This window comes from Topomyia yanbarensis, chromosome 3, assembly GCF_030247195.1.
Source record: "Topomyia yanbarensis strain Yona2022 chromosome 3, ASM3024719v1, whole genome shotgun sequence".
Classification (NCBI taxonomy): Eukaryota; Metazoa; Arthropoda; class Insecta; order Diptera; family Culicidae; genus Topomyia; species Topomyia yanbarensis.
The window spans coordinates 295,879,692-297,033,124 of record NC_080672.1 but is presented as its reverse complement, the minus strand read 5'-3'; the positions used below and the strand labels follow the sequence as shown (position 1 = coordinate 297,033,124).

The 1,153,433-nt window shown below is 38.5% G+C and overlaps 11 protein-coding genes across 35 annotated transcripts; 5 read left to right on the top strand and 6 right to left on the bottom strand.

The window, feature by feature from the left end:
• Positions 1–86,078: 86,078 nt before the first annotated feature.
• LOC131691237 (uncharacterized) lies at positions 86,079–87,268 on the bottom strand. Its single transcript, XM_058977477.1, has 4 exons — positions 86,773–87,268; positions 86,624–86,709; positions 86,390–86,534; positions 86,079–86,283 (listed from the first exon to the last, which is right to left on the bottom strand). The coding sequence occupies exons 1-4, from the start codon at positions 86,951–86,953 to the stop codon at positions 86,180–86,182; spliced, it is 516 nt and encodes a 171-aa protein (XP_058833460.1). The 5' UTR covers positions 86,954–87,268; the 3' UTR covers positions 86,079–86,179.
• Positions 87,269–224,946: 137,678 nt separating this feature from the next.
• Positions 224,947–712,400, top strand: LOC131691235 (uncharacterized). Its single transcript, XM_058977475.1, has 9 exons — positions 224,947–225,677; positions 675,572–675,956; positions 676,027–676,311; positions 676,379–676,854; positions 693,399–693,583; positions 709,954–710,149; positions 710,215–710,427; positions 710,502–710,732; positions 710,800–712,400. Exons 1-9 carry the CDS (start codon positions 225,533–225,535, stop codon positions 710,940–710,942), a joined length of 2,259 nt encoding a protein of 752 aa, XP_058833458.1. The 5' UTR covers positions 224,947–225,532; the 3' UTR covers positions 710,943–712,400.
• A 147-nt stretch (positions 712,401–712,547) lies between these two features.
• LOC131691236 (uncharacterized) lies at positions 712,548–749,963 on the top strand. The gene is made up of 5 exons (XM_058977476.1): positions 712,548–712,665; positions 731,620–731,815; positions 746,819–747,031; positions 747,096–747,326; positions 747,394–749,963. The coding sequence occupies exons 2-5, from the start codon at positions 731,650–731,652 to the stop codon at positions 747,540–747,542; spliced, it is 759 nt and encodes a 252-aa protein (XP_058833459.1). The 5' UTR covers positions 712,548–712,665; positions 731,620–731,649; the 3' UTR covers positions 747,543–749,963.
• Positions 749,964–763,148: 13,185 nt separating this feature from the next.
• Positions 763,149–767,938, bottom strand: LOC131691534 (uncharacterized). Its single transcript, XM_058978037.1, has 7 exons — positions 766,116–767,938; positions 765,151–766,059; positions 765,042–765,083; positions 763,979–764,984; positions 763,619–763,770; positions 763,388–763,558; positions 763,149–763,332 (listed from the first exon to the last, which is right to left on the bottom strand). Exons 1-7 carry the CDS (start codon positions 767,831–767,833, stop codon positions 763,173–763,175), a joined length of 4,158 nt encoding a protein of 1,385 aa, XP_058834020.1. The 5' UTR covers positions 767,834–767,938; the 3' UTR covers positions 763,149–763,172.
• Positions 767,939–783,714: 15,776 nt separating this feature from the next.
• On the bottom strand, positions 783,715–788,616 carry LOC131688011 (uncharacterized). The gene has a single exon (XM_058972135.1). It carries the CDS (start codon positions 788,614–788,616, stop codon positions 783,715–783,717), a length of 4,902 nt encoding a protein of 1,633 aa, XP_058828118.1.
• A 1,526-nt stretch (positions 788,617–790,142) lies between these two features.
• LOC131692829 (formin-binding protein 1-like) lies at positions 790,143–999,549 on the top strand. 16 transcript variants are annotated; one of them, XM_058980126.1, is made up of 12 exons: positions 790,143–790,988; positions 937,102–937,217; positions 957,817–957,870; positions 966,917–967,352; positions 967,415–967,593; positions 967,655–967,844; positions 981,088–981,117; positions 981,441–981,787; positions 981,840–981,938; positions 995,482–995,639; positions 995,704–995,867; positions 995,935–999,549. In XM_058980126.1, the coding sequence occupies exons 1-11, from the start codon at positions 790,965–790,967 to the stop codon at positions 995,865–995,867; spliced, it is 1,797 nt and encodes a 598-aa protein (XP_058836109.1). In that variant the 5' UTR covers positions 790,143–790,964; the 3' UTR covers positions 995,935–999,549. The 16 variants fall into 16 exon arrangements, with proteins under 16 accessions (XP_058836109.1, XP_058836101.1, XP_058836112.1 ...); XM_058980118.1 differs by having other exon boundaries at positions 790,144–790,988; positions 981,091–981,117; positions 981,840–981,998; positions 995,479–995,639; XM_058980129.1 differs by having other exon boundaries at positions 790,144–790,988; positions 981,858–981,938.
• A 44-nt stretch (positions 999,550–999,593) lies between these two features.
• On the bottom strand, positions 999,594–1,011,560 carry LOC131688010 (uncharacterized). The gene is made up of 2 exons (XM_058972134.1): positions 1,011,216–1,011,560; positions 999,594–1,000,203 (listed from the first exon to the last, which is right to left on the bottom strand). Exons 1-2 carry the CDS (start codon positions 1,011,558–1,011,560, stop codon positions 999,604–999,606), a joined length of 945 nt encoding a protein of 314 aa, XP_058828117.1. The 3' UTR covers positions 999,594–999,603.
• A 13,495-nt stretch (positions 1,011,561–1,025,055) lies between these two features.
• Positions 1,025,056–1,040,065, top strand: LOC131689327 (potential E3 ubiquitin-protein ligase ariadne-2). Its single transcript, XM_058974343.1, has 5 exons — positions 1,025,056–1,025,651; positions 1,037,319–1,038,019; positions 1,038,077–1,038,445; positions 1,038,881–1,039,150; positions 1,039,212–1,040,065. Exons 1-5 carry the CDS (start codon positions 1,025,579–1,025,581, stop codon positions 1,039,356–1,039,358), a joined length of 1,560 nt encoding a protein of 519 aa, XP_058830326.1. The 5' UTR covers positions 1,025,056–1,025,578; the 3' UTR covers positions 1,039,359–1,040,065.
• Positions 1,040,066–1,063,097: 23,032 nt separating this feature from the next.
• Positions 1,063,098–1,108,513, bottom strand: LOC131693730 (zinc finger protein 271-like). Of its 10 annotated transcripts, XM_058981823.1 has the most exons (17): positions 1,108,190–1,108,513; positions 1,099,704–1,099,952; positions 1,099,341–1,099,640; positions 1,098,829–1,098,967; positions 1,098,673–1,098,750; positions 1,089,152–1,089,235; positions 1,088,877–1,088,960; positions 1,088,630–1,088,713; positions 1,086,223–1,086,306; positions 1,085,939–1,086,022; positions 1,085,540–1,085,623; positions 1,084,737–1,084,820; positions 1,084,315–1,084,398; positions 1,077,322–1,077,405; positions 1,077,144–1,077,227; positions 1,076,653–1,076,860; positions 1,063,098–1,076,467 (listed from the first exon to the last, which is right to left on the bottom strand). In XM_058981823.1, the coding sequence occupies exons 1-17, from the start codon at positions 1,108,202–1,108,204 to the stop codon at positions 1,075,819–1,075,821; spliced, it is 2,478 nt and encodes an 825-aa protein (XP_058837806.1). In that variant the 5' UTR covers positions 1,108,205–1,108,513; the 3' UTR covers positions 1,063,098–1,075,818. The 10 variants fall into 10 exon arrangements, with proteins under 10 accessions (XP_058837806.1, XP_058837809.1, XP_058837808.1 ...); XM_058981826.1 differs by lacking the exon at positions 1,085,939–1,086,022; XM_058981825.1 differs by lacking the exon at positions 1,088,630–1,088,713.
• Positions 1,108,514–1,112,087: 3,574 nt separating this feature from the next.
• LOC131690074 (protein FAM136A) lies at positions 1,112,088–1,114,748 on the top strand. Its single transcript, XM_058975571.1, has 2 exons — positions 1,112,088–1,112,311; positions 1,114,170–1,114,748. Exons 1-2 carry the CDS (start codon positions 1,112,225–1,112,227, stop codon positions 1,114,506–1,114,508), a joined length of 426 nt encoding a protein of 141 aa, XP_058831554.1. The 5' UTR covers positions 1,112,088–1,112,224; the 3' UTR covers positions 1,114,509–1,114,748.
• An 8,896-nt stretch (positions 1,114,749–1,123,644) lies between these two features.
• LOC131690634 (cysteine dioxygenase type 1) lies at positions 1,123,645–1,149,734 on the bottom strand. Its single transcript, XM_058976556.1, has 4 exons — positions 1,149,362–1,149,734; positions 1,134,863–1,135,232; positions 1,123,941–1,124,409; positions 1,123,645–1,123,879 (listed from the first exon to the last, which is right to left on the bottom strand). The coding sequence occupies exons 2-4, from the start codon at positions 1,135,129–1,135,131 to the stop codon at positions 1,123,871–1,123,873; spliced, it is 747 nt and encodes a 248-aa protein (XP_058832539.1). The 5' UTR covers positions 1,135,132–1,135,232; positions 1,149,362–1,149,734; the 3' UTR covers positions 1,123,645–1,123,870.
• Positions 1,149,735–1,153,433: the final 3,699 nt, after the last annotated feature.

Sequence of the window (1,153,433 nt, the reverse complement as noted above, 5' to 3'; positions counted from 1 at the left end):
CATTACAGAATACCCTGGACAATTTGTCTGCTTGGGCTATTAAGCTGGGTATCGAATTCTCCACGGAGAAAACTGAGCTAGTTGTATTTTCAAGGAAGCGTGAACCAGCACAACTACAGCTTCTATTAATGGGTCAAACTATCGCTCAGGTCTTCACAGTAAAATATCTAGGGGTCTGGTTCGACTCGAAAGGTACTTGGGGATGCCATATTCGGTATCTGAAACAGAAATGCCAACAAAGGATCAACTTTCTTCGTACAATAACCGGAACGTGGTGGGGTGCCCACCCAGGAGACCTAATTAGGTTGTATCAAACAACGATACTGTCGGTAATGGAATACGGATGCTTCTGCTTTCGCTCCGCCGCGAACATACATTTCATCAAACTCGAAAGAATTCAGTATCGTTGTTTGCGTATCGCCTTAGGGTGCATGCAGTCGACCCACACGATGAGTCTCGAAGTGCTGTCGGGCGTTCTCCCGTTGAAAAGTCGATTTTGGGAACTCTCATATCGATTGCTCATTCGATGCGATATCTTGAACCCGGTCGTGATTGAAAATTTCGAAAGGCTTGTTGAGCTCAATTCTCAGACCCGTTTCATGTCCCTGTACTTTGACTACATGGCGCAGAATATTAACCCTTCTTCTTACAATCCCAACCGTGTGCATTTCATAAATACTTCTGAATCTACTGTTTTCTTCGACACATCCATGAAAGACGAGATTAGTGGAATTCCGGACCACATACGCCCACAAGTGGTTCCAAACATTTTTTATAATAAATTCCGAGAAGTCGACTGTTCTAAGATGTTTTATACTGACGGATCAAACCTCGAAGGGTCCACTGGCTTTGGTATTTTCAATCAAAAGTTCACCGCCTCCTACAAACTCAGTGACCCTGCTTCAGTTTACGCCGCAGAACTAGCTGCTATTCAGTATACCCTTGGAGTCATTGAAACATTACCCGCAGACCATTACTTCATCGTTTCGGATAGCCTCAGTTCCATTGACGCTATTCGCTCGATGAAACAAGGCAAGCACTCCTCGTATTTTTTGGGGAAAATACGGGAGCTACTGAGTGCTTTATCTGACAACTCTTTCCAGATTACCTTGGTATGGGTCCCTTCTCATTGCTCCATTCCGGGCAATGAGAAGGCAGACTCCTTAGCTAAGGTGGGTGCCTTAGAAGGAGACGTTTTCGAAAGACCAATTTGCTTCAGCGAATTTTTCAGTATTACTCATCAGAGAACCCTTGAAAGTTGGCAAACTTCGTGGAGCAGTGGAGAGCTGGGAAGGTGGCTACATTCGATAATCCCTAAGGTATCGACGAAACCTTGGTTCAAGGGGATGGATGTGGGTCGTGACTTCATTCGTGTGATGTCCCGACTCATGGCAAACCATTACACGCTGGATGCACATCTCCGGCGTATTGGGCTCGTGGATAGTGGTATCTGCGCTTGTGGCGACGGCTATCACGACATCGAGCACATTGTCTGGGCGTGCACCGAGTACAGTTCCGCTAGGTCTCGGCTAATGGATACCCTGCGGGCCCGAGGAAGACCAACCAACGTCCCGGTTCGAGATGTGCTGGCAAGCCGCGATGTTCTCTATATGTCCCTTATATACACCTTTGTGAAAACCATCAATATACAAGTCTAACTGCCCCTTGTTATCTCCTTATCATTCTCAGAACGCTCTTCCACCTGTATCAAACCATCTGTATCGAATGAGCCAACAAACACGGGACCTACGGCACGAACATAACACGCTTAACTCGAAATGTAGCCGATCCACATCTGAGCTGTACTACGAAATCGTCTGGAAAAACCCCTGCCATCTTGAGGAGGACCACCCGGCGTCCCAGTACATGATTCCCCTGATGAAGGCCACCCGAGTTTGTAATCCATCCGTTGATCTCACGATGCCTGAAACTGAAATAATTTTCTCTCCCTGCCATCTTTGTCTACCCTCCCTCCCCTGACTCTTATACCCAGAAGTAACACCCCTACCCCCCCCCCCCCCCCCCAATATCATCACGAAGCATATAGCTCTTCTTGTCTCTTCTAGTTTTAACTATTATATTATATAATCTCGTTGAAATTGCCCAACTCTACTACCCACAAAAATAACTATAATTACGAATCTTTACAAAATTCAATCATGCCCTCTAGTTATGCCTAGTTTTAAGTTAGTCGTAAAAAATTGTCCCCCTTAATTAAACATTATTTGCTCCAATAATCTCACTGATAAAAATGTTAAACCATATTGCCACAAAAACTAAATGACCCCCCTAATCTTACGAAAACAATATTATCCCCTTGTGTAGATATATAAGATAGCTATAAAATCGCATTAGTTTCATTTTTAAAAAAATCAATATGTAATCCCCTAGTTTTAAGCAATTTAAAATGTAAAACAAAACAAAATTGGCACCTTTAAGCTAACGCAACGTGCCTTATAAAAAAAAAAAAAAATATTTTTAGCTATAAATATGCTTGTTCAAACACATTAAATGATTCAGTTTGTTATACATCGTCGCACAGTAAACTTTTTTCTCTTGTTTGCTTGGTGGAAACATCATCCAGGATCTTCATTTGGCCATTGTTCGGCGTTCTACCGAGTCACTTAAAGGCTGTTCAGTCCATCTACTTCGTAAAGAATTATTAGCGCTGTTCTTTTCAGAGCGGTGCAAAGTAATGACTACAGTGATGATCCTATTTTATGAGTCCCCATGTTTGTCCGCTTCCGATTTTTTCTACAACAGAGTTTGTCAGCCTTTTGACCCAATTTTCTCAGCCACATTTAAGACATAGTCTTCTGATTTAATTCCCCTATGTTCCACGATGGAATTAAAGCAAAAGCCTTTGCGTAAGTGTGTTAAGAATTCATAATGTCGATGTTCTTAAAGTATTTAAAAAGCTTTATTTTTTTTTCAAACTGATGCGATAATAGACTGATTCCGAAGAGTATTTTAGGGTTTTATTTCATACCTTAGATAGTCCCAAACAATCTGAAACCAATGTGTTCAGATTTCGTCAATCCTAAATACATAATGGGGTTCATAAAATCGGTCATTGCATTCATTCTAAAAATTACAGAGAAAATCATAGGCATCTACAGGAAAATGTAGTTTGTAGCCAATCGATTAGGTGCATCAAATTTTATAGCACACCGCATTGAATTGAAATATTTGTTTTTTTTTTTTTATTTCGATTATGGAGGTTTTAACCTTAAGTCGGGTTAGAAAAATCTCTTATGAAAAATTTCTAACCCGGTCGGGACTCGAACCCAGCTGCGCTGCTTACAAGGCAATAGATTTACCAACTACGCTACGAAATATTTGTTGATTTTTATAGGGTAAGGTGGGGCAAATCCGACCTAGTAAATGGTTTTGGCTGTAAAATGCTCATTTTATATCGGATCAAGTCGTTTCATATACCAAATTAAAGGTTAGACTCCTGTGCAATTTTCTGTATAAAGCATTTTATTTGGATTTTGGGAATATCTTGAGATACAAGCGTTTTACAAAAATGTTCATTTTTGCTGTTTTCCAAAATGGTGGGGCAAACCTGACCTCCTATGTTTTTGGTTTATTTAGGGCAGATATTATTCAAATTTTATGGTTTTTAATGATAAATCAATGAATGTTGTGTTATTGAATTGTAACATGAAGAAAATGGAGTTCAATGTCAATCTTGGAATGCTACAATCACGAGCAGTAGCACGTAATGATATTCCCATTTGCATCGGAGCAATTGCTCGACGAATACTATAATCATCACGTTTTTGTGTCTTCCGTTTGTAATTATGAACCATTTTGTATAAAAATACTAAATAATAACAATAAAAATATATTTCAATTTGATGAATAAAAATTTTCTTAGCAAAAAAGTAGTCGGATTTACCCCAATATTTAGAGGTCGGATTTGCCTCACCGCGTCATTTTTCATTACGATGCAATTAAAAAAAATATGAAAAAGGTTGAACTAAATTCATCTATGCACTTTGTAGGACTTAAATCAAAAAATTTAAATCCACTTACATTTATTATGCAATCACTTTAACAATCAGAAATACCCTGTAGTCAATGTTGCACAAAAGTAAAATCAAAAGTTGTAAAAACACACTTTTTGTCGTATGAGCATCTCAATGTAGACTAATAAAATGCTCTCATACCACCATTATGATTATTTTCGATGCTCCACACGACAACATTGATATTAGTTCGCGTAGTGCTTCTGATTTTCGGTAACAGAGAGGGGTCGGGTTTACCCAACGGTCGGATTTGCCTTACCCTATATAAATATTGGGTTAGAAAAAAGTTTTTCTTTGCAAAAATGCGAAATTTTTGTATTTCCACGTATTTTTGTGAATATTTAGTGAGAACATAAAACTCTGGTTTTCCAAAAACTGTAGCTAGTATCGATTGTAATCGATTGGTGTACGGAAATTTGTAAGTCATCGCATCGAATTCAAAATTATATGCTAATTAAGTAAAATTTCTGTATTGCTATGAATATTTCATAATTTTTTACATTACACATTTACATTTTAATTACAATTATAGATGTGTAATGTAGCTTTATAAAAATAATATGCAGACAATTGAAACAATTTCTTTGGACTACGGATAATCGAGTCATTTTCTACGGATAATCGAGTCTACGGATAATCGCATATGGCCTGTACCAATTATAATGCATATTTCGCATTAATATCATACTTTTTCCATATAAATTATACGCGTCACGCTTTAGGGTATCAACAAGGGTCGGCATTTTCCCCCTTTTGTGTACTAAACTATATTGTTAGTTTTAAGATAACTGTAAAATATTTCGTAAAATACTATTACTCCCCCTCTTGTATATCAAACTGAATCCCTTGTTTTAAAATTTTTCATAAACAAATCTTTTGGCCCTCTCTTGTATATTGAATCTTATTTCTAGTCTTAAGATAGCTGTAAACTTTCTTTTCTTTTGTAAAAAAAAAATATTTCAACATTGTAACCTCCTAGTTTTAAGATATCCAAAATGTAAAAACAAAAGAATTTGGCACCGCCAAGCTAACGCATTTGTACCTATCAAATAAACGAAATGAATAAAAAAGGGTCGGTATTCCCGGGATTTACTACCACAACCTTAATTTTTATTGTTTATTTATTGAACATTTTGCAAAATTTCAAGGAGCATATAAAATCATTGTTTACTCTTTAACGTGATTGCAAGAGCAGCTCTATTTAATATGTCAGTCACGAATTAAATTTTTTTTTCTTCCGGAAAAGCAATGAAAAGAGCAAAAAGTTATTTAATTCGATTCGAGATTAACAGCAAAATCAATCACAATTAGCCTTTAAGCAAGTTATATACGTTTTCCTGACTAACGTGGTATGCCGATTTGCCACAGGTCCAACTTTTAGTAAAGTTGCAGTCAGTTGATAATTCTATTAACTCCTTCAATTTTGACCAAAGGCTCTAAACTGAAAGCCTACAAGGGATGTCTTCTGCTATAATATTACGAAGATACCAAGAAACAATTTCATTTAGTTACAAGTTGATATCTGGAGGGGTAATAAGAGTAATCGAAATGCTTGAATGAAGAGGAGGTAACAATCTTCGCTCCAAAAAGACTTATTTATAGTATTCTCTCAATAACGACCACCATACTGCCCATGATCGCATATCAGTCCCATAAAGATAGGAAATCCCATAGAAAACGGGACAACTATGCGATCATGGGTAGCATACCAATTACGAAGAAACCACCCTTCGCAACACCTCACCCTCACACCTGACCCTACAAAACAATATGAACCCAACTTTTCCATTCCAAGCTGATCAAAAAACACTTCTATCGATCCCAGCAAAATCTATTTTCTGAAAAACTTTCTAACGCTTTCATTATCGTTTCCAGCAGAACGATACAGTGCAAAAAGTTTTCGATTTATTTTGACTGACTTGTCGAAAATAGCCCAAAAGTTAAATCTGGAAGGTAACACCACCACCCACACACAGCAATAACTTAGGCGCCAACTAAGTGCAAAATTTCCAACGAGTTCCCGTTTTTGTCACTGTACATACTGTGATTGTTTGTAGTTGGCAATAGCAACTGAAACTTTAATAACGGATAAAAACGAATATTCTTTTGTCGCGTTCAAACCCAATCGAAATCGGGTGCTCAATCTACGACGAACTTTTGCACACTTGCGAATAATTTCAGCACCAGTACACTGTAACGACAACGGTTTGTTCAATGCCCCCCCATAACTTCTACAGTACTTCTCGTAAATTCAACATAAAAATTCAAACACAGATATCTGGTGAAATTTTGATCGAGAAATTATTCAAATTTTTCGGTATTTATTTTTTGGTTTGGAAAGTGATACTAAATAAGTTTCGTGCCAATATTCGTGTTCAGAGGAAAATGTAAGAAAGGTAAAAAGTATGTTTCTGCCGTTTTTGGTTTAATTCTAAGAAGAGGTGTTTCAATTGAACTTATTAAGTACAATTCATTCGCTTACTTCTGAGAGTTAGGTCTGGTTTCGATTGCTAGATGGGAATGTGTGTGTCACATGTTGAGTAGTTTATGTCATATTTTAATTGGATATCTCCTAGTCGATTTGAAAGGATCAGCTCATATCCATTCAAAACGTAGATGAATTATTCCTGCACTAAATTATCGTCACATTAAAATTCCATACTTCACTCTTCCCCTGCATCGCGTGTTCATAATGAGTAACCCGAGATCAGATTAATTTAATCTACTCCATCTGCGAGTACCGCATGTATTCAAATTATAACTTTACCAGATATCAGCGATCTGTCCCACCACCGGCAACGAACCAGGCACCGGCTAGAACTCGCAGGCCGGCCATGTGAAACAATTTTCCAGCACATAAAAGTATTTCATGTTCGTGGGTCTCTTGAGTGGTCCCCTATTTTTTCAATTTATTACTTCCCTTCAATTATGGCAATTTTGTTGAAGTTCACCATCGCCACGGATCCCGTGCAAGCGTCGAGGTTTATATTTATGCTGTTCCAGCTAGTGTATGTAGGTAAGCTAGCGGCTGAAAAAAAAATGAATGAACCTACCGGTTGACGATATTTGTATGCATATAGAAACGCGAGGTCACTTTTGTTCCAGGAACAGCATCGTGTCAAACTAGGAAGCGGTGGGCTTCAAATATGCATGAAACAGTTACGAGCCAGAATGCATTCGTTCTTCGAAGCTACACATACCTTCCAGGTAGAATTCAGTGGTTTTATGAGCTACTAAGTGGTGTTTGAACGAGGATAGCAAAACTAATGTCATTAAATGCGGGTGCAGCCGAGTTTTGCAATTAAAAAGGATATAAAAAGATGATTTTTTCTTTTAGAATATCACGTTCTTTTTACTAATAAATTAACCTGATTTTATTACCTCAAACACACTATTTTAAATTACTTACAGAATTTGCATTTCGACTTCTTCTCGTCAGAATCCGACACTAACTTAGTGACAGGACTAAGCTAGCATCGGATTGACACCAGCTCCAAAAAACCGCTCTCCACTAAGGAGAAATATAGCATAACACACTATTTTAATCACTTAAGTGACATTTTTGGAAAATTATGATTATTAGGTATTACACCATCCGACATAACCCCACAAAATGAGCCGGATGAACTTCGTTAGACAATTCTCGGTGGTTTGTTTTCATAGGATTTACGTGAGTTCGAATGTAACAGATGAGCACCCGTTGCACTCGCACTCACGCAACTGACAAAGTAAACAAACCACCGAGAATTGTCAAACATGAACTTCATTCATCAAGAGTTCATTCGTGTCGTAATCTTGTAGAACTCAATTATGTTACTTACTTTTTCAACCAGTTCGTTTATTTTATTGGCATGATTGCTTTAGCTTGGCGGGTCCAATTTCTTTGTTTTCCATTTTGAAATTCTTAAAACTAGGTGATCGACTGAGGTCCAAGTGCCATATACCATTCAATCTAGTTCGTCGAGTACGGCAAATGTCTGTATGGATGTATATGTGTGTTTTTATAGTAAAGTTTAAAAACCTTCTAGCCTGTAGTGTATTGGCACTGTGCGGGATTAACGACTCACTTTCATGCCTAACCACTAAAAACACTCCTTACTGTTATTTGCCTTTCTTCATCACGCAATCACATCAAGGTATGACTTCGTGGGGACCCGTTGTGCTTTCGTCGAACCTCTTTCTTTTGCTCATGAGTTCCCAGCAGGAAACTCGGAACCTCACTTGATCCATGACTTTTGAACCACTTAGTTCTCGATTCTTCTCTTGCTTTTCGTCTCCATCTTTTACGTCGTATTTAGCTGCCGTCTTAGTGAGCCGTTTAATTACTGGCTTCGTAAGCCAATTAGTTTCTGTTTCCGGGAGGCATTTTGCCCTCAGGCTTATCGCGATCTACTCGGATAGTCAACTCACTCTACTCCGACTGACAGTTACCCACTGCAAGAAATTATCCCGACACCGATACCCGCTTTCTTGAGCCATTTAGCTCCCAGTTTTATCGAATATCCGGCGGTGAAATGACCCTACTCCGACTGAGAGTTCCCTCGGTGGCGGAATTTATCTCGGCACCGATATCTGTTTCGTGAGCCAATTAGCTCCAAGCCAATTAGAATCTACCCTACTGTGAATTCCCCATAAGTAGATTTCTCCCGATACTGAAGTTTCTTGCCATTTTTCTCCTCGTTTCGTCCCCATCTACTCGATCTAGTCCCTGGCGGTGGACCTAGCCTACTCAACCGGCTAGCCAGTAGGTGCTAAGAGTCTGTTTAGCGATTTCGGGTGGAGCTTACGGTTCACTGGCACTCCAACAAACCACTATCAACCATTCAACGCGATCTTCTCACTCTATTCTCCTACGGTGGATCTAGCCTACTCACGAGCTACCCGGTATTGTGTCGAGGTCGATCCGGCAATTCCGGTGACACCTGATGCCTTGTTGATTGGCGCCCTGAGTACCCGAACCCGGTGCTACGTCACGTACCAATTGGTCCCCGGCGGTGGACCTAATCTTCAACAACAGAGAGTTTCCTGGAAGCAGAATTTCTCCCGATTTGTGTTTTTTTTTTGGTTGCTCCCATCTACCACTCTATTGACAGCATACCAGATATGCTCATCATGGTACATCTCTTCGACGACATTGTCAAGTGTCACGCCAGGCATACCCATTCGAACTTCTTCGAACCTAGGGCATTCGAAGACCACGTGTTCCGGTGTCTCTTGTACATTCAGACACTTCACGCAAAGCGGTGACGAAGCATGTCCAAACCGATGCAGGTACTTCCGGAAGCATCCGTGTCTCTCCATGCTTCCTATGCACCCACGCCGACACATTTGGAGTCCACCTTCCTTTCTCCGCGTTGTCCCACTCCTGCTGCCAGTTAGCCAACAAGTCCGCTCTGACCAGTATCTTTGCATTTCGTATACCTTTCCGCTGGCAGCATTCCACGTCCTCAGCCAGAGTGATGCAGATAGGAGCGCATGCGGTCATAGCGCATATCGCCTCCGACTATATCATTATGTACGCCCTCGCGTTACGAGCAGCCATTAGGCATGTCGTGCTTGTCAACTTCGTCCGGTTCCGCTTTGAGTTCAGCGAACCACTCAGCTTTCTCAGTGAACCACTGAGCTACTCCCGCCCGGACCCTAATCAACCTCTTCCCCATGTTCGTCTCGTAGAGCAGTACGCGGTTCTGAAAGTAACTTCTCAGTAGTCTCGGCCTGCATTCTGTGCAGCGCTACGGCGATAGCCACCCAGCTGGTGCTATTGAACGCGTTCTTCACGTCAATTGTAACCTCGGCGCAGTAGCGATTACCCCTTTTTTGATTTCTCCGCGCTCGGGATGACTGTGCGGATGGTGTGCGCCTTCAATATCCCTTTCCGGAACCCAGCAACACCAGCTTCTGGATCTTCCTTCTATCCGGGAAGTAGCCTTCATCCAGGCATTTCTGTAGAACATGTTCGGAAACGCCAGGATCGCGGTCTTCAGTGCCGCATTGGGGGTACCATCCGGGCCGAAAGCTTTCATCGCTTTCATCCCTTTCGCCCCTGTAAGGACTTCATCATTGGAGACTCGATTGTCACCAGCACTTCCGCCGGCTAAATCAACGTACAGTATAGGTGGCCATGTGGTTGGGTCGTGCTTCGAGAAAAACCCTCCACGATAATATTAAGTTTGATCTTGGCCATCACGACACGGTAAGCATTGCACCAGGGGTTGGCGTCAACTTCTCTGTACAACTCCTTGTAGTAGGTAGACTTACTAAGCACTATCTCGCGTCTAACAGTGACCCTAATCACCCGGAATGTCACCCTACACTCTTCTCTGACTGCCTCAGATCTAGCATTTTGAACGCGTCTTCTGAATTTTGAGCAGGTAGCATGGAAGATGCTGAATTTGTCGGCTACATTTTCCTCTGCATTATTATGTCACACGCTCGCACTAATGTTTCCGACAGCTCATCAGTATTTAGAATTGGAGTGAGGCAGTCACTACGAAGAAATTCTACAGAAAGTTCCTTGTCAAAGTCCTTAATTTTCACCTTCGCTGGCAAATCCTCGCTCTCCGCGTTACAATGCAATACCACCGACCAATGGTGTAGTGGATCGCCTGGTGGTCGCTGTATTGCTCAATAACTTATCAATTCACGTTATCCAGCAACGAGGAACTTTAGAATGTTGTGAATGATGATGGATTTTCGACCGTCTTTACGGAATTTGCTACCGGAAACTTCATTGCACAGCCTAACATCCAGCTTCGCTTGGACATCCAACGAACTGTAACCGTTGATCAGCCTTCTACCACACTTTACAGCCCAAACGTGAAACTCTCCTCCTATAGCAATTGGCGTTCGTTCGACTAACGAGTCGGTTAGTTCGTCCATCATCTGATTGTACTGCTATCGTGTAACAGCTAATACGAATACGCCATTGATCTTGGCGATCACGAGGCCTTCGTGTGTTCTATCCAGCACCTCTTGGACAGGGACACCGACCATCAGTTGGATTGCCCACGTCTCTGCTCTATCCACCATCCAGTTACAGTTATCTGGATGAACACGATACGGCTCTGCAATAATTAGAAAGTCGCACTTCGTTTCTGTTGTCGACTGCTACAACAGTTGCTGTGCAACGCGGAATGATTGAGATTAAGCTGGGTTATCTAGATCATCATTGGCCTGTCTTTGCCTTTTTGTACTCGGCATAAGAAGCCTCCCGTCGTGTGGTCTCTTCCGCTCTCATTTGTGCAGACCAAGCGCTTCGGTTGCTTTGTAGTCTCTAGCAATGTGCCCTTTCTCACCCACATTTTCTGCACAGATCAGATCTGTCCGGGACTCTTCAGTTTTTTGCCTAATGGCCGTAACCCAGACACCTGAAACACCTCTCCATTTGTTAAGTGGCTCTAGGGATCGATCGTAACGAGCACACCGACCATCCGATTTTGATCTTACCGGTCGACATAAACTTGTTGGCTACGGTTAACGTATCACTGCTGTCTGTGTGCCACGCCTTTCTCAACTTGATTGATATCTTCTTTTTCTCCAGGTTATAATGGCCTATTAGTGCGCTCCTCACTTCGTCTTTCGTTGTGATCTTGTTCAGATTCCTGCACTCGACCACTGCGCTTTCTGAAGTAAAGATCTCATGTTTGTTTCTTCTCTTGATCAATGAATCCTTCTACAGCTTCAGCTCGGAATCAGATAAAGAGTAGCGCAATGCAGCGTTCCGGGAAGCTAGGGCCGCTTTAGAACGGGAGCTCAAGCTTAGTAAGTCATATTGCCACAAGGACCTGTGCTGATAAGTAGAAGCGAATCCCTGGGGTGACGCGGACCAAGTCGTGATGGCGAAAACGAAAAGCCTGTCGACGCCAGCCGAAATGTGCTCGAGTAAGCCGAAGATAATCGTTGAAGGTCTCTTCCCGCGACACGATCCAACTATCTGACCACCGATATCGTACGACAAAGAAAAAGGAGCATACACGGACAATCGGCAAGTGGCAAAAGACGAGTTCGCAGAAGCATCGATGCGACGGAAATCGAAGAAAGCTTCGGTCAATTTGGTATTCAAAAGGTGGCGCTGAAAACAGCGATCCTAGCATATCCGGACATGCTCAAAACGGTGCTACAGAAGGTTTAGATTAAGGCAACTTCCTCGTAATGTGGAAAGTATAGAAGCTGGTGTTGCTGCCAAAGCCAGAGGCATCCTCAGGGCGATACGGCCTCGTATAGACCTATATGTTTGTTGGATACTCTCGGAAAGAATCATCCTTAACAGGCTGACAATGCACGGAGGGTAAACGCAGACTGTACAATACGCAGTTTCCATTTTGCGAAGAAGTATCGACAGTGGAGACAATTCGAGCAGTGCTCGAGAGTGCCGAGAAGGCATCTAAATTGAAGCGAAGAGGAGATCGATACTGCCCCTTGGTCACGATAGGTGTAAAAATGCGTTTAACAGCGCCAGCTGGGACGCAGCGCTGCACAGAATGAGGGCTCCCGACCATCTATATCAAATCATGAAGAGCTACTTCCAGAGCAGAGTGCTGCTGTGCGAGGCGCACGAGGGGCACAAGTCAATGCGAGTCACAGCGGGCGTACCTCACGGCTCCATTCTCTGTTCAACGCTATGGAACGGGATGTACGATGGGGTCTTAATACTATGGCTGCAGAGGAAAGTGAAAATCGTGAGTTTTGCGGACGACGTGTCACTAACGTTGATGGGTGAGACACCTGAAGAAGTGGAGGTGTCGGTGACGGAGACATTAGACACGATCAAGAACTGGATGAACAGATAGTTCACACCAAGACAGATGTGTTGTTGGCCAGCAACTGCAAAGCGGTTCGGCGGATGTAGATCAATGTCAGAGGGTACATGATTGCATTGAAGCATGCCCTGAAGCGATTGGGAGTGATAATCGTGACCGATTGAGCTTTAACACCCACGTCGACTACGTCTGCGTAAAATCGGCGAAGGCAACAACCGCCTATCATGCCAAACGCCGGCGACTCGAGAAGCAGCATGAGACGTCTCCTATCTAGTGTTTCGTCATCGAAACTACGATATGGGGTTCCCGCCTGGAGTGCGCCCACACTGAAAATCAAGCGGAACCACGAGTATATAGTCTTCGAATGCATGAGGTTCGAAGAGACATGGCGACATGCATGGATGCTTGAAACGGAAGAGGCGGAATGGCAAGCGACATAAACATGTGGAACGTAGTCAACAGAGTGGTGACGTGGTCGGAGTAGGTTGAATTCACCGCCGGGGACTAGTCGTGGAGTTCTTCGCCCTGGAGCACCGGGTATGGGTCGTCGGGGCGCCAGCGAACCAGACGCCATGCTCCACCTGGAATTACCAATCGATTTCATCACCTGGCTGGATGAAACGGTTTCGGGAGAACTTCTCACGCCGAGGAATTCTCCGTCAGAGAAGGCTAGGTCCATCGTTGAGTCCCAATTTTTGCCGAGGCCTGGAAGGCCAAGTCTTGTTTACCAATCGACAAATTGGGCAAATGTCTGCTATCGAGAAGAAACTTTCAACAGACACCGCTACCTGGTTGTTCGTGGAAGTGTCGGATTGGTTTTAGTAGTTAAGCATACCTACTAAACCTAAACCTTACCTAAACCTATCTCGCAACCCTCCTCAATCCGGAGCAACTGTTAGGTACTACTTCAGCAGGGACTGTGCTCTTGCTCTTTTTATTTTATGTTACTTGTTCATGCTTTTTTCATTGCTGCTTACTCTTGCTTACTGTTCAACCTTCGTGGTATATTTGAGCTTCTCAGGTCTGCTGAAAATATCGTTCCCAGTTGAGACACAAACCGATCCACCGATGATTTACATATCATTACATTCACCTTGGCAGGGTTTTTAGCCTTCTTGGCGCTACACGTTCCTACTTATCTGCTAGCTGGCGCCGAGAGTTCTTCGGCGGCGGTATTTCTCCCAACACCGATGTTCATTTGCGGGAGCTATTCAGGTATCAGCAACTCCGACGGAGAGATCATCGGCGGTAAAATTTCTCCCGATTTTCTCCGACTTCATGTTTTTCTTTCTAAGGCCTTATCCATAAATGACGTAGCATTTTTTGAGTGATTTTTAACACCCCCCTCCCCCATCGTAGCATTTCGTCACAAACCTCTAACTACCCCCTGGTAATTACGTAGCTTGACGGTAACTCTGCCCCCCCTTGTCAACGTAAAATTTTTAAAAAATTCTTTTCTATTCCCCTTTAAAAAAGCTACGTAGCATGACATGACCCCCTACCCCCTTTCGTCACACATCATCACAAAATACAAAACTCCCCCCTCCCCCATATAATGTTACGTCATTTATGGATGATCCCTAAGTTCCCGTTGACCGACCTTTGCTGTGTAACTGGTATACTCACAACTGTGGCCAACATTGAAAAACTTGTCGAAACGTGAACCGATCCAGAGATGGGTTTCTTTCTCGGTTTCTTCCTTGGTTTCATCAACGACTTACTTCTAGAACGACCGAACTCTAATAACATTGTATGTTATAAAACGGCGGTATAATTTTTTCCTGAACAGGAAATAAATAAATTTGGTAAAACCATTCAAACCCCTTAAGAGACGGATCTGAACCCCTAAAACCCGCCCTGCTCTTAAATAAAACATACACAGACATTGTCCCAAATCGTGGTCCACTTTTCGTTACTTGTACTAGTCATACATGTTACGGTAATGAATACAAAAAAACTGCCCATATTTCCGGTCAGATGGTGAAAAAATACAATGATTTCGTTCAGTGCAACGAAAGTTATTTGCATTAAAAAACTGGGGATCCCAGCAGAAATATTTGAAACGGGACCCCAGTATTGACACGCAAAAAGTATTCTACTTCAAAATAGGCAGACAGCTGATCAGATCTATTAACACTTAATATTATTCCGCGAATTGTAGAGTGACTTTGATCAAGATGAATCCAATTTTTTGGTGGTTTCCAACGGAGAAAACAAAACGAAATTGTGAGTAAAACGATAGCAGTTATGTGGAAACAGTTCCCCCAGTGGTATAATTCCTAACGTTCTACTCACCACTTCGATCTGTTTTTTTCCCGTTGGATACCACCAAAAAGTCTTAAATGAGTTATTGAAGCTTACGTCAAAAACTATAAAAATGAATTGAATTGTTGAACCCAGATATATTTAAGAGTTCATCTCAAGGAAAACTGACAAAGAGTTCCTTTCCGTGTAGATGCGGATGTATACTCGGTTTCCGTAACCACGATTATTACAGTAAGATTTCGTTCTTTCTTCGATGGACGCGAGAAAGTGGCAGACCGCTTTTGACACCTATTGACGCAAAATGATTAGGGGAGCGATTCCTAAGCTCAATTAGTTGATTCTCTGTAAAATTTCGCTTGATCTGGTTAATCATAAAGTAACAGCTCAGTTACGAACCGTTGATTCATTGTGCTCATGGAATAAAAAGAAATAGGGCAATATTCATCTCATCGAAAAACAATTTGGTTGATAGGCAATGCTATATAGTCCATTTGCGTCGATTCTGACTATGTATCCAGATCACGGACGCCAACGCAAGATTTGTAAAACGTATCTACTTTATTTCAGCCGATCCGAGATTTATATTTAGATGAAAATAGAATCTCTGCAATCAGTTAAATGACTTGAAATAGTTGATTATTTATGCCTGAAATTGCAATACAACATATTTTCAAGTTTAAGCTTAAGTTTGGCCGCTCTACTGGCTCTTTCCTTTTTGCTGAATGCAAAAGATTTTTTTTTGTGGTAATGTATCTCAAAAAATATGTCGAGAATGAGTACAGGCCAGATTCGATTATCCGTAGGGTGTAGAAAAATTTCGCATCGGAAAATCGAATCAAAATATTTTTTTTTAATTTCTACATGAAGTATATTTGTTATGCGTCGAAAAACAAAACATCAATCTTTGACTTAAGGAACTTTTTTTGGTCAATCGTTTTAATAAGTGAAACAAATATCGATTACTTTATATTCTGTAAAGTGAAAGTAAGACATATTAGACAAAGAAGTTATATAGCCAACTTATTTTATTCGACTAACTTTTTTATTATTTAACTTATTTTATTCGATTATTTTGTTCGATCAATTTGGATTAATATATTTATGTTTGGTTTAATAATCAAGATGCATAAACCCAAATTCTCTGCGTGAAACTTCAGTCAACTTAATGCTGATTTCGGTAAATTCAGACTGAAATAACAACTGAATTTAAGATTACGCACCACTGGTTTGTATACAACAACAAAACTTTGGGAATACTCTACGCTAGAATCCACTGAGAAGCCTAAAAATTTGTTTCAAAACCTCCAACACAGGTCCAATAATGGACACCTAATGTTGGTCTAACGAAGGACCAGCATTGGAGAGATGAATTTTGCATACGTTACAAGTAACAAAAACGCACAACTTTTTTATGCGCACGACATCAAGGAGCGTGCGTTGTTTAATCAGCTGCCCCATCATCATCGTCATCATGGGCGCTACCCGAGCAGAAGAAAATAACTGCGGAATACTAAAAATACCAACGACTGTTTGCCACAATATGGTATGAGCTCTACATAAGAGGTAAAATACCAAAAAAAATAACACAGATTATTTGATAATAAATGAGTTATTATTATACCTGAATAATGATAAAACATTTTTCAACCTTCCAGTAACAAAATTCACACTATGCAGGTATTCAATAAGGTATTGATTTGGTATTTGAAAAAATCACTGGAATACATAAATAATACTAAAATAAAGTATTATACCTCATTGAGGTATTAAGCAGGTATTGAAAAAAGTTTCTTCAATACCTGCTTAATACCTCAATGAGGTATAAAATCAATTAATACCAAGTTTTGGTATGAATACCAAAAATAGTATGCCCGGGTTATTGACCAGTTATTTTCTCCTGGTCGGGTAGGGCTTTAGCGAGCCAATCAGAAATTAGCTGAATCTTTGTTGCTAGATAGTTTTTGCTCTAAATATGCTTGTACAAACGCATTGAGTGATACAGGTTGTTATACATCGTCACACAGTAAACTGTTTTCTCTTGTTTGCTTGGTGGAAACGTCATCCGGGATCTTCATTTGTTCATTGTTCGGCGTTCTACGTAGCCGCGCTGCAGTAGTGTTCAGTGCATTTAGTTCCTAAAGAATTATTAGCACAGTTCGTCGCTGTTGTGCTATCTTATGACAAACGCCATTTTAGGGTAAACTGAGTTAGATATGCCACATTACTTGTCGAAAAAATCTCTACAAAGTGGCGTTTTCAGAATTTTGACATTCTGCTTAGTTACTGAGATATAGCGAGAAACGTGCTGAGAAATTTTCAATTTTTTGCTTCAAATGACTGTGTCTGGGGATTGGCTCAAATTATCGTGATGCATAAGATGTTTTTATGTGTAAAACTATCTGAGAAATACAATGGCATAATCATTTTTAAAAGAAAATTACACGAAGCGTGAGAAAAATATAGTTTTTGTTTTAAACTGGAAATTTAGCATATTTGGCAACACTGTAGCAAAAAGTTACTTTTTTTATAGTTTCCCTGACTAATTTCCTTCAAAATGCATCTCACCGATTGTTTATAGACCAAATGAAGCCAAAAATATGAATAAAAGTTTATAATTGATGATTTTTTTCTATGGAAAATTTTCCATGCACGATTGATGATGATGATGATGACGGTCCCACCTCATACCCCCACAAAGGTGTGAGCTGAACGATTTATCTAAAAGATAATAATTATTTTGATCCATAACAAAACCAGTTAACAAAAAGAAACGGACTGGTTCAATTTGCAGACATAGCTTTCCTTCAAAAGAACGTAACCAGATACATTTCGAATATTCCGCCAACAACTAGGGTCCATCAAGAAAATTTCCATTCCGGGAAGATACTTGATAGAACCGGGAATTGAACCCAATAGCTTCCATTTCCGATAATTCTCTGTAAGACTCCTCCCGCCTGACCAAGACATCGGTACTACCACCTGGTAAGGTGAGCAGTGACGAGCCTAGTGGCAGTGCAGAGTCCGGTCGAGTTATATCATCCACATCAGACCCCTTTATTGAAAGTTTCCTACCATTAACCCAAGGCAATCAAGGGATACTCCTATCCGAGAACATCCTTGATTGATCAGGAATTGAACCCGATATCTAGTAGTTATCAGAAGGAGTCATCAAGCCCCATACTCAACGAGCTAACTCCGTTATTACCACTATCGCAGCAATAACCGAACTTAACTCTATTGTCGAGCAAAGTCAACACAACTCCATCATCAAATCAGACCCTGATCATAACAAAAGTCTAAAAGCTTCGATTCAACCCGATGAGCTTTTAGTGCTGGTCACCATGTTCGATTTCAAGTTAGTCTCTATCTGCTTAGCGCGCGCGTGGCTCAGACTTTTGTAGACATCTCATTATTTTTTAATAACTTTAATAAACAAGTAACAAAAATCCATCATCATCATAGCGAATATAATAACTTAGTGTGACTAAATGCAAATAATAGAAGAGAAAAAAAAATACAATCTTCGTGGTATTACATAGTTATTCAAATAACTCAAAAATATAAAAATTCAAAAAATCTGTCTACAAAGCAGATTTTACGTGTGAAATACATAGTGTTTTGAACTCCGCTAATGTTGCTGCACGTTTAATATGCCTAGGCATCGAATTGAAAAAACTTATTCCTTTGTACAACAAGGAGTTCTGTGATCTACTAAATAAAAAGTTTGGTGTTCTTGGATCCGACGCGTTTCTAGTGTTGTACCTATGCACATCACTTCCTCTTTCAATTCGATCACACAAATATCGAGGCAGCATTCCATTAATAATTTTAAAAATGAACACCATTGTTAAGTAATAAATTCTTTGCTTCACAGAGAGCCATTGTAATGCGCTTAGCATGAAACTAGAGGAAGTGTATCTGTTACATTTTAAAATTAAACGCATGATTCTATTTTGCAATCGCTGTAACCTCAATATTTGTGTTTGATTGGCAAGAAACAAAATGGATGGGCAGAAGTCAATATGTGGTGAAACAATAGATTTATATAATAAAATTTTACTATTAATTGTTAAATCATTTTTCAGACGACACAATATACCATATTTTTTAGCAATCTTTTTGATGACATTGTCGATGTGAGACTTAAAGGTTAACTTGTCATCAATGATTATTCCAAGATATTTTAATTCACTAACGCGATCAATAGTCTCACCATTTATTTCAACGTTAACGTCAGGCCTAGTATTAGCCGAAGAGATGATCATATATTTAGTTTTAGCAACATTTAACTTTAATTGTTTAAATTTTAACCAACGAGCAAGGGAATGCAAATCTTCGTTCAAATGCGCCACGGCTTCATCTATATCCTTAGCTGCAATGAACAGAACAGTGTCGTCAGCAAACAAATTTAAGTCACAAAATCGTAAAACTCGCCTCATGTCATTTATATACATAATAAATAAAATAGGACCTAAGACACTACCTTGCGGCACTCCAAGAGGATTGCCGAGAGGACTAGATACAAAATCGTTAAAACTAGTTTTCTGAGTTCTATCACATAAATAGTTTTCAAACCACTTATGCGCTATCCCTCCGATACCAAATCGCTCTAAAGTTTTCAAAAGTAATGGTCTCGAAATTGTCTCAAAAGCGCGTTTCAGATCCAAAAATACAGCAAAAATAGTCTCTTTAACCTCGATTTTCTCTTTCCATTTTGCTAACACTAGATTCAAAGCGGTTTCGCAAGAGTGTCCCTCTCGGTATCCCGATTGCTCCGGAATTAGCAAATTATTATTATTCAAATAACTCATCAGCTGGCCCTTAACAACAAGTTCTAAAATTTTCTCTAATGTGTGCAACATGTTAATGGGGCGGTACTCTTCGGCTTTATCCGTTCCAGTAACTTTGGGAATAGGAATCACAAGTGATTCCTTCCAAACTGTCGGCACGTGCCCAGTTTGTAGCGATTCATTTACAAGGTCCAGCAGATCGTGTCCGATGACATGAAAGCAATCCTGTATCACTTTTGCATTGACATTATCGATACCAGCCGATTTTCCCAAAGAAAAACAAATATCTTTCAATTGTTCAAAAGTGATTGGGTGAAATCCATCAAATCTACAGTTAATATTAATCGGCTGTGTTATTTCCGCAGGTTCACTGACCAGCTCAATACTTTGATTGATCAGTTGCACACTGTTAACGAAATAACTGTTCAATTTTTCAGCTATTATTTGCTCAGATTGTTCTTCTACCCCGTTAAAAGTTATGGACTGCGAGGAACTAGGTTTAGGTTTAATTAAATTCTTTAGGATTTTCCATAACTCTTTGCTGTTGTTTTGATGTTGATCGATCTTCCTTTGAATGTACTCACATTTGGTCTTTTTCAAAGCTCGTGAATAAATATTTCGCGCGTGTGTGTACCGATTCCAAAGACGTTCACTATTAGTTCTGCAAAATTTCTTGTACTTTTTATCCCTTTTACGTTTCAGGCGCAAAAGATCTAAAGAGTACCAGCTGCTCGAGTTATTTAAATTAATATACTTTTGAGAAACTAAACTATTTGTACACTCTTTTAACACATTAGTTAGAACAGCTGCCTTGTTATCCAAATTTCCATTTAATTCCGTAAAATCCAGGCTTCTCGAAACCAGTTGAGACATGGCTTGTTTCGAATATCTTTTCCAGCACTTAATTTTAACTTTATCCTCCTCACGGTTTGGTTCACTCTCCAGCAAAATTGAAATTGTCTCATGATCTGAAATTTTACAATCGGCCTCTACATACGAATGAACCCCATCAAAATTGGAATACACGTGATCTATCAATGTTCTACTGTGTCTGGAAATTCTTGTAAACTCACTAACCGTTTGCTTGAAATTGAAAAACTCAGCCAACTGCTTCAACTGATTCGAATTTTGATCGTTGAGCCAATCAATATTGAAATCGCCCGAAATTACATTAAGTTTGCTTAAATCAACGAAATTCTCCCACCAGTTTTCTAAAATTTCTAAAAATCGTCGATCGCTAGAACTAGGAGAATGGTATACTACTGCAAAGTTTCCCATCTGCATGCCTCTTTCAACTGATATACCCAAGAACCAATTATTATCAACTGCTTCGTTTAACCGAACGTTGAATTTAATCGATTCTTTGGCGTAAATAGCAACTCCACCGGTATGTCTGGAATGAGATAGGCAAAAAGCAACTTTATAACCCGGAATGCTATACTGATCAAATGCATCAGCATTAACAATATGTGTTTCTGATAGAAAAACCAACAATGGACGTTTGTTTTCTACAAGATGTCGCATTGCAACAAAGTTTGTAGACAACCCAGCTATATTTAAACATAATATTTCAGACAGCCTCCCGTTTGTTAGTTGCTATTCACTCAACAAAACGTTGCTTTTTTTCGATTCTAGCAGTCTCCGATATACTGAACACTGCTTACTAAATGCCGCATGGTTTACGTCCAAATTCATTTTGCGTTCACTATTCTTTTTTATACAATTTACACATTTAAAATCAGTTGACGAGCATTCAGATGTTCTATGTGCTCCATTACATCTGGAGCATGTTTCTTTATTAACGCATCCCGTACTCTTATGACCAAATTCTCCACAGTTGAAGCAGCGCAGCACGTTAAAGGCCTCTAAAACAGAACACCTATCCCAACCAATGTTCACCGTACGGGGTCACATCAGGCCGCTATAAGTGTTCTTATCAACTTCAATTATAACATTGTATTTGTTATACTTGAAGCGTGGATTTTCAAAATTGGCAACAACTTTAACATAATCGACCGGAATGCCCTCATTCTGATTCTTTAATAAGTCAACGAAAACTTCCTCAGAGTATCGATCACTCATCCCCATTATTTTCAACTTCGGTTTACCGGGTATCGGTATAACAGCATTATACTTTTCACCCAGATTGCTTACAATGTTTTCTTTCACCGATTCAATATTATCCCGAGTTGCACACTCCACAATAATCGAGCCATCTTTACCGTTTTTAAAGTTGCTAATTTTGTGCACCTTTGGATCTAATTTATTTTTTAATTCATTCCTCGTGTCGTCACTCGATTGCAACGGCTCGACTGGTTTAATCACAATGACCGGGCGAGCCTTACGTTTCGTTTGACTTCTAGTTCTAATTTTATTCGTCCCAGTAGCTCCCGACAAAACATTCGCGTAAGTAATTCTACTATTTTTATCAAAAACCTCGTCATTATTTCCATCATCGTCTATTTCAATTAACATCGGTTCATCTTCTTTATTCGTCAAAATTTTTCGTTTTCTACTGGGATTCCCGTCAGATTCAGAATGAACCTTCCTATTACTAAAATTCCTCTTTCTGTTCATTCCAACTAATTCAATTTCACGCTTAACATTTTCATTTAAACAACTTTTCAAATCTTCCAACTTTTTGGCAACACTGTTTTCCAAGCTAGCCAATTTACTCTCGAGAGAGTTGTTGAAAGACCTGATCAGTTTTTCTATTCCGTTTTCTACTGCGATGTTTATCTGTGCATCGATGTTTTTTCGGGCATCAGTGAGAGACTCAAAAATGGAAGCGAATTGTTCCATCTTCTTATTCAACTCAATGGATATCGAACTAACATCCTGCACACCAGAAGACTGATCTGATAAACACTTCGCACACTTGTAGCAAAGACTTGCATTATCAGCCACCCAATTTACCATGGCCTTTGTTAGCCCGGAACATTTTTGATGATATTTATCACCGCAAAAAAGACATACAACCAGGCCTTCGGCGAGACTCACCGTGCTCGTACACTTTGCACACAGGCCGCTCATTATAGGCAAATTAAACTACAGCTGGAGAAGCGGGACAATACCAAAGAACAATATAACACTGCGTCTTCCACTGCGGGCAAGCTTATAAAGCCAGCCGCAGCGAAATGAAATCTGAAAATCACAGAGCAATAATAGTCTGTATGACTACACACTATACTTATCTGAATGATATTTCGATTAGCAATAGGCGCCCACAAAGTTTTCAACGAAAAGTAGAGTATTTCACACGATTTAACCGATTGATGTTTACGCACTCTTTCACACAAGTTACCATATTCACTTTCACAAAAGCTTTCACGATTATGACACGCCATACAAATTTTGTCATCAATACACAGCTATGACACGTATGAGTGCGACTTTTGTTTACATTTTTAGTAAATACTCGCGACATAGTCAACCGATCTAATATTTGAGTGATTATTACAGAATAGATAGAAGCATCAATTATATTCATTGAATTGATTGTACCACTTTTAAGTTTCACGATATTCAATGTGAAACTTTAAAAATCGTTTTTCTCGAAATGTGCTAAATGGCGCTTGTCATAAGATAGCACAACAGCGACGAGTTCTTTTCAGAGCGGTGCAAAGTACTGACTACAGTGAAGATCCTATTGTATTAGTCCTCGTGTTTGTCCGCCTCCGAATTTTTTTACAACAAATTTTGTCAAATTTTTGATCCTATTTTGCCAGCCACATTTAAGACAAAGTCTTCTGATTTAATTCTCCTGTGTTACATGATGGAATTAAAGCGAAAATATTTTGCTTAAGTGTGTTAAGAATTCAAAATGTCGATGTTCTTAAAGCTTCGAGTTTTTTTTAACTGGCGCGATGATAGACTGATTCCGAAGAGTTGTTTAGGGTTTTATATCATACTTTAGATAGTCCCAATCAATATGAAACAAATAAGTTCAGATTTTGTCAGTCTTCAATACATAATGGTGCTGACAAAATCGATCATTGTGTTCATTCTAAAAATTACAGAGAAAATAACAAATTTTAAAATTTAGTTCATTCAGTAATTAAAGCTGGCTGAAAATCAATGTTTGTAAAGGGCGAACACGAAATTATTACGACACGTTCAACAGTGCATACTTTTTTACCATTGGGTAAAAATCAACCAAATTTTGCACACTTTCTCATTGATGTGCATTGTTTACATGCTGTCAAACTCGAAGTCGTGTTTTTCGATTCAACGAAAATGGAGGTGAACCAACGCGAGTCGAGAGAACAAATTCTTTCCAAACACCTGGAATTTCTTGACCTGTCGCACCGGCAGTTGGGAAAAATGTTGAACATTCACCATTCAACCGTCTCCAGAGTGTTGAAGCGGTTCCAGGAGCGGTTGACGTTGGACCACGACAAAGGAGCTGGAAGAAAACCGGGACAGGAGAACAAAAAGACGGAGGGAAAGGTGAAGCGGATGATTAAAGCAAATCCCAACGTCTCAAGCCGTGATTTGGCTAAAAAGATCGGCATGTCGCAGTGCTACGTCCAGAATGCAAAGAAGAGAGCTGGACTACATACATACATGGTACAGAACTTCCCAAACCGCGATGAGCGGCAACAATCGACGGCTAAAACTCGGGCACGGAAGCTCTACGAGAAGATGCTGACAAAATATGGCTGCTGTGTGATGGACGACGAAACGTATATAAAAGCCGATTTTAAGCAAATTCCGGGATTGGAGTTTTTCACCGGCAAGAGCAAGTTCCATGTGGACGACAAATTTAAGAAGAAGAAAATGTCGCCTCCAAATATCTCATTTGGCAGGCCATCTGCTCTTGCGGACTGAGAAGTGAGCCTTTCGTGACAAAGAGCACAGTAAATGGCGAGATCTACAAATCTGAGTGCCTCGAGAAGCGCCTTTTGCTGTTCTTGCAGCAGCACGACGAAGCTCCGCTATTTTGGCCAGATTTGGCATCATGCCACTATTCTAAAAGTGTCCTGGAGTGGTATGAGGCCAATTCTGTCCATTTTGTTCCAAAGGACATGAATTCGCCAAACTGTCCGGAGCTGCGCCCGGTGGAACAGTACTGGGCAATGATGAAGCGGGAACTTCGGAAGAGCAAGAAGACAGTCAAAGACGAGAAGGACATCTTAAGAAAATGGAAAAAAAACTGAGAAACTGGTACCAGATGACACTGTAAAGACTTTGATGGAGGGCATCAAGCGAAAATGCGTCCAATTTTACACTCAAGGCTCCATCGATTAACTTTTCTTTTGATTTTTGTAGTAAATATATGTATAAAACTACCCTAAAATTTTGGTTTGATTTTAAACATTATAAGTAAATTGGCATGACATTTTCGGTGTCGCAATAATTTCGTGTTCGCCCTTTAGTGTATTGACTAGGTGCATGAAATTTTATAGCACATTGCATTGAATTGAAATATTTGTTGATTAAATAAAATTTCTTTATTTTCCCAAATAATAAAGAGAGTTTAAAACTTTGTGCTTCCAGGAATTACAGCTGATATCAATTTTTATCGATTTTTATATTTAAATATTGGGATAGGAAAAAAAAGTTTTTTTTTGCAAAAAATGCGAATTTTCTGTATTTCTACATAGTTTTGTGCATATTTTTTAAGAACATAAAATTCTGGTCTTCCAAAAACTGTAGCTAGAACCAATTGTAATTGATTGATGTACGAAAATATGTAAGTCATCGCATCGAATTTAAAATTATGTTCTAAATAAGTAAAATTTCCTAGAAAATTTCTGTATTTCTACCAAAAATTTCGACCCGTTTTTATAAACTCCCGGTTTTATGCACCCCCGTTTTTATGCAACCCCGATTTTATGAACTTTTTGTACCCGATTTTATCAACCTGCCGTTAATTAATTCTTTTATGCCAGCAATTCAGGCCCACAGTCTTACATTTATATACAATCAAGGTAGTTGGTCCTGCACTGTTAGGTAGTAGTCAAAATGTAGGGTAGTTTACCCAATTTTGATGCTATTTAAGGTAATTGATGAACTAGAATCGCATTTTCCTCAAATTTTCAAAAAAAGCAAAATTTTCATAATAAACTAACAAATTGTCACATATTATCCATGGAAAACATAACAATTGAAAGTGACGTTGAATGCAATACGAATTGAATACTTAATAATATTGTTTTTTATGTTGTGAGCATGCCAAACTGCAAACAAAATTTATTTTTGCGAACTGTCTATAAACACCGGTCCGGAAGATACAATTTAGCGCATATTAGTCTCTAAGATTGTGATACATATCTGTTCTCTACTTTATCTACCCCTTTGAAACGATCTCTTGCCAGCGCGCTTGAATCTTCACTTAACAATCTTCGAATTGAATCACCTAATAAGATTCCTGTTCTCGTTTGTTATCTTCTATGTCATTGAAGCGTATTAATCTATTCACTTGTAAGTAGGAACACACCAACCTGTCCGAACCAATGAGAACGGGCGAAGCCTGTCGAAAGCCACAGAACCAGGCTCAAACCGCCTATCTCTATAAAAATACGTGTGCCTGATTCAAACTCTTTGAAATCTGATACGGAATATTGTTTCATGACGAAAAACCCTAATAAATAGAGAACCTGTTTATCCCATTGTTGAAATTCTTCGCATAACTTTCCCACTAATAAAATAACCAAAAAAGTAAATAGTAAGTTTGTGGAAAGAGAAAGTTTCATTGACTTAGACATGGATACGATATTAATAACAAGAATAGTGAGATCGATTCTGTAAAACTATTCATCACTGTCGTTGCTTACAAAAACTTAAAACAGGGCAAATACATCCATTTCCGATTTTAGTAAAACTAAAAGTCGCCCGCTCAACAAGAAAGCTATCAGCGTACACGTTCGTAAACAAAATGAATAGACAGCATCGTGGATCGTGTCTAGACCAACAGGTGATTTCTATCAGATTTTACCACTGAAAATTTTTCGTCAAAAATTTAGTAAATTAAATTTTTCCTAATGAGGAACTGGACTAATTACATTAGAAACGTTGGATATGAACGTAATTTTAGAATGTAAAGCTTTAATTGATGTAGCGTTTCTCTCCAGATCGCTAATTTTATTTTCAACATCAATCGCGTTTTTCTTAATTGTCATTTTTGGAACATGGGCGTAGAATAGTTGTGAACTACCAACGCCATGTGTCTAATTAATTAAAGAATAAATTCTGCATTGCACTTTTAAGGAGATTAACTATTAAATTTCGTTGGCAAATTACATTGTCATTCATAATGAGTCTATCTACAAAATTTCAGATCGATCCTATTCTTGGAAGTTGGATTAGACAACTGTCGGACGGTTCGGTTAAATACAATTTCTTGCCCTGATAGGGCATTAGGTTTGATTTTTCTGCCAACTAACAACTTGAGATAGTTCTCTGGTTGCTTCTAATTATGTAGGATAATAAAATGAAGATAAAAAAAATTCCCGATTTTATCAACTTCCCCGTTTTATCAACCAAAATTTTTCGGCTGGTTGATAAAAACGGGTGTATTTTTGTTGAAAATATTTATTCTTTCAGAAACTGTAGTTGGTATCGAATAAAAAATTATAAATGTGTAATGTAGTTTGAGGAAAAAAATGTGCGTATAATCGAAACAATTTCTTCGGATGGTCGGACTACGGATAATCGAGTGATTTTCTACGGATAATCGAATATGGCCTGTATTCCTAACTCACGTATTAGAACACTAGACCTAAGATAGTATTTAACGTGTACTTTCAAAGTGTATAACTCATAAATGACTTCTCCAGATAAAATAAAGGTATGAATCAGTGCAATGTTTTATATAGTCGTGGCGATATAACGAGATACGAGGTAGTAATTGTTTGCGCATAGTGCATAGTTTTGCTACGCGCCGTTGTATCCTGTTTCTGTTCACTATGTGATTGAGGCGAATTAGCTGATATTTCAAGAAGGTGATTTTACTTAAATTAAAAGTGGGATTTAGAGAACAGTTCCAAATAGATATGTGTGCAACAAATATTGCATATAACTTGAGCTTATTGTTGCACACCTGTTTCAGCCATATAGATATTGTTATTATCCCAAATGTTTGGTTCGAAACCACGAGGTAAAAATAGGGTCACAATAGGCTCTACTGTCATAATTGGCGCATTATCCTACCATCGGTTTTATGATTTGGTACGCTAAATCTACATACCCCGTGCTGCTTGGTCACGCATCGTTTAGATTTACCACGCATTATTTCAGAAACCAACAACTGGTTTAATTCTCAAACAAGAGTTCGTTAGTCGCTGCAAACATTGATTTTATTCATCATGTTTTATCGAGAACAACTACTTCAGTCTTTCACTCCTATTAAACTCTTGAAACCCATAGTGACTGCCCATATCAGGAACAACAACCATAAACCTGATGGTAAAATTGTTAATATCCATGTGGTAATAAAAAATATTACTCTCAGTTACCACTGAGACCCTTTCCAGCGCACCAATTTAAAGTTATGCTTTCAACCGCGACTTGGCAATTGTAGCTAAGCGTGGAATGCAGCAAGGTCGAGCCAGTTCCATCGATTGAATTTCACTTGGTGCGCGACGGTACCGTAGCTGGTTATAGCTGGGGTTTTACGCGGTAGATAAATTCTTCCTAATTTGCAAAAAAATCAGTCCGATTAAAACGCACCAAAACGTGGATATTCATAAATAAAAACCGTCGCTTGATGCAAGCCTCTGTCTGCCATGCTAGTTACATTGCGTCAGAAGTTTTTATCAAATAAAAAAAATTCAGGTACATTACAACATTTCATTATATCTAAGTTTGACGTTGTGCCCTGATGCACATATTGGTTCAAACTATTTTTTACCTCTAGGGAGTACATTTTCAAAGCATCCAACCAAACCAAATCTACTTCGAAAGTCGACATCCGCCACAAAAGACAAATTGTTCTCCTGCTGTAGCTAAATACGGCTGCGGGAAACTTCGGCAATTCATTGACAAAGCCATTGTTAGATTAGCGACAGTTCATGGACACAGTGCGCAAACAGTGGCTGAAAAATGATCCACTTCGCAACTGTGCGATGTTTTTTTTGTGGGCTTTCCGCGCGATTATTGTACAGATTAGTGGCAAATTGTCGCTGAAATGCTGAAAATATTCGCTACAGTGGTGCACTGCCATTCGTCACGATTGAAAACGTGAACAGTTGGTGTTTAAGTGACAAAAAATACTTGGGTCGTTGTCATCATATGGAGGTCTCAAAAGCCAGTCTTCGTGAGGAAGATGAAAGAATACTTAGCGGATTTGTTGTATTGCATTGGATTGTTTAGAACGATACTAATTGCATATTAAGTCTGTCGAAATAGAAAGTTATGTTCAATATCGCTATGTAATACATGGGCTTGGTTTCGCTATCAATTATGGGAACATTTCACCACGTTCTTATTTCTCCTTGTCATTTTTGCAACATGTTTGTATGGTATCTCATAAACCAAACATATTAGTTGATGCAAAAATTATCGATTTTAGACATAGTAATCAATTCAATATTAATTCTTCAAAAGGGCTAATGAGATTTTTGTAAACAAACTCGTTTCGCTCATTATTACGTTGCCGAGTTGAATTTCATGAAAAATACACATGAATCAACATCTTTACCCTTGGTAGAATAGATTTCAAATGTTTTCTGTGTTGAAATTGTAACAAATTAAGAGAAATCAGCAAAACAAAGGTTTGTTTACAAATCTTATTAGCCCTATTCAAAAGTTGATATGGAATTAAACATTATGGTGGCAGATCACCTTTCTAATTTAAAATCCAGACTGCGAACGTTAAATTATTTTTTTTATCACCCATAACCATCTAACATAGCTGAAAGCTACGAACTAGGAAGTGAATGCCACTGCTTCTAATTGCACGTATAAAACCGATAGCTGCTCGAAAAAAAATTGCCAACATGCACAAAAAGACCGAGCCCATTCGCCACTAATCACGTTTTCTCCGTGGTCAGGGCCATACCAAAACTAATTTTCATAGGTTCCACTCACTCACCACCTCACCAAGAAATCGGTAGTAGAGCTTATTTAACGTTGTTTTCATACTAGAACCAATAACCGAAAAATGCCGCTTTTTCATTCGAAGCTCAACCGCGAAGGTGTGGTTGAGTACGTTTCGAGTTCCTGCTGTTCTAGCATAGTTATAACTCACAAAAATCAAACGAGAATGTGGCTCAGGGTGTCCAAAAAGTTGACCTAGCGTAGAATTCTGGTTAAAGACTGTTATTCCCGTGCTATATCAATCTCTTTAGAATTGTTACCATTTGGATTTGTACAAAGTGAAGGCACCCTAATGTGTAGCCATGGAATATTTGGTAGCGAATGAACTGTCTGTACGAAAGAGCCCAGTTATTTGCAATTTAAATTGCAGTTGCACATGAACGTTGTAGGTATATGGAACAAATTTCGAAGGTGGTCAACCAGTAGCACTTTTTATTTCCGATGGCGATCAGAACGAAACAAATTTGCTGAGTCAGTGTCGTGAAGTTTTTGCTTCGCTGATTCCATGGTAAAGGGATAATTTTATTTGTTTGTTTTAAGGTTTTCATTTTTAACATTTCCTCTAAACTCTTGTGAGGCATAATATGCTGAAACGGCGATATCAAACTTTCATCGCTGTTAAAGCGACGTATTCAGGAAAAAAAATCAGAACTGGTATAACTCATGCAAAACTTATTAACTTTATACTGAACGTACCAGAATAAAAAGTATTTTTGCGTATGGTAATTATGGTAGTAGATTGTGATCCTATTTCGCACCTGTTTGTGTAGAACCAAGCACATGAGATAATGACATCTATATGGGTAAATATGGGTATATGGGTAAAAAGGGTATGCAAAATAAGTTAAAGTTATATTCTTCTTTAGTTAAGCACAAATTTATTTAGAACTATCGGCTAAATCCAACTTTAAATCAAAATAAGATTACCTTCTTGAAATATGGCTAATTCGCATCATTCACATAGTGTACCGAAACAGGACGCAACAGCGTACAGTGGAACGAAATCAGTATCGTCTGTACGTCCTGGACCAGGGCTAGGGGCTCCGGGATTTCGGGGGCCCGGACTTAGAAAGGATATAAAATCGTTACATATTCTAAACAGTAGTCGCCCGCAACTTTTTGGCGTGTGGATTACAATCGATCGGTAGCAGCTTGGAATCGCATGTTGCAACGTATCAAGATATGATCGAGACAGCATCTGACAACCAAGCGGGAGGAATCGATTCAACCCAATATTTTTAGGTGAGTGTTAATTTATTGTGAGCAAAAAATGCACAGCTATACAGGAAGTGGAAGGTGTTAAAATTCTATTCAAATAAATTAACTTGAATTTCAAAACACAGCTTTGGCTTTCTAAACATGAAATCTCAGTTAACCGATAAATGACAAAAGGCAAAAGCATATTATGCGTCATGGCGACTTGCACTTGATGTGCTATCTATTCCGACTGGCACTGAAATGAATTAAACTGCTCATATCAATAGTTTCGAGTAATCTAGATGCTCGTTACGAAAGCATTTTTGAACAAACTTAACGTAACAATTAAGGTATGGAAAATTTATACTTTCGAATGCTGAAATTACTAATTACGCAATTCTTTTGTCCTCCGCACTGAATACCTATCATCGACACGAGAGAGGCGATGCTATCACCTGACCTAGGCTTGCATAATTACCGGGTTGAATATGTAAACTGTTATTATTACTTAGAATGTCCGTGTTCGCTTTCTACGCCTCTCCGAATTCACAAACGATTGTCGGATATATAACCAAAATCTACCTCTCCAATAATTCGTGCAAAAAGAGACTATATTTCAATGAACTATTAATTCTAAGCAGCAAGAAAATTAAGGAATGTTAAGGTGCCTCGCGCGTTTGGATTTGGATTCTACATAATATCGATTGATTTCAAGGGCTGCAAGATTGGTATGCAAAGTTGAACATTAGTTGAAAGAATGGTATCGTTTTCCAAAATTGTCCAGTTTCAGCATATCAGGAACTTCAAGAAGCTGATAACGACACTGAACGAAACAGAGTAACTAAGTAAGTAGAGTAGAATGGAGTCGAATAGGTATGGGGATTGGGGTACAATAGATAAAGGGCATTATCTTTGCTATATCATGTTGCATGAATTATATACACGGTAGAGAACTTCGTTTGCGACTGTCATTTCGACTCCCAAGCAACATATTTTGTATTGAACAACTAATAATAAAACCAAATCACGTATAATAATCCAGCTGCGGTGAACATATTCTCAACTGTTTCATCACCAAAGAAAGCCCCAAGGCGGAGTCTATTTGTAACATGTCAAGACTCTAAAACAAAAGCGGTAGTTTGCAGATCAATTTTTCCACTTAGTTTCAAATTAAGTTCAATTATGTTTGGAAAATTTTCGGAGTTGGAATAATTCGATGTTATTTTTCGCAAAATAATCAGTAATTTTTGGAAGCAAATATTTTTCTCTTCTATACATAAATTGCACCGGCGCGTCTAGATTTACTGTGATTTTTTCAATTTTACGTTTACATTTTCAATGTACCATCAAATAAAATCAGAAATGAATGAAAATATAACAATTAGATAGAGCACTCCAGGCAAATGATGCATTTTTCGATTGTGACTTCCAATATGCAATTCGAATACGGTGCAAAAATTTATAAAAGCATCATGGCCGCCTTCTCGTTGTTGCAAATTTGTTTTGTTAAAGAGTCGGCAAGTGTTTCACAAGTTTGCAAGTATTTTGTTCTTTATATGAAACTTATTGCAAACAAACACTGACAGCTGCTATCCATTATAATATTGAGTTACTTTCAACTAACAATTATCAAACATAATAGGCTCCACCTACTAAGTATGGTTTAGAATTCTTTTAGTCAACAAATCCTATTTTTACGGTTCGGTTAGCAGCAACAAACTTATTTGTGGTCTATTAGCAACAAATTATGGTCTGAAAAACTGATTTCTACAACTGATCTTCAACTAAATAGGTAGAAAAGTTTTCTTAGACTTGTTACACATGTTGCTTGGGCTGTTACGATACGAAATCGTTTATGTTTTCGTGTGCTGTTCTGCGAAAACGCATTGTCCTTCGTCTACAGTACATAGTACACTGAAACCTCCATTTACGAACCAAATCGGGGGTTCCTAAATTGAATTAGTTCATAGAAAAAATGTTCGTTATTTGGGATTTAGTTCGTAAAAAAGTTTGCTTCACATCCTTATTATATTAGTTAGTAGAGCAATATTTCCGATAATCCTAACAATATGGGTATTTTTGGAAGGGCATGCCAAGTAGATGCTGAAAATGGACAAATGGAACCGTTTTGAAATCCAATATGGCGACTTCCAGTTGAGCAATATTCTCGATTACCCAAACAATATGGGTATTTTTGGAACGGGCTTGCCAAGTAGATGATGAAAATGAACAATTGGAACCTTTTCTAAGTCCAATATGACGATTGCCGGTTGAGCAATATTCGTGATAACTAGTAATACGGGTTCTATCTCCGTTATGCGCTCGTCTACCCCATCCCGAAAATACCCATATTGTTGTGGTTATAGAGAATTAATCTAAACCGGAAGTCGCCATCTTGATTACAAAATGGCTCATGACACCGATTTCCGTCATGCACTCGTCAACCCCATTCCGAAAATACCCAACTTATATTAGTAACAATTAACTAATACCATGTTCACACTACAGAGTTAAAACATGTTATAACAAGTAGCAACAAGAAAAATGTCATCAAGATAGCGTTAAAACGCGTTTTAACTCGTAGTGTGAACGTGGTATAAGAATACATAAGTATATTACTGCATGCTGTACTGTACGAACTCAAACTTTTCAAAAAGAGTTCATTTTTTCGAATTTAGTCCGTAAAAAAGATACGTAAATCGAATATTACGTAAAAAAAAGAATTTGTAAATGGAAGTTTCAGTGTATATTTAATCAATGTAAAAAAATGTAAAGTAATGTTTTTTCTTACGTAAAAATTAATGCTGAACGTTTTGTATTGCTTTTTCGATATTCTTATTTTTTGAAAAAAAAAAATGCCGACATCAACATGAAACCTACGCCTGGGGGCACGATAGGGCAGCCGTTTGACGGCAGTGTACTTAGCCTATGTTAAACAAAAAAAATTCACAATGAAACAAAGATAATTGGAAATAACTACATACAATAAACAATCAAGAGCCAGTGACAAAAACAAAACTTAAATATAATTCCTTACTTGCTAAAAACAAAACACGCATAAATGCCTCTTTATTGTAGCAGACTTTGATTTCTCGAATGTCGGGTTACAACTACTATAATGCAAAATTTGAATTATTTTGACAGCAGCATTGTGCGTAATTTCGTGCGAAAAAACGCCAAAACGAATTGAAGAGGATACAAAGAACGCAATTACATGTGTTCAAGATGGCGCCAGTATTCGATCAGTCTCCAAACAATTCAAAGCTCCGTTCGAAACATTACCTGCTCGTGTGAAATCAATGAAAGCACGAGTGATATTTCGCGTGAGTATAATATAATAATTTAAGGTGTTGTTGAGGCAGACAATCGAAGAAAAACATAATCGAAAAAGAAAAGAAAAGGAATCCAAAAACATTCTCCGAAGTGCAAACGTGATCGTCGCACAGCTAAGCAACCACGTGAGTCCGAATGAACAACTTCAATTTCACACTCTGGCGACGACGAAGACACCGAAGAAGTCACTAGCAAGTACAAATACACTCGCAGCTGCTGAAAAAAAACGCTTTTAATCCACCTAACAGTGTGATGAGACATTTCTTATAACTCTTATCACTCTCTTCGGATATTATATCGTTTGAGAACATTTAGAACTTGATGCTTCGCGATGTTTTTGATAACACATACAACATGGGATAGTGGCAGGACTCAGAGAATCGCTCAAATCTAATCTTGCTAATGCTCTGTTAATAAAATATCTAAATTCCTCAATAAATGCATTGTGGTGGGAAAACTGAATTTTCCTAAAGGGGTTATGTATATTGTACTGAGCCAAAAAAATCGATTTTTTTAATCGATTTGAAGTTTATACTTTACTCAAATTTACAACACGACTGAGAACTAAGAAATCAACGCTTTTTCTTGAAAAAAACGATAGTAGCAGTGATACCATTCAAAGAAAATCAACAGTGAATATTTCCAGACTTGGTTTTATTTTCTATTTAAGAACTATTGTGTTTTTTACATCCTAGATTGCATGATTCAGTGATCGAAACCCAAAACTTCATAAAGTATTTGAAATTATTAAATTAAAATTTGTGTTTGCTATTGAAATTGACAAAATGATAGTATATATAGAATATAGTCCCTTTGGCGTTGGTTAATTTTTCGGTTCCACCTATCAGCATTGAAGTATCGCCCTTACGTTTTTTTACAATACCAATTTTACAATTTGTGGGAGTTTGGTGAAAATCGATCTTACTGTCCAAACGACATAATTCCAAAACCGTAATTTTTGAAGTTTTAAAATTATGTGTCTTTAGCAAATTTGTTGAGACTTTATTGTAGTCATGAATATTAACCTGAGAAAATTCACCATAAATACTTCTTGGACGATATACCGTCAAAATTACTTTATCAAATGATGCGCTGTTTAACGTTTGTAAAACTCATCGAAGATACTAAACCTCCGAAATTGGAGGTTTCAAAATGATGCTATCTTGACCTTAAATTATTGTTTTGGAACATTTGACCTATACATATAATTGGTCATACAACAAAAATCAAATTCTCATCAAAATCGACAAGGACCTGCTAGAGTCGAATGGAAATCGTCATTTTTCATAAATTTCTCTCTACATTCGGAAAGTGTTATCCTCGTTATTAATCATATTACGTTTCCGTCTTAACTCGACGCATTCCAAAAATAAAAACATATTTTGATCCACCTAGTGGTGCAATTGGGCTTTTCTCATTTGTCCAGACTACGATTCCATGGCTGGTTATGTTCAATATGATGGTGGAAATGAATATTACATGTTCAGTACGATTTGCACATACGTACAATGGATCGACAGCCACGATCTTGAGATATTATGTGATACTGAAACATCGCTTGACCGCCGCTGGTTTCAAGCGATGTTTCAGTATCACATAGTAAGATCCGGGAGGTCCGGGTCCTGCCGAAAATTTTCACCTTGTTAAGAAATTTTAAACTAGTTTTAATTTTAAAACAGCAACCCCTCACTGCATACTCCCTCCGGGCCGGAATGATTGACGATTTTTAGAGTGATTGCATAACCTTTCTATATGAGAAAGGCAAAAAAGTCTAAAAAAATCAATTTTTTTCAAACATTATTTTTTCGAGTTTATATCAAATCTCAATGGTTCATGCATTATAAAGTCATTTGGCATCAAAAATACAAATTTGATTTTGAAAATTTTTCATTTCAGTTTATATGGGAATTTGCTGTGTGATTGCACTCTTCAACTCCTAACTCCGGAACCGGAAGTCCAATCAATAAAAAAATCAATTGCAGCCGATGGGAAGGTTGTACCTTTCATTTGAGACAAACTTTGTGCAAATCGATACAGCCATCTCTGATTAACAGAGGTCATATTTTTTCCACATACACACATACACACACATACATACATAGACACACATACATTTTCCTATCTCGACGAACTGAGTCGATTAGCATATGACACTCGGCCCTCCCGGTCGGGATTGGATTGACGAATTTTAGAGTGAATGAGAAAGGCAAAAACATTTTTAGCAAATGTTTCATAGACATTAAATCAATTTTAACTTCGCTTTCTATTAAATAAAGACCCTCATTAAAGTACATCTCTACAAAAGCGAGCTCAATTTGAAAAGAAATCTGAGGATTATGATTGATTACATAACTCTGGAATTTTCTATTGGAATGTTTTCAGGCAGGAATTTGATATTGATGCTATTAGGAAACTGTGAAATCAAGACCAACAGATCAATTACATATCAGGACCCCATTCCGACAATTTATCAAAAGTCCTCATGATGTTTACAACAACAGGTTATCAATGTACGGATCAGATAATTGTTATTGTAATATTGAATTAAATCAGTCTGCATCAATAAATTTTCAACTTCAATCCAATATATTTTTTGGGTGTGGTAGGGAGGGAAGTTGTTAAACCCCAAAACCTTCTCGTGACTACGCCGTTGCTTGGAGTTATTTACTTCACTTTCATTTCCCGATATGTTTCCGATCGATCCGTTGGTTATAAGTTAGAAAAATTGCAGTCAGAAGGTTCGTACAAATGAACATTTTTGCACTGATAAGGTATCAAGTTCCTTCCAGACAACTTGGAAGTGTTCGGTGATTATTTCTAGCGGTTGTAGATAGAAAAATGAAATACAAAATTCTTTTTATCGTAATAATGTTTGGCTTATTTCAATGGATTATTACTATATTGAACAATAAATGGGCGACAAAAGGTAATCCACAAACAACAAGCCATAACTTTTAAAGTTTTCAAAATAGATATTTTATGTCTTCAGTAAAGTTATTCACAAAAGTAAGAGCTACAAATTTGCTGAAGGCATCATTTCGATATAATCACTTCCAAGAAAATTTGTGAAAATATCTCACTCATAGGGAGATTAATCAGTAAAGGCACAATACTAAAAGAAAGGGCGTATTGCCTCCATTGTATTCTCCGAAGATACTATTGACCTAAAATAAGCCGTTTTGGCGTTAATAATAGATTACATGTTTTTGGTCATATTTCTGGCAATGGGAAATGATAAAAATCTTTCGTCCGCATTCAATGTTAAATATCTCTTTTGATAATAGTCCGATTTCAACAATCTATAGCTTGTTTGAAAGGTATTCGCTAAAGCTGTCTAAAAACATATAAAGTGTTAAACTATGTTGTCAATTTCGGAAGATAATTTAAAAAAAACTGCAAAAAACGCCATTTTTACACATTCAAACATTCATATCTTGGAAACTAAACATCAGAATCAAAAACAAATTAATAGCGTTCATACTGTTTTTTAGTTCTTTAATTTAAAATTGGTTTGGATAAGATCGGTTCAGCCATTGCTGAGAAACACGAATGAGAATTTGTCCGTTAGATACACACACACAGACATTGTCCCAAATCGTCGAGCTGAGTCGATTGGTATATAAGACTCGGCCCTCCGGGCCTCGGAAAAAATCTTGAAAGTTTGAGCGAATTCTATACATTTCTTTTATAAGAAATGTAAAACATGTTTTTCAACATTCCCTTCTGCGGTTTTATGATTTTTCACATCATTTGCCCCAATTCATTACCTGAATGACGTCAATAGATTTATTATTTATATTGTTAAGTTTTTAATTATCTGCCGTATTCATACTGTTTACGATTAGTGTGCAGAGATAGGAAACGAAAACTGTTATACACTAGGCAATCAGCATCGAACAGCTAGGTAGGCCAATTTTGCGATATCAAAAACATCTGGTAGATGGACTCTTTGTACACACACTATCTCCCATCCCTTGCATCATCAATTGTGTTGGTATATCATTCTTCTGTTGCCTTCATTGCGATCGGTCACCATAGTAATTTTGTGCTAGCGAAAAGTAAATTTTGCTAAGAATAAGTTAGTTATAGTTATAATAAAGTTAAGATTAAATAGAAAAAAATTGCAGAATAAAAACAGTGTTTGCCGTGAAAATAAGTGTGTATTACTTACCTGCGGACTTACCTGGAGCCGTTGTTTGTCCCCGGATATCAAGTAGGCCGTTTTATAACGAAGCTTCCGCGGGTCAGGATAAAGGACGATTTCGGTGGAACGCTTATTGGTGAGGTCACAACACATACTGTTCAAACAACAGTTGAACCGCTGATTTTCTAGTCGTGTATATTAGAGTTATCCCTATCGGCACACCTCTGAGTCGTTTCCTGGTCTTACTTCCACCAAATTTGAACCAAATTGGACAAATTTAGCTACCGGATCAACGTGCCTGGAGTTTGTATGGGATTTTTCGACAAATTACATGGGGAAAACCCGCTAGCTCGCATTTTCTCCGCTAGGTGGCCCTGTATGCATTGCATTATCCTTGTAAGTGAAAATAAGAAAAATAATTTAATTGTCTACAACTTTGTCGAAGGCTCTAGTCAATCCGACTTTGATAAAAGAAGTTATTAAACTTTTAGCGAAGTGATGCCTGGCATAGCTGGAAAATGTCATGGTTATGACCAGTCATCTGGTGACTGGTCGCATGTTTGCTCGTGACATGTGCAAGTTGCGGATTCTTGCAACATGTGACACAATCGCGTGTACTATGACACGATACATTTTCCCCGTAACATGTCATAAAATTTGTACATGTTTCAAAACAAAACAGGTTTGTCAAGCGGCTGTACATTTACTGAACTGAGACATGTATGTTCGTTTGCGAACGGTCGCGACAATAGAAAAACAGGTTTGCTTGTTATGTGACATGTCGACAATGAACCGGTATTGAAAATGGGTAAAATATTGGATACCGTACTTTGGCGGATAATTGGAAATATAGAAAATGAGATAATTGTATTTCTTTCAACATTTTACAAATAAATATTGTTTGTTATTGCGAGTTAAGAGGTGTTGAAAATCAATAGTTTTAGACATTTTAAACGCACACTGGGAAGTAAATGCGTCAAAATCGAAAAATTTTCAACTTTTCACAGATAAACATTGTTTGTTATTACGAGTTGTTTACTATTTTTACCTGTAACCGTCGGCGCGGCGGCGCTGGGCACACCTCTAATTTTAAACGCATTTTTAAATTTCCGTTTTGTCGAAATTACTTCCCGTTGTGCATTTCAAATGTTCAAAACTTTTGATTTTCAAGTCCTAATAACTCGGAAAAACAAGCAACATACATCTGTAAAAATTGAATTTTGCGATTTTGACGCATTTACTTCCCCATGTGCGTTTAAAATGTTCAAAACTAGTGATTTTCATATCCTAGTACAGTAGTATTCCGTTTTTGGCAACAATTTTATTTTTTGCTGTTGCCAAAACCGGAACCGTGCCAAAAATTGAACCTTATTTTTAAAGTTTGGATTTTCAATTTACGACTTCAAAAATGTTTCAAAGATTTTTAACCATGTGTGAAATGGAATTAGATGAAAGGAAAAAATAAGAAAATTCAATTTTATTCATATGTTTATCAAATTCAGTCTTCGCACAGTGATCACCTTCCATAAAAAAATCGGTCAAAACCTCAAAAGGGATCCGAATTTGATAAAAACTTCACATTGGGGTAATTTTACGTCGCTGAATTCATGTTTGGTGTTAATTTATTATTTCTTTTTACCAGAAAATTTTGGCACCTAGGGAGGTTTGCAAATTCAACATTTACGAATATAAAGTGCACTATATCTGAAAATGCATTTTCAAAAAGACATCGTAAACTATTTGGGAGCTATCAGTTTTGTATTCGGGCTTTCGATATGAATTGCAAATTTAGTGCCAAGTTTTGTAGTGACGTTGTATTATGCGGTGTAGCGCATTCATCTGCATTCGACTATAAAAATTGATTCCGTCTAACACTAGTTACACTGCAATCACTTGTATTATACATAAACAATACATTTCTATACTTATTGTTATCATTAAATACGACACATATAGTGTAAAACATAGTTAACCTTTAAATGCATAACGCTTTTTTAAAACAACATTGCGAAAAATATCACAAAATTATCACAGTAAAGTATTGAAACTGACAAGACAATTTTTTAAAAATTTAAAGAAAAATGATTTGGGCTTTTGAGGATTAATATGACTCCCATGTTTGGAAATAAAGTCAAATGTAATGTCAATTGATACAAAAAATATCTATTGCACATTTTTAAAAGATTTATTATGTACAACAAGAATGTTGACAAAAACGGAACCCAGTTGTTGCCAAAATCGGAGTGTGCCAAAATGGGAGCATGCCAAAAACGGAACGTGCCAAAACGGAATCTTACTGTAACTCGAAAAACAAAAAAAACAAAAATTAGCGAAAAGTTGAAAAATTTTCCATTTTGACGCATTTACTTCCTAATGTGCGTTTAAAATGTTTAAAACTATTGATTTTCAACACCTCTTAACTCGCAATAACAAACCATATTTATCTGTGAAGAGATGAAAATTTTTCAATTTTGACGCATTTACTTCCCAGTGTGCGTTTAAAATGTCTAAAACTATTTATTTTCAACACCTCTTAACTCGCAATAACAAACAATGTTTATCTGTGAAAAGTTGAAATTTTTTCGATTTTGACGCATTTACTTCCCAGTGTGCGTTTAAAATGTCTAAAACTATTGATTTTTAACTCCTCGTAACTCGCTACATTTATTATCAAAAAGTTGAAAAAGTTCAAAATAATTGAATTTATATAGCGTCTACCATTCCGTTTATCTGCCACTGCACGGTACTTAAACGATCAAGAATAAGATACAGGTCAAACTAGCAAACCATAACAAAATGTTCATCTTTGTACAGGTTCGTAAACTTTGTGACTGGTATCGCCTTACGCGCGACAGGTAAATTATCCTCATGACCAGTCTCAAGACCGATGACGCATTTAAATTCCATGACATGTCACGAGACCAACCATCGAGGCTTAGAAGCTAACCTGTTTGAGACATGCGACATTTTCAGCAGAGCGTGAATGTACGGGTGGCTTGACATGTCGCGAAAAATGTACACAGGTTCCAACTATGTGCCTGAGTCAGTTTTGCATGGGGCCTAGCAGCGCATGGTTGTGTAACAGTACTCGATTCGCATAAACTGAACATTTTTGTGAAATAATGGTTAGGTTTAGCTCAATAACACGTTCAGAAGAATTATAGTCAATACGAGTCATGTTTTGGTTAGAACATTTTAGTTCCACCTGCTACTGCATAGAGGGCGCCAACACTAACTCCCATACAAATTTCAGGCACGTTAGTCCGGTTGGTCCGATTAAGCATAAGAGATCGTCCGTAGTTGCTACTCCGTTATTGACCAGAACCAAATTAGGTTGCAAAATGTTCATTGGAACAACATGCTTGGGAATAACATGGTGAGCCACATTGTACAATCTATTCTGATCCCTGCATGCTGATCAATCAGAATGCAGATCTTGTGGGAAAGGAAGGAATGTTAGTCCAATACATGTTGCTACTAAAGACCGAGGAATCCTCTGTATCTCCACATGATTTTGAAAAAAAAATCGAAACAAAGTATCTTCGCCATATTGGATTTAGCTTGAAAAATATTCAGCCAGGCATACAACCATTGTTGCCAAAATGTTGTCAGAAGCAAGGATACAAAATGCCTACCTTTTCTGCGGCTGTAATTTTCTCATTTCTCTTTCGAAGCTGCTGTCGTTCGCTATTGCAGGACACCCAGCGTTGTACGGCAGTCTGTAACCAAAGCAGTAACATGACAAAAAAATACAGCCACCAGACGCGAGCGGTGCAGCTTCTGTTTCCTTATTTTACACTTTTTAATATTTTTAATCTGTTCAATATTTTTAATCACAAACGACGACAATGAACGCGGTTCGTTTACGCCACGACCGGCATCAACGCTTTCGTGTGCGGGCCTCTCCCTTTTACTATGCAGAGAAAAGTGTACAAAGCGAGAGAACAAACTTTACTACGCCACACTCTCACCGAGTAGTCGGAGTACAGCAGCAATACAAAAATGTATTCTACTGCTGTACGGGAAAATGTACTCAGTTTGGCTACCGTCCTGGCAAGAGCTGTAGCGATGCGTTGCTGTAGCGGCCAGTACGGTTTGTACAAATGTAACTATACCGAAAAAAATGTAGTTTACTGGTACCGTTGGCATCCCTGGTCAGAAGTATAACTTTTCCAGCGATACTTGTTTGTAAAATTCAGTGCAAAAATACCAGCACACGAGCTCGTCAAAGAAAACAGACCTACTTGACCCACTCTACTCCATTTCTTAATCGATTAAAGGCTATAGAAATTCTTAAATTAATTGCAGTATTAATACCGCTTAAATATCAAATTTTGACGATTTCGATTTGTTTATAATAATTAACACAACAAAATTCAATTTTATGAACTTCAAGAATTCAAAAACACATAACTTGAAATACATTTGAAATTCAGCCAAAAAAATACGTCTCCATTATTTTTAGTTGCACAAAAAAAGGAATTAAAATTATGGTTGTGAATCTGATGTTCATGTGTACTTCGCTCGAAATTTATTTATTTTAATAAGAAGAAATTGAAAAAAAATAGAAGCATGGACTGCTTTTACCAAAATTGACCATTCTAGTGCTGATAAACATATATGCAACATTTTTTTTGATTTTTATATCTATTTAGATAGATAGATAGTCATTGCTTCAGAAAATTCTCCCGATACCGATTCTTCAGTACTACAACTTCTTGAGCCCTTTGGCTCCGTGACCGGTGCCATTTAGCACCGCAACTCCTTTAAGTCCTTTAGTTCTCTTTTTGGGCTATTTAGCACTACTTCCTTGATGATCCATTCAGCTCCTCGACTTGTTCGCGAACACCTCGGTCTAGTCCCCGACGATGGACCTGACCTACTCCGACGGAGAATTCCCCGGCGAGAGAAGTTCTCCCGAGATCGAGCTAATCAGCTAGGTGCCGAGGTCAGTTCGGCGATTATGGTGAAGCAGGGTGTCCGGTGCACTGGTGCGCCGATGACCCGCGACTAGTGGTGTCTCGTCGCTGTCTGCTCAGTCTAGTCCCCAGCGGTGAATCTAGCTTACGCTAACGGAGAGTTCCCTGGCGAAAAAAGTTCTCCCAATATCGATTCTTCTTTGGTTTTCGCTATTTTTCTATCGGAACAACCGGTGGGGTGCCGTGGTCGGTCTGACGAATACGCATGGAGCGTGACATCCGGTTCGCTGGCGTTTCGACGACTCATACTCGCTGCTCTGTTGCAGTCTACTCCACTAGTCCTCGGTGGTGAATCTAGCTTATTCCTGCGGAAAGTTCCCTGGCGGTGATTGCTCTCCCGAAACCGTTGTTCGATGTCCATTCCGTTGTAAGACGGTCATGATCTACATCAGCGGTTCTCAACCTTTTTCGTACTACGGACTCCTTAGATATCACACTGGGTTGTTGCGGACCCCCATAGATAAACATCAATTTTGTATGCTATCAATATGTTATTTTCAATTTGTTAGGTTCAGGTTGAGAATCACTAATCTACAACATATCTCTGTTTACTGCGTTCCACGTCTCTACGTCGCTTGTCATTCTGTAGGCTACATTATCCGGGTTGCTGTCCGGTACTCCCGTTTTAAGTAGCTCCCTGCACGTCACTTCACACCTCGGACATTCAAAGACTCTCCTCGGACATTCAAAGACGCTCCTGTGTCTCCTCGACGATCTCACACTCCAAGCATAGTGTTGACGTTGCGTACCCACACCGATGAAAATACTCCTTAAGCAGCCGTGGTTCGGTAGGAGCTGTTTCAGGTGGAAGGTCATCTCTCCATGCTTTCTATTGACCCACGCCGACAGGTTTGGATTAGCCGGTAGGTCCACTTTCCTTTCTCCGCAGTGTCACATTCCTGCTGCCACGTCACCATCGAATCGATTCTCATCATCTTCCTCACGTTTCTGGCGTTTCATTGTTTGTAGCACTTGATATCCTCCGTCAGGGTAATGTAGAAGGGGATCATCTCGGCGACAAGGCATACTGTCTCCGGTACACAATCGCAACTCGTACGATCAGCAGTCGAAGCGTCCTGTTCAGCTTTTCGCGGTTTCATTGTCTCCGTCACCGACACCTCCATTTCTTCAAGAGTCTCACCGTTAGTGACACATCGTCCACGAAACCAACGATTTTCACTTTCCTGGGAAGCCGCAGTGTTAAGACCCAATCGTACGTCTCATTCCAAAATGTTGGACAGAGAATGGAGCCCTGAGGAACGCCCGCTGTGACTCGCATTGCCTATTGCCCGTTTGTTCGTCTGGTACAGCAGTGCTCTACTCTGGAAGTAGCTCTTCAGGATCTGGCTCGTTCTTTTATGCCACGCTGCGGCATTGGTCTATTCGAGGTTGCATGGCTCGGTGACTTCCCACACTTTGGCAGCAACATTAGTTTCTGCACCTTCCTCATTTCGGGGATTACCATCATCTAAAGACTTCAGCAGTAGCATCCTGAACATGTCCGGATACGCCAGGATCGCAGCTTTCAGCGCCACGGTTGGTATTCCATCCGGACCGGGGTTTTCTTTGATTTTAGTCACATCGACGCTTCTTTGAGCTCGTCGTTAGTTAGTTAAAGAGGTTTTCGTTAAAGGCTTTCGTCTTCCACTTTAGCTTGCGTCCTTCTTCGTGCTGCAGAATCGCCTGGTGGTCTCTATGGGGATACTTCTCTCACACTCTCCAGTCCATGTTCGCCGTCAGTCAAGGACTACAGAATGTGGCGAAATTTCTCTCGGTACCGATATCCGTTTCGTGAACCAATAAGCTCCCAGCTCCTCGCTTCGCCGCGATCTACTTGTTATAGTCCTCGGCGGTTGAGCTAGCCTCCACAACGTGCCGTCAGGTAGGTGTCGAGTCTACAGCCAATTTTCACTACAAGGAAATATTTTCACAAGATAACTTTGGCAAATGAAACTTTCATTTCATTTAAAATTTTAGGCATATTTTTGTTTAACATATTGATTTTTTTCAAAATTCTCCAAAATTTTTCGGGGGGGGGGGGGGGGGGGTTTCGTCCCCAAACCCCCCCCCCCCCCCCCCCCGCTACTACGCCACTGACTAAGTGCTTTCAAGGCAGCCTGACTGTCTGAGCAAAAATAGGTCCAAAAAATGATGACATAAAACATAGTGTAATTATTTTTTTCCATATTCTCGAGTTCCTTAGGTAGCAGTAAAAACGTGTTTAATCCACCTAACAGTGTGATGAGACATTTCTTATAACTCTTATCACTCTTCGGATATTATATCGTTTGAGAACATTTAGAACTTGATGCTTCGCGATGTTTTTGATAACACATACTACATGGGATAGTGGCAGGACTCAGAGAATCGCTCAAATGATCATAGGACAACATCAGTGTTAGAAATCTCAAACCAAACAATGGGAAAGCGAAAAATGGCCCATAAAATAGACATATCAACGAATTATTGTTAATGCTCTGTTAATAAAATATCTAAATTGTGGTGGGAAAACTGAATTTTCCTAAAGGGGTTATATATTGTACTGAGCCAGAAAAAATTGATTTTTTTTTTTGAATCGATTTGATGTTTATACTTTACTCAAATTTCCAACGCGACTGAGAACTAAGAAATCAACGCTTTTTCTTGAAAAGGGCGATACTAGCAGTGATACCATTCAAAGAAAATCAACAGTGAATATTTCCAGACTTGGTTTTATTTTCTATTTAAGAACTATTGTGTTTTTTTACATTCTAGATTGCATGATTCAGTGATCGAAACCCAAAACTTCATAAAGTATTTGAAATTATTAAATTAAAATTAGTTTTTGCTATTGAAATTGACAAAATGATAGTATCAGCATTGAAGTATCGCCCTTACGTTTTTTTACAATAACTACCGTTCTGCACCACCGATTTCGTCCGTGTTTTTTTCAATAGCGATCATTGTTACTATTTACAGCTGGTATCAGCTTGATAATCCTAAAAAAAATACGAAAATAACAGTTTCGCCTCTAAACGGCTAGCAAAAAAAGTATCGCCCTGTTTGTTTGCATGGAGCGCGGAGGGCGAAACTTTAAATAAACAAACAAAAATACAGTTTCGCCCGTTGTATTTTTTGCTGTAGTTTAAGAAAGCAATATCGTAGAATCAAAATTTTTAGGTTAATTTGTTGCATTTCAAAGCCCTCATTCGCATGTATGAAAAAAGCCCTATGTTTACATTTGTAAGTATCGCCCTTTTCACAAAAAAGCGTTGAAATGAAATCGCAGCTCCTGATATCACGCTATCTCTGAAGTGCATGCGTGCATAGTTCCAAATTTTACTTCGACATCGACTTTTTCTAAAGGTGACTTCCCAGTAGTATCCTTGATTTGAATTATTATTGCTAATCCTAATGCCAAAGAACAAATAAAAACCTCACGAAAACGAACCGTTTGGGAAAATCATCATCATTACTGGAATTTTCATTTTCACGAAACTTTTCGATAACCTTCCGTCACTTGCGTTAATGCACTGGGTGCACAGTGCTCTGAAAATCTAGCGAAATCGTCTTAGGGCACCAGCGGGTCTGTAAAGAATACTAAAAATTTATTTCTATTCCATAATTTTCAGTTCAGCAAGTCGAGAGATCGTGCTCACCGCAAGCCATGAAAAATAGACTACGTTGTGAAGCGATGGTCACTATTTATTAAAAAATCACGGTTAAATAAAAAATAAAACTATTAAAAAATTTCAAATAGTTTATAATTTTCACAAACTTATTAGGTAAAATGGTTTAATAAGCTTTCGTTATATTGTGTAGGAAAAAAGCTGAAAATTTCAGTATTTTCTCTATCTGCAACATATAAACCCTTAAGTATACCAATTAATTGGTATACGAATTGGAATAGGTTCGCCAAATTTTGGAAGAAGTCTATAAAATAACCCCTTGAAAGCTACCTAAAAATTGTTGTAGTTCGATGCAATAAAAAAAACCCCAAAAATGAAATGTACCTATTAATGTGAAACACAGCGAATAATACATACAATAAAGACCCATTTTTATCAGTCTCATGGTGTATTTTAGGCTGACAAAATGGGGACATTGACTAAATTGGGCATTTTTTTTTTTCTCTTTATAATAAACTGAAGCTGTTAAAATATTCTTCTCGTCCCTTGATGTAGTCTGATAACTATTTCTGATTATGATGAACTTTTTATTTTTGCATATTTACATCTTCATGATAAGGAAAACATGCTCAAGAAAGGATTTACTCGAATTCAGTCTTGTTCGTCTGCTAGAGCCCATCAAACATCTGTTCATATTTGGCTGATAAAATCGGGGTTTCAATGTGTTATAATAGATATTCAGCATTCGAAGAAGTTTCTTTTGAACGAGTGTACTTGAAATCAGCGGCGTAGCCAGAAATTCGGTTTGGTGAAAATCGATCATACTATCCAAACGGCATAATTCCGAAACCGTAATTTTTGAAGTTTTAAAATTATGCAGAATTAATTTTTCAGAAAATAGTAACAGAATTCGTGTCTTTAGCGAATTTGTTGAGACTTTCTGGTAGTCATGAATATTAACCTGAGAAAATTGACCATAAATACTTCTTGGACGATATACCGTCAAAATTATTTTTTCAAATGATGCGCTGTTTAACGTTTGTAAAACTCATCGAAGATACTAAACCTCCGAAATTGGAGGTTTCAAAATGATGCTATCTTGACCTTGAATTACTGTTTTTAAACATTTGACCTATACATATAATTGGTCATACAACAAAAATCAAATGCTCATCAAAATCGATCAGAACCTGCTAGAGTCGAATGGAAATCATCATTTTTCACAAATTTCTCTCTACATTCGGAAAGTGTTATCCTCGTTATTAATCATATTACGTTTTCGTCTCAACTCGACGCATTCCCAAAAAAACCTGTCTTAATCCACCTAGTGGTGCAATTGTGCTTGTCTCATTTGTCCAGACTACGATTCCATGGCTGGTTATGTTCAATACAATGGTGGAAATGAATCTTACATGTTCAGTACGATTTGCACATACATACAATGGATCGACAGCCACGATCTTGAGATACTATGTGATACTGAAACATCGCTTGAAACCAGCGGCGGATCATGGAGAAAGATCCGGGAGGTCCGGGTCCTGCGAAAAAAATTTCAACTTGTTAAGAAATTTTGAACTAGTTTTAATTTTAAAGTAGCAACCCCTCACTGCATACTCCCTCCGGGCCGGTATGATTGACGATTTTTAGAGTGATTGCATAACCTTTCTATATGATAAAGACAAAAATGTACCAAAGTCTAAAGAAGTCAATTTTTGTCAAACATCTCAATGTTTCATGCATTTTAAAGTCATTTGGCATCAAAAATACAAATTTGATTTTGAAAATTTTTCATTTCAGTTTATATGGGAATTTGCTGTGTGATTGCACTCTTCAACTCGTAACTCCGGAACCGGAAGTCCAATCACTAAAAAATTCAATAGCAGCCGATGGGAAGGTTGTACCATTCATTTGAAACTAACTTTGTGCAAATCGGTTCAGCCATCTTTGAGAAAGAGAGTTCATATTTTTTCCACATGCACACATACACACATACATACACACACAGACATTTTCCGATCTAGACGAACTCAGTCGATTGGCATATGACACACGGCTCTCCGGGTCGGGATTAGATTGACGAATTTTAGAGTGAATGAGAAAGGCAAAAACATTTTTAGCAAATGTTGAAAGTTATGCATTTTTTGGCGAGCAGTTCTATGTTTCATAGACATTAAATCAATTTTAACTTCGCTTCCTATTAAATAAAGACCCTTATTACAGTACATTTCTACAAAAACGAGCTCAATTTGAAAATAAATCTGACGATTATGATTGATTACATAACTCTGGAATTTTCTGTTGGAATGTTTTCAGGCAGGAATTTGATATTGATGCTATTAGACAACTATGAAATCAAGACCAATAGATCAGTTACATATCAGGACCCCATTCCGACAATTTATCAAAAGTCCTCATGATGTTTACAACAACAGGTTATCAATCTACGGATCAGATAATTGTTATTGTAATATTGAATTAAATCAGTCTGCATCAATAAATTTTCAAATTCAATCCAATATTTTTTTTGTTGTGGTGGGGGTGGGAGGGTTGTATGGTGTTAAACCTCAAAACCTTCTCTTGGCTACGCCATTGCTTGGAGTTATTTATTTCGCTTTTCATTTTCCGATATGTTTCAGATCGATCTGATGGTCATAAGTTAGAGAAATTGCAGTCAGAAGGTTCGCACAAATGAACATTTTTGCACTGATAAGTTATCAAGTTCCTTCCAGACAACTTGGAAGTGTTCGGTGATTATTTCTAGCGGTTGTAGATAGAAAAATGAAATACAAAATTCGATTTATCGAAATAATGTTTGGCATTTTTCAATGGATTATTACTATATTGAACAATAAATAGGCGACAAAGAGTAATCCACAAACAACAAGCCATAACTTTTAAAGTATTCAAAATAGATATTTGAAGTCTTCAGTAAAGTTATTCACAAAAGTAAGAACTACAAATTTGCTGAAGACATCATTTCAATATAATCACTTTCAAGAAAATTTATGAAAATATCTCACTCATAGGGGGATTAATCAGCAAAAGCACAATACCAAAAGAAAGGGCATATTACCTCCATTAAATTCTCCGAAGATATAATTGACCTAAAATAAGCCGTTTTGGCGTTAATAATAGATTACATGTTTTTGGTCATATGTCTGGCAATGGGAAATGATAAAAACCTTTCGTCCGCATTTAATGTTAAATATCTCTTTTGATAATAGTCCGATTTCAACAATCTATAGCTTGTTCGAAAGGTATTCGTTGAAGCTGTCTTAAAACATATAATTTGTTAATCTATATTGTCAATTTCGGCAGATAATTCAAAAAAACTGTAAAAAACGCCATTTTTACGCATTCAAAAATTCATATCTTGGAAACTAAACATCAGAATCAAAAACAAATTAATAGCGTTCATACTGTTTTTTAGTTCTTTCATTTAAAATTGGTTTGGATAAGATCGGTTCAGCCATTGCTGAGAAACACGAATGAGAATTTGTCCGTTACATACACACACACACAGACACACACACACACAGACATTGTCCCAAATCGTCGAGCTGAGTCGATTGGTATATAAGACTCGGCCCTCCGGGCCTCGGAAAAAATCTTGAAAGTTTGAGCGAATTCTATACATTTCTTTTATAAGAAATGTAAAAATATAAAAGGGTTGCATTTAATAAATTTCGATTTTTTTAATGCATTTCTTTTTAAGGATTAACTGTACTGCTTACATTGCATGTTCACACGTCACAAAATCAGTCCTACGACTGGTAACTTTATTTACTAATACTAAAATAAATAGACTTATATTTAAGGTGGGATTTTTTTACGGCATGATTAACATTAACAGTAGATACCAAAGCTTAGTAAATATCAGGAATTTTGTATCTTTCTTCAGCTAATTGCCACTTGGTCAAGTCTCCCCATAAAATCTTGGTCAAGTCTCCCCAACATTAGTTATTGCGTTCAATGTCGTGCAAATTCTAGTAATAACTATTCCAATGCTCCAATTTATGTAAAATCATTTCACTGCTGCATAAGGAATAAGATGATATATTAGTACTTTAATAGTAATTAGTAGTCGAGTAGATATGGTCATTCAAAGTTTGATAAAAAATTACATCATTTAATGCAAATTTATTAATCATGGAATATTTTCTGTAAGGAAATGATTTTTCATTCCAAACTTTTAAAATTACCTTAAGGGTTCGAAACAAGTATAAAAATATTTTTAAAAATTTTTTAATTTTGCGCTTGGTCAAGTCTCCCCATGTTCCCCTATGTAATATATTTTGGGAAAAATCAAAATTAAATAATCGAGTCAATGTCTTCAAATGATTGGATTACGGATAATCAAGTCAAGGGACCATGAAATCCATTAATTGTGACGTGAACCTTCAATAATTATTACAATCGAGACTGTATGTAGATAAATAGTGCTATCCAAACAAGTCATTTCATCTTCCATCCAGATAATCCCGATCACCTCAGTTGAGCTAAAACAAATTCAAATCTATGAAACAAGGGGTTAAAACGTTTGCGCTTATAAACATGGAAACTTCTTTACTCTTTAAACCGCTGCCAGTGCTTTTGCAGTCATACACATATAATTCCGTACACAATAACGGTGTTCTTTCAAAAACATGTCCGTTTCGTTTGCGGCCACCACCCACAAACGCTAAAATATGTTATGGAACTAGCTCGTGATGACCGATGACAGTGGTGAACCCAGACAGTCTATCGCCACTTGACCTGACAGTTTTTGGCTGGGGATAAACCAAAACAGTAAACCCCATTGAAAACCAGCACACCTCACGACGACCCAACGCACCGGCCGATGGTCTGCACGAAGTGGCATAGACATTGAAATCATATGGGCATCTACCATGCCAGTCTCGGATTCCGGTCAAATCGTGATCAACTTTCTACGCTTTTTTGATTTTATCACTTATTTTTTAAAACTGTATCCTGCTCAAGAGAACCACACAGAAAATGTTGCATAATGCGATTAACGGCCAATGAATTCAGGGTGTCTATACTCTCTGTCGGTCCCCACACTCCCTAAGAACGATTGGTTTCAAATTCGTCCAATGAAGGACGTTCGTTGGACCAACGTTGGACGACGTCCAAATAACCGTTCAACAGACGTCCATCGTTGGACCCATGTTAAACGATTTTGAAACAATTTTTGGGCTTCTCTACGCGTCGTAGTTCAAGGACGTTTGTGTTCGAGCGTACATCAAGATTGACAGGATATGCCTTCTTGGAGATGTTGATTGATGCGAATTTGATATAACACAATAAACACTAAATGGAATACGCCAAATCATTCGTTGTTTTCTGTAATATTAATATCGAATTTATTTAGTCGGGTTAACTAATTCACTACTTGGTTGGATCGAAACATGTTGCTGCCGCTGCTGCTAGTGATGCATGTCTAAATGGAATCAAAGAAGCTTTGAAGTTCGATTATTTCGGAACAATGATACACTATTAGTTGTGCCTTACGTTTTACGTCTGTCAAAGTTCAAAGCCCCGAACTCCACTTTTACGTAAGATTTGCCTCAATGGCCAACCTAGATTACGAATTCGTGCCCGGTCAACGGCATATGTCTATAATACACTCACGCCAACTTTTTCCCATCAGCTTCAAATTGACACAGGTCATAGATTGAGAATCAATCGTACCTTGTATACCTACTAAAAGTAAATTTGAACACAACAATATCGTGTTACCGTGTTGTCTGTGAACTCCAGCGCTCTGCACGCGGCTTTAGCCGGTGAACCAAAACCGCTAACTACCAGCAACGTTTAAGTCGTGCCCAGTCACGGAGCGGAGTTACAAGCGAGAAGTAGATACATATGCTGCTTATGTTTCCTTATGTCACTGCTGCTGACAACCGTGCGGGATAGAAAGGAATTATTGTAATGTTGCCGTACAGTCACAACACTATAAAATAATTATTAGACAGTTAGAAAAATTTTCGAGCTGTAAGTACCGGAACATTATAGAATAGATAGGGTAATGTGTCTGAATCGATCCAATAAGAGTCCATTGCTGAACTATTTTGCTGTTTACACCTTACAGTGACTCAATTTTGAATTCATACACCTCTAGTTTGTTTATCCAATATTGTTTTGTAACTATATGCGCCATCGAATACAGTTGTTATTTTGTAAATCTGGTAGTAGAATCACCGTTTGTCATTTCCTCATCATTTCTTGTTTAAAGCGTGCACGTTTTCATTAAATACAAAGAAAATATGATTTCTTGTTGTGAAAATGGGTCAAACTTATGTTCGTAGACCTATGAAAATTCAATGAATTTGTTCAATGAATTTGTTTCGATTAAGAAAACAAATATGACGACAACTGAGAAGTGTTCTTTGGCACAGTTCCTTCTATAGAAATTTAAGAATTTGCAATGGGTAGAAAAGGTAAACTCACTGCTATTTTGGAACGAGAACTAATAACACCAGTTTACAAAATAAAAATAAAAATCTGAACTTCAATATTCGCCAACACCAATTTCTAATGTAAAATTGCGTGCTGAATCCGAAAATGAGGTCCAAAAAATTTACAGTAGAACAGTTTTCGAGTTACAGTAAAAAAAATTAATTTTACCATTAAAATTAAAAGTGCGTTCAGTAAAATCCAAATATCTTCGGTTACGAATCTATTGAACTTTTCCTTAATTTTTCGTCGTTTTTTGAACAAAAATGAGAGTTTGATCAATATTTTCGGCAATATGAAGCAATCCCAAAAAATATATTTTTATGGGAAATTAAAGCCTGCTAATAACCAATGAAAATAAGTATTTGTTAGTTTAAATCCGATGAAAGTTATTCAATTTTTACTGTAAAATGGAAACTTTTGTGCTTCTCTGGATAAACTTATTGAACCGTCTCGATTCCAATTTTTTCTAGGGCTTGTTTAATAATATATGAGGGACTCTCTGTCAGAATTCTGTTAAACAAGTAAATGGAATTTTGAAAGATTTTAATGTGGGGTAATATTCGAACTCGTTTATCCAAATGATTAAAGACTTCTGATAACAATAATTTCAGGCTCAATGAAATTATCGAATGGTTTGTATGCAATATTGCGTGTAATATTTACAAGCGTATTACATCAAATAACTTTCTTATAATACAAAATTCGTTATAAACTAAACCCGCACACGTTATAAAATTCGTATTTTGAAACGCTAGCTGCTCAATTGGGTTTTGTACAATGTTAATACAAACTATACGAATCCATAGAAATATGTCATACTACATACGTCAAGTATTATAAAATTAATAATTTGTAAAACTTGTGTAAAATTTGTGTTCCTTCCTAGAACATCTAGCAGTTCGTGTTTTGAAACTGTGTAGGACATCGAACAAGACTTATTTTAGGTTTTCAATTTCAAAATCTGAATTTAACAATGATTTGAAGAACTTAGAATATTTTGTAATTGCACTTAGATTTTTTACGAAATATATTGTAGTATGTTGAAGTTTTGTGACCCAGTATAGTAAAATCGGAACATTATAGAAGCCAATATGAATCCAATATAATTTCAAATTATAAACTTCTAGGCGTTTTAATAACGTAAAATAAATTGTTAGTAGAACAAAACGTGACGAAATAGGTGGATAAGTCATCAATCGTGAAGCTAGTGCCCGAATTTAGCATTTTGCACAGTCATAAGCTTCCGATGTGTGTATCAAGGCATTGTGGAGCGTGCAGTTTATAATGTGTTTTGTACGTATACGATTCTGTACATGTAAATATTATGCGTATTTTTAATGCCGAATTTTTGATGACATTACTCCACTGAGGCTGAAATTATTGTTATCAGAAGACTTCGAATATTACCCCACAATAATTTCTTTCAAAATTCTTCCATTTATTTGTTTAACAAAATTCTGACAGAGAGTCCCTCATATATTATTAAACAAGCCCTAGAATAAATTGGAACCGAGGCGGTTCAAGAATTTGATCCAGAGAAACTCAAAAATTGCCCTTTTTGCAAAAAATTGAATACCTTTCGTAATTTTCATCGGATTTAAACTAACAAATGCTTATTTTCATTGGTTATAAGCAGGCTTTATTTTCCCATAAAAATATATTTTTTGGGATTGCTTCATCTTGCCGAAAATATTGACCACACTCTCATTTTTGTTCAATAAACGACGAAAAATTAAGAAAAAGTTCAATAGATTCGTAAATAACGTCAGAACTAGTAGTCGTACTAAAACAAAATATTCTAACGATCGAAAGTGCATTAAGTTTCCTTTAATTCAACATAATAATATTTCATATCGATGCACTACAACCGAAGACATTTGGATTTTACTGAACGTACTTTTATTTTCAAGGTCAAAAATTCATTTTTTCACTGTAACTCGAAAAATGTTCTACTTTAAATTTTTTGGACCTCATTTTCGGATTCAGTACACGATTTTACATTGAAAATGACTACTTATTTAGTTCAGAAATGCTGTAAACTAGTGTAATTACTTATCAAAATCAGGAATAACCAGGTTTGCAGATATGTGTGTAAATTAGCAGATTTTTAAATTATACTGCAGTTTTTTCCATACTGCAGATATTAGAATTCTTTGCAGATTTTTGTAGACTTCTTGATATAGATGACGAACTTTGGAAGTAAAATGTGTAAACTGGCACACTAGAACAGGTTTCGAAGACGGAGTACACTTTTGGAGTGAGCTGATAACTACTCATTGTCTGGATGGTAGCTACGCGTTCCCGGACTTCCGGATGTTAGTTCTATCGAGGCTTTCTTGCCCACCCACCCTATATTTAGACTATACTGCGATTTTAGCGCAACTAATCTAGAGCACAATTTCAATAGCTTTCCGTTCGCCAGCATCTATTTAACTCACCTAGTCACCTCATCAACTGCAGTTGAGCGAAAATTTTCTACATACAAGCTTGCTCAGACAAAAACCTGCAACAAATTCATTACAACCACTATGTGCGGTATTCTTTAAGCAAAAGAATAAGTAAAAAGTTACAAGAACGAAAACGGTTTTGTTGACATTATTATAGGCTCAAGAGTTCTAGGACAAAAAAGCCTACTGGAGGCTGCCCCCGTAACATTCTCCCCCGACACGTCGCCAAATTGGAACCAGCCCCTCTCCGGATCAGAATTTACCGACGTCCTCAGCCAGATATGAATAAACACTACCGGGATTGATAACATCGGATACCCACTACTCAGGTAACTGCCACTACCAGGAAAATAGTCAAGCTCCAGTGTTACAACCAAATCTGGGAGCGTGGACCCCTACCCGGATTCGTGGCAAGGCCGTTCTTGGTGGTCCCGATACCCAAAAGGGTTCAGGATACTCGCACTTTCGGCCCATCAGTTTACTTCCCTGCATTGGTAAAACTTCGAGCGAATGGTCAATAGAAGATTAACCACCATACTCGAAAAACGCCAGCTGCTGGATAGCCGGCAACACGCCTTTCGGAAAGAGAAGGACACCGGATTGTAGGACACTGGAAGCCCTTGACCGGGCCAAAATGGATGGCCTACACATCGACATTGCCGCTCTTGATATTGACAGAGCATACAACACCATATGGCAAGAGGGAGCTTGACCGCTGCGGAATCTGAGGACACCTTGGCCTCTACGTACAGCGCTGCCTACAAAACCGCCGAATCTCGAATTCCGAACTTACACTGAGGAAGACGAAGTACCCCAAGGATCTGTCCTGGCGGTTACCCTTTTCCTCATCAGCATGAACTCCATATCTACCACTCTCTTCAAGGGTATATTCATCTTCGTCTACGCCGATGACATAGTAGTGGTTGTGACGGGAAGGATCAAGGGTCAAACCCGCATTAAGCTACAAACCGCAGTCAACGCCATCTTCAAATGGACAACCTCGGTCGGCTTCCGGCCTTCCACCTCTAAAAGCTTATACAACCACCTTTGCTCAACATTCCATTGAGCCACCAACTGCCCGATCCAAATAACTGATTCTCCAATAACGTACAAAAAGGAACCGATCATCCTTAGAGTCACACTGGGCCGGAAAACTTCTGGTACAAACCTTATGTGCTCGGTACCCGAAGTACAATAGAAACAACGCAAACCAAATAAGTAAAGCCATAGCCAGATATATCATGGAATCGAGATCACTGGAAAAACATAGAAGGGATTAACCACTTCCTAGCCCACTCTACCACGGGTCCATCTGGACTGCATCGAGGTTACTGCCAAGTACACTTGCAGAAAGCGTCTGCGTAGAGGCCAGCGTCCTACCATTCCGCTGGAAAGTCGCCCTAGTGATTCTCCGGCGTACGTTGAACGTCCCCGAACGGACATACACAGGTGACGAAACTACAACGATGAAAACAACCCAAAAAGTATACACGTAATTCGCCTGCCCTACCACCACTTGCCTTGCTACGCTGGATATAGCCCCGTCATTGGAACGCCCAACCTCCCCACATTGAGATATCCCTGTCCCAGACCTTCCGGGCGGAGGATCCCCCAAATTTGAACAGTGTAGCTACGCTTCTCGAATCACACCCGCATTTATTCGTATAGATCGAGGAACGACGATGAAATAGGAGTCGGTGGCAACGGTGGAACAGGCTCATCTTTCCGTCTCCCGCCAGAATGCTCGGTATTTTTCACTGAAGCCGCAGCCACCGCTTTGGCCCTGTCTCAAAAGCTAGAAGAAACTGCAGTCACGATATTCAAGGATTCCCTCTCGGTGCTTCGCGCGCTCGAGAGCGACCAATCCCGATACCCCATCATCCAGGTAGTAGAGATCGATGCCGATTCTTTTTCCACACTTTTTTGGATCCCTGGATACTGTGGCATACAGGGGAACGCTGAAGCAGACTTCCAGGTAACGCGAGGTCGGAGAGCCAGAGGAACCCTCACCAAGGAAGTGCTAACCACGGCCATCATCCGGCTCTTCGTAGAGACCCTTAACAACAACTTCATCGGTCACTGGCGAGCGTCGAGAGGAAACCTGCAGAAAATCAAGGGACTCCCCATAAAATGGGACGACCAACAGGCTGGAAAGAACAGAAAGTCCGCTCTAGACTGCGGAAAATATTGAATAAGCTTTTTTTAAGGTAAGATTTTCTCCATATACATTTTTAGAGACATTTGAAAATATTTACAGACTTTTTAAAACTTCGCTGCAGATATGACACAAAAGTACCTGGCATCCCTGATCAAAATGACGCTGAATCATTTAATAAAATCTCAGAAATCGTTGAGAAGTTGCGTCCAACTATCTTATATATCATTATGAGAGAGAGAGAAAGAAAGACAGAGAGAAAACAAATTAACAGTATAAGTTCCAGGGAAACCGCGCTCTTACTTGAATATTGTGGATATTGAAATTACCATTAGGAAAATGACCCAAAGCATAAAGCGTACAAAAAAAAGATTATGGTAACTTTATAGTGATTTAAAGTAATTGATTACCTAATGCAATTAGAGAATTTATGGTAGTAGTATTTCCTCGAGCTGTTATTTTTGGAGGACCTTTGGAGATATCTCCTGACATTCAAATTAAAGCCAAGGAGAGGAAAAGTTACTCCTTTTTCTATTGCTTCTAGGCACAGCACAAGTTTTTCGCTCCTGGGTGTCAACGGAGTCACATACGTCAGTGGACAAGCTAGTATAGATGTTCGTAGTGGTCAGTGGTGTAGCTCTCTTTTTGGCATTTTCGCAAAAGATCGCTTAGAACGTCTCCGAAGGGAAAGCTAAAGTTTCTCCTCGCGCTGTTTGTACGCGAGATCGCGGCCCTAGAACTTCAACTTCTTGTATTCTGACAAATGTCGCAATGGTTCTGTTTTATTACTGAGATTGTTTCACATTGGAAAAACTGCAAGAATGTACGATATGCAGCGTATCGCGGAAATGTCATTAAATATAGAAAATTTTTCGACAATTGTGGAACAGTAGGGTATCGAAAAGGCTCCTCGTCAAAATCACTCACTACAATTGCAGACGAGACAGGAAATGAAATCTACTAAAACACTGCTTAGGGCCTATTGCAGCGAGGCGTGATACTGAAAGATATCTTCAGTGTACGATTCAAATATATGTGGGCGTAGGGACTTCACGGTCGCGTGTATCACCGCAAAGGACTCGAGCGTTTGTACGTTAGTGTATTCGTTCACCTGGGCGTTTGTACTTAATTTTCGATATACGGTTCAGATACTAGAAGAGAATGAGTTCTTCCATATCATTAGAGTTCTCGGTCATGTCACCATGGAACGTGTTGTCTAGTGGATATGAGCATAACTTTTTCATTGGTCGATCCGAGGGCATGGACCTAGATTGCTAGGGTTCAGAGTGTGGATGTAACCGATTCATGAGACCGCGTTTGAAAAATTTATTAGTGCTAGAACGTTCACTTAGTCATCGGAGAGTTATTCTGTTTATGAGATCACGGATGCAATTTCATAAATTCGACTTTTAACTGTGTGACCATTCGAATGTTCGCATGTGTTCTTGAATGATCGCGCGGACCGTGACTCTGATGTTTAATTTTCAGTGTGCGGTTCAGATTCGAGAAGAGTGTCCTCCATAGCCTATTGCTCCAGCTCATGTTAGGACTGAGGGTAGAGACTTCTGGATATGACCGATTTATGATTTCGCGAGGGGTGCGATATTGCTTGAGTCCGCCTTTGTAAATTCATAGGTGTTAACACGTTCGCGTTAGTGACCAGGTTTGTGTTATCGCGAAGGTCACGAGCGTTTGTAGCTTTGGAATGGGAGAGATTGTAAATGTACTGTATAGTGCAATCAAATTACTTGAACTCGTTTAAATACCAGCAAATTATAGTTATTTACCATCAACGACACACAGAGGAGTAACTAGAACAAATTCTTGGTCAAAAGCCAAAAAAAAAATTATTTTTTTTTCGATTTTTAAATTAGTTATATTTTTTTTACATACCTAAATACATACTGCATAATGTGGCAGAATAAAGAGTATGTCAAAAATTGCTAAAGAATTTTTGCATGGATGCAAAATAGTGATATTTTAAGGGGTTTTTAATCATTTTTTGTTATGTATCCAGCAAAATCGCTTTCATATGATAATGACTGTGTTAAATAAGACAATATTATAACAAACGTAGTTGAACATAACTATTTGTATAACCTCAGCTTAAAAATAACTGAAAAACAGTGTTGCTGTATATTGGACCAGCTTTAAAGAAACCTTTTTTTAACATTTTATTCCAAATTTGAATGTGAAAAAAGTTACATGATACGGCACGATCCGGCAATGTTGCTGAAACAACATTACAAAACAATATTCTGGCTATCTAAAAAACATTAAATCTCTATGCTATATTTCACCCTAAGGAGGAAAAATTGGTAAAAACCAAAATTTCTCACTAGGGTGAAAATTTGTTGGTAAAAACCAGTCTTTGTACAGGAGGGCACAAATCCTTATTTCATACTATGTTGCGTTTCGGCTTCGCCTCATCAGAAACCGACACTAACACATTGTCGGAATAGATTAGCGCCGGCTTGACGCAAATCCCTTAAAACTAAAACACACTATGTGCTTCAATCAAACGACTGATCAAACGTGATGTCCCGTTCGAGCAGAAGTTCTGTTTATGCCGATGAGACACAAGTGAAGCCGAAACTTGTCTTGGCTTAGCAGGCCTATGCGAAAGCACTATGCTATATTTCACCCTAAGGAGGAAAAATTGGTAAAAACCAAAATTTCTCACTAGGGTGAAAATTTGTTAGTAAAAACCAGTCTTTGTACAGGAGGGCACAAATCCTTATTTCATACTATGTTGCGTTTCGGCTTCGCCTCATCAGAAACCGACACTAACACATTGTCGGAATAGATTAGCGCCGGCTTGACGCAAATCCCTTAAAACTAAAACACCAGTGCTTTCGCATAGGCCTGCTAAGCCAAGACAAGTTTCGGCTTCACTTGTGTCTCATCGGCATAAACAGAACTTCTGCTCGAACGGGACATCACGTTTGATCAGTCGTTTGATTGAAGCACATAGTGTGTTTTAGTTTTAAGGGATTTGCGTCAAGCCGGCGCTAATCTATTCCGACAATGTGTTAGTGTCGGTTTCTGATGAGGCGAAGCCGAAACGCAACATAGTATTAAATCTCTTCCGATCATGTCCGATCTACAAATTCCAAGCGATTTGAAAATAATGATATTTACACTAATTTTAGGTACGCCGAAATGCTGTAGGGCCAAATACTATGTTTGGCAAAATGTATCTCTATGAATATGTGCACAGGCATCCCTTTTCTTCTTGCTTTTCCACTGACCAACTGCTCATGCAACGGGAAAAACAAATGTATTCACAAGGATCACCTCAAAAATACTAGTATTCGGAAGGATATAGAAAATTGACCCCTGCACTGGTAGGTGAATAGATGCTAAATTCTCCCAAAAACTAGTTATTGTCTATTTTTAGTTCATATTAAGGTAAAATAATAGCAATAGCCGCAATAAATAGTTTTGGCCAGGATTCGACCCCGGTTGCTCCTCTGTGCGACAATTAAATTTTGTTAAAACTTTATCACGCTATGCTGACCGGGAATGGATGATACACGTGCATCGGTAAATTAAACGTGCCCTATCCTATCCAATCCGATCTATCCGGATGAATCGAATGATGCAATGCGCTTTATTTGTTACCGTAAAACGGGGTATCTTTTCACAGTTTAGATAATCACATAAGAATTATTTTTCTAAATTTACTACGATTTTAAATATGTTTAATACTGTCAACCAGGATAACTTTATCATTTAATATATTTATTGGAGAAAAATTAACCCTCAAGAAGGCAAGTGGTCTCAGAGGCTGATAAGTTTGTCTACGACAAACTTATTTACCCAATGCACCTCCATTTTGACAAACCTTTATTGGTTTTCTATTAATCTAACATTCTTCAGTTTTTTAATCGTGCGATGTAGAGAGTAGCAAAATTAAACTCTTACTCGATTTTGCTATTTTTTCGGTGTGTTTTTTCTTTATGAACTTATGATTTTTACATTTCTTACAAAAGAAATGTATATAATTCGCTCAAACTTTGAAAACTGTTTTCCGAGGCCAGGAGGGCCGGGTCTTATATACCAATCGACTCAGCTCGACAAATTGGGACAATGTCTGTATGTGTGTGTGTGTGGGTATGTATATATGTGCACTAATGTCATGTAATTATCTCAGCAACCGCTGAACCGATCTTATCGAAATTACTTTCAAATGAAAGGCCTAACGTTGCCATTTGACACTATTATTTCTGTTTTTCGATATGTTGTTTACTTTCTGAGATATGAGTGATTTTGTCAAAACACAAAGGGTTTAAAGCAAATAACTTTCAAACGATTTATATAAATAGAAAGCTTATGAAAATACCTTTCTAACAAGCTAGAGATTGTCAAAATCTATTTACGAGCGGCGGAGATATTAAACATTATTATTAAACTTATCAATTTCCACTAACTAAAAATGAAACCGTTTCATACAGAGTATTGCTTTACTAGTGTTTTAGGGTCAAAAATAAACCGATTTTGAATATCCGGGTATGAAAACACATCTACGTGATTCAAGGAATTCAATACCGAAAACATTTTGTAAATTTGCTTAACCCATTCATGCCCATGTTGTTGGTGGACAACAACGTTTTTAAACAACTATAACTTTTGATTGAGGCGAGATTTGCTCACAAAAACAAGTAAGGCTCATTAATGTGATTATTGCCTTTAATTTGGGTATTAACAGTTACAAGGATCAGCTCTAGAACTGAAGTTATTGCAATTAGTCTGATTGGATTCCCTGGGAGCAGTGCTGCCAGAGACAGTTTGCGTTGACGACGGAATATGATTTTTGCCTTTCTCATATAGAAAGGTTATGCAATCACTCTGAAAAACGTCAACCTAATCCCGGCCCGGAGGGCCGAGTGTCATATCCCATTCGACTCAGTTCGTCGAGATCGGAAAAAGTCTGTATGTGTGTGTGTATGTGTGTGTGTGTGTATGTATGTGCGTATGTGTCAAATAATGTCACTCATTTTTCTCAGAGATGGCTGGACCGATTTGCCCAAACTTAGTCTCAAATGAAAGGTGCAACCTTCCCATCGGCTGCTATTGAATTTTGGATCGATCGGAATTCTGGTTCCGGAATTACGGGTTTCAGAGTGCGGCCACACAGAAATTTCTCATAAAAACTATAGGAAAAATTAAAAATAGAATTTTTATTTTTGATGCTAAATGTATTCAAGGTGCATAAAACGTCGAGATTTGATGCAAACACGAAAAAAATTTGACGAAGATTCACTTTTGTGGATTTTGCACATTTTTGCCTTTCTCATATAGAAAGGTTATGCAATCACTCTGAAAAACGTCAACCTAATTTCGACTCGCTTAAGGTTTCTGGATTTTAACAGGGGCGTAGTTGATGGTTTACGGAGAGGGGTTACACTCTCCCTCTACTGTTCACTCCCCTCCTTTAAAAATCTCCTTAAATCACCCCTCAGACCACCACCTCATACCCCTCCCCTTCAACCCCATCATCTTTAAACCACCACTATATCACAAAGCGTACCAATTTAACATTGATCTAATGCTGATTAGGCTAATGAAGTACGATATTTTTTTGTTTCAAGTGTTTCACCGTCGACACGTAGCTCATCAAGTTCGTGGCTGGCAAACCATTGTGTATAAGTGCAAAGTGTACTAAGAATGTAATGGACATTTCCACAATTATGTTGAACATAAAAAGCCTCCGTGCCATAGTTTAGAGAAATGAGAAAGGCACAATTGCACCGCTAGGTGGATTAAAACAGGTTTTTTCATATATCTTCGTTATGGTGCAATATTATTGAAAACTGATAAAACTTATCAATTTAGACTGTCGTTGGCTACGTTTTCTACGTAATTGGATTATTGTAATAATTCTAGGAGAATTGTATTGAGCATCAGAAGGTAAAAATTGACCAGCTTCTAGCACTGCCATGGCAGCACCTATCTTTATGAAAATAGACTTTTCGTGTTTCTTGACCCAACCGTTTTCAAGGAAAAATAATTTTGAAACCCTACATGCACTAGAAAAAAGTTGGGCATGAAAGAGTTAATAATTAATTAACTAATTCTCAAAAATTAATGCGCAAATTTATTTCAAATACAAAACAATGTGTAAATTCACTTCAAAGTGAAAATTTGTCCGGAGTTGACGTATTTATCCGTTGGATTAAGTATTGCGTTCAGTCGTGAGATAGACGTTGGATGGTATATGAATGCACAGATCACCAAGTAATCCACCTAGTAGTGAGAAAATAGATTTCTGACAAAATATTCTGGTAGCTTGAACCATTTCGTTGCATGGTATTGGTATAGGACTCATTAAACCATATCTCCAGAACGATAATTCCGAATGAAACAATTCGCAAGTAATAAGGATGGGTGGAAAGAGACTGCATTGTAATCGACTGAATGTACAGCTTTTGTGTCATCGACAATAATATAATTGCCAACATAGCCTGCACACTTGCCACTCTTTTCTAGATATTTCAATGCAAATGAATACTATTTCCAGGTGGAATCAGGAATCAAAATATATTGGCTTAAATCGAACGTTCCCCGTATGCAGTTGGGGATATGTGCCTTTGCGCCGCGTTAAAATACTGGCCCTGCAAATTCTATTCTCTACAAAAATAATTTTTCAGATATCTGTGACCAAAAAGATATCTTTGAATTCCAAAACAAATTCCTGATTTTTAGATTTTCTGATGACTAATTAAGTCCCATCAATAAAGTAGAAACACCCAATAATCCTAAAAACGCCGTCAAGAAAAGAAGAACGAGAACGTGCTCTTTGCAATGCGACTTTCACAAACATTTCAGAATATTCTGAAACAATGGTTTTGGAATCCGTGAAATTCGTTTTATTCATTTACCTCATATAAATTACTTTCTTAAAAAATTATTTTATATACTCATTTTTCTAGTTCATTTATTTCATGGATTATATTCGTTTTGTTTACTTTTTGCATTTAAAATATTTGACTAATTTTAAATATATGATCATTTAATTTTAATGATTTTTTCATTTAGCATTGTTTTAATTCATTTTGTTTATTTGACCTAATTTTATGTATTGTATTCATTTCATTCTTTGTATGCATCCCGATCAGTTTACTATCGCATGCATCTTATTGGAATCATTCATTTAACTTATTTTATTCACTTTTTTCGTGTTATGCAATTTTATAATATTTTTCCGGTTCACACTTTTAATCATTTTAATAATCTGACAAATTTTGTTCAGTCATTCACTTTATTCATTTCATCTAGAACATTAATTTGACACAATATAATTTATTCTGTAAATTCTATTACTTTTTAATATTGCCGATTTTTTCATTTTAATAATTTGACTGCTTAAAAACAAACTAAATGAAAAAAAATGATAAAATGTGTAGACAGAAAACATACAAATTCTTCATTTTGTTTATTTTATCCATTCCATTCATTTTATTTATTTGGTTAACCCTCTGTTTATCCTGTTATTAATGAACAACAACGTTTTCAAATAGCTATAACTTTGAGGTTAGACAAGATTTCTTCACAAAAAAGTAAAACTATTAATTTTGACTATCACCGTTTATTTGAGCGCTAATAGTCACAAGAAATATCTGTATAACTGAAGTCATTGTAATTGCTCTAATTGGATACTAGTGGAGCAGTGCCGCCAAAGACATTTTCAGTTATCGGTGAAAAATTATAATATTTCAAAGGTTTTCTTCCATTTAATTCCACTATGTTTGAATGGAACCTTTTTCTTTTTTTCTCTTTTTTTTTTTTTTTTGGCAGCGCTGCTTTTTGGTGATTGACGCATAGTGTTTTGTGCTTATCATAATCGTTAAATTTTTGAGTGTTTTCCGTACAGTTTATCCGCGATATATATTTTAAAACGTTCATCAGTTTGTTTGTCACCTGGTTGAGTCAGGGGACGGTGCGCTGATGTGTTTTAATCGCTATTTTGTGCATTAAATTATTGGCCTTTTGGTTCAACCATTATTGGCTTCGAAGACGCAGTAGTGTGTACCAGTGCATTGTACCGATCAGCTGTGTAAATTTATCTTGTCTTCACTTGTGTAATAGGTTACAGCGGCACAGCCGGTGTTTTGTGTGGCGCTCGATCGGCCGGTGCAATTTTTTTTTCTTTCGGCTCGAGTATCTGTGTGTGGTTCCCGTCATCTGGTTGAAGAGATCTTGCTGCATGCAACTATCTAACCATAGTTCGTGTGTATATTGAGAGGTTTCTGGATCGGCTTGGGGGAGCTTAACAAGTATTCTGTACGTCAGGAGTGGTTTTGACGTTGGCTAGGACAATTTTCGCTGCGTACCGCTGTTACCAAACGGTTTGTATGTATGTTGGAATAGTCTTCGGTCGACTCAAACTTTTTTGACGTAGCTGTGATAAGTTGCTGCACCCGGTGGTCAGCTGCCGGTGCAATTGGTTGTGTGGTGTGACCCCATAAGTGAAACTCTTTACGCCCATCCATTTAATAAATGCATTTCTGATTGGTACAAGGTAGGTATACGTGTTCCGTGATTGCTTGATTCAATAAAATAACTGATTCGCATCCTGCCTATGACTCATTCAGAAATAGATACTGTTGAGGTTTTAAAATTATTTACGTTTCTTTTTACCCTTTTAATTGTTGTTTTGCTTATTTTTTAATTATTTGACGTTTTTGCGTGTGCTTTTTATTGCCTGCCTACGATGGATAACGACGATGCTATTTGTGTTGAATGCGGGAAAAAGGAAGCTGATTCTAGCAAACTTGTTATGTGTTTATATTGTTTTAAAAGTGCGCATTATAAATGCCGTAATATTGTTGGCAATGCCGTTCGTCGTGTAAAGGAAAATATGTACTTTTGCACACCTAGCTGCTCTGACATATATAAACAAATAGTTGACATGCAAAATAATAAAAGTGACATTGTTTCCGCACTAGGTTCTGAATTGAAGAAAGCTGTTTCAAATGCAGTGGCTTCTGAGATGAAAAATTTACGGGAGGAGTTTAAGTTGATAACTTCGGCTATTGAAACCTCGCAGGATTTTCTTTCTTCAAAGTTTGATGCAATTGTAGCAGACTTTGGAAATCTGAGATCCGAAAACGAGGTCCTAAAACATGAGATCAAATCAATATTAATTCGTCAAAAGGGCGAAAGTGTTTTTTGTAAACAAACTTGTTTCGCTCATTAGTCTGCTGCAGAGTGGAATTTGATGAAAAATATGCGTTAATGCAAATGTTTACCCTTAGTAGAAGTAATTTCAATTGTTTTCTGCTTCGAAATTATAGTAAATTAAGAGAAACCATCAAAATAAAAGTTTGTTTACAAATCTTATTCGCCCTTTTGTAAATTTAATATGGAAATGCTTAAAAAAAACACAGTCTTGCCTTTCCACCAATGTGAACAAACTAGAAATGGATTTGGACAAAGCCATAAAGGGAAAAGTTTCTGAGAATGCGATCATTTTGGGAGTCCCCTTCCTTACCAATGAAGACTCTGTCGGTATAGTAATTAAAATTGCTAATTGCATTGGTTTGCCTTTAGACCGTGATGCCGTCTTGTCTGCTTCAAGGTTGTCGCCAGGAAATAAAGTAACCAATAGCCTGGTTCCTATTAGGGTAATTTTCAAAGACGAAGCAGCCAAAGAAAAGGTGTTCGCAGCAAAGAAAGAGTTTGGAAGGCTGTTATCTACAACAATCGATAAATCTTTAGTGATTAATGGTAAACCTACATATGTTGCGATAAGAGATGAGTTGACGCCGCTTTGCTTAGAACTTTTAAATGAGATGCGCGAGTGTCAGGAAAAACTTAATATTAAATATGTGTGGTCAGGTAGAGGGGGTGTTGTTCTTGTTAAAAAAGATGAGAGGGCTAAACCTGAAGTCATCCGAAATCGGAATGACCTAAATCGCATAACCGGCCATTACTTGAACAATTCGGATTCAGTAGATTGTCACAATAATTCTTCGAAGATTTCTCCTTCCCCAAAAAGGAAGCGAACTAATATTTCGTCGAAAGATTAAACGTCCCCTTTTCATTTTTCGCTATTTATAAACCTACATCTCGTACCAATGGGTGATATAAGAAACTTTATGCATGATGATCTTGATAGCTATAATAACAGCGTTTCGAACAACAACAGAAAATTTCTTAACCTCTTGCAATGGAATATACGAGGCATGAATGATCTTAGCAAGTTTGATCATATCTTAGAAACTTTAGATCACTCCAGTAACATCATTGATGTGGTTGTCATCGGCGAAACGTGGGTTAAATCTGGAAATGAGGATATTTTCAATATTCCCGGATACAATAGCATCTTTTCTTGCAGAGAACAACCTAACGGTGGACTCGCAATCTATATTAGGAAAAATATTTGGCATAGGGAAGTTCTGAGTGTTGTCACAGACGGTTTTCATCATATTCACATCGAGCTGTGCATTCATCGAAATTACTATGATATCCATTGCCTATACCGACCCCCATCTTATGACCTCGGGGATTTTCTAGACAAGGTCGAATATGCTTTGTCAACAACTTCAAATACGCGTCCATGTTTCATTGTAGGTGACGTTAACATACCAGTAAATCGCCCGAATAACAATGCTGTAACTAGATACTTAAATCTTCTTGAATCCTATGGATTTGCGTGTACCAACACCTTTACGACTCGCCCAGCCAGCTCGAATATTTTAGATCACGTTGTTTGCAGACTCGACGATGTTCCGCGTTTGAGAAATGACACGGTTTTTACGACTGTTAGTGACCACCTTCAAATAATTTCTTCTTATAAACTTGTTGTAGAAAAAGAACTAGTACGGCTAACAAAAACAATAGTCAACCACGAAAAACTTAATTCTTATTTCATAAATTTCATAAATAGCTTCCAGGTAACCAATGACGTAGACTCGTGCTTTAATACAATCATTTCCACATACAACTCCCTACTAACTCAGTGCTCGAAGACAGTCTCTAAAACTGTTAAATGCAAAGGTGTATTTTGTCCATGGATGAGCTTTGACTTATGGACACTCATCAAAATTAAGAGCAACTACCTTAGAAGGGTGAAAAATAATCCTAATAATGAACAACTCAAAAGCCTGCTTCGCCATGTAACGAAAAAAGTTGATGTAATGAAAAAACGTTGCAAAAAGACACATTTTGAAAATATCCTTACAAACACACCTCATTCGAAACTCTGGAAACACATTAATTACATTTTTGGTCGTTCCAAGTCAGCAGATCCCATAAGTTTAGTATGCGATGGAATTAGAATAGACGAGACTAGCGCGGTATGCGAAGCGATGAATGACTACTTCGTCAATGTAGGGAAAAAATTGGCCGATAATATACCCACCAGCCCCACAGCAGATCCCTTTTCTAATACTCAACGTATTCGTGGAACCATCTATTTGCGTCCCACAACTGTTAATGAAGTCATTTTACTAATCAACGGTCTCAAGAAAATCCATAGCAGTGGTCCTGATAATATACCTGTTAATATTCTGAAAAACAACTGTGTAGCTTTTGCAAAAATCTTTACCCAAATTTTTAATTTAATGCTCGACACCGGTCAATATCCAAATTGTTTAAAAATTGCCAAAGTAATTCCCATTTTCAAATCTGGAAATCCCTGTGATTCGTGCAACTATCGTCCTATTTCAACAGTATCAGTATTTAATAAAGTGCTTGAAAAATTGTTGATCTCTAGGTTACTCGATTTCTTAAACAAACACAATATAATCTATAATTTTCAGTACGGTTTTAGGCAGGGTTGTAGTACGTTGATTGCAATGACTGAATTAGTTGAGTCTATTGTTGATGAAATTGATCAGAGAAAAGTTGTTGGTGCTCTCTTTCTGGATTTAAAAAAAAGCATTTGATACATTAGATCACTCTATATTGCTAGGAAAATTAGAACGATATGGCATAAGAGGCTTAGCTAATAATCTAATTCGTAGCTACTTGTCGAACAGACTTCAATGCGTGTCTATTGGCAATGTAACTAGTTCATACAGAGACGTTGAAATAGGAGTACCACAGGGAAGCAATATTGGACCATTACTATTTCTTCTTTATATCAACGACCTAGGAAGACTTAAATTGAAAGGCACACCACGTCTTTTCGCAGATGATACAGCTTTGTTTTATCCAAACAATAGCTCTAGAAACATAGTTTGTGATATGGAATATGATTTGAAATTACTCATCGGATATTTCAACGATAACCTCCTCTCCCTAAATTTATCAAAAACCAAATACATGTTGTTCCATTCATCTAGAAAATCCATAGAAGATCATTCGCATCCAATAGCTGAACACTACGAGATTGAGGAAACGAAATGTTTCAAATATTTAGGTCTTTGGTTAGATTCTACACTCTCCTGGAACGACCATCTAAAATCTCTCGAAAAAAAAGTGGCTGCATTATGTTGGGCTATGCGTCGGGTTTGTACTTTTGTACCTCTGCACGTGCTATTAAAGTTTTACTATGCACACATTCATTCATTACTAAACTATCTTGTTTCAGTATGGGGGCGTGCCAGCATATCAAATCTAAAAAAACTACAAACTCTTCAGAATCGATGTCTTAAAATTATTTTTAAGAAACCAGTTATGTATTCAACTATGCTACTCTACAGCAATAATTCACATAACATCTTGCCATTGCTTGGTTTGACAGAATTTCAAACAGCAATGTATGTTTTTAATGCTCTGCATAACCCAATAGCGCATAATAATTTACACTTCACCACAGGCACTCGTGTGTATAGTACCAGGCAAGCCAATAGTTTACAACGCTCCAGGGCCTCCACTAACCTTGGTCAAAAACGTATTTCATTTATCGGGCCAACGGTCTATAATCGGCTTCCTACTGAGTTAATACAAATAACAAATCGCATCCAATTCGAAACAAGGCTGAAATGTTTTTTAAAAAATAAAATTAGAGAATTTGTAATATAGAATTAGTTATTCACCAAAAAGTTTTCTTTATGTGCATTATTCTAATAATAATTATACCTACTAGAATTTAGAAAAAAACACTTTCTGTATCTATCATAAATACTGTAGAGAGCCCCTTAAAAGGAACATCGTTCCACTGGGAGCTCGATGCAGTTATTTTTCTTGCATTTAACTCTAATATCTTTATTGTGCCGGTTACTTTCACGTATTTTTTTGTCTTTTTTGTTCTCAGCGTATTCGCGAATAGTTTTTTCTTCTTGTGTTGCCTTTTTTTTGTCGCTGAGAACTGATGTGTCCACTACCAGGGGGCTCTCTGTGCGAGCCTTTTGGTGTGGGGGTGAGAGGCGGGCCATTAAAAAAAAAAAAAAAAAAAAAAAAAAACCTTTGAAATATTACGTACATTCCACTAAGACCTCCGTCTGCGTATATATTAGGAAAATTATATTTTGATGCATCTTCGTTTTCTTCAAATATTTTTGAAAACTGATAAATCTTATCAATTTGGACTGCTTTCGGCTACCTTTTCTGCCCAATCGAACTGTTGAAAACTTTGCAGGAGATGTGTATTAAGGATTGGTATGTAAAAATTCAGCAGCTTCTAACACTGCTAGACTACCCATGATCGCATAATTGTCTCGTTTTCTATGGAATTTCCTATCTTTATGGGACCGATATGCGATCATAGGCAGTAGAGAAGCATCTATCTTGATCAAAACAGGTTTTCTTTACTCTAACACTTTTAAGAAAAGCAGTTTTGGAACCCTATATGTGCTAGAAAAATATTAGGTATGAAAGTGTTAATATTATTCATATTATTTATCTTATTATTCCAATTTTATGGTTTTATTCATATTATTTATTTTTATCATTTTATTAAATGGTTAGTTTTTCCCAGTTCGCATATTTTATTCAGTTTCTTCATTTTATCAATTCGGTTTAGTCCGTTCTCTTTGTTGTTGTATGACAGTTTGTTATCTTGAAACAATTTAATTTACTCTCTTAATTTCATAACTTTTTTTAATATTGAGTAATTTTCATTTGAGCTAATTTGATTTATGTTAATCATTCTATCCATTTTATGAATATCTTTTTTATTCTTTTGCTTCATATTTATTTTAAATTTTTATTTGATTTTTCTTTATTTTATTCAGTTTATTCGAAGTGTTATTCGTGCAGGACTCGAAACTGTGCTTATCTCACATCTAGTGGCTTGTAGACTTAGCGTGGCAAACTAATGAATAATACAACAGTGATAGTGTAAGAAATGTCTCCTATCACTGATAGGTGGATTAAATCGGTTTTTCTCTTTATTTCTTCTGACACATGATTTCAATGAAAGCAACGGATTTCAAGTCACAATTTTTTAGAAAATAATATGTAAAAAAGGCCCTTTTCAAAAAATAGTCTTGGCAGTTCAAAAGATAGTTTTGACGCTCTCTAGACCGATGAAAAATATATAATCTTCCGTATCAAAATTATGTGTCAAACTTGATCCAAATCAAAAAGGGCGACCAAAGAAACCGTACACCATTCAACAATAGAACGCAATCGATCACTATGATCCGGCACACATAGTATACGAATTTTTTTCATCAGAGCTGTTCACCGTAGGCACGGCTAATTTTGGGTATTTCTGTCAAATTTCTCCTCATAACTTATTTCGACTCGAACTAATGATCTCTAACAAACGCTATTGATAATAACTTGAAATAGCTGAATTACTACTGGAATTCGTTCCCACTGAAAGACCGTTACCAGTGTTAATTACACAAAAGTTGGGGCAATATGGTGAAATTTCACCAACGACACATGCAAATAATTCTTTCAATTTTAACGAACTCTTTCAAAGTGCCTACTACTCATATTTGGTCGGATGCAATTATACGGGTGTGCAAAACAGCGCGTACAAGCAGATACAATATGCGCAATGAATAATGTTACAGCCAAATGCAATGACTGACTTCAATAAATAGTGGAATGAGTGCATCGTCTTCTTCTTTTAGTGGTCTTCAATACAAGTGTTCGTCAATTTCTGGATTGAGCAAGTAGGATTTATGTCAAGCACAAGGTGATAGAATGGCATCCCACGGTGAAATATTAGTTTACGATTTTTTTGAGAGTTAGATTTAGATATTTTTGAATATTTTCGAAATAAACAGTCGAACGATGACACAAATGTATTAAAGTAGTTTGCCAGTATTGCAAGCTATCTAAAAAAAAATTTAATGCTTTTTGGCACATACGGTTGACACGCAAAATTGTAGCAGTTTGGAATTGAAACACAATGCGCTCAATTTCCTCAACGACCCTCCTAAGTCGTACAGCTTAGTGCACCGCACGGTATTCATATGACAGATTATACAACAATATAATTGTGACACATTCGTAATTACAGGACCGCACCGAAGCTGGAACTTTCTGGCCCGTTTCACACCATATGTGCCGTTTAGTCGGAGCTAAGACGCTCGCTTGTCTTCTGCAAACCGATAGCTAGTGCTATAGTGGGACAAAGTTATGTTCAAAGGTGCACGAATTTTGCAGACATGTGACTTATGGTCCCATTATAGATGGTGGACATTTTTGTCAGACACTGTTCGGTACGGAGAACAGAGGATAGAAATGTTTATGTTTGTTCGAAATGAGTTACATGCAGAACTGATTAATTGCAGTAGTGTCAACGGACAGTTGAAATCGGGTTATATTCGTTTTGGTTTGCCTATTACTTTTTTCAATCCTAGAATTAGTACCACACGTAAATAGACCTGCAGGTTATCATTTAATAAAATTGAACGATAATGATGCAACATTAAATAATAGTTTTTAGCCTCTAAAAACAAACTAAAAATGAGTTGAAATGAAGTTTCACAGAACAGAAAAAATCTATCTATATATTCAAAGTTACGGAAAAAATCGTCTGGGTAGGCAATGTTCTTATTTAACTTTCAGCAATTGTTATTCCCAAGCACTAATCATCAAGCGATTTAAGTTAGTAGGAGATCAAGTACGAGAGTCATTAGTTCGCGATATACAAAGTATTCCGCGCTTGCGTAAAATACAACACGACAAATGGTTCCACATCCCCTCTACCAGTGTTGAAGAATTCAGTTTAATTTCTAATCCAAGTCGAGTAATTGATACACTCATATACCAGCTCATGAATCATGGCACGAAATGATTAACATACTTTGAACTCCAACGGCGACCGTAAGTGTCTATCTCACGCATACCGGGCGGAGTGCAAGGCAGCAACTTATTGAACCGTAGAATTGATCACGATTGCCCAGCAGCGACGCGGGGGTGACAGCGTGTCCTTGGGTGCGTTTCTCTCGTGAGAAGCACGGATACGGCGCAAAATTCGCTAGTGACCTTCACATACCACGGCATGACGGCGTGGCGGTTGTGGTGGCCAGTCCGTTATTATTATTACTCTCATTGCCGCAGTCAGCAGACACGCTGTAGACCGCACCATTTTGATGGCGGTCGAATTTTGCCACCGTAACCCAATTATAGACGCATGATTAGAGATGCAGTTCGTTCTGCCGATCGGCCGATTGGTCTGACCCTCTGAGCTCGCTCTGCCGCACTATGCATGCATTGATGGCCATCGTTTGCTGCGTGTCGGCTTTACTGTAATCCTAAACATGTGCGTCTACGGTCATTTTGGCAGCTAGTTGATCAATGCGTAATGCACACATGATTTTCAGGAACTCATAAAATTTTTACAAAACTGCCATGGCTGGGTGGCTTGCTTCCGGCCAGCCTTAGGGTCCATTGAAGTGTGTCTGCGCTCGCACTTAAATTTGCAGTTTGAGGTGGCCGGGCATTCTACGCAGTTTGGCATTTGAACTAGGTCACTAGTTGTTCACAGCCAATACCACAAAGGAAAGTAGTTTCAGCGATCGACAGATGCAGTCATTTTAGAGCTACCGTTAACCTTGTGTTTTGCTCATGGCTGACTAATGTGTCAATAGCGATAATTAATGATCCTTTATTCATTACCCGTTAAAAGAGATTTAGATTGGATTTACGAATGACTCGTTGTGCTCTAATTTGACGATTGTCGGTATAACAAAATTCTAATATAATTATATGTTGTTTATTCACCTAATGAGAATATTTTATATATCACCCAAAACAGCGCGTTCACATTTTCTGTTTTTCCGCTTAAAATCCCATGCACAAAAGCAATCCTTTTTGAACATGGAGCTATTTGTGCATAGTTTGAGGTTCGCGCCACGCTTTTGAAAAAAAAATCGCATACAAAGAGACTTTATTGGTACCGTGCAAGCACATAATTCCGCGCATCTAAGGCATAAGTGACCAAAAATTTGTTATGATAAATCCATCAAAATTGATAGAGTTATGCCACTGGCCCTATTGGCTAGCAATTTTATCATGTTTCTGTGATAAATGATAATAACTGAAGAATATAAAAAAAATTATACAAAAAATGCAAAAATGAAAGATGTGTTGTTGTGCTGATTAAAATTCCGCAGCGCAGTAGCTAGCAGAACTCCAACAAACGTGGGAAATCATCTACATCTATTGCATTTTTTTAGAAAAAGGTATCATTCAAGTATACGAAAAACTACCTAAAATTGAACTTTGACTCAATTTTAGGGTAAGGTTTAAATAAGGTAAATTTATATAATCACGGTGAAGATAATTTCCATTTAACCACGGTAAATAACTTTTTCTGTGGGTTAATTAATTACATTTACATCATTAGTTTTAGATTGGATTGGTATTTATACTGCACTTTCCTTTGTTTTTGTTCTTCGTCAAAAGTTTTTTTTTATTTGGTCATTTTTTTAGTTTAACTCGTTTTTCGTTCAATCTCACTTCTCTTCTTATTTGTAAATTTATTTCAACAATTTTTTCATCATTGTAACCTCATCGAAATATTGCTGATAAACTTTACTAGTCACAATAAACGATAATTGTCCTTTTGTATAGTTTTGGGATTTACGATTGCTGGTTTGTGAAAATTCTTATCAAAAAAGGATTTTGGGATGTTGTTGATTCAGCGGGTTCTGTACTCAAATCATATTAAGTGTGGCTTAGGAAATTTTGATTTTGGAATGAACATTGTATAGTACGTTATGCGTCAAACCTCATTTAATGAAAATCAGTTTTGGTAGTCAAATTTGGTTTGAAATTATTTTAAGTTTGAAAGTAATATAAAATTGAAGCCAGTTCTAAATTTCTCAACAAGTTGAAAATTGTCGGAAAGGGTTCGGACCTTTAGGATCCTCCCCCTGGATCCAACATTGTTCATCTTCTTTTTCTTCCATTTTGTCGCGCTCTCTTCCACACTCTCTTACTTTTCAATACTTTTCTACATCCTCTATCAAAATCTTTAATTATTTCCCTAACTCAATTAAAAAATTTAAATCATCGATTCTTATCCTTCTTTTTAATATGAGCTGCTCTTTCAAATTATATCCTGTTCATTTCGCAATTTCTATCCAGCCAGTCCAATTACGGAAGTTCACCCAGATGACAATTCGAATAGGGGAACATGGGGAGACTTGACCAGGTTTACAGCTAAACCTGCATTAATCTCTAAAAAAGCCTTCAATCGCTCAAAAGTCATTGAGGTATAATGTGCAAAGTTATTGTGCGTGTTCATGATTTTTTGCAGAATTTTTAATTTAATTTTTGAAAAGTTGCAAAAGTTTTTCTGTGATCGTTTTTTTTTTTTGGTCAAGTCTCCCCACTCCGGGCAAAGGCCTGGGGAGACTTGAACAAGAGAGTTTTGAAAAATCATTACAAAAAATAATGACATAAAACATACTGTAATTAATTTTTTCCTTATTTTCAAGATCTTTAAGTAGCAGCAAAAAATATAAAAGGGTTGCATTTAATAAATTTCGATTTTTAATGCACTTCTTTTTAAGGATTAACTGTATTGCTTTCATTGCATGTTCACACGTAAAATATATAGACTTATGTTTATGATTTTTTATGGCGTGATTAAAATTAATAGTAGAAACCAAAGCATAGTAAATATCAGGAATTTTGTATCATTCTTCAGCTAAATGCCACTTGGTCAAGTCTCCCCATAAAATCTTGGTCAAGTCTTCCCAACATTAGTTATTGCATATAATGTCGTGCAAATTGTAGTAATAACTATTTCAGTGTTCCAATTTATGTAAAATCTTTTCACTGCTTCATGAGGAATAAGATGATATATTAGTACTATAATAGTAATTAGTAGTCGAGTAGATATGTCCATACAAAGTTTGATAAAAAATTATATCATTTAATGCAAATTTAATAATCAGGGAATATTTTTTGTAAGGAAAGGATTTTTCATTCCAAACTTTTAAAATTACCTTAAGAGATCAAAACAAGTACAAAAATATTTTTTGAAGAAAATTAAAAACCGAATAGAAGACACCATAGCCAAAAATAGAATTTTACGCTTACAATACAGCAATTTTAAATGTAGCTAGAGCTTGCTATCCGGTTTTTTGCCCGTTTAAAAGTGATTACTTTTAAAACTTTTACTAATTTTTTCAAAAAATATTCCATAACATCTAACTCGCAATGGATAGATCTTCTGGAAAGATATATATCTTGATAAGACAAACAACTTTTTTGAACATGTTGAAACTTTTTCTGCGATATTTAAGGCCATTCACAAACAACGATCACTAACTTCGGGTGTACCATAAATAGAGATTTTTGGTTTTCAGTAAAGATGCTCGCAAAAGCTAGCCCATTAGTATTTACAAAGACTGAATCTTGTTTTTCATGCTTTAAAAAAATGTAGTAAATATCTCAGTTCAAGAGGGTTTAATCGCTATAACTATATCAGCAAAATGAAGGTCTGGTATCATCATAAACCATCCTAGAAGACAGCATTGATGTAAGCTTTATCGCGCGAATAATTTTTGGTGCGTTTTTGGCGAAAAAGCCGCTGTGGTCTGGTGAGAATACTTCCGAACAAATCTTCAAACGTAACTATTTTATGTAAGTCAACCGAAAATTCGATGTTTAATCAGACGACACTGGCCATAGACCCAGTGCACATTCCAATGTGCAAATTCTGCAAAAAGGCACTGCACCACGGAAAACCTTGTGCAAAAATAAAAAAAGTCGGCTTTCTCTGAAAATAAACCGCACACCGTTTTCTTATGGCACACCACAAACGGCTACAAAACCAATATATACATATGGAGCTAACAGGAATAGATATTCTCTCAACAACATTCGCGCCCGGTGTCTCCAAGGCATCAACCGGTACCACAAACAAAGAAACGGATTCGTTTCCGTACCATTTTTACGCATGGTCACACTGGGCCTAGGCCAGGGCCCCGGGATTTTAGGGGCCCCTCGATGGATAGGCACATAAAATCATACTGCCTGTCTGCACTACTGGCGCCATGAACACTTCAAAGGAAGAGAGCGGTCCAATCTTTGTTTTTTTCTAAAAATATTTCGATCACAAGTAGATTAATCTCGAGCTGCTGATTTCAGTTCCGGTTAAACCGGATAAATATCAAATGCAAAAATAAACTGTGAGCCACGGCGACATTTACTCGACCCACCAAAAATCGTTATTCCTTATTATGCAGCAAGAAACGCGAGACTTGAAAAAAGATCCTCCTGATTCAAAATCATCTGAAAGAGATTCACCAACACAGTATTACATCAGGAACGTGGTACTGCTCACGTTCAGTACACCCAAAACTCAGCCGTAATACCTTTACGGTAATAATAAAAAATGCTCTAATAGCAAGACGTTTCATGCTAAAACGGTCCCAACAAAAAATTCCCCAAACGGCAATACCAACACATTCAAATCTCTACTGCATCGCACTCATGTTTCACCAATTCTTATTCAATAAATATTAACGCGTCGAATTGTTTGGAAGTGTGAAGCACTTCGCTTGTCATTGTATTGCGCATCGAGCAAAGCGAACATAATGATGATAGAGACGAGTTTCGATTTTTTCTACGCGACACATTCCGTACACCGGCGTAAAATAACTATTGAAATCCATAAGAATCGCTTATGACTTTTTCGCCACAAGTATCTCATATGAAAATCACAAGTTTGTCTTATGATTTGGGGAAGAAAATGGCCTTCTAGCCACTTACGGATTTCATAAGATATGCTTATGATATTCCTAGGACGTTCTTATGATCTTCATACAAGTATGCTTATATTAATCATCGTGTTCAAATATAAATTATAAAAGAGATTTCTTGTGAAGTTCATGAATGTTATGCGCCTGATATAATAAATAAGAAAACATTCTTTATTCATTTTTTCATGTCTTTTTTTAGTTTTTAAAAATAACTATAATTACCATTATATTCACAAGTCTCCAATTGGAAAAAGATTGCGTATTAGGAAGCTAGATGTTTCCAGGTGGGCTCAGAATTGGCCAATAACCTACGGTAGAAACTTCTGTTATTGCACAACATTGAAGAGATACTGTAAAATATTAACAAAAAAATGAGGCAATAATCATTTAACAAAAAAATACTTACATTTTTTAAAGCAGAGCGCCATATCAAAACTAAATCTAACAATGTTTTCTTGACTTATCGCATTTTCACAATAATATTTTTATAATAATCTTAGGACACATGTATGAATTTTATAAGGCGAACTTATGAAATTCATATACATGCTTATGTAATGCATAAGCATCTAATGGAATCAAAATTGTACATGGCCATAAGTCGAAACTTATGAAATTCTTAAGTTCTTTTTCCTCGGTGTATTTGAAGATCGGCTCACACTCGGCTAGCTTCAAAGCACAGTCAGAAAAAAAACGACTCGGAATAGTGGTGGGGTGCTTCGGCCGGTGTTAAACTGAAATTTCTTTTCTATCACGGACGTTAACAGCAAGGTAGCGACTGCACAAAACATGAATAGTCCTTCCCGTCATGTATGGGAAGCAAGACCTATGGATTGGATCCACGTATCCGAACCGAGGGTCCAGATCCAGACACTTGTCTGGATCTAAGCACCAGGTCTGGGTCCGGTTCAGGTTCGGACTTGGTAAGGGGAAAAGGGGATGGGCTAGATCCGGGTACTGGTCTGGTTCCGGGTACTGGTCCAGATCCGGGCACTGGTTCGGAATTTCGGATCTGGGCACTGGTCTGGATCCGGGAGGTCCGGATTTGGGCACTGGTCCGGATCTGGCAGCTATGCCGGATCCGGAAACCGACTAAACTTTTTATTCCACTATCCAACCTACCCAGTAAAAAATCCGTAATTCTGGCTGGTTTCTGCCAATATTGGGCCAGATTCCAGCCTGAATTTGGTCAGAGATCCACCAGGATTCCGGTTGGTTTAGCTCGGTACTAATACTATCATAGCATACGACCGAATTATCCTACATCCGAACAGAGCCGAGGTTGACACATACTGAAAAAGTGTTTGATTGTGTGAAACGCATACATGTACAGCAACCGAAATTCGTCATTCCACCGTTTACTACCCTTGCGGGAATATGAGTTTAATACCGCAATGCGCAATTGCGTGGTCTGTTACCGAAAAGACAATAGAATCTTACCCAAAAGTAATAGAAACATGCCCGTCGGATTTTGGGTGTATGTTAAAAACAACTCTTTTGTAAGCCCCGATGTTCAAAAATAGACATCTATAAAAATTGATAGATTCGTTTAAAGACATAGGGGAGACCGGGGCTAGTTGGCGGTGTTTTCAGTTTTCATTTTTTACCGCTTTGATGTAGGAAGATTTCGCAAAATAGAACACGTGGCATGGAAGGGCAGACTGTTGGCAACATCTCCGAATTTTATTAAAAAAATTGATGCATTGTCTCGATTTTTAGAGACAAAAATATGTGGCGCGGAAAACCCGCCAACTTACCCCGGCCCTGGGGTAATTTGGCGGTATGTATAGATACGCCAAAAAAAAAGCAATCAAATGGAGAACCAAATACTACATGGGTCTTTTTGGAACGTGCTGAATGTCTTTTCAAGAAAACTGTATATTAACATTCGCTATTATATTTCATTCTCAATACCCCGGAATATTGACTTTGACGCTTAATTCATATTCAAAAGCAAATTTTCGAAATTCTTCAGGCGATTGGCCGAAGTAAATGTTTCCTGCATTGACGAGATACGCAAGAAAGAGATTTCCTAACGTTGGTGTCAATTCCAGAAATAAAATTTTTTGATGACTTTTTTGCACCGTAAATACTACCGCCAACTTGCCCCGCGAGCGGCACCGCCAACTTACCCCAACCGCATATTTTATAAAAAACCATTTAAAAAATAACTTTTGTTTGTGTATAGATGTAATATCTATACGGATACTGAAAGCTCTTTTCACGCGCTATTGAACAATATAATCATTCGAGAAATAGATTGCAAATTACCCTAAAAAACGCAAAGTATTTAAAATTTAGAAAATTTACTTGGTATGCTCGAAAACACAATACCACCCACAATTTCCACCAAACAAATCGTTTTGCAACAAAACCACATTGAATAACGGGTTTCACATAACTTGAGATAAACAAGAAAAGGCAGCGCTATATGTCAAATAGAAACAGAGAAAAAGGGATTCCGCCAACTTACCCCAACCGCCAACTAGCCCCGGGCTCCCCTATGTGTTCATATCTTAACCAGTATATTATTTTACAGTTGAATTTTATTGTCATATTGTTACTCGATTTCCGTAGATTGCTATAGTTTTACATCAGCCCTATTATAATGCATGGTTAAACGACACAGATAAACGAATCCTCGGTACATGCAATTCTGATTTCAATTAGCTCAGTTCGAAATAAAACACGCGTATATCGTATATCGCGTATATTAGATATTTAAAAAATACAACCAAAAATTGTCCACGAAATTCTTGCACTGCGTAGAAACCGTGGTCAAAAATTAATTCGTTATCGAAATTAGGACAAAGATTCAATTTGTGATACGTAATATTTAAAAACAGTGTTGAATGGTTCACATAAACTTTTACACAATAGTATCTGTAACTTCTCTCCCAGCTATCTTCTACTTTCAGTAAAATTTAGTAAATTTAGTAAAATCAGATTTTTAGCTACTGCTTCGTAATGGCCCAGTATCTTTCGATTTACTGATGTTCCAGGCAGTTTGGCGTATTGCAGTCTTTTTTTCGAGAGTTGTCCAATTGGAGCTGTAGAGCTAGGTTTTCGGCGCATCTTTTGGCACGGAATTTATTTTGATGACTCCATACAATTCTATAACAGATTTTGCATAACGGCGCGATGCTTGCCCTGGTTCATAATCCCGGTTGTGACATAAATCTGACCTCGTTCACCGCAACTGCAGATTGCTAGCCAGATAAAACCGATTTTGAATTATTGCTTGTTTGTATTTTTCAACGATATTAAATCTTTCTCTGGCGGTAAACATGTACTCTAGGATCTGAAGATGGTATGAACCAAAAAATCATGATAGATAGATATGAATTGGTCACGTATTTTGCCCGGATTTATTGTTTCAAACAGTCATACTTCAGTCAGCGGTAGACCTCTAAACTAGTAATGTTTGCCCATCTATGAAGAATGGCATCTTAAAACGTGGGTTTTTATACATTGGCCCTACATGAACAATTCCTCCAAGTTTGGTTTAAATTCGTGAAGGTCGATTTCATGGTTGCATTTTTTTATCACTTCGCGTGGAATGATCCATATATAATAGATGTCGTAATATTCACGCAGTTATACCTAGCCGAGCGCATTGTTTGCGAAAATAGCCTTAAACGAATTACGAAGAATTCTGTTCAATTATAGGGCCCCTTCGTTCAGTAGTGCCCAGGGGCCCCGAGTGGTCTTAAAACGGCCCTGATTCGTTTGTCCGTGCGCTCGCATTCCTGTTTGGCGCTACATTTATTTATTCGAAAATACTTCGAATTCGCTTCTAATTTTTTTGTGCATTCCGTCGATTCAAGCAGTAAAAATCAACCAGTAAAAATTACCATTTTTTCCCACTTTCATCAATTTAATAAGAAATGACTGCAAATACATTACTGTTTTTATTGCTCTTCTATGAATACCGGATCTTTTCGCCCATCTTTCGTCCATTCAAGTCTTCTTTCAGGTAGAAATGCGGGCCCCGTAGCAGAACCCGGGCCCCGGGCAATCGCCCCAGCTCACAGTGGCGCAAAACAGTTTTTTGAGGTACTTAATTCATTGGAATCAAAACCGTTCAAATTAGCGATTTAACATTTTTTTTAATCTAATTTACTTAAAACGGCTTAATGCGTTAGCACAACTGAGCCGCGGGTCTTTTAATTTTTTTTACAATAAGGAAAAATAAAAACAATCTCAGAAAGTCGGTCTGCCAGATCTTGTTGACGTTTGCTGCTGCGTGTTGAGATCTAGGCCGCTTGGGTGTCATTCAGTCTGCCTTCTATCGCGGTATCGTTTCCGTCCATGTCGTCATCGGTACTGCTTTCTTGCTGTTCACGATCAGAGATTCTTATTTGTTTCTTGTTCTTTCGGGTCGCTGTTGTATATCCGTCTTCATCGGTATTTGCTTCTTTATTGGCGATGCTAGTTGTTGGTTTGGGAGCGGTTGTCGTGGTCGTTGTACCTGCATTATTGGTTAATTAGATCGTTGTTTTTGGTTTATCTGAAGGTGCTGGTGGCTGCTTGTTGCAGTTGGCTGTAGTAGATGAGTTTTGACTAGTTGCTTCGGCGCATGTTTTTCCGTAGTGGGCTGTATGGTTACAGAATTGGCATGTTGGGGTCTGCCCGGGATAAATGATTAGCGTTGTTTGATTATAGGTCACGCCATCCTTCGATGGTTTGCATTCGATAGTCATGTAAGAAGGTATTGGTTTAGTCACTCGCATCCTCACAATACGAATGCCGTTGGGAATGCAGGTAAAAAAAATTCTCCAGGTGTCATTCGTAATAGATTCTACTTCTCCATATTGCAACATGATTCGTTTGATGAAATCTTCCTTCGTGCACGGGGCCATATCATGGATACGCACGTCCACCATGTCGTTTTCCATATGCACGGGGATCTTGATTCTGGTGTTATTAAATTCGACCTCGTGGTGCATGTTGTTCTTTGCAATGAAGTTTTCGACCTGTGCTAAGCTTCTAAATGTGATCAAAACACAGTTTTTTATGTAATGTAGCTGAATGTACGTAACTTAAGCGAGATTAAGCTCCATTTTCACTTTAACTAATTGTTCCACTTCCTGAACTGTGGGTCTAACACGAGTTTTTTTTTTTTTTTTTTTTAAGTTGATCGAAATCGTGTTATCCCGTAGCACAGCCACTTTTGTTTCATTTGGCAAACTCATTTCACTTCGCAGCCGGGGGCAACGATACAATTTGTAGGTGCACTGATATAGAACAATAGCTAGCTTGATTCACTGGTGCTTATAGCCTGCTATATCGTAGCGATTTTTTTTTGCTTCTGCTTTGTGCGACATCATAAAATAGACTGATTTAACATATTATACAATCTGGATGAATTTGAACGGCTGTCTCAGTTAATAAAAAAGCAAAACGAATGTTTTTTTTTACTGCCCGACGTTTCGGCCTTTGGTGTTGGCCTTTTTCAAGGGAAACTGTTAATTTATTGGGGATATCGTTAGTTAGTAATAACAATAATGCACAGCTAGTGAAGGTACCATAACCATATTCTACAATGTTTGTGTGTGTAAAAAGCGCCATCTTTTTTTTAACATCTTTGTTTAAAAAAAAAATACCCATAGTAGGCTATAGAAAATTTAACTTTTGAACCGAAAGAGATTGCGCTTGGCCGTCTTCGACAAAGATGTAGAGGAGAGTATTTTTATAAATTTTGCAGAAGACTTATTGTCTTTGTCGCTCACAGTAATTGAGTTATAAAATGTTTTCTGTGATGGAGCCCTACAATTCTTATTTTTACTTATAACTTTTTTGTTTCTGATTTTTCGCGATTAACAATGTTCGAAGACATTTTACAAAACACATAACTTTTTTGAAGGGACCAAATAGCTGTGAATGCTGCGTAAAGACTAATGGCTGATTTTAATTTTATTTTAACCTGTCTTCGAACCCGTGTAACTTTCCTATCGGCGAAAATTGTAATTATACCATCAATTATTTTAATAGCACTTGGTTTCACCTACAAAACGCAAAACCGTTTGTCCATAATCACCTGTTCATAAGTTATACCCTGTTGAAAGCTGTATCTGTATGTCTGGACCTCTTGAAATCGCGCGAATGGCTCACTGACCGAGTAGGCGCTGGTGTTCAAAGACGCTTTCGCTTGTTTTTCTGAGTGGCGCGCACTCTGTGTACGAGCGCGTCTTGCGGAAGGTTAACATCGATATTGAATGATTTTCTAGCGGGTAATGTACAATTTCATTTTCGTCCGGATTACCGTATGAATGTTAGCTTTAGGATAAAAAGGATGCATGAAATTGCTGCATTCACCACGGTATGAAATATTTGAAAATATTCAGCCGGTTAATGCAATAATTATATGGAAAGTGTGTGCTTAAATATCCATAAACTAAAATTGATGTACATTTCCGGTTAATCAAGCTATGATCAATTTTTTAAAGCAATAATGTTGCCAAAAGATGGCGCTTTTTACACACACAAACATTGTAGAAAATGTTAAATCGCTAATATAAATAGTTTTGACTCCAATGAATTAAGCACCTCAAAACCCTCGGTGTGGTTCGTAAATGGAGGTTCCAATATACTACCCAGGTCTGGCGGTTCAGACAGTGACCACAGACGTTTTAAATTCGATATCAAATCAGAAAGGAGGATAACAGTAGGATTGTAATTGTAAGTGTTCTGTACACTAATAATCGGCAGCAAATTACAAAATAGAAGATCAAGTTGCTACGAAATAGAGTAACAAGGCTGCTTTCTTATGTTATTAGAAAAACGTTTCAGCTGCGGTGAATTCAATTCGTTGGAAATTTTATAATAAAATATGTAAATGGTAAGTAGTATTTCAACACTCAAACTAGCATGCATACAGAATTCCAGCTAGCTTTATCCGGTAACGAACAATTCAACATATTCGACTTTATCCCGCCGCTCGCAGTTCATCTCTCGGTATAGCAGCAAAGTGATGGCGCTGGCGAAAACCAGCACTCCTGAAACGAAGACAGAAAGCAAATAAACCAGCAATTACTCAGTTGGATGTTCCTTCCGATTCGAACTTGATTGCACGGCAGTCCCATCACCAGATATGTATCTCACCTGTCGTAAAAGCGAATGCTGCAATAACGAAACGCCGCTCGCCCTCATCGACCTCAAACAGCATCCGCTCGACGTGGGCATGACCAATGAATCCCATGGTGGCGACTAACAGGCAGAAAAAAGGCAGGATGTATTTCGACTTTTCCTATCGGTCACGAGGGATGGAAGAAAAGCAAATATCGCACGGATTACAAATTATGACAACATGGTAATTACACCTGGACAGAAGCATACCTTCCAAACGCCCCAGATGAATGTGAATGTCGCAGCGTAATACACGAGCAGGACCACGGCTAGCAGGGGAAGCTCCAAATTGTAAACTGTAATCAAAAGATATCATCAATCAGAGTTTGCATCAGAGTGTAGGGCTCGGATAGCATCACCATAGGAAAACGAAGGACAACTCCCATTGTCAAACATGCCAAACTTGTGCGTCGCGAACAGACCATACAATACCGTTCCGAACAGAGTCGTCAATCCACCCACCAAGTAAGCTAGGATCCGTTTGTCTTCATAGGGAATTTGAACCCATTTGTAAATTGCAAGACACTTTGCCAGCTTCATTCCTTCCCACACAACAACAATAACAAAGAACTCACAAATATGTCAACAAGCACTCAAATTAAAACACATCAATTCCGCCTATCGACATCAAATCGCATCGATCAGTAGAAAGCAACTGATTCGACAAACGATCTTGCCGCCACCGCCCGTTGAGGAGAACAGGAGTTGGATCGGAAGGGCTTTGAAACGTCACAGGTAATGTGTGATCAAACAAATGCCGGATTACCAGTACACACCAAATTGGCACTCATTGACTGTTTTCGTAATCCTTGTTTGTTTATGATTACTCTTTTACTTTTTGGAATTTATCGCGAGAAAGACTATGAAATCATTCGAAAACGGAAATTGGAAGAACGAGTATCGAGACGCTCGTCGATTCCAAATCGAACCAGTTGAGAACTTATTCTGAACTCATGCTGGTTTCTATGAGCATTCTGCCCAAATACTTTCAAATTGCAGTCTGGATCTTGTAGGAAAAAAATCGCGCAGCTCACACAGATAAACAAGGTTCAGAAAGAAATCGTACCACCGCTAGTGTAATTCCACCAGATCCAACAGTGCCGTCTAAGGGCACTTCAAAGTTAACGATCGGTTATCAGTGGCTGAAAGGAAACTGTGCTGACTTATCAGCAGCCCATCCAGACGATGAGCGGCCATAAATTCAGCAGCACAACACTTCTGTATCTTGTATTAAATTCAATTGAATTATTGGCGAGGTGGTCGTAAATCAATTCTTATCAAAATTTTATAGCTGCCTGATGGTGACCAGACTCAAGTTGGCGGATGAAGCGATAAAGGAATGTTTAAGCACGGTGGGACTATAAAACTGCCACCGAATGTGATAGTGTTGATGCTAGGTACATGAGCGGGCTTTTGAGGAATTTCATGTCAAAATGGAACGAAGCCAAAGTCGACCTTTTTCGATGCGTATTCCATCTTGTAATCTCCGTTGATTCCACTGTGTAATAGGCCGCACAAGTAAATATCGAAAATCCCGAAAACTTTTTTTTAATTAAAGATTGAAAACTGTTGCTTATACACACTGAGAACTGACGTACAAGTAAAGTTTTCAACTTGTGTAAGAAATTAAACTGTCGCTTTGAAATGACAACAGCAAGTAGCAACTTGCCACTGGTCGGCACTTCGATCGGCCAGCAATCGCTATTCGAGACTTGTATGCAAAATTGGATACAATAGTGACTCACGCATGCAAACCTGTATGCGATGGTGATTTTCAACGTATTTTCATTTAAATTTTTACACAGGTTTTTCGGGAAAGTTTGTTCTAGCTTATATGTCTGTTCTCTGTGTTATACATACGAATTATGTGAAAACAAGTTTTTTAATCAGTTCGTTTATTTGATAAGCATATTTGCGTGAGCTTGGCGGTGCCAATTCCTTTTTTGCATTTGGAAAGCCTTAAAACTATGAAATTGCAATTGAAATATTTTTTAATGTTAGATCTAAATGGAAAAATTCTACAACTATCTCAAAACTAGGAATACAATTTCATATACAAGAGGGAAAATAAGAGTTTATTTTATTTTATTTTAATATTTTATGCACATTTTGCATATTTTTAACACATTTTTTTAATTTTTTGTTCTTATTCAAAATATTTAAAAGTTTGATTTTTTTCTTTGCATTTTGAAAGGTATAAGTGACTACTATATTGTGTTAACCAAATATTTCGATCCGCGCATCAAAAACGTTTTACAGCCCATTGTTCGAAGCGGCGTCCTGGCCACCATGGGACACTCTCGGCTCGAGACGCGCGCCACAGGGAGAAACCATTTCATGGCTTTATGCACGTTTACAGAATGCTTCTCATTGCGCTGTACATGTGTACATATCTCGAGAACGTATTTCACGGCTTGATCTATAGAGGCGCCACTGTTCCCCCTTATTGAACTGCGTCTGCTTGTAGCGTATCTGAACAGGTAGTCTTCCGGTGCTTTCCAAGTAAGCCTTTCACGTGCCCGTGTTTTGTCTCTCGTAAACATGCCGAATGTAAGCTTTTAAGTAAATGCTTAGCTTGCAAGTCCTGCGGTGGAGACGTGACATTCAATCGTGTATCTGGAGCAGGATTAGCCTACAAACTCATGGTGAGGAGTAAGTGCAACACGCGGTATGTGGGTTCGAGACCCACTGTCGGCAGTTCGTATAAAGTTTCATATACGGGAAGCGCACGGTTTTCCGGATAAGCTAACACGATTAGTCAAAGCGACCGATGGATGAGTGTTGTGCGTTGTTCGAGTATCAGGGACACTCTCGAGTCCCTTTGAATCTCGAAGAGGGTTACGGCAAGGTGATGGTCTATCGTGCCTGCTGTTCAGCGTTGCGTTAGAAGGTGTAATAAGGAGAGCAGGGATAGACACGAGTGGCACGATCTTCAGGAAGTCCGTCCAGCTTCTTGGCTTCGCCGCGACATTGACATAATGGCACGGAACATTGAGGCGATGTCGGAAACGTACATCAGACTGAAAGCTGAAACCAGCAGGATTGAACTTGCTATCAACGTTTCGAAGACAAAATACACGAGAGGAAGAGGTTCTAGAGGTTCTACCCGAGCTCGGATTGACGGTGACGAAATCGAAATGGTAGACGAACTCATGTATTTGGGCTCACTGGTAACCGCCGACAATGATACCAGCAGAGAAATCCAGAGACGGATCTTGGCGGGAAATCTTGCCTACTTTGGGCTCCGGAGGACGCTCCGGTCGAACAAAATTCGCCGCCGCACGAAGTTAATTATCTACAAGACGCTGATTAGACCGGTGGTCCTCTACGGCCACGAGACCTCGACCTGGACTATGCTCGTGGTGGACCAACGCGCGCTTGGAGTTTTGCTTCAGCTGCTGGAAGAACCATCCATCCCGCATACCGCAAAAATAGGACGTTTGCGGTGGGCTGGACACGTCGTAAGAATGTCGGACGACGACCCGGTGAAGATGGTTCTTGAGGGCGACCCTACAGGAACAAGAAGACGGGGCACACAGCGAGCACGGTGGATCAACCAGGACCTGCGGACCCTTCGAAGACTGTGAGGCTGGCGACGAGCAGCAATGGACCGAGTGGAGTGGAGACGGATTCTGCATACAGCAAGAGACAACAAGACTCTAGCCTGAACGAAGAAGACGGGATGCGCATGCTGGGGTTTAGGATACAAAGCTTGAAGCTATTTTGCGGGTTGATGGACATACCATGCACTTTTAGTGACAACATCTACTATGCGAGGACGGCTTATCTGGAAAAGAAAATTCCAGTCATTTCTCTCCACGAGCAATTCGAGGTGGAGGAAGGACTGTTATACGGAAGTGACATCGCAGACTAATCGTGAGTTATCAACAACAACCGAAACGGCGAAAAACAAAAAAATTTGGTCAAAACTGTTAGTCACATTTTAAACCACCACACAGTGGTCCCAAAGAGCGAAAAAGGGGGTTTTTTAGATTGCGTCAAAACGGTTGACTTTAGTAATATGGTGTCTTTGAGAAAGTTTCTTGGAGTAGAACTCCCCTTCTTTCTGTCTTATCGGATTGATGATTAATCCTCTTAAAAGTGAGTTACGAAATTTATTTTCTTCAATAATTCAGATAGACAAATACTTACTTCAGTAAAGTAGTAGAGAAACTCGTTGCAAACATTTTACCCGAAGACTTCAACTCTCTATCTTTTAAGGTTTTTGAGATATGGGACATTATTTGCAAAAGGCCCCTTAAAAACAGTTTTTTCCTCATAAGTTTTCTTCTAGATTTTTTCCATTATATAAATGTTCTAGAACATTGTTTGGACTATTAAACTGCATTACTTTGCCGAAGACGGAAACTTGCTATCGCTAGTATGTGTGGAAATATTCACATTTTTTGATTGAAAATAGCTCTTTTTCCAATGCACAGTGGTCCAGATCGCTAATTTAGGAGGAATTTTTACTTTCTGACAAACCTGTATAATTTAGCCGTATCATGTCTTAGGATGAATTTGTGTACTTTAGAAGATGCTTCTTTTTATTGGAATAGTTATTAGGGTGGTTCTAATTTATCTAAAATACGAAAATAAACTTTTTACTGATGAAAGATAGAGCTCCACAGTCTTCCACAAAGTTGTAAAGTAACTTATTTTGAATAAATTTGTTGAACATATTAAAGCTCTATCTCTTTTAGTTTTTGTTATACAAGAAATTTAAAAAAAAAGATTAGGGTGTTCCTGAAAAAAACGTTTTTTTAGTATAACTTTCGTATCTTTTACTTTTTGTTAACACAACCTTTGAACAGCTTATTGAAAACTTCAAGCCGAGTATTTTTCTCCAAGACACCGAAGGTCTAACTTTTTTCTTTAAAAAGTTATGGACACTTTTCGTTAAAAAAATAGCCTATTTCAAAGCTCAATATCGCTGATGCGGGCACCTAAAATTGAATTCTGTTTCCACCACATGAAAGACCATACTTATTAGTATATTTGAGCAAAAATTGGCGAATACGATATTTTTTTAAAATTTGCAATTTAGATTTAAAGTTTGTAGTTTTGCAGGTTCAACGCATTAAAGCATTTACACACATATCGTTGTATTATGAAAAAAGCCACTTTCAAATATCATTCTCTCATCGCAGCAAGCTTTGCATAAGTGAAACGACTGTCAAAAAAGGTTTCTGATTTTATTCGTTTTAAATAAAACTAGTAAATATGGATATTAGTCGAAGAGAGTTGGCGAATTTGCTTATTGCTGGTAAAAAGACAGATGAACTGCTTAAGTTCATTACAAGTAGTAATCCAAATGTAAAATTGAGACTTGTTAGTGCTCGGAAGAAAATAAAAATCTTCATGTTGGAATTTAGAAGGTTGTGGATTCGGAGTAAGCGCACGCAAATTCGGTTTGAGCTGGAAAATTTTGTGTGGCTTGAAGGAAAGCTAAGATTCGAAGTCGAAGGTAAAGGTAAAGGCCGAAAGAGGAAACCATTTTCCGAAATATGTCGCAGAGCCAAAATAAAAAGATTAGGAAAGTTGCGCGATAAGTATTCCACGGAAGAACTTGGTTTAGCGTCAGCCGTCAACGCTAATTCTACTGGTTTCCGTTTAGTTGGCAGACAAATCGAACGATTGTCGAAAAGTCCCGTCAGATCTACCGTAGAGAATTTAGGATCTATGGCTGTCCCGATTGCAGAAGCGTTTACTGCGGAGGAGGCACTTAGATTTATTTGTGAAAATGATTTTTCTAAGGCGCAGTACCAAAACATACGCAGCTCAGTTATGCAGAAGGGTTTGGACATTTATCCCGCGTATAATAAAATAGTAGATGAAAAGAAACTATGCTATCCGATCGGTATGTACTATTCTCAAAGATTCGTCCCTGAATCAACAATTTTTTTCAGGAATTTCTGTTCAGCCTTCTTGTGCGTATGTTCCCCTTCAAGCTCTTGTTAACCATACCGTGGAACGACTCATCTCGTTTCTGAATATTGGAGTTCTACCACTGCATCCTGAGGATAATACGTTTGTTATCTTTAAGTGGGGCTGCGATGGAAGCAGCAACCATTCCCGGTAGGCAACATTATTTTTCTTCTAAACTTTGACTGACAGTCTCTTTTCCACTTGAACATAGATACAAGCAAATGTGCGTTGACGAAGATGAAAATGGAGAACTATTCGAGTATAACGATTCGCATATATTTGCTCTATCTATAGTACCTTTACGTGTAGTTAGTCGCCGGAAAGATGAGTCAAGAGATTGCATTCTTTGGAATAATGATTTTCCATCTTCAGTATCCCTGTGCCGACCAGTAAAATTAATTTTCAAGAAGGAAAATCCTGAACTAACAAAGGATGAAGTTGCCGCGATGAACAAGCAAATCGATGAATTAGTCCCGACTATAGTAAATGTTAATATGCGCAAGATTCCGATTAGTTCAAGCTTCATATTTTCCATGGTTGATACGAAGGTAGTGAATGACGTAACAGGCACACCGTCTCAAGCGTGTTATATATGCAAACGCTCCGGAAAGCGATTGAATGATCCTTTACTGGAAGCCAGCGATCCACCGGATAGTTTATATGTTTTTTCACCTTTACATGCATTAATACGAGCAATGGAGTTACTATTGAATATTGCTTACCGTTTAGCTCTAGCAAAACCGCGTTGGCGCGTAGGCAAAAATACCAGCGAGCTTAAGGAACGACAAATAAAAATTCGACAAGCGTTACGTGACCGTTTAGGTCTTCGTATTAGCGAACCTTTGCCAGGTGGCGGAAATTCTAACGATGGTAACACAGCTCGAAAATTTTTCAGAAACCGAGATGTCGTTGCAGAAGAAAACGGGTTGGACGAAATGTTGCTAGAACGTATGTATGTGCTATTAACAATCATCAACAGCAAATTGGGAATTAACGCGGATGCTTACCGGAGTTACGCCGAAGATACACGATTGCTTTATGTACGCCTGTATGGTTGGTACGCTCTCTCACCAACCGTGCATAAACTCCTGGTCCATGGAGGAAGCATTATTCAACATAACATGCTGCCAGTAGGTATGTGCAGTGAAGAAGTTCAAGAAACCAGGAATAAAAGTATTCGCAGATTCCGAGAATTCCACGCACGCAAATTCGATCGACTCGTCAATCTTGATGACGTTTTCAAGAGACTTCTTGTTTCATCAGATCCTATAATTTCTCTTAAATGTAAACGTCGAATTCAACGAGCACCGCTGGATATACCTGAAAATGCAATGCATCTACTTTTGAATTAATTGGCATTGAATAAATTCTCCTTATATAAATCATAAATTGTTGTCATAGCCAAATTATTTTTAATGAACACATTCTGTATTGTTGATATGTAAGCAAAACAGAAAAGGAAATACAAAGGCTTTAGGCAATTTCTTTTATGTCGCTATGCGATAAAATTTAAAACTTTGGTTAGTAAATTTAAAATTACATGCTTAAAAAAATAATATTTTCCAATTTTTGCTCAAATATACTTAAAAGTATGTTCTTTTCTATGGTTCAATCCGAACTTACTTTTATTTGCCCCAATCAGAGATAATGACATTTGAAAAAGGGCTATTTATGAGCGAAAAGTTTCCATAACTTTTGAAAGTATAAAGTTAGACTTTCAGAGTTATGAAAAAACGTGGATTGAAGTTTTCTAGAAGCTGTTCAAAGGTTGTTTTAACAAAATATAAAATTTCTTTCGAACATTAACAAGTCTCAATTTTACATTTGGATTACTACTTGTAATGAACTTAAGCAGTTCATCTGTCTTTTTACCAGCAATAAGCAAATTCGCCAACTCTCTTCGACTAATATCCATATTTACTAGTTTTATTTAAAACGAATAAAATCAGAAACCTTTTTTGACAGTCGTTTCACTTATGCAAAGCTTGCTGCGATGAGAGAATGATATTTGAAAGTGGCTTTTTTCATAATACAACGATATGTGTGTAAATGCTTTAATGCGTTGAACCTGCAAAACTACAAACTTTAAATCTAAATTGCAAATTTTAAAAAAATATCGTGTTCGCCAATTTTTGCTCAAATATACTAATAAGTATGGTCTTTCATGTGGTGGAAACAGAATTCAATTTTAGGTGCCCGCATCAGCGATATTGAGCCTTGAAATAGGCTATTTTTTTTAACGAAAAGTGTCCATAACTTTTTAAAGAAAAAAGTTAGACCTTCGGTGTCTTGGAGAAAAATACTCGGCTTGAAGTTTTCAATAAGCTGTTCAAAGGTTGTGTTAACAAAAAGTAAAAGATACGAAAGTTATACTAAAAAAACGTTTTTTTCAGGAACACCCTAATCTTTTTTTTTAAATTTCTTGTATAACAAAAACTAAAAGAGATAGAGCTTTAATATGTTCAACAAATTTATTCAAAATAAGTTACTTTACAACTTTGTGGAAGACTGTGGAGCTCTATCTTTCATCAGTAAAAAGTTTATTTTCGTATTTTAGATAAATTAGAACCACCCTAATAACTATTCCAATAAAAAGAAGCATCTTCTAAAGTACACAAATTCATCCTAAGACATGATACGGCTAAATTATACAGGTTTGTCAGAAAGTAAAAATTCCTCCTAAATTAGCGATCTGGACCACTGTGCAATGCCGATAACTTTTAAACGGGCAAAAACGAGCAAACCACTTTGTAAACAAATTAAAGTGCAAGAAAAGCACAACGAATGCTGGATAAATCAGATCTCCCCAAGGCGGCCCTCTATGGAAATTCTTGAGCTGAAATTTGTCTCATTCCGTCATCAAATGCAATTGATTACTCGCCGTTTGGTTGCACTTGCGCCATTGTTATGAAGTAGGCGCAAGGGAATTGTCATTGAGTTTTTGAACAACTGTAACTTTTGACCCAAGCAAACAGAAGTTCTGATAATACTTAAAAAGCACACTTTAAAATTCACAAAAAGTTCTTAGCTAACTTTCAAGCTGCTCAAGCTTTAATAGAACTGCTTAACCCGCTATTAGAACATAAAACGTATTGCAAAATTACTTAAAACGAGAAGCTTATGTAACTCCTTTATATAAAATTTTGGTTGCTTGGGTATTTACTCAAGACGTTCTTACAAAAGTAAGAAAGGCTAATTATTACGACTTTAACCCTTTATTTCAGAACTAACAGTAGGGGGTAGGTGTAGCGTAGTTGGTAAATCGATTGCCTTGTACGCAGCGCACCTGGGTTCGAGGCCCGACCCCGCACATAGGGTTAGAAATTTTTCATAAGATATTTTTCTAACCCGAAGAGGCGAATGACCTTAAGGTTAAAATCTCTATAATCGAAATAAAAAACTAACATTAATATATGGTGATGTATTTAATGCCGGAACAGCTCTAGTATGGACAAACTTTTAGGCTCTAGTATTTCCATAGAGGGCCGCCTTGGGGAGATCTGATTTTTCCAGCATTCGTTGTGCTTTTCTTGCACTTTAATTTGTTTACAAAGTGGTTTGCTCGTTTTTGCCCGTTTAAAAGTTATCGGCATTGGAAAAAGAGCTATTTTCAATCAAAAAATGTGAATATCTCCACACATACTAGCGATAGCAAGTTTCCGTCTTCGGCAAAGTAATGCAGTTTAATAGTCCAAACAATGTTCTAGAACATTCATATAATGGAAAAAATCTAGAAGAAAACTTATGAGGAAAAAACTGTTTTTAAGGGGCCTTTTACAAATAATGTCCCATATCTCAAAAACCTTAAAAGATAGAGAGTTGAAGTCTTCGGGTAAAATGTTTGCAACGAGTTCTCTACTACTTTGCTGAAGTAAGTATTTGTCTATCTGAATTATTGAAGAAAATAAATTTCGGAACTCACTTTTAGGAGGATTAATCATCAATCCGATAAGACAGAAAGAAGGGGAGCTCTACTCCAAGAAACTTTCTCAAAGACACCATATTGCTAAAGTCAACCATTTTGACGCAATATAAAAAACCCCCTTTTTTGCTCTTTGGGACCATTGTGCACCATATTGGAATCGTCATTGATACAAATGAACTCAAATTCGTGTTTATAAATCATAAAACCTTTTTCTCTCGATTTTGGCTGAAATATCGCTTAGTGATTTTTAATGGGGGGGGGGGGGGTACGCCATATTGGATCGGCCAATTTGAATTTCGAAAAACTGACTTTAGATTCGTAATTAGTGATGTCCAAAATCCATAATTTCATGTAATTGTTACAAAATATTGCCATTGTACCACAAATAACTCAATCGAAAGTGATCTCAAAACTTTGAGCTTGAGCTTGAGCTTGTGCGACCACTCCTGGCTGCTACTCCGTTATCGATCTGGACAAGCTGAAGTTGCACCGGGAATCAGTATATAATTATGCTTGGGAGTAGCGAAACATATTTCAATGTGCATTTCCTGGTAATTTTAAAGTTTGCTTTTGCTAGAGGCCGTATATACTACTGCGCACTCCACAAGTATCACAGGAGGAGGATATTTGTTAGTAAGTATAGGAAAGTCGGATTCTACTTCTTCTTTATCGACGCCAAAGAGGTGACTCTCTACTATCTGGAATAGATATCGATCCATCAACTCATGGACCGGGGACCAACGGTTTTACTTCCCTTTCGAAGGAAGACGTGACCGCAGATTTTTTCACCTCAGGAAAATCTCAACGACCTCGGCTGAAATTGAACCCAGGCCAATTGGAATGAATGGCGGTCACGCTTATCATTCAACCATCGGCGGCGTCGAAAGTGATCTCAAAACTGTAAACGCGTTTATCTCAAAACATGATTTTTCAAAACTGCATATAATCTCATTTGAAAACAGTTCAATTTAAGGTTGCACAGAGAATGCGTAAAATTCGCAAACGAAAAAAGCAGTTTTTTTCCACACCGTATGTCAGATCTTCATAAAAATCAATCAGCTTATGTAGAATGTTGTTACTGTACTGCTGATTGATTTTTATGAAGATCTGACATACGGTGTGGAAAAAAACTGCTTTTTTCGTTTGCGAATTTTACGCATTCTCTGTGCAACCTTAAAGACTTGTTCTTTTGTCCTCTCGAAAGAAAACCTTTTTCATTAGAGGAATTGGACCTATAAAATCTACAAATTCTTTGCATTCACTATTTTTAGTGAAGCCTAAGGGTTAAAAATCGATCTCAAAGCTAGGGATCGCACAATTACGACAAATTTTACGTTATTCACTCGTTCGGAATGACCTCCAATAATTTTAATTTACTTTAGAGCCTTATTTTTAGTTTGGTGTTTCAAATTGATCCTGAGGCAGCAGACTATATGCAGTTTTGGAGTACCACGTACACCTAACCTTAGACAGAACATCATCACGGGTGCCATTTTGGTTTTTTGACTTGAAAATAATTGTAAATCGATATGAACTTTTAGCTTTTTAAGATCCTTAAACTGTTTCCATCCATGAACCTCGCCTTAAAACGAGGTGTAAAGTTCTTTTTAAACTATTTTAAGGGGGTATCAACAAAATATACTACTTTTTAAGACTAGTAACTCAGGTTTTATCAAAGATATATTAGAACACGGAAAACAAACAAACAATTTTGATTTTTCGGGAAGATCAGAGATTGCTAGGATATCCCGAACCGGAGCATTGGGTAGTCTACCTTGGGCCCGCAGGAACTAACTTTAACTACGACCTGGAGTCAGAATACCCGGCGCATACCCAAACAACATGCTCGATGTCATGATATCTCTCATTACGAACACACAGACTACTCTCTGCAAGCCCAATACGTCGCCAATGTGCATCCATAGTATAGTGAATGAATATAAACCGGGACATTGCACGTCTGAAATCTCGACCCACATCCATCACCCTGAACCAAGGCTTCGTCGATACTTTCAAGATAATAGAATGTAGCCATCGTCGAAGTTCTCCATTGCTCCACGAGGTTTGCCAGCTTTTGACTTTCCTCTGACGACAGTTACTGTAAAAATCATTAAAGCATATTGGTCTTTCGTAGATGTCACCTTTTAATGCGCCCACCTTTACCAAAGTGTCGGTCTTTTCATTACCCAGTATGGAGCAATGAGATGGGTCCCAAACAATTGTAATCTGGTAAGATTTTTCAGATAACGTACGCTGGAACTCGCGTGCTTGCTTTTTGGGCTTCATCATACGAAGATCTTCGATAAAGCTGTGATTATCCGAAGCGATGAAGTAGACATTTGTAAGCAAAGTGTCGATGATCCCATGGGTATATTGAATAGCAGAGAGTTCTGCGACGTTAACTAAACCAGAATCAATGAGCTTGAATAAATCGGTGATATTAGCATTGAAGATACCGAAGCCATTGGACCCATCAAGATTTGATCCGCCAGTGTGGAACATTTTGTCCCAGTTGACTTCTTATGTAGGGCGGAAACCTTGCGTAAATAATCCGGTATTCCACTCTTCTTTCATGGATATGTCGAAGAATAAAGTTGTATCATAAATATCAAAGAAAGGGACACGATCGAGATAATATGGAGAAGGATTGATATTTTGTGCCATGTAATCGAGGTACTGGAACGGATTTGAAACTTGAGCTCGACAAGTCTTTCGAAATTTTTAATTACAAATGGGCTCAATGAGAAGACACGGTACGTTTCCTGTACCAGGACAGAGTCCGGACAGATCTTCTTAGAGAAAGCGAATATTCCACGTTCTCGTTGGTATTGTATCGGTTCGTATGAGTCGAGCCGTACCCTAAAGAGTGCTCATCACTGTTTCTCATTTCATTAGACACTACATTCGCCTTTCTAACGGCGTGTACTATCGATAGCTAGCGGGTAACCCGTTGTCCCGGAAGGCCTTGTACTCAGTGGATTTCTTCACGTGCAGTTCTGAGCACTTTTTGTCCCACAACAGAGTGAGAGACCGTCTGTGGGTGTTCGTGCCGGGTACTTGTTTAGTCTGTGCTTGATTCGCGCTGTCGAAAATCAAACCAGCCAAAAATCTGTATTCTACCTCCTGGGGAAGTTATTGAGTGGATTCGATTTTATCGGATATCGCGGTCGCATAACTCTTCTAATCAATGTTCCGTGTGAGATCATACGAAACATTGATTGTGTCTGATGGCCTTGAACCATTAACAATTGAAATCACGATAGGCAAATAGTCGCTACCATGGAGAGCATCTTCCGCATGCAATATAACTGTAACGATGTCGAGCATAACGATAACTGTAATGCCTGGTGTCGAAGGGAGGTTACTTCGATTTAAAGAATAGCGTTTTTTGATCGCCGTAGGGGTTCTCTCGATACTGACGAATTTTAAAATGAATATTAAAACCGCGAAAGTTGATCTACATTGGAAGTTTACCAACTTGCACATAATGTGAATGCACTACATTTTCAACTATTTAGTGAAATTTTGAAGGGATTCGGGAGGATGCTTCTACAATTCCACGGTAGAACAGTGATTGAGTCGGTGGCTTCGTTCGATGACTTAGCCATCGAAGGATACGATCGCTGCACGAGGGGACCCTATAGCAGTCAACTGCTTCAAAAATGTTTGCACTATAGGGAGAAAACATATCAGAAGGCTTTTAGGAGGATCAATAACATTTAAAGCTGTGAAAATTAAGTCCACAATCTCCATTACTGACCTGAGTGTTTGTTTGAAGTGGTGGGTAATCCTTGTTAGCATTAAAATTTCCCGGATTTGGAAATTGGAGAATGCCTAGGGCCTTTATCGTATTAACTCGGTTGATACTGCTTTCTGCCATTCTATAATCGAATGTCATGACGTGCCTGTTTCGACAGAACGATATCACATTGTACTTCTTTACATTTACTTCCATGCCGTTATGCCGTATTCTTCGTACCTTAACGATTAGTTGAATAAAAAATAATGTTTTCCTGTATTCGGGAACGTTTTTCCCGAACGCTTTTAAAATTGTATTAAAAATTTGTCATCCACAAAACAAAAATTTATGCAAAGAATGGAATGTTAAGGTACGAGAAAAATAAATTACCTAAACCTTTTTTAAAAAAACGATATTTCGAAAAAATGGGGTTTAAAATTTTAAGTTACCGCTGCGCTTGGTAGACGAAGCGTGCTTGGAAGCGCTGTATCTTTTGATCTTTTTCTTGAATCTCTATAAAAATTTGGAAAATATTCTCAAGAAGTTGTACTTTCAGATAAAGTAATATAAAAATTGCGATTTTTTTAAAAATAATTAGGTATAAATAAAAAGGTAACCCCTTAAAGCAGCCATCCTCGTACTTCAAGAGGTCGTTGCACTTCAGACCCGGTTCGGCGACGGCCCCATCGATTCCCACTGCCTTAGCAGGCTTATAAGGCTCGCCTACGTGTTATTTGAGCAACAGCCGGGTAGTAAGCAGATCTTTAATATATTGACCGCTTTCGAGTTGGTCTGAAAATAGATCACACAGGGTTCATCTGAACTAGCTGGATATGTTTTAATGCGAGGATAATTGGAAGAATCAGGGGAGGGAGTAATGTTGGGAACATCCATAATTCAGTCTGCTCATTCCGTATAGATCAGAAACCAAAAAGCACACCGCTTGCAAGCAGCATAGAAACAAAAAATTCTATCCGCATCACGCCGCTCTAACGAGTACGTGGAACATATAGCCGCAGCAAAGTTTCGTTGCACGAGTGAAATGAGTGACCAACAAAGAGTCCTCCTTGGCCCCCTCCTCCCCCTCCGCGTACAAACCTGGAAAATTGTTGTACCCGTACCCAAGGATGCAAAATGCCTACCTTTTCTACGGCTGTAATATTTTTGCCTACATTCTTCTTTCTCCTACGACGCTGCTGTCGTTCGCTACTGCAGGACGCCCAGCGCTGTACGGCAGCCAGTGAGAAAAGCAGTAACATGACAAAAATACTGCCCCTAGTACAGCCACCAGACGCGAGCGGTACAGCTTCTTTTTCCTTATTTTACACTTTTTAATATTTTTAAACTATTTAATTTTATTAAACACAATTAACGACAATGAATGCGGTTCATTTACGCCACGACCGGTATCAACGCTTTTGTGTACGGCCTTCTCTCTTTGAATGTGCGGAGAACAGTGTACAAAACGAGACGGCGAACTTTACTGCCCCATACTCTCACTGAGCAGTCGGAGTACAGCAGCAAAACAAAAATGTATTTTACTGCCGTACGGAAGTGTTCTCGGATTGGCTACCATTCTGACTGGATGTACGGCTTCTGCAAATGGAAATGTTCCGGAAAATATGTAGTTTATCGGTACTTTTCGCGTACCTGCCTCTACCCCCCCCTCCATACGTTGTCCACGTGGATTTTCCAAAAAAAATATGGGTTAATTCCATAAAGATGGGTTTTCAGAAAATTTTCCAATGTATTAGACTACTATGATGCAGAAGGACTGAAATTCGTTCAAACTTCAACCGTAGATCTGCCCTTAAAAGCATAAGAGTCTCATATGTATTTTTGTCCAAAATGAGTTATCCATTGGATTGTATTCTGTATCACCATTGAATCACTATGCACGAATAAGATTACCAAGTTTGTTCAGAAAATATCGAAAAAATACCAAAACATGGTTGTCCCACCCAAAAGGCTCAATGAAAATGTAAATCTTGAACCGCGTTTTTCTCAGCTTGCTGTTTTTCATTATGGGACTCTTATGCGTTTATGGGCAGAGATGTCATTCACTTCTTTAGTCTTTTGTGAAATTTTCTTGAAAATATTTCATTTCTGAACGACATTGTGATCTTTTATGTTTACGTTTTAACGCTTCATCATAATAACACAAATTTGAAGTAACCTATTGGCTCGTAATTTCAACCACAACCTTTCAAATCCAAAATTAGTGCAATTTTATATGATTTTGTTCTCTATCATTTCCTCTAATACTTTTTTGGTAATAGTTGCCATCGATGTGTTCAATTTTCACACATGCAACATGACAACGAATATGAAAACGTCAAAACCAAGATCCCCGTGTATATGGATCGTGATCTAACGGAAATACAGCTTCATGATCTGGCACCTCGTACTAGCGCGGATTATATTAAAAAATTCATGTCGAAGTATGGAGAAGTGGAATCCGTCTCTAATGACACATGGAGAAACTTTTCCCCTGGTTTTTGCAACGTTGTTCGGGTTGTGCGAATATGGCTAAACCAACCTATACCGTCTTATTTGACTTTCGAGGCCAGATCATCGGAAGGTGTTAACTACATACAAAGAACCCTTTGCACATAGCCTGCAGACGCCCAAGTGCCAGTTCTGCAACCAAACGGCTCACTACGGAAAGCCATGTACCAAAACAACTATCGTCAATTCATCTACTACAACCATCACCACCAAACAACCTTGGACATCTGCTGATACACCATAGACAGCCGGCCAAAAAATAAATGCCGGACAACCAATATTCCACAGTATCCCAAAGTAATTAATTAACGTACGTGCGGAAGTACACAAAACAAGAAAGAAGGCTTTACCAAAGTCACGAAAAAACCAAAACGCAGCAAACATCTAACAGCGACAACCAGAACCATTCTAGCGATGACGATATAGACGCAAATACGAGCGAGGGGAAAGGCACACAGAATGATCAGCAAGCAGCAGAGAGTACACCTGACAATCACTCTCCACCAAGAAAGAATGCTAAAATGCTACATTAAATGGGACTTTGCGATTAACCACTTTGCTGCCTTCCTATTTTAGGACTTCTCCAGTTAAGCTTCATTTTCGTCATAACGTGATTTTACTTTCTAACACTATTTGGCAATTCACTGAACGCTCGTGGAATCATCTATTAGTAATGCCATTGAGGTGCACAAAAATAATGGCCAACAAAACTGCATTTGTCACTTGTCGCAACGGTACAACTTCAATAAACGATCGCCATAAAAAATATTCTCTGCACTACCGAGCAGTGCGGGAGGGATCACAGCTTCACGTAGCTGCTGCCAAAGTCACCCTAAACATTTAAATATATTAGATAGAGTTCTCAATTGGAACTATAAAATTATGATCTTCGTACCAATTTTGGTATTGTACAGCTTCCTAGAAACAAAGCAAGACTGTTGATGTGACACCCTGGGTAATAGGGTTTAAAGGAGTACCATCACCTTACATACATCGTGTCGGGATAACCAATTTCTCTGTGACTGATTGAACAACAGATAGCAGAAAGTTTTTATGTATCACGTTTACAGTCAATACCGTCACGTGGGATGATTTATTTTACGACCTGTTCCTCATGAAACGGAAGCAAATTAACTATGCGATAGCCAATCTATTTTACGAAAAAAGATCGATCACATCAAATCATATTGAGCAATTCTTATATCCAATTTTTATCGCTTGGTGGGATGTTTTGATAACAAATCATCATAAACAAACTTCTATCTCATTTAGATGGTAACACAATCAAAGAAAACACAAAGAAATGACAAGGTTCAATCTACAGCCGAACTGAATATGCTTCAAGTTATTCCAATGAATTATGACGTGTTACACTTCCTGTAAATATCTTTCAGTTCCTTGTAGTCATAAACCTATACTGTAACCATCGTAGTACAAGTCGTAAATATATGATGATGCACTTGAATTAATAATACCTGCATTGTTTATTCCGACCATTCCAAAGCTTGATTTTGGACCATTAAACGCTGAACACTTTTGCTTCCTGTTACCAGGAACATTGTTTTGGAGCGAACAAAAGAGCTAACCTTAGCGAAACAACAGTAGCTAAATTGGCCCCTCAGGGTCCGCTACGATTGTATAACACTTCTTTCGAGAATTCACATGAAACCTTTTACGGTTCAGCGCCGTACCGACCGGCCCGTAAGCGATATTTAGCAAAAGAGAGACACTTGAAAATTGCACCTAATTATGCCAAAACCACAGCGTGCGCGACATGTTTGTGGGTACCAATCTAGCAGCGAGTTGTCATATAGGTAACATAAAGAAATGCAAAACATTTCACCGCGACAAAGACGTACGACGCGATGGCGCAAATGGCCAGATGGACCGAAGCTGCGACGAGGAGCGACGCCCAACAGCAGCATTTTCACTTCCCAGATGGTGCGCAAACGTAAATAGATATATATGCATATGTACCTACATACCAATCTAGTTAACTATCACCGCTGGTACACTTTTAGCGACCACAATGCATTGTGTTACCGAAAAGGGGCGCTGATATTTGTCATAAAAATCACTTTACGGCAGCACAATCTCATCAGTTGTGTGTATTTGGCGTGAGATTTTTTAACGAGCACCGTCCACGGTAGCGACTTGGTTTCAGGTGTTCTTGAAGCTGATTATAAGATGTTCGGAGTAAAATAGGTCGAAAAATCAGGGCTGTCTCATTCGTAGATACGAGATTGGGAAAACTATACCATTAGCATTGACGTAAGTTTATGATGGCCGTCAAAGTCCAAAAGCCCAGAAACATATCCCTTGGAAAAGGTCGATTTATTCGAGGATGCGATTGTCTTTCATTAACCAACTCAACCGACTAATCGCTGCTTCTTGTTGATAATGGTTGGATGGCCTTGTTTGCTTTTTGAGATTTTAGGTTACGATAGTATAGATATCCATCTTGCTTGTGTTACTGTATGACATCAGTGCAGGCCTGAATATTTTTCTCGCCGACAGGAAAGGTTTTATTAATGAAAAGGGAACAATCTGAAATCAACCCTCTTATCTACTGCCGACAGGGCCGCAGAGAGAAAATACGGGCCCGGGGGGTCTAACGTACGGGCCCCCACCACCAATGTTTGAAATCCATTGGAGTTCACTGATATTATGTATAGTACACTGAAATTTAATATTCATGTACCAATTGTTGCTCTAGTTCTTTGTAGTGCCAATGAAGGAAAAAAACGTAGAGTTTTTTTATACTTTGGGAGTTTTTAATACCTCTTCGACAGTTTTGACTTTGAAAAGCGCCATTTTTGTTCATAGTATTTATAAAAGTAAGGAAATGGCAAGATTAAAAATGTAGTGATTACAAAAATTAAAAATATCCAAAAGGCGATCAACGGCAAACGATAAAAAACAATAGGAAAACTAAATATTCAAAGATTGTACAAAAGAGCTAAAAATAACAAAATCAACCAAATAAACAAATTAATGTCAATTGTCAAAAAATGTTTAATCGAGAAAAACCAAAACAAAACCTATAAAAAATTAATAAAGGAAAACAGGAACTAGAAAAACATATTGCGAAGATTAAAAAAGTCGAACGTTATGGAACATGTTACCATTTGAAAAATCGATAGGGAAGTAGGAAATTTTTTTAGAATCAATGAAAATGAAAAAAATACTAAAAAGAATACATACATTAATATAAAAAATGCATAAAACTAAAAAAACTCGATAAATCAAGCATAATAAAATTTATTTAACATTAAAAACAAGACATATTTAAATCAATAGAAACAATAAATAAAACGTTAAGAATGCATAAAACTAGAGGAGTATATATAAAAGACAAGAATAAAATAACCATAAAGAAATTTAAAAAAACATGGACGAACCAGAAAATTTTGAAAAGCTGGAAAATTTAAATGATGAAAAGAAAATTGGAAGTATTGAACAAAAACGGAGCAAACAGACAAAATGAAAAACAAAAAATAATAGGAAAAAGCCAACATGGTATACTATAGAAACACAAAAATGAAGATATTAACACGAAAAAAATGAATAAAATAGAATAAATAAATAATATAAAAAATGAATAAAATAGAATAATATAATAAAGAATAGAAAGAGCACTAGAAATGAAATTTGAAATAAATTCAAACAACGAACTAAATGTAGAATTAAGAAAAAGTGCGCATAGTGTCAATAAAAGATAAATCAAATGTTTTTTTTAGGAAAATAAAACAAATTCAATGTTAACGTATAGGAAAATGGTCAACTGAAAAAGTACTTTTTTTGTACAGTTTATTTAGGACCTTTTAACTAATGTCTTTCGGTTCCTTTAAGAATATGAAATTTACAAGGTTCAGTACATGTCATGGTTGCCTCCTAACCTTACTTCTATATGCAGTTGAAGAGTTTGATATTTTTTAGGAATTTCAAAACTTTTTGTGCCCTATTGATATCGTCGGTGAGCGATTCGCGTATGCTGTTGGTCAGTCCTGCTTGTCTTCTCTCGGTTTCCAGTCCTTGGCACTCGGTGAGTATGTGTTTCACGCTTAATGGTGCATCGCACATGGTGCAATGCGGGGGTTCCTTTCTCTCCAGCAAGTAACAGTGTGTGATTTGTGTGTGGCCTATCCTTAGCCGAGCTAAGATGACGTCTTCTTTTCGAACACCAGTAAAAGTTTCCGAGTATGGAAGGACAGAATTTTTGACTTCGGCCATTTTGGATCTTGTAGACAACCAAGTAGTTTGATGATCGTTTTGAAGTCATCAAAGCTCAGTGGTTCTTGTGTTAGTTGTTCCTGCAATGATCTCTTCGCTTCGCGATCTGCTCTCTCGTTCCCGTGTATGCCAACATGACCTGGGACCCAGAAGAAAGTAACAGCTGTTCCTTGTGTAGTTATTTGCTTGTAGAGTTTGACAGTCTCATCTTTCCATTTGGATGTAATTTTTCGTCTATCTAGAGCCGTTATTGCACTTAAAGAGTCGGTACAGATCATGTACGCTCCTGTTCGTTGATGCGATACCCATTGTAAGGCTTCTTTGATGGCTTGGCTTTCAGCGTCAAATATACTGCACATACCGTTGATTCTTCTGCGGATGATCATGTCCCTACAGACAACTCCATATCCACACCTACTTGCCTGCTTCGAGCCGTCTGTGTATACTGCACTGTAATGCCTATATTTAGTTGCTCGTCTGGAAAGGAACGTTCGCACTAGTTCAGCAAATGTTGCTCCGTTCCGCACTGCTTGCAAAAGGCTTTTATCAACTGATGGCGCAATTCGCTCCCATGGTGCACTGGTTGGTAATATGAATCGATGTAGTGTGGGGATCTGTATTTGCAAACTACTCAGGATCTCTTTTCCTCTTACGGTAGCATGCGCCGACGTCTCTGCATCATTTGGAATCTCCAAGTCTGGTATGCTTGCCAATCGTCTTGCGGCGAATATAGCTGTCCTCTGATCAAGCAGTGTTCTAAGGCTCGGAATACCAACTTCTGCTTAGATACTTGATATTGGGCTTGTGTGGAAGGTGCCGCATATTGCCCTCAGCCCCGAGTTGTGGATTGTCTCGAGTTTTTGCAATACTGCATTACTAACAGCTGATGTTATTGGTGCGCCATACAACATTTTTTCCAGTACCGTAGCACGGTATAGTTTCGTGAGTGTCCGTCTATCGCCTCCCCAGTTCTTTGACGCAACTTTTCGAATCACTTGAACTCGTTGACGACATGATGCTGCTACTTCTTCAATATATTGTTTGAACTGTAGAAATTGGTCCATTATTATACCCAAACACCTATGGCTTTTTTCTGTGGAACTGCATGGTTGTTCAGTTTGATGGTGCTTTGTGCTGGTTTTCGCGTTCCTGGATTTCTGAAGATAACAGTTGAACTTTTTTCTGCTGAGATCCGAAAGCCAGTTGAACGTTCCCATTTCTCCACGCTGACTAATGATGATTGTAGTAGGGCTTGCACTGATGTTGCGTTTGGTCCTGTGGCGATAAGGACAATATCATCTGCGTACATTAGGATCTGTACATTTGGTGGTAGTTGGGTTGCTATAGTATCAATAGCAATCAGAAATAGCGTGACACTAAGTACAGATCCTTGACATAATCCGGTTTCCATTGGTCTCTCATTAGATAGCTTACCGTTTGCCACGACTCTAAAGGATCTCTGCGATAACAGTTGATGAAGAAACTTCATCATTCGGAGTAGTATCATATGCTTTAGTCACGTCAAGAAACACAGCCTGTGCGTGGTGCTTCTTGGCGAGTGCAGTTCGTATCGTGGATTCTAATTCTGATAGGTGATCGACGGTGGTTTTTCCTTTCCGGAAAGCGTACTGTTGCTGGATTAGGCCTCTCGTTTCCAATACATGCATTAGTCGGTTATTAACCATCCTTTCGAAGACTTTACCTATGCAGCTGTTCAAAAATATTGGACGGTAGCTGTCTGGGTTTGCTCTTTCTCCTTTTCCTTTGTATATTGGAACAACATGCGACTGGGTCCAGCACAACGGATATACTGTTTGTTGCCAAAGTTGATTAAACGTGTCCAACAGTATCAATTTACAATCCCAGGGGAGGTTTACAAGCATAGAGTTGTGTACAAAGTCTGGTCCGGGTGAGGTACCTCGTAGTCCAAATAAAGCCTCTTCTAGCTCATGCATGGTAAAATTTTGGTTGTACGCCGAATCTGCAACTTCCGGAATGTTCAGCGGCTGTTTCTCAATCTTCGTTTTGTGTGCTAGGAAGTCAGGGTGGTACGATCTGTTGCTAGAAACAGTTGCGAAAGAATCTGCCAGGGCCTCCGCGGTGTCTTCATCATTTGTGTTTATGGTGCCGTTGCTTTTGATGGCGTTGATACTGCAAGATCTGTTTTTTCCCTGTATTCGATGGAAGCAGCTCCACATCTCTGTGGTTGGTATTTGTACAGAGAACCCTCCTACGAAACTCTGCCAAGATGCTTTCTGTGCCTGTGCTACAACCTCACGAGCATGGTTACGTGTGTTTCTGAAATCCTCTACTAGGTGTTCCCGATCGTCTCCATTTCGTTGCGCTGATCTCATCTTACGAAGTGATTTCCTCCTTGCTTTAATGGCTGCGGCCACTTCCGGGTTCCACCATGGTACTGACTTTTTTCGCGGTTTTTCCGAAGACTTTGGGATTGAAATTTTCGCTGCTTTTATTATGCTACTGGTGATTTCGTCTATTTGTTGTTCGACTGTTGGCATGCGATTAAATTGTACGGTGGTTTGAAACATAACCCAGTCGGCTTCTTCAATTTTCCAGCGTGGTCTTGTGTTATGTTGTTGTGGTTGTCCTGGGAGAGAAAGAATGATTGTGAGATGGTCACTTCCATGTGAACCGTCGCTAACGGTGAAGTCAATTAGACCTGCTAGTTCTGACGAGCAACATGCCACGTCTATACAGGATCCAGTTCCAGTGGCGAAATTAACGTGGGTGTGGTCTCCGGTATTGAGTACGGTAAGATTCTTTTCGTAGAACAATTCTTCGAGAGCTCTTCCACGGGGGCTGATGGACTCCGAACCCCACAATGGATGGTGAGCATTGACGTCGCCGACGATTAGAAGAGGGGTGGGCATCTGAGAAATGAGGTCTGATAGATCCAAGGGTATGATATCCTTCCCAGGTGGTAGATACATCCCAAGTAACAATTTAGGTTTTATAGCACACTACAAGTGCAATTTAAGTTTTAAGAATGGCTTCAAGAGTGCCAAAAAACCACAATTGTTACTAGGGATGTTTAGTATTGTAATGTTCAAGGGTGAGCCTATCTTAACTGCTGTTGCTTCGATCGGTGATAAAATTTCAATTTCTTTGCTGTCCATTTCGTCCATTGTCGTTTGTGTCCATTGATAATATTTGGGGTTGGGTGTTGATCATACTTCCATTTCGCTGACGTCCGCTGCACTATCCATACTTGTAAATTCTTTCTTATGGGTCTCGTTTTTTCTAGGACTACCCCGTTTCTTCCTTGGGAGGTTACTTGGTAGAGCTGGGATAACGATGTTTGTTTTTATGGTAGCGTTATAGTTCGGATTCTGTGTCTTCTTCGTCTGTTCATCACTGATGTTGATAGTTGTCTTGTGTCTTTTAGGTTTCGGGCTTTGTGATGTTGAAGGTACTGGTAAGTTACTGGTTTCATCATCTAGCTTTGATTCACTTCTCGGGGATGTTTCTATACTTTGCGGAGTTGGTTGGGGCATTTGAATTTTCGCTCTCGCACATTTGCGTACTCCTGCTGCAGCTACTTCAGCATAGTTCCGTTCGCTCGACTATTCAAAGAGTTTTTTTGGCATCGAGTCGAGAAATACCTCTATCGACACTAAGTTGTATAATACTGTTTTCTCGAATAAAGACCTGACACAAGACACTTGTCGATATGAGGGGTTTGTCGCAGTTCACGCACTTTGAGGTTCTCTTACAGCTTTCACCGTGAAAACTTTCGGCACAGTTGACACACGTTTTTTCCTTTGCTGAACAATCCTTCGCTACGTGTCCAAAACGGAAGCAATTGAAGCATCGTAACGGTCTCGGGTAATATGGACGAACGCGTACTCTCGTGAAGGCAACTTTGATTTCCTGGGGCATAATTTTCGATGCAATTGTTAAAATGAATGTGGATGTTTTGACTCTATCGTTGTCTACTTTTTTGAATATCCGCTCCGTAACTTTTTGCTCGCGCAGGTTTTCTAAAATGAAATCGTCTTCTTCGTCTAAGATTTCACGGCAAGACATGACTTCTTTACAATTATTGAGGGTACTATGCTCTTTGACGAGGATATTTATGCCTTCGGTAATTGTTTTCAACTTAGTCAAGAGCGTAGTTTGCTTTTCCGTTTGTGTTTCCACTAATATTTTTCCATCGCGTATTCTCTTCACGCTAGCGACATCCCCACAACAGTTCCGAATCGCTTTGTCGATGAGGAATGGTGAGATTTTTTGCAGCGTTTCACCTTCATCACTGCGCTCAATGACGAGAAAGCGACCTTCAGAGCGCTTCGAGATCAAGCCAAGCGCCGGAAAGTTATTCTCGTCGAACGCTCGACCACCACAACTCGCGCCGCCGTGCGGCGACATTTCTACTGGTTTCACTCACAAAATTATAATTTTTTTCTCTTCTTCTCAAATAGCACTTTTATTTTTTCTTCTGCGTCGAATTCAGTTTTTTGCACACACCAGCACTCGGGTTACGCTGCCGCAGCAGCAAAGTTATTGTTGCACACAATGCACTTTTGGATATTGTCACTGCGTCTCTGATCGCGGCACTTTGCACTGTACTCCACTATGTGGGGTGAAATCCAGCACCAATCAGTACGGCACTACTTTTTTAATTCACTTTCTTGTGCGAATTCTTCTAAAAACACACTTTGTACGGAGGAGTAAACAACACGTGTTGGTAAACTACCGTGTCCCGACAACTCGAATGTTGAAAAAGTGTTTTCAAAATAGGTTAAATGGAAAACATGAAGAAATAACAATAACGAATTAAATCTAAAGAAAAAGGTATAAAAAATAAATAAAATAATATTAAATGAACCATGGGAAAAAATAAAACTACGATAAATGAAAAGATAAAAACTAGAAAATGAGGAAGAAAATAGGAGAAAGGTAAAAAAATAAACAATACGCCCAATAGGAATGAATTTGAATGAGTAAAATTGCTTTTTGAAATGCAAAAAATATGAAAAAACAGGAAATAGAAAAAGGCTGTGACAAGAATAAATGTAGCAAATAGACAAATTCTAAAAATTAGATGGAATGACAAAAAAAACAAATAAAAAAACAAGGTATTAAAATATGAAAAAATAAGAAAAAAATTAAGAAAGCAGAATTTTCTCAAAAAATTGCAAATAAAACTATATAATAGAGAAAAAACTATAAATTAAAGTAAGTGATAGTGTTAGCAATAGAAAAAAGTAAGTAACGTAAAAGGGTGGATATAATAAAAGTATGCAAAAAGATAAAAAGGCAGAATCTTACAATTGTAGAAATACAAATACAATACAAATCCAGGTAGGAATAAAAAAATGGAACAAAAATGAGAAATATGGATCAAATTTCAAATAAGGGTTTTGGTTGGATTTTACGCTATGCTGGTTTCGAAAACCTTTCATAATCCTATAAAACATGAATTGTTCTATTATATGTGTTGGTGTGTTAGCACACCTTAAAATATTTTACAAGAATGTTGTAACTGATTTCTAGAAAATAGTTCAAAAATAAAAATGAAATCGTTACGTTCAGGAAGCGACGTTCAAAATATCACGCTCACTCCTCTAAAACGAAAAGATTTTGTATGCGGATTTAACTTGCTACATTAGTTAGCTAATCTTGCTAACTAGTTGATTTAGTTTGGTAGTACAGTTAAATTTTCTCTTCGAAATCAATCAAACACAATTTAGCAATTTAGTTGAACGTATGCATCTTAGAATCATTGGCAGCTGCAGGATTGTGAACTGAGAGATCGTCTCTTCATGCTATAATTCATAAAATTCAAAACAAAACTATTAAAATGTTAGTAGAATTTTCGCTATTCTAGTAACCTCATACACAAGATATTGAATATTTAATTGTATTCTAAAATAATTTTTTGTCGAAAAAGTATTTGTCAAAATTTTGGTTTCTGTTAAAAATCCGGGCCCCCTTCAACACTCCGGGCCCAGGGGGAAACACACCGCCCCTTCCCCTCTCGGCGGCCCTGACTGCCAACATACATTCGAACGTATAAATTCAGCTTTGATTACTAAAGTACACTTTAAGAAGCACGTTTTAATTCCACTATGTTATAAAAAATTCAATTAATTTTAAATTATTACACTTGTATTGCTTTACACAGACACAATTGTAATTTAAAATAAATGCATTTTAATATCACAGATACGTATTTCGGCTACGACTTGCAGCCTTCATCAGTGTTTTGTATCAGTCTGATATATCGATTATAATTATAATTATCGAGACATAACTCCCCTCAATTTTGCTTATACGCTACTCTTCCGTATTCTGTTTAGCAGACAAGGCTTATTGATAGAATATTTTGTCAGTGATTACCACATCGAGTAGAATGACAAACAACGGGCCATTACACTATGACAATACTATCTGTGGTTGTGTCATCGACGTTTGCTTCTTCATAGGCGTTGCTGGTTGTTGCTTTGGAGGCACTGGATGCAATTTTTGTTTCTGTTCAGTTGGTACTAGCAGTAGGTTTCGAGATACAAAATGTATTGGGTGACCTTTTGATTGTGTATTAGCAGTGCCTGCTGTTTATTGTTGTTGATTGTAGTAGGTTGTTTTTTCTTCTCGGCTTTGCATGGCTTTCCGTAATGTGCCATCTGAATACAGAACTGGTATATTTAATGCTAACCCATTATTGCCCAACTTTTTTGCATGTGCAGCACAAATTGAGTCTTCCGGTCGAAAAAAAAGTTAAGTTGTCATTCAAATGAAAATATTTTTATTTGGCTGCTGATATAATTAGGAACAACTGGTGAACATTTCAAAATGGTCTTTTCCAAAAAATACGTCTTCCTTCGGAAGGAAAGTAAAACCGTTAACCTCGATCCATGTATTGATGGACCGATAGCTAGGGTTCAGACGGTGAAGTCACCTCTCTGCTATTGGTGATGGGCACTCAGTGCGGACAGAGGCCGACGGAAACCAAAATAAGAAAAAAAAAAAAAAGTTAAATTACTGTTCTGGTATCGAAACGCCTACCAAAAATCTGACCGATAATGAAGACTTGACGAAATTGAAATTATTTGAGCTGATAGAACACTCCAATGAAAAAGGCAGCGTACGCCTACAGTCACTAAGAATCACTATGAATCCTCCTTGGTTGGGACTTGAACGTATGATGACTGGCTTATGTAACCAGTAAGTGTACGTGTAACTAGTCAGTGTATGATAACTGACTTATGTTACCTTCCGCAAAACCCTTCACCCCAAAACGGTAAGCAAGCCACAACCTGAAACCAGAACGAAGTCGGAGCAAAGCCCAAAAAATTGAAAATAAGTCTAGGAACTCAGTAAGGTAAACTGTACGCAACAGTCCGACAACAGCTCAATACAAAAACCTGCCAAATAACCACAAATTACGAACCTGTTCAAGAAACCGATAACCACATTAAGGGGGGTAAAGGTTTCAGCGTGAAAAAATCAGTCTTTTCTCGATTTTTTTTTTTTTTTTTGAAATTTGGGTGAGGTGAATTGATCAAAACTTTGCACATTAAAATGTATCATTTCAATAACATTCTGTAATTTTCCATGCAAAAATTTCGACAAACGACTCAGTGACGAAATTCTTTGTAGAAAAACTCTAAAAAACACGATTTGCGGTGTTAACTGCCATTCAAAAAATACTTAACCGATTTATTTCAAACTTTGTATACAGATTCTATGTAAAGAATACCAAACATCTACGTTGAGTTTTCGAAATCTTTTTTTTTTCAATTAAGAGGGTTTTTAACAAATTTTGGTCACTGATTCCATATCTACTATCTATATTTAAATTCCATAAATCTTTTTTGGACTATTTTTAAATAAATCCATTTGAAGGCGTTGGTCTTTGAAGGGTAAGTTAATAAGAGGAACCAAACACAACGGATAGAAGAAATGGTTGACAAAACTAGTAAAAATCATAATTTTTCAGTAATAAGATGTAGTTTGGACAACCACTTTGTGAAAAGATTTCTGAACTAAAGGGCTTCTCCATTCAGGTATTCTCGAAAACATAGATATAAAATCTTCGGCGCAAAAATGCACAAGATGATGCCTATATATCTTGAAACTACACAAAATTTTGAGCCAGATTCACGATTAGTGATCCATGGGAGATCTTCTCAAAAATTGTAAGACGTATAAAGATAAATTACTGATATGACATTCAATTTCACATTTCATTTTTCTTGATGCAGAACACATGTAAAAAAATCTGCACAAAAAGCTCACATATTTAGTTTAGCACATTTATTCCTCTTTCCATAAAGTTTAAATCTACTCCAATCGGATATTGCTATTTGAAGTTCGACGGTACGAACAATTCTTATGAATTGAATTGAACACAAATCCTCGCCATCGCTTGCTTCAACGACATGTTAAAAAATTATTATGCATCCGATTATTGTAAAATTTTGAGATAATTATATTTAAACTGAGAGAAAAATAAAAAAAATATTTACAAAATAATTGAAAGACATTGACTTTTGGGTTTTTTTCACTCGTCGTGCCACTGTGCGCCTCCACCTCCTTTCTTAAATAACCTAGCCCAAGTAATAATCCAAATTCTAATGGGTTTTATTCTTGTTGTATGGCAGTTTTAACAAAACATGACTAGGTATATTTGGATTTACCATTATTTTTACCAAAGAACAGTATTGTTTTAAGATTTACAGTTTATAAGAGTGCGCCAAGAGTATTCAAAAAAAATTTCATAGGCTTTCAACTTTAACACGACTATTTTTTTTCGACAGTTGTGCCACTGGAGCTGTAGAGCTAGGGTCTCGGAAGCGCTCCCAGTTAGAATCATTTGCTACACTTACAGACGGGACGGGAAATATCACCCACTAAAACATTGTTAAGAGGCCAATTACTCCGGGCCGGGATTCTGAATGTGATATTCATTGTACGGTACAGATACGTGCGGGCATATGGACTTCACGATCGTATGCATCGTCACGAGGGGCTCGAACATTTGTGCGTTAACGTGTTCGATCGCGTAGATGTTTATATGTCGCGAGTATGTAACATCGCAAGTATTCGATTTTATAACCGTGTCTCTATTCGTACGATCGCGTGCGGTCAGCGAATCTGATATTAAAATTTCAGTGTACGGCTCAAATGATAAAAGAGAGGGAGTTCTTCCATATGACTAGAGTTCTCGGTCATGTCGCCTGGTCAACATGAGCGCCATTTTCATTTTGTCCAACTGAAGGTATGGACCTAGGCTGCTAGGGTCGATTAGTGCAACTCCGGACGTAGCCGATTCATTATCCCGTGAACACGAGCGTTTGTAGGTTCACTCTTGAGACCGTGTTTGTAACTTAATAAGTGCTACCTAGATCTTTCACCTGAGTGTTAGCGAGATCGCGTGGATGATCGCGAATGGCTCGAGCGTTTGTATGTTAACGTGTTTGTCAGTTGCGTTAGCGTCTACGCAAAGTTTCATGCACAAATTCGATTTTATAACCGAGTTGCAATTCACATATTCGCATGCATTATTGAATAATGCGTGGACCGTGAATCTGAAGCTTAATTTTTAGTGTACGGTACAGATACTAAAAGAGCATCAGTTCCCGTTAATATCGCCATGTGTTGTCTTGTGAATATGCGCGTCATTTTTTTATTAGTCCAACTGAAGGCATAGACCTGGTATGCTATAAAGATGGGCGGGTACGGGTATTTTTACCCGATACCCGACCCGAACCCGTACCCGTAGGAACCGGGGCGGGTTCGGGTTTTGTTATCACCGGGTACGGGTCGGGTCGGGTACATTAAAAAATAATTATTCCGGGTACGGGTCGGGTCGGGTTTTTTCGAAAAATTGTGCACTTACCCGTTCTTGAATGTTTGGATGACCTTTTCCTTCAAATCAAAAAATGATAACTTATCCCCGTAGAAAAATATTAAAACAAACATAATTTTCCAGGAGCGTGTATCATGTGAACGGGACTATCCGGTAGATTTTGAACTGGAAGTTCATGATTTAGAATATTTCGTTTGAAAAATTTTGCTGTTCAATAAAACAGGGAAACATTTATCGCTTTTTGTGAAGTTTCTCGAGCATTTTTGAAGTATTAATGTTGTAAATTTCCTTCATTCCACTATTCAAAAAGAAAAACAAGTACAAGGGAAAGATATGTAGTGTATGACTTCTATCGATCTGTTCAAGGAAAATAGTCTAAATTAACCACCAAACATCAAAAATTGTAGATTTTTTATGATTTTATTGGCAAAAATGTTTAGGTTACTACAAAAGTTTATTTAAGAAGCAATGTTCACATGTATATGCTTACACGAGATTATTCCGATTGATCCAAAATATGCTGATAAATTGTACCTTTCTCAATTGCAAGATAACTCGCTAAATGTTTGGAATAAAATTGATGTTTGTTTAGATTTTTGGGAGAATTAATCTCATCGCACATTTACTAAAAGAGGTCTCATATAAGCTCAAATATACCCCGATTTTACGGAAAGGTAGTATTGTAAAAAATTTCCTCACATCACGGATGTTATGAGACACTAAGTAAATATAGGAACAATGTAATTTTCACCCAATCACACTTTCGGTCGAAAATAAGCTTTTTCACTTGAACGTTTTCGTATGTGTTGTATTGAATATTCCGGAAAGCCATACACAACGTCACAAAAAGCCTGCTTCGGCAACTTTCAAAAACTATGTTGAAAAAACCTTTTTCAAATCGTCTATTGCAGTAATTCTCAACCTGCGGTCCGCGGACCCCTAGGGGTTCGTGAAGTCGTTGCTAGTGGGTCCGCGAAGAAAAATATATTATCCGAGTGCAGATTGAAATTTCAAGTATTTCCTAAAAAACTGAAAACAACATATTGATAGCAAAAACTGAAAACAACATATTGATAGCATACAAAATCGATGTTTATCCGCGGGGGTCCGCAGCGACCCAGGATGATTTATATTTATACGAAAAAGATTGAAAACCGCTGGTCTATTGGCTCGACGCACAAGCTCAACCTTCTGGTATTCACGTGAATAGCTCCCAAAATGAGCAGCCGCTGATGCTCAAACGTGATTTTGCTGGAGATTTTAAGGGTGTTGTACTAGATACAATGATGCGCGTTTAAAAAAAAAACAAAGTTTAACAAAGTCGTGGATGTTTTCAATATATTTGTAAAAAAAGATAATGAAAGAAAAATCATTCTCAACACGTGCTCATCGAATCCTGCGCACGCAATCAACCAGTGCGGACTGCGATTCTTTTCCTTGCTGACGGGGCGTTTTCAGCATCCCTGATAATATCTGAGGTTCGTTTGGCCTAACCCTTCGAATACCTTTGTCGACCAAGACATGTCATCAATACATCATTGAATGTGAAATGATTCCGAGTATTAATGGCTGAAATATTTTATATAAAGGCTACTCTTAGGCTTTAAATTAATGTAAAGAGTTTCTCTGTCACATAAGATTTTAAAAGACTTTTATCTGAATTGTTACTAAAAATGAATAATTTACAATAAATTACTTTTTTTGACTTTGATCGCTCTTAACCCCTTAAGTTGTTGATATTTAATCCCAACATGTTATACATTTTTGTTATTGGCACATCAAAACCTTTCGAATGGTGGGTCGATTATGTTGATTGAAAGTTTTATTCTTAAGACTACAAAAAGTTCCAAAAACACGTTTTTCAAAAAGCTCAAAAACGATTCTACGAAAAAGAAAATGGATATGATTTTCGCGTTCAGCGACCCAAAATTGACATTGAAAATGCCTTTTTTCTTAACTTACTGCAATTACCAGAAAATTGGTAAACTAGTGTAATAGAAGAGCCCGGGCCTGTTTGCGGAAAGCATAAGTTGGCAGAGTTCCTCTGCCTTCGTTTCTATTAGACATCTCTCGTTTTTTACCACAAATTATGTAAAATATGTTTTCATATGTTGCAATTCATTTTATTTTGTAAAAATCATGGGTGACAGTTTTCAAACGTAATAAACGAATTTCCTTAATGTTGTGGAATTTGTGTTATTTCCGGTGAGTTTTATTCTATTATGTGAATGATAATATTTTTCAATAATGCACAATCTACTTAAATAAAAGAGATAAAAAATGAAAATTCCGCCAACTAGCACCGGGCTTCCCTACTCTTTCGAATCAAATAGGTTAAATTTATTTATTGAAAATCGGGTTCGGGTCGGACACGGTTTTTAATTTATTTCAATTTGGATGCGGGTCGGTCCATACCCGCCCATCTCTAGTATGCTATGACTGAAGGAAGAGATTTCCGGACGTGACCAATGAATCATCGCGCGAACATGGGCGTTTGCAGGTTTCCGCTTGAGACCGCGTTTATTAGTTTATTAGTGATAATAGATTCACTTAATCACCGAGGTGTTTTCATGTTTGCGAGACCCGGGCTTTGATGTGCGTGGATAATCGCGTGGATAATCGCGAAGATCTTAGGCGTTTGTATGTTAACGTGCCGAATGCTAGAAGAGAGTGAATTCCCCTTATCACTAAAGTTGTCGGTCATGTCGCCATGGAACGTGCTGTCTTGTGGACATGAGCGTCATATTTTCGATTGGCCCAACTGAAGGCATGGACATATGCTACTAAAGCCGAGGGTCAAGAACTTGTGTTTGTAGGTCCTCGCTTCAGACCGCGTATATTAGTTTTGAAGGCTATTAGTGTTAAAATGTTCACTCAATAACCGAGGAGTTTGCATGTTTGTGAAATCGCGGGCGTAGTTGTGCGTGGATGAAGCTCAAGCGTCGATCATCGCTCATCACTCGGACTTTTATACTATGGCGAACGGCGATAAGCACACCACCACCTGATGTCTTTTGGTTGCTGAGGGCGTTGCGGTAGTCATCAAATGTTGAACCAAACACCTGGTGAGACAGAGTACAGTTGTCGAGCCACGCCTCGGTCAAACCGATAACGTCGTAACAGCAACCCGAGATCACGAGCAAATAGATGTCCGTTGATGAATTTAAGCACCAACATTCTGGTAGTAAACCTCGATGTTGTTGGAGGACGGATCAGGTTCAGCGGAGAGCGAAGTCATGCTGCCGTTTTGAGCGTCTAGGAAGATCCTTTCGGCAATCCCACGAACAATATCGGAACGGCTCACGGTCTGCGTCGCGCCCCAGAATACGGCGATCGTCGTCGGCGGGAAAAATTGTTAGAATCTGATCACCAGATGTCGGAGCAAAAGCCAAATTACTAGAGGAGAAGAATACATTAGCTTAAAGTGTTCTAATCAGATGTATACTTGCCATTTGTGGTAGGTTGGAAGACCCTTTCACCCATCCCACACATACCGGGACGACTGATGATCGCTGGCTGCAATTGCTCGACTGTGACGAGGGATCGATGGCTTCCACAGTACCAATTTCGGTACGTAATGGTATGGGTTGAACCCGATGGCACGATGCGGAGAGCAGAAACAGGATGGTAGTAGCTTACGGCGAGAGTCAGACAATGAGCTGGAATCGGTTGCCGTTTTTGATCAAAAACCGATGCTCTGATTAAACGTCATATTACTATTTCAAAATCGTGCTCATTGTGTTGGTTTTGCGCCGAATGTCATGAACTCATCCCGAAATTTAATCGACATATGAAAGCTCAAATAAATACATGTAATGAACTACTAAAAAAGTATGCTTTCACTGCGATAACTATATCCGATTTGCTAATCAATCTGAAGTATCGCAATACTAATTAACGACTCACCGTTTAGAACTGATTTCACTTTTGAATTTTTAATATATTTCAAATCATTCGTACGGTGACTACCGGACCGTTTAGACACTTTTCACTGTCCGTGCAGTGTAACGGGCTGAAGTGTAGTGCAAAGCTTGGTTATCCGCTTTTAAGGTTATCTTGTGCGTCCTCCGCCTCTTTGGAGTATTGGCATTTTTTTCTTTTATGTGTGCGCGTAAATAACGGTTATTCGGCCAACAGAGAGAGCACAGTAGAGCAGCAGTGTCTCTTTTTATGAGCCGATAGGATACCATTATACAAGTGAAGTACTGCTATTATATTACTCCATTATTTTCTCTACTACCATCCTGCAGTGGGCGATAGGCCCGGGCAAAAATGACTTCCTCTGACAATTATTCGCCTCAAGGTGCCCTTGGTGATCTTTTTCCGAGCCAAAGATTTTTTTAAATCTATGGAATATTTTTCGAGTTCTGATTGAATGATATTCGACCGTGACAGAAATATCGAAAATTCGTCCTGATAAATTTAGAGTGGTGGCGAATAGTTTAAAGGAAGCCCATGAAAATGCTAGCTACAAGCCTTTTACGAAGAAGTACACAGTCTACGTAGCAGCAAACCAGGTCGAAATAGATGGGGTCATCCAAGCTAACGCAAAAGTTCTTTATCAAATAAACGAACTAAATTTAAAATAAAATCAAATCTACATTAAGTTTGATCAATTTTTAGAAAATCGAGGAAATCCATCAACACTCCACCCCAAATATTTGCCAACGTATCTGTGGAACAGATTGGAAAAAAATCAAATACTTTCCGACGATTTTAAACAACTATAACATTTGGTATAGGTATGATTGATTTATAAAAGTAAGTTAGGTTAATAAATGTGCTTATTGCCTTTCATTTGCGCACTAACAGTTCCAAGTATTAGCTCTAGAATGGAAGTTATTGTAATTAGCGTAATTGAATTCCAATGGAGCAATGCTGCCAGAGATACTTCACGTTGACGATGAGAAATGAAATTTTAAGATATCTTCGTTATTTTGCTATATTATTGAAAACTGATAAAACCTGTCAGTTTAGACTGTCTTCGACTACGTTTTCCTTGCAATTGGACTATTGGAATTATTCTAGGAGAATTGTGTCCCCGCATTGAAAGGTACAAATTAAGGAGCTTCCAGCATTGCGAGGGAATGTTGATGAAAAGGTTTTTCGGATTTCTTGAACTCAGACATTTCAAGAAAAGTCGTTTTGGAATCCTATATGCTCTAGAAAAAAGTTGACAATCAAAGGGTTAACCACCTTCAAAAGATAGCTCGAGCTCAGTGTCGCTCCATTACACGGTATCAATACAAAGCGCAACACCACGGCTAACTAGACGAAACATTTCTCCCAAAACGAAACAAAATCATTTCTCAATTTGCGTGTCCATTCGTCGACAACCCCCGTCATGGCAGGTATTGAGCTTCCTCTCAACCGTACGTAACCAACTCTACTCCGGCGATATGGCTTACGTCGGATTTCCTCCCATGTCAGTACAAAACCAACGCATTTTCCATCGTCTACTAACGTTACCCAGTGGTTCCGTTTTGATAGCGCTGAGCTTGTGATTTGCTGGGGTAGTGCAGCGATCAATGCAGATTAATGTAGGCAAAGTGTTTGGGTGGAACTTGTCCAACAGTTGCAACACCTAATCTTTTGAATCTCGCAAGAAACTGGGCACACGTGGGCCCGGTACCCACCCACGCGGTACTGCTCCGCTGTCGTCAGATGTGGATTTTAGCACAGATTCGCGAAGTTGAACGAACTCTGCATATCGGTACCAAGAAGTTTGAGTTCCTGTTAAAATATAGAAATATATTGTTGTTTAGAGTGAGTTAAACCGATTAGTGTCGGAGTATGACTTGAAGCGTTAAGCGCAAGTGAAGCTGTTAAAATAACAGATCGGCAAGATGCAATCTATATTAGTACCAGCAGGTGAAAAAATGTGACCAAGTTCGGCAGGGACAGGCATTAATATACACAGCACCTGATCACTTCACGGTCGTGGGTTCGAAGGACTGCAGTTACAAATGATCGGTTAGGCTAATCGGTCTGTCACGCATCGAGATTGATCGGCGCGTAATTGAATTTAATCATCCATTCAATCTTAATAGAATTTTCAGAAGAAAAAAAAACATTGCGAGCTCCTGCAAGCAAAATGCAAATTAATTTTGATTGGAAGCGATTTATCAAATATCCACCAGATTGTGGCCGATAACGGAAGCGGAGATCTACTGTGTTATTAGCATTGCGCGTGTTGGAGTAGATCATTTGGGAGTGGTCTTCACAGCTTAGGGCAAACGCCGGCATAGAATTAATCGTCTCGCGGAGTAAGATGATCGACTGCAAATATTGGATGATTGGTACCATGTCCGGATTGAAGACATATTAATTGACAATCAGATATCAAAGACCAATTTCAGCTATGTCCCTTAAAAGCAATAAACAGTGGATTAACTTGTGGGGAAAAAAGATCGCTTATACACAAAGAACTTTAGTCGCCGTACGTAGCAACTATTCTACCATGTCATGTATTTTTTCGGTAATTATCATGAATGCTTTGTTGTGCGTAATCGATTCATTTAGCTGTCGCGAAAAACGAAGCGTCAACAATTATGGTAAAAAACACATTCGCTCAATTCAATGATAGGTAGCAGCATAAAACGTCAAAATGCGTACCTACATCCGATGTAAGCACGCATAGCTAGCAACTAAGGAATTGCACAATCGAGCCACATTTTTAGGTCATTATTAAACCCAAGCGCAATCACTAAATTGAAATCAAACACGCTGATGCAGCGCCAAGTTCGCACTCCCTTGGTTGTATAATTATAAGGATAGAAATTATTTCGTTTAGCAATACTAGAAGTAGATTATGTTGTTGTGCGCCGAAGAAGTTTCGCGGTTTCTGATTAATACAAGCTCGGCCCGGTCAATATCCTTACCATACCTACTTAGTTTGTAATGATAATTAAAGCGTGAATTACAAAATGATCACCGCCGAACAAAATTTACCCGATGTTGATGGTTCGCTGTATGGCACGAACCTGACCATTTATGGGTTGTCCCGGGCAAAGCACGACTCATGCCCGCCAGACATGCGAAATGAGTTGAGATGTTTGATTTATTGCAGCACATTTATCAATAATTAGAAAAGTGTTCCACGCTAAATGGCCAGGTGTGCTATCGACCCGGATCAACGATGGCAGCGGATTAGAATGTGTTAGGAGTACTTTAAAGCGACTGAGTCTTTGGTGCGTCTATTGGAATAAACCCTTTTAAGCCCGTCCGTGTGTACTGGGATAGGTAAAGAGTCTCGACATGATGTCTCCTGTGGTTTTCAATTTTCTACAGGTGTGGAAGAGTTACATGCAGCAAGTATCAAGGAATGTTGCTGTTCATTAATATTACGTAAGGCCGTATTACAATACAAATATATCATTGATGTGCGTCAGCATGAGACATGAGCAGTCCCGGATAAGATGATAATCCAATTAACCAGTCAATATATCTAAGAATCCTATGCAGGAAGAGTTTGGTGTGGTTATCCTGTTAATCGACTGCGAATGTATGTCGAAATATAAAACTCCGCAATGGTTATGAGCGTAGAAATAAATAATATGGTCATAAAAAGGTTAATTACAGTAGATCGTTTAGAGTCGGTAATGCGTTTTAAGTTATTGTGACTTTACATTGTAGCAATTTCCCATAATCCAAATACTTGTCCGAGCAGAAGGAAATAACTAGCCAATAACTTACTCATACCATTTTGGGGTATCAATATGTAGTCAATACATCAATAAGTTACGACAATTTATATTAATACCGCTTGCAGCACTACGAAATCAATACTTCACTGCAATATACCACGTTATGTTCTCTAATGTGAATACCTCAGTGAGCTATTGGCATTATAAGTGTCTCACTTGACTACTTGGGGGAACATGTCATTATCGATGACACGGGGTTCGTGAAGCTAGACATAAAAGCATAAAGGACAACACTAAGTTTTTTTTCCACGGGGGATACGTACCGTGTAAAAAAACCAGTTTTAATCCACCTAGCGGTGCAACTGTGCCTTTCTCATAGAGATGGTCGGGTTCGGGTACTATAAATTTAAACTTCTCGGGTTCAGGTCGGGTTGCGGGTTTTCAAATTTGAATTTCTCGGGTTCGGGTCGGGTCCGGATTTTTGAAATTTTAAATTTTCGGATTCGGGTCGGGTTCGGGTTATTCGAATTTGAAATTTTATGAATTCGGGTCGTGTTCGGGTTTTGAACAGATCATATTTCTTGATATTGTTTATGTCTTTACACAACACCCTGTCTCTTTTTCTAATAACTAATCATCATATTTACTGATGCTCAAATATTGTATTTTTTTATAAATGTACAAAATTTCTACTCTTCAGATTCGCAAACTGCGCGACTTATTTTATTTTAAACCGAGCCTTCATGAGAGAGCATTCAACAATAAATGTTTCGCATCCAATATCCATTTGCGATTTATTTTTCATGATAATCGTCAATAAACCAAGTCAAAGGAAATTTGTCAGAAAATATGGGTTCAACTTTCTACTACGGGATATAAATTTCGACATACTTTAAATGCCGTTGCAGCCCGGGGACCAACCATTAACGAGGACGACGTCATGTAAACTGTCGAATACGAATTGCCAATTGGGTCATAAGACTGTTTTTGATTTGTTCCGATGCATTTGATGTTAAAGATACGTAGTCGAATTTTTTTCACACTTGCATACAAAAAATGACAAATCCATTGAATTACCTTGATCTCTATCCTTTTGCTAAAATTACTGTTAAAAGTTTTTACCTGTGTCGCTAAATCCACTGTCAAGGAAGACTAATAGTGTCAAACGAGGACCTGTTTACATTTTTGTAAAAAAATAATTTATTCAGAAGTTTTACGGGTTTAACATATATAATGCTATATTTAGAAAATAATTCCATCGGTTTTTGCAATAAAAGGAGAATTTTATTATTCATTTAATGACCCAATTGCCAAGGCTTATTTAATACATGCAATAAATTATACAAAACTACTCTTGCAGGAACGGTTTTTGAAAACCAATTAGAAATTTTGGTTAGGTACGACTGTCATCATTAAGCTTTTTGTTTTCCCATGAGTTAGCCGCCGTTTTTTCCTATTTTCCGATTAAGATATCGACGATTAATAAATTTCTTAAAACATTTCAATTTCGAAGTTCATTAATAGTTTTGCCATTTGCAGATATTACTATCGTGAAGGTGCTACTTCAAGTTCGAGTGATTCTATAATTCTTAGAGCCTAGCATCCAACTCGGGTGCTTAACATTTGAAATATTCTGGATAATTGGTTGATTCTTCATATTAATAAGATGGGTTCGAATCGGGTTTTTTCGAATTTTGCAACTCTCGGGTTCGGGTCGGGTTCGGGTTTTACAAAATTTTCATTCTCGCGTTTTGATCGGGTTCGGGTTTTTCAATTTCAAAATTTTCGGGCTCGGGTCGGGTTTTTAAAATTTTAGAATTTCGGGCTCGGGTCGGGTTTTTCAATTTTCAAGCTCTCGGGTTCGGGTTGGGTTCGGGTTCTAAAAAATTGAAACCCGACCATCTCTATTTTCTCAGTCATGAACACGAGAATATTTGCATTGTTTATATTCATTAAAAGCTTTCAAATGCATATATTACATTTTATTATTATACATGACATGACATCTATATACAAGAAAAGAAATCATTATTTGAGTTCTAAAATTTTGTACAAGAAAAAACAGCCACGGTTAAACTGAAAAAGGTGCGAAATCGGCAGTCCCAAAAAGTCGATTTTTATGATTTTTTTTTTTTTCGTGATAACATAAAATCTCCACGTTTCATGCATTTTAAAGATGTTTGGCATCGAAAATACGAATTCGATTTCTGAAGTTTCATGGGGTCCCCCCCTTGAATTTTTTTTTTATATATGGGAATTTCGTATGTGACCGGACGGTTCAGTCTATATTTCCGGAACCATATAAGCGATCCGTGTGAAATTTTACAGACATCTGTAGGCATTATATAGCTATCATTTGGGATTAAGTTTGAAAATCGGCCCAACCATTTCCGAGAAACCGATATGAGTTTGCTAGTTTGCCGCTTTTCCCGGGCACTTCCGGAACCGTCTATGGTGGTCAATGTAGTCAACAAAAGTTTGTTTGGCCGTCGGTGACCTAGAACTGCAAATTTAGGTGGATTGGGAGACATTTTAGCGAAATTTTTACCTTTTTTGCTTTCATCGGAGTATCGGTTTGAATCACAATTTGCTATGTGATCGCACGCCACAACCTGTAACTCCGGAACCGGAAGTCGGTTCGGGATAAAATTTAGTAGCCATTTACGGAGACGCAACATTTTTCATTTGAAACTAAGTTTGGTTGATTCGGTCCAGCCATCTCCGAGAAACCGATGTGACTGCTATTATGAATTTGGATACTTCCGCCGGGGCGTCCGGAACCGATGATGGTGGGCAATGTAACCAAAAGACTTTGAATGGTTGTTAGTGACCTAGTACTACAAATCGAAGTAGTTGTGGTCACATGTTGGAAATTTTTTTTACCATTATACATTCATTGCAGAATTTATTAAAATCGACATTTTCTACGTAATCGTACTCGTCACCCTGTAATTCCGGAACCGGAGGTCGGATCCGATAGAAATTCAATAGCAGCCTATGGGAACGTTGCACCTTTCATTTGGGACTAAGTTTGTGAAAATCGGTTCAGAGCATCTGCTCTGTGAATGCAGTGCATTGATACAACGCAGACTAAGAGTCCTCGGTAAAGGAACATTGGAGCCTTTTGATATTTGGACTGCAAATCCCAAGCAGGTAATAAACTTCATACGAAGTGGAGTGCCCAACTGGGAAGAATGTGTATCTAAATAACGACAATCACTCATCAATAGTAATATGTCATAGTAGATAGTACACTTAGATAAAGGAAGGGACATACCACAATAGATCTAAATACTGGTCGCAGTGGTTCGTCTCCAACAAAAAAAAGGTCTGACGACATTTGCGTTTATAAGATATGAAAAAATATGCTCATGAATGGATTTAGTCGTATTTGAGCTAGTTCGTACGCTAGTGCTCATCGAGCGTATTTTCATGCGAGGCTCATAATCGAACAAAAAAACTGACAAAATCAGGGGAATAATAAAATCGGGTCTTCGTTGTTTTATTAAGATGATTGTTCATAGGTCCACTAAACTAGAAGTTACCATCTGAGAATAAAACATGACTTCCGGAATTGACATCCGGTGTTTATTTATCAACGCTATTCCAAAAATTCTCACTCACTGTTTTGGCAATTAAAAATTGTACTAAACCGAACTGGCCATCTTGGTTTTCGAAATGGCCTCAGACATCGATATTTAACATCTACTCAATCAATCCCGTTTCAAAAATACCAATATTGATGGCGCATTAGCGAATTCCACTGAACCGGAAGTCGCCATCTTGGATTTTAAAATGGCTTCTGACATTGATCTCTATCATGCGATCATAAGGCTAGCTCTGAGTTATATAAAATCCGATAGACCGGAAGTCGCCATCTTGGTATGCCAAATGGCTTCAGACATACATATTAGAGATGGTCGGGTTTCAATTTTTTCGAACCCGAACCCGAGAGCTTGAAAATTGAAACCCGAACATGACCGAGCCCGAAATTCTAAAATTTAAAAACCCGAACCTGACCCGAGCCCGAAAATTTTAAAATTAAAAAACCCGAACCCGACCAAAACCCGAGAATGAAAATTTTGTAAAACCCGAACCCGACCCGAACCCGAGAGTTTCAAAATTCGAAAAACCCGAGCCCGACCCGTACTAGAAAATTTATAATTTGAAGAAATCCGATCTTATTAACCCTTTCATGCCCAACTTTTTTCTAGAGCATGTAGGATTTCAAAACTATTTTTCCTTGAAAACGGTGGGATCAAGAAACACGAATAGCTTTTTTTATAAAGATAGATGCTCCCCTTGCAGTGCTAGAAAGACAATCTAAATTTATATGCTTTATCAGTTTTCAAAAATATTGTAAATAACGAAGATATATGGAAAAATCATTTTCCGTCGTCAACATAAACTTTCCCTGGCAGCACTGCTACATCGGAATCCAATAAAACTAATTGCAATAACTTCAGTTCTAGAGCTGATCCTTGCAACTATTAATACTCAAATGAAAGGCAATAGTCACATTTATTAGCCTTACTTATTTTTGTGAAGAAATCTTGCCTCAAACAAAAGTTATAGCTCTTTAAAAACGTTGTTGTCCACAAACAACATGGGCATGAATGGGTTAATACGAAGAATCAACCAATGATCCCGAATATTTCAAATTTTAAGTATCCGAGTTGGATCCTAGGCTCATCTAAGAATTATAGAATCACTCGAACTTGAAGTAGCACCTTTCACGATAGTTATATCTGCCTATGGCAAAACTATTAATGAACTTCGAATTTGTAATATTCTAAGAAATTTATTAATCGTCGATATCTTAATCGGAAAATAGGAAAAAACGGCAGCTAACTCATGGGGAAACAAAAAGCTTAATGATGACAGTCGTACTTAACCAAAATTTCTAATTTGTTATCGAAAACCATTCCTGCAAGAGTAGTTTTGTATAATTTATTGCATGTATTAAATAAGCCTTGGCAATTGGGTCATTGAATGAATAATAAAATTCTCCTTTTATTGCATAAACCGATGTAATTTTTTTTCTAAATATTGCATTATATATGTTAAACCCGTAAAACTTCTGAATAATTTTTTTTTAAATGTAAACACGTCCTCGTTTGACACTATCAGTCTTCCTTGACAGTGGATTTAGCGACACAGGTAAGAACTTTTAACAGTAATTCTAGCAAAAGGATAGGAATTTGTAATTTTTTGTATGCAAGAGTGAAAAAAAATTTGACTACGTATCTTTAAAGTGAAATGCATCGGAACAAATCAAAAACAGTCTTATGACCCAATTGGCAATTCGTACTCGACAGTTTACACGACGTCGTCCTCGTTAATGGGGGGTCCCCGGGCTGGAACGGCATTCAAAGAAGGTCGAAATTTATATCCCGTAGTGGAAAGTTGAATCTATATTTTCTGACAAATTTCCTTTGACTTGGTTAATTGGCGATTATCATGAAAAATAAATCGCAAATGGATATTGAAAGGCTCGCTTAAAAATAAAATAAGTCGCGCAGTTTGCGAATTTGAAGAGAAGAAATGTTGTACATTAATAAAAATAGAATATTTGAGCATCAGTTAATATGACGATTAGTTATTACAAAAAGAGACAGGGTGTTGTGTATAGACATAAACAGTGTCAAGAAATATGATCTGTTCAAAACCCGAACACGACCCGAATTCCAAAATTTCAAATTCGAATAACCCGAACCCGCCCCGAAAATTTAAAATTTCAAAAACCCGGACCCGACCCGAACCCGAGAAATTCATATTTAAAAACCCGGAACCCGACCCGAACCCCAATAAAAATCCATTTTGAAACCCCGGAACCCGACCCGAACCCGAGAACTTTAAATTTATAGTACCCAAACCCGACCCGAAACCCGTCGGGTTCGGGTCGGTTCCGGGCTTTGGGTCCAAAAACCCGAACCCGACCATCTCTAATAGATATTTGGCGTCTATTCGTCAAGCCTATTGCAAAAATATCCATATTTATGGGGTTTTAGAGAATTCCACTGAACCGGAAGCCGCTATCGTGATTTTCTAAATGGCTTAAGACATGGACATGTCTCTTGCCTTCAAGAGGACTTAGAATATTTTTGCTAAAACCGTGTTAATTGCGAAATCCGTGAAAAAAAAGCTTGATGAGAAATCGTCTAAGTCCTTTGCCTTTAAAGTACCTTTAAATATTTTTGCGAAAAACCGTGCCACAGGTAAACTTCGATATAACGTACACCTCGGTTTAAAAATTGTACGTTGTATCAAAGCATGCAAAATGCTCACAAAATTATTGTTTATAGTAATTTATTTTGTAGAATTTTGATAACGCGTTACTAGTTTTGAAATCTAACCTACCCAGCAGTGTGAAACAACTTTTCTCATAAGAAAATTATAGTGGTTCCATCAAAAAGATGCTACCATAATTTTTTTTTGCTTACATGAATTAAATTTATTGAAAATATTATTATTTTGACTCCTTTCCTAATTATCAAGTCATTATTATTCTGTCTGGGTTTGCAAAGTGTTTTTTTTTTAATATTCCCACCATCGGCCCCTCATCAGAACGTACACAGTTGTCCCATTAACTACAAATATGGGACCATTCATAAATTATGTAACGATTTTAGGGAGGTAGGGGGTACAACAAGCTGTGACATGTTGTGACATAGGGGGGGTGGGGTGGTTAGCTAGAACGTTACGTCAAAATGTTTTCACCGAAGAAAAAAAAATTCTAGGAATTTTTTACGTAATAGGGGAGGGGGGATGAAGAAATTCGTGACAATTTGTTACATGGGGGGAGGGGGGAGTCAATTTTGGGCAATTTTTACGTTACGTAATTTATGAATGGTCCCTATGTTCTCTCACTCGTATGTATTTGAAGTGACACATAATAGGATTCAAAAATAATCTTCGATTCTAGTAACCAGATTCAGAAGTCTCAAAAACCAGCAGATCCCTGGATTCCTCGTAGATAGTCAAGGAGACGCCGTTTTATGCGTCACATGATGGCAACATCAATGCAAAATTGACAAAACAATCATTAGTCCAGGGAACTGAATTCAGTAATATCCTAAATCGGAGTTAAATGTGTCCGCATTACTTTCAATATGATTCATAGATCATATGGTTGATGTAAACTTATGATTCAAATGTCGAGAATAATAAAAAGAATCTTTAATCCAAAAAACCAAATTTTGGAGTGTAAGGAAGCGATTGCATCTGATTATCATCAAATACGATTGCATTTGACATGATATTTTTTGTGGCACAGCATGCCATGGAACTAAAATACTGTCACTCGGCCCAGAGAATCAGATTCCGCCGTCCCGAAACCAACCAACAATGGTCACACCGATATTATTATTTAAGTTTTCAATTAGAACTTACTGATCTTGTATCATTTATTGAGATAAAAGATTGGTTTTAATAAATTACGATCATACGCAAATGAAATTAGAAAAAAAACGCTTTCGTAGCTTCAATGAGGTATCCAATTGCTAACATGCTCATTAGAAGCCCAATTAGTACGTTTTAAGATTGTGTATATTAAATTCTTAAAATATGGAATACATGCGCAATTGAAGAAAAAGTTGGACCTGAAAAATAAATTTAAAAATATATACGTTATATCGAAGGTACGTTGTATCGAAGATTACCTGCAAAATTCGCGCAAAAAATACTTGATCAAAAATCGTCTAAGTCTTTTGCCTTCAAAAGGACATTTTGCAAAATCCATGCAAAAAAATTGTTGAAAAAACGACTAAGTCTTTTGCCTTTAAAAGGACTTAGAATTTACCGTGTAAAAAACATAGTGTATAGCGGAACCGAGGGCAAGTCCGACACCTTAAGGGCAATCATTTTTCTAAAATACCACAAAGCTCCAAAAATTGTATATTCTGCGCATAATCCTTGTTTAGATAGTTCTTAACAAGATATAATTTTCTCAGCGTTTCAAAAAATTGGATTCATTAATAATTATTGGTTGCCAAAAAGTGGAGAAAAATAACATTTTAAAAACGGAGCGGGTAAGACCGACACCCCGAAGTGACGAGAGCGACACCCTTGTTAGCTTTTTTTTGTTCAATTTTTTTCATTCAAAATGTGTTGTGTATGTGTGATAAAGTGTAATTGTGTGTACATGAGTATGTGTGATGAAAATGCATGATTTCTGGAATTTCATCGCGTAGCAAGAGGAAAAGCAAACGAATGTGTGGTGTGAATAAATAATGTTCAACATTTGGTTTGTATTATGGTAAAGATTTCCCCCTTAATATTTTCAAGCTTTATTATCGCTTGTGAAGCCATTCTAAGAAGTAAGATCCATTCTGCAAGAAGAATATATCCCCTGTTACTAAGATTCATTCACTTAGAAGTAACATACGCTTTTGTAGTAAGCTATCCGGTTCGTGTTATGATTTTTCGGAACTCTGTTGATCAGCAATCCTGCAGTCGATGGAAATTGTTCTTCAATATTATTTTAGAATCTCATATTAGGTTATCCTGTTTTGTTTTATAATAAAAATCTGAATCGCGCTCAATTTCATTTTTAATGTTTTGGTCGGCTTGAGATAATACTGACAAGGAATAAATGCAAATACCAGAGTTTCCGTGTATTTCAAATATTAACATGATGTTATAATAGTGAAATTTAATATCATAAACAACTCGCAGTCGTTCGCATTCAATCAAAAATGAACTCAACCATCAAAATAGCGTGTCGATCTTACCCCTCCTAAAACTGTCGGTCTTACCCCAACAGTGTACATCTTTGTTAAATGCCCAATAAACAGTGTTGGTATACTCAAACTTATCCTTAACGCAGATAAATAATGATATAGACACTAGATTAGAATGTGCTGCAAAAATACTGGTGATTTTCAAAGCTTTTGTGCTGTCAATACCTTAAAATGTTTCAACTAAAAATAACATCCAAGTGCGCATCAACTTTGCTTTTGCATGTTTTGTTTATTTTATGACGTTGGATGAATCTATATGGCATCTATGTGTCTCGAAATGCTCAAAATAATCGTACTAATGATATTCTGTTATTATTGCATGATTTAAAATTTGATATCAGGGAAAAGTCGTGGGGTGTCGTACATATTTCGCAAAAGTCTAAAAATCGATTGAACTAATTTTATTGCATAGATTGTTAAATTGGGCTCATTTTTAGAGTTAGTAAATACTTCGCAATGTATGTCATCCCCTCGTACGGTATTAACTAAATAACTAAGCAAAATCAACAATAGAAACGGTATCTTTGTCAAACAACTTTATTAAAATAAAAACGGCATCCGCGAAACTTCAGGATACGGTAGAATGAACTTTTACCATTCATTTGCAACCGATCGCAAAATAATCAGTGTCGGGGGTCTAGAACAACTTTTCATTTGAAAGATTTTGATTGCAAGCTTAGGTTTTACAAGGATTCTAGTTCACATTTTTGCCACTAGGTGGTACTACAGAATTCAAATAATACTACAATTGAGAATCTGATAAAATTTGTCGTTATGTACAACTTTGTAGAAAAAAATAAAAATGATATAAAATCATCCAAGAAAGATATTTACATTTTATCAATTTTTCGATTTGCACGTATTGGTTAAACAGATGAATTTAAATGTTTGCAAAGTCCCATTTTAAACAAAAAAATTATATGAACATGGAAGTGTAAGCTGACCAGACTTGTTCGATACTCTTACCTTTTAAAGATGTTGATTAAAATAGTAAACAGATTTGATTTTTTCTATAATGTATTAGTATCTACTTTATAATATATTTTTTTCATTCTAGAGGATTCCTAATGTAATCTAGAATTATCCTCTTTCCTTATCAGATCCTGCCTGGTAAAATACAATTGGCTTAAATTCAAAACTTTCTGTTTAATGAACTTAATCAGACAATTCGAGTCATTGTGACAAATGACGTATTTTATTGCAACTTTTGATAGAAAATCCTGGCAGTCCTTTTCAATATTGAAAGAAAAATGATCGAAAGAAAAAAAATGCTTTGAGTTTTAAGTATATGTTCGATAACTTTTGGGACATATTGCATTCATTGGAATGAATAAATGTAGGGTTTCGCTTGCACTCAAATCGCATTTTATTCCCAAAAGAAACACAAAGTCTTAGGAAAAGGCAACGAAACCAAGTTTCATAACTTACTTTTAAGAAGAAATTCCGGAAGCGTTACTCACTGAACACGGATCACAAGAGTGAAGCATTGTGCTGAACCATACATTGAGTAAATTCTCTTAGTAATTCAAGTATCGTAAACCGGGGTGACATTGATCACATTTCGAAGTAATCATTACATATTTTTAGACGCAACACATTTTTTTCAAGTTTAATATTTTTGAACCATGTACTGATGTATGGAGAATAAGATTGGATGGTTTTACATAAAATTGTCCGTTTACAGCTATTTTTTCAAAAATGATTTCAAGTTGAAGTCCGTTTTCGTGTTCCGGGGTGACTTTGATAACCTGCATGTTCACCCACATTAAGTTATTGATGTCAATGTTTTTCATTCGAATGTTTGTTTTAACTAATTCTGGAAGGATACTCATTGTTAAATAGATGTTAATTAGTATTATACAAAGTATTTCAATATACTGTAAAATTCGAGTAACCATAATTCGTATAATTTGTGTCCAACTGGAATTAAAGATTCTGAAAACCTTTAAAACTACTAAAATTGTTTTGTTTCAGTGTTTTATCAACGTACAAAAAGTTTCATTCATTTTAACACGTTGGAATATTGAACAACAAAAAAAATGTTGCGAATTTTAACTTAAAATAATTTGAAATAACTGCCAACTAGTTTCACAAAAATGTATTAAAAATAAACAAACTCTTAAAACTAAATTTAACATATCCCAATCTAAAGGAAAATAAAAACTCGCTTGTAATTTCTTACTCAAATCTGAGATTTATTTGTTTTATAAAAAATAGACACTTTACGAAGCTTCGTAAAAATCAGGTAAAGTCAAATTTCGGTTTTTTGTAGTTTTTGTACACAAAAACCGAACACTATACTCAAAAAGTATAACAAATCAGTATTTTATAAGTTTAGAGTAAAAATCATTCCAAATTAAATGATTTGGTAGACTATTCTGGTTTAATAAGCGATCTACGAAAAAAGTGTCGAGTGATCAAAGTCACCCCGATGGTCAAAGTCACCCCGGTTTACGGTATGTTTATTGAAGATTTCTCGCATAATATAGAATAAGAGCGAAGACAGCCACACCTCTTTCGGGTTAAAGTGGTAATTTCTATACCTATTTTTATATTAATCCTCCGGAAGTCGCGTAAATGGCTCACCGAACGTACACCCGCTGGTGTCCAAAGACAATTTCGCTAGATTTTCAGAGCAACGTGCACTCAGTGCACTGGCGCGACTACCGGAACGTTAAGCTCCCTATTTTCGTATAATAGATAAAACTTTTATTTCTCATTGACTATTGCGATTTCTATTCAGCGTATGGCGATTCCGGAATTTCTTCTCTAAGAGAGTTATAACAGTAGGCTTTAACACCTTTCTCCTAGGTTATGTGAAATTTCTTCCTTTTGAAATCAAAGTGTGATCAGAGTATAAGAAAAACCTTGTAGCTACATCTTTAGATGAACAGTAGTTCTCCAATTTTTCCAAAAAGTTAACAAACTTGAGTCTAAATCTCATAGAATTATATTTTTATCCATTATTTTTATACTAATTTTGAAACGGTCAATCAGGATTCTCAAATGACTAAATATCTAATCGAGCTTGTTCAAATACAGAAGATTTTGGCAACAATTTAATTTTTTTCAGTTGCCAAAAACGGAAGCATGCCAAAAAAGGAAACTTATTTTTAAAGTTTAGATTATTAATTTAAAATTTCAAAAATATTTCAAGGATTGTTAATCATATGTGAAATGGAATAAGATGAAAAAATAAGCAAATCCCATTTTATTCATGTTTTTATAAAATTCAACCGTACAACTTTGGTTTTGATCTAGATAAGTAAAAACTGATCTAGATCAGTTAAATCTTTTCACAGAGGTGTTATATCAAAAAACCTTCTTCGGCAAAGTTGTTTGTTTGATATTTTTAACGCATGCACTGAAGACGTTTATACTTTATAACTTATGTAGATGGCGCTACAGGACATTTAAAAAAATACTCCAGAAAATGAATTTTAACATTTTTTTTATGGAAAACATATCTAGAAAATATTGTTTTATTCAAAAATCTTCGGAAATATACAATAATAAAAAAGCTTCAAAGAGTGATAAATGTTATCATAACATTTGCTCCTGGGATTGTTATCTTTTCTTTCGTGAATATTAATGAACAATTTTGTTTAATTTTCAATGTATAATCAAACTGTAATGTTTGAAGATAATTAGGTTTGAAGAAAACTATTTTTGTTGTTAAAATCACTTTCAACTGTCCAAACAAAAGGAATTGAAACATCAGTGCTAGGGTGAAAATTTGCTCCAATAAAAGTTCCAAAATCTCTATAACAATGCATTTGCGAGAAATTAACACACCAAAAGATAATATAAGCAACTCTATTCTTCAAGAGCCACCCTATCTCAAATCTTCAACAAAAATCATAACAAATTAACCATTATAGATAGCCTTGTTTATTCAGCAAACTTGCTTCAATTCATGGTGGTAAATTTCACACATCTAAACAGTCGATACTTTGAACACCTCAACCACAAGGACCACCCTAATTCAAGTCATTTGAAAAAAATCGCCAAAAAAACTAACAAATTTGTCAAAGACATCATCAAGCTAAAATAAACTATTTGGGGTCCATCAGTTTTGTAATCCAAAATACGGCTTTGGGACACACAACGGTCAGCTGTCGATATGTACTGAAAATTTAGTGCCAAGTTTTGTATTGATGTCGTAATAGTCCAAAGGAAAATAGGCTCGCAATGTAACTAAGGTTCAATGGAAAATTTACACCAGAACTAGTCTTATTATGCAGTGTAGCGCATTCAGTCAAGTACAAAGCTTGACTCTAAAAGTGCACAGACACCAGTTACACTGTCACCAGTTGTAGTATATGAAAATAATACATTTATATACTTATTGTAATCATTAAATACAACACGTATAGTGTAAAATATAGGTAACCCTTAAATGCATAACGATATTTTAAAACAACATTGCGAAAAACATCTCAATATTATCACAGTAATGTATTGAAACTATGAGACACTTTTCACAAAATTAAAAAAAAAGATTTACGCCTTTGAGGTTAATATGACTTCCATGTTTGGAAATAAAGTCAAATGTGATATCAATTGATACAAAAAAATATCTGTTGCACATTTTTAAAAAACATTTTATGTACAACAAAAATGTTGCCAAAAACGTAACCCATTTATTTCCAAAATTGGAGTGTGCCAAAAAGGGAGCATGTCAAAAACGGAACGTGCCAAAAACGGAATCTTACTGTATAAAGGTTTAAATTTCAGCAAAATGTATCTTACAAGATGTTGATGGAAAAGGAGCTTGATTCAAAATTATATCAGCCACCCCGCAGAACGAGGGAAGAAATGAAAAAGAAGAAACGAAACTATTTTTGACAGAAAAAAAACTATTCCTTTTAACTACATTCCCCACCATCTTTGAAAAGTAAGATTTTTTGAAATTTAGGCTAGAAACCGAATGCACCAATAACCCACCTTCCCGCATTTTTTCTGAAATGAAGCATTTACCACGTGATACGTGAACATTTTTCACACTTAAAATAGTAAATTGAATTAAATGTATTGCTTAATGAAGTTGTTATGTGCCATTTATAGATTAAATATGGAATCGAAACCAAATGTCAAAAAATATAATATATCTGAATTTTACCAATGGCTAATTTGCTTATTTTCTGTTGCTGAGGATTTTTCACGTTCAACAAGGTACTTTTAATAAAATGGCACCCATGGCTCTGTCAAGCTACCGTTCTAGGCGTGAAAAAATCGTAAATTTCATACCTTGTACAAAAAAAGTGCAACACATTCATGGGGATACAAAATGTGAACAATGAACGTGGAAGCAAATACGAAACATATATACACAGAAAAAAATATTCTGTAATTTTAAATTTATTTTCATGCACATATTTGGAGCATGAATATAAATGTAAAAATAAGTTCCACCACAAATACTTGTCGTGCTTTCTTCAACGAATTTTACTATAATTTTACACGTTGATTGAAAATTACAGTTTCATTAAACGGTATACCAAAGCACTTTAATGTATTTTTAATCCAATATGGCTGTAAAATAAATGACATGTAATATCACACGAACAAAAGTGTAAAAGCTTGCTTTTTGATGCTCCCATTGAGTACATCGAATTCAACTAAATTTTCAATCCAATTTTTGATTCAAGCTTTGTATATTTAAATTCGTATTGATTTACATGTCGTTTAAATTTCATTATTTTTTGGTGTTTATGCTACGTCATATGCTCATTAGCAGTCAACCTAGATTATTTTAACCGGAGCTCAATATTTCGAGCAATCAACAAAACACCAGCTACGTCCCTCCCTACTGATATCCTATTGAAATTATAGGTTCAAGGTAATTAAGCACATCTAGTCACTTTAATTGAAATGACCAAATGAGAGCCATAGTGCGGCATAGTGGATACAACCCTATACTGTAGCCTACAGTCTGTAGGGACACCGAGCTGCAAATTTGATTTACCGCTGCCAGACTACCTGGTTACATTGAATTGCTGTGCATTGGACACGTTCACTTCCATTAATTTAGACCGAACTTATTAATTGGATCTCAAACTGCTGCTGCTGCTGTTACTACAGCCGACCAAGTGGTAGGCATGAACTCATTTCCGTCTGTGAGGGCCAGTATCAGTACGGTCATTTCTCGGTTGAAGACACACTGGAATGCCGAACTTTCAAGATGCATAGTTTAGAAACAGTAAATGCATTGGTGTTGAACACAACACATCATTGATGGGCATTTTTAAGCAATCTGTTCATTTGGGAAGGCACGGTACCATTACAGCTTGAACGTGTGAATTTTTGCATTTTGTATTTTAACTTTCTTAAAAGTAAAGGATTACAATAAAGGATTTTTAAAACTACATGTAAAAACTAAGAAGAAATTTTTAGACTATCCTCAAATGAGTGACAATTTTAGACCACCAGTACATGGAGGATCGATTATTAAGACTAAAGGGTTGGAACTTAAATATAAATACTATATATATATATATATATATATATATATATATATATATATATATATATATATATATATATATATATATATATATATATATATATATATATATATATATATATATATATATATATATATATATATATATATATATAGACCGGCCTTTATTTTGAGAAATTTTAATTCAAAGAAAAGGAAATAGATTCAAATTCGCTTGTTGTTTAAAGAAAGGGAAGTACACAAGTTCAGTTTTTTTATGACAAAGGCCTATTTACTTCATAAAGACATTTTCAGGGGGTTGATTTCAGCAATAGCAGATACAGGGGGAGAGGACGACGGTGATAGAGAAGAAAAGAACTTCAAGCTTGCAGTTTGTGGCAAATCTTCAACGGTAATGACAGCCTTGGATCGCCAGGTGAGCACGCAGTGGGACGTTGGGCGGTTCCCGTTGGGCCCGTATTGATTTTAGGAAGAGATAGATGCGGAACATATAAGGGAGATCGCGGCTTGCTATAACATCTCGAACTGGGCCGTATTCCTCGGGCCCGAAGGGTATCCATTAGTTTCGTCGATACCTTCAGGACTATCGAAACCTTGCTGCTTTCCATGTTTCATCGAGCGAATAGCGTGAATGGAACTGAGGCTATCCGTGATGAATTTATAATAAAAAATGATGGGAACACTTGCGGGCGTATGTGGTCCGGTATTCCACGAATCTCATCCTTCATGGGTGTGAAAACAGCTGATTCAGAAGTATCTAAGAAATGAGCACGGTTGGGATTATAAGAAGAAGGTATAAGAAGATGTAGTCAAAGTACAGGGACATGAAACGGGCATGGAAATTTTGTTCGACAGATCTGTAAAAGTTTTCAATCGCCAATGGGTTCAAGATATCGCATTGACTGAGAGTTACTAAACTCGATTTTTAGCGGGAGAACGCCCGACAAGACTTCAAGACTCGCCGTATGGGTCGATTGCATGCTCAAAAGCATTGTTTGATGAAATGCATGTTCACAGCGGAGCGAAAGTAGAAGCATTCGTATTCCATAACCGACAGTATCGTTGTTTGATACAACCTAATGAGGACTCCTGGTGCGGTACCCTATCATGTTCCGGTTATTGTACAACGATAAATTGGATTAATTCAAATAATTTTCATAAATCTGGCTGATTTTCGGAAACGCATGCTGCGGAGTGGAGTTGCAATTCGTGTTATATTATCCAGTGCAGTAAAATTTCATTTCATTCAATGGAAACTGAATGAACGCAGTCAATCAGTCGTTTACGGTAGCATTCAAATTCATTTAGCGCATCAGTTGCTGTTGATCTGAAGCTCGGTTCATGGTTATTCACTCGCCGTCGCTTTCAAATGAGTCACAATTCATATTCAACCTCCTTCGTTTGATCCTCTCAAATGAATAGATCCGCTTTCAATTTACCCAGTGAGCACCAATCAAATGAGATCCGGATAAACCCAATACGAAAAGAGACAACTGGCTTCGTATTTTTGGTTATCTAGCCTTTCTTGTGCCAGATGACAGATGAAGCGAGGTTGGCAGTGCAGCCAATTTCCTTTGTCATACTTAGATATGTTGCTATAATAACATAATAATAATCGTTTTATTAGCATATATTTCGACAACATTTCTAGAGAAAATTTTCAATAGGACGTAAGTAACAATGAGAGATTCTCTTTGGGGTCTTTCTCTTCTGTTCATTACTCGGCCATTTCAACATTTACTACTCTACTCTTTGCATAATATTCTAGTAAAAACCGTCGGCTTTCGATATATACTGGAAAATTAGTGCAAAGTGTTGTAGTGACGTCGTAATAAACGAAAGAGAAAGTAAACAAAGAGAGGCTTTCAATGTTACTTACGTCTTATTGAAAATTTTCTCTAGATTTATGTGGTACTAATCAATCCAACATTTTTATCACATACTACATGTTTCTAGCAAATTTGGCCATCATAACAGCCCATTCATCATCATCATCATCAAATTTGCAACAAAAATATAGTAGAGATGAACGTACTACTAAATAACGTTTTTCATTGCAACCAGTTCCAATAAGCTGTTATTACTAGATTCATTATTTTTCGTCTGAAATCTGCGAATTTAAGAAATTTTGAAAAAAGCAATATGATAGCCGCAGTATGCTATTATAATTCTACGAAGCTGTCAAATTCATTGCTAAAATCAAATATGTATTTCAGCTTTTTTTGCACCTGTACCAATATGTTCCTGTACACAATTCCGATGACATGATAAAGGGGTAAAACACTTCCACACTGGTTCTATAGGAACACATTACGAGCACAGTCTATAGGCACGAGAATAGTCGATGTTGCTCGATATGAATGCTATAAACAGGTCATATCGAAAGTGGGTTTATTGATTTAAGGTAACCAAAAGTCGCCATATTGGATTGATTGCAAAATGTCCTCAATCATCAATTTCCATAATCTACTGACCAGCCTTGCAAAAGCGATAGACACATATATTGATTATGGTTTTCACTTTGGTGATTACCGGAAACTGCCATCTTTGTTTTCAAAATGGCCTAAATTAATAAATTCTGGTATTTTATGACTACTTTAAATGATACCCATATTGATAGTTGTATTCACTGTTTCTTGGTAACTAAAGGCCGTCATCTTGGATTTCAAAATGGCTTCACCTATTTTTAAATGGTATCCATGTTGCCCTCATCTCTGATTTTAAAATGACTTTAACAATCGAGCTTGGATTGACCTTGTGCGACAACCCCGGGTTGCTACTCCGTTATCGATCTGAACTAGCTGAAGTTGCACAGGGAATCAGTAGATAATTATGCTTGGGATTAGGAAAACATCTTTCAATGTGCAGCTCCTGGTAATCCTAAAGTGTTTATTGATCAAAACCGGCGCCGGACAGGCCCGAACGTAGATCGCGGAAGGAACGTTAGTCAGATACTTGCTTTTGCTAGAGGCCGTATATACTGCTGCGCACTCCACAAGTCTCACGGGAGGAGGATATTTGGTAGTAACTAGATATCGACCCATCAAGTCATGGACCGGGAACCAAACGCTTTACTTCACTTCCGAAGGAAGATTTTTCACCTCAGAAAAATCTCAACGACCTCGGCTGGGATTGAACCCAGACCAACTGGGGTGGGTGGCTGTCACATTTACCACTCAACCAACAGCACATTCATTTAAAATGACTTTAACCATCGATTTCCGTTATCTACCATCTTCGACCTTTAACGAGTTCGACCGTTTACTCCTAAGACAAGACAAGGAAACTAGTAATACGATTTCTGTATATTTCTTTATTTTGATAGTACGTCCATCTCTATTTCAATCTTTGTGGCAAATTTGATTCTTATATATAGGCTGTTATACTGGCGAAACTTGCTGTTTCTAGCAAGCAGTATGTGATAAAAAAAGTTGGATTGATTAGTTCCAGATACATTTTAGCTAAATGTGAGTTAATAAAACGGCCATTATTATGTGTATTATAGCAACATATCTAAACATGACAAAGAAATTGGCTGCACTGCCAACCTCACTAGCTGCATACAGTCATCAGTCAACAATTATTCAGCAGGGTCTTGGCAAGAAAACTAAAAATACAGAGACAACTCCTCCAAGATGAAGAGAAAGAAAGGTTCGGAGCATTTGTCATTTTTGAGTGTATTTGTTTTATACTTGTAAAATTAAGCATGGCCGCCAGGTCCCTAGTAGTAAACATAAACATCCGGACGAGCATCCCGATTCTTTGGCGCACGATGAAAAGAGAGAAAAGGCCGTGTTTCACCTCGGATCTTCCGATTCGATTACTTAGGGATACTTTTTGTCTCGAAACTACTAATAAAGAATAATGATTACCAAACCAAAACAAAACTTATATTAACAGAAAAGCCCACTACGTTATTCGTTTATTCTTTACTTTTTCATATTCTCCTGATTTATCAGCTTCATCGAAAAAATGACAACCTCACTCATACAGAGAAAAAATGTTCCTACCGGTATCCGTCTTGAGTTGCCTCGTCTTGTCATAGCCTTTACCCTGTATGTATTTATTATCTTGTTCGGAGTTATTTTCATGTCAATGAGTGTTAATTCATATTCATTTGTGAGTGGTTCATTGAAATAGTTCACTCCCATTAGCGGAGACTGTGCTAATGTGAGGTTGGTTTTCAATAGAAACTAAACAGGTAAAAATGTCAAATGACCAGAACCTGTTATTCAATTGACAGTGAACTCTGAGTGACTCAAACGAAGAAGGCAGCAGAGCTCAATTAATATAGTGGTGGTACGATTACAGTGAAGGACTCGCAGTTTCACTTGAAACGAATATTTTCGTTTGAAATTGATATTTTACCGCACTGATATTATCTGACTAATCCTTTTAGTACGTACATCACTAGAGGAGTATGGGTACACTTAATCCCACTTTTGATTTTTCTCATGACTTTTCAATAAAATAAAATTGCGCCATCTTGTAGTCAATTCGAATTGTAAGAGCTGTAAAAATGTGTAAATCAGAATACTACATACAGGCCCGTAGCCAGAATTTTGTTTCGGGAGGGGCTTAAAAATTATTGCATAAATGTATTAATTCTGATGACTTGAAACAATCACTGGAAACTGAACGTAATTATGAAAAGTTCTTAGTGAAAACAATTCCAAAAATAAGACAATAGACACTAAAAACTCTAATAATATGTTGCCTGTTACAAGAAAGGCTATAGTGCATCGACGAATTAAATTTGATTATTTTTGATTTACAAGTTAGAAATTTCTCTAGTTACAAAAATGAATAGTCAAGAGCTCAAAGTATTAAGGGCTGTTTGAAAATGCTACGCTGCATGCTACGCTGCTTGAAAATGCTACACATTCGATACACCTTTACAATTTGTAGAAGACGCTAAATTGGAATGAGTAGAAAAATATCCAAAAACCCGTCTCATGAAACTTTACACGCATTTGCTAATCAGAAGAACGAAACCAACGTCAAGGTTGTCCCCATGAATAGGAATATATCAGTGTGAAATCAAAGTTTACCGTTGCAAAGAATGTTCGAACAAAGTGAATGTCGAAATTTGCTTCAAATCTTCTGATAAGGCAGGCGATTTGTAGATGCAGAAAATAGGTTCAACTCCTATTTTCATGATCAGGTTTCTTTCTACTATTACTAGCTCTTTGACTTCATCCGAAGTTTGCGTTAACTCGACTTTATGAAATTTTCAATTTAAATGATACTGATCATGTCGTAATCAAAACAATCCTGAAAAAACACATATTTTTTTCATTTGACTCTCATAGGTAATGGGTTAAAGACTATCTTCGACAACATTATCAGGCAACTCAGAATAACTATCTTTTTATCTATTTAAGTTGATTCTTTTTAGGTACTTTTTATATCATTGTACTTATGAATTAAAAATATCGTAGACTGATTTTCCTAGATCCCTAAAACTATAGTAAAAGTCAAAATGTAAAGTGAGTGCAAAAACTACTGATTTCACTACAAAGCAAGAATGCCTTAGCTCTATTGACTTTTGACAATCTTGCAAAACCGTTGTAACTTGAGAAGATTACCTAGATTAAGTAAATATTATATTTGAACATTTTGGTTTTATTTATTTATTTGAAGGTTTTATTTCGGAATTCGTGGGGTTTTGGACAATGTCAAATATATATTTCAATGATTTAATCTACTAATGGAAACTACCCAGAATTTAATCTACTGAGCGAAACTGCTCAGAATCTATTCACAAATCGAAAGAAAATTACTTAGCACTGATTACTCAATGCTTCTAATTTACATAAAATTTGGTAAATATAACATTGATGACACCACCAAAATAACTAGAGACTATAAACATAGATAATAATTTCAGCATCACTTGCTTCCGACACATGGAAGAGAACACATCGCACTTGCACCTAATTTGCCGAGGCTTTCTTTTAGAGTTGTCTGTTTTAAATTACAGCAAATTATCCGTTTCCTGTAAAACTTTTGCAAAACTCTTTGCCAATTCATTAAACAAATATGAACACTAATCTGTTTAGTAATAGGTTTGTTTGTGAATAAAAATAATTAGCTCTTGATTTTTTTCAATCATCATCATGATTGGAAGAGATGTATGATTTCTTGAAGAAAGTTGTAATGTTTGTCTGATTACATGTTTGTTTTATCACTATTTGGGAAAAAGTTTCAATTAAAGTTGTTGCACCTAACGCAACGAAGACGAAATGAGAAGATCAGAGCGCAATTCGGAAAGAACTCGTGTTGAGTGTATAGTAAAGATAGAAGAGTGCTCTTGCGTCGATTTAGATTGGTTGATTTTTTCCTCTCTTTGCTCTCTTATTTAAGATTATCTCTCTCATTTTATTCCATGACGAGCAAAAACGGAACGAAAGACTGTCACATACTTAAGACATGAAATCGAAACTGTTATCCCAACTTATTGACTTATAGATTCAATCAGTCCCAACATTTTAGTCCCTCTTCGTGATTGCCTATTATTTTACCACTTTTTGCCCGGTCCACTTTTAAAAGAATTTTTTTTGCACGTTTGTCGAAGATATCACGGATTTACGGATTAACAGTGTATTAGTACAGAACGAATTACTCGTAACAATGAAATGAAGCGTTAATAAAAATGGTATTGCGTTAAAATGACGCGAAATGAAAATTTTATTCTCGGCTCAATCGTTCTCAGATAAATTGAAATACTTTTTGTGTAGCGCAGAGTAGTGTACAGAGAACAGAGTGTACAGTGTGCACTGACCTAATACAGAAATTCAAAATTGTGTGCAATTCAAAAACTTATCATTTAAAAATAACAAACTGGGTCGTGGGTCTTTTATATATTTCCTTATGTAAACAATAAAAATAATATAACGAGTTTATGTGGTTATCCTACAGATCTCGCGCAAGCGCTTAGCCATTGCACGTGAAAACCTGTTTACGAGGCGAGGAAATATTTTTTTCCTCACCAACTATGTCTTGGGGGGAGTAGTTCATTTCTATCTCGCTATTGTACATTTCCGTGTCATCATCGTAGTTGCTGCCTTTATATTCGCGAATATCTTCCTTGCTTTTCGCCCTCAATAATTGCCCTTCCAAATAGATTCCATTTCTCCCAAATGTGACATTAATCTGCGAGTAAGCGGTATCCGATCTTGTAGCGGAACATTCACTTTCTCATAGTCCATATACAGAAGGATCTTAATTATAGCATTGTCACACACAACCTTGTGCTTTAAGTTGTGCGAAATGAATGGTTTCGTCTGCACTAATTTGTTGAGCGCTAAATGCCTGCCATGGTAGAACTGGATAGAGCCGGTTTCCGAAAGTCTAATCTCTATTTACACCTTCAGGATGCGAATGATCAATAATTTTATAATCACCGCATTTGGCTGGAGCACCAATTCTTGCTTCTGCTAATCACTAATCTCGACAGATTATTACAGCTACAATTAAAGTAACAGTCTCTTGCATTCTTCAGACAAGGCACACAATATAAAAGTTACTTTTTTGTTGTTCGCTTCGCACTGGCTCGAGCAAAAGCATAAAGCACACTGAATTTCGTGACCATTGCCTTCGGTGGTTAGAAATAGCCTTCTTTAACTTTTTCTCAATAATTTGTTCAAACCAAATAAGCAACAAGTTTTGTTAAAAGTCACCGGTTTTTTAAATTTATTTTTGAAAAATTTCGGGGGGGGCTTTAGCCCCCTAGCCCCCCCTCTGGCTACGTGCCTGACTACATACTCAATTCGGCACGGTAATTTCCCAATAGCTGTCTAGTCAGCAAATTTAGAAACTGATATCTCAGTAAAGTGAGATTAGTTTGCTGATTTTCGGTGAAATATTTTCCGAGTTTCAGGCAGCACTCAAACGTCACATTTACTGAGATCTCAGCAAAAATAATGTTTGCTGAATCTCAGCTGTTGAGAATTCTTGAGCGTTTTTTCAAAACGTCATATCTGCAATGAGTTACTCTCTGTTTATACTTTCTTTTTCGATTTTTACGGCGTCACTATAACACTTTTCACTTATTTTACAGTACAGATCGAAAGACGGTGGTTTTAGCTAGCATATTATGCAAAGAGCTGAGGGATAAATGTTAAAGTGACCGAATTATTAACAGAAGAGAAAGTAAACAAAGAGAGTAACTCATTGCAGATATGACGTTTTGAAAAAACGCTCAAGAATTCAGCTTTTTGCTGGTGGCTGCGTTTTAAAATGTGCACTCTACTTTGACAAGTTGTTCGTCCAGTGTCAGTTTTGACGATTCGTCAGTAATGTCAATTTTGACAAGCCACAAGTGTCACATCTCTCACCTACCCTGCTCATTTATGTTCTCAATTCAAACGTTAAACGTCAAATTTAAATTTGTTAGTTTGTTTTCAATCACATTTTCGTTGCTATCAATTTATTCGCATATCTATTTATAAGCTGATCAATAAATTTATAAGCATATTATCAGCTTTTTGAAAGCTATGTGAAAGTCGAGATCTCATCTCATCACATACAATACGACTAGTAATAAATCAATGAAGCTCGGTTAAAAATGACCAGGAAAACCGTGCAATCTTCTAACAATACAGTACCTTAGCAATGTTTGTTAAAGATCTGCGCGAATTTCGATCACAATTTGTAGCAAAAAAACAAAAAAAAAATAATTGTGATAATTAGCTTTCCTCAGTATAGCGATCGCCCGATTAAATTATAAGAACGAATGGTCATCGTATTGTGCGCTGTTAGTGGAACGATTATTGAAGGCCATTTTCGTATACGTGATTTCGAATATTCTATGTTCTGTACTTGTGCCGCTGGGACTACAATCGGCTGAATCCATTGCGACGACTCGAACCGAACTAGGCTTTTTCTTCGAGGGAGAAAATCAAAAATTGTGATTTGACGTTCAATGTTTGAGATGATGTGAAAATTGAGACCGAAGGAACGGCTTGTCAAAATTAACACGACTGATATGTCAAAATTGACACTGGACAGACGACTAGTCAAAGAGAGGTGCGCATTTGGGAACGCAGCCACGAACAAAAAGCGGAATTGAGCAAAAGATGCAAAAAAGCTGAGATTCGGTAGAAAAAATTATGTATGTATGTCCTGTTAGTAGTATGAACAGTTTTCAAAATCGTGCCAAAACGAGGTTTTTGTAAAAACGTGTGGTAACTTGATCCCCTGTCTACTGTGGCTAAAGAAACAAAGCACACTATGACTTATAGATTCAAAAGTTCAGCTAACTAACTATCCTGACAAAATAATTAATAAGCTTACCTTTTTAGATGCACGACTAACTTTAACCACAGTAGATAGTCGAGACAAAAATCTTTGCGGTAAATCAATACTCTTTAACTGGCTATTTCAACCTTCAATAGCTTATACCATCATTTGGTCACGGAAAAAAACAATTTTAGATCAATTAATAGTACCAGCCTGGTACTACCAGGTACGTTATAAAAATGTCGTTTTACCATTTCTATACATTTCGAAGGTGTTTGAGAGAACTAATGATAGGAATCAAGCATACCCAGTGTTACAGGGATCAAAGATACCTGTTGTATGAGGCGAACAAAAATTTTTTTGTATGTGTAGTAAAACTTTTTATTTGAAAAACGTGTTTTTCTAGGCAACTAGTCAAGAAAAGATTGCCGAAAAAATGAATAGTTGATCGGAAATTAGCCCCAATAAGACTTTAATCTGACTAGTATCGATGATCACGGGTTAATACGTATTGAAAATTCGCCGCGTCTGTTTTTATGAACCTAATTTCAAGATCCGTTATTTCTAACAAGCCCGTGCATCAGGTTAACAATCCTTTATATTTCCCTTCAGTGTTCGTTATTATCGCTCGTATACTTGTATTACAAAAACAAACCGATATGGAAAATAAGAAATACTTTCCATGATTTATAACATTTCGCGCTATCTTTGCCTGTATAATGTGTTATCGTAGAGAATAAGTAGCGAATTCTGTTTAAATACGTTTGCAATAAATAGTGATCTGGCCCACTACGCAGATAAGATTAGCTTTCCTAGGCAATACTCCCACGGTCGGCCGTGTGGAGTTCAAATTGCTTTTGTTTAGGTAACATAGGATACTCTCGGTGGCCGACTGCCCAGAGTTTAAAAAAAACCAAAAACTAAACAAGTTCTCTTTTTCGAGTGATCGTGCACTCGAAGACTAACTAAACAACTACGTAATAAAATATGCTTAACAGGTCGCATCGCTTGCTTGGAGCAAATCCTAGACCTGATACCCTTCCAAACTACCAACTCCGCGACACCTATGGAAGAGTCTGATGAATCGTTGTCCTTCCGTTAAGTAGGTGGAGCATCAACACTTCCTGTCTACCTTATCTTTTATCCTTCCCCGTGAACGATGGAGATGGGGGCGGCCGGCAATGATGGCTATCATGCTGTTGAGGTTTTAATATGGGTCGAATTGGTATGAATTCCTACTTACCATTTCCTAAGTAACTCTTATTAGATAATCAGCAGTCAAACATGATGAAGTCAGTGTGAAATCCGCCAAAATCATCGTCGCAACGCAACGCAACGCAACAAAAAACGTGTTTTTCTAGACAAAAAGCCTAAGAAAGTAATCGTACTTTAAAATATTCATAAATAATTAGTTCGAAGATCGCATACAACCATTCAAAAAATTTGTGAAAAGTTCTTCGAGATAGATTTAAACATATATTTTCTAAAATATTATATAACTTTTCCAAACCAAATGTAGCACAACAGATTTGTTTTTTAAACATTATATACGACCAAATACTTCATTTTTTTATATAATTTTATGCGTATAGATTCGGAGATATGGCCAGGAATCAAATATCCCCAAGGATCAAGTGTCCTCACTCTCCCCTACTGTTCCAGTTTTGATGTCCTTTTCTTCTGTTTTGCATTCGAGTTTCATTAACAGCAAAGCTACTGTCATCAACTACTATGTCAACAAGTTTATCATGCATGCGAATGAAGCAGTAAAACCCCTTCCCAGTGACCACGAAGTTAAAATGGCACCACGAATGGACATTTCATGCAAATTCCAAAGCAATATGTAAACCAATGCTCAACAGGTTTACGAGGAAGCCTTTGGGTCGGGCAATGAAAGCACAGTTGTTTTTTTTTTCTCTATCTTTACGATTCACCTCCCCGTGGTTGGTCCCGTGCCCGTGGTGGAAACCGATCTTGCAAGCACCTATTCCAGGATATTATCCATTACGGTCAAACGACGACAGTGAATGAAACCGGATTTTCATTCTGATGGTGCATGCGCACGTCTATCAACGGGTGGCGAATGGAATCGGGATACCATCTGTGCAGTACCGACCTGCCTGATGGACACAGGTTCACACGGACGGAACCGGGTCATGTCATGGAATTCACGTAAGATGTTGTTGTTTTGTCGCATGTGTTATAATTCTACAACTTTACTATAACAGTGAACCGGTTTCCGTTGAAAGTGGCACAAGGTGCTGGTAAGTGATATTGCTCTACCGGCCAGTTGGTGGAATGTAGTTCCGAATGACGTAGCACATAGTTAGATAACTATTTATGCATCTGAAACTGTGAATAAGAAGTTCGGTCACGACGCCATACAATGTGTTTGTTCTCATGTTACTGTCACTGTTCATTTTATTGAGATCCCCTTCCAGTTTTTCTATCGTATGGTTAGTAGATCCTAAAACGAAGTCACTATTACATCCTATTGCATTAATTAACCCTGTGTTTCCAATCGACTTCGCATGTTGCTTTATGTGTACTGTCTTTCCTGGTTAAATTTTGAACATTTGTACGCAGATTTTCAATTGGAAACTTCTTCTTTGTGTTTATACTAAAGTGACCCGACGTACCGGATTAGGCGGGATTGTACCGTACTAGAAGCATGTCGTCGCTGTTGTGCTATCTTATGACAAACATCATTTCGGGGTAAACTAATGCTGTTTTCGGTTTTAGAATCGAGTCGCCCTCGGCTCGCTCTAATGTTTACGATATCCATACAAAACTGACAGCTTCGAGCGAACCTAGAGTAACTCTGACCTAAAAACGAAATCAGCATAAATTAGATATGCCACATTACTTGTCTAAAAAAATCTCTACGAAATGGCGTTTTCCGAATTTTGACATTCTGCCTGGTTACTGAGATATAGCGAGAAACGTGCTGAGAAATTCTGTGATTTTTGCTTAAAATGACTGTGTCTGGACTCGCAATATAGTCAACCGATCTTCGTAATATTTGAGAGATGAATACAGAATAGATAGTCATCACGATTCAAATCATACAAAATAGCTGCTGGAAAAACTATCGGCTTAGCTAAATGGTGCTTTTGAAAAAGTGGCTAAACGCCTAACTTGAATATTTAATATCTATGTCCAATAAAAGTATTAAAAATAGATAAAATTGAAAAGTTTAAGAAAAAAAATGGAAATTTTCATCAACGAGGCAACTAATTCAGGCAGTGCCGTCAATAGCTTTCAATAAAAAAAGTTTTCCTAACAACAACTTTTGACATATTTTAATCATTCACGCTATTTACAGTTAAAAATACTATTTTTTTTTTAAATAAATTTCTAAAATGTGGTAGTTGTCGGGATATTTTAAATTTTATTTTACCAACACAATTATTTTGTTTATTACGACGTTTTCATAAGTCATTCACTTATCTCCATCAACAACAATAAGATTACGTGTGATGTCTAGACTCATGTCCAATCATTATACTTTGAATGCGCATCTCCGCCGTATTGGGATCGCAGAAGATAATCAATGTGCTTACGGAGAGGGTTACGAAGACATTGAACATGTTGTTTGGTCTTGCACTGAATATCGTGAAGCCAGATCCCAATTAATAGACTCCTTACGAGCCAGAAGAAAACCACCCTATGTACCTGTTCGTGATATCCTCGCTTTACGAGATCTTACATACATGAGCCATATTTATCATTTCCTGAAAACAATAAATATTCAAATATAATTATCCCCACAATGTTTCTAGTTTTCTCCCTTGCTACCCACAAACAATTTAGATTTCTTCGCAGTTAGTTAAGTTAGATAAAACGATATAAATAAAGAAAAAAAATAAACAAAGATTACAGAAAAACTATCAATAGGTTTACAACGAAATTCAAGAAAATAGAGTATAAATAAAAACATTCAAAATGATGATTATCCTCAGTGTTAGCATTAGAAAGTGAATTTTTTATAACGTGATAGACTTAAGAACCTTTGTAACATGATATGTAAAAAAACCCCGGCGTAAAAAAGCTTTTGCAAATGCCGTGTCAAATAAACGTTTTATGAAAAAAAAACAAGATTTTCAAAGGCCCATAATATTTCCTGTAACTTTCTCATTAACATCTAGGCGATATTGTAAACCGTTTGAAAGCTATGCGAAAACAATCAAAATACTATTCAACCATAGTGTCTGATGCTTAAACTAAACAGTTCGATTATATTTTGGTTGTTTTAATGTAGCTTACAAATGGTTTACAATATCGCCTTGATGTGAGAAAGAAAGTTATAGGAAATTTTAGAGGCCTTTCGAAAAACCTATTGTTGTTGATGGAGAAACGCGAATAACTTATTTGTTTTATTTGGGAGCAGGGAAAAGCCCGCTGGAGCTGAAATCCTTTCAATCTCGCTCTCCAGCAGGCATAAAACCTCCTCATCTTTTGTACCAACAGATTACAAACATCCAAATGATACATATAAACGATTCACTATAACTAATACTACGAGTACAATATTTACGCTTACAAACTAACACTGAGATTATTATCGATATGACAGGGTATTATGGAACAATCGCTTTACAACATCTCGGGACAAGTGAAAATCAAAGACATTAGAACAACGATTGAATAGACGACACATACTAGCAAATGGCTCATTATACCCGTAATTGGTCCTGGCATAAGGTATTCTTAAAAAGGGATGAAATCGAAGACTACGAGGTTGAATATTGATATCCACATACTGTAGGAGATTAGAGCAATCAATTCGTGATTGTAGCAGATCAGCAATGAAAACAGCTTTAGAGACATCTCGTCGAACGGACAGCAGGTCGAGATTAATAAGTTGACAGCGGTCCTGGTAACTCGGGAGGTTTAGTGGATCTCTCCATGGAAGTCGACGAAGAGCGAAACGAATAAATTTGCGTTGAATAGCTTCTATGCGCTGGATATTGATTTGGTAATATGGTGCCCAAATAACAGCACCATATTCAAGCGTTGAACGAACCAGAGCACAGTAAAGTGCCTTTAAGCAGTATATATCGCCGAAGTTCTTCGAAACACGAAAAATAAACCCCAGTAACTTAGAAGCCTTGGAAATTGTATATTCTATGTGATCCTTAAAATTCATTTTAGAGTCTAGTAGAATCCCCAAGTCTTTTACGGATGACTCTCGCTTGAGAATGGTTTGCGAAATCTTATAGTCATATTTAATTATCGTGCGTTTGCGGGAGAAAGAGATAACGGAACATTTTGAAGGATTCAATACCATCCTATTTACGCTGCACCAATTTGAAAAAATATCCAACTGTGTCTGCAGAAAATCGGTATCTTCAGAATCTTTGATTAGATGAAATAGTTTGAAGTCGTCGGCGAATGACAACTTAAAGCATTCCAATGAAAAGTTTAAATCATTTAGATAGAGTAAAAATATGAAGGGTCCAAGATGACTTCCCTGTGGGACCCCAGAGGTCACTTCGAATGGCATGGTTGAGCAGTCTCCAATTTTCACAGTCATGTCACGACCAGTCAGATATGACTGGATCCAAGCCAGAAAGGAACCATTGAACCCAAGCCTATCGAACTTGGCCATTGCTATCTGGTGATTCATCTTATCGAAAGCAGCAGAGAAATCGGTATATATGCTGTCAACCTGAAGTCGTGCTTGTAAGGACTTGATGATGAAAGATGTATAGCAAACAAGGTTTGTTGAAGTTGACCGTTTGGGCATAAAACCATGCTGGGTATCAGATATGTATCTAGAGCAGTTGTGAGTGATGAATTGGAGCACAATAATTTCAAATAGCTTAGATACTGCACATAAGGCAGCTATCCCGCGATAGTTTGATATAAGGCATTTGTTCCCTTTTTTAAACACGGGAAAAATGTAAGAATGTTTCCATGAATCAGGGAAAATTCCCGAATGCAAAGAGGTATTGAATAGTATTGATAATGGTACGAGGAGACTGCTTATGGATTTCTTTAGCATTATAGATGGAATTCCATCGGGTCCGGCGCTTGACGATGACTTCAATTCAGAACATGCCGTGTTGACAATGGCAGTTGTGATGAGGGGCCCAATGGGAGAATGGAGAGGAATATTTCTGGTTGCAGCTAAAATTTGATGGCTAGTTAAAGTTTCTTTGGTAAACACACTACTGAAATGTTCACGGAATAAGCTGCATATTCCAGACAAGGTTGATGCATATGAATCGTCAAGTGACATCTGAGCGGGTAATTCGGATTCTTTCCTCTGCTCGTTAACGTGGTTCCAAAACAATTTTGGATTTGTTTTAAGACTATTCTGAATGCGACGTTGGTAAGCATAGTGAAGTGTCTTGTTCAGTCGCTTGTAACGATTGTTGAGCTGTATATAATATGATCTCAGATGAAGGGTGGGATGCTTCGACAGTTTTCTGAGTGCTGTCCGTTTGGTGCATTTATATCGTTTTAAAGTTGGGTTGGACCAAGGTGGATGCATGGGTTCACGGCGTGTCTTTTTAGGAATAAACTGATCAATTGCATAAGATACAATATGCGTCCATAGCGTGGCATGAAAAGATCGTAATAAAACAAAATAATTGTGTTGGTAAAATAAAATTTAAAATATCTCGAGAACTACTACATTTCAGAAAAATTTTGTTATGAGCATTATGATTTAAAATGGCGTTTAGAATCATATTCAAAAATAAAATTGTATTTTTGATTACAAATAGTATGAATTAGAAAAATACGTCAAAAGTTGTTGTTAGAAAAACTTTTTTATTGAAAGCTTCTCCATAATCCAAATACGCTGAAACAGTTTCTTTCACGACTTTAAAATGATAAATATTAGATTTTGGACATTTTATGATGGGGTAACACGAATCAGTTTTAAAAAGGGTATAATAACAAGAATTAACTGTTTATGTTGGAACAAAATTCCAAATATCTCGAAAGCTATCGCATTTTGGAATTTTTTTGTTAAATGCATTTTGATTTAGAACGATACTTAGAATTATATTCTGCAATAAAATTATAGTTTTGTATGTCAATCAGTATGGAATTTAAAAACATGTATGAAGTTGTTGTTAGAAAACTTTTTTACTGATAAGTTCTCCATCATACAATCACATTAAAATGTTCCTTTTCTCTTTAGGTTTTTGTTTTCAAAATATAAAAAAATGGGTTTTTTGCAGTTTAAAATTTTAACACAAATTTTTGTTTTTGTGAAAAATGACACATTTTTTCCGTATATATTTTTTGTACAAAAATATTCATTCGCCTTAACTCGATCTCAGAAAGTTTTGCTGCATGAAATACAGAAAACGAACTAAATTTTTTTATATTGTTGCACGTAGAAATGCCTACACCCTTTTAAAATATTGCTCTTGAGTCAAAATAATCTTACTGATTGTGGAAAATATTTAGTCTTCCATGCCGGGGAAATGTGTAAAGTTTCATAGGAATCTAAGGCGGTCGGTAACGATTTTAAAGATTTTCGGACGGATCTTCGTGGAATTCCTCTTTTGTATTCTGTATTCCTAGTTTTAAGGTAGTTTAAGATATTTTTATTCTTCATTAAAACTATTATCCTCAATCTTATAAATAGAATTGCATCCCTAGTTTTAAGATAGCTGTGAAATTTCTCTAAAAAATTTGTTCCCCCTTTTGCATACCAAACTATATTTTTAGTTTTAAGATAACTGTTAAATATTTCGTAAAAAACTGTTTCTGCATCTTTTGTATATCAAACTGGATTCCTTGTTTTAAAATTGTTCATAAAAATAATCTTTTCCCCCACTCTTGTGTATCGAACTGTATTTCTAGTCTTAAGTCTTAAGATAGCTGTAGAATTCTGGTGCTGTGAGCCTGTTTAAAACAATCCCAGCGATGGCATCGCACGCGGTTACACCTGCATACACCTACGAATTTTTCGGGTACCAGCATGGTGTTACAGAATGATGCGCAAAGTTGTTGGGTGGGGGAATTTTGGATTGAGTTCAATAATACAAGGTGCGACGTGTTTGTGCAGCTTGAGAGTTTGCGTTTGAAAAAAATAATTTATTTTTGTGCTTGTATGTGCGTTGTATTGACGATGTTTTCGGCGGTTTGTAGGTACTTGAGGTTATGAGCTTTTGCCACACATGCTTCATATTTTGGCTGTATACGATACGTTTTTATCACTAAGACATCTGACACCATGCTTCTGTTGTTATTTCAAAAGCACGGGCGGACTCAACAGGATTTGCGTCTACAAAAAAGTGGGAATGAGTTGGAGATTTTGCTGGTCGAGAAGACAGCGAAAAAACTTTTACTTTTGATTTGTTTTCAAAAAGTTGCGAGATAATCATTGACGATTTTTGGTAGTCAACCCAAATGTAATGCCAGCTGACCAAGAGAAATCACTGAAAGGTGTTATTCACAGGTTTTTACTTTTATTGTATATCGATCGTATTCCTTAGGGTATGTTCAGTAGCGTAGTATTTTATATGAGAGTTTAAAAATGGAATTGGAACGGAAACAATCACATTCCCAGTAGATTTTGTTTTAATTTTTCGACCAGTTTTGTTTCGAATTGTATAACTTGTAACTCTTTGTTGCTTCATTTGAAATACGATTCTAATATTCTATGAATATACAGAAATATTTACCACAAACACTTAGGTTCGATAGTTTGGGGAAAAAAATTTCGAGTTTAACCAAATTGTTTTAAATTATAAAACAAACCGCTATACTAGAAGTGTTCATTGTTTTTGTTTCAAACTGGAGCCGTTTTAATAACACTGTAATTTCGTGGAAGAACTGAATATTTCCTTTGGCGAGCGTTGGTTTCCTAATCACAGTCCTTAATATGGAACTACTCGTTGTGGAAAATATCCACAGAATTTATAGAACAAATAATAACAAATACTGTTAATATTAGAATAACTAAACCGTTCGGCCAAATCACCCGTTCGGTCAAATGACCTACTGAGCTAGAGCTCAGCTATAGCAAAGTAAAAAACCTATTTTAATCCACCTAGCGGTGCAATTGTGCCTTTCTCAATCATGAATCACGAGAATGTTGTTTATATTCATTAAAAACTTTTAAATGCATATATTACATTTTATTATTATACAACACATGACAACTATATACAAGAAAATAAATCATTATTCGAGTTCTAAAATTTTGAAAAAGAAAAAACAGCCATGGTAATATTAAACTGAAAAACGCTTTTAATCCACCTAACAGTGTGATGAGACATTTCTTATAACTCTTATCACTCTCTTCGGATATTATATCATTTGAGAACATTTAGAAATTGATGCTTCGCGATGTTTTTGATAACACATACTACATGGGATAGTGGCAGGACTTAGAGAATCGCTCAAATCAGCACAGGACAACATCAGTGCTAGAAATCTCAAACCAAATCAATGGGGAAGCGAAAAAATGGCCCATAAAATAGACATACAAACGAATTATTGCTAATGCTCTGTTAATAAAATATCTAAATTCCTCAATCAATGCATTGTGGTGGGAAAACTGAATTTTCCTATATTGTACTGAGCCAAAAAAATCGATTTTTTTTTTAATCGATTTGAAGTTTATACTTTACTCAAATTTTCAACGCGACTGAGAACTAAGAAATCAACGCTTTTTCTTAAAAAAGCGATACTAGCAGTGATACCATTCAAAGAAAATCAACAGTGAATATTTCCAGACTTGATTTTATTTCCTATTTAAGAATTATTGTGTTTTTTACATACTATCGAAACCCAAAACTTCATGAAGTATTTGAAATTATTAAATTAAAATTTGTGTTTGCTATTGAAATTGACAAAATGATAGTATCGCCCCTTTGGCGATTGTTTACTTTTTCGGTCCCACCTATCAGCATTGAAGTATCGCCCTTACGTTTTTTTACAATACCAATTTTACGATTGGTGGGGGTTTGGTGAAAATCGATCTTACTGTCCAAACGGCATAATTCCGAAACCGTAATTTTTGAGGTTTTAAAATTATGCAGAATTATTTTTTCAGAAAATAGTAACAGAGTTCGTGTCTTTAGCGAATTTGTTGAGACTTTATTGTAGTCATGAATATTAACCTGAGAAAATTCACCATAAATACTTCTTGGACGATATACCGTCAAAATTATTTTATCAAATGATGCGCTGTTTAACGTCTGTAAAACTCATCGAAGATACTAAACCTCCGAAATTGGCGGTTTCAAAATGATGTTATCTTGACCTTAAATTACTGTTTTTGAACATTTGACCTATACATATCATTGGTCATACAACAAAAATCAAATGCTCATCAAAATCGATCAGAACCTGCTAGAATAGAATGGAAATCGTCATTTTTCATAAATTTCTCTCTACATTCGGAAAGTGTTATCCTCGTTATTAATCATATGACGTTTTCGTCTCAACTCCTGTCTTAACCCACCTAGTGGTGCAATTGTGCTTTTCTCATTTGTCCAGACTACGATTCCATGGCTGGTTATGTTCAATACAATGGTGGAAATGAATATTACATGTTCAGTACGATATGCACATACATACAATGGATCGACAGCCACGACCTTGAGATACTATGTGATACTGAAACATCGCTTGACCGCCGCTGGTTTCAAGCGATGTTTCAGTATCACATAGTAAGATCCGGGAGGTCCGGGTCCTGCCGAAAATGTTCAACTTGTTAAGAAATTTTAAACCAGTTTTAATTTTAAAGTAGCAACCCCTCACTGCATACTCCCTCCGGGCCGGTATGATTGTCGATTTTTAGTGTGATTGCATAACATTTCTATATGAGAAAGGCAAAAATGTACCAAAGTCCAAAGAAGTCAATTTTTGTCAAACATCTCAATGTTTCATGCATTTTAAAATTATTTGGCATCAAAAATACAAATTTGATTTTGAAATTTTTTCATTTTAGTTTATATGGGAATTTGCTGTGTGATTGCACTCTTCAACTCGTAACTCCGGAACCGGAAGTCCAATCAATAAAAAATTCAATAGCAGCCGATGGGAAGGTTGTACCTTTCATTTGAGACTAACTTTGTGCAAATCGGTCCAGCCATCTCTGAGAAATAGAGGTCACATTTTTTCCACATACACACATACATACACACACAGATATTTTCCGATCTCGACGAACTCAGTCGCTTGGCATATGACACTCGGCCCTCCGGGTCGGGATTAGATTGACGAATTTTAGAGTGAATGAGAAAGGCAAAAACATTTTTAGTAAATGTTGAAAGTTATGCATTTTTTTGGTGAGCCGTTCTATGTTTCATAGACATTAAATCAATTTTAGCTTCGCTTCCTATTAAATAAAGACCCTTATTACAGTATATTTCTACAAAAACGAGCTCAATTTGAAAATAAATCTGAGGATAATGATTGATTACAGAACTCTGGAATTTTCTATTGGAATGTTTTCAGGCAGGAATTTGATATTGATGCAATTAGACAACTGTGAAATCAAGACCAATAGATCAGTTACATATCAGGACCCCATTCCGACAATTTATCAAAAGTCCTCATGACGTTTACAACAACAGGTTATCAATCTACGGATCAGATAATTGTTATTGTAATATTTAATTAAATCAGTCTGCATCAATAAATTTTCAACTTCAATCCAATATTTTTTTTGGGTGTGGTGGGGGGATGGGGGTTGTATGGTGTTAAATCCCAAAACCTTCTCTTGGCTAAGCCGTTGCTTGGAGCTATTTATTTCGCTTTTCATTTTCCGATATGTTTCAGATCGATCCGATGGTTATAAGTTAGAAAAATTGCAGTCAGAAGGTTTGCACAAATGAACATTTTTGTACTGATAAGTTATCAAGTTCCTTCCAGACAACTTGGAAGTGTTCAGTGATTATCTCTAACGGTTGTAGATAGTAAAATGAAATACAAAATTCGTTTTATCGAAATAATGTTTAGCTTATTTCAATGGATTATTACTATATTGAACAATAAATAGGCAACAAAGAGTAATCAACAAACAACAAGCCATAACTTTTAAAGTATTCAAAATAGATATTTAAAGTCTTCAGTATAGTTATTCGCAAAAGTAAGAGCTACAAATTTGCTGAAGACATCATTTCGATATAATCACTTCCAAGAAAATTTGTGAAAATATCTCACTCATAGGGGGATTAATCAGCAAAAGCACAATACCAAAAGAAAGGGCATATTACCTCCATTAAATTCTCCGAAGATACTATTGACCTAAAATAAGCCGTTTTGGCGTTAATAATTGATTACATGTTTTTGGTCATATTTCTGGCAATGGGAAATGATAAAAATCTTTCGTCCGCATTAAATGTTAAATATCTTTTTTGATAATAGTCCGTTTTCAACAATCTATAGCTTGTTCGAAAGGTATTCGTTAAAGCTGTCTAAAAACATATAAATTGTTAAACTATGTTGTCAATTTCGGCAGATAATTCAAAAAAACTGCAAAAAACGCCATTTTTACACATTCAAACATTCATATCTTGGAAACTAAACATCAGAATCAAAAACAAATTAATAGCGTTCATAATGTTTTTTAGTTCTTTCATTTAAAATTAGTTTGGATAAGATCGGTTCAGCCATTGCTGAGAAACACGAATGGGAATTTGTCCGTTACATACACACACACACACACACACACACACACACAGACATTGTCCCAAATCGTCGAGCTGAGTCGATTGGTATACAAGACTCGGCCCTCCGGGCCTCGGAAAAAATCTTGAAAGTTTGAGCGAATTCTATACATTTCTTTTATAAGAAATGTAAAAAGGTGCGAAATCGGCAAAGTCCCAAAAAGTCGATTTTTATAAAAAAAAATTTTCGAGATAACATAAAATCTCGACGTTTCATGCATTTTAAAGATGTTTGGCATCAAAAATACGAATTCGATTTCTGAAATTTAATGGGGTCCCCCCTTTGAAAAAAAAAAATTGAGTTCCGGCTTATATGGGAATTTCATATGTGACCGGACGATTTAGTCTATATTTCCGGACCCATATAAGCGATCCGTACGAAATTTTATAGACATCTGTGGGGATATTATAGCTATCATTTGGGACTAAGTTTGTGAAAATCGGCCCAACCATTTTCGGGAAACTGATGTGAGTTCGTAAATTTTGAAAGATGGCCGCTTTTCCCGGGCACTTCCGGAACCGTCTATGGTGGTCAATGTAGTCAACGAAAGTTTGGTTGGCCGTCGGTGACCTAGAACAGCAAATTTAAGTTGTTTGAGAGACATTTTAGCGAAATTTTTACCTTTTTTGCTTTCATCGGAGTATCGGTTTGAATCACAATTTGCTATGTGATCGCACGCCACAACCTGTAACTCCGGAACCGGAAGTCGGATCGGGATGAAATTTAATAGCCATTTACGGGGACGCAATACCTTTCATTTGAGGCCAAGTTTAGTCGAATCGGTCTAGCCATCTCCGAGAAACCGATGTGACTGTTATTCTGAATTTAGATACTTCCGCCGGGGCTTCCGGAACCGATGATGGTGGCCAATGTGGCCAAATAGACTTTGAATGGATGTTAGTGACCTAATACTACAAATCGAAGCAGTTGTGGTCATATATTGGAAAAATTTTCACCTTTATACATTCATTGCAGAATTTATTAAAATCGACATTTTCTGCGTGTTCGTACTCATGACCCTGTAATTCCGGAACCGGAAGTCGGGTCCATTAGACATTCAATAGCAGCCTATGGGAACGTTGCACCTTTCATTTGAGACTAAGTTTGTCAAAATCGGTTCAGCCATCTCTGAGAAAAATGAGTGACATTTTTGGTCACATACACACACACATACGCACATACACACATACATACATACATACACACACACACATACATACACACACAGACATTTGGCGAACTCGACGAACTGAATCGAATGGTATATGTCACTCGGCCCTCCGGGCCTCCGTTAAAAAGTCGGTTTTCAGAGCAATTGCAATACCTTTCTATTGAGAAAGGCAAAAAGGTGCAAAATCGGCAAAGTCCCAAAAAGTCGACTTCTAAAAAAAAAAAATTCGTGATAACATAAAATCTCGACGTTTCATGCATTTTAAAGATGTTTGGCATCAAAAATACGAATTCGATTTCTGAAATTTCATGAGGTCCACCCTTTGAAAAAAATTTTGAGTTCCGGCTTATATGGGAATTTCATGTGTGACCGGACCGTTAAGTCTATATTTCCGGAACCATACAAGCGGTCCGTGCGAAATTTTACAGACATCTGTGGGGATAATATAGCTATCATTTGGGACTAAGTTTGTGAAAATCGGCCGAACCATTTCCGAGAAACTGATATGAGTTTGCTAGTTATGAAAGATGGCCGCTTTTCCCGGGCACTTCCGGAACCGTCTATGGTGGTCAATGTAGTCAACGAAAGTTTGTTTGGCCGTCGGTAACGCCATTTTTACACATTCAAACATTCATATCTTGGAAACTAAACATCAGAATCAAAAACAAATTAATAGCGTTCATAATGTTTTTTAGTTCTTTCATTTAAAATTAGTTTGGATAAGATCGGTTCAGCCATTGCTGAGAAACACGAATGGGAATTTGTCCGTTACATACACACACACACACACAGACATTGTCCCAAATCGTCGAGCTGAGTCGATTGGTATACAAGACTCGGCCCTCCGGGCCTCGGAAAAAATCTTGAAAGTTTGAGCGAATTCTATACATTTCTTTTATAAGAAATGTAAAAAGGTGCGAAATCGGCAAAGTCCCAAAAAGTCGATTTTTATAAAAAAAATTTTTCGAGATAACATAAAATCTCGACGTTTCATGCATTTTAAAGATGTTTGGCATCAAAAATACGAATTCGATTTCTGAAATTTAATGGGGTCCCCCCTTTGAAAAAAAAAATTGAGTTCCGGCTTATATGGGAATTTCATATGTGACCGGACGATTTAGTCTATATTTCCGGACCCATATAAGCGATCCGTACGAAATTTTATAGACATCTGTGGGGATATTATAGCTATCATTTGGGACTAAGTTTGTGAAAATCGGCCCAACCATTTTCGGGAAACTGATGTGAGTTCGTAAATTTTGAAAGATGGCCGCTTTTCCCGGGCACTTCCGGAACCGTCTATGGTGGTCAATGTAGTCAACGAAAGTTTGGTTGGCCGTCGGTGACCTAGAACAGCAAATTTAAGTTGTTTGAGAGACATTTTAGCGAAATTTTTACCTTTTTTGCTTTCATCGGAGTATCGGTTTGAATCACAATTTGCTATGTGATCGCACGCCACAACCTGTAACTCCGGAACCGGAAGTCGGATCGGGATGAAATTTAATAGCCATTTACGGGGACGCAATACCTTTCATTTGAGGCCAAGTTTAGTCGAATCGGTCTAGCCATCTCCGAGAAACCGATGTGACTGTTATTCTGAATTTAGATACTTCCGCCGGGGCTTCCGGAACCGATGATGGTGGCCAATGTGGCCAAATAGACTTTGAATGGATGTTAGTGACCTAATACTACAAATCGAAGCAGTTGTGGTCATATTTTGGAAAAATTTTCACCTTTATACATTCATTGCAGAATTTATTAAAATCGACATTTTCTGCGTGTTCGTACTCATGACCCTGTAATTCCGGAACCGGAAGTCGGGTCCATTAGACATTCAATAGCAGCCTATGGGAACGTTGCACCTTTCATTTGAGACTAAGTTTGTCAAAATCGGTTCAGCCATCTCTGAGAAAAATGAGTGACATTTTTGGTCACATACACACACACATACGCACATACACACATACATACATACATACACACACACACACATACATACACACACAGACATTTGGCGAACTCGACGAACTGAATCGAATGGTATATGTCACTCGGCCCTCCGGGCCTCCGTTAAAAAGTCGGTTTTCAGAGCAATTGCAATACCTTTCTATTGAGAAAGGCAAAAAGGTGCAAAATCGGCAAAGTCCCAAAAAGTCGACTTCTAAAAAAAAAAATTCGTGATAACATAAAATCTCGACGTTTCATGCATTTTAAAGATGTTTGGCATCAAAAATACGAATTCGATTTCTGAAATTTCATGAGGTCCACCCTTTGAAAAAAATTTTGAGTTCCGGCTTATATGGGAATTTCATGTGTGACCGGACCGTTAAGTCTATATTTCCGGAACCATACAAGCGGTCCGTGCGAAATTTTACAGACATCTGTGGGGATAATATAGCTATCATTTGGGACTAAGTTTGTGAAAATCGGCCGAACCATTTCCGAGAAACTGATATGAGTTTGCTAGTTATGAAAGATGGCCGCTTTTCCCGGGCACTTCCGGAACCGTCTATGGTGGTCAATGTAGTCAACGAAAGTTTGTTTGGCCGTCGGTGACCTAGAACTGCAAAGTTAAGTTATTTGAGAGACATTTTAGCGAAATTTTTACCTTTTTTGCTTCCATCGGGGTATCGGTTTGAATCACAATTTGCTATGTGATCGCACGCCACAACCCGTAACTCCGGAACCGGAAGTCGGTTGGGGATAAAATTTAATAGCCATTTACGGGGACGCAATACCTTTCATTTGAGGTCAAGTTTAGTCGAATCGGTCTAGCCATCTCCGAGAAACCGATGTGACTGTTACTCTGAATTTGGATACTTCCGCCGGGGCTTCCGGAACCGATGATGGTGGCCAATGTGACCAAAGAGACTTTGAATGGCTGTTAATGACCTAGTACTACAAATCGAAGCAGTTGTGGTCACATTTTGGAAAAAATTTCACCATTATACATTCATTGCAGAATTTCTTAAAATCGACATTTTCTGCGTGATCGTACTCATCACACTGTAATTCCGGAACCGGAAGTCGGATCCATTAGAAATTCAATAGCAGCCTATGGGAACGTTGCACCTTTCATTTGGGACTAAGTTTGTAAAAATCGGTTCATCCATCTCTGAGAAAAGTGAGTGAGATTGTGTTCGCGTACACACACACAGACGCACATACACACACACATACATACACACACACATACATACACACACATACATACACACACACAGACATTTGCCGAACTCGACGAACTGAATCGAATGGTATATGTCACTCGGCCCTCCGGGCCTCCGTTAAAAAGTCGGTTTTCAGAGCAATTGCAATACCTTTCTATTGAGAAAGGTAAAAATACAACACTTTAGTATGAGTAACATTGCTCGCATCGTTTTTTTATTCAGCAACTTGTCGTACTTTTACCAATGCGTATTTCTTGCTATGTCATATTCTTTCGTTCCATAGCCTACTGCATACTGCACCGTACTAGCTCATCGGCCAAGCTTACCGCGCTAGTTCATTGAGCTAACTCGTGCGATTAATTAACAATAATTTTAAAGAGATTCAATAACATTGAACATATGTGAATTTCATTTCTTTTCAAGCGTTGTCTACTACTGGAGCTGTAGTGCCTAGGGACTCGGAATGGTTTCCCGTTAGAATCACTCACTACAATTGCAGATGAGAGCGGGAAATGTCACCCACTAAAACACTACTTAAGGCCAATTGCAGCGGTCCGTGATTCTAAATGTGATATTCATTGTACGGTTCTGAAATGTGCGGGCGTAGGGACTTCACGATCGCGTGTATCATCGCGAAGGGCTCGCTCATTTGTACGTTAAAGTGATCGATCGCGTGAGCGTTTGTATGTCGCGTGTGCTAACGTGTATGTAACTTCGCGTGTATAAATTCTATTTTATGAGCGTGTGTCCTTTCGCATATTCGCATGGGCTCTTAGATAATCGTTCGCGGACCGTGAATCTGATACTTAATTTTCGGTGTATGGTCCAGATACTAGAAGAAAGTGAGTTCTTCCATATCACTAGAGTTCCCGGTCATGTCGCCATGGAACGGGTTGTCCAGTGGATATGAGCGTTATTTTTTTAAATGGTTTGACTGAATTTACGGACTTAAGTTTCTAGTACGGAAGCTCTTCGGACGTGACCGATTCATGATCGCGCGAAAACGGGCGTTTGTGGGTTCGCATTCGAGACCGCGTTCGTAGCTTCGTAAGTACTAAAACGTTCACCTTAGTACTAAGTTTGCGCTATCGTGGGCGTAGGTGTGCGTTGCTTGGGCTCGCGTGTATGTGACTTCGCGTGTATAATCTCGTTTTTATAACCGTGTTGCTATTCACATACTCGCGTGCGTTCTTGGATGGTCTCGTAAACCATCATTCTGATATTTAGTTTTCGGTGTACGGCTCAGATTCTGACAGGGAGTGAGTTACTCCATATCACTAACATTCCCGATCATGTCGCAATGTCTATTCGATATGAGAGCTTTTTTATTTGGTGCAATTGAAGGCATGGACAGAGACTTCCGGCAGTAACCGATGCGAGACAGCGCGAGCGCGGGAGTTTGTAGGTTCACGCTTGAGACAGCGAAACCGGGATGTTATCATGTTTGCGAGATCGCGGGTGTTGGTTGCAGGGATGATCGCGAAGAGATCAAGCATTTGTATGCTAAGCTGTTTATCACTATAAATCATTTCGCGTGTATAAATTCGATTTTGTTATCGCCCTGGAACGTGTTGTTTAGTGGATATGAGCGTCGTTTTTTGTTTGGTCCACCTGAAGGCATTGAACATTTCCTACTAGGACTTCCGGATGTAGCCGCTTCATGATCGTGCAAACATGTACATTTGTAGGTTCGCTTTTGGAACCGCGTTTGCAAATTTACAAGTGTTAAACCCTTCACTTAGACACCGGGGTGTTTTCATGTTTGCGAGATTGCGGGTGTAGGTGTGCGTGGATGATCGCGAAAGACTCGAGCGTTTGTATGCTAACGTGTTTGTCGCTTGCGCTAGCGTGCATTTAACTTTTAGATCATAATGGCCATTCGCATATTTGCATGTGTTCTTAAATGATCGCGCGCGGGCCGTGAATCTGATCTTTAATTTTTAGTTTACGATATAGGTGCTAGAAGAGACTCAGTTTTCCCATATCACCAGAGTTTCGAACCCATAAGGGCAATGTGTAGTGTCTTTAATAATGTGTTTGAATGTTTTGACTTCTCTGTATCAAATAATGTTTTCAAAAATAGGCTTAAACGGCTAACTTAGTGCATTAGATGTGATTTGGATAGTGATTTTAATTTGTTAGATGTATTATTAAATTCAACATAATGTAATGTAATGTAATGTAATGTAATGTAATGTAATGCAATGTAATGTAATGTAATGTAATGTAATGTAATGTAATGTAATGTAATGTAATGTAATGTAATGTAATGTAATGTAATGTAATGTAATGTAATGTAATGTAATGTAATGTAATGTAATGTAATGTAATGTAATGTAATGTAATGTAATGTAATGTAATGTAATGTAATGTAATGTAATGTAATGTAATGTAATGTAATGTAATGTAATGTAATGTAATGTAATGTAATGTAATGTAATGTAATGTAATGTAATGTAATGTAATGTAATGTAATGTAATGTAATGTAATGTAATGTAATGTAATGTAATGTAATGTAATGTAATGTAATGTAATGTAATGTAATGTAATGTAATGTAATGTAATGTAATGTAATGTAATGTAATGTAATGTAATGTAATGTAATGTAATGTAATGTAATGTAATGTAATGTAATGTAATGTAATGTAATGTAATGTAATGTAATGTAATGTAATGTAATGTAATGTAATGTAATGTAATGTAATGTAATGTAATGTAATGTAATGTAATTATGCAATATTATTTAATAAGTATATGTGAAAAGATAATGAGGTTTTTACGCGCATTTGGAGGGTGTTCTATGGACTTTCTCTAAATGGGCTTTTCCTCATTCTATATTTCATGTAGACCATGTAGGTCAGATGAAAAATAAATAACAATTGTTCACTAGTAGTAAAAACTACAATTATTGCAAAACGACCACTAATAGGTTTCTAATTATACATTTATTTAATTAATATAATTAACCTGTGCACGATGACGAAGTCGCCCGATAAAAGGACACGCAGTAAACCACACTGTAAGCCTTGTCCACCAACAATACCATTAAATTGTGGAACAATGTCTGCAAACACGACCCATAGCAAAAGTTAATCCACGTCAACCCGCCCGATTAGCACGCCAGCGCGAACAGGTTAATGGTTTAGTGTTAGTTATGGCTGGTGCAGAGTATTAAAAAACACAATACATAAAAAGGCCATTCATATTTTCAATTTCACCTATTTATTCATATCTTTAATTAAACTTATTTCATATCTTTAATTAAACTTATTTTGTTCACTGTTTTAATTTATTCATTTTATTCATGTTATACAAATCGTATATCCTATTCAGTTTCATTATTTTAATAATCTGATTTATTTCATTCATTTAATTCATCTCATCTGACTCAATTTAATGTATTCTATTAATTTTAAGTATCGTTTAATGTTTCATTCTAGTCTTTTAATTCTTTTATTCTGTGTTTTAATATTTTAACTATTCTATTCATTTTGTTTACCAAATTCATTCTATTTAATTTAATGATTTTATTAATGTTATACAAATTACTTATTTTTATTCAATTAATTTATTTCGTTCGTTTCATTTATTTTTTATCTTGTTTATTTCATTTTTTTTTCGTTTTATTCATCCTTTTCATTCATTTCATCCAATTTGTTAGTTAGTTAATTTATTCTATTAATTTTATAACTTTTTCAGAAATTGTCTAATTTTATATTTAATTAGTTGAACTAATTTGATTTATTTGTTTTATTAGGTTGATTTTTATGAAACTTTTTTTTCATATTATGAATCTGATGACCCTTTTCAATTTCGTATTTTGTTTTTGTTATGGATTTGCTATAATTTATTCAGTTTATTCAGGTTTTCTTCATACAGGATTCAATTAAAATTTCTTACAAGTTGAACAATTTCGGTGAGGTCAGAACCCCCATGGACCCTCTTCCTAGATCCACCGCTGTTTCAGCATCGACACATAACATCTCAAGTTCGTGGCTGTCGATCTATTGTATGCATGTGCAAATCGTATTGAATAAGTAATAGACATTTCCACCACTATATTAAACATAACCAGCCATAGAATCGACATTTGAACAAAATTTGAGAAAGGCACAATTGCACCACTAGGTGGATTAAAAGCATTTTTTATTTGAAATTTGAAAACTTGTTAATAGACAAACTGTTTGACACTCTTAGTTGCATTATGACGAAATTCAACAAAAAGTATCAAAAACTGATTCTTCGTGCTTTAAGATACCGCACTTGTTTAAGAAATGTATATAAGGAAGTATAAATTTAAGCTATTCCAACTCAAAATCTTATCTGTTTTAAGCAGTAACCTTCGAAATATTTCTGCTTCCACCATTCATTCTTACCAACGCCCTCTTACTACATCAACTGATTTAGAGTATGATAATCGAGAGAATGGCACCGCATCGTTCCATTCCACTGAAAGAAGGTCAGTCTTTTGTCCTATCTCATCATAATCAAACTCGTGGCAAATACCACACCTTCGACAACACCCTTTCTAAATCCGAATTCTATGCAAAATAAACGCTTATCTCCGATTCAACAGAGCACCAAAAGACAAACAGCGCCGTAGGAAACCGAAACAGTATCTTGATAGTGTCATGCTAATTTTGACCCCCAAATATCCGGCCAGCCAGAGTCTAGTTAAATCTGACTACAACCGCAACAATAAAACCGTCTCTCCAATGCGGAATTCTTCGGTGTCACTGCATTGCGAATTGCGAATTGCGAAAAAAAAAAAACATTTAACTGGACCTCAAATAACCAATCCATTCACCAACCTATAGCTAAGAGTTGACTTCAATGGTCCCTGAGAGAAGAGAATTGTGCTTTTCTGTGCTAATGTAATTTTGTTCAGCACCATATGCTCGTTTTATGCTGCTTTTTTTGGCTTTAGAGTCGCTGAATTGGTTCGGCTGTGATGAATGATTTTCAGTTGGGTCAGCGTGCATTTTTTTAAATAGAAATCGTTAGTTCCATTCTTTTAGTAAAAGTTAAATGATTGGTAGAAGATTTTCTAACAAATTCCGCCTGTTGGCATTCTCATGCCACGTTTGATGATGATTGAGCATGACTAAAATTGGTTCGCATGGTTGAGGTTGAGTCGTGCCTATTATCTTTCCTGGGCGTACTCAAGGTCCACCAGATGGCTGTCTGTAACAAATTCCAACAATCACCGCGAATCTCACGACGCCTTATAATCAGAGGCGGAAAGACAAAACGAACAAACTCCGAACAGTGAGTGGATATCGAAAACATTTCGGTAGCCATGCCAATCTAACAGTGGAACTTGTCCAATCGCACCTCAGTGGACAGGCGACGTCCCATTAGCTGAAGCGAACCAGATTGTACCGTATTTCGCAACATAGGTTCACTTATTTGAACCCGCAACAATTTCAAAGTCAGTCACGATGCGTGAACTATTGATTGCTAGGCACAGATCAATGGCTCACAGCAGGAGCACTGACCTTTTTTTTTCATAAATTGCGGATCTGATTCAGAATTCGATAACTATTCATTGAGAGGGTGTGTCCCGGCCAGTGTGATTTTGCATGTTTGGCGCTAGACGAGTAATCGAGAGATGTCAGTCGCACCGTTTGTGCTACAATAGGTTTGCTATTTTTTCGGAAAACGATAATCACAGTTTACCAGATATTTGAACTTGAACTATGAAGCCAGCGAATTGTGAATAATTTAATAACGAAGCCTTTCAGGTATCTATTGCATAGTATACACACACAAACACACACACACACGGAACTAGCAGCATTGTACTGTAACTAATTTTTGTTTAACACAAGCCCACAGGACAAAACTACCCTCATATCAGTTCAAAATTTGTAAGTACTCTTATTCTACCGTACATGTACAAAATTAAAAACCATAATCACGACCGTTCGATTTCGTGGTCTAAATTACCGACTGGTGGTGGTTTCTAGTTCCATTGGGCAATCACTTTTCGCTGTGGAATCGCTTGCACCATTTGCAGAAAAAACCCAAAATGAACGTTTGGCGTAGGATGAACGGTTAGTACTCCGGACGAGATCTACGATCAAATAGATAGTGATCAGGTGAAAAAATCTGTCCTTATCGACCTAATGGTTTAATTGCGCATATTTCGTATTTCACGCGAAACAACGTATCATCACGACTGATTACATGGATAGATAGCCATTTTTGAGCCAAATTTTTAATATGTTTATTAGGATACTTTTCCATTAAAACATAAACAACTCTTTCTAGCACATCGGGAGGTGTTGAAGGCTATAAACTTAAGAACTTATGATGATGTTTTTGGGGTTCATTTCTGCTCATGTGGCAAACGGAGTGCGCCGTTTGTGACTATCAGGACTGTAAACACGGAGACCTACCTCAAGGAGTGTCTACAGGAGCGTCATCTTCAGGCCGGATCTCTCTTCGTGCCACTATTCAAATGTTGTCCTGGTATAGTACGAATCCAATGGGGCCACTTTCGTACCCAAGGACATGAACTTCCCCAACGCACCGGAACAAAGGCCCATCGAAAAATCCTGAGCAATTATGAAGCAGGCACTACGGAAACGTCCCAAGGAGGTTAAATCTGAAGAAGACATGAAGAAAAAGTAGGTTTCCATACAGAAGAAACTGCAGCCAGATGTTGTACAGAACCTGATGAGTGGAGTTAAGCGTAAGGTGCGAGCTTATGGATATGGTATTAAAGTTGAATTAAATATTCATACCAAAAGCTTACTAATGGGTTATATTCTATTACCTGAAAGTTTGAAAAGGATCGGTCCACTAGATAATTTTCTACAGCGATTTTTCCGTGATGCAATTTGATGTAGGGCACCCTTAACTTCCCAAAATCATGAATAATGTTTCATTATCGACTCTTTTAGTCGGACAGGTAATACAAATATCTCCCAATTATGAACTTTAACCATAAAAACACGAAATATGCCCATGAAAGTGTTATTGAGGTCCAATTTGAATCCTTAATAAATCGTTAACCCGCCTCTTGATGAATAATTAAGTTAGTAATGTGCGGAAGGAAATTTCATTGCTATGATGTCAACCAAACATGCGAGTTTAATGTCAGCTATTCGATGTGACCAAATTTGGCACAAATTAAAACAGAAATAAATACGATGTTTATAATGCATGATATTAGGAGCTGGATTCAAACTCATCATCGAATAAGTTATTTCGAAACTGACTTCAATGTAAGCTATAACACACATACGCTCTCCGGGCCTAGCGTATATAATCAATTTTTGAACTAATCGCAAAGCTTTTCCTTTAATGTAGAATATTTATGTATGTCATGTTTGTCCTTTACAGCACCCGCCCCCACCGTATCGTAGCTGAAGAAAAGTTTCAGCTGCTCGAGATCCCATTTGCATTGCAAATAGGTACGCAATGTGCTTTCATGTCATAATAACATACACACACATGGCCTTCACCGTAAATAGCAGCAGCCGCTATCTCAGCCGTGGAGTGTGAAACTACTGCCCGTTTCCTCGAATTGTCGACTTCCAAAATTTTCTGGAACTGGTGGGTATCATACCATGCTTGTATGTTGGCATATTTTATGCTAATTTTAGTATGAATTATGAAAATATTCCGGTTTCTAAGAAAGTTATTAAGGTACATCGGGGCAATATGAAACAGATTTCTTTAAGTTGCAATTCGAAATTCTTTAATGAAATCATTAAATAAACAATATTAAATCTGATATCGGAATAGGGGAGTTGGAAAAATGAACACGTTAAGCAAAATCACTATTTTCTAACTAATTTGTGATTAAGATAGTAAAACCATCTAATATGCTTTTCATTAGACAAGTTTTGCACATAATTGATAAAAGTACTGCGACATAAACACATTTTTAAACATTATTCATGAAAAATAAGGCATTTTTATACTGTCGTTCTACGCCCAATTGTCCCATGTTCGAAAACTGACAACTGATAAAAACGCGATCGAAGATGAAAATTATATTAGCAGTCTGGAGAGAAACGGTGGTACAAATAAAGCTTAATTGTATAAAATTACCTTCATACACAACATTTCCAATATAATTAGTCCAGTTTTCATTAAAAACGTTCAATTTACGTTAATTTCTACTAAAAATTTTCAGTTGGACTGTTATGTCGAGAAATTTAATAGAAACCGGAAAATTCTACGCACATCTGTCCCACCACGATCCATGAATATGATGTTTATTATAAATTATGTATACGAAGATGTGCGGCGAGAATTTTCTTACTAATCGGAAGATTTATGACTTCAAAGTAATCGGTAATCACCATGTTGTAAGTATTTGGTAGAGATATGACAGATGAAGAATTTTACAAGATTGATCGAACTACTATACTTGTTAATGTAACACCCATCCCTTTTTTTACCAAACTTTCTCTTTCCACCAGTTTTTTTTTTCAGTCCCCAGTATCTAGCGTAATGGATTTCTTATCTAAGTGCTACGTGATTATGTTTTATTATATAGGGTTACTGTTCCCTAATTCATCACAGCACCGTTATTCATCTTACACATTTGAACACATTAGTTAGAGCAGTGTCTGCTATCTCTATTCAACGCATTAGCTCAAATGGTAGGTTGAATAAGAGTGCGTTGTACAAGACTTATCGCTTCGCTCTAACGTGAGTATTTTGTGTTTTCCAGGCCAGATTTTTTTATTGATCTGCTTCTTAAAAACGTAGCAAAGGTGATGATACATATTTAAGCGCAATCCAATCAGTGTAAGCCGAGCCATCAGCGAAATAGTGTGATATCATTTCATCGCTGTTGTGCTATCTTGAGCTTGAGCTTGAGCTTGTGCGACCACCCCTGGCTGCTACTCCGTTATCGATCTGGACTAGCTGAAGTTGCAATGGGAATCAGTAGATAATTATGCTTGGGATTAGCGAAACATCTTTCAATGTGCAACTCCTGGTAATCCTAAAGTGTTTCTGATCAATACCGGCGCCGGCCAGGCCCGAACGTAGATCGCGGAAGGAAAGGGAAGGAATTGGTTAGTCCGATACTTGCTTTTGCTAGAGGCCGTATATACTACTACGCACTCCACAAGTATCACGGGAGGAGGATATTTTTGTTAGTAGAGTATAGAAGTTGGATATACTTCTTCTTTACCGACGCCAGAGAGGTGATTCCACTACCTGTACTAGATATCGATCCACCAATTTCATGGACCGGGGACCAACGGCTTTACTTCCCTTCCGAAGGAAGACGTGACCACAGATTTTTTCACCTCAGACAAATCTCAACGACCCCGGCTGGAATTGAACCCAGGCCAACTGGAATGAGTGGCGGTCACGCTTACCACTCAACCACCGGGGCCATCCATTTCGTCGCTGTTGTACTATCTTATGACAAACGCCATTTTGCACATTACAAGAAAAACGATTTTTAAAGCTTTAGCGTTGCGTTGCGTTGCGTTGCGTTGCGTTGTGACGATGATTTTGGCGGATTGCACACTGACTTCATCATGTTTGACTGCTGATTATCTAATAAGAGTTGCTTAGGAAGTGGTAAGTAGGAATTCATACCAATCCGACCCATATTAAAACCTCAACAGCATGATAGCCATCATTGCCGGCCGCCCCCATCTCCATCGTTCACGGGGAAGGATAAAGGATAAGGTAGACAGGAAGTGTTGATGCTCCACCTACTTAACGGAAGGACGACGATTCATCAGACTCTTCCATAGGTGTCGCGGAGTTGGTGGTTTGGAAGGGTATCAGGTCTAGGATTCGCTCCAAGCAAACGATGCGACCTGTAAAGCATATTTTATTAGGTAGTTGTTTAGTTAGTCTTCGAGTGCACGATCACTCGAAAAAGAGATGATCTTGTTTAGTTTTTGGTTATTTTTAAACTCTGGGCAGCCGGCTACCGAGAGTATACTATGTTCCCTAAACAAAAACAATTTGAACTCCACACAGCCGATCGTGGGAGTATTGCCTGGAAAAGCTAATCTTATCTGCGTAATGGGCCGGATCACTATTTATTGCAACAGTATTTGGACAGAACTCGCTACTTCTTCTCTACGATATATTTATTGGCTTGAAAACTACCAAGTGACAGCATATTATACTGGCAAAAATAGCGCGAGATGTTATAAATCAAGGAAAGTATTTCTTATTTTCCATATCGGATTGTTTGTGGAATACAAGTATACGAGCGATAATACCGAACACTGAAGGGAAATATAAAGGATTGTTAATCTGATGCACGGGCTTGTTAGCAATAACGGAGCTTTAAATTAGGTTCATAAAAACAGACGCGGCGAATTTTCAATACGTATTGAGCCGTGTTCATAGATACTAGTCAGATTAGTCGTATTGGGGCTAATTTCCGATCAACTATTCATTTTTACGGCAATGTTTTCTCGACTAGATCTGTTCGCACCCTCTCATTCTGTTCGCACCCTCTCATTCTGCGGTCTAAGGACCAAATGTCATCAATAGACTTAGAATCGCGTGGAGGCATGAGATAGGAAACTTGTAAGAATTTTGCTATCCCACCGTTTGACTACCAGAATGGATGGGAGAACAGTAATACTAGCAAATACCGACTACCATAAGAGCGGTGCAAATTTGAACGAGTGACGTAGAGTACTGCACTGAAAAAAGGACCAGGAGTGCGATTTTACGAAGTTTTAGTTTCCGATGGCCCTACATTTTCTGACAAAATGAAGTTCTTGAATGTTGAGATTTTTATTACTGTTTAGAAAAGCAAAAGTATCATAAAGCTAGTGTCAGGCCTTCATGAGACCTCAAGAAGTCACTTTTGGAGGTATTCGTAAATGTAGATTTGTCGGTAGACGGTTCCAAATATAATAGGAAAATACCTAATTTAACACAACTACAGATCACTTGCAACATAAAAAGCTTTTTGTGAAATTCGACAGCTCCATCTTAGGCCAATTCAATAAATTTCCTGCATGAAAGTTTCCATTTTTTAAAAACGGTTTTTAAGCCAAAGCTTTGGAAGTTAAACCTTGGCGTGGAAGTGCCGGTATATTAATATATTCTGTTACTTAGTGTAAAATTAGATTTCGTCATTTACGGCTAATATACAACCGCCAGAAGAAACTTAAAACGTTGGTACACAATCAAGAAAGGCGAATCAGAAAAGGTATATGTCAGTGATTCACTAAATACAGACTGGAAAGAGGGTAATATGGAAAACCTTAAGGTCCGCCCAGATTAAGTCTTCGGTACGGAACAAAACCTCGGCCTAGGAACTCCTAGCATGTTGTTAGTCGCCTCTTACGACATGGGAGCAGTTCCCAGAGGTTCTATTCTTGGTTGAAATAGTGCAAAAAGATTTCAGCCCGCCGGACACCACACGGCTTGAAAAACGATTTTTAAAGCTTTAGATTGAATATCTTGAAACTTATAAATGATATAAACAATTCAAAGAAGACAATTGATCCTTCTATCTATTCTGCATTAATCTCTCAAATATTACAAAAATCGGTTAACTACATTGCGAGTTTTCTCCAAAAATGTAAACGAAAGTCGGTCTCACACGTGTCATAGGTGACTATTTATAACAAAATTTGTATGACGTGTCATAATCGTGCATGGAAAATTTTCCATGGAAAAAAAAATCATCAATTATTAACTTTTATTCATATCTTTGGCCTCATTTGGTCTATAAACAATCGGTGAGATGCATTTTGAAGGAAATGCGTCAGGGAATCATGAAAAAATAATTATTTTTTGGTTACAGTGTTGCCAAATATGCTATATTTCCAGTTTAAAACTTGAATTGAATTTTTCTCACAGTTCGTGCATTTCTGTTTAGAAAATGATTATGCCGTTGTGTTTCTCATGTAGTTTTGCATATAAAAACATCTTATACATAAAGATAATTTGAGCCAATCCACAGACACAGTCATTTGAAGCAAAAAATTAAAAATTTCTCAGCACGTTTCTCGCTATATCTCAGTAACCAAGCAGAATGTCAAAATTCTGTAAACGCAACTTTGTAGAGATTTTTTTAGACAAGTAATGTGGCATATATCTAACTCAGTTTACCCCAAAATGGCGTTTATCATAAGATAGCACAACAGCGACGATTTGCCTTTCTCATATAGAAAGGCTATGCTATCACTCTGAACATCGTCTACCTTATCCTAGCCCGGAGGGTCGTGTGCCATATACCATTCAACTCAGTTCGTCGAATTCGGCAAATATATATGTGTGTGCGTATGTGTGTATGTGACCAAAAATGCACATCGGTTACTCGGAGATGGCCGCACCGATTTTCTCAAACTTAGTCTTAAATGAAAGATACAACGCTCCCATAGGCTGCTATAGAATTTCCTTTAATTACGACTTCTGGTTCCAGAGTTACGGGTTGAAGAGTTTTTTTTGCCTTTTTTCATATAGAAAGGTTATGCAATCACTCTGAACGTCGACAACCTAATCCCGGCCAATTTTTATTACTAATATAGGTTTTCTATATTTTAACAGGAGCGTAGCTAGGTATACGATGAGAGGTTAGCATCCCCTACATCACACATCACCCTTCCCTAACCCCCCCCCATCCCCCATCATCTTAGTTGGTTCGAAATTTCGTTTTTGAAATGAACACATTACGTAATACACAATAACCTGATTTAATAAAAACCAGTAAAAAATTTGGTTTGAAATGGTTGTGAGTTTGAACCTACTTCAAAATTGAAACTAATTTAAAATTTATTGACAAGTTGAAAATTTTAGGTGGAGTCCGGACCCCCTGAACCCTCCCCTCCTGGATCCGCCGCTGGTTTCAAGTGTTTCAGCATCGACACATCTCAAGTTTGTGGCTGCGATCCATTGTATGTATGCGCAAATCGTACTGAATATGGTGTTTATCGGGTAGCATCAGAACTGGAACCGACAAACATCTACTCGCTAAAACGCCTACTTTACACCTTAGGCCATAACGACACATAATGAGTAGTCATTCGAATGAGTTGTGTAAACTTCTCATCATTGCAGCAGCGACCACAAATGGGATAGCACGGAGACGATTGTATGTGTTATTCAAGTTATGTCTGCATTGCATGAGCCAACAGCATGTAGCTATGGGGTACGATATTGAACTGCACAAGTATGAGGTTGGTTGAACACTAACGCATCATTTGGGAGCTTTTCGCTCACAGTTCGAGAGCGAAAGAAACAGATGCATTTCCGCTCTCAAATATTTGTTTTGGGTGCGTAAAAGCATAAAGCAATGATTTCATTACATCAAACTTATAGTATTTTGCTAGCACATTTTTCAGTGAAATAAACAAGCATAAGATAATAAAAATATATTGAAAATGGGCGGAGTTATGGCTTTTTCCCGAAAACCCTTTTTATTTAAGAGGTTTGCGGTGATTACGATTGAAGACCAATAGATCAACTAAAATCCCAGAACTCAAAAAAATTCATTAGTGTATGAGTATTCCTCGTACCTTAACGATTAAATCAATAATAGTTTTTTCTTGCATTCAGGAACGATTTTCCTAAAAAATCGTTGCTTTAAAATTTAAAAATTGTGTTTAAAAATCCTAATCTACGAAATAAAAACTTATGCATAAAACAGGAATCGTTAAGGTACGAGAAAAATTCATTACGATCAATTGAAAAAAGTTGAATAAAACCGGTTGAGTGTTTTTTCGGCAATCGTGAACACGGAAAAACCATTTTTGGAAAAACGACATTTCGAGGTAATCGAGTTTAAAATTTCAAGTTACCACTGCTCCTGGTAGTCGAAGCACGCTTGGAAACGCTGTAACTTTCGATCTATTTTTCGGATGTCTATAAAAATTTGGGAAAATATTCTCTAGGAGTTGAACTTTCAGATAAAGTAATAGAAATCGATTTTTTGAAAAAATTAAACCCTTTAGGGCCGATTTCTTCACCCTCGCTCAACTCTAAAACCAGGTTCACCAGTGCATTTAAACCTGGCTTAAGCGTTAAGCGAGGGTGAAAAAGGCCCTTAATGTGTATCACCAAATTGTGTTTTTATTTCTCCTACCCATCTTTAATATTTTGTTTCTAGACTGTGTTCTCTAATTTTAGACAAACACTATTTTTTCTCCATTGATGAGAAAGTTATTAAAATTTAAATTTGCGCGTTAAGGGCGCAAAATCTATAACTAAATTAGTTAAAGTAATTTTAATTTCGACTGCGTCTATCACAATCCAACAATAACTTTGTGACAGGACTACGCTAGAGCCGGATTGACAATAGCTCCAAAAAACGAGAACGCGATTTATGTGTCTGAGCAAACTCCGCACAGGACTAGGGTGAAGCGCCTATTTTTACCCTAACTAATACATTAATTACTCGGCCTACAATCGTTGTTATGCCATTCGTTACGTGACTCTCGGACCGATAGTCGATCTTTACAGTCTGTGCGGTGTCACGTTATAAAGGATAGTGCTAATCCGCTGTCAAGGTTATCTTGCACATTCTACGTCCGTCGAGGTTTCAGCATTTTTTCTTTGTTTTGTGTTTTGTGTGTTTACCATTATTCGGCCAGTAGAGCAATGATGCAGCAGTATTTCTTTCTAGTAAGCCGTCTCGATACCGTTATCTGTACAAGTTAAGTACCGCGATAATATTACATTATCCATGTTCATCTCCAATACCAGCCTGATCTGGGTAAAAGGCCCGTGCAAAAATGACGTCCCCTGATAATGATTTGGCTCAAGGCGAGATGAATGTAGTAATAAAATCGCCTCTCTGACTGAAAATGTACCCATCCTCCGCAACGGGGCCATTTGTGAGCTTCTTCCGGACCAATGACAAGAAAGGTTTGAATCTATTGCCGATTTCTCGTGTTCTGACGTAGCGATATTCAGCTGTGAAAGAAATATCGATAATTCGCCGGGTGGTGGTAAATGGTTGTGAGTTGAGAGTATGTGTACAACAATTTTTCCCAAACATGATTCTCTATCATCCCTCGGGAGATTCTTAACTATGAATTGAACACCCTGTATACATACACTACACAATCGAATTCTCTCACTGACTACGCGATGGAACCACAAAGAGCACATATTCGCATCACACATACTCATATACACATACCAATACTTTTTCTCACAAGCACATATAACATTTTTAATAGCAAAGTGAAGAGAAACTAAATTAAGGGGGATGTCGACCTTACCCCTTTGGGGTATCGGTTTTATTCGCAGTGTTTTTGCAACCAATAATTTCTAATGAAAAGGTCGGGCGTAGTGTAGTTGGTAAATCGATTGCCTTGTACAGAGCTCACCTGGGTTCAATTCCCATCCCCGAACGTAGAGTTGAAGATTTTTCTGAATAGTCTAACCCGAAAAAAAAGTTTTTCATGAAATAAGTTTTTGAAGCATTGACAAAATTTGAATTGTTAAGAACCTTCTAAACAACAAGTAAATTCGGCTGCGTCTGAGCTAAAAATCCTAGAGATCCAAAAAAATTTGCAAGTACATTTAACTAAATAATAGATTTTTTGCAGAATTTTTCGTAGGTCAGTTTTTTCGAAAAAAAAATCAAAATATGCAAAAATGGAGTTTCTTATTGTGTTGGTCTATGAAAGATTCTGAGAGACAGGGATAACTTCTCAACTAGTATAAAATGATGTGGTTTTTGAAGTTGCTGATTACGATTCTGACAACAGAATTTGAAAATCCAAAATGGCGACTACACAACGGTAGCCATTTTTTCTCGAAATTTGCGAGCATAAAACTCGATTTACGAGAGTTTTTGAACTCGCTGATTACGATTCTGATGTCAGGATTCGAAAATTCAAAATGGCGCCTACAAAATGGCAACCATTTTTTACGAAATTGACAAACTTTGTTACAGTCAGTTGTAATATGGGGGAGTCGGGACCGGAACCTTCATTTAACTAGTGAATGATTTTCGCGCCACTCCCTTAGGAAACCATTCACCTTGGTGGCTTGCATAGCTAAAGACCCTATCCAAAGGCGGGTTTTGGTTGGTTGTTACTGAAACGGTTCCAAAACAATCCGACTTTCCCCAAACAACTTCAGAAGGCCACCAATACATTCAAAAAAGTCGCCAGAAACTTCATACCCAGAACTTCAAGACAACATCGGTCGGCAAGAAACGCATTCCGCTAAATTATCATCACGGGCACAATTCTATGTGTATCCTTCGCGCTGTTCGCTTCAGAGGTGGGAGAGGAGGCTGAAACATAAGGGTCAACCCAACCCGCAAAAAAGTAAAGACTATCGACCCGAACAGTGTGAGAAAACCTGCTCCAGAACCACTAAAAAAATACACCTTTGCTAGGATACTCAAATCGACTTCATCTCACTTCAAAAGTTTATTCCAACAAAAAAAATAATTCAAAAACTTTCCACATCCGGATGCGAACCCATACCCTATCAACCTAGTTAATTCTCATCACCGTCATTGCGGTCTCGGCTAATTTCCTGCTCGGTTCGTCGCTTTCATTTAGTACTTTATCCTGTCCAGCTAATCGGTACCTTGTTCATTCATGAGTGGCTTTTGTGTGCGTAGTCTTAGCGTGTGTTGTGTACTGTTCCCTAACATGCGCATGTAATAAAAATATAAAACGGACTTACAACATTGATTTACGTGAGGCGTGGTGGTTGGCGGTTTCCGGGGACCGGAACTGATGCTGGCCGGAACGTTGACGATGCTCAGCAGAATGCTGACGATACTCTGCGAAACGTAAGCGATGCTCACGGTCGGTTGGCGATTTTGAACCGAAGATGGCGATGCTTCAGTTGGCTTTCCTCCCGTCGTTGTATTGCTGACGGCTCGTTGATGGCTTCCCTGCCTAGCAGCCTCGCTGCTCTTCCGGCACGTGGATCGAACTACCGGGTTCTTTGAAGCTGGATGATGGGGTCAGAAGCATCTCTGGCTACGAATGCGGTGTGGCGGGATCTTGATCACAAATTGCCTATATGTGAAAATCAGTGCTGTGCAATCTCACGATGGTCTTTGAATTTTGACGGTAAATATGAAGTGACCGTATCACCACAAAAATGACCGTTATTTCAGTTCCATTTTCCTCGGATAGTGTTTCAGTTAACTATCTCTCACAGAAGCCGTGCGAGAGAGAACGCATTGAAATGATAGACAGATTCAGTACCATTTATTTTGGACTGGTATGGTAAACTAAATATTATCAGTGTACTGTATTCAGGTAGCATGCGGTGCTTTGTTGATTTTTTCTCCACCTTTCAGTTTCTTTTATGCATAGCTATTTATGTGAAACCGCCTGTTTGTTAATTCTAGCTCGTTGTTTGTAATAAGATGACCGTCATAACCGTATTTATATTGTTAATAAAACGACGGTCAATTTCCCTTCCTCTCAATAATGATTCCAATGAGTGAGAGATTCAGAAGAGAACCGTCTGACTGTTGTCAATTCATTGGAATGAGAACCGTAACTCAAAAAGCATCGCTTACTGCTTTAACTGCTAACCGTTTCATTCTCTTTTTTCTAGCTGGTTTGCCATCAGTACCGTGAGGGAGCTCAGCACTGGTGAAAATAATGCCAATATTCGGTTGGTATTAGAATACGCACTTGCACACAAAAAGCCAAAAATACGGGAATTTACCTTAATTCGTCGATCTACTTTTAGCACTCCGAAACCGTGTGAATGAACTTGCGCACTCACTTTTCGACCTAGCTAACACTGCACAGGAAAAGGGAAATTTCTTAGTGAAATTAATTAAAAGAATCTCACGCTTTTTAACAAAGCTACCTTAAGTCCTACCCCGCGGCACAACTATTTGAACAACTCCTTTCTCTTCCACGATCCAGAACAAAGTGAACGCAAAGGACTGTGACATCCTCAGAATAAGCGTTTAATCGAAGCTTCGTTACCGGAAATAGTTAACTATTTCACGAAGTGCTATAGTTTCCCACCACAAATTTTGTGCCGAAGTCATCCTTTCATTCCCAATTCAAAACCTCCTTAAACCATTTCTAGGGCATTGACTTTCAACCTCAGAAGTTCATGTCAAATCGGGTTGTCTTTTTCCCGAAGTCAGCGTCGCCAACGTCGCAACCACCCGCTAAATGAGATTCCAACCGCCGACGAGATTGCCAGGCGCGTCCACGCATGAGCTCTCGAAGCGCAGAGCCCCAGCTCCTAGGTTCACCCCACTCACTCTCTGGAAGAGAACGAGAGAAAAGAGCAGTATTTTATGTTGTACTGCCTGAATGGCCGAGGGGCTATTCTCTAATATTTTTGGTACTTCATGGTAATGCTTATTTTAATTCTTAAATATAATATGTACAACGCTACACAGTATAAAACTCGAAACTCTGTTTTTTTGGGTTCGTTCGAACTCTTGTTACCTTCATTGATCAACGTTTATAAAAAGTATAATTAAAATTATTGCTTCGCTTGTTCACCCTTCTTACATCAGCGCTTTGATCATCAAACTCCCCTTTTTTGTTTTCGAATTGGTGCCCTATCTCGCACAAATTCAATTTGAACTTTAGCGCCACTCGGTACTTCAGTTCCGACGTTTGCCACCAGCAGCGCCCCAGTCGCGTAGTCTATATAAGAGATTGCAGCCAGCACTTTTGTACAGTACTTCTAGTGCCTGCGTTGACCACAGAACTCTCTCCCTGACATCTGTATCACCAGTGCATTCGAAGAAAGTTTTGTAAACATTGAAATCCCAACTGACAGTCTGAAAATAATACCCATTTTGAATTTTACATTTTCAACGTCTGAATCAGAATCAGTGACCCTGAAAACCGATATAAAGCTAAAAATATCAGTATTAACAATGAAAAATTAATTCGCGTCGCAAAGGGTTAATGAGTCGGTTTTAATCATAATTCCCCTATATTAAAACGCTAAAAATTAAAATTAAAATTTTATTCGCCGTAGACTTTTCATGATCTCCACATTTGGTGGACACTAATTGTTTAATGGTTATTTTTTTAGAAATAACGAGAATAATAACATGTTTAGTTCGATTGACATGGTCAGGAAAAAAGAAGTATTCGATTTTGCGAACGATGAAAAGAAAACAATAGTGCGAAACTCGTTGAGTTGTTCCAAAGTTACACTTATTATATTCAGAATGTGCGTACAAGGGATTTTTTTGTTGGCTTCTATTCCAACTTACTCCGGATTTCAGCTTACCTTAAGCCAATAAAATTGAGACAAAAAATCTTTTAACCATCAGTGTAAAAATCATTTATAAACTTATTTTTAACCACTACATATGTACCATTCTAGAAATATTTGCCGGAAAGATTTGCAACAATGAGCTAGTTCACGAACTGTCAGCGAATACATGTGTTGGTAGGGATGGTATAAACCGAGTTGCACCAGGGAATGTCATAGTCTTTATCTGACTGTCCGTGTGTCCTGGGAATTCGAGGAAAACTCTTGATTTGTCCTGGTTTTGGCTCATGGCCCTAGACCAGTGTGCCCATGCATAGTACTGTACGGTACTGTAAAATGGTTTTCGTTTAAAATTTGAATCTGATTCGCTCTTGAATAGATATGCGTTTTACAATTTTTGTATTTATCGTTTCTTTTTGGGCTGATTTATCATCAAATTGCCGAAAACAAACCCAAAATCGACGTTGAACGTATACCTAATATTAATATGCTATTCAAACACCGTATCACATATCCGCTAGTTCTGTGACTAATCCAACAATCAGAATGCAATTTATTCTAACCTGAAAATAATTAGATGATTATCAGTTATAGTCCCCGACAACTTGCCGGTAGGTAAATATAGTGAGACGCGAACGAACTGCAGTTCAATCAGCTAGGTAGAATTGAATTGAAACCGCGTACGCCTTGGGGCACCTAACACCCCGCAAACCATGGCAGAGTCATTATCATGGATTCCGAGCTCCGAGTTGCAGGTAGCCCAATGTTTGAACACTGGCGGCTTTGTCTGATGGATAGAACTCCACCGCTAACACACACACATACACACCCACATCCACTCTCATCATCAGTAATTCAAAACTCAACATTGGTCAAATTACAGTGCGCTCTCAATTAAATTGCTGTGTCGGTTCCATGTCTCTGGAAAGGGCCTGATAAACATATGCACTGCATCACCATTGGATAATAGAAACCCGCAGCGAGACCGAACATAATTGATGTTTATATCCTGGAAATTACAGCGGTTTGATACGTACGCTTACACAACTCTATCAGTGACAGCCATAAATTGGAGGCACACGGGGTGGTTCCAGTCCAAACAATAGCCCCACAATAGGCCTGCGGTGCAGGTCCGTGTACAAGTTCTTCATAAGCACCGACTCTGATCGTGCTGCAGTTTGAAACCGCAATTCCGCGATGCAATTGTTTTTCTCCATCTCAATCAGGAGGCAGGGTTTGATTTCAAATTTAATACAGTTCCAGAGAAAAGTGTGCACCCTTAGAAACATGTCCAAATTAGGCTTCGATGTAAACTTTCAATGATTTTTCTTGTTCGGTTTAAATTTAGTTTCGGTTATACCTACGCCGAGGTTGCAAACATTTTTATGCAAATTTTTCTCACTTTTCTAGAAAATTGCCTTATACAGAATTGATCAGTGGTAGTTAACTTAAATAAACTCATAAAATTAACTACACTGACTTTAATCTTATCTTCTGTCAGACACCGAGTTCCATTGCCACTCACAAACACAAGAAGTTCTCTTTTCGCAGCGTTTTAGGGTTGCATTACCATAGCTATCGTAACCTTGCTCCAAATAACCTATAACCTGCAACAAATCAGTTTCGATAGACGCATTTCGCTAAGCTGCTGATGTTTATGGTTTGGCAGAAATTTTCGACCGGCCACTCTCTAAATGATGGCTTGCGAATGCAATCGAGTAAAGTGGAACAGAATGCTGCTACCATTAAACTTGGACACGTTTGACCGTGCCCTCAGGGGGGAAGCCTATTTGTTACACGAGAAGCAAACATTTGCATTCGTTCTTGGTCGAACGTTTTTTTTTTTTTCTTTCGACCATAGTCGTACATTGGAACGTTAAAATATACGAGAATTAGTTATCCTTCGAAATTGATTATCGCCATTTACTAAAGTGGCCATCAGGTGCGGCCCGGGAACCGTAAGGAGCATTGCATTCAAACAGCATCCCTACCAGAGTCGCTCCGAAAGACAGAAAGCTAACTGTCTTCGATTACTGCCATCGGTTACTAACTCCGGCGAAAATGACGACGCAAAGTGGACTGCCTTCAGTCACTAATGGACCGTTTTGAATCAATCATTAAAAGAGTTGTTGAGCAAAGAGTTCTTTTTTTTTTGCTTGAGTATATTTCTAAAGGTATGTAATCTGGCGTATGAGTTTCAGGAGGTTGATCGTGTTCTCTACCTTTTTAGAAAATGTTGTTTAATTCGTTCGTTTGGGTCACGGGTAGATTGATTCTGGGTCGTGTTGAGTTATAATCCAAAACGCATTGAATAATTTGTTTACAAGGTCAGTTTACGTAAAAATGTAAATTGATAAGGTGAGTTTCAAATGCTCTTATGGAGAGCCAGTCTAATTTTTTACAAATTAGAGTTTTTTGTCATAGCATTGGGGTTCCTGTGAAATCCCGCTGCGCGCAGGATTATTAATAGGAAACCATTAATTAATACAGCTGAGGAAATCACTCGACACGTAGATGCCTCTCTTGTATATGACTTAGCTCTACCAGACTCTACTGCACAATGCCGCTGGCAAAGGACCATCGTGGTAGTATCCAACATCCACTGTGCAGTGGCAGTGGTGCCAGAGCAACTAGGAATTATTGGCGGAGTAGGACACCGCTGAGTAAGAGACTGAAGAGTAAGAAACTGAGTTAAATCTACTTCTCACATTCTTCCTGTTCCCCAAAAAAAACTGCAACGCCCTTCCAACCTGCGTGAACGTGTGGGACCTGCATATCCGACGAATCGGCTAGAAATTCCCATCGGACCGGCAACCAGCTTTCATCATTTATATTATTTGAATTAATATGGACACTGAACTTTGGCAGAAATGCTGGAGTAAAATTCAGAAAACTTTTTACTATCATATTGCCCCGCGCTAGGTTTGCGAAGTCTATTTCCTATATTATTTAGTATATGCGCTCCAACTTCAGTCCTGATTCGCTCGAGAATAAAAAAGAATTTTATCCGCGCTACAATAGTGAAATGTTACCACTTTCTATATTACCCGTACACGAGCTCCACAACGGTAGCCCCCACAATGTTTCGATGGCAATTGGTATGTCAGTTATAACAGTTCGTCGCATGTCTGCTTGCCTCGACTGATAACCGAACTCTATTGGTGTGGAGACAGCTGAATATTGTCAATAAAAATATCGACGAGATTGCTTCAATACGTCGATTCTATTTGATTTTTACAGGATTAATATTATCAATATGTCCACAGTCTATTTGCAACCATCAAACACATCGGTCACGATACTCAGTGTGCTCCTGCTTCTGTCCGAGCCAGTGCAAAGCAAACGAAAAAAAAAAACAGTTACTTGTGCGCATTGTCTGAACAACAAAGGATACCGTTATTTTTATTCTCGCGTGACCTATCATGATGACTGAGTCTCATCAACAAAACGTGATTATTCGGCCTAACACAGTGGCCATTGACTTCAGGTCTTCAGGCATAAGACCAAGTATTCGTGATGTGGAACATCTGCTGAAGGTGAAAATGCAGCTTCGGTTTTCGGAAGTCACCTCCATACAGCTTGAGCACGTCAGGCATGCGGTGCTGATAACCTTCAACAAATTCGCCCAGGTGAAAAGATTCATTTCGCAGAACAATTTAAAACACGTGCTTGTTTGTGACAACGCTGAAATCAAGATCCCTATATACATGGATAATGGAAATATAGAAGTTAAATTACACGATTTATCTCCACTTACTTGCAAAGTGGCAATTAAAAGATTTATGTCGTATTTCGGAGCAGTGGAATCTATTACGGAGGACACATGGAGAAACTACTTCCCAGGTATTTCAAATGGTGTCTTTGTGGTGAGAATGGGGGTAGACCAACCCATACCCTCTTACCTTACCCTGCAGTACAACACAGAAGGGGGTGATACCATTACACAGCGAACTCTTTGTACATATCAAGGACAAACTAAAACGTGCCAATTCTGTGAACAAACGGCGCAATACGGACAACCCTGCCCAGAAACTGCTAAGGAAAGCTCAGTTGCAGAAAAAAATGCCAACACCCAAGCCCCAATATCCTTACCTGAACCACAATCGGTTGCCAAATTTGTGGCTGCAGTTAAGGCAATAATGACAACTGCAAACGCTGCGTTAAATAATTCGAACGTAAAAACTAATACCACCAGTGAAGAAGCTACCACCAAGGATGGAGTGTTCACATTCGTGACCCACAAGGGCAAGAAGCCAGGAAGAACATCTGATCGCGAGTATCAAGGCAGTAATCAAGATGATGATACGAACGTAAACGACAACGAGAGAGACGTGGATAACCCTGAAGTTGACGAAAGAAGGAACATCTTCCCGACGCGAAAAAAGATCTCTGCTCGCAATAGCAAGTTGCGCGCACGGGATCTTACAGGCTCAAAATAAAATGTATTGTAATTTTTATTTTTTACATATTGTAAATATATAAAAGACCCATGGCACCTCTAAGCTAACGCATTGAGCCGTGTCAAATAAACCAATCAAAAAAAAATTATCAATATGTTGATTCAGAATCCTGGTCGTTAAAGACAAATAAAGACATTTTTTATGAAATGGAAATAAAAAAATAAATTGAAAAATATTCCTGGTATCTCTGATTTGAACTGATTTTCCCCGGTTTGGCGCTACAAAAATACTATTTTTTCAATTGCAGCAATCTATTTTTTGCGATAATTTTAGGAAAGGAAAAGGCAAGTTTGTAAATATACAGGGTAAACGGGTCTAAGCAGAAATAGCTATATTTCAACGTTGAGTACGTAAGTAACGGTTTGGCTACTATTCGGGTTCAGATTGTCCGGCGGACCCTTCTTGTCAAGGCGGCTTAGGTGTTTCTACTGGAACTTCGGATTTTCGTAAGTAAACGGACAAAGAGGGAAAAAACACATAATTTTTTTTTTTTGTTTATTGTTCTCCAACTCTCTACTGCCTGTCGTTTGTTCGGCTCGCTGCTGTTGGCGATGACGGAAAGGCGACGGATTTTTCCGACCAGCTGGGACTCCAACGGCCGTGTTCTCCTGCTGGTATCGTTGGCTACCATCGCAGCGGTCCTTGGCGTTTAACTGGGGAGGTGAGCTTGACTCCTTTGTTGGAACCTCCCTAGCGACGTTGGCGAACTATCGCCGGATCGACTTGCTCGCCGCAAGTGATCCTGAAAATCACCGCAGTTATCTTCTAAGGGGGAACCTTTGTCCGCACTGCTTCGTTCTCCTTGGCAATTAACTGTGGAGGAGAGCTTGGCTCGTTCGACTGATCCTCCACAGTGACAACGGTCGGTGTTCGGTTCCTGGTTAATTAGCTGGGGTAGCGAAAGAACTCCTTTGCAATTAGGTAACCCCTTTTAGCGAACCGACACCACAATATACACTGTGCCCGAATCACGGGCCGGCAACCTCGATGGGAAATTTTACCGTCGCACTCGGGCACTTTGCTACACTGGCTATCGTGGCGGGAAACTTTCCGGCGAAAACTAAACACGTAATCTGGCGGACGTCTATATATCGCCGTGGTTCGTCACTTTCTTTCTGATGCACTAGTGTCCGAAGTTCACTGACGGATTCACAAAGTGAAACAACTACTTAAAGCGTCTTTCTTAGAACTGACGAAATTGTTGTCAGTGAAGCAATCCCACCCATTAGTGTCTCAGTAGCATCAGAACCCTGAGACGCTATTATCGTCGGATTGCTGTCGCAATTGTCGAATCTCGTCCCTCATCTCGCACAAGACACGCAACAGGTCGTCTCCTACGAGCCGTTCGGAAAGAGATCCTTGATTATCGGAAGGATTGGATCCCTGTGGAATTGCAGGTACGCTTGTACTCAACAAATCTCCCAAAATCTCTCCATCCTCCCCTTGTCGGTTGTCGGAAGGAAATGCTGCCTGTTCGTCACTAAAATGACTGCCATAAACTGCAAGAACTTCCTCCAACAACCCCGAAATTTCTTGGTTGACCTCTCCTACCGCACAATTTCGGATAACCTGGAGCCTAGACCCCAAATGAAGCAACCGTGTTTTTTTTTTCAAAGGGGGGACCCCATGAAATTTCAGAAAATGAGATCCGGCTTATATGGGAATTTCATATGTGACCGGACGATTTAGTCTATATTTCCGGACCCATATAAGCGATCCGTACGAAATTTTATAGACATCTGTAGGGATATTATAGCTATCATTTGGGACTAAGTTTGTGAAAATCGGCCCAACCATTTCCGGGAAACTGATGCGAGTTCGTAAATTTTGAAACATGGCCGCTTTTCCCGGGCACTTCCGGAACAGTCTATGGTGGTCAATGTAGTCAACGAAAGTTTGGTTGGCCGTCGGTGACCTAGAACAGCAAATTGAAGTTGTTTGAGAGACATTTTAGCGAAATTTTTACCTTTTTTGCTTTCATCGGAGTATCGGTTTGAATCACAATTTGCTATGTGATCGCACACCACAACCTGTAACTCCGGAACCGGAAGTCGGATCGGGATGAAATTAAATAGCCATTTACGGGAACGCAATACCTTTCATTTAAGGCCAAGTTTAGTCGAATCGGTCTAGCCATCTCCGAGAAACCGATGTGACTGTTATTCTGAATTTAAATACTTCCGCCGGGGCTTCCGGAACCGATGATGGTGGCCAATGGGGCCAAATAGACTTTGAATGGATGTTAGTGACCTAATACTATAAATCGAAGCAGTTGTGGTCATATTTTGGAAAATTTTTCACCTTTATACATTCATTGCAGAATTTATTAAAATCGACATTTTCTGCGTGTTCGTACTCATCACCCTGTAATTCCGGAACCGGAAGTCGGATCCATTAGAAATTCAATAACAGCCTATGGGAACGTTGAACCTTTCATTTGAGACTAAGTTTGTCAAAATCGGTTCAGCCATCTCTGAGAAAAATGAGTGACATTTTTGGTCACATACACACGCACATACACACACACATACATACATACATACACACATACATACACACACAGACATTTGCCGAACTCGACGAACTAAATCGAATGGTATATATCACTCGGCCCTCCGGGCCTCCGTTAAAAAGTCGGTTTTCAGAGCAATTGTAATACCTTTCTATTGAGAAAGGCAAAAATGTAAACAAAAATAAATACGACTGCGAAAAAATATTGCGGAAGAAACCTCACCACTGATCTACGAAAATCCGATCTTAGTAGAAGCAACCCACACTCCGGAAGAAAAAAAAATAATTTCCAAAATGGGAAAATATGTTTTCCAGTATGTTTTGCGCTGTGTGCCAAATGTAAGTAGCGGTTTGCTCACTACTCGGGTTCTTGTTTGCCCTGCGGGCCATTCTTTTCAAGGCGGCCTAGATGCTTCTATCGGGATTTCAGATTCTTTGTATGCTATCAAAATAGTAAACAAACAAATAAAGAAATTTACCGACTTTATTTTCTCAAAACTCCCTTGTTACTCTGTGCACTCTTCGGTGAACTGCTGCTGCTGGCGAAAAGGCGACGTTTTCGTCCGACCGGTCGGGACTCCAACGGCCGTGTTCTCCTGCTGGATTTCGTTGGCTGCTATCGCAGCGGTCCTTTTCGATTAGCTAGGGAGGCGAGCAATGCTCTTTTGTTGAAACCTCCAAAGCGACAAGGCGACTAATCGCGGGGTCCACTCACTTCCCGTGAATGCCACAGGTAGATACCGCAGTAAACTACCTCTGGTGGATCCGTTGTCCTACCTGCGTCGTCCTCCTTTGCGATTAACTACGGAGGAGAGCTATGCTCTTTCGGTTGATCCTCCACAGTGAGGGCGGCGTGGTATCATTGGGTTTTTTGTGTTTAGCCGGGGAAGCGAGTGGCTCCTTTACGTTCAGCTTCCCGTTTCGCCGACCGAACACCACACTATATACTGAGCACTCGGACCACGGGCCGGAACTTTCGACGGGAATCTACCATCGCACACGCGCACTGAAAGTTTATAACGGTGGCGGGAAACTGTCCCGAAAAAACACAACATTTTTCTGGACGTCTTTTCGTTGCCGTGTTCCGTCAATATCTATCGCAACTACGATGGCCGCCTTCCACCTCGACTAAAACAAACCACCAACCGCCTCGCCACATAGCTGTCATCGCCGATCCATAATATTATCAGCACACATTTTTCAGCAAAGGGAGAGCGGTGGCCTATCTAATCCCTATGTTTCTTATTCACAAACATAAAATAAAAATTATCTAACCTATCTGCACGAACAAAACCGTTCACATACGCGAAAAAGAACAAAAATTTACAACTAAATCTGAACGGTACGGAACAGCGGTGAGCATAATTTGACGTAAACAAATGGTCGGTGTTAGGTCAGACCGGACTATGTCGCAAAATATTAAAAAGTGAGATAATGACAGCACTGTATATAGAATTTCTTAAGCCATATTCCACTTTTGTTAGAATTGTAATATTTTTCAATTAGCATAAATTGCGACAATATTTTTTTTTTGAATTAGTAGGTATATAAAGTATAGTAGGGTGAAGAGCCTATTTTCACCATACTAAGGAGGGCTCCTCACTGATTCATTAATTACTCGGCCTACAAACAATGGAATGAAATTCTCGTGTTTGAGCGCAACGAAAACACGAATCGAGTACCGCTATTATTGCGCTACCATTTAACTCAATGCGTTAAACAAAGATGGCAGACACTGCTCTAACCAACGGCTTCAAATGGGTAGCGTGATAATAGAAACAAAGCGATAATAGGCTCATCACCCTATATAAAGACTTAAGACTTTAAACATGTTTTTCACGAAATCAATACAATGTCACTTAGTCCGGTCTGACTTAACATCGACCAAATAATCATCAATTATAGTCTTCAATTTGTCGGCACACCTTTCAGATGCAGTCATTACACCCTCGACAGGGGCGGATCAAGAAAAAAATTCGGGAGGGGTCTGAAATTTCGGTTTTAAAATGAACATTATGCAATTCGTAATAAGTAATAGCCTTACTTAATGAATATAAGTTTTGTTAGTCAAAATACGTTTGGGATGATTTTGAGTTTGAAACTGATATAAACTTGAAACTAATTTGAAATGTCTCAACAAGTAAAACAAATCCGGGGGGGTCCAGACCCCCAAGACCCGCCCCCTGGATTCGCCACTGACTATCGATCTTGGTCAACGCGACACGGTAAGCGTTGTTCCAGGGGTTGGCGTCTACTTCTATGCACAGGCAGCAATATCCCATGCGCTGGCAGTTCCTCGTCCCCAATTATCTTGGCATAGTTACATCAAATTCCCTCGCTAGTGTTACAGTTTATAGGCATTCGGAATTGGAGCGCTGCTGTCTGCATGAAGTGCTTGTTCTCTTGTCGAAGTATCCCGTCTTACAGTACAGTTCCACCGATCATTAGTGTAGTGGATCGCCTCGTGGTCGTTATGTTTGTACTAGTGAGCACTTAATGTTATCCATCAACGATGGACTGCAGAATGTTACGTCAATGATGGATCACCGATGGTCTTTACGGAATGTGCTAGCGGAACCTTCGTCGCGCAGCCTTACATCCAGCTTCGTCAGGGCTTTCAAATCGATATAGCTATAGCTGATCAACGCAAGAAACTACAGCTTGTTGAAAGCCCTGACGAAGCTACCCCACTCCATGGCCCAAGCGTTAAAGTATCCTACTTTAACAAATGGCGTTCGTCCGATTAACGAACCGGTGGGTGCGTTCAGCATCTGGCCGTACTGCTCTGTTGTCCACCTTGAGGAGCTTAACAGCTACATATTAATACACCGTTGATCTTGGCGATCGCGAAGCAATATGCTTTCATATCATCTCTTTCTTTTGCTCATGAGTTTGCCGCAATTAACTCGAAGCCTCGCTTGATAGATTTATTTAGCACCCGGCTTCCCTCTTGCTTTCTGTCATTCTCTCCATCTATTACGTCGTTTCAATCGTCTACGTACTTGAGCAGTTTAGCCACTTCACTCAGATATTCTCCAGCGGTAAATTAGCGCAAGCCATTTTGCTTTGTCGCAATCTACTCGGATAGCCCCGTAGGTAAACTTATCGTACTCGTAAGTTGTAACCCAGTGCATGAAATTTCATCCTCAATAACAGTACATTTCTGAACTATATTTTTCATACAACAAAGGTCCTTTCCTGTCTTCGTTGAACGTTAATTGATACCTAATATAGGTGGTTCTGGTGTCCCAGGACAAGTTTTGGTTTTTTACTGACTGTCCTGATGTGCTGGAATGACGGAGAAAACATTTCTAGAGAAAATTTTCAATAGGACGTAAGTAACAATGAGAGATTCTCTTTGGGGTCTTTCTCTTCTGTTCATTACTCGGCCATTTCAACATTTACTACTCTACTCTTTGCATAATATTCTAGTAAAAACCGTCGGCTTTCGATATGTACTGGAAAATAAGTGCAAAGTGTTGTAATGACGTCGTAATAAACGAAAGAGAAAGTAAACAAAGAGAGGCTCTCAATGTTACTTACGTCCTATTGAAAATTTTCTCTAGATTTCATTTGTCAAGGTTTTGACCAGAGCTAAAAATATTCAAATTCATTGAATGAAAATTGATCATATTCAGCTGCATTCGTTTTCAATATTCAGTGACGCAGCTGAAAATGTCAAACGAACAAACCGCCCATTCATCCATGCAGATTTTCATTCGGCTCCGATTATTACACGAAGCGACCTTGCAGAAACGAATCAAACGCATCAAAGTAGGCCCTGGCACAATGTAAGCGATGATGATTGTTGTTTCATATGCTTTATCGACATTTGAAAACATTTTCCTAGATAATTAGTGTAATGAATATATTGTACGATATTCAACTGAATGAATAAGATGGATAGTTGATTGAATATGTTTTCTATTCACCGCGAGTCACAACACGTTCATTTTCAGCCGTCAACAAAGAGCTTCGATTATTTTTAACTCTGGTTTTGACATTAAAAATGTCTTACTCCACTATCTGGGGCTAGGTGTCATTCTAAAATCTAAACTATCTCCCATGTAACGAAACTATGTAAGGTTTGCACGCTTATAACTCCGATATTACTAGATGGATTTTAATCATTCATACACCAACCGATTCAGAAACACCTAACTTAAATATTGGTAATAATTTAATATCTCCCCAATAAAAGTAGACTTTTGGAAATTGATAAAATTAAAAAGTTCACGAAAAACGGGAAAATTACCAGTCGTGAGGCAGATTTCTCAGACACAGCCGTCAAAAGAGGGCAGCTTAGTTGCTCAATGAAACACGAAAAGTCATAAATAGTAGCGACGCATGTCCGTTTAAATCAGTTGTTGCTAATATCCCATACGAGCAACGTCGTCTCCGGGCGATGCAATAAGCGCTATCGATTTTCGGCAACGTTGGCATTTGCATACACTCGCACATAAACTAAACCATATACGGTTAGTTTATAAATAGAGGTGACCCGTACCCGTTTGAATCAGTTTTTGTTCTTATGTCGAACGGGTAAGATCATGGCTGCAGCGTCTGGGCACTACAATAAGCGGTAGACGCTATGCATTTTCGGCAGCGGTGGCCCTGTGCGGATTTTTCGGGTACCAGCACGGTGTCACAGAATGATTTACAAAGTGGGTGGGTGGGGTGGTTTGGATTTAATTCAATACGGCAGAAGGTGTGCGTTGAAAAAAATATTTATTTTTATGCATGCGTGTGCGTTATAACTTGTTAATCCATGTTTACGGCGCTTTGTAGCTGCGTAGGGTAAAGAGCCTATTGGCTTTTATATGTTTCATATTTCGGTTATATGTGATATATATTTCGGTTATATGTGTTTTATCAGCAAGGCATCTGACAACGTGCTTCTGTAGTTATTGCACTGTTTAGCAGCGTAGTATTTTATATAGGAGAGTACACTAGCAGAACTTTTTGTTTCATAATTTCAAACACTTTTGTTTCGTACTGTACAAAACGGAAAATTTTAAAACAGAACTTACCGTCCCAGCAGCAGTTTAAGCGGGTGTTCTTTTTTGATTAAAATTCAAGCCATGTCTTAAGAGTATTTGTCCTGCCCTATGTATTTAAAACACAGTGCTAATCGCGTTTCAAAGTATACAATAAATAGAACGGTTAGGTATACCAATTTTAATTTTAAAATAAATCTGTTTTAAATTATGAAACAAACCGCTGTACTGAAGATATAATTATGTCAGTCCTATTACCACATAAAACACATATATAACATAAAACGCTGCAGAATTGGTTTAATAATACAATGTTTACACTACAGAGTTATAACACGTTTTAATAATTAGCAACAAGAAAAATGTCACCAAGATAGCATAAAAACCCGTTTTAACCGGTAGTGCGAACGTTGTATAACAATGTAATTTATCAAATAATTTCATTTGTTCAACCACTAATCGATCAAGAAATACTTAACCTTAAGATTGTTTACTTAAGTTCATTAGTACATTATTGAAAATTTAAATGGAAAATGAAATTTCATATTTCATGGAGAATCTGTATATTTCCGTTGGCGGGCGTGGGCTTCCTCATCACAGTTCTCAATATGGAACTTTTCTTTTGAATATATTTTCTGGACAGACCAGCCTATTTTTACTAGATGGATCAGCCAAATAATGCCAATCACCTAGTGAGATACTTGATTAATTGTAATAATAGGTTACCGTTAAATGACCTTCAATAAATTATGTTTTAATGGGGACGGTATATAGCAAATTGTAACATATGAAAATAGGCGAGTGAGCAAGAACGTGAGTCGATATGTGTGATAGATAAAATTCATTTGCACGCTCTTGAAAAAAGCTACATTTTTAATGTCACTGTGGTCGTGTCCTGTACACAACCCTTTAATTTTTTTTTTTTCGTCTTGCCATAAAATATTCGTCAAGATTTTAGCAGCTGTCAAAATTTGAAAGTAGCGGATTTTCCCACTACTTGGGTTCTTGTTTGCCCGGCAGATCCTTTTGACAGGGCGGCCTAGATACCTTCACTGGGAATTTCGGAAATTTTGTAGCCCCAAAGAAAACGCTAAGAAAACACACTAATTTTAACTAACTTTATTCCAATCCTTTGCTACTAATGGATAGGCGGGGTGGATTCTTCAACTCCTTCGTTCAGCGGGCACCTACGCAGAAATGAAATATTCTCGTCCGCACACTCGTATGGTTTCGCAGTACATAATTGTCACTCGCGGGCTGGTATCTTCCAGCAAACAAGTTTTCCACCAGAGCTAACGTCGTACCGCGACGTCGCACTTCGAGGTTAGTAATCGATCCCCTCTCTTTTCTTCACCGCGCCACCCAAAACAACGCCTTCCAATACCGCGCCGCCTGCTGAATAACGAATTCAGCACTGTTTTTTGGCAGCAAACGGAGGATTGGGACCTAACTAAACCCTAACAATTATACACAAATTAAAGCAATTTAATTTTCTTTACCCATCTAGACCTACCGAAACGTTCACAAAAGCAAAAACAAAAAATAGAGAGAAATGTGAGGAACAGAATGATGAGCATTATGTTGCACACACAAATAAACTCTACGGAGAGAGTAACCAAAAATAGGTATACTTTCACCCAGTACTAAATTCTTACCCTGACAGGTTACAAATTGTAGAAAAGTCGCTGTCAAAACCCTGCTATAGGGGAACATGAGGAGACTTCACCAGGTTTTCAGCTAAACCTGCATAAATCTCTTAAAACGTTTTCAATCCTTCCAAAGTCATTGTGATATAATGTGCAAAGGTAATGTGCGTGTTCATGATTTTTTACAGAATTTTTAATTTACTTTTTCAAAAGTTATAAAAGTTTTTCTGTGATCGTTTTTGCCTTTCTCATATAGAAAGGTTATGCAATCACTCTGAAAAACGTCAACCTAATCCCGGCCCGGAGGGCCGAGTGTCATATCCCATTCGACTCAGTTCGTCGAGATCGGAAAAAGTCTGTATGTGTGTGTATGTGTGTATGTATGTGTGTATGTGTGTATGTGTGTGTATGTGTGTATGTGTGTGTGTATGTATGTGCGTATGTGTCAAATAATGTCACTCATTTTTCTCAGAGATGGCTGGACCGATTTGCCCAAACTTAGTCTCAAATGAAAGGTGCAACCTTCCCATCGGCTGCTATTGAATTTTGTATCGATCGGAATTCTGGTTCCGGAATTACGGGTTTCAGAGTGCGGCCACACAGAAATTTCTCATATAAACTATAGGAAAAATTAAAAATAGAATTTTTATTTTTGATGCTAAATGTGTTCAAGGTGCATGAAACGTCGAGATTTAATGCAAACTAGAAAAAAAATTTGACGACAATTCACTTTTTTGGATTTTGGCGCATTTTTGCCTTTCTCATATAGAAAGGTTATGCAATCACTCTGAAAAACGTCAACCTAATCCCGGCCAATTTTTTTTTTCGACTCGCATAAGGTTTCTGGATTTTAACAGGGGCGTAATTGATGGTTTACGGAGAGGGGTTACATCCCCCCTCTACTGTTCACTCCCCTCCTTTAAAAATCTCCTTAAATCACCCCTCAGACCACCACCCCATCCAGCCCTCATACCCCTCCCTTTCAACCCCATCATCTTTAAACCACCACTATATCACAAAGCATACCAATTTAAGCTGGGGAGTCGTTCGTTCATGGGACTTTCGTCCTCCTCACATACCCACCCCCGCATGACAAAATGAGTTAGCAAGCAGATAACATTGATCTAATGCTGATTAGGCTAATGAAGTATGATATTTTTTTGTTTCAAGTGTTTCACCGTCGACACGTAGCTCATCAAGTTCGTGGCTGGCATGCCATTGTGTATAAGTGCAAAGTGTACTAAGAATGTAATGGACATTTCCACAATTATGTTGAACATAAAAAGCCTCCGTGCCATAGTTTAGAGAAATGAGAAAGGCACAATTGCACCGCTAGGTGGATTAAAACAGGTTTTTTGGTCAAGTCTCGCCACTGCGGGAGACTTGACCAAGGCCTGGGGAGACTTGACCAAGAGAATTTTAAAAAGTCAGAACAAAAAATAATGACATAAAACATACTGTAATCCATTTTTTCCATATTGTCGAGATCCTCAGGTGGCAGTAAAAAGTATTAAAAGGTTGCATTTCATAAATTTCGACTGTTTTTCATGCCTTTCCTTTTAAGCATTACTTGTACTGCTTGCATTGCATGTTCACACGTCATGATATCAGCCATATTACTACTAACTTTCTTTACTAGTACTAAAAGATATAGACTGACGTTTGATGTGAGATTTTTGTGGCGTGATTAACATTAACAGTAGGTACCACAGCATTGTAAATATCAGACGTTATTGCGTTCAATGTCGTGAAAATTTTAGTAATAACTATTTCAATGTTCCGATTTACGTAAAACCATTTCACTAGTTCATCAAGTATAACATAATAAATGAGTACGTTAAAAGTAATTATTAGTCGAGTAGATATGTCCATACAAAGTTTGATAAAAGATTACATCATTTAACGCAAATTTATTAATTACGGAATATTTCCTGTAAGGAAAAGAATTTTCCATCCCAAAATTTTAAAATTACCTTAAGGGACCGAAACAAGTAAAAAATTATTTTTGAAAAAAAAAATAGGAACCTAATAGAACACGGTATAGCCAATAATAGAATTTTGCACTTGGTCAAGCCCATGTTCCCCTAATTCCGCTAGCTTGCAGACAGATTCACCGCACCGATTAACATTTGCTTCTCCTTCTTTGAGTTCCAAAGGTGGATAGCAGCTAATAATAAAATCATAAGAAGACAGTTGGATTTAGTTATACATCTAGTTTCTAAAATAATGTGTTTATTATAACATTTAAAAACAGATAAAATTGGTCGGTGTTAAGTCAGACCGAACTAAGTGACATTGTATTGATTTCGAGAAAAACGAGTTTAAAGTTTGCATCGCTGAATCCTTTACGTTATATTTTGAAATAAATTTTACACATAATTCTTGCTTAATGTCACATATTTTAAATCTGGTAAAAGTCTATTGTAGTAGAAGAAATTCTGTATCGAGTGCTATCATTATCTCATTTTTCAAAATTTTGCGACTTAGTCCGGTCTGACTTAACACCGACCAATTGTAAAAACAACTTGAAGAGGTTCCACTCTGGGCGTTGTTGATGTCAATGAAACGATGATTACCAACCAGCGCGTCTTCTCGACTTAGCTCGTCTTTAAATTCGGAACCCGAGGGTTTCCATCTGATGCGACTTCGGTGCATCGACATTTTGGAGACTCCTTTCACTGAGTGCTGTCTCGAGTTGGTGATTATGGGACCACTTTATGTTTGTGTCCTAGAAAAAATTGAAGCATTTCTGTGCATAGTCCCAATTAGGGTTCGTCGCAGTTGCGGTAAATACCGCAACCGCGCGGTATTTGCCGCACCCGCACCGCAAAATCTGCGGTGCGGTAAGACACTTTTTCCCGCAGATGCGGTGCGGGAAAGAGCTTTCACCGTGCGATTTTACCGCAACCGCACCGCAAAAAAATAATTGATAAAGTCTCATGTTTGCATTAAAAAATGGATTCAAACTAGGACTTTAACCATTTGAGAAAAACGCAACTACATTTATTTCCTTAGCAAATGCTTAGCAATGGTATTGTTAGGAAAACGCTTCTGTCAGAACGTTCGAGTTTTTTGTACTCTTAAATCCAATTTAAAAGTGCATTGCTTCTCCCGATTCCTGTTGGAAATCGTGGAATTATGAATCGTTTTCGATATCAATTTTCCAACTGTGAATTTTGATTAATTTAAAGGAATTAGAAATGAACTAATTATTAAGTCCCAAAACACAACCCAAAGAATATAATTATCTTCATCAAACCAAACGAATTCGGAGTAATTGGTAGTAAAAGAGACAAATGTATGAAAAGCGACCAAAATAAGGAGGGGTCCAAATTAGGCTGATTATTCTATCATTCGTTCATCAATATCGTATTTCTATCTTCTTTGATTGCTGTGTAAATTCCATGTGAATTTTTCTGCAGTCAATTTTATTGGACTCTTTTTCAAAAAGTAAGCTACATAACTTTTTTTCACGTACCAAATTAAGTCCTAATATTTTAAGTCTATTTTGTAGCTTTTTTTAAGTAAAGTTAGTCGAAGTTAGTGTTTTATAGAGTAGGGTATTGAATTTTTTTTGTAATTCTCAAAGCCCCCTTCATATTGTGACAAGTGTGAAAGTTAGCTCAGATGCCAAAGACCACATAGTTTGACTCCCGTCCACTTCAATTGAAGTTTTTACCGTTGGCTCTTTGGGAAAATATTAGAGGAAAATACATTAAATGCTAGAACTTTCCAACTAGCCTTTAGAAAATTACAGTTCATACATTTTTAAAGGGAGCAATCTTAGCATTAAAATGAGAATACATCCGTTTCTTAAAAAATACGGAAGCTAGAGTTTTGGGATATTTTGTCCATAAAACCCCCTATTTTTAACATTTCTGCTGTATGCTACAAATCATACATTTTTTGCAGTTTTTCTAATGTTCAATAATTCTGTACCGGTTGAGATAGGACTCCTAATTAGATCTAATGTATAGAGCATTTTTTTTTCGTCAAATATGGCGTCGTTCTTATTGATGAAATACAATATATTTTTATTTCACTGTATTGGAATATATGCGAAGTACTGGTATTTCGACTTTAAATTTTTTTTTGGTGAAATTCCTTTAAGAATGAAAGATAGTTTCTACTACGTAAATACGGAATGTCCATTTCATTTTCATATGTCAAAATCATTGAAAATATGAAAATTTGAAGAAAAAAATATGCAACTTCATTTCTTATTACATTTTTATTCAATTTTTTCAATAACTGAAATGTTGCTAAAATAAAAGTTTTCCTATTACTGCAGTAGAACGTTTTGAATGCATAATGTTTGCCTTAAAATGTACGGAATTTTATTAATAGAAAATACGAAAGTTGATTTTTTTCATTAACATCATATTCTGAGGAGCCTCTTAAGGTTAAATTTCGTGTAAATAAGAATAACATTTTATTATATATGGTTATACAAATAAACAATTTTTCAACACAATTTACAAAAATTCAAAAATTTTACCGAATTACCGCGCGGTGCGGTGCGGTAAATAAAGTGCGGTTGCGGTAAGCGGTGCGGTTTTATTATTTTTTTGCGGTTGCGGTGCGGACAATCCATTTACCGCCCACATCCGCACCGCGACGAACCCTAGTCCCAATGATTTTTTCCCATTTTCTGATAAATATTTCAAATTATAAATTACACTGCAACTTTCAAATGAAGAGAAGATAGCACATGCTAACATAAAATACTGGTATTAAATAGCGTATGTAGCTACGAGGGTATTTTAAATAAATACACAATTTCAAAAGTTCATAAAGGCAGATGGAACATATTGGAAAAATATTGTTTACGACTATTTTTTGCTAAATTGGGATGTCAACCCAATGTGGAATGAGCAGTTTGTATTAGATGAATGCAAATAATTACACAAAACATATAAAATGTTTTGTCTCCTATAAGAAAGGTGCTTATGCCAAGAAACTCCCATGTTGAAAATATTAACTATTTATGGATTACCCAACTTTCTTTAAAAAAAATTGTTTACCTAATCGCGTAGACAGAGCATGCAAGATAGATGACTTAACATCATATCCACCAAAAGCTATTCCACGCTATTCGCTGAGCTTGGCACATTCCTAAGCTAAGCTTTCGCAGCAACTGACGACATCACTTTCGCAAAATTGCTCCAATTGATGCCGCCTTAATTCATGTCACGCTGGCAGCGTTCAATCATTGCGCTGCTTTGCTTCATTAATTCGACACATTGTCATCAGGCACCTAATTCCTATTAAATTCCAACCAACAGATCTCCGCTCAATATCACAGCCGGTTTCGCATCATCATTATCGCCATCAGTTCGGACCTGACTCAATCGAATCGAGCAGACAGGCGGTAGTATGCCCAGTCAGTTTCGGTTTCATGATCATGGTGCCGCTTTTATTTTCGATCGTTCGGTGTGTTTGTTTATGCTGAGGGAAATACCACCAAAGCATAATTGTTTGATTTATACTATACGAGAATCAAATTTATTGCCGCTCCGATTAATCAACATCATAATATGCCCAAGAGCGCTCATCGAAACTCGTAATCGCGGCTGATTTACATATTTTGGGGGCTCGATTCCATTGCGACGTGTGCATGCATACATACATAGGGAAACAGATTCGCGATGGTCTGAGTTGAGCCAAAACCGATTGAAGGTCGATCTAGATTTAGTTTCACGAACATGTGTAATTTTGTGAACGAACCTACAGTTTGGAATCAACTTCACTAATTTGGGCATTACAAATTTACGAAAGTTGTTTGTCGGGCCACTGTTTAATATTGCGACAGCAAATTCGCTTATTGCATCTGATCCTTTCACTGCTAAAGGATAATTGTCAATGACGCAGACAAAAAAACCGCAAACCGGTAGTTGGCCGAAATTACACAAGTTTTAATTTTGTTTCTGTTGGGTAAAGCCGTCATCGCTACAATGATTGATAGCTGTTGTTTATCAGCAATTAACCTCAGGGTGTAATTAATTAGCGATTTTGACAGTTTCAAATTAACAAACAGTCTCAAACCGACGTGACTAATTTCATCTAACACGTTCTGGCTATAAAAGGCTTCTGAAGGTAGATAGATAGATAGATAATATCTTATCTATTAATAATCACATTATATGGTCGGTTTTGAGTCACACCGGACTAAGTCACAAAATATCAAAAAGTGAGATAATGATAGCATTGGATAAAAAATTTCTTCGGCTGCATTCAACTTCTGATAGAATTGTAATATGTTACAATAAACATGAATTATGTCAAAAAATTCTTTTCGAATTTTAATGTAACGGATCCTGCGATTTAAACTTTAAACTCGTTTTTCTCTAAATCAATCAAATGTCACTTAGCCCGGTCTGACTTAACACCGACCATATGTAAACTATACTACAGATTATTTTATTGTCTATTGACAGAATACCTTGTGTTGTAAATAAAAATATTGTGTCTCTTTTATTGTAAAAAGATATTTTTGCCTTATATAAGGAATGGGTATGCAATTACTCCAAAACTCGTCTCTCTAACCGAGGGTCGGAAGGCCAAGTCCCGTTTAAGCTACTTATCTGAATGCTGCTAAACTTATTCAAATATTTATCAAAACACTTGGATTTGTAACCAGTAATAGTCAATCAAAGCCTCTTTGATCATTTTGGATACTTTGAAGAAGCTGTGTGCGTAATTCGTAAGCTCCTTAATTAATGTCTCATCAATTTATTGGAGTCGGCATAGATGATTTTCATGAACTGAAATTAGGTTTATAATATCCCCAAAGTTGAAATTTAATCGTTTGAGTCAGCCTTACGATTTTGATAATATTAGCAATTAATAAACACTTTGAAGGATGTCATCGACTTTTGTCTTTTTTCTCACTTCTGCCACTTTCGCAATTCATTCTCGCAGTAGGAGACCTATGCCCAATGGAACGTTAATTGGTCTGCTGCAGCTCTGAAATTCGAGCAAAATCGATTTGGAGCTCCAAGCGGCCACCTAAAGGTAGACAATGGTGCGATTGCCGGAGGGTTACAGAGTCTTTGATTTGGTATCAATTTTAATTTGTTTTGCGTCATTTATACATAAATATCGGCCATTTTTCAACTCATAACTCTCATGGAACATCAATTTAAAAAAATCAAAAACAATATAAGATGGCGCTGGTAAATGAGTTGTAAGCGTGACCAGAAATGATGCTTATAGAGATGCGCGAAGACTGAAGCCAAAAGTCCCAAAACAACCGTTCCATCGAGCAATGTAAACTAATATGGCGGTTTTAGGGAGTAACGCGTGGGAAGTATTGAGATTGAAATAAAAAGAAATGTATGCAATTACGTTTGCATACGAAGAGTGTAAACATTATATACATACATACTAAATAACTTTTATTGTATAAATAAAACACGAGTAAATTAATTAATTAAAAATAATAAAAATTACAAAGCCATTGATCGACTGTTTAGTCCCCCAGTTTATATAGTTGGTAGATGCAAAGCCTGACCATTATAAACTTTTGGACTAGTTTTCTCCTAATATCATGACATTCGCCATAAATATTTATTTTGAATGGCATCAGCAAAGTAGCCAAATGTGTGGCAATATTGCTATTACTCATCAACTGCATTCTCGAAATTTCCTCTTTAGTGCAACGAAAAACATGTACAGGGCATCAGTAACGTAAATCAATGCGTTTCCGAATTGCATAATGCAGTATTTTGCGAAATATTTAAAAAAAATCGCATAACATTCAATAAAACTACAATTCACTTGCTGTCTGCACCAAACTTCTGGTTGCCAGTCGATATTTTTGCATGGAAAAATTACAGAATGTTATTGAAATGATGCAGTATAACGTACAAAAGTTTCAATCAATTCGTTTCACTCAAATTTTAAAAAAAATCGCAAAAGTGTTTTTTTACGCTGAAACCCTTACCCCCCTTAAAACATCGCCTTTGAGCGTGACTACTGCTGAAGACCAGAAACCACCCAACACGCTAAAGTTTCACCCAATCGGGAAATATTACGCCATCGTACAGCTCGTAATGCGTACCACACTCATACCCCAGCACCGACAATATCCTGATAGGTATGTTATTTTGGTGAAAGTTGATCCTTTATTGGCAATTTCTGTTTCAGATGCATAATGTACTTGGTACCTTTGATTCAGACAATAGCCAGAGACAGGCCTCTCGATCTAGTGTACATTGTCTCGAGAACAAAGGAAGCATCGAATTATTCTTGTTACTATGAGTAAAGTTGACGAAAAAGCTCTACTCCGACCCAACGCAGCGGTCGTTGACATGAAATTTTGTTCAACGCGCCCGAGTTTTTGTGAAGTGGGATTCCTTTTGAAGGTAAAAATGCAACTTAGACTTACGGTGTTGTACCTTCAGTATCATCATCTTCGCAGTGCAGTGTTAATATCATTCAACACGTTAGCACAAGCTGAGCGTTTCGTTTTGCAGAACAACTGAAAAAAAAACACGTGATTGAAAGTGACAACGTTGGAATTAAGATTGCCGTTTATATTGAAAATGATTATGTAGATGTAAAGCTATATGATCTATCACCTCGTACCCCTCCTGAGTCAATTGCAAAATGCATGTCGCAATACGGAGAAGTAGAATCCGTTACACCTGATACTTGGAGAAACTTCTTCCTGGGTACTCCTAACGGCGTTTTTGTAGTGAGGATGCGGGTCGAAAGGCCCGTACCCTCCTACTTGACAATAAAACTCAAAACTCACGGAACTACAATTAAACAAACTACGCTTTGCACCCATGAGGGGTAAACTCCTACATGCAAGTATTGTAATCAGACAACACATCATGGACAACCGTGAGCGGAAGATGCAGAGGAATACGCATCTCAACCGATTGCCAACTTATCTACGGCAAACTAACCTAAACAGAGTTTTCAATACCAATGCCTAAACCACAAACGGTGGCCAAATTTGTGGCAGCAGTTGCTCAGACCATGACAACCACAAAAGAAGCATCCAGCACCGCAAAATCAACTGTAAGCAACATCGGCAAGGAAGGTAATAACAATGACGGATTTACACTGGTCAACAATAAGTGCAAGAAACAGGGAAAAACATCTGATCGCGGACATCACTTCGACCTGGACGTGAAAAACAAAAAAAAAATAAATGACACCCCAGATGCAGTATGCCAGCAGACCCCGCGAAAAAAGGTCTCCGCTCGCAATAAAAAGTTGCGCACACGAGATCCAATATTATAATAATATTTGTTTATATTTTTATTTTTACATTTGTAAACATATAAAAGGTCCACGGCTCCGTTAAGCTACCGCTATGAGCCGTGTCAAATAAACGAATCACAAAAAACATTTTAATAGTTTTCTATGGTTTCCAATTAAAGTATCTGAAAGTTTGAAAATGACGTGACCAAAGGCAATCACAAGGAGCGACTAAAATGTTGTGACTGGTTGAATCTATAAGTCAAAAAGTTGGGATAAATGGTTCGATTTCATGTCATTATGTGACAGTCAAGAGCCAATTATTTTTATTCAAAAACAAACCAATTAGGTACTGAGCAAATTAGTGTCAACAGATTTGTTTTACGATTTAGAAATTTTAGATCTCTAGGACTTTTAGTTCAATAGATAATCAGTAGTTAACAAATTTACATAAATTTTTTTACTGATACTGTAGACACCCGAAAGAGTTATTCTCAGTTGTCTGTACTTAACAAAAAAAATTGATTTCTAGGACATTTAGTTCAGATACAGCCAATTTTATTGTAAATAATACGAGATTTTCGAGTTTTAATTGTTTATAGCTAATAAGTAGTTAACAAATTCACATAATTTTATACGCTAGTTGTACTCCTTGTATCCCTAAGAGTTGACTAAAAGAAAGTATTCGTATTTATTAGGGTGGGGCAAAATGATCGTTTTTTCAGCACAGCACTTTTTTGGTTCCTTTTGGGGTCCCAAACAACTGTGTAAAATTTGGAGTCGATTGGTGTTGACCCGGCGTAGCGCATTGCGTTTGAAATTTGTATGGAGATTAGTATGGGAAAATCTACATTTTTGAATTTTTAATTCTACAGACTACAATTCTTCCTTTAGTATGCAAACAAATAGATAGAAGTATAGTCCAGGATATGCCGAACAACTTTGCCGAAGAATGTATGGTGTTAGAATGTCTCTAAGCCAAGTTATAGCTGTTCAAAGTTCGATACATCGAATTAAATGCCAAAAATCATTTTTATTGCCAACACTGCGGGTGTACCAATGATATTTCATATAGCATTCCAAAATAACATTATATATTTTAGTTTTACCACATTGGTATGTTTGAATGAATTATTCAAAAGCCTTAGATCAATTTCATGAGCGTAGGTAGTTGAGCAATAGGGCGTAGTGAGGGGTGAGGGGGATGGGGAGAGACTTTAATATGTAGAAATTCGAACTGAAATGTTGTCGAGTTGGAAGGTTCAGACGAATTATTTCAAAACAATTACACAATGTCCTACGCATAATAGTAACGATGAAATAAAACATTCTGTATCCCTTTGCCTTGACTTTTATCAATAGAAGTTACGTTACAGACTGAATCAACTGATGTCGGGTTTATATGTCAGAGGATTGCATTGATTATATTTCAGTTTAATAGGCATTATGATTTGATGGGATGCTCATTTCGATGCTGTTCGATCAGTTGAAGCAAAAATTGTTGTAGGGATCTGGTGGATTTCATGTTGAAATCCAGAAATTAGCTCCACGCCTCGTGATCGAACAGCATAGAAATGAGCATCCCATCAAATCATAATGCCTATTAAACTGAAATATAATCAATGCAATCCTCTGACATATAAACCCGACATCAGTTGATTCAGTCTGTAACGTAACTTCTATTGATAAAAGTCAAGGCAAAGGGATACAGAATGTTTTATTTCATCGTTACTATTATGCGTAGGCATTGTGTAATTGTTTTGAAATAATTCATCTGAACATTACAACTCGACAACATTTCAGTTCGAATTTCTACATATTAAAGTCTCTCCCCATCCCCCTCACCCCTCACTACGCCCTATTGCTCAACTACCTACGCCCATGAAATTGATCTAAGGCTTTTGAATAATTCATTCAAACATACCAATGTGGTAAAACTAAAATATATAATGTTATTTTGGAATGCTATATGAAATATCATTGGTACACCCGCAGTGTTGGCAATAAAAATGATTTTTGACATTTAATTCGATGTATCGAACTTTGAACAGCTATAACTTGGCTTAGAGACATTCTAACATCATACATTCTTCGGCAAAGTTGTTCGGCATATCCTGGACTATACTTCTATCTATTTGTTGGCACACTACAGGAATAATTGTAGTCTGTAGAATTAAAAATGCAAAAATGTAGGTTTTCCCATACTAATCTCCATACAAATTTCAAACGCAATGCGCTACGCCGAGTCAACACCAATCGACCCCAAATTTTGCACAGTTGTTTGGGACCCCAAAAGGAACCAAAAAAGTGCTGTGCTCGGTTGATGTGGCTATGATCAGGGTTACCAAAAACACAGAATAATCTGTATACAGATTTTTCAGCCATTTTCAGACCAAGAATCTGTATGTGCAGATATACAGATTTTTGCATGTATGTACAGATATACAGATTTTTGAGAAGTGATGTTACCAAACCTATTTTAGAAATATTTTCTTAGTTTCAGTAATACTTCCTCTGTGTCTCTCTCAGCTTAGCCCTCTAAATAGGCTCCGCACGCTGACGAAGTCGACTTAAAAATGACTTTTACTGTCCGCCGTGTTGACAAACATTGCTTCACAGTTTAATGGCAGTGTTGGTAAACCCGGCTCACAGTAAAAGTCATTATTTATGTCGACTTCGTCCGCGTGCACAGCCTAATTAAAAAATCTTCACTTTTGAGAGTGGTCGCTCATTCTGAAAGGTAAAGGTTTGTAATACACTCAGGTTAGCACCCAGCAAACGCCTGGCTGAAGTCTACTTCCGGAAACGTTAATTGTAATGCTCTGTGACTTTGTTAATTGTCAATTTTTTGTCCGAAAATTCGACAGCTACATTGGTCGACTTAATGTATGTAACATTATATATCAACAAAAGTCATTAAATGAAGAAGAAAATTATTTTTCCATTGTGCACATCGGTAAAGTTCAAGTTTCTGAATGCAAAATATCAGAACGATTTGTAGTGTTTTTATGGCGAAAAGGTCCTTGCTTGACTCATTTAAACCACAGGAATTAATATCTCCGATAGATAATCCACCAAAATGTTAAACAAGTCAACTGATTCGTTATAGATACCGACACAGATTTTTCGAAGAGTAAATACAGATGAAAAGATTTTTTAGGATAAAAATACAGATTTAATTTTGGCAACCCTGGCTATGATTACGTTTTTCCATATAACAATGCCCCACCCTAGTATTTATATGTCAACGCTAACTAGAAATCCAACAAAAACTTAGAATAAGTAGGTGGGACGTGTACGTCCCACTGCGTCGCAAAGGGTTAACCAAAAATTCAGTGCAGAAGCGGTTGGGCTCCGTCAACTTTGTGTTATTGCATAACGCCTCCCAACACCAAGGAGACTTCAAGTTTCACAGTACAGCATGTGGTTGTCTTCTCGATGATAATCGATCTAGTTTGCCCCACGATCTTTGTAACAGCTTTATTCAAGTGAAACGAAACTGATGAAATGAGCCTTTAAGTTTGTAAAATTTTTCGTATGGTGATGGCGCCCCCCCCCCCCTATGCTTGACGCCCTTGGCGGGGTCCAACCCGGCTATTATTTTCGTATAAAAGCTTGTATCACAGCTATTGGGCTGCAATTTTCATTTTGGAATGAAAATTGCTCATTTGTTATACGTAATAACCTCAATTAATAAAAATCAGTGAAAAGTTTGGTTTGAAATGGTTTTGAGTTAATTTAAATTAATTTAAATTTCAAACTAATTTAAAACTGCTCAAGAAATTGAACATTTTGAAGAGAGGGGATCACAAGGATTCTCCCCCTGGATTCGCGCCTGTACGGCGCTTCTTTTCTCTTTGCAAAGTATAGAGGCATAGCTTACATATACGAATTTTTCTTAGTCATAGAATTGAACAGTCTTTCTTATAAATACAACAACAAAACATATGTAAGTAAATTTCAGTTAGTTTTTCTATTAAAATTGCTTGAACGTTGGCACAGTTCATCCATTATTGGGTCATCTCCCCTAGCTCATTGTTAACAACTTTGTGAAATATTGTATTAATTTAATCCAAAAACTGATTTAACACTGGCTCAGAAAGGCTACGTTGTGTTCTTGAGCAGCGATGAATCGTCACCCAGCACTGCTGCCCCCGCAGTTGGGCTTCGATTCAAGTAACCCGGAAGTAGTAGCTACCAAAGCTTTCAAGTTGATAGCAGTAACATTTGCAACTCAAAAAATTCGAACGGTTTTGCAAAACAATTAGGACCGGGTGTGGTTCTTCAAGGTGACACCTCGGAGGCATACCAATACACCAACTTGAAACAACTTTCAACTCACAGTAGAATCGCGCGATTTCGGTTACCAACAGGTGCAACACTTTCCATCTGTTTCAAAGGCACCACGCGCCTGATGCAGACTTTTGAAAGCCATACGAACAGATTGCTGCTTTTGTTGGGACAAAAAAGAAATAAAATCTAAATTTAAGTTAATTACAGAGTGTTAAAAACAATCGGCAACCATTAGGACACGTCAAGCTGTGTGGACATTTGGACAATATGTTGGTTATTTGCGCATATACGTTCCAAAAACGCCGTTGGGTTGGTCCACAAAAATTCGATTTCTCATAGCAAATAGTTTGAGTAACGAATGACTAACCATTACTGCACGTTGACTGTGAATTTGGCTAACCTTCAAACCTCCAACCCCTTAGCAATGTTTCAAAATAGACTTTCAAATGTTTTACTGCTTGGCCATTTATGATCTTGTTTTCAACAAAGGAAACGGAAATTAATTCAATTTCCAAAGAAACACCCGGAGAACCATAATACACGGAACTGGTAATTAATGGAATTATCAATTTGATAGTTTCAAGGCTGATGCAGTCAGTGATTCACAAAAAAAGTACACATGAAAACTAAATGGTTTTAATTATATAAAAGCCCTTCTCATACGAGTTTCTGAATTTCAACTGGATAGCGGGTTCAAAATTAGTCATTTGTTTAATTCAATCAATCGCATTCGGTTCGCTCCTCCAATCAACATCTTATCACCCAACAACCTTCTTCCGTCTGTCTAGAATTTCCTATGGAACTTAAACTTGAAAGGCCACCAACAGCGCAGTCACAGCGCACAGAGGAGCAACAGGGGTCGAATCCTGGCCAAAACTATTTATTGCGGCTATTGCTGTTATTTTACCTTAATATGAACTAAAAATAGACAATAACTAGTTTTTGGGAGAATTTGGCATATATTCACCTACCAGTGCAGGGGTCAATTTTCTATGTCCTTCCGAATACTAGTATTTTTGAGGTGATCCTTGTGAATACATTTGTTTTCCCGTTGCATGAGCAATTGGTCAGTGGAAAAGCAAGAAGAAAAGGGATGCCTGTGCACATATTCATAGAGATACATTTTGCCAAACATAGTATTTGGCCCTACAGAATTTCGGCGTACCTCAAATTAGTATAAATATCAATATTTTCAAATCGCTTGGAATTTGTGGATCGGACAAGATCGGAAAAGATTTAATGTTTTTTAGATAGCCAGAATCTTGTTTTGTAATGTTGTTTCAGCAACATTGCCGGATCGTGCCGTATCATGTAACTTTTTTCACATTCAAATTTGGAATAAAATGTTAAAAAAAGGTTTTTTTTTCAAGCTGATCCAATATACAGCAACACTGTTTTGACGTAGGACTTACGTCTTTCTTTACTATACTGGGTGTCATTTCAAAATTTTCAAAACGTTACGTACACTTTGAACCTTAATAACTTTTCTCCTACTAAAGGAATTACTAATATTGTTTCATAAATCGAAAGGAAAACGTTCAACGCTTGCTATTGATAACTTGTTTGCTATGTAAAACTTGTTTAAAAAGTTCAAAAACTACTTTTAATGCGAATCAACATTAATGCTAGAACCTATAAATATGGGTGTCACAGTTTTTCTTAAAGCCAGACGTGTCTAAGCCACAGAGCAGAACACACGTACGTGTGCTGCTCAACGAGAAGCTGCATTTGGACTATCAACCAAATCATAGCTACTGCCTTATTGCTGCCAACCAAGAACTGTCGTCGCCCTGCGTGAAATTCATCGCTCTCAGAAGTGGACAGAGTTACACAAGCTGCTCTTCCAGTGCCTGGTCCGTGAGATTGCACAGCATTTCAAAACCGATCTACTCTTCCGGAGCTCGGCCGTAATGGCCCTCTAAGAAGCCAGCGAGGCCTGCCTGGTTAGTTTGTTAGAAGATACCAATCTGTGCGCTATCCATACCAAGCGAATAATCATCATGCCGAGCGGGAAACGGCGAAATAATATTCACAACAAACGGTTCTTATTAGGACCACAAAATCGTTCTCAGAAGAATTACAATTGAAATTTCCATTTCGTGCTTTGGAAAATAACTTCCCTCTTATCGGGTTAGTTATTTTCTATAATAATATCCGAAAAATGTACGATAAAACTAATAAACTGACCAATTGGACGGAAGCAAGAAAATACCTACAAAAATTTGAGTCAGAAAAGTGACATTGACAGAAAAATGCTTCGATCGTTTCTAAGTGTTTGGCAGCTGAAGTTGCCGATTTGTTTTCCAACGTCAATTATTTGCGCTGTGTTGTACGGAACAAACAGATTTTTGCGCGATTCGTTGGGAAATAATCAAAACAATTGTGTAGTAGATTCCGTAGATTTTACCATAAATTTTGATAGATTTTGTAAAAGCATTAATTAGCCTGCTTTGATTGGTCTTTGATAATCTTTCAAGAACATTAGTAAATGTGGCAACCCTGCTACTAAGCGAAAGCTACACCAAAAAGAATAATGAAAATATTTCCATTTGTCGCACAAAAGGATGGACTTCCATCTGCACTAAGAAGTTTATAAAAGAGATCGCATTGCGATATACAATGCTCATTCGATGTGAGCTGCGAAAGGGGTTCATGTATATACGCAGCAGAAGCGAATTCGGGGGCAAGGTTTGAATCGTTAGAAAGGATTCTCGTCTGGTATCACCAAAAATAGTTATCTGCAAACCGTTCTTATTAGGATGAAAACATAATGGAGAAAGAATTGAATTAGAAAGTTCCATTTAATAACTTGGATTGAGTTTGCGCCTGTCAATTATTCTGTACATGTACCAGTGATTCATATAAGCAAATATTTATCAAATTAATCTACAAACCCGAAGGTTTTTGCAAGTCCTAGAAAATCAGTGAATGTGGCAATCTCATTCGACATGAAATTTCCGTAAACATTCATTCAAAAAGTGCATTGGTTCAAATTATCCATGAATGTCATATGATATGCCCAAGTTTAGTCCTACGTCAACACCGCGGTTATGTCCCGGACATTACCCACTCCTAGTTTTTTTCAGTTATTTTTAAGCTGAGGTTATACAAATAGTTATGTTCAACTACGTTTGTTATAATATTGTCTTATTTAACACAGTCATCATCATATGAAAGCGATTTTGCTGGATACATAACAAAAAATGATTAAAAATCCTTTAAAATATCACTATTTTGCATCCATGCAAAAATTCTTTAACAATTTTTGACATACTCTTTATTTTGCCACATTATGCAGTATGCTTTTAGGTATGTAAAAAAAATATAACTAATTTAAAAATCGAAAAAAAAATATTTTGGTTATTGGCCAAGAATTTGTTCTAGTTACTCCTCTGTGCAGCGCCAACATTTGACATACTATTCACGGTGTGGCCGTCATGGCGTGGCGCCCTTTTCCAGAATCTCCCACGAGGCTTACCGATTTGCCACACCCGCAATTTTTACATAGTCCAGCGTCCACGCTGGGTCGTGCCCCCGAGCCACGACTGACACTGTAGACACCCGAGAGAGCACGAGCACTATGGAATCATTAGAATGAGCCGCCTGCTCTGCTAGCAGCTAGCTCTATATAATTTACCATATCGTACCGCGTATACGGGTCTTTAGCGGAATCTTGGGATCACTCAGCGTCAACCGGCTACTTCAAGTATGATTAATCGGTTTAGGGGGAGATTGGCGTAGGGCCACCGTGCGCTGGTTGCCTTCGTCACGGCGGCGGCCTTGTTACTTCATTGGATAAAGTCAGCTTATGCATACAGCTATAAGTGTTGAGTGTTGTTTTCTGCCTTCTCCGGCAGACGGCGATCGCTCTTTGCTGATATCAACTATTTAGTCGTACCTGCTGTCAACCTAAAACCGTTGCAGCGCAGGAAGGCCGAGGGCGATCGTCAGCTTTTTTCGGTTGATTCGTCCGATGACGTGTGGCAGTTCTCAGGGCGTTTTGGATTCGATTTTACGAGTTATCACGGCATGAAAATATACCTCTCTGAGTGAGTTGAGTAAACAAAATATCCTTTCACTTTGATAAATTTAAATCGATTGTGCAACAAGTCCTTGGTGATGTCATTCGTGGATTTATTTGTTGGCAAGCGAAACATTTTAATTGCGATTCATGGTCATGAGTTACGAAATAGTTTAATAGCATAATTGCAATTCTATTATAATTGGCTTAAGTTATTAATTTGAAGAAGAAGAAACGATTTATTTCTAATTTACACTGCGCAGAGGTTCAAGAAGGAACATTGCCAAGTAACAATTGTTCATGGATCCAAAGAGTGGAGGGTGATGAAAAGGGAAGGTTTAATAGTAAGAGGGGAGGGGGGATAGCTGGAACATCAATCTGCATATTATACCTTCCATTTGAGACTTGATAAAATTGGTTCACTCATCAGCGAAGTACCGATGTGACTTTAATTGTGGCATATGCCCGGAAGCCAGGACTTCCGGAATTGTCGATAGCTATCGACACATCTGGAAGTGTGGACAATATGTTCAAAGAATGCTTGATTGGCAATCAGTGATCTAGACTTCCGAATCGAAGTAATTTGGTGATCATTTTTAGCCTTTGAGATATTACGATTGTAACGTTTTGTATGGAAAATTCCAGTATGACCTTACTAACCAACCTGTAAGTCCGGAATCAAAAGTCATAACGGAATGAAATTCAATAGCAGTCATTGGGACTGCACCTTTCATTTAAAGTTTCTTAAAAGCGATCAAGGATTCACTGGGAAAAGGGTGTGATATTAGCTTAGGCGCTTGCGAATTCCCGGGAGAAATCAAGAACAGGTACATGGCCAATGTGGTCAAAGTTACTTAGATTGGTCATTAGTGATCAACATCCGCAAATCCAAGTGATAATGCAACCATTTTAATGTGTTACTTTGTTCGGCATGCAGTCATCTGGTATAATAAAACAGGAATTTATTTATCCAACGTTTCGCCTCATATATTTTGCCTTCTTCCGGGAATCACTGTTAAACAAGTTGACGATTTTTATGTAGTACATGTGTGTCTGTTGTATTTCAACTTACTAGGTGCCTGTCTTGTCAAAGTGTGTATTATTTCATCATTCGTTTGTCTGTTGTCTGTTCTGGACGTGCACATAACTTTATTAAAGATATTTTTTAGTTTTATAATACATAATTTAGATTACTGATGTTCTGTTTCATACGTGAGGGTGGACTAAGAATAAAATGTGGCGTGTACGCTGCTTCGACATTAATGCGTTACTGATTGAGCATGTGTTGAAAAAACTATAAACTTGAGTTCACAAAACACGCACAAACCGGGGGGGGGGGGCGGAGTCTCTTATACCATTCGACTGAGTTCGTCGAGTCCGGCATTTTTTTTACAATGGAGAAGACGTTTACTTCCTAACCCAGTACACGTGCTATTGGTAGGTGTCCAAGCTACCACACGGGGTGTACTGGGGGCGTGTCGGGCTCGAATGGTGACGCTGCCATTAATACCGACTAAACTCCATTGGGCTCCGCCCCAGGAACTACCTCTCGGTATCACTTCTGGGGGGATGGCTGTACTTGATGTACTCATTCACTCTCACTCACGCGTTCATACGTCCTGTATGAGGCTTACTTGGGTGCTCTCTCTATCGCACCTTGATTCACTCTCAAACACTCCACATGAGGCTGACTTTTGTGCTCACCTTTTTCGTTCCTTGCGAGGCTGACTTGTGTGCTCACCTTACTCATTCCTTGCTAAGCTTACTTTTGTACTCGCCTCATCCATACCATGTGAGGCTGACTTGTGTGCTCACCTTTTTCATTCCTTGCTAGGCTTACTTACTACTTACTACTTAGCCTCTACCATACCATGTGAGGCTGACTTTTGTGCTCACCCTTAACATGCCGTGTGAGACTGACTTGGATGCTCACCCTTTCACTCCTCTGCCACGCCATGAGGCATCGATAGCTAAGTCCCAACATACTACTCTTCTGTCTTGCTTCGGGGTGGCTGGGTTTACCCCTTACGCGGTTGTCAGTCGCTGCGCCAAACCTGCCTCAGCATGAACAGACCATTCAGTCCCTTTTTTGCGCTTGGCCTTTTTCGCTCCAACTAACCAATCACTAGTTAGCCGTGCCCGTCGTATGTGGCTCGGTTCGCCAGATTACCTGTAGCCTACAGGCAATCTGGGTGGTAGCAGCCGAGACTGCGTTCCACTTCTCCACCGATTGACACATCCGCTGAACAAGGGTATCAAGGGTTGTGTCCCAGCCACAGACGTCAAGCATTGCTCTTCTTTCGACGTCGAACCAAGTACATACGAACAGTATGTGTTCGGCAGTTTCGTCTACACCTGGGCAGTCCGGGCAGGCTGGGACCTCCGCGTGCCCGAACCTGTGGAGGTACTGTCGGAAACAGCCATGGCCTGACAGGAATTGTGTCAGGTGGAAGTGAACTTCCCCATGGGGTCTTCCCACCCAGCTCGATATGCTAGGTATCAGCCGGTGGGTCAATCTACCTTTCGAGGAGTTGTCCCACTCACGCTGCCATCTGGCGACCGAGGTCACCCTGGTGCGCTCGCGGGCTCCTAACACTCCTCATCTTCCTGAATGACCAGCCCGACTGGCATCATGCTCGCTATCACGCAGGATGCATCGTGTGATACCGTGTGGTAGGCAGATATCACTCTGAGGCACATCACGCGGTAGGTGCTCTCCAGTTTCTGTAGGTAACTGGTTACCCTCAGTGCTCTTGACCATGACGGGCCACCGTACCTGAGGATAGATACGGAAACGCCTGCCAGTAACCTACGTCTACTGGCGCACACCTTTGAGCTGTTGGACATCATCCTCGATAGAGCCGCAACAGCAGTCGACGCTCTCTTGCATGTATAGTCGACGTGGCTGCCGAAGGTCAGCTTGTCGTCTATAATGACTCCGAGAGACTTCAGACTCCGCTGTGAAGTGATCGCGACTTCTCCCACATGGATAACTGCATGTTGTGTCGACTTGCGGTTGTTGACGATAACTACCTCCGTCTTATGATGAGCGAGCTCCAGGCCTCTCGCGCTCATCCATTCCTCCACCGTGTTGATCGCGTGTTCTACGGTTAGTTCTACCTCAGGGATTGACTACCCGTAGACCTCCAAGGTTACGTCGTCGGCAAAGCCGACGATCTTGACCCCAGGAGGGAACTTCAGTCTCAGAACCCCGTCATACATGAGGTTCCATAGCACCGGGCCTAGGATCGAGCCCTGCGGGACTCTGGCGGTAATGGGAACCCTTTTCTGACCGGCATCGGTCTCGTATAGCAGTACGCGGTTCTGGAAGTAACTTTCCAGGATCCGGTACAGACCCACCGGTAGGCTAAGCCGGTGTAACGAGAGCGCGATGGCATCCCAGCTTGCGCTGTTGAATGCGTTCTTCACGTCAAGTGTCACTAACGCACAGTATCGAATGCCTCGCCTTTTTCGTTGGATCGCTATCTCGGCAGTATTTATCACTGAGTTGAGAGCGTCCACTGTGGACTTACCCTTCCGAAAGCCAAACTGGTTGCTTGATAGGCCGTCCGTACCTTCCGCGTACGGGGTTAGCCTGTTGAGGATAATCCTCTCAAGCAGTTTGCCAGTCGTGTCGATCAGACAGATTGGTCTGTACGCCGATGGGTCGCCTGACGGCTTCTCGGGCTTCGGTAACAGCACCAATTTCTGCCTTTTCCATCTATCGGGGAAACGGCACTCGTCAAGGCATCTCTGCATAGCTAGCCTGAACATGTTCGGGTTCGCTATGATCGCTAACTTGAGAGCGTTGTTTGGAACTCCATCCGGCCCTGGAGCTTTGGTCTTTGCTAGGGATTTAGCCACTGCGAGTAGTTCTTCATTCGTCACTGGCCACCATTTCGGCCGTGCCCGCACTGTCTCGTAGTGCATGTGGCCAGGGGCTTGTGGCTCGAGACGGGAAGAGTACTTCGATAATCGTTGCCAACCGGTCCGGAAACCGTTCTGGGGGTGAAGAGCCCCCATTTGGTCTTGGCCATCACAATCCTGTACACGTCACCCCACGGATTCGCATTGGCACTCTCACACAGGTTGTCTAAACACGCTCTCTTGCTGCTTTTAATGGCCTTGTTAAGGGCCAATTTTGCAGCTCGAAACACTTCACGGCGTTTCTCTCTTGCATCCTCGGTGCGAGCTCTTTGCATCCTACGTCTAGCTCTGAGGCAGGCTGACCGTAGAGCTGCAATCTCGGCACTCCACCAGTATACCGGGCATCTGCCGTTTCTTGGCAGTGTTTTTCTCGGCATAGTGGCGTCGCACGCGCGTGATAGAACAGCTACCAGCGCATCCCCGCTTAGACTGTCGGTGTTGGCCTCCAGTCCCAGAGCCGCGGTGAAAGCTTCGCTGTCGAAGTGATTGGACTTCCACCCGCGTATCTGACAGGGATCTCCCGCCCTCGGATGCTGCACACCATAGTTGATCCTAAAGCGGATTGCTAAGTGATCGCTATGGGTGTAGCCTTCGTCTACCCTCCATTCCATGCCTGGAACCAGACTCGGGTTGGCAAATGTTACGTCAATCCACGCCTCCACCCTGTTTCTACGGAATGTACTAGCGGAGCCATTGTTAGCTAGCACAGTATCGAGTTTCGCAAGCGCCTCCATTAGCGTTTGGCCCCTGCTATTTGTACAGCGGCTGCCCCACTCCACTGCCCAAGCGGTTAAGTCTCCCGCTATAACTACCGGTTTCCGGCCCACTAGGTCCGACGAGAGCCTGTCGATCATCTGGTTGAACTGTTCTATGGGCCACCTTGGTGGAGCGTAGCAGCTGCAATAGAACTCACCATTGATCTTGGCAATCGCAACACCCTCGGCAGAGGAGTGTATTACCTCTTGAACCGGGAACCGTCCCGTTGTACAGATTGCCACCATTCCAGACCCGTCCGACACCCAATTGCCGTTGCCGGCAGGGATGTTGTACGGCGACATCTGTCCTCGACTCCGAGACCGACTGCCAGAGCAGCTGTTGGGCTGCTGTACAATGGTTAAGATTTAGCTGTGTGAAGTTCACGGCTTCTTCTTATTTACCTCACCGAAGGAACACGAAGGTCCGCCCATAGCATGTTTATGGGCTTGCTTCTTAGCGGTGCAGATAAGGCACTTGTGCTCCTTAGTGCAACCCCGCTCCTTATGCCCCTCCTCGCCGCAGCGACGACATAGTTTGCTCCTGTCTGTGCCCTTACATTCGTAAGATTTATGGCCGGACTCAAGGCACCGATAGCACCTATCCACTGAAGGCGGCTGGGGTATGCTAATTGGGCATACCGAACAGCCGATCTTCAGTTTACCTTTCATGATAAACTTTTTGGCATCTGCCTTCAGTAGCCTGAGGTAGGCTACTTGGGTGCCGGAGGGTCCCCCTCTCAAGCGCACATAGGCCAGCTCGATTGTTATGTCGCATTGCTCCTTGACGGCTGCGACTACATCGTCTGCGGTCGTGAACTCGTCCAGATGCTTGCACTGGAGAGTCATTTCCGCCCCTAACGACCTGACCTGGGCGCCTTCACCCAGGACCTCTTGGGCCAAGGCCTTATACACTGCACTAGATTGTGCGCCTCGCTTCAGCATCAGAAGCATTTCGCCTGTGTTGGTGCGTCTCACGCTGCGCACGTCTTGCCCGAGGGCCGAGAGGCTTTCGGCCGCCCTCATCGACTTTAGGACGTCGGCATATTTGTCCTTGTCGGTTTTTAACCACAAGGCCTCGCCACTGTCCTTGGACGAAAAACGACCTACTGATCGATTGGCTTCGATTTCTTTTTGAATATACTGTACATCACTAGAAAACTTTTAAAATGTTGAACGAGCACAACGACATGTCCGAGCGATCCGCAAGTACTGCCACTCCTTCATGCATTTTAGATATATTTGACATCGAAAATACGAATTAGATTTCTGAAATTTCATGGGATCATGCCCATCGAATAAAATTTAGTTCCGGCTTATATGAGAATTTCATATGTGACTTGACGGTTCTAGTCTATATTTCCGGAACCATATATCCGATCCTTACAAAATTTTATAGACGTCTATCGGGATAATATACCTTTCATTTGAGACAAAGGTTGTGAAAATCGGCCTAATCATCCCCAATAAACTGATATAAGTTTGGTTAATTTTGATAGGTAGCCACTTTTCCGGGGCATTTCCGGAACTGTCTATGATGGACAATGTTGTCAACGAGACTTTGTTTGACCTAGAGCTACAAATGCACAACCCGGAACTCCGAAACCGTAAGTCAGATCGGAATGAAACTTAATAGCAACTTACGGGACTAGGTTCATTTGAGACTAATTTTGGTCCAATCGGTAGATCCATCTCCGAGAAACTGATGTAATTGTTATTCAAAATTGGATACTTCCGGCGGGGCTTCCGAAACCGTCGATGGTGGCTAATGTGGCTAAAGAGACTTTGAAGAGGGACCTAGAGCTACAAATTCAAGCAGTTGCAGTCACATTTAAAAAAAAAAATCACATTTATGCACTCATCGCAGTATCCGTTGAGATCGGGATTTACAGCGTGATCGTACTCATTACCCTGTAATTCAGGAACTAGAACTCTGATCCACACAAAATTGAATAGCAGCCGATGGAAACGTTTTACCTTTCATTTAAGACTAAGCTTGTGAAAATTGGTTGAGAAAATTCCGAGAAACCGATGTGAACAGATTATAACAAGATTTTATTTGTAATCGTACTCTTCAACTCGTAATTCCGGAATCCGTTGTCGGATCAAAAAAAATTCAATAGCAGCCAATGTGAATATTACACCTTTCATTTTTCTTAGTTTGTAAAAATCGGTTCAGCCATCTCCGAGAAACCGATGTGGCCATTTTGATAATATATCCGCACATACATACACATGCACAGACATTTTTCCATCTCTAAAAACTGAGTCGAATGGTATATGAGACTCGGCGCTCCGGCCTTGGTTAGAAAGTCGGGTTTTGGAGCAATTGCATAACCTTTCTATACGATAAAGGCAAAACATGTAAGTATAAAGTTATCGTTAAACAAATATTTTCACCTATAAGTTCTCCATCATACAGTCACACTTAAAATGTTTCTTATCCTTTATGTTGTTGTTGACATAATATAAAAATTACAAAAATGGATTTTTTGCAGCTTAAATTTTTAACATAAATTTTTGTTTTTGTGAAAAATAACACATTTTTTCCAATGTATATTTTTTTCGTTGAAAAAAATTCATTCCCTGTATCTCGTTCTCAGATCGTTTTGCTGTTCAAAATAAAGTAATCGAAATAAATATTTTTGAAAGTCATGCACGTATATGCGCCTACGCCCTTTTGAAAAGTTTGCTCTTGAATCAAAACACTGCAATTGCCTGCAAAAATCATTGAGAATCATAAACCGAATACAACTGCAAGGCTTCGATCGAATCGGCGAGGGTTATATTTTACGGATTTCTCAGATAATCCCTCATATCTCAAAGTCTGTAATCTTATGAAAAATTAAACCCATAAAAAACCAGTTTTGCAGGACTAAAAAAGCTACTTTTCGAATTTGATACCACACTTTATAAAATGCTTTTGTCATCGTTTATGGCTAGGAACCCAGTGGTTCAATGATTGACCTTTGTTTTTGCTAGAGCACTGCAGGATATCAATGCCGTATACACACAGCGTTTTCGATCGCTGATCATGCGAAACCCTGAGAAAATTATCAATTTGGCGATCAATCCACTAATAGTAAATATCAGGCTATTATAAAGCTAAAGATGTAATGATATGTATAAACAAGTTTTTGGTTCGTTAAATTAATAAAATATTAGATGAGCCTCATGACCCGGAAAATCGTTTTTTAATGTAATAAACTATTCATTTTAATTGTTAACGCTGAAAAAATTGAAATATCAATGATGTACAACAAATATTATATTATGAACACAACATTTTTTCGACCTTGTACCTTAACTCTTAATTGCGAAATGTTGATATGTATATAATAAACGATTTTCCTAAAATCAAAAAAAAATGCGCATTCAAGAGTTAAATTAATTAAATATTATATCAATATCAGCACATCTCACCGTTCGGGGCGTGCTTGACTGACCCCCACAGCCGGCTGCTATAGCCACCGCAAAATCCACTGCTGCATCAACTCACGCTCAGCATCGCATTAGCTGAGCGGCTGACGTAGTGTACCCGCTCTACGAGTTATACCCACACACATACGCTCCACCTGTGAACGGCAAGGCAACGCAAGGCAGGGCAAGGTAAGGAGCAACAAGCCGATCCGAGGAAAGCATTCAAAAGCAAACAAGCAAGATCAAACTCGTGATCCGGCGACCGACCGCATACTCGATCTGTTACCAGGTTGGTATGTGAGGCGGCACGGGCGAATGAAACAAGAAATATAAAACAGTTCACTTTCGATCTCGTTTGAGAGCAACACAATACGGTACCTATTCGCGCTAACGCAGCAAGTGTTTTGGAAGTTATGGAAGGGGTCACTGTTCGCAACGCGCAACGCGCTCTGTACTGGTGCCCCACTTGGAGAAGCCCCCTTGAGAAACAGAGAGAGAGAGAGAGAGAGAGAGTGTTGACGTTACTCAGCTGATCAAGACTTTAGGGTCCTGAGAAAAAGCTCCCGCACACTCAGCTGTTAGTGAACTTGAGCTTGCTGCACTCAGAGCGCGAGAGTCACTCCGTATGCGACTTACCGCCGGTGAGCAGCCGTAACGGTACATAACGCCTGGGAGACGAGCGTCGTGAATAGTCACGAACCACGCGGACGGTAGCGAATTGTGTGTGCATGGCTGCCCCCTGCTGAGCCCAACGAGCGTAGACGAGAGAGCCCAACTCTTGCCCCAACTTGGCCCGATCTTTAAGACCCGGGGGCTCGGATTGTTCGCAAAGAGAAAGGTTTTATATAGTGGTTGCAGTTTTGGTTGTAATTTCAGTCTGAGCATAGCACGGGTCGCGCGTTGATATTTTCTCACGCCCGATCCCCGGTTGTATTAACTCTGGTAGCCCCAGTAGGAGATTTTCTGTGTCCTGTCTTCGGTAGTCGCGTATAAAGGTTCGGCAGTTCTGGAATTCGGTGATCCTCGACTAAGGACTCACATCAGGGAGTCCCGTTTTGAAGCCGGTGGTGGATAAGTATTTGAGCATTTTGGAACCTCGGAATCAACCTTGGCTAGTTCCGCGTGCATGCGTTTCATTGCATAGTGAACCTTCAAAGTGGAAACAACAGCACCTTTTTTGTTGCCGACACTGTGCTATCTACGGTGGTGTCACGCATGGATTGGTCCAGTTCCGTGAAAGAAGAAAAAAGCATTGCCTATCGCTCAATGTGGCCTAGGTGTACTAGTGGATTCTCGCTTTCGGATTAAAACAGCGGTCTTCGGGGTTTATTGGTTTTACCTCACTTTCAAAGCACGAAGAAAATACAGTCGAGAAATTTAGATAGAAAAAAATAGCAGGGGTGCCTGGCATTGAAAGTTGAAGGCGAATTCTTCTCAAGTGCTATACTATTGCCACTTGTTGGTGTGTCAGTGATGAAAATGGTGGCCATAGACTGGCGAAGAAGTGCAAACATGATAGCATTCGGTGCGATGTTGATCCTGTGTGCCATCGGTGTCGATGCGGTTCGAGTGATGCAACAACAACAACAACAACCGATTGCATCCCGGAGAATTACAGGTGAGCTGAGTTTGGAAACGACGGTGGGGAAATTAATTTTGTTATATTGGTGAAAAATAGTGACTCAACTTGTGCGTGACTCCAAAGGGAATCAAGCGACGAACCTGAATAATTCATAACAATACCGTTGGATAATTTATCCAAGTTGATACGTGATTAGTTATTTCAGACGGGATGGTCAGCTTCTTTTATAGAACATTCAAAAATGTAATAACGGAATGCGCTCCCTATCAGAAACAAGGAGGAAGAATGGAACATCATTAAGCAAGTAATTCGATTCAAACTTGTGTTCGTAGAAGTGTGCAATAAAATATAGTTTCCGGGAATCTACAAAATAGGTGGAAAATTTAATGAAAAACTTATTCACAAATCAGGATAAACTTCAAAGATTCTCGTGCATAGAATATTGTTGAAACTGCTATGTTACTCTTCAAAGAAACATGTGATATGGTTCTGTCGATAGAACAAGAAATATTGTATTTATATGCTAAAACAAAGACGATATTTAACGACTATAAAAAGAAAAAAAATTCATACAATTTGAACGATTGTCATTGAGCTTTTATGTTTTTAAGAGTTTATAACTATATACTGGATGTTCTAGTTTGTTCTAATTTATTAATCACTTTCAATCCTGGCATAGCATTAAAAACAACCTTTGGCTTATTTTAGAAATTATTGAATTTTGTGACAACAAAGACTGCAATTTCGGATTCTACTGCTTGAAAGAGTGTCAAGAAACCACGAAAATTCGCCCCAAGTCCAATAGCTACGATCGTAATAAATGACCGAAGATCGGAAAATGTGCGAACATGTGAACAAGTATGTTAACTCTTGTGAAGACAAGCTGAAATCGTGACGTTAAAAAGTTCTGCTCCTAAGGCCCGGATAAAATTAAACCTTAATCTGTGAATTTATTATAAAATCAAACTTATTTCTAATTACGTCGTTATTATTCATTTGATTTTAACATAACATCATTGATGCCGACATCTAATTTAATTTGTATAAGAGAGGAGCGTTCTATACATAACCCTTTATAAGACCCAGCGTTTGGGGCTATTAATGAATGTTATATTAATAGAAACATAGTTCTCTCACTTAGTTTAGAATATTTATTTCGTAATAAAAACTGTTATGAAAATATACTGCTACTGCCAGTTAGAAAACGTCAGTCTTTGTAATGTTTGATGTATTTCCAACGAGATTGGTGCAAATATAACGACATATCGAGCTGGATCAGAAACTCAAAAAGAAAATAAGGTGGGATACAGGTTTTTACCTGATTACCAGTAAATAATCCCTGGATTCTGAGGATAAGTTGAAAAATGAGACCACGGATTACAGATATTCAATTATTCATTTTATTTTTTTGCAATTTTTACCACTCATGAACCAAATTTTCGGATTAAAAATTAGTTGTTTTTACAAATTTGCATCGCCAACTTATAGGGTGCAAAGTATTTTTTCAAAATCAAGCTAATTTTATTGTCCAAAAGGAAATTGCCGTATTTTTTTTTTCACTTCGCCATACTGACACTTTTTACTGTATCTCAATAAAAAGTAATAAGAAGAGTTGCCAGAGTCCTAGCAAGTAGATTTCATAAGATTGGAATACTTCTCATTTTTCCTGTATTATGAACGAAACGAAAAGGTGACCACTGCCTTATAAAGGTTGACACTGCCTTATAAAGGGTTAAAACCTTCTGAACCCGGAAAATCGTAATATTTTCATCATTCATGCAACAAACATTCAAAACGTGTGAAAGAGTAGATTCCGAAATACAAACTACGTCTAAAATCAAACAATGCAAAATCTGGTATAACTAAAAAAGGTTTTTTGTCTTTCTCATATAAAGAAAGGCTATGCAATCACACAAAAAACCGTCTTTTTACCACGGCCCGATTCAGTTCGTCGAGTTTGGAAAATATCTGTGTATGTGTATGTCTCATTCAAACTCATACAATTTTCTCAGAGTTGGCTGAACCGAGTTACGGGTTGAAGAACGCGATGACGCACAAATTCTCATTCGAACTGGCACCACCATGATGGCTCAATGATGCAATATATATTATGATTTATGCGACATTACTTAAATTTGCGGGTCTAGATCACTCATGACCAATCGAAAGTAGCTTTGATCACATTGGCCGCCCATGACGGAGCTTGATACCCCCGGGGAACTTACCAACTTCCAAAGTTAGCGCCCCTTGTATTTCTCAGCGAATTCTTTACCGATTTTTATAAACTTGATTTAAAATGAAAGATATAATACTCCCATCAACTGCTATTGACTTTCATACGGTTCAGAATTTTGGTTCCAGAGTTACAGGTTGGTTAATAACGTCCCACTGGAATTTTTCATCCAATTACGTTGATTCGCAGATTCCCAATCAAACATTCTTTGAATATATTGTCCAGTATCGAAAATTCCGGGCATATACCACAATTAAAGTCACATCGGTGCTTAGGTGATGACTGAACCGATTTTCTTATACCAAGTCTCAACTGGAAGTAATAATATGCAGTTGGGTGTTGCATCGTCCCCCTCTCTTATCCTTACACCTCTCCCCTTCATCTCTCTCCCCACCCTTGGACTACCGTTACACACGCATTCCCGACGACATTCCCATTTTTTTACGCATCCTCCACTCTCACTCTACTAACCCCCCGCCCCTTCCAAAACCAATTCCAGCATTTCAAGAACTGATCACATGTAGATAACATTGAACTCATGCTGATTAAGCTAATTAAATATTATTCTTTTTTGCTTAAAGTAAATCAGCGTCAAATTTTGTGGCAGTCGCAGGATACGTGCTAAGTAAAATAAGAATGTAATAGACACACCCAAAACGAATCCTGGGGAGCGTGAATGCTTCTGTTTTTTTCGCTCTCGAACTGTTAGCCAACCTCATACTTGTACAATACAATATCGTACCCCATATCTACACGTTGTTGGCTACACAGTGCAGAGAAAACTTGAATAATAAGGATACCAACTAAATGCTGTCCCTCTTGAGATCAACGCTGCGGCTGCTTATCATGAGTCGTTATGGTCTAAGGTGTAAGTAGGCGTTTTAACGAGTGGATGTTTGTCGGTTCCAGTCCTGATGCTAATTAATCATAATTTTGAATATTTTTTCCTAATTAAGCATACCACATAGTTGAAAAGTATTCTCTCTTGAACACTGATAGACCGTTGAGAATTGACTAAGTAAAAATTCATAAAACATTCGCACACATTAACATACAAACGTTCATGTTTTTCACGATAATACAAACCCAGTCGCAAACGCACACACGTACGATTTCGTAAATATAAACACGCCTCGATGATAAAATCAACGTCCAGTTAGAAACGCGATCATGATTTCAAATTTCTCCGAAGCATTTTTCTCACGTACATGAGATGTTCCAAGGCGTCAATTTATTAATACGCAGTAGTTCGTTCTCTTTTATTCTTTAAACTCAAAATTTAGGCAGTGTTTTAGTAAATAACATGTCCTGCCTCGTCTGGTACTTTTGCGTGGTGCGGAGAATAAACCCTTTCAAGCGCCTAGGTCCATGCCGACAGCTAGACCACCATCGAAAAAATTTAAAAAGGAAAATAAAATATGCTGGGAAATCTAGACGATTTGTCTAAAAAAATTAATTTCCAATTAATTATCCTAATTTCAAAGCTTTTCCAAACTTCTTCAGAACCAATAGAACAAAAGTTGTTATTATAATGATATGTTTGTAGACGGATTAACATTACTGGACTAATCTGCCTTTCGTAATTCAAAAAAAAATAGTTAAACGTTGTTATTAAAGTTTCTTTAATTTCTCACTTGTCTCATAATATTGTAAACACAGTGTGGGAGAGAAGTTTTATTTTTCATTAGAAAAAACATGAAATTGAATTAGTACAAATATCTCGTCATGCTAACATCAGATTGCTATTTTAATAAGAATGTTAATTGTTGTATTACTTTATTTTTTATGTTGTAACGACATTAAATTACAAATAGACTGAAAAGTGTGAAATATTTTAATATTAGAAGCCGTAGTACTCAAGAGAGAGAGCAAGGAGGTAGGGGAAGAAAGTTTAGAATAGCAAGCTTAAAGTTTTCAGACGACTCAACCTTTGGTCTTCTACCGCAGGAGGTAGGATATTTTGACATTTCTTAAATACGAATCACTTGAGGCTGCGGCATGTCCGGACTAGTATGAAGTCACTTAGTACTTCATGCTGCCGGAACCGACCGTCGTTACTTTATTGTGTCATTTAATCATCCCTATTTTAAAGTATGTATGGGTCAGATGACAACTAAAATTTTAATTCATTCCAAATTTCATTTTGCATTCTTTAGCTAAAATTGACACGTTTTCACTATGTTACATTCCTCCTTGGTGGAGAAAAATTTTGGGTAAAAACTAATTTTATCCTCTAAGGAGAAATTTTTTTTAAACCACTTTTGCTCGTAAAGGGCACAAAACCTATGACTAAATTAGTTTTTGGAGAGGCGTTTCGAGTTGCTCTCATCAGAATCCGACACTAACTTAGTGACAGGACTAAGCGCCGGATTGACGCTAGCTCCAAAAATAAAACAAGCAAGCCCCTAGTCCTACGGGATGTCCCGGCTTCTTGACTTCTTTTCGTCCGGGACATTTTGACGTCCGTTTTGATATATTTTTAATCTTCGAAATATTACGATTGTACCGGTTTATATGGAATCCTATGTGACCGTAGTAACCAACCTATATCTCCGGAACCAACAGTCAGATCTAAATGAAGTTCAATAGCAGTCAATGGAAGTTAGTATTTATCATTTGAAAGCTAGTTTGTAAAAATCAGGCAAGAGAAATAGGTATGATATTATTTTAGGAACTTGGCGAGTTCCCCGGGGTCTTCAAGAACCGTCATAAATGGCCAATATGATCAAAGCTACTTTGATTGGTCTTTAGTGAATTTGCTGTGAGACCGCACTCTCCAACCGGAACACTTACACACAAACATTACTCCAGGGCCGGAGTAAGTTGGCGGTATGTGCTGGCACGCCAGAAAATAAACAATCAAATTAAAATTCAATTACTTCAGGGGTCCCAATGGAACGTGCTGGATGTTTTTTCAATAAAAATGCATATTATCCGACATATGCAACTATATGGCGGTCGCAATGCTCCGACATTTTGACTTTCCAAGGTGCTCCATATTCAACAGCAAAGTTTCGATATCCTCCTGGCGATTGGCCGATGCAAATACCCCATGCATTGACGAAACACATACAGAGGAATAATATTCGCTTACTTGGGAGTAAATTCCAGGAATAAATTTTTTTGATGAGTCTGATAGTGCCACCAACTTGCCCTGCATGCATCACCACCAACTTACACCAAACATACATTTTATTAAAAAAGTGTTTAAAAACTTTGGTTTTTCGGATAGATGTATGTGTATACTGAAAGCTCTTTTCACGGACTATCGAAAAATATAATCATTTTTTACATTTTAACGACATTCAATTGGCTAGAGATTACTGGGCAGGGAAAGGTATGAAAATTTAGAGCCATAGTACTCAAGGGAGAGCAAGAATGTGAAGTATACAGATCGGAAAACTGGAAGTGGCAGCGTCATTAGAACATGCTTAATATCTTACTGGCTTAATTTTTGTCTTTTGCTGATGGGGGTCGAGCTTAGGCAGCATAACTACGAATCACTCAAGTTCACAGCATGTCTCCTGGCAAAGACAGACTTTTCCCTCTTTACCGTTAGAACCGACAATAAATTTAAGGTCACCTTAAATAACACAAACTGTATAAAATTATGAAAATTTTCTTAGTATGCTTGAAAACACAATATCGCCCACAGTTTATTCCACACAAAATATTATGCGACATAAACACACTAGAAAATGTATTTCACATTACTTGAGGTACACACCGAGAGACAGCACCATATTTCTAATAGAAACGAAAAAGGGGACTCCGCCAACTTACCCCAACCGCCAACTAACCCCGGGCTCCCCTTTATGACATTTGGCCCTCCGAACCTCGGGTGGAAAGTCGATTTTTGGAATGATTGCCTAGGCAGTTTTATAGTTCAGATGTGAGCGTCATAAATAGACAATCTGAAGAACATAAGTTCGCTTCTTAATTTTAATTTTTATTTTTTTTTTTGCTGCCTGTAAAGCGGGAACATTATTATGTAGAATTATTAGTTTCAAATAAAGCAATAGGGAGATCATAACCGTTATTTGGGACGTGTTATTTTATTTTAGCAAAGTTATGTTCTAACGTTATATTCACGATGCTACTCCAATCTTAATCCTTGGATGATTCGTTCAAAAGTTTTGGTTGAAATCAAATCGTGCTTCATGGCCGAAGACACTCTTGCTGGCATTAGGGAGGTTAAGTAGAGAGGTTGATGGAGGATGCAACACCTACATACATTTGAGGCTTGGTTTGTGAAAATTGGTATAACCGAAGAAACGATGTGACTTTAATACTCCACTACGTCCAGAACTCGAGAGGTCCGGAATTGTCGATAATGGGCATTATTTTTTTGATCTTAATTGGCCATCAGCGATCTAGGCTTGCAAAGAGAAGTAATTTGATGACCATTTCAATGGATTTTTAACCTTTAAAGTATTACGATTGTAACGGTTTATATGAGAAACTCCTGTGTGGCCGCAGTAACCAACCTGTAACTCCGGAACCAAATGTTAAATATGAATGAAATACAATGGAAGTCAATTGTATCTGTCAGTTGAAATCGAGTTTGTTAAAATCGGTCAAGAATTCGCTGAGAAAAAGGTGTGACATTAACTCAGGAACTTGGCGAGTTCCACGGGGGCACCAAGATCGTCATAGGTGGCCAATGTGGTCAAAGCTGCTTTGAATGATCATTAGTGACCTAGACCCGCTAATCCGAGTTATGTTGCATCCTTTTTTAATAAGTATTACACCATTTGGACAACACCCAAGTAGCATTTCTAGTTTTATAGCACACTACAAGTGCATTCTAAGTTTTAAGAAAGGCTTCAAGAGTGTCATAAAACGTCAATTGTTACCAGGGCATGGTGTTACCACTTTATATAGGAATTTGCTGGGTGACCGCACTCTTCAACTCGTAACTGCGGAACCGAAAGTCCAATCGACAAAAAATCAATAGCAGCTTATGGGAGCGTTATACCGCTCATTTGAAACTAAGTTTGAGCAATTTAGTTCAGCAATCTCTGAGAAAAATGAGTGAGTTTAGAAAATACTTACACACACATACATACACATATAGACATTTGCTAATCTCGACGAACTAAGTCGAATGGTATTAGAAACTCAGCCTTCCCGGCCTCGGTTAAATACCCGCCTTTTCAGAGTGATTGCATATCCTTTCTATTGAGAAAGGCAAAAAAATAAGAAAATTTCTTTCCAAAATTTTACTTTTCAACAGTTGCTCTATAGTTTTGAGGAAGTGTTTAGCTATTTTTTTATAACTCATGTTTTCTTCACAAATAAAATTTTACACAACTGGTTTCCCTTTTTTTCATCATACTCATTCAAACTTTCTTCGATTCTTAAATTTGGGCAAGGGTTTTTGGTTTCAAGTAATAAATTCAATGCCCGTCATCGTGGGATAGTTAAATATAACATGTACCAAATACATTACACAACAACTGCGGGGAAGGAATTGGGAGCAACAGGGTATCATTCGAACTGATGACTGGACAAAGGAACGTGGATAGCCGGCCTAAGTCACCTGAAGGCAACTTCAGAAGTTTGACGCACCCTTCTCAAAACAAACTATCAGGTGTGTTCAAGCACATATGGTCGGCATTAAGTCAGACCGGACTAAGTCGCAAAACATCAAAAAATGACATAATGATAACTCTGGGTAAAGAATTTCTTCAGCTACATTCTACTTTTGCTAGAGTTGAAATGTGTAACCATAAACAAGAATTATGGCAAAAAATATTTTCCAATTATAACGTAAAGGATGCTGCGATTAAAACTTTAAACCCGTTTTTCTCGAAATCAATATTTTGTCACTTAGTCCGGTATGACTTAACACCGACTATATAGCGAGGTGCTTTACCCTTAAACTGGTTGGATGGAACTTTTCCCCCGTGGAGTGCGCGTGAGTGATTCTGCTTACGGATCCGCTCAACCTATTTTAGCTTCCATTCATCAACAGCAATAACTTGAAGGTTACCTGGTAAAATATGTCGGAGCTACGATAAGTCTATCCGCATTCACCGGAAAAACCTTGAGCTGATGGTGGACCCCTATTGCATTACATCTAGAAAGCGCTGGTAACTTTTTGTCTGATCATAATCTTTCCAAATCAGAAAGTACTTCCTACAGTTTAATAACAGTACTTCCAAGAATTGTAATGTATAAGAGAGAAAATGTTCCATTTCTTTCTATAACGTTCCCCCGTGTGGGTAATCTGCGTCGCCCTCGTTGATAAAAAAGAAAATAGCGATTCGTTGACGGCGATAGCATTGCTTTCTTTAGTATTTCGGTGAAAAATGTATTAGAACGTTCCCTAAGAGAAAGTTTTAGTTTATCCCCACATGGTTTATCCGCGGAACTAGTTAAGATAACTTTAAAGTAAGAACACCTTCCAACGTGCTTATTATCAGAATTCACAGTGAGCCTTATTCCTGTAATACATAGCTGTATGATCCAGTTATAAATGTGCAATTATGTCAGTACATGATCCACGGTACAACCTGGTGAACTCAATGGAGTCAGTGAAGGTCATCCAAAATGAACCGGATTGGCAGAATGAGTTCATTCTGTCACATACGATTAATATTGAATTCAAACGCTTGCAATCTTATATTGTCACCGCAAGAGATTTCTTAACCAGCGAACTCCGTAACGAACTCTCAACGATGACCACGCCATCAATCTCGATTTCGTGAGTAGGAACGTTGTCACGATAGTTCTTCTTGGAGAGCTAGCAGCAAGCAGTATCATTTGAAAGCTTTGAACCTGACTTCAGGGTATTGAATCTATCCAAGCGGACATTTGCTATTTCGATCGCAGCTGAGAAAGGCCTGGCCGAGTATTTGGAGTCGATTCTAAATTGGACGGGGGAAAGAAACTCGATCTACGGGACCGACACAACACAAGCTTCTTCGCACAAAGATAGACATTCACAGTCGAGGAATACACTGCACTTCGCTCAAACACAACAGCAAAAAAATACGATTTGATCCGGTCAAAAATTCGGAAAGTTACAGGATTTAAAGTTTCTATGCGTTTTAATTTGGAATTGCTCATACATAAAATTTTAATCCCATCCCAAGTACAGTTTTATTGATGGACTACATTGTCCTTTGTTCAGCATTATGAAAAATGGCACCCGGAATCGGCAGCGGAATTATAATCTTGAAAATCCAAGATCGGTCGTGCCACCTACAGCATTCCCATATGTTTTCATTTTTGTTTGTTTACGTTTCTTATTGGTACCGTAAACCGGGGTGACTTTGATCATCGGGGTGACTTTGATCACTCGAAACTTTTTTCGTAGATCGCTTATTAAACCAGAATAGTCTACCGAATCATTTTAATTTGAAATTATTTTGATTTTAAACTTATAAAATACTGATTTGTTATTCTTTTTGAGTATATTGTTCGATTGTTGGGCACAAAAACTACAAAAAACCGAAATTTGACTTTACCTTATTTTTACGAAGCTTCGTAAAGTGTCTATTTTATATAAAACAAATAAACCTCAGATTTGAGCAAGAGTAATAAATTACAAGCGAGTTTTTATTTTCCTTTAGAGTGGGATTTGCCAAATTTACTTTTAAGAGTTTGTTAATTTTAAGTGCAATTTTTATGAAACTTGTTGGCAATTATTTTAAGTTATTTTACGCTAAAAATTGCAACATTTTTTTATTGTTCAATATACCAACGTGTTAAAATGGATGAAACATTTTGTAACTCGATAAAGCAATGAAATAAAACAATTTTAGCAGTTTTAAAGGTTTTCAGCATCTTTTATTCTAGTTGGACACCAATTATACAATTTTGGTTACTCGAATTTTACAGTACATTGAAATACTTTGTATAATACCAATTAACATCTATTTAACTATGAGTATCTTTCCAGAATTAGTCTAAACAAACATTTGAATGAAAAACATAAACTTCAATAACTAAATGTGGGTGAACATGCAGGTTATCAAAGTCACCCCGGAATACGAAAACGGACTTCAACTTGAAATCATTTTTGGAAAAATAGCTGTGAGCGGACAATTTTCGGTAAAACCATCCAATCTTGTTCTCCATACATCAGTACATGTTTTAAAAATATTAAACTTGAAAAAAATTAGTTGCGTCTAAAAATATGTAATGATTACTTCGAAAAGTGATCAATGTCACCCCGGTTTACGGTATTCTATCAATATATCTACGATTTATGATAACGGATCAGCTAACGTCTATGTAAACTGACAAAGAAATTCTACCAAACAATTTTGCTACACAAACATTTGGTTTTAATATAAAATTATCTCAACGTTACCGAAAGCTACAATTTCCATCAAAATCGAACAACTTGTCCGACTTTTGTACGGATGATGATCACGGCCCGGTGATAATGGAAATGAGGATAAGTATTAGGCCAACTTAGATATTCTCTATTTCATTATTCTTTGAAGACAACGATAGTGCCTCTCCCTCTATAAGTACAAGTAATCGAGATTAATAATAGGATGAAAGATTAACACAACACATAATCGTGAGAAAGTTTGCCACTATTCCAGTAGTAATCCGCCTACAAACGCTCACCGCCCTTCATAGTTCATTCCAAAAAAAAACTAACTTTCATTGAAGTCAAACATTTGCCGCATGCGACAGAAACGCAACCAGTTCGCGAAACCTGATGTGGCCCAGCGTCGTAGAACACGTCCCCCCCAAGTTAACCCGAAAGCATTAAACGGTTCCAGCGACCCACTCGCCAGGTGCTCGATTGTTATCTATCTAGGTCTACATTTCACCCACTGCACTTGTACATGTGCACATCAACATCGCATGTACCAACCGGCTGCATAATTGCTTCAACGAATTAGAAACGTATGATTATATTATGAGCACCGCGTGCTGTGCTTTTTGGAATACCCACTGCACACTACACATTGCGAGCCCGTAGAAGTCGCGGAGCGGTGGCTTTGGAACTTGTTGGTACTTTCAATAGGCGCGACTTTGGTTTCAGAAAGAAACGAATGAACTAACTGGCTAAACGATACGAGAACACCGCATGCACAAAGGTGGCGGAGGGCCCATCGAGGAAATAAAAAAATGCTACTTAAGAAGTACTAGGTGCCACCCAAACAGTCAAGTTAACAACCTACAAAGCAGGCAATCGACCAACCAAACAACCAACCAACGAACCCACCCGCCGCGTAGTCTGCGTGAAGTGTGCCTTTTTCCAAGCTACGAAAGGTTTACTTTTTTTCTCCTACCATGACCAGTTAGTTGCAAGGGCTGCCCTGCCCGTCGTTTTCTCAGCTCGTTTTCCACGGTTCTACTTATGCACGCGCGATCTCAATGAAGTCAGCATTAGAAGTGCAGTAAGAGCACAAACCGGCAAGCCATTATGCAACACAGTTGACACTTGAGCACGACTCACTTTCTTTCTATTTGGTATTTTGTTGCCTTTGCAGTCGAGCGGTTATAGTCATCATCGGTAACAAAGTCATAGTAGTACCTACATTTCCGGCAGGATGATTCTGGTGCGTGGGATAGAAGGAATACTTGGTATCTAATTAGAAAGAAATACTGTTACTTCCGCAGCACGCACTTTTAATTGAATTACTTTCTGGATGATCTAGGGAGGAATACTTAACCCTCTGGAAGTCGCGCAATTGGCTCACTGAACGAGCTGCTACAGCTGCTCTAAGACGATTTCGCCAGATTTTAATAGCAGCGTGCACTCAGTGCACTAGCGCGACTTCCGGAAGGTTAACAGAGAATGGTTCAATATTTGTCGGTGACAAAGTGTGATGACGCTTACTGTCCATTCCAGTAAGTTTATCCGGAAAATGAAACCGAATGCTAGCCGGTTCTAGATAGTATTTCGGGTTGCTGTGACACAAGCGATTTTAATTACAATCGGTTATGTCACTGGAGCCGGAATACTAACTGGAACAAACCAGAATTCCGGCACATTTTCCAGCTGAACTTTACTGGGATGCTGTTGAACTTGGGTGAAATACTTATCTCGTAGCAGGGACTGTTCGCATTTCATCTCGATGTCCACTTGAGCTTGCTTAGGTATCGTTTTTAACGTATTCACCTGAACTCCACTGAAAATTGAAAGATGAACAGAACATCAATATGTCTTTCAATTTGTAATATCTTTGGTTTTTCTTAGCCTTGAATTTGCCGAAAATATCAAACTAAATCGATTAAATAAATGTAATATTTCTTGATACAAACTTAGGTGTACAGAATTATGGAAATTTCATCGTACCATCGTTTATAATTTCGTGAAAAGCGTTCTGAAAGACTTCTTTTCCATCTTGGTATGAAAAATTGATAAGAAAATAAACGAAAGGGTAACTTTTCGGATCGGAAAACCACGATGCCCGCAATAAATTTTAGAAACCAAACAGGCTCAAAACTTTAAATGGAAATTTTATCGCCAAAAAAAATCTTCGCGAAATCCAACTGGATTCAATTTTGCCATGGCAATTAAACTACCGAGAAATGGATCTTCCATTGAAATTTTAGAAATTTTGACTATTATTCAATTTGCTTTATTTTTTTTATTTTTTATATAATCATTTTTATATCAAATCTCTTTTATCTTTCAATTTTACATTTAGTTTTTTTGCTTTTAATTTGGCCTACTTCAAAATAATTCACGTTACATTTTAAGTGCAATGCATAGATATTCGTTCTTTTTTTTTTAATTTTCAATACTTTTCACATTTTTATTCATTCCATTTCACCCATGTTTATATCTGCTCCATTTTGCTATTTTTATCATTTGAGTATACAACTTTCATGGTCTATTTTTAGGTTTCTGTCCTTTTATTTTTTATTTGTTTCTATTTTCTCTATTTCTCCTATATTTTTTAGCGGTTGATCCATCCACCCTCACATGTTTGATTTTAAAATAATTTATTTAAAATTTAACAATTTTGATCGATTGTTTGTTCATTTCACGAAAATTTAAAAATTTACATCATCATTTTAATAATTTAGATTGTATGTCTTGAAGAGCTACATAATTCGTTCTTTGACATGATACATGATCTTTTATTGTTCACTAATACTAGGTCTAATTGCAAAAGTATGACACTTATTGTACTTTTTGCCTTTCTCATATAGAAAGGTTATGCAATCACTCTAAAAATCGTCAACCTAATCCCGGCGATTTTTTTTTACTTTTTTAGGCGTAGGTAGGAGTATCCAGTGAGGGGTTGCTACTTTAAAATTGGAACTGTTTACAAGTACCAGTGTTTCGCCCTTAGATATGGTGAAACATCCATTTCATCATGGAATATATGAAAATTGATTCTTTTATTCATTTTTGTTAATTAACTGAAAGATAGGTCAAAACAAAAGTTTTCCTATTAATTACTGCGGAAAAACGTCTTAGATTTCTTACAAAAGAAAAGTATAGGACTCGATCAAATTTAAAAAAAAATCCAAGGTCAGATGGGCCCCTGTATACCAATCGATTCAGCTCGACAAATTGGAACATGTATGTATGTGTATGTGAGTATATATGTATGTGCACTAATATCATGTAATTTTATCAGTAATGGCTGAACCGATCTTAATGAATGACAATTTGACACCATTTTGCCTTTCTCAATAGGTATTGCAATTGCTCTGAACAGGCCCGTAGCCAGGATTTTTTTTCGGGAGGGGCTTGAAAATTATTGCATAAATGTATAAATTCTGATGACTTGAGATAGTCACAGTAAACTGAATGTAATTATGAAATGTTCTTAGTGAAAACAATTCCATAACTAAGACAATAGACACTAAAAACCCTAAAAATATGTTGTCTGTTACAAGAAAAGCTATAGTGCATCGACGAATTAAATTTGATTATTATTAGTTTATAAGTTAGAAATTTCTCTCAAGATTCATCAAGAGATCAAAGTATTTAGGGCTGATTGAAAATGCTACGCATTCTAGACTACACGTGTACAAGGTGTAGAAGACGCTAAATTGGAATGAGTACAAAAATATCCAAAAACCCGCCTAACGAAACTTTACACGCATTTGCTAAACAGGAGAACGAAACCAACGTCAAGGTTGTCTCCATGGATAGGAATATATCAGTGTGAAATCCAAGTTTATCGTTGCAAAGAATGTCCGAACAAAGTGAACTTCAACTCCTATTTTCATGATCAGGCTACTATTACTAGTTCTGTGACTTCATCCGAAGTATACGTTAACTCAACTTTATGAAATTTTCTGTTTAAATGATACTGATCATGTCGTAATTATAACAATCCTGAGAAAAACACATGTTTTTTTTCATTTGACTCACGTGGGGAATGGGTTAAACACTATCTTCGACAATATTATCAGGCAACTGAGAATAACTATCTATTTATTTATTTAAGTAGATTCTTTTTAGATACTTTTATATCATCGGACTTTCGAATTAAAAATATCGTAGACTGATTTTCCTAAATCCCTGAAACTATAGTAAAAGTCAAAATGTAAAGTGAGTGCAAAAAACTACTGATTCCACTACAATGCAAGAATAAGATCATTAGCTCATTGACGTTCAGAATTTTGGAAAACCGTTGGAACTTGAGAAGGTTACCTAGATTAAGTAAATATTATATTTGAACATTTGAAGGTATTATTTCGGATTTCATGGGTTTTTGGGCAATGTAAAATATATATTTCAATGATTTAAACTACTAATGAAAACTACCCAGAATTTAATCTACTGAGCGAAACTGCTCAGAACTTGTTCACTAATCGAAAGAAAATTACTTAGCACTGATTAGTGAATGCTTCTAATTTACGTAAAATTAGATAAATATATCATTGACACCACCAAAATAACTAGAAACTATAAACACAGGTGAGCTTAATAATTTCAGCATCACTTGCTTCCGACACATGGAAGAGAACACATCGCACTTACATCTAATTTTCAAAAGAGGCTTTCTTTTGGAGTTGTCTGTTTTCAAATCACAGCAAATTATCCGTTTCCTGTGAAACTTTTGCAAAACTTTATGTCAATTCGTCAATTTTGCCTTTATGTTTGCGAATATCTGATTTCTTCCTTGCTTCTCGCTCTCAATAATTATCCTTCCGAATGGATTCCATTTCTCCCAAATGTGACATTAATCTGCGAGTAAGCGGTATCCGATCTTGTAGCGGAACATTGATGTTCTCATCGTCCATATATAGGAGGATCTTAATTATAGCATTGTCACACTCAACCATGTGTTTTAAGTTGTTCGAAATGAATGGTTTCGTCTGGGCTAATTTGTTGAGCACTAAATGCCTGACATGATAGAACTCGCTTCCGAAAGTCCAACCTCCATTTACACCTTCAGGAAATGTTCCACATTATGAATACTCGGTCCTAAGCGAATCATCAATAATTTTGTAATCACCGTATTTAGCTGGAGCACCACTTCTTGCTTCTCGACAGATTACTACAGCAACAATTATAGTAACAGTTTCTTTTATTCTTTAGGCAAGACACACAATATAAAAGTTACTATTTTTGTCGTTCGCGTCGCACTGGCTCGAGCAAAAGCATAAAGTGACTGAATTTCGTGACCATTAGCTTTGGTGGTTAGAAATAGCCTTCTTCAACATTTTCTCAAAGATTTGTTCAAACCAAATGAGCAACAAATTTTGTTAAAAGTCGCCGGTTTTTTAAATTCATTTTTGAAAAATTTTGGGAGGGGCTTTAGCCCCCTAGCCCCCCCCCCCCCCTCTGGCTACGTGCCTGGGTCTGAAAACCGACTTTCTAACCTAGGCCCGGAGGGACATACACCATTCGATTCAGAAGGCAAAGAATTCTTCACATTTCCTTTTGATCATGTCCATATGAGCCTGCCTAGTCCTAGTTTTCCGTTCTAAGTTTATAACTGATTCGCTCTAGAATACCTATCCGTCTTTCAATTTCATTGCTTTTGTTTCTCTTAGTCTCAAATTTGCCGAAAATAGCCAACAAAATCGATACAGTAGTACCTTGCGGCAATTAAAACATAGTAACATTATAGGGTTCGCAGTACCGACCCTTTTTGGCGAAAACCGGTACTACGATACTGAAGCCCTTAGTACCAGTAGTACCGGTAGTACCGGTAAAGTACCGGTATCCGAATATTCTTTTAAAAAATTCGAAAAAAAGCTTCAAAGTGAAATTGAATGCTCAAACTGATGACCTCATTCTCAGATGATTGATTTGTGCTGATCAAAAAACATGTTTGTTGTTTTTAATTGATTCGGAATGGCATGACTCATTTCAGCAGAAAATATTTTTCGTATGCGGCACCTTCTTTTATTTCGAAATCTAGGCCACTTTGAAATCAATAACTGCTAAGCGGTGCGATTTTTGTCGACTTCAACAGATGGTAAATGTAAGAAACACTATTAACAGTAAATCAAAGCGAGAATGGCAGTAAATCCGAGCAAGTTGCTCCCATTTCCTCTCTTGATTTTCTGTAAATTGGTTTCGACCTGCATACCGAGGCTCCTTGCTTTCCTGTAAGCTATGGAGTTTTGCTGAATTTTCCGATCACCGATAATTACAAATCGTCCAATTTGGAGTAGTTCACCAAGTCTAAAAATATTAGCTACTAAATCGCTGTTCGTTCTTCTATAAATAAAGGTTTAAGAGCAAACCAAAGACATGACCGTAGTCTTATTACGCGCCACCCAGTGAATAATGGAAACCAACCAGAATGTCGATAATAAAAAAAAAATCATAGCAAATTTTTACGTCTCTTACGCTAGATGTGAATATTTTGAAATTTAGTACAAGATCGTTAAAATTTAATTTCGACAAAATAAAGCAGAAATTTAAACATACCGTTCAGTACGCTAACAACGGGAGCTAACTTATAGAAGGTAATTAATATAATTAAAGGTCATCTTGCAGACCGAAATTTTGAAATAGGTCCCCCTAGAAAGTCCACATATTTTTCATTAAAAATTTCATGGTACCGAAAATACCGGTGCTGGCTTTTGTTCAGTACCGGTATTACGGTACCAAAAATGGGTCGGTATTCCCGGGATTTTCAGTACCGCTATTACCGGTACCACAACCCTAGTAACATACAGACTGCTATTACGAAAGAAAATCTAGCTGTGTCCGAAATAATTTGACGCTATTATTTTTCGACATATTTTGGACACTAGTTATATTATACTTCTAAGGGAAACTTCACAAACTAGCATTTTAAACACATAAAATGCAAGATCCAAATAGAGACAAAATTAGTAGATCATTTAAAAACAATAAATTTGTACTCTAAAATCCAATTTAAAAGTGCATCACTTCTCTCGATTCCTGTTGCAAACCGTGGTATTATGAAATGTTTTCGATATCAATTTTTCAACTGTGAATTTTGATTTTTTTTAAGGAATTAGGAAGCAACTAAAAGAATATAATTATCTTCATCAAACTAAACGAATTTGGAAGAATTGGCAGTAAAGAAGACGAATGTATGAAAAGCATCCAAAATAAGGTGGGGTCCACATTAGGCTGATTATTAGGCAATCCATTAGACGTTTGCTTGACAATCCAGCGGTAGGTTCTGTCAACAAGTCTACTCCTGTTGCGTTGCGTTGCGTTGCGAAGCACGGTGCTATTCGTAGATTGCATACTAACGATTATCATGTTGCCTATAGGTAGTTCAACGCATCTTGCTTGTGAGATAAATGATCGGGAATGAACTTTATCTCTTTTGAGTTCAGTAAACCAATAACATGAGAATCATTATTGCCGGCCACGACCATCTTCACCGGGATAGGGTAGGAAATGTTGATGTAATACCTACTTAGAGAAGGCCCCCGACTTAGCGACGCTTCCATAGGTATTACGGAGTTGGATTGAAGGACAGGTATAGGTCAAGGATTCGCCGCAAACAGGCAATGCGACCACGAAATGAATGTTTTTATGCGGCGGGATGGTTAGTCTTCGAGTATACGAATGCTCAAAGCAAAAAGACATTTATTTATGTTTTTCTTGTGTTTAAACTCTGGATAGCCGGCCATCGAGAGTAATTACCTTTTTCCCTAAACTAGAGCAATTTGAACTCCAAACAGCCGGCCGTATGAGTATTGCTAAAACTGTGAGTTAATCTTATATCTATATTCGATATTCGATCGCGCGTGATTGGTGAAAGACTAACGGCCAATTTCTTCACCTGAAAAAAACCGGTTTTCATTGAAAACCGGTTTTCGGCTAATTGGCCACCAGCAAACTGAAAACTGATTTTCAGCGAAAACCGGTTTTCATCCAGTGAAGAAATTGGCCGTAAGTAAAGTGGGAAATGATCGAGAAGCAATATCAAGAATAAACAATTTGTGACATTATAGAGTGAATCGCGTGAGTGAATGAAAACAACGTCTATATTTGTACGATTTTTGCCGGAGACAACACTGATCGACGTTTATTATAATGTTTCCGTACCCGAATATATCGGCAAATTCACATTTCTGAAATTTTATGATGGACGCGCCAAAAAGCAAAATAAATTGCGGTCTTGCAAACTACGCGCGGCGTTCAGTTTCCGAAGTCAAAGGAGAAAAATAAACAAAAACATACTGCGACGACATGGATTAAAATCTTATTCTGGGCACTCGGCATCATTCCATCGCTTGCTTGCAAATTCTATGAATCAAGTTACAATTTGTGAGAATAAAAACTAAATAAATGAATATTTATTAAAAAAAACTGGAATAACTGGCTCAAATTTAAAAAAAACTGGAAGATTTTTCCGATTGTCTGTTTGACTGGATGTTGTAAAAAAAAACTGGAAGAATCCAGTTTAACCTGGAAGGTTGGTATCGCTGGGTGTCACTGGTTCCCAGATTCAAATCTTTTGCCTTTGATGCTATAGAGTACTTGACAATCTGTAACTGCATTAGTGTGCTCAACGGTTTGTTTTCCTCCACCTATCATAGATGGAGGAAAACAAATCGAAAATAACTTTTCGTTCGGATTATTTTCATGATGGAATATGACCAACCGGAATTGTACGTCCCCGAATAAGTTTTACATCGACATAGAGCATTTCAACACCATTATAAATACTTTACGAGAGCTAATTCAAATGTTTAACATGGCTGACAGTTTTATATATGACAGCTGGAGGAAAACAAACCCCCAAGTAGTGTGAGTGAAATCGTTTGCATAGAGCTTTATAGAGTACTTGACAATCTGTAACTGTATTAGTGTGTTCAACGATTTGTTTTCCTCCACCCGTCATAATTATTGATAGTTGGAGGAAAACAAATCGAAAAAATAGCTCTTCGGTCGGATTATTAGCATGGTGGATCGAACCCAACCGGTATTGTAGTCTCCGGAATAAGTTTCACATTGACACAGAGCATTTAAACACCACTGTCAACAAGTCTACTCCTGCGAACAGATAAACTCGTCCAACAAACATCTTTCGTTAGTACGATTCATTTGATGTTGGATCGATTCAACGACATTGTCGGATCTCGCTCCCCTCGGAGTAACGTCAGAAGAAGTAAACAAGAAATAATCAGCTGATCAGAAACGTCTCATGGATTGCCTAATTCTATCATTCGTTCATCAACATCGTATTTCTATCTTCTATGATTGCTGTGTAAATTCAATGTGAAATTTTCTGCAGTCAGTTTTATTGGACTCTTTCTCAAAAAGTATGCTACATAACTTTTTTTTCGCGTACTTCCATTCAAATTTACGATAATTTTCTACCAAATTAAGTCCTAATATTTTTCAGTTAAGGATATTTTGTAGCTTTTTTGTAGTAAAGTTATTCGAAGTTAGTATTTTTATAGTGTAGCTGTAGGGTATTGCATTTTTTTGTAATTCTCAAAGCCCACCTTCATATTGTGACAAGTGTGAAAATTAGCTCAGATACCAAATATCACATAGTTTGACTCTGGTCCATTTCGGTTGAAGTTATTGCCATTGTCTCTTTGGGAAAATATTAGAGGAAAATACATTAAATACTAGAACCCTCGAGCTATCCTTTAGAAAATTACAGTTCATACATTTTTAAAGGGACTAATCTTAGTATTTGAATGAGTACACATCTATTTCTTGAAAAATACGAAAGTTTGACTTTTGGGATATTTTGTCTATAAAACTCCCTATTTTTATTAACATTTCTGCTGTATGCTACGAATCATACATTTTTTGCAGTTTTTCTAATGTGTTTATTTAGCTGTATTGGAATATATTCGCTACTATATAGAAGTACTGGTATTACGATTTTAAATTTTGTTGAAATTCCCTTAAGAATGAAAGATGGTTTTTACTACGTAAATGCGGAAAACATCCATTTCATTTTCATATGCCAAAAACATTGAATATAAGAAAACTTAAAGAAAGAAATATGCAACTTCATTTATTATTACATTTTTATTCTATTTTTTCAATTAACTTGCAGGGTTGCAAAAATAAAAGTTTTTCTATTACTGCAGTAGAACGTTTTTGAATGTATAATGTTTGCCTTAAAATGTACGGAATTTAAATAAAAGAAAATACAAAAATTTATTTTTTTCATAAACATAACATTCTGAGGAGTCTCTTACAGTTAAATTTCGTGTGAATAAGAATAACATTTTATTATATGGTCAAGGCTCCGAAAATGGCAACCACAGGCGAAATTATTTTTTTATCAAATTTTGCGTCAAACTGTTTGTTTCCCGTATGTATATAACCTCTAATATTAAAAAATATGAATGGTGATTCCCGAAAAAAATTTCATGTCTGTCGTTTATGAAAGTTTGTTGATGCTACTTGCATGACCTGAAAACGACTAAAAGACCGTAAGGAGATAAAAAGGTAAACAAAATCCACATTTTCAACTTTTTGCTTGCAACCACATTTTTCTATCGTAGTCTAATTTAAATTTGATAATATTGCTGGAAAATTTTGATGAATATGGATTATTGCTTATTTTCAGTTGTGAAGTAATGGAAACCAAATAACTTGTAACGTGACAGATCAAAAATTCAAAAAAGTTTTGTGGACCACACCAACAGCATGCATACAATATCTAATCTGCATTTTTCTTACTACTTTGAGTCTACTTTTTGAAACTGTATTGTTTAAGTTTTATTAATTTTTAAGAAAACACAGTTTATCTTATGTAACGTGACAGATTTTTTCTGCTGTTAAGCAATTCTATCAAGTTTGATTCAATAACGTGAATATTGGTGACCATCTTTGATTCTGATGAAACCTTTTACGTTTCATGTATATGGGAGACTAAGTATTTTTCAATATTAAACAAACATTTTTATTCAAGAGTAATATTTAAAAAGGGCGTATGAGATCTTGAATGCACTACTTTCAATATATATTGTTCGAAAATCGCCATTTGTGCAGCAAAACTATATGATAGCGAGTTCTAGGGAATTAATTGTTCTGTGTGAATATTTTTTAGTGAAATTTTTCAAAAAAAAAGCAAAAAAATGTTAAAAATACAAATATATTGCTTAAAAAACAAAAAAATTAAAATACGATTACAGAAAAACATTTTTTTTTGTTAACGAATGCCTGTAAACAGATGAAACTATAATTGCACTATTAGGAAGTTATTAGTAAGAAAACATTTTTAACTTCAAGTATTCTTCTAAATTTCTTAGTATTTGCCAGTCATAAATATAATTTTCTTATACAATATTAATACTAAATTTCATTTCGAAGCAAAATGCTCTTAAGAAAATATTGCCGAAATATTTTAATTTTTTTTCAACAGAAATATCTAGTAGTGAAAATGCGCCCTTTTAATAAATTACTCACAAATACCAAACGCAAAAAACATAACACGTTTGAAATTTAATTGCAAATAAAAAAACTTTAAAATATAATTGCGTCGTAGAAAAAATAACAATAAATTTTTTTAACATGTTTCAATAATTCTTTTAATTTTAAATTTTTATTTATTTATTTTTCTTTAAATAATTCAGTTATACAATGTATTTCAAAACGGGTTTTCAATTCGAAATGCTCACGAAACATTATTCTTCAAAATGCAGATGTTTTTGAGTTATTTTGGATTTTCTTTCGACATAATATGTTACTTCGTGAAATTACGACCTTTTCAAAAGTGTTTCACGTTTGTTCATCAAAACCAATATGTTTTTCAAAATAAACATGAAATTTCCCGTTAAAACTCAGTTCCTAGATTAAGGATGATTTGTGTCCGATTGTCTTGATATCCTTGCTTCAATGAAAATGCAGAACTGTAACGTGACAGATTCTGGTTGTAACGTGACAGATCATTGAGAATACTCCATAAAATCGAAAAAAAAGTTTTTCTTCAGGAAAACTATATTTCAAACTCTTCCTTGCTTTCTAAGCTTCAACTTAAAACTATTTTCATGCAAATTTGGGGGCCAACGGAACAGACTTTTTCTATTGAGACGGGCAAGCTAACTGCGAAAATTGTGTAACGTGACAGACGTCTCAAAATGACAATAAAGTGAAAACAGTTCACGATAGAAAAAAAACTTTCTGTAGAAAAAATATGCGGTTTAGTGACCTTAATAATGTGCAGTTGTGATAGAATATGGTTTTTTTGTTTTTGCTGACTTATCTTATGAAATATACGTAAAAATGTAACGTGACAGACAGAAGCCTTGACCATATATGGTTATGTAAATGAACAGTTTTTCAAAACTATTTTTAAAAATACAAAAATATTACCGCATTACCGCACGGTGCGGTAAACAAAGTGCGGTTGAGGTAAGCGGTGAGGTTTTATTTTTTTTTTTTTGCGGTGGCGGTGCGGACAATCCATTTACCGCCCACATCCGCACCTCGACGAACCCTACAGTACTCAGTTAAGCATTGGGCCGTGTTAAAAAAAATGGTTTAAAAAAGATAGTTATATTAATTTATTTCAATATTATCTGTGCTTTGCAAAGGAGACGCTACGATTAATTTTCATCGCAACAAAATTCGAAGCGCTATTCCGCGCGTAATTCATAGTAATGCTTTTTTAGGATGAATGGCACGTTAAAAAATGTAGTGCAAGAAATTGGGAAAAATGTTTACGAAGGCCTGAAAGTTTAGAAGAAGTATTTTTAGTCAGTTTGATTAACAACTACAATTAACGTAGCTAACTAACTAAGCCCCATTAAACTTAGGTAGTACATATTCGACGATTCTTAAGAGTTATAAACGAACGCGCCAATTTAATTCGTCGCATCAAAATGATTGAGAGGCGCGTTTCCAATAAAAAGTACAATAACAAGTTCAATTATCATCGCATGAAACTCGGATGTGGCATATTGTCACAACGGCAAACAGCATTCCCAGTCCTAGCATTTATACCTTTCGTGTACAGTCTAACATTTCATAGAATTTAGTGATGCAATCCCTTGGAACAATATATGCAAAATTATGCAACGACGAATTATGTTGGTAACGGTGTCGACTGTAGCCCAACAAGGATACCAACAAAATTACACAACTCTTTTAACTTATATCGATCATCGTCGTACCGACTAGTTGTCCAGCGAAAGTTGATCCAATTAAACTCTTTGTTTCGAAAGTTGCCCCCCAACGACCACGGCAGCGACAGTGTGCCGAAAAATCAAAAACAACAGTGTTACTAAAAACAGAAAAAGGGAGTTATTACGATTATTACGATTCAGTTCAATGCCGTCGGACAAGCAGCGGAAGACGAAATAAACGGCCTACAGATGAGAGATAAATGTATCTACGGTGAGAATCAATCCTTGAAGCGTAAAATATTATTCAATCGAAGTTTTACCGCACTTTCTCCAGCGTCTGTGTAGCATCGATAGGGAGCCGACAACCGTTAGCGGGTGGATTTCTTTTCACCCAGAAAGATTCACTTTCATGGTTGGTTGAATAACTTCAGCACACAATTAATAGTTTCCGTTCCACGAATTTTCATTCAATCAAAATAAAAATGCTGTAGCTTGAAAAAAATACATATAACGTTAATTTGATTATCATTCGGTACGGCATAGAACTATCGCATAATACGGTTGCACCACCATTAACTAGGCCCCGACATCGTAAAATGTAATAGAATCGTCGGATACGGTGCCAGCAGGGGCAAAATCAACACCGAAAACCCGTATTGACAGCTCGGTAGAACCGCAAACTAAACCACCATAAGCGGGGGAGGGGGGTGTCAGCAGTAGAACAGCCCGCAGAGCGACCCCGCATGTGAAGGTATTTGGCGTCACGATTCCGTATTATTTTATTAGGTCTACAAGTTCTGGGTTTCGTTCTCGTATACCTTATACCAGGCCTGCAACAAAACAACACACCATGTATGCGCAGGTCTACAACATCATGATGGCGGGGCGACGACGGGAGGTCTTGCAGAGTGGCAACCTTTGGCGGCAAAGCAAGCAGTTCTCAAATGTCAAACAAGGTGCCTACTACTGCGGCTAAACATGCGATTTCAATTCTTTCGGCCGAGGTGATCTTATAGAAAATCGGGACCGTAAAGCGTAGAGGGGTACGAGGTGTGCTGGGTTACAGGGCACGCGATTCCTTCGGGGAGTTCCACGTTCGAATGGGTGCCTAGTATTGGCAACTGGTTTGCACTTTTTATTTCAACTATTGCGATTGGCTAAATAATTGTAGCGAAACAATGGCAGGTTTTTGCCAGAGTTGCTTAAATTGAGTTTTCTGAATTTTATAAGGCTGTCGCTGGTTGGTCAACAAACGGCGATAGAACGGAAACTGGTTTGACCCTGTTCCGTGCCTGTAAGGTGCAGCTGAACTTAGATCCATAAGCTTGATGAAGTTTGCAGCAAGAAATAATTACCGGATCTGCTAAGTAAGACCCTTATTTTCTGGACAACACTCTCTCCTACTTCGAATGGTACAAATTGTTTATTTGACACGGCACGTCAAATCGAACGGTGTCGATGTTGGGTTGTTGAGTTCGCGGTATGGCAAATATTAACGAATACAAATAGAAACTACCAAATCCACGATCAACAACACATCATTTCGACACGGGAGAGCAAAATAAAATCGCATTCGAGCAGAACCAACTACGACCGTAAGGCCCGTTCTGGAAGCGCGATGGAATTACTCCAGTCAAGACGAGCTGTGCGATATTAACGGGTTTTTTCTCTCCAGTGGCAACCTTGCCTGTCCATCCAAGTAGATATTCATGGGATAAACTCGCGCTTGGTTGAGCTTAAAAATTGCTCCAACCCGAAGCAAAATAAAACTCACACAACACACCTACAAAGAAATTGGCCATCGGCGTCGCTTGTCGAGCTAAACCAACCCATTCCAGACAGAAGTAGGAAGCAAACACGAAATGAAAAATAACATTGACCGAATGGCGTTCCGTGGAAAGTAGGTTTCTGTATCAGCTGTGTGCAATGATAATGCCGTTTTCGTTGGCTGTTGGGTTATTGCATGATCTGTCTCGGCGCGAACCACGTGCGCTTTGTTGCTTCTTCTCTTGGGCTGCCGGCCCGTGCCGGTTCTGATGCTGCGGATAAATGGCTGCTGACCGGCATTGTCGACATTCCTTTTAATCGTGTCTGTGTTGACATGGGGTTGGTTCACGCTGAACAGAATTAATTTGTGTATAACCAGTTGAACATATCCAATTTTTGTAATTCTCTGATGACTTCTTCCATACGTTTCGATGATTGAAAAGATGAAGGGTTTGACCAAATTTAAGTAGTACAAGCTTGGATCGATTACGGGACGGATTCTGAATTTTTCGCTTCGAATTCATATTGTCATATGGCCAAAGCATTGTGACAGCACTTGAACTGGTAATTCAAAAATAATTCTATGCTACCTAATAACAATCAACCAACCAGGACTCAACTCCTAGGGATTGTCTCAGTAAACCAGTCTTCTTAGTCAGTCTCCAGGCTCGGTCCGTCGTTTTCAAACACCACAAATATTCAGTTCAAGATTTGCGATTGGACTTTACCAAAAACGAGCGACAGTCAAACACGAACGAATTAAGATCGGATTTTTTGGAAATCGGTTTGTTGTGCAACTTCCAAACCATAGGAAATCAACATAACCGTCGGTGAAGGAACAAACAATCAAATAAATTCTTTTGATCGTTGTGTGATAGAAGGTGAATTATAATCCCTTATAAATCGTCTACTCGGTAAAAGTATCTGTGTGTGTTTTTATACTAAGTTTAAAAAGTTTCAGTGCCTGTAGTGTACTGGCACTGTGTGGGACTCACTGTCGTGTCTAACCACTAAAAACACATCTTATTCTTCGCCTTTCTCCTCTACAGAACAACATCAAGGTATTACTTCATGCAAGGCTCGTTGTGCTTTCGTCATACCTGATTTTAAACTCACGAGTTTTCCGGAGCCTCACTTGCTCCATGAAAGCATGAATTGACTGGATCATTGATCCATTCAACTCTCGTCTCTTCTCTTACTTTCCGTCTCCATCTATTACGCCACCATTTAACTCTCGTCTCGCTCCTGATTCCATGAACCATTTAGCTCCTATTTCCGTCAAACATTCAACTTCCAGCTTTGTAACGATCTACTCGGACCGTCCCTGGCGGTGAACTCGGACCGTCCCTGGCGGTGAACTCACCCTACTACGGCTAAGCGTTCCCCGGCGGCGAAATTCCTCTCGGTATCGATGTCTGTGTGGTGAGCCAATTAGCTCCCAAATTTGACATTTTTTTTTATTTAGCTCCCCGATTCGTCCCGATCTACTCGCTCTAGTCCCTGGCGGTGGATCTAGCCTACTCACGAGCAGCCCGATATGGTGTGGACGCTGGTCCAGCGATTCCAGTGGAGCCAGACGTTCGGTTTGCTGGCACCCCGACGACCTAAACCCGGTTCAACGTCGCGTACAACTCAACTGGTATGCGGTGGTTGACCTTGTCTGCTCCGGCGGAGAGTTCTTCGGCGGCGGAATTTCTCCCGAACCCAATTTGTTCTTCATAGCGGTTTTCTAGCCAGCGCCGCTACTTTCTTGGTCCCTTTGCCACTTTTTCTTCAGCTCGGAGAGTCACTACTACGTTGACAGTATGCTAGATATGCTCGTTGTGGCACATCTTTTCGACGATATTGTCGACTTATACCCCTTCGAACTTCTTCGAAGCTAGGACATGCGATGACCACATGTTCCGGTGTATCTTGCACGTTCACAAAGACGAAACATGTCCAAACCAATGCAACTGCTTCCGGAAACATCCTGCCGGGACAAAAACTGCGTCAAATGGAAGTTCCCCCCCCTCCATGCTCCCTATACACCCATTCCGAAACATTATGGATGAGTCAGTGGGTCCACCCTCCTTTCCCGCATTGTCCCACTCTTACTGTAACTTGGCAACGCGTCTGCTCTTACCAGTCTCCTTGCATTTCGGATATTCTTCTTCTGATAGCATTCCACGTCCTCGATCAGAGCGATGCAGATGAGTATCATCTCGACAATACCAAATACCGCCTCCAAAGATATCGTTCTGTGCGCCCACGCGACACGAACAACCGTTAGGCGAAAAGTGCTCATCAGCTTCGTCCGGTTCCGCTTTGAGTTCAACGTCCGGGTAGGTACGCCATACTTTGTCTATTGTTTCACGAACAGGAATTGTCACTCTGTAATATATTTTTGACACTCAACGCGGTTAACGTTTTCCGTCCGGAGTTCTGTGAAATTGTTTTTCGTTAAAATATTGAGAACATGCACAAAATTAAATAGTTCTCGGAAGGGCTCCCCATCAGAATCACATACTAAAATTTGCAGACGAGACAGGCAATGTCGCCCACTAAAACACTGCATTAGGCCAATTGTAACGGGCCGTGATTCTGAATGTGATATTCATTGTACGGTTCAGGTATGTGCGGGCGTAGGCACTCGCGATCGCGTGTATCATCGCGAAGAGCTCGAGCATTTGTACGTTAACGTGTTTGATCGCGTGTGCGTTTTTATGTCGCGTGTGCTAACGTATATATAACTTCACGTGCATGAATTCTATTTTATAACCGTGTGCCTTTCGCATATTCGCGTGTGTTCTTGGATAATCGCTCGCGGACCGTGAATCCAATACTTTATTTTTGGTGTACTGCGATACTAAAAGAGTGTGAGATCTTCCATATCACTAGAGTGCCCGGTGATCTAGCCATGAAACGTGTTGTCTAGTGGATATGTGCGTTATTTTTTGATTGGTCCTACTGAATGTATGGACCTAAGTTATTAAGACAGAGAGTAATGGTTTCCGGACGTGATTGACTCATGAGCACGCGAAAACGGACGTTTGTAGGTTCGTGTTTGAGACAGCGTTTGAAACTTCGTGAGTGCTAAAACGTTCTCCTTATTACCGGGGTGTTATTAAGTTTGCGCGATCGCGAACGTAGGTGTGCGTTGTTAATCGCGAAGGGCTTAAGCGTTCGTACGTTAACGTGTTTGTCACGTGTGCTCGCGTTCATGTGACTTCGCGTGTACAAGACTGAATTTTGTACCCGTGTGGCATTTCCTATATAGGCGTGCGTTCTTGGATGGTCACGCGGACCTTCATTCTGATAGTTAGTTTTTGGTGTACAATTCACATTCTGACAGGGAGTAAGTTACCCCATATCACTAGAGTCCTCGGTCATGTCGCCATGTGATGTGGTGTCCAGTGGATATGAGAGCTTTGTTTTTTTTAATTGATCCAATTGAATGCATAGACCTAGTCTGCTGATATCAAGGATAGAAACATCGGGAAGTGACCGATTCAAGATCGTGTGAGTGCGGGAGTTTTTAGGTTCACGCTTGAGACCGCGTTTGAAAATTTATAGGAGCTGAGACATTCACTTTATCACCGTAATATTCTCATGTTTACGAGATCGCGGGTGTAGGTGCCGTGGGTGGTCACGAAGGGCTCAAGCATTTGTATATTAACGTGTTTGTCACGTGTATGTGACCTCGCGTGTTTAATTTTGATTTTATAATGATGTAGTGTGTATTCTTGTTTGATCGCACGCGGACCGTGAATCTGATGCTTAATTTTTAGTGTATGGTACAGATGGTAGTCCGTTTCCCTATGGGGAAACTTGAGTTCCAGATCATGTCACCATGTGTTGTTTAGTGAATATGAGCGTCACTTTTTTGATTGGTTCAACTGAAGGCATTAGTCCAGACTGGTAAAATTTTCGAACGTGACCGTTTCATAATCGCGCGAGTGGTGGGTTAATGTTTGAGGCCGCGTTTGGAAGTTTAAAGATGCTTAACTTAACGTTTACTTAACTATCGGGGTGTTTTCATGTAGGCGAAATCGCGGGCGTAAGTATATGTGGATTATTGCAATTGCATTGTCGCGTTTGTGGCCAGGTTTGTGTTATCGCGAAGGCCACGAGCGTTTGTACCTATATGAGTATAGATAGCGTATAGTAGAGATATACTAATAAAAGGAACCACAACATGCCGAATACAGAAAAAAAATGCAAAGAGCTTGACTAGAAGTGTAGAAATTGAACAATACTATTTTGGTATACATAAATAAGGGAAAAGCAAACTAATAGATGTACAAAAGAAACAGACCAATGAAGTAGAATAGAAAAACACATGTAACATGCAATCAAACTTGTATAAATGCAGCAAATGTTGTATATTTATCATTAACGACGATTGCATGCTGTTAGACTTCCATCATGCTATGCTGGCCAGGAATGGATGACTCACGTGCGTCAGTAAATTTATTTTACCCTAATTCATCCAACCCGACTTTCCCGAATGTATAGAACCAAATGCTCAGATTGATCACCAGAAGCATTAAGTTTGTCTTCACATCTCGCCCTGAGCAGAAGCAAAAAATCGTTCCGCGAAAGAGAAACAGTCAATTCTACCTAAAAATCAATCGGTGCCCAGCAAAAAGCAACCCAGATACGGCCGAACTGTGTTGCTGTTGATTTTTCGAAATGCCCCGTAAGACCAGCCATTCGGGAAGTGGAACAGTTATTAAAAGTGCAGATGAAACTCAATCTGGCTGAAGTTAAAACCCTACAAATGCATCATATCAAACATTGCGTGCTGATTTCGTTCAACAACATTAACCAAGCTGAGTCATTCGCCTCGCGAAACAACATGCAGCACACCGCCGAATGCGGCAATGTTAAATATAGCATTCTCATATACATCGAGAACACCGCTGTAGAAGTTCGTGTCCATGATTTGGCTACGCGTACCCCTGACGGCGCGATTAAAAAATGCTTATAAAAATACGGAGAAGTAGACTCCGTTACACATGAGACTTGGAGGAATTTTTTTCCGGGCATCCCTAATGGTGTTCGTGTGGTGAGAATGCGTGTGACCAAGCCAATTCCCTCATACATAACCGTCACAGCGTTAGGAAGTGACGATGTTCTCATTCATCAAACATCACTAGTCACGTACCCAGGGCAAATTCCTACGTGCCAGTTCTGCACGAAGAAGCTGCACCTCGGAAAACCTTGCGTAGAAACTGTTAAGGAAAACTTAACCAATCCAACTGAAATCAGCCCAGAACCATCTTACGCTAAACCACTAACAGCTGCAAAACCAACATCTTCGGATCAAGCACCAACAACCAGCAACAACAACAACGAAACGAATGCCGAAAAATACGAACATACAATGACGACCGATAAGAGTAAGACACAAACTGGAACATCTGACCGCGAGCAGCAGGAAAGTAGTACGGATGAGGACATGGACATGAACGACAACGCAAAAGAAGACAAACGGATCGAACCTCAAATGGCAGTGGACAACACTGGCAATATTTCGCCCCCTAGAAAAAGGATCTCAACACGCAGCGGAAAGCTGCGCCTGAACGAGACCAAAAATTTTACATAGCTGTTTTTTTTTTTATTTATTGTAAAAACAAACAATCGGCCTCGTTGAGCTACCGCATTTGGGCCTAAATAAATTTATTAATTATAAAAAAAATATTTAAGCTAAAATTCGCAACTTTTTTTTATTGTTCGATATTCCAACGTGTTAAAATGAATGAAACTTTTTCTATATTGATAAAGCACTGAAATAAAACACTTTTAGCAGTTGTAAAGGTTTCCAGAATCTTTTATTCTAGTTGGACACAAATTGTACGAATTTTGGTTACTCGAATTTTACAGTACATTGAAATACTTTGTATAATACCAATTAACATCTATTTAACAATGAGTATCTTTCCAGAATTAGTTTAAACAAACATTTGAATGAAAAACATTGACGTCAATAACTTAATGTGAGTGAACATACAGGTTATCAAAGTCACCCCGGAATACGAAAACTAACTTCAACTTGAAATCATTTCTGGAAAAATAGCTGTAAGAGGACAATTTTAGATAAAACCATCCAATCTTGTTCTCCATATATAAGTACATGGTTTAAAAATATTAAACTTGAAAAAAATATGTTGTGTCTAAAAATACGTAATGATTACTTCGAAACGTGATCATTATCACCCCGGTTTACGGTACATTACCATAGCTGAGAAATACCTGGGGGTGCGAATTGGCCAGCAGTCCGACATGGGTCACTTCCCATGTCCCATGTTAGAATAGAATAGAATTGAATAGAATAGTGTGACCTTTAACAAGTTGAAAAGGGTACACACATTATGAAATGCTCATCATTGAACCGGATGAATGCATCTGGTTCTAGGTAATTCAGATTTTCCGAAGTAATGTTCAAGTACTGGGATACGATTTAAAAATTTTAATAATATCCTAGCAATATAGGTAGCACAACTAGTGATGTATTTTTTTACTCGATTAACGCAAATGATCCATTAACGCAAAAATCCATAATCGATTAGAAGCTTTCGGTATAATCGAGTAAATCGATTAGCTGATATCAACTAATCGATAACATAATTCATGAATGGTATGTACTAACGCTAAATGTGTAAACCGTAGAACAAAAAATGCAAGCGAATCAAAATATCAAAATAGACCCTGAGACCTTTTTTTTGGTGACAAACTAAGATTTATAGCCCAAGTAGCAATTTTTGTTTCAGTAACTATTTCATAACCAGCTGGTAACAAAAAATAGGTGCAGCTGCAACTGACATCTAACTTCCTGCGTGACCCAAAAAGCGCAATTTTAGGCCGATTTTCAACATAATTATGATTGAGCAAAACTGTAAAAACTAGTTCCCGTTTCGTTGCAATAACGATTCGAGAATAGCTAAATGAAATCATATTGTTACCAATATGTTGAATGTAGATCGCAACAAGATTACTTAATGATATCTGTTTGTCGTTCACCTGGACTGTCAATATTATTTATATTATAATATTTTATATTATTAGGCCATTACAAATCTTTTTTAAAAATTATGTCCAAGCACAATTTTTTTTCCGAAGGGGGGGGCAAACAAAAAATAAATATTTATTTTAATAAACATATTTTTTTTTCTTTTTACATTTTCTTTCGATTGTTCTCGTGGACGTTTCCGCAGGTTGATTTCGTGTAGCGAGGTTGCTATTTGTTTTACTTGAAAAATTCAAGCAAATATTACTGAATCAATCAAAAGTTCATATAAGAAAGGGATGCTAAAGTTTTCGTTTTAAATAATTTTCCGAACAGTGCAATTTCTAAATTCCCAATAAAAGCTTGAAAGTTCTCTAAGAACTTAATGTAAACATTTAAGAGTACTTTAAGGTATTAACTTTTGGTTGCTTGAATAGTTTTCGTTCCGTCGTGGCGGCACATGGACCGACTTTACACACAAGGCATGAAAATCGGTCAAAGATGACCCTGCTTGATAACAATGTACAGAAACAGGATTGCAACATTTCATTTATGGACTTTTGGAAAACATTGTTGAATGAATCCAAAGGTAAAGTGTGCGTCAATGGATTTATTTATCTCAGATATGGTTTTCTCTGACATTTTTTCTATTGCGTATTTCGTATACAGTAGCCTGGCGAACGTACATCCTGTACATACTATAATTTTTCGAACTCTAGTGAAAACATCAGCTTTGGTTTATCGCTTGTGCTTGAAGATTTGTTTGTTTGGTACATAATAGTAATTCGGCTCGGTTCCGTGTACATCTTCAAAATCTTTGCATTTTCTCCATCTTGTTGCGCAGTAGGTAGCCAAATCAGAGAAATTCATTTGACAATCGTACGGATTTATGAAATGTATAGCAATCATCAGTTCATTTTTGCCTTTTTCATATAAGGAAGACTGTGCAATCACTCTGAAACTCGACTTTTTAAGCTACACCAGGAGTGTCGAGTGTCATATACCACTAGATTCAGTTCGTCGATATCTGAAAATGTCTGTATGTTTTATAGTATTGTGAAATTGCTTCAAAAGTACATTGGCCCTAGGTGCGACTCACTTTTGTGCCTAACCACTACTAACAGTCCCTACTTTTCTTCCTTCCTTTTGTTCCACGAGACTGCATCGAAGCGTTATATCGTGGAGAGGCTGATTCAGTCTTAAGACAAAATGATACATTAGAGCGGTTTAGCTCCGAACACATATTCGGTCAATCGCAGCGGTGAACTTCCTTTAGCCATTTGGCTCCCGTTTCTGTGAACCATTTAGTTCCTGTTTTCGCGAGCCATCTCAATTCCTCGGCGGAAGTTCTCCCGATACCGACGCATCCTACTCAAAGGGCCAACCAGTACTTGGCGAGGACGGTTCGGCGATACCGGATGGAGCGTAGCTTCTGGTTCGCTGCTTCTGGTTCGTTGAAAACTCGATGACCCACCGCTGGTGCTTCACTCGACCTACTCGATCTTGTCCCTGACGGTGAAACTAGTCTGCTCACATGCTTCGGTCCGGCGGTTCCAGATGGTTCGTGGTGCCAAGTACACTGGTGCCTCAAGCAAAGCTGTGGTTGCTCTCGCAGCCTTCCCCTTAATATAATCGTCATGACTTTAAAAGTTCAAGTCGATGATATATTCTCCGACCGCGATTTTCGCCTGTTGCTGTCTTTCGGCTGCTAGTCATCACCAACTCTGCTTTATGATGAGCAATCGTCTCCGTGTCGAGTGTCTCCTCTTCTAGCGATTGTCCGATTACTTGGAACACCACATCATCCGTGAAGCCGAAAATCGTTATATCTCTGGGAAGGTTCAGCTTCAATACTCCATCGTACACTGCGTTCCACAGCGTCGAGTCGAGGAACGTCAGTTGTAGTTGTGATTCTCCTTTGTCTGTCTCGTAGGTCAGTGTTCGGTACTGAAAGTAGCTCTATAATATCCTGCAGGGTTTCTCATGCTGTACAGCGAATGGGCGATTGCTTCCAAGCTAGTACTATTGAAGCATTCTTCACGCCTAAGGTAACCACCACGCAATAACGATATCCTTATCTTTGCTGTCTCCACAGCTCCCACAACCGTTTGGATGGAATTCACTGTAGACCTGCCTATAAGGAAGCCGAATTGCATGACATGCCGTTCTCACGGTCCGCGTACTTCGTTAGCTTGTTCAGGATTACTCTCTCTCTCTCTCTCTCTCTCTCTCTCTCTCTCTCTCTCTCTCTAACATTACCAAGGTATATATTGACTACGCTGAAAGCTCTCCATGTTTTCCCGGCATCGAAAGCAACATCAGCTTTTGTCGCTTCCAATTATCGGATCGCTTTGAACATATCCGGGCTCTCATGTATCGCTTCACTTTTATGGCTTTCGACATCTCGATCAGCTGTTTGTTGGTAAATCGATCTTCATCTTTGTGATCATCCTCCTCACTGTACGGCGAAAATAGATTCATGTTGTGGGGAAAACCTTTCGATGGTGACCTCCATCTTCTCCGGGCACCTTTCAGGTGGTGCAGCTGAGCCTTTTCTCTTGGTTATGCCAACTTTGTAGGTGTCTCCTAAGGAAATTCGCGTTGGCTTTGTGGCAATGCTTTCTTGTTCAGCTTGACTGCTTTGTTGATAGCGGTTCTGAGCCGTGGAGCGCACCTTTGGGGTCATTTGGTCCGTCTTCTCTCGCGTTTTCGTTTACGTCCATGTCGTCATCGGTACTGCATTCATCTTGCTCATCGTCGGATGTTCTTATTTGTTGTTTGTGCTTACGGGTCGCTATTGTAAATCCTTCTTCATCGGTATTAGATTCCTTGTTGGTGGTGTTGGTTGTTGGTTTGGAAACATTTGCTGTAATCGTTGTTACTTCGATGTTGGTAATGGCAGTTGGTTTAGTGGTACTGGGTACGATCATTGTTGAGCTGGGGTTTGTGAATGCCCGGTCTGCAGTCGTTGGTTTACCAACTGGTTGTGGTTGTGATTCTATACCGGCTTTGGTCGTATCAGGTGGAATTTCTTTAGAAGTCTCTGCGCAAGGTTTCCCGTGGTGTAGCGGATGATCACAATATTGACAGGTGAGTGACTAGTGTTCGTTGAGAATATTCAACACCATGAGGTGATTTGCATGTGAAAGTCAAGTAAGAGGGAATAGGATTTGTAGGACGCATTCTCTCCACACGAACGCCATTGTGGAGTCTTGGGAAGAAGTTCCTCCAAGTATCCTCCTTAACACTATTCACTTCTCCGTATTTTGACATGATTTGTTTGATAGCTGAGGAATTAGTACGTGGTGCCAGGTCATGTATATTTATTTCAATACTGTCAACATCTATATACGATGGGGTACTGTATAAAATGTCATTACATTCGATGACGTGTTTCATGTTGTTCTGGGAAGCGACTAATGTTTTTAATGCTTGACTAATGTTTTTAACATAATCAGTACCGCATGACGTAAATGGTGGAATTGCACCGCATTTCTAGCTTCTGAACTGAGCGAGAAACCGAAGTGATCTCCGACTTCTTCTCCAAGCTCGGAGGAAACTTAAACGTAGCTCGATAATCGTCGTATTGCACCCGGGGACCGTTTCTCGGTATCCCATCCCTTGGTATGGTCGCAATACATGCCCTTGTTAGTAGTGCCGTGAAATCATTCGCATTTAGGTTGAAGAGGATACCCTCAAATTCAAGTTCCTCGACGGACACCTTCCTGTGAAAGATCGGTGTTTTCCAACTTCACTCGTTTATATATCTCCCACATATTCAAACCGTGTCCTGTTATCAATGCTATACCAGATCGCTTGGAGGTCGCTGTGGATATATCCTCGCACACTTTTCAGTCCATCTTTCCGGTTACTCCAAGGCTACAAAAATTGACATCGATAATAGATTCTCGGCTCTCCCTGCGGTAAGTGCCGATGATACCATTATTTGTAAGATCTATATTTAGCTTTGCTAGAGCATTCTTGATCGCTGATGGCCAGGCAAAGTCCTTTTGATTCCAGCGTCTACCTCGAAAATTTCGCATGTTTCTGGTTCTTGGAATATTTAAGAATTAAAGTCTCTTCGACTTCTTGGAAAACGTCTTATTCGATTTTCACAAGCTTAGTCTTAAATGGAAGGTTTAATAGCAGATTTTGATCTGGTCAACTTCATACGAATCGCACATATGGCTGCGGAAATACGGTATGAACGATCCCATATGAAATCTTTAAATGTCAAAAACCTTTCGGTAAAGCTCATGTATATTGAATATTGAACCACATATAAATCGCCAGGAGTCTGATTTGAATTCAGATTGTTTGCGTATCGAAATTATTTTCGAATGCAACGATCGATTCTGTCTCTATCGACTGTTGCGTTTAAAATGGAATCGATTCAGAAGTCGGCCAGTATTAGCCTTTCCATGAGATATTTGTTTGATAATACACTGGCGGGTCCTTCCTTCCGCGACCAGCAAACGTTTCATTTGATGTTGGACTGGATTGACGGATTCATTTAAACTTCATATTTACCCGAGAATGGTCAAAATAAAAATTATCATGGGATGGTAATTTCTAAAACTACCATAATAGTTTTCAGTGACGAAAAGCAAAACTCTATGGAAGCTGTTGTTGTTCTATAAAACGTTAAAAATTTCTGAATCTTGATTATAAAAAAAATTATTTGCCCCCTGATTTTTTTCAGCGATTTTGAAGGGGGGGGTGACATAATTTTTAAAAAAGATTTGTAATGGCCTTATTATATTATATTTATTATATTATTTATTTTAATAGATTAGCTTGGCCAATTACTCGAATCAATTAATCAAGCTCTCGAAAACTCGATTAACGAATAATCGATTATTTGCACAAATCAGACATCACTAATCACAACTCTTCAAATTGTCTCAGAAGTCTGTTATTTATGGGTACGGGATCATATGGCAATTGGCCCTCGGAATGAACACCCACGGCCCCAGGGGAACCTGCTCCGGAATGTCCGTTTCGGAGTCAAATCACCAAATGGTTCCCAAACTATGAAATACAGCCTGCTGATGTAATTCCAACAATTTTGGTACCCATATTGTCAGTCTTTCCTTGAAATTCACAAATGGCATCCCAGTACTGGAACATGCTTCCGGATTCAAGGGAACCGAATGAATTCACCCGATTCATTTTACCAAGTCTAAAAGTGAATGAACCCAAAACACCAAAAGGTGTCAAAATTGGTTGGAAATTGCCTTTGATATTGGAATTTTAGTTTTGTGGGTATCCCCGGTACCCTTGTGGGCCTGTTACGTAGTAAAAAAATTCAGGAGCCCCTCCTTACTCCATCGCTGACTATATCAAAAATATTATTAACCCAAAAGCTCGACTTAAAGAAGTGCTAAGATGTCAAAAAAGTTTCAATTTCCAGCTATGCTAAAATATTGTAATATCATTAATTGAAACCTGAAAGGTACCAGGTTACCCTGTCGGACACCCAACGGATATATAAACAAACAAGAATCACTTTTATCTAAACTGCGCTCGAGTATTCTTCTCTTTCACTTCTCGTAAAAGTTTCGAAAAGTTAGATGCAAACCCAAATCACCAGTTGTTTAGCCAGAATATTAATATTATGGACCATAATTTATAGTTTTACTGTTCGCCGATTCAATTGTCCGTAACAACAATCAATTAGCAAATCACACGCAGTACGCTGCATCGTCAATCTAATAATCCGCCCGGAACCGCATGTAGCAGCATTATCCTATTTGTTCTCCCTAATAAAATTTAATCCGAGTGCTGCTCTGCTAGAACGATTAACACGTATCCAACGTACCACATTAATGCCCATGGGGGCCAATAATGCAAGCATCAACCCGATTTGACGCCTAAGGCCTTTCCATCCATTGTGTATCGTGAGCTACATGCCAAGGGAAAACACGGTAGTGCCACAATAACCAACTAACAAGCCATTCAATCGGACCAGATATCGACGAAGGACCCGCCGTTCGCGCGCCCTCATTGTTGGATGAAATATTGTATAGGTATACCGAAGTCAGTGGGCGAACAAGGTTTCCTCTCCTTCTTCGGTCATGATCCACGACGACGGTCCGCCGAAGAATATGTGCAAACAATCGTGAGCATGTCCAAAAGCAATATCATGCACACGTGGTTATTTGTTGTGGGTTATTATGCGCATGTATTGAATATCGCTTCGGGTCATTAATGTAGATGAGGTTATATCGGTGTCAACTTCCTCCTCCCAGACACGATTGGAATGTCGGGTTTCTGCCTGAAGCGGCTGCTGTTGCTGCTGTATGTACGACAATCAGCAGTGATACATCTTAAATGGATTATAACGTTGCTGCTGCTGTCGTGTGCAATAGCATTTCATTTGGTATGGCTTGGTCTGTGCCTTCCGTGACCTAGGCGCAATGAGCCTGCCAACCGGATCGAATGTTTATTGGAACATTTAATCGCGCCATAAGCCTCAGTTCCACGGATCGTAATGTTGGCTTTCGCGAAATGAGGTTGCCAAGGTTGGCCAATGTGAGTTGCGAGTTAGAACAACGAAAGGAATTTTCATGTTAAGATACTGGTTAGGATAATGTTTCCGTGCGCGGAATGCCGATGTGATGGTGGAATCGCGGACAATTTCGAATTCCGCATCATGTCCACAGCCGTTGATGAAAGTTGCGGGCGCGCATACCTACGTCACCGGTTGTACTGCGGACCTAACCGTTTTAATTGCATTTGGAAAGTGAGTCTTCGTAGGTTTCGCTGGTCTTCTTATCTATCCAATCGGTCAGTTACTTCACACTGCTACAGACGTAGGCTACCAGGCATGGACGGATTTGGGACGTCGCATAATCGCGTTCATCCGTAAGTTACCGGCTACCATGGTCGTTAATTTCTTCTTGTGCGCAGATCGTTTCGCTTCCGGGTGATGAACTGCCAGACGAAGACGCAAGTTTCACTATTTATCGAATCACGTCACTTGCTCATTACATTAGTCCTAAACGATGCGGATTGGGGCTCGCACTGTGGCTGATCCGAAAGATGTTACATGAGCTCGTACATTGAATTTAACCAAACAACGACACAGGACTGTCGCTCAAAACTATATCGATCTTGGATTTTTTTTAGGTTGTTTCGACTACCCCAGCCTCTGAAACCTGAATTAAATTATATAATTTTAACCTTTTCCAAATGGTAGAATGTGCATAATTATCGAAACCTTGTTGGTGAACGATGACTTTAAAAATGCCGCATTTTTTTACTACATATTATTAAAAATTTAATGTAGTATTCGACGTATCTCACAGTCACAGAATGTTAACAATTTTGAAACTTTTCATTTTAGAATATTCGGCAGCAAATGAAATTGAAATATTGTCCAATATCAATGAGATTGGCCATAATGAAAATAACGCTATCTAGCCTTTGGGCTTCCCTACTCCTTCGAATCAAGTAGGTTAAATTTATTGATTGAAAATCTGGATCGGGTCGAGCACGGCTTGTAATTTTTTTTAATACGGATACGGGTCGGGTTTGGGTCGGGTTCGGGCCGGCCCAGGCCGGGTACGGGTCGGGTTCGGGTTTTGTATTTTTATAAAATCCGGGTGCGGGTCGGGTTCGGGTAAGCTTACAAAAATAATATTCGGGTTTGGGTCGGGTTCGGGTACGAAAAATCCCATACCCGCCCATCTCTAATTCGGATGTCATAGGGTTACCAGTTTATATGGGAATTTGCTGTGCGACCGCACTCTTCAGCCCGTAACTCCGAAACCGAAAGTCCGATCAACTAAAAATTCAATAGCGTCTTATGGTAGCGTTATACTGTTCATTTGAAACTAAGTTTGTGAAAATCGGTTCAGCCAACTCTGAGAAAATTGAGTGACATTATTTGACACACACACACATACATACACATATACATACACACACAGACATTTTGCGATCTCGACGAACTGAATCGAATGGGATATGACCTCGGTTAAAAAATCGATTTTTGGAGTGATTGCATAGCCTTTCTTTATATGAGAAATGCAAAAAGTACCCAAAAACATTTTTGCCTTTCTCATATAGAAAGGTTATGCAATCACTCTGAAAAACGTCAACCTAATCCCGGCCCAATTTTTTTTTGACCCGCATAAGGTTTCTGGATTTTAACAGGGGCGTACTTGATGGTTTACGGAGAGGGGTTACACCCCCCCCCCCCCCTCTACTGTTCACTCTCCTCCTTTAAAAATCTCCTTAAATCACACCTCAGACCACCACCCCATCCACCCCTCATACCCCTCCCTTTCAACCCCATCATCTTTAAACCACCACTATATCACAAAGCATACCAATTTAAGCTGGGGAGTCGTTCGTTCATGGGACTTTCGCCCTCCTCACATACCCCCCCTCGCATGACAAAATGAGTTAGCAAGCAGATAACATTGATCTAATGTTGATTAGGCTAATGAAGTATGATATTTTTTTGTTTCAAGTGTTTCACCGTCGACACGTAGCACATCAAGTTCGTGGCTGGCAAGCCATTGTGTATAAGTGCAAAGTGTACTAAGAATGTAATGGACATTTCCACAATTATGTTGAACATAAAAAGCCTCCGTGCCATAGTTTAGAGAAATAAAGGCACAATTGCACCGCTAGGTGGATTAAAACAGGTTTTTTAAAGAAATGTCGAAAAAATAAACTTTGTTCTCATACAGTGACCCAATATTGACTTAGAAAACACCTTTCTTCTTAGCTTATCATGATTAGATTCACAAAAGATGAAAAAATAATTTTCCTGTAATAAAAAATTAGAGCAAAAACAAAAAAGGGTAAGTTAATAAATCGAATTTCTTTGAAAGAGAAATTGAGTATGATTTTTGAATTCAGGGACCCAAAATTAATCAAGAAAACACTTTTACTCGCAACTTCATTTTTCTTGTAAACTAGTGTAATCTTATTTAAGACCAAAGAAATATGAGACAAAAAAGCCCAATTTTCACTCGGTGCTTAATAACAGTGTCGGATACAGGGGGAGGGTCCTGTGAGTCCGGACCCCTCCCGAAATTTTTTAACTTGTTCAGAAATTTTAAAATAATTTCTATTTTAATTCATTCTAAATTCAAATTCATTCCAAATCAAATTAGACCATCAAAAATGATTTTAATTAAATGAGGTTTTAAGATATTGCGTATTGCACATCTAACATTTCAAAATCGAAATTTCGGACCCCCTCCGAAGCTCTTTTCTGGATCCGCACCTGCTTAATAATATCAACAGTTTTTATCGGATTTTCGCGACCTATAGTGTGAGAAGTCACATAAGATTTTAAAAAGTTTTTTGCCAAATATTTTTTTACTAAAAATCAATTAAAAATGAGCGATTTTACAAAAAAAATACCTTTTTTGACTTTGGTTGACCATAACCCTAAATTTTTTTATATTTAATCCAAACATGTTATCTATTTTTGGAATTTTTGTTCCTGAGATATTGATCAATAACTGCAAAAAGTGCTCCAAAACACATTTTTCAATAAATCTCAAAAACGATTATGAAAAAAGAAAATGGTTATATTATTCGTGTTCAGCGACCCAAAATTGACTTAGGAAACACCTGTTTTCTTAACTTCATGCAATCACCCCAATATTTGTAAACTAGTGCACCATTCATGTATGTAAGAAGTAATCAAAGTTCATGTGCGTTATTCATACCTTAATACAATTGAGACTGATTTTTGTGTGTTGAGTCTTTTTTAGTCATGTGCAATTTAACGGTTGTACGTAGAGAAAGTAAGGCAGGCTGAGTTTAGGGATGTCAAGCATTCCTTCTGCTGCTTTTATTTGATAAAAGTTGTTTTCAAGTATATACAATAGAATGAAATGTTGATCGAGTATGACCAGCTTCCAGAGTAATTCTACAACATCAAAATAGTTCAAACATTTACGCTCTTACCACTCGAGGAAACGGTCGGAAACGCCAAAAACGTGAACTTAATTCACTAGAGGCCAAACCATCGGATATATTCACAGGGTGTCTTTGGAAAAATTGTTTGTATGAATATTCCCCACAATCTGATAATAATTGAAATTAGGCATGGCTTACTATGATCGAACTAAAAACATTAACTTTTTATACTGACGACGTAGAAAGTTTGTGTCTTCGACAGTTTTAGAAATACTCACAGTAAAGAATTTTGTTGAAGAACTTGAGCTTGTAGGACTAAAGGTTACCGAGTTATGAGGCGTTTTCTATGGCAACCCCCTTAAATCTAGTTTTTTTTAATATAACTTTTTTCATTGTGACTTTTCGTGTAAACTATGCTCAAGACAAATGTTGAGGTACCAAAACTACATAATATTGTCGAAGACTATATGTAAAAATATTCATTCGTTTCAAGGTTTTATTTATTTTTTTTTCGCACCTTTAACTACATATAAGAAACAACTTTAACTACATATAATAAAAAAATGTGCAAACCAAAATGCACGAACAGGTACTTTTTCACTGTCTAAACTATGCACAACAAAGTTAAGAAGGTTTTGTGCGTGGCACTCTAGAACTCTATGAATAGGGTAAGCTTACTTTATCATGTTTTTTTTACTTTTTCCATACAAAAATCAGCAACAAAATATTTTTTTTTCTTTTTTTTTCCGTAAAATTTAGTAAAAAATAGTATGACATTCTTTTGTAAGCATTAAATTCATTATGAGATGTTTATTTGAGTATATATTAGTTTGGGATCTCCAATGATATTAAAAACTTCACATTTTTGCTCCACGTTTAAAAAATCTGAAATATTCAGGTGTAAGTTAAAATAATACTTGTAATTGAATATCAAATCAAGAATTTAAAACATTGGGGTAAAAAACTTAAAAACTTTTTTTTGCTGATTTTTGTATGGAAAAAAGTCAAAAAACATGATAAAATAACCTTACCCTATTCATAGGGTTCTAGAATGCCACGCACCAAACCATCTTAGCTTTATTATGCATAGTTTAAACAGTTAAAAAAGTGCCTATTCGTGCATTTTGATTTGCCCCTTTTTTTCTTATATGTAGTTGAAGTTGGGGTAAAAAAAAGTAAAAATCTTCAATAACTTTTAAACGAATGAGTATTTTTACAGACAGTCTTCGACAATATTATGTAGTTTTGATACCAACACATTTGTCTTGCACATAGTTTGCACGAAAAGTTACAATGAAACAAGTTATATTAAAAAAACTAGATTTAAGGGGCTTGCCATAGAAAACGCCTTATAACTCGATAACCTTAAGTCCTACAAACTCAAATTCTTCAACAAAATTCTTCACTATGAGCATTTCTAAAACTTTGTCGAAGACACCAACTTTCTACGTCGTCAGTATAAAAAGTTAATTTTTTTTAGTTTGATCATAGTAAGCCATGTATAATTTCAATTGTTATCAGTTTGTGGGGAATATTCATACAAACAATTCTTCCAAAGACACCCTGTGAATATATTCGATGGTTTGGCCTCTAGTGAATTAAGTTCACGTTTTTGGCGTTTCCGATCACTGTGCATCGCTGCCAAAAAATATTTCCTTGAAATGATACCTCAACATGATAACTTCTGCCCAACATCCATTATGCCAAACGTATTTATGCCTAATGGGGTACAACCGTTTAAACCAAACATACGCCGAACTGCCTGGCTATAATCACAAAAACAGAATTAAAACAAGAGCATCCCCACAAATCATCCACTAAGACGAAAACCCCAATTCCTAAAAAAAACAATCAGATAACATTTTTGTATTATATTTGTAAACAATATATGAATTTTATATTCATTTGTACATATATACCGATCACTTATTGCATACTGCAGAATACTGTTATGCGTATTGTCCATCTGGCGAATTCTCCTACTGCTCCATAATGGATACTCCCTCCACTATCAGTAAACTGAAGATTGTTATGCGGACTGAGCTCGAACTTGCATGCATCATACTCATTGCAGCGAAATTGTTCTTCGTACATCAATTTATCATCAATGTTTACAGTTACAAGTACAAACCCCAAAGTATCAATATCCATTTAACGAAGGCCGCTCGACATAACTCTTGCAACGAATCATTAATCAAATCATAAGGCATTGTAGTATTTTCTCTCAACCCTTAATTATGCACACGAAATCCGAGCCCCTTCGGGTACCGAGATAGGTACCCGCGCTATGTTAACAGTGTGTCGACCACCACGCCACCGACACCGGCAATCGATCACGGCTGCAATCGGTGATGGCACAGCAGTGCGGTGGGGCTTCGATCGGTGGCAACGTCGAAGTTCAATGAGCCACAAAACGATGATCGGCGATAAATGAATCAAAAGTCATTACGCGCGAAAAACACCACAAGCAAGTGCAAATATTTTGCCAGTCCATACCCACCACATGCACACCACGCCTCGCACCTGTTCCTTCCTCGGGTAACCATCCTTGCTAAATACCCGCGCGCGATGGCTTTTGTAGCATGCAAAAACCTACGCACCAATTACCTATCGATCATCGTCGTTGGCATGTTTGCGCTAGGCGATTAATTTTGTTTTGCAGCTTAATTAATAAGTATTTCGATGTTTTCGATTTCGTTTCAGGTATGGGCAGCAAAAACCAAGAATGCTCGATCGGCAACAGGGGAGCCTCGATAGTGCGATCGAGCTGGACAGGAAAGGGTATTGTAAGTGGCGACGATTGGCGGTTGCTTGGAAGCATTTTTTGTTTAATTTCCACTTCACCACAGGTAGTGCAGAAAACATGCTCTTCGAAATGGAATTGTGAATGGGTTCAGCGAAGAATTGCTGAAATGGGATTTATTAAAGACAGTTGACATGAATTTTATTCTGGCTTTTAAAAAAGGCACGATCGCTTACTAGAAGTTTATGCAATTAAAAGAAATAATTAAGTTGAAAACAACTATCCCAAGTTTAACCCTAGAACGTTGCACTGGGTACAAATTTACCCCACTCAATCTTTGGAGCCGTGTGGAAACGAGAATTCGACATTTACCGACCATTGATCATTGTATCATTGATATTTTCCTGTTTCCGCAATTAAAAAACGAAAAAAATATTATACATTTCTTTTGTTTGCATTTTTACCTGTGTACGTTTGTACCCCAGAGCAACGTTCTAGGGCAAAAAAGTAAGTGTAACATTCTAGGGTTAATTGCGACGACGATGGCAACGTTTTTGATTTATTTGCATGTGGCCTTTGCGATTAATTTTAATGTTATTTTACTAGAATATTGATTTAGGAAAACAGGTGTACCCTTTTCTACATTTCAATTTATATAGTCTTCGGGAAATATATTAAATTGTTTATTACTTTATATTTAACAATTATCACTCAATTTTTTAAAGTAATTGGTTCGAACAAAATGCTACGTTATTTCGAATTCACTTCGTACGAAGGTAACGTAAATCGTATATTGAGCAAAAAGACTTCATAAATCAAGGCTATAAGCTAACACCAACCGTGTCCATGTTTACTTGAAGCAATCTCCTAACTAGGGATAACGTATAACAAATTACGTTTTTCATTTTGTCCCCATCCAACAACCGGCGCGCTTCGGCGCCTTAATTGAACACTTAACAAAGTTGGGGTTTTCCAACCGCATCGGAAAACTAATCGCTATCCAGTACGGTTTTTTGCGCAACAGTAAATTGACTTTCCAGCATAAAAACTTTTCTCCCTTGAACAGTGACATCCAATTAGCTGACACATCCGGCCGAGGAAAAACTTATATTCTCCCATCGAAGAGCATCAGCATCGTTTTAACGAATGGGGAAACTTTATCCTAACAGAAACTACCCCAATATTTATTGAGTCAACTTCATGCTCTCCATTCGACACACAAACACTTGGATGAAGACGTTCCGATTTGAAACTATTCCGAAGGTCAGACGATATATTTGATATAGCGGCAATTAACTTCGTTGCCACCACTCCTTGGCAGCTCCTAATTTGTAAATCGCCACCGTTAATTACATTGCAAACAAACACGAATGCTCCTACTCAATGCAATTTTGCACCGTTTTACGCAAATTCAATTGTGATCAAAGGAACGGAGCGAAAACCGAACAATAGCGAACCAAAAAAAAATCTGAGCCGGTTTCGATTTCCTCTTCAATCGAATGAATAAATAAACGCATTAGTAGCCGACAGGCAGCGCCACACCGCTCGATTAGACGGACACGTGTGATCTTATAAACGAAAGGAAAATTATTGCGGACCGGGCGGCGCGAGGGCAAATTTCGAAAAATCAAAGAAAACGTCTGCCAGAAGATTTTCGGTAAGAGACCCACCCAAATGATGCCCATCGAGCGTGGGCAACTTTGTTGTCATTGCCGTCTCGTTCGGTTCACCCATATGGAAAATGAGGGTTTCTTTTGCGTTGGTTTGTAGAAATCGTTTGTTCAATGGAAGGGAAATAGCGAACATTGGTCAACCGAAAGTTAATTGAATGCTTTTAAATGGGTGGTAATCGTTAGATGGGTCTGGTTTCGTTCGGCGGTTTAAGTTGGAGTAAGAATCAGAGTTGGAAATTTTTCTGCTCATGAACCGGAAGTTCGACCAACTACAGAAGAGCTGTGATATAACAGTTTTCGTGATAAGGTAACATCCGACCTCATCTTATTTTAGATGATATTTTAGCGTCAAAAACAAAGCGGTAAAATAACTGTTTTCCATGCACTGCCTGCTGAAGACGAAAACAATAAGCGATAAACTACTTGTCGTGCAAAGCAAAAAATATTTCAACTTCTGGCAAAGATTATCAGACCGTTTCAGAATTCATAAGTTGCTTTTTAGTCTTTCAATTTTGTGTATTTCAATCGGGGCCGGCGGAACACCTTTTTCCCGAATGGGTAGTAAGATTCGAAGTGATTTCTCCTCGTACCGACGAAAGTTCAGATATGGCGTGTGTAAGTGAAAATGAAACTTCCCTGATAATATCTGGTGGCTATTTGGAAACACTCTTTGTTAACAGGGCTGTTTGTCCGACGGCTCAGCGAAAATGTGTTTGTTGAATACTACACCCAAAATCCAACGGACATGTTTCTATTACTTTTGGGTAAGATTCTATTGCCTTTTTGGTAACAGACCACGCAATTGCGCATTTCGGTATTAAACTCATATTACCGCAAAGGTAGTAAACGGTGGAATGACAATGTAGGACAATTCGGTCGATTTCTATAATAGCATTAGTATCGAGTCCAACCAGTCGGAGTTCTGGCGGATTTCTACCCAAATTCAGGCCGGAATCTGCATCAATTTTGGCATAAATAGGCGGAATTACGTATTTTATATAGGGTAACTTAGATAGCGAAAGAAAAATTTTAGGCAGTTTTCGGATCCGGCCTAGTTTCCGGATCCGACACAGCTCCCGATCTGGACCAGTTCCCAAATTTTGACCTCCCGGATCTGGATCAGTTTCCGGATCTGGACTAGTTTCCGATCCGGACCAGTTTCCGGATCCGGAGAAGTTCTCGAATCTGGACCAATACCCGGCAATGGACCAGTCCCTGGATCTTGCCCATCCCCTTTTCCCCTTACGAGGTCAGGACATGAACCAGGCCCATATTTAGTGCTTAGATCCCGACAAGAGTCTGGATCCGGACTCTCGGATAGGATACGTGGATCCAAACTATATGTCTTGCTTTCCGTACATGACGGGAAGGACTGTTAATGTTTTGTGCAGTCGCTACCTTGCTGTTGACGTTCGTGATAGAAAAAAAATCAATTTAACTACGACCGAAATACCCCACCACTATTCCTAGTCGGCTTTTTTCTGACTGTGCTTTGAAGCTAGCTGAGTGTGAACCGATGGGTATCTCCGGCGACCGACATCCTTTCAGGCTTAGTGGACGTCGATTTGAATATTTCTCCGATGGTAAAAATAATACCAATAAGTCTCATTTCCGACACAAATTATATCTAATACAACCGGCCCCCGGATGGTCTACTTCCGGACCAAAGACAAGCCATTTAAAGTCATTGATAAATCGCATGATCTAACTAAACAACACTCGACCGTGTACGAAAAAGTATTTTGTCTGCGTACCCGCCCGGGAAGTAGAGATTGATGGTGTAGTCTCCGAGAAGGGCCTTGATTACGAAATAGGGGGTGGCTCCTTCCAGATCCCTGTGCTTCAGTCAGTTTGTTCTTTTGAGCGGGGCTCGTCTACTTGTTCGCCTTTTTGTAACCCGGAGCATGAACTGAAGAACCCATTGTAGAAATAAGGCACGGCGTGGAAAATGCGGAGAGGATCAAGACATTGGCTCCTGGTCTCGGAAAGTCCACATGGGACATCCAAAACTTCAAGTGTCTCTATAGTTCAGGCATATTATTTTTCTATGTTTACTTCCGACTCTCAGTACCAGTTATCGGTACCGGGTATTGAAGCTTGTTAAATCCGAATCATAGGCAAAGATTTATTGATATTCTTTCCATATACATCGCACCTCAACTGGTTCGAGAAGACTCCCACGGCATGTCATGGGGTTGTCTTCATGCTGATAGCCGATCTATCTTACTGCATGATATTCGCGACAATTTCAGTATGACCATCTTGAATACAGTGGAAATGACACGAATGCCTACCAGCGCGGCCAAGTGCGTTAGATTTATCGTTGTACTCATTAGTGTGCTCATTGAATGAAAGAGCTACTCGTCCACTATATTCGAAACAATCTAATCAAAATGAAAAATTCCTCCGGTGGCAGTGTGCAACGTTTTGACTGGCTTGTTTTTCTACACTGAGATTAAAGGTCAGACAAAACGAATACCTGGCGCGAACAATCGTGGATGATTTCCCACTCCATTATGGGCAGAGAGTGCTCAGAATTGTATGCGAAAAGGTCCTATGAGGACTTTTTGAACGTCAGACCGCTCAAATTTTTTCGAATATACGCGACGTTTGAAACGCAAATGATGCATGATGCATGATGCAAACTGAAAAACGCAGTTATTGGCACCGGTTCGTTAACGGATTAACGAATGAAACGATATTTCGTCTAGCAGCTGGGCTCTACGTCGTGTACTCGATTCGACCTTTGATCGGAATACACGGAACTAAGAATTCTTTATCGGCGACAACAGCATTCCACGTAAATTCACATTCAAATCATAGACGTTTCGCGGTGAAATTATAATAATGTATATAAACGTAATAATTGTTCTTCAAACACACAAATTTATTTGACAGAAAACTAAGCATTTTCCTAACAAAACTGGTTTTATATTTACCTACGACTTTGTTACAGTTTCAAGTATTATATTGAAATCGTTCCGGATTGCCTGATACCAATATTAGTTTGAGTTCATTCGCATTGATCTATTCTCGGTAATAAGAAAAGTGACACTTAGATTAGAATGGTAATGGGAAGGCGGACACTTAGGCATTAGAAGGTAATATTTGTGAAACATCACGCAGCTTTAACGAATTTTTCAGTTAGATTTAGAGTTAGAGAACGCTCGAAAATTGGCAAATTTTGTGGGATAATGGAAGTTTAGAAATCCCAAAGGCATCAACCAACCTTGGTTAAAAAGGATGGATGAATGTCGTGACTTCCTTCGGGTGGCATCTCGGATCATGTCCAATCATTATAGGTTGAATGTGCATCTCCGGCGTATTGGGGTCGTAAAGAGCGTTCTCTGCGCTTGCGGTGACGGCTATCGCGACATGAAACATGTTGTCTGGTCGTGCGCTTAGTGTTCTACACAACAAAAAAACTAAATTTTACCGTTGAGGTATTTCGAAACTTACCACAATCTAACAAACCGTAATTGACGAAATGACGAAATATAACCGTGTTCTGTTTAATTTTACATGAAAGATGTACTTTCCAAGCGCAGTGCCATCAAATTACACATTTTAAACAAACGCCATATGTGGAGTAAAATTACGTAACTCGCAAAATTCAACGACATGTTTAATTAAAATTAAATGTAAAACTACTTCATTTTTGATGCTCGTATAGTCAAGGTCAAGAGGCATAAATTTACACGATTTTTTCTAGTTGTGTAGCGCCAGATCTGCGTTGAACGAATCCCTTCGGCCTGGTTCTAGTCCGAGATACTGGTTGACTTATTAACACGTACCGGCAAATGTGATCCCAAGAGTTCCAAGCGGATCCAAGGAGGCCAGTTGGCGATCCGGTTCATGATGTCCTGATAGTGATCTTCGGTTTGCCACAAAGCTATAAGTTTAATTTCTTTTTTACTCTGATTGATTTCTGATTTCTGATACGGTCTCTGCTACTGATGTTGGGATCAACAATCTTTTGCTTTCTTTATACAAAGTCTACTGATTGTCTAGTGATTGTTTCTCCTTGCTTCCTTTAATCAAATGATTATTCATGTTAAAAAAATACAAATTGTTTATATTGTCTATAAAAATATTTCTGACTGCATCCCATAATCTGAATAAAATTGTATATTAATTTTTTTTTGTTTATCGATCTGAACTCATTGTTTTAAGATATAGATGTGTCAAAATGTATTTCCATGAGTATAAATATAATAAATTTTTCCAAATTTCAAACAAATCCTAATTATTCTCAAGAAATTTTAATTGTAAAGCAAAGAAATTTATATCTGAATAAAAATATGCAATTGTTTTACATCGAGGATTTCCAACGCAAAAATTTTGTGCGAAATAAACACATACGTGGTTAATCTCAGGTTTTGATTTGTTCCAAACTTTCGAGTGGGTAATTCCCCCCTCGGTAATTTTCGAGTGGGTAGTACTACCCATACTACCCTCGCATTCCACAAGCCCTGATTTCAATACTTTCAGAAACTGAACTGAAAACGGAGCCAATGTAAAAACCAAAGGAGTGCAAAGCCGAGATTTCGCGAGTGACTCTAGAAATCTACACTACTGCCATGTGATCGCCATCTCGATTTATTCACAACAAATGATGTTGTTCACAAATTTAAAGTGTATACAAAAATATATAACGTTCATGTTTGAGTTGTGCGACATGAAAATTTCAAATGCAAAGACTTCTAATCGGGAAAAGGGAGAAAGTTACAAAACTTTATTGCTCGTTTTCTCAATTTCATAGAATCATAAATGGTACAGACCAGCTATAGAAAAGATTGTGCAGTAAGCTAAATTGATTATCAGCGAGAAGACAGGAGGCTGGCAAGGCGTACTTGGTAAATTTATTTTATTTATTTAGCGGCTTTAACCTAGCAGGTCATTCGCCGCATAAGTCAGCTTCTTTGAGAAATGCTATCAGTATCTCTTCTTGGGCTGAATCATTGGATAGAGTGTCCCGGATGGAATTGGGTAGAACATGCTTTCGACGGAGTTCCTTTAGTTCACGACAGTTAATCAAAATGTGTTCTACCGTGGCTCTAGTTCCGCACGTCGCGCAGACTGGTGTGTCAATACGGGAGACGGTGTGAGCGTGTGTAACCCGTGTATGACCCACCCGAAGTCGGGAAAGTACTTTCTGCTCGGTTCTACTAGTGCGATCTGTCCATTTTGCGATCGAGCCTTTAATTTTTTGTGTGTGGTCTGACTGACTCCTCCACTGGTTCACAAAATGATCGGTGGTCTTCTTCGCAAAATCCTTTGTTATGTCGGCCGACGGCACTTCTCTTGTAAGAAAGGCTCGCGCTCTACGACCGAGGGTAGCGAGTTGGTCGGCTTTCTCGTTCCCTTTGATCCCAGGAACCCAGCATATTGTGGTGAGTAGGTCATAGTTTTTGTCGATGGCCTGTATGTAGAGATGTCGCGATTCACCGTTTTGGAATGCCGAGATTGTCGACAGCGAGTCAGTGAATATCACGACCGGTACGTCCGCCGTTTTGTTGTGGATGGCTAGTACAATAGCCGCGGCTTCAGCGGAAAAAATGGAGCACGTTGGTGGGAGTCTAAATGTGAGGCCTTCTTCTATTCCACTAACCCCAACCCCAACGTCTTCGTCTAATTTCGACCCGTCTGTGTAAATGTGTTGATGGTTCGCGTATCTCCGTTCAACAAGCTGTTGGTAGTTTGCACGGACAGGGCCAGAGGGCCCCCTGCTCTAATTGGTCTGGACAGACTATTATCCAAATTCGGGCCTCGATCCAACCAGGCCCGGGGCCTAATTCTGTGTATACGTGTCAGTTTTGGTAACTGAGACCCGATTAAACTGTGGTAGAGTTCCTCAGCCATTTGTTGGATTACACCGTCGTCGCCCGATGTTTTTTCGAGGAAAGTTAAAGCCCGTCGAAAAGCGGTAACCGCCACCACCCACCTATAGGGTAGTACGCCCTCTTCTACACAGACAGCTTCGGCAGGAGTGCTTGGTAGCAGATTTGAGGCCGATCGTACTGCGCCATGGTACACTGTCGAATAGTAGTAGTGATGGCTGTCACAGCAATGAGTAATGCAGCACTTCTGAGCGGAGGTACTGAACCCGACGGAGTCTGCCCAACGGCCGACTGCGTTGACAGCGGCTTGCAGTTTGATTCTAATTTTGCCAGTCATCTTTCCGGTAACGGCGAGCACTATATCATCGGCATACACGACAATGTATACACTATTTGGAAGAGCAGCGAAAAGCGTCTTCATACTCACGAGGAAAAGGGTTACAGCAAGTACCGATCCTTGAGGAACCCCGTTGGTCTCGGTAAAGAGCTTCGATTGGCATCCTCCTATGACAATTCAGAATTTTCTATTACACAAATATTCCTTGATGAAGTGACCGAGATACCCTTTTTTTTTTTTTTTTTTTTTTTTTTAACAATGGAGAAGACCTTTATGTCCTAACCCAGTACACGTGCTATTGGTAGGGTCCAATCTACCGCACGGGGTGCACTGGGGGCGTGTCGGACTCGAATGGTGACCAGCCATTAATACCGACTAAACTCCATTGGGCTCCGCCATCCATCCCCAGGAACTACCTTTCGGCATTACTTCTGGGGGGATGGCCGTACTTAGCGTACGCTCTCACTCGTGCCTTACATTATCGCACACTCACTCCCATCTTGGCATGGGTAGACCATACCTTCGTCTATCATCCGCCAATTCACTCACTCTAACTCCTCGCCTGCTGCTCGGCGCTCCATGCTCTCTGCAGCCGGCAGGCAATCTGAGTGGTGGCAGTCGAAACTGCGTTCCACTTCTCTACCGCTTGGCACATCCCCTGTACAAGGGTATCAGGGGTTGTGTCCAAGCCGCAGACGCCTAGCATAGCGCCTCTTTCGACGTCGAAGCGGGGACATACGAATAGTACGTGCTCCGCAGTTTCGTCGACACCTGGGCAGTCTGGGCAGACTGGGGCCTCAGCGTGCCCAAACCTGTGGAGGTACTGTCGGAAACAGCCATGGCCTGACAGGAATTGTGTCAGATGGAAGTGAACTTCCCCATGGGGTCTTCCCACCCAGCTAGATATGTTGGGTATCAGCCGGTGGGTCCACCTACCTCTCGACGAGTTGTCCCATTCGCGTTGCCATCTGGCGACCGAGGTCACCCTGGCACGCTCACGGACTCCCCTATTGCCACGCAATTCGAAACAATCTTCGTCTTCCCGGATGACCAGCCCGACTGGCATCATACCCGCTATCACGCAGGATGCATCATGTGATACCGTGCGGTAGGCAGATATCACTCTGAGACACATCAAGCGATAGGTGCTCTCCAATTTGCGACGGTAACTGGTTACTCCCAGTGCCCTCGCCCAGGACGGTCCACCGTACCTAAGAATAGATACGGCGACACCGGCCAGTAGCCTGCGTCTACTGGCGCACACCTTGGAGCTGTTGGACATCATCCTCGATAATGCCGCAACAGCCACCGAAGCCTTCTTGCACGCATAGTCGACATGACTGCCGAAGGTCAGCTTGTCGTCTATGATGGCCCCAAGAATCTTCAGACTCCGCTTAGAAGTTATCTCAACTTCTCCCGCTTGGATAACTGCTTGTTGTGCCGACTTGCGGTTATTGACAACAACCACCTCCGTCTTGTGATGGGCGAGCTCTAGGCCTCTCGCGCTCATCCATTCCGCTACTATGCTTATCGCGTGTGTCGCCGTTAGTTCTACCTCTGAGATTGACTCCCCGTAGACCGCCAGGGTGACATCGTCGGCGAAACCGACGATTTTCACACCCGGAGGGAACTTTAGTCTCAGAACCCCGTCATACATAAGGTTCCATAGTACCGGGCCCAGGATTGAACCTTGCGGAACTCCTGCGGTAATAAGAACACTTTGCTGACCGGCATCGGTCTCGTATAATAGTACACGGTTCTGGAAGTAGCTTTCCAAGATCCGGTACAGGCCCACCGGCAGGCCAAGCCGGTGTAACGAGAGCGCGATGGCATCCCAGCTTGCGCTGTTGAATGCGTTCTTCACGTCAAGTGTCACTAACGCGCAATATCGAATGCCCCGCCTCTTCCGTTGGATCGCTATCTCGGCAGTCCTTACCACTGAGTTGATAGCGTCCACCGTGGACTTTCCCTTTCGAAAACCGAACTGATTACTTGACAGGCCCTCCATACCTTCTGCGTATGGAGTTAGCCTGTTGAGGATAATCCTCTCAAGTAATTTGCCCGTCGTGTCAATCAGACAGATTGGTCTGTACGCCGATGGGTCGCCAGGCGGCTTCCCGGCCTTCGGCAACAGTACCAGCTTCTGCCTTTTCCATCTATCCGGAAAACGGCACTCGTCAAGGCATCTCTGCATAGCCAACCTGAACATGTTCGGGTTCGCCATGATTGCTGACTTGAGAGCGCTGTTTGGAACTCCATCAGGCCCTGGAGCTTTATTCACCGCTAGAGAATTAGCAACTGCAAGTAGCTCTTCGTTCGTCACCGGGGCCACCATGTCGTCCGTACCCGCCGTGCCTTGCGGCGCTGGGGGCCAGGGACTTATGGTTCGGGACGGGAAGAGTACTTCGATAATTCTCGCCAACCGTTCTGGCGACCGTTCAGGAGGTGAGGAGCCCCCTTTGGTCTTTGCCATCACGATCCTGTAGGCATCGCCCCACGGATTCACGTTGGCCTCCTCGCACAATTTGTCAAAACACGCTCTCTTGCTGCGCTTGATGGCCTTGTTAAGGGCCGATTTCGCAGCACGAAACACTTCACGTCGTTCCACTCTACCCTCCTCAGTGCGGGCTCGCTGCATCCTACGTCTAGCTTGTAGGCAAGCTGACCGTAGGGCTGCGATCTCAGCACTCCACCAATATACCGAGCGTCTGCCATTTCTTGGCAGGGTCTTCCTCGGCATAGTGGCGTCGCACGCGCGTGATAGAACAGCTACCAGCGCATCCCCGCTTAGACTGTCGGTGTTGACCTCCAGTCCCAGGGCCGCGGTGAAAACTTCGCTGTCGAAGTGATTGGTCTTCCACCCGCGTACCTGACAGGGATTACCCGCCCTAGAATGCTGCACACCAAAGTTGATCTTGAAGCGTATTGCTAGGTGATCACTATGGGTGTAGCCTTCGTCTACCCTCCAGTCCATGTCTGGGACCAAACTTGGACTGGCAAACGTTACGTCAATCCACGACTCGACCCCATTCCTACGGAATGTGCTAGCGGAACCATCATTGACTAGCACTGCGTCGAGTTTCGCAAGCGCCTCCAGAAGCGCTTGGCCCCTACCATTTGTATAGCGGCTGCCCCACTCCACCGCCCAAGCGTTGAAGTCACCCGCTATGACAAACGGCTTTCGTCCCACCATGTCAGACGAGAGCCTATCGATCATCTGGTTGAACTGTTCTGTTGGCCACATAGGTGGGGCATAGCAGCTACAATAGAACACACCATTGATCTTGGCAATCGCGACACCCTCCGCAGAGGACTGTACTACCTCCTGGACCGGGAACCGACCCGTTGCACAGATTGCCGCCATTCCAGACCCGTCCGCCACCCAGTTGCCGTTGTCGGCAGGGACGTTGTACGGGTCGGATAGAAGGGCGACATCTGTCCCCGACTCCAATACCGACTGCCACAGTAACTGCTGAGCAGGTGCGCAGTGGTTAAGATTCAGCTGTGTGACGATTGCCATTACTTCCTCTTTCCCGCCTCCCCGAAGGGACAAGCAGGTCCGCCCATAACATGGTTGCGGCCCTGCTTCTTGCTAGCGCAGATGAGACACTTGGGTGCCCTCTCGCATTTCAGCGCCTTGTGTCCCTCCTCGCCGCAGCGACGACACAACTTGCTCCTGTCTGGGCCCTTACAGTCGTATGACTTGTGGCCTGGCTCCAGACATTTAAAACATCGGTCCACTGAAGGCGGCTGGAGTATGCTAACTGGGCATACTGACCATCCGATCTTCAACTTCCCTTTGTCGGTTACTTTCTTGGCTTCCGCGGCCGGTAACTTGAAGTAAGCTACCTGCGTGCCAAGCAACCGCTCCCTGATACGTACAGAGTTCTGATCGATCTCGACGCCGCACTGCTGCTTAACGGCCGAGACGACGTCCTCTGCGTTTGTGATCTCGTCCAGTTGCTTACACTGGAGAGTCACTTCCGCTCCCAACGACCTCACCTGAGCGCCGTTTCCCAAGACCTCTTGGGCCAACCTCCTATACGTTACTCCATTGGATTGTGATCCACGCTTCAACACCAAGATCATTTCGCCATCTTTGGTGCGTCTGACGCTTCGCACATCCTGTCCTAAATTCGAGAGGCTTTCAGCCGCCCGCATCGATTTTAGGACATCCGCATAGCTGCCCCCGTTGGTTTTCACCAACAGGGCCTCTCCTCTATCCCTCGCCTTCTTCTTAGCGGGTCGAGGTGCGTTGGACTTCCGCTCCCTGCTAACCACCTGCCATTCGCCATCTTGTACCGATGGCGCCGGCAGGCTGGTGCCAGGTCGCTCCGCAGTGCGCGCCCGATTGGCGGCTTTCGCCTTTTTTGGCTGGGAGGTCGCCTTCTCGGGACGCCGCCCTGCGGGATCCTTCGCACCCGGATCCGCACCACCCAAGCGACGTTTGGCCTTGTTGGTTGCCCGTCGTTTGGCATTGCTGCGCGTGCCTACATTAGGCCTAGGCCGCTTCGCAGTCTCCCCCTCCATTAAGCGTTTGGTGGCCGATAAGGCGAAATCTATCGCCTCCTGCGCCATCGTCGCTCCGCCATGGAAGGAGAAGGCCTCGGTTTGGATACCGCGGTCGGCCTTCTCTCTTTCCGTCCACCTCTTCATGTAGGCTACTTGTTCTTGTCTTGCGACTCGAACAGCCTGACGAAGCACCAGCAGGTTCTGTTTTAGATCCTTACTGATGTTACTCCTCCCGCTCGTGAATTCGATGATGCTATCCAGCTGCTTGGCAACTTCCTGCATCGCAGGTAGTGGTCCGCCAAGCGTGCTGGTAGTATCATCTCCTACCACCTCCATTTCACCATTGGTGCCGTTATTTGCGGCCACCTTCACTCCGCTGTCAGCCCCTGTTGGGGGAGACCTCGCCAGACCCCCTTTGGCAAAGGGGTTCAGCGCCGTAAACACTTCCGCCTCCTTATCGCATACTTTTTTATTGTTATTGCAAAGACTCATATTAAGACCCACGAGTTGCGCGAGAAAATAGGTCCGCCACGCCAGAGCTCCGCATTAACGTGGTAAGAGACACTTACTGTGGGGGGTGCCCAGGTACCCCACAGGCTCCGTTAACGATCGGGCATCATTTTCACCCCCCCGATCATTCATCCCTCGGCACGGATCGCTTCACGCCTTGGAATTGGGGTTACCCCGTTTGGTGGGCCCATATCACCGGAACGGGTGGTCCGTAGCGCTATTGTATGCCGGCAACTACACGGCCCCCCTTCCCTGTCAGCATACGACCATAGTCCCAACGAGTTGGCTACCCGAACATTCCTATGGCTACTCGTATCCCAGCCGGTTCCGCGGGGAGGTAGAGATAGGAGTTCCTGGGCAAGAGGCTAAGGACCACTGTGGCTAACCACCGGGTCTGTATTGCGCATTGCCCAGGCATTTGCCGGCCTGACCGAGATACCCTCGCACTCCCCAACAGTGCAGTTGCTGGAGTACACCCTCACGCCACACACTGCTGTAGGCCTTCGCGACATCGAGGATGGCTATGTCAGTGTGAAGTCTGTTAGTTACCGCCTGACTGACAATCTCCCGGAAAGCGCCCAAATAGGTTCCCGTACCAAGACCCTTCGGAAACGCAAGCTGGTGGTTGTCTAGAGGATTTTTTTCCTCCAGAAATTCTTCACCATCCTTTCCATTACATTCCCCGTGCATAAGAGTAAGTTGATGGGCCTGAAATCACTCGGTGCTCTAGTTGTTTGACACTTTTTGGGAATAGGAACGGTTAAGGCAATACGCCAGGTAGTTGGTAAATCGATTACCTTGTTCGCAGCTCACTTGGGTTCGATTCCTAAACCCGCACGTAGAATTAGAGATTTTTTGCAGAGTTTTTTCAACCCGAAAAAGAGGAAAATGGTCCAATTTTTTAAACTTCAATAAACGAAATAAAAAAATGAGAAAACAAATCCACGTCGTGAGAATTGAACTCTACTTGGTGTCGGAAGGAACTCCACAACAACACATATTGCACGGTTCCCAACCTAAGCCCACCCAGCCCTGCACTAAGTTGAATCTCTGGTTGAAATGTTGAGATTTGTGGTGAACTACACGATTGATCTAAAATTACTAAGATCAGTGATATTAGGCTTAATATGAGCGCTTCCTCGAACTGTTAGTTTTGGTGACCACCCCCTCCCCTCAAGAGAAAAATTTTGGCCTAGTTTTTAGATGCAGTGACAAGGGGATGTCAGAGTCGCACTCTTCCTGATCTAAGAGATCATAATATTTTGTTGTGATTGCAACTCGCTTCTGTTTTCTGCGAAAGAGTGCATTAGCATTTTGTATGCTTCACTGTTTTAATCAGCATTCAAAAATCCATTAAAAACATCTTATTATTTAACAGCGTTTTGATTGCACAACAGCAGTATAAAAAGTATGTTAATGTAGTACATTTTACCAAAAGCGGCTTTTACATAGCAATTAAAATTAGTCGAAGCTCACGCCGTCGATCTTTACTTTGTATGCGGGAATGTAGACACCCTTTATAAAATATTTGTCGTCAGTAATATCATTTGCTTGCTTTAGATAGGATATCACAATGCTGAGCTTATTTCGGCGAACTTTCGTGGTATCCATCGCTACTAAATATTTCAATGTCAGCTCTCTGGAATAGGCCTTTTTCAAGCTTGCATTTAGAAAAGTTCAAGAGACAAAAAATCCGGTGATACATGAAATTGAAAAAATAGCCAGGCGATAGTATAGCCAAAATGCTAAAAAATCACCACATTATTGGATTTTCTCATTCAACCTCAATTAATTTAACACTAAAAGTCAAATGGTCTATCTGTGCTGCTGATCTTCTCTTTGCCTGAAAGTTGCAAGTTTTGTTCTTCTTTCCCTGTCATCGTGCCTGGCTACTCCCCCTGTTCTTGATACAACTCCTGTTGCTGTCACACAAATCAATTTGTATTATTTTCCTAGTTTTAAGAAAGCCTTGAACCATTTCATAAAAAACTTTCATTTCATTTCCCATCTTGTATATCTAATTGTATTCCTAGTTTTAAGATAGGTGTGGAATTTCTCATAAGAACTTGTTCCCCTTCTTGTATATTAATCTACATTCCTAGTCTTAAGATAGCAACATAGTAATATAGTAAGATAGTAAAAAAAATTGTAAAAAAAAACTGTTATTCAATCTTGTATATCGCATCGTATTTTTAGTTTAAGATAGGTGTAAAAAAATATCCTCTCAATATTAAAAAATACTTGTACATTATAACCTCTAAGTTTTAAGATATTCAAAACGTAAAAAAAGAATTTGGCACCGCCAAGCTTACGCATTTGTGCCTATTAACCCTTAAATGCGCAATGTTGTTTTAAAACAACATTGTGAAAACCATCTCAAAATTATCATAGTGACGTATTAAAACTGTGAGACAATTTTCAGAAAATTTGAAAAAAATTGCTTTGCGCCTTTAAGGGTTAAATGAGCGAACTGAATAAAAAAAATCGTCTATCTTTATTTGCTCTCATGAGAGTATCTTTTTGGTAGGATTACTGCGCCCTAATTCATCATCTTCTATTCATCCCACCCATTTGAACACATTAGTTAGATCAGTGTGTGCTATCTCTATTCATCACATTAGCTCAAATGGTAGGATAAATAAGAGTACGTTATACTCGACTTTTCGATTCGCTCAAACGCGAGCATTGTCCATTTTCCTGCCAAAAAATGTAACAGTGATGTTTCTTAGGAACGAAGCAAAAGAAGATTATACGTATATAAGCGCAATTCAGTTACTCTAAGTCGAGTTATCAGCGAAATAGTGTGACATCCTGGCTAATTTGATGAATATGCACTCGTCTACCCTACATTATTCTTTAAAATTTATCAGGTAAATTTTCCGGAAATTTTCAATACACTTTGACATCGTATAGCATTACAACTTTGATTATTATTTTTATATGTTCAACTACTTCATTTGACTGATTCAGACTTAGATATCGTCACAACAGGACAGCTGCAGCGTATCAGTATAAGACACTTTTTCCCCGGTTGTATATCTTCTGGTACCATAGGAACACCTAGCAAACCTAAAAACGCGTCATCTTCCGAAATACTTCTAGTGTGCTTGTCGGATTCTTCCATGCCCATGGTTATGAACGCTTTTGACTGACTACGCGACTGGTGAATCATCTTCAATGGATTCGATGAGCTTTTAGCTTATGACCACTCAGATATATCTGAAAATTATCTCCCGCCACAAGCTTACTAAAAGCATCTGAGTAATTTGATGTTTTGTCAAAAAGTTCTTCATTTATTTTTGATGATTTCTCATTCAACTCATTTTATTCAAAAGTTCTTCAAAAAGAGAAAGTACTTTCTCTGAAGGAAACACTTTTTTTCTATTTTTGTATTATAGAGGTTTTAACCGTAGCGTCATTCGCCTCTTTTCGGGTTAGAGAAATCTTTTTCGGAAAAATCTCTAACCCTATGTGCGGGGTTGAGAATCGAACCCAGGTGAGCTGTGTACAAGGCAATCGATTTACTAACTACGCTATGCTCGTTCCAAGAAGGAAACACTCCTCTCGTCCCAAGATTTCTGTAATTTATTAGAAATAGAGCAAATGCAAAAAAATTGCACCAATAAAATAGTTACTTTCTGTAAAATATTGTTTGGGTAATTTGGACATTTTTATACCATCCTTTCCGAACTGTTTTTTTTTCCCGCCATTAGTAATTCCATCCCAATAATCGAATTTCTCTGTTTGATTTTCATCACGATTTTAAATTCTTCCTCGTCAATTCCCTCTGCCCAAAGTATATCCTTGTCTTGTACTTTTTCTTTTATTCCAACTAAGCTGATTCACAGAGCTCATTTGTAGATTCTGTTCACTCTTTTTAATATTACTCATTATAGGAAATGTAAAACAAACTGAATCGAAACCCTGCATGTACACGAACGATTGTACCGTCCTGACAATATAGCTATGATTAAGGTTACCAAAAGCAAACCTGTATTTTTGTTCTAAAAAATCTTTTCATTTGTTTATACTTCCCGTAAAATATGTGTCACTATCGGTATCGATTCGATTGAGACAAACAAAAAGCATCGTTCTGCTATTTTACGACCAGTGTAGCTGTCAATTTTTCGTACAAACTATTGAGACAAAGTTCCAGAACATTACGATTATGGTTTCTGGAAGTATAATTCAGCCGGCCGTTTGCTGGGTACTTCATCTTTCAGAGTTAGCGACCACTCTCAAAAGTAAAGTTGATTTGAATATAAAGGTCTAAGCTGAGAGAGACAGAAGGGAAGTGTAACAGAAAATAAAGTTTCCGTAACATCATTTCTCAAAAATCTGTATATCTGTACATAGAGATTCTTGATGTTGCTCGTTCAATGATCGAGCGACGAATGATTAAAACGGACACGTGGCACCTCTATGTGTGGTTTACTCGTATGAGATTGAGTCACTTAGGTGCGAGTGTGCATATTCCAACGTTTCCGAAAATCCATACCGTGTGGACAATACAGACATGTTCCTCACTTGGTAAATGAGCATCGACTGATACAAAACGAGCATATGTGACTTGTATAAATAACTTTCCCGTATGTGATGAAACGCTTAGATGCTCCTATTTGACGGCTCTGCCAGAAATAGGCTTGCAAATTTTGCATTTTTCCCGTCGTTTTCGAAGGGTTTTCCAAAAATTCCCTTTTGCCTTTATTTGTAGTAATCGTACATTTGCGAAATTTAATAACAAACACGTATACGATCAGACAGTGAAAAAATATTGCGATTTAATTCTAAGCAGAAATTTTTTAAACGGGACCCCAGTATGGAAACGTTAGATGTATTCTACTTCAAAAACGCTCTTGCTTTATTCAAAGACCAGTAAAATAATAAAATACTTTGGAGAAAAAATCCGGACAAACCATCAAATTCATTTTCTACTTATTTTACTACTACTATGTGATCTGTTCCACGAAGATCTGTCCGAAAATCTTAGATTCCGATGAAACTTTACACATTTCAACGGCATGGAAGACAGTTTTTTCCACAAACAGTAAGATTATTTTGACTCAAGAGGAATTTTTGAAAAGGACATTTCTATGTGCATTAATTTCAATTTTTTTTTGCTCGATTACTGTATTTTATACAGCAAAACTTTTGAGAACGAGTTACAGGGAATGAATATTTCTGATCGGAAAAAATATACGCTGAAAAAATGTGTCATTTTTCATAAAAACAAAAAATTGTGTTTTCGCATAGCTATCAAATAGTTTACAATATCGCCTTGATGGTAAAGAGAAAGTTACAGGAAATGTTATGAGCCCTTTGAAAAATGTATTGCTGTTGATGGAGAAATGCGAATAACTTCTGAAATGGTCGTAATAAAACAAAAAAATTGTGTTGTTGAAACAAAATTTAAAATATCTCGAGAAATACCAAATTTTAGAAATTTTTGTTATTAGCATTTTGATTTAAAATGGCGTTTAGAATCATATTCAAAAATAAAATTTTGTTTTTGACTGCAAATAGTATGAATTACAAAAATATGTCAAAAGTTGCTGTTAGGAAAACTTATTTATTGAAAGCTTCTCCATGATCCAAATACTCTGAAAAAATTTCTTTTACGTCTTTAAAACGATAAACATTAGATTTTTGACATTTTATCATGGGGTAACACGAATAACTTTTAAAAAGGGCATAATTACACAAATTAACTTTTTATTTTGGAACAAAATTCCAACTAACTCGAAAAGTATCGCATTTTGGAAGATTTTTGTTAAATGCATTTTGATTTAAAACGATGTTTAGAATTATATTCTGTAATAAAATTACAATTTTGTATGTCAATCAGTGTGGAATTTAAAAACATCTATAAAGTTATTGTTAGAAAAACTTTTTACCGATAAGTTCTCCATCATATAATCATATTCATTGCAAATCGAAATATTTTAAGCTGAATTCTTTTTGAAAAATATTAAACTTTCGCAAAAATGGGATTCCCGGGATGGAAGCTTTAGTGATGTGATGTGATAGTGCGGATTTGATCGGGAAACGAGACCAAAATTTTAACCTTTGAAGGTAAACTGTATTACCCCGTCTCCACTCCAGAGTAGATCTGGTAGTTTGGTACAGACGTTCTAAACAGCGCTGTAATATACGTGTACAAACCAGTCTCGTTTCAGCGAGAATTCATTGATACTTTCTCCTAATTATTCATATATCATTATCCATACTTGGTAAAAGCGCTTGACTTTCAAACCTCTGTACATAGCAACAAACGAATCCGCTTTCCAGCAGCACTATTAGCAAAGGGTACATTTCCATTTGGAAAGATTCCCAGAACGATGTGCCGTGCATAATGAAAAGATGTATCAAATTATTTTTAATAATTGATGCTCTCTAGTGGTTTATTTGAACATCAGCACTGAAATCATAATTAACACAATTCTGTCTAAGCTTACTGACGGAGTGATCCGCATGGATTGAGAAAACTTTTCAGCGAATGTTGATAAGCATAACACAATTTAGATTAATGAATCTTTCAGTTCCTGAGCAAATACGCTTGAGAGGTTTTCTTGGCAGTACACGGCACTTCTGGAACAAAGAACATTTTTGTTCGCTTCATCTCAGTCGGGGTTTTGTTCCTCCGGCCACTTTGACGTTGCCGGCGCATACAAACTATGATTATTGTTGGCAAAAGTTCCCGGTGAAGCTTGCAATATGCTGCAGCAGACCTACCAGAGAACGTCTGATTTTTTTTTTGTTTTAAATAAAGTTTTGATCTTTTTCCAACTTGCTTTAGCAGATGTTTTAACAATTGTTTCTCGCTGAGCGCCGTTCTACAGGATGCAATTTAGGTTAGTCAAGGAACGAAACTTTATCCGACTGCACAGGAAAGTTCAACCTGCAATTAATTATAATTATTAGTCTAGTATATGTGACACTTTAATTTAGCAACAACGCGTTATTTGATTTGTGTAATAGCAAATTCCAAAACTGCATCGACTACTCATCGCCGTGGTACCATGTAATATTATTCCATTTTATCATTTCCGAGTAGATAAAAGCATGAAACCGCTGGGCCCCACCTGCGCGGAAGGCAGGTGCATGGTTGAACACAGACTGGCACCGCTAGGAACAACAGGATATGTGCACCACAGGAAGTGCTTGAATTGGAGTGTCACTCCACATGAAAGGGACGACATTGGACAATACAAACTGTGCCACCGGGAAAACTGGGATGTGCAGCCCCGAGCCGGATCCTTTCATGCTGCATTTAACTCCCACGCTTACCATTCTAAAAGCGCACCACCAGTGGTGCACGTGCGGCGATGCAAATGTCCCCATCAAAATATATGATTCCGTGCTACCGCCGAATAACAGCAGCTATTTTTAAAGGCCACTTTATTTAAAGTAAGTCATAACTATTCCCGTGTAATGTGGTTTTAACGAGCGAACATTTTAAGGGCGGAAGGTATCCAATTATTGTCTCGTGATTAAGGAATATTTTCCGGCCAGATCTCGTTTAAATTGAAAAATGACCTGAAAATCAACTTCGACCGGAGATTGGTTCTACGCCAACGAGTGTTGTGACCAGTGATTGTTGTTGTTGTTGTTGCAATTGCAACGATTGGCACCATGCACACACAACAGTCACACCTCAGCCGGGGAAGGTCGAACCAATTATTCGGCGGAAAATAAAAACAAAACTTACGTGTACACGTGAACGGCTACAACTAACTGACTAAATGCAGTTAAACGAAGCGTTAGTTGACCGCTAATTAAATTCGTATCCAATTCGAGAAAGTGTCGGCTTGAAATGACGGACGCCTGGACGCCAAACGACTTCATGGAGCTTGTTTAATGGTGATAATTTATGCTACCGATTCGTTTGGAACCGGATACCGTAGGTACTGTGGAGCGTAAAGAAACTGTGTAATGTGTTCGTTTTCTCTTTGGTTGTCTGCCGTTTTGAACTGCAGCATAAATTGAGACATAATTGAGGAACGGAGCGAGCGATAAGGTTCATAAACTATGAAATGGAGACGCGCGGTCATTAATAAAATGTTTCGATTGGTTGGAATAGCTTGTAGTAATTTGTCCGAAACTAGGGAGAAAAATAACCACAAACTGTCGCAAATGCGAACAAGCGCTAATAACTCTTTTGAATGCATTATCTAATGGGGAGAGCTGTTAACATAAATGATTTGATGTAAGTGTTGTGCCACACAGATTTTCACCCGAGTCCTTTATGTATTGTGTTGAGGCTTACATAGTCTGCAAGTGGAGAAGCAATCTGAATTTAAGGAAACAAATGAATGTCACTTAGAAACCGTGCACTAATTGCGTAACAGAAGGAGGTAAGGGAAAAATGAGAGACCTTTAGTTCCGGAGTTTCGCAGCGACAGGACGAGTAATTGCAAACGTCTACGCTGCTTATTCTATTTCTTTGATTTATTTTGCATCATCGGTGTGTACCATACAGACGTCTTTTAAAGCTATATACTTCGAATAAGTTACTTACTTATGCTTGGAAACATTAAAATCGAATACATTACATATTTCGTTAAATCTACGGCAACATCTTTGGTTATTTTGTCCATACGCAGTACAGTGTCTGGGGACCCAGAGCAATGTGTGGTTACAGAGACCACGGGGAGGCACATACAAATTCACGCAAGGAAAAAGATACGGGCTATCGATGTTACCTGACAGAAAGTCAAAAACTGAAATTCTCAGTGAAAAAGTACGGGAAATCACCAAAGGTTGCAGAATGGCAGCATACTTGTATTAGCAAAAGGCGGCAATCTAAAAGAACCGTTCTAGGGTAAAAAGTATCAAATTGAATTACGGAAACCAACCGCTGTAGAAAATAACCCATTGGGTATCTTCTACAAAATAATTGGGTAGAATTTGTTGTATTGTTTACACTGTATTTTAATCGCTGTCAGTTTTTAGAAAATTGAAAAAAATGGCGTCACCCGAACAGCAACGTCGTGAATTGAGATTGCGCAAGCACGTGGAAAATCCTCAACTCTCTCATCGGGACATCGGAAGACAACTCGAAATCGGGTAGTCAACGGTGAGTTGTGTGAAAAAACGTTACTATACCACACTCTGATCATCAAACGGAAGGAGAAATATCGTCTGAATCGATGTTCTATTAGTGATCAGAATCACAAGCGTGTATTGAAAGCGTTTAAGCGGAATCCCAATGTTTCGGTCAGAGATGTGACCGAAAAGTTAAATCTGTCCAAATCTTTCGTTCAGAGAGCCAAGGACCGGGAGGGACTGCATACATACAAAGTGCAGAAGACTCCAAATCGTGACGAACGGCAAAATACGCTGGGAAAGTCACGGGCCCTTAAACTGTACACTTGACTGCCCAGGAAAATAATGAATTTTTGAAAACGCAATCGGCCCACCCCTGATTCGATTCTTAGTTCCACCAGGAGTACTTGCACTAAATTTGAAGCAAATCGGACAAGTCTAGCTATCGGACCAACGTGCCTGAAGTTTGTATGGGATTTTTCGACAATTTACATGGAGAAAATCCACTAACTCGCATTTTTACCGCTAGGTGGCAGTGCATGTATCTTATTATCACTGTAAGTGAAAATAAGAAAGATAATTAAATTATCTACCACTTTTCTGAAAACTGCTAGTGAATTCGGCTTAGTTAAAAGAAGTTATTAAGCTTTTAGTGAAGTGGTGGGCCGATAGGGGTCATTTTTTCCTGTCACTCTACTGTACACCCAGATGCTCAGGAAGCCTCATTGTCTCATCTTGGATGATAAGACTTACGTCAAGGTGGACTTCCGGCTAGAATATTGTTGAAGCAACACGAAGCCTCAACAATCTTCATACCGTATCTAGCTTTGTACCACTACTGTCCTGGATACGGACCGGAACTAAGGCCCATCAAAAAATACTGGGCAACTAGAAAGCGGTCACTACGGAAGCATCCCAAGGAGATCAAAACTGAGGAGAACGTGAACAAAAAGTTGAATGAAATAATTATGCCAAAAGCTTACTAGTGGGTGCTATTTTATTGTCTGAAAGTTTGAAAAGGATCGGTACACTAGGTAATTTTCTACAGCATTTTTCCTGTGATGCAATTTGATGAGGCACACCCTTTAGTTTCCTGAGGACGAATCATACGAAACATCTTTGTACACACTCTTGGTTGGTCATTTTGAACGGTATGGTGTGGTGTCCATATCTGAACAGTGTATTCCAGAACACTTTTAATAAGGGCGCAGTAAAGTTACTATAAACAGCGAAGTCTACAGTGTACGGAAAAAAGTATAAAAGGCCTTGGCAGTTGCCGAAGTAGTATGCTCGTAAAAGCTCGACTTTTTTTCAAAGATCACTCTCAAGTCACGGATCGAATCGACTCTTTCGATAGCTCTTTCTAGTAAGCGATATATATCACATCATTTACTAGCATGTCTCTTAATTAAATTAATGGGATAATTGAAATTAGAAGCGTAATAAAATAGATCAAAAACCAATATTGTTAAAAGAAGATTACAGGTGAAATACTGTTATACTATTTTGTTTGTTGCGATACTGGTTTGAAAACATAGCCTGGATATAGTTTGCTGCCAACTACCGGAAACAACGGTCAGGAAATCATACAAAAAAACGGGATAAAATATATAATAAAACAGGCGTGTACAGAGTACTATAAAAATTCAAAAGAAGATGCCTTTATTTCGTTTCGATCAATCAATACACTACATTTTAACAGCAGTTTAAATTTTAAGCACTACAAAATTATGCTTCCCCTCATCGAGAATTGAAGTGCATGAGGAAAAGTTACACACAGTTGTCTACATTCTTCGAGCAAAGGCCCAAGAATCAGAACCCGAAAAGAGCTCATGGAAAGTCATCGATGATGGCTCAGTACAGCCCGGAAATTGTGTGTCAAAAAGACAGTTATATACTACATCTTCGCCAGCCGAGTATTCTTCATTAGTAATTCTAATCGAACTGACATGAAAGTCTTATTCAATAACTTATTCATCTCGTTGCGACTTGAGACATATGCGCAGAGGCTTTTCCGACGTTTTCCTTCAGAGGAACGAATAGCATTTCTGTAAGCTTTGCTATCCATAATCCATCCATCCATCCATCCAATCCATCTTCTACATAACTTTTTGAGTCGAATAAGTTCGGTATTGCACCATGGGATTCCTCTACAACCACGCATAACTTCAAGCGGATAAACCTATTGGCATGCTGCTACTCTAAGTGAGTTTGCTCAAGTCACTTGAAAATTCAAGCGTTATAAAATATCCAAAAATCCTATTCGCCAAACCCGCACTGTAGAGGTCCCAGGTCGTAAATATGGGATTATGATTAGTGACCATATCTCGTCGCTGTTGTGCTATCTTATGACAAACGCCATTTTGGGGTAAAATGAGTTAGATATGCCACATTACTAAACTAAAAAATCTCTACAAAATGGCGTTTTCAGAATTTTGACATTCTGCTTGGTTATTGAAATATAGCGAGAAACATGAGAAAATTTAAATATTTTGCTTCAAACTACTGTGTCTGGGGATTGGCTCGAGTTATCTTGATGTATAACAAGTTTTTATGTGTGAAACTATTTGGGAAACACAATGGCAAAACCTTTTTCAAAATAAAAATTCACGAATTGTGAGAATAATGCAGTTTAAGTTTTAAACTGGAAATAGAGTATATTTGGCAACACTGTTTCCAAAAATAACTATTTTTTCTAGATTTCCTGACTCATTTCCTTCAAAATGCATCTCACAGATTGTTTCTAGACCAAATGAAGCCAAAGATATGAATAAAAGTTAATAAATGATGCTTTTTTTGTATGGAAAATTTTCCATGCACGATTATGACACGCCATATAAATTTTGTCATCAATACACGCCTATGACACGTGTGAGCGCGACTTTTGTTTACATTTATAGTAAAAACTCGCAACATAGTCAACCGATCTTCCCAATATTTGAGAGATTAATACAGAATAGATAGAAGCATCAATTGTCTTTTTTGAATTGCTTATACCATTTATAATTTTCAAGATATTCAATCTCAAACTTTAAAAATCGTTTTTCTCGAAAAGTGCTAAATGGCGCTTGTCATAAGATAGCACAACAGCGACGATCTAGCGAGACGTTTAAATGATCAAAGATGATGTACTTATGATCAGATGGCCGGTGTTAAGTCAGACCGGACTAAGTCGCAAAACATCAAAAATAAGATAATGATAGCACTGGATAAAGAATTTCTTCAGCTACATTAGACTCTTGCCAGATTTAAAATATGTAACAATAAACAAGAATTATGGCGAAAATAAATTTTCATTTATAACGTAAAGGATGCTGCGATTCAAACTTTGAACTCGTTTTTCTCGAAATCAATATTTTGTCACTTAGTCCGGTTTGACTTAACACCGACCAAATAACAACGGTTCGAACCAGTTTTCCAACTCATGCGTAATACTGTCAGAGTAGAAAGATGTACATCTAACACCTCTTCTCTACCGGTTCGTTCAAATGTAGGGCGATTTTCTATAATAAGTATGAGCAGATTTATAATGATTCCGGTGCCTCTCAAATTGATCTGAGCTGCCCCAAATTATGAAGGAAAACCCATTTCTGCCACAGCATGATACAACTCTTTTGAAATCATCAGAAGGTTATGGTTCATTATACGGCAAATAAGACGACAAATAGACCTATTTCATGTATATAATATCAACAGTCATACTGCCTGTGTCAGCACAAATATCACGAGTTGTGAGGTAGAATATAAGACATGCGTCAATAGCAATGTTCACAAGAATACATGCACGTGGCATTTCACGGGGATTTGTCATAACATTTTTGTTCAAAGCTGCGAAAACGGGGTTAAGTAGCTTTCCAACATAGAAGTTTCCTTTATGAAAATACAGTTCTTGGACCAAAGCTATAGAAGCTTTTCCTTCCTGCACAAGGCGGTATAAATTCATAGTTACTGTACGTTTATGCTGAAGATTAATTTGTGCTACTCGTCAAATCCGTTTCAAAAATACCCATGTTGTTAGAGTAATCGATAATATTGCTTGACCCGAAGTCGCCATCTAGAATTTCAAAACGATTCCAAACATTCATTTGCATCATCAACTCGCCAAGCCCGAGCCCGAGTGGTGACATACTAATTATTAAATTTTGTGACCTGCCGAAACGAATTTTAACACTCGGAATACCAAGGGGGTAAAAAGTTACGCGGACTACCAAGGGGGTCCAAAAAATGGGAACGCATATTTTGACCGGTTATATCTCAACTGTTACCGAATCGATTTTAAATCTGTCTTCACCACTAAAAAGGTATGTCTTTTGTAAATACACTGCACTGAAAAAATAGAATAATAGGGTTGCCTACCGTAATTTATAGTGAAAAGAGTAAAACGAAGCCAGAGAAGAAAAAAATGGGAACGCTACTTTGACTGGCCATATCTTAGCTGTTTGTTCACCGATTTTAAATTTTTATTCACCATTGGATAGGTATATCCATTACAAAAATGGAGATCAAAAAGTAGTGGAAAACAAATTTGTATTTCCGAAGTAAATGTAAAAACAGTAATTGAAAGTCAGTACACACAAAATGAGCTTTTCAGTTCAAATAATCGTATCTCAGCCGTTTGTCAACCATTTTCAATTTATCTTAGTCAATAAAATTCTTAGATTCTATATTTGTAATGTATGCAATAGATAGTAGATTGTCAAAAAATGCTGTACTTTTTCGAGGTTTTAGGCGGTATGGTTTTCACAATGCACGTGACACAAGGTTGGTTACAATTTTATTCACCTGGTTTAGTTTTATGGTTTGAAATGTAACATGTTTATTCAATATTTCTTCATATCACATATGGATACTATTATATCAAAATGTTCGCACAAGCGTGGAGAAACTCAATATTGTATGTAAGTTACAAAATAATGGGGTGTAGGAGGAAAAGTTCAGTAAATACGAAGAAGTTCAGAATTTGTTTGTGTATAAAAAAACTATAGGTCATCGCTTTAAATTTGAAGTTATATGACGAATATTTTAAAAATTCTGAACTTCTTCGTAAATATGATTTTTTTCTTACACACTATTATTTTGTAACTTACATACAATATTGCGTTTGCCCACGTTTGTATGAACATTTTGATATAATAATATCCATATGTAATACGCAGAATTATTCGGTAAACGTATTACATTTCAAACCGTAAAATTAAACAAGACGCCAACATTTTTAACCAAACGTGTACCACGCGCATTGTGAAAATCAAACCGCCTAAAACTTTAAAAAAGCATAGTAACTATCGAAAATCGACTATCTATTGCATGCATTACTTATCTACAAGCTCTAGGAATATCATAGGTGTAAGGAAAACTGAAATTGGTTGACAAACGGCTGAGATACGATTGTTTAAACTGAAAAGCTCATTTTGTCTGTACTGACTTTTAATTACCATTTTTACAATTAATTCGGATATACAAATTTGTTTTCCATTATTTTTTCATCACCGTTTTTGTGAAAGATATTCCTATCCAATGCTGAAGAAAAAATTAAAATCGGTGAACAAACAGCTAAGATATGGCCAGTCAAAGTAGCGTTCCCATTTTTCCTCTTCTCTGACATTGTTTTACTCATTTCACTATAACTTACGGTAGACAACCCTGTTATTCTATTTTTCAGTGCGATGTATTTACCAAAGACATACTTTTCTAGTGGTAAAGACAGATTTGAAATCGATTCGGTAGCAGCTGAGATGTGACCGGTCAAAGTAAGCGTTCCCATTTTTTGACCCCCTTGGTATTCCGAGAATCTAAAGCGAACTTTTTTACGAACTAAATCCAAAATAACAAACACTTTTTTACGTACTAATTCAATTTACGAATCCCCGGTTTAGTTCGTAAATGGAGGTTCCAGTGTATCAAAAACAAGGTTGGACAATCAACACACAATTTGGCACGAAAATTTAGTATTTTGAGCTCCAAGTCCACAGTATTTTGAAAAAACCTATTTTAATCCACCTAGCGGTGCAATTGTGCCTTTCTCAATCATGAATCACGAGAATGTGTGCGTTGTTTATATTCATTAAAAGCTTTTAAATGTATATATTACATTTTATTATTGTACATCACATGACAACTATATACAGGAAAATAAATCATCATTCGAGTTCTAAAATTTTGAAAAAGAAAAAACAGCCACGGTAATATTGAACTGAAAAAAGGTGCGAAATCGGCAAAGTCCCAAAAAGTCGATTTCTATAAAAAAAAATTTTTCGAGATAACATAAAATCTCGACGTTTCATGCATTTTAAAGATGTTTGGCATCAAAAATACGAATTCGATTTCTGAAATTTCATGGGGTCCCCCCTTTGAAAAAAAATTTGAGTTCCGGCTTATATGGGAATTTCATGTTTGACCGGACCGTTCAGTCTATATTTCCGGAACCATACAAGCGATCCGTGCGAAATTTTACAGACATCTGTGGGGATAATATAGCTATCATTTAGGACTAAGTTTGTGAAAATCGGCCCAACCATTTCCGAGAAACTGATATGAGTTTGCTAGTTATGAAAGATGGCCGCTTTTCCCGGGCACTTCCGGAACCGTCTATGGTGGTCAATGTAGTCAACGAAGGTTTGTTTGGCCGTCGGTGACCTAGAACTGCAAAGTTAAGTTATTTGAGAGACATTTTAGCGAATTTTTTACCTTTTTTGCTTCCATCGGGGTATCGGTTTGAATCACAATTTGCTATGTGATCGCACGCCACAACCCGTAACTCCGGAACCGGAAGTCGGTTGGGGATAAAATTTAATAGCCATTTACGGGGACGCAACATCTTTCATTTGAGACTAAGTTTGGTTGATTCGGTCTAGCCACCTCCGAGAAACCGATGTGACTGTTAGTCTGAATTTGGATACTTCCGCCGGGGCTTCCGGAACCGATGATGGTGGCCAATGTGACCGAAGAGACTTTTAATGGCTGTTAATGACCTAGTACTACAAATCGAAGCAGTTGTGGTCACATTTTGGAAAAAATTTCACCATTATACATTCATTGCAGAATTTCTTAAAATCGACATTTTCTGCGTGATCGTACTCATCACCCTGTAATTCCGGAACCGGAAGTCGGATCCATTAGAAATTCAATAGCAGCCTGTGGGAACGTTGCACCTTTCATTTGGGACTAAGTTTGTAAAAATCGGTTCATCCATCTCTGAGAAAAGTGAGTGAGATTGTGTTCGCGTACACACACAGACGCACATACACACACACATACATACACACACACATACATACACACACAGACATTTGCCGAACTCGACGAACTGAATCGAATGGTATATGTCACTCGGCCCTCCGGGCCTCCGTTAAAAAGTCGGTTTTCAGAGCAATTGCAATTCCTTTCTATTCAGAAAGGCAAAACAAGAAATTATTTCATCACATTCGCAAGCAAGTACCAACATATAAAACGAAACGACTCGATAAATTGCCAATTTGTTGCCGTACATTTCACCGTAAACACTTTGCGAATGAAAAATTCATAATTTTGGATGAATAATGGTACACGAAGACGATGACAGTTGCATTGATGTTGTTGCATTGACAACATTGAAGCAACACCAGATTATGTTGAATATACCGTAAATCGAAGCTGAAGATGTTAGTGTGGGTAGCCATTTTCTCTGATCCGTCCAAACAGAATGAAAATGGTTTATACAGATGTTTATATCAGTTAATGCTTGTCGAAATTGAAGCAATTTATCGATAAATGACGAATTAACCGGATTGAACAAAAATACCATTTGTGCCGAGAAAAGATAATCCTCCAAATGTGCCACAAGCACATCAAATCGATGTTTTACAGTTATGAAACATATGGTTTACGACAAAGGTTTGAGCAGTTTTAAAAGAGCAGCATTTGATTTCTTGAATCAAGTGAAGGTTAAATTAAATCGACATCATCACCGTCCGAAACCATATTCGAGATGTTCCTCACACACTGTGTAAAATCGAAGACAATGGGCATTAAGTGCAATGCCAAAGTATTTTGCGACAGTTTATGAATGAATAAGTAAACCATTAAGAGAAAAATTCCAATCGGTATTTTTTCCCCTTAAATTTTCTCCGAGCAGGGAGTTAAAAAGATTTCCAAAGTATTAGTAATGGAATTTCGTATCGACTTCTTCCCATCAGAATCCGTCACGGACTTAGTGTTAACCTTCTGTTTTGTGGATTTACGCATTTACGGTCTAAAACTAAGAACGACTGTCGTATACTGTCCAGTATTTCAGTGTTTGTTTCGAATACTGATTGTGGCTGATAACTTTTTCCTTGAAAAAGGCCATAAGCAGTGACCGAAACGTCGAGCGGTATACAATAACCATTCTTTTCTTAGACCAAGATCAAAAATAAATATCTCCAAAGATGAACAAATTATACCTCCTCAAGTATAATATTGAACAAGTATTCTATTGTGTGTTCTTCTAAATATGAAGTTCATTACAAAACAATGAAAACATCAATGGTTCTATATGACTTCCTTACACAAACGAATCTTTTTTTTTCAACAGATGAATTTAAATAAGTTCATTATTCCTACAATATAATGCTTGGAGTACAACATTCTCACAATGCTATTATTGACGATCATTATCGGCCGAGCCCCAGCTTGCCCCCCGGATTCACATTCCTCGGTTCATCCAGCTTACACCAACGCAACGACGAAAAAAAACGATTGATTCCGGAAGGCGGCATACACAAGTGCTACATTTGGCAGTGTGATTGTTGCGAGCTCTCCGCTGCTGCCGATTGCCTAAAACGCAAATTTCCTCGCTAATCGAGGACGGCCCCGCAAAAATGGAATAGCTTGATGATAGGATCACATCGGCACTTGAGCTAAACATTAGTTACACGGCCGTAACCGCATTTGGCCGGGCCCAAATTTCACGCACAATTATAACTATTATGGAAAGGAAAATTGGTTCAGCACTTGAAAGTGATTCGTTGTGCATAAAGTCGTTGCATCAGATGCAAATTTGGATTATTGCGAATTCTATTTTGCTGCATGTCCTGCGGAAATGAATAACTAGTAATCACTATCATCTGCTTGGACTAGCTCTTTCAGGATGGAATTCAAACTGTTTCGATTTTGGATTGAAGTTAATTATGTTTTAGGTAATATTAATTCACATAAGTTTTATATTATATATTATAGATTTTCCTTTTGCTGTTTAGAGTAGTTTGTTTATTTTTGCAGTTCCGTGCCACCACTAGACGAATAAGAGTAGATAAAAGACATTAGTTAAGTTACACATGAAAATATTTTAATTACAATTCCTATAAAAGCCTTAGTTAATCTAAATTAAATATCCTTATTTATTTTTTCTTTTGCAGGTAAGGAACGAATTTCTTCGCATTTAAAAAAAAACATCTTGCAGTAAGTAACGTTATACCCTTCTTATAATATCGGCTTACGACCGCTCACCGTCATGTGGAATTCCTCTATGATATAGTATTAAAAAGGTTTAAGGTAAAAAACCGCAATATTCAACCAAAGATAAATTCTTTGTTTTACAAGCTAGGTCAACTCCTTTCTCTTTCTCGTGTTCGACCTTGTTGGTCCTTTCCAGTTATGTTGCACTTTTATTTCTTCGAGTTGTCCTATTCTGAGACTATTTAATTTTGTGTGCACTTATGCACCACAAACTCTAACCAGTTCGTCCACCAGCCACCCGTAGCAGCCAGCCTCTGATGAAATCCTACATGGTCATGGCGGGCGGTCGGTCGGGCTCTTGCACGCAGATGCCAAACTCCGGGTACCTACAGTTTTGCCAACATGGATCGAACTTATAGCGCATACCGAGCGACATGCTCGCTGTAATTAATGTTTTCGGTTGGCTTCTGCGGAATAGCGAGGCTGGCTGATTTTGACTCTAGTGTTTTATTTGCAAGCAAGTTCGAGTTCACTGCTGCTACTGCTGGTCTGCGCACTTGTCAGAAAAGAATTGGATCGCAAGGAAGCCTGATTTAACTCAATAAAGTGGCAAAAAAGCACTCATTAAACCTCTCGCCACTGCTTTCGGTGGTTGCCTTGCATGTCTGCCGCTGCCTTACGAAATGCCTTTTTAATCTGTTTCGACCTTGTCGGAAAACGCTATGGAAATTATACCTATACCTACCAATATAGATTATATTAGGCAATTTGCTAGTTATGGATCACGAATTAATTTTCTGTCGTGCAGTCCCCGTACGAAAATTGCATGCTAACATTGCGTGCATCCGAAGAAATGCCCATTTGAACGGCGGGTACCACGGACATTTATTGGTTCCCATCGATTATTATTAAACGACGCAACGACGAGCACCACTGGAGACGGCAACCGCGACGGTCGCGTCGGACGCTGCTGCGGCGGAGTGTCTCATTTGACCCGCGAGTGGAAACCTTGGTTGCTGGTAGGTCACTTCGCAATATAAAGTGCTTGTAGCGTAGAGTTCAATGTTGTGGGTGGTCTCAGAAATGGCGGAGCAGGTCGATCAATATCGGGCTCCATTTAAAAGGCTATTTGTTTCGATCGCAGTTAACTTTGATGGCCGCTCATGGATTACTCAGTTATGAATTTTCGAAGGTGGCTGTCGGAAAAATAAGGCTAATCTGGGGTAAATTAAGGTCCAGATGGTGGAGTCACTTCGTCGGCTACAGGCACTCAGTGCAAGAGGTTAACGAAAAATAAATCCGAATAAAAAAATGAGTGAGCCTTTACAAAAACTGAACAAAATACTTTACAAAAACTGAACGAAAGCTAGCATAATTAGGTAATACTACTTGCAAAATATGCGATAAATACGATAAAAATAAGTTGTGTGCAAAAAAAGAAGTGCTAAATAGACCATATTTTAATCATCGCTAGAAATATTTAAATCACAAAATCACTATTTCTGATACATCTTGAATAAGCTTTTTTTAATTCCATTCTAGATGTTTCAACCTTAGGGTTATTCGCCTCTTTTTCAGGTTAGGGAAATCTCTCTAGAAAAATCTTTAACGCTATGTGCGAGGTTGGGAATCGAACCCAGGTGAGCAGCGTACAAGGCAATCGCTTTACCAATTACGCTACGCCCGCCCTTTTGAATGTGCTTTGTTGAACGAGCTCTCTGGCAACAAAACATTCAAAAAGCAGAGTACAATTTGATTAAATGACAAGCTACCGAATATATAATGAATTAGCTTCCTAATGAAAGATAGTGATTACAATAATTTGCCGAAAATAACCAACAAAACCGATACAGTAAAGCCATTTCTGCATAGCCAGCCAACGCGCTCTGCAGATCCAAGATATTTCTTATATGCACTACGAGCTGACCAGAAAGCCTTGGAATCATCACTATGACGCCGGCTTCAAGTTCTTCTCATATCCTTCTTCATTCCTTCAAGCTAAGCTCTCCACTAAGGGATTCCCCAAGTCGAATTAGCAGTACAAAGCGGACAAGCTTCTTCGTTATGACTTTCATTGGTTTAGTTTTGCATAAAAATACACTGAAAAAATATCCGGTTTGACAAGGAAAAGTTTCTTTCGAATGACTTTTTTCCTTGAAAGTGCCAAACTTGAATTTTTGAGGGTAGATACTTACCTGATACTTGATGGGCAACAATTCGCTTCGTTGAATCTACGCCGAGTGAAGAATTCTCCTCCACTGGACCCGGTCCTGGGCCAATCTCTTCCAGTCACCCTGGACATTGAGTGCTTTTAGGTCCTCTTCCACTGCAAACAGCCATCGTGTACGCGACCTGCCACGCAGTCGTCGGCCTCTTCCCGGTGTTCTACTGAATATTATCTTCGCCTGTTGTTCTTCCGGCATTCGTGCCACATGACCAGCCCACCGTAGCCTGCTGTTTTTTATTAGCATGACAATATCCACTCCTTTATATACTTGGTATAACTCGTGATTCATGCGACGCCGCCAGATGCCATTTTCTTCTTTGCCGCCGAGTATTGTTCGCAGCACCTTACTTTCGAAGACACCGAACGCTTTACGATCAACTTCCTTTAACGTCCACGTTTCATGGCCGTACAAGGCAACCGGAACTATCAATGTCTTGTACAACGCGAATTTTGTCTTCGTCTGCAAACTACGGGACTTCAGCTGGCTACGAAGTCCATAAAAGCCCTATTTGCAGCTGCAAGACGCCTTTTCACCTTGCGGGTAACATCATTATCGCACGTCACTAGAGTTCCAAGGTACACAAATTCATCCACTACTTCAAATTTATCACCACCTAACACCACTTCACCACCAACATCACTATTGGACCCACGTAATCTTCCAGCTATCATATACTTCGTCTTGGTGGTGTTGATTGTGAGACCAATTCTTGCTGTCTCCCTTTTAAAAGGCACGAATGTCTCTTCCACGATATCAATATCGTCCGCAAATCCTAGGAGCATATGCGACCGAGTGTCGATGGTACCGTTCCTTTGCACGCCTGCTCTCCTGATGACACCTTCAAGCGCAATGTTGAACAGCAAGTTTGACAGCACATCACCCTACTTCAATCCGTCTAAGGTTACGAATGACGTCGAAATCTCATCCGCAACCCGAACACTTGATTTCGATCCATCCAGCGTTGCACGAATCAGCCTAATCAGTTTCATCGGAAAACTATGTTCTACCAGTATCTGCCATAACCCGTTTCTTTTCACTGAATCGTACGCCGCTTTGAAATCAATAAACAGATGGTGTGCCTGCAAGTTGTATTCCCGGAATTCATTTAGGATCTGTCGCAGGGTAAACATTTGATCCGTTGTTGATCGGCCTTCGCGAAAACCACCTTGGTAGTCGCCGACGAAAGACTCCTCCAACGGCCTCAATCAGTTGAACAGAATACGTGACATAATTTTGTACGCCGAATTGAGGACCGACATTCCTCGGTAATTGGAGCACTCCAGTCTGTGTCCCTTTTTGTATAAGGGACAAATGAGGCCCTCTAGCCGGTCCGCAGGTAGTTCTTCTTCTTCCCATACCTTCAAAAGAGTACGGTGAAGTATTTCGTGCAGCTGCTCACTACCGTGTTTGAAAAGTTCGGCCGGGAGCTCGTCCTTTCCAGCAGCCTTACAGTTTTTCAGCTCTTTGATTACCTTTTTCACCTCTTCTAGTGTCGGAGGCTCCACAGCTTGTCCATCGTCACTTATCCTTATTCTGTTCGATGACGCTAACATTCTCTCCATTCAACAATGTCGCGAAGTGCTCTCTCCACCTGGCTGCAACCATAGTTTTATCTGTCAGCAAGTTACCTTCACGGTCATTGCCCATGACGGGAGACGGCGCTGTTTTTCTCCTTACGCCATTAACAGTTTCATAAAATTTCCGCATATCATTTTGTCCCATACTGCTTTTCGCCTCAGTAATGACTTTCTCCTCATATTGCTTTTTCTTTCTGCGGTGAATTCTTTTTTCGGCTCCTCTTGCTTCCTTGTATCGCTCTCTGTTCTGTCGGGTACCAGACACTAACATCCGGCTTCTGGCAGCATTTTTCTCATCCGTCACTCTCTGGCACTCCTCATCGAACCAACCGTTTCTGGGTCGTCTCTGAGCAGTGCCTATTACTTCTCGCGCTGCTGTGTTCACCGCTCCGTGGATTGACTCCCACAGATGGTTGAGGTTGTCGTCTACGTTGATTCCCCTTATCCACTCATCAAGCTTCTAGCGGTACTCGTCCGTCACAGCTTCTGCTGAGCAGTGCTGGATATTGAAACGCAACGGTCGCTGAGTTCTTAAGTTCGCTACGGTTGATAACCGTGCTCGAAACTTACTGACAACGAGATAGTGATCAGAGTCGATGTTTGGTCCTCTGAAGATCCTCACATCTATAACATCCGAGAAGTGTCGGCCGTCTACATGGACATGGTCTATTTGATTGCAAGTTTCACAATTCGGGTGCATCCAGGTGTGCTTACGGATGTCTTTGCGTGCAAAGTAAGTGCTGATGATGGCCATCCCTCTAGCTGCAGCGAAGGTCACTAGTCTCAGGCCGTTGTCATTGGTTACAGAGTGAAGGCCAATGATTGGACGGAAAAAGTCCTCTCTACCGACCTGATCGTTGGCATCCCCGATAACAATTTTCACGTCATGCTTTGGGCACTCTCCGTAGGCTTTGTCGAGACACTCGTAAAACGCGTTCTTCACGTCATCGGGTTTATCGTTAGTCGGTGCATAGATGTTGATCAAACTGTAGTTGAAGAATTTGCCCCGTACCCTCAATACACATATTCGCTAGCTAACCGGTTTCCACCTTATAACACGCTTCACCTGCTTGCCGATCACTATGAAACCGACTCCATGTTCTGCCTTTTCGCCGCCGCTATAGTAGATGTTGTAGGCCACCGCACCTCCTGAATCGCAGCCACGATCACTCCAACCGTCTGCAGTTCACGAGCCAAAAGACTCACTCGTCCGGGTTCATTCAAAGTCCTGACATTCCATGTTCCGAGTTTCCAATCATTGTCCTTATTTCCTTATTTCGTAGCCGGGTCGGTTGCCGAAAGTATCGTTCGTTTTTCTTTTCTTCACTTCCCTTTTCGTGGTAAGTGGGACGGTTCGGTTGGCTACCTTACCGGGGTCGCGCTACCTACATCGCGCTGGTGGGACTGCCACCTTAGGTATAGCTGACTCGATACAGCATTTCATATTCAGCCGCTGGATGCCAGAATAGAAGCTCTTTGAGCCGCACCTCCTTGGTGAACAGACGCTTGGAACGTACCTCCTCAATCTAGCTGAAGTCAGAAGGACAACAGTGCCCAGGCTGCACTACCAGCTAAGCATACAACTCTTAGCTGGCGGTCGTTTTAATCATATGACCCGAGGAAGCAGGAGGTAGGGACTTGTGAGGACCAGAGCTATGTTGGACACTCCTTCCAGGATGTCGACTCGCTGTTTTGCAGCCCAACTTGGAACAAAATTTCAAAGATGGGTTTTTTTGTAAATCGACTTTAAATTTTTAAAATCGATTTTTTTTCAGTATAGGAGGCAAGGAAGAATTTTTTACAACATTTTTATTCAAAAATTCGACTAATTTTGTGAAAATCACTCCCATAATTTTTTTTGTAGGATTTGTCCTTTTTAGACTATAGCCATTTGAAAAAAATGGTATTTTCGACATAATGGACAGCTATTATTCTCAATATTTGACTTAAATAATAAATATGTTGCACTACATACAAGAAAAATGCCCTTTTCATAACATAGTGGTTACCAGGAGAGTTGGATATACAACGCAGTAACAAATTGTGCTCCCCAGAACGGGTTTCAAGTTTTTTATATGGCCATGTAATAATAATGGTAATGACCCACATTACTCTTCTTTTTCCCCAACGCTGATACAGATTTATTATCTATCACGGAACGAGACTAAACGCCTCCGTCAGTTTAGTAAGAAATGCACGCAAGCTATATTCACGATAGATACTGAACATATATACGGCATTCTCTCAACATATGTTTTCCAACATTCATAATCACTAGGGGAAAACGTTTTTTATCTTCTCCGCGTGAGGATAAATGTAATACCTGCTCACTACTTATCGCTGGACAATTTCGATTGCATCCTTTCGCTACGGTAGCGAAACATTGAACCAATAAGTTGCAAGGAATTTCTGCAAATTGATTTCGTTTTATGACCATTTACCCGCTATTAACAATCAATAAAAACTGCGTATAATGATTATTCATTACCCCCAATTGACTGTTTCGGTTACAAATTCCGATGGACCCCCGCGAGAAAGGCAACCCGAGCAAAATCGACTTCGCGTCGAGTTGGCGTTTTCTGGAGTGCTCCAGCCAACAAGACTAATGGTTCGCCGGCGGGTAATTAACGACCCGCGGTCCGATTTTTGCCAGTGTACCGACTCCGCTGATGCTCTGATGCCAGCGCCAGCACAGTTCCCGGCATGTCCAGATAAATGGGCTAGTTAGTGGAACTAATGGGCGTTTCAGATAGGAAGCATTGAAATCGTATTTTCGTGAGTCCCTTTGAGCTAGAATGACGAGAAGCCACGAGCAGATGTTGAAACACTCTCTGCTGCCATTTGCGGAGGGATTCAGTCGCGTGGCGTGGGTCCCAGGTGTACTTAGTAAGATATCTCTCGTGCCCGGAGGCGTTCCTTTCGAAGCTTGACCTGGGTTCAAAAGTTTCACCGAATCGTCGTTTATTCTGCACGAACAGGCCCCGGTCTGGAACAGGGGAGAATTTTTCTTGCTACAACTCCGGGAAAATCAGAACCGGGGCTAAACTGCAGCCGTGGCACTGCTGAGGGGCAAAGTTTCGCAATATTAGATTGACTTTGCCAAACATCGACCCAAATGAAGTAGCATTTATGTTACTTTATGGTTGGCTGATTGTGCTGTTGCAGCTTGTCGCCGTGCGTCGTCATCGTTTTCGTTTGCCGAAAAGTGTTGACCAGACACTGGACAAATTGCAATCTCGTACCAATATTGAATGTAGATACATGTCACCGGCATGCCAACGTACTGCGGAGGGTATTGTGCTGTACTGTGGAATGTGCTGTTGGTGAAATTCCGGCAAATGAACATCCTGTGAACTGAGGCATGGTATATCACAGAGACTTACAGTTTCGAACGTATTTGCGTGTTGTGCAATATCGGATGCAATTCGTTTATTGTCGATGCTCAAAATTAAAATTGATGCTTGAAAATTAGTTTGCTGGCTGGTTTTTCGAAAAGTTATGCAATCCACATTAATATTTTGTACCGCCACGGTGCACAGTGGCGGGTGTTCGAACAAAAGTCGGACAAAACCAAAAATGTTGCTCAATCTGGCTGAAAATTGCATGCTAAGGTAATGTTTGGGTGCTGAGTTCAATTTTAATGTCAAAAGTTATAAAAGATGAGATATATTTTACCATACAGTGCTATCGGACCTTTCTTATAAGCGTAATACCTTTTTCATGATAAATATTTTTTTAATGATTAGCTGTATCAATACTTTCAATCTCTCAATTCAATTTCAATAAAGTGTTTCATTACGTTTTATTCAGTTGTTATTTTGCACTAATCACCATTATCCTCCATACCAGCAAACATTTCAAATGTCGATTTAAAATCCCTCCGGGCAAAAGGAGCAAAACGATCTTGAAATTCAAAAAGTAGAGATGATTTCCCATAGAATGTATAATAAGTGACCGTTCCGAACTATTTCACCTGATTGCACATTCGAAAATAAATTTCATCATAATTGTCTGACACAGCGACGTTTAAATTGCTATTAAAAATGTAATTCGCATACGGTAGTCATACAATTTTAAGAATATGTCACTCAATACATAAGAAACCTAGAAAAAAATCAATATTCGAAACATAGGTTTTGTCCGGCCACCAGCCACTGTGCGGTGACGTCCTATTTCAATAATTGCTCGGTTTAGAGCAGGTTTGTTATTTACTCACACAATGTGCCACAAAGCGCGAAATACACCGATTAAAAAAAGAGCAGCACAAAAACACTGCGATGTGCAGAACGACCGCACAAAGAGAAACTTGAAAACGAAAAAGAGTAAGATCTGTGCACCAAGAGCTGAACAATTTCGTTCAAAGAGTCACCGTGAAGAGCCACTTTTTGTGCCTCTCCTGACTGAAAAGTAGAGATGGTCGGGTTCGGGTTTTTGGACCGGGTTCGGGTTCTGTACATTTGAGCTTCTCGGGTTCGGGTCGGGTTAGGATTTTTGAAATTTTGAACTTTCGGGCTCGGGTCGGGTTCGGGGTTTTCAAATTACAAATTATCGGGGTCGGGTTCGGGTTTTGAACAAAACAACCCAACCATTTCATGACACGTTTATGCACAAAACACAGTCTTTTTTGTAGTAGTGAATTATACTTCGTGATGCGAATGGATGGCACATATAACCGTACAAAATGTTAGCACCGCTGAATCGCTAGAATTCGTCGTATTTTGTGGTGCTCAAATATTTTATTTTTTCATTCTTGCATAAAATTTCGTCTCTTCAGATTCGCAAACTGCCTGAATTATTTAATTTTTTAAACGAACATTCATGAAAGAACATTCAACAATACGTGTTTCACATCTAAAATCTTTTTGCGATTTATTTTTCATAATTAGTAATAAACCAATTCAACAGGAATTTATCGGAAAATATCGATTCAACTTTCTATAATGGAATATAAATTTCGACAAGTACTTTAAAACCGATACTTAGACCGCGGCGTCTTTTTCTCTACGTAAACGGTTTTGTGGGGTACATTCGTACCCCAGAATTAAAATCGCTCTAATATGTCTAATTTTTATTAAATTTATAATCAAATTGGATAATTTTATTCTAAAATAATTCGAAAAGTAACCTGTTTAAAAATATTCGTGTTTGACTATTTAATTATGTAATATTTCATTTTGTATAGATCAAGTCTTTAAAATTCGTCAAAATTCTCTTTTTTCTTCATATTGCTATAACTCCGGTAGTTTCAATTCGATTTTGACCATTTATACGACGTTATAAAGCTTATTAAATTTCCTTTTGAGGAATATTTTTCCAAAAACCGCTCAAAAAGTATATTTATTCCGATGCTTTTTTGAAAACCAAACGCCAATACACACGTTAAAAATACAGCAATATTCAGTAACGTAGCTGAAACAGGAAGGCGTCGAAGGAACAGGTAGAGCCGGTGCATTGTACGTATTAATAAAGTAAGTATGTTCCAGAGCCTGGGCTGCAGAAGATAACGAATCGAATGATGCGTCTTGCATACTATATACAAATCATATTAACGAATGTGTTTTGACTCTTACATCCGCATCCAAACGCATTTTCTAGTTACTTTGCTATAGTGCTTTGTTATATCAAATAACAGATACAATAGTATCAATTCGGCAGAGTTGGAACTTATACAATTTTGCACAAGTTCATCGCTTACTATGTAAAAAAGATATAATATTTTTTTTGAATTATGTACACATGACAAAACACTAACGAAAACGGTTTTGGGGGGTAAATTTGTACCCCAAACAAACTTTAAGCGAGCACTGTTAAGTTGCTCAAATGAAACAAATAGGTTGTATCTGCATTAACGGAAGTTTAATAATCAAATTGGTTTATAATAAAGATTGCTTGCAATTAAAATAAACTGTAACGGAAAAATAAGGATTTGAACTCACAAATTTGGTGGTACTTTGGTGTCATTATGGCGGCTCAAATTTGAAAAGGGCGCATTATTTTTTAAAAAGCAGATAGTTTAGGCCAAATTTATTTTTTAGAGACTGTATTTGTTCCATCAGACCTAAACTTAGCTTCACTTCCGCCAGGTTTCGTTGTTCATGACACTCATATGGTGATGGTATAATAGCACCACTATCAAATCAGTGGTACATATATGAAACAAGCACTTTCTGTCAAATTGTTCCCGGGCTGAGCTGTTGCATGATCCGGATTCCTTCATGAAAATCGCAAAATTTTGTGTGTTCTATTGAAGTCATTGACGGATTTTTAAAAGTTTGGAGTCGTTCCGAGAGCTCCATTGGAGATGTCGAAGCTTCTCTATTGGCGCGCTTACCGTATGATGTGAAGCATAAAATAACTTAGATAGGCAATCATAGATCGTCCTAACGCTAATGATGGGACATCAAGAACACTTCAGAAAATTTTGATTGATACCTTTCGATACAGGTTTGACCGTTCCAACCAGTAACGTAGGTGACGTCATGTAAACTGTCGAATACGAATTGCCAATTGCCACAGCGCGTGGGACCAAAATGTACACTAAAGAGCCTCTTTATTTATACTCTTTGTGGTGTGCAGCCATGGAGTAGAATACACGTGTGGGAGCAACACACATCGAAGTTGAAGAAGTTTATTGTGAAAGAGAAGAGCGGTGGTTCGCATGAAAAGTGCAAAGAGCGTTCTTTATTCTTCTCTTTATTTGCTCTGAGGTGTATTACATCCCTGGTTTAGTGTCAATATTTTTGTTTTGGCAATCAGAGCCAGCATAATAACAAAACTGCTTAGAAAAATATGAAATACTCACAACTGAGCGAAACAAAACAATTCAATCGCGCGTCTCAATATTACAGCCAATAAATGTGTTGTACAATACTCTAAATAACGGTCTTAATGGGGCAGAGTGACAATAGAATAAGGAGATAATATTGGTTCAACATGCTGTGTACCTTTATTATAAACGAATGTGGAATCGTTCTTAGACCTAGCGTCAATCCGGTGCCTGCTTAGTCCTGTCACTAAGCTAGTGTCGGATTCTAATGATAGGAACGCCTTTCCAATAACCAATGAAAAATCCGATGTCTCACTGTGAGCATCTCGGAACTAAATCAATCCATCTTCATTTAAGCCATCATAGCTAATAATAGAATATTGCGCTTGGTCAAGTCTCCCCATGTTCCCCTACACTGTGTTTACCATCAACCTCAATCGCTTAAACGACTTGCTATAGCGATAAAGTAACAGCACCCAAAAAAACCTCTAGAGCGTAAAGGTACCGCACTAAATCTGCTTTTTTAATCTCAAGCTGTGAGCCCAAAAGTAATCAAATGATTATGCCATTTTCAACCGCTGCTAATATGCGCGTAACACAATATCAAATTCCATCACTACGCAGTTGCGTTCCGTTGCGTTGCGGGGTGACGCTGATTTCGGCGAATTAAATTTCACCATGTTTTCTAGCTGATTATCTAAAAATAGTTACATAAAAAGTGGTACTAAAATATATGTTAGTACCAATCCGACCTAACATAAAACCTTAGCCAGGCCGCCTGAAGCTTTTTCGTTTGCGATGGAAATGGAGCAACAATATGATGATGATGATGATGGTCCCACCTCATACCCCTACAAAGGTGTGAGCTGAACGATTTATCTAATAGATAATTGATATTTTTACACATGACTAAACTAGTGAACAAAACAAATACGGACTGGTTAACAGCTCAGATATAGATTTTCCATCAAAAGAGCAAAGAGGCTTCAAATATTTCGCAAACAACCAGAGTCCATCAAGCAAATTTCCATCCCGGGAAGATACTTGATGGAATCGGGAATTGAACCCAATATCCTCAATTTTCGACAATAACAAGCAAGACTCCTTCCGCCTGACCAAGATATCGCTACTACCACATACAAAGATGGAAAGTATCGAGTATGGTGACAGTGCAGAGCCTAGCCGATTTATATCATCAACGTCAGACCTCAAACTAATTTACCACTAACCCAAGGCAGTCAAGAAAAACTCCCAACTGGGAATATCCTAGATTGATCGGGAATTGGACCCTAAGTCTTGTCATATAAGAAAGAATTATCAAGGCCACTCCCAACGAACTAACTCCGGTATTACCACCATCGCAGCGATACCAAAATTAGCCATATATCCAGACCCCGATTACTACAAATGTCCAAAAGCTTATATTCAACCCGATAAGCTATTTGTTCTGGTTGCTACGTCAATTTCAGGATGGTCTCTATCTGATTTACGCTCGCGTGGCTCAGGCTTCTATAGACATCTCATTATATTTTTTTTTAAGTTAAGAAGCAAATAATAAAATCCATGATCATCATAGAGAACATAATAACTACGCCTAAAAACAAATAGCCAGCCAGACAATCTTCATGATTTTACATATTTTCAAATAAATGTACAACATAAAAATCTGACTACAAAACAGATTTTACGTGTGAAATACATAATGTTTTGAACTGCGCCAATGTTACTGCACGTTTAATTTGTCTTGGCAACGAATTGAAAAAACTTATTCCTTTGCACAACAAAGAGTTCTGTGATCTACTGAATAAAAAATTCGGTGTTCTTGCATCAGACGCGTTTCTAGTATTATACCTATGCACATCACTTCCTCTTTCAATTTGATCACACAAATATCGAGGCAGCATCCCATTCATAATTTTAAAAATGAACACCATTGTCAAATAATAAATCCTTTACTTCACAGAGAGCCATTGTAATGCGTCCAACATGAAATAAGAGGAAGTGTATCTGTTACATTTTAAAATTAATCGCATGATTCTATTTTGCAGTCGCTGTAACCTCAATATTTGTGTTTGATTGGCAAGAAACAAAATGGATGGGCAGAAGTCAATATGTGGTGAAATAATAGATTTATGTAATAAAATTTTACTACTAATTGTTAAATCATTTTTCAGACGACACAATATACCATACTTTTTAGCAATCTTTTTGATGACATTGTCGATGTGAGACTTGAAGGTTAACTTGTCATCAATGATTATTCCAAGATATTTTAATTCACTAACGCGATCAATAGTCTCACCATTTATTTCAACGTTAACGTTAGTCCTAGTATTAGCCAAAGAGATAATCATATATTTAGCTTTAGCAATATTTAACTTTAATTGTTTGAACTTTAACCAATGCAAGAATGTAGGTCTTCGTTCAAATGCGCCACGGCTTCATTTATATCTTTACCTGCGATGAACAGAACAGTGTCGTCAGCAAACAAATTTAAATCAGAAAATCGCAAAACCCTCCTCATGTCATTTATATACATAATAAATAAAATAGGACCCAAAACACTACCTTGAGGCACCCCAAGAGGATTGCCGAGAGGACAGGATACAAAATCGTTAAAACTAGTTTTCTGAGTTCTATCACATAAATTGTTTTAAACCACTTATGTGCTATTCCTCCGATACCAAATCGTTCTAAAGTTTGCAAAAGTAAAGATCTCAAAATTGTTTGAAAAGCGCGTTTCAGATCCAAAAATACAGCAAAAATAGTCTCTTTAATCTCGATATTCATTATTACTTCTGCAAAATTTCTTGTACTTTTTATCCCTTTTACGTTTCAGGCGCAAAAGATCTAAAGAGTACCAGCTGTTCGAGTTATTTAAGTAAACATATTTTTGAGAAACTAAACTATTTGTACACTCTTTTAACACGTTAGTTAGAACAGCTGCCATGTTATCCCAATTTCCATTCAATTCCGTAAAATCCAGGCTTCTCGAAACCAGTTGAGACATGGCTTGTTTCGAATATCTTTCCCAGCACTTAATTTTAACTTTATCCTCCTCACGATTAGGTTCATTCTGCAGCAAAATTGAAATCGTCTCATAGTCTGAAATTTTACAATCGGCCTCTACATACGAATGAACCTCATCAAAATTGGAATACACGTGATCTATCAATGTTCTACTGTGTCTGGAAATTCTTGTATACTCACTAACCGTTTGCTTGAAATTGAAAAACTCAGCCAACTGCCTCAATTGATTCGAATTTTGATCGCTGAGCCAATCAATATTAAAATCGCCCGAAATTACATTAAGTTTGCTTAAATCAACGAAATTCTCCCACCAGTTTTCTAAAATTTCCAAAAACCGTCGATCGCTTGAACTAGGAGAATGGTATACTACTGCAAAGTTTCCCATCTGCATGCCTCTTTCAACTGATATACCCAAGAACCAATTATTATCAACTGCTTCGTTTAACCGAACATTGAATTTAATCGATTCTTCGGCGTAAATAGCAACTTTACCAGTATGTCTGGAATGCAATAGGCAAAAAGAAACTTTTTAACCTGGAATACTGATCAAATGCATCTGCATCCACTATATGTGTTTCTGATAGAAAAACCAACAATAATGGTCGTTTGTTTTCTACAAGATGTCACATTGTAACAAAGTTTGTAGACAACCCAGCTATATTTAAATACAATATTTCAGATAGCCTCCCGTTTGGTAGTTGCTATTCACTTCACAAAACGTTACTTTTTTAAAATTCTAGCAGTCTCCGATATACTGAACACTGCTTACTAAATGCCGCATGATTTACGTCCAAATTCAGTTTACGTTCACTATTCTTTTTAAGACAATTTACGCATTTAAAATCAGTCGACAAACGTTCAGATGTTCTATGTGCACCATCACATCTAGAGCATGTTTCTTTGTTTACGCATCCCGTACTCTTATGACCAAATTATCCACAGTTGAAGCAGCGCAGCACGTTAAAGACCTCTAAAACAGATCACTTATTCCAACCAACGTTCACCGTACGGGCTGACATCAGGTCGCTATAAGTATCTTTGTCAACTTCAATTATAACATTGTATTTGTTATATTTGAAGCGTGAATTTTGGAAATTGGCAACTATTTTATCTTCTTGAATCGGAATGCCCTCATTCTGACTTTTCAATAAGTCAATGAAGTCATCCGGTGAATATCGATCACTCATTCCCATAATTTTTAACTTTGGTTTACCGGGTGCCGGTATAACAGCATTATGCTTTTCACCCATATTGCTTACAATGTTTTCTTTCATCAAGTTAATGTTATCCCCAGCTGCACACTCCACAATAATCGAGCCATCTTTACCGTTTCTAAAGTTACTAATTTTGTGTACGTATCTTCATTCGATTGGGAAGATTCGATTGGTTTAATACCAATGACCGGACGACCCTTACGCTTTGCTTTGGCTTTTGATCCCAGAAGCTCCCGTCAAAACATCCGCGTAAGTTTTTACTGTATTGTTGTCGAAAAACTCGTCATCATTTTTATCATCAAGTTCAGTAAGTATCGGTTTATCGTTTCTATTCGCTATTACTTTTCGTTTTCTACTGGGATTACCATCAGATTCAGAATGAACCTTTCTCTCTGTAAAATTCCGCTTTCTGTTCATCATAGTTAATTCATTTTCGTGATAACCATTTCTATTTAAGCAACTTTTCAAATCTTCCAACTTTTTGGTAACACTGTTTTCCAAACATGCCACCTTACTCTCTAGAGTGTCATTGAAAGATCTGATCAGTTTTTCCATCCCGATCTCTATTGCGATGTTTATCTGCGCATCGATGATATTTCGTACAGCAGCGAAAGATTCAGAAATGGAAGCAAGTCGTTTCATCTCTTTTCTTAAATCACTGATGATCGAATCACCACCTAGCGCGCCAAAAGATTGGACCAATAAACATTTCGCACATTTAAAGAAAAGACTCTCATTGTCGGTAACCCAAGTGACCATCGATTTGGTTAGCCCAGAGCACCGCTGATGGAAGCGATCAAGGCATATTGAGCAAGCATCATTGTCTGATACGGATAGATTGCCTCTGCACTTCCCGCATTCCCCCATACCAAACAGACAAATTAAACGCACCGGCACAATGAACAATACAAAACAATGAAACGAATTCTGCGACCGACGACGCTATATTTGGGCGTCGGTCGATCGAGCAATGGTAGGGGAAGATGGGGTAAAACTCACCCCCGGGGCAAAATGCTCCCCTTGCCTATTTCTGAAAATTTCTAGAAAAGGGTAACGCCAGTCGGAAGTACGCCATAGTAAACGTACACGGTCAAAGTTTGATAACTGTACATCGATAGAAACTCGAGAAATAAACAAAAAACAATAACGTGCCCTTCTCATGTAATTATTGTGGCTCGTGTAATAAGGATTGTCAGCTTTTATTAATGCTGTTTTCCTACTATATCAGGGCATTCCAGTTCTATTTAAACCGTTGTTCATTATTATGTCACACTATATGTGAAAAATCTACTAACTAGTTTACTTCTTGTTAAATTTATATCTCTGCTTCATCGGGGGCAAAATGCCCTCTTCTTTGATTTGGCTGATTTTTTAATCGAAAACAGAAAAAATGTTCTGAAAACCTACTAATTTCATAACCTAAGGCTATTTAATGGCATACTTTTGTGTAATGCCGTCAGAAAACAAAACGACTCGCTTGTTCACCGAGCATTCTGCCCCGTTGTTGCGGTGCATCCCGCACCGTTGTTGTAGTGCATTGTGCCCCGCACAGGTGCGTTTTGCCCCGCTTATTTTTCAAAAGGCGATTTTAAATGATTTCGAAAAATTGAATATTTTTCATGTTTTTAAATATTTTGCAAGGCGTTATGATTATGATTACTGAGGAAAATGTTGGTTAAACGATATCATTAGTTAAATTTTCCCAATTTATGTTCTATAGCTGAGTTATGATCATATTTCCTTAGGGGGTGCGTTTTAGCCCATTTTCCCCCAATTATAATTAATTCAAACACAACACAGACAGTAGCATACTTGAACACACCATACTCATCTGAATTAATTTCACTTTGGCTTCTTGTTCAACACAAACTTAATCACCATAAGACTGTATTTCACAAAAACAAAAATTAAATAAGACTGCAGTAATGACGCACAAGTTATCATGTTCACCTACAGAACAACAATAAGGACAAGAGGAAATGTTGATGCTGCGCGATGAATACAAATGGGTATGGGTAGATATAAGATGTAGGATGTAAATTTCCCATATGGGAAAAATTTTGGATAAGACCAAATTTTTGTGCAAAAGGACACAAGACCTAACATCAAGTATGGTTTTCTAGAGTTTCGGGTTCTCCTCGTCAGTAACTAACACAAACTTAATGCTAGTTAGATAAGTCCAAACCAGCACCGAAATTGACTCTAGTTTTAACTAGCGCCAATTTGGTGCTGGTTTAGACCTATCTAACTACCATTAAGTTGGTGTTAGTTACTGACGAGTAGAATCCGAAACACTAAAACCATACTTCAAGATGTAGGAATTTTCAAACATCGCGTTTGGATTGTGTTTCAATAAAGCCTTTTGTAAATCGGTGGTATGTAGCGTAAGCTCCAGAAACTATCTCATATTCGATAGTGGCTGTTTTTCACAAGCTAACATTTGGATTGGATATCTAAAGTGAAAAACTACTTGTTAACTAAATATCACCACTATCAAACTCAAACCAGTCAGTTTGAATTTCCCAGGCAGCTTTATCATTGGATTGTTTCAAATTTAATAGCCGGCTAACAGATGACCTCCTGTTGCTCGTAGCCCTCGTCACTGGCCAATCCACGATGACCGTCTGACCTGGACTCTCATGGTCGCTTTTCTTCTCTGTGCTCAATCGAGCTAACTATAACTTTCAAGGTCGAGTACGGGGTCTACTTTAGTAAGGAGCGAATAGCACTAATTGAAACACGTTTAGTCTTTTTTACGCACCGAAGGTGTGAGTATCCTAAGTAAAGAGTGTGGTAGAAACACTTATGTTCACGTGGCTAGCAGACCAGCTGATGCAGGCACGTAGCCAGAGGGGGGGCTAGGGGGCTAAAGCCCCCCCCGAAATTTTTCAAAAATAAATTTAAAAAACCGGTGACTTTTAACAAAACTTGTTGCTTATTTGGTTTGAACAAATTATTGAGAAAAAGTTAAAGAAGGCTATTTCTAACCACCGAAGGCAATGGTCACGAAATTCAGTGTGCTTTATGCTTTTGCTCAAACCAGTGCGAAGCGAACAACAAAAAAGTAACTTTTATATTGTGTGCCTTGTCTGAAGAATACAAGAGACTGTTACTTTAATTGTAGCTGTAATAATCTGTCGAGATTAGTGATTAGCAGAAGCAAGAATTGGTGCTCCAGCCAAATGCGGTGATTATAAAATTATTGATCATTCGCATCCTGAAGGTGTAAATAGAGATTAGACTTTCGGAAACCGGCTCTATCCAGTTCTACCATGGCAGGCATTTAGCGCTCAACAAATTAGTGCAGACGAAACCATTCATTTCGCACAACTTAAAGCACAAGGTTGTGTGTGACAATGCTATAATTAAGATCCTTCTGTATATGGACTATGAGAAAATGAATGTTCCGCTACAAGATCGGATACCGCTTACTCGCAGATTAATGTCACATTTGGGAGAAATGGAATCTATTTGGAAGGGCAATTATTGAGGGCGAAAAGCAAGGAAGATATTCGCGAACATAAAGGCAGCAACTACGATGATGACACGGAAATGTACAATAGCGAGATAGAAATGAACTACTCCCCCCCAAGACATAGTTGGTGAGGAAAAAAATATTTCCTCGCCTCGTAAACAGGTTTCCACGTGCAATGGCTAAGCGCTTGCGCGAGATCTGTAGGACAACCACATAAACTCGTTATATTATTTTTATTGTTTACATAAGGAAATATATAAAAGACCCACGACCCAGTTTGTTATTTTTAAATGATAAGTTTTTGAATTGCACACAATTTTGAATTTCTGTATTAGGTCAGTGCACACTGTACACTCTGTTCTCTGTACACTACTCTGCGCTACACAAAAAGTATTTCAATTTATCTGAGAACGATTGAGCCGAGAATAGAATTTTCATTTCGCGTCATTTTAACGCAATACCATTTTTATTAACGCTTCATTTCATTGTTACGAGTAATTCGTTCCGTACTAATACACTGTTAATCCGTAAATCCGTGATATCTTCGACAAACGTGCAAAAAAAATTCTTTTAAAAGTGGACCGGGCAAAAAGTGGTAAAATAATAGGCAATCACGAAGAGGGACTAAAATGTTGGGACTGATTGAATCTATAAGTCAATAAGTTGGGATAACAGTTTCGATTTCATGTCTCAAGTATGTGACAGTCTTTCGTTCCGTTTTTGCTCGTCATGGAAGAAAATGAGAGAGATAATCTTAAATAAGAGAGCAAAGAGAGGAAAAAATCAACCAATCTAAATCGACTCAAAATCACTCTTCTATCTTTACTATACACTCAACACGAGTTCTTTCCGAATTGCGCTCTGATCTTCTCATTTCGTCTTCGTTGCGTTAGGTGCAACAACTTTAATTGAAACTTTTTCCCAAATAGTGATAAAACAAACATGTAATCAGACAAACATTACAACTTTCTTCAAGAAATCATACATCTCTTCCAATCTTGATGATGATTGAAAAAAATCAAGAGCTAATTATTTTTATTCACAAACAAACCTATTACTAAACAGATTAGTGTTCATATTTGTTTAATGAATTGGCAAAGAGTTTTGCAAAAGTTTTACAGGAAACGGATAATTTGCTGTAATTTAAAACAGACAACTCTAAAAGAAAGCCTCGGCAAATTAGGTGCAAGTGCGATGTGTTCTCTTCCATGTGTCGGAAGCAAGTGATGCTGAAATTATTATCTATGTTTATAGTCTCTAGTTATTTTGGTGGTGTCATCAATGTTATATTTACCAAATTTTATGTAAATTAGAAGCATTGAGTAATCAGTGCTAAGTAATTTTCTTTCGATTTGTGAATAGATTCTGAGCAGTTTCGCTCAGTAGATTAAATTCTGGGTAGTTTCCATTAGTAGATTAAATCATTGAAATATATATTTGACATTGTCCAAAACCCCACGAATTCCGAAATAAAACCTTCAAATAAATAAATAAAACCAAAATGTTCAAATATAATATTTACTTAATCTAGGTAATCTTCTCAAGTTACAACGGTTTTGCAAGATTGTCAAAAGTCAATAGAGCTAAGGCATTCTTGCTTTGTAGTGAAATCAGTAGTTTTTGCACTCACTTTACATTTTGACTTTTACTATAGTTTTAGGGATCTAGGAAAATCAGTCTACGATATTTTTAATTCATAAGTACAATGATATAAAAAGTACCTAAAAAGAATCAACTTAAATAGATAAAAAGATAGTTATTCTGAGTTGCCTGATAATGTTGTCGAAGATAGTCTTTAACCCATTACCTATGAGAGTCAAATGAAAAAAACATGTGTTTTTTCAGGATTGTTTTGATTACGACATGATCAGTATCATTTAAATTGAAAATTTCATAAAGTCGAGTTAACGCAAACTTCGGATGAAGTCAAAGAGCTAGTAATAGTAGAAAGAAACCTGATCATGAAAATAGGAGTTGAACCTATTTTCTGAATCTACAAATCGCCTGCCTTATCAGAAGATTTGAAGCAAATTTCGACATTCACTTTGTTCGGACATTCTTTGCAACGGTAAACTTTGATTTCACACTGATATATTTCTATTCATGGGGACAACCTTGACGTTGGTTTTGTTCTTCTGATTAGCAAATGCGTGTAAAGTTTCATGAGACGGGTTTTTGGATATTTTTCTACTCATTCCAATTTAGCGTCTTCTACAAATTGTAAAGGTGTATCGAATGTGTAGCATTTTCAAGCAGCGTAGCATTTTCAAGCAGCCCTTAATACTTTGAGCTCTTGACTATTCATTTTTGTAACTAGAGAAATTTCTAACTTGTAAATCAAAAATAATCAAATTTAATTCGTCGATGCACTATAGCCTTTCTTGTAACAGGCAACATATTATTAGAGTTTTTAGTGTCTATTGTCTTATTTTTGGAATTGTTTTCACTAAGAACTTTTCATAATTACGTTCAGTTTCCAGTGATTGTTTCAAGTCATCAGAATTAATACATTTATGCAATAATTTTTAAGCCCCTCCCGAAACAAAATCCTGGCTACGGGCCTAAGCTGATGCTGGGTAATTCAGAACGTATCTGCACTACTTGTGGAACGAAGCTTTGTCTTATACTTGAACCTACGGCGCTGTTTGGCAGAGTCTTCAGCACGTCCCTCGTTGCGAAGACGAGGGACGTGCTGAAGACTCTGCGTCGAAGACGAAACGAATGTAAAGCGTATGCGATACCGGTCCGGTTCCGCTGTTAAGTTTGCGGGTCTAAATAGAAGATTCATTTTACATGATCCGGAATCAACCGGAGAATATATAGGTCCTAAGGAAGATTTAAGAGATGCCTTGAGGTTAGATCACGACTAAGTACAGAGTTTACTGCATCTTTTAGCTGAACGAGTTTGTAAAAGCTCTTTCAACGAACACGAAAATAAAAGAAGTTCTAAATATTATTAAAGTTCATTGTAAAATAAAATCAGTAAATAATACACCCTAAAATGTACTTAAGGTACCGACGACTCCTTCAAAAGAAAAGTGAAGCAATTTGTCCCTTTCTTTGGATCGATTTCTAAGGCATAGGTAAGCATTTCCACAAAAAAATCTGATGCACACCAAAATTTCTACCTATGGCGAAAATTTTTGGTGAACCCACTCTTTTTACGTGAAAGGCACACATCCTAACTTAAGGGGGGCATCTAGTGTAAAGTGGTCAAACCGAAAGATATTTTTTGACGATTTTGAAGGCAAGGCAACAATGGATCTTTTATGTAATGTTAAGATCTATTTATACATTTATTGTGTGTGTGAACCTTCCAAATCCCACTGCACTATGGTTCCAAAGCTGTATTTAGGAAGATATGTAAAATTCAGCTACATAATGTTCTACAAAGTTATAAATCAATTAGATTGAAGCAACTTTTCTGAAGAAACTATGTGGCTATCTCTAATGGTCCATGTGCTATGATTTTTGCAATATTTAAGGTAGGGTGGCTCTTTAAAAATTGGTTTTCTATTAATATCTTTTTATGTATTAGTTTCTCGCTAATACTTTGTTCTAGAGGTTTTTAGAACTTCTGTATATACATATTTTTGTTGAAGCAATGAAGTTTCTATCCCTTTTGTTTGCATAGTTACAGGCGATTTTCAAAACAAAAATGATTTTTTTCAAAGCTATATATGTTCTAACATTGCAAATGGATTTTCAATCTTTTAATTTCATTTGAAAGATCGGAAGTTTTCTAGTTTTTGGTGAAAAAATTGCGGGAGCGTTATTTCTGTAAAATAAATAATTAATTTTTGAAAATGGTACATTGTTCAACAAAAATCGTTCATAACTTTTCAAATAGACGAGATAACAACTTTGTTACTTCAGCAAAAATATTTGCCATACAATGTTCTAAAAGTGCTGAAAACAAACTATTCACGATAAATCAATGTATGAAGTGATAAATGAGAAATAGTGGTTTTAAGGGGTCACGTTTTCATCGCTCAATCTCTTATGGTATTTTCTATATAAATTCTATTTAAATGTATTGTTGAATTAGTGCTTCATACACTTTCATTGTTTTTACATGTTGATTTTTGATAATAGAAGATATATTTTGCATTGAGTTTAGTATTCTGTATTATGACGAGTTGATTCAATAATGGGCGTTCTATAGAAATATAAATACATTATACAGTATAAAAATGCATGAAAACTAAAACCCCGAAAATTCCAGATTGTTTTACTTCGCTTACATATACTTCATAACATGTAGGTTTTGCAGTACCGACCCATTTTGGCGAGAACCGGTACTGCGGTACTGAAACCCCCAATACCAGTAAAGTATATTCAAATATTTTTTTCAAAAGATTCGAGAAACGCTTCAAAGTGAAATTGAATGCTCAAACTGATGTCTAATTGCAGCAGAAGGTATTTTTCGAATGCAATACCTTCTTTTATTTCGAGATCTAGGCCACTTTGAATTCAATAACTGCTAAGCGGTGCGACCTTCGTCGACTTCAACAGATGGTAAATGTAAGAAACTCTATTATCAACAGTAAATCGAAATGGGAGTGTAAATCCGTGTACATTGGTCGCATTTCCTCTCGACATTATCATTTTGTTGTAAATTGGTACTGACTTTCATGCAAAATCAGGCTCCTAATTTCCTGTTAACTATGGAGATTTGCTGACTTTTCCGATCACCAAAAATTACGAATCGCGCCATTCGAAGTAGTTCACCAACTCTCAAATTATAAGCTACTGAGTAGCTGTTCGTTCTTTTGTAGATATAGATTTAAGCGCAAACTAAATACAGACATGATTTAGGCCACAGTCTTATTACGCGCCACCCAGTAAATAATGGGAACCAATCAGAAGGTCACTAATCAAGAAAATCAAAACAAATTTTTACGTCTCTTATGTGAATACTTTGAAATTTAGTAGAAGCTAGTTGAAATTTTATTTTGACCTGATAGTGTAGGAATTTAAACATATCGTTCAGTATAACGGGAGTTAGTAAAGTTTAACTTCTAGAATTAGTATAATGATGGCACCACCTCATTTCCCCACAAAACTGTAAGCTGAACGATTTATGTAGAAGATAATTCAATATAATTGTAAGCCACATTGCAAACCGATATTTGGAAACGGGTCCATCAATAGAGTCTACATATATTTCATAAAAAAATTGTATGGTACCGAAAATACCGGTACTGGCTTTTGATCAGTACCGGTATTACGGTACCAATAATGGGTCGGCATTCCCGGGATTTTCGGTGCCGGTATTACGGTACCACAACCCTAATAACATGGCGAATCTAATCAAGCTGAGTTTTGGTATATAAAGTTTCACAATTTTGAGAAATTTTGTAAGGCATTTTTTAGAGGAAAATCGATTTATATCCCGAAGCACATGTCGTACATCATTGGAGTCTTCAGAAAAGTTATGTGTTTCAACGATATCTAAAATTTTTTAGAACATACCAATGTAGACAAAATTAAGTTGTGGAAGAGAAAGTTAAAAAACTGATTTTGGGGTGCGACGTACATATCTCTCGAGAAAAAATATATAGATGGCGGATATGTTCCTCAAAGTTGTTCAAAATAAATTGCTCTTCAAGATTCCACTAAAAAAACTTTGTTGCGGAGCTAAAAATGTTTTTGGCTTTCTCATATAGAAAGGTTATGCAATCGCTCTAAAAATCGTCAACCTAATCCCGGCCCGGAGAGCCGAATGTCATATGCCATTCGACTCAGTTCGTCGAGATCGGAAAATTTCTGTGTTATGAATGTGTGCATGTGTGTATGTGGAAATAAATGTCACCTCTGTTTCTCAGAGATGGCTAGACCGATTTGCACAAACTTAGTATCAAATGAAAGGTACAACCTTCCCATCGACTCCTATTGATTTTTATTGATTGGACTTCCGGTTCCGGAGTTACGGGTTGAAGAGTGCGACCACACAGCAAAGGCACAAATCCCCGACTACATACGGGGAACGTGCCATTTGAGCCAATATATTCTGATACCTAATACCTGAAGGGAAAATTTCAAAATCGAATTTTCATTTTTGATGCCAAATGACTATAAAATGCACAAAACGTTGAGATTTGATGAAATCTCGAAAAAAAATTTTTTTTACGAAAATTCACTTTTTTGGACTTTGGCACATTTTGCCTTTCTCATATAGAAAGGTTATGCAATCGCTCTAAAAATCGTCAACCTAATCCCGGCGTAACCTAATTATTTTGACGTATAAAGGCTCAAGTAGGAGTATGCAATAAGGGGTTGCTACTTTAAAATTAAATCTAGTTTAAAACTTCTTTACAAGTTGAAAATTTTCGGCAGGGTACGGACCTCCTTAATCCGCCTCTGGTTTCAAGCGATGTTTCAGTGTCGACACATAGTATCTCAAGATCTTAGCTATCGATCCATTGTATGTATGTACAAGTCGTACTGAATATGTAATATACATTTCCATCATTGTATTGAACATAACCAGCCATGGAATCGTAGTTTGGACAAATGAGAAAGGCACAATTGCACCACTAGGTGGATTAAACCAGGTTTTTTTCAAATGACAGTTGCACCTTGAGCAAAATTAAAGTGCGTATCCTAAAAGATGTAGGATGTAACCCTAGGAAACTTTCCTGAAGACATCAAAGCATGAAAACATCTGTGAAACTCAGAAAAGACTTTTGACCGCATTTTTCAGTTTCGCCCCACTGTGCGTCGTTGAGAATGACATTGTTTGAATCTAGAAACCTGTTTATTTTGACGATGATAGGATTGCACGATCTATCTCCGCGAACTACCAATAAATTCATCACAACGTTCACGTCGGAATATATAATGGTGGAATCGTAAGAGTACCAGTGACGAAACCTATTTCATAATACCTGTACTTTGAGTACGAAATAGAAGGCATAACAAAATCTCAAATCACACTGTGCACATATGAAAAACACACCCCTATGTGCCAGTTCTGTAGACACACAACGGAAAACTATGAACAAAGCGTGTCCGATCATTGCGTTGCGCACACTACTTCAGAATAAACTGCCAGCACCACCAACAATAGTAGTAGTAACACGGATACACGAGCGTGACCCGTAGGTCCCACAAACTACTCAAACCAGGTAATCGTGAAAACCCATACAACATCAATAGCGGGGGGGGGGGGGGGTCAGGAGTGAAGATGATAAAGCGAGAGAGCGAACTAAGTGATCCCTAAGCAACAATAGGCAACGCAGTTAATGGATCTTCAACAAGAAAGAAGATCTTTACGCGAAGTAACAAATCGCGTACACAAGCCCCGATGGAGATACAATAAAACCCGATTTATTTATTTTTATTTACGTATTGTAAATATTAAAAGATCCACGGCTCAAGTAAGCTAATGCATTGAACCGTGTGAACGAAACAAAATAAAAAAGTACCTACTCCACGATTAACGTGGCTTCAAGCCTGGACGTTGAACAGAGACTAACCTGCCGACTCTAGCATGGAGTATGGAATGTCGCGCTCGAACTGATATTATTTACACCAACCTATACGCTGGTTTTCGTATAACAATCGATAAAATGCTACTGTTTCGATCCTAGCTCTCAGATCGAGAGATAATGGTTGTCATTCGGGATTTGCAGGTATAGCGCAGGGAAGCTACTTGGGACCGTTGATGTTTCTGGTTTATTTCAATGACGTGTATTTAGCGCTAAAAGCTCCTCGTCGATCCTGTACAGACGATCTCTAAACATTTCCTCTTAATCACTCAATTCATGATTGCCGATGGTGGTGTAGCATGAACTGCGTGTGAATAAATTCGAAAAAGTGCTCGGTGTTCGAATTCCCACTTTCTGACAGATCTTTTCCTCCCAGACCTCCACAACTTTTTTACTGCATGCCAGATATGCAAAATTGCTGAAAGTTTTCAAATCGTCTGTGACAAATCTTACTAAAGTGTTCGAGGGACATTTGACTACTGCTAGGAAAACAGGGTTAGGAGGAAACCGAAATCAGAATTTTGCAGTAACCGAAGGAATCGCGGCCAGTACTTTCAAACGTAACAATTCCGTTGGAGATGTCGGAAGCAAATTGGGATATCCAACACAACGGTACAAAGAACCAAAGAACGACCCAAAGTTTTTTTTATTATTTCGTTTATTTGACACGGCTCATAGCGGTAGCTTAAGGGAGCCGTGGATCTTTCATGTGTTTACAATATGTGCAAAATAAAAATAAAAGAGCAAATAGCGGAGACCTTCTTTCGCGGCTCGCCTACTGCGTCATGGGGATCATTTAATTCTCTTCTATCGTTAAAGGTGTCTTGGTGCTCGCGATCAGATGTTTTTTCCTGCTTATTACCCTTACGGGTGACCAGTGTAAATCCGTCATCATTGTTTTTATCTTCTTCGCCGATATTGCTTGCAGTGGTTTTTGGGGTGCTGGATGGTTGTCAGCCCAAGGTTACAGTGACAACCGATAAACATAGTACGCAACACCATGGACAAATCCAGAGCATGTAAGTTGTACTCAACATTGTTGATCAAGTTTAATTGTGTCGTAAAGGATGAGACATACATCAAGGCAAATTTCAAGCAACTATCAGATCAAGGTTTTTGCACTGTTACCGGAAAAGAAAAAATTGGAGATAAGTCCAAAAAAGAATTGTCAAAAATTTCGAATAAAATGCATGGCTTGACAGGCGATTTGCACATGTAGGCTGGAACGCGAAATTATAGTGACAGTTGGCTCTGTTAAACCAGACATTTCTGTGAAGGAATGTTTTCAAAAATTCGTGTGGTCTTTATTCAAGAAACACAGTTTTGTATACCTTCAACAACGTGCAAATCGTATCTGAGGACAAAAACCCTGTAAAATCGTCAGAGTTGCGCCAAATTCAAAAATATTAGGAAAACGTTAAGTCAATGAAAGTCAGAAACAGTTTGAAAATGAGAATCAATTAAAAGCAAATTGGCGTTCGAATTCAAATAAAGTGGACAAGACAGCGATACAAAATCTAATGGAAACGAAAAGCTCAATAATTCGCAATGGAGAATTCGGAAGGCTAGTCACATTTTTTTACGTTTTAGTGAGCTTCAAAAGGAAATATAGTTTGTCTATTTATATGACAACATAATCAGCGTATAGTTATTCATGTTGGACTAATTTTTGACCTCTACTACATCCAAAACGCGAGCCGTATGATTTACATGCAAATGAGTATGAATCCAATGCGAAATATGCATAACTGGTGTAATACATATTAAGCATTATTGGTCCGATACAAAAATGTACCGTAGAAACTTACACAATCTCACAATTAGAAATGTATTGATGAATTCAACGTTATTAGAGTATTAGTATAAAAATAACCATGCACTAATACACGTATACATGTTCACATGTATAAGTGGCTTGTGCTTTAAAAATATTCACACATGCCCACGAAACATATTTCAACTTTCCCAATAGCAAAGACTGCTTCATATTTCAGAGAGCAACTCATGTCAATTATCGAATCTTAGGGGTGATTTTTATATTATAAACCCAATGCAACAGCGATACGTCGCTCATAAATTTGAACGGAAGCGTATAGTGATGACCAGCGTTACAGTGACACCCATTGAAGATAACAAGCAAACACCACGGCTTAAACAAAAAAAAATTGTCAAAGTTTCCGAAAAAAATATGTGGTTTTGCAGACGATTTGAACACTCGGGCTGGAAAGTGAAATTGTTGTGACAGCTGGCACTCTCAATTAGGACGTTTTTGTCCCGAAATGTTTGCAAAAACGCCTTTATTGCCGTTATGCAATCCAAACAGTTTTACCGTGCTATTTTTGGCAGCCCTAGCTTCCTGCCAGGTTTGAAAAATTATTCAGGAATTGTATATCTCCAACAAGCCTGCAACCCTGTGAAATGACCAGTGTTGCGCCCAATTGAAAAAATATTCGAAAACCGTAAAACAGAACCTCAAAAAAATATTTTGAAAGGAGCAAATTGGCGTTCGATATCAAATAATGTGAATAGAATAGTAAGAAAGAAAAACAACAGGATAAAATTCCACCTGTAAATAAAAGAAAAATTATAACAATGTTGAGGTCAACAGCAGGACCTTTTTTAGCAACGACGTTACAATTTAATACACTACCGCGCCATCCGTTCCACCCTGAACACCCATGAAGAGTGACACTAGGTCAACCGCCGGAACGAACTTCAACCAATAATACAAAGTAAATTTTCTTCCAGACCCAGGTATGTGCATACCAACCCCCGGCGGTACAATATCCAAGACACAGTCAGTCCGTGAGAGAATTTTTTATTTGTTCCTTTTGCGGATAGCACGCTGCAGGCATTGGAAAAGTTATGCTGCTAAATTAAATTCTAAATAATACAACCTCCTGCGCTGTAGCACACCACAGAAGCATGAAACCGGCGAGAAACGGCGCGGCGGCGGCGTCGACGTGCTCCGGTTGCCTTTTATAGCGGCCGTAATTTGCGAACCCATTGCCATCGTTGTCGTCGTAGTCGTAGTCGTTGTCGTCAGTAATGGGCAAATTTTCGGTCCCATAGCTGCGGTCATTCTATGCGAAATGAACAACGACACGGTAGCCGGTAGATTACCGAAAGTGCAGACCTTCGGGCCGGCATTGCCATAACTGTGGCTTTATTCGCAATTAAGTAGATAGATCGGGCAGGATTATGGCCCTGTTCTATGAACGCGAGTAATATGGTTGGTTGGATAGGGTTTTTTCTGGTTTTGCTCTAAAATGCGACAGGCGTTTCTAATTGCATCTAAGTGTTGACCAGTGTCGCAGTTTGGATGAGATTTGGATTGGAATGATTTTGGTTTTGTTTTAAATTCAATAAAAAATTTAACAAGCGCGATCTCGTCACGAATGAAAAAGTACGGACCATATGTCGTGTCGTACGCTGACAATTAGACCTGCTCATATTATATATTTTACTCTGGTCTAGGGAAATTGAACTGAGTGAACGTAAATCTCACAAACCGAGGTATTATATACCCGTCCCGAATGGATGGCTAGAGACAGTAATAATCGAGATCTTTTAAGACAAATGGTCAAATTACGTGTCGGTTCTTTACATTTTAACGTAAACTCAAAGAAGCATTAATCGAATCGATTGATTTTTCAAGTTCACGAGAAAAGGCAATGAATTATTAATTGCAATTATCCGCCAGCAAGACCACTCCTTTCTCACAGAGCCAGCTGAGCACTCGAAAAGCGTGAAACTCTGAAATCCAGCGGCAACGCCTTTTTATCGAACTGTCGTCGAGCCACATGATGCCTTTGTGCCGAGTCCAACTACTGTTGCACTTCTTAGCATATCCTTATGAAACTGCAAACAATTCACACCACGGCTTTTAACGGCTTAAGAACACAGCAATAAAATCGAACCAATATCTTATCAGGCGTCCTCCAAACTGACATGGCTATATACGTTCGATTGTTGCCTTCACCGAAAACATCATGCGAAATGAGCGCTGTTATCTACGCAATTCTTCAAATGCACTGCAATTGAACTGAACTCTTTTCGTGCTGGCCGCGTCGGTTTCTGGTCTTTAAACTAACCTTGAACCAGTTTCTGTGGACCACATTTTTGCTTGTTTTACTTCATGACCGCGGTCACTGGTGCTACTGCCGGGCATTCGGTATGGGAACCGGCCAGCACTCTGCCTTGCCAGGTCAATTTACTTACACATCAAAAAGTAGCAGCAACAACCCGCCCGGCAAGCCCCTGTAATCAGCAATCTGTATTACCGGTATGCAGGCGGTTTGTTTTCGATGTACTCTCGTACGTTGAACGGCGATACAGACCCGCGGCGTATGTACCAGCGAACACATATGCATTTGTAGATTGAAAATTCATTCATTCGAAAACTTCACTGCCACAAGAGCAGCCAAGCATGAAGAAAGCAAATCTCCGGCACAACGCATAAATTGAAATGTTTGCACACTCGAGATGACACGAATTTCGAATAAGTAAGATAGCATATTTTGTATCGATTTTTATTTGCACGCTGTTCGGGATTTTTCCTGGGGATCGTTGCCTTGAAGACGTTAATAAAATCTGGCTAGAAGAAAACTTGGAGGCGCAGAATGATGTGCAGTTTGTAATATAATATTTACATATTATTAGTTATTGAATTACCACCGCGGCCACTAGTCAGGAAATAGCAAAGCAAAGCATTATAGGATACTTCCATAGTATCGTCGCCTCTGAGAAAATAATGCTGCACAATGGCAAAAAATGTATTCCAAACTCGACAAATGTTATCATAATTTATTTTCAATTTATTTTACATAACAGTTTTTGCGACCGGCTAGAACGGTTATGCCTCCAACTAGAAAGTTTAGTTCTCGGAAGACCGGCAGATTATGAGGCGCTCGACGGAACCCACGACAAGTGTTATTTCGACAGCAAACCTCGGGTAGACACAATTGTCTATCGTGTTTCACAGTGCACAGTGGTCCAGAATGCAAATTTAGCAGGAATTTTGAGATTTTACTAAAACTAAACAACTTAGCCTAATTAAGTCATTGGAAAAGTTTTCGTAATTTGTGAGCTCCTTCTTTTTGTTAAAACAACAGTTAGGGTGGTTCTAATTTTACCAAGAACAAAAAATTAACTTTTAAATCATTCCAGCTAGAGCCAAACGAGCGAAGTTGTAGAACGACAAATTTTGGAAAAGTTTGCCGAAGACATGTAAGCTTTATTTGTTATTCTTTTTGTTTTACAACAAATTTAAAAACGAAGGTAAGGGTGATTCTTAGTGTTTCGTAGAAAAACAGTTTTATTCAAATAACTTTTGCGGTATTGCTTCAAAACCCTAGTAGTCTTCAGGCAACTTTAAGGCTGTTAATTAACAAATTAAATAATTTGTTTCATGGCTCCATATATCTAACTATTTTCGTTGAAAACTTATGAGCACCTTTTCGCCAAAAATGGGTTTCTTGGAATAACAATATCACTCATTGGGGCAAACAAAAGATAATTCTTTCTCAACTATAAATAAGGTCAGAATTAGAGTTATAATTGAGCAAAAATGGCGAAAACGATATTTTTTTCAATTTCCTAGAATTGATTTAAAATAAATCTACTTTTGATATATCAAGCGCTTATATCTTTTGAATAGTAGTAGCTAGAGTTTTGATGTGTTAGAAGAAAATGTTCATCTTCAAAAGCTCTGAAAAACATCAGAAGGATAGGCTGAAAAAAAAGAAACTGGAAAAGTTATATTAAAAACCTGTTTTAATCCACCTAGTGGTGCAATTGTGCCTTTCTCATTTATCCAAACTATGATTTGATGGCTGGTTATGTTCAATATAACATTGTGTAAATACATACACACACACACACACATACATACACACACAGACATTTGCCGAATTCGACGAACTGAGTCGAATGGTATATGCCCTCCGAGCCGGGATTAAGTTGACGATGTTCAGAGTGATTGCATAACCTTTCTATAGGAGAAAGGCAAAATGTGGATTTTCATGAATTGACCCTTTGTAATATGCTTAAATTGCTTTCACGGTGGACAATACAAAAAATATAGTTTCGTTTTCATGATAACATGTTGCACTTTTCAATTACTTGAAATAGTGGGTATGGTGGTTCTAATTTTTTTAAAATAAGGAAATTAACTTCATGTCTTCCAGAAAATTGAAGAAAATAAAATTTTAAAAAACTTTGGCGAAGACACTAAAACTCTATGTATTCTACTTTTAATTTTACAATAAATTTTCCAAAAAGAATTAGTGTGTTTCTTAAAAAGAATTTTAAGAGAACAATTTAGCTTAGTATACCGAACCTCTAGCTTTTCTCGTTAGAAAGTTATATATACTTTTTACTAGAAATAACCTATTTTTTAGTAAATATTGCAAGATATAAAAAAATATCATAGTTGCTGAAGACATATAATTTTCTGGTGATCTATACTACAAAGCATGCTATTTCATATGACACCAACGGTATTTAATGTTAAGTGCCCTAATCTGAATATCTGAAGAAGTTATATTTTTTATGTCAAAGTTCTCGTAACTTTGAATCGAAAAAAGCTTAGTACTTGGTGTTTTAAAGCAAAAAATAATCTTTAAGTTGTCGAAAGGGTACTTTAGTGTAAAATAAAAGCTACAAAAGTTATAGAAAAAAACCGTTTTTTTAAGAAAAACCATAAAGCTTACATTTGGATTTCTCGTGCAATGGAAAGTATAAAAGCTAGAGCTTGCATGTCTTCAGCAAATTTGTCTAAAACATGTTTCTCTATAACTTCATCGAAGATAGTAAACCTCTATCTCGAACCGTTAAAAAGTTCAATTTTAAATATTGCTAAAATTAGAACCACCCTAGCATCTGTTTAAACAAAAGGAAGAGCCTTGCAAAGTACAAAAATTTTGCCAAACATATTGTATGGCTAAATCATATAATTTTAGCAAAAAAATTTAAATTCCTGCAAAATTCACATTCTGGACCACTGTGCGGTGGCATGACGTCGGACAAACCCCCAAAAATCAATGCCTAATATTTAGTTTATGTTGCTCTAAGCTTGAATGAAAATATCTAAAAAAATTACAAATATCGGTAGAAAAATCAATTTTAAACGTGTCGTTAAGCCTAGCGAGAATTTCTCTTCAATTCAATTCACATGAATTTTATATACGTACTTCAACTGGCGATATCTCAAGAACTAAATGGCCGATTTGAACAGTTTTAAGTTCATTGGAATGAAGAATGATTGTGTTAAGTTAAAGATTCAAGCTGTCCGTGCAGAAATAAAATATGTTTGTTCTGCTTCAGGAAAAAGCAATCGAGAAATTGAATGTTATAGTAGTAACTTATATTAAAACGCCTTACAAATTTTGAGATGGACCCCCATGAATTTTGAGTCATATATACAGCCTATAAGCCTCATAAGCCTCATCTTGCGCATTTCTGCGCCAAAAACGTCATATCCATGGTTTTGAAAATACTCTTATGGAGACGCCCGATTACTCATAAATTTCATTAAAAAATAGGTTACCTAAACAACTTCATATTTTTGAAAAAATACTTTTTTTAATAGTTTTAGAAACCATTTGTGCTATCAGATGTGATTGGCTACTATTAATAACGTGGATATTGACCCTTTAACGACCATATCTTTCAAATTAATTTTTATACCAATAATTGAACATAAGAATTACGGGATTTCAAACCTTATAGCTGCCGTGGATTCAGTACCCCAAAATTAGTTAAAAACCCAACTTTTAGCCATTTAATCTAGCTTTCATAATTTTGTCACCATTTTGTATAAAAAGGTGCCACTGCACTATGGTCCCAAAGCTGTATTTAGAAAGACAAAACTGTTTGCACCTAAACCGGTGGTTTTTGATATATAGTATCTTCGGTAAGCTTTCTAAGAACTTTCTTGCCGACTTTTTTATATTAGTTGAATTAGGGTGGTCTTTGTGGTTAGGGTGTTCAAAGTATCAACTTCTTAGATATGTAAAATTCAGCCAGAAAATGTTTTACAAAGTTATAAATCAATCAAATTGAAGTAACTTTTTTGAAGAAACTTTGGGACTATCTCTAATGGTTCATGTATTCTGGTTGCAGTTGAAAATCAAAAAAACGACTTGCGCCTTTAGTTTTTTCCCCAATTTGCAGAGTGAGCAACTAAAGCGCATCTTGTGTACATGTTAGAGAATCAACTTGCGCATCATCTATACCAGTTTGCGCTTTAGTTCCGCACGCTGAAAATAGGAGAAAAATCGAAAGGCGCAAGTTTCACTATTTCGATTTTTCAACTGTAACCAACTAAATATTCTTATTATGGTGGCTCTTGAAAAATTGGGTTTCTATTAATATATTTTTATGTGTTTGATTTCTCGCTAATACGTTTGTTCTATTTTTTTTTTAGAAATTTTTACCGAAGCAATGAAGCTTCTATCCCTTTTGTTTGCATAGTTACAGGCGATTTTCAAAACAAAAATAGTTTGTTTTTTTCAAAGCTACGTTTCTTTCCAGATTGCAAATTAATTTTCAATCTCTTAAATTTCATTTGTCATTTGGGAGCGTTTATTTCTGTGAAAAAATAATTTTTATAAATGGTGTTTTTTTTTCAACAAAATCGTTTCATAACTTTTTCAAATAGACTAGATAATAACTTTGTTGCTTCAGCAAAAAAATATGCGCCATGCAAAGTTCTAAAAGTGCTACAAACAAAGTATTAACGATAAATCAATGTATGAAATAACAAATGAGAAATAGTGATTTTAAGGGGTCACGTTTTCATCGCTCAATCTCTTATGGTAAAATCAACTGAGAAATAGTCGATGTGCGTCAGTTAGCGCTCAACTTCTAAGAGGAGTAGACACGTTTTTGCTTTCGCTTTGAAGTCGTGCACGGGCTATTTTCAATTCCAAGTTTTTATTCCCTCGAAGGGATTTTGGGCATCGCCGGCCCTATATTCGTTCAACATCCGGGTCGTTTCGGTTATTATCATGATGAGACGACGCGAAAACACGTTCCGCATCGACTATGCGCATCTTCCGCGAAAGCCATCGTACGAAGAGCTCCACAGCTTCGTTAATACGATTCTCGGATTGCAGAAGGAGCAAGTTGTTCGTATTCAGCCAAGTAGAAGTCTAGGGTGTGCCTTTGTTAAGGTCAGTGAACTTTCGATAGCACAGACCATCGTTCAAGAACACGACAACAAACACGAAACAGAGATCGACGGCAAGACGTACAAGCTGAGGATCACAATGGAGGATGGAGCAGTGGAAGTGAAACTGTTTGATCTTTCCGAGGACGTTACTGACGAAAAAATCATCGAGTTTCTACAAGCTTACGGTGATATACTATCACTTCACGAAATAATGTGGGATGAAAGATACGCGTTCGGCGTTATCCCGACTGGCGTTCGGGTAGCAAAAATGTTGGTGAAAAAGAATATTCCATCGTTTGTCACCATCGACGGAGAGTGTACAGCTCTGTTGTACTACGGCCAACAGCAAACATGTCGACGCTGTAGCGAATTCGTACACAGTGGCATCTCATGCATCCAGAACAAAAAACTTCTGGTTCAGAAACTAGCTGCCGATCAGCAAAACGTCTCCTACGCGAAAGTCGCGAAGCAACCGGCCAGACCGAAGCCGAATACATCGACAGCACTCCCGACTGCTCCCACACACACGAACAAACCACCACAAAAACAGCGACAGTCGGAGTCTGATCAGCCTCCAAGTCGTACAACGCTAAACGACGGCACTTTCAAGGTGCCAACCCATCAGCCTGCAGATGCACAGCGCAGACCGGCACCGAATGAGCTCAGAAACGATGGGCATGATACCGATCGATCCACGTCCTCCACTAGCAGCAGACGTTCGCTTCGTCGTCCACCAGGCAAAAAACAACGACACGACGAAGGCGAAGACTCGCACGATGAAGATATAATTTTGTAATGGAGTACAACAGTTACAATATAGCCACCATCAACATAAATACGATCACCAACACGACCAAGCTGAACGCGCTACGATCTTTCGTCCGATCGATGGAACTCGACATTGTATTCCTGCAGGAGGTGGAAAATGAGCAGTTATCCCTACCAGGTTATAATATGATCTGCAACGTTGATCATGCCAGGAGAGGAACTGTAATCGCCTTGCGAGAGCACATACGATTCACCCACGTTGAAAGAAGTCTGGATGGTCGCCTCACTTCGGTACGAGTACACAACACGACACTCTGTAACGTGTATGCACCATCAGGCACAGCAATGAGAGCAGAACGGGAGAGATTTTTTAACAACACGATTGCCTACTATCTTAGACAGCCGACCGAGCACGTGATTCTAGCAGGAGATTTCAACTGCGTACTTAGGCAGTGTGATGCGACGGGAAATAACACGAGTCCCGCACTCAAGACGACCATCCAGCAGATGAATCTGCACGACGTGTGGGTAAAACTGAGTCCGCAAACAATCAGCCACACATATATTACTCACAGCTCCATGTCGAGACTAGATCGCATCTACGTCAGCTCAGGCCTCTGCGATCAGCTGAGAAATATACACACTCATGTCTGCTCTTTTACGAACCATAAGGCCGTTACTGCGCGAATCTGCCTTCCCCACCTCGGCAGAGAACCGGGTCGAGGTTTCTGGTCGCTTCGTCCACACCTTTTGACTGCTGAAAATATTGACGAGTTTCGGACTCGATGGCAGTATTGGACTCGACAACGTAGGAATTACAATACGTGGATGGATTGGTGGTTGACATACGCCAAACCGAAAACAAAATCATTTTTTCGATGGATGTCAAGATTAGCATACGACGAGTTTCATCGTAAACAGCAGCAGCTGTATGCTCAGCTGCGTACCGCGTACGATGGTTACTATCAAGATCCCACCATGTTAACAACCATCAACCGTCTAAAGGCTGAAATGCTATCACATCAACGAGAATTCACGCACATGTTTGTACGCATCAATGAAACGTATATCGCCGGAGAACCGTTGTCCACGTTCCAGCTAGGGGAGAGAAGAAGGAAGCGAACTACAATCACCCAAATTCGAAACGAGAGAGATGAAATTCTCGATTGCTCCGAAGACATCGAACAACACATGCTAGATTACTACAAGGAGTTGTACGCAAGAGAGGGATCGAACGACGCGAGGGACGACGATTTTATATGCAGCAGAATGGTACCTGATAATGATATAATGAACGAGAACTGTATGAGCGAACTTACGACTGCCGAAATATTCTCGGCAATTAAAACTAGCGCTCCGAAAAAATCTCCAGGTTCGGACGGCCTCCCAAGAGAGTTTTATTTGCGAACCTTTGACGTCATCCATCGAGAACTCAATCTCATTTTAAATGAAGCCCTGTCGTCCAACTTCCCCGCCGCCTTCGTTGAGAGCATTATTGTATTGGTAAAAAAAAACACTGGTGACACCGCTCGCTCGTACAGGCCGATTTCTCTTATTAACTACGACTATAAACTTCTATCTCGCATCCTCAAAGCAAGACTGGAGAAGATCGTGAGTGCCCATCGAATTTTGGGTGATACACAGAAATGCTCAAATTCCGATAACAACATCTTCCAAGCCACGCTCTCCCTCAAGGACAGGATTGCCCAGCTGATCGCGCGTAAGCAGAGAGCAAAACTCATATCGTTCGACCTGGACCACGCGTTTGATCGTGTGAACCGAAGTTTTCTATTCGACAACATGTGCTCGCTCGGCATCAATCGCAGGTTAGTAACGCTGCTCTCTCGTTTTGCCGAAATGACGTCGTGCCGTCTACTCGTCAACGGCCATCTGTCGACTCCTTTCCCCATCCAACGATCGGTCCCGCAAGGGAATCCGTTGTCATCCATCTGCTTCTCGCTATATTTAGTCCCGCTTCTGAGACAACTCAGCAATGTGTGTGGAAACGATCTGATTGTTGCTTACGCCGATGATATCTCCGTTATCGCTTCGACTGTCGAAAAAATAAACAGGATGCACGATCTTTTCTCTCGCTTCTCCCGTGTCTCGGGAGCCAAACTGAATCTGGCGAAAACAACGTCCATCGATGTAGGTTTCATTGATGGAAGCCGTATGGATGTGCCTTGGTTACAGACGGCAAACACAGTGAAAATCCTTGGGGTGGTATTCACCAACTCAATTCGCCTCATGGTCAAGCTGAATTGGGATGCTCTAATGGTGAAATTTGGTCAACTGCTATGGCTACATTCAACGCGCTCGCTGACTCTATTACAGAAGGTGACATTACTAAATACATTTGCAACGTCCAGAATGTGGTACCTCGCTTCAATTCTTCCGCCATCAAGCAGACATATAGCAAAGCTGACTTCATCTATGGGAACTTTCCTATGGCGCGGACTACCAGCTCGCGTTCCAATACATCAACTGGCACGCGATCGTGAACAGGGTGGACTAAAGCTTCACCTACCAGCGTTCAAATGCAAAGCATGGCTAATAAATCGTCATCTCCGAGAAATCAACTCTACTCTCTTCTACAAATCCTATATCCTACAAGATAATCCCAACCCAATAATTCCTCCAGCTGATTGCCCTTGTCTGAAACTGATCCGCCTGCAACTTCAACAAATACCTCCCCAACTCCAGCAACACCCATCCGCTGATCTCATGCACCGTTTCTATGTGGATAGCACCGAAGAGCCCAAAGTAGAACTTGAAAACCCAAACATAGACTGGCGACGAGTGTGGTCTAACATACATCGTACGCAAGGACTATCATCCAGCCAGAGAAGCGAGCTGTTCCTTCTAGCTAACGGCAAAATCGAACACAGGCGATTGATGCACGTCATCCGACGCTCGGATGGGGAGCAATGTTTGTATTGCAATATTGCGGTTGAAATGCTCCAACACAAATTCAGCGAGTGTTCCCGTGTAACAAACGCGTGGGCATTGCTGCAGCGAAAGGCTACGACTTTACTGCGCGGTTGGAGAATACTGGAATTCTCCGACTTGACAAGACCCATTCTCAACGGAATGTCAAGAGCAACGAAAACACACATACTAAAACTTTTTGCAAATTATATACAATTTATAAATAGATGTAGTGTAATAGATGTTAATGAATTGGAATTTTATTTGACAAATGATTTGTAAATAACGGATTTAGATATTACAATAAACAATGACAAAATTTAAAAAAAAAACGGAGAAATTTTTGTTTCTTGAAAAATATGGGAAAAGGGGGAACTGGGTCATTTTGGCCCCAAAATCCCCTATTGTTTTTAATTTTTCTACTCCGTGATGCAAATCATACATATTTTGCAGTTTTTCTAATGTGAAAAATTCTCAGAAATCGAACGGAACCTTTTTGACCTTTGTCCGAATATAAGAAATTGGAGTTATAGAGCCTTTTGTCATTCATATTAAATTTTATCATTTTCTCGTGCATATATCTCTGTTATTCTTCACTTAATAGTAAAAAATTGTACATTGTTGAACGTGGAAAATCCATAGGAACAAAATTAAAATAGATTTTTTACCGGTAAAATTCAGAAACATCAAATTATCTGACGTATAGGCTTTGAGAATTCAAAAAAAAATTTGTTGCAATGCCCTACTGTACGCTTGTGGTTGTGGTACCGACGTCTATTTTCGGTAGAGTCGGAATCTGACGGAGGGTGTACAGATGCATCATCTATTTTACCTGGAGGATCCAGGAAAAGAAAACAATCTTCTGCTCTCGAACTGTTGATTGAATTTGCAAAACATTCAATATTTCTGAATCTCTAAAGCGTGTACTCTCAGCGTTCCTCTCAACAATTAGAACATTTTTGAAGTAGTTGATAGCTCAATAGCCCTATCGAAGAATATAAATTTCTAGCTGGTTTGATTATTGAGGCAGCAGAACAAACCCAAGCGAATGACATGACAATAAATACAGACAGAATTAAATTCAACTTGGCGAAGAATCTGCCTGACCTTGCCAAAAATTTCATTTACTTTATTCAACATGTTTCTGGAGTAGAATATTGTACCGCGTGACTGTAGACAAGCGAGAGTTATCACCCTTCAAAAACCAGGACAACCAACCTCCGACCATAACTCGTATCGACCAATTGCGATACTATCCTGCATCAGAAGTTTGTTGGAAAAAATAACCAGCGAGGTTTCGACAATTGGTTTGAGGTAGACGGCTTGCTGTCAGATACCCAGTTCGAGATTGGGGAAGTGGTAAGGTTACTTCTTGTGCTCGATGGTAACGTAGGAGTAAGCTTTGAAGAAACTCTACTTACGATTTTGAAAATGCAGACTACGACAGCATCATCGGCACGCCACTGAATATAAACTGAGACGAAAATTTCAAAAAACGACGACGTGAACGATGCTTTAACGACGTGTTCTAATATTCTAAATTACCTTATCGACAGGTATGTACCAAATCGACCATGTAGTGAAGATTTCTAGTTCTCCGGATCCAGATGGTGTACCCTCGATTTTTGTCAAAAAATGCTTCTTGAACCCCTTCAACGAGTCTTCGAACTATCTCTTGCTACTGGAATATTTTCTACTTATTTCAAAGCGGCCCACTTCTTTCCGGTCCATAAAAAAGGAAACAAATTTGACATCTATAATTATCGAGGAATTTCGTGTTTAAGTGCGGTATCCAAGCTATTCGAGCTGGTTGTTTTGAATCCTATTTCCTTACACTGTAAGCACTACATCGCAGACGACCAACATTGTTTTATGCCTAAACGATCGATAACGACCAACCTGCACTCATTCACCACGTATGTATCCGATGGATTCACTGACGCAGTGCAAACCGATGCTATTTACATGGATCTATCCACGGCCTTCGACAAAATCAATCATGATATCGCAATAGCGAAGCTGGACAAACTCGGTATTCATAGACAATTACTGCGCTGGTTTCGTTCCTATCTCGATGGAAGGCAACTCCAAATCAGCATTAAGGACTATCTATCTGTACCGTTTCTAGCTACATCCGGCATCCTGCAGGGGAGTCACTTCGACCCAGTAATATTTCTCCTCTATTTTAATCACGTCAATATCAAACTACAAGGGCACCACCTCTCCTGTGCCGACGATATGAGGCAGCTGAAGCATGCTTGACGTGTCGTATACAACTGTGTATCGAGCTAAAAAAGAATTGGACTATCGTTCAACCTGGGACCATCAACCTTGTCTTTCCTCAACCCTCCGGAAGTCGCGCATATGGCCCACTGAACGAGCAGCTGCTGATGCCTTAAGACAATTTGAGTAGTTTTCCAGATCAGCATGCATTCAGTGCACTAGCCCGACTGCCGGAAGGTTAAACAACACAATTGTTTGGCCTATTCTGGGCAGATTTGGCATCTTGCTATTACGGACAATGGAATACCAATGAAGAATGCTGCGAAAAACGTGCAGATGATGCCTAAAGACCGTCCAGAGCTCCGACCAATAGAACATAATCGGCAACCGTCAAGCGGAACCTTAAGAAGACGCGAAGGATAGTAAAAGTGACATGGACATACAGTTAATGCAAACGGGCGTTCTGTAGCGAGAGTAGTCACCAAGGAGTCTGTGAAAAACTTGATGGAAGGAGTCGAACGAAAGGCCCGGCAATTTGCATTCGCTAAAAAGGAAGATTTTTTGAATATATTTTTTCTTAATTCTATATGAATTTAACTTTCAAAGAAACAAAGCATGATTTTTTTTAATAAAAAGTTTGACAGATTTACACACATTATTGTTTGACCAATATTTGATCGTAACACCCTTTATAAGAGTGCAAAACGAAGATATTCAAACGTCAAGTTTAAATATATAAGATAGATTATATTCCGCTACTAACTGATGTTCCATAGTTTCAAGCAGTGTAAATTTATGTGCACTCTCATGACTCTTTAAAACTTCAATGACTTCTACACAACGATTTGCACGAGGTCAGGATTTGCCGTGTCATTCCATCGCTCATGTTCCGCATCGAACTCAGGAAGGCATTTTCTCGATGGCCTTCAGCAATACACCTCTTACTTGGCTGGCATCCTTGAAGTGCACTCAACCGTTCAAACCAAGGTAAACATTTCACTTGAAGCGAATCGGAACGAAACAATTGAATTATTTCGCTTCGACGCAGGAACGATTGAACTCAGCATTTGATTGCAGCAGCGGCAGCGGTGAAGCTTCAATTGCAGACATGAATCTCAATAATGGCAGACAGGGAAGGTAGGACACAGAATCCATACATTAGCATCGATTCGGTTTTAATTACCAATTTACGTTCAATTTAGAGTAATGGGTGCTTCACGCCTCAGCGTTGACCGCTCTTGGTGGGCTGAGTTGGAGTGCGAAAGAGGTTAATCGATATCTTGACATAGTCGTTGAAGATAAAGGTCGCTTGAATAAGAAGGCCTGAGACCATGCTACCAGAAGCCATCGGCCATGGTGAGCGGGAAACTGAATACCCGGGGACCCATAATCCGCAGATAATGTTCTAATCAATTAAAAAACTAATGACTTGACTGAGTCACGACGATCGCAGATCGGATAGAATATTCAATACTTTCATTCTACATCGAGATGGAAAAGCTTCACACTCAAACGTGCTGGCTGAACTGAAGCTCTTGGTGTTAAATTATAACCAATGATTACGATTATTATTATTGTTATTATCATTGGCCAAAATGAAGGGCACGCTCAGGCTGCTCCACAGATGTTGTTTGCCAATCTTGGTAGGTCCCTAGTAGGACGAATGTTCATAAATATTTATAATAACGCAACCGGTACAACGTTCTCCTGATCAAAAAGCCACACCATACAGTTTGACTCAGATTTCATTCCAAACGTTACACTTTCATCTGCCGACCAGAAGCAAATCGTTCTGAAAGTGGTTGTTTGGTGGGTGGAGATAAATAGAAACAGTCTATTCTATTCCCACACAGTCTGCGACCATTCCGGTTGGCTGATTGCATTGATAGGCTATGGTTTGATGCGATTAATGTTTATCCTTTATTAATGGGATTGATTTTAGATTGCGTGAATTATTTGATAACTGATATCGCTGATAGGATCCAGGTATGGGGGTGGGCGTAGCGTAGTTGGTAAATCGATTGCCTTGTACGCAGCGCACCTGGGTTCGAGTCCCAACCAATAGGGTTAGAAATTTTTCATAAGAAATTTTTCTAACCCGAAGAGGCGAATGACCTTAAGATTAAAACCACTATATTAAAAAAAGGATCCAGGTATTCTATTTTAAAACGGTGTTTGGTATGGTATGGTTTGGTATGGGTATTTTAGGACATTTGAATATGAAGACCTTTAAGAATATCACATTTGATGCATTGCCAAATGAAGGGATAGCAACCATATCATTTGAAGACATGTCTATTGTCTACATAAACTTTTTTAATATATATTCCGTTTTATTCTTTTCAGGTAAGTCGACGCCCCCAATAGATGAAATAATACATTGATGAACAAACAGTAAGTTTATCACAAAACGTAATAAAAAACTACAAGGGGCAGCCCTATGGGGTTGCACGAACTGTGGACGTAGGACTATACTACTTAATGTAAAATATTTATTTTCTTAGTACTTAGTGTGTTAGAAAAAACACCCGGACCGGTGCAGAAAAATAAAATTTTAGACAATATCATCACATCTCATGTATAGAACAAGCTTTCTAGTTGCGCTCAAACAGATCCTAAAAGTTCAAACACCCATGGATAACCCCAAGTTTGTAGATGTGTTTCGATGCCACAGGATTGTAAAATGGTTAAGGTTGGACAGAGAATGCGCAAAATTCGCAAACGAAAAAAGCAGTTTTTTTCCACACCGTATGTCAGATCTTCATAAAAATCAATCAGCGTATGTAGAATGTTGTTACAGTACTGCTGATTGATTTTTATGAAGATCTGACATACGGCGGGAAAAAAACTGCTTTTTTCGTTTGCGAATTTTACCCTTTCTCTGTCCAACCTTAATATTACGTCATGAAAATTCAATTCTTCCGTGACAATTTTTTTTGCCTGCGAAATGCTCTGTGTGTATGCAAAGCTCATGATTTGTTGTGATATTAGCATTGATCGGAAAATGCTTTCCAACGCTGCGCATTGCATACATACAGGGCATTTTGCAGGTCACCAGAAGCTCTTCATTTTAACCACCGCCACATGTTCATTTTACCCACTCGCTATAAACATGTCTCATTTTTGGACATGTTTAGAAATCAAGAATAATGTTTGAAAAAATGTGTTTATGACGAAGTATTTTTACCAGATATGTACAAAACATGTCTAACAAGAAACAAAAGGAGATTGTAATATCTCATTCACTTATTAGTTAGAAAATAATGATTTTGCTTAACGTGTTCATTTTACCGCCAGTTCCCCTACCTACCAACACATTCGCCCCAAACATTGAACCCAAGCATACAATGCAAAATGAGTCAACGCTGATGATGATGGGTAGAGCGAAAGAGACAACTGTACCACCACGACACTATTAGCGCATTTCACCAAAATTCCACGCTGCCTTTCCCGATTGAAAGGAACGGCCGCGCTTAGCCCATCTGTCATAATATCGTGTTTTTGCATAGCGAAGGGCTGAATGATAACACATTTTGTTCCAAAAAACAGCCCTGCGTTATGCAACACTTTGTGCAGGTTGATTATACCAGTTGCAAGTGGGGCCAAATTCACCAATTTCCGTAAAATTCCTTTTAAATTACAGAATTGATAAAATTGCTTAGATGAGCTAAACTAATTAATCAAATCCTGTTTTAAAAACTGTCCTTGCGTTTAAACCAAAATGGGAAGCTTATTACTACCACTACATTACTTAATTTCAAGCGCAAATAGCAAATACATGTGCTAGTTAAACCAAAAATTTACTGGCAACATTACAGCGGCATTTAGGAAGCAGTTGGAGCGGTCGCCTGTTGGACGACACAGGGAAGCGTCCCTCCACAGCCAGTGTAACGGACTTCTAGCTCAGCTACACTGGCTGTAAAAAACATAGCGCAGTGATCTGCTTCGCCAGCCGTTCAACAGGGAACTGAGCGTGTCTGGCCGAGTCCGTTCTTTAAATAGTCGATGATGACGTCATTCATAGAAGCGTTGCGCGCTAGGTACGCCAATCCGTCGTACGGGCTTGGGAAGCGCTATCTTCTGTGTGTTAATACGCGATATTTTGACAAGGTTGTATATTATTTAATTTTTTAATGCTATGATATCAAAAATCTTTGGGTTTATCTATTGGAATCTATTCTTAGAAGTATTTCGGGGCGATTTGTGCAAAAAATTTGAAAATTTATCGTGAGATGGCTGAATTACATATATGCGTTTAAAATTGGACCACTTTTCGTTACATACCATTTTCGTAGAATTTGCAGAGTGCACCCCCATATCGAAAACAAAGACGTAGTCCTACGTCAAAAAGAACCGAAAATTGAAAATCGAAATCGTTTTTTATCCCGAGCGGACACTGCCAACTAATTTATTTTCCAATCTTATGGTGTTCAATTTCACACAAACAAAGGTCGCCACATGAACTATTAGCGTTATTCACAATCAACTAACCCATCAAAGTGCAGCCGAAAAAATTTCATCTCATGAAATTGGATCTCATAAAATAAGGGGTTTAACAAGCACCTAAAATCGGCACTTTATGATTCCGACGTAAAGCGTCACTTTTTGGTACCTAGCAACTTGTGACACGTCTATCTACACCTGGTCCGCAGAGGCAGCAGTCGGTGGAGAGACTTTGAGTCATCACTTGTGATGTAATCTGGGTCGATTATATTTTGTTCGCTTGGAGCGAAATTGAAAACTTGGTTTAGTATAAAAAATGTATACCCACTCGGAATAGTGTTTGTGTTCGAGATAATCGGGCGTGTCTGATCATCGCAGAAGTACATGTTACGTTCAATAGTTGCATAGTCGTATAGTAAAGTTTTTGATATAGGGTTATGTTTGGTGTTGCACGTGATCTGATAGGAAGTTGTTGGAGCTATCATTATTATGTCGTTAAGGTACTATTGCAACAGCTGTTTATCGCTATTGAGTAATGTATTATCTATCTTGTAAACTTTAGATAATATATAGCACCCAACTTGACAAATTGATACACAAACCAAATGCAGTTGTGCTCGCAAGAAAGCTGATTTGACGATCGTTTTGATTCTTGCCAGTCGTTTGTTTATTAGATGCGAAATAAATCATTAAGAGGTTATACGTATTGAGGTACAGGAAAACAGGGAAAAGTTTAGATTTTTGTAACGATCGAAAGCTATATTTTGTTGAATACTAGTTGTATGTTTTGCGTAGTACAATGTCTTACTTGTAAAATCAACTTGAATACATTTTGAAAAATATTAATAATTTACAAAGTTTTAACAATATTCGCAAAGCGCGTTGTTTCAAAGAGACTGGCCGTGACTATGATTCCAGCCCGAAATCCTAACTGAAAGAATAAAACCAAAAGGAATCAAAAGATATAGGGATTTGTAATGATCTTGGACGATTCATGCAAAAAATACTTTTTTCATCTGAAAAAAAATATTTAAAAAATCACTTTTTCACAATCACACTTTTTCGGGAATTCTATAGTTACCACAACAATGTTTTTGGAAAAACATGATTTCGAGATAATTGCATTTCAAATTTCAAGTATATGTCACGCCCCACAGTGGTACCAAATCGAAAAAAGATGGTCTTACGGTAAACAGGGACAAGTCTGTGTTTACCAGGAGACATGCTGGTGGACTTGAGTGATTCGTAGTTATGCTGCCTAAGCTCGACCCAGCAGAAGATAAAAATTAAGCCCGTAAGGTATTAAGCCTGTTCTAATGAGTTATTAGAACCTAATCGAAAGTTTGGAACAAACTAAAACCTGAAATTAACCGCATATTTGTCTTACAAAATGAAATATAAATTGCGTCCCAATGCAATATAAATTTATATTTGATTACATGTAATGTGGGTTGTTCGGCTTTTCCTAGGTCATTACGTCTAAGTTTTACATCAAAAGAGTCACAATAGTTAATTTTACATATCATAACATGTAAAATTCTATTATTGAACAGAAAAAAACTTCGCTACGTTGTTTACGTCAAATGTAATTTTAATTTTTCTAAGAGTATTAGGGTTTGCAGTACCGACCCTTTTTGGCAAGAACCGCTACTGCGGTACCGAAGCACTCGGTACAGGTAGTACCGGTAAAGTACCGGCACTCGAATATTTTTTTGAAAAATTCGAAAAAAGCTTCAAGCTGAAATTGAATGCTCATACTGATGGTCTTATTCTCAGATGTTTGATATGTGCTGGTCAAAAAAATATGTTAATTGTTTTTAATTGCTTCGGAATTACTCATTTCACAGAAGATATTTTTCGTATAGGGCACCTTCTTTTATTTCGAAATCTAGGCCACTTTGAAATCAATAACTGCTAAGTGGTGCGACTTTCGTCGACTTGAACAGATGGTAAATGTATGAAACCAAATTAACAACAGTAAATCAAAGCGAGAATGGGATACCGGCTTGAACCTTCGTTCGAACCGGTTACACATCTTGATTGCTCCTGGTTTACCTAGAGTTTTTCAACAGCAACAGTCTTTCTCAAGGCTACCTATATTTTCGCTCGATCAGTCTTTCTCAAGACTACCTATATTTTTCGACAATTAGTCTTTTTCAAGACTACCTACTTTTTCTACTCAATCAGTCTTTTTCAAGACTAAAACATTTTTCAAGAACAATTCAGCCTAAAGAAATATTTAATTCTTCCAACATGCCTGGGTCCTCCCAGAAAGAACGTGTGCCAAAAATTAAAGCTAAACGGAAAAGGGTATTTTCTCCACCCGAAAATTCAATTGACTGCAGCAACCCATTCGATGTTTTATCCGAAGGTGAAGCTGATGAAATTTCCAAATTTAAATTAAAATTAAAAGAAAACGCAATCACGTCCGCTTACAACAGGGATGATCTCCGACTTCAAAGCCTTTCGAACTGAGCTTTCGACGTTCTTTCCGGACGTGAAAGTCTCTTTTCTGATTGGCCGAAGAGGATAATGTCGAGTTACAGCGGAGGAATTGATTGGGCACAAACGACTACTCCAGTATCTTACGCAGAAATTATATAAATTTTATTCATATGATTTCAAGACAGATAGACCATTACAGGCTGTCTTGAAAGGGTTACCACAAGGTCAAAGTTTGGATGAAATATCCAACGAATTGAAAAATTTACTTGGCTTTTCTCCTTCACAAGTTATTCTTATGAAGAGAAAGGCTACCGGCAATGACACGCCAGAACGCTCTGGAATTATCCAGCAGCTATATTTAATTCATTTTAACCGTAATGAGGTTAATAATTTGAAAGTATTTGAAAAAGCACGTTTTATGTTCCACGTGTGAGTAAAGTGGGAGCATTATAGACGACATGGAGGCATAATTCAAAATCTGACCCAGTGTCGTAGATGCCAAGGCTTTGGGCACGACACAAAAAATTGTCATTTGGATTCCAAATGTATGATCTGTGGTGATAAATCGCACACGAAAGATACTTGTCCGGTGAAAAAAACCACAAAAAGTTTCAAATGCGCTAATTGTAGCGAAAATCATAAATCGAATTTCTGGGGTTGTCCTGTTCGAGAATAAATTATAAATTCTCGTTCTAGACAACAAAAACAACAAATAAAAACCTGTTTTAATCCACCTAGCGGTGCAATTGTGCCTTTCTCATTTCTCTAAACTATGGCACGGAGACTTTTTATGTTCAACATAATTGTGGAAATGTCCATTACATTCTTAGTACACTTTGCACTTATACACAATGGCATACCAGCCACGAACTTGATGAGCTACGTGTCGACGGTGAAACATTTGAAACAAAAAATATCATACTTCATTAGCCTAATCAGCATTAGATCAATGTTATCTGCTTGCTAACTCATTTTGTCATGCGGGGGGTGGGTATGTGAGGAGGGCGAAAGTTCTATAAACGAACGACTCCCCAGCTTAAATTGGTATGCTTTGTGATATAGTGGTGGTTTAAAGATGATGGGGTTGAAAGGGAGGGGTATGAGGGCTGGATGGGGTGGTGGTCTGAGGGGTGATTTAAGGAGATTTTCAAGGGAGGGGAGTGAATAGTAGAGGGGGGGGTGTAACCCCTCTCCGTAAACCATCTACTACGCCCCTGTTAAAATCCAGAACCTTATGCGAGTCAAAAAAAAAATTTGGCCCTCCGGGATTAGGTTGACGTTTTTCAGAGTGATTACATAACCTTTCTATATGAGAAAGGCAAAAATGTGCCAAAATCCAAAAAAGTGAACAGTCGTCAAATTTTTTTTCCAGTTTGCATCAAATCTCGACACCTCTCGATGCACCTTGAACACATTTAGCATCAAAAATAAAAATTCTATTTTTAATTTTTCCTATAGTTTATATGAGAAATTTCTGTGTGGCCGCACTCTGAAACCCGTAATTCCGGAACCAGAATTCCGATCGATCCAAAATTCAATAGCAGCCGATGGGAAGGTTGCACCTTTCATTTGAGACTAAGTTTGGGCAAATCGGTCCAGCCATCTCTGAGAAAAATGAGTGACATTATTTGACACATACGCACATACATACACACACACATACAGACTTTTTCCGATCTCGACGAACTGAGTCGAATGGGGTATGACACTCGGCCCTCCGGGCCGGGATTAGGTTGACGTTCTTCAGAATGATTGCATAACCTTTCTATATGAGAAAGGCAAAAATGTACCTACTTCTTCAGGTACACTTCAAGAAAACACGTCCAAACGTGTTAATCCGATTCAAAATAGAATAACAACTTCTTCTACCTCCGTCACGCCATCCTACAATGGTGTGTCATCTTATGCTTCAGTGGCAGGTAGCAATGCCAAAATAACGGCTACAACTACCACGCCCTCAATCTCGTTTGCACCCAACGCTTCCTTTAGTCCAATGGATCTAGGTAGCGTAACAGAAGAAAAATATAAACACCTACAAGAGTCTATGTTACCTATGATGATTGCCATGTTAAATTCTACCTCCATGTTTGAAGCTTTTCAAGCGGGGTGGGAATTTGCTAACAAAATTGTAATGAAATTAAAGTTTAACAATGACAATAAAATAATCATTTAAATTTATTAAATTGGAATGCTCGTTCATTAAAAACGTGCGAAGACAATTTTTTCAACTTCTTGAGGATACATAATGTGCATATAGCCGTTGTGACCGAAACTTTTTTAAAACCAAATATTAAATTGAAGAGTAACTCTAATTTTGTTATTCATCGATTTGATCGAATTGTTGGATTCGGCGGAGGAATCGCAATAGCGGTTAATCGCAGGATCAAACATTCCACTACGCCGTCTCTAGACACCAAGGTGATCGAGAGTTTGGGTATCGAAGTTGAAACTGATCTTGGTATCATTTTTATTTCTCAGTGCACTGGCGAGCAAATGAATTTCTTGAAAGGAGACTTACAAAAACTTACAAGAAATCGGTCGAAATTCTTCATAATCGGTGATTTACGCCAAACTCCGAGCATGGAATAATGCTCAAAGCAATTCCAACGGTAAACTACTTTTTAATGATTGTTCTGCTGGTTATTATTCAATTTTGTTCCCGAATGGTCCTACATGCTATTCGTCTGCAAGGAATCCATCAACAATTGATTTGGTTTTGACAGATCAAAGTCACCTTTGTAGCGAATTGATTACACATGCTGACTTTGATTCTGATCATCTTCCAGTAACTTTTTCACTTTCTCAAGAAGCTGTTTCCAATCCCATTGGCTCAGTGTTCAATTATCACAAAGCGAATTGGGAAAGGTACAAAACTTGTATTGAGAATAATTTTAATCATGACCTTGATTTACAAAATAAAGCTGACATTGATAAGGCATTACAAAATTTAAGTATATCTATAGTTGATGCTAGAAATTTATCAGTACCAACAACACAGAAAAAAATTAATACTCCTATTATTGACGACGATCTTCAACTTCTGATTCGCTTGAAGAATGTTCGAAGACGTCAATATCAACGTTCTCGTGATCCTGCTATGAAATGTATCTATCAGGATCTACAAAAAGAAATTAAGCATAGATTCACACTCTTAAGAAATGAAAATTTCGCGAAAGAGGTTGAACAAATCAAGCCAAATTCTAAACCATTCTGGAAATTTTCTAAGGTTCTTAAGAAACCTCAGAAACTAATTCCAGCTTTAAAGGAAGGTGACCACATACTTCTTACAAACGAAGATAAAACTCAAAAAGTTGCTCAGCAGTTTGAAAGCGTCCATAATTGTAATCTCAACGTTGTGAGTCCTATAGAAACCGAAGTCTTACAAAAATATGAAAACGTTTCAAATCAAGTATTGTCTCTAGACGATATTGTTGAAATAAACTATGATGAGATCAAATCCATCATGAAAAAGTTAAAAAATATGAAAGCTCCAGGTTATGATGGAATTTTCAACATTCTTCTTAAAAACCTTCCCAAAATCACCATGAGATACTTGGTCAAAATATTCAACAAATGTTTTGAATTAGCATACTTCCCTGAAAGATTAAAAAATGCCAAGATTATTCCTATTTTGAAGCCAGATAAAAACCCAGCAGAAGCATCTAGCTATCGACCAATTAGCTTACTCTCTTCTATTAGTAAATTATTTGAAAAAATCATCCTAACTAGAATGATGTCACATATCAATGAGAATTCTATTTTTCTTCCTAAGCAGTTTGGATTTCGTATTGGACATTCAACTACTCATCGACTTGTGAGAGTAACTAACATGATAAAAGCAAATATCTCAGAGGGCTATTCCACTGGAGTTGCTCTTCTAGACATCGAAAAAGCTTTCGACAGTGTTTGGCACAAAGGTTTAATTGCCAAAATGTGGGATTTCAATTTTCCAATTTACATAATAAAGATAAATAAAAATTATCTTACTAACCGTACCCTACACGTTTCTTATCTAAATTGTAAATCTAATAAGTTACCCGTTAAAGCAGGCGTCCCTCAAGGATCAAGCGTCGCACCAATACTTTACAATATTTTTACATCTGATCTTCCAAATTTACCTATAGGCTGTAAAAAGTCACTTCTCTGTCATGATACTAGCATCTCAGCCACTGGGAGGAGTCTTCGTATTATCTGCAGTCGACTGCAACGAAGCTTGAATATTTTCAATGATTACCTGAAAAATGGAAAATTTCCACTAATGCGGCTAAAACACAATTGATTGTGTTTCCGCATAAGCCAAGAGCTTCTTCTCTTAAACCAAATAATAACCACACGGTGTATTTATTAGAACAATTTTATGCAAAAAAAATCAGCATCTCTGAAACTTCGGAATATGAAAGAATGGGCTTTCCCCTTTCATTTGAAACTAAGATCAAAATAATCCATCGGGGGGTCCAGAGCAACTTTTTTTTTGAAGTTTTTTTCGTAACAATATAGGTTTTACTACTGGAGATAGTTCATATTTCTGTCCCTAGATGGTGCTTTATACTTTCGAACAACACTAAAAGTGAGAATTTGATAGAAAATTTCATTGTCTACAAGTTTGTTGACCACTAAAAACTGATCTGAAATCATCTGGAAAAGTTGTTTAAGATTTTAACAAAGTTATATCTAAGATAGTTTCACACGAGGCCTAGTGGTTTGGAAATATGTTTTCTTGCACTTAAAAAAAAATTATTGCGTTTAGTGGCATAAAAATACGTGGATTCATTACGTTGACAATTCTAATAACTTCTGAAAATTAGGATGTTTGACAGAGTCAGAAAACTATTTGTGCTTTTGGTTTGTAATCTTTCCCGATAGGTTCGAAGGGACTACCATTCATCGGAAGGGATTACTTGGTTACAATGGGTTGCTTACATTTATGTTTTGTTACACGGGTGTTTTAGAAAGGACCATACATCGTATAATTTAGGTTATGATCGCTTAAGTCAGCTATTATAATTCCGTTTAAGACGAAATGTTGGGACACACCGTTTCTAGTTTAACGCAAACCACAGCAGTAACTGTCCAAATTAGTGGCTAGTGTGAAATGATTTATTCAAATTTTCTCCGCAAAGCATATTGTGGCAGTTGGATTTTACGGCCATTTCCTATCAATTATGCGAGATATCGTTACTAAATTGATCCTAGATTATGCGATATGTATTACTTTTGAAAACAAAATATGATTTGAGTACAACAATAACCTTATATACATAGAAGTCCTAGAATATATCCCAAAAAATTATCTTGATCCAAAAACTTAAAGTTTTTCAGTTGTTTGTCACATTGAGTTAATTTTGAAAACGGATAATCAGCGTTTTGAACCAAGCGTTGCAATGAAATCCGCGAAATATTGCAATGGTGCGTTAAAAGTTTCATTGAGTTTGTTCAAATATAAAGGTTGAAGTTCAGGACAAGTCAATTTTATACGAAGATGCTAAAAGATGACTTTCCAAGCTCTCAAATTCCGCTGAATTCACTATTGAACTAAACACAACTATTTGGCAAATAAAAAAAGTGCTTGTGAATTAACAAACCACTAGGACTTCTGTGAAACTAACTTAGACTTAGAATTCGTTAAAATATTAAACTACTTTTCGGGATAATTTCAAATCGGTTTTTAGTTGGTAACAAAGTTGTAGACAATTAAATAATCTATCAGATTCTCACTTTTAGTGTTGTCCGAATGTCTAAAACACACTCTAGGGGCAGAAATATGAACTAGTTCCATTGTAAAATCTATGTTTTCACGAAAAAAAACTTCAAAAAAAAAGTTGCTCTAGACCCCCCGACAGATTATTTTGATTTTGGTTTCAAATGAAAGGGGAAAGCCCATTCTTTCATATCCTGAAGTTTCAGAGATGCTGATTTTTTTGCATAAAGTTGTTAAAAAAAGACACCGTGACCATATTATTAAATTTAATGGTTTGAATTTAACGTGGACAGATCAAGTTAAATACTTGGCTTTGATTTACGATAAAAAACTCACCTTTAAGGATCACATTGAAGGAATCCAAACAAAATGCAACAAATATATAAAATGTTTACACCCTCTTATAAATAGGAATTCTAGGCTCTGCCTAAAGAACAAACTATTAATTTATAAACAAATATTTAGACCGGCAATGCTATATGCAGTTCCAATCTGGGCAAGTTGTTGTGCTACTAGGAAGAAAACGCTTCAAAGAATTCAGAATAAAGTTCTGAAAATGATTTTGAAGCGTCCTCCCTGGTTTAGCACAAATGAGTTGCACAGACTCGCAAACATAGAAACATTAGAAATTATGACGAACAGTATTATAAGCAACTTCCGACAAAAATCGTTGCAATCTTCAATTGCAACGATTAGCTCTCTTTATAGTTTATAAGTTAGTTTATAAGATTTGTTTAGCTCCTTATTCAGAAGACAAGTAGGTTTAAAACATCCTACTGAAAAAAATACTTAACTGCGAAAGCATATTATAACTTAATAATAATTAACTGAATCATGTAAACAATAGGGATGAAAAGTCACCACTTGTGGCTGAACACCCAATATACTAAATTAGAAATGTAATGCAAACAAAACAATATAATCAAATAGAAAATAATATAAAAAAAGCGAGAATGGCAGTAAATCTAAGCAGGTTAATCGCATTTCCTCTCTTGCTTTTCTGAAAATTAGTTTCGACCTTTATGTCGTTTGCCTGCTATTCTCTAAAGCATATCAAGGCTTCTTGCTTTTCTGTAAACTATGGAGTTTTGCTGAATTTTCCGATCACTAATAATTACAAATCGCCCCATTTGAAGCAGTACACCAAGTCTAAAACTGTTGGCTACTGAATCGCTGTTCGTTCTTTTATAGATAAAGGTTTAAGAGCAAACCAAATACAGGCATGACTTAGACCATAGTCTTATTACGCGCAACCCAGTGAATAATGGAAACCAATCAGAATGTCGCTAATAAAACTTTAACTTCTAGAATTATTAGGATGATGGCCCCACCTCATTCCCACACAAAGGTGTTATCTCAACGATTTATCTAGAAGGAAAATTTGTCATAAAAAATTGTATAGTACTGAAAATACCGGTACTGGCTTTTGTTCAGTACCGGTATTACGGTACCAAAAATGGGTCGGTATTCCCGAGATTTTCGGTACCGGTATTACCGGTACCACAACCCTAAAGAGTACAGCACATCTTGGAATGGAACGAGGCGGAAGGGATTCGTCTATCAGAGATCTGGCCTAGGCGCACGACCAGACAACATGTTTAATGTTGCGATAATCGTCACAATAAGCGTAGAGACCGCTCTCCACGACGCCATTACACCGGAGATGTTCATTCAACGTATGATGACTGGACATGACCCGAGATATCATCTGAATAAAGTCACGAACCTTATCCATCCCGTTGGACAAAGGCTTGGATTCCTAAACATAAATTGTTACACGAAATTTGTCAATTCTTGAGCGTCTTCTGACAAGAAATACTGAAAAACACGTTGAAGCTACGCGTTCTTTCATGAATATCACCTTCTAATGCCTAACTATACACCTTTTCTCATTACCATGCTAATCTAAGTGTCCACCTGCTCATTACCCGGAATGAAGCAATGCAAAAGAATTCAAACTAAGGTAATATTATATGATCTTTCAGATAAAGAAGAGCTAAGGAACTCCAATGTTTTCCCCAGAAAATGCAATGCTGTCAGATAAATTTTTGTGTTCAAAGAGCAATATTACGTTCAAATAAAGTATTATTATATTAAACAATCAAACTTTTTTTTTCTTTCACTAACACATCAATTTATTTGGAATAACTTTACTTATAACTTTAGATATAGATGTGTGATTAAAATAATACTTTGAAATCCATTTCTTTTCATTACAACGACAAATTTAATCACTTAGTTTTGTTCTAGAAAGTTTTACATATCATCAAAACACATAACTTTTGTAAACACACTAATGCCCTTTGGCGTAAAATTTAGGATATAAAAGCACATTTCAGTTGAAAAATAGGGTTTTTCACCATCATTTTGTGGTTGAACCGGCAACTCCCGGCAACCAATTTTTGCATATGTTTTACAATACAGTACAATCTTGCATTTGAAAGTAAAACTGGAAGCCTATCTACGAAGATTTGCTTTTGAGCTCAATCAGCATACGCACGAAAAATACTTTTTTATATTGCGCCATATTAGCTTTATCAGCCACCACCGTTTGTCAACATAACATCCGATAGCTAAATCCCCGGACAATAGATTTCCGATCGACGATGGGAAAACCCAGATGATGTTTTTCCTTTAGTTATACGTACGGTTCCGAGTGCGCTAGGATTGGTTGTAATTTCTACCAAGTACTTACAACACAATAGCTGTAAGGGACCCCAGGGCTAGTCGGCGGTAGGGGTGAGTTGGCGGAATCCCCTTTTCTCCGTTTCTATTAGACATGTACTGCTGCCTCTCATTGTGTACCTCAAATTTTGTGAAACCTATTATTCAATGTGTTTTTGTGGCAAAAAATTGTTTTTTTTTTCAATTCGTTTATTTGATAAGGCAGGTTTGCGTTAGCTTAAAGGTGCCAATTTTGTTTTGTTTCACATTTTAAATTACTTAAAACTAGGGGCTTACATATTGATTTTTGAAATTAAACTAAGGCTAATTTATAGCTATACATATACACAAGGGGGTAGTATAATTTTCGTAAGATTAGAGGGGTCATTTAGTTTTTATGGCAATATGGTTTGACATTTTTAGCAATGAGATTATTGGAGCAAATAATGTTTAACTAAGGGGGAAAATTTTTACGACTATCTTAAAAGTAGAAATAATTAGGGGGCGTGATTAAATTTTGTAAAGATTCGGAGACATTAATTAGAGTTATTTTACGTGGTAGTAGAGTTGGGCATTTTAAACGAGATCATATAATATAATAGTTAAAACTTGAAAAGGCAAGAAGAGCTAAATGCTTCATGAAGATATTTGGGGGGGAAGGGGTGTTACTTCTGTATATAAGAGTCAGGGGAAGTAGGGTGGACAAACATGGCAGGGGGAGAACATTGTTTCAGTTTCAGACTTCGGGAGATCAACGGATGGATTACAGAATCAGGGTGGTCTTCATCAGGAAGAATCATGTACTGGGACGCCGGGTGGTCGTTCTCGAGATGGCAGGGGTTTCTCCAGACGATTTCGTAGTGCGGCTCAGATGTTGATCGGCTACATTTCGAATTGTGCGTGTGATGTTCGTGCTTTAGGTCCCGTGTTTGTTGGCTCATTCGACAGGGATGTTTTGTGTCGCCTTGGAGTCGCATCAAACCATCGTGGGTGTATGGTACAGGTGGAAGAGAGCGCTTCTGAGAATGATAAGGAAAAAGGGGCAGTTAAAGTTGGATATTGATGGTTTTTATGAAGGTGTATATAAGGGACATATAGAGGACATCGCGGCTTGCTAACACATCTCGAACCGGGACGTTGGGTGGTCTTCCTCGGGCCCGGAGGGTGTCCATAAGCCGAGACCTGGCGGAACTGTACTCGGTGCACGCCCAGACTATGTGCTCTATATCGTGATAACTGTCGCCACAAGCGCAGATACCACTCTCCACGAGCCCAATACGTCGGAGATGTGCATCCAGCGTGTAATGGTTCGCCATGAGTCGGGACATCACACGAATGAAGTCACGACCCACATCCATCCCCTTGAACCAAGGTTTCGTCGATACCTTAGGGACTATCGAATGTAGCCACCTTCCTAGCTCCCCATTGCTCCACGAGGTTTGCCAACTTTCGAGAGTTCTCTGATGAGTAATACTGAAAAATTCGTGGAAGCAAATTGGTCTTTCAAAAACGTCACCTTCAATGGCGCCCACCTTAGCTAAGGAGTCCGCCTTCTCATTGCCCGGAATGGAGCAATGAGAAGGGACCCACACCAAGGTAATCTGGAAAGATTTGTCAGATAAAGCACTCAGTAGCTCCCGTATTTTCCCCAAAAAATACGAGGAATGCTTTCCATGTTTCATCGAGCGAATAGCGTCAATAGAACTCAGACTATCCGAGACGATGAAGTAATGGTCTGCGGGTAATGTGTCAATGACTCCAAGGGTATACTGAATAGCAGCTAGTTCTGCGGCGTAAACTGAAGCAGGGTCACTGAGTTTGTAGGAGGCGGTGAACTTTTGATTGAAAATACCGAAGCCAGTGGACCCTTCGAGGTTTGATCCGTCAGTATAAAACATCTTAGAACAGTCGACTTCTCGGAATTTATTATAAAAAATATTTGGAACCACTTGTGGGCGTATATGGTCCGGAATTTCAATAATCTCATCTTTCATGGATGTGTCGAAGAAAACAGTAGATTCAGAAGTATTTATGAAATGCACACGGTTGAGATTGTAAGAAGAAGGATTAATATTTTGCGCCATGTAGTCAAAGTACAGGGACATAAAACGGGTCTGAGAATTGAGCTCAACAAGCCTTTCGAAATTTTCAATCACCAACGGGTTCAAGATATCGCATCGAATGAGCAATCGATATGAGAGTTCCCAAAATCGATTTTTCAGCGGGAGAACGCCCGACAGGACTTCGAGACTCATCGTATGGGTCGACTGCATGCACCCTAAGGCGATACGCAAACAACGATACTGAATTCTTTCGAGTTTGATGAAATGTATGTTCGCGGCGGATCGAAAGCAGAAGCATCCGTATTCCAGTACCGACAGTATCGTTGTTTGATACAACCTAATTAGGTCTCCTGGGTGGGCACCCCACCACGTTCCGGTTATTGTACGAAGAAAGTTGATCCTTTGCTGGCATTTCTGTTTCAGATACCGAATATGGCATCCCCAAGTACCTTTCGAGTCGAACCAGACCCCTAGATATTTTACTGTGAAGACCTGAGCTATAGTTTGACCCATTAATAGAAGCTGTAGTTGTGCTGGTTCACGCTTCCTAGAAAATACAACTAGCTCAGTTTTCTCCGTGGAGAATTCGATACCCAGCTTAATAGCCCATGCAGACAAATTGTCCAAGGTATTCTGTAATGGTCCTTGTAGATCGACAGCTTTGGGTCCCGTAACAGACACCACGCCATCGTCTGCAAGTTGTCTTAACGTGCAGGAATTGTCAAGACATTCATCAATGTCGTTGACGTAGAAATTGTATAACAGGGGGCTTAGACATGAGCCCTGGGGAAGGCCCATGTAGCTAAATCGTGATGTCGATAAGTCACCATGCGAAAAATGCATGTGCTTTTCCGACAAGTTTAGTAAAAAGTTGTTTAAAGTCTCTGAAAGACCATGCTGGTGCAGCTTCTCTGAAAGAATGTTGATAGAAACTGAATCAAAAGCCCCCTTTATATCTAGGAACACTGATGCCATCTGCTCTTTACTAGCATAGGCCATTTGAATTTCGGTTGAGAGCAACGCAAGACAATCGTTCGTCCCTTTGCCTTTGCGAAAGCCAAATTGTGTATCTGACAGTAAGCCATTTGCTTCGACCCAATTGTCGAGGCGGGATAGGATCATTTTCTCGAACAACTTTCGGATACAAGATAGCATTGCGATCGGTCGATACGAATTGTGGTCGGAGGCTGGTTTTCCTGGTTTTTGGATGGCGATGACCTTCACTTGCCTCCAATCGTGTGGGACAATGTTAGCCTCAAGAAACTTATTAAATAAGTTCAACAAGCGTCTCTTGGCAGAGTCTGGCAGATTCTTCAACCAGTTGAATTTGATTCTGTCTGGCCCTGGAGCTTTATTGTTACACGACAAGAGAGCAAGTGAGAACTCCACCATCGAAAAAGGTGTTTCGTTCGCGTTATCGTGACGGGACGCGGTGCGGTAGATCTTCTGTGCCGGGGCGGAATCCGGACAAACCTTCTTGGCGAAATCGAATATCCAACGGTTTGAATATTCCACGCTCTCATTAGTACTGTTTCGATTTCGCATACGTCGGGCTGTTCCCCAAAGAGTGCTCATCGATGTTTCTCTCGTTAATCCGTCGACGAACCGGCGCCAATAACCGCGTTTTTTGGCTTTCATCAAACTCTTCATTCGCTTGTCTAACGTCGCGTACTGTCGAAAACTAGCGGGTAACCCGTCGTTCCGGAAGGTCTTAAACGCGGCGGCCTTCTCTGCGTACACGTCTGAGCACTCTTTATCCCACCAGGGATTGGGAGAACGTTTTTGTATGTTCGCGCCGGGTACTGGCTTAGTCTGAGCTTGATTCGCGCTGTCGAGAATCAATCCAGCCAAAAAGCTGTACTCTTCCTCCGGAGGAAGTTCTTGAGTAGATTCGATGTTGTCGGATATCGCGGCAGCATAGCTCTTCCAATCGATATTTCGTGTGAGGTCATACGAAATATTGATTGTTTCCAATGGCCTTGAGCCGTTATTGATTGAGACTACGATCGGCAGATGGTCGCTACCGTGGGGATCAGGGATTACCTTCCACGCGCATTCTAACTTTAGCGAGGTCGAGCAAAGGGATAAATCTAATGCGCTTGGGCGCGCTGGTGGGGGAGGAATCCGTGTCATTTCACCCGTGTTTAGAATTGTCATGTTGAAGTTGTCGCAAATATTGTGAATTAAAGAGGAACGGTTATCATCATAAAGGCAACCCCATTCCGTACCGTGAGAGTTAAAGTCGCCTAAAACTAGTCGCGGTGCAGGCAGGGATTCTATGATGTCATGTAGCCGGCGATGCCCAATCGCGGTGTTGGGGGGAATATATATGGAAGCTATGCAAAGATCTTTGCCTTTGGTTGTTACTTGGCAAGCGACAACTTCAATACCTGTTATCGAGGGAAGGTTAATTCTGTAGAAGGAATAGCGCTTTTTGATCCCCAAAAGCACTCCTCCATAGGGGGTGTCTCGATCCAGGCGAATAATATTAAAGTCGTGGAAGTTGAGATCGGAGATGTCGGAAGTTAACCAAGTTTCATATAATGCAAATGCATCGCAACTCAAATTATTTATTAAAATTTTGAAGGAATCGATTTTCGGGATGATACTTCTGCAATTCCACTGTAGAACAGTGATCAAATCCGTGACCTCGTTCGATGAGTTAGCCATCGAAGGATACAATCGCTGAAAGGAGGGGCCATTTAGCAGTCAACTGCTTCAAAAATGTTCTTACTGTAGGGAGAAAAGCTAACATAAGACTTTTAATAGGATCAGTTATATTGAATGTTTTTATTATCCAGTCCACAATGTCCGAGAGTTTGATAATTCCAGTGCCGCGATTATTCTCGAACTGAAACAGAGGAACACTTGGGATTTTTGATGTTCCGGGAAGTGCTGGGAACTCCTTCTCTGAGTTTAATCCTCCGAGACCAGGAGCTAATTGCTTCGGTTTGGTTGCAACACTTCCAATAGATGTGACTTTCTGAGTCCCGTCAAGGGATACCTTCTGGCCTTTACAACGAACTTTAGGAGAGGAAATGTTCCTCCTCTTCCTATAACTTCTAGGCGCCCTAGTAGATGTTCCCTCTTGTGGGTCATCAGCCTCGCCCTCGATAGGAGGCAAGTGAGCATAGATGTTTGTTGAGGTTGGTGGTGTAGCTTTCTTTAGCATTTCTGCGAAAGAACGTTCGGATCGTCCAGCAAGGGAACGTTTTAGTTTATCCCCGCGTAGTTTGTACGCGGGACATGCCAAGATATCATGCAGATTCTCTGCACAGTAAGGACACTTCTCAGCATTCTTACTGCACGAATCATCTAGATGATTCTCCCCGCATTTTCCACAGCGGGCCTTATTGCTACAATGGGTGGCTGTGTGACCCAATTGTTTACACTTTGTGCAATTCATGACCCGCGGCACAAACAGACGCACAGGCAGACGAACCTTGTGCAAGAGGACGTAATTTGGCAAAGCGGTACCAGCGAAGGTCACCCGATAAGAGTTTTATTGGGGGTACGTTTTTGAATCATCCCCCGCGACTACTACTGAGTGCAAACGCTTGCACTCGAGTATTTTCACTGGCTGAAGTAAGCGGTCTCTGAAACGGCCAACCCCGTACTGCAGCAGATCCTCGCATGTCAAACTGTCATCGGTGACAACGCCTTCAGACTGTACTTTCACAGCTGGAATATACACGTGATAGTCCTTCGTAAAGTGCTCGCAGCAAGCAATATCGTTTGCCTGCTTTGAGTTAGTCAGCACGACCCTCAGCCTGTCTGAGCGGACCTTTTTTATTTCGATCACAGCCGAGAACCGTTCCGTTAGGTCTTTTGAAATCTGTAATAGATTCAGCGATTTTGTTTTGGGCCGAAAGAAGACCACAAAGGGACCGGTCGAGAGCTCTGGATATTGTTTGGGTCGGGGGAGAGCCTTAGGAGTCGATTCGATCTCCATTTGGCCATCCGGGGAGGAAGCCATCGACACCGTCAACGCACGGGGTCAGCACCCGCGCAGACGGGAAAAAGCCGTAAATGTATCAAAAAGGTAGATTTCACTTATCTGTATACTCGTTTCCCACGACGCACCAGTCCAGCTTAAATAGCTGGTTATTGTTCAATCCTCGCTTTACGAACAAAAGGTTGAGGAATGTGGCCTAACGGTTAACACACGCACAAAAGAAAATAAAAGTCCAAACCTCGAAGAGGCAGAGAATGGCAAAATAACCTTGAACGCGGATTACTGCACTGTTCTTTTTCCAACAGACCGAAAACAAAACACTTCTATCTCGATCGAGCGATGCGTAGAGACTGCAAAAAATTGTGTTTTGCTATCGTTTTTAGATTGATGTTTTCCGGGTATTACATTCTTCTTCTTACTGTTGTTTCAGCTTACTCATTTTTAATTTCAGCCATCTTCAGAAATTTAAACTATTTTATGTGTGTTTTCGAACATACCAAGTAAAATTTATTAATTTTAAACACATTGTGTTATTTGAGGTAATTTTCAATCTATTCCCGGAATGATTACATTTTTCGATAGTGTGTGAAAAGACCATTAAGTATCCGCATATATATTACACCAATCTACAAACAAAAGACACTTTTTTATTAGTTTTTTTTTTTATAAAATATGCGGTTGGGGTAAGTTGGCAGTGACACACGTGGGGCAAGTTGGCGATACTATTTACTGTGCAATTTTTGTCAGCAAATATTTTTATTTCTGGAATTCATTCCAAAGTAATAAAATGTTTTCCTTGTGTATCTCGTCAATGCAGGGGGAATTTACTTCGGGCCATCTCTTGAGGAATTTCGAAAATTTGCTTTTGACTATGGAGTATCAGTCGAAGTCAAAATTCCGGGGTATTGAGACTGAAATATAATGGCAAATGTCGATTAATATACAGTTTAATTGAAAAGACATTCTGCTAACCCCTGAAGTAATTCAATCTCAATTTGATTGCTTATTTTCTGGCGAATCCAATAATAGCGCCAACTTGTCCCAGCTCACTAATATGAATCTTATTTTACCTAGCGATTTTTTAGCTTTTCGTGACAGATGACTTCGGGTGATGCTACCAGATTGATGACACAAACATTGCTTAATTTGTTAAACCAACGATGTTTAAAACTATATGCTGGTTTTGGTTGTACTCGATTATTCCTCAATATAAGCTCCATGTTCACCTTCAATAAATGTTCCGCCTTTCAAATGGACGAATGGATACGGCAATACTCAAAGTCAAGGGTTACGGTGTATTACAGATTAACACAGCTGGAATAGGAGTCGTGGTCCTTTACTTTGACACAATGACTGCCCTGAAATATAATGATTTTTTGAAAACTCAACCGGCCCACCCCTGAGTCGATTCCTAGTCCCACCAGGAAGTTTGTATAGGATTTTTCGACAGTTTGCATGGAGCTCGCATTTTCGCCGCCAGGTGGCACGTATTAACACTGTAAGCGAAAATAAGACATTATTGTCTGCAACTTTGTCGAAGACAGCTAGTCAAACCGGCTTTGTTAAAAGAAGTTATTAAACTTTTAGCTTTCTTTAACAAAATCGGATTGACTGGCAATCCTCGGCAAAGTTGTAGACAATTAAATTATAATTCTTATTTTCACTTACAGTGATAATACGATGCACACACTTATGACAGGTGTTAGTGCGGCTTTTATTTACATTTTCAGCAAGCAGAAAGTTTCAATATAGTCAACCGATCCTCGTAATATTTAATCGATTTGTACAGAATAGATAGAAGCATCAATTATCTTTCCTAAATTGATTCCACCACTTATTAGATTCAAGATATTCAATCTCAAACTTTAAAACTCGTTTATCTCGAATTGTGCTAAATGGCGCTTGTCACTAGATAGCACGACGGTGACGATTTCCGATAACGCAATCCTGAACTGTTCATTCGCAACAATTTCATGTCAGCGTCATCTGCAAACTTCTTCATTATATTAATCTTCGTGTCACTTGAATTCACCAAAGATGATCATTAACTTGGAAGAACGACAGAACGGAAATGCTACGTAATAGAACTAAGCGTTTTCAAGTCATGACTATGGTGCAATTTTCCAAATATGTTGTTTTAACAGACACCGTTGTTGAATAAAGCAAAGATTAATTGTCCTTAGTGACTTCCTTGAGTGAAACATTAAGGCATTTCAAGTAGGATAGAGCGTGTGGTATTAACTCTAATGGAGGTAGTCGCTCAGAAAGTTATAGGTTTCAAACAAACTGGTAATCGATTGAGAAATTGCAATCTTTTGACATTAAAAATGTCTTACTCCACTATCTGGGGCTAGGTGTCATTCTAAAATCTAAACTATCTCCCATGTAACGAAACTATGTAAGGTTTGCACGCTTATAACTCCGATATTACTAGATGGATTTTAATCATTCATACACCAACCGATTCAGAAACACCTAACTTAAATATTGGTAATAATTTAATATCTCCCTAATAAAAGTAGACTTTTGGAAATTGGTAAAATTAAAAAGTTCACAAAAAACGGGAAAAATACCATTCGTGAGGCAGATTTCTCAGACACAGCCGTCAAAAGAGGGCAGCTTAGTTGCTCAATGAAACACGAAAAGTCATAAATAGAAGCAACGCATGTCCGTTTAAATCAGTTGTTGCTCTTATCCCACACGAGCAACGTCGTCTCCGGGCGATGCAATAAGCGCTATCGATTTTCGGTAACGTTGGCATTTGCACACACTCGCACCTAAGTGACTAAACCATATACGGTTAGTTTATAAATAGAGGTGACGCGTACCCGTTTGAATCAGTTTTTGTTCTTATGTCGAACGGGTAAGATCATGGCTGCAGCATCTAGGCACTACACTAAGCGGTAGACGCTATGCATTTTCGGCAGCGGTGGCCGTGTGCGGATTTTTTGGGTACCAGCACGGTGTCACAGAATGATTTGCAAAGTGGGTGGGCGGGGTGGTTTGGATTTAATTCAATACGGTGTGTGCTGCTTAAGAGTGTTGCGTTTGAAAAAAATATATTTATTTTTATGCATGCGTGTGCGTTGTAACTTGTTAATCCATGTTTACGGCGCTTTGTAGCTGCGTAGGGTAAAGAGCCAATTGGTTTTCATGTTTCATATTTCGGTTATATGTTTTTTTATCAGTAAGGCATCTGACAACGTGCTTCTGTAGTTATTGCACTGTTCAGCAGCGTAGTATTTTATATAGGAGAGTACACTCAGGTTTTTTACGCGGATTTTGAAATTTACGCGGTTTTCATTAACGCGTTTTTTTTTAAATTTACGCGGTTTTCATTTACACGGCCTGTATCCCCTGCGTGGAAAATCTGAGTGTAATTGCATCGGAAACAATCACATTCCCAGCAGAACTTTTTGTTTTCTAATTTCAAACACTTTTGTTTCGTACTGCACACAACGGAAAATTTTAAAACAGAACTTACCGTCCCAGCAGCAGTTGAAGCGGGTGTTCTTTTTCGATTCAAATTCAAGCCATGTCTTAAGCGTTACTGGACTTAAAATTGTTTTCCCAGTTTAACCAGTCAGAATATCTGTCCTACCCTATGTATTTAAAACACAGTTCTAATTGCGTTTTAAGGTATACAACAAATACGGTTGGGTATACTAATTTAAATTTTAAAATAAATCTGTTTTAAATTATGAAACAAACCGCTGTACTGAAGATATAATTATGTCAGTCCTATTACCACATAAAACACCTATATAACATAAAACGCTGCAGAATTGGTTCAATAATACAATGTTTACACTACAGAGTTATAACACGTTTTAATAATTAGCAACAAGAAAAATGTCACCAAGATAGCATAAAAACCAGTTTTAACTGGTAGTGCGAACGTTGCATAACAATGTAATTTATCAAATAATTTCATTTTTCCACCACTAATCGATCAAGAAATACTTACACTTAAGATTGTTTACTTAAGTTCATTAGTACATTATTGAAAATTTAAATGGAAAATGAAATTTCATATTTTATGGAGAATCTGTATATTTCCGTTGGCGGGCGTGGGTTTCCTCATCACAGCTCTCAATATGGAACTTTTCTTTTGAATATATTTTCTGGACAGACCAGCCTATTTTTACTAGATGGATCAGCCAAATAATGCCAATCACCTAGTGAGATACTTGATTAATTAATAGATTACCGTTAAAAGACCTTCAATAAATTATGTTTTAATGGGGAGGGTATATAGCAAATTGTAACATATGAAAACAGGCGAGTGAACAAGAACGTGTGTCGATATGTGTGATAGATAAAAAAGCTATATTTTTAATGTCACCGTGGTCGTGTCCTGTACACAACCCTTTAATTTTTAATATATCAGTGTCGCTGGCCTTTTAGTGTATCGATGTCACAACATTTTTGTCTATCTGGTAAGAAAAGTTGAAAAAAAAATTTGTTAATCTGTTGTTGCTTCTCAATAGATTGCACAGTACTTCATCCCTGCATCTTCTTGAAACTTTGAAATTTTGCAGAGGAAATATCTGCAATAATTTTATCATTGGTTTCAACCAGGTTTAATCAACATCGACTTGGACTCTTACCAGCAGCAGTAAAATATCCCGAATACTTCCAATGGAGCAGATACGGAAAAAAACGCAGAACCAAAAACGTTCTTAGCAGGACGCTTATAAGCACCAAAAATAAAGTCTGTATTAGAGAAATTAATGCGCCAGTATGCGAACCCATTTTAAATAATTTGTATATAACACGTAAACGAATATGCCAACGAAATCTTCTTAGGGCACAAGCGGCTGCTTGTTCAGCGGGCCATAAGCGCAACTTTTTTTATATTCATTTCGTTTATTTGATAGGAAAATGCGTTAGCTTGGCGGTGCCAAATTCTTTTGTTTTTACATTTTGGATATTTTAAAACTAGGAGGTTACAATGTTGAAATATTTTTTTTTATTAAAGAGAAAAATTTTACAGCTATCTTAAGACTAGAAATAAGATTCTATATACAAGAGAGGGGGCAAAAGATTTTTTTATGAAAAATTTTAAAACAAGGAATTCAATAGTAATAGTTTTTTAGGAAATGTTTACAGTTATCCTAAAACTAACAATATAGTTTGGTACACAAAAGGGGGAACAAATATTCATGAAAAATTTCACAGGTGTTTTAAAACTAGGGATACAATTCTATTTACAAGATGGGGGACAATAGTTTTAACAAAAGGTAAAATTACAGCTATCTTAAAACTAGGAATACGGAATACAAATTCAAACTTTTTATGCTTGGTCAAGATATTCAGAGGGGGGCTTATTTTCAAAATCGGTGTAGAAGCGACAAATACTAAAAAATTCGTTGAAGCAGATTGGTCTTTCGTATATGTCACAATTTAATGCGCCCACCTTTGCTAATGAGTTGGCCTTTTCATTGCCCGTGATAGAGCAATGAGAGGGGACCCAAACAAAGGTAATCTGATAAGATTTTTCAGATAACGTACACAAGGGGTAATCCTCAGGAAATATGGGAATTGCTTTTTGGGCTTAATAAGCGCGACTTACGGAGGGTTAATCTGGTATTGTTCTAATCGCATAATCAAAATTCATCAAAAGTCAACAACGCTGAAAACTTTTAAAATTACACCAACATTTCGTGATGCGGAGTGATTTCCGTATTTTAGATTTACACCTTTCCGCAGCCCCATATAGTCGAGCAAAGCATTTTGAATGTTAAACAAAGCAATGGCGAATCTCTAAACAGCAGAAGAGACTAAACTATAGTTATAGTTTTCAAGAACGCCGTGATTTAACCACTCATTCGTTACTCTCTAAACACAAACCGTACCATAAAACATCCGAACTTTCTTGATTTTCTAAATTTGAAATCCCGAACAAGATATATTTTATCATTGAGAAATTACCGCCCTTTCCCCGCCTCTTTGCCAGCGGGCTGGAGCCGCCTATGGTTAAGCCACACGAATGATGTTCGTTCTATTCACGAATTAATTTTTTCGGTAGAAGCATATCGCAAACTGACAAAAACCAACGAAGTTTTCAACATCCAATTACACAATTGAAGTCCTCCCAGTTCAACACAGTACCGCACAAACGCTACCGTATCCAGTCACGTGCGCACCAAAAAGTCCTTCGCAGCAATTACTATCCTCAAAAAAATATACAGTATTCAACCCATTCATCCCCTCCAGCAACTGAGCTATATTGCACTTTTGATTGCCACTCTACCTCGCATATCCTGCCGTAATAAATCATGCCAATGGTTGTTCTGAAACCAGAAATGAACCGCCCAACTGTGGGCTTAAAACTTTTCATCCTGCGATAATACAGCAACTGTTTCTGCTATTCAAGCATAAAACAATTACGATTACTCATTAAAGGCATTTGGCCAACGAATAATAAAAAAAGTGCCTCATTCGAGCTCTTCCAGAACAAAAACAGAGCAACAACAGGTGAACTAAAACGCCTAGGGTAAAAAGGTACAGTATGTCCCCTCGGGGCAAAAGCGTAAAGCAAAATATGACGAAGAATACTAAAACTAGTTTGTTCATGTTCCTAGTTTGTTCCTGTGAATGAGAAACAGATATGCTTATTTTAAAATCATTTTTGAAAACTAGTTGGTAATTATTTCAAATTATTTCAAAATTAATTTAGTAATTTTTATTTATATTCAATAATCCAACGCGGAGTTAAATTTTTTTAGATGCTTTTATTCTAATTCGAGTCGAATTATACGAATTTTAGTCACTCGACTTTTACATTATATTGAAATACTTTGTACAATACCAAAAAACATATGTATTTAACAATTAGTATATAATTGGAATTATTTTAAACAAACATTTGAATGAAAAACATTGATATCGAGAGCTGAATATTGGTGAACATGCAGGTTATCAAAGTCACCCCGGAATATGAAAATCAACTTCAAATTTAAATATTTTTGAAGAATAGTAATAAGTGGACAATTTCAAGTAATACCATTCAATCTTGCTCTTCATACATCAGTCTTGGTTTAAAAATATTAAACTTGATAAAATATGTTACGTTTAAAATATGTGATTATTACATCGAAATGTGATCAAAGTCACATCAGTTCACGTTATTTTTTGTAAGCAGGAACTAATTTCTAACTAAGAAAACCATAAATAAAAGTAGTTGAAAATAAGTGTCTAAAGTTGACCAAATCCATTTCCCTAAAGAAGAGGTTTTACATCCATTTACCCTAAATGATGTAAAATAAAAAACAATTGTTTCCCGCATGAATAAAAAAACAGCGCCGCTTACCACCATACCAATGTTGGGCAAGGGAAATCCTTTCAAATTTATTATATCCGTGGAGGGCGCGAACGAACGTGTTTCGATACAAAATGAAAAAAAAAAAGATAAAAGGCTTGCAATGGAGAGGAATTTAATTGATCGGATTTTAACGGCTTTCAAGTTATGTGTGCTTATCTCGGCACGAGGTCAACTTGATTAAAGTTTATTTGGGCTGCCTGGCATGGTGCAATTTAACTGTTGTTAAAGAATGTTAACACGGCGCAAAAGATAGCTGATGTTTGTAAAAACGGGGGTCTGTGGAATTATCGATCAGGGTCAGAGGTATCAGTTCGATGTTGCGAAACAATATAATTCTGGAGGGGAATCAATGCGTGGTTCACTTAGCTGTGGTGTTGGATTTAGTTTAATATTACTCCAACTGTCACTTATTAGAAGCTTTTGTTTGGAACAGTTCAAATAACAAAATCATTCTAAGTGCTATTGCCATACATGGTGAGCCCGCCAAAAATAAATTAAGACTCTTGGTAGCTGGCTACCCAGAGTTAAAAAAAACTAACCAAGATTTTTTTCGTGTGAGCGTATACTCGAAAACTAATGTGGTTTTCGTTTGAGGCGAAACTGAGTCAGTTCCTAACCCCAACTGCTGTCAAAATGTATGAACTGACAGCGGTTGGGGTTAGAACCTGACTCAGTTTAAGGTTCAAGCGAAATCGCCATAACTAACAGCTGCAGCTTGAATCCTGGACATTCGAAATCTAATGTTTTCGATTGAGAACCTAGAAACTAACCCAGGTTAGTTGCTACAAACGAACGTTTTTAATGAAACTGAGTTGGGTTCTCGCCAAACAGCGGTGGTGTGAGCGAACCCGAAATATATTTCAGGTTGGAACCCAACCCGGTTTTCAGTTCAGTGGCGCATAACCTAGGTTGGAAACTGGCTTCAAACAAACGGATTGACAGCAGTTAGGTCCGAAACTGAGTTAGTTTCTGCTTCAAGCGAAAACGACATAAATCTGTGTGTCTGTTGTCTGGGTAAACAAATCCAAACGCTCTACTTTATCTGCATAAATAGCCGGAATGCTTCTCCACGACTAAGTTGCAGTGAAGTGTTAAACAATTTTTTTATTATGATAAAATCCACAGACACATATGGTCCTAAAGATATTTTCTAAGTATATTATGAAAATTTAACTGTATTCTACGTGGTAAGTGAAAGTCGAATTCGGAGATGTGGGTTATTCCATGGTAGCCGATGGAGGATAAAACCAATAAATCTATGCTGATCTGACTCAATTCAAGGAAAGTGGCGGGCATAGCGTAAATCAGATCCCTTGTACGCAGCTCAATTGGGTTCATTTCCCAACCTCGTACACAGGGCTAGAGATTTTTCTTAAGATATTATTCTAACCTGGAAAAAGAGGATAATGATCCTAAGATAAAAACTTTTTCAATCAAAAAAAAATTAAATTCGATGAACAGTACTGAGGTGGTGAAGATTCCATATGTACCACAGAGCAATATTCGAACGTTGAACGTACTAGTGAGCAATAGAGATATTCCAGACAGCGGGTTGCTTTGGAGACAATGTAACAGATGTGGTGCTGAACTGTCAATTACTCGTCATCTTAGACACAAGTCATTCTGATAATAACTTCTCCACCTAGACAGTAATCAAATCGGAAGGGAAAGGTCATTCGGTTGACTTGACACCACTCTGCAAAAATTACCAATTGTCGTTAGAGAAATATAGCGTTATCCGCACCCTAGACTTTGTGAAAAAAATGTTTAGATCGTCAACGAATGATAGCTGTGGACTTTTCAGGGCAAAATTGATATCGTTGAAGTAAAGTATATTTTTTCATATTTTTTTGACGGCTAACCCAAGTAACAATTGAAGTTTTATAGCACGCTACAAGTGCAATCTAAGTTTTATCAGTGGCTACAAAACTATCATAAAACCACAATTGTTACTAGGGAAGTCACTAAGTGACTTTACGCTTGTCCGTACATGCCGCAGACTCAGGTGATTCGTATTTAAAATGCCAAAATATCCTAACTCATGCGGTAGAAGACGCCAGGAAACTCTAAGCTTGCTCATATGACCCTATTGCACACTTTTCTAAATTTTCTTCCTTCAACTCCTTACTCTTCCTTGAGTACTGTGGTTCTTAATATTGAAAAATATTTTACACCTGCTAGTCGCTTGCTAATTAAATGTAGTTACAACATAAATAAGTAAAGTATAAAGATCAATGCGTCGAGATGGCTGCCTTGCGGCGAGGCGAAGAACTCTTCGGAAACACAATAACCCATCTTAGCGGAACGACGGCGGTTGCTGAGGTAAGATTGAATCCATCTATCCAGCGTTGAAGCGTCCGACTAAAGACCACTGGATAACATATCGGCATGAATACTTGCAGAGTTTCGACGATATGCTAGTTGCTGTTGTTGAAAATAGTATCCATAACACACTTTTCAAACAGCTTGGGTACGACACTTAGTAAAGTAATCTTTATCGCCATTACATGAATGAAGTCTTAAGCGGGAAATACTCCTGTGGCGAGGGACAATGGAAACAGATGCCAAAGAGGTGCGTCTAGAACATTTTAGCATTTCTTTAAAATTACTGATGGAATTCCCTTTGGTCCTGTTGAGATTGTAGTCTTTAGTTCAGCGATCGCCTTTCTTCTTGAATCCATGTCGACGTTAATATGGTTTAATGATAAACAATGCCCAGACAGGCACGTTATTAACTGCACATGGGATTTGCTGCGGTGGTCAGACTCCATTAGAAAAGTCACTGGAGAACTGGAGAATTTTCAGAAAAAGCTGGAAAATTTCCGGTCTACTCGAACCTGTACGTTCTCCATAGTTCACAGATAAAGATAACCCAGCTACCTTTTTTAGTTCGTTAACATGTTACCAGAATGTTTTGGGATCAGACTGATTTGTACGTTCCGTAAGTAGCTGACAGGACAGCGCCTAGCTGGTTTGGCAAAACTGTATTATCGTGCAACATGAGGCTAAACTATGTCGCCATTCACCTCTGATACAGAACTTCTATCTCCTATTTCCCCGCGGTGCCAACCGGGGTACAGGCCAACCAAATTGTATTGTACAGAAGGATTCATTCCCTGTAACTCATTCTCAGATAGTTTTGCGGTTTAAAATACAGCAATCGAAAAAAATTAAATTAATGCATGTAGAAACGTCTACGCCCTTTCGAAAATTTGCTCTTGTATCAAAATATTGCAATTTTAAGAGAAAATTGTGGAGATTCATAAACCGAACACAACTGCAAAGTTTCGTTCGAATCGACGATGGTCATATTTTGCGGTCGGCCGGTTTTTCATGAAATCCCTCTCATACGACCTATATTCATCGGAAGTACCGGTAGTCGCCTATCTTCAGTACTATCATCTCCACAATGCAGTATTGATATTATTCAACACGTTAGCCCAAACCGAACATTTCGTGGTTGAAAATGACAATGTTGCAAATAAAATTCCTGTGTTTATAGAAAATGACTATATAGAGGTGAAGCTACATAACCTACCTACCTAAGGGCGTTCACGTGGTGAGGATGCGGGCCAAAAGACTTATTCTTTCCTTACTTGACTACAAAACTCCTATTACACAAAACACCTTATGCCCCCACGAACATATCAAAGATCCACGGCTCCGTTAAGCTACCGCTCTGAACCGTGCCAAATAAACGAATTGTAAAGAAATCTCCGCTCAAAAGTGGCGTATTGTTTAATTTCGTGGCGTATTGTTTTAATCGTATTGAAAAATGTGCCGGTGGCTGAGTGGTAAGCGTGACCGCCACTCATTCCAGTTGTCCTGGGTTCAATTCCAGCCGAGGTCGTTGAGATTTTTCTGAGGTGAAAAAATCTGTGGTCACGTCTTCCTTCGGAAGGGAAGTAAAGTCGTTGGTCCCCGGTCCATGAGTTGATGAATCGATATCTCGTCCAGATAGTTGGAGTCACCTCTCTGGAGTCGATAAAGAAGAAGTATAATCCAACTTCTATACTTACTAACAAATATCCTCCTCCCGTGATACTTGTGGAGTGCGCAGTAGTATATACGGCCTCTAGCAAAAGCAAGTATCGAACTAACAATTCCTTCCCTTTCCTTCCGCGATCTACGTTCGGGCCTGGCCGGCGCCGGTATTGATCAATAAACACTTTAGAATTACCATGAGTTGCACATTGAAAGATGTTTCGCTATTCACAAGCATAATTATCTACTGATTCCCTGTGCAACTTCAGCTAGTCCAGATCGATAACGGAGTAGCTGCCAGGGGTGGTCGCACAAGTTCAAGCTCAAGCTCAAATCGTAATGAAAAATGTGCCATCTTGAATTATGGCCCATAATCTTTGATTTAAAAATGTTTTGTGAATAACGAATAACTTTAATGAAAACTTACTAATTGCGTGAGTTCTCATTCAAGGGCCGATGCTCTACGAGAGTAGCGAAGCCTTCACGGTTATTGTCGGTAGTCCCGCAAGGATGTAATATGACGACAATACTGTTCGCGCTGTTCTTCACGGTGACATTCATTTTCGTAAAGAGTGCGCACGTTTAATTGAGAGTGCGCACGTTTAATGTCAAAATGATGACAATCATATATTTCTCGAATAGAACGTTAGAAACGAATTCAGGGACCCAAAATCATAAAAAAGTAGTCAAATAAACATTTACGTAATAAAGATTTAGGGTTATTGTCAACTTTTGTATGGAGTGGAATCACTGTGCGGTGTTACATTGCTGCGCGAAGTTCTCTATATAACCTGGTTTACACTGATGATTTCAAGATACAACTTCTGAATATATTCGTTGACTGGAATCGCATTAAGGAATGTCAAGTTATAACTTGCTTTTGCAATATATCAATCAGCAAATATTTTGACGGCATGACCGTATGCCATATGCAGCGTACTCCAGACTAGTGCGCAACGTAAAAATTTCAGCGCCTATAAGTCGTCAACATCAGCGGTGTTTAATTTCAAAAAGCCCAATCAGAGTGGTAAACGCTTCCGCAGTCATCGCTGGGATGAGTTTTCTGTCAAACAATACTCCCATGTGAGGAAAGGACTATACTCGCTCGGTACCGCAGCCTTGAAGAGGATATCCATAACGTCATAAAGTTAGCAAGCGTCCAGACTTTTAATCTTACATACTAAAGTGCGTACCTACCATTCAGCGAGTACCACTGTTTGAAATTGACAAAACCATCCTAAAGTGCAGCTGATTCAACTTCCCAAGAAATAGAACAAGTGAGTATAGAGATCATAAATGAAGAAAACAAATGTCAATTGGTATACATTAGTACGAATTCCCGCTCCGAGCAATTTTTTAGATACCATCTATGTCCTAGAATAGCTGAGTAAATTCCTGGATCGATCAGTGAAACTATATTTTTGCGCTCACTGTGTAAAGTCTGTATATATGACTGAAATATGAGGAATAGCTGTAGATTTTCCAAGCAAGTTTGAATGCATGGTACCAATTCTGACAAAGATCAGTCGATTTGGAAGAAAATAATTTTAATATGTCAAATTTCGTTAAACTTAAAAAAATCCATGAATTTGTTAGATATAAAAGATAATTTAACATTGTACTTAAATTATAACAACTGAATTTTTAAATTGCTATGTCAAATCAGCACAGTGAAAAAAGCGACAACTATAACGACTAAAATATAAGTAATCATAATTTCTGCAACAATATTGGTGAAAAAGAGCTGTATTTAGATATTTGAGAAAGAGAAAAAATCATTGCATAAAGTTGCATGTGTTTGTCTGAAATTTCTTTCCAATATTTTGACAGCTCCCATCATATATATGATCAAATCACGTCAACAATGGGAATACCTCCTAATCCAACCACACAAAGCCTTAGACTAAATTCCTCAGCTTGCCGAGGCCATCCACTCACAACACAAGCTGTCACGTTACGTGATCTCAACCCAATCCACACGGTTGCGGCAACTCAAAGCTGTTAACAGTCGGTAACCTTCGGCTTTTCAACGCGTAATTCAACTCAACAATCTCTTGCGCTGCTTCCTAGTGCAATCTCTACAGCTTAGGTATGAACCGCATCGGGAAGGTCGAAGCTAAATAACTTTCCGTCGACTGCAACTTCTACTGCAAAAAAAAAATCTCAACGAACCGTCCTTCGAAGACGATTTTAATCTACTGTCCAGACCAAACAACAATGTCTATCTGCACGTGACATGCCCATCTGTCATAAAAAGCATCAATCGCGTAAAATTCCCACTGTCTATCAACGGCACGGACACCACCGCACGGGTATCGTTGCGATCTCGACGGTTGGCCGTGAAATCCAACGCCAGCCACCCCCAAGGCACGGTTTTCCTAAACTACAAACACGCTCACCCAGAGACTGCTCCGTCAAATGCAATCGGCGCGGAAGACGCACGAAGGCTGTCTGAGTGGTCAAGCAAAACAACAACAAAAATTAAACCGTAACGTCTCAACGGAACTCATCCGAGCTGAAGCAGACGGACGGTCGGCGAAGAGGGTGTGCCACCACAGCACAAGGAAGGCGAAAGCGAAAGTACATCTTTTGTCATTGTCTGAGAGGCTAGGATCTGAGAAGCACAGTTCGATCGACCGGGTGGTGCCGATCGGCGTGTGAGAGTACTCACGAAATGAAGGTTACACATTTTACGCTGATTGTATCGTTACGGCTTTGAACTGCGATCGATGCGATGTATTTATTGCTGGGGCAGGGTGGTGAGGCCTTCGCCAAATACGCGCACGAATCGCTTGATCGTGGTGGCAGAAAGAGATCAAAAACGGCCGGATAATGCGCAAATAAACCGGTTCCTCCGGTCGGTATCGATTGACGCGAGGTTTGTAACCGTAAATTTACGATCGCATTCTTTTTTTTCGCATCACGCCTCTTTCCTATCATTTCGTGCAGGCTGTGAATCAATGAACATTCTTGACTTGGTTGGTGAGCGTTTTTTCCCTTTTTTCTTCTATGGTGCAATTTGAGAACAATCAAGCAAAAAATAAGTGACCTATGTGGGTCAGCTGAGAGATAATGAGAGTTTGACGCACACTTATGATTGCTCCCATTTCGTATGACATGAACAACAATTCAAAATCTCTTATTATATCATATTGATTGGTGTTAGAGGTGAGCAGTTTTTGTTTTGTTTTGTTTTTCATCGTCCGTTGGGGCCCAACCGAAAAGAGAGTTGTAGGGGTTTAATAAAACGAAGCAAAAAATTTCAGTATGAATATAAATATATGAATTAACTACTGCTGAAAAAATGCATAAAAGGAAAATACGTATTGCTTTTTGGATTTGGCATCCAACTAGTGCCAATTTTGTTGCCAGTAGGATTAAATATTGATATTGTTTTGGAGTGAACCTAAAGAGATTTTATCGCTGTCTTATACATATACAAAAGGGGTGCTATAATTTTCGCAAGATTAGGGGGATCATTTAGCTTTTTTTATAGTAATAAGGTTAGACATTTTTAGCAGGAAGATTATCGGAGCAACTAAGGGGGACAATTTTACAACCATCTTAAAATTAGGAATAACTGGAGGGCGTAATTGATTTTGTAATGATTTGGAGGGTTAATTAGAGTCATTTTTATGAGTAGTAGTAAAGTTGGACATTTTCCTCAAGATTTTGTAATATAATAGTTAAAACTAGAAGAATCAGGTAAGAGCAAAAGGCTTCGTGAAGATTGGGCTTTTGGGGGGCGAGGGGAGGTCATATTTCTGGATATCTGAGTCAGGTGAGGGAGGGTTTACAAAGATTATAGGGAGAGAAAATTATTCACTTTCAATTTCAGGCATCGAGAGATCAACGGCACATGTTACAAACTCTGGTGGCCTTCATCATGAAGAATCTTGTACCGGGATGCCGGGTGATCCTCCTTGAGCCGGTAGGGGTTTTCCTGACGATTTCGTAATACGGATGAGGATTGGCAACACTTCGAATTGCGTGTGTAATGTTTGTGCTGTAGCTAGGGTTCGTCGCGGTGCGGATGTGGGCGGTAAATGGATTGTCCGCACCGCAACCGCAAAAAAAATAATAAAACCGCACCGCTTACCGCAACCGCACTTTATTTACCGCACCGCACCGCGCAGTAATGCGGTAAAATTTTTATATTTTTAAAAATAATGTTGAAAAATTGTACATTTGTGTAACCATATATAATAAAATGTTATTCTTATTCAAACGAAATTTAACTTTAAGAAACTCCTCAGAATCTAATGTTTATGAAAAAAAATCAACTTTTGCATTTTCTATTAATAAAATTCTGTACATTTTAAGGCAAACATTATACATTCAAAAACGTTCTACTGCAGTAATAGGAAAACTTTTATTTTAGCAACCCTTCAGTTAATTGAAAAATGTGAAATAAAAATGTAATAAGAAATGAAGTTGCATATTTTTTTCTTGAAATTTTCATATTTTCATATGAAAATGAAATGGATGATTTTCGCATTTACGTAGTAAACCACCTTTCATTCTTAAAGGAATTTCACCAAAAAAAATTTAAAATCGATATACCAGTACTTCTATATAGTAGCGCATATATTCCAATACAGTGAAATAAAAACATAATTTCATCAATAAGAACGACGCCATATTTGACAAAAAATATTACATCTAATCAGGAGTCCGGTCTCAACCAGTACAGAATTATTGAACATTAGAAAAACTGCAAAAAATGTATGATTTGTAGCATACAGCAGAAATGTTTTTTTTAAAATAGGGGGTTTTATGGACAAAATATCCCAAAACTCTAACTCCCGCATTCTTCAAGAAACAGATGTATTCTCATTCAAAAACTAAGATTGCTTCCTTTAAAAATGTATGAAGCGTAATTTTCTAAAGGCTAGTCCGAAAGTTCTAGCATTTAATGTATTTTCCTCTTATATTTTCCCATAGATCCAATGGCAAATACTTCAATTCAAGTGAACGGGAGCCAAACTACATGGTATTTGGCAAAAAAAGCTTCAAAAAAGCTACAAAATAGTCTCAACTGAAAAATATTAGGACTTAATTTGGTAGAAAATTATAGTAAATTTGAATGGAAGTACGCGAAAAAAGTTATGTAGCATACTTTTTGAGAAAGAGTTCAATAAAATTGACTGCAGAAAAATTCACATTGAATTTACACAGCAATCAAAGAAGATAAATATACAGTTGATGAACGAATGATAGAATAATCATCCTAATTTGGACCCCTCCTTATTTTGGACGCTATCATACATGTGTATCCTTTACTGCTAATTACTCCAAATTCGTTTGGTTTGATGAAGATAATTATATTCTTTGGGTTGTATTTAAGTCACAGCATAATTAGTTCATCTATTATTCCTTTAAATTAGTCGAAATTCACTGTTTAAAAATTGATATCGAAAACGATTCATAATTCCACGATTTCCAACAGAAATCGAGAGAAGTGAAGCACTTTTAAATTGGATTTAAGAGTAAAAATTTAATAAATTTATCTCTATTTGGATCTTGCATTTTATGTATTTGAAATGGTTAGTTTGTGAAGTTTTACTTAGAAGTATAAAATAACTAGTCCAAAATATGTCGTAAAAATAATAGCGTCAAAATATTTCGGACACAGCTAGATTTTCTTTCGTAATAGCAGTCTGTTTATCACTTTAGAATAATCAAAATTATCACTTTATCAATTTCTTTTTCGGGGCGGTTGCGGTAAAACCGCGCGGTAAAAGCTCTTTCCCGCACCACATCTGCGGGAAAAGGTGTCTCACCGCACCGCAGATTTTGCGGTGCGGGTGCGGTAAATACCGCGCGGTTGCGGTAATTACCGCAACCGCGACGAACCCTAGCTGTAGCTATCGTGTTTGTTGGCTAAGTCGACAAAGATGTTTTGTGTCACCTTGGAGTCACATCAAACCATCGTTGGTGTACAGAACAAGCGGAACAGAGAATGATAAGAAAAGTAATAGAGGCAGTCAAATCTGTATATTGCTGATTTCGTGTTCGTGAACGTGTTCATCTCGAACCACGACATTGGGTGATCTTCCTCGGACCCGAAGGGAATCCAATAGTTCAGATCTGGCAGAGGAATATTTGGCGCATACCCAGACAATATGTTCGGTATCGTGATAACCGTCGTCTCAAGCACAGACACCGCTATTAATGAGCCCAATACCTCGGTGATGAGCGCCTAGCGTGTAGTGATTGGACATGAGCCGAGACATCACACGAATGAAATCCTGACCCCCATCCATTCCTCTAAAACAAGGCTTCGTTGATACCTTCAGGATAATAGAATGTAGAGACCGTCCTAGTTCTCCATTGCTCCAAGATGTCTGACAACTTTCTAGCGTCCTCTGACGAGAAAGATTGAAAAATTCATCGAAGCAGATTGGTCTTTCGTAGATGTCACCTTCTAAAGCACCCGTCAACAAAAGAGTCCGCTTCTTCATTACCCAGGGTGAAGCAATGCGAGGGAACCCAAACTAAGCTAATTTTGTAGGATCTTGCAGACAAAACACGCAGGAGCTCCCATATTTTCCCCAGAAGATATGGAATGTGCTATCTAAGTTTCTTTGCACGGAGAGCTTCTATGCGAGACAATAAAGTAATGATCGGCGGGCAAAGTATCAATAATCCCTGAATAGCCTCTTTTAAACTCGATGATCCTGCTTCAGTTTACATCGCATTCTGCGATCTGGATGGGTAATCGCCCCTTATAATCCAAGAAAACTGATACCATCTGCTCTTTGTTAGTATAGGCCATTTGAATTTCTGTTGAGAGCAACACAAGTCAATCGTACGTCCCTTTGCCTTTGCGAAAACCAAATAGTGTGGCCATTTGCTGCGACCCAATTTTCGTGGCGAAAAAAGATTATTTTCTCTAATAACTTTCGGATACAGAACAGTATTTCAATCGGTCGATACGAATTATGGTCGGAGGTTGGTTTTTCTTGTTTTTGGATGGCAGTGCCCTTCACTTGCCTCCAGTCATGAGGAACTCAAGAAACTTATCAAATAAATTCAACAAGCGTCTCTTGGCAGTATCTGGCAGATTCTTTAACAAGTTGAAATTTGTTCTAAATGACCGTGGGGTTTTATTGTTACATGATGAGAGAGCAAGTGGGACCTCCACCATCGAAAACTGTTTTTCGTTCGCGTTATCATGAGGGGACGCGGCGCAATAGATCGTATGTGCCGGCAGGGATGTATTGTAAAGAAAAGAATAAAAAACGATCTTTGCACTTTTCATGCGAACCACCGCTCATCTCTTTTACAATAAACCTCTTCACTCCGATGTGTGTTGCTCCCATATGTGCATTCTACTCGATAGCTGCACAGCTCAAAGAGTAGAAATAAAGAGGCTCTTTAATGTGAATCTTGGTCCCACGCGCACGGAAGCAGAGAAAGCAACAAAACACATTTTAAAAACATTCTTCCGATCCTTCTTTATCTGAATTTTAGTTTTATTCGCCTTCTTACCTGTTTGCCAGTGAGAGGAGGCACAAAAAAGTGGCTCTTCAAAGTGACTCTTTGTGTGAAATTGTGCAGCTCTTGGTGTACAGATCTTTCTCCTTTTCGTTTTCAAGTTTCTCTTTGTCCGGTCGTTCTGCACATCGCAGCGTTTTTGCGCTGCTCTATTTTTCATCGGTGTATTTCGCTCTCTGTGGCACATTGTGTGAGCAAATAACAAGCCTGTGTGCCGGGGCAGAATCCGGAAAGACCTTCTAGGCGATAGTACTGTTTTAGTTTCCTAAGCGATGGGCCGTGTCCCAAAGGGTGCTCATCGATGTTTTTCTCGTTAGCCCGTCAACGAACCGGTGTCAGTAGCTTCGTTTCTTGGCTTTCATCAAACTCTTCATTAGCATTACTAACACCGTGTACTGTCGATAACTAGCGAGTAGCCCATCGTCCTGGAAGTTCTTACACGCGGCAGCCTTCTTCGCAGACACGTCTGAAAACTCTTTGTCCCACCATGGTACGCGTTTATTCTGAGCTTGAATCGCGGTCACGAGAAACAAGCCTGTCATGAACCCGTACTCTTCCTCCGTCTGCAACAAGGCGAAAATATACCTCACCAAAGCTCAAGTCATCATTATCAATACAAAGGATCTAATCGAAGGGTCACATAATGCACAGTGGAAAAAATAGATCCAAAACGCGACTTTACTCAATAGCTTGGCTAAGTTTGGTTATCCAAAATGCATACTGCAAAAGCAAAAATGTCTGGGGAGTCGATTGCAGGTATTTAAAATGACCATAAAGTATGCTCTCATGCTCGTTTTGCCCTAATTCCCGTTTTTGTTAGGATCTGTTTTTATTACTTGCTATATAACATGGAAGAATACTGATTGCGGGGTACCATACTTACTGTTTCTTATGCGAAAAAGACCAAAGATTCTATGGAAGATAGTACGATTGTCTACATAAAACGATTTAATCCGTTTTACCCCAATTCTCTCCAAATATTGAGTTTTTAGTTTTGTTTCCTTTCACATCTCGGAAGAAGGCTTAATGCCGCTGATCAAAAGTAGTGTATCTTATGCAAAAAAGTCCTAGAAAACGAGGGACGATAGATGGAATGACCGCACGGAACGTGCGAACTCATTTTACCCCAATTTTTCCCATACTCAAGAGGGAAATTAAACATGGCAATATATTTAGGAGAGAATCTGAGAATGCAGTTGATCAATAGTATTGCTTATTTAAAAAGGTCCTGGAAATCGATTGCAGATAATCAGAATTTCCGCATGAAATGTGTAAACCTATTTTACCCCGTATTTTTCCTATAATTCAAGATTGAACTTAAACCAGGTTTTACCAGGTCGAATACGGCTCCTTCAAAGTAGTTAGTTTTATGTAAAAAAAAGTTCGGGGAATCAATTGAAGATAGTCAGAAGGACCACTCGAAACTTGTGTACCCGTTTTTCCCAAATTTTTCCCATAACAAAACTGTGAGGTAAGCTCTGGCCCTTTATTGCAGAAAGAGGCTGAATGCGACTGATCAAATGTAGGGTTGGGAAAACTGGAGGATTTAAAAAAAAACCGGTATTTTCGGTATTACAAAATAATCGCTTAACATACAAAGAATCATTTAACAGAGAACATGATTTGCTCTCAAAGTACTTCAATATCGAAAAAAGCTTTATGAATGTTGATTTAATTACTCTTAAGGTATTGTGAATCTTTTCTAAAGCCCACATTAAGGGGCGGGAATAGCGTAGTTGGTAAATCGATTGCCTTATACGCAGCTCGCCTGGGTTCGATTCTCAATCCAGCAAATAGAGTTAAATTTTTTTCCAAAGATATTTTTCTAACTCGAAAAGAGAGCCGTATGACCCTAAGGTTAAAACCTATGAGAGATGGCGTTTGGTCACGAGTTTCTTACAATAATATTTTATTGCGTCTATCACCAACGCCATCTCTCATTGCAGAAAATAAAGTGGCCGTTCATATTTCTATCGGTTAAAACCTATATAATCAAAATAAAAAATGTGGCATCTGGTTTTTGTATCGTAGTATGCAAAGTGTCGTCGTTTATTGGTTCAAAAAGCATACTGGTTAGCTAGATGCAGTCGGCGTTCCGAGATTTGAAAAACAAATTCATGGAAAATCAGAGCTGAAGTTATTGTTTTTTTTTTTGGTTATCCAAATGCTCGAAAGGTGGTGTTCACCAGAAATTGGAACGGGTTTCAGTCTGTCGAAAATGAAAATGTTGTAGGACAGATTGATCAAGGTCAGATTTCTCACTGATATTCAAAAATGCTATTCGAACACTCATAGTCAATTTATGAAAACGCTTGAGCATAAACTCCGCTTTGTCTTGAAAACCAGTGCTTTGTAACAATCTTCTTTTAATTTCAATTCGACGTATCCCGAGGCAGTATCGCTGATAAAAACCGTAGAATCTATTGTAAGAGTTCTGTGATAGGTCTGTGCGTTGTAGATTTGCCAGTAGTATGAAAAAATTGAATTCAAAATGGAGTATGAGGTAATATGGAGTTGATTGATTTTGTCTTGCAGATTCTTTTGTTCCTTCATAATTTGATAACTTTTATTTGACACGTAGGATTTTTTAGGGTCGTTAAATTAAGCTGTATCAACTATTTACATAAGCACTATTCCCCTGCTTATATCAATATTAAGAGCCTAAAACAGGCAAGCTTACTGTGCATGGGACCTAATTTGAAAACACTAGCATGTGAAAAGCTTTTTAAAGTGCTTTAAAGCTGTGCATCAATTAAATCCTTTTATTAATTAGTCCTTCCTAAAAAATACCGAAAATATCGGTTTTTTATTCTTATAAAACCGGTATTTCGGTATAGAATATTTGGACGGTTTTACCGGTTTTCGGTAACGGTAAAACCGGTACTCCCAACCCTAATCAAATGTATTAATTTATAAAATAATTACGAGGAATCGGTTGAAGATAAAAATACGACCGCCCGAAACATTTGCACCCGTTTTACCCCACTTCTCAGAACTCAAGTTTGAAGGTTATTCTAACTCCACATTTAAGAAAATAGGCTGAGTGCGGCATATCAAAAATAATACTTTTTATCATTGAAAACCCGACAAATTGATTACAGATAGTTAGAATCACCATACGAAATGTGTAAACCCGTTTTACCCCACTTTTTCGCATATCTCCTGCTTTCAGTTAAACGGTACTACATTTAAGAAACAGACTGAACCTGAACGCAACTTTGTTATACATAAGGATTACTACCTGTCATGAGCTGCATTCAGCCTCTTGCCGAGAAGTACAGCCAGGTTTGACTTCACAAATGAGCTAAGGGAGGAATTTGGGGTAAAACGGGTACACACGTTTCGTGCGGTCATTCTAACTATCTTTAATCGATTCTTCAGAATTTTTTGACGTAGGACTACGTCTTTGTTTTAGATATGGGGGTGCACTATACAAATTCTACAAAACATTGTATGTAACGAAAAGTGGTCCAGTTTTAAACGCATATAATTCAGCCATGTCACGATAATTTTTTTGCGCATGTCGCTTCGAAACACTTCTAAGAATAGATTCCAATAGATAAACACAAAGTATTTAGATATCATGGTATTAAAAATTTAAATAATGTAGAACCTAGTCAAAATATCGCGCATTTACACACAGAAGACAGCGCTTCCCAAGTCCGGCACGACAGATTTGTGTACCTAGCGCGCTACGCTTCTATGAATGACGTCATCATCGACTATTTAAAGAACGGATTTGGCCGGACAAGCTCAGTTGCCTGCCGAACGGCAGGCGGAGCAAATCACTGCGCTGTGTGTTTTCACAGCCAGTGTAGCTGAGTTAGAAGTCCATTGTACTGGCTGTGGAGGTACACTACCCAGTGTCGTCCAATACGCGACTGAACTTGTCCGTTCAAACACTATGCTTTCTTTTGTGCTGTGCTCGTTTCCAGCACACTTTTATGTACAATCTCGAACACAATTATTCGTATACAAAATCGCATGTACATTCGAGCTCCATTTGCAAACACGGTTAACGTAGTATCGTGGTACTAGTTGTCTCTTTCACTCTACCCATCATCATCAGCGTTGACTCATTTTGCTTTGTGCGCTTGGGTTCAATGTTTGAGACGAATGTGTAGGTAGGTATATCTAATTTGTAAGCAGGGTTACCATATTCACAGATTTTTCTATAATGTCACAATTTTTTTTCACAATTTTCGATCACAGATTATTTTTTACAGATAGCAGATTTTTGGCGTTTTGATAAAAATGTCACAGATTTTTGGAAATATTGTGATTTTTCACAGATTTTTCTGAAATTTATCACCGATTTTTTTCCTGTTTCGGTTATCACAGATGGTAACAAGATATTTTTGACCGAAACGCAGATTTAAATGTGGCATCCCTGTTTATTAGCGGTTGCATGCGTAACCTGCATCATAGAAATACGTACTTTCGTTGCTCAAAGACGAAAACTTTCTTCGCAACAAATTTACGCGGATCGATGGAAAGCACAACGAAAGTTTATTATTTACGTTCGAGCAATTCATTGTTTCATTTCCACTTCACGTGATTCATTTCCACTCAGCGTATCCTAATTTGATTCTGCTAATAGGTACATACTACAAAGCCTATTCATGAATGAATACACTGCCACTCGAAAAGCCGTGGCAAAAACGCATCTAAGTCGAAATATAAAATTGTTTTCAATTCTTGTATATTTATAGCTTCGATATATGATTAAGACCACAACATTCTCTACAGCTGTATGCGTCCTTTAGGAAAGTTACAATAATTGCAAAATATAACTAGACAGCTTGGTATACATGAAATTATATTGTCTAAAATATGTTTTTTCTTCACCGGTCCGGGGTTTTTACCACACACAATCGAAAAGTTTTTACAATTTTTAAAAGTTGATCTTGTGCTATAAATATTTAGTTCCAGATATTAGTTCGGTCACGGTTTTCTGTCTTCTCTCTTTAGATCTTCTCAAATAAGTTCGATCATGAAATGACCTGATAACCAAGAAGGTTTGGTTCAATATATAACATGCGATGTTGATTGGTTGTGCTTAAACCAAACGTAAGAAATATATTTGATTTATTATTACTCTAAATGTACTAAGAAAATAAATATTTTACATTCACTAGTATACTTCAACGTCTACAGTTCGTGCAACCCCATAGGACTGCCCCATGTAGTTTTCATAAGAAACAATGCTTTTGATCGATTGCAATCATCCTTTTTCTAAAATGTAGAGCCAGATTTATCTGTATACTTGAGTTCTTGGAGAAATTGGGGTAAAACGGGTACACATGTTTCGGGCGGTTAGTCTAACTATATTCAAACGATAACGATAACTGGACTTTTATAGACGAATTTCGCGCCAACTCGAATAAATGTTGGCAGTACCCTCTCAGATTTTAATGAAACTTTCTGTACATGAAGACTTTGTCACAAAAAGCCACTTTACATACTTTGTTTTTCCAAAAATAATCTAGACTCTCTGTTGGAAAGAGCCAAACTTTTTTACCATTTTTTTTTTAAATGGCTATAGTGACAAAAAAATATTGTACGAGTGATTTTCACAAAATTAGTCAAATTTTCGAATAAAAATATTGATAAAATTTTTATTGACTCCTACACTGAAAAAAATCGATTTTAAAAATTAAAAGTCGAATTACAAAAAAAAAAATTTTTGATATGGATGAAATTTTGTTCCAAGATAGGTAATTATGTTCCCTACCTACCGCCAAAAATTCAAGTTGGGCACTTTCAAGGAAAAAAAGTTATTTGAAAAAAAAAATTTCCTTGTCCAAACAGAATTTTTTTCAGTGTATTTTTATCGAAAATGAAACCAATGAAAGTCATAATCATCTCAGAAACCATTTTCGCAGCTGCTAGTTGCCTGATCCATGCAAAAAGTATCAGTAACGAATTTGGTATATATTCATAACAAACTTGAATGACGACTGGGAGATTGGAAGATTGGACGACTGGAAGACTTGGAGACTGCAGTTCATTTGTTCCTCTTAAAACTGATAAAATTCTAAAATTTATTTTATGTCTGAAGTAGCAGCAGCACAATACAAAAATAAGAAAAACTTTACAAGCTTGTGTAGATTCCAGTCAAAGTATGAGTTAAGCGCAGAATGGCATTTTGTTGCAGCGTTCCATGGAAAAGGACACTCTCGCTCTGGCACTCTCAAGCGAATAGCAAAAAGAGCCAGTCTTGCTCGTGACTATGGAAATGCCACAACAACTCTTCGAGAGCTATATAACTGGGCAGTTGAACAAACTGATAAAAATATTACAAAATTAATTTTCTTGCTACATATTCACTGAACAGTACAACAAAATCTTAGAAGAACTCGAAGAGTTGTATAATAACTCCAAAACAATGTCTGGAACTCAAAAATTCCATTGTTTTGTGCCTATTCCTGGTGACGAATTTGAGACGAAAAGGTATTCTAATTCAGAAGATGAACCAAAAATATTTTCCTTGTATAAAAATAATACAAAATAGCATGCATGAAGATAGTTTTAAAACAAATGTATATAAAAATACATAAAAAATAAAAAAATATATAAAAATAAACAAATAATTATGTAAAATTCAATACATAATGTTGTGGTGGTTATTTCTTTCTTTGATTCTTCCTCAGCACTAAACAATAAAATAAAAAAGTAATAATGGAATATTTGTTTAATGACATAAACTCTTTTTAATGGGATTCTTTATTAAGGGGTTACATTCATTTTAATGATAAAAATGTCAAGAAAGATTGAATTTACGTGAAGGAATAAAGCAATTTTATCATTACATCAAACTTATAATATTTTGGTAGTACATTTTTCAGTGAAATAAACAAGCATAAGTTTATAAAGTAATGTCTACCGATAAAAGGTGTCCCAAAAAATAAAAATACCGAATAATGCGAATGCTATCAACCGTAAGGAACCAACCGAATCAGCAGGAGAGAAAGAAGGAGAACAACATCGATCTCGGAATATTCTCCGAGAACCAACACTGTTACTGTGCCTCTATCACTAACCAATCACCAACGTACACGTTTACCATCAAACGCAGCCAATAGTGGAAATCTGCCTGGCCTCAGGTGGTATCAACCAAATTCCCGATAAAATCAATCTTATCCTGAACCAAACAGTCATGGCTGCCAACCCGACCTGGAAGATACACCGGAGTGAATATCAAATGCTATCATATCATCGAATTTCTAGAAACCAAGCGAATTGACGTCGCAATCCTAAAGGAAACACATCTTCAACCGACTGTAAACTTCAGGTAATATTAACAACTGCAAAAGTTGCATCAAGTACCTCAAAATCAACAGCCAGTACCATTATTGAAGAAGTTCATACTCGTGACCCGTAAGGGAAAGAGATCGAGATAGTGATGAACGACCCTCAAAGCGCAGTCGCTCGCACAACAACCATTAATATAGTTATAGTTTTAAAAGCTTACATTATGTAAATATATAAAAGGCCTACGGCACCGTATAGCTAAAGCATTGAACTGACGCAAATAAACACATTATATGATAAAAAGTAGAAGAAATTCTCTCCAAAAATGAGCACTTTAACTCGAGATACTAACTCCTAAAACGTATTTTTTCAAATAAACAAAATGCTTCCATAGCTTTTTAGTGAGCCAAAATCCGTAGGAAAATAATTACGCAGATAGGAGAAGCAACCAAGCATCCTTTTGTAAACTGGTGTTATCAGCCATGGCTACATGCACTCGATGTGTTTTCTCTTCCCTATATCAAACGTACATGAGAACTGGTTGTGCCGCTTGCATTTATAAATTGCAATAAATTCAATGTTTTGCTTTAAAACATATTTCTGAACTATTTGAAAAAGTTTTACGTAGCGAAATATTACCAATGACCTGCTAATGCTTTCTACATTAGCTATTAGTTCAGTATGGAGAAAGACGTTGAAGTATACGTAACAACCGCAGTCAATTAAAATTAAAATTACCCCAAGTAAAAAAATATATTCACGTCATAATAGACTACCCAACGCATAAAAAATAATTTCATGGTTGAGTTACATTCTTCATTATAGTGAATGCGTAAACTGAATCTAGATGAGCACTTGGTTGGAATGGATACTAAACACTAAATTCGGTAGTGGCTTAGATTTATTTATTTTTTTATGTCAGTCCAATTTGGATATTTCTACCAATCTAGGCAACCATCTTGATCTAGCTGCTTATATGTTCTATATATGGTGATGCTCTACTGCACATCTCAGGCCGACTCGAATCAGAGCTAGCTACCCAAAACTTTTAACAGCAACTCAACATAACTGGAAACACTATTAATCATATATAATTTGTAGATTAACCCAACTGAAAATTGAGGTAATTTCCGAAAAAGTGCTTCTGCGTAGGTCGTGCATGTGATGCAACCTATTTTGAGCCGTCAACTTCCTTTCATCGGATTATTCGTTTAACGAAAAATGAAGAGAAAGTGAATCACTCTTCGTGGTTTTTGGGAGATTCGATTATCCGCTTCTTAGTTTTGTCCACCACGAGATGCACGTAAGTCGTGACAGATGAATTATTTCTCAGCGATCGAAACAACTCCCACGTGAAAATGGACATATTGATTTGTGGTAGCCGCGCAGAGCGAGGCAACTTTCATCGCCGTGTTGCGGATTTTCCCATACCTAACGAACAAAAAGCAATATTCATTGATCGATAAACAGTTTGTTACGCAAAATAATGCGACTATCTGGTGGGACAGCACGTGGTGGCAAATGAAATTTGCAAACCTGTTCCAAAGAGTGGCAAAAACCCGATTCGAACTACAGTAGTAGGATAGCGAGTAACGTTTTGATAGATTAATTGCTTGTTATTGGCACTGCCTGACAGATTGAATATTCAGAATGGGTTACAGTTACGATCAAACCAGAAGTGAATGCAATGATAAATGCATGCAGTGAACCATCAGTGGGATACATTGTTCCATTCATGCGCTATTAGAATAATTTAGAACTCAAGGTATGATAAACGGTTGTCATACGTCCGTTATTAAACTGAATAGAGTGAAGTCAGTTAACGAGGTAATTCCGGAACTTTTACTGGATTGTTGTGCAATGACCACACAACGGCTTCGCAGAATACTGTCAAGACACAGCTTCATGTGACAAATGTGAGATATTTCTGGTTCTATGAACAACCAAGTAGTTTTTAAAAGATTTAAGACTTGTCAAATCTGAATACCATTCTAGTGAAGGATTTGTCATAAAGAAATATAAATATGTTCAAAGTGGTTGAAAATCCCAAACTAAAGGGGTATTGCTCAAAATTGTGATTGCTGTGAAATTTGTATATCCAAAGTTACAACTTCACTACGGTGGCTTCACTTAAGATCGTTTATATCTAATTCAATCTAAATCTAAATGACAAACACAAACTTATTACAACACAGCAAGTGCATTACCAAATCTCTTATATTTCTCGGAAAATCAGAGAATTACGCTCAGTTTACAAAAAATAAATCAATTATCAAAGAGAGAGTTTGAGCATGGAAAACTCCCATCTTGAACCGTTCGTTCGCCCTTCACAAGAAAGCTTTCTTCAACTATGAAGCATTATGCTTGCATGGAAAACGAAGCAAAGCAACCTGGCACAGCAAACGCACCCGGGCCGAAGCTACAACAACAAATGAAAAAGCAAATCAATTGCTTTTGTGTACTACCTCTCCCCCCATGGTGTGCATCGGGGTTTCATCGAAAAATTTCATTTTGATGTCATTTTCCAACAATATGTTGTAGAGTAAGGTGGGGTAAAAGTGCGCGTGGGGCAAAAGTGCGCATAGGACTTTTAGAAGCACACAAGCGCTAGAACCTGGTAACTCGATGAGGATTTAGTGTATCATTAAGTCAACTAATCGCACATATGAACATGAAAGGTTTGAATATAGTGGCTTGAAATTAAGGGGGAAGGACCATTTTTCGCTGCTTTGATGTATTTTTTTGAATTTTGGGAATCATAAATCGGCTGTTTGAATAAATCAGGATCTATAAAACTATAGTACCCTAAAACTCTTCAGCATATGGTTCGTTGCGAGATATATTTGATTTGATGAAAAAAAAAATCAGTAATTTTCGTAACAATTTAATAAGTTAAAAAACTGACGGTGGGGTAAAAGTGCGCATAGCCCTAATAAAAAGACGCGAGTTAAGCTTTTTATATAAAAGTTGAACCAATTCTTCCATGATTGAAAGAAGGGACCAGCATCTTCAATAACTGTGAGCTCACCACTCAAATTACGACTGATATGAGCGGTTTAGGAACAAAAGCATCAGCAAAACTGGTTCCAAGGAAAAATATAAAGTGCCGAAAGCTCAGAGTAATTAAAAATAAAACATAAAACTATGGATATGTAAATAAAGATGTATTTCCAATATAAATAGCATATTCGCAAGAATTCTTGTAGTGATCTACCCAACTATGACAAATAATGATATTACCAGGGGTGACAGTTTGATCGTGAACGACATTGTCTAAAAGATGAAATATCCAAGTTTTTTCAATATAATGGAAAACTGAACAACATCAACCGAGGTAGAGAGAGGGGTACTTTTTAGTTATGAAGGAATAGTAAGAGGGGATGGATATCCTAAAATTGATTAGTTTAATTTATGGGCGGAAATAAATCGACTATTTAATCAGGGCAAAAGTGCGCATTTGAGTATTCATAAGAAAATAACTATTTCTCGGATTACAAGCAAAACCAAGAGATATCTAGTATTACGTTTTGAAGATGTGTAATGAGAGTATTAATTTGTAATCATGCCGATTTTCTAGTGCTTTTCTACCAATAGTTATTTTACGAAAACTGTTAGGTGCGCACTTTTGCCCCACCTTACTCTACACCTAGATAATTATTCACCGTTTATCGGATACCCCATTAATCATAGAGGTGGCTAGTTCCCACTGGATTATTTTTTTTGCATTGCATTCTTCTCGATGATCCTTTGAATGCTTTTCTCGTTGTATACATTCAATTTCGATGTTTCGTGCTTTCCACCTTCTTGCTCAAAAATGAAACGAATATCCTTGTGAATGTCTTCGGTAGATTCTAATGTTTCTGATATGTCGTCGACGTGTCTCCGTCAGTGGCAAATGATTTTCTTCCATTTTTCTCAATATTCGCCACGAACACATGGCGACAGTGGTTTCCCCATCGTTGCTACTTTGTATTGTTTGTAGAAGTTACCTCTAAACTTGGAGTAATTGTCGTTACTTTGTTGCTAACCACTCTTCTAGAAGATTGAGTGACTCTTTTGCTGGATCGCTGGGAAATAATACTGTGACATCGCAGTAAACCAAGATTTCGTTGTCTCGGATGTGGATTGATGGTTGAAGCTAATCTAAGAATTCATGTATGTTTTTACTATTTGTTTCGGGATTTTTGTTTACATGGCTTGTGCTCCAACTTATATAAGATTTTTCAACTGTTATATTGGTAATCAAAATCCAAAAAACTATCCGAATCGTTTGCACATTTCAAATTATCTGCACAATCTAAAAAAAAGTTCAATGAATCATTTCGTTTATTGAAGTGTTGGACCAATTTGTATAAATGAATCCAATCAATTTTAAACCACCAAATAATATTTTTTTTAATGTAATTCAATAACCAACATTATAAATACAGAGGAAATTAAGCAGCGAAGAATTCTACGAATTTCTCTGATTTTCGCTTCTAACTTGGATTTAGTTGCAAGTCTCTTTCGCGTTCCCTGTTGTTTACCAACCATGTTACCTTTTTTGTTTCCGGTTCTATTTTTGCAGATTTCAACATTGTTGATTCGTTTCACTTTTCACCATTCGGTGTCTTTTTGATCAACATTTCTCCGTTCTCATTCCTCTTCAATTTCCTTTCCTGGAGCTGTTGAGCCTGATCCTCCAATATGCTCGCTCCCGGTTGAATGCAGAGCAATGATTGCATATTAAACTTCTACAACCGCGCTATCGAACCTACCTGAAAATAAAATCAGAACCTTACAGATTACAAACATACGTATCCGTCACCAATTAATTATCAAACTGGTTCAGTTGTAAAGGATGTACGGAGTCAAATAGCATCACAAGAAAAGATTTGTCAAAATTCACCAATTCAACCGATCGTTTTCAAACTTTCAGGGAATAAAAAACATCTTACATATTGGTGTTATTTAATTTCATATTCATATCCAAATGCAAGTACCACTACTCATAAAGTCACAAAGTACAACGTGTGGGGCATCTTGTTTCCATGTGGCAATCATTTCTGCTTCCAATCTCACTTCCTTAGAACACTTTCGGAGTTCCTACTCCATAATGGTCGAATTTTTCTCAATTGGCCGTCGAAAGGATTGAGATCCTTTGGCACAAAATTGACTTCCTTTGCCTTGTACCACCCCAAAACATCTTTCGAGCAATAGCATTGGCTAAATCCGGCCAAAAAAGCGAAGGACCGTCGTAGAACCTCATAGGTGTAGGTTGATGCTTCCTAACTTCCTCAGGGACGTCGAACTTGTGAAAAGCAGTTATAAAGAAAGTTTAATTGATCAAAGTCACCCCGGTTCACGATATGTGCAGTTGCGTAGCCAGGGAGAAGGTCTGGAGTTAACCATCCTGCTCACAAACCAAAATTAAACGAATTGAGAAAAAAATGCTAATGTAATTGAATATTGTACAATATTTATTTTGAAAATATATCGTCCGATCACTACATTGTGTATTTATTGTTTTAAGCATCATGAGAACTTTTGAAAAATTGTGGGAATGGGATTCTGCAACTGATCTCTTAGCCGAGATTGTATGGTCGTAAAATCAAATCAATATGAAAAAAAAACCTGCTACAATAATTGTGAGCTCTTGATTCTTCAATTCGAAATATGTAGAAGAGACAATTTTTCGAAAGGGAATCGAAATTTAGGAGTTTTCAACAGCGATTTTTTTATGGCTGAATTCACAAATAAACTAAATTTATTTTAATTTTTTTTTCGGTTTCACGGTGTGCCTAAAACCGACACAATTTTTCGAATGGGAAGCGAAAGTTAGGGGTGATTTTATTATTTTTTTCAACCGCGATTTTTTATGGCTGAATTCACAAATAAACTTTATTTTAATTTTTTTCAGATTCACTATGTGCCTTAAACCGTTATTAACAAAAATAACCATCAATTTGACATACGGCATTCGATACAGATACAGTATCCAATAGACTGGTTCAATTTTTGACTTCTAGCTCCACCAGGCTCTACTGATTCCTTTTATGGCCCTGAGTAATTGTGCAAATTTTTGTATCGATCGGTTGTGTCTACGGACCCTCCAAAAATTTCAAAGTTTATATTGAAGTTTGTATGGAAAATCGATTAACATTGAAAATAAATTCATAAAAATGACCTCATCAATCAAATAATCAGAACACTAGTTATTTCTAAAGGTATTCTTCTACTGAACACATTCGGGGAACATTGTAAATTTATGAAAATTTGCTGAGATAAGTTATTAAATTAAGAAACAGCATGACTTCAAAACAAGTGGATTTTATTATTAATCATAGCAACCCTGTTTGAATAGCTGCATCTGCCATACGTGAGCGGTGGGTGGCAAGTCTAGTTTACACTTGTACAACGATGGAGCTATTCAACCAGGGTTGCTATGATTAATAATAACTTTTTTTCAGTGAATTTTCATAAACTTAAAATGTTCCCCGAATGTGTTCAGTAGAAGAATACCTTTAGAAATAATTAGAGTTCTGATTAATTGATTGATGAGGTGATTTTTTAAGAATTTATTTTCAATGTTAACCGATTTTCCATACAAACTTCCATATAAACTTTGAAATTTTTGGAGGGTCCGTAGACACAACCGATCGATACAAAAATTTTCACAATTACTCAGGGCCATAAAAAGTATCAGTAGAGCCTGGTGGAGCTAAAAGTCAAAAATTGAATTGAATGGGGTTTTGAACCTTCTCAATTCCTTTTTTTTCAAGGGCGTGTGCCATAAAATATTAGGAATTCTCTGTTGGAGTTCTGTTAAACAAATAAAAGGAAGATTTTTCAGAGAATTTGATCTGGGTTTATCCAAATGATGCAAAACTTCTTAGTGGAGTGACAAGTCATCGAATGATTGGTATACAATACTGCATGTAACATTAACACATGTCATACAGGAAATAACACTCTTACAATACAAAATTCGTTATAAACTAAGCCATCCAAAGTCATGAGGTTCATATCTTGAAACTCTAGCTGCTATGTTTTTTACAATGTTCATATGTACAATAGAGTGGCATGAAAATGACATTTTTCAGCACAGCACTTTTTGAGTTCCTTTTGTGGTCCCAAATGCCGGTGCAAAGTTTGGGAGCGGTCGGTTGCTTCCCGGGTTTGCGCATTGCGTTTAAAGTTTATATGGGATTTTATATGGGGAAATCAATTATTTTACATTTACGTTAATAAAGATCGCTATTTCACTCAATATGGAAAACCAGCTTTCTATAGAGATAATTCAAACTTTGGTTAACAACTTTGTCAAAGACGGTAACTAGCTACGAGTTTTCAAAAAATAGTTATAGCGATTTTAAAACTTATGGTTCAATCCAAATGCAGAAATTAATTGTTTCTTCCAAGACTGTCAGTACACCACGACACCGATACTTTAAACTTGAATAAATGAGAATATATTCATCGCAGAGACTTGGTACCTTTGAATGAAATGTTCAGAATGAATTGCTGAATAACATAAACGTAGTCAGAAAATGAAAACAAGAGTGGGTGTGGCTTGTGTACTCCCCAGTTCCCTGTTTAGATAGTTTAGTATAACATAAGGAGCACATCTTCAACGCAGGTTTAAACCGCCGAATTTAAAATTAATCTTACGTGTTTGAGTTCTACTATTAAAGGGCTCTACTGTTATCTCATTTAAAATGGCACAGCGGTTTATAAGTTTTACATATTTTAAAACCCTATTCCTTACCCTTCAGAGTCAGAATTTTAGATTCATTGAAGTCTTGGAATTGTTTCTATTGACGCTTTCGTTTGAGAATCTAGGAACGAATCCAGGATAGTTATTTCAAAAAAGCGTTTTTGGATTAAATTGAGTTAGGTTCACGCAAGACAGAGGTGTTGTTGGCGAACCAGAAATATACTTCAGATTAGAACCCAACGCGATCTCCAGACCTGAGTTAATTTTTGCCCCAAGCAAAAACAACACATAAATTTGTAGGTGTAAATCCTAAATATTGTAAATGTTATTTCCCACAAAAAAGATTGTAGTATGATTCATATTTGGTTCTATCAAAATATTAAGAAAGTCAGTCGTTGACATTCACAAGGACGTAATGATTCTTTGTCTTATACAAAACAATCTAAACAGGGACTGGGAAGTACACATTTCATTCCAAGTCTCTGCGATTTCATTAAGTTTTTAATGTCGATGTCGGTGGTGCACCGGCAGTGTTGGAAAAAGTAATCAATTTCTTCATTTGTATTTTACAATAAGTTTTAAAATCGTTATAACTATTTTTTGAAAACTCGTAGCTAGTTTCGGTCTTCGACAAAGTTGTTAACCAAGATTTGAACTATAGTGTTATAAAGTTGGTTTTTCATATTCAGTAAAATGGCGATCTTTATTAACGTAAATGCAAAATAATTAATTTCCCCATATAAAATTCTATACAAACTTTGAACGCAATGCGCAAGCCCGGGAAGCAACCAATCGCTACCAAATTTTGCACAGGCATTTGGAACCACAAAAGGAAGTCAAAAAGTGCTGTGCCCGCCAATTTAAATTATTTTGAAGTTTTTCCACACAACCGCGAGTCACTCTAATGTATAAGCTTTAAGAATCCGTAGATGTGTTATAAATAACCTGACCAACCCAGACAAAAAAATCCGAACACCACAAAGCATAATTGTTCATCACATTTAATCTTAATCTGCCTAGTGGAAGGATTTTTTCAACAGAGTTGGTCAGCTTAGTCATGTGTAATGCTTGGATGTAAATAAATTATCTTGTGTCGAAGGAAAACAAAATATTTTCTTATATGGAAAATATTATTATGGCTATATCATGTGTATATCGTTGCTTGCAAAAAAAGAGTAGACGCCATATTTCCAACCTAATTCTTGATCCCTAATTTTTTACAACACCCAATCTCTCGACCAAAAATCGAAGTATGAACAGTTGGTGTGCAAGGTTCCATAGAAACCTAAATGTAGATATATAAATGTCAAAATGGTTCTTACGAAAGTAGATATCGATAGTCAATAATTCTATTTATCTATTAGAAGTTAAGTTACGGCTTTCCATGAAAATAACCATATTCATCAGTGTCAATTATAATAACGTTTACGTTTCTCGATTTCTCCCACAGGTAAACAAACATCAAGCAACAAGGCAACAGTTTTTGACATCCAGATAAAGCCCGCTGTTAGCCCAATTAGCCCAATTTCCGTCACGCAAAATGATGTCGTTCGTCACGAATAGCAATCATAATTTGATGTAACCAGTGAAGCAACAGTGCCGCCAATACAAACGATTACCTACCGCTGCTGGTCAAAGTAAATCTTCCATACACAAGAGAAAAAAAATCAGCATTACCTCATCGAAAGGAACACACGATCCACAGCGAATCACCCAAACAGCATGATTCAGCTCATTTCTTCCCCGGTTCTTGCCAAAAGTAGGTAACTAAAGCACCGCCAGACACAACAGACCTGCTCCCGGCTACCAACCACCGCAGCGACGCGACGCGACGAAGGTAGGGTGGACCGTGCCTAATTTTGTAATACCCGGCTGACGATCAAACGTGACGATGCACGACTTTCTTTCGCCGCGCTTCTTTTTTTTTTTGGTTCTCAGTCTGCTTCAGCTACCCAACCGACTCCACCAACACAAATTATGGGTCGATGCAGTGGCAAAATGCTCAATTGACAGTGCTTTCGATGCATGCACTCTATTCAATCATGCTTTCCAAATACGAGCCCCTTATTTCAAATGTCATCCTTCCCGCAACCGTGATCCTGATGCTCCACAGAACTGGGTTTTGTTCACGGAAACTCATGAATACGTTGGTTGTATCACATATTTTCGCATCAGCACTTTCGTAAATCTCAGCATTATTTCTTTATGCCCCGCTCGACCCATTCATCATTCCATCGAACACGAACCGATCATCGGGCTGCGATCTCCTGCAGTCAGTCAGTCAGTCAGCCAGCCAGCCAGCCAACTAGTCAGTGGCTCATACGGCATAGAGTACAGCATCAGCATCAGTGACAGGTACCATCTCAACTGGCCATCAGTGCCGTAGCACCTGTCAATCAATTCTCAACAACGGGGACCGAAAAATGCTGCTCGACCAGTCGCCGCGGCCAGGTCTGCTGTTTGCTGCTGGCGTGTGTTTAGGAGATATTTATGCGCGTAAAAGAAAAAGCGGAAAAATTGTAAAAATTTACGCTTGTGCTGTTGACTGGTGTATACACACAACAACTGTAGCAACATAAACAACAACAACATTGCCAGTGCGCTGGCTGTCGACCAGAGACAATTTAGGTCACCACCGGGCACAGTATGTTGGCATGTGTGACAAAATTGCAAGAAAAAAACAACTGCATATATTCGAAAGCAATGTTGAATACCTGTTGCCGATGGTTACTGGAATGAAGATCGATTGGCAGTGACATAATGTGGAGAGAAGTTTGGGAAGAATTTTTGGCTGCTTACGAAAGCAAATTCAATCCGGTTATTGTTCCTTCACTTTAGTTTTTCGACCTAGCTTATTCGTGTTTTCATTTATTTATTTTTTTCTCTGTGCTCATGCAAAAACTTAGCCTTTATAACTCAATTTTTTTTTATATGTTGGATAGTTTCCGAGTTATCAGTGATTTTTTTCTAAAATTCAAAAGTCCAAAAAATCTTAATTTGGAAAAAAACTTACATTCAGCTAAAACGAAAAATAGGTGTCAATTATTTTTTGATGTATTTAACAAACAAATTGAAAAAAATCCAAATTTGGTTGTAAATTAGACGATATATTTAGATAAAGGTTTACTCTTCACTCCACACTCTTTACTCTTCATTCTTCACCCTTCACTATTCACTATACACTCTTCACTCTTTATTGTTTACTCTTTACTCTTTACTCTTCACTCTTCACTCTTTACTCTTCACTTTTCACTCTTCACTCTTCACTCTTCACTCTTCACTCTTCACTCTTCACTCTTCACTCTTCACTCCTCACTCTTCACTCTTCACTCTTCACTCTTCACTCTTCACTCTTCACTCTTCACTCTTCACTCTTCACTCTTCACTCTTCACTCTTCACTCTTCACTCTTCACTCTTCACTCTTCACTCTTCACTCTTCACTCTTCACTCTTCACTCTTCACTCTTCACTCTTCACTCTTCACTCTTCACTCTTCACTCTTCACTCTTCACTCTTCACTCTTCACTCTTCACTCTTCACTCTTCACTCTTCACTCTTCACTCTTCACTCTTCACTCTTCACTCTTCACTCTTCACTCTTCACTCTTCACTCTTCACTCTTCACTCTTCACTCTTCACTCTTCACTCTTCACTCTTCACTCTTCACTCTTCACTCTTCACTCTTCACTCTTCACTCTTCACTCTTCACTCTTCACTCTTCACTCTTCACTCTTCACTCTTCACTCTTCACTCTTCACTCTTCACTCTTCACTCTTCACTCTTCACTCTTCACTCTTCACTCTTCACTCTTCACTCTTCACTCTTCACTCTTCACTCTCCACTCTTCACTCTTCACTCTTCACTCTTCACTCTTCACTCTTCACTCTTCACTCTTCACTCTTCACTCTTCACTCTTCACTCTTCACTCTTCACTCTTCACTCTTCACTCTTCACTCTTCACTCTTCACTCTTCACTCTTCACTCTTCACTCTTCACTCTTCACTCTTCACTCTTCACTCTTCACTCTTCACTCTTCACTCTTCACTCTTCACTCTTCACTCTTCACTCTTCACTCTTCACTCTTCACTCTTCACTCTTCACTCTTCACTCTTCACTCTTCACTCTTCACTCTTCACTCTTCACTCTTCACTCTTCACTCTTCACTCTTCACTCTTCACTCTTCACTCTTCACTCTTCACTCTTCACTCTTCACTCTTCACTCTTCACTCTTCACTCTCCACTCTTCACTCTTCACTCTTCACTCTTCACTCTTCACTCTTCACTCTTCACTCTTCACTCTTCACTCTTCAATCTTCACTCTTCACTCTTCAATCTTCAATCTTCAATCTACAATCTTCAATCTACAATCTACAATCTTCAATCTTCAATCTTCAATCTTCACTCTTCACAATTCACTTTTCACCCTTCACTTCATCACTCTCCACTTTTCACTTCATCACTCTTCACTTCATCACTCTTCGCTTCATCACTCTTCACTTCAACACTCTTCACTTCATCATTCTTCATCCTTTATACTTAACTCGTCGCTCTTCACGCTTCACTCTTCGCGTTTCCCTCTTCAGTATTCACTCTTTACTCGCAGAGAATAGACATACAAGCTAGAACAAACTTTCCAGAAAAACCTGTAAACATTTAATTGAAAATACGTTGAAAATCACCATCGCATACAGGTTCGCATGGATAGATCACTATTGCATCCAAGTTTGCACGCAACGCCCCTATAGCGTTTGCTAACCGATCGTACCGCCGGCTAGTGGAAAGTTGCTACTTCCTAGTGGTATTTTAAAACGACAGTTTTATTTCTTACAAATATTGAAAACTTTACTTGTATGTCAGTTCTCAGTGCTTTACTCTTCACTCTTCAACCTTTACTTTTTATTATTCTTCAATGTATCTGTCAAGGTGATTAACAACTTTTCGTATTAAAAAACCTTCTTACCTACTTTTAGTGACATGCTTAGTCAAACTTTTTTGATGCATTTTCTCAAATCTAATTTAAAAAGAAATTTCTCAAACGCTAATCTATGACGTCCTTCTAGTTTACATTGAAGTCTATAAAACGCTTTTTGAATTTAGAATTTCAAATAAATCAAGCAGTCAAAATCATGCTGCTGCCGGGCTTTATGTTTTGACGAGAGTGTCCTTCCGGGGTCATGATTCAATTGAACTGTAAATTTTGTCGTAAGGAATATTAGAACGATTTCCGGAAAGGTTAAAATATAATACGGCAATTGTATTACCTTTATGTAGTCCATCACAAAAAATCACCGAAAAAGTGTTAGATAAATAGCCTTCGCACCACCCTAACGGGAGTGCATTTTTATCGAAAGCGTTGAAACCAGCAAGCCTTGGTATTTAGACAGATAGCATTGTGTTATTTCCTATTACTCTATGTTGCGCCTTAAGCAAAATTCACTTTAAAGGTGCCAATTTGAGCGAATCTGATTTATAAATACCAACTGTTGACATAATAGAGCAATAACTTGATTTTTACGACTTCGAAAATATTGTCTGCGACTTTTCAACAGTTGACTGCGAGGCTGTCAACTGGCCGCTAAAAGACGTTCGAATATAAATAATATGTTGCGAAATAAACCTGACAGCACTAGAAAGTCTAATCGAAGTGGGTCTCATGTTTATAACGTCACTTTAATTATTAATTTTTATTGTGATTATGACATTGAGACTAATATTATTGTTATAAGCATGCCCTGATGTGTTCTGGATATGGATCTACTGCGAATGGTACTCTCATTGATCATACAGTTCAAGACAAAATAAATATCACTTGTTCCAGATTGTTTTGATTTGTTTTAACTAACGGCCAACTATCAGGGTTCCCGTTTCAAAAAATTTATAAATATTGATTGATAAACAATAAATTCGGTTTCGGTTTGTGAAGTAAGTGCTTATTACTACCTTATTTCAAACTTTTTTGGTGGTATCCAACTAGGAAAACAGAACGAAATGGTGAGTTGGTCAGTATTTTTCCAAATGATTAGTGAAAAAGTTGTGTAAATTGATTCAGTACAATAAAACCTATTTGCGTTGAAAATCTATCAATCAATTTTTTGTGCTTCCCAGCGGGAAAAACAGATCGAAATGGTGAATGAAACGAAAGCAATGTGAAACAAATTCTCCCCCAGAGACAGAACTCGAACCTGCAACCCTTGGGACTCCGGCCCAGAGCACAAACCTTTAGGGCATATTCAGGAGCGTTTAATTTTATACAGTAGTTTTAAAGTAGAACTTGAACTGAAACATTCACATGCTCAGCAGAGCGTTTTGTTTTATAATTTCGAACAGTTTTGTTTCAAAATTTAAGACGGTTATACGACGAAGTTCTATTTGTTGCTGATTTTAAAAATGTATAGAACTGTGTTTTAAATACATGGAGAATATTCAGCACAGACACTAAGATCTGATAGCCTGTAGAAAAATAAATTTCAATGCAGTAACGCCAAAAGCATAGCGAGATATGAATTTTAAACTGAATAGAACACCTGCTAAACTGTTGCTGGGACAGCAAGTTCTAGTTTTAAAATTTTCAGTTTTATATTATAGAACTGCCAAAATTATAAATCTAGAACTAAAACACTCCTGAACCTTCCCTTATGCTATCCCTGGGCCATCGATAGCATAAGGGTTTGTGCATTGGGCCGGAGTCCCAAGGGTTGCAAGTTCGAATTCTGCCTCTAAGGGCAATTTTTTTTCACGTATTTGCTTTCTTTTAGCTCACCATTTCAATCTGTTTTTCTCGTTGGGAAGCATAAGAAAATTGATTCATAGATTTTCAACGCTTATAGGTTTCATTGTGCTGAATCAATTTACACAACTTTTTCACCAATCAGTTGTAAAAATACTGACCAATTTTGTGTAAAATTTCGAAATGCGAACGATTTTTCTAAATTTGCCGAAAAATAACTGATTTATACAAAATCATACAAAAACAGCGCAGAAGAAGTGGAAATTGCCTGCTAATCACTTACAGGGCCGTCAATGTGAAGCAACCACAATGTTCTGAAGTTTATTTGAAGCCAAATATTTGTCTGCTGCTCTGCTCCGGTACTTTACATCGAGATCGGTATGCGGTGAAGGCAGTACTGTAATGTAATGACTCTACTGTAATGTTCCAGATGTTACCAACCTATTTTTTGTGTATTAATCAATACACAGCTGGATTTTTGATATAGCAGGTGCAAAATTAAATTAAGAAAACAGCCGTTTCTGACTACATTTTTCCAAACAAATATTTTGGAATTAAAAACTGCATTTTTGGCAACCCAGGCTCCGACATTGCATAGTAGTAGAACTAATGTAATCAGTAAACATATGTAAGATTGGATCCGTTTTTTGACAGCTGAAATCAATTCCAATCGAAGCCTCCACAGTTCCCCTGTTAGTTCCGAGAAGTTCTTTCGCCAACTATTAGTGTTTTGAACAATGTTTAAAGATTTATACTGACTGATGATCACCAACTTTCATTATATTGCGAATGTGGAATAATTTTAAGTATTCCAAAATCATATTTTCGCCACTATTTTAAGTCCCATGTTCGTTCGATTAGTAAAACACGTACCACAAGTCAACCATTAATTAGCCTTGTAATTCGATTGCAGTACACCGTTGCGGAGCTGCTTCTATCCGAATGCAATCCTCACTGTTTCCACCAGCCAGTGCGTGATGTTTTGTGTCGATTACCAATCCAACAAGTAACAGAAAAAAGCTCACCTCTCGGTACACACTAACTGAAACAATAACAACAACAAAAAACACAACTAAAACAAAAGCCACGATTAACTACCAGTTTTCCATTTCGTTCACTCGGTCACATGTTGCTGGCTGCCGATGTTCTCGTAAATACGAACAAGACGGTCTTACATATATTCACCATCCCTTTCATTCCGACATCGGAATCGATGCAGCATTGAAAAACAGAAATAAAACATCAAGAGCATGCCAAAGCAAAAAGCATAATAGCACACATAATTTTATAATCGTTCGGAACGTTTCACTTCGAAGAAAAGCATTGTTCTTTGAGCTCGGCGTGTTACCCCCTCCACCTCCTCCTACCTCCCTCCCTCCCCGAAGAGGGGTGGGCAAGAAAAGTCGCATACTGTGGCTGGTGGGAATAAGTTCCACTCGAGTAGTAATCACATTTTTCTTCCACCTTAATTGCGAGCCCGTCACTGACTTTGTGCTCTATGCTGCTGGCGGGTCTGGTACAAATAGCTTTTGCTTTCGATGCCTTGCAATCGAAAGTGGCCACTGCTGGATGCATTTGAACACTAGAGGGTGAGTATGGAGGTATGTACCTGTTCTCGTATGGGTGGGTCCACGTGAATCAGGTGAATGATTTTGCTTCATTCATTGAAAAGATCGTTTGAAGCTACGACACGAAACTCTGAATGTGTCATTGTAGAACTTTCCGGTGAAAAAAATTTCATTCCTTCCGCGCAAGCAAATGTAACAGTTATTTCTTGTCAAGCTCTCGGGACATACGCGGTAACAAGACTGGTAAGCATAATCTTTTTCAAGACATGATTGAGAATATCAAGTCCCTTTTACAGCAACACGAGAAAAATTCCATCTTTTCCATCTATCCACATCCACCTAACCGATTCAGTGGTAACCAATGTGCGTGCTAACGCTCAAGAGTCCGAATTACCAGAATGAGATCTGTGAACATTGTCCACCTTCGGATCGATACATCTCGCAAAGTGTGTGTCGAAGAGACAATTGAGAACATATTTTTGTCCGTCACACAAACGCCATCGCGGGTTTTTAAAGAGTTTATTTAAAAATCTTTCGATTTTCAGTGAATTTTGTTTAACCTGCTAGCCCCACTCAGACATAAGTACATAGGTTTTTCCAGCCTGTGTGCTCTTCAAGTCTAAGACAATTCTTTTTTGGCAAAAACCGGTTCTAATACGTACTGCAATATATAATTTCAGATTTCTAGATTAAGAATAATTTCCAAATTATCTTATTATTGCACAGATTCTTGTTTGTATTTACCACCACAGATAAAAGATCGTTTGACTTGAAACACATAGGTATATTAATGTGCTGAAATGGACATTGGAACGAAATAAACGAATGAAAACAATTTTATAATGATACTCATTTTGATTCAACCGATTTTCTATTATGAATCATCAAAAAATTAATATTGAACCGATTAATAACTACACACCAAAAAATAATCAAATTTAATCGATATGTAAATCAACACGATTGTAAACATACAAAGCTTAAATTAAAAATTTGATTAAAATAAAATTAAAATCAATACACTCAATTCGAGCATCAAAAATCCATGTAATTTTGTTAAATTGTAAAGTAAGATCATTATAATCAGGTGAGAAAAAAAGACTAAAAGATGATGGTTTTCATGCGCATTCAAGGCACGCTTCTGAAGTGAATCTTGAAATGGGCTTTTCCCACCCAACAGCACGAATAACATCTCATGTAGACACACATCGGTTAGATATAAAAAATATCATAGTGTAATACCCAAGTTTTAAGAAAGCTAAAATGTAAAACGAAAAAAGACCTCTTTAAGCAGAACCAAACGTGTATTTATAAATAAACGAATTGAATAAATTAAAAAAACGCCAGTTAGATAAAAAATGAGAAATAAAATAAATAAATTAAATTTGCAATTAAAAGCGCTACAGTCGCCTAAAATTGTGCCACATTTTTTGTGATTCGGATCGAATTTCAATTTTTAGGTATGCATCTAGCCCCATTCCTAAATAACCAATTAAATCATTTTCAAAGCTGAAAACTAAAAAAAACATCAGAGTGAAATAAAATATTCCAAAGTATACATTTATTGGTAAGCTTTCATATGCTTTAGTCTACCTTTTAATCTCATCCAGAAGAGAAGCAAAAAATATTTTGTTATACATATAGCTGTTATCAGTAAAGCAAGCAATCAATTTATAATGCTTTGTTACTTATCCACTTCACACACAGTTAGTATCGCTGCGCAGTGAAATGAAAAAGCCAAGCCACAGAAGTGAAAAGTACATCTACGATGAGTATTATAATTGCGACAAACTTTCAACAAACTCGTATTAGACCAAACACTAAGTGGTACATTTTCCAAAGATGAAAACTGAACTACATTATGCGCGTACTGATAATGTTCAGAAGTTCACTCGAGACTGGAAGCATCATTGTTAAGAATACAGAATGCTACACAACCTGAGTTATAAGATTGATCATATTCAGCCACATTCATCTTCAATATTCAGTAACGCTAACGACAATGTCAAATAAACCAACCGCCTATTCGTTCAATGCAGGTTTTCATTCGTTTCCTAATATTGCACGAAGCGAACGTGCAAGAACGAATCAAATGCAATCAAGTAAGCCCTGGCACAATGAAAGCGATGATAATTATTGTTTTATATGCTTTACCAACTTTTGATAACATTTACCCAGATATTTAGTGAAATGAATCTTATTGTACAATATTCAGTTGAATGAATAACACCGATTTTTGAAAGAATATTTTTTATATTCATCACGAGTCGCAACAGGTTCATTTTCAGCCGTCAAAAAAGAGTTTCGGTTATTTTTTTTATTCTGTAAACAACATCGAATTCAGCAACGTTTGAGCCAAGGCTTCCCTATATATTTAACATAATGAACTCGAAGTACGTCGATTTGCACCGCAATTGTTGAAATGGGGGAGAAGTGGAATCCATTATTTGAAGTAACCTTTTCCCATGTATTTCCAGCAGTGAGAGTCCAGATTACGAAACATATTCCTTCTTAACATACTTTAAATGCAAATCTCATATAATCATACAATGCTATTACAAACTCAGGTCAGACGTATCCTATTCGGACCAAGTCGGCGTTCGTTCTTTTATAGATTAATACCAAAAATGAATCGGCTTTTTCTGGATTTTCGGTACCGATACCATAACGCTAGCCGGTTCTAAGTTATTCATTCTCTTAAGCTCAGACTAGTCGATTTAACAGCACATAACAAAAAAAAATATGAAAATTAACTTAAGCGTAATTCATAATATCGCAGAACAACCATTCGAGTAATTATGTTTCACGAATAAATTTACGCTATATATCATTCATGTTCATATATGTTCCTATGTTCCTACGGAAATTTTCATTATTCTGTTCGAGACTTGCGCGTTATTCATTCAACTTTCAGCTAAAATATCTAATTTTTACATGATTTTATGTCAAACGGTGTTGACCAGAGAGAAAAACTAACTGCGTTATACACATACATACATGCACGAGCCGCAGTTCAATGCGCCTGGATCGTCCAAGCTCAAGCGAAACTTATCTAGGCCACTTTGCAGTCACGTTATTATGTGTTGCTTTAGATCAGCCAGTAAGGGGGTGTCTTTGGAAAGTCAATGATTGTCGGTTCCAAGTCTTGATATATCATTTAATGGGAATTCTTTTTTTGATGCCGGTATGGTCACCAACACATACGTATCTTATTTATAGCACGATTTGTGGCCAACGTAAAATAATCAGGCGCATAATTTTACACTATTCGTCGCGTTCCCTATATGTGCAGTATAGTTAGCATAATTATACAAGGCTACAATATGATACAACGCTTTTGAAATCATCAGAAGGTGATGACTCGTTATGCGGCTGATCAGCCGAACAATGTTCCTGCCTTTGTTTCCAACAGTTGGAGTAACTTAGCGGGTTGTGAGTTCCAATATTAGACACGCGACAATTGCCTTATTTGCAAGAATTCAGGCACGAGACATTTCACGTGAACTAGTCATGTCTGTTTTGTTGCAAGCATTGAAAACAGTATTGGCAGGCATTGTAGAAAAAAAATTGTTTTTTAATTATCAAAAGTCCCCCTCTCATATTGTGACAAATGTCGAAGAAAAACTCAGATGCCAAATTTCACATCATTTGGACAATTCTAGACCCCCGCCCACTTCGATTGAAATTTTTGAACTTAGTATTATGGGAAAATATGAAGAAAAAATATATTAAATGCTATAACTTTAGAAGTAGCACGTACCTCTTCTTAAAGAAAATAACCTCAGTCTTTGAATGGAGATATTTCTGTTTCTCGAAAAATACGGGAAAATAGGGAATGGGTCATTTTGTTCCTACATTCCCTTATTTTTAATAATTTTTCTGCTCCGCGATGCAAATCATACATATTGTGCAGTTTTTATAATGTGAAAAAATCTCAGATATCAAAAGGAACTTTTTTGACCTTTGTCCGAATACAAGAAGTTGGGGTTATAGGGCCATTTGTCATTCATTTGTCTATTATTCTTCACTCAGTTCTAATAAAATGTACCTTGTTGAGCATGGAAAAGCCTTAGGAACAAGATGAAAATAAATTCTTTACCGGTAAAATTCAGAAACATCAAATTTTCTGACATTTAGTCTCGATTCCACATTTTTATCATTAAATCGTACAAATCAACTTCATTTAACAATAAATTCTTATCTAATTTTTGTGTAAAATACGCCTAGGGATGAGAAAAGTTTCATTCCTGTAAAAACGGGAAGTTGTGGTATTAAGACATTTGATGAAAAAAAAATGAATTTTACCGGTTACGAATCTATTTTTATTTTGTCGTTAAAATTGAGTAAAAAATAATAAAGATATGTGCACGAGAAAATGATAAAATTTAATATGAATGACAAAGGCCCTATAACCCCAACTTCTCGTATTCAGACAAAGCTCAAAAAGGTTCCGTTAGATTTCTGAGATTTTTTCATATTAGAAAAACTAAAAAATATGTATGATTTGCATGACGAAGCAGAAAAATTATTAAAACTTTTTCGTATTTTTCGAAAAACGTAAATATCTTCATTCAAATACTAAGGTTATTACATTTAAAAAGCGGTTTGAACTATAATTTTCTGAGTGCTCCTTCAAAAGTTATTATTATTCAATATATTTTTCCTCCATATTTTCCCACAGTACCAATTTCGAAAATTTCAAGCGAAGTGGGCGGAGATCTAGAATTGTCTAAATGATGCGAAATTTGGCATCTGATCTTCATTTGACATTTGTCACGATATGAAGGAAGGACCTTTGAGAATTCAATGATGAGTGATTTTTTGCAATACCCTATTGTGTAACTTTCCAATATAGAAATTTCCTTTACGGAAATACGGTTTTAGAACTGCACTGCTATGGAATCTTTGCCTTTGCTGGATAAGTCGAGATAGATTCATAGCTGCTCTACGTTTATACTGGAAATTGATTTTGTGCTATTCTAACCATTTTTGAGTAGAAAGCTTTACATGTCATTCCTAACATACTAGACAACTAGAGGACACCAAGTTGATCAACTCCATCAAGAGTTGTGAGTATTTGAAAAAAGGCGAGCGGGAAACAAGTCAAAAGCTAAAAGGGTTCACAATATAAACTCAATTTCAGATTTTCTTTTTCAATTTCACTTCTATTGATAAGTTATTGAATAAGACAAATTTATATAAAATATTACAATTACTTTTTTTTTTCGTATGAGTAATTTCAATTTTTCGTTGACCTCTACCCGTATCCCATATTCACATTCTTTTTCTGATAGATAATAGAGCCCCCCAACATAAATAAAAAAACTCAATTGTCCAAACATCATTTTATTCTGAAAATTCATAACAGTCTGAATTCAATCTAGCAATCCGTTACAATCGGTATCATTTTTCACTCTCCATCGCCGGAATCAATCCAACAGCACAACTCCACCTGAACGCCTACGTGATTGAGTGAGTGAGTGAGCGAGTGGGTGGTTGGCTGGGTCATGTGAACTATGAATGCCTGCACTGGTTGCGGTAATAGCCATAAAATGCTACACATAGTATTGTTTTAAGAGCCAACTTTCCCAACCACCACCAGCCGAAGTAAAGTCATTGCATCGTACTGTACCGCACACCACACCGGTCTCGTGTCACACCCGTTTGAAACCGTATGCACATCGAGGATTATGCAACCGGCAGCACAATCGTTTCACGGCGGCACATACACTGACTGGTAAGTGCAGAAAATTTTGTGCGGGGGACACTTTCTGCTGTGCAACTTGTACTGGAACTCCCGCGCGGGGAAAACTGGGGCATGGCCCTATTAATGCGGCTGCTTAGGATTGGAAAATCGCTGGCAAAACCGGGGCTAGACTGGAGCAAGATTTATTGAATATTGATAGCAAACTGTCCGGTTGTGGGTCGTTTGTTGCGAGTGCGACCTTTCATGTGCGGCTTCGGAGCCCAGCTGACGCCGGCCGTGTGTCGCGCTGCTGCTAGGCTTGAAGTGGTTTTTGTTCTGCCAGAATGGCCTCATAAACTGTTCCAGCTGTTGATTATTATCGATTCGTTTGAAACAGTCGGCGTCGACGTCGTCGTCGTCGTTGTCGTCGTCGTCGTCGTTGTCGTCGTCGACGTCGTGATGTAATAAATTATCGTCTAATTAAACTTTTCACAGCCCATTGATCTGCGAAACGTGTACCGAGTGGTGGCGGTTGGCTTCGGAATGACTGGTTGACCATAGGCCCTTCCATCGATGTGTACAGACTTTGCGTTAAGAAAGGCTGAAGGAAGATGGCAATAATTGATAAGTTGATTGATGACAGTACCGATCTGATACCGGTCATCAAAACGTGTATGCGTGTGTGTTTCATGAGGGAAGTTAGACTCTCCGATTCCTGTACAGGAAAAGGAAAGGGACATTCATCAAACTGACTTCAGCTCTAACGCGGCTGACCAGATCTGTTTTCAGGAATGGCATAACGAAGCTATAAATTCATTTGTTACACCGTTATTTCAATTCTGTACGGACTGTATAGTGTACCCGGCAATAGATAGTCATTACATCGCAGTTCCGTCAGATATTCGAGGACCGTGTAGAAAAATCATGGTGCCAGAAAAAAAAACGAAAATTCAACGTTGGATGGTTTCTATTTACTTAGCACTCTAACTTGCAATAATGAAGATTGATGGATTTTGCCTGAGTATAAGTTAGGAAAATTGCTCTACCCCGTACCATAGTCCATCTTGTTTATCTATGCCAGTCATTACCGGTCTGGAAAGTTTGTTTCTGCTACCGAGTAATTTGATTTACTGTGATGCTTCGATCTATGCGAACGTGAAGTTAAATTTATGGCAAATAAAATTGTGCGAGAAACGATACATCGTTGAGTGGAAAAGTTCGGTGATTCGCAATTATGTTTGAAGAGGAAACTTGATAAGTAAAGAGCTGACACTTTTTGAATTATGTATGCATTGATGCTCGAAAGCCCAGCTTCAAAGTGTTCTTCATTAGAATTTAGAAACTTTAACGTATTCCGATGCCGAATTGGAATGACTCTTGAGCTGCGATATTTGCAATGTTCCAAGAATGGATAGTGCAACTACAGACCATTCAGACATGACACTCGAGGTCGTAAAAGTGTTGCAACATCCTTTTCAAACGTTATTCTATCACGCTCATTACTTTTAGTGCTCACTGCAAGAGGTGCGCAACCATATGACATGAGAGACAAGAATGCACAAACTGACACTATTGACGATTCGACGTTGAAAACGTTCACAGAGGGCGCTAGTGGAAAAGTGTTACTAATTTCATTTTGTTCTGTCAGAGTGGATAAATTTTCTGCAAACTTTGGTAAGAAAACAATTTTTAAACAACATATCACCATTTGCTGATAATTGCTTACGAAAACAAAGGAAAACTATCATTTCATAAGATGTTGAGTAAACATCTTACAAAAATGGTGTAAAACATGCACAGTTAAAAAAAAAATCATGTAAAATTATGCTAACTATAAGCAATAATGTAAATTTGCATAGTAACATACAGATTTGCATGATTTTCAGGGTTCATTTGATGTGCATGTTATATCGTCGCAGTTGTGTTATCTTATGACAAACGCCATTTCGGTTAACAATTTTTTAACAGTTAATTTGACTTCATTTCTTTAAATTTGTTTTATTGTAGTACATGTAATTTATCTCTTAGCTGATAAAGAGTGTTCTCTTCAACTTTGTGCATATCTTCTTGTTTTTGTGTTTCCCGTTCGTAGTATAAATTTGGTAATTTATTTACTGGATAAAACGGAATTCGTTTCTTTGTTTTAATTTTATAACCTAACCGTAACCTACTATGTACACTATTTACAACTTAACCTATAAGAGAGTGCTTATAAGCATATATTCGGAGTTCCAGCATTTTGTCTGAAATTTGCTAGTGTTTGTGGTTATTCTTTGTGCTACGGTATTTACATTTGCCAAGCTATGGACATGGGTGATCCGTGAACCGAACGGAAGGCTCAGTATCATTTTGAGAGTCTTGTTTTGGAGCACTTATAGTTTTTTCTTGTGGGTATATGCACATGTTTGCCATACTGGGCTAGCGTAGTCCATGACGGGAGCGATGCTCTGCTTGAATACTGCCAACATGTTTCGTTCGGAGAGCTTGGATCGTCAATTGATGAGTAGATAAAGGCATTTAACCAGTAGGGAACACCTAGTTTGACCTTTTTCTACGTGCTTACGAAAGAGGAATTTAGAGTCTATTAGGAGTCCTAGATATATTGCTTCTGTTGTCCAATCGATTGGCGTGCCTCCAAGCGTCACTGCGCAGTTACTAGGGGGATCCAATTTAGTAGTTTGCCGGTACTTGAAGATGATCGTTTGAGTCTTGGACAGGTTTAGTTGTATTTTCCAGTTGCTCGTATATTCGATTAAGATATCCAAAAACCTGAGCTCGCGCACGGTCCTGCGCTTCACCAGTATGGATGTGTCGTCTGCAAACAATGACAACTAGCAGCCATCGGGGAGGGGAGGGATATCCGACGTGTATGTGCTGTACAGGATTGGCCCGTGAAGACCGTCTTGGGGCACTTCAGCTGGGATTTGGAACGTGTCCGACATTGCTCCCTGGAGTGAGACCACGAACGATCTATCTCGTAGGTAGTAGCGGATGGTTTACGTTATGTATAGTGGGACGTTGAATTCGCTGAGCTTGTAGATTAACCCGTCCTGCCATACGTTGTCGAACGCGTTCTCGACGTCGAGCAGCGTCATTGCAGTGGATTTGGGGTTGACGATCGGTGTGATTTAGGCCAGTTTCCAAATGGAAGGGAAATAGCGAAACTCCAAACACTTGTTTAATATGCTGCTCAAGTGAGTGAGCGTTCTGATACTCATATTTTTAAGGATCAAATTGAATATTCCATCGAACTCGGGAGTTTTCATATTTTTGGTGTTCTTGGTGTCGAGCGAACTTGTTCAACTGTCCCTATTTGATTCTGGGGAATAACACCTACTGACTGATCTAGGCCGCGAACTTTATTCAATATCCGCATTTCGAATGGACTTTGGATGCTATTGCCGAGTTTATGTGAGCGCACGAAATGATTGCCGATGGCATAGGCTTTTTCGAAAGGAGAGACAAGCAGTTTGCCATCCGTTTTCAGCGGTGGTATTGGTTTGGGGCGGGACTTAAGAACCTTGGAGACTTTCCAGAATGGTTTTGAGTGGTCTGGTAGTTTCTGTACTACCTTGCCGTTTTCGTTTTTTAGGTGATCCATTCTGGCCTTAATGATGGTGTTGAGATCTGTTGTAAGTTGTTTTTTGTGCAGATCACCCGCTCTTTGGAACTGCCGTCTGTATACGTTCCTTAGTCGAATGTAGTATTTGGTGTTACGATCGATTGGAACAGTCATGTCTTTAACTGGTACTTTTCGGATACATGCTTCGCCCGCCGCTTCCACACCTTGGTGAAATTGTTCCAGCCACCTATCGATGCCTTCTGGGCTGTTGAGGACAGGATTATCATCCAGTCACGAGTCGATGATTCTTTGGTAGACCACCCAGTTCACTCTACGATAGTCCTTCCTCTGTTGAATAGAGGACGCTGGGACTTCGCCGCCAAACTCACACACAACCGGGAAGTGATCAGAGCTGAGTTCAGAGAAGGTTTTGAGCTTGGAGATAGCGCTGTTGGACAAGAAGATATACAGGGCGGAGGATGCACCAGCAAGCGAGAGATAGATTGGTTCATCGGGAAAGTGGATACAGTAATAGCCAAGTTGAGAATCATCTAACAGTAGGAAACCATTTTGATTTTTGCGGCTATTCCTCCAGAGATCGTATGGAGCATTCAGATCGCCACCAATGATAAATTTGGCATTCGATTGCGTAAATTTTGACAGGTCATTTTTGAACTGGCATGCTGAACCATTCCTCGCAAAACATTGACGAGGGCGAAGACTTTGATTTTGCTTGTAGTTGTTTCAATCGCTGCGCCGACCGTTTCTCTTATGGTGGTGTTAGTTTGAGAAAGTACGAGGAATTTGATGCCTTTCTTGACGATAATAGCAACGCCACCTCCGCGAGAATGAATACGATCCAACCGCACCGTGGAGTAGTTGGGTATGGAGAAGGAGATATCGGGAGTAAGATTGGTTTCTGTTACGATACTTACATCGATGTCGTTTGTGTCGATGAAATCCACCAGTTCTATCTTTTTCACTCGGATTGAGTGAGCATTCCAGTTCATCAGGCGTAATGGCTTAGCAGCCATAACTAATAACCAATAATTCCAGAACGTACATCTGGTCTTAGCGAGTGGGGCACTGTTGTAGTTTGCCACACATTTCGGTGAAGCTGCCCATCAGTTGCTCTGCCATAAATAATTCCGAGAAGTGCTGATCTGGAGAACTTATTGGATGGCCACCATCCTGGGTAAAATGATCAGCAAGTGCCCACGGGCTGCTGGTTGGAACCATCGGACGAGAAGCAAAAGTAGGCTCACGGAGATTTGTAGGAGGCGCGGATGGAGGGGTCTCGGATCCTGGTCTTCTTGGAACCAGTTCGGGAAAGTTGCTGGCTGAGAACACTTCCTGACGCTTCTTTCCAGCTTGGCTTTGGGTGGAGGCTTGCTTCCGAATGTTTTTATATTCCTCGCGCTTCGGACAGGATCGGTCCGAACCTCGATGCTTTCCATCGTGTGTAGTGTACACGCAGTACCTCATCTATTTCCTCGATTGTCATTTCAGGCAGCCCGCGGATCACAGCCTTGAACTGGTTTTCACTGGCGAAGTCGTGAGTAAAAAACTCTGTTTTGCTACTTATCAGATATGTAGTAGCTTTGCCAAAATCGTCTTTGGACTTTATCATCATCTTTGTGCCAATCTGGCAGATTTTATATTCGGCCGAAACGCTAAACGCCATCATGGTTTTCATTAACTTGTCGAGTGGGACCGATTTCACCATGATGCATCATGATGGGTGGAAGCTAGACTTTCACTTGCAACTGCATATCTTCAGCACGCAATTCCTGCGTAGATCCGCCAAAGTCGCCGACGTCGCTATTGTTTATTGCAGTTTTCGCTGCGCTCGCAATACTCGCGGGGTGAGCGGAAAGAACAGAATTCGGTCTCTTTCCGATCGCAATCGTTTACTGCCCGTTCCTTCGGACTTTTCAACGTTTTTGCGCTCTTGTTTTGTTTGGGGCTGATCTTCGAACCACCGCCCGACCGCCGTTTCCGTTTCGACATACGACCGGATTGTCGAACGGACACCTCTACCCAACCAACTAACTACGGTTGCGTTGCGTTGCGTTGCGTTGTGACGATGATTTTGGCGGATTGCACACTGACTTCATCATATATGACTGCTGATTATCTAATAAGAGTTGCTTAGTAAGTGGTTAGTAGGAATTCGTACCAATCCGACCCATATTAAAACCTCGACACATGATAGCCATCATTGCCGGCCGCCCCCATCTCCATCGTTCACGGGGAAGGATAAAGGATAAGTAGACGGGTAGTGTTGATGCTCCACCAACGACAATTCATCAGACTCTTCTATAGGTGTCACGGAATTGGTGGTTTGTAAGGGTATAAGGTCTAGGATTCGCTCCAAGCAAGCGATGCGACCTGTAAAGAATATTTTATTATGTAGTTGTTTAGTTAATACACGATCACTCGAAAAAGAAAAGATCTTGTTTAGTTTTTGGTTCTTTTTAAACTCTGGGCAGCCGGCTACCGAGAGTATCCTATGTTTCCTAAACAAAAGCAATTTGAACTCCACACAGCCGACCGTGGGAGTATAGCCTAGAAAAGTTAATATTATCTGCGTAATGGGCCGGATCACTATCTATTGTAACAGTATTTAGACAGAATTCGCTACTTCTTCTGTACGGTATATTTATTTGGTTGAAAACCACCGAGGGATAACACGTTATACAGATAAATAGTTATGATAGCGCCAGATGTTATAAATCAAGGTATGTATTTCCTAGTTTACGTATCGGATGATTTGTAAAATACACGTATACAAGCGATAATAAAAACGCTCTCCTAATCCGTGGTGGGACAAAAAGTGCTCAGACGTGTACGCGGAGAAGACCGCCGCGTATAAGACCTTCCGGGACGACGGGTTACCCGCTAGCTAACGACAATATGCGACGTTAGAAACACGAATGAAGAGTTTGATGAAAGCCAAGAAACGTAGTTACTGGCGCCGTGTCGTTGACGGATTAACGAGAGAAACATCGATGAGCACTCTTTGGGGCACCGCCCAAACGCGAAACCGAGACAGTACTAACGAGAGTGCAGAATATTCAAACCGTTGGTTATTCGATTTTGCCAAGAAGATTTGTCCGGATTCCGCCCCGGTACAGAAGATCTACCGCACCGCGCCCCCTCACGATAACGCGAACGAAACACCTTTTTCGATAGTGGAGTTCTAACTTGCTTGCTTGTCGTGTAACAATAAAGCTCAAGGGCCAGACAGAATCAAATTCAACTTGTTGAAGAATCAACCAGACTCTGCCAAGGGACGCTTGTTGAACTTATTTATTAAGTTTCTTGAGGCTAACATTGTCCCACACGATTGGAGACAAGCGAAGGTCATCGCCATCCAAAAACCAGCCTCCGACCACAACTCGTATCGTCCGATCGCAATGCTGTCTTGTTTCCGGAAGTGGTTCGAGAAAATGATCCTATTCCGCCTCGACAATTGGGTCGAAGCAAATGGCTTACTGTCAGATACACAATTTGGCTTTCGCAAAGGCAAAGGGACGATTGTCTTGCGTTGCTCTCAACAGAAATTCAAATGGCCTATGCTAGCAAAGAGCAGATGGCATCAGTGTTCCTAGATATTAAGGGGACTTTTGTTTCAGTTTCGATCAACATTCTTTCAGATAAGCTGCACGAGCATGGTCTTTCAGCGACTTTAAACAACTTTTTACTAAACTTGTTATCGGAAAAGCACATGCATTTTTCGCATGATGACTTATCGACATCACGATTTAGTTACTTGGGCCTTGCCCAGGGCTCAAGTCTAAGCCCTCTGTTCTACACTTTATATGTCAACGACATTGATGAATGTCTTGACAATTCCTGCACATTAAGGCAACTTGTAGACGATGGCGTGGTGTCTGTTACGGGACCCAAAGCTGTCGACCTACAAGAACCATTACAGAATATCTTGGACAATTTGTCTGCTTGGGCTATTAAGCTGGGTATCGAATTCTCCACAGAGAAAACTGAGCTAGTTGTATTTTCGTGGAAGCGTGAGCCAGCACAATTACAGCTTCTACTAATGGGTCATTCTATAGCTCCGGTCTTCACAATTAAATATCTAGGGGTCTGGTTCGACTCGAAAGGTACTTGGGGATGCCACATTAGGTATCTGAAACAAAAATGCTAACGAAACTGAGTGGGGTGCCCACCCAGGAGACCTAATTAGGTTGTATCGAACAACGATACTGTCGGTAATGGAATACGGATGCTTCTGCTTTCGCTCCGCTGCGAACATACATTTCATCAAACTCGAAACAATTCAGTATCGTTGTTTGCGTATGGCCTTAGGGTTCATGCAGTCGACCCATACGATAAGTCTCGAAGTCCAGTCGGGCGTTCTCCCGCTGAAAAATCGATTTTGGGAACACTCATAGCGATTACTCATTCGATGCGATATCTTGAACCCGTTGGTGATTGAAAATTTCAAAACGCTTGTTGAGCTCAATTCCCAGACCCGTTTCATATCCCTGTACTTTGACTACATGGCGCAGAATATTAATCCTTCTTCGTACAATCCCAACCGTGTGCATTTCATAAATACTTCTAAATCTACTGTTTTCTTCGACACATCCATGAAAGACGAGATCTGTGGAATTCCGGACCACATACGCCCGCAAGTGGTTCCAAACATTTTTTATAATAAATTCCGAGAAGTCGACTGCTCTAAGATGTTTTGTACTGACGGATCAAACCTCGAAGGGTCCACTGGCTTCGGCATGTTCAATCAAAAATTCACCTCCTCCTACAAACTCAGTGACCCTGCATCAGTTTACGCCGCAGAACTAGCTGCTATTCAGTATACCCTTGGGGTCATTGACACACTACCCGCAGACCACTACTTCATCGTTTCGAATAACCTCAGTTCCATTGACGCTATCCGCTCGATGAAACATGGAAAGCACTCCTCGTATTTTTCGGAGAAAATACGGGAGCTATTGAGTGCTTTATCTGACAACTCTTTCCAGATTACCTTGGTATGGGTCCCTTCTCATTGCTCTATTCCGGGCAATGAGAAGGCGGACTCCTTAGTTAAGGTGGGTGCCTTAGAAGGTGACGTTTATGAAAGACCAATTTGCTTCAGCAAATTTTTCAGTATTACTCATCAGAGAACCCTCGAAAGTTGGCAAACTTCGTGGAGCAATGGGAGCTAGGAAGGTGGTTACATTCGATAATCCCTAAGGTATCGACGAAACCTTCGTTAAAGGGGATCATCTCCGGCGTATTGGGCTCGTGGATAGTGGTATCTACGCTTGTGGCAACGGCTATCACGAAATCGAGCACATTGTCTGGGCGTGCACTGAGTACAGTTTCGCCAGGTCTCGGCTAATGGATACCCTGCGGGCCCGAGGAAGACCAACCAACGTCATGGTTCGAGATGCGCTGGCAAGCCGCGATGTCCTCTATATGTCCCTGGTTTACACCTTCTTAAAAAAACATCAACATTCAAATTTAACTGCCCCTTATTTCCTATCATTCTCAGAAATGCTCTCTTCCACCTATATCATACACACACGAAGATTGATGCGAATCCTAGGCGACACAAAACATTTCTGTCGAATGAGCCAACAAACACGGGACCTACAGTACGAACATGACACGCGCAACTCGAAGTGTTGCCAATCCACATCTGAGCCGTACTACGAAATCGAAACCTCTGCCATCTTGAGGAGGACCACCCAGCGTCCCAGTACATGATTCTTCCTGACGAAAGCCACCCGAGTCTGTAATCTATACCGTTGATCTCCCGATGCCAAGCTTCATTCAGTTTATCGTCATGTAATCGCTCTTCGTTTCATTTGTTGAGCTTCTGAACAATTTTCTCGACAACACCCTAAGCCGGCTGTCGCTAGAGAATGCTGAAATTTTCTGTAAATCTAACACACTAACGGTCCTGTACTAGATAACATCATTCAAATGTCAACCGTCCATCAAAAATTATCGTTTCGTCATTCGAGAGCCAAAATTTAAATGCGACAACGAAAAAAAATAAATTATCAGCCATCGCGTAACTATTCTTAAATAGAGACTGTGAGAAACAATGTTTATGTTTATCAGTACGAACTCCATCCTACAAAACGAAAAACATTTGCATAGTAATGTCTAAATTTAAACATCCTTTCCCTAGTACGCCCATCGTTTTAATTTTAAACTCAATCCGATAACATCGACAATGAAAAGTGTATATACAAGTTTACTGGCACACCACGCCATCATGATTTCCCATCAAACAGCCAAGATAATGCAAAATCAACTTTTTAATTTGCTTCATTTTCGGCTGAAACGCCTCACCCCATCCGGGGTAGGGTACTCTCACGATATGAGATCAGCTGCGGGGGAACTCGTCTCAACGTCGAGTCAAGGCGTGGGTGTTTCCCAGAGTGCAGAAATCAGAGGTTCGAAATAAGTTATATGTTCATAAATATGTTCGCTATTATTGCCTTATCTGTAGAAAAGGTCAGTTTCTGGTCCAGTAATAGAATACTTATTTATAGATTGTTACGGCTAAGTATGATATCAATTCGTGAAATATGATCTGTAGAACCTTATTTACGCTTCAGATTTGGCATAATGTAATAGATTCCTAGCACACATCGTGGCAGTGGATTGAACGAAAGAGTAAAATTTTCTTTACCCAGATTGCAAATTTTATACTATTTTGAGGTTTTTGTTTCATTGGTCCCATTTTATCCTGAAAATATCCGATCTCTTTACATGTACCGGTACAGAAGTGCTATTTTCTAACCCAACTGCCAAAAGCTATTAACTAGGTGTTCACACTCATTTCCGGCACGCCCTAACAAACAAAACCCAAACCATCATGGTATACAAAATTTTGCCTTCTAGTCGTGACGCAACGGCAAGCCACATGGGAGAGGATCTGATGGCGTATATTTAACACAAAATAGTGAAAGGACACCCCGAAACGACATATCCTGTTGGTGGGTTGCGAAACAACAGAGTAGTATTACGAAATTGGCGAGCACACAGTGAAAATGTTCCCAAGCTTAAACTACACTACTCTTATAGGTAGGTTGGTATACTGAAAAAGTATTCACAACAGTGTCACACATCCGCAAAACCCGTTCATCAACCACTTTCGAAGGCAAACGAAAAAAAATTGCATCACTGCGAACTAGCGAGAACGAGCGATTTTATTTGCCATAAGCAGAGCAGTGCAAGCCAAAAGTGAAAGAATCGTTGCCGAAAAAAAAAACAGATCATTTCTCTGCATGTCGTCGCGACACGCGACGGAAGGCTTATGATTTTGCTTTACTGCTGCATCATTATTGGGTGAAAGGATAGTTGACCCTCTCGAAACGATTCACAGTGACAGTGATGACAGGCGTCTGGGATTGCATAATCATACTCACCTGTCAATCAGGTTTGCCATCAACTGCACTCCGATGGAATTCAGGTCTGCTCTAGATTAGGAAGAAAACATTACGCAACTGAAATAATTCGAAAAAACTATCATCAAATTTCTTACATTTTTGGCATGTAAATAATGTGTGAAAAATGCACAAAAATCACTTTTTAACGCGGTTCTGATTTGTCACATGTTCTTCAAATAAAAAAATAATTTGAAGTTTGAATGATCAATTTACTTCAAATATTCCTTATTATACCTACATGATCAACTGAATACGGTCATTTTTTATATATAATTCATTTATTTGGCACGGCTCACAGCGGTAGCTTAACGGAGCCGTGGATCTTTTATATGTTTACAAAGGTAAAAATAAAAATATAAACAAATATTATTATAATATTGGATCTCGTACGCGCAACTTTTTATTGCGAGCGGAGACCTTTTTTCGCGGGGTTTGCTGGCAATCTGCATCTGGGGGTCATTTAATTCTTTTTTGTTTTTCACGTCCAGGTCGAAGCCGGCTTGGTGTCCGCAATCAGATGTTTTTCCCTGTTTCTTGCACTTATCGTTTACCAGCGTAAATCCGTCACTGTTATCGTTATCCTTGCCAATGTTGCTTACAGTTGATTTTGCGGTACTGGATGCTTCTTTTGTGGTTGTCATTATGGTCTGTGCAACTGCTGCCACAAATTTGGCCACCGTATGTGGTTCAGGCATTGGTATTGAAAACTCTGTTTTGGGTTGGTTTGCCGTAGATGGTTGGCAGTCGGTTGAGATGCGTCTTCCTCTGCATCTTCCGCGCAAGGTTGTCCATGATGAGCTGTCTTATTACAATACTTGCACGTAGGAGTTTGCCCCTCATGGGTGCATAGCGTAGTTTGCATAATTGTAGTTCCGTGAGTTTTGAGTTTTATTGTCAAGTAGGAGGGTATAGGCCTTTCAACCCGTATCCTCACTACAAAACGCCGTTAGGAGTACCCGGGAAGAAGTTTCTCCAAGTATCAGGTGTAACGGATTCTACTTCTCCGTATTGCGACATGCATTTTGCAATTGGCTCAGGAGGAGTACGAGGTGATAGGTCATATAACCTTACATCTATATAATCATTCTCAATATATACGGGAATCTTAATTCCAACGGTGTCACTTTCAACCACGTGTGTTTTAAGTTGTTCTTCAAAACGAAACGCTCGGCTTGTGCTAACGTGTTGAATGATACTAACACTACATTGCGAAGATGATGATACTGAAGGTACAACACTTCCGTAAGTCTAAGTTGCATTTTTACCTTCAGAAGGTATTTCACTAAAACTCGGTCGTTTTAAATAAAATTTAAAGTCAACGACCGCAGCGTTGGGTCGAAGTAGAGCTTTTTCGTCAACTTTACTCATGATGACAAGAATAATCCGATGTTTCCTTTGTTCTCGAGACAATGCACACTAGATCGAGAGGCCTGTTGTTTACTTGGCTCGATTGTACGTCTGACTGCGGCAGAAGTAGAAAGTGATGAATACGGTCATGATTGGGCAACAGTGAATTTTAGCTAAAATTACTTTAAAAAATACATCGGTAATTCAAAACGGTTGCCATATTAAAACTATGCCTTTCTTGTGAATTTCTCCATCCATGGACTAAGTGTGACGCAAGATATGAAACTTGAAAGGTGGATAGAAAAACTGTATTTTATTCCTTTTAAAACCACAACAAATGAAACGAATGGTGGAAAGCAGCTGGCAACTGAAGCGCAAGTTTGAAATTAAAGATAATGCGAGAAGACGTTAAGTTAGTGACAATAGGTTCATAGTACTAACCATGGTGCTGGAACAGCGCTGAGAATCTACTGCGTAATCTGCCAAAAACAGAAACCTAAACTTTCATAAAGAATTCACCCAAGATTCTGCTATTTACGGTCTTCGAGCCTTCAAATTCGACAATGATGTCAGTTTAGGAGACGGATCAATTAGGTGCTTGAATTATGCTAAAAACGGCTATTTGTCAGTGTCACAAAACATTTTGTAAATTCCTATCCAATCTACTAATCTCCAAACTCTGGTGTCCAAATTATACGCGTAATATAATCCCAAACGCCTCTTCTGACTTATCTGTCGCAGTCCGTTTCATTTAACAGCCACTTTGTATGTAAATTAGAGCTGCATTAGCGGGTCGTAATCGGTTCGAAAATGACACCATGAAGGGTCGATTCTGCCGCATTAGATAGTTTCAGTACGGAAGGTTACAAATTAGATCGGGGTTTTTTCAGTTCCGCTACATTAACTTCTGTTCTGTTCTGTCGATTTCTCCGAAGACATCTCTGGTTCAAATTTTATCCTAACATTGGAATTCGCTTACAAACAGCCAGCCACCCAGCGTGCAAGAAATTCCCATGCATATTTTATGCTTCGCAACTCATTTGCTAGTCGGTTACGCTAATTGCTCTGGCATCGTATATATCTGCAGACGGGTACTGGTATGTATGTAAATAAGCAACTTTGTTGAAGCTGTTGCATGCATATTCGAAACGCTGAGATGCTGTGAGAAAATCGTTGTGCTGCCATCTCCACGCTCCTTCTTTCGCCGCACCACGTGCTCTGCTCCACCCACATCCGATGCCCGAGAACGTTTTAATTTTTAATCTCGACATCTATCGCTAAGTATCGCAAGCTAGGACGGGTGGTTGCTATTTGTTCGATGATGAGAATGGGCAAAGTTGCGACAGATTTTTTTTTTCCTTGGTGGGATTTGCGTTTAGGCAATGTTAGAGCAACAGAATTGTTTTGAGAATAGTATTTCATTATAGCTTATCATAATGGAGTAATAATAACTGTGCCACAATAACAAGTACTAGTTACCTTCAAAGTTTTAACAAAGTATTTATATCTACAGAAAAAAAACAATTTGCAGAAAATACTCCCCACCAATAATAAAAAGGCGCCCTTCATTCGCACACATTATTGTCAAAAACCGAATTCTGTGCAAATAGGTATTTTGTTTTTTATGTATACACAAAATTGGGTACATCGGACCTTACCCAAGGCCGAGTAAGAAATTGTGATCTTTACCCTGGGTAAAATAAAATTAACTTTAATACTGTTTACCTAAATTCGATAAGTTATTTTAAGATTTCCCGAACCCGATTGAATTTAACTTAAATATAAAAAACAACAATAGCAACGTACTGTTGCTTTTATCGTACCTAAGTGGAAACTACCAATAAAGTTTAGCGCTTCTACTTCGTCTCATCAGTAACTAGTAGAACCGATCTGGCCACCAGATTGACGGTGACTCCAGTACACTGGATACGATTTGTTTACGCATACAAAACCTCTAGTCATGGACGACGTCCCTCAAACACGGCTCTAATCGCTGACAAGATCAAAGTAAGTTCGAAGCAAGCCAATGTATTGCACTTGGCTGTATTACTCCTTAGAAGAAAACTAATTTGAAACCTTTTTGTACATATTGAGCCCAAAATCTCTAACACTGTGGTGCACCAGACGCGGAACGCTAAACGTGAGTTCTTGACTTAATAAAAGTCATAGGTTAATTACATTTTTACTAACTCTGTAATATGTCAAAATGAAGAGGTCCCTTACAAATAGGCATTCGCCCTAATTTATCAAAACAAACAAATCACATTGTTCACTTACTTTCGGTTCGTGCTCATTGCGATCGTTTCCCACAGTGACTACGTGCATATTTAGGAAGCAAAAACACTACGGACATAACTCGCTAATAATTTGCACTCACGATCACCCTCAGTAAGCCCACGATTTGGTTTCCAAATTGGAAAGTTATGTCAAACGAACTGGACGCTTTCGTTTCATCTAGCTATAAGTACAGTGAAAACCCGTTTTTATCAGCCCCTAATTTTGTCAGCTTTTCGGCCCGATTTCGTTGACCAGCCAGAGTATGAGACTATGTATACGGAATAATGTTAAATATTTCCACAGCTTCGGTTTAATAAAGAAAATAAATAAATATGTCTTGTCATTGCCCCTATTTTGTCAAGCAAAGTTGCACCAAAGGGGCTGATAAAAACGGGTCTTCGATGTACTGACTGATTTCAATCCGGTTTAATGAGCACATTACATCACGCTGTGAAGAATGCGCTGAAACAGGAAAGAGTCTCAATACCCGAGCAAAGTCCAGCATCAAAATTACAGCAAATAGACAACATATTTTGATACCAAGCATCAAATTGAAATCTTATTTTGATATCAGTTTAAACTTTTTCAGATACGACATCATATTTTGATGTGCTTACATTTTTAGAAAAAAATGTTTGTTTCTATTTCTCTGACAAACATCAAATTGATTACTTAATTTGTTAACAATGAAATATTTCACCATCTCAATGAGTTTTCAATTTGCTTTCACTGATAGCATTAATAGTTTTCTGTTTGATGTTATAGTGCAATTTTTCTGCTTTCGATTTTGATCTTTTAACCGTTAAAACGACCTAAATGATAACCTGAGCAATCATTCCCTACTACATCACAACATCAAGTTTATATCTCAATTTATTATCAGACTCTGCTCGGGTATATCGACATGTTTACCAGATAGGGACATGATTCACTTGAATACATTGAAATATTATTCATACTTCGAAAAGGTAAAATAGCATCCAAATTTTTTTTATTTATTTAATTCTAAGCCGTTGGTCTATAACTGTGTTTAGGAAAACAATTCTATTTTTTATTATAGAGGTTTTATCCTATGGGTCATCAGCCTTTTTTTCGTGTTAGAAAAATCCCTTAAAAAATCTCTAACCCTATGTGCGGGATTGAGAATCGAACCCAGGTGAGCTGGGTACAAGGCACTCGTTCTAACAACTACGCTATGCCCGCCCCCACCACAGAAGTGTGGCTGCACTGCCGAATCTTCCGAACGCGCCTGTGTTCTTGTTCTTGTTTTATAATTTTTTTCTCAGTTCATTCATTAAAGTGTTCATTGAAGTGTTGGTTTGTGAAATTATCGCGTGGCTAGTGCAATTCTGTGTAGATATTGTATCATCGTTCTTTTCGCTTGACGTCTGCAGCGCCATCTGAATATGACTGGCTGATTCATGACTTTGGTTGAACGATGCACTGAGATAATATATTCATAAATGTGCGACGAATAGGTTTCGTATAGAAAACTTTCGTAAAATTTGTGATTTTTTCGTACATATAATGAATCATTCGTAATTCTATGGTACCGTTTCTTATTTGACCACGAATCTATCGTAAAAATCACGAAACAACTTTCGTAGACTTATTACGAATCTCTTTAATTAACCTTTCGGCAGTCGCGCTAGTGCACTGAGTGCACGCTGCCCTGAAAATCTAGCGAAATCGTCTTAAAGCAACTGCGGCTGCGCGTTTAGCAAGCTGTTTTTTTTTAAAAAAATCGTCAAAATAATTATGAACTAAAAACTCATATTGTTAAACGAATTTATTCGCAAATCTGCTGCGAATAGGTTCATACGTGGGCACAAACATTTTTGTTCATTTTAAATAGTTGGGTTTGCTCACTTCACGACCCAAAAACAAAGCTACTATGAATAAAAAATTTCGTAAATTTCCATATAAAGAAATTTATCGTCGAATACGGAACTATTTTTTCGTGAAAGGAACGAAATATTTCGTTATTTTTTCAAATGTTTGTGCATAGAACGAATATTACGTCAGCGCAGGATTTCATTTCGGTCACCGAACAAAATTATTGTATATTTTTTCATGCGATCATTCGAGATCGATTTTCAGAAGTTATACAGTCTTGAAATTTTTGTGTCTACCCCTCCTAAAATCACCTGAATGGCGTCATGCGATTGCCATAAACCTTAAAATTTGAATTGAAGGAGTTCGTCATAGAAAACGTCCCATAAATCGAAAACTATAAGCGATAGAGAAAAGCTTCTGCAAAATTCATGAAAATGTTCTCTTCTACAACTTTCTCTAAGAAACTTATGCGCAATCTTTTTTTCGGATTAAATGCTACATTTTCTATAGCTCACTATGATCAATTTCTTTTTAAAAAAAATTGGTAAAAGATGCCGCTTTTTATACACATAAACATTGCAGAACATGTCAATTCGCAAATATGAATACTTTTAGCTCCATCCAATTACGCTTCTCAAAAGCATGTTTTGAACCAATGTCGTCGCTGTTGTGCTATCTTATGACACCACACCAGTGATTCTCAACGTTTTTCGTACCATGAATCCCCTAGAAGTCACCCTGGATTGCCGCGGACCCCCACAAATAAACATCGATTTTGTATGCCATCAAAATGTTGTTTTCAGTTTGTTAGGAAGCAGGATCTGAAACTTCAATCTGCACTCCGAAAACATATTTTTCTTCGCGGACCTCCAGCAACGACTTTGCGGACCCCTAGGGGTCCGCGGACCCCGGGTTGACAATCACTGGCATAAACAATTCAAAGAAGACAATTGATGCTTCTATCTGTTCTGTAGTATTCTCTCAAATATTTCGAAGATCGGTTGACTATGTTGCGAGTTTTTACTACAAATGTAAATAAAAGTCGCATTCACACGTGTCATAGGTTTTAATTTATGACAAAATTTGTATGGCGTGTCATAATCGTGCATGGAAAATTTACCATAGAAAAAAATCATATAATTTTACCTTTTATTCATATATTTGGCTTCATTTGGTCTATAAACAATCGGTGAGATACATTTTGAAGGAAATGGGTCAGGAAATCTAGAAAAAATAGTTATTTTTGGTTACAGTGTTGCCAAATATGCTATATTTCCAGTTCAGTACTTGAACTGTATTTTTCTCGCAATTTGTGTATTTTTGTTTCCAAAATTGATGATGCCATTGTATTTCTGATAGTTTTACACGTAAAAAACATCTTATACGTCAAGGTAACTTGAGCCAATCCCCAGACACAGTAATTTGAAGTACAATTTAAAAATTTCTCGTTTCTTGCTATATCTTAGTAAACAAGCAGAATGTCACAATTCTGAAAACACCTCTTTGTAGAGATTTTTTAGACAAGTGATGTGGCATATCTTTTTGTTTGTCGTAAGATAGCACAACAGCGACGATGTGAGTTGGTGGCCTCCATTGCAAACATTTCCACCTCATCTAGCATCTCGCCTGTTACCATTAGTACAACGTCATTCGTGAATCCAACAATCTCGACTACTATGGGCAGCTTTAGCATTGGAACGATGATTCTCCAAGGCGTAGGACTAAGCATAGATTCTTGCGGCCTGTCCGATCCTCAGAATGTTGCACTGGGGAGTAGTGGGGAGCTTCCGTTTTGTGCTGATGCAATTGAACGTATTCTTGACGTCTAAATATCGTTACCACTGCGCAATACCGATAAATTGTTCTCTTCTGCTTGGACGCCTTCTCCGCTCTCTCTATAGCTGTCACGATTGCTTCCACCGACGATTTTCCTTTCCGGAATCCGAACTATCTGTTTGACAGACCACTTTAACACTCCATAAATTTCGTCACCCTGTCCAGGATTACCCGTTCCAAGAGCTTGCCGAAGGTATACAACCGTATTCCCTGGTTTGAACAGCTGCCCCAGCTTCTGAATTTTCCATCTGCCTTCTTCAAGATTAACAGTTCAGAACATGTCAGAGAACGCCAAGACTGATTTTTTCAATACCTCGAGTCCGAGGAATTATGCCTCGTCAAAAGACTCGACAGTATTACTTTCAATTTATCCGGGTACACAACAGCCGGTGTCGATGGCCCTTCGCTCTTCCCAAAGAGTGGCAGAAGGCTTTTCGGCCCAGCTCTCTGTATTTGTTTTGATTTAATCACCTTTGTCGCTCGTTTGAGAGCGTTTCTTGCTGCACAGTAGATTACACTTCGTGTCTATCTGTTCTGGTGCTGGATCGTTCTCAGGTTCTAAGACAGGTAGCCCGGAGAGTACTAAGTGTCTCTTTCCAATAGTATTCTGCAGAAGGCTGGAGGCCGTCTGTGCATTGGCTGCAGTTTTCTAGGTTTTATTGTATCACAAACCCTCGGTGGTCAGCTTGTGTGCATCCATGCTCTGAACACTGTAGCTTTCGAAGATCACGAATCATTTGAATTAGTGCCCGAGTACTTGTTGGATGGGTAATCTACCCACAACTTGCATTACTGCCATACCAACACTATCCGCCACCCAGTTGTCGTTTCCCTATCTTATTTGGGTATGCAGAGTGCGTGAAGGTGATGGTTGATGGGCATGTTGAGGAAGACGTGTGTAAAGAGAGGGTATGAAGGGAAGGGTGTAACCCCCAATCGTACACCCATAGCTACGCCCCTGTAGAAGATTCACAAACCCTATCTCAGTCAAAAAATTGACTTGGATTTGGTTGTCGTATCTCAGATTGATTCCATAACCTATCTATATAGGAAAGAGAAAAGGTTAAGTTCCAAAAAGTCGATTATCGCCAAAAAATTACGAACTAGCATCAAATCTCGACATTTCATGTATTTTAAAAACATTTGACATCAAAAATACAAATTAGAGTTCTGAAATTTTCAGTATTCCTCCATTTTGAGCATATTTTAGTTCCTGCGTATAAGGAATCAAGAACCGCCACGTTGTAGATGGCCAGTGTGGTCAAAATGACTTTGGTTATCAGTGATCTAGAATAGCAAATCCTAGTACTACTTGCTCCTAGCTTAATAAAGTTTGCATCAACTTGATATCGTAGTGTATATGGAATTCACTCTACAATCCATAACTCCAGAACCGAAACTCCGATCGACAAAAAAATCAATAGCAGCCCATGGGAGCGTAATACAGCTCATTTGAAACTAAGTTGGTGCGAATCGGCTCAACCACCTCTGTGAAAATGGGTGTAGTCACAATTCATATTGCCTCCTGTCCCTGGTCAAGCAACGTAGACTGAGTACGGTAGACTCCGAAGCCACTTTTCTTGGCTAACTCTAGTTTAAGGCTGAACCATCATGCCTCAAGCTCGCTCTCACCCATTCAGAAAAACAAACACTGTCGTGTTAACTTTTTTTTTTATTCATTTCGTTTATTTGATAGGCACAAATGCGTTAGCTTGGCGGTGCCAAATGCTTATGTTTTCACATTTTGGATATCTTAAAACTAGGAGGTTACAATGTTGAAATATTTTTTTTACAAAGGAAAAAAAAAGTTTACAGCTATCTTAAGACTAGAAATAAGATTCAATATACAAGAGAGGGCCAAAAGATTTTTTTATGAAAAAAATTTAAACAAGGGATTCACTTTGATATACAAGAGGGGGAGTAATAGTATTTTACGAAATATTTTACGGTTATCTTAAAGCTAACAATATAGTTTAGTACACAAAAGGGGGAACAAATATTTATGAGAAACTTCACAGAAATTATTATTATTATTGTTTATTTTGGGTTTTAACCGTTAGGTCATTCGGATAAAGTTAACACGACACCATACGTCTCCCAACCTTTGAACGGAACGGATCGTTATATTTCACAGTGGTGTTCGGTGTGTAAATTCAGTGATTCAAGGTCATCCTTTGTTCGTTCGTTCGCTGCCATTCTGCTGGTGTCGGCAGTAAATCCAGTACATTGTTTTCGCTGGTGCGGAACAATCGACGTTGTTTGCAGATAAGTTTTGCTTTATTTTTTTTCCTCGTTTGCTTTCTTTCCTTTTCCCTACTTTTACTCTACCTTGTAATCAAATAATAAGACATATTTCCGTTTATATAACGCTCTGCCCTCGTGCTTAAATGGCCGAGGGCGAAATACCATCTGATGTAATCATGGAAGTCCCTGATCCCCCTAATACTCGCATTGCTCCCCGTATAAAGCAGTACCCAGAAGGTTCCTCTGGGCCATGGGTGGTATATTTTCGGACCGGAGAGAAACCGGTTAATATATTAAAACTTTCTCGAGATCTGACTGCTAATTACCCGGCCGTAACTCAGATAACACGTGTTCGGGCAAACAAGATACGTGTTCTAGTGAGTGATCTCGGCCAGGCAAACGCGATTGCTTGCTGTGAGCGCTTTACGCGGGAATTTAAAGCGTACGTGCCTTGTGTGGCCTGTGAAATCGATGGGGTAGTGTCCGAACCGGGCCTGAAATGCGAAGAACTGTTGGAGCACGGGGTTGGCTGCTTTAAGGACCCCTCTCTTGAACAGATTAAGATCTTAGAATGCAAACAATTGTATACCGCAAACACCGAGGGAGGTAAGACTACCTACTCTCTATCAGGCTCGATTCGGGTGACATTCGCCGGGTCCTCTCTTCCCAACTACATCCTCCTTGACAAGGTTCGCCTACCAGTTCGCCTGTTCGTACCGCGGGTCATGAACTGCAGCAATTGCAAGCAGTTGGGCCACACAGCCACATATTGTGGAAATAAGAAACGATGCGGCAAATGCGAAGGAGAGCATGAGGATGACTCTTGCGACAAAGAAACTGAAAAGTGTATTTGCTGCGGGGGCCCTTCACATGCTCTTAAATCATGTCCTGCGTACAAGCAGCGCGGGGATAAAATTAAGCACTCCCTTAAGGAACGCTCAAGGCGTTCTTATGCAGAAATGCTAAAGAATGCTTCGCCATCTGTCCTGTCCGAAAATCCCTATGCTGGTTTGGCTAACGTTGAGCAAGAATCTGACGACCCACGAGAGGGAACATCTTTGGTTAACCCAGGAGAATCCAGGAAGAGGAGAAATCCAGCCTCCCCTACATTGCCTCGTAAGGGTGCCAAGGTGTCGTCCACTCAGAGTGCGCCATCTACAACCAATAAATCCAACGGAAGTGATGCTCAAAAGCCGAAGCAATTTGCTCCAGGACTTGGAAATATTAATTCTAACAAGGAGTACCCACCACTTCCAGGGACATCCAAAACCCCAAGTGTCCCCTTTTTTCAAACAGATACTCAGTCCAGTAGCGGACTAATGAAATTTTCTGACATAGTGGACTTAATTTTCACAGCTTTCAATGTTACTGATCCTCTTAAAAGCCTTCTGATACGTTTTCTCCCTATAGTGCAAACATTTTTGAAGCAGTTGACTACTAAATGGCCCCTCCTTGCAGCGATCGTATCCTTCGATGGCTAAGTCATCGAACGAGGTCACCGATTCGATCACTGTTCTACAGTGGAACAGCAGAAGTATCCTCCCGAAAATCGATTCCTTTAAATTTTTACTAAATAGTTTAAAATGTGATGCTTTCGCATTATGTGAAACTTGGTTAACTTCCGATATAAATCTCAACTTCCACGACTTTAATATAATTCGTCTGGATCGAGAAAACCCCTATGGAGGAGTACTTTTGGGGATCAAAAAGTGCTATTCTTTCAACCGAATTAACCTCCCTTCGACACCAGGCATTGAAATTGTCGCTTGTCAAGTTTTAATCAAAGGTAAAGACCTTTGCATTGCTTCCATCTACATTCCTCCTAGAGCCTCGGTAGGGCACCGAACGCTTTGTAATATCACGGAATCCTTACCGGCACCGCGGCTAGTTCTGGGAGACTTTAACTCGCACGGTACGGTATGGGGCTGTCTTCATGATGATAATAGATCAACATTAATCCAAAATCTTTGCGATAATTTCAACATGACCATCTTAAACACGGGAGAAATGACGCGGATTCCTACACCACCAGCACGCACAAGCGCGTTGGATTTGTCGCTTTGCTCGACATCGCTACAGTTAGATTGCATGTGGAAGGTGATCCCTGATCCCCACGGCAGCGATCATTTGCCTATCGTGATTTCAATTGCTAACGGTTCAAGACCATCGGAAACAATCAATGTCTCATATGACCTCACACGGAACATTGATTGGAAGAGTTACGCGACCGCGATATCCGTTAAAATCGAATCCACTCAAGAACTTCCTCCGGAGGAAGAGTACAGGTTTTTGGCTGGCTTGATTCTCGACAGTGCGAATCAAGCTCAGACTAAACCAGTACCCAGCGCGAATACCCATGGACGGTCTCCCACCCTGTGGTGGGATAAAGAGTGCTCAGAGCTGTACGCGGAAAAGTCCACTGCATATAAGGCCTTCCGGGAAGACGGGTTACCCGCTAGCTATCAACAGTACGCGTCGTTAGAAAGGCGAATGAAGAGTCTAATGAAAGCCAAAAAACGCAGTTATTGGCGCCGGTTCGTCGACGGGTTAACGAGAGAAACAACGATGAGCACTCTTTGGGGTACGGCTCGACGTATGCGTAACCGTAATAGTACCAACGAGAACGTGGAATATTCAAACCGTTGGATATTCGCTTTCGCCAAGAAGATCTGTCCGGACTCTGTCCCGGTACAGAAAACGTGCCGCGCCGCGTCTCCTCACGATACCGCGAACGAAACACCGTTTTCGATGGTGGAGTTCTCACTTGCTCTCTTATCGTGCAACAATAACGCCCCAGGGTTAGACAGAATTAAATTCAACTTGCTGAAGAATCTGCCTGACACTGCAAAAAGGCGCTTGTTGAATTTATTTAACAAGTTTCTTGAGGGTAACATTGTCCCTTATGAATGGAGGCAAGTGAAGGTCATCGCCATCCAAAAACCAGGAAAACCAGCCTCCGACCACAACTCGTATCGGCCGATTGCAATGCTGTCCTGTATTCGGAAGTTATTCGAGAAAATGATCTTGTTTCGCCTCGACAATTGGGTTGAAGCAAATGGCTTACTGTCAGATACACAATTTGGCTTCCGCAAAGGCAAAGGGACGAACGATTGCCTTGCGTTGCTTTCTACAGAAATCCAAATGGCCTATGCTAACAAAGAGCAGATGGCATCAGTCTTCTTGGATATTAAGGGGGCTTTTGACTCAGTTTCTATCAACATTCTGTCAGAGAAGCTGCACCAGCATGGTCTTTCGCCAATTTTAAATAACTTTTTGCTAAACCTGTTGTCTGAAAAGCACATGCACTTTTCGCATGGCGATTTAACAACATCGCGATTTAGCTACATGGGTCTTCCCCAGGGCTCATGTCTAAGTCCCCTGCTCTACAATTTCTACGTGAATGACATTGACGATTGTCTTGCCAATTCATGCACGCTAAGGCAACTTGCAGACGACGGGGTGGTCTCTGTTACAGGGCCCAAAGCTGCCGACTTGCAAGGACCATTACAAAATACCTTGGACAATTTGTCTGCTTGGGCTCTTCAGCTGGGTATTGAGTTCTCCACGGAGAAAACTGAGTTGGTTGTTTTTTCTAGGAAGCGTGAGCCGGCGCAACTCCAGCTTTTATTAATGGGTGCAACGATCAACCAGGTTTTCACATTTAAATATCTCGGGGTCTGGTTCGACTCTAAAGGTACCTGGGGATGTCACATTAGGTATCTGAAACAGAAATGCCAACAAAGGATCAATTTTCTACGAACAATAACTGGAACATGGTGGGGTGCTCACCCAGGAGACCTGATCAGGTTGTACCAAACAACGATATTGTCGGTGATGGAGTACGGGTGTTTCTGTTTCCGCTCCGCTGCGAACATACACTTCATCAAACTGGAGAGAATCCAGTACCGTTGCTTGCGCATTGCCTTGGGTTGCATGCACTCGACCCATACGATGAGTCTCGAAGTGCTGGCGGGCGTTCTTCCGCAAAAAAATCGATTTTGGGAACTCTCATATCGATTGCTCATCCGATGCGACATTCTGAACCCGTTGGTAATTCAAAACTTCGAGAGGCTCGTCGAGCTTAATTCTCAAACCCGTTTTATGTCCTTGTACTTCGACTACATGGCACAGAGCATCAATCCTTCTTCGTACAATCCCAACCGTGTCCGTTTCCTAGATACTTCTGATTCTACTGTATTCTTCGACACATCCATGAAGGAAGAGATTCGTGGAATCCCGGACCATATACGCCCGCAGGTGATCCCCAATATATTTTATAATAAATTCCGAGAAGTCGACTGCGACAAAATGTTTTACACTGACGGATCAAATCTCGATGGGTCCACTGGCTTCGGTATCTTCAACAATACTATCACCGCTTCATTCAAGCTCAATGATCCCGCTTCAGTTTACGTCGCAGAGTTAGCTGCAATTCAGTACACCCTTGGGATCATCGACACTCTGCCCACAGATCACTACTTCATCGTTTCGGACAGCCTCAGCTCTATCGAGGCTCTTCGTGCGGTGAAGCCAAAAAAGCAACTCCCGTATTTTCTGGGGATGATACAGGAGTCCTTGTGTACGTTATCTGAAAAATCTTATCAGATTACCTTTGTTTGGGTCCCCTCTCATTGTTCTATCCCGGGCAATGAAAAGGCCGACTCATTAGCAAAGGCGGGCGCATTAAATGGTGACATATACGAAAGACCAATCTGCTTCAACGAATTTTTTAGTATTTGTCGTCAGAGGACGCTCAACAGTTGGCAAACCTCGTGGAGCAATGGGGAACTTGGACGATGGCTACATTCGATTATCCCAAAGGTATCAACGAAGCCTTGGTTCGGGGGGATGGATGTGGGTCGGGATTTTATTCGCGTAATGTCCCGACTTATGTCCAATCACTACACCATGGATGCGCATTTGCGGCGTATTGGGCTTGCGGAGAGTAGTCTGTGCGCTTGTGACGAGGGCTATCACGACATCGAACACGTTGTCTGGGTATGCGCCGGAGTATTGTGACGCCAGGTCTCAGTTAAAGGAATCCCTTCGGGCCCGAGGTAGACCACCCAATGTACCAGTCCGAGATATGCTGGCAACTCGTGATTTCCCCTATATGTCCCTTATTTATACCTTCATAAAAACGATAAATATCCCAATTTAGCCCCTCTCTTTTATTTCTCGTTCTTAGAGTTTCCTCCTGCCTTGTGGAACCGATCAGCTCCAGAGTGCCACTATGTAACCGCCATCGCCCTTACCACTACGCCTGCATAGAAGGAAACTGAAGCGAGAGCGACTCGAGGTCCGATGAGTTTTGAAGGATTCCCCGCGGGTCCGAAGAATACCATCCGCCAATCCGGTACTCGACGACTTACTAGACTGAGGCGTAAATTTGTTTCGCTGATCCCCCTTCCCCCCCGTTCGAGCGAAAGTTGCAAGTTTTGCTCTTCTTTCCCTGTCTCTCCCCTGTCCTTGATACAACTGCTGCTACACTGATGCGGAAATAAGCCACCCTCTGAATATCTTGACCAAGCGTAAGTTTTAGTTAAAAAATTCAAATTAGTATTCTGTATTCCTAGTTTTAAGATAGCTATAATTTTTACTCTTTATTGAAACTCTTGTCCTCCATCTTGTAAATAGAATTGAATCCCTAGTTTTAAGATTTCTGTGAAGTTTGTCATAAATATTTGTTCCCCCTTTTGTGTACTAAACTATATTGTTAGTTTTAAGATAACCGTAAAATATTTCGTAAAATACTATTACTCCCCCTCTTGTATATCAAAGTGAATCCCTTGTTTTAAATTTTTTCATAAAAAAAATCTTTTAGCCCTCTCTTGTATATTGAATCTTATTTCTAGTCTTAAGATAGCTGTAAACTTTTTTTTCCTTTGTAAAAAAAATATTTCAACATTGTAACCTCCTAGTTTTAAGATATCCAAAATGTAAAAACATAAGCATTTGGCACCGCCAAGCTAACGCATTTGTGCCTATCAAATAAACGAAATGAATAAAAAAAAAAAAAAAGATGTTCCCTCTCGTGGGTCGTCAGATTCTTGCTCAACGTTAGCCAAACCAGCATAGGGATTTTCGGACATGACAGATGGCGAAGCATTCTTTAGCATTTCTGCATAAGAACGCCTTGAGCGTTCCTTAAGGGAGCGCTTAATTTTATCCCCGCGCTGCTTGTACGCAGGACACGATTTAAGAGCATGTGAAGGGCCCCCGCAGCAAATACACTTTTGGGTTTCTTTGTCGCAAGAGTCATCCTCATGCTCTCGCATTTGCCGCATCGTTTCTTATTTCCACAATATGTGGCTGTGTGGCCCAACTGCTTGCAATTGCTGCAGTTCATGACCCGCGGTACGAACAGGCGAACTGGTAGGCGAACCTTGTCAAGGAGGATGTAGTTGGGAAGAGAGGACCCGGCGAATGTCACCCGAATCGAGCCTGATAGAGAGAAGGTAGTCTTACCTCCCTCGGTGTTTGCGGTATACAATTGTTTGCATTCCAAGATCTTAATCTGTTCAAGTGAGGGGTCCTTAAAGCAGCCAACCCCGTGCTCCAACAGTTCTTCGCATTTCAGGCCCGGTTCGGACACTACCCCATCGATTTCACAGGCCACACAAGGCACGTACGCTTTAAATTCCCGCGTAAAGCGCTCACAGCAAGCAATCGCGTTTGCCTGGCCGAGATCACTCACTAGAACACGTATCTTGTTTGCCCGAACACGTGTTATCTGAGTTACGGCCGGGTAATTAGCAGTCAGATCTCGAGAAAGTTTTAATATATTAACCGGTTTCTCTCCGGTCCGAAAATATACCACCCATGGCCCAGAGGAACCTTCTGGGTACTGCTTTATACGGGGAGCATCAGGGACTTCCATGATTACATCAGATGGTATTTCGCCCTCGGCCATTTAAGCACGAGGGCAGAGCGTTATATAAACGGGAATGTGTCTTATTATTTGATTACAAGGTAGAGTAAAAGTAGGGAAAAGGAAAGAAAGCAAACGAGAAAAAAAAAATAAAGCAAAACTTATCTGCAAACAACGTCGATTGTTCCGCACCAGCGAAAACAATGTACTGGATTTACTGCCGACACCAGCAGAATGGCAGCGAACGAACGAACAAAGGATGACCTTGAATCACTGAAATTTACACACCGAACACCACTGTGAAATATAACGATCCGTTCCGTTCAAAGGTTGGTAGACGTATGGTGTCGTGTTAACTTTATCCTTCATTTATTGTAACTTACAATTTTGTGTTATAGTGTAGATGTGTTAAGGGTGTTACAATTAAAAATTGGTTAGCTTCAACTTGACGCATTTTGTTCATCGTGCTTAAAACAAACCTTCGCACCCCTCATTTTAAAGAAGTATTTGCGTTGCATCGTGCTACTGTTGGATTTTAATCTTTGTACTTTAGTTGTGAACATTGCATCGAAACAAGCGGAACAACGAAGCAAAATTTATCTCGGGCATCGCGAAAATCCGGACTACTCGTACACTAAGTAATCGAAATTGTTGAAAGTGACGAAATCAGTTGTCGCCAACGTAATAAAAGAGTTCGGAAAACTTTTGTCGATAGCCCGGAAGACTGGATTGGGGGGAAAATCGAAAGTCGGAGGACGCAAAAACGTTGAGAAAAGTGACCAGCTATTTCAAACGGAATCCTTACCTTACCTGACCGTGACGATAAACAAACCTACGATCGCGAAAGCTGTACACGAAGACGGTAACGATGGAGATTTTAACCAGCCAGCAAATATCTGAGGCTGCCACCAACGTTCCTTTAGGTCCTCCCATTGGTTGCCATCCTGTCATTACGACTGCTACAATTAGCTCAGCATGCACTAAGCTGAAGCCCTCATCTAATACTGAACCAGATAGTATCCCCTCTGTTGTACTGAAAAACTGTGGTCATATTTTCCTAGTTCCTTTATCAATGCTATTCAATATCTCTATTCATTTAGGGACTTTTCCGGATTTATGAAAAAAAAGTTATATCTTGTCCATTTTCAAAAAAGGAAACAAAGGCGTTGTCTCGAACAATCGCAGAATAGCTTCTTTGCGTATAGTATCTAAGCTATTTGAAAAGATTGTTCTGGATTTCATCACACTGAACTTCTTAACATATCTGAGACCCAACACAGTTTCAGGCTTAAACAATCACTTCCACTAACTTAATATCGTGCACATCCTTCATCATCTATTCCTTGCAAGCAAGACTACAAGTAGATGCCATATACACCGACTTTTCGGCAGCCTTCGACAAGATAAACTAACAGATAACTGTTTTTAAGCTAGAGAGGCTTGGATTCGGCGGCTTTTTTATAAATTGGCTCCACTCCTCTCTATCTGGACGAGAAATGGTTGTAAAAATTAGAGACTGCACGACCTCTACATTTGCTGCCAGCTCCGGGGTTCCTCAGGGTAGTTATCTTGGACCATTCATAGTCTTGCTCTACCTCAACGAATTGAATCTCTCGATGCTGCTCAGTTCGATATATTCATAAATTGGTGTCACCTCAACAGGATGCAACAGAATGCTTATAAATGCTCAATATTTCTCAGAGTGTTCTTAAATGTGAATCGTCCGTGAAGGACTTGGAAATTCTGCTAGATTCAAAACTGAGTTTTAAAGAACACATAGAATACAACATTTCCAAAGCTTCTAAACTTTTAGGATTAATTTTTCGTGTTACAAGAGAATTCGTTGATGTACACTGCTTAAGTGTTATATTGTGCTTTGGCTCGTTCTACGCTTGAATATGTAGCTGTTATTTGGACACCTTATTACCAAAACGATATTCAAAGCATCGAAGCTGTCCAACGCAAATTTGTACGATTCGCACTTCGGCGACTTCCATTAAGAGAGCCTCTAAATCTCCCGTCCTACCCTGATCACTGCAGGTTCATCGATCTCGATCTCCTATCTATTCGTCGGGATGTTTCCAAAGCAACTTCTATCGTCGATCTTCTTCAATCAAAAATCGACCGCTCTGATCTTCTACAGTTATTGGATTTCGGCATCCGTCGTCGTAGTCTTCGATCCCATTCCTTCTTTCGTATTCCTATTGCCAGATCTAACTATGACCTTAATGAGCCATTCGCCAGTGTGTGCCGTTTATTCGACCGATGCACAGTAGCGTAACTACTACCAAATCCTGGCCAAAATTGCAAAACATAATTTTTGGTGTTCTTTCCAATTTTTTTCGAAAAAATAGTTTTTCAAACCACACTCTAATGAATGACAACAAAAAATAGGTTTTTCGATTGATAATTTTTGTATGTGAGTATTTGAAAATGGTGAATTTCTAACGGATTTTATAACTTTGAATTACATTGTTTCACAATTTTTCATATCGCCCAAAAACTAAGTATACAAAGTCAATATCTGGTATAAAATCGTGATTTTCATAACAAACACAAACAAGTTTGATCAAAGAACTATCTATGCGCAAATTTTATCAATATTATTAAAAATTCGGTAGTGGAAAAAGTATCTTGTCGGGTATTGTCGGGCAGATCCGTTTAAACGACACGGTTATTTGGGCTCTCTTCTCTCCGTTTCACGAAAAAAAACATTCCCAATTAATTCCATTGCCGCTTTTACAGTAGTTTGAAAATGGTATGTTTATGCCAAAAATAAGCAACAAAGCCTTTATTGAGGCTGTACTAAATATCTCAATTTGATTAGATTAGAGTATGTATGAAGGTATACAGTGATTTATTCAGTGTCTCCGTAAGTTTCTTCAATTCTATTGTGATGTGGATATTTTTTTTAAATCAAGATAATTAAAAATTAAGACCTTCTGTTCATTAATCTATGCAATCTATTATGACAATTATATTTACAATCGCATGCACGTTCTGCTTATTGTAGAATGTGAAATATAACTAACCCGAATCTAACTATATGAATAGTCACGCACACAAGTTGCTTTCTAAACGTTGGTAAATCGTCATTTGTTCAGGTTGTATCTGTTATGAATTTTAATACTGTATATTAAAGCTTTTTCGTACATAGTCTAGTAATTAGACAGTTTATTCTGATTTTCATATAGATTACTGACAAGCATCTGACTAATGGTATTAGGAATTTTGTTTAAAATTTGAATTTTATTTCATTGTTCATTATTGGCATATTATAAAATTTTGATTTATATAAGTATCTTATTTTTGAACCATCCACGAGGTTATTTTCTAGATACCGATAGAACCATCAAAAGGCTAATAAGAAAATATCGTTCTCAAATTCTGAAACAATTTCCTGCAATATTTAAGATAAGTTTGGTAATATAGAAGATGAGCTGGCGGAAGAACTTTATTGCATTAGCTCAATTTTATCGAAAATTATGAAATGTTATGAGCAAAAAAATATTTTAATTTGTAAGGTTCATAAAATCAAAACCTTTAAGTGCGAAACCTTCTAATTGACACCCGGCATCCCCAATAACATCGTCAAATTTGAAGAAATCAACATTGAAGTGTAATTTACTTTTTTTTAATTTTTGTTTTTCACTGCACTGCTAGGAGGATTAATGCGGTAATTATTTATTCGTATATTGTCAAAAACTGTAAGAAATCACTTTTTACTGCTCTTTGAGATATAATAAGGCTTAAAAACGTGCAAAATAATTTTGGCCAGGAATTTGGTCTAGTTACGCCACTGTGCGATGTTCCCGCGTCTTTAACTTTCATCTTTGCTGTACCGTCACTAAGTGATTGTTTGTTAATTCCTTGTCAAATTAGCTTTTGTCCCTATTTGAGTTATACAGCGAAAAGAATCCGGTTTACCATCTTGTATGTCATTAAATGGAATTTTAGGCACCGACACTAAGGAAATTTTCCAACTGTTCTCCGACAAATTTTCAAGCGTTTTTTCCAACGAGCGCCTTCCACCACAACAAGTCGCTGCCGCCGCCAATTTAACTCCTTCTCTAGGACGAACCTTCAACCGAATTTGTGTCGATAGTGCTGCCTTTCTTGCAGCAAATGCCAAAATGAAAGAATTTTGTTCCCCGGGTCCAGATGGCGTTCCCTCGATTTTTGTCAAAAAGTGCATCAGCGGGCTTTTTGAACCACTTCGAGTCTTCAAGCTATCACTCACTACTGGAACAATTCCTTCCTGCTGGAAAGCAACGCACATGTTTCCAGTTCATAAAAAAGGAAACAAATCGAAAATTGACAATTATCGTAGAATCTCGTGTTTAAGTACCGTATCAAAACTATTCGAGCTGGTCATTTCAGACCCTATTTTCTTTCACTGCAAGCACTACATTGCAGACGACCAACACGGTTTTATGCATAAACGATCGACAAGGAAAAACCTGCTCTCGTTCACAACATATGTAATGAATGGATTCGCTGACGGATTGCAAACCAATGCTATTTACATGGATCATCTGCGGCCTTCGACAAAATCAACCATGATATCGCAATAGCGAAGCTGGACAAACTCGGCATTCATGGACAATTTCTGCGCTGGTTTTGTTCCTGCCTGATGGAAGGCAACTCCAAATCAGCATTAGGGACTGTATATCTGCACCATTCTTCGCTACATCCAGCATACCACAAGGAAGCCACTTCGGTTCAGTACTATTCCTCCTCTACTTTAATGACGTCAATATTACATCACAAAGACCCCGCCTGCTCAATCGTTACGTTCACGCGGAAACGCCATCCGACTCAATTTAACTACCATTTCTTCGGCTCGAGCATTCCAAGACACTCTCACATCAAGGATCTCGGAATCATCATGGATTCGGCACTAACGTTCAAACCACATACTTCATACATCGTGGATAAGGCATCACGACAGCTTGGGTTCATCTTCCGAATAGCGAAAAACTTCAGGGACGTATATTGTCTTAAATCGCTTTACTGCGCGTTGGTCCGCTCAACGTTAGAATATTGTTCTGCTTTTTGGAATCCGTACTACCAGAGCGGGATTGACAGAATCGAGGCTGTCCAACGCCATACGCTTCGCCCTTCGGCATCTCCCATGGTGAAACAGATTTCAACTGCCGAATTATGAAAACCGTTGCCAGCTAATCTGCCGTTCTACGCCCAATTGTCCCATGTTACAAAACTGGCAACTGAGAAAAACGCGATTGAAGATGAAAATTGTATTAGCAATCTGGAGAGAAACGGTGCAACAAATAAAGCTTTATTGTCTAAAATTACGTTCATGGCAATCGTTTTCAATATAATCAGTCCAGTTTTTTATTATAGAGATTCAATTAACGTTACTTTTTAAGAAAAAATTTTAAGTGGGACTGTTATGCCGAGAAATCGAGCGGAAACCGGAAATTTCTACACATATCAGTCCCATAACGATCTATGTAAATGATGCTCATAACTCATTTTTTTTACAAAAGTGTTTTTCTGTTACTCGGGAGATTTGTTGCTTCATCAAAATTGAAAATAGGGTAAAGTACCTATTTTTACTGTATTTAGAAGGGTACCTCACAAGATCATTAATTACTCTGCCTACACTCGATGGAGTGCATTAATTTGGCATTCACAACCTTGCTTCGTTCTTAAGAACCAATCTAATAACACAAATGGCCTGAAAACGATGAAATGCTAGTGTTTGATCGCAACTAAAGTTCCAATCGAGTTCCCCAATCGTCGCCCTACCATTTGATCCAATTTGATGAACAAAGATAGCAAACGCTGAACTAACCAACGGCTTCAAATGGGTAGCGTGATAATAGAAACATTGCGAAAATAGGCTCATTATCCTAGATGCGTTCGCCATGTTATGCAAGCGACGATAGTAATGAAGAGCTTTACAGGATTGTTCTCACTGCTGTGATTAATATTGGCACTGCCATCTCTTTTTTAATGATCCTGTATTTTTCCATCAATTTTTTCAGTGCCCGACATCTAGCGTAATGTACTTCTTAACTAAACGCTACGTAATTATTTTTTTATTGCGCACTTTTTTGGGATTTTTGTTAGTGGGACAATTATGCGTAGAATATCAACAATGGGACAAACAGACTTGGTATTTTTTCACGAAGTCTTCGAACAAACTTTATAATTTGGATGTGGTTTCTGAAAATATACATCAAAAAGGACTGTTTGATTAAAAAAGTGAAAATGACCAAAAAGCAACATGGGACAATTATGCGTAGAACGGCAATAATACACCTCGATACACTCAACATTCGGAGGAACTGCTCTCGAGCCCTGTTCGTCTCGGACTTACTCTCTGCCAAAGTGGATTGCCCTGCAATCCCCGGACGTCTGGATCTTCAAGCCCGCGTTCGAGCTCTACGTAATAACTCTCTTCTGCGAGTTCCGTTCAGAAGCACCAACTATGGCTGCCAGAGCACTGTTACCGGACTCCAGCGAATTTTTAACAGTGCGGTGACGGCCTTTGACTTCAGCCGGACGCGGAATGCGATTAAAACGAAAATATTGGCAATTTTAAAATATAATCAGTTTTAGCAACCACCATTGGGGCCTGTTGGTGAAGGTAATAAACATAAACAGCTGCAAAATTTAAAGTGTTAGTGTTACTTGTAGAAATACGGTGTGCAAGTCATTTTGATGTTTGTAAACTGTTGGTACAAAAGATGAGGAGGTTTTATGCATGCTGGAGAAAGGGTTTGAAGGAAAGCTAGCTCCAGAGGGCTTTTTCCTGCTCCAAAAAAACAATGAATCAAAAAAACAATAAAAAATTGCAGCTACGAGCTAAAAAAAATAATACGTAAATGCGTAAATACTACTTCAGTTCCCAAAAAAGAGATAATTAAAAACAAAATTGCTTCAAACAAAGTTTTTAATATAGAAACAAGTGTTTTCAACCTTCTTGAGGTTCTCAAGGCGTTTTCCACCAATAATATTATTGTACACACATGCATACACCTTTGCCTAACGGAAAAATAAAACAACCCGCAGCATAAGTTCTTTTAACTTCAATTTAGGTAGTTTTAAGTTTTGCGTCGCTTTCGAACTTATTAGTGTTGTCAAAAACAAAGAGAGAGAGATTCGACTCAGTCGATGCCTTCCATGGAATAAGGTACTTTTGAGTTGTTTGAGGTATAGTCAAAATTAGGTAGATTCAAGTTAAATTTAGGCATTTTTAACTCAAGGTTTAGTATAAAAAACCTGTCAATGAATTGTGGTTTTTGCCGTGGTTAAAGGGAAACTACCTTCAACACGGTTTACCTAATTTTACCTTATTCCACGATACCACGAGATTGCGTCAAAAGAGCTCAACTTTTGGTAGTTTTTCGAATCCGTGCTGATTATCTTCAATCTGTTTTGTTTCTGTCAAATCTGCGACTCTTCGTATTCTTATGCGAATACGCTCTTCTTACCTTTGAGGTAGACCCTCGAAAAAAAAGAAGTTTGAACTTATGGTACAGGATGACGGAACCTACATCAAGGCTGACTTTACACAGCTACATAAACAGGGATGTTCTAAGTGGACTAGTAGAGGAAGGTGGCAGAGATTTTCAAACACATCAAGCTGACGAAGTTCGCAAAAGAAATATCTCGTGTGGCAGGCCATCTGTTCCTGTGGCTTGAAGAGTAACATATACAATACAATCGGGACCTTCAACCAGGAATTTATATGCAGGAGTGCCTGGAAAAACCGATTTGATTCACCTAGCAGTGAGATTAGACATTTCTTACACGTTTCACTATTGGATTAGTTTGCAGAACTCACGAGAAGTATGCACCCAACTAGAGGTGGGATGAAAACAGTTTCTAGTCTTGCACGAATAAAATCTCGAATAAACTGAATAAATTATAGAAATCAACAAAACGACCGAAATAAAAAAGTAAAGCAAAAAATGAAATAATAGGTTTTTAAATTAATAAAATGAGTAGAAAAATTAATGTAAATCAAAATTATAAAATGCACGAATCAAATAAGATTAGGTTATTAAATAAAAATGAAGATTAAATTTAGAAATAGTTATAAGATTAATAGAATAATACTAATAATACTCATACTAACAAATTGAATGAAATAAAACGAATGACTGAACATGAAATGCATAAAATTAAAGATATGAAAATCAAATGAATCAAATGAATCAAATGAATCAAATGAATCAAATGAATCATATGAATCAAATGAATCAAATGAATCAAATGAATCAAATGAATCAAATGAATCAAATGAATCAAATGAATCAAATGAATCAAATGAATCAAATGAATCAAATGAATCAAATGAATCAAATGAATCAAATGAATCAAATGAATCAAATGAATCAAATGAATCAAATGAATCAAATGAATCAAATGAATCAAATGAATCAAATGAATCAAATGAATCACATGAATCAAATGAATCAAATGAATTAAATGAATCAAATTCATTTAATTCATCCAGTGAATACAATGAATCAAATTAATGAAATGGATCAAATGAATAAAAAGAATGGAAGAACAAAATGAATAGAGTAAAAAACAAAATGAGCTGAAGTGATAAAATGAATAAAAGGAAGTAAATGAGCAGAATAAAATGCATTGAAAAAAATGAAAAATTAAACAATGGTAAAAGGTTATAAATTAATATAAAGAAATAAATTGCATCAAATAAATTATTTGGATGAAATGATTAAAACTGAAAAAGTAGTCAGATTATTAAAATGAAGAAACTGAACAAAATGAATAAACTGGAAAAAATGAATAAAATGCATACAATGAAAACAATGAATAAAATAAGTTAAATGAATTATATGAGTAAAATTCACGAAAAGCATAAACTGATCAGAGTGATTCCAAAGAATGAAACGAAAAAATTAGGAAAATGAACGCAAATGAACAAAACGAATAAAAAGATGCTGAATGAAACAATATATTTAAATGAAATGGTCATATATTTGAAGCTAAAATCATTTTTGAATAAAGAAAATGAATAAACAGGATTGTACGAATTTGAGAACGATTGCATCAGCAAGTTTTTAAATGTTTTTGAAAATCCCATCTTCTGAGAAAAGGCTAATAAATATGAAATGGACTTTCTAGGGCTTCCATCTTTTTTGGTTTTATTCTTTTTGTTTTCATGCTTCTTTACTTGACGGCGTCGTTTTAAGATTATCTGGTGTTTCTTCGTTATTGTTGGACCTTAATTAGTTATCAGGAACCTGGAACGTTCAATTTGCTTTGGAATTCGAAGTTTACTTTTTGGTCACATATTCCCGAAAAAAAGATTTATGTACAGAATAGAATTTAAAGGTCCAGTATTTTAACGCGCAATTGAATATAGTAAAGTGAGACAAGGCCACATGAACAGAGAACGACAGGGAGAATGCGATTCGTTAATGAGACAGGTAGATATTTCAAGGTTTTTATTTGCATTGAAGTAAATAGTGTGAAATGTCTAGGCTATGTCGATAGCATAAAAGCCGTGCATTCAGTTGATTGCAATGCAGTCTCTTTCCATTCATCCTTATAGCTTTCATATTGTTATATGTTAATAAGTCCTATACAGACCAATACTGTGAAAAAGAAATGATTCAAACTACTCAGTATATCCAGATATGGACGACGATAAGTTAGAAGACACATTGTAGTTGCATCCCCCATCGAGAGTGGGTACTTTTGATCTAATTTGTGGATATTTTTGGTCTTTGATCCGTTATTTTTCATGAAAGTTCGTACCAATACAATGAATGTGCAGCTGATACAACTGATGGTTCATTCGTCTGCGCCACGTTCCGTCTTCCATCTGCACGCCACCATAGATGGTACGCAGCACCTTTCGTTCGAAAACTCTAAGGGCGCGTTGGTCCTCCACGAGCATAGTGGTCTCGTGGCCGTAGAGGACCACCGATCTAATCAGCGTCTTGTAGATAATCAACTTCGTGCGGCGGCGAATTTTGTTCGACCGGAGCGTCCTCCGGAGTCCAAAGTAGGCACGATTTCCCGCCAAGATGCGTCTCTGAATTCCTCTGCTGTTATCATTGTCGGCGGTTACCATCTCGATTTCGTCACCGAATGGATTTGTGCCCTCCTGTACAAAGACTGGTTTTTTACCAACAAATTTTCACCCTAGTGAGAAATTTTGGTTTTTACCAAATTTTCCTCCTTAGGGTGAAATATAGCATAGTGCTTTCGCATAGGCCTGCTAAGCCAAGACAAGTTTCGGCTTCACTTGTGTCTCATCGGCATAAACAGAACTTCTGCTCGAACGGGACATCACGTTTGATCAGTCGTTTGATTGAAACACATAGTGTGTTTTAGTTTTAAGGGATTTGCGTCAAGCCGGCGCTAATCTATTCCGACAATGTGTTAGTGTCGGTTTCTGATGAGGCGAAGCCGAAACGCAACATAGTATGAAATAAGGATTTGTGCCCTCCTGTACAAAGACTGGTTTTTTACCAACAAATTTTCACCCTAGTGAGAAATTTTGGTTTTTACCAAATTTTCCTCCTTAGGGTGAAATATAGCATAATGAATAATTAGTTATTTTAGCGATGTAGACATAATTTGAATTAATTAGCTATTACCGTTCCGGAAATTTATTTTAGTATAGTTTTAGTAATGACCATCTTGCTATTAGGATCTTTTTCTTACTGTGGAACAGATTAAGCTGAAGTATTGGGTGTACAGTTATGCTTCAGAATTAATTGTACTTCCCAATAGCTCCGATGAGCTGTGCTTCCAGATTGTACGCTCCACAATTTAAAAAGCTTTTCACAACTTTGTATATTTACTCCATAACTCAGCTACTTTAAATATGTAGACCAAAGCCGCAGGCAATAAATATCACTACCCTACCTTACCAGCAATAAAAACTCAAACCAATTCCCGACTAAATTGGTATTGAATGATGGAACGACGCTACCTGACTCCATCATTCAACTTACACTTCAGCGAGTATGAAGAATGGCGTTTTTATGTTTCCATTATCTTTCTTCTCGACACGACGAAGAACCTCAGCGTCTGACAGACCATACCTACTTTCCACGAGTCCAGCAGAAGGAACTTAATCCAATTTAGCTTCCTCTCATCTTTTCCAACAAAACCGGATGACGTTCCAAATTTACTACGTACACAGTGTATATGTACAGCGCGGAACCGTAGCGGAAGCCCTAATTAACTGCCATCGATGGCACAGTCATTGGACTTGCTGCTTCCTCTCTCTCTGTGGAAGCTAGTGGTTTGCTTTCAATTTTCCGGTATGAAGGAAACCGTGCAGTATGCGAGATTCTTTGATTAATATTCATCTTTCCCGTCCATTAGGGATTTAATTCAATCTTGATAACGCCATTTGGAGGGTCTTCATTCGGATAGGGTCGGTTGAAGAAGAACAGGCTATGGCGTTTTGTCTTCGCGGGGGTGGCTTTTTATTTTGGCGAAGACGGATCACACCCTCTGTTGAAGGAGGTGTTATTTAGGGGAATTTTTGTAGTACATTATTTGTTGCATGGGTTTTGGTGGCTGGAGCGGCTCGCCGGATGATATCTGGAACTCGAGGGTATCGGTTGATTTTAGTAACGATTACTGTATGTTTAATGCGATCGTTTATAATTGATTATAGTGGAATGTAATGTGGATGGTCGTCAATAGATTAGGCGGTGTTATGTTTGATAATTGATCCAAAGGACGTGTAATTCATGGCAAAAAAGTAATAACAACGAAGAAAACGAATTTAATTTGGATCAGAAATTGATTAGAACAATGTATTTTGTTATTCAAACTATCTGTACTTGCAGATAACAGGCTATTTAGGCCTTCTCTTCGATCAAACTCAAAGGCCTTCCGTTAAGTTAGTAACGCTTACTAATTTAGGCGAAACTAATTGTTAAAGGCATGGCGATTATCATACTAATGAACCCAATAGATATAATATCAATTTCCGAACATTTTTCTGGCAAACGCCTATAAGAAAACATGATAACTGTCTGTATTCAGTTTTCTCAATGCCAAGTATTGTTATGAAAACAATTTCAAACTATGCGTTGAATACAAACAAAACAACTGATTTTATCACATTGTCTGCCTTTCTTGTACATACTTTAGCAGCCTCCATGAGTCTTCGAACAACTTGTCAATCCAACTGCATCTAATTGACCAAAAGCAAACATCAACCGAAATCCGAAAACATCTGCGGAAAGTATCGCAAAACGACTCACAAACCACAAAAGCACGTACCGGAGCACGTTTCCGAGAAAACCGCGTTCCAGCCAATAAATCACTCAGTGTGTGTGTAAGATTGTAAACAACTGCTCTCTTTTCGCCGCATTTGCCCGAGTGTGAGACTGATGTTGAACAAACAGCAAAAACACGGACTAAAACGACACTAAACAATCGAAATCAGCTCTTGTAATGTAATTTTCCGCATCACGATGGAGAGTGCTGCACAACGCAACGAATTTCACTTTGGCCATTTTATCTAATTTGCGCCGCCGGTCCGGATCTTGATATTATGCACGTCTCGCCACTGACTGACTGGTTTAAACCTTCAGTCAGTCAGTCAGTCTGTCGTGTGTTATTCGGCGGCAGCCTCAGCAATAATAGCCAGCCGAAAGCGAAAGTTTCATGCCCAATAAAACCGTCAGCTTTTTCGGCTTAAATCGGAGCTTTTGTTAGATGGCGATTAAACCGCCAGACCAGCAGACGGCTAGACATTTTGGTCAGACTGGCAGACGCTACAATTGGATTAATTGGATTTGAAAAGGGATTGAGTGCCTTATACCCACGAGATTGGTTGTAAATAATGGAGTTAAATTAAATGGAAGGCTTGATGACAATCAATATATGTCGTGCAATACAGAATTTGATTGTTTTCACTTTAATCACAATTGGAGATAATAAGAAAACTATTCGCTCCACGCAAAGCCCTTTGATGAGAAACTACAACAATACCAATTTTTGTTCTGCCCATTAGTATAATTAAATAAAGAAAATAACTTGGTTTCATTTAATATCTCGAATCGTTAGCGATGAAGTCTTGAAATAATGCTGCGTTTCGATTTCGTCTCTTCAGTATCTGACACTCACTTAGCGCCATTTTTTGTCAATCAAATATACAAATCATACCGGAGGACCGCAATGTAGAGAAAATAACTCGTTTTAACCAGGCCCGTAGCCAGGATTTTGTTTCGGGAGGGGCTTAAAAATTATTGCAAAAAAGATGACTTGAGATAGTCACTGGAAACTGAAAGCAATTATGAAACGTTCTTTAGTAAAAACAGTTCCAAAACTAAGGCAATGGGCACTAAAAACCCTGAAAATATGTTATCTGTTGCAAGAAAGGCTATAGTACACCGATGATTTGAATTTGATTATTATTATTAATGCACAAGTTACAATTTTCTCTAGTTACAAAAATGTGTTGAAGACGCTTAATAGGAGTGAGTAGAAAAAATTCTAAAAAACCCGTCTCACGAAACTTTACACGCTTTTGCTAATCAAATAATCTTCAGCCGTGTTGGAGGACGAAACCAAGGTCAAGGTGAAATCCAAGTTTACCGTTGCAAAGAATGTCCTAACAAAGTGAATGTCGAAATTTGCGTTAAATCTTCTGATCAGGCATCTTCTATTTTCATAATCAGGCATCTTGCTACTATTACTAGTTCTGTGACTTCACCAGAAGTTTTCGTTAACTGAACTTGAACATGAAATTGTCAATTTAAATGATACTGATTATATCGTAATCATAAAAATCATGAGAAAACCGTTTACCGTTTCGTTTGACTCTCGTGTAGTAACCTATTATCCATCTATTCCAAGACTATCTTCGTCAAAAATTATCAGACAACGGAGAATAACTAGTTATTTATTTATTTATGTAGTTTCTTTCACAGATCCTATAGATCATTGGATTCACGGTAAACTATGGTAAAAGTCAAAATGTAAAGTGTGTACAATAAACTACTACTACAGGCAAGAGTAAGGCAAATATTATACGTGAACATGAAAAGGTTTTATTTCGGAGTTCATGGGATTTTGGACAATGCAAAATATGTATTTCAATGACTTAATCTACTAATGGAAACTACCCAAAATTTAATCTACTGAGAAAAACTGCTTAGAAAATGTTCACTAATCGAAAGAAAATCACTTAGCACTGATTGGAGATTCGAAGATATATCGTCGCTGTTGTGCTATCTTATGACAAGCGCCATTTAGCACATTTCGAGAAAAACGATTTTTAAAGTTTGAGATTGAATATCTTGAAACTTATAAATGGTATAAACAATTCAAAGAAGACAATTGATGCTTCTATCTGTTCTGCATTAATCTTTCAAATATTACGAAGATCGGTTGACTATGTTGCGAGTTTTTACTACGAATGTAAACAAAAGTTGCACTCACACGTGTCATAGGCGTGTATTGATGACAAAATTTGTATGACGTGTCATAATCGTGCATGGAAAATTTTCCATAGAAAAAAATCATCACTTTTTAACTTTTATTCATATCTTTGGGTTCATATGGTCTATAAACATTCGGTAAAATGCATTTTAAAGAAAATGAGTCAGGGAATCTAGAAAAAATGGTTATTCTTGATTACAGTGTTGCCAAATATATTTTATTCCAGTTCAAAACTAAAACTGTGTTTTTCTCACAACTCGTATAATTTTCTTTCGAAAATGTTTATGCCATTGTGTTCCTCAGAAATTTTCACACATAAAACCGTCTAAAACTTCAATATAACTTGAGCCAATCCCTAGATATAGTGATTTGAAGCAAAAAACTCACAATTTCTCATCATGTTTCTAGCTATATCTAAGTAACCAAGTAGAATTTCAAAATTCTGAAAACGCCACTTTGTAGAGATTTTTCAAACAAGTAATGTGACATATCTAACTCAGTTTACCCCAAAATGGCGTTTGTCATAAGATAGCACAACAGCGACGATATGTGACTTCTTGAAGAAAGTTGTAATGTTAGGTACAGCTTTGTTTTATCACTATTTGGGAAATAGTTTCAATTTAAGTTGTTGCACCTAACGCATCAAAGTTGTACGGTTAACGACGACGAAAATGTCATTGTATTTAAACCGAAATGAGAAGATCAGAGAGCAATTCTGAAAGCACTCTTGAGTCGATTTCGATTATTTGATTCGTTTTCCCTCTCTCTTCTCTCTTATTTAAGATTATCTCTCTCATTTTACTCCATGACGAGCAAAAACAGAACGAACGACTGTCACATACTGAAGACCAGAAATAGAACCATTTATCCCAACTTATTGGTTTATAGATTCAACCAGTCACAACATTTTAGTCGCTTTTCGTGATTGTGTCTATTGATGTCTGTTCGCTATATTGTTCATGCATAATTTTTTCCTAGCGCATATGGGGTTCTAAAACTATTTTTCCTTGAAAATGGTGAGGTGAAGAAACCCGAAAACCCTAGTTTCATAAAGATAGATAGTACCCTCGCTGTGTTACAAGTTGCTAAAGAATTATCTTCCAAATGCCCAATACAATTCTCCTAGAATATGTACAATAGTCCAATTTCGTGATAAACGTAGTCGAAGATATTGATAGGTTTTATCAGTTTTCGATATTATTGCAAAATAACGAAGATATCTCACTTTACGTCGTCAACATAAATTATCCCTGGCAGCACTGCTCCATCCGGATTCAATCAAATTAATTCCAATAATTTCAGTTCTTGAGCTGATATTTGTAACTGTCAGCACTGAGAACTGATATACAAGCAAAGTTTTCAATGCCACCAGCATTTAGTAACTTGCCACTAGCCGGCACTGCGATCGGCCAGCAAACGCTATACGGACGTTGCGTGCAAACTTGGATACAATGCTGATTCATGCAAGCGAACCTCCATGCGATGGGGATTTTCAACGTATTTTCATTTAAATGTTTACACAGGTTTTTCAGGAATGTTTGCTCAAGCTTATGTGTCTGTTTTCTGTGCTCAAAAGAATTAACGAACTTTTCTTACGAACTAAATTCTTAGCCAGCTATTACTAATAAGAGTTGGATATTTTCGAAATGGGTTTGACGAGTAGTTGATGAAAATAAATATTGTAGACCAATTTGAAATCCAAAATGGCGACTTTAGGCTTTAGAAAACTCTTTATTACTTCAACAATATGGGTATTTTAAGAATATAATTGACGAGGAGATGACGTAAATCGATGTTGTTGGCCATTTTGAAATCCAAGATGGCGGCTTGCGGTTAAGAGACTCTAAAAATTCAACAATATGGGTTTTTTGAAAATGGGATTGACGAGTATATGACGGAAATCGATGTTTAGGCCATTTTGAAATTTAGAAAAAACGCATTTTGAAATTTAGGTTTAAAAAACGCTCTATAACCTCCGCAATAAGGTTATTTCCGGAATGGGATTGCCTAGTCAATGTCGGGAATCGAAGTTTCAGATCGTTTTTAAATCCAAGATGGCGACCTCTGGTTTAGCAAACTTTTTATTACCTCAACAATATGGGTATTTTCGGGATAGGATTATTGAGCAGATGACGGCAATCGATAGTTTAGGCCATTCTGGAATCCAAGATGGTTACTTCCAGTGTAGAAACGCACTGTAAACTCAACAATATGAGAATTTTCGGGATGGGATTGTTGAGTAGCCCTCCGGAAGTCGCGCTAATGGCCCACTGAACGAGCAGCCACTGGTGCGCAAAGACGATTTCGCTAGATTTTCAGAGCAGCGTGCACTCAGTGCACTAGCGCGACTTCCGGAAGGGTAGACGAGGGAAATCGATGTTTGGGATGTTTTGAAATCCAAGATGGCGCTTTATAACCTCAACAATATGGGTATTTTCGGAATATGATTGTTGAAGGGATGACGGAAATCGATGTTTTAGACCATTTTGAAATCCACGATGGTTACTTCTGGTTTAGAAAACTCCCTTTAAACTCAACGATATGGGCATTTTTGGTGTGAGATTGACGAGTAGACGTAGGAAACCATTGTGAAATCCAAAATAGCGATTTCCGGCTATGAAAACTTTCTTTAACCTCAACAACCTCAACAACAACCCAGTATCCGGAATGGGAATGGCTAGTAGATAACGGAAATCGACGTTTTAAGGTCTAAGATGGCGACATTCTGTTTGAACAACTCTTTATGACCTCAACAATATGGGTGTTTCTAAAAGGAGATAGACGAGTAGATCATGGTTATCAATTTTTAGGCTATTTTGAAATCCAAGATGGCGACTTCATGTTTAGAAAACGCTCCATAACCGCAAAAGTATGAGTATTTTCTGAATAGAATGGACGAGGAGATAACGGAAATCGATGTTTAGGCCATTTTGAAATGCAAGATGGCGAACTTCACTTTAGAAAACGCTCTGTAACCTCAACAATATGGGTACTTTCGAAATATAATTGATGAGATGGTGGAAATCGATGTTTTAGGCCAATTTGAAATCAAGGTTCTGTTTGGAAAACTCTTTATAACTTTAACAATATGGGTGTTTCGAGAATGGTATTGACGAGTAGATCATGGAAATCGATATTTTGGCCATTTTTAAACCCGAGATGACAACTCCCGATTTAGTTTTATAATCACAACAATATAGGTATTTTTGGAATAGAATTGACGAGGAGATGACGGAAATCGATGTTAAGGTCATTTTGAAATCAAAGATGGCAAATTCCGGTTTTGAAAACGCTCTATAACCTCAACAATATGGGTACTTTCGGAATATAATTGACGAGGAGATGACGGAAATCATTGTTTTAGTTCATTCTGAAATCAAAGATGGCGATGTTCTATTTGGAACACTCTTTATAACCTCAACAATATGGATGTTTCTGGAATGGGATTGACGAGTAGATGAAAAAAGATGCTTAGGCCATTTTTAAATCCAAGGTGGCGACTTCCGGTTTAGAAATCTCTCTATAAACTGAACATAAATGGACATTTTTTGGATTGGGATTGACGAGTAGATGATGGAATGCTGAAATCCAAGATGGTGACTTCTGGTTTAGATTAATTGACTATAACCTCAAGAATATGGTTTTTTTCGGAATAGGATTAAAAAATAGATGACGGAAATTGATGTTTGGAGTCATTGATTTCTGGTTGAATATATAATAATTCTCTATAAGTTTTTTTTATTTTAAATATATTTGAGTTAGCACAACTGAACCGTGGATCTCCCGTGTATTTACAATATGTAAAAATAGTAAAAATATCGCTACAGTCTGTTCGTCGGGTCTTGTTGACGCATCTTACTGCTGCGTGTTGAGATCCTCTTCCTTGGTGGTGAAATATTACACAACAAAAAAATATGAAAATCAACTTAAGCATATTTCATGATATCGCAGAAAAACCGAACTAAATTCTCTATAAATATATAAGATTCATATGAAATATAAGTAGTTTTTATTATTTATTATTTAGAGTTCAGTGTAGGTATATCGTAAAACTGGCAGTCACCATATTGGATTTCAAAATGACGTCCCCCATATTGTTAAGATTTTAAAAAGTTTTGCTCAACCGAAAGTAGCCATAATAAATTTCAAAATGACGTCACTCATCAATTTCCGCAATCTACTTGTCAAGCCCGTTCCAAAAATAACCAATATTCGTCATGTACTCGTCAAGCAAATTGCGAAAATATCTTGATTCACTTCACTTGCATTTTGATCGATACATTTTATCTGCTATTCTTTACGGCGGTTATGCGTGTAGACCTTTAGACCTGTGTTCAAAGACGACCTTAATTGAACTGTGACATCCTCCATCTACACCATCAGGAAATTTTCCACATTATCAATACTCGGTTCTATGCGAATCATCACCGTATTTGACCACTTCTTACTTCTATTACTCACTCATCTCGACAGATTACTAGGGTAGACGCTCCCTTATTCATCTCATTAGTAGCACGTTTGGGAAAAGGTTCGATTATTCTGCAATATATTTTACATATAATGAATGTTTTTCGCAAACATAGCTTGCTACATATAGACACACGATCTACAAAGCTTAAAAATTAAAACTTTGACACCAATTTCATTAAAAAATGCTTTAAAGTTGTGACTATCGTGCCCCTGATTTCATCTCAATGCTCCTAAGAGTTCGTCTTACAGTTCCCAAATTCGGCTGAATTAATGAGGGTAAAAAAAGAATAAAAACCTCCCTGTCAAACTCAACTGGAATTTGAATTGGATTTTCAAATGACTTTCGTCGAAATTCCAACTCAAATGAAACGACCGATTCCGAGTAGGGACCGGTTGTGTCGTTTGAGCAGGGTTTCTGACAGAAACCAGCCAATTATATTCCGACTAAATTCAATGGGGTATACAGAACTACTAACACACATTTAAAAATCATCAGAATAATTTTCGAAAGGGCCTAATACAATATTTAGTTCCGCTGAGTGGAGAAATCTTGTAATTTTCTAGATTTAGATCCAAAGTCATTGATAAACCAGACGCTTGTCCGTCGTTTTGACATTCTTGACATTCACTTCACATATGGTTCGCGATAGCGTTATTCTTCGTCTTCTTCAGGATTGATCTTTCACAAAATAACCTCAACTCTTTAAAATGATCATTAAGCGAATTGTCCAGCTGCTTGGATATTATATTCTCGAAGATACAGTACAGATCACATTAGTAATAGTAAAATTTCTAGAAATAATTTTTCGTTTGAAAAATTTGTGCTATGAATGTGATGGTTTGTCCGTAATTTTCCTCCAAAGTATTTTATCACATTATTGGCCTTTAAATAAAGAAAGACTGTTTTAATTCATCGAATACGATAATAACAAAAGCCATGAATAGGACCACTGATCCGCAGGAGTTGAGTTAGAAATAATCGAAGCCCTTTTTGACGGCTGAAAGTGAACCTGATGTGACCCGTGGAGAATAGAAAAAATATTCATTCAAAAATCCATGTGATTCATTCAGTTTAGTATCGTATCATAATATTCATTACACTAATTATCTAGGTAAATGTTTTCAAGTGTTGGTAAAGCATATAAAGTAATAGTTATCATCGCTTACATTATACCAGGGCCTACTTTGATGCGTTTGATTCGTTGCTGGACGTTCGCTTCGTGCAATAATCGAAGATGAATGGAAACCTGTATTGAATGAATAGGCAGTCACTGAATATCGACAATGAATGCGGCTAAATATGATCAATTTTCATTCAATGAATTTAAATTTGAAGCATAGTTATCAACTGATTTATGATTAGGACTTAAAGTCAACTGCCAAAATTGAGGAATTACCGACGAACTTGAATAGGAATAGAAATATACAAAAACCAAGATTTTTGCAGGAATAGCACAGTAATGTTTCAATATGTTACAGTAGTCAAACGTTATGGTACAATACAAAAGCAAAAAACTTTAACATTTTAACTGCAAATTTGAATGTAAAATCGGCGGAGGGTAAAAACAGTAACATTCAATATTAATTCACTGCGCACCTGCGTGACGGTGAAATTTTTTGCTATCTATAGTATTATTGTAAATTTTCTGTAAGAACTCTGCGACAAAAGATATGGAACCACTAAAAACCACAACGTTCAACAATTGTTGTAAATATAATTATTTGCTTATATACAGTAAAAATAATTGAAATGTTAAATAAGCTGCGCTTGGCTAAAAGCCATTTCCCCTTAAGGTGAAATTTGACAGCCGGCTGTTATGCCTAATTGTTTATCATTAATTCGTCATTACACTGGTGTACTCCAATGAAAGGCAAATGAAGTGACATCCATCATGAAATGCAGATATTTGTGAATTTACTCGAAAGCTTTGCAAAATATAATTTATGTATACATTACCTAGATAATTATTCCTTTTTTCATCATCCTTCTTCTAATTACAAGTATAGTGACCCTCCGTGCGATAGAAGTCAAATCAATGTTGTCAAGATTAATGGTACAGTACGAACTAGAGATGGGCAAATCGATTCAGTTTGGTGAGTGAACCGTTTCCTATTCACTCACTAAAATCGACTCTTATGTTTTATGTTTCTCAAATGCTATTAGAGAGAATGTTGACGTTGAAAGCACGTATAGGCGTTTTAGCATAATTTCGAAAAGAGTAGGATAAACTAATTTTCTTTCCTTCCATCAAACAGTTGGATCATATGTGAGTGTGAGAGGAGGTTCTGCTATTATTTGACAATCTCTAATATAACTGCAACCGTTGGATTTGACGAGACTTCCCATTTAGGCGCGATCTTTTAAAAATCTTTTCAAATGCTCCATCTAGCAGTAGCTGTGCCAATTTGGAAACCACGATAGGGCTTTGCTTCACATTGGGTTGATTGAAACACACATTTTACCATTATGTTGGATATGACAGCTGTTTTGTTGATGGTTTATTTCGTGAAAACAAATAGTGTTCAATGTTTGTCATTTATTTCGTTTCATTCACTCTAAAGATACATAATCTTGGCAAACTGTCAAATCAACTCATTCAGTTCTTGTTGGATCTCATTGGGTTCCTAATATTTAGTCACTTTTGCAGTTAATCGCAGTTTTTTTAAAAAAGAATCTCGGTTCATTCATTCTTTTTCAACAGTCGATTTTTTTATCGATTCGTGATTCATTCGCCCATCTCTAGTACGCACATATTTTCCTTCCATATTCCTACATGTATGTGATAACGTTAAATATGAAAATCGCCGACCAAAAAATGACAAGCGCTCCAAAATATCCAAATAGATCCAGCGACCATTTTTTTTGGTTGGAAAACTAGGATTTACTATTTAATCGATTATTAATCTTAGTCGATTATCTTGGTCGATTAATCATATCAATTAATCAAGCTTTCGACGCACAATAATAAATCACGAACTACGAAACTCTCATTTTCACATGGATTGTGAGTGTGTATGTGTGTGTGTATAAAGCGAATGACAACTATCATACACGGAACAATACCTAATAATAGATGGATTAGAGAAGTCGTTTGTTAGATTAGATTGACACTGGCGGATAATCATTGTTCCTTATTTTATAGTTGTCGTCACTCTCCTTACATACACTCTATGAATTACGTAAACAAAGAAGGCAGCTTGCTCTGACTTAAATCCTAGAAAACAAAACAGCTCACTAGCAGTAACCACATTCCCCTAAACAATCGTATTCATTTGCTAAAAAAGTTTAAAATTGCGACTTGCAATTTAAAACTTTTTATCATAGGCCCTTTCATGAATATCATTGCACAGGGAAACGCCCAATGCCACCCACTGAGAAATCACAAACAAGTGCTTGAAAACCGTCCTACACGGGTCTCATATTGGAACGGTTGAACAGCAGAAGACCTTCATCAGACCACAATAAAACAGACTGTTCTAGAGGGAGAGCGTAAGCCGTCCGAAATCAGTGCGGCCAAACAAACTAACATGAAAAATGATCAACATTGTAATAGATTTCTATTTCATGCAACATTTGATAAATTTGGCTTAATAAGTAAAAGTTACCAATCAAAATTCTCTATGAAATTAGTCGTTATGATTAATTAACATTGGAATGCATATTACTATGTTAATTATCGACATGCTGTTTGAAATATTTGTCGGAAATCAACAATCGCATATATCGCTTTGGCAACATTGTTCGTGCTTTATAGTGTGTGTAATTATTATTTTGAGATGAATCTAGGAAAAATCAAATAAAAAATTTAGAAGAAATTCATCTCATAGTTTTCATATCATAAAGAAAATATTTTAAATTTCTAAAGTGAGTGTTTTATTCGGAATTTATTGAAGAATCGTTCTGTGGAACAGTAGAAGTGAGTAAAGTTCGAATTGTTGTTCAATTAATTCAATTTGTCGGTGTGTATAGCGAAGATTTAGCTAGTAGCGATGAAGAAAATTGTCTCATCGCTAATTTCAAGGTAAGAAATCGGAAAAAAATAATGAGTGCTTTCTTTTCAAATTATTATAAGTTCGCTGTGCCTATTTTAGGCAAGTGATAAATTGTAAAATATAAGTTAAGTTCCAAAGTTTTTTTTTCGTCGTTGAAAAAGTTGATTGTATAAAGTCGTGTTGTATAATAAATGTTTAAAGTTGAGTAATCAGGAAATGAGATGAATAGAGGTGCTGAGATGAATAAGGGAGCGTCAACCCTACATCAAAAATTACAGTAACAGTTTCTTTTGTACTTCAGACAAAGCACACAATATAAAAGTAACTATTTTTGTCGTTCGCACACTGAATTTCGTGACCATTGTCTTTGGTGGTTGTAAATAGTCTTCTTCAACTTTTTCTCAATAATTTGTTCAAACCAAATGAGCTACAAGTTTTGTTAAAAGTCGTCGAAAAATAAAATAAGAACTGGCTTACCACAGTGTAAGTGAAAACAATGGTATTCGACAGAAAAGTAAGCAGGTAAAAATTGAAGTTTTATAGCACGCTACAAGTGCAATCTGAGTTTTATGAGTGACTGTAAAACTATTTTTTTATTGTTTTCGGAAAAACTAGCTGATTCAAGTAGTTTTAAATATGCATCACATTCGTATCGATGGTCAAACCATCAATTTTTATGATACGTTCCAATATAACCGTTCTTTACAGCCGATAAATTATCCTGAGGAAATCTGCCTATACACCTGTGTTTGTAGATCACGAACCAACTTGCATTCTATGTTCAAGGGTACGGTAGTAATCAATTTGAGTCAACGGTCTCCTGTTTAATAAATATGCAAATGTATCTGATCCCAAGCTTCTATTACGGATAACGGATAGATTGGGGCGGTAATCGTCTACGACTAACACTATCTATAAATCAAAAAAGTATTAACATTCTGTCAACTGAAAGGATCACATAGACTGCTTTTCAAATTAATAATATTCATACATATAACTTGCGTGCAAGCTGATTTCCAACACAAGTTCAATGGAGTTAATCTAAATTGAGTTTTCTTAATATAAATTCCAATCGAAATTACCGTGTGCATTATTAAGACTAGATAGAAACTGCTCTATTCACTCAATTAATTGTTGCTTTTTATTCACAGCTTTGCTCAATTATAAACACCTTTCAAGTATGATTTGTTATCCTCACTTCAAGCAACTAGAATTAGGCTTACGTACAATTTGCTCACAGCCTAACTCTCTAGGATGACTTTGGTGGGAAAACGATTTGTAAACATGTTCTACTTTTCTCGCAGAAGGTCGACGGCAATTCAAGAAATAAAGTTTCCGATTTAATTATTCTAGTGGTAGGTAATACATATTCATAAACTCTGGGCTCTGCATTTTTTCATCGCAAATCTTCCTGGTGAAGTAAGCTTTAAAGTACGCACACAAACGATTAATCCGGTTGTTAACTTCCTAGAACTGCCCGAACGCCGGCCCCCGTAGTGACCACATTACACAGCAATTTATTAGCGCAACTACAACATCTCACGGTTAACCGATCTAATAAATTTGCATTCCATGGCGCCCACATTCAAAGGCCACCGCAATTTTATACATATTCCGAAGCTGATATCGGTCGGTTAGTGAGAAAAATCTTCACCCGGTCGGTTTGTGTGATGAAGCGCTTTTGCTTTTCAATAAAATCATAACCCTCTGCAGCAGTGCGGAGAAAACCATTGCATTCATCGGTCGAACGCTTCGTTGCGTGCAGTTCTAAACATATATATGTAGAAGAGTGACACAACAGCTACAGCACTTGCCACGCTACATATTTCCCGCATTCACACAAATTGCTCAATTTCCAAACCTCGGAGATTAACTCGCATCACCACAGACAGTGCATTGCGGTAGTCACGGTAGACATAAGAAGGTGTATGTACAGTAGTTTGGGCCCTCTTCGAAACTAGAGCACGCGTATAAATTTTATCGCAGAGCCCCCTTCTCGCTCTATTATAGGCAGGTTAAGACGTGTGTTAATCTTTATATGACGCGCGTGTAAAACTTAATCACCTGCTGCTAAATATACGCGCGGAATATTTTCTCCCACCTCCAAGGGGCCCCGTTCTCACGTTAAAGGCCTTTGCATTGGTGCGTTGCATGTGTTAGGCTGATAGATGCAACAAAATGCCACAAGGTGGTAGACTCCGACAATTGCAGACGAACGAATGATTGATGCCTACGATTCTCGGCGGCCATGCGTGCTGCTTTGCGGCTTTGAGAAACAACTTTTTGTAAAAAAAAAATGTAACATTGGCTACGTGGGAAGGGAAGCGTTTTGGTAGATGACCGAAACTTGTACTAAAAGTGCTAGCGAAGTAATAAATCGTTCAAGAAAAAAAGTGTGAAATATTTCCGTTTGAAATCCGATTACAAATTCTATTGGATGTAATCGGATTACAATCGGAATAGATTTCAAATTCAATGATAATGATGGGATACGATATTGATAGAAATTAATGAGATAATTTTTCTATAATATAATTCTATGTGAACTGAATGCTGATCACAGTTACATAATCTATGCTTCAGGACCCTTTGTAAACTGTTCCTTCTAGTTCCCAGTTTCACCTCATTTAAATAAATTGTATAGCGTTTGAGCATTTTGTGAGAGAATACTCACTCAGAATACATGAATACTTCTCCGAAGAACAGAACTAAAGTGCTAAGAGTTCTAAGGTGATTCGTCTTTTGTAGTAAAAAGGTGAAGATTGAGGTAAGCGTGCAGTAGACTACGGGGAAGAAAAATGACAGAAAACAACTTTGTTTACACACTGAAACCCAAGGAAACATAAATAGAGATGTGGGTATGTATATTGTCATAACTAGTAAACAATGTTGTCAGCTGTCGTTTCCAAAATTAAGATGGGTGATCAGCGCTTCTAAAGATCGTATCACCTGAGACTGAAAGCTTCTTGGAATGGACTATAAGTTCACTTCAACGTTTCAGTAGTTTTGTAACCATCCGCCTGACATATTGGTGTTTTAATATGCGAGAGAAAAACGCATAGCTTTGTCTGAGTAGACCGACCGTGGCAATATTCGAACAATGGGTTATATCTCTGGAAGTTTCTAGTGCTTAAAATAATGCGAAGAGTTTCTATCTTTTTAGGATCTCCATTTGAAAGATCGAACAAGAGTTTACCATTGAAATAAAAAAGCGAAACTTGTCTAAGTAGTACCTTGATATAAATTTCCATATCCATCATATTATTTTATTACTTTCAGTCTGAATAAATAGGACTATAGATCGTAAATAGACCGGAAACAAAAATTCAATGCGAGAATACTTCCGTCGAATCAAATGCATATTGATGGGCTGCATAATTTCAAATAGTTTCTTAATGTTTCATTTTCCTTACAAAAAAATTCGACAAACCCTCAAAATTTGACCAAACTTGGTGATTTTATTTCGCTGAATTTATTTTTCAATCTTATTTTGGCTCTTAGACTTCAACTTTATTTCGGCACTTCTTAATTTACTACTGCACTATATCTAAAATTTCATTTTCAAAAAAGTAATTGTGGTAATTTCTTTGAACAACACACATTTCTTCAATTGTTGATAATATAATTTTGAGAGACATTTATTAATGACTTTGCGAATCCTAGGTAATCAAACACCTGACGTTTCCTTCAGACTTATAATGAAAAAAAATCACCCTTTTTCAGACCTCCGGGTAAAAAGGGGCAAAATAAGCCATCCATTTCCGGAAAGTACACTAATTTTCAACTATAATGCAGTACAAGCTATCATTCCGAACTGTACTTTTTTTCAAAAAAAAAGTGCAACACCTTTGAACATTATGACTTTTGTTTGATGTAAGATTTATTATTTATTCAGCATGTCTGAAACTCTGAAGTAGAAGAAAACTTTTATCAACGGTAGGTTTAAGCCCAACGAATAACCTTTCAAATCAGACCAATTTGACTCTATTTTCAATCTTTAATAAAAGGATATATCCATTTGAATAACAGTGGTTTAAATAGTTTTTTTTCTAAATCATCATTTATTTCATCTTTGAAGCTCTACAAAAAATCGAACGCTTTTGTCTTCAAGATTTAATCATTTAAGATAACTCCAAGCAACCTTTTACAAACATAGAAAAATATTAAATTATGAAAAATCCAAAATGAAATTTTGTGGTTTTGTCCAGCGTGGTAACACTGTGCGTCTTTGCGGTGACTAGGGACCATTCATAAAGTACTTAACACAAAAATTGTCCAAAATTGACTCTCCCCTTCCCCAATGTGACAAATTGTCACAAATTTCTCCATTCTCCTATTACGAAACAAATTCCTTTATTATTTTTTTTCTTCTGCAAAACATGGTATGTAACGTTCTACCTTACTCCCCCTCCCCCATGTGACACAACATGTCGCAATTTGTCGTACTCCCTCCATCTAAAAGCGTTACAGAATTTATGATTGATCCCATATAATTGCCGAAAAAGGCCTTCAACCGAATTCATTTTTTTTAAATTGTTCGTAATGTAACTACCGTTTGCTGAACGATTCCATTTTAATTCATTTGATTCATTTGATTCATTTGATTCATTTGATTCATTTGATTCATTTGATTCATTTGATTCATTTGATTCATTTGATTCATTTGATTCATTTGATTCATTTGATTCATTTGATTCATTTGATTCATTTGATTCATTTGATTCATTTGATTCATTTGATTCATTTGATTCATTTGATTCATTTGATTCATTTGATTCATTTGATTCATTTGATTCATTTGATTCATTTGATTCATTTGATTCATTTGATTCATTTGATTCATTTGATTCATTTGATTCATTTGATTCATTTGATTCATTTGATTCATTTGATTCATTTGATTCATTTGACTCTTTTGACTCATTTGATTCATTCTATTCATTCTATTCATTCTATTCATTCTATTAATTTTATTCATTTTATTCATTTAATTCATTTAATCCATTTTATTCATTTTAATGATTTTATTAATTTTACTCATTTTATTCATTTTCTTGTACTCTTTTGTAACAATGTACAAGAAATAACATGGAAAAGTATTATAAATAAAGTAGAGTAGTAATTCATAAAAGTAGTAAGAAAAGAGATTATAACTACTAGAGGTCGCATGCCGCTGTTAACACTGATAATTTATCATCTCGCTCTTACATATGCCAGGCCCATTAATTTGACACATATTGCCCAGGGTACACACTAAACTGGTTCAATTTTTGACTTTTAGCTCCACCAGGATCTACTGATTCCTTTTACGGCACTTAGTAATTGTGCAAATTTTGGTACCGATCGGTTGTGTCTACAGACCCTCCAAAAAATTCAAAGTTTATATGGAAATTTGTATGGAAAACGGTTAAAATTGAAAATAAATTCTTAAAAAATCACCTTATCAACCAATTCATGAGAACACTATACATTTCTAAAGGTATTTTTTAACTGAACGCATTTGTGGAACATTGTAGGTTTGTGAAAATTCGCTGAGAAAAGTTATTAACTAAAGAAGCAGCATGACCTAAAAACAAGTGGACAACAACCCTGTTTGAATAATATGTTCGTATATGTATGATAATGAATCGAGTCATGTCCTGTTTTTTTCTGTAATTTGAACTGATTTTTATGTTTGCTAGCCTGTATGACGTCGATAGAATGGTTACGTTCAATGTATTTTTAGCTATAAGTTTTCAATAAGACCACATACAAGGTCAGTTGAAGTAATCAATAAAATATAAATATAAATATAGATTATTAACTGTAGGATACGTAAATCTTCTAGGCCATTAAACTCTGGCTAATCGTTTATCGAGATTGTTTCATCGAAAACAACTTGAACTCCGGACAGCCGGCTGTCGGGAGTGTTGTCGACAATGTAAAATGGACCGTAAACAATGAGTTTAAAAGTGGGATGGTGGAACATTCAAAAATTATGTCACGCAAAGATTACCCAACACTAACTAAGTCTCTGTCATATTACTACGTTATTTTTCCCCTTGGTCTAATACGAATCAAATTCTTTTAGTTTTTCCTTCATTTTGTAGTGACACTTTTACGCTACTCGCAAAAGTGTTCATTTTCTATGGAATTTCCTATATACATGGCGCAATCGTGCAGTAAAACAGCCGATTGCGTCAAAGCACATGACGTGCTCCCCTCCCATTTATGTCACAATTAGTCATATCTCTTCCTCCTAATAGCGTGGCAGAATTCATAAATGGTCCTTATTTGCCACTTCGTTCGAGTAAACGTTCCGATATTACAATGAAGACGCGAAACAGAAACAAATATAAATGCTGCGTTCCTAAACGATATTAACATCATGCACGAATCAAACACCCCCCGTTTCCAAATAGTACGTACTTATTCTTAGCACAGTATAATTGTCTGATGAGTTAATGGACTAAAAGTAAAGCATTAAATATGATCATAAAACATTTGTTCCTCGTGCTGAAATGATAGCCGCAAATTGGTAATTGGATTTGAATTGATCTTGCGAATTGTCAATTCTCCACCCTCATACATAATTCAAAAGTCATTCACTCAGATAAGACCATGCGTATTTCCCACCCGCATTAAAGACCCAGTGAATTCGTTTCCTAGTTGGTCAAATAAACACTAAACAAACAAATAATTTAGTTTGTTCAATCTAAGGAAATGTCAGCTCGATTGACATCAACCGGCGGATACGTGTTCCCTTACAATGCCATCAAATGAAAGTGCATTTCAAATTACATACGACAAAATATGTGCAATTCAGAATATAACAAAATGAAGATTGCTTAATTATATGCATTTAAAATAAGATCAGAAAAAATTAGTTGCATAACCAAGGTGGTTCATTTTCAAAGATAGCACTGCTGATGAATCACTGTACAAAAATTGGCGATAAGGGACGCGGACGAAAATAGCTGACCACCGCCCCCACAAATGGCGTCTCCTTATTGAAGAAAAACTAGTTTTTACCAAAATGTTTCTCCACTAAAGAAAAATAGTGTAAAACTTTTAGTTAACCTCTGAAAAAGTCCATCAAATTAGCACTAATTGCCAAAATAACATTTTCTAACAAATTGATTTTTTTAGATTTGAAAAGTTTAAAAGAAACAGCAATCATTGTCGAATCAAAATTCATCGGGATCATTGTGTTAATCTCATAGAATTAAAATTGACAAGATCGATCACCACACATAAATATGTTAGGTCTATAGCACTATCATTAAGATTATGTCATAATAAAATCATTCAATCGGTATCCAGATGAATGAAGCAATAAATTCGAACCCCAGTAGCAACAATTTATCATTCTAATTAAAATAAAGCAAAACTGAATAGAACGGCTAAAGCGGTACACCACCAATCACCATATATACATTTGCAAGCTGGTGACAAAAAACACGAAACAACATTTCAAGTGACACGTGCTACAAGGTAACGAGCGGACGAATAAACCAAGCAGAAAATACCCCAAGCCAGCAGCCGATTCGTAACTCCGTAAACACCTCACCCGCCGAGAGGACAGGAGAGCTTGATTTCGCACCGAACCGCCAGTAACCGATAAATTGCATCCGTTCCGAAACTAGAAAGACCCGTTGAACCAGACATTGGCCAGTTGTCATCCGCCTCTCACTGTCAGCAAACAACTTTCGGGGCAGTTTTCTACGCTCGCATGTTTTCGCAAATAAACAAACGCAAACTCGTTCGGCCACCGCTGTACTGAACCGGACCGATAGGAAAAATGACGAAAGGTTCAACGGCTCTCGACTGCGTCATCACGCATAGTAGCTTACATTAGACTTCCTAAAAGAACAAGTTTTCCAAATCGGGCAATGTTGTTAAGTGATTAGTTGAGCAGGTCGTTGAAAACCCGATCCGAAAGCCAACGTCGTCAACACCTGACAAGGCGACTTTCGATTCGAAGATCAATCCAGCAGACACGACGTCTGCCAAGTACCTAACCGAACCACAAGGTGAAGATTCTCACAGCTCGCCAGATCGTGATAAACTTGAAAGCTGCCTCGCGGTTGAGGCACTGAAACCATCGCCCATTAATGTATGGAGGGTCTGGTTTTTTCTCAGATCTGATAGGTTTTTCCTCCGCCCGGTCTAGACTTTACCCAGCGCGATACGACAGAACCGTATTTATATAAAAGGAAGAGAAAACAAAATAACGCGGACCGTGGCACGCGAATCGAGTTGCTTGAAATGCAACCTTTCCACCCACCTCCCACAAGCCGGTGCGAGCACGCTTTTTCAGGTTGTTGATACTGTGGTACGAGGAAGATGAGCCGGGCATTAAGTCAGTCGCTGTTTTCGTACTGGGCTCGAAAATGGCACATAGCCGACGGCAACAATATCATCAACGTCATCATCATTGGCCTCTTCTTTTTATGAATCTGCTATAAACGGTCATCAGCGCGTTTCAGTGGCAAGCGGTTTTTTTAAACAGGTTGTTTCGTGGTTCATGACTCCCGGGGACAACTTTCAGGGCGGGTTGGTTGATTGGTTGGTTGATTGGTATGCAAAGTGATGAGCATTGTTTCAATAAAATGATCGAGCCACTCTTTTATATAGTGCATAATGAAACTCTCTCGATTGGTTGTTGGATTAGCTCTAATGGTGTGCTTTTATTTCTATTTTCAGGTGAGATAACGACCCAATTGTACTATCGTTGATCCAGTAATTTATGCCAAAAGGCTTAAAGGTATTCACAGCGATTACATTGCTTGTCTCGATGCATTGAATGGTTTCACATAATAAGTGGATTGTTAAGAAGGATTAAAAAATATTTTATGGATTTCTGTTTCAACTGGACTGGTGACCACTAACTGGTTTTTCTGAAAGCTAGAATTTTTTCGCGAAAAGCACACTTTAAATGTCTTTGTTAATACCATACCGTCTTACTTGTCACTCGATTAGCTTCTTGTCACAATTTTCAAACCACAATGAAATGACTTTCAAATAAAATCCTGTTCTGTAAATGTGTTAAAATTCCGAGATATATATTATTAGGCAAAAATGCGTTAGTCATAATGTTCGTTAGACATAATGGCGTTAGGCAAAATGGACGTTAGGCGTAAGTTATCATGTTGATGTATAACTAAAATAACTATTTTTTCATCGATTGCGTCGAACATGTACTTTTTGATCTTGTAGAAATAAGCTCAACATTTTCTCCTACTGTATAAACATGAATAATTTTTTGTTCAAATAAATGAAGCGAACGCTTAGCATGGCAATTCATCTGCATTTAGGAAAAGAAAACACACATATACTTTAACTAATGGTTACAAAAATATTTCTTGTAGTTGTTCAATAAGCAAATATTTGAATTGAAGTACTGCTCATGAAATTTATCATTTTATTATTAATCATTCAAAGAATAAACTAATATGGCTTCTTCGAAAATAATTTCTCCTCATACAATTCGATGATTTTTGCCATCAAAAATAAAAATACGCAAACTGTCGGATGCGAGTCGTACTGTTCACACGTATGGCGCACATGCATACTGCGATATAAATATTTATTAAAGGGGTAAAAATGTTTTTCGAATAAATTGCATTTGTTTCGAAACAAAGACTGCGCTAAAAATTTAGGTGAAATAAGAAACGAGTGGAAATATCGATTGGAGAAGCAGTATGTGGTAAACCTACACTAGAGTTGCGGTGTGATAGAAATCTTCAGGGGTATAGAGTACTTTCTAATCTGTAACTGTATTAGGGCCAATTTCTTCACCCTCACTTAACTTTTAAACCAGGTTCACCAGTACGTTTAAACCTGGCTTAACTGCTAAGCGAGGGTCAAGAAACTGGCCCTTAGTGTGTTTAACGATTTGTTTTAATCCACCTACTATAATTTTCTATTACTATTTGATATGAATTAATGGAATGAGGTGTTATCGTAACTTCATCCTTATAACAAGGAGAACACTACTTTACAAGAAAAATAAATCTAAAGTATTTTTTGTACTAATTTTGGGTCGCTGAACACGAAAACAATATACATTTTTTTTGTTCAGAGAAGCGATTTTGTGATTTTCTGAAAAAACTCGGTTTTGAGAACTTTTTGTAGTTTTTAGTCAATATTTCGTGTCAAAATCATCCAATTAATTTAGTCAATATGCAGGTTGAAAGGTGCCGAGATGCCCTTTCGAAAAACATATAATATGTGTCGATCATATGTAAAATTTTTGTGCAGCACTCGACCAAAGTTTAAAAAAGTACATTTTAAAAATTTACTCATTATTAATTGATTTTTTTACAGAAAACCATTTTTTTCGGACCTTTTAGAATATAAGATGACAGATAATATTTTAAGCCTAACATCACTTACATTGGATGGAAAATGTTGATGCTATGGCACATTGAGCAAAATGGAAATTTTATGATTTTAGCGGACCCTGCCCTGGTGCAGCGGTTTAGAGGGTGTAGCACTGGTCTCATAAGCCAGTTATCAAATATTCGAGTCCCTATCGGGAAGGAGTCACAGTGGGATCGTAGCACTAGCCACGTAATGTTCTGTGAACTGTGAACTCCATCTGCTGCGAAACCTGTTGAAGCAGAAGGCGAAAATTCCTTTAATTCGTTAAATATGTACCACAGACAAAACAAAACTTTTCCAACGAATATTTCCACATTTTAAAAAGAGCATTAAGTTGTATAATGGAATATCCAAAACCACTGAAATGCCACAGGATGGATGGATGCAAGCTCGAGAAGACAGTGCCCAACACAAACAATAACTATCAAGTATAGAAAATTATTTCGGCCGAAAGTATGGATTGTGCGACAAATAAAAAGTTACAATTTTCACTCAGTGCTTCATACCATCTACATTTTTCATCCGATTTTTGTGAGCATTGGCTTACAATTTATGCAAAAAGATTGTTTATCTCATTAGATTCTAAAAGAATTTTCTTCTGTCCTTGATTTATTATAAAAAAATTACTAGAAATATGCATTTAAAAAAAAGATCAGATCCTATTTGAACGAGATATTGATAATAGTGCCCAAAAACACCTTCTTCAAAGAGATCTTGAAAATGCTTCTTTGAAAAAAATGGACTAGGTTTTCGTATTCAGCTATCCAAAATTAGCTTAGAAAACACCTTTCTTCTTAGCTTATCGAGATTACCTTAAAATTGTTAAAATCTGTCATATTAGATTTTAAAAATATGAAAAAATAATTTTCCTGTAATAAAAAATAGAGCAAAAACAAAAAAGTAGGAAGCAAAAGAAAAACGTTTTGTTTTTTTAAACTTGAACTTCTTTGAATGAGAAATAAAGTATTATTTTCGTGTTCAGCGACTTAAAATTAATCTAGAAAACACTTTTTCTTGTAACTTCATTTTTCTTGCAAACTAGCGTAATCTTATTTAAGACCAAAAGAGATATGTGAAAAAAGAGCAATTTTCACTCGGTGCTTAATAACTAGGGTTAGCAGTACCGACCCATTTTGGCGAGAACCGGTACTTCGGTACTAAAGCCCCCAGTACCGGTAGTAGACTCAGTTGATTCGCATTTCCAATGCCCAAAGTTCCTGACTCCTGCGGTAGCAGACAAAGGGTTATGTCATCGGTAAACTCTAAGCTTGCGCATACGACCCTTTCTACCCTTCTTCTGATCTTTCTTCCTTCAACTCCTTGCTCTCCCTTGAGTACTATGACTCTTAATATTGAAAAAATATACTCCACCTTCCAGTCCCTTGCTAATTATATGCCGTAACAACAGTTGACAAATTGACTCAATAGGTCGTTAACAAAAAAATGAAAAAAAATGGAAAACAGAACAAAAAGCGTCGAGTGTCTCGCACGGAGGAGTTATTAAAAATAGCTGGTGTGCAACTTGTCGACGGAACGGCATTCCATGATCCATCACAAATGTCTCGGTGAATAAACGCTATGAACATGAGCCAAGATCTGGAGCTGTTCCGGTACTAAACCAAGCGGAAAAACTTAAGCTTGTTGGATACGTGAAGATAATGACATAATACCAGTTGCAGTAGTTTGACTTGTTTTTGATGTTCTTCCACGCATACTTTTTTTTTGAAAACTGTCTTTATTAAGTTTATCTCAAATACAGTTAATATACTGCAATAAGAACGAGTCAGTGTCACGGTTTAGTTGAATGAACTTTACCGTATCCAAAATGTATTCGATCATATTCAGTGTGCCCAACATATATTTTTGACACCGTCAATATTAAAATGGAAGGGTCCAAAATGAGGAATTTTATGATGGAAAGAAATGTCATTTTCAAGTTAATGCCAATTAGTGAAACACCCATTGACCGTTTCTTTCTAACTGTATTAGTTTTTGAATAGACCCAGACATAAGCAAATACATCTTTTTCGACGATAACGAAAAGTCACTACCTCTAAAGGTTCAAACTTGATTGGTTACTCTAATTGCACCATTTTGAATTTTTGGGTACAGAACATTTGAATGACAATGAGCCGTTTTCTTTACAAATGGAAAGAAGATATGTATGATTTCGTTATTTTAGTGTAATCATTGCGAATCTAAATCGATTTCAAACCCCGAGAAAGATTTGTTTATTATTTGTTACTTGAGATTTTTTGACCCAGTTTGTACAAAAATTGTATCGTTGGTTAAATCAGGGAAGAAATTTGCTTGCAGTGGTTGTGTTTCAACAAGTTGTTAAGCTACGTGGAAAGCCAATAAAATTTTAAACTTATCGATAAAATAATTCACTATCTCTTCAAATGTCGTTCCTCTGTGATTTTGTTACCAACTGCAATCATTTTATACGTTTATATGAAGTTAAACAATATTCAGTTAGCATAATGACGGATAAAATAATAATTTGTTTAGTATATAGTTATTACACACAAAGACGATGTCTTACAAATCTAGATATGAACATAGCTTAAACGCATTTTCTGACAGCCAATCGAACCAAAGAACCAAAATTTTTGGCTTCAAGACAAATGTATGTAGATGACAGCCGTGTGACCGGGGAGATTATTTCGCGGTGGCTTTTCAGCCGGCGGCCCTACATTCCTGATCCCTTCGACACTTCCTCTGAAGCTTGGAGAGCATCCGCTTCACTCGCTTGTTGATAGCGTCCCAGATATATAGCTTCTGGATGTTACATTTATCCGAGAAGTAGCTTTCGTTCGGACATTTCTGCAGCACTATCCTGAACATGGCCGGAAACCCCCGAATTGCGGTTTTTAATGCTACATTGGGGATACAATACGTACCGAGAGCTTCTTTTTGCCGATGTAAAGTGCTCATTATTGTAGACAAAATTTACAGTCCGCAATGTTAGCTTATGCTCTTCCATATCTACGCCGAATACCGACAGTATCTCGACTCCATTTTCAACGGTATTAGTATGACATACGTCCTCGATTCAGTGCAATGTCGCAATGATTGAAATTAGACTGTGTTATTTCCATCATCATTGGCCTGCATTCGCCTTTTTATACTCTCCCGTCATTACTTCCCACACTGCTTTATGAAGAGCATGCGCTTCGTTTGCTTTGCGTAGTCTCTAGCTATATCTCCTTACTCCCTACATTTTCTTCACATTTCATCTCTGTGCGGGCCTTTGCCGTTTCTTGCAAGACGACCGAAGCTCACGCACCTAAAAACCTCTTTGTTTCGTAGGGATCAATCGTAATGAACACACCGATTTTGATTTTGCCGATCGCACTAATCTGGTTATCTGCGGCCGGTGATAAGCGTTTCGTTGCTGTCATTGTTCCACTGTACCCCTTCCTCAACCTGATTGTCATCGGCTCGTTCTCCAGGTTACATTGCTCTATTCGTGCGCTCATCGTCATATGTTGTGATCTCGTCCAGATTCCTGCACTCGACCACCGCTCCCTGAACGAATGCTCTCACAACTTCTGTCATGAGTTTTGGAGAGGTCGAGATGTTGATCGATGGATCCTTCTTCAACTCGAACAGCATCTGAGCTGTGCTCATGCAATTCGGTTAATTTCAGGTCCAGCTGGTCGTGCTAGTTAGCTGGTCTCATCGCCGTCATATAAGTCTTGTACGGCATGATATTCTAAGTACATGCGCTTCTCTCTGCGTTGAACAGTTGGATGCCGTGGTCGATCCAGCGATTCCAGTTGGAGGGTAGCTTCTGGTTCACTGGTGCCCCTATACTGGTCGGTTGTCGCGTTCGGTGATACTCTGCCTAGTCCCCGACGTTCATTGGCATCATCCATCGTTATGAACCGCGAAGATAAAAAAAAAAGTTTTAATTGTATCTGTCAGGAATCTTGCTCGATGTTTCTGATGAAGGTGTTTCTGATGAATTTTGTCTTCTACAAAGTCGGCATTCTCACGAATCTTAACGATAAGGCTATGATGGCGTCTATATAGTCGGTTGAGATTGCTTATTGTGAGTTCGAGGAGAAGTTGGATTCCAGAAAGGTTTTTTGGAAACCAAATGCGCTCGACTCTGGGACAGTGAGCTCCATTGTTCTTTGCCTTCCTTCCATCTAGCCTGATTTACATCCTGTATTGCCTGTTCCCGAAGCTATCAGTCCGAATACTTTTTTTTCCGTTTACTATCAGAACGTGAGAGTAATGAGTGCGAAAACACAAGAATTCCATTCAGCGCTTTCTCCTAATGATTATGAAGTCGTTGTTCTAACGGTAACCTGACGAAGACATATTAAACGCTGAACTTTCGTTGAAGTAATATAGCGCTGTGACCGCAACACAACTACCAGTCATCTGCGCCGAGGCGATGGCGTCCTAATAGCAGTAAAGAACAGGTTCGCTGTTAAGTTCGTAAGGAGCTGAACGCTCGGACACGCGGTTTGTTGGACCAGAACCTTTTCTAGGCATATCTACCTGAGCCATCAAATCAGAACTTTCAGCTTGGTGAAGAGATGAACAAGTAAACAACTAGCGTAACGTAGGAGGCACTCGGTAAGCTAAGAAATTCATATAACCTAAAAACTAATGGATCCAAAGCGAAAAGACTTAGGTACAATCACAGGTCAATTTACAGGACATTGTCCTGCCGTGTTTCACCTGGAAAAATTGGCAAAATCCAAGATGACATTTATCGATTCTGTGACCATGCGCCTGAGAGCTCGGAACATATTTTGTGCGATTGTGAAGTATTGTCTCTTCGAAGGAGGCGATACTTTGGAAGGCATCTTATGACGCCTCGCGAGGTATGGCATACCTGTTCGAAACGGATCCTCAGTTACATTAATAAAGTACTACACGGTTGGGACGGTACATGTGGACAAACAATCAACTCGCTTCCAACTACATTGGATTCGGGCAACTTGAAACATGCAAAGCAATCAGGAGCAATAACGGTGGCAGTGGCAAAGTTTCCCTTCACTGATAGAATATATTCGTAAATCGCTATGCATTTGTTTCGTACAGACAATTTTCATAAAATATACGAATTTTTCGTACATATAATGAATCGTTCGTAGTTCTATTGAAACACATTTTTTATTACGAGTTTTTCGTGAAAACCACGAAACGACTTTCATTGGCTTATTACGAAACAGCTTCGTTCGGCAAACGAATTGTTCGCTGCTATATACGAATATCTTTATAATATTTACGAGCACCATTCGTCGAACCGTCAAAGTCAACAGAGCTTCAATAGAGGTAGAATATGGAGTCATTGTTGCTATACGTCAGATAATTGTTGATATTCACGACGGTCTCGATCTGGCTATTTAGTAGCCGTATCCGTGTCCGCCGGTTTCAGGAAGATTTTCTAAACCTCTTCCGCTTCTAGTTGATCCAGAATCCGGAGCAGTACGGATTCAGTTGAGCCATCGCTCGATGGTTTTGCATGAATAATTTTTAGTTTTTCTCTGCCGGAGCAATGTAAAGAATATGCTGTTAAATACGAAAACATCTCTTAGATGAACGAAATGAGTTCGTGTGACCAACGAGATTGTTCGTAATATACATAGACGTTTATTAAAATAAACAAAACATTTCGTTTCATTCACGAAAATTAATGTCGTTTTCAACGACAGCATTCGTGCAATGTACACTAAATAAGTAAAATTCACGAAAATTTTCGTTCATCAAGCGACCATTTCTTCATACCACAATAAAATCGATTTTTCCAGATCTGTTTTTTAACTAAAAAAAATCGGTGTTGTCAAACATCGATCCCAAAAGATCGAATGAAAAAATAAGAAGGTAATAAATACGAAAACTTTTCTAAGATGAACGAAATGAATTCGTGCGACTAACGAAGTCGTTCGTAATATACAAAAACATTTATTGAAATAAACGAATGATTTCTATTCATTCACGAAAAATAATGTCGTTATCAACGATAACATTCTTGCCATGTACACTTGATAAGTAAAAGTTACTAAAACTTTTGTTCATCAAGCGTCCAGTTCTTCACACCACAATCTTTCTAGTACTCAATAATGATGAGCAGGTTGAAATAGAATCGAATTTGCCAGATCGATCTTTTTAATTAATAAAAAATCGGTACTGTCAAAAATTGATCCTAATACATCGAATGCGACAAACGAAATCGTTTGTAATATACATAAACGTTTATTAAAATACACAAAACATTTCGTTTCGTTCACGAAAAATAATGTCGTTATCAACGATTACATTCGTGCAATGTAATCTAAATAAGTAAAATTCACGAAAATTTTCGTTCATCGAGCGGCCATTTCTTCGTACCATAGTAAAATCGTTTATTAAAATAAACAAAACATTTCGTTTCATTCACGAAAAATAATGTCGTTATCAACCATAACATTCGTGCAGTATACATTAAACGTGTAAAATTTACGAAAGATTTCGTTCACCAAGCGGCTATTCTTGTTCATGAAATGAACGAAACCTACTATTTAGAATGTACGAAAATACTTCGTTGCAGAAAACGACGAATGGATTCGTGTATTGTATGATCGATTTCATTATATTTACGAATTTATATTATCAGTGTTAGCAAAAAACGAAATGTAAACATATTTCAAATTAAAACAAAATGAAGAGCGGGAAATGGTGCAATGAAATAAAAATAAAAGGAGGATTATATTGAAGTAGGCAAAATTGTAAGCAGAATTTTTTTTATAGATTTGATATAAAAAGAATTACTACAAAAACAAAAAATAGAGCAAATTGAATAATAGTCAAACTGTACAATTTCAATGGATGATCTATTTTCCGGTAGTATTTGCTATTTGATTTCGCGAAAAAATTTGACTTTTAAATTTAAATTTAAATATTGACTCAGTTTCTAAAAAAGCTCACGTTGCCGCAAACCCGCATAGACCAACATGTCTGTTAGACGAATGAAATCCTCGACGGAGGATTCATCCGCAAACACGCATGAAATGAAAATGCAGAAGGGATAGGAATAACGGCTCTTTATGTATGATTCCACCGTATTTATTTTGACTGGTTATTATTATTATTATTTTTTTGTTCCTTTGGAACGCTTTTCAAGCCTTTTGCATTCGATGGTACGATGAAGTTTTCATAATTCTGTACACTTTCGTTTGAATTAAGAAAATTGTGTGTTCTTGTTAAAAGCTAAAAAATTAAAAATCGACAAAGTGAATGTTATACTTTGTCGATTTTCTTGGAAATTTTCGAAAAATTGAAGGTCAAGAGAAACTCGCCGTTTGCGCATTGCTTTGCAAAACAGTGCAAGCGTTATCTTCGTTAAATAAAGCAGGGGAAAACAAAACTACTCTTCTACAAATCGAGCTACAATACGAAACTCTTCGGAACTCCGCTTTTCAGGAGCTTTGAATCGCATGCATAATAGCCTTCGTTATCACCCTGCAACATTTCGGAACTTCGTCAATAGCAGAGGACGATCCGGTAATACTCCAACAGGCTTTTTTCTTGGAAACGCAAATGCGTAATTTCCAGCTAATGCCGTGAAACTGTTTGCTGCTTTCTTTCGCGCAGTGTTTAAAAGCGACTATACCGTCTCTTCAGATGAATATTTGAAAACATTTTCATCGCACAACATAAATCTTCATTGCCACGTTGTATGTGAAGCCGACGTTTTGAAGGCTCTGACTGCTGTTAATTGAAAAGGGCTGGCTCCGATCATCTCTCGCCCCAATTTATGAAAATCTGCGCCAAGCTTCTATCTATTCCGGTGTGCATCATTTTGAATTGTTCTCTCGCTGAAGGCATTTCTCCTATCGCCTACAAAGAAGTAGCAATCGTTCCCATCCATAATGTTAGAACAATTCACAACGTCGACAATTACTGAAGTATTTCATTAGTGAACTGTCTCTTCAAAGTTCTGGTTTATATCGCTATGTATGTAGCTGCATCTGAATTTATTTCGGAGTATCGACACGAGTTTATCATGAAGCGATCCACAATTTCTAATCTGACAGATTACATTTATATGTTGTTTCCCACCGTCCAGAAGCGTCGACAGGACGCAATTTATATCGATTTTTCAAAAGCTTTCGGTAAAGTAGCGCACAGCATCGCAATCCTGAAACTAAAACTTTTAAGAATTTCCCTGATTGGTCGGTTTTCTTGCGGGGCATCACGCAGAACTAGGGGTTCGCTTTTGGAGCTAGCGTCAATTCGGCGCTAGCTTAGTCCTTTCGTTAAGTTTGTGTCGGATTGTGATGAGACGAAGATGAAACGCAAATTCCAGCCCGCAGGGAATAACTATTGAAAGCGTCAATCAACGATTTGGAGGTACTCTTCGATAGAAAGTTAAGCTTTTCTGACCATGCCACCGCGACAACTGCTAAGACTTTCAGATTGTTGAGCTTCTTAAAGCGGAACATCTCGGACTTTGGTATTTTCTACGCACTGAAATCACTGCCCTGATCCGAAATGTTATGAAGTACGCTGTGCAAGTGTAGCCGTTCAAAGTGACCGAATAAAACGTAGACAAAGTTACTTTTCCACATTATTACGATTGATGTATGCAACTCGGTCTGCAGACTTTGGCGACTAACCGAATTTTCCTGCAATGAATTCTTGCTTTCAACTTACTGACAGATAATATTGACAGTCCACATTTTCTCTCGGGCATTAATTTGTATGCATTTCCCCGTGATCTTCGTGATCCCACTCTCGGTGTTTAGGTACTACATATGGACCAAATAGTCCACTAGAAAGATGTTGCCGAAGATTTAGCGAAACTTCTTCTCTGTTCGATTTTAACATTTCCGAACATAGATATAGGTTATTGATAAGAAATTTATAGTTTTAAAAGGCGTATGTGCACAGATATACCAAAGATAAGAAAAAAAAAATAAAAGGCAAAAATCATTTCATGAAACTATTGTAAAAATGGTTGGGTACATGTTGCTTATAAAAGCCAACCCTTGACTTTTTTGCTTTGCATCACATAACAGTTGAACAGCTTATCGGCAAGTCATGTTTTTTGGGTATTCAACGGCCGTATAACTAAACGTAGTTAGAAAGATGGCCGTTTTGTTGAGGTGATGGTAAAAATCCGATAGTTACCACGGTCAGCAACTGTACAAAATACAAATCAAGCTGTGAAAATACTGCTTAATCAACAAACTTTCAAGTAAGGTATCAATTTCGAAGCTGTGGTTATTTAATATTTTTTTCAAAAATGCTTTTCCCAAAAGCCGCGTTTAATCATCAATGTCTAGGACACGGTATTATTTCCACTTTTATTCAAGCATGAAGATATAACTACATACGTTCATTACGTACCATGTAAAGTGAATTATTGGTCATTAATCCATAATTACGATAGCATCAAAACAATGCCGTAGTTCTCTTTTTGTTGCTAGTTGTATGTGTGATTGGTCATTATTGAGAGCATCGATCACTCGCACAGTTTACCAAATTTGTTAAATTGGCGTGTAGATGGTGTGGAAAATTGTCTGAAAACAAAAATTCGATCCGTGAGATATGACTGAAATCAAGGCTAGTTTCACATGCTTCGCTTAGGTACTTAGGTACTTCTAGTTTTCCGATCTGTTTACTTCACATCCTTGCTCTCACTTGAGTACTATGGCTCTAAGTTTCATAACTTTCCCTACCCAGTAATCTCTAGCTAATTGAATGTCGTTAAAACGTAAAAAAGAAAATGTGACTAACATAGTCGAAATAAAAAAGGAAAAAACATCCGAACTATATTCATAAGTTTTCTTTTTAACGTACTCGAGAAATAGTAAAGATCAAACTTATTGACTGATTTCTAAGCTGCCAGACTATTTATTTACATTTTCCTTCTCATACAATATCCATAACTCATATTTTGGGTAATTCAGCTGTACTAAAAGATGTATGCAACATTATGATCATTATGATGAGTGCGAAAAAAAGTGAAAGTCAAAAAACTGTCAACTAAAGGTCAACTTTCATTCGAAACTAAATAAATTTAAGTCTTTAGGATCACATTCTGCATCATTGTATAAATCCATATTTTTCTGGAATTTTGTTTGTAAAATTGCTAGAAAATGGGAAAACACATCCACATTACGAGTAAGGGAGTATGGGTACAGTGATTGTCCACGTAGAAGGAGAAGGGGGTCAAGAACGCAGATTTTTCTAAAAAAATCGTGCAAATTTAAGTCTTCTGACATTTTGAAGTGCATTATACAAGTAAATTGTTTGAAGTTGTTGCAAATTAAATGAATTTTAAGAGTATGTTTAAAGTTTTTGTTAAATAATTTTTATTGTTATTTTCTTTATAATGCAATTGTATTAAACAACTTTTTTATTTGCAATGATATTTAAAACAATTCTTTTTTTTTGTTTGATAGAGGTGAATAACTTATGAAAAGGACCTATATTCACTACATAATATTTTTGTAGATCAAAATATTTTAGAAGATTTTCCCTTAGAGCCTTTTTCTTTGAATAGTATCACATTCATTAGTATCATATTATATGAGAAATTTATACTTATGTATGGCTATTGGCTATAGGGGAACATGGGGAGACTTGACCAGGTTTTCAGCTAAAACTGCATAAATCTCTAAAAAAGCCTTCAATCCCTCAAAAGCCATTGAGGTATAATGTGCAAAGTTATTGTGCGTCTTCATGATTTTTTCAGATTTTTTTAATTTAATTTTTAAAAAGTTACAAAAGTTTTTCTGTGATCGTTTTTTTTTTGGTCAAATCTCCCCACTACGGGGAGATTTGACCAAGGTGTGGGGAGACTTGATCAAGAGAATTTTGAAAAATCATAACTAAGAATAATGACTTAAAACATACTGTAATTATTTTTTTCCATACTGTCGAAATCCTTTGGTAGCAGTAAAAAATATAAAATGATGTTTGATAAATTTCGATTTTTTATTGCATTTCTTTTTAAGGATTAACTGTACTGCTTGCATTGCATGTTCACACGTCACGAAATCAGTCCAACTATTGCTAACTTTGTTTACTAATACAAAAATATAAAGACTTATGTTTCAACTAATTGCCATTTGGTCAAGTCTCCCCATAAAATCTTGGTCAAGTCTCCCCAACATTAGTTATTTCGTTCAATGTCATAAAAGTTCTAGTAATAACTATTCCAATGTTCCATTTTATGTAAAGTCATTCCACTGCTTCACAAGGATTAAGATGGTATATTAGTACATTAATAGTAATTAGTAGTCGAGTAGATATGTCCATACAAAGTTTGATAAAAAAAATTACATAATTTAATGCAAATTTATTAATCACGTAATAATTTTTGTAAGGAAATGATTTTTCATTCCAAACTTTCAAAATTACCTTAAGAGATCCAAACAAGTATAAAAATATATTTGAAAAAAATTTAAGAATCGAATAGAAGACGCCATAGCCAAAAATAGAATTTTGCGCTTGGTCAAGTCTCCCCATCTTCCCCTACTGCGAAATTTAAAAGCATACCTAAAATTCTTGTTAAAAATACTTTTTACTGATAGTTTCTTCAATTACAGTTTCCTCTTCTTTTAGACTCATTTCAACAAAAAAAAGCAATTTAATTTCTTTGTTCTTGAAAAAATTCTCCAAAAAATATTCACACAAAAGAATTAATTCCCTACAACTCATTATAATACAGTTGTGCTGTACAAATGACGATTTTCGAACAATATTTTTTTCTGAAAGTAGTGCATTCAAGCTCTCTTACGCCCTTTTAAAATATTACTCTCGAATAAAAAAGGTTTGTTTGCTTGTTTAAAATACTGAGTCTCTCATACGGATGAAATGTGAAAAGTTTCAACAGAATAGAAGATAGTCCCCCTTTTTGCCGTAATTGGAGCAATCTTGATGGAATTGTACTGCAGCAAAAAATATCTGTTACGTTACATAAGTTTAACTGTGTTTGCCAAAAAAATAATTTAAGTTTAAGATTTTCATAATACTGTTACATAATAATACTCGGAAAGTAGACCCAAAGATGTAAAAAATATATTGTTTAGACATTCTATGCCAGCTATTGGTGTGATCCAAAAAACGTTTTCGAATTTTCGATCTGTCACGTTCTAAGTTTTTGTTGTGCTTTAATCCATTTTCATCCCAAATTTTCGAATTATCGAATTTAAATTAGACTAAGTTGAAAAACTGGATCCATGCAAAAATTGAAAATAACGATTTTATTTACCTTTACATCTCCTTAGGGTCTTTTGGTTATTCTCAGGTCGTGCAAGAATCATGAACAAGTTTTAATAAAAGACAGACGTCGAGGCTGTCACTATCTCATTTAGCTCGAACACGTTTCATCTGTACTCCGGCCATGAGCAGTCAGCTCCCGTGAGATCTCTAAAATATTGAGCGATTTCGTTCTAGGACGGAAATAGATCACCCAGGGTCTATTTGAACTGGCTGGGTATAGTTTAAGGCGAGGAGGATTGAAAGAATCAGGGGACGGACTAATTTTGGGAACATCCATTGGAATATGAGGAGGACTTTCGAAAAGGTTTAAATTGTTCTCACCCTTGGCCATTTAGGCACGAGGTTATATAGGGAATGAGGTGTATTAAACAGCAGTAACAAAGGGTAAACGTGAAAATAAAGAATACTCTCCAGCGGCGTTCGTTCGTCGTCACCAGATCAATTCTAGAGCTTTTATTCAAAACGACATATATAGCACTACAACACTTTTTTCTTATTTTACAATACAGATCGAATGTCGGTGGTTTTGACTAGAATATTATGCAAAGAGTGGAAGGATAAATGTTATAGAGACCGAATTATTAATAGAAGAGAAAGTAAACAATGAGATAGATATTTTGGAATAAAAGCTCTAGAATTATCTGCACTAGCTGGGCCAACGAAAAACAAAGGTCTCAGACAAAAGCTGACCTTTATTGTTTTGTTGGAGACGAACCACAGCGAACTGGCTGACCTTCATTGTACCTACTTAAACTTGTTATTCACACTACTCACAGCGAGAGAAAACGATGTGCTTCGACCGATTTTTGTAAGAGGTCAAATCCGTAGATTTTGAACCTCAATGATGTTTCTTAAGCAATTTCATTTAAAATCATGCCATTAGAAAATCGTTAACCTTTTGTTTTTGAATCAAGTATCCATTTTTCCTGTTTTAGTGGAATTATCTCCATAATTATGAACAAGATTTTCACTTGATAAATTCAAATATTTTCCGTACCATTCTTTCCATTATCGTGATCGTTTGAAAAAAATCCTTTAGCTTTTAAAAGGTGTGCTGAATTTTAAAAACGAAAAGGATAATATGATAATATGAGAGGTGTACCACTTAAAGGTACTTTTTGACTCTGTATAGTTCTCGGATCCTGTAATTATCCACACATAACTTGCATATTCGTAAATTTTAAAAAAAAACTGTATTTCTAAGACAGGGCTCGGCTTTCCAAAATATTACGAATAGACACGTTGACCTGTTTACCTTGGCCCCATAGAGAATCATCCAAAAAAGACCTAGCACGAACAGATTCGGCACACGACAAAACAACTTTATCGAGATCTTAATAACCCTCACCACAAATGCAAATACTTCTCTCAGTAAGCCTACTACTACAGAGAAGAGCGTCAAGTGTATATTTACTGGATATTTCATTGTGAAAGGCGAATTGATAATTAGCGGTTTGACTTAATTCAATTATCTAGGCGGGATGGTATAATTTGCACCTACATTTCCACACACCGAAAAGCACGGCAACCGGCCGATGTGATTTTGGTCGGAAGCTAGTTATCCCGATTGTTTGACAGCAATCACTGTTTCGTGTCTCCAGTCAAGAGCAACAATGTTCGGTTTAAGAAATCTATTGAATAAATTCAATAAACGACTCTTCGCTGGATAAGACAGATTCTTAAACAAGATGATTGGAGTTCTTTCTGGCCCTAAAGCATTATTTTTGCATGATACCTAAGATTTCATCGAAAAAGGTAAACCAATTGTGTTGTTCCCTAACGAAACATCGCGTACAATTTTCTGCATAGAAACGAATTCGTTAAAAATAATTCTCAAGAGAGCTCATCGCCGTTTTTCTCAATAATCCATCGACTAAACGGCGCCAATAACTGTGTTTTCGTCTGTAAAAGCTCGGACAATAATCAAAACCCTTAGATAATAAGAGATTTCAGTCTTAATTTAATTTTTAATAATTTCTTTCTTTGCTAGACGACTTCTCGAAAGCATTTCGTTCCAATTTTTAACTTCAAAGATTCGTTTTGTTCCGCTAGGGTATTGCAAGCATACCCATAGCGTGCGGTTGGCCATGTTGGCCCCAGCCAAGGGCGCGAGCCTCATGGGGGCGCTGACATCATGATATGATTGAAAAAATTAGAGAGGATATATTTTAAAATAAGTCCGGACTCCGGATGATGTACCATTTCCAGGTACCTACAGACTAAAGTATTGTTCGAACATGGTGCATCTGTGATTTCTATAGAATATTATATGGGGGTCCGAGGACCTTGATGACAACGCAAGCAAGGTCCTTTTAACAGCCACAATATGCCCTTTTACAACGCGGCTAACATTATTATCGCATGTCACTAGTGTTCCAAAATTTATGAGCTTCCATCTTGGAATCACCATCGATCGGACTGTCTCGTTCTCCACCTGCTACACGTGTCAGAGTTTATAGTCAGACCGATTTTGGAACCTTTCCTTACACTACACAGTTCCACGATTGACTTAAATGTTGTTAACAGCATGTCTTCGTACCGCAAATTTGGGTGCATTCATTTAACCCATCCAGTGTCATCAGTCAATTGTCGGAAAGCCATGTTCGAGCATTTTCTGTCAGCCTAGTTTGTTTCGTTGCACTGAACCTTACGCTGCCTTAAAATCAAGAAACATATGAAGCAAGCTGTATTTCCGAAATTTATTCAGGATGTGTATTCTAAGGAGAAACTTTTGAAATCGAGTGCCATGATTTTGTTGTATTCATCTTGATAAGTCCGTGGTTCGTATCCGTGTGGAAGGTGCTATAAATAATAGTCAACACTGTTTAATTTTCAGTTTTTTTTATTTTTAAACCAGTTTTGCAGTCAGGAAATGTAAATACATTTCCTGACTGCAAAACTGGTTCAAAATTAAAAATCTGGCTCTCATTTGCACGGTTAGCTGAATAAAGACAACTTTTATCAAAACTTTCAAAATTTTAGCTGTCGAATTCAGTAAAACACTACAAGATATACCAAGAGATATGCTACATTGGGAGTTTTATTTATATTTCCAGAAAAAAATAAATTTTCCGGGTTCACAAAACATCCCAAAAAAGAATTGTTGCACCTTCTTCATCAGCAATTTCATTCCGATCGTTTTCGTTTGGAATAATCTGAGTACAACGGTAATCGGTAGTCTAAAGATCACTCAATTCAGTTCCGTAATCTTTGCACAACAATTGAAGTTTTATAGCACGCTACAAGTGCAATCTAAGTTTTATTAGTGGCTTTAAAACTATCACAAAACCACAATTGTTACTAGTGCTGAACAGTCAGTAAAATTTTTCAACTGATGGTTCGGCAAAGTGGTTTTAATTCATTGATTTTCAGGAATCTGTTTTCCGAGTCTCAGCAAAACAAACGTCACTTCTTCTGAAATTTCGCTAAAAGCTTTGTTAGCTGAGTGCTCGGTTGTGCAAAACTCGGTAAAAGTTGCGAAAAAGCTGGGATTCGGTTGAACAAAATTAAGTGCGCAGATGCTTAATGTAAGTCGGTTAAGGATTCACCAATGCATTAAAAATTTTGTATAGCATTGAAGATATTATCCACGTTGGCTATATCTTGATCGGTTCAAAGGAAATCGCATTGGTTGGTTTTCCAAAATAATCTGTATCTTTTTAAACTGAAAAATAGTTGAAAGAATGACAGTCCTGCTGGAGTATTGCTCCGAATTCTGGTTTGTTTCTGTCCGAGTACCTGCTCAAATGCTTCAACCGATTCCGGCATTATTGGTTTCGGAATCGGTACCTGCACTTAAGCCGCTATTTTGACATAAACCAGACAGGATGCAATGTGTGGAAGAAATCGGAGAGTCCCTGCGTGGATGACTATGTCTAGTTATTGTAAAGGAACACCATGAAAAGTTAATTAATCTTGAACGCGAGCAAGTTCAACAATTGTTAGGCTACATAGCCAAACATCGATTAAAAAACTCGATTATAAATAGGTTTTACTAAATTTCCGTACACTTCTGAAGAAGATGATGAAAATTCTGTAGATTCCACGTAGATCCGTAGATCCGCAAAAAATAGAAATTCGTAGTTCTACGGGAAAATCCGTAGGGTTACAGGTAATATCGACAATCCACATCTTCTCTAGGGCATTAATTTGTATGCACCTCCCCGTGTTCTTCGGGATCCCGCTCTCGGTGTTTAATCACATACATATACATAATCATATACACAAAATAGTTCACTAGAGAGATGCCGCAAATTTGACGAAACTTTTTCTTCATTTCAGAGCATAGATATAGGTTATTAAAAAGAAATTTATAGTTTTAACAGGCGCCTGTGCGGTGTTTACCAAAGATTACCAAATAATAAAAGTCAAAAATAATTTCATGAAACTATTGCAAAAATGGTTAGGTATGTTGCTTATAAAAGCCAACTGCCTTTTTTGTTTTGCATCACATAACAGTTGAACAAATTTTCCAAAGTTTTGCAATAGTGTATAATGTGTTTGACGAAAAATCGAAGTCAATCATTCACATAGTCATTTCTGATATAGGGTTACGTGTTAATAGGTGTGAATAGCGTGAAAATAGAGATTTTACGTAGTTTTTTTATTGTCACATTCTGATAACTTTGCAATGCATGCGCGTGAATTTAGTCGCCAAAAATACACCCGCTTGTTCACCGTAACGCCATCTATAAATAACTAGTTGATGCAACGATTCCACTGATGATGGAGGAAAATTCTTGCACCCTAATTAATTGAGAGCAGGTGAAATTGTTTAATGTTATTTTTTCAATGTTTATATATTTTATCCAAATAATTTTCTTATTGTAAATACGGGCTAAACGAAGTAAGTTACATCCGTTTTGTACTGAAATGTTGTTGAATAAGCTCCTCATAAATAACCTGCCCTACTAACACAAACTCCTGTTCCTGAAACATCTATGAAAGTAGTATGGGTTCCCTGCTCTTTCACAAGTAGCTGTTGAACTAACATTCCTTCCCTTCCTCGATGATTGTAAGGACGTGGCCAGGTGTACACTGTTATGCTTGTTCCACTATGAAGAAAAAGCATTGGTCCCAATTTTTTTTTTCTTGCGACACGATATGGTGGATATCTTGGTAAATATAAGCTGATCATTGTACAGTCACCCACGATTTGTGCAATCGTATAGGCTATGCTATGCTGCATCACATAACAGTTGAACAGCCCATCAGCAAGTCGCAATTAGAAAGACAGCCGTTTTGTTGAGATGATGATAGTTATCACGGTAATCAACTGTACAAAATACGAATCAAGCTGAGAAAATACTGCTAAATCAACAAATTTTCAAGTAAGGTATCAATTTCGAAGCTGTGGTTATTTAATATTTTTTTCAAAAATGCTTTTCCCAAAAGCCGCGTTTAATCATCAATGTCTAGACACGGTATTATTTCCACTTTTATTCAAGCATGAAGATATAACTACATACGTTCATTACGTACCATGTAAAGTGAATTATTGGTCATTAATCCATAATTACGATAGCATCAAAACGATGCCGTAGTTCTCTTTTTGTTGCTAGTTGTATGTGTGATTGGTCATTATTGGGGGCATCGATCACTCGCACAGTTTACTGAATTTGTTAAATTGGCGTGTAGATGGTGTGGAAAATTGTCCGAAAACAAAAATTCGATCTGTGAGATATGGCTGAAATCAAGGCTAGGTTCGCATAGGTACTGCGTGGCACTAATTAATTGAGTTCCTTTTGATTTATCACAGTTCATTATTCATACATATTTTGCGGTTAAATCTGTTGCACGAGTTTCAAAAAAAAATTATAGCAAGAACGAAATTCCGCTTACATTCCCATGTCCAATTCAGCCCGACAGCCGTAACACTGACCTTCGCGTCAGCTATCCCGGCAGACATCGAAAAAAAAGAAAAATGCAATGCTTTTTCTCAGGCGGCGGTGTGTGTCGGTGCGTATTTCATGTTTATCATGGCCGATGTTCACGGCCACTATGCCGCGGCAGAGACCTGACCTACGACAATTCAACCGGCACTGTCCGAGGGAGTATGTATGTACGTACCATATTTATTAAAATTTCGATTGATTGGATTACCACCGAAGGGGTAGACAATCGGGTTGTTGAATCGTTTATCCTCGATGCTGTGCGGAGCAGTCGAGATCACCCAATCACAACCAGGGCATTCACCACGATTTGACAGAATTGGGCCGCACAAATGACACTCGGCGTACCGTAATGAGCTGTGATTGACAGCGTATGCCACTGCAGCAGTCATGTGAACCACGAGATATGATCTCAATTCGGTTGCCTGACTGAGCAGAGCAAAGATTGGATTAGGTTTTTGCTTTTTTTTGCTCTTTGTTGGTTGGTTTTTTGTTGGTCGCTTTCAAGATCCAACGGTAGCTAATCGTTATTAAGTGTTGATGTATCCATTGGGCAAGACAATATAGGAACCTGATTTAACAAACTGGCGGAATAATGGTTTTTGGTAATATGACAAGTTGTGGCACCATGATTCAAAGTTTACATATTAGATCAACTTTGATTGCATCAATCAATCAAAGATTTTTTTTTCAGCTGCGGGTTGCAATATTTTTAAGTTTTGAAGCTCATTTTGTTACTGGAACATTATTCTTATGGGAAAAACTTGATGTAGCCGCATTATGCCATTTAGTGGAGTCATTTTTAAACATTAACTATTACGGCCACGCCCTTCTCATACGCGACGTAAACAACTCGTTTATGCCATTTTATTCGCGTTTGGTTGTTGGTTTAATTATGGTACTCGGGGGTACTTTACATTTTCCAGCATATTCCGCTCTACTCAGGATAAGCAGAAAATAATAATGTTAAAGCCTCCAAGGTGGCCCATTGTGTCTGATCATGTAGAACCATTTATTTTAATTCGTGTTTGTATGTAGCGCCGTGCGCAGCTTTTCAGCAAAATTATATGATCGTGAATATTTGTGGCTTGAACTTTGCCACCCTTCGTGTACTCTTACACTAATAGCTAGCTGATTGAGTCATCGTTGACTGCTTGTTTTATAGGTTACGGTTTTCTTAGGTGGCTATATACATATTTATGGTTTGCTCGTACGTCAGTTTACTGCGTTACTTGCATGCTCCTTGAACTATTTAAGAGGGAGTGTCATAAATGGAATCTCAGGTATGGAATTACATTTTTTTTCATACAGGATTATGGTTTTGGGTAATTTTGAAATGGAATCATGAATGGGTTAAATTCTTTCGCGTATCTTGTACAAAACCCTTCAATATTTACCTACTCGTTCACCTTGAAAGAATTTTTGGCTTTTAGATGAGATTCTCGATAACTTCATTCCTTATTTTAATGTATTAACCTTGAAATGAGCCTATATTGGTATGGCCGACAGAATAACCTAAGGGATCATCCATAAATGACGTAGCATTATATGGGGGAGGGGGGAGTTTTGTATTTTGTGATGATGTGTGACGACAGGGGGGTAGGGGGTCATGTCATGCTACGTAGCTTTTTTAAAGGGGAATAGAACAGAATTTTTAAAAAAATTACGGGGACAAGGGGGGGGCAGAGTTACCGTCAAGCTACGTAATTACCAGGGGGTATTTAGAGGTTTGTGACGAAATGCTACGATGGGGGAGGAGGGTGTTAAAAATCACTCAAAAAATGCTACGTCATTTATGGATCATCCCTAATTGTATTTCGGAACAGCCTCTTGGCCAATTTTCAAGCAGCAACAGCAAATATACAGCGGACTGCACCTCGCAGAAAAAATCGCATGGTGCTTACTGTAGTATACGAAATGGAAAGTTTCGTTAGTAACGCATCCGAAAATGCCATTGGCAAGGCACATATAGAAGTAGAAGGGTGAAACGGTTGACAAAATGTGGCAAATTTTTATGTAAAGAAAGTTGTGGTAATGAGTGCAATAAGATGTGTTTTTTTGTGGATTCGCCAGTAATTATGTTAGTGTACAGCTAAACTTTTGGTGGTAACTCTCTTAAACAGCACCCCCAAGTGAGTGGATCTCGATTCGTTAGTGGTCATTTTGACGATGATCAAATAATAATCGAAGAACTAAAGAATTGGAATTAGAAGGTATTTATTTTCGATTGATAAATAATCACACCATTTCCCATTATTTGCTTCATGAGCTGTTCTTGAAGGCAAATATTTTCGTCTTCAACACCGAACACATCAAAACAAATGTGATATCCGAACATTCTTCGAAATCATACTAGCGCACTCACGGACTCCCCATGCAACGGAGTGCTGAAACTGCGCCTCCTCAAGGGCGTGAAGATTGTCGGTTTAGCGAACAACGCACAGTGTTTTTTTTCGACAAAATCTAGCGATTTATTAATTACGCCTAAAGCGTTAAATTTGGATCAATGGCGTTTTCATGGGAATTCGTCGACACTATAAGCCCTTTCATATTGTGTTGTTATTTTAATGATTAATCTCCCTAAAAGTGGAATATGTTTACCAACTTTCATGCCAGTCCATATATTAAAATTATATCTTCAGCAAAGTTGTAGTGCAAGCCTTTGCTAACAACTTTCCTGAAGACACTAAGTCTTTATCTTCAAAATTTTCGACATTATCGCTGGTTGTTTGTGGACGATTAAAGCCAATTCAATAATATAACTTTTGAAATGTCATTCTGACAAGTTTCGAGATGTTCAGCAAAAAGCTTTAAATTATCAAAATGAAAATCATTATATCTTACAACAATGGCTTGTTTCGTGTCTTTTCAAACCAGATTTGGCATTTTATCAAAAATAAAGTGTTTCAAATGGTGATTAGTTGCTAACGGGAAAACGGCTGAGTTTACGTTAATAGTGTTTTCGGACTACTCTTCAAAAATTGCGCAGGGTTGGGTTTATCATTTACTGCTATTATTTTCGTGATTAATCCTCCTATATTTGAGATGTATCAACTAACTTTTTTAGTAAAGAAAATTATCTAACATCTTTGGGAAAGTTATGTAGATTGCTCTTTTACTTTTACAATATCTTTGCTGAACACGAGAAGTTTCTTCTTTAAATTCTTATGAAATTATTGCTCGACCCCAGAAATATTTTTTTTAAATATCTTTTCTATTAGCATTGCCACGGGTTTTATAGATTCAGCGAAGTTGTTTCAATCGTCAAAATACACATTTTTTATGAACGCATAATTTTGCTTATCTCGAGTATTTTCGAATATGTTTTTTTGAAAAACAATGGTTTTTTCTACGGTGAGTTTCGGCATTACAGTCAAATTTACGATATTTACGGTCAACCCAAAGCGCACAAACTAAACCTCCAATTACGCCCTATAGTACCAAACATCACGTCACCAACGTACAATCTAGACAAACATATTTCCAACATTCTGCAACGATCCCTAAACTGCCAATACAATACTACAGATTCCAAGAGCTTCTGCCAATATGCAAACAGTCTACCTGTACCACCCGATTACCTCCTAGTTTCGTTCGATGTAATATCGTGTTTCCCCCAACATTCCCAAAGATTTGGTCATACACGATATCATTATGATGTGGGATGAAATCAAACAACAAACAGACATAAACCTAGACCATTTCTGGAAACAGTCGATATTCTCATGGAAACAAGTTTTTTCTGCTTCCAAGATCAATATTACCACCAAATATTCGGCACGACTATGGGCAGTCCACTCTCTCCCATACTCGCCGAAATAGTAATGGAAAATTTATTATCAATTGTGATAAAAATAGCGGATATTCCACCCGAACACATTAGAAAATATGCTGATGATCTGTTCTTACTGATTCATAAAACCAAGATACAAAAAGTGTTAGACATCTTCAATAGCTACAACCAACACATACAATTCAAATCTGAAACCCAACAAGAAAAGAAACTATCGTTTTTTGATCTCCTCGTCATACGAACGGATAACGTTACATTAAAAACAGACCGGTACCCAAAACCTATATCATCTGGTAGACTCCTCAACTACCATTCCCTCCACCCCGTGCACCAAAAGATCTGCCTCGCTACCAACTTCATCGACAGAGTTTGTACATTCAGCACAATTCGCAGCAGTTCGCCTAAAACAAATAGAAGACCAAAATAACATCATCACCGATCGCCTCAAAAACAATGACTACCCTAAACAGCTGATCAACCGCATGCTATGAAAACCACAGAAAAACCCAGTCAAAACAAACGACCAAATAGATCCAGCTATTTCCCAATCCATCCCCTCCATCCCCGGCCTACACCATCGATCAAAAAATCATTCACCACCATATGCCAAACCTAAAAACAGCACCTAGCAATAAATACACCGTCAGATCGCTGCTACATACATCCAAAGACTGCCTACACAATACGCAGAAACACAATGTCATCTACAAGGTAGTTTGTTTGAGTTGTGACTATTGCTATATAGGAATGAATACTACACAGTTAAAAACCCGCATGTAGTGACATCAAACTTGTCAACAAATTGGACCAGAGACTAGCAGAGGGCCACGACTATGATGATACTGTGATACAAGATCTCTAAAAGAAGACAGCTCTAATCGCACATTGTATTTCACATCACCACCGATTCGCTCTAAAAGCTCCACAGATCGTCGACAACAACTACAAACCCAGCGCTCTCCCTATCTTGGAGATGTGCCACATCGCCACTACTTCTCACACAGTAAACCGCCGGACAGACAACGACAATATAAACAGTGCTTACTCCAACATTCTTGCATCCATCAAAGAATTGAGAGTGAGAAAAACTCAACTTCCATCGCTCTCCAAAACCAGACACCACCCATACATCCATAACAAGTAGCTAGAAAACCAATATAGTGATCAGACCTAGTGCGCGTTCCCAGGGAATTTATCGAGTGACTATACCTTTTAAAAACTCATTTAACGATCTCGATAAGTAAGCTCCATGTTAACCCAATCAAAACTGACTGTTACCCGTGTACCAAACGATTTGTCGACTTTTGTCGAGCCCTGAAAAAGACCCAAACAGCGGGACGAAACGTTGGCGAAGATAAAAGAAATAATCGACGCAAAGAAATTTAACTGTAATGCCGAAACTCACCTTAGATTATTTAATCACCAGTCGAAAACATCCCAAAATTTTCTGAATTGTAGTTCTCGAGATATTTCAAATTTCGTTTTAGCAACACAATTCTTTTGTTTTATTACGACCGTTTCCGAAGTTATTCAACAACAATAAGTTTCTCTAAAAGCACATAAGATTTGAAATCTATACGTAAACAAGCAAAATATGATCGAACTATTTAGTTTAATCATAAGACCCTATGGTTGAATAGTATTTTGTTTGTTTTCGTATAGCTTTCAAATTATTTACAATATCACAATGATGTCAAAAAGAAAGTTACAGGAAATATTATGGGCCTTTTGAAAAACTTATTATTGTTAATGGAGAAATGCGAATAATTTCTGGAAAGGTCGTAAGAAAACAAAAGAATTAGGTTGTTGATTCAAAATTTGAAATATTCCGAGAACTACTACATTTCAGAAAAAAATTTATTGGCATTTTGATTTAAAATAGCATTTAGAATAATATTTTTAAAAAAAATGTATTTTGACTGCAAGTATTATGAAATATAAATATGTCGAAATTTATTGCTAGGATTTTTTTTATTGAGTGCTTCTCCAGAAAAAGTTTATTTTGCGTCTTTAAAACGATAAACAAAGATAAAGATTTTTGACATTTTATAATTGGGTAACACGAATAACTTTTAAAAAGAACATAATCACTGAATACATTCGTTATCGAGCACTCATTCGAGATAGAAGTCTTTTGTCATCGGTCCGTACACTCTATAGCGACAAATAGTGTTAATCCGCGTTCAAGGTTATTTGCACACTCTACGCCTAGTTGAGGTTTCAGTATTTTTTCCTTTCTTTTGTGTTTCTGTTTCTGTACCGTTAGCCGGTCAGTGAAGTGAAGCAGTGTTCTTCTAGTAAGCCGTCTGGATACCGTTACCTACACAAGCTAAGTATTAGTTTTCGTTTCCCCTTCTTGGTTGTCTTAATAACGTGCACTGGGCAATAGGCCCGTGCAAAAATGACTTCCCCTGACGGCGGTTCATCTCAAGGTGAGATGGACGTCGAAATAAAATCGGCTCCCCGGCTCAAGGTGTATCCGAGCACGGCCACCGGGCCATTTGTGATCTTCTTTCGGACCAAAGAAAAAAAGTGTTTGAATCTGTTGCAGATTTCTCGAGTTCTGACGGATCGGTATTCGGCCGTGACAGAAATATCGAAAATTCGCCCTGATAAGCTTCGGGTGGTGGTTAACAGTTCAACTCAGGCAAACGATATTGCTGGCTACGAGCCCTTTACGAGGGAGTACAGGGGAGTAAAGCCATGTCAAGTGATCCTCGATTTTTTCGAAAAATCACCGATCTTCATGAGGTATATTTTATTGTATAGGGATTGTGGTGAATAACTTTTGGTATAAATATTTCGTTAAAATTCCTTTTTTTCTTTACGTTATTAACCCTTAAACTTTATTGCATCATAAAATTGTAAATTTCATATCTCAAAAAGTACTGAAGACAATTCAATGAATTTTTGCACACTTATGGAATGATACTTGCACTATATTATAAAAATGTTTTTACTTTATAATTGTGTGAATAACGGTACATTGCATCTATTTAAAATTTTCAATTGCATTTTTTCTTATGTTCTTCACGCTAGAAATTTTTAAAACGTATGTAAACTTATGCGGCAATCTTTCACCTTTAATAATCTGTATTGATAATTTTTCATTTTTGTTCCTATCGTGAGTTATAGAGGATTTTGTAACAGTGCGCTCTCTCAACGCACGGCCCACCTTGATGCAACCCGCGAGAACGTACATATTGGCAACGCCGCACGTCGCAACGTCCTAATGCGCATCGCTTTGAAGGAGCGTATCTCATGTTCAAAATTGGCATATCTGAGATTAAAGCAAAAAGACAAGCTTTTCTTTATGGATAATTGAAAGTGAATGTTTTCTGAGTAATTTGCACGCTCTTTAGCGTTATTATATTGTTCAGGAGTTATTTAATTTTCTGTCACTCGGACAAGCGCGCTCGGATGTTGCCAGCCGATGAGCAATTGATATACTTCACCACGTTTTATTTTCAGTTGGTTCTGTCTGAGAGGAGCATGGTATATTGCGAATCTTTTCTTAAATCCACATTGCGACTTTTCAGCCATGCGCCATCGGGTCGTGCGTTAAATTACGCGCTCATTTGATTTGCATCAGTGCGAGTGAGAAAACGTTTTGACGTTTGTTTTTGTTTCGATCGCACTTGAGTGTTTCCAATATAGAGAGAACTCGATGAAATGCTATATTATCTCAAGATATACAATATTTGCTCAAAAAAACATTCGATTGATTTATGCTATGTCGATCACACGAATGATGTATTATGTTAAAAAATTTCATCAATATGTTCGTCGTATTTTGTTTTTGTGGCATCCATGTGGAGTGATAAATTTATATTGAGTGATAAATTTATATTGGTCAACACATGTGTAGCATATGTCGTAATGGGCGCAAAAAAAACAACGAAAATAAATATAAACATGAACAAAACACAATGTTCGTTAAATTTTCAATTTTACATCCCATGTCTATATAGCAAAATTTACACGTTTAATTTTCCTTCTTATAGTGTTTGCCAAAGTAATGGAACTGGAATATTCGATGACTCAACAAGTACATGCGGAAAACTGTAACGATGATTTTGAAATAAAGATCGTAGAATCGTTAATTGAAATTCGATAAAGTAAATAATATCTTACTAGAACTTAGAGAACCACCAATTAATAGAATTAACAGAAGCAATAGTGATAAAAACCCCAATATCGATGCGATTGAACAACAGATTTTATGTAAACTTTTTTCAAAAGACACATCGTTGTTTAAAGGTAATATCACTCGTTGAAAAAAGTGAAATAAAATGCTGTTGGCATAAGATTTTCCATTTTCATATATTAATGTTGTAGACTAAAAATGAATTTGGATATAACGTAGATGTATTTTGACTAACAAAAGTGTTTTTAAAGATGTTAATTGTTAGTAACGTTAAATTATAATAATAAAAAATATATTAAACAACTATAATTTTCGTTGTGGACTTTGGTCAAAAAAAAATTAATGCATCTCAAAATATCCGGAAAAAAATTACCGTTGATAATCCGTATATAAAAGTTTGCCCTTTTGCGCTAATAGAGAGATGTGATTTCTTTTAGACATGCGATGCGCACTTCCCACGCGATGCGCATTCTGACGTAGCGACGCGCGACGTTGCCAATATGAACTTTCTCGCGGGCTGCATCAAGGTGGGCCGTGCGTTGAGAGAGCGCACTGTTACAAAATCCTTCATAGCTCTCGATAGAAACAAAAATGAAAAATTATCAATACAGATTATTGAAGATGAAAGATTGTCGCATAATTTGATACTCGTTTTGAGAATTTCTAGCGTGAAGAACACAAGAAAAAATACAATTGAAAATTTTAAATAGATACAAAGTACCGTTATTCACACAATTATAAAGTAAAAACATTTTTATAACACAGTGCAAGTATCATTCCATAAGTGTGCAAAAATTCATTGAATTATCTTCAGTACTTTTTGAGATATAAAATTTACAATTGTATGATGCAATAAAGTTTAAGGGTTAATATCGTAAAGAAAAAAAGGAATTTTAACGAAATATTTATACCAAAAGCTATTCACCACAATCCCTATACAATAAAATATACCTCATGAAGATCGGTGATTTTGCGAAAAATTCGAGGATCACTTGACATGGCTTTACTCAGGGTGTATATTCCAGCTAGCAGGGTTAAAGTCAGTGGGGTCGTTTCCGATTCGAGTCTGAATTGCGAGGACCTGCTAAAATATGGGACTGGCTGTTTCAAAGACCCCATGCTTAAGCCAGTGAAGATACTGGAATGCAAACGTTTGCATTCAGCATCAGTCGCAGCTGACGGGAAGAAAACATACGTCAACTCAGACTCTTATCGGGCGACCTTCGCCGGCTCTGCCCTGCCTAATTACCTCCTCTTTGACAAGGTTCGTCTACCTGTTCGCCTCTTTGTGCCGCGGGTCATGAACTGTACTAATTGCAAACAATTGGGACACACAGCCTCCCATTGTAGCAATAAAGCCCGCTGTGGGAAATGCGGTGGGAATCATGCGGATGATTCCTGTGGTAGAGATGTCGAAAAGTGTCTCTACTGTGGGGGAAACCCACATGATCTCCCTTCATGTCCCGCGTACAAACAGCGCGAGGAGAATCTTAAGCGTTCCCTTCAGGGACGCTCTAAGCGATCTTTTGCAGAAATGCTTAAGATAGCTACGCCACCTGTCTCTACGAACATCTATACCAACTTGTCTACTGACGAAGGCGACTGTGATGAACCCCAGGAGGGAACATCTTCTGCTGTGCCTAGAAGTAGTAGAAAAAGGAAGAACATTTCCTCTTCCAAGCTTCGTCGTAAAGGCCAGAAGGTGTCTCTTCATGGTCCCCCTAAAATAACTACTCAAGAAGTACTGGTGCAAAACCGAAGCAAGTCGCTCCCGGTCTCAGTAACCTGAGCTCAGAAAAGGAGTTCCCAGCACTTCCAGGAACATCAAAAACCCCATGTGTTCCCATATCTCAGCCAGAGAAAGAAAACAGCGCTGGTTTAATAAATTTCTCTGACATTGTGGACCGTATTCTTACAGCGTTAAACATTTCTGACCCCCTTAAAAGTATCTTGATAAGCTTTCTCCCCGCAGTAAAAATATTTTTGATGCAGTTCACTGCGAAATGGCCCCTCCTTTCAGCGATTGTATCCTTCGATGGCTAATTCATCGAACGAGGTCAAGGATTTAATCACTGTTCTACAGTGGAATTGCAGAAGCATTATCCCGAAAATCGATTCGTTTAAAATCTTACTAAATAATTTGAAATGCGATGCATTTGCCCTATGCGAGACATGGCTCACTTCAGAAATAACCCTACACTTCCACGATTTTAATATTATTCGCTTGGATCGAGAAGACTCTTACGGAGGAGTACTTTTGGGGATCAAAAAGTGCCATTCTTTCAATCGGATCGACCTCCCCTCGACACCAGGCATTGAAGTTGTCGCTTGCCAAACCAGAATTAAAGGCAAAGAACTTTGCATTGCTTCCACCTACATCCCCCCTAGAGCCTCAGTTAGCCACCGACGGCTTTGCGATATTGCGGAACTCCTCCCCGCACCGAGGCTATTTTTAGGTGACTTTAACTCCCACGGCACGGCATGGGGTTGCCTTCATGACGATAATCGATCTACCCTACTCCATGAGCTTTGCGACAACTTCAATATGACTATTTTGAATACGGGTGAAATGACACGGATTCCTGCCCCTCCAGCGCGATCGAGCGCCTTAGATCTGTCCCTCTGCTCGACATCGCTGCGGTTAGTTTGCATGTGGAAGGTAGTCTCTGATCCCCACGGCAGCGACCATCTGCCAATCGTAATTAATATTGCTAACGGTTCAGGGCCACCGAATACAATCAATGTTTCGTATGACCTCACACGAAATATTGATTGGAAGAGCTACGCGTCCGCGATATCCGACAAAATCGAGTGCACTCAAGAGCTTCCTTCGGAGGAAGAGTACGGGTTCCTGGCTGGCTTGATTCTCGATACCGCGATTCAAGCTCAGACTAAACGCGTACCAGACACGAATTCACGCGGGCGTCCTCCCAATCCATGGTGGGACAAAGAGTGCTCAGACGTGTACGCGGAGAAGGCCGCTGCGTATAAGACCTTCCGGGACGACGGGCTGCCAGCTAGCTACCGACAGTACGCGATGGCGGAAACGCGCATGAAGAGTTTGATAAAAGCCAAAAAACGTAGCTACTGGCGCCGGTTCGTCGACGGACTAACGAGAGAAACATCGATGAGCACTCTTTGGAGTACGGCCCGGCGCTTACGAAACCGAAACAGTACTAATGATAGCGTGGAATATTCAAACCGTTGGATATTCGATTTTGCCAAAAAGGTTTGTCCGGATTCCGCCCCGGCACAGAAGATCTACCGCGCCGCGTCCCCTCACAATAACGCGAACGAAACACCGTTTTCGATGGTGGAGTTCTCACTTGCTCTCTTGTCATGTAACAATAAAGCCCCAGGGTCAGACAGAATCAAATTTAACTTGTTAAAGAATCTGCCAGACTCTGCTAAGAGACGCTTGTTGAATTTATTTAATAAGTTTCTTGAGGGTAATATTGTCCCTCATGACTGGAGGCAAGTGAAGGTCATCGCCATTCAAAAACCAGGAAAACCAGCCTCCGACCACAACTCGTATCGACCGATTGCGATGCTGTCCTGTATCCGAAAGTTGTTCGAGAAAATGATCTTGTTTCGCCTCGATAATTGGGTTGAAGCAAATGGCTTACTGTCAGATACACAATTTGGTTTTCGCAAAGGCAAAGGGACGAACGATTGTCTTGCGTTGCTCTCAACAGAAATTCAAATGGCTTATGCTAGCAAAGAGCAGATGGCATCAGTTTTCCTAGATATAAAGGGGGCTTTTGATTCAGTTTCTATCAAAATTCTTTCTGAGAAGCTGCACCAGCATGGTCTTTCACCGACTCTAAACAACTTTTTGCTAAACTTGCTGTCTGAAAAACATATGCATTTTTCGCATGGTGATTTATCGACATCACGAATTAGCTACATGGGTCTTCCCCAGGGCTCATGTCTAAGCCCCCTTCTCTATAACTTTTACGTGAATGACATTGACGAATGTCTTGTCAATTCCTGCACGCTAAGGCAGCTTGCAGATGACGGTGTGGTCTCTATTACAGGTCCCAAAGCCGTCGATCTGCAAGGACCATTGCAAGATACCTTGGACAATTTGTCTGCTTGGGCCCTCCAGCTAGGTATCGAGTTCTCCACGGAGAAAACTGAGCTAGTCGTATTTTCAAGGAAGCGTGAACCAGCGCAACTACAGCTTCAATTAATGGGTCAAACTATTGCTCAGGTTTCAACTTTCAAATATCTCGGGGTCTGGTTCGACTCTAAAGGAACCTGGGGATGTCACATTAGGTATCTGAAACAGAAGTGCCAGCAAAGGATCAACTTTCTCCGTCCAATAACCGGAACATGGTGGGGTGCCCACCCAGGAGACCTGATCAGGCTGTACCAAACAACAATATTGTCGGTGATGGAGTACGGGAGTTTCTGTTTCCGCTCCGCTGCGAACATTCATTTCATCAAACTAGAGCGAATCCAATATTGTTGTTTGCGTATTGCTTTGGGTTGCATGCACTCGACACATACGATGAGTTTAGAAGTGCTGGCGGGCGTCCTTCCGCTGAAAAATCGATTTTGGGAACTCTCATATCGATTGCTCATCCGATGCGATATCTTGAACCCGTTAGTAATTGCAAATTTCGAAAGGCTTGTCGAGCTGAATTCTCAAACCCGATTTATGTCCTTGTACTTCGATTACATGGCACAAAATATCAATCCTTCTTCATACTATCCCAACCGTGTCAATCTCTTTCATGCTTCTGATTCAACTGTATTCTTCGACACATCCATGAAAGACGAGATTTGTGGAATCCCGGATCACATACGTCCGCAAGTGATCCCAAGCATCTTTCATAGTAAATTTCGAGAAGTCGACTGCAACAAGATGTTTTACACCGACGGGTCAAGCCTCGACGGCTCCACTGGCTTCGGTATATTCAATCAAAACCTCACCGCCTCATTCAAACTCAATGATCCTGCTTCAGTTTACGTCGCAGAACTTGCTGCTATTCAGTATACCCTTGGGATCATTGATACTTTGCCCACCGATCATTACTTTATTGTCTCGGATAGCCTCAGCTCAATCGAGGCTCTCCGTTCAATGAAACCTAGAAAGCACATGCCATATTTTCTGGGGAAAATCTGGGACCGCCTGCGTGCTTTGTCTGTAAGATCGTACAAGATTACCTTAGTTTGGGTTCCCTCGCATTGCTCCATTCCAGGTAATGAAGAAGCGGACTCTTTAGCTAAGGCGGGCGCTTTACAAGGTGACATATATGAAAGACCAATTAGCTTCAGCGAATTTTTCAGTATCACTCATCAGAGAACCCTCGAAAGTTGGCAAACTTCATGGAGCAATGGTGAACTGGGAAGGTGGCTACATTCGATAATCCCTAAGGTATCGACGAAACCTTGGTTCAGGGGGATGGATGTGGGTCGGAATTTCATTCGCGTGATGTCTCGGCTCATGTCCAATCACTACACGCTGGACGCACATCTCCAGCGTATTGGGCTCGTGGATAGCGGTATCTGCGCTTGTGGCAACGGTTATCACGAAATCGAACATGTTGTCTGGGCATGCGCCGAGTACTTTTCTGCCAGATCTCAACTATTCGATTCCCTTCGGGCCCGAGGAAGATCACCCAATGTCCCGGTTCGAGATGTACTAGCAAGCCGCGATATTCTCTACATGTCCCTTATATACACGTTCCTCAAAACCATCAATATCCAAATTTAAATGCCCCTATCTTTTCTCTTATCATTCCCAGAAGTGCCCTCTTCCGACTACCGTACCCCAACGATGGTTTGATACCACTCCAAGACGAGACAAAACATCTGTCGAATGAACCAACAACACGAGATCTAAGATTTAAGCTAACGCATACGTGCCTTATCAAATAAACAAATTGAAAAAATAATCACTGAATTGACTGTTTTTGTTGAAACAAAATTCCAAATATCTCGAAAACTATCGCATTTTGGAAAATTTTTGTAAAAAAATTTTGATTTATAACGAGACCAAGAATTCTGTTCTGTAATAAAATTACAGTTTTGTATGTCAATTAGTATGAAATTTAAAAACATGTATTTGTTATAAAAACTTTTTTAGGATAAGTTCTCCATCATACAATCACATTCAGACGGATCTTCGTGGAATTCCTCATTTCTAATTGCAATTAGGGCTGGCTTCCCGTTTTTACCCGTTCAAAAGTTATTGCTATTAAAACTTTTACTAATTTTACCAAAAATTACCCAATAACTTCTAAGTCGTAAGAGATAGACCGATGATCGCATCTGAAAAAAATATATACCTGTATCTTAATAAAACAAACAACTTTCTGGAACATGTCGAAGCTTTATCTACGATATTTAAGAAATTATGTTGAAAGAAACGTTTTTAAAGGACCATTCACAAACAATGGTCAATAACTTCGAGTGTACTATAAATGAAGATTTTTGGTCTTCAGTAAAGATATTCACAATAACAAATTGTTTAACATTTCTGAAGACTTCATTTTGTTTTTCACACTTTAAAAATTGTTGCAAGTATCTCACTTCAATGGGGATTAATTACTTTTACTATATCATCAAAATGAAGATTTGGGATCATCATAAAACATCCTAGAAGACATTATTGATGTACATTTTACCGTTCTCTCGTGAATAATTTTTTGTACGTCTTTGACGATAAAAACTACAGTGCAGGGGCATGAAGAATGTCGGTTTTACAAATGACGTGGTGCTCCTAGTGATCAACAAATTACTAGGGGAAGTAGAAGTTCTCGCCACGGAGGTGATAGATGCTGTGGAAGACTGGATGCGCCAGAAGAAGCTGGTGTTAGCTCACTATAAAAACGAGATGGTTTTGATAAGCAACCGAAGGGCAGTGCAACGGGCTAGCATTTCGGTCAGAGAATGTGGGAGGGACGTAAAAGTTATCTCGGATCATGTCCAACAATTCGGCGACCAGTCATTGAAATTGACCACTACTGGCGAGCGTCTCCACAACAGTGCTCAGATACACAGTCCCTCGATTGATGACGGCACTGCAAACGATGAGGCTGACTGCCATGCGGGCATCTAGCGCATATCGAACTATCTCGTCAGAGGCAGCCTACATGATAACTGGAACGATTCCCATAAACCTTCTTTTCAAAGAAAATAATGAGTGTTATAGGGATCGAAGCACGAGAGGAGTCCATGAACGAATCCGAGTTGATGCAAGTGGCATCATCAGCGTAAACGATAGATGGACCCAACTACTAATTCCGTGCTTGTCGGTGTGTGTAAACAAAGCGCACGGTGAAGTGAAGTTCCTCATGATGCAGTTCTTGTCTGGTCATAGTTTTTCAAGAAGTATCTGAACAGGTCCGGCCACGCAAGATCATTGCGTTTGGTGATGCAGAGAAAACGCCCGAACACTAATGCCCGCGATTCGAGCACGAGCGAAACGAAATGTGTGCGGATGAAGAAAAATGGGGCGCTGTGAAGAAAACAGTTCTTCAGACTCTGTCAGAGTTTGAACGAAGATTGCGAGAGGAGCAATGACCAGTATCGTAGCAGTACAGGGCTTCGGGTTGTCGAGGTACCGATGAGCCGGAAGTCACACTTTAACCTGAATCGTCGGACCGACCTTGGCGCTCGACAAGTTAGTCTGTTGAAGAGAGATAAAGACCTTCCACTGCCGGGGACTCTTAGTCGGAATGGAAAACATCAACCGTCGAGGACTATTCCAAATAGTCCGTAACGAATCGCCGGCTTGAATCGTCAGGGCACCAGTCAACCGGACGAAACCCTCCACCCGGAGTCGCTGGACAGATCTCGGCACTCTGCCGGAAAGCATCGAAGCAAGAATAACGTGTCCGCCAACGGTTTCAGGAAACATTCTTTCATCGGGTAACTTTCCGTCGAGGTAGGCTAGCTTCACCATCGCACAGTGATTACCCTCCATGCAAAAGTCGAATATAACCTCACAAGTTGTCCAAATTTGATGCAAACTTTGCGTTGGGGTAATTTTGTGATGCTGAATTCATATTTGATGTAAATTTTTCGTTTTTCTTTCCAATTTTATACTGACACTTAAGGTGGTTCAAAAATTCAACATTTACGAATATGAAATGCACTATATCTGAAATTCATTTGCCAAAAAGTATTGTTGTAATTTCCTTAAATATTTTTTTTTTCAATTTTTAATAATTCTGAGAGACATTCATGAATTACTTTACGAACCCTCGGTAATCAAACACTACCATGCGCCTCTTTGAGACTTATTATTTTTACATAACATTTGGCAAATAGGGACAAAACAAGACATTCATGATCCACAGGAGCTAAAACTAGACTAACAAGTGAATTTTGCCTGAGAAGGGGCGGTGACGATTCGCTTATGAGAGGCATTGGGAGTAGAACGGTCCACTGTAGGTATTGAGACAGTATCGGGGATCACTATACTGTTGAGAATTTGTGATGCATCATCACAGTTCCTCGATGGCGGAGTGGTTAACGCACCCAACTAGAGACTGGGAGATCGCAGGTTAGATTCCTGCTTGAGGACATATCTTTTCCCAGTGTGTCCATTAAAAGGTGAATTGTCACCGTTTCCGGTTCATTCTTTCTTTCTATTTCTCATTGAATCAATTTCTCCCTTCTTTTTCTTTTTTTTGCACTTATTTCCCGTGTCCATCTGACTAAACTGAATAAATGATTGTGTCGACTGATGAAAAGATATTTTTGACCAACGACACCATTCAGGATCAACGGAGGTCGATCCGAACATTCCCCGAATGATCGCTTTGAGGCCAAAAATATCGACGGTAAATCTCCTTTTCGATACAAACCATATCCATCTAACTCAACTTGTCCCTGGGTAGTCTACTTTCTCACCAAAGATAAACCATCTAACATCATCAATATATCTCGTGGTCTGAAGAGGTATTACTAAACCGATATCGACAAAGTTCGACCAGATAAATAAGGGTAAGCAACCTTGAACAGTAAAACAAGGTTGCTCGCTGTGAGATATATACGAAAAAATATCGTGTCTACGTACCCGCCGTAGAGGTAGAGATTTATGGTGTAGTTTTCAACATGAGGCTTTATTGCTAAAGTATGAAGTTGGCTCCCTCAAGAAACCTTTGCTTCAGTCATTGAAACTTTTAGATTGCAAGCAATTACGTTCAGCAAAAATGGCAAAAGATAAGAAAATAACTTTGTTCTTTAGGATCGAGCTCGTCTACCGCTTTGTTGTACTTCGGGTACTGAACTGCCGACGTGGCAAACGATTGGGGCACAGTGCTACCCATTTTATCATAACACACGGTGTGTAAAATGCAGAGAATTAGAATGATGGGTCTGGCAGCAAGTGTGCTGGAAAGTGTACTTATTGTGAGGTGACCGAGAATGTCCTCTCGACATGCCCCGCGTAAACTATGCACGAAGAAAACTTAATCGTTCCCTTAAGAAACCTTCCAAGTGCTCCTTTGCAGAAATACTAACTAGAACGATGCCCTTTGGAGATGGATCACCAAATGTAGTAACTCAAAGAAGTGTTTTTAAAAAAAAAAACTTGGTCCGAATTCTTTAGAAACGAGCAAGAATTTCCAGCGCTTTTCGGGGAACTAAAGTCTCCCTATATTTGAACCAGACATTCAACCTAGAGCAGGACAGATAAAATCAGTATTACCGAACCTCTTACAAGCCTTTTAATATCTCTGCGCCCTATGGTGAGTATACTTTTGAAGCAGTTGTCTGCTACTACGAAAGAGGTCACGATGACTGTTTTACAGTGGGATTGCAGAAGTATCTATAATATTTATATTTGAATATTAATATTTGAACATTTTAATAAACAGTTTGGAGCGATGTATTGGTAATATCCGAAACTTCCAATATAAAACTTAACTTCCACGATTTAAACATTATTCGTCTGATCGAGATAACCCCTACGGAGGAAGACTTTCGAGGATCAAAAAGTGCCATTCTATTCATCAAAACAAACCTGCCTTTGATACCAGACATTGAGGTTATAACTTACCAAACCGGGATCAAAGCCTTTGCATTGTATTCCAATGGGAGTTTATGTTGAACACTAAAAGCTTTGTGCTATTAAAGAACACCTACCCAAACTGTGGCTTCAACTCCTAGGCTACATTATGGAATTCGCGATGATAACCTCTTACATAATATTTGCGACGACTGCACGACACGGATTCCTACACCACCAGCGCGCCCAAACGTCTGCTTGCGCTCGACCTCGCTACAGTTAGATTGCCCGTGGAAGGTAACCGCAAATCCCCATGGTAGTGACCATCTGCCAATCGTAATTTCAATCTCCAATGACTGAACCGTTGGACGCGGACCTCCCACGCAACTTCGATTGGAAGAGCTACGCGTCCACGATATCCGAAACTATGGAATCGAAACAAGAACTTTCAAGAACTTTTACTGGCTTGATTCACGAAACCGCGATTCAAACCCAGACGAGTACCCGGCGCGAACACCAACGAACTGTCTCCCACTCCGTGCTAGAACACAGAGTGCTCGGAATAGTACCAGAAAAAGTCCTCAGCGTATAAGAGCATTTTGAACGTCGGACCAACCGAAAATTTCCTCATGCCTCGTATGAAAACACGTTCGAAATGTCAATGAATATCATGATGAAAATTTCAAATTCGGATATTGACGCCGATTTATCGACAGTTTAACGATTGGAACTGCGATAACCATTGCTTTGGGGCACAGTGGCTTTTCAAACAAGTCGGACAAAACCTCAAATATTACCTAATTAAGCTGAAAATCACAATGTAAGCTAATTTTGAGGCGCTGAGCTCAATTTGATGTCAAAAGTCATAAAATATTAAATGCATTTTTCCATACAGTGTCATTGAACCTTTCTTATAACTATGATCCCGTTTTCATGATAGATTTTCCGTTACTGTTAACCAATGTCAGCAATATCATAAAATTGAAGAGCACTACTTTCAATCCATTCTATAACGTGTTGGTTTACTGTATATTGTCTATTTTACACAAAACACCATGCACCTCCATAACAGCAACAAAACTTCAAAATCTCCTCAAACCTTTTTGCGCACCTAGGCGCAGAACGAGACCATAATATTCTAAAAGTAGAGGTTATTTCCCATATAATGTATACTATGTGATAGTTCCGAAATGTGTACAGAATACATTAGTATTTTTGATCTGACCACCTCAAACATATTTAAACGAAAAAGTCATGGTTCCAAGCAAATTTACCGAATGTACTTTAATCGCTAACCAAGTTCTTTCGTTCCTCTACACAATGAAACTAGTTGTGCTAAAATTGGGCCAAAATCAAAAGAGCAACATGCATTTGAAATTAACAGAACAATAGTGGTTTCGGGAATCATTAAAATGTCCGGACTTTGCTACGTTTAAACTGATGTTAAAAATCATGTTCTTATCCAATTATCATGAAATTTTGAATATACATAATTCAATACATGAGAAATTTAGGAAAAATATAAAATATCAATACTTCAAAAATAATTTTTTGAGGTTTTGGTCAGCCTCCAGCCACCGTGCGTCGTATGTGCAATCAAAAAATACTAATGTCTGTTCGGACTCTGTACCAGCACAGAAGTCACGTCGCATCTCCTTAAGAAACCGTAAACGAAGACCGTCTTTGTTGGTTTAGTTCTCACTTGCATTTTCTACATGCAACAAGTAGATTTCGGGGCCAGGCAGAATCACATTAATTGGAGGTAACTGAAGGTCATCGCTATTATTATTATTATTAAATTTATTGATACTTTAACCACTAAGGATCATTCGCCTTATCACCGCTATTTCATAACCAGGAAAACCACATGCTCCGATTAAAACTCGCATCGACCGATTACAATGCTGTCCTGTAACCGGTGACGGAAGGCGGTTGTGTGATCTTGCTTTAGAGACGGTACGAGTATCAACAATGCAACAATCATGCGATCTTCTTGGGACGTCTTCAACATAAGAGTTAGAGCATTATGCCATAGACCCAAGAATGGCAGGTTCGAGCTCAGCCTCTGGAGAAATTTTTTTCACTTAATCGCTTCCATTTAACTTAATATTGTTTTTTCCTGTATTTCAATAAATCAGATCTCAGGTCTCTTAAACCAGATATTCGGCCCATTCATATGACGAATTATACACTCACCACGAATATACGCTCCAATTTTAAACTAAATCGAACAAGCCTAGCTATTGGACCAACGTGTTTATAGTTTATATTGAAGACAATTTTCATGAAGATACGCCACTGGTATTTTCACCGCTAATAATATTAAGTACATCAAATTATTACCTGTTATGAGAATCAGCAAGGCAATTTTAGTGTCTATAACTTTGTAGAAGACTTCACGTGGACTCAACTTATATAATAAATTCTATTCAAGTTTTTAGGAGATGATGCCTTAGTATGTTGTACTTCTGTAATAGATTCCCACGAGCTTATTCGTTTAACGAAACATGTCATTGCAGTAAGGGTTTAGCCTTAATATATTCCTAAGAAGCTTGTTATGTAATGGGATTACAGATTATAATTTCAGATAATAGATACAAAACTACAGAAAACGAGAGCAAACTACAGAACTCTAAGCTACAATACAATTATTTCAAAAATTTCAATGTTCTTTTTTGAATTTCATTGGTTTTGTTATTCACTAGAAAATAGTATTAAGCACAGGTATTGCACTTGCAGCACGCGTAACAAAATGAACCAACACCAAAAAGCAATTATTCTTATTCCTACTGCGAGAATCGCTTCGATCGAGATTTGTGCAACTCAAAACCAACATGTGTTTCACCTGCTGCCAAATAATACAGTGGCAGTTCATTATATGTATTGCAAAATTGACCTTCTACTTGTGAAGTTAATTATTTATAGATAGATTTCAAAACTTTCCCTACCCAGTAATCTCTGGCTAATTGAATGTTGTTAAAATGTAAAAATGAAAATGTGACTATATATAGTCGAGATAAAAAAGGAAAAAAGTATTGAGAGATGTTAAATTTTTTGTTCCCAGTTTTTAATAAAAGAAATGCCGTACTTATTTCTTCAGGAAATAATTTAGTGCGCAAATCTTTATTGGTCATAAATTTGTCTTAAATTTTTATGAAGTTTATTTTATCTGGGCACAGTTCATTGCGGTTAATTCATGCTTGATTGTCCTTATGCTCAGACAACGCTGTGTACTTACGAGAACAGGATTATCCAAGTGACAATTCTGTGAACAATCTGTACAAAATGTAACTGTTTTAAAGGGGGCGGGGGCTAAGGGTTTCAGCGTGAAAGAAAAACACATTTTTTGCGATTTTTTTGGAAATTTGCGTGAAGCGAATTGATCAAAACTTTTGTGCATTATAATGTATCATTTAACAACAATCTGTAATTTTTCATGCAAAAATATGGACAAGCGACTCAACGTAGGAGTTAGGTATTTTTTATATAGAATGTGTATACAAAATCTGTAATAAATCGGTACAGTAGTTTTTGAATGGTAGTTAACACCGCAAATCGTGTTTTTTCAGAGACGTTCTACAAAAATCTTCGTCACCGAGTCGCTTGTCGATATGTTTGCATGACAAAGTTACAAAATGTTATTGAAATGATACATTATAACTTACAAAAGTTTTGGTCAATTCGCTTTACCCAAAGTTCTTCAAAAATCGCCAAACAGTGTGTTTTTTCCAAGCTTAAACCCTTAAATGAACAGATTACAGATTATTTTTCATCATTGTAGCACCCGAACACTTATCTGTACCAAGATTTAAAGCGTTTATGTAGCTGTACTTTGCATGAACATTACAATGGAATAAATGAAGTTAATAATCGAAGTGAAAAGCGGTGCATTTATAACAAAGCATCCCGCGGCCGCGAATTCTGCTGTCCCGTTCGACAGTTGCATCATCAAAACCAAACTGTTCCTCAAGCTCCGTGTCATGGTCAAATTGTACGGACGTACACAGATTAGATACTCAACCCAATCGATGCTATAGAGTTGATCTGCTATCTTTCGATTCTAAAGAGGAAAAATATCGTTAGTTAATTCAGTTTGCCCAATTGAATCCTCACACGGGTAGTACTTCTCCGGTTAGCTGTTCAACTAGTAGGCACATTGTCAACGATTCGATCACGAAAATGATCATCGCCATCGAGGCGGTTGTAATATCCATCGCTGAATCATCGTGAAGGATGACCAGTCGGAAAAATAACGAAGCCGTCAAAATGGCGAACCCTGAAAACTCAATTGCCGCGTATTGATTCATCAGTTTACGAAGAAGCCGACAGGCCCCCAACAAATCCTGGTGCCGCCTGGTGTGCTCCAGCAGAACGTCCTTAACTATTTGTTGAACTGTTTCGTTACCCGATCCGCTTAACTTCACCTGTTGATCGAATCGTTCCAACGAAGCATTCAGTACCTTGTACTCTCCGATGAGTGATTTCATCAAAATGACAATTGTGTGTGTCACAACAAGATGGGTGGCTACTGCCAGACTTGTGCTGAAAATGAACAACCCTTTCAAAAATTCGTTTACCATTGATCGCGATCCCGAAATATCCAGCAGAAAGTAGGTCGTCTTATCCAGGTACTCGCTTCGCTGCACAAAAATACCGTACGTAAGCGAAAGGATGGTAATAGCATCGACCACTGAAGTGATGAGCAGAGCGAGATTACTCTGTTTAAATTGTCTTTCCCGAATAGCTTTAGCAAATCGTTCCACGCACTTGAAATCTCTGCGGTTCAAAAATTTCTCCAACCGTTCAATTATACCGAAGCTACACTTCAAGCAAATCATCCGTCCAATAAGGCAGTTTACAATGAAAGTCGGAGCAAACTTATCGGCCATCTTGCGGACACTGTCTGCAAACAGTATATCGTAGTGCAGGTTGATCAAGTGATGCACGATAATGATTCGTTGGATATTCAGCAGAACTCGAGCAGCTCGCGAGCGATTTCCGGAACTCCAGAGGGGCAGGACGCAAACTTTGTCTAGATATTTGAGCAGCCAAAAGTTATCCGCCTCGGGGTGTTGTTTGATGACGCGGATCCAAAAGGAATGAACTTTTTCGCGTAGCCGTCTGGCGATCATCCTGCGTAGCCACTACTCGACTACACGTAATCAGTGAAGGAACGGGAATGTTTCTGCTCTCACCCGGTACTGTGGGTATCTTTCGGGGGATGGCATCAATTATTCTGATTGGGTAGTAAGCATTGGAGGTCGAAGGCGCTTCGGGTGGTGACAAAATTTTGAAATTCAATGAAATGGTTGCGATTTATCCATCTGTCGCATTAAATTATTCAATCTGTTTTTTTGCAATTATTGAACACAATCAGAATATGTAACGAGCTTGCCTGACTGAGGTTTTCTCACCAGCTGCCGTGTTTTTCTTGCGTATTTTCCTTCAATATTTCCAATAGTAATAACCATCTTCAATAAATTCTTCTAATCGTGTAGTAAAGGGTGCACTTATGGACATTACATATTCATTCATATTAAGAGGTGGGGAAAATGCCACCTGTAATGTTGACCCTGGAGCCACCTGTACTAATGCTTAAACTAGGTTCGACGTAAAGGGCTTTGATCTGTCGCTTACTGATGCCGCTTTTGACAAGTTTGAAAAAATAAAACTTCGGCTAACCATAGAGAACAGACGTCCATCTTCAGAATTTAACTTGTGTAAAATCTCTAACGGTTTCGAAGGTAGTTGGGATATCCAAACCAGGTGCGCTACTGTCGTCATGCTTTTTTGTGGCTGAGTTCGACAGAATTGACAGCGGTTATTCCTCTACCCAAACTAGTCCGGAATCGGTTCGGACTTCCAGCATGAATTCCAGCTCAAATGCATCAACCGATAGGGTCGGAATCGGTTGTTTTCTTCGAGCAAGATTCCATATTGAATCCATTCAGGATTTCGAACAGGCTCCGGAATGGATTTGACGGATAGTTGGGATAGGTTGGTGTGGCGGCGTTAGTGTTGATCGTATATTGATTCAAATGTTTACACACGTTTTTTAAATATTTTTTGTTCGATCATGAACGTCTGTTCTCTGTGAACTAACCTTGAAGGGAAGTTGTTTGTGGATTTTTTTCCGAATGTTGTCTTCATTTTAGTTCACACAATGCTTTGAGGAGTAGGAAAATTGTAACAACGAACTATGCGCTTTTCTTTCGACGTTTCGACAGCTTGAATTGCGCCTTTATCAAAGAATTAAGTAAGATGAAACATGTTCCCAATCGAAGTGCTCGAAAGTGCACTGCCATTCAAAAAAGGCAAAAGCCAAGCACACCTTTCCGATTCCATTCGATTCCGTGCACGGGCACCTACATTATTAAATATATTTTATATTAGCATTTACATGATGCCTGTGCCGGAGAAGTGCGAATGCTCACATATGAAGTATATGAAGAAAGACAGGATAGGAAAATCGAGTTGTCAAGTAAATTCCTAACCGAGAGAAAATGATAACAAGATCTGCAGTCAAGAAAAAGGTTCCAATCGACTTCCACTACCATTTTTAGTAAACCGAAAGAATAATTTGAATTTTTCCTTCTCTAGCGACATACATTTCAATATAGGGGCTCCATTTCAAAATTTCAGAAGAAAAGTCGTGTAATATTTGAAACGTTTATATCTTTTGTTGTACTGCATGGAATTAATCATTATTTTTGCTATTTTCTTAAAAATATGTTACGCAAAGTTGTATTAAATTTTGGAGTATGTATGACATACATTAATAACAAAAAACTTTTCTTTGAAAAATCTCTCAAAAACTACTAGAATATGGTGAAATTTTTCAGGTCATCTCGGTCAGAGCCGTCAATATGGGTACACTTAAATGATGAAAAAATTTAAATATAGTTCCGCTACAGGTTTGTTGCCAAAATCATTCGTATTGAGCTGTTTGGAGCATCTACTCAAAGGACTGTACAATACCGAGTAGGATATATTTGTGAGCTGTACACGGCTGGTGGATGAATCAGTTTGTATCGTTACATGCTACTAGAAGAGGCAACTATTTTCATTTCCGATGGTTGGAAAGTAGCATACACAACAAAAACTCGGATTTTAAAACAAATTCACAAATCTTACAAGAAAGAATTGTGATTTTTGGCGGTTTCTTCTAGTCAACCTTATCGGATGAGTGGAGACTACATTTCAATATCGGAAGATATGGTAATTAATAGGATTTGGTCAGCTCCGTGGACTGACTGTAATAATTAGTTTGCACAGCTGTGTGCTAGTAACGGGGGCCAATTTGAACAAAAATCTCTCACCCGGAGAATATTTTCTTTGGACAAAAAGTTAGCTCTTATCAGCGCTATTGAACCATCAACCAAGAATTCAACTTGGAAATCTTTTCTTTTGGCAACTATTAATTTTATTTCTGATTGGTGAAAAGAAGCATACACAAACGGAAAAACTGAGTTTGAAACATCCGACCGACACTCAGTCATGATTAGTTCCCGCTAATTTCATGCATCGAGCCGTAAATTTTGAACAGCAAGAATTGTGATTTTAGTCGAATGCTGCTATTCAACTTTGTCGGATGCCTTCTTTTCAGGATATTACATATCAACACTGGTAGAAAAGATGATTATTAGAATGGGACCGCCGCAGTAGACTAATTTTATTATGCAGTTTGTGCAACTCCGTGCCAGTAACCATGGCCAATTGGAACAAATACCTCTAACCCGAAGAAAATTTTCATTTGCAAACAAAATAGCCCTTATCAGCGCTATCAAACCATTCAAGAATAGAAATTTGAAAATTTGCACCAATTATGTCAGAATCGCTTTTTTAAACAATAAAGCATAGAGGAAAGAAGCCAACAGGTTCTTTTCAAAATCAACCTAAATATATTAAATTATAATATGAAAATTCGCCATTTAAAAATGATTCCATTGAATATCATTAGATTTGAGATCAGCCCGGACTGGAGTCACTACATTCCGGTTATGTTATAGACAGTACCAAGCCATCTTTTTTCATTCAATCAATATTCCACTTCGTTTACAGATGGCCTAATTTTGCAGCCCTTGAAATCAATTAATACTATGTAAATATCATGTTGATTCTAAGCGCGTTAGTCCTCTTGAGATTCGATCATTTTCGATGTTAGCATTCCTTACTGCAGGAATAGAACTAACGATTCTTTCACATTGTTTGGGAACACCCCAAAATTCAAAAATATTTATAAAAAAATTAAATTTAAAAAATTGTAAGCACAATATTGGTCAACGAAAGTCCCAGGTTCTTCAAGTATCCCTAAACACACGCATATTCGCATTGATTCCTTCAATCAGATTCAGGGTCGATTTATGTAAACACCTTCAATTACATATTTACAAGGGTTTATTCATCTTTTTTGCCTTTCTCATATAGAAAGGTTATGCAATCACTCTGAAAAACGTCAACCTAATCCCGGCCCGGAGGGCCGAGTGTCATATCTCATTCGACTCAGTTCGTCGAGATCGGAAAAGGTCTGTATGTGTGTATGTATGTGTGTATATGTGTGTGTATGTGTGTGCGTATGTGCCAAATAATGTCACTCATTTTTCTCAGAGATGGCTGGACCGATTTGCCCTCCCATCTATTCCCGGCTGCTATTGAATTTTGGATCGATCGGAATTCTGGTTCCGGAATTACGGGTTTCAGAGTGCGGCCACACAGAAATTTCTCATATAAACTATAGGAAAAATTAAAAATAGAATTTTTATTTTTGATGCCAAATGTGTTCAAGGTGCATGATGCAAACTCGAAAAAAAATTTGACGACAATTCACTTTTTTGAATTTTGGCACATTTTTGCCTTTCTCATATAGAAAGGTTATGCAATCACTCTGAAAAACGTCAACCTAATCCCGGTGGAGGCCCAAATTTTTTTTTTTCGACTCGCATAAGGTTTCTGGATTTTAACAGGGGCGTAGTTGATGGTTTACGGAGAGGGGTTACACCACCCCTCTACTGTTCACTCCCCTCCTTTAAAAATCTCCTTAAATCACCCCTCAGACCACCACCCCATCCAGCCATCATACCTCTCCCTTTCAACCCCATCATCTTTAAACCACCACTATATCACAAATCATACCAATTTAAGCTGGGGAGTCGTTCGTTCATGGGACTTTCGCCCTCCTCACATACCAACCCCCGCATGACAAAATGAGTTGGCAAGCAGATAACATTGATCAAATGCTGATTAGGCTAATGGGGTATGATATTTTTTTGTTTCAAGTGTTTCACCGTCGACACGTAGCTCATCAAGTTCGTGGCTGGCATGCCATTGTGTATAAGTGCAAAGTGTACTAAGAATGTAATGGACATTTCCACAATTATGTTGAACATAAAAAGCCTCCGTTCCATAGTTTAGAGAAATGAGAAAGGCACAATTGCACCGCTAGGTGGATTAAAACAGGTTTTTTTTGGAAAGTTACGAATTTGTTTGTTTGCCTTCATGGCGGCCTAATTTTTTTTTAATAAGGCGCAGTGTAACACAAAAATACATTATTGATCCTGTCTCAATCTAAGACATTATAGTGAAAGATGCCAAATCCGGCCAAGACATCGACCTTTCGTAAGCCTTCATGAGGTACAGAAGTTACAATGGAGAACTGAATATTTACTACAACCGCAGTTTGCTTGCCAAACAAGGATTTTGTAGCGAGTTCTTACATCTTCTTGCACTTTCTGTACAGTTTCCTGAATCGAAATGTTGGATTGACATTTGAATTGATTCAATACCATCCTGGTCATTCCGTGCCTCGTTTTCTACCGCTACGATCACTCCGCTTGGTTCTCTGATGCTTTTTAAATGTCTTGATCACATGGCACACGGTGCAATGTACGATTCTGAGCTGCCACCGATCCATTGCTAATCCACGCTAAGCTGTTGTAAACAGGTGAATGCGACTATTTTTTGGAATATTTTAAAATTTAAAATAATTTTTATTCAACCTAAGTTCATATCAATTCTTAAGTTGAAAATTTTGAACAGATTCTGCAGGATCGGTATCCACAATCGTTTTGCAGGACCGCATAACGATGCATTGGGCTATTTGGAGCCGAACATTGAATCATGGATGCAACGAATATAAATAATAGGCTATCTAGAAACATATATATATATATATACCAGCTGTAGGAAATAAAGCGGACAACAAAGTATAAAAGCGAATAGCTGTTTCGATGGTTAAGAATCATTTCCATTTTTTTAGGTTTTACTTAGTTATTTTGAATACTGTTGCAGAAATGGTCTTCCACTCATAATTAACAGTGATGCGAATACCCACACAAAATTTGGGGCAGCTAAGATATCAATTTGAGAGGCACTGAACTGATGAAATTATTAGACAGAACAAATCTGCATTTACTCAATGTAGAAAATCGCCCGATATTTGTACAATCTGGCAGGAAAAAGATGTTAGATGACCCTTTGCTCTGACGGTATTACGCATAATTTGGCAAACTGGCTCGTACCCAACGAGCTCGAACTCTTATCTGATCAGAAACACATCGTTTCTGATCATTTAATCGTCTCGCTAGATACTATCACTTGGCGATATGGTTTCATTGATATTTTCCTATGATTGAATTTCCATGCGGCTTGGAAGAGGCTTAACCGCTTCGAATTATGTGTGCTTATAGAGAAACTCTTTGGTGGAGTGCAGAACTTTCTAGACTCGAAAAGTTATGTAGAAGAGCTTGGAATCGTTGACGTAGAAACGAGTCGTAGTCATTCAAGTCGGTTCGCAATGCTTACAGAAATGCACATCGACCCTGTGAGCGTAGTGATTGGAAAAGCCTTTCCACAAATGACCGAAGTCTCCACGAAGCTACTATGTACATTAAACAAGTATGTTTCGAAATCAAGCTCCTTACATGTAAGTTCGATCAGAACTGCTAATTGGTAATACTCAGTCTACTTTCTACTTCTGCCTGAATCAGACGTACAATCGAGCCAAGTGAACTCTATATCTAGTGTGTATTGTTTATGTGTAGCGTGCGGTCACTTGAGAATAAAGGAAATATTGAATTTATTCTTGCCATCATTAGTAAAGTTAAAGAAAAAGCTCTGCTTCGACCCAACAAAACGACCCAAGCAAAATTTAAAGTCAATGACCGCGGCTACTATACGACCAAGTTTTCGTGAAGTAGAATGCCTTCTGAAAATGAAAATGCAACTTAGTCTTAAGGAAGTCGCCTATCTTCAGTATCATTATCTCCGCAAAGCAGAATCGATATCATTCAACTCGTAAGCCCACGCTGAAAGTTGCGGTTTTGCAGAACAACTTAAATCACGTGATTGACAGTAACAGCGTTGGAATTAAGATCCCCTGGTATATAGAAAATAACTATACAGATATAAGGCTACATGACCTATCACCTCCTGAGCTAATTGCAAATGGATGACGCAATACGAAGAAGTAGAATTCGTTACCCCTGACACTTGGAGGAACTTCTTCCCGGGTATTCCTAACGGTGTTCGTGTGGTGTTAAAAGACCTATACTGCCCATGATCGCATATCAGTCCCATAAAGATAAGAAATCCCATGGAAAACGGGACAACTATGCGATCATGGGTAGTATACCCTTCTACTTTCCCATAAAACACAAAACTCGCCTAACAACTATTAAACAAACTGAGAGGCTAGCTCCTACGTGCAATTATTGCAATCAGACAGCACACCATGGACAACCTTGCGTGGAAGAAAACGAAATTTTCAGTACCAATACCTAAACCGCCGCAAAACAAGCATCCAGCACCCCAAAATCAACTGTAAGCAATATTGGTGAAGAAAGCAATAACAATGACGACTGATTTACACTGGTCACTCAAAAGAGAAAGAAGAAGGAAAGAACATCTGACCACGAGCACCAAAACAGCTTTAGCGATGATAACCTCGACGTAACAGACAGGAGAAAATTAAGTGATCTCCATGACGCAATAAAGAAGGTCTCTGCGCGCAATAAAAAGTTCCGTGCACTATATCCAACGGATAATCAAAAATATTTTTTTTTTTATTTCAATTCATTACATATTGTAAACATTTCAAAGATCCACGGCTGCACTGTGTGTCGTATCAAATAAAATTAATAAATTAAAATAAATTAAAAATTAAATAAAAATATGGCCAATACTCGTTTGGCGAGATTGAAGTACACAACTGTCTTTTTGATACATACTTTACAGGCCGTCAAGATGGCTTTCCCTGATTTCTTTTCCCTTAATTCTAATTCTTGGGCATTTGCTCGTTGAGTTATGACAACCGACTCGAGATTACAAGTTTTGCTCTGTACAAGTTTCGCGGAAAAGAGGGTATGGACAATTCATGCATATTTTGAAAAAAAAATCTTTCTTGTAGTCTTGCAACAGGTTACATTCCATTGGGGTGGCGGAAAATAACTGTCAAATTCCAACGGTGGCCGCGTTACTCACGAGGAGGCAAAGAGTGAAAAGTTTAAAGAGAGGGGAGGGGGTAGTCTACTCCCACTGCTTTTGATAACGCGTCTTTCATATCAATTTTGGAAGTCGTACGAAGCCATGGAGTATTTTTATATATCACGAACTGGATAAACGCAATGCCTAGCAACCGATATCTATGCTCGTCGTTAAGACAAGTAGAGATAAGGAAACTGAGTCTCAATGGATGTCCCCAAGGCAGTCACTCTGCCACTTTCACCACTTTATGGAACCTTGTCGCCCATGACTTGTTGAGGAAACTTAATGAGCTTAAGTTTCCGAAAGATGGTTTTTCTGATGATTATCATATAATGATCACCGATAATCGCATTACCACACTTTTTGACGTGATGTAGCAAGCCTTCTGTCTTTCTATTAGTCTATTATAAATAAAAGATGCTTTTCACGTTACGATGGATTACAACCGGATCTCGTCCGTTGCAGTTCTTTGACCAGGAAATTATTGTCGCAGATCAAGTTAAGCACGTTTGAGTTAGTCAAAATTCAATTGGTCTGCTTACATCGATTTCAGAAAGAAGAGAGCTTGCAGCTTGCGGCTTACGGCAAATCTTTGGGACTCAAACCCAAGTACATACAATGGATTCACACAATACCTATTGGACCAATACTGGCATTTTTCTTGATGGTGGCAGAAACGAGAAGTCACAACAATCCAGTCAAAGCTGAATTATCTTCAGAAGATGGTCCTGCTGGCGACGACTGGTGCGTTCACGACAACACCTACAGCTGCCCTAGAGGAATCACTATCTGTGTTCCAGCAACAAGAGGCCCTTTCTTGTGCAAACCGTCTTAAGGTTACTGGGCTCTGGAACAGAAACCCTATAAATCGTGCAATTTGCCACACAAGATTCTGGTCCCGAATGATTACTGGGGATCAGTTATCCTTTTAAAACTTTCAATGTGAGAATTCCTCCTCGCGAAGAATGGCTGCCTGGCTGTACGGAGCGACAACTTGAAGAATAACTAGTTTGTTACACTGACGATTCTTTGTTGGAAGGCCAAGCCGGTATCTATCGTCGTGAAATGAGATTAGACTAATCTCATTCGCTTGGCCGATACTGTACCGAATGAAGCAGAAATCTTAGCGATTCTGTGTGGCTTACAATCGGTACTTCAACAAGTAATTTGCGGTAACAGAATTTATTTTTGCTCTGACAATCACACTGCCATAAAACCACTTAGTTCGGCAGATTCGGGACCAAAATTAGAAATCTAATGTCGAACTCAAATCATAGAACAGCGTCTGTGGGGACTCGATATTACTGGAATAAAATAGGCGGACGAATTGGCTAGAGCAGGCGCTGTGACTGACTTCGTTCGTCCAGAACGTGTTTTACAATATTCGATTAGTTGGATAAAGCACAAGATTCGCTCTTGGGCTGCATCCGAACATGCCAACCATTAGCGTAGCTTCCAAACTTGTGCTCAAACAAAAACTTTTCTGCAGAGTCCGAAAATGTGAAAGAATTTGTTACATTTTTCCAAGCACAATTGCAGTCAGGGCCTTGACTGGACATTGCAAACACAATTATCACATGGCTATTATTCAGCTTGCTGAGTATTATTCTTGGGATCTTTGTCAATCTGATTGTGGAATTTCATGCCATTTGATATGTAACCGCCCTGCAGTAATGCATTTGGGTATCCGAAATTTTGGTTCTTCAAACATAGATGAACCTATGTACAGGAAGCTAAAACTCAAGTGTCCTGATTCGTTGGAGCCTGTTATTTTTTATTCATTTTCAAATGAATGGTAACAAAGCAAAGGCTCTTAATCTTTCTATCACTGAAAATGGTTCACAATCTAGTAAATATCCTTTATCAGTCTATATCCTAATATCTATTAGGAATTTCGAAATATCTTTTATCAGCTAAAGCTCACGTTGCTGTATATTTCATCAAAAAGGAGAAACCAATTAATGTTTTTCTTACTTAGGCTGAAATAAATGAACAATTTAAATCAGGTTCCCATATTCATTTTCATTCTCGTTCTTAACACTAGGTAAAATAGAACGATATTTTGACAGCAGCATAGAATTGATTGTTTGCCTTACAGATAGCTGCGGAACAACTTATTGCTTCTGTTTTAAGCAAGATGAGAAGGTAGACTGAATAACACCGCCGAAAGGAACCAATTCATATTTTCCAAAATTAGAGCCATAGTTTGGCGGTAATAAGTGAATGCTATACCGATTAGCACTATGGTTAAATGGACAGTTGGTCCCCAAAATAGCATCACACTGTATCATAAAACAACTCTTCAAACTTTTTTGAAAACTAGCTCTGAAACTTCTCGTAAAAAATAAACCAAACGAAAGTCGCAATTTTCACAATGGAACACTACTGCAGGCAGCAATCATCCAATTCAGTTACTACCTCTCCACTAATTGCCTTCGCCGATGCAAAAGCATAGATGCATAGATGGGAATAAAAAAAAGGTTTGTGGGAAAATTTTTGCTCAATAGCGTGGTATGGTAAACTCCCTCTGATTAATTTTACTTACATCATCTGACGGCTGATAAAATATGCTAGCGTGGCAGACCGTTTGTGTACACAAGCCTGGCTTGGGTCATGGTACAAAACCGGCGAATCCATGAAACTGCGGTATACTGATTAGGGTAGCTGAAACATTTACGGAAATAGTTCGCTTTTCAAATTGAAAGCAAGTTTCTCGCTTGCGTTTGTATGAGAATAACTGTATGATAAATACGAATTTTTGAATCCCTATATTGCATTCATTCCCCACCCATTTTATCATTTTCGAAAAGAAATTGAATAGAAGTCTTTGAGGTGAATTTAAACCGACAAACACTTGTACATCAGAACCCTATTCGTAGTGGTGTGGTAGATGGTTGAATTGTTGATTTAACGTTACAATCTCGTTGATAGGCGGTATCATTTTGCGTGGTGCGAGAAGTAGCTGGTCTGGTCCAACGTAGATGACAGAAACGAGTAATTAGAGGACATAACTTTTATTATTCAGTTTTCCATTCCAAGAGCTCCAATCGGCTTATTTCAAATGTAACTGAGTGCACCTAACAATGATATTGTACAGCAAAACAGGGCGTAATTACAATGCCACATTTTCCACTCGGCTGCTTGGCAAGTGTAATGTATATTTTTACTTCGCTCGCTTGGTTGCACAGAAAAAATGCAATTTTTCACCGCTTCGACAGGCTGACCCGCGTGTCATTAGGATGAATCACCGAAGACTATGAACACTTTGTTTGTGTATCTCACAAGTTATGTTTGAGAAAATGTGAACTTTAGTTCTTCGTGACAACCGATCTTCATACAATCTGTACACTTCAGTAGCTCTCATCTCACCGGCCGCCGCCATCATCAACGGCAACAATGAAACTTGATGCGTATCCTCAGTAGGTGCTTTTATGAAGTGCCAATTTGAAAGCTAATCCCATACTCATTCCGTTGTCTAACCAACCAATCGAGCAAGATAATATCGTGTGATATCGAGATGGACCGAGCGATGAGGTTACCGCTAATTGAAAGCTCATTCGTTTCGCTCCCATTGTGTCGTGTTATAACTAGTAACTGCTAGCTATACCTACTACTATCGGCGTTGATCGTTATCGACTGTCGGTTAACTGCCTGATGCCGGTTGGCTTTGTCTGGGCACCCAGGGGTCGGGTTGATTGAGCCTTCGCACTGCCGATTGTAATGTGAAAAGCTGTGAACGAGACTAGGCTGAGCGAGTTCGATATTGACTTCGGTGCGCGTAAATTTGCCACTGGAATTCGAGATTGAGTAGGTTGGTTCACCACGGCTGAGTTATTGTCATCGTAAGGAACACGTGCTGAAGATTCCAGTTTGATGACAGGGATAAACGTGTCTCCGAACTAGCTAATCTCCACCAGAGCATAGCGAGTTCAGAATCACGTTCAATAGTGGCATCTGACAGAAATCTTCAGCACGTGTGCCCTAGGTTGACACAAATCCACTGAACAATCACGCAATTTACGCTCAGCCTTCGAGAAAAAATATTAAATCAATCCGTGTAGATAGTTAAGTAACCAAGACAGATCATTGGAGATGGATGTCTACACGGAAAAAAATTGTTCCCAAAATCGTGAATAAAGTGCCATGAATTCTGGAACAATCAAGCTTTTACGTTTCGAAAACAGGACCATGAACAAAAATCGTGGCTTTTATAATTATGTTCTATTTCCCTTCAGTAACGCCCGCATAACGCTTTCATTTGTGGAAATATTTTTGTTTTGTTTTGTAAACTTCAGTCACGGTTTCCGCCCAGAACTAGTTCACATCTTTATGAACATTATTCATAAAACCAAAGGTTGGCTCATAATTTTTTTCATAGTTATAGGAACATTAGTTCACAAAATCAAAATGGTCATTTTTTAGTGAACTATTTCACGAAATTTGGAATTTTTGAATCCATTCAATCCTCGTGAACTAATTAATGATCCCTAATATATTAGACACGATACAATATCCGTGCTCGTGAAATGGTTCATCAAATATTATTCATGCATTCGCGAACTGGTTCATGATTCTTAATATATTAGTCACGATTCAATATCGGTGCTAGTGAAATAGTTCACGAAATCATGAAATATTATTCATGTATTTATAAGCTGGTTCGTGATTCCTAGTATAATAGTCACAGCTTATCATTCGTTTTCGTAAAAAAATCACGAAATCATAAAATATTGTTCATGTTTTCGTAAACTGGTTCATGATTCCTAGTACATGATTTACGATCTATCTATTATCTATTTGCGTGCTTGTGATATTTAGAAGATATCTCTAATCATTTACAATTTCATGAAACATAGTAATGAAATTTTTACGTGAACTCTTTCGCAACATTTGGAGTATTTTTTTTTTATTTTTATTTTTATTTTCGTCAAGCATATGTAGACTACATAGAATGGTTTTACAATATTTACTTATATACTATACATTATTTCTACGGTTTAGTTCAGATTTGATTTGTTTACTAGGCATGGAAAGGTCAATTATTACACAATTTTCATTATAATGACGCATCATTCTATTGATGGGGCTATTTTCAGCAAAGTTTGTCCGAAAGGATTTTTCTTGGAATAAATTAAAAGTTCTTAGTTGTCGGCTAGATACATAAAATTTTATTTGCGAAAGTAATGATGCGGATTGTACACGTTGAGAAATAATGTCGTTGATAAAGCAAAGCATGGCAAATTCGCGGCGTTCTTTGAGTGTTTGTATATTAATGAGCATGCAACGTACTTTATACAATGGAAGAGGAAATGACGTCCAGTTTCGTTTACGAAGTGCGTACAAAATAAATTGTTTTTTTTTACTGATTCGATGCGTTCTTCGTACAGGACAGTGTATGGGTTCCATACTATGCTGCAATATTCCAAAATTGGCCTGACATATGTATTGTATAATGATTTTATTGTGTAAAGGTCTTCAAAATTGTAGGTGAAACGTTTAATAAGGCCCAGCATACTATTTGCTTTATTTTTGTATTATAATGTTCCACAAATGTGAGCTTGGAGTCTAAGATTACGCCTAAATCTCGTACAATTTTGGATTTTTCTACAAGTTGGTTGCCTAAGTGTATGTCTATGGGAACATTTGAAATTTTTCTGCTGAAGGTTATTGAGTTGCATTTCTTTACATTAAGTTGGAGTAGACTTTTGATACACCACGTGTGGAATATATTGATTTCGTTTTGGAATATTTCAGTGTCTTTGACATTTCTTATTTCCATGAAAAGTTTCATGTCAGCTGCATATATAAGCACTTTAAGATGTTTGAGTATAAAGGTAATGTCATTTACGTACAAAATAAAAAGAAGAGGGCCAAAGTGGGAACCCTGGGATACGCCAGAGGTCACAGAAATTGGTGGAATCATTTTTGTTTCATGCACTTTTCCATGAAATATCCAGCTGCTAGCGATCAGTAATAGGTACGAGCAGTAGATATAAAAAAACTATTAGATATAGTGATATAGTTCACAGAACCAGATATCGCGAACAAGTCTTATTTTAATGATCCAGTTCATATTGCTACGTTATTCCGAGTAAAAAAAACCGTTAGTAACCAAAAAACTGCTGACATCGTGAACATTACTTACATTACTCTTTGAAAGTAAGCTCTAAAATAAAGTATCATGACAACATGAACAGAAATTACGAAAATCGTGACTAAAATCACTGACTAAAATCATGAACACAATTCACACAACTCGTGACAAAAATATTTAAAATCATGACAAAGATCCTAAAACCATGAACATGAATCACTCTACTCATGACTAAAATATCACGATAACGTGAATGGAAATTACGAACATCGCGACTAAGATCTTGAAATCATGAACTTTAATCCCGCTAACGTCATGAGAATGCACAAGAATCGAGAATAAGCTCTTGAAATCATGAACAACGTTTGACTGTCGACTGTGTATTCCCAAATCATGAACAAGGATCACAACAAAAACTAAACATGCCCAGGGAACAACCACAGTAACCCAACCAAACATTCTAATGCAACGCATTGTAAATATTCGGGGCGAAAACACAATTAGCTTCATGAATACGAGGTTTATTATTCATAATTTCAGGAACTTGGTTTCGTGAATCGTTCAGTTCACGAAATCGTGATCTTTTGTTCATGAATTTATGAACGGATTTTTTTTCCGTGTAGTTGGACTTTTAGGAACCCGAGAGAAGTCAAATATAAAAATTAAAGTTTGATCATAATTTACCGTCCTTATATAATTTTCCTTTCTTAGTAAATTGTGTTGTATTTATATTTATTTGGAAAAATATCGAATTAAATGCTTGTTATCAAAGAGAATGGGGAAGCATTTCTTTCCACACCAACTGCATGCTGGGGATCACATTCACTTCTCTCTCTTATTGTCGTATATGTACTTCCATGTCGTCATGGTGAGCTCTGTATCGGTGTTTACGATGACAGTAACAAATTTGAACTCGTTGTCTTTCGCATTTGCTACTTTGTTGTCTTTCTTAGGGTGTTGACTGTCGATAGGGAGTTATTGGACGCAACTTATCAAGTTGTGAATGGTAATGAGAACTGTGCGTTGTGATTCCTACCCGTCGATGAGTTATCCTTAACGGTAACTGTACATGAATTAGTTATAAAATTTACATTTCGACTTCGTCTCGTCAGAAGCCGACGCTAGCTTAGTGACAGAACTAAGCTGATCTCCCGCATGAAAAGGAGTTATGTTTAAGCTGCTGAGAACCAGATCGATTTCACTGGCTTCGTTTGGTTCAGCAAGCCAATGCATTATGTACTATGCCATATTGCTCCCTAAGGCGATTTTAGGGAAACCAAGTTTTTTTCCACTAGTCCTGTAACTAAGTTAGTGTTAGGTTCTTGTGAAATGAAGTCAAAGCGCAAATTCCATAAGTAATTTAGTTATAGGTTTTGTGACCCACAAAAAAGTGTGTTTTCTGCTTCTGCACAAGCCAGCGCGAAGCGAACAACAAAGACTGTTACTTTTATACTGTAAGCTATGTCTAAAGAACAAGATAAACTGTTACTTTATTTTTTATTTCGATTATAGATGTTTTAACCTTAAGGTCATTCGACTCTTCGGGTTAGAAAAATCTTTTATAAAAAATTTCTAACCCTATGCGCGGGCTCGGGACTCGAACCCAGGTGCGCTGCGTACAAGGCAATCGATTTAACAACTACGCTACGCCCACTCCTGTCACTTTAATTCATGCCGTGGTGAATTAAATTTGTGCTACGGATAAATACAGTGACTATTGACATCCGATCTTTTCGTACAAGACATAGCATTCGTGATGAAGAATATTCACTGAAGATGAAAGTGGTTTACGGCAATCGCCTATATAGTATTCCATCGTGTCAAGCAACCAGTGCTGATAACGTTCAACAAATTAGCTCAGGCGAAACCATTCATTGTTCATAACAACTTGAAACACGTCGTTGTGTGTGACAGCACTGTAATCACATCGAGGTTCGTCCACAAGATCTGGCACCACGTACTTGTGTGTTGGTCATTAGAAGACTCCTGTCTAATTTGGGAAAAATGGGATCAATTATGTAGAATACTTCAGGGTATTTCAAATGGTATTTTTATTGTTCGAATGTTGCCCTGAATTACAAAATATAATGCGATAGTACCATTACATAGAGCATTCTTTGTCCATATCAAGATCAAACTAAAACGTGCCAGATCTGTGAAAAGACGGAGCATTACAAACGATCCTGTTCAGAAACCGCCGAGGAAAGCTCATCTACGGAAGAGAATTCAAATTCACAGTCTCTAATACCATTTCCTGAATCAAAAACGGCTATCAAATTTGTGACAGCTGATCAGTTGATGTTGACAATAGAAAAAGTATCTCAAAGTCAATAACCATCATTGAGGTAGTTCACACTCGTAACCCGTAAGGGCAATAAGCAAGGAAGAACATCTAATCGCGAATATGAACACAGCACCCACAATAGCGATATAGAAAATATATTTCCTCGCCTCGTAAATAGGGTTTTTCGCGCAATAACTAGTCGCTCGCGCGATATCAGCCGGCAAAAAATTTAAACTCGTTTTATTGTTTTGATTACCTCCATCAGGTAAACATAAAGGACCTACGGCACCGTTTAGCTAAAGCAATTGAACCGAGTCAAATATGCAAATTATATTTTTTTTTAAATAGAGGGTACACGACCACGGTGTCATTAAAAAAGTAGTTTTTTCAAGAGCGTGAGATATAATTTGCGAATAAATTTTTATCTATCACCACTATCGACTCATGTTCTAGCATACTTAATTTTGATCTACCACAACTATCTACTCAAGTTCCTGCTTACTCTCCCGGTCTCATATGTTACAATTTGCTATGCACCCTCCCCATTAAAACAAAATTTATTGAAGGTCGTTTAACATTAACAAAATCCTGAAAGCAAGTGCAACGCCATGCTCCCTGCTGTACATTCAAACTAATTTATTATTTCAATTAATCAATTATCTTATTAAATGATTAGTATTGTAAAGCTGATCCATCTGGTGAAAATAGGCTGGTTTGTCCAGAAAATCTCATCAAAATGAATAGCTCCATATTGAGGACTGTGATGAGGAAGCCCACGCTCGCCAAAGAAAATAATCAATTTTTCCACAAAACATCAAGTTTCATTTTCGTATTAAAATTTAAATAATGCACTAATGAACTTAGGTACACAATATTTAGTTAAGATATTTCTTAATCGATTATTGGCTAAACAAATAAAAAAATTTAATGAATTACAGTGTTATTAAACCGGTTCCTGTTTGAAATTAAAACAATGAAATTAGTGTATCTGCTGCAGTCTTTTATTTTATATAAGTATATGAAACAATTGCATACCAAGTATAGCGGTTTGTTTTAAAACTCAAAACAGTTTTGTTTCAAAATTTAAATTGGTATGCATCACCGTTCTATTCGTTGCTCCGTTAAAACACGTTTAAGACTGTGTTTTAAATACACCGAACAGGACAGATACTCAGATAAACTGGGAAACATAATTTTAAGTCCAATTACGCTTAGTACACGGCATTAATTTTAAGTTAAAAAGAACACCCGCTCAAACTACTGCTAGAAGAATAAGTTCTAGTTAGAAGAATAAGTTCTAATTAGTCGTTACTTGATTCGAAATTATTTTCCTCGATCGATTGAATCTGTGCTGAATACGCTTTATATATACAAAACAGTCCCAAACGTATTTCAAATGAAGCAACAAAGAGAACGGCAACGTATGTCAGCTATACAGTTACACTACGCTGCTGAACATGTGATAAAAATCAATCATTGCTTTCTCTTTGTCCGATGGTATTACTTTTGGGTTGACTACCAAGAATAACCATAGCTTATCTCGCAACTTTTTGAAAATCAATCAAAAGTAAAACTGTTATAGCATTACTCAATCTCCTCGCCTAGCAAAATCTCTAATTAACCGCCGGCTTCCTGTAGACTCAAATCCAGTTGAGTCCGCCCGTGCTTTAGAAATAACTACAGAAGCATGTTGTTAGATGCCTTAGTGACGAAAAACGTATCACATATATTCGAATTATAAAATGTGTATACTAATAGGTTTATTACCTACAAACTGCCGAAAACATCGTCAATCTAATGCACCCACAGGCATAGAAATATTTTTTTTTTGAACGCAAGCTCCTAAGCAGCACACCTACGATGCACCCCACAGTATTGCACTCAATCCAAAATCACCCCACCCACTTTACAAATCATGCTGTGATACCGTGCAAGCACCCGAAAAAATCGTACAAGGTTTAACTGTATTAATACCACCGCTGCCGAAAATTCATAGCGTCTTACCGCTTATTGTAGCCATTATGTTGCTCGTTTGTCATACGAGCAACATCTGCTTCACACAGACACGCGGTACCTCTATTTATAACTTTTCGTGTTCAATTGAGCCACTAAGGTGCTTCCTATTGACGGCTCTGCCTGAATTTTTACCGATTTTCAGTAGAGTACTGCTATCGCCCAGATAATAAATTATTACCAATATTCAAGCTAGGCGTTTCTGAATCGGCTGGTGCATAAATGATTAAAATCCATCTAGCAATAGCGGAGTTATAAGCGTTTCGTTATATGGGAGATATTTTAGATTGGCACTTAGACCCCGATAGTGTAATAAGACATTTTTAATATTAATAAGTAGAAGAACTATTTTATAAATCTGAGAAGTGAAACTAACCAAGAATGGCTATCACTGGCACCACGTTTAATAAATCATTTTATTGACATTTAATTTCATTTTAAGAGAGAAACCTAAAACACTGGTTACCCGGAGACCCGTGATATTTTTGAACAATTGTGCAATAAACAATTAAAACGAATAAAAGAAAAAAAAAAAAGGAAATAACAAGGTCCTAAAGGAGGTAAACATTGGTTTTACTAAGATCTGAATTCGTTTACCCACGGATAAAATACATTCGTGGCTAATATTAAGAAACGTACACAGTAGCAATACGTCCAACGGTCGTAATTTTGTTCTCTCTTTCAATCGTATGCCAATGGCTGTAAATCAATTCATTTTCGCTCTTTGGTTAAAAACACATGATGAACATCATGTTGAATTGTAATAGTTTTCTATGGTTATAATTAATGTCCAAGTAAGTATGAAAACGACGCGACAATACAGCGAACAGATATCAATAGGAAATCATGGAGAGCGACTAACATGTTGCGACTGGTTGAATCTATAAGTCAATAAGTTGGGATTAACGGTTCGATTTCATGCCTTCAATATGTGACTGCCTCTAGTTCTTTTTTTTGCTCGTTATGGAATAAAAATAAAGAAGTGAAGTCAAAGGGAAAAGTGTAGTAAAAAGAATCACAAAATAGAAATTGAGCCTACAGCGGTTATCTTTTCTATACACTAACAATGAGTGCTTTCAGAATTGCGCCCGATCCTCTCATTTCGGTTTGAATAAGAAGACATTTTCGACAGCACTTCACACCTTCGCTATCCATACGACTTTGAAAATTTTGGTTGAATTAAGAATGTTTCCCAACCTACAATCAAACAAACATTACCACTTCCTTCGAGAAGCCGAACATTTCTGCCAATCTTGATGGTGATTTTATTTGTTTAACGAATTGAATTATAAAGTGTAACTTAGGGCGTGTAATAATTTCAGATCACGATCGCATCGAAAAAGCTTAAATATTTTAGCATGAGCATGATGACCGTACAATTCGTAGTTGCCACTCTGACATTAACCAGAAAAAGCGAAATTGCACAGAGAGTCAACTAATGGGGCCTGGAAGTAGCTATCCATCCTCAAGGTGCACGTTTCGATAGTTTCATACTTTGATATGGCAATAACAGCACCGACCACGTCCTTACAGTCATCGGGGAAGGAAAGGAATGTAAGTGTGACAAACGTTATTATGGAGACCGTGTATACCATTGCATCTCCACTTTTGCCACGGGAAGGAATTTTTGTTAGATGAGGTAAAGAATTTTCTCAAATCTGGATTCACCTTGATGAGTGATACGATCTATGCAATTCTAAGTTGTATTATTATGTGTGTATTGCTCTGGGCAGCCGGTTGCCGAGAATTTAGGATAGAGTTATCGTTTGTTGAATTGATTTTGAAATGCTCGGTTTGTAAAGAAAGCAACTCTAGCTCGGGACAGCCGACAGTTGGTGGTGTTGCTTATGTTTAATTGAATCAAACGGCAGGTGAACGAATTTATCGTGTATAAATTTTAGTATTATGTTATAATTACTCATGCGCGTTGTTATGCTATCTAAGGCGCATTTTAAACTGTAAAAAACAAGCCCAACTGAAATACTTGAAACAACTAACTTTGTATGCCGGATATACAACCGATGAAATATGCGCGTTTTTTACGCTGACTATTAGAACAAGGTCAAAAACAATGAGAACAAAAAGAAACTAACTTGTCACTTTTTGCGTCAATAACCAAGCTACAATATTTGTATACTTATGAAGTAATATGGTAACGGGACAGTAATATAGTGCATTTGACGAATTTCGCGCTAAATCGTATTCAGAGTTGGCAGCACCCGCTCTGATTTTAATGAAACTTTCTGTACATGAAGACTCTATCACAAAAAGCCACTTTGCATACTTTGTTTTTTCCAAAAATGTTTGCCTTTTGAAAAGGGTCAAATTTTTTCCAATTTTTTTCAAATAGCTATAGTCTAAAAATGACAAATCCTACAAAAAAAAATGTTGTACGAGTGGTTTTGACAAAATTAGTCAAATTTTCGAATAAAAATATTGAAAAAATTCTTCATTCACTCCTACACTGAAAAAATCGATTTTAAAAATTGTTATTCGTGCTGGTATGACGACCGAAAATTGGTAACTAGTTTTGAATTCTTCTAGTGAATTGCCAATTCTCAACCCTCGTACATAAATCAAAAATCATCATTCACTCAGACAAAACCATGCGTACTCCCGACGTGCGTTAAACACCGAGTGGATTAGTTTCCTAGTTGGTCAAATGTCAGCTCGATTAGCATTAACCGGCGGATACATGTTCCCTTACAGTGCTATCAAATCAAAGAAGATTTAAAATAACATACGACAAAATATGGACAATTCAGAATATAACAAAATGAAGACTGCGTAACTATTTGCATTGAAATAAGATCGAAAAATACTAGTTGCATAACCGAGTTGGTACATTTTCAAAGATAGCACTGCTGATGAATCACTTTATTAAATAAGGGATAAGGGTCGCGGACGAAAACAGTTGAAAACCGTCCGTTATCTGTTAGGCACTTCCAAAATAAAATACATATACAACCCATTTAAATTCAACAAACCACTTTGTCGAGAATACTCGTGTAGCGTACGAAAATATCATCATCATGGGCTTAATAATTTCTTCCTCCCAGTATTTCGATCTGACACACTATTTCATAGTTGATCGTATCTAACTGGAAGAAAGCACAGATATGCATGCGCTCTACATCTACCTACTTCCCCCATAACAAGAGAACGAAATGCTTGTTATGGTTTATTGCCGCTCGGTGGAAAACGCTTCAGCGCCATCAATTTACCATCAGCAGCAGCAGCAGTATGTAGGTATAGCAGACAGGGTGGCTGGCTGCCTGGCAACCGCCAGTAACAGGTTTCAATAAAGTAAAGTGCCTGATGGAATAAATTACTAACCGCGTGGCTGGCTGATGTGTATTTTTACACGACAGACAGAGCGACATTGTAAGCTTTTAAGAAGCGGGGGGGAAAAGTTTCTCGAGCAGCATCTTTTGTTTCGTTCGGCCGGAGCTGCACTAACTGTCACTAAAGACAAGAGTATAAATTTTATCGGGCTCGTTCGAATCTAACGGTGAGTGCGGTATTTGTATTCAATTTCTTAATAATTGAATCTCGATGCAAATGCACTGGGAAGCGGGGCCTAGTTAGCATAGCACACACACGGCAGTCACCATTGATTAAGACGTTTTGCATAATTGGTGTGAGCTTAGAAATGCTACTCCTGTGGCACTACGACAGTTGCGGTGCATTGTGTAGTCAGATGAAAGTCGATGTGATAAATATACCTTATTCAAAATGGACCTGCTTCGGGCATGCTTGAATGCTTTGAATTTCCTTGTTGTGGCGGATCGCAGCGAAATTTAAATCGCTTTTATGGTGTCGCATAATACAGGGGGTAATAAAGCAATCGATGGAGCCGATGCTTTCGGAAATTACTTACTGTCCAACACGGTTGTGTTCAGATCTTGTTTTCATCTGGTTAGTTTGGTTGAACTTTTCAAGTAAATATGTTCACTTGCCGATTACAGATATTGATAATCCAAGATGGTATCTTGAAAATAAATAAAAAGTGATGTGAGATGGATTACATTAAAATTGTTCGTAATGAAAGAAAGCGGAAAATATGTAGAAGGTACAACCATAACTACAGTGAACGCATTAAACTATTTGAGGCTTCTACCACGGTTCGTCAAAGGAAAATCAACCATGATTTAAACATTTTATTCTTATTCGTGTATCCAAAGCCATCATTATGGATCATTAAATGAAGAATTGACTACACTACTATTTTTCATTGCATTTATGTAGAGCTCTAATGATGTAATGATATTTATTTTCATCCTCGAAAACTTGAGAATGAAATGATTTTCTATGACATTGGTTGACATTCTTACATTTCATGTAAAGAGGCTTTCAGCATTAGGTGCAAGATTCTTGCATTGTTATTAATAGAAGAGAAAATGAACAAAGAGAGGATCTCAATTGAAGTTCTTTCTATCCTGTTTGGAGGAAACTTTGCCACTGCGACCCCTATGTAGACTGTTATTTGTGAATACGCCGATAGTAGTTGGGAGCGAGTTGTTTAATTGTCAACATATTTTGTACCCGTTGCATTATCAATAAGCTTGTGGTTCTGTTTGAAGTAGTTATGATATACATAAGGGCAGAGAATTAGTCCCGAGCTCTCTTGTTCGCAGTTAGAAAATCGACAAATGTTTTAGAACCATTAGTTTTTGCCTCTAGTTGTATCTGAAAAGATGAATTACGTAGCTTGTGAAGAACCGACTACGTTACGCCAGTTGTTTAGTAGTTAGATTCTTGCTGTGAAAGTTACAGTTGGATGGCACAGATTGCTATTTCTTGAAATGGTTCTGGTCCATCAACCATATTTGATGAACCACGCCTGGCCAATTCGTCAACCACTTCGTTACCAACAAGATCATTTGCTGTCTGATACTCATAATATTATTACTTTGTTATGAAACACCAAGTACAACATCTCACACTTTATATGCTACGATGCAAAAAGCGACCGAAGTCCAATGTGACATAGTTCCAATTACAAATTAAGCATGACCGTACAACATTGTAACTTATTCTCCTTCATGTATCCCCTGTTGAAAGCATCAACTCAACAGAAACCACAATTTTCCCGGTATATGATCCAAGCCGACAGACTCTATGCATGTGTCAGAATAATACTTCCTCTCTACTTTCTACCAAGAAAACACAAAATAAAAAGAGAGACACGGCCACTGGGAGAAAGAGTTTCCCATAAAAAGAGGCACCCTTCGAACCATATCATCGCCAGTTGAGTTGGAACGGTGATGGTGTCGCCGCGAAACCTCCCTATGAACAACGCCGGCCGGTATCTCCGATGATACAGTAAATTTCCTTACTTTTACACCTGACATCGGATCTGACACAAATCAGGCAAAATAGGGTCTTAAGCCTGTTTGCGCCATGTTGCCGTTGCCGATTGGGTGCTCGGTGAAAATTTCCGAACTATACATGTTCCAAACTATATGTCGATTGCAGCGATTCGTGATTCCTGACTCACAATGCAAGGTGAAAAATTAATCATTCGATTAAGAGTATACTTTGTTAGGTTAGAAACAATCAAATCACCCTACAATGGTTCATGCCAGCGAAATACGCTCCCCTCCGTTGATAAAGACCAATATAAGGAAAATGATTACCCAACCATCAAAGGAAAATTGGAGCGTACATTTTTGCTCACTTTGCACATGTCACCCGTCAAGAGTGCGTTACATCAATCAATAACTGGTGCAATTGACTACTGCGAAAATTTTATAGCGGCGCCCTTCGAACGATGATCAATAGATTCGTGCTGGCGGCAGTTGTGCACTAAACAGAAAAACGATGAAAGGTATGATTCCTGAGTATACATTAAATTCCAGTAATCTAACCTTACAGTCGCGAGATCCCTGTCGATTAATCATATGCATGTTAAATCTGGTCGCAAAATCTTCTTCTGGATATTTCTTAGTAGGTAAACAGTGTGGTTCGTTTAGGTGATGCATTTTCAAATAGAAAGAAAATCATCTGACAAGGATAATGAGAAATCTTATCAGTAGGTTCCATTCCATTCTAATAACAATTTTGCAGTTGGAGAAACTTTGAATATATTGTCTATAAAAATAGATTTCCAGAAACACGAAAATCAAAATTTACTTTATTTTTCTTATGGTTTTAAATCTTTTTCCGTCGTGACTAACGACTTACTTTTCAATATAGAAGCCCCTTTCAAAATTTCGGAAGAAAAATCTTGAGTTTTGGAACGTTTACTGAATGGAATTAATCAATTTCTTCGCAATCTCGTCGAAAATATGTGATCGATGCTGTAATAAATTTTGGAATATCTAGGACGTGCATTAATTACAAAACAACAGTGTTTTGAAAAATATTCCGAAAACTGCTCGGAAAAAGTGAAAATTTCCATCCGATCTCGATCAGAGACATCACTATACAGTTAACTTTTAAAAATAGTCCGCCACAGATTTGTTTCAATTATCATTCGTTTTGAGCTGTTTAAAGCGAACAGAGCATTTCCTCAATGGACTGTAGAATACCAAGAAGGAACCATTCGTGAGCTGTGCACAACTGGTGGATTACGATTCAATTGGTTTGTGTCGTTCCGTGCTACTAGCAAAGGCAATTTTTTTATGTATGACGGTTGGTAAATAATAAACATACGGAAACGGAAACGCCGATTTTTAAACATCCGCCTGAAGCGCGTTTGTGATTGATTCCTGTCAATTTCATGCATCGAACCACAAATCCTGAACAGAAAGAATTGTGATTTTAGTCGAATACTGCTATATGTACTAAGTCACATTCTCTGAAAGATATACAGATTGGAAAATTAGCACTGGAAAGGACAATCACAACAAGCTTACGAAAATCTTTGCCTAAATACTACTGGTAATAGTCGAGCTTAGGAAGAGTATCTAATAACAAAGATAAACCTGTGTCAGTTTACTATTGAAGCCGAAACCTAGCTGGTTGTTTTAGACCCTATTTTCTTTCACTGCAAACTCTACATTGCAGATGACCAACACAGTTTTATGCCTAAACGATCGACAACGATCAACCAGCTCTCGTTCACAAAGATGGATTCACCGACGGATTGCAAACCGATGTTGTTTACTATCCGCGCCCTTCAACCATGATATCGCAATAACGAAACGTTATTCATGGACAACTCCTGCGCAGGTTTCGTTCCTACCTCGATGGAAAACAACTCCAAATCAGCCTTCAGCACTTTCTATCTGCACCATTCTTCGCTACATCCGGCATCCCACAAGCAAGCCACCTCGATCCAGTAATATTCCTCCTCTACTTCAATGACGTCAATATCACATTAGAAGGACCCCGTCTTTCTTTCACCGACATGAATTTTTTTCGACAAATGCGGAATAAAACCGATGCCGAGCTTCTTCAGGGCGAACTGGAGAGCTTTAGTACGTGGTGTGATATGAACAGAATTGTTTTAAACCCTAAATAGTAAATGCTCAATCGTTACGTTCACGCGAAAATGCCATCCGATTCAGTTCAACTACCATTCATTCGACTCGAGCAGTCCAATACACTCTCACGTCAAGGATATTGGAGTGATCATGGATTCAGCACTTATGTTCAAACCACATACTTCAAACGATAAGACATCAAGACAGCTTGAATTCATTTTCCGAATAGCGGAAAACTTTGGGGACGTATACTGTCCTAAATCACAATCACACGCGTTGGTGCGCTCAACGTTAGAATATTGTTCTGCTATTTGAATTACGTACTATCAGAACGGGATTGACGGAATCGAGGCTGTCCAACGCCGGTTCACACGCTTCGCCCTTCGACATCTTCAGAGCCGTAGCAATCCTGTTTTACGTGAGAGGGTAATTTTTTTTTTGATTAGACTCAACGTATATTTAAAGCAAGGGAAAAATTATTTTTAATATTCAGAGCCACAGTACTCAAGATGATACCACCGAGAACAGACGTCCATCTTCAGCATTCAACTTGTGTAAAATCTCTAACGGTTTCGAAGGTACTTGGGATATCCAAACCAGGTGCGCTACTGTCGTCATGTTTTTTTGTGGCTGAGTTCGACAGAATTGACAGCGGTTATTCCTCTACCCAGTCAAACTAGTCCGGAACCGGTTCGGACTTCCAGCATGAATTCCAGCTCAAATGCATCAACCGATAGAGTCGGAATCGGTTGTTTTCTTTAAGCAAGATTCCTTACTGAATCCATTTAGGATTTCGAACCGGTTCCGCAATGGATTTGACAGATAGTTGGAATAGGTTCCCGGTCAAACCATTCGGAATTTGATTCGGAATCCTGAATGGAGTCAGTATGGATTCCAAATCAAATGCAACAACCGATTCTGAGTCGGAATCGGTTGTTGCATTTGATTTGGAATCCGTAATGACTCCATTCAGAAATCCGAACCAGTTCCGGAATGAGTTTAACTGGGTTGGTGTGGCGGCTCGTATATTCCCAGTTAAGCTCAACCGGTAATGAACCGGAATTCTGGCTGGTTCCAGTTCGTACACCGGCTCCAGTAACACAACCGATTCTAGTTAGAATCGGTTGTGTCACTGGAGCCGGAATACGAACTGGAACCAGCCAGAATTCCAGGTCATTGTCGGCTGAACTTTACTGGGTTAATTCAAATGTTTACACACGTTTTTTAAATATTTTTGTTCGATCATGGATGCCTGTTCTCTGTGATGATACTGACTCCTGCGGTAGAACACAAAGGGTTACGTCGTCAACAAACTCTAAGCTTGCTCATATGGCCTTTTCCACGCGATTCACTCTTAGTATTTAAGGAAAAGGAAAAACCTGTTTTAATCCACAAAATCCAGAAACCTTATGCGAGTCGAAAAAAAAATTTGGCCGGGATTAGGTTGACGTTTTTCAGAGTGATTGCATAACCTTTCTATATGAGAAAGGCAAAAATGTGCAAAATCCAAAAAAGTGAATCTTCGTCAAATTTTTTTCGTGTTTGCATCAAATCTCGACGTTTTATGCACCTTGAATACATTTAGCATCAAAAATAAAAATTCTATTTTTAATTTTTCCTATAGTTTTTATGAGAAATTTCTGTGTGGCCGCACTCTGAAACCCGTAATTCCGGAACCAGAATTCCGATCGATCCAAAATTCAATAGCAGCCGATGGGAAGGTTGCACCTTTCATTTGAGACTAAGTTTGGGCGATTCGGTCCAGCCATCTCTGAGAAAAATGAGTGACATTATTTGACACATACGCACATACATACACACACATACACACACACACATACACACACATACATACACACATACACACACACATACAGACTTTTTCCGATCTCGACGAACTGAGTCGAATGGGATATGACACTCGGGATTAGGTTGACGTTTTTCAGAGTGATTACATAACCTTTCTATATGAGAAAGGCAAAAAACATAATCGTTACCAGAAGACCCACCCCTGGGTCGGCAGCTACTACATGATTTGGTCTTTAATGTGGATGAAGCGTTTGCTTAATATCGCGACCAGGATCCTGAAGCTGAAGTATTCTTTTAAGTTGACCTGTGAACTTCAGGTCATGAATGGTAACGTGCTCCAATTAACCTGGAATTTGTGCAGAGCCTGGAAGTATTCTGTGCTGCAGTGGCAACCGTAAGATGTTTACGATACCGACTTACACCTAGAGGCTACCCGTCGCAACATCACCGGGAAAAGCAAATACCTCCAAGGTAGCGGATATTGGAGCGTCGGATCTCGAACAACTCTGCCGCTATCATTGCACCTACTGAGTTTCGCATGCTGGGAGCTCGCCAGCCGACGAAAAAACACGACACACTAATACAGTAACGGAGTGTTTTACCAAAATGGTTAAGGCGTTTCACTTCTATGACCAAATCAGCCACAAGAAGCCCAATTTCAGCGAAGGTCTACCGGAAATCAGCGATGTTATCTCCGTCGAAACCAATGCACAGTGGTCCAGATCGCTAATTTAGGAGGAATTTTTACTTTCTGACAAACCTGTATAATTTAGCCGTATCATGTCTTAGGATGAATTTGTGTACTTTAGAAGATGCTTCTTTTTATTGGAATAGTTATTAGGGTGGTTCTAATTTATCTAAAATACGAAAATAAACTTTTTACTGATGAAAGATAGAGCTCCACAGTCTTCCACAAAGTTGTAAAGTAACTTATTTTGAATAAATTTGTTGAACATATTAAAGCTCTATCTCTTTTAGTTTTTGTTATACAAGAAATTTAAAAAAAAAGATTAGGGTGTTCCTGAAAAAAACGTTTTTTTAGTATAACTTTCGTATCTTTTACTTTTTGTTAACACAACCTTTGAACAGCTTATTGAAAACTTCAAGCCGAGTATTTTTCTCCAAGACACCGAAGGTCTAACTTTTTTCTTTAAAAAGTTATGGACACTTTTCGTTAAAAAAAATAGCCTATTTCAAGGCTCAATATCGCTGATGCGGGCACCTAAAATTGAATTCTGTTTCCACCACATGAAAGACCATACTTATTAGTATATTTGAGCAAAAATTGGCGAATCCGATATTTTTTTAAAATTTGCAATTTAGATTTAAAGTTTGTAGTTTTGCAGGTTCAACGCATTAAAGCATTTACACACATATCGTTGTATTATGAAAAAAGCCACTTTCAAATATCATTCTCTCATCGCAGCAAGCTTTGCATAAGTGAAACGACTGTCAAAAAAGGTTTCTGATTTTATTCGTTTTAAATAAAACTAGTAAATATGGATATTAGTCGAAGAGAGTTGGCGAATTTGCTTATTGCTGGTAAAAAGACAGATGAACTGCTTAAGTTCATTACAAGTAGTAATCCAAATGTAAAATTGAGACTTGTTAGTGCTCGGAAGAAAATAAAAATCTTCATGTTGGAATTTAGAAGGTTGTGGATTCGGAGTAAGCGCACGCAAATTCGGTTTGAGCTGGAAAATTTTGTGTGGCTTGAAGGAAAGCTAAGATTCGAAGTCGAAGGTAAAGGTAAAGGCCGAAAGAGGAAACCATTTTCCGAAATATGTCGCAGAGCCAAAATAAAAAGATTAGCAAAGTTGCGCGATAAGTATTCCACGGAAGAACTTGGTTTAGCGTCAGCCGTCAACGCTAATTCTACTGGTTTCCGTTTAGTTGGCAGACAAATCGAACGATTGTCGAAAAGTCCCGTCAGATCTACCGTAGAGAATTTAGGATCTATGGCTGTCCCGATTGCAGAAGCGTTTACTGCGGAGGAGGCACTTAGATTTATTTGTGAAAATGATTTTTCTAAGGCGCAGTACCAAAACATACGCAGCTCAGTTATGCAGAAGGGTTTGGACATTTATCCCGCGTATAATAAAATAGTAGAAGAAAAGAAACTATGCTATCCGATCGGTATGTACTATTCTCAAAGATTCGTCCCTGAATCAACATTTTTTTTCAGGAATTTCTGTTCAGCCTTCTTGTGCGTATGTTCCCCTTCAAGCTCTTGTTAACCATACCGTGGAACGACTCATCTCGTTTCTGAATATTGGAGTTCTACCACTGCATCCTGAGGATAATACGTTTGTTATCTTTAAGTGGGGCTGCGATGGAAGCAGCAACCATTCCCGGTAGGCAACATTATTTTTCTTCTAAACTTTGACTGACAGTCTCTTTTCCACTTGAACATAGATACAAGCAAATGTGCGTTGACGAAGATGAAAATGGAGAACTATTCGAGTATAACGATTCGCATATATTTGCTTTATCTATAGTACCTTTACGTGTAGTTAGTCGCCGGAAAGATGAGTCAAGAGATTGCATTCTTTGGAATAATGATTTTCCATCTTCAGTATCCCTGTGCCGACCAGTAAAATTAATTTTCAAGAAGGAAAATCCTGAACTAACAAAGGATGAAGTTGCCGCGATGAACAAGCAAATCGATGAATTAGTCCCGACTATAGTAAATGTTAATATGCGCAAGATTCCGATTAGTTCAAGCTTCATATTTTCCATGGTTGATACGAAGGTAGTGAATGACGTAACAGGCACACCGTCTCAAGCGTGTTATATATGCAAACGCTCCGGAAAGCGATTGAATGATCCTTTACTGGAAGCCAGCGATCCACCGGATAGTTTATATGTTTTTTCACCTTTACATGCATTAATACGAGCAATGGAGTTACTATTGAATATTGCTTACCGTTTAGCTCTAGCAAAACCGCGTTGGCGCGTAGGCAAAAATACCACCGAGCTTAAGGAACGACAAATAAAAATTCGACAAGCGTTACGTGACCGTTTAGGTCTTCGTATTAGCGAACCTTTGCCAGGTGGCGGAAATTCTAACGATGGTAACACAGCTCGAAAATTTTTCAGAAACCGAGATGTCGTTGCAGAAGAAACCGGGTTGGACGAAATGTTGCTAGAACGTATGTATGTGCTATTAACAATCATCAACAGCAAATTGGGAATTAACGCGGATGCTTACCGGAGTTACGCCGAAGATACACGATTGCTTTATGTACGCCTGTATGGTTGGTATGCTCTCTCACCAACCGTGCATAAACTCCTGGTCCATGGAGGAAGCATTATTCAACATAACATGCTGCCAGTAGGTATGTGCAGTGAAGAAGTTCAAGAAACCAGGAATAAAAGTATTCGCAGATTCCGAGAATTCCACGCACGCAAATTCGATCGACTCGTCAATCTTGATGACGTTTTCAAGAGACTTCTTGTTTCATCAGATCCTATAATTTCTCTTAAATGTAAACGTCGAATTCAACGAGCACCGCTGGATATACCTGAAAATGCAATGCATCTACTTTTGAATTAATTGGCATTGAATAAATTCTCCTTATATAAATCATAAATTATTGTCATAGCCAAATTATTTTTAATGAACACATTCTGTATTGTTGATATGTAAGCAAAACAGAAAAGGAAATACAAAGGCTTTAGGCAATTTCTTTTATGTCGCTATGCGATAAAATTTAAAACTTTGGTTAGTAAATTTAAAATTACATGCTTAAAAAAAATAATATTTTCCAATTTTTGCTCAAATATACTTAAAAGTATGTTCTTTTCTATGGTTCAATCCGAACTTACTTTTATTTGCCCCAATCAGAGATAATGACATTTGAAAAAGGGCTATTTATGAGCGAAAAGTTTCCATAACTTTTGAAAGTATAAAGTTAGACTTTCAGAGTTATGAAAAAACGTGGATTGAAGTTTTCTAAAAGCTGTTCAAAGGTTGTTTTAACAAAATATAAAATTTCTTTCGAACACTAACAAGTCTCAATTTTACATTTGGATTACTACTTGTAATGAACTTAAGCAGTTCATCTGTCTTTTTACCAGCAATAAGCAAATTCGCCAACTCGCTTCGACTAATATCCATATTTACTAGTTTTATTTAAAACGAATAAAATCAGAAACCTTATTTGACAGTCGCTTCACTTATGCAAAGCTTGCTGCGATGAGAGAATGATATTTGAAAGTGGCTTTTTTCATAATACAACGATATGTGTGTAAATGCTTTAATGCGTTGAACCTGCAAAACTACAAACTTTAAATCTAAATTGCAAATTTTAAAAAAATATCGTATTCGCCAATTTTTGCTCAAATATACTAATAAGTATGGTCTTTCATGTGGCGGAAACAGAATTCAATTTTAGGTGCCCGCATCAGCGATATTGAGCCTTGAAATAGGCTATTTTTTTAACGAAAAGTGTCCATAACTTTTTAAAGAAAAAAGTTAGACCTTCGGTGTCTTGGAGAAAAATACTCGGCTTGAAGTTTTCAATAAGCTGTTCAAAGGTTGTGTTAACAAAAAGTAAAAGATACGAAAGTTATACTAAAAAAACGTTTTTTTCAGGAACACCCTAATCTTTTTTTTTAAATTTCTTGTATAACAAAAACTAAAAGAGATAGAGCTTTAATATGTTCAACAAATTTATTCAAAATAAGTTACTTTACAACTTTGTGGAAGACTGTGGAGCTCTATCTTTCATCAGTAAAAAGTTTATTTTCGTATTTTAGATAAATTAGAACCACCCTAATAACTATTCCAATAAAAAGAAGCATCTTTTAAAGTACACAAATTCATCCTAAGACATGATACGGCTAAATTATACAGGTTTGTCAGAAAGTAAAAATTCCTCCTAAATTAGCGATCTGGACCACTGTGCAATGATATACGCGAGGGTATGCAGTATCTTAGAAATTGGGCGTTACGCGAACCTCAAGGACATACCAATTACCTGTCTAACAAGTCTGCACAAAATCATGAGCACCTTAATCACTACATACGTAAGAGCCCACTATGAGAAAAATAGCATCCTGGCAGATGAGCAGAGGAGATGTAAGAAAAACACACAAGACTGAAAAGATCAAACCATCCTCGATGCAGTCATTGATGGAGAAGTAGTGTGTTACAAACGGAACCTTAGTATGGCCTATATCGATTACAAGTACAACTCCATGCCGCACTCGCTCCTCATCAAGGTATTAAAGATGTATAAAGTTGATCCTGTAGTTTAAGGCTCCTACGGCAGGTAATTGAGAAAGGAACAACAAAACTGCTCAGCTCAGAAGTTGGGAAACGCGTGTTGCGGTCTAGAATGCTTCGCATCTTGAGGGGGACCTTCCAAGATTCTTTTATCCCGCTCAGTAGGACACCTCAATGACTATCACCACATGACTATCAGATAAGGTATAGAGAAAGCTCACCGGAAGAGACGTCCCATACTTTCTACGTGGACGATATCAAGATCTATGCTGACTCGACAGAACAGCTGGGTGTAGTCATCAAACTAGCCGAAAGAATTAGTGGCCACATCGGCAGGGTGTTTGTCCTAGAGAAATTCCGATCTGCTCGAGACTGGAGACTGCGAGATCGACGAAGGTGAGATGATTCGGGACACGATTTGCGGCGAATCATATCAGTATATCGGATTCGTGCAGCTCCCCGGGATTCGCCACACCGACATCAATCTTAAGCTCCGAAATAACGTTCTTGAGCCAAGTGAAGTGTATCTTGAAGTCTTTCCTGAACGCGGGGAATAAAGTCAGAGCAATCAATACGTTTGCTGTCCCCGTGTTAACCTACAGTTTCGGCGTCAACAAATAGAGTTGGTCAGTTCAGCTCTGGAAAATCTCGAAAGAAAATGGAGAAAGGCGTTTAAATTCACATTGCCATGCGATGAAGGAGGACAAGAAATAGTCGACATTCAGGCAATATGTGTAGCGCAGGTGCTACAGCTGCGAGAATACTTTGAGGAAAATACCAACCGACATGGAGTATATCAAGCAGTTTGTGCTGGGGACCGCAATTATAGCGCAAGCAAACTACAATCTCAAATGCAATTTGTAGACTACGGAGGAGAAGATTGCAGAGTGGAAGTAGATAGCTGTGCACGGCGCCCATCCACACCAGTTGAAGCAGCCGTACATCGACAAGACTGCATCTATTTTTTGTACAACTTGTGTTCTCATTCGGCCCTTCGTTATGCGATTTGCGATATTATTACAGATCGTCTAGGGGCGATGTTTCATGAAGTGCGGCCATTTTCGGCGATGAAACTAATTAACACAATATAAGCTATACAAATAAATCACTTGCTTTTTATTTGAATAATCTTTAATTTCGTTCGGCACAAAACGCGTAGGGGGGCAGAGCCCCCCCTTGCCCCTTAGGTTGCTACGGCTCTGGACATCTTCCATGGCGAAACGGGTTCCAACTGTCGAGCTATGAACACCGTTGCCAGTTAATACACCTCGATACACACGGATAGCATTCGAACACTGCATACTAACTCTCTTCTGCGACTACCTTTTAGGAGAACCAACTACGGTCGCCACAGCGCTGTGATTGGACTTTAGCCAGTTTTCAATAGAGTTGTCACAGGATTCGACTTCCGCTGGACAAGAAATACAATTAAAAATAAGTTTCTGTCTATCCTTAAGTGTAACTAGGTTAATAACCACCATTGGGGCCAAGAGGTCTGTTGGTGTTGATACAACAAATAAACTAACCGTTCGAGTTTCTGCTGACCAAAAAGTTTTTTTCAATTTATTATGAATTGAGCTGTAACAATGAATTTATTCCTTTTTAAAATCAGTTTGAAAGACACATATATTGAAGAAAAATGCATCTTTAGTGAAAACACAAACCAGAATTTTCAAAAATTGCGTCCGGAAACCTTGTGCGTAACGATCAGACAACTGGTTCCAAAGATACAGTTTGATGAATGAGGGACTTAGGTTCCTAGCAACCAGAGGGATTCATTTAAACTGTTTGTTTTTAAATAAATAATTGTCCATAAAAATTTACAAAATCAATACGTAAAAGCACTCTTCTACCGGAACATGTTCCGGTTGGCGCACATGTCTTCCAGTCCAGCCTCATTATGAAGCCTCCAATGAGTGTGACAATCTATCTTCTGACCTCACGCAAAGCAGAAGCAAACAATCGCTACACTTTAGGCATCAGTGAGGCAAGCCAACAGCGCTTTGTTCCATATCCAATACACAAACAGTCTACCAAAAGAAACAAAAGTACCCGTGCTACGGGATAACACATTTTCGATCGACTTTAACAAAACTCGTGTTAGACCCACAGTTCAGGAGGTGGATCAACTAGGTAAAGTTAAAATAGAGCTTAATCTCGCTGATGTTATGTATATTCAGCTACACCACGTCAAACACTGTTTTGATTACGTTTAGAAGTTTAGCACAGGCAGAAAACTTCATTACAAAGAACAATAGGCAACACGAGGTCGAATTCAACAATATCAGAATCTAGGATCGTGTATATGAAAAATGCGATGGTGGACGTTCGTATCCATGATCTGGTATCGCGCACTAAGGAATATTATATCAAACAAATTATATCGCAATAAGAAATGGAATCTATTACGAATGAAACTTGGAGAATTTTTTTCACCGGTATTCCCAACGGTGTTCGTATTGTGAGAATGCGAGTGACTAAACCAATACCTACTTACATGACTATCGAATGCAAATCACCGAAGGATGACGTAGCCTACAAGCAAACAACGCTGATCAGCTATCCTGGACAGACCCCTACATGCCAATTGTGTAAGTAGAGAGGACGGAAAAACTCATGCCGAAGCAACTAGTCCAAACTCATCTACTACAGCCAACTCTAACAAACAACCACTGACACTTCCAGGTAAACCAAAAACAACGACCCAATTAACCAATAATGAAGAGACATCGACCACGACAACCGCTCTCAAACCAACAACTAGAATCACAAATAAAGAAGCAAATACTGATGAAGACGGATTTACAACAACGACCCGTAAGAACAAGAAACAAATAAGAACCTTTGACGGGGATCAGCAAGAAAATAGTACCGACGATGACATGGACGTGAACGATAACGCGGGAGAAGGCAGACTGAATGACCCCTAATCTGCAACGGATAAGGCAACTAATGCTTCATCGCCAAGGAAAAGGCTCTCAACACGCAGCAGCAAACTGCGACAACAAGATCTGACATTCTTAGTATTTTTTAGTTTTACTAATTGTAAAAACTTAAAAGATCCACGGCTCAGTTGTACTAACGCATTGAGCAGTGACAAATAAATCTGTAGAAAAAAATTGAGTGTAACGTTTAGCGTCAATCAAAAGATTTTCATCCCCTAAAGCTTCGTATAAAAACTTATATTGATGTTGTTTTTTTCTGTTCAGGTACGAATTCAAATGATAACAACAAGCAACTACTCCAATCGCAAAAAATACTGTGATATCGACCACATAACAATGACTTTCTGTAAGTCATGATGAAATTGTATCCTTTAAACTGTATATTTATGTATTTCTTGATGTATCCCTCCTATTGAGACAGGAAATATTTTAACATTCCTCTGAGGGTAAAAATATTTGAAGTTAGTTTGTGTTTGCATTCTTTAAGGTGGGGGATGCGTAAAAGTTTCAGCGTAAAAAAAACGATTTTTTTGCAAATTTGTTCTAGAAATTTGTGTGAAGCGAATTGATCAAAACTTTTGTACGGTATAATGAATCATTTCAGTAACATTCTGTAATTTTTCCATGCAAAAATTTCGACAAGCGGTGACGAAGCCTTTTGTAGAAGGTCTCCGGAAAAAACACGATTTGCGGTGTTAACTGCCATTCAAAAACTACCTAACCGATTTATTTCAAACTTTGCATACACATTCTATGTCGAGTTCTATGTAAAAAACACCTAAACCATATGTTGAGTTTTCGAGCTAATTTGGCAATTAGGGGTTTTTTACACCCTCACCCTCCAAACAAACAGTTAAACACGATGTAAACAAGACACATTGAACTAATTTCACCCAAAATTTCAATAGAAAATACCCAATAAAAATTAAAGGGTTGTGTACAGGACACGACCACGGTGACATTAAAAATATAGCTTTTTATCTATCACACATATCGACACACGTTCTTGTTCACTCGCCTGTTTTCATATGTTACAATTTGCTATATACCCTCCCCATTAAAACATAATTTATTGAAGGTCTTTTAACGGTAATCTATTAATTAATCAAGTATCTCACTAGGTGATTGGCATTATTTGGCTGATCCATCTAGTAAAAATAGGCTGGTCTGTCCAGAAAATATATTCAAAAGAAAAGTTCCATATTGAGAGCTGTGATGAGGAAACCCACGCCCGCCAACGGAAATATACAGATTCTCCATAAAATATGAAATTTCATTTTCCATTTAAATTTTCAATAATGTACTAATGAACTTAAGTAAACAATCTTAAGTGTAAGTATTTCTTGATCGATTAGTGGTGGAAAAATGAAATTATTTGATAAATTACATTGTTATGCAACGTTCGCACTACCAGTTAAAACTGGTTTTTATGCTATCTTGGTGACATTTTTCTTGTTGCTAATTATTAAAACGTGTTATAACTCTGTAGTGTAAACATTGTATTATTGAACCAATTCTGCAGCGTTTTATGTTATATAGGTGTTTTATGTGGTAATAGGACTGACATAATTATATCTTCAGTACAGCGGTTTGTTTCATAATTTAAAACAGATTTATTTTAAAATTTAAATTAGTATACCCAACCGTATTTGTTGTATACCTTAAAACGCAATTAGAACTGTGTTTTAAATACATAGGGTAGGACAGATATTCTGACTGGTTAAACTGGGAAAACAATTTTAAGTCCAGTAACGCTTAAGACATGGCTTGAATTTGAATCGAAAAAGAACACCCGCTTCAACTGCTGCTGGGACGGTAAGTTCTGTTTTAAAATTTTCCGTTGTGTGCAGTACGAAACAAAAGTGTTTGAAATTAGAAAACAAAAAGTTCTGCTGGGAATGTGATTGTTTCCGATGCAATTACACTCAGATTTTTCACGCAGGGGATACAGGCCGTGTAAATGAAAACCGCGTAAATTTAAAAAAAAAACGCGTTAATGAAAACCGCGTAAATTTCAAAATCCGCGTAAAAAACCTGAGTGTACTCTCCTATATAAAATACTACGCTGCTGAACAGTGCAATAACTACAGAAGCACGTTGTCAGATGCCTTACTGATAAAAAAACATATAACCGAAATATGAAACATGAAAACCAATTGGCTCTTTACCCTACGCAGCTACAAAGCGCCGTAAACATGGATTAACAAGTTACAACGCACACGCATGCATAAAAATAAATATATTTTTTTCAAACGCAACACTCTTAAGCAGCACACACCGTATTGAATTAAATCCAAACCACCCCGCCCACCCACTTTGCAAATCATTCTGTGACACCGTGCTGGTACCCAAAAAATCCGCACACGGCCACCGCTGCCGAAAATGCATAGCGTCTACCGCTTAGTGTAGTGCCTAGATGCTGCAGCCATGATCTTACCCGTTCGACATAAGAACAAAAACTGATTCAAACGGGTACGCGTCACCTCTATTTATAAACTAACCGTATATGGTTTAGTCACTTAGGTGCGAGTGTGTGCAAATGCCAACGTTACCGAAAATCGATAGCGCTTATTGCATCGCCCGGAGACGACGTTGCTCGTGTGGGATAAGAGCAACAACTGATTTAAACGGACATGCGTTGCTTCTATTTATGACTTTTCGTGTTTCATTGAGCAACTAAGCTGCCCTCTTTTGACGGCTGTGTCTGAGAAATCTGCCTCACGAATGGTATTTTTCCCGTTTTTTGTGAACTTTTTAATTTTACCAATTTCCAAAAGTCTACTTTTATTAGGGAGATATTAAATTATTACCAATATTTAAGTTAGGTGTTTCTGAATCGGTTGGTGTATGAATGATTAAAATCCATCTAGTAATATCGGAGTTATAAGCGTGCAAACCTTACATAGTTTCGTTACATGGGAGATAGTTTAGATTTTAGAATGACACCTAGCCCCAGATAGTGGAGTAAGACATTTTTAATGTCAAAAGTAGTTATAGTAATTTGCAATTTGATTCCGTACACCCCTTATTTCACAAGCACACAAAAATATTCTAGTGACAGAATCAGCCCTAGGATCCTGAATTGTCATAATTTAATATTTTAAAAGTACACTAATACTACGCTCACACTACAGTGTTAAAACATGTTATAATAAGTAGCAACAAGAAAAATGTCAGCAAGATGGCATTAAAACATGTTTTAACTCGTAGTGTGAACGTAGTATAACACAATATCTTTCTATTTTACTTCGCTGAAAGCTCGAGTTACAATAGATAATTTGAGTACTATGTTTTAGTATTTCACATATACACTAGCGCCATAAAATGATAATTCAAAAGGAATGTAACCCACATGTCCATGACCTAATGAACAACTTTGTTGAAGACACGACCTTTGTAGATCGTCAAACAATTGAAATTAAACAAGTTAAAAATGCATAACTTGATACCTTTACTGGTGCCATGTCATGGCAGAGTTACGAACCCAACAGAACACCATCAACAAGGTTTTCGCTCTACAAACAACTTCGCTGAACACATGAAGATTCTAGGTGGCTAGAATCACTAAATAAAACAAGTTCAAATATTCATGAATTCTTATGTACACAACAGCAGCGGTAGAATTTCCAACCAAACAGTTTGCTACCCACTCGACCTTGGTTTTAATATCGATTTCGCTGGCGACGCCGACTTTCTAGGTAGTCGGAAAGAATTGATAACTTCTAGATAAATTCTTTTATTTCATTTGTATATCTACATTAGCGCCATATAGTGAGATAGTACCAGATTAAATAGATAATCCGGTTTACTTTGCAACTTTACTAGGAAATCAGGATCATCTCATAAAACATTTCCAACCATGGATTATTTCACATACACTAGCGCCACGTTACGGCAGAACTTCGAGTTAAACATTTTCATGCGCAAACGATTTTTCTAAAGATTAAAAGATTCTAGAACACTAAAACAAATACAGTGCAAAACTTCACCAAACTAACATACTCACCTATCTCATTTGATCTAAAGAACAACGCTACTGAAGAGAACGCAATGGGCAAAAAGTAACCCCGAGAGACACTTAACTAGTCGCCGCCGGATTCCTATCCTAATTTATATATCAAAAGTTGCGAAATCTGTGGCCGAAGTTACGGGGGTTTGAGTACCTGGAGCATTCGCGGTAATGTGCAAAAAGCTTTGTTTTTTTAAATATGTTTATTTGACACGGCACGGCAACGAAAACTTTTCATCCCAAAGTTTCTTTTTTCCATAGCATATTACAAAAATTCTTAAGACTAATTTTAACTATTATCAGAATAGAAATATGCCTAAAACTAACACTCTACTTTTTTCTTGGATTCTTATATTTCATTACTATTTAATATTTTTGACTACATTTATTTATATTTTTCTGCTATTGACTGAACTTAAAATAAAACTAAATATTCTAGGACACTTTAATTGGTGTATGATTAGCCTAGGAGAGTATGAGGAGATAAATTTAACTAAATTTTTACAGGCACTGTTTCGAAAAAAATATAGATAAATTCCTCGTATAAAGAATCGCGGTATGCTAGGATGTTTCTAACCGGAACATGGATTGGTCGTCCTCGAACATGTAAAGAATAGGGATCTGCCTTCGCGATATTCAGTGCACGACCAAACAAAATACTCAATGTCGTGGTCACCCGCTCCGCAAGCACATTGATTACCCTCTACGAGCCCAATACGGCGAAAATGCACATCTAAAGATTGATGATTGAACATGAGACATCACACGGATGAAGTCTCGACTTATATCCAAGCCATCGTGCCACATCTCCAGGCAGCCTTAGTCCCTAACTGAGAGAATCTTTGTTTGATACAATCTTATCACGTCACTTAGATAAAGTTATTGTTCGCAGAAAATATATCCTTTGTTGACACTTCCTTATTAGATACCTGATGTGGCCTACCCATGTTCCTTTAGAATCGAACCAAATCCCAAGGTATTTGAAAGTCAGAACTTGGGCTAACGTTTCATCAAACAACTGAAGCTGAAGCTGTGCTTCCTTGAAAAAAAACGATTGTTTTCTCAGTAAAGAAATCGATGCCTAGCTTTAAAGCCCAGTTTCATATATTACTCCGTCTATCTTGCAACGGTTGTTGTAAATTTGTAGCTTTTGGTCCTGTAACAGAAACCTCGTCATCATCTGCATGTTGTCTTAGAGTCTTATATTCAGAATTTACATGGGTCACAAGGTTTTTGTTTAAGCCCCTTTTCTACAATTTTTACGTGAATGACATTGATAATTGTTTTGCCCATCCATACGGGCAAAACAATTATCAATGTCATTCACGTAAAAATTGTAGAAAAGGGGCTTAAACAAGAACCTTGTGGAAGACCCATGTAAATTCTGAATATAACCAAATCGCCATATGAAAAATACATGTGCTTTTCTGACAATAAATTGTATAAATAATTATTTAATATTTATTAAAGATCACATTGATGTAGTTTCTCCGAGAGAACATCAATGGAAAAAGATTCGAATGCTCCTATTATGTCTAAGAACACTGACGTCATTTGTTCTTTTTTGCGTAAGCGAGTTGGATTTCTGACGACCAGGCAATTATCCTTTCGCTTTCCCCTCCGAAAACCAAACTGAGTATCTGATAGCAAGCCGTTCGCCTCAACCAAATTTTCGAGACGTCAAAGGATATGTTTTCAATAATTTTCTGATGCAAGATAGCACTGTAATCGGTCGATACGAGTTATGATCGGAGGAAATTTGTCCCGGTTTTGGAAGCAACGCGGAACAATGTTCTGCTCAAGAAACCAGTTGAATAAACTCCACAAGCGTATTTTTGTAAGGGGCCGTTCATAAACCACGTAGACTCATAAGGGGGACGGGGGGGTCTGGCAAAAGTCTACGTTTGTCTACGAGGGGGGAGTAGGGGTCTTTGAAAAAGTCTACGTAGACTTTTATTTTTTGTTATTCTCGTATTACTAATTATAAATGGGATTTAAAGAGAGTTGTATTCAAAATATCGGTCTATTCAGTATTTATGCAGACACTTCAAAGCTAGTACACTATTGAGGTAACTACTCGTTAAGCGATCACTCAACCCAGAACCCACGATTTTTTTTGGACAACCTCACACAGTCTTGTTTCTTGCGTATATTTCGATATAGTTTTGATCTAGGAATAATACAAAATGACAGTTCCAAAGACGATCGCCCAAAATTCCTCTCGACGGAAGATTTTGACTGTGAAATCATCTGAGACATCACTAGTTAGCAGACATGCATGGACCATTAAATGCATGAACCATAAAAACGTAAAAAATGGTCAAAGTTAAGCATTGTAACAACAAAATACCCGATTTTTAACAATAAGTGGATTAATTTTATTTTTTATTTATTGATTTCGGTGGTTAAAGCAGTAGTGTAGTTAAACTTCTACAACAAAGTGTTTACTCAAGTTAATCAGTTTCTCTTGCAATCATTTACACTGATTTCAAAATCTTTAAACACCCGTTAAATTTTACGTCTATATATTGAAATTTGTTGACGAAAAGTGAAATTTGTGTGCATGTTTGGTTTATTATTTTAGTCTAGATGATAGTACACATCGACAGTATTATTTCGTAAATGTTTCTTATAATTTAACAATTTTGAATGCACCAGTAAGGCTCAAAAAGTGTTTAGCAATTCTGCATTGTTCGCACACTTCGGCCAAAATTTAAGCTAGTTATAGCAATATATCTTTTTACATATATTTGAGTGACTAACCTTGAAAAGAACTATTCCGAACGTTGAACGAAAGAAGTACACAAACGTTGGAAAGCACCTTGAATTAGTACTAATTGATTTGATCAATCATAGACAAAAAACCAATGTGAAACACCTTTCTTTAATATTTAAAAAGCTTGAAATAAATCTGAACGCTAATTTTTAATCGAACATTATAATGTGCTTCTTGCTAATTACACATTTCCCGCGAATAAAAAAATTAAAAGTCTACGTAGACTTGCGGTGGAGGGGGGGGGGGGGGGGTTGGTAAAAGTCTACTAAGGTCTACTAGGGGGGAGGGGGGGTTAAAAATTCTCAAATTTCGGTCTACGTGGTTTATGAACGGTCCCTAAGGTCAGGCAGATTCTGTCTGGATCTGGGGAGCATTGTTGTTGCATGAGAGGAGTGTAACTGAAAATTCAATCATTGTCAAGGGCGGATTTATGGAATCGTTACTTGTGGCAGCTTCTTGTCAAAATTAAATATTCAGTGATTCAAAAAATCGTCGCTTTCATTAGTCACGCTCTGATTCTTCATTCTTCTGACTGTGTTCCAAAAAATACTCAATGATGTTTTTCTTGACAAGCCATCAGCGAAGCGTTTCCAATAACTAGACTTTTCAGCAGGACGACGGCGTAGAATCAATTTTATGGATGATACTTCTGCAATTCCGCTGTAAATCAGTGATGGAATCTTTTACCTCAAAAGACGAATTATTCATCGTAAGATACAATCACTGCAAGGATGAGCCATTGAGCAGTCAACTGCTTTAGAACGTTGAAAGGAACGCAAGAGTATACACTCTTTAGTGGTTCAGAAATATTGAATGCTTTGAAAATTCAATCAACAATTTAAGAAAATTTCAATAATCCTATTTCCAATTGAGGTTCAGAGTCAGAATTTAATTTTTTCCAATAATGACGTTCTCTTTGGATTGTACATTTTCAATATAGGTCCTAACTTGCTGTATAAAGTAACGATACAATTCTTTGGAACCTATTCGTATATCTAAGTGATTCTATTTTAATTCAGAAATCCCCAGAATTCTGCGATGATAATCATTACTCCTATGCCCGAATGACGCAAATTACAACCCATTTTACAAAGAATCAACCTTACGTCTAACTTATCGTTTTCTTTGCTATAGGTAAAATCCTATCTGTTTCACATTCATTTGAAAACGATTTAAAGTGTTTTACATTTTGTTCGACATGGATTCAACATTTTTCTCCCAATAACCTTTAGTCTGTGATGGGGTCGTGTATTCCAAACGAGCACACAAATTCCACGAACAATTTAACCCATTTATCTCCATTCTACGGAGTAAACAGTGAACCTTCGCCTGCAAAAAGGAAATTGAAAATACGTTTATGATTCTCCAGGGAAAATCTTTTCTTTTTCATTCGTTTCAATTTCAAGTTTATTTTTCCCATCGTCAGCACAAACAAAACACTATTTCCTTCTTCAACCGGTTAAAAAAAATCTTGTTTTTCCACCTTGGTGGAATGTTTTTTCGGGACGGTTTGATTCCATCGTTACAGCAACCTTGAAGGTAATGGAAGAACACTGAGTTCGTGTTACATCAAATAGCACGAAACGTTGCGGGTTCGATTTTTTATCGAGATCTTGACTGTAATATATAATAAAACAGGCAATTATCTAAAGCATAAAGCTGTTAATAACAACCGTAATATATTGAGTAACAATCGAAATGATGGACCACCAGCATGATGCTGTAGGTATTTTATTCTTGCTTCGTGCATTTTTTTCAATGTCGAAAGTTGACCTTCATTTCTGCAAATTATATTACTATTACCGCCCTCTTTCATGGGTTCAACAAATCAAACGTTAGGACTGTATCCGCAATGTGGCAAATGGAAGTTAATTGCATGTCAGTTAATTGCCTTCGATATGCGATTCATCGATTACCGCCTTGTTTTTAATTACTTTTAACCCATGGCAATGGTAAGAAATCAATTTTTCACCTAAAAGTTGCTACTTGTATCTACTGAAAATAGTTGATGATGGCCCTGAAACCAATACAGTTTTAATCCATTTTTATACGAACTTCCATTCGATCGATCGTTATTCATTTTGATTACGTGCTTTTTAGGTCAATTTTTCAGATTAAATTTTATTTCATCAATATTTCTATTGGGAGCGAAAATTCCTAGCATGAAGATAGTTGACCTAAAGCTCCGAGCATGAACGCTTTGAAGCAATCTATTTTGTTCTAGTTTACTGGCACATAAATCATAATCGCCGTCTTTATTAGGCTGCAAAACTGAATATCTAAATCACTGTGTTGAACACTCCAACAATGCGTCAACTTATTGTGTATCTACCTTAAAATATGTTTAACCTACACGATATTTCATGTCGGTTGGCTGTCGGTCAATAAAAAAAGATAACCAGTCTTAGAGGATGCATGAGGGGCTAACTTGATGATATCCTGATAGCCTTAGGGGGTATATCGTCTGGAAATCGAATTTAACTCTGATTGATGGTGAGCTTGCAAAATTGTCGGAATTGGATAACTTATAGCATTTATCCGTGTGATTACTTATGCTCTGGGCAGCTCTGGGCGATGAAATCGATTATATATTAATTTGATTTTGACATGATTGGTCTGGAATTTGACGCGTGTTTTTGAGTAAGTGTATTTATTAAGTTTTATAACGATAGCATAAGCAGATCGATTAAATTACTCTCATTTCTGAAACCCCTTTAGAAATTGTTGCACACTGAATTTGCCAACACTCAATAAGCTAAAAGAAATACAGCTCGTTGGTCAACTCGGGCCGAAACTGTTCACCGTTCAAATGACTTAATCCTTTTGGCACCGGTCTGCCCTGAGGACATGCCACTTAATCACAAACAAATGACCGCTCTAGTTTTTCGCCTTCGTCTACCCAATAGTTTTTTTTGCGAATACGCATATCACCCAGTCTAGTCGGACCCCTTTCATTGAACTACCGGTTCCGCTGAATAACAATCCACCACATATTCCCATCATTCATTTGACGGACATTCGGCAAAAAACGTTGTGCCCCTTAACCAACAGTTCGATCATTCCAATATGTCGGTGAAAGAATGACACAGAAAAATGGTGCTTCATTAGCGCGAAACTGCCACCTGGCAGCAGTCAATGGTTGGTAAACTGGCTAGCGGCGTAGGGAAAAAAGATTTTCGATTGCGTAACATATCGTTGAGACAAGTGCTTTCATGCGAATCGCATCATCCATGATCGGTATTGGGTCGTCGTGTCGCCATCGGCGAAAGTATCACTTATATTTGTGTGACCGAAAAGATATAGGACTGAAGAGCCGCTAAAGTCGACCATAATTGCTCAGCTGTTTGTTTTAGATGAATGGAGAGCATTTTCTTGCTCTATATTTGAGTAACAACCGCCTTGACCTATATACTGAAGGTACTATTCGTTTTTTTATTCATGTTCACTGAGTACCTTTAATCAACGCCAGAGACGTGCCACCATGATCTGGATCCTAGATATCGGGTCGCCATAACATGGACCGGGACCAACGGTTTTACTTTCCTTCCAAAGGAAGGCGTGACCAAAGCTTTCTCACCTCAGAAAATTTCAACGACCTCGGCTGGGATCAAACCCAAGTCCACTGGGATGAGAAACGGTCACGCTTATCACTCAATCACCAGCGCTGTCTGGCTGTACCATTTGTATTGATCTCATTGGTATTTTTCAGTTGAACCGTTGACGCGACTGTTAGATGAAGTAACTAAATAAAATGAATTATTCAAAATCAGCAGACGCGTATCACATATCATATTTAGGTCACACCGAGTCTTATTACTACAAAGATCCATTTGTTTGTAATTAGTGCGATACTGCATGTATGACGCGCAGCACAAACAGCCGAACCAGGCACATCATGCTTGTCGAAGCAGTTCCGCCAAAGGTCACCCGACACGAGTTTGAAAAGACACACAATTTTGTCCTGTCAAAAACGATTGCCATTCAAAATCATCGCTCACTGAAGTAAGAAGACCTTGGAATAACTAATCTCGTCCTTTAGCTGGCTTGTCGCCGGTAACGCCATTTGTTTGCTTTAGGAAAAATATCACAATTGTGAGCAAATCTGTGCGAACTGTCGAGATATCTGTCGCAGCTGAATATTTCTTTTGGAATATTGGTATTATTAGCGGACTATATTTGATCCGAAAGGCTATAGGCGAACCGAATTAAATCTGTTCGATTTTAAACAAAGAGTTGGATTCTTTGATGGGGAATCTTGTTCGACATCCATTCTAACAACATTCGGGTCATTTCTTTTTATTTATTTATTTTGTCTTGGCGACAACCACATTCAGACTACAACATAACCTAGAATACTAATTCACAGTGGAATTCATAGGTCTAAGAGCAACATAAAACAATTCGTGACAATAACATTTTACTTTTCGTAACAGATTACGAAAACAGTAACAAATATTACAGCAAACATTAATATTATGCAATTCTCGAAAACAGATCCCACGTGGCCATGTCGATGAACATAATGCAGATCGTTTTAGTTTGGCGTGACTCCCACTTTAAACGAAATAAAAGGCATCATCGTCTCTTCCTTCCATTCGGGCACCAATTTTTTCACAACCTTGGCGGTATGCCTGAGTGAAGCAGCAACCATATCTGCTATATCTATTTCGCTCACAGTGTTTTCTACTCGTGTGAAAAACAACCAGCAAAGATGTACTTCGGAAGTATTGGGCAGTAAGTGATGGGCAGGGTTAGATGCATTCCCAGCACCTTGCATCAATCTCGTTGAAGATAAAGGAGTGGATTTTGTAGGAAGTGTGTCATCTTATGCAGACAATTGACCAGCACTCAAGCGGGAAAATTTCAGAAGAGTATATTTATGCTCGGGTCTAGATCCCGACGCAAAGTGAACACCAAAAGAATATGAAGGAAACAGAAATTAAGGATGATATTGAAAATTGAAAGACAAGCCAAAATTAGTAATGTGATAATATGGTCATCTATATTCACTCGATGTATGGCTGGATGCAACTGATCTTCTTAGAAACTGACACGAAGAATGTGTGCAATAATAGATAATAGATAATAGATAATAGATAATAGATAATAGATAATAGATAATAGATAATAGATAATAGATAATAGATAATAGATAATAGATAATAGATAATAGATAATAGATAATAGATAATAGATAATAGATAATAGATAATAGATAATAGATAATAGATAATAGATAATAGATAATAGATAATAGATAATAGATAATAGATAATAGATAATAGATAATAGATAATAGATAATAGATAATAGATAATAGATAATAGATAATAGATAATAGATAATAGATAATAGATAATAGATAATAGATAATAGATAATAGATAATAGATAATAGATAATAGATAATAGATAATAGATAATAGATAATAGATAATAGATAATAGATAATAGATAATAGATAATAGATAATAGATAATAGATAATAGATAATAGATAATAGATAATAGATAATAGATATTAGATAATAGATAATAGATAATAGATAATAGATAATAGATAATAGATAATAGATAATAGATAATAGATAATAGATAATAGATAATAGATAATAGATAATAGATAATAGATAATAGATAATAGATAATAGATAATAGATAATAGATAATAGATAATAGATAATAGATAATAGATAATAGATAATAGATAATAGATAATAGATAATAGATAATAGATAATAGATAATAGATAATAGATAATAGATAATAGATAATAGATAATAGATAATAGATAATAGATAATAGATAATAGATAATAGATAATAGATAATAGATAATAGATAATAGATAATAGATAATAGATAATAGATAATAGATAATAGATAATAGATAATAGATAATAGATAATAGATAATAGATAATAGATAATAGATAATAGATAATAGATAATAGATAATAGATAATAGATAATAGATAATAGATAATAGATAATAGATAATAGATAATAGATAATAGATAATAGATAATAGATAATAGATAATAGATAATAGATAATAGATAATAGATAATAGATAATAGATAATAGATAATAGATAATAGATAATAGATAATAGATAATAGATAATAGATAATAGATAATAGATAATAGATAATAGATAATAGATAATAGATAATAGATAATTGATAATTTAGCCTGGATTTTTCCACATAATTGCTTTCGTTTAACTTACTATTTCGATCTGGCTTCCCAGATGGAAACCACCACTTACGCCAAAACCCAAAAAAACAATTAATTACTTAATTCGAACGGCAGGTTCGCTATCGTCATACCTCTGTTAACTGGGCAAGGGACAAGACATCCACCGTCTCCAATAGCTCTGTCACTCACCGAAGTACGATTAGCAATAAACTAAAATCAGACATCAGACGATAATAAAAAAAACCCGGCCTTAAATAGATCAAATTTGTTGGCAGCAGTGGTTCTGCACGTGCATGATCTCTCTCTAGAGGCAGTGGTACGTTCACTGTCACCAATGGGATAATCACGTGTTCTTCCTGGGCACGTCACAATATTCCAGAAATCGCATAAAGGTTTGTGCCCTGTGCAGGAGTCCCAAGGGCTGCAGGTTCGAATTTTGCCTCTGGGAGATCACATCATTGTTTTCGTTCAACTCACCATTTCGATCTGTTTTCCCCGTTGGATCACCAAAACGTCGTAAAAATGCCTTTTTCGCAACATGGAAAATTTTTTATTGAGATGTGTCTTGAATTTGGAAATTTCAATCACTTTTTTTTATTTTTATTTAAAAATCTCAGTCAGAAAATAAAATTACCAGAGAAGCAACACTTTTTGAACTATTTTTACGTGAAGTTACAAAATCCGTCGTTTCGTCTATTTCCAAAACATATGGCGTAAAACGAACGGCAATTAAAAATTGCCTTTTTAAACCTCAGTCTCAACTAAAATCCAAAATTTTCCAAGATAGTAGATCTCGACGCTTCATGACATTCTAAGACATTTGGCATCCAGTATACGAATTCGATTTTTGAATATTCAAAGAATCATTTTGTGGTGTTTCGCACGTAAATTCATCATGCCCGATTGAGGTCAAACTGCATATAGTTTTTTTTTAATTGCCAACGCTGTTGAGGTGTGTCGGGTTATTAAATTTGATGGTCACTTTCTTCTTATACATGCCATTAGCATCCTAATTTACAGTTTTCTGAATAGATATTCCCTCCATCACTTTCAAAAACCTAGTGTCAACTAATTTCAAGATTTGTGACTGGAATATACATAAAATAAACGACAGTCTAACACGAATGAACTTTGGGCGAATCTTTTGGAAAGTGTTTGGTATTTGGTGAAGAAACTAATTTTCAATTAAATTCTTCGTATTGTTGTATTTTAAAGGTGGGTTGAGTTTCCTAATAAATCGTATCTCAGTAAATTGTTCTATACGCACAGTCCTTCAGAACAATTCTCCGCCCGTCGCCTTCAAATACATCGCGTCAACTGCTTTACAAAGACTCCCGAAAAAATGCTCCCTCCGTCACCTTCAAACACCTTACTTCGAATACTGTTTACAGACAAGTCCACTGCGAGTTTATATCTAAAATTTCACGAAACTATTGTGCTCTGTTTGTGCTCCATATTTATTGCATTGCCCGAAATAGGCTGAGAAATTTTATTTTTCGTATCGCTTTTGAAAATTAGTTTCCGCATTTTTATAAAAGTCATACATAGTCATAAATACAGGCCCGAAGCGTTTTATTAATCAGATTTGCCCCTGCCAGCGACGGCTAACCTTAGGAGCGGGTTGAAATCTTTATTATGTTATAAATTTATAAATTAAGTGAAAAGAAGTCATAAAATAAGTCAGGGTAAGTTTGCCAGGGGGTGGAGATAGCGTAGTTGGTAAATCGATTGCCTTGTACGCAGATCACCTGGGTTCAATTCCCAAACCCGCACATAGGGTTAGAGATTTTTCTAAAGAGATTTCTCTAACCCGACAAAGAGGCAAATGACCCCAAGGTTAAAACCTCTATAATCAAAATTAAAAAAAAGTTTGTCATTTCCATGTAGGTACACTAATTATTGTTTGAAGGTCGAACTGAAAAAGACAGCCAAAGTAAACATCAAAGGGGTGCAAATCTGAGACTCTGCCAAGGGTACCAGAAGAGCACGCTACGGCCCGGCGAGAACTAGTCCGTTAAAACTCTGTCGGATACGCAATTATTCTACAAATTCACTCATTTCTGTTCCTGTTGTTCGGTGCGTTTGCTGGTAGGAAAAAATCGATCTCGCTATTTGCCTCACCCAAGCACCAAAAATCTAATGAAAATCGCAACCAATCAATTGCAGATTCAGTTTCGCAACGATAATTTCTGGGTCAGAAATTTCTACATTGCGAATGATATCATTCGTCGCAGTTAGCCGACACTTGCCTCTAAAAGTACTAGTTTTTCGTATACCTAACGACCTGTGAAGCATCGGGTTTACAGTTACCTTCCCTACCCAAAATGTCCACACCTGATTGGGCCCCACAAACCAAGCAGCACACTTCAGAACTCTACCCACGTGCGCGCTATTCTCGACATGCAACTTTTTTAAGTTTGTGATATAAACTTTAACGAAAGCCCAAGCAAGTAGTTTCGCAAGCGGTCTACAGAAGCGCCCGACCAATATAAAAATTACGTTTAATCTCATTTTTTTTTCGCCTACGGCTTTTCTCGCACTCGCACGAACAGGCGACATTTTTTCAAGACCTGTCTTCAATTGATCAACTGGTATATGATTTACATTTCTATTGAGCCACTCGATCGTGAATGCTCGCGCCGAGTGAAACAGTGCACATTCCTGACGCGTTGTGCTAGAGAAAAGGGGTTTCCACGCGAAGTCAAGGAAGGCACGGCCGTCGGTACGTAGGCGAGACCGGGGCTGGTTAAGACCGAGTTTTGCTTTAAGAATTTCTGTACTCATTCTGGTTATCCTTTTTGATAAACACTTTGTGCTATCATAAAGATAAAACTTTTGAGTAAATTTTTCATTCATGAAAAAAATCATGGAAAAAGTTATTAACAATCAAATGCGGATTGAAAAATCGGCTATCCAACCTCAGGCCTGAGGTAGATTGGACGAGTTTGGTGTAATAAGTGTAACACGTCAAATGCATCAGTGGAAAACGTTTATTAGTGGAAAATTATCGTTTGGCAATACCGAAAAACTCCACTCATTAATGCTTAGCCTTTTTAACTGTTTTAGACTTAGTTTCGTCAGCTTTAGTGAACTTTAATTTTAATTTATTTTGATTACTTATTTCTCATGCATATTGTACCTTATAATAATAATTATTATCATAATGGATATTTTGCTCAGAAAAATTTTAGCATTTCACGATTATCAAAGTGCGCATTGTACTATGCTATATTTACAACACGGCCAACCAGCCCCGCACAGAATTCGGCTAAACTACTCTAATGAATATTTTCGTGAACAATCGCGATTTACAAAAACAAAAGTAAGATTACACTGGAAACCAGCCCCGGTCTCCCCTACGTTCAGTTTAAAAACCAATTAACTTGAAAGTGGCCGCGTGCGTTGTCCGTCTTTCTGTCACAGAAAATGCTACTGCTTCGGCTGCTACCACCAGTGCTGCAGTGTAAGGTTCGGTTCTCTCGTCAGGAATCAAATCAGTGCAACAAGCATTGGGTGAGCAGTGGCACGTTTTTGTCACCCAGTGATTGAAATAGGGAAGGAAAAAATCTGAAAGATATAGCCCGGTGGTCTGTGGCTAGTGGTACGAGGATTGTGTAATTTTGCATCAACCATGGACTGAGGTATTAGAATTGCTGGAGTTTTGCCCGAAATATTTGCTTTTGTATAAGAGACGATATTATAAATTTTATGAAATGCAACTACTGTGATATCTGATGATGCTTCGCAGAAATTTTTTTTATGGAGCCAAATCTCGTTCTATTGTACAGAAGATAAATTGATACAACAAAGGGGATTAAAATCAGTCCCATTAAGACGCAATCGTTTGACTCAATGAAAATATAAGAAATAACATTTCTACATGCACATTATAAACATGCGATTTAAATCAGAGACAGGGCACTTTTATCTTGTAACACTCGAACGTAGATTCCATTATTAATACAGCTACTGATAAATCATACTTTTCCAGTCGCTGTCATTTCTACTCTCGCGTGACTGATCAAAATTTCATAATAGGCACACAAACTTGAGTTTGCCAGAAAATGTAGGCCCTATCTCCACCTCACTCGTCCGCAGTGCGATATACATCACGAGAGCCAAATTTTGCAACATTTTCAATATCCATTCGCTCGAAGCAATATGGACGGAAAGCGGCAGATTATAGTACGTCATAAATTAAGCCATCTCGCAAAAAAAAGATACACCAAGCCTCACTTCAATACATTTTATCCAAGTGGCGATGGATAAACCGACCGTTAAATATGATAAATTCGCACATACATATCTATTCAGCCTGGGCTTAGTGAGGCTCTGATTGACGAGCGATTATTATCGGATGCACTCACGTAAAAAAACCTTAAAAGGAAAAAAAGAGATTTCACGATCTGTTCCAGCAAATTAAATTTCAACAGTTGTTAGTAAAGCTACAATGTATTACACGCGTCTCACTTTTATTGTTCATCCTACATGCTTTAAGCTCCGCGGTTTAAATCTGAACCACATTCGAGGGAACTTAATTTCATTACCGTCAATCCCGTTGTCACAATTATCCTCCCAAAATATGCGAAGCTACGCACTTTTATTAGCTTCGAAATGTGACAGACAGGTTAAGCAGTTTTCACCTTTCCCCATTGTCGTCGTCGTCGTCGACGTCCGTCGTCTTCGCCATCGTCATCATGTTGGCAGCTCACAAACATATAGCTAATAAATAACCATAACTCAATTACACGACTGTTTCATTTTTCGGGCGTACGCGCGCTTCAAGCCTATCAAGATGCGAACAAAAGAAACCGATGAACGCGCAATGTCATCACCATCACCGCTGACGGACGGATGCTCGCACGGGTGGCCGGTGACGAGACGAGTGACGTTGATGACTAGGCCCCAAAATTGACCTAGGAGTGTTTCCTCATTCCGGTTCTGAGCTGGAGTAATCCGTTAGATCCGTTAAGATGCTTTTTGGGTTTATTAGATAACGTAGCTACAATAATCGCGGAGAAGAAAATTTCGAGAGATATGGCATTTTCAAAAATCAATCCTGCATCAAAGTAAACCAAACGAGATATGATTGAATCATTTTACATTTCTTATAAAAGACATTTATATTTATAGAATTTTTCCGAGGCCCGTAGGGCGGAGTCGTGTATACCAATAAAATCAGTAGGACGATGTCTGTTAGGGTGTCCTAAAATAACATCATGTTGAAAAAGTCATCGGGCTCACTTCTTAAATGAAAAATTAGGGTATTAAGAACACTTTCATGTTCGGAGTGAATTTGCTAAATCGCTCCCTACTAGTGACGAATTTTGAATTTTTGAAAAATGGGCCAATTTTGGGTAAAATTTCAAATGTATGTCTGTTGAAGTGCTCCTGAACTGTCTTAGAGTTTTTATTCTTCTGTAGATCTAAATGAAGAAGTTTGGTTAATTAGTTTGTACAAATTTTGGATTATAAGAGCGGCAGAGCCATTAAAACTAAGTAAAAAACTGGTTATCTACGAAATTGCAAAAGTATGGAAAACACCTCAAATAGTTGAGCCGAATACAGGGGCGTAATTTTGTTGAAGAAAGTGTATAGCTACAGCAAATGAGGTATGATTTATTCAAGTTTTGGTTATTACGCCCCTGCACTCGGATCAACTATTTTAAGTGTGTCTTATACTTTTAAAAGTTTGTAAATACCCAGTTTGGAAGAAAAACTAATGAAAAACACCAAAAAATACACTTTTTACTAAGTTTTAATGTCTATGTCACTCGTATAATCCAAAATTTGTGCAAACTAATTAACTAAACTTGTTCATTTGGATCTCCAGAAAAATGAAAAAAATCTAAGGCAGTTAAAGAGCACTTCAACAGACATGAATTTGAAATTTTATCCAAAATCAGCCCATTTTTCAAAAAATCAAAGTTCGCCACCAGTGGGAGCGTTTTAGCAAATTTACTCCGAAGAAGAAAGTGGTCCTTGTACCCTAACCTTTCATTTAAGAAGTGAGCCCGATGACTTTTTGGTGATGTCATTTTGGGACACGCTAATGTTTGTGTGTACTTCAAAAGCCTGGCCTGTGATGTATTGGCCCTGTGTGGGATTCACGAGTCACGTTCGTATCTGACCACTAAGAACACTCCTCACTCTTTACACCCACCTTCCCCACTGAACTACGTCAAGGTATCACGCCGTGGGGGACTCGATGCACTTTCGACGCACTTCTTTTTTCTGATCTATATCGGAGCCTTACTTGGTTCATGAAATGCCTCGACCTTTGAATTTTGATTTAACTCTCGACTCTTCTCCATCTATTACGTCGCCGTTTAGCTCTCGTCCCCCTTGATCCGTTTGGGTGCTGATTCTTTGAGCCATTTAGCTACTGTTTCCGTGAGTCATTCAGCGCCCAGCCTTATCATGATCTACTTGGATAGTCCCTGACGGTGGACTCACCATACTCCGACCGATAGTTCCCCGACGGAGGAATTTTTCCCGGCACCGATACCCGCTTCCTTGAGCCGTTTAGCTCCCAGCATTATCGAGATCAACTCGGATTTTATCGTACTCCGACTGAGACTTCCCCGGCAACGGAATTTCTTTCGGTACCGGTGTTTGTTTCGTGAACCAATTAGCTCCCCTTTTTGTTACGATTCTTTCGAGTAGTCCACGGCGATGTATCTACCCTACAGTGAATTTTCCGGCGGTATATTTCTCCCGATACCGATGTTCGTTTCCGTGAGCCATTTAGCTCCCCGTTTCGTTCCGATATGCTCGATCAAGTTCCCAGCGGTGAACCTAGCCTACTCAACAGGCCAGCCACTAGGAGAATCAAGCGATTCCGGGTGGAGCGTAGCTTCCGGTTCACTAGCGCCCCAGCAACCCGCTGCTAGCCATTCGACGGTCTAATCCCTGGCGGTGGATCTAGGCTACCCACGAGCTACCCGGTAAGGTGTCGAGGTCGGTCCGGCGATTCCGGTGAAGCCTAACGTTCGGTTTGCTGGCGCCCCGACAACCCGAACCCGGTGCTACGATGCGTACTACCCAACGGGTGCCGGGCGGTGGACCTAATCAATACCGTGCGGTGGATTTTTTCCCAAAACACGAATTGGGGTTTCACGGCGGCGTTCTAGCCAATGGCGCTACTTTGTTGGTCCCTTCGCCACTTCCTCTGCAGCTCGGAGAGTATACTCATAACCACTGTCTCTCTGCCACCACCTCGCCATCGAATCGATTTTCACTATCTTCCTCACGTTTCTGGTGTTTCTTTGATTGTAGCACACGATACCATCCGCCAGCGTGATGCAGATGGGGATCATCCCAGCGATAACGCATACTGCCTCCGACGATATTGTTCTGTACACACTCACGTACAGTCCTGTTCAGCTTTTCACGGTTTCGTATGGTTTTCAGCGCAGCACCCCATGCAGAAACCCCATATCGCAGTATCGATGACAAAACAGTAGAAACAGCCTCTCAGACCGCCGACGTTTGCCATGGCTCTCGCTATTGCGTGTTGAATCTTAACCGGTCGTCGATTATCACTCCCAATTGCTTCAGTGCACGCTTCGATGCAATCACGTGCCCTCCGACGACGATCTGCATCCGCTGAACCGCTTTGCAGTTGATGACCAACAACACCTCCGTCTTGTGGTGAGCTGTTTGAAGATTTACCCCGTTCATACAGCTCTCGATCGCGTACATTGTCTCCGTCACCGACACCTCAACTTCTTCAAGTGTCTCACACATCACCGTTCACATGTCGTCCGCGAAACCCACAATTTTCACTTTCTTGATCAGCCGCAGTGTTAAGACCACTTCGTACATTCCAAAGAGTTGGACCGAGAATGGGGCACTGAAGAACACCCGCTATGACTTGCATTTAATTCTGCCTTTCACTCGTCTCGTACAGTAGTACTCTGCTCTGGAAGCAGTGCTTCAGGATCTGTCATAGATAGTCGGGAACCCTTATTCTGTGTAGCGCTACAGCGATGGCTTCCCAGCAGGTACAGTTAAATGCACATCTTGACATATTTCGTGACCACAGTGCAGTATCGATTTCCTCTTCACTTCTGTTTAGATGCCTTCTCAGCACTGTCGATGCTCCTTTGTGGAATCCGAACTGCATCTTGAACAGTCCGCGCTCACCCTCCGTGCATTTCGTCAACCTGTTAAGCATGATTCTTTCCAGGAGTTTTCCGAGTGTACCCAGCAGACACACGGGTCTTTACGAGGTCGGATCGCTTGGTGGCTTCCCTAGTTTCGGCAGAAACGCCAGCTTCTGTACCTTTCACATTTAAACACACCATCCTGAACATATCCGGATAAACCAGAATCGCAGCTTTCAGCACCACGTTTGGTATTCCACCCGAACCGGGGGCTTTCTTTGATTTCAGGCGCTTCGATGCTTCTGCCAGCTCATCTTTAGTCACTTGCCGATCGTCCGTGGGTGCTCCTTCTTCTTCTCCGTCCGGTATCGGTGGCCAGATAGTAGAATCGTGCTTCGGGAAAAGACCCTCGACGATTATCTTCAGCTTACCCGGGCACATTTCGGCAGGCGTCGTCGAACACTTCATTTTCGCCATGACGATTTGCTACGCATCGCCCCAGGGATTGGCGCCTACTTTTCGGCCCAGCTCCTTGTGGTAATCTGACTTGCTAAGTCTGATCTCCCGTTTTAAAGCGGCCCTAGCTTCCCGAAACGTTGCCTTGCGCTCTTCTCTATCTGGCTCCGATATTTCTCTCTGAGTTCGCCTTCTGGCTCTGAGACAAGCAGCGCGTAGTGTACTAAGCGTTTCGTTCCACCAGTAAGCTGGACACGATCTGTTGCGTGGTTCCTATTTTCGCAACATTGTGACGTCACCATGTTCTCGGTCCCGCCATTCGGCCGAAGTGCCTCAACGAGAGGTCTTTGTTTTCGACTTTCACTCGCCGGTCATCTTTCTCCGGTCTGCAGCAGGGTTCCGTTGACCGATACGGTAGCGAATCCCCTGGTGGCTGCTCCTGTCTCTCGGACATGTGCTAACAGAACCTTCATTGCACAATCGTTCGTCTAACTTCGCCAGAGCTTCCCACAGGATACACCCTCTTGTATTGGTTACTGTCTTCCGTCGTGATCTCATCAAAGTTCTTGCACACAATCACCATCTCCGGGTTTAAGGCTTTAGCTTCTGCTTTGTCACCCATTGATTTGGTGATAGTCTCCTGCAAGGTCAAGCTGCTAGTCGTGGGATACTTCTTCAACTCGAAGAGTATCTCGCCTTTTTGGGTACACCTGATTCTTACCACGTTTTCCCCCAAATTCCATAGCTCCAGGTCATCTATGACCTTCTTGAGCAGCGCTGCATACGTCCTCGCGTCATTCATTGGCTTTGAAGAGTACGGCTTCTTCCTTTGGTGCCTTCTGGCGAGCAAAAGGTTTTACCTTTCTATTACGGTTCCCTTTTCGCTCTTCCTTCTGCTTGTGTGTGTATGTGTGTATGAATGTATGTGTCAAATTATCTCACTCATTTTTCTAAGAGTTGGCTGAACTGATTTCAATAATAATATTTTCAAATGAAAGGAGTAGAATCGCTTTAGGTCGCTATTGAATTTCATTTGGATTAGAGTTCTGGTTCCGGAGTTACAGGTTGAACAGTACGGTCACACAGCAAATTCCCATATAAACTAGTACTAGTAACTAGTGATGCAAAACATGTTAAAAAGTATAAAAAATTACTTGAATTTGCGGGTCTAGATGACTAATGACCAATCGAAGAAGCTTTGGCCACATTGGCCGCCTATGATGATAATGTCCTATCTATTTCTCAGCAAATTCTTTACCGATTTTTTCAAACTTGATTTCAAATAAAAGAGATGACACTTCCATTGACTGTTATTGAATTTTATTCAGATCTGACTTTTGGTTCAAGAATTATAGATTGGTTAGTATGGTCACACAGGGATTTCTCATATAAATCGTTACAATCGGAATACCTCATAGGTTCAAAATCTATTGAAATGGGCAATAAATTATTTCGCTTCGCTGATGGCGAATTAAAGATTCCTCGTAGCCATTGTCCACTATCGACAAGTCCGGAAGTCTCGGGCTTCGGGCATATTCCAGCATTAAAGTCACATCGGTTATTCGGTGATGACTGAACCGATTTTCACAAACCATGTATCAAATGGAAGGTATAAAATGCGGTTGGTTGTACCACCCATTCTCGCTCCTACATCCACTTTCGTAGTCTCGTTGGCCGCATTCAGTTTTACATCAGTTTCTCGGAGATGGTAAGGCCGATTTAAACAAAATTAGTCTCAAATGAAAGAGATATTACCTCATGGATAGTAATAAAACTTCGCACCAATCGGGGTTTTTGGTTCCGGAAATATAGACTACATCGTCCGGTCGCCTATAAAATTCCCATGAAAGCCGGAACTAAAACAGTTGTTTTCAGAAAGGGACATCATGAAAATTCAGAAGTCGAATCGGTATTTTCGATACCGAATATCTTCAAAATTCATGAAACGTCGAGATTTGATGCTATCTCGAAAAAAATTGGACTAGGATCGACTTTTTGGTACTAAGCTGATTCTGCACCTTTTTGCCTTTCTCATATATAACACTACGGAAGTCGCGCATATGGTCCACTGAATGAGCAGCCGCTGACGCTCTAAGACGATTTCGCTAACTTTTCAGAGTAGCGTGCACTCAGTGCACAAGCGCGACTTCCGGAAGGATAAAGAAAGACTGTGCAATCACTCCAAAAAATCGACTCTCCAAAAGTGGTCTGGAGAGCTGAGTGTCATATACCATTCGATAAAGTTCGTCGATATCGCCAAATATCTGTGTGTATGTGTATGTGTGTCAAATAAATTCACTATTTTTTCTCAGAGACTCAGTTCTGACTATTGGCTCCGGAGTTACGGGTGGGCTGATGCGGTCACATAGGAATTTCTCAAACAAACCGGTACAATCGTAATACCTCATATCTATTGAAATGAACATCAAATCACTTCGATTCGCAGGCCTAGATTACTGATGGCTAATCAAAGATTCTTGGAATATGTTGAATACTATCGATAATTCCGGAAGCTCTGGGTTCCGGGCATATTCCAGAACTTAAGCCATTTCGGTGATGATTGAATCAATTTTCACTAACCTAGGCTCAAAGGGAAAGTATAATATGCAGTTGGGTTTTGCACTCCTATCCACTCCTTCCGCTCAAGTAAACCCTATAGTTTTGAGTATTTACGAATTACTCAATTTGGAAAAAAAATCGTCAGAAAATTTGATGGACGGAATGTCTTAGATCACTTTTTTGCGTTCACTTTTGACAAAATCCCTTTGTACACTTGTGAACAGTACATTGAACTGTCATTCATCCAATTTATAGCTAGCTAATGCCAATGCGACAACTGTGCGAACGGTTTGAAGTTGATAAAATCGAGAATTTAAAGTCGCAATTCATGTTATTGGATGATAAGCAACCAAATCGACCACACTCATGCATTGAAGAAAACAACGGCGATGGCCGAGAGTGTATCGTGAAGAATCTATTTGATAGCGTTCTCAACAGCTTGGCTTGTCGAATGCAACAACTTGGCGTATGTTACGGAAGGATCTTGGTTGAAAAGCATTCAAGATGCAGCTCATGCAAAAATGGAGGCCGACCGATATTCCTGCGTGTCACCGAATCAGTGTTCAAGTAATGTAACAATGGAATCCCATTGTTGCTCGAGAAATTCGGTGAACGTTTAATTTCTCGCCGTGGACCTGTCAATTGGCCATCTATATCTTGCGATATCACATCTCTATACTTTTACTATGGGGATATGGGAAGTCCAAAGCCTATTTGGTTAATCCTACAACGATTGAAGCAAAGCCAACGTTACTCGAGGTTAATTAGCAGTGTTTCGACTTGATGATATTCTCTATATAGTAGAATTAGAGAAACAATAACGCAATTTAGCACTGTAATAGTAAAATTACATCCATACAGACTGTGAAATCACCGTATATTTTTATAAGGTATTATTGTTGTTCTCCCAAACAAACACGGTATCCACCGAGCTACATTCAGCTTTAATTCGAAGCGGCGCCGACTGGGGTGTTTATTTTTACAAGACCTAAGTGCACCTCGTCCATCATGTTTCCCCCCGAGGCAGTCCTGCGCTTGCGGTAACTTGCGGCTTCCAATTCATTCAAGAAGACTAATGTCCATTCAGAGATAGGGAAATAGAGAGAGAGATAGCGAGAAAAAAAGTGCATTCAATCAATGCCCCTCGGTAAGCCACACAAAGCAAGGAAGAAGGAAGTTGACCGATCAAACATTCCACTTTCAATTGCCCTACGCGAGGTATGAAAATGAAAGTACACGGCCGTTGGGTGGCAGCACGTGGAAGAATAATCAGCGCACTGGGTTTGTGGTGGATGATCTTATCCGTCAGCAGGTGAATTGGCGCTCCCGTATCTTCTCGCTGGCGCGGCGAATAACGTGAGGGGCCTCGAGGTGCGTCGATCGTCTGGGTAGGTGCTTTCAAGTGGTTTGTTAGTTAATTATTATGACTGCAGTGGTTTATTGTTATGTAATTTAAAGTATATTGAATGTAGTATCTTCAGGATATCAAAGGCTTGAATTAATTGCGTTTGGCCTATAACGAATGGTGAAAGCATTTCAATTACGTATCCGTTTTAGTTTGGCATAAGTTGCTTTTAAAGCAAATGTATAACATAGGGTAATTTCGGAAAGAGATGCCGCGTCGGGAGAACTGCCGCGTCGTGTGAGATGCCGAACTCTCTATTTCTCGTATATAGAGTCACTTTTGTACGGTAATATGATATTACGAGTATGTCTATCGAAGAATTACAATACTGGAGATGTGAAATAATCCTTATTATTAACTTACAAAAATGTTATTAATGATCATGTGCATCCAGTTGCATTGCAAAATACCGAAAATTTTCAGAACCACATTAAAATGTAGTTTTTTTTAAATTGTTCGAGTTTTTTGGTAAATCATGTATTTGTTAAATAGTTGACACCTTTTAGAAGGCATTTTGACCATGAGCACGGTCATCTATAATTTCAGAGGAAAATGCTGTCGTGCGACATCTTTCCTTAAAATTGGGAGAGATGCCGCATCAAAATTGTGGGTGAGATGCCGCACACGATGACGGAGTAAGCGTAAATGCTAAAATGTATTTTATTTTTTGATGTTTTGTACATTAATTTATTGTAACCGAATCCGGAAGACATAGAAAGCGAATTGGTGCATAATAAGTAATTATAACAGTCTCTCAAATCAACAAATTGGCATTAGAAATTACTTTATTTTGGCTGCAGAAGAATGTTCTTCTTGTGTTAAGTATACTTTAAGGGGACATGGAAAATTTGTTTTCCCAAAAATTTGATTTTTTTCTTTTTACATTTTTTGAACTATTAACATTTATGGAATATATTGTCAAAACCATCCTAACTAGGCCTCTCTCCTGAAGTTGGAAGAATATAAAAAATGGATTAAACATTTGTAAACACTTTAGTCGTGTTTTACTCGAAACCATGCCTTCAAAGTCAGTACCATGGGTATCTAAAGAACCGCTTAATTTAGCTAGTCTTGGCCAATCATTATTCGGAAATATTAATTGTAAGTATATTTTGATGCAATTAAAAATTAATTTTGTTTATTGTTTGATTTCTCATGGAAAAGGATCGGTCCAGAACTGGATAATTTAATAGTTTTTGAAGGGGAAGGTATTTTTGGTGATAAAATACTGTTAACAAAAAATAGCCTCAAAGGTTTTTACATTACCGATAAAGAAATATTTTTGAGCTGAAAACGCCGTGTGGATGAATCTGTTTGTGTCGTTACCTGCTACTAGCAGAGGCAACTATTTTCATTTCTGATGGTTAGAAAGTAGCATACACAATGAAAACACAAATTTTAAAACACCTGACCGAAACCAGTTTGTGATTGGTTGCCACTGATTTCATGCACCGAGCCGCAATTGAACAATACAATTGAGATTTTAGTCGGTTTATATTGAAGAGAAACAATTGTTGGTTTTAGTGATTTTAGTCAGTTTCTACTAGTACCTTGCTGGATGGCCGACGACTACAGTTCAACATCTGGAAAAAGTTGATTATTAGGATTCAGCCGGCTCCATGGATGGACTGTAGTAATTAGTTTGTACAGTGCTAGTAACGGGAGCCGATTAGAACAAAAATTTCCCTCCCAGAGAACATTTTCTTGGGAAAACAAATTAGCTTTTATCAACGCTCTCAACCCATCAAACAAGAATTAAATTTGAAAATAGTTTCCTCCACCATATATTGTTTTCATTTCCGACGGGTCGACATTAGCATACACACTCGGGAAAACCGATTCTAAATCATCTGACTGAAGCTCGTTCGTGATTGGTTCCCGCTGATAACATGCACCGAACCGTAAATCTCGAACAATTTGCATTCGAAACTCCATCTCTTTTACGATGCAAGTAAACTGATTTCGTTCGTTGGCCAGCCCGTTTAGCTTCGAACGTAAACTGAACCGAGTATTAAACCGGGGGTCGTATGCGAGTGCGGCATCGTTCGTGTGTTACATTCGTGCAAAGTAGGAAAGGTAAAGGGAAAACCATAATCCCGCTAGTTTCGTTTCGATCTCCAGTTTCCTGTTGGCTGAATCCACCGTCTGCTGAGAAAGGGTAATTACGCCGAGCGTGTCGGTTCCGGAGCACCCGTCTAGTTGGCGGTCGCAATGGAATATTTTACCGCCGAAATATTGTAGATGACAGGATTCAAAATGACGACGAGCTTAACAAATTGCTTTCCGACGTGACCATTGTCGAGGATGGTGTGTTTTCTAACATCCATACTACTCTGCTGCCAAAGAAGACCATTACGACTGAGCTCTGGAATCGTATATCAATTTTGAAGTCCTGCGCAATCTTACGAACCAGATGCTGCAAGGGCAGCTTGCGGATTAGTAGCTCTGCTGACTTCTGATAGCGGCTCACAGGGCGACAGTTCCAGGTCGGTAGCGAGGGCACTTTTGTGGACGGCCTTCGTTACTAAGTGCTTTCGGGGAGCTTTCTTTCCGGTGGATTTGCAGACTGTCTGTTTGATACGGGCCATGGCACGAAAAAATCTGCTCTGCTACTGCCGATGCTGGCTGGTAGCACAACGAAGGTCAAACGAATGATGAGAAAAACCGACCGATCGTTGTACAGTCGCGCGGGTACGCACTACTATCGCTCGTTTTCACGTCATGTCTCTTTCCATCCCTTTTCTGCTACTAGTACGAGTATAACCGAAACGAATATGCGTTTTTACTCCACCGTCCATCTAGTGACCAGTATTGCAACATTACATTACATACATTACAAGCAACTAATAAATAAATATTACCAACAAAAAACATAGGTTAGCAATTTTTCCTTAGTGGAGAAAAATTTATGTAAAAACTATTTCTTCTCCATTAACCATTTGCGACGCAAATTTTTTTTTTCATTATTAATACTGTTATTTTTAGCTTTATATAGGTTTTCGGGATCTCTGATTCTGATTCTGACGTTGAAAATGTAAAATTCAAAATGGCGGATCCAATATAGCGACTGTGCTTGGCTAAGTTTCATGTTTTTTATATTGGCCTAAAACGTCTTACAACTGGGTTTTCGGGATCGCTCATTTGGATTCAGACGTTAGATTAATCAAATTAAAAATGGTGGATCTAATATGGCGGTTGCCATTTTGTAGCCGCCATTTCGAATTTTCGAACTCTGACAACAGAATCGTAATCAGTGAGCCCAAAAACTCGTTGCTAGCTGTACTCCTTACATCCCTAAGAGTTGATTATAAGAAAGAATTCGTATTTATATATCAACGCTAACTAGAAATCCAATAAAAACAGAAAAAATAGGTGGGACGTATATATCCCACTGCGCCTTAAAGGTTTAAGGAGAAAATTGTGAAGAGCACAAAACCTACAACTAATTGCTTGAAGAGCACAAACTAAATTAGTTACGGAATTTGCGTGTCGACTTCCTCTCATCATAATCCAACACTAACTTAGTGTCGGAACAAAGCTAGCGCCGGGTTGACACTAGCTCCAAATAAACCGGAAACACAATTTGTATTCCTGGGCGCTAGCTTAGTCCTGTCACTAAGTTAGTGTCGGATTCTGATGAGACGAAGTCGAAACGCAAATCCCATAACTCATTTAGTTATAGGTTTTGTGCTCTTCGCACACGAAGACGGTTTTAAACAATTTTTTCCTTAATGGAGAAAAAATCGTTTTTACCCAATTTGTTCTCTACTGAGGAGAAATATAGCATAGTGCATCTTGCATCTTCCATTGGCTTGCTAAGCCAAGTCAAATGCTTCGATTTCATTGACCTGAAAAGTACGAAATATATGTTCTACATTCTACATTGACGCTTTTTTCTTTACCAAACTCGCTTAAAGGTGATAAAAGATTACTGGGTGCAGTATACATTTCTCCAAATTTCACATTCAACCATCATTCCGTTGAATATCGATAAATTTGCAATAAGAGCCCGAAGTGTAGTCAGGACACTCCGGTTATGTCACAGACATTATCTACCCATCTTTTGGCATTATAAACTTCAAAGAGCCGGAAGGGAGTGGTGATGGGGTTTTCGTATACAACTAAAATTGTTACTCAAGACTAAATTGTGTTTTGTAATATGCAAAAATCTTAATCCATTTTGCCTTCCAGTTTTAGATTTTTTTAAAGTGTCAGAGAATAAGGAAAAAACTCATATGACCCCTTAATTGGGTATGTTCCACAATACTAAAATGCCCATAAAAATATTATTCGCGGCTAAAATTATGAGACCCATCGCAAAAAAATTGTACGCAATTTAGATCACCAAAATATCACTCCATGACTCCTAGAATAAGATTTAGGGTAATTGTAAGTTCGATTTGTGTTTACACTTTAAATCAGACTTTCAAATTTTAAAAAAAATATTTGGAATTTTACGCCTTCATGGCAGCTTATTTTTTTTTTTTTGATAGGGAATATATTCCCACATCCGCGGATCGCTTGCCAAACAAGAATTTTCTGGTGAATTTCGACATCTACTTCATCCATTTGCACTTTCCAATGGTTGCCGCTCCGGTTCGGGTTCTTTCGAATTTTGTATACGTGTACTTGCCAGATTAGTTTCGAGAACCATTTGTCCGGTTTATCTTGCGCTATTCCAACGATGGATGGTCCAGACCGTGTAGTGTCCGGCAGGATACAATTTTTTGCACTATTTCATCCAAGAATAGCACCACTGGGAATGCTCCCATGTCAAATGAGGCGACTAACAACATGCTAGGAGTTCCTATAGGTATTGCTCCGTACCGAAGACTTAACCTGAACAGACCTTAAGGTTTTGCATCATAGCCTTTATCCATTCTGTATTGAATGAAACACTGACATATAGTTACCTTTTCTGATTCGCTATTCCCGATTGTGTACCAATGTTGAAGTCTAATTCTACACTAAATAACAGCATACATTAGTATACCGGCTCTTCCAGACCAAGGTATAACTTTCAAAGCTTTGGTTTAAAAACCGTGTTGAAAAAAACAAATTTTCATGTAGGAAATTTATTGAATTGGCCTAAGATGAAGCTGTCAAATGGCACAAAAAGTTTTTCTGTGTGGCAAGCGAATTGTAGATGTGTCAAAATAAGCCAGTTTTTATTAAATCTGGAACCGTCTACAGACAAATCTACATTGACAAATACCTCCAAAGGGTCTCATGAAGGTCTGACACTAGCTTTGCACTACTTTTACTTTCCTAAACAGTGGTAACCATTTTAACAATCCAGAACTTCACTTTGTAAGAAAGTGTAGGGCCATCAGAAGCTAAAACTTCGTAAAAACGCACTCCTGGTTCTTTCTTCAAAATTATCCAGTGCAGTGCTCTGCGTCACTCTTCCGAGTTTGAACCGCTCATATGGAGTCGGTTTTTGCCAGTATTGCTCTTCTTCCATCCATTCTTCGTCTGGGCTGCCGATGGACCATGGACGATTTTCGTACGTATTACTAAGATCTAAGAATTGTCTGTAGATTATTCCACGAGGTTGTGTGATTTTATGTAACGCCCTGCGGAAGAATAATTATTCAAATGTCTCTTCGAACGGCACTCATATTTCTACTGGCTGTCGCACACCTGAAAACTCTGATCTTAAATGAAAAGGCAAAGCGCGTGAGTACTTAGTTAAATCACAATATTTGCCAAGATATATCCTGATTCATTTCCCTACCTACTAACACCAATCCTATCCTGCGACACTTGTGGATTATGCAGAGAATTCCTCGATCATAATTGTCACAAGTGTTGAACTAACATTCCTTCCTATCCCAGAATTGACCTGCATGGACATGGCCATCTACGTTATTGATCATACTATAACCTTAGTCTCTTTAGATTCCACTTTAAGTATGATGTACTACTCCCAGGTGTCATACAATTGGTTCAATATGCAATTTCAACCAGCTTTCATCAATCACGGGAAACTCACAGGCGGTCAACTAAGCTAAGCTAATCGCCATTCCAACGATGGGTGGTCCTTCAAGCAACTGTTGCAATTCGTTTTTTCATGCGCCATCTCTGAATTCCGCATTTCATCTGCATCTCACCGTAAATCCCGCTGATAACATAGTTCAGGTTTCGTGGCCATGGATGACAACCGGTCTAGATGGTTTGCTTCATGCGGTAGCGATTTCCTAGCAGAATACGTCTCTGAGATTCTCTGCTAGTGCAATTATCGGCGGTCACCAGTGAGCCCAAATACACAAACTCATGAAACAGCTTGCCACCTGGGACATTCTATACAGTTCAACATAAGTTTATCTTTCAATAATTGAGAATGTGTTTGACAAAATAAATGTGGCATATATCAATATTGTTTCAATATATTGTTAAACGTATGTTTGCACGTATATTCGCTCATTTCATTCCAAAATTTAACCATTCATCAGCATTTGCAACCTGCCTACCAGCTGGTGCCATTAACGATAAACCTAGACTCAAGATATGATCTTCTGAGAACATTCTGCAGTTCAAAAAGATTGATACCGTTTTATGCTGCAGCGACATTCCCACGCGCCTGGCATGGTTTGTATGTGAACAATCAACCCAACCCACTTGAATCCAACTAGAAAACCCCCATCATAACCAGACAAACAAATAATCAAATATATGTATCTACCTATTCAACAAAACATACTGCTGTCGCTATCTACCCACCATCGCAGTGCAGCGTACTTCCCCAGCAATCGAATACTCGCAAGCATCAGTCTCTGTCCCAAGCAGCGCAAATGTGGATTTATAATTATGTTTTTGTTTTGAAAATAAATAGTCATTTAGGGTTTTGCAAGTATGGAAATACAAATCCGAGTGGAAGTGGCTTGTGGTTTACAAAATGAGATGCGGACCTGCACTAATAAATGCAATGTGCTCTACTTATTAAACACAGATTACTGATTCAATGCAGCACGAATCAGGCTAATCCAACAGACAAGTGCAAATTAATTGATTTATGGCTAACATTGTTTAGCAGTACATATCCTGGTGGTTGCTATTATCTGATTTATTTGTACAATTGGATAGGGTAACAGAATTATTTTAATATCACTGATTTATTTTCAATGTGGCGCTACAAAATGCAACTCACATCAACAAGTTGTTTATTTCGTACGAACTAGACTAAATTCATATGCAGGAAACATACTTCCATTGAATGATAATGAATTTACTACCATATATTTGACCAAATCATAGTAAAAAGGAGATTACAAGTGCTCCACAAATATACAAACTAATGGATTTTTTTCTAATCCCAGATCAACACTCTAGTCTCCCTACTAACGATCGTTGTTTTCTTCTTTTCATTCTCTTACAGGTACGTCACTATACGCCATCCCACAGCAGCAGAGTCCCACCGTTGGGCGCTGACACTTTCAGCCGACCGCCTTCCTCATAATCAGCACAAGGAAGTCAAAGTTAAGTGACGGACGTCCTTCGCCCGTTACTCACAGTGTTAGTAGGCTTTATTTATGCACTACATCATATAGTTGCAAAAAGGTTGTTTCGTTTCTGCACATGTATCGAGAGCGTCTGATAGTGATGATGAGCGTGAACAATAATGGAACGTTTTAGGTTATGAAAGGTTGTTTGGTTGATAGTATGTGAGAAAATTCAGGCTAGAAACCGAATGTTTGTAGTGGCTATGCGTCAGAATTAGCGCTTGTTGGATCGCGAACTTTGAGCGTTTTGCAAAACTCGCATTTTTTTGAAAATCACAACAAATGTCGATTCCGCTATTTAGTTAAAAACTACCAGAGCCTTACGAGTAAGTAGTAGTTCAAAACACACTACAAAACAGTTCAAGCACCGATTTTATCTACAATCACGTCCATTCAGAGAAAGCGAAGAATTTATGAACCAATTATGAATAGGAACTCTCTAAATTGTCCTCGAAATAACTACAGAAAGGAAAATGTCTTGCCAAAGGATATGAAATGATAATAAATTGTATTTTCAAGAGGTATATCATAGGAACAAAACCTGACACATCCACATAACAGATTGGCTGAGTGCTTAAAATAAACCGTCCCCATTTTTCATATGTTTCCACGCAGAGAGCATACTTAAAAAACGGATACCGTTACCGTAGGGTTCGAGAGAAACGTTTCTGCCTGTTAAAGCCTTTCCTTGCTTGGTTGGGTTGATGTTTTCACTTATATATGTATGAGTTACGACCCTACACCGTAACGAATGGAAGATATACGCTGTTGCCAGTGCGTTGCCGTTACAAAACACCTTCTCGGTAGCGGCCGCATAAATTGCACCATTTGACCAGGAATGTGACCGCTGTGAACGAGCTCCGGGGCAGCAGCAGCAGCGGCAGTAGCAGCGGGTTCGTATCATTCGCACTGTGAGCATCGTAAATTCGTCATTCCGTAATTGCATTTAAAGTGCCATTTTTCGTAGTGCAATTTTCGCTCGCACGCAGAATGCGAAAATAAAACAAAAAGAAGCCATGCATGGAAGAGAAACCGAGTCGGTCCACTATGGTTAGTGCGGTATCTGCTGTCCAGCAGCGGTCGTGATATGGCTTCAGTTCCATTGGTCACCTGTATCCAATATGTGAAGTGCAAATAAATCTTATTTAACAAGACGCTGATCTCTACCGTAAATCAGCCGGACGAGCGTCTTCTTCCGAGTGCAGGACAATAGCCGAGTCGACTCATACATATTAAACAAGCCGTTTATCTGTTACTATGTTTTAATTGCCGCAAGGTTCTACTGTATCGATTTTGTTGGCTATTTTCGGCAAATTTGAGACTAAGAGAAACGAAAGCAATGAAATTGAAAGACGGATAGGTATTCTAGAGCGAATCAGTTATAAACTTAGAACGGAAAACTAGAACTAGGCAGGCTCATATGGGCATGATCGAAAGGAAATGTGAAGAATTTTTTGCCTTCTGCATAGTAGGAGTTGGGCGTTCCACCCAAGTCTACCGCATGGTCTATGGTAGAACATAACTCATCATCATGTTTTACCGCCGACGCCGGCGTCGGCGGTAAAACATGATGATGAGTTATGTTCTACCATAGACCATGCGGTAGACTTGGGTGGAACGCCCAACTCCTACTATGCAGAAGGCAAAAAATTCTTCACATTTCCTTTCGATCATGCCCATATGAGCCTGCCTAGTTCTAGTTTTCCGTTCTAAGTTTATAACTGATTCGCTCTAGAATACCTATCCGTCTTTCAATTTCATTGCTTTCGTTTCTCTTAGTCTCAAATTTGCCGAAAATAGCCAACAAAATCGATACATACAGAAGCCGTTTATCTGTTTACACTTGTCACTTTTCGGTATTGTTCGTGGAGTGGAACTTTTCAACTATCTTTCTGCGGTTCGTTGAATGTTTCCTGCGCCGATTGAGTAAACTCGCTTAATTTGTCTAAGGGGTTGTTTGATAGCATCTTGAAGTCGTTTTATAAACTTGTTATTTCTGACGTAGGTGAAATTTATTCAACCTGATTGTATTTTTAGGCTGTTTACTAAATATGATTATCTGAATATTATGATTGTGTCATGAATGTTACCAAATGATTTTACAGATCTCGTACTTTCAAATGGGTTCGTGGTTGCGAGGGTACCGCAACCTTTCACAAATCCCCAAATAGCCTACGCCTACTAATCTGGTAATGCTTCTCATAGTGGACGGTGTCAGTTGTTCAGTGGAAAGCGTGAGAGATTCTCACCCCAGTGCGTCTGGGATCAATCCCAGCCAAGGTCATTATAATTTTCTGCGATGAAAAAAAAATCCTGGTCACCATGAAAAGTTCCCTTCGAAAGAGAAATAGAGCGGGTTAGCCCCGCTTCAAAAGCTGATGGATATTTTAGAACTCGGATGTTGGAATTGCCTCTTTAGTTTCGGTGATAGGTACACGGAAAAAATCCGTTCATAAATTCATGTGCAACAATTTCGTGAACTGAACGATTTACGATAACAGAGACCAAGTTCTTGAAATTATGGATAACAAACTTCGTATTCAGAACACTAGTTGTGTTTTCAAAAAATTAGGTTTGGTTGGGTTACTGTGGTTGTTCGCTGGACATGTTTAGTTTTTGTTATATTTCGTGTTCATAGTTTGGGGATACACTGCTTTGTATAAAGTATATTAACTAAAAGAGCCGACATTTAAACGATGTCCATGATTTCAGGAGCTTTGTCGCGATTTTCGTAATTTTTCATCACGTTACCGTGATATTTTATTCCTGAGTTTACTATCGGATTTTTCTAATAGAATAGCGCGATCTACGTTCATGATTTCACGACCTTAGCCACGATTTTCGCAATTTATATTCGCGTTATTGTCATATTTTAGTCACAAGTAGAGTGATTGGTCTCTATCATTTCAGGATCTTTTTCACGTTTTTCGAAATTTTAGTCACGGCTTATGTGGTTTATGTTCATGAATTGAGAATGTTGGTCATGATTTTATTAATTTATATGCACATTATCGTGATATTTGATTCTTCTCACCTTACAATTACAATACCTCCACGTGTCGTGGAGTAATGTAAATCATGTTCATTATGCAGCAGATTTATCATAATATTCGTAATTTCACTTCGTGTTATCGTGACATGATAGTTTCAATTACAATCGGATTTTTTACTGGGAGTAATATAACAATATGAACTGGATCATAAAATTGTGACTGATTCGAGGTATCTTGTTTTGTGAACTGTATACACGGAAAAAAATCCGTTCATAAATTCATGAACAAAAGATCATGATTTCGTGAACTGAACGATTTACGAAAATCGTGAACAAATTCCTGTAATTGTGAATAATAAACCTCGTATTCATGAAACTATTTGTGTTTCTAAAAAATTAGTTTACCCCAAGTATATACATGACGTTACATTCGAATGTTTCGTTGGGTTACTGTTGTTGTTCCCTAGGCATGTTTAGTTTTTGCTATGATTCTTGTTCATAATTTGGGAATACACAGCCGACAGTCAAACGATGTTCATGATTTCAGGAGTTTATTCGCGATTTTTGTGATTTCTCATCACATTACCGTGCTATTTTATTCATGAGTTTGCTATCGGATTTTTCTATCAGACTGACGGGATTTACGTTCATGATTTCAGGATCATAGTCGCGCTTTTCGTAATTTCTATTCACGTTATCGTCATATTTTAGTCATGAGTAGAGTAATTCATATTCATGATCTCAGAATCTTAGTCACTATTTATGATATTTTTATCACGAGTAATGTGATTTATGTTCACGATTTCAGGAACTTTGCCATGATTTTTGTGATTTCTATTTACGTTGTCGTAATATTTTAGTCACGAGTAGAAATTTATGTTTATTTATGTTCTTGATTTCAGGATCTTAGTTACAATTTTTGACCTTTTTGTCACGAATAGTGTGGTTTATGTTCATGATTTCAAGATCTTAGTCACGATTTTCGTAATTTCTGTTCACGTTATCCTGATATTTTATTATAGAGCTTACTTTTCAATTTGACAGGTGACAAGACATCACACTGAACCTTATCAAATGAATAACGTTGCTCGAGGCCCTAATAGTTTTCTTATATCTATTGCTCGTACCTATTACTGGCCACTAGCAGCTGAACATTTCATGAAAAGGTGCATGGAACAAAAATGATTCCACAAATAAAAATAAGGAATATATTTGAAATATTACAAGCACACAAAATATATCGTAAATCATGTACTATGAGTCATGAACTAATTCACGAATTCATGAATAATATTTCATAATTTTGTGAACTATTTGAAGAGCACGAATTGTCAAACGTATACTAGAAACCATGAACCAATTCACGAATACATGACCAATATTTTATAATTTTGTCAACTATTTCACGAGCATGAATGGTAAGTCGTTACTATTATACTAGGATTCATGAACCAGTTCACGTATACATGAAAACTATTTTATAATTTTGCGATTTATTTCACGGGCACGCTATACTAGGAATCAAAAATTCGTTCACGAATACATGGAAAATATTGCATGATTTTGTGAACTATTTCACGAGCACAGGTACAAGATCGTGACAAATATATTAGGAATCATGAATTAGTTCAGAAGGATTGAAGGGATTAATGAATAAAATTCCGAGTTTCGTGAACTTGTTCACGAGAAAATATCCAGAATGTTTTGATTTTGTGGACTAATATTCCTAAATCTATGAAGAACATCATGAGTTAACCTTTGGTTTTATGAATAATACTCATTAAGTTGTGAACTAGTTCACGTGCGGAAAATCGATTTGGTAGTGACATTGCGACAACCGTGACTGAAGTTCACAAAACAAAAACAAATGTTTCCACTAATAAAAGCGTTATGCGGGCGTTACGAAGGGAAATTGAACAGAATTGTAAAACGCATGATTTTTGTTCATGGTCCTGTTTTCGTAACGTAAAAACGTAATTGTTCCGGAATTCATGGCACTTAATTCACGATTTTGGGAACAATTTTTTTCCGTGTAAATAATACGATTTATGGCTGTTATTATATTTTGCTTTTTCCGTGCTCAGCGCAGTTTTCGTTTTCTGTCCGGATATCATATTGGACCTTATCACATAAATAACGATGTTTGAGAATTTAATAGTCCACTTATGTCTGCTTCTCGCATCTATTACTAGTCGCTAGACACTGGACCATATGATATTTTTTGAAAAAACCCAAATTTTGTAAAATAGTTCAATTGAAAAATTCTTGGACATGTGGAGATTTGAAGGAATTTGAAAATGATTAGGGATATTTTCTAAATATCACAAGCCTTCAAACTAGATCGTGAATCATGTATTAGGAATCATGAACCAGTTCACGTTTCCATGAATAAGATATCATTATTTTGTGAACTATTTCATGATGACGAATGATGACTTGTTTCTAATGTACTAGAAATCAAGAACCAGGTCACGATATATTTTTCACTTTGTGAACTATTTCACGAGCGCGAATGGTTCCATTATACTGGGAATCTTGAACTCGTTCACGAATACATAAAAATAATTTCCTGATTTTGCGAACTATTTCACTAGCATGAATGATAAGTCTTGACTAATTCGCTAGGAATCTTGAATCAGTTCACGTATACATGAATAATTTTTAGTGATGTTGTGAACTTTTTTACTCATGATTTTTGTTGATGATCCTGTTTCCGTAACGTAAAAAACGTGTTTGTTCCAGAATTCATGGCACTTTATTCACGATTTTGGGATATTTTTCCATGTACTCAGTGTGAAAAGGCACTGATGCATATTCCAATAAATGTACATTTCATTCAATCGCAACACTGGTGTTGTACGGCGATGTAAACGATGTAATAGAGCTATATTTCTGAATGCGTTGTTCACGAAATTCAAAACGTTTCGAACCCTTTTGGTGTCCTTTTTAAAGAGGAACTAAAGTTTTTTGTTATTATTGATAATGGATATAGTATAAGAAAAAATCAACTATATGTAGGGAAGTAGTGAATCTAGAATTCACTTCAATCGTGTCGTTTCTATAGAAGTCACTGCAGTTGATTGGTTGGTTTTGGTCAGATTCGAATTTTATCTCATCATGCATATTTGGATGTTTAGAAAACTCGCAGCTATACTCGTTTAGAGTTTTTCGATACTGTCTTTTTCTTTCTTGTAGCTATATACTAAGAGAACAAATTTTCGAAGGAACCCATAGCTTGATATCAAACGCCTTAGCCACCTTTTTCATTTGTTTTCAAGATTATTTTGCATTCAACAAACATTTATCATTTATAACAACTAACTAACTTGGTTCGCCAAGAAATACACTCAGTTTCTTTGTGTTTCTTTCTGTATTTTGCTACAAAGTCTGCGCGCGAAACTGCATTAAATCTAACCTCGCTCTCAATTAGTTACTGCTCCAACTAGCCTTCCGACATTCAAACACTATTGGATTTTTGTTCTACTGTGAGCAAGTGCGTCACTCAACTTACATAAATCTTTTCCATATCAAACTCATTATGTAAAATATGAATCACCTAAGGTGCTGATATGGCTATGGCTTCTGAAACCATTCCATACAGTGGCTATCAGACCGATAGGACGTTCTTCATAGTCCGTGCTCGCTGATCCGCTTTTCAGATTATCTTGTGTGTTCTCCGCCTCTTCGAGGTTTGGGTATTTTCCTTTCTCTTGTGTGTGCCCGTTAATCGTTATTCGACGATCAGAGCAGTAGCAGTGTACCGCTGTTGCAATACTCTCCCCATTCTTGTTTCACTTACCATCCAGTCAAACCATGTCAAATTAAAATCGACTGCCCGATTGAAAGTATACCCATCCTTCTCAACCGGGCCTTTCGTCTTCTTTTTCCCAGCCAAAGACAATTTTTTTTAAATCAGTTACAGATTTTTCAAGTCCTGACGGAACAATATTCGGCCGTAAAAGAAATATTGAAAATTCACCCTGATACACTTCGGGTGGTGGTAAAGCCAGCAAATGCTATTGCTTGTTACGGGCCTTTTACGAAGAAGTACAAAGTATATGTACCAACTAACCGGGTTGAAGTAGACGGGGTCGTATTGGATCCGAATTAGAATTTCGTAGATCTGCTGCTGCTGTTCACTTTTTTTTGTGACGCGGGTTATAAACTGTACTAACTGCAAACAATTGGGATACACCCATTGTAGCAATAGGGCACGTTGTGGGGAATGCGGCGGGAACCCTCCTGTGGAAGGGATAACGCAAGATCCCTTTACTGTGGGCGAAGTTCACATGATCTCGCATACAAACAATGCGAGGAGAATCGGAAGCATTCCCCTCAGGGACGTTCCAAGGGAACATTTGCAGAAATGCTAGCTGCGCCACCAATCTCTACGAATATCTATACTAATTTGTTTACCGACGAATGCGACTGTTATAATCCCAGGAGGGAACGTCTTCTATTGTGCCTAGAAGCAACATTTCCTCACGTAACTTCGTTGTAAAGATCAGAAGGTGGACACCCCTCCGAAAATAACAGCTCGAGGAAGTACTGCTGCAAAATCGAAACTCCTGTTTTCAGAAATCTGAGATCAGAAAAGATCTTCCCAGCAATCCCTGGAACATCAAAAAACCCAAGTGTTCCCATGTTCCAGCCAGAGAAAGAATGCAGCGCTAGCCTAAAAAAGATCTCTAATATTGTGGATATACTGTATTTTGACAGCTGCAAATATTTACGACCCTCTGAAAAGCATCTTAATACGCTTTCTTCCCGTAAAAACATTTTGGATGAAGTTGACTGCAAAATGGCGCCTCCTTTCAGCGATTATATCCTTCGATGGCTAATTCATTGAACGAGGTCACGGATTGATTTACTGTTCTACAGTGGAATTCCAGAAGCATTATCCCGAAAAATCAGTTCTTTTGAAATTTTAATAAATAACTTGAAATGCAATGCATTTGCATTATGTGAAGTCTGGCTTACTTCAGAAACAGACATCAACTTTCACGATTTTGATATTATTTGCTTGGATCCAGAAGAATTTTGCGGAAGGGTACTTTTGGAGATAAAAAGTGCTATTCTTTCAATCGAATCGACCTCCCCTCGACACCAGACATTGAAGTTGTCGCTTGCCAAACTACAATTAAAGGCAAAGTCCTTTTCGTTGCTCGCTCCTAGATTCCCCCTAGACCCTCAGTTGACCACCAACGGCTTGGCGATATTGCGGACCTTCTTCCTGCACCGAGGCTAGTTTTAGGTGATTTTAAATCCCACGGTACGGCATGGGGTTGCCTTCATACCAGTTAATCGATCTATCTAACTCCACGAGCTTTGTGACAACTGCAATTGGACCATTTTGAACTCGGGTGAAATGACACAAATTCCGGTTCTCCCAGCGCGTCCTAGCGCTTCATACTTGTTCCTCTGCTCAGCATCGCTACGGTTAGATTGCATGTGGAAAATAATCCCTGATCCACACGGTATCGACTATCTGCCAATCGTGGTTACTATTGCTAACGGTTGAGGGCCAACAATCAATATTGGGAAATATTAATTGGAAGAGCTACGCGTCCGCAATATCCGGCAAAATTGAGTCCTCACAAGAGCTTCCTCCGGAGGAAGAGTTATGGTTCTTGGCTTACTTGATTTTTACAGAATCATCCTCTTACGCGTTAAAATTTCTTTTGTGTATAAAATATTGTTTTAGTGTCAGTTTAGACATTGTAGAATCAATTGAGTCGCAATAGTGATTATAAACAGACATCATTCGATTTATGGGGCTATATTTTGCATAGTTTGTGCGAAAAGGAGTTATTGAAAATATACTTCGATTTCGTAGCTGTCGTGAAGGTAGATAAAAGTTCAAGTTCAATAAAATTTCAGCTGAATCGATACGATGCGAAACGATATTATTAATGAATGAGAGCATTGCAAATTCGCGACGCTCCTTTAATGTTTGAATATTGATAAGCAAGCAGCGTGCTTCATAAGATGGCAGAGGGAATGCTGTCCATCCTAATTTACGAAGGGCAAATAATTAAAACTGTTTTTGTACCGATTCTATTCGTTCTTCATGTCTTCTTGAAAAAAGGCACCAAATAATACTGCAATATTCCAATATTGACCTAACATATGCAATATATAATATTTTTATTGTATAAAGATCTTCAAAATGATAGCTAAAGCGTTTTATAAAACTGAGCATGTGTATAATTGTGTTATAATGATCAATAAAATTTAACTTTGAATCTAATATAACACCTAAATCCCTAATTCTTTCACATTTTACTACAGTCTGATTTCCTAAGGTAATCTCAACATTCGGTGTTTGTCGTTTTCGACTAAAGGTTATTGAATTACACTTTTTCGCGTTCAGTTGTAAGCGGCTTTTTTGACACCACATGTGGAAAATTTGTATTTCGTTTTGTAATACATTTTTATCCTCGGCATTTCTTATCTCCAAATAAAGTTTCATATCGTCCGCATAAATTAGTATTTTCAGTTTTTTGAGAATGAAGGAGATATCGTTCACGTATAAAATAAACAATAGCGGGCCTAAATGAGAGCCTTGTAGAACTCCTGAGGTGACTTTAATTGGATTAGATTGCTTTCCTTTAAATTTAAATTGCTTTTGTTTAGGGAACATAGTATACTCTCGGTAGCCGCCTGCCCAGAGTTTAAAAAGAACCAAAAACTAAACAAGATCTCTTTTTCGAGTGATCGTGCACTCGAAGACTAACTAAACTACTACCTAATAAAATATGCTTTACGGGTCGCATCGCTTGCTTGGAGCGAATCCTAGACCTGATACCCTTCCAAACTACCAACTCCGCGACACCTATGGAAGAGTCTGATGAATCGTCGTCCTTCCGTTAAGTAGTTGGAGCATCAACACTTCCTGTCTACCTTATCCTTCCCCGTGAACGATGGAGATGGGGGCGGCCGGCAATAATGGCTATCATGCTGTTGAGGTTTTAATATGGGTCGGATTGGTATGAATTCCTACTTACCATTTCCTAAGCAACTCTTATTAGATAATCAGCAGTCAAACATGATGAAGTCAGTGTGCAATCCGCCAAAATCATCGTCACAACGCAACGCAACGCAACGCATTAGATTGCTTTCCTTTAAATTTAAATATTTGCTGACGTTCGGAGAGATATGATTCTAACCATGTAAGTAGCCCAGGCTCAATGCCGATCTTTGTCAATTTATAAAGTAACATTGGGATGTCAATGCGATCAAATGCTTTACTAAAGTCTGTATAAAGTGCCTCCACGTAGTTTCCATTATCCATTGCAATCAGTGTATAATTAATAAATTCTAGTAAGTTTGTTGAGGTCGAACGACCTTTGAAGAAGCCATGCTGGAGGTTGGAAATTCTTTTTTTTTATTTTTATTTCTCGGCACCGCGATTCTAGCTCAGACTAGACGCGTACCAGACGCGAACTCTCGTGGACGGTCTTCCAACCCATAATAGAACAAAGTGTGCTCAGACGTGTACGCGAAGAAGGCCACCGCGTATAAGACCTTCCGTGGCGCCCAGTTACCCGCTAGCTATCGACGTTAGACATGCGATGAATGAAAAGTTTGATGGATGCCAAGAAACGTAGTTCCTGGCACGGTTCGTTGTCGGATTAACGAAAAAACATCGACGGCCACCCCTTGGTGCACGGCCCGGCGTATGCGAAACCGTAGCTAACGAGAGCATGAAAAATAACTGATTTTCAATTTCGCCAAGAGGGTTTGTCCGGATTCCTCTCTGGAACAAAATATCCACCATACCACGTCCCCTCACGATAGCGCGAACGAAACTCTTTTTCCAATGTTGGAGTTCTCGCTGGCTCTCATGTGACAATAACGCCACATGGCGAAACAGAACAAAATTCAACTTGTTGAAGAATCTGCCAGACTCTGCCAAGAGACGCTTGTTGAATTCATTTAATAAGTTTCTTGAGGGTATTATTATCCCTCATGATTGTGAGTGTCATTGCCATCCAAAAATCAGCCTCCGACCACAACTCGTATCGACCGATTGCAATTCTGTCCGGAAGTTGATCGAGAAAATGATCCTTTCCACCTCGACAATTGGGTCGAATCAAATGACTTTCTTTCAGATACAGAATTTGCCCTCCGCAAAGACAAAGGGACGAACGATTGTCTTGTGATGCTGTCAACAGCAATTCAAATGACCTTTGCTAGCAAAGATCGGCTTCAGTTTCTATTTGGATTCCTTTCGGGGTAATTTCATTAACAGGATTAAAGACGTGCAAGTAAGATTCCTTCGCTTTGAAAAATTTCCTTATATGCTATTCCGATTTCAATAAAACCTACACAAAACTTCTTCCAATCTCGAGTGTTTGGAAGATATGTTTGTTCCTTTTTTAGGTTTAAGGAAATGATGAACTTTCAGCAATGTAGAGTTAAAACAGGTCGTAAATAGTTATCTAATGTCATATTTCTAGCTCGAACCTATACTTAGCGAATACCTGGTCTTTCAATGTGCATTCAATGACCATTGCAATGGTCACCAACTCCACATCGAAACCGAACTCCTAATCAGAGGAGAAGGAAGAGATTATGTTGTGCAGCACTCTTTCAGCAACACGATCTGGAACGCTTACAAGAGCTCCTTTTAGCATAATCAACTCTTAACTGTTTGAAAAAATGTGTCTCTCGAACCACATTGCGTCGGTGCACAAATGCCGACAATTCATTACTTTGCAGTCACCTTATTAATAATATTAATTGAAAAATAAATATTTTCCTCCCGGCAGTATCGCATTCGGAAACCATCGCGCCGATTGGAAACCGTGAAACCGATCTAATTGCGCAAGGCCATACGGTGCGAGTGAAAAGTGTCCAGTCCCAATCGATCAACCATTCAGGTGTGAAGAGAGACGGGGGTAAAGCTTGTCGAAGATATAAGGTCTAACGTGACACTTTTCCACTTCTCCTGCGTACACTCCAACACTTTGGATCTGTGATCGACTAATGAGGGAGAAAAATCTTGTTTCGTTTTAATTGATACCTCCTTCTTTCCCACACAGGTCTACCCAGATAAAGAAGGACGGAGGAAACCGGGCAAGGTTGTTGGTGGTTTATGAATTTCTTAACCATCTAAGCCCATGGTCGTGTTCGGCGAATATGTGTTCGTTTGCTAATGGGGAGGCATTTTGGGGAGCAGATTTGCGCTCGCACATAGTCACTGGAATTCGATGTACGTGACGGTTAATTAATACGTCTCAATGGCGTTGAGAAATTGGACGATTCTTATGGATTCTTGACACGAATGAGGCAATCATAATTACCCAGTGGCTACCTTTAAGACCAGCTTTGGTTTTAGGCAGTCCAATTAACCGGCTGTGAATGGATTTCGGAATGGAAACTGCCTACTTGATGATGTGTTTTTAGGGTGACGAAGACACGAAGATAATTAAGATGCTTTTGGTGCGTTATTAGTTGCTCACCCATCTAGCAGTTTAATATTAATTATAAGAAAAACATCATGAATAGGACCACATCCGAAGAAACCAAATCTTACCAAATGACATATAAATTCTTATGCAGCAAATTTTATTGTTGTTCAAATGAAATTACACTTCTTTGGGCTGCTCAGGCTAGGAATTCATTATTAAAAGTTCAATTAATTTCAAATGAGCTTTTTAAAAAGTTTACAGCACCAATCCAATGTCAACAAATAAACAATTCCGATTTTCAAATCACAGGTCCACGCTATTCGACGACAGCAGCGACTGTCAGTGTGTTTGCGTTCAACTACCATGTGTCGATTGCTTAACTGCAGCAGTCCCACGTCATGCACACCTTGTCGCTACGAAATTCAACAGACCGTAGTGGGATTGGGTGATACTTCCCTTTGATTATCAACAATTATCACAATGAAGAAAGTGTACGACAGATCGATTACCAGCAAAGCTAGCAGATACAGTCAGCTGGGATTTAAGACCCTGGAGCTGTCACCGTATCTCGAAACGATGGAACATGCCAACCACATGTGTAGTTATTACCATTGCAGACCAGTTTCAGTTTCAGCCGGTAATAGTTGCAGTGTTACGTGTGCAGCTTGAAATATAATTCGATTATAATGAGCAACGATAGTTTTAGAACATGACGAAGCTATACAGGTGAAAAACGAGTATTAAATAGTTGGCACTTGTGCACCAATGCATTTTTCACCAGGCATGAGTTAATTATGCTAAAGAAACTTTTATAGATGTTCCAGCTCGAGTTGCTGGTGGTGCATACCACGACCTCTTTCTTCTACTCGGACTAAGTATTTAGTTTCATTGTTCAGCCAGCGATAACTCCCAGACCAACTTTTCTTTAAGCAAAAGTTAGAGCTGCAGTATATACAGCAAGGATACATCGTGCTAGTTAGCAAAGTATTGTTACATATGCACGAATCTATGTACACGTAGAAGTGTGAGATATGGTTTTCAAGTGAAAGATTTATCACTCTTTGAACCGTTGGCAGTGATGGATAAGCCTTTTTGCTATCCCTTTCAAACTTTCAAACCAAATAAACTACTGCATTCCAATATATCAAGTGATGATTTTCAATGACTTGTTTGTTTCCACAGCTATTTACTATCTAGCCCCTGGGAAGTCGCATAGTACACTAAAATCGCAACGTTATGAAATTCAATCAAAACTATCTGGGAGTTCCAGGTGGGACCAAAATTAACCCCTAATACTTTAATATTATTAATCCCAAATATTTTACTTTAATGGAAAACTCGATAGTGACTTCATTTTAAATAGGCGCTTCCAGCTTGGATTTCCTTTTCCAAGTAAATGGAACCTGTTTGAATTGTTTGAAGTATTATAGAACGGTTCTCCCTTATACGCCATTGATTACATTACGTTCATCAAGGTAGTCTCAGCATGCTCCGAGATTGTTGATGCTCATGATTGCATTGAACAGAGGTAACAGAAGTCAGTACCGTCTTTACATTCGCACACACTGGGCCAGGGCCCCACTGTTAAGATAGATATAAAACCATACTAACTACCAGTACCAGCAGCCCTAAGAAAACTACGAAAAAGGTTGCTTGATTATTCACGAAGAAAGATGGATGGACAATGTCAAATATACAATCAGAGTGAAGTAGAATAGTGGGTATATGATTCCATTACAACAACCTGATCGAAGCTCCCAACGTAGAGATGAAGGGTCCTACATCGTAGGACTGTGAATGGTGTGATAAAAGACGAATTTCGCGCCAACTCGAACAAATGTTGGCAGCACCCTCTCAGATTTAAATGAAACTTTCTGTACATGAGAACTTTGTCACAAAAAGCCACTTTGCATACTTTTTTTCCAAAAAAGACTGTCTTTTGAAAAGGGTCAAACTTTTTTAACCAACTTTTTTCAAATGGCTATAGCCTAAAATGACAAATCCTACAAAAAATGTTGTATGAGTGGTTTTCAGAAAAGTAGTTAAAATTTTTAATAAAAATATTGAAAAAAATCTTCATCGACTCCTACACTGAAAAAAATCGATTTTAAAAATTTAAAGTCGATTTACAAAAAAAATCCCATTCTTGGAAGTAGATGAAATTTTGTTCCAGACAGGTAATTATGTTCCCTACCTACCGTCGAAAATTCAAGTTGGGCACTTTTAAGGAAAAAAAGTTATTTGAAAACTTTTCCTTGTCCAAACTGATTTTTTTTGTGTATTTTTTATCGAAAACTGAACCAATGAAAGTCATAATCATCTCAGAATCCACATTCCCAACTGCTAGTTGCCTGATACATGCAAAAAGTATCAGTAATGAATTTGGTATAACAACTCGGACTGGACTGGAACGAGGCCAAAGGGATTCGTTTAACGGAGATCTGGTACTAGAATACTTAACGCACAACCTCAATACACCGGAGATAGGCCTTCTACATATAATGATTGGACATGACCCCAGATATCACCCGAATGAAGTCATGACCCTCATCCATTCTCTTGGATCATGGTTTGTTGATACCTTTGGGATTCCTAAACTTCCATCACTCCACGAAATTTGCCAATTTTCGAGCGTCCTCTGAGAGGAAATATTTAAAAACTCGTTGAAGCTACGCGTTCTTTCATAAACATCACCTACTAATGCATAAATGTCCACCTTCTCATTATCATTCTAATCCAAGTGTCCGCCTTCTCATTTCCTGGAATAAGGCACTGCGAAAGAATTCAAACTAAGGTAATCTGCGATGATTTTTCAGATAAAGTACTCAAAAACTCCCATGTTTTCCCCAAAAGATACAAAGAGTGCTTTCCATGCTCCGTCAAACAAAGACCCTCCTGTAACTGTAACAATGTGGGCATGGTCGTTGATAGGTAAATATAAAACCATCAATTTTATGGGGAGAATGTTAGCAGCACAGCCTCTTTTATGATTGTACTCACCACTATTGTCATAATAATTAGCATAAAAGCAATGCATAGCATCATATGACGAACGTTCTGTTTATTCCAATAACAGGATGAATCGAATACAGAACGTAGGCCCTAGCCACCAGACGAAACGTTGTTTCTTTGATGATCTGTTCGTTAATCCGTCGACGGATCGGTGCCAATAATCGCGTTTTTCAGTTTTCATCAAGTTTTTCATTTGCATTTGTAGCGTCGTGTATATTTGGAAAAATTCAGGTGATCCGACGTTCAAGAGTCCGTTTCGCGTATAATTCTAAGCAATCACTGCCCACCACGAAGTAGGAGACTGTTCACGATTGTTCGAGTCGGGTACTCGTTTCGTCTGACCTGTAATCGTAATACAAATGTATTGTGTAAAACCTAGGGAAAAATGCAGAGACTGAAATATAGGGACACTTGGGATTTTATGTTTTTAAGATTACCGAGATCAGGAACTACTTACTTCGGTTTTGTAACAGCACCCTTCAAAGGACACTCTCAGGCCTTCACGAGGAAGCTTAGCAGATAAAACTGATTTTCCTCTTTCGGAAATTTATAGGCACATTAGAAAATGTTCCCACAATAGGATGGTCAGACTCTCGCCCTTTAGTGTACAAGGAAACGTAGAAATTAGTCGTTGTCGGTGGTGTAGCGCTACTTTGAATTATCGGAGCGTTCCTTAAAAGAATGTTTCATTTTGTCCCCACATAATGCGAAATCAGAATTTTCACTGGCCGAACCAAAGGGTTCTTGAAAGAGCGAACCCCATACTTCGCAATTAAGGCCCCTGTTGGAGACTACATCATCAATCTCTACTTCCCGGGCGGGTACATAGACATGATACTTCTTCTAACACGGCCAAGTAATATTTAGTTAAATCTCGCATAGGAAGAGATGCCGCGTCAGGAAAGATGTCGCACTCTCTATATCTCGTATATGGGGTCAATTTTATACGGTAATACGATATTGTGAGATTGTATTTCGAAGATTTACAGCACTGGAGATGTAAAATAATCCTCATTATAAACTCACGAAAATTTTATTAATGATTATGTGCGTCCAGTTGCATCACGGAGCGTCGAAAATTTTTCAGTACCACATTAAAATTGCGTTTTTTTTTAATTGTTCGAGTTTTTTTTTGGCAAATCATGTATCGGTTAAATAACTGGGACCTTTTAGAAGGCATTCTGATCATGAGCACAGTCATCCATAATTTCAGAGGAAAATGTCGTCGTGCGGTATCTCTGCCCTACGATTGGGATTGATGCCGCATCAAAATAGCGGGTGAGATGCCGCACATGATGGTGGAGGATCCATAGCTAAAAAGTATTTTTTTTCCACATCGGAATGTCATTAAATGAACATTTACGTTAGGTATCCCGATCAGAATGAAATAACAAGATTATAACAGAACACATTTTTGTAACATATTGTGTTATAAATTAGGTCTCGTTAGTAGTTAAAATAACAGAAATTTATAACAAGTAACAATGCGAGTTATAGTTTTGAAATATTTCTGTTATGTGTTTCTGATCGGGATAGGTTCTTAGTAAGGTATATCCACAAACTAACGGACCTAACATAATGACATATAGGATTATGAGTCTATTTATCTATATAGTCAAACGGGCGATATGTATCTAAGTATTAGTTACTTCGGTTTATTTTTTAAAGTTTCAGGCACTAATTTTTGTGATCCCATTGATTTGTAGTGAAGCCAATATTGAGATAAAAACGAAAATTTCAAGGAATTAATGCTTTTTTTTCAAAATGTATCTTTCAAGAAGAAACCTAAGTCATATAAATTCATTGTTGGGAGAAACAGCCAAAAACTGCTTTTAAGGGACAATTCATAATTTGTTTTTCATTATCATATTCCAATCTCTTCTCGTTTCCTTGAAATTTCATTACGAAACTTTTCCTGTAATCGTTTTGCAAGTGCTCAAAAGACACTAATCTAAAAAATATGCTTTATATAGTTATTTCCAAGGCTTCATTGGAAAACTGAGAAAATTTACTTTCGATGTATGTACAAATATCTTTTAGTTACGTGTACTAAATGACTTTTTACTAGTAAAATAACACAAAATAAGCGTTTTTAGGAGTTTTGTGCTTATTCCAATTATTAATCAAATAAATTTTTCGTTACTATTGCTCATTTGGTGCCCCTTAACATTCTCTATAACATGTTTTTTGACACTTTAACCTTATCGCTTTTCATTTCGCTGCAATTTAATAGTTAACACAGTATGACCTCACCACCATGGGTTCGAAATCATAGTTTTTGCATATGAAACGAGGTGATTAAAATGATTTTGCTTCGAAACTAAAAGAGATAATTGAATAGAGTCAAAGAAAAAGCTGTGGAACTTGCTGAGGTGCATTTATTCCATGATAATAATGGAAATGTTTATTATTTACTATTTTAAGAAAATAACGAAAATATCTTTAAACTAACTAACTTCTAAAAGAATACTAAATTCACTTAACTAAAAGGTATTAATACATCTCTGCAAAATGGTCCTGGCTTTCGAACAAAAATAAGAAAAGGTACAATAAGTGCCATACCATTTCAATAAGAGCTAGTATTAGTGAAAGTGAGATAAAAATATCCAAGTTCAATAACCCAAACACACCAAAAAAAGAAAAGATAAGTGCATCATGTCAAAGAACAAATTATGCAGCCCTTCAAGGCCAATAATCTGAATTATTAAAATGATGATGTTAACTATTACGATTTTCGCGAAATGAACGAAAAATCGATCAAAATTGTTAAATTTTAAATAAATTACTGTGAAAAGGTTACTTAATCTTATTAGCTGAAACATGTGAAGATATCATTCAATGAAATTTTTTTCACCTATCCAACGGATCTGAAATGTTTTAAATACAAAGTATACTTTTTGAGTAGGGCTATTTTAAGACAACTAAGTTTTTTACACAAAAAATTCAACAACTTAGTAACGGTTGAGATTTAATGGTATGTTTAGAACGATTTTTTTCTTCAAATATGGCCTGTGTTAAGCCAAAGAGGACCAAGCGCCATTTAGAGATACATGCTCTAAAATCGCTATCGCATCCAACATAGCACCAGCAACAGCCACATCTAATTATTTTTGGGAACACAAATATCAAACGAAAGCAAATAAGTGGTCTTTAATTTGCCACGCTAATGATAAGTTGCCTAAAAATGCATTTTAACATGAAAAATACCAGAAAAAAATTATGGCGCTCAGTTCGGTCTGGCTTAACGCAGGCCATATGACAGTCAATCACCATTTGAAAGGTTCTTAACCATGAACCAAACACCCTGTATACAGATCGGAAAACTAGAAGTGGCAGGGGCATTAGTAACAGGCTCTTTCGGACTAATCGTTTGTCTTTTGCTGCCAGGAGTCGAGCTTTGACAGAGTTATTACGAATCGCTCAAGTCTACCAACATGTCTCACGATAAAGCCAGAGCTGTCCCTCTTTACTAAGAGAACCATGAGAAAGTCACGGCGTGCTATGAGTGTTCGTATGTTGATACGCATGCAATGTGCTTAATATGATGGAAGAAGGAATGTCGTCCAACTTCACACCAAAAAATAATGAAAATTAAACGACATGTAAATCAATACGAATGTAAACATACAAAGCTTGAATCAAAAATTTGATTGAAAATTAAGTTGAATTCGATGCACTCAATGAGAGCACCCGAAAGCATGTGATTTTACACTTTCGTTCGTGTAATATTACATGCCATTTATTTTACAGCAATATGGGATTAAAATACATTCAAGAGCATTGGTTTGCCGTTTAATATAGCTGTAATTTCCAATCAAAGTGTAAAATTACAATAAATATCGCTGAAAAAGCACAACAAGTTGTGTGTATTTGTGATGGAACTTAAGTTTACATTTATATTCATGCTCCAAATATGTGCATGAAAAAAAATAAAATTACGAAATATTTTTTTCTGTGTTGGTTTACGGCGTACGTACAAAAGAAATTGTTTTTGGACTGATTCAATGCGTTCTTGGATTTCATACTACGAATGATTCATAATTTAAGCAACATTGTTTACGGTCTACGGGGCGTAAACTAATTCATAATTTACTACTCCTTACATACCAAGATGATCTTATTTTCGTGGCTGTGAAAGGATGATTCCACGAAACTCAAAGAATATTATTCAATGAATAATGATTAATAATCATGGATTCATTCATGCCTCGTAACCTAATTCATGATTCCTTATATATTAATCATGATTCACCATTCATGCTCATGGAATAATTCCAAAATCATAAAATACGTTTACACTTTCACGATGTAGTTCCAAATATGTGTAATTTTTGTATGAAGCTAATATTTTCACGTGAACGATTTCACACAACTCAAAATATAATTCATGGTAAGCTTAAATGGCTCATGATTCTTAGACAAAACTCACCATTCGTGCTCGTGAAATAGCTCACAAAATTAAAATATCGATCATGGACTCGAGACTTAGTTCTTAATTCTTACTACAATTCTAATATTACGCCAGGCATATTTTTGCCGTGAACTAGATTTTTGTAAATACAATATGTTTTATGAATACGAGGATTATTACTCTTGTTTTCAGAATCTTGGTTGCGATTTTCGTAAAAGATTCGGTTCACAAATTAGTGATTTTTTCTTGAATTTATTAACAAACTCTGTGTAGACTCTTCAAGCTGACTGCACAGATATGGCGAGTTGTGAGCTCCGATATGAGACACGCGTTCAATAGCCTTATTTACAAGAATGTATGCACGAGACATTTCACGTCTTGAAAGCAATGAAGGCAGTGTTAAGTAACTTTCCAATATAGAAGTTTTCTTTGTGGAAGTACGGCTCTTGAACCAATGCTATGGAAGCTTTACCATCCTGCATAAGTGGAGATAGATTCATAGTTGCTGTACATTTATGCTGGAGATTGATTTGTGCCATTCTTGATTAGAAACCTGTACATTTCATTTCCAACATATATTGCACAATAACTAGAGGACACCAAGTAAGTTGGGATGTAAACGCACACAGCGAGCCATATCAGGTTTAAATGGGACACGATCCCTACGATTTGCGAAGAAATTAGATCCACTGTGTCAGAGATTCGCTTAACACAGTACCCGATCAGAACCACATAACAGAAATATTTCAAAACTATATCTCGCATTGCTACTTGTTATAAATTTCTGTCATTTTAACTACTAACGAGACCTAATTTGTAACACAATAGGTTACAAAAATTGTGTTCTGTTATAATCCTGTTATTTCATTCTGATCGGGTAAGGCCAAACCCAAAATGCCCCGTTCGCGACTTACACATTTTAGACCCTCCAGGACTCCTGCTTTCAGTCGCCTCGTATAACATGGGAGCAGTAATCCAGCGGTTCAATTCCTGGCCAGGTGCCACACGGCCTCTGGGCAGGTTTGTCTGTACATATCGAGATTTGATAATCGAAACCCAGCAAAACTTCACCGAACTACCATTAGCCAAAAGTCTCAGTAGACACCCAGACACCCAGACAGCCATTAAAAATCCAGCAAAATAATGCCGATCATCAGGGAAAAAATTCGCAGCAAAGAGCAAACGTTTCGCTGCGTAATACAGCATACAGGGGAATTCATCCCAGTTCCCAATCTCAGTTTGCCATTGAAAATATTTCATCAATCACTACCACAATCACTACCGACACTACACGGCTTATCTAGCCTGCTAGGAGAAAGAAGCTGACATTGAAAGACAGCTTCCATAGATGGCCGAACAGCCAGCGATCTAACTCGGACCTCAAAAGTGACTGCAGATGTCATTACTAGTCCCGATCATCATAGGAGAGAAGCTCGACCTATGGTTTTGACGTGTCTAAACAAAAAAATCGGTAGTCTCTTGTTTTGTTCAAGCACCAAATTTGGGTTAAGTTCAGGTTCGAATAACTCCACAGACGAACAGAGCCGAAGTCAAAACTTATTGAAAATCTGTTTGAGTGCGAGACGCACGTGCATATACAACTTTCGATGTTCAATATTCCATTGTTTATTATCTCCCTGGTAATAGGAGTTTATTATCGAAGCGTGCAACTGCATGGTCTATTACCAGGTGGATAATGCGGATAATGTTATAGAATAATAACAGAAACTTCTTCGTGGGATTTTGGCTGTATAATACTGACCGAGCCAAATGCTGTATATGGCTGAACGAACCAAATGTAATTGTTTCAGAATCCATAGCAACAAATTTGATATTTTTGTACTTGAGTGTCTTTCAATTTATTTGATGTCACAAAAAAAAGTCCAGTGAGTAGACTTTTCAACTGGCTGCACACCTGTACAATAAGGGTGACGAACAATCTTTGTGCAATCGTACTAACATTATCGAGCAAACTAGACAACCCGTCTCAAAATTAAATTGGAAAAGGAGATTCAATATAGTAAATATCTACTGATTATCCAATATAACATTCCCCATCCGTAACAGGTAAATTGAATATTTGCACTCCCTGCAGTGAATGCTCCAAATCAAATCAGTGCCAGTCCAAAAATAGAAACACGTGCACTGGGTAGACAGAACCTCACCCCGTATCGTTTTGCAGTAGGTAGCCATTCAAATGTGCATTACTGACTCGACCAACACCAATCAGTAAGTGGCGAGAGATAGCACGTAGGCACCAGGGGGAAAAAGTGAAGTGAAAAGTAACAAAAATGTCTACCGTGCGCGAGTAAAAACTGTGTATCTGCCATGCGAAGCGCATTGAAATCCGATTTCAAGGTGTAGGTCGAACTACGAACTAGCTGCAATTCAGTATCATGTAATTTTCCCCCCTACATCCCCCAGCTTGGTAACCCAATGTAAAGCAATGCATGCGAAACATTGATGCAGATAACAAAAAGTTGTCGGTACGTGGGAGGTACACAGCGGAATATCCGAAACGGTGCACTTCATCGGTGAAGCTACCAATCGGCAGGTATTGTGTATTCAATGAACGAAAAGCAACCCCCAACACGGCACACCACCCACCGACCATTCCACCGACGTCGCGTCGCGACGGTGGCAACCCAGCTGACATGAGTGATGAATATAATAGCACATGCCTATTCCAATCACGTTTTATCTCAGCTGGCTGCGTTCCGAGGGCCACTTGGAAATGAACGAAAAAATCGGAAGCTGTATAGCTGCTGCAGTCAAAAGGGAAAATGCAGAAGCAGAGGAAAAAGAACCCGATGAAGGCGCCGACGGCAGAATGATAGACGATTGGTACAAACTGGATGATTTAAAAGCAAACTATAGATTTTGATTGAATCGACTGAGACGGTGGGTGGGAAATTCGATCCGGGAGGGCGAAAACTGTTTCGTTTCCGTGCTTTTCAAGATTTACCTACTATCTACATAGATATAAGGCATATATCTATGAGTTTTATGAAATGATTCAATATCTTGATGTATTGATCGAGCTCGAAATGCAATCGAAAAGGTCGTGTAAATTAACCAATCAGCTATGGAATCAATTTAATTATCTAGTTATGTGACATAACCGTTTTTGTGCAATTGCTAAGAACACTTAAAGGGTCACACAATCAAAATGTACAGACATTCACAGGGCATAATTATCAATTATTATCAAAACTGCATCAACTTCAAACTAGTGCTACTTAGCAGATACGATTGTTCGATTGCACCATTAAGTGGTGACATTATCTTCATCTGATGTGTCAAAAGTTACTATATAGATATAGCTTTTCAAATGCCGGCCCGGTACAATGTATTCTCTGACACCAAAATGACAGACTCCCCTTCACACATAAATTCCTACATATAACTACCCTAAATGAAGCCGCCTTTTAAGCCCGAACCGTTTCAAAATTTATGCACCAGAGATGGCGCACATTACTCACCGGAGCTGTCTCCGGTGCCGAGTGCCTGATGTCGACAACGTAGCTACCTACCTACCTACACGTGAGTGAATCGTCCGGAAATGTGCGACAAAAAGTCTGACGATACAAGAACCGGTTACCGGTGCTCCCTCAGGTGGTGACAGATGCTGAGTAATTAATAAATTATTATTATTAACCAAGATTGGATGCTTCGTGGCTCGGTGTGCGCTTTGTGAGTCAACGAGCCAGCGAAATGTCGCGAATGATAATTGATGGGAATAATCTGCAACCATTTGTTGCAACAGATTAATTCAATTGGGTTGCGTTGATTGCTCGGTTGGACTCGAGGGGCCCATCGATAGTGCGATAGTTTTACAGACACGAGAGCGAAAGAAATGTCGATAACTTAAATTTTTTATTTTGATTATAGATGTCATTCGCCTCTTTGTTTGGGTTCACCAACTACGCTTTGCTCGCCCCGGGTTATAAATTATATTGATTGCAGAGAATAACCAAACAATCAATTGAAGAGAATCAAAGCACGTTTTCTTGAAGGAAGCATATGCTAAAAACACTCATTTCTCGAAAAACAAAAATAACGTAATAAACACTAAACAACAAAACAAGTTATTTTTCTTTGCTTAATCTCTTCCTAAGGACGAAATTAAGTAAAAAGAATTTTAAATTGATGGACGCAATACTTTCTGCAATAAGTTTCTTTTATAGGAATCATCCGATCTTAATACCACCTGTGTGCTGCTTTATTTACGATTCTTCTGCGATATGGATCCTATATTCTAAATTCTGGTGTCGATAAGTCATTCTATTCTATTGCATATACTGACTATGTCATTGCAGTTACAGTCTTGCGATAGTGATTAAATCCACACTCTAATAATTACTTCACGCTCGAATACATATTCGAAAAGAAGAATTCAATTCATACGATCACAGAAATACCCATCTGCATTCCAGAGTCACCTACCAATAACTACACATGGGACCATTATTAATAAAAACAATAATTATTATTTCCTACGCACAGCGCGGGTCATATTCCATTCCAACATGCGATGCGGAATTTTTTCATATGAAAAACGCTGCATACAAACATATTCGCTAGAAATAATTTTATCATTCAGCTGTGAATTGTTGTTTGTTTTAAATTGTGCATCGCTTCGGTAGCAAGGCATCTTTAGTAGCGTCCTAAGCAGCTTTTCGTGACATAACCTTTTGTCGATTCCGACAACTTAAGGTGATTCGCATTTGCAAAAAATGGCAAAACATCCTGACTCCTGCAATGGAAGACATAGGATTAAGTCGTTGGGAAACTCTAAGCTTACTCATATTTATCATCCCATTCCACGCTTTTCTTAACTTTCATTCTTCACCGTCTGGCTCTTCCTTGAGTACTCGTAATAAGAATGTCCAGTGGAGGCCCGATTTTATCAGTACCCGATTTTATCAGCCCCCGATTTCATCTACCCCCGATTTTATCAGCTTTTTTAACCCGATTTTATCAGCTTCATATGAAAATTGATAGTTGGTAGTTTGATGTGATCTAGCAGACGAACCAAGTTGAATTCGAGTAAATTTTTTCTTGGGCATATATTTCTTATCTTAGAGATCCGAAAAATGCAAAAACAAACAGGGGGAACTTAGAGTAAATAACCAAAAAAAGTTGCGAGACTATATCTAAGGACCAAAGAAGAATATTTTAAGAGTTTCCTTTTATTAAAAATACAGAAAAATATATGTCCCGATTTTATCAATGTCCCTGTTTTATCAGCTTAAAAATCGCCAAGGGGCTGATAAAAACGGGTCTTCACTGTACTTCATATCTACCAGTCCAGCCCGATTTGAAAAACCTGTTTCAATCCACCTATTGGTGCAATTGTGACTTTCTAAATTATCCAAACTATGATTCCATGAGGTTATGTTTGAACATCTGTAAAATTGATATTATGGTGAGCTTATTTTGGTAAACGGGGTGGGTGTGTGCGGATGGAGTTGAAAGGATGCGGGATTTAGGGATTAAGCTGCATAACCTTTCTATAGGTGGCCATTCAAGAATTACGTAATACTTTTAAAGGGAGAGGGGTTGCGACGCCTTGCGACATGTTGTAACATATGGAGGAGGGGGAGTAAGCTGGAACGTTACGTAACATGTTTGTAAAGAAGAAAAAAATGGTTATGAACGATTTGTAACGTATTATGGGAGGGGGGGGTGAGTGGTTGTAGAGAAATTTATTTATTTATTTATTTATTTATTTATTTATTTATTTATTTATTTATTTCGTCCTTAATTACTAATGTGTATATTTCGTGAATTAAGTATAAATGAAGCAATTTCGGCTTTTACAGAATCATCCTCTTACGCGTTAGAATTTCTTTTGTGTATAAAATATTGTTTTAGTTTCAGTTTAGACATTGTAAAATCAATTGAGTCGCAATAGTGATTATAAATAGAAATCATTCGATTTATGGAGCTATATTTTGCATAGTTTGTGCGAAAAGGAGTTATTGAAAATATACTTCGATTTCGTAGCTGTCGTGAAGGTGCATAAAAGTTCAATTTGGATAAAATTTCAGCTGAATCGATACGATGCGAAACGATATTATTAATGAATGAGAGCATTGCAAATTCGCGACGCTCCTTTAATGTTTGAATATTGATAAGCAAGCAGCGTGCTTCATAAGATGGCAGAGGGAATGCTGTCCATCCTAATTTACGAAGGACAAATAATAAAAACTGTTTTTGTACCGATTCTATTCGTTCTTCATATCTGCTTGAAAAAGGGCACCAAATAATACTGCAATATTCCAATATCGACCTAACATATGCAATATATAATATTTTTATTGTATAAAGATCTTCAAAATGATAGCTAAAGCGTTTTATAAAACTGAGCATGTGTATAATTGTGTTATAATGATCAATAAAATTTAACTTTGAATCTAATATAACACTTAAATCCCTAATTCTTTCCCATTTTACTACAGTCTGATTTCCTAAGGTAATCTCAACATTCGGTGTTTGTCGTTTTCGACTAAAGGTTATTGAATTACACTTTTTCACGTTCAGTTGTAAGAGGCTTTTTTGACACCACATGTGGAAAATTTGTATTTCGTTTTGAAATGTATTAATATCCTCGGCATTTCTTATCTCCAAATAAAGTTTCATATCGTCCGCATAAATTAGTATTTTCAGTTTTTTGAGAATGAAGGAGATATCGTTCACGTATAAAATAAACAATAGAAGGCCTAAATGAGAGCCTTGTGGAACTCCTGAGGTGACTTCAATTGGATTAGATTGCTTTCCTTTAAATTAAATTATTTGCTGACGTTCGGAGAGATATGATTCTAACCATGTAAGTAGCCCAGGCTCAATGCCGATCTTTGTCAATTTATAAAGTAACATTGGGATGTCAATGCGATCAAATGCTTTACTAAAGTCTGTATAAAGTGCCTCCACGTAGTTTCCATTATCCATTGCAATCAGTGTATAATTAATAAATTCTAGTAAGTTTGTTGAGGTCGAACGACCTTTGAAGAAGCCATGCTGGAGGTTGGAAATTCTGTTTTTTATTTGAAGAAATATTTTTTCGTTAATGATTGTTTCGAAAAGTTTCGGAATACAGGAGAATATGGCTATCCCACGATAATTACGTACGTCAGATTTTTTGCCAGATTTATATATAGGCACTAAAAAAGATTTTTCCATATTTTAGGGAACTGTCCAGATTGCAAAGACATATTAAACAGCCAGAACAATGGGGCAGTTAACTCGGTTGCTAGGTTATTCATAAATAATGGTGGGATTCCATCAGGGCCAGAACCTTTTGATACATCTAAATGTTTTAGAGAATTGAAAATGTCTTCCACTATGACATGATTGACACTAATATCCAAAGGAAAATCGGGAAGAAAAGCGAAGTAATTGCGATCACGGTCTTGTTCAGAAAAAGTCCTATATATTTCTTGGAAGAATGTTGCAAATAGGTTGCAGATTTGTTCCGAGCTATCACGTACGTTGTCATCCAAGTGCATTGTTGATGGGAAATTGTCTGATTTTAATTTAGTTTTTACGTAGTTGAAAAAAGTCTTTGGACAAGATTTGATCTGCTGTTCCGTTTTTGAGTTATAATCCGCAAGTGCAGAGTCTATGGCCATATTTAGTTTATCGCAAATATCGAAATATTTTTCCAAGTGCTCATTGTTTTAGTTTTTCTTATATAGCTTATGGGCATTTTGCTTCCTATTTTTCAAACTCTTAATTTGTCTATTATACCAAACGGGATGCTTCGAGTTGCCGTGTCGTCTTTTTTTCTTAATAGGCACCTCTTCATGAATTATCTTGAAAATAATTTTGTAAAATACGTCCACAGCGGTTACAATATTTCCTTCATTTCTAAGGCTATTTTGCCAGTCGACACTACTTAGCTGCCGCCTGATATTGTCATAATTGGCTTTATGGTATTCAAAGACTTCCTCAAAGTCACAATCGCTGGGTTTGAATTTCATGGATGAATAAGGAAAATTCAATAGCAGTATGAAATGCTTCATTTTTCCACAAAGGAGTTAGAGATTCAGATACACAGAAGTCTTCCTGAATGTTTGTAAATAAAAGATCAAGATAGCAATTCTGTCGATTTTTTACGTGATTTATTTGATTTAGTCCTATGCTAGCAGTTTTGTCGAAAATATACTGCAATGTTTCGTTTTCTCCCACGACTGGGATTAAAATATGTTCGTTTTCAGATTACGGAATAAAATCTGCGTTGCGTTGGTTAAAGTCTCCGTAAATGTGAACTTTAACCTCGGCTGGGAGCTCAGAAAAAAATTGTTCAGCAATTTGTAAAAAAGCTTCGTACGATATTATATTAGCATGCTCTGGTGGGAAATATACAGAGGCAAAAACATGCATTTCGCCGGCAATGTTTGATTTAACCCACACATGTTCAAATTCCTTAAACTTCACTGTGACTAGAATTTCTGAATTAAATTGAGCCAAAATACCCACAAGAACTCCCCCGCCAGACTTCTTTTGAGATTCGTGAAGATTTCGGTCGTCTCTGAATACGTTGAAACCACTGCCGAAAATTTCTTCACTTTTTACGCTATCATCCCAGCTAGTTTCAGTTCCTAATATAACCAAAAATGACGAACCTAATATACGTTTATGAATTTCTGCCATTTTGGCTGGACTTTTCATCCTATTAAAATTGTGACAATACATTAATAATTCTATCGCAGTCTTTTTTGTATTTGTGACAATTTGTTACATGGGGGAGGAGGGAGTCATTTTTCGGTTTAGATGGGAAATTTACCTGTGATCGGATTCTTTTACTCATAACTCCGGAACCAATACTCCGTTCAAATGAAATTCTTTAGCAATCAAAGTGAATACTATAATTTTCTTTAAAGACTAAGATTCTGAGAATCGAGTTAACAATATATGAGAAACAGGTGTGAATCTAATTTCGGAACTTAGCCATTTCCTGAGATCTTCCGGAATACTCAACAATGGAGTGAGCAAACCGCATTTTATATCTATCTTTTAATTCTTGGTTTGTAAAAATCGGTTCAGTTATCACCGGATAACCGATATGACTTCAATTCTGGAATTACCCACGAAAACCGGTACTTCCGGAATTGTCGATAGTGAACAATAAATTCGAAGATTTTTTGTTTAGTCACCAGTGATCTGGATCTGTCAATCGAAGTCATTTGATGTCCATTTCAATAGATTTTTATTCTCTTGAGGAAATACGATTGCAACAGTTTATATAGGACATTCCTGTATGACCTGACTTACCAAGCTATAACTCCGTTGCGTTGCGTTGCGTTGCGTTGTGACGATGATTTTGGCGGATTGCACACTGACTTCATCATGTTTGACTGCTGATTATCTAATAAGAGTTGCTTAGGAAATGGTAAGTAGGAATTCATACCAATTCGACCCATATTAAAACCTCAACAGCATGATAGCCATCATTGCCGGCCGCCCCCATCTCCATCGTTCACGGGGAAGGATAAAGGATAAGGTAGCCAGGAAGTGTTGATGCTCCACCTACTTAACGGAAGGACGACGATTCATCAGACTCTTCCATAGGTGTCGCGGAGTTGGTAGTTTGGAAGGGTATCAGGTCTAGGATTCGCTCCAAGCAAGCGATGCGACCTGTAAAGCATATTTTATTACGTAGTTGTTTAGTTAGTCTTCGAGTGCACGATCACTCGAAAAAGAGATCTTCTTTAGTTTTTGGTTTTTTTTAAACTCTGGGCAGCCGGCTACCGAGAGTATACTATGTTCCCTAAACAAAAGCAATTTGAACTCCACTCGAAGTGACACATTATATAGGCAAAAATAGCGCGAGATGTTATAAATCAGGGAAAGTATTTCTTATTTTCCATATCAGATTTGTGGAATACAAGTATACGAGCGATAATAACGAACACTGGAGGGAAATATAAAGGATTGTTAACCTGATGCACGGGCTTGTTAGCAATAACGGAGCTTGAAATTAGGTTCATAAAAACAGACGCGGCGAATTTTCAATACGTATTGACCCGTGATCATAGATACTAGTCAGATTATTCGTATTGGGGCTAATTTCCGATCAACTATTCATTTTTACGGCAATGTTTTCTCGACTAGATCTGTTCGCACCCTCTCATTCTGCTACTATCGGCAGAAGGCTGATAGCACCCAGTCGTCGCCGGTCTAAGGACCAAATGTCATCAATAGACTTAGACTCGCGTGGAGGCATGAGATAGGAAACTTGTGAGAATTTTGTTATCCCACCGTTTGACGACCTGACTTACCAAGCTATAACTCCGGAACAAAAAGTCAGATATGAATAAAATTTAATAGTAGTTAATGGAAATGTTTCAATTGAAATCAAGTTTGTAAATATCGATCCAGAATTCACTGGAAAATAGGTGTGACAGTAACTTGGAGCTCGGCAAGTTTCCCGGGGGCATTAACAAATCGTTATAGGTGATTAATGTGGTAAAAGCTACTATAAGTGGTCATCAGTAATCTAGATCCGCAAATCTTGTTAAAACCATGCTAATATGTACTACATCATTTGGGCATCATGGTGGTACCAGTTTATATGGAAATTTGCTGCGTGACCGCACTCTTCCAACCGTAACTCTGGAACCGAAAGAACGATCAACTAAAAATTCAATAGCAGCTTTTGGGAGCGTCATACAGTTTATGTGACACTAAGTTTGTACAAATCGTTTCAGCCATCTCTGAGAAAAATGAGTGACATTCGAAAATACATACCCACGCAAAGACACACACACACATACATACTTCGAATGCCCTAGGTTCGAAGAAGTTCGAAGGGCTATACCTGGTATGACAGTTGACTATATCTTCGAAGAGATATGCCACGACGAGCATATCTGTAATGCTGTCAACATAGTGGTTACGAGTATACTCTCCGAGTTACACAGAAAGTGGCGAAGAGCTGCAGTATTCTGTGCTGCAGTGGCGACCTTTAGATGTTTAGGATACCGACCCACCCCAACATGACCGGGAAAGGCGAGAACCTCTTTGGCAGCAAAAATCGGCAGCGGATCTCTAATAAACGCGCTATTGAAAGGCTGCCTGCGTACGTACACGGCAAGCTCACCAACTGATGGAGAGACTCGACACACTAGTACAGCTATTGAGTGTCTATCAAAAAGGTTGAGGCGTTACACTGACTCCGCGAAACTACGACAACAAAATTAGATGTTCAGTGAAAACGAGCGAGCGTTCAATTACAGGAGTTCCTCGCACAACATCGCGGGGGTCAACCGTGGCTAAGGCGTGAGAAGGAATGGACAGGCGAAGAAATTGACGAGACGTCACCATCGAAAGCAATGATGTACACGAGGCTACGCGGTACTTCAGAAATTGGGGACACCTGGAGCATACGGTGCTCAATGCTTTTGGTACAAGAAGCTGACCGCCCAAGTAGCAGTTGCAACATGTTGAAAGTTTTAAATGTTGCACAACTGCTACACAATATTTTTTTATTGTTGGATATATTTGAAAAGAATTTCTACGGGTTTTTAAACTGATTCTGCTATAGAGCTACTATAGAGCTGGCCAATAGTGTTAAGTATGCAAACATCAATAACAGTTGTGAAACTAATCAGAAACTTTGCTAACTTGCACAAACAGTCTAACAAGTTGCAAATGCCTCTTTGTTTGCCATTCCACCCTTAAACAGAACTGTCCAACTAACCAGTACTCGACAAATGGCACAGCTATTGTTTTCATTATTTTGCTGCAATTAGGAACATGTTGCACAACATACAAACAAAGTACGCTTTTTCCATAACATAGTTATTACCAAGAGAGTTTCAAATACTATACAGTAACAAAGCGTGCTACTCGGGCGTTGTACATCCCACACGTTACACGTGCTTATTGCCGGATTTCATTACCCGTGGTACATCAACTACCCCCCTCCAATGACAGCAACACGTCCAACCCACCAAGGTACAGACCAATTACCTGTCTATAGGATCCGGCACTCGATGTGTAACCAAGTTCAGAGCTTTCACGCAGCTGTCACACCGGTATCAGCTATCTATAAATTGGTTGAATAACAGCTCGGAGTCTTGTTTACAAGCATACATAGCATTTTGCCAAAAGCGAACGCAAAAAAAGTGATTTGGGACGAAATTCAAAAGTAGGATTTGCTTTGCTTGGCCGAGAGCGGTCAAATTCCGAACATTGTTTTTTTTTTCGAAGGACTGAAAACTCATTGTTTGATCTCAAATTTCTAAGACCAGGAGCTGTTTGCTTCGACTCTATGTTAGAGCTATTATATTTGGTAGCCTCTCAAACGAGAAATGTATGCCTCTACAAAGAATCTCATCTGCCTATATTTTAGAAGCAATTAAAGATGTCCCCACGTGGGAATCGTCTTCATAATATTTTAACTAAAGATTACTTAGCACATCTTTTAAGGGAACCCTTCATATTTCCTGGGCACTGTTTCTACACGAGACATGGTAATAGATCACGTGGACTCGTCCCGCAATGTATCCCCTTTCGATTCTCTGCGTAATTGTCACACCGATACTTATTGCTACTTGTATTTGCAGCAATGCTGCAATGCATGACTTACGGTACAAACAGCCGAACAGGCAGACGATCCTTGTCGAAGAAAACGCATAGCAGTCCCACCAAAGGTACGAGTTTGAAGTGACACAGAGGCATCATTGTTCTGTTCAGTGCGATTGCCATTCAAAATCTTTGCTCACTTGAGCAAGAGGTCATTGAAACAGCGAACCCTTTGCTTCAGTAGATCGACGAATGACAAACACGAATCGGTGATCACACTGTCAATCTCAAATTTGTAAACGGGTGTGTGTAGCGGGTGGTCCTTCATAAAACACTTGTCCCTTGTAAAGTCATTCACTTGCTTTCAGATAGAAAACCATACTTCTTTTTTATCTGAGCGAACTTTCGAGATATTTATCATGGCTGAATATTTCTGCGCCAGTTCTTTCGAAATCTATAGAATACATTGCGGATTATCTTTTATTCGAAAAACTATTGTCCAAACAAGTTCAATGTATATGATTTTAAACAGTAAGTCGGAGTCTTTGATTTTTTTATCTTCAGTTGTATCGTTTCAGAAGAGATTTTTTATATACGGGACATTTTTTTTGTAAAATGCGAATTTTTGAGAATCCTGGATCAACTCAGGTAATCGTTTCAATCCCATTTTTTTCTAGGGCTTGTCAAATAAAACAAATGTGAATCTTCTAATAGAAAACAAACAAATATGGATAATTTCAATACAATACAATAAACAAACAAAAATGATTAGTTTTCAGAGAATTGGAATGGAATTAGCTTTAAAAGATGTTACGATTAAAAATAGGTCAAACAAAGATGTGTGTATATCAGTCAAACTTTTTATTACAAAATCAAATCATAGAATAACGAAACAATATTCACTCAAACACTCCTTTCATCAAGTTTTGCAATCTTTTTGGTGTCTTTCCTCGCCGCATTGAAATGATTATTGAAGTAAATCCATTGAAAATAAAAAATCGCAGTTTACACAAAGTTTAATACAAGCGAATGACCATGAGGTTAAAACTTTTATAATCAAATATAAAAAAAAGTTTTATAATTCTCACAATTTCCATCCAATTTTAATCAAATAGGGCTTGTGTATCTATTAGTATCTTTAACGTCCCCCTGAAAATAAATATTTTTAAGATTGCATTAACTTCTTGGCCGGCCGCACTTTCATTTCATTTCAAAAAATGATGAAAAATTATAAAAGAAGTTCAACAAACTCGTGAACAACGTCAAAACCATTAGTCATCATTAGCCATTAAAACTAAATGATCAGACGACCGAAATAAAGTCACTTACTTTTGAATTGGCATTAAAATATTGTATATCAATGCACGATATTTTGATTTTCTTGTAGTATTTCTAATTTTAACAAAAAAGTTCATTTTTTTAACATTTAACTCAAAAACTTTTCAACTGCACGATTTTTTACTTCATTTTCGAATTCAGCACACGATTTCATATCGGAAACAAAGGTCGAATATTACAGTTGTTTTTTTTTATTTTTTTGTTGTAAACTAGTGATTGTACATTGGTTCCAATTCGCGTTTCGTAAGCCCAACGCGTGTTGGTTTGAATTCGATCGGAATGTTGTACTCCCGCAATTTATTCTAATTACTCATTTCCACTTCGCAGCCCAGGCAACGATACTTTACTGTTTGTATTGTGAATATGCAACAAAGCGGTAGACAGAATTAAACCAATTTCGTAAGCCAAATAGAGTCTTAAATCGCAGCCGTGACATGTCTTTTCACCTTGCGATTTACGTCATTGCCATATGTCACAAATGTTCCAAAACATATTCATTCATCAACCTAACAACCAATTCGGAACAAACACTCTTTGTTCTGAATCATTTCCTTCCAGTCACCGTGTAATTTTCTTTTGCATAGCTTCTGTTATCTGCGAATCTCGTAGCCTCCGCGAGGCCAAGAAGCATATGAAATTTCGTGCTAACGATTCTGTTCCTTTGCACCTCAGTTCTTCATATGGCATCTTCAAATTCTATGTTGAACAAAAAATATACGGCGCATCCTGCTTCCTCAATTCAATGTCTCTTCGATTATAATGACATTTGATTTTGACTTCCACTACATCATACGAATCAGCACGAGCTGTGTCAGAAAGCCATACTCTACAATTATCTGCAACAGTGCGTTTCGTTGCACTGAATCGTACGCTACTCTCAAATCCACAAGTAGATAATGAATCCGCATTAAAGTGACACTAGAGTGTTCCGGTAGCTAGACGTATCCAATTTTATTCAGATTTGGAGCACACCCACTGGTACAAGAAATCGACTCACGAGTGGGCCGATGATCACAACTGGTACCGGAGTGTGTTTCATTCTCCTACGGTTGATTCATGGTCTTCACGACAACGTGACTCTCAACTATCTTATTTCGACATCTAGTCACTACTAGCATTCGGCTCTTAGACTGGTTTTTCTCATCACTCATTCTTTGATACGTTAAATCGAATCAGCTGCTTCGATATTTTTTCTCGTACATATATCGCACAGCCCTTCTGTGGCTGTTGTGATGACCGCATCATGAACCTGTGACATTCAGATTCAGATCGTTCTTCGATCACTTTGTTAGTATTTGGGGATAATTCCACAAGCGCTGTATATTCAATCGCATAGTCCTCTCTGCAACCGGTGATTCCCCACCCCCAAATAACGGTTCGAATAAACCTTCGGTCCTTGAAAGGCCATCCATCCATGACGTCAAAGCAGTGCTGACCGTCGATAAAGGTGTGCTTGCAAATATGTCTACGTCTATTCGTCCCGCAGCTCTAGGATCGTGAGGGTGTTTTTTTCTATTCTGTACGGTGTGTGATAATAGATACTTTATTTCGGTTTTCCCGTTGCGTTTTTTGTTCAATGTATAATTCGCGCAGTGTGAGGATTTCCCTCATTTTATAATTCGCGCAGTGTGAGGATTAAACAGTAGCCAGTTGTATTTTTGTATGATATGTGCATCGATAAAAACTAGTTTAAAGACAAGTGCAGTTTATGTTATTTTCTAAATACAACCTAAATAAACTTTTCTCGTCTGAGGGTGGTGACCCCGTATGAAGACTGTTTACCCTGAAAATTCGATAGTTCCTTCTTCGGAAGGCCAAATGTACGTCGCGTCAGGATCGACCCCTAAGAATCCCGACTCAAATGATATCCAGAACTTGCGATTCATTGTGGGATTTTTCGACCCAAAGACAAATCCTCATATTTGAATTTGTTAAAAATTGGTTCGCTCGGAGAAACACAGGATCGAAACAGTCAGTTCAAAGCAGAAGAAAATATTTCTACGAACTATCGCGTCTGCATTCCCGCTCGGGAAGTCGAGATTGAGGGAGTGGTCAATTCCATGTTCCGCATAGAAGCTATCCTGGAAAAATCTTATGCGTTACCATAAGAGGTTTTTCTCAGAAATGCTAAATTTGCCACACCACCACCTCCAAACTTCTATGCTCTCGTATCTTCTAACCAGGGCGACTTTGGTGGCTCACAAGGGGGAGCCTGAACTGGACTGCCTCAGTGTTATAAAAATTGGAGGAATATTTCGTTTTCTAAAGTTCCCTGTAAACGTACTTAGAAAATAACATTACCGAGATATTATGTACAAAGACCATTGAGAAGTCACGTCTCCCACGCACAGCTGGGTCTGAAAACAACACTGTCCCAATGATATGTCGTAATCGAAATAAACGTATCTGTAAGCACAAATAAAGTGAAGTGGTAGCTAATTGCTTTTCAGAAAATCCTTTATCTAGTTCTAAAAAGAATATTTCGAAAAACCTGAACTAATTGTTAGTTTTTTTTTAATCTGGAGGTCGTATCAAGGACATATATTCGAATAATCAAAATTTATTCTTTAGATGAATGATAAAATGAATTTTATCATTATTTTACTACTTCCGCCATAAAACTGCGACTCCGCACCAATCATTGTATTTCTGTAGCTGTGACTTTTAACCGCCGCGATCGAACAACTCGGAAACATAAGCGAATAATTGACTTTCCATCCGTCAGCGGGGAGGTAAGGTAATATGAATAATTGCTAAATCATCGTTCAATAAAACGATGCAGCCGATCGGATCTCATCCATTCCAGTCCACCCACCCACCTACTCACTCGTCATGCCAGTGCCAGTGCCAGTCAACCATCGGTAACTAAAAACGGTACCTCTCGGATCCGTTGTCATGTCCGCACGAGTGAGCTTGTGAGGAATCCGGCACTCGTTTTGTCCATCGGCAGTCGGTGGCAATTAACTGCAGTTTCCCATTTTTATAACCACACCACCAACCACCGACCGCTACCATTGCGCACCATTCTCACTCATGTGTATACTACACACATATGGGTTATTGGAGCTGCCACCGATGTGCATGGTGTCGCTCATAATGTTGCTCCGGAGACGGATGGACGAACGAACGGGCGAACATCTGATGCTAATAGAATAGTACAACGCCGCTTCGTTCGGTTACAACATGCCGTCATCGTCGTCGTCGTCGGTGTCGACCATTTGGTTGTTGGTCTGTCTGCATAAACATTACATAGTAGGTATAGCTGGATGGTTTCTCTTGCAGTTTGTTTAGCTAAATGGAATTTTCGAGCAATTAAAACTGCTTCTTTTGGACATCATCGAGACCAGTTGAACTTTGGAGGTGATTTTTTTCTACTCATTCTTCGTGCTGCGGCCGGGCACAGAATTGTCACATTTCGAGAATATTGCACATACTTTGCTCGTTACGAGCGCCGAGAATTCCCAGCTGATCAATCTTGAATCGTAAACGAACTTTTAATCTTAATTTTCAATCGAATGAAATGCAATTGATCTCCTGAAAAAAACCCCGCTCTTGAAAGTTTAATATCCTCCGATGATTTCTCCCCGAGCGAGATACTGAGCATAGTAAAAACACTTTCGATTTTTATTTCGAACCCTTGTCTGCCACGGGCAACGACGAAGGTCCAATTATCGCAATTATACGCAACTCATTCAGCAAAAGGAAATTTCAATCAACGGCTATAATGCTGCACCCGGGCTGATCAGTGAGCACTCGTGGATTGGCGCGTACCAATGGTGCAACAGGTTACTATCATCAGATATCTTCAGATAGGCCGGTGCGCTGCTGGCTGCAGTTGGCATTGCATTAAGCACTTCAACCGACGTGCGGTGTGCGGAGACCACCTCCGGAGAGATAATGAACCATGCGAGTGTGAATCAGAAGATCAATCTGACAACCTCGGGCGTAACGGAGAGGCGTGCCGAGATCGGGTGAACTATTCGAATCGAAAGTATGAACTGTTGTATATTGTTTTCCTTATTTTTCGATGTATCAATAATTGTAATGAAAATATGGGTTTCAGTAAAATTCAATTACGTGTTAAAATTAACAAAAATTGCGACGAAACTAGAAATCAAATAATATTCTAGACGGCTTGTAAAATGTAAGTGAACAAAAAAGTTTTCTGATAATATGGATGTGGTTGCCACATGGTTATAATATTTAATAAATAAATCAGAACTAGTGCGCGTAACTTTGCAAACAAAGTAAATTTAGAGCCGTTTCGATATAAACATGATGACTGTAGAGTTCGTAGTTGCTACTCCGTAAATGACCAGAACAAGCGAAATTGCACAGAAAATCAACGAATGGGGCCTGGGAGTAGCTATCCATTCTCAATGTGCACGTTTTGAGAGTTCAATACTTTGAAATGCTGATAACGGCGCCGGTCACGTCCTTACAGTCATCGGGAAAGGGAGGGATGTTAGTGTAACAAACGTTGTTATGTAGTATTGCAACATTTGAACAATACTTCCTTAACTTTTCATTGCAAAATATTGAAAATCGGGCTTAAATCGTCTTGAAATTTTGCATCGCATTCGCAGTTCTATTTCACATCATTGCCCTGGAAACTACGGGAGCGTGTTACAAAAAGATTATTATTATTACTTCTACAGCAAAATGTTAGGCATTTCTTTTAACGAAAATCACATTTCGGTTTCAAAATGCAACGAAAAATTCAAAAATCGAAAAAAGGCGCCCATTATTACCTGGGGAATGATGTGAAGAAGAACCGGCCCTGTTATCAACTTTTTAATGGAACGAGATATAAAGATGGTGTCGACGGCAAAGTTGTATGTCAGGTAATTATAAATATATCTTCTGAAGATACCAACTTTGTAGGTCCTACAGGTTTTGAAATATGGCGCATTTTTTAAAACATAATGTTTTAAATAAAACCTTCCATATCTCGAAACATACAGGACCTACAAAGTTTGCATCTTCAGAAGATATGTTTAAAATGATAGAACCTACAACTTTCTGAAGACACTGATTCAACTAAATAAAGCGCTAAGTGCCATACAGCAACTCTTCCAAAGATACCAAAGACGATATAAATAAATAAAATAAATAACTCTATAACGAATGATAATAATTGATTCCACGTTTTTCAACTTTCCGACCACAAATTACCGTTTTTCTTTTAATTCCTTATTTCTCTGTGAACTTTCAATGTAGAGACATGATCCTTCACTGGAGTTTTCGTAAAAGTTTGCTCAATAATGTACATTTGTGTAAGAAACATATATTAGATAGAAAATAGCCACACATAGCAAGTGTATGAGCGACCCTTACCTTCAGGAACGACTATTTGGGCCGAAACGTCAACGTACAATGCAATCCAACTAAAACAGCATTAAATCGAGCTCACCGATATGTGAGCTACAACACAAAATTTATTGATTGCGAATCGATTGACTATTTTTTTTCTTAAAACCTCGAAAAACGAACTAGAAAACTTTAACTTCCATAAGACTTAATGTGGGGTTAGCCCTTTTTGGACGCCAGCTTGTACTGGGGTTACCTCCTTGGTCAACTTTGACTCAAAGCAAAAAATCTAAAAATTATTTTCAAAGTTCTTAAATGGCAGTACACGTGGATCACTTGGAACTATCAAAAAATGAAAAAATGTCAAATCAAAAATGTCGATTTCGGAAAAAATGTGGGTTAGCCCCTTTTGGACGCCAGCCATTTATATATAGAAATTAGTGAAGATTTCAACCACCGTGTCTTCGTAAATACACAAGTCACGTCGAAACCCGTAAAATGATCTAAATTGATCAGTGTTACGAAATTTCAAAATCAGTTACCTATTTCTGCTTGCATTTACCGAAACCGACATTCAGATTCAACGCCTCCCTCATTCATTCACTTTTCAGCTGACTGAAATTTTATGCAGAATCGAATGCTTGAGTGCAGAGGAAATATAAATTCATTCACCAACCAAAGCATTCATTTGTTATTATGTGGACAGTTTTAAGGCAGAAGTTAGCATCTTCTACATTTTCGAGCATAAGGGAACTGCGTAATCTATATTTCGTGCACTTTTGATCAATAATCCCTCTCAGAGCTAGAATAGAAATAAAATTCACCTTGCTTATGAAACCGAACATGTCCGTACCTGAAAGCGCTGCGTCGGCCGAACGAATGACGATTGAAACGAACCAAAAATTTCATTCATCGCTGCGGCCGTGAATTGAATTTTGTTTTCTTTCAAGTTCAGGCAACGATGTCAATGAGCTCTGAAATTGATTCAACGAAGTTACTATCATTTTATTTAGTTGATATCAAACTAATAAAGGACCGAACATACTACGTGCGGGGGTGAGGTCAGAACACAAGTGATCTGCGTACAAGGCAATCGACTTTCCAATAGGGGATCATTCATAATTTACGTAACGCTTTTAGGGGGGAGGGTGTATGACAAAGTTTGACATGTTGTGTCATATAGGGAGGGGGGGGGGGTAAGCTAGAACTTTACGTAACATGTTTTTATGTGGGGAGGAGGGAGTCAATTATGAGCAATTGTTGCGTTACGTAATTTATGAATGGTCCCTAACGCTGACCCAGCCTTGTAATCAGAGAGTGCCTCGGTGAAGAAGCGAGAATCACGGAGTACACTTTAACACGGGAAGTAACTCTGTTATGTGCAGGGCCCTCAAAAAAGGAAATTCCCGGGCACTCTAAGATATAATTACTAGCGATTAAAATGATAAACCAGAATATCACAGCGAAGATTCAAGATTTTCAAAATGAAACATATTATAATGGCAATTGGATAGCTTTCGAAGGCTAGAAATAAAATATATTACGTGGCGTTTCACTTAATAGCAGTTGCATAATGTAGCAATACTCATAAAATATATACAGAATTAAAATGTGGTAATCTGACCTTCATAGTTGCATGACGTTGTTTGAGGATGAAGAGTGCTAAGGAGGAATAGTTCACTGTCTACCATTTAACCAGACCAGATAAAAAATTCTTCGTATTCCGTGATGTGTTTAAGGTGGTTTTCGTAAACCAAGCTCAAATTTCCTTATGTCTAAAATGCTTTTAATAGTACGGTTTTCACATATTCAATCATAACTTGCTAACTCCTTTTACATATGGGCAACCGTTGCAAGAGGACTACCAATAAAGTAGCCTACATTTGAATTCTCACAATGCTGACAAAATATAGAAACCATTATTTGTTGTGTATTTTGACTGTCGCTCGGTTCAATTGCCATTGAATTTGAATTTTTCGGAGTTCTTCTCATAGCTCTAAAGTTAAAGAATGTCCAATCTACCAGAAACTCTATGTTTTGATTCGAATTAAGCTAACTGAAATTGGATATGCATTTCAAGTATTCGTTTAAGTACACCATTTGACTGTGCATTATAAGTTGAGTTTAATGTCTCGAATTTTTCTCACCAGCTTATGGCAGCTGCCTTGATCGCAATGTAGACGTTAAGCCTTAGAATGCAAACAGCGTCAAACATAGTTCAGTAGTTACTGAACTACAACACAACATTCGTGATGTGATAGAATTGGAGGCGATTTCACAATATTGTGTTGGTTTTTATCATGGAATTCAAAGGACGTACACTCGTTTATTTTGATCTTCTGGGGAAAACGTCCACGATGAACTATATAGTATAATTTAAATAATAATAACAATCTATGTACTCGCATTTTATAGACAGCACCAGTGATTAATTAATAAACCTAACTATTATTTACTTTATTGACCCCCTCCCCCACTTATATATATATATATATATATATATATATATATATATATATATATATATATATATATATATATATATATATATATATATATATATATATATATATATATATATATATATATATATATATATATATATATATATATATATATATATATATATATATATATATATATATATATATATATATATATATATATATATATATATATATATATATATATATATATATATATATATATATATATATATATTTACATTGTACAGTGCAAGCTTCATTTACGAAACAAAACGAGGGTTCGTAAATTGAATTAGTTCGTTATTAGTTATTTGGGATTAAAGTTCGTAAAAAAAGTTTGATCCACAACGTATTAAAATTCGTTGGTTGAGCAATATTATTGATAACCCTAACAGTATGGGTATTTTGGGACGGGATTGACAAGTAGATGAAGAAAATGGACAATTGGAACCTTTTTGAAATCCAACATGGCGACTTCCAGTTTAGCAATATTCACGATAACCCTAACAATATGGAAATTTAAACTGGAATTCGCCATCCTAAGTTTAAAAATAGCTTCAGATATCAATTTTCGTCATGTACTAGTCAACCTCGTATTACAAATATCCATATTGTTGAGGTTATAAAGAACCGGAAGTCACCATCTTGGATTACAATATGGCTCAAGACATCGATTCCCTTTATGTACTCGTCAATCCGATTCCAAAAATACCCAACTTTTATTAGTAACAGTTAGCTAAAACATGTAAAATTGTATACAACTTTGTTACTCAAACCTTTTTTACGAACTTGGTTTGCAAAAAAAGAGTTCGTTATTCCGAATTTAGTTCGTAAAAAAATTTACGTAAATCCAATATTACATAAAAAAGTGTTCGTAAATGGAGGTTTTCGTGTATTCTATGTTTTATATATATATCGTATTCCCAGTTCTAAGATAGCTGTAAACCCTCTCATGAAAAACTTTCGCCCCCTCATCTTTGTGTAAATCGATTTGAATTTCTAGTTTAAAGATAGCTATAAAATTTGTCCTCTTAGATCTTTAAAAATGATTTCAAAATTGAAATCTTCCGATTTTAAGAAACCTAAAATACAAAAAAAGCAGAAATTGGCCCGCCAATGGGATTAAGCTATCAAAAAGACGAACTGATAAAAAATTCTTTACCCCAATTTATAGGTTTAATCCTATTGAGATTTTTTAAGATGAAAAATTCAAGCCAGTCTAAAAATCCGGGGATAGTAGAATATGCTGAATCCGACCTATGTAAAGCCTACGCTCAAAAAAACAAAAATTTAGGAGATTTAAATTTTGTTAATTTTCCGTTGAATTTTGACACATCCACAGAACGCTTGCCAGACACTGAATGATTGGGGATCGCGTTCTGTTTATCACTACAGCTCGGTCCCTTTCGAACTTTGTGTACGAGTAGTCTAAAACATTTAAAGGGTTTATTTCATTTCTCAAAAAATCAAATTCTTTTATTACTTTATCTGAAAGTACAACTTCTTGAGAATATTTTCCCAAATTTTCATAAAGACCGAGAAATAAATCGAAAGTTACAGCGCTTCGAAGTGCGCTTCGTCTACCAAGAGCGGCAGTAACTTAAATTTTAAACTCGATTATCTCGAAATGTCGTTTTTTCCAAAAATGGATTTTCCATGATCTCGATTGCCGAAAAAGCACTCAACCGATTTACTCCGTGTTTTTTTTTTTTCAATTGATTGTAATTAATTTTGCTCGTGCCTTAACGTTTCTTTATTATTCATAAATTTTTGTTTTATAGCTAAGAATACAGGAAAAAATATTATTTATTCAACTAATCGTTAAGGCACGAGGATCATTTCAAAAAGCCTCGTAAATAAAAAGGGTTTCGGAGAAAAAGCCATGACTCCGCAATTATCAATATATTTTCATAAACAGAAGCTAGTTTTTTCACTGAAAAATTTGCTACCAAAATACTATAACATTGATGTAATAAAATCATTGCTTTATATCTTAACGTAAATTCTGACTTTTTGGAAACTTCTCGCATGAAGGTATGTAACCCTTCAATTGTTTATGCCCAAAATAAATTGAAACATTATTCAAAATGTCCAGAGCTATCCTAGTATTGCTATGCCTCGTTTCCTTCCACTAGTATCATTCCGCTTGGTGGTCTAATGCTCTTTGAAAAGGATACGAATCAATGTGCGATTCCGTAAGCGATAAGATGCATTGGGATATTAACCCATTATAACCCAGGGGTTTCAAAAAGTGAGCCAAATGCAGTGATATCTTCAATTCCACCAAAAAATGTATCAAAGATTATGGGAAAAATAAAATCACCGCTTAAAATGGTTTTGAGAATGAAAACATCTCGGGCAAAAAATATCGTACGCTTAAATAAAAACAACAAATTTTAAGTTGTTTCACATATCTCTTGGGATTTTCTGATAGACAACACTTATTTTACACCTGTAGGAACGTTTTGTCACATAATGGAATTATTAGCACGAATTCCAACAATAGAATTCAATTAAATGTATTGCTTATTTTTCAGCCGCCATTTGCCCCAACTATACACGGTTCCAAAATGTAAACAAAATTATAAAAAATGGCAGTTGTCTTGTTTTACAATGAAATATGAGGTGCAATGATCCCATTATTGCAATAATAAAGCAGTAAGATGCCAAAATTATGCAGTAAATACGCGTTAAACGATGGATAGTTCTGCGTATGAAATTTCATACGCTAGGATATAATGGGTTAATAAAACAATGCCAATATAAACGTTGAACCATAAACGATTTTCAAATTTAAATTCAAATTTCTGTTCTTTTTAGCAACGCACGGAAGAGGTACAAATAATCCTTATTAAGGATTTATATCCATCCTCAGTCCGGGGCCTGGGTCCCTGGCCCCAGGCCCAGTATGCCCATGCGTAAGGACGGTACTGAATAATACACTTCAATACCTTATTCGTTTGAGAACTATGACCCTTCAAAAGTATGAACCACATTCATAAACGACCGAAAGATATTTTGTATATCTTGAGACCATTACTGAGGAGGGAATTGCCTAGAATAAATGTAAAAATAAACATACTCACCCACCTAAAGAATAGTTTTAAGTAATAAAATCATTAACGTTTATCACGAACAAACTCAATTTACGAACCTAGTTTGGTTCGAAAATGAAGGTTCTAGTGTATTGTATTCAAGAAAGAAACATTTTTCTGTAAGTTTTGAAAGATTGATTTTAAATATATAATTTGCACACAAAGTTCCAACAAAACCCGTTATAATTGCGATTATTATTAGACAACTTGTACCAACAGATGGAACGGATCTGCTAGCTGGGACTAGGTACCACAATAATTAGCAAGCCGTAAGATGAAACAGCCAATTAATGCTAATACCTGCCACGCCGCATTCCCTTCAAGGTTTTCGCTCCGATCACTACAGATCGCAACCTGGTCGTTTAATTTGCCAGAGTGACAGAAGCATAGTGTTGAACCAAGCGAAGGGGTTGTCGTTAAAGTCATAATGCTAAGTAGTCGGCATTCGCAGTCACTAATTCCGAACTATTTTCAACAGGGTGGTTCAAAATATGACCACTTGGAAGCACACCTTTCGAACTCATACTATCGAAATTTTCTTCGACCAGTTTCATTTTTTTTCATTAACAGAAAAAAAACCCAACAGCGTAATAGTTTTATACAAATTTTCAAAGACAGGAAATATGAAAGTATCATAAACCACCCTGCTTTACACACATACCCATCTATATTTTATGATTCAAAAAATCTTTTATCTTTCTCGTAAAAAGGAAAGCACTGCAATTGCGCTAAATATGGAGTTTTTGATCGTGGCTAGAAAGATTATGGCAACAATTTTCAACAGAGTTGAACAAATGAAGCATACTATCGCCATAAGCAGCAATTTGTTGTAACCGGAATTTATAAGTTTTCTGATCGAACAAACATCAGATTTAAACCAGCAAATTTCAAGAAAACTTTATCGAAATAGATATCTAGGTTCTTGAAATTACATACTATACAACACTATTCTGACTGCGGAGGAATTTGTTTCGATGCCCTCCAGAGAATGGCCAACGTTTTAAATAAACAACACCAATATATAGGTACCGGTACAATCACGCCGTAAGGTGGATTGAGATAGGTTTTTCAGTATGTATACAAGATACCAATCATGAAACTCTAATGTCACAATCAAAACAGCAGCGGACAAGCGCTATTGAAAATCAGTATCAACTCTCTCGACACCGGATCGAGTTAAGACTTGAGACACCACGCTGTGCTCAAGTGGCAAGGTGTCGACTAGGAGAGCAATATCAATTATCGTAATAAGACGTTCGAGTTCGAGGGGTGGATGCTGTTTGTCGCTTGGTGGTCATTTGGATGTGGTGCAAGGTTCAATTAGAGCGCAAGTGCTTACTGGACGATATTCAAGAGCGCTCGCAGTGGACCTTTTCTCATTTGAATCAATAGTTTATTTAAATCGCACAACCGTGGTGGTACCGTTGGACATAAATTATCGATCACTAGTTCCATTCGAAAGTGTGTCTGTGTGTCCGAATAGCGACGCTGGCTGGGAAAACGAAATTGGTTTTAACTAGCAGCCCACCACGAATGGTAATCCTTTCTGTCGAAGGAACTAAAGTGTTTGAGGAATCGAAGATAAAAATAGCGTAATGAAGCTGAAACAGTCACTTTGTACCGATTCAGTTAAAAAACGGAAAGCTTACTCATTTCTAGTTCTCCCCTAATTTATTTACTTAACCTTGTTCTTGAGTATATTGGCTCTAAACTTTCCATGTCTTCCTCCACAAATTAGTCGTTATAGTTAATTAAATATAAATAGAAAAAGGATGTACATAAACGTGATTTTAATTTAATGATCTCCTTAATGTGAAGTTATATGCTTATCTCTGAGTAGCAAAAAACATGGTAGCAATTTTATGACTTGCAAATTTATGGACACCCACTAGAGGGATCCGTTTTGTGTAGAGATTGAGAACGTACTGGGTAATGCAAATCAAACACTTGGGAAAGTTAACGTTGTTGGATAAATACTTCTTGTGCATGTCCATCTATGTTAGGGCTGGTATCAATATATTGTAATGTTAGCATTTAAAACTATGATGGTGAATTTAAACTCGGACGACGAACTTATTCTTTTGTGGCTTTGCAGATTTTATTAAATGGTTAAACCACTGTAGAGCACGAAAAATAATATTTCGGTATTTTTGTTGAAGCAATAAAGAATTCATTTCGAAATTCTGTCAAATGAGAAATATAAGTATTAATACATTGAAAACCCGTTTTTACCAGCCCCCATTTTTGTCAGCTTTTCGACCCGATTTCGTCAGCCAGTCAGGATTATGAGGCTATGTCCACGGATTGATGCTGTATATTTGAACAGCTTCGGTATATTAAAGAAAATAAATAAAACTGTTTTGTCATTGTTCCAATTTTGTCAACATAAAATACACCAAAGGGGCTGATAAAAACGGGTCTTCGCTGTATTAATACGGATTTCAAGTAATTTATCAAAGGAGGAAGGCTATGTAATGTTTTCCTACTGGTGCCTTTTTCCGAAAGGATCCACGGTTGGGATTCTAGCTCATGCAAATTTTAACCTAGAATAAAAAAGTAAGGTTTTTTGGACTCTATGAAACAATAGTAAGGTTGATACGTAGTATATCGTAGAATTTGAACATTTATTAATTCTTCGCCTTTTTCACACGGCTCGATGCTTTAGCTTAACTTGCCCGAGCAAATGAACAGCCTATATTTTCTGGAAATTTATTAACAAATTTACTAAAGAAACCTAATTTCTAAATAATGCCTTTTTTTGAAAAGTCGATTTTTCATTATTACTTCTAGGGGAATTAATCACCAAAATTGTTTATTTACACTATGAGCTGCATTGTAATATAAAACTTGTCGAAACATACTGAACCTCCAAAATTGACAAACTGTTTTGAAAAATATGTTTCAGTATTCCTGACAATGTATATCTTGAGAACGCGACCTTTTATACAAAATCTTATTACGCTATTCAGCTCATTATTCAAATGTACACCAAAAATAGTCAAGTTTCGTACAAAAGAAATGTATAGAATGCGTTCCAACTTTCGACTTTTTTATTATAAATAATACAAAAAAATCAAATTCTCATAAAATTAATCTAAGGTACTACAGACAAACGGGAAATGCTAGATTTCATCTTTTTCGGTTTCCTGATTGCAGCAAAAAAATATGAAAATTAACTTCAGCGTATTTCCTGATATCGCAGAAAAACTATTCGTGTAATTATGTTTCACGATTAAATTTCCGCTATTTATCATGCACATAAAATGACCCCTGAAAATCGTGCAAATCTGCATGTTCCTATGGAAATTTACATTATTCTGCTCGAGACCTGTGCACTATTCATTCAACTTTCAGGTAAAATATCTTATTTTACACGATTTTATACGAAACGGTGTTGAGCAGAGAGAAAAACTAACTGCGTCATACACATACATGCACGAGCCGCAACTCAATGCGCTTGGATCGTCCACGCTCAAGCGAAGCTTATGTACGCCACTTTACAGTCACGTTGTTATGTGTCGCTTTAGCCTAGTCTATAAGGGGGTGTCTCTGGTGAGTCAATGATTGTCGGTTCAAGTCTTGGTATTATTTAATGGATTTTTTTATGTCGGTATCGTCACCAATACATACGTAAGTTATTTATAGTACGATTTGTGGCCAATGTAAACCTAATCACTCGCATAATTTTACACTATTGGTCGCGTTCCCTTTATGTGCAGTACAGTTAGCATAATTTTCCATGAATTTTTTTATCTGTGTACGAAGTCTGTATGATTTTCGTATGCTGTTTTTCCTTGCTGAAACGGAGAATTTTGCTGTTGATGCTCCGATCTGTTTCTACTCTGCAATTTTTTGAATAGCTGCATAATTTGGTGAAACCATAGTATGGAAAATTTACGTTTAAATTGCAACGCTATTATTTAACAAAATGAATTTGATCTTAGGAACTGGCTTTCTACTAATTATTCTTCATGTGAATTTTGTGAAATAACTCAGACTGAAATAAACATTTTTTTTTCAAACGAGAAAGTTCCCAAAAATCAATCAGATTTCTGCAGAAGATGGGATCGAAATTACAATATTTATTATTATTACTACAATCTTGGATTTTTAAGTCGGTTACAATGGTAAAGAGGGACAAGGTTGTCTTTGCCGGGAGACATTATGGTAGACTTGAGCGATTTGTAGTAATGCTGCCTAAGCTCGACTCCTGCCAGCAGAAGACAAAAGATTAGTCCGATTTTAAGTCTGTTTCTAATGACCCTGCCACTTTCAGTTATCCAATCTGTATATTTTACATCCTTGCTCTTATTTGAGTACTATGGCTCTAAATTTTCATAACTTTCCCTACTCAGTAAAATCTAGCTAATTGAATGTCGTTAAAAAGTCAAAAAGAAAATGTGACTCCATATTAGTCTAAATAAAAAAGGATAAAAAATTATATTTTGCAAATTCTTCAAACAAATAAATTAACCGCATCCCTCTAGTTTTTGTTGACACGCTCCCGTTCAAATTAGAGATGGTCGAATTCCACGACCAATTGCTTTCTCGTGGCATCGCTCTATAGTAGATAGTTGCTGCCTACTGTACTTGCAATATTTGCGGTTACGCAATATTCTCGCTAGTATTTTTATCCTCTTGGTTGATCTATCAGAGACATTTTTGCCAAATTTTTGATGATTTGGGCGTAAAATGAATTTTTGGCATCTTTTTGAAGCGCATAACTCGAATGTTTTTTGCATAATTTGATCATTGGAACTACGTCCGGTTATTTTCGTTTTTCGAAGCTACGGTTGATTTTATGCATTGCATTACTTCACAAAAATTATTAAATTACATCATAAAATCACCAAAAATAAGTACCTAGTTGGTTTAATTATTGTTTAGATAACTTTATGTCGTGAACTTTAATTAAACTCGAACTTCTAATGCGATAACAAGAACGACGCCCGTGAATGCCCGCGATCACACTATACTTACTGAAACACTTTTAATTTTCTCTTTAAAATGTGTCTATGCTAGTTTTGCGAAATCACTTTAAAGCTAGAATAATGACACGAACACATGTACAACTTTAAAATAACATTGAGAGCATGATCTGCGAGGGTTTTACTAGTGATCAAGAGCGAGGAACCGATTGGAAAGTAAGATTTTTTAGCTGGTGAAGGTATTCAGAATGTTCAAAATTCAGCAAATATTTTCAATCTATTGAAATATGTCATTAAATGTTTCTGGAATTATTTCTAGATAACTTCAGCAGTAACTGTCAAATTAAGTGAAGGCAGTTGAGTTCTAATCATTTGGTAAAACTTTTTTGATCAGAATTTGTATAGTCAGAAGGGTAAGCGATATTACCCAAATAAAATAAGACCATGGTTAAATGAACTATATATGCGAAAAGGGGGGTTTTAATTATTTTTTATGTAAGATAAGTATCTTAAAAACACATCTGAATGTAATTATACATTCTGGTGTATGTAATTATACATTCAACTTAAACACTCAAAAGTTTTGTTTGAAAAAGTAAAGAAAATGCGGTTTTCATATCAAGTAACCCAATAATGAATTCAACGCTCCATAATTAGTCGAATACATCTTATATGATCCATAAAAATCAAATACTCTTTTCTGAAACAATGTAATGAAATGTAAATCAATTCGTTTCAACATGGAATTATGGTACTACTCAGCTTACCAATACTATTGAAACAATCATTATAAAAGACAATATAATTACTTTTGAGCCACCCTAATAAGTATTAAAGTTAATTTTCGAATTTTTTAAAACCGGAAAATCAATTCAGCGTACAACAATTTCTTTAAAAAAATTATGAACCTTCACAACAAAATTATATTTTTTGAGCCACCCTAGTGTTCAATGAAAGTTTTGTTTAAACAAGTCTTAATATCAAAAACGAAAATTAATAAACAATTTTAAGAACAATTTTGATACAAGAAAATAGTAAAAAGATATTTTTGAGTCCACCTAATGAATAGTAAATGTTTATTTTTAATATGTTTTAATATCAAAAACGTATTCAGCGCACCAAAATTACATAAAACCGTCCTATTTGAACCGATACGCCAAAGTTTTGACTTTAGTCCACCTTTTTTTCTAAGTCGTGCCACTGTGCGTTGTTGACCGCATACCGCTCCATAACGGTAAAGATGCCAAATCCGGCCAAAACAGAACGGAATAATTGTGTTGATCGAGGAAATCCAACAGACGTTTCTCCAGGCTGTCCTACGAATAAATTTTCTGGTCGACGGTCCCGGTTATGATGTAAATGTCGCTCTTTAAACCGTAGAAACAGATAGCCTGCCACACGAGATATTTCTTTGCGAACTTCTACAGCCTTAATGTATTTCTGCCACCTTTCGTCTTTCAGTCGAAGTATAATAGGCCTATCCAAGGAGCTGTTTAAAATCGGCCTCGACGTAGTTTCGTCATCCTGTATCACGCAATCGAACTTCGTCAGAATCTTCATATACAGCTTGCAGGATCGTTCTCTAGCCTACATGTTTTGCTTATCGTCACGATTTGGAGTCACTAACTTCTTGTAAGTCGACAGTATAGCTCATTTTTAGCTTAATGCACGGTTGTAGACGACATTCCCAGCTTGCTTGCGACCTCTCGTATGGAGAGGCTGGAGTTCCGCTTGATACAGATAACCACTCTTTTCATCCAGTCTTCCTGGCTATCGACAAACAATTTCTGAACACTTTAATTACCTTGATGAAAGTTGATTTGGCTATTTTCCATATTTTTGCCCACTTGGCGTGTCAGTAGTTCATATTTTCGCGATGCACCAGCAAAATTTTACTCCTCTTTCTTCTATGCCATATTTACAACTGGAGACCAGATTCCAAAATCACAGTGTTTCCAATTTTGGACTTGGCGTCAGCCCGGTGCATTGGTCAAGGCAGTAGTTCTAAAGAGACGAAGTCGTAATGCAAACACCTTGACTAATTAAAGTCATGTTGAAGTTGACCAATTTTTGATCATAGCACCCTGTACCAAAAACGTAGCCAAATTACCTTGCAAAACACAACGAGCATTTAATATTCGAATGTACACTTCCCTCCATTTTCTGGCGATGAAGCAGTTGAGAATACATTCATCGTAGTTGGATTATTGCACGTGATTTTGTTTGATTAATAATTGCAAGCATTTTTTCGCACCTTAGGTTCTCATTCATGCAAACTTTACCGAAACCTTGCGATAAAGACTTGTTATCAATCTTTCTTTTTTCTTGGCATAAGTTATTCCTTAAGTTAATTCCGCATTCTCTAAAAAATATACACAGTAGTTCATCAGAATTTTTCTCTTCTCTTTGGTAACAATTTTTATTTTTTAAAGAAATAGCAAAATTTGACTGAAATTTAGCGTTCAACTAAAGGATTTAGAATAAAATCGCTCTCAGTACAGTTCCAATTTTACGACTAAAATCTTTTTTTTCTCTCTTTTCAGGTATGGCTTCCTCTGAAATATTCATCCAAAAAGAAACGAAAGCTTATCAAGTTTGCCAACGGACAGGTGGTAACAAGTAACAAATTAGCGTAGAGCTTTGGTGAGAACGTTAACACTTGGAATGTAGTAGGCAACAGTTACAATATTTTTAACTACTAACAGGCTGAGATTTCTACAGTGAAGCGTTCGCTAATAAAATAGTACGGCAGCAATCTTAATGATATACGTTGATAATGTTGACTAATCGCAAGCTGCGTCGTAGGCAAAAGGAATATACGGTATTTAGGGTTGAAGCCAAAACAATTCCAAAAATTTTACTGTTTGAGTCCTCTGAGAACAATTTAAGTGAGGGCCTATGAAATTGTTAAAACGTCATCCCATGACGGTATTCCATTCGACCTAAAAAGCTTCTTCTGTATACTTTGCAAAACGATTGAACACCAGGTTATAGTGCTACCGGGTCAGCAGGTGAAAATCAGTTACAGCACAGCAAGCAGGTGCGAAAAAATAACACTATGCTCCTCGTGCCGTCGTTGATGCCTGTTAGCACCATAAAAGCATGACACGGAAGAAACAGCATACCCCAACATGCCCTCAGCTCTAATATCGCACTCGCACCGATCCTCTCCAACGATGGTTGATCCAAGAGGTGCAACTAAATGACGAAACACAACATATCATTATATGAATCGATCAATCGATCTCCGCTTCACTGGGGTATACTTTAGGCACAATTAAGGCTCTCACTTAGCCACAGTCACTCAAGGTTGGAAAACACCGCAACCGGTGAGAGTGAAATTCGCCAAACTCAAGTGATCGACGGTTCTCTGGCCCGGTAGCGGATTATAGCGCTTATGCTTTTTTTGCTATAGCATATAGCTCAACGGGTGGCCCGTTGGACTTTATAAGGGATAATTGAAGAAAGAAAATCGCACCACTTCTCCGACGGTTTTGAGTGATGTGAATCGAACGATAGTTTAACCTGAATGGCACTCACTAATTGAATTAATTACGTGAACTTTACATAACTCTCGGTTCGGCGAGTCCCCTTCGGCGGCCACCGGTCTGTCCAATCTACCCATTGATCTGCGACTGATGGCGGCCCAGACAGTAGGTCGGTAGGTAGGTACGGTGATAAATCAAATTGTTGGAACAGGTCATTGTTGATCGATTGGTCCGCAGTCAGATAGCAATCTTGATGGATGTCAGAGGCTAGCGACCAGGGAGCGACCTGGGAGCGTTTGAGTTCGAAAAAAAATGTTATATGGAATAAATAGAATTTTAATGTTATCGTACACTCAACTACGATTTGCCTAATTCCCATGCATATATGCATGATCGTAAATATTTTTTTGCAAATTTTGCATTATGTGATAATAAATCAAAATGAAACGATATCTGCACAAAGTAAGTTATTACTAATTATGTTTATTATGTCCGGAGAGTCAACAAAGAAAGTCTGTCAAATTTCACTGCTTTCTCGTATTTGTAATTTAATTTCCTCTAACACTGCAAAAATAAGCGAAGCGAAACCTATTTAAAAGGCGTTGGAAGCCGAAAATCAGTTAAGGCAGGATTGCCTTGCAACTGGCGGAAATTGTTACACTAACCAAGCCCATAAATATGCCATATGTAACACAAAATCATACAAAATGAATTATGATATCATATTAACACAGCGATCGCCCGACGGCGATTTAATTTTCAGAGCCTCTGTTATGATGAGGGTGGAAAGGTAATGAAAAGTTAAAAGCTTCCAGCGAAAGCAAATCGAACGGAAAATAGATACCTACCTCAATGGGGGAAACACCCGTCGCCGTCGTCGTCGCATTAGCTCATACGTAATAGGGGGCAATAATAATGATCAATCAGAAATCTATTTTCACGTCTACACAGTCGATTGGACATGCCCGTCGATGAAAGCCAATCGAACTGATTTTATTGCACATTATGGTTCGAGCTTGAGTATTCAGCCAATTAATTATTCGATAAAAATTAAGGCAGACCGCATAACCAATTTCATAATTGAATGTACCAAAATTCATCAAAAAAGGTTTTTAATTAAAAAAATGTATTCGAAGCGGTATCTTCTAAAGGTACGTAAAACATCACAGAAAATTTTAATTATGCTTGCCCAAAGACCACACTCAAAGTCAGAAAAAGAGCTAGTGTAATCGATACGCCTGTAAATTGCCGCTAAATCGCTGAAGTTAATTAAAACCGAAGTTCACACGAGCATAATTCCACCGTAGACGGATGTGCTAAGGAGGTAAGCATCTAATATTAGCTGCACTGAAAAACTCAACCAAGAAATCTGATTTTCCGCCAATCAAATCACTTTGTTTCAGTTCAGCCAATGGCGGCTACTGGCACCGACCGCGGACTGCTTTTAATTGCAGGAAATTGATTTAATTGCTATGACGTTTTGTGTTCATATGTACTTGGTCAGCTGGAGTAAAAAGGTGCTGGAAAAACTAAATGGTTTCTTTTTTATCTAATATACCAAGTTTGTCTAAAGAAGCAAAATCATCTGGAGACAACTGCTCATCCTTCATTTCAGCGAAGGTTAGGTGCTTATTATTCTACGATTTCTGTAGAAAATTTATATTCTATAACAAACGGAAGTGTGTCAAATTTTGAAAGAGAGTATTGAATAGCAATGACAAAACTGTCTTCTTGAATACTGATACCACATTCAAACAAGCAAGAATAGCATTTAAATTAAAAACCGATAGAACACAAGCGATACCATTAGAGTGACAAGATAAAAAAGACCCCCATCGGGCCACCCATGAATCGATTCCTAGTTCCACCAGAAGTACCTGCTTTAGATTTGAGCAAAATCGGACAAATCTAGCGAGCTAACCAAGGTGTTAAAAGTTTTTATGGGATTTATTGGCAATTTATATTGAGGAATCCATCATCAGTTTATCACAGCAAGTGAAAATAAGACAGATCATTTTATTATCTATAACTTCCTGTTGGTTGCTAAGCCAAACCAAGCTCTAGTTCATTTTTCTCATCAGATTACATCAGAAATCCTTTTCTTGTGGGACATCACGCAGGAATAGAAGTTTATGCAGAAACACAAAAATTTCATTATTTGGAGCTAGCGTCGATCCGGCGGTAACTTACTCCTGTCACTAAGTTAGTGTCGGATTCTGATGAAAGGAACTCGAAACGCCTCTCCAATAACTAATTTAGTTATAAGCTTTGTGTCTTTTACGTGAGAATATGGTTTAAAAACAATTTTCTCCTTAGTGGGGAAAAATAGTTTTTTACCTTAATTTTTGGCACTAGGGTGAAATATAGCATAATGAAAATTATTGCAATAAATTGTGCTTTCATGTTACCGTACACGATGAGATGGAGTTAAGTACATTTATGTTACAATTTAAACACATTTTCGTCCACTTCAACCTACCCCACCAACCAAACCGACATAGTTGTGTATGTTTTACACAGGAATAAAAGCGTATCATTATGACTTCCGGAAAAGCTACTCTCTATACTTACGAGCCCATTACTCATTAATTACATTAACATTAATTATCATTTTTTATTAGGTACTATTATGTTCAGCTATTCTTCTGTAACGCTTATGTAGAGCGATTCGAGATTATCAGGCCCTTAGCCAGGATTTTGTTTCGAAAGTAGCAGAGGAATTAAATGTATAAATGAATTAATTCTGATGACTCGAGATAATCACTAAGAACAGGTCAAAATCTCGAAAGGAAATTGGTAAAACAAATCCAAAACAAAAGAATAGAAATAGAAACATTGGATAGACAAGAATTTTATGAATTCAAAGGCTAACCTATCATGACAATCTTTGATGTCGCTTCAAAATCCAAAATGTTATGGATTCCATGTTTACAAGAGGCAGAGGCCACCGAATTGTCATAGAAAAAATCTGTCTCTGGACTCTGCCCGCTGTTGCTCATGTAGCGGTAACTCCAAACTTATCGTTCCAGAGTAGATTCGCGAGAAGAGAATGCCATAATTTTCTCAAAAAATGTATTAACTGGCAGGCGATATGTGGATATGGTGAAACAGTTTAATTATATTTTAGCCTTATCTGGTATCCTGTCACTATCAACATTTCTGCGACATCACGCGAATTTGGAGCTAAATAAATTTCAACATGTTTTAAATTTTAAAATGAATTGCATTAATACCTTGTGTGTACCCTCGGTAATATTGCCTATTGCCAGATAAGGGAGAAAGTTAAGCAAAAGGCATATAGTTCGGATTGCCCTATTCAATTGAATTTCCGGAGTATTAAAAAGTGTTTATCGTAAAATCTTAATTGTTACAAAGAGAACAAAAGAACTTTTGCTTTTTTGGATATGAACAACCTTGCAAAACCATTGGAACTTCATAAGATTACCCAGATTGAGAAAATCTTTTTTTAACAAATAGCACATCATGTGGCTCTTGCTTCTCGTTTGCGAAAGAGACTTGCTTTTAGATTGGTCCAATATTAGATTGTTGAAATTTATAAGATTCCTTTAAAACTTTTACAATACTTTGCTACGGTTTTCGTGGAAACGTTTTCAGTTCCTTTTGAATATTGGTTCTGCTATCATAGGAGGAAGTGGCCCAATTCAGACCGCTGGCCAATTCGTACCACCGGCTGTTTTTTAGCTATGATATTATTATGAAAAGCGTATATATCATTTTCATGGCTGTCATGTAGCTCTGTTCTGTCTCACAAAACTTTGCGGTTCTCAGTTTTCGTGTGCGCGCGCTAGGGGCAAATGTTGTCTCAGAGCGCTTTTATTGAAAAATGTGTAAGCCGAAAAACAAGATTATTTTTGGTAAAAACAGTTAAATAAATCAAGTGCATTAGCGTGATTTTGGATCTGCCGGATAATATCTTTTATTTAATATCTTGTTTTGAGCGAGACTATCAGCTGTTTTCGTTTAATCGCTATGTGATTAATAGAATATGAGTTGGTCCAATTCAGACCTTTTGCCGTTTATACGATCTGAACCGCGATCGCGAAAAACCGTTTGAGAGAAAAATGTGCGCAGTCGGTCGAACTTTCAGAAAACCATAAGTTTTCGCAAATCGGTTGACAGATTCCGACGTTACAGCTCATAACTAGAGATGGTCGGGTTTCATTTTTTTCGAACCCGAACCCGACCCGAACCCGAGAGCTTGAAAATTGAAAAACCCGAACCCGACCCGAGCCCGAAATTATAAAATTTGACAAACCCGCACCCGACCCGAGACCGAAAATTTTAAAATAAGAAAACCCGAACCCGACCCGTACCCGAGAATGAAAATTTTGTAAAACCCGAACCCGACCCGACACCGAGAATTTTAAAATTGGAAAACCCGAAAATTTTTAATTTGAAAAACCCGATCCGAACCCAACTTGCTAATATGAAGAAGCCCGATCCGAACCCAACTTGCACCAGAGATCTCGAAGATTTTAAATTGTAGGCACCCTAGGCTCATCCTAGAATAGTAGAACCATTCGAATCTGAAGTAGCACCATACGCGTTGATTTATATCTGCCTATGGCGAAACGAATTACTGGCGAATAAAATCCGCATTTTTATTTGCTATTATTGAACGTCGAATATATAATGTTATGAGAAACTTACAAATTGTCGATGAAATGTAGAATAAATCGGTCGCTAACTCATGGGGAAACAAAAAACTTAATGATGACAGTTTCAAACAACCTTGCCCGTCGTACTTAACCAAAATTTCTAATTTTGTATCAAAAGCGAATTCTACACATTTCTTTTCTAGGAAATGTAAAACCATTCCTGCAAGGCAGTTTTGTATGATTTATCACATGTTAGCTATGGTAATTTACCAGAGCAGTACCACCAAATTGGTGATTTCAATATATGGGAATTGTGAAATCGTCCCCGGGCTACAACGTCCTTTTTAGTCAATGGTTACAGTTTATTTTAACTGCAAGCATTCTTTATCATAAATCAATTTGATCAATTTCCCCATGAGTTAGCCAACCTATTTGTTGCATTTGACCAACTTAACAGTGCCCGCTTAAAATTTGTTTGGGGTACAAATGTACCCCACAAAACCATTTATATCCATTTTTATCTTTTTTATAAAAGCAAAACATCGATACACAGTAAGCGAAAAATTTGTGAAAAATTGTATGTTTTAGAATAAAACTATCCAATTTAATTATAAATTTAATAAAAATTAGACATATTAGAGCGATTTTAGTTCTTGGCTACGAATGTATCCCAAAAAAACCGATTACTTAGAGAAAAAGTCACGAAACCGTTGTAGGGTTAATGGACAATTATTATTCAATATGTAGCAAAAAGTACTACCATTAAGTGCACTCGCAACACCCACTGTTTGATTTCGGATCAATAGATTGGTTTTTATTGTTTCTACTTTCCGTAGATTTCTACTTGCTTTGCTTTGGACACTATTTGCTGTACGCTTTAGCTGAGTTTTACGCGTTTACTCTGACCGCGGCCGTACGTAGGTTCTAAAATACCTGTCGAAATTAATATTTTAAAACAGAAAGTTGAACCAATATTTTCCGATAAATTCCTGTTGACTTGATCTATTACTAATTATCATTAAAAATAAATCACAAAGATATTTTAGATGTGAGACACGTATTGTTGAATGCTCTCTCATGAATGTTCTTTTAAAACATAAAATAATTCAGTCAGTTTGCGAATCTGAAGAGACAGAATTTTATACAAGAATGAAAAAATACTATATTTGAGCACCAGAAAATACGACGAATTTTAGTGATTTAAAGGTGCTACCATTTGGTATGGTTATATGTATCTTCCATTCGTATCACGAAGTATAAAAAAGGCTGGGTTTTGTGTATAGACAGCGTCAAGAAATGGCTGGGTTGTTTTGTTCAAAACCCGAACCCGACCCGACCCCGACAATTTCTAATTTGAAAAACCCGAACCCGACCCGAGCCCGAAAGTTCAAAATTTTAAAAACCCGGACCCGACCCGAGCCCGAGAATTTCAAATTTCAAAACCCGGAACCCGACCCGAACCCGAGACGCTTAAACCCGAGGGTTCGGGTTTCGGGTCTAAAAACCCGAACCCGACCATCTCTAATACGAAGTAACCTTATTTATTTAAAATCAGTTTTGGCGGTAAAATTTTGTTTTGAATGATTTTGAGTTTTAAACTAATATAAAAGATTGAAATTGATTTAAAATTTCTCAACAAGTTAAAAAAAACATGCAAAATGCCCAGAAAAGAGCTGCTTTTTGTGTATCATTGGTCATTTAATCGACGTTGTATTCTAAACCTGGTTTATGATAAATGGTATAACATATTGTAAAAAAACTTGTTTACTTGTGAAAATCGACCTAGAAATGGCGGAGTTGTTCAATGTTGAAAAAGGATACACCCAGCTGGCGCACCCTGTAGATGTCATCAACAATACACTATCATCACGAACCGCACATTTCTTGTCAATTTTCTTAACTAAGTAGTATCTCCGTATACTGACTATATCCAGAGCGTTTTAATGACATATTTTTACATGTTATACAGTTTTTTGAAAGCCAAATAAATGAAAGACACGGATGACACGTATATTTTTTATTCTATTCAACAGTTATGGTCAATGTTGTTTTACATAGCTCATACATAGTTCATGTCATTAATGAATTATACGATTTTTGTCACAAATCGGTACCAAATTGACAAAAGGAATCGGCACAACACTGTCATCGATATTCACCTGATATTGAATGTGAATACACATTATTTCATGAACATTGTATCACTATTAACATAATTACTCAGTTTACTTGACTAAGGTAACACGACGTCATCTGACAATTTAGTTAGCTGATTTTCGGATTATCACAGATATATGCTTTCCCTAGTGGCATTAATCATTTTCGGATTTAGTTTGAAGAAAAAAGAAAACGAACTTCTCAAAAATCAGGAACTTGAGATACAGTAGGTCGATAAAATATGCTGACATTTATTTATTTATTTATTCTTATTTTTCATCTGACCTATGTTGGTCTACATGAAATGTAGTTGAATAGGAAAAGCCCATTTCAGGATATACTTCAGAAGCAATCGTCAAATGGGCGTAAAAACCCATTATCTTTTCCTATATTCACACCTGATTACAATGGATTCACACTACAATAAAATATAATAACATAGTACACAGCATTACATAAATAAAAAATACAAATATTACAAAAAATGAATCTTAAAATCTACGTCAACCTTCTTAGTCTATTTTTGAAAACATCACAAGATACAGAAAAGTCAAAATGGCCATAAACACTATTAAAAACATTACACATCGCCCTAATGGGTTCGTTTTGACCGTACTCGGTGCGTCGAAACTCGAGTCTTAAAAAGGTATGCGATCTGAGACTTCTCGGGGGCACATTGACATTTATTTGTGAGAGAATATCTGGAGCATCTATTTGGCCAGTTAATATCTTCCCAACAAATACTGCTCTAAATGTGTTCCGCCTTTTGGCTAGGGTTTCCATATCGAGCAGACGACAGCGATCGATGTACGGTGGTAGCTCTGTTGGGTTACGCCACGGCAGAGTTCTAAGAGCAAAACGGAGGAATCTTGCCTGCACTGCTTCTATTCGGTTGATCCAAATGCTTGTGTAAGGACACCAAATGGGTGCTGAAGCTTCCAAGACAGATCGCACAAGTGAAAAATAGAGTGCCCGCAAACAATATGGATCAGTGAACTCTTTGGCGATTCTTATAATGAAACCGAGATTTCTATTTGCCTGTGCTGTAACATGAGAGTAATGATTTCTGAATGTCAGTTGTGAGTCCAGAAGTACACCGAGGTCTCTGACAACTGTCATTCTCTCTAGCGATTCCCCGGAAATGGTGTAGTTCCACAGTATTGGATTTTTTCTACGTGTAAAAGATATTATGGAGCATTTGGACACGCTGAGAGCCAGCAAGTTGCGATTACACCAACAACAAAAAGCATCTAAGTGTTTCTGTAGTTCCTTGCAATCTTCTATTGACCGCACAATAAGAAATAGTTTGAGATCATCGGCATATATAAGTCTACACCCAGGAGGTATAACAAAACAAACGTCATTGAAAAACAACGAGAAAAGCAACGGTCCTAGATTGCTCCCTTGAGGCACTCCCGACAAGTTGATGAAACTGTATGACTCGTTATTTCCTAATTTTACACACAGAGAACGATTTACGAGATATGATTTAAGCCACCCTATAAAATAATCCGAAACGCCCAGCCGCTTCATCTTTGCCAGTAGAAGAGTGTGATCTACACGATCGAATGCAACCTTGAGATCCGTGTATACAGTATCGACCTGAGATCCAAGTTCAATATTTTACATACAGAGCGAAGTGAATTGGGCTAGATTAGTAGTTGTCGATCTACCAGGAAAAAAGCCATGTTGGTCCTTCGATATATATGCTCTGGTCTCGCGAAACAGCACATTTCCTACTAATATTTCAAATAACTTTGAGCCAGCGCAGAGTGTAGTTATGCCACGATAGTTCGCAACATTTTGCTTATCACCTTTTTTAAAAACCGGAAACATAACTGATTTTTTCCAACATACGGGGAACGTTGATTGCGACAGCGATTGGTTAAAAATTAGTCTTAAAGGCGTACATAATGCGCTTGCGCATCTTTTGATTATAATGGAAGGAATACCATCTGGTCCTGCCGATGTTGAAGACTTTAGCTTTCTCATAGCAGTTAGAATATCTTCGTCAGTAAATTGAATAATGCCTAAATTAATTACATCATGAGGGACATCCTGAAGACTATATTCCATCTGAGTGGAGTTGGCCGAGACTTTTTTAAACACACTTGAGAAATGCTGCGCAAATAGGTCACAGATGCCGCTTGGGGTACTTGATGTTTCATTTGCAAGGAACATACTGGAAGGAAGCCCATTTTCTTTACGTTTCCCGTTAACGAAAGACCAAAACTGCTTTGGATTTTGTTTCAGGTTCGATTGGGTTTGTGCGACGTGTCTTGAATAGAGAAAGCGATTATATGCCTTGTAACTGTTGCTGGCTTCAATAAACTCTCGTTTTGTGAGGGGGTTTCGTCGGCTGGTGTAATGCCGAAGTGCAGCTGCTCGCAGTCTTTTCAGTTTACGTAATTGACGATTGGACCACGCTGGTTTTGGTCGGGGACGTGGTGCGGGAACATGTAATTTTAAAAGTTGTTTTATGTCCAGTGAAAATTTTTCTACGGCAGCATCCACATCGATCGCAGAATTTAGCAAAGTCTCCCAATCGATTGCCTGCAGTGAGTTGTGGAGCCTATTGAAATCAGTTTTTGAAAAATTGAACTCCCTGACATCTAGCATTTCGTCATAAACAACTAACTGGGGACAGATCTGCGTTACTAGAAGAGGAGGATGGTGTGCGTCACAAGCAACTAACGGCTCAAGGGCTTCTGAAACGGTGCAGTTAATAGAAGCTTCTTCATTTACGAAAAGGAGGTCCAGGGTTCGATTTCGTCTGTTATTTACTGTACACATTTGCAGCATGTTCAATACAGACATTCCGTCCAGTAAGGCAATACTCGCTCTAGAGAAGGTTGATTCAGAAGGGTCTGGGAAGGCATAGCCGGAAGAGGTACTTTTCCATAGAAGTCCAGATTGATTATAATCACCAAACAGTAGATGAGCCGTGTTGGGTTGAATGGAAGTTGCGATGTCAAGTGCTGAGTCTATGTGCTTCTGAATAATATCACTATCACATGCGGAGTCGGGGGGAATATACACTACGCCAACACAAATATTAGTATCGCGACCGCGAATATCTACCCATAGTTGTTCGAGATCGGTTCTAGCTTTTTTTTTTTAGACGAGAGCCGGTTGGACACTGCGATAAGCACACCGCCACCGCGTTTTTTCCCTGTACTGTCTGGATCGCGATCGTTACGGTAAGCCGTGTACTTTGAGCCGAATAACTGGAGTGAATTGATTTGATCATTCAACCACGTTTCGGTTAAAACAATAACATCATATTCGGCGTCTGAAACAGCTATGAACAACTCGTCAATTTTGGTGCGTAGTCCTCTCACGTTCTGATAGTAGATACTAAGATGTTCCTGCAAGTAATGTCCTGACGGTTGAGCGGTAGAAAGATGAGCGGCGATGATGTCCACCTGTAATGGGGGTGGGTTTTCAGCGGGAGCAGCATCTGTATGTCCTACTTCGGAAGAACATATACATTCATTGTATTTACCTGACAGGGAAAGTTGGCTACCATAACATAAAAGTTCCGTGGAGAGCAGAACGTCGTTGATGGAATCTGGCTGATTGCACCCGTCGGAATGCTGCAATTGTGGATCTAGTTTAAGGTGCGCAGTATCTTGAGTAGCTTCGGGAGGACATATACCCTCCTTAGCTTTACCTGACCGGGAAAGGTCGCTGCCATAACATAAAAGTTCCGTAGAAACCAAAAGAACGTCGTTGATGGAATCTGGCTGATTGTACCCGTCGGAATGCTGCAATTGTGGATCTAGTTTAAGGTGCGCAGTATCTTGAGTAGCTTCGGGAGGACATATACCCTCCTTAGCTTTACCTGCCCGGGAAAGGTCGCTGCCATAACATAAAAGTTCCGTAGAAACCAAAAGAACGTCGTTGATGGAATCTGGCTGATTGTACCCGTCGGAATGCTGCAATTGTGGATCTAGTTCAAGGTGCGCAGTATCTTGAGTAGCTTCGGGAGGACATATACCCTCCTTAGCTTTACCTGACCGGGAAAGGTCGCTGCCATAACATACAAGTTCCGTAGAAACCAAAGAACGTCGTTGATGGAATCTGGCTGATTGTACCCGTCGGAATGCTGCAATTGTGGATCTAGTTTAAGGTGCGCAGTATCTTGAGTAGCTTCGGGAGGACATATACCCTCCTTAGCTTTACCTGACCGGCAAAGGTCGCTGTCATAACATTCAAGTTCCGTAGAAACCAAAAGTACGTCGTTTATGGAATCGGGCTGATTGCACCCATCGGCATGCTGCAATTGTGGATCTGACCGGAGAAGGCCGCTGCCATGACGGGCAAGTTCCGTGGGAAGCAGATGAACGTTGTTGATGGTACGATCTTTTGAACTGTACAATGATTGCTACTTTGAATAATCAATCATGTTTTTCCGCTTTTCTAAGTGTTTAGTGTAAACCGGGCAAAGGACACTCCAAGCAGCGTGATTTGTGCCAATGGTAAGCTTTCTCTTAATGTTGAGATTTTCACAGTTTGCACATTTCTGCGTCTTGGATTTGCATTCTTTCACGGGGTGGTTTTCACTGCAGATTGAGCACTTTGAAGTTTCTGCTTTGCATTCATTGCTCTTGTGGTTGTATCCGCAACATTTAAAGCATCTTGTCACCTGCAGTCCATCAAGCACTCTGCATCGGTCCCACCCGCAATTAAGATTTTCTTTCTGCATGACCGCTGTGAACGTTTTAGCATCGAGTTCAATGATAGCGCTGCAGTTGTTGAACTGAAATTTCTCATTGCGGTATGCTTTTCGAAGCTTGAAGTGCGTCAGGTTTTCAAAGACGTCGTTTTGGCTCACTAATGTGTCTCTCAGCTCATTTTCATCCAGTACATCACTCATGCCGACTAGTTTGATAGTAGGTCGTAAATTCTCCCTGACACTGACATCGTATTTGCCGTCCATGTTTTGCTCTACGTGTTTCTTCAACAGCTCAACACTTTCATCATCTTTCAGCGCAATTACAACCTCACCATTCTTGCCGTTAGTCACTCGTTTTACATTCACACTTCGAGCATCCACTTTCCTTCGCAGCTCAGCACGCGCATCGTCAACCTGTATGCCTTCTTTGGGTCTTATGATGACTACTGGGTCGGGCTTTTGAATGGAATCCTTTCTCTTGATTTGTTCTAGAGTTTTGTTGTCGGTTCGACCTTTCACCGCATCCGCAAAGCTTGTTTTTGGCGTTTCGTCGTTGTGGTTTTCACACTCATCCACTTTCCTCCACTTGGCAGATGATCGCGTAAGTATACGTCGAGGCAGCTCATCCTTATCTCCACCAGCGTCAGTAGACCGTTTATTAATTCGCACTATTTCTTCACATACTATCTTTTTCACTGTTTGTTTGAAATTTTTTGCCATTTCCATAAGACCCGCGAGATCATTTAATTTTTTGGCAATTTCATCTAGTCGTTTTTCACTGTGCCTATCCTCGAACTCATTCAACGCTAGACACGCATCGCACACGAACACGGCATTGTGGATCTTCTGCAATAGTACTATTTCTTCTTCCGTCGCCCCGGGTAGACAACGTACATGGATCGATAATTTACATCGACCGAAGCATTCAACACTTGCATCTTTTTCTTCTGCGTTCGTATCCACGGGCATTTGGCCCGGGCAAAAAATGATAACAAAACAGACACTTAGCAGCGATTATGGAGTCTGAAATTTTACAAATATCTCCGTTTCCGAACCACAGATTAACAGCACTTGTTATTTATTGTTGTGGACCCACTTTCTCACTCTACATAAATTAAAAATATTTTTGCACAACCAGATATTACACATAAAAATATGTCGATTTGTGATCAGACATAAAAACTAATTGATTACACCGTCAACACAGTAAAAAATGCTCACTAGCGCCGTCTAGCGGTAGTATCTCGAAACGTTCTGTGTACTATGTCTTAGTTTTTGATTTTCTGAACACCCTTACCGAAGATATCGGCGTTCCAAAAAAATCAGGAGTCTGATACAGCAAACTGAACAAATACCATACTCACTGACGCCATCTAGGGGTAGAGTTTTTGGTGCTCGATAGGTTAGTACCTGATCTTCTGAACAAGTTTGCTGAAGAGAGTTACCCTCTACATGATCGAGATCACGAGATGTTTTGAACAGAATGTTGTTGATGTACTTCAAGGGGGTCAGTGAACAAAAATGACAATATCTTGTCCAGAACATGTTATCTTAGGAAACACTGTGAGGTTTGACATTGATAAATGTCCATGCAACAAAATGATAATGGAAAATCTCAAAGTGTTGTACAAAGTATAACACTTTGGGATATTTCCATCGTCGACGGTTATCCGACGAAAACAAGCTCTGCATGCTGTTTCTTATTAAGCTTACTAACGCCATCTATAAACAAACCGCACATTTAATCTTATACGCCTGGCATATTTTACTCCATTACAATATTAACTAAGCATTTTACACGATCATTAAGAAGCGCTGCAAAACAAGAGTTTAGTTAAAATTAAAAACAAACCAACGCGATCAAAGTTATAGTTTAACTACTCTTAATACCGTCAAATGACTTCTGCATTCCATGCAATCTTCAAAGTTGTTGCAATTTCATTAACTCCTAAATGAGTAATACCTTTGCACTAATACAACAATTGAAGCACCAGCTGAATCTCAAAAAATAAAGACCCTAACCATTCAGTTTTTCTGTTGATAAAATCGGACCATTACTGTATTCGCATCGAGTCGCACAGCGACTGGCGGTTCAATTACAAAGCGTACACCACACACCGTCACGAATTTCACACATACTCGATTGAGCCGAACAAAAAAACCGGCTAATTGACCAATAAACGGTCTAATAAAATTTCAATGGATGGCGAACTGAAAAACTGAAACCCCTTCCCACATCATCATTTCACGGTGTGATGGCGGTATATGCGCGGTAATGAAATTTCGCATAATTGCGCAAAATCGAAGTAGGGAATCTATCAAAAATGATAATTATTTGGTTGAGTAAACGAACCATACCCATTTTGGTGCTGATAAGCTTTAACGTTCCGAACTTGCGCTTGGGCTGTTCTATTTGGTAATTCAGAATTTCCAGTGTTTCTCCTGACTGGAATTTAATTGAACTATGGCTTATGCGAAACCGATATAATTATTTAACATGATTTATAACATTATTAAAGTTCAAAAAACAAAACAGACAGGAGCATTTTCCCACGCTAAGCTTACTGGTACAACTGGCACACTTCGTATAGTATAAAATGCATTAGAGCAAGTTGCACCCTGGTTCAGCGCCCCTGACATTTTACACTTTACCTACCCCTTTCAGTTCTTCGACGACCAACGTGGATCGCGATCAGTTCACCTCAGCCACAGATCCGTATCCAATCGAACGAAAACATGGCCAAAATAATAGATTGACGTGGATCGATTTCCACAAGTCTATTTATATTCTTACTCAACACATCACACAAATAACGCAATGCATTCAACCGTACGACCGGGTTCGGTACACAAAAACGATGTTAGTAGAGCACATTTTCAAATATGCTCATATATCCCATCTTCATATCCCTATTCGTTTCCTCGTCGGCAGCAAAAGAGATCTGTCCGAGCGTTCAAAAGCTGCAAATGGAAACTGGAACAAACGCGACCAGCTTCGTATATCGACTAAAACAAGCAAATGCAACAATTCGTTCGCAGAAAGCTAGTTATCAGGCTGCCAATAATTTGGCCAGCTGTACGTACCTATATTTCATGTGCAGCAATATTCAGCATGTCGATATGTACACCTACACATAACCGCCACCTACTGGTGTCTTCCGGTAAAAAAGGCTGTGCATTTGACCTTCAGCGAATAGTTAGGGTAAGTTGGGATAATGCCGCTCCCCAAGATAAAAAAATGCCATATTTCAACGTTTGACAATAAGTTTTTGACATAATTATATATTGCATTAATTTATAAAAATAGTAAAATGATATTACGATAGAAAAGAATGCTTCAAATAATGGTAGGCTCCTTTGAACAAGAGGAGCAGATTATTACCTCAGTGGGTTGTTTTGTTCCATTTCACCCTATCGACTAGCCCGCACTACTCGAGCAAAGCAACAGTTCCCACAATCTGCAGGATGGCGAGCTGCGGGCTTTCAATGGAGTCAGCTGAGGAAACCACCCGTCAATAAATTATCACCATCAGTTCCAGGTTGCCCCAAAAGAGCAGGAGGATTTTTCGTACGAATTCCACTGTGAGATAGAGCAAGTTTTGACATTTGACCACCTAGCTAAGATGAAAATCTTCGCATGTGGGCGATTTTCAAGTTGGCAATTGCCATGTTTGCAGTAAAAGTTGTCACTGGTTCCGAGAGCAGTGGGAACACGTTCGGAAAGATTTGTGAGTTAGGTGCGATGATTTATAGTGAGTGCAAATTGGGGGCACTCTGAATAAATGTCAGCTGAAACTTGTTACGGTAGAAAATTACATATTTAAATTATTTTTAAACTAATTGTTACTATCAAAACATTGAATGAATGATTTAATACTTTCACGAAGTCGACCATGCAAATTTTAACTAATTAAGTCAACGCAAAAATTTTTGATAGTAAGCATGACACACATAACAGTTTAATATTCCACCGCATGACACAGAAACAGCGAATACGACATTAATGCACCATTTTGGTGTAAAATGTCGTTAATAAAAAAAGGTCAACATTAATCAATAGAGTTTAAGTCGCAAATTTTCCAACTTACGAATAATTATAATCAGTCACTCTGAATCCATTGAATTTGGGAATAATTCATATTCCCAAATTCCTCAACTTCTTTGGTTTCTTTTATATTTTTTTTCTATGCTTTACAACATGTTTCTAACATTTCGCACCAGTCTTGTGGCAGTCACAATTATATTCTATAATAAATACATGTCACAGATTTTTTTCAGTCTCCCTTCTCAAGTCACACAGAGCACAAAAAATCGACCTGCGAATTCAAATATTCAAAGATCCACAGATCCATAGAAAAAAGAAATATCCAAATATTCAAAGACCCGAAAATCCAAAGATTCTAAGATCAAAAGATCCAGTGACCTAAATATCCAGAGCACCAAATATTGATATCCAAATATCCAAAAATTCTAAGATGCAAAAATTCAAAATTACAATTATCCAGAGGTCCACAAATCCGAATATCCAATGATCTAAAAATCCAGTATTCCGAAAATCGAAAAACCCGAAATTCATTAATCGAAAAATTCCTAGGTTCAAAGATCCAAAGATTCAAGATCTAAAGATCACAAATGCCCAAAGATCCAAACATTCAAAGATCCAAATATCCAATAACATTCAAATAGCCAAAAATCCGTGGATCTAAAGATTCAAAATTACTTTATGATCCAGAGAGCCAAAGACCCAATGTTCAAAATATATAAGTCTCAAAAAGCTTCCAAGATTCCAATAATAACATATTTACGTAGTCATAAAAAAGTAAATATACAAATCTATCTATATAGATTATATATGAAATTCAATGTTTGTATGTATGAGATTTCTGGATTCCCAAACGGCTTAACCGATTGCCGTTAACATTTATACATAGTAAGCATTTGTTATGGAGCGTGTTTATGTGCTATTGGTTGGGGAGCTAGTATCATATAAAAGGGAGCATCCAAATATCCAAAAATTCAAAGATTTAAAGATCCAAAGATCGAAAGACCCAGACAGCCAAAGTTCAAGAGATCAAAATATACAGAACTCCAAATCTCCAAAGATCCACAGAACCGAACATCCAAAGAAAAAGGGAATGTCCTTGTATCCAATGATCCAAAAATACAAAGATTCAAAGATCAAAACATCCAACGGTCCAAAGATCCAGTAATCTAAGGATCCAGAGAATATCCAAAGATCCCTAGATTCAATGATCCAAAGAAAAAGGAAATATCCAAATATTCGTGGACCCAAACATCCAAAGATTCAAAGATCAAAAATCCAATAATCCAAAAATCTAGTAATCTAAAAATCCACAGAACCAAACATCCAGAGAACCAAATATCGAAAAATTGGATGCATAAATCCAAAAATACAATTATCCAGAGATCCAAAGATGCAATGACCCAAAGATCCAGTATTCCAAAAATCCATAAACCCTAAATTCAAATATCAGAAAATACATTTAAGATCCAAAGATCACAAAGACTCGAAGATCCAAAAAATCAAAGATCCAAATATCCAAATTTTCAAACATTCAAATAGCAAAAAATCCAAGGATCCACAAATCCAACGATCCAAAAGTACTTTATGATCCAGAGATCCACTTCGATGAAATGTGGAAAGCACTCCTTGTATTTCCTAGGGAAAATGTGAGAGTTACTAAGTGCTTCATCAAAAAAAATCGTACCAGATTACCTTAGCTTGGGTTCTTCCATATTTTTGCAATCTGGATAATGATAAGGTTGACATGTAGATTAGAATGGACGCTTAGATATTGGAAGGTTACATTTATGATAGATCGTTCAGCTTCAATGAGTTTTTCAGTATTTCTTGTCAGAGGACGGTAGAAAATTGGTAAATTTCGTGGAATAATGGATATTTACGAGTTCCAAAAGTCTCAATAGAACTTGGTTAAATGGGACATGTGAGGGTCGTGCCTTCATTCGGGTGATATCTCGGATTATCGCCAATTACTATACGTTGGAGGCACAACTCCTTATTGGGGTCGTGCAGAGTGGTCTCTGCACTTGCGGTGACGGTAATCGCGACGTTAAACATGTTGTCTAGATGTGCGGCTAGGATTATTGCGCTAGATCGCCGCTAACGATTTCCTTGGATCTCATTCTAGTCCGAGATGTACTGGCTATTCTTGAACTCCCCTACATTTTTCTCATATGCATATTTTTAAACACGATAAATATCCAAAATTAGTTACCTCTTCTTTTGGTTTATATGCCCTTTTCTTTTACAGCGACCTGGAGGACCGGCCACAAAAAAGTTCCCAGTGGATCCAAGGAGAACCAGTCGGCGATCTGGTTAACCTTCCGGCAGTCGCGCTAGTGCACTGAGTGCACGCTGTTCTGAAAATCTAGCGAAATTGTCTTAGGGCACCAGCGGGTGCGCGTCCAGTGAGCCATTTGCGCGACTTCCGGAGGGTTAATGATGTCCTGGTAGTAATCTTCCGTTTGCCCAAAAGCTACAAGTTTGATTTTTTTCTATTCACTGCCCCATCTTCACTTTCCGTGATACGATCTCTGCTACTCTGATGTTGAAATCAATCACTCTTGTGTACGTCTTTTCCCTTCCTCATAAAAAGCCTAATAGTATTTCTCCTTGTTTTAATTGTTAATCAAATAAAGTTTTTCGTCAAAAAATTAAAAAAAAATTCTTAAGCATCCTTTAGCATGAATTAAATTGTCATAATATTTTTTGTATATAGATCGGAATTCCTTGTAGATGTGTTGAAATGTATATTAGCATTAATATTAAATTAAAAAATAATTGCATATTTTAAAACATCCTGATTATTATCCCCTATTTTCAATAAATTTAAATCGTGAAACAAAAAACTTGATGTGTTGCCGGCGTCGGTGGTTAAACATTATGAAGAGCTATGCATGCCCCCGAGCGCTCCGACGCAGCGACCAACTCTGTTGTCCCGGCCCTGCGTTCGGAGGTCGTGAGGGGGTCTTCCGAACTCCCTCCTCAGGCAAGTATGTTGCTTTAAATGATAATCCGCTCCCTGAAAACCAGAGAGTTCGCGGAATGAGAATTAAAACGCAGGCCTTCTTGCTTGCCCTCACCTCCTGCGACTACGATGTTATTGTTCTCACCAAAACCTGGCTACGTTATGACATATTGAACGCTGAGCTATCGACGAACTACGCAATCTACCGATGCGATCGCAACTCCTCTACCAGTCATCGTTATATGTTTGCTGCATTTATCTGAGACCGAACAGTGATCTTGACATGTATAACTTTCACTCCTCTGCGGTCCAGAATATTCTCGAGAAGACCAACCGACAAGACAATGTACTTATTGTAGGCGTTATAATCTCCCTCATCTTCGGTGGATCTTCGATGGATCTTCGATGACGACCTCAAGTGCTACATTCCTGAAAATGCAACATCGGACCAAGAGATGGCTATCACAGAAACGCTGGTCGTTGGTGGTTTGAATCAAAGCTGCTCTCTTAGCAACGTGAATGGACGGACCCTTGATTTAGCCTTCGTCAACGACACGGACGTGTTCGAACTGATTGAGCCTCCGACATCTGTACTGAAGGTAGACCTTCACCATAAACCCTTCGTTTTGAGATTTGATACGCGTTCCGATGGTAGTGACGCTTTTAATACAATCAACGACGATCTCAACTTTGACTTTACTCGTTTCCACCTCGATGAAGTCTCAATGGTGCAATCAATTGGCGTGATATGCTGGATGGAAACGATTTAGATCAGGCAGTTGCGGCCTACTATGAGGCAATATATGAGATTCTTCACCAAAATGTTCCTAAAAACGTATCAGCAGAAAAGCAGATTATAAGTTTCCGTGGTGGAATCCCGAGCTTGGTTGCCTACGCAACGTACTCGGGAAACTACGAAAGCGATACTTACGTCTTAGGACCGACGATAACAAAACGATTCTTCGTCAAATGGAACTGCAATATGAAACAGCCCGTAACAGCGCATTCAGTGAATATCTGAACCAAGTCCAACGCAGCCTTCGTAACAATTCCTCGACATTCTGGACGTTTATAAATACCAGAAAACGTTCCGGGGGTATACCAGAAAATGTCTATCTTCGAAACAAAAATTCACAGTCGGCAGCCGAGTCGGCGAACCTATTTGCCTAGCACTTCCAAGATGTATTTACCAGCCCTCCTGTCTATCCATCGAAACAGTACCAACCTACCTCGTCCTAACGTAAATGATGCCGTTGAAAGGGCCTGGTCCGGATTTCTTGCCCCCTGCGTTTATAAAACATTGTGCCCGAGCTCTCTCTGCACCAGTAAGCATAATAAACTCTCAATCTCGGAAAATGTTTTCCAAGTGTATGGAAAGAAGCTGTTATAGTTCCCATCCATAAAGCTGGAAACATCCACATTATCGACAACTCAGAGGAATCTCGCTGCTGAACTGCCTAGCTAAAGTTCTGGAAAAGTTTATCTACAATGCGATATACGCTGCTTCTTCCAACATAATCGACGAACGTCAACACGGATTGTAAAAAAACGTTCCGCCACTTCGAACTTGATGACGTACACAAGTTTTCTGGTTCCAGCTGTCGAGAAGCGTCAACAAGTGGACGCAATATATTTTGATTTCGCGAAAGCATTCGACAAGGTGCCCCACAACATTGCTGTTTTGAAGCTGGAGCGATTAGGTTTTCCTGGACGGGTAACCAGATGGCTACATTCCTACCTCTCCGAGCGGTCCGCTTTCGTTAAAATCGGTACCACACGTTTAAGCACGTTTGAAAAGCCAACCGGTGTGCCTCAAGGAAGCCACCTAGGGCCACTTATCTTTCTCCTATTCATTAATGATCTCTGCACCCGCATCAAGTCTGGAAAACTACTCTACGCTGATGATCTGAAAATCTTTCGCTCAATTGCCTCAGGACTCGACTCTGCTGTGCTTCAAGATGATATAGACAATATAGAGGAATGCTGGCTTACTAAACGGCATGCAGATCCACGTCGATAAATATAAGGTGATAAGTTTCGGGCACTCGCCAATTGTAAGGTATTGCAAATATACCCTTCAAGTCTGTGTCATCGAGAGGGTGGATTTTATCCGTGACTTGGGAGTGTTGTTCGACAGAAAATTTCGTTTCGCCGACCACATCACTGTAACAACGGCGAAGGCTTTTGTAACACTAGGCTTTCCGAAACGGAACACAGTTGATTTTGTGGATTTCTACAAGCTGAAATCAATATACTGCGCACTGGTCCGGAGCACCTTTTTTTTTTTTATTCAAATCGTTTATTTGATAAGGCACGTTGCGTTAGCTTAAAGGTGCCAATTTTGTTTTGTTTTACATTTTAAATTGCTTAAAACTAGGGGATTACATATTGATTTTTTTAAAATGAAACTAATGCGATTTTATAGCTATCTTATATATCTACAAAAGGGGATAATATTGTTTTCGTAAGATTAGGGGGGTCATTTAGTTTTTGTGGCAATATGGTTTGACATTTTTATCAGTGAGATTATTGGAGCAAATAATGTTTAATTAAGGGGGACAATTTTTTACGACTAACTTAAAACTAGGAATAACTAGAGGGCATGATTGAATTTTGTAAAGATTCGTAATTATAGTTATTTTTGTGGGTAGTAGAGTTGGGCAATTTCAACGAGATTATATAATATAATAGTTAAAACTAGAAGAGACAAGAAGAGCTAAATGCTTCGTGATGATATTGGGGGGGGGGGGGGTAGGGCTGTTACTTCTGGGTATAAGAGTCAGGGGAGGGAGGGTAGACAAAGATGGCAGGGAGAGAAAATTATTTCAGTTTCAGGCATCGTGAGATCAACGGATGGATTACAAACTCGGGTGGCCTTCATCAGGGGAATCATGTACTGGGACGCCGGGTGGTCCTCCTCAAGATGGCAGGGGTTTTTCCAGACGATTTCGTAGTACGGCTCAGATGTGGATCGGCTACATTTCGAGTTAAGCGTGTTATGTTCGTGCCGTAGGTCCCGTGTTTGTTGGCTCATTCGATACAGATGGTTTGATACAGGTGGAAGAGCGTTCTGAGAATGATAAGGAGATAACAAGGGGCAGTTAGACTTGTATATTGATGGTTTTCACAAAGGTGTATATAAGGGACATATAGAGAACATCGCGGCTTGCCAGCACATCTCGAACCGGGACGTTGGTTGGTCTTCCTCGGGCCCGCAGGGTATCCATTAGCCGAGACCTAGCGGAACTGTACTCGGTGCACGCCCAGACAATGTGCTCGATGTCGTGATAGCCGTCGCCACAAGCGCAGATACCACTATCCACGAGCCCAATACGCCGGAGATGTGCATCCAGCGTGTAATGGTTTGCCATGAGTCGGGACATCACACGAATGAAGTCACGACCCACATCCATCCCCTTGAACCAAGGTTTCGTCGATACCTTAGGGATTATCGAATGTAGCCACCTTCCCAGCTCTCCACTGCTCCACGAAGTTTGCCAACTTTCGAGGGTTCTCTGATGAGTAATACTGAAAAATTCGCTGAAGCAAATTGGTCTTTCGTAAACGTCTCCTTCTAAGGCACCCACCTTAGCTAAGGAGTCTGCCTTCTCATTGCCCGGAATGGAGCAATGAGAAGGGACCCATACCAAGGTAATCTGGAAAGAGTTGTCAGATAAAGCACTCAGTAGCTCCCGTATTTTCCCCAAAAAATACGAGGAGTGCTTGCCTTGTTTCATCGAGCGAATAGCGTCAATGGAACTGAGGCTATCCGAAACGATGAAGTAATGGTCTGCGGGTAATGTTTCAATGACTCCAAGGGTATACTGAATGGCAGCTAGTTCTGCGGCGTAAACTGAAACAGGGTCACTGAGTTTGTAGGAGGCGGTGAACTTTTGATTGAAAATACCGAAGCCAGTGGATCCTTCGAGTTTTGATCCGTCAGTATAAAACATCTTAGAACAGTCGACTTCTCGGAATTTATTATAAAAAATGTTTGGAACCACTTGTGGGCGTATGTGGTCCGGAATTCCACTAATCTCGTCTTTCATGGATGTGTCGAAGAAAACAGTAGATTCAGAAGTATTTATGAAATGCACACGGTTGGGATTGTAAGAAGAAGGGTTAATATTCTGCGCCATGTAGTCAAAGTACAGGGACATGAAACGGGTCTGAGAATTGAGCTCAACAAGCCTTTCGAAATTTTCAATCACGACCGGGTTCAAGATATCGCATCGAATGAGCAATCGATATGAGAGTTCCCAAAATCGATTTTTCAACGGGAGAACGCCCGACAGCACTTCGAGACTCATCGTATGGGTCGACTGCATGCACCCTAAGGCGATACGCAAACAACGATACTGAATTCTTTCGAGTTTGATGAAATGTATGTTCGCGGCGGAGCGAAAGCAGAAGCATCCGTATTCCATTACCGACAGTATCGTTGTTTGATACAACCTAATTAGGTCTCCTGGGTGGACACCCCACCATGTTCCGGTTATTGTACGAAGAAAGTTGATCCTTTGTTGGCATTTCTGTTTCAGATACCGAATATGGCATCCCCAAGTACCTTTCGAGTCGAACCAGACCCCTAGATATTTTACTGTGAAGACCTGAGCGATAGTTTGACCCATTAATAGAAGCTGTAGTTGTGCTGGTTCACGCTTCCTTGAAAATACAACTAGCTCAGTTTTCTTCGTGGAGAATTCGATACCCAGCTTAATAGCCCAAGCAGACAAATTGTCCAGGGTAGTCTGTAATGGTCCTTGTAGATCGACAGCTTTGGGTCCCGTAACAGACACCACGCCATCGTCTGCAAGTTGCCTTAACGTGCAGGAATTGTCAAGACATTCATCAATGTCGTTGACATAGAAATTGTATAAAAGGGGGCTTAGACATGAGCCCTGGGGAAGGCCCATGTAGCTAAATCGTGATGTCGATAAGTCACCATGCGAAAAATACATGTGCTTTTCCGACAACAAGTTTAGTAAAAAGTTGTTTAAAGTCGCTGAAAGACCATGCTGGTGCAGCTTCTCTGAAAGAATGTTGATCTAAACTGAATCAAAAGCCCCCTTAATATCTAGGAACACTGATGCCATCTGCTCTTTGCTAGCATAGGCCATTTGAATTTCAGTTGAGAGCAACGCAAGACAATCGTTCGTCCCTTTGCCTTTGCGAAAGCCAAATTGTGTATCTGACAGTAAGCCATTTGCTTCGACCCAATTGTCGAGGCGGGATAGGATCATTTTCTCGAACAACTTCCGGATACAAGATAGCATTGCGATCGGTCGATACGAATTGTGGTCGGAGGCTGGTTTTCCTGGTTTTTGGATGGCGATGACCTTCACTTGCCTCCAATCGTGTGGGACAATGTTAGCCTCAAGAAACTTATTAAATAAGTTCAACAAGCGTCTCTTGGCAGAGTCTGGCAGATTCTTCAACAAGTTGAATTTGATTCTGTCTGGCCCTGGAGCTTTATTGTTACACGACAAGAGAGCAAGTGAGAACTCCACCATCGAAAAAGGTGTTTCGTTCGCGTTATCGTGACGGGATGCGGCGCGGTAGATCTTCTGTGCCGGGGCGGAATCCGGACAAACCTTCTTGGCGAAATCGAATATCCAACGGTTTGAATATTCTACGCTCTCATTAGTACTGTTTCGATTTCGCATACGTCGGGCTGTTCCCCAAAGAGTGCTCATCGATGTTTCTCTCGTTAATCCGTCGACGAACCGGCGCCAATAATCGCGTTTTTTGGCTTTCATCAAACTCTTCATTCGCTTGTCTAACGTCGCGTACTGTCGAAAACTGGCGGGTAACCCGTCGTTCCGGAAGGTCTTCTCTGCGTACACGTCTGAGCACTCTTTATCCCACCAGGGATTGGGAGAACGTTTTTGTATGTTCGCGCCGGGTACTGGCCTAGTCTGAGCTTGATTCGCGCTGTCGAGAATCAAGCCAGCCAAAAAGCTGTACTCTTCCTCCGGAGGAAGTTCTTGGGTAGATTCGATGTTGTCGGATATCGCGGCAGCATAGCTCTTCCAATCGATATTTCGTGTGAGGTCATACGAAATATTGATTGATTTCAATGGCCTTGAACCGTTATTGATTGAGACTACAATCGGCAGATGGTCGCTGCCGTGGGGATCAGGAATTACCTTCCACGTGCAATTTAACCGCAGCGATGTTGAGCAAAGGGACAAGTCTAAGGCGCTCGGGCGCGCTGGAGGAGCAGGAATCCGTGTCATTTCACCCGTGTTTAAAATTGTCAAATTGAAGTTATCGCAAAGATCCTGAATTAAGGAAGACCGGTTATCATCATAGAGGCAACCCCATGCTGTACCGTGAGAGTTAAAGTCTCCTAAAACTAGTCGCGGTGCTGGCAGGGATTCTAAGATGTCTTGTAGCCGTCGGTGCCCAACCGCGGTGTTGGGGGGAATATATATGGAAGCTATGCAAAGGCTTTTGCCTTTGGTTGTTACTTGACAAGCGACAACTTCAATACCTGTTATCGAGGGAAGGTTAATTCTGTAGAAGGAATAGCACTTTTTGATCCCCAAAAGCACTCCTCCATAGGGGGTGTCTCGATCCAGGCGAATAATATTAAAGTCGTGGAAGTTGAGTTCTATGTCGGAAGTTAACCAAGTTTCACATAATGCAAATGCATCGCAACTCAAATTATTTATTAAAATTTTGAAGGAATCGATTTTCGGGATGATACTTCTGCAATTCCACTGTAGAACAGTGATCAAATCCGTGACCTCGTTCGATGAGTTAGCCATCGAAGGATACAATCGCTGAGAGGAGGGGCCATTTAGCAGTCAACTGCTTCAAAAATGTTCTCACTGTAGGGAGAAAAGCTAACATAAGACTTTTAATAGGATCAGTAATATTGAAAGTTTTTATTATCCAGTCCACTATGTCCGAGAGTTTTATAATTCCAGTGCTGTGATTACTCTCGAACTGAAACAAAGGAACACTTGGGATTTTTGATGTTCCTGGAAGTGCTGGGAACTCCTTCTCTGAGCTTAATCCTCCGAGACCAGGAGCTAATTGCTTCGGTTTGGTTGCAACACTTCCAATAGATGTGACTTTCGGAGCCCCCTCAAGGGACACCTTCTGGCCTTTACAAGGAACTTTACGAGAGGAAGTGTTCCTCCTCTTCCTATAAATTCTAGGCACCCTAGTAGATGTTCCCTCTTGTGGGTTACCAGCCTCGCCCTCGTCAGGAGGCAAGTGAGTATAGATGTTTGCTGAGGATGGTGGCGTAGCATTCTTTAACATTTCTGCGAAAGAATGTTTGGATCGTCCCGCAAGGGAACGTTTCAGTTTATCCCCGCGTAGTTTGTACGCGGGACATGCCGAGATATCATGCAGACTCTCCGCACAGTAAGGACACTTTTCGGCTTGCTTACTGCACGAATCATCTAGATGATTCTCCCCGCATTTTCCACAGCGGGCCTTGTTGCTACAATGGGTGGCTGTGTGACCCAGTTGTTTACACTTTGTGCAATTCATGACCCGCGGCACAAACAGACGCACAGGCAGACGAACCTTGTGCAAGAGGACGAAATTTGGCAAAGCGGTACCAGCGAAGGTCACCCGATAAGAGTTTGATTGGGGGTACGTTTTTGAACCATCCCCCGCAACTACTACTGAGTGCAAACGTTTGCACTCAAGTATTTTAACTGGCTGAAGTAAGCGGTCTCTGAATCGGCCAACCCCGTACTTCAGCAGATCCTCGCACGTCAAACTCTCATCGGTTACGACGCCTTCGGATTGTACTCTTACAGCCGGAATATACACGTTATAATCCCGCGTAAAGTGCTCACAGCAAGCAATATCGTTTGCCTGCTTTGAGTTGGCTAGCAACACCCTTATCTTGTCCGAGCGGACCTTTGAAATTTCGGTCACAGCCGAGAACCGTTCCGTCAGGTCTCTAGAAATCTGAAGAAGATTCAGTGATTTAGTCTTGGGCCGAAAGAAGACCACAAATGGACCAGTTGAGAGTTCTGGATAGCATTTGGGCCGGGGGGGAGCCTTAGAAGTTGAACCCGATTCAACTTCCATTTGACCATCCGGAGAGGGAACCATAGAAAACGTCAACGCACGGGGTCAGCGCCCGCGCAGACGGAAGAAAGCAATAAATGTGTTACAAAAGACAAAAACCACTTAGCTTTAAACTGGTGTCCAACGACGAACCGATCCAGCTTATACAGCTGGCTATTGTTTAATCCTCACACGCGAACAAAAGACTGAGGACCGAACCGAACTGGCAAAATAACCTTGAATGCGGATTAAAACTATTCTTTATCGCCTCACACAGCACTACGGACTAGAAAAAACAACCTCTGTCTCGATGGAGAGCTCGAAAACGGATGACCGGAGCACCTTAAAGTATGCTGTACAAGTATGGGCGCCATACAACGCCGTTCAAAGTAATCGGTTGGAGCGTGTTCAGAGAAGCTTTGTTCGATTTGCTCTCAGAAAACTGTCTTAGAACGACCCTATCCGTCTTCCGCCGTACAATATCAGATGTATGTTGCTAGAGCTGTCAACGTTAGAGTCTCGCCGTAGTTTCTTGCAAAGAATGTTTATCTACGATATCTTATCGAGCAATATTGACTGTCCCGACATTCTTTCTAGGATCAATTTGTTTGTTCCTCCTCGTGGTATAAGGAATCGTCCGCCTGTGTGGATTCGTAGACATCGTACAGCTTATGGCCAGAATAATCTGGTGGACAGATGTTGTAGCAAATCCAACGTAACTGCTTTAGTTTACGACCTCCATACCACTAAATCTAGTTATAAGTTGGCAACTAAACATTTTTAATGTTGACGTTAACAATTGTGTTAAGAGTTATCTGTACGGTTTGTGCCGAAGACGAAATAAATAAATATCGCACTATTTCATATCTTTCGTTTCTCCCTTCGTCTTAAATTTGCCGAAAATAGCCAACAAAATTCAAAAAGCAATTTTTTATAGAAAAATCTTTATTAAAAGTTCCCTGTATATAAAAACATTTGTCAGCTTGTTAATTTAATGTAGAAAAAAATTTGTGCCCATTCGAGAAGCTTTATGACAATTTGCAGGAACTTTTTGCAAGGCATCCGAAAAAGTTTATGTTGACATTTCCTTGATTTCGTTCTTAATTTTGATTATCAGATGTTTGATAGTGTTAGGTCAAACATTATTGGCATATACTCTCTGCTTTAAATTAGTACAGAAATCCTTATTTGGACGCAGTTGTGGTACATTTGGAGGGTTATCAGCTTTTTGTACAAAAGGTATGCCATAATCCTCCATTGCATCCAAAGTTTTTTGGAATAAAAGGTGCCAGATTAGGCGTTCACTGCCATTTTGTGTACATGGTATATCCTAGCGGGTCGAAATCAACACTGGATGTTTAAAATATATGTGCCTAGAGTATGACGTTTAGTATGGTGCCATGTGCAGGTTTGCGTTTTTGTTTTAATGCTGGAAGGGTTGTCCAAATTTGATTCCGCATACGTTAGCCCAATAGGATTCGATCGGACGAAGTTCAGGACAGTTTAGTGGTCCATATCATTCGGCAGAAAATCCACAGAATCCCGCGTGATTTTGAAATAGCGGATGGAGGCCAAATCAGGCCAGAACAACGGTGTTTGATCGTGCCGTCTTAAAACCGGTAAGCCTGTCGTTTGAAAAGGATAATGTGGGTATTTGAGTTTTACAAGAATATTACAATTATGAAGTTTAATATAACTTTTTTAATCATTTATCTGTTCTAATTGCATGAATAGCACAGTCTTCAAACATTGAGAGACATACTAATTCTATATTTTAGTAAGCAGTAGATGCTTTATATTCAAAATATAATAATGGACACTCCACCATGTTCCGGTTATTGTACGAAGAAAGTTGATCCTTTGTTGGCATTTCTGTTTCAGATACCGAATATGGCATCCCCAAGTACCTTTCGAGTCGAACCAGACCCCTAGATATTTTACTGTGAAGACCTGAGCGATAGTTTGACCCATTAATAGAAGCTGTAGTTGTGCTGGTTCACGCTTCCTTGAAAATACAACTAGCTCAGTTTTCTTCGTGGAGAATTCGATACCCAGCTTAATAGCCCAAGCAGACAAATTGTCCAGGGTAGTCTGTAATGGTCCTTGTAGATCGACAGCTTTGGGTCCCGTAACAGACACCACGCCATCGTCTGCAAGTTGCCTTAACGTGCAGGAATTGTCAAGACATTCATCAATGTCGTTGACATAGAAATTGTATAAAAGGGGGCTTAGACATGAGCCCTGGGGAAGGCCCATGTAGCTAAATCGTGATGTCGATAAGTCACCATGCGAAAAATACATGTGCTTTTCCGACAACAAGTTTAGTAAAAAGTTGTTTAAAGTCGCTGAAAGACCATGCTGGTGCAGCTTCTCTGAAAGAATGTTGATCTAAACTGAATCAAAAGCCCCCTTAATATCTAGGAACACTGATGCCATCTGCTCTTTGCTAGCATAGGCCATTTGAATTTCAGTTGAGAGCAACGCAAGACAATCGTTCGTGGTACATTTGGAGGGTTATCAGCTTTTTGTACAAAAGGTATGCCATAATCCTCCATTGCATCCAAAGTTTTTTGGAATAAAAGGTGCCAGATTAGGCGTTCACTGCCATTTTGTGTACATGGTATATCCTAGCGGGTCGAAATCAACACTGGATGTTTAAAATATATGTGCCTAGAGTATGACGTTTAGTATGGTGCCATGTGCAGGTTTGCGTTTTTGTTTTAATGCTGGAAGGGTTGTCCAAATTTGATTCCGCATACGTTAGCCCAATAGGATTCGATCGGACGAAGTTCAGGACAGTTTAGTGGTCCATATCATTCGGCAGAAAATCCACAGAATCCCGCGTGATTTTGAAATAGCGGATGGAGGCCAAATCAGGCCAGAACAACGGTGTTTGATCGTGCCGTCTTAAAACCGGTAAGCCTGTCGTTTGAAAAGGATAATGTGGGTATTTGAGTTTTACAAGAATATTACAATTATGAAGTTTAATATAACTTTTTTAATCATTTATCTGTTCTAATTGCATGAATAGCACAGTCTTCAAACATTGAGAGACATACTAATTCTATATTTTAGTAAGCAGTAGATGCTTTATATTCAAAATATAATAATGGACACTCGGCAATCCGTTCTCACGCTGAGGGTGATTCAAACTACCGATCACTTATGTGCACGTGACAACTCTGTAAATCACAAGGCGGAAATTAATGTATGAAAAATAATATTCATATGCATATACATACTCTGTATATGCAATACCACTCGTTGCAAACTAACATTCTCCAAACGTTGGTACTGATTTTACCGCATTTGAGCCTAAACGCAGCCGAGTTCCATTAGTTGCCAATCACATAACCCGTCAACTAACAAAGGCGGGACCATTAATGGTTCTAATAAGTGGAATAATAACAGAGCTCAATTCATCTGTGCGCCATTCTCGCGGTGGCTAACCTATGTCCTATTTAAGCTCTCTGCAAATAGCCTAACACCTAATCTTGATAAAGTTTGCATTTCCACAAATGAAATTATAAATCAAATCTGGCTAACAAAAGCCATTCACTGAGCGTACACCTGGCGGACCGCCTTTATATCCACATTAGTGATCTGAACAATCAGATAAACTCAATCAAACAATTGTTCTCATTATTGATTCAAAGCGCTATGGCCGATTCGTATCCAACATTTGCTCACGTTTTACTCTGATTTGATCATGTATAAACAGCAAATACGGTTCACACATCCGTCTTTCCGAACGATACCTGTTGATCGGTTTCAACGAAACCCTTGTCGGATCTGCCATTTTACAGCGCAGGTGGTCCTTCTATCAAACCTCTACCGGCTCGGCATAATCCCCACCACCATCAATAACATTTTTCTCTCACCATGTTTACCCGAAATTCCAGCGCCGCATTGAAGCCAGAAGCAGTGCACTTTTTTCCTGCCGTCTCATTGTTATGCAAATTCCTATAAACGTATTCAATTCAGCCAAAGCTCTAGAGTATGACACAAACCAGAACTGGATACCTTCACGAAAATTTTGCTCAAAAGCAGAGTCAGAGCGTCGTGGTCGATTGCATTACTGCAGTCTACAAAGACTCACACAACTATAAATAACCATACGTGGGAACTGTAAGAGGCCGTTTGCTGATTGAATGCAATAAGTTACAAGAACGGTCGGGCGAACGAGATGCACAAAACCACAGCACTTCAGGAACGTACGCTACGTTCAAAGTAGGCAAATCCGCAATCCCGCATGAGCGTACTGAAGGTAATGAATGAGTCTAGTATGCAGATGCAACACAGTCGAACTAGCTGCAGCGAAAATAGCAGCATGTGTGTGATCAATAGTCTCAGTACGGATAACTAGAACTGCTCAGTTTAACAAGCAACCAACTTCGACTTCGCCATTTACCAGGGTTATTCGGGCAGGAGTCAGTCCGAGGGTCACATGCACCATGTGTTTGGGTTTGTTTGCGGAAAATGTAAATGAAATAGATAGAAAATGTAAATGTAGATAGAATGGTAAAATAATTAATTTACATATTAGCTTTTAGAACCGGTAATAAAACTGTACTTGAAATTTCAGGTTTGCTTTAACTTGACGCAGCCAATTGGGATTGCACATAACACCAATTGTTTCATATCAATGAGCAAAAGAGCCCACTCAATATATACCAACAAAAGAAGAAAATATGATTTTTTTATAAGTAAGATTAATTCAGCGTGACATCCATCCGAATATGGTGGTTAATTCCATACGACAATCGATAAAATAGACATTGTGAAATGAGGTAACCACCAACAAGGTTAATTCATACTGCTTCTCTGAACATCAAACAAAAACAAGGCGGAGCTAAAAACAATAACAATATGATATTTTAGGAAACAGTAACAATCTGATAAATAGCATTCTTTTGAGCCCTATCTTCCAATATACACAATTCAATTCATATGTTTGGAAGAAAAACCGCCTCACTCGACACTGACATACTCATGCACACCCTAGGCCTCTCTCCCTGTTAAGTTCCAACTTCTACTACTATCATTGCTTGCCCAAAACTAGTTTTTACTTTACTCACGCGACTTCATCACGACTGTACTGGTGTCTTTTGATTAGATTTTTCTTCTTCTCCATCTGAAATTTCACTGTCCTCCATATTATAGATTTTTTCAACTTTCTGTTTGAGCTTCATCTTATCCATAGCAAAATCATTCCATTGTTTCCATCCTATCTTGTTGAATATGTTGCAATTCTGAATCAAAGGGGTCTTTCCGCGTATAACTGGGACGACCATCTTTCTTCTTCTTGAATTCCACTTTATACGCCAATTTCAATGGATGTTTACTATTTCTTCTAATAATATGTCCGTAATATTTTTGGGCCTCCCTACTCTGACTCTCCCGTTTATGATCTTATCATTGAGTTCATTTTCAACATTGAGTTTTCTGTTGTCACATTTCCTGCAATCTACCCAAAATTTTTTGTTTTGTTTATTAGGGTTTTAATCATTTGGTCATTCGCCCGTTAAATCAATGGTTATCCAGAAATCTTTTACGATCAGTTTTCGTACTTTTCCAGTTACTGTCCGCTCCTTTTGATAAGTGTTTTGATACATTTGTCCCGTAAAGCATGGCTCGTGCTATTACAGTGTTGTAAGGCATCCTTTTTCCCATACAAATTTGAATTTCTTGCGAAATTCCACTATTATTTTGACAACCTTCACTTTATTCGGGCATCTTTGTCTTACAATGACCGGACGGTCAAGCCTTCCTTTCAGATGGATTCCCATGTACTTAATTGCAACACACACACTTCATACCGTTTGAACTTCAGTATCATCGTATGTGGTAGGACTTCTAGGATTCGGCACTCTCATTTCCCGTAACCTCTTCGAGATTCAAAGGGACTCGAGAGTGTCCCTGATACTCGAATAACGCACATCACCCGATCCATCGTCGCTTTGACTAATAGTGCCATAGCTGATCTCGATCGATTGTGTCATACACCGATTTGAAATCGATGAAAAAATGATGTGTGGGCACGTTGTTCAGCTTCTCGTAGAACTTCCGTGTGTCGTTTACGCGGTACAGTTACTCCATCGCTTCACGATCTCGTTCCTCCTGTTGGCGCTTCTTTCTCCGGAGGACCGAGGTTTACCTGTTCCATGCTTGTTTGTATCGCTCCACATTCTGTCTCGTTCCGTGCTGCAGCATCCTCGCCCGTGCTGCATTCTTCTCGCCTAGTAACAGCTTACATTCGTCATCGAACCAGTCGTTTCCTTGATTCGGAATCGCTGTACCTAGTGCCGCTATAGCAATACTTTCTATGGCGGAACGGCTCTCCAGCCATCTTCAAGAGTAGCTGCGCCCAACTGTTCATCCGTGGGTAGTGCTGCTTCCAGCCGCTGTGCGTAGCCTTGGGCAACCCCGGCGTCCCGAAGTTGCGCGATGTTGCGCCTTGGCGTCCGACTACGACGAGTGTTGTACACCATCGAGAGTTTTGAGCGCATGCGTTCTGCAACTAGGTAATGGTCCGAATCTATATTCGTACTGCGGTAGGTACGAACGTTGGTGATATCAGAGAAGAATCGCCCGTCGATTAGAACGTGATCAATTTGGTTTTCGGTGTGTTGGTTAGGTGATCTCCAGGTGGCTTTGCGGGGGAAGAAGGTACTTCGGACTACTATGCCACAGGAGGCTGCGAAGTTCACGCATCGTTGGCCGTTGTCATTCGATACGGTGTGCAAGCTGTTTGGCCCGATTACCGGTCTAAACATTACCTCCCGTCCTACCTGAGCGTTCATATCACCGATGACGATTTTCACGTCCCGTTGTGAACAGCCGTCGTATACCTCCTCCAGCTTCGCGTAGAACACTTTCTTCTCGTCGTCGGGACTCCCATCGTGTGGGCTGTGTACGTTGATGATGCTGTAGTTTAAGAAACGGACTTTGATCCTCAACTTACACATCCTTGCGTTGATCGGAGTCCATCCAATCACGCGTTGACGACTTCTGCCCAGCACTACAAAGCCGGTTCCCAGCTCATTGGATGTGCCCTCAAACCATTTGTTATAATTTTCTGTTATTTTAACTACTAACAAGACCAAATTTATAAGACACTCTGTAACGAAAAATGTATTTTATTATAATCTTGTTATTTAATTCTGATCAGGTTACAGCTGAAGTCTTTGAAATAAATACACGAACAAAATTGTAGTTGTTAATTATTGTGCATTATGCATAAATATTTGGTTACAATTGTAACGTTAAGGGGGCGTCTGGTGTAGGGCACAAAAAATCCGGTGTACCCCATTAGGCATAAATACATTAGGCATACGGACGTTTGGCATGCGTACGTTAGGTATAATTGACGTTACGCATAAAGACACTAGGCATAATGGACTTTAGGTATAATAAACGTAAGGCATAATGAACGTTAGGCATAATGGACGATTAGCATAAAGGACGTTAGGCATAAATTATGATATTGAAGTAAAATTGTAAAGAAAATACTTTTGACGTTGACGGCCTCGGGTCATAATAGAAATGAAATTTTTGGTGTTGTAGAATTACTCTGGAAGGTGCTCAAATTCGATCAATTTTTTATTCTATTGTATATACTTGAAGAAATCTTCACTAATATAAAAGATCCATAACGAATGCTTGGCATGCTCAAACTCAGCTTACGCTAATGTCTTTGCGAACAACCGATAAATTGCACATGACTAAAATAAGCTAATCAGTTTCATTCGTATTAGGGTATAAATTACTCACATTCATGCCCATGTTGTTTATAAACAACAACGTTTTTAAACAGCTATAACTTTTGATTTAAACAGAATTCACTCACAAAAACAAGTAAGACTAGTAACTGGGACGACTACCTTTCATTTCAACGCTAAAATTTCCTGGAACTGAAGTTATTGCTATTTGCCTGATAGAACTCCGCTAGAGCAGTGCCACCAGAAATATTTTCAGTTAGCGTTGATAAATGGAATTTCGTTATTTCTCATTGTTATTGAAAACTGCTAAAACGCATCAATTTGGACCGTCTTCGACTATCTTTTCGTAGCATACTTCGTTTCGGTAACTCGTCACAGTACACAAAAAACTCTCCCTGTTGAAAATTTTCTAGAAGAATTATATTGAGCATCGGAAGGTAAATATTGAGCAGCCTCCAGCACGGGTTTTCAAAACGGGTTTTTCCTTTTGTTTGTTAAACCCCATGAACGCTAGAAACAATTTGGGAATTAAAGGTTTTACTTAGATTAGATCCTACCTGCATGCATGGTGTAATTGTCCAAGAAGAAAATATATAACCTTGAAGAACAACTCATGAAAGAAAAAATGATGCATTTTATTATTCATTCAACGAATATACGAATATTGCTACTTCTATATTGATTATCTCTCATATTATTACGGTCAATGATTATATTCTCGAGGCCATCAAAAATAGAACTACGGAAACTGTCTGCTACGAAGGAGAGTTTTTTCGTGTACTGTGACGAGTTGCCGCAACGAAAAAGGTATCTTCCTTCGTCACAAACATAAAATCCGTACCCTAATGCTGACGCTGAACATAACACTGCAAGTTTCCATTGCCAAAACTTAATGTTTGTTCATTACTTTGCTTTTTAAAAAAAATTTGGATACAACTGTATTGGTAATATAACTGTATTGGTAATACATGAATTATGCCAATCTTCCATTATGCCTAACGTACATTATGCCAATCGTCCGTTATGCTTAACGTATTTATGCCAAACGTCGCGCACCCCAAAAAAATCGACTTCTTTTTTATCCGCTTAATTCTTAGTATTGAACATCTAGATCAGTCTTCCGCAGTCTCGGTGGCCACGCTGAACTTCTTTTGTTTTAAACAGCCATGTATTCCTCGCGCGTATTTGCTGTACGTACCACATGCAGATTTCAATCTATCGACAAATTTCGAAAAACTGACAACGATACAAATACAGTGTAAACAATACACTCTAAACTACCTCTACCCAAATGTTGAAGAGAAAATACCCAATGGGTATTTTTCTACAGCGTTTTTCCGTGATGCAATTTGATGTGGGACACCCTTTAAACCATTATAACCCAGCGGTTTCAAAAAATGAGCCAAATGCAGTGATATCCATCCATCTAAATTCCATCAAAAAATGTATCGAAGATTATGGAAAACACAAAATCATCGCTTAAAATGGTTTTGGGAATGATAAATATCTCATGCAAAAAAATTCGTGCGCTTAAATAAAAACAACAAATCTTAAGTTGTTTCACAAATTTCTTTGGATTTTTTGATAGACAACACTTCTTGTACACCTGTGAAAACGTTTTGTCACATAACGGAATCATTAGCACTAATCCTAACAATAAAATTCAATTAAATGTATTGCTTACCTTTCAGCCGCCATTTGCCGCAACTATACACGGTTCAAAAATGTAAATAAAATTACAAAAATTAGCAGCTGTCTTATTTCACAATGAAGTATGAGGTGTAATGATCCCATTAGTGCAATAATAAAGCAGTTAGATGGATAGTTCTGCGCATGAAGTTTCATTCGCTGGAATATAATGGGTTAATAGCATTTTTCTCGAAACCACGTTTCTCAAATTGGCGAACACGATAACTCAAAAACTAATCAACATATTGACTTGATTTGTTTTATGAAAGTTTTATGAAAGTGGAATATGTGTAGCCTGTCGATGAACCACAGAAAAAAATTTCTCCCTATTATTTGAAGAAAAATGAGCGAATTTTACAGTGAAATATGACAGTTTTCGGTTTTCATGAAACCATTTTCTGAAACTCGAACTTTTTTCTATTTTTTATTCATCGAGTAGCTACAAATCTTATTGAATTTTCTGAGTTATCGTGTTCGCCACCGCGCTTCTCGACGTGGAAGTAGTTGGGCGTCTACTCTTGGAACGCCCGTATGTGTGGCTCTACGTGACTGAATTTTTTTCGTACACAATGAATATATAAATAAATCTTAACATTACACAAAAGATCCATTGTTGCCTTGTCTTCAAAATTGTAAAACAAAATAACCTTCGGTTTAAGCACTTTTTTCACTTAAATGAAGATTCCTCCAGCCTTACTCTAAAATTGGCGCCACTAAGAGTTAAATAACTTGCATAGTATAATTCTAGAGAAAATTTTCAATAGGACGTAAGTAACAATGAAAGATTCTCTTTGAGGTCTTTCTCTTCTGTTCATCACTCGGCCATTTCAAGATTTACTACTCTACTCTTTGCATAATATTGTAGCAAAAACTTTCCGCTTTCGATATATACTGGAAAATTAGTACAAAGTGTTGTAATGACGTCGTAATAAACGAAAGAGAAAGTAAACAAAGAGAGGCTCTCAATGTTACTTACGTCCTATTGAAAATTTTCTCTAGAATTGATTTTGCAGCCTCTCGTTTAAAGTATACGAGAGGATGGTGTAGCATAGCATAGATTTTTAAACCCGAAAAAAATCTAAGGTTAAAAATTTCTACAAAGCTTTGCGTCTTTTTCTAAATTATGTCTATCGTCCATTATGCCTAATGTACATTACGCCAAAGGGTCTTACGTACATTATGCCAATCGTCCATTACGCTTTACGTACTTTATGATTAGTTTACTAATGCCTCATGTATGGGCCATTCCACGCCAAATTTACAGCGAAAATTAAATTCCTTCCAATTTTTTTTTCTTGTATTCTTTACCTAAAAGTAATTGACACATTTTTTTTTGTTTTGGCTATATATGATATTTTATTCAAGTATCCAATCAGTATTTTTAACAAATTTCGTTAAAATGTTTGTTTTTTCCCAGAGCTTGCATCCCAAACGAAACATTCTTATTTATATTATTATGGGTATCATACGATTTTATACACGACATATCTAAAAACAAGAGATTTTCATTTAACTACCTTTTCCAAATATAATGCTTTATTTTACACACAATCTACCATGCGTCTCCTCCATTTTATTTTTCACTTTCAATCATGAGGACGCATGATAGATCACGAGCAAAAATAAATAAATAGTAGCACAAAAGTGACTAAGAGGGATTCCATGAGAAACCGGCCGACCGCAAAATATGACCATCGTCGATTCGAACGAAACTTTGCAGGTGTGTTCGCTGTATGAATCTCCATGATATTCTCTGGCAATTGGAATATTTTGATACAAGAGTAATTTTTCAAAAGGGCGTAAACGTTTCTACGTGCATGAATTTCAATTTTTTTTTGTTCGATTACTGTATTTAATACAGCAAAACTATCTGAGAACAAGGTACAGGGAATGAATACTTTTGTCCGAAAAAAATATATACTGAAAAAAATGTTGTAATTTTTCAAAAAAAAACAAAAATTTATGATAAAAATTTAAATTGCGACAAAAACCCATTTTTTTAAATTTTTTATATTTTGTTACCAAAAACCTAAAGAGAAAAGAAACATTTTGATTGTGATTGCATGATGGAGAAAAAATCGGTAAAAAAGTTTTTCTAACAATAACTTCGTACATGTTTTTAAATTTCATACTAATTGACATACAAAATTGTAATTTTATTACAGAATATAATTCTAAGCACCATTTAAAATCAAAATGCATTTAACAAAAATCTTCCAAAATGCGATAGTTTTCGCGATATTTGAAATTTTGCTACTTCAAAAACAATTAATTCGTGTAATTATGCTCTTTTTAAAAGTTATTCGCGTTACCCCATCAAAAAATGTCAAAAATTTAATGTTTATCGTTTTAAAGACGTAAAAGCAACCGTTTTAGTATATTTGGATCATGGAGAAGCTTTCAATAAAAAAGTTTTCCTAGCAACAACTTTTGACATTTTTTTATAATTCTTACTATTTGCAGTCAAAAATACAATCTTCTTTTTGAATATGATTCTAAACGCCATTTTAAATCGAAATGCTCTTAACAAAAATTTTCTAAAATGTAGTAGTTCTCGAGATATTTTAACTTTTGTTTTAACAACACAATTATTTTGTTTTATTACGACCTTTTCATAAGTTAGTCGCGTTTCTCCATCAACAATAATAGGTTTTTCAAAAGGCCCGTAAACTTTCGTGCAACTTTCTCTTTGTCATCAAGGCGATATTGTAAACCATTTGAAAGTTACATGAAAGCAACCAAAATATATTTCAACCATAGGGTCTGTTGATTAAACTATATAGCTGAATCATATGTTGGTTGTTTTCATGTAACTTTAAAATGTTTCACAATACCGCCTTGATGTCAAAGAGAAAGTTGCAGGAAAGTTTACGGGCCTTTTGAAAAACCTATTCTTGTTGATGGAGAAACGCAACTAACTTATGAAAAGGTCGTAATAAAACAAAATAATTGTGTTGTTAAAACAAAAGTTAAAATATCTCGAGAACTACTATATTTTAGAATTTTTTTGTTAAGAGCATTTCGATTTAAAATGGCGTTTAGAATCATATTCAAAAAGAAAATTGTATTTTTGACTGCAAATAGTAAGAATTTTAAAAAAATGTCAAAAGTTGTTGTTAGGAAAACTTTTTTATTGAAAGCTTCTCCATGATCCAAATACACTAAAAAGGTTGCTTTTACGTCTTTAAAACGATAAACATTAAATTTTTGACATTTTTTGATGGGGTAACGCGAATAACTTTTAAAAAGAGCATAATTACATGAATTAATTGTTTTTGAAGGAGCAAAATTTCACATATCTTGAAAACTATCGCATTTTGGAAGATTTTTGTTAAATGCATTTTGATTTTAAATGGTGCTTAGAATTATATTCTGTAATAGAATTACAATTTTGTATGTCTATTAGTATGAAATTTGAAAACATGTACGAAGTTATTGTTAGGAAAACTTTTTTACCAATTTTTTCTCCATCATGCAATCACATTCAAAATTTTTCTTTTCTCTTTAGGTTTAATATAAAAAAATTAAAAAATGGGTTTTTTCGCAATTTAAATTTTTATCATAAATTTTTGTTTTTTTGAAAAATGACACAACATTTTTTTCAGTGCATATTTTTTCAGACAGAAGTATTCATTCCCTGTAACTCGTTCTCAGATAGTTTTGCTGTATAAAATACAGTAATCGAACAAAAAAAATTTGAAATTCATACGCGTAGAAACGTTTACGCCCTTTTGAAAAGTTGCTCTTGAGTCAAAATAATATTATTACCTGTGGAAAATATTTAGTCTTGCATGACGGTGAAACGTGTAAAGTTTCATTGGAATCTAAGATGGTCGGTCACGATTTTAAAGATTTTCGGACGGATCTTCGTGGAATTCCTCTAAATGTACAACAATATGTATGTTGTATAAAAGCCTGTTTTAATCCACCTAGGATAGCAATTGTGCCTTTCTCATTTATCAAAGCTATAATTTGATAGCTGGTTACATTCAATATAACACTGTGAAAATATCTATTACATTCTTATTACACTTGGTAAGTATATATGAGTGCAAGACTGTCACGAACCTGATAAGCACCATGTCGACGCTGACACACTTGAAAGTATAATATTTAATAAGCTTAATCAGCGTGAGTTCAATGTTGGCTTTATGATAACATATTTTGCAATGCAGGGTGGTGGGGGAGAGTAGGGGGATAATTACTGGGAGGGAAGGATGCGTTGGGAACAAACTAACATATTTTGGTATACTTGAGCTCGAAACTGTTGCATACTTCCCTTACGACGAACCATTTCTCATTCACAAGCATGTATGTATGGTCTGGTGACAAAAAGCACATTGCTGTAGTTGATTGTAGAATGAGGCCACTATTAAACCGGCCCATTCCATCACCAACCCACGTTTCCTGCATGCCGCATCGCCCCACCACAATCGATCGGTTTGAACTGCGGCAGCTCACGTTTCCTGAGAACATTTCCAAGTCACTACATATTAGCGCTTGTTGACGAGACAAGGCAGCACATGAACCTAATTAATAGTCAGAGCAAAGCATACTCGTACCGCCTGATTACAACTAATTAACAAAGCGGTTATCATTGTGAGAACATGATTCCGTTTAGCAAATACACACTCCCCACCTGTCCGGAGGCTCCGCAATCGATAATAATTCATATTAGCGCATATTTGATTACACTCAATCTCTAATGAATCCCTTTTGCTTTATCTTTCCACCATTCCCCACAGAAAAAGTAGCCGCGCCACTGGATCAGACGGCCGCGTCTTCCTGGTGGCAAACACACATTACCGATGCAGTGCCGACGCCTAAAAATTTCTTCCAGGCCACTCACGGTCTGGTTCAGACACATCCAGCACTCACGAAGTCAGCCTTGAAAGCTTCTCCGCTGATAGGAGGCAAGTCGGTGCTTTCCAGTGGATTCCCATCGATCGCTAATCCGAACCCGCGATCACCCTTCCGCCATTTGGACTTCAGCAGTAGTGCGACTGCCGAGCTGAGGCGCAATCCAAGTCTATCCGCACCGGATGAGTGCGCACGTGCTTGTCGCGAAGGAGAGCCAGCTAGAATATGCTACTACCATTTCACCGTAGAGTACTACACCGTGTTGGGCGCGTAAGTTTTATTGACAGCAATGGTGATTCATGCTCACGTTCTGATAACACAATCAATGGTATATTTTCAGCGCGTGCCAGATTTGCACGCCAAACGCAACCAACACCGTGTGGAGTCACTGTCAGTGTGTCTTGGCCGATGGTGTCGAGCGAGGTATTCTGACCGTCAATCGTATGATCCCCGGTCCGAGTATTCAAGTGTGCGAAAACGACAGAGTTGTGATCGACGTGGAGAACCACATGGAGGGTATGGAATTGGCCATTCACTGGCACGGTATCTGGCAGCGAGGAACGCAGTACTATGACGGTGTGCCATTTGTGACACAGTGCCCAATTCAGCAGGGAAATACGTTCAGGTAATCGACCGTACTGTAAACGATTCATCTTTATTAGCAAACTAATCCGTTCGCCGTTTGATTTTAGATATCAGTGGACCGGCAACGCAGGTACTCACTTCTGGCACGCTCACACAGGTCTGCAAAAAATGGACGGTATTTACGGTAGTGTTGTCGTGCGCCAACCACCCTCCCGTGATCCTAACTCGCACCTGTACGATTTCGATTTGACCACGCACATCATGCTGGTTAGCGATTGGCTTCACGAGGATGCCGCCGAACGATACCCAGGTCGTCTCGCTGTTAACACCGGCCAGGATCCCGAATCGCTACTTATCAACGGCAAAGGACAGTTCCGTGATCCGAACACCGGTTTCATGACCAATACCCCGCTGGAGATTTTCACCATCACCCCCGGCAGACGGTACCGATTCCGTATGATCAACGCTTTTGCCTCTGTCTGTCCAGCGCAGGTTACCATTGAGGGACACACCCTGACGGTCATCGCCACCGACGGAGAACCAGTGCAGCCGGTGCAAGTCAACACCATCATTTCGTTCTCAGGTAATTGAGTCAATTATGATAGAATAACCTTCATTGTTAGCAGTGGCCAGCTGCTGCAACGCGGCACCACATGGGTACCAATTAATATTGAACGAAAGAACGGACGGAACTTAACGAACTGCACCTACACCGACTGGGCTACCGCAAACCTGTTGCAACACAAACTCATTCGCAATCATTTAAGGGCTCTATGCGAGTTCGTAAATCAGATTTCAAAATCCTAAATTAGCCTGGACTGAAAATCCAAGTCAAATACGGTTCCTGCTTATGTGGTTGTCGCCACATAAATACACTAAGTACTTTGACACGATGGATGGTTGTGAGGAGAACGAAATTAGAAGCCCTGCTAGGAAAAGGAAACATGTTATTTTGATGACGCATTCATCAGAGTTGTCACGCCGAAAAAAAGCAAGCAACGAGTCGTAGGATCCGCGAGCATGATGAGAATGCATAGTAAAAGTTTACTGATTTCTATTGAAACCAACTGCTCTTTTGCAATCCCCCATGCATTATCAAACGTCACAGAGACGGGCGACATTCGATCTGTGCCACTTTCACGATTTATCGCCCCCCCCCCCCCCTTTCACTTCGTATCAGCACAGCCCGTGCTCATCGCGATAAATTTCAACATGTTTGCAGAGCACAGCAGTGAATGCACGCAGGTACCTACGTTGCGCATTGCCCATTCACACATATGCAAGGTGAAGGTAGTCAGTTATGAAAGGATTTTTTTTTGCGCCCCAACGCAACGTCCGCGTGCGTTGCAATTCAACATGCACCATTCAATCGAAAATGCAACAGCAATTGCCCTTGTCCATCGCTAGCTATAGAGCGGTTGATGTGTATTAGATGGAAGTTGTTTGATAGTGCAGCAAAACTCATTTAAAATTTCCTACACGCTTCTGGGACCCTTTCTCCTTGGCAAAAAATGACAGCCGAGGTAAGTGCAACAGTGTAATTGAGTTTTCAATTATGCAAGTTTCACTACCCGGCTTTCGGTTTTCGGATGTCAAACGGATCAAATCGAATATCATGATCTCGCTCTCGAGAAATGTTTACATATTTCATAAATTCTTGACTTATCAACTTTACCTCTAAGTTAAAATTTTATTTTATAAAACTAGGAATGTTTTTTTAATTCTCCGCAAACCTCTCACTCAAAAGTGTTTGTATTCATTTCTTACCAGTCAAATGCGAAGCGCAGTAGTTCTCTATTCATCGCCGTTTTGTAGAAAATGGTAACGCGATACCATCGGAATTTCTAAGGATGCTCGGTTCAAATTAGGCCAACAGAGGGCAATTTTTTCACAGGTTGTGATTTTCGCATTTAGTTAATTTTTCAATATATTTCTTCCTTACTCCATCTTAATAACGTAGGAATTGGTGAATTGAAAATTTAATCGTCGATTATTGATTTGCCATCAAATATCGGCCACAGGCACGGCTTCTCTTCTTCGATACTAATACTATTCATTGTCAGTCCGGCTTGAACCTTCGTTCAATCCGGTCACAAATCTTGATAGCTCCTGGTTTACCTAGAGTTTTTCAACAGCAGCCGTCTTTCTCAAGACTACCTACTATTTCTACTAAATGAGTCTTTTTCAAGACTAAAAGCATAATTCAGCCTAAAGAAGTATCTAATTCTTCCAACAAGTCTGGGTCCACCCAAAAGGCTTTGTGATAAGAAACGAAAAAGGGTAACTTCTCACCCGAATATCCAATTGATTGTAGCAACTCATTCGATGTTCTATCCGAATGTGAAGCAGAAGAAATGTGTAAATTTCCTCCCATTGTGCGTAATGTCAATGAAAAAAACAGCAATCTCGTCACACCATCCTACATTGGTGCGTCATCTTGTACTTCAGTGGCAGGCAACACGGTTATACGAACGATGACTACCACGCCTACAATTTCGTTCTCACACAACACTTCCTTTGCTCCAACCGATCTAGGTAGTATTACGGGGAAAAAATCATTTCTTGCAGCAGCCAATGTTTCAATTGTTGACTGCAATGCTAAATTCTTCCTCCATGTTTGAAGCTGTTTGAACTAGGTGGGAATTTGCTAACAAAATTGTAATGAATTTAAACTTTAATAACGACTTAAAATAATCGTTTTAATTTATTAAATTGGAATGCTCGTTCATTAAAAACACACAATGACGATTTTTTCAACTTTTTGAAGGTATAGAATGTGCATATTGCCATTGTGACCGAAACTTTTTTAAAACCAAATTCTAAATTAAAGAGTAACTCTAATTTTGTTATTCATCGATTACATCGAATGGTTGGGTTCGGCGGAGGAATCGCAATAGCGGTTAATCACAGAATCAAACATCGCGTCTTGCCGTCTCTTGACACCAAGGTGATCGAGAGTTTGGGTACCGAAGTTGAAGCCGATCTTGGTATCATATTTACGCGCGAGCAAACTAATTTCTTGAAAGGAGACGTAAAAGAACTTACAAGAACTCGGTCGAAATTCATTATAATCGGTGATTTAAACGTTAAACACCGATCCTGGAATAATGTTCAAAGCAATTCCAACAGTAAACAGCTTTTTAATGATTGCTCTGCAGATTATTATTCAATTTTGTTCCCAAATTAACCCACGTGTTTTTCGTCTGTATGAAATCCATCAACAATTGATTTAGTTTTGACAGATCAAAGTCACATTTGAGGAATTCCACGAAGATCCGTCCGAAAATCTCTAAAATCGTGACCGACCATCCTAGATTCCGATAAAACTTTACAGGTTTAACCGGCATGAAAGACTAAACATTTTCCACAGTCAATAAGATTATTTTGACTCAAGCGCAAATTTTTAAAAGGGCGTAGACGTTTCCACGCGAAAAAAATTTAAAATTTTTTGTCAACAAAAATCTAAAGAGAAAAGAAACATTTTTAATGTGATTTCATGACGGAGAAATCATCACCAAAAAAGTTTTTCTAACAATAACTTTATGCATGTTTTTAAATTTCATACTAATTGACATAGAAAACTGTAATTTTATTACAGAATATAATTCTAAATATCATTTTAAATCAAAATGCGTTCGACAAATATCTTGCAAAAAGTGATAGTTTTCGAGATATTTGGAATTTCGCTCCAACAAGCATAATCAACAGCAATTAGTTTTTCGTAAGGCCCATTATATTTCCTATAACTTTCCCATTGACATCAAGGCGATATTGTAAACCATTTGAAAGCTATATAAAACAATCAAAGTACTATTCAACCATTCAAGATCTAATGATTTAACTATATAGTTGAATAATATTTTGGTTGTTTTCATGTAGCTTTCAAATGGTTTATAATATCGCCTTGATGTCAATGGGAAAGTTACAGGAAATGATATGGGCCTTACGAAAAACTAATTGCTGTTGTTGATGGAGAAACGCGAATAACTTCTGAAAATGTCGTAATACAACAAAATAATTGGGTTGCTAAAACAAAGTTTAAAATATCTCGAGAACTACTACATTTTAGAAAAATTTTGTTATAAGAATTTTGATTTAAAATGGCGTTCGAAATCATATTCAAAAATAAAATTCTACTTTTGACTGCAAATAGTATGAATTATGAAAATTTGTTAAAAGTTGTTGTTAGGAAAACTTTTTTATTTAAAGCTTCTCCATGATCCAAATACACTGAAAAAGCTTATTTTATGTCTGTAAAACGATAAACATGAGACTTTTGACAATTTATGATGGGGTAACGGGAATAACTTTTAAAAAGGAAATAATTACATTAATTAATTGTTCTTGTTGGAGCCAAATTCCAAATATCTCGAAAACTATCGCATTTTGCAAGATATTTGTTAAATGCATTTTGATTTAAAATGATACTTAGAATTATATTCTGTAATAAAATTACAGTTTTTATGTCAATTAGTATGAAATTTAAAAACATGTAAAAAGTTATTGTTAGAAAAACGTTTTTTTCTGATAATTTCTCCATCATGAAATTACATTCAACATATTTCTTTTCTCCTTAGGTTTTTGTTGACAAAATATAAAAAATTAGAAAAAAATGGTTTTTTTGCGATTTGAATTTTTATCATAAATTTGTTTTTCTGAAAAATGACACAACATTTTTTTCAGTGTATATTTTTTTCGTGCAGAAGTATTCATTCCTTGTAACTCGTTCTCAGATAGTTTTACTGTATAAAATAGTGCAATGGAACAAAAAAAATGAAATTGTTGCACGTAGAAACATCTACGCCCTTTTGAAAAATTTAAGGTTAGGAATAAGGAAGATAACGACACAAAGTACATAGACAATACGGAATTATTCTTCATTCCCAAAGGAATAAGGACGCATCTCGATGAGCGGATATCAACACCCGCGAGGGGACTTGGAGATAACAGGACGACAACACCCCCGAAGAGATACTTTCATTCAAATTCGTGTTAAACCTATTTGGGTTTAAAAACTTTCGCCGTGTTTCGCAGGAAATTCCAGCGAACGGTCGTCGATACTGCAAAAATACTACTGCGCTTTCTTTGTAAGCGGCTTGGTGCTCAGAATTTTACAGCAAACTGACCACGAACCAGGATTATGAAAATCTAGCCTCATCCAATATCAGTACTCTTCAAACATTCCTAGGGAATCCACGGAACGTAAAGAAATTCCTTTTACTGTTGAAGACTATATGTTACCACAATAAAATGGAAGTCCCCTGCCTTCCCACTTATCTCCTCCAATTTCTGTTTCAGCCATGTACAGCTTTGTTCGTTATCCGGAGAGGACCAAACAATGCCATACCTTAAGCCAAACCCACTGAACCTGGGGATGAGTGAGTTAGGAGGGATTGAAGGGAGAAGATCTTTTAACAGATCAGCGCAAGCAAAAAGTGACCTTTCTCAATCCTTACCTGCACTCGATAAGTATTGAGACTCGAAGACTCTATTCAACGAGCTTGAGCCCATTTAACCATTTTTAGACGATTAGACAGAGCACGCTTCTCGCAACTGTCAGTATTCATACCAGATAATGTGGGAAGTGCCTCAATTTTCTACTCATCAAAAATCAACGGTTTTATAATAAAAGAATAGAAATTTACATTCTAGCAAAGTCCACACAATTAAATCCAATTTCGTACTACCACTTATTCAAAATTGAATTATTACACAGTAGAATCGCAAGAGGGTGCTACATCTAGACATTTGAATGATCAAAACTATGCATTTAATGATCAGAAAACAACTTCTCGAACTCGTTGGGTGCAAGCCAGTTTGCCAACTCATGTGCAATACCGTCAGAGCAGAGAGTTACATCTAACACTTCTTCTCATGCATGCAAATGTTAGGCATGTAAAAAATTCGGGATTATGCGCAGAGTTACATTAAATTGAAAACTATTATGGGTATTTTATGAATATTACAAGCACACAAGATCTACTATTAATCGAGAATCAATTCATAAATTCATGAATAATAATTTATGATTTTGTGAACTATTTCACGAGCACGAATGGTGAATCGAGACTAATATACAAGGAATCATGAACCAGTTTACATATCCATTAATAATATTTCATGACCTGGAACATATTTCACGAGCAGGAATGATGAGTGGTGACTAATATACAAGGATCATGAATATTTTGATTTGTAAATTATTTTACGGGCATGATATACTAGAATTCATGAACCAGTTTCACGAATATATTAAAATTTCTTGTGATTTTGTGAGCTATGTCACAAGTACGAATGGTGAGTCTTGATTAGTACTCTAGGAATCATGAACCAGTTCACGAGGATTGAAAGGATTCATAAAAAATATTACGGGTTTAGTCAAATGGCTCACGAGAGAATACCCATACTGTTTTGATTTAGTGAACTAATTCACAACCACGAAAACCAGATCATGATCAAGATGTTGTAAATCATGAATCAGTTCACGTCGTATAGTTGGTCGCTGAATAATGTTCCTAAATCTATGAATGAAATCTTTGGTAAATAGATAATATTCTCAAAATTACAACTAGCTCACGTACTGAAAATCGTTTTGATAATTATATGGCGGAAACCGCGAAGGGTTCACAAAACAAAAACAACAACCTCCGCTTATAAAAACGTTATGCAGGCGTTACTGAAGGAAAACTTGTGTTAATTATAAAACACTTGATTATTCTTCCAGGTCCTATTTTCGTAACGTAAATGTGATTGTTCCAAAATTCAGGAAACTTTATTCATGATTTAGAATAATATTTTTCAATTGTGGCATTATTATATTGAAATTGCCTTTACCCAATAACTTTACCCCCCCCCCCCCCCTCTAAACAAAGAAAAGCTCTCATTTTCAGTAACGTTGATGCATCTACTCTGTTCCGATGGAGAGTTCATTAACTGCGAAATTGCTCCCGAATCTAAGGCCCGTTATCGTGAGCCATTTAGCGTCTAGTTTTTGTGCGATTTACACGGCACAGCATACCAACTACGATAGAGAGATATCAGGCGGCGAATTTACTCCAGGAAGCGATATCCCGTTTCTTGTGAATTATTTAGCTCTCTTCGTACACTTCAGCCATTGATTCATTTGGTTTCCAGCGTATTTGAATTACACCCGTTCGTTTTTTCGCGTATCTTGTGCCATTTAGCTCCCAGCTTGGATAGTTCCCGGCGATGAAGCTACTCTATCCTGACGAAGAGAATCCCTGTTTGGAGGGTAACCCCAATGTCAGAACGTCGTGCGACCCGTAGCATGGTTAAATAATTTAGAAGGTTCAAAATATTCCCAATCGTGCACTGAGCCTGGGAAGTATTAGGACGAACCCCGCAGTAGTTAAACCCTTCCTGCATTACGATAAAGCCTACAGAAGTCCACCATGGCTTGTTATGAATGGATATGGTCTTTGTCTCTTTTTGCTCACTGCGCACAGCGTACAACCAGAACCGTAGCGTGCGGTTGGCCAGGCTGACCCCCGCCAAGGGCGCCAACCTTAGGGGGCGCTAAAATCTTGATCTGCTTTATAAAATAAGTGAGGTTAAGTCATAAAAGAAGTCAGGATAGAAGTAGCATTCCCAAATTGTTGGAAAGTCGAACTGAAAAAGAAAGCCAAAGTAGACAGCAAAGAGGCGCATAACTGACACTCTACCAAAGGCACCAGAAGACCACGCTATGGTCCTGTTAGTCCAGAATAATTAGACCTAGCGTCAATCCGGCGATCCTTGTCTATGAAGACGCAAAGCAGTCTCTCCAAAGCCGACACTAGTTTGAAAGGGCCTACCATTTCGTCACGTCCGGTGCGATTGTCATTCAAAATTCTCGCTTACTGGAATAAGGGGTCCTTGAAACAGCCAATCCCGTCCTTCAATAGATCCACGCATGCAAAGTTCGAATCGATAACTACACCATCGATCTCAACTTTGTGAGCGGACATGTAAACGCGTTAGCTCTTCTTAAATATATTGTCGTACGTAACATCATTTGTTTGCTTTAGACAAAATATCACAATTATGAGCTTATCTTGGCGAACTTTCGAGATATTTGACACAGCTGAATATTTCCGCGTGTTGTGGAATATTAGAATACTTACCTTTGATCCGAAAGAAGATGTGATATGATCAAACCCAGTTCAATGTGTTTGAATTTAAATGGAAACTCGGAGTCGTTGATGACGAATCTTGTACGACATCCACTTTAGGATCATTTAGGTCATTACAGGAGAGTTTATTTATGCAGGTGCCTAGAGCCAGACGCAAAGTGAAAACTGAAGAATATGAAGGAAGAGATAGAAATCATTGGGGATATAATCTAAAAGACAAGTCTGAATTTGATGGTAAAGGAATAATGTGGTCATCTATCATTGCACGCTACAGGGTTGGATGCAAGCTATTTCATTTTCCTAAAATTGTCTGTTCAGTATACACCCAGGTTGTTTTACGCGGGAGATACGTACCGCGTAAAAAACACGTATATTGGAAAATTCGCGTCAAAAACGGCGTTGATTCGAAAATCCGCGTAACAAACCCTTCTGCAAAATACTATTTTTGGAAGTTTTTAGTACGGATTTCGCAAAAAACTTAAAAGAATTTTGGAAGTTTTTTTGCGCGGATTTCGCAATTAACATGCACTCAAAAAAAAGTAAACGTTATGCCTATTGATTTTACACATAAATTTTTGCAATTAACGGAGGCATATAGACACTATTTGCTGGCGCATAAACCTAATGTGTGTATTTACAAAAAATATTAATCTTTCCATCACATTTCATAATTATTAGGCACATAAAACCCCATTCTATAACAATATGCATATATAACTTATGTGTGTGCACACATAGTTTATACAGTTGACACATAGAAGGTATGTGTGCGCGTGATAACAATAGTATTTCTTCTTCATATGAATTTTAAGTGGTTTGAAGCAAATAGAATTAACGTTTGGATTTTTTTCAGTGTGGTTTTTGCCAAAATATTCGAAGTCCTTTTGAATGCAAACGACTTGAAGGATTTTCGAAAAGATGAAAGAGACGGGTCTGGTCCTTATGGCCCGCACCTCGACAATATTGATATTTTCAAAATGGTCTTGACTAGTAGGTGCCAGAAATTGATTTTTACGCCATTTTGAAACCTAGGACTTCCGGCTTAAAGAAGTTCTCTACAACTCAATCAATATAAGTATTTTCGGAATAGTCTTGACAAGTAGGAGACAAAGGCCGATGTTTGACGTCATTTTGAACTTATAGATGGCGACCTCCGGATCACCGAAGTTCTCGCATGCAAAATCTGGGCAATCATAAAAAAGGCAATTGCCTTGCGTTACATTATTATGAATAAATAAATGAATAAATAAACAAATAAATAAATAAATAAATAAATAAATAAATAAATAAATAAATAAATAATAATGAAAAAGTCTAAGTCTTTTGCATTCAAAATAACTTAATATTTTTGAAAAAAAAAAAAACAGCGTTAATTGGAAAATTTGAGTGAAAAAACCGCGTTAACTGCAAAATACGCCTAAAGAATCCGCGTTATTTGGAAAATCCGCGTAAAAAACCTTGTAAAAACCGTGCAAAAAACCGCGTGAAAAAACCTGAGTGTACTTGATATACGGTAGAGTGCCAATATTCATGGTCATTCTGAATTTTCAAACCGGGCACACCTCAAAAGGATTGGCACCTCAAAAAGGTCCCCATGCAAAATTTGAGCGTAATCAAAAACAATATCATGAAGCCTCGAGATCTGGTGTAATGTTGAAAAAATGCCTTTGTGATACATGGGAAATTTTTGAATTGAGACGGGACTTGAGTTGGGAAATGCAGCTTTCATTTTTTTGTATGCCAAATATTTTAGAAATCCATGATGTGTCAAAATCTGGTCTCAATTCGAATTTTTTTTTTGAAAATCGCAGTATAAAAATTAAAAGCGCTAGAGAGGTAACATTTGTCAAAACATTTTTTTTGCGAGAGGATACAAGATCTCATGTATTTCTAAGATCTATAAAACAAGTCTTTTCAAACCCCAGTATCAACTCATATCCAGAATGTTCCATGTTTCATAACGGTAATCTTAAAAAAATCAGGGTGGCAGTAGATCTCGACGTCTCATTACACCTAAGCCATTTAGCATTACAAAATTCGAATTCAATTTCTGAATATTCTAAGAGTCCTTTTGTGTTTTATCGTGGGTGCAAATTTTTGCACTTTGGCCGTTTTGCGCAACCCCTTAATCGTGTCCGATTGAACTAAAATTTTACAATAGACTTTTTTCGAGGTGCTAATGCTGTTGAGGTGTGTCTAGTTATTAAATTCGATGTGTTTCCCATACATGCCAATGACACCCTAATATACAGAGTTCTGAATAGATGCTTCCTTTGTCGCCTCCAAACAACTAGCGTCAACTGATTTTATAAATATACAGTAAAAGATTTGTGGCTGGAATTTAAGTGACAAGAACGACAGACAAACATGAATTAAATAGGGAGGAGATCCATGTACACAAGTTATTTTTTGAAGGTGGAACTAAAAAAAAGCCAAAAGTAAACACCAAAGGGGCGCAAAATTGAGATTCCACCAAGGGCGCCAGAAGACCACGCCAGTGTGGTTGCGTAATTACAGCTATCATTTAGTAGTATAGCATGCATTTAATAGCATTTAAATGGTGCGTGATGATCGTCCATCGGTAAAAGTGATGTTGGTGATGCTATGGTGTCACTGATGATGCTCCGCAAAATATAGTTTCTATAAGGCATTGTTCGATCTCTGACGAGATATTCGATGGAATACAGTCATTAACGTCTTCGTCTAATTGCCACTGTAGATTCCTAGTGTCAAGAAGAATTGTCCGACATAAACTGCACTGCATTCATATGAGCGTTATACAGGTCAACAGAAGCGTTGGGTGGAAGGTAGACGGCAGTGATGTACAGCAAACTATGTTCAGATTTCACTTGAACTGAAACTTGTTCAATCTGGTCACAATTTAGCAGCGAAATAGGCTCACAACTCAGGTCCTTTTTAACGGAAATCGGTACTCCGCCTCCCCGTGAGTAGATGCTGGTCAATGAGCTACGATCGCATTGAAATTTCTGCACTATCGATAACCGATCTTAGCCAAGTTTCAATCTACACGACTACATTGTAATCGCAACTGAATAGCTGCAAGCGGAGACAGGAAATTTTAATACGTATGCCTCTGACATTCTGGTAATATATCCAAAACAAACGGTCAGATGGCTTGGCATTAAATGTTCTTTCAGCTGCATTGGTAGCTCTAGGGAAACTCATTCTGCATTGACTCGAGCCACTAGAAGCGATTGACATTACAGGTAGTGAATGGTTCGAAGAGTACGCGTACTTGTCTGCAACGGAGATTTGGAACACCCCGTCTCCGCATTCGAACACATTACTGGGATGACTGGAGGTAGCTGGCGGCAATGGCGTGACTGTGACGAGGCTTCGAGGCGAGCAGATGTGCATCCTGGCGACTCTATAAACGTTGATGATGAAGACGTCGACAATTGATTACTGAAGAGTTGAATAGGAGTAGAGTGCGTGTAAGCAGGAACGTATTTCTGGCAAGAGCGGAAATCCTGAAAGCCCTGATGTGTGGTAAATTCAAAAGGGGTTATTGCTGAACTGCTAGAAGCGACATATGTTACCGGGGGTAAATTGCTCAAATTATCTGACTACTTGTCTGTGATCACAGCTTAGAAAACCTCTTCTCCACACTCGCACACAGGACCGGGATGGCTGTTGGTCGCTGGCAGTATGGGCTCGACTGTGACGAGAGGATGAGGGACTTCCAAAAAGCTAACAGGCATGCATCCCGGTAGTCCAAACACCGATGAGGTTAATGCGGGAAGTTGGAATAGACAACGGTTTCGTTTGCAGCAGCGGTGTCATTGGTTTCTTCTTTTTCAAGGGAAACCGACATTTTTAGGATTCGAAGTCCTCGAATTCCCGAAATAACAATCCTTCAGGCCAAGAAGCGGAATCAAGCACTTTACACTTGAGTGCAGTGATGGGCCCAATTTTGAACGACACAAGTGAAAGAGTTGCAATGTGCTTGTCTTTAGGAACTAGCCTCACTACTACAGGATCATCGTCAATGCTGGGATTTGTTTTAGCCATAGTACACACAGCTTCTTCTATGAAGTCCGGACGAATTCGTGACAAATAAAATCAGAACTTTTGTATCTTTTCGTTATTGCAGATTGGAACAGATGCGACATAATCATTTGGTTTTTTGACTATCTGGGACTCTTATTGCTACGTTAAAATCACCCTCAAGGGGTTGTTTCAAGTCCCTCCCTTGATAAATTGTGGGCCTCTGCGAGTTAACGGGTATCACTCGAGGCTTCGAATTTAATCTCAGAACGCAACTCCGTTATAGCTGTAGTAAGAGAGGCTATCGATGACTTTTCATCAGCATGATTCGAAATCGCACGAAAATGAGAATTTTCAAATAACTCAAATAACTTCTTACACAAAATAAGATTTGAAGGGTTACACCACCGCAGAACGAAAACAACGCAGAAAACGATTTATGTGCCAGAAAATGGAAGACGGCAATGTTCCAGTGTTCAGCTGCGACGACTCTTAGGTAAACCCTGTATCTACGCACTGAAAACGTAGTCGTATTCCTTGAAACCACTTTTTGAGAACTGGCCGAAATGTCACGCGAACAAATAATTTTTGGTCGCGCTGAGATATACGCAGTTGTGTTGTCAATATTGACAACAAATAATTGTTTACAAATTTTGTCCGCATTGTGTGGATCGAAAAGTACACCAGTGATAGACTTCTAAGGCAGTAATGTGCGCCCGCTTGTCAATGAAGTTTGGCATCTACTGATATAGAATAACCCCAATGCGAAGGTATGCAAATGAAAAGCGTATTACTTGGCATGTTAAAAAATATATCAGAACGCTTCGCTTACGAAAAGAATCTTACACAGGTCATGAACTTCAATGATTTCCTTGCTGGATTACAATATACGTATGCAGTTAAGAGAAACACACGCGAAGATATTTCAAGCATTGAAATGTTTTGATATCTTTCCATTTTCCATTTAAATTACATACCGTTATCGAACAGGATGTGTTAATAATGACTAGCTCACGGCTATACCCACTCAGGGTCGACGTTCTGGCTTGCTCCAGGAGGACACACTTACCTTAATCATCGAAAACATTTCAAAGTAGATTGACAAGAAAGACCAACAATAGGGAAACCAGGAATTTGATCTACAATAGAATTGCACGAAATACAAATTAGTTTAACATATTTATTTAAGATTTACATCGTCGTTAGAGAAAGGGTGGAAGGGAAAGGAAGATGGAAGGGGGGGGGTCGTTGCGGCCGTTCTGGAACACAGGAGCTTCATGCATGAAGAGGGTACTTGCCACACTCCTACCGTCTTGTTTCTCCTGAGCTGGTATACAATATGTGGTACAGAGTTCCTGGGTTCCGATCTCGATCGCAGCGTCACGGCGTGTCCAGAATCGTGGTATTGGCTTGAGAGCTTCTTTCGCCGTTGTCTGTCGACGTCCCACGTGCTCACTAACGGGGCGGCAACGCATCGGATATTGGGCTCTAGCAAGCGGGGAATTTCCGCCGGACCTCACCAGAACCCTCACCTCCAAAGCTGTGGTTACCGTCCTCCCGCAGCGTGTGACCCAACGTAAACGGGTACTCGTTGGCCACCAGAACGGAGCTTGCCAGCTTACGTCTTGTTTGGCGTAACACGCCAACCTTTTTCGTTTCCGAAACGCTTTCGTCGTCGGGGACCTTCCTTCGGTCGACGCAGTATCCGATGTCACTTGGTACCGGACAAGTGACCTTCGGTCGACGCAGTATCCGATGTCACTTGGTACCGGACAGGAGTTCTCTCGACTCGGCCCAGCGGACAGGCAGCACGGATGACCAATCAGGCCCATACACGAGGTCTCTTTTTCTTTTCACGACCTTCGGGAAAACTCACTTTTTCTTGAAATTTCCGACACGTCTTTCTTCGGTCACTGTTCTATACTTTCTGCCAGACTATCGCTATCTTCTCTAATTCCTCTTTTCTTCCGTCCTATCTCGCAAATTTCTCCTTCTCTCTTCTTCGGAAACGCCAGTCTTACCACCATTGCAGATAGGTGACGCCTTTGAGATGTGGCGGTAGAGATGTGAAGCGTGCATTCGGTCGTCGATCATTTGATCAGGGTTGTAATGAAGGTAGAGTAAAGGGTGGGGGGGGGGGGGGGGGGGTAGGTGTTTTTGCTTGTATAAAATCAGAAGTTATTTTCCACTTCCAAATAAAGCTATCTATATGCTATCCTCTACCATTTTACGCTAGCTCTTTCCTATATTCTGGTCTACATAAAGTGGGTTAAATTTATTGTTAACGGTTGGTTGGTAACAGATGTTAAGTATATCCCTACCCTATCTCTATTGTCATCATACCGATTTGAAGCCATTAATTGATTAGAGCACCGACTGCCATCTTTGTTCAACGCACTGAAAGTGAAAATATCTTTGATTCGCTTTATCATTTCGCTCAAACATGAGTATTTGACAATTTTACGCCATTTTTGTTATTTTACGGACGTAGCGAAGATCTTTGCTACGTCAGTAAAATCACAAAAATGACGTAGAATTGTCAAATACTCGTGTTTGAGCGAAATGAAAATGCGAAGCGAGAATTCCTTAAAAAATTAGAAGGTATCGTTAGAAGGCCGCATCATCCTGATCTTATTTACAGATGTTAGGAAATTATTAGCTCCGTATTCGACGATGAGCCGAACTCAGGTTTTTCCTGTGCTCGATCAATATACACATTTTTCTACCTATCCGATCAGTAAGTGATGCGTTGATTGCTTTTATTATAGGTGTTTTACATCCCGTGTAAAATTGTGCAATGTGTCCTCATCCGGTCAGTAAATTGTTTGACGAAAGAGGTAAATTCCATTCGGTAACGCAATGCTCTCCGGCACAACCAACAAGCGAACAAAGGTTAAAATGCAATTTGGTCATATTCCAATCTGTCGATTCTCCACAGTCCTGTCTTGGCGTTTTAGTCATTTACTTCAAAAGAGAAACTATTTCATGTCGAAATCTGTCGTGCAGTTTGACTACGATTAAATTAACCAACAGCACATTCCAGGGACAAGCTGAAAAATTACAGGTTGTCACCACTCGCCATATTATCTTTTATCTGCCAACTAGAAACACACAAAAGCCCGAGCGTGCCTAATATTACAATTAACCCAGACAATAGCGTGAAAAGTGAACAACCAAAGGAGAATGGCTGGTTATTCTAATCTTTGTATGCGTTCCAATAATTGCTGGCCACCAATCAGTAGCGTGAATGGCAGACCGTCTCGCTCGAATCGACCCCCTAGGGCAATATGGAAGTGGTGAGCTTATTTTTTTCGTGGGCTGGAACAAATTAAAAATATAGGTAAAGGCGCAAATTTGTACCTTTCGATAAACACTTGTTTTCATTAGTGTACACTCAAGTTTTTTTTTACGCGGTTTTTTTTTGCGCGGTATTTTTTTACGCGGTTTTTTTTTACGCGGATTTTGAAATTTACGCGGTTTTCATTTACGCGGATTTTGAAATTTACGCGGTTTTCATTTACGCGGTTTTTGAAATTTACGCGGTTTTCATTTACGCGGATTTTGGAATTTACGCGGTATCCATCAATGAGGTTCCCTTTATCGCGGATTCTTAAATTTAAGTGGTCTTCATTTACGCGGATTTTGAAATTTACGCGGTTTTCATTTACGCGGATTTTGAAATTTACGCGGTTTTCATTTACGCGGATTTTGAAATTTACGCGGTTTTCATTTACGCGGATTTTGAAATTTACGCGGTTTTCATTTACGCGGATTTTGAAATTTACGCGGTTTTCATTTACGCGGTTTTCATTTACGCGGCTCGTATCCCCCGCGTAAAAAAAAACCTGAGTGTATACGGAAAATAGCACTGCTGCAGGCTGCGGTCGGTCAAACGAAACAGTGGTAGCCTATTAGGGTAGGGTTGGGGCACTGACTGTGGTGTGATTAGTTGCTCTTGTTCCTATCGGTGAATCGGAAGCACGCAAGCCTACCTGAATTTGCCTATTTGAACAGCCACGTGGGTGGAAGCAATGTTTCCTCGATACTGCTCAAGGTTTTTTCAGAGTCATGATTAAAAGTGACGGGGAACCGTGTTTCGTTGTACAGGTAGTTGCAAATGTGAATTGTGTTCTGCTTAGAAAAAAAGGGCAATGTGTATGCTATAACTCTCAACTTCACTGAACACGGTGTTCCATTTAAATATTAACAAAAAAATCACGGGCATTTTTTTTTCTAAATTTACAATGCATAAATATTCAAACAAGGCTGTCACTCGTTGGATCATATCGATTTTTTATCGTATGGAGATCTTCGTTTTCGGAGGAGATACATTTGCATGGTCGCCAACTGGTACTTCTGTAAGCCGTATTGAACTGGAGCAGTAGCAGTTTTTTGTCGTCCTCATTCATGACGGCAAGTATAAAAGCAACGTTTTTTATGTTCTCGAGACAATGCACTCTAGTCAGTTTATATTCGCTTTGCTCGATTATAGCTCTGACCCCTGTAGCAGTAGAAAGTAAACTGTCCTGCCATTTTACAGCGTTGGGCGGATTTTTTAGTTACACCCATTCAAAGTCAAAATTGTTTCAATAACACTAGCACGAATTAACCAACACGATATACACGTTCCTATTGGAAAATTAATTTGTTTCTGTTATTTCACACCTCATGTCTCTTCCCACCGAAAGAACTTCACCAATGTAAAATTCGATAGAACGCGCCAACAATCCGTAATTTCAAGAATTACGAAATTGCGTCGTGTGTGGAAATATGTCACCGATCAAATTCATATTTATTTAGTGTGTATATTAGCTCTTCGACCATGCTACTAGACTCGGGTAAAATGAACCAAAACAAGCAGAATGCAGGGATTCTTCACTTTTTCTCTCAATCGTGCCTCGTTAATATTTCTGTCTTTCAATTTCACGTCTTTCAATTTTCTTAGTCATCAATTACCCAAAAATAACCGAAAACCCTTTTCTTCCAGGTGAACGTTACGACTTCGTGATCAACGCTGACCAAGCCGTCGGAGCATATTGGATTCAATTGCGTGGTCTCGGAGAGTGCGGTATCAAGCGGGCCCAGCAATTGGGCATCCTTCGTTACGCCCGCGGTCCATATCAGCCTGCATCACCGCCACCAACCTACGATGTCGGTCTGCCGCAGGGAGTGGTAAGTAGGGCGTTAGGATTTCCCCATGCAAACGCTTGTGTTTTCTTTTTTCAACGCACCTCTTCATCACTCATTGCACACAAACGACCAGAAACTATTTTTTCATTTACAAACGCCAGCTCATTTGTATATAATGTGACGAATTGTTGTAAAAAGTTTTCCTCTACTTTGCTATTCTTTGTTGTTCTTATGATTATCTGATTTTCACGCTACGAGGCAAACTTTGTGAATATTTTCCACTCCACCATCCGAGCATATTATTACAATAAGTTCCACTTGGAAACTCCTCTTCCGGAAAGGTTGCTATCTGTTCCTAATCTGTTGCTGGCATTATACTGGGATCAACGGGTAATGAGTGTATATATTTTCACTGCCAGTTCGGAAAACTTCATCATCTCTTGATCCTCTTCGGTTGACTGGGAATGCACAAAAGATTCCAGTCAAACACCCATAATTTTATATCTTGTATAAAGTGTATAGAAATTTTCCTCGCTTCTGTTCGCAATATTAAACTCAAAGCTGTACAGAAACAAAAAAAAACAAAATTTAAAAGCACAGCACGACTTAAATCCAAAAGCAGAAGAAAAAACAATGTTGAAGATATTGGAATTGCACAAAGGAAGTTTTCCTATGTAAAGGAACAGAATCGCCACCGACGGAAGCAGCAAAATCAGCTTCAAGGCACGATCAAACTGACACCACCCCGTGACACCCGAGAACAGAAGCAAAGTGAGAAAAATGACACATCCAAAGTATCTCAAAACGCCCGAGGGTAAGTGGTAATTAATTACGACTGTTATCGGCGATAATCGGAAATCGTAGTTGGAAAATCGATTTTTCTGGCAAAAGCCAGCACAGTTTGCGAGGCATTCTAGGCAGAAGCGTTTGTAGTGGGACTGAGGTAGAAATATAGAGAACATACAAATAATGACAGGTACGATGAAAATGGTTTTCTGTTTTTAAAACTTACTTTTTGCTACGAGGACTGAAATCTAAAATTTATTATCGATGTCATGTTTTTGAGACGTAGCGTATTAAAGTGCTAAATGGATGGAACTTCTTCGTTTCACTGCCGAACAATTTGGAAACCTGAAAATAAGATTTTTTGCTTGTTTGTATTGCAGTACCACATTATTTGTAATATACGAAGAACCGAAAAGCTTGTGGAAAACTTGAAAATTCCCATGCAGAGGACAGAGTTGACAATATGAAGCAGATAATAGTCCTAATCAAATTGTGTGTAAAAGAATTATATTTAGTTTCTGCACCATAATTCGTTACCTGCTGATCGTTTCCGTTTACATCGTGATATTTTCCGCGCTTATACGAAATGGAATCAGTTAGTTTCTACAAAAGATAGTATTCTTTTTAGCTTGATCGGATGTCCTTGTTTTTTTTTTTTTTTTCAATTTGTTTATTTGATAAGGCACGTATGCGTTAGCTTAAAGGTGCCATTTTTGCATTGTTTTACATTTTGAATTTCTTAAAACTAGGGGGTTACACATTTCAATATTATTTTGTTTTATATAATGAAACTAAAAAAAAAACTTTACAGCTAACTTATACATATAAAAGAGGGTATAATATAATATTCGTAAGATTTGGGGGACGGGTCATTTTGTGTGTTCTTTGTATAGTAATTCACTTTATGATTTTTAGAAGGGAGATTGTAGGAGAAATTAATTATTAACTAAGCGGAACATTTTACAAGTTTATTAACTAGAAATAACTAGAAAGAGTGGTTCAAGATTAAGGGGAATTAATTAGGGCTATTTTAAAGTAGTGGTACTGTTGGGCATTTCTTAACGAGATTAAATATTGATCAACTAAAACTAAGCACTTAAGTTTTGGGAATATATTCAAGGGGAGAAGGGGATGAAGTCATACATCTGTGTATCAGAGACATGGGAGGGAGAGCGGACAAGGCTGAAGGGAGGGGGGGGGGGGTGAGATATAAACTTTCAGTTTCCGGCATCAGGAATTAACGGCCAGGATTACAGATTCGAACGGATTGATCAACTAACACTAGAAGATAGGAGGGCACATAAGTTTTGGGAAGATATTCAAGGGGAGAAGGGGTGAAGTCATACATCTGTGTATCAGAGACATGGGAGAGAGGGTGGACAAGGCTGAACAGGGGGGGGGATATAAACTTTCAGTTTCCGGTATCAGTAATCAACGACCAGGATTACAGATTCGAACGGATGTATCAAGTATTGGGACGCCGGGCGGTTTTCCTCGAGCCGGCAGAGGTTCCTCCAGACGATTTCGTAGTACGGCTCAGATACGGATGGGGAACACACCGCGCTGCGTGTGTGATGTTGTACTGTAGATCTCGTGTTGTTGGTTCATTCGACAGATGTTTTGTCTCGTCTTGGAGTCGTATCAAACCATCGTTGGGGTACGGTAGGCGGAAGAGGGCACTTCTGGGAATAATAAGAGAAAAGATAGGGGCATTTAAATTTGGATATTGATGGTTTTGAGGAACGTGTATATAAGGGACATGTAGAGAATATCGCGGCTTGCTAGTACATCTCGAACCGGGACATTGGGTGATCTTCCTCGGGCCCGAAGGGAATCGAATAGTTGAGATCTGGCAGAACAGTACTCGGCGCATGCCCAGACAACATGTTCGATTTCGTGATAACCGTTGCCACAAGCGCAGATACCGCTATCCACGAGCCCAATACGCCGGAGATGTGCGTCCAGCGTGTAGTGATTGGACATGAGCCGAGACATCACGCGAATGAAATCCCGACCCACATCCATCCCTCTGAACCAAGGTTTCGTCGATACCTTAGGGATTATCGAATGTAGCCACCTTCCCAGTTCACCATTGCTCCATGAAGTTTGCCAACTTTCGAGGGTTCTCTGATGAGTGATACTGAAAAATTCGCTGAAGCTAATTGGTCTTTCATATATGTCACCTTGTAAAGCGCCCGCCTTAGCTAAAGAGTCCGCTTCTTCATTACCTGGAATGGAGCAATGCGAGGGAACCCAAACTAAGGTAATCTTGTACGATCTTACAGACAAAGCACGCAGGCGCTCCCAGATTTTCCCCAGAAAATATGGAATGTGCTTTCTAGGTTTCATTGAACGGAGAGCCTCGATTGAGCTGAGGCTATCCGAGACAATAAAGTAATGATCGGTGGGCAAAGTATCAATGATCCCAAGGGTATACTGAATAGCAGCAAGTTCTGCGACGTAAACTGAAGCAGGATCATTGAGTTTGAATGAGGCGGTGAGGTTTTGATTGAATATACCGAAGCCAGTGGAGCCGTCGAGGCTTGACCCGTCGGTGTAAAACATCTTGTTGCAGTCGACTTCTCGAAATTTACTATGAAAGATGCTTGGGATCACTTGCGGACGTATGTGATCCGGGATTCCACGAATCTCGTCTTTCATGGATGTGTCGAAGAATACAGTTGAATCAGAAGCATGAAAGAGATTGACACGGTTGGGATAGTATGAAGAAGGATTGATATTTTGTGCCATGTAATCGAAGTACAAGGACATAAATCGGGTTTGAGAATTGAGCTCGACAAGCCTTTCGAAATTTGCAATTACTAACGGGTTCAAGATATCGCATCGGATGAGCAATCGATATGAGAGTTCCCAAAATCGATTTTTCAGCGGAAGGACGCCCGCCAGCACTTCGAGACTCATCGTATGGGTCGAGTGCATGCAACCCAAAGCAATACGCAAACAACAATATTGGATTCGCTCTAGTTTGATGAAATGTATGTTCGCAGCGGAGCGGAAACAGAAACTCCCGTACTCCATCACCGACAATATTGTTGTTTGGTACAGCCTGATCAGGTCTCCTGGGTGGGCACCCCACCATGTTCCGGTTATTGTACGGAGAAAGTTGATCCTTTGCTGGCACTTCTGTTTCAGATACCTAATGTGACATCCCCAGGTTCCTTTAGAGTCGAACCAGACCCCGAGATATTTGAAAGTTGAAACCTGAGCAATAGTTTGACCCATTAATTGAAGCTGTAGTTGCGCTGGTTCACGCTTCCTTGAAAATACGACTAGCTCAGTTTTCTCCGTGGAGAACTCGATACCTAGCTGGAGGGCCCAAGCAGACAAATTGTCCAAGGTATCTTGCAATGGTCCTTGCAGATCGACGGCTTTGGGACCTGTAATAGAGACCACACCGTCATCTGCAAGCTGCCTTAGCGTGCAGGAATTGACAAGACATTCGTCAATGTCATTCACGTAAAAGTTATAGAGAAGGGGGCTTAGACATGAGCCCTGGGGAAGACCCATGTAGCTAATTCGTGATGTCGATAAATCACCATGCGAAAAATGCATATGTTTTTCAGACAGCAAGTTTAGCAAAAAGTTGTTTAGAGTCGGTGAAAGACCATGCTGGTGCAGCTTCTCAGAAAGAATTTTGATAGAAACTGAATCAAAAGCCCCCTTTATATCTAGGAAAACTGATGCCATCTGCTCTTTGCTAGCATAAGCCATTTGAATTTCTGTTGAGAGCAACGCAAGACAATCGTTCGTCCCTTTGCCTTTGCGGAAACCAAATTGTGTATCTGACAGTAAGCCATTTGCTTCAACCCAATTATCGAGGCGAAACAAGATCATTTTCTCGAACAACTTTCGGATACAGGACAGCATCGCAATCGGTCGATACGAGTTGTGGTCGGAGGCCGGTTTTCCTGGTTTTTGAATGGCGATGACCTTCACTTGCCTCCAGTCATGAGGGACAATATTACCCTCAAGAAACTTATTAAATAAATTCAACAAGCGTCTCTTGGCAGAGTCTGGCAGATTCTTTAACAAGTTGAATTTGATTCTGTCTGGCCCTGGGGCTTTATTGTTACATGATAAGAGAGCAAGTGAGAACTCCACCATCGAAAACGGTGTTTCGTTCGCGTTATTGTGAGGGGACGCGGCGCGGTAGATCTTCTGTGCCGGGGCGGAATCCGGAAAAACCTTCTTGGCAAAATCGAATATCCAACGGTTTGAATATTCCACGCTCTCATTAGTACTGTTTCGGTTTCGTAAGCGTCGGGCCGTACTCCAAAGAGTGCTCATCGATGTTTCTCTCGTTAGTCCGTCGACGAACCGGCGCCAGTAGCTACGTTTTTTGGCTTTTATCAAACTCTTCATGCGCGTTTCCGCCATCGCGTACTGTCGGTAGCTAGCTGGCAGCCCGTCGTCCCGGAAGGTCTTATACGCAGCGGCCTTCTCCGCGTACACGTCTGAGCACTCTTTGTCCCACCATGGATTGGGAGGACGCCCGCGTGAATTCGCGTCTGGTACGCGTTTAGTCTGAGCTTGAATCGCGGTATCGAGAATCAAGCCAGCCAGGAACCCGTACTCTTCCTCCGGAGGAAGCTCTTGTGTCGATTCTACTTTTTCGGATATCGCGGACGCGTAGCTCTTCCAATCAATATTTCGTGTGAGGTCATACGAAACATTGATTGTATTCGGTGGCCCTGAACCGTTAGCAATATTAATTACGATTGGCAGATGGTCGCTGCCGTGGGGATCAGAGACTACCTTCCACATGCAATCTAACCGCAGCGATGTCGAGCAGAGGGACAGGTCTAAGGCGCTCGGACGCGCTGGAGGGGCAGGAATCCGTGTCATTTCACCCGTATTCAAAATAGTCATATTGAAGTTGTCGCAAAGCTCATGGAGTAGGGTAGATCGATTATCGTCATGAAGGCAACCCCATGCCGTGCCGTGGGAGTTGAAGTCACCTAAAACTAGCCTCGGTGCGGGGAGGAGTTCCGCAATATCGCAAAGCCGTCGGTGGCTAACTGAGGCTCTAGGGGGGATGTAGGTGGAAGCAATGCAAAGGTCTTTGCCTTTAATTCTGGTTTGGCAAGCGACAACTTCAATGCCTGGTGTCGAGGGGAGGTCGATCCGATTGAAAGAATAGCACTTTTTGATCCCCAAAAGTACTCCTCCGTAAGAGTCTTCTCGATCCAAGCGAATAATATTAAAATCGTGGAAGTGTAGGGTTATTTCTGAAGTGAGCCATGTCTCGCATAGGGCAAATGCATCGCATTTCAAATTATTTAGTAAGATTTTAAACGAATCGATTTTCGGGATAATGCTTCTGCAATTCCACTGTAGAACAGTGATTAAATCCTTGACCTCGTTCGATGAATTAGCCATCGAAGGATACAATCGCTGAAAGAAGGGGCCATTTCGCAGTGAACTGCATCAAAAATGTTTTTACTGCGGGGAGAAAGCTTATCAAGATACTTTTAAGGGGGTCAGAAATGTTTAACGCTGTAAGAATACGGTCCACAATGTCAGAGAAATTTATTAAGCCAGCACTGTTTTCTTTCTCTGGCTGAGATATGGGAACACTTGGGGTTTTTGATGTTCCTGGAAGTGCTGGGAACTCCTTTTCTGAGCTCAGGTTACTGAGACCGGGAGCGACTTGCTTCGGTTTTGCACCAGTACTTCCTTGAGTAGTTATTTTAGGGGGACCATGAAGAGACACCTTCTGGCCTTTACGACGAAGCTTGGAAGAGGAAATGTTCTTCCTTTTTCTACTACTTCTAGGCACAGCAGAAGATGTTCCCTCCTGGGGTTCATCACAGTCGCCTTCGTCAGTAGACAAGTTGGTATAGATGTTCGTAGAGACAGGTGGCGTAGCTATCTTAAGCATTTCTGCAAAAGATCGCTTAGAGCGTCCCTGAAGGGAACGCTTAAGATTCTCCTCGCGCTGTTTGTACGCGGGACATGAAGGGAGATCATGTGGGTTTCCCCCACAGTAGAGACACTTTTCGACATCTCTACCACAGGAATCATCCGCATGATTCCCACCGCATTTCCCACAGCGGACTTTATTGCTACAATGGGAGGCTGTGTGTCCCAATTGTTTGCAATTAGTACAGTTCATGACCCGCGGCACAAAGAGGCGAACAGGTAGACGAACCTTGTCAAAGAGGAGGTAATTGGGCAGGGCAGAGCCGGCGAAGGTCACCCGATAAGAGTCTGAGTTGACGTATATTTTCTTGCCGTCAGCTGCGACTGATGCTGAATGCAAACGTTTGCATTCCAGTATCTTCACTGGCTTAAGCATGGGGTCTTTGAAACAGCCAGTCCCATATTTTAGCAGGTCCTCGCAATTCAGACTCGAATCGGAAACGACCCCACTGACTTCAACCCTGCTAGCTGGAATATAAACCCGGTACTCCTTCGTAAAGGGCTCGTAGCCAGCAATATCGTTTGCCTGAGTAGAACTGTTAACCACCACCCGAAGCTTATCAGGGCGAATTTTCGATATTTCTGTCACGGCCGAATACCGATCCGTCAGAACTCGAGAAATCTGCAACAGATTCAAACACTTTTTTTCTTTGGTCCGGAAGAAGATCACAAATGGCCCGGTGGCCGAGCTCGGATATACCTTGAGCCGGGGAGCCGATTTTATTTCGACGTCCATCTCACCTTGAGATGAACCGCCGTCCGGGGAAGTCATTTTTGCACGGGCCTATTGCCCAGTGCACGTTATTAAGACAACCAAGAAGGGGAAACGAAAACTAATACTTAGCTTGTGTATGTAACGGTATCCAGACGGCTTACTAAAAGAACACTGCTTCACTTCACTGACCGGCTAACGGTACTCAGAAACAGAAACACAAAAGAAGGGAAAAATAATGAAACCTCAACTAGGCGTAGAGTGTGCCAATAACCTTGAACGCGGATTAACACTATTTGTCGCTATAGAGTGTACGGACCGATGACAAAAGACTTCTATCTCGACTGAGTGCTCGATAACGAATGGATGTCTTTGTTTGATCAGAGCTAGAGAACGATGAAACATTCGTATCAAGATTCTGAAACCTTTGCGGCGAGAAATCAATTTTTTTACCATCAAAAGTCTCATTAACTTTTTATACCGACAGCAATAATAATGTTCTGAAATACTACAGCCCGAAGAATTAAGCGATTCAATGAAACTCGTTCCAAAGCATGAATATTTAATTGAAACATGAAATTACATATTTCGAGAGAGCTAAAAAATTTTCATACTAACTGAATATCATTTTTAAACGATCGAATTTGTTCTTCGTACAGTTATGACTGAAACTGGTTTTCGATCCTTCTCACGAAGTCAATTTTCAATGCGTATACAGGGTTCAACAGTCATAATTCCACTCAGACAAGACCATGCGTATTTCCTAAGCTCATTAAATGATCTGAAGATAATTTCCCTACTTGGTCCAATAAATGCTAAATAGAGAAAGTAGTTTGCTCAGTCAAAAGAAATGGTATCGCCTGGACGTGTTCTCTTACGATGCCTTGAAATATACGAAGGTTGCGTTGAAAAATTTAGTTGATTCCTTTGAGATCAAGTAATTCTTTACCATAGATTAGAAAACTCATACTGATTCTAAGCTCAGCTAGACAATCACAATAAAATATGCCTTAAGGTACTATTTTGCCTTTCTTAAAATCATGTGCTCTGAGAGTGGCCTGTTAGCCCTCCGTCGAACGCGCCAAATTTATTAACACAGACACTTGCGAGTGGTACTTTGTACAACACAGACAGTTTTATCGCTTTTTTAGAATACCTCGTGATCCTGTTCATTTGGAACAATGTTCACTTCTACAAACTTGGACAGCAGATTATGACGTTTTATATGGGGACGAGAGAATATCGTCCGGCAGGTGGCGTTAGTGAGCATCATTTTTTTCACTTGCTGTATGAGCATGCGCATTGATGATTTCTGAATCTCAAGATCGCAACTAGTTATAAGTGCGGTGACAGCGTTGTTGGTTCAAGTAGTTTAAAATTCTGCCAGGCAAAACCTGCACAATAAAACATATATTACAGTTGCAGTAAACGACATCGTATCGTAATTTTATGCCTGATCATAGATTTTGCATGTTTTAAAGTGCAACTCAGTAAGCTTGTGGCAGATGTGTCTATGTTTATGTATATGCTTTTCGACAAAGCAACTGTGTGTTGGTATAACCTAGTTAGTACAACAACGTGCTAAGGGCGCAAATAATTTCCGGTTGTCGGTTCGAGTCCGGCATTCCATTTATTTTTCTCATTACGCTATTGTCAAGTTTGTTTTTAATTTTACATGACGCTAAAATTTATAAATCACGTAATTTTACTCCACAATGGCGTTTGTTTCAAATGTTGATAAGTGTAATTTTAAGGCACTACCCATGAAAAATACATGTTTCGTGTAAAATCAAATGGAACACGGCAATGTATCCTCGTTTTAACAATTACTGTTCGTCAAATTGTGTCGTTTTGAATAACGTCAAAGACTGAATTCATATTATTTTGGAGTATACGACAAGTGAGCATATAAAACCAGACCACCAGCCTTACCATCTGAAACGCCACACCAGGAATGTTAAATTATCCTTGAGAATTAATTAAAGATTTGAACAGATTCATTAAAAAATTTACCAGTTTTTGGCATCAAATTCGTTAGTTAGACAGAGTCTGTGGCTGTAGTAGTATGACCATAAAAACTATCTACCACACGAAGGATAGTCACTCTGAAATTGTTTAATATTGGGCCAAGTCGGCCAACAATTGTCGAATTGAAATTTGCATGGGAAAATCATCAAAATATCTGAAGAAAAAATATGGTTGTTCTATACACGTAAGCTTATCTGAGTTAATCTAAAAAAATAACACATTTTATGGAAGTGATGTCTGACCGATTGTGACACGGAGAAACTCACACATCTATACAAAAATCCATTTCGAGTACAAGAACGAACTGTAAGTCGTTTAGTCACGAGACCTCTTCGTCATTACGTGCCAAAATATCGTAATAAAGAGATTAACAGCCATGGTAAAGGGTGTTACGTTTAAAATATTGAATGTGTGTAAATCTGTCAAACGTTTTATTACAAAAAACAAATCATGTTTCACTTGCATGGTCAATTTATACAGAATAAAGAAAAAATATTCTCTCAAGCTCAGGGCTGTGAATTTCCGGGCCTTTCGTTTGACTCCTTTCATCAAGTTTCGCACAGCCCCCAAGTTGGGGCCGCACCTGTCATCGCCGCAGAACGGTTTTCCTTGAATTACATCTCGCTGACAACTGAAAGTCAGTTGTCAGCGAGATGCAATTGAGGTTCCGCTTGGCGATTGCCCAACATTTCTCTATTGGACGGAGCTCTGGCGAGTTGAAAGATGGGGGGCGTCCTTAGGCATCACCTGGATGTTCACGTTCACGACATACCACTCCATGGCCTTTTTTCTATAGTGGCAAAATACCACATCCGGCTAAAACAGAAGGGAGCAATTGTATTGCTCAAGGAAAGGCAACAGACGTTTTCTCAAGCACTTCTGCACATTAATTTGCTGGTTGGTGGTAAATTTGGCTCTTCAAGCCACAGGAACAGATGGCCTGCGACACGAAATATTTCTTTGCGAGCTTGGACAGTTTGATGTGTTTAAACACCTCAGCCACCTTTCCTCTTCCAGTCGACGTATAAAATTATAATTTACTTGAGACATCTCAGATGGAAAGGTTGGGGTTCCACTTGAAACAACTCACCACTCGTTTCGTTTGTTTTTTTATGGCCTTTGGCTGTCGATTTCCGCCGAATCCAGTCTTCCTGGCTGTCGAGTAGTTCGGATTTTTGCGATGCGCGAGAAAAATTTTGCTCCGTTGCTTCGATGTCATTTTCGCAACTGAAAATCAAATTTCAAAATCATACAGTAGGCATGCCGTACACTCAGAAGATTTGCATTCGCATTTCGTGTCGTCCTGACTCCTGCAGTAGAAAAAAGAGAGTTAATGTCTTCGGGAAACTCTGAGCTTGCTCATAAGAACCTATTCCAAGCTTTTCTAAACTTTCCTTCTCCGTCTCGCTCTTACTTGAGTACTATGGAAACAGTTTTAGGATTCAAAAGGCTTATATTTTCGTTTATATTTTTTTGAAACGAAAAAAACAAAATTGGAATTCCAAAACTGCATACACCATGCTGCCTCAGGATCGATCTGAAACACAAAACTAATAATAAGACCCTAAAGTAAACTAAATTTATTGGAGAAATGACCTAAGAACAGGTAGAAAACTTCAAATTTGACGTAATGGTGCGATCTCAAACTTTGAGACGATTTTGTAGCCTTTTTGAATACAAGGAATTTGTAGATTTTATAAGTCATTTCTACAATGAAAAAGATTTTCTTTCGAGAGGTCAAAAAATGAAGTCTTCAAATTGAACCATTTTCAAGTGAGATTGTACGCTGTTTTGAAAAATCATGATTTGAGATAAACGCTTTTAAAGCTTTGAGAACACTTTCGATGAATTATTCGTAGTAGAATGTCATTATTTTGTAACAATTTTATGGAATTATGGGTTTTGGACATCGCTGAATACGAATCTGAAAGCAATTTTTCGAAATTCATAATGGCTGATCCAATATGGCGGACCCGCACTAAAAATAAGTGATATTTTGGTCAAAATCGAAAAAAGGTGAATTTGAGTTAAGGGGCCGTACACAAATGACGTAGTTTTTTTTCGGCTATTTTTGACCCCTCCCTCCCCCTTGTAGCATTTGGTCACAAAATTCTAACCTCCCCCTCGTAAATAACGTAGTATTTACCTACCCCCTCCCCCTCGTCCCATGCAAAGCGGGTGATAAAAAAAATTATGTTTTTCAATTATTTTAAATACATGTCCTTTCAAAATGTTTGACCACTTTTATCAACATTTTCAACATAACAGCAAATTGCGCGCAAAATAAGCCCATTTCATGACAAATATAGTGTTGATAGTTTTGTTTTGAATTTAATATGTCAAGGGGAGCATGAATACAAGTTCTCTCAGTTCACAATCGTGCAGCTGCCAATGATTCTAAGAACCATACGTTCATCTAAATTACTAAATTTTGTTTGGTTGTATCCGAAGCGAAAATTTGATTCAGCTTCCAAACTAAGTCTACTAGTTAGCAACATTAGCTAACTAATATAGCAAGTTAAATGCGCATACAAAATCTTTTCGTATTTTTGCGAACTTGTAATTCCGCGAATCGTAAAATTTACCTCATGAAAAACCGCATCAAAAGTAACTTGTTTGAATTTAAATTCATTTCTCTTGGGAATGGAGGATCATTAAATTGTTTTCTCTAAACAGTGGGTTTTAAACTTAATGCTACGTCGCACAACTTCTGATCCTACCCTCCCCCTCGTCACACTTCGTCACAAATTTGGTATACCCTCCCTACCCCTCAAAATGCTACGTCATTTATGCATGGCCCCTAATATGAATCAAAATTTAAAAAAATAAAAATGGCGTTTCCAATATGCCGGCTAAAATGTAACTTTAACAATTTCGACCATTTTTTTCGTTTTTCACCATTTTTTGTGGTAGTTTGATAACTCTCAATTAGGCGATACCTCTACAGATGAAACAGTGAGATATGTTCTCGAAACCAGTACAGTGCAAGGCGAAACATTCTGGGAACGTGCATATCGCCATGAAAAGGTTTCTACCTGAAGCGCGCATCTTGAATCGAGAGCGTCCCATGGCGGCTAGGACGCTGCTTCGAACAATGGTTTGTAGAAACTTTTTTGATGCGCGGATCGAAAAACCCGTTTAACACAATTCAGTAAACACTTATACCTCTCAAAAAATGCAAAGAAAAAATCTTTTTCTTAAAAACTTTGAATGAAAACCTTGCCTTAAAACTTTTTTGGGTCAACTCAGATCATTTTGCATTCATTGTTGGGTATAAAATTTCATAAAAATAATCTTAAACTTGATAACATATGGACATTTACAACGCCACATTGTGGCTTAAGGCGAACCGTGGTAATTCTTCATATATTTTGATGATTTTTTGTCATTTAAGGCTAGGGGGAGGAGGTTAAGGGTTTCAGCGTGAAAAAAAACACTTTTTTGCGATTTTTTTTTTAGAATTTTGCGTGAAGCGAATTGATCAAAACTTTTGTACATTATAGTATATCATTTCAATAACATGCTGTAATTTTTCTATGCAAAAATATCGACAAACGACTCGGCGACGAAGCTTTTTGTAGAACGTCTCTGGAAAAACATGATTTTCGGCGTTTCCATTCCAAAATTACTCAACCGATTTCTTTCAAACTTTTCATACACATTCTATGTAAAAAATACCTAACCCCTGCGTCGATTTTTTGAGATAAATTTTCAATTAAGGGTTTTTTATTCATTTTAAATAAAAATTAGTATTATTAGTAATTCTACCATTTTATGAGTAAACACCCCCTTACGTTAGGTATTTCTAGAATAGAATGTGTATACAAAATTTGAAAGAAATCGGTTATGTAGTTTTTGAATGGCAGGTAACACCGCAAATCATGTTTTTTCCAGAGTCGTTTATCGATATTTCTGCACAGAAAAATTACAGCATGTTGTTGAAATGATACACCATAATGTACATAAGTTTTGATAAATTTGCTTCACGCAAACTTCTAAAAAAATCGCAAAAAAGTGTTTTTTTTTCACGCTGAAACCTTTGCATACCATGTTGTCGCATCAGTATCTGGCATCGAATTGGCACCAAATGGAGGCTAGATCCAAAAGCGGAGTACAACTTGTGTTCTCGAAGCAAACAACTGGTCCAGATCGAGTCTCAGGTCTAAAAAACCCGAATTTCTGATTTTCTGATGGAAAATAAGCTTTTGTCGCATGAAGGACACAAGTAAGTCAAAAATTGCGTTTACCTTCGTTTCATCAGAATCATTTAACTGGAAAATGATTTTTGACGTAGGACTTACGTCTTTCTTTACTATACTGGGTGTCATTTCAAAATTTTCAAAACGGATGCGTTACGTACACTTTGAACTCTAATAACTTTTCTCCTACTAAAGGAATTACTAATTTTGTTTCATAAATCGAAAGGAAAACGTTCAACGCTTGCTATTGATACCTTGTTTGCTATGTAAAACTTGTTTAAAAAGTTCAAAAACTACTTTTAATGCGAATCAACATTAATGCTAAAACCTATAAATATGGGTGTCACAGTTTTTCTTAAAGCCAGACGTGTGTAAGCCACAGAGCAGAACACACGTACGTGTGCTGCTCAACGAGAAGCTGCATTTTGACCACCAACCAAATCATAGCTACTGCCTTATCGCTGCCAACCAAGAACAGTCGTCGCCCTGCGTGAAATTCATTGCTCTCAGAAGTGGACAGAGTTACTAATTCGCAAGCTGCTCTTCCAGTGCCTGGTCCGTGAGATTGCACAGAATTTCAAAACCTACTCTTCCGGAGCTCAGCCGTAATGGCCCTTTAAGAAGCCAGCGAGGCCTGCCTGGTTAGTTTGTTGGAAAATACCAATCTGTGCGCTATCCATGCCAAGCGAATAATCATCATGCCGAGCGGGAAACGGCGAAATGATATTCACAACAAACGGTCCTTATTAGGACCACAAAATCGTTCTCAGAAGAATTACAATTGAAATTTCCATTTCGTGCTTTGGAAAATAACTTCCCTCTTATCGGGTTAGTTATTTTCTATAATAATATCCGAAAAATGTGCGATAAAACCAATAAACTGACCAATTGGACGGAAGCAATAAAATACCTACAACAATTTGAGTCAGAAAAGTGATATTAACGGAAAAATGCTTCGATCGTTTCTAAGTGTTTGGCAGCTGAAGTTGCCGATTTGTTTTCCAACGTCAATTATTTGCGCTGTGCTGTACGGAACAGATTTTTGCGCGATGTGTTGGGAAATAATTAAAACAATTGTGTAGTAGATTCCGTAGATTTTACCGTAAATTTTGATAGAAATGATTTTGTAAAAGCATTAATTAGCCGTGCTTTGAATGGTGGTTTTTGCAAATCTTTCTAGAACATTAGTGAATGTGGAAACCCTGCTACTAAGCGAATGCCACGCCAAAAAGAATGATGAAAATATTTTCATTTGTCGCACAAAGGGATGGACTACCATCTGCACTAAGAAGTTTATAAAAGAGATCGCATTCCGACATACAATGCTCATTCGATGTGAGCTGCGAAAGGGGAATGTTCGTGTATGTACGCAGCAGAAGCGAATTCGGGCAAGGTTCGAATCGTTAGCAAGGATTCTCGTCTGGTATCACCAAACATAGTTATCTACAAACCGTTCTTTTTAGGATGAAAACATAATGGAGAAAGAATTGAATTAGAAAGTTCCATTTAATAACTTGCATTGAGTTTGCGCCTGTCAAGTCTGCTGTACTTTATCAATGACACATATAAACCAATGTTTATCGAATTAATCTACAATGCAAATCTTTCTAGAACATTAGTGAATGTGGCAACCCTGCTACTAAGCGAATGCCACGCCAAAACGAATGATGAAAATATTTTCATTTGTCGCACAAAGGGATGGACTACCATCTGCACTAAGAAGTTTATAAAAGAGATCGCATTCCGACATACAATGCTCATTCGATGTGAGCTGCAAAAGGGGAATGTTCGTGTATGTACGCAGTAGAAGCGAATTCGGGCAAGGTTAGAATCGTTAGCAAGGATTCTCGTCTGGTATCACCAAACATAGTTATCTACAAACCGTTCTTTTTAGGATGAAAACATAAAGGAGAAAGAATTGAATTAGAAAGTTCCATTTAATAACTTGAATTGAGTTTGCGCCTGTCAATTCTTGTATACATTTACCAGTGATTCATATAAGCAAATGTTTATCAAATTAATCTACAAACCCGAAGGTTTTTGCAAGTCCTAGAAAATCAGTGAATGTGGCAATCTCATTCGACATGAAATTTCCAGTAAACATTCATTCAAAAAGTGCATTGGCTCAAATTATCCATGAATGTCATATGATATGCCCAAGTTTAGTCCTACGTCAACACCGCGGTTACGTCCCTGGCATTACCCACTCCTAGTTTTTACTTCAATTATATAGGCTTTAAAGTTGGGGTAATTTTTTCGGGTTAAAAAAATTCTTATCCTTATGTGCACAATCACTCCAAGTTCTGTATTTATCAACAGTTGCTCAATGAATTGTGTCCATTGTGCAGCAGTTGAGAATATTTTTTTGGAATTAATGAGACTTATAAGCATCAACCGTTTTTCAACGTTTACGTTTCAACGTAATAAGAAAGATAGTATTTCCTTAAAAACTTGTTTAAGCAGAGAGAGTGAAAACTAGCAACGTGACTAAAACTTCAATATGTATTAATGACACCCACCAAAAATAAATGACAATTCAGGCTAACGTAAGGAAATGTGATGTGGAGGATCAAACATATAAGTCATATGCCAGACATTTGCGCAATTTTCACAGCAATTACTACAACGACCCAACAGATTGCCCGTAACAAGACAAAACTAGGTATCATTTACCCATTCAGATTCCCTATTTTATCCAGAATTTCGTTAAACAATTTATCCACTGCTTCGAACCAAAACTCTAGGTCATGAATCCACTGGATGCTCAGTGCAACAGACAGCGCGACGATGCCATCTGCGTAAGTCAGCTTAAGAACGCTAAAGAAGTAGATCGATCACTGCTTCAGGAGAAACCGGACGTCAAGATATTCTTGCCCTTCCGATTCTACCTGTACCGACCGGAGGAACTGTTCCAGCCTAACACCTACAATCGATTTTTGGGTTCGTATTTTTGGAGTCGTTCAACCTGGCACATGAATTTGAATTTGGTTGTTGATTCTTCACAGTTGCCCCAACCGGAGACCATGTAATCTCGCTGATTGATGAGATCTCGTACCTTTCTGCACCGGCACCGCTGCTGTCACAGTATGACGATATCAACCCGGAACAGTTCTGCAACGGCGACAACCGGCCAGCTGATTGTGGCGCTAATTGTATGTGCACTCACAAGGTGGACATTCCACTGAATGCGATCGTGGAAGTAGTTTTAGTCGATGAAGGTAATAGCTATTCAGCACCAACTGTCAAACGATATGAATTGTAACTGACAGCATTTTTGTTTCTCTTCCGACAGTCCAACAACCGAATCTTAGCCATCCATTCCATTTGCACGGTTACGCGTACAATGTAATTGGTATCGGGCGCTCTCCTGATTCCAATGTGAAGAAAATTAATCTCAAACATGCCCTCGACCTGGATCGTCGTGGTTTGCTGCATCGACAATTCCAACTTCCTCCGCTGAAGGATACCATAGCTGTACCCAACAATGGCTACGTGGTGCTACGATTCCGTGCTGACAATCCTGGTGAGTTGAACTTGTTGTACTAATCGCGGTGGTGAACTGTACTTGTACTAATCGCAATTCATTGCAGGTTTCTGGCTGTTCCATTGTCACTTCCTGTTCCACATCGTGATAGGAATGAACCTGATCCTTCAGGTCGGTACGCTTCAGGATCTGCCTCCAGTACCACCGAACTTCCCGACATGTGGCGATCACTTACCTCCGATTCAGTAATGTACTTTTTTAGCACAAAGCAAAAACTAGCCCCAGCTTAGCACAAACTTTTCGGCTACAATTAATAACGGACCAGAAAGTACACACACTAGTCTGAGAAGTCAACGCGCTTTTGTAGTGGTAAAGTATACCAACTACGCCATGCGCCTGAAAAATCTAAATTTAGTTCTCCGCAAGAGAGAAAGAGATAGATGGATGTGAAGATTTTATTCTATTTTATTTTTATTTTCTTTCAAAAATACTATTCTATTCCTTAGCGTTAGTTGTGAGAAACTGAGAATACTCCCTGAAAAAATGTACCAATATGCCGACAGTGTTTTGTTTAGACTTTTAGACAGAGATTTTTGTTTTAATTTATATAGCATTTTTTTCGTAAGTAAATTAATTTGTAGTTAGGAAATCGACGCTCGGAGCAGAGCACACACATGCGGCGCAGGAAGCTATATATTGTAGAAATCGTAGACAAAAGAATAGGTTAACTGCGCCTATACATCTTCGAGTTTTAAGTTTAGATCAATTTATTTCATGCTTACTAATTTTATCATTCATTACAGATCGATTTAATCATCACTCGCAAGGTCTAACCGGAAAGGGGTTGCTCATTTTTTCTATAATTTAATTTGTCCTGTGTTTTCTAACAAAAGTGTGCCACCATATTTATTTACTGTTTTGTTTTGTTTTTTTTTTTCTTTTTTGTAATATTTTCTCGTCCGACTTAAAGGAACTCGAAGAGTATGTCAAAAATGTAAATATTCATAATACTCAAACAAATTCATATTGTGTCTATGCTAATACGATATTTGCTCTATTTCGACATCGCGATTCACCAATTTTTCATCCCAATCATATGCACATACATTCCCGATCCATGAAAAAGTTTTCTCATAAAGTAAACCTGTCTGGAAATACCCTCCTCAACAACGCTTTAAATGTGGCCTCTCTTCGAATGAACCAAAAACACCGAAAAAGTTTCCGACACTCGTTCCCCCATAAACAAACCAAGCAAGCAAGCACTGCCATCATTTGCTAGTCCTCGAATAAAAGAAGAGGGGCAACAAGTATCTGCGTGAGGGAAAATTTCTGATGCTAATAATGCCTACACCTATTTCCACCCGCCGACAAAATCAGTAGATACCCTGTGACCTGAACTTTCCAACTCTTAATTTTTCGCTTTTGTCAATTTTCCTCATCGTTCATCATTACTGACAATCGAAGCATAATGCGAAAGTATTTGAAGTTTATTGGTTAATAATAGCAGACATTATTTTCGATTGATCCTTCATTGTTCGGATGTTCACCAATTACCTACCACAGATTGTGTTAAACAATGATGCCGACATCGCCGTATGTAGACGCAAAAAGGTGTCCAATTTATTAAGATGTAAATGCAGCCGCCACTTTTTTGTGTACTACCAAGAATCGATTAAATTATGTATAAAAATTGTGTATATAAAATTATTTCCGTATGTTTTATTTTAACTTTTCCACCCTATCTAATCATAAGTTTTCTCGAACAAAATAGTTGAGCCCTATCCAACATCACAATATTTTGTACATACATTTTCGCTCTTTGAATAAAACTGTCTAAACTGTATAGAGCTGTAAATTAAACACGAAACTTTTCTACTCTTTATGCTTCCGCTGGCGTTGATCTTTTACTCTTTTCCTACCACTTTTCCGCTCACCTTCCACTGTATTATAAAATGAGCCAGATTTAGTGCAGGTAAGTAATAAAACTATATTTACATTGCAAATAGATTCTCGTTGGATAGAGGAAATTCAATATTGGCCTACCGATAAAGAACAATTACTAAAGCCAAACTTTTTATTAAGTATTGATTTTGCTATCATCAGCTGTGCTGGCACTCGGACATTGGATTGAGGTTAAAAGTTCTCACTCAAAAAAGTCGGCATGAATGAACCTCCGGTACAAAAAGCGGTTGAAAAAACGTCTAAGTAATGTCAGAAACATAACCGAAGTGAAGTAGAATACATACATATGTATGTTTATAGCAAGGTTTAAAAGGTTCAAAAGCCTGGCATGTAGTGTATTGGCACTGTGTGGGACTCACAACTCACTTTCGTGTGTATCCATTAAAAACACTCCTTTCTCTTTTTTCGCCCCTTTTCCCCATAGAACTACTTCAAGATATTACTTCGTGGGGGGGGGGGGCGTGGCTCGTCGTGTTTTCATCGCACCCTTTTTTCCGTAGCTATCTCGGTGCCTCACTTGATCCATGAAATGGCTCGACCTTCGCGCTTTGATTTACCTCTCGACTCTTCTCGTGCTTCTTTTCTCCATCTATTTACGTTGTCAGTGAACAGACTAAATGCTGATTCCATGAGCCATTCAGCTCCTGTTTCCGTGAGTCATTCAGCTTCCGGCCTTATCACGATCTACTCGCATAGTTCCCAACAGTGAACTCAACCTTCTTAGACCGATAGTTCCACGACGGAGAAATTTCTACCGTCACCGATACCCGCTTCCTTGAGCCATTTAGTTCCCAGCTTCATAGAGCTCTACTCGAATATTATCCGGTGGTAAACTACCCTACTATGACTGGAAGATTCCTGGCGACGGAATTTCTCTCGGTACCGATATCTGTTTCGTCAGCTAATAGGCTCCCATTTTGTCATGATATAGTCGGATAGTCCACGGCGGTGCATCTACCCTACTGTGAATTCCGCGGCGGTGGATTTCTTTCTATACTGATATTCGTTTCCGTGAGCCATTTACCTGCCCGCTTCGTCCCGATCTACTTGATCTAGTCCCCAGCGGTGAACCCAGCCTGCTCAACGAGTCAGCCAGTAGGTGCTGAGGTCTGTCCAGCGACTTCGGGTGGAGCGTAACTTCCGGTTCACTGGCGCCCCAACGACCCACTGCTAACTATTCGACGCGATCTACTCGCTCCACTTCCCGGGCGGTGGATCTAGCATACTCATGAGCTATCCGGTAGGATGTCGAGGTCGGTCCAGCAATTCCGGTGAAGCCTGACATCCGATACACGGGTGCCCCGACGACCCGAACCCGGTGCTACGTCGCTTACTACTCAACTGATCCCCGGTAGTGGACCTAGTCTACACCGACGAAGAGTTCCCCGGTGGCGGATTTTCTCCCAAAACCCGACTTGTGATTTCAAGGCGACTTTCTAGCCGACAGCGCTACTTTGTTGGCCCCTTGACCACTTTCTCTGCAGCTCGGAGAGTATACCACGATATTGTCGACTATCGCACCAGGCATACCCCTTCGAACTTGTTCGAACCTAGGACCAAGTATCCAGTATCTCTTGCACGTTCACAGACTCCAGACATAGGGGTGACGAAGAATGTCCAAACCGATGCATGTACTTCCCGTACAAGAACAGCGCAAATGGACGTTCACCTCATCATGCTTCCTATGCACATTTGAAATGAGTCGGTGGAACCACCTTCTTTTCTCCGCGTTGTCTCACTATTGCTGCCACTTAACCAACGAGTCCGCTCTGACCAGCCTCCTTACATTTCGTGTATTTCTCCGCTGATAGCATTTCACGTCCTCAGTCAGAGTGATGCAGAAGAGAATCATCCCGGCAATGACACGTACCGCCTCTGACGATACTTTCAGTATGGGCTCGCGACACAAACAACCATTAGGCGAAACGTACGAACCTGTTTCCGGTTCCGCTTTGAGCTCTGCGCAGCAGCCCAGGCTGGTACACCATACCTCAGTATTAAGAATGAGACACCCACCAGTAGTCGTCTCGTGCTGCATCTTGCCCTCCGATGTTCAGCATGATCCTTGCCAATACGTTAGTTGTCCTCGAAGCCTTCATGCATAGTCACCTTGGCTGTTGTAATTTAACAGATCCTCAACCATCACACCCAGGTGCTTCAGCGCACGCATCAATGGGATGGATTGTCCCCCAACGCGTATCGCTACACGCTGGATTTTTTACGGTTGCTGACCAGCACTACCTCGGTCTTGTGGTGAACCAGCTGCAACTTGACGTCAGCTATCCAGTTTTCCCCGATGTCTATTGTCTCTACCGTCAACATCTCCACCTCCTCAAGGGTCTCGCCGGTTATCGTCAGGACAACATCATCTACAAAGGCGACGATCTTAACTTGCCTTGACAGTGCCAGTGTTTGAACTCCGTTGTACATTATATTCCGGAGCGTTGGGCCGGTTATGAAGCCCTGAGGTACTTCCGTCGTGACCCTAATGCACCTTTTCCCCATGTTCTTCTCGTAGACCACCACTCGACTCTGAAAGTAACTTTTCTGAACCTCACACAAATAGTCCGCTGTCGCGCTGTTGAACGCGATCTTCACGTCGATCTTAATCACAGCGCATTAGCGATTATCCTTTCTCTTTTGCTTCAATGCTTTCTCCGCACTCGCGATGATTATGCAGATGGCGTCCACCGTCGAGATCTTTTTCCGGAATCCGAACTGCCTCTGCGACAGTTCGTTCTCACTTTCAGCGTAGTTCGTCAGCCTGTTGAGAATGACCCTTTCCAGAATTTTATCCAAGAGTATCCAACAGGCATATAGGCCGATACGATGCTGGATCTCCTGGTAACTTCCCTGGTTTTGGCAGCAACACCAGCTTCTGGATCTTCCATCTGTCCGGGAAGTAGCCTATCTTAAACATGTTCGGATACGCCAGGATCGCGGTTTCCATTACCATATTGAGGATGCTATCCGATATCAGCCCTTTCGCCACTATAAGGAGCTCGTCGTTGGAGACACGATTGTCATCTATGTTTCCACCGTTTGCGTTGCCCCAAGGGTTAGCGTCTACTTCTCTGCACAGCTCCTTGTACCAGGTGAATTTACTATGGACTATCTCGCGTTTAAAAGCGGCCCTAGTCACCCGGAATGTAAACTTACACTCGTCTCTGACTGCTTCGGATTTCGCTCTCTGAACGTGTTTTCTGAATTTTAGGTATGTAGCACGGAAGATGCTAAGCCTTTTGTTCCACCAAATTGGCCGGCAGCTCCTCGGCTCCATTTTTCTCGAAATTTTTACATCACTAATGTTTCCGATAGCTCGTCGGCGCTCGGAATTGAAGAGAGGCTGTCAGCACGAAGTGCTTCCACAAAAAAAATCCTTATCGAAGCCCTTTATTTTCCACTTCCGGTCGCCAGTCCTCTCTCTTCGCTTTACAATGCAATTTCCCCGACCAACGGAGTAGTGGATTGCCTGGTGGTCGCAATGTGTGTTCTGCTCACTAGCTCGCCAATTCATGTTATCCATCAACGACGCACTGTAGAACGTTACACCGATGATGGATTCCCGGCCGTCTTTACGGAATATGGTAAACTACTTCATCAGATCATTGGATGAGGGCGTCGCTAAACCGAATTGCGAAATTTTCAGACATCGTTTGCGATCTCGAGTTCGGAAAAAAGGCTAACCTTTGTTTTCGCTGCATTCATAACAATTTTCCAGCACGTGAAATATTCACGTAGAGAATCCAGACCTCTCTGCGCTGTATCATCAGCGAACTGTGACAGAACTCCACCTCCCGGTAGAGGTAAAACGTCGGAAGTGAAGATGTTGTACAGAATGGACCAAGGATACTTCCCTGGGGCACACCTGTGAGGATGGTGAATTTATCTGAAAGAATATTTAGCAGAGAGACCTGAAACGCTCTATTCGAAAGATATTGATGATATTAATCAGATACATCTATGCAGTTATCTATGCAGCTTAAACACCATAGTCAAATTTTTTTTCGATGTCCAAGATCGCCATCGTCGGAGACACCGACTTATTCCGCTGGAATGGAATGGACGGTTGATCCTTCCTTGCGGAACCCAAACGCTCCTCAAGGAAAACACCAAGCTCATTAGCAAAAGATTTGCATTGATTTCTCAAACAGCTTGGAAAGGGCGGAGATTAAACAGATGGGTCGGTAGCTTTTGGAAACAGAAGGCTCTTCCCGGCTTCAGAAGTGACTAGGTGATTATGACAATGTCGATTTCCTTGGTGTTGAGAAAATTGTCCACTCGATGTGCTTGTTCCTCAATGAACAAGCGTTCCAGTTGGCGATGTCGGTAATTTCAATGCCCAGATTTAGTTATTAGGATCACGGTAACCTGAATAATATTCTCATGTCCTGCAAGTTCGCAGGATGACAATGACGTCGGACGGAAGTGTGATGAGTTCTTCTGTAGGTAACGGTGTATCGCTGTCCGAATTACCAGATGCCGAACTGGCAAACGACAAGCCAGGAGCAGCTGCAGCAATGAGGCGAGACTGCGCTGTGAAGCTAGTCTGTCTGTTGGCGACTCGTTGATTGTTCAGGGGAAGTGGTTCCAAATTCGAGACGGTACTTAACGGGGTTTGAAGCACGGTTACCTTTGCAATTATAGCAACCTTCAGTGTCTTTGTCGACGGCAAATCGTGACTCTAGAATTCCACTCCGCTGGTTTTGAGAAATATTCCAAGTTCATCCAAACTGGAACACAATATTTGTCACGACTTGATGATGTCCTTTACGGGTGTGAAAAGGGGGCGGGGGAATCTGCTTCTTACGTGCGAAGATGTTACCGCTTCCATTTTCTTCTGACAGCACCACGTGCTGGTTATGCAGTAGGAGACGCTTCGCTGCGTCGTTCGCTGGGCTTCGGTCAGGTCTCATGTTCTTTTCTTACGTGAGTATGAGCAAACCCGCTTGCTCATTAAATAGCGGTACCAAAAGAGGGATTCCATGAGAAACCGGCCGATCACGAAATATGACCATCGTCGATACGAACGAAACTTTAAAGTTGTGTTCGGTTTATGAATCTTCATTATTTTCTTTGACAATTGCAATATTTTGATACAAGAGCAACTTTTTAAAAGGGCTTAAAGATTTCTACGTGCATTAATTTCAAAAATTTTTTGTTCGATTACTGTATTTTATACAGCAAAACTTTCTGGGAACGAGTTTCAGAGAATGAATATTTATGTACGAAAAAATATACACTGAAAAAATGTTGTGTCATTTTTTGCAAAAACAAATTTATGCTAAAAATTTAAATTGTAAAAAAACCCATTTCTCTAATTTTCTATATTTTGCAAACAAAAACCTCAAAAGAAAAGAAATATTTTCGGTGTGATTGTATGATGGAGAACTTATCGGTAAAAAAGTTTATCTAACAATATCTTTATACATGTTTTTAGATTTCATACTGACACACAAAACTGTAATTTTATTACAGAATATAATTCTAAGTCTTATTTTAAATGTATTTAACAAAAATCTTCCAAAATGTGATAGTTTTCGAGATATTTGGAATTTTGTTCCAACAAAAAAAGTTAATTCGTGTGTTTATGCCCTTTTTAAAAGTTATGCGCGTTACCCCATCATAAAATGTCAAAAATCTAATGTTTATCGTTTTAAAGACCCAAAAGAAACTTTTTCAGTGTATTTGGATCTTGGAGAAGCTTTCAACAAAAAGTTTTCCTAACAACAACTTTTGACATATTTTTATAATTCATACTATTTGCTGTCAAAAATACAATTATCTTTTTGAATACTGTTTTAAATAAAAAAGCTAATAACAAAAATTGTCTTAAATCTAATAGTTCTCGAGATATTTCAGATTTCGTTTTAGCAACACAATTCTTTTGTTTTATTACGACCTTTTCAGAAGTTATTCGCGTTTCTCCATCAACAATAATAAGTTTTTCAAAGGGCCCATAACGTTTCCTGTAACTTTGACTTTGTAACTCTGACATCAAAGTGATATTGTAAACATTTGAAAGCTATATAAAAACAACCAATATATGATCGAACTATTTAGTTTAATAATATGACTCTATGGTTATATAGTATTTTGATTGTTTTCGTATAGCTTCCAAATGTTTTACAATATCACCTTGATGTCAAAGATAAAGTTACAGGCCTTTTGAAAAACTTATTATTGTTGATGGAGAAACGCGAATCACTTCTGAAAAGGTTGTAATAAAACAAAAGTATTATGCTGTCAAAACAAAATTTCAAATATCTCGAGAACTACTACATTTCAGAAAATTTTTGTTATTAGCATTTTGATTTAAAATAGTGTTTAGTATCATATTCAAAAAGAAAATTTTATTTTTAAGTGCAAATAGTATGAATTATGAAAATATGTCAAAAGTTGTTGTTAGGAAAACCTATTTATTGAAAGCTTCTCCATGATTCAAATAAACTGAAAAAGTTTCTTTTGCGTCTTTAAAAAGAAAAACATTATTATTCAAATCGTTTATTTGATAAGGCACGTTGCGTTAGCTTAAAAGTGCCAATTTTGTTTTGTTTTACATTTTAAATTGCTTAAAACTAGGGGATTACATATTGATTTTTTTTAAAATGAAACTAATGCGATTTTATAGCTATCTTATATATCTACACAACGGGATAATATTATTTTCGTGAGATTAGGGGGGTCATTTAGTTTTTGTGGCAATATGGTTTGACATTTTTATCAGTGAGATAATTGGAGCAAATAATGTTTAATTAAGGGGGACAATTTTTTACGACTAACTTAAAACTAGGAATAACTAGAGGACATGATTGAATTTTGTAAAGATTCGTAATTATAGTTATTTTTTGTGGGTAGTAGAGTTGGGCATTTTCAACGAGATTATATAATATAATAGTTAAAACTAGAAGAGACAAGAAGAGCTAAATGCTTCGTGATGATATTGGGGGGGGGGGGGGGGGTAGGGGTGTTACTTCTAGGTATAAGAGTCAGGGGAGGGAGGGTAGACAAAGATGGCAGGGAGAGAAAATTATTTCAGTTTCAGGCATCGTGAGATCAACGGATGGATCACAAACTCGGGTGGCCTTCATCAGGGGAATCATGTACTGGGACGCCGGGTGGTCCTCCTCAAGATGGCAGGGGTTTTTCCAGACGATTTCGTAGTACGGCTCAGATGTGGATCGGCTACATTTCGAGTTAAGCGTGTTATGTTCGTGCCGTAGGTCCCGTGTTTGTTGGCTCATTCGATACAGATGGTTTGATACAGGTGGAAGAGCGTTCTGAGAATGATAAGGAGATAACAAGGGGCAGTTAGACTTGTATATTGATGGTTTTCACAAAGGTGTATAAAAGGGACATATAGAGGACATCGCGGCTTGCCAGCACATCTCGAACCGGGACGTTGGTTGGTCTTCCTCGGGCCCGCAGGGTATCCATTAGCCGAGACCTAGCGGAACTATACTCGGTGCACGCCCAGACAATGTGCTCGATGTCGTGATAGCCGTCGCCACAAGCGCAGATACCACTATCCACGAGCCCAATACGCCGGAGATGTGCATCCAGCGTGTAATGGTTTGCCATGAGTCGGGACATCACACGAATGAAGTCACGACCCACATCCATCCCCTTGAACCAAGGTTTCGTCGATACCTTAGGGATTATCGAATGTAGCCACCTTCCCAGCTCTCCACTGCTCCACGAAGTTTGCCAACTTTCGAGGGTTCTCTGATGAGTAATACTGAAAAATTCGCTGAAGCAAATTGGTCTTTCGTAAACGTCTCCTTCTAAGGCACCCACCTTAGCTAAGGAGTCTGCCTTCTCATTGCCCGGAATGGAGCAATGAGAAGGGACCCATACCAAGGTAATCTGGAAAGAGTTGTCAGATAAAGCACTCAGTAGCTCCCGTATTTTCCCCAAAAAATACGAGGAGTGCTTGCCTTGTTTCATCGAGCGAATAGCGTCAATGGAACTGAGGCTATCCGAAACGATGAAGTAATGGTCTGCGGGTAATGTTTCAATGACTCCAAGGGTATACTGAATGGCAGCTAGTTCTGCGGCGTAAACTGAAACAGGGTCACTGAGTTTGTAGGAGGCGGTGAACTTTTGATTGAAAATACCGAAGCCAGTGGATCCTTCGAGTTTTGATCCGTCAGTATAAAACATCTTAGAACAGTCGACTTCTCGGAATTTATTATAAAAAATGTTTGGAACCACTTGTGGGCGTATGTGGTCCGGAATTCCACTAATCTCGTCTTTCATGGATGTGTCGAAGAAAACAGTAGATTCAGAAGTATTTATGAAATGCACACGGTTGGGATTGTAAGAAGAAGGGTTAATATTCTGCGCCATGTAGTCAAAATACAGGGACATGAAACGGGTCTGAGAATTGAGCTCAACAAGCCTTTCGAAATTTTCAATCACGACCGGGTTCAAGATATCGCATCGAATGAGCAATCGATATGAGAGTTCCCAAAATCGATTTTTCAACGGGAGAACGCCCGACAGCACTTCGAGACTCATCGTATGGGTCGACTGCATGCACCCTAAGGCGATACGCAAACAACGATACTGAATTCTTTCGAGTTTGATGAAATGTATGTTCGCGGCGGAGCGAAAGCAGAAGCATCCGTATTCCATTACCGACAGTATCGTTGTTTGATACAACCTAATTAGGTCTCCTGGGTGGGCACCCCACCATGTTCCGGTTATTGTACGAAGAAAGTTGATCCTTTGTTGGCATTTCTGTTTCAGATACCGAATATGGCATCCCCAAGTACCTTTAGAGTCGAACCAGACCCCTAGATATTTTACTGTGAAGACCTGAGCGATAGTTTGACCCATTAATAGAAGCTGTAGTTGTGCTGGTTCACGCTTCCTTGAAAATACAACTAGCTCAGTTTTCTCCGTGGAGAATTCGATACCCAGCTTAATAGCCCAAGCAGACAAATTGTCCAAGGTATTCTGTAATGGTCCTTGTAGATCGACAGCTTTGGGTCCCGTAACAGACACCACGCCATCGTCTGCAAGTTGCCTTAACGTGCAGGAATTGTCAAGACATTCATCAATGTCGTTGACATAGAAATTGTATAAAAGGGGGCTTAGACATGAGCCCTGGGGAAGGCCCATGTAGCTAAATCGTGATGTCGATAAGTCACCATGCGAAAAATGCATGTGCTTTTCCGACAACAAGTTTAGTAAAAAGTTGTTTAAAGTCGCTGAAAGACCATGCTGGTGCAGCTTCTCTGAAAGAATGTTGATCGAAACTGAATCAAAAGCCCCAAAATATCTAGGAACACTGATGCCATCTGCTCTTTGCTAGCATAGGCCATTTGAATTTCGGTTGAGAGCAACGCAAGACAATCGTTCGTCCCTTTGCCTTTGCGAAAGCCAAACTGTGTATCTGACAGTAAGCCATTTGCTTCGACCCAATTGTCGAGGCGGGATAGGATCATTTTCTCGAACAACTTCCAGATACAGGATAGCATTGCGATCGGACGGTACGAATTGTGGTCGGAGGCTGGTTTTCCTGGTTTTTGGATGGCGATGACCTTCACTTGTCTCCAATCGAGTGGGACAATGTTAGCCTCGAGAAACTTATTAAATAAGTTCAACAAGCGTCTCTTGGCAGAGTCAGGCAGATTCTTCAACAAGTTGAATTTGATTCTGTCTGGCCCCGGAGCTTTATTGTTACACGACAAGAGAGCAAGTGAGAACTCCACCATCGAAAAAGGTGTTTCGTTCACGCTATCGTGAGGAGACGCGGCGCGGTAAATCTTCTGTGCCGGGGCGGAATCCGGACAAACCTTCTTGGCGAAATCGAATATCCAACGGTTTGAATATTCCACGCTCTCATTAGTACTGTTTCGATTTCGCATACGTCGGGCTGTTCCCCAAAGAGTGCTCATCGATGTTTCTCTCGTTAATCCGTCGACGAACCGGCGCCAATAACCGCGTTTTTTGGCTTTCATCAAACTCTTCATTCGCTTGTCTAACGTCGCGTACTGTCGAAAACTAGCGCGTAACCCGTCGTTCCGGAAGGTCTTAAACGCGGCGGCCTTCTCTGCGTACACGTCTGAGCACTCTTTATCCCACCAGGGATTGGGAGAACGTTTTTGTATGTTCGCGCCGGGTACTGGCCTAGTCTGAGCTTGATTCGCGCTGTCGAGAATCAAGCCAACCAAAAAGCTGTACTCTTCCTCCGGAGGAAGTTCTTGGGTAGATTCGATGTTGTCGGATATCGCGGCAGCATAGCTCTTCCAATCGATATTTCGTGTGAGGTCATACGAAATATTGATTGATTTCAATGGCCTTGAACCGTTATTGATTGAGACTACAATCGGCAGATGGTCGCTGCCGTGGGGATCAGGAATTACCTTCCACGTGCAATTCAACCGCAGCGATGTTGAGCAAAGGGACAAGTCTAAGGCGCTCGGGCGCGCTGGAGGAGCAGGAATCCGTGTCATTTCACCCGTGTTTAAAATTGTCAAATTGAAGTTATCGCAAAGATCCTGAATTAAGGAAGACCGGTTATCATCATAGAGGCAACCCCATGCTGTACCGTGAGAGTTAAAGTCTCCTCAAACTAGTCGCGGTGCTGGCAGGGATTCTAAGATGTCTTGTAGCCGTCGGTGCCCAACCGCGGTGTTGGGGGGAATATATATGGAAGCTATGCAAAGGCTTTTGCCTTTGGTTGTTACTTGACAAGCGACAACTTCAATACCTGTTATCGAGGGAAGGTTAATTCTGTAGAAGGAATAGCACTTTTTGATCCCCAAAAGCACTCCTCCATAGGGGGTGTCTCGATCCAGGCGAATAATATTAAAGTCGTGGAAGTTGAGATCGGAGATGTCGGAAGTTAACCAAGTTTCATATAATGCAAATGCATCGCAACTCAAATTATTTATTAAAATTTTGAAGGAATCGATTTTCGGGATGATACTTCTGCAATTCCACTGTAGAACAGTGATCAAATCCGTGACCTCGTTCGATGAGTTAGCCATCGAAGGATACAATCGCTGAGAGGAGGGGCCATTTAGCAGTCAACTGCTTCAAAAATGTTCTCACTGTAGGGAGAAAAGCTAACATAAGACTTTTAATAGGATCAGTAATATTGAAAGTTTTTATTATCCACTCCACTATGTCCGAGAGTTTTATAATTCCAGTGCTGTGATTACTCTCGAACTGAAACAAAGGAACACTTGGGATTTTTGATGTTCCTGGAAGTGCTGGGAACTCCTTCTCTGAGCTTAATCCTCCGAGACCAGGAGCTAATTGCTTCGGTTTGGTTGCAACACTTCCAATAGATGTGACTTTCGGAGCCCCCTCAAGGGACACCTTCTGGCCTTTACAAGGAACTTTACGAGAGGAAATGTTCCTCCTCTTCCTATAAATTCTAGGCACCCTAGTAGATGTTCCCTCTTGTGGGTTACCAGCCTCGCCCTCGTCAGGAGGCAAGTGAGTATAGATGTTTGCTGAGGATGGTGGCGTAGCATTCTTTAACATTTCTGCGAAGGAATGTTTGGATCGTCCCGCAAGGGAACGTTTCAGTTTATCCCCGCGTAGTTTGTACGCGGGACATGCCGAGATATCATGCAGACTCTCCGCACAGTAAGGACACTTTTCGGCTTGCTTACTGCACGAATCATCTAGATGATTCTCCCCGCATTTTCCACAGCGGGCCTTATTGCTACAATGGGTGGCTGTGTGACCCAGTTGTTTACACTTTGTGCAATTCATGACCCGCGGCACAAACAGACGCACAGGCAGTCGAACCCTGTGCAAGAGGACGAAATTTGGCAAAGCGGTACCAGCGAAGGTCACCCGATAAGAGTTTGATTGGGGGTAGGTTTTTGAACCATCCCCCGCAACTACTACTGAGTGCAAACGTTTGCACTCAAGTATTTTAACTGGCTGAAGTAAGCGGTCTCTGAATCGTCCAACCCCGTACTTCAGCAGATCCTCGCACGTCAAACTCTCATCGGTTACGACGCCTTCGGATTGTACTCTTACCGCCGGAATATACACGTTATAATCCCGCGTAAAGTGCTCACAGCAAGCAATATCGTTTGCCTGCTTTGAGTTGGCTAGCAACACCCTTATCTTGTCCGAGCGGACCTTTGAAATTTCGGTCACAGCCGAGAACCGTTCCGTGAGGTCTCTAGAAATCTGAAGAAGATTCAGTGATTTAGTCTTGGGCCGAAAGAAGACCACAAATGGACCAATTGAGAGTTCTGGATAGCATTTGGGCCGGGGGGGAGCCTTACAAGTTGAACCCGATTCAACTTCCATTTGACCATCCGGAGAGGGAACCATAGAAAACGTCAACGCACGGGGTCAGCGCCCGCGCAGACGGAAGAAAGCAATAAATGTGTTACAAAAGACAAAAACCACTTAGCTTTAAACTGGTGTCCAACGACGAACCGATCCAGCTTATACAGCTGGCTATTGTTTAATCCTCACACGCGAACAAAAGACTGAGGACCGAACCGAACTGGCAAAATAACCTTGAATGCGGATTAAAACTATTCTTTATCGCCTCACACAGCACTACGGACTAGAAAAAACAACCTCTGTCTCGATGGAGAGCTCGAAAACGAATGAAGAAAAACATTAGATATTTGACATAATATGATTGGGTAACGCGAATAACTTTTAAAAAGGGCATAATCACACAAATTAACTGTTTTTGTTGGAACAAAATTCTAAATACAGTAATGTTTCGATTATATCACGGTCGTTCTGTATTTTAGCGTGATATATTTGAAGCGTGATATATTCAAAACAAAACAAAATATTACATTTAAGCATTAACCCATGTATTTCTATCATTAAAAAGTCATAAAAGTTAAAGTTAGTCAAAAAGAATTAATCATAGTAGGGTAATCCAGCCTATTTTTGCCATGTTTCTATTAACACACTACCTATTTGTGTGAGTTGGTTAGAGCAGCGTCTGCCATCTTTGTTCAACGCATTGGGTTAAATGGTATGGCATTAGCGGATAATTTTTTCCCACACAACTTCACTTTACGTATCCCGTACCTTTTCTTAAAGTTTTTGATCTACCCAAAACTAAACTTGAAGGAATCTGGCACGTTAAAGTTTTTGGCAAATATCTTGGCTAATCCATGTATTCGAGGAGACTACGATTCATTCCTCGTTGTATCAGCATTCATAAAAATAGTCACATCTCCAATTCTCCTTCCAAAATAAAAGTATTCACATCAATTCAAGAGAAAATGCATATCTCGGCATACCTACCATATCTTGTGTATTTTGTTTTTCTCATTATTTTGTTAGATTTTCCTACAATTAAGCGAATAAAAAAGAAGTAAATTTTTTTATCCGGTACATCAGGCACCCGCTTTAGGACATGGCAAATGAGTTACGAAGAATTTAAAACGAAAATTGGAATCAGTCGAAAGATATTTCGGCAATCCTAGTGATTACAACAACGTTTTTGGCAAAACATGATTTCGAGATTATTCACGTTTAAAGTTTTACGCCATGCCCTCCGCCCACGTAAAGGAATAGGATGAAAAGTGCTATATACTTGCTTTTAGTGCTTAGACCTCTATAAAAAATTAAGATACTTTCTTAAGAATTTATACTTTACGATAAAAGAATAAATAGTTCGACTTTGTGACCGACCTCATCATATATAAACCCTTAACGAAATAGTCCGAAACGTACTAATAGGCTCATTACCCTACATGTAAACAAGCAAGTTAATTGTAAAAAAATATTAAAAGTGCCAGGACACAACATGTGGCTTGACTGGATCAAAATGTAGTGTGCCTTTTCTGGTTTTCAAAAAGCGTGATATAATCGAGACAAAACCGTGATATAATCGAGTGTGATATAAACGAGTATTGATATAAACGCATAGTGATATAATCGAAACATTACTGTATCTCGAAAACTATCGCATTTTGGAATATTTTGGTTAAATACATTTTGATTTAAAATGAGACTTAGAATTATATTCTGTAATAAAATTACAGTTTTGTGTGTCAATTAGTATAAAATTTAAAAACATGTATAAAGTTATTGTCAGAAAAACTTTTTTACCGATAAGTTCTCCATCATACAATCACATTCAAAATGTTTCTTTTTTGTTGACAAAATATAAAAAATTAGAAAAAATGGGTTTTTTTATAATTTAAATTTTTAGCACAAATTTTCGTTTTTGTAAAAAATGTCACAACATTCATTTCAGTGTATATTTTTTTGTACATAAATATTAATTCTTTGAAATTCGTTCTCAGAAAGTTTTGCTGTATAAAATACAGTAATCGAACAAAAAAAATTAAATTAATGCACGTAGAAATCTTTACGCTCTTTTGAAAAGTTTCTCTTGAGTCAAAATAATCTTACTGATTGTAAAAAATGTTTATTCTTCCATGCCGATGAAACGTGTAAAGTTTCATAGGAATCTAAGATGGTCGGTCACAATTTTAATTATTTTCGGACGGATCTTCGTAGAATTCCTCAAAACAAACAGACGCGATAACTGCGAGAATATAAAAAACGTCCAAGCTGTACGAGCTTAAGACGTTGAATGAAATGACGAATTTTTCTTATTCTTAATTTTTATACGTTGCAGTTTATTGGATGACAGAGGGGCAGTCTTAGCAACACTCGATGCTTGGTCGAAAACCAATACTGGCACAGATAATTACTGCTTTCACAAAATCCGTTATTTCCGTTGTTTTTAGTAATTGTGCATTCTACGGAATTAGTTACAAAATTGTTGTGAATTATGGAATTGTATTGTACAACGGCAGTTATTCACGTTCAAAATATTGTGTAAAATTGCGGTCGAAAATTTTAAAACGGCACCCCTATATTGAAACGCTAGAAGTATTTTACTTCAAAAAAATTAGTTTGCAGGTACTTCAGATAAAGAAGTCAAGAATATTGTTTGAAAAAATGTGTTTGTGTTGAAGTATTTTCACCAATTATGCACAAATCATGTCTAACAAGAAGCAGGTAAGGTGATTGTAGTATATCAATCACTAATCAGTTAGAAAATAGTGACTTTACTTATCGTGTTCATTTTACCGCCTATACTATTAGGTAGGTGGTGAACCGACGCAAAACAGTATATCCACCCTAATGTACCCAGATACGTCGCAATGTACATATACACGTTGCTGCAATTTTTTTAAATGTAAGCATGGTACATAATAGTTGTATAATCGCTGGAATTGTATAAAAACGCAAATTTACTCAGATTTCCACTTTAAATTTCATATAATTTTTTGTCAAAATTGAAAAAACAATGCAACGAAGTTACCGAGATGCTTCTATTTTAAAAGGATTCTATTGCAACAACCACTACTAAGACTGCAGGACTTATCTAGGCTGCTTGGAGAAAGAAGCTGACATTGAAGGTCAACTTCCAAGATGGCTGGATGGTGGGTATACTTTTTTGAGTCGTTTTTCCTACTACCACAGAATCCCACAAAAAAACAAAATGCAAGTGTCTTTGTAATGCATTTAGTAATTTAGTGCATAATCAACAAAATATATAAATAAAATCGCACCTTTGAACGATTTTATCAAAAATATTGAGCAAATACTGATTTTTCTGCGGGGGCGGATAAACTTTTTTTTTACAATCTGTATCTCCTGCTTCAATTATAAAGTATTTACATTTAAGTGACGCTTATGCATGCACTAAATACGCACAATGCTTATAGTATTAAACTATCAGTGGACCACGGATGTTGCCTCTACTCATTTGCATAGTGAAACAACGCCGAACGAAACTTCCCTATTCCCTCACATCAGCTTAAAAATACAAACTTCCAAACTCACTGCCAACGTACAGTACGTGGGTTATTTTCCAACCCTACTCCTTGTTGCAAACTTGATGCCTTCCTAATAACTCCCAGTGCACAGTGGTCCAGCAAGCGAAATTAGCGGGAAACAATTGTTAACGCATTCATCTTTAGGTTTAGAGATTTAGTGTCTTAGACACATTTATTGTGCGTGACAAACTGCATCTTTTGGCTGAAACGGTTTTAGGGTGGCCCTTAAAATGTCTAAGTTGTGGACATTATTTCAAATTATAGTTCAGAGAGAATGATACTTTCTTCTGCAGTATTGTAGAACAATCAATTCTGAGCAACTTTGTTGAAGATACTAATTTTGTATCTCAAACCGTTTTCATTTTATAGTGAGTTCCATATCATAACTTAGGGTCTCTCAAAAAAGCAGTTTTCTCCGTACAGTTTTTTAATATGATTTTTCTCACAAAAGTGTCATTCAGTGTACTTTTAGAGCATGATTAGAGGCAACTTATGCTGAAGAAAGAAAATTTTTTCTTGTCTGGTTCAAAAGTTATACTTAATTTTCAATTTAAAAATTGATAATTTTGATTGCATTTGAAAGGCTGTGCTTTTGCCTCAATATATTGAAAAATTGGAGAACGCTTTTTTGTCTTTCTCAAATAAATCAAATTTAAGTAAAAGCATTTTTGCGTATAATCCTACAGCGCTCATATTAAAAAATATTTGTTTTACGCTGATTCTGTGAATTCTTGTCAAGACTTTTCAAGGATCACATACATTTGCAGGCTTTTCATATTGCAAATAGGATGAGGACCCTATTTTGGGCTCACTCGTTAGGGTGACGCACTCTATCATTAATTACTCGACCTATGTACAATAGTTGAAATGCATATAAATTATGATCAATGCGTTAGGGTCAATATATTTGCTTTATTCCTGAGAACCAGTATATTAAATAACTTGTATACGAGTGCAATAGAAACTAGAATCGCTTTCCTCTTACTTCCACCCTACCATACCACCAACAAACATAATGGAGCTATCGAAAATGCAAATTTACACTGAAGTTTTTAGGCGGTGTGTACAGTATGTAAAATAATTAAAGACATCCTCGTTCTTTTCTATTTAATCCCATTACCACTACTAGACTGCCACACTTTATTACGACGACTAACTTATTCAGTTTTTTATTTGTTGGCTGTGAAACGGTAAATCAAAAATGTTAAAAGAATGCTCATCGTACAATACAACAAACCTTTACTATGACCAAAACTACTGAAACGATAAAGGGGTGTCTTCAATTTTTTACATACTGTATATAGGAATTGTTGCATTCGCTCAATTCTCTGTTTTTATCTTCGTCGATGAATCTTTGATCATTTGATGATTTAAAAACCACAATAAGCGCATCTTTTAAAGATTACTGCTAGTGTGTGATATCGTTACCAAACATCTTAGCTGCAATGAGTCGAACTCTCATCAGTTCCCCATTTGATAATCAAAATCATGCTTAGTTTATGGGTTTCAGTATTGCACTTGATGTACTCAATTAAGCGCTTTGCAGAGTGGTCTACCAAATCTACGAGAGTCGTTTTAAAGTACTTGAATGATTCTCTTATTTCATTTAAAAATATTAAAAACTATGTTGAATAATTTTTTGCATTTATATAACAGAAGGATATCAGTTTTTTTTTTTACTTGAACAATACTGTTATATGAAGGTCAATTTTGTTTTTTGGTTTGAGGTTAGTAGATTGCAGATCTTGATACTGCTACCTGCTAAAACCGTTCCTGCAAATGAACGAAATCGATTGTAAATTTGTGTAGATTTTGGGAAATCTTGGCAATAATTGGAAGCAAATTATAGGTCGTCATTGGTGATCGGTAGTCTTTCTGCATTATGAAAAGCCTGCAAATGTATGTGATCCTTGAAAAAACTTTATAAGAATTCATAGAATCAGCGTAAAACAAATATTTTTTAATATGAGCGCTGTAGAATTATACGCAAAAATGCTTTTACTTAAATTTGATTTATTTGAGAAAGACAAAAAAGCGTTCTCCAATTTTTCAATATATTGTAGGCAAAAGCACAGCCTTTCAAATGCAATCAAAATTATCAATTTTCGTTTGCTCCCTTTTGAGATATCGACATTTGAAAAGGGCGTATTTTTAAGTGAAAATTAAGTATAACTTTTGAACCAGACAAGATAAAATTTTTCTTTCTTCAGCAAAAGTTGCCTCTAATCATGCTCTAAAAGTATACTGAAGGAAACTTTTGTGAGAAAAATCATATTAAAAAACTGTACGGAGAAAACTGCTTTTTTGAGAGACACCCTAAGTTATGATATGGAACTCACTATAAAATGAAAACGGTTTGAGATACAAAGTTAGTATCTTCAACAAAATTGCTCAGAATTGATTGTTCTACAATATTGCAGAAGAAAGTATCATTCTCTCTGAACTATAATTTGAAATAATGTCCACAACTTAGACATTTTAAGGGCCACCCTAAAACCGTTTCAGCCAAAAGATGCAGTTTGTCACGCACAATAAATTTTTCTAAGACACCAAATCTCTAAACCTAAAGATGAATGCGTTAATAATTGTTTCCCGCTAATCTCGCTTCCTGGACCACTGTGCAGTGCACAAGCAAACTTTTCCAAGAAATTACTACAAGTTGGGCAGGCTCCGCTCTCCGATAAGCGCTGATTATCCTAACCAAACAAGCTCTACAGTGCAGTAGGGAATTGTTTACAAAATAGCTCAAACTATGACCATAAAAGTTCAACCACTTATCTTTCAATGGTTCGTGCGGAAAGTTGAAAACTTTCGAAAGTACCGAAAGAAATAGAAATTTTCGGAATACAGTGCGTCAAACTGAAAGCAGTTCACACAAACTACCAAGCTTCTCCACCAGCACAGATAATAGCAGCGCGGTATCTCATAGTTATAACTTGGATCGTTTCGTTATTTAATTATCATCACTCCTATCTGTATCTACCGCCTCCGCTGATGATAGCAAAACCACCGACAAAGCCGCTTCAAAAATAGCAATCCCCTGCAGAACCCATTACGGCGGTTCCCACGCAGTAAATGCAAAATGAAACACCCGACTAATCCGTACTTTATGTGCTACCTTTCCTCCCTCGCTGATGCATTGTACTTCTTAGGTGCTGAATCCGCTGGACGCGGTGTGCAACATGCCCCGACCGGACGCTATATGTGTGAGCAATCTGCGTAGTGCAAGCCGAGTGGATAAGGCCGTCCTCACCGAGCGGCCAGATGTGAAGATTTTCCTACCGTTCCGATTCTACTTCTACCGGGTGGAGGAACTGTTCGCGCCCAACACGTACAACAAATTCCTAGGTGAGTACCGATGGAGGGAACGGGGATGGATTATCTGTAGTGAAGTTTTTAAAAGTTAGTATCTTTTTTTATTACATTTCTTATAAAAGAAATGTATAGAATTCGCTCAAACTTTCAAGATTTTTTCCGAGGCCCGGAGGGCCGAGTCTTATATACCAATCGACTCAGCTCGACGATTTGGGACAATGTCTGTGTGTGTGTGTGTGTGTGTGTGTGTCTGTGTGTGTGTGTATGTAACGGACAAATTCTCATTCGTGTTTCTCAGCAATGGCTGAACCGATCTTATCCAAACCAATTTTAAATGAAAGAACTAAAAAACAGTATGAACGCTATTAATTTGTTTTTGATTCTGATGTTTAGTTTTTAAGATATGAATGTTTGAATGCGTAAAAATGGCGTTTTTTGCAGTTTTTTTTAATTATCTGCCAGAATTGACAATATAGATCAACAATTTATATGTTTGTAGACAGCTTTAACGAATACCTTTCGAACAAGCTATAGATTGTTGAAATCGGACTATTATTAAAAGAGATATTTAACATTAAATGCGGACGAAAGATTTTTATCATTTCCCATTGCCAGAAATATGACCAAAAACATGTAATCTATTATTAACGCCAAAACGGCTTATTTTAGGTCAATAGTATCTTCGGAGAATTTAATGGAGGCAATATGCTCTTTCTTTTCGTATTGTGCTTTTGCTGATTAATCACCCTATGAGTGAGATATTTTCACAAATTTTCTTGGAAGTGATTATAACGAAATGATGCTTTCAACAAATTTGTAGCTCTTACTACTACGAATAACTTTACTGAAGACTTCAAATATCTATTTTGAATACTTTAAAAGTTATGGCTTGTTGTTTGTGGATTACTCTTCGTCGCCTATTTATTGTTCAATATAGTAATAATCCATTGAAATAAGCCAAACATTATTTCGATAAATCGAATTTTGTATTTCATTTTTCTATCTACAACCGCTAGAAATAATCACCGAACACTTCCAAGTTGTCTGGAAGGAACTTGATAACTTATCAGTGCAAAAATGTTCATTTGTGCGAACCTTCTGACTGCAATTTTTCTAACTTATGACCATCGGATCGATCTGAAACCTTTCGGAAAATGAAAAGCGAAATAAATAACTCCAAGCAACGGCGTAGCCCAGAGAAGGTTTTGGAGTTTAACACCATACAGCCCCCCCCCCCACCACACCAAAAAAAAAATTGGATTGGTGTTGAAAATTTATTGATGCAAACTGATTTAATTCAATATTACAATAACATTATCTGATCCGTAGATTGATAACCTGTTGTTGTAAACATCATGAGGACTTTTGATAAATTGTCGGAATGGGGTCCTGATATGTAACTGATCTATTGGTCTTGATTTCACAGTTGTCTAATAGCATCAATATCAAATTCCTGCTTGAAAACATTCCAATAGAAAATTCCAGAGTTCTGTAATCAATCATAATCCTCAGATTTATTTTCAAATTTTCAGCTTTTTTCCTACACAATATTGCGAAAGCTTATTAAACAATTTTTCCTAATAAGTTTGTGAAAATTATAAACTATTTGAAATTTTTTAATAGTTTTATTTTTTATTTAACCGTTATTTTTTAATAAATAGTGACCATCGCTTCACAACGTAGTCTATTTTTCATGGCTTGCGGTGAGCACGATCTCTCGAATTGCTGAACCGAAAATTATGGAATAGAAATTAATTTTTAGTATTCTTTACAGACCCGCTGGTGCCCTAAAACGATTTCGCTAGATTTTTAGAGCACTGTGCACTAGACTGCCCAGAAAAATGATGCATTTTTGAAAACTCAATCGGCCCACCCCTGAGTCGATTCCCAGTCCCACCAGGAGTACTTGTACCAAATTTGAAGCAAATCGGACAAGTCTAACTACCGGACCAACGTGCCTGAAGTTTATATTGGATTTTTCAACAATTTACATAGAGAAAACTCACTAGCTCGTATTTTCGCCGCTAGGTGGCACTGTATACATCGTATTATCATTGTAAGTGAAAATAAGAAAGATATTTTAATTATCTACAACTTTGTCGAAGACTGCTAGTAAATCCGGCTATGTTAAAAGAAGTTATTAAACTTTTAACGAAGTGATGTCTGAGTCAGTTTTGCATGGGGCCTAGCAGTGCATGGTTGTGTATCAGTACTCGAGTCCAGCGAACTATATATTTTTGTGAAATAATGGTTAGATTTAGCCGAATAGTATGTTTACAAGAATTATAGTAAATAATACGAGTTATGTTTTGGTTAGAAAATTTTAGTTCCACCTGTGACCGCATAGAGGGCGCCACTACTAACTTTTCATAGAAGAGAGATAGAGTATCAAGATGTTCAGAAGAAATACTGAAAAATACCTGTTCTATAACTTTGTAGAAGACACCAAATTTCTATCTCTCTCCGTTGAAAAGTTAGTGTTGGCGCCCTCTATGCGGTAACAGGTGGAACTAAAATTTTCTAATCACAGCATGACTCGTATTATTTACTATAATTCTTCTGAACATACCATTGAGCTAAACCTAACGATTATTTCGTGTGAATCGAGTACTGATACACAACCATGCACTATTAGGCCCCATGCAAAACTGACTCAGACATCACTTCGTTTAAAGTTTAATAACTTCTTTTAACAAAGTCGGATTTACTTGCAGTCTTCGACTAAGTTGTAGACAATTCAATTATCCTTCTTATTTTCACTTACAGTGATAATACGATGCATACAGTGCCACCTAGCGGCGAAAATGCGTGCTGGTGGGTTTTCTCCATGTAAATCGTTGAAAATTCCCATACAAATTTCAGGCCCGTTAGTCCGGTAGTTAGACTTGTTTGCTTGATTTGCTTCAAATTTGGTGCAAGTACTCCTGGTGGGACTAGGAATCGACGCAGAGGTGGGCCGATAGGGGTCATTTTTTCCTGTTACCCTACTGTGCACCCAGTGCATTAACGCAAGTGACGGAAGGTTATCGAAAAGTTTTTCGTGAAAATGAAAATTCCAGTAATGATGATGATTTTCCCAAACGGTTCGTTTTCGTGAGGTTTTTATTTGTTCTTTGGCATTAGGATTAGCGATAATAATTCAAATCAACAATACTACTGGGAAGTCACCTTTAGAAAAAGTCGATGTCGAAGTAAAATTTGAAACTATGCACGCATGTACTTCAGAGATAGCGTGATATCAGGAGCTGCGATTTCATTTCAACGCTTTTTTGTGAAAAGGGCGATACTTACAAATGTAAACATAAGGCTTTTTTCTTACATGCGAATAAGGGCTTTGAAACGCAACAAATTAACCTAAAATTTTTGATTCTTCGATATTGCTTTCTTAAACTACAGCAAAAAATACAACGGGCGAAACTGTATTTTTGTTTGTTTATTTAAAGTTTCACCCTCCACGCTCCATGCAAACAAACAGGGCGATACTTTTTTTTATTTATTTATTTATTTATTTATTTACTGGTCTTCGAGTTACTCGTACAGACAGTTTCTTAATTAATATTAATTCTATGTTTAAAGGTAGTCTTAGTAATGCTAAAATCATATTTGTCAGCAACATTATTAAAATTACGACAGCATACATTGAACGGATTGTTTTGAGAAAAAAGAGTACGATACATTGGTAACCGAAAGAAATCAGTTCGTCTGGTGGGTCTAGGCGGTACGTTGAATTGGAGCTGGTTCAGCAACTCCGGGCTATCTATATTGTTTCCCAGAAGATCAAACACGAAGAGCCGTTGCAGCATTATCCTCCGACTTGCAAGAGTCGGCAAACGTAGAAGATTGCATCGATGTTCATAGGGTGGTAGACGAATAGGATCAGTCCAAGGTAGTAACCGCAGAGCGTAACGAACAAAGTGACGCTGAATTCGTTCGACGCGGTTGATTTGTACAGCATGATAGGGTGCCCACACAAGTACACCGTACTCGAGAATGCTACGTACAAGGGCACAGAAGAGCGATTTTAGGCAGTATACATCGTTGAATTGTTGCGTGTTTCTTTTGATGAACCCCAATACGGCATATGCTTTGGCTGTAGACATTGCAATGTGCTGCGCGAAACTCAATTTGCTATCGAGAAGAATGCCTAGATCCTTAACTGTGTTTACACGGTTGATAATGCTTGTTGACATTCTATAATCAAACGTTGTTAAGTGCCTGTTACGACAGAACGAGATCACATTACACTTTTGTACGTTTACTTCCATCCCGTTTTGTGTGCACCAATTTAGCAGCGAATCGATATCGGCTTGGATGGCACAGCAATCGACTGCCGAAGCAATTACACGAAAGAATTTCAGATCATCCGCGAACATGTACTTAGGGGACTGTATAGTGGAGCACAAATCGTTTACGAATAAAATAAACAGTAGCGGGCCTAGATGACTTCCCTGGGGAACACCCGACTCTATCACAAACGGAGATGATCTCATTTCATCGATACGAACGTACGCACAGCGTTCGGTGAGGTACGACAATATCCACCGTGTCAACCATTCAGGAAGTCCCATTCGTTTGAGTTTGGCCACCATTAGCAACTGAGGCACTCTATCGAACGCTTTAGCAAAATCCACATAAACGGCATCAATTTGTTGACGTTCACCAAGCGCGCTATTTAGTGACGAAACGTATGCCATAAGATTTGTACTTGTCGATCGTTTTTTCACAAATCCATGCTGCCACTCGGAAATAATATGGTGCACCTTCGGATACAGCATATCATGAACGAGGCTTTCGAAAACTTTTGGTAAGCAACTCAAAATTGAGATGGCACGATAATTCTCAACATCATTCACGCTACCTGTCTTATGGATCGGTGTAATAGCTGCTGTCTTCCAGACACTCGGGAAAATTCCTTCGAACAATGATTTGTTGAAAATTATACTCGCAGGAACAGCAAGCGCTTCAGCACATTTTTTAATGAAAATAGGCGGCAGACAATCCGGACCAGCTCCTTTGGCACCATCTAGTGACTGTAGTTTCAGCTCCACATCGCGTACCGTAAAATTGAAGAGCGACATGTTCAGATCGAACATCGGTAGGCTATTCAAATACGCTTCAGACAAAGGTGGTCGGTTATTACTTTGCACACTTTGAAAAAAGGATGAGAATAGGTTTGCCGATTCAAACGGGGACTCAGCGGTAACATCCTTGTAACTGACACGTTGGGGGATTCCCTGCGACTGTTTCCGATTTTTCACAAACGACCAGAACGAATTAGGATCCTGCTTAAGGTTTTCCTCCGTGCGACGAATATAGCAACGAAAACAATGCGTAAGCATCGAGTTATATTCGCTCTCAATAGCATGCAACTCAGCTTTATGTCTATCATCTCTCCAGCGAAAAAAACGTTTTCTAACTTTACGAAGGCGGTTCCGCAGATGCTGTAACTCAGTATTCCACCATGGTTGCCTGCTACCGTGAGCACGACGGGGTCGTTTCACAGGTACATTGTCACGAAGTATAGCATCTGTTTTTTCATATAAACATGACACAGCTTCATTAACACTGCACCCATCCAAAATCTCATCCCATCGAATGTCGGCGAACAATCTATTAACCAGATCGAAATCACAACGGGTGAAATCAAAGCCAGACGGGTATTCAAAATCAATTGCATTTTGCTTCACATCGTTCGTCTCAAACAGCAATACAAAAGGTCGGTGGTGCTGGTCGATTTTAAGCAGTGGTAACGGTGGCTCCAACAATTCCACACAACTATTATCGCTAATAAACGCTAAGTCGAGCAGTCTTCCATTCACGTTCACTTTATCGTTAATTTGAAACACTCCGTTGGCTAAAACAGACTCGACCAGAGATATTTCCTGTTCCGACGAAGCATTCAATGGCAGCAAACAGTTTAAATTTTCATCCGACATCCAGCGTAATTGAGGAAGATTATAATCCCCAACAGTCAAAACCACGTCTCGATCACCCGCCAGATCCATTAATTTTTTTACACATATTGCATGTTGATCGTATAAAGAAGGCTCACTTTTGGGCGGGAGATATATAGTGCAAACTATCATATCAAACTTCGGCGATGAGATTCGAACAATAATCTGCTCCAATTGCTCGCAGCCAGAAATGTGAATAGCAGAGCTCTGAAGGTTGTTTTTTACTCCTATCAAAACCCCCCCCACCTCGTCTGTGTTGGCTGGTTTGGGGGTTTCTATCACAACGGTAAATCGTATAGTTTAGAGCTAGCTCAGAGTTTGAAACGTCGTTGTTCAGCCAGGTTTCAGTAAAGGCAATAACATCATAATCGCACTGAGAAAGTGATAGTAGTAATTGATTTGTCTTACTCCGGACCCCACGCGTGTTCTGATAGTAAAGCGAGAAAGGACGGTAACTGTTTTCACGATTCGGACCTCGACAGTTGAAAGTAGTAGAGCGATGTGCAGACGGACGTGCGCGGATGCAGGGTAACGCAGCCGATAGATCTTGAGCATCGGTAGAAGTTTGTGTATGGCAGTAGGCAAGTGCGAAGAGTGGCTCATTGTGATTTAGTGTCTGCTGCGGCTGGCAAAAAGCGAAAAGTATTTCGTCTGTTCGACGTGGGCTGGAAATCAAATGGTCGGAAAATAATTCCCTTCTGCCAAGTTGAATTTGATAGTGCTAAATCTTTCAACTGCAAATCAATGCCAGCTTTAAACGAAACAAACGAAAGTTCATCGAGTGTTTTGCCTTTAGGTACAAGTTTAACAACGTCCACAGCTGTGTCTGTTTTTAAATTGTTCCTGATTAGCTTTTCGATTTGATGCACTGTTGCCTGAGGATCGAAACCAGATAAGTACAGCCAAAACTGTTTATTCTTTCTAGCTGCGACCAATGGTATAGTGTCGTCCGGTTCAATATCTTTTGTACCTTCGAAAATGTTATCGGTGCGATGCGGCGGTTCATTCGGGATTAACAGCCGTGGTCTCTTGCGTGAATTCGGGTTACGTGGTGTAGTGGGAAAGGGCGTTCGCTGGAGTATTGTATCAATCTTCGTTGTGTTGAGTGCAATTTCATTCCTCAGCTCGTCCAGCACCTTGTTCTGCTCATCAACCATTGACTGCATTGCATTGTTCCTGGATGAAATTACTTGACGAAAACAAGCGTTTGCCATCATTTTCATACAAGCTTTGCACATCCAAAACAATTGTGAGCATCCAGATACAGCGTCACGAATTTCCGCTGACTGGTGAGCACATTTGAGGTGAAAAGATGATTTACAAAAGCCGTTGCAAACTATTTCGTCGGCCTTGTCAAGACTGCGAGTACAAGCACAACAAACAGGCTCCATTGCTTTTTTCCGTACGACCTCAACACAAAGCGAATGCGGTGCAGTTTTTTGGAGATTTTCCGATATAATTTGACAAACAGCGTTGAACTCCGAGTCACACCGATGCAGTGATGAAAAATACGTCAGATATGTAGTAATCCACAACGAATAAATCCGAAAAAAACGATAAAAACACAATATTAGCACAGAGAGATAAAAACAACTAACCGACTTGTCTAACCTTGTTGCCAGTTCGATGCTAGCAGTTTAGAGGCGAAACTCAAAGGGGCGATACTATCATTTTGTCAATTTCAATAGCAAAAACAAATTTTAATTTAATAATTTCAAATACTTTATGAAGTTTTGGGTTTCGATCACTGAATCATGCAATCTAGGATGTCAAAAAACACAATAGTTCTTAAATATGAAATAAAACCAAGTCTGGAAATATTCACTGTTGATTTTCTTTGAATGGTATCACTGCTAGTATCGCCCTTTTCAAAATAAAGCGTTGATTTCTTAGTTCTCAGTCGCGTTGGAAATTTGAGTAAAATATAAACTTCAAATCGATTCAAAAAAAAATCGCTTTAAGGAAAATTCAGTTTTCCCACCACAATATAGATATTTTATTAACATAGCATTAACAATAATTCGTTGGTATGTCTATTTTATGGGCCATTTTTTCGCTTTCCCATTGATTTGGTTTGAGATTTCTAGCACTGATGTTGTTCTATGCTGATTTGAGCGATTCTCTGAGTCCTGCCACTATCCCATGTAGTATGTGTTATCAAAAACATCGCGAAGCATCAAGTTCTAAATGTTCTTAAACGATATAATATCCGAAGAGAGTGATAAGAGTTATAAGAAATGTCTCATCACACTGTTAGGTGGATTAAACACGTTTTTAATTGTGAAGCTGGATTTTCGTCACGAGTTATTTTAAACTTTAAGTTTTATATATAGTTTAAACTTTGTGTTGCGCGAAAAGTGTGTCATACTTTATTGTCTATAGAATTTTACTTATTTTAACCAGTAGATTGAACCTAAGATGCAGCCAATAAAGAGTTGACACATCGATTTTTTTACAAGAATTTTACAGAAATCATATGAACTGCACACTCAATTTGGTTCGTCAATATCCCAACAGCTGTGTAGTCAGTAAATTCAGAAACCGATTTCTCAGTAAAGTAAGATTTGTTTGCTGATTTCCAATGAAATATTTTTCGAGTCTCAGCTATAAAACGTCACTTTTACTGAGATCTCAGCAAAAAATTGTTTGCTGAGATCTCAGCTGTTGAGATTTCGGCAAAAGATGCGAAAAAAGCTGAGATTCAACAGAAAAAAATAATGGCATTTTCGTTTTTGACATTGCACTACACTGGTGTAGTCGGTGACTGCTACACTCATTCAAACTGATTAATGGCGTTTTCATTTTTCCTTGGTGCTACACCGGTGTAGTGCAAAGAAAGAGATAGACTGATTACATCCAAGTTTGAACGAGTGTAGCACCGACTACACCGGTGTAGTGCACTGTCAAAAACGAATATGCCATAAGTCTCTTTCTTTGCACTACACCGGTGTAGCACCAGGAAATAACGAAAGCGCTATAAGTGTGTGGAGCGCTCAATATACGTAGATATTGCGGGATATAAAATAATACTATAATATAATTGCTATTGACCATATATGAAATAATAATCGTCACTTTTTGTTCCCCTATTAAACTCCAGCTGTTCTTTGTTATTCTTGCTTTTCTCACATGCAAAGTTTTTTCTTATATCATTCATTCTTGTCTGGAATAATGACAGCGGTTATGTACGAAAGATGGATTTATCATCCGATTCGAAATAGTTAGTTATGCGTCAAGCATAACTGCAATTGTAATATTTATTCCGCATGGCGATATTCGGTAGTATAAAAATGGAGGTCTTTCAAAAATGGGGTTTTTCGAAAAACGATTTTTTTTGCAAACATGTTACACAGACGCAAGATTTTAATGAAATATGCTCTAGCTCAGTTTTCCGGGAGCTTTGAACATGGCTAGAATTCCCAAAAGTGTTTTTGCAATTGGTTGGCAAGGTATACAAGATCAATCGAATTGGAATAACTTGAGAAATGTTCGAGAGACGCTATCAGTCTGACACGAGCCTTTTTTCAATTTTGTATTTTTACAAAGCTCACAGGACACGGTAAGCATTTTTCGTTTGAAACTTAAACCATATTACCAAATTTTCGAATTTTGGAAAAACTGTGTATCAGACGATAGCCAAAGGGGATACAAAATTAAAATCTGTTTGAATATTCTGTTTCAGATGAATTGCTTGACCGGAATCCTACCAACCGTCTGACTTTACATTGGAGAGGAGGGTGCAATCAAAGTCAAACAACATCGAACAAAAATTCATGTTAAAAGTTCAGTAATAAACAATTCGAACCGAAAAAGTCTCGTCCCAATCGCAATGGTTCACTTACAATCCATCCTCAAAAAGTGTTAAAGAGTGTTATTTAAGAGAGCAGTAACCACTTTTTTGTACAAGCTCTAACAGTTGTGCAAATGAGTCTTTGTTCATCATTGGGATCCGACCAAGGATCCGACAGAGATTAACAAGCCTTTGGTCGAAAGTCAACGATCTCACCAGACTGATGTAGCATGCATTATCCCAGTCAAAAAGGGCAAGTTGCTGGCTAACGGGGGGCTATTTGCCAACTCGGATGCGCTAATTGCCCTTCAATTTGCCAGCAAATTGCTGGCAATTAGGGGGCTATTTCAAATGCAACATTTGGGCAATTTGCCGCCGTCATTTTTTTACCGCCCAATCCGCCCTTAAATCGCCCCCAAATCGCCCACGGAACGCGCCATTTAATCGCCCTAAATTGCCTGATATGTAAATTAAAAATAATACTATTTTCGGATTCATTATCTACTCACATATACTTACCAGTATACTAGGTAATCACCACCAACTTATAGGCAGAATCAAAGGTGAAATCGGTATTGCACACCAAAACTTATCACAATCTGACGTTCATTAAGGCTTTAGGTCAGAGATCTTGTTCTACTATACTTACACACGATTCCATAATTTTCTACATTCGTTGGCTAAATGAAGTGCACTAGACAAACAAAATACAAGTGAGAACACACCAATTGTTCAAAAAACAATCTTAAGCTTAAACCAAACATGAACCGCCATGTTTGAAAAACGCAAAAAACAAGTCCATTTCAGCCGCCTGAAAATTTGTCTAAGTATTTAAATTGCCTTTAAATCGCATTCGCAAATTGCATTTGTTCCTAGGGGCAATTAGCACAGGCGAGTTGAGTCAAACGTCAAACTTTTTAAATTGCCTGACCATGTTCGGCCGCATTTTTTTTGACAGGGATGGGTTGTTTAGCTTAGCTTAGGTAGACTGCCTGCAGTTGCTATTCGTGATTGACCGAATTGGAAATGAACTGTGAACCAACCCAACAAACAACGAAAACTGAACAAGCCTTTTATCAGAGAGAATGAGCTGAACTATAACTGTTTAAACCATTATCTAGCTACATTGTTTGTTGGGAATAATGCTTGCGAGGAGCAAATCATTCTCACTGTGCATGTTTCACTGACTCAACATTTTCATAAAATTTCATAAATGTGCTTCCGCGGAATGAAATGAATGTTAGTTCGACACTCGCTGTTGATAGAGACCGAGACTATCTTTGCATCTTCACGACCATCCCAAGAATGGAATTGTAAAGCTCTTTCGCGACAAAATTTAGACGCCTCAAAACACATAGATCTCTTGAAATATTAAACCAAAAACTGAAATATTTCTCACAGATAGGGACGTATGTCTGTTCTATCTAAAAATACATAATTAAAAGTGCTTTCAATAGTAACATCGGAAGAAATGCGTGTTAGTTGTTTTGTACCATGAAGCTGGTTGAAGTCTTCTGCGTCCTAAGTTGTATAACATACATTATAACGCAGGAAAATTTGGTTAAATATTCACGAAAAAATCGAACAAGTGTTTATCCCTCACATTCTGCCTATCACTATGGTACGGAACTGTCATTGCCTTGAATGACTTCATTCCTTAATGGTGCTTCGAATTATACACAATTTTTTTTTACATTTTTATTTTCCTTGCAACAGTGCGAACAGAAAGATCTGGTCTTCTTCTGAATGTTCCATTTGGTAGTTTTAAATGATTGTTTTTTTTGTATTTTTATTCATCCGCGTTCATTTTAAGATTTTTGTTTGCTTGGTTCTTTTAGTATTAGTTTTTAGCTTTCGTTTAGCTTGAGATTGAGCGTCCCTGGTTGCTAACAAAATTGGCGCAAAGCATTTAAACGAATGTCGTAACGAACCGAAGCTACAACAGGAAAGTATCGATTTTCTTCATAAAGAGAATATGAAATAATTTTAAACGGCCTGAAATTACATTAGTAGCCATACGCGTGCGTCGCTTGTTCTTCTTCCCTGTCAGCATACGACCACAGATTATAGAAAGATCACTAAATCCGATACATTAGATCAAAATTTTAGTTTATTTTATTTAATGTATCCTTTTCAATTGTTTAAATTTTATCTTCATGAAATGGAAGATTTACTTAACGCCACAAGTTGATCAAAAAACAAAATAGACTGAAAGTTCAATTACGGAATGGCTGAACTTTGCTAATGGTAAAAAATTTTATGAATTTTTATAGACAATGAAAAATTTCCGGCCAAATACGGTGGTTATAAAATTATTGATGACTCGCATAGGACCGAGCATTCATAATGTGGAACATTTCCCAAAGGTTTAAATGGAGGTTAGACTTTCGGAAGCAGCGAATTATCCCAGCCGAAACCAATCATTTCGAACAACTTAAAACACATGGTTGTGTTTGACAATACTGTAAATAAGATCCTCCTAAATCTGGACGAAGATAAAATCAATGTTCCGCTCCAAGATCGGACACCGCTTACTTGTAGATTCATGTCACATTTGGGAAAAATGGAAACCGAAGGGCACGTGTAGGAACGACTTTCCGGTATTTCAAATAGTGTTTATGTGGTGAGAATGCCAGTGGGCCGATCTATTTTCTACTACCTGACTATGCAGTACAAAACGTGGTGCGATAGTACCGTTACACAGAGAATTCTTTGCACATATCAAGGTAAAATTAATACGTGCCAGTTCTGCAAAAAACGGCACATTACGGTCTACCTTGCTTAGAAACCGCTGAATATATACAATTGCAAAATTTGTGGCAGCTGCTCAGGCAATATTGATAGCTGCAAAAGCTGCGTCAAGTACCTCAAAATCTTCAACCAATACCATTATTGAATAAATTCACACTCGTAAGGGCAAGAAGCAGGGAAAAATCAAATATTCGCAAATATAAATGCAGCAACTACGACGAAGGTACGGAAATGTACAATAGTGAGACAGAAATGAACAACCTCCCCCCCCCCTCCCCTTCAAAGCAGAAGTAGGTGAGGAAAATTATTTTCTCGCCTCGTATACAGGTTTCCATGTGCATTGGATAAGCGTTTGCGCGGACAGCCATTAAAACTCGTTTTATTATTTTTATGGTTTACATAATGAAAATATATAAAAGACCCACGGCTTCGTTTGTTATTTAAATGACAAGTTTTTGATTTTCACATAATTTGGAATTTCTGCATTAGGTCAGTGCACACTGTGCACTCTGTACTCTTAGTATAATTTGGTCTATAATTTTTCACAAAATTCAAAACTTTTTGAGCGACCGCCACAATTAATCCTGTTAAGACAGATGTCTTCCGTTTGATTCCGCTATAGATTTGTAGTGGAATTAAACGGAAGGCATCTGTCTTAACAGGATTAAGCATTTTAGTCGTTTTCTATGGCTTCCAATTAAAGTTCATGTAAGCTCATGAACAGACAATCACGAAGGGCGACTTAAATGATGTGACTGGTTGAATCTGTAAGCCAATAAGTTGGCATAAATGTTTCGAAATCATGCCATTTCAATATAATGGTGGAAATGTATATCACATATTTAGTACGATTTGCACCTACATGCAATGGGCCACGAACTTGAGGTACTATGTGCCGACACTTAAACACTTGAAACCAGAAGGTCCGGTAAGAAATTTTAAATTAGTTTTAATTTTAAAGTAGTTTCAAACTCAAAATCATTCCAAACTAAATTGTTGACTGGTTTTTATTAAATGTGATTATTGTGTATTACGTAATGTGTTCATTTCAAAATCGAAATTTCTGACTCACTAGGAAATTTTATTCTGGATCCGCCTCTGCTTGAAATATAAAAAATATAATATTTAATCAGCTTAATTAGGATTAGCTCAATGTTGTCTTTTATCTAACTTATTTTATCAAGCGGGTGTGTGTGAAGGTATGCCTATTGGCTGAAAGTGACTGGGATGAGAGAGATGGGTCTGAAGTGTTACTTGCCGGACCTGAAGGGTCACGGTTTATATAGCCCCTAGTCCCTGGTCAAGCCACGGGGACCGTTTGGGATGGGCTCCGAAGGCCTCTTTTCTTGGCTAGCTCGAGCTTGTTATTTAATTAACTTTGTATCACTACTCTATTATTCACTTTTTTTTATTTATTTCCAATTCTTCTTGATGTTTGCTTTTCTCGACGTGTTAAGCAAAATTGATTCGTAGTCTGTCTATCCTAACCCAACAGCTTCCTTCTCACTCGCAATTTTCTTCTCTCGTTAGTCTTTATTTCCTACTTTCCCATAATTTCCCGATTCCGGGCGTTTCCTGTTTTCCTAACGTGTGTGTAAATTGTGTTTTGAGTTCGTGTGTTACATAATTATTTATTGAGACCGTTTAGATATAATATACTCGTGCTCGCTATAAATTTTTCTCCTAAAGATATTCACTATTCCATAGAATATTTATACATAAAAAGAATCGTTGTATAAAAATTATCCAAGACGCATAGTTCCTCCTAACTGTTATACACCAATATATACATTATAACATCATTATAAGCCGCGCACGTTCGTGTCGAACTGCAGTATGGCAAATTCTCTTGCTCGCGTTTTGCTCTCATCTTTGGAACTGGTTTATGGGGTAAAGGGCCCAAATGGTAACAGAAGCGGGTGGATAAGGTGGTCGTTTGAGAGAGATCTGTTGAGAGGCTTGATGAAAGGGGGCATGGCGGGGGGGAGGTGTTAGTGAAAGGTGGGGTGTAATGTGTTGGGGGTAACTCGTTACCGCATACCCCTAACTACACCCCTGTTTAAACACGGAGAACTTATGTAAGTCAACAAAGAAATTTACCGGGATTAGGTTATCGAGGTGCAGAGTGATTGCATTACCATTCTATATAAGAAAGGCAAAAAAAATGTGTCGCTCAAAAAAAGTCAATTTTATTAAAAAAAATTTCGAGATTGCATCCAATCTCGACGTATTATGCATTTTAAATATAAATTCGATTTTGAAATTTTCCTTTACTCACCTTTTGAGCATTTTCAGGGCCGGGATTAGGTTATCGATATTCAGAGTGACTGCATAACCTTTCTATATGAGAAAGGCAAAAAATGTACGAACATATTGAACAGCAGTGCGTCATGTTTTATAAACAAATCTACGGAGTGTATAATCAAAAATAGGTATTTTTCACCTAATGCCTAATTGATACCCTGCCGGTTTCCACCTTTTCGACCTAGAAAATGAAATTTTTATTTAAAAAAAAAATAATTTTGTATTATCCCTTTTCAGTTGTTCCGGGAGGCGATCATCTAATATCACTGATCGATGAAATTTCCTACGTGTCACCACCATCTCCGATGCTTTCCCAGATCGAAGACATCCCACCAGAACAGTTCTGCAACGGCGATAACAGACCTCCAGATTGCGGTCAGAACTGCATGTGCACCCACACGATTGACATCCCGCTGAATGCGATCGTAGAAATTGTCCTTGTAGATGAAGGTGACTCTAAACCTAGCACTATCCATTTCATTCCAATCACTCACACGTTTTCACCATTTTACAGTCCAACAAGACAATCTAAGCCATCCGTTCCATCTGCACGGTCACTATTTCAACGTAATCGGTATGGGCCGATCGCCCGACACCACCGTGAAAAAGATCAATCTGCGCCATGCTCTCGATCTCGATCGACGTGGTCTACTGAATCGGCAGTTCAATCTTCCCCCGCTGAAGGACACCATCGCTGTCCCGAACAACGGCTACGTCGTGCTGCGGTTTAGAGCCAACAATCCAGGTTAGGCTCGATCCAACATTCGAAAACAAGACAAACAAACCTTGATGAGATTTCATTCCATTTCCAGGCTATTGGTTGTTCCATTGTCACTTCCAGTTCCACATCGTGATCGGCATGAATCTGGTCATCCACATCGGCACGCAGGCCGATCTACCTCCAGTGCCACCAAACTTCCCACGATGCGGAAACCACATACCTCCCATTCGGTTCAACTGAAATCGATCGCCAAGCGGGCGGTCGGCGCCAACTAGAATGTGAAGGAAGAAAAATTAGGACACTTCTGTAGAGCTATTATTTACATAGTTTGAAACTTCCGTGAAGAAGCAGAACCTTCCGTGCAAGTGTGCTGATACGTAAGCGCTTCTTAGTCGTAATGTAGTGAATTTTGTAACTGTTTTACTTCCGTTCGCTTGCTACAACTAGTTATTGATCATTTAATTATCTGCTGTAAACTGTTAATATCTTTTGTAGACTATTTTTATATGTTTAATTAGGTTATATACATCCAGTCCAGTTAATGCAGTCAATCAATTAACATTTTCTTTTATTATTTGTTACCTATAATGATGTTTTTATTAATCGCAATACTTCATAACTTTCTGTTTATTTCGAACGATTTAAATTCAAAACAGCACATGATCTTGAAAAAGTAACATAGTTTAGCTTACTGAAAATGTCATGAGATACGAAAAAACTTCTATCGAAAACATAAATATATATTTATGTAAAAAATTACAAAACAAGAATTAGGTAATTTACAAAAATCGCATGATTGAGAATAAGATACTTAAAGAGTTCCAAATTTATTTACACAAAGATTACGTATCATCAAATTTCACTAAAGCTAATATTACACTTTTCATATGCATCATCCAGTATCACTAAGCAAGACAAGACGCTCATTTATCTCATCTTATTTAATCTTATCGTATTTGAATAATATTTGAAGTATCTGAATGGCGTATGAATTGTAGCAAAATATTGTCGAGCACAACACCGAAAGCACAGAAGTCAAGCCATTAAAATGAAATTTTATAGACTAATACACCAATTACACACACTAGCTTTTTGTGGCCAAAAATCAACCTGAGAGGCTGGTGGGTTCACCTTTGTCAAATAGATTATTCAATTTTTTTTCGATCGAGGAACAGCTCATAACGCTTGATTAACGCAAAGGGATTAGAATAACAAGAAGACGACATATCTTGGGCCCTATTCTCACAGTCACGTCACCTAGTGACTAGAAGGAAATTTTGTTCTAGTCACTAGGTGACGTGACTGTGAGAATATGGCCCCTTGTTAGGAATTCCAATGTAACTGTCCGAACGAACATGAATCCTGTTAAACGGGGATATTTTGAGCAACTTTATCGGCGATATTCTATTCCACTAAGCTCCAAAAAAATTTCATGAATCATAAATTTTGATTTCAAAACAATACATTTCCGTTAAAAACAAGACAGACTGGAATTCCAAGTCATGATTTGATGATTTAGGCCATTTTACTGTAAAATTAAGCTCTATCGATGTTTGTAATAAAAGAATAAATTATTTATCACTTAATGACCCTGCTGGGTCATTAAATGGAGAATAAAATTCCTGTTTTCTTGCATAAATCGATAGAGCACAGAAAAAGGGGTCAAGGTAATTGAATGGAAGGTGTAATTAATTCAATTTCATAAAATAATGTGGTTTTTGTTTGAATCGAAATTGAGTCGGGTTCAAACCCCAACTGCTGTCAGAATGTATGAACTGACAGTGGTTAGAACGTGACTCAGTTTTGGGGTCAAGCAAAAACGGCATAATTTTCATTTATCGTTTCATGTACAAATAAGTCAAAAACCTAGTAACGCAAACTGCATCGGAAAAAACGAAAAACAACATATGGTTTAATGACCCAAATTAGATAGCGTCTCCTTATTATTCGAATCTCCCTAATCCAGAGTATCATGTAATAAACTACATTGTTCATTCATCAAGAAAGACTCTCATACCAGTTGATAAATCTTTCACCATCGAAAGCGGGTCAAACCAAAATTATTCCTTCCAAAATTGTATACATAGAGCTCACGTCGATGGGCTTTCTCATAGCCTATATGTATAAAGAAGTACGTGTAGATATTTGAATATCCTACCACAAGACACGTGGGATCAGAGGACAGATTGCGTCATGTGTACCGCCCACATGGGAACAAAGAACGGAAACGGATTCTGTACCACCCACAAACGTGATTAGAATAATGGTGAGAAACTTGCACCTGTCGCAAGTTAATTGAAAGATGAACCGATAGATATGAATACAAGTTGTAGAAGATATTAAATTGAAAATTAAATGGGATCTATCATGATAGATTATGCTGACAGCAGATATAGCTTCGGTAGGTAGAATTAATTAACATACCAACACGGCACTGTATGCAAAAAGAACAGCAAAACTCAGATCAGAAGAAAACCAATCCAAATGAATTTCGGCACATTCGGGAGAGAGTGTGTATGTTTCGAAATTAATTGTGATAAGATTGTTCTCTAAAGCAATCCCATCTGACTTTCGTGTTTGTATTTAAATACCTGATGGATTGTGGAAAAATGTGTACGCGTGGAAAACAATAAAAATCTTTTTGAGACGATAGTAGTTTAATTTTGCGTTTATTTATTATCGCCGCAAGGATTTGAAAGAAATTGTAAATTGTATTCTTCATTTTTTGATGTTACGAAAAGATGATAATAGAAGTCAAGATTGATTTTTAAGCTAGTTCTCTTTTTATCAAAAAATAAAATAGTTGAAATAATACGTTCATTCACCACTACGCGATGGCAACACTGTGAATGGGAATAGGGGAAGTGAAAAAAAATTACAAGGTTGTTTACAAGACACAACTACCGACATTAAAAATGCGACATGACTAGCGAACACCGTGTGCACCATCGCGTCAATACAGCATTATTTCTATACCGTTTATTCAAAACGTAATCACCCTTATTCTTGTTTACGACGAATACGAGATTCGTTCGAAAGTGGTTTGTATTCCCGTTTACGACAGCAAAATCAAATGGGCTTACTATTCGTTCGAATCGCATTCGTCGTAAACAAGAATAAGGGTGAATATCTAACAAAGGTAAACAAACTGAGTTTATTATGCCAAATAAAAGCTAAGCATTGACTCTTTATCGTCCACAAATAATAGAGAAAAATGATCTCTTTATATGTTAATTTAATCTTAAGTCAAAATGTCACACATAGTATACAAAAGCTTTGCTAATATTTTGTAGATGTGATGTTTTGCGTTGCGATGTTTCTCCAAGTCGACTGTAGTTATGTTTTTCCAATGCCAAACCTCATATCTACACTCTCGGTTGCAATACAGCACATGAAATATATCACAACTGTGAATAATCGCCAAACCTGTAGAATCACCCAACACGCTCCACGATATTTTATTAGGTCTTACCTTTACTGGTACCAACGAACGAATGAGGAAATTCGGTTGATCGTTGCTATTGAACTAAATAACACGAGCATAGTAACGGAGACGCATGGTAACATGTTACAATAATAGTGTTGTACTGTAAATGAATGCACGGAACCACACATCCTCCCCCCTCTCCAAATAAATGGGAAGGATACGGGTTGTTGATTGTTCGGAATATAGAATTAAAAAACAAAAACGTTGTTTTTATTGCGGTTGGTTTTACGGAGATTATTCTAGTATTTAAAAAAATCAATGAATAGGTTATTCCTGAACTATTTGAATGTAGTTCTTTAGGTACGCAGGCATTCTCTTTTCACGCATTGGACGCATTTACTTAACATGGCACAAAACTTATTCATAGTTTGCATTTACCTTGGTGTCGTTTTCATCTACCCATCCTACTGGGTGATCACGTTTGGTTTGAATGCTATTGGCATCCTTATTGCGACATGCTGCTGCGAAATGCCCACGTTCTCCACACGCGTTACAATCATTATTTAATGCCGGACACGACCCAAACTTGTGGAACAAGTGGTTACTTTTAGGACAACGAGAGCGACGTCCTGTACCCCGATTGCTGTCGTCATTCCAATTCCGTTTCCTTTTTGGATTAGTTTGTTCATCCGTAGTCGTTTCAGCTCGACGTTTCCATTGCTGCCGCTCGTTGGCAAATTTCTGCTGGTTTCTTGCTACCGCAAATGCTTGCGTTTGGTCAGGTTGTGTTGTTTCCGTTGTATACGCTTCGTCACGTGTTGCTGATTGTACAATAAACGTTGTTCCATACCCAAATGTTCTTGCCGATTTGACCAACTCTTTGTTTCGCATTCCCTTCAGTAATTGTGCTCTAACAAACCGATCTTGATCCACGCTAGTATAGCCACAAAGCCGGACTTTCTCCATCAAGCGAGCATGGAAAACTATTGTTGGTTCACCTGGTTCTTTTTTCAGATTTGAAAATGCCTCATGTTCCGCAGTTACATCGACCATAGACCAGGTAGTCTTCGACGTTTTTAACGAATATTTTATAACAGTTCGATTCTTGTAGGCTTGGACGAAGTCTCGCTGCTCTGGATATGCCTTGGAGCTTCTCTCCCATAGACAGAAACAAGATCTGTGAGCGTTTTACGGGATCGTGAATCTTAGAAAGCGATGCAGCGATCTCGAAACGGTCTATAAATCTATTCCACTGCTCCCACATTCTATTTGCGGGAACATCGTTTGGGAATGGTTGGATGTTTTCCCATCTAATGCTTGTTGTGCCTGTAGACACTTCTGATGTATCACACCCGATATTCCAGTTGTGGTCAGCCTCGTTGGGTGCTGTATTACATACTCCGAGTGGTTGATTAGAATTCAATGATTTCACTAGGTCGTTTAGAGTTCTTTCCATCTGATCCATTCTTTGATTATACTCTGGAACTGCTGGCGGATCAATGCTGGCTTCCACTATAGCAACGCAACCTGTGCTTTCCTTTGCTCTTTCATCGTTCTTCGCTCTGTAACAAGAATCATCGCTGTTGATACTTCGGTCATCGTCTTCGATACTGTAAGATCTCGAAATCTTCCACTTTCTTAACTTTTTTCCACCATTTACTTCGGATATCGACCATTCCCCAAGTGTATCATCGCAATCTTCCGAATCGCATTCAAACCCGGGTGCTCGTACGTATTTATCTGGGGTTAACATTTTTCAAATCTGTAACGTATAGCAGAGAAACGCAACATATGTATTATCTCAGCTACTAAATTTGTAACGATTCTAGCACTCTCTAGTATTAGTCAGCAAAAACAACTTATTGAAACGCGGCCGTCCCAGTCCGCTTTTAAATCAACCAATAGCGGTCGTCCCGATCCGCTCTAAAATTATGCAACGCGGTCGTCCCGACCCGCTCCCAAAAACAAAATCGCGGTCGTCTCGATCCGCTTTCGAAATCATCTAATCGCGGCCGTCCCATTCCGCTCTCAAATTATTCAACGGCGGTCGCCCCGATTCGCACCCGAAAATATTCAAAGCGGTCGTCCCGATCCGCTACTAAAGGAATTCGCGGTTGTCTTGATCCGCTCTCGAATCCATCTATTCGCGGCCGTCCCAGTCCGCTCTCAAATTAATCAACGGCGGTCGTCCCGATCCGCACCCGATTACATCAAATTGCGGCCGTCCCGGTCCGCTCCCTAAATATTCAAAGCGGTCGTCCCGATCCGCTACCAAAAGAATTCGCGGTTGTCCAGAACCGCTTTCGAATTCATACACTTGCGGTCGTCCCGATCCGCACCATGGTCATACCGGTCCGTATTTAGAGACAGTCGATTCGAGATTTTTTTTTAATCGAATGCGACTGTCCCGATTCGCTTTGGTAATATCATTTTTTTTTAAATTTTCTATTCACTTTTTTTACCATGACTACCACAAACAAAAAATAGAGCTGCACGGGATTATTTTTTCTTCGTTCTTATCCCGATTTTTTTTAAATATTTTCACTGCACGTTTCAGAATATTATATTCCATTTGCGTGTTGGGTGATTCAAAAAAAAGATTATGAAAGAAAACTGTAAGATGTCTTTATCTTCTGGAAATTCAGCTTCCTGGCATGGATCGCCAATGTGAATAATCGCCAAACCAGTAGAATTACCCAACACGCTCCACGATATTTTATTAGGTCTTACCTTTACTGGTACCAACGAACGAATGAGGAAATTCGGTTGATCGTTGCTATTGAACTAAATAACACGAGCATAGTAACGGAGACGCATGGTAACATGTTACAATAATAGTGTTGTACTGTAAATGAATGCACGGAACCACACAACAACTACAAACCCGTCTCTCTAAACGTCACAGTAAAATGTGCCATCTACAAACGGTGTTGTCAAGACCACATATGTAAAAGAGCATAATAGCAAAAGTGATCGGCAAAATGTAATAAAATAATGATTATCAATTTTCTCCCTATTATCTTCGCGAAAAACATGTAATATGCTTATACGATCCTGCAATGAGTAAATGCAGAGGTGATAGTAGAAATAATAGCCTTCTGTGTGCTTTAATTGTTAAATAAATTTGAAAAGTGCAAGGAAATTTTTGCACGTGATTTTCTCCGTTTGACGTTTCTGTTAGATATGATGTAATGAAAAAACGCTTAAGATTTTTCAGGGCACACACGCATTATGTTGTTACTTTTAATGTTATTATTCACTAGTAAAGATACAGAATTAATTATTAAAAAGCACAAATTTAAGACAAGCTAATAAAAGGGATTATTGCCTCATGTGTGAATATTTGTTTATGATTCACTGGTAGAGGTACAGAATTAACAAGCGCAATCTTAAAACAAATTAATAAAAGGAATTTTCTAATTGAATTCATTTTCCATTATGTATTCGTCCTAATAAGGACGGTTTGCTGATAACTATGTTTTGTGATATGGAACGTCCTTTGAAACGATTCGAACCTTGCCGGCGATTCGCTTCTGCTACGTACACACACGAACATTCTCCTTTCGCAGCTCATGTCAAATAACCACTTTGTGAAACAAGGTGATCACTTTCATCAACTTTTTGGTGAAGGTGGAGGACCATCCTTTTGTACAACAAATAAAAATATTTTCATCATTCTTTTTGGTGCGGCTTTCACTTAGTGGCAGGGTTGCCCCATTCATTCATTTAGAAAAAAGTTTGCTAATAACCAGTGATGGTGATTGATGAAAATATTGTTGATCTAAAATGATGCATATCAACGTTGAATGTTGTATACTGAACCAATTGTCCTTGCTTATCAGGCCATTCTATTTGTAGTAGGCGATCAAATCCAAATACATAACGCGCCAAATAGAACTTTTCATTCGTCAATAAATGCTGTACTACGTGTTGTCAGAGGCAACTCAGCATTGAGTGAAGATCGGGCCAATATGGATATTTTCTCATCGCAATCGATAACTTTCGATGCTTGATGAATGAATCAAATAGCATTCGTTGCAATTTTTTTGGGCATGAAAAGGAGGATGTTTTGGCATCAATAGTACTATCCGAGGCTCTAGTACCATAAGGGCCCGTAACTATAGGTTTCAAATGCCCTTCTTATGCATTAAAGTGCCAAAACTGTCTCAATCACTTCGATTGAATTCGAAAAATATTATGAATCTCGTGCCTCACTTCTGAATGGATAAGAATCGAACATAGTGAAGCATACTCAGATTGAAAAATGATCACGCGGAATGAATGAATGGAGGGAATGCAAACAAGCGAACTTGGTTACGCATTTCATCAATGCTGATTTGTTTGCACCTTGAAAATAGGTTACCATGGAAGGTTTTCGTCTGTATACATATTCGTGCATCGAAACCATGGATTACTACCAGTTTTGATTTGGTGATGAGTGTTAATTTTGATGAAAATTGGCTTCACTGCTAATAACTGTTTTGTTATACAGGACGAGAATCCTATGAAACGATTTGTGCCTTGCCTGCACGACTAAACGCACTGCATAAACCAGCAATTCGCCATCTCGCTTTTGTTCCGCCATCGTCCCTTGGAACTTCGAGCAAAATCCTTCCAGTACACACAAACGCTCTCCTTCCGTGGCTCGTATCAAATGAAAGATATAACAGATATCCTACCAGCAGCAGTAGCGATAACCTACCTCGTTCTATCAGCAGAGCAGGTACGGCAATAAAAGAATTCGGCCAGAAACATTCCTTTTAAATCAACCGACGAAATGTGTAAGACGTTTATGAATGTCGAGATGAGGTCTGTGTTAGGGAAAGTGTAGCGCAAATTTGTGAAAATTGTATACTTTTTCTCTATTTTTTCGCGGATTTACGGATTTTTCAATAGTATTCTAATAAAATATATGGATAAATTTGGCAACAATTTTTTACTGGCAATTTTCTGAATCGATTGGTGTTCGAATCATGAAAATCCATCAACAATTAACAAACCGTAAGTGAAAACTTTGTCTGTTTTCTTACATTTTCCCAATAGATTTACAAAAATACGGATTTTTCAATAGTGTACAGTTCAAATACCAATTTTAGTTTGCAATCAATTTTTAAGTTTGACTTCTCTAAATCGATTGGTATAAAAATGACGCAAATCCCTCAAAAATTAACAGCGCTACAGTTGTTTAAAATTATGCCACATTTTCGTGACGCGGATCGAATTTTAGATTTTAGTTTTACACCTAGTCTCAGCCCCATATAATGCTAAAATCTGTAGTCACGCCGTAAAGCCGTTGCTCCTCGGTTCATGAGTTGATGGGCCGATATCTAACACAGATAGTGGAGCCACCTCGTAGCGGAAATAGGCCAACGAAAAATAACTAGAGCACGAAGAAGAAGAAAAAGAAGGGAATATTTCACAGCATGACAATTTAGTTGTTATGTTTGACAATGAATAAAAGAGTGTTAGGGTATTGAGCCCTGTTTCTATTATCACCCTTCCCATTTGAAGCTGTTAGAGCAACGTCTGCCATATTTGTTCAACTCATTTACTCCGACTCTGTATTCCGAACGGATATTTCGCTCGAGTAGTTAAATCCCATTCCACATTCCGTTCGAGTTATTTATAAATCCGAAAATCATCCGTTCGAGCTGCTTATTTTTCGAACATCATACGTTCGACCACCAGACCCCAGGATCGACTTAAGGCCACTTGGCGCCCCTGGGCACCAGAAATGGGAAAAATACATTCGAAATTCATTCCACTGCATTCATCTTCTGATAATCTCATGCTACCCATCGCTGTGTTTGTCTCACGAAGTGAACGCCAGGAAGCATACACTGAGCTTGTCGCAAAGTGTATTCGCGAAGGCAGCTGTGCGGCACTCAATTGACTCTCGTTCATTCTAAGTCGGAGAGCCTCCCATTCTCTCAATGTTTTCAAAAAAAGGAGGTTTGGATGTGAGTGAATCAGATTGGAATATTGTTTTGGTTTGCGAGCCACTCGATGAGTCTAATCTTGATTCAATCATCATATTCAATCATTGAATCGTTCAATCGGTTCTCAATCCTTTGTAGAGGTAATACATGTGTTAGAAGTGCAAAGGTAAAATCGCTCAAGAGGTAGGAATTTTAATTTTTATATACGCAAGCTTATCGTTTAACGGCTAGCGTGACCTACCAGCTACTGACTTTATTTCTTCTGTATCATGTTGAAGTATTTTTTACCATTTGTGTATTTATTAATCTATCTGTCTTTTGTACAGTTACAGTTACAGTTGAAAATTGGAAAAACCTACAGGTGAATATCTTTCGAAATTATATTTTTGGTATGGGTTTAGCGAGTAGATAGCAATAGATATCTGATGTCAATAAAAATCCAAAATCGATGCCATCTGCTGAGAAAATTCTTTTTGCCCCCGCCATATTTTTTTAACAGGCTTTAGAGTAGATGCCGGAAATTACTAAACGCTGTACCGATTTAATGATTATTTATTTAGTAATATCTACCTGATACGACTTTGTACAATCTAATAAGTCAAAAAGCTTGCAATTCGATTATTTTCGATTTATTGTGTAAGGGATTATGTGCAAAAAGCATCGTTTTTTTAACTGAATTTTCAATGGTGAAATGAAAAGTTTTTCTTTCATGTTTTAAAATTTGCAGTAAATAATATTATGTAGTAGAATCTCCACATGATAATGCACTTTCTTTTATTAATTGTTGCCGAAAATAAAAAAAAACTAGCTACAGTGACTTAATTTCATATTCGTACAACTGTAGTGTATATGTTTGAAATTTGTAATCTAAAGTGAGCAAGTTTCCGTACGCTACATATAAAAATCATTACTTGGTGTAAAAATTGCACAATTTCATATTCGTACACCTTTGAAAAGTCAATTAATTTATAATTTAAGTTCTATTATTTCTTTGTTTTGCTTAGGAAAGTAGGTTTTATGACTACAGAATAGTGTGCATTGGCGCAGTTTTCTCTACGCTAGTTTAAGAAATCCCTTCACATTAACATAGTGGTTGATAAAGGTAAACTAACTGCCATTATGGAACAGAACCTAAAGATTACTCACTAAAATGAAGCTAAATCACTTCATGAAATCTTTGAAATTGTTGAATGGCTGCGTCCGACTATTTAACAAGTCGTTAAAAGATTCGATGTGGCGAAACGCAGAGCAGATATTCCAAAAAACTTTAGCTGTAAAAAATCTACGGTGAGGAATAAATTATTTTTAATTGGAAAATTTTGGGAAAATCGAGAAATCAATGTTATATACACGGTAAATAAACTGAATCATAGCATTTAAGTAGAAGTCTACTCTGGTACGGTTCGTAATGTATGGAGAACGGACAATTACAATGCCTGTGTTCTGAGCAAGAAGCCGTTCTTCAATGAGAAAAACAAAGAATTGATTTTTATTTACTAAACCACATTGAAACATTTTATTGTTATTGTTATTTATCAGTGTGGAATCGGGCTGTCTCAACAACCCACTTCTGCAACCTATGTGCATTAACTGTACACCTACCGTCTCTTCGTTGCACTTGACAGTGTGTACAGTGCTTTATAGTCACACCTACGACCGCGCACCCGGCTTCCCATGAGAGTTTTGGCGGCTCAGAGGCCATGTTGCTCAGGGATACATTGGTCCTATAAACATCCATGCATACAGGCATACATACGGGCTTACATTCATACATACAAACAAACTATTTGGCGCAAGTTTAGAGCGTGTAACGTCGTGTCATCTAGTCTGTCATCCTATGGAAAATCATCTTACCATCGCCTTGGGGTCAACGTCATATTGGCAAATTTTGCATTGAATCCGCTTCTGTCTCTTCCTAATCTCCTTTTTGTCTCCTAGGTCCGAAGCGGATCAATCGACTATTAATTGAAACGGTAAATATACTAGCAGTATTAGTCCTTACTCGCGAATACTTTTCCTACAACTGTGCTGTTTCTTCTTTATCTTATAACACAACTCGATTATCCCTGTTCTACTCAATATACGTATTCATTACATTATGGACCAGGCAAACCCTTAATTTTTCTATTATTATTATCCTGAGTAGCTGTACCAGTTAAGGTATTTTAGGATTTCGCAAAAAGAATCTCTGCCAATAAAGGCGTAAGAAATATTTATACACTATTCCTCATAAAGTTTGCTGGAACCATATATCCGCCTGGTTCGACTCGAATAGACCACACCGACCCGAAAGGGTTTTTTATCATTTCTGAGAACCGGTGTCCTTGGTCGATTTTAATAATCATAAGAACAAGTCCTGAATAATTAACTATCTCTTAGGTGCCAGTCCTGCACTCCTTTCCTGAACTAGCCTCATACTCACGATCAAAAGAGTCGACAACTAGTAGGATCCACATGTCCCGCACTCAAGCGAATTGATCAACTTGCAAGTAGGAGCACATATCTACCAACCAGCCAAGAAGACTTCCGAATCAATGAGAATGGACCATGCCAGTCGAAGGCCACAGGCTCAGCGCCATCTCGTACAGTGTCATTGTCATTGTCATTTCTCAGCCCACACCCTGGCAGACGTTCATCCGCCCATCTAGACTCTGTCAAGATGAGAACCTACAAAGTTTAACCGTTCACATGTGCTAGTCCGTATAGATTTTGGTTTGCTGAAACGAAACAAGAAAAGCAAAGTAATTGTGATTAGTATCGTAGTTACAATAAATAAGTAAACGATTTCTCATACTAAGAATACATACTTTGTCGGTTCCGACAGCATGAAGTAACAAGTTACTTTACGCTTGTTCGGACATGCCGTAGACTCAGGTGATTCGCATTTCTAATGCCAAAAGACCCTGACTCCTACGGTAGCAGACAAAAGGTTAAGTCGCCGGTGAGCTCTAAGCTTGCATATATGATCCTTCCACGCTTTTCTAAACTTTCTCCTTTCAACACCTTGCTCTCCCTTGAGTACTATGGCTCTAAATATTGAAAAATATACTTCACCTTCCAGTCCCTTGCTAATTAAATGCCGAAAAAACTGTTGACAGATTTCTCATATGTTGCTTGTTTCCTTGTTCGTAGTCCTCCTTCCTGTTCCTGATCTGTTTGGGCTATTGGCTTTCCATTTCCTTGGCCGTCACGTTCTCTTGCACCGAGTTGCATATATTGTAGCAAGAGAAACAAATGAAGACAAAACAAAATAATGAAAATAAAAGGACGTCTGCTATCTGTGCCTAAATTGATGTTGCTTCTCAGTTTTGCACGACCCAGGGGGAACTTGGCCTTGATCCCAATGCTCTGTCGCCGTTGTTACGTGATATTCGTTATGGAATATTCTTTGTTTGGGGGCCATTCATAAACAATGTTGTTCGTTTTTTTATCCATGATCCGCTGATACGCCTAAAATTCATTTTTAGTTTTTATCTCGTTACGTGACGCTCTTCCCCTATTGTCAATATCCGATATCATTTATGAATGGTCCCCTGGTGATATATTTAGAGCAGACAATCCAATGAAAAATAGGATTGACAGGATTTTAGTGCGCTCTTGGCGCCTTGTGTCACATCTTCATGTTTGTTATACATACTAAGAGCATGTGATGTGATGACCGGAAGATTAGAGAAGCAACTCCTCCCCTTCCCCCCTAAACCACATTGAAACATTTTATCGAAATATTGGAAAGATTGTAAACTTTGTCTACGAGTCCAAATTCAGCATATTTGACTCAAATGGCTGTTGTTTCGAGTGGAGAAAATCGAACTTAGAGCTGAACATGGAAGCCTAAAAATAGCAGCTACGCGCAGGGACAGTGGAGTTATTGTATGGAATCTTTTATGTCCACTAAAAGTGTTAAAAAATGGTTTTCAATAATGGAATGATGGACCAAAATGTTTGTTTTAATATGAATACCATAAAATAAATTTTAAAGCGAAGCTCCGCAAAATGGTACTTCTACTAAGAAATGGAGGATATTGGAAATTCGTTCAGGAGAAGAATATAAAATATAAAGCGTGCAAAAACGCTTAGAGTAAATTTATTATTGTTTAAATGTTTAAAATTTAAAAAAAAAAATATTTAAAATTCTCCAATGCAGTCCCCATTTATTAACTAATTAGAAAATATATGGGATTATTTGAATAAAAATGCAAAACTATCCAGATTATATCGAGAATCATCTTACCGTTTTGAAGAGTGGGATAAAATTTATGTTGAATACACACAAAAACTAGTAGTCAGTATTCCAATACGATAGAAAATTGTAATTACAAACAAAATCTACCACATTGATTATTTATTAGAAGAAAATTTTAATTGATTTTCTAAAAAAATATGTGTATTATCTTTAGAATTATGATTATTTAATAAAACAACGCGCATTTGTAGTACAATGATAATTATTGTATCTTCTCTGTGCTGTCTTGTAATCCATTTCTACCATCACTGAGAAATAGTTCGTTTCTGACTCGGCCAGCGGTTCTAATTGCACAGTGTCTCGCTGAGTCTGTCTAGCAAATGAAAGTTGTGGGAAAAAAATACTACACGCATGTCACTATATTTATTGAATCCCAAAACAACGTTAAAAAGATTATTTCAAAATCCACTCGTCAAACTCGTTCCAAGAACAAAGATAATGAAAAGGGCTTGAAAAAATATTGATATCCGGCATTATTCAGACGAGCTAGTTATGAAAAACAAAACTGGTTAATAGTATTCTTGGAGTCAATACGTTTCTATGTACAACGTATCCAGCATTTAAAATTATTTAGTGTAGCTCTGTATACAAATCAATATAATCATAACAGTAGCTGCAAAAAAACTTGATTGCGTTAATTACTCTTAATTTACTATATTAAACACTTTTGCGATTGCTACTAAGAAGGGTGAGGAAATTACTGTAGCGGTATAATGAATTTGTTCATAAACATCGTATTAGCATTTTAAAAGAATTAATTTTAACAATTTCTATCGCTTTCCGAATGCGACGCTACTATCTCAAGTCATTCCCAAAAGCGATGTCGAGTCCTCGCCTGCGAAGCAACGTTTATTAGCTTCCGAGCCGATCAAGAAGAAGAAAAATTTAATTTTTACAACTCTTCGTAAATAATATATACAGCGCCTCATGCTTATTATTGGAATTACATATACCGAAATGCTGTATGGCCAAATATTATGTTTGGGAAAAGGTGTCTCTATGAATATGTGCACAGGCATCCCTTCCCTTCTCCCTTTTCCACTGATCATCTAATAATGCATCTGGAAGAACAAATGTATTCAGAAATTACTAGTATTTGAAAGGGTATAGAAAACCTTTGCACTGATAGGTGGATGGATACCAAATTGTTCCAGAAACTAGTTATTGTTTATTTTTAGTTCATATTAAGGTATAACAGTAATAGCAGCAATAATTTTGGCCAAAATTCGGGCCCCAGTTTCTCCTGCGTCGACTCTGCGATTCCACACAGCGTTCTACTGCTACGGTACGTTGCTACAGGTCCTTCACGCGGTCCTCGACTATGTTGCCCGATTTACGGTTGTAAGTATTTTACGGATGGATACTTATCTGGTTCACAGGGGTTTAAAAAAACACGGGTTCCTGCGGACACAATGGCGGAAGTCGAGCCTTCAAATCGGTTAGCTTGGGGGACAGTCAATTAAAGTTTGGATTCTCCTGTCCACAATCCACTTCTCACTTTCTGCGTTCTCATCTAGAAACACTCTTCAACTTTTTCCAACTATAATTTTTTAATTTCAATTTTTCCAATCACTGCTTCTGTTGTGACTAACACCACGATAGTCACCTGGAAATTTACTCAGGTTTTGGCGGTTATTGACCTTGTACCTTCGACCGTAGATCCTTTCCTTGGCCAATGAATTCCGTACCATCTCATGTATTATCGCCACCTCCAATGCCCGCCTGTTTGCTGAATCCGGTAAAAATAATATGTTATTGGAAAACGTGACAACTCCCATAAATTAATCAGTCTATTCCGGGCAGAAACGTCAATAGGGAGCACCTAGCGACTCAATCATATAGCACGAGATTAAGTGACGAATGAAAATTTTTAGTCACATAAATTTAAAAAAAATACCAACAGATTATAAAGAGAGGTCCTGCGTATCTGTTTGAGTCAGTCGATTCTTGCATTCCAAACGAATCGATAATGATGTGACCATCAAGAATACGCCAGACAACCTTAATTGGCCCCTTAGACACCAGTTTGACCCCACCAAACCGTAACGCTGGTGGCGGCATGAAAACAGCGGAATAGGGGTTGAGACTGACTTGAATGGTCCATCGAGCCTAGTTTGCATATCTTACATAACTAGACTCACTGTTCTCCATTCATCCACATTATCAACCCGTTCGATTCTTTCAGATGAAATAGGTAAAATTTAAAAATAAAAGTTTATATTTCCGCAATACCCGTTAGTCTCCTAGTCAAAAGTGACACCCTATTTACTACTACTGGCGTGATGCTGTTTAGCGTATTCCCACATAAAAATAGCACCGGTAACATGAACATTCAAGGAACGCACCACACCAAACTGCGGAATCTCAGCAATAATATCCAATTGGGAAATAATGTGAGCAGGCAATCCTTCTTTTTCGTGTCTGGAAAAATAAAAACATTGATCAAGAAACGAAATAAACTCATGCAGCGACTTACCCCAACACCAGAATCGATTTTTTTGGGAACTGAATACTCTGTATTGGCCGGCTGCCAGTCGTTTGCTCGGCTCCAACTATCGAGTAACCCTTCGCTTTCATCTCCACTAGATAGTCCACTATTTGGAAAGATTTCAACTCTGCCACATTCAGCCATTTTTCTGCCGTCATACTGTTGAGTTGAAAATTATGTACCTCTTTAAACGTGCATGGCGTCAATGCAATAGTTTACCTCAATGCTTGGAATTCTTTATTTTCAAGATCCTTCAGTGAATTTACGATGTATTGTTGGACGGCAAAGATCTCGCTACTCCTCGCCAAACCACCCAAATTGGGTGGTCTGTTCACCAAGCTAGCCACGATTATCAGTCCAAGCGAATTTTCCTGCGGAATAGAAAAATGTTCATCGTATAATTTCTAGAAAATCATATACCAGTTGTGTATGGTCAATATTATATTTCATATCAGTTAAACTATACTTAAAAGACGGAAAACTGACTCAAATACTTAATCGGAAGTTTTTTACAGGTACGTTATTCATCAAATTTAATAAAAACAGATTAACGGGTTAGATAAAATCTGAAACGCCTACCTTTCGCCGCAAGCATAACCGCTCCGGCAAATTAGTCAGCAACTCCATACTAGGTTCCAAACATTTCAGCGGAACGATCTTTTTCTGAATGTGATCCGATCCACCAAACCCTTGGCTCAGAAACAAATTCTCCTTCGTCTCGTTCATCATTTCATCGAACACAATCGCTTGTCCAAGATTGACCTCCGCCAGGTTCAAACAGGCAAAGCACTCCTTTAATATTTTAGTCGAAACCACGTCCTCCGGCGCCATCCGTGATACCCGCGGGATGTTATTATAAACGTTCTCCAGCGTGAGCAAATTTTCGTAGTCAAAGATGCTGTTGAAGCGGAAGTCTTTCATACACTTCTCCAAGTTCTTCTCGACGTTTCCCTGTTTCAGATAGCTGTTGATCGCCAAGTAGATGTTTGCAAATGGACACACGTCCGATTGGTTGGGCCTATCGTAGAACTTTTCAATCAGCTTTGAGATCGTGATTTGTGCGTACAGTCTTGTGGAAAAGTTTTGCGCCATGGTCCACGGAAGTAGAAAATTGACGTATTCTACATCTAGGAAGTTAGTTTTGCAACATCGTAGCCAAAGAATCACAAAAACGGATTGAACTCCCGAAACTTTAACCTTATCTGTTTTCAGGGAGTTAATGATCGTTAGGGTGTCGATCGTAGAATCAGCGACGATCAGTTCGATGAGATAGTTGATGTTGGGTTGATTAGTCTCGTATAATACAATGTTCAGTAAAGGGTAGGGCTTCGTTCCGGTCAATTTGGACACAACGCAAAGCGTTTGAACTATTCGTAGCTTGTGACGGTGTGTCTGAGAATCGGCGTAGTAACGTTCTTTGGATCGGCTTATAAGTTGGAACTTTTCGATCAGCATTCTTTCCAGTTTCAGTAGAAACAGTGTACCATCCGGATGGTTGGTCGTAGTCAAACGGTACAGGAACAGAACGCAAAGTATACGCACTCTAGCATCCGATTGAAGTTGGACTGGTGATTTGAAGAGTGGCCTGTGGATACATTAGAAACATAAATTGAAATCCTTAAAATACGCAAAATCCACTCACGTGTCATAAAACCTATTCGCTGTACAAGTTTCATCTTCTATCCTAAAATTAAAATATTAGTAGTAGTTTCATTATTTGAAATCTATCTCCATGTCCAATTGTGATTCACCTTTGTTCACGTTTCTGACCATCTCCAAACAGCAATCCAGTCATTAGTATTTTGCCAAATATACTCCAGTCAAGCACCGTCTCGATTGGCAGCAACAATAGCTTCTCGAAGAGAATATTAGCCAGTCCGGCTATCACTACGGCCTGTTCCAAAAATACTTGGAAATATTCTGACACAACTTCCTTTAACCACCGACTGTGACCAACGCTTTCGGTACGCTCTTCGCCAGCCCAGGGGGCTAACAGCATGGCAATGAACATGTTGTTTAGCTTCATGAACTGGTCAGATTTTCTGTAGATTAAAACTTCTTTGTAGCATCGATTAACCACCTCAGATAGGCTGTCAAACTTAGTGTCATCGTTCAAATCACTTAGATTCTTCGTCATAATGAATCCAGTAATTTCCATTGCATTTGAAAGTACGCTCACATCACCTAAGTCGATCAACTTAGCATAATCCATGATTATTTTTTGTTCGACAGTGTCGTTGCTACTTACGAATTTTAGTCTCTGTAAAAATATCTCACTCAACGCAGAGAAGACGCAGCTGTACAAAGACTTATCCGAATTATCACTATGGATCGCATTGAATAGTTCGTGCAACGAAAATGCCCCGACAAATAAATCCACCATATCCATTCGCTGGAGTCGCGAAAACAAACGAACCAACTGGATGGTAATAGCAACTGACAGGATTTGATAGCTTAGGCGATTCAATCGTTTATGCAGGATGATGGATAGCTTCTGCAGGATCTCATCAAACCAAGGTAGTTGAACAGCCACTAGTTCGTTGTAAATTTCTAGCGATTTGAGCGTTTCTTGTGAATCGTCGCCAAAATTTTTTATTATGCTGATAAATTTATGTTTTACCTCCGACTGTGAGAAGGATGTGTTGCCATATTGTAGAATTCTGCAAAAAAATAAATTAAGAACAAATTTACGTCAATTTTAATTATTCATTCACACTTTGTCGCCAGCAACAGATCTCGATCCAAAATTTGCTTCAGTCTTCGATCAGTAGAAGTGCGTTCATTTTGCATATATGGGACAAGCACATTCCTTATCATATTTTCATCAGTAGGCTTCACCCTTAGCAGAAGTCTCTCGAAAGTGACACCATCGACCAGTTGCCACACTTCTTTCCAGCGATCTAAAGCAACCAGACTTGTCGAAGTTATTTTGGACAGTTTTACAAGCCAAATTATGATCCGATCCAGCGACACGTCACTAGCTTGCTGGTCTTTTCTTAGCGCAAATGAAATCAACAACTGGGCAAGTTGAAGCGCGCTTAAAAAACGCAGATTCAAATTCTTGATTGTTGAGCAAATTTCAATTAGGCTACTGAAAGCTGTCACTAAATTCGTTACATCATCTGTCGATTCCAGCAGATGTTCTATCACGTCCAGAAGACAGGCAAATGGAACCGCACCCCACGGAACATCTTTGCATTGTGTTAGCAAGAAGCGCAATGCTTCCGGTTGAGAATAGTAACGAACCATAGATTGTTTCGTGTTGTCAAACTGTTGAAAATTTGTTGTTTTGTTCAAAGCATATAGAAACAGATTCTCCAGTTCTGTTCTGTTATCCACATACCTACTACTAGTCAATAAATAGTTAATTCCCCAACTGGAAACCGTTTGATTTTCGTGTTTCAATATCAATATCAAGATTAAATTTTTCCATGCAGGCTCAAGAAATCCTAATTTATCCACTAACAATAGTGCAGGCATTACTAGATGCGTTTGAGTTTCATTCAACGATTCCACAATTGTCACGAAACTTTGCCAAGCACCTGAAATATCCTTCGATTCCTTCCAGTTCCACCTAAATAGCTCATTTTTAATCACTCCTCTGAACTCGCTCAAGAAAACTAGCAAATTCTTTAGCACAGACAGAGCCTCCTTACGAATGAGCTGGTTCTCGCATTGACAGTTTGCATGTATCAGGTACCAAATGCCTGGGTCTTCGATTATTCCAGGTATGGATCCACTTTGATCCCTCCTTTGAACTACAGTTTCTATCAAATGACACAGCATAAAACTGCGGTATTCCAATGAAACAGACTTTTCATTTTTACAAGTTATACTGTGCCACTGTTGGATCACTTCCGGTTGAAAATCAATCAACAACTGGAGACACGCTAACGATTTTATCCTTATCTGATGAGACTCGGAGTATAGATTTCTTATCAAACTCGAAACGTTCAATTCGTTGAACGATGGTTGTAAAGTTTCCTTTTCCAATGCAACAATTAACAACGTTCTCAGAACATCATAAAATATCGGTAATTCAGAACAATCTGTCTGCAATTTCTCCACAAATTTTGCTATCTTCAGAACACAATCCGACTTATTGCCATCTAGCATTACAACCAGTGCTAACATGTTGAGTATCAATCCAAAGCATTCCTCTTCTTTCTGCAGGTAAAGATGATTGATCTCGACCAGTGTCAAAAGTTTATCCAAGCTGATCCAGGGCAGCTCCGGAAGCAAATTACCGTCCGTTTTCTGGAGTTTCATGATCAGCATATAAACCGTTGCTTCTAGGGCCGGTTTCCGCAAACGTTCAACATTTCCAATGAACAGAGACTCGCTCCGAGTGAACAGTAGCAGCTGTTGATAGGTAGCCACATTTTGGGTCGCAATATCTCGAATCAGAGAAGTTTTATAGCACTTTTCAGTCATTTTCAATGCGTAATTAATATACACTAGTTACGTTAATTGCATCCAAACTGTATTACGATCTGTACCAGCCAGACCAGACACGACCAGCGAAACAGAAACACAACAAACACGAAATGCGCGAATGCTTTGTTTTTGCTTTACGGCAGTGTTGCCGAAAGATTTAAAAAAGATACAGGAGGCACAATTTAACGCCATCTTCATTTGAAATAACGTACTCAGAGTAGACACAGATCACTACACGCAAAAAGAAAACAACCCACAGAATAAGTTCTTTTAACTTAAATTTAGGTACTTTTGAGTTGTGCGTCGCCTTCGCACTTATTAGGGTTGTCAAAAACAAAACGAGAGATTCGAGAGATCTTCCGTACAGTAAGGTCAACGACACGACTAGACACTGGCATTCCAAAACTGTATCGAAAATCAGACTACCCCTCAGTGACTCAGGTAACTGGTACTGTCAAATTTGATATTTGGTTACAAAATATATGAGACTAGCAACACTTATAGGGGTTCTGTTGTTTTTCTCTAACAACCGTTTTGTTACTGTTGCAACCCTTGGTTACGCAGTGTTTCATAAACAACAAAAAATATTTCGCTGCTTTCCCGTTAGAAATTCTGTTAAATTCGCCTATTTATCTAGTCACATCAAACGAGAAAAGGCAGTCACCCATTTTCCGCGACCCTCTGTCGCATAGTAAGTAGTAAGTTGTGAACATTATTCCAAAAACTTGAACATATGTCCCTTATCCCTAGTCATCACGCTGCAAATATTCAGCGATTCTTAGTTGACTGTTCGCTACCCGTTTTCTATCCATAACACGATCTAAACCACAACTGGCGTCCTGAATTTATGCGCTGGCAGTCATGGTTTTACTCTATAACTCTACTGTGGATAATAGTAAGTTCGTGGGTAAGTTATTGTTTAAAAACAGAGCCGAATGTTTTCATAACCAACCAACTAATCAATTTTCAGGTAAAGAGCAAACAATGCCATCGGCGATGTTAGTCATTATTAAAAACGAACAAGACATTTTTTAACAATGAAGTTGAGTTTACTAAAGGGAATACCCTATTAGGGTCTACTAGAAGACGCTGCAGAACTAGTTTTATTTGCAGGTTCTCCACGCGGTCGAACGAGTACAGTTCGCACCCTGCTGGGTATCGATGCAGCGTAAAATTCGAACTTACGTGAAGTAAACCGTGACCTATCTATTACAGCTGCTAAAAAACTTTTGATCTAGGCAATAATTTAATGTGATCTTGCTGTATGGCATTGTTTAAAGTATATAAAGCCTTCGGTAAAATTACTCCTGTCTTGGGGTCTTCTACGGTTGTAAAAGCATCAGCAACAGGAAACAATTCAATCATCAATTTGTCCTGTTGTGAAGTCTTGTGAAACAAAAATACAAATAAATGTGAAATAAATAATAATAATAAATGTTACAAGTTAAATTTCGAAAAGCCCTGGGCTTCGGTGATAAGCCTAAGGGCGCGTACTCTTATGTGGTGGGTAAGAGTGGAAGATCCGAGCAAGTGCTTCTTCGTTGATCTCTGAATCTCATGACTAGTAATCATTAGATCGAGTTTTTTGGCGGACAGCTGATATGGATGTTTTTATTTTCGAATGAAAGGTCATATTCACCCATATTCTTGTTAACGACGAATGCGAGATTCGTTCGAAAGTGGTTTGTATTTCCGTTTGCGACAGCTAAATCGAATTGGCTTACTATTCGTTCGAGTCGCTTTCGAACGTATGTCGCATTCGTCATAAACCAGAATAAGGGTGAGTGGTTCAGTTAACCAAAAACTCATTTGATGATGAGATGATCAGACTGAAGGTGGGTGTTTTTATCTCTTAACTCGCTCCAATGTCGCTCTGGCTCGTGAAGACGGTTAGTAACCCTCTGGCTCGCAGTAAATCGGATTCGCTGTTTTCAGAAACAGGGATGAAAATCTCTTATGGATGGAATCTTTTTCTTGAACATACTGTTCAGCCACTAGTTAATGCTCAACTAGCTCAATATAATAAACTGAAACACGCAGTATTTGAAGAAATCCATTCAACGCGAACCACTTAAAAGTAGTTTAGATGCAGTTAATATCAATGTCTCTCTGGAGCTAACATATTTTCATTTACTCAATAGTTTAGAAGATCTCTATATTCTCTCACTTTATAGATTAATTTACTCTGCCTAAACATTATCCATGAATACTAAAAAGGAATCTATACTTGTGTTCTAACTCAATCTATCTTGCTTGACAGCTTCTTTCTTCTATTACTATTGAAAATCAAATAAACACTAAATAACAAAATGAACTCTCCACAATTTTCGAATTTTAATTCTTTTTATCGGTCTCAAGCACCACCACGTCAAATGGATCACAAACCCAACCACTCGGGAGCGATACTCGGGTGACTCGCTACCGCTGGCTTCGAGGGGGTTTAGAGATGAAGAGGAGGTCATATTTGATGAACCCAAACATCCAATAACGGCCAACAAACTGTAAGCACACCCAATCAGTATATAACATTTACTATTATCATCATGTCTGAAATGTCCTCACGCATCTCGTTAACAGGTTATTTGCATATATTTTTCATATTGCTCTGAAATTGAAGGTGTTTTAGTAGAAAGTCATTCATTTAAGTATAAAATATTTACTTTGCTGAGGTTTTCCGAGAAGACGTGTCATTTAAGCCAATATATTCTGGTACCTGATTCCTGTTTTCTGAAGTTTTTGCGTGCAATTTGAAATCTTATTTTCTGTAATCGCCTCCGGTGGTCTAGTCACGTAGTTCGTTGGACAGAGTGCTAGTGGCAGCACGGCGTTCGACACTGCCCTGAACTAATCGATTAATAGTGATGTTAGTCGCCGCCATTGCAACGATGCAATCTGAAGCGTGATCTGGTTGCCGAACGTGGTGTTCGTGAGCGGCTCCAGGAACTTGGACCGCCGTGGCGATTTAGTATAATTATGAGTAATCGAACGATCGCGGGTTGTCTTCCTCGGTTTTTTGGATCGGGTACGGCGGTCGCGGTCACGGCTTCGGCTGTCGCTATTCGAACGAGTTGAGAGCTCATGAAAGCGGGAATGTGGAATGCGGCCCGAGATCTCACCCTGCACACTCCGGATGGAACTTACCACGACCTTCTTTGCTACGCCCTTACCGGTAGACTGTTCGAAAGGAGCACAAACGTTTCTTAGCGGACCGTAATAAGAAAAAGCATCCTCAATCTCTTGCTTGCTGGCATTGTTGCCTAGTTCTCCAACATAGGATAAACAAAGCGTTGTGAGGATACCGAGACATTTTTCTTGATTGATAATTGGAGCTTGTAAGTAGGGGTTTGCCCACTACTCGGGTTCTTGTTTGCCCGGCGAACCCTTCTTTTCAGGGCGGCCTAGGTGCTCCTACCGGAATTTCGGATTTTCGTATAATAACAAACAAAAAGAGAAAAAAAAACAAATAAATTCTAACTTTACCGTTTATTCTCCCGAAACTCTCCTCTGCTGGTCGTTCCTTACGGTCTGCTGCTGATGGCGGCGGGAAGGCGACGGTTTTTTTTCCGACCGGCCGGGAACACAACGGCCGCGTTCTCCTTCTGGTGTCGTTGGCTACTCCGGCAGCGGTCCTTGGCTTTTAGCTAGGGAGGTGAGCTTGGCTCCTTTGTTGGAACCTCCCTAGCGACGTTGGCGACGAATCGCCGGATCGTCTACTCGCCGTAAACGATCCCGGAAGTTACCGCAGTAAACTTCCCAGGGGGAACCTTTGTCCGCCCTGCTTCGTTCTCCTTGGCAATTAACTGTGGAGGAGAGCTTGGCTCGTTCGACTGATCCTCCACAGTGAGAACGGCACTGGTGTCACTTGGGTCCTTTTTATTTAGCCGGGGAAGCGAGTAGCTCCTTAGCGATTAGCTTCCCGTCTCGGCGACCCTACACCAGGACTTTTTGCATGCCCGGACCACACACCGATACACTGACAGATTTCACTTACCGTCACACGCGCGCACTGAACTTTTGTTACGGTGGCGGGAAACTGTCCCGAAAAAAGGAATAAATTTGGAACGTCTGTTCCTGGCTGTGGTCCGTCACTTTCTGTTCACTCTAACACGATGGCCGCCTTCCGCACTCGACTATCATAAACCGCCAACCGCCTTGTCGCACAGCTGTCAACGATGAGCAGCATAACCAGTACACACGAATTTTTGCAAGAGGAGAGCGGTAGCCTACCTAAGCCCTATGTTACTAATTCACAAACATAAAACAAAAATTATCTAACCTATCTGTACGAATAAAACCGTTCACAAACGCGAAAATGAACAAAAATTTACAACTAAATGTGAACGGTACCGAACAGCGGTGAGCATAATTTTACGTAAACAATACACTCTATGGAGTGTATACGCAAAAAAGGGTATATTTCCACCCAGTGCAAAATTGTTACCCTGGCGGGTTACAATCTCGCCCACACCGGGTGGAAAAAAAATTGGAAACAATTTTTTTCTAACCTAACACCGATACAATAATAATGAACGAAATGAATAAATAAATAAATAAACAAAGAAAAACTAACTACACCTAATTATTTCTTCCGCAATTTATAAATAATTCATCCAAAAAAATTAATCGACCGAGTGTCCTCATCGGTGAAATGTTTGCTCAAGTTTGGTCTGATAATACTGACAGCATACGCGAAGCGAGAGGCTATCAGCCATCGTCATTACTCGGTTATGGGTTGAACCCTAAATCCAATCCGAATACAAGATCGGTAACAACTCGAAAATCCCGAAATTCTGCAAGTGGCATTAACAATTTTCAATGTTTCAACTTGCAGGGGAACGGTTGTCGGCATTATATTGTTCTTTTTCATCGACTGTCCAGAAATGTCTTACGTGTCCTTACGATACCAGTACTACACACTTGTGTTGGGGATTCAATCCAAATACATTCATACAATCCCATTCATTCATCCTCAATCACTGGCCTGCTCGATCATTCACATTCCGATAAGCACTTCGAATTAACCCCAAAACAATTTTATCTTATCATTCACACATGCATTCATTCACTGTGTTCGATTCCACACTCATACATTCACACATACAAGACCGCTTAACACGTCATCATTTCTCCCACTCGCAGACATTCCGGACAAAATGTTTGTATATTCGTCCCTTTTCGCCTCAAAACGCTTCGTACATGGCAAAAGAAACGTTTGAGAGGGACCAAAGAATGTCTTTCGCATAATTTAAACAGATCAAAATGATTCCCGCTGGAATCAAACGAACCACCCCAGGTTAAACCACAAACCCAAAATTATGCGAAATAAAATTTTATTATTTGATTCGAAATCGAAGACGCGGTATCGTTTTACCCCATTCGCTCTTCCACTCATACTACTCTGATCCAAATCGGGCTACACCTGCATGATGCAGAGCATTGATGCGAACATCGGGGAAACTGTCAAAATTGATGATGATATTTTCATCCATCTGAATGGATGAATGAATCATCCTCAAAATATAAATAAAAATAAAACAGTTCGCGAAATCGGTTCGCAAACTGTTTTTATTATTCCGTTTACGGTCGGTCCCGGAGTAGTGGAACCACTCACGCGAACGAAGTGTTCCCGGCGAAGAGGGGAAAGATGTTTTTTTTATATAGTGATTAGTGACCCAAATAAGGAGATATTTTATATAATTTAGTGCACCCGTAGGTGCGAGTGTTCCCCACAGAAAGGGGTTTTTGGAAAATTTTATGTTGCCGAACACGGCAGAAGAATGATGTGTATGCATCCGGCGGTGAAAAGACGGTATGATAGGTTCGTTTTGTTTCTTCCAAACACTGGTACTGGTTTGGTAAGAAAGTTTTGTTTACCGTAACCGTCTCGACCGCCGGAGCAAAGCAAATTAGTGGATAATTTGGTTACCTCACTGCGCGAGTGGGGCGCAAAAGAATTTTTTTGTATTTGTTTGCCGAACACGGCAGGTAGTGTATTTAGATGCGTCCGGTGCCCGGGAGAACGGCACGGTTTAAGATTAGTGTTTTTTTTAATAGAGTATTCCACCCTACCGTAGTCGTCATCGGGGCCGGAGCATATATTTCGTGCGAGTGTTTGTTTACCACACTGCGTGAGTGTGGCTCTGAAAAATTGCAAGAAGGTGTTGAAGAACCTTCTCGTGGCAGAGTTGGTCTTCCACAATAAAAATAGAGAAGACGGAGAAATGTTTATTGTTTTTTTATTCGGACCAAAGTCCGTGTTGTTGCTGTCGGGAACTGACGGCTGCTTTTGGAAAACTCCCAAGTGAGTAATCCGTATAAAAGCATACCGTCAGTCCACAGACGGCACGGAAAAGTTTTTATGCTGGTTTAAGGAGATTTGCTGGCCAAACTCCAAGGTTTTTACCTGCTAAATCCTCCAGCTCGTAGGAGGATACACCCTTTTTTGAGACAATTTTTGCCGGTAAGTATTGTGGTCCAAGTTTAGCATTGTACGACTCGAGTGCATTCGACAACTTCATGTTTCGACGGTACACCATTTGTCCTGTTTCAAAAGGTTTGGAGAACTTTCGATGACGCAAGTTGTACTGATGTCGAATGCCCTCGCTTGCCTTTGCCAAATTTTTGACCACAATCTCCCGGATTTTGTCTATCTGTTGGTGTCTTGTTTCTAGGTCACCCTCACCGGAAATCCTGCTGAAGTCATCGGCAAATGCCATTTCACACCCGTGTATAATGAAATGAGGACTAAACTCAGTGGAGGAATGAACGGTAGTATTTAGGATGCGCTCCACATCGGTGATGTGGACATCCCAGTTGCGCTGCTCGGTTCGAGCATATGCCCGGATTGCGGTGTTTATCGAGCGATTTGTTCGCTCCACTGGGTTAGCCTGCGAATGATAGCGGGAGCTCAGCCAATGTTTGACGTTGGTTTCTTTTATGAATTGACTGAACTCCTTCGAGGTAAAAGTGGAGGCATTGTCGCTTAGCACAATTTCCGGGCTACCATGGCGATTGAACCACTGTTCGCGCAGTATCGTACAGAGTGATGTACTAGCGATTTTGCGAACGGGGGTTAACATGACGTACTTGCTGAAGACGTCGAGGACGACAAGCAAGTGTTGATTGCCACGTTTGCTTTTTGGAAGAGGACCAATATAGTCCACAGAAACCATTCGCCATGGTGCATTAGTTGCACGCGACTGACCCATTTCGGGCTGGACTGGGACGAAAGGAGCTTTGATTTCCTTGCACGTCCCACATTCTCGAATAAAATTTCGTACTTCCGATCCCGTACGAGGCCAGTAATATCGCAACTGCACTTCGTGGATCGTTTTATCGTATCCCACGTGAAGCAAATTTTCGTGGGTACGTTGGATCAAATCTTGACGGAACTCGGGTGCTGGGACGAGTTTCCAACTGAACCGCGAGTCGCACGGAACAACTTTCGAGTTTACATACTTGAAAAGTTGATCATTTTCCACTTTGAAGTCGGCATAGTCGTCAGGATTTTGGATAACTTTGGACTTCATGGAACAGTACCAGTCTGAGGTGGACAAAGCGGAAACGGCTGCTACGGCCCGGGATAACGCATCAGGAACGACATTGTCCTTGCCTTTCCGGTGCTCAATAGACATGTCGTAGAGTTGTAATTCTAAACTCCAACGACTCAAACGTGAACTGGTTTTCCATTTAGTCTTCAGTATCCAAGTAATCGCTGACGAATCAGTGACCAGTCGAAAATGATGACCTTCCAAGTAGCCTCGGAAGTGTTCCACCGCAATTATCACCGCCAGACCTTCCTTCTCAGTTGCATGGTAGTTCCTTTGGGGAGTGGTCAGTTTGTGCGAAAAGTAAGCAACTACTTTCTCGCCCTCGGGATACTCCTGCACCAGAACAGCAGCGACTACTACGTCACTAGCGTCTGTCTGAAGGATGAACTCTTTGGAGAAGTCTGGTGGGACTAAAACTGGAGGAGTGACTAAAAGTTCCTTAAGTTTAAGGAACGCGAGTTCTGCCTCGGAGTTCCAAACTAAGCTCTTGGTTTTCGTTTTGAGCAGATCGGTCAAGGGAGCAGTGACCTCACTGAACCGATCAATGAACGGCGGTAATCACCGCACATACCGAGGAAACGACGAAGTTTCGTCACGGTAACCGGTCTCTCGTAGTCGAGAATCGGTTGAATTTTGTCAGGATTGACCTTGAGTCCGTCCCGATTCAACAAATAACCAAGAAACTTAAGTTCGGGGACTCCAAAACGGGATTTTTCCAAATTGATGGTTAGGTTGACTCTTGCTAGACAGTCGGCCACTGCTTTGAGCAACTGTATGTGATGCTCGAACGTTTCGCTTACCACGATAATGTCATCTAGGTAAACGAAAACGTAAGGTTCCCATTTACCTCGTCCTAGAACCTGGTCCATCAGTCGCGCCAGAGTAGCGGGGCTGTTGACGAGACCAAATGGTAGACGAGTAAATTGGAACATACCCCTGCCGGGAACACTGAAAGCGGTATATTTGCGACTATCCTTGGTCAGGGGTACCTGGAGAAAGGCTTCCTTCAAGTCTATGGTAGACAGGTACTTCGCCTTGGGTAAGCCGCCCAATATTCGCCCAGGGTGGGGCAGAGGGCTCATGTGATAAGGATATCGGCAAATGGGTGCCGCACCTTGGAATTCATCTTTGATGACAATCCTGTGCTCTGTGAATGAGGTTGGGCTTAGCTTTCCGGGCTCTACTGCCTGGAAACACTTCTTTACTTCTTCTACGCGCGCTAACTGTTCCGAAGTGAGTATCGACTCACGCGGTACTTCATCTTCTTCATCGTCTTCTGATTCCTGACCTGAGTTCAACAGAGCACAATTTTTTTATCTCAGGAGAAATCCCAAAGGCGCGCCAAAAGTCCATACCTAGAATGGAGTTGACGGTCAGATGCTCTACTACAAGAGTGCATAAGACCTTTGTCAAATTTTGAAAAGTATACGGGAGATACGCTTGTCCAATGATTGGTAAGGATTGACCATTTGCAGAACGTAGTTCGAATGGTCGTTCCAAACTTTTCAAGGGACTTTTCGAAAACTTTCGGTATAGCTTTTTAGTTATAATCGTGGCGTTACTACCACTGTCGAGCAAGGCTTTGAAGGATTTGCCGTACACTGCGACAATTGCAAATGGACGGTTATCGAACGGGTCGTCAAGGACGATGGTTTCGACAGACAACGAATTATCATAGTCCTCATCACGAGCCGGTCGAAAACTGTCGTAAATCTGGGGATTAATAATGAGTTGTTGTTTGGAGCGCTGTTTTACTGCCAACTGCGACTTCAGTTGGTTCTGATCCCGTTTTTTAGGCAGTAAGGGCAACGAGAAACATCAAAACCTTTAAACCCACACACGATACAGAAGACCCCCTTTGGTTTCCGGCATTCCTCATATCCGTGTCCTTTGTCTCCACAATTGTAGCAGACGCCGAGCACGGGAGGACGATGCTTTTTCACCAAATACTCCAGACACATTATAGGTTTCTGCGGTGGTTCGATTGGTTTTTGATTGTTTCCCTCGAGATTCTTTCCGTCCTGATTCCCTTGCTGTTTCTTTTTCTGGTTGTCAGGAGGCTTGTTTGAATCAAGACCTGCCGGTTTGGCATTCTTGCTCCAAAACGTTTTGGATTTTGCGTTGCCGTTATTCTGTCCACCTCCCTTTTGGTTTTGATTATTATGTTTTTGTTTGTTTTGTGGTGGATTGTCAGAATAAGCAGCGACTTCCCGAGAAGAACCGAAAACTTTCTGATAAATCGGCGTCTTGGAGGCGTCGATCGATTTACCAAGACTCATCAATTCTGAAAGCGTGTTTACTGGCCTGAGGATTAGCATTTGTTTATAGTCGGCTTTCAGGTTCCGCTTCAGCACGTCGAGCTTTTCGCTCGGTGCCATTGGAACCGTCATAGCACGAAATATTTTTTTCATTTCCAGGAAATATTCCTGGAAAGATTCGTTACGCATCTGCCGGCGCTGGAGAGCCTTCATTTTGAGCGTAGCATCAAGTTCAGGATGTACGAAATTTACCTTGAGCTCGCAAACAAGATGGTTCCAGTTAAACAACCGGTTTTGCGCACGCATAGCCTGATACCAGGTCAAAGCATTGCCAGTGAACAAATGCATCGCAGAATTGAAAAGTTCATCTTCGCACATTTGTTCACACGCAGCGTAATTTGCTACGGTGTCCAAAAACTCATTAAGTCCAGTTCCTTCATCAGTTCCAGCATACTTCCGAATCTTCCAATCAGCGACGCGTTGCGGGTTTCGCGAGTAATTCCTGGGGGCCACCATCGATCCGTTTCCCGCATTGGTGGATATCGAAAAGTTCGGATATGATGGTCCCGCCAGCTGTTCGATCAATTCAGGAACGTAAGGCTGGTTCTGAGTTTGGTACGGGGCTGTGAATCCAGTATTCTGTTTCGGTTTCTCGATAGGAAGTGATGGACATAGATTTTGTTGACCCGAGAATCCTCGCTTCAACACAAATTGATCGGGACTGGGCGCCAGTGTTGGGCGAGAAATCTTTGGTGCATCAAATGAATCGGGTACGTCCATCAAACGCAAATCTTCCAGATCGGTCTGCAGATCCATCTCGGGAGCACTTTCCTTCTGATGTACTAGTGCCCGAAGCTCACTGACGGATTCACGAAGTGAGACAACTTCTTGAACCGTCTTTCTTAAAACTGACGAAATGGTTGTCAGTGAAGCAATCCCACCCATTAGCGTTTCAGTAGCTTTTGTAAAAGCATCAGACCCCTGAGACGCTAGGGCTCTATTATCGTCGGATTGCTGTCGCAATTGTCGAATCTCGTCCCTCATCTCGCACAAGACACGCAACAGGTCGTCTCCTACGAGCTGTTTGGAAAGAGATCCTTCGTTATCGGAAGGATTGGATATCTGTGGAATTGCAGGTACGCCTGTACTCAGCAAATCTCCCAAAATTTCTCCATCCTCCCCTTCTTGGTTGTCGGGAGGAAGTGCTGCCTGTTCGTCATTAAAATGACTGGCATAAACTGCTAGAACTTCCTCCAGCAACCCCGAAATTTCCTGGTTGACCTCCGATGCCGCATAATTTCGGATAACCTGGAGCCTAGACCCCAAATGAAGCAACCGTGTTCGGTAAATCTCCTTGTTTGGGCACCGGTACTGGAGATCTTCCTTGATTGTTAGTAATTTACCAAGGCAGATCTCCTTTTATTCACCCACGTCACCCCGGAAATTGCGTACTAATTCCCTCCGAGACGACCGCTCATGCGACAAAATTCCCCGAAGACGCCGCTGCCGCTGGACACCCGAAAGATCCGAATCAGGAGAGATAACAATGCTTCGAGATAGCAACTCAAAATCCAGCTCATCGAAATGCAAATGATCGACGCGCATGAACACACACGCTTGGTTGAATTTCTCCAACGCCATCATAACTTGCGCTATATTGGAAGAAATCACCAAGACACAAAGCATGTAAGTACTGGTACGGTAAAATTTCTGATTTTTCGCCCACTAACGATTCCCTTAAAACTTCAGGAAATCAAGCTGCTCCAAAAATGTCTCAAATCGGATTGAGAATTCAAGGCAATTGGCCACCGCAACCGAATAAATGACAACAACCTTCAAACTACTCGTCCGGCAGACCAAACACAAACAACGCAATCCACAAATTCGGACGAAAAAAGGAAAATGCAAAAATCAAAAAATAATACCAAAAATGTAAATAAATAATAAATGCGACCGCGGAACAATATTGCGGAAGAAACCTCACCACTGTTCTACGAAAATCCTCGATTTAGTAGAAGCACCCCACACTCCGGAAGAAAAAAATATTTTCCAATATAGGAAAATATTTTTTTCAGTGTGTTTTGCGCTGTGCGCCAAATGTAAGTAGGGGTTTGCCCACTACTCGGGTTCTTGTTTGCCCGGCGAACCCTTCTTTTCAGGGCGGCCTAGGTGCTCCTACCGGAATTTCGGATTTTCGTATAATAACAAACAAAAAGAGAAAAAAAAACAAATAAATTCTAACTTTACCGTTTATTCTCCCGAAACTCTCCTCTGCTGGTCGTTCCTTACGGTCTGCTGCTGATGGCGGCGGGAAGGCGACGGTTTTTTTCCGACCGGCCGGGAACACAACGGCCGCGTTCTCCTTCTGGTGTCGTTGGCTACTCCGGCAGCGGTCCTTGGCTTTTAGCTAGGGAGGTGAGCTTGGCTCCTTTGTTGGAACCTCCCTAGCGACGTTGGCGACGAATCGCCGGATCGTCTACTCGCCGTAAACGATCCCGGAAGTTACCGCAGTAAACTTCCCAGGGGGAACCTTTGTCCGCCCTGCTTCGTTCTCCTTGGCAATTAACTGTGGAGGAGAGCTTGGCTCGTTCGACTGATCCTCCACAGTGAGAACGGCACTGGTGTCACTTGGGTCCTTTTTATTTAGCCGGGGAAGCGAGTAGCTCCTTAGCGATTAGCTTCCCGTCTCGGCGACCCTACACCAGGACTTTTTGCATGCCCGGACCACACACCGATACACTGACAGATTTCACTTACCGTCACACGCGCGCACTGAACTTTTGTTACGGTGGCGGGAAACTGTCCCGAAAAAAGGAATAAATTTGGAACGTCTGTTCCTGGCTGTGGTCCGTCACTTTCTGTTCACTCTAACACGATGGCCGCCTTCCGCACTCGACTATCACAAACCGCCAACCGCCTTGTCGCACAGCTGTCAACAATGAGCAGCATAACCAGTACACACGAATTTTTGCAAGAGGAGAGCGGTAGCCTACCTAAGCCCTATGTTACTAATTCACAAACATAAAACAAAAATTATCTAACCTATCTGTACGAATAAAACCGTTCACAAACGCGAAAATGAACAAAAATTTACAACTAAATGTGAACGGTACCGAACAGCGGTGAGCATAATTTTACGTAAACAATACACTCTACGGAGTGTATACGCAAAAAAAGGGTATATTTCCACCCAGTGCAAAATTGTTACCCTGGCGGGTTACAAGCTTCACATTTTACACTTTTTACACCAAAAGCAAATTTTGCCTAAAAAACAACGAAAGCTTCCCCTTTCCGAGATCGCCTTCGATTCTTGCGGCAAACGAAAAAGAATATTTTCTTTCTTAGCTGTTAAAAACTTTGGTTGCTAAGGTATGCAAATAAACATTAAGAAAATTGAGACAGTGTTGCGTGAGAAATTCATATTTCATCATTACCGAGGGGTCGCTATATGTACTGGTAACTGGCGGTTAGTTTCATGGACACTTTTTCTTCGGAATTTTTCATGAAGTTTCAGGTCGTGTCGTTGGTAAGGTACTTTTGAGTTGTTTGGGGTATACTCAAAATTAGGTAAATTAAACTCAAGGTTAAATTATGATTAGTACCGTAGTTAAGGGGTTATATATGTTGAGTTCGGCCAAAAAATCGAATTTTTTTTATTCTTCTATCGTAAATCTCAGGTTCTTAAGAATGTTACCTCAAATTGTTATAGAGATCGGAGCAGTGGACGCAAAGTTATAGCGTTTTTCATCTTGCTTCCTTATGAAGGTGTTGCTTATACTTGAAACTTTAAACGCGATTATCTCGAAATCATGTTTCCCTAAAGCGTCTTTGCGGTGATTACGATTGCCGGAAAAGTTTTCAACCGATTTCAAAACTTTTTTTTGACTTGTTCGTAATTTAACTGCCGTGTCCTTAAACGAATCCATTTTTTCGTCAAAATTTTCATATTATTGTTATGATTTTTTTAATAATTTTTTTTCAGGTGAAAATAGTGATTTTTTGGAAAAATTTCCAAAAAGATTTTTTTAATCGATCGTTCAAGGGTACCACAGGTACATATACTAATGATTTTTTTCAGTTGGATGGTTTCTATTGAGCTGTTGGACTGCAATCGTAGTCACGGCAAACCTCTTTGAAAAAACGCGTTTTGCGGAAATTGCTATAGCTTCGACAATTATTAATATTTTTTTTATTTTCTCAAGTGGATTTTACAAATTGGACATTGTACTACGCTAAACGTATAACAAGTATTTCATAAAAATATGGCTACATACCTTTATAAAAATTCAAACTTTTCCCTTTTTTCCCGCATCTCAACATATATAACCCCTTAAATGGAAACTACCTTCAACACGGTTTACCTAATTTTACCTTCCTGCACGATACCACGAGATTGAGTCAAAAGTACTCAATTTTGGGTAGTTTTTCGGTGACGTGTACAGTCGTAATTCGCTGGTTGGACATTTTTTAACTGGACCGCTTTTTAGTTGGGCCTCCGCTAGTTGGACCATTGTCCAACTAAAAAGCATCTGAATGCCAAAATCTTATGTTAAATTTACTTTGACAATCAATCTGACAATTATTAGAGATGTGGATAGATGAAATTATACTACTAAGTCTCCTTTGGAGAGTATTTGACATCTGTCAGTCGGTCCAATTAACGAATCAAATTCGTTAGTTGGACAGAGGTGTGGCCCGACCAGTGAATCACGATTGTAGATTCGGATTGTCGCTGTCATCAGTGGTGGGATCATCAATGCTTTGATTCCGGGCTATACTTGTCAAATGGGCCAAATAAAAAAGTAAAAAGAAAATAATCCTGTATTGTCATTTCATTGCGACTTGTTCGGTCGTCCCCGAACGGAAAGAAATAATGAGCAAGCACCTTTTTTATGCAGGCTAAAACTAAATAAACTTTTATTAATTTTCATCTTTAACATTTAATTTCTCTTTCTTACTTTCAAATTTTCCTCCCAAGCTAACCTTTCCGACCAGCTTTTCTAACTATCTTCCTTTCCTCTTTCCTACTTCTGTTTTCCTAGGTAAGGTAAGTATTTATGAATTTTTAAGGTAAGTATTATGAATTATAATTTAAATTTCTTTCTTTTTCAGGTTACTCACGGTAAGTATTTAGTTAATTCCGTAATATTTCCAATAGCAGGTCCAGGAGAAGAATATCACAAACCACATGTGAACTTTTTCGGTTTTTTGACAGTTCTCACACGGACACAACGAGCGGGAGCTAGTTGCGAAAACCGAACGTCACCATCGACCGAGGGATGCTCCGCTTGCAGGTTCAGTCGCGGTAACAGACCCCGGCCCGTAACATCCGGCGTTGCTTCTTGTTCCGGATTTACCTTCAACTATCTACATTACCGCAATATTAACCGCTCCCCGGCGATGTAGCTTCCCGTCTGCTGTCCTCACGCTGACTTGTCTAATGGTCCCGTCTGTTCCCGGAAATACTTCTACTATCTTCCCACGCCTCCAATTCTTCCGAATTTTCCCATCCACCAGAAAAACTAAATCCCCAACACTCAACTGTCGCTTATCGTCAAACCATTTGCTGCGTTTGTTGATCGTAGGTAGATACTCGGTGATCCACCGCTCCCACATACGGTCGCTTAGGTATTGGGCACGTTTGTAAACGTTTCGTAGAGCCTCCGCTGCACTCACTGGCTCCACCTGGAGATCCGCACTGGTCACTGCAATTCGCAGGAAATGGTTTGGCGTTAGTGCTTCCTCGCCTGCGGGTTCCTGAGGCTTGTACGTGAGTGGACGCGTGTTAATCATATCAGCTGCTTCTGCTACTGTTGTTTTCAGGATTTCATCAGTGAGTTTCCTTCTGTCATCCAGCGCTTTCATCGATTCCTTTACAGACCGCACCATCCGTTCCCAAACACCGCCCATGTGCGGGGTGCCGGGGGGATTGAAATACCAGGCAGTAGTTGAACTGATGAATTCCTCGGCGCACTTTCTGTTGATTTGTAGTTTGGCCTTTACCATTTCGTTCCACGCTCCTCGAAAACAAGTCGCATTGTCGGAGAATATCTCTTCTGGCTTCCCATACCTACTGGCAAATCTGCTTAGTGCCATGAGACACGACTGCGTTGAAAGTGAATGCACCACTTCTAGGTGCGCGCACCGCTAAGCAAGTGAAAACGGCGACCCACCTTTTTTCCTTTCGGCGTCCAACTGTCACCTCCACAGGGCCCAAGTAATCCACGCCGACAGAGTTGAAGGGGCGTTTTCCAGGCGTAACACGCTGAACCGGCAATGGTGCCATGCGCGGAGTATGTGGAACGCACCGATGCACTTTGCACCATACGCATTCACCGGCTACTCTAGAGACTGCTGCACGAAGGTTCGGGATTTCAAACTTCTTCCGTATCTCGTTGAACACTGTGTCTCTATTCGTATGTCCAAACTGCTCGTGATAGTACTGGATGATTTTCTTCGTTACGGTATGAAAACGGCTCAAGATAACAGGATACCTCTGATTGAAGGACATTGCTTCCGCATTCACCAGTCGACCATCTACTCGTAGCACGCCATCTTCGTCGAGCGTCGGCGAATATTTGTATAGGGCGCTTCTTTTCGGGATTCGTTCTGCTTTCTGGCCAGGGGCTAATTGTAGGTTGCTCGTCAGCACGCTCATCTCATCGGGGAAACTGTTCCATTGTGCTTGTTTCCACAAAACTTTCTCCGCCTCCAGTAGCTCGTTTTTCTGCAACGGTGTTTGTACTGCGGGGTGTGCAGTCTTCAGCATTAATTGTTGATTCGTCGTTGCCTTTGCTGTGAGTATCGGCAACCCTTTCTGTTTGCGCTTGCAATTTCCGATAAAACGCAACACGGTGGCGGTCACTCTCAGCAGCCTATTCCATCTCGAAATCGCCTCAATCTTTATGACTTCATGAAACAGAACAACTCTTCTTGCATCTTCGTCGGTTTCTCCGGAAGGAAACTGTGATGATGGCCACTGGCATTCGGGAAGTAGCAATGAGGAAGGACCCAAAAACCATTCACCGTCGCTTTGTAACGGCGGACCGCGACCCCACTTGGTCAGTACGTCGGCTATGTTTAGTTTAGTCGGTATCCAACGCCAATCCACTACCTGAGTCAAGTCCAAAATCTCTCCCACCCTAAATGCCACAAATTGCTTATATTTGTACTGATCCGACTGGAGCCAAGAACAAACCGTGCGAGAATCAGTCCAAAGAACGCAGCGCGAAATGTGCAGCGTAAGCATTCGCTCAATCGTTCGATACATCCGGGCACCGAGAACCGCTGCCATAAGTTCTAGTCGAGGAATTGATTGCCGTTTGAGTGGAGCCACCTTTGCCCGAGACATAACTAAACTGCATTGAATCCTGCCTTTGATAAGCACACGTAGATAGGCCACACACCCGTAAGCATGCTCACTAGCGTCCGTAAAGATGTGGAGCTCGAGCGACTCGATCTCCGTCGATACAGCGTTCCCGATATAGCAGCGTGGAATCCGGATGGCTTCGACCTCGGGCAGCAAATCAACCCAGCGTTTCCACAGCTTCCAGCTTTCGTCGTCCATAACTGCGTCCCAATCACAGCCCTTTCGCCACAGATGTTGCAGAACAATTTTCCCGTGAATCGTGAATAATGACAGCAGCCCCAGAGGATCGAAGAACCCCATAACGCAGCTCATAGCAATTCTTTTCGTCGGTCGCTTACCACCATGTAAATATTGATCGACCTCTTCGCGCTGTCTCGTAGAAAACGAAAATTCGTCGAGGATAGGGTTCCAAACTAGGCCTAACACTCGTTCTCGCAATGTCTCCTTGTCTTGGTTGAAATAAACTGCCACGACCGGTTTGTCTTCGCCCAAACTTCGTAATACCTCTGGAGAATTCGAAACCCAGTTCCGGATTTCAAAGCCCCCGTTCTTGTGCACAAGCTTCACCTGTTTCGCCCTCTGCACTGCTTCTTGGATTGTGTCGACACTGTCGAAATAATCATCGACGTAATGCCGATTGATTATAGCATCGGCTGCTTCAGGGTACTGACTTGCATGCTCCACGGCGTTCCGATTTTTTACGAATTGGGCGGAACTCGGCGAGCAGGTCGACCCAAATGTAGCTACGTCCATCACATAAACTTTAGGATCCTCTTCGGGATTGGATCGAAAGAGAAATCGCTGGGCTTGACGATCTTCCTTGATAATCTTCAGCTGATGAAACATTTCCTTGAGATCGCCCCCGAATGCGATTCTCCGCTCACGGAACCCGATAATTACTGCCACTAACGGTACGAGTAGATCCGGTCCCTTCAGTAGCTTGCTATTAAGCGAAACACCTTGCACCGTCGCCGCAGCATCCCAGACGATACGCACCTTTCCCGGTTTCTTCGGTTCCAGCACGACATTTATCGGCAAGTACCACGCTTTCCCTGCTTCGGTATTCTCCAGCTCCTCTTTTGTGGCCAAGTGAGCGTATCCCTTCTCCACATATTCCTCGATTTGCATTCGCACTTTCGTGTATAATTCCGGATTTTTCATTAACTTCCGCTCCAGCTGCAAATTTCTCCTCAGCGCCATCTGAATACTCTCCGGAAATTGCGGTTTGTTCTCCTTCCAGAGCAAACCGGTCTGGAACCGTTCTCCGATGCGTTTCGTGGTCCGCTCCATAATCTCCATCGCTCTTTTGTCCTCTGCAGATTCTTGGGCCGTTGCTTCCACTGATTCCTCTAATGCATAGTGGCTTTTCAGTAAACCATGTATGTCTTCGTTGGTTACATCATGATGCAAGCATACGTACCCTCTCTCTGTAGTATGGCTCGCTTGATTCGGACCATATACTGTCCATCCGAGTTTGCAACGGACGGCAATCGGGTCAGCGACGGTACCTATCTTCACTTCCATGGGCGCGAAAGCATGAACATTGTTGAGACCGATAAGAAGCTCTGGCTGGCCTTCATAAGATGCGATCGGCAGATCGCTCATGTATTGATAGCGGGCTGAAAGTACTGCAGCATCCAATTTCTGATGTGGCAGCATTAACTTGCCCACAGTGCGAACCGTTCTGAGCAACATTTTTTCTCCAACACCAACTGCTGAAGCCCACACATTCATTTTTCTTGAGTTCATCTCAGTACGTGAATAGTCGGCAGTCCATTTGATTGTAAGCTTTTCTTCGGCCCCGACAATACCCAATCTATCGGCTAGCTTACCTTCGATCAATGTGACGGAAGCACCTTCGTCCAAAAATGCCAAAACCGTCAGCGTCCGATCCCTACCATGTAGTTGTATGGGAATTATCCGAAACAGCAGGGGGTTGCACGAGTGAATGTGTGCACTAATACCCACCGTACTGACCGGGTGAATGAGCGGATTGTGTGCCTCCTTACAGGAGCCAACGTTGCAACGAAACTTGAACCGGCATTGTCCTCCGTGTTCTCCGAGGCATAGCTTGCATAGCTTATCGCGGGTCACCATTGCTACGCGCTCGGCGTGTGACCAGTTCTTGAAATCCTGACAAAACCGCAATCGGTGGTCGGTACGCTGGCACACTTTGCATGGTTTCAACCCTAATCGGTGGCTGACGACTGTATTCGAATTTCCTTCCTCGGCGTGACTGAATACTGCTTCTTTCTCTTTTCGCTTTCGACCGGAATGTTCGCCTGAGAATCTCGTCTCCGTGGTACGCTCGATGTCCACTTCTGCTTCCCGCGCGTCATCCGAAATTCGTAGGAGAAAGTCCGTAACTGTACGAAGAGAAATCTTTCTTCCCTCTCGAGCTCGTTTGATATCAGCCCACTGTCTTTTCTCCGCATCCGGAAGCTTTTTTATCAGGCCCTGTATAAGCAACGGGTTCTTCAGATGCTCCTTAAGGTCCGCTGCTTCCACGTGATCGCAAAGCTGCTCTACTACGTTGGCGAACGGAATGAACCCTTTCAGATTCTTCGGTGCCGGCAATTCTTTAACGCGTTCCAACAGACGATCTAGTAATTGCTCGGGACGACCAAAGTGTTGGCGAAGCTTCTCAATAACACGAGGGACCGATTTCGGAAGAAGCAGTTGTCCACGTACAAGCTCCAGTGCATCGCCCCTTAGGCATTGTTGCAGACGTGCTAAATTGTCGATATCGCTAAATCCGCACGCCTTTGTAGAAGAGTTGTACGCCGCATAAAACAGTGGCCAATCATCTGACTTTCCCGAAAATAGGGGAAGGTGTTTACCGATCCCGTGCCTGGCAGCAAGTTGGCCCTTTGTTGGTCTGGAACCCTGCTTAACCTTCTCGTCCGGTTCATTATCAGTTTCTTCCTCCGAACTGGAACTCTCCTCCGTATCATCCATTTCCGACTCAACACAAATACCCGTCTTTCCCGCCGGAGCTAGTAGCGGTGTACTTTGATTCTTAACGGTAATCGGTCGGGAATGTTTCTGTTGCCGTTCCATTTTCATTGTGTCCAACTGATTATCCACAGTTGACATCTGCTCCCGAAAATCTTTTTCCAGTTTCTGAACTCGCTTCAGGTGCTCGTGTTTTACCTGCAGCTGCAGCTGATTTTCGCGCTCTAGTTCTGCTAGCTCGAAACAGCGCCACTCTTCCTCTAGCTGCATTTGAAACTCCAGTTGCTTCTCTTTCACCAGCATCTGTTTGTCCCAGTCCGCCTCGAGCCGCCGCTGTTCTTCTTCCATGGCCTTTATTTGTTCATCTGCGGACGGCACTGTGGACGATTTGACACTTCCGGCATCCGATTCATCTGCCGTCGATTGAGGATTTGCGTCCTTCTTCGTGCGCTTTTTTGCTGCCGCCACACAAACTGCATTATCGCAGAACCATTTTTTCTTCCTCTTAACGGTATCGGTTACACCCGCGCAAGCGTAATCATACCAATTGTTGCAGTGGTCGCATGCAACCATTCCACCTAGTTCCTTTGGAGCCAATCCGCACTTGCCGCACGGCGTTGTAGTGTAGTCTAGTTCCTGGTCGCTCATCGTGCCGAGGGTGAGGTGCGATACAAACTTTGAAATTTTAGTTTGTTCGGTCGTCCCCGAACGGAAAGAAATAATGAGCAAGCACCTTTTTTATGCAGGCTAAAACTAAATAAACTTTTATTAATTTTCATCTTTAACATTTAATTTCTCTTTCTTACTTTCAAATTTTCCTCCCAAGCTAACCTTTCCGACCAGCTTTTCTAACTATCTTCCTTTCCTCTTTCCTACCTCTGTTTTCCTAGGTAAGGTAAGTATTTATGAATTTTTAAGGTAAGTATTATGAATTATAATTTAAATTTCTTTCTTTTTCAGGTTACTCACGGTAAGTATTTAGTTAATTCCGTAATATTTCCAATAGCAGGTCCAGGAGAAGAATATCACAAACCACATGTGAACTTTTTCGGTTTTTTGACAGTTCTCACACGGACACAACGAGCGGGAGCTAGTTGCGAAAACCAAACGTCACCATCGACCGAGGGATGCTCCGCTTGCAGGTTCAGTCGCGGTAACAACTAATCATTTTTGTTTATTTTAGCCAGCAAAAAATGGCCATTCTTGGTTGATGTATTTTCACTAATTAGAATGCACAAATTGTCTAAATCTGTACTGAATTTTGATACATTTTCATTTTCTTGTGCGGTATATACAAACTCTTTCATTTCATAACAATAACAGTCGAAAATTTACACCAAGTAAATTCGTTATATTGATTACATTGATTTCACACATATTTTTTGCAATTTGTTGAAGCACACGGTTCTTTCACTTAGTTTAGAATATATTTACATTTATTTCGTAATAAAAACTGTTTTGAAAATATATTTGGTACCGCTGTTAGAAAACGCCAGTCTTCGTAATGTTTGATGTATTTCCAACGAGATTGATGGAAATATAAAAACAAATCGAGCTGGATCGGAAATTCAGAAAGAAATTAAGGTGAGTTACCTGATTAACAGTAAATAACCCCTGGATTCTGAGGATAAGTTGAAAAATGAGACCACACGTTCATTTAATCATTTAATTTTTTCTTTGCAATTTTTACCACTCATAAACCAAATTTTCAGTTGTTTTTACAAATTTGCATCATCAACTTATAGGGTCTATAGTATTTTTTTCAAAATCGAGCTAATTTTATTGTCCAAAAGGAAATCGCCGCATTTTTTTCAAAAAACTCTTCACCAATCTGACACTTTTCACTGTATCTCAATAAAAAGTAATAAGAAGAGTTGCCAGACTCCTAACAAGTAGATTTCATAAGATAACACTTCTCACTTCATATTTCAGCGTAATGAACGAAACGAAAAGGTGGCATTATAGTTGCTACTGCCTTATAAAGGGTTAAAAACAAGTCGCACATTGAAAAATGTGCCCACCATTTCAGTCTTGCGTAAGAATAGTGCTCGCAGGGGTTTCCATATTTTGTTTTCCGCTTCGTTCGTACAATTTTGCAACCCTGGCGTGTTTCGCCTGGCCATGTTTTTTCGGTGTTCAGTGTTCACTCTTCGTCGTTCTCTGGTGTTTGTTTCGCCTTTTCAGTCTGAGTCAGGTTACTGGTGTGGTATGTCGTGTGTTTCGTACGGTCTGGCACGGTTTAATTTTTTTTCCTTTCTGCCAATTTTGGTACCCGTTTGCTCATACATTATTTGTGTGAAAGTTTTCCTTGCGGATTGTGTCCGTCGCGATCGGAATAGTAGTGGGTGATTTTGTTTCGGCACCCACCGAAAGTGCTGCTAAAATTCGTTCAAGGATGAAGTCGAAGTGCAAAATTCGCAACAACTGAACCAAACCATCTTTCATCTCGCTCGGATCGGGCCAACTTTAGCCTGATTTAGCTTGTGGACGAATAGCGGTGTATAGCGGAGGTGGAGCAAGTGTTCAAGTAGAAGAAGAAGAAGAATCCCTGAGCTGTTGTGTGGAGTGTTTTTTTTTCGCTCGAATCGACCAGGGTTTGTGCCAGGAGGGGGAACTTCGGGGCGTTTCTCCTGTGTTGTGTATTTGAAAAATTTAGTGAAAGGAAATTCCTTTTCAATTTTATTTTTGTGTGCAAAGAAGAAATTTGATATTTTATGAAGAAATTCAGATCGTGAATTTGTGATTCTTTTTGGAATGCATTCCGAAGCGACGAAGAGCTTCTAGTTTGTTTGCAAAAGCGTGTTTTAGTCGAAAATGGTCTAAAGCAGTGCAAATTTCGACTAGAAAATTTGCATCTGCGTTGTAATCGTTGAACAAACTTACTTGAAACGATCGATAAGCGATAACAGAAAGATAAATCTTATCTGCTATACTGGTCTTGGCCGATAGCTGTCACTGCTTCGAAGGAACCGGACAAAACCAACACAGCTGCAAAAATGGGTTGGGGAACCGAACTTTGGGTAAGTGCATGTTTTGGTAAAGCGACAAAATACATACCGCATTCCACAGTTTAGATAGTGATATTTCTACCAGCCCGCCAGTAATCGAAAAATCGCAAAACATCTGTCCATTTTGCGATTTCTTTCGCCTGATATGCTCTGGCTATCGCAACGGTTGTAATCACCAAAAAAAAGCAGCGCGAGATTGTGAAGCAAAAAAAAACAATCCAGTTTACCTATTGCGAATCTGATTTGAATCAACATGCCTTTGCCAAATCGCTGTTTGCTTTTCCCTGGCTGGCCCGTCATTCTTTCATCCCCTCTTCAGGACGACGTCATGTTTTTTCTTCTGCTTCGATTATTTTCATTATTTTGCTAGTCGAAAAAAATGCGAAGAGTCTGCAAATGGCAGTGATGTCAATATGTTTGATTTTTAAATGATGTTCGGTTAATATTATGTCAGAAATTATGAATGAAACATAACATTTTTTCTTTTAATTTTATTTATTAATTGTTAATTAATTCTTAACTATATTTCAGGTCAAGCAAAATTACTTGTCTGTTTGTTGTTGTTACTATTTTATAAAATGTATAAGCTCTGTAATGTGAGCAAGGCAGTCTACTGGTGCCCTAGGCAAAATACGATTTTGCGGCTCCTTGATGAGCAAAAAGGTGTAGCGAATGAAAAATTATCCGATTTGAATTTCGCATATTTTTTTAATCGAGAATTTAAAAAAATCTACGCCCCTCATTTTTCATGTGTGCAAGGAGTTTTTATTCAACTTTCTTATAATATGCTCGGTGGAATCCATATACATACCCCAGGACGTAAACGACGCCGGAAACAAAGTGCGGAATCTGTTCAAGCAACTGCAGACCCCGTTCCTACTAATGGGTGACTAACGCCCATCACACAGCGTGGGGATCAAAAAGGTGTTGCCATCGCGGCAACGCTATTATTGACGCAGTTCAAGACATCGATTCGGTGACGCTAAACGACGGCAGTATAACCTTTCTCCGGAACCGATCCACATCCGCCATAGATTTAACTATACGCTCTAGCTTCATCGCCAGAACCTGCGCATAGTCGGCTCGAGCCGACATTGGAAACAGTGACCGTTTCCCTATTACAATCTCTCATAGTAGGTTGCCCCCATCAACATCGCGACGTCGCCGTTGGATCTACGATCGAGCAGACTGCCCACGAAGACAACGTTTCTGACGTCCTCGACCGAGACCGCAATTACTCCCCAGAGGAGCTCGTAGTAGTTATGACTCGGGTCGCAAAATCATGCATCCCGCGAACTAGTGGAGCACCATCACACCGGATGGTTCACTTGCAACCTGCTCTTAAAATATCCCCCTGAACATCATCGATGGAATGAGCAATCGGTAGATTCGACATCTCAGGAATAAGGCTAGACAAGCCATCGCGAAAGGCGAGCCTCTACCAGACAACTGAAGAATCGCCCTCATGATCCCCATCCCGAAGAAATGCGAGGGAACCAGAAGCCAGAATAACTTCCGACCCATCAGTCTCCTCCCCTGCATTGAGAAAAAAGATTTGGAAAAAATGGTGAACAGACATCTGTTAACCCTCCTCGAGAAACAGTATCTTCTTGATCGATGGCAGTTCGCTTTTCGAAAGGGACTCGGTACAAGTATTCACGTAGACTGCCTCGGCAGAATTTTAAGCGACACCATAGCCAACGACCTGCATGCGGACATTGCCATCCTTGATCTCGCCTAGGCATACAACACGGTATAGCGCGAAGGAGTGCTTCGCTAGCTGAATCAATGGGGCATCCGTGACCGAAGCTTCAGGGTAGGTATTGGAGGAAACTAATAAGACCTATTTTGGGAGGCAAACGGGATCCCCAAGGCTCGGCAGTCACACTATTTGCAAGCAGCATGAACTCCCTTTTTGCCACGCTCCCGGAAGGCATATTTTTGTTTATCTACGCTGACGATTTGATTCTTGTAGCGATCGGGAAAACGACCGGCCGCACTAGACTGAAACTGCAGGCCGCCGTAAACTACGTTGGCCGGGCCAACTCGGTCGGTTTCAGCATCTCAGTCCCAACATGCGCCATTTCACACTGTTGCAACTCGCACCACTTAACCGACGACCGGCCGGTCAAACTCGCTGGAACAGAAATGCCATTCCAAAAATCCTTGGCGTGACAATTGACCGTAAAACGACTCCTTCCACATTTTCGAGCTCGAGACACCCAAGGCCCTCATCCACAGTTGTCTGTTCTATGGCCTTGAAATAACCAGTCGTAATTGGGAGGGTTTAATCGATATCCTCTCACCGCTATATCACGGAGCAATCAGATCGGCCTCAAACCTGCTGCCAAGCACCCCCACCAAAGCTGCTTGCGTTGAAACCGGCGTCCTTCCCTGCTGGTGGGCAGTGGCGGTAGCCGTTCTAAGACGAGCCATGGGGTTCCTAGAAAAAACATCGGATGATGAATGTCATCTACTACAGACAGCTATGAGCATACACACCATACTTGCCGATGCTCCTCTTCCCACAGTCGCACAGCCTGGCACGACCGAAGCCCAAACATAGACATCAGTCTGGCTGTATGCATCAGAGCAGGCGATCCTCCCCGGGCTGCCAGAGCCAAATACCTCCAGATGGTGGAACAAAAATACTCCAACAATCTGCACATCTACATCGACGGCTCGAAACCTTGTTGAGGGGGTGGGCGCGGGTGTAAGCGGAATCGGAGCGGGTCTCGCCCGTCGTCTACTCTCAGTGTGCTCCGTGTTCTCCGCAGAAGTCGCCACCATCCCCATTGCCGTTACAAACAAACCCGAAGACACACTGACAGTGATTTTCTCAGATTCCCTCTCAGTCATCAGAGCGCTGGAATCAGAGGAGTCCAAGCACCCCTACGTCCAAGCCATAGAACAATGCTGTGACCCATTAACTACCATATGCTGGGTACCCGGACACAGCGGAATCCGCGGTAACGAGGATGCTGACCACTTAGCCGCGCTCGATTTGAGCACCTCATAACTCACTAGAGGACTCTCCGAGGCTACCCTCAGAAGGTAAAGGCAGACCTCGAAAGGTGGACAGACCGCGAAAACCGAGTTTAACAAAGAGCGCTATCCCGCCTCCGCGTGGGGCATACGGGGATCACCCACAAGACTCACGGCGGAGCACTTACTAATAAACTGTAGGGAGTTCGACAACCTGCGGCGACACCACAACTTGCCCTCCTCGGTTCGAGACACACTGGCAAACGACCCAGTGCACGAAGAGGCACTACTTGCCTTCCTGAAAGATGTCAATCTTCTCGAATCTTTCTAAGGCAGACCGCGAACCGGCTGACTTAACACCATCCTCTACTGCTACCACTACTGCTCAGCAGGCCCTCTGCCACACCCGGACCAGATGCTGAGGAGGTTCTCCCGTGGCCTTTCTACCATCGCAATCCGTCAGCCGAACTATTACCAACGCCCAGCGGGGTCCTTCGCCACACCCGGACCGGGTGCTGGCGAGGTTTCCCCGCGGCCCTTCGACTGCGACGATCGCCAGCCTAACAATCATGAACGCTCAGCAGGCCCTCCGCCACATCCGAACTAAGTGCTGGGGAGGTTCCTCCACTAAGTCATCCACCACCATCGTTCAGGTGTCCACCGCTATACCTATGCTAGGGAGGCTACCCCGCGGCACTGGCTAGCTGCTTTCATTCCGGAGCTGAACACATCAACGACCCAATAGCCAATGGAACTCAAGGAAGATAAGCTAAAATCTGTGAAATGTATTGTAACTATCTCCCTTCTTATTGCGAATGACCCTATACGGTTAAAGCCCAATAAACGAATAAATAATGAACGCTCGCACTCGTGCTCTCCGGAATAATGTATTCCTCCGAATACTTCTTCGCCGGACAGCTATGTAGCCAGAGTTTAATCCGAATTTATCTTTCACATCCCGCGTAGTAGAATACAAACTAATTTTTTAACTATTCTAAGAAACTATCATTAGGATCATACGGTGTGTAACTGGGTAATCAAATCAACACCTCACCACATAAGTGTAAAATTGATTAGATTCAAACGCCTTTCAAATTTTCATCTCATCTAAAATCATCGAAGATTTAAAATATCATGTTTTCTTTTAAATTGATCACTGAAGCGAAGGCCAAAAAAATCTAAAACAAATAAAACCTTTTAACTGTACAGTTGGCATCACTGCCGAACCATGATTCGTCACACATACATACGTAGCTAATAGCTATACTATAAATTGCCTGTAAAGTAGACGATCAAAAGAACTTTTTCGCTCTGGATACACTTTGCGACAGTTTCGTGCAATGACAACAATTGACCGAATGTTTCTTTCAACGATCGCCACAATGAGATGCAACACTTAAAGCAACAACAGCACTTACATCCAATTATAATTATGATGAGGAAAACTATCGCAACAAAATAAGAAATCGCAACAGAAAATAGAGATAATATCGAAAGACGAGAACTCGAAAAAAGCAATAATAATAGGCAATATACATGTCTGGTAAATCAGTTTAAAGACCCTAACACACACACAGATGGGAAAAGAACAAACGGTAGCAAACGAGACACCTCGATTGTTGACCGTGCGAATGGAACTCAACCGCAACTGGTCCTGGTTCAGAAGCACCATTCTCTCCATCTCTTTCTCTCGGTCACAGCGCGGCGCACCTTGATACCGCCAGCCAATCCGCCAGGGTTCGGTGTGCAGGCTTCGCGGTGCGATTCCCAACACAAACACCACCATCCAGCCGTGGTCGACGAGCGCAGATAGCCTCCGGGAAACAAAACTAGTACCTAGTTAGTTCCTTCTGTACCGTGTTCCGAGTTGAAGGAAGAATTTGATGATGTGGACAAGAAAGCGGAGAGCGAAAAAAAACCTGCTGAAATATGTCGGCCGTGCTTCGTGAACCGCGTTTCGTGTGGGATCTGGTTTCGTCAATAGCCGCCGGAGTTGGAAGAATTTTTTCAGATGTATTTATTTATCAAAATGAACGTTTCGGCTTGGATAGATACATTACGTAAATAGATCCACAGAAATATGATCTCATTCCCTACAACCGGTTCCCTCGGCGATCTTCTAGCAGTGGGTCGGTTCCTGATGGAATTTGTTGATCCTTATATGGCTCGAAGGAGAATATAGTAAAAACGACAATGTTCTGATTCCAAGCTCGAATGGCGTGACCGATACACATTCAGTACTCAAATGACACTGCTATAGTAGAATGATAGGTAAATATATTACATTGACACGCAGAAAAAACACATTCATTTAACCCTAAGTATTAGTTCTTTTTTTTTGTCTCGCTTAACATATTTAAACTGCATCGACAGGAAATACACCAAATTCGTTCCGATGTAAATTTTACCACCCGGCATTGAACCATAACTACGAATGTAAATGAACAACACATCACACAAAGAGCCACCGTTCAACCAGATTTCTGACCCAAAGTTCCGCTTTCGGGAACTCTTTCGCGCTGTACGTACATTGCGAGTTCGACTGGTTCCTGTTTGTTCGTCAACCTACGCACCTACGACCGTCAACGTGCCGGGTTCTGTGATGGCTTACTTTCGTTGAACGCCCAACATCAGCATCTGTCAGTCAGACGAGGGGAGTTGCGAACTTGGAAATGTCACGGTCTTTTGACTTTTGGCTGTGAATGTGGTTCTCACTGTGCTGTTTGTAATGGTGCTATGGAAACGGTTGACTTATCGTTCTTAGTTGTTGTTGTTTTTTTTCTGTGGAACCCTGCAAGAATCGTGTGAAGAATAGGTTGATTGTTCCGATTGAATTTTGTTCTGTTGGATAAGCTTTTCTCTGAAATGACTGGTTTGGAGGGGAAAGTCCAGTCGTGATAAATCGGGACCGGATCATTTCGGAATTTTTATTTAAACTAAATTCATCGTCTCATTTTTTTCTTTTTTTATTTCAATTGTAGAGGTGTTAATCTTAAGGTCGTTCACCTCTTCGGGTTAGAAAAATCTCTTATGAAAAATTTCTAACCCTGTGTGTGGGGTCGGGACTCGAACCCAGGTGCGCTGCGTACAAAGCAATCGATTTACCAACTACGTTACGCCCACCCCTCTGTTTCAAAATTGTTCTACTACATACTCTAGTATATTGCCGTAATAAGCCAAAGAGGACTAAAGCATCATACTATATACAAGAACGAATAACGCTGATTCATTAGATATTGCTGTAGAAAGATATATATCTGATTATATTTCAAAATTGAATCAGTGTTCAAATTTGAATAAGTCATTCTTAACTTCCTTGGTTAATTTCCAGTTATCTAAAAGTTTTACAATCTCGTTGGACGTGTCCTAAGAGATTTCACGAAACCCCATACATTTGTTAGTTGCACCGAAGGCTTAAGGACATGCTGAATAGAGTCACAAGGTGGCAACTAAAATGGCTGCCGTTGTTTCTGCTTTTACTTTTTATTTCATCGTCAAAATCAAAACATTGCATTGGCGCGCAAGACAAAAGATTGAATGTCTTATCTCAGATTGCTTAGAAAATGTATCACTGTATGTAGGCATGTTAGCACAAGCAGATGAATAGATTCTCTTCACGGAATTTTAAATTGGTTTGAGAAATTTGTACTTTTTTGTTTTTCCAAACAAATGAAACACGTGGTGCAAAAATCAGCCAGCTGATTGCTGAACGATACGCTTGTGTTTGTGCCATCTCCTATCGGTATAGTACGTTCTAGCCGCATACAGATGCTGAACGTAGCCCGACCATAGCCGAACATAACCGAACCATTGTTGTGATTTTGGCATCGCTTCACCTTAAATTTTTATCAAAATATGATTTTTTTATGACTGCAGTTGTCAAAAAGGCGCTTCCAAACAACGAATTTTCATTTTTAATATACCACTTTGATCATAATAACGACTATGGTGTTGTTGGATATCGAATAATATCTGTTATCTTCTAAAAGACAATATTGAAATGATATAAATATATAATCCGTGTTGAAAGTAGTTCCCATTTAATAACTACAAAATACATTGTATAAGACATTTACCATGGAGGATGATGTCGAGCCTTTTAAGAGTCATAATGGTGAAGAAATTGACGCAGTGCGCAAAAGACTGGTTAGCAGACACCTTTAAAAGTGTCGAATGCTTTTTTTTATTTCCAAATTAATTCCTTTACTTACATCAAAGCCATTTTCAGGGTTACATCCGCGAATCTGAAGGATTCCATTGCTGAAAATGCAATAAATTAAGAGGTTTGTAGACATACCTTACCGAAAGTAAAGTTTTCATTATTATTTCTTTAGTGGAATTAAATGGAAGACATCTGTCTTAACAGGATTAATCAAAAACAGAGACCGATGACAAATTTCACAACCATCAACACTCCATAAAATGGTCTCAATAACCCAAAATTAAAGCAAGTTTTTCTATGAGATCTGCCAGACTATGGTACTGGTGTTTTTCGTAGGTTGATCTCATTTCAAACACCATAAAAACCCCATAGAGGTTGATTTGCTCGGGGAGGTAACCCTGAAAAACGCCGGTATGTTAGTGGTTCGATAAACAGCAGAAGTTATTTCACTGATGAGTGAGTGAATCGCGAATCGATTAAAAGAATCAACTCTTGAACAATAGTTAGTGGGCTCAGCTCTCTAAAAAAAATCTCTGGTGGAGCAACTTAGTGGAAAGTAACATTTTGAACGGAAAACTTGTTGCAAAAGTGGGAGATATAATTCACTGACGGACATTTTAGTAATGTAAATTCTCACATTCAGTTTCCTACTTTTGCGTGCATTTGTCGAAACTACCATACAGTTTTAACGCCTCCCTTATTCATTCACTTCCAAGCTGACTGAAGTTTCATGCAGAATCAAATGCCTTCAGTTAAGTTCAGAGAAAATATAAATTTTTTCTTCAGCAAAAGCATTCATTTTTATTATATGCGAATAAATTGAAAGAAGAGGGTTGCAATTTTTCATTTTCGAGCATAGTTGAACTGCATAATCTAGGTCTGATACATTTTTTTTCGGAAATTCCACACAGAGCCAGAATAGTAATGAAATTCAGTTTGTAACTGAAGTTGAATTTAACCGAAAATATGAAGATTACTATTCGAAAAAAGATGCAAGGAATGGAAAAACTTGAAAATCGCTGTGCCAAACCCATAATCTTCTGCACAAACTATTAACTTGCTTTGTACAGTTTAATAAGTAAGGAACTGATAATTGGGGAGTATAATATGCAGGGTAAATACGTATTGTTCCGTTCGAGCAGGATAATACCTAATGTTATTTTTTGTTATGAACCCATGGCCTACCAATGATTAAATGGGACTTTCAAAGATTTACGGACATGCATAAGTATTTTTTTTTGTTCGGATAATGCGGGTTGTTGCTGGGTCTGTGGCCTTCGACTGGTATGGGCTCGTTTCGTTTTTTTCGGATCGGGTCCTTGGAAGGATTCGTCGTTGCGATCATAACAATTAACAATACCGACTAGAATAAGGATTGTAAAACTCTGTAATAAGACCAACGATAACAGCTGTAGTAAAATATGCGAGTTTGGGTCAATACTGTTAGCATATCGTATCATATTTATTATTAATCAATTGATCCGGTTCAGACCTATGAGAAGAAAAAGGAAATCATGAACAATCTAGAAAAGGATTCCATTTGAAATAAAATTATGAAACAAACGCACTGGTAGCAGAAAGTTTTATAGGATTAGATAAAGTATAGGACCCGACATTACACTCTTGCGGACAAATATGCCCAAAATACAAAATAGTCCCGAGAATTGATGATTACTCGACAAACAGCTGTCACTTCATCCGATCTTGCAAAGGTTTGTCTTCCGAGATGAACCGAGATTCATTTAGCCATTGACTGCAGTTATATCAGCCCGCTAAAATGATGGTTCTAGGCGTGAAAACACTACCATAAAAATGAATAGTTGGTCGGAGATTAGTCCCAATACGACTTCAATATGACGAGTATCGATGATTACGGGCTGATAGATACTGAAAATTTGCCTTAAGTGCATTTATGAATCCAATTTCAAATTTCGTTATTGCTATCAAAAGTCGTGCATTAAGTTATCAGTACCCTGTATTTCCCCTTAATGGTCATTAATATGGCTCGTATACGCAATTTTACAAACAATCCGATATGAAGCACAAGAAATATTTTCCTTGATTTAGAACATTTCGCGCTATCATAACTTTTTGTCTATATTACGTGTTATTCCTCGGTGGTTTTCAACCCTATGAATAAATATATATATATATATATATATATATATATATATATATATATATATATATATATATATATATATATATATATATATATATATATATATATATATATATATATATATATATATATATATATATATATATATATATATATATATATATATATATATATATATATATATATATATATATATATATATATATATATATATATATATATATATATATATATATATATATATATATATATATATATATATATATATATATATATATATATATATATATATATATATATATATATATATATATATATATATATATATATATATATATATATATATATATATATATATATATATATATATATATATATATATATATATATATATATATATATATATATATATATATATATATTAGGGTGGGACAAAAAATAGATTCCAGCTCCGAGTAACTTTTTAGGTGCCATTTGGGTTCTAGAACAACTGTGCAAATTCTTAGCTCGATCGGTGAAACTATATTTTTGCGCCCACTGTTTAACATCCCTTTAGATCCTCCCAAAATTTATATATGTATCGATAAAACAGAAATATAATATGACTAGCTTCTATTACTTGTATCTCTGCAAATTAGAGGCGCTTACGGTTGGCGTAAACCCATTTGAAAAGAGGGTCATGTACCCTTAAAACGAAGAGAAAATTAGTTGATTTATTATACAAACGAATGTGTTTCTATAACATCTACAACTTTGGAACTACGAAAAAATATCAAAAATCAAATGAAAAAGAGTCAAAACATTTTTCTCTTAAGAGTTAGACAATTTGTAACTGCTACAAAGTTGCTCCAAATATTTTTATCTATGAACTTTTTATGAACGACTAAGAATTTGGCTGAATTTTTTATCCGAATATATATTCCCTTAAACAACAATTTTCTAACACTGTATTAAAGCACTCCAAAAATATTTATGAGGACATCAAAGTACCATAATCAATAATTGCGTCGCGAAAAAACAATGTCTCGCTTTTTATAATATTGTCCTACTGTGCGACAATAATTACCGTCAAGTCGCCAGTCGCCGTGCGTGCTCCATTCACCGTGCAGTTTCAAAACCACGAAATTTATGGAACTAGTTCCCTAAAAACCACAAACCTATCATTTTATCGTTTTATTGAAACATTCTAAATGAAGTTGAACATAAATTTTAAATACACGGTTGATGGATCCGTTTATGTACAGTTAATGGTGCATAGAACGGTGACTGGTGACTATGACATGTTCCAAACAAATGTCCTAAACTCCTAATTCTCGTTTTGTGGTTAACAGTTTTATATTTTTTCTGAATTGTGACATATTATGAAAATATTTTCACGGTGACTATGAGAGCGATTATCATTTTGATAAAAATAGGGCCTGAAGTCATGACAAATCTGCTTAAACGCACGGTGACTAATGACTTGACGGTACAAGGAGTGAACAATTTGCTTAGGAATCATCCATAAATGACGTAGCATTATATGGGGGAGGGGGAGTTTTGTATTTTGTGATGATGTGTGACGACAGGGGGGTAGGGGGTCGTGTCATGCTACGTAGCTTTTTTAAAGGGGAATAGAACAGAATTTAAAAAAAAATACGGAAACAAGGGGGGCAGATTTACCGTCAAGCTACGTAATTACCAGAGGGGGGTATTTAGAGGTTTGTTACGAAATGCTACGATAGGGGAGGGGGGGGGGGGGTTGTTAAAAATCACTCAAAAAATACTGCGTCACTTATGGATCATCCTATACAGGCAATTTTTTATTTCGATTATAGAGGTTTTAACCTTAAGGTCATTCGCCTCTTCTGGTTAGAAAAATCTCTTATGTAAAATTTCTAACCCAATGTGCGGGGTCGGGACTCGAACCCAAGTGCGCTGCGTACAAGGCAATCAATTTACCAACACGCTACGCCCACCCCCTTACAGGCAATTACTTTTACGCCTAATCACCGTTCATAGACTTCCATGGGGCGGTGCCAAAAACGCAATAATATGCTCGCTCACCGGTCAAATGTATGAAATGTGAATTTTGAAATTGTAACTAATATAAGGAACCACCATTGGGGCCAAGGGGCCTGTTGGTGTAAATAAATAAAAATAAAAAAAACATACGAAATTACTTACATACTTATTTTGACGGCACCGCTAAATGAACGGTAGGTGTGAATGATTGTCATAGCAGTGGGTCTGAGTTCAATCCCAGTCGAGATCGTTGAGATTTTCTGTGGCAAAAAATCTAGTCGCGTCTTCCTTTGGAAGGGAAGTAAAGCCATTCATGCGTTGATGTTGCTGATCTGGAGGCCAGATGGTGGGGTAGATTATTTTATGCTGGTGATTCAATGCGGACTAAGACGGAAGGAAAATGAATATAAATATTTATTAGTTTGAAACAACGGAATTTATTCAAGTTAAAAACCGAAAGACAATCTCAGGAAAAAATTGAAGCGGGACACCTGTATTGAAACGTTTGATGTTTTCTATATCAAATATAAACAAAAGAAAAAAATACTACTAATATAAGTGTGAAAATTAGGATTTTGCTCAAATTTAACATAAGAATTGCACAATACATTTTTAATACAACATTTAAACACGTTTTACTACATTTATTCACTTATTATCAGCAGCACTTCATATTAGAATAGCTCATTTTGGTAAAATATAGTACAATAGTCTTTCCACGTTAAATCTGAGACACTTTTAAACTAGTGATTTTTTTAATATTTAAAGAACCTCCGAAATATTTCAATTACATGAGTGGTCAAGCTCTCAATTTATTTCGTAGTACAACAAGTTAACAATCTTGTTATTAATTTCGTAAAATGGCGTCGAATCGAGTGGAAGAACGCAATCACATTTTTTATGAATAGCATCAAAATTTAAGTCGGTATATGGTCTCGCTAAAACGTTGTAACTGCCAAAGATTTCCGTGTTTAGTTGTTTGTTAATCGTTTAACCAGCGGATCTCAATGTTATTAGCGGGCCTAATTGAAAAGTATGCTGCTGGCAAATAAACCATTATAAGGAAACATCCCAACGTTTCAGTTTGAAATATGGCTTGCGAGGATCATAGGTACAAAAAATGAAACAGAGACATGAACTAAAGGCGTAAAAAATGAAAAAATCACTGCGAACACCCGTGCTATGGAGCCTGTCGCCCAGTTTGTGCCACAAAAAATCCTGTACCATAATCGACAACGAAACATATGTGTTCGAAGAATTCCAACAGCTTCTAGGTCTGGCATTTTATATGAAAATTACTAAATGCAGCATAAAAAATGACGCTCTCGAGTAGTAGCGAACAAATCAAGTTGACCAAATTTCTTACAAAAAATACTAGGTTTGGCAAGCCGTATGCAGTTGGGGTCGAAAATTCATAAGTTTGATCTCTACTGGTACATCAACGACAAATATGGGTACATCATCAAAGATGTGTACGGAAAAGAATGTCTGCAGGAGTGACTACTATCAATCATCAGAAGCCCCGACACTCCCGCTCAGTTCTGGCCTCTTGGTACTATGCAAATCTCGTCCTGGAATAGTATAATGCGCAAGAGTTAAACTGCGTGTGTTACATGGTAGAGGAATGTTACCGGTTGTGGGCCACCTGTCATTTTTGACGAATGCGTTTTGCTAGCGCGGTAAAATTTTGGTCAACGTCACATCTTCACATTAGGTAGTATTTAACTACACCGAAAACATCTATTCGCATTTTTTGTGCTGAAACTGAAAGGTAATTTTCCAAACATTTGTAATTGTTTTTTGTAATTTGAGACGTGCTAGTGGAGCGGGGTTAGCAAACCAACATCAGTTTTTGAACTTTTTTCTGCGTGACATTGTTTATGAATGGACCCCAAACAAACAATATTCCATAACGAATATCACGCAACATCGATGACAGAGCAGTGGGATTAAGGCGAAATACCCACCAGGTCGTGCAAAACTGAGAAGTAATATCAATTTTGGCACAGAGAACACACTTCCATCTTCAATTCAAAAGTTGAGTCAAAGGCACATCTTAGAGTAATTGAGATGTTATCACCAAAGATGGTTCTGTCATTCCGTTTAGTGCGTGAGTTTTACTGAATTGATATCCAAGTGATTGTTATAATTATGGGATATGCCAGTATGGTGGTCGTAATGATCTAGCAAATATTTGTTCAAATGACAAAGCAAGTGTTTTAAACTTGTTTGTTCAAAACTGGATGTCTGTTCTCTGTGACTTAGTTGTAACAATTAAAATTATAAATTATTTCTGATTACCAAACAAAACAATCATTAATACGCACTAGAACAGGAATAGTAACTGGCGGAAAACATAGTTACAGGGAAATTTGTATTCGTGGACACTACGGCGGTTATCAGCGCTTTCTGAATTAGTTAATAGTCAATTGATCCGCTTCAGATCTAGGGGACTCAAGAAGAGGTCAGGAACAAGACAGAAGCGAAATCAATGCGAAGTTTTAATTGCATTGCATCACTGACGATTTAAAACGCGTTGTTAGGATCTGGACCAGACAAAATAGAGGACTTGACGTTAAGCACTTCGAAACAAACAGGCGCAAAATTTGGTCCTCCCGAGGACTGGTGTTTACTTGGCAGACAGTTGCTAATTCGTCCAATTTTGCAAATTTTGTCTCGCGGGACGGACCGAGATCCCCTAAGCTATAAGCTGCAGTCCTATAGGCCCGCTAAAAAAAGATGGTGGGTCAACTTTTAAAATCATTACGTATGAATTTTGTGTCATTAACTATAGTCATATGTGTTGCATTTAAATGAATTTAATCGCATTTCAACTGGTCTGTGATTTTCTTGATGGATTTAGAATTTTTAAATTTTACATGCAAAACAGTATTTTTACCATTCCCAAAAACATTTGCGATTTAAAAGCGAGTAAGGCAAAAAACGCCAACAACACCACATGCGAACGAGCAAATAAACAATCATCACAAAGAAGTTCATCATACTTAGTTGCCTTATACGCAGTTCACCTGGATTCGATTCCCAAACTCGCACATCAGGTTTTCTAACCCGAAAAAGAGTCGAATAGCCCTAAGGTTAAGACCTATGTAAACGAAACAAAAATAAATTTTTGTATTGTTTCTATGGAGAAAAACCGCACAAAGTGACTATAATTTGTCACACCTTGCGAACAGTATCTAGGAATAAAGGTACAAATAATCGAAACGAAACTTTATGGATCAAAAGCTAAATCCGGCCTACAACCAGGAACGCCTAAATATTATTTCACTTCAGCTAGTGTACCATATGCGACAGCTCCAATGGCGTTCTCGAGAAGACTGCAAAGCTCCACAAATCCGAAATTCAGCTAACACCTGCCCAAATTCGCAAACTAATCAATTTATATGTATGTGCAAAAATACACGTAAACATTTTTTTTCTGCAAATCTTTGTCCAAGAGAAATAAGATGATTAACCCTCACCTACCCGTATGATTTATCTCAAATTCGTAGATTTTCCTGCAGTTTATAGAATTTTGCCGAAGTTCGTGGAAATAGAAAAAAAATCTTTTTTAGAGGCAGTGGTACGATCACTATCGCAAATGCTATAATCATGCATTCTCCCTGGGACGTCATCATAATCCAGGGTTAGCATACAAGTTTGCGCATTGGATCAGAGTCCCAAGGGTCCGAATCCTGCCTCTGGGGTGATTGATCAGTCTCCAATACTAGCTTAGAGCCGGAATAATTTAGCGCGGAATAGACGCCAAATCCAAAACTGAAACACAATTTGTTGTTCGAATTAAACGACTAGTCAAACATGATGTCCCGCTAAAGCGGAAGTTCTGTTACGCTAATAAGACACAGCCAAACCGTTTAAACCATAGTGACCAGTCGTTTGCTTCGAAACACAAATTGTGTTTCCGTCTTGAATCTAGCATCGAACCAGAGCTAAATTATTCTGTCTCTAAGTTAGTGTCGGAATCTGGTACGAAGAAGTCGAAACGCAACCCATGACTTTATTAAAAATTATTCTAGAACAACAAATGTATTGATTTATGGTGACAATGTCATTCAGAAACCCTACTCGCGAACTCCATAGGTCGTATAGTTGAACTAGCGTCTGTTCCTAGCAAATTGCATTGTATCATTCCATTGTCCACCGGTCAGTATCCTACATAAGGTCATCGCGCTCTGCTCATGCCATTCGTTTTTTCCCTCTGCAGATTCTTCGAGCCAGCCCTTTTCCGGTCGGTGAAACCCCGTTCCAAAATTACATCAATTGTGCAACAACAAAAAAAAACCCTTTTATCGATTTTCCATACTGTACAAACATCTTGCGAGCCGTGGTACTGGGCTTGGTTTTCTTTCTGTACCAAATCAAGCGGCAGTTGGAACACGATAACCATTTGTACCGTGCAATGGCGATAAGAAAGCGTAGAATCGGACGTGCGCTTTCATAGCTTCATTTCATAGCTCGAAAAAAATGCAGCAGCAATTATTATTACCGGCTCTGTGCCGAACTTGCCGAAGCATCAACAAATGACCTAGATTTCGTTTCGATGAGTAATGAAAAGGGCTACAACGATTTTCAATCAGCCAGGGAAGATTTCCGACTCGAATAACAGGTAGTCTACTCCGCCGTTCGGGTAACGGTTAGTAATTTGGCCTTTTGTTCAGTCAAACCGTGTCGACCCCCCTCCGTGTAAGGCAGGCAAAATATTTGCTATTATTTTTATAGACCAATCCAATCTGTCCCTAGTTTGTCTCAATATATATCAAATTAAATTGCAGGTGGAAATACAAGCCACAAAACAGACAAGGTGGTTATTTTCGTTTCATCTCTCACTCCACAACCCATCGCTGTTCAATTTCTTGCCCGTCATTCCATTTAAAGACAGCAAGTAATAAACAAGTATAGGTTGTAAAACAAAGAAATTTCGGGCACGGATGAAGTGTGCCAATTTCGGGCAACCAGATAAGTGTAGACGTTGTTGAGCCTCGATATCATAGTGTGTATCAGCTTTTGGTGCAGGAATGTACGCACCTGTAGCAGGTAACCTTTGAACAGGGGTAATGACCTTTTGAACTGGACAAAATTTTGATCTTTTTTTCGATGATTATGCTGGACAGCGCAGGCACCCATAGTTAGAGCTCGAAACAAATTGTTCAAGTAGAATGGATTTTGTGCTTGACCAGAATCGGCTGAATATATTCTGGATGGAATGAAGTACGTCTCAAGTTGGTCAAAAGCTAAACCATTGTACAGCATTGATCTAATTTTGGCAACAAGCTAAAACATGTAGAGGGGTCTGGACGGACCTGCATAGATCGTACCAATTTTTCAGGTATTTTTTGGTATATTCTTCTTTTAAGCTTGCTTTAGGTTTTGGTACCTATCGCCGAATATAGAATATGCCTACATCTAGGGAAACTTATTTGAAGCTATTTTATTTGAATGGACAGAAGAGTCCATAGTCCTATCTGTTTTGATATCAATATCAAATTTCAAATATCAATTTGATATGTGAACGTCCAAAGCAATTGACTTGTCCCGAGTGATGGCCCGGGAAGCAAGTACAGAGACTCAGGTTTGCTGATGAGAAAGCGTGTTTGGGATTTTTTTGGTGTCTAACTAGGGCTAATTTGGGTACTAGTTTAAATACGTCGTCCAACTAGACACCGATTTGGTGCTAGTTACTGATGAGATGAATTCGAAACACAAAAAATAAAACTTAGTATTAGCGTTATGTATGTCCAAATTGCTTATATTAAAATTTCCACGTTCCAAGCAAGCTAACGCATCGAATCATGTCAAATATTCGAAATTTAGAAAAACCACACTTAGGTCATCTTTGTTCAAGTGATTGTCTGGTGGTTTGAGTGTAATCAAGTAATTATTTGACCTAGTATCGCCACGAATACTTAGTTTCAATAAAAGAAAAACCCTTCTTCCCAAGGCTATGTCATCGATTTTATTTGAAAAATTTACAAATTTACATACGCCTAGAAAAGCCTCAAGAGCGATTAGATCAGTGGTGTCTATTTCTTCGCAGCTGTACCTTATGTTTGAAAGTTTGATACGAGGTGATCTGCTCTTCATACGTGCATTGCGTTGTCTGGATGAAGTAAAGGGAAAAGGGTCCTTCAATTCTCAAACGAAATGCAACCCAATCCTTCGTATTGCTACAAGGAAAGTACCTCGACTTTATGATTATATTATATCATATGTGCGCGGATCCTCCCTCTTCCAGTCTGATTGGCTTGACAGTATTTCCAACAATTTGTATTTGAATAAACTCTGTGCATCAATTATCAACAATGAACCAGGAAAAAAGCCATTCATATTCCATTGAACATAATTGTAGCCTTTCATATTGACTTCTAACATAAAGTTGGTTTAAGATGTTAGTTGCAATACGCCTCGATGGTGGTGTAATGAGGAAACAGGGAAGGCTTATTGGACCTTTTAGCATTGAAAAGGCTTTACTCTACTATATGGGGCCGGGGCTAGGTATAAAACTAAAATCTGATTTCGAACTGCGTCACGAAAATGTGGCATAATTTTAAACAACTGTCAATTGTTGATGGATTTGCGTCATTTAAATACTAATAGATTCGGGGAAGTCCAACTTAAAAATTGGTTGCAACTATAAATTGGTATTTCAACTGTACACTATTGAAAAATCCGTATTATTGTAAAAACATTGGGAAAATGTAAGAAAACAGACAATGTTTTTGCTTACGTTTTGTTAATTATTGATGGATTTTCATGATTCGAACACCAATCGATTCAGAAAATTGTTATCAAATGTATCTGTTTATTTTATTAGCACACTATTAAAAAATCCGCAAGTATGCAATAAATAGGGAAAACATATACAATTTTCACAAATTTGCGCAAGACTTTCCCTAATACGGACCTCATATCGACTTTCAAAAGCGTCCTACACAATTCATCGTTTGATATAAAAGGAAACATAGTTATTAGCAAACTATCCTATTAGGACGAATATATAATTAAAAAAAAATTATTTGCGCCTTTAAGGGTTAATAATGCTGCATTTTCAATGTAACTGCGGTCGTGTCTTGTAAACAACCCTTTAATTTTTTTATGTTGCATGCTTTTTCGTACTCTCAACAGCACAATCCAAAAAATTAGCCATTAGTTAGTGTTTGTACTACTTCTATGGAGTTCTGAATACTAATGTTCTTTTTTCTAGTGCTGTTTTGTCTCTCATCTTCTTTTCGATTATTTTTTCACCGTTCTGCGCATGATTGTCACAATATCTAATGTCTTCCTCTAATACATAGTAGTATAGGCATCGTACGTCCATCTAATCTTTACTGTATGAATGTCTAATTAATGTATGATTTCTTCCATTGATGTTTTCTTGTCGGTGGCAGTCAAACGCGCACAGAAATAAGCAAACGACCGCACGGTTATAGAAACGCATTAGTATACGTCAAATTACAAACGTGCTAGCATAAGCGACATAGAAACACCCTCGCTACAAGAAGGACGGCCACAATAACATACAAACGCTCGAGTCTTTCGCGATAGTACAAATCCGGTCTAAATAGCGATTATCTACGCATACCAGCGCCCATGACATCGAGACTATGAAATTGTCTCGAATTTATAAACGCGGTATCAAACGCCAATACACAATATACGCTAGCTCTCGCAAAATCATGAATCGTTCTCGTCCGAAAGCTCCCACTCTAAAATACGGAACTTATAAGAAACTGTTTCAGGGTGCCATAATTGGGTACTTCAGTGAGAACGGAGAGCTCACTTTCTCCCTTCATCTGAACAATGCACTCAAAATTAAACATCAGAATGACCGGTGATGATTACTATTTACGAATTCAAAAACACGGTCTCATATGAGATTCTATCAGCGCCCGTTCCCATGTGATCATGAAACTGTACCGTCCGGAAGCCTTCAGTCTCGTCTAAAAAAAACTAACTCATATACACTAGAAGTTTCAGCACGCCAAGATCAGATATTCTAATGATAGATCTGAACAATACATTCAATTTCACGGATCACGCGAACATTCAAAAGCCCACTCGAATATGCTAGCGGTTGCACGGTTATACAAACAAATTTATACACGCCACACATGCCGACTCGGTGAAACCCGGTAACATACAAACACTAGATTCCCGCGCGATGATACAACATTAATCACCAACGCGATCTTACAATTGCGATCATCCACGCAAACCAACGCCCGTAATCTCGCAATTGAACTTTTGAACACCTACGAATTTATAAACGCGATCTTAAGTACGATCATACAAACGCGTGTTCCCACGCGACCATGAATCCGTCACGTCCGGAAGCCCTTAGCGTTGTTCCTAGTAACCTAGGTCCATGCCTTCAGTAGAACCATTCTAGGCGAAATTCCCTTATATACACTAGAAAACAAGTTTCATGGCGACATGACTGGGACCTTCTGCCAGTCGTCCGAATTCACTGAGTGTACCACGTTCAAGTACGCTAGCGAAACCGTCTGTGAACTCCAGTGCCTGCTCGGTATTCATTAACACGGCTTCCGGGCGGTTAATCTTCAAAATTTCAAACAAGATATTTCAAATATATCAAAATATATATCCGGCATGTATTCACATTTGATAGGACATATATGGGAGACCAAGAAACGTTGGTGAGCTAAAACGTGCCGAAAAATTGCTCTAAGTCTTCTACAATAGACGCAGGTCTTATAGAAACCTAATATTGTAAGTGATGAATTTAACGAATATGAAGAAAATAGTACAAACTGCAAACTAATATGCATCATCAAAATAAAGCGTAAATGAAACCAAGACACATTGCTGAACACAGCAGGAGCAAAAATGCACACCCAAAGCGCTCGAGGTTTTGTCTGGTTAATTTTCGTTCTGGTCTGCAATGGGCACACCGTTATACAATCGAATTTGTACACACGACGTAACATACATGCTAACACACGCGACATACAGAAACCCGCGTGTTAACATACAAACGTTCGAGGCCTTCGCGATCATCCATGCACACTTACGCCCGTGATCTCGAAAACGCTTGACATTGTCCGTAATAGTAGAGTGATTCTGACAGGGATTCCGTTCGAGAACCAAGCTGAACAGCTCCAGTTGGATCACTCTAAAATCATATACAGTGAAACCCCGATTTCACCAGCACCCGATTTTGTCTTCTTTTTGACCCAATTTTATCAGCCTCATATGAAGACTGATAGTTGGTAGTTTAATGGACTCTGGCAGGCGAACCAAGTTAAATTCGAGTAAATCCTTTCTGAGGCGATATCTAGGGACCAAAGAAGGATATTTTAAGAGTTTCCGTTTATTAAAAAGAAAGGAAAATATAAGTCCCGATTTTGTCAACAACGTTTTATCAGTTTTATTGGACCTTAGCTGTACGAGGATCGCGATCCTAACGACGCTACATTCAATAAATATGTTATTCATAGTGGAACATTTGTTATTAAGCTTAAGCTTTAATATTACTACATTCCTTATATGATTGAATTGAATAAAGTTTTGGCTTGGTCAGCTTCATTTGCACTTTCAATTAATGTGCCCCCTCGCGAACGATTGGGCGAACACGACATTGCTTGGAGTCAATCGCTGCGGTGTTGTTCTGAAAAGAGGAGTCGATTCTATAATTTGAATAGTACAGAGGAAAAGGACGCTGGTCTCATCAGCCGATTCTTAGTGATAGGTTTGATCGTTAGCACTAGCCATGCAATTGTACTGTACACTAAGCAATTAAAGGCAATTTTGATCAGATTGGATTGTTTTTTCAGTAGTTAAAATTTTAACAGTATTCTAATACGTTCAAAAGTTATTGAATATGGAAGGCGAACGACGTGAATTCCGCACTCACATTGAAAAAACAACGTGGTTGAGAGGAATGATAGAAAGGATTATTAAATTTCCACAATGAATTGTTTTAACAGCTTTGCCACATGTCTTCAATTTACGCTTGATTATTTCCAAAAAAAAAATTGATTGGATGCAAATCTTGTCAATTGATATTTTCTTCATTAAAAGGAACATCATTGGGTTTTTTTATTATCTGACAGCACGAATTTCATGGCACCTTCGTATGACTGGATGAATGAAAATATTCTCTTCTAAAGATAATTATCCGTGTAAAGTTGTCCATTCTTAGACTGCCCAGTGATGCAAACCTTGGTTTTCTTTCCACATCTGCAAATGCTTTGCCAACTCATCAACTTGCAAGCGAAGTTTGTAGTATATTTTAGTAAATAAAATGTATTGGTCGGAAAACTGCAGGGTACTGTACTGTAAGCGTTATTATTTGTATATTTTTATCAGCAAATGGAAATTCGTATTTTTACGTTATATGTAGGTTCTATTTGATGTTTACCACATATGTGGCCAACAAGTTTTATCCGTGCCTATTTACATCTATCTTAATTAATGAATGTACTATATAAAAAACACAATCATTCGGTATATAACTATGACTATTGAACATGAAGTTTTGTAGTATTTATTACACTGACGAACCAGGTCAAAAGCTGACATATTCGGGCTATCACTGCAATAATTTACAATCAGCAAATAGTCCCCTCACCACTTGACCGAGGTAATAATAAACAATTTGTTCTGGTTGTTCCGTTGGTCACAGTTGGAATGCTAAGCATATTAGCCTCTTATTTGCAATCGGAGAAACGATCGAGTCGTTTGATTGTGCACCATGTATTAAAACCGTAAACAAGTGGTTTGTCTACCTTTATTCACTCATGCCGCATACACACTGTTCCATGCAAAATCGCTTAAGTGCATCGTCAATTCAATATCAAGAAATGGCAAGAAATAACGCACACTACCTAGCGTTGATTGTCCCGGTGAAGGTCACCCGCATTTGCTGACCTCTCTTATAGTCCATTAAGGTTCAAGTTACCGTTTTTAAGCATGTGTTAGAATTGAACGCTTGGTAGTGTGCGTAGGAAAATTTGTGTTCAGCTTTGCCACCGGATTATCCATATAAACCTTTTTAAAACTCTAAAAGAAGAATATCAGTCGATTTATTAGATCATCACGATTCAATTCATGCAAAATACCTGTTGGAAAAACCATCGGCTTAGCTGGATGGTGCTTTTGAAAAAGTGGCTGTGGTTTTTTCATTGCGCAGTTGTGTTGCGTATCCCCGCTCGGTGTGGTAGTGTGACAAAAAATCACAGCCACTTTTTCAAAAGCACCATCCAGCTAAGCCGATGGTTTTTCCAGCAGGTATTTTGCATGAATTGAATCCTGATGATCTAATAAATCGACTGATATTCTTCTTTTAGAGTTTTGAAAAGGTATAAATGGATAATCTGGTGGCAAAGCTGAACACAATTTTTCTTACGCATACTACCAAGCCTTGAGGTAACTTGAGCCTTAAGGTAAGGCGACCATTCCTTTTCTATCATTTGTGACCAAATCCGGTTTCTCAAATAGCAACCAGAACAAAAAACTCCACTGAAATACCTTCAAAATGCAATTAGATCCCAACGGGTCGTGCGTCAACAGTCGGAAGAACAACACATACATGAATAAATTGTTGGATCAGGTGTTCCTTTCCAAACATTGCCTGCGAAGGTCCAGAACATGAAAAGGGCTGAACAAATTGTGACAGTCCGCTTTGAACGGCGCACGGTCAGTTCTGTTCACGATTTGGCGCAGTTTCGTTGTGATCGTTGCTATTCGGCGTATACTGAGACCCAGTTAAAAGAATTATTGATGTATGTGTGTGTGCAACACTCAAGCCACTCAGAAACGACGGGCGCGGAACAAACCTGTTTCGTTCAGATTTCAACTTTTCAAATGCTACGTTCCAACGCGTCGCTATTCTAATCTTACTAGCAAACAGTAGTTTAGTCAGATACATGGGCGCTTAGTTTCAGTGAATTGACGGAGAGTATAGAGGCACATACATTAAAAAAATCTATAGTGCACATCGTGGTGCCCACCGACATACCGCTCGCATTCTATTACCCACAAAAGCACGATATAGGTATAAAAATCCACGATGAATACAAATGGTCTGTGCGGTAACCTGGCTTGGAACATCTGACCGAGTGTGTGCAAAGTGCACTTTGTCTGTGCGTCTGCTCATACCAAATTCAACCACGTTGCAGTCGGTTGTGTCGGTAACACATATATGCTGATTTGTCACACGAAACACAGACACCAAATTGCGCCACAGTCGCGCTGCCGTAGTGAATAATTCATTATTTGTTACGATACACATACTTATCTTTCACAACTGTAAACAAATCATTGGAGGTTGGTCGTTGCATGATTTTTTTTTTGCTTGGACTTGCTTAACTGGAAGTTTTAAGCAGTTTAAGAAATAGTTTACTTTAATCACTTGAATCTTTGAAATTAAAAAAAATACAGTTTTTTAGTTACTACTAAAGCTTTGTGAATAATAATCACTGATACTCGTAAAATGCTCTAAAAGTGCTGATAAATTTTTATGATTTCAGTTCTATAGGATAACTATTCCATAATACATCTTAATCCCTTTAATCATACATCAATTTCTCGACTAACATATGATTACGGCGTAAAACTCGGCTTTCAAAATTTTCCTTAAGGGCAGATTCCGGTTACTGTTATTGCCCAAGCACGGTTAGCAGCAGTGGATGAAAGTGAAAATGTTGCTCTGTTATTTATTACCAATAGCTGTGAATGGCGAATTTTTAAAGTTGACATATGCGCCCTAATCCTAATCTATATGAATTTTATCTTTTTCAACCTATCCTTTTATTATCATACTTCCCAGGCACTCAGTAAAACTATGGATACCGATGTAAGCGCCTTTAATTGATTGTATGTACCTCGGATAGTCATGGAAATAGTTTAGAACTTCTTATTTTAAATAGTTTAGATTTACGTTCTTTAAGTTATCCACTTCACCATGAGCTCTGGAAAAACTTCTACTGCAACAGAGTCCTTCAATATCAAGTTCGCTTGCAATCACTTGGTAACTCTTGTTCCTACACGCGCCGGAAACCTAAATGTCAGCCCGCTGCTTTAAGCATTACCGCCGCACCTTGTACTCGTTCACGAACTCTCATTAGTATTAATCCGTAGTAGCAAGTAGTTTTTACTTGTTTTGCGTTTTTTTTTTCTGCGCCGCTCTAGCCGGCATTGTCGCCCGCGAATGCAATCGTAATCAAATTATGTAAATTGTATATATTATTAATGTGCCATGTTGGAGTAACCTTATGTCTGTTTGTGTTCTTACCTTCTGCCAAACCGTCGTACTCGGTATTGATCCGTGAAAAAAAGTTTTAAAATCATATAAGGAACTGGGCGTACGATAGATTTCATAAACAGCTGCATTGCAAGAGTTACATTCTTTGATATAAAATGCTTTTAGCAATCGGGTGAACACAATTTCAAACATCTAAATGGACAAAAATATAGTTTTACCAGTAAGATGTTGTGTTTTGTGATAATGTGTTCGCCTTAGATATGGAAATATTCCGAAGAATGCCATGGCAAAAATTTAATCACTGAAATTTTTATTGGAGCTTGTATATAAAATTTATGAATATGGAGATATTATGACGTTATTGTAGTATGAAATGTTTACTTTCTGGGCGTCTATAAAATTAATGCATATGGAGGCATTCTAACGTTATTGTACGAAATGTTCTAGAAAGATCTTTCACTAACACAATCAATTACATATTCTCTCGTATACACTCGCAATCTCTCTCAATCTAAATGTACAAACTCTCATGACCTTCGCGATAACACACACCTGGTCATAAACGCGAATATGCAATTCTAACCTCCACATACTTACGCCCACCATCTCGTCACCCCAGTAATTAACCCTTTCATGCCCAACTTTTTTCTAGTGCGTGTAGGGTTTCAAAACTATTTTTTCTTGAAAACGATGGGGTCAAGAAATTCTAAAAACCTTTTATCATAAAAGTAGGTGCTAGAAGCTACTCCATTTTTACCTTGCAATTCTCCTAGAATATTTACAATAGTTCAACTCCGTGGAAAATGTAGCCAAAAATAGTCTAAATTGAAAAGTTTTATCAGTTTTCACTAATATTGCAACATAACGAAGTTATATGAAAAATTCATTTTCCGTAGTCAACGTAAACTGTCCCTGGCAGCACTGTTCCATCGAAGTTCAATCAAACTAATTACAATAACTTCAGTTCTAAAGCTGATCCTTGTAACTGTTAATACTCAAATGAAAGCCAATAGCCACATTTATTAGCCTTACTTGTTTTTGTGAGCACATCTTACCTCAATCAAAAGTTACAGCTGTTTAAAAACTTTGTCCACAAACAACATGGGCATGAATGGGTTTGGGCTAAGTGAACGTTTTAGTACTTATGAATTCACAAAGCGGTCTCAAGCATCAACCCACCATTCCACAGAGGAGTAACTGGGGTTGAATCCTGGCCAAAATTACTTATTGCTGTTGTTATACCTTATGTGAACTAAAAATAGACAATAACTAGTTTTAGGAACAATTTGGTATCTATTCACCTAGCAGTGCAGAGGTCAATTTACTATATCTTTTCGACTGCTACTAATTTCGAAGTAATCTTTTAAAAAAAATTTGTTTCCCTAGTTGCATAAACAGATGATCAGTGGAAAAGGTAGAAGGGAAGGGATGTCTGTGCACATATCATAAAGATATATTTTCCAAACATAGTATTTGGCCATACAGCATTTCGGTATACCTCAAATTGGTAAAAATTTCAATTTTCAAATTCAAATCAAATTTTCAATTCGCTTAGAATTTGTGGATTGGACAAGATCGGAAGAGTTTGAATCGGATATCTGGAATCTTGTTTTGCAATACTGTTTCAGCAACTTTGCCGGATCTCGCCATATGTTCTAACTTTTTTATCATTCAAATTTGGAATAAAATGTTTGGAAAGAGGTATTTTTAAAGTTGGTGCAATACACAGAAACACAACTATTTTCAGTTGTTTTTAAACTGAAATTATATAAATTCAGCGTCGGTAATAATATTGTCTTGTTTAATAGTCATCATCACTGGGAAGCGATATTGTTGAATATATAATGAAAAATTATTAAAAACCCCTTGAAATATTATTTTGCATTCATGCAAAAAATCTTTAGCAGTTTTTTACATACTCCTAATCTTACCACATTACCCAGTATGCTTTTAGGTATGTTAAAAAATATAACTAAAAAAATCGACAAAAAAATTGGTAATTGGCCCGGAATTTGTTTTAGTTACTCCTCTGTGCGTTCGCACGATCATAAATCGGTCATGTCCGGAAGTCCCTACGCTCGATCCTAGCAGCCTAGACTCATGCCTTCAGTTGGACCAACCAAAAAAATGACGCTCATATTCATTAAACAACATGGCGACATGGTCGGGAACTCTAGTGATATGGAAGAACTCTCTTCTAGCATCTGAAACGTACACTGAAAATTCAGCATCAGATTCACGATCCGCGCGATCATTCAAGAATATATGCGAATGATCACACGGTTATGAAAACCAATGTATCCACGCGATGTTACTTACACGCTAGCAGACGCGACAAACACATTAACATACAAACGCTTGCGCTTCGTCCACACACAACTACGTCTATGATCTCGCAAACATGAGAACACCCAGTGATTAACTAAACATTTTAGCACTTATAAACATATAACGGCGGTTTCAGGCGGGAACCTGCAAATGCCCATGGGTGACCAATAAAAAATGACGCACATATCCACTAGACAAGACATGCCTACATGGCCGGGAACCCTAGTGATATGGGGAAACTTACTCTTCTCTAGCATTTGAACTATACACTAAAAGTTAAGTATCAGATTCACGGTCCACACGCGATCATTCAATAATACACGCGAATAATAAAATGCGAATATAAAATCGAAATTATGCACGCGAAGTTAGATGCACGGTAGCACATGCGACAAACACGTTAGCATACAAACGCTCGAGCCTTTCGCGACCATCCACGCACACCTACACCTGCGATCTCGCAAACAGAATAACACCCTGGTGATTAAGTGAACGTGTTAGTACTTATAAATTTACGAACGTGGTCTCAAGAGTGAAACTACAAACGCAAATGCGTATGGCTACACGGTTTTAAAATCGGATTTATCCACGCGAAGTCACGTACATGCTAGCAAATGTGACATACAATCGCCCATGTGATCGAACACGTTACCTTTCAAACGCCCGAGCCTTTTACGATGATACACAAAGACGAACATGCAACCGTGATCATCCATGCTCAAGGTTTCGCAGACACAAAACGCCCTGATGATTTAGTGAACGCTTATAATGTGATTAGCGCGGTCGCAAACGCGCACAAATAAACGCTCATTCTCACGCGATCGTACAATCCTTACAATCGCACATCTCAACTGTACACTCAACATCGCAATCGGAATCACAGCCCGCTGCAATTGGCCTTAAGCAGTATTTTAGTGGGTGACATTTCCCATCTCGTCTGCAATTGTAGTGAGAGATTCTAAGGAGGAACCCTTCCGAAAACCCAGCTCTACAGCTCCAGTAGGACAACCCCTAAAAATGAAACAGTATGTTCATGAAATTATGCACTTTTATGAGTTATTCACGTTTCTCCTTCAAGTATGTTTACTATCAACAATCAAATGTCAAATCATGAAGTAGCTATCGATAATAAAAGTTTGCGTAACAACAACTTTTAACATATTTTTTATTAATGCTGTCTACGATCAAAAATACATTTTTCTTATACAATATGATTCTAAATGCCATTTTAAATCAAAATGCTCAATATAAAAATTTTCGAACATGTTTTCGTGTGTATTATGTTTATTATTTTTTTCCAATTACATGGTTGCTACAGTGATTTTAAACTTTTCAAGAGACATAATGTAGGTTGTTGTCTGACAAATGTTGTAATCTTCCAAAATCTTGATACAGAGCAAAAACATTTTTTGGGACCAATATTAGCTACGCTGTAATTTCTCAACCTTATATCCGATTTTTAACTGTTCTGGATAGAAGTAAAACAGGCATTTTCAACAACATGCGATTTTGGGACAACAATATGAAAATTGCCATTTTTGAGAGTTTCTTAAGTTGTCGTTTTGCCTAAGAGTGGATTTGGTGTTTCATAAGTTGCGATGTTTGGTATATATAAAGACAAATATTCTATTCTGTGAACCTATTTTTACCGCTTGAATTCAATTGTCTTCAAATTTGTATTAATAATTTTACGGCATCGAAAAAATACATGGTCGAAACACAATGGTTCACGCTATGTTGCGTCGAAAAATTTCTTATGATACCGCGCATGGAGGCATTCGCATGATTTGTAAAACGAATCTTCCTATTTTCGCCACCCCATCAAAACACACATAAACATCACACACACATGCAGTGCTACATCAGCTGTTGGAAGATAAGCTCCTAGAATTGTGCTCGCTAAAAAATTACCATGCGAAGGGTTATAATAGGCGATGACTACTTTCACATCAAATATTACCACAAGTCGAACTTTATTGCAGATAGAATTAGACGCTCCGCAATCAGCAATCAGTTAAAGAATTTTAAATAATTTATACCCAAATTACATTTCAACAAGCTAGTTTATATTTTAGTTTGGCAGTACTGTTTTTCCTGTGTATCTGAAGCAATCTAGCGTTAATTGGCACAACCGTATTTCTGAATCGCGTATTGTAACACTAGGCCTATCTAATTTCCTCACAAATAACTAAACATAAGAGGAATTTTTTTTTCCTTTACATATAATGAAACTTCGTATTCCCCATTTAACCTTAATCACCTCTGGAATATAAAATAAAATGCTGGAAACAACTGCACAGGTGTAGATCGGGAACCACACAAGCAACTATATGGGCAAATGCAATTTGCGTCTTAAACTAGCATAGTGTACGATCGCTATCACATGGTGTATAGTGGGCTACTGTGTTATTTCAACCGAGAAGGCATTAGATTTAGTCGTCGTCGTCGTCGTCTCCAATTGCAGCGAGTGCACTGCATCGCATCGCGTACCGCGTCTTCCGTGAAACAAATAACTATCTACTAATAACTGCTGCGATGGATACGTAATTCCCAGTCGAAGGTACACAGCTGATTGTTAGCGTATTAACTCGCTTACCCACTTGTGTGTAACTTAATGTCGAGTTCAGATTATAAAGATTTGCAGCAGACGATGAAGACAGTAAAATTCGCATAAACTTTTTGTTTTATAATTAGTTTTAAATTATTTTTCCAACCGTTGTTATTCAATTCTGTCTGTGCGTAACAGACGTCCAGAGTTAACTGCTTATATCGTGCAGTAGTTAGAATCCGGACGCGAGAAATCAGCTCTATCAGTGAATTGTTAGATGCATTTCCATGACAAGTTATAAAAAAATAATTTTATGTTTGAAGGAAATGTTTAGATACTCTGCTGGCCAACGTCATTGGTCAGGGGTTTATATCACCTTTTCATCTCTGAGGCATTCTGCATTGCCTTGTCACTTTTCTTCAACTTCCTATTGATAATTGTTGAATATTTACCGATCAATGCAAGAATAGGCAATTAGAATAATGAGATCCAATCCACTGGAGTTGACCAGATTTGGTCATTATTTTATAGATACGGTATGTTACAAGAAGAAGAATGCGTTTTATTAGGTACTCTTCATTGTATTTCTTCGTCTCAATAGTCTTGTTGGCAGCAACATCCTGGATTATTTGTCCGTAGTTGCAAATAACTTGTTATACCATACGTTTTCTTGCAAATATATACATATGCGAAAACGAACTTGAGCCTGATGAGAACGACTCCTCGATCCGTGCCACTCACAAGCGACTATCTGCGGAATTTCCATAAAACCTCGCTAGACAATCTTCGAGAACGTCTTTTCGTTGACAAGTTCCACTTTCTACTCCTGCGAATACTACAACTGGTACTTTACGTTATGGTGAAGTCGCGATACGAGAGTTCATGATCTGCCCTGAATAATCTTAACTCATTCCCCGCCAGAGAATAACTAAAAAAGTATGCCTTTTTCAGTATTTTGATGATTGCGACATGATAGTTGAACCAATTGTGATCAAAAATAGCTTAATCTATGCTCTGTTCATTGAGTACAAGATTCAGTTCGAACTTTTTCTTGTTGAAATGTGTTTGCCTGAAATTTATATTTTACCTACACATATTGCACATTTTGGAAAGGAGCAGATCATTACCTTTCGAACTGTATGTGTGTTACGTCAATCTGATGTTTACACGAGATATTAAAAAATAACTGCAAAGAGTAGGGAAACCCGGGGCTTTTCAGACCAACATAAGCAAATCACCTTTTGGGTGGATAGATGTGAAAGAATTTTTCGGTCAAAGGTCCTTTGTTAGTTTGGAACCTCAGCTACATTTTGGGTTTTTTTTACGATGGAGAAGACCTTTACGTCCTAGCCGAGTACACGTGCTATTGGTAGGGTCCAATCTACCGCACGGGGTGCACTGGGGGCGTGTCGGGCTCGAATGGTGACGCTGCCATTAATACCGACTAAACTCCATTGGGCTCCGCCATCGTTCCTCCCAGGAACTACCTCTCGGTATTACCTCTGGGGGGATAGATATTTTGGGTTCATAAAAGTTCATTTGCACCACTCTATGGTAGCGCTACGCGACAATTTTAAAAACTACGTTTCTCCATCCTTTTACAATGTAATTGGACCTCCCTACGGGGTAATTAGGACCTTAAATTTTTTTTACAATTAAATTATGTTTACCTACGGAATATTTGTTGGATCCTCCTTAAGAAGCAAACAAAAATAAATTGCATTACAGAAACTTGATCTGGTTAATCACAGATGTCGATTGGCGCATCATGTATTTTCTTTGCTGTGGTGTAAGCATGTGCATAGCCGCAAGTCTCTGAACGGTGGTTGATGGAATAGGGGGTTCGAATAGCCCCGTACTCTCATTTCGTACATAAGTGGTGAGCGTCTTGAAAATATGTTTTCAACCTTACAAAAGTCAGTCCATAAAATAGAAGCATCAAGCTTGCCAATATACTTACCTGTTATTTTTTTTATTTGTTACTTTTAACACGAATTTTACCATTATAATGATTTTTGTTTTGAGGATTGCAAAAAAATGAAACAAGTTGTATCTTCTTTCTGACAAAACTTAAGAATTAGATTCAGCCACCAAAACTAATATTTTTGAATAACGGTTCCACGAGTATGTACGGCAGTCAGAAAGTTTTACGAGTTTTAATAGCCCTGGGTCCCCCTATACAAAACATGTTTTTGGAAAGAATATCCAAAACGCTTTTTAAAGAAGAAAATGGAAATTGTTTTCGTGTTTGGCGACACAAAATTTATTTCGAAAACACTTCTTTTCTTAGCTTAACATGATTACCCCAAAATTTGTAAACTAGTGTTATTTATCAAAAAAAATCTGCATTTTGTAATCCCAAGTACTACCGAAAAATGGATCTTCTTTTGAAATTGTAATTTCATCTAATTTGGGTGAGAAGTTTTTATTCATCTACAATTTTCCGCAATAACATAAATAGTAAATATATTGATACCATGTAGACATGCCTGCGGTTTTATAGTAGTTTGATTGGTGTGTAATGGTTTATTTAATTTTGTTAGCTTTACTGAACCGTGGGCTTGCTACTTATGGACAATAATTCAGGTATCTAAGTATTCAACCTGGAATGCCTAGATATTAAAACTGACCATATATAAACATTGAACATTAAACAGTATCCATCAATAAGTTCTTTGGAAATTTGGCTGGTACTAAAAAGAACAGTCTTGTATTATTCTGAACAATCTTTTCAAGCCCACATTACAGTAGATCACATTGTAGCGTCTCGTAGCTTTTTTGCTATTATACCAGCTATCGCGTTAGTTAGTTGTTCTGTAGTGTTTCGTCTGATTTCAGAACCGGCACGTAAGGATTTGGCTTCGATATGTACATAACGTGGTCTGAGAAATGATAACGCCTCCTATTTGGTATTAAAGGTTTCAATAAAATCAGCCGCATTCTGTGAAAAAAAAACACAGTTGAGAAAACGTGAGAAGAAGTTTAGACAGGTTACAAACGTAACAAACTGGACCTCTACGTATTACGGCATAATGCTTAGAATAAACTTTTGAACGCTAGCATAACGCGTAGTACATAGTACGTTGTTCTGCAGCTTGTTGAGTGCTTACATACCCTAGAATCAAAGCAGTAATTTTTATCTTTTCTTTTTCTATTTCGACTATGTTAGTCACATTTTCTTTTTTACATTTTAACGACATTCAATTAGCTAGAGATTACTAGGTAGGGAAAGTTATGAAAATTAGAGCCATAGTACTCAAGTGAGAGCAAGTATGTGAAGTAAACAGATCGGAAAACTAGAAGTGGCAGGATCATTAGAACAGGCTTAATATCGTACGGGCTTAATTTTTGTCTTCTGCTAACGAGGGTCGACCTTAGGCAGCATAACTACGAATCACCCGAGTTCACTAGCATGTGTCCTGGTATAGACAGACAAGTCCACCTTTACCGTGACAACCGACTTCACATCCTTGCTCTCATTTGAGTACTATGGCTCAAATTTTCATAACTTCCCCTACCCAGTAATCTCTAGCTAATTGAATATCGTTAAAATGTAAAAAAAGTTTTTTTTTATTTTTAAATGTATGTAGCAATGATGTTTTCATATCAAAGTGTAGTTTTTCAATGATACATTTTTCAATGAAAAAACCACCTTTAGTTTGTATAAAAATATTGATCATTTGCGGAGTTTGATCTTTTCCCTTTTTAAGAGGCTTGTGGTAATCACGATGGAAGTTCACAAGATCAACTAAAATCCCGAATAAGAATCAATTAGTATAGTTAAATATTTAATTTTTTCTCTGTACACGGGTATGTTTTCCGTAAAATATCAGTGGTTCGAGCTCTAAAAATGTTATTCAACATTCTTTTCCACAAATAAATATATGCCTAAACAGGTATCAATAAGGCGAAGAAAAATTAATTACGAACAATTAAAAAAAAAACGAATATTAGTCTAGTAGTTTTTCGACACTCGTGATCACGAAAAAGAAACAGAAACAAATTCTCGATAAACGGTTACCCAGAGTTTAAACGCCCTCACATCTATAACATTTTCGAATTCTTCAGTCAATGAACTATTCAATCTTTTTATGCACGAACATATATTCTCAGTCGCATCGCTTGCTTGAGGCGAATCCTGACTAACAACCCATCCAGTACCCAATCCGTGGTACTTATGGGAGCGTCACTAAGTGGGAGCCTTCCGTTAAGTAAGTACCACATCAACACTTCCTTTCTCATATCCCAAGTTACGGTAAAGATGGTCGTAGCCCGCAATGATGATTCTCAGGCGAAATTCTCGCTTGGACTTGATCAATTGTTATTCCTAAACAATGCTCCTCAAATGGTCTGAGTGGAAATGAGAGTCACCAGTCTGCAATCTACAAAGTATACCGTGATTACGCAATGCAACGCAACTCGTGATCACGGAAAAGCAACATTTCGAGATGATCAAGTTTAGAATTTCAAGTTACAATTACTCTTGGTAGACGAGATGCGTTTCAAAGCGCTGTATCTTTTGATCGATTGTTTAGATATTTATGAAAATTTGGGAAAATATTCTCAAAGAGTTATAATTTCAGAAAAAACGAAAAAATATTGTTTTAAAAAAAGTATCTCTTAAGCACAATTTAGCTTTTTTCCCTGGCTTAACTATCGAACGTTATCAGTACATGGTTTCGTATATGACGGTACTGTATAAAGAAGACTTCCGAAATCTTACGCTCCATTTTCAAGTCAATAAATGTTCCACCTTGTGAACAGAAGGACGCGTACGCTAACATCTAAAATCAACAGCCACAGTATTGGACCGAAGAGTATTCCGAATTTGCTGCAGAGTCCCATCTCGATCAATCAACAATCGATAGCCAGAGTAATAATAAAAATACTGTCGTCGACTGTTATTTGTCGTTGCTTTATTTGCTTTAGGAATGTGCATATTGTTGTCTATGCATATTGATAGCTCATACGTGTAAATAATTTTTATAAAGAGCTCAATCTCTTTTCAAATGGAAACTTCGTGGAAGTTATAGGTTAATTTGGTTTTTAGTTATAGTCACTGTTTTAGAAATTGAGTGAAAGTAAGGGAGTGTCCCAGGTTGTGGTCCCCCATCATTTCTCACGTTTTGAGCCAGTCACTACTGATTCCTGATTCCTGTTGGCAAAGTGTCATCATACCCGATTGTGGGCCACTTTCTTCTACCCTGTTGTGAACCACCTTAAACAATCACATTTCGACCATTTTTGTGGTTTCCTTCTTGGTTTCAGAATTTTTATTTTTACCATGTAACAGTCGAAAAAGAATTCAGTCCCGAGTCTTCAAGCCATCGATTTCTAAACGAAGATTGAGAACTATGACAGTATTTTGACTTCCCCGGAGAAAATTTGGGTTTGATGGCAAGCACAGAAAGAGAGAAAAGTCTAACAAAATGCCGAAGAAAACACCAACAACACCTCTCCATATGAAGTAGTGATAATTTTGAAATTTGGTTTATATGTCTAAAAATTTTAACTACTTAATTTATATCAAGATTTTATATAATATTGAGCCACTAAATCCATTTCAGGTATTAGTTTTGAAATCCCTTTTTTGTCTTTAATTTTTATGTAAACTCATTTGAAAGTGGTGGGAGTTAAAGAGTTAATATGCACCTCAATTATGGTGACCAATCAAATTTGACTGTGGAAATAGTTTCCAAAAGTAGTAATCACTGTTTTTGAAACACTATAAACAGATTTTTGATTTATAGGACGTCTCCATAAGGGTATTTTCAAAAACACGTATATAGTCTTAGGCACAAATATGCGTAAGATGAGGCTTGTATATCTTAAAACTACTCTAAATTCTGAGACAAATTTATCGCTCAATCGTACTTGGCCATATTGTCAACCTGCTGTTCTGTTGGTGCTCACGATAGGACATTCTTGCATCACTGTTGGACTTATGTTTCACTACCGTGATTCCATTTTATTTGCATCTTATTGTTAGCGGACCAGTGAGTTGTTTAGGCATTCACACAAGACGTGTGATTTTTTAAATTTGGTGTCCAACTTATGTCCAGACGGTGTCAGTTATTGATGAGGTTGTTTTTTGCTACAGTGATGTATGAAGATGAGTCGCAGATACCTAAATTGTTGGAAGGCTAGGATAACCACTTCCACCAAGCTTTACCTACTGCTAATCTATGCAATTCAAGTTCAATGCAGCTGATGAAAACCTTTTCTCTATTGAATGGTGATTGAAGAATGTCCGTCTCTTTTTCGAAAACGGACCCGACACTAATTGCGGTCCATGGTTGATGTGACTTTTCTCATCATTGACTGGAACCGACTATCCAAGGCAACAGTTGACATGTTGAAATCTCATCAGCACACACATTTGCCTATTCCATGCATTATTGTACCATTGCCATTAGAAATGTCGTTTTGGAAAGTCGCCGTACCGACCGAAGGACTCTTTTCTATTCCAAAAACGAACAATAAAACCCTATAGATATTTTAATTACATTCATTTTACTCTCAATTATTACAAATGCACAAATATCAGCCGCAGTAAGATCAAACAAAAATCTAAATCCGTACCACATCACCCGAGGGACTCTCGAACGGCCATGACAAATTACCCTACTAATATGGGTAACGCGTGCTTGGTGTAGTAATGGCCCAATCGAGCTGAAATAGGTGACCGGCTTAAAACTGTAGCCATGTACCGAGAAACAACCAGTGTTCGACCAAAACTCACCCATTAACGCGCATGAGTTGAGAAGTTGATTGCCCACCAATTACCCGACACTGCAGTGGATCGAAATGCTATTTGTGAGGGTAAGGTTTTTTTGCGCGGCTCCTTCTCAAGTTTTATTTTTTTTTTGTGCGGGAAACAGTAACTCGGCAAGGTAGCACAATTTAAATTCTTTCAAGTGTATTAGCCGGTGGCTGGAAGTGACATAAGGGTTTAATTATGTGCCCGGTCATGGTGTTGGTTGTTACTGCACTGAAGCGATTGTAGCGGAGGAGCTCGTGGACGGTATTGCACGAAGAGGTAACAAAGTACGGACACTCTGTATAGCGGTTTCATGACTTGTCTAACCCAGCAGGCAAAGATCGCATCTTGGTCAGGCCGCTTTGCACATAGCAGAAACATTGCTATAAAGGCAGTATCGGTGTGAACCAGGCAGTCTCTTCATCCCGTGTACAAACTATGCTCTTACACGCTTGGTTGCATCACTAAAGCTTGCACCAGTTGCTATATGATGCAACTATGACTGTTTCCCACAAGATCTTTAGAATCTTTCCGCTAATGCGCAAAAGTTGATTTTATTAAATGCCATTCATGATTTACAATGTGTGCCGCAGGAAACTTATGATTTTTTTCTTGTATTCTTTACAGGTAAGCATCGTCATGAAGATGAGGTCATCCGAAATACGAGGATGATTGATTGGTAGCCGGAGTGGTAAATTGCGCATTGGAATTTTGGATCGATGGCCGTGACAATATTGGAGCTTAACCGAAGACTCGTTGAGTCTGAACAAAAAAGTTACACAAACAGTCGCATAGTGTGCGCTATACACACTACATTTACTTGTTGATATATAAAAATCTACAGGTGGAAGATAATATAATCGTTATACTACCACAATGTAGAGTACCTAATATTCTACCACATGGAAATATGTTTAGAGATTTTTTTTATCCCAGAAAAGAGGCGAATTACCCTAAGATCCCTATAACAGAAACAAGAAAAGTTGAACGAAAGATAAAGATTTAACTGAAGGTAACCGGTTACGCAAATAACATCTTATCCTCTGAACCACCGACCGTTTTCAATGTTGTTAATACTTCCTAATTTTTCACAAGTACGAAAAAATATTGAAAATTTAAGGAAAAATCTAACTGAAATTACCAAAATTATTCATGCACGACCTTAGATTTGGATGAAACGTTGTACATGTATTTGGTATGGGAGGTATTTTTATAGCTCTGAAGACTATTTCAGCACAAAAACTAACTTATTATGTTTTATTAGTTAAGACTATGGTAATATATTTCAAAATTCGTTGGATATAAATTGCGTGAGAGACAAACTTGTGGAGAATCAATAAAACTTTGCTAAAAATATAATCGGTTGCACCCAGCAATGCCGATGCTTAATTTAGATCCAAGCATCATAATGTTAGAAAATAGTTTCATAATGTTAGAAAATACTTTCATACGAATCGTCGTGAAACTATTTTCTAACATTATCCACCACAGTTCATTTCATATCACTGAATCGTACGCTACCTTGAAATACCACTATAGATGAATTCGCGACCTATATTCTCGAATTGGTGTTCGCCGAATATGAAACAGAATACGAAAGACTACTTGATAGCGAAAACTGTATTTCAAGAAGGCTGACATCTCTTTCCTGTTCGCTTACAAGTTCGTACCGACATGGCTTACAGCGGCACCATCTGACAGTAGCACACTCAGCGTAAAAGTACCAGTGTGTGCGTATATCAATACAGAAATTACTACTTTTACCAGCATTGAATATTGATGTTACATCTTCAAATTTTTGAGTTGTTAGTGTACTTGATTTGTTGTCTTCGTTTACAGGCTGTATTAACGATTGTTATGCTTTCGAGTTCGTGATCCTTCTATGATGCCACCCAACCAAACTTTATATGCTCGGGCGGTATTCCGTCCTTTCCCACAACTTCGTCATTTTTCATTTCACGAAAAGACGTCCACACTTTGTCTAGCGTTGGTGAATCCTTGTCTGTGTACCTTGCGATCTATATTCGCATTTCCGTCATTGATCGCTACCAGAGTACATTTCTTCCTTAACATGTTGGTAATCGTTTTGTAAAACACGTCGATCCCGGCAAACTTTCACACTATCTCCGCGAGTAGCTGTTCGGCATACACACAATTCTTACACCGTCAAAGTAGTTTCAAGGTTGTTCTCAGTTCACATTCCTATTTTCTTCCCCGGCATACAGCCGCTGCAATCCTTCGGCTCTTGGTCGGGTTTTTCTCGTGCATCATTCTTTGGAACTACGTCCATCCAGCTATTCCACTGGCTCTTCTCATCTACTACTACACATCCGCGATTGTTGTTCTGACTCCCTCGTAGCAAACTGCAATCAGGTTATCGCTAGTTGACAATTCTTCAATTCGTTTATCGATATACGTTTTATTCGTTTTTGATATACAAAGAAGAGCTGAAAATTTTCAACTGGTTGGTTTGAACTTCAAGTTGGAACAAATCTCAAATCATCCCCAACTATGTTCAATTAGCAGTTGTTCGTTTGCATCATTCATTCAAACAACCGAGTTGCTCAATCATTTTTCATTCATTTTCAATTTCATTGATCCTGTGAATATCTTTTTACTGGGGTATTGGCTATGTTTTTCAACCAATACTACTCTGAACATACTTCTTAATGTCCACGTAAGCTTAAAAATGCAAAACATGTCAACATTTAACCTAAACTGGCCTCTACAGTGCAGATGGTAACTTTGGTTAGTGAATGAAAAAGTATCAATTTGAATTGAAGACGTACGCTTTAGTTATGAAAGTCCCGCCAACTTGAAAGTGAATGATTAATGGAGGCTTTGAATTTGAATCCTGGTTCGGCTTGATTGAGCTGAAAGTTGGCATTCGGAAATGAAAATTTGCACCACTGATACAAAGCGAAAGGCTATTGGTATTCATGTGCAAACCGGACAACATACTACTTAGTCTCACAAAACAATATGCTGATATAAAAATCAAATTGCTATATGTCAACTAGCTCAACAAAATCGTCGGTAAGCCATGTGAAGAATCAATTAACCACACCACACTACACTTGCCACAACTGGAAATAACGCACAACGCATTCTCCAACCTCCTTGAAACCCCTCTTTCTTGTTTCGATTGCACCACACATTGAGGCTGGATCTGTCCTGAAGTTGACGACCTCTTCGAAGTTCTCTGATAAGCATAAATTTTGCTGGGCTCTTCAGGCCTTTTTGCGACATACCCACTACTTACACTATTTTGCGATCACTGCCAATGATATCGATGTTGCTCGACAATCCTAGAATTTCGAACCTTTGCACATAAGATTTTCGCACCTTCGAGTGCTATGTCGAACAAGAAGTCCTGGGAGTGCATCGCCCTGCTTCAATCCATCTACCGTCTCAAATGAATCGCTATTTTGATGCTTAATTTTTACTCATCGAACGTCATGCTAATCCCCCTTATCTACTCCTTCGATTTTTTCTCTTAAAATAAGCTGACATCTTGTCTTGAAATGTTGGTAAAGCTGCAAATTTTCTTATAAATAAATGATTTTAAGGAAAATCCTGTTCGGTAGAGTTCATTGGATGGGTTGCCATTATACGTTGCGTGCTAATATTATTTTGTACAATGATCCACGCCCTTAGGGACGACCCATAAATGGCGTAGCATTTTTTGAATGATTTTAAACACCCCCTCCCCCATCGTAGCATTTCGTCACAAACCTCTAAATACCCCCTGGCAATTACGTAGCTTGAGGACGCATTTTTTTTTGAAAATATAAAAAACGATGTTAGTTATTCCCCTTTAAAAATGCTACGTAGGATGACATGACCCCCTACCCCCTTGTCGTCACACATCATCACAAAATTCAAAACTCCCCACTCCCCCATATAATGCTACGTCATTTATGGATGATCCCTTATTCGATTTGCTGTTTAATCGTTATATACAAAAGAACGAACACCGAACCAATAATTTACGAGACGATTTTTTATAGTCATGCTCCTACCTACAAACCTAAATGTTTTCTCAATAGAGCGGAAAAGGATATGGATAAGTATGGAACTACGTTAATTGGCTTCGGCGCAGATGGCGACACAAATAGCACGAAAATAAAATTATTCCCAAATTTGTAAATAGTTTTGGAATAATCACGTTTTTACGTTACGAAAAAAGGATCGTGAACGAAAATCATATGTTTTATACTTCAGCAACGCCTGCAAAACGCTTTTGTTCCAGGGAGAAATGATTTTCTATTTTTAACTTTGGTCACGGTTTCCTCTGTTCCTACATTTTTCTGTACAGAACCAATTTACAATATTTTCGCGTGAACTATTCCACAGATTCCCTGAACTGTTGCATGGTTCCTAGTAATAGTTCAAAAAATCATAAACTTTTAATCATGGATTCGTGAACAGATTCTTGATTCATAGTACACTATACATAATATTTTTTGCGTATTTGAATATATCCCTAATCATTTTCACTTTCGTGAAACTTGTAATTTTCACATGAACTATTTCGCAAAATTTAGAACATTATTCATGGAATCACCTTTGTCCGGCGAACTGTTTCATGAAACATAAGATAGTTTCGTCCAGCTGCTAGCGACCAATCATAAGTATGAGTAGTGGTTATGTATAAACTATCGGGACATTCATTTTCAGTCGTTATTTATTTGATAAAGTTCAGTGTGATGTCCGGAAAGAAATAAAAAAAAACTGCCCTGAGCCTCAAAAATACATCATAGACTTACAAATCGTGATCGTTAAATAGTTTATAAAATAACATTTCCGTGCTACTACAGTTCATATTATCACGTTAATCCACGTGAAAATTCCGATAGTAACCCAAACAAACACTACGCGATCCAGAAATCATGAACATCGTTCAACTGTTGGCTTTTCAGTTGTTAAAATTTTTAATAATTAGTTCATCCCTAAGTTTAGAACAAGAATCATAACAAAAACTCAACATGTCTAGGAAACAACCACAATACCCGAGCAAATTGTCATGGACTCAGGTACCATACAGCCTCTTAAAACGACCTTAAATATGGTGCGTGCCAAGTTTCACAACCATCAAAAGACCATAAAATGGTCCCCATTAACCCATAAATACACCATGCAGTGGGAGTGAAATTGAACCACGACCATGGGAATATTATGAGCTTTTATTTTTGCTCGAGTAACCCACCAAACATTCGAATGTAACGCCATGTATTTTTTTGGTGTGAATTAGTATTTAAGACGACGTTTGTTATTCTTGATTTCAGGAACTTGATCACGGTTTTCGTAAGTGGTATCGTTCACGAAATTGTTATTTTTTTCGTTAATTTTTGAACAGATTTTTCCGATGCGTACGATATTTCTGGGGATTCGAGTAGTTAGTATGCAGCTAAGGGGAAAACTTCTGTTATCTTTATTGAAGATACATTTTTGCCTTTCTCAATAGAAAGGTATTGCAATTGCTCTGAAAACCGACTTTTTAACGGAGGCCCGGAGGGCCGAGTGACATATACCATTCGATTCAGTTCGTCGAGTTCGGCAAATGTCTGTGTGTGTGTATGTATGTGTGTGTGTATGTATGTGTGTGTGTATGTGCGTCTGTGTGTGTGTACGCGAACACAATCTCACTCACTTTTCTCAGAGATGGATGAACCGATTTTTACAAACTTAGTCCCAAATGAAAGGTGCAACGTTCCCATAGGCTGCTATTGAATTTCTAATGGATCCGACTTCCGGTTCCGGAATTACAGGGTGATGAGTACGATCACGCAGAAAACGTCGATTTTAAGAAATTCTGCAATGAATGTATAATGGTGAAATTTTTTCCAAAATGTGACCACAACTGCTTCGATTTGTAGTACTAGGTCATTAACAGACATTCAAAGTCTCTTTGGTCACATTGGCCACCATCATCGGTTCCGGAAGCCCCGGCGGAAGTATCCAAATTCAGAGTAACAGTCACATCGGTTTCTCGGAGATGGCCAGACCGATTCGACTAAACTTGACCTCAAATGAAAGGTATTGCATCCCCGTAAATGGCTATTAAATTTTATCCCCAACCGACTTCCGGTTCCGGAGTTACGGGTTGTGGCGTGCGATCACATAGCAAATTGTGATTCAAACCGATACCCCGATGGAAGCAAAAAAGGTAAAAATTTCGCTAAAATGTCTCTCAAATAACTTAACTTTGCAGTTCTAGGTCACCGACGGCCAAACAAACTTTCGTTGACTACATTGACCACCATAGACGGTTCCGGAAGTGCCCGGGAAAAGCAGCCATCTTTCATAACTAGCAAACTCATATCAGTTTCTCGGAAATGGTTGGGCCGATTTTCACAAACTTAGTCCCAAATGATAGCTATATTATCCCCACAGATGTCTGTAACATTCCGGAAATATAGACTGAACGGTCCGGTCACACATGAAATTCCCATATAAGCCGGAACTCAAAATTTTTTTCAAAGGGGGGACCCCATGAAATTTCAGAAATCGAATTCGTATTTTTGATGCCAAACATCTTTAAAATGCATGAAACGTCGAGATTTTATGTTATCACGAATTTTTTTTTTTTGGAAATCGACTTTTTGGGACTTTGCCGATTTTGCACCTTTTTGCCTTTCTCAATAGAAAGGTTTGCTCTGAAAACCGACTTTTTAACGGAGGCCCGGAGGGCCGAGTGACATATGCCATTCGATTCAGTTCGTCGAGTTCGGCAAATGTCTGTGTGTGTATGTATGTGTGTATGTATGTATGTGTGTGTGTATGTGACCAAAAATATCACTCATTTTTATCAGAGATGGCTGAACCGATTTTGACAAACTTAGTCTCAAATGAAAGGTGCAACGTTCCCATAGGCTGCTATTGAATTTCTAATGGATCCGACTTCCGGTTCCGGAATTTCAGGGTGATAAGTACGAACACGCAGAAAATGTCGATTTTAATAAATTCTGCAATGAATGTATAAAGGTGAAAATTTTTCCAAAATATGACCACAACTGCTTCGATTTGTAGTATTAGGTCACTAACATCCATTCAAAGTCTATTTGGCCACATTGACCACCATCCTCGGTTCCGGAAGCCCCGGCGGAAGTATCTAAATTCAGAATAACAGTCACATCGGTTTCTCGGAGATGGCTAGACCGATTCGACTAAACTTGGCCTCAAATGAAAGGTATTGCGTCCCCGTAAATGGCTATTTAATTTCATCCCGATCCGACTTCCGGTTCCGGAGTTACAGGTTGTGGCGTGCGATCACATAGCAAATTGTGATTCAAACCGATACTCCGATGAAAGCAAAAAAGGTAAAAATTTCGTTAAATTGTCTCTCAAACAATTTAAATTTGCTGTTCTAGGTCACCAACAGCCAAACAAACTTTCGTTGACTACATTGACCACCATAGACGGTTCCGGAAGTGCCCGGGAAAAGCGGCCATCTTTCAAAATTTACGAACTCACATCAGTTTCCCGGAAATGGTTTGGCCGATTTTCACAAACTTAGTCCCAAATGATAGCTATAATATCCCCACAGATGTGTATAAAATTTCATACGGATCGCTTATATGGGTCCGGAAATATATACTAAATCGTCACGTCACATATGAAATTCCCATATAAGCCGGAACTCAAATTTTTTTTTCAAAGGGATGTGAAATTTCCGAAATCGAATTCGTATTTTTGATGACAAACATCTTTAAAATGCATGAAACGTCGAGATTTTATGTTATTTCGAAAAATTTTTTTTTTAAAGATCGACTTTTTGGGACTTTGCCGATTTCGCACTTTTTTTTCAGTTCAATATTACCGTAGCTGTTTTTTCTTTTTCAAAATTTTAGATCTCGAATAATGATTTATTTTCCTGTATATAGTTGTCATGTGATGTATAATAATAAAATGTAATATATGCATTTAAAAGCTTTTAATGAATATAAACAACGCACACATTCTCGTGATTCATGATTGAGAAAGGCACAATTGCACCGCTAGGTGGATTAAAATAGGTTTTTTTAATTGCTATGGCTAAGATTCCAGCTAACTATTCTAAAACTTCTAGAATTGACGTGAAGCAATTTTTAAACTAAGTGTAATTTTATGTTGCAATGGATTTACTGGTTGCTTCGAATAAAAAAATCCTTTTTATTGTAGATGCCCATCGCCTCATCTAGAGCAGCTTAGATATAATTTAAAAGGATTCGAATTGATATGTGTGAAAATCACGTATCTGCATATACTTGCTGCAAAATATCGCGCAATATTTGTATGATCTGAGGGAAAAACGTGTTACATCTAACTCTCTGCTCCGACTGTATGATGCATCATATGGATAATCAGATCACAACTAACGAGCTCAAACCTTTGTTATATAATCGCAAATAAACCCTCTGATTATTTGAATTTTCTGTTGCATATAGTAACATTGCTGATTCCAAAATGTACAGACTTACAACAATTGGATCTTTTCGAAGCTGAGTTGACGACCAGGTTTTATGGATCTCTTCACAACCATGGCACTTGACTACCGCACCAGGCTGACGCTAATCCAAAGCAACCCCGAGACTTATGTAATTAGGTTTTGTGCCCTTTACGCACAAGGTGGTCACCACCAGGCTTACGATCTTGAACACCTGTATCTCATTTTGTCATGCTCTCAATATAGCTACTTAGATAACTTATACGCCACCTCATTCATACATTTTAAACGTCTTATATAATCTCTCATCCATTCAATCGAGAGTACTAAATTAATTAATAAATCCCTTGGAATGTTTACATATTACCTTCCATAAAGAGTTACACGTCTAATTGATTTATCCTAGCACAGTGTTTTTTCAACCGGGGTGAATTCACCCCCAGAGGTACGGCAGATGGTGAATTGTGACGGTTAAATTTCAACTTTTTATCCTAAAATTTTCATCGACAATAATTCGATGAAAATCTTAGGAAAAAGTTGAAATTATATTATAGGTCAATAGTTCTGTGGAAATATTAGGATAACAGGTTGAAATATACCCGGCATAATTCGCCATCTGCCGTACCTCTGGGGGGTGCAATCACCCCCGGTTGAAAAACACTGTCCTTACACATCACCATCCCAACACATCCAGAATACTGCGAATGGAAAAAATAGATACATGGAGCGATAATATAATAACCGTCTGGGAAAACGGAAACCTTTTATCAAGATTGAAATTATAAACAGCGGAATCCTCTAGGCCACATCGGAAAAACTATTCTCAGTTCGCGTCCCTATATCGCTCCAGGACACACTGACAAATTACTCCTCTCGACTCCACAAAACTACAATTTCCATACCCATCCACCTCGACCGAGACAGTATAAACCTACTTCACAATGGACAATTTCCTGGGCGCTAATGGTAACCAACGCCGCAGCCGTCATCGTTAGCGGCTCTAGGCAATGATATCATCCATCTCGCTTGCCCATCACGCTCGCCATTGCGGTGTCAGGCCAGACCGAAAGGCAAATGAATGAAGCCAAGGATAATAGGCGTACTGTATACAGCAAACAGCTACTAGCCAGAGTGGAGTCCTTCAACTTACCATGCGCGCGCGAGGAGACTCGTCTGATAAACCGGCGTCTGTCTGGTCTGGACTGTTTTCAACATTCACCAGTAGCACTTTATTGGTGAGAAGTTAAAAAAAGATCGTTCGGTTTCGTTAATTCCCAACCCACACACCCAGCCGAGTTCGCGTTATTGTAAATATTTACTCGCGTCTTTTAGTTTTGTTTTTGTTTTCTCCGCTTTCCAGAAGGTGCGGCTACCGGTCTCCAGCAGTCATTCAGTTTAGCTGTTCTTTATTGTTGGGAGTTTTTATTTCTTACTCGTCGGTACTCGGAAGAAAGAGTTTTTTACTGTTTACTGTGAAAAAACGGCCGGTTTCCTGAAAGGGCAAAATTGAAGCGAAAACTACCGTTGTAGCAAAAGAGCGAGAGCGCATTACTTTTCATAATAGGCCTGTGAATCCACGTTGTGTCTACTTGGTTTAGGCCTGAACGTTCGTTATATAATATCCGTTTTCTCTTCGTAGGTTAAAAGTAAACACTACGCTATTAAGAACTTTCAAATTCAGTGATGCAGGTGCGGTGCCCTCGTTTCTAAGATTCAAGGTCCACTGCAATCTGTTTCCGATACACTCGACTCCCCTCGGTGTCCGATCCAACCAGACCCAAGTCGATCCACACGAGTGCATTCGTCTGTAACTGGGTAAACAAACTCCGCGTGTAAGCTCAACGTGATGCAGAACAATGAAACGTTTTGTTTACTTTGGAAAATCCCTCGTTCGAAGGTTTCCAGTAAATGGCAACGAAACTACGGAAAGGGGTTTTATATTTTGAAGAAAAATCACATGCATCAGCATCCAAAGCCAATAGCGACGACGGCCGGCTTCACGCTCTCGTTAGTCGTCGCCACTGAGCGACTGATCGAGTCTCAATGATGCCCAGAGGAGTGAGGAAAGCAGAGCTATAGCTAGTTATTCACAGATTTTCCAGCGATTCCGTATAGGTAACATATCGTACATACATGGAAGAAGGCAACGAATGTTTCACTGAAGCTCTCGGGGAAAAGCAATACCAAAATTAGAGTTAGCAGTAACATCAACACGCCATAGAAAGGCCAAGGGGAGTATTGAAAGCAATGAAGTGTACCTCCTTCTTTTCCCCCATGCCACCGAACTAACCGGCAGCCTCGACAGCGTTAAATCAACGCTGGCAGTAAGCCATTTTTAAATAATGCATTTGCCTCCCCCGTCCCTTCTCGTAGCCTCAGTTCGTATGGATCTTTTCAGCCGAGTTCGCATACCTCGCAACGCCGCTTTCTATTGTTTTGCTGTCAATACTTCTTAGCGCATTTCTGTGGATGTGTTCGTAGGCCACACAGACGTCGGTTGGTAACTGAATGGTGAGGTAGTTCAATGCCTTTTTCCGAATATTGCACTGCCTTCTGTACACACAGTAATCATGCTACCCCACAACAACACCATAGTTTTGCATATTCAGCTACTGTAGCGAGATATCTGATCCGGATAGCTAAAAGCTTCTCTATTTCATGGAGACGAATCAGCTGCGATCGATATCCGCCGGTGGGGTAGATGCTGTAGTGTGATGTGTGTGTATGTAACAACTGATAGGCTAGGCAGAAGAATAAACCGCAATAGAGTTGGCGACAGGCTGGTTTGTACGGATCCGGGCGTTGTCGGGATTTTTGATTACGAGTGCATAAATATAGTAGCAAGCATGCCCGATGGCACCAGAGATACTGGGTCAGATGAAAAAAGCATTTAACTTTCTCACATAGCTGCATGAACACAACATGCTGACTTTAGTAGAGCGCTTCAAAATCCAAATGTAGGAAATTGAATCAATGTCGCTCAAAAATATTACATGTCTTGTCTAAAATCTTTAAAAAGGTTAAAGACTTTAATAGCTTGAAATTTATTTCTATGGAAATCTTCTTTCCATTCAATTTTTAATATTCTGACTGTTCGAACAAGTTTGTGGAACACTGGTGTTCATAGTTTTTAAGCGGTTTAGTGGGTTGGTTCGAATACAGACAAAATATCCCAAATAAAAAATTGTCAAACCTTTCAATTTCAGCAACACTTTCATTAACTTGTTTCGATAGACACCCGTATTGGGATCACTATCTGAGATCTCTATCTGAAAAAGACACTGATGAAGATTGTAATCGAAATATGGGTATGTGTCGATACAAATTAAGTTAAATGACAATGGAATCAAAAAGTTTGAAAACTTTCTTAGCATTTAAATATAAACGTTTTAAATGCAGAAAAGTTTCAATATTTTAATTGAAATATTTTGTCCTATTACATGAAATAAATTATTGCTTTATGAAGTAAGGAGATATGACCAATGACCATTCTTATATCACGACAAAAGTTTTGCGCTTTGTTTAAACCATAATTAACCCACTAGTTTCCAAAACCGCCTTTACATAAATCTAAATAAAACTTCCAACACATACATGCATTCAATCCAGAGTACTTGAATTACCTAGTTTACCGTAATTTGGAAACATCTGAAGATATTGACCTACTTTTGTTCCTGGTGACATCATTGTGCGCGAAATGGTAAGTTGGCGAAATGCCCACGCCACATATTTATATCCATAAAACAGAAGCTGTCATAGAATTCTGAGATTTCCCAAAATAAAATAAAAGAATAAGAAAAAATGAGACCATCTCCAACACGCCCCACCGAACTCATCTGCTACAAATTATAGAAGCCTAGAATTAAACAACCGAATTACTTGCAGTTTAGGAAATAAACTAATGGAACCTAAAATTTAGGCACCCATCTATACTCACTAATGTCTAATAATTAACTAGAAGAAAAAAGCGCCTAATTTTTATTTGTTCAGCTACCCAAATCCGCCTCTAGGCGGCTTAATTATTTTATGGGTAAAATGAAAAATCCATCCAGTACTCTCCCCTAGGTTGACAGATTTGACGGTATTCCAAACATTTTTTTTATTATAGAGGTTTTGACCTTAGGGTCATTCGCCTCGTTTCGGATTATAGAAATCTCCTTTGGAAAAATTTCCAACCCTATGTGCGGGGTTGGGAATCGAACCCAGGTGAGCTGCGTCCAAGGTAATCGATTTATCAACTACGCTATACCCGTCTCCTATTCCAGACATCATCAAGAATATTTGTGTATCAATTTAAAAAACCCTGATAAACAACTGCTTAAAGATGGTTATTGCATTACGCTTCGATAGTGGTGCATCGAAGAGACCTAGAGGGTTTATGGGCTTTTTGTTTCGTGTTTTTTCAGCCTGTGTACACTGGCGTGGCCGATTGACGAGTCACCGTGGATTGACTTTTTCTCTGCGCTGTGTTTGCAGACATTGTTCAACAGCTTAATGCCAGTGTTTGTGAGTATGGCTTGCAAAGGGAGTCATTGTGTATCGATTTATCGGTCGACTTCGTCAACATGCGCAGGCGTATTAAAAGAATATAACAGTTAAACCCTATTAGTTGTGTTGTGTTGTAATAATTGTAATTTTTAGTACTAGGATACAATTGTTATGTGCTAGTCGTATGTTTATCTGTGTATGTGTTCGTCTGAGTATTTGTGACAGCTGGGTCAGAGAATGGATGCAGAGCTGGCGTATATGATAGAATAGTGCGTAATTCTTCTTGGGATTCGTTAGTCACTTTTTACCGGTGTTGAATTCGTGCATTCAGTCCTGAAGATCGGATTGGATAAATTAAGATACGATTAATTTATCGACGCACGTGCTTCATCCATTCCCGGTCAGCATAGCATGAAAAACTTGCAACGGAATGTAATTGTCGTTAATGGTAAATAGGTATCATATGCTGGCATTTAGACGATTTCAAGTAGTTTGATTGCATGTTACATGTGTTCTCTCCTTCTACTTCATTAGTCTGCTTTTTGTACTTCTAGTAGTTTACGTTTCCACTACTCATGTGTACCAAAATATTATCGATCAATTTCGCTTCTACTTAACTTTTATCTTTTTTTCTTTATTCGGCATGTTATATTTTCTTTTATTAATATATTTTATATTAGATCCATGTTAACACTCACTAACACAATAAATTGATTATTCTCTCGTACACTCACAATCTCTTTCATTCCAAACGTACACAAGTGGTCTTCGCGATGACACAAACTTGGTCACAAATGCATCCGCCCGCGATGTCACCTATATACAAACACCCGGTAATTAAATAAACATTTTGGCACACAAATTTATAAACGCGGTCTCAAACACCATGAATCGGTCACGTCCGGAAGTCTCTACCCCCGATCCTAGCAGCCCAAACTCGTGCGTTCAGTTGTACCAATAGAAAAAAATTAGACAACATATGACTGGAAACTCTAGTGACATGGGAAAACTCACTCTCTTCTAGCATCTGAACCATACTCTAAAAATTAAGTATGTTCTCGATCCGCGCGCGATCATTCAAGAACACGCGAACATGCGTATGGTCACACGTGACAAAAACTTTAACATACAAACGCTCGAGTCCTTCGCGATCACCACGCATATCTTCGCCCGCGATCTCGTGAACAGGATAATACCCCGGTGACTAAGTAAACGTTTTACCACTTATAGATTCATAAACGCGGTCTCAAGAGTGAACCTATAAACGCCCGTGTTCGCGCGATCATGAATCGGTCACGTCCGGAGTCTCTATATTCGATACCAGAAGTTTAGGTCAATTCCTCCAATTGGACCAATTAAAAAAGAGGGCTCTCATATCCACTGGACAACACGTTCCATGTCGACATGACCGGGAACTCTAGTGATATGGGGTAACTCACTCCCTGTCAGAATCTTAAACCATACACCGAAAACTAAATATCAGACTGGCGGTCCGCGTGAGCATTCAAGAACGCACGTGAATATGTAAATGGTCACATGGTTATAAAATCGAATTTATACACGTGAAGTCATGCGCATACGACAAACACGTTAACATACAAACGCTTAAGCCCTTCGGGATCATCCACACACACCTACGCCCGCTATCGATAACACCCCGGTGATTAAGTGAACATTGTAGCACTTACGAAGTTACAAATGCGGTCTCAAACGCGGCCCACAAGCATCCGTGTTCGCGCGATTATGAATCGGTCAGGTCCTGAGATCTTTACCCTTCGTCCTAGCAACTTAGGTCCATACATTCAGTTAAACCAATAAAAAAATAACGCTTATATCCACTAGGCAACACTTTCCATGGCGACATGACCGGAAACTAGTGATATTGAAGAATGAGAAAAGACACACGATCATAAAATAGAATTTATACACGTGAAGTTAGATACGCGACATACAAACGCACACGCGATAGAATACCGCAACATAAAAACGCTCGAGTCCTTCGCGATGATACAGGCGATCGTGAAGTCCCTACGACCGCACATATCTGAATCGTACCATGAATATAACCTTCAGAATCACGGCCCGCTGCAATTGGCCCTAAGCAGTTTTAGCGGGTGACATGTCCCGTCCCGTCTGCAATTGTAGTGAGTGATTCTGTAGGGGAACCCTGCCAAATCATAGCTCTACAGCTTCAGCAGGACAACTCTCGAAAAATAAATTCTGATATAATACTATTACACACTCAATTCGGCTCGGTAATTTCCTATCAGACGTGTACTCAGCAAGTTTGGAAACTAATATCTCCGTAAAATGAGATTAGTTCGCTGATCTTCGGTGAAATATTTTCGGAGTCTCAGCACTCAAACGTCACTTTTACCGAGTTCTCAGCAGCAAAATTGTTTACTGAGTCTCAGCTGTAGAGATTTCGGCAAAAGATGCTAAAAAAGCTGAGATTCGGTAGAAAAAAATAAGTGTGTATGTTCATGAAATATGATTTACATGGCAATTAATATTGTTATATATGTACTGCTCAAAATTATGTGAAATTACTCAATACAATGCGAAATAATGTGTAATTAACTAAAAGCAAACCAATGAACATGACAATAAAATATTTGTTCTTTGTGCTGATATGATCGAAGGAAATTGGTGTGACTGGTTTTTGATCCTTCTTACGAATTGTCAATTCTCAAAACTCATACTTGGTTGAAGCAATCATTGCACTCAGACAAGACCGTACGTATTCCCTATGCACAATTAATGCCCTGTGGATTAGTTCCCTAGTTGGTCAAATAAACACTAAACAAACATACAAATTATAATGTTCAGTCCAAAGAAATGTCAGTTGAATTGACATCACCCGGCGAATACTTGTTTCCTTACAATGCACTTTTACATTTATTTTTTGAGCCGAAGTCGTTGTTCTTTGGCAGTTTAACCCATTATTGCCCAACTTATTTTTCACGCGCAGCACAAATTGAGTTTTCCGATTGGAAAAAATGATGTGGTCATTCCAGTGAAATTAATTTCCTACTAAGAGTAGCTGATATAATAAGGAACAACCAGTGAAAATTTCAGATTGATCGATTAATTAATTCCTGAGATATCGTGGTCGCCGCGAATGAACTTCTCAACAAAATACAATTCCGAGATAATCGAGTTTCACTGTCGCTGCAGCGAGTCAACGGTCTAGCGTATCAAACACTACGCACCGCCTACGAGTGGTCAATGGGTAGCGGTCTATGAATCGGTGTAACTCAAGTTTTGGTATTCCGATCTTAATGAAATTTTGAGAAAATTTTCCTCAGCGTGTGTAGTTTGAGAATATCTAATTTACAAAAATTCGATTTTTTCATCATGACAAAAATGTGTAACCCCTTAAGGGAAAATTGAATAAAAACAAAACTTAAACACCGGTTTAACCACTCTAACTTCTCTAAACGTATTCTGTAAGAGTATATGAACAATATTAACTCATTGATAATGCTTGTTCTGCGTTATTAATTAAGTAATAGGAGTTATTCTTAGCACCTACTATATATAGTAGGTTGGGCAATAATGGGTTAACTTCAAAATTTTTATTATTTTTCTTTTCCGTATTGTAACCGTAATTGATCAACTCAATATGTTCTACATACTTGTAGGTGCCTGTAAAATATAACATTTTATTATTAGCTGTATATATATTGTATATAAATTAAAAATAATATAAACACAGTTTATGTTATAAACCGTCGTACATGAATGGTCACACAAACAATCCGTCCCACTATATCCTGTTTCTGTATAATATTAATTTATTCTTGGAATAATAGAGCATCGAAATTCCCAAGATTTGGCTGCTCGAAAGTGCACAAAACCAGAAACCTTTGATGAAAATGGTTCAAATTTATATGAAAAATAGTATTAGAAGCCCAAATATTGATTTTACGTTATTGGTTCCTTCAACAAAAAGTTGTATTCTAGTGATACCTGCAAGTTTGTAGATCATACTAAATTAATCAATCAAAGTTTTTTGCATGGAAAAGTCGAAAAACTAATTTTTTGGTCATATTCATAAAAACAACAATTTCGCCTCAAAAATGAGGTCTGATGCCTGTGGTACCTTGGACGGAGTTATTGAAAACAATATTCTACAACTTTGCCGAAGACATCGACCCTCTAAAAAAATTATTGAAAATTTGTTTTTGCTCGGGTACTCTAGTCCAACCAAAAAATATTCTATTCAAAAAGTTGCAGAATAATATTGTGAACATATTTTACGAAGAAATGCTGGTTCACTATCGAGAACATATTTATCACGTATTTCACGTGAGTTATCAAAGAACAACAGAAAACGGCGAAAAACGAAAAATTTTGGTCAAAATTATTAGTCACATTTTAGTGTCCGCCATATTGAAGCACCATTTTTATTTTTTTATTTTTGTGATTTTGATACATATTATCTCAAATTCGTGTTTACAAATCACAAAAAATCTACAAGCTTTTTGTATTCCCTATTTTTAGTTAAGTCTTAAAGTGGAAAAAGGGTTAAAAATCGATCATAAAGTTTGAGATTGCATCAATACATCAAATTTCAAGCTTTTTATCGGTTTTAGGTCATTCCTCCAATGAATTTAGTTTACTTTAGAGCCTTATTATTAATTTTGTGTTTCAGATCGAACCTGAATCAGGCTGTACGCAGTTTTGGAATTCCAGGCGGACGTAACCTTTGACAGCATTTCACCACGGGCGCTCATTTTTTATAACTTGATTGTTTTTATGACCTGCGATGGACTACATTTCAACATCGCAAACATAACTGCCACTCTACTATAAACATTCTTATGGATGGCGTGAAACGAGAATTGTCCTGATATTTAAAAAAATATAGAAACGGTGCTAAAACATGTATTAAATTGACCTACAACTTTGGTCATATTTAGTGTGTTTTGATAATTTCATGTTCACCCATTACAAAACAAATCTCCTCGTGGAATGTGTTATTCAACCAATCACAAACCTAGAGTTCCAACTAACGCCCGCGTCCCAGACCATTCCACAACCGCTAATTGTTTTACAGCTTCCAACTATACTATCCCCTTAACCGTTTCCCACTTATTTACCAGCTTAAACTACCGCTGCATTATGTTGCTACTTACGATTCAATCCAACCAGCTTTTTGCATCTCACCGAATCGTATGCTAAAACCAAAGCCAAGCTGATGACCCAAGGCGTAGAACACAAACTACCAATTGGTGCCAAACTGCACCCGACACTCTGGCTTTCAAGATCTTGCCGGCGGTCTCGGCTGTCCCCCACTCGTTGAAGATTATTATTACGAAACGCGAAAAATAGCAGCATCTAAGCAAAATTTGCCGCTGCCACTGCTTGCCTGCCGTGGGTGGTTTTGTTTGTAGGAATTTTAAGAATTGCTATTCGACCAGAGCTGTCGTAAAGCGGAAGTCGTAAATAAGTGAGCCAATAAACCCTTTAGTAGTTTTTAGTCTTAGACACCCAGTAATCCCACTGCTGTCAGAGTGGCCTGGTCAGATCAATTGCGAAAAACTGCTAGCCCAGGCCAGTCGCCTCACCTGTTAGTAGGTAAAGCCATCGACCGAAACCGTTCAAGTGAAACAAATCGCTTGAAACTTGCACGAAGAAGGTGTGGTCCCTGCTCTGCTTGGCCCCGTGAATGGTGAAACGTGTGTGGCACTGTTTATGCTTTTGTATGGTGAAATTTTACGCTCTCGAGCCTGTAGTTTCGGTCCTTTGGTTTCGCCTCACTGGTAACATTATGTTTGCTGAACCAATTTTCCCCCGGAACAGTATGTACGGGTTGACGTACGGCTTAACCTGGTTGTTCAGCACGGGTTTTCCGAATACGGTTCAATGCAAACACGTTTAATGCTTATGGCAAGCTGTAAATACCTACATCTTGCTCAGAATTTTTCACTTTGCAAACAAGCGGTTCAGTCAGGAGGTGGTAGGTGTTTTGTAACTACTCCCGATTCGGTGTTCTATACATACTTACTCATTTCACATGTTTTTGCGATCGGAGCTTTTCTCCTGTCAGCTCATGAGGCTTTGTGATAAGCTGAAGTTGCAAGGGTGATTGTAGTATATACATCATTAGTCTAGAGCGGAAATATAATTCCGGCGACATACTATGACCCAATTTATGGTTTTTGAATTTATGTATATATTGCTTGTCATGATAAATATCATCCATGAGAGATTGCTGCAGGGATTTCATCTTACTAGTGTAAAGGTTGATTCGAGATGGCAATTAAAAAAATAACGAATGAATTGGAATAAAAAATCTTTGCAAAATTACCTATATAAGTAACATCATCTTTGTTCAGATAGTTGCTACTTGAACATTCAAGCCGATACATAAAATTTGCATAAACTGTGTAATACTAGAAGCCGCATGATTTCACGTACTTCCACCAACATCGAACACTCGATTACTGATGCCCAACACGTCGTGTGGTTTTGTTTATCCAAGCATTTGTCAGCATAAACAGATTTCATCGTATTTTCGATTTTCCGTAGCTCACCAATTCTGTTTCGTTTTTTTATGTTATTGCGCCTTTTTGTCAACGGTCATCGTGGTAATTTAGCATTCATATCCCTCCGTTCGCATGCGACTGGCATTTGGCAGCATAACCCCATTGTTCGCAAATTGAAAGTTTCCCTCACGCATGCGCATTCCCGCGTGTCAAATTTAGTGACGCGAATATTTAGAGTTGCCAATCTGTTGTTGTTTTTCCATTGCTGACAATTGGCGAATTTCGACTTTGTAAACCCTCGTCGTCGCGTCGGGTTATCATCAGTTCCACCTAGGTACAAACAGAAAACTTTTTCAGCATAACATCACGAAATTCCACTATATGTTTTCTGTTGGACGAATCCCACCCGAGACTCGCAACCAAATTGCTACCGTCTGCACAAAACCTACGGAACAACGCAAACGCGAACCGGCATGCTAAATACGTTATTGTTTCAGAGCTGCGCTCTTCAACGCTTTTAATCGTCATTTTGAGCACCCTCTCTTCGGGTGTCGGTTTGTGAAAATTCGTAACGAATACGGCATCATTTCGGTTGAAGTAATTTTAATAACGATCGTTACGTGAGCCGAGGTGAAAACATAACCGAAACCGCGGTGAATATAAATAACTTAACGTTTGTATGCTTATTCACTATCGCCTGGCTACCCTGGGGGGGGGGGGGTGTTTGAGGCGGTATATGCACCATCCGATGTGTAGGCAATCGTAGACAGTCGTTGTATTTACACGGTTGGCAATGGTAAACTTTCATCCTGCTATCTTCTAATAATAATGGCAAAATTGGATTCACCGGCGTAGTTAGAATCAATGTTTAGTAAAAGGTTAATCACGCGTTAAACGTGCCGAAATTGTTTGGCAAAAATTGAGTAACAAATGTAAGTAAACTATCTGTTGGCTGCACATATCAACTTAACTTGAAGAAATCATCAACTGTCCGGTTTTTGTCTTTGTTGGGATCAGGACTTAAAAAATAGCAGATATATTTTGTCGTTGTCTACAATGGTATGATTGTCTTTATTTCTAATTTGAAATCATATAAATTTTAAAAATGTTTAGTTATATGCAGTACCTTTATCGAGTTCAATATTCCATTTGCGTGAAAATCGTCAATGTAGGCCACGACCGAAATTACTGGTACTCAGAATAATTTGTAATATGTCGACCTAACACTTACTTAACGGAACGCCATCGACTCATTCACGCTTTCACCAGTTCCACGAAGTTTTATTGCTTGTCACCTGTCCAACAAAAATACCTATTGGCGATTTGCGGCAAACCCAAAATTAGTCATGCGACACCTATGATTCAGCTCATGAACTGGCAATGTGATACAGTTTACTTTTTTTCACCCGCAAGTGAGTCGTAGCTTACAACAAAAACTTCATTTTCTTCTCTGAAAAGGTTTACCACTGTCAAAATATGAATGAAATAAGTAAGAAATTTAGTTTTATTTGCAATTATTCTGAAATTACAGCCATTTGCAACTATTTTGCTCATACATTTATTCGAAATGTAATCGGGGTATTATTGTGGTTATAAAAAATCGTTTCATAAATAAAGTTCCAACTCGAAACCGAGACCCTATCAGTACCAATGTCAAACTCCTTCATATTTTGGACTACGTAGGGAATTCAGTGAAGACTATCAGAGAGAAGGATCGGCTGTGTATGATACAAAGCTGACACTTTCCCATTAGCCGGATATATTCTTTTCTCGCGTGATCTGAAGAGTTCCATGAATTTACACCATCTCATGAAGGTTTAGCTTAACTTAGGAGGAACTAGAAATTATGCTGCGGCGGCTACAGTGCTAAACAAATTACATTTCGGAACAGCACACATATAGCTCTGCGAATAATATAAGAAACCACTATGTTTTACACCCTTTTCGCAAGATGTTTACTCATCATCTTATAAAATGATGGTTTTCCTTCATTTTCATAAACAATTATCAACAAATTGATAGGTGATTTGGTGTTTAAAAGTTAATTTTTTACCCATGTTTACAGAAAATATATGCACTATGACAGAACAGAATCAAATCAGCAACACTTTGCTTCCAGCGCTATCTGTGAGCGGTTTCAACGTAGAATCATCAATAATAATACGAAAGGATATCGGGATACTCGCGAAAAATAAATTGCTCATATCTATAACGATTTACAATCGATTTGGACATTTTTGAATTCCGGAACTCCTCCATTTTTGCACCCTGCTGGAACCGAATCGGTACATCTGGTTCCCAGGAATCCCGATTTTCTGAGGCATGCTCCCGTGTTTGTATTTTCAATTTTAATATAAATAAGCAATTCAAATTTTTTTTTGCGAACATGATGATTATGGATGATTATATATTTCCACCCAGGATTTTTTGGAATATTTGATCAGATAAACATATAACTTTTTCGAAATCTTTAGTCCCCTGTCGCAGGTTGATGGTATTGACGGTATTGTAAACATCAAGTAACAGTATATCAGTTATCTGAATATAACCTTCCCGAGCAAACGAAAAGCCCATAATACCCCTATGGTCATGGGGTTTGATATGGGTGTTTGAAATGTGTTCAAATCATGTAAACACCATCACCATGGTCCGGTAAATCCCATATAAAACACCATACGTTGGTGTATTTATGGGTTATTGAGACCATTTTATGGCGCCTTTATGGTTGTGAATTTTGTCACGGATCATTTTTAAGGTCTTTTATAGGGGCTATGTGGTGTTTGAACCCATGAGTATTTGCTCGGGTTGGCTTTTTGCCTTTCTCATATAGAAAGGATATGAAATCACTCTAAAAATCGTCAAATTAATCCCGTGTCTCATATCTCATTCGACTCAGTTCGTCGAGATCGGCAAATGTCTGTATGTGTGTGTATGTATGTGTGTATGTATTTTCCAGCCCCGTGAAAACTGTTTGTTGCCTGAAGCTGCCACCAAATGCCAATAGCGCTAGCTACGTTTCAAATGTTCAAGGTCTGTTCACATGAACTGTATAACACTGTTTAAAAGTTGGAATCAAAACAAGTAATTATTAACAATATATGAGAATTCACGCTTTCTCTTGCATCGCTTCTTCTCCACAAAATCCGAACGCTTTTATAACCTGAGTACTAGTTAAGCACGTCAAAATGAAGTTTGTTTGCATTCAAAAAGTTTCAGGTTGAGTTAACAACATTGGCTCGTAGCAATGTGAACGTTGCTAAAAGCGCGTTCGCTGTCATTTTTGACAACTAGCTGAGCCAGAAAGCCAGCTTATGTTGGCTTCACTCATTTTTCAAAGAAACGTCAAAACATTCACCCTCTTGGTATTTTATAAGCTCACTCACTTTTCTCAGAGTTTGCTGAACCAAATCGCTCAAACTTAGTTTCGACTGAACGGTATAACGCTCCCATAAACTGGTATTGAATTTTTAGTTGACCCGACTTCCGGTTCCGGAGTTATAGGTTTAAAAGTGCGACCACATAGAAATTTTTGCCTTTCTCGTATAGAAAGAATATGCAATCACTCTAAAAATCGTCAACCTAATCCCGGCCAAAAAAAAATTTCGGTTGGCATAAGCTTTCCGGGTTTTAACAGGGAAGGGTTACAACCCCCCCCCCCCCTCACCACCAATTTAAATTCCCCTTAGATCACCCCTCATTGCACCCCCTTTAGACCACCACCCCATCCATCACTCATACCCCTCTCCCTTTCAATCCCATCATCTGTATATCACCGCTATAACGCAAGGCATCCCGAATTAAGCTGGGGAGTGGTTCGTTCGTAGATTTTTCACCCTTCTCACACACCCACCCACGTATGACAAAATTAGTTAGCAGGAAGACAACATTGAACTAATGCTGATTAGGCTAATAAAGTATGATATTTGTTTGTTTCAAGTGTTTCGTCGTCGACACGTAGCTCATCAGGTTCGTGGCTGGCGAACCATTGTGTGTAGGTGTAAAGTGTACTAAGAATGTGTTAGATATTTCCATAATTGAAACGAACATAACCAGATAGAGTGACTCGCGGTTATATGGAAAAACTTCAAAATTATTTAAACTAGCGGGCACAGCACTTTTTGAGTTTCTTTTGTGGTCCCAAATGCCTGTGCAAAATTTGGTAGCGGTTGGTTGCTTCCCGGGTTTGCCCATTGCGTTCAAAGTTTGCATGGGATTTTATATGGGAAAATCAATTATGTTGCATTTACGTTAATAAAGATCCTTATTTCACTGAATATGAAAAACCAGCTTTATAAAACTATAAAGGTTTAAAATCGTTATAACTATTTTTTGAAAACTCGTAGCTAGTTACCGTTGTTAACCAAGGTTTGATCTGTAGTTTTATAAAGCTGATTTTTCATAATGAATGTAATAGCGTTTATTGACGTAAATGCAAAATAATTGATTTCTCCATATAAAATCCCATACTAACTTTGAACGCAATGCGCAAACCCGGGAAGCAACCGACCGCTCCCAAACTTTGCACAGGCATTTGGGACCGCAAAAGGAACTCAAAATGTGCTGTGCTGAAAAATGTCATATTCGAGCCATTCTAATAACCAGCCATAGACTCATAGTTTAGAGAAATGAGAAAGGCACAATTGCACCGCTAGGTGGATTAAAACAGGTTTTTCGGTTTCTATTTGCTCCAAGTTCTACTACTAGAGGTTAATTAGTTCTCATGTTAATAATCCACCAATCATTATGACTACTCAGGATTTGATTTATATAAGAAACCCGCTTCAAGATATTGATTACAATGCGCCTCGATAATGGTGTATCGAGGAGGCCGGGTAGGCTGATGTGAGCTTTTTTTCTGTTCTATACTTTTCTTCCCTTTACCAGCTCACAACCAACAATCATCCAAGAAAGAAAAGGATAGTTGAGAAAGTATATGCTGCGTTTGGTGGTTGGCTATTCAAGTGTTAGTAGCGTTTGAAGTACTAATGTATATTTGTCATGTGATGATCATAACTTCAGCTGTATCTTGTACCTGTCTAATCTATTACATCTCTCATCTATAGTCTTTTATATCTTCTTTTCGATTCTTATACTACCATTCTACACCCGCCTTCAGCTGAGCCAGTCAAAGATGACGCTCATATCCACCACGTTCCATGGCGACATGACCGGGAACTATTGTTGATACGAGAGAACTTACTCCCTTCTAGCATCTGAACACACACTGAAATTTAGTATCAGATTCTCGGCTCGCGCGGCCGTTCAGGACCACACACAAATATGTGAATGGTACCATGGTCACAGAATTGCGTGTATACACGCGAAGTCACATACACGCTAGCAGACACGCGAAAAGCACATTAACATACAAACGCTTGAGCTCTTCGCGACCACCGACGAACACCTACGTCCGTGATCTCGCAAACATGATCACACCTCGCTGCAAGTGAATGTCTCAGCACTCATAAATTCTCAAGCGGATGCTACAAACATGCCCTCGTGCACGCGATCACGAATCGGTCACGTCCGGAAGTCTGCTCTTGATCCTAGAAGCCTAGGTCCATGCCTTGAGCTGGACCAATTAAGAAAATACGTTCATACCTATTAGACAACACGTCTCTAGGTAACGTGACCAGAAACCCTAGCGTATACCGAAAATTTAATATCAGACTAACGGTTCGCGCGATCATTCATGAACACACGCAAATATGTTACAAAATCACGTCAGCATACACACGTTTGGGCCCCTCGTGATTATCCAAGCAACCTACGCCCACGATCTCGCAAACATAACACCACGGTGATCAGGTGGACGTCTCAGCACTCATAAACTTACAAACGCGATCGCAAGCGTCAACTAAAGATCCCAGCCTTTTGTAAGGGACCATCCATAAATGACGTAGCATTATATGGGGGAGGGGGAGTTTTGTATTTTGTGATGATGTGTGACGACTGGGGGGTAGGGGGTCATGTCATGCTACGTAGCTTTTTAAAGGGGAATAACTAACATCGTTTTTTATTTAAAAAAAAGTGCGGCGACAAGGGGGGGGGGAGAATTACCGTCAAGCATCGTAATTACCAGGGGGGTATTTAGAGGTTTGTGACGAAATGCTACAATGGGGGAGGGGGGTGTTAAAAATCACTCAAAAATGCTACGTCATTTATGGATAGTCCCTAATGAATCGCAAATAATGTTAACAGCGTGTCGGTTTTATCCCAACAGCGAACATTTTTTCTTAAAAAACAATAAAAAATATTGAATACCTTTTTATGACATTCGACGTACTAAGGTAAATCCAATTTGTCTTCAAATGCTCTACATAATCGTATTAATAATAAAGTGTCAAGATTAAATGAATAAAAAATTGATCTCACATTTCAAGGAAGTGCCGCCAACGCATCGCAGATGAAGTAATGCTTCTATATAAATATTAACGAAAAAATACGTCTAACTAGAATTTTTGAATCGACTTTATTTTTTAACCCATTCATGCCCATGTTGTTTGTCGACAACAAAGTTTTAAACAGGTATAACTTTTGATTGCGGGAAGATTTACTCACAAAAAGAGTAAGGCTGATAAATGCGACTATTGCCTTTCATTTGAGTATAAACAGTTGTAAGGATCAGCTCGAGAGCTGAAGTTATAATGATTAGTCTGATTGGATTCCGATGGAGTAGTGCTGCCAGGGACAGTTTACGTTGACGACGTAAAATAATTTTTCATATTTCTTTATTATGTTACAATATTATTAAAAACTGATAAAACTTATCAATTTAGACTGTCTTTGGCGACATTTTCCACGCAATTGAACTATTGTAAATATTCTAGAAGAACTGTATTGAGCATCGGAAGATAAAAATTGAGCAGCTTCTAGCACTGCGATGGAGACACCCATCTCTATGAAAAAAAGCGTTTCGTGTTTCTTGACCTCATCGTTTTCAAGGAAAAGTTTTTAAACCCTAAATGCAATAGGAAAAAGTTGGACATGAAAGGGTTAATTTACGCAGTTTTATACAGAAATTTTTAACCTTCCGGCACTGAGTGCACGTCACTCTGAAAATCACACGAAGGAATATTTTTGCACTAGCGGATGCTAGTTCAGTGAGCGATCTCCGAAAGGGTTAAAATAACGTGGTTTTTGGAACGGTTTTCGAAACCTCGAGTGTAAAACAGTTTCAACAAATTAGTGCACTCGCGTACAAAGTTACATTTAACATTAAAAATGATCTGAAAATAATACTCTGCAATAATTGGCGGTTTTGTCCGATCCTTTCACTGACGATTATTTCAACCGACGTTTTAATCTAAGAACTCCATTTTCAAGCCACATTTACGCTCTAAGCTTATAAGCGACTGGAGGAACGTGGACTTCCCTTTCTATTTTAAGTTCTGAATATGTTTTCAAAATGTGTAAACATTTTGCAACCATTAGTTTCAATACTAACTTAATCGATTTATGATTTTTGGCCCATTTGGAAGCTTGGAATCTTGCGCACAAAGTATGACAGTGCGTTGTATATTCCCATTTCCTTGAATGGAGGGAATTTTCCGCACATTCTAATATCGGTTGTAAAGTGCTAATTGCAACTAGCAACAAGACTCCTAGTAATATACACAAAACTGATAAAACCATCGATCAAATTCACTTCATATTTCAAGTTTTATTAATGCAACTAGCATGCTTATTTTAAGTATTCTGACACAACATAACTAAGTTGTCGCTTTTATAATATATTCTGGGTCAAGCTTCGATTTCTGACATTCTATTCTTTGCCAAAATTCAATCTCAAAAATGAATCCCAAAAAGCCTAAACATAATGCATGGTTCTTGTTTTACCTGTCAGCGAACGCAGCTCATTCCATGTTAACACATTCCGTTAATTTATTTCCTCTCGGATTCGGGTTGTTCAGCCAGTAGTAATCATTGGAAACCAACCAAATAAATCTTAAAAACGAAGGGACCTGGGAACGACTCATCGCCCCGTGCAGCCAAGAAACACTTTTCACGCACCTTGACAGATTCACGTGTGTACATGATGTGTGGATATCTGTTTTTAATCATGGGAATCTTTGGCTCCAATCTTGTTCGTTCCCCGCCAAGCCAAGCTCGAAACCAGCGTGACCCTTTCCGAGTCCCCATAAGAAGTTATTGTTATTTTATACAAATTGATTCCATTTCCAACGCCATCCCACAAATCTGTGCGAAGGCCGAAGACGATAATCGAAAACGAACGTAGCATTTGCCCTCCGATTTGATTTGTTTGTTTTGCTTTGCCTGCGCGTTCCTTCCAAAATAAGTTTCGATGCGTAAAGTTTGTTTTCCGGCCTTGATCTGGCTGACTGTTTGCGTTTCCGTTCATCTCCGATTTCGTAGTTCACAGTTTACTTTGGACACTGCAGTTTAGTTTCCAGCGCTTCGGTTTCACAATCTACAATTGCATGCCACACCATGCAAACTACAGTGCACAGGGAGTCCAAGTGCCGTTCCAACTTGCGTAAAACCTCTAACTCGTCAGCACAGTCAGCTTCCACCGGCTTGGCGTGGAAGTGCATTTCTTTCCGTCACATAAATCATACCATTCGGATAAAAGGTTGCGTCGAATCTGAACTTTTCTTCCCGCGTTCGACCACCTACTGGAATGTGTGAATGGTTCGTAGCTGCACTTCACGGTGTGTGTATGTGTATGTCTTGACGAAAGGTTCCCATCAGAGTGTCTGAAGCGGAATCTCAATAGAAAAGCATGCGTTTAGAAATGCTTAACACAGATTACAGATGAGCTTTCGAAGGTAATGATTGTGGGAAAAGTTTGTCATGGTATCAGTTCTGCAATTCGACGAACAAGAGATTCATGTATATTTCATCGGATGTTTGTTATTGATGTATGTTTCATAATGTTTTTATATCGATAGTTTTTGAGGGTATGTTGAAATGGTCCTAGTGGATATGGCTTTCTTTATATCGAACATAGGTGGTTGCTGATACACTCAAAAATTTTCAATGTAACAGAAACCGAATTGTGAAATTACAAGAGATTTTCATAACTTTTCAAGGCTATTGGGGGGTAAGGTCGTGAGTTTAGTGAAAGTTGTCAGATTGTCTTGTCATCTTTCTAATGGGCATGAGCATGATGATCATACTATTCGTAGTTGCCACTCCGCAATTGACCGGAACGGGCGAAATTGCACCAAAAGGCAACGAATGGAGCCTCAGTATACTCAAGTTGGGTTTTTTTTTGTCGAACAGCTTAATGCCATGTTATCCATGATCTAGAAACAATGTTAGATTGGAGAACCAGTGCTACTAAAAATAAACAACAAAAATAGGGACAATAAGTTACTTCACAACTTATGAATGATTCATTTACTGCGATCCGTATGCCTTCAATTATTCATGTTACAGAAGAGGACTAGCTTCATCACTAAAAGGAACGTGCTAACTGCATCAACATGGTATGGGCAACTTTTCGAGCATGCTAGTATAAAAATAGCCAGATCTGCCCCGTAGCAGAGGTTCATAAGTTACCGCTACTAGTCATCTAATAAATTTAAAATTTTATCGATTCGCAAGCTAGTTTCCTAAACGACGAACACGTGAAAACAATTCTAAGATTTCTGTAGATCAATTTCGTATCTGCGATATAATGTTATTTCCTTCGACGAACCGGCAGTTCAAATGGATCAATGCATAACAGATGTTGATATATCGTGAAAACAAGGCGTCGAAGAAACCTTTAGCGAAGTCACAGAACTTGTTGGGATTTTCGATAGGCATGTTTCTCAGCTAACACCACCCCAACTTCACACAACCGACATTTTCAACCGATGCTAGTAGGTTAGCTTCGTCGTCGTGTACGGTAATCCATTAACTTGAATTGACACCTTACCACTGCCGACAACAAGCTGCAAACTCAGTAAATGATTCCAACGATAGACAGTGCAATGATAAATCATCGCCACCAAAAGTGTTTACGCGCTTCTTCCACCTGCAATTTTAAAAACTGGTGGCTCACTGGAATGTTGCGCTAACTTGTTTCTCCACTTTGCACACATCCAACACTGTGTCGCTGGTCACGGAGTCTGCGTGTGAAAACCAGCCAAGTGTACCAAGGTTAACCAGCACCCCGTCGCTGGTCGCCTCTGTGCGGTGTAATTTTGCAGTTTCATCTTCTGTGTACACACCAAAACAAAAAAAAGCTGGGAGTTGCATTAGCCGCTACTGCCTAATTAGAGAAGCCAATTGAACCACCATTGGCCGAGTTTATTAAGAAATTTCAAGTGTTAGCAACCAGCAACCAGATCGCGGGACCCAGTCTTGGCCACGATTGGATTCTCGAGACCGATTGCACAGCGGTTATGTGCCGGGTTGAAACGAGTTCAGGGTATTGCGATTCCATTAGTGCACAGCTGTTACCTGGATATCTTAAAAAAAACGTTTGTATTACTTTATTGCGTACCTTAAATAAGTTCTTTAAGAATTAATCCCAACAAGTTGCAAGAGTTAAATTATAGAATTTGCGGATTCTCTTGAGACGCAAATTCCATAACTAATTTAGTTATTGGTTTTGTGCCCTTAACGCGCAAATGTGGTTTAAAACAATTTTCTCCTTAGCGGAGAAAAAAATTACGTCGCACCTGTTAAAATCCAGAAAACCCATTTGAATAAAAAAATAAGTCGAGTGATTGCATAATTTTTCTATATGAGAAAGGTAAAATATGCCAAATCAACTAAGTTCAAAAAAGTCAATTTCCTCCAAAAAATTGTTTATCTGAATTATATCAAATCTTGACGTTTTATGGACATTTGACATCGAAATTACAATTCATTTGGAATTAATAACCGTCGAGGGTGACCAATGTGGTCAAGCGACTTTGGTTATGCAATAAATTCCCAAAAGGGAAAATTGGATTAAATCATTAAGGGCACAAGACCTAACTTAAATTAAGTTTTACTATTTTTTGTGTTTCGAATTCATCTCGTCTGTAACTAGCACCATCTGGGTGTCTAGTTAGACGATGTATCTAAACTAGTACCCAAATTAGCACTACCCGGATAGAATTTTATAATAGCATTTACCCTACAATCATAAAATAATAAATATTATAGTTATTACTATTTCAACATTGTTCGATGCCAAGTTCTCACAGTAGATTTACAATAAAATTTCATGTAACAATAAATTTCACTGTTCAGCAAAAAACTGATACAGTGCATTCACATTAAATTTTACTGTTTTCGAGAAAAAAATGCATGGAGAAAAATTGATTTTTTTAATGTTAAGATACATAACCACCCCCCTTTTCACTGCAAAAGTCTATTTTACATTGAAATTTACTGTAAAAACGTTAAAGTTTATTGTTTTTGTATTGTAGCATAACACTAAAACTTACTGTAAATTCTTATAAAATTATTGTACTGTCACAGTGAAAATCATGGTTTTGTTACAGTACATTTCTATTGAAAATCATGGTTTTGTTACTGTACATTTCATTTAAACCAGTTTAAATAAAAAATTGCTGTGTGCAGAGTTAAAAATATTCAAATTCATTGAATGATAATTGATCATATTCAGCCGCATTCATTTTCAATATTCAGTGACGCAGCTGAAAACGTCAAACGAACAAACCGCCCATTCATCCATGCAGATTTTCATTCGTCTCCGATTATTACACGAAGCGCCCGTGCAGCAACGAATCAAACACACCAAAGTAGGTCTTGGCACAATGTAAGCGATGATGATTGTTGTTTCATATGCTATACCGGCATTTGAAAACATTTTCCTAGATAAATAGCTAAATGAATATATTGTACGATATTCAACTGAACGAATAACGTGGATATTTGAATGAATATTTTTTCTATTCACCGCGAGTCGCATCAGGTTCATTTTCAGCCGTCAACAAAGAGCTTCGATTATTTTTAACTCTGGCTGTGTGGACGCACTCTTCAACCCATAACTCCGGAACCGGAACGCCGATCGATAAAAAAATCAATAACATCCGATGGGAGGTTGTGCTTTTGATTTAAGACTATGTTTATGCAAATCGGCCCAGCCATCTCTGAGAAACAGAGGTGACATTTTTGTCATGCATACATACACACACAGACATTTTCCAATCTCAACGAACTGAGTCGAATGGTATATGACAATCGGTCCTCCGGGCCAAAACTAGGTTGACGATTTTCAAAGTGATGGCATAACCTCACAGAAAAACAATATTGTAATTTTACATTTGATTTCATGCATCTATTTGGAGCATGAGAATAGATTAAAAATTAAATCATTCCGTAAATACACTTGCTTTTTTTTAATGAATTTTGATATGTTTTTCCACGTTGATTGAAAATTAGTTTCATTTACTGAAACACCAATGCATGTATATTTATTTTTATAATAAAATGGTTGAAAAATATATTCCCTCCCATAGGTTAATGGGTTTGACGGTATTGCAAACATCATCAAGCATATTTTGTGCATCAGTGCTAAAATAAACCTCTGTTAGACATTTGCTTCAGGATTACGCCTCGATAGTGGTGCATCGAGGAAACCGAGATGGCTTATGGGCCTTTTTATGTTTTGTGTTTTTTCATACTCTACACCAGCCCTAACTAACAATCAACCACAAGCCTGAGTGCGCTGGATCGGCCGTATTTATAAACATTTTTCCACAGTATTGGTGGACACGGCTCGCAGTGGGGATTTATCGGTCAACTTCGTCATCGTGCACAGGCTAATTAAAGAAATGTAAAAATAGAAATTTATTGGTGTTTAGTGTAGTAATAATTGTAGTTTTTAGTACTAGTGTACAATTGTTATGTTCTAGTGGTATACCTATCTGTGTATGTGTTCATCTGAGTATTTGTGACAGCTAGGTCAGGGAATGAATGCAGAACTGGCGTATATGATAGAAGTTGGTTGGTTTCTTTTTTCCGGTGTTGAATTCGTGCATCCGATGCGATTCATTCGGGAAGATCGGATTGGATAAATTAAGGTACGTTTAATTTACCGGTGTACTTGAATCATCCATTTCCGGTCAGTCATAGCATTATAAAATTCTAACAGAATGCAATTGAACATTCCATTAAAAGAATTAATTGAAAATCAATATAATTTGCTGACATTTAGACGAGTTCAAGTAGTTTGATTGCATGTTACATGTGTGCTTTTGTGCTACTTAATTAGTCTGTTTTGGCTGTACTTCTAGTAGTTTGCTTTTCTACTACTCATGTATACCAAAAATAAGACCGACCTTTACTTCATCTCTTTGTATCTTTTTTTTCTTTATTCGGAATGGTATTGTTCCTATTATTATTGTATCTTAAGTAAGACGCATACTAACACTCACTAACACAATCAATTGCATATTCTCTCATAAACTATCACAATCTCTCAATGAAAACATAGAAGCGCTTGTGACCTTCGCGACAAAGCAAACCTAGTCATAAACGTAAACATGCACTTGCAACCATCCACACATACTTACGCCCGGGAACATTTAAACATCCCGGTTTTTTAGTGAACGTTTTAACACCTATAAATGTACAAGCGCCTTCTCAAGCATTAACCCACCGCTCACACGATCATGAATCGGTCACATTCGAAAGTCCTAGCAGCCTAGACCAACAAATAAATGACGCCCATATTCACTAGACAACACGTTCCATGATGACATGACCGGGAACTCTGATATGGGGGAACTCTTTTCCAGTATCAGAACCGTACACTAAAAATTAAGCATCAGATTCACGATCCGCGCGATCATTCAAGAGCGCACGCGCGTAGGCGAATGGTCACGCTTTTTAAATTGAATTTATCCATGCGAAGTTACATACACGTTAGCAGACGCGACAAACACGTTAACATACAAACGCTTGAGCTTCGTCCACGCACTACTACGCCCGCGAAATCACAAACATGAAAACATCGTTATGATTGAGTGAACGTTTTAGCAGTTATAAACTTATAAACGCGGTCTCAAATGCGGACCTTCGACCACACGTGTTCGCGCGATCATAAATCGGTCATGTCCGAAAAAGATCCTTACCCTCGGCCCTAGTAGCGTAGGTCCATTCCTTCAGTTGGATCAGTCGAAAAATTGACGCTCATATTCACCAAACAACACATGCCATGACGATATAACTGGGAACTTGAGTGATATGAGGGACTTCACTCTCTTCTAGCATTCAACATGTTAATATACAAACGCTTAAGACATTCGCGATCATCCAAGAACACCAAAACCCGCGGTCACGCAAACTTGAAAACGACATTGTAATTACGTGAATGTTGTTGTATTCATAAACTTAAAAACGCAGACTTAAGCGGGAGCCTACAAACGCCAATGTTCGCACGATAATGCATTTTTCGTGTCCGGAAATTTCTTCCTTCAGTCTTATCATTCTAGGTCCATAGCTTCATCTGGACCTATAAAAAATGACACTCATATTCACTAGAGAACACGCTCCATGGCGACATGACGAACTCCAGTGATATGGGGAAACTTACTCTCTTCTATCATCCGAACCATACACTAGAAATTAAGTATCAAATTCACGGTGCGCGTGATCATTCAAGAATAAACGCAAATATGCGAATGGTCATACGGTTATAAAATCGAATGTATGCATGCGAAGTTACACGTGACAAAAACGTTAACATACAAACGCTCGAGCCCTTCGCGATCATCCACAGTGCCTACCCGTGCGAACTCGCAAACATGGTAAATCCCCGGCGACTAAGTGAACGTTATAGCATTTATAAATTCACAAAGGCGGTCTCAAGAGTGATTTTACAAACACCCGTTAACGCGCGGTCATGAATCGGTCACGTCCGGAAGTCCCTACTCTTGGCCATAGCAGCCTAGGTCAATAGCTTCAGTTGGACAAATAAAAAGCTGACATTCCTGTTCACTTGATCTCTTGTTCCATGGCGACGTGACCGGGAAATCTAGAGATATGAAAGAACTAACTTATTCTAGCATCTGAACTGTACACCGAAAATTAAGTATCAGATTGATCGTCCGCGCGCGATCATCCAAGAACAGACGCGAATAAGTGAATGGACATACGGGTATAAAATGATTTATACACGCGAAATTTCATACACACTAGCACGTGCGACATACGAACGCCCATGCGATCAAAATCGTTAACGTACAAACGCTCGAGCCCTTCGCGATGATACACAGCGATCGTAAAATCCCTACGCTTTCACATATTTGAACCGTACAATGAATATCATATTTAGAATCACGGCCTGCTGCAATTGACTTTAAGCAGTGTTTTAGTGGATGAAAATATCATCTATTCTGCAATTGTAGTGAGTGATTCTGATGGGGAGCCCTACTGAGTTCCTATAGCTCCAGCATGACAACCCTTGAAAAAAAATATACAAATGTATTTTGAATAACCTTTGAAAAAAAGTTTGAATCCTTTTGAAGCATCACGCACTTTCTCCAATAAACCGTCTTCTGGAGTCGTTAGCTAATAGTTTATCAGATTGAGCTCTTTTGTTTACAGCAATTGAACATGGCTTATAGTGCCTTCTTAATTATAGTCTTTTTCATCAAGATAAGGGCTATAAACAGGAATGTTTGTTTTGCTGCTTTAAGCATGTGAGTTGTTGTTTTATAAATGAAAGGGAAAGGTATCATAATCCAATCAAGGTATTTTGCTTATGCGACTTTTCAGAAAAGATTTGGACATCAGTTTAATATAATCATCAGCTTATTTGAAGTGTAAAAACAGTTTTTTCGTGTTTAATACTTCAATTAAGCAAACTTATTTACGTTCGTACCTGTCGTTTTATAAAACTTGTGCAAGTCTTGAAATTCGACAGACAAGAAAATTTTGTGGAACACATTATTTATGAAAATGGAGGAATGCGCAACAAACTCAATTTGCAGTGAAATGATCATTTGGCATACAAATGTGGTCACCTGATGAACACAATTTCTGAAAACAGCATTTTGTTTTTCGCTTGCCTTTTACGCTGCTTGAACAAATCGACCGTTCCAATTCGCAACTAACCAGCCGGCTGTGCACCACGCGAGACAAAAGAAACAAACAAGCAACTTTAATTGGTCCAATTGAAACGAGCCACTAAACGTTAGTACAATTCCTTCCACAGTACAGCTTGTGCGGAGACTGTCTCCTATCACTAGCCTAAATAACATTCATAATATTCACTTTCTGCGAAACATAATTTCAAGTTTTTTGTTGATGTTCTACCCCGATGTTGATTTTCATAAGTTCAATGGTTTCTATATCGAATGTCATCTGTATGACTTGATCAATTCTTAAATTGAATCGCTGAATACAGATTAACCACGAAATATTCATATGAAGTTTTAGGTAGTAAACAAGAAAATTATCTTGTCTGTAAATTTCCACATGCCCAAAAATCGCAAACTACGCACGTGTTCTGGTTCGGAGCAAAAATTTCCTCTCCGTTTCATAATTCATTATCGACTTCACCGGCAAAGGAAAACAAAATAGTTGCGCTCCGTCGAACGTAACTCTTCACATTTCATTTTAAATTCGCCACCAGACAAAGTGTAAATTGTAACGGATAACAATCTGTAACGGATTGGTGTCCCCAAAAATGCTTGAAAAGCTTCGGCACTTTTGTGTTGTATGCTTTGTCAGCGGGAAAAGATCCGGTACCGTACCGCGGAGTGGGTCAGTGAAAATAATTCGACTAGACTTCGAGACGGCATGGGCTTGATCTCATGAGATGAAACGGACACGCTAATCTGCTGATGATGTCAGACTATATCTTTACACGATTTCAGGCTTCTGAAGTAAAACCGCAATTTTATTTGACAAAGCGCTTTCTTCTCTCGCAGGGTGGAACGCTACCTGTCAACAGTAACGGACAATTTGGCCCTTATACAAGCCAGCGGTTACTTAGAACAGGTTGAAACCTCATGTACAGTTAAATACCTCACCCCATCATTATCATCCGCCAAGAAATGGATTTGCACCCGGTAGTCCGGTGGATCCTGGTGCGCGCATAGCTCCACGCCAGCCGAAGTATCGGTATCAGCAGGGTCCGGTTAGACGAGATCAGATGAGATGGTCGAAAGAACCGTTTAGTAGGCAGAAAACTCTTACCTAGCCGAATGAATATTGCCACTACTAACCTGGTAGGTGTGTGCGTCGGCCAGTATCTCGGAAGATTCGTTGCGGTACTTTCAGCTTAACTGCCTGCTGGGATGGACTTTAATGAATCAGGTTTTTCATCTCGTATCTACCGTAACGATGCACTTGAGCCATGCTACTGCGGTAGCGTTTTGTTAGGTGATTAAGAATGCTGATTTTGAATGTTCTTAAAATGAAGGCTTTTTTGTGTGTGGTAGATTATATGTTAATCACAGAAATTTTTTCGTTCATAAATATAATAAATTCGTTGTTTTCTAAACGTTCAATTTCTCATACACTCCTTCAATTTGACATCGTCTTCGTCAGGGAGCTGTATTAACAGGACTGTGTTGCTCTACTATCCTTTCGCCAAACGACGTTAGTTTTAGACGCTCAGTATGTTCTATTACGATTGTACTGCCAGAAAATAAAAAAAAACGCAATTGTCAGACAGGAACTTTTTTTAATTAGAGACCAACAGCCATACATTTATTTATTTATAAATGCAAGAATATGCTAAACATCACTCACTCACGTGGCAGTTCTGAAAAGTAGAGAGCGACTGGTCACGACATAGACAACATTTCGTCTGTCCTATGCACCATCTGCGGGCATGACATTACTCTTCGTGCACTCTGAGGGATCATGTTTCCGCCAAGTTCACTTTCTTTTTTTTTCTTGTCGGGTGCATGACACAAACCGTTTCTACACATCTGGCACTGCACCGACACACCCCGTAAGGGATTCCCCAACATGAAAAAATCCAAAATAGTCATTTGTCAGTGTGAGCTCACTGCGTGTGTCCCAAAAATAACTTCATTTCCTTGAACTTCGAAGTATCAAGCTGAATCATAATGCAAGATGCGCTTCCCAGACGAACTGACAGGTCGCAATTTCCGTTACAGGTCATTCGCTGTTTCTCGCGGTCTCTATTATCGTCTTCGTTGGTTTTTTTTTGCTCTAAAGGCGCTGACATGCTGATACCTTTGGTGCAAACAATGCCACAACCATCGTCCCCCTTGTAGATGTATGAGAGTGTACAGGTTGACCCAGTTCCTGGGTTACCATCGGGCCCCATACCATTCTTTCATAACAATCATCGCATCGTCATCACGTGGAGCAGAGTCGTAGATAGGCGGGCGCCACCACCCGGTTAAGAGTTACGCTCCATTGTTGTCATCATCTCGACTCGAGGATGGCCTGTAATAAACAATCCACCATCGGACGAAACTTGAATGAGTGGAACAAAATGAATCCTACCGCAATCATGGCTAATTTCTTTCTTCTCTATCTCTCTCTTCTACAGGTAAGTGTCAAACGGATGTGGACTGCTGAAGCTGTCGTTGCATCATTGAAATTCAGTACAACCGGGGCAGTAATGGACCAATAAACTGAATGCTGCTATCGCGGCGAAGGTACCCAACAAGCGTGACTGGGTAAATCTTGAATGTCATATTCATAAAATGCATCTGAGCGCAATTGCATGCGATCTCGATTACTTTGACGTCTTTCGTTTGCTATCTTTTTTCCGGAAGATATATGTACTGTATGGTTAAGTTAGGGAACATCTATAAATGAGTTATTTTTTAAACCTCTCCGTCTCTTGTAGCATTTCACCATATTTTTTTATGACAATCCCCTTACAAATGTAGGAAGATAATACAAACAGCTCTCAAATATACACTTGTTCTTGGATTTTTAGGATACACTAGAGATGGTCTCGGGTCCTGGTTCAGTTCATGCTTTTCAAATTTTAAATACTCCGGTTCGGAATCTCTCAACTAAATGTCGGGGTCGGGTCGGGTAAAATTTAGAGCGTTTGACCATTTCTTGCCAGTATCAGTTACTATTAACTCTAGATACGAATTATCGTTATTATTTATGCATGATATCGCCATCGTAATCGTTTTTTACCACCTCTGAATCGCTTGAATATTTTCTAATGTCAAAAATTTGTATTATTATATTTCCCATTAAAATTCCATTCTCTTTGATTGAATATATTCAATATTTAAATAAAATGATTAGGGTAGACCAGGGCTAGTTGGCGGTGTTTTCAGTTTTCATATTTTACCGCCTTGATGTTGGTAGATCTTGCCAAATAGATCACTTGACATGAAAGGGCAGACCGTTGGCAGCGGCTCAGGGGTAAGTTGGTGGTTTGTATAGATACGCTAAAAATAAACAATCAAGTTAAGAATCTAATACTTCATGGGACCTTTTGAAACGTGCTGAATGTCTTTTTAAGGAAACTGTATACTAACCGACATTTGCTATTACATTTCAGTCTCAATATCCATTTTGAGTTGGACGCGTACTCCATAGTCAAAAGCAAATTTGCGAAATTCGTCAGGCGATTGGCCGAAGTAAATGTCTCGTGCATTGCCGAGATACATAAGAAAAAGATTTTCTTACTTTGAAGTGAATTCCAGAAATAAATATTTTTGATGACTATTTTTGCACCGTAAATAGTACTGCTAACTTGCCCCGCGAGTTGCACCGCCAACTTACCCCTACCGCATATTTTATAAAAAAAAACTATTTAAAAAATAACTTCTGTTCGTGGATAGTTGTAATATCTATACGGGTACTGGAAGCTATTTTCACGCACTATCGAAAAATAGCTTTGGGAAATAGATTGAAAAACACCCGAAATAACCCAAAGTGTTTAAAATTTAGAAAATTTACTTGGTATGCTCGAAAACACTATATCGCTCACAACTTCCACAAAATAAAATGTTTTGCAACAAAAACACATTGGATAATGGATTTCACGAAACTTGAGGTACATAACGAGAGGCAGCACTATATGTCTAATGGAAACGGAGAAAAAGGGATTCCGCCAACTTACCCCAACCGCCAACTAGCCCCGGGCTCCCCTATATACAATTACTTTTATGTAATTATACACAACAAGTCGCCTGTTGTATCTACATTTTCCACAAGAAACACTAGTATGTATACATTAACATGAATTATAAGCCAGTTGAGTGATTCCAAGAGTAAGCATGTAATTGTGTTCGGTTTATGAATCTCCGTATTTTTCATCGGAAATCAGACCGATTTGACTCAAGAGTAATATTTTAAAAGAGCCTATGAACCGTCATTTACACTGCAACACTATTCGAGAATAACATTCAGCGAGTTAATTAATCTTTGCAAAAACTTAACTAAAGGCTTTTAAAAATCAAAAATTAAATTTATGTTGAAAAAACAGTTATGAAAATGTATCCACTTTCTCAAATTTCACTTTTCTTCAGTGATAACCCGAATAGAAAAGAAATGTTTTAAATGTTCTTACATCATAGAGAAGCTATCAGTAGTAAGTTTTTGGTCGGACAAATATGCAAAAAATCTTCCGAAATGTATTCGCTTTCAAGATATTTTGGATTTTGTTTCTTTTCATCAGCTGTTTCTCTGTTTGAATTAACTCGCACTTGACTTGGTTCGTCTACTAAAACGAATCCAATATGCGGCGGACAAAATCGGATCAAAAAGCTGACAAAAGGGGAGTCAGAAAAAATCTAGGACTGATAAAATCGGGTCTTCACTGTATTATTTAGGTTAAAAGACTCACTAAACCGGAACTCGCTGTCCTGAATTATTAAATGGCTTCTGAGTATGACATCCGGCATATATTCATCACCGATATTCCAAAAATTCCCACATCGTGGTTATAGAAAATTTTGCTGAACCGGAAAACGTCATCTTGGATTTCACGATGCTCTACGATGTCTACTCGTCAAATCCGATCCAAAAACATCCACATTGTTTGAGGTCTGGATCATTTTGCCGAAAGCCGTTTTGCTGAAGGTCATTTCGTCGAATAGGACGTTTCGACGAACGTTATTTCGCCGATTGGGTCGTTTCGCCAAATTTAGTATTAAGGGGAGGTTTTCATTCAAAATTTTCAAAAATTCAATTTTTTTCTTTGCATTTTTTGCATATACTGTATTGTGTTAACGGGAACCGCGCATATAAAAAGTTTCTACATGTCATTATTCGAAGCGGTATTCTGGCCACCGCGGGTCGCGCTCCACAGGTGAAAATCTTTTCATGGTATTATGCAATTTTCGCAACATATTCCAAATTACTTTTTCCAGCGACATACGTAAGATTTTATTTTTTCATTGCGAAATTTTGTGTCGATTTTTAAAATATTATTAGCTTTTTTCTGCTAAATGTGTGAACCATTTCGCGAAAAGGCAAAATACCGGAAAATACGACGTACCTTTCTTCTAAAGAATCGACGTGCCTTTGTTCTAAAGAATCGAAAAAACTTGGGTTTTTGGCTCTAGGTAAAAATTACGAAAGGTAGATTTCAATCCGTGGACCCCTTCCAAAAAAAACTCACCGGAGGAAAAAAGCTACACAGTCGCCATCTTGTGATGAAATAACTTCAAAACATTACCTTTTGTCCATTAGAATTAGTACTATAATCCCATTTTAACTCATCTCGATTCATCTCTTTATTAGATGAAGAAAAACTCCAAAATACACCTATTTGTTTCGGGCTCTATATTGTATATGCAAATTTGTACTATTTAAGTATTCCATCAATTCGGTGCCTCTCAAATTTATATCAGAACTGCCCCAAATTATGTGGTGGACATTTGCGTCACTGCCGATTATTAGTGGAAATCCACTTCTACCACAGTATGATACAACCCTTTCGAAATCGTCAGAAGGTGATGCGGCATATATATATATATATATATATCGAACAATAAACATATTTTCTATTTTTCCTATCAACAGTCATATTGGCTGCGACAGCACAAATATCGTGAGTTGTGAGGTCAGATAGAAGACGTGCGTCAATAGCACTATTCGCAAGTATACAAGCACCAGGTATTTCACTTGGATTTGCAATGGCGTTTTTGTTGAAAACATAGAAGAAATGTAACTACGATTATTGAACCAAAGCTATGGAAGCTTTTCCTTCCTGCATAAGGCGAAATAGATTCATAGTTCCTGTACGTTGATGCTGTAGATTTATTTGTGCTAACTTGTTAAATCGAAAGTCGGCATCTTTATTTTCAAAATGGCGTCTACTCGTTAATCCAGCTATAAAAACACCTATATTGTTGATGTGTGGTTCAAAAGGAATCTTTAAGATTCGCCTTTTCCATTTTTTCAAAAATCTTAAGTTTTAAGTTGCCTTCAAAAGGGTTTCGAATATTTTTTTGGAACCGTGTTAATTGCGAAATGTTTGCTACAAAACCGCGTAATTGTAAATTGCGAAAACCGCGTAATAACGTGTATAAACCGTGTTCATGATAAATTTATTAGACATAAACTGTTGAAAATTGTCGTGATTTGCCTTTCGTAACGGATATGATAATACGATCTTATCTTTTGTCGTATCACAGCATCACAGCGAAACATTTGTCATTACTTGAAAGAAATTGCGTAGAAATTCTGCTAACAAAAACATTAACAGAGGGTATCAAAGAATAGGAAAAATCTTGTTATCACTTAGCCAAATCTCCCCTGAAAATCTTGATCATGTCTCTTCAACATTAGTTTATATTTTAATAAAAGTACTGTGCGAGCAGAAAAATCCTTACCAAGTTCCATCATTTAACATAAAATCGATAATAACCGAAATTTTTTCCTGATAAAAGGATATTTCATTCCACTCTTTTATGATTATATTAATGGTAGTTATCTATAGAAACGTTTTTATGAAAATTCTAAGAACTTAGTTAATATGTTTTTGCTAGCCTACCCAAGTTCCCCTACAGTAAACAGCAGCTTCGCCGAATCGACACAGCTAGCTACCAGTGATGGTTCCTGTAAATTATTTATCGGACCTATATTAAAAGTTCTCGATTGGTCCTTGTTGATGAGGGCTCTGACAACCAAAAGCTCATGCGATCAAAACCGAGTACATATAAACGCTTGTGACTTCCGCGATAATACAGACCAAGTCACGTATGCTAACATGCAATCACGATCATCTACGCACCCCTACCCAACCTGTGAGCCATTTCGAATTTAAAAACTCGATCTCTACCGCAAACATATAAATGTTCGTTCTTACGCGATCATGAAGTGTGCACTCCACCACATCTGAACCAAACATTGAATATCAACCAGAATCATGGTCCGCTACATTTGACCTTAATCACCGTTTTAACCCTCGAGCACTCGTGCTGTTGTACTTTGTACAACACTTTGGAATTTTTCGTTATCATTTTGTCGCAAAGATATTTATCAATGCCAAACCACTATGTATTCCTCAGATAACATGTTTTGGACAAGATACAATCATTTTTTTTGCTCTGATATACCTCAAATGCAACAATACAATCTGAAATTGTTTGATAAAACCAGATCAATAGAACGCGCCATGTGGGGAGTTCGACCAGACAATATTCTGTCCATTATATCCGCGATCTTGATCATGTGGAGGGTTACTTTCTTCGGCAAACTTGTTAAAAAGATAAAGAGCTAGTCAATGGAAGATAAAATAGTTTGAAATAAAATTCCGTTGCTAGGTGGCACCAATGAGTATGTTATTTTTTGAGCTTACTGTATCACAAGATCTGATTTTTTTAGAAAGTTAGTATCTTCGACGAAGTTGCTATTTAAATCAAAACCTATGAGGCTGCTTCAGAAAGCTACCGTTAGGCGGCGCTAGTGAGCATGTCAGTTGTATCTCAATTTTCTGATTTTTTAGCGAGTCGGTGCTTTCGACCAAGCTGCTCATGAGATCAAAACTTTCGAGGTGGGATATCGAATAGTATGGGATTCTTCCACTAGGAGGCGCTAGTGAACTTGAACGTGTAAATTGTTCAAACTATTGTATCTCTGTTTCCTGATTCTTCAGAATTTTGTTGTTCTCTTTTTTCTTCGAACTAAAACCAATGATATTCAGAAAATAAGTTCACTAAATTGTAAGATGACGTTCCTCTTACTCAACTAAAGTAATTTTTTCATTCTAGTTTTTGGAATATGTGCACAAAAAAAATTAAGATTTGGAAGTCGTAAAACTTCTGTGTACCATTTCTGTAACACTATTCTACCACTCACGGTGGTAATCGGTAAAAGGGGCTGCTTACAACACGCACAGAAATAATGACACAACCTTCCTAAATACAGAAAAAAATGCTAAACAAAAACAAACGTTCTTCAAATAGTTCAACATACTGATTTGATTTGAAAATCGTATAGCTTACTTATGACATGAATTATAGGGGGACACGGGGCTATTAAGACAGTGGGGGTAATTCGGACCCCCTCGATTTCTCAGAAAATAGCAAAACTTTCTGACTATTGTATATATTTGTGTAACCGCTGTTCTGAAACATTTATTTTGAGGGCTGAATTTGATTCTTTGTTCTTTGTAGAAAGGAGATACAGCATGTTTCATGTTTTTGCCATCCTCAAAACAAAAATCATTATAATGGTAAAACCGTGATTAAAACAATAATTTAAAGTGAAAAAAAATAAAAGTGTTTTGGAAAGCTTGAGGCTTCTATTTAATGGAATAATTTTTGTTTGGGTGAAAACACAGATATTTTCGAGACGCTCACCACTTCTGTGCGAAATAAGCGTACGGGGCTATTCGGACCCCCTATTCCGTCAACCACACAAATCACAGCTGCGCACACCATTGCACACGCCACAGCAAAGAAAATACATGGGCCGCTAATCGACAGCTGTGACTTACCAGATTAAGTTTTTTTAGGCTATTTTTTTGTTTCTTAAGGAGTGTCTCTTATAAATATTATAGGAAAACAATTCCATTGTAAAAAAATTAAAGAAAAATTACAGTCTGAATTGCCCCATAGGGAGGTCCGAATTACCCCTACATTGTAAAAGGATGGAAAAACGTAGAGGTTTGCAAATTGTCGCCTAGCGCTGCCATTGAGTGGTGTAAATGAACCCTTTATGGCACCAAAATGTAGCTGAGGTTTCAAAGTAACAATTAAGACCTTTGACCGGTAAATTTTTTTACATCTATCCACCTAAACGGGCGATTTGCTTAAGTAGGTCCGAATAGCCCCGAGTCATCATACTGTAGTGTACAACAATATTTATTATAGCTATTGAATAGCATAAAACAATGTTACGTGTGTTCCTTTTACTTATTTGGTAGCTAAATACATCTGCATAATACATCCAGAATATTTTCATAAGACGCTTTGGATGTAGCTAGGATACTAGGACTACGTAGTTAATGAAAATTGTCAAGAAGGATCCGGTTCGCGGTGACATTTTTTTCCCCATAGTACGCTCTGCCACAGGTTTCGCATGGTGCCAGAAGTTCAAAATTCTTGAATCAACAACTCTGGCAAAGACACTGCACTTCTAAATAGTCGCAATCTTAAGATTCCGAAATCATGCATGTGCATGTTCACTAGCGCTACCTAGTGGCAGAATCCTAAACTATCCACTGTGGTCTGCACTATGTCTTGTTGCAACTATATCCAACACACCGTTCTGCTAACAAATCAGGAATGCGAGATACAGTAGGCCATAAATGGCATGGTCACTAGCACCACTTAGTGGCAGAATATCGAACTATTTCGTATATCACCTCGTAGGTTTTGATCACCAGAACAACATTTCCAAAGACATTCCGTCACATTCGTTCGCCCGTCCGAAAGGCCATTATCTACTGCCCAAGTTTGCAGAAGAAAGTAGTGCTCTAAATGATATGGATCACGAGGTATTCGTAAGACAATCAGTGATGTACAAAGTACAACGCGCGTGTGCTTGTGTTACAAAATTTAGCGCGAGTGCCGGAGGGTTAACAGGTGACATTATTCGTCTCGTCTGCAATTGTAGTGAGTGATTCTGACAGGGAGTCCTTCCGGGAATCGAGCTCTACAGCTCCAGTTGGACCACGCCCAAAAAAAAACCTTCATTATATGTGTTACATTCAAAATCTCAATTTACGGATAAACGGCAAGCACTGAAGAACATGTTGACCCACAACACTTGATGTGTTCTTTCTTCCTTCTAACATAGACGACTGGTTTGGAAATAGACTATATCGTACCTTCTATCACAGTGCGTGGTTCAATCCCAGACGAGATGGTTGAGATTTTCTAATTTAAAAAATCTGTGGTCACGTCTTTCTTCGAAAGGGAAGTGAAGCCGTTGGTTCCGGTTCATATACTGATGTGCCGGATGACGGAGACATCTCTCTGGCATCGTCAGAGGCCGACGGAAAATTATAAAAGTATAAGTTCAAATGTTGTTCAAATGAACCACATTCAAAACTGGACAACGAAGTTCGATATGCGAATATGCGTTTCATCCACCCTGTTACATCATTCCTTATTCTTGGTCAAGGCACACTTCATCCTTAAACAACAGTATGTAATTATGAGGCCATATTGCCACGGTTTAATTCTGTTAGTATACTATTACTAATTTATTAGCGGACTTGAAATACTTATTCATTTATATGATTTGTTATTTTGTTGATTGTCATTACAGTACGTGTTATTTTCGATACCGTGAGTTAAATATCTTTGTACTGTGGCTCTTTATCACTTTCATCGAATATGACTATATCTTTGTAAAGCTGTTAAATTATAGGGGCCCTTTAATCTAATGATGCCCAGAGGCTCTGTGTGTCTTAAGACAACCTTGCTTCATTTACCGTCCATAGCTTGACCATTGATTACTTTTCCTTTATGTAATAATCGAATCTTTTTCAATTTGTGCTTGCAATTTGTTCACAACTTTTCCACCCTTCGGAAACAATTAAATTCAAGGAAATTGGCTATACAACAAAGAATGCCTGTATGTATCCTCCAAAAAGTACTTACCTCATAAAAGTAACACCGCCGAACCAATTCAACGTGCATCTTGGCCCGGTGGCACGTGCCAATGCTATCCCATTGAGCATAGCAAATACAAAGATGACGAATAGCTTGTTTTCCTTCAGCTCCGCAATGCCCGAAGAAGCAGGAAACAAACTTGATTCGAATATATGTAATCGCCTTTCCAACTAGGGAGCGGAGACTATACCCAACAAACAACAACAACAAAACAGCGATGACTCATCAACTGTTCGTAGCTCTATCGTCGCCCTTCAGGCGGCCGAAGCAGACGATAGCTACTCGCTCTAAATGTGTCGGAATATCCTTGATTATCAACAACCAGCGGTACCCTGTGCTACTGAGCTGGTGTAAGTATGTAAAAAGTGCACACAAGGTCTCACGCACACATTGACTGCATCGCATGAACCTTGCAATTCTCTAGTTTTGACGAAACGAGATGCGAAACATTAGTCATCCTTGTGCGGTGTGCTACCAGTCTGTAAGAATGTGCACTGGCTGTCAGGGAAGTAGGTGGTCACCCACCCAGTCCAACATATGCGATCTGCACGAAGGACATCGTTTCGTCGAGTTTGCGCTGTAGGGTACAGGTAAAAGCAGGAGAGGTTTATCAATGAAATTGCTTTTAGGCTACAACTTGTTTCTGTAAGAATACACTGTTGGTTTTACGTTTCTGAATCAATGCAAGGCATAACAGAAAATTGTAATTTTTGTTTGTTGTTATTGCTATTGCAATGATTGAAATGAGTCGAATATGAGATTGCATTTATGGCTTGTAGTACGCTAACATTAAACAGATGTCGAATAAATATATTTTACTAAATAGGTTGTACGCGAAAAAAAAAAACGCTGGTAACGAAATTAAATCAAAAGACTTGCCTGCGAAGTTTGCTCGATGTGAAATTTATAATGAATGTATCCACTTGCATGATTATGAGCGGGGGGCATAACGGTCCAGTCTGATAAGAAAAGTAGTTCAGCATTGAGACATTAAACATTGCGGTCTGCCAGTCGCTACAGTTGTCTGTCTTTGTTTCTCTTGTTCGTTGTGTTCTTTTGTGAAACGCACGATCGTCTTATGTTGGAAATTGTCGTGATGTTGAAATGGTGTCATAATTGTATAGAACGTATTAAAAAGGTACTTGAACAAATTGCACTTGTACCATCACACCAATGTACCGCTTGACCGTGTATTTTATGTTCGTAAACACATATAGAGATAGGTAAGATTTATGGACATAATGTCATCATTTCGCCCCAGCTCGATGACTAATGATGACATGAAACTTTATGGAATAATTCTAATTATGAAATATTGTGCCCAAGTTCGTTCGATTCTTGGAGATGAATGTAATTGGAATCTTCTATATACTTGCGGCCATAAAAGCCAGCTAGGGTTGTGGTACCAGTAATACCAGCATTGAATATCCCAGAAATATCGACCCATTTGCATTATACAGACAATTTCGGTATAATGCAATTTTTTTGTTGAAGAATACAGCCTTATTCTACATGACGGCGGATCGCTTTTCAGAACAAGCTAGATATACATTCTCAATAACGTCCTCATAATTATACCGGATCGATTTAGGGAGTACATCTTCATCCGACCGTGAACAGCTAGGATGTCGTTACGATGATGATATGCACGTGAACGATAATGCGAGAGAAGGAGGACTAACTCAACCTCAAGATACCTATTAAGGCTGAGAATACTTCACCGCCTGGAAAAAATGATATCAACGCACTCCAGCAAACTGGCTACACATAATAACGAACAAAAATAAAATTTAGTTGATTTTTCATTTCTTTGCATTGTAAAAACATAAGAGATCCACTGCTTTTGACACGTTGGAGAAGGCCTACCCTAAGAAGATATATTGGATTTGCCAAACATTTAGTAGAATAGACGTCTTCAAAAATCCGCGCACACCGGTTCGTATAGTTTGGAGAGCATCATAGGCGCTATAGATTAGAGTGCTCCTCTTGTAGCTGAATCCAAAAAAGTTAAAAATAAATTGGCGCTGGAAAATCAAACCTATTTTGTGGCCTAATATTGTTCGAATTCTTCTAGCAATTACCCCCACCCCTATTGGAATAGCAAAAATGTATCAAAATACCCTTCCGCCGCCATCTATATAACATGTATTTCCAAAAACACTGTTCGTAAAAAACACATTACTGACATTTATAATGCATCAACTTTCCCACCCACGCCTGCAGCGACGTGGTAGTCAACATTTGATTGCATCCCCTTATACCAAACTTCCTGATATTGTTTGCAGTCGCACCCTCATCGGACTGCTCCAGTAGGGGAATTGAGGGCTACGAGCACGCTCTTCAAATCTAAGGAACTTTGTATAGACCAAGAAAATCGATTTTCACCTTTTTATATTTTCTGCACTAACTATGTGGCAACTTTTAGCTTAGCTTGATGTTTTTCATTAGCAGAAAAAACAGTCGTTCTTCGGGATGGTAAGCATGGTATATCTAGATTGGATCGTTAAAAGAACATAAGGCATAAGGTAATTGTCGGTAAATTTAATGTTGAATATTTTATCAAATGGAAAATATCGGCAAGAAAATACTTCTAATCAATGAATTAGGTGACGTATTCGGTGATAAAAAAATGTCGAATCTTATTTTGTTTTCACATAAATTGCATCGTTAATGTGTTTAGAATTCGTGGATGTATGAATATCTAAAGTTTCTTGAAACTTATACGCTGTTATGCGAAATCACCCACAAGTGGGTAGTTGATATCAGGAATCATCGGAGCTAATATTTTGGGCTTTTTAACAAAAATGAACTAACATTTTCTATCTTTTGAGAGAAAGATAGAGTACCTTTAAACGCATTTCCAATAATATGCATTTACTATTTTAGAAAAATAATTGTAAACGGAAAAGCTAAGATAAGTGCTTTGTTGAGTATACGAAAAAAAGTTTACCTACACCCAAAACTGGGTGCGCGACGTTTGGCATAAATACGTTAGACATAAGTACGTTAGGCATACATACGTTAGGCATAAGTATGTTAGACATAATGGACGATTGGCATAATATACGTTTGGCATAATAGGCGATTGGCATAATGTACGTTAGGCATAATGGACGATAGGCATAATTCACAAAAATATAAAAAAATAATTGCAAGGCTTTCGTTGGAGATTTCGCTTGCTCTCCCTTGAGTACTATGGCTCTTATTATTGAAAAATATACTTCACCTTCAGGTCCCTTGATAATTGAATGCCGTTACAACATATAACAAATTGACTCAATAGGTTAACAAAAAAATGAACAGACATTAAGTTTTCGATCCAGTGGAAACTGGCAGTGTTATGTATAGGATCTACATTAGGCTACGGATTCTACGTTTGTGACGATACCTTTTTCGTTTCGGTAGCTCATCACAGTACAGGAATAAACTCTCTCTCTCACATCAAAGAGTTTCCGTAGTTCTACTTGTGATGGCCTCGAGAATACAGTCACTATGCTTTAGAATATGGGAGATAAGCAATATAGAACCAGCAATATTCGTATATTAGTTGAATGAATAATAAAATGCATCATTCTTTCTTTCATGAGTTGTTCTTCTAGGTTATCTATTTTCTTCTTGGACAATTACACCTTACATTCATGAAGAACTAATCTAAGTTAATGCTTACATGCCTAACTTTTTTCTATCGTTCATAGGGCTCAAGAAACACGAAAAACTCGCTTTGAAAGATGCTTCTTTCGCAGTGCTGGAAGCTGTTCAATATTTACCTTTCGGTGCTCAACACAATTATCCTGGAAAATTTTCAATATTCTATATACTAAGAAAAAAAAGTTAAAGATACGCTTTAGCAGTTTTCAATAATAATGGAAAATAATGAAGATATATCAAAATTTCATGTATCGCCGCCAACTGTCAATATCTCTGGTGGTACTGCTCCAGTAGAGTTAGACCAATAGCAATAACTTCAGTTCTAAGTTCTAATAGTCCCAGTTACTGGTCTTCCTTATTTTTGTGAGTAATTTCTGCCTAAATCAAAAGTTTTAGCAGTTTAAAAACGTTGTTTACAAACAACATAGGCATGAAGATTGAAGGGGTTGATGTGCTTTATTCATACCTTTTTTACATTTTAACGACATTCAATTAGCTAGAGATTACTTGGTAGGGAAATTTATGAAAATTAGAGCCATAGTACTCAAGTGAGAGCAAGGATGTGAAGTATACAGATCGGAAAACTGGAAGTGCCAGGGTCATTAGAATAGGCTTAATATCGTACGGGCTTAATCTTTGTCTTCTGTTAATGAGGGTCGAGCTTAGGCAGTATAACTACGAATCACCCGAGTTCACTAACATGTGTCCTGGTATCGACAGACGTGTCCATCTTTACCGTGAAATAATTCGGGAAGTGTATGTCTGATAATTGCACTAAAAAGTTTTAGGCATCAGCGACTTTTGCAAAATTTTGGAAATGGGATCCTTTAACTAATCTCTTTATCGGGATCCCATAGTTGTTAAATCATATCAATATCAAATAAATTATATGAATGAAAAGCCTCAAATAAAAACTATTTCCGGAGTTCTGAAACTTACCATAGGCCTCAGACTTCAAATAATGTTTAGCTTACTTTTGAAGGGATGTACTGAAATATGGATTAGGGGCAAGATTTCGAATGGCAAGTGAAAATTACATTTCAATATTTGCTGAAAATTGTGTATGCTCTTCGTAAACTAAACTAAACATTCTCTCTTCCATCGTATAAAGCACGTTGCCTGTCCATCAACATACAAACACTTAAATAACGCCGCGAATTTACTATGCGTTACTTTATCAACATTATTCTTCGACGTACAATCCGCTTCATTACTCTCGAAAAAAAAAAACAAAATTATGTACCTAGCCATCACCTAAGAACTCGTAAATTATTCCAAGAGCAATCCTTGACTATGACTTGATAAACTATGACAAAAATAGCCTCGTCAATAGAATGATATGCCATTATAATGAAAAGAGTGAAATATGTAACTTTTCGATGCCTAGAAAACAAATAAAATCAAAAATTAACCATAGCAATAATGTATAATATATAAGTAAATATTGTAATATTATTCTGTGAAGGCTAAAAATGATAAATAAATAAATATTGCATATGAATGCTGCATGCTTGTAGCATTCGATATGCTCGATATGCTGCGTATATGCAGCATTCGTATCTTAAACAAATGTGTTTAAATGATATTCTCAACAACTTTGCTAAATATGTTAAATAGGCTCTTATTGTTTTCTTGAAGATTTATCTTGCTTTTAGGAGAACTAATTACTACAATTATTATATCCAAAAATGTGCTGTTTTTATTGATTGAAAACTTCTTCTAAGTTTTTAAACCTTCAAAGTGGGTGGCATCGAAATTATATAATCTTGACTCTAAGAAAAAATTTCCAACGTTCATTCCACTTTAGTCTATATTCTTTAGTTGCACATTATAAAAGAAAATAATCTATGGAAGTTTGAACGCTATTCTATATTAACTCTTCATGTTTGTACTCTGGAATGGCAACTGCAGAACTGTTTCAACTTTCAATATTTTATCAAAGTTACATTAAATGTAAGCATATTCGAAAAATCAACTATTTTTATCCAAACCCCCTCCAAATCAAATTTATGGCTACATCACTGGTTTAGTTGAAGCTGCCTAGTAGCTAGTTTTGATTGTAGTAGATAGACTTTCCGTAGCAGTTTCTGCACAAGGTTTGCCGTGGTGTTCACTGGTTACAGAATTGGCACGTAGGGTGGGTGCGTAACCAGAGTGGTTTGACTATACATCATGAGTACTTATTCAAAAGGTCCTAAGTGACATTGAGCTCGAACTGAGAAAAACGAGGCATAAGTTTCATGGACCTAAAACAAATCCCTATTAGAGAACAAATATGTGTTTTGATGGAACAATTATGCCAATATAGTCTAAGGACTATGCTCTTTAGGTAAATAATACTAAAAACATGAAATGTTTAGTGCTAATGTAGTTTTTAACGCTTTAGAATCATGCGTCCTTTTGAAAATTATAGGACCTTTCACATAGGTCTTTTTTCGGGCCTAAGAATCATACGACGCTGCACATAAGGGCTTTTTTCAGCAAAGGTAGCTCTTACGACGAATATTGAAATTCTTCAAAGTTTTTGATAAAATGAGCACCGGAATACGAATGTTCTTCATTACTATGGTAAATAGTTGCACTGGATATAACAGAAGTCTTGAAGAAGAAAAAAATGCGGGAAACTTTAGTTTATACTAACAAACCATTGGCTGGAAGTGGTTAAAACCATCGAATGGCATGTTACTTTAGAATAACTAAGCTTTCCAATTATCATTTAATTTATTATACTTTCCAAATTCAACTTCGAAAATAAGTCGCATGAACAGAAGAAAATAATTCCTTTTATTTTGATGCTTGGGACGTTTTTACTAGGTACCCTATGTGCAGTGGGAAAAACATAGAATGAAATGAATCTTGCGTCGTTTTTGCATGGCGCCTATGAACAGTTGCAGAGGTTTTGAAATGTTTCACGCATGGGTCCTTTCAATTTAAAAGGTCTCAAGTGCAAAATTTCAAAATATGATCATGAAAACTTTGCGACTTTTTATATAATGCTTGTTATTTTGATAAATCCTGGGTATAATGAATCCTGGTTTTCGGTATTCGTTAGCTATGTTGTAATCAGGGTTGTTAATACGATACATTTTTCACGATAATTTATCGGCGTTACTCGTTAACGATAATGTATCGTCATCGGAAACTCCGTTAACGATAATGTATCGTCGCTTTCATCGTCATCGTCGATAATTGTATCGTCGTTTTCATCGTCGGTTCATCGGTTATCACGATACATTTTGCGTTACTTTCCCGTTTATTGGAGTTGAAGTTGATGCGGTTAACTTTCAATTGTTTAGAAATAAATACATATTGAAGGACATGTTGTTAGCAGTTGAAAATCAATACTTTTGGACATTTTCTATGCACAGCGGTGTCCGACGATGCGTCAAAATTAAATCATTTCAACTTTTCGGGAAAGTGTATTATGTTGAAGGGAAAGTTGTTGGCAATTGAAAATCAATAATTTTGGACATTTCAATACAGAGAAGGGTCCGACGATGTGTCAAAATTGAATTTTTTCAACTTTTCGAGTAAGTTGGTGCACAGAAGAGTCCCAGGTGCACAGTGTTTCCAAGCGGCAAAAAGGTGATCAAAATTGTTTTGACCATGAAGAAAACAAATTTTGAGCTATTGTGTAATTAGTAATTTTTAGCACGCAAAAACATATATTGAAAAAACTACAAAACCACTATTATTAGGCCATTCACAAATTACACTACACATTTAAGTGTGTGGTAATTAACAGATTTTATTATAATTTTAATTTAAACCAGATAATTACGGATTTTAAAAAGGAGAATATATACACATATTTCCAATGTTTTTCTAGTAAGGAAGCTTTTAGCCACCTCCTCCGTTTTTTTCTCTCCACTATGTAACAAGATGCTTCATGCTTCCTTCGTTTACCCTTAAATATGTAGTGTAATTTATGAACTGCCTCATAGTCGTTTTTTGAATACAGCGAAGACCCGTTTTTATCAGCTCCTTGGCGAATTTTAGGCTGATAAAACGATGACATTGACAAAATCGGCACATATTTTTTTCTGGTTCTGAAGAGATGAAGTCGAAACGCAAACACCTGGACTAACATATTTTTTTCTTTCTTTTTAATAAACCGGAGCGGTTAAAATATTCTTCTTCAGTCCCTCGACAAAGCCTCATAACCCGTTCTGATCATTTAGTAAAAATTTCCCTTAAGGAGGTCTTACAGTACAGTATTATTATTTTTGTATATTTTGCATCTCTGAGATAAGAAAAATATGCTAAAGAAGGAATTTACTCGAATTTGACTTGAACGTAGGCTAGAGCCCTCCAAACGATTTTGATAGTGTTTGTTTTACAGATTCGTATTGGTATTCGTCTGCGGAAATTTGCGGCTTCCATACCAAAATATTGCTTTTTTGGCACTAAACATTCGATAACTACTAAGTTGTAAGACATACAAATAAACTTACATTACAAAAATTCTGTATTTTCTTATGCTGAACAAAATCTTGGAACATTTTGAAATTCTACAAAATTACCAGGAAAAATATTTTGAAAAAAGCAATTTTCAGGGGTATATCAAAGAAATCTCCACAAATGTAAATTAAAATCGACAGATAGACACATAGTTTCTTCAGCGAGGTTAATACTTAAGATATTCTCAACATTTTTGCCAAAGAAAGTTTTTTTTATTTTCATAAATGTTCAAACAAAAACTTACTTCTCAGCTTTAGAAGAATTAATCACCCAACTAATACTTTTTAAATGCGAAAAATAGAAATAAACTTTGCTGAAGACACTATAGCTAAAACTGTTTTTCGTGGTTCAAAAAATTTCTTTCACCTTTTTGCCACTTTGGAAACACTGTGGACTGGTGGATCCTCCTGTGAATTGAAAATGTCCAAAGCTATCGATTTTCAACTGCCAACAACCTGCCCTTCAATATAAAAAGTTCGTGAAAAGTTGAAAAAAATCTATTTTGACGCACCGACGGTACATTGAAAATGCCCAAAACTATTGATTTTCACTTACCAATAACTTCTTCAATGTAATAAACACTCCCCAAAAGTTGAAAAAATCCTGCTCCTCGTTCGTATTTAAAATTAATTTCGTTCATTTTGTTACAAGCAAAGTTCTTATGTTGGCTACGAAAATATGAAGTCCCGTCACCCTCTTGGGAGTCACCTCTCTGGCATCGGTGATAGGTACCCAGTGCGAACAGAGGTAAATGAACAACAACAAAAAGATGCACCATTGGATTTGGTTCGGATGGTTAAGTAGAGGGGCATAGGCGTTGTCGAACCTGAACACGATTGAGAAGTTCCTCCAAGTAACTTCCCTGATGGTAAACACTTTTCCGTTACGGGACATGTACAGTTTCTCAATTTTGTTTTAAGTGCACAGTACCAGAGCCTCCATTCTCCTAGTCACGTGACTAGTAGAAAATTTTCCTCTAGTTACTAAGTGACGTGACTTTGGAAGTAGGGCCCCTGATCGCGTATTCGTACCCCGATTGTGTCATCGTCTATATGCTGACTTTACTGTTGCCACATTTGATGATGTGGTGCATGTTGTTCACGAGCGATTTTACCCAATAACGTAGTAACTCCTGCAGTTTGAGAGTTAAAAGCAAAGTTATCAAAGAGTTGATGTAAATCAAACAATAAATAAATGAATAAATGATTTTTGATCGTTCTGAAATGTTCACAGTATATTCAAAATAGCTTTCTCCAACGATGTACGTATTTTTTATCGTTTTATATTTTTAAGAAGCAATTTTATGGAAATTTTTATAATATTTAGTTTTAAGCTCTTGGTAACAAAATCGCGGAAGGTGGATTTCCGGCCATAGACCCTTTTCAAAAAACATATCTTTGGAAAAATGTTGCATAGCACATATTATGACAAAATTACTTTAAAAATTTATTTTGTGTGCTTTACAGCTTGCATTAGAAGCCCCATTTTACAAGACCTCGATTCACGTTCTTGTTGCATCAAGAGAAATGCACGAAATATGCCTATTTTGTCGTGTTCTGCTGTAGTGAAAAATGATTCAAGATACTTTTCTAGAAAGCGTGCTGAGATGTCGAGCTAACCCCTAATTCCCCTATCAAGTCACCGCTCCAATTTTGCGCTTCGAATTAGGTCCACCATGTAAGTTGCCTCCTACGATAGTGTTCGCTTTTTTGCTTTACCGTTTGCATTGAATTACGATTTCAGGCCGTTCCCATATTACGTAAGAGTAAGGAAAGAATGGGTGGTTCCTATATTATTGGTGGCTACGTACTATTGAGACGTCTTCATAAAATAATTTTAATATTTTGAAATTCATCTTTCGGATGTTTGAATAAACGGATAACTATTCTGAGGCATCAACATGTTCATAAATTATGATATTTTGACAAATTATAACGGAATATTTTGTAATATGTTAACGAAAAGAGAATTAATTTTCTGAACCGTTTACCTACGATTAAACGTAGCGTGCTAACAACGCCACAGTCATGCCTAGCGCAAATACAACAGAGGACCAACACAATCATTCCTGCCGGTGGCAATTTTTGCGTATCACCTCACCTACTTCCCGAGAACCCTGACGGCAAAGAAGGAAATAACTTTATTCCATTCCGGTGACCGGTCCCGGTGATATTCAACCAGCTGACTCCCCGAGCGAGTTCCATGCAATTATGTAACCTTATACGAGAAACCTTAAAAAAGGGGGAACCAGACGGTCCCTTTCGTGATGCATATTCATATTCGCGACGGTGCGGCGATTATGTAATTCCAGCGTACAGTTGAACCCTGTGTGTGATAAATTCATGCGTGTCCATTTGTAGGGTTGTCGGACAGCCGAAAATGTCGGTATCGAATACGAGGCTAACCGGACAAGGTCATTCTGGGCAAACCACATCAATTCAAATTTAAAGCCTTGCACGGTATATCAGTGTAATTAAATAGGTTTGAAATGCAATTGTTTTGTAGGAATACTTCAATGCTCACGTAATCTAGGATAAGGGCGTTGGAGCCAACTGCCGCAATTCACTTTGAAAAGAAACTCCGGACGAACAGTTACTCGCCGAACAAGGATCTGAGTAGAAAACGAAAGAGAAAACTTTTCACTTTTGTTAACTGCCAACAACAATGTTTTACGAGTAACGATTCGTTCAGAATCACCCTTCAAAGCGTGATGGGACAGTTGGCTGCTTTGCCATATTGCTAGATATCGCGAGAATAGAAAGTTCTGGAATCTATCTTCTTCGAGAAATGATTAGTTACTGCAGTTTCTTTGTCTGCCGACTTATTTTCGAACCCCACAGAACGACGCGATATCATGGAAACTAGTCGGGACATACAGAACAAACGTAATTTTTTATTCGTTTTTGTCACTTTTAATACATAAATGATCGCTCCACAGCAAATTTGTTGGTTGGATCTGCTTATCTTATCGGAAATTTTAACAAAGTTTTACTTCTTATAGCGGGTGAATGAAGTGACAGCCGACAAAACGCAATAACTTTCAAATCTATTAACAAAATTCATCGTTAAGACAGGCAAATTATCTATTTTGCTATGTATGACTCGTAGTTAAGAAGATTTGATACCTATACCTGCAGTTACAAAATTGGTCGTCGTTTATTTGACAGTTGATGAGTCAACGTTGATGGCGAGATTTTATCTCGTTGAATATACACTAGCAAAATCAACCGGAGTGGAACTAGAAACATGTTATATTTCCAACGTTCTGGATTATTATTGAGCTACAAGTAACAGAGTATCTTTTGCCTCTGTTGAATTTTTGTGCATAAAATGAAAGCAAAATTTATAGCATTTAGAACATATTTTACGATATTTTCCTACGAAATAAAACATTCTATCAATCATTTGGAAGAATATCCAAATTGAACTCGCTTCTAGTTTCAGAGGCGAAGCTGTTCCGAAAAAAAATCGCTTATTTGAACAGGAAGAAGCAATCAACAAATTACCGTTATTATTTTCCTACATCGTGCACATATACTTTCACAATGACAATACCTTTGCAATAAACTTACCTTGGACCCACTAATAATACTTTCCGTATATTTCATTGTATAAAATTTATAATTTACATGCTCAAACCGTTCAATTATCTGGAGCGGAATGCCACCTCAATTAATTGCCCTACATTCTCAAGATCCGTTGCATACGCTCATACACGTGAATCAAAAGCTTTCATCTCACGCGTTTTCCCATTCTACTCTCTGGTCGTAATGACATAAAAAAGCTGATGAAAAAAGATACGCGCCAACGGCGTGTGTATGATCGCAGTATGCAAGTCTTCAGCAATCAGAGCGGTGCTGTGAGGTCCAGTGATGGATAAAGTTCAGTTATTTCCACTTTTCAGCCTAATCGACCGGCATAAATGTTCATTTGCGTGTGTGCGAGAGTCAGTTTACCATGCTATCGCTTATTTTTAGTGCGTTTCTCTGAGGTAACTAATACACATAGTATCGATGATGATCGATTAATGCCCGGATGACAACAATCTTTTCAAGACGTCCGAATCATGGCACTTTTTAAAATTCATGGGTTGTATGTAATCTCAAGTACAAAACGATAGTTATATGTTATATTGCTTCATATATGCCTCCGTTCGCCTAGTAAGGATTCATTATGTCAATTCTAATATCATGTTTCTGGTCTGCAACCTCAAAATAACATTTCATGTAGACCAACATATAAATAAATAAACTCATGAACAGCTATCATGATTGATCAACAACCTTAACTTGTAAGTTTGCGTGTTGTTATCAACTCTTCCACAAACCGCATGGAACCAGACAGCACACGAACGGACAACATGCGACGACCGATGATGTGTTTAATTTAAGTAGAGTGATTAAGGCTCAAGTTTCCTCAAGGCTTGGTAGTATGCGTAAGAAAAATTGTGTTCAGCTTTGCCACCAGATTATCCATTTAAACCTTTTCAAAACTCTAAAAGAAGAATATCAGTCGATTTATTAGATCATCACGATTCAATTCATGCAAAATACCTGCTGGAAAAACCATCGGCTTAGCTGGATGGTGCTTTTGAAAAAGTGGCTGTGATTTTTTATCACACTACCACACCGAGCTGGGGTACGCAACACAACTGCGCAATGAAAAAACCACAGCCACTTTTTCAAAAGCACCATTTAGCTAAGCCGATGGTTTTTCCAGCAGGTATTTTGCATGAATTGAGTCGTGATGATCTAATAAATCGACTGATATTCTTATTTTAGAGTTTTAAAAAGGTTTAAATGGATAATCCGGTGGCAAAGCCGAACACAATTTTTCCTACGCACACTACCAAGCGTTCAATTTTAACACATGCTTAAAAAAGGTAACTTGAACCTTAAAGACCGCCACGGTTCACGCACACGCAGACATGTGCGTCGATCTCACAAGCCGTAATGACATTGAATGATTTATGAATGATCTTGATTGTTCAACGCATCACACAGCAGCCTCCACGATGCTGCCTGCTCTCTGCCACTTTCATACTTGACGAATGTATGCAACATACACGTGTATATTTGTGACGAATACATTATTATGTAAGCATGTGTGGGTATAGGTCAAATGCATCCACTCTGCATGAATTAAAGGTTGCGACATTTGCTCGAAGCTCACCTTACGATCTACAGCTTCGTGTGGGACGCTAACGGAGGAGTATTATACAGTAAGCAAATAAAATTCGCTTTCCTCTGAGGGAATTGAAAGTGTTGGAAAGCTCTTCCTTCTCACTAGTTTTGAATCGATTTCTATCATGTCGGGCGAGAAGACAACCCTACTAGGAGTGGCTTGATGTTAATCGTTTTGGCTTTTACGTTTGCGTGAATATCCAGGCAGGGACATTTGGATACCGTAAACCGGGGTGACATTGATCACTTTTCGAAATAATCATTACATATTTTAGACGCAACGAATTTTTTTCGTGTTTAAAATTTTCAAACCATGTACTGATGTATGGTGAACAAGATTGGATGGTTTTACCTAAAATTGTCCGTTTTCAGCTATTTTTTCAAAAATGATTTCATGTTGAAGTCCGTTTTCGTGCTCCGGGGTGATTTTGATAACCTGCATGTTCACCCACATTAAGTTATTGATGTCAATGCTTTTCATTCAAATGTTTGTTTAAACTAATTCTGGAAAGATGCTCATTGTTAAATAGATGTTATTTAGTATTATACAAAGTATTTCAATGTACTGTAAAATTCGAGTAACCAAAATTCGTATAATTCGTGTCCAACTAGAATAAAAGATTCTGAAAACATTTAAAGCTGCTAAAATTGTTTTGTTTCAGTGTTTTATCAATGTACAAAAAGTTTCATCCATTTTAACACGTTGGAATATTGAACAATAAAAAAATGTTGCGAATTTTAGCTTAAAATAATTTGAAATTATTGCCAACTAGTTTCACAAAAAAAAATGCATTAATAATAAACAAACTCTTAAAACTAAATTTAGCATATCCCAATCTAAAGGAAAATAAAATTGTAATTTATTACTCTTACTCAAATCTGAGATTTATTTGTTTTATAAAAAATAGACACTTTACGAAGCTTCGTATAAATCAGGTGAAGTCAAATTTCGGTTTTTTGTATTTTTTGAACCCAAAAACCGAAAAATATACTCAAAATGTATAACAAATCAGTATTTTATAAGTTTAGAGTAAAAATCAATTCAAATTAAAATGATTCGGTAGACTATTCTGGTTCAATAAGCGATCTACGAAAAAAGTTTCGAGTGATCAAAGTCACCCCGATGATCAAAGCCACCCCGGTTTACGGTATTAAAATTGTGTAGCTTCTTTTGTTTGAATTCTGAATTCTTTTGTTTGAATACATATTTCAAATACTGAAAGCTATGATATGATATGATTGATTCATTCCATCATTAGATTCTTATATTCAATAATTTAGACTCTTAAGTCATTTTTCTCTTGAAATAAGTTTTTCGGATGATCTTTGAACATATTGTTATCAATATTAGAAATAGTAATCAGCAAAAAGACTGGTAAAATAAAGGGTTAGTATTGAAAAATCTAACTTACACATAAACAATAATTATCGCTCTCACCAGGTACCCGAACGCACATTAAATAACAAGTTTATTCCTCTGTATTTTTGTTCTGATGCTACTGGAGTAGACATTTGAGCATTCATACTTTTGTGTATTTTCACTAAAACACTTTTAATCACATTCTACGACGAGATCAGTAATTATATTAAATCGAAAACTTTTCTAAAAGCTATACGTAAAAGAGGGCAATTTCCTATATTATCCGAAAAAGATGGACATGTGATAATTCCCTACTGAGAGATTGAAAAATATAATGCTTGATCCTTGCAAATTGCACAGTTTGCCCAGTCAGAAGATCATAACAAAAAAACTATCAAAACTATATATCTTCCATTGATATTATCTGTTATTTTAGCCACTGACGAGATCTAATTTTTACACAAGTTGTTACGAAAATTACGATCATCTTGTTATTCGACTCTGAGAGGGTTTAGGAACTATTCAAAATATTAGCTCTTACTGCTAACGTCGTTTCTCTTAAATTTTATTTGGGAAAAGGTCGATTTTCGATATTTCTAGAATTTATTTCCCGGAAATTATTGTTTTCATATTACCGAAAACGACAATTCAATCTGGATCGGAAAACATTTGGAGTTGGTAGTGACGCTTTTTCGACTAACTTCGGGTTAAATAATCGAATGCCATTTGACAGAATGAGTCATTAAGTCGAATCCTATTCGACCGAAAGGGATGTTTGGTCGAGAGATGTTATACCGGAAGGACAATATGACCGAATGCTATTTGGCCAAATGGCATTTGATCGAATGACAGTTGACCTAAAGAAATTCGAATGTTTTATTCAGTTTTCTTTTGACTTGTGTGCGGTATCAGCGAGTCCATAATGGTGCTTATCGATATCGGATGGAAGATGGCCACACTGGACCTGGACCAGGGGTCCTGGGATTTTGGGAGCCCCGCACTAATGATGGATGTACTAGGAGATTGATAACAGTCTATTATCTTTCTCCGGACAAAACCAGCCTTGAAACCATGTGGCATCCGGCGTGTTGAAGTATCTCAACCAAGAATTGATCCACTGGGTTTCTACTCCCAAGTCGTAAGAGGCGATTGAAACAGAAGTCCTCAAGTCAACGTGTTTTTTCGTGCTGAGTACTGAATGCCTTGCAGGACTAAAATATGCCAGTTGTGCACGGAGTGTCGAGGGTCTTACCCTTACTGTGTTAAGTGAATCTCTGAGGCAGTAGACGTTTGTTTCTTCGCTAAATCGTGGGATTCAAATGGTGATTATGTCCATACTACATATTTCGGGGTTCGCTATAGGCGATTATATAACACAAATTAATCTTCGGCATAAACGTACAGCAACTATGAATCTATCCCACCTTGTGCTGGAAGGAAAACTTTCTATAACTTTGGTTCAAGAATCGTATTTCCGTAAATGAAACTTCTAAGTTGGAAAGCTACTTTACCCCGTCTTCGTAGCTTTCAACAAAAATGTCATGACAAATCCACGTGAAATGCCTCATGCATGTATACTCTCGAATAGTGCTATTGACGCATGTCTTATATCGGACCTCACAACTCGCGATATTTGTGCTGTCACAGTCAATATGACTGTTGATAACATAAACAAGAAATGCGTCTATTGTTCGGCATATTTGCCGCATAATGAACCATCACCTTCTGATGATTTCAAAAGGGTTGTATCATACTGTGGCAGAAATGGATTTTCCCTCATATTCTATAGTGATGCAAATGCCCACCGCATAATTTGGGGCAGTTTAGATATTAAGTTGAGAGGCACCGAATGGATGGAATACTTAAGCAGTACAGATCTGTACATACCTAATGTAGGAAATCGTCCAACATTTGCACGAGCTGTCAGAGAAGCGGTGTAAGATGTAACTATCTGTTTTGACGGTATTAAGCATGAGTTAGCAAGCTGGCTCGTACCGAACGAGCTCAAACCGTCGTTATCTGATCATAAGTACATCGTCTTTGATCATTTAACAGTTATGTGTCCAACAAACAAAAAACACCTTTAACAGGCCAACGAGGGTACCCGGGTACCCACAAATTGAAATGCTCATAACTATGGTGTGCTTTAACCGATTTGGACACTTTTAGATGTTTTGGATTCAGAAACTCATCCACTTTTTGATTCTGTAAAATAGCGGATGAGCGGATCTGGTTCTTGGTAATCCGGATTTTCCGGAATAGTGTTCCAGTACTAGGGTATGATTTGAAAATTTTAATAATGTCCTAGCAATATGAGTACCAAAACTCTTCAAATTATCTCGGAAGTTTATTTTTTATTTGTTAAGGGACCCTATGGCAATTTGAAAAGTGGAATTGGAATGGAATGGCCACTCACAGCCCCACGGGAACCTGCTCCGGAATGTCCGTTCCGGGGTCAAATCACCAAGTGGTTCCAAAATCGCGAGATACATCCCACTGATGCAATTTCAAGAATTTTAATACCCATATTGCTAGTATTTCATTCAAATTCACAAACAGTGTTCATACACCGGAACAAGTTTCCGGAAATCCGGATTCCCGGAAACCGAATCAAGTAACCATATTCATTTCATCGTCGAAGTATTATGATATTGTATCCGTCTTCTGCGGTAGTTGTTTCGCTGGCTTGCGTTTGCAGTTTTTGCAGAACTGACACGTATTTTCCTTGCCTGGGTTGGTGCAAAGCGTTATCTGATTATGGATAATGTCATCAAGTTTGTCTATGATGGCCAATGACATATAGGAAGAAATAAGCTGTTCCAGGCTCATTTTCACCACACAAATTCCATTGCAAATAACTGAGAAAATTTGTTCTCCAAGCATCATTCGTAACGGATATTAGTTTTCCATATATTGACATTTCATGTGCAATGGCATGTTCGGATAGTACATACACGATGTAAGGTCGTGCAGTCGGACTCCAACTGAGTCATACTCCTTATAGAATTGGGGTTCTAGCGTTATCATGTTCGACGAAATATTGCATGTTGTTCTGGCTAATAAATCTATAAATAATATCTAACTCATTGAGCGTTATCAAAAACTGTGCACATCGAGAAATATTACTGACGCAAACTTCCGGTAATTTAAGCGCCATTGTCACTAGAGCTGCAAATTTTTGACAAACACCAGTTCATTTCTTCGCTACCTAATACAAAAACTGTTCTAAATATATTGTAAGACTAAGTTATTGAGTTCCAGTAAACAGTTTAAATTCGTGCTAAATTCACATTCTGGGCCATTGTGCATTGTGAGACGGTGAGAACCTAAAGCTGGAGCAGGGGCTGGCAGTAGAATGCGAGAAACCTGGCGGCAGCAAATCAAAGGCAGTCTGTCCCAGTTGAATTCGAGCGGATTTCCTGCTTTTACACTGACAGGCTCCCTTTGGTTTGCTATAAACAGGTTTTTCACATCTCGCTACCAAATGTCAGTCCCAGCTGTAGCTTTGCTTCTCGCCGCTAGAATGTTAATTTACTGAAATTCAACTTATCCATACAACTTGTCTAGAAAAGTTGTGCTTTGCAAGATTCTTCTTTTCGTTTGAATCTAAAATTGAACTTATTAACAGTTCGAGATAAAACCTGACTTTCTTTAATGAGATTGTAGAACGACGCGAACATTCACGCATACCTACGCCCACGATATCGCAATAATATAAACGAGTTGGCGATGAAATTACAGCGGTCTCACGTATCAAAATCGAAACTCCCGTTCTCTGGCGATCATGAATCATACGTGTCCGAGAGCTCCCACACTAAAGTAAGGAGCTTATATACACTAGACTTCAAGGTACCATAGTTGGAGACTCCAGTGAAATGAAGCACTCACTTTCTTCTTTCATCTGAACCGTATACATAAAATTTAACATCAGAATGATGACCCTTGCAAACATGCAATAGCCACGCGAATATACAAACGGCTACACGATTATATAAACGAAATCAATGCTGCCCATTTTTTACACACGCGACATAAAACGGCCACGCCTTCAAATACGTTAACATATAAACGCTTGAGCTTTTCGCAATAGTACAAGTCTGACCACGCACGCAAACATGCAATCTAGACTATCCGCACACACCTCTCGCATACAAATGAACGCGGTGATCAAGTCAATGTGTTAGCACTTACGAATATATATACGCGATCTCAAGTGCGGTCTCCCATGCTATTATGAATAGGTCTCGAATGGAAGTCCTTACCATTGGTCCTAACAGTCCAGGTCCATGCCTTCGATAGTTGGCCGGATAAGGTAGTGATATGGGGAAACTCACTCTCTTCCAGATCTTAACAGTATCCTCAAAACCGCGGTTCGTGCGGGCATTCCAAATCCCACTCAAATATGCAAGCTGTTATACGGTTATACAAACGAATTTAGTAATACACGCGAAGTTATATACAGGCGAAACACACGCCCTACGGATCAAACTCGTTAACATACAATCGCTCGAGCTCTACGCGATAATACAACCCTGGACATATACAGCGAACATGCTATTGCGATCATCCACGCAAACCTACACCCGCGATTTGCATACATTAAAACGCCCTTGTGATTAAGTGAACGTTTTAACATCTACGAATTTATAAACGCGGTCTCTAGGGCGATTATACAAAAGCGCGTTGCCACGGCACTCGGTCCTAGAAACCTAGGTCCATATCTTCAGTTGGGTTATTCTCAGAAAAAAAATCGCTCATATACACTAGATAACAATTTTCAAAGCGACATTTGCCGAGAACTCAAGTAATATGAAGTACTCACTCTCTTCTATCAACTGAACCGTACACTCAAAATTAAATATCAGACTCGCGGTCCACACGAACATTCAATAACGCACCTGAATATGCAAATGGCCACATAGTTATACAATCGCATTTATGTCGTACAAGCTGGATTTACTGCTGTTTGGACGTCTGAGTACAAAAGAAATTAATGATGTATTCAAAGACAAGCCAATCTCGTGTGCAACTATTTTCAATGTTTTGAAGGATTGTCTGCAGTGCAAACTAAGTGCCAGATCCAGAGCTTCAAAAAATTGACATCGCTGCGTGAACTTAAAAGGAAACGAAATTCAATTCATGCCCGCTGCGATGAATGAAATTTTTGATTCATTTCCCTCGTCATTCGTTCTCCCGACGCAGCGCACTCAGGTTAGGAGTTTCGGACATGTTCGGTTTCAGAAGCACACTGAATTTTTTTCTATGCTAGCTCTGAGAGGGATTATTGAGCAAAAGTGCACTAGATGTAGATTACGCAGTTCACTTATGCTCGCAAATGTTGAAGATGCCAACTTCTGCCTTTAAAACGTCCACATAATAACAAATGAATGCTTTGGTTGGAGAAGGAATTTATATTTTCTCTGAATTTAAGCATTCGATTCTACATGAAATTTCAGTCAGTTGGAAAGTTAATGAATGAGGGAGGCGGTAAATCTGAATGTTGGTTTCGGTAAATACAAGCCGAAATAGGTAACTGATTTTCAAGTTTCGCTGCACTGGCCAGACCACAGAAAAATGGGCTACCATTCGCCTAAAATAAGGTTGACAATCAAAACGGAAATTGGTACAAACATTTTGTATTTCAAGCTCTACTGTCCACTGTGAAAAAATAACGTGATTTATCATGAACCAAAGCGAACACCAAAATATACAGCAAAACAACTTGAAAAAATACCAACTTGGTACCGTACACATCATCGTCAACACCTGGATGATGAATCATGCTTAAAATTTTCGCACCACTAATTAAGTGATGTCTATTACACTCAAAACATTGCAATACATTGAAGCGAAACCAGACGATGTTCAATATGCCGTCAAATAGAAATTCGAGCCGAATTTCCATTCGTCGTATGTTCGAAATGCAGCCAAGAAATATTCTAAGGGGTCAGTACTGCCGTAGCACTAGACCTGCAATTGTTCTGTATACCAAAACTCGACTGCGGAATCTGTCGCAAAAAATACGAGTTGAACCAATATTTGCATAATGGCACAACACCTAACTTAGAAAAAGTAGGATTGTTTTGTTTCGAATTAGACGATGAGTCCAAACTAGTACCAAGTTGGCACTAGTTAGACATTAAATCCAAACAATCACACAACTTGTGTGACCGCCTAAAGCAATTTCAAAACATAAATATCCAACTTGACTTAGATCATAATATGTATTGTGAAATAACATAGTAGGTGTTATCACTCGGTGGTTTGCAACCCAAAAATATATCGTAGAGAAGGAATAGCGAAATTAGTCTAAATAATGCCGCAATAGATAGTGATCCGGCCAATTACGTTGATAAGATTAGCTTTTCTAAGCAATACTCCCACGGTCGGCTGTGTGGAGTTGAAATCGCTTTTGTTTAGAAAACATAGGATACTCTCGGTAGCCGGCTACCCAGAGATTCATAAGAACCAAAAACTAAACAAGATCTTTTGCGAGCGATCGTGTTCTCGAAAACTAGCTAAACTACTACCAATAAACTATGCTTTACAGGTCGCATCGCTTGCTTGGAGCGAATCCTAGACTCTATTCCCTTCCAAACCACCAACTCCGCGACACCTATGGAAGAGTCTGATGAATAAAAATTGATTGATCATCATTAAAAAATATAATCAGTGCTCCTTATAGCCGGCTATCCGGAGTTCAAGTTGCTTATTTGGCTAATCGTATCAATACAACAAATGATAAATTTCCCAAATTCTCAGCAGCCGGCTGCCCAGAGCAATTATTACATGATAACGCTATTGGCACACTTACTAACAACTCTCCCCTTCCCGTGATACATGTGGAGATGCAGAGGATTCCTCGCTCTCTAGTAGCAACATGTATCGGACTAACATTCCTTCCTTTCCCAGAAGATTTGCATTCGGACGTGGCCGGTGTCGGTATTGATCAGCATGCAGGGATCAATATAGATTGTACAATGTGGCTCATCATGTTATTCCCAAGCATGTTGTTCCAATGAACATTTTGCAACCTAATTTGGTTCTGGTCAATAACGGAGTAGCAACTACGGGCCATCTCTTATGCTTATGATTAATATGTATTGTGAAATAACATATATAACGGGTACATTATACACAATCCGAAAGTGTATCTGAATATATTAAACACGGCGTACATGAGATCAGTGCAAGCAAATGCCATTCCCTCGAGACCTTGAACGCTAGACACCTATAGTACTTTATAGTATTCACGCAACTAAGCTATATATAGTCTCACCGTCCATCTGACAACAATTTATGGGTATGGTTTTCTGGGATCGTGCGCTTTGTTACTCAAAGTACAGACAATATCGTGCGGTTTGACAGTGTCGCGTTCATTTCTTCCTCATTGTGCCTATCTGTATGCAAAACATTTTCATTCCCTTTCTTTATCGCACTCCACGTTGAATTCCATCCTACTTAAAAATAGTTTTATATTTATTTGAATTCAACGTTTTCTACCGGTCGAGTCCACTAGCGGCCGACGTCACCGGTTTAACATTATGCACATAAACAATTTTACCCCCGTGCGGATGATTGTTGGCGAGCACTTTTAAAACAATAATTTTCTTCACCCCCTCTTCGACTGCCGACAGGAGGGAACAAATCACGCAGCTCACAACAACCGTCCAATGTAGGGTCTTAAACATTTCATAGAGTGACATGAGACTTTCGTATTATTTTAATGGGGCCATGTGGAACTTACTGAGTGGCATAGATTTGTAATTCGAAAGGAAATTTATAGCTCTATTATAATAATTATCCATGTTTAAGCACAAGTTATTGAAAAGCATATGCTGCAGTAAATTGTACTTGCAAAATAATTTATCTAATTTTCGTGAATTTTCTTGTATTGTTTATAACGGGTTGTTATGAGAAATGGCCGTTGTCATGCAATGTGTGCATTGAACATAACAGAAATAATGTGCATTCCTCGAATAATTTTCATTCAAGAACCTATTTGAAATTAGTCTACCAGTAGAAATCTGCAATGTTTTTGGTTATAACTTAAGCATAGAGAACACAAATCTGATTTTTTATTATTTCGCTCAACGTTTCACCCCTGAAACAATCAGATTCTGGAACAAGCAACCCTACAAGGATTGACCACCGTCGTCGTTATGTTCGTCATACCCGTTTAGCTCAACTTGGTGGGCGGCTGCTTCGCAACCAATAAAGCAATCAGCTTAATTTACCCACTTATACTCATTTCTAGTTTGCAACGCGATCTCAGTCTCCAGCAGGCAGCATTGTTAGCAGCGAAATAAGAAATATACCGCAAATACACTAAAGTACCGTTTCGACACAATGAAAACACCGAGCACCTGGTTAGCTTGATATATCATCACACTAATCTATACAGTGCCCACAGACGTCCCAGACTAAATCTAATATCACAATAATGTCCATCACTCAAAATTTTACCTGCACTATTTATTATTGCACTTCGTACCAACCTGCCCAACCCGGGCGACAAGTTGTATTATCTCTATTCACCTGTAGTTTCTTCTCATGACTCTCAGTTATTGTAGCAATTATAGCCTACCGCGAGAAAACAAAAAAGAAAGTCGAGTCTCGCGCTTATTAAAACTATCCACCACATGCCTGTGCGGCATAATCGCCGCTTCTCTGTCGCTCCGTATCACTTCCAATCTCAGGTGGAGTAGTAGTGCAGTTTTTGTTGTGTGGCAGTAAAAAAGGTAAACAAAGTTTAAGGTACTCGATAGGAAAAATGCCGAAAAATAAATGGGCTTGGAGTAACGAAGTGAGTGACGACGATGGCAGCCGTTGTTTGCTGGCGCTGGGAATAGGCTTTCAGCGAGAGTGCTCTCTCCCTTTTCCCATTAATGAAATTTTGATGTGAATATCCGCTTTATGAGTGCTCTAGCTGTCAATATTTGATCGTGTTTACGATGAGTTGGGACCATTTACACGGTTGTGTAATGGGAAAAGGAAAGTTTTCTTGGTTTTGTAATTATGACAATCATTGTATAAAATTGGTTGTGTGAACTTAGACAATAGCGGATATGTTAGTTGTCATGTTATAGGTGGTTCTGAAGTATGTCGTTTTTTCAAGTCTGCGCCAAACTACGCAAAATCTGTACTTTTCTTCTCTCGATATTAAACGAGACATTTTGGTACCTATAATTTTTTTAACAATACGATGCCTTATCGAGAATTATACTGTTTTTCAAAAGAGTTTCAAGTTTAGGATATTGTGTGTTCATGTTTTATATCTTTAACAAAGTTGTTTGTTCGTAATAACTTTGCTGAAGATACTAACATCCTTAACTAAATTTATTTGAAGGGTTGATTGACCTTAATTACTTGTAGGAGGATTTAGAACCTCTGACAGACAACTGATTTGCTTACATGGTTATTGCATTACGCCTCTATAGTGGTGAATCGAGGAAACCACCAGGGCTTATTGGCCTTTTTATGTTTTGTGTTTTTTTCATACTCCGCACCAACCCAAACTAACAATCAGCCAACAGCCTGTGCCCATTGGCGCGGCAGGCTGGTGGATCGCCGTGGATAGGTCTTTTCTGTGCGCTGTGTTTGCAAACATTGTTCAACAGCTTAATGGTAGTGTTAGTGGCACAGCTCGCAGTTGGGGTCATTGCGTGTTGGTTTATTGGTCAGCTTCGTCATCGTGCACAGGTCAATAAAATAAATAAATGTAGAAGTAGAAACCTATTATTTAGTTTTTAGTACTAGTGTACAATGGTTATGTGCTAGCCGTTTTTCTATCTGTGTGTGTGTGTGTTCGTCTAAGAATTTGTGACAGCTGGATCAGGGAATGGATGAAGACCTGGCGCATATGATACAATAGTTGGTAAATCCAGTGGTCAATGTGTACATTCGATTCTATTCATTCGGGAAGATTGGATTGGTAAATTAAGGTACAATTAGTTTACTGACGCACGTGAATCATCCATTCCCGGTCAGCATAGCATGAAGAAATCCTGTTCTTGTTGTAGTTCTATTAGTTTGCTTTTCCACTACTGATATATACAAAAAAATAATATCGGCCAATTTATACACTTCTAGTAAATCTCTTTGCATCTTATTTCTTTATTCGGCTTGTTATGAAACTCACTAACACAATTATATTGAATATTATATATACACTCACAATCTCTCCCATTCCGAACGCACAAACGCTCGTTTCCTTCGCGATAACACAAACCTGGCCACAAACGCGAACATGCAATTGCAATCATCTACGCATATTCAAGCAAACCCACCGCTCGCCCGATCATGAATCGTTCACGTCCGGATGTCTACCCTCGGTTATAGAAGCCTAAACTCATACCTTCAGTTAGACCAATCAAACTATGACCGGAATCTCTAGTGATATGGGGAAACTGACTTCTAGCATCTAGCTCTAAAAATTAAGCATCAGACTCACGTTCCGCGCGCAATCATTCAAGAATACATACGAATATGTGAATGGCCACACGATTATAACATCGAATTTATGCACGCGAAGTTACACACACGCTAACGCAAGCGATAAACACGTTAACATACAAACGCTCGATCCCTTCGCGATCACACTATCCACGCCAACAGACAGATATGCACCTGTGGATTCGAACGCAGAAACTCACACCTTCCACGCACACGCCACCACAGAACTCATAATAAGACTTTACATTCAATGTCACACGTAATAATTACAGGTTTTCGTCTGGCAACCGGGGGAAGTTCATCTCAAACGCAGAACTTATCATTTCAATGATGGCCTTGGATCTGCGTTGCCTGTGTTCAAGGCACCATAGCTTCGTCCGTCAGGTCAAGGATGTATGAAACCCGCTAACCACCACCCTAGTTGCCAATAAAGAGATAAAAAAAATTGTGTACATTTCTATGACATTTTCAGCGTATTTTCCCTCAAAAGTGCGCAATTTCGCGAATAATCCAAATATCGTGAAAATCCTACGTACGTCGTTTTCTATTGTCATAAGGATTCATCAAAACTTAGGTTTTCGACTCTAGGTCAAACTTTACGGGAGATAGTTTCCGGCCGTGGATTCCTTCCAAAAAACACGCATGGGGAAGAATGCAGCTCAGCCGCGATCTGGTGATGAAATTGCTCGAAAAAAATATTTTTGTGATTCATTACTTATATTATGAATTTTATTTAACAAGATCTCGATTCATCTCTTTATTTCTTCAAGAAAATTTCTCGAAATATGCCAATTTTTACGTGCTCTACAATGATGTAACACCTTAAACTATGCAAGCTGGCGTGGCCAACTGGCGGGTCGACGCTGATGATTTTTTTTCTATGGACTGTGTTTGCAAACATTGTTCAAACAGTTAAGGCTCAAGAAATCGAATGTTTAAGAATTGAACGCTTGGTAGTATGCGTAGAGAAAATTATGTTCAGCTTTTCCAACACTAAAAGAACATCAGTCGATTTATTAGATTATCGCGATTCAAATTATGCAAAATGGTTGGTGGAAAAACAATTGACCAAGCGGAATGGTGCTTTTGAAAAAGTGGCTTGTGAAAGAAAAGTAAATGTAGAAACCTATCAGTGTTAGAGTAGTAATAATTGTAGTTATTAGTACTTGTGTACAATTTTATGTGCTAGTCGTATGTCTATCTGTGTATGTGTTAGTCTGAGTATTTGTGACAGCTAAGTCAGGGAATGGCTGCAGAGCTGGCGTATATGGTAGAATAGTGGGTAATCCTTCCTAGTATTCGTTGATCACTTTTTTCCAGTGTTCAATTCATGCATTTGAGCCGAGTCATTCGGGAAGATCGGATTAGATAAATTAAGGTACACTTAATTTACCGACGCATGTGAATAATCCATTCTCAGGCAGCAAAGCATGATACAATTCTAACAGAATGCAATTGTTGTTAATTGTAAATAAATTGCATTTGCTATTATTTAGACGAGTTCAAGTAGTTTGTATGTTATAAGTGTTATTTTCTTCTAATTCATTCATCTGTTTATGTTGTACTTCTGTTAGTTTGCTTTTCCTCTACTCATGTATACCAAAAATAATATCGGTCACTATGCTATATTTCACCCTAGGGAGGAAAATTTGGTAAAAACCAAAATTTCTCACTAGGGTGAAAATTTGTTGGTAAAAACCAGTCTTTGTACAGGAGGGCACAAATCCTTATTTCATACTATGTTGCGTTTCGGCTTCGCCTCACCAGAAACCGACACTAACACATTGTCGGAATAGATTAGCGCCGGCTTGACGCAAATCCCTTAAAACTAAAACACACTATGTGTTTCAATCAAACGACAGATCAAACGTGATGTCCCATAGTGCTTTCGCATAGGCCTGCTAAGCCAAGACAAGTTTCGGCTTCACTTGTGTCTCATCGGCATAAACAGAACTTCTGCTCGGCGCTAATCTATTCCGACAATGTGTTAGTGTCGGTTTCTGATGAGGCGAAGCCGAAACGCAACATAGTATGAATATCGGTCAATTTATACACTTCTAATTAACATCATTGCACCTTTTTTATGCGGAATGTTATGTTTTCTTTTATTACTGTATCTTAAATTAGATTCATACTAATACTCACTAACAATCGATTGCATATTCTCTTATACACACTCACAATCTCTCCCATTCCAAACGTATAAACACTCGTGGCGTTCGCGATCGCGTGCTGAAGCCTCTATCCTCGGTCCTAGCAGCCTAGCCATGCTTATATTCACTAGACAACATGACGACATGACCGGAAACTACAGTGATATGGGGAAACTCACTCTCTTCTAGCATACGAACCATGCACTAAAATAAGGTATCAGATTCACGAACCGCGCACGATCATTCAAAAATGCTCGCGAATATAATATAGAATTTATGCACGCAAAGATACATACACTCTAGCACATGCGATCAACACGTTAACATACAAACGCTCGATCTGTCGCGATCATCCACACACACCTGCGCGTGCAATCTCACAAATATGATAACACCCCAGTGGCTAAGTGAACATTTTAGCACTTTTAAATTCACAAACGCGGTCTCAACAGTGAACCCGCGCCCGTGTTCCCGCAACCATGAAACGGCCACGTCTGGAGGTCCCTACCCTCGGCCTAGCAATCTTGGTCAATAACTTCAGTTGAACTAATAAAAAAACCCTCATATCTACTAGACAACCCGTTCCTTGGCACCATGACCGAAAACTCTAGTGATATGAAAGAACTCACTCTTTTCTAGCATCTGAACCGTACACCGAAAATTAAGTATCAGATTCGCGGTCCATGCGAGATCATCCAAAAACACAAGCGAAAGACACACGATCATAAAGCCGATGTTATACACGCGACATTGAAACGTCCTCGCGATTACCCGTTAACGTACAAACACTCGAGCTTTTCGCGATGTTACATGCGATCGTGGAGCCCCTACGCCCGCACATATCTAAACCGTATAATGAATATCTCATCCGGTATCACGACCCGCTGCAATTGGCATTAGAGGACCATTCATAAATTACGTTACGCTTTTAGGGGAGGAGAGGGGGACAAATTGTGACATGTTGTGACATATGGGGAAAAGGGAGTAAACTAGAACGTTACGTAACATGTTTTTACCAAAAATAAATAAATTTGTTACGTAGTAGGGGAGGGGTGGATAGAGAAATTTGTGACAATTTGTTGCATGGGTGGAGGGGGCGTCGTTTAGTGGGTGACATTTCCCGTCTCGTCTGCAATTATAGTGAGTGATTCTGACGGGGAACCCTACCAAGACCCTAGCTCTACAGCTCCAGTAGGATAACACTCGAAAAAAAATATTTCGCGATTAAAAAAGTTATCAAATTAAGTCAAATTAAGTTAAAGTTTCCTAATGTTTTTTCGCAGTTGACGAACAGAAAAACTTTTTTTTTCAATTTACTATTTACCGAGAGAATGAGATTTTCCATCTACGTCGACTCAAATATTTGCTTTGTGCAGTCATCTAAACCTCAATCTTTAAACAAAGCATACGTACAATTGTGACTGTAATATTGAATGCATGCATACAAAGCTGTAGTTTCTACATATTTAGTTGAAGATCATTTCTTAAAAATAATACTTTTTGCTTTGAGAAAAATTAGAAAATGGTTTGCAAATGTAGCTATAGCCACCAATCGCAATGGATTCAATTAGGTTTTTGGAGAAATATCAAAGAAAATAAATTTCACACTGTTAGGTGGATTATTTATGCAAAATGTGCTAAACGTCAATTATCCCTCTCGCAGGTTGATGGGATTGACGGTATTGTAAACATCATCAAGCCACAATATATTCAATAGAGTTACCTTCGCTCTTTTTAGTTTTTATTTGCACCAAGTTCTACTACTAGAGGTTAATTAGTTCTCATGTCAATAATCCACCAAACATTATGACTACTGAGGATTTGATTTATATAAGAAGCCCGCTTCAAGATGTTGATTACAATACGCCTCGATAGTGGTGTGTCGAGGAGGCCGGGAGGGCTGATATGAGCCTTTTGTCTGTTCTATACCTTTCCTCTATTCACCAGCTCATAACCAATAATCAACCAGTAACAAATAGATAATTGAGAAAGGATGTGCTATGTGTGGTGATTGGCTATTCAAGTATTAGTAGTGTTTGAAGTACTAATGTATGTCTCATGTGATGATCATAACTTCAGCTGTATCTTGTACCTATCTAATCTATTACGTCTCTCATATATTGTCTTTTATTTCTTCTTTTCGAGTCCTATACTGCCATTCTACACCCCCTTCAGCTGAATCAACAACGATGGTGATAGTGAACGTCTTAACACTCACACATTCTCAAATGCGGTCTCAGCGGGAACCTACAAAAATGCCATCGTGCACGCGATTACGAATCGGTCACGTCCGAAGGTCTATCCTTGATCCTAGAAGCCTAGGTCCATGCCTTCAGCTGGACCAATTAAGAAAATACGCCCATACCTATTAGACAACACGTCTCATGGCGACATGACCGGGAACCCTATCGATATAAACGATCCCACTCTCTGCCAGAATTCAAACCGCGCACTGAAAATTTAATATCAGACTCACGGTTCGCGCAACCATTCAAGAACACACGTTACAAAATCACGTCAGCGCACAAACGTTAGAGCCCCTCGCGATTTTCCAAGCAACCTACGAACTCGCAAACATGATTACACCCCGGTGATAAGGTGAAAATCTCAGCACTCATAAACTTACCAACACGATCTCAAGCGTCAACCTACAAACTCCCGTGCTCGCGCCATCATGAATCGGGATCGTCCGGAAGTATCTATCCTCGGTACAAACAATCTAGGTCCTTGTTAATTATTAAAAAAATAATAAAATTGAAAAGTAACTACCATATCCACTAGACAAAACGTTCCATGGCGACATGACCGGAAACTCTAGTGATATGGGGTAACTCTCTCCCTGTCAGAATGTGATCCGTACACCGGAAACTAAAGATCAGAATGACGGTCCGCGAATATATAAATCGCCGCAGGGTTTCAAAATCGAATTTATACACGCGAAGTCACATACACGCGAGCACACGGGACAAACACGCCAACATACGAACGCTTAAGCCCTTCGCGATCATCTACGCACACCTATGCCCGCGATCGCGTAAACTTGATAACACTGCGGCAATTGTGTGAACGTTTTAGTACTTACGAAGTTACAAACGCGATCTCAAACGCCAACCCGCAAATGCGCGATCATGAATCGGTCACGTCCGGAAATCTTTAACCTTTATTCCAGCAATTTAGGTCCATACATTCAGTTGGACCAATCAAAAAAAAATAAAGCTCATATCCACTAGACCACGCGTTCTACGACGACATGATTGGGATCTCTAATGATATGGAAGAACCCACTTCCTTCTGGAATCTGAACCGTACACAAAAAATTAAGTATCAGATTCACGGTCCGCGCGCGATCATTCTAGAACACACGCGAATATGCGAAAGGCACACGGTTATGAAATAGAATTTATGCACGCGAAGTTACACGTTAGCACACGCGACATACAAACGCACACGCGATCGAGCACATTAACGTACAAATATTCGAGCCCTTCGCGATGATACACGCGATTCCGAGTCCCTACGCCCGCACATGCCTGAACCGTACAAAGAATATCACATTCAGAATCACGGCCCGCTACAATTGGCCTATTGCAGTGTTTTATTGGGCGACATTGCCTGTCTCGTCTGCAAATTGTAGTATGTGATTCTGACGGGGAGCCCTTCCGAGGACCTAGCTCTACAGCTCCAGTAGGACAACTCTCGAAAAAAAAATGTGCTAAACGTCAATTATTTAAGTTTCCCATGAATTATAAATTCAAAATAAGAAACAGAACAGCAGAAAATAATTGTGTCCAGCTTTTTGGCCTAGTTTCCCCATAGTGCGACGGACAACTAAATCTGTCGAAAAGTGCCGACCCGTGGTATGTGCACACGTGAGTACGGTGTTGATTCATCATAAGGGGCCGTACACTAATTACGTAAGACTTTTTTAGAGCTTCTCAACCTCAGACCCCCCCCCCCCCCAGATAAGAGTTCGTAAGATTTTGGTGAACTCCCCCTCCCCCTACATAAGATCTTATCATGATTATCGTAATTAAAAAATCGAATTGTCAATTCATCAAATAATAAGATAACAAAAACGATATGTATAGAATTATTACAAAAAAAACTCATGACAAAATTTAACTGTAATCATCTGCAGAATTTTAACTGCATGCCAATCTCGCCCAGTAGAAAGAATAACTGTTCAGTAACTCCAATTTGGTCCACCTGATCTGCTTTGCTATATTCCAGTTTTTTGTTGGAGACGAACCAGTGCGACCAGTATTTAGATCAATGTGCTATACTCCACTTCCATTGAATCTATTTTCTTGTGATGTAGAATTTAAATGAGTTTATATCTCTTCTGGCATGAATTTATTCTGAGTTCCAGCTGTGACGCTTATCGTACGCATAGCTCCGAGTTAACCATCTTCGAATTTTCTTGAATTAAAATACAGTTCACACTCTGGAAATATTCGACATTCAGTATCTTTGACAATCGCATGTTAGAACATTTTCCAGATACCTTGCGGGTTTGAATCGAACGTTTGAAAAGGACAAAGTCGGTCTAGCAACACGAAGGGTACCAACACTTCTTAACTTGCAAGGCATATTGTGACTCCAGTTCCCGAACAGAACAATGTACTACCAAGAGCCAAAAAATTACTCATATTGTTTGATATACAAGGATTATATGGTATAAATGAAAATAGTTCCTTTTTCTTATTAAAAAGAATACTTTTTAGGGATTTAATTTTTTAAACCTTTGTTTATGATATTACATAAAAAAAGACAAACCCTCCCTCCCCCTCAGATAAGAAATTGTAAGATATTTTGAAACTCCCCCTTCCCCCATATGCCCTTACGTAATTAGTGTATGGCTCCTAAGGACAAAGCTAACCGCTAGGAACTCTCGCTTCCCCGGCTAAACGCGAAGGAATTAGGCACCGATCGTTGTCACTGTGGAGGATCAGTTGAACGTGCCTAGCTCTCCTCCAAAGTTAATTGCCAAAGAGAACGAAGCAGAGAGAACAAAGGCTCCTCCTTGGAAGATCGCTGCGGTGGCTTCCGGGGTCGTTTATGGCTAGTAGACGATCCGGCGTTATTTCGCCAACGTCACTAGGGAGGTTCAAATGAGCCTTGCTCACCACCCTAGCTAAACGCCAAGGACCGCTGTCGGAGTAACTTAAATAAAACACTAATGTAGATATTAGTTCTATTGCTTCCACCATCAACGCTTTGCCGTACCCTCATGACAGCGTAGTGCAAAACTGGGTTACTTCACTTTCACTTAACTTACATACAACCTTTGCAAGATTAGTCTGCAGAAGCCAAACCTCGATGCATAGTGAAACTTAATACAATACAACGTTGCTTGCTGTAATCGAATTAACTCGGTGACACCGTCCTGTCCAAAGGCAAATACAAGCTTCCCCCTTCTCTCAATGGGAGTTAAAACTATAAACATTATGGTAATTGAAATGGAGCGTGTGCCCGGCTCCCCTATTGCTTTTTACGCAATTTAAAACTACTCCAAAAGGGGCGTGCTGACACTTAGTTGGTCTAACTTCACCAATGATGTGCGTGTGTGACACGCATCTAAATAGACATAAATTATTGTCTCGTTAATTTTGACGAATTACTGATGTATTAGGCGTCATCTGGAAAAGGATGGCGGGAAGTAATTCCATTTGTCTGTTATAATCACTTGAGATTAAAATTAACGGAGGTATACATGAATATAAATGCAATTCATTTATTCTATTTAAAATCAATTAATGCTGATAATCATACTTTATCTATCACTAGTTTGGTTTTTTATTACTGGTTACATGTTATTAAGAACCATTTAGACAAGGCGGTAGCCTAACCTTTCACATAACTTACAATAAATCATTCACAATGACATTGCGCAAATCTATTTGTTGCGTTTCATTAGTTTCGCTTCCTTTACTCTTCGAAAACATCTCGAAACATTGATCGTGACTTGAGCTCAACAATGTTGGATAGGAAAAACAAGACTAGGTCAATAGCCGATTAAGACAATTTCCTCGCTTTGTCATAGTATCGCATGCATCAACAGACAGAAGTTTGCGAAATTTCACGAACCATAACAAAGTTACTGCGTGTGATTGTTTCAACTGGAACCATTGGCACACAATAAAAATTAATACAATGACCAAACGATCCACGCCGAAATTGCCCAGTGCTGTTCATAGACAAAGCGAACAGTTGGATTGCAATCATCGCCGAGTTGCAACCGTTGCACTACATTCCAAGTTGCGGTCAAATTTCGAAAAGATCACTGTCGAAAGATAAATTTTCGTCGGCACAGCAGCAGAAGCATCATCATCATCAAACTTTGCCTGCAGAAGAAATTTCTCAACGTGTTCACTACTAGTAAATAGTTGGCAAGCCATAACCTGCTTCGCCTGATGGAAACGACGCTCGGAGAACGCAAAAACAGTTATGCTCGCGGACGGACCCTAACTGCCGCTGAAAAAAACGGAGAATCCGAAGAAGAGTTGCCTATCTCCGTCTCTCGGCCGAGTAAGAATTTATTTTATTAAGTAAGTTAGATTGAATTCAACATTTCCGTCATTGTGTCAAACCGGTCTCTTCCAACTTCCAGACAGACAAGTGGGACGGCCATAGGCAAGCAAATGTAGCTCTGTTCCTAGTATACGTATAAAGAGGTAGGACAACTTGACCAACATAAACGCCAAGAACATTCGCATCACTGTGGGTCTCACTCGTGTAAAGCTTGCCCAAGGTTCAATCTGACACTTGATAGGCGACCGACGGTGCACTTGCGCATGGACGTGTAGTTTTGCATTGCGGAGCTGGAAGGGAAGCGAAGCAAGCGTGTTCAGACTGGTTCTAGTTGCAACGGGAACTTGACAATTCCGGCATTTCGCTTAGGATTGAATAGCGCTGCACCACTGTTGAGGCACACGCATATTTGCGGGCTGAACCCACATGCGATATTTTACCGCATAGAGATGTTTATCGCCTGAAGTCAATTGAGGATTGGTTGTTTTGCATAACAGAATGCCATGATGAGTTATCGAAACGGTTATCTGTGGGATTAGCGGACATTCCGGTGTGTAGAGTTGGTACAAGTTTACTGGGCAAGTCAAATTCTTTAGTGCGGTCGGTCACATTTTATGGACAATCTGAATCAGAAACAGGGGTTTAGGTATTCAGTGCGTCATTGAATCACAAATTGTGTACATTGTGGTTAAAATATTCTAACATTATAGGTTTATATTTGGATGGCGAAGTTTATAAACTTTGCATAGATTTACTGCAAACTTATTAGTGTTTTTGTCCAACTTCTTGATCTGACGAATCTAAATTCATAGTTATTTGAAATGTTATGTCAATTTCCATAAGGCAACCAGTAAACACTGCGTAAGTATTGTCTAACTGTTATTAGCAAAATATGTGTGACTATCAATTTGGCACCGACATTCTAAGCATTGAACTTTTTTTTAAATTTTGATTATAGAGGCCTCAGTCGGGTTAGAGAAATCTCTTTCGGCAAAATCTCTAACCCTATGTGCGTGGTTGGGTATCGACCCAGGTGAGCTGCGTACAAGGCAATCGATTTATCAACTACGCTATGTTCGTCCCCACATTGGAGATTTTCCTCTAAAAATTTGGAAATATTTAATGGACGCAAGCGAGAGTTATAGAGTTTTCAATTTATATGTCTACATCCATGGGATTTTCATAAGAGTTCACGTACTTAATTCTAGTCAAAATATTATTAATGGATTTATTCTTCATGTTTAGTGAATATTGGTGTACTCAAAGCAATGACCTAATTATTTTTATAACCAGTCGATTGCAGATGAAATGTAATCAACAATTGATGAAAGGATAAAATCTTAGATCCATTAGAATTTTTCCAAAATTTAAAAGTATTTGATCTGATTCAGTTCAATTTTCAAAAATTGCACGGTTCTCGTAGATATTGAAAAATTAAATTAGTTATAGAATTTTCGTTTCGACTTCGTCTCATCAGAATCCGACACTAGCTTAGTGACAGGACTAAGCTAGCGCCGGATCGACGCTAGCTCCAAAAACGGAGACCCGGTTTTGTATTCCTGAGCAAACACCAAGTTATGCGTGAAGACCCACATAAAAAGAGCTTTAAGCTAATAAGAACTGGCGTTAAGTTTTGTCACTAAGTTAGTGTCATGATTTAATGGACTAAAAGCATACCAATCAATATTGGTAACAGGTTTTTGATCCTTTTTGCGAATTTTCAACAATTTTCAATTCTCGCACATGATTCAACATCATTCCACTAAGACAAGACCATACGTATTTTCCGTGCACATTTAGTATCCTGTCCTTTAGTCTCCTAGTTGGTCAAATAAACACTAAAAAACTAACAAAATTGCTCGATTGGCATCACTCGGCGTATATGGGTTCCCTGCAATGTCATTAAATCAATGAACATATAAAATTACGTTCGACAAGATATGTGCAATTTTGAGAACAACAAAATCTCCCTTCCCTAGGATGATGGGTTTGACGGTATTGCAAAAATCAAAAATTGCGTGCATCAGTGGTAAAGAACCCCTGACAGACAATTGTTTTAAGATGGTTATTGCATTACGTCTCGATAGTGGTGCCTCGAGGACTTATGGTCTTTTTTATTTCTTGTATTTTTTCATACTCTGCGCCAGTCCTAACTAACAATCAACCACTAGCCTGTGCGCGCTGGAGTGGCCGACCGGCGGGTCGACAGGATAGATTTTTGCTGTGGGCCGTGTTTGCAGACATTATTCCACAGTTTAATGGCAGTGTTGGTGGACTGGAACACAGTGGGGATCATTGTGCGTCCATTTATCGGTCGACATTATCATCGTGCATAGGCCAATTAAAGAAATGTAATAATTGAAACCTATTAGTGTTCGAATAGTAACAATTGCTGTTTTTAGTTCTAGTGTAGACTTGTCATGTACTAGTCATATGTCTATCTGTGTATGTTCGTCTGAGTATTTGTGACAGCTGGGTCAGGTAGTGGATGCAGAAATGACGTATAAGATAGAATAGTGGGTAATCCTTCCTAGGAATCGTTGGTCTATCTTTTCCGGTGTTTAATTCGTGCATTCATTTCGATTCATTCGGGAAGATCGGATTGGATAAATTAAGGTACGATTAATTTACCCACGCACATTAATCATACATTCCCCATCAGCATATCGTGATAAAATTCTGACAGAATGCAATTGTCGTTGAGGGGGGTGTCTGGTGTACCGTGTACTGTGTAACTTCTTTTTTATTCGCTTAATTGTTAGTATTGAACCTCTAGAATAGTCTCCCGCAATCTCGATGGCCACGCTAAACTTCTTTTGCGTTGCTCTCGCGTATTTGCTGTAACACACGCGGATTTCAATCTATCGGCAACTTTAAGGTTGGACAGACAATGGGCAAAAATCGAAAACGAAAAAAGTTTTTTTTCCACACCTCCTTGATTGACCTTCATAAAAATCAATCAGCTTATGTAGAATGTTGTTACAATACTGCTGATTGATTTTTATGAAGATCTAACACACGGTGTGGAAAAAAACTGTTTTTTTTTCGTTTTCGATTTTTACCCATTCTCTGTTCAACCTTAACCCTCCGGCACTCGCGCGAATGGCTCTCCGAATGGGCAGCCGCTGGTGCTGAGCGAAGATTTCGCTAGAGTTTCTGAAAGTGTTGCACTAAATACAATGGTGCGAGTGCCGGAAGGTTAATAGCGTTTTTCTCAAAACCGCATTTTTCGAATTCGATAACTCAACAACTATTCAATGAATTGACTTGATTTTTTTTTCTAAGAATGCATAATATATGTAGTTAGTCGATAAACCGTAGAAACTGAATAAAAAATTCTCTCCATTATTTAGAAGAAAAATGAGCGAATTTTACATTAAAATATGAGATTTTTCGGTTTTTATGATACCCTTTTCCAAAATTCAAACTTTTTTCTATTTTGTTTTAGTTCATCGAGTAATTACAAGTCTAAGCTTTTTAAATCTTACTGACTTTCCCGGTTCAGATAATTTTATCAAGAATTGTGTCCAACCGGCGCTCCTCAACGTGGAAATGTTTGGACGTCTACTCTTGGGACGCTCGTATGTGTGGCTCTGTGTGACCGAAAAATACTTTTTTTCGCATATAATGAATGTATAAATAAATATTTACATTACACAAGAGGTCCATTGTTGCATTCAAAATCGTTAAACAAAGTTACTTTCGTATAAACCCTAAATAGAAAGTTACTTTCGGTTCGAGCACTTTACACCAGATGCTCCCCTTAATGACAAATAAATAGCATATGCTAGCATTTAGACGAGTTAAAGTAGTTTGATGGTATGTTACATGTGTTCTTTTCTTCTACTTCATTAGTCTGTTTTTTGTACTGCTATTAGTTTGCTTTTCCCTCTACTGATGTGTACCAAAAATAATCAAAAATAGTCAATTTATACATAGCTAATTAATGTCTGCATCCCTTTTCATTTATTCGGCATATTATGTTTCCATCTATTACTGTATCTTAAATTAGATTCATACTAACACTCACTAACACAAGCGATAGCATATTCTTTCATATAAACTCACAATCTCTCATATTCCAAACGTACAAATGCTTGTGGCCTTCGCGATAACACAAACGTTGCAAATGCAGTCCTCCACACATTCTTACGCCCGCGATCTCGCAAGCATTAAAACACCCCGGTAATTAAGCGAACGCTTTAGCACCTATAAATTTACAAACGCGTTATCAAGCATTAACCCACCGCACTCGCGCGATCATGAATCGCAAGTCTACCCTCGGTCCTAGCAGCCTATTGTTATGCCTTTAGTTAAACCAATCATAAAAATGACGCTCATATTCACGAGACAACACGTTAACATATAATTATGATTAAATGATTAAATGAATGTATTAGCACTAATAAACTTATAAACAAGATCTTAAGCGGGAACATATGTTCGCGCGATAATGCATCGGTCACGTCTGGAAATCTCCCTCTTCGGTCTTGGCAGCCTATGTCCATGCCTTCAGCTGGTCATAGATTGGGAGCTCTAGTGATGAGTAGTAAACTGACTCCCTTCTAGCATCTGTACCATATACTAAAAATTAAGCATCACGGTCCGCGCGCGATCATTCATGAATACACGCGAATATGCGAATGGCCACACGGTTATAAATTCGACTTTATGCACGTGAACTTACATACACTCTAGCGCACACGACAAACACGTTAACATACAAACGCTCGGGCTCTTCGCGATAATCCACCGACGCCCGCGATCTCGCAAACGGGTTAACACTCCGATGACTAAGTGAACGTTTTAGTACTTATAAATTTACAAACGCCCGCATTCGCGCGATCATGAACCGGTTACATCCGGAAGTCCTCACTTTTGACCCGAGCAGCCTAGGGCCATGCATTCAGTTGGACCAATAGAAATAATGATACTCATATCTACTTCACAACACGTTCCATGACGACATGACCGGAAACTCTAGTGATGTGGAAGAACTTATGCTCTTCTAGCATCTTAAACACGTGAAAGTTATACGGTTATATAATCGAATCTTGTCTGCAATTGTAAGGAGTGATTATGACGGGGATCCCTTCCGAGACTCTAGCTCTACAGCTCCAGTTGGACAACACTCGAAATTTTTTTGATAAATTACATATATGCACTCTCGATTATTCGTGAGAAATAATTAAATAACACCTTTTGAATATTATCAGTTGAAAAATGAATGGAAAGGTTTAGAGCCCCGCTTCTTTCACTGCCAGAGTTGGATGTACTAATGCATATATAGTAGAGCAATCCGAACCGTCGATTGCGCTTCACACACGCAGTGTGCTCTTTGTTGCAAATTTCTAAAAAAATCTATAAACTGTTCTGCGGCGTTCTGGGCCACTAATTAAAAGATTTCCAAGAAACAAAGACTCATTCTAGCACGTTCAACATAGAGACCACCGTTCTTATTAGCTGCGCTGCAGCCGATTTCGAATAAAAAGAACTGCCACAGAAACAAGAAACCACTGCGGTTTCTGAACAGGAAGGCTTTCCGCCATATAGTCGGATTTTTCCCATAAATTATCAGCTCGTAACGTAATCGTCCGTCGTCTGGATTCCCTCGACGGATCAGCCAGAGGTAAATATTTCCGCTTTTCCCGCCATCTGAGACAGTTCGCTAATCGTGCATATTTGCGAACTTGATACATATTTTCTATCGGCTACTGGACGGTCAGCTTAAATTGGTTTGCGGTTGACGCCTACAGTAAGGCGCATTGTGGAACAAAGCGTGAGAAATCAATCAAAAGCCTAAGCCCGGGAAACATCGATGATCGGTCGTATTAATCCCGTGCGGTTAGGTCTACTGCAGCCGCCTTAATTACTTTAGTCTGTTTCCATCATCGGATATGTATGATCAGATCGCAAAAACTCAAATAGCTCGCCCCGGACCGGATACATTCGATATTGCCCAAACGAGCCACGACGACGGCTTTTGTGCATCTTAAACTCCACAACCTGTGCGAGTCGCCGGGGGTGGTCAAAACTAGTCTAGTTCAGCAGCCCCATAGACCTTATGGGGGGTCAGTCAACTCGAGCGGGGAAACTCAACTCCTGAAATAAACAAAAATGGCCTCGTGCGAATCGTTTCGGAGCGGAAGGTGTAACTTCAAACAAACGACACAGTGCAGGCAGCGTCGACGACTGCCGGAATGCAAAAATAAGCATGAAGCGAAAAAAATGAAGTGTACGAGAACTGAAAAGAAACTGAGCAGAAACAACTAAAGCCTGACGACTAGAAACACTGCAGCAGCAACTGAGTTCTGTTCAGTATACAGAGTTGAAGCTAACGATGGAATAACGTGAAATAATTTAGACTAATTATGACTAGTTGCGTTCATTTTCCCACCTTTTCGTCACAGAGCTTGTAAGTAACAAACAATAAAAAAGTAATAAGCTTTCAAATGTCTCGCATACCTGACCATAACCTTTGTCGGCAGCACATGCACTCGAGGTTCACGTTGCTGTGGTGAAACTAGAAAGTTACGTCTCAGTTACTTCGTGCGTTGCTACACCGTTAGTGAACCAATTTCGATTTTAAAATGTTTATCGTAATCACATAAATATGCTTTATCGATTGATTCCTGTACATGGAATCAATGTCACTGTCAGCCAACTTCGAATGTTGAAGAATGGAGGAATATTATTTCGAGGCATGTTGCTAAAGTACTCATTAAAAAATATTAACAGTTAACGTAAACAACGTCGCAATGTAATTTTTTTAGCAGATCATATAATTTTATATGTTTGAAACTGTAAAATTATGAGTGGCAAGTAACTATACGTCGGAATGATCCGGTTAGTAAAGAGGCGTACTTGGTGAACAAATGGTTGCCGGTTCGAATGTCTTGCTGGCTGCCATTTTTTCTAATGGTGCTATAGTCGTGTAATAATCCGGATCGACTCCGCACCCACAATAGTTAGATCTTTATACATAAAAAATTTCTTTCCGTGCTAGGACTTGTGTGTTATGCAATTAAGTGTAAATTTGAATTATTACACACTTTGACACATCCCAATTACCAAACGTACGATGTGTGCTCTTCAACATTGACATTGGAATTTTTGATGAAAGACGCGAAAGAGCCAAACCAAATCAGAAACGTGTTTTTTACACAGATACAAACATCGCAAAGAGCCCACTAAGAGTATAGACACGCGGGTAAATAGAGACGATGTTGGTTGTTGTGGCGAAGATGAACGAACTTCGGCGCAAAAAAGCTGGAGAACAAAGCATGCATGGTGCTGCCTAAAGACAGCGGGGGTGTAAAATTATAATCGCTATAAATTAAAGGAAATCGGTTTTTCCTCGTTTTCTTTTTCAAACACTGTCGACATTCAGAGCTGAGCAGATCGCATCTTTCGTGGGTTGGCGGGTGCACGCTCCAATGAGTGGAATCACTCACAGTCACTGCATAATTATTGCATCGAAATGTTATTCACCTTTATACAAGTAACGAACTGCTCATCACTGGATGTGGATCACTCTGTCTGTCAGCTCCAATACGGTGCTGGTCGAACGTGCGTTGGTCGAGACTGCGAAAGAAACCGATCTGAAAGAGTCTGAGTGGGAGTCAAGAGCTGGCGTCCAATCGACAACTCTATTAGTCGGCGTTGCGCACTGATCCATAGGGATTTCAAGTGGAAGCTACCGTTGATCTTGAATCGGTGGCTTTCGCAACTCGTTGGAGACTGGTGTAAGGAAGATAAGCCGGTATGACAGGTACAGGGTTTGGACATGTTTCAATTACATGTGCAGCATTTACGACATTCGTCAATGTCTGTCTGAAAGTGCGTAGGGTTTTGCGAAAGCTATTTGATTGTTTGAGGATTGTTTTCAAGATGATGATCATCATCTTCGCGGGAAATTATTGAGATCCGGTAGACTAGTAGCAGTATGTAGCTTATTGACCGTTTCCTTTTTTAAGAAATATTTCTCTCATACATAACTAATATTTCTTTTCTGTTTCTTTTCATTACAGGTAAGCGTTCTACCATTCGATGGCTGTCTTTAGGATCAAATTTCAACTGTTGGTAATAGAAAATGATATATGGTTGATTTCAAACAAAACAATCATGCCCCGTTAGGGTAAAGTGCCTATTTTCACGCTATTAGGGAGCGACGAAATGCGTATAAATTAGCATCAACTTCGTCTCATCTGAATCCGACACTAACATAGTGACAGAACTTTTCATCAAATGCGAGTCTACAATTTGCACGGACAACGTAAAGTAGCTTAGTACCGTAGGGTATCTCATTTAATGTTATTTAATTTTTCATTGACTGAGTTGGACTAATTATATTCATTTAGTCATCTAACTCGTTTGGTCTTTTTTTCATTTCATTCGTTTTTGTTTTGCTCATATTTCTTTATTTGATTTATTTATTTTACCAATTTGTTTAAATTTTCTTTTTTTATTTTATTTATTGGATTTATGGTCGAGAATAATACAGTTTATTCAAGCTTTTATTCGTCCTGGACTCGAAACTCTACACACTTAATTTAAATTACTGGGTACAGTAAAATTTTGCTGGGGTTTTGAACAGCAAACCGTTCGGTAATCAATTCAGTAAAACAATTTGGTACCGAACTCTCCGCAATCCGTTCTATCCAAACGTCAAAAAACACTGGTCAGTCAGCAGTTTCCTCTGAAAATATCGACTTGACAGATGATTTGCTGTACCTATTTTGTAAATTTTTGACGGGGTTCGGTAACGTTGGTACAATTTTGCCGAATAACCAGTCAGTATTTTACTGGATAATGTTTATGTACCGAAAAAAACAGAAGAGCTGATAAATTCAGTGAAAAATATTGCGGGTTTCAGTAAATTATTCAAAAAATTACTGAAAATCGCTAAAAAATGAAAACTATTCCGCAAATTTTGAAACAATTTGCTGACAGCTCCTTAAAAATATCACTTTACTAAGCAAGTCGTCAAAATAAATTATTGAACAAGTTTGGGCTGGGTTAGTGTGTATACACCTCATGTATGTATACTTGGCATGAGTAGGGGAAACCGAAGAGAGTTGAAACAGAGGAGAGTTCGAAGGCCGCCCATTGCTAGCAAAACCATGCCGTTATAAATTTGACCAAGATACTTTTGTTGTACATCTTTCCAACGTGGTTAATAAAAGCATTTTTGTGTTACTATGTTTCAATTGCCACAAGGTTCTACTGTATCGATTTTGTTAGCTATTTTCGGCAAATTTAAGACTAAAAGAAAACGAAAGCAATGAAATTGAAAGACGGATAGGTATTCTAGAGCGAATCAGTTAGAAACATAGAACGGAAAACTAGGACTAGGCAGGCTCATATGGACATGATCGAAAGGAAATGTGAAGAGCCCTTTGCCTTCTGCTAAGTGGGAGTTGGGCGTTGCACCCAAGTCTACCGCATGGTCTTTGATAGAACATAACTCATCATCATGTTTTACCGTTGACGCAGGCCAGCTGCAAAATTCGATCCCCAATTAGAGAAGTGGAGCGCCTATTAAGGATTATCAGGACACATAACGACTAATATATAGTTCATACAATTCAATTCCACCATATACGAAATCTCGCACTGATAGGACTCAAGAGTATACTCGAAACAGAAGCTTTTGCTATATGTAACAACGTGAAACAAATTTTTAAAATTCGTATAATGGTTGCTTAACGTAGCCGTCGGTTTAAAATACGTCAAAATCTGATTTAATCCACCTAGTGGTGCAATTGAGTCTTTCTCATTTATCCAAACTATGGATGGTCATTGTCAATATCATTTGTTTTTATTGCATTTACCATCTACCATCAACCTTCTCCATTAGAAAGTACAAAACAGCATGCTTTACAAGCAATTGATCTCTGAAGGTATACTGGAGTAACAAGCTAGTAAATACATACTTCATGCAAAACCCTGATTTAAACCTGATTAAGTGAATAATGTATTAAGTATGGGACCCTTTCATGCCCAACTTTTTTCTAGTGCATGTAGGGTTTCAAAATTATTTTTCCTTGAAAACGGTAAGATCAAGAACCACAAAAAGTCTTATTTCATAAAGATAGGTGCTCCCCTTGCAGTGCTAGAAGCTGCTCAATTTTTACCTTCCAATGCTTAATACAATTCTCCTAGAATACTAACAATAGTCCAATTGCATGGAAAACGTAGCCAAAGACAGACTAAATTGATTAGCTTTATCAGTTTTCAATAATATTTCACCATTTCGAAGATATGTGAAAAATTCATTTTCCGTCGTCAACGTAAACTGTCCCTGGCAGCACTGCTCCAGCAGAATCCAATCAGACTAATTGCAATAACTTCAGTTCTAGAGCTGATCCGTGTAACTGTTAATGCTCAAATGAAAGGCAATAGTCACATTTATTAGCCTTACTTCTTTTTGCGAGCAAATCTTGCCTCAATCAAAAGTTATAGCTGTTTACAAACGTTGTTGTCCACAAACAACATAGGCATGAATGGGTTAAACTAGTCCAACAAACTGTACAAGTAAAGTGTCGATCCATATACAGAAACACTTTTCTACACTGGTGTATAAACCTCCATAGCACCAAAGTTTCAAGATGAGAATACAGGTCTGTTATTTGACAATAGAAAAGCGTTCAGTTTACGGATTCAAGTACTATCAGAATGCAGTCAAAATCGATATTTTGTAGGGTAATTTGCCAAATGTTTGCTACTTAAGAAAACAGCAAAATTTGAGATTTATACTCAAGTGTTTAAATTTTAAAGGGAATTTCATATGCACTCTTCAACTCATAACTCCGAAATCTAAGATTCGATTCAAATGTTATACAACAGCAGTTAATAAGGATGCTATGCCTTTTATTTAAGACTAAGTTGAATCCGCCATCTCAGAGAAAAAGATGTGTATTTAATTCAGGAGCTTTGTTACTTCCTCGATGCTTCCGGTTCTGTTGCAGGTGGCCAAAGTGATCGAAGAAAATTGAATTTTGCATCAGCGAGCCAGAATCACAGCTCCAAGCACTTTGGAAAATATTTAAATAGCAAGACGATACCAGTTTATATAGGAATTTTATGTGCAACCGCACTCTTCAATCCGTAACTCCGAAACCAGAACTCCGATCCACATATTATTCAACGCGGCGATAGGTCATTCAGACCTACCTCTATATTGTCATTTTCCATATAAACGAGAGCCTTCATACCAACTTTGTCACTTTCAACCACGTGTTTTTTCAGTTGTTCTACAAAACGAAACGTTCGGCTTGGGCTAACATGTTTAATGATATCACTACTGCATTGCGGAGATAATGATATTGAAGATAGGAAATTTTCGTAAACATAAACTATATCTGTACCTCCAGAAAATATTCCACTTCACAAAAACTCGATCATATAGAACAAAATTTAGAGTAAACGAGTACCTATCATACAAATACTTACCAGAGCTTAAAATATTCGCTCATTCTCACGACAAGCAGTTTATCGCACTGTTTTTTCATCCTTAGTAGGCACGGACACAACTTTTCACCTTTCAAGAAATTGCAAGAATTTGCTGACAATGCAGTATGGAAGCGTGATAATTTCGCAGCTTCGAACCTCGTGATAAATTAAGTTCATGAAAAACCATTAATATATTAGGTTATAGAATTTATTTCCCCCATTATTGCAGTATTTTCATTCTAAGGATCTGTATCTACTCATTTTTGTGATTTTTTGCGAAACCATTAGTTATTCGGTAGTTTTACATTAGGCGCGAAAATATTATTAATATGAGACGCGAAAAGATGAGATCCAATGCTGTCTTGTCGAGAAAAGTTGGAGTGCAAACAATGTTACATCGTATGTTCGCTTTTTATTGCTGGTCGAAGTAGGTGAAATATCGCCTTATTCTGTTCACGAATGCGAAAATTGTAAACTCTGATACTTACCATAACAAAATCAAACACAAAAACTCCGCGATCAATCACGCCTGTCTACGCCCTTGATCGCGCAATCATAAAATCCGCCCGGTGATTAAGTCATCGTGTTAGCGCTTACGAATTTATAAACGCGGTCTCAAACGCCAACATACAAACGCCCGCTCTCACGAAATCATGAATCGTACTCCACGATATAAAAACATCCACAAGATCAAACACGTTAACCTAAAATCGCTTATACCCTTCACGATAATACAAATCTGACCACGCATGCGAACATGCAATCGTAATCATCCGCACACACCTACACCCGCGATCAGTACTGAGCTCCCTCACGGTACTGATGACAAACTAGCTAGACAGAAGAAAATGAAACGGCTAGCAGTTAAAACAGTAAGCGATGCTTATTGAGTTACGGTTCTCACTCCAATGAATTGACAATTCTCTTCTTACATATTTACTACCAAACAAGCGGTTTCACACAATTGGCTTTGCATAAAAGAAACAGAAAGATGGGGAGAAAATCATCAAAGCGCCGAATGCTGCCTGAATACAATCCACTGATAATACATATTTCGTTTACTATACCAAACCAATACAAAATAAATGGTACTCAATCTGTCTATCACTTCAATACACTCTCTCGCACGGTTTCTGGAAACTGTTAACTGGAAAACTGCGAGGAAAAGGTAAATTAAAGAACGTGGTGGTGATACGGTCACTTCATATTTACCGTCACAATTCAAAGTCCAAAGACGCTCCCGTGATTAAGTCAATGAGCTAGCCCTTACGAATTCACCAACGCGTTCTCAAGTGCGATGATATCAATGTCCGTTCCCAAGTGATCATGAATCGTTCACGTTCGGAAGTCTTCAGTGATGTCTAAAAAACTCATATGCACTAGAAATCTCAGGACGCCATGATCGGATACTCTTGAGATGTTGGAAAACTCACACCCTTCTAGGTCTGAGCCACACTCAAAATCGCGGATCACGTGAACATTCAAAGCTCGCGCGAACATGCCAGCACACGTTCATACAAACGAATTTATACACGCAAAGTTACGTATACGGTACACACATGCCTATACGATAAAACACGTTGACATACAAACGCTCAAGCTCTTCGCGATAATACAACATTGGTAATAAACGCGAACATAAAATTGTGATCATCTCCATAAAGCAACTAACATAAAAATGCTTCTGTGGCAAATTTTTTTACACCCACAAATTTATAAACACGATTATAGTACGATTATACAAACGCGCGTTACCACGCAATCATGAATTCGTCATGTCCGTGAGGAAACTCACTCTCACTCGGCTAAAAAATCGAATTTATACACGCAAAGTTGCATTCACACTAACACATGCGACAAACACGTTAACATACAAACGTATGAGCCCTTCGCGAGAATACACAAAGACGAACATGCAATCGCGAACATCCACACACATCTACACTCAATGTCACGATCAAAATCATAAAAAGTTTAACATTACATAGGGTAAAGTGCCTATTTTCACCATACTAAGGAGGCTGCGTCACTAATTCAATAATTACTCGGCCCACATTCAATGGAACGCGTACAAATTGGCATCGACAGCTTTGCATCGTCATTAAGAAGCAACATAATAACACAAATACCCTGAAAACGGTGAAATTCTCGCCCCTATTGTTGCGCTACCATTTGACTATACGTTGAACAAAGATGGCAGACACTGCTCTAACAAACGGCTTCAAATGGGTAGGATGATATATAGAAACATCGCGAAAATAGGCTCATCACCCTATTTACATTTATGAAATGAAAGCCAACAACTACGAACCAGTTGTACAATCAAATATGTTTCTCTTTACTCATTATTGAGAGAACTTTGTAATCAAAATGTTATCGCTTATTGTGTCAATTTGACAATCGATGCACTTTTCACTAATTCAAGTGTAAACACACCATCTATTATGGCCAACCGCCCGTTCGATCTCTTAAATGTGCCGGTAGCTAAAAGTTAGAGGTAGATAACCTTGATGTAGTGATTTTAAATAAACAATTCGGAACCGACAGATCAACACAACGAATAGGAAATAATTTTACGCCATCCATACTACAGACGCCACTAAGAAGTGCTTTTGTAAACATACTTAAAATATTGGGAAAAAAACTGAACCCATGTGTGTAAATACGAAAAAATGATTCTTTTCGAAAAGATGATAAACAGTCGAATTGGTAGCTTCCTCGGCTACGGCAGAGTTATTTTCTGCGAGCGCTGTTTGTCTGCTTTGTAAACACGTGATTGGATCCGTAAAAGATGCTGTTTGTCTGAACGATGCCGCAACCATGCGTGTGCTAGTTAAATCTTCGTGAACATGATTTGCTTGCTTGCCCACCCGCGCCGGGTGAAATCTCAGCACAATATCACGAAGTTGTTGGTATGAGTCCGCAATGCTTGCGAACTCGTCCGATCGAGCGGAAGGGAAAATATAAATCATGTTACGCTCGTAAAAAATGAGAATTGTGTCCGACAAACGGAACTGCGACTGATTGGTAAACAATTTTCATCTTGAAACACGGACGAAGCATTGAGTGTTGTTGCTGATATTGTACTGTATTGTTTACTGAAGGGGCCTTTTTAGTGTTCTCCGGTTCTACGAAAAAAGAATACTTCCTGGTTTGAGTTTTCAAAGAGTTTTTATGGAACTATTACGGCGTGGCGTGATTTTTTCTCCTAGTATTAGCACAATTTTATCGTATAAGTTGAAATTCAGCTTTTCTCAGACTTTTTTCGAAAGTGTCCTTTAATCATATGAAAACCTTAGCTGCATTTTACCGTATAATTATCGTGAGAAGTCTGTCCTCGTGTTTTCGCCAACGACTAGCGTATTAAATATAATTATCATGTGATTGTCAAGTATAAAACCAAAATATGGTTCCGTTTACTAAACAATTGAAAGTTGTTAAGTATATATGCTAAAATCATAAAATAACCAAGACATCAATTATTAAGTTTATTAAGACAGTAAATTATTCCAATCCTGCTTCATTCGTTATATTAGGGCGATGAGGCTATTTTCACATTATTAGGGAAGGTGCAGGACTATTTCGTTGATTAGTCGGACTACAATCGATGGACTTCGTAAAAGTTGGTAACAATCTCCTTGCTTCGTGGCTATGAAACAGATTCCCAAATGTGAGAAAATGCCCAATACTCTAGTTAGCTTAATGCACACAATGACTTTCTAAAATAATTTGCATAATTCGAAATTCCTCGTCCGGCCAAATTAAATCCACATCTCATGTTGTTGGCCCTGTCTCTGAAACGAACGACCTCATAGTACGGCATTTAGTTTATCGAAATTTATATCTTATCTTCTAATAGTCCATTTCATCTACCAGAGCTGGCCTGTTCGTTGCACTAACACAGCAGAGCAGCGGCGCAGACATATGCTGCTACAGCCATCAAATCACACCGATCCAAGATCACGACCGTTCAAGGTCTCTGGCGCATCATCCCGGAGCGCTTCCCCGAACGTTCTCTCCTCCAAACTGCCGGCACAGATTATTAGCAACCCGCCAGATATGGCCGGGCACCGGTGCATTGATCTCGTTTATAAATTGTGTAGTTTTTTTTTCTTCTCCGCTTAGTGGCGATTGCGTTTATCTTCGTATGGCCGGCCGATCAGAGCTGGAAAGCGAGACGTACATGTTATATATCCGATCCTCCCAGACCGGCGGCGGGTGCTTCTTCCCATTTACGTCGCCAGCTCCACTTGTATAGTCGTGCCATTCACATATTTCAGATATGCTTATGATATGCAAGTAAAACGTGCGGAGCTGGCTACTGGTTTGTTGTTGAATGTTGGCTGTTTGTCTGCTGGGTGGTGATATCTTGCGAATGTGGTGAGATATTTTTCCGGTCAACGAGTCAGGCGCAGCTAGCTTATCTTAACGGAAGAAACAGGCCTGGTAGGTAACGGTGGCAAACCCAACAGAGGTTCAACTGTCCGAAACGAGGCGACACTGCTTCTGCTACGGTTTTCTATATGTTAGGTACTTGGCAGGGAATTTTTATGTAGCAAAATCGTACCCTCGGCGACATGCGGGTTTCATCCAGGACGTCCGAGTGGAGCCTTTGGGTATGTGGCAAGTGCAAAGCAGTTAGCTGGTCCGATGCCAAGTACAATCGGTACTTCGACCGGTTACGGTCCTGGCTATTCAACCCAGCCTGTTATGGCAAAGCAGTTGGGCAAGTAGACGGGCGACATTAGAGAAATTACATAACTGACTGTTGATTTGTTGAATGGTGGTTTTGAAGTTGGTTTGGTTTGCGATGCGAATAGTTAGTTTCTTGTAGTTGAAAGTAATGTACCATAGCTTAAACAAACTGTTATTTATTACTTTATTACAGAATTCATTAATCAACATTCCTGAATGTCTTACAAATAGGCCACTTATATTCGGTATGAATTCCACGTTGACAGAATTACATTTTAGTTATAAGCTACACATATGTAGGTCGTTCCTGTGGATCTGTTTATTACAACGTTTATGGGACATCGGACTGTTACTTCATTAATTGGTTAATTGATTAACAAATTAAATCAGAGAGTAGCGTCTCCAGAACATCTTTTATGGGACATCGGTTGTTCAAAAGCAGTGTATCCAATTTTGGGTTAGCATCATCCTGGTGCAGTAGTCAAGTGCCATGGTTCTGAAGAGACGAAATCGAAAAGCAAACCCCTGGACGTATAACAAGGATGATTTCTTATGAATAACGAACCATATAGGAAGATGAATCTTGGGTGATTTTTTACCTCGCCATGACCCCGTTAACCCTCAAGGTCGTCAAACGGTGGGATAACAAAATTCTCACAAGTTTCCTATCTCATGCCTCCACGCGAGTCTAAGTCTATTGATGACATTTGGCCCTTAGACCGGCGACGACTGGGTGCTATCAGCCTTCTGCCGATAGTAGCAGAATGAGAGGGTGCGAACAGATCTAGTCGAGAAAACATTGCCGTAAAAATGAATAGTTGATCGGAAAATAGCCCCAATACGAATAATCTGACTAGTATCTATGATCACGGGTCAATACGTATTGAAAATTCGCCGCGTCTGTTTTTATGAACCTAATTTCAAGCTCCGTTATTGCTAACAAGCCCGTGCATCAGGTTAACAATCCTTTATATTTCCCTTCAGTGTTCGTTATTATCGCTCGTATACTTGTATTCCACAAATCTGATATGGAAAATAAGAAATACTTTCCTTGATTTATAACATCTCGCGCTATTTTTGCCTGTATAATGTGTCACTCCGAGTGGAGTTCAAATTGCTTTTGTTTAGGGAACATAGTATACTCTCGGTAGCCGGCTGCCCAGAGTTTAAAAAAAACCAAAAACTAAAGAAGATCTCTTTTTCGAGTGATCGTGCACTCGAAGACTAACTAAACAACTACGTAATAAAATATGCTTTACAGGTCGCATCGCTTGCTTGGAGCGAATCCTAGACCTGATACCCTTCCAAACTACCAACTCCGCGACACCTATGGAAGAGTCTGATGAATCGTCGTCCTTCCGTTAAGTAGGTGGAGCATCAACACTTCCTGGCTACCTTATCCTTTATCCTTCCCCGTGAACGATGGAGATGGGGGCGGCCGGCAATGATGGCTATCATGCTGTTGAGGTTTTAATATGGGTCGAATTGGTATGAATTCCTACTTACCATTTCCTAAGCAACTCTTATTAGATAATCAGCAGTCAAACATGATGAAGTCAGTGTGCAATCCGCCAAAATCATCGTCACAACGCAACGCAACGCAACGCAACGCCATGACCCCGTTAACCCTCAAAAAGGCACGCGGGTCTCAGAGGCCCGGCACGTTACAATTTTTTAGTTACAAAAAAATGTGTATGCAGTATAAGCTTGGGCATGGAATTTTTGATAAGTAGCTTTGAAATCTATGACAAAAATGAAGAATTGTGAAATTTTCATCTATAGAGTGATGCGCAGCTCTGTTTGAATTTTTTATGTGCACAAAAAGGCAAGCCGGGCCTGGCAGGCCCGGTGTGCATGCAATATTTACTAGGAATACCACAGATTTTATACATTAATATTTATCTGAAAAAAAAACATTTTGATGAGTTCATCTTCATATTAGGTATTTTTTTCAAGTTTTGATTGATTTTATCTTTTTACCTTTTCTTACAAGAAAAAATAGCATACGATAATGACGTCTGTCATATTTTTTTGGGTAAATATTTTTATTTCATCCACTGTGGTCTACTTGACAATTATTTGGATATAACATAACCTAATTTTGTCGTTATTGTCTGTTTTTGTTGTCTATTCTTTGTGTTATAGTTATCGTAATTATTCAAATTGTAGGATCTAGAAGCATCAAAAAATTGAAATGGCTATAAGACGATCTGCCCATGTTTTCAATCGTCTCAAGGAATCTGAAATAATGGAAGACATTCGAGCAAATTCAACGATTCCGAAACTGATTTGCAAAGTGAGAAGGAGATGCGAATGATATTGCTTCCGACGATGAATCTGATGCAGACTCAGAAGAAGAATCTGAATATGTACTCCGGTTATGCATCAGAAGAAACTAATACCAACCCAGAAACATTTATTGGTCGTGTTCAAACGAAATGGAGCTCAGAACCAATACTCACCTTTTGGAAAAATATTTCACCTTTTAAATCTATCGCCTTATACCCTGAAATCGGGATTTCCTGTAATTCCGGAACCGGATGAATTAGAAATTCAACAGAAGCCAATGGGAATGCTGTACCTTTCATTTGATACCAAGTTTGTAAAAATCGGTAAAGCATTCGCTGAAAAATAGGTATGACATTATCATAGGAACTTTACCACAATAGATCTAAATACTGGTCGCAGTGGTTTGTCTCCAACAAAAAAAATCTTAGGAACTTGGTAAGTTCCCCCGGGACACCAAGAACCGTCATAGCTGGCCAATGTGATCGAAGCGCCTTCGGTGGGTCATTAATGATCTAGACATGCAAAGCCAAGTAATGTTGCACACATTTTAATATATATTGCATCATTTGGACATCATGGTGGTACCAGTTTATATGGAAATTTACTGTGTGAACGTACTCTTCAACCCGTAACTCCAGAACCGAAAGTCGGATCAATAAAAAATCAAAAGCGACCGATGCGAACCTTTCATTTGAGACTAAATCTGTGCAAATCGGTCCAGCCATCGGTGCGATTGTTTGCCACATACATACATCCATACATACATACACACTTACATACATTTTACGATCTCGACGAACTGAGTCGAATGGTATAAGAGATTTGGCCCTGCGGGTCCCGGTTAAAATGTCGAAATTTCGACCGATTACATAACCTTTTTATATGAGAAAGCCAAAAAGCAGCTTGAATTTAAACGGGCCTGAGAGGCCCGGCTGGCCCTTTAATGTTAGGATTTTAGCTTGCCTTCACAAGGGTTAAGTTTAACCCTCTACTGTCTAATTTTTTGTTTTACTTGAAAAAACTATTGTAGTTACCTAGCTCTACAGGTTCAGTAGGACAACTGTCGAAAAAAACCTTGGAAAAACCATTGTAGTTTATTTTTGTAATGAACAAACTGGAAAACATTCCCAGTTTGACAATAGTTACTCGTTGCCTGTCAAGAGATGGGGTTAAATCGGTGGGTGAAAAAAATTCCAAGACCATTTTATTTTCACTATCAGGTTCGTGACGGTTTTCTCCTGAGGTGGAAGTGGTAAGACCAGATCTAGTTTGTCAACACATGTACCTGTGTGTTTCTGTGACTTCATTATTCGGCTTTCATCCATTACTTTTCCATGTCCTCTCGCTGGGATGAGACAGCATTTTTGAAAATAGGTCAATTCCATCGTATCTGCTATACGAACTGGCTGGTGCCGAAATTGGTTTTGATTTTCAACTTTTGAATAATCGCTTCTACAGATTTAGTTAATTCCTTTGAGGTAGTAACTATACTATTAATTGTGCAAAATTTGGCAGTGATAGGTTGTGTCAACGAATCCTCCAACATTTTTAAACTTTATATTGAAGCTGATTGTGCTGAGGGCACATTGTTATAAAATTCTGGTAAAATCGTCTTGGAGCTTGAGGTGGTCGACTAAATGTAGATAATGACGCGACTGGCGGAGGGTTATAGAACATAAGAAATTATTCGATTATAGGCAGCGTTGTCCAATGAAAAAAAAAATGTTCCCACCGCTTGATAGAGGCGTAAAAATAAAAATTAAAAATCAATGTTAGTAGTTATTCGTTAGATTCCGTGCGCGCAACTCGCTGTTGCACGGGGAGACCTCTCTCATTGTCGTACACGTCCTTGTCGCCATCTTTAATGCTGCCGTGATGTTCGTAAGCAAATGCTCTTCCTTGCTTCTGATTCTGCATGATCTGTGTAATGTTACCGCATTGTGATTTGTAATCCATGATCAGCTAGGAAGGAATGGGTCAGTCCAAATGTATTATCACAAAACCGATTGAATCTACCTAACAGTGAGATTATACATTTCTTACACATATCACTGTTAGATTATTCATTAGTTCGCAGAACTCACGCGAAGTTAGATTAAATTGTTTCAAATTAAAAAACTGGATGAAAGGAATAAAAAGAGGGTGAATAAAATACATGAACTGGAAAAAATAACAAAATAAAACAAATGAAATAAGTGAAATGAATAAAAAGAATGAAATGAATAATGGGAATAAAAAATATGAATGATAGAAACAAAAAAATAAATTAAAATAATAAAATCAATAAAACAAACCAAATGAATGAGATGGATGAAATTAACTCTTTCATGCCCAACATTTTCTAACACATATTGGGTTCTAAAACCTTTTTTCCTTAAAAGTGTTAGAGTAAAGGAATCAATACTAGAAGCTTCTCAATGTTTAACTTCCGATCTTCAGTACACATCTCCTGCAAAGTTTACAATAGTTCAATTGAGCAGTAAAGGTAGTCGAAGATAGTCTCAATTGATCAGATTTATCAGTTTTCAAAAATATTGTAAGACAACGAAGATATATCAAAGCATAATTTGTCACCGATAACTAAAAATGTATCTGGTAGCACTGGTCCAGTGGAATTCAATTGGAATAATTGCATTTGCTTCAGTTCTACGGATAATTATTGTACCTGCTAGCGCTCAAATAAAATGTGATAGTCACAGTAACTACTTGTTGCCTTTCTTGTTTTTGTTAGCAAATTATGTCCCCAATGTTATGGCTGTTTGAAAATTTTGTTGTTAACATGGGAATGCAGGGGTTAAAAAATAATAAAACAAATAGAATAACTAAAATAATCAAGATGCTAAAAATTGATCAAATAGTAAAAAGAAAAAAATAAACGGAATAAAATTAAATCAAACGTTACTAAAAAGTTATGAAAAATAGAATAAAATAAATTGTGTTTAATTAATATTCAGAATGAAATGAATAAAACATATGATCGAAAAAATAGTCAGAATATTAAAATTAAGAAAGTGAATGAAATGTATGAACTGCAAAAAATGAATAAAATGCATAACATGAAAAAATGAATAAAATAAGTTTAATGAAAGATACGAATAAAATGCATGAAATTAATAAACTGATCAGAATGAACCCAAAGAATGAAAACAATAAAAAAGATAAAATGAACTGAAATGGACAAAATGAATAAAAATAATGCCGAATAAAAAGTGGTTAAAATGAAATGATTATATATTTAAAATTAGTCAAATATTTCCGTGAATTAAGTGAACTGTACAAAATGAGTTAAAAAAATTAAATTTGAAAAAAGAAAGATTTAAATAAAGCAAAAGAATAAAACGTATTGTATTAATTTGAGAACCCAGTTCTGAAATATTATGGCTATGAAAATGGCTAATTAACATACAAACTGTAACTGTATAGTTTTTCCATTTTTCTTTATTTTCACCTTTTCGTTTTTGTTTTTTTTTCAAGTCCTTTAACAAAGAGCGACAGAAAAAATAAGATTAATGTACAGCACTGCCCTTCTACGCATTGTCCCGTGTATATAGGGAATCCCATGGGACAAATATGCTTATAACGGCAGAGTAATATCTGTAAATAATATTCATTTGCATTTAAGTAAATAGAAAGGAGTGTGAAATGTCTAGGATAGGTTGGCAATTATATTATTGTCTGTAGCACAAAAGACTTGCATTGAGTCGTTTACAATGCAGTCTCTTTCAAGTCATTCTTATAGCTTGCGAATAGTTTCATTCGGAATTCTCGTTCCAGAGATATGGATTAATGAGTCCTATACAAACCAGTAGCATGGGGACGGGCGTAGCGTAGTTGGTAAATCGATTGCCTTGTATGCAGCTCACCTGGGTTCGAGTCCAAACTCCGCTGATAAGGTTAGAGATTTTTCTAAAAGAGAGTCCTCGAATTAGGCACTCTCCACTAATCGAAGCATTTTCAATTTGTTTGTTGTTTTTCAGAAATGCTTATAGTTCTGGTTCAGTGTAATAATTTCATGCTATTTTTTATGGTTGTTAGTCATCCCTAGAAACTATATAAATCAAGAAAAATACTTAATTTGTTATCAATTCCTGGAATTGGAATGAAAAATAGAAAAGAAGATCAAGTCTCCCTATATATAAACGCGGTCGGTTCCGACAGCATGAAGTAACAAGTTACTTTACGCTTGTCCGGACATACCGTAGACTCAGGTGATTCGCATTTCTAATGCCAAAAGATCTTGACTCCTACGGTAGCAGACAAAAAGTTAAGTCGCCGGTGAGCTCCAAGCTTGCATATATGATCCTTCCACGCTTTTCTAAACTTTCTCCCTTCAACTCCTTGCTCTCCCTTGAGTACTATGGCTCTTAATATTGAAAAATATACTTCACCTTCCAGTCCCTTGCTAACCAAATGCCGTAACAACTGTTGACAAATTGACTCAATAGGTCGTTAACAAAAATGGTTAACAAAAAAATGGTAAAAATATATAAACGCTCAATATAGAATTAAATTGAATTGAAGTTGTAGTTTTCAATTTTTGGTCACATGACTCGCTATAGTGCAACGTTTTGAAGTAATAACCCTCCATCTTCAGGCAAAATCAGAGTTTGGACCTAAATTAGTTATAGTTTTCTCATAATACAAATATTTTTTTAATTTTGTCAGGACTACAAATATTTTCTTTTTCAAGTAGAATGTAATATTCAGTTTGTTTCCACCACTCTGCTCTACATTAAAATAGAAAAATTATCCATAGGGGAACAGCCGACAAATATAGTTTTATCTTCCTAAACCTACACAATTACATCGCAAACATCGAATTAGCTTGGTTATTAACAAATATTTCAGATTAGTTGAAGATCTTATGACACAACATGGAAATAGAGAAATAGCAGGATAGATGTGAGTCGCAACAGTTACCACGAACACGAAGGGAGATAGAGGGTGGGGGAATGATAAATGATAGTTAGTGCTGTGACGTTATTATATATTTGGCGATAGTTTGATTCCTTGTATCCGTGTTATAAATAATGCAACCGATAATTTTTACGCCATAACCAGTAGAACACAAATCTTGCAGAAGAAGTCGAATTTTCGCTAGAATTTTGGGATTCAAAAATTCAGATGCTCTTGCTTATGATACGAGTATAATATGAATATAAATTATATTAGAAATCTATGTTATTACTACTAGGTGGATTACTTGATGGTCTGTGTATTCATATACCACCCCATCTACCGCGCGATTAAGCGCAATGCTTAATCCGACGGGTACATAAATCAACTCAGGACAAATTTTCACTTTGAAGTAAACTACACATTGTTTTGTTTTTGAAGTGAACTTGTATACTATAAAAACAAACGAATAACTTGTATACTTTTATTGTGGCCCTTATCTTTGGCACTTTCATTGCATTGAAAAAGCAGTGCAGCTGTCCAGTAGTGAAAACATGTCACCGGAAAGGACCTGGTAGTTTTTTAGCTGCGGTTAATGAAGATCTGCGTGCCGCAATGTATCGTGATGTCAATGGTAGCTGACTGATAAAATCGGCTACTACAGCTGGTATTGCGTTTGAGCCAAATAAATGCTTACCGAAAATTTTCTTAAGTAGACAGCTTTTATTCGCAAACAAGGCCACCAAACATTAAACTAATCAACGCTCTGCAAAACACTTTCAAAATCACAACTGGCTGCGATTTGACAGATTATTTTCATGGATAATCGAAATTGCCGAAATTCGGTAATGAACAGCAATTTTTACCATTCATTCGATATTTTTTAGCGGATACGAGAACAATGCGGTATTACTGTACGAATTGTACTTTTGCTTACAGATTTTGGTAAAGCCATTTGTATACAACAGAACGTTCGGTAATGTTTGACATAAATTCTGTCAAATAAACCATGTTTACCAAAACATCAGCTATCTTTCGATCTTTACCGAAATTTCCGTCAAAAAAATTACCGATCAGCGAATTTCAATTTGAGTGTGTCTATGCAAACATAAGGCAAGTTAATGCTTATTGGTTGCTTGGGTAATTGTCCATCGTGCTTACTTTGTCTAGTCGATTTTATGTTTTCATAGTCTGAAGTGAAATTTCGCAGAATTGTCTCATCGATAAATTAGTTTATATAGAAATTGCCCCACGTCTGGCAAAACAATGAAATTTTATAATATATCTTAAGTGTAATGCACCCCTTAGTATGACCTAATGCACCCAATTTTGAATACCACTGTTCTTTCGAATTTCCAACCCGAAAGCCGAATTTGGAGCCCCCGTGAATATGCGACGTATACAAGCATATATCACTACACCAACACCCTGTGCTACTACCAACCGCGTTGACTCAGTGCATCCGAACACAAAATTCACGGAACACAGACGCTCACCAGTTCAACAGAATTAAACCATTTCTTTGCCTACGTTTCTTATTCCCACACTGCATGACTGGCAGCTTGTAAACTAACCGAAGTACATTCATTGAGATATGCACTGTATGCTAATCAAAGCCTTGCGCATCGAGAATAGTATAAAAAGTGAAACTTTTCCGAGAATCGCTTGGGTAATGTTCGTTCGTATACATGTGTATCTACTGTGTACGGCTCGATATTGGATACGGTTGAATGCATTTTGTACTTCCGATCAAAAACACCATGTAAGCTCGAGTATGATTCTAGTCTAATTTTAAACAAACTTGCAATTAAAATTGATGTTTATTTACCTAATCATTGTTGTACAGTAGACCGGTATGGCGTAATTAGAAATAAGCTCGACTAACACGCAATCGATCTGGGTTCGATTCTCAACCCCCTCAGATAGGTTCCGAAAAAGATTAGTGATACTTAAATTTGTAATGCGAAGAACATAATTGACGATCTCTCTCCCTTAAGAAGGTAAGGGTTTCAGCGTGAAAAGAAACACACTTTGTGTCAAAATGGAACTTTTTGTCAACTTTTTGGGAGTGTAAAACACTGTATTGAAGGAAAAGTTATTGGCAGTTGACAATCAATACTTTTGGACATTTTCAAAACACAGGGGGTTCGACGATGTGTCAAATTGGATTTTGTTCAACTTTTGGGGAAAGTTTATTATATTGAAGAAGCTATTGGTAAGTGAAAATCAATAGTCTTGCTTGACCATTTTCAATGTACCGTCGGTGCGCCAAAATAGAATTTTTTTTCAACTTTTCGTGAACTTTTTATATTGAAGGGCAGGTTGTTGGCAGTTGAAAATCGATAGTTTTGGACATTTTCAATTCACAGGAGAATCCACCAGTGCACAGTGTTTCCAAAGTAACAAAATGGTGAAAGAAATTCTTTGAACCACGAAAAAACTTTTTAGCTTTAGTGTCTTCAGCAAAGTTTAGTTATATTTTTTTGTATTTAAAAAGTATTAGTTGGGTGATTAATCCCTCTAAGGCTGAAAAGCAAGTTTTTGTTTGGATTTATGAAAATAAAAAAAAAACTTTAATTGGCTAAGTTGTTAAGAATATCTTAAGTATTAACTTCGCTGAAGAGACTATGTATCTATCTGTCGATTTTAATATACATTTGTGGAGATTTCTTTGATACACCCCTGAAAATTGCTTTTTTCAAAATATTTTTCCTGGTTATTTCGTAGAAGTTCAAAATGTTCCAAGATTTTGCTCTGCATAAGAAAATACAGAATTTTTGTAATGTAAGTTTATTTGTATCTCTTACAACTTAGAAGTTATCGAATGTTTTAGTGTCCAAAAAGCAATATTTTGGTATGGAAGCCGCAAATTTCCGCAGACGAAGCTATACTAATATGAAACTGTAAAACAAACACCATCAAAACCGTTTGGTGGGCTCTAGCTACGTTCAAGTCAAATTCGAGTAAACTCTTTCCTTAGTATATTTTTCTTATGTTAGAGATGCAAAATATACAAAAATGAAAATACTGTACTGTAAGACCTCCTTAAGGGATTTTTTTTACTAAATGATCAGAACGGGTTATGAGGCTTTGTCGAGGGACTAAAGAAGAATATTTTAACCGCCGCGGTTTATTAAAAAGAAAGCAAAAAATATATTTGCGTTTCGACTTCGTCTCTTCAGAACCAGAAAAAATATGTGCCGATTTTGTCAATGTTATCGTTTTATCAGCCTAAAATTCACCATGGGGCTGATAAAAACGGGTCTTCAAACGACTAAAACTATTATGATGCCGTTTATAAATCACACTACATATTTAAGGGTAAAAGAAGGAAGCATGAAGCATCTTGTTACATGGTGGAGTGAAGAAACGGAGGAGGGGACTAAAAGCTTCCCAACTAGAAAAGGAAATCAAACATTGGAAATATGTATAATATGTAAGTTTGAAAGACATCGGTTAAGTAGTTTTTGAATGGCAGTTACAGGGTTGTTAATACGATACATTTTTCACGATAATTTATCGGCGTTACTCGTTAACGATAATGTATCGTCATCGGAAACTCCGTTAACGATAATGTATCGTCGCCTTCATCGTCATCGTCGATAATTGTATCGTCGTATTCATCGTCATCGTCGGTTCATCGGTTATCGCGATACGTTTTGCGTTACTTTCTCGTTTATTGGAGTTGAAGTTGACTTTCAATTGTTTAGAAATAAATAGTTATTAAAGGACATGTTGTTGGCAGTTGAAAATTAATAGTTTTGGACATTCTTTATGCACAGTGGGGTCCGACGATGTGTTGAAATGAGTGTATTATATTGAAGGGAAAGTTGTTGGTAGTTGAAAATCAATAATTTTGGACATTTTCAATACGCAGAACGGTCCGACAATGTGTCAAAATGGATTTTTCAACTTTTCGTGTAAGTTGGTGCACAGAAGAGTCCCAGGTGCACAGTGTTTCCAAGCGGCAAAAAGGTGATCAAAATTGTTTTGACCATGAAGAAAACAAATTTTGAGCTATTGTGTAATTAGTAATTTTTAGCACACAAAAACATATATTGAAAAAAAACTACTAAACCACTATTATTAGGCCATTCACAAATTACACTACACATTTAAGTGGTATGGTGATCAACATACTTTATTATAATTTTATTATAATTACACTGCACTGCATTATAATTAAACTAGAAGATTTTGGATTTTAAAAAGGACAATATACATTGTACATTGTCCTTTTTAAAATCCAAAATCTTCTAGTTTAATTATAATGCAGTGCAGTTTAATTATAATAAAATTATAATGAAGTATGTTGATCACCACACCACTTAAATGTGTAGTGTAATTTGTGAATGGCCTAATAATAGTGGTTTAGTAGTTTTTTTCAATATATGTTTTTGTGTGCTAAAAATTACTAATTACACAATAGCTCAAAATTTGTTTTCTTCATGGTCAAAACAATTTTGATCACCTTTTTGCCGCTTGGAAACACTGTGCACCTGGGACTCTTCTGTGCACCAACTTACACGAAAAGTTGAAAAATCCATTTTGACACATCGTCGGACCCTTCTGCGTATTGAAAATGTCCAAAATTATTGATTTTCAACTACCAACAACTTTCCCTTCAATATAATACACTCATTTCAACACATCGTCGGACACCACTGTGCATAAAAAATGTCCAAAACTATTGATTTTCAACTGCCAACAACTTGTCCTTTAATAACTATTTATTTCTAAACAATTGAAAGTCAACTTCAACTCCAATAAACGAGAAAGTAACGCAAAACGTATCGCGATAACCGATGAACCGACGATGACGATGAATACGACGATACAATTATCGACGATGACGATGAAGGCGACGATACATTATCGTTAACGGAGTTTCCGATGACGATACATTATCGTTAACGAGTAACGCCGATAAATTATCGTGAAAAATGTATCGTATTAACAACCCTGTAACTGCCATTCAAAAACTACTTAACCGATGTCTTTCAAACTTTGCATAAACATTCTATGTATAATACCTAACCCCTATGTTGAGATTTTTAAATAAATTTTTAATTGGGGAGGGTTTTTGCACATTTCAAATAAAAAAATCATTTTTCACGAAAAATTCCGCCTTTTTATGAGTAAACACTTCTTTAAATGACAATGGAGATATAACGTATTTTCGTATTTTTTTAAATAAATTGCATTGTATTATGTTGGTGATACGTTGGTTTTATTTGTCTTTCTCCACAAACTTTACCACAAATCCTTAAAAATGCTCTTCTGTTTAAATTTGTATTTGTACATTTGTCTTCTATATAGACAGCTACAATTACTTTCCATGTCACTTCCAAGAAGATCTATTTTGCCAGCATTTTCCTTTCCGAAGACATTCGGCCCATCTAACTGATACGCTTCCACCGACAAATCATAACGGCTGCATACATTTTTATAAACTAAAACGTATGCCTTTTTACTATACCTAAAAGAAATTTAATGACATTACTCGCCAATGTGAAACAACTTCGGAATCACATGTCTTATTACTACGCTGTTTGCCATCCTACATCGTACACGTATAGCAGTAGGTCTAGTGATTTAAAAGTCCAGACTCGAATGACGCCAGAGCGACTAAGTATCGAAAGAAATCCATTGGGTGCCGACGGACAGTAACCCCACACAGTCGGACATTGGAATCCGCAGCGACACAAGTGCTTCTTCGATGATTAGTATTTCCAATGAAATCCTTCGTCCAAGGCGAGTGGAGGCGTCTATCATCTTAATTTTCTCCGGACACGACCGGGCAGAACGCACTTAATTCGCAGTGATTGTTGAATATGAGTATCTATATTGCTGGGAGGCATTGAAATTGATAGTGAAAAGTTTACTATAGCATGCAATATTGGTGAGGTCAAGTGGGTGAAACTAAAAATAGAAAATTATTTAGTTATTAGTAAACAAATCAAAATCAAGAATGCTCCAACTGTTGGTCACAATGGGTACAAAAAATAGAAAACTGAAAGCATACAAAATCGGTGCAAATAAAAATAAAATTCTCTTCAACCCGTAGATCAATATGTAATAAAATGCCAGATGAGAAAAGTTGCTCGACAACGTCAACATATTACGACTATGAAGATAAAAATTATCACTGATACACAGTGTATATATGTGCCATATACGTCTGTTCGATAAATCAAATGTTTGATTGAAGTTATAAACTTGAACTTGATCGCTTCTCATGCGGTCCGAGTTGGCGCCCACTTGAGCGGATTTCTTCACATCCGAGAGAATGTTAATTTTTTGCTAATTTATTCCTATAAGTCAGTTGATCGTATCAAGACAACATTTTTATTGCTACGGTTATTTATGGTTATATTTTTTCGCTCAAGCGTGAAACTGTGTATCTCAAATTTAACTGCAGTTTGCAATTATTTGAGCGATTTCCAAAACCAATAGAAACTGTCTCACCCTCAATTTTTTGCTTTATTTTCAGGATCAGTACGAGAATTTGGCGACGCACACACAAAAGGGAATTGATTTTTTAGAACGATATGGAAGCTTTATCCGTGATCGTAGTGCCATCGAAATCGAATACGCCGGAAAACTAAGGTAGGTTTAATTTGCTTGAAACCGGGACATATTCTTACGTCATGTACGCGAATATAATTAAAAAAAACCTTATGTAAACTATTCAAATTCAATGTTATTATATATCGGTTACCACCTTCACCGTCAATTTTCGTTAACATTCCTGACGTACTGTGTCAATATGCGGGTGATTTACACTCAACGCCATCGCTACAAGATCTCAAAGCACTTGAACTCGTTCCAGTGATATTATAGGATACATTCGCTCCATTTCGTTCCGTTAACGCCAGCACTCTAGCGATCGCGTTACCGGGAAAGTTTGCTCTTACTGCGCTTATTTCGGTTCTTCACTGCCCCTGTGGCGGTGCATTGAGCAGTCAAGGCTAATTGCATAACGCATGAGCTACTCCCACCCAGAAGGTGGCATTCTAGTGATCTACTCACTCGCGGTGGCAGACATCCAAATAATCAGATGACGTAGTTCGTCTCAAAAGTGCGAAATACATCTTCTGTCCAAAAAAGCAATCCAAGTTTATTAACAACTCGGTGCTGATACGGGGCGGGTTTTATTTTTAGATTAACTACACTCGAGTGGGTGCGTTTTGAAGTATCTGTTTATACTAATGTGCGAGCTTAGGGTACTGTGAATTAGACCAGAACAATCATTGCACGGTGTATCTGACCAATCTCAACGCTGATTTAAGTCTACGAAACGTGAATAATGCCAGCGGAAAACATCATTCACCCCTAGCCGGTATCGCGTGCTCTAGGAAATAAATAAACAAAATAAAGTTTAGTATTCGTCTAGATCACGGAGGCGTCCCGTAACCGCCAAATGTATGTTTACCGGCTTGGGTCAGTTGTGCATAATGTATATGAATGATTCATCAGAAATCAATACACAATCGGTGTGTCACGAATAATAACATGCGCACCAATTCGAGTTCCCATTATAAGTATAATTTTTGAATGTGCGGTTTATGAAGCGGTGTCTTGGGCGCATATAATCTTGTTTTTCTGGTTCAGATGGCAAACAATTTTTCGTTCTTGTGATTCAAGGATGATTTAATCTATTTTATGTATGAAATGATGAAGATGCATACAATACACTTTAATTTGTTCCGTTTAATGACATAAGAGCTATTTTTAATTTTGACGGTTTTTCCCCTGACCTACGCTGTTTTTAACTGTGTGTCAACTAAGTGAAATTGACGAACTATCAGTTGTGCTATCAGTTGAACTGAATGAAATTAGCGTATGAAACACTTGACTTATTTTTTTTTTCAATTGATTGATTGAAAAGTAGACGTAGTAGAAAGTAGTAGTAGCTTCCAGATACAATGTGACCCAAAAAACTAATGGATATACAAGGAAAAGACGTATAATCACAGACCTACTTACAGTACATCGTCCTGCCAAGCATCACTTGAAAAAATTGGCGAAAAAGTCGTGCAGAATTATTTCTTCACAGAAAGTGATATTTCGGTCGGCACCTTATGATGCCCCAGCGAAGTATGGCACAGGGGAGAGTGGGGATACATGAACCACTTTATGCGGGGTTACATGAACCATATTTAGGTAGGAATTTTTTGTAATTTCTTGTTAAGGGTTGTCAAAATAATGTTCATCTATAAACGATAAACGCAAACAGACTTGACTATGAGTGTTACTGGGTAGTCCGCGCTAATTTACAATCTTGAGAAGAGATATAGAGTACGTCGAGCAGGTAAAATACACAATATCTCGCACCCTACATTAAGTCATTACGTCAGAAACTTAAAAAGGACGAGAAACGTAATTGGAAGCTGATTTTGGACAACAAGAGACAGAATTGACTGCTTATATCTTTTTCATCTTTTAGAAATAAGATTCGGATTGAGCAGTGTAGAAATTCCTTCTAGAGACTACGAATCGAATCAGTCTGAAATCTCACTGAATATACCTATAATGTTCCATCGGCGGGCAGAAAGTATAGGTTTCTGCCAGGATCACCAGAAACATGCGCGGATTCCCAAAGACTCAACCTCGTGAGTCTATAAATTAGGAAGGAAGACGAGGAAGTAGCATCACTACCGTCTCGCCATAAATGAAATTGACCAAAGGAAAACATGATAGGAGAAAGGAAAGATCACAAAAATACTAAAAACAAAAACAAATAATTTGTGATAGGGCATATCTTGTAAAAAGAATTGTATCCCTAGTTTTAAGATATCTGTGAAATTTCTCATAAATATTTGTTCCCGCTTTTATATACCAAACTATATATTAAGTTTTAAGATAACTGTACAATATTTCGTAAAAAACTATTTCTCCCTCTTTAGAATATCAAACTGGATTCTCTGTTTTAAAATTTTTCATAAAAAAAAATTTTGCCCCCACTCTTGTATATAGAACTGTATTTCTAGTCATAAGATAGCTGTAGAATTCTTCCTCTCAATAGAAAAAAAAATCTGAACATTGTTATCTCCTAGTTTTAAGTATTTGAAATGTAAAAAAACAAAAGAATTTGGCACGGCCAAGCTAACGCATTTGTGCCTATCAAATAAACGAACTGAATAAAAAAAATTGTGATAGGGATTTTATACTACAAACATACAAATGAAATATTTTTTTTGCACAAAGACAGAATGAACAAACTTTTTTCGTATTGTTCTACGTGTTTTTATGATAGTCTCGGTAATTGTTCAATTATCCCAATGGAGTGGTTCAAGTATCCCCACCCGTGTATGTACAACTGTATAGCAAACAGAGGTAATTACAAGAGATTCCCTTATTCATCTCATTAGTCCGGCGCACTGTGATTCTAATCTCAAAAAGAATTTTAATCCACCTAGTAGTGCGATGAGACCTTTCTTATAACCATTCCTTTATTCTTGTAACTGTTTCATAAGTGGTTGGTTTTGGGTGTTCATAAAGTGACAGTGCTCGGGTTCGGGTTTTTCAAATTTCATAATTTCGGTCTCGGGTCGGGTTCGTGCTTTCCAATGTTCAAGCTCTCGAATTCGGGTTGGAGTTGGATTCGAAAAAATTGAAACCCGCCCATCTCTAGTGTAATAAACCTACAGTGACAAAAGACCATGTAAAAATGGAGAATTCGTAATTTTATTTGTGCTTATTTTGTTAAAATCGAGTCATTTTTTAATTAAAATCAGTAATTTTCTTATACTTTATATGAGAAACATGAAAATGATAAACAAGTAGCATCTTAGTTTTAAATTTATTGAAATTAAATTTTAATTACGATAAACTAGATACACTGCAATACAAATGCAGCCTGACGATTTTTAAATTAGTATGTATTAGTAGGTATAGCAATAGGTTTTTTTACCTCTTGAATTCTTCTAGTGTTAAGTGCAATCATAAAAGAGGCTGTGCTGCCAACATTCTCCCCACAAAATTGATAGTTTTATATTTACCTATCAACGACCATGCCCACATCGTTACAGTTACAGAAGGATCTCCATTAGGGTGTCCCAAAATGACATCATGTTAAAAAAGTCATCGGGCTCATTTCTTAAATGAAAGGTTAGGGTGTTAGCATCACTTTTTTCTTCGGAGTGAATTTGCTAAAATGCTTCCTACTGGTGGCGAATTTTGATTATTTGAAAAATGGGCCGATTTTGGATAAAATTTGAAATTTATGCCAGTTGAAGTGGTCTGCCTTAGATTTTTTTCAGCATTTTTTATTTTTCTGGAGATCCAAATGGAGAAGTTTGGTTAGTTGGTTTGTACAAATTTCGAATTATAAGAGCGGCAGAGCCATTAAAACTTAGTAAAAAGTGAAATTTTTGGTGTTTTTCAGTATTTTTTCTTCAAAACTGGGTATCTACAAAATTTAAAAAGTATAGAAAGCAGTTTATATAGTTGAACCGAATACAGGGGCGTAATTTTGTAGAAGAAAGTGTATAGCTACGGCTAATGGGGTATGAGTTATTTAAGTTTTTGTTAGATAACCTTTGACATTTTTAGCAATTCATCAAAAATAATGCTGTTCCAAAAAGTAAATCAGTTCAAATGTGCTTCAACCACAGTGTTTTTCGGAAAATAGAAAGAAAATGATTAAAAATAACGTTTTCTGTACGTCTTTAGTATGTCAGGACGAGGTTTAATGAGCATCTGATGATTTTTTTTAAAAAAAATCTAAGGTCGTTCAGGAGCACTTCAAGAGGCATGCATTTGAAATTTTACCCAAAATCGGCCCATTTTTCAAAAAATCAAAATTCGCCACCAGTAGGGAGCACTTTAGCAAATTCACACCAAAGAAGAAAGTGCTCCAAATACTCTAACCTGTCATTTAAGAAGTGAGCCGATTACTTTTTTAACATGATGTCATTTTGGGACACCCTACTCTCCATTTTATGGAGCATGAAAAGTACTCTGTATTTCTTGGGGAAAACATGGAAGATTTCGAGTACTTTATCTGAAAAATCATAGCAGATTCCATTTTTTGAATTCTTTCGCGGTTCTCCATTCCGGGCAATGGGGAGGCGGACACTTGGATTAGAATGATAATGAGAACGTGAATATTTAGGCATTAGAAGGTAATATTTATGAAAGATCACGCAGCTTCAACGAGTTTTTAAATATTTCTTCTCAGAGGACACTCGAAATTTGACAAATTTCGTGGAGCGATGGAAGTTTAGGAATCACAAAGGTATCATAAAACCTTGGTCCAAGAAAATGGATAAGGATTATGAATTCATTCGGGTGATATCTCGGGTCATGTACAATCATTATACGTAGAAGGCCCATCTCCGGCGTATTGAGATAGTGGAGAGCGGTCTCTGCACCATCTGGCGGTTATCGCGATATTAAACATGTTGTCTGGTCGTGCGCTAGGTATTCTAATACCAGATCTCCGTTAAACGAATACCTTCGGCTTCGTTCCAGTCCAGTCTATACCAGATTCGTTACTGATACTTTTTGCATGTATCAGGCAGCTATCAGTTGGAAAATTGGATTCTGAGATGATTATGACTTTCATTTGTTCAATTTTCGATAAAAATACACTGAAAAAAAATTCAGTTTAGACAAGGAAAAGTTTTTTTCAAATAACTTTTAAAAAAAAAAGTTTGACCCTTCAAAAGACAGTCTAGATCATTTTTGGAAAAAAAGAGTGATTTTCACAAAATTAGTCAAATTTTTGAATAAAAATATTGAAAAAATTCTTCATCGATTACATTCGATACAACATTTTTTGTAGGATTTGTCATTTTTAGACTATAGCCATTTGAAAAAAAAATTAGAAAAAAAAGTTTGACCCTTCAAAAGACAGTCTAGATCATTTTTGGAAAAAAACAAAGTATCCAAAGTGATTTTTTGTGACAAAGTTCTCATGTACAGAAAGTTTCGATAAAATCTGAGAGGGTGCTGCCAACATTTGTTCGAGTTGGCGCAAATTTCGTCAAGAAAGTAATAAGAAATGTATCATCACACTGCTAGGAGGAGTAAAAACATTTTTAAATTTTTAAGTGTGTAATTTGCATTCTTTACCTTTGCCTTCTCCTTAGTCCTTGGGATCAAAATGGACTGAATTACCGTCATCCCGTCTTTTACCGATAAAAATTTATTTCGCTTTCCACAGGATTGCCTGCCAATTCAAGTAACTATTGAAGCTATATTGCACACAACAAGTGCACTCTAAGTTTTGTGAGCAGCTATAAAACTATCATATACCCTCAATTGTAACTAGGGAAATAAGACTTTTCTATGTTTTGCCTTTCTCGTATAGAAGGGTTATGCAATCACTCTAAAAAACGGCAACCTAATCCCGACCCAGAGGGCCGAGCGTCATATGCCATTCAACTCTGTTCGTCGAGATTTCAAAATGTCTGTGTGTATGTGGAAAAAAAATGTCACCTCTGTTTCTTAGAGATGGCTGAACCGATTTGCATAAACTTAGTCTCAAATGAAAGGTACAACCTTCTATTGGCTGCTATTGAATTTTTCGTTGATTGGACTTCTGGTTCCGGAGTTACGGGTTGAAGAGTGCGACCACACACCAAATTCCCATATAAACTTAAAAGAAAAATTCTTAAAGGGGGGAGTAAGGGGAAATTTCAACATCGAACTTGTGTTTTGGATGCCAAATGACTTTAAAATGCATGAAACGTTGAAAATTTGTTGACGAAAATTGACCTTTTTGACTTTGGCACATTTTTGCCTTTCTCAGATAGAAAGGTTATGCAATCACTCTAAAAATCGTCAACCTAATCCCGGCCCTTTTTAGGCTTATATAGGCTTAGGTAGGAGTATGCAGTGAGGGGTTGCTACTTTAAAATTATAACTAGTTTAAAATTTCTTAACTAGTTCCTCCTTGATTCGCCGCTGGTTTCAAGCGATGTTTCGACAAATCGTGGCTGTCGATCCATTGTATGTATGTGCAAATCGTCTGAATATGTAATATACATTTCCACCATTGTATTGAACATAATGAGCCATGGAATCGTAGTTTGGTCAAATGAGAAAGGCACAATTGCACCACTAGGTGGATTAAAACAGGTTTTATTCTTTTCCAGGTTGAACTTATTATTTCCGGTGTAAAACTCATGGGGGATTTCCTATTCAGTGGAAGTCTGCTTTGTCCCATGTGTATAGGGATTATGTTTCATTATCAATCACACAGCAACTATATCTCTGTTCTCTGCTCTTGTTATAACTTTTTGGATTTCACGAAACACCGATCCTTTTGGTAATATAACGTGTTGGCATTTTGAGGTTTCTGGAGAAATAACTTGAACACGTTCTTTGTATTTTCTTACATGCTTCACCTTTTTAGTAAGCTTAAGAGGATTGAATTACAGAATTTTAGCAGTTTTCCCAAAACACGCCATTTTCCATGTGAGCGCACATTTTTTACGCGTCTCGAATTGACTCTATTCCATCTTCGAATTATATGCCGAAGGAAAACTTACCAAATTTGGTTAATTTCAGTATAAACGGGAAAGGATTTACAGCCGGTTGTAGGCGTTGCAGTAATTTCGTATTTACTTTTGAATCGTGATATTACTCTTTGAACAAAGTGAACTAATATATTTTTTAATATCTCCTATACATTATTTTTTCTCTGAAGGTTACGCGAGGTTCGAAATCGCAAAATTATCGCGTTACAGTTGTCTGCAGCTCTCTGCAATTTCTTAAATGATGAAATGTAGAAAAGAAACAGATGTGCGATAAACTGCTTGTTGTGAAAACGAGCGCTAATTTCGACCTCTGATTACAACCATGAAAGTACTAAATTGTGTAACTTATTTCTGCGTTGGCCTGACATTTCACGAAAATTATTAAGGGTATTACAGTGCCAAACAGTTGGTCAAACCTTACTTCCATCCATTTCGCACGATTGGTTACACTTTTTCCACCCACTGCGATCGTTTATTTACAAACACATGTCTATTCATCGACCGGGCTTGTTATACCCAACAATCCGTTCGTTCGTCCATTCATTCATTCATTCATCAGCGCGTAGGTCTTACCGCCACATCCTCTATCTCTCTCTCTCTCTGCAGCTATAGGTTATTGCCCCACTTTGTAAATAAATACTCAACTATTTTAACTCTTTCACTTCGGTTGAGTGCTGTACACCCGCTTCATTATGGCCGTCATGGGTGTTTGATCGGTCCAACATGCAATCGACAGTTTCGCACAACATCGCAAGTGAACCACCTAGATGACGGCATAGTGGAAATTATGCACATTAACTGCCACTGATCTTTTTTTTCGGCCGGCCCACGCATATCTCTTGGAGTAGCATTTATGTACCGGCAACAACAAAAAAGACATACCAGGTAACCGTATGAGTAGCTGTAATTGATTGGTAAACCTCCGCCCGCATTGCCCAAGATCGGCTGCTGTAGGATCATGAGTACGTGTGCATTCATAGGTGAATGTTCTCTTGATTTCGTTTGTGCTGAGGAGGTGGACAGACCTTGTGAAACTGTAACATACGGAAATTGTAATTGATTGGTGTTGTACTCAATTAACGCCCCATTCGAATAAATGTCATTTGGATACTATTGTAATATTGCAATGATGCTACATCTATAGCCGTTAGAAATAAATGGCGTGTAAGATTTTACATTTTCGTCGTCACCACTCACTGCACTCAGCTTTTGTTAATGCTAATATTGATAACAACGATTATTTGAAAAAATATTCAGTTGAAAACAACTGCATGGTGCGAAGAATATCCACAGCATTCAATTGTTTACTTGGTTTTTTGGCCGTGTTGGTGAACTTGGTTCAAGGATCACTAAATCAAACACCATGAACTATAAAGAAATTCTTCTCGATCGAACTAGTGCCAAATAAGTAATTCTATAATTTGATGCACTAATCGTTAGCCCTACTAAAACATGCAGACATTGTTGTCTTACGGTAATTTAGCAGCAATATACATCATAAATATGAATTAATTTTAATGTTAGTTTATTTCAGTGTGGCGTAACTAGTACTAATGCTATGACTGGCTCACCTACTTTACATACAAAATAAGAAAGCCGATTGTAATGTAATAATGTCTACCTGTGCATGTGTATGTCTGTGTATTTGTAACAGCCGGGTCAGGGACTGATTGCAGAACTGGCATATTTGGTAGAATAGTGGCATGTACTTTCGGCATTCAATTTGTGCACTCGATTTTATTCATTCGGGAAAGCCGGATTGGATAAATTAAGGAACAAATAATTTACCTACGCACGTGAATCATCCATTGCCGGTCTGCATAGCATGATGAAATTCTAACAGAATGCGCTGGTCGTTAATGGTAAATAAACATTTGCTGCATTTAGACGAGTTAAAGTAGTTTGATTGCACGTTACATGTGTTCTTCTCTTTTTTTATTTCGATTATAGAGGTTTTAACCTTAAGGTCATTCGCCTCTTTGGGTGAGAAAAATCTCTTATGAAAAATTTCTAGCCCTATGTGCGGGGCCAGGACTCGAACCCAGGTGCGCTGCGTACAAGGCAATCGATTTACCAACTACGCTACGCCCACCCAGATTCTACTTCATTAGTCTGGTTTATTTGTACTTCTATTAGTTTTCTTGTCCATTACTCATGTATACTAAAATAATATCGGTCAATTTATACACTTCTAGTCAATATCTGTATCTTTTTTCTTTATTTGGCATATTACAATTCCTTTTATTATTATATCTTAAATTAGATTCATACATAAAATTAATTGCATTTTCGCTCATATACGTACGTGACCTTCGCGATATCAAAAACCTGGTCACAAACGCGAACATACATACAAGTGAACGTTATAGCACCTATAAATTTACAAATGCGGTATCAAGCATTCACCCACCACTCGCGCGATCATGAATCGGTCACGTCCGGAAATCTCTACCCTCGGTCCTAGCAGCCTAGACTTATGCCTTCAGTTGGATAAAAAAATACGTCCATAATCACTAGACAACACGTTCCATGGCGACATGACCGGAAACTCTAGTGATATGGGGAAACTGGCTCTCTTCCAACATCTGTACCATACACTAAAAATTAAGCATGAGATTCATGGTCCGCGCGCCATCATTCAAGAATACACGCGAAGATGCGAATGCCCATTTAATTTTAAAATCGAATTTATACACGCGATAAACACGTTAGCATACAAATGCTTGAGCCCTTCGTGACCATTCACGGCACCTACACGATCGATCTCGCAAACATCTCGGTGATAAGGTGAATGTTTTAGCACTTATAAATATTCAAACGCGGTCTCAAACGTGAACCTTAAAAACTCCCGCCCTCGCACGATCATGAATCGGTCACTTCCGGAAGTCTCTATTCTTGGTCTAGGTCCTTGCCTACAAATGGACCTATTAAAAAAAGAAAGCTCTCATATGCACTGGACAACACGTTCCATGGCGAAATGACCGGGAACTCTAGTAATATGGGGTAACTTACTCCCTGTCAGAATGTGAACGGTACACCGGAAACTAAATATCAGAATGACGGTCTGCGTGACCATCCAAGAACGAACCCCAATATATGAATGGCCACACAACTAAAAAACCAGTTTTGTACACGCGAAATCACATGCACGCGAGCACACGCGACAAACACGTTAACATACGAACGCTTAAGCCCTTCGTGATCAACAACGCACACTTACGCCCGAGATCGCGCAAACGATAACACCCCGGTAATAAGGTGAACGTTTTAGCACTTACGAAGTTTCAAACGCGAACCTACAAACATCCGTGTTCGCGCGATCATGAATCGGTCACGTCCGGAAATGATTACCCTCCGTCCTAGCAACTTAGGTCCATACATTCAGTTGAACCAATCAAAAAATAAAACTCATATCTACACGTTCCATGGCGACGTGACCAGGAACTCTAGTGATATGGAAGATCTCACTTTCTTCTAGCATCTGAGTCGTACATAAAAAATTAAGTATTAGATTCACGGTCCTCGCGCGATCATCCAAGAACACAAACAAATATGCGAAAGGCACACGATTATAAAATAGATTTTATACACGCAAAGTTACATACACGTTAGCACACGCTATCGAACACAATATCGTACAAACGCACGAGTCCAGCGCGATGATACACGCGATCGCGAAGTCCCCACGCCCGCATATATCTGAACCGTACAATGAATATCACACTCAGTACCACGGCCCGCTGCAATTCGCCTTAAGCAGTGTTTTAGTGGACGACATTGCCTGTCTCGTCTGTAATTGTGGTGTGTGATTCTTAAGGGGAACCCTTCCGAGAACCTAGCTCTACAGAACCAGTAGGATAACTCTCGAAAAAAAAAGAATTCGTGATTCGCAATAGAAATTTAAAGCACTTTGAGAAAAACAGCCAGCCACAAGCAGTGATCGAAATATTTAGACGTCAGGTCGTCGTCAGCAGATGTTATACTGACAATTTAGGAAAAATAATGGCTGGTTTTATGCCAAGCCACAAACACATACTGGAACGAACTCAAACTAAGTAGTATAGATGAGGTATTGGCTTTGGCACTTTTGTCATCGAGAATGATTAATCTTTTTAGTACAGCAGTGGCAAATTTTGAATTAAGTGGGTGTATAGTATACTGTATACTCAGTTCAAATAAATTACTTCTTATATTTATAGCTCAAATTGATAATCGTATATGGAAAGTAAATAAACAAAATTATTTTGATCAGCTTTGTTGAAGTGGCGTAACAGATCGCCCTGGCCATTTGCTAGACTCTAATTCCAAAAAGTCTCACGTCAACTGAAGTAGCGGGAAGAACAGAACTTACAGTTCTTTGGTGATCAACGCTAAATAAAGTAGGCAAAGGTATCAAATTACATTCGCAACCGATACTTCGTGTACAGGACAATGGCGGGGTAAGCGCTAGTGAAGTGTACTATACTCGATATGTTGAAGTACATAATGAAGTAAAAAATTCTTAGTTGCATAATATCTATCACAAAAGTTTTCTGCAAAGCCTTGTTGAGTACATATTTCTAGAAGTACGGATGAGCTTGTATCCTGAACCAATAAACGATATAATGCTTCGTCGTAGCTTGTTAGCGCGCTTACATGTTCAAACAGACATTGATTTTTGAATCATCGTTTCGCAACAAAAGCTACTAACATAAAACAGCAATCTAGCTCCACGGCAGATGAAGTCATCCTGCTGGCAGTTATTTATTCGACAACGACTGGTTCATGTCTCAAATTTCGATAGTGCACGCCTCTTCGCCTCGGTCGCTATTTCGGAGGTGATACAGGTTCTCAAGATTAGTCCGCCATTAGTCACTACCAAACGTACGCTTTCGAAAAGGCTCAATGATCTCATGTTACGAGTTCTAATAAAATAGGCATTTGGTAAAAAAAGAATGACAAGAACCACATCACTTCTTCACGAATACGATTACGAAAATTGGATCTACAAAATTTTACCATCATCACGATTGCCAACCTACTCAAACAGGCCTGTGCGATATCTTGAACCGTTGCTTATTTTACTGATTCGTGACCTATTTGCAATCGAGTTGAGACCAAGTGACGACGTTCTCCCCGCAACAACGTCTATTCGTCGAGACGGGGGGTGATGTCGTGAAGAGTAAACATAATAAAAAGAAGCACTCGCAGAACTCGCGAAAACAAAACGCGGAACCGAGGAAAACCATGACCTATGCTTTACTACTGATGCTGCTGTTGCAATCTAGCATTACACTACGCCGGTCGGGTAGCACTTTGTGTTGCCTAGTATGCATTTCTCCCGGTCTGATGGAGCGAGTGTTCATGGTTTGTCGCCTGCACTCTGTTTGGCGTGTTAGGTATTTTTAGAATGGAACTGTGCTCCTGTCTCCTTATATGTACGTATAACAATCAGAGCTGATTCCGTGTTTATTCCGAAGTACTTTTAGAACGATACAATACTGCAACCTGTGGAGATGGTTCTTACTATCCTCGAGATGACAATAATCAATCGGAGATAGAAACAGGAAATTTATTTAGCTCATTCGACCCGCTATTGCTAAATGGCAACTCTCGCTATATTCACCACCACCGTGCAATACGATGGATTTAGTATTTATTGTTTACAGCAATGACAGCAGTATAATAGTTTTAAACTTTTCTTATCAGCAATGTCAACGAACATGTTATGAAAGATTGCTTTCATATCATGGTATACGATCTGTTGAATCTTCTTCAAGGGAATGTCATCTTGAGTGCTCTGGAAAAGGCCTAGGTTTCGATATTTCATTCATTTAAAATTATCTGAATTTTGATTATGCGGTTAGGGTAAAAATTTCACAAAAATTTTCACACAAACAATGGCTGCTAATTGTCAGAACTCTGAAATGCTAAAACAGAATACAAGGGAGGATACAAATATATGTACTAAAATAAAATTTAAGTCGTGTTGAATCAAGAATCAGAATTAGTTTGCATAGATACAAATTTAAAATTATCCATCTTTTTAAATGACCAATTCACAAAAACTTAAAAATTACCAGTAAGAATAAAACATTTATGTTATGACCACCAACTAATCATTGCTGATTTTTTCAGCGTTGAGCAAGCAAAAAATCATCGCTTCGTTATCGTCGGATTGATTGTGATGTCTCTCTCAGGATGTATGGGGCACTATTGCTTTTAAACTCGTTTCTTTGACACTGCTCGAGGCGTTAGTCTAGCAGAGTCGTGGGTTTTTTGTATATTTATATTCGTGAATATAAAAAACAGTTGCTTCGCGTTAGATTTTATGCACGCGATTTTTTATTTAGAGTAGAGATCTTCTTTCTCAGAGAAGATCGATTTGTTGGATTATCAAGTATTGTTTGTGAGTCAGTTAGTCGCCAAAGCTGCCTTCGCCGATGATTATTGGGGCTAGGCACGTCAGTTTCTATTGCAGTTGTTACCTTTTTCGATAGCAGCTTTTACGCAGAGTTACCCGTAGCGCCACTAGCGTCATAAGTCGCTCGTCGTATGTTCGAGCCCCACCCATGAAGGACTCTTTGGGGTCAATAAGATCGCAACCCTGCAATCATCCTGTATACTAAGAATCGGTTGCGAAGTTTGTCAAAATAGAAGGTCAAATTCTGCAACGGAATTTAGTACCAAGGTTATGTTTTTCGCCGCTCGATTACAGAATCGGCACGAAGTCAGCTTTCCTTGGTGTGTGCATATCAGAGTTTGTTTAGTTTTTGTTTCATTTGTTCTAAATAGTAGTGGCAGGTAGAAAGCCCCGATCTGCATCGTCACCACAAGTTCGTAATACCTCAGAAAAGGTTTCTCCAAGGTATGACGGAATCAGATTTAATCAGATTATATTGGCTCCGTTCACTTTGAATAAATGTTCCATCTCTCGTATACAGTCGAACTCAAAAACCTGGTGTCTTATTAATGTGTTGTTTCATGTTTTGTTGTTTTTCGGCGATTTTCAAAAGCATACTGGAAGATATAAATTAGCACACAGCTATAGAAATACGCGATATGCAAATAAATGCCCACTGGACTGCCCAGAAAATAAACGAATTTTTAAAAACTCAATCGGCTCATCTCTGAGTTGATTCCTAGGTCCATCCGGAATCTCTGCTCTTAATTTGAATCAAATCGAAAAGGTCTAGCTACCACACCAACGTATTTGAAGTTCCTATGGGATTTTCCCACAATTTACATGGAGGAAGCGCACTAAGCTGTATTTTCACCGCTAGGTGGCACTGTATGCATCAGTTTATATGAAAATGAATATAAGAAAGATAATTTTGTTGTCTACAACTTTTTCGAAGACTGCAAATCAATCCAACTTCCTTTAGAGAAATTATTAAACTGTTAAGGATGTGATGTCTGAGTCAGTTTTGTGTTGGCCTAACAGCACATGCTGGTGAATCAGTATAGTCCATTTTCACAAACTATTTTTTGCAAAAAATAGTGGTTAGGTTTAACTGGATTGTAAGTTTAGAACATTTTTCGTACATTATATGAATCATCTTTTGATTACAAAATTTTAGTTTCATATTTCACCCCATAGGTGGCGCCAGAACTTATAAAAAAGGGAAAAACTTAAATTATTCGGTTCGTATTAGACCAAGGAGATAAAGAACGTGGTAATATGAGAGAGAGAGAGTTTGCTAGTATTAGGCAATCTTTACTTGACATAATTTATGAATGGTCCACAATACCAATTTTCCAATTCGCTGAGATTTATACAGACTAACGCATCCCTTAAAACTCATTGTTTATGGTCCATTTTATATTGTCGACAATACTCCCGACAGCCGGCTGTCCGGAGTTCAAGTTGTTTTCAATAAAACAAACTCTCGATAAACGCTTACCCAGAGTTTAACCGCCTTAACATCTAGAACATTTACGTATCCTACAATCAGTGAACTCAAATATATACTCAGTTGCATCGCTTGCTTGAGGCCCACTACCCAATCCGTGGTACATATGGGAGTGTCACTGAGTCGGGGCCTTCCGTTAAGTAAGTACCACATCAACATTTCCTTTCTCATATCCCAAGTTACGGTTAAGATGGTCGTGGTCTGCAATGGTGGTTTGCAGGCGAAATTCTCGCTTGGACTGGATCAATTGTTATTCCCAAACAACGCTCCTTAAGTAGTCTGGCTGGAAATGAGAGTCATCAGTCTGCAATCTACGAAATATACCGTGCTTACACAACGCAACGCAATGCAACGCACCCCATAGGTGGCGCCAGAACTAGCTTTTAAAGAAAGCGAGATAGAATAAGGACATGTTCACAAGAATTACTGGAAAAAGTATTTTCTACAACTTTGTAAAAGACATCGAATTGCTATCTCTTTCCGTTAATAAGTTAGCATTGGTGCCCTTTATATGGTGAATTTTCCTTTTAAAAGCTGACTCATATCATGTACTAAAATTGTTCTAAACATAGTATTCAGTTAAACCCTACCATTATTTTGCAAAAAATAATGTTCGTGGGAGTTGAATCACCACCATGCGGTGTTAGATAATTAAAAGTTTCATAACTTCTCTTCAGGAAGTTGGATTGTTTTGTAGTCTTCGACAAAGTTGTAGTCAACAAAATAATCTTTCTTATTTTCACTTTCTGTGATAAACTGATGCATACAGTGCCACCTAGCGGTGCAAATGCAACTTCGTGCGCTTTCTCCGAGTAACTTGTGAAAAATTCCCATAGAAACTTCGAACACGTTGGTTCGGTAGTTAGACTTATTCAATTTGTTTCAAATTCGGTGCAGAGATTCCCGCTGAGACTAGGATAGGAATCGATTCAAGGATGGCCCGATTGGGGTCTTTTCACTTTAATGCCCACGCAATATAAAGCACACAAAAAATAACATGCAAACGCTCGAGCCTTTCACGATAATAGAAACCCGTTTGCAAATACGCACACCCACGTCCCCGATCTCATAATCATAAAAAAGAGCTGGTGATTATGTCAACCTGTTAACACTTAGGAATGTATAACCGCGGTCACAAGCGCCAAAATACAAAAGCTCGTTCTCTTGCTATCATAAATCGTACTCGTTCGGAGCTGCCATATTATAGTACAAAACTTATATACACTAGGCAACAATTCCCGGGGCGCCATAGTTGAGACTCCAGTGAGATGGGGGGAGCGCACCTTCTTGTTTCGTCTGAATCGTTCACTCAAAATTATACAATAGAATAAACTTTCAACCGGAATCGTTCGCACATATCTACGTCCTATATAAAAACGCCCGGTGATCAAACCAGTCGCCCGTTCCCACGCGATACCGGTATCGGAAGGCCTTTGTCCTTAGCAGCCTAGGTATATCGCAACAGTCTTCGTTTCAATAAAAGACAAACCCATAGGTATTCCCCCTTTTGTGTACTAAACTATATTGTTAGTTTTAAGATAATTGTAAAATATTTCGTAAAATACTATTACTCCCTCTCTTATATATCAAAGTGAATACCTTGTTTTAATTTTTTTCATAAAAAAATCTTTTGGCCCTCTCTTGTATATTGAATCTTATTTCTAGTCTTAAGATAGTTGTAAACTTTCTTTTCCTTTGTAAAAAAAAATATTTCAACATTGTAACCTCCTAGTTTTAAGATATCCAAAATGTAAAAACACAAGCATTTGGCACCGCCAGGCTAACGCATTTGTGCCTATCAAATAAACGAAATGAATAAAAAAAACCCATAGGTACCGTCATAAGGGTTACCATATTCATATATTTTTCTGTAATGCCCGATTTTTTCACAGATGACAGATTTTGGCATTTTGATTTAAATATCACAGATTCTTGGGAATACTGTGTGATTTTTCACAGATTTTTTGGAAATTTTACACAGATTTTTTTCGGTTTTGGCCATCACAGATGATAAAAAGATTTTTTTGGCCGAAGCACAGCTTTCAATGTGGGATCCCTGACCGTCATACCGCGTAACTTGCAACATTTAGGCAAATGATGAGACGCTTGGAATTTTGTGTTTGGAATTCATCTCGTCGGTATCTTAAGGGTGTCCCACATCAAATTACATCGCAGAAAAAAACGCTGGAGAAAATTACCTAGTGGAGCAATCCCCCTCAAACTTTCAGACAATAAAACATTATTAAGCTTTTGGCATATTTATTCAACTTCAATACCATAACCGTACGTTCACACTTTACACTTAACTCCACTCATTAGGTTCTGTACAACATCTGGCTGCAATTTCTTCTGTAAGAAACCCACTTTTTTCCATGTCTTCCTCAGATTTATCCTCCACACCAAGGATGCTTCCGTGTTGTCTGCTTCTTAATTGCCTAGTATTTCGAAAGGCCTTAGTTCCGGTGCGTCAAGGTGGGGGAGTCATGTCCTTTGGTACAAAAGTGATCTCGTTGGCTTCGTACCACTCCAGGTTAACATTTAAATAGTGGTATGAAGCTAGATCCTATCACAAGATGGTTGGACCCTCGTGTTGCTTCAACAGAGGAAGCAGACGCTTCTGTAAACACTCTTTGAAGTAAATCTTCTCGTTTACAATCCCGATAGTCATGAACGGCGCATTTTGTTTGCCACATGAGCAGATCGCTTGCCAAACCTAGTATTTATTGGCAAACTGAAAGTTTCTGCTTCCTTACTTCCTCCGAAACATCAAACTTGTACTGGACGGTCAAGAACAGTAGCCTCGGAAGTTGCCGGACGTAAGTCTCATCATTCATGATGAGACAATGAGGATTCGTTAGCATTTGGGTGTACAGTTTCCAGGCCCGTGACTTTTCCACCGTATTTTGCCGTTCGTCAGGATTTGGAGCTTTCTGCACTTTATACGTATGCAGTCCCTCCTGGTCCTTGGCTCACTGAACGAAAGACTTGGACAGATTCAAATTTTTGGCCAAATCCCTGACTGAAGCATTGATATTTATTTCGAAACGTTCGTCGATTCCGGAAAAAGTCTGTATGTGTATGTGTGTATGTATATGTTAAACAATCTCGCCGATTTTTCTCAGAAATGGCTGGACCCACTTTCACAAACTTAGTCCCAAATGAAGTATACAACCTTGCCACCGGTCACTATTGATTTTTTTCATTGATCCGACTTCCGGTTCCAGAGTTACGGGTTGAAGAGTACGAACACACAGCAAATTTCCATATAAATTGGTACCACGATGCAATATATATATTAAAATGTGTGCAACATTACTTGGATATTCGTGTCCATGTTTAGATCATTAATGCCCCATAGAAGTCGCTTTGACCACATTGGCCACCTATGACGGTTCTTAATGCTCCGAGGAACTTGCCAAGTCCCTAAGTTAATATCATACATATTTCTCAGCGAATTCTTTACCGATTTTTACAAACTTGGTCTCAAATGAAAGGCACATCGTTCCCATTGGCTGCTATTGAATTTTTTATTATTTTATTTATTTTGACAGCATATTTCACAATAATCAATTATTAAATCTAGCTCACATCAAAGCAGTTAAACATCGTCCAATACCCCTCAAAACCTCCATCTTCGCGACACCCACAGAAGAATCCGATGAATTGTCTCCTTCCGTTAAGTAGGTGAAGCATCAGCACTTCCCGTCTACCTTATCTTTTATACTACCCCGTGAACGATGGAGATGGGGGCGGGCGGCAATGGTGCCTATAATGCCGTTGAGATTTTAATATGGATCGGATTGGTATGAATTCCTACTTACCATTTCCTAAGCAACTCTTATTAGATAATCAGCAGTTAATCATGATGTAGTCGGAGCGCAATCCGCAAAAATCATCGTCACAACGCAACGCAAAATTATACTGATTACTACAAACTAAGTTTTTTATAACAAAGGTTTAAACAAATTCAACTCAATGCAATAAACAACAATTTTTTTTCTAGTTATTCTTTCGAAATAGAACTTTGTTAATTTGAAATCAACAATGTTAATTGCAATATTTTTAGGTGACTTGTCCCAGTGGTTCCTGTTGAAAGAAACATCTTAAATTTTTTGTTTTGAATATTTTATAAATTTTGGTTGGGGCATTATCGCACGAAAAACTTTTTTACGTGCGTTACACTTTTCTTATCAAAATGACGTTCTTTTTTGTACCATGCTCTGATATTTCTTCTACACATTAAATTAGTACCCCATCGTTGGTGGTAAAATCAATTTAAATTAAGTTATTTTCGAGTGGTTAATTGCTTTCAAAAAATTGTTCTGTGTAACATAACAAATGATGCTTAGTCCTATCGTAAATACTAAAATTGGAATGAACTCTCAACAAAATCTGGTATCAACCCGGATTCCATGTAGCTTAAATACTTATCACTTGATGTGACGATAACAAAACAAAATCTACTGTTATCTACTCTATTCCAGTCGATGCTGTGTTGGTAGCAGATAATCGAATACTCGTTGTTTATTTACCATCCTCACCCGCCGCTCGCATGCATCGGCATCCTATGTGACACGTATGTACAGGTGCTTTTGATAAGGCATGGGGTATTGCGCCTTTAACGCTACGCTGCCGTCTGCGATGCAGTCATCGAGCGATGTTTTTACGAATTTTACAGTATAGTATGCACAGCAAAGTAGCACGTACTTCATGATCCTAGTTGTGTGCGATGCGATTGTTGATTCGATGACTAATGAAACAGCAATTTGTTTTAGCGTACATTATGTCTTGCCGTAAATGATTTCGATTGTTCCAAGAAAATCGATTCATCTGACGTGCTGATTCATGCAAATTTTAACAATCCAACCGGTTTGGTGCCTATATGTGACAATTTTAATCGCATTAAACCAACCAATGAGAAGACCGGTTGATAAACATAATGTGTCAACATAATTTGGTCGGGCTTATGACAGGCTTGAGAGCAACACAGATCACTACACGTAAACGAGTAATAACGGTTGCATCAATAAGTATGTTGGCACTTTCGAAGAAAAATTCATCAAGCGAATTCAAAATTTCTTTTGTCATTGACAACATACTTGTAATTCAAGCTTATATTCCTAATGACATAGTGTAGTTTACTGTAGTTGATGTAACGGTGTCACACTTCAATCGATTTCGTCAATCAACTATGGAGCATTTCTTCCCCACCGTTCCGGTAAAGTTCCGTCCAATAGACTGACACGGTGCAAAGAATGCATCACGCTCCAAGTCAGCTGTGATTAGGTCTTCCTTCCTAGTTCAATGTCATCGACAACGTGCAACTGTGGTCTTTGTGCAGATACCGAAACGAAGTAATGATTTCCTCCCTTAATGCTCGATTCGTTCTCTTTATGCTGACGTCGTTGTCGTGCTGCGACCGCCGGGCAAGAATGACAAACCTGCTGGTCAATCATCGGTGTAATTTTCTGCAACGAAATAAGCAGTCATTATCATCGACCGGCAACATAGAGTGACAAAATGAATCTCACCAAACTTGCACTTAGATTCCACCATGATAACTGTCATTAGTAGTCTCAGCGACACCCAGATACGTTCAACTATTTGCCGGCACCATGCCAGTAAATTGTGCCGACAGAAAGAAGCACAACTGTCTCAAGAAACGCATAACGATCGTAAACCAATGGTTTGGATAATCAATTTTATACTAAAATTCAACGGTACCGACGTTAAACAACCGGTAATAAAAGTAATCCAAATATCGACTGCCCTGAATTTTTACGTTGATAGTTAACGTTTCTTCTCTTTTTTGTCTTTTTTTCACAGGCGGCTCGTCAAAAACTATCAACCAAAAAAGAGTAAAGAAGATGAAGAAAACGAGTAAGTATTAACGGTGGTAACCTGATTTCATACAATAGCTGTCATAATCTACCTTTTGGGATATTGCTTGTCAGCAATGAACAAAAAATGAGTAGACGTTTGGAAAGTATCGTAGCATTGTGGGAATCAGGAGTGTACCAGAGTATTCTAACTCTTGACAATAAAAAAAATGATCATTTAAATGTAACTGGCAAAAACACGTAGATGACTTTGTTTACATTTGAAAGTACTGACTTTTTGCTTTCGATGGAATATAAAAACCTTTGTCTGACGGAGACTGCTAGGTAGGCTTATACAACCAATACTCCATATTACTATCTCGCGCTGAACAAGAAAATAACTCAACACACAAAGAATATATGTAGTCCTTCGGAATTAGAGCAACCAAAAATCACAAGGGAGGATTAGAAATCAATCGTATTGGGCAGCGCTTCAGATATTTCCCTAAGCCTGTGAAAGGAATTGCGGCTCTGCAATGATGTTTGTGATACTTCAGTTTTTATTAAACTTGTAAACAAAATTACTTCCATTTAGATTCGCTATCGGATGAATCGTCAATATTTATATCATTTATTTATTTATTAACAGATTAAGGCCGAAGTGGCCTGTGCCGTATACAAAAGATTCCTCCATTGTACTCGGTCCATGGCCGCGCGTCGCCAGCCACGCAGTCTGCGAAGGGTCCGCAAATCGTCTTCCACCTGGTCGATCCATCGGGCTCGCTGCGCGCCACGTCTTCTTGTACCGGTCGGATTGCAATTGAGAACCGTTTTCACCGGGCTGTTGTCCGACATTCTGGCTACGTGCCCGGCCCACCGTAGTCGTCCGATTTTCGCGGTATGACAGATGGGCGGCTCCCCAAACAGCTGATGCAACTCATGGTTCATTCGCCGTCTCCATGTGCCGTCTTCCATCTGCGCTCCACCGTAGAAGGTACGCAGCACTTTCCGTTCGAAGACACCAAGTGCTCGTTGGTCCTCCACGAGCATGGTCCAGGTCTCGTGCCCGTAGAGAACTACCGGTCTAATCAGCGTCTTGTAGATGGTCAACTTCGTACGACGGCGAACTCTGTTCGACCGAAGTGTCTTGCGGAGGCCAAAGTAAGCACGATTTCCTGCCACGATGCGTCTACGAATCTCTCTGCTGGTATCATTGTCGGCGGTCACCAGTGAGCCCAAGTACACGAACTCTTCAACCACCTCGATTTCGTCGCCACCGATGCAAACTCGAAGCGGGCGGTTCTCATTCTCTTCTCGTGAACCTCTTCCTATCATGTACTTTGTCTTCGACGTGTTGATGGCAAGTCCGACGCACTTGGCTTCTCTTTTCAGTCTGATGTAGGCTTCCTCCATCTTCTCAAAGTTTCGTGCAATAATATCAACGTCATCGGCGAAGCCAAGTAGCTGAACGGACTTTGTGAAAATCGTACCACTCCTGTCGATCCCTGCTCTTCTTATTACGCCTTCCAGCGCGATGTTGAATAACAGACACGAGAGACCATCACCTTGCCGTAACCCTCTGCGTGATTCGAAGGGACTCGAGAGCGTCCCTGAGACATGTACTACGCACATCACCCGATCCATCGTCGCCTTCACTAATCGCGTCAGTTTGTCCGGGAATCCGTACTCGTGCATAATCTGCCATAGCTGATCTCGATCGATAGTGTCGTATGCGGCTTTGAAGTCGATGAACAAATGATGTGTGGGCACATTGTACTCGCGGCATTTCTGCAGTACTTGACGAAGAGCAAACACCTGGTCCGTGGTAGATCGTTCGCTCATGAAACCCGCCTGGTACTGCCCCACGAACTCTCTTGCAATTGGATATTTATATCAGCATAGGGTCTGATCATAATAACAGCCAGAGCAGTAGATCTATCGTGAAACCTTGCTTGTGTGATGTTCTCTAACCATGCAGAGTAAAATATAGCTTTCAAAATGCCAGTTGCTCGAATTAATAGATATATACCTATTCCATTCTTTATTTTTGGCCGCTTGTGCCCCTTCGGAAGGTTGCCAATCGGAACTAAAAAGTACTCCATTACACGGAAACAAATCCTTTATCGTTTTCATGAATAAAAAATCATGAAACCAAAAATTTCGTCATCCTTAGAAGTCATGATTATGGTTCATCATATCATAATGAAAAAGGCGAAGATCATGAACTATAACAAGCACTCCCATGATTACTGATCATGTCCGCTACTTGTGTAACACATACTGGCAATGTTTGAAATGTGAGAGCCTGGTTGCCGCTATTTAGGGGTATTCATTCAACTGTTTTCCTTCAAGACATCATATTGAATGAGTCAAATTGAACAAATGCAGTCCGAATCTTTGCGCGACGAATAAAAAAATTAAAGTCACGTTAATGGAAAAAAAACTGAGTCTTTCGCAATGAACACTACTTTAAAATCACTTAAAGTAAGTTTGAGTCCATTAACTATAATTGGTTTCTAGGCCCAAACCAAAGTGTATAACAGGAACTAGCCATTGGCGTTTATTCGAGGCTAAGTGCAGCTTACAAGCTAATATGTTTTGAATATAGGCAAATTATCGCGAATTTTTAGCACTAATTTACGGAAAAAATTACAGTATACTTTATTTAAAAATTACGAAAGTTCTCCTCATGGTGTTTTGTGTTATTTAGAAGTGAAAATTTTCTCGCATGCCAAATAAGAAATAGATAAGCCATAAGTTCCCGAACCAGTCAACGGAGTAAAAATAGCAACAGTATTTAGGTTATCTCTATCCTATGCTGGTGGTGCAGAGGCTAAAGCACTGATCTCAAAAGGCCCTTCATTTAGGGAATATTACCAGTACGATCAGCACTAGTCCACAGTTGTCCAATTGCGCGTTAGAAATAGGTTGCGAAAGCTCACAATAACGATTGTTTATAATGGCCAATTTCCCAATTAACTTGAAAATCAAGCGAGTATTGGTTTTTTTTTGCGCAGACTATTTAATAAGCACATTAGGATCTCAATAGTGACAGGTTTGTTTAAACACGAAGAACTATTCTAATATGTTCAAACAGCAGTTATTCGTTGCATCATGCATCATTTATCATGCGACGCATCAATACTGCAGCTCAATCATTTTCAACATAGCGATTTTAAAATCTATTCACTAGGATTCTAACATGGTGAATGAATAAGTGTCGATTTGAAATTAAGGCTTTTGCATGAAATTTCTGCCAATTTAATAATAGTAATTGTGAGAGGTTAATTAATTTTAGTAAATAAATTATAATTGGATTGATAAATCCATAATTTATTTTCAATTTCATAAAATACATTGACAATATTCAGAAAATTAAAGAAAATTAGTTACCATGATACCTAGAATGAGAATCGTCATTAAAACGCCTGAAATTATACTCGTCGACGAAAAAAGAGTAACGCATATACTGCGTTACGGACAAATAATTCATGATATGATGCACAGAAATCATGGTGTATTTTTATAACATGAAAAAACACTATATTCCGAAAATCATGAGTCAGTTTTCTTATTTCGAGGAATGGATTTGTTCCCGTGTACTACCGATCCGTGAAGGAGAATCTTATGCACACTTGCAGGAAGATGTTACCATATGTATACAAACTAACGCATAACCGTGCGGTTTCTCCACAAAATGCATCGAAAGCACCAGTATTAATTTTGCGTCCAAATGCAATCTTGTACCGCAACGCTGGATGATACATCGGTCTAACCCGGTAATTCTGGCCACTTTCTCGTCGTCTTTGAAGAATCTTCGTGCCACGTTTCCCTTATTGAAAGTACCACTTACCCCTGATCGCGGTTTATCAATATTCAGTACCAACAGTACCTTGAACATCTCTTGGATTTGTTTCTTCCGCTTCTGCATTGACGCTCTATCGGTTTCACGAAATGTCATAGGATTAGGAAAATATCTGAAGTGCTGCCCAATACGATTAATTTCTAATCCTCCTTTGTGATTTCTGTTTGCTAAGAAGATTCATATTGTTGAGTTATTTTTTTATTCAGCGCGAGATGCTAATATTGAGTTTTGGTTTAATGTTTTTTATATTGATTATAGAGGTTTTAACCTTAAGGTCATTCGCCTCTTCGGGTTAGAAAAATTTATTAAGAAAAATCTCTAACCCTATGTGTGGGGTTGGGACTTGAACCCAGGTGAGCTGCGTACAAGTCAAACATCAAGATTACAGTAAACAGCCGTCATATTTTGAGACCAGGCATCAATTTGAAATCTCATATTGATACCGGTTTAAACTTTCTCAGATATGACATCATATTTTGATCTCACTTTGATTTGCCTGCATGCTTTGCATTTTTAGAGAAAAATATTTGTTTCTATTTCTTTGGCAAACATCAAATTGCTTACTTATTTTGTTATTATTGGAATATTTCAAAATCTCAATGAGCAAATTAAAAATGCGCTCACTGATAGCAAAAATAGTTTTCTGTTTGATGTGATAGGACAGTTTCTGCTTTCGATTCTGCTCTTTCGACCGTTAAAACGACCAAAACGATAACAACCTGAGCAATCATTACCTACTACACTACATCAGTTCTCAATTTGATATCAGGCTCTGCTCGAGAATCGTTTTACCAACTACGCTATACCCGCCCTCTTTGATTTTGTACGTAACCTACCTAGCAGTCTTCATCAGACAAAGGTTTTTATATTCTAACGAAAGCAAAAAGTTAGTACTTTCAAATGTAAACAAAGTCATCCACGGATTTAATTAAGGAAGTTGCTTAAGAAAAAAATATTGGAAAATTAACAATAAATTTTTTGTTTCAAGTACTACAGATTCATCGTCTTCATAAAAATGTGTATTTTATCGTTATAAACAACGTTGCAGAAGACCCTTTTCATATAAAAAATAATCGTAAAAAGTTATACCAGGAAATTTGTTTTTAGGGGGTCTATCGCAAGTAACCCTACATTAGGGTGGGACATGGTTATATGAAAAAAATAAAATTTTGCTCCGAGTAACTTTTTGGGTCCCATTTGGCTCCCAGAACAACTCTGCAAATTTTTAGTTCGATCGGTGCCCCTATATTTTTGCGCCCACGGTTTAAAGTTTACATGGGATTTCGTATGGGGAAAACGTCTCTTACAAATTAATTCCTTCAAGAATCGCCCGTTATCTCCTAAAAATAAAAAGATGACTGATTTTTATAGGAAATTTATCAAGGAAGCAAAATCTAGAAGACCACGAAACGATCTGATGCTTGTGGAAAAAGTTATTAAGCAAAAACCGATTGATGCCTTAATGAAAATTTTACTTTTCATAGCATCACTGCTGCTGACGGTCGAATTATATACAAAATCTGTAACTTTCTCTTATTATGTACAAAATAAGACTCAATTTATTCCTCAAAACTCTTGCGAAGTGGCCAAACAGTATTGATAAATGATTTAGACACATTAAGAGAAGATCAAAACAAAATTGCATATAATTGGACGATTCTGTCACGTTCGCCCGAATGACATTCGCCCGAAAGCCATTTACCCGAAGGACATTTGCCCGAATGTTACATAAACCCGAATGTCATTCACCCGAATGCCACGAACACCCGAAAGACATTCGCCCGAATGCAACATAAACCCAAATGCCATTCGCCCGAATTCCATATACCCGAAAAACATCGAAATGTCAATCAAAAAATTTAATTTATTAAGATGAAATACAAATTTTATTACATTTGATGCTATGAAGAAATTAACACTAAAGCTATACCAGTCCAATAGTTAATCCAATCACCTGGTTTGTATGATTTAACTAGGGTTTCCAGTTTTAAGTCCTGTCGTGAGTTCTTTTTAGACTTTTTTGCTGTTGGCACCGCTTGTAGTGTACGTAAAACATACGTACTAGGGTTTTTCTCTTCAAGATGCAACTGCTTCAACACACCATAGAATTTACACGGCTTAACAAACCGTTCCATTTATTGTGCTAGTCTTCCACATTATTGGTGGTTCTAGGAATCTTTGTCGATACATTTTCGAAAACTGACCACGAAGCGAGGGGCAAAGAAGGGTTATCGAGAAACTTTTTGATTAGTTTCCTTCCTACCAAAAATACAATTTTTACTAATGTAATCCAAAAAATCGTCAAGAGCCTTTGGATAACTTTTCCTCAATTCTTCGAGTGCCATTGGAATACCTTGATGGGGCAAGAAAGCCAACTTGTTTGTAAATTAGTTGTATTCGGTGATCTTCCGAATATTTTGTCTGACGACCAAGTTGTTTTATTTTTCAGAAAAAACTTTGGTTTAGATGGAAGAATCATCCGTGAATTAGGTGGAAGAATCATCCTGTCTCGAAATCCAATATTACGTAGAGAGCTATTTGGTATATAGATTCAAGGAATTGCTCTTGTTTTGAAAGAAGGAATCAACCCTTATGTTTGAGTATACCGGGCAGACGAGTGGATCAACAGTTTCTTTGCAAACTTATTTGGCATGCAGATCCAAGGATTTATCATGTTTGAAAGAAGCAATCAACCCCTAATTGTGGGAAAAGAGCTGCTCATGTTTAAAAGAAGGAATCAATCCCTAAGTGTGAGTAAATCGGGCAAACGAGTGGATCACTGGTTTGATTGCGAGGACTATTTGGTATACAAACTCAAAGTACTGCTCATATTTAAAGAAGGAATCAACCCCTATATTTCAGTAAACCAAGCAAACCAATGGATCACAGGTTTGCCGAGTAGGGACTTCCGCTTCGGTTCCTCGACCTCGGTAATTGTGCAAAGCCGCATCACACTAGCTTCGTAATATAACATTTATGAGCTACTATTTACTAACGGTGTTGTGCCAAATGGACCTCCACCATGCAAGATATAATTACTAATTTAATTGATTCAATTCGTTAACGGAACATCTTAATATATATTTACCTCGATCGATGGTGTTTCCGAAAGATTTCTTATTATTTTGTCCGGTTTATCCCAAGATTTCACCGCTTGAGCTGACAACTGCGTCCTATATGCATCAGTTTGCACCTGAAGAGCATTTGTGGCGTTGGCAACAGAACCTCATTGACGTCGGATAGTACACCTAAAAGCGATGTCGCATAGCCACATTGGTCAGTGTACGGTTGACTAATGTGGCTACGACACATCGCTTTCTGGTGCACTGTCCGACTTCGCTGCCGCTCAGTTTAAACTAGCTATAGCCCCTATGTTTGAATAAACCGGGCAAACAAGAGGATGACAGGTTTGCTTATAACTCCGGCGACGGGTTAATCAACGCCTCGCCCAACAGAACCTCAGCGGCTTTGCGCCGCTTCGGATCCTTGGCCTCGGATATGCGGCCAAGCCGCATCACACTAGCTCCGCTGTATCAGCTCACTTGTTATTGTTCAGTTTATCAAACTTTGGTTAAAAATTTCACATTTCCCGCTCGGATTTGGTTTATTTAGGTTAAAATACATCCTTTTGGTAAAAAAACCGCATTAAAGTTTGGACTTCTATCACTAAAGTCACTAAACTAGACAATTACCGATTTTATATTATGCTTGAGTGAATGTGGTATTCGGGTTAATGACATTCGGGCGAGTGGTCCATTCGGGTTGATGGCATTCGGGTAAATGGTCCATTCGGGTTAATGACATTCGGGTAAATGGTCAATTCTGGTAACTGGTTTTCGGGCGAACGTCATTCGGGTAAATGACTTTCGGGCGAATGTCATTCGGGCGAATGTGATAGAACCAATTGGACAACCAACAGCAGTGGTGCTAGAAAAAATGAATATTTTATCATTCGTCAGAGCATCAATTGGTTTCAGCTTAATAACTTTTTTCTCAAGCGTCAGATCGTTTCGTAGTTTTCGAGACTTTGTTTCTTTGTTAAATTTACTACAAAAACCACAAAAGCGTTTCTTTTTAGGAAGCAATGGGCGACTCCTGGAGGAATTATTTTGTGAAAGTTAGTTTTCCCATATAAAATCCCATGTAAACTTTAAACAGTGGGCGCAAAAATATAGTTTCACGGATCGAGCTAAGAATTTGCACAGATATTCTAGGACCCAAATGGTACCCAAAAAGTTTCTCGGAGCTGGAATCTAATTTTTGTCCCACCCTACCCTACATATCCTGCTACCACTGCTATGTAGAGCATTAATATCTTCATCAAAGTCATTTGCAACAACATTTTCTAGAACTTTGCTGAGGACCGCAAGCTTCTAGCTAAATTATTTGGGGAAATGAATTTTCTTTCTCACTTTTAGGCGAATTGATCACTTAATTCATTATATCAAAAAATGCGTCTATTTATATCTAGAAACTTCTTAAAAGAACTTTAATCTTCAGGATTTATTGAATTTTGACCGCGAAAACGGCATTTTAAAACACTATGGCGTGTACTGAAATTGCATTGGGGTGAAGTGCAAACGACGGCATATATGCCCGACACTTCGACTCGGAAGTTCAAAACTAGTGTACTTCAACGCCGCTCTGCGCGCGAACATTACAAACAGCGTGTTGAATGTACATGCAAAAATCTCATTAGAATCATGCTTATTTGCATGTAATTCATACGGCCCGTGTTTTGGGTGTAGAAATACATCTTTGCACCCGAGAGTCTTTAAATAGTGTATTTACTCAGTACTTCTATTTAGTCATGTTTAAGTTGCCATTCTATGCTATCATAATTGATACGCCTTATCAGTCTATCATTTTCATATCGCTTATCTTAGTCGTCATTTTCTGAAAATAATTCATTATGATGAAGTATGTATGAAAGTATGAAAATAATAATTCAGAGTCGCAACTCTGAACTAAATTCTCTTTCATAATAAGCGAATACATATTTATTAAATACTTTCGGTGCACATGGTGAATACTCCATGGACGTACTCTCACGACAAAGAATAAATTTCCACTGTAACTGCAAATACGTTGGACATTCCGATTGAATTGACTGTATCCGCTGATCCGCTCCCTTGATGAGTTTCTATATGATTAAGTTCTTGTTTGAAATCATAACTGATAAAACTTTACCATATCTCAAAAATATTTGCTAATAATGGTGTAATGTGTCACCCCCACACAGATTCTCCTCCTTCCAAGCGTTCAAATGCGTCCTCAAAGAAGTGGCCGACCTAGCCGGTCAGCGGGAAGTCGTGGCGGAGAACCTTCAACTGCAGGTACTGCAGGGCATCTCGCTGCTTGCGAAAAACCTCCGCGATGAGCGCAAAAAGTCCCTCAACGAGGGTGCCTTGCTCACGCACAATCTCAGTAATCAGATCGCTTCGCTGGACCGAGCGAAAAGAAACTATGAGAAAGCTTACCGGGAGGCGGAAAAATCCATCGACAGCTACCAGAAGGCTGATGCCGATCTTAACCTGAGCCGGGCCGAGGTGGAAAAGCAGCGAAACAACATGAACATCCGCTGCGGTCAGTCAGAGGACGCGAAAAACGAATACGCCAATCAGCTGCAGAAGACAAATAAACTGCAGCAGACGCATTACGAGACATCGCTGCCAGAGGTTAGTCTACTAAACTTTCGCACGATACTGTTCGTTTTTTTATTACTTGATCTATTTGATAGGTTTTCAACCGATTGCAAGAGCTAGACGAGAAGAGAACACGAGGACTGAAGGAATTCATCAAAGGTGGAGCGGATGTGGAATCAGCAGTAGCTCCAATAATCGCGAGGTGTCTTGAAGGTATGGTGAAAGCAGCTGATTCCATCAACGAGAAAGACGACTCGCTGAAAGTAATAGAAAAGTAAGTTTGACGGCGTAATTTGATAACGCGTAACAACAAATTCATCGGAAACTAATTGTAGATACCAGTCCGGGTTCCAACCGCCTGGGGATCTTCCATTCGAGGATCTCTCGAAAGCTGACTCTGAAACCTCCAATAACTCCCAAAACTACACTCCCACCACTGGACTGAACCACTTGACGGCGAAGGGTACCACAACGCAAAAACTGAAAAAGCGTGTCGGACTCTTTGGCATTTTCGCAAGCAATAAGGTAAGTTGAGCTGTTTAAGTGGTTAATTTTGAGTGTTTTCTAAACCAATTTACCAATATGATTTGAAACTAAATGTCGTCATGTGCTACTCTCATGTTTAAATTAAATATCGATGTTTAGTAGCTTAGTCGTAATAACGTCAATGCAGCATTATGATCAAATAGTGGCTTAATCGAATCTCTAATTTTATTATTATTTTTGTCCCTCCAACCGCAGACAATGATAGCTTTCTAATCCATTCCCTTTCAGTTTTTTTCTAATGGAACCACCAAACAAGCCTAACCTTTTTCATTCTCATGAACTACTATGAAAAATTCCCAATCAAAAGAAAACATTCCGATTCAGTAGTAACGCCAAAGCAGTAGAGAGACATCGTAAAATTTGTTATCTTTAATTGGCTGGCTCATCACAAACATGCGAGGAAGCCAGGAGGGGGTTTCGAGCACGCGAGCACAAATCACTCATGTGGAACGGAAAGAAACTACTTCTACACGACAAGAAGAAAATCACTATCAACAGCTGTTATCTTGTCACATTTTTGTGCTTACAAGTCGTCGATAGAATGGTCAGAAACGATTGAGCTTCAGTAAGCTAGAAATTAACACTGTGTGGTTTGTGTTGATTATGTTCAGACTCAATTCTCGATTACTTTAGCTTGCTCTTCTTCTATTGCGGTGCAAATTATTTGTTACTTTGAGAATCCCCCTCCGGAGTCCCTATCGATCAAATTGAGAGTCATGATCACAATCAGTTAGTTGTTCTCATCATACACTTAGAATGTTAATTGTATTCGCCAACAAAATATATGGCAATTAACATTTATACATAGTATTGTAAGTGTTGGTGGTCTTGTTATATTGACCAGATTTCGTTTAAATTAACTACGATGTGCATGTAGTCAACGATTAAAAAAGATAATCATCATAGTAAAAGTTTTCGTCAAGTATAAGTCAATTCATGCAGTTTGTATTTCATTTCTTCCATCTTGTGTGGATGCAACCTCATCGTATACTGATCTTCATCAAACTTTTGCCAAATATACACATCGTTTTTGGCTGGTGTGTCGGGTGAACGTTGTTCGACTAACCTAAATGCTAAACGCTGCTAAATGAAAACACAACATCAAAAACCAACACCGAAACCGAAATCAAAACGAAAACAAACCATCCGCTGATATATCGAAACTCTGTGAGTATTGCATCGCTAAATGTAATCACCAAAACACTGTGTGTGATGTCGATATCCACCACATTCGTTTTTTTGTGATAAAACGATTGCGCTCTTATCGCTAAACAAGCAAAGCACCCTATATCTAAATGCTTTCCGTGTCGTGATTTGCTTCTACTTTATTTTTCCGCCTCCTTACACATACGCGCCTTCTCTTGCACTCACGCACACGACGTGCCTGTGGTGTGGTATTATCCTATTTTTATGGTGTTTGCATAACAGCTATAAAATTTCATACTTCGTCCTCATTGCAACTTACTTTCGTGTGGTGAATACATAAAATGTGCACATTTTACATACCTTTTGAACGCATGGGAAAATTGAAACATACCTACGGTGCGTTTCAAAACACAACAATCAATGTTTAGGTCAACAGTTTTTCTATAAAATTGATACGCCACTTAAAAAGCCACTAATCATTCAAAAGTTGAAGTTTGAAACTCTCCGCCATTCCTCATCAGATGTATGTATGGCAAAATCGTTGCGAATCATCGAAATTCAAATTTTGATAATGCATAAAACCTGTTTGGATCACATAAACTTCGATAAATTGTCTTACTGTAAACATAGCCATTGATTAAAATATGCATAAACCAAAAACTCGTAAGTGGTAGAACTATTGTATTGTGTGGGAAATCAGTGTGTATGATCATTCCTGTAACTACGTAAAGTTTCCGGTTGACCAATTCAATTTACCCCTTGTGATGGCTTGAAATGTGGAATATTTTAGAAACCTATTTTTATCGATAAATTCGAATAATAGTCAATCCAATAGTTCAGAAGTTCTATGGAAATCATTGCTGTAACTGCAAAATGTTGGCGGACGAGCAGTTTTCAATATACCCCTGTGATAGTCTAATATTGAAAATGTTAAGAAGTTGATTTTTTCCGATAGATATTTTAAAAACAGTATGATTAGACGAGTTATGCATGATAGTGGAATATTGCCCACACCACCTGTAACTAGTAGCAGAGGCAATGACAACCGATATTTAGATACTCATTAATTTTGCATCATAGGGGGTTTTGGGTATTATTTTTTGTGTTTATTTCTACTTATGAGTGCTGCCAGATGGTATTTCATGCATATCTTATCATCTTTGTCGTATATATTTTGATACAGGGACCCCTTTTCAAAATTTCGAAAGAAACAGGAGGTAGAGTTACGGAACGTTAGTAACTTTCATTGTATTAAACGGAATTACACATTGTTTGCACCAATTAATCGGAAAAATGTCCACCAATGCACAGTGGTCCAAATCCACAATTTAGGAAAACAAAAATATTCCTAAATAAACAATTTAGTTTACAGCTATGATATCTTCGGGTCAAATAATCAGTATAGTTAAGTTATTTTCAGATGTAGGTGGTGTTAGGGTGACTCTTATGATAGTAGATTGCAGTCCTCAAAAAGATTGTAGATCACAGTTACTTAAAACAAGCAAATTTGTCGACGAAGCCGTAGTGGTTTTTCTAAAAAAAATATTTTACAGCTATTCTAATAACTGAGGGTGTTTCTAACAAAAACAAGTTTTTACCCTATTTTTTTTATTTCACGTAAATGGTATATTTGGGTTAACTTTTTAGTGTTTGTTGAGGCAATTTTTTTGCGAAAGCGGAATTTCTAACAAAAATCGATTTGGATATTGTGGTTTTACTACTGAAAAATGCCTCATAGACTGACTCGAAAATTATTTTCACTACATCAAAAACCGTTTGTCAGATTGCATCATAGATTACCTTCCAAAATGTTTGGCGTGAAATTCTAAGAGTAGAGTAGAATGGGGTCAAACAGATCAAAACACTGGTCGCAGTGGAATATGCACCCAACAAAAATGGGGTCAAATAGATATAGCGGGTACAATAGGTTTAGGACACTATCTTCATTATGTCATTGCAGAGATCGCTCGTGTTGCGTGAATTAAATACACGGTAGAGCACGTCGTTGACGACTGTCATTTCGACTGTTACCGTGGCTCAGCTGTATTAGTTACGGCGTCGTTTATGTTTTCACGTGTTGTTCTGCAAAAACGCATCGGACAACTTCAATTCCACATTCTGGCGACGTGGAATTGAAGTTGTGCGAGGACACCGAAGAAGTCATTCGCAAATACAATGCCAGACGCAGCTGCTGAAAAAACATGCTTTTTAAACATTTCCGCAGTTTCATGATTTTTCGCATCATTTGTCACATCCTCATTTTCTTCCCTAAATTACGTCAATGGATTCCATTTATTATATGTGTTATTAATTTTTAAATAATCTGCGATATTAATACTCCTCAAATAAAAGTCGAACCGCTGATTTTCTAGGCGTGTACATTGTTTTATTTAATCTCGAATATAGTGACCTATCGTACCCCCAGATCAGAAAAAACATCGAAAAAAGTACCTTCGCCTTATTGGCTTTAGCTTGAACAATATTTAGCCAGGCATAAAATTATTATTGCCAAAACTTTGCCAGATGTACAATCTTTCCAACGAGTGCTTGTTTGTCAAAATCAGTGCAATAATAGTATTGCTCGAGCTCGTCAAAAAAACTGACCTATACTTGACCCCACTCTACTCTATTTATTATCTTTAAAAAATCTTCCATTCTTTGGTCTTCGAATAACTGTTCACTCGAACTAAGCACGCTACCCCACGAAGGTAAGGATCTTCAACATACTTATTGGTCTTCATGTCCCGAAATCAGGATTATATTGGTGCATGACCAACGCGTTCTTAGTACTCTTGAGCTGAAAGTATTGCGAATCATCCACGGCGAAGTTCTAAACTCCAGATTGTTAGACGAAATAAGAAAGAAAAATGGGTTGGAAATGAACGCTTTATTGAAAACATGAAGTTTCCCAAAAAAATTAATATTTTCCTAAGTCCTAAGTTTACTCTAAAATTCAACATTACAAACCTACTAAGATCGTAGCTATTATGACTCATTTTTCGAAATTGTCATATTTAAAGTAAAATATCAATAATTTTCTATGTATCGATTGCAAATCGAAAAGGGTTATCCTATGTTCAACCCCTCCCAAATCTATTTGTATAGTTTAGCTTAAGTAGACTGCCCTTAGCTGCATTTCGTGATTGACCGAATGAGTGAAAATGCACAATTAACCAAAAAGTGATGCTTGGGAGGTGCAGACCATTCCTTACTGTGCATGTTTCACTGACCCAACATTTTCATAAAATAGCCGGCCACGTTCAATGCTGTTCCAGCAGGAAATGAAAGGAATGTTAGTTCGACCCTTACTGTTGATAGAGACCGACACCGGAATTGTGATAGAAGGAAAAGAAAAAGATCGGAAGGTATGTCTTGGTAGACAACATGATCTTAGCAATATGTAGGTAAGTCGCTCGTGATCAATTTCCGAGAATTTTAAACGAGCGACTTCAACTCCGGACAGCCGACCATCGAGAATATTGCTTCCTATTTACACTTCAATGATGATTTCCAATTTTTTTTTAGTTTCATTAAGCTTGAGCTTGAACTCCGCGTTAAATAGCGTGAAAATGTCTTGGAACATACTCAATCGATATATTTTTCATACATTAATATAGAAATAGTCTTTAAAACCAAGAAAATAGTCTTTAAAAAATTAATCGATGGTAGTAAATAAACCTAAGCTACAACAAAAAACTAGATTTTATTTGCTAACAGAATATGAAATAATTTGAAGTAGTCCAAAATGGATATTAAATGCTTTACTTTGTATGACGGTTACATTGACAGTTCCATGCGCACGTTGTTTATTACCCTTCCCTGCTAGCCACAGATCTTCTCTAATGCAGCTCTCCTGCCCGAAGCGAATATGAATCAGGTTCCATCCCCAACCACTGTCAAAATATATGAACTGGCATCGGTTGGGACCAGAACCTGACCCACCCCTGGGTCCATCCAAAAACGGCATAAGATAATTCGTACTCCGGTTGGTTCGGGGAGTGGCGACATAGTATGGCCTTATGTTGCACAAGAATACAGTTGTGCCATTAAAAAAGTATTTCAAGTCATCCCTAAGCTTCTTCAGAAAAACTGATGAGTTAGATTTCATCAAGTTAAGCCTATGTTATGAATTTTGAAATTTCGTCGTATTCCTTCGAGCCAATTTTCAATGCCCGTTTTATCTCGTCCAACGTCAAATCAGAAGCCTAATAATTGATTACAGTCCATTCCACATACGCACAAACAAAAGCTGAAATTGGAGAGCATCAATACGAGTAGTGACAAAATTTTGAAAAACTGGCTTCTAACATTCTCGTATGGCAATCCAATCTTTTAATAACCCAAAATATTCAGTATGAAAAATTTGGTTACACGATTTATGTTGATTTCTGTTTAGGACGGTCGCATCCAATTAATCGTTTTCTCTACCGGTGTTGATATGCAGTCTCTCGAAAAGTAGGCTTACGACAAGCTTGAATAACAGCATTCAACTGATTTCACAATTCTTTCTGTTCAATATTTGCGGCTCGATATATGAAATTAGTGGGAACCAATTAAGAACGAGCTTCAGTCGGATGTTTTAAATTCGTTTTTCTTTGTGTATGTCACTTTCCAACTATCGTAAAAAAAATAATGACCTCTGCAAGTAGCACAAAGTGACTCAAACTAATTGAATCGCAATCCACCAGTCGGGCACATCTCACAAATATTTCCTTCTCGGTGGCGTACCTACAGTCCTTTGAGGAGTTGCACGGTCCGCTTCAAACAGCTCAATACGAATGATAATAAAAAATAAGAACTAATCTGTAGCGCGGACCTATATTTAAATTTTTTCCTAATTTTAATGTTCGGTTGTTGCATTATATTGACGGCTCTGACCGAGATACGCTGAAAATTTTCACGTTTTCCAAGCCTTTTTTGAAAGATTTTATTAAATAAATTTTTTTGTTATGCATGTTCATACTTGCATACTCCAAAATTTAATACAACATTGCTAAACATGCACCAGCAGATTACAGCCATCCAAATGATAATTTGTCGAACTTATTTCTACAACTGAACTTAATTTTAAGATTTTGCGTAAAATATGTTTGTTTCGCTATTTTTCACTGCACCTGATTCTCAATTGTTAGGGCAGTAGTAATTTTCCATTATCGTCTTCGGGTATAAGAACACAAATGGCGACAATATTATCAACACTGCGTTGAATTGGTATGGTCATCATAGCTAAGATATTTTTTAACCGATTTCGATATTTGGATGTTTTGGATTCAGGATCTCATCTACTTTTAGACGCTGTGAAAATGACTTCATCTGATCCCGGGAATTCGAACACTTGGAGGAATGTTTCAGTATTGGGATACTAGTTGTGAATTTCAATGGAATATTGGCAATATGGGTATCGAAATTCTTGGAATTGTTGGTTTGGAACCATTTAGTGAATTCATTCTTAACCGGACATTTCGGAGCAGGTACCAGTGTGGCCGTTCTGAGTTCAAATTGTCATATGGTTTCATTACGATAAATAGCAGACTACTAAGACAATTTCAAGAATATTGATGCCTACATTGCTATGATTTAAATACAAATAACAAAACTTATACTAGTACTGGAACATTTCGCCGGAAATCCGGATTACCGGGAACTAGATGCATTCATTTGGTTTATTTTTTCTAAATTCTAAAAGTGGAAGAGTTTCTCAATCCGAAATATCTAAAATTGTCCAAAACGGTTGAAGAATGTCATAATTATGAGCATTTTAATTGACGGGTACCCTCGTCGGCATGTTAAAGGTATTTTTTTCGGCTAATCGTGCTGTATTGCCAAAATGTTCGAACCTTCAAATGCCTAATACTGCTCAACCATTCCTCTCATCTCAACCATTAGTTCTTTGGTCATAATATTATACTTATAAAGTTGAGGTTTAATCAATTAAAAAACATTCATTGCATATTCTGAAAGTACATAGTTTCGAAAATATCTGTGCGAAATTTCATTGACATCGGGGCACTTGATTTCAAATTGCAGCCGTTTGCAGTTTGCTGGTTTCATCACCGAATGAAGTTAACACAAACCTTTGAACACGATTATCTCGGAAGTCGGAATGGAGTTTCTTGAAAAGGACCGTTGCAGTGAACGTGATACCTCTAAAACTACTCATCCGATTTTCATTTTTTTTTTTTTGGAATTGCTCGTATTTATATTCACGTGTACTTGAACGGTTCATATTTCATATAAAAATTTTCGATACTTTGCAATGAATTATTGTTTAAAATTTTTAGCACCTCAAATGGGCATTGAAAATTGGTCCGAAGATATTTGTATATATCCAATTCTGATTTAGCTTGATGAAATCAAATTTTGTTTAGTTTTTCAAATGGGGCTTTGGATGGGGTTGAAAATAGGATATACCTTTTCAATTTGTAATGGATGCATTGAAAAATATATATACTTCACTCTGAAAAAATGACAATTTAAAAAACGTTTCAGTTCATTGCAACAATCTAACTGAGCATAGCTTTGTATGGATGAATTTTAGAGTAAACGTAACCTTTTAGAGTATTTTGAAATTTTCGAAGCTTTTATTTTTTTTCAGTGACTTTATACTTTCGAAATAAGTTTGAACCTGGGTTTCCTTTCAAAACCATATTTATTACTAAATTATTTCATTTTCAGATTTCTCAGGCCATTTTTACCTCAATACCTTGATATATTATAATCAGGTATATCGTCGAAAAATCTGCGGTTCAGCACAATCAACAAACTTCTCTTTGAAAAACGCTTCTCTTAAACTAATAAAAAATAAATTTGCACATTCATTACTTGACAGATTTAGATCAAACAAAGTTCTAGTTGAAACAAGCAAAGCAAACCGTTATGCTATATTTCACCCTAAAGAGAAAACGAAAAAGTAAAACAAACCGGTTTATTAAATATTTGGCTGGCGACTTATCACATTATTTCCCAATTTAAAGAATTGAACAAAACACAAATCAGCAAAATCTTCATAAAATTTTATTAAGAAATGTCAAAACATCAACAAAGAGCTTTCATCTGCTTTTTGCTCGTGTCCCTAAAAATAAACATGCTGTACTATGTTATGTCCTAAAAACCAAATTGGCGATGCAACTATACCGTGATTATACCGAAAGTACCCTGTTATCATCTATCATCCAATTGTGAACCGCCATTGGCAAGAAGCAGGTGCAAACAAAATGGTAAATCGATTTAGATTCATAACTCTTTCCTGTCAGTACCAGCCTGCGACGACGCATAATCGCTTCAATGTTCGTAGCTAGCAACTTGTCAACATTGATTGAACTTTACAGCGCCTGCAGTCCAATTACCGCTTGGTCTATGCTGCTGTGGTAGACTAAATTTCGTTATCGTTCATTCACTCGTTTTTCTATTCAATTAGCAATTAATAACTACCCGTTCCTTTCTCTGCAGTTGTGTGCGCCTATCTGAAAGCAGCTTATTTCATGATATGGTGTGGTTTTCCTAGATAGGTCAACAATATCATTGATTCAATCGGATTGAGTTGTTTAAATCTTCCAGTTAGTCATTCTATGCAATCTAGCATGATGTTCTGACTTGTGTTGTTCAATTCGATTCCATGTAGGCGCCATATAACCCCAGAGCTGTGTTTCTCAACTAGAAACTTAAATTCGTGAACGTGAGCGACGTGAAACAAAATTTTTACTGCACCAGTCATCAGCGTACTTTCCGCGTCTGACAAGAGTGGATTCAATAATTATTCTTTGAGAAGTGACAGTTTTTTTCAAACTAATTAGACACCGCACAATATCGAAAAATTGCACATACATTGATATCTATATTATTGGTTCTTTGCTAAGAATTAATTAAATGACAAAACTGACTTGAAAAAATAAAATAAGAATCATGTTTAAGGTGGTCGTCGGATGTGACAGCGGGTTTATACATTTTGTTTGTGGCGAACTACGTGGAAATTGTTGGCGGACTTCTTAAAACATATAATTTATCATCTCTTCTAATTTTTTTAACTTAAAAGAAACTAAATCCCTAGAGGTCAGACATCCATCTCATGCGTTGAAGCAATAAAAAACTTAACGGTCTATTCAAAGATGATTGGAATATCATCACTAGGTGCTCTATCAAGTTTGAGTGAATAATTTATCAAAAGAATTACAAAATGGCTGACGTATTTATACCTCTGATTAGAATATCCTTATATGGCGACGCTATTATTTTGATGATGTGGCAACAGGCATGTTTGTTCATGCGGGGTCGCGGTAACGTAAACTGTTTATCCCTTAAATCCGCTGTTCGTAATCAGTGCACGGCGACGTTCGGCGTGAAATAACTTAGTTACAAATGGCGGGTCAATTCTTTTTCTCGGCGGCAAGGTATTAAAAGTAGTATGTGGTTCTTTCTTTCGACCAAAAATGAGGTCCAGAACTAACTTTCCGAATATGAGAAAATCAGAAGAGCTAATTAGTTCGTTAAAATCGATCAATTAGGCCGCACGTAGTATTTTTTTTTAAATAAACTGGCTAAAAACTTCAAATATCAATATTATGATCAAACATTTTTTTGCTGAACTCATTTAGATTTGTTTTTGCAATAAAATTGTAATTTCACCTAGTTTGGGTAGCCCGTTTTAGAAATTTTTACTCACTGCTCACCTAAAAAGAATCGTTACATCAGAGTGAAGTGAAGTCTAGCTATCGAGGTATCACCGTATCACAGGTGGATTCTGATTTCTGACTTTGTTCGATAGGTAGATTGGCTTCACCCTTTGCGTAACTGTTCTTTATAAACTATGTTTTAACTTTTGAAGAAAATTAATGTTCCAGCTAAAGTTGTCTTCTGGACGATTAACCATCACCTCATTCGCAGTCAATCTGGTTGCAATTTTCATCCTGCGTAAATGTGTTTATAAGCAGAACGTAAAATAGAGAAAATATGCTCAACCCTCTACAATATGTTAGAAGCAAACTAACCGTACTTTAGAATATCTATTGTGACAACATTTCGCTCCTGTAACATGCTGGCTATTTTCACCCTAACTATTATAATAGCTATACACGAAAAAAATGGTTCCCAAAATCGTGAATGAAGTGCAATGATTTCTGAAACAATCACGTTTTTACATTACGAAAACAGGACCATGAACAAAAATCATGCGTTTTATAATTATGTTCCATTTTTATTCAGTAACGCCTATATTACGCTTTTATTAGTGAAGATATTTGTTTTTGTTTTGTCAACTTCAGTTACGGTTTCCGAGATACCATTACCAAATCGATATCTGTACATGAACTAGTTCACAACTTTATGAACATTATTCATAAAACCAAGGGTTGAGTCATGATTTTATTCATAGCGTTTGGAGCATTATTCAGAATCTGACTATGCGACGTGAGCTGATTCATGATTTGTTACATTTTGAACATGTTCTGGGTTTCATGGTTGTAAAGTAGTTGACAAAATCAAAACATATTTTTTCGTGAACTTTTCTATGAAACCCGGAATATTATTTATGAATCATTTCAATCATCATCAGAGGTTAAAATATTCGCTCATTCTCACGACAAGCAGTTTATCGCACAGCGTTTTCATCCTTAGTAGGCACGGACTCAACTTTTCACCTTTCAAGAAATTGCGAGAATTTACTGGCAATGCATTATGGAAGCGTGATAATTTCGCAGCTTCGAACCTCGTGATAAATTATTTTCAAGAAAAACCATTACATTATAGAATTTATTTCCCCACATTATTGCAATATTTTCATTCCAAGGATCTGTATCTACTCATTTTTGTGAATTTTTGCGAAACCATTAGTTATTCGGCAGTTTTACAAAAGGATCGAAAATATCATCTCATATTATACCACGAAAAGATGAGGTCCAATGCTGTCTTGTCGAGAAAAGTTGGAGAGCAAACAATGTTACATTGTATGTTTGCTTTTTTATTGCTGGTCGAATTAGATGAAATATCGCCTTCTTCTGTTCACGAATGCGAAAATTGTAAACTCTGATCATCATGAATTCATACTATATCAGTCACCTATATCCTACTCAGTATATCCTACTATACAAAATCACAAAATGTTATTCATGTAAACGTGAACTCATTCCTGATTTCAAGCGAATTAGTCACAATTCACTATTCATGTTCATGAAATAGCACAAAACCATGAAATGGATTTTATGTACTCGTGAACTAGTTAATGATTCCTAATATAATAGTCAGCACTTCGAGCTCGTGAAATAGTTCACAAAGTCGAAAAGTATTATTCATATATACGTGAACTGATTTATGATCCATAGCGACTGACCATTCGTGCTCGTGAATTAGTTCACAAAATCATAAAACCTCATTAAAAGAAATATGAACTGATTCATGACTCCTAATACAGTAGTCACACCTGACCATGTGTGCCCGTGAAATAGTTCACAAAATCAAAAAATATTATTCATGGTCTCGTGAACTGGATCATGATTCTTAGTAGGTACATAATTCTATCTTGAGTGCTTGTGACATTTTCCATGCAACTTTGCACATGGTCTTGAAATTTTCACGTGGACTATTTCACAAAATTTGGGTTTTGTAATGAAATATTATAGTTATATCCAACCTATAGTGAATACTAATAGGTGCGAGCAGCAGATATAAAAAAACGATTAAAACCTCGATCATCATTATTTATTCGATAAGGTTCAATGTGATGTCTGGACAGAAAACGAAAACTGCGCTGAGCACCAAAATATATTATAGAGCCACAAATCGTGTTCGTGATATAGTTCACAAAACAAGATACCGCGGATCAGTTACGCTTTTATGAATCAAATCATGTTACTCCGAATAAAAAATCTGATAGTAAATAAACATGAACATGAGTCACATTACTCCACGTGTCAAATTCGAACGTGAGCTCAAGAATAAAATATCACGATAACGTGGATATAAATTACGAAAAACGTGCCTGAGATCTTTAAATCATAAATTGCACTACTACTTAAATCATAAATTGCACTACTCGGGACCAAAATATTAAAAATCGTGAACACAAATCACTTGTAACTAAAATATCGCAATAACGTGAAATTACAGAAATCGTGACTAAGATCTTGAAATCACGAATATAAGTCAATAAAATATCACGAAAACGTGAATATAAATTTCGAATATCGTGACTAAAACCTTGAAGTCATGAACATTAATCGTGCTACTCTGCTAAAAAAAAATCGCTATTAAACTCAAGAATGAAATATCACAGCAACATTATAAGAAATTACGAAAATCGCGACTAAGCTTTTGAAATCATGAACATCGTTTTAGTTGATACACGACAAACCAGAGAATCCCCAAAGTATGAACAAGAATCATAACAAAAACTAAACATGCCCAGGAAACAACCACAGTAACTCAGCCAAAAATTGCAATGTAACACTATGTACATTTTTGCGCGAACTAGTTTTTTGAAAATTCACATAGTTTTATGAATATCTATTTTATTATCCTTAATTTCTGGAACGATTTTCGTAAATCGTTCATTTCACTAAATCGTGATTTTTTGTTCATGAAATTATGAACGGATTTTTTCCGGATTTTATTACAAAAAAAAACTTGTTTCATAAAACAAATACCTAAAAGATCGTCGTTTAAAATTTGGTCCAAGTATCAATAAAAATAAATAGCACCATATTGAGCTCGTGCTCACCGACAATTTCGGCTGAATATTTTTTTCCTTTACCAATTTCACTGTTCCTCACTTTATCGCCACTGTACACTGTAAATTTTGAGAACACCGCTGTCCTGCAGCTTCCGCTTTGGCTATTTCGCAAAATGTAGTGTTGATGTGAATTGATATGAAAAAAAACGATCACCATAATTAATCGTGTCTCTTTTTGCTTTCTTCTTTTCCTTTGCGTTCAACCGTGTGATTTTATTTTTGAAATGCTGCTGTTCGAAACATTTTTAAAAAATCAAAAAAACCTGTGTGTAAAAATCTACAAAATTATGCACTATTGGCCTAACTCTCTTCGAATTTAAAATATCATTTATTTCTGTAAAATTTACGAAAAAACAGAAGATTGTTGAGGCCTGCATCCAAGTGAAGGTATGCTAATTCTGAGTACTGTGATTTTAGTTTTGTTTTCTTTCTACTTTGGTAATTTATGAGTTTTTGAGTGATTGTTAATGGACTTGGTATTAGCCTATTTTTAAAAAAAACCTATCTGGACACTAACCAAATTTCCTTTGTGATTTCAAGCGATTTCGAGTGTCGTCTTGTGAAAGTTTGTGCGTGTTGTTGTGTGTATATTTTTGAAACTCACCTGGACAGGCGTATCTTGAACACTTTGATGCATGACAACAGTCTTGTCAATTTTGACGCATGTTATGTTCAATATTTAGCATTTTATCATACCATTTCGTTTGCAGAACAACCTCTCGACGGACGGTATGAAGGAAGATTTCAGTGACTTGCCACCGACGCAGAGGCGAAAAAAGCTAGCCGGCAAGGTTCAGGAGTTGCAACAAAAAGTGGCCCAGGAACAGGCCGCCAGCGAAGGTCTGATGAAAATGAAGGGTGTATATGAGGCAAACTCTCTTTTGGGTGATCCCCGTTCGGTTGAGGAACAGCTGAACGAATCCGTAAACAAACTGGACAAACTGCGACTCGAGCTGCAGAGGTATCAGAAAATGCTCGATCAAGCCAACAACCAAACCATCGTACAACACAGTCCTCAAGCGAGTAGAGTGATACAGAACGGGCAACGATCGTCCAGGTGAGTCGATGATTTGCTGTTTCAAGTTTTTACAACTGAACGTAACCCACAGTAGTCTACCTAATTACAGACATTCCAACGGCAGTAGCAATCACGACAATGATGACCACGGCGAAGACCACCCGGACCATGACGCTGGAAGTTTAAGCAGGTCAGCATCAGAGAGTAGTGTACAGCAAGCGCAAAATGGGCTTAATATTAACAATAACGGGTATTTACTGAATTATTATCAATTTTTATACATTTTTCTTCCAATTTTTCCACATGCATACAGTATTATATATTCCATTTTTTACCACACCCCATTTTTGTCGTTCCTTCAACGTTTAGTTTTCCGTTGCATTCGTTCATCAGTCATACCTTCAATCGATTAGTAGATTTTGGAGTCATGTTCATGTAACTAACCATTTTGTTTAACATTTCGTGTGTGTAGTGTGCGTATAGATAAGAAACATCAATGCCTTGCTTCCATAGACATTTTTTCGGTATGTTATTTTCGACCTGTAGTATAAGGATCTCAAACCGCTGAGTTACATTCAGACGAATATATCACCATAAATTTTCGGGAAAATTCTTACTTTTGACGTTTATTATACGATAACCTGAAAGTATTTTCTTGTAGAATGATTCTTTTCAGATCAATAGTCGATTGATCCACTTCTGAACTAGAAAAGGAAAAAAAGATCAGGACCAAGACCAAAATATGAAACAAAACTGAATAGTTTTAATGAAGAACTAAATAACTAATAACTAAAATGGATGGAGATTCTTCATAAGATTAAACAAACTAGGGATCACATTATTTAAACCACCTCTTCGTTTAAAACCGACGTTTGCTCGTTGGAGAACATGATGTGTAGAACACCGATCTAGAAAATATCAAAGGTTAAGCTTACTAGGTTCTACATAAAACATCATTGGCGAACGCGGTTCTGTCAGGGTGAGGAATGACGATGACAATATTCTCAACCAACATTATCGTTTATCGAATTTCAATTAAAAGAGCACTTTACCTGTATACCCTGGGATATGGCGATGAGCCCTGGTATTGAAAGTCTTTAAATTTGGAGTATCCCGAGCCAGGGATACTAATATCACAATAGACCAGATGATCTTTGGCTGTCTAAAGACGCGTGCTCTGGACTGGCGCATCAGGGGTAAGGAAGATGAGCGCTAGTGCTGCCATTGCATTCCTCAGACTGATGATTATTGTTTTATGTTGTTTTCAAAACATGTTATCTACTGTCTGCTTTGCGTCGAAACCGGCACTATAAGGGTGTTGGGTCTTGCTGGGCAGACCGACATTACCGCCTCGCTTTGTTAGTGCGATGCAGTGGGTAGAATTAAAAGTAATAAATATCTATAACAAAAACCTGTTTTAATCCACCTAGCGGTGCAATTGTGCCTTTCTCAATCATGAACACGAGAATGTGTGCGTTGTTTATATTCTTTAAAAGCTTTCAAATGCAAATATTACATTTTATTATTATACATTACATGACAAATATACAAGAAAAGAAATCATTATTCAACTTTAGAACTTTTGCAAAAGAAAAAAACAGCCACGGTAATCTTGAACCGAAAAAAGGTGCAAAATCGGCAAAGTCCCAAAAAGTCGATTTAAAAAAAAAACAAATTTTTCGTGATAACATAAAATCTCGACATTTCATACATTTTAAAGATGTTTGGCATCAAAAATGCGAATTCGATTTCTGAAATTTCATGGGGTGCACCCTTTGAAAAGAAATTTGAGTTCCGGCTTATATGGGAATTTCATATGTGACCGGACGGTTTAGTCTATATTTCCGGACCCATATAAGCGATCCGTACGAAATTTCATAGACATCTGTGGGGATATTATAGCTATCATTTGAGACTAAGTTTGTAAAAATCGGCCCAACCATTTCCGGGAAACTGATGTGAGTTCGTAAATTTTGAAAGATGGTCGCTTTTCCCGGGCACTTCGGGAACCGTCTATGGTGGTCAATGGAGTTAACGAAAGTTTGGTTGGGCGTCGGTGACCTAGAACAGCAAATTTAAGTTGTTTGAGAGACATTTTAGCGAAATTTTTACCTTTTTTGCTTTCATCGGAGTATCGGTTTGAATCACAATTTGCTATGTGATCGCACGCCACAACCTGTAACTCCGGAACCGGAAATCGGATCGGGATGAAACTGAATAGCCATTTACGGGGACGCAATACCTTTCACCAAGTTTAGTTGAATCGGTCTAGTCATCTCCGAGAAACCGATGTGACTGTTATTCTGAATTTAGATACTTCCGCCGGGGCTTCCGGAACCGATGATGGTGGCCAATGTGGCCAAATAGACTTTGAATGGATGTTAGTGACCTAATACTACAAATCGAAGCAGTTGTGGTCATATTTTGGAAAAAATTTCACCTTTATACATTCACTGCAGAATTTATTAAAATCGACATTTTCTGCGTGTTCGTACTGATCACCCTGTAATTCCGGAACCGGAAGTCGGATCCATTAGAAGTTCAATAGCAGCCTATTGAAACGTTGCACCTTTCATTTGGGACTAAGTTTGTCAAAATCGGTTCAGCCATCTCTGAGAAAAATGAGTGACATTTTTGGTCACATACACACAGACGCACATACACACACATACATACATACACACAGACATTTGGCGAACTCGACGAACTGAATCGAATGGTATATGTCAGTCGGTAGTCGGTTTTCAATTTTTTAACGATTCTTATGCTGAAGGATCTCTGTCCGATTTTTACAGTTTTTTCCGATTTTTATTTTCTAAAATATTTTCAACGAGTTATACGAAGCTTGTTCTATCCTTGCTACTTTTATTTTCGGTCGCTTATTTGATTGTCACATTTGTTCATTGTTTGAACAAATCTTCTTTGGATGGAATCTTTTCTAATTCGCCAGTTATTAGTGGTATTAGTGTGCAGTGCACTAAAATCAATAAAATTTTGAAGATTGTCAAGTTATGCGATCTTGTGTCACTGATTGGACACTTTTTAATTGAACCGCTTTTTAGTTGGACCTCCGCTAATAGGACCGCCTTTCATTTATAAAAACCCTGTTAGGCAGCCATTTTGTCCTAGCCAACATCTGTCTTTGTTAAAAACAAAACAACCCAATGCTATTGCATGGGCGACATGGGCCTAGAAGCAGCAAAGCCCACCATATGTTGACTACTGTCAAAGTCTGTATATCTCCATAACGGATAACAGGAGTGACACCCCCTGATAAAAACATCTAAATGTCAAAGTTTTATGTCAAATTTACTTTGACAATCCAACTGACAACAGGCGAACAAGTGCCTATACACAACAGGGTGATTCATCATGAGGTTTTTTAATACCAGCAAAAAATTAAAAAATGAATTCAATCGCGAAATCTTTATTGTTACTCGAATGAACATTCGAGAACAATTTCTTTCTAATATTAACCATGTTCGAGTGGTCCAATTTTGATTGTGCATTCGAGCATTTCCAACTGGTTAATTATTCGAGTAATGTTGACTTCCAATTCTACAATCGTTGAAGACTTATCCACATAGATTTTTGACTTCACATTTAGCATTTTATCATTTTATGATAGCTTCGCAGAAAAAAAAAGTCTAGAGGTGTGATACTGTAATTTTGAATGCTTTTACACCAAGTTGATGCATACGACAAGTCAAGCTATTGAGAATCGATTTTTTGCGGTTATCGTGTGTACTATCGGCCACCACCGCTCTGTTTTCTTTACTGCGTGCTGCATGTGGTTGATTTTATCTCTTATCTTCCAATAACGTGAACTGCGAATCTTACTTTTCGATTGTATGGCGAATAGGGGGGGGGGTGGATCGCACGAAATTTATTTCTCACAGACAATACTGTAGAATAATAGCATGACAGTTTGCTGTCAGTATCCGTTAACTACTAGTACTACTAGCCCTGTTAAAAAACTCATGTTGAATCACCCTGTACTAACATCCGTCAGTTGTTCCAACTAGCGAGTCAAACTCGTTAGTTTGGACTTAGTCGGACACGACCGTGAGGCGATCGTGGGTCGAGGAATTTCACCCGTGGGCAGGAGTGGTACATTCGAGATCTCGGGGTCGAATTGGTATTTTTAAGGCTGGATGTCTTTGATGTGCGTGAGGCGTCGGGATCCGGCATTTTCTAACTTTCTTCGGAGATTTCCTGGGTTCCGTAGGATCGATTTTCAGGGAAAGGAGTCGCTTCGACATAGCACCGGGTTTCAACGTTTCACAAATTTCTGGTCCATTTGGCGTGGGGGTGCGTATCAGATATCTGGTGAATTATCGTTGATGGGTTTTTGACCTTGATAGTTTTTCGGTGCCTTGTTTCTGATTGGGTTCGGGTTTCGCGATAGGACTATGGGTGATCTAGCTTTTTACGGAGTGTCCGATAAGAAAATTCAGGATGACTATTAGAGTGGCTCGCGGTTGTATGGGAAAACTTAAAAATGTTTTAAACTAGCGGGTACAGCACTTTTTGAGTTCCTTTTGTGGTCCCAAATCCGCCATTATTTTTTATCTTGACATTCAAAACAAATTTTTGTCCAAAAACACGCAAAAACCATTTGTTTCTCTTGTTATTATGTTAAAGATATCCCCAAAAACACCTTTTTATGAGCCACTGATGAGGAGATCCACTTAAGCAGTGTTTAGTGGGTGACATTTCCCGTCTCCTCTGCACTTACTCTACAGCTCCAATTGGACGACTCTCAAAAACAAACACTTTAAGAATATATTTTTTCCAGAAATATCTGATCTAGTACCAATGGACATGATCCGGTTCATATGATATGGATTAATGGAGTCGGACTCTAAAAATTCGTGTTTCGAACTTAAGTATATGTGAGCTTTAGAGCCTGAGATGTAACGAGGTGGTTTAAGAATCTTGAACCTTGATCATCCGAAAATAAAATCTACTTACTAATATTTCAATAGCTTCTATCAAATAATACTTGCAAAAGTCAACAACAAATAACGAAGTCCCACAACAAATCTATGTAGGGTAAAGTGCCTATTTTCACCGTATTAGGAAGAGTGCCTCACTAATTCATTAATTACTCGGCCTACAATCGATGGAATGCGTACAAATTGGCATCAGTAACTTTGCTTCATTGTTAAGAACCAAGATAGTAACACAAATGCCCTGAAAACGGTGAAATTCTCGTGTTTGAGCGCAACGAAAACTCGAATCGAGAGCCCCTATCGTTGTCATATCATTTGACTAAATGCGTTGTATAAAGATGGCAGACGCTGCTTTAACCTACGGCTTCAAGTGCGTCGGGCGATAATAGAAATATAACGAAAATAGGCTCATTACGTTACATATGGTATGTGTTAAGTCAAATAGGAACTAATCATTTGGAGATACGTGACTAAAAATAACGGTATCTTATCAAATATTGCACTTGAAATAAACATATCTACTTATTTTGGGGAATTAGATATGCACTGTCGAATCAATACCGAATGTAATGTGAATTTTCAGGTTATTCATTCGTCGATCGCCATTTCCTAGTCATCTTGAACCCCCGTCATTCTTGATAGCGTGTAGTTCTCATAAACGGGATCTGTCTTGAAGTTGACTATCGCTTCAAAGCTCTTGCTTGCAGTCCCTATAAGCCTTTTGTACCTCGCGGATAAAATCGTTACCATAAGCTGCTGTGCTGTCTTATGACAAACGCCAGTGTGGGTTAAATATAAATTGTGTTAGTTATGCCATGTCATTGGATTATAACTTCAAAATGGCGCTTGTTACTGACATATAAAGAAACAAGAAATGGGAAGACGTTTCTTCAATTATTGGGTATAAGGGATTCTACTTCTCCGTATTGCGACATGTATTATGCAATTAGTATAATATTAGTATAATATTAGTATAATTTCACTGTGGAACCTCCATACAAAGTTACGTCAGAATTATAAAAAATTGTTCATATGACTAAAAATTTTGGGTTACTGAATCCATTTCAGTTATTAGTTCTGAAATCTCATAATTCGTTTTTTTTCGATTATTTTTATGTAAACCTATTTGAAAGCAGTGGTTTTTAAAAGTTAACATACGTGTCAACAATAGTAGCCAATCAACGTTAAAAATAAATTTTTATCCGATTATCGTAAAATTTTGAAATAATGTTATTCAAATGTGAAGTAAAAAGGAAACAAATATTTTTTGGGTCAGAATATTGCTTACTCTCAACTTTACTCACGACAACAAGAATTATCCGAATTTTCCTTTGCTCTTGACACAATGCACGCTAGACCGAGAGACTGATAGTTATAATAGTTCACTTTGATCGTTTGTAACTCTGATTCGGGCAGAAGTAGAAAGCAAACTGAGAAGCATCGATTGGTAGTTGTTTCTAACAGTTTCCATGATATTCAATCTCTAACTTTAAAAATTCTTTTTCTCGAAATATAACAAATGACGCTTGACATAACCAGGACACATGTTAGTGAACTCGGGTGATTCGTAGTTATACTGCCTAAGCTCGACCCTCATTAACAGAAGACAAAGATTAAGCCCGTACGATATTAACCCATTCATGCCCATGTTGTTTGTGGACAACAACGTTTTTAATCAGTTATGACTTTTGATTAAGGCAAAATTTGCTCACAAACACAAGTAAAGCTAATAAATGTGACTATTGCCTTTCATTTGAGTATTAATAGTTTCAAGGACCAGCTCTAGAACTGAAGTTATTGCAATTAGTCTGATTGTATTCCGATGGAGCAGTGCTGCCAGAAACAGTTTACGTTGACGACGGAAAATGAATTTTTCATATATCTTCGTTATGTTGCAATATTATTGAAAATTAATAAAACTTATCAATTTAGACTGTCTTTGACTACATTTTCCACGAAATTGGACTATTGTAAATATTCTAGAATTGTATTGAGCCTTGGAAGGTAAAAATTGAGCAGCTTCTAGCACTGCGAGGGAATCACCTATCTTTATGAAAACAGGCTTTTCGTGTTTCATGACCCCACCGTTTACAAGGAAAAATAGTTTTGAAACCCTACATGCACGAGAAAAAAGTTGGGCATGAAAGGGTTAAGACTGTTCTAATGACTGTTCGGTTTTCTCCCCCTAAGCTGGAATGCTTTGTGTACCCGGTCTACAGGCCGAAACTCATGAACGCAACCAACAAAACATGAACCCAAATCTGCACTCATTACATTTATTCAACACCCTCCTGCTTAACCATTAATGTCTTAACTTCCTAGCTACTACTACTTCTCACGTATGATGGGCCCATCCTTCTATTTGCCTGACTTGCATAGCCTTCCGGTTCCATTTAAGCCAACCCATTGTGACCTTTCGGTCCTCCGTAACATTTCCACCTCCTTGACGAATACCGACACCGTGGCTCTTCGAAAGAAAACTTCAACGGTGATCTTCCTTTGCTTGGCGATCGATCCGGTGGTGCAACTGACACTGTTGTGTTTCTCAGTCACTCCGTGATGGCTTTCACTCCAGCTGGAGAACCTCCCTTCGTCACTTGTCTGTTTAGCAGACAAAACCGTTGCCTCGTAGTGTGCACTGCGTGTAGCAGAAGAAAATCCCTCCTTCGCAGTTTCCGTTGAGTCTGGCAACTAGAAAAAAAACTTCCCACTGGAAGGTTTTTTGCTGCGAACTTCCGACTTCGGAGAGCTTCAAGAATTCGTCCTACCGGTCACGTCCTTCACCTGGACGATCCTAGTTTCGTTGTTCCGTTCTATTGGAGATTTCCTCTTCGCAATTAGCTCTGAGCACGGAAAGCGCGAATCAATCTTGTGCAGTAGTCTCAATTCTTCCGAAAATAGTGCTGTCTTACGAGATCGAACCCGAACTTGACCTGATGTCCTGCTTGTCATGCGTTCCTCACCGGAATGTTCGATTTCTTCACCGATTTTTGTTCGATCCACGCTAGATTTGACTTTCGCTGTCGTCTGAATGCTTCTTGGAATGGAGCTGCTACAGCATAAATTCGAACTCAGTCAAATGTCTTTTAGGTTATGTTCTCCTCGTGGAGAACACGGAAAGCTGTCATAGCTTTCCGTCGAAATTGTTCACCTACTGCTATAGGTCGTCCCGATGTTTTCCGTGTGGTTCCGTCGCCGATTGAAACCGAGATCGATAGGTTATTTCTTCGCCGCGCGCTTCTCGCGGAGAAGTGAATTTTCCGCAATGCTAATTGCCAAAATACTCGGCTAACTTCACGTTTGCTCGAGTTTTTTCCTCGACTGGATGAAAATGCGGCCGATCCTCGAGGCGGAATGTGACGTCTGCTTACTGCCTTGTCACCAGCACAGTCCCAGTAGAATTCTGCCGTTTCCGTTCTGCTCTGGTTTGCATTTATGTGGTGGTGTTGGCAACATTTTCGTTTCCACTGAACTGACGTGACATTGACTTGTTGTCATAGGGGGGGGGGGGGGGGGGGCTTAGTGATTGGCGATTACAGTCAGCCGGTGAAGACATTAATTGCAAAGACTGTCTACACTATCTCTAACGCTAGATTCATGCTTACTCTTAGATCTTGTACAGAATTCAAACGTATACGCTACATGACCCTGCCACTTCTAGTTTACCGATCTGTTTATTTAACATCCTTGCTCTCACGTGAGTACTATGGCTCTAATTTTCATAACTTTCCCTACCCAGTAATCTCTAGCTAATTGAATGTCGTTAAAATGTAAAAAAGCTTGACATAACTTTATAAGATAACACAACAGCGACGATATATCACTAGTGTTCCAAGATATATGAATTTGTCTACAACCCCGTACAGCACACCATCGATTTCCACCTCGAATCCGTTCGAGCTCCTTCGCTCTTTACTAACTACCATGTACTATGTCTTGTCAGAGTTTAAAGCAAGTCCCATTCTCGCAAGCTCCCTGTAAAGAGCCACAAATATCTCCATTGCTCTGCGATTATACCCAGTGATGTTGGTGCTGCCTGCGAAACCTAGAAGCAGGTTAGATCGCGTGGTGATGGTCCCTTTCATTTGCACATGAAATCTTCGTATCGCACCTGCGAACTCGATGCTGAATTATGGGTTTGAGAGTGCATATCCCTATTTCAACTCGTCTAACGTCACAAACTAGTCGGATGCCTTTTCGTCTATTTGACTTTTGGTTTTGACCCATCGTAGCATCGTATAAGTCAAGGTGTATTCTTGGATTTTAGCCAGGATGTGTGACAAGGTAGCCATCTGATCCTTCGTTCATCATGCTTCGTGAAGCCCGGCGAATAGCAAACATTTGCCGCAAAGATTTTAGTCAACGTGCGTAGTGTGCTAAATAGAACGCGTAGAGTATCTTAAAAGTGGTATTGAGGATCGTCAGCCTCGATAGATATTACAGTTTTATGACCCTTATTGTAGATAGAGCATATGAGCTCATCCAATTAGTCTAAAGGCATTTCTTCTTCCATCCACATTTTTTCCAGATTTAAAAATACGCTCTGAAAAGGGGAGCGGGCCCTTTGGCATAAGGCCATTTGGCTTAACAGACGATTGGCCTGTCAGACATTTGGCGTAATATTGAGAAGTGATAATCGTGCAGGTCATTTGGCATAACGGATGTTTAACATAAATTTGAGAAGTGATCATTCTGCAGGTTGTTAATAACGAACATTTGGCATAATTATGTTTAACTTCTGGAAAACGGTCATTTGACGTAACAGACAATTGGCATAATTTTGCTGAGTGATCTCAGATGAATGAGTAGTTTATCAACGAATGAGCCATAAGGTTAAAGCTACACTAACCAATAATAATAACGTGTTGTTTTGCATTACCTGATATTGATTATATTTCGAGTGAATACATTTTAAAACTGATTTTGCCTTCTTTTTAAATATGAGCAGTTTTTTTATTTCTATTATAGAGGTTTTAACCTTAAGGTCATTCGCCTCTTCGGATTAGAAAAATCTCTTATGAGAAATTTCTAACCCTATGGTGCGCTTTTCTATTTCTAACCCCAAGGTGCGCTGCGTACTAGGCAGTTGATTTATCAATACGCTACAAAATGAGAAGTTTTTTTTTGGAGCTTCATTTTTGAAATTCTCGTGCTTGCTCATTTTTGCAATTATGGATTGCTTGTCTACAACTTACGTTGTAGTATAGTGTAGATTGTATAGGTTGTTGTTGTTGTTGCGCACTACAACTGCGAGTTTTGCGTATGTTTTGTTTTGGTTATCATCATTATGATCGGCAGTGAGTTTTACCTCTCCATATAGCATTTTAATAATTAAAATTATCTTTATTATATTCTATATATTATGAGCCGTTCTTTCGAATTATATACCGTTCAATCCAAACAATAGTTGTTTTTATCATTTTTGGATGGCCAAGTTTTTCAAACGAGGATTTGTTGAAGAATTTACATACTACATGAATCATCGGTTGTTACACTGCATTTGAGCGAATCCAGTGTAGTACGGCTTTGCCGCATAACGGAGGCCGAGATGGTCACCAACCCACTGTCGGAAAGAGCGGCCCCTCGCAAGCAAACCTGTGATCCACTTGTTTGCTCGGATTACTCAAACATAGGGGCTATGAATTAGTTCACACGATTTGAAGCGATATGGCGTAGCCACATAAGCCGTAATTATTAATTTGTAAAGAAGAATAAACTAATTAATTTTGGACCTTCAGCCCGGCTCAAAATTATGCCGAATAACCTTACTTCTAGCATAGTCTAAAATTATGTCTGTTTCCCGTAGATTATGAATGACTAACGACCTTCTGGGTGATCACTTCTCAAAATTATGCCAAATGACCCTCACTTCTCGCAAAATTAGAAATTATGCCAAATGACCCTTTTCCTAGAAATAATATGCTAAATGACCATTATGCCAAATAGCCGTTATGCTAAATGTCAGCTATGCTAAACGACCTTACGCCAAATGTCTTTATGTCAAATGACCCAGACCCCATGAACGTGTTCTCGTCAGAACAATGGAGTAGTAAACTCGACTGTTAGGCTCTTCATGAATAAAAATTTCAAGTTGGGCACTTTCAAGGAAAAAAAGTTATTTGAAAAAAACTTTTCGTTGTCCAAACTGATTTTTTTTTCAGTGTATTTTTATCGAAAACTAACCCAATGAAAGTCATAATCATCTCAGAATCCATTTTCTCAGCTGCTAGTTGCCTGATACATGCAAAAAGTATCAGTAACGAATTTGGTGTAGATTCATAACAAACTTGAATGAAGACTGGAAGACTTTAAGATTGGAAGATCGGAAGGCTGGAAGACTGAAAGACTTGAAGACTGCAGTTCATTTGTTCCTCTCAAAACTTTATCAGTTTTGAGAGGTATAAATGAACTGCAGTCTTCAAATTTATCATTTTATGAAACAATTGACAAACTTTTCTAAAAATTATTTTATGTCTGATGAAGCAGCAGAACAATACAAAAATAAGCAAAACTTCGCAAGCTTGTGTAGATTCCAGTCAAAGTATGAGTTAAGCGCAGGATAGCATTTTGTTGCAGCATCCCATAGAAAAGGACCCTGTGATGCTATTAGTGGCACTCTCAAGCGAATGGCAAAAAGAGCCAGTCCTGCTCGCGATTATGGAAATACCATAACAACTCCCCGAGAGTTATATAACTGGACAGTTGAACAAACTGATAAAAATATCACAAAATTAATTTTCTGCTACATATTCACTGAACAGTACAACAAAATGTCAGAAGAACTCGAAGAGCTGTATATTAACGCCAAAGAAATATCTGAAACTCAAAAATTCCACAGTTTTGTGCCTATTCCTGGTGGCAAAGTAAAGACGAAAAGGTACTCTAATTCAGAAGATGAACCAAAAATATTTTCCTTGTATAGAAATAATAAAAAATAGCATGTATGAAGATAGTTTTAAAACAAATGATTTATAAAAATAACTAAATATATGTAAAATTCAAATTAAAGAAATGTCAAGAAAGTTTGAATTTAAGTAAAGGAATAGAGCAATGATTTCATTACATCAAACTTATAATATTTTGGTAGTACGGTGATCACGATTGAAGACCAATATTTTGGTAGTGCGATAATCACGATTAAAACCCTATAGCTTATCTAAAATCCCAAAATTCAAAAAATTCCATTGGTATATGAGTATTCTTCGTACCTTAACGATTAGTTGAATAAATAATATTTTTTTCCTGTATTCGAGAACGTTTTTAGTAAAAAATCACTGTTTAAGCTCTAAAAATTTTATTAAAAAAATTCTTATTAATGGAGCAAAAATTTATGAATAAAAAAGGAATCGGTAAAGTATGAGAAAAAGTAATTGCGATCAATTGAACAAAAATTTAAAAAAATTGATTGAGTAGTTTTTCGGCAATCGTGATCACGGAAAAATCATTTTTAGTAAGACGACATTTCAAGAGTTCAAAATTTCAAATTTCTACTGCTCTTAGTAGGCGAAGCGCGCTTGGAAACTCTGTAACTTTCGATCTATTTCTTGGATTTCTATAAAAATTAGGGAAAACATTCTCAAGGAGTTGTACTTTCAGATAAAGTAATAAAAAAAATTCGATTGTATGAAAAATGATAAAGTATATAAAGTATTGATAAAAATATGCTTAGTTGCTAAATTGGACAATATCTTCTCACAAACTGAGTTATATTGGATTATGACTTTCATTAATTTAGTTCTCTATAGAAATACACTGAAGAAAAAAATTCAGTTTGGACAGGGAAAAGTTTTTTTCAAATAACTTTTTTCCTTGAAAGTGCCCAACTTGAATTTTTGGCGGTAGGTAGGGAACATAATTATCTATCTTGGAACAAAATTTCATCCAAATCAAAAATGTTTTTTTTTTTGTAAATCGACTTTAAATTTTTTAAATTGATTTTTTTCAGTGTAGGAGTCAATGAAGAATTTTTTCAATATTTTTATTCTAAAATTTGACTAATTTTGTAAAAATTACTCCTACAACATTTTTTTGTAGGATTTGTCATTTTTAGACTATAGCCATTTGAAAAATATTGATAAAAAAAAAGTTTGGCCCTTTTCAAAAGACAGTCTAGATCATTCTTGGAAAAACAAAATATGCAAAGTGGTTTTTTTTGTGAAAAAGCCGTCATGTACAGAAAGTTTCATTAAAATCAGAGAGGGTGTTGCCAACTTTGAATACGATTTGGCGCGAAATTCGTCTTATCACATGAGTATATGACGGCCTCGTTTCGAAAATGTTGTTTCTTGGAAAAAAGGGTTTAAAAGATCTCCTAAATGTTTGCAGTCGTAAGGTGCATGGTTTGTCGTTGCGAGTTAATGCTGCGTTCTCTGTCAAAAAACCTGCCTTGTGACACATGTACAGATTATGATTTCTCCAACAGTTTGTGGGTATGGCTGTCAGGAGCGAACTACAGGGTTATATTTACTGCAATTCGAACTAGCATTAGTAGTCCGTAAGAAATTAATTTTATATGAAAGTGTTTATTTTGAAATAGTCTTATCGGTTTGAACTAATGTTACTTGATTGTTAGAATTTATTCGTCACTGCTTAACTCGTCGTTCTGCATGGAAGCGCAACCATTTCTAGAAAAAAAAACAGTGATCATCCTCGACGTGTTAAAACGCATATTCTATCAAATACATTAAGCATGCATGCTTTTGATATACAATGCATCGTAAAACACCGCGATCCCTTTCATTTTCTAACGATCAGACAACTCCTTCCTCATTGCAGCAGTTCTGCCAGTCCTGAAAGTGGTCTAGGCACATCCCACACATCCCTGCCTGGTTCCGGTCAGGGTAGCACAACCGATCAGCCCATTAATGACGAGATGTACTACGAAGCAGACGCCCTACAACCACTGGGCACGTGTAAAGCGTTGTATCCATTCGATGGTAGTGATGATTTCTTTTTTCGCAAACAAACCTCGATCTAATATTACATTATTTAAATTTTTAGCAACAAGCGAAGGTAGCATTCCGATGTCCGAGGGCGAGGAACTGTTGGTGATAGAATTGGATCAAGGTGACGGGTGGACTCGGGTGAGAAGGTTATGTGGCTCCAGTGGATGGGAGGAGGGATTTGTGCCGACTAGTTACATTGAAAGTACGCTGTATGCGTAGGTGAGTACCACAATCGCTGTCAATTAACGAAACGTTGGAAAATTATTGACACTTTATGTCTTTGTAGTGTTGATCACAACGCATTCATAGACCATATGAAAACAATTTCATAAACGATTAGCGGTTTACATCCAATCGATCGACCGATGTTGAGCAAATGGAAACGGTCGTAGACTGATGGAACCACTTTGTAAATATTCAGATAACTCTACCAATGGTAAGAAACAAAACAGTACAGTTGCTAAATAATAGAAAATGCAAAATGGGTCGAATAGGCGAAACATAACGAAAACAATTAGTCGGTAAGCTTTTAAACATTAACTTATTACCATTTGTTCCCGGGTGGTGTACGTGCAAGTCAAACGATGTATCGCAGCAAACCATTCGAAGCTGTCCTAGCTAGGTTCTGATTTTTGTCGGATTCGAAACCATCGTAATCGCTTTTCGTGAGCTCTCGGTGTGGTGTTAATACTAGGGAACATAATTTGAAGTAGAGCAATTTAATTTAGTCACGTAACACCCCGTCTGTTTTATTTTAACTGATTCATGAGCATTTGTGAGCGCGAGAATGTGTGCGAAAATACAGAACCGAATTAATGCTCAAACAATATCTTTTATTTTTGTAAAAATAACGTAAACTTACATAAATATTATAAATTAATAAAAATAAAAAAAAAACAAACGGAATTGCTAACTGCAAGCGTGGTCGTAAACATTGCCATTAATCGAAAAGGGATTATAGGGACGGGATCCGAGAAGGAGAGACAAAGAAATCATTTCATTTTCTCTTTAATATCTTGCATATTTGTAGCTTCATATCTGAATTACATGGTAATACAATCAAGGAAGAGAAATATAACATTCATTGTTACTGCCCTAAAAACTACTAGTACAGAAGCACTGAAATTTGAAGTGAATAGTTTGTATGTTTCTTTACCATTACCACAACTCTCTATTAAATGCCGGCAAAGAAACGCTCTAAACACTATCACGCTGGAAAAATACCTGTTCAACCATAATGTTACTAAGTAAAATCGAAATAACTTACCATAGAAAGAAAAAAAACTATAATCTGACGTGACGTACATCACTAAACTAACATATATTCACATTAACAATTAGGTAGAAAATATGGAATCATGATCTGTGTATTGAGTTCATTGGACGAAGTCGCGTTATTTGTGTTGGTTATTTGACAGTCAATAAACAAAATAAAAGTGCAAGCTCCAAACAGAATGTTTCGTTATTGACGAAGCATCGGAATCAATCCAAAATTAGATTTGTTTTTCACATTCTGGTTTCAAGCTGCGTAAGTTACAAAGCATACTGTTTGGGACCAAAGTGCAACAACGTTGATATATCGTGGTTAGAGTTGTAATGTTACCTTCGACAGACACAAGGATTGCAATCAAACTAGCACAGCTTCTAGCTTGATAAGGAGACACACAAATGACCATTGTTCGATTTTTCATATTGTAGAACGCACAAATTATCGAATGATGTGCGAAACTTGCCATCTGGATTCTCTGAAGAAAGTTGATATTTTTTATATTGTTCGTATCCATTTGTCGTCCAGCATGATTCATATTATATCTAAATACTTAGCTAATCATTCTGAGTGACACGTGTGACGACTTTACGGACTCTAAATAAAAACAATATTCTTCTACATGATACTACAATCCAACAAGAAATTTTCGCACTCAAAAAGATTCCACCAGAAGACACGATTTGAACCAATTAGTATTTTGAATGATTTGTATTGTTGTAATTGTTACAAATAGGGTTGCCATCACCGGTAAGGTTTTCACCCGGAGATTTTTATTGACCTGGGATAAGATTTATAGAAATCCGTTGAAACCAGATCTACCTGCTGCGTTTTAATGAGAAGTATAAACTCTATAATTCATTTACCAAAATTGACTCACATTCACCGCTTTGTTTTGGCAAAGCATGATGCACACCACTATTATGTGCTTATCTTATTAAATTGTAAATTTTTCGCGTTTGCAAAACGTTTTGTCGATTAAAAAAAATGTAAAATTTTACCTCCTTGGCTAACGATAAAAATCCAAGAGCACCGGCCACGCAGACTGTGGAGGATCAGTCGAACAAGGATTGCCCTCTTCCACACCTAACAGGAGCAGTAGGGTGAAGCAAGCAGGAAATCGGCAACGCCTGGGAAGCACACCGCGGTGTTTTTCGTAATTTTTTGCTGGGCGCAAAATATTCGGTCGCTAGGAAGGTTCCAACAAAGTATCAAATCTGTTCTCCCTGGCCAATAGCTAAGGTCCGCTGCAGGAGCAGCCAACATTAATCACGGAGCAACTCGTTTAACAAATTGAGCTAAAATCATTCATCGTATCACTAGACCCGGAGAAATCGATGTAAGACCCGGAGATCATTTCCAAAAAGTGGCTGGCAACCCTAGTTACAAATTTAAACTTGAGTCATCTATTTATAAATATGCCCAAATTTTCACCTTTAGTACCAGTAAAATTTATCACTTACCAATAAACTGCTTGGCCAAATGTCTTGTTTAACATCTACCATCTTAGTGAAATTATTCTGCATGCTACAACTTGAGATAGGTGACTTGATGCTATAATTGAAAAGCAAAATAATTGGTTTCGGCGAATGGCGGTTAACTAGCTGCAGCAAATTATCAACAATATATAGGTACTAACACGTTCAAATCGCATCTAGAAAGCGCAAAAAGTGGTTTATGGTTTGTAGTGTCAGTCGATGCGAAATACATCTTGTTCCATATTTTCTCCCTAACCATTGTACTGGATCAACGAAGAATAAAAACTGCATTTGTCATGACACCTTCATTATCATAACATTAAAAAAACTGATTAATTCTTCCATTTTCCGTTAACCAATAACTGTCAGAAACAGTCCTTTCAACCATAATCGTTATCAGCCAGTGATGAGCAATTCAGTTACAAGAAAATTAAACATATTGTTCGCAACGTGTTCGGTTACATTAAAACATTATTGTCAACTAGCAAATGTGTTTATGGTACGCAACTTGCAAAACAGCCATTCATGCACCACAACACGAAATGACTGTGTAAATTAACAGTTGAACTAATAAAGAGCTAAACTGATCAGTCAGTACAACCTGAAAATCGTTTGCCTTTCATTTAAGTTCACTACACAACTTGAATTTTCATTACTCATCAAACCTTTCGTATTATTTTGCTTAGAAACACTCTAAGATAAGATCCCTATGATGCATGTGAATTGTTCATTCTTCGTTTATTTTTTGTATATACTTACCGTGGGCCAAGGGAATGAACAACACAATAGCTAGGCTCTTTTTTTAAGATTAAAAGAATAAAAACAATTACTAGAACAGGTATATGGAATAATTCTTTTAGCCAACAATACGTCATTGAAAGTCATTTGAAACCGAAATCAAATTTTTCCGTAGCGGGATACGCTTTTTGCTGGCCAATGCAGAGCAGAAAGCGTAGGCAATAGTAAGTAGATATCTAAGAAAATAGTTTCATTTTAAGTAGATTGTGTGAAAGGAGTTCACAGTAAATAAATATTTTTAGTTCTAGTTTCAAATACAATGTGAAAGCTTAGACGATAGTGTTTATTGACAAATTTATTCAGCAATAACTGTTGAAAAATTATAATTTAAAACGAATTAGATTGTTCTTTTATTTAATTTCTATTATTATCGTCATCTAAAACAATCCGAACTTAGTCCCTTCTGATTATTCTATTTATCTTCTATGTCTCCGTCAGCTCGCTGTTCTATAATGAAAAGTCGTGTCAGGATATCGATCGGCAGAACACAATGAGCAGCATCCAATTGATTAGACTTGAAAATGCCTGAAATGAATGCAAACAGTTTGAAACGAGACTCATCGCTCAGTTCGTGCAGAGAGCCGTAGATGGCTCGCAGATATTGAGGCCATTTTTTGCAACCTTTCTTGGTAAGCCGATCGTCGATGAGTTTGCAGAGTAGCGGCTCCGGCAGGGATACACGTGACAATATCATGGAAGCGTTTGTTTGTGACATCTGGTTAGAGTTATTACTGTTGAGGACGGTGAACAGCAGCTGCATCGGAAACAGTGCCAACAAATCTCCGGTTATTGTATGCATTGGAAGTAATCGCTCCTGTAGGGCATCCAAGCGTTGACGGTATATGAATTCAGCCTTCCATGGTAGACAGCTTTGTTGGAACCACTTTAAACGTGGAATACAAGCGGGAAGCAAACCGTAAACGGTTTCCATATTGTTTGTCGGGAGCAGTTGACGTAATTGTTTATTTTGGATAATTTGGTTGGTCCTGATGAGGGGGTGGTTTTGGAAACGCTGTTGATTAAATGGTATTGTTAAAAAGATTACATTAGAAAATACCTATCTATCATCAACGCATCTTTCGGAAATCAACTGCTGCAGTACCGTGACGTGCTCCAATTCCGTGCCGTGCCTAATGTCGCGTTTTTTCTAAAACCTATTATTGTACTATCATTCACTTCGCATTATTATTTTAAAAGCTTCATTGCGTTATACACAACGTCGGGGTATATGGTAAAAACGGTATTTTGACCCACTTTAGGACATAGTTTTCAAATTTGGCGAATAAGACATATAAAACTGCGAAAGTTGGTAAATATATTTTGTAAAACGGTTTTCGGCGATTCAGTCAAATAATGCAGCACAAACGACAGTCGACAGGCTACACAATTGTTGGTAAATATACTCATGCACAACATCGGCTTACATCTGACCATCAATACAGATCTCTTAAAACCGTACCATTTACTAAGAAATCAGTTAAAATAGTATTTCTTCATAAAATACCTTTTTGCCTTTCTCAATAGAAAGGTATTGCAATTGCTCTGAAAACCGACTTTTTAACGGAGGCCCGGAGAGCCGAGTGACATATACCATTCGATTCAGTTCGTCGAGTTCGGCAAATGTCTGTGTGTGTATGTATGTGTGTGTGTATGTGCGTCTGTGTGTATGTACGCGAACACAATCTCACTCATTTTTCTCAGAGATGGCTGAACCGATTTTCACAAACTTAGTCCCAAATGAAAGGTGCAACGTTCCCATAGGCTGTATTGAATTTCTAATGGATCCGACTTCCGGTTCCGGAATTACAGGGTGATGAGTACGATCACGCAGAAAATGTCGATTTTAATAAATTCTGCAATGAATTATAATGGTGAAAATTTTTCCAAAATGTGACCACAACTGCTTCGATTTGTAGTACTAGGTCATTAACAGCTATTCAAAGTCTTTTTGGTCACATTGGCCACCATCATCGGTTCCGGAAGCCCCGGCGGAAGTATCCAAATTCAGAATTACAGTCACATCGGTTTCTCGGAGATGGCTAGACCGAATCAACCAAACTTAGTCTCAAATGAAAGATGTTGCGTCCCCGTAAATGGCTATTAAATTTTATCCCCAATCGACTTCCGGTTCCGGAGTTACGGGTTGTGGCGTGCGATCACATATCAAATTGTGATTCAAACCGATACTCCGATGAAAGCAAAAAAGTTAAAAATTTCGCTAAAATGTCTCTCAAACAACTTAAATTTGCAGTTCTAGGTCACCGACGGCCAAACAAACTTTTGTTGACTACATTGACCACCGTAGACGGTTCCGGAAGTGCCAGGGAAAAGCGGCCATCTTTCAAAACTAGCAAACTCATATAAGTTTCTCGGAAATGGTTGGGCCGATTTTCACAAACTTAGTTCCAAATGATAGCTATATTAGCCCCACAGATATCTGTAAAATTTCGCACGGATAGCTTGTATGGTTCCGGAAACATAGACTGAACCGTCCGGTCACATATGAAATTCCCATATAAGCCGGAACTCAAAATTTTTTTCAAGGGGGGCCCCATGAAATTTTAGAAATCGAATTCGTATTTTTGATGCCAAACATCTTTAAAATGCATGAATCGTCAAGATTTTATGTTATCACGAAAATCGACTTTTTGGGACTTTGCCGATTTTACACCTTTTTCAGTTCAATATTACCGTGGCTGTTTTTTCTTTTACAAAATTTTAGAACTCGAATGATGATTTCTTTTCTTGTATATTTGTCATGTCATGTATAATAATAAAATGTAATATTTGCATTTGAAAACTTTTAATGAATATAAACAACGCAAACATTCTCGTGTTTATGATTGAGTAAGGCACAATTGCACCGCTAGGTGGATTAAAACAGGTTTTTTTCTAGTTCCGCCACTCAAATTTCATTTTGACATTTTGACCATGGTAACAATTTTGCCAACATATTATCGCCCACTTCGTGTATACTTGCAGTAATTTAATATTGTTCGAGTAAACTGTAATATCATAAGAATAGAGAATTATCAAATTCTATTTTTCTTCTAGCTTTCTCTTTTGATTCATCCATGTTATTCCTATTAATGCGACTGAATTTCTGAATAAATACTTGCATTCTCAATCGTTTACCATGTATATGTCAAGTCATTCCAATCGCGTAAGATACCAGTGGATCATTGATACGTCTCGTTCTCGATTGGAATGTCAATGTCACTGTCAGGTAAATGGTAAACAAACAATTGAAATGACAAGTCATCATACTAGAGATTCATGTCTTCAGCAAGATGACATCAACTGAATAAAAATGCTCGTGCGAGGAACCAGCACTAGGAGGTTTAAGTGCGTCGTATTTAAAATACCTGCGTATTTTTAATATAATTAAAGTAATGAATGAAAGTAATAAAACTATGTCTGTTGTACTTAATATAATACTTCATGTAATTAATGTCTTTATAGAAATATTTAAAGTACATAAAAGCGGTACTTAAAATATGTTGCGTATTTAAAGTACAAAAGATCTGTGCTTAAAAACTTTCCGGTAATTAAATTACGGTCAATTTGTCATGTACTTTTTAAATATTGGCGGTACTGATTTATGTCGTTTCCCGGAATACCATTTCCCGGAATATCATTACCCGGAATGTCCCATTTCCCGGAATATCGTTTCCCGGCATGTACCATTTCCCGGAATACTATTACCCGGAATGTACCATTTCACGGAACGTACTTTTTCTCGACATTTTGTTATACTGTTGAAATGTGAAGTACTTTGAGAACATTTGCATTTAGAACTATGTTGCTACCCAAATTTGTTTGGTTCCCTTCACAGCTTGTCTTTGCTCGCTATTTTAATTTTACGCGAAGCGCTGAAAATATCATTAAAATCAATATTCCATCATTTATAGAATATATATCCGTCTTTCAATTTCATTTCTTTCGTTTCTCTTAGTCTTAAATTTGCCAAAAATAGCCAAGAAAATTGATACAGACATCATTATTATTAACTAAAATCCTTCGTACGTCGCTGGAGAAAATAATTTAGAATATGATGTGAATATTTCAAAGCTCGTAGTTTGAAGTGGACTTGAAAAAAACGCGTTTGAAGTTTTTAGTACGTTTGGAGTTCGCCTTCCATTTTCTGTTATATAATTTTATTGCAATAACAAAATTTGCAAATCCCTCCCCAAGGTTTAGGGGTTTGACGGTATTGCAAACATCATCAAGCATCAATTGCTTTAAGATGGGTATTGCATTACGCCTCGATAGTGGTGTATCGAGGAGACCGAGAGGGCTTATGCGCCTTTTTTATGTTATATGTTTCTTCATACTCTGCACCTGTGCATACCAACGCTAAACCACTGGTCTATGCGCGGTGGCGAGACCGACTGGTGGATCGACGTAGATTGACTTTTGCTGTGTGCCTTCTTTGCAAATATTGTTCTATTGGTGGTATTCGTGGACGGGGCTCACGGAGGGTGTCATTGTGTGTCCATTTATCGGTCGACTTCGTCATCGTGCATATACTTATTAAATTGATTTAATAATTAAATTAATTTAATAAAGTAGAATAAGGAGAAACCTATTACTTGTAGCTTTGTGGTGATCGTAGTTTTTCGTACTAGTGTGCAACTGTTATGTGCTAGTCGTATGTCTATCTATGTATATATTCGTCTGAGTATTTGTGACAATTGGGTCAGGGAATAGATGCAGAACTGACGTATATGATAGAATAGTGGCTGATACTTCTCGTGATCAATCTGAGCATTTGGTTCTATTCATTCGGGAAAGTCGGGTTGGATAAATTAGAGTAAAATAAATTTACCGGCGCACGTGAGTCATCCATTCCCGACCAGCATAGCACGATGAAAGCATTTGCTGTATTTGGACGAGTTTGATTGCATGTTACATGTGTTTTTCTATTCTACTTCATTAGTCTGTTTCTTTTGTACATCTATTAGTTTGCTTTTCCATTATTTATGTATACCACAATAGTATTGTTCAATTTATACACTTCTAGTCAAGCTCATTGCATCTTTTTTATTTATTCGGCATGTTACGATTCCTTTTATTAGTATATCTCTACTATACGCTATCCATACTCATATAGGTACAAACGCTCGTGGCCTTTGCGATAATACAAACCTGGCCACAAACGCGACCATGCAATTGCAATAATCCACATATACTTACGCCCGCGATTTCGCCTACATAAAAACACCTCCGTAGTTAAGTAAACGTGGCATCTTTAAACTTCCAAGCGCGGTCTCGATCATTAACCCACCACTCGCGCGATCATTAAATGGTCACGTCCGAAAATTTTACCAGTCTGGACTAATGCATTCAGTTGAACCAATAAAAAAGTGACGCTCATATTCCCTAAACAACACGTTCCATGGTGACATGACCTGGAACCCAAGTGATATGGGGAAACCATCTGTACCATACACTAAAAATTAAGCACCAGATTCACGGTCCGTGCGCGATCACGCTGCATCATTATAAAATCAAAATTATACACGCGAAGTCACATACACGTGACAAACACATTAATATACAAATGCTTGAGCCCATCGCGACCATCCCCGGCCCCTACACCTGCGATCTCGTAAACATGATAACATCCCGGTGATAAAGTGAATGTCTCAGCTCCTATAAATTTTCAAACGCGGTCTCTAGCGTGAACCTAAAAACTCCCACGGTCGCACGATCATGAATCGGTCACTTCCGGATGTTTCTATCCTTGATAGCAGACTAGGTCCATGCCTTCAATTGGATCAATTAAAAAAAGAAAGCTCTCATATCCACTGGACACCACCTTACATGGCGACATGACCGAGGACTCTAGTGATATGGGGTAACTTACTCCCTGTCAGAATGTGAATTGTACACCAAAAACTATCAGAATGAAGGTCAGCATCTTAGCTGTACACAAAAAAAGTATTAGATTCACGGTCCGCGCGCGATTATCCAAGAACACACGCGAATGTGCGAAAGGCACACGGTTATAAAATAGAATTCATACACGCGAAGTTACATGTTAGCACACGCGACATACAAACGCACACGCGATCGAACACGTTAACTACAAATGCTCGAGCTCTTCGCGATGATATACGCGATCGCGAGTCCCCGCACATACCTGAACCGTACAATGAATATCACATTCAGAATCACGGACCGCTACAATTGGCCTAATGCAGTGTTTTAGTGGGCGACATTGCCTGCCTCGTCTGCAAATTGTAGTAGCTCCAGTAGGACAACTCTCGAAAAAAATAACAAAATTTGCAAATCTTAAAAATTCTACAGTGGTATATTATGCTTTTCACCGAAAACATACCATTTTAAATGAATCTGCAAAATTTGGACCAAATATCAGGCAAAATATAGGGCCTGTTAATCAGAAATTAGACAGTCATGAATTTATTCACCCCTTTACTACCTGCGGTGGGAAAGTTGGAAAGTATTTGTTACTATTTTGGTACCCATTTAATTCATTGATATCCCATTGGGGTGCTTTTTATTCCCCAGATTTTTTTAAATCCTCCCAAGTTGCTAAGCTGTCATTCGTAAGCTGTTCATATAATGATCAATTTAAATAAATTTTCCTAACATCGCAGAATCGAAAAGATTAAATCTTTAAAATGACAGTTTTGCAATCTTGTCGCTATCTGTTTTTTTACCACAATAACCACTCAAGATCAAATAAATTAAAAAAAAAAATTCAACAACTTTTCATGTTCTAAAGTAGGTAAAATTTCCTGGAACACAATTAGCTACATAGCAGGTCTTCTAAAATAAGTTTGGTCGGTGAGACGAGTTTTTTTTTAATTTTCCGCGAAATGATTTTTCCGGGAAATGATACATTCCGGGAAACAGTTTTCCTGGAAATGATACATTCCGGGAAATGGTACGCTCCGGGAAACGATATTCCGGGATATGGTACATTCCGGGAAATAGTTTTCCGGGAAGTGGTATTCCGGGGAATGGTATTCCGGGAAATGACGCACAACCCGCGGTACTTAATGTACTTTATGTAGGGTTACCAAATGGACTGAGAGCAAATTAAGGACATCCCTGCAAAATGTTATGCCAGTTATGTCACTTGAGCCAAAATTCTGAAAAAAAACAGTCGGAATTCTGACTAATTTTCCAGAGGTTGAACTAGGATGTTGAATCTCAATCGAGACAAATTAAAATGATGTGCCAATACCAAACGAAAATACCACTCTGGCCAAACCTCATATTGAGCTATCCAACAAATTTTGGTTACTTATAAGTAAAACAAATTTTGGTTTGCCATGAGTCGCAGAAAGTATGCATTAACAAAAACATTAACAAAAAATCACTGGAAGGAATTGAAATTGATTCTCTTGGAAAAAGTTGATCTGAATAAAAAAAATCAGGGTGATTCGTCAAGACGTTTTTTAATCTGGTAAAAAATTGAAAAATGGAGTAAATCGCGAATCGTTTATTTGTCAATCGAAAGAACATTTTTTGCCATTTATTTTTTGAAAACAATTTCTTTTAAATGTTGACCATGTTGGCACTTCAGGTAGTCCATTCGACTGGTCCAATTTTTGATGACGGATTCGAGTATTTCAAGTGGTATCTGGCTAATTACTCGAGTAATGTTGGTTTCCAATGCTTGGGGATGTCACCGCCGCTATGTTTTCTGCACTACGTGCTGGATGTGGTCGATTTGTACGCTAATCATCCAATAACAAGAACTACAACGCTTACTTTTTGGTTGTATGGCGAATAGTTGAGTCAGTTGGCCGATGATGTCGACCATATTATGGTTGGAGTTCACTAAACACATTTCCCACAGATCGCTGATTTTTGAAATATAGTTAAATAATTTGAAGATGGTGAGCCAGTGTAACGTTCCATTATGAAATGGCAAACAATACTAATCTACAATAGCATGACAGTTTGCAGTTGGTACCCGTTAACTACTAGAAAATGCCCTGTTAAAAAACTTCATGTTGAACCACCCTGTATATGCCAAGGTTTGAGACTAAAATTAAGGACATTTGAAGTAAAATAAGGACGCTTTCCAAAAACCTCGAAAATAAGGACATGTCCTTTAAAATAAGGACGGTTGGTAACCCTGCTATATGGTACTTAATGGTACTTAAAGTAACTAAGTACGACGTATAGCACTGCGTCGTATTGAAGATTTAGTACTTGCCCCTCGTACTCGTGTCTAATATGTATGCTTATTTTTCTCATACAAGGCTATTTGCAAAAATTTAGTCGATTTCGAAATCTTACGTCAGTTTCAGCTACTGGATTAATATAAAAAATGTCAGGGCAAACATCCATCTCGAGCTATTGAATTGTGTAAGATCGAATGGATTATTCAAAAGTACTGCCTTTTGACTGAATTGACAGCTTATACCGCTAGTTTATAATATACTGGTACGGCAGCGAAAGTGTTTCAACGGGATTTCATTCAATTGTTTACAGAATTATTTTATACATATTTTCTCGAATGGTGAAGTCCGTCCTATGCAATAACAGTATTTATTCAAAGGGGAATCTGAGCTGAATAATGCCGCGGGCAGCAACAAACACGAGATCAACAACGATCGGGCCCAGTACCACTAAACAAACCGTCATTACCAAGAGTGAAGTAACAACGATTGCCCCAAATGCCTCCAAACCAACAACCAACATCATCAATAAAGAATCAAATGCCGATGGAAATGGATTTACAACAGAGAGTTGTAAGTTTAAGAAGCAAATAAGAACATCCGACCGTGAGCATCATGAATGCAGTACCGATGATGACATGGACGAGAGCAAAAACGCGAGACAGGACGGTCATTTGGTACCTCCAAGGTGCGGGAGACAACGCACCTAATATTTCACAGCCAAGGAAGAGAATCTTAACACGTAGCGGCAAGCTGCGGCAACAAGACCCGATAGGTAGGCATTTTGAAACTTAATTTTAATTTTTACATGGTATAAAAATCATCCCACGGCTCAGTTATGCTTACACATCGAGCCGTGTCAAATAAACAAGAAGGAAAAAAATATGTGAAACAAGCTTTGCTACCTACACTCTTCATTGAGTAGAAATAATCGGCCTTATTCTGCGCGGCGTGTGACGTGAGACAACTAATCTCACCTCACTTTACGTGACTGTTCTCACCCGATTCTGAGAGTCGACTCGAGTGAGGTGAGATTCCCCATTGCGGTTAAATGGGCGTCTCACGTCACCCGAAGTGACTTCAGAATTGGGTGAGGAAAGTCACGTAGAGTGAGGTGAGATTAGTCGTCTCATGTCACACGCCGCGCAGAATAAGGCCGAATGTCAAGAAACGGATGAAAAGCTTAAGGTTGCACAGAGAATGCGCAAAATTTTCAAACGAAAAAAGCAGTTTTTTTCCACACCGTATGTCAGATCTTCATAAAAATTAATCAGCGTATGTAGAATGTTGTTACAGTACTGCTGATTGATTTTTATGAAGATCTGACATACGGTGTGGAAAAAAACTGCTTTTTTCGTTTGCGAATTTTGGGCATTCTCTGTGCAACCTTAATTGCAGAAGATATGACAGAAATGTGTTTTCCCTAAATCGTACAATATATTGTGGTCATAGCTTATTGTATGATCTGCGATGTAATTTTTTATATAATTTACGCAATTTTACTTTCATCAATTAGTTATGATTACAGTAACATAATTTGTTCAACAAAACATGACGTATTTTAATTAAAATATGTTTTTGAAAGTAGTTCGCTACTTTCTCCGGTTTTTTTTCTTCATTTCTGTATTCTGTTCTGTATGTTCAGTTTCCACAATTTTCTGATTTATAATGGTTATATGTATCTGCAACAATAATTTTGTTATATAATAACTGTAATAAGAGTTTTTCAATAAAACTACTACTAGCTTTACAAAATTTTATGTAAATTCGTTTAATAAACATAAAAAATATTGGGTGGGCCAAAATATGTGAGGTGGCCAAAATACCTCTGTTACCCTAACCATTTGAACAGTTTGGCGCACATTGCACAAGGAAAAAAACAAACAAAACCGCATGTACCGAACTGTCAAACGCAGCCTTTCGCTTTGCAAAATGGCTAAAAGTAGCAGAGATTATAACCAGGGATACCAGGTATATTTTTCTAATGTCTTCACATTTCATAAAAAAAATGTCTTCATTTGTCTTCAACGGCCAGAATATTGATTTTGAGCCAGAATTCTAACAGAAATCAGTCAGACATCCGGAAAAAAATGTCTTCAAAATGAAAAACACGTCTTCACAACATTTCAAATGTCTTCAAAATGAAGACAAATCTTCAAATCTGGCATCTCTGATTATAACTACTAGAGGTCGCATGTCGCAGTTGTGTTGCGTACCCTAGCACGGTGTGGTAGTGTGACAAAAAATTACAGCCACCTTTTCAAAGCCACCATTTAGCTAAGCCGATGGTTTTTCCAGCTGGTATTCGGCATGATTTGAATCGTGATGATCTAATAAACCGACTGATATTCTTCTTTTAGAGTTTTGAAAAGGTTTAAGTGGATAATCTGGTGGCAAAACTGAACACAATTTTTCCTACCCATACTACCAAGCGTTCAATTTTAACACGTGCTCAGAAAAGGTAACTTGAGCCTTAAACCGCTCAAACACTGCTAGCACCAACTCCTAGTCGATTAGCGAATTGAGCATGTAGGGGATCTGCTATCACGAAGTGAGATTGCTCCGTTGGCTTAACGAAGCGGTTGAAAATATGGAAAACCTCGAACGCACTTTAAGTAATGGATTCAAACGATGTGGTTTACATCCATGGGATGTGGATGCAGTTAACTATTCGTCACTATTGTATAAAGCATCAACATCTATAGATTCTACTTTTGAGTACAAATCAAATGGCAAATTTTCAAGTGTACAGCAAGCTACTAGCGCACAGAAAAACTTGCTGACAGAAATTCAAAATCATATGACACATCAGCAAGTGGATAATTTTTATCGCAGTGATTCCTCCGGTGAGTGGCTGGGCAGCGCTGAGGATACTGGGATTTTTAAAGTCTGGCAGAGAATTAAACATGTACAAAACAGTTCCCTATTGATACCAACACAAGTACAGGCACAGGTGTAAAAGAGAAGTTCTCTAGATGCAGAACCATTATTCAGATGCTTCGACGAAAACCGAGGTGATAAATTTTTAACTGCATATTTTTATAATTTAATAGGATCCATTTTTTCCAGAACCACTTATCGAAACGACACCATTAGATCTGTCTCATAGTCCAGCCGAGCACCTAAACGTATTGGGTGAGGTTTACTGCCCTCCTAAAATGTTACAGAAAGCTAAATCAAAACCAAGATCGTAGCCACATCCACCCTCGGACGCGACAAGTGTTGCTTACGATGAGTATCTGGAAAATATCGAGAACATTAAAATGATTGATGTGGAAGGAAAAGGAAAGAAAGAAAACTGAACGACAAATCAAGAGAAAACTCCAAACTGACAAACATGCTCAGCGCAAATCTAAGCGCCTAAAGCTGAATCAATTCTGCAATAAATTCTGTAAGTTTTTAGTCAAATTCCATTATTTAGTTCATTTTATGGTATACGGTATTAGAAATTATTAAGCGCAGTATTCGGAATCATCCCCCTAAGCTGCGCGGTATTATATATATTATATATATTATATATATTTAATGTGAAGTGAGCTAACGCGATAGTCGCAACCATTTATCGAAAATTTGAAATTTTAGACTAACTTTTTAATTGAAACGTTCTTAACCTCACGGTGTTAGGGCATGTCACGGTATAAATAATTTTCGCGCGAAAAAAAAAAAATCTTCATGTAGGAAAGGATAGATTCAAAAAAATCCTAGATTCGAGTAATTATCAGCCATATTCTTGAATGATTGACTATTTGGACGAATGTGGATCATTCGAATCCACCACCCGTTCAATCCTGCTTGATTGAGTATACATTCGTTCGATAAAGCAATATTTCGAAATGCAGAATAAAGCTGTATATTAACTTACCGCTATCCCCTCTAGTACATATTTCATCACGAACGCCGGTGTATCGTACTGTTTTAAATAACACACGTTCAGAAACGTGCACAAGTTTGAAACGTAGTTCGCTACTTGCAACGATTCTTCAGCTAGATCTTCCTCGACAAATTCCATTTCAAAATATTGCACCAGCATAATGAACCACAAGTTCGCTTGCTCAAGACCTGTCTTTGGCAGGAAGCACACTAAAAATCCACTTCCAATTACTGTTGACCAGTCTGCCTCTAGTACTACCTTATACATTTTCTGCTTGAGTTGCTGAAAGTCTTCGTTAGTGGTGCCGGTTTCAAATCTCCACACAAGATGCGACATTATCTCAGTAACCACAACTTCGAAAAGGACTAACTCAATCCGATTCATAGTTCTCAAATCATAGAACAGCTTCAGTATTTGGCAAAGACCTTTTGTATGTTCAAGAAGCATTCTGAGTACGGCTAGTTTTAATTGTAAGTCCAATTCACGGCGAAGAAAACTAGATAGAATTGTTAGCAACATTTCGATGGCTTCTGGATTTTGATTCATAACGCTCAGAAGACTTTTAAAAACTTGATCATATATCGTCTTCAGCTGCAATTCAACCCAGTAATGTCGAACGGTAGGGTCGGGTGCGATGAAAATATCTATTAGATGATCTGCTAGTCTCGTTAGATCGTCAGCTGTGGTAAGCATGTGGTTGGAGAAAGCACAAAGTCTGTTGGCAGTTTTTTTGATTACTGATATTATAATTTTCGTATTCAGTTTTTTATTTGCATCGAATGGAAGCAGTTTTGCCGTTTGAAGTATTAATGAAACAGTTGCCCGATGATCTGCTAGGGCGGGATGGCCAAGTATCATTGATTCGATGTGTAAGAGCATGGTGAACGGAAACTTCGCCATCTCTTCTATACTGTTTTGTGACAGGCGCTCAAACCTGAAATGTGTCATCCTAAATTAAATAAATTCATAGATATAGATAGAAAAGACTGATAATTTTTCAAATAATTAAAGATTATGAAAATTTTTAAATGTATATCTTTTCCCTACTTTTTTTATAATGAATGATAAGTACAGATCGCTGCTTATTTTTGATAAGAGTTGCTTAGGACATGGAAAATATGAGTTCCTACCAAATCTACCTATACTAAAACCTCAACAGTATGATAGCCCTCAGCGCCGGCTCCCATCTCCCAACGTTCACGGGGAAGAATAAAGTATATACAGAAAAATAAAATAACCCAAAAAATAAGTTTTTTAAGTTAAATTTAGGTACTTTTGAATTTTACGTCGCTTTCGCACTTATTAGTGTTGTCAAAAACAAAACGAGAGATTCGACTCAGCCGAGCTCTTCCATGGAATCAGGTACTTTTGAGTTGTTTGAGGTATACTCACAATTAGGCAAATTCGATTTAAATTTAAATATATTGGGAATTTAGAAGGGTTAAGGTCTAGGATTCGTTCCAAGCCAGCGATGCGAACTGTAAAGCATAGTTTGTGATCTAGTTATTTAGTTATTCTTCAAGTACACGGTCACTCGAAAAAGAGAAAAAAATCTTTAGTCTTTGAGTTTTATTTTTCAACTCTAGGCAGCCGACTACCGAGAGTAACCTGTTTTCTGAATAAAGGCGATTTGAACTTCCAACAGCCGGCCGTGGGAGTATTGCCTAGAAAAGTATCCTTATCTGCGCAATTGATCGGATCACTATTTATTGTACATCACGGTACTGATGGCAAATCACAGATCCGGAACCAAACAATGGTATCGAAGAACTCTCTTTGCGTTTGTCCAATCACGATTGGTCGGTTTGGCTTTTCTTCCCATCAGTAAGACTGCGTTCGGTAGTGTATAAACCGCAACGGAAAATAAACTTTCTACCAAAGTCGTTACAACGTATTTGTAGGCAACCCACACTTTTCCAAGTTACATGCAACGACCATATCATCAATGTATATCATAATATAGGACTGTTTTCCCTTGCGATTTCGAATGTACAAGCACATCACTCTGCGCCTGCTTAAATTACATTGATGTGAAAACGCCAACGATCTCTTTGTTCCATGCTTGCGTGGGCTGTTTGAGTCCGTAAATGCATAGTTTGAGATGACATATTAGCGCTAGGTTAAAGCCCGTAATAAACAACCAACCAACCAACCAACATATTATCGCCAAAATTCCACACCTTTCCCGATTGAAAGGAACGGCCGCGCTCCATGAAACACCGCGCTAAGCCCACCTGTCATAATAACGCGATTTTGCATAACGAAGAGCTAAATGATAACACATGTTGTTCTAGAAAACAGCCCTGCGTTATGCAACGTTTTGTGCAGGTTGATTATACCAGGTGCAATTGGTGCCAAATTCACCATGTTCAGTATAATTCAAAAGTTCTTTTTAGATTACAGAATTGATAAAATTGGTTAAATGAGTTAAACTAGTCAATCAAATTCTATTTTAAAAACTATCCTTGCATTGAAACCAAAATTGGAGGATTATTACTATCGCTACATACTTTTTTTCAAGTGAAAATCTCAAATACAAGTGCTAGTTACGCCAAAACCTTACTGGCAACCTTACAACGGCATTTAGGAAGCAGTTGGTGCGGCGTGCACGTTTCAGTGAATCTCTCAATATTGAGACATTGTATTTATGTCGGGCCATTTAGCTGTGAAGCAATGTTAGTAAACACGGCTCACAGTAAAAGTAAAATTTACGTCGACTTTTTCAGCGGGCACAGCCTAATTAGCCTGTGTACGCTGACGAAGTCGACTATCAACTCGACATAAATTGACTTCTACTGTGAGCCACGTTTACAAATATTGCTTCACAGCTTAATAGCAGTACTGGTAAACAGGGCTCACAGTAAATGTCCTTTTATGTCGACTTCGTCAGCGCGCACAGGCTAATGTTTCGTCAGGCCAGGGACATCACGAAATCGTTCAGGTGGAATATTATCGTTACAGTTACAGAATCGTTTTTTCTGTTGTTCAATGATAATCAAATTTGAAACGATCAATAGGAAAACGATGAAACCCATCGAAGCTAAATTCGGAAAGTACTAATGAATCTTGCGTTTGAGATAATCGTATTCTAATCAACGATATATCGAACATTATATTTATGGGTTATTGAGTGCAGAATAATAGGAAATATTTCGGCGTCTAGATCTTTTAGGAACTAACCGAACACTTCATTATTTAAAAAAAAATATGTGCGCCCCGACAGACTGGCTCAGCTATGGATCTCTCCCATCTGTAATAACAGCCACAGGATAAAAACGAGAACCGAAAAAAACAGTAAAAATGGCGTGTATCAACAAACGCTGTGGAACAATTACTTTCGGTACTGGTTTACGTAATCGCAAATACATTGCTTCTCATTTCAAGCATCGATTTAGGTTGTACTTATACAAACAAAGAGTACCCAACGCTGATAAACTTTATACATTTTGAACTAAAATTTGGCTTATGAAAAACTGCACAAAACTGCTTTTTCTCAATCCGTCAAATGACAGCGGCTCTTCCCTATTGGGATTTTCGATGTATTGACACCGGCGTAGTGGAGTGCTTGTTTCAATCTTAATCATATCTTCTGTATCTACTGTTAATTGTTACTAAACCCTATGACTTAAGTCGTGTTCAAGTAAAGCCCATTGTCGCCGACGCAAAATCACAAACAGCTGTTCGCAGCGAGCAGCGGCAGAATCAAAACAAACCACCGTAACATAGAACAGTTCGTTCTGACCTAAAGAGGCAGAAGGAAAATCGAATTACATTCAAGTGCGCCCAACGATGAGTCAATGCGCGCTCACGCAAGGGTCATATATGCTTCATCGGCATTTTCGGTGCCACTGCCGGTCACAGCGCATTCGAAGACGATAATTATATCGATATTTGACTTCGCGCGGTGGCTTGGATAATAAAACATTTGTGCAGAGTTGACAACAATATTCATTGTTAACATTCTGTACCAAAACAAATCTAAATAAAATCGATTCAAAAATCGATTATTTGTAAATAGCTAGCTTAGGAAAGTAGGTATATAAACCAAAAAATTGTATAATAAAATCAAGTTGAAATCGAGCAGTCGAAAGTACCACTTCACTCAGTCGAAAATCCTTTACTTCGTGTCCAGACCCTGGAGTTCTTCGTTGGTTTTTCCACCTTGTTAAATCCAAAGTCAAATTACTTCCTTGTTTGTAACGCAAGCGGGGAAGCAAATTGTCTTACGACCAGAATTAGTATTGGTTTGTTACGCAGAACGATACTCACTGGACGAGGAATTCCCGGCTTATTAAGCTATAGCGTGTGGTATTTGTAACGCAGGTGCCACAAACTATACTTAGTCTAGAATTAGAAGTGGCTTGTACCGCAGGACGCTTCTAACTAGACCCAGCACCCCCCTCTGCGGCGAAAGATCGTTCGGCGGAACGATATATGGTGGCTCCAGAGAGGATTTATCCTCACAATTCTCGCCACAGAAGGCACGAAGTAAAGAAAAACTACTAAGTCCTACACTGACCAAGCTACGGTAGTGGAAAAAGGCATAAACATTAAAGCGAACACCTACAAACTGTGGTGGAAAAACGCTAGAAACACAGCGTGTCCGTAGCTTATAACGGACAGTAATACGCATTGCAATACGCGTCACTTACAAAATCGCTAATAAGGCGTATCCGCAGCCAATAGCGGATTCGGTGAAAACAAACAGTGCTTGAATAAGATATCACAATATATATCACACCGTGCGATATATCACTAGTGAACCTAAAACAAGCCGAAAGAGAAAGCGGATCTAAAGGATGGCATCTGGAGGATACGCGCACAACCCGAATGGGAATTGCCGCCTGTGCAAGGATAAGGACAGCGCGGACGAATGGATGGTCGAGTGCTCAAAGTGTTGGAACTGGTTCCACATGACCTGCACCAAACTTGAGAAAAGACCCTCCACTAAGGACCTCTGGCACTGCCCAAAGTGCAAAGAGGAAATAATGGAGCTCCAGCAACTAAGAAAGGAGCTGGAGGATCAAAAGAAGAAGACTACCAGGAGTGTGTCCAAGGAACGCGGACCAGCAGACACTGTAGAGCTGCTAAGACGCCAATTTGAGGCACAAATGGAAAGCCAAAAATTGCGTGATGAGGCATTTCAAAAAGCCATGATTGAGATGGCAACCAAAATGCACCAAGTAAAAATGGACCCCGAAGCGGGACAACAAATGGCTCCGACAATCAAATTGCCGGATGAAATTACAAACTTACTGAGGAGGCAAACAGCAACACCCCTCCCAGTTTTCAACGGAAATTACAAGGATTGGCCAAATTTCAAACGGCTTTACGAACAAAGCAAACGAGAAGGTCAATTCAGCGATACCGACAACATAAACAGACTTATGGCAAGTCTAGGCAAGGCAGCAAAGGTACACGTAAGTGCCTTGCTGATGGATCCAGGAAACGAGAAACATGTAGTAGAAACTCTGGATAGTATTTACGGACAACCGTTGGCTATATACAACGAACTATGGAAGGACTTGGCAAAGTTACGGAACCCACGCATGGAATACCCTCAAAGCATGGTGGACTTCGTAGTGACTCTCGGAAATTTGGTGTCCAACATGTCCATGATACAGTGTGAGGATTATTTAACTAATCCGTTGCAGATGGCTGAACTTGTTTGCCGCTTACCACTGAACTTAAGAGAACAATGGGCGGACAAGGAAGCAGAAGCAATGATTCCGCAAGAAGGACGACCACGGCAAAAACTCACACTAAAGGAATTACACGAGTTTTTGAAACCGCAACAGCAAAGAGCAACACTTCTTATTGCACAAAAGGTGTGTCAATCTGAGAAGGAAAACCCGAAAAATGAGCGCCAATCAAGAGTCAATATGCACGCTGAAACAACATCCAGATCCCAAGCCAAATGTTCCTGTTGTAGTCAACAACACTGGATAGTAGCATGCCCGGTCTTTAAAAAGATGAGTGTGGAAAAAAGACGAGAACTGGCACTAGAGAAACGCATGTGCTTTAACTGTTTACGCCAAGGACACTCCTTTAGAAACTGTCAAATGAGGCCAAACTGCAGAACAGAAGGATGTACAGCATATCATCACACATTTCTTCACGTCAGACCAAAAACAAATGATGAAAAACGAGCCTCCCAAAAGGAGGAAACAAAACAAAAAATCAAGGAACCTTCAGGACAATCAAAAGACAACAAGAAGAACCAAGATAAGAAGGAAGTGAAAGAAATAGATGCGCAAGCTCCAACATCGTCCACCTCGAAGGAACAAGAAGATGTGCGCACTAACATACACGCTACCAAAAGAAATAAGGTCTACTACCAAATACTGCCGGTTACACTTTATGCGCAAGGAAGACAATTAGAAACCTTCGCATTTTTGGATCACGGCTCATCGAACAGTCTAATCCTCGACGACTTGGCCAAAGATTTAGGTTTGCAAGGGCCAGTATCACCATTATGCATAAAATGGACAAATGACTCCGTACACGAAGATAACGAAAGCCAAAGCGTATGTTTCAAAATATCAGGCGACAACAAAATTCGATACCAAATGGAAAGTGTACGCACAGTAAAAAAATTATCCTTACCGCGGCAGACACTTGACTACAAGGATCTTCATGAAAACTACAACCATCTTAAATACCTTCCTATTCAAGGATACGAGAATGCTGAGCCGACATTACTTATTGGACTTGATCATCCCCGACTATTAACAGCAACAAAACAGAGAGCAAGCAAAGTCGGTCCAGTTGCCGCTAAAACACCAATAGGATGGGTCATTTACGGAAGGACCAACTCCCGACATCAAGGAGAAATATATTCCTGTGTAGTAGAGGAGCAAGACTCACTACGAGAAGAAATGAGGAAATACTTCTCAACGGAAGAGTTTGGCGTTAAGGTTAGCACCACTAACCAACAGAGCGAGGAGGATAGACGAGCTGAAAAATTGATAAAAGAAATAATGAAGTATGACGGGAGTCAATACGAAATTGGCCTTTTATGGAAACAAGCCAGGCCCATAATGCCAAAATCAGAAAGCTTCAAGGGAGCATTAAAGAGGTTAGAATACACTGAGACTAAGATGAGGAAAAACCCTGAGTTTGCCCAATGGTACACGGACAAAATTAAGGAATACGTTGAAAAGGGATACGCACGAAAATTAACAGCAAACGAGATAACACTAACAACCGATAAAACATACTATTTGCCTCATTTCGCTGTCGTAAACCCTAATAAAACACCTTTAAAACCGCGACTTGTATTTGACGCAGCTGCCAAGGTACAAGGATTATCGCTCAACACTGAATTACTCTCTGGTCCCAATAACTTGACATCGCTCTTTGGAATTTTACTGAGATTCCGAGAAGGAAAGTACGCAGTAGCAGGAGACATCCAAGAGATGTTCTCACAAATTAAAATACGCAAAGAGGACCAGGAGGCTCAACGATTCTTATGGAGGGACGGTAAGGCTTCAAATACCATGGGACACTACGTAATGCAGGTAATGACGTTTGGAGCAACCTGCTCACCTGCATGTGCCCAAGCAGTAAAGAATGCAAACGCAGAGAACTACCGAGATTGCGATCCGGTGGCAGCCAACGCCATTATAAAACAACACTATGTTGACGATTATCTGGACAGTTTCTCGACAGCGGAGGAAGCCAGTGCAGTTACGTTCGGAGTTATAAAAATTCATGAAGCTGCACACTTCACACTAAGAAACATCATTTCAAACGATGCCGACATGCTGGACGTCCTACCTGAACGCAACGTCGCGAGACAATCCACCCAAAAGGAATTTATTGAAAAAACTGCAACATCAGAGAAAGTCCTCGGAGTATACTGGGACACGACCCAAGACACAATTGGGTATAGAATAGCAGACTTCAAGTCCAACGCCATACCGACCAAAAGAGAAGTCCTCTCAACAATTGCCAGAATCTTCGACCCTCTTGGATTAATAGCGCATATTACGATTGGAGGTAAATTACTAATGCAACAAGCCTGGAAAGAAGGTATAGACTGGGATGAGAAAATATCTACGAAATTAATGGAAGATTGGACGATTTGGACAAATAGACTATCCACAATATCACATCTGAGAATTTCTAGGTGTTTCTCTCCCAACATACCGGACGCAAAATCATTGGAATTGCATATCTTTGTTGATGCATCAGAATCAGCGTTCGCCGCGGCAGCATATATACGAGCAGAAACCTTACACGGATACGGCGTAAGCCTAATAGCAGCAAAAACGAGAGTTGCACCAAATAAAGCCATGTCAATTCCAAGGCTAGAACTTCAAGCCGCGGTGTTAGGCACACGATTGAAAACAACCGTTTTAAAGGAACTTCGATTGAATATTACAAACGTAACCATGTGGACAGATAGCACCACTGTACTCTCCTGGATACGAAGTGACCATCGCAGGTATAAAACATTTGTAGCCAACCGAGTAAGCGAAATACTCGACGACACAACGATCTCCCAATGGAGGTGGGTACCATCAGGAATGAATCCGGCAGACGAAGCAACACGGAACATCCAACCTACGGAATCTATATGGTATACAGGAGCGACGTACCTAAATACAAAAGTGGAATCATGGCCAAAGGAGAAAGGTGCAGTCATTGAAACTTCAGAAGAAAAAAGGGTTTGCAGCGTTCAAGAAATACAACCTGCGAACATTATTATGCACACAACTTGGTGCTCGGATTGGGGACGACTAAAGAAGGCAGTTTGTTACTGGCTCAAATACATGGAAAAATTGAGGACGAAAGTATCAAACTCCAGATATGATGAGACAATTACTTCTGATCATTATAAGCGAGCAGAAATCCTATTGTTACAACAAGCACAGCAAGAAGCTTTTCCATCCGAGCTAGTGGCTCTGATCAACGGCGAAGGTATTTACCAGAACAGCTCTGTAGCAGATCACGAGCTTGCATTAGATGAAAACCGTCTCATCCGAATCAGCGGACGAATACAAAACATGACTCCAGTACTATTACCAAACAAGGGACATATAACGAATTTGATCATAAAACAATACCACGAGAAATTTCTACACCGTGAAACAGAAGCAGTTATAGCTCAAATACGACAGCATTTCTGGATAATCAAGATTAGGGCGGCAGTAAAAAGAGTGAATGCAAGATGTCAACTCTGCAGAAACAAGAAGGCAAGCCCTCACCCTCCAAAAATGGGCACATTGCCAAGCTGCCGCACCACTCCAAATTTAAAACCATTTACACACACCGGTATAGACTTCTTTGGACCAATGGAAGTTACTGTAGGAAGAAGATGTGAAAAACGCTGGGGTGCACTCTTCACCTGTATGGCTACTCGAGCTATACACCTGGAACTAGCAGACGACTTAAGTACAGACGCGCTTCTCATCTGCATAAAAAACTTACAAAACAGGCGCGGCAAGGTCTGTGAAATGTACAGCGATAACGGCACCAATATGGTTGGCGCAAGTAATCAGATGAAGGAATTAGAAATCAGAACAGCGATCGAAGGAATAAAATGGAATTTTATTCCACCATCAGCTCCACACTTTGGAGGAGCATGGGAACGTATGATACAAGAGGTTAAAAAATTACTAAATGAAAAGTTATGGCCAGTATCAAAACCCAAGGAGAGCGTACTTAGGAATGCTCTAATCGAGATAGAGCATCTCCTGAACAGTCGCCCGTTAACACATATACCATTAAGCTCCAACGATGATGAACCCCTGACACCAAATCATTTTTTGATTGGATGCGCAGGAGGAACGTATCCTTCACTCGACGACACGTCGCGAGCCGAGGCAACAAGAGAACACTGGAAAAAGGCTCAAATGGCAACTACTAAATTTTGGGATCGGTGGAGTACAGAATACCTTCCTAAACTGAACAAACGAGAAAAATGGAAACAGAACACAGAACCACTCCAGCCTGATGATGTCGTTGTTTTTCCAGACGAACAACGGAAAGGGAAGTTTCATAAAGGAATTATAACCGAAGTAAGGAAGGCGCAGGATGGCCAAACAAGGTCTGCGGTCGTTCGCACTGAAAACTCTAAATTAGTTAGGCCAACTGTAAAATTGGCCAAATTAGACGTAAAGGCAGATACGGTATTCACCGGTCACATACAGGAAATATCACCAAAACGAAAAGACGTCTTCCCGCAAAATAGTAGCTCAAATGCAAAGGCAAATATGACAGATTGGGGTAAGCGACAAAAAATCGACATAGAGCTAGTAAAACAACTAGCAGAAAAGCACAAAGCCGCTCATCCAACCAAACCGAAAAAGAAAACTATTCGAGCTAGGCCAAACATGTGGGCAAAAATGCTCGTCACTACAGCAGCAGTACTATCTTTAAATACAACGTCTAGTATGACCATCAAACCCGTACCAAATGCGGGACTTTTAATCGATCACGAAGCTACCTATTTAATACAAACCGGAATTTGGGACACACAAATTACTACAAACATATCTCCCACCGACGATGTAAAACTCATTGACACGATACACAGAAACATCGAAGACGCTATAAATGGACTAAAGCAGAAAATAAAAAATCCAACACTCATCGACTTGGCTACCTCGATTGAACAACAGTGTTACGCCGCGAAGCAGGAAATTTTGGAACCAGCTCGAGTAAAAAGAGGAAAGGGAATTTTTGGATTCCTTAAAGACATACTATTCGGAGGCGATGATCTGACAGAGCAAATCGAGGCTATCCGAATGAACGAAGAACAAAAAATTCATGACGTCACACATAGCATGAATCAGCTAAGGGAAAGAACCCTGCAACAAAACAATCAATTTGAACAACGGATTCACCACGCATTAGATGGAATCAAACTTTTGAACAAACAGTTCGCGATGAACTATGCAGAAACTCTAGCCAACCATCTGATGGACACAATAATGGTGGCTAAACAACTGATCGAGAGTATTCTCACACGTCACAGAAAATTGAAACGTATACCCGTCACCATAGAAGAAAGAAATGAATTCATCCAACAAGCGAACCTGCGACTTCCTGCAAATCACTACATACCCGAGGATGAGTTTGCAACCCATTATAAACTCAAAATAAAAGATGATTCGTATCACATCACGATGAGATCTATTGTGATACTAAGAGAATCATTCGAAAATTTCAAGGTTATAGCTATACCAGACTTTGAAAACAGAACAAAAATTCATGTTGATCAACCAAGAATCGCCATCAATCAGCACAACCAGTATTTCTATCCCTCTAATGAGGCAAGGAAACTAAACGAAACACACTTCCTCTGCTTCAAGCCAACAATACAGATGGAAATGTCATGCGTGCCAGCAGCAATATTTCACAAGCGTCCCGTAAGAAACTGCAATATTACAACTTTCGATAACCTGCCCACCGATTACGCGGAAGTAATCATATTATCACAACCAAACACACTACTATACTACGCAAAAGATCCAAATACAATCACGATACTCTGCAATAAGGAATTGAATTTCACCTCATACAACATAGCGGTTGTAAAATTAGATCCTGGTTGTGAAATACGAACCAAGCACAGCGTAACGTACGCTAGCATTGGCGGAACTTCAAAGCAACAAAAAATATACTTCAAACGCCACGATCAAATACCTCAATGGAAAAACGACAATTTCAATGCGTCAGAAGACACTTGGGAAACAACAGAACTTGATCCGATAGCTGCAACCCATTCATCCTATCACAACGATCCTGAAACAAAGGCGATAAATCATCATGTTCCGGTCATAGTAGCAGCGGTATCATCAGTACTTGTTGTGGCCACGATAATCAGCGCCCTTTACTATAAGAAAGGCAGTCGACGTTACACCATTAGAACATCGAGCAGACCAACTCCACTTCCAAGACGACCACCGAGAATAATTCCACGAACAACAGCTGCAAATAGTGTTACACAAATTTAAAGCAAGTGCATTAATAACTTAAACAAATATTAAAAAATAACTTGAAAGATAGGAACGTTATCATTTATTAAATATTAAACTAGGCTCCAAAAACATAAATCATTAGTAGGTAACAAAAGTAAATATTATATGAACCTTTATAATCAAATAGGCATCGAAAATCTCGACAAGCAAGATGACCATCGGCGCGTCGGCTAGTTTTTCGTAAGGTCTATGGGATAGACTTACGGGGGGCAATATGTCGCCGACGCAAAATCACAAACAGCTGTTCGCAGCGAGCAGCGGCAGAATCAAAACAAACCACCGTAACATAGAACAGTTCGTTCTGACCTAAAGAGGCAGAAGGAAAATCGAATTACATTCAAGTGCGCCCAACGATGAGTCAATGCGCGCTCACGCAAGGGTCATATATGCTTCATCGGCATTTTCGGTGCCACTGCCGGTCACAGCGCATTCGAAGACGATAATTATATCGATATTTGACTTCGCGCGGTGGCTTGGATAATAAAACATTTGTGCAGAGTTGACAACAATATTCATTGTTAACATTCTGTACCAAAACAAATCTAAATAAAATCGATTCAAAAATCGATTATTTGTAAATAGCTAGCTTAGGAAAGTAGGTATATAAACCAAAAAATTGTATAATAAAATCAAGTTGAAATCGAGCAGTCGAAAGTACCACTTCACTCAGTCGAAAATCCTTTACTTCGTGTCCAGACCCTGGAGTTCTTCGTTGGTTTTTCCACCTTGTTAAATCCAAAGTCAAATTACTTCCTTGTTTGTAACGCAAGCGGGGAAGCAAATTGTCTTACGACCAGAATTAGTATTGGTTTGTTACGCAGAACGATACTAACTGGACGAGGAATTCCCGGCTTATTAAGCTATAGCGTGTGGTATTTGTAACGCAGGTGCCACAAACTATACTTAGTCTAGAATTAGAAGTGGCTTGTACCGCAGGACGCTTCTAACTAGACCCAGCACCCCCCTCTGCGGCGAAAGATCGTTCGGCGGAACGATACCCATGATGTCAAAATATGTTCGTAAAAAATCAAGTATTTTGTAAATTTTATTCTTCGCTTAACTTTGTTAAGCAATAGATAATAATGTAAATTAGTATGCTTGTAGATACACACAGTGCTTATGGGAATGTTCATTGGACTAATTTTTTTTTTATTTTCCAAATATATAAAAATTCTTGGTGTCTAGCCAAATATTACGAAATGAACTTATTTATTGTACAAGAATCGTTGAGCCCATCACCATTCTGACTGAGTGATGTTCCGAAGAAAAAAATCATGCGCCGGTCTAATTCCACTTACCTCATCAACACGTCAGTTAACAGCTGTATCGTTTCAATTTTATCGTTCACTATCCCGCCTTGTAAGAAGAACGAAAGATAACGGAGGAACTGACGAAGAATGTCACCGGCAACCACATGAAATCCGTCGATTTGCATAAGATAACACATGATTTCACAGCTCAACAAGATCACTTCAGCATCCGATGAGAAACAACGAACAAGCTTTGCTGCTGTAGCTTCTATGTTATCCGTGAAATTGTCTTGTTTTAGTGTCTCAAGCAGCTTACGTAAAATTAATTTTTGTTCTTTTGAACGAGAAGCAACCTTCATTTTTTTCTGTTCGATGTATACTATGCTAGCTGAACCCTTATGATTCAGAATAAGAAATTAATATTACAAATTAAGATTTAAAAAATTCAAACACCATCTACCATGTGACAGACAGAGTTGCCATACGTTACTCGCGGGAAGCCCCTGTCGTTCCACACCACAGGGATCAGATATGTCGAATGAATGACAGCTTTGAAAACTACTCAATCGACTTTTATGACGTACAGTCGACATTCGCGAGGTGAATGGTTTTCTGACGAAGTTGTGTATCTGTTTTTGAGGATTTTAGTTTGCATTCTCGGTTTGCTTTTTACGACGAAATATTACTACTGGTGGTGGTCTTTCGACCGTATTTTGAGTTTCCCCGAAACGTTTGGTGTCCAAACTGTGCAATGAAAATGATTTTGAGTATCACCTGATCACGGTATGCTGATTTTTGGCGATACAATTTTATTCAATTTTTTTCTTCATTGTGTGCCCCACACAGTAGTGGAGTAGGAAAGAAGTTGCAAAATTCAAGGTGAAATAAAAAATACTAGCTTTAGCCACAACGTGAGGCGAGCAGAACAAATAGGAAGGAAGGTCAGCTCATATAACTGGGAACTGATTCTATCCTGGTGGAAGAGTGCAATCACAAGCACGGCGAAGAGAATCAGAAATTTTATTGGCAGTGTTAGACGAAATTTTCAGAGGTTCCGACCTGCAAAATAGGAACACCTGGTATAATCTGCTGCAGATCGCACCACAATCGCAAGATGGCAGATCAGGAATCGGATATGGATTACTCGTCGGATAATGATTACGAATTTGAAGATTACTATAATTCAGGTGAGTAATGCAAAAAGGAAGGTATGGAGACAAAGTGAAATGGCGACTATGTCAATTAATATACGCAACCCCTTCGAGGGGGTTCTGTAGAAAGAAAATCAATCTGTTGACATAACTGCGTTGATAATAAAACGTATATCACAAACAGACTGTCGTTGAACAAATTAGAAATTTGCTATTACTGGTAATATTAATCTAACACTAAGTGGGTGGACAAAGTTAGTGTTAGATTGCTATTGCAATGGATCTTCCGCAATAGACCCAATATTTGTTTACTAATTTTGGTAATATTATAAAATTGCAGCTGCTTATAGGATATCATAGATTTGGCGATTATTTATTATATGAGAGGAATCCTTTAATAACATGTTACCACCTTCGCTTATTAGATTAGACCCAGAAAGCTTATCAGATTAAAAGACGTTTGCTGAATATGTAGCAAAGTAATTTTTTCAGTATTTCGTTTTCCAACGTTTTTTATTATACAAAAATCACTTAGCAGTCGAAGAGGGAATGCCATTTGGCATAACGTCGTTTGGTATAAAGCCACTTGACATAACCCTAGCGCGATTCAAGTGGTTATGTGGCATAAAGCCATTTGGCATACAAGTTATTTAGCATAACCGATTAAAATAAAATTGAAGGTCATTTGACATGATGACAATTTCGTATAATGCCCATTTGGCATAATAGACATAAAACCTAATTTCTCAGGTCTATTTGATTAACATGTAAGCGAAATAATAGGATACAAAATCGGTAATTTTCTGGGACGCAGTTTCCCGAATTACCATTGAACGATATGGACGACAGTCGTGATTCACTGGTTGGCCAATTTTTAACTGGACCGCTAGTTGGATCTGAATGTCAAAATCTCGTGTCAAATTCAATTTGCCAATCAAACTGACTATAATTAGAGATGTGACCAGATGCATTTTCGGTCCAACTAACGAATCAAATTCGTTAGTTGGACAATTTTATTCATTTTAAATGCAACTATGAATTTCTAAGAGTTTACATTATTTTGAATATTGTCAATGTTTCGAATTTTTTTTTAAATTTTTGATTTCGATAATAATTTAAAGCGCCTGAGATTTTGTCTTCTTTTATATATATGTAGTAAATCGCTTTTAACTTTTAATTTTATTGCTTTGAGCTTTTTTCTTCTTGTGAATATGAACTAGTCGAGATTTTTCCTTCTTTTGAATTTAAACAGAAAAAAGTAAACGCCAAATGAAACAAACGTTCGGAAAGCAAGATATTATATATCACGAATTAGATTTCATATTGTATAAAACGTAGTTTGGTTAAAAAATTGTAGCGATCCAACTATTCGTAAATGGAATGGTTAATACAAGCAGAAAAAATATTTCTTTTTCGCTTATATTAACCATTATTGCTTTTACATGAGGTCCGTAGTTTTAAACTAGCCTTTCATTAGCAGATTACAATAACAGATTTTTTGTTGAATGACATTTCACAAATTTTTTTTATCTTTCATTCAATATGACCAACATAGTTCTAAATGCAAATATTCTCAATGCACAAACTCCATACTTGCTTTAGTTTTCTATGTAATCAATCTATATTCTTCGTCTCACTGAAGTTGATTCCTTATTTCAAGCATGAGCAGTTCTTGAAATCGTACTTATTTCAGTAAATCAAATCGCCATAAAAATTTGAACGGGTATTTTCATACTTTATGCCACATGGCTCTTATGCCAAACGGTCGTTATGCCAAACGACCTTAATAGTATTCATTATCCTGTGCATTTTATGCCAAATGGATATTATGCCAAATGACCTATCATTTTTTTCTTTCGCCAAACGGGCATTATGCCAAACGACGTTATGCCAAATGACTTTATGCCAAACAGGTTGGCCCCAAAATTCTGCGGAGCTCTGCCAGAATATCTTTTGTGAGATTTCGATCACCACTTTTTCTGGTTTACACACACAGTTCTTGCTAAGTCGTTTTGAGAGAAATCTGCAATTTCTCAATGAAACGAAACATTCTAAGACCAGAACCGACGAGGGGTTTTCAGCGCTAAATACCCGAGCAGAGTCTAATAATAAATTGAAAACTAAACTTGATGCTGCCCTGTTCGGCAAATGATTACACGGTGCTACAAAATAAAAATAATTGAATGTACTTTTAAAGTGATATAGTAAAGGTTGTAGGTCTGGTCAAATACAACACAAAACCACCTTTGATTAATTTAATATACACTAACAATCTTGATTTATAGCAAAAAACGATTTTTCGGAACTTTCGACACTAAACAAATTATTACGCGTTCAATTTCAACCGATTTTGAATTTTTGAGTGTTTTGGAAAGAAGAAGAAATGATATTTTTAACGATATGCTATGTTATGTTCTTTTGTTAAACGTACTATGCGGTTATCATTATTTTGCTATTTTTTCATTACAACTATCAAAATTGCAATAAAAGGGAAAATTGGACTAACCAGTTTTGCGCGTTAAGGGCACAAGACCTAATTTTAATTATGTTTTGTTTTTTTTTGTGTTTCGAATTCATCTCGTCAGTAACTAGCACCATCTGGGTGTCTAGTTAAACGATGTATCTAAACTAGTACCCAAATTAGCACTAGTTAGACACAAAAAAATCCAAACAGTTCACACGACATATGTGAATGCCTAAAGCCACATGTCCCGAGTGTTGTCCCGGGAAGCAAATATAGCTGATTCTATCACATTCGCCCGAAAGCCATTTACCCGAATGACATTTGCCCGAATTTCACATAAATCCGAATGTCATTTACCCGACTGCCACGAACACCCGAAAGGCATTCGCCCGAATGCAATATAAACCCAAATGCCATTCGCCCGAATTCCATATACTCAAAAAACATCGAAATGTCAATCGAAAAATTTAATTTATTAAGCTGAAATGCAAATTTTATAACAATTGAGGCTATGAAGAAATTAACACAAAGCTATACCAGTCAAATAGTTAATCCAATCACTTAGTTTGTATGATTTAATGAGGGTTTCCAGTTTTAGGTCCTTTCGTGAGTTCTTTTTAGAATTTTTAGCTGTTGGTACCGCTTGTAGTATACGTAAAACATCCGTACTAGGGCTTTTCTCTTCAAGCTGCAACTGCTTCAAAACACCATAGAATGTAGGATTTCCACGGCTTAACAAACTGTTCCATTTATTGTGTCTAGGAATCTTTTTCGGTACATTTTCGAAAACTGACCACGAAGCCGGGGGAAAGAGCGGTCATCGAGAAATTTTTTGTTAGTTTACTTCCTACCGAAAATACAATTTTTACTAATGTAAGTCAAAAAATCGTCGTGAACCTTTAGAAAATTTTCCTCAATTATTCAAGTGCCATTGGAATACCTTGATGGGGCAAGAAAGCCAAGGCAGCAACTTGTTTGTAAATGAGTTGTATTCGGTGAGCTTCCGAATCCAAGGATTCGTTTACGTTTGAAACAAGCAATCAACCCTTAATTGTGAGAAAAGAGCTGCTCTTGTTTAAAAGAAGGAATCAATCCCTAAGTGTGAGCAAACGAGTGAATCGCCAGTTTGATTGCGAGGGCTATTTGGTATACAAACTTAAAGAACTACTCATATTTAAAGAAAAAAACAACCCCTATGTTTCAGTAAAAGCATACCAATGGATCACAGGTTTGTTGAGGAGGGACCTCCGCTTCGGTTCTTCGACCTTGGCAATTGTGTCAAAACCGCATCACACTAGCTTCGTCACATAACCTTTATGAGCTACTATTTACTAACGACGTTATACCAAATGGACTTCCACCATGCATGATATAATTACTAAATTGATTCAATTTGTTAACGGAACATCTTAATATATATTTACCTGGATTGATGATGTTTCCGAAAGATTTCTTATTATTTTGTCCAGTTTATAACGAGATTCCACCGCTCGAACCGACAACTACGCCTGAATCAGTTTGCACTTCGCTGCCACTCAGTCGGCTTTAAACTAGCTATAGCCCCTATGTTTGAGTAAACCGGGCAAACGAGAGGATCACAGGTTTGCTTATAACTCCGGCAATGGGTGGAACAACGCCTCGGCCAGCGGAACCTCAGCGGGTTTGCGCTGCTTCGTATCCTTGGCCTCGGATATGCGGCCAAGCCGTATCACGCTAGCTCCGCTGCATAAGCTCACTTGTTATTGTTCAGTTTATCACATTTCGATTTGGTTTATTTAGGTTGAATTACACCCTTTTGGCAAAAAAACTATTAAAATCGAACCTCTATCACTAAAGTCTTTAAACTAGATAATTACCGATTTTATATTTTACTTGAGTGAATGGGTTTATGACATTCGGGTAAATGGTCCATTCTGGTAAATAGTTTTCGGGCGAATGTCATTCGGGCGACTGTGATAGAACCACCCTTATTAATCCTATAATTTGAGCTAATGCGTTGAATAGAGATAGCAGATACTGATCTAACAGTAACCCTATTTGGTAATGATCTTTATTTCTGAGCTCGCTTCGTGCGTAGCGATTCCATTTCTTTTTTCTCTTTTGACTGACCGGCTCCCTTCTGAACGTCACATTGTTCTACACAGCTATAACAACATTAAGTGTATCTTCTATATGGTCGGAAGGATAGATAAGCAACCCAAGCTTCCCAACTTTGTCTAAGACACCATCTTGCTAAAAAAGCAGAAACTTTATATAGAATAGGTTGTACAAATGGTATGCTCACTAGCGCCGCATAGTGGCAGAATCTCGAATTATTCGATGAATCGCTTGAAAAAAATTGATTTACGCTGGCGCCACCTAGTAATATAATTCCGAACTATTCGATGCACCACGTCGTAGCTTTTGATCTCATTAGTAACATTGCCGAAGACGCCGAGCTTATAATAACTCAGAAACTTGAAATATTGTCGCGCTTATAATAAAATCGCGCATCGCGCGCGTCTGAAAGGCACGTCAAATTTATGCGCAGTTGCTCCGCAAGCCGATTTCACTGGAGCTATTGTTTATTTTCTATCTGCTGTGTGCTTTTTGAAAGCTCCAAGCAATGGGCTTCCTATGAATTCATATACAGTGACACAATCTCATTTTCGTACACCGCTGTGCGGAATGCTTATATGCATTTTATGAGTAAAAAATTAGTTCACGAGACATTTTATTTATATAGAAATAGTTTACAATAGACAGCATAAGGAAGATACAATAATTATCTTTGTACTACAAATGCTCATTTTTTTCGAGAGTTGTCCTACTGGAGCTGTAGAGCTAGGTTCATACTGCAATTTGCAGACGAGACAGGCGAATGGCGCCCACTAGAACACTGCTTTAGGCCAATTGTAGCGGGCCGTGATTCTGAAGGTGATATTCATTGTACGGTTCAGGTATGTGCGGGCGTAGGGACTCGCGATCGCGTGTATCATCGCGAAGGAATCGAACATTTGTACGTTAACGTGCTCGATCGCGTGTGCGTTTGTATGTCGCGTGTGCTAACGTATATGAACTTCGCGTGTATAAATTCTATTTCATAACCGTGTGCCTTTCGCATATTCGCGTGTGTTCTAGAATGATCGCGCGCGGACCGTGAATCTGATACTTAATTTTTTGTGCACGGTTCAGATTCCAGAAGAAAGTGGGTTCCTACATATCATTAGAATTCCCATTCATGTCGCCGTAGAACGCGTGGTCTAGTAGATATGAGCTTTATTTTTTTTTTATTGGTCCAACTGAATGTATGGACCTAAATTGCTAGAATGAAGGATAAAGATTACCGGGCGTGACCGATTCATGAACGCGCGCGTTTGCGGGTTCGCATTTGAGACCGCGTTTGTAACTTCGTAAGTACTAAAACGTTCACACAATTTCCGGAGTGTTATCAAGTTTACGCGATCGCGGGCATAGATGTGCGTAGATGATCGCGAAGGACTTAAGCGTTCGTATGTTGACGTGTTTGTCGCGTGTGCTCGCGTGTATGTGACTTCGCGTGTATAAATACGATTTTGAAACCTTGCGGCCATTCATATATTCGCGGACCGTCATTCTGATCTTTAGCTTTCGGTGTACGGATCACATTCTGACAGGGAGAAAGTTACCCCATATCACTAGAGTTTTCGGTCATGTCGCCATGGAACGTTTTGTCTAGTGGATATGGGAGTTATTTTTCAATTTTATTATTTTTTATTAATTAACAAGGACCTAGATTGTTGGTACCGAGGAAAGAGACTTCCGGACGATCCCGATTCATGATGGCGCGAGCGCGGGAGTTTGTAGGTTGACGCTTGAGATCGTGTTGCTAAGTTTGTGAGTGCTGAGATTTTCATCTTATCACCGGGGTGTAATCATGTTTGCGAGTTCGTGGGCGTAGGTTGTTTGGAAAATCGCGAGGGGCTCTAACGTTTGTGCGCTGACGTGATTTTGTAACGTGTGTTCTTGAATGGTCGCGCGAACCGTGAGTCTGATATTAAATTTTCGGTGCGTGGTTAGAATTCTGGCAGAGAGTAGGATCGTTTATATCGATAGGGTTCCCGGTCATGTCGCCATGAGACGTGTTGTCTAATAGGTATGGGGGTATTTTCTTAATTGGTCCAGCTGAAGGCATGGACCTAGGCTTCTAAGATCAAGAATAGACTTCCGGACGTGATCGATTCGCAATCGCGTGCGCGAGGGCATTTTTGTAGGTTCCCGCTTGAGACCGCGTTTGAGAATGTGTGAGTGTTAAGACGTTCACTATCACCATCTTTGCTGACCCAGCTGAAGGCGGGTGTGGAATGGCAGTATAGGACTCGAAAAGAAGAAATAAAGGACAATATAGGAGAGACGTAATAGATTAGACAGGTACCAGATACAGCTAAATTTATGATCATCACATGAAAGACATACATTAGTACTTCAAACTCTACCAATACTTGAATAGCCAACCACCACAAATAGCCAGTGTTTCAAAAATCACTCCAATCACCATGCGTAGAAAAAACCATAGTTTGACAAATCATTAAAATCCATGATTTCATCACTCATGGTTTTTTGGCTCCTGAGGAGTGAAACCGCCAAGGAGTGAAAACAGGTTACTAGATTATAATTGAAGCATACAGTTTAAAAGCCCGAGCTCAATTTAGATTTTCAATTTTCATTTTATCGAGCACAAAAGCAAAACAGATCCTTGGTACAGTTCATGGCGAAAGCTTCTTTTCGATAGACCTCGAAGGAGTGCCATTTTAGCTATAAGTCGATTTACACCAAAAGAACACACTGAAATCGTAGCGCTTCCCGACCAGAAGGAAATAACACAATTATAACTCATGCTGATATTTTGTTACGAAAAATTTCCTATCAAATTTTGTTATAAAGTAGAAACCGTTAGGTGTTAAAATAACAAAAATCCTAACAAAAAATTGTCTACGAATATCACATTTATAACAAATGTTGATAGCAATATAACACGATCATAACAACTTGAGATAGCATAACTGACCCCAACATAGCTTGTATTGCTTATTGTATAATAACAATGTTTTAGCGTGCACGTCTAAAAATAGAATACGAGAAAAATAAACCATACATTAGGGCGCTTTTTGCTTTGGAGCAAAAAGCTTCCTGCAGCAAAAGCTTTTATAGCATTGCCAAATAATTGCATACCTGCGGCTGATTGTTATTGTGAATATATGACAAGCAGATTATTATTTGTCGATATTGCCGCTTTGAACCTGGGGTATTCTGAGTTTGATGGGGAAGTTTCCTGCATAAACCAACGACGTTGTTTTCGACTGAGGTTTAATGTTAGCATAATATTCCACGCATCCGTCAAGGGCAAAACGATTATAGATGCAGAAGACGTTTCCAGAACGCACACATTGAACCTTGCCCAAGCCTAAGTGCTGTTTGTTTTCCTAGTGTCATACGCTTTGTTTTTATTCAGTTTCAGTCACTAATACAGCTGCCTGTATGGACGATAGACTGAATACTGACAGATTAGGAAAGAGGGGCTATTTTTAGATTCTAAATAGTGCGCTTTGGCGCTTCTCTTGTACGTTAACGTGTTTTACATGGTTTTTAGAAATAATGTCGATGCGACATGGTAACATTGAGCGGATATTTAACGTAAATTGTTTCACGAAGAATACAACAAATCTTATTTTGGATTCCGCATAGATTCAAAGCAACGAATGAGTTTTGAGGTTTCAAAATAAATCTCTTTTAGGGATTTGTTATTGGCATTTTTGATATGGGGAAGACTAAATAAATCAGTACAATTTGATTTCAATTCGCGTTTCTTTCATTTGGACTGCTTGATACTTCCTGCATATTCTTCGAAATAAATTTTATAGGAAAATTATAATCTTTATAAAAACGCTCTTTGATAACTTCACGATTTCAAAGCTTTTTATAATAATGGCTTTAACATTTAAATCATACCCCTCCTACTCGAAGTTATGTGTCAGAAGAGTGTCTCAGAAAATAGGAAATGTCATCTCTTAATCCAACTGAAACCAAGTAAGTCAATCAAACACCTCACTGACAAGTTCTCCGACCACTTGCATCTAAAACTTGTCTATACTCAAAATGCGGAATTTTGAAAATCCAAATCAAAAAATCAAAAGCTTCGAAAATTCGCTTTAAAAAGACTGTACTTACTGTAACATCATCGTTGTATGCGTACATTAATATCATTATTAATCCAATTATAGCACCAGAAGATATAATCTTGATATAAGTTTTCTTGCATTCCTGATCGGTATATCATAAAGATAACACAGAGAGTAATAAATATCAACATGAGATATAAATTTGATAGTTTTCTGTTATGATGTTCTGATCGGGCTTACATTGAAAACGATCTTTTGATAGTGAAAACTGTGCGTGCTTATCGTAAAAAATATAGCAGGCTCACTTCACCCTTTCCGGCGGAGTATAAATAAACAAAATTGTCGAATTTGGGGGACACAGAACCCACACGTTATACATGAAACACCACTGCACGACCAGAAAGTAACTGTTTTGGCCGAAGTGTGCTCCAAAACAATCAACGGTTCTTATTTTTTCAAAGAGGGAGAGACCATCGACAACGCACGCTACCGTTGGATTTTGGCGCACTTTGTCTGTCCACAAATGCAGAAAAAGGTCTATCCTATTTTCAACAAGACGGGGCACCTTGCCACACCGCAATCAAGTTCTTGCAGAGCAAATTCCCAGGACTCGTCTCAAAAAATGGTGATTTGTAATGGCCTCCTCGTTCTCCGGATTTAACGGTGCCAGATTTTTTTGTGGGGTTACTTAAAAAGTAAAGTGTATTCTAGCAAACCTAAGTACCTTGACGAACTCAAAGCTAATATACGAGCTAAAATTGCTGCGGTTAAGCCCGATATGCTGTCCAATGGGACGCAAAATGCCCGCAAAAGAGCTGCTTGCTGCTGTATCAAATGGGGGAAGTAATTTAATCGACATTGTATAATAAACCTGGTTTATAATAAATGGCATAAAATATCCTAAAAAAATTTGTTTACTTGTGAAAACGTCTAAAAAGGGCGAAGTTGCTCAATGTTATAAAAGAATACATCCAGCTGGCGCACCCTGTACCTTCTGCTGGAATAATTGAGAAATTAAACAGCAAAGCAAAGTTTGAAATTAAATTCGGTCTATAAGCGGCGACAGAACAAGAATCAGAAACCGGAGTGGACAGGAAGGGCCAAAACCAGGAGCGAAAACCTAAGAGTCAAAACCCACTTGGATTGCTTTGATTTTTTTACTCACTCCCAGAAACGTGCATAACAATGATTGGTTTTCTCCCGCTCCTTTGGAAACAGGCTCCTTGTTGTGAAATGTGTGGTTTATTTGAAACACTGCACATAGCACATCCTTTCTTTTTTTTTATGTCGCTAGCCGTGCATTGAAGAATGCCTAAAACTCTGAACATTTATCCAATCCGAATGAGTCGAACCGAATGCACGAATTGAACACCGGTAAAAAGTGATCCATAGAAGGATTACCCACTATTCTATCATATAAGCCAGTTCTGCATCCATTTCCTGAACCATACGTCACAAATACTTAGACGAACACATACACAGATAGACATACGACTAGCACATAACAATTTTACACTAGTACTAAAAACTACAATTATTACAACACAACTAATAGGGTTCAACTGTTATTTTTTAATGCGCCTGTGCACGTTGACGAGGTCGACCGATAAATCGACACACAATGACTCCCAATGCGAGCCGTGCTCAAAAAGACAGCCGTTAAGCTGTTGAACAATGTCTGCAAACACAGCTCACAGAAAAAGTCAATTCACGGCGGCCCGCCAATCGGCCACGCCAGTGTGGACAGGCTCTTAGCTGACTGTTAGCTTGGGCTGGTGCAGAGTATGAAATAACAAAAAACATAAAAAAGGCCCATAAGCCCTCTCGGTCTCCTCGATGCACCACTATCGAGGCGTAACGCAATAACCATCTTAAAGCAGTTGTCTGCCAGAGCTTCTTTAAAACTGACGCTGAAATATGCTTGAAGATGTTTGCAATACCGTCAAACCCGTCAACCTAGGAGAGGGAAATGATCAGGGTCACGACGTATTCTGAAAATAAACGATGAAGCTGCCTGTTGTAGAAAAACACACCGCGCGAGTGCCCGCATTACAAAATTCAGCGCGAGTTTCGGAGAGTTGCATCTGTTGTAAATTAGGGATGAATTATATAATAAACCAAACAGCCCTCCGGAATTTATCTATATTTATGAACATCAATTGTAGCCTGTCCAACAGGCTGACAATATCAAATCAAAATGCTGATAAAATTGGGATGGCCAAAGTAGAGTCTTCACCGTAGGTTACTTCAAAAATGTCTTGCAATGGCATCATAAACTGTCAAGTTTCAGTATCATTTATTGACGTCAGCCAGGGTTTTAATTATCCTGGATTGCTTCTATTGTTTGTGTAACCGATGAAAGCAATTCTAAAGTTCGTCATTCTTGCTATGTATTATGGTGTTTCACTCGCTTCCCCCTTTATTGCTTACTGTAGTATACATCTCATATAGGTTTAGAGCTTATACTTCCCTATATTGTTCATTTTTTTACATGTCGCAACTTAGTTCTATTTGAGTGAGCCCGTTGAGTGATTATAATACGACAATCGTACGTTTTTTAGCGTAATACGCATCACTCAAACGATGTGTTTACCAATATGAAAACCAATTAGATTCATGCTGGTTAACATCCAAGTTTGCACTACACTTAGGCACCATCACTTATCAATTCAGAGAATTAAGTTTTATATTCTGTTTTTAGTTCATATTGGCAAGGATTTGCGCTATTCTTGTACTACCTATGTAGTAACAGGACAATTGACGATAATTGTATGGTAATACAAATGGACAGACATTGATTTTCTTCATCAACAACACGTGACTATGACTGTTGCAATAGCTGGACATAGGAAGCCTTATGCGAAACCGTCATGTGACGCATATTAAAATTGAAATAAATAAACAGCTTATAGCTTGTAACTGTTAAAGCATACTCGAATACTGTCATCTATTACAAAAATGTTACAGTAACCATTTGGAGGTTTTACTCCTTAGCTGTTTTGGGAAATGACGGTAATAATTTTATTGGTTTAATGTTATGAATTCCAAACTCGGCTGCGGGTCAATAAAATTTTAAAAATTTGTTCTTTTTTTACCTTCCAGGCCTAGAAGATTGTGATATAGAACAGATTGATCCTAAACGTTCCGATCCGGAATACTTTGTGTACGAATGTCTCGATGTAGAGGAAGTGGAAAAATTACTCAACGAATTGGTCGAAAAGCTGAGCAACCTACTTCAGATCACACCATCTCTGGCGAAAGTGTTGCTACATGAAACCAAGTGGGACACCGATGAGGTCGTGGAAAAGTATCGAAACAACGCGACTAATCTGCTCGTTAGTGCTCGCATCAAAGCAGCTCCAGCCGCTATAGCATCAACCTCGTCGGCACCTTTGCCGGTTTCAAGTTCGAGTGTGATCCTACCGATTCCTGGTATCTTACCAGTAGCTTTACCTGGGACCAGTACGAAAGCGCAATCCTTGGTGGCACTAACGACAGCATATCGAACACACCCTTGCCCAGTTTGTGTAACTGTCCAGACGCTGGACAAATTTCACAGCCTCTCCTGTCAACATTCGTTTTGCCGGGACTGTTGGGCAATGCACTTTGAGATTCAAATTAGCCAGGGCATTTCAACCCAAATAGGCTGCATGGAGCAGAGATGCGATGTTCGTGTACCGGAGGATTTGGTTCTAAATCTACTCAACCGGCCGATGCTGAGAGACAAGTACCAACAATTTGCCTTCGCCGATTATGTTAAATCCCATCCGGAACTACGGTTTTGTCCCGGTCCTAATTGCCAGGTATATTATTAAATCCAATATTGTTCGCGTTGTATTAAGCGTAAATTTTGTTTGCAGATAATTATACGCAGTTCCGATATCAGCCCGAAGAAAGCCACCTGCCGGGTATGTAAGACAACATTCTGCTTCCGCTGTGGTACCGATTACCACGCTCCAACTGATTGCCAAATCATCCGCAAATGGCTAACCAAATGTGCCGACGACAGCGAAACAGCTAACTATATTAGTGCCCACACGAAGGACTGTCCCAAGTGTCACATCTGCATCGAAAAAAACGGCGGCTGCAATCACATGCAGTGCTTCAACTGCAAGCACGATTTCTGTTGGATGTGTCTCGGTGATTGGAAGGCACACGGTTCGGAATACTACGAGTGCTCCCGGTACAAGGAGAATCCAAACATTGCGCACGAATCTGTGCATGCGCAGGTAATTATCTCGCTTGAGCTTAGACAAAATTTCTGTTGGTCGTTATCAGCCTTATTCAGTGTCAGACGAATCATTGTGGTTCATTCGGATCGTTCTAATATTGGTCTTATATAACAATATGCAAATTACATTCGTTTAAAAAAAACAATGCATAGTAATGCAGAATGAAGCTTGGTCATTTATAGCAGAACTTTCGTCCACAAGTGCCCAGAATCGGAATTTAGTTTTAACTCCTTATTTTCTAGAAACTAACGGGTCTCTGGATCTCAACGGCACGAAGTTCAAATTTTTAATTTATTCACTGATTGGCCTGAATATTTCACGAAACACATTCACTTTTGCTTCGGTTCTACTGAATTTTTTAAATAGGACACGATGTGATGTCAGAAAACCTTCCATATATCTAACACATCATCATTCTGTCAATACTTTAAGGCTCGTGAAGCTCTGAAAAAGTACCTACACTATTATGAGCGCTGGGAGAACCATTCAAAGTCGCTACAGTTGGAACAGCAAACTCTGGACCGCATGAAGACACGTATCAACGAAAAGGTAATGAAGGGCCTCGGAACTTGGATTGATTGGCAGTATTTGTTTGACGCGGCTGCACTGTTGGCGAAATGCCGATACACACTCCAGTATACCTATCCCTATGCGTACTTTATGGAAGCTGGGTCCCGAAAAGATCTTTTCGAATATCAGCAGGTAGGAAGATGAACACTCAATTCCGTTGTAGAACGATTTAGCATTTTTATCTTTCTTTAAGGCTCAACTGGAGGCGGAAATTGAGAACCTATCCTGGAAAGTGGAACGTGCGGAAACGACCGACCGGGGCGATCTGCAAAATCAGATGGATGTAGCCGAGAAGCGAAGAACGACACTGTTGAAGGATTTTTTTCCTACCGAAGCGTGAGTAACCATGAGAGTTAAATCGGAGGGGGAAATTCACCGAAACTTGTAAATGTTAGGTAACGAACAACAAACTGAGATATTAATTCCTCCACACCCACCTCGTCAGACCCTTTTCCCCATGGTGTAAAATATATGGTATCATTGATTTTAGAGCGAAAATTTGTTTGACCTTATTCAATCGATTTATTTATATAAGACAAGTATCGTTTTACCACCTGGATTTCGGAAGCTTTCGCTCGTTGTTGCACGAGCCAACCGAGCAGATATCCAACTTTAAAATTAGGATTCTTACCGGTAGATAAATTCTTAAGTTTAAATTTATTCTTATATTTGATATTCCTATAATTGTACCAAATGATCTTCAAACGTAGCGTAAACCGTACGATAAATCTACCTAATTAACCAACAAGTTGCAAAATCAGATGCTGCGTTAGTGTAAAAGCCAAAGACGCAAGCGAAAACAGATAACGTTGTTTGCTAGTTGAAGTCGAACATCGAAAACGAACTGAATTGTCACTCGATAGTGGAAAGATAGTTCGTCACTTGAGTTTATCCTTTAACCGAAACACTAGAAATAACTAAAACAATTCTAAGGCAGTACGAGCAATTTATCCATTTATACTACGACATTGTGGTATGGAATAGAAAAGTAATTTGATTCGAATTGCATAATGTGTAAGAATAATAAAGCGAAAGAATCTATCAATAGTTCGACGATTAAAAAAATCTAAAGCATCCGAAATTCCTGTTCGATTAACGAAACACACGGTTCTTGGAGAACGGCTATTACGCCATATGCCGAAGCCGCAAAGTTCAATCAACCTACTACAACCAACATTAACAAACAGCATTCCACATACACTTCTAAAACACAAAATGGCTAAGCAATAACTGATGTGTTTTGCATCCCGAAACCAATAAACTCGCAAGAACAAAAAACGAAAGAGAACATCCGGCCCCGAACAGAAAAAACTGCACCGACGCCGATACGGTCATGAACGGTAACGAGAGATAAAACAGACACTGAAAGGCAATTTGTTATGATAGTCCTTGGGAACGAAGCAAAGATATTGATGCCAATTTATACGTATTCCATCGATTGTAGGTCCAGCAATTTTTGAAACATTACTGTACCCTCCGTAATAGGGTCTAGTGTAAATCGGTTTCTATGGGTGTACCCCATATGGCATAATGGACGTTTGGCATAACGGGTTTGGCATAAAGACGTTTGGCATAATGGACATTTGGCATAATGCTTATTGAGAGGTAGGGACATTTGGCATAATGGACGTTTGGCATAATGGACATTTGGCATAACACCTATTGGGGGTTAAGGGACATTTGGCATAACGGACGTTTGGCATAATGGACATTTGGCATAATACCTATTGGGGGGTAAAGGGACATTTGGCATAATGGACATTTGGCATAATACTTATTGGGGAGTGAATCCAAAATTATCATAATCAACTTTCGTCATATATATGATGTTTTGTTTTGTTACTTGTTTTGTTACCAACAGAAAAAAAATTCATATATGAATCACGCAATCTGTAAGTAGTTAGACGGATCGCAAAGAAAAAATGATTAGAGATAGGCACATTTGAACATATTTTTAATAGGTTAAAGGGCCCTTTGGATTACGTGATGTAAATTCTGCAAGTGAAATTTTCGTAATTCGATAGCTTGAATAATGAGTAACATGTAAACTGTACATTGTACAATACTACAGTAGAATACAGAAGTATAATTGCGTTCTTTGTAAAGAAGGGCGAATCACTATACTTTTCATATACTATTTATGTATCAATATGCACAGAATAGTATACATATTGCGCGCACGAAAGGTTCCTCCACGCGCTGACGTGTAGAAACTCTTACAGCCAAACCCGTGTGTTAGCGAAGAGTGTGGTGTTATGCTTCGCGCGTGCAGGGTTCGATTGAAAAATTCATAACGCCGAAAATACTCAAATGTTCTTTCCAAAATGTTAATGGCGCTAAGAAAAATGTTTTAAGAGAAAAGAAAGTCATCCAACATTTCAATATTTTACATTAAATAAGCAGCATGATTATTTTTAATAAACTTCATTCGAAAACTGAGAAAAGCACACATTTCATGTTTTCAACAATTTTTAATGTCTTCTTCAGTTATTGCAGTATTGGCGATCAAATAAAAGTATTTAAAAAAATTAAAGCGAATTACTACTATTTGAAAAAAAATTCGTGTCAAATATTTTAGACAGCCAAATCGAAAAAATGGTAAAAAATTTGGGGTGGTAAATTTTATGTGGAATGCTCCATATATAATGTAAAGTAGGGTGCATCACAATTCTGTGCCTAATAGTAATTAAGTATTATATGAAAAGCATAGCGATGCAGCCTTCTTTACAAATAACACAATTATACATCTGTATTCTGCCGCACATGTTATTCTTTATTCAAGTTATCAAAAAACGGAAGTCTTACTTGCTGAATTTACACCACGTAATCCAAAGGACCCTTTAACCCATTAAGAATAATGTGTGTAAATGTGCCTATATTTAGTCATTTTTTGTGATGATCCAACTAAATACTTATATATTGCGTAATTCATACAAAATGGAAAATATTTTTTTGGGTTGATTCCAAATTACGAAATGAAACATCGTATATATGACAAAAGATGATTATGATAATTTTGGATTCATTCCCCAATAAGTATTATGCCATTCTATGCCAAATGTCCAGTATGCCACATGTCCATTATGCCAAATGTCCCATTACCCCCCAATAAATATTATGCCAAATGTCCATTATGCCAAACGTCCGTTATGCCAAATGTCCCTTAACCCCCAATAGGTATTATGCCAAATGTCAATTATGCCAAACGTCCATTATGCCAAATGTCCTTACCTCTCAATAAGCATTATGCCAAATGTCCATTATGCCAAACGTCTTTATGCCAAACCCGTTATGCCAAACGTCCATTATGCCAAATGGGGTACACCCGGTTTCTATTATCCTGCTTCGGACAAAACACAGCTTAGATGCAGTTGTATCCAGCAGGTTGCAGGGTCGCATTCAACAATTACTCCCATTCCATAGCAGGCAACAAAAACAGGAGTACCGCAAAGAAACCAATCGCCGTGGGGGTTCCATTCACCGCGCACTTTCCATTTCTGATATATTTTCCCAAAAACAGATTCATGAAGACGTTTTTTTTAAATTTTTTTTATACCTTTATGGGTAGCTAGGGCCGAGGGTGGTGGCTAGCGGGTTTCATACATCCTTGACCTGACGGACCTGGTGCCTTGAACATAGGCAACGCAGATCCAAGGCCATCATTGAAATGATAAATTCTGCGTTTGAGATGTACTTCCCCCGGTTGCCGAATACCTGTAATTATTACTTGTTGCTTCGTATGTATGAATCTAATGTTCAGTCCTGGGTGGTGTATCGTGGAAGGTGTGATTTTTAGCGTTCGAGTCCAGGAGTGCATATCTGTCTGGATTAGCGTGAACGTTTACTAATTGTGTAATAGTGTGACCGCTCAAGGCTCGAGCATTTGAATGCTAGCGTGTCTCCAACTTTGCGTGCATAAATTCGATTTTAGATTCGTGTGGAAATTCGCATATTCACGTGTATTCTTGAACGATCGCGCGCGGACCGTGAATCTGATAATTAGTTTTTAGTGTATGGTAGAGGAACGTGTTGTCTGGTGAATATGAGTTTCATTCTTGATTGGTCCAACTGAAGGCATGAGTCTAGGCTGATCGAGAGTAGAGAATTCCGAACGTAGCTGGTCTATGATCGCACGAGTGGTGGGTTAATGCTTGAGACCGCGGTTGTAAAGTTATAGGTGCCGAAAAGTTCACTTAAGTAAAGGGGTGTTTTAATGTTGGCGAAATTGCGAGCGTAGGTATGTGTGGATGATTGAAATTGTAATGTAAGTTCGCGTTTTTGACCAGGTTTGTGTTATCGCGAAAGTTAGGGGCGTTTGTGCGTTTTGGATGTGAGTGTATATGGGAGAATATGCAATTGATTGTGTTAGTGAGTATTGGTATGAGCCTAACTTAAGATATAGTAATACAAGGAAAAATAACATGCCGAATGTTTCTTTTTTAGGTCACTAACCGTGCATTGAAGAATGCCCAAAAACTCTGAACTAGGCCCCGTCGAGTCCAGTCTGTCCGTCTCGTCCTGTCGTGTCTGGGGTTTCTAGGTTACATGCATTCACCAGATGAGACTAGCTTATGTCAGCTTACTTGTGCACTGGTTTCGTAGAATCGAGGCGATCATCGAAATGATAGATCCTACGAGTGAATGCACTTGGCCCAGTCACCTGTCAAGCATTTGTGTATTTGTGTGTGGAGCCTGTAAATAATATTTTAATACGAATATTTTATACGTTAAAATAAGAAATGTGTAATATACTACTTGCAGTTTGTTGATCGTTCCTACTTATCTGATTCCATCGAGTATGAGAACACATCTCCATTGTTCTAAATCCTGGCGACGTCTGATGGCAGAGAAGAATCATTGTTGGCAGCAATGTTGCTCTTCTTGGATGTATGAGCTCGAAAAGGTCATCACAAGAATATAACGCATGAGACCGAAAATAAATAAAAATAAAGAGAAGAGTTAGTATTGTTATTGAGTATTAATAATGTGCAGAATTTTTTTTTCGAGTGTTGTCCTACTGGAGCTGTAGAGCTAGTTTCTCGGAAGGGCTCCCCGTCAAAATCACATACTACAATTTACAGACGAGACAGGCAATGTCGCCCACTAAAACACTGCTTTAGGCCAATTGCAGCGGGCCGTGATTCTGAATGCGATATTCATTGCACGGTTCAGGTATGTGCGGACGTAGGGACTCGCGATCTCGAAGAGCTCGAGCATTTGTACGTTAACGGGTTCGATCGCGTGTGCCTTTGTATGTCGCGTGTGCTAACGTGTAGGTAACTTCGCGTGCATAAATTCTATATAAATGCCGTTTGCTTTCGCATATTCGCGTGTATTCTAGAATTATCGCGCGCGGACCGTGAATCTGATACTTAATTTTTCGTGTGCGGTTCAGATTCTAGAAAAAAGTGGGTTCTTACATACCACTAGAGTTCTCAGTCATGTCGCCAAGAAACGTGTTACCTTGTGGATATGAGCTTTATTTTTCGATTGGTATAACTGAATGTATGGACCTAAGTTACTAGAATGGAGGTTAAAGATTTCCGGACGTGACCGATTCACGATCGCGCGCGTTTGCGGGTTCGCGTTCTGAGACCGCGTTTGAAACTTCGTAAGTACTAAAACGTTCACGTTTTTACGGGAGTGTTGCGATCGCAAATGTAGGTGTGCGTAGATGATCACGAAGAGCTGAAATATCGATTGTTGACGTGTTTGTCGCGTGGGCTCGTGTGTATGTGCCACGCGGACCGTCATTCTGATATTTAGTTTTCGGTGTACGGATCACATTCTGACAGGGAGTGAGTTACTCCATATCACTAAATTTCTCGGTCATGTGTATATGAGAGCTTTCTTTTTAATTGATTCAATTGAAGGCATGAACCCAGACTTCTGAAATTGAGGATAGAGACTTCCGGGCGTGAACGATTCATGATCGCGCGAGTGCGGGGACTGTAGGTTCACGCTTGAGACCGCGTTTGAGTGATTACAAGTGCTGAGACGTTCATATCATCACCAGGATGTTATAATGTCTGGAAGAGCGCGAGTATAGGTTGCATGGATGGTCGCGAAGGGCTCAAGCATTTTTATATTTGTTTGTCGCGTGTATGTGACTTTGTGTGTATACATTCGATTTTTATGTAGTTTAGTGGATATGAGCATTATATTTGTGATTGGTCCACCTGAAGGCAGTGGACTTATGCTACTAAGGCCGAGAATAGGTGATTCCGGACGAAACCGATTCATGATCGCGCGAACACGGGCATTTGGAGGTTCACTCTCGAGACCGGGATTGTTAATTTATAAGTGCTAAACCATTCATTTAGTCACCGGGGTGTTATACTTTTTACGAGATCGTGGATGTGGTCGTGCGTGGATGATCGCGAAGGACTCGAGCGTTTGTATGTGGACGTTTTTGTCGCGTGTGCTAGTATGTAACTTCGCGTCGACACATTATTTTTATAAGCGTGTGGCCATTTGCATGTTCGCGTATTCTTCAATGATCGTGCGTGGACGTCTTGTCTAGTTTTTATTTCTATTGGTCCAACTAATGGCATGAATTTGGGCTGCTAGGATCAAGGGCGGAGACTTCCGGACGTGACCGATTCATGATTGCGCGAGCTTAGGTTCTTAGGTTCCAATCAATCTGGGTGTTTGAATATTGGCGAAATCGCGGGCGTTCGTATTTGTGACCAGGTTTGTGCCATCGCGTAGGCCACGTTTGTACGTTTGGAACGAGAGATTGCTAGTGTATACGAGAGAACAAGCAATTTGTGTTAGTGAGTGTTAGTATGGATCCAACCGAAAATATAGCAACAAAAGAAGGGTGCATGCAGAGAATGGGGCCCTAAACCCACATTGTATATTATTTGACCATGGCAATGGATAATAAAGGTCGCCAAGTTAAGTACTAAAATTGATCACAATATAGCTTAACTAAAAAGAAGATAATCGTATCCCAAGTTTCTGTGATATAATCACTGTAATACACTGTCGGAAATAATTATAAGGACACTTGCATCTCATAATTTATTTAAAAAGATCTGTGGAATATTTTTTTTTTTTGGTAAATTATTTTAAATTGTTCATTAACATAGCAACTTAGATAACATGAATTAAGAATTTTATTAACGTTTTTTCTCGTACATTAAATTTTTTATTTTTTGGTGATGGAAATAATTATAAGGACAGTCAAGTTGTTCGAAGATATTCGACATTTATCGTGGTAAATAAAAGTTTTAGTAGTGTGTTACATCTCCCTTGTTCATAATTACTTCCTGCAATCTTCGTGACATTGATTGAATAAAAGAATTCAGGGCTGCTTCATCCAATTTATTCCATTCGTCGATAATTGCGTGTTTCAATTGCTTCAGTTTCAAACCTGCGTCCATGCCTAAACACGTTTCGCGAAAGCATACCCCAGACGTTCTCTATAGGGTTAAGATCTGGACTGCAAGCAGGCCAGTCCAATACAGGGATGTTTCGATCGTTTAAAAAAGTTTTTGTGTAACGGGCAGACTGGCAAGCAGCATTATCCTGCTGAAAAATCATGGAATCTCCCATAACATTCTCTATAAAGGGTATTAATTCGCCTTCCAACAATTCGACATATTTATCAGCGTTCATTCTCGTCGATATGAAGCAGATTGGAGTTTTTCCTTTAAGACTAAATGCCGCCCAAATCATTAAGATGCCACCTCCGAAATTCCGATGCTCTTTATTTGGTTTTTTTCTGACGTTTGTCTATCCACGCAGCCGAACAACCATCTGGACCATCTAAATTAAATTTCTTTTCGTCACTAAAAACAACATTGGCCCATTCGTCTTCCCAAAATTGATGTTTTTCAGCGAAGTTCAACCTTGCTGTTTTATGTCGTAGTTTTAGATGAGGCACAGATACAGATTTTCCATAACAAATGTTACGATTGTCATGCAAAATTTGTCGGATGCGACGACTGGTCACAGGTATATTCGTTTCACGCACAATTTCCTGTGATGAGAGCTTCTCTTCTACCGCTAGGCGAGTAATCAACCTTTTATCGCGTGGAGAAACTACAGGCCGGCGTCCACTTCCCTTTTTCTTTCCGTAGTTTTCGCGTAAAGTTAAATAGTTATGAACAACAGTCTTACTTCTTTCAACTTTAAAGGCTATTTGTCGAAAAGAATAGCCCTCCTGCTGCAAAATTAATATCTTACCCTTTTCAAACTCGGTAAGTGGAGCTCCCTTCGGCATTCTCACGAAACCTTCTAAAAGAAACAATGTTTTCATGTTAACTCGAACATTCCGGTTGCTACATAGTGTATTACATTGGTACTTGCACGCGACAACTTCGAAAAATTACAATATAAATGCAATTCTTTAAATAACTTGAGACACTTAGATGCTGTCCTTATCGTTTTTTTCCATGCGGTTAAATGTCAACTTAGAGAAACGACACGCATACTCACTCATATATATGATTACGTGCTGTATGTAGTGGTGTATTCTTACAAAGATATTGTTAGTGCAGTATCAATTTGAAAGTATTGCACGTTGCTAAAAAAATAAGAATTTTCAACTGTCCTTATACTTATTTCCGACAGTGTACTGCTTTGGTGGAAAAGCCCCCGGACCACATCAAGGTACAGTATCATAAAGACGTTGAACAAATATTTTTTTAAATAAATAACAACACTACTGATACTCTTGATGTAAATCGAATCAGAACGGACGTTAGAATAAAAAAAAACACAGCTTTGAAACATCATTTCAGCTATTATTATTCCCGCTGCATTACCTTGTAGTAAAAAACTAGTTTGAGCGACTTTCATTAAAAAGCGCAAGTTTACATATGTTTTAAACCATCTATGTGAAGTAATCGCCAGGATTGAGTAAGCATTCATCATTTTTCATAAAATTACACGTAATAAATATGAAAATAAACTATTTGTCAACATTATTTGTAGCACGGTGAATTAGACCCTGAAGGAAGAGCAGCTGGATCAAGTGCTCAAAGATCCTACAAGAATCTACAATCTGGATGAATCGATGTTTGAACTCGTTGTTCGTAAAAGAAAATGCTGGTCTTCGAAGGATTCTAAGCAGGTTCACTCCGTATTTGGAAATAGGGACAAGGAAAGTTACAGTAGAGCACTTTTTACTGCTAGCGCAGCTGGAACGTTGCTTCCTTCTTTACTATTGTAACTGATGTCAACCGGAGTGCACCCAAGGATTGGGCTATTGGGAAAACTGAATCTGGTCGGATGACCGGAGGGGCATTTTTTGAATTTTTAAAGAACGTGTTCCAACCATGGCTCACGAAGAATAACATTGATTTACCGATTATTTTTAGACCAATATGAGAAAAGGGCGGAAGTCCAAATGAGTGTCTCTCTTTGTTTACTCTCTCTTCCGTCAATAACTTGGCCGCTTCTAATTTTGCTACTTAAGGTTCATGTTACCTTTGAGTAGGAAAAATTGTGTGCAGCTTTGCCACCAGATTATCCATTTAAACCTTTTCAAAACTCTAAAAGAAGACTATCAGACGATTTATTAGATCATAACGATTCAAATCATACAAAATAGTTGCTGGAAAAACTATTGGTTTCGCTAAATGGTGCTTTTGAAAAAGTGGCTGTGATTTTTTGTCACTACCACACCGTGCTGGGGTACGCAACACAACAGCGCAATGAAAAAAATCACAGCCACTTTTTCAAAAGCACCATTCAGCTAAGCCGATGGTTTTTCCAGCAGGTATTTTGCATGAATGAACTACCAAGCCTTGAGGTAACTTGAGCCTTAACTCTTAGCATAATATGCTAGACGACATCAGAGTCTTTCAATATTTATTGAAACAATGTTGGAAAGTTTTATGTTGACGCCATAATAATCGAAAGAGAAAGTAAACACAGGGAGACTCTCATTTGGACTTCCGTCCATTTCACATGTTGGTCTAGATTTTATTTGTGGATGGCCACAAGTCACATTCGACCCTAACTGTTACACAGTTCTGCATGAAGCATCAAATAGTTCTCATTTGTCTATTCCCGAATTCATCACACCTAACGCAACCGTTAGATGTAAGTTTTTTTTCGGACCACTAAAGATCCCATGGGAAGATCAGATATTGGATTTTCGAAAGAAGAACGGAATGCAAGCTATATCCAAAGCAGAAATATGCCCTCTCATAAATGAATCACTCATATCATTAACGAATAAGGAGCAGGTGATCCAAAATGGTTTTTTTGCGAAGTGGTTTGTTTCCGTGGAGCCCGAATGCTGTGAATTTCGCCAGCCTCCCGTCACAAGACTTGACCAACCCAGTTCTTACGACAGTAGCGAAACCAGTTCAAGAAGACAATTTCTTAGCTGCATTTGAACAATGCTTGTCACCTCAGCAACTGGCAGAATTTTGGAAGTTGGAGCAGTTTGAAGTGTGGCAGGGCAAAAAGAAACTAGAAGAATTGTTATATTTCTGGAGAGTTGCGAAGCATGACACTGGATCAGCCGAAACAAACAGCATTGTCAGCAGCGAGTTTAATGGATTTGAGGATTCAGCGATGGAGTCAACGGAATGAACGAAAATGACGATTCAAATCATTTAGAAATGTCCTGGAACGCAGGAAACGTGATCCCGGAGGATCCAGACGATTTGGTGGATATCGGTGAACTCCCGACTGATTTGGTTGAAGATGATAACGCAGATCATTTTATGGATGTGTTCAAACCCCCAGTTGGATTAAATACAAAAAAGTAAAGAAAGCTATCGAGCGTCCTCCGACTGTTGCTACCAGCCAGGGTTTCATGGATTTTAATGTAGAATACATTTAAGCTTTCAATATAGGGGTCCCGTTTCAAAATATCGGCTGCGGCACCGCGTCAGATTTTGAACGTTAATAACTTTTATCATACTTAACAGAATGATTTGATTTTTAGGCCAATTTGTTGAAAATATGTTCCTCTATGCTGTATTAAAATTTTAAGTATGTATAACATGCACTAATAACAAAAAATTGTGTTTTGAAAAATCTTTCGAAAACGACTCGGAAAAGTGAAAATTTTCAGCCCATCCCGCACAGAGCCGTCAAAATGGTGGACCAACCGAACAATAAAATAATGAAAAGTTTATATATAGGTCCACTACATGTTTGTTTTATGATTATTCGTATTTGGTTGCTTGACGAGAGCAGTTAGTGGGGGAAAGACGGCATACTCCTTTGGTTAGGCCATTAGAAGCCGGACGGAAAGGAAAGGCTCACGCACGGCACGAGAACGAGCGAGAAAGCGATAGTAGTGCATATTAGCGCGATTATATAAATATCTGTCGGTCGGTTTTTCTCATTCGTATTCGTTCAAGTACTAGCAAGCAGCCAGTCCACCGAAGTAAAGCAGTTGGCAATGACGACGGTCCGAAAAAGTGCCCCAGCTACTGGTGACTCATCGGAACTGTCGCCCTGCAAGAATTTCGCCCCAACTAAAGGGCAACTAATCTGTAGGCTATCGTTCCAGCGTCTATATAAGAAATACGATGTGTGGAACGAAAGAAAGAGAATTTAAATTATCCTCTCTCGCTCGTTTTCGTGCACTGCTTTTCCATTCCTTTCTGCTGCTAATACCATCATAACTTAAACGAATGTGCATGTTCCCCCACCATCTCATGGCCAGTGTTGCCACAATTGCATGTTGCTATTACACTTTGAATTATTTTATCGATCCTCTATAGTATTGATAAAATATAGAACGTGCAAAGTACACTAGTCGCATGCTTTTATTCGAACTTTTTGGCAGCCTCCGTTGATTAACTGCATAAATCGATTTGTTTGTGCAGCTCCTTGCTAGTAGCAAACTAAATAGCCTTTATCAGCGCTAACAAATAACACAAAAGAATTTAAATTTGTGAAAATATTTTCCTTCCTTCTTTTCAAATCTGTAACATTCTTTGAAAATATTGTTTGAATGTTGTTATTGAAAAACTGAACATGCAAGTTTGCTAGCACTGGCCACTACATTGAAGGCGATGGAAAGACAGAATATTCGTTTTGGTTATGCTAGTATTGGTAGCCGAACGGAAAGGAAAGGCGCAGGAATGGAACGAAAACGAGCGAGAGAGCGATAGTAGTGCTTTCTCGTGTGTTTATATATGAATATTGGTCAGTCGGTTTTTCTCATCATTCGTATTCATTCAAGCACTAGCAAGCAGCCAGTCCACCGAAGGAAAGCAGTTGGCAATGGCGATGGACGGAAACAGTGCCCCAGCTACTGGTGACTCATCGGAACTGTCGCCCTGCAAGAATTTCGCCCCAACTAAAGGGCAACTAATCTGTAGGCTATCGTTCCAGCGTCTGGTTCGTGAGATTGTACAGGACTGCAAAGTCGAGCTACGCTTACAAACCTCAGTCGTAATGATGCCCCGAGAAGCCAACGATGCCTACTGGTTCGAGAATGCAAAATAGTGCGCCTGGTTTGTTCGAGAATGCAAAATACTGCACCAAACGCATAACTTTCAGGCCAAATATATTAAACTGGCTCACCGTGTCGCGGGGAGTGCGTCTGAATTATGCTCCCGCAATAAAACAATAAACGGTTCTTTTCAGGACCAATTAATTGTGTTCTAATAAGAGTTAAACTGAAATATCCATTTGAGGTGTTTAACAATTTTCAGCAAGTAGGTTAGAAATACGATATGTGGATAGAAAGAGAATTTAAATTATCCTCGCTCGTTTTCGCGCACTGCTTTTCCATTCCTTTCTGCTGCTAATACATCATAAATTAAACGAATGTGCGTGTTCCCCACCATCCCATGGCCAGTGTTGCCACAATTGCATGTTGCTATTACACTTTGAATTATTTTTTCGATTCTCTCTAGTGTTGATAAAATATAGAACGTGCAAAGTACACTAGTCGCGTGCTTTTATTCGAACTTTTTGGCAGCCTCCTTTGATTAACTGCATAAATCATTAGATTTAAATTAACGTCTCGAAGTGAAGTCACGATGCTCCGGTTATGTCACAGACATTACCCACCCATCTTTTTTTAGTTTAGTAGAGCGAATACGAATTACTATCGCTCTCTCGCTTGCTCGTTTTCGGGCTATGTTCCTTTTCATTCTTTCCTGCTACTAATACTAGCATAATCAAAACGAATGTGCGTCTTCCCACCATCCATTTAGTGAGCAGTGTTGCCAAACGCATTTTCAGTTTTTCATCAATAACATTTCAACAATATTTTCAAAGAATGCTGTAGATTCGAAAAAAAGAAAAATAGTTGGTGATGGAAAAGAATTCCCAATTAGAATTTTTAACCATAATTATAACGAATCATTTGAAAATTTCACATGCAAACGTAATTTCGTTGCATATCATTAGATTTGGATTAACGTCACAAGTGTAGTTACGACACTCCAGTTATGTCGCAGACATTACCCACCCATCTTTTAATGTAGAATATTTAGTCTAGAAATCAGAATGTTCCAATGGTCGTTTCAGGCGACTTCAACATAGATGTTTCAAAACAAGAGAATTTGAAATTTGTTTATTTTATGAATGAATGTTTCAAGCTTCGTTTGATCTCTGATCCATCACAAGCAACTACACTTGCAGGCACATGCATTGATCTTGTATTTGTCAAAAACGTCAATGCAGAAACCCGAAGATATATTTCGTACTTTTCATATCACAGACCAATACTTTTTTTAATTGATCCAGTGGTTTAATTTCAAATGTAAACAACGCTTGAAAAATTATAACCGGTTGACGACCTACACCTACACCAATCATGTCAGAATCACCTCCTGGACAACAGCTAAGCCCGGAAATAGTAAGAAGTCAGAAGCATCCAACGAAAATCGAAGCCAGCGCATCTCCCCACCAAGGCCAACAACGCCAACAAAAACGGTCCTTGTCAGGACCACCATCATTTTTGTAAAGAATAATTTGAAATATTCCTCGCCCAAATCACCTTTTGTCCGAAAATTCCAATGAATATCAACATATTTGAAGAACGTGTTCCTTATGTATTCTACATCTCTCCGGTTATGTCGCAGACATTACCCACCCATCTTTTTTTAAACAGAAAACTGCAGCAAAAACTAGAAACCGAAGAAATTAAAAAGAGTGAACTAAGAGCGAAGAGGAAGGAAGAGTTGAATCAGGAAAAGGAAAGAAAAAGAGAGTTGAAGAAACGCAGAGCCCAAACAAAACAACAAAAACACGTAACCCGCGAGCCAGACTTCAGAAAATAACGTATATTGATAGTACCTAATGATAAATAAAGATATTTAGTTATATAGTAACGGATTTTCTTTATTTCGAACGAACTAAGTTTATACGAAAACTATCATAGCCGTAAGCGGTAAATGGCATCCTTCCTGCGCGGTGAACGAATCCCTGTTTTTCTGAATGCGCGGTAAATGGCATCCTAGAGTAAGCTTTTTTGATATCTTACAATGAAATAATATTTTGTTTTATATTATTATTTTTTCCAGAAAGGGAATTGATTTGTCTATTCGATGACGAAATTGTAATTCAGATTATTGAATGATTGATATTTTTTCCCAATAACTTTAAATTTGAAACCTTATTAAGAGCGCGGTGATTGGGTCCCTTACGATACCCAGGAATCAGTAGAGACTGGCTCAAACGGCACGTTCCCCATGTTGATAGAAGATTTGCTGCCGTTCTACACATAATTGTCCCATGTATATAGGGAATAGCTTAATTGTCCCATAGAACATGGGACAATTAAGCTTATAACGGCAGTTTGTGCCTTGCCATGATTTATCTTGTCATCATTTACCTGATTGGCAGGATTGGGGAAGTGGTAAGGTTAGAGATAAGGAAAATAACGACACAGAGAACATAGACAATACGAGGGTGCATTTTTTTCGCTGCTGTCAATTTCCTTCCGAAATTATGGTGTATGTGTGTTTTCCGTTTTAAAAAGTGTACGATTTCCGCGAGTGATGTATTTTTGTAATCAAAGAGAGGAAAATCTTACAGAGAGTGGTCGCCACTGAAAGACAAGAGACATCTGTCCGGCTAAAGGAAGTATCAATGACTAATATTTTTATATATATTATAACTGTTCGAATGAAATAGAGGGAGAATATTCTTCTGTTTTAATTAGATGTGGCAGGTTCCAGATGGGGTTTCGCTAGAATGATTTCACCCGTTTAGTCGGCTTTATGTTACCCCAATAAGATTATTGGATCCGGAGTTTTAGGTTGGTGGCTGCGGTATATTCTCAGTTTTGTAAGTCGGTAGAACTCTGTAAATATTGCGCTTCCGTTTTTTAAGGATTATTTATGCTTGAAATGAGTAACATATCTCAAAATTTCTAGACTCGTGGAATTCTGAAGTTCTTTTCTAAAATCCCAAATAGGAAATTACTAGATATCTGCTTAAACCCACGGATGCCAAATTTTGTCTAGGCCTGATTTCTCTAAAATATACAAATTAGCTAAATCCTGAATCATGGAATGCTCAAAATTCTAATATATTAGGCCCCTAATTTTGACTTTTGGAAAGATTGAAGTTAGGAGTTTCTATTCATCTGATTCGTTGGCTCGACATTTCAACGATTTTTTCCCTAATGTAACTGGTTATGGTTTCTTATCGTTTTTATCTTTCGTGTTTGTGTTTGTTTGAGGAATCACACTGCCTATTAGGACATAGAAGTCCTGTATGGATTTTTATCGAAGGTGAGTTGTCTGTTGGTTTGTATTTTTATGCGTTTTTTGTTTATATTGCTACTAATTAAGCGATTTCGCCAATTTTCTCTATTGTTTCAGAGAGCGAGTAAGGGCGCTATAACCCTGGCTCATTAGCCAGGGCAGGACTAAATACTTCTGTCCCATCCCAGGAACCTAGGACCAAAGGAGTGACATTAACCCTCTTAGCAAAGTCACTCCCAACGATTTATCAAACCCCCATCAAATTGAAACGGTTGTGTACGGTTGTCCACGTTTCTTCCTTATTCAAGGTTCAAAATAATCCGTTGATTAAATTATTCATTGAATGAATAATTTGATTGCCGTATAATTTTGAATCATCTTTATTTTGTACGCTGCACAGTTGGCCTGGCCGCTTTAATGCTTGTGTCACATTCAATATGTGCCACAAACATTAATAATGATCTATGCTATATTTCACCCTAAGGAGGAAAATTTGGTAAAAACCAAAATTTCTCACTAGGGTGAAAATTTGTTGGTAAAAACCAGTCTTTGTACAGGAGGGCACAAATCCTTATTTCATACTATGTTGCGTTTCGGCTTCGCCTCATCAGAAACCGACACTAACACATTGTCGGAATAGATTAGCGCCGGATTGACGCAAATCCCTTAAAACTAAAACACACTATGTGTTTCAATCAAACGACTGATCAAACGTGATGTCCCGTTCGAGCAGAAGTTCTGTTTATGCCGATGAGACACAAGTGAAGCCGAAACTTGTCTTGGCTTAGCAGGCCTATGCGAAAGCACTATGCTATATTTCACCCTAAGGAGGAAAATTTGGTAAAAACCAAAATTTCTCACTAGGGTGAAAATTTGTTGGTAAAAACCAGTCTTTGTACAGGAGGGCACAAATCCTTATTTCATACTATGTTGCGTTTCGGCTTCGCCTCATCAGAAACCGACACTAACACATTGTCGGAATAGATTAGCGCCGGCTTGACCCAAATCCCTTAAAACTAAAACACACTATGTGTTTCAATCAAACGACTGATCAAACGTGATGTCCCGTTCGAGCAGAAGTTCTGTTTATGCCGATGAGACACAAGTGAAGCCGAAACTTGTCTTGGCTTAGCAGGCCTATGCGAAAGCACTATGCTATATTTCACCCTAAGGAGGAAAATTTGGATTTGTGCCCTCCTGTACAAAGACTGGTTTTTACCAACAAATTTTCACCCTAGTGAGAAATTTTGGTTTTTACCAAATTTTCCTCCTTAGGGTGAAATATAGCATAGTGCTTTCGCATAGGCCTGCTAAGCCAAGACAAGTTTCGGCTTCACTTGTGTCTCATCGGCATAAACAGAACTTCTGCTCGAACGGGACATCACGTTTGATCAGTCGTTTGATTGAAACACATAGTGTGTTTTAGTTTTAAGGGATTTGCGTCACGCCGGCGCTAATCTATTCCGACAATGTGTTAGTGTCGGTTTCTGATGAGGCGAAGCCGAAACGCAACATAGTATGAATTAATAATGATAAGAAAAATTGTGGACGAACGTCTGCAAGTTTCCAGGATCCCTACATGTATTGGCTGTGTATGTGTAGACTAGACTAGACTAGACACAGAGAACATAGACAATACGGAAGTATTCTCCACTCCCAAGGGAATAAAGACACTTCTCGATGAGCGGATATATCAACACCCCCAAGGGAAATTGGAATAACAGAACGACAACACCCCTGAAGAGATACTGTCATCCAAATTCAGCTTAAACTGATATAGGTTTATAAATTTTCGCCGTGACTTTTTGGAAGCCAAAGTTAAGTTTGTAAACTTTTGTTACGGCGTTTAATTAGCAAGGGACTGGAAGGTGAAGTATATTTTTCAACATTAAGAGCCATAGATTCAAGGGAGAGCAAGGAGTTGAAGGAAGAAGGTTTGGAAAAACGTGGAAAGGGTCATATGAGCAAGCTTAGAATTTACCGGCGACTTAACCCTTTGTCTGCTACCGCAGAAGTCAGGTCATTAACAATGCGAATCACCTGAGTCTGCGGGATGTCCGTCAAACGTAAAGTAGTTTGTTACTTTATAGTACGAAAAAATAGCTTTATTAGTTTTTGACGGCGCCGGTGGTTGAGTGGTAAGCGTGACCGCCACTCATTCCAGTTGGCCTGGGTTCAATTCCAGCCGAGGTCGTTGAGATTTTTCTGAGGTGAAAAAATCTGTGATCACGTCTTCTTTCGGAAGGGAAGTAAAGCCGTTGGTCCCGGTCCATGAAATTGGTGGAACGATATCAAGTCCAGGTAGTGGAATGAATCGCCTCTCTGACGTCGGTAAAGAAGAAGTAGATCCAACTTCTATACTCTTATAGGATTTTCGATTGATTGACACCGGTGTAGTGGAGTTAGACCTGTGCGCCGCCGTGCAACGCCGCCGGTAATTTTTAACGTACGCCGACGCCGAACGGTAGATCGGCGGTGCGCCGCCGATGCATTTTTCCCGCGCCGACAATTCGCGAGCTCTAAAATTATTGGCTCATAATTTTATCCACAAATCTAGGAACATTGTCTATGGACCGAATATACGACGTTAACTGATTCATGATTTATCACATCTTGATCATTATTTGGTATTAGTGGTCGTCAATTGGATTACAAAACTAAAATAATCTTGATATTTTCTCGAAAACCATTACACGATACTCGTTATATAATTCAAAGATCCATTCTTGTTTCGTCAACTTCGATTCTTAATTCCTAATATGCTACACACGATTCACCAGTCGAGCTCGTGAAACTGTTCATGATGTAATTCATGAAGTAATTTATTTTCCACATAATCTTATTATACTTACGTAAAAAATTACAAGGAACTCAGACTATTATTCATTATTCGCTCTGCTTTTTGGTTTTGAAATTTCTATGTGAGCTATTGTGTACAACCGCTAGCAACCAGTCTCATAGGCACGAGCATTAGATACAAAGACATTACTAGGACCTGTAACTCTGTTATTCCTTTGTTAAAATTCAGAGAAATGTTCGGAATTAAATGAAACTGCGCTGAGCAAAATACATTACCTAACCACAATTCATGTACGTGAAATAATTTAGAAAACTATAAGACACGTGACTCCAACGGTAAGCTCAAGACTAAAAAAGCACGATAACACGACGAGAATTTACGAAAATCCTTGCACGTCGTTCAATTCTTGACTGTTTTAGTCAATAAAGTTAATACAAATCAATGTTTCATCGAGTTATGAATTAGAATCATAAAAATATTACACATATTCAGACACAACCACCTACTAAACATTTGAGTATAATGTCATCTTTTTTTGCGTGAACTAGTTTTGTGAAAACACAAATTATTTTCAATACGTGGTTTATTTATAATTGATTGAATCGTTACCTATTTTAAAAAAAAATTTCTCGAAGAATAGTTGAGCAAAGTGATCTTGACTTTTCGCGACGCTGGTGCACAGATGTGGCGATGCAGAGGGTAAGATTTCTAGTCTCATAAATTATGCATCGTATGATCTAGCCCCACTCAAGAAAGATTTTCAGTGTCAGTTGCACCAGCCCGGTATCACAGACAAATAAGACGTAACACGAGATGAATTTTCATCACTCGTAGAAAAAAACGGTCGATTTCAATTACAAATCGGTGGCGTTAGTGAAGAGATTTTGACACAGAACTAAATGCGTTACTTAGGGACGATCCATAAATGACGTAGCATTTTTTGAGTGATTTTTAACACCCCTCTCCCCCATCGTAGCATTTCGTCACAAACCTCTAAATACCCCCTATGGTAATTACGTAGCTTGACGGTAATTCTCCCCCCACCTTATCCCCGGAAAATTTAAAAAAGATAAAAAACTATGCTATTTATTCCCCATTTAAAAAGCTACGTAGCATGACATGACCCCCTACCCCCCTGTCGTCACACATCATCACAAAATACAATACTCCCCCCTCCCCCATATAATGCTACGTCATTTATGGATGATCCCTTAGTTTCCGCACCCACCCGAAAACGTTACGGTCTTTTTAATCTAATGCAAACCAAAACAAACAATATGGGCCGGAAATGTGAAATTCATTCTTGTCGAAGTGCCCAAGGTGGGAGTTGTTCACAACAATTTCTTAAGTTACAACACGATGCCAATCGGTGACTAAGCACATAACAGGATGTTAGTAATTTAATTGATCCGGTGTATCGAATGTATGCAATGGATTAGAATTTGTTGGTCCCCGGAACTGCTGGAGAAATTGGCGGGGTGCAGGTGCTACGAAAACTAGAGATACGCTCAGGCCATTTTCAATCAGACTTGTTTAGTGATCAGTTTCAACCTAACAGGAGCTAACACGTCAAGTCGTGGAATGATTATGATTGATAGTAACTGTATATTTAGGTTTCGTCAGGGTGTAGAACTGTATGATTGCAGCACATCGAGCATACTTTGCACTCAAGATAGAAGCAGATCGTACGTTGTAAGAAAATGTAGTACCAGGGAATCGTATTCCTTATCATTGTGGCGATTTTGTAAACACCAGCCTGAAAAATGAAGTAATGTGTCTACCTTGAAAGGTGTCCTTACACGATCATTAAAAGTGACATTTCTGCGCAGTAATGCCAATAATAACGCCTCGTGTTAGGGTACCTGATATCTGCGGGATTCTAAAAGAGTGATGGTAAACAACCCAAGGACAACTTGACAGATAGTGCTTGTTTCATATATGCACCACCGATTTGATGGTGGCGCTAGTATGCCTTCTCTGTATGAGTACCACGAACAACGAAACGAAAAAGTTTCATGAGAAAAGCGTGTTTCGTTACGTTATGAACGCCGTCAATGCGGCTAGAACAACATTTAGAAAAAGCTTATTCCAAAATGTAAATAAAGAAAACTATTATTGTTATTGTTATTATTGTTATTTATCAGTGTGCAATCGGGCTGTCTCAACAACCTATTTCTGCAACCTATGTGCATTAACTGTACACCTATCGTCTATCCGTTGCACTTGACAGTGTGTGCAGTGCTTTATGGTCACACCTATGACCGCGCACCCGGCTTCCCATGAGCGTTTTGGCGGCTCAGAGGTGTCCTTCCATGTTGCTCAGGGATACATTGGTCCTATACACATCCATGCATACAGGCATACATACGGGCTTACATTCATACATACATACAAACTATTTGGCGCAAGTTTAGAGCGTGTAACGTCGTGTCATCTAGTCTGTCATCCTATGGAAAATCATCCTACCATCGCCTTGAGGTCAACGTCATATTGGCAAATTTCGCATTGAATCCGCTTCTGTCTCTTCCTTATCTCCTTTTTGTCTCCTAGGTCCGAAGCGGATCAATCGACTATTAATTGAAACGGTAAACATACTATCAGTAGTATTACTCCTTACTCGCGAATACTTTTCCTACAACTGTGCTGCTTCTTCTCTATCTTATAACATAACTCGATTATCCCTGTTCTAGTCAATATACTTATTCATTACATTATGGACCAGGCAAACCCTTACTTTTTCTATTATTATTATCCTGAGTAGCTATACCAGTGAAGGTATTTTAGGATTTCGTTAAAAAGAATCTCTGCCAATAAAGGCGTAAGCAATATTTATCCACATAAAGTTTGCTCGAAACGAATGTCCGCCTGGTTCGATTCGAACAGACCACACCAACCCGAAAGGGTTGCTTATCATTTCTGAGAGCCGGTGTGCTTGACCGAGTTTAATAATCATAAGAACAAGTTCTGAATAATTAACTATCTCTTAGGTGCCAGTCCTGCACTCCTTTCCTGAACTAGCCTCATACTCACGATCAAAAGAGTCGACAACTAGTAGGATCCACATGTCCCCCACCCAAGCGAATTGATCAACTTGCAAGTAGGAGCACATATCTACCAACCAGCCAAGAAGACTTCCGAATCAATGAGAATGGACCATGCCAGTCGAAGGCCACAGGCCCAGCGCCCTTTCGTACAGTGTCATTGTCATTTCTCAGCCCACCCCCCGGCAGACGTTCATCCGCCCATCTAGACTATGTCAAGATGAGAACCTACAAAGCCTAACTGTTCGTATGTGCTAGTCCGTATAGATTTTGGTTTGCTGAAACGAAACAAGAAAAGCAAAATAATTGTGATTAGTATCGTAGTTATAATAAATAGGTAAACGATTTCTTCTCTGTTGTCCGTTCCCTTGTTCGTAGTCCTCCCTCCTGTTCCTGGTCTGTTTGGGCTACTGGCTTTTCGTTTCCTTGGCCGTCACGCTCGATCGATTTAGACATCATAGCAGGATAAACAAATGAAAAGACAAAACAAAACAAAATGAAAATAAATGGACGTCTGCTATCTGTGCCTAAATTGATGTTGCTTCTCAGTTTTGCACGATCCAGGGGGGACTTGGCCTTGATCCCAATGCTCTGTCACCGATGTTACGTGATATTCGTTATGGAATATTCTTTGTGTGGGGGCCATTCATAAGCAATGTTGTTCGTTTTTTATCCCTGATCCGCTGATACGTCTAAAATTCATTTTTAGTTTTTATCTCGTTACGTGACGCTCTTCCCCTATTGTCAATATCCAACATCATTTATGAATGGTCCCCTGGTGATATATTTAGAGCAGACAATCCAATGAAAAATAGGATTGACAGGATGTTAGTGCGCTGTTGGCGCCTTGTGTCACATCTTCATGTTTGTTATTCATACTAACAATACCAAAGCATGCGATGTGATGACCGGAAGATTAGAGAAGCAACTCATCTCCTTCCCCCCCAATAAAGAAAACTATTATTAGAGAATAAATTTATCCCTAACTGAAAACCGTCAGCAAAGTTACATAAATCTTATTAATATTTAGCTGGAAGTCTGTTTTTAACAACCGGCTCTCTTCCTTCCTAAACATGTTTTGGTTTTCTTGTTGTGTGAAGTTTGAAATCGTTAAATCATTGGTGCTTTTTATTTCGAGAATTGTAAATGAAAAACATTTTGGCCAATGAAAGTACATCACCATCAAGCTTAACAATTCGTTTTGAATAGAATTTGTGTTTTTATCAGAATTCTAGCAGCAAAAAAATGATAGAAATGCTTAAATTGATTATTTTCCACAGATATGGAAAACAATAAATGGGATGCGCCTTTTTCAAATTTTGCTCCATTCGAGCCGCCATGACATCACCAAATCACCCCCAAAATTTGCTTATGAATTCAATATATGGGAGCTGTCAATTGTCCCCGGGCTTACGGTAAAGATGACTAAATAGAAACAAAAAACAATGAAACGTCAACAACAATTAATTTCCTCAAACAAAACAAAAATTGATTTACCGTTGCTTAATTTCCCAAATATAGAACAATAAATAATTATTATGGGTCATTGAAATACAGTCGTTACTCTGCACTCTTCAAATTTGTCCATTGCAATCATTATTTCATGCGAAGTCGTAGTATGCGACATCGACAATTTTTTTATTTCATTCTTCAAATTTTACAACTGTAAAATTAGTTCCACCTTTCATTTATTATCTTGCATTTGGCAAGCAGGGTGGGTACTATTGGAGCTTCAGTTGAAAAAAAAAATTGATATGGTTGCGAGAATTATATTTTGTGCAATGTGTTCAACAGATGTCGCTAGTACATCGTGAGCGATGATTTTTTAGATTTTCTTTAAGCTGTAACGTTTGTTTGTATGTGCTGTGAAGTCTGTTACAATAGAAACCGAAAATTTGGGAAAGGAATTGTACAGTCAAGAATTGGCGTCAATATTCGTCACGCCGATACACGCCGGCGCGCCGCCGCCGGTAGGGTCCAACGGCGTGACGCCGCCAACGCCGCCGGCCAAAAATGTCGCTTACGCCGCCGCCGATTAAAAATGCATCGGCGCACACCTCTAAGTGGAGTGCAGTGAAACTGCACCGTTTTTGCACTTTCTAGCAGAAGTGCAGAAAACTGGGTATGTTCCATTGATTCTGATTCCCTCTGCAACTTCAGCTAGACCTGATCGATAACGGAGTAGCAGCCAGGGGTGGTCGCACAAGCTCAAGCGAAAAAATAGTTTTATTAGTTTCAATCGATTGCCTTGTATGCAACTCATTTGGGTTCGATTCCCAAACCCGCACATAGAGTTGACGCGAAAAAAGAGACGAATACGACCCCAAGGTTTAAAACAAATCAAAGATTTAATAAGGATTAAAACTGCAACCATCAGTGATTAAACAACTAAGGGTTGATTTGTTCACCCACGCTCAACTTTAAATTCAGGTGCCTTAAACCTGGTTTAAAAGTCAAGCCTGACTAAAGAAATAGCCCGTAAATAGACAAAAACCTCATGGGACCGGGAAGTGACAATAGAGTTGACTATTCGTATAACTATATAGATTTGCGAAACTTTCGGATACAAAACATACACGCTCTAAATGACTATTGGCTTCTATAAGTAAATTTTATTTGATTGTGTATCGTAGCAATAATAGGAAGGTGTAATAAAAAGAATGAGAAATCTATACTATTCCATCTCTCAAATTACGCTTAACGAATCGTTTTGAGCTTAACACAGCATCCAAAGAACGTATCAAAATGTATTGCCTAACAGCACGCGGTTGTTTGTTAACATGTGCGTGCTTTTTATCTGTGAAGTAACATTTCGTTCAGTGTATACAAAAAAACTGGGGAGTAGTATAGCATCAAACTTAAGCTATGTCGCACTGCGTATTGAATCAGATATAACCTGCCAACGTAATTAAACTCTAGCTTTTTACTTTTCACATCAACAGTTCACCTGCATCTTTGACTTGCTTCTTAAAAAATAACATAAAAAGTATTACTTCTCGTTTTCAATAAAACATTCTGTTTCGTTCTTCTACTAAAGATTTTACCTTTTTGCACTGAGTTTATCGCTTCGCAAACTGTTTTGAACAGTACTGCTTCTCTGCTTTTCCAGACTGACTTATATCTCTCTCTGTACTTGTTCCTCTGTTTCTAGTCTAACCATCATCTATCAGTTAATTAAAGGTAACACTCTCTATTCAACAGCCAATTATTGTGGTCCATGTGTCTACACATCCGGGAGTTCTTGGAAGCTTCCATCTGCTGGACTTTTACACCAACCACGGTTCGTTTCGTCTGATATATTCCTATTCAAGCACTTGTGTTAACAAATTAACATTCTCCTTGCCTTTTCTTTTCCTTATATAAATGACTTTCTAACATGTCTATCACCTTTTAGCATTGTGTGTATATGAGTTTGTGTTTCCACACTTTATTCAACATCATCATTTTCTTCATGAATGATTGTGGCGATATAGATATTTTTGATTACTGCTAATGGAGTTGTGTTTGCTAAGTTCTACTTGTTTCATTTGCTTTTTATACACATTCAATCATCGCTACAATTGCCAATGGGGCAATTATTTTAAATCCTATTTACTATACGTATATGCATTAAGTGTGTGTGTGTTTCAGTAATGGGCTGGTTCTAATCGTAGTTAACTGTTGAGTGTTAGTTTTTCCAACAGCTCTACTTGCTAATGGCTAATGTTAGTAACAGTAACTTAAACCTGATTTCTGTAGAGGATCGATGAAAACCTGTTTCACGTCGAGTCTCCAGTGTATCGGTAGAAAGAAAGAGCTGAGCCATGTACGATAGTAATATCAAACAGGATTGTTTGAATTTTAGAGAGGAAGATGCGCTGTTTTTTTTTCGTGTGTGTATAATGTAACTAAACGTTGGAAGACTTTTGAGCACAAGCATATTAATGTGTGTGTATGTATGTATGTATGTATGTCCATTTATACGTGTTATCCTAACGGTACGGCTTTTATTAGCATTATAATAAAAAATCTAACGAAATCATCTGCTTCAGTCATATTTTTGAATCTTCCGACCATTGATTGACAAAGGGATCGAATGTCAGTTGATAATCATCAAATACGATGAAAATTGAAAGTTGCTGCATTTTGTAGAACTTTGATGCTGGTGTAAACGAGCTTCCATCTTCATAGCGATGAATTGACTTTTCGAACGAACTGGATCATAGTTTAAATCTTGCTATCGTTTTAGAGAATGCAAGAAAATTTTTCAGGAGAAAAAGGATTCGTCGTGATTCAAAACAAGAACTGGTTGTTTTTGTGGAGTAAATTAAAACTTTCCTGCATTTTTTCACCATATTGTTAGATCTCGAATGATGCAACTTTTTTACTTTAGCTTCTAACTGTGCTCAATTTTTCTCTCAACGATGACGAATTAAGGCCTAAAACAACTCAATAGTTTGGAAGCGCTAAGATTTCAGTGTCAAACAAAAACGAGCATACTTGTAACCATCGAGCTGATCAAGTGATTCCAACATTAGAAGGCCCTCCGCTCGAATATTCGCCATCGTCATAGAATTTCAGTTCTTTTTATTAATCTTTCACGGCTTTTTCATTCGAAGCACTCATCTCGATGTAACGAACTAATTCTTATTTGAAGCTAACTGTATAATCATCATAACCTTTTCTTTGTTTTTTTAGAAGCAGTCTATCTTTTTGTTTTATTTTACGCACTTCTATGTGTTGTACATCTACTGTTAGTGAATGTAGGCGAAATATATTTTCTTTAACCATGCTACACAAAACATTCATCGAATTATCATTTCGTTATTTTTTCACCCTTCCGAAGACTAGCACAAGTAGGAGCAAAATGTTTCTAAATCTTTCTTGGAGAATGGCAAAATTATAATCTACGAAAACAGATAACGACAAACTCGTCCGATTGTTTACACAGCGAGGAAGTGTGTGGTGAGATCAAGCGACCACGCGACGATGTAAAATAAGGTAAGAGATCGTAATCCAGATGCGACTTTAGCTGACTAAAATTAGGTATTACAAAAATACTAAATCAAGAGAGTATTCGATGCTTTGCTCTCTATTTTCAATTGTCTTCTCTCGCGACAGCCTGCCTAGTAGCAATTGCGATCGTATTTACCATTCTTTTAGGAACTGTAGCCTGAAGTGGCTTTACTTTCGTTAGTCATAACTACTAAACGATTAGTATTTATTGATGGTGAGGGCGAGACAAGCAAGCCACTAACTTACAGTCTGCTGGTTTGAAATTCGTACGCCCACTGTACAGTACCAGTAAGCTACGGCTTGAAACCATCATGGCATAGCGCGAACTAGCATGCGTTGGTTCAGGGTTTTTTTTAATTTTTCATTGTATGTGGTTCTATTTCATAGCTGAATAACTGACTACTTTCTAAAACTCTAAGCTTTTCCTTTTCTTATATTGTTCCTAATGCTGTAGAAATTTAAATTTTTGTTCCTATAATGTATTCATAATGTATGAATTTTACGTTCAGCACATGATTGGTTAACTAAAAAATGGGATGTTTTAAATGATGTTTCATTGAAGCTTCAACCCATTGCACGAGGGCTAAATCTGTTACCGGGACTAAAACGTATAGGCTGCTATGGGTTCAGTACTAAAAATGGTGTTTAGCTCAAATATAATTTTATTTCGGTTGTAATTTGATGTCTGATTCGTTAGAAACAACACTAAAAGATTCAGTAAAAAAACCTGTCGAGATTTTGCACGCGACACGACCGGAAAATATCACAAGTTTCGCATGTTTTTAAGAATCGGCTCTTCTCTATATTTTTCTTGGTCACATTATTATTTATTCTACATTTTTCCAGTGTGATCCATATTGTATGAAAAACCAGTCATACATATTTCTTTCATAGCACGCTGAAAGATACCAACTCTGTTGACATGTATAGGGTTAACAGCGATGACATTCTCGAACATCGTCGCTATACGGTTTTAAACTGGTGCTCTACCCATAATCGTCCCATGTGTATAGGTAATCAAATAGCACATAGGACAGTTATGCATAGTGACAATAAGGTTCCACAAAAAAAATTTAGAAAAAGAAATACAACCATTGTCTTTAAATTATAAGTGGAGAATTTATGTCCAGATTTCTGATCATTCAGAACTGAAAGTAATTTGTTAGAATCTCTGAAATGTCCCTACCGTAAACATTTTTCTAACTAGAAAAAGTTCCGAATGCCCCCTTAGATTATATCCTCTCTAAATGAAACAAAAAAACTTCTCCTGGACGTTTTTGAAATTTCGCACAGTTCTTCACATCGTTCCTCATGTAATTACGGGAGGGATTAGTTTTTTTCTCGATCTTTTATTGAATTTATCTAATTAAAAATCCGATTTTCGTTAAAAATATCAATAAACATTTTAATGTAACAATTATAATAAAAAATTTGTAAAGAGCTCCCGTAGTTACCTGGGCAACGAAGTGAGAGAAATTTCAAAATGATTGGTGGCGAGATTTTGAGTTATGATTCGCTGTGGTTATAGTGTACACTGCTTTGTTGCGAAGTGCCTTCCGGAAGATTCACTGTCGCAATTTGCAACATGTTGCAAAGAAAAGTAGATTCCAGTGATGATCGTACCTGGATCGAACCGCTGACTGTCCGCGTCATCGACGTTTTTAGTTTGTGAGCGATAATGAAGCTCGAGACAAGCTACTCCGAAAAGTTAACGAAAACTGACACAGAAAAGTGCTCCCGCTGCTGTTTTGAGTACCAAAAGCAAGTAAAGTCGACGTGAATGATCGGGATATTTCGTGCGCATTTGAACGGAAAAAGTATGTGCAACTTATGCGTGTTCGCGACGAGAAACGGTTCTAAAACGCATAAAAAAGTGCATGTTTGTCGAAAAAAAAGTGCGGAAAGGGAAAAGAATAGTGGAAAATGCCGGTGGTAATGAAAACGAGAGCGTTGATCAACAGTACCAAGAACTTGCATCCGTTGGAAGTTCTACCGGATCATTTCACGGATTTAACGAGCGGGAAGCAGCAATGGATGGAATTACTTAAGAAAGAATATGAGATAGACCGCCGGCTGCGATTGCATGGACTCACTCCTGTCAACGCAATGATGTGTAAGTTGAGGACCAAAGACCGTTTCTTCAACTACAGCATCATCAATGTACACTCCCCACAGGATGGAAGACCCGACAACGAAAAGGAAGCGTTCTATGCGAAGCTGGAGGAGGTGTACGATGGCTGTTCGCAACGGGACGTCAAAATCGTCATCGGCGATATGAACGCTCAGGTAGGACGGGATGTAATGTTTAGACCGGTAATCGGGCCAAACAACTTGCATACCGTATCGAATGACAACGGCCAATGATGCGTGAACTTTGCAGCCTCCCGTGGCATGCTAGTCCGAAGTACCTTCATCCCCCGCAAAGATATCCACAAAGCCACCTGGAGATCACCTGACCAACGCACCGAAAACCAAATCGATCACGTTCTAATCGACGGGCGATTCTACTCTGATATCACCAACGTTCGTACCTACCGCAGTGCGAATATAGATTCGGACCATTACCTAGTTGCAGTATGCATGCGCTCAAAACTCTCGACGGTATACAACACTTGTAGTCGGACGCCAAGGCTCACCATCGCGCAACTTCGGGACGCCAGGGTTGCCCAAGACTACGGCTGGAAGCAGCACTACCCGCGGAAGAACAGCTGGGTGCAGCTACTCTTGAAGATGGGTGGAGGGAGATCCGTTTCGCCATAGGAAGTACTGATATAGCGGCACTAGGTACAGCGATTCCGAATCGAGGAAACGACTGGTTCGATGATGAATGTAAGCAGTTAATAGAGGAGAAGAATGCAGCACGGGCGAGGATGCTGCAGCACGGAACGAGACAGAATGTGGAGCGATACAAATAAGCACGGAACAGGCAAATCTCGGTCATCCGGAGAAAGAAGCGCCAACAGGAGGAACGAGATCCCGAAGCGATGGAACAACTGTACAGCGTAAACGACACACGGAAGTTCTACGAGAAGCTGAACAGTTCGCGCAAAGGCTACGTTCCGCAAGCCGATATGTGCAGGGACTTAGATGGTAACCTTCTTACGAACGAGTGTGAGGTGATTGAGAGGTGGAAGCAGTACTATGACGAGCACCTCAACGGTGAAGCAGCAGAGGACGAAGGCGGTATGGCGCAGAAGACGATAGACTTCCGGCCACTGATCTCCAAGAAGTCAAGGAGGAGATCGGTCGGCTGAAAAACAAAGCTGCCGGTGTAGATCAACTACCCAGCGAGTTATTGAAATACGGTGACTAGAGTGCTGCACTGAGTAATCGCCAAAATTTGGGAGGAGGAGACTTCCGGATGAGTGGATAGAGGGTGTCGTTTGCCCAATCTACAAAAAGGGTGACAAGTTGGATTGCTGCAACTACGCGCGATCACACTACTTAGCGCCGCCTACAAGGTCTTCTCCCAAATTCTTTGCCGTCGATTGTCACCATTTGCAAGGGAGTCGTGAGGCACTACCAAGCGGGATTCATGGGTTCTCGCGCCACCACGGACCAAATATTCGCGATTCCTCAGGTTCTGCAGAAGTGCCGCGAATACAACGTACCCACACATCATTTGTTCATCGAGTTCAAATCGGCATATCACACAATCGATCGAGATAGCTACGGCAAGGTGTAATAAGGAGAGAGGAGATAGACACTAGTGGTTCGATCTTCAGGAAGTCTGTCCAGCTTCTTGGCTTCGCCGACGACATTGAACTTTGAGGAGATGTCGGAAACGTACATCAGACTAAACGCTGAAGCCAGCAGGATTGGACTTGCCATCAACGTTTCGAAGAAAAAATACATGAGAGGAAGAGGTTCTAGAGACGACAATGTGGACCTCCCATCCCGAGCTTGGATTGACAAGAAGACGGGGCGCACAGCGAGCACGGTGGATCAACCAGATAGAGAACGACCTGCGGACCCTTCGAAGACTGCGAGGCTGGCGACAAGCAGCAATGTACCGAGTGGAGTAGAGACGGCTTCTGCATACAGGAAGAGACAACAAGGCTCTAGCATGAACGGTAGGGTAAGTAAGGGTCTGTCGGCTACCTACAGCGAGTATAGCCAACTCCACACTAAAATAGTGGGACTGATACCGAATAGAGCATTCAAGGAATAAGAATTGGAAAATGCGGATCACAAGAATCTACACTATGGCGTATCCAATGTGAACGAAGAGCTAATATCGGGGGCAAAAGCTGATGCCACGCTTCCTCCAAACAGTCCAACCGCCCCAGAAGTTGTTCAACCAGCAACAGCCTCTAAAAGCACCGATTCCAACGCTCGCTGGAAATTACACCGCATGGCCCATGTTTAAGGCCATATTCCAAGATCAGTAATCAATCCATGATGACCAATTCGGGGGATAGTGATTCCATTAAACTCTATCACCTCAACTAGGTGAAGCTGCTCGTGTGCTGGACTTCAAGCTTCTAAGTGAGGGTGACTACGGCCACGCTTGGGATATTTTGACGGGCGGCTACGAGAACCAACGAATTATCGTGAAATCTCACATCTGAGGTTTGTTGAGACTGAAGAAGATGACATCAGAATCCCAAAAAGAGCAACGAGCACTCCTGGGTGAAGCTACCCGCCACGTCGAAGACCTCTGATACCTCGAACAGGAAATAATTAGTGTTTCGGAACACATGATTGTATGTTTGGTTATCTCAGTGCTCGAAAATTAACTAGAAAAGTCTGGGAAGGAACCCATAAATGTCAACTTCCCAAGTATACGCAGACCATCGAATTTGTAGTGTCCAGGCGCGATATTTTCGTAAACTATGATACAGCCTTCTATACAGTTAACCATGTAGGGCAGAAGCCAGGACAGTTCCAGCAACTTCCGAGAAATCTTCAAGAGAAGTCATTTAGCTTCCACCAATATGACGCAAGCATGCAAAGTTTGTGGTGGCGCTCATCGAAACATTCAGTGTACAGCATTAAACAATCTGAAACTTTCCCAGAGGAAGGAAAGAATTCGAGTCGCAGGTGTTTGCTTTAACTGCTTGCATACGGGCACCCCGCTGTAGAGATTGTCCCTCTGATAAGCCGCGTCGTACGTGCCACCGTCGACATCATACGCTGCTGCACGACGAACGATGGGGTACCTAGCCAAGATACGAAAACGATTGTTACCCCTCCCGCGGAGTCAGTAACAAACTCACCAGCGATTTTGGCTGTTTCGATTCTACCCACGACGGAGTAGAAGAATCCTGCTACCGTGGACCCACCTGTGTCCACCATCTACTCCTCTAACTTCGCCCAGTGACCAAGACGGTACTGTTGCAGTGGTACGTGTATTCGATAAGAAGAATCAACGCTTTTCATGCGCGTCCTATTGGACAGTGGCTCCCAGGTGAATTTCGCGACAGAAGAGTTAACTAATCGCCTGACTTTGCCGACAAAACCTGCGAATGATCCGATTACTGGTGTCAATTCCATGCGTATCCTCGCACGTTACAATGTAACGCTGAAGATTCAGTTCCGAGTATCCAATTATAACGCCAGTCTCGAGTGGCTGGTAACACCGGAAGTGATACGTATGATCTCATCGGCTAAGATCAACATCGAACATTAGGACCTCTCCTGTGGAACGGTTCGACACACCAGATATGGTGGACTTGCTGATAGGTGCCGAGCTATTCTTCGAGATATTGAAGCAGAGTTAGATCAGGCTGGTAGATGACCTTCCGCTGTTGTGAGATACACGTTTCGGATGGATAGTGTCCGGTATCGTCTTCACCCCAAATTGTCAACGTGTCCATACAAGCCAACCATGCCACCATTGAAGATCGAAGTGCCGGACGTCCCCAAACATTCGACGAAAACTTAGTATTCGAAGCACACTTTCTTTCACCATACGAAGATGTGAGCGGAAGATTCATTGTTAAGCTACCGTTCAAGGAAAACTCCAACCAACTGAATAATTGTCGTGCTCTGACCCTTAAGAGGTTTCATAATTTGGGTACTAGTTCAGATACATAGTCTAACTGGACACCCAGATGGTGCTAGTTACTGACGAGGAGAATCCGAAACACTAAAACAAAAAACCATACTTTATGTAAGGTATGTGCCCTCATGCACAAAAAATTGGTCTTGTCCAAAATTTTTCCCACTTGGGAATTTTGCAGGTTTCTGATGCTGGATAATCGACTCGTCCGCAAGCTAAAACTCCAAGCACAATATGTGGAGCACCTACAAGAGTACAGGCTCTTGGAGACTGCCACTAGATCACGATCCAACAAACCAACTTGCGGTCTATATGCCGCACCACGCGGTACTGCGACCGTCAAGCTCGTGTACGAAATATGGACGTGTTCGACGCTAGTGTCAAGCTGGGACGGGACATGCGGATAGATGTTTTCTTTTTTTCAGCACACATATCTACTCTATCTGGTTCACATATTTTAAATGAACTCGCTGCATTTGACAGTTCCCCCTGGCTGCATTTGACGTTAGATTTTTTCGTGTCAACAAGTCCCGCCCTAGGTGTCGGGATATCTCTATCCGAGCTGTCCATAAACAGAGTGCTATAAGTTGGACCCGTAGTACAAGATGATCTGCATTTCATCGTTCTGCACTTCCGAAAGTTCAAAGTAACGTTTTTCTGGAGACGTATCAAAAATGTACCGCCATGTACTTCACGCGAAGCCAGATCGACAATTCCTGCGAATCTTTTGGACACCTTATCTATCACAACTATCACAGGTTCTGGAATTGTGTACCGTAGCCTATGGCACTGCATCGGCACCCTTCCAAGCGACTAGGTTTTCATGGTAGTCATGATGCAAATGTTATGTTTAATGTTTACATTGGAAGAAATGACAGCAACTTGTTTTATGTTTAGGGTGGATTAATCTTTTCATACTGATAAGATTTTTTTTTTGCAGAGCTGAATACGTTGTAACTTGACAAGTTTTGCATATGCACGCCAGAATAGACCAGAAATAATTTCAGGTTTGAGTTTTATGATACATTTTAAGTATGTCACTTTCACGTTGCCTACAGGGTGGCAATGCATCCCACAAAGATGTAATTAATCTGACAAGCTAGTACATAAACAATAAAACTGTATTATTAAACGATTTTTTAAGAAAATGGCGATAAACGATTTTATAAGCAAATAGCGAACAAATACTGACGTTTTGGCCGCAGTGAATAAGCTTTTATCTCGCATAACTTATCATTCTGTCTAATATATTTTAAACGGAGTATGTATTACAAATTGTCCGAATTCATTGTAGTTGGAAAAAGTTATTTGTCTGGCCACATGTGTTGTCCCAGCCATTATACATTGATGCAGTTAAGAATTCTTTCGGGACAGGAATGCATCATAAGATGACTTCCGAAGTATTGTTGCTGTTAAAGAAGCATAGCTGCACAATACCAGCTGCTTACACTGATAAAGAATCTATAGTTAGTTTTGTTGCTTGATACCATGAAATGAACTACTCATTTGCTAGATAGAAATGGAACTGCGTTTCAACTCAAAATCATTGCGATTTTGTGCGTGGTACAGCAGACTCGAACAAGGTTGTCTGTTATAATTATAGAATTCTGCTCCGATAACAAAGCTCTGTATTTTAAGCCTTGCCACTATTCACGGCCCTAGCTATTGACTTTATGTAAAAATCAACTCAACTAATTTAACACATTATTTGAGTGTACGAATATTTCGGTTTAATATGAAATGAAAGGTTGTACGAATTGACCAAGGTATGCAAAAGGATTGACTTCATTGACCCCGAACTAGTCTTGTCAATTTTTGCGAGTTGAATAACAGACAAAAGATTATGACTTGGGATTCATATAAGCACATAATCTATGGGCGCAATCTATAAAATTATGAAAAAGGTTTTTTTCGTTAGATACTAATACTACTTCGAAATGTAAACTCAATTTCTCTATGGCTAATTGGCTACTATTCAACGCATTGAAACATTCTTGTTGGGAATTAGAACATGGAAGTTCATATCCTGTTGTTACTGTCCAGCAATAAGGTAATTGCATTATAGTTTTAAGAGTCGTTGTTCAGACGACCAAAACTAAAGAGATGGCGATTCGAACGAGAACGGTACAAAAGGCTGAACCTCCAAAAGCCGAAACACAAAAGGGCGAAGATGTTCTAACCTACTACAAAAGGCCGAATCACAAAAAGGTGCTTCGCCCTGTAATATACGTCACTTTAAAATATTCGAAGAAGCATAAAAAGGCAGGCTTAATATAACCGCTTGCTACAAACATTTTTCGGTTGTTACATTGCTCTAGTGCATGCGGCGAAGCCAATATGATGCGGGTAACCGCATAACCGAGGCCAAGGATCCGAAGCGGTGTAAAGCCGCTGAGGATCTCCTGGACGAGGTGTCCGCCGACCCGCCGTCGGAAGCGGCGACCTCTCGCAAACAAACCTGTGATCCACTCGTTTGCCCGGATTACTCAAACATAGGGGCTTCAAATAGTTTAAGTCCGACGGAGCGGAGCGACAAGGCCCTTAAATGTTTGGCCTATTATTGTCATTGTCCAAATCTTATCGTCTCACATTTCACCCATTTGATCGCCTTACTTCGAGCAGCGTCTGCTATTTCTGTTGAAGTCATTGATTGGAATTCTTGCGGGACATCACGCAGGACTAGGGATTTGCTCAGATACACAAAGTGTTTTCGTTTTCGGAGCTTGCATGAATCCGGTGCTAGCTTATAGTCCTGTCACGAAGTTAATGTCGGATTTTGATGAGACGAAGTTGAAACATAAATTCCATAACTAGTTTAGTTATAGGTTTTGTGCCCTTAAGCGCAAATGTGGTTAAAAACAATTTTCTCCATAGCGGAGAAAAAATAGTTTTTGCCAAAAAAATTCTCCACTAAGGAGAAATATAGCTAAACCATGTTTTGACTTCATTAAGTCTCATCAGCTTCATCAGAACTTCTTTTCTTGCAGGACATCACGAAGGATTAGGGGTTTGCTCAGAAACTCAAATAGTGTTTTCGTTTTCGAAGCGTCAATCCGATGCTAGCTTACTCATGTCAGTAAGTTAGTGTCATATTCTGATGCAACTAAGTCTAAAATGCACATCCCATAACTAATTTATGGTAGAATTGAGTTTGGGACGAGCCCGATTCGAATTTACATTTCTTTCGAGCATGTTCATCTAGTCTAGATAGTTCCATTTGCAGGGATTTCAACTGTGATGACATTTCGTTGTTCTAAATTTATCCACGTACTAACCCATTTATCGTTATAATACACGCACAATTCAAGTGATCATGTGATTTTATGAATCTGTCCTTTACCATCATCATCATATTTATAGGCAATCATTTTTTAGACTTTTTTAAGGTTTTTAGCGGATAATAAAAAAAATCTTCTCTTTGAGGATCCTCTTTATCATCTGATTAGGGCCTTTTTTCAAGCTTTTCATCCCATGTAACATCTTCGACTAATATGCTGATCGTACCATTTCAAGTAAATGATTTCTGAATGACTTATCTGGAACCGATATCTAGGACAAAGAACATACAGTCATTGAAATGATCCGTTGAAAATGAGCAATTGGTGATGTCTATGGTTCTTAGACTGATCACAAGACATTTCCCATCTAAAACATAGAATGTTTTCAAGCTTTAGTACATCTTTATCTGGGAAATCACATGAAGGTAGTGATCTACATACGCTGATGCCAACATATTTCGCTGTAAAGCAACTTGACGCCCAAGTGTCCTTACTTTTCGCAAAATTTCCAACTGACCGATACTTGTCAACATGAGCTGTATCTTGTCGTCTGCTACGTCGATGGCAACAACACAGAGCACAGCTGGAACCAACACACTACTACATAATTTCCCTATTAGACAACAATGTCGTTGTTTATTGGATGACAAACTTAAAAGCGTACATCTTTGCAATTCTAGAAACTAATAAAAAGTTGCATTTAAAACACTCAACTTTGCCCTTAATAGTCTATCTATATAATACTCTCTGAGTATATTCAGTGTCAGCACGTGCCACTTTTGATCATACGTCACTAGTTTGCTGCATTAGTACATGTTTTGATTTGATGTTACCGCAGACAGGGCCATTACTATGGTGATGTTTGCACTGCAATAGTACTGGTGTTCTACCTTTACAAAGTCTATCAATGTCAAGGCTCAACTGCTACTGCGGCGAAGTTGGTTCAGTCTTGGCCACAATCGTCGAAGTAGCCGAAGCCGTTTCAGCAGCCGTTAGGGATCCACCAGCCGTTGATGATCCCTTGTTAGCGTTCCATTATGTGCTGTGGTTATTATTAAATGGAGGAATGTGGAACAGAGGCGAAAGGATTTTGTGCGGTAGGTTAGGAATATGCGGTATGTGAGGATGGTGGAAGTTGACCTGATGGTGCAGATCAGTTGCTCCGTGATCCTGGTGCGGGAGGTGGGAAGATATTAGGTGGTGTGATAGCTGCTGCTGAAGATGGATTGGAAGATTATGCTGCTGCTGGAGAGATGGGTGATGTTGATGGGATGGGGGAGGTTGTTGATGATGAATGCCTTGTTGTTGTTGTTGCTGCTGCTGATGTTGCGCCGGTGGTGTATGTTGCGGTTGAGGATGTTGTGGATGTACACCTGGATGGTGGTTAGCATGCGCAGTACTTAGAGTGTGAGCATTGGACACTGCAGAGGATGATGAGATCACTGAGGTCAGTATCGCAGAGGGTACGTGCATGGGAGGTTGCGGTTGACTGTGCGGAATAGTGATGTGTTGGGGCATTCCTGAACTGGAACTGCCGTCAATGTCAATTTCGCTCTTTATATTGATATTTTCCAGCTTCAAACCGTGACTGCCATTGTTTAATTCGTTACATTGCTTTGTGTGCCGTTCAAATTCGAGAATGTTTTCAAACTGCATTTTGCATGTTTGACAGTTGTACAGAATCCTGGAAGAGAAGTTACCAGGGTTAAACTAGACTAATTTGAATGACGCGTTTGTACAACTCAGACAAAATTAATCAGTATGAACCAAACTTACAAATTATCATCGTAATTCAATAATAAATGTGAAAGAGTCATCATTTGGGTTAAGGAGTTATCATACAAATAGTGCTAGAAACGCAATACTCACACCATCACTTGTCCGTTCTGCTGCTGCTTCATTGACTGCTTCTGGTGGACCAGTAAGTGCTTCTTAAGGTTTGAATATTGCGAGTACGATTTGGAGCACAATGGACAGGTGTGCGGACGTATTCCAAGGTGGACCATCTCGTGCTTCTTGAGATTGGCACGTTGTGAGAATGCTTTATCACAGCTTTTGCATTTGAACGGTTTTTCGCCTGGTGCCAATAAACGAGTAAGAGGAAAGGTTAGTCTACGCATCGTATGGTGTATGAAACGGATGAGCATCAAATCGAACTGATTTCGAAACATTAAACTGTTTATTATTTTGGTACACACATTTTCGGAAATTTCGCATTTAGGTGAGAAAACCCGATCTGATGCTCATCAACGGTAATATAGTATGAAGCCAAGAACTGGACGGTGTTAATGAAAGATGTTACTACGTTATGAATGCAAAAGGCATATGTATACGAGTAAGATAGGTGAAATATTATTTACCAGTGTGCAGCATTTGATGCTTGACCATGTTAGCCTGTTGGGCAAAAGCTTTATCGCAAGTTGGACATTTATATGGCTTGATTCCTGATCGAGCGTCGACAGTCAGTACCAAATTTTAACATGGAAGTTGAAAGGTGAATCAGTTAACAAATAATGCACATACAAATGAACAAATTACCGCTGTGGAGCATCTGATGTTTTACCATGTTGGCTTGCTGTGCGAATGCTTTACCGCATACTGAGCATTTGTAGGGTTTCACTCCTAAACGCGGAAAAGCAAGAAAAATAGAACTTAACATACTGATAATAGTGCCAGGATTTGGTGTAACGGTTTGAGATCCCTAGTGGTAGTAACCTGATCAAAACTTTTAATTGAAGCAAGATTTGGCTAAAAAACATTTGACCCTCTAGGGGCTATCTCTTTGTCTTATTATTAGCTATTACAGGAAAATGTGTACTTTGGGTTAATTGTGGTATTCGCCTTAACTCTCTAATGATGACATTCCACGCGCAAATGCCCTTCTGCTGGCTCTTAACTGTGGAGTGAGTTCAGCTTACATTAAGTCTAAAAACTATTTGTTATCTAATTTAGCCCCTAATTTACACTCTCAATTCAGCTCGGTAATTTCCCAACAACTGTGTCGTCAGTAAATTTAGAAACTGATATCTCAGTAAAGTGAAATTTGTTTGCTGATTTTCAGTGAAGTATTTTCCAAGTTTCAGCTATCAAATGCCACTTTTTCTGAGATATCAGCAAAAAAAATGTTTACTGAGATCTCAGCTGTTGAGATTTTGGCAAAAGATGCTAAAAAACTGAGATTTGGTAGAAAAAATTAAGAGTGTGCTTAATTTGCACATGCCATACTTTAAAGTGGCCTATTTCTAAAAATATTCAGCAAGACGAATGCATTTTGATCCCACTATACATAGGGATCATCCATAAATGACGTAGCATTATATGGGGGAGGGTGGAGTTTTGCATTTTGTGATGATGTGTGACGACGGAGGGGGGGGGAGGGGTAGGTGGTCATGTCAGGCTACGTAGCATTTTAAAGGGGAATAACTAACATCGTTTTTAATTTTTTTTTAATTTGCGGTGACAGAGGGGGGGGGGGGAGGGGGGCGAGTCACCGTCAAGCTACGTAATTATCAGGGGGTTTTTATAGGTTTGTGACGAAATGCTACGATGGGGGAGGGGTCCCATATGTGTACTGCAATAATCAATAATCAGGGCCGGTGGGTAATGTGGGTAGTAAAGGTAGTAATATCCACTTGAAAACAATCAAGTTGGTCATTACCCACTTGAAACTTTGGAACAAACCTAACATTTGAATTTTGCCACGCATGTGTCTCGGGTGCACGTTTGAAATTTTCGAGGTATGACCAAGATTCCATTTGCTGAAATGTGTCGCAAGTGATTTATGTGAATGTAATGCAAGCGTATGTAGAGGTAGATGAGGTAAAATACACTCCTAAGAAAATATAATCATAACTTAGCTATAGACCATCAATTGGGAGAATTTAATTAATGATATCATTTTGCCAACATTGTACTCTGAAATCAAAATCGCTTTGCAAAAAAATCAGGAACATGAAACATATCCAATTTTTCAAAATCATTATAAATTGCTCTTTGGAAAATGGGCAGGGCAAAACGCACCTGTGCAGAGGTAAAATGCACCACAACAACCGGGCACAGTACATCATAACAAATATCGAAATAGCTGATTTTAATGCAGAAGATATCAAAAATTGCATTCGAATTAATAGCCTAAGTGTATTCTATTTCATTTCGGTTATGTCTCTGACATTACCTGCCCATCTTTTTATCACTCTCGACATATGGCTCATCAAATTACATCAATCATATGACCTACGAATCACATTGAAAGTAATGCGGGCACATTTAGCTCGGATTTCGGATATTCCGAAATTCAGTTCCCTGGGCTGATGATTATTTTGGTAGTTTGCCACCACGTCAAGCATGAAGTGACGTCCCCTTTACGATCTACGAGGAATCCAGCGATACTACAGTGATAAGAGAATCGTCACCGCCCTTTCTCAGACAGAATTCACTCGTTAGTCTATTTTTAGCTCCTGTGGATCACGTTCAGGTTTGAGATTTTTTATTTTCATCGTTTTGCTTCCTATTAGCTAGCTTTGACACCGTCAGACTTTTGATGGTGACAAAGCTATAGGAAAGCGTGTTGAAGTCTGCCCTCAAAGTCCATTGACCCATGCTAACGACAGAACCAGCCGTTGATGGAATTTACATATATTCCTTGTTTTGACGTGAGTCTTTTTTACCTTTTTTCAAGGTTTTTCGGAACGTGTCCAATGGGAAAGAGAATGGGCGGTGGCGATTCGCTTATGAGAGGAACTGGGGGTAGAACGGTCTGCTTACTGTACTGCCGTTATAAGCATATTTGCCCCATGTTCTATGGCATTCCCTATATAGAAGGGTAGTGTATGTATTGAGACTGTGGCGGGGATCATATTGTTGGGAATCTGTGATGCATCATCCCCGTTTTTCGATGGCGCACCCAACTAGAGACCGGGATATCGCAGGTTCGATTCCTGCTTGAGGACATATCTTTTCCAAGTGTGTTCAATCTGTATTGAATGACACCGTCTCCGGTTCATTTTTTCTGTCTATTTCTCATTTTTTGCTGTTTTGTGACTTTATTTGGTCTGACTTAATACCGACCAGTCGCAAGAACCGTGCTTCTTCTAATCTCTTTAAAATGGGTAAAAAATGTTGATAAAAAATCAAAGAAAAAAGTACAACGCTTCGGCTCGTTATATAGAGTCTTCTAGTCTCTATACTTATCGAGTGCAAGCAAGGTTGGAGAAGGATCACTTCGATTGCGCTGAATCTGGCGATGATCTTTTAAATCTCTCTTTTCAATCCCTCCTCTTTCTCATCCCCGGTTTCAGTAGGTAGGAATGGTATTGTTCGGTTCTCCGTGTAACGAATAAAACTGAACCGGTTTTAATGAAAATTGGAGAAGGCGGGAGAGCAAAGCGTTTTTTATTTTGATTGTGGAGGTTTTAATCTTAGGGTCATTCGACGCTTTTTAAGTTAGAGAAATCTCTTTTGGAAAAATGTGCGCGGTTGGGAATCGAACCTAGGTGACCTGCGTTGTCGTTCTGTTAGCTATCTCATTATCAACCGCTTATCGAGAAGTGTCAATTATTCCCTTGGAAGTAAAGAATACTTCCGTATTGTCTATGTTCTCTGTGTCGTTATTTTCCTCATCCCCAACCATACCATTTCCCCAATTCCTCCCGTCAGTAAAATGATGAAAAGGCAAATCACGGCAAGGTACAAATCTCCGATGAACATGGGAACCGTAGATGGAAGGAGAACGTGCCATTTGAGCCAGTCGCTACTGATTTCTGATAAAATGCACTTATTTAGATATCAAGTCAATAGCTTCTGAACCTATAGATCTTTAAGGGTCGTTACTACAACATGCTGATACATGGTTATTAAATTATTAAAATGTGTATTCTTCCGACAGGCAGTTTGTCCGAAAAAGTTCAAGAGGCTTCAAATAAAGAAGTTTAGGGCCGATTTCTTCACCCTCGCTTAACTTTTAAACCAGGTTCACCAGTACGTTTAAACCTGGCTTAAGTGCTAAGCGATAATGAAGAAATCGACTCTTTGAGATATAGAAAGGACCAATCGAGGAAAGTACCACTTTAATGAACGAAGATATTTTTGCAAGATCTAATTTAAAGCTTGATCATAAATGGGAATACCATTGTGCAGTACAAAACTGTGGAATTGGAAAATTACTAATCCTAATTAAAATTAATAAGTGTGCTTGAGTAGTGTCCAACACTTAAAACATGTTTGCAATTAATTGATTTCGAATAATAGACTGTTTAACTGAACTGCACGATTAAAACCAGTTTGATATCAAATTAAAAACTAAATCTGATACTATGATGTTGAGAGCAGACTATAACATGAAACAGAAAACTATTTCTGCTATCAGTGAGAGCTAATTAAAAACTTATTAAGATGTTGAAATTTCTTGTTGATAACAAAATACGTATTTAATTTGATGTTATGGCACAGAAACATAAAACATTCTAAGAAACGCAGAGTATGTAAGTATAGCAAAATAAAATCCAAATTTGATATGATCCCGATCAGAAACACATAACAGAAACATTTCAAAACTATATTTCGAGCTATTGTTTTAATTATCTGTTATTTCAATTACTAATGAGACCAGATTTATATCACAGTTTACTACGAAAATTGCATCCTGTTATGATTGCATTCTAATCGGGATATTTTGAAAAACTGAAACTGAGATCAAAATAAAATTACAATTTGATACTGACATCAACATAAAATCAAATGTCAACTTGCTGTAATTTTGATGTTCGATGTAGCTTTTGATGTCAACTTTTGCTATTATAATCTGTCGACATTGAAATGAATGGTTGGTTGATGAATAAAATTATATTTCCAATGTTCTGAAGACATTCGATACTGCGTAAAACTTCAGTTAGCTTGAAGTTGAATGAAGGTTTTGAAATTGGATTCTGTTACGGTAAATTTACGCGAAAATTTTAATTTTAAATAATGCATCAATGGACTAATCCAACGAAACTTTCAGGGTGCGACTTTTTTTTCAAATTAGCAATTGTTTATTTGCAATTTTGAGGGCATCACGTAAAAATCCGTGTGATGGTCTCTAGCAGACGAACTAAACCGGACTCGAGTGATTCCTTTCTTGAGCGTATATTTCTTCTTATCTTAAAGATAGTAAATATGCAAAAATTTTCTTTTTTCTTTAAATTTTCCACTTTCCTTTAAAGAAAATTTATACTAAATGATAAAAGTTTATAAGGCTTTGTCTAGGGATATAACAAAACAGTCAGTTATCTTGCTCCGAACAAGCGGCCGTATGGCATCCGACGGGTTGAAGAATCTCAGCCAAGAGTCGATTCACTGGATTCCTGCTCCCATGTTGGAATTGGTGACTGAAAAAAAGACTCCTTATGTCTCCATGCCGAGGACCAAATGGCTGGTGGGACTAAAATTGGTTAGTTGTGCACGGAGTGTCATGAGTGTAATGTTGTGTAAGGGAATATCTGACGTTAGTAGTAGTAGTTAGTAGTTAATTTCATGTGAGGCAGAAAAATCACTGAAAAATTCTGTCGAAGACACCAAGTATTTACGACAAACATATTCTGAGATGTTTAGGATTGTTGCACACTTAATTTTTTCTACTGAGATTCAGCTTTTTTCGCAACTTTTGTCGAAATCTCAACAGCTGAAATTTCGGTAAACAATTTTTTGGCTGATATCTCAGTAAAAGTGACGTTTCATAGCTGATACTCAGAAAATATTTCACCAAAAATCAACTAACAAATCTCACTTTACTGAGATATCAGTTTCTTAATTTGCAGACCACACGGCTGTTGGGAAATTGCCGAGCCGAATTGAGTGTGTGGTGTTGACAGAATTAACGCATTCATGCCGATGTTGTTTTTGGATAACAACGTTTTTAAACAGCCATAACATTGGTTTGAGGTAAGATTTGCTCACAAGTAAGGCTAATAAATGTGACTATTGCCTTTCATTTGAGTATTAACAGTTGCAAGGATCTGCTTTGACAGTTTAAGTTGACGACGGAAAATTAATATTTCATAAATCTTCGTTATGTAGCAATATTACTGAAAACTGATGAAACTTATCAATTTAGACTGTCTTTTCCACGCAAGTGAACTATTGTAAATATTGTAGCAGAATTGTATTGAGCATTGGAATGTGAAAATTGAGCAACTTCTGGCACTGCCAGGGAAGCGCCTATCTTTTGTGAAAAAGGGCTTTTTGTGTTTCTTGACTACACCGTTGTTAAGAAAAAATAGCTTGGAAACCCTACATGCACTAGAAAAAAGTTGCGCATGAAGGGGTTAATAAATATCAGCGATTAATTTAACGCTGCAATCTTAAAATTGTAATAACATTTTCATTAAATAACGTAGCTAATTACAGTTTTTGGCAAAGTTGTTAACCACATTTCGGACAAACTTTTTATATTTTATATTATTGGTTTTTCAGTTTGAATGAAATAGCGTTCTGTATGAATGGAAATACAAAAAGATAGTGTTTTCATACTTATTCCCAAACAAAATTTACAATCAAAAAATAAAATCAAAAAGTGATGTGCTGGAAAAAATGCATATCTTATCCGACCTAACAACCCGCTATATTTGTGTTGTCAGAGTCAATATGACTGGCATGTTTATCGCATAATATATAATTCCTTTCTGATGATATTAAAAGGGTTGTATCGTACTGTGATACTCATAATCGGCAGTGATGTAAATTTCCATCATATAATTTAGGGCTGCTCTGATATCAATTTAGGAGACACTGAATAGATGGAATACTTGAGCAGCACAAATCTTTCTATACTCATGGTAGGAAATCGCTCAATCTTTGCACAATTTGTCAAGGAAACGGTGTTAATTGTAACTCTCTGCTCAGACAGTATTACGCATGAGTCGGGTTTAAAAGATTTTTAAAGGATATTGGTAGTACACAATTTCAACAACAACACTGATAAGTAACATGGAGTAGATCAATTAGTTTAATATTCTAAAAATAGGTACACTTAAAGGTTTACTCGGCTGTTTCTCAAAAAATATCAAGCTTAAGAACATGTCTCTGAAACGGTAATAAAAATCAATAAAAATTTCATACATTTTCATCTACTCTTCATCTTTGGACGGATTAAGGATGGAACATGAGTACGCATGAAACGCTGTTGGTCAAACGAAGAGTGACTATTTGAATAGTTAAAAAATACACAACACGCCTCACTAAACTCATGTGCAGTAGTCGATACCTTCCTATATTAGCTGATAAAGATTTTGTGTTGGATACTACTAGCAGGTTCAAACAGTTACACCAAATCCTATAAATAGAACCTAACAGATGACGAAACACCTGGATATCGATGACGGATAATCTTTTTGTATTTAAATTTGCACCAACTGCAAAATAATTCAATTTCATCCTAGTAGGTATTTACTTTGATGATTGAACGAGATTATTAGAGCAGTATCCCTATAGTCAGTTATTATGATAAACCAGGCGTGCCATGTCTGTTATTAGAAAAGGACAAATAAAAAAGATTACCGGTATGAAGCATCTGATGTTTGACCATGTTGGCTTGCTGTGCGAAAGCTTTGCCACACGTATTGCATTTATACGGTTTAATACCTGGGGACGCGAAAAAAGGAAGTGTGGTAAGATATTTCCTCAAGTGAGATTTTTGGAGTGCATTGAGGTATAATTTGGTTTGATGCAGATTAATTTATCGTTTTTCCTTAACCGCTTATAATCTGATGCTTATTCGTTTCATATATAGTATAGAGTGATAGAACTCAAACGTTATATGGTGCAAACATATTAGGGAAACGCAATTACTAACATAAATTGAAGACCAATATTGTGTCAATTACTTGTCCTAATTACATAATGGTTGCACCATAGCGTTCGTCGAAGCATGTGTTAGATTTATCTTAATAATTTAAACCTATAGTAACATAATATATTACCCGTATGAAGCATCTGATGTTTAACCATGTTGGCCTGCTGCGCAAAGGCTTTACCGCACGTGTTGCACTTATACGGTTTTAGTCCTGTTAAGTTGGTAGAAATGAGTGAAACTTGTTACCTTTTTTGCAAAGCGTATATAAGGAGCCACCATTAGGCCCAAGGGGCCTGCTGGTGTGAACATATACAAACACAAGTATAAAGTCTAGCAATATTATAGGGACCTGGCGGTTTGTGATCTATTCTAATCGAGTGAAACTGTCATAACTAAGCCCTTTTTATTGTCAACTTTCATTGAACAAGGAGAACATGATTAAATATTACAGGATATATGTTTGAACTATTGCCATATTAAAATTGCTATTACGATAATATGAACCGCTTCCCTGAAATATTGCTAAGACTAACCATTCTATGATAGAACCCGGAATCCCCAATAACAAATAACCGTACAATGTTCCTACGAGTAGTAATGAACAGCAGAGAGCAAATTTTGTATAGCCAAATTCAAAATAAAATTCGTTTAGAATTTAAAAGGAGCACTCTACGGTTAAGTCGACATATCTTTCCACGAGTACATTTTACTACTCCGACAATTTACCACAGTACATTTATATGACTGCATCATTCCCGATGCATATATGCAATGATGCGGAATGTTATCAAATAAAACAAATCCAGGGTAATGTATTGCAAACAAACGCGACGTCCGAAACGATGGAATTCGGGGTCATGTCATAGAATCGTTTTTGTTGGCCCCCAAGAAACATAAAGATAACAGAAATATAAGGAATTCGATTATTACCGGTGTGGAGCATCTGATGCTTCATCATGTTCGCCTGCTGAGCAAAAGCTTTATCACAGGTTGGGCATTTGTACGGTTTCACTCCTGCAATTTCAGTTTGATTGTAACAATCGTGTGTATTTCAATGCATCGAGAGTTTGGAAAAAAAAGAAACAATAAAACAATATTTCAGGAAGGCACAAATTAAGGATAGAAAAAAGAGCACAATGTTAGTAAAAAATGAAATCGAAATATCGAGTTTTTTGCTTTTCTATCAAATTTTCGTTTATTAGAAGAAACAGTCGAACAATTGTAATTTATCCGCGATAAAATGGTACTTGATTTCTTCTCAATTTAACAGACCAAGGAAGATATCTGCGAGTACAGTAATCTATTCAACTTAAACGATCTAAGATTTACCGGTATGAAGCATCTGATGCTTGACCATGTTTGCCTGCTGTGCAAAAGCCTTGCCACACGTGGAACACTTGTAAGGTTTTACTCCTAGAAATAGGATTCGGGGGAAGTTTCATTTTATTTAAATGATTGCGATTGAAACGTGGGAAAGATGGGAGAAAACAAACGATCGAGATTAGTGAATTCTCTGGATGTCATCTAATCGGTAGGGAGTAGACATTTGAAGCCGAAGTTGTTTCATTCAAGTACTATAGCTAGGGTACCAATATGGATATAAAGTGACTTACCAGTATGTAGCATCTGATGCTTGACCATATTGGCTTGTTGGGTAAATGCTTTATCACAAACAGGACACTTATAAGGTTTTAAACCTGAAACGAAATGGTATATAAGATAGGTTATTAGGAAATATCTTCTTTGTCACCGCATTATTTAGCGGAATAGACAATTGGGCGAATTTGACCATTCTCTCTAATTCACTCATTTGGCGGAACGAATGCAATTCTCCTTTAAAGATATATTAGACAGATCGCTGATATTTAATATCAGCCATGCATCATTGGCTCGCAAATTTTACTTAGTTCCCAAAAATCAGCAGGACATATGAGAAATATTTGGTTAAAGATGAAAGCATTTGTGTGTTGATTTGCTGCGGGTATCTATATACATCACCCTTATTTTTGTTTACAACGAATGCGAGATTTATTCAAAAGTGGTTTGTATTCCCGTTTCTGACAGGAAAAGTCAAATGGGTTAACGAATCGTTCGAATCGCTCTCGAACAAATGTCGCATTCGCCGTAAACAAGAATAGGGGTGTATATCTCTATTGGGCAGTTCATCAACGGCTGTCTCTCAATTTCATCTTATGAAACTCTCATCATCCTACAAGAAAACAATGTATGCCCAGAATGTTCCCCCACTATTTTAACGACAGACCAGACCAGACTAACAGGAACCCATGTCATTCGTCGATGACATAAATATTGTCCATAGCAAGGTGTTTTGAGGTCTAAGCTGATTCGTCTTCGTCAGTAACTAGGTCAGAAGTGTTATAAGCGTGCAATAAAGGGTGTCCCACATAGAATTGTATCACGGAAAAAACGTTGTACAAAATAACCCATTGAAAATTTGGGTAGGAGTAGTTTAGTTTTTCGCTGTCAGTTTTTCGAAAATCGGAAAAAATGGCATCACTCGAAAAGCAACGTCACGAATTGATTTTGCGTAAGGACCTAGAAAATCCACAGCTCTCTCATCAGGACATCGGAAAACAACTCGTAATCGTGCAGTCAACGGTGAGTCGTTACTAACAAACTGTGAACATCGAACGGAAGGAGAAATGCAGCCCGAATGGATGTTCTATTATTGATCAGGATCACAAGCGTGTAATGAAAGCGTTTAAGCGGAATCCCTATGCTTCGGCCAGAAAGGTGGCCAAAAAGTTGAATCTGTCCAAGTCTTTCGTTCAAAGAGACAAGGATCGTGAGGGGCTGCATACATACAAAGTGCAGAAGACTCCAAATCGTGACGAAATACGGTGGGAAAGTCACGAGCCTGGTAATTGTAGACCCAGATGCTGATGAAGCCTCATTGTCTCATCATGGATGATGAGACTTGCGTCAAGGCGGACTTCCGGCAGCTTCTGGGGCTACTGTTCTTTACCGCCCAGCACGAGTTTGATGTTCCGGAGAAAGTAAGGCAGTAGAATCTTTCAAAGTTTGCCAATAAATACATGATTTGGCAAGCGATCTGCTTAAATGACAAAAACGGAATGCGTCGTTCGTGACTACCGGGACTGCAAACGGGGAGATCTGCCTTAAGGAGTGTTTCGAGAAGCGTCTGCTTCCTCTGTTGAAACAACACGATGGTCCCACGGTCATCTGGTCGGATCTAGCTTCGTGCAATTATTCAAATGTTGTCCTGAAGTGTTACGAAGCCAACTGGAACTAAAACCCATAGAATAATACTGGGAAATTAAGACCCATAGAATAATACTGGGAACTAGGCGCTACGAAAGCACCCTAAGGAGATCAAATCTAAGAAGACATGAAAAAAGTGGGTTTCCGTACATAAGAAGCTGCGTACGGTTGTGGATTGAAGTTGAATAAAATACATAAACCAAAAGCTTACTAACGAGTTATATTTTATTGTCTGAAAGTTTGAAAAGGATCGGTATCTAGCTAATATTCTACATAGTTTTTTTCCGTGATGCAATTTGATGTGGGACACTCTTTAGGCTATGGGGTACAAAAAAGACAGTAAGCACTCTTGGACTGTATTCGAATATCCCAATCCAAAGTTTTGTTATATTTGATACGTTCCATGAATGTGGATATTTACAGAAGCCCTTTCATAGTACAGTTGGTACTAAACCGATCAATGTTTCGTAAATGCTTTTCAACGCATACCTTTCGATATGATAGATGTAAATTGTAAAAAGTGTTATCTTCAACGTTTTCAAGCGTAACTTACGCTCTGTTTGTAATCAAGAGTCATGTAAAGTCAAAGACATTCTAGGGACCATTCGTTCCACGAAATGAATTTTATTTCTAGGGATGCATTTCCCTTATCCAATGATACTGTTTTAGAGATAGTCATCTATTTAATATTTATAGTAGGATTTTTGGACTTGATGCAACGAAAAGGGAAGGTAATAATAGAGAAACAGGATATCGTATAAGTAATACGATATTTACCGGTATGAAGCATCTGATGTTTAACCATGTTGGCGTGTTGGGTGAAAGCCTTATGGCACACTGGACATTTATAAGGCTTCAAACCTGCATGGATCGCCATCGGAAAGAAAGAAAAGAGAATGAGATAGCAACATTTTCAGGAGTCAGCGTTTTACATTGATATGTGTTTTGTTACAGTGTAGAGGAATGTAGGGTCAGAAAGAGAGCAACGGGTAACGCTACAAAAGCTATACACTGTTCTACAAACCTGTATGAAGCATCTGATGTTTTATCATATTTGCATGTTGAGAGAATGCTTTCTGGCACACCGGACATTTATATGGTTTAAGTCCTGGAATGAAACAAACATTTGCTTTAATATAAAAGATAATATATATTTGGCAGGAAGGAATTCAAGAAACTGGTCGAATTGGGTGTAAAGAGATGAATAAAAGAAGTTAAATGCACATACTTAATAGGTACTATAAATAAGGGAAATTTAAGTAACAAAGGATGAGATAATCGTTTGTAATCTAGAATTACCAGTGTGAAGGAGCTGATGTTTCAGCATATTTGCCTGCTGTGTAAAGCACTTTTCGCAGATTGGACATTTGAAAGGCTTCAGTCCTATGTGGCGTGAAACAATCGGAAAATAGAAAGAAGAAAATACGACTTGACTTAGAAATACAGCGTACTCCTACTCATCTTCTTTGATTCATCTCTAGCTGTTAATTCCGTGTTAGACGTTTCTAACCACTATGAACCAAAATAACAGTAATCATGCCAAGCGAACGATTATGCAATCATTTTGTATGAGTAAACGATCGCAGTAAAAATTGAATATCCCTTAATAAAACTCGAAGAATAACCCTTAAATGCATGCTATTCACCGAGTTATTTACAGCAAAAGTTCAATAACTCTGTAACTTTTTTATTTTGATTATGGAGGTTTTTACCTTAGGGTCACTATTCGCCTCTTTTCGGAAATCTCTTTTGAAAAAATCTCGAACCCTATGTGCGGGGCTGGGAATCGAACTCAGGTGAGCTGCGAACAAGGCAATCGATTTACCAACTACGCTATGTCCGTCCCCAATAACCCTGTTACGGTTGAGATTTGATAATATAGATAGAACGAAATTCCCCTAATCTGGCTGACTGCGAGTTCATGTTCGATTTAATTTAATTGTGATGCCCAAGGCAAGAGTTTTGTGATATTTGCAACATTTTTACTTTCCCTGCGCGCCCTTTTTTAGCCTGAACTTTGTGGTGTTTTCGTTCAATGCCAACAAAATTTTGCACTAGAAATAATCGGGATTTTTTACTATGCGAGAACAAACAAAAAGTACATACTTGACAATCTTACATTACTATTTCAAATCAGTGCTGAACTTCATCATGATTATGATGACAAATCGACTAGACGAATGAGAATGAAACTGTTAGTCTTCAGTTTTCAGTGGAATTTCATCATGCATAAATTTACGCTTGAAGGTCGTCAAATTATGGAATACCAAAAATGACATTTTAGTCAAAAAAATTAACAAACAAAACTGTGTGTTCAGTTTGATGAGCAGCCGGAGATCCTAGGGACTCCGTTACATTCTAAAAAAGTGACTGTGCGGAGCGGTTTGTAGGCGAATGTTATACGGGACACATTTATCTTCAAAAATGGTGTTGGAGCCAACATCAACGACACAAGCCATACCTATAGGAACATTAGAGTGACTCGAGAAAAATGACTCCTATCGGCCCACCCTTTAGTCGATTCCTAGTCCCAACATGAATGTGTGATCCACATTTGAACCAAATCGGACCCTTCTAATTACCGGATCAACGTAGAGTAGAATGGGGTCAAGTAGGTCATTTTTTGGCGAGCTCGCGCGATGGTATTTTCGCACTGATTTTGACAAGCAAGCATTCGTTAGAAAGGGTATACATCTGGCAATATTTTAACAATAATGATTTTACGCCTGGGTAAATATTTTTCAAGCAAAATCCAATAAGGCGAAGGCACTTTTTTCAATGTTTTTGAAAACTGGGGGGTACCGTGGGAGCACCATACTTGACACAGGTCCAAACTTGACACACTTCTCTATTCATTCGAAATTAACTCCTTTTTGCTTTGAATTGTACCACTTAAAATTAACTCCAAGTCCTTTGTTTACACTTATGCAACACATTCATAATAAAAAAATCTTGGCTGATTACAAATAAGCGTAATAAAAAACAAATCGAAAAAGTCATCTGTCAAATGCGTCATTTTGTCTCCACTGTAGCACCAAAACTAAGGAGGAAGAACCGATTTCGTCATCCTCGCTTAACTGTTAAACCAGGTTCACCAGTACGTTTAAACCTGGCTTAAACGATAAGCGAGGGTGAAGAAATCGGCTCTTCCTCCTTAGTTGATTAGTATTTATTAATTTTCACGTGCAAAATCTATTTTTTGTGATAATATAATTGATTTCGGTCCACCAATAAGTATTATTTGTGTTTTCCCACAGATTCAGCCATCTAATGGATGTTTGGAGAGCATTTTGAACGAAAATCGTCTGCGTCAATTTAGACTCACTGTGTTCCCAATTATTTGTCAACCAAGCATGGGAAAGTAAGTATATGGCCTACAGCGAGGCTACAGTCGGAAAAGCTGTGGATATGATACAAAGAGGTGTATCTATACGAAAATCTACTGAGAATTCAAAAGTTGTGTTCACTGGGGAAACCTACTGTTTTTTTTATTTTATTTCGTTTATTTGACACGGCTCATAGCGGTAGCTTAACGGAGCCATGGATCTTTCATATGTTTACAAAATGTAAAATTAAAAAAAAAAAACAAATATTATTGATTATTCGTTGGATCTCGTGCGCACAACTTTTTATTGCGAGCGGAGACCTTCTTTCGCGGCTCGCCTGCTGCGTTATGGAGATCATTTAATTCTCTCCTGTCCTTCGCATCAAGGTCATCATCGTTAAAAGTGTCTTGGTGCTCGGGATCAGGTGTTCTTTCCTGCTACACTTACGGGTGATCAATGTAAATCCGTCGTCATTATTATTACCTTCTTCACCGATGTTGCTTACAGTGGTTTTTGGGGTGCTGGATGCTGCTTTTGCTGTTGTCAATATGGACTGAACAGCTGCCACAAATTTGGCAACCGTTTGTGGTTCAGGTGTTGGTATTGAAAACTCTTTTTTTGGTTGGTTTGTCGTGGATACGTTGGCAATCGGTAGAGATGCATTCTCCTCTGTATCTTCCGCGCAAGGTTGTCCGTGGTGCGTTGGCTGATTACAATACTTGCATGTAGGAGTTTGCCCCTCATGGGTGCATAACGTAATTTGGTTAATAGTAGCTTCGTGGGTTTTGAGTTTTATAGTCAAGTGGGAGGGGATAGGTCTTTCGATCCGCATCCTCACCACAAGAACGCCGTTAGGAGTACCCGGGAAGAAATTTCTCCACGTATCACGTGTAACAGATTCTGCTTCTCCGTATTGCAACATGTATTTTGCAATTAGATCAGGAGGGGTACGTGGTGATAGATCATGTAGCTTTACATTAACGTAGTCTTTTTCTATATACACGGGAATCTTAATTTCAACTTTATCACTTTCAGCCACGTGCTTCAAGTTGTTCTGCAAAACGAAACGTTCGGCTTGGGCTAACGTGTTGAATGATACGAGTACTACATTGCGAAGATGATGATACTGAAGATACGTAACCTCCTTAAGCCTAAGCTGCATCTTCATCTTTAGCAAGTATTCCACTTCACGAAAACTCAATCGTATTGAACAGAATTTAAAGTCAACGACCGCTCATGATGGGAAGAATAAATTAAATCTTTCCTTTGTTCTCGAGACAATGCATACTAGACTGAGAGATTGCTATTTGTTGTTCACTTGGTTCAATTGTACGTCTGACTTGGGCAGAAGTAGAAAGTAGACTAAACCTACCTACTGTTTTGGCTTTAGAGGAGGAGAAATCAATTATCAAAAGGATTTGCATGATGACAGCAAATCGGGTTCAAGAAATTGGATTATTTTATCAACAAGCAAAAAATACAGCAGATTTTCAAGAAACCTGAGTGGATGACACAAAAAACATTTTTGGATCATTTGAGGAACGTTATTGTTCCTTGGGTGACCAAAACCGGAATACATCTACCGATTATTTTTGTTGATGGCCATGTAATGTTTCGTACGAGACGGTTGAATTTTGTCGTTCAAGTCAGATCACTCCAATTTAGTTCCAGCCGTTGGACGTGTCATTTTCTAGACCCTTGAAAGTCAAATGTAATAAACGTTTAATCGAATATTGAACTTTTCACGCCGGAGCGGTTGATGACATGAAGAATCCAAAAATCGTTATAGCAAATGATTTCCGTAAAGGTGGAATCCTCTGTGCGTCAACTGTGGAATGCTTCTACTAGAGCAAGATAAGTCGGGCGGTGGACCCAATTTGTGTTTTAAATCAGATAAGGAAACAAAAATCGTGAATACAAAGGCGAACATTTGTTTTAGATATCTGGAATCTAGCCTCAAAGTAGGACAGTAAAAAATGTTTGAGAAACATGAATCTGCTACGATTTGGCCGGATCCAGTAGGTGACACCAACCTGTTATATGGCTGGAAGGAAATTAAACAAAAAGCAAGGCTGACTACGAATCTAGCAACCGAAGTAGAAGATGGATTCTACGGATACGGAAAGGATGATACTGAAGGTAAGTATCTGTAGGCAGCAGTTTTCTGTTATTTCAGAAATGAACTTAAAATTAATTCACAGATAAACCAATCCTTGTTGGAAACATGGGATATGTATGAAAGTTTAATGAATACAACTATTACAACAACGTCGAATGATGAATGTCCGTCTACAGCACACTTCGCAGATATTTCATCAGAATGTCCGGAAAAGCCTTTGGATAATCAAATCCTGGAAGAGCACCCGGAAAAAAGAATGTGCATTAAGACGGACAGTGTTAGAATTTTTTTTTACAAAATTCATCTGGCTCAGCAATGTTAGAGCGAAAGGAAATTCAAAGATGCATTAATTTTACCTAAAACTTCGCTCAAGCTCGGAAGGAAACGTTGAAAAAAATGTTGAAAAAACATCTTTTTCAGCAGCTGTGTCTGGCTTTATACTTGCGAATTACTTCTTCGGTGTCCTCGTCGTCGCCAGAGTGTGAATTGAAGTTGTGCATTCTGGCTCACGTTATTGCTTTTTTTTTGTTGGAGACGGACCACTGCGACCAATATTTAGATCTATTGTGGTATGCCCCTTCCTTAATCTAAGTGTACTATCAACTATGACATATCACTATTGATGAATGATTGTCTTTATTGAAATACACACTCTTCCCAACTAGGCACTGCACTTCGGATGAAGTTTATTACCTGTTTGGGATTTGCAGTCCAAATATCAAAAGGCTCCAGTGTTCCTTTACCGAGGACTCTAAGTCTGCGTTGCATCAGTGTACGGCATTCGCAGAGCAAATGCTGTGATGTTTCACTTTCTGATCCGCAGATGCGGCATATATCGTTTGTAAGTTTACCAATCTTCATAAGATGATATTTACTCGGACAGTGTCCTGTAAGTAGTCCTGTGATGATGCATAGTTCTTTCTTATTTAATCTAAGCAGCTCCAGGCTTTTTTTATCGTTGGGTGAAATAAATTTCTTTGATTGTCGCAGTCCAGTTATGGTACTCCAATTGTTGTTTACAGCTGTGATCTCCCACTTTTTCAGTTCCATTTTGAGGGCACACGATGAGACTCCACAGAATGGTTCTGGTCCGATAAAATTAGTGGAAGACCCTCTTCTTGCTAAATCATCGGCTTTTTCATTCCCTGCAACTCCACAATGTCCTGGAACCCAGTACAAATTGACCTGATTTTTCTCCGCCAATTGTCGGAGTGCAAGGATGCACTCCCATACTAGTTTTGAGCGACATGTAGGAGCCCTTAGGGCATTTAGTGCTGCTTGACTGTCTGAGAAAATGCAGATATTTGCATACCGGTATTTTCTCTTCAGACACACGTAAGTGCATTCTAGAATGGCATATATTTCTGCTTGAAAAACTGTCGGCCAGTATCCCATGGGAATACTAGTGTTTATTCCTGGTCCTGTAACACCAGATCCCGTCAAATGGTTCATTTTAGACCCATCTGTGTAGAAAATTACTGAGCCTGGACGGAGAATAGGGCCACCTTGTTCCCAGGTTGACCGTTCAGACTCATTATTTTGTAGGGAGTTTCAAAGTTCGGCATTACCTGTAGCCAATCTTCGTTTGTAATGATAAGGTTATTTATAGGGAAATCTTTTAGAACCGCAAGGTGTCCTATTAAGTCTCCAGATAATAATTGTTTATGACGAGTTATTTTCAATGCGCTTTTTACTGCTTCTAATTTTATCGTCTGATGAAGCAGGAGGAGTTGCTTATTGCTTAGCTGTGCGACGATCACGCTTGCGCTTCGAAGCATTTTTTTTATTCCTTTTCGTTCTCTGACGCGCTTTCATTGATGAGGTGCAGTTCCCTTTCAAACGAGCACGTAATATTTTGAACGGAACCTTGAATTGTTTGGAGCCTGATCGAATGCTGATGCCATCTTGAACAGATGCTATTGTGTTCTTTATGTCCTTCTTACATCGTTTTGGCGTTTTTCGCACGAAATTACGCACAATGGTAGCAGCTGCTGCAGATCACTGAATTTCCATCTTGAATATTACGGTATTCAGAAACTTCCAAAGCCAAATTAAAATCAGAACTTTCCGAAGAATCAACTTTGTGTTATTATGATGACTCTTTAAAACGTAAGCGATGAAGCGATGGAGCAGCTGTACCGCGCTAAAGACACACGGAAATTCTACGAGAAGTTGAACCGCTCGCGCAGGGGCCACGTACCACAGGCCGACATGTGCAGAGATACAAACGGGAATTTTCTCACGGACCAGTGTGAGGTGATCCAGAGGTGGCGGCAGCACTACGAAGAACACCTGAACGGCGATGCAGCAGACGACGAGGATGGCACGGTAACGCACCTGGGAGCACGCGCGGAAGACATTACACTACCGGCTCCGGATCTCCAAGAAATCCAGGAGGAGATTAGCCGGCTCAAAAATAATAAAGCCGCTGGGGTTGACCAAATATCAAGCGAGCTACTAAAACACGGTGGCGAGCCACTGGCTAAAGCGCTGCACTGGGTGATTACCAAGATTTGGGAGGAGGAGATTTTACCGGAGGAGTGGATGGAAGGTGTCGTGTGTCCTATCTACAAAAAGGGCGACAAGCTGGATTGCTGTAATTACCGAGCAATCACCCTGCTGAACGCCGCCTACAAGGTACTCTCCCAAATACTATGCCGTCGACTATCACCAATTGCAAGAGAGTTCGTGGGGCAGTACCACGCGGGTTTCATGAGCGAACGATCTACCACGGACCAGGTGTTCGCTCTTCGTCGAGTACTGCAGAAATGCCGCGAGTACAATGTGCCCACACATCATTTGTTCATCGACTTCAAAGCCGCATACGACACTATCGATCGAGATCAGCTATGGCAGATTATGCACGAGTACGGATTCCCGGACAAACTGACGCGATTAGTGAAGGTGACGATGGATCGGGTGATGTGCGTAGTACGTGTCTCAGGAACGCTCTCGAGTCCCTTCGAATCACGCAGAGGGTTACGGCAAGGTGATGGTCTCTCGTGTCTGTTATTCAACATCGCGCTGGAAGGTGTAATAAGAAGAGCAGGGATCGACACGAGTGGTACGATTTTCACAAAGTCCGTTCAGCTACTTGGCTTCGCCGATGACGTTGATATTATTGCACGAAACTTTGAGAAGATGGAGGAAGCCTACATCAGACTGAAAAGAGAAGCCAAGCGCGTCTTGCCATCAACACGTCGAAGACAAAGTACATGATAGGAAGAGGTTCTCGAGAAGAGAATGACAACCGCCCGCTTCGAGTTTGCATCGGTGGCGACGAAATCGAGGTGGTTGAAGAGTTCGTGTACTTGGGCTCACTGGTGACCGCCGACAATGATACCAGCAGAGAGATTCGTAGACGCATCGTGGCAGGAAATCGTGCTTACTTTGGCCTCCGCAAGACACTTCGGTCGAACAGAGTTCGCCGTCGTACGAAGTTGACCATCTACAAGACGCTGATTAGACCGGTAGTTCTCTACGGGCACGAGACCTGGACCATGCTCGTGGAGGACCAACGCGCACTTGATGTCTTCGAACGGAAAGTGCTGCGTACCATCTACGGTGGAGGGCAGATGGAAGACGGCACATGGAGACGGCGAATGAACCATGAGTTGCATCAGCTGTTGGGAGAGTCGCCCATCTGTCATACCGCGAAAATCGGACGACTACGGTGGGCCGGGCACGTAGCCAGAATGTCGGACAATAGCCCGGTGAAAACGGTTCTCAATTGCAATCCGACCGGTACAAGACGTGGTGCGCAGCGAGCACGATGGATCGACCAGGTGGAAGACGATTTGCGGACCCTTCGCAGACTGCGTGGCTGGCGACGCGCGGCCATGGACCGAGTGGAATGGAGGAATCTTTTGTATACGGCACAGGCCACTTCGGCCTTAATCTGTTAATAAAAAAAAATCTTTAAAACGTAAATCCAATAGATTACAATGCCGTTCAGAAATGAGACACGGAAATTTATCAAAAAGGTTCTATATTCTGTGGATAAAGTTAACACATTGTGAAATTTTCTCCGAGAATTGAAAAGCCATTTCTATTTATGAAGCCACCCAAATACAATTTTGGAAAGTCCAGATGGACATTACGGGAATGAGGTAGTGGTACGGGAATAGGCCTCGCTTGTCCACGGTGGGGAAGGAGGGAGTCAAAAATGAAGATTTTATTGTTCACGTGGTATATGAACGACCCTATACTGAAAATACTTCGAACGGAGATTGGGACGAATCCGACATTAATTCAATATAAAAATGCATGTATCGAATAGTGAACGTTATAACGTTAAAGTTTGACATGTACCATCAAATCGTTTTAAATATTCTATATGTAAAAACCTTTATGTAATAAAAATGTGTACTGCACAAAAGTCGTAAAAATTACTTTTATTACCATATGTAAGCTTATTTATCCCTCTGCAGGACTGAAAGGAAAAACGGCCCAATTCGACTTGGGCCGATCTTTCATTTGAATATTTGAAGATTTTTTTCAAATGCTAAACAATAGTTTATTCAAATAAATACCTTCAAATTAAGTTTTTTGGCCAGAAATCAGTGTCATTGCATTCATTAAATAATAACGTACAATAATTTGTGATTAACCCACTTTTGATATTTTTTGACTTGACGGTCTTGCACTGGGCCCTTCATTTGTGAATCACGATGAAATTTGAACCCGTACCCAAGCGACTGGTTTCACGCTCGCTTGCTGCGCATGGGGAGGATTTGCTTTAGTTACTAAGTCCACTAGAAGTAAAATTAAATCACGGCTATTTGGTTTGTACGTATCGAATGTTGTTGTTGTAGTGTACAGTCCTAGTTAGTTGGAATCTTTTGAAGCTGCTCCCGTCGTAGGAGGCTACTGAACGCAGGAATACCTAAGTCAAGGTGTAGTTCCGTGGCGAGGGCTTAATGGCTGGAGGGTCTAAAATGTGCCAGTCGCGCATGGAGCATTATTTTCTTCGCAAACCGTGGGAATCAAATTATCGTGTCCCATTTAAACGTGATATGGCTCGCTATATGCGTTAACATACTAACTTGGTGTCCTCTAGTTGTTGTGCAATATATATTGGGAGTTAAATGTAGTTTTCTAACCAATAATGGTTAGAAATGCAAAAATCAACCTCCAGCATAAACGGTGTTTTTCTACGCTAAAATCCTTACCCCACTCTCCCCGTTAATGCTAGAAACGCAGCATGCGAATAATCACATTAGCCAGGAATACCACATTTCCAGACTTTTCAGAATATTAGTGGCAATAATGATAACCAACGTTGCACGGCAATATTCTAGCTCGTACCGAAAATCGTGGTATCATGTTGTAAAGAAAATAAGTTCAAAATTGCAATTCAAGTTATTAATGCTTACCGTTATGAACAAGGTCATGGCGTTGCAGGTTAGCTAATTGCGTGAAACCCTTGTTGCAGATTTGGCAAACGAATGGACCTGTAATAGTGGAGAAAAAGAAAACATTGCCAATTTCAGTTACGATATTTTGCATACATAGCATAACAAAATCCTTACGATCGCCGGTGTGGGCTTTGGTGTGTTTCCACATCGAGCTGTGACTAGGGAACTCCTTACTGCATATTTCGCACTTAAATTTATTTTCTGTCAGATGTTTGGTGCGGTGTTGTTGCATTTCCTCCATCGTATCAAAGCGCTGTTAAACATGATTTCGTTTTCGGGAATCCATAGTGTTTGCGTTTGTACGCAATTCACATGTGCGTATGAGGGATGATAAACAGAAAGACAGAAAAAAACGAAAATCAATGGAAACGATCTACCCGTCCGTAAATTCGTTTGCTCACACATCTTGACGAAGGGGGTGTAAAAAATGGGTGATAAAGGAGCAATAAGACTAAGTCAAAACAGGTTTTTTACGAGGCAACTCGACTCAATAACAAAGAAAGCCTGTGTTATGTGTTTGGTGAGAGACGAAGGGTATTCAAGATGTGACTTTTGAGCAGGGTCAACATAGAATAAAAAAGGATTGACTTGGGTGCATATTTTTGTCCCCTTCCACTCTTACGAACCTTCCGACACTGTGGACACTTGATCTTGTTGAGATTGATTAATGTATTCCCTAGCGAAAGTGATACCGCGAGCGAGTGCTTGTTGTCCGTTAGTGGATACTGAGCCAACATTTCAGGACGCATCGAAGACATTTGATCATGCTGAGATTGGGCATTTGTGTATTTGATTTTGTTGAGATTAATTAACGTGTTTCCTAACGATAGCGACACGGCGAGTGAATGTTTGTTCTCGACAAGCTGTTCTTGACTCAGCATTTCCGGTCGGGAAAGTTCGATTTCTCCATCTTCAAAAGTTGGTTGCTGTAAAAAAGCAAAAAAAAATTAATAATGTGTTTAGTAAATATTGAAATATTTTTTTCGTACAGGAGTGGAATTTGACGAATGTACGTGCTCGATGCTTTTCTCGTGTACCAATCTTCCAGAGTACGTCGACTTCGTGTGCATTTGATCATGCTGGAAGTGTGTATTTGGGTATTTGATCTTGTTGATGTTAATGAATGGGTTTCCTAGCGATAGTGACACGGCGAATGAATGTTTGTTGTCAGACAGCGGATCCTGGCCTAGCATTTCCTCACTGGCAACTTCAATTTCTCCATCTTCGAACGTGTGTTGCTGTAAGACAGGGAAAGATGGAATTGGTCCATTCAATTTTTTGCTCCTTTTATAAGGTTATTTTCATGTATAAACTTTTTAATAGATGTTTCGTCTTATATGAGGTAGAGTATGGAATCTCTTTTTATTTTATTTCTTTTGTTTTTAACTCGATGGTTCGAGCGACATCTGCTATTTCTGCTCAACGTTTTCCCGTTCAAATGGTAAAGTTTGTATTGGCTTATATGGTCAAAGCAGAATATTTACCAAAAAGAGGTAAATGACAAATTTTATTTTCATTTAATTTTGCAGCGTTTGGTGGGGCAATGAAAGCGCAAGTCAGTCCAAGGCCGATGATTGGAGAGGTAATGGCAGACCACAAAAACGCCATGAAAATAACGGTAGGGAAGTATTCAAGTTGCTTTATTTGACAGTTTGGTTCGTGTGGATGATGGTTCTTCAAGATTACTAGATTACTTTTGAACATTTGAATTGATATGGTCTCAATACTTTGGATAGCTCACTTAAATTTTATGGCGTTTTCGTTTTTTCTTGGTGCTACACCGGTGTAGTGCAAAGAAAGAGATAGACTGATTACACCCAAGTTTGAATGAGTGTAGCACCGACTACACCGGTGTAGTGCACTGTCAAAAACGAAATTGCCATTAAATTCAGTACACTGTGAAATTGAATGATGTTTACTTTAGATTTGGGTTTGAATTGGTTTGATCCCAAAACTTTGGTTAATTCATGTAAGTTTTAATACACTATGCAAATGGAATATATAATTTCGATTATGTGTAATGAACCAATAACCATAGGATACTGCATCGGTCTGGATCTAGTTAAATTGACAGCAAAAAATATTTCAATTGCCAGTCGTCAGGGTATCCCTTCGCTTCTAACCACCACCTGAAGTACGCGCCGTGTTGCTATGAGATTCTAGTGACCACCAGAATCCAAGGTCTCCAGCTACAAATCTCTAAGCATAAAAAATTGTAGTCTGGAGTCCACCGCCAAGTTCACAGACCAAAAAGAGGTAAATGATAAATAGCTAAAATTACTGTACCTTTGAGGTGGCTGAAACCAACTTAGCCTGCTGCCGTTTGCTTGGTATTGCCCGGTGGGTTCTTCATTTGGCATAAAGGTATTTAGCATAACGGCTATTCGGCATAATTGATCACGCAGGTCATTTGGCAAAACGGACATTTGACATAAATAATTTTATATCTACGATAATGGTCAATTGGCATAATTTCTAACTGTGTGCAAAACGAGGGCCATTTCGCATAACGGACATTTGGCCTAATTTTAAGAATTGACCACACTGAAGGTAATTTGACATATTCTTATCCTCAGGGAAACAGGTCGTTTAAGAAACCCTGCGAGGGTGGCTGTGTAGGGATGTACATAAGTAAAGTCGATTGACTGCTCCCGATCGGTTCACCTCTCGACTAGTTTCGGAATCAGCGACAGTAAATAGTAGACGAGATACACAGCAAAGGTCGATCAGGGACTAAAAAGGAAAAACACGAACGAAATTTCACTGCTGCTGATCTTTCCGTCGGGAAAAATTCCACCGTCGGAAAACTCTCAGCATAAGCTAGCAGATCAAAAGAAACAAGAAACGCCAAGAATGATAAGAAACCATTTGTCCTAAATGGTCCTGGTTGTCATCTTGTCTTGACGGCGCCGGTGGTTGAGTGGTAAGCGTGATCGTCACTCATTCCAGTTGGTCTGGGTTCAATCCCTGCGAGATCGTTGAGATTTTTCTGAGGTGAAAAAAATCTGTGGTCACGTCTTCTTTAGGAAGGGAAGTAAAGCCGGTTGGTCCCCGGTTCATGAGTTGATGGATCGATATCTAGTCCAGATAAGTGGGGTCACCTCTCTGGCGTCGGCAATGAAGAAGTAGAATCTAACTTCTATACTTATGGGGTTTTCGATTGATTGACACCGGTGTAGTGGAGTGCACTGAAACTGTACCGTTTTTGCACTTTCTAGCAGAAGTGCAGAAAACTGGGTATGTTCCATTGACACTTCTGCTAGAAAGCGCAAAACCAGTGCAATCCACTACACCGGTGTCAATCAATCGAAAATCCCATTATTAACAAATACCTCCCGTGGTACTTGTGGAGTGCGCAGTAGTAGTATATACGGCTTTAGCAAAAGCAAGTATCGGACTAATGGGATTTTCGATAGATTGACACCGGTGTAGTGGATTGCACTGGTTTTGCACTTTCTAGCAGAAGTGTCAATGGAACATACCCAGTTTTCTGCACTTCTGCTAGAAAGTGCAAAAACGGTGCAGTTTCAGTGCACTCCACTACACCGGTGTCAATCAATCGAAAACCCCATAACATTCCTTCACTTTCCATCCGCGATCTACGCTCGGGCCTGGCCGGCGCCCCTATTGATCAATAAAATTTTAGAATTACCATCTGTCCTAGATAAACTAAATAATTGCTCCTATGTTTTAGTAAACTAGACAACCTAGTTGATCACAGGTTTGCTTAGGTAACGGAATGTAACATTATAAATTCATTTATTTAATTTGAATTTAATAAAATCCCAAAATAATTTCCAATTAACATTGTCAAAAGAAGGCAAAATCGCTAAAAAGTTGACATTTTTAATTAGTATTAATACAGTTCCAAACACATTCAACTTTTATTTTGAAGAAGGCAGCATACTATATACAGTGTTGGACACAGAATTAGCACACTTATATCCCCAATACATAAAGACCAAACAACTTAATAAAATCAAACAGATCATTAACGAATGCTTTCAAGATATGTAGTGTACTGTTAGTGGGTACGTGAAAATAAATCGTATGACATAGTATTAGACGAAATCTGTAATTATATGAAGGAAATTAACAAGGAAGTTGAATTGGGACTGGACACAGAATTAAGCACATGTTTAAAAATTGTTGTTAATTTTGATTTTGATCAAGACTAATGATTCAGAGCTGTTTAGTATTTAGTCGGGAATCATTTTTGCTTGAAAACAGTCTCTAGACAACGGGGGACGCTTTCAACTAGTTTACAATATCGCTCTATTAGAATTAACAGTATTCTAACTTCCAACCATGATCATTCAGATTCTTTGAAATCCAGAGATTGTTCAGATTCTTGGATTTCTCCTCTTCGACATGTTTTCCACGTCGTTCCATTGCATTTCTATTAGATTTAGGTCAGGGCGGTGCACAGTGGCCCCAAAGAGCAAAAAACGGGAGCTTTTAGATTGCGTCAAAACTGTTGACTTTAGCAATATGGTGTCTTTGAGAAAGTTTCTTGAAGTAGAACTCCCCTTCTTGCTGTCTTATCGGATTGATGATTAATCCCCCTAATAGTGAGTTACGAAACTTATTTTCTTCAATAATTTAGATAAACAAATACTTACTTCAGCAAAGTTGTAGAGAAACTCGTTACAAATATTTCATCTGAAGACTTCAACTCTTTATCTTTTAAGCTTTTTGAGATATGGGACATTATTTGTAAAAGGCCCCTTAAAACAGTTTTTTTCTCATAAGTTTTCTTCTAGATTTCTTTTCCATTATATAAATGTTCTAGAACATTGTTTGGACTATTAAACTGCATTACTTTGCCGAAGACGGAAACTTGTTTTCGCTAGTATGTGTGGAGATACTCATGTTTTTTTTTATTGAAAATCGCTCTTTTTCCAATGGCGATAACTTTTAAACGGGTAAAAACTGGCAAACCACTTTATAAACAAATTAAAGTGCAAGAAAAGCACAACAAATGCTGGAAAAACAGATCTACCCAAGGCGGCCCTGTATGGAAGTACTAAAACTGCATTTGTATTGTACCATAAGTTTTAAAATCGTTATAACTATTTTTCGAAAACTCGTAGCTAGCTACCATCTTCGACAAAGTTGTTAACCAAGGTTTGAACTATAGTTTTATAAAGCTGATTTTTCATATTCAGTGAAATAGCGATCTTTATTAACGTAAATGCAAAATAATTGATTTCCCTATATAAAATCCCATAAAAACTTTGAACGCAATGCGCAAACCCGGGAAGCAACCGACCGCTCCCAAACTTTGCACAGGCATTTGGGACCACAAAAGGAACTCAAAAAGTGCTGTGCTGAAAAATGTCATATTCGAGCCACTCTGGAACAGTCTTCTTCTACCAACACGAAGAAGAATCAGGCCTTTTTGAATCAACAAAACGTTTTGTTGAATCTAAAACGTGGCGAATGACTGTTTCAAACTGAAATGGGCGTTTATCAAAAGCATGTATTTGATTTAGTTCAACAAATACTTCTGTTTAGATTGTAAATAGAAACATTGTTGAATCAAAATAAAATTTGTTAGATCTAACTGATCCCTTTGTTGAAAACCAACAGAATCTTTGTTTAATTTCAACTAAATTTGAGTTGTTCTCTCCTTTGGTTGATACAGAAGATTTGTTTTTGTTCCTTCAAACTTGTTTGTTCGGTTAAACTTAACATGATTTTGTTGTTTCACGCGAAATATTTGTTGAAACTACTGAAAAGCCAACAAATGAATTAGTTGGTAATTTCAACCAACAGTATTGATTGAATCAAACCTGAATCTTGTTTGTCACTATATCAAACGGGAAAATTGTTATTTAAAACCAAAATTTGTTTATTTTTACAAATTTTTTCTCTGCGTGGTACTTAGTTACCTTCCACCTAATTAAAAATAATACGTTAACCCTTTATAAGGCAGTGGCAACTATATTGCCACCAACAATTTTTTTTTCTCCTCAACTACGCGACAATTTATTTTTCCTCCACTACAATCATATACTTATTAGACCGGCAACAATTTTGACTTTTTTTTCGGAACACTTAAATCAAACGGGAATTGGCTTTACATACCATATGTCAATATAAGTTTTTTTTTTGAAAACTCTAGTTCACTCACAAGAGTTTTCAAGTTTGTATGGTAAAATACATGAAAAATAGCCAGAAGAAACAAATTCATTAAAAAATGCCAGTAAGATGATGTGTATCCCATAATCTGCAGATATATCGCTGAAGGTGTAAGGATCAACATTGCAAATTGATTCGATTTTGCAGTAAAAAGATATTCTCATATAAAATTATATGCTGCCTCTATTTCTCGCACATGCTTAGAATAGGCAATTTCAAAAAATCGGTTGGTCTTCAAAGTTAAATAACCTCCAATCAATATGTAATCTTCAACAAAGCTGTTCGTTATGAGATAAGCTATGTGGCCAGCATTTTTGAGGTATGCAAAGTTACTGTGGAATTTTCTATTTAATTTTAAGTTTTTATTTCCGAGATTCCATATATATTACTATAGAAACTTCAAACCTCTTGTGGGTGAACTAGAGCTATCAGAAAAAGCTCATATTTTGCATATGATTTGTGCATCCAATTACCATTTGAATTATCAGTGTTTCAAAAAAAAGTCAAAATTGTTGCCGGTCTAATACTTATTGAAAGGACTTCATTATTTTTTGGACCTTAACACACCCAAAATGACGGTTTGAGAACAGTTTGTATCTCTAAAGATGGCCAATAATGACCAGTTTTCAAAATATAAGCTCAATCTTTCTATGAAACCTAATATTTTAGGATAAATATGATTATTAGGTTTACTTGAACTAGAATATGTAATTTTTTACATGGACTAGAATATGCAGTTTTTATATAAAAGAGCAGCCTTTTTGATAGCTCACAAATATTCCAAATATATTATCGTGCCTCTAAGACAGTGGAAAACATATTGCTACCCAGCGATGCCAACCTTCCAGTTTAAACTAGGTTCTTCCAGTTTTTTTACAGCATCCAGTCAAACAATTGGAAAAATCTTCCAGTTTTTTTTTAAATTTGAGCCAGTTTTATCCAATTTTTTTTAAATATTCATATACATATTTAGTTTTGTTTCTCACAAATTGACTCTTGATTCATAGAAATTTCAAGCAAGCCATGGGATGATGTCGAGTGCCCCAACGGTTCGGGAATGTACAAATGATTCGATTTCAAATGAATTTTACTCAAACACAAACAATAAACTACATTGTTTCTATTATTTTGATGACCATTTGTTGAATTCTCAGCTAGTTGCTATAGTGGTATCTAAACAAAAGTTTAAGCGCATCCTCAAGTTTAGCAAATAGTCATAAATTTAGGATTTTGTGGATGTGTAGATTGAAACCTACAAAACAGTAAAAATCGACTAACTATTACAATTACAATCAAATTCGAATATTTTATTTTTAATTAGACAACAATATAAAAAAAAACCCGACTGAAATATTCAGTAAAAGGAGGTATGGAACATACGTGTTTACTAAAAATTACGTTCATTGAATCGTTGACTTACACATTACAAGGCAAAAGTAGGTTTTTTCCGAGCATCCAGTTTTTTCGTTTTTTTTAAATGTTAGCAACGTGTTTTTGGAATTCGCGGGCAGTGGCAACTATATTGTCACCAAAAATTTATGTTGATTCTGCTTAATTATTTTGGTTACCGATAAGTTATACTCGTACTATTCTTATTCGTACGACACATCTAGGTTAATATTCGTCACTATGAGAAAATATCCTTTGACGTTTCCATGTACTTACTTCTGTGAAAATTAAAAACAAAATTAACAATTTCATAAATTTTACTAGACATTTCTTTGCATTAAGAAAATAGGAAATGCTAATGCTAATGCTAAATGCTAAATGAAATGTTGTCATACTGATCGCAGTGGCAGATGCCAAATCGAACACTTTATGTAATCTATTTTTTCAAAAATCCATACGGAATTTTAAATATCACAAAATCTCGTCGATGATAATGCGCTTAAAAGAGCAAATTTTTGTATATCATAATTGATGGACTCGACTCGAATCTGATACGGGGCGATTATGCATCACGATGAGAGAACCAAAAATAGTATATGGAATGTTTGTCTAAAACAGCGGCAACTATATTGCCACCAATGTTTTTGGGCTTCGTGGGCAGTGGCAACTACATTACCACCAAGATTATTATTTTCTAAAGAAAAAAATACGAACGTGTATCAAATTATTTAAGCTTTGATTTCTGGTATAGTATGTATTGATTCCTTGTTCAATTTTCACAGCCCTATTAAGGGGCAATTCTCGTATCGTTATAATCAAACACTGTAACTATCTTGAACCTGATTAATGCTTAATGTTGGACAGAGAATGGGCAAAAATCGAAAACGAAAAACGCAGGTTTTTTCCACATCGTGCGTTAGATCTTCATAAAAATCAATCCGCTTATGAAGAATGTTGTTACAGTACTGCTGATTGATTTTTACGAAGAACTGCTTTTTTCGTTTTCGATTTTTGCCCATTCTCTGTTCAACCTTAAACCAACAGGTTATCGTGCTATTACAGTTACCTAGTTTGTCCAACTTTTTGTCAATCAAATCAATCAAGAGCATAAGGACAAATTGCAGTGTTTTTGCTGTGCTGATCTGGAATACAAACACCATCAATAGCTCCTTCTCATCTCGCTAAACCGTCATTTTTTGATAAATATGCTCCTCTTGTAGGGTCCACCTTAGACCTTCCCAAGATCGGATACTTCGTGAGAAAGGTTCACAAACTGTTGCATGGAGCATCTTATTGGCTAGCAGCACTGCAGCACGCAACACACACCACATAGTTGAAGTCGCACCAGACACCTATAATACATCGCAGGAGCCGGGCGTCTTAGTGCCATCGATGTACATACTGCCCTGCCCCCTTCGCAGACGGGCACTACTCCACCCACCACCCGTACCAACACCACTAGCCACTTGTACCAAGTCTGGACTTTGGTGAACAGGCTCCTGAATGTATGGCAAAGTAGCCGGTTGCGTTCAGGATAAATATTATCTCTTCCACACAGCTATCTCTAAATTTCATGCTAATGTTCCAACAAAGGTCTTAAAAGCGGAACAAAACGTAAAAGATATAGATAATAAAAGCGATGATTACATGATCATACAAATTCGCTTTGGGAATATTGTGAACGCGAGATCTTTTTTTTCCTGCTATATTTCGTTCGATCTCCAACAAAATCCACCGCGTGCTGTTGCAGCGCTTTTCGTGTGCAGGAATTTATTTTGTGAGCCTTCATCTTTTTTCGCTCGTTCGCCAGCTCGCATTTCCTTTTCCCTTTTATGCTCGCGGCTTTCGCGAGCACACTATCATGAAATAAAAATCCCATTTCCACCAACATCGAGATTTTCGATTCTGGATGAATAAGAAAAAGAAATGCCAGCATACTTACCAGAGGATAGAACATTTCGAATTAACACAATTTCAGCTTATGAAAACAATCTGCACAAGAACAGAAAATCGCACCACGAACCAGAAGATTGCACCGGAAAAAACTGTATCTTTGTAAAACACTTTGTTCACGATAAATGCTGCTTATCACTAGTTGAAACCAAATAAAAACTGAAAAATTTAAACAGCGAGTGTATGCTGCTTTTGATTTGCTGAAAGAAAAATATGTCTTTTTTCCTACTCCTATCACTACACTTCTTTACTGTTGGCTGCTGCTACGAATGTGGGCTCGTTTTTCCTTCTGGTCTGGCGACACACGAATATGTGTGCGTGTCACAGGCGGCAAGCGGCGGGCGAAAATGTGACGTACGGGGCGAAATACTACACCAACGGGCAGATTCCCAAGTGGCATCTTTTGACAGTAGGTCGAAGGTACACGCTAAAACCATGCAAGCAAAAAATTACAGTTACATCACTGACTACTGAGATACAGGTAATGTTTTCAATGGTGTATTAAGGAACTACAGACACTTTATACACAGACTTGCGGAGATAAAAGCAGTAAAACAGGTAACCATGGATCCAAACTGCTTCCACGAAAGATCCGATAAGCTTTGCATGGGCTTCCTCCTCTACTTCCCCTCACAAAACCATCATGTTCGTTCTGCTGCACTTTGAACAGTCCGTTTGGCTGAAATTTTTGACGCTAGTCTGTGTCTAAAGTAAGAACTGTCGTTTTTAAGTGACAGCAGCAAGTAACAACTTGCCATTAGCCAGCTCCACGATCGGTTTGTAAACTTACAGAGAAGCTAAAAAAATGTTTCAAAATTATCAGAAAATGGACCTGTTAAAAGATCTGTTGGATGTCGCCCGAATAGAAATGTACAGTCACAAAACCATGGTTTTCACTGTGACAGTACAGTAATTTTACAATAATTTACAGTAAATTTTAGTGTTTGGCTATAATACAAAAACAATAAACTTTAACTTTTTTAAGTAAACTTTAATGTAAAATCGATTATTACAGTAGAAAAGGGGGTGGTTATGTATCTTAACATTTAAAAAATCGATTTTTTTTCATACATTTTTTTCTCGAAAACAGTAAAATTTAATGTGAATTTATTGTATCAATCTTTTGCTGAACAGTAAAGTTGATTGTTACATTAAATTTTATTGTATTCTGGTTGCAGTTGAAAATCGAAATAGTGAACTTGCGTATTTCGATTTTTCTCCTATTTTCAGCATGCGGAACTAAAGCGCAACTGGTGTTTGTAGATGATGCACAAGTTGATTCTCTAACATGTACACAAGATGCTCTTTAGTTGCCCACTCCGCAAATAGGGAAAAAACGAAAGGCGCAAGTCAATTTTTTAATTTTCAACTGCAATTTGAATAAATCTACTGCGAGAACACCGCGTCCAACAATGTTGAAACAGTAATAACTATAATATTTATTGTTTTATGATTATTTGTAGGGTAATTGCTATTGTAAAATTCTAACCGGACACCCAATGTTTGTCCAAAGAATGACCTGCATTGGAGGGTTTTGAAACCTATTTATCCATACATTTTTCTCAGAAACAGTAATATTTAATGTTAATTTACTGAATGATGTAATTAAATGTTACATAAATTTTTGTTGTAAATGTACGGGGAGAAGTCTAAATCAAACAACGTAAAACAGTAATAACCATATTATATATTGTTTTATGATTATTTGTAAGGTAAATACCTAGGACGGAAGTGCGGATACGAAAAAACCTAACGTCAAATACAGCCAGGTGGAACTAACAAATGCAGCAAGTCCATTTAAATATGTGAGGCAGAAAAAGATGTGATGCGAGACGAACCCTTCCCACTGTTTTTTGTTTCCTGTTGGATTCTCAAAACTATGTAAAATTTGTACTCGATTGATTATGGCCTATCCCGGACTGCATTTGAATTTTTTATGATAATAGGGATCTTTAGGGGTGTATGGGCGTAAGGCATTTTCTGATGCAGATTTTTAGTCCTTTTAGGACAATAACACATCCAAACCCATGCGACTTGTACGACTCTATAGGTTGCCTTCTCAGATCTACCATAGTTTGCAGATGAAACTTGGGATGGCAGGCTGCTATTGTGTGGGGTGCTGTTCCGGTTAACAATGAGGCGAACGAGATATTTGCAGGTATGTCATTTAGTAGGACAATTGTCAGTGTGTTGGTTAAATTTAATTTGCTTTTTTTTTTAATTTAAAAATAAGAAAAGAATAATTAAGGTTTAAGAATGATACGAGTGTACTCGTTAGGACATCCGCTATCAATACATATGAAAAACTGACACAATTTTTTTTCCAAGTTAAAGATCCCTATTAGTATGGGAGAAAGTAGATTGATACGCGGGGCATGTTAATTCAGGTAATATAATCGTGATTCGTTGGTTGGGCACAGCCTATGTGAATTAAATTCGCTAGTTGGACCAACTGACAAATGTCAAAATTTGTGCACATTAGTAGTGTAAAAGATCGTTAGATAGATTGTCAAAGTCAATTTAATATGAGATTTTGACGTTCAGAAGCGTTAGAATTAGGTAATGTTGATGAAACCTAATTCTGGTTCACTGGTTTTAATTTCCGAATCATAACTTGCATGTTTGCTTTTTTGAGTACGTGCATGATTCTGTTTGTAATTTTACAGTAGGCTACGGCGGGTAGCCTAGAACAAAGCTCGCCGGCCTCTATTTCAACCTACCTGGTCTCCTTCTCGTTTTCTGGGTAATATTCGCTACACCAATGAGCATTATAACGTAGCAGAATATCTCCATTAAATCTACATGTAAGGCAGTCTTAAAAAGCCGCAAAGCCATATATCCTGATATAATGCCAGTATTATGCCAGAAAAGGCGAAATACAGTGCTATTAATGTGCAGAGATTCACAGCCCGTGTGTGCGGTAGTAATGCTATTATATAGCACCAGAGCACAAATCTTGAGCGTTTTTTCAAAACGTCATATCTGCAATGAGTTACTCTCTTTGTTTACTTTCTCTTCTGTTAATAATTCGGTCACTTTAACATTTATCCCTCAGCTCTTTGCATAATATGCTAGCTAAAACCACCGTCTTTCGATCTGTACTGTAAAATAAGTGAAAAGTGATATAGTGACGCCGTAAAAATCGAAAGAGAAAGTATAAACAGAGAGTAACTCATTGCAGATATGACGTTTTGAAAAAACGCTCAAGAAATGTCATGCTATTAAAAAGCTTGAATTGGCTGTCATTTTCCGCAATGTGGTTTTGCAACGATTTTTTGTTTCCTTTTCGGTATGATGGATAAAAAGGGATAAGATAAAATACTGTTTGGAATTAACTCCCTTCTAATGCATTGTAATGAATATTCATATCGGAATTTCGTTCTCACACGATATGCATAATGTTTTATGAAAATTAACTTTTGTAGGTCTCGAACAGAGGTAGATTGCCTCGTCTCTCACGGTAAGTGCGCAGCAGTATATCGGCCTTTTATTTGCTGTATAGTGGCACTAAATGCACATGTAAAGCATACATGCTTTAAAGATCTTTGAACCATGTGTGCCTTATATCAGCTTTACATACTTATACACAGCAAGAGATAATGATATATTTCGACTATGCATGTATGAATTAATATGATGCTTTTATTGAGCTTTGTTGACTGGTTAATACTATAATGGACTTTCTATGCAACATTAGTGCAAATGGATAGCCAAACGGAATTTCAAAGAAAATTTTGACAGTTGGGTTTTAAGCCGTAATCATATGTTTGTCAAGAAATATCCTCAAATAACTATTTCAGATTCACAGTGTACACAATTTTTTATTTTCAGTGCTATTTAGTTTTACCACATGGGATCCAATTTGACAGTTTCTTTTCATTGAAGTTCTTGAATCAGTTCGTTCTCGTTCTCTGTTTTGGGTGTTACAGATGATGTGCTGATAATTTACGAGAACTCCTTAAGCTTAATCCCAATTCTAGTTTTGAATTATAACTTGGATTCTTCGTAAGAAACATCTGTGAAAATGGTTGAACAACAGAAACAACGTATTGAGCTGGAGTTGTCTCAGCGTGTGGATGAACTAGACCGGACAATCTTGCGTAAGATGCAGGTGAGCAACCTTATGCTATCGAGAGTAGGTACATGTGCGAGTTCGCCGCATGGAATCAGGGATGCCAGGTCATATTTCTTAAAATCTTTTCGCAGGCTATTTTACAATCTGCAAATCTGTTTGTATTTGTTTATTAAGGAAATCATACAAAATTTGTATTATACTTTCTCTTCCGTCAATAACTAGGCCGTTTTTACGTTTGCTCCTTAACTCTTGCTAGACGACATCAGAGTCTTTCGATATTAAATAAATTTTATTGAAACAATGTTGGACAGTTTTAGGATGTTTTCTGTTGGTTTACACGTAGTATCAAGACAAGGAAAAATGCTTTGGATATAAGTTACTTGATTAGAGCAGATAAAATTTGAGTTACAATGAAGTGTAGAAAAACTAAACGTAGAGAGAGGCTCTCATTTGCGATATGCCCTTTTCACATGTCTATCCAGAAATCTCGACAAACATATGATTACGGCGTAAAAGTCAACTGTCAAGAGAAAACTTTTCTCTTTGGTTTACTACCAACATCTGTGATTGGTGATCAACCGTTTGTCCTGAATTTTCATTTAATGTGAATTTTGACGTTTGGCTTTTACGCCGTAATCATATGTTTGGAGAGAAATTTGTATCAAAACAAGAAGTTTTTGCTCGAGGCAAAAATTGAGCGCTAAGTCAAAAATTGAGAAATCTGTGCATTATAACAGAAAACTGTGGAAATCTGCGCATTAAAAGAGAAAACTGGAAACCTGGGCAGTTTTAACAATCTGTGCAGAACATTGTAAATCTGTGAGACACAGATTAATCTGTGTACACTGAGAAACAAGAATATGCATAGTTAGCATACTTTCTATTCCCGTCTCTTTTATTCTGCTGTAATTTTTATGCATTTTCATGCATAAACTTCTACTAAGCATTCAATGAGTGGATAGACCGAATATGTCCAATGCATAAAATTTACAGCAGAAGAAACGAGAGGCAGATAGAAAAGTATGCTATCGATGCATAAATAAATTTCTGCGTGTACTTGGCATCCCTGCCTGTAACAGCAGATATAACTATAGATGGGCGTTCACAATTTCCGCACAAAAACATTTTTATGTATTATTTACATGAAAACGAGCGTTAGAATCTCGTAGTTTTATTGAGCGCAACAACTTGTTAGTTCACACTATATTCCTAGGGCCTAGGAAGTGTAGATGAAAGTTGTGTGTTCAGGGATGTATCAATAGTTTAGTTTCTGGACTCGATGAAAATTACCTAGACTACATAAACTGTACACTGAAAAAAATCGACACGATAAAACCATATGCAATTAAACATCACTTTCATATGCGCTCTCATGTTAAAAAGTAAAAGAAATGATTTTCCTTTGAATTTCACATGAAAATCCATAAAAACGCGTTTCATGTGGTGTTTCAAATTAAATTCAAACGAATTCCATGTGCATACGACATATTTATCTATTGAATGTTTTATTTTTTGTATTTCGAATTCATTTATACATTTATATTATTTCGTCCATATATTGTGCTTAGGAATCCTGTCAATTCCACATTAACTTTTGAAAAGGGCTAATAAGATTTGCAAATAAACTTATGTTTTGTTAATTTCTGTTAATTCGCTATAATTTCAACGCAGAAAACATCTCGAATTGCTGCTACGAAGGGTAAAGATGTGTATTAATGTATATTTTTCATAAAATTCCATTTTGCAGAGGAATAAGGAGCGATACAAATTTGTTTACAAAAATCTCTTTAGCCCTTTGGAAGAATTAATATTGAATTAACATATTTAAATTTATTAAGTTCATCTACAAAATATTGTTTTGCTATAATTATGCCAATAATAATAATCATTACAGGGTGAAATGCACGAGTGTGCAGCAAGATGTTGTCGGGATACGGGAGCCAGCATGGATTCTGTACAACGGTGCGTAGAAAATTGTTCCGCCCCGGTGCAACGCGCTCAGCAGCACGTTGAGACAGAATTGGGAAATTTTAATAATCGTCTGCAGCGGTGCGTGATGGATTGTAATGATAGTATCAAGGATAAAATGGGTCCAAATCCGACGGATGACGATATTTCGAAATACACCGCTATGTTTGAACGATGCGCAATTAAGTGTGTAGATAAGCACGTAGATATATTACCCGGTCTGTTCAAGTCAATGCACCAAGTACTGGGGAGTAAAAGATTTTAGGAACATTGATAATTTATACGACTACATTCTACACACTGTAGGTTTATGGCTTCTGGGTATTCGAGTGTGTAATTTACAAAGTCATCTGTGTAAATAAGAGACCTGTTTACACTTAGGCAAAAAAATACTAAACTATTGACACACAAAAGAATTTAACGCAGGTTACATTTGGTATATGTAGTGACTTCCGTTAAGACTTAAATGTGTCATCAAAGATATTGTATTTTATTTGTAATAAACACGAATGTTGATATTTGTAAATAACCGTATGACCTTTATTGGGATAGAACAAATAGAAAAGAAAATCTAATCCATCTCAAAAGTACATTTATTTATTTATGTTGCTGTCGCTGTACGTAAAATTATCACAAGTATATAGGGAATCTCATAGCACTTGGAACAGTTATGCGAATAGCGACAGTATTGATCTCAATAAAATGAAAACTGAAAACCTATTATAAAATGAACTTTCAAGGCAAACTTCATTTCACCATTTTTCACAATTCAATATTAATTCGTCAAAAGGGAGAAAGTGTTTTTTGTAAACAAACTTGTTTCGCTCATTAGTCTGCTGTAGAGTGGAATTTCATGAAAAATATGAGTTAATGTACATTTTCACCCTTCGTAGAAGTAATTTCAATTGTTTTCTGCTTCGAAATTATAGCAAATTAAGAGAAACCATCAAAATAAAAGTTTGTTTACAAATCTTATTCGCCCTTTTGCAAATTTAAAATGGAATTGCTTAACAACCATTTTCCCATTATTCTACCAATGACTGAAGTTTGCAGTGGAGCATTACTGTATATCTCGGAACGAGGCTGATTGTGACTAATTTAAATAGTATTTATTAAGTACAAAAGTCCAAGGAATAAATTATCGATAGTTGGAATGATCTCTTCAAACCACGTTTTCTCATTTAATTTCAAATCCATGCTTGCTTCAGAGGTCGAAAACAATTTTAAGTGGTAACTTGTGTAGTGGTAAGAACGATGGTAAAATGGATTCACACGATCCGTGCGATGGAACTGATTATCTGTTCCCTGGAATTTTTAAACAAGAAATATTTCTTCTAATCTGCCGCATTCAGCCTCTTTCCGAGAAGTGTAGTCCAACTTGATTTGGAGTAAAACGGGTTGTCACATTTCGTGTGATTATTCTAACCATCTTCAATCGATTCCACGGAATTTTTTACATCATAATTACAACTTTTGATCAACCGGATTCAGCCTCTTTTTGAAATGTGGAGCTAGGTTTAACTTTGATACTTGAGTTGTGAGAGGAATTAGGGTAAAACGGGCACACATGTTTCGTGCAGTCATTCTAACTATATTTAATCGATTTCCGGGATTATTTAATAGAAAAAATAATTATTTCATTCTCTTTCTGAAATGTTGAGTAAGATACCACTTCACACTTGTATTAAAGGAAGAATTAGGGTAAAATGGTCACAAACGTTGATTCTAGTTATGTTCAATCGATTCCCTAAACAATTTTCGATAAGAAAAACTGCTTCAGCCGCTTTAAGCCTCTCTTGAAATATTGAGTGTTGAATCAATGTTCAATCGCCTTCTCGAACTTTTTTGCATTGAATTACCACTGTTGATCGGCCGCATTCAGCGTCTTTCTGAAATGTAGTCAGGTTTAATTTTATACCTGAATTACGGAAGGTATTTTGAGTAAAACTGGTACACACGTTTTGGGTGATCATTATACTATATTCTAGCCTTTTAGCGAAATATAGCCCCAGTATTAACTTCAAACTGAAGTTGTGCGAAAAATTGGGGTAAAATGGGTATACACGCTTCGTGAAATTATTATAACTTTCTTCAATCGACTTTCTGGACTTTTTTCATGAGAAATACGAACTTAGTAAGCCGCATTCAACTTTATTTAGAGCTAAAATTGGTCTTGAATATAAACTAAACAAATAAGGGGAATGGGGCAAAATTTGCATGAAAACATACCGTGCGTTCGTTGTAATTTCTAACAGTCAATGTTTCAGACCTTTTTACATGATAATATTTTTTGGTGAACTGTATTTTTACCACTGTTCGTACACGACGTGGGTGAGGCATTCGGAAAGTGTCCTCCACTAAATAACGATTCGTCTAGTCGAATATCTGTGAGGTTTGCAGTGCAAACGTTCCTGGAGCTGAAACCGACGGAACTAGACAAGCAGTTGACGTCGCGAAAAACCATCGTGCGCGGGCGAAACATTATTTTACTCCTCGATATGATCAACTATGTGCATGTCAAAGAAGCGGCAACGGCTCGTGATGTTTGGTCAAAACTCTAGGACGTATTCGAAGACGCGAAAAGTCGGTCTCCTATATAAACTTATTAGGTCAGATCTGACATCCTACTTATCCGTGGATGAATACGTCAATCGGATTGTATTCACCGTACATCAACTAGAAGGAGTCGATGTTCCTAAATCAGAGGAGTGCATCGGAACATTGTTGTTGGCCGGTCTTCCAGAAGAATATCGCATCATGACAATGGCCCTCGGGTATTGCCCTAACTGGGGATGTCATGAAGCTAAAACTGCTTTGGGAAATGAAATTTTCGACGCAAGATTCAGCACTGGCAGTGAACAGGAGATAAAAGTTCAGCTGGAATAAACTTAAAGCTGCGGAAACAAGCACGAAATTGATCTCCCCATAGGGCCGAAGTGTGCGCGATTGCAGAAGTTTCAAGCAGGCTAACTTGCCGAAAGAATCATTGTGCACTGTGCTTTCGATGATTCCAGCTGAAAAAAAGTCGACTGGTTTATTGACTCAGGTGCAAGTGTGCACCGGAATGGTGATATCATAGCCACAGTTAAGCGTGAAAACGACCTCTTCAAACATGAACAACGGGCACAACATACCAAGATCGGAATGGCTTGTTCGTGCGCGGTCGACAGGAAGGTCTGGCAGGTCCTTTGGATCTAAACAGTGTACGCAAACTGGCTAGTGAGATGGCAAAAAGTGTGAAGATCGTGGGAGCTGATCCTGGTATTTGCAAGGTGTGCCCGATGGGTAAACACTGTTGACAACCGTTTAGCAAGAGAGGTTCGCGTGCGTCCGAGGTGCTCGAAGTAGTTTATACCGGTATTTATGGACCCATGGATGTGAACTCCAACAGCGGAAACAGATTCTAAATTGTCTTCGTGGATGACGGATCGCGAAAAATGTGGGAAGACAAAAGCGGAACCAGAAGTTTTGAGAGTATTCAAAGTTTCACGCACTGGTGGAACGTCAATCTGGTCGCAAACTGAAAGTGATACGAAGCGACGACGGGGGAGAATACGCGAACAACGGTGTCCAGAGTTACTTGAAACGGCATGATACCTCTCATCAAACGACAAATCTGTATACGCCAGAAAAGGAACGGCATGACAGAGCGGGCAAACCGTTCCATAGTTGAACGCATTTAGTGTCCATTGCAAATCTACACAAAAGTTTATGGACAGAAGCCGTAAACTTTTAAGTCTACCTATTAAATCGCTCTCCCACGTGAGGGCATGGATCCCCGTCAGAGGAAGCTTGGACAAGCATTAAACTAGATTTGTCCCATTTAAGAATGTATCCTGGTCGGCTACAACACTGAGAACAGACATATAAGCTAAAACAAGCATTCCCGAAAAACCTGTGTAAAGATTTAAATGAAAATACGTTGAAAATCACCATTGCATACAGGTTCGCATGCGTGAACCACCATTGTATCCAAGTTTGCACACAAGTTCCGTATTGCGATTGCTGGCCGATCGAAGCGCCGACCAGTGGCAAGTTACTACTCGCTGCTGTCATTTCAAAGCGACAATTTTATTTCTTACACAAGTCGAAAACTTTACTTGTATGTCAGTTCTCAGTGTCTACAATGAACATATGAAAAGGTATAGGCTCTACGACGCGCGGTCCAAATTTTTTTTAATTAGCCGCGAAGTTCGGTTTATCAACGAAGTCATACTCGATGGCATACCGCTGAAGAAATCGCCGACAGCGAAACTGAGTTCAGCGGGTTTGACAATATAACTGGTTCAGTGAACAGTGACTCCGTTGGGATCCCACCGGAAGTATCTTCAAATCCACCGCAATCAACGGTGTTGAGGCTCAGTGGTCGGGAGCACAAACATCCAGGTAAGTGCGATGATTTTGAAGTTTTATTCAGAGATTTACCACCTTCAAATTTGTTACAGGAAACCTTCTCAGATGTTCCCAATGCCGACGAGAGTCGGTATGATTCATCTGAGGGACCTGATTCCCATGGTTCAGGTCAACCACAAGTTGAGCTGTGCAGTATCGACAACCAGAAGTTGTTAGTTGATGGCGATCCTCTTTCTCTCGAAGAAGCGCTAACTCGAGAGGACTCAACAAACTAAGGCTATGTACGACTAGCTTCTAGCAAATACGCTCTGACATTGACTGAATTGCCAAACGGAGGGAAAACTATTAAGTGTAAAAGGGTCTTTAAGACGAAGTACGACGCAAACGGCAATGCAGACCTGTACAAAGATCGTTTAGTTGTGAAAGGTTATTTGTAGCGGAAGGTGTACTACGCCGAAACCTACTTTCCAGTGGTTCGTCACAGTTCTCTGCGCTACCTGTTTGTACTTTCTGCCAGGTATAATTTGCCGATGAACCAAATGGATGCGCATGGCATTCCAAAACTGCATAGATCAGGATCGATCTGAAACACAAAACTAATAATAAGGCTCTAAAGTAAACTAAATTTATTGGAGGAATGACCTAAGAACGGGTAAAAAACTTGAAATTTGACATAATAGTGTTACAAACCTTGAGATCAATTTTTTAGCCCTTTTTACACTTTAAGGCTTCACTAAAAATGATGTATACAAAGAATTTGTAGATTTTATAGGTCATTCCTCCAATGGAAAAGGTTTTGCTTTCGAGAAGTCAAATTTTCAAATTAGATTGTATGTAAATCATGTTTTTGCGTTGCATTGCATTGCGAAGTACGGTGCTATTCGTAGATTGCATACTAACGATTATCATGTTGCCTGTGGATAGTTTAACTCATCTAGCTTGTGAGATAACTGATCGGGAATGAACTTTATCTCTTTTATTATTATTTATTATTATTACATCTGCGATATATATATATATATATATATATATATATATATATATATATATATATATATATATATATATATATATATATATATATATATATATATATATATATATATATATATATATATATATATATATATATATATATATATATATATATATATATATATATATATATATATATATATATATATATATATATATATATATATATATATATATATATATATATATATATATATATATATATATATATATATATATATATATATATATATATATATATATATATATATATATATATATATATATATATATATATATATATATATATATATATATATATATATATATATATATATATATATATATATATATATATATATATATATATATATATATATATCGTACAAATTACACTTAATGCTATTGCTAGTGTCAATGTTAAAATCTCTGTCGGTAGCTAGCTGGCAGCCCGTCGTCCCGGAAGGTCTTATACGCAGCGGCCTTCTCCGCGTACACGTCTGAGCACTCTTTGTCCCACCATGGATTGGGAGGAAGCCCGCGTGAGTTCGCGTCTGGTACGCGTTTAGTCTGAGCTTGAATCGCGGTATCGAGAATCAAGCCAGCCAGGAATTCGTACTCTTCCTCCGGAGGAAGCTCTTGAGTGCACTCGATTTTGTCGGATATCGCGGACGCGTAGCTCTTCCAATCAATATTTCGTTAGCAATATTAATTACGATTGGCAGATGGTCGTTGCCGTGGGGATCAGAGACTACCTTCCACATGCAATCTAACCGCAGCGATGTCGAGCAGAGGGACAGGTCTAAGGCGCTCGGACGTGCTGGAGGGGCAGGAATCCATGTCATTTCACCCGTATTCAAAATGGTCATATTGAAGTTGTCGCAAAGCTTATGGAGTAGGGTAGATCGATTATCGTCATGAAGACAACCCCATGCCGTACCGTGCGAGTTGAAGTCACCTAAAACTAGCCTCGGTGCGGGGAGGAGTTCCGCAATATCGCAAAGCCGTCGGTGGCTAACTGAGGCTCTAGGGGGGATGAAGGTGCAAGCAATGCAAAGGACTTTGCCTTAAATTCTGGTTTTGCAAGCGACAACTTCAATGCCTGGTGTAAGTAAGATTTTAAACGAATCGATTTTCGGGATAATGCTTATGCAATTCCACTGTAGAACGGTGATTAAATCCGTGACCATTTGCCATCGAAGGATACAATCGCTTAAAGGAGGGACCATTTCGCAGTGAACTGCATCAAGAATTTTTTTTACTGCGGGGAGAAAACTTATCAAGATGCTTTTAAGGGGGTCAGAGATATTTAAAGCTGTAAGAATATGGTCCACAATGTCAGAGAAATTTATTAAGCCAGCGCTGTTTTCTTTCTCTGGCTGAGATATGGGAACACTTGGGGTTTTTGATGTTCCTGGAAGTTCTGGGAACTCTTTTTCTGAGCTCAGGTTACTGAGACCGGGAGCGATTTGCTTCGGTTTTGCACCAGTACTTCCTTGAGTAGTTAGTTTAGGGGGGCCATAAAGAGAAACCTTCTGGCCTTTACGACGAAGCTTGGGAGAGGAAATGTTCCTCCTTTTTCTATTGCTTCTAGGCACAGCAGAAGATGTTCCCTCCTGGGGTTCATCACAGTCGCCTTCGTCAGTAGACAAGTTGGTATAGATGTTCGTAGAGACAGGTGGCGTAGCTATCTTAAGCATTTCTGCAAAAGATCGCTTAGAGCGTCCCTGATGGAAACGCTTAAGATTCTCCTCGCGCTGTTTGTACGCGGGACATGAAGAAAGATCATGTGGGTTTCCCCCACAGTAGAGACACTTTTCGACATCTCTTCCACAGGAATCATCCGAATGATTCCCACCGCATTTCCCACAACGGGTTTTATTGCTACAATGAAAGGCTGTGTGCCCCAGTTGTTTGCAATTAGTACAGTTCATAACCCGCGGCACAAAAAGGCGAACAGGTAGACGAATATTGTCAAAGCGGAGGTAGTTGGGTATGGCAGAGCCGGCGAAGGTCACCCGATAAGAGTCTGAGTTGACGTATATTTTCTTGCCGTCAGCTGCGACTGATGCTGACTGCAAACGTTTGCATTCCAGTATCTTCACTGGGGTCTTTGAAACAGCCAGTCCCATATTTTAGCAGGTCCTCGCAATTCAGACTCGAATCGGAAACGATCCCACTGACTTCAATCCTGCTAGCTGGAATATACACCCTGTACTCCTTCGTAAAGGGCTCGTAGCCAGCAATATCGTTTGCCTGAGTTAAACTGTTAACAACCACCCGAAGCTTATCAGGGCGAATTTTCGATATTTCTGTCACGGCCAAATACCGATCCGTCAGAACTCGAGAAATCTGCAACAGATTCAAACACTTCAATTCTCGGCTGTGACCGAAATAAAAATGGTCCGCTCAGACAGGCTGAGGGTCGTGCTGACTAACTCAAAGCAGGCAAAGGATATTGCTTGCTGCGAGCACTTTACGAAGGACTATCACGTGTATATTCCAGCTGTAAAAGTATAGTCTGAAGGCGTTGTCACCGATGAGAGTTTGACATGCGAGGATCTGCTGCAGTACGGGTTAGGCCGTTTTAGAGACCGCTTATTTCAGCAAGTGAAAATACTTGAGTGCAAGCGTTTGCACTCAGTAGTAGTTGCGGGGGATGGTTCAAAAACGTACCCCCAATCAAACTCTTATCGGGTGACATTCGCTGGTACCGCTTTGCCAAATTACGTCCGAGCTTGGATATACTTTGAGCCGGGGAGCCGATTTTGTTTCGACGTCCATCTCACCTTGAGATGAACCGTCGTCAGGGGAAGTCATTTTTGCACGGGACTATTGCCCGGTGCACGTTGGTAAGAGAACCAAGAAGGGGAAACGTAAACTAATACTTAGCTTGTGTATGTAACGGTATCCAGACGGCTTACTAGAAGAACGCTGCTTCACTGGTCACTAACTGGTTAGCGGTATTCAGAAACAGAGACACAAAAGAAGGGAAAAAATACTGAAACCTCGACTAGGCGTAGAGTGTTCGAATAACCTTGAATGCGGATTAGCACTATTTGTCGCTATAGAGTGTACGGACCGACAACAAAAGACGTCTATCTCGACTGAGTGCTCGATAACGAATGAAGTCGTCGTTAATTGTATCAAAAGTTTCACCGTCATCAGAACGCATATCAAATCTTAAAACGGAGGGTTTAGGGTGAGGGTCAACCTTCAGTATAGATGTGGGAGGCTCAATCAGTTCGAACACGTTCGTGTCATTAACGAAAGCTAAATGACCACTGAGAGCTGACATACAAGTAAAGTTTTCAATTGTAAGTAGCAACTTGCCACTGGCCGGCGCTTCGATCGGCAAGCAATCGCTATACGGGACTTGTGTGCAAACTTGGATACAATCGAAGACTCCATATCAAGAAGACTGATATCTCTTTCCTTCCCCCATACAAACGAGAAGCGACAGAGGTTACAGCGCCTCTATTGGAAGAAGGGAGGAAGCTTTATGTAAACATGTATATGTGTGTGTGCATCACTATGGAAAGTACCACCTTTACCCGCAAGTGGCGTTGCTGTTACTGTCTCCGGATTCTGGACAGAGTTGCCAGTCTTCTTGATATGGAGTCTTCGATACAATGGTGACTCACGCATGCGAACCTGTATGCAATGGTGATTTTCAGCGTATTTTACACAGATTTTTGGAAAAGTTTGTTCCAGCTTATATGTCTGTTCTCTGCGTTATTACTGATGGAATATCAATATATCTGAATTAATACCTAACCAAAAAGACACAGGGTTTTGTGAAACTGATACATTGAACTTTGTCAAATTAATAGTGCACACCAAACCTATCCACAGGGAAAAGTCTTACAGTCAGATGAATTACTACAATAATGCTGAAGCATCTACATGACAATCGAGAGATTCAATTTTCCTATCCACTAGAAGAAAATCTGTTATAGGGGACGTATGGTGCACATTTTTTCTAGATTTATTTGTAAATATAATTTAATGTGGGTTTAAAAAGCAATAATTCAATGGCACAAGTTTTATTCTATATTTAAATATATTTCTTAATTTAAAAAAATGTTATCAAATATCAATGTTTGTCGATTAGGGTAGCACTAGTAATAAGAATATTTGCTTATTTTAAATATTAAAACATAGAAAAAATTGGAATGGTTTAACTTTTACAATCTCACTCGTCGTTCCATAGCTTTAAAAGCTTCACACTTTGTTGGTAAACTGAGCATGTCTATTGGTTTAGTTGGGCTGCGAATAAAATATAAAACTTGTAACGAATCCTAAAAATAACAGAGTCAATCGAAATTACCTGAGGTTCTCGTTTGCCGTATTTACTCCAGAACGTAACCTTGCATTTGGTTCGTTTGCCAGTCTGTTTGTTGAAAATCGAACATGTATCGAATGGAGGACAGTACAGATGCAAAGAAACTGCCACATCCGCATGGCTTGGATTTTCGACACGATGCAAGCCAAGAGTATCATTTATGTAACAGACACCGTTCGTTTCCATTGTAGAACGAGAGATTTCCTCCAATTCATCACCATTGTATTCCTTCTCCTCTGATGCATTGCCGTTACCAATGTCAGCGGAAGTATCTTCATTCACAGTGGTATCCTTGGGCCAGGCATAGCGAATTTCGCACAGTGATCCTTTGAGCATTTTCATGAAACAATGTGAATCAGCGTGATCATGGATGGCAGAGGCGTGACCTTCATTCCAGCAGAGGATCATTAAGTTGAACTTTCCGTTGCCAGCGTCTACTAGATTCCGAGTATACCTGACCGAAAAAAAACAAAACTTCAGTGACCTCTTTTTACGAAAATTCTGACGAAAAAAGGAATGCCTAACATAAATCGTGGATTCAGTAAACAAACTTATCAGTTCACGGAACTAAATAAAATGATAAGATACGGGATTTCTACATGTAGTATTTTGGAAAGCACACAAGACTGACTAAGGTCAAAAAATTATGTTGGTTAGTAACATAGTCTGATAAAAGGATGGCTTCACGATTATTCTGACCGTAGGGAAGTTATTGAAAACAAAATAATTTCATGATTCTGTGAACGAAGATTAGTGCGTATTTTCCGAAATGCGCATACTGCTGCTGAATTATCATCATTTATAGCATTACATGGCGTGCTCGTTCAAGGATTAACTACTGATAGGCGGGTTTATGGAAAACCTCTCTGACAAGTGTTCGTCATAGCAGTAGATCAATGAACGCTCAATGAACACTTGTTCGCATTCTAGAAGCCTTTTTAGGTGTGCGCATAACTCTATCATCCAGCGTAAAAGTAGATGCAATACACAGTATCTGTTATCGTACACGGTATCCAATGTGTTACACGTATTCCTTTGAAAAATTTATGCACTTGATTCCAAATCAGATTTGAGATCTGTGCAAGGAATAAGGCGCGTTTTGTTACAGCGATGCTTTGTTATCTACGAGGTTATAAAGGAGTAAAACAATAATTTTCATCCTTAGGTTCCAACGAACGACCGCTGCTGGGGGCATGTGGAATTTTCTAGGTAGGTGAATATGTTTATTATGGCATTGATAACGGCTTTCATTCTTTTACGGGTTGTTTATGAGCTATCAATCAGAGATTAAGATGGCGTTTCTTGTTTTCGATTCGTCGTAAATAAATGCACATCCCATGTACTTAATTTTAGATAATGGTTTACGTGTCGTCAAGTGAAAATAGCGATACCTAGTTGATTCAATAAAAAAATGACCGATGTACAGATTATTCTTATTATACGTAACGTGCAATGTACTTTACGTTCAAATCAAATCTTCATTGTAGGTACAATTAATTCAATTCTTATGACATACACTGAGTAGATTTGGTGCGTCAATGGAAATATGAAAAGTGGAACAACATTGATAATCTGGAAGGTTTCAAACAGAGATAGGCTGTTTTCTAAAACTCTTCCCAAGTAATTCCGCAACGATTTGTATCACTTTCCTGCTGTTCATTTCAATCTGCTCACATCTTCCTTGTTTTTCGTTCCAGAACGATTCCTGAAAATGGCAAGCTTTGTCGAACTCCGTCAAAGCCTTCTCCTCGAGGGTTTCTTTCTTTTGCGGCCTTGTTAATCTACTAACAATATTTGATCTAAAGGTTGGTGGGATATATTAATCAAACCAAAACCAATACGCAGTCTAATTTTTCAATGCGCTTATGCGTGTATCGCCTGTATGAGACTGAATGAAACCACAGATAACAGACAATTGGGGTAGAAAAAAATTCATTTAAAAACCAGTGTAAACTTTCAAATTTCACGTTGAAAATCAGTGTTTCACTATTGCCATCTACGCAACTGTTTGCTACATCCTACACGCGTTTGATAGTTGCACTCCAACTACATTGTATCGATCACTGCGCCACCCACAAACGTTTGCCAAACGTGTTTCAGATGCTCGTAATTTCAGTAACGGGTGTTTACACACATTTCGAATTGAGCCAATACTTCTGTTATCTGTGGTGAAACTAAGAACCCTGCACTTCAGATGAACAAAGAAGTGATTGACGTCTTGCCATTTATTGAAAATGAATTGAGCTTAAGCTTATGGAAATCAGCTCTCCTTCAGTACTCCTTGAGACGTTACTGCACTCCTGTGATTGACTTCAAACACTGCAGAACCCGACCGTCGGTTCGTGCTGACCTGGGACGGAACTCGCGGATAGTTGTTTTCTTTGCCATCTTTACGCTCTCATTCTGGTTCACAACTCGCTCACTTGCCATCTCATTCTGGCTCACGCTGGTTCAAAGTGACGTTTGATTGCTGGAACAATTTGACACTTATTTTTCCTCTATCCGCATCTTCTGTCCCAGGTGCTGACTAGTGACTCTATGCAACCATATCCCAGTCAAAAAGGCGGACGAACCTTGTCAGGCGAATTGAATATTTTGACATTTTACTCTACTCGCTAAGAACAAATGCAATTTGTGAATGCGATTTTACCGTCCAGTTCCCACCACCGCCTCTAGGCGGTATCTATAAAAATCTAAATAAAACTACTAAAACATGATTGTATGTGGTCACCCACAATAGCACTTCTTCCCAACGCTCACACCTTTCATACACACACATTGTTTGAGTATTAGTAGCTTGTTGTCAAATGCAATTTAAGTTCAAAGTTGAAAATTGGAGGAAAACGTAGAAAAAACTTGTTTTGTGTTAAGTGGAAATGTTCATTAAACAGATTTTAACTATTTTTAGAAATTTAAATAACTAAAAAAATGTGTTGGAGTAGCCTGTTAATAGTAATTCATTGTATATGTGAATTGATTTAGTGGAATTAATTGGAAGTTTAGCTTTTTTGGTAAAATACCTTGCCTGCTTAAAGGCTGGGCAACCGAGCGAAAAAATATTCAGTCTTTAGTGATTACTTATCGTACCGTAACTAGCATTATGTGCCATTTTTGCTGAAAAGAAGTATGTTTCATAAACTTTGGGCGAATGCTGCTGTTAGAATATAGATGTCCCTATCATTTATTAATCTTTAGGGGAGTCTGGGGCTAGTTGGCGGAATCTTTTGTTCTTCTTTTGTATTAGATGTATGAAGGGTGAATATTCAAAGTTGTATAACCGTCATTTCCAATTTTTCACAGGAGGACAGATTATAAAGTAATACGACACTTATTAAAGTTTGAAACAATTTTGATTTAAATTGAGGAAAATACGACCACTTGAAATTTGAATACATATAAATCGAGGCGGTCTGGTAGTTCAAAGCCATATATCATACATTAGCGTCACTAAGTGGAAGTCAGAGAAATAAGCTTCGCGAAGGTTTTAATTCATGTTTAGCAATTCAATAATCAAGATGCTTTAATAAACACTCACATAATAAATATCACATAATATACTCAGATATTTGTTTTCGTTAATTCGTTGGTCGATGTTCCGAGATTGTCGACAAAACGAATTTCTCCTGATACTACTTTGCTGATGGACAAACTTTTTTTTGAATAATGATAACGTCAAATACCAAACGGTTTAGGCCTTTGGGAATCACTTTCGCTGGAATGCGTTTTCCCAAAGCCGTCGTGTACTCCTTGCCGCTGATGCGATAAAACTATTGCAACGATAAAACTATTGCAAATTTTTACTTTCTCTTCTCGCCAAAATGACAGCATCAGCTTAGAGTTTCAAAAATATAAATAAAACGAATTTTGAAAAATTCGCGGTTATACGATTTTGAATATCCACTCTTCAAATAAATAATTACTTTTATAAGAAGCACTTCTTTCGACGCTATTTCTGAAAACGAAATATGTATATTCAGATAGAACAAACATACGTCTATATCTGTGACAAATATTACATTTTTTTGGTTGAATATTTCAAGAGATCTATGTATTTTCCAGCGCCAAGATTTTGTCGTGAACAAGCCTTAATGTAGTGTTTTTGGATCTGATGGTAGAATCATTGCATGGAAAAAGCCCATCGCTGTTTTGGAATTGCAAAATTTAAGATCGACTGTCAATTCTGTTGGGTATAATACAATGGTTTGGGGTACACTTGGAGCGCGTGGTGTTGGCAAGGGACTGTTCATAAACCACGTAGACCAAAATTTGACAAAAGTCTACGTAGACATTTCAACTGGTTTTCGGTCAACGACTGCTGAAATTAATTCTTACCGATTTATGGAAATTTGAAATCAAAATTATCCTCCGAAGTACTAAAAATCGTCTTTCGAATATTTTATATTACAGCTTTCAGAAGTTTTGCGAACAAATTCTACTAGATTATCAGTCAGATTGATATGAACATTGTAATATGTATAGTAGCACTAGTGTAGATTTTAAACTGTAACAAAGTTTTTGTAGATCGTAATTAAAGCGAAATATTTTATTTCAAAGTTGTATCTCGAGAATATTTAAAAAAATGTCAAATATTTTCTATTAATCATCCATGTTTGGCCAAAATGCTATTCAAGCAGAATTACTGAACTAGCAAATACTTATTGGAGCAATCAAAATTGATAAACTTTAAGAAACATTTGAAATTATCTTGTCAATATTCTGTATCATCTACACTGAAATTTTAATACCAAATATGAACAAAAATGTCACCTATCATGAACAAACTTCAATATTCCTAGATTCATTAAATAGTCTGAACCACCAAAATTCTCAAAAAATCAATATGTAATTTATTGTACCTAATTAAAAGCTATATTACCTGAGAGTATTATCCCGAAATTTCAACGCGAAACTCCGAATATTTTCGAAGATAGGAATAGAACCGGTCATGCCGAAATGCGACTGGCATACTCTTAGATTGACCGCGCATTTTTTCGTTAGTTGACCGCAATCAAATTCGTTAGTTGGACAGAGATGAGGCCCAACCAGCGAATCACGACTGCCGTAAACCGAGGTGACATTGATCACTTTTCGGAGTAATCATTACGTATTTTTAGACACAACACATTTTTTTCAAGTTTAATATTTTTAAACCATGTACTGATGTATGGAGAAAAAGATTGGATGGTTTTATCTAAAATTGTCCTCTTGCAGCTATTTTTCCAAAAATGATTTGAAGTTGAAGTCCGTTTGCGTATTCCGGGGTGACTTTGATAACCTGCATGTTCACCCACATTAAGTTATTGATGTCAATGTTTTTCATTCAAATGTTTGTTTAAACTAATTCTGGAAAGATACTCATTGTTAAATATATGTTAATTGGTATTATACAAAGTATTTTAATGTACTGTAAAATTCTAGTAACCAAAATTCGTATAATTTGTGTCCAACTAGAATAAAAGATTCTGGAAACCTTTAAAACAGATAAAATTGTTTTATTTCAGTGCTTTATCAATGTAGAAAAAGTTTCATCTATTTTACCACGTTGGAATATTGAGCCATAAAAAAAATGTTTCAAATTTTGGCTTAAAATAATTGCCAACTAGTTTCACAAAAAATGTGTTTAAAATAAACAAAGTCCTAAAACTAAATTTGGCACATCCCAATCTAAAGGAAAATAAAAACTCGCTTGTAATTCATTACTCTTGCTCAAATCGGAGATTTATTTGTGTTATAAAAAAATAAACACTTTACGAAGCTTCGTAAAAATAAGGTAAAGTCAAATTTCGGTTTTTCGTAGTTTTTGTACCCAAAAACCGAACAATATGCTCAAAAAGTATAACAAATCAGTATTTTATAAGTTTAGAGTAAAAATCATTTCAAATTTAAATGATTTGGTACACTATTCTGGTTTAATAATCGATCTACGAAATTTTTTTTGAGTGATCAAAGTCACCCCGATGATCAAAGTCACCCCGGTTTACGGTGTATACATTGCACGAATATTATCGTGAGACACATGAGTTGGTAGTCGGTTGGTAGTGTGTTTAGTGAAATCCCCAAATTGCTGGCATTTCGGGACGTGTTTTGGGTGTTTTATCGCTGGACAAGTGCACCAAGGGATCGTCAGATAGTCGGTGATTATGAAGTGAGCCGGAGGAATTAGATTCATGGAGTGTGATGGTCCGGAAAAGCGCTTCTCGGAGGTATTCCTTTCCCGCAGAAGCATCGTTAGGAGCGAAAACAAGCGGGCGTATGAATACATCTCCGTGCCCACCGCTCAGCACTACTCTACGAACGCTGCTGCTGCGAACGAGAGTGTGAGGAGAACAAAGGTATTACGATAGTGAGACGGACAAACCCGCTGTAAAGTGCGTATTGACTTATCCAGTTGTCCCGTTTTGACGTTTGAATTGGGAGGAAAACAAATCGGCGAAATAGGAGGAAAACAAACCGCTTCTGGGCTTAAGGGGTGGGCGGTAGTAATAAAATGCGAGATCTCAGTGTGCGTATTTTAAACGTAAGATATATCAATGCACACTACACGAAGATCTTTTTCGACGCAGACGGCATGTTTTTTCTGCCTGTCTCGCTATGGACTTATCCAGCTGCGTCGGTATTGTGGCGTTTTAACGTTTAAATTGGGAGGAAAACAAACCATTTGCACTGCAAATTGGGAGGAAAACAAACCGCTTGTGGGCTTAAGGAGAGGGCGGTAGTATAAAAATACGAGATCTCAGTGTGCGTATTTTAAACGTCAGATATCTCAATGGATTTTGTGCGTTGGGCGTTTTCGGTCTGTTCACTCGTTGAGTGCTGGCTGGGAGTGCATTGTTGGGTGTGCATGGGAATCGTGGCGGAGTGCGAGCGATGGGAGTGAGTAATGAGCGAGCTCTGTATGTTTTTGTTTCTCGGTGCACACTGCGAAACAGAAATATGGAGAGTTTGCATTTTTCTATTTCCGTATCTTTTATTCTGCTGTGATTTTTATGCATTCTCGGGAGTGCACTTCTGGTGAGTATTCGGCGAGTGTATAGACCGATTATGTCCAATACATGCGGTTTTTTTCGGCGCGGCGGACGAGGAGCGGATGGAGGGGTATGCTGCCGAAGACAAGATGTAGTTCTCTGTATGTTATTGGTAACATAGACAAACTGGTATATTTTTCTATAAACAATTTTTTTCTCAATTATATTCCATCAAATACACTAAATACGTGTCGATTTCTTACCTTATGTAAGGAATCGAAAGTCTTATTGTAATGTTATAATCCATTTACCTAAATCCTGGAATCTTTTTTCTGTAAACTGCTGCCGGACAGTGGGAGATAGGATGGTTAACACACACACATTGCCCGAATGTTATCGTTGATAACGACATTATTTTTCGCGAATGAAACGAAATGATTCGTTTATTTCATTTAATGTTTGTGTATATTACGAACGATTTCGTTGGTCGCACGAATTCATTTCATCTTAGAGAAGTTAATCGGATTTAATGGCATATTATTTTGACATTGCTCCAGCAGAATAAGGAACGAGCTCGGATTCTTTGTGAATTATCCCGGAAGAGAGAAAAACTCAATCTTTTTCATACAAATCAAACGAACAGATGGCTCAACTGAATCCGACCGAATCCGTACTGCTCCGGACTCTAGATCAACTGGATGCGAAAGAGGTTCAGGAAATCTTCCTGAAATCGGTGAATACGGATACGGTAAATAGTCAGGCCGAGACCGTTGTGATGATTAACAATTATTTGAAGTATCGCAACAAGCAGTGGCGGCGCGAGATGATTTGCCGCTAGGGGCCAAAAAATAAATTTTCCGCCCTTTTATAATGAATTTTCAAGAGTTCAATTTTTTACCATCTATTCGATTTTTTGAAAATTTTATATGAAACAGTCCCCTTAAAAGTTCATACGAGCAAGTTTCTAATTTCGAGAAAAATTAATAATACTGCCATTTATTAACCGATTGTTATGAAAAATAGCGCTTAATACATAACAAAGAACATGACAAATGACCGCGCTACTAATTTTTTAGACCCGAGAAATAGTTCTATGTTCTAAATCAGTATCTTAAGGGTCTATTAATTCAATCGAAAGTGGGTTTGTATTGTATTTGACCAGACCTGCAACCTTTTCTGGATCACTTGAAAAGTACATTCTTTTTTTATTTTGTGGCACTTTGTATTTATTATACTAATAACAAGGTCGCCGAATGGTAAATATTTCCCAGTGTGCGCCAGCTTCTAGCTCGTGCCTCAGCTTTGTATGTAATGGCTTATCAAACGTCCCTAGGTGAAAGGGCGGCCAAGTGCATCTATCATAATATCAAATTTGCCTTAACAAACTATCAATCGTCATCATTATCTTAGTGACCTAGTGACCAGATAATTCAAATCATATCTGAATGTATTTTAGATTTCCAGGTTACTCGATCTTGGACCGCCAGTTCCATAGACGCTCACCGCATGCGCATCTTCCTCAATTGTGCACAGCCAACGAGATCGCGGTTTGCCTCGAAATTGACGACTTCTTCCAGGTTGTCTGCTCTGTTGTCATAACTTTAATTGGTGTCTCTTTCGTCTTTCGGCACTACAAGCCCAGCTCACTGTAGTCTGCCATGTTTTACCAGCCTTTCAATGTCAACATGGTTGTATACTTGGTACTGTCTGCGCCATTCTCCATTTTCTACTGTGCTGCCGAGTATTGAACGCAGAATTCTTCCCCAAACAAGCCAAGCACTCGATACCCTGATTCCTTCAACATCCATGGCCGTACAGAGCAACAAGGAGTATCAGTGATTTGAATAGAGCAAGTTTTGCGCGCATCCTCAGGCTGTGGGACTCTAGCTGACTACGTAAACCATATTCGCAGCAGCAACATGCATTTTTCCTTCGCGGCTAACATCGTTATCATATGTCACTAGTGTATAAATTGGTTTACCGTACCCCATCGTTTTCCACCTCAAACCCAACACGACTGCTACGTTCTCTGTCAGCTACCATGTACTTTGTCTTGTCCGCAAGTTGTATTCCCTGAATATATCCAGAATTTGTCGCATTTGGTCCGTCGTCGATCGTGCTTCTCGAAACCCGCTTTGATATTCATCAACAAAGGATTCAGCCAACAGACGCAGTCTCCTCAAAAGAACACGAGAGACTATCTTGTAGGCGGCATTGATGATCGTTATGTCTCGGAAGACATCATGTTCGAGTTTGTAGTACTTCTTGAAGATAGGACATATGAGGCCATTCAACCAATCCGAAGGCATTCTTTCTACTACGCAGATCATCCCGATCACGGAGTGGATTGCTTCTCACAGCCGGTCACTTTTTAGACTTTTAGAAGTTCACCCGGGATTCCGCCCTTCTCAACAGCCTTATCGTTTTTAAACTCTCGGATCCACTCATTCCTAAAAAACATTCGGTCAAATAACGAACGCTAGCGCACGAAACTAACCTTCGATAGAACACTTATTAGACCGGTTGTATTATCGACTATGCTGGACCAACGTAGCCGTTACACATAACAGGAAAAGAAGCATCTTTCCAATGGAATTAAAAGATTGAAAACACACTACATATATACTTTTTGAGGTAGAGACATTTAAAGACAAACAAGTTGTTTACAAAAAAAGTTCAATAACTTTGTAACAGTTGATTTGATACACCCTGTGTATGGTAGAGCTGACTGGTTTAATTCCAGTCTGCATACTCACTAGACCGGCAACAATTTTGATTTTTTTCGGAACACTGCTAATTCGAACGGTAATTGATAATGGTAATCATATGCAAAATATAAGCTTGTTATGATAGCTCTAGTTCACCCACAAGAGGTTTCAAGTTTCTATTGTAATATATATATATGGAAATTCGGAAATAACTTAAATTCCAATAAAAAATTCACAGTAACTCTGCATTAGACTGCCCAGAAAAATAATGAATTTTTGAAAACTCAATCGGCCCACCCCTGAGTCGATTCCTAGTCCCACCAGGAGTACTTGTTCCAAATTTGAAGCAAATCGGACAAGTCTAGCTACCGGACCAACGTGCTTGAAGTTTGTATGGGATTTTTCGAAAATTTACATGGAGAAAACCCTCTTGCTCACATTTTCGCCGCTAGGTGGCACTGTATACATCAGATTATCACCAAAAGTGAAACTTAAGAAGATAATTTTATTATCTACAACTTTGTTGAAGACTGCAAAGCGATCCGACTCCAATAGGAAAAGTTATTAAACTTTTAACGAAGTGATGTCTGAGTCAGTTTTGCATGGGGCCTAGCAGTGCATGGTAGTGTATCAGTACTAGGTTCTAACAAACTAAACATTTTTGTGGATTAATGGTTAGATTTAGCTGAATAGTATGTTCGGAAGAACTGCAGTACATAATACGAGTTATGTTTTGGTTAGAAAATTTTAGTTCAATCTGTGACCGCATAGATGGCGCCAACACTAACTTTTCAACGGAGTGTACTCGCTAGCAAAATATACGAAGCTGATTCTTCCAACTATTTATACCTGAATAAGGTCGTTGAATAAATCAGTCATTATCAATTGACGACTAAAACCAACCTCCAGATAGTGCTAATCAATCCAAAAATTGATGTTTTGAAAATAGACGATTTGTTTGACAGCTTATAAATCATTGTTAACATATACTAAATCCACGATGTGCAAAACGCGTGCTGTTTATTTATTACTTCGTTCATTTGAAATTGACGACCATCACTGACAGAGAGAAGGATTCGGTTTAATATATGATCGTTTTCTGACACAGAGGAAGAGAGAATTTAACCTTGAAGTTCAAAGATTACGAAACGTTGCTGGATCTTGGACAATTACAGAAGTTTGGCGATACACGACTTCCATTCAAATAGCACTAATTCCCAAACTCATACCGTACCTGAATCGATCGAATTTAGCAAATCTCCGCCACTCCGTTGGATTAGACTTGTAGCTCAGCATTAGATGATTAACGTACTCGATGTTTACGTGATCAGCGGCGAAGGCTTTGTGCAGTTCACTGATAAGATGGGATAATGTTTCACAGGTCGGTGCATTTTTCAGAGGTTTTTCTATTCCAGTGAACGTTTTTGTGAGCTCGCGGATGTACTTTTCTCGCTGTAGCTCGCGATCTGAGGAACTATCGTCAATCAGCATCAGTGACGTCATCGTACAGCAATGGAAGATGTCCACGAAAATATGGCAATGGCAGGAAACCTTATTGTTGGTTTAGATGGCGTTTTAGTCTTATCGCACGGGGTTGAAGTTTGCTACAAATATAGATGAAAAATGAAACGTTGTTTAAAAACATATATTGATGTATTATGTAAGGTATTATGTATGCTGTTTGTTATAATTGCACAATATATGGAGTGTGTTTCGAATTTTCAACGCATATCCGATTGAAAACACAGAGTATACGAATGGGATTTAGTCTGGACATCAATTTGTTTTGCTTAAGTGTTGAAACATTCTAATCGCTAAATTAAAACTATATTATGAAGTATATGAACCGATTTTCTGGGCATATACTGTACGGTTCCTATAGGAATCTACAGAAGCGGACGATTCCTTGTAACACGAGAACGAACAAACAAATTGATCATTGCCATAATATTGTGAAAGTCAATATTGTTCAACAACATATGTACATTCTTTGCAAGAAAGTGCGGTGAGACGCCAGCGTTGGAAGAACTAGCAGCATAGTTTTAAATAAAACTAGAACACGTAACTTAGATTAATAAATGTGTATTCTGCCTATATTTTCTAAGCTAAAATTAAAAGCATTACATATGAGCCTTCACTTTGAATGCAATGGTCAGTGACATATGGACACCATCTATGCCGACTCCACTAACACCACAGAGAACAGACTTACACATCGAGCGTTAAAGTTGTGTACAAATTAACGGGACATTCAAAATTTATTGGTATATTACTACCAGATTCGCTACTGAGAATGACTGAATTGACAACTAATCACATAGAGATTTCAAACTGGCTGACATATATAGTTACTTCTAGTTGTTCAAGTTTGGATGTTTATTCTCTGTGCAAAAGTATTCGACAGTATTGACGTCCCATTATTAATCTCAAACTGTAAAAATATGTAATAGATAATGAATTTTTGAAAAGGCTTGAGTCATAGGAAACGAATCGTATACAAATAGTAGACTTTCCAAATATACTTTCTGAATCACATCGTGTCACCATAGGCGTCTCCCAGAGTCCCCACTTAGGCGCTCTTCGTTGTATTTTGTACATAAATCGCCGAATGCAACACGACTGCTTTCTACATCCTGGTGGACCAGTGACATCCTATGTTACGCGACGAGTAAGATACATCGTTGGAAGTGAAGGTTGCAGCGAGGATCCGTAGCACCAGTTAGCAGCTACATTGAATCAGATATTTATTATGATAATGATATTCGGCTTAATTGTATAACATTGTTACGAAGCATTAATTTTAGCTTGAAAATTGCCTCCAAAATGTAAATGAACTTGAAAGCAAATGACTGAACGCATGCCGAATTTTATCACCAATGAACTTACTTAATCGACGTAAACATAAACATCACTTATGGTGATCACGTAATCTAGAGCATCGAAAAATTGTAGTTTTTATGATTTATTTTGAACAAAACCAAAACATGATACGTTTTAGTTGTTTGCGTATTTATAAATACAGGTTTGACTTCATGAAAAAAATCAAAATGGCGGATCTCTTTTTAGCGGAAGATCATCTGAGACACAATTCAAAAATTGTTTATTAATTACCAAACTTTAGAAGCATGCACCATTCGAAATCATAAATTTTCAAAGTTGATCAATAACGCAATTAGATATGGAATTCGCGTTTCGATTTCGTCTTATCAGATTCTGAAAATGACAGGATCAAGGAGCTTTTATGCTCAGGTGATACGATTATCAAAAATGCCGATCAACCATGTTGGTTTTAAAAACGACAGCTAGCAACATTGTTTACTAGTTACCAGTGAAGATACATACATTCATAGGATTCTAGTGGGCACGCAAAGTTATTTGCTGTCATATTTCTCCCCCTCAGCCTGTTGCACGTTTATCTCACTTCTCACCTAGTAACTGCCAAAGACGAATCACCTTAGAACTCTAAGCACATTTGACAGGACTAAGCTAGTGCCGGATTGACGGATAGCTAAAAAAAACGGAAACACAATTTGTGTTCCTGAGACAACCTCTAGCCAAGTGTGATGTCCCGCAAGAAAATGAGCTCATTTTAAGCTACAATAGGAATATTAGCAAGAAAATGTCTGATTTTCCTTAACTTTTTGCCTTTCTGATGGAAGAAACGAATAGAAACCGCTCAATATTTGATTTTTTTTCATGACTCGGAGGGTCGATTTTTATATACTCGGCGACTCAGCTCGGCGATTTGTGTGTGGCATACTCTTATTCGTGTTACTCAGAACTTCTGTAAGTCATCATGCATTTTAGCACTGGTTGATTAGAAAAATACCAAATTTATCTCACAATCACGGTAGAGTGTTATGTTTTTGCTTAGTGCGCACCACTCTTCCACTTTCCGGGTTGGTGGCAAAAATACAAACGCACCAACTACTCTCGCTGTGGAGGAAAAGTCCAAGGAGCATTTCTCTCCTCCCCAACTAACAGGAAAAGGAGAGCAAAACAATCAGGGAAGCGGAATCATATGGGAAGCACTATGCAATGTCGGTTATTCATCACCAGAGGTCCCAACAAAGGGTAAAACTCACCTCCCTAGCCAACAGTTGAGGGTCGCTGCAGGAGTAGTGACAATACCGGAAGAATTCGATTGATGTTGACTTAGCCAGTTGGATTAGAACAAAATTTAAATTGCAGCATATAGCGAAATATTACTTTCCTAAATTTTCATTGTTTTGCTAACGAAATCAGCAATATTTGGTGAACTCATCTTCGCCACCTTGAAACGAAGGGTTAGTCAGGCAAAATATATCTGAACCAGAGTAATAGTAACCTAGGACTTTTTAAATACTTTACAAAGAATCAATAAATTTCAATAAACTATTATGCTTCTTTCCGCCAAACCCGCAGAAATCGATGTTAAATCCGGAGGCCCTGAGATTGCTCCCAAAAACCGGAGTCTCCGGGCCAAACCCGGATAGGTGGCAACCCTATCTAGAAATAATATCGGTTCACAGTGCGTTACTGTCAAAGTTTAGCGATTAATTATTAGCACTGAACAGCTACTGGTATCTTCGGAAAATTGTATGAAAGTAATCAGATTTAATACTGTGTTTTCACTGATTATGAATAGATTTATATTTTAGCGAATTAAATAAATTTGTAGAATACGCTGTGCTATTGCGAACATCAAGTTTTTATCTGAAATCTCAGTGTTAGGACACTCTTTATCGAGCCCCTCGTTTGCTAAAAAGCGATGCGTTGAGTGTGTAAAGCTACCTCTAGCTCGACGCGGCGCTGTCACTGCGCGATCCTCCGGTAATGAGACAGTAGACTAACTATCTATTGACCTAAACCTAACCATTATTTCACAAAAATGTTTAGTTCGTGCGAATCGAGTACTGATACACAACCGTGCACTGCTAGGCCCCATGCAAAACTGACTCAGACATCACTTCGTTAAAAGTTTAATAACTTCTTTTAACAATGCCGGATTCACTAGCAGTCTTCGACAAAGTTGTAGGCAATTAAATTATCTTTCTTATTTTCACTTACAGTGATAATACGATGCATACAGTGCCACCTAGCGGCAAAAATGCGAGTTAGTGGGTTTTCTCCATGTAAATTGTCGAAAAATCCCATACAAACTTCAGGCACGTTGGTCCGGTAGCTAGACTTATCCGATTTGCTTCAAATTTGGAACAAATACTCCTGATGGGACTAGGAATCGACTCAGGTGTGGGCCGATAGGGGTAATTTTTTTCCTGTCACTCTAACGGGTATATTAACCCTTTAACGACCAACGCCTTCAAATGGGTTTATATAAAAGTGGTCGAAAAAACATGGAATTTCAAAACTGATAGCAGAAATGGATTCAAAGACCCAAAATTATTTAAAACTCCAATTTTAGCCACATAGACTATTTGTTATAATTTTGTCACAACTTTTGTATGAATAGGTGCCACTGTGCGAAGTGACAGCGTCTTCGTGATTTGCCCCCGCGCACGAATATCGCAAAACGACACATCAATCGCAATAAATGGGTCTTAGTGGACCGTAAGAAAGGTTTTAGACCGAGAAAAGAAAGGACAACTATTCGCAAAGGTGTCTACAAGTCGTCCAAGGTAAACTCGGATTTCAAGAGTTATCGCTGCCATCAAAATGAAAATTCTCGTTATTTATGTGCGTTCTCTCAAGAAAATCATAAAGGAATATGGGATCAGCGACTCTACAGCAGGGAAAATTGTAATGGAAGAGTGCGGGCGAAGTCGAGGGCGAAAAAAACGCACCTGATAACCAAACGCATCCAGGAGCAACGAATCGAGCGCTGCAAGATTTTGAACTTCCTCGGGCGAAATAATCCGGTGATCCTGTTAACAGACGAGAGCATGTTTAGAATCGATCCCGTATCGAAGTCCAGTACCGACGATTACATTTGCCCTCATCCGGTTAAAAACTTTGACGAAGTGTATAGAAATGTGTACTTGACAACTAGTACTAGGTATTATGGTGTTTAGGTTGGTGACTTGGAATGGTGTTCATTCCCGAAGGCTTGTAAACACGGAGGTCTACATCGCCATTTTATGTATGTCTTCACGTGGATTAAAGAGAAATACGGATCGAACAAAATGTTGTATTTCTACGAGATGGGGCTCCATACCACACCTCAGGTTGCGGGAGCATCTGCCTTTCTGAACGAAGGATATGTGGTCACCATCCAACTGCGATATTACTCCATTGAATTATTCCACCCGGGTACCACGAACAACGAAACGAAATAGGTTTAAGAGAAAAGTGTTTTTCGTTACGTGTGTTATGAACGCCATTAATGCAGCTAGAACAACATTTAGAAAAAGCGTATTTCAAAATGTGGATAAAGAAAACCATTATTAGAGAATAAATTTATCCCTAACTGCGATATGGATATGGACTACATTACTAGAACCTGTAGTGCATTCCGGAAGCGAGTTGAGGTCGTAATTGCAGCAAATGGAAATTCGATCAATGATTAACATGGGGCTTAAATTTTACACAAATATTTTTTGTTCGATGTGCCAATACTTTTGAGGTGCGTTCGGTTTTAAATTTCGTTAATTTTTCCATACATGCCATTGGCACCCTAATATACAGTGTCCTGAATAAACGGAGGTACTTTAAGGCGACGGAGCTCCTTCCGTCACCAAACACCAAGCACCAACTAATTTCATGATATATAGCTCAAATTTGGCGGTTGGAATTTATGTGAATTGAGCGAGTGTCAAACACGAATGAACATTGGTCGAATCTTTGCTTCTCACCATCATGTTGGTGAAGAAACAAATATTCAAATAAATTCTTCCTACTATGTATGATAGAGGTGGGTTGAATTTCCTAGTAAATCGTCAGCTCGGTACTCCGATTTACACGTACAGGAACAATAATCCGTCCGTTCCCTTCAAACACCTGATTTTTAATGATATTACAGACAGATCTACAGCATAACTTATATTCAACATTTCACAAAACTGCTTCATATCGATTGCTTTGCCCAATAGACTGAAAAATTTCAATCTTCTGCGTTGCTTTAGAAAGATTTTCCGAAAATTTTCTTCCGCGTTTTTTTTATAAAAGTCATGCCTGGTTCGAAATTAAACAAAAATTGGTTAAAATTTCTCAGACTGACGTGTTAATTCAACTTAATTTTCAATCGATGTATTTTGCCCTCTGGGCACATTGTCTCAGGAAATAATAAACCTGAGGATCTGCAAAAGACGTCATTATCAACGGATTTCAACCAAAACTGTATTGGCAAATCAGCAGGACTTCTTATAAGATTACCTACACTGAGAAAAATGTAAACGTTATGCCTATTGATTTCACACATAGATTTTTGCAATTAGCGGTGGCATATAGACACTATTGACTTACTCATAATCCTAATGTGTGTACTTATGAGAAATATCTATCTTACATTCACATTTCATAACTATAAGGCACATAAAACCCGATTCTATAACAATACGCACATATAACTTATGTGTGCGCATACATAGTTTATACAGTTGAAACATAGAAGATATGTGTGCACTGTATAACATTAGCACGTATTCTTCATATGGATTTTAAGTGGTTTGAAGCAAATAGAATTAACGTTTATATTTTTTTGAGTGCATAAATGAGAAAACAGCATTGTAACGTTAAATAGACCGGGCATCTTAATTCACATATGAACATTAGAGTGGGACATGGCTATATGAAAAAAAATAAAATTTGGCTCCGAGTAACTTTTTGGGTCCCATTTAGCTCCTAGAACAACTCTGCAAATTTTTAGCTCGATAGGTGAAACTATAATTTCGCGCCCGCATTTTAAAGTTTACAAAGGATTTTGTATGGGGAAATGGTCTTTTGCAAATTAATTCTTTTAAGAGTCGCCCGTTTCTCCTTACAATAAATGGATGTCTGATTTTCGCAGGAAATTTGCCAAGGAAACAAAGTCTAGAGGACTGCAAAACGATCTGATGCTTGTGGAAAAAGTTATTAAGCAAAAACCGCACACCTAGAAAAAATAGTGTAAATTTACGTCTCCTGACCCTGACATATACGAGCATCAAAAATGTCTTAGTTTTACGTTTGATTTTAATTTTACATGACATTTAATTTCGTAAATCATGTACACATACAGCGTTTGTTCAGAATGGTAGGAAGTGTAATTTTATGTTATTGCGCATGTAAAGTATACGTTTCATGTAAAATTAAACGGAACACGGTAATGTTCCGTCATATCGTAAATTACGGTTTGTTGAATTGTGTCATGTTTGCAATTACGTCAACGATAAAATTCAGATTTTTTTGGTGTGCGATTGATGCCCTGAAGATTGATGAAAATTTCACTTTTTATAGCATCACTGCTTCTGACGGTCTAAATATATACAAATTTTTTAACTTTCTTTTATTATGTACAAAAGAAGCCTCAATTTATCCCTCAAAACCTGGCGAAGTGGCCAAATAGTGTAGATAATTGATTTTGACACATTAAGAGAGTATTGAAATTAAATTGCGTATAATTGGACAACCAACAGCAGTGGTGCTAGAAAAAATGAATATTTTGTCCATCGTCAGAGCATCAATCGGTTTCTGCTTAATAACTTCTTTTCTCAAGCGTCAGATCGTTTTGTGGTTTTCGAGACTTTGTTTCTTTGTTAAATTTCCTATAAAAGAACGATTTATTTTTAGGAAGTAATGGGCGACTCCTGAGGAATTATTTTGTAAAAGTTAATTTTCCCATACAAAATCCCATGTAAACTTTAAACAGTGGGCGCAAAAATATAGTTTCACCGATCGAGCTAAGAATTTGCACAGTTGTTCTAGGACCCAAATGGTACCTAAAAAGTTGCTCGGAGCTGGAATCTAATTTTTGTCCCACCCTAATGAACATTATGTTGTGACAGTGTAATGTTATACAAATTTCGTTGTTTTCACAAGCCTATGTAAAATGTTCATTCAGGACAAAAGTCAACAACCTCCATCGAGCTACGAATCCAGTGCATTGTGTATACATACATAATACCCACATCAAATACTAGTGTTCTGCTCTAAACCACCATAATTATCATGAAGAATAATTTAAAAATTTCTCTTACAAACGTGATTGCGATGAATATCATTAGATTAGAATTAAACTTTCCTAAGTGCAGTCATGACTCTCCGGTTATGTTCCAGACATTCCCCCGATCCCTTTTTGTTTTATAGAACCTCTACAGTACACTGATACGAAAAACTACCCAAAGTTGAGCATTTTTGACTCAATCTCGGGGTATCGTGTAATAAGGCAAAATTAGGTAAACCGTGTTGAAGGTAGTTTCCCTTTAACCACGGCAAAAATCACAACTCATCAATAAGTTTTTTATACTCAACCTTGAGTTAAATATACTTAAATTTAAGTTGAATCCTAATTTTGAGTATACCTCAAATAACTCAAAAGTACCTTATTGCAAAACACAAAAGTACCTAAATTTAAGTTGAAAGAACTGTGGGTTGTTTTATTTTTCCGTGTAGGCTATTCCTAAAAAAATAATGTTCGAAAAGTCATGGTTCTAAACCCTGGAATGAAAGATACGTATATTCGAAGCACTTTTGTGGAACAAATCAACTTTCTAAAAAATCATTTTGATGTTCCGCAAATGCGATTTATGAAAAAAGGTCATTTTTGAGTAAAATTGTCGTATATAATTAGTTTTGGCATGATTGGAGGTTTAGAATAGTTATTTTGAATCTTCCTGTTTTGGTGATCGTTAGTTTCGTTTCTAGACAGTTTCATCAGTGTTGAATTCTCCACATGAAGGTTGGATGGATCAACAGACGAATGTTGAAAACAAAGATAGCAGTTTATTTCCTCACCATGTGACTTGTTTCGGTCCAAACTTGTGCTCGAAAATCGATTTAACTTTGATTTAGATCAATGAACTTTTTTAAGATTTTGTGCATTGTATCTAGCTCATTGCAGAGCTATTTGAGATATATTTGCCACTTTGTACGGTTCTGGCAGCCTAATGTGAAGTTTCCTTTTTATTATGGGTATTAATTTTTTTAGCGCCACCCAAAGGCGCTTACTGATCCCAACTGGCCAGTTTTAAGTTTTACGCTATGTTACAGTTATGCAACATAGTACATTATAGGCTTAAGTATATATTTAACTAGCATTCTCTTCCCGTTGGCGATCGTAAGGACATGATCAGGTGTACGGCGAACTATACTATTGTGTAAAAAAATTTTACTTTATAAGCCACTCATTATGATTGCGGTCATTTGTTTTCCCATGCTATGCTAATTATCTCCACTACTCAGTGAAACTTTTGTTGCTTAGAGGGCGAATACCGAATACGAATACAACCGGTTGCAACTTTTTTCGAACTAGGCGGAAATTTCTGCATTATTTGCTTTAAATGTCCAACACGCTTGTACCTGTTTGAACGCCTTTGTTTATATCTTGTGAATTGCGTAATAATATGTTTTAGTGCGACCAAGATGGAATTAACTGAAGTCACCCGAAAAAATTGGACTCTTCCAAGTACAATGCGAAGCTTCCCATGTTGTAATTTGCTAAAAATACCGTCTTAAGAATATTGAATTGATCAAGAATCGGTTGCCATTAGATCGCAATATCGAAATTCTCATCAAAATACCTTATTTGGCAGGCTATCTGATTTTGCGGAAAAAGAAATTTTGGTCACAATAGGTGTCGTGATCGGAGGTTACTTTACGCCAAATATAGAAAGTTTTGTACATTACACTTAAGAACTACGATCACGCAACTTGAAATTTGAAACTGTTTTACGTTTTACATATGGCAGAAATACCGTGCAGGCACATAATTTCGCGCACCTAAGGCATAAGTGAGCCTGAATTCATCATGAAAAATCAATCAAAATTGATAGAGTAATGCAATTGATCCCACTGGCTAGCCATTTTATTATGTTTCTATGGAAAATTATAATATCAGGAGAATTTAAACAGAATTATATAAAAACTGCAAAAATAAAATATGTGTTGTACAAAATTCCGCGCATCATATTTTGCGCTGATTGAAATTCTACGTACCGAATAATTTAGCAGAAATCCGCACCAAATAATTTAGCAGAAAGCCAATAAAAGTGGAAACTCATCTACATCGATTGGATTTCTTTATAAAGGCATCGTTCAAGAATACGAAAAACTACCTGAATAGAATTTTTACTCAATTTTTGGGTAACGTTTGAATAAGGTTAACTTAAGTAACCGCTGTGAAGATCGTTCCCATTGAACCATGGTAAAGAACATATCCTTCGGGTTGTTTTTGTGCTATGTGTACGCAATGTGAATTAATTCATTATATTTACATCATTAGTTATAGAATGGAATGGTTTTTATACTGCAGTTCACTTTCTTTTCTGTTCTTCGTCAACAGTTTTTCACTTGTTCGTTTTTATCTGTTCTTCTTTAACTCGCTTTTTATACAATCTCACTCCTCTTTTTTCTTTGTAAATTTATTTCAATATTTTTTTCTTCATTGTAACCTCATCGAAATATTGCTGATAGACTAGTTGCAACAAACGATAATTATCCATTCGTATTGTCTTGGGATTTACGTTTGTTGGTTTGTGAAAACTTTCATCAAAACCTGTTTTAATCCACCTAGCGGTGCAATTATGCCTTTCTCAATCATGAACAGGAGAATTTTTAAGTTGTTCATGTTCATTAAAAACTTTCAAATGCATATATTACAATTTTATTATACACGACATGACAACTATATACAAGAAAAGAAATCATTATTCGAATTCTAAAATTTTGTAAAAGAAAAACCAGCCACGGCAATGTTAAATTGAAATATTTAGAAAGGTAAAAAGGTGCGAAAGTCCCAAAAAGTCGATTTTTATAAAATTTGTTTTTTTTTCGAGATAACATAAAATCTCGACGTTTCATGCATTTTAAAGATGTTTGGCATCAAAAATACCAATTTGATTTTAAAATTTCATGGGGTCCCCCCCTTGAAAAAAATTTTTGAGCTCCGGCTTATATGTGAATTTTATATGTGACCGGACGGTGTAGTCTATATTTCCGGAACCATATAAGCGATCTATACGAAATTTTATAGACATCTGTGAGGATATTATAGCTATCATTTGGGATTAAGTTTGTTAAAATCGGCCCTACCATTTCCGGGAAACTGATGTGAGTTCGTTAATTTTGAAAGATGGCCGCTTTTCCCGGGCACTTCCGGAACCGTCTATGGTGGTCAATGTAGTCAACGAAAGTTTGGTTGGCCGTCGGTGACCTAGAACTGCAAATTTAAGTTATTTGAGAGACATTTAGCGAAATTTTTCCCTTTTTTTGCTTTCATCGGAGCATCGGTTTGAATCGCAATTTGCTATGTGATCGCACGTCACAACCCGTAACTCCAGAACCGGAAGTCGGATCGGGATGAAATTTAATAGCCATTTACGGGGACGCAACATCTTTCATTTAAGACGAAGTTTGGTTGAATCGGTCTAGCCATCTTCGAGAAACCGATGTGACTGTTATTCTGAATTTCCGCCGGGGCTTCCAGGACCGATGATGGTGGCCAAAGAGACTTTGAATGGATGTTAGTGACCTAATACTACAAATCGAAGGAGTTGTGGTCATATTTTGGAAAATTTTTCACCTTTATACATTCATTGCAGAATTTATCAAAATCGACATTTTCTGCGTGAACGTGCTCACCACCCTGTAATTCCGGAACCGAAAGTCGGATCCATTAGAAATTCAATAGCAGCCTATGGGAACGTTGCACCTTTCATTTATCGGTTCAGCCATCTCTGAGAAAAATGAGTGACATTTTTGGTCACATAAACACACAGACACACATACATACACACGCACAGACATTTGCCGAACTTGACGAACTGAATCGAATGGTATATGTCACTCGGCCCTCCGGGCCTCCGTTGAAAAGTCGGTTTTCAGAGCAATTGCAATACCTTTCTATTGAGAAAGGCAAAAAGGATTTTGGGATGTTGTCGATTCAGCAGGTTCTGTAATCAAATCATATTAAGTTGATATCAACTCAGAATGAAACATCCAGAATATGTTCCATTTGCAACCTTGATTTTACCTGCTAACATATAGAAAGGTTGCTTTTTAATGTTAGATTACCAATAAGAGAAGCGCAACCTCTTTCCTTGGATACTGGGCGGATTATTGCACAGAAAAAAATATTTTGTAATTTTAAGTTTATTTTCATGCACATATTTGGAGCATGAATATAAATGTAAAATTAAGTTCCACCACAAATACACACGACTTCTCGTGCTTTCTTCAACGAATTATAATTTTACACGTGGATTGAAAATTACAGTTGCTTTAAACGGAAAGCCAATGCACTTCAATGTATAATTACTCGAATACTGCTGTAAAATGAATGACATGTAATATTACACGAATGAAAGTGTAAAATTGTATGCTGTTTGATGATCCAATTGATTTTAACGTAATTTTCAATCAAATTTTTGGTTCAATCTTTATATGTTTACATTCGGATTGATTTACATGTCGTTTAAATTTCATTATTTTTTGGTGTGTGTCTCATCTATATTGTGTATAATTGCTTCCAGTAACCGTTGGAAGCAGAAGTTTTGGAAGATTCGAACTAAACTAAAGACATAAAAGAGTATGTGATAGGTACATGTACTCTTTTATCTCCTTGGTTTAGTTCGAATATTTCAAAATTCCGGTTCGATGTTTGAAGACAGGTTTGGTACTCTTCCAGATATGTTTGGATGTCGCGGAAAGAAACCTTTTATCCATTACCTACCCGAAATTTTTGCAACTTTTTAGATGAAATGTCCTTGCAATGTTTTTTTTTTACATTTTCTAGAGTGTATTATATGTTTTTCTTGTTGTCCGTGACTACAATTTATATGAGCGGAATTAGGCTCGCCTAAATTTAGTGCACCTTTTTCCGCGCACTTTAATTTTAGCGATAATACCTATTTATAAGTTCGCTGGCCATTTTGGTCTTATGAATTGTTAATTCACACACTCTTTTTATTTTGGTGTTCACAAGTTTGAAAATGAAAATCAACAAATTAGTTATACTGCTACATTATGCTCTTAACACAATCGCTAAGGAAATATGCAAATATGGCGGCCACAAGGACAAGCGTTCTATTTTATTATTATGCAGGCGTATGAGCCACCAGAAAAAATATTTTTTTCTAAGTCGGTATGGATAAACATAAGCAGCATATGTGTATTACTTAATTTCTTAAACAAGCCTGCTTCTGCAATTTCACAAATAGAGTTCAGAATTCTAAACTGCTCGGAATTATGTGCCTTGGAAAATTTGGAAAATCAAGATTGAACATGAGATATAAAAAACTTTTTTTTCAAAATCATGTTAACTTCTTGATTTATTGTTATGGATTATGCTCGTTATTTAAGTGTGAATGCATATGAATGTCATGCCCGTAAAAATAAAAGGGTATGTTCAAAAACTGCGTAGCACGCATCCAATAACCTTGTTTTGGAGAGTGAATAAGTTCTATAATTGAAAACAACAAGCCGAGAAAAAAAGCTCTTCATGATATACTTTTTTATTGTTCCTTATGAATTAGACAAACCTTGTTCTAGTATTTTTCTAAAAGTAGTTTTAATTGTGTTCCGGAGTGCAAAGGCTTTTCCAACAGAAACGCGAATAGTAACGTTATATTTAAGGGTCAGGTAAGTTCAGTCTTTTTTATGAGATGTCCATTTCCAATATACTGAGGACCGTTTTGTTTAGTAAGGTTTTGCAATGCAATTTTTATATTTGGGTTGGACCGGCAAATAATACTATGTTTTGCTTTTGTCAAATTATAACGTAAAATTTGAACTAGAAGCTCAAGTATCATTCTTTAATTTTGGCGTAAAGTAGCCCCCGTGGCGTAAAGTAACCACCGATGACGGTACTGAAATTTAAAAGTATGAACGCTTCTAAGAGCGTCTTTTGCCATTTTTGAAGCAGCACAATGAAAAAACACTATTTTGGCCAGATTTAGTTTTGTTCCGTTATTCAGCGATAGAGTGCTGGAATGGTATGAAACTTATTCGATGCATTTACTTCACACGGACATGACTTCACCGTATTACTAGTAACAAAGCGATCCCGACGACACGCTTAATAAGATGATAGAAATAAGGAAAAAGTCTGGATATAGGTGTACAAGTTCTTATGGATGGCGAAAGCAAAAGATTCGAGAATTGTATGTAAATTGTGCAAAATTCATACATAAAAGTGCCCTATAAATTAGATTCATGAGATTTGATAATAATAATGCAAGAATTTCGTGATCACCTTTTAAAATCACCATTTCATGGTAGAACCAGCTAAGTTCGACTCGTTGTGGGATATGTCAACGAGTCTCGATACATAACAAATCATTAGAGACATCGTACAGAATAGTTATGCGATATTTGTACCATTTAAGGTAAAGATTGAATGCATTGCGCTGTCCAGTCTGTTTGTACACATAAACACTAGCGTTCCCATGTACGTGATAATTGAAAAATGTACCTGTTTACCGCTGCCATAAAACATAGATGAATTTATGACTACTTCTAGCATACCGCTGAGAGCATTTCCGTTTCTACCTTACGATGTATGTTTTATGTTTTTTAAATGAATCAGACTTTTTACAGGAAAAAAAACTTATCGATACCAACATTCTTTAGATGGAGTGGACGAACATCAAGTTTTGCTTACCTGCTACTTCGTTTCAGCTAATAATTATCCTGGTTTCTTTTTGCTCACGCTGTTGCTTGTCTTTAATTGCTATGCGCAGACTTTTATCAACAACAGTTGCAACTTTTTCACCTTTGGTGAGTTACACGTCGTTATTTTTTTATCACTACACCGCAAATGGCAAGAATCTTTAAGTTTATTATTTAACAATTCTCACTTGTCTAAGCCTTAAATAATTGCTAGATACTTATTACACTCTTAAGAGTTTTCTTAGAAAGAAGTTATCCTCTTCCTTCACTGGTGCGCAGGTATGCTGCTTCCACTTAGCAGGGGGAACAAGCTTTAGATTTATCACGATGTTTCCGGCTCAACACTCGACGAACGACTGACTGGACAATCCATTAGGCAGTGTACCTTGTATATTTTTGCACAATCAAAAATTCGTTTTCTGCGGCTATCTCTTGGTCAGGTTGTGTCCGCACCGAGGTTGGTGTGGTGATGGATTTGCAACAATCTCTGGAGTTTCCAATCGCATCTCGCTTATCAGCAGAGGCCGGCCTCAACAGACGCGCAACATCAACAAAAAACGCGACACAACAGAAAGCACGCGAGCAGTTAGTCTAGAGGCGATTCACCAGCAGCGTGTAGATGGATCAGCTTTACGATGGGCACGCGATCAAAGCTCCAATAATCACAAATACTGGTAGCATAACGTGCGCATCGATGGCGTTCAGGCGCATGGCCTGACGCATTCGGGGATTATTTATGTTTTCGTTTGAAGATAGGCACCGTGTGGACTGTGGAATAGTGAAGAACTCAGCTCTCTTTCGCGAGAGGAACCGAGAACTGGCCAGTTAGGAGGCGGTTTTATTTGATCCTGCCCTCTTAGTTGGCTCAGTGGCAGCTTGTGAAGGCATGAATGGTTGGAACTGATACATTAGTCAATTGATGTGAATTGATGGGGTGATGTGAATGGGGTGACGTGGGCGATACTTTCGACCAATAAGATGAGTTTGAACCATGTCTAACATATACAACCGAACCGTTTTTTTATGCAGGCCAGATTCGATTATCTTCAATCCTCAAAAATTTCATTCCGATGATCGAATCTAAAAATAATCTATATATACCGTCGTGCGGGGTATCTTTGCGCACTTTTCACCAATTTTTCAATTTTGACGAATTATAACTCCTTTAATAATCGATGGATTTGTATCATATCAGCACAGATTTATCGTTATCGTGTATGTATTATTTATGCCAAATATGAGCGGAATTGGCTCACACATAAAAAAGTTGTTCATATAGCGTTCAAACACATTTTTTTGTGGACTAGCTGGGGGCTAATTTGCACTCTTCTTGAATTCGATATAAAATAAAAAGTAACCAGTTTTATTTACTTTCATTGAAATATCATTAATTTATACTGATATCAGAGGCTTTTTCAACAAGAAAGTATCAAGCATTTATCGCATTTTCCAAAATAAGGGATTCATTTTAATTTAACATTTACAACGTTACTTGTAAGAAAAACTTGAGTGGGTTGAGACTGCAGATTGTTGTTCGTGTAGAAAAAAGGAAAATGATGAAAAATGAGACCACAGATTACTGACGTTCATTTATTCATTTTATTTTTTTCTTTGCAATTTTTACCACTCTTAAACCAAATTTTCGGATTAAAAATAGTTGTTTTCACAAATTTACATCACCAACGTAAAGGGTTTGGAGTATTTTTTTTTTAAATCGAGCTAATTTTATCGTCCAAAAGAAAATGGCCGTATTTTTTTTTTCGAAAAACTCTTCGCCAATCTGAAACTTTTCACCGCATCTCAAAAAAAAATTATAAGATGAGTTGCCAGACTCCTAAGTAGATTTCATAGGGTTGGCACACTTCTCACTCCATATTTCTGCGTTATGGATGAAACGAAAAGGTCGCAATATAGTTGCCACTGCCTTATAAAGGGTTAAGAGCATTTAAAGATTTTTTGTATTATCAATTACAAAAATAGCCGCACGATGGGATTGAAAATTTCGCAAAATAAAAAGGGAAATAAGAGGCTATTTATGACGTATATTTGAGTGCTAAATTGATGGCTTAATTAGTACACAAGGCCACGTTCTCAAGTTATGCACTTTTGTCGTGACTAACGACTTACCTTTCAATATAGGGCCCCCTTTGCAAAATTTCGGAAGAAAAATGATGTAAGGTTTTGAACGTTTATATCTTTTGTTGTACTGAATGGATTTAATCAATTTCTTCGGCATTTTGTCGAAAATATTTGTACCAATGTTGTATTAAATTTTGGAATATGTAGGACATTCATTATCAACGGAAAAATAGTGTTTTGAAAAATCTTTCGAAAACGACTCGGAAAAGTGAAAATTTTCAGCCCATCCCGCACAAAGCCGTCAATATGGTGCACCAACTGAACAATAAAATAATGAAAAGTTTTAAATATAGGTCCACTACATGTTTGTTCCTATGATTATTCGTATTGGGTCACTTGACGAAAGCACTTGGTGGGGGAAAGCCGGCACAGTAGTTTTTGGTTATGCCATTAGAAGCCGGACGGAAAGGAAAGGCTCATGCACGGCACGAGAAAGAGCGAGAAAGCGATAGTAGTGCATATTAGCGAAAGCGTTACGCACAATTTGAACCTTAATAACTTTCCTACTACTAAACGGATTGCTAATCTTGTTTCATATATTGGAAGGAAAACGTTCAACCTTTGCTACCGATACGTTGTTAGATGGGCGGGTATGGGATTTTTGTACCCGGACCCGACCCGAACTCGAATATTATTTTTGTAAGCTTACCCGAACCCGACCCGTACCCGGATTTTATAAAAATACAAAACCCGAACTCGACCCGTACCCGAGCATGAAAAAGAATCCGAACCCGAACCCGACCCGTACCCGACCCGAACCTGACCCAACCCCGACCCGCACCCGCATTAAAAAAAATTAAAAACCGTGCCCGACCCGATCCCGATTTTCAATCAATAAATTCAATCTACGTGATTCGAAGGAGTAGGCGAGCCCAAGGCTACATAGCGGTATTTTCATTTTTTAAGGAAATTCGCTTATTACGTTCGAAAACTGTTATCCAGGCCAAGGGACACTGGTAAACAAAATAAAAATAAAATTCTGAACTTCAATATATCACTTCCATTTTCGATGTAGATTTGTGTGCTGAATCCGAACAAGAAGTTCAAAAAAAATTATAGTAGAACAGTTTTAATAAAACCGCTAGAAGTTTGTTATTTGAAATTATACTAAATTCACATAGGCTTTTACGACGTATCGATTTCACTGCACTGATCCACAAAACTTCTATATTAAAATACATTGCAGAAGTGTTACGTGCGTGAGTAAGCTACAAAATATTTTAGGTTCTTCAAATTATTTTGAACTTCACATTTTCAGGTTTTAAAACTAAAATGAGCTTTGTACGAACTGCTAGATGCTCTAGAAAAAAAAATATTAGCTTTACAATACTTGACGTATGTAGTAGTATGTAGCAAAATTTGTATTATTATTGCACAAAACATAGTCCTGCAGCTTGACTTTCAAGATATGAAGGGTGTAAGGGTTAAGTTTGCAACGAATTTTGTATCATAAGAGTGTTATTTTCTGTATAACTCGTATAAATATTACATGCAGTATTGTATACCAATCATTCGATGACTTATCACTTCAATTAGCCTGAAATTATTGTTATAGTTGAATATTACCATAGCTCAAAATCTCTTAAAATTCTTCATTTTATTTTTTAACAGAGTTCTAAAAGAAAAAGAGAGGGTTCAAAAAATTGACCCAGAGAAACTCAAATTGGAAATTCTATTTTACAAAAAAAATGAATAACTTTCGCAATTTTCATCTGATTCAAACAAACAAGTGTTTATATTCATTGGATGTTAGTAAGCTTTCAGTTTTCCTCAAAAATAATTTTCTGAATTGCTCTCTCTTGCCCAAAATATTGACCAAGCGCTCATTTTTCTAATTGAACGAGGAAAAAATAAGAAAAAGTTTTACAAACTCGTAACAACGGTTAGAACTATTAGTCGCATTAAAACAGAATTCTCGGTCAACC

What these genes read in the sequence shown, in the direction of transcription:
- LOC131691237 (XM_058977477.1), bottom strand. Translation starts at nt 86,953, where the DNA reads ATGAAGCTGGCAAAGTGTCTTGCAATTTACAAATGGGTTCAAATTCCC. An exon ending in TCATCTGGGGCGTTTGGAAG is followed by an intron (nt 86,535 to 86,623) that starts GTATGCTTCTGT and finishes CGTGACCGATAG; the next exon opens with GAAAAGTCGAAATACATCCT. An exon ending in AGCATTCGCTTTTACGACAG is followed by an intron (nt 86,284 to 86,389) that starts GTGAGATACATA and finishes TCTTCGTTTCAG; the next exon opens with GAGTGCTGGTTTTCGCCAGC.
- LOC131691235 (XM_058977475.1), top strand. Translation starts at nt 225,533, where the DNA reads ATGAAAATGGTGGCCATAGACTGGCGAAGAAGTGCAAACATGATAGCA. An exon ending in CAGCAGGGAAATACGTTCAG is followed by an intron (nt 676,312 to 676,378) that starts GTAATCGACCGT and finishes GTTTGATTTTAG; the next exon opens with ATATCAGTGGACCGGCAACG. An exon ending in CACCATCATTTCGTTCTCAG is followed by an intron (nt 676,855 to 693,398) that starts GTAATTGAGTCA and finishes CTTTTCTTCCAG; the next exon opens with GTGAACGTTACGACTTCGTG.
- LOC131691236 (XM_058977476.1), top strand. Translation starts at nt 731,650, where the DNA reads ATGCCCCGACCGGACGCTATATGTGTGAGCAATCTGCGTAGTGCAAGC. An exon ending in CACGTACAACAAATTCCTAG is followed by an intron (nt 731,816 to 746,818) that starts GTGAGTACCGAT and finishes ATCCCTTTTCAG; the next exon opens with TTGTTCCGGGAGGCGATCAT. An exon ending in GTTTAGAGCCAACAATCCAG is followed by an intron (nt 747,327 to 747,393) that starts GTTAGGCTCGAT and finishes TTCCATTTCCAG; the next exon opens with GCTATTGGTTGTTCCATTGT.
- LOC131691534 (XM_058978037.1), bottom strand. Translation starts at nt 767,833, where the DNA reads ATGACTGAAAAGTGCTATAAAACTTCTCTGATTCGAGATATTGCGACC. An exon ending in GGTTATGCTTGCGGCGAAAG is followed by an intron (nt 763,771 to 763,978) that starts GTAGGCGTTTCA and finishes TCTATTCCGCAG; the next exon opens with GAAAATTCGCTTGGACTGAT. An exon ending in AAAGAATTCCAAGCATTGAG is followed by an intron (nt 763,559 to 763,618) that starts GTAAACTATTGC and finishes TCAACTCAACAG; the next exon opens with TATGACGGCAGAAAAATGGC.
- LOC131688011 (XM_058972135.1), bottom strand. Translation starts at nt 788,616, where the DNA reads ATGAGCGACCAGGAACTAGACTACACTACAACGCCGTGCGGCAAGTGC.
- LOC131692829 (XM_058980116.1), top strand. Translation starts at nt 790,965, where the DNA reads ATGGGTTGGGGAACCGAACTTTGG. An exon ending in AACGGGCAACGATCGTCCAG is followed by an intron (nt 981,788 to 981,839) that starts GTGAGTCGATGA and finishes CGTAACCCACAG; the next exon opens with TAGTCTACCTAATTACAGAC. An exon ending in AGCGTTGTATCCATTCGATG is followed by an intron (nt 995,640 to 995,703) that starts GTAGTGATGATT and finishes TTAAATTTTTAG; the next exon opens with CAACAAGCGAAGGTAGCATT.
- LOC131688010 (XM_058972134.1), bottom strand. Translation starts at nt 1,011,560, where the DNA reads ATGTCGCATCTTGTGTGGAGATTTGAAACCGGCACCACTAACGAAGAC. An exon ending in ATGTACTAGAGGGGATAGCG is followed by an intron (nt 1,000,204 to 1,011,215) that starts GTAAGTTAATAT and finishes TTTAATCAACAG; the next exon opens with CGTTTCCAAAACCACCCCCT.
- LOC131689327 (XM_058974343.1), top strand. Translation starts at nt 1,025,579, where the DNA reads ATGGCAGATCAGGAATCGGATATGGATTACTCGTCGGATAATGATTAC. An exon ending in TGAAGATTACTATAATTCAG is followed by an intron (nt 1,025,652 to 1,037,318) that starts GTGAGTAATGCA and finishes TTTACCTTCCAG; the next exon opens with GCCTAGAAGATTGTGATATA. An exon ending in ACGAATCTGTGCATGCGCAG is followed by an intron (nt 1,038,446 to 1,038,880) that starts GTAATTATCTCG and finishes CAATACTTTAAG; the next exon opens with GCTCGTGAAGCTCTGAAAAA.
- LOC131693730 (XM_058981823.1), bottom strand. An exon ending in ACATCAGCTCCTTCACACTG is followed by an intron (nt 1,088,961 to 1,089,151) that starts GTAATTCTAGAT and finishes GTTTCATTCCAG; the next exon opens with GACTTAAACCATATAAATGT. An exon ending in GCATCAGATGCTACATACTG is followed by an intron (nt 1,086,023 to 1,086,222) that starts GTAAGTCACTTT and finishes TCCTATTTCTAG; the next exon opens with GAGTAAAACCTTACAAGTGT.
- LOC131690074 (XM_058975571.1), top strand. Translation starts at nt 1,112,225, where the DNA reads ATGGTTGAACAACAGAAACAACGTATTGAGCTGGAGTTGTCTCAGCGT. An exon ending in CAATCTTGCGTAAGATGCAG is followed by an intron (nt 1,112,312 to 1,114,169) that starts GTGAGCAACCTT and finishes TAATCATTACAG; the next exon opens with GGTGAAATGCACGAGTGTGC.
- LOC131690634 (XM_058976556.1), bottom strand. Translation starts at nt 1,135,131, where the DNA reads ATGACGTCACTGATGCTGATTGACGATAGTTCCTCAGATCGCGAGCTA. An exon ending in GCTAAATTCGATCGATTCAG is followed by an intron (nt 1,124,410 to 1,134,862) that starts GTACGGTATGAG and finishes TTTTTCGGTCAG; the next exon opens with GTATACTCGGAATCTAGTAG.